Here is a 1,093,848-nt window from a genome sequence, read left to right on the forward strand (position 1 = left end):
TTTTAAAGCTGAATAATACTCCAGTGTGTATGTGTGTGTAAAAAAAATATATATATATATATACATATAATACATACATATATATGTAATTTATCAATTCATCTGCCAGTGAACACTTGGATTGCTTCTACCTTTTGGCTCTGTGAATCTGTGAATAATACTGCTATAAATATAGTATCCAGAATGGAATCACTGGGTTTTATGTTTAACTTTTTGATGAACTGCCGTACTATTTTCCACAGCCAGTGCATAATTTTAAATTCCCACCAGCAAAGCACAAGTTTTCCAATTTCTCCACATCCTCTCCAAAACTTATTTCCTGTTTTTTTTCCTTAACAATGGCCATCCTAATGAGTGTGAAGTGATATCTCATTGTGGTTTCAATTTGCATTTTCCTAAAGATTAGTGATGTTGAGCATCTTTTCAGGTGCTTATTGGCCATTGATGTATCCCTTTTGGAGAAATGTGTATTCAAGTCCTTTACCAAGTTTTAAATCAAGTTGTTTATTTTTTGTTGTTGAGTTGTAAGAGTTCCTTATATATTCTTGATGTTAATCTCTTATCAGATATATGATTTGTAAATATTTTTCCCATTCCATAGGTTGCTTTTTCACTCTGTTTATAGTGTTCTTTCATGCACAAAATTTTAATTTTGATGAAGTCCAATTTATCAATTTTTTTCTTGTGCTTTTGGTGTCATACTCAAGAAATCAGTGCCAAGTCCAATGTCATAAAACTTTTCCCTTTTGTTTTCTTCCGACAGTTTTATAGTTTTAACTCTTACATTTAAGTCTGATGCACTGTGAGTTAATTTTTGTGTATGGTGTAAAGTAAAGGTGGAACTTCATTCTTTTGCATATGGATATCCAGTTTTTCCAAAACCATTTGCAGAAAAGACTATCTGTTCTTCACTGAATGGTACTGGCACTACTGTTGAAATGCAATTGACCATATATGTAAGGGTTTATATCTGGATTCTGTGCTCAATTCCATTGGTTTATATGTCTGTCTTTATGCCAGTATCACACTGTTTTGATTACTGTAGCTTTGTAGTAACTTTTGAAATCACTAAGTCTGAGTCCCCCAACTTTCTTCCTCTCTTTCAAGATTATTTTGGCCATTTGGTGTCCTTTGAGATTCCAGATGAATTTTAGGGTGGATTTTTCTATTTCTGCAAAAATGTTGTTTGGATTTTTATAATGATTCATTGACTGTAGATTGCTTTGGGTAGTATTGACATCTTAACAATATTGTCTTCCAATCCAGGAATGTGGGCTGCTTTCCAATTACTATGTCTTCTTAAAATTTTTTTTAGCAATGCTTTGTAGTTTTCAGTGTACAAATCTTTTGCCTCCTTGGTTAAATTTATTCTCAAGTATTCTATTATTTTTCATGCTATTGTGTGTGAAATTATTTTCTTAATTTCCTTTTCAAATTTTCAATTGTTAATGTATAGAAATGAAACTGATTTTTGCATGTTTTATTTGTATCTTGTAACTTTGATGAATTCATTTATTAGTTTTAACAGTTTGTGGAATCTTTAGGGTTTTCTACATACAAGATCATGTCATCTATAAACAATGATGATTTTATCTTTTCCTTTCCAATTTGGATGCCCTTTATTTCTTTTCCTTGCTTAATTGCTCTGGCTAGAACTTCCAGCACTATGTTGAATAGAAGTGGCAAAAGTGGGCACCATTATCTTGCTTCAGATTTTAGCAGAAAACCTGGTTGTTTTAACCATGGAGTATGCTTTTAACTGTGGGTTTTTCATACGTGGCCATTATTATGTTAGGTAGATTCTGTCTATTCCTAGTTTTTTGAAGTTATTATCATGCAAAGGTGTTGAATTTTGTCAAGCAACTTTTCTACATCGAGATGATTGTGGGTTTTTTCCCCTTCATTCTGTTAAATTGGTGTACTACATTGATTGACTTTCATATATTAAACCAGCCTTGCATTATAGGAATAAATCTTATTGGTTATGGTATATAATCTATTTAATATGCTGATGAATTCAGTTTGCTAGTATCTAGTTGAAGATTTTTGCACCAATATTCATAGAGATACTTTCCTGTAGTTTTCATTTCTTGTAGTGTTTTTGTCTGGCTTTGGTATAAGGGTAATGCTGGCCTCACAGAATAAGTTAGGAAGTGTTCCCTACACTTCAATTTTTTTGTAAGAGTTTGAGAAGGATTGGTGTTAATTCTTTAAATGTTTGGTAGAATTCACCTGTAAAAGCAATCTGGTCTTGGGCTTTTCTTTTTTTTGGGGGGGGGCTTTTCTTTATCAAGAAGTTTTAAAAATTATTTTTACTGATTCAATCTGCTAGATATTTCGATCTCTTCAGACATTTTATTTCTTCATATTCAGTTTTGGTAGGTTATGTGTTTCTAGGAATTGTTCATTTTATTTACGTCATATATATATACGTCATATATATATATACGTCATTGACATATAATTTTCATAGTACTGTTTTATCTTTTTTATTCTGTGAAACTGGTTGTAAATATCCCCACTTTCATTTACGATTTTAGTTGTTAGAGTCTTCTATCTCTTTTATTAGTCAGTTACCTAAAAGTTTGTCCATTTTGTTTATCTTTCTGAAGAAATTAGCTCTTGGTATCATTGTTATTTTTCTATTATTGTTATTTTTCTGTTAATATTTCTATTCTCTATTTTATTTATCTCAGCTCTAATTTTTATTATTTTCTTTTTCCTACTAGCTTTGAGTTTAGTTTGTTCTTCTTTTTCTAGTTCTTTAAGGTGTAAAGTTAGGTTGTTCATTTGATGTCTTTCTTCCTTTTAAAATATAATAGCCATACATATCCCTCTTAGCACTGGTTTTATTGCATCCTATAAGTTTTGGTGTGTTGTGTTTTCATTTCATTTGTCTCAAGACATTTTCTATTTTCCTTTGTGACTTCTTCTTTGACCCATTGGTTTTTCAGACTGTGTTGTTTAATTTCTATATATTTGTAAATTTCCCTATTTTCCTTCCATTACTGATTCATTCCATTGTGATTGGAGAGCATACTTTGTACAACAGCTATCTTTTCAAGTCTAGTGAGACATGTTTTGTGACATAACATATGGTCTATCCTGGAGAATACTCCACTTGCAATTAAAAAATTGAATTCTGCTCTTCCTTGGTGGATGTTCTGTATATGTCTGTTAGATCCAATAGGTATGTAGTGTCATTCAGGTCCTCTATTTCTTTATTACTCTTCTCTCTGGTTGTTCTATCCATTAATAAACGTGAGATACTAAAGTTTCCTACTGTTATTGTAAAGCTGCCTATTTGTCTCTTCAATTATATCAATGTTTGCTTTATATATTTTTGGGCTCTGATGTTTGATGCATCTATGTTTGAAACTGTTATATCTTCTTTCTGAATTAACCCTTTTATCATTATATAATGTCCTTCTTTGCTTCTTACCACTTTTTGTATTAAAATCCATTTTGTCTGTTATTAGAGTAGTCACCACTGCTCTCCTTTGGTTACTATTTGCATGGAATATCTTTCTCCATCCATTCACTTTCAACCTATGCATGTCCTTAATTCTAAAATGGTCTCTTGGATACAATGTAGAGTTGGATACTGCTTTGTTAAAAATCCATTCTGACTATCTATGTCTTTTGATTGGGGTATTTAATCCATTTATATTTAAACTCGTTACTGATAGGGAAGGACTTACTTTGCTATTTTATTGTTTCTGTATAGCTTATAGCTTTTTTGTCCTTCATTTCCTTCATTGCTGCCTTCATTTGTATTTAGTTGATATTTTTGTCACTACACATTTTTATTCCCTTCTCTTTGCTTTTTGTGTATATTCTATAAATATTTTCTTTGTGGCCATGATTGGCATTACATATACTATCCTGAAGTTATAATGATGTAATATAAATTGAAACCAACTTCACTTCAATCACACACAAAACTCTACTCTTTACTGTTCTGTACCTCACCCCCCAACTTTATGTTACTGATGTCACTAATTTCATTGTTATATATTGAGTACCCATTAAAATAGATTTGTAATTAATTTTTGTGCATTCGTCTTTTTTTGAACATCTTTATTGGAGTATAATTGCTTTACAATGGTGTGTTAGTTTCTGCTGTATAACGAAGTGAATCAGCTATACATATACATATATCCCCATATCTCTTCCCTCTTGTGTCTCCCTCCCACCCTCCCTATCCCACTCCTCTAGGTGGACACAAAGCACCGAGCTGATCTCCCTGTGCTATGTGCATTCATCTTTTAATTCCTGTATAAAATAAAGAATTGAGTTACAAACCAAAATTATAATCATACTTGTTTTCATATTTGTTCATCTATTTACTTTTGCTGGAGATCTTTATATTTTCATATGACCTCAAGAAACTGTATGTCATCTTTTCTTTCCAATTTGAAGGATTCTGTTTAGCATTTCTCATGAGCAGGTCCAGTGGTAATAAACTCCCTCAGCTTTTGTTTGTCTGTGAATATCTTAATTTCATCCTCATTTTTTTCAATCTTCAAAATATTTTATTACAAAATACAGTACAGTGTTGGTAGAATGTTTCCCAATGTTCTCTGATATATACATTGTTGAATGAAGCACTTCAATACCTGACAGTGGCCCACATGAATCTAAGAATTTCTATAATAATTTCAATCCCCTTAGAGTTACAGACAAAATCTGTAACCAGAAATGGAATGGGGAGACAATTTCACCCTCATTTTTGAAGGACAGTTTTGCCAGATTTAGAATTATCAGTTGACTTCTTTTTTTTTCCTATTTTATTTTATTTTGATAAGAACACTTAACATGAGATTTACCCTCTTAAAAATATTTAAGTGTGCAATACAGTATTGATAACTATTTATATAACGTTGTACAGCAGACCCCTAGAACTTATTCATATTGCTTAACTGAAACCTTATGACCATTGACTAATAACTCTTCACTTCCCCATCCCCCAGCCCCTGGAAAACACCATTTTACTCTTTAATTCTATCAATTTGACTATTTTAGATATCTCAAATAAGTAGAATCACACAATGTTTGTCTTCCAGTGCCTGGCTTGTTTCATTTAGCATAATGTATTCAAGGTTTATCCATGTTGTTGTATATTGCAGAAATCTTTCTTTTTTTTAAGGCTGAGTAATAATCATATGTATATGATTATAATAATCATATGTATATGTCACATTTTCTTTATTTACTTATCTGTTGTTTCTATATCTTGAGTATTGTGAATAGCTTTTTTTTTTTTTTTTTGCAGTACGCGGGCCTCTCACTGTTGTGGCCTCTCCCGTTGCAGAGCACAGGCTCTGGACATGCAGGCTCAGCGGCCATGGCTCACGGACCCAACCGCACCACGGCATGTGGGATCCTCCCGGAGCGGGGCACGAACCTGCGTCCCCTGCATCAGCAGGCGGACTCTCAACCACTGCGCCACCAGGGAAGCCCCTGTGAATAGCTTTAAAATAAACATGACAGTGCAAATATCTCTTTGAGATCCTGATTTTCAGTTCTTTTGGATAAATAACCAGAATTGGGATTGCTTAGTCATATAGTATTTCTATTTTCAAGTTTTAAAAGAACCTCCATACTCTTTCTGTTGAGCAGATTACTGTGCACTGGTTATCAATACCAAGGGTGTAGCGTACACTGCACTGGTTATAAATCCCAGGAGAGGACTATAAACATTCCTGCCACTGCATTTTGGTATCAGAGTTGCCAAGAAGAACACAGAATCTCATACACTCCAGTATTACCAAAGGGAAGAGGGAAGGGGGAGGGACAAGTTAGGGGTACAGGATTAGATACAAACTGCTATATATGAAACAGATAAGCAAACAAGGATATACTGTATGGCACAGGGAATTATACTTATTATCTTGTAATAACCTATAATGGAATGTAATCTGCAAAAATACTGAATCACTATGCTCTACACCTGAAACTAACACAATATTGTAAATCAACTATACTTTAATAAAAATTTTAAAAATAAGATACAAGAATGTGTTGTACAACACAGGGAATATAGCCAATGTTCTATAATAACTTTAAATGGAGTATAATCTATAAAAATATTGAATCATACACACAAAAAATATATCTGCCTCTCGATAAAGCTAATGCCATTTCCCCCTTATATTTTAAAAGCCATTTGAAGACATACCTTATGGCAGCTTCTCTTAACAAGGAATGTGGTCACACATACTTTAAAACCTTTAGATTATTGTGCAGAACAATATTTAGTCCCAAAAAAATTTATGCAACAGAAAATACATATAAATTTGACATGTTTATTTCTTCTGCTTCCTTAAAGTTGTCTGATTAAAAAAAAAGAAACATGCAAATCAGGAGCCATTCAGGGCCCTGGGAATGTGGGGACCCATAAGACCACTGTCTTGGGACCTTGGCCCCTTTTACTTCTAGCCCCAATGGGCCTGTGAAGACAGAAGCTGAGCAGTACATTTGGAGGGTAAAGAAAGAGGGACTCACACTTTCTGAGAATGGATTTGCCAAGAGAGTCAGGAATCTGGTGGAGCTTTACCCCACTAGTAGTGGAGGGGGCAAGAGAGTGTGAACCACAGATGTGACTGTATTTGAGGGGCAGAATGATCTGGAGAACATGTGGAGAGAAGAAGGAAAATACACACACATTTCTATCTTGACTGTGATAGAATCAATGCCATTTCTATGTAGTGGAATGATGGGGCTGGGGAAGGGAAGAAGGTGATTATTACCATTTCCACTCAGTTGAGTCATGCAACCCATGAATAGAGTTTGGGGTAGGGAATGAAGTCACCACTTGCCCATTCCCTGTGTTTTCCTGTGCTACATAGGACCAAAAGCTATTTCTGTGTATTTTGTACAAAATCCTACAGTACCAGCCAGGAGATCTCCCTGGGTCCCAGGGGCAGACCTCACCTCAAAACTCTAGGATGATCTTGGGTAAGTCACTGCCCAAAGAGGAGGTGGTCTCACCTGTCAAAGAAGATCACACCAGCCTCTTCTCCCAGCCAGCTAGGTCTGGGCCAGAGAATAAAGTCATTTCCATTCAGAAAAACACTTTGAGTTTCTAGAAGGGAGATATTTTTCCATGTAAGTCCAAGAAATTATTTTAAGAGTCATGCTGCAGGCTCAGAAGAATTCTACATTCGGTCACTATACCTAAGTTCAATTCAGTTCAAAATTCACTCAGTTCCAGACACTGGGCGAGGCTCTAGAGATATTTGTTGATGCATGGTAGGGTACCTTCATGGTTAGTATCAATGGGCTTTAATACCATATAGTCCTGGGAAGGGCCATTCCTCTATCTCCTACTAACCATGTGACCTAGACCAGTTCCTTAACCTCTCCATGCCTTGAACTTCTGATCCATAAATGGTGATAAAACCTTAAAGGGCTGTTTGAAGATCAAATATGTTAGTAACATTAAAGTACTTAACATTGGTCTGGCATAGAAATGCAGGTTACACTGGACCTTCACTCTTTTGTTCCGCCATCTTAATGTTGCGTTGTGGCTCTGGCTTTACCTGGTGGTAATATAACCCATTTCAACATGTTCTACCATTTCAAATACATTTCTTTTACACAGGGAAACAAAAGTTAAACAATAAATGTTGGGTTGAAAATATAGATTTTGATAAAGTTTATAAGAATGATCCTACTTCAGTTTGTAGAACTGGTATAAGAATAGAAAAAAACTTGATGACTCTCAATTTTATAAGCCATTTGCATTTATTTAACACATATTTATGGGGCATCTATTACACGCCCGGCCCCATAAGCCTACAAATCATGTCTTCATCTCAGAACGTTTTTCCAGGCTCCAGACCCATGTATCCAACTACCTGTCAGAAATGTATATCTAGAGCAGTAGTTCTCAAATGGTGGTGATTTTGCTCCCCAGCTCCAGGAGACATGTGGAAATGTCTGAAAACATATTTGGTAGTCACAACTGGGGGTGCTACTGAAATCTTGTGGGTGGAGGCTAAATATCCCACAATACATAAAACAGCCTTCACAACAAGGAGTACTCTGACCCAAAGTGTCAACAGTGCTAAGGTTGAGAAAATCTGCTCTAGAGCAAGGTAAACGTTACTACCCATCCTATGTGCACAGATTCAGAGTAGAACCCAACTCTGGAATCCAACAACCCTGGATTAGGATACACTCTTACCAGGGGTGTCCTTGGAAAATGTATTTAACCTCTCTGAGCCTTGGTAGAGTGTGCCTTGGGGGAGGAATGAGTTGTAACAGGGAATACTGATACTTAACTTACAGAACAGTTGTAAGAAGTTATAAAAACAGTATGTAGAGTTCCTAACACACTGGCCAGTAGTGGGCCCTTGAAGTGTTAGTTTCTTTCCCACCCTACTTTCTAACTTAAAAAAGCACATGTGAAATATACCATTTATATATAGAAAAAGGGGAAAAAATGAAAAGTAATCTAACACTCCAACAATAGGGTTTCACATTAGCAAATATTAATAATGTTGTAAAACTCATTATTGCATAAATCTGGATAAACAAGTGCTCTCATCTTGTAGTTCGTTGAGATATATATTAGTAAAGAGACTTTAAATTTCACCTAGACAGTATTTAAAATGTTAAATATTCGTGTTCTTTGACAAAGCAGTCCCACATGTGTGAACTCAATTTCCAGATACACCCTAGGGAGCCCCCTATCATCAATACTCATCTGTCTACACTGCTCAAGGCTGAGCTGACCTTTGCCCTAGCTGGCTCTGTGCCTTCACACCCCAACCTCACATGTCTCATCCCTTGATCCATATAGGATAATCTGTCTCATGGCTGGATGTGCAGCTTTTATGAGCCATCCAAGGAGCAACCCCAAGTGTTGATATGGACCTGTGCTCAGGTCCCTCCTCCTCCAGGAAGGGCCTATAGAACTTTTACCTCACCCCTATCTGGGAGAAATTTCCCTTCCAGGCCTTCTCTGTGTCCTTACATGTCCTCCCCTCCCTACCAGGTACAGGCAGCACATTCCATGGTGTAAAGTCAAGCTTTCATAAAGGACAGAAGAAACAATGGCTTCAGACAGCTTCTGCTTCCAGCCCCATCATAAATCTCCCATGTGGCAGGAGGAGTGAGTACCAACCTGGCTTCCTGCTGCAGGGAGGGTAAATACAGAGAGAACAGAGATTAACCACTTCAGCAGTATATGTCCTGATACCTTTGCTAAAGCACTGCCATCAGCAACTAAAGGTACCCAGGCTTCCAGCCACCCCTGGCTCTAGCAGTTGGCCTGGGGAGCAACCTCTTAGCCATTTGTCTCTGTGCTTAGAAGCATGTGCTTTGGAGTCACACACATCCATGAAGAGACGATAGCAATACCTCACCACCAGGGTAGTTATAAGGATTAAATCCAGCCACTAACTTGAAGAATGTAGTGCTGGGCCCCTCTAAATGACTTGCTTCATAAATAGTAGCTGTCTTTCCTCCTCAGATCAGGCTACTCCTATTGCATTTTGACCTGTCTCCTCAGCCAGGGAGTCTTAACCAGGTGGCACATTAGAATCACCATGATGATCCCTTTCTAAACTTTCACCTGAAACTCCCTTATTGGAGGAAATATCAATAGTACCTCTGTATCAAAGGCCATTAAGCCATTATAAAATGCCCGAACACCATCTGCTGCAGAATCCTTCTGCTTGTTAGAGGTCAATCTTTTGTTCTATTCAGACCTTCATCTGCTTTACTCAATGTCTCCCTATTTAAATGTTAATATCATCCAAACATCACAGAAACATCCAGAATAATGTTTGACCAGATATCTGGGCACCTTGGCCCAGTCTTGTTGACACATGAAATTAACCATCACACTTACACTAAAAATAATTTCTTGGTTGTCTGGAATTCAGATTTAACTAAGTGTCCTCTGTTTTATCTGGCAACCCTACATGTGGAGAGCTCTGTGGAGAAGACCCAAAGTGCTCCATTCAACAGCCCCAGTGAGCTCCCAACATATGCCAACATTAACCCTCATGCATGTGAATGGGCTTTCTTGGAAATTCCAGATGAGAGGTGCCTCCAGATGACTGCAGCCTCAGGTAACAGACACCAAACGGAGCAGAAAAACACCCAGTCAACCCACAGAATCCTGAGAAATAATACATGGTTATTATTTTGTTTATTGCTAAGCAGAAATGGATATTCAAAACATTGTGATCTTGGTGAATGTTACTTCTTTTCTTCCTGTAGTCTGTTGTCATTGGATAATATAGAGATTCTCTTATCCTTGAAGGATTGGTAGGACTTCGTTATCATTTTGACTACAATTTGTGTGTTGGTTTATGACAGGGAGAACATTTCTGAGCATTCCATCAATTCCTTCTTGAGGGGATTTCCTAGGGAAATTTTCACGATATATGATACATTAGTCTTGGAAATTGGAAAATAATTCCATAATAATTATGGAATCACACTATAATCACAAAATTAATGTACTAAGAAAGTGTTGCTGCAATGGTTCCATGGGAGGAGCCTCAGAAGGTGGCTTGGTGAGTATTCATTCAGAGCAAGGGGTATTTCTTCACTTTGAGAAGTGTTTCTCAAAGAAGGTGTCCTGAAACACTTTTTCTTGCTACAGAGACTGCCTATGGCAAGAAAGTCACTTTCTTTGAGTACACATAAACGAGAGTCTTCTACCAGACAGCAGATAGATATACATTGCAGTCTTTGGCCTCAGAGACTGTCCCAATACAGCACTACTGAGTGGACAAGTCTGTCCAATTCTGGACATCATTAATAGGAAGCCCATTTGCCAGCAAATCTAAGCCACTTTCTCCAATTTCACCTTTATAAGGAGTCAAGCTGATGTATTGCTCTCCTTATTCTTTTTTTCATTTCTTAGTTGGTCTACATAAATCAAACATAGAACAGAGGTGTATTTGAGGGGGCATTAATGACACAAGCATTTTAAAGCAATAACATAAGAACAGCTGGTGAGCTAGAGAGACACAAAAAAGGGAGAAGAGTTGTAAGCTAACCGTAAGACCCACCCCTAAGGGCAGGGCAGAACACATGCTCCCTATGGGTAGCTTGCTATAAGAGTTTTGAAGAGAGAGGATCTGGGCTGTGAAACCCCTGTTTTTCCTTCCAACCTCATGAATCAGGTAAGTCATTCCTGCTTAGCATGGCCTGTAATTTTATATGCTCACCCTCTCATCTCCAAGAACCCTAGGATACCTCCCTGGGTCTCTGTATACTGACAATATTCTCCTACTGCGTCTTTAAAGCAAAAAATTTATGACTGTAGGAACGTGCTTTGTTCCAACAACATGTGTAGAGTTCTGCCAACTACCCAGTCCCAGTCTAGTGCCTTTAATTATTATGCTTTCTCAAGTGGTAGCCTGAAGAGCAAAGGTGATTTTCTTTCAACGAAAGACCATTGCTGTAGCAGGGTGAGGAGACATTTCCGGTGTGGAGGCCAAGCCTACGCATTGCAATTGCCATAGGAACCGGACGTCACTATGGTGACCGTGATGACTTTTCTACCGAGGCAGATGTGGCTTGACGAGAAGAGCCGGTCATGCCTTCAGGTGTTCAGGACTCAGCTGAGGGTGTGGGTCCCCGGTGGGGGCTGGACCACGCTGGGGTGTGGGGAGACAAAGGGATCCACAACCAAGTCACCTCTTTCCCGCTTTGGGGCTTGGTGCCTCTGCTGTCTCGTAGGTAAAGCCATTGGGGTCCCTCCTGGCCCCAGTGAGTGTGGTGTCCTGCTCCAGGGGTGTCCTGGAGCCACTTTCCTTCTAAAGGCAGGGTTGCGAGAGGTGAGACAGGTATCGACTCTCTGAGCCTCAGCTTTCCCCTCTGTAAAATGGAGATAAGAATGCCCTCCCCACAGGGTCGCTGTGAACATTCAGTGATAACACATGAATAAGCCAGCGGCCCTGTGGTTGTTGCGGGATCATGAGTGCGGGTATGAATTCAGGCCACTCCTTATTCCTTTTCAATATTTTTTTGTTTTTTGTTTTTAAGTAGTAGATAGAGGAATAACTGAGAAAAAAAAAAGCCCTGATGAGAGGCCCATTGTAACATTGGGTTGTTACAATCACTACCCAATTGTTTCAGTGTCATTGTCACTAGCCAAGTGCCTACCACGGTGCGGGGCACATAGTTACACCAGTAAAGCATGCTGATTGCTTGATTTGTCTCTCCCTGTGCAGCTCCTCATGCTGGTGGCCTTACTCATATCAGGTATCTGAAAGAGGCAGGTTCTGAGGATATGTGTCCTGATGGCTGCTGAAGTTTCTACTCCACGTTCAAGGGCAGCAGTCCTCAGGAGACTCCAACACTTCACATCTTTAGTTGGATATGACACCTGACTCAAGTGAGTTCATAGATCTGAACAAAAGCATGTTGTGGAATAGCTCCTGTGAGGTTCACAAACTAGCCTAAAAGTAGGGAAGCTGCTTTGATCTCATCTTGGAAGAAGAGGTTTAGCAGGTGGCATTTAATTCCATCAGCAGCTACATGCTTTGCAGTAGCCCTGATGCCCATCTTAGAGATGCTTTCTTTGAAAGCAATGAATTGTCTAGCTTGAGGAAGGATCTTTATGTTTAACAAGCATGTGCATAAATTTACATATATTTTTCTGACTGTATAAATAATAATCAGTGATTCCTATATATCTCTCAGATGGTTGTTGAAATATGCCATTGGTTCAAAGGTCTTCCTAGCAATTTAATATTGTAATATGGATTCTTCCATGGACACCATGTTTTTATCCATTGTATAATGAAATTTTTAAGATGCCAGGAATTTTTCAACTGTTAGTTAAAATGTCAGTTACAAGAATGTTTGTATTTCCAAAAATATTAATTACCCTATAGTTTGCCCTATTATAATGATACCAAACCATGTCCCCTAAAATAACCAGATAGGTTTAAATGTCATTAGTATTATTTTTTCCAGGACATAACATTTTTAGTTCTGTACTACATGGCCTCCCTAGCCCTCCCACTGCCCTGTCCCTAGACAAAAACAGTTATCTGTCACTATGGATTAGTTTTCATGTCCCAGAAATGTATTTAAATAGAACCAGAGAGGTTTTTTTTTTGGTCTGGGTTTGTTCATTCATTGTAATTATTTTTAGATTTGTTCATTTTGTTGCATATATCAATAGTTCATTCTTTTGTATTGCTTAATAGTATTCCAGTATATGAATATACCACAATTTCTTTTATCCATTTACCTGTTAATGGATGTTTGGGTGGTTTCAATTTAGGAGTCTTTTAAATAAAGCTGTTATAAGCATGTGTGTATTAGTCTTTGTAGAGACATAGACTTTCTTCTTCTAGAATAAATACTTACGAGTCCAATGGCTGGATCATGTGATAGATGTGAGATTAACATTACAATAAAGTGATAAACTGTTTTCCAAAGTGGTCACACCATTTTTCATTTCCACTAGCAGTTGTATGAGAGTTCCATCCCCTATAGTCTTGCCAAGACTTGGTGTGTTCAGTCTTTTTAATTTTCGTCATTTTTACAGGGATGTAGTAGCATTTCACTGAAGTTTTCGTTTGCATTTCCCTAATGATTAATGATGTTGAGCATTGTTCCATGTAGTACTTATTTGATATTTGATTTTTTGTGTGTGAGCAATGTCTATTCATAATTTTTGCCCATTTATTTGAGTGTCTTTTTCCTTCTTATTGGCTTTTGTGAGATTTTCTATATTCTGGATACAAGTCCTTTAACAGTTATATGATTTTCAAACACTTTCCCAGTCATTGGCTTGTCTTTTCATTCTCTCAGTGGTGTTTTTGGAAGAGCAGAAATTCTTACCTTTCCGGAAGTACAATTTATTGATTTGTTCATTTACAGATTGTGGTATTGATTTATCATCTATGAAATTTTTACCTAATCTAGTGTCACAAGGACTTTCTCTTGTGTTTTCTGGTACAATTTTACAGTTTTTGCTTTTATATTTAGGTTTATGATGTATTTTGAGTTGAGTTTTGTATATGGTACTATATATGGATCACAGTTTATGTTTGTGCATGTGGATATCCACTTCTCCAAGCACCATTTGTTGAAAAGACCATTTTTTGTCCACCAAATTACCTTTGTAGCTTTGTTGTAAATCAGTTGTTCACATATGTGTGGGTCTATTTTTTGACTCTTCATTTTGTTCCTTTGATATACATTTTCACCTTCACCCCAAACCACACTGTTTTTATTCTTACAGAATTAAAATGAGTCTTGAAATCAGGTAGTGTTTATCTTCCCACCCTGTTATTGTCAGAGTGATTTTTCATGGTCTAGGTCCTTTTTATTTCCATATGAAATTAGAAATCATCCTGTCAGTTTCTTTAAAAAAGTGTCTGCTGGGATTTTTATTATGATTTCATTGAATCTGTAAATCAGTTTGAGAATAGACATCTTAACAATACTGTGTCTTCCAAACCACGAAGATGACATGTCTCTCTATTTATTCAGGTTTTTGTTTAATTTTTATGAGCAATGTTTTGGAGTGCTCAAAGTATAGGCATTGCACATCTGTGGACAAATTATTCCTAAGTATCTCGTACTTCTTGTTACTATTATAAATGGCAGTATTTTAAAGTAAAGTGTTAATATTTTCATGTATTTTATTTTTGTTGAATTGTCAGCAGCCAAATATTCAACAGAAATTGTTGGGGAAGCTTTTTGAATGAAAGCACAGGCTACTGTAGAATGGAAAGGGTAATTGATGCATAACTTGCATTTCCTGTATTTCCACATCAGCTTTTACCCATTATTGGCAATCTACTGAAATTATGGAGAAAAATGTCCCAGAGACAATTCTACAAGTCATCTCCAGACAAATCCATCACTAAAATAGTTCAGTAGCTTTGAAATTTATGTGTGATCAGAAATGAATCTGTTGAATTGTGGGGATTTTCTTCTTTATACACCAGTGAATCCACACAATGAATTCCTGGGATATTGGGTGGTGAGAGAGAATGGGGGGTGGGGGAGGAGAGGGAGAGAGAGGGAAAGAGAGAACATGTGTGTATGTGGGTATGTACGTATACACTTATGTGTATATTGCTAAAGCTTCCAGGAATCTTTACTGTGCAGAATACTTGAGGTTAATTACTGTGTGTTATGTCAGTTCTATTTAATTCCTATCACATATTGGAATGTAATCAGGGTGGATATTGTTTGTTTTTTCCCAGTATTACTAGGCCAGCATAGTTACCATGGTGACTCTGTGACTGCAGTGAGATTTGATGCAGTCTGAGCATCTATTTATGATTCTTACCTGAATCACTTGTTGCTATGGTTTCTGTTAAGTATTGCTTTTCCAATTTTGTCATTTCTTCTAGAATTATTACTTAGCATTTGAGTGTAGGGTCAAGCTTTCCCTTTTCCCCATCATTAATTAATTATTAAATAATTGTTTTCATTTGTATAAGTATGACCCCTAAATTCCTATTTTCTCAAAGGGTTTATTATCATTAAGCATTTTGATGCTCAAATTGGCCCAGAATTGGCCAGTGTTAGCCCTTCAAGTTGATCTCTGTGTCCATTTGACACCTCCCTCGAACTCTTTGTGATGTATGTTCTCCTCTGTGCCTATGTCCCATCTGTAGAAAGTTAAGTAATGATACCCACAGAACATTGCTTTGAGAATTTGAAGATAAAAATAACAACCTATAGCATGTGGCATCTACTAGGTTCTCAGCAATGTTAGTTCTCATTCCAAATTTGTAACCTTCACTCTGTTTAGTTTGATGCCTCTTACATTAGCATAATAGCATGACTACCAGAAAGAATACTTGGACATGTAACACAAGCAGGGATAAGTGCACATGTCCATGACATGTGAGCCTCAGTGTCACTGCTGTGTGTGCAGAGGGGGCTGTGTGATGGAGCTAGGGAAGAGGAAAAGCACCACTGCACAGCTTCCAGTGAACTGAGAGGGGGCAGGCAGAACATCCTCACCTCTTCCCCTGTGTTTCATGTGCCTTCCCGTCATCTCACTTTCCTCTCTATTCCATGTGCTGTCTTATCTCCTTACTCTTCCTTACAGTGGAACATCAGAGAAGGGTGTGGACTCTGAGCCCCAGGAGCATGAGCTGGTAGAGAAGAACCAAGTGTGTTGTCGAGTCTGCTAGACAGGTTCCTGGAGCAAGAGTGAGGAGATCGGGCCCCATCGTTGGGACACTTTAGGTAAGTCACTACCGTTTCACATGCCTCGTCTGTACAACAGGCTAACAGTACACTATGCTCCTGACCACCCAGGAGTATTGTGGAATTTAAGTGTGATGCCATGTGGGAAAAGAATCTGTGCTCGTAGGTCGAGGGAAGGATCAGTGCACTTTGCAGTAATTACATTAACAGAGACACCCAGATATCCTAGAACTGTGCAGAGTAGTCATTAAATTTTTTGTTTGTTTTTTTATAAATTTATTTTTATTTATTTATTTATTTATTTATTTATTATGGTTGCATTTAGTCTTCATTGCAGTGCACGGGCTTCTCGTTGCAGTGGCTTCTCTTGTGGAGCATGGACTCTAGGCACACGGGCTTCAGTAGTTGTGGCACATGGACTCAGTAGTTGTGGCTCATGGGCTCTAGAGCGCAGGCTCAGTAGTTGTGGTGCATGGGCTTAGTTGCTCTGTGGCATGTGGGATCTTCCTGGACCAGGGCTCAAACCCACGTCCCCTGCATTGACAGGCAGATTCTTAACCACTCTACCACCAAGGAAGCCCCTATTCCTCGGTATTTTATTCTTTCTATTGCGATGGTGAATGGGATTGTTTCCTTAATTTCTCTTTCTGATCTTTTGTTGTTAGTGTATAGGAATGCAAGAGATTTCTGTGCATTAATTTTGTATCCTGCTACTTTACCAAATTCATTGATTAGCTCTAGTAGTTTTCCGGTGGCATCTTTAGGATTCTCTATGTATAGTATCATGACATCTGCAAACAGTGACAGTTTTACTTCTTTTCCAATTTGTATTCATTTATTCCTTTTTCTTCTCTGATTGCTGGGGCTAGGACTTCCAAAACTATGTTGAATAATACTGGCGAGAGTGGGCATCCTTGTCTTGTTCCTGATCTTAGTGGAAATGCTTTCAGTTTTTCACCATTGAGAATGATGTTTGCTGTGGGTTTGTCATATATGGCCTTTATTATGTTGAGGTAGGTTCCCTCTATGCCCACTTTCTGGAGAGTTTTTATCATAAATGGGTGTTGAATTTTGTCAAAAGCTTTCTCTGCTTCTATTGAGATGATCATATAGTTTTTATTCTTCAATTTGTTAATATGGTGTATCACATTGATTGATTTGCATATATTGAAGAATCCTTGCATCCCTGGGATAAATCCCACTTGATCATGGCATATGATCTTTTAAATATGTTTTTGGATTCTGTTTGCTAGTATTGTGTTGAGGATTTTTGCATCTATGTTCATCAGTTATGTTGGCCTGTAGTTTTCTTTTTTTGTGACATTTTTGCTGGTTTTAGTATCAGGGTAATGGTGGCCTCATAGATTGAGTTTGGGATTGTTCCTTCCTCTGCAATTTTTTGGAAGAGTTTGGGAAGGATGGATGTTAGCTCTTCTCTAAATGTTTGATAGAAGACACCTGTTCCTGGATTTTTGCTTTTTGGAATATTTTCAATCACAGTTTCAATTTCATTATTTGTGATTGGTCTGTTCATATTTTCTATTTCTTCCTGCTTCAGTCGTGGAAGGTTATATACTTTCTAAGAATTTGTCCATTTTTTCCAGGTTGTCCATTTTATTGTCATGGAGTTGCTTAGAGTAGTCTCTTATGATGCTTTGTATTTCTGCAGAGTCCATTGTAACTTCTCCTTTTTCATTTCTAATTTTATTGATTTGAGACATCTCCCTCTTTTTCTTGATGAGTCTGGCTAATGGTTTATCAATTTTGTTTACCTTCTCAAAGAAACAGCTTTTAGTTTTATTGATCTTTGCTATTGTTTTCTTTGTTACTATTTCATTTATTTCTGCTCTGATCATTATGATTTCTTTCCTTCTACTAACTTTGGGTTTTGTTTGTTCTTCTTTCTCTGGTTCCTTTAGGTGTAAGATTAGGTTGTTTATTTGAGATTTTTCTTGTTTCTTGAGGTAGGCTTGTATTGCCATAAACTTGCCTTGTAGAACAGCTTTTGCTGCATCCCATAGGTTTTGGATTGTCGTGTTTTTGTTGTAATTTTCTCTAGGTATTTTTTGATTTTCTCTTTGATTTCTTCAGTGATCTCTTGTTTATTGTTTAGCTTCCATGTGTTTGTATTTTTTACGGTTTTTTTTTACCTGTAATTGATTTCTAATCTCATAGTGTTGTGATCAGAAAAGATGCTTGATATGGTTTCAATTTTCTTAAATTTATTGAGGCTTGATTTGTGACCCAAGATGTGATCTATCCTGGAGAATGTTCTGTGTGCACTTGAGAAGAAAGTGTAATCAGCTGTTTTGGGATGGAATGTCCTATAACTGTCAATTAAATCTGTCTGATCTATTGTGTCATTTAAAGCTTGTGTTTCCTTATTAAATTTCTGTCTGGATGATCTGTCCATTGGTGTAAGTGAGGTGTTAAAGTCCCCCACTGTTATTGTGTTACTGTCGATTTCCTCTTTTAGAGCTGTTAGCAGTTGCCTTATGGATCGAGGTGCTCCTATGTTGGGTGCATATATATTTATAATTGTTATATCTTCTTCTTGGATTGATCCCTTGATCATTATGCAGTGTCCTTCCTTGTCTCTGGTAACATTCTTTATTTTATAGTCTATCTTATCTGATATGCGTATTGCTAGTCAAGCTTTCTTTTGATTTCCATTTGCATGGAATATCTTTTTCCATCCCCTCACTTTCAGTCTGTATGTGTCCCTAGGTCTGAAGTGGGTCTCTTGTAGACAGCATATATAAGGGTCTTGTTTTTCTATCCATTCAGCGAGCCAGTGCCTTTTGGTTGGAGCATTTAATCCATTCACATTTAAGGTAATTATCAATATGTATGTTCCTATTACCGTTTTCTTAATTGTTATGCATTTGTTTTTGTAGGTCCTTTTCTTCTCTTGTGTTTCCCACTTAGAGAAGTTCCTTTAGCATTTGTTGTAGAGCTGGTTTGGTGGTGCTGAATTCTCTTAGCTTTTGCTTGTCTGTAAAGCTTTTGATTTCTCTGTTGAATCTGAATGAGATCCTTGCCAGGTAGAGTAATCTTGGTTGTAGGTTCTTCCCTTTCATCACTTTAAATGAAAGTGATAGCATGTAGAGTTTCTGCTGAGAAATCAGCTGTTAGCCTTATTGGAGTTCCCTTGTTTGTTATTTGTCATTTTTCCCTTGTTGCTTTCAGTAATTTTTCTTTGTCTTTAATTTTTGTCAATTTGATTACTATGTGTCTTGGCATGTTTCTCCTTGGGTTTATCCTGCCTGGGACTCTCTGCACTTCCTGGACTTGGGTGGCTATTTCCTTTCCCATGTTAGGGAAGTTTTCCACTATAATCTCTTCAAATATTTTCTCGGGTCCTTTCTCTCTCTCTTCTCCTTCTGGTACTCCTATAATGTGAATGTTGTTGCGTTTAATGTTGTCCCAGAAGTCTCTTAGGCTGTCTTCATTTCTTTTCATTCTTTTTTCTTTATTCTTTATTCTGTTCCTTGGCAGTGAATTCCACCATTCTGTCTTCCAGGTCACTTATCCATTCTTTTGCCTCAGTTATTCTGCTATTGATTCCTTCTAGTGTATTTTTCATTTCAGTTATTGTATTGTTCATCTCTGTTTGTTTGTTCTTTAATTCTTCTAGGTCTTCTAGGTCTTTGTTAAGCATTTCTTGCGTCTTCTGGATCTTTGCTTCCATTCTTTTGTGAGGTCCTGGATCTTCTTCACTATCATTATTCTGAATTCTTTTTCTGGAAGGTTGACTATCTCCACTTCATTTAGTTGTTTTTCTGGGGTTTTATCTTGTTCCTTCATCTGGTACAAAGTCCTCTTCCTTTTCATGTTGTCTATCTTTCTGTGAATGTGGTTTTCCTTCCATGGGCTGCAGGACTTCTTGCTTCTGCTGTCTGTCTTCTGGTGGATGAGGCTATCTAAGAGGCTTGTGCAAGTTTCCTGATTGGAGGGACGGGTGGTGGGTGGAGTTGGGTGTTGCTCTGGTTGGCAGAGCTCAGTAAAACTTTAATCCGCTTGTCTGCTGATGTGTGTGGGGGGTTGTGTTCCCTCCCTGTTGGTTGTTTGGCCTGAGGTGACCCAGCACTGGAGCCTACCCGGCTCTTTGGTGGAGCTAATGGTGGACTCTGGGAGGGCTCACACCAAGGAGTACTTCCAAGAACTTCTGCTGCCAGTGTCCTTGTCCCCATGGTGAGCCACGGCCACACCCCACCTCTGCAGGAGACCCTCCAACATTAGCAGGTAAGTCTGGTTCAGTCTCCTATGGGGTCACTGCTCCTTCCCCTGGGTCCTGATGCACACACTACTTTGTGTGTGCCCTCCAAGAGAGGAGTCTCTGTTTCCCCCAGTCCTGTCAAAGTCCTGCAATCAAATCCCACTAGCCTTCAATGTCTGATTCTCTAGGAATTCCTCCTTGCATTGCCAGACCACCAGGTTGGGAGGCCTGACGTGGGACTCAGAACCTTCACTCCAGTGGGTGGACTTCTGTGGTATAAGTGTTCTCTAGTTTGTGAGTCACCCACCCAGCCATTATGGGATTTGATTTTATTGTGATTGCACCCCTCCTACCATCTCATTGCGGCTTCTCCTTTGTCTTTGGATGTGGGGTATCTTTTTTGGTGAGTTCCAGTGTCTTCCTGTGGATGATTGTTCAGCAGTTAGTTGTGATTCCAGTGCTTTTGCAAGAGGGAGTGAGTGCACATCCTTCTACTCTGCCATCTTGAACCAATCCCTGTACATATCTTTTGGATGGACATTTATTTTCATTTCTGTTGGACATGTACATAAGAGTGGCATTTCTGAGTCATAGGGAACGTATATGTTCAGCCCCATAGACATTGCCATGCAGTTTGTCAAAGTGGTTTTTCCAGTCTTTATTCCACCGACAGTGCATGAGGTGTCTACTTGCTCCACATACTTGCCAATACTTGGTAATTTCCTTTTTTTTCCAACTTTTTGTTCTGGTGGGTGAGTAGTGGTATCTAATTATGGTTTTAATTTTAGTTTCTGTGAAGTGTTAAGTCTCTTGTAATCTAAAGATGGTTCATTCCTTTTTATTTTTAAACTTTAGTTTATTTGCTTAAGAAAATAGATCTTTTGACTGATAAAGTTGAATCCTTGATTTTGCTGCTTGTAATCCTCTTTTGAGGTTTATTATATTCCACTGGACCCTGTATTTCTTTAAATTTTAAAATTAGATTTAGAGGCTTGTTCAGCTGCAAGTTTTTTGGCAAGAGTACCACGTATGTGATGTTGTCTATTCGTATAGCATTACACCAGGAGGCTCACTGTATCTGGTTGTCTATCCTGTGACTTTAAGATGGATCACTGAGTTCAGATGTTATCAGCCTGATCCTTCCATTATAAAAATTTCCCATTTCTCTTCACCTTAGGTCTTTTGCAACCTCTGAAGATCTTTGCCTAGACCCACATTTCATTAAAGGGTGCAAAAGCGTAATATTTTAATTTTATAATTCCTTCTGCACCTATTATCTGGAATTCCTTTCTAAAAGAAACTTCTCCTCATCAACTCTTAGGTTCACTGAGATATGCTACATCAGGGAGGTAAGAATGAATGTTCAATTCTTGTGCAGTATTTCTACTTTAAAATGAGTTGTGGCCTTAGTATTTACCAAATGTGAGTAGTGAGTTGGCCTTGTTTCTTTGTTTTTGTTTTGTTTTGTTTTAGTGTGTCCCCTATGAGTGTCACCATGTGCTCATAGATGCTTCTATATTTGATGTGTTTTAATCCATTGCAATCATTAATGCTTTTGACGTTCAATTGCTGTCTGTCCAGTGGGAGCCCCTTCATGTTGGCTTCTGAGTCTTTGTGACCTGCTTTCTGGTATGGGAGTTCAGTCCAGACTCATCTGGTATAATCTCTATCCAGACCTGGAGTTAGCATTTCTCCAAGGAAGGCTGGTTCCTTCTAGTGGGAAATGTTTTCAGAGGACTCAATCTGGGTAGTTGAGTTGAACATTGCTACTGGGTTGGTCATTGCTTCTTACCATTTTCAGTGTATGGAGCCTGTAAATCTGTATTATATTCTAAGAGGCTAGAGATCATCAGCTTCCATCCTGGGCTGCTCCTCTGTCCCCTTATCGGTACGACTTTTTTTCATCTTTTGTTTTAACCTTCCAGTTCTAAAAAAAAGCAAATATAAAAGCAAATATAATATGTATGTTAGCTTTCGTCCCCATTCACAGTTAGCAGGTGCCATATTCTACACCATCACCGTCCAGTGGAAATTTGTGCCGAAAAGGAAATGTGCACTGACCAACATGGTAGCCACTAGCTACCTGTGTGTGTTGAGCACCTGAAACATAGTGCATACCACTGAGGAATCGAATCTTAGTAGGCACATGTGGCTAGTAGCTTCTGTTTTCAACAGCAGCAGCTCTACACATTTTATGCACTTTGCTTTTTCCACTGAACAATATGCCGTGGAGTTAACCCATAGCAGTACAGAGAGGGAGTCATCACTACTTTTATAGCTGCATAGTCCTCTAGGATGCAGATGTTCCATAGGTTATCATTTAGCCCCCTGTTAGGGGACATCTGTCTTGTTTCTTGTCTTCTTCTGTTATGAATTGGTCTGCCAGAAATGGCCTTGTACTTATACATTTTTTTTCTTTTTTAATTGTTTCTTTGGAATGGATTTTTAGAAGTGAGCTTGCTAGTTCCAAGAGTAAACCAATAACATTTTACTAATATTATCAAATCTCCTCTACAGAATTGTATCATTTTACATTACCTCCAGCAATGTATGAAAATGCCTGTTCTCGGGTGGGATAGGGAGGGTGGGAGGGAGGGAGATGCAAGAAGGAAGAGATATGGGAACATATGTATATGTATAACTGATTCACTTTGTTATAAAGCAGAAACTAACACACCATTGTAAAGCAATTATACTCCAATAACGATGTAAAAAAAAAGAAAAAAAAAGAAAATGCCTGTTCTTTTACAGACTATCTAAGAGGAATGCTGGGAGAGGTGAACATAATGTGAGAAATACATGAGAACCATTCTACTAAATTAGGAGGATTAGGTGTTTGAACTGGGGTCCTAGTCATGTGCTTGTCTTTGTGAACTTGATCTCTACTCCTCTCTGTCTACTCTGGATTTGGGTCCAGGCCCCCCATAGTGGGAGAGGAGGTCTTACATGAAGCAGAAACTCCATGTCACCTCAGATGGACCACTAAGATGACTAAATGGGAGGGACCACACTCCTAGGGATAAGACAGACACAAAACCAGTTCCAAAATCTAGCATTATGACCTTGCAAAGAGCTAAAGGAAAAGTAAAACCTCCAGTTCCTGCCCATGAGAACCCAGACTGAAACCATACAAAGGTTGCCCAGTCTTTCCCTCTTTTAGTGAGGTCCTGCTAGGAGGAGATAATATATCATTACTGCTATGCAAGAGGACAGATGTGGGTTATAAGGTCCATCAGATTCCCAAGGTAGCACCTCTCTCTGCTCATCCACATCATTTGCTCTTTAGATCCTGTGTTTCCATGACTCAAGACGAAGCTTGGATTGACCTTTTTAGAATGGAGTCCATTTGAAGTCATACATCATGGGTGGGCACTAACATGCATGTTGCTCCCTGTGAGCATTTCCACTTCATGCAGGTCTGGAGATCAAGACGAGGAAGGTGTGGGATGCAGATATGGAATTGGTCTGACAGTGCCTGGCACACAGTAGACACCCAACACACATTAATAAATTAATGACATGTAGATGCAGGAGTAAGCCAAAAGGATTTATGTATATGTCCTCTCAGTCTTTTTATTATAAACATATGAATTTTTCAAAGAGAGTTGTGATCACTCAGTACTCATTGTTTCATAATTTGCTTTGAGAAAAAAAAATTGTTTCTGTTTATAAAGAGTGCGTTTTCAACTGGGAGAAAATAGTCTGTAGAACGCAGAGAACGATGCCATCTGGTGATCAGAGTCAGAATTGCAGATGTGAAAGTCTCAGGGGGCTAGTTTTGGGATAGGTTTCATGGAAGTGAGGGAGGTGGATGAATTCACTGTATAGGCAAAAGCTTTCAGGAATTTTCCAGACACTGATAGAGATCTTTCCATATTGATGTCTATCCTGGGGTCTTCAACTCCTACAGCTGGAAGTCAAGCCCCTGTGTGAACTGAATAGAATGCTGCATGAGTCAGTGTGAATAATTGGTGTGAAGAAGTTTGAGACATAGAAACACATGCATGCACACACACAGAAGTATTGTCATGTAAATTGTCTTGGTCTGCTTCTTTTACCCACAAAACAGTATACTATTAACATGTTTCCAAAGCAATGAATATATGAGCATCATATTTGTAATCAGATTCAAGTATTTTAAGGTTTCAACATTTTATTCAATAAAGTTTCCATATTTAAAATACTATACAAATGCCGATTTAGAAAAGGAAAGTTTCCACTCTCTCACCAATGGCTACAGACTGAATTATTATCAGAGAAATATCTTTAATGTGATATGTTTATGCAATAGTGTATGAACATGTTTCCAAGTAAATAAATGTATTTCTACTGTTTTTTGTGACATAGTTTACACATCTTCTGTTTTACAAAACTTTATGTCAATGACTATTTCAGATTACCAATTAATTCTTTTCTTTTCCAACAACTATCAAACCATATAGAAAGGTATGCTTAGAAGATGAAATTATTCTGTCTTTCCCTTCTGCTCCCACCTTCTGACCACCATAATACAAAGCCCATCTCTGTTAATTTACTGGTGTTTCTTCTCCAGATTTTCCTCTGTATGTAACACACTAACTTGTAATCACACACATGCATCATATACATGTGTATTCATGTTGGTATATATACTTTTGCAGAAAAGCCATCATATCCCTCATTATATTTTATGACTTCCCTGTTTCACTAATATGGTTCATTTTATTTGTTTGGTATGTTAATACTTGTACAAAATATCTGGACCTAGGACAAAAAGGTGGCTCTTGACCTTGGTGGGAGCATGTTCATTGCAATCATGGGGAAAGAATTGATAGTGCAGTGGAATAAGGAGTTAGTGGGAAGTGAAGAATGTTGACAGGGAATGTAGAAAACTCTTTCTGAAACTTACATTTTGAAGGAGAAGACAGGGAGGGAGGGAGGGAGGGAGGGAGAGAGAGAGAGAGAGAGAGAGAGAGAGAGAGAGACTCGCAGCATGGGGATGAAGGTTCCAAGGAGGGAATTTTTTATCTTCAATGCCTTGAAAGTTGGCAAAATTTAAAAGTTAATGTGAAGGAGCCATTCCAGTTCATTTTAACCCCTGAATTTGCCCATACATTCACTTCCCTTCTTACCATCTTATTTCCACCATAGATTTAATGAGACACCTTGAATGGAATAACGAAAGAAAGTTTGTTTTAAGTTATTAACGAATGAAAGAATGGACAATTGTACATCAATGAAATGCTAGTAATTTGGGAGGTTTTACTCCATAGGGAGATGGTAGATGGCTAAATCTGTTGTGAAGTGACTGGATGATGTATGATCTGAGGACCCCTGCACTGTCGAATAGGAGACAGGCCTAGAATTTTCCTATAAATGTATTAACATATGGAGCAGTCCAGGAGCAGCAGTTAGGCAAACACCACAGCTTGCTGCCCTGGTGCCATCTCTCACTGAGCTCACCAGATGAGTCAAAGGCAAGCCTGTCTTCCCAGCATGGGGAACTGGATTAGGGTCTGCTCAGAGGCATGATGTTGGGCAGCTCTTAGGAGATTATGAATCATCCAAGAAACTAGAGATCCTTCTGTCTTTAAAAATTGAACTCCAGGCATTTTAGCGAGATATTTGCTTCCTTCATAAAGATATCTATATTCTCATTGGGGAAAGAATGAGAAAAAATTTTCATAATACTGCCTTAGCCCCGAGGCTCAGGCAGCCCCTACTGCTGTACTCCAACACTGAAAGGGCAATGAAGTCCCACCGTGTGCCATATACTCTGGGCAGGTTTCCTCATTCACCCCTCAGGACAGCTCTGTGACACAGGTATCGTGAGTCCCATTTCACAGATGACCAAGCAAGTTGTAGAGCCTATATGTATCACCTGTCCAGATAACTGGCATTTTGGAAATGAAGTTCCATTCCTCACCCTCTGTAATGGACAACAGAGCAGCCTCCCTTTTAGTCAGTGGGCTTTCAGCTCTGGAGAAATGGTCATTTTGCTCTCCCCTGATATTTTGGGCCCATGGATACTCATTCAAAAAGCCTCTCTTAATGATGAAGATCATAGTGTGCATACATGTGCACATACATTCATTAACTTGGAAAAGCATCATTGTGTTCAGTTTTGTGAGGAGATGAAGTAGAATCAAAATGGAATCGACAGCATATCTCAGTGGGTGTGTGTTTCTCTTTCTCGGTCTCCTCTAGCCCAATCACCTCCCTCTTGCTAGTGTAACTTTGTCTTCAGTTCAGACTCTGGCTGGATTCCAATCTCAAGATTCAATTACCCAGAAAATGATAGATACAGAGGGATTGCTGCCAGGTGGTGAAAAATTCCAGAAAACTCTGGTTGAAACCATTATACCAAGATCCCAACCTCCATCCCTCGTTTCCCCTTGCTGAGCACCCTGGTCTGAAAGTCTCAGAGTTGACATTCTGATCTGGCTACCTGGTTGCAGCCATCTTCATTGTTCATTTTTAAGGAAAAGGAGTACATTTTGCAAAGAATAACAGATGTCTTGGAATGGTTTGTTTACTATGAATCCAGTTCCATTTGGAAAATTCATATGTATATCAATGACCTGCTGTCGACCCCAAATCTACATCATGTTCATTGACATATCTCTTCCCTCATCAGTGTATGTTGACATGTCCACACTGTAGAAGGTCCCTCCCAGGGATTAGGGTGTTTACGCCCCATCACCCACCGACCCCTGTACAGGCTGCCCAGTTCTTCCTCCACACCCTGTCTGTCATCCCATGACCGGGACACTGGATACAGCCGTCCAGACTCCAGTCTGTGCCCCATTCCTCTCAGTTACCTTCCCAGGACCCTGTACTTACCTATGCTGCTGACTGTCGATGTACTACTGCTACCTGGTGATTCATTGTATGAAGGCCCTGGAGTATGTTTTTACAGCTTCTTTAACACCTATCAGTTTTTTCAGAATTAGAATTAGGTTAATACACTGGCTTTTAAGGGAGAACATTTTATTTATTTATTTTTTTGCTCTTTCAATAAAGTTCTTTGTAGAGAACTCTGATACTGGAGGTACATTGGTGCCACCTCATGACAGAAGCCAGAATGCAGCTTGAACAGGCAGAGCAGGCAGGTTAGAGGGAGGGCCTGTGTGTGGCCAAAATTCACCAGACAGAGCTTTCTGAAAATGTGTTTGTAAAGAGAGAAACCCAGTTACAGGTACACTAGATATCTGGACAGAAAACACAGCCTCTCTCCATGTGTTAGCACTCTCTCTACCCTTTGATTTACTTTCTCTGCATCCTCTGAGAAATTTTTCACCAAGGGCCTTCTCCTCATTGGTTGATGAACTCCTTTCATCAGCTCAGTGAATTGTATCAAAACACAACACTGTTCTGCCAAGTTTACCCCCAATTTAACATTCATACTCACTACCTTTTGTAAATTTTTATTTGTGGTTAAAAAAAAAGCATAACATATAATTTTCTATCTTAGTCCCTTAAGCATTTTTAACCTTATAGCTCAGGAATATTAAGTATATTCACATTGCTGTGAAACGCATCTCCAGAATGTTTTCATCTTGCAAAACTGAAACTCTGTGCCCACCAAACCACAGCTCCCTATTCCCATCTCCCCCCAGTCCCTGAAAACCACCCCCATCTATCTGTCTCTATGAGTTTGATTGCTTTAGATACTTCATATAATTGGAATCATACATCATTTGTCATTTCGTGACTGGCTTAATTCACTTAACATTGTATCATCAAGTTTCATGCGTGTTGTAGCATGTGACAAGATTTCCTTCTTTTTTAAAATTAATTAATTAATTTTATTTTTGGCTGCGTTGGGTCTTCTTGCTGCGCATGGGCTTCTCTAGTTGCAGCGAGCAGGGGCTACTCTTCTTTGCAGTGTGTGGCCTTCTCATTGAGGTGGCTTCTCTTTGTTGCTGAGCACAGGCTCTAGGCGCATGGGCTTCAGTAGTTGTGGCATGTGGGCTTAGTTGCTCCTCAGCGTGTGGGATCTTCCTGGACCAGGGATCAAACCCATGTCCCCTGCATTGGCAGGCAGATTCTTAACCACTGCGCCACCAGGGAAGACTCAAGATTTCCTCCTTTTTAAACGTAGGTACCAGAGTGAATATATCTGTACTCTTTTTGTGTCACTACCAGCATATCTTTATATTTATATGTAGACATATATGTATACATATATCCTTTATATATACTTTGTATATATATATAATATATATTTATATGTAAAAAAATATATATACAGAGTTGTTTCTCATTGTTTGTGGGGGGTTGGTTCCAGGTCCAAAATCTGTAGGTGCTCAAGTCCCTTTTATAAAATGGTGTAGTATTTGCATATAAGCTATTTTAAATCATCTCTAGATTACTTATAATACCTAGTACCATGTAAATATTATGAAAATAGATGCTGGCACACAGCAAATTCAAGTTTTAGTTTTGGAACTTTCTGAAATTAAAAAAAATATATTTGAATCTACAGATGCAGAACCTGTGGATATGGAGGACAGACTATATATATATATATATATATATACACACACACACACACACATATATATATATACATATGTATGTCATATATATATATTTCTGGATGTGGGCTTTCTGAGTCAGAGAGAGGGGCATATATAATTTTGCTATGTTTTATCAAATTACTCTCCATAGTGGTCGTATTAATTTCCTTTGGCTACTGTAACAACTTGCCACAAATGTGGTATCTTATAAGACATTTGTGATTGCATTTAGGACCCACCTGGATAATCCAGGATAACCTCCCCATTTCAAGATCCTTAATTTAATTACATTTACAAAGACCGTATATAGTAATATTCAGAGGTTCCAGGGATTGGGGCCTGATATCTTTGGAAGCCAATGTTAAGCCTACTACAGTGATCATACCATTTTGCATCCCTGTGAGCAGTGTGGGAAAGGACATCGTTTTCACATCCTCGCCAACTGAGTGTGTTGACAGACCTTTGGATCTGCCAATCTAACAACTTAGAAATGGTATCCTAGTGTGGTTGTATTTGCATCTCTCTTACTCAAATGAAGTTTGAGATTATTTTCATGTGTTTAAGGACACCGTGCATACTTTTTATAAATTGTTTGTATTTGTTACACATCTTTGATAAGGTCACTGTGTTTGATGCCTCTTTTTATTTTTACCTAGTCAAGTCTATCAATCTGTTTTTCCTTGATATGCTTGGATTTTGAGTCATAGTTAGGAAAGTTACCTCCACTTCCGGATTATAGAGGGGTTCACCCATAGTTTCTTCTAATACTTGTATGGATTCTTTTTTTCTTTTACATTTAAATCTCAACCCCTTGTCATTTCTCCTGATGTAAAATAGATCTCTGTTTACCTTTTAAAACATGTGGTTATCAAAATACTAGTTCTTAAATCACCCATCATATCTCTACTCTTTTAAAATGCTGCCTTAATCATATTTAAAATCTCTGAATATAACTGGACCTGTATCAATATTTTCTATTGTGTTTCATTAGTCTTTCTGTTGATTCATGGGACAATATCACACTCTTTTATCCTACATTCTTTATTATATGTTTTAGTATCTGTTGGGACTAGCTGACACCCACTCTCATCATGCTTCTTTTTCAGGTTTTTTAGACTATTCTTGCTGTTTTTTTCTGTCAAGTAAATTTGATAATCAACTAATTATCAAATAAATTTTATAATCAATTATATTATATAGTCTAATATAATTGCCTAAATTCATACAAAAATGCTAATTATATGTAATTAGATGGACATTAAATTAATAATTAACTTGGGAAAATTGGCATCTTTATGCTATTGACTCCCCTTACCTGAATATCATATTTTTTCTATGTGTTCAAATCTAGTTTTGTGTTCTATGCAGGTTTTGAACATTGCTTCCTAAGTTTAATGTCCAGACATTTTCTTTTCTTTCATCATATTGTCTAATTTTTAAAGCAGTTGTATATGAGAACATATTGATTTTGGATATTAATAGTGTAACCTACCACGTTTCTAAATTCTCTTTTAGTTTGTGGTAACTTTTCCATTTTTTCTTTGAGTTTTCTAATATATAATCACATCAGCAGCAAAACTAGATATTACCATCTCCTTTTGCTTTTAATTTCTTGCTTTGTTCACTTGCATTGTAAAATAACTCCTGCAAAATGGCAAACATTAGAGGAGATGTGTTGGCATCTTGTACATGTCTTTAGCAGGAGCTGAAGGGTCCTCACTTTCTCCACTCATAGATATTGCCAAATGTCTCTGCAAAGAGATTGTACCAATTAGTCCTCCTCCAGCTGTGTATGAAGAACTCATGTCCCCCCCCATAACAGTTTTTATATAAAAAGGATGTAGCATAAACAGAAACACACTAAATAGATTTTGTTTCAAACTCTAGAATGATTCCAGGGCATATTCTGAGGCATAAAATGGAACAATTAGCAAGCATTTAGAAATGCACATATGAAATATGTCATTTTTCGGGAAATACAATATGGAAAAATGAAAAGTGCCCTAATAATCTAACAACAGGACATCACTTTACCAAATATTAAAAGTGTTGTGAAACCATTATTTCACAGACATAGGAAAACAGATGCTCTCATCTTATAGTTGTTTGGGCATACATTAATCATGAAATTTTAAAGTTCACCTAGATGGTATGTATTAAAAATGTTAAATGCTCATGCCCTTTGACAAAGCGGTCCCACTTGTGGGCAATAGCCTCCTGATGCAGCAGGGGAGGCTCTACCCCCATCATCACTCAACTGTTCACACTGCTTAGGGCTGAGCTGACAATTGCCCTGGTGACAGTGTCTTTAAGCCCCCTGACCCTGTGCCTTCTATCCCTCAATCCAAAGTGGAAAATTGTCTTACAACTGGATGCTCAGACTTAATTGACCATCCATGGAGTCACCCTAAGCATTGATATGGAGCACTGCCCAGGTCCCTACTCCCAGAAGGACCTATGGACCTCCTACCTCACCCCTATTTGGGAGAAATCTCCCTTCATTTCTGCATTCTGTTCCTCAGAGGCCCTCCTTACCCTACCAGGTACAAGCAGCCCCAGCCTTTCCATAAGTTTAAGCTTTCACAAAGGACAGAAAAAACACTGGCTTCAGACAACTTCTGCTTCCAGCCCCATCGTAAACCTCCCATGCAGCAGGGGGAAGGAGCACCAGGCCTGGATTCCTGCTGCAGGGAGGGTAAACACAGGGAGAACAGAGATTAACCACTTCAAGTAGTACATGTCCTGATACCTTTTCTAAAGTTCTTCCACCAGCAACTAAAGGCACCCAGGCTGCCAGGTACCACCCCCGGCTCTGGCATTTGCCATCCATCTCTGTGCGCCAGAGCACGTGCTTTGGCATCACATAATCCACCTCTAGGCTTGCATGTTCATGTAGAAATACCCTTCAACACGTTAATCTGAGAACACCTACAGAAGTAGACTGCTTGCATTTCATGTGGTAAAATTTACTGGGCATTTCCTAAGCAATAATAGAAATAAAAGGAAATCTAGTATGTCACTCTAAGAAGAGGCCAAATTCACACAATCGATTCCAGAGATATGAAAATGACGTAAGATAAAATCCAACTCCCATTCCAAGTTTACAAAACAGAAAACATAGCTTAATAACTTCCATCTTTAATATGACTGTAGGAATATTCGTATTGTTTGGTTAAGTGTCTCTTAAAGAAAGAAGCACACACTGGTACAATGAGGACCTTGACCATCCACTCTGGCTGAGTGAGATGCTGGCCTGTGGACTCTCAAGCACTTTTACATGTTTCGTTAACTTGAACTAGAATGCAGGTCTGCTAAATCCCAGCTCTGTGCTCTCCTCATGAGTTACTGCAAAACTGACTTTCCTCTCAAAAAAAAAAAAAAAAGGGAGAGTGACACCACTCCCTTACTGGATGGTCCTGAAGATATAACACCATCCTGTGTGTGTGAAAAACAAGCCCCATGCAAATGTAACCTTTTCCAGTTAATGAGACACTGGAGTGATTGGGAATAGAGGGATCGGCCAATGGTGCAGTTTGCCCAGAGAACAGAGGGCTTGGCACACAGGGCTAGACATACAGGCTGGATCCATAGGATGAGGGGCCTTGGCAGGAAGAGGAGGTGGGCTGCCTTTGAGGGTGATTTGGAGGTATGATTGTCTTTATCCACTTTCCTAGTAGCTCTGGCATTACCTGGGACTGCTGTTCCTTCCAGGGACTGTATTTGGCTCTGAGTCTCTGCTGCTTTGGAACAGTCTGCCTCTGAGATTTGGCAGCACTCAGGGAAAATGCTGTGGGCGATCGGCGGTCGTGTCTATAGTGTCCTGGAGAGGGGATGACAGACAGGGAGCATGAGAAGGTCTTTACAGAGGTGGGGCCCTGGGGTCTAGAACAGCTTGCTCTCTCGGAGGTGCCTCTCTGCAGTGTGGACATGTCAATGGATACTGCTGAAGGAACACAGTGAGTAAAAGACATGGATCAATGAGCAATGGACAGATATGGGGTCAACACCAAAGGAAGCATATGTTTAGTCTTTTAATATACATAGTGCTTTTCCAAACAGAATTGGCAACACACTCTCCATACTGTTTCATGACTTATTCCAAAGAATAACATCTGTTTTCTTATTTCAAATATTGGGGGTGTAATATTAAAGAAAAGAAAAGCAAAATGGAGATACATGCCCCTTTGCTGATGACATCCAGAATTGCAGCTCTAAAAATCTCCGAAGGGGATTCAGCCAGAGGGGTGGGAGGGAGGAAGGGACCTGGGCTTGATGGGACCAGACAGAGCCTTGTGGAAGTTTCCACCCACTGGCAGAAGTCCCCTGTATCCATCACTTTTTGGCATCTGTAAGCCCCAAGAGAGGAAGCCCAGCCGCTGTCTGAGATAGAGAGAAAGCTTCATATATGAGTGTTTGTGTTTGGGAGAGGAAGTGATAGAGTTTCAGAAATAAAAACACTAACACACACACATGTAAACACAAGTACACACATGTCTACTATGTCAAGGCAATTATTTTAACTTGCTTTTTCCACCAGGAGCACTATATTCTGTACATATTTCAAAAGTAAAGTATATGTGTATGTCTTTGTCAATCTGTTTATAAACATCTTCTCTCAAAATTATTTCGTTAATGTTTTTCCTAATAAAACATTTCAAACAATAAGAGAATATGTATTTATAAAATAAAGTTTTCTGGTATCTTTCCCCTTCCAAACCTCATCAAAATGTACAAAAGAGTGCCTGTCAATAGATTGGTAGATATTCTACAGATGTATTTATCCATAGGTGGAGTATTGTACTTGCAGATAAACAAATACGTGTTCACACTCACACATTCCTCAAAATTATAATCACGTTATACATACTCGCCTTTAACCTGCTTTCCCATTTCATGTTATTCATCTTACTACATGCCTTTCATTTGTTACTCTGGTTTTGGCATTTAAAAGTATTTTTGTGCGTGTACATTTTTTTAAACATCTTTATTGGAGTATAATTGCTTTACAATGGTGTGTTAATTTCTGCTTTATAACAAAGTGAATCAGTTATACATATACACATGTTCCCACATCTCTTCCCTCTTGCGTCTCCCCCACTGCCACCCTCCCTATCCCACCCCTCTAGTTGGTCACAAAGCACCAAGCTGAGATCTCCCTGTGGTATGTGGCTGCCTCCCACTAGCTATCTATTCTACGTTTGGTAGTGTATATATGTCCATGCCACTCTCTCACTTTGTCACAGCATACCCTTCCCCCTCCCCACATCCTCAAGTCCATTCTCTAGTAGGTCTGCGTCTCCATTCCCGACTTACCCCTATGTTCTTCATGACATATTTTTTTCTTAGATTCCATATATATGTCTTAGCATACGGTATTTGTTTTTCTCTTTCCAACTTACTTCACTCTGTATGACAGACTCCAAGTCCATCCACCTCACTACAAATAACTCAATTTCCTTACTTTTTAAGGATGAGTAATATTCCATTGTATATATGTGCCACATCTTCTTTATCCATTCATCTGATGATGGACACTTAGATTGTTTCCATCTCCAGGCTATTGTAAATAGAGTTGCAATGAACATTTTGGTACATGACTCTTTTTGAATTATGGTTTTCTCAGGGTATATGCCCAGTAGTGGGATTGCTGGGTCATATGGTAGTTCTATTTGTAGTTTTTTAAGGAACTTCCATACTGTTCTCCATAGTGGCTGTATCAATTTACATTCCCACCAACAGTGCAAGAGGGTTCCCTTTACTCCACACCCTCTCCAGCATTTATTGTTTCTAGATTTTTTGATGATGGCCATTCTGAGCAGTGTGAGATGATATCTCATTGTAGTTTTGATTTGCATTTCTCTAATGATTAATGATGTTGAACATTCTTTCATATGTTTGTTGGCAATCTGTATATCTTCTTTGGAGAAATGTTTATTTAGGTCTTCTGCCCATTTTTGGATTGGGTTGTTTGTTTTTTTGTTATTGAGCTGCATGAGCTGCTTGTAAATTTTGGAGATTAATCGTTTGTCAGTTGCTTCATTTGCAACTATTTTCTCCCATTCTGAGGGTTGTCTTTTGGTCTTGTTTATGGTTTCCTTTGCTGTGAAAAAGCTTTTATGTTTCATTAGGTCCCAATTGTTTATTTTTGTTTTTATTTCCATTTCTCTAGGAGGTGGGTCAAAAAGGATCTTGCTGTGATTTATGTAATAGAGTGTTCTGCCTGTTTTCCTCTAAGAGTTTGATAGTTTCTGCCCTTACATTTAGGTCTTTAATCCATTTTGAGCTTATTTTTGTGTATGGTGTTAGAGAGTGATCTAACCTCATACTTTTACATGTACCTGTCCAGTTTTCCTGGCACCACTTATTGAAGAGGCTGTCTTTTCTCCACTGTATATTCTTGCCTCCTTTATCAAAGATAAGGTGACCATATGTGAGTGGGTTTATCTCTGGGCTTTCTATCCTGTTCCATTGATCTATATTTCTGTTTTTGTGCCAGTACCATACTGTCTTGATTACTGTAGCTTTGTAGTATAGTCTGAAGTCAGGGAGCCTGATTCTTCCAGCTCCATTTTTCGTTCTCAAGATTGCTTTGGCTATTTGGGGTCTTTTGTGTTTCCATACAAATTGTGAAATTTTTGGTTCTAGTTCTGTGAAAAATGCCAGTGGTAGTTTCATAGGGATTGTAGAGAATCTGTAGATTGCTTTGGGTAGTAGAGTCATTTTCACAATGTTGATTCTTCCAATCCAAGAACATGGTATATCTCTCCATCTATTTCTATCATCTTTAATTTCTTTCTTCAGTGTCTTATAATTTTCTGCATACAGGTCTTTTGTCTCCTTAGGTAGGTTTATTCCTAGATATTTTATTCTTTTTGTTGCAGTGGTAAATGGGAGTGTTTTCTTGATTTCACTTTCAGATTTTTCATCATTAGTGTATAGGAATGTCAGATTTCTGTGCATTCATTTTGTATCCTGCTACTTAACCAAATTCATTGATTAGCTCTAGTAGTTTTCTGGTAGCATCTTTAGGATTCTCTATGTATAGTATCATGTCATCTGCAAACAGTGACAGCTTTACTTCTTCTTTTCCGATTTGGATTCCTTTTATTTCTTTTTCTTCTCTGATTGCTGTGGCTAAAACTTCCAAAACTATGTTGAATAAGAGTGGTGAGAGTGGACAACCTTGTCTTAGTCCTGATCTTAGTGGAAATGGTTTCAGTTTTTCACCATTGAGGAAGATGTTGGCTGTGGATTTGTCATATATGGCCTTTACTATGTTGAGGAAAGTTCCCTCTATGCCTACTTTCTGCAGGGTTTTTATCATAAATGGGTGCTGAATTTTGTCGAAATCTTTCTCTGTATCTATTGAGATGATCATATGTTTTTTTTTCCTTCAGTTTGTTAATATGGTGTATCACGTTGATTGATTTGTGTATATTGAAGAATCCTTGCATTCCTGGGATAAACCCCACTTGATCATGGTGTATGATACTTTTAATGTGCTGTTGGATTCTGTTTGCTAGTATTTTGTTGAGGATTTTTGCATCTATGTTCATCAGTGATATTGGCCTGTAGTTTTCTTTCTTTGTGACATCTTTGTCTGGTTTTGGTATCAGGGTGATGGTGGCCTCGTAGAATGAGTTTGGGAGTGTTCCTCCCTCTGCTATATTTTGGAAGAGTTTGAGAAGGATAGGTGTTAGCTCTTCCCTAAATGTTTCATAGAATTCGCCTGTGAAGCCATCTGGTCCTGGGCTATTTTTTTTTTTTTTTTTTTTTTTTTGTATGATACGCGGGGCTCTCACCGTTGTGGACTCTCCCATTGCGGAGCACAGGCTCCGGACGCGCAGGCCCAGTGGGCATGGCTCACGGGCCCAACCACACCACGGCATGTGGGATCCTCCTGGACTGGGGCACGTACCCATGTCCCCTGCATTGGCAGGTGGACTCTCAAGCACTGCGCCACCAGGGAAGCCCTGGTCCTGGGCTTATGTTTGTTGGAAGATTTTTAATCACAGTTTCAATTTCAGTGCTTGTGATTGGCCTGTTCATATTTTCTATTTCTTCCTGATTCAGTCTTGGCACGTTGTGCATTTCTAAGAATTTGTCCATTTCTTCCACGTTGTCCATTTTATTGGCATAGAGTTGCTTGTAGTAATCTCTCATGATCTTTTGTATTTCTGCAGTGTCAGTTGTTACTTCTCCTTTTTCATTTCTGTTTCTATTGATTTGAGTCTTCTTCTCCGTTTCTTTCTTGATGAGTCTGGCTAATGGTTCATCAATTTTTTGTATCTTCTCAGATAATCAGCTTTTAGTTTTATTGATCTTTGCTATCGTTTCCTTCATTTCTTTTTCATTTATTTCTGATCTGATCTTTATGATTTCTTTCCTTCTGCTAACTTTGGGGTTTTTTTGTTCTTCTTTCTCTAATTGCTTTAGGTGCAAGGTTATGTTGTTTATTTGAGATGTTTCCTGTTTCTTAAGGTAGGCTTGTATTGCTATAAACTTCCTTCTTAGAACTGCTTTTGCTGCATCCCATAGGTTTTGTGTCGTTGAGTCTCCATTGTCATTTGTTTCTATGTATTTTTTAATTTCCTCTTTGATTTCCTCAGTGATCTCTTGGTTATTTAGTAATGTATTGTTTAGCCTCCATGTGTTTGTATTTTGTATATTTTACAGATCTTTTCCTGTAATTGATATCTAATGTCATAGCATTGTGTTCAGAAAAGATACTTGATACGATTTCAATTTTCTTAAATTTACCAAGGCTTGCTTTGTGACCCAAGATATGATCTATCCTGGAGAATGTTCCATGAGCAATTGAGAAGAAAGTGTATTCTGTTGTTTTTGGATGGAATGTCCTATAAATATCAATTAAATCTATCTTGTTTAATGTATCATTTAAAGCTTGTGTTTCCTTATTTATTTTTATTTTGGATGATCTGTCCATTGGTGAAAGTGGGGTGTTAAAGTCCCCTACAATGATTGGGTTACGGTCGATTTCCCCTTTTATGGCTGTTAGCATTTGCCTTATGTATTGAGGAGCTCCTATGTTGGGTGCATAAATATTTACAATTGTTATATCTTCTTCTTGGATTGATTCCTTGGTCATTATGTAGTGTCCTTCTTTGTCTCTTGTAATAGTTTTTATTTTAAAGACCATTTTGTCTGATATGAGTATTCCTCCTCCATCTTTCTTTTGATTTCCATTTGCATGGAATATTTCTTTCCATCCCCTCACTTTCAGTCTGTGTTTTCAGTGTCCCTAAGTCTGAAGTGGGTTTCTTGTACACAGCATGTATACGGGTCTTGTTTTTGTATCCATTCAGCCAGTCTTATGTCATTTGCTTGGAGCATTTATTCCATTTACATTTAAGGTAATTATCGATATGTATGTTCCCATTACCATTATCTTAATTGTTTGGGGTTTGTTATTGTGGGTCTTTTCCTTCTCTTGTGTTTCCTGCCTAGAGAAGTTCCTTTAGCATTCGTTGTAAAGCTGGTTTGGTGGTGCTGAATTCTCTTACTTTTTGCTTGTCTGTAAAGGTTTTAATTTCTCTGTCTAATCTGAATGAGATCCTTGTGGGGTAGATTAATCTTGGTTGTAGGTTTTGCCCTTTCATCACTTTAAATATGTCCTTCCACTCCTTTCAGAAACTCTGCAGAGTTTCTGCTGAATGATCAGCTGTTAACCTTAGGGGATTCCCTTGTATGTTATTTTTTGTTTTTCCCTTGCTGCTTTTAATATTTTTCTTTGTATTTAATGTTTGATAGTTTGATTAATATGTGTCTTGGCATATTTCTCTTTGGATTTATCCTGTATGGGACTCTCTGCACTTCCTGAATCTGATTGAATATTTCCTTTCCCATATTAGGGAAGTTTTTAACTATAATCTCTTCAAATATTTTCTCAGTCGCTTTCATCTTCTCTTCTTCTTCTGGGACCCAGAAGAAGTCCCATATTTGAATGTTGAATGTAATTTGAATGTTGGTGCATTTAATGTTGCCCCAGAGGTGTCTGAGACTGTCCTCAATTCTTTTTATTCTTTTTTCTTTATTCTGCTCTGCGGTAGTTATTTCCACTATTATATCTTCCAGGTCACTTATCCATTCTTCAGCTTCAGTTATTGTGCTATTGATTCCTTCTAGAAAATTTTTAATTTCATTTATTGTGTTGTTCATCATTGTTTGTTTGCTCTATAGTTCTTCTAGGTCCTTGTTAAACATTTCTTGTATTTTCTCCATTCTGTTTCCAAGATTTTGGATCATCCTTCCTATCATTACTCTGAATTCTTTTTCATGTAGACTGTCTATTTCCTCTTCAGTTGTTAGATCTGGTGGGTTTTTACCTTGCTCCTTCATCTGCTGTATGTTTCTGTGTCTTCTCATTTTGCTTAACTTACTGTACTTGGGGTCTCCTTTTTGCAGTCTGCATGTTCATAGTTCCCGTTGTGTTTGGTGTCTACCCCCAGTGGCTAAGGTTGGTTCAGTGGGTTGTGTAGGCTTCCTGGTGGAGGGGACTGGTATCTGTGCTCTGGTGGATGAGGCTGGATCTTGTCTTTCTGGTGGACAGGACCACGTCCAGTGGTATGTTTTGGGGTGTCTGTGACCTTATTATGATTTTAGGCAGCCTCTCTGCTAATGGGTGTGATTGTGTTCCTGTCCTGCTAGTTGTTTGGCATAGAGTGTCCAGCACTGTAGCTTTCTGGTCATTCAGTGGAGCTGGGTCTTAGCATTGAGGTCTCTGGGAGAGCTTTCACCATTTGATACAGCCGGGAGGTCTCTGGTGAACCAATGTCCTGAACTCAGCTCTCCTACCTCAGAAGCACAGGCCTGACACCTGGCTGGAGCACCAAGACCCTGTCAGCCACACAGCTCAGAAGAAAAGGGAGAGAAAAAGAAAGAAAGAAAAGTAAAATAAAATACAATTTATTAAAATAAAAATTATTAAAAATTTATAGGGTAATAAAAAAAGAAAGGAAAAATTAGGACCAACAGAACCCTGGGACAAATGGTAAAAGCAAAGCTATACAGACAAAAATCACACAAAGAAGCATACACATACACAGTCACAAAAAGAAAAAAAGGAAAAAATATATCTATATATAAATAAAGGAAGAGAGCAACAAAATCAATAAACAAATCTACCAATGATAATAAACTCTAAATACTAAGCTAAGAGAAACTTAAAAGTAGAAACAAATTAGATGCAGAAAGCAAACCCCAAGTCAACAGTTGCTCCCAATGTCTACCGCCTCAATTTTGGGATGATTTGATATCTATTCAGATATTCCACAGATGCAGGGTACATCAAGTTGTTTGTGGAGATTTAATCTGCTGCTCCTGAGATTGCCTGGAGAAATTTCCCTTTCTCTTCTTTGTTCGCACTGCTCCTGGGGTTCACCTTTGGATTTGGCCCGCCTCTGCATGTAGGTCTCCTGAGGCCGTCTGTTCTTCCCTCAGACAGGACGGGGTTAAAGTAGCAGCTGATTAGGGGGCTCTGGCCCACTCAGGCAGGGGCACATGAAGGAGGGATTCAGAATGCAGGGTGAGCCTGTGGCAGCAGAGGCCAGCATGATATTGCAACAGCCTGAGGCGCACCGTGTGTTCTCCTGGGGAAGTTTTCCCTGGATCAAGGGACCATGGCAGTGGCAGGCTGCACAGGTTCCCTGGAAGGGGGATGTGGATAGTGACCTGTGCTTGCAAACAGGCTTCTTGTTTGCTGCAGCAGCAGCCCTAGTGTCTCATGCCCATCTCTGGAGTCCACGCTGATGGCCACGGCTCGCACCCATCTCTGGAACTCGTTTAGGTCGTGCTCTGAATCCCCTCTTGTGCACCCCGAAACAATGGTCTCTTGCCTCTCAGTCAGGTTCAGACATTTTCTCAGACTCCCTCCCAGATAGCTGTGGCACACTAGCCCCCTTCAGGCTGTGTTCATGCAGCCAACCCCAGTCCTTTCCCTGGGATCTGACCTCCGAAGCCCGAGCCTCAAATCCCAGCACCCACCCACCCTGGCAGGTGAGCAGACAAGCCTCTCGGGCTAGTGAGTGCAGGTCAGCACCAATCCTCTGTTCAGGAATCTCTCCGCTTTGCCCTCTGCACCCCTGTTGCTGTGCTCTCCTCCGTGGCTCCGAAGCTTCTCCCCCCACCCCCACCCCCGTCTCCACCAGTGAAGGGGCTTCCTAGTGTGTGGAAACTTTTCCTCCTTCACAGTTTCCTCCCAGAGGTTTAGGTCCTGTCCCTATTCTTTTGTCTCTGTTTTTTCTTTTTACTTTTGTCCTACCGAGGTACGTGGGGAGTTTCTTGCCTTTGGGGAAGTCTGAGGTCTTCTGCCAGTGTTCAGTAGGTGTTCTGTAGGAGTTGTTCCTCATGTAGATGTATTTCTGATGTATTTGTGGGGAGGAAGGTTATCTCTATGTCTTACTTCTCCGCCATCTTGAAGGTCTCCTCCACATAGGTAGTTTTGAATTCCCCTGGTGTCAAGGCCATGCTGATAGCGTACTCAAACAACCTTCTTCCCCATGTCTTGGTCTTGAAGATAATGGAGATGAAATCCACTCCCTTAAGCCTGGAGGCCTGGGTATAGGGCCACAGGGATTGAACTGTCCTGGGGGATTTGTGTGGGACTCAGGTAGAAGCAGCAAGAAATTAGCCTCCATGGAGGGAAGGAACTGATCATTTTTGGAATTATTTTAGGTCAGAGGCACTTTACATGGTATCTAGTATAAGCCAACACATATTCAATTATTTTCCCCATTATTCACAAATGTAGAATTTGGTCTAAAGCTTTTTTCCATTTTGTCCTGAAGCCCTCAAGGCTTTGAGTCTAGAATTCCCAGTGGGCCAGTATTTGATGCAATTTAATGTATTACTCATTTTTTTCTATCATAGAAAAAATTTTAAATTTTAAATTTTTAATTTAAAAATCCATAAAATCTAACACAATTTCTGTACTGTCAAAAGAAAAAAAAATAAAAGATTGAAAACTGGAAGTCAATATTTCAAACAGTATTACAAATTTTGTGCTCATGTGCAAGAACGGAAAAGACTTTTATTAAACAGTAGAGAAAAGGACAAAAGATGACCACAAACAATTCGCCTAAAAAGCAAAATGTTTCTCCAAAAACATCTGGAAAGATGACCAAACACATTAACTGAGGAAATGAAAAACTGGAGCTGTCAGGCTAAGTGAAAAACTCAAATTACAGAAAACTGTATGTGATTACAAATTTTAGAAGTATGTATTGATAACGACATAACTACACAAATATTTTAAGTTAGGTATACACATTACCTAAAGAAAAGCACATCTGGAGAATATACACCAATCCTTTTACATTGGATATATTTGATATCTGTGAGTCATGGTGAGGGGATCATATATATATGGAAGGTACAGAATAATTTCATTTTTAAGTATAGATTTTTTAATGTTTAATATCTTGTGATTAGGAAAATTTGTTGAGAGAAACAAGTGAAAATAACAACCAACTAAAAAAAAAAAAAACCAACTGACAAAAATGTTCACGTTTGCCATGTTATCAAAATGTTCCCATGTTTTATAAAAAATAAAAAATTCCAGCTTTTGACTTGACAGTTTATCTGTGTGGAGTGTGATTTTCTGTCTCACGCTTCATTTACTCCAAATGTTCACACTCTCATGTGCAGAGTTTTCTTCATCTCTCTCAGTGGCTGGACTTCCTCCCTCAGGAAGGATAGTGATCCAAGAAGGGATTGTGGAAAAGGAGTGGAAAATTCCAGAAAGTACTGGAAAATTACAGAAGTTTTGGGCTGATTTTCTGGAGCCCAGGCGCCTCCCTCCTTCACTCAAGGCCTCTGGTCTGGAACTTACAGAGCTACAATTCTGGCTTTGACCACTAGGGGCATGTATCTACATTGAGATATATATATATATATGTATATATATATATTTTTTTAAAGGAAAAGACATTTGTTTTCTTCTACTATCATTCAAATGACCCATCAAACTCTGTTTACTATTTCCTTTATATGTTCTAGGTCTGTTTCTAGCTTTTTGGATTTGTTTTTTTCATTATCTCTCTAGGATGAACTGGTGTTAATTCCAGCCATTTGACAATTTTAAGAAAATTCTGTTACTTTGCACTAACTTAAGACAATCTCCATATTACAGCAATAATTTAGTAGATCTATGCTTGGAGAAGTCATCTTCCATTCCGTGGAGCTCAATTTCAGTCTCTGTTTTTCCAGGTAGCATCTGAATGACCCTAGACAAGCTCCAGCACCTCAGTAAGCCTCAGCAACCTTGGAAAGTTGGTGATTCTGATATCAGAGTCCCCTTGTGAGGAATTCATGAAAGAACAGAGGCAATGTAGCAAGTACAGAGTCTGGCCTACAGCTGGCACACAGAGTTATCTGGGTTTGCAGAACGAAGGAACACAATGTAGTGTAGCTGATCCAGAGTCTGGCATACAGAGCTCCCTGTGTTTGTAACCAGAAGTATCAAGGTCCCCTAAGCCTCCTGATTCCAGATGGCCTCCTCTGCAAGCGTGGTACAGTTGGAGAGAGTGCCCTGGGTGTTAGGCTGGTAGCAAACTCAGGGGGCAGTAATTACAGGAAGTTAAGTCTCCTCTGGCCCCCAGGGCTCTCCTCCTCTGTGCCCTTGGGGAAGGAACTTCCTGTTAGGACTCCATCTTGTTTGTGTGGCACTGACAAAGTGGTTTGGGGCTTGCACTCTCCTTCTTCGGAAGCCCTTCCTGATATTCTCCAAACCTCCAGCTCCAGACCCACAGATTCTCTTCACGAGCAGCCTGTGAGGAGGGTGGTGACAGATCACTGCCTTCAGGCCACCCCATGGGTGAGTTGATCAGCATGAGACCTTGTCCTCAGATCCCCACAGGGCAGGAGGGGTTCTGGGTTCCCTCCCTAACCCCAACCCACAGGACCCCCAACAAGCTGACCACCCCTTTAGAGAAGGCATGCAGAGGGCTCAGGCTCACTATTTCCCACTCTCTTGAGGAAATGGGCCAGGTGGGCTCTGACACACCCGTCCTGATTCCATGTGGAAAACCTCCCCTCTTATGGAAATGGCCATGGCTGAGGTGAATTATTTCCCCTGGCTGAGAAAAAGGCACAAGTCATGTGATCTTTTCAGGTCTAGGATTTGGAGAGTAGGGAGGGTCACCTAGGTGGGGCGTGGGATTGTGTAAACTAATATCCCTTGGATTTATACGAGGTGGGGGAGGGGCAGAAAACCCACCATTACCACTGAATATTACATTAACTAGTCAGGGTAAATTGTATTAGTCCATAGAAGCTTACTGAGGCTTGCTTTGTTGCCCAGCATATGATCTATTCTGGAATGTTCGATGAGTAGTTGTTATGTGCATTGTTCTATGTCAATTAAATACATTTGTTAACTTGAGTGACATTTTGAAACCTTCTCCCTCTAGCTGAGTTTTTGTCTGCCATTTTGTGCATCACTCAGTGAGCTGTGTTAAAATTTCCCACTGTGACTGTGAATTTGACCATGCTCTATTTCTGTTAGATTTTGCTTTGCATATTTTGGCTCTATTTTAGGACATGCATACAAATTTAGAATTTTATATTAATATCTCCTTATTGCATTGAACCTGTTATCACAAAGAAATCTCCTTCTTTCTCTAGTGATGCTTTTTTCTTTAAAGTGTACCTTTTCTTTTACTAATAGGGTTATACAAGCCTTCTGTAGGTTACTGTGGAAAAGGTATACATTTTGCCATTTTTTTTATTTTCAACTTTTCTAGATGATTAAAATTTGCATGTGTCTCTTTTCAGGAGCATTTGATGGAAGGTTTCTTGTCCAGTCTGATAATAGCTGTCTTTCTGTTTGGAATACTAATCTGAAATTTTTAATGTAAAAGTAGATGTAATTTGGTTTATATATACTATCTTACTGTATGTTTATTTTTGCCCCTTCTCAGTTCTTTTGCCTTTCCTCTCCTTTGAAATGATTAACATTTTATAACTATTAAATTGTTACCTCATGTGGCTAGGTAAACATTCTTTTGCCATTCTTGTAGTGTTTACCCTTCAGATTACAATGTACATTTTTGCCGTTTCAGTCTAATGTTAGTTAATTAGTTCTTTAAAACTCCTCAGACAATTAGGGGACCTTGAGACACTTTGATTCCATATACCCTCCAAATTTATTGTCATGCATTTTCCTTCTCTCTGTATTTAAATCCCCAGAAGAAATTACTATCATTGTGTTATATAGTCAACACTCATTTAAATTTGCCTACATATTCACAAATGTCATTAGTCTTTCTTTCCTGTATCTATGTGCCTCCACCTGGGAGGATATTTCTTCTGCCCAAAGAAGAGCCTGTAACATTTCTTTGAGTTTGAGTCTTCTGGTCACATATTTTCCGAGTTTTTCTTACATGATGATGAAATGAATGCATATTTTAGGACTGTTTTTCCTTAAAGCATACTTTATCTCCTATTACAATAATACTGTTACACTGAGTTGATATCTTGTTACTTTTGGAAACTTCTCAACCAAGATCTCTTCAAATACCACTTCTCCACTCTTCCCTCCCGTTCTTTCCGGGACTCACATTAACCATGTGTTAGGTATGTTCACTGCATCTCCTTTAATTACCTCCCCCTCGCTTTTGGTATTCTCCATGTTATGTCTCTCCAGGCTCCATTCTGGATCTTTTCATCGGACCTATCCTTCATATGTCTAATTCTTCCGTTAGGCAGGGAGGTCACCTTTGACCCTTGAACCATCACACCAGGGTAGATTTCAGGGTGGGTTTTATTGTGTCCCAAGAGCCGAGCAGAGAAGAGAGACTTAGAGATGAAAAGCCACTTGTCCCAGGTCACATAACCGATCCAAGCAGAGCAGGGACTAACATCACAGACTAAACCCTGGGTCCAGACCCTTTCCTCTGTGCTTGTTTTCTTCTTGGCTGTGAATGCTGCCTACCTCTCATTTCCTGAGAAGCAGAAACACAGTGAAGTTTCTAAGCCTTTTTTAAGCACTGTGATACATTTCTCTTTAGATTATAAAGCCAGTGATATTTCTTCATTAGCCATGAGAACTTTCCCAGGAATTTTTCTGGTACTGGGCCCATTGATGTGTTGTTCTCAATTTCAGAGAACATTGATCAAGTGAACACTTTACAAAGAAAAGCAAGATGCCGGGGTATTTACCGAAGGAGACACAACTATTGGTCTCAACAGGCCACTTCCCAGCAGCAGCAATATAGAGAATCACTAAGAAGTGATGCTCACGTGGACATCCAAGCAAGATAGTAAGTGACGAGGCAGCATGGCTGACCAGTATCAACCAGTGAAAAACAAGACCTTGTAGTTAAATATGTCATTCTTCTCTCTAACCTGGAAGAGTGAGGAACGATGGGATCAGGTTAACGGTTGAGCAGTCTTTATTGTAGCTCTGCTATCATTGGCGAAAATGTAGGGAAGACTTCCCAAGACTATACGGACCACATTCTTCTCTCCACTTCCCCACAGTGCTCCCTATGCCTGGAGGGAGGTCTCACACCAACAACTATATGTTGTGGCCCAGAATTATTTCACATATCACTCAAACCCATTATCCAGAACTAGTCACATTTATGGCCCCGCCCAAACCAAGGGGATAAAGCAAGAAGTGCAGTTCTGCCAGGGGCCTGGAACAGGGGAGAAATGGAAACACTTGGCAAACAGGACCACTGACTGCTGTATGACGCAACTGAAATGCAGAGAGATTGAGTACTTGCGTAAAGTCACATGGGCAGTACGGGACAGAGCAGGATTTGAATCCAGGCAGGTATGTTTTCAAAGTCGATGTTCTTTACATACTCTTTTCTGAATTGTATGCTATTCTCTTAAATGAAATACATATATAATCTTGACCCCTGAACAACACGGGGGTTGCTGACGCCAACCCCTTGCACAGTCAAAACTCTGCAGATAACTTTTGAGTCCCCCCAAAACGTAACTACTAATAGCCTACTGTTGACTGGAAGCCTTCCCAATAACATAAACAGTGGATCAACACATATTTTGAGTGTTATATGTGTTACATATTGTATTTTTGCAATAAAGTAAGCCAGAGGAAAGAAAATGTTATTAAGAAAATCATAAGGAAGAGAAAATACATTTACAGTACTGTGCTGTATTTATTGATACTGTAAGTTTGCATCATCTGCTTACAAAATGAATCGTCTGTCCGTCAGTACACACATCAATAATGTCTTATATGATACAAAATATTCTAGATGTTATATGTACTACTAACACTAGACACCAAAAGTAGAAAGATCGGGTGGAAAAGGAATTCATATTTTTTTTACAGGTATAGGGATTCGTGCACTGATAACGAAGAAGCAGCAATATGATTGCTTTATGGTTGTCTACTGGGATAGATACCATTTCTTCATGCAAGCCTAGACCATACACTAATGAATGAATCATTATAAAACTTTTATTGCATACAGTATCACAGTCACCTTCATAATACAGCATTGGAAACATTGTTATACTAAAAGAAACACATACCTGTGGTGATGATAGGCTGGTGTGTAGTTTCTCCAATTATGAGAGAGACAGAGACAGAGAGAGACAGAGACACAGAGAGACGTACTGTACGGGTATGTAATTTTTTGAAAGCAAAGTTATAAAACAGTAAGAAAACTAACACGTCATTAATTTTTTATTAAATATCACTCACCTATGCCTGTGTAAGGATAGGCTATCCACTACAATACCTGTCTTGTACACAATGTTCCTCATGTGTATGTTTTATACCTTTGTTGAAAAAAATGCATGTATAAACACACCCACGCAGTTCACAGCCTGTTGTTCCAGGGTCAGCTGTACTTATAGTAGAGATCCTATTACTTCAGTGCTCCAGTTCCCTCTTCCTTAATCATCTGATGTGCCAACAGTGGAACTGAATACACGTGGTGGCAGTGGCAGCACTGCAAAGCTGTGGGCCTCTTCCAAACAGATGAATGGCTTGGATACTTGAGTGTTCATTATATTCAAACATAAAAATTAGAAAATAAAACCTGGTGGTAGATGAAAAGCCTGTTCATGGATCATTTACTTTATAAAAATTAATCTCATGTCTTTCCACTCTTCTCAAGGAAAAATAATAAAAATAAGAACAGAAATTAATGGAACTGATAACAGATATGACAGAGACCAACAACAATATAAAAATGCCAGCAGCAAGCACTTTAGAGAGACAAGATAATAAGGAAACATCTGGCAACAAGGGTCAAGAAAATTAGAGATATGGCACGGAGAAGCCACTCTGAAATGAGAAAAGCTGCCACACTTTCAGTTTCAGCAAAGATTCAAAAGATACAACAGTGTTATGGAAAAGATATGCTGATTTAGAGAAAACAGATCAATCCCAGAGAATAACACGATTTTCCATGCTAAAGAAACAGAAAATCTTAATATTATTAAACGTATTCTTGACAAAGAATACACGAGAAGGCAAAATTATTAGCCAATCTCAGTTGGTTACACAAATGCAAAACGTATACATAAATTAATAGCAAGCTAAATCCTGCCACGGCGAAGACAGGAAACACAGTATGACAAAGTCGTGTTTAGTCCCAAGCATGCCACATTGGTTTAACATTAGGAGATCTGTGAAGTTAATTTAGCCCATTAGTGAAATAAAGGAAGGAGGATTATCACAAAATATTCAGTAAAAAAAGGCCTACAAAAATTGAAACAACCAATCAGCAGTAAAACTGACAATAACAGGAATTCTCAGCAATTCATAAATTGAAAGATGTTTCTTTAGACTGACAACAGATATTAAAAATAGGGTAAACTACATCAAACATCATACTTAATAGCGAAATGTTGGAAGCATTCCCTTTAAAATCAGAAGAGAGACAAAGATGACTTACATGACCACTTTGTTTTAGCATCATACTACATCTCCTAGGCAGTACAGTGAGCCAGAATGTATATATGCATCTATACACATGGGAATTAATAAATGTGTACAAGGGAAAGTAAAGCTGTCAAGATAACATAGTTACCTTCATGTAAATTCAAGAGACGCTAAGGAAACTAAGATTAATGATAGAGATTAATAAGTTTGTTGAGTATAAGACTAATATACACAAAATAATTGTAACAAATAGAAAGTACCATTTCCATTCGGAATATACCATTTACAGAAGCAAAAATTATAACGTTCTATAAAATCAACTATGAATCGGATTCCATTGGCAACTCTTCTGACATACATGAACACTCATAAGCTTTCCTGTTCTTTAGTGACCAAAAAGCTAAAAACATGAAACCAGTGTGTGATGAAACCAGTGTGTGTGTGTGTGTGTGTGTGTGTGTGTGTGTGTGTGTACACATTAACCAGAACCCCTTACAGCTCGGGTTCTAAATGGAATATCGGTGGTTTCAAGCATATGCACCATCCTGAGACTTGGAGGCGTAACTGAATGACATGGGAGCCACGTATGGCTCAGTGACATGGTCAACTGTGTATGATGGGAGGGATCTCTGGTTCTTATGGAGCAGTCACAGCAGAGTGCCTGGAATGCATACATGTCAGTTAGCACACAGGCAGCAGTGGTGTTTCAGCTATAGCAGTCCCAAAGCGTGAGTGGACTTCCCCTGGCTGCATAGCATCCAAGCCGGCTTTTCTGGCCCTCACAGAGTTTTTGTCAGCTATGGAATATATTTTATTAAGAGCGTCTTATTTTTATAAAATAGCTATTAGAACGAATAGCTGGCATAGGCAAGTGGGAACTTTGATTGAAAGAGTACTTGACACCAAAATTGGTTGCAAGCCAGGGGCCCTGAAGGAAGTGGGAATCTGAGAAAAGGTATTTGGCTTAGGTGGATCTGAAGACAGTAAGGATCCAAGTGACATTAGAGGATGAAATATTGGTGTTCCATGGCACACAATGGTGAAACAGTTGCAGGAGTTGTTGCCTGTGGTCACTTGAATGAAATGCCTTTGAAGTCAATGTGTCGGTGGACCAAACAGATGCTGTTAGGGATTCAGAGGACGCTCCCTTCCCCACAGCACTGAGAAACACATTAGTGCGGAGGGCATCTTCATCTTCGAAGTGTTCTGAAGTGGCTGACTTGTGTAGGCCACAGATGAGATGGGAGATCCCCTCATTTCAGTGGGGATGTTGTGGTCCTGGAGTTGCAGGCCCAGTAGGAGCACTTAACCTCCTGCCTCAAGGTGAGTGCTGTTTACCTTAATAAGCAGCAAGGCTGGAAGGGTAGTCACATTGGTTTGACCTACAGCAATCGTTGAAGGTGGCTAATTGATCAACAGATCCCTTGGATCTTGAAATATCTGAACATACTCCAAAGTTGCATTTGATCAGTGTAAAAATAAATAAAATATAGATAAGTATTTATAATAAAATATAAGAATATAAAAATAAATAAATCAAGCTATAGATTTGGTGACTCGAGCTATCGTGATGGCGAATGGTAGTCCCTTACTCAATTCCCACACTTGACCCAGAACACGATGAATGAGTGGACTACGAAGGAAGGACCCTACAGTGAAGTCGCAAGTAACTACAGTAAATTTTCTTCCCAGGCTTAGCCAAAGGGACCATCAGCCATTTACTGCTGTTACTGTGCATTTGCTTTAAGGACACATGCTCTTAAGCCAGAGCTCAAAAAACTTTCCCTGGAAAGGGCCAGATGACCAATATTTGAGGCTTTGCAGGCCTTTCAGTTTCCGATGGAGCTACTCAGATCTGCATTGTAGAGCAAAAGCTGCCACAGACACAGCATGGCTGTCTTCCTATAAAACTTTATATACGGACAGGGACATGTGAATTTCAAATAATTTTCACATGCCAGGAAATACGATTCTTCTTTGGATTATTTTAACCATTCGACTATGGAAAAACATTCTTAGCTTGCAGGTCATACAGAAACAGGCTCGTGGACCACAGTTTACCAATCCCCACTGTAAGCTAATGGAATCACTAGGTCCCCAAAAAGAGCACTGAGTAGAAAGTCAGCAAAGTGAGGTGGCAGGCATTCCTAAGGTCTTCTGCCAAGCATAACCCCAAAGCCGATGCCTTTTAACATAGTGGTTTTCAACCTTGGTTGCACACTGCAATCACATGACGAGTTTTAAAAATGTGATTGCTTGGTTCTGCCCCCAAATCTGTTTTAATTGTTGTGGGTGTAGGCTGGCGCTAGTGATTTTTTCAATCTTTCCAAGTGACTCTAGTGTGTAAACGAGGTTGAGAACTGCCTGAACAATTTAAATGATGAGAGTGCAAGTATTTTACAATATTTAGTTTAAAAATCTTATAATCATGGTTTTGGAAAAATAATATTCCAATAATGAATACATAGAATATTCCAATCATAATAAATACATAACTGTGGTGGAAAGTATGAAATAAGAATTCCCATGTAATAAACAGAGAGTGCTCTCCTTCAAGGAAGGAAAGAAGGAAGGGAAGGAGCGAGGGAGGGAGGGAGCGAGCGAGGGAGGGAGGGAATGGGAAAACACAGCGGTAAGGCAGGGGCCACCAGTGCTAGGGTCAGGGAGGAAGGCTAAACCACTGATGAGCCCAGAGCCAGGTATGGGTTAAAGCCAAACACCCAGGAGTCCAGGGCTGACTCGACAGTGAAGTCTTCTCTTCAGGAGACGGTCACAACACAGGGTAAGCATGGAAGGGACAGAACAAACGCAACACATGGAGTGATTGGTAATGAGGGAATAGGAAAAAGAGAAAAGGCTGGAAAAGACCTAAAGATAGTATTTCTCTAGAGAGATAATGGAGTGGTAAAGGTTGAAATTATATCCATTGTATAAGAAAAGAACACTGACCAGGAAGATGGCTGATTGAACACGAGGTTGGACTTTCACTTCCTCCTGAAACTTGATTAAAACAACATTAAAGGTAAACAAATCAATACAATGGTATATTACCCAGCAATAAAAAGGCAAGAACACGGGTGGATCTCAAGAAAAAAAAATTATGCTAAGTTAAAGAAGCCAGACACAAAGGAGTACAGGATGTGTGATTCCATTTATACGGAATTCTAGAGCAGGAAAAGCTAATATATGGAAATGGAAAGCAGATCAAAGCTTGCATGGGGCCAGAGGAAGAAGAGGAGATTAACTGGGAACCTTTAGGGAGTGTGGTATGTGTTCTATATCTTGATTAAGCTGGCGGTTAGCCCTAACCCCTGATTCTTACATGTAAGGAACCGCGGATCAGGAAAAGTTGGGTGAGTCATGTAAAGTGTTGCAGCTTATTAATCAGCGAGGAGATACTCATATATGCTTATCAATGATAAATTGTCCTTGTTATGCTGCGTAAGGAGCCAACAGGTATAGTGCTTCACCCTAAGCACCTGGGAAGACGCTGACCCAGACACAAACATCCTTTTATACAAGCAAAGCATAGATCTGAACGAATAACTATTGTGCATTCCAGTCACCCATTTATAAACATAGTTGACGCTCTCACGCGTTCCTTTGCCTTGACTTCTTAATGTTTATAATTACACATAAAAACATAGGGCTTCCCTGGTGGCGCAGTGGTTGAGAGTCCGCCTGCCGATGCAGGGGACACGGGTTCATGCCCCGGTCTGGGAAGATCCCACGTGCCGCGGAGCGGCTGGACCCGTGAGCCATGGCCACTGAGCCTGTGTGTGTGGAGCTTGTGCTCCACAACGGGAGAGGCCACAACAGTGAGAGGCCCGCGTACTGCTAAAAATAAAACAAAACATAAAAGAAAACACATAAGCATTCATTAATATCTTCTTCTGATGAACCATAAAAACATTAACATTCATTAATATCTTCTTCTGAGGAACCATACTGTAATATACAGTTTTATACCCTGAGTTTTTTTTTCACATTGTATCATGTCGTGTCAGGAATATTCTATCTTGCTTTTTGTAACCTACCACTTAAACCCAAACTGTTTCCTTTTTTTTTAACATCTTTATTGGAGTATAATTGCTTTACAATGGTGTGTTAGTTTCTGCTTTATAACAAAGTGAATCAGTTATACATATACATATGTTCTCATATCTCTTTCCTTCTTGGATCTCCCATGAGACTTGCAGCCATATTCACGGTGCTTTTGGCTGGTCCCAGGGGTCATAATATGGATCTTGTTCTCCCCCAAAACTGTGATTGTGCCTTCTGACCTCTATGGAGGACCTCTGAGGGAATGGCACAGAGGATGAGTTTTGCTTCCCACTGCCCCTCCCAGGCACGGAGTGGCTTTCTCAGTTGCGTCTCTCAAAAACATCTAAAAACGTACCGTACCCATAGCTGCCTGGGGCAAGGGAAATAAGATAAGTCAAGCAGCAGAGAGCCCGCAAAGCCTGTAAAGGGTGAGGGTGATGAGGAAAATTCTTGGGGGAGTAAGAGTTTTGAAGGCATAGCATAGATTCCAGAGTGCAATGCATATGCACAAGGTAGGACACAGGCTCAGAAGGTCTGACAGGAAGCCAGGCTTGCACATGTGGCTGACCTTTGGGCTCCTCAAAAGCAGGAGGTGAAGGCTAAGGCAGAGTTGGAGGCAGCCTGGCTAAGCATTGGTGGAGTGCCCCCGATCAGAAGCCAATCTGCAAAGACTAGACAATATTGTTTTCCTTTCCTTTTTGGCTCCAGGCCCTTCAGGAAATCTCTGTCAAGTCACTCTCTGACCACTGATAAAATAGAAGGACAACTTCCGTGAGCACATATCACAAGGATTTCAATCATTGCAAAAATACATATTCCAATGTGTGTATATACTACAATTTGTTTATCCACTCATCCCTTGATGGACAGATGGGTTGTTTCAACCTTTTGAATATAATGAATAATGCTGCTGTGAGCATTCACGTACAATAATTTGTTTTGGCGCCTCTTTCAATTCTTTTGGGTGTACACCTAGGAGTGGAGTAGCTGGGTCATATGGTACTTCTGTGTTAAATTTTGTGAGGAACCAACAAACTGTTCTCCACAGCAGTGAAACCAGTTGTATCCCCACCAACAATGTACAGAAGTTCCAATTTCTCCACATCCTCACCAAAGTTCATCTTGTTACGTTCCTTAAAAAAAAAAGCTATAGGCAATGTAGTAGGTGTGAAGTGGCATCCCATTGTGGCTTTATTTTGCGTTTACCTAACAACTAATAGATTTTCCTCTGATCATTGCTTTTGCTCTGTCACACAGGTTTTGGTATGCTGTGTTCCATTTTCAATTGTCTACATGTATTTTTAAATTTCCCAACTTGACACATGACATATGTAAACCCATCTAGCTGGGACATAAAGGAGTTTTGATGCATGCACTTTAAATCCCATTGTTATCCCATTTCTGTGCAGAATCTTCATGTTTTATAAATGGAAAAAAAGTGTATAAAAAACCCACTTGTTTGGGTTAGAAGGTGCCTCCTCCTCAGGGATGAAGGCAGGGACGTTGAGGCCTGGACCTACTGGCTCGTGATTGGGGCAGGGAAGAGCAATGGAGGACACACAACATACAGCTTGCAACAGCACTCTTTATTATGAAACCAAACAGCAATTGTGAGTGGGGAAAAGACACAGAACAGCTGACCCTTCAGGTGGCTATGTTACCTGGCCTACAACGTAACTTTGGCTTCTTGGTCAGCCAGGCCTCCAACTCCAGGCATGGGCGTGGCCTGAGGCTGGAGAGAAAAGATGATGTGGATGAAGACAAAGATGACATCCAAGCACTCCTTTTAGGGGATTTCTTTGAAGGCCTCCTCTGGGATCTTGCCCTCGGTCTGGAGAGAAGGAGTCGGAATGTCAGAAGAGCCTGCTCCCTGAGTTCCATTCCCAGGCCACCGGCCTCCACCTTCTTGGCCTCCCTGAAGGCCCAGAAACGTTCATCTCTAACCCACTTGATTTCCAGACCTCACCTTGAGCATACTGCAGACCTGACCAGCTCTGGTGTAGTTCCATTCATTGTCCTGAAGGCACCTGCAGTGGGAGAACAACAGGTGATCTCCATTAGTACCACAGTACAGTCACGCTGACCATGCAATGCCACCACTAAATCTATGCCACTTTCTTGCTGGGACACATGTACCAGTATGAACACTATGTGTAATGACGAAGAAAGACCCAGTGAAAAGCAAACCATCTATCACTAGCATTCATGCCCACTAGAATTCAAAACAGAAAAGTAGAGCTGTTCAAAAGAACAAGGGAATTCAATATATACTGATCAAGAAAGATGTTCAAGAAAATAACAAATGGAAAATTCTAAAGTACAAGTCTACAACCATCTTTTATTGAGATATAATGCACACACCATTTTAAAGTATACAAATCAGTGCTTTTTAGTACATTCACACGATTGTGCAACCACCACAACTATCTAATTCCAAAGTAATTTTACCACCCCAAAAAGAAGCTCCTTAACCATTAGTGATCACTCCCTATTCCTCCCCTTCCCCCAGACCCTGGCAACCACTAATCTGCTTTTGGACCCTGTGGATTTTCCGATTCTGGACATTTCATACAATATTTGACTTTTTGTGACTGGCTTCTTTCACTTAGCATCATGTTTTCAAGGTTCATCCATGTCATGACGTGTATCAGAACAGTATTCTTTTTTATGACTGAATAATATTCTACTATATGGATGTACCAAGATTTATTCATCCATTCATCAGCTACAGGACATTTGGGTTGTTTCCACTTTTCGGCCATTATCAATAATGCTGCTATGAACGTTCCTGAACAAGTTTTGGAGTGAACATATGTTTTCATTTCTCCTGGTAGGATACTTAGGAGTGGGATTACAGGGTCATATTGGAACTCTGTGTTTAACATTTTGGGGAAGTGCCAAACTGTTTTCCCAAACCACTGCTCCCTTTTATATTCCCATCAGTAACACACGAGAATTCCAATGTCTCCACATCCTCACCAACACTTGTTATCATTTGTTTCACTGATTAAAGCCATCTTAGTGGGTGTGACCTGGTAACTCACTGTGGTTTCAATTTGCATTTCCTTGATGACTAACGATGTTGAGAAGTTTCTCATTTCCTTCTTGGCCATTTATATGTCTCCTTTGGAGAAATGTCCATTCAGAGCCTGTCCCCATTTTTAAAAAATTGGGGTGTTTGCCTTTGTATTGTTGAGTTGCAAGGGTTCTTCACATATTCTTGCCAGATATGTGATATGCAAATATTTTCTCCCATTCTGTTGGTGGGCTTTTCACCTTTTTGGTACTGTGCTTTGATGCTCAAAAGGTTTTAATTTTGATGAAGTCAACAATTTATCTACTTTTTTTTTTGGTTGCTTGTGCTTTTGGTGTCATATGTAAGAAATGATTGCCTAATTTGTGAAGACTTACACCTACGTTTCCTTCCCAGATTTTTATAGTCTTAGCTCTTACTTTTAGACTTTGATCCATTTTCAGGCTATGTTTGTACATGGAGTGTGAGTCAGGGGTCAAAATTCTTTGGTTTGCATGCGGATACCCACTTGTCCCAGCACCATTTGTTGAAAACACTATTATTTTCCCATCAGATATTTTCAGCACTCTGTCAGGTTGATAATCAGTTGACCATATATGTGAGGGTTTATCTGTGGACTCTCAGTTCTATTCCACTGATTCATACACTGTCCACAGGCCAGTACCACGTAGTCTTTATTACTGTGGCTTTGTAGCAAGTTTTGAAATTGGGACGTGTGAGTCTTCTAACTTTGTTCTTCTCTTTCGAGATTGTTTTGGTGCACTTTCACAGGAAGTTTAGGATAACCTTGTCAATTGTTGCAAAGAAGGATTCTGATAGGGACTGCATTGAACCTAGTTTGCTCTGGGTAGTACTGCCAATGTAATAATATTGCCTTCCAACCCATGAAAATGGAGTGTCTTTCCATTTATTTAGGTCTTCTTTATTTTTTTCAACAGCATTTTACAGACTGGGGAGTATGAGATTTGCACTTCTTTTGTTACATTTGTATCAAAGCATTGTACTATTTTGATGCCATGGTAACTGGGCTTGCTTTCTTAATTTCATTTTTGGGTTGTTCATTGCAAGTACACAGAAATACAAATAAGTTTTGTATATTGGTCTTGTATCCTGCAACTTTGGTGAACTTGGTTATCAGCTCTAGTAGGGTGTTTTGTTGGTTGGTGTGTGTGTGGATTGTCCTGGATTTTCCATACACAAGATAATGTCACTGAGCATTATTCCATCTCGAAAAACCTTTACACATGTAATAGTATGACACCTTTTTCATGGGCTCACTTTTATTTTTTGGAAGCAAAATATTCAAAAAGCTATTTTTCCAAATTGCTTTCGAGTTTCCATGATTCACTCCCCCGCACATTCCCATGCACACCCAGCACTCACTTCTGAGACCACTCGAGTTTCATCCCAGACAGGGTGGAGAAAGCCTGCACCATTTCCTGCTGCTCCTGGGAGAGGGAGGAGGGTGTACGCATTGGGATGGAGAACGCACTCTTGAGTCTCACTGGGGCTGGCATCCCTCACAAACAGTTCGTCATTCACAATGCATAGACTGGAGGAAAAATGAGCCCTCAGACATGGACACATGGACCACCCCACACCCCAAACAACGATCCTGCTCCCACTGCCACTCAGCAACTAGTTTCCTTCCATATCCTTCCATATCCCTGCTGTGTCTGTATCCCAGGTTCCATTACTGGTATCTCTGCCCCTCCCCACAAAGCCCACCTTTGGAGAGACTGTCTACCACCTTCACTCGATTTATAGGTTTATCCCCAACCCACGGGCAATTTCGCATTTACCCTTTACCACAGCCCAAGGAGTGGACGGTCTGATCGCCATTCTCGGAAGAAGACACTGAGTCACAGAGAAGTCATGTGGCTTGACTAAGGTCACACAGCGAGTGAGTGTTGGGTCAAGGAGAGAACCCATAGGCCGATTCCAGAGCCCATGAAGACTCACACTTCCAGATCCCATGTTCTTCTTAACCACTAGGCTAGACTGCTCCTGGGATCTCCCTGCTGGCTTTCCACAATGCCGAGTAAACCTAAGATCTGCGCCACCACATTCCCACGCCCCTGAGCCCAGGCTGGGATGGGCATTCCCGCCCACAACAGGGCTCTCACCTGGCATAGCTGGCAGGGGTAGCGATGAAGATCCGGGTGAAGGCACGCACACAGCCCTGAGAACTTCCTTCCACTTCAACAGCAAACAAACAACAGTACCCCTTAGAGCCACACGTGCTGTACATGCTCACGTGGTGGTCCCCAGTCAGGGTGTGACTGGACATTCATGCTGAGAGGGTAGTTGTTCACAGGGGCCAAGGTGTCGGGTATGGGGAGGGCAACTATAAGAGCAGTCTGCGCCCAGTGACAGGGCCCATGACAAACACTACACAAGTTCACGGGATGCATTTTTCACAGCCGCCCAAGAGGTGGATACTACTACCCCATTTTGCAAATGAGGAAACTGAGAGGTTCAGTAACGGCCCAAGTTCTCAGAGTAAGGATCTGGGATGAGAGCCACCAAATTCCACAGCCTGTGTCCCCACGCCTGTCTGCCCTGCACACCCTGGGCAGGGGGAGAGAGCAGTGAAGCATCTGGGGAGGGGGGTCTACACACACTCACTTTCCTTGAACACCCTGTTGACAGAAAAGCAGAGCATCATCTACTGAAAGGGAAAAGCCCAGGCACCCAGTCACCACCTCCACCTCCCACCCACCTGCGGCTTCCTGGGCCCGCCCGAGGGAGGAAGCAGGCACTCACCATCTGGAACCACGTGTCCACCACTAAGGAGCTGAAGTCATGCTGAGTCTTGGGCAACACACCAAGTGTGTGCACAATGACACGTTTTGTGTGCTTCAGCAGCTGGACCCGCAGGTCTGTGAGGGGAGGGGAAGCGAGCGAAGGTCAGGGGCTGCCACGCCCTGGGCCCTATGATTGACCCCTTCACCGCCCTTTCCCACCCAGTTTTCCCATCACACAAGCATGGGGGTCCTTGAGCTTCTTTATATTCCTGCTGTCCTTGAAGTACTTGCACAAGGTGCTTCTAGGAGACAAAGAGGAAGAGTGGGTGGTGGGCGTATGTAGAGCTTACCTGTGTCTGCTGGGGAGCCACACGGCCCGGGAGCAGAGTCAGGGCTGTGATGCTCACATGGCTGCGTCCTCGGAGTGGAAGGGAATGGTCAGGGAGAAGCAGGCCTCCTCATGATAAGCACCAAGGAGATGCTGTCGGTCTCCACAGTCATGGATCAAGTAATACCTGAGGGGGAGTAATGAGGACAGTAGATCTCTGTGGTCTGGACCTCAAATGAGACGTGAGAAGTCCGATGAGCAGACCTGTGCTTAGGTGGCCGCAACTGTCCTAGCCCTCCTCCCCTTGCTCAGACTCCCAAGGGTACTTACAGCTGCAGGAATTGCAGGATTAGACTCTTCAGTGTCTCAGATCCTTTATAGCTTTCCTGGAATCAAAAGGCATTTGAGATTGTGTGGCTGATAAAGCCTCTCCTGCACCTCGCTAAATGTTGTTTGATCCTCTTCGTCACCTTGCAGGGCTTTATTACGTAGGGAGTGTCAACGTCAATGTTAATTGGTGAGGGTAACTCCTGCCCATCCTGGAGAAGGGAAGAGGAAATCAGGAATGGAGACCAGGGGAGTGTCCCTGGATTACCGGGGAAAAAGATGGGTCCAGGAGGGTGAGTGTCAGAAGTCAGGTGTGAGGGTGACTGTCAGAGGTCAGGTGTGAAAGGGCACTGGAAATTCCATGGGAGAGCTTACACTGGATGTCTTCATCATGTGGTCTTGGAAGTCTCTAGTGTTATATGCAACTTGTGTGTGTCTGTATTTATGGGTATTTTTCCAACAACTATATCAATGTCATTTTCAGGAGTCCATGTCCCCCAAAATGGTTAAGGTTCTGATGCTAATATGTGATCTAGGCAAGACCCAAAGGGCTTGAGGGCAGGTGCAGAGGCCACCGACATTCGTAAGAGACAATGATTTACGTAGGCACTTACCAGGCATAACAACTTCGGGAAACATTCTCTGATGGCCCTGTCCAAAACCAAAAATAGAGAAGAGGTGGTTGATAGTTCAAGGTTGCAATGCTTCCTTTGAGTTAAAACAGTAATACCATAAACAGAGATCAGTGTGTTCTGGCCAATCCAGCAGCACCCTTTGCCCACCTCTGCTCCTGATTTTAAGGGTTTTCAGTCCACTTGCCTGTTGAGCACTGAGCATCTGTCATCTTACTGTCTGAAAGGCACTGTCTCCTCACCTCTCTCAGTACCTTCACTTTAATATTCCTTCCCTCCCTCCCTTCCTCTCCTTCGCCTAGGTAGCTCCCACCCAGACTACTCGGACTCCCTTCTCCAGTGCCACAGGGACCAGCATTTCAAACCCCTGCTGCAGGGCTTCCTTCTCCTCCCTCCCTTCCTCCAGGGCCCCACTGAAGGCTGTGGGGAGAAGAGGGGATGGAGTGGGAGCCCGGGGCTCTGCTACCTCACTGGGGGTCCAGCACTCTGGCAAGACCCGGACACCCCCCAGGGATGGCCCAGGATGCTGGGCCAGCGAGGTGAGTGAGGTGGGGCTCAGGGAGGGAGATGGAGGGGATGAAGACAGAAAGGGAGTGAAGGTAGGAAGGGAGAGATGAGAGAGACATAGGGGCACAGAGACAGGGGAGAGAGAGACAACAAAGGGAAGGGAAAGAAGCTCTCCCGTGGTCAGGGTCAGGGAAGAAGAGAGAAGAAAGGGGAAACGGCACACTTATTGCGGCTCTTCACCTGCCCCAGAATCGCCCAGACACACCAGGTAGGAATGGAAAATATGCACATGTTGGGCTGGGGGCCCACTGGATGCTGGCTGAAACTTTGGCACCTGTGTGAGCTCAGCCAGACTTGGGCATGGGAAACCAAGCAGCCATGGGGGCAGATCTTCCTCAGAAGGAGGAAAGGGTCAGGTCCCAGCTCAGTATGGGGTTGAGGATCCGTGGCCCCCTCTGATGATCACTGTCTTCTCTCCCGATGACCCCTGCACCTCTCTGAGTTGGTTCTTTATCTGAGGAATCATACCTGTCTCAGGCTGCCCAGGGCTCCTGTGAAGGACCAGGCGGGATGATGTGACGTGTGCAGGGAGGGATGGGAAGTGCCCCTCAGAGGCCTGTCCTTCTGTCTCCTCTACCACCTCTGCCCTCTGCCTTCCACTCCTGCCTCAGGAAGCCCTCTGATCACTGGCGGGGGCCCACGTCTGGCCCCTTGACTCAGGGAGCCCTGCTTTTTCCCAAGGAGGGTCCAGCTCCTGGCACTGGGCCAGCAGAATGGATGTCATGACAGCAGCCACCCATGGCCTCAGCCCTCAGCATGGCGCAGGAAAGCCCCCATGTCAACCTGGGAGAGGAGGGGGGATCCATTTGGAGGAAGGGGAAGAGGGCCCCTCTCAGAACGGGGGAGGCAAACCCCATCTCAGCACGAAGAAGGAAGGCTTCTCTCAGCAAGAGGCCCTGGACTGGAGGACCCTTCTCAGTCCAGGGCGCCAGCATCTGGATCAAGGCTGGTCGCTCCTGGTCCTGGTGAGGAGGAGAAGCCCTGCTTCCTGGGGCACACTCTTGGGAGGTCTTGCTGGAATATATCTGGGCGCAGAGAGCTGGAAACAGACCCCAGAGCGCCTGCAGAGGTGAGCAGGTCAGGGGAAGGAAACTCCTCACCGGTGATAGGCACAGAGAAAGCAGAAGGTGGGGCCTGTGATCCTCCCAGAAGACCAGGGCTGCCACCTTTGGCAAAGGGGCACTGTCACAGATAGTCTAGGCTCCCATGGGTGAAGGTCACCAAGAAGGGTGACAGGGTGTTCACACTGACCTTACATAGGTGGACTGGTCTGGGAAAGTGTCACACAATGGGTTCCCTTGCAGCCACAGCTCTTCAAGCTTCAGCCCTTGCATCTTGTTCAACTCCCACACAGACGTCAGCTGAGAAATATGGCGCAGAAGTGGGAAAAGGAATCCCAGGGAAAGAGGGACATCCGGATCCCTGCACCCCCAGAACCCTCCCTCCCACACAGGTACCTTCACCTGCCTCCTGTCATCACTCTGATGGACACTAACATGCCCCACCCCCCACTCTCAACCCAACTTTGACCTGGCTCCCTCTTCTCACCTCATTTTTGGAGAGGTTCAGGATCTTGACCGTGGGGGCCATCTGTATAATGTCAGACAGGCCATCCAGCTGGTACAGTTTGTTGCTGCTCAAGTTCAAGGACAACAGCTTTGGGGCAAGAAGAGGTAGAGTGAAGGTTACTATCTAGGACCTTGGAGACAAATCTGCCCTCCATCCCATCTCTTCCACCCCCTACCCTAATACCAGCACTGGGCCTACAGCCTTACCTCAGGGAAATACTTTTCGATGACCTGCAGGGTGGCAGCCATGCAGCTTCTTCGATTCAGAAATATATCAATATCATAGCCCACCAAGTCTTCAGGAAGGAGAGGGGAGGGAATAGGATGGCTGAGTGGGGTATGGGGCCAGCACCAGCCCCTCCCCACATTACCATCCCTAAGTTCTCCCTCCAGGAAGACCCCTCTGCCCTCGCCCGCCCTAGAATTACTGCTGTCAGCCATACCTGGGTCAACGTAGAGCCTCTGCAGGTCAAGAGCTTGCTGGGAGACATCAAATCGTTTGCTCAAGGTCAGCTGCGGAGAGAGAGATGGAGAGAGCCGCTCTGAGGCTGTGGTGGTGGCAGGGAAATCGGGGGCAAGGGGGACGGGGGTCTGGAGGAAGGAGAGGTGGGTCTGAGCACTGGCACACTACTCGCCATGAGTCTCCATTACCTTTAGCTGCTCCATTTCCTCTGGCTTCAACTTATCCCGCACAGAGTAGGGAACAGTGGAGGGGCTGACAAAGACAGGTATCTGCAGGAAGAAGAGGTGGGGTAAGCACCAGGAACTCTAGTTCCAAAGAAGACAACCAGCCCCTGGCCTGTACTCCTTCCTCAGGATGAGGTACACGTAACGCCCTCGACACACACCTTTCGGCTCTCCTCGTCACGAATCTTGTAGCTGACATCCATCAATGCAGAGGCAGTGCTAGCTTCCTGGACAAAGAACTGAGCCCCATTTTGCATAAAGTGGAACTACAGGGATTGAATGCAACAGCAATAGTTTCAGAAGCCAGCAGACCCTGCTGAACCAGGTCTCTCTCTCCCCCTTCCCTATGCCCATGCGTCTGGCTTCGGCATTCTTTCTTACGTCCACTGCAGTGAAAGGGACACTGCAATGGCTCTGGATTGAGTTCATTAGCCATGTTTTGTCATACTTTATCCCATAAGGAATCTAAGGATGAAAAGAAGCAATGGGAGAGAGGACAGACAACAGGGAATTTAGGCTGCAGGAGGAACCTTTTCCTCTTCTTTTCCGGCCTTCTACTGAGCTTGAAAGGGCTTGTAAAGAAGGGACCACTGGCATGATTTCTTATGGGTGTGCGTAATATGGATTTCCTAAATACTCTTTCTCTCCAGTCAAACTCTCTTCCACATAATCAAGGTGTCAGAGATGATGTTCCTTTTATAAATTTCCAGGAGATCCTACCCAGCACACACACTGCTTGCCCCTCAGACAAGGTCTCCAGAGGCTCGACCCTCCATCTCCCACACTCAGCTTGCCAAGCTGAGACCTCCAATGTGGAGTTGCTCCATATCCTTGGCAGTAGTTTCCATCTTTGCTTTGAGACAGGCTCCTCCGTTCTCCTCACGGTCAGCCTGCTCCCTGTACATTGCTTCTCTGAACCTGCCCTTAGATGAACAAGACTGTTAACTCCTGGTAATAAAAAGGACAGATTACAAACTGTCCCCAGTGAAAGAAACCAGCATCTCTACATGAGACCAACACAACTCCCCCTGGCTTTTCTCTCCTGCACATTCCATACATTTTTCAGGATACTCACTGTGACCCTGAACCAGCTCCCTGGAGTTCCATCTTGTGTGTTCTCCCCCTTTCTCTCTCCAGAGGTTTTCTCTTTCTCTACACAGTAGTATGCATGTGGCCTTCACTATGCCATTTCACTCCTCTCTTGTTGCCTCGGATGGTACAGGGAGAGCTGCAGGGGGGACGTGGAGAGAAGGACGGTGAGTGGCCATAAGTGCTAAGAAAGTCTTCTGTACACCCTCGTCTCTTTGACACCAGCACTACAATTAGGATTGCTCAACCATTATTTCACTTCTAGCATGCTTCAGTTTTGCAGTGAGAGAAGAAAAACAAGTCCACGGAGAGTGAGAGAGGTGCATAGTCCCAGGGGCTGCTGTGTACAAACCCTGCTGCCTGGCCACTTACTGGCTTACTTCGGGGTCCTCCTGGACATCCCTCTTCACCACGTTTCCATCATCCTCCTGGAGGTGTGAAGGCTGAGGCTCACACCCATCGCGTTCATAACGAGGGCTCCTCTCGCCAGAATTACCTGGGAAAGAACTCCAGCCTTTCTTTCTTCCTTGAGGTGATCTACCACCATCACTGTATTCTGAAAAGAGGAACAAAAATACAAGTTTGCAGACACATCTGTGATCCGCTTACCACGTACCATGTCTTAGGCTAACAGCATGGTAGGGCAGGCCAAGTGCCAACCTGGCCTAAGGGACCAGTCCCACAAGCCTCAGAAAGGACACTCTTCTGCCTGTGCAGAGAGGACAGCCTTATCCGACAGATGGCACTATCAGGGGAAGAATCGAGGAGGAGCAGGATGAGGAAGAGGAGGACAAGGAGGACAAAGAGGGAGGAGGGAGGAGAGGACAACTGCGCTGAAACTTTTAAAACAGTGGAGCAGGACTGATAAAGAACCGAGGTGTATGCGTCCATGGGTTAGACTGGACACCAGTCATAGAGATACCAGGAAGGCCCCCGAATCTTGCCTTCTCTCAGGACTTTCCAGCAACCACACCAATACCTCTCTCATGCTTCCCAAGTCCAAGGAGCCGCCATACCGATTCCACTAACAACCAGCAAGCTAGCTGGACTTCCTTTGCCAGTGCACTTGGAGCTTTAATGTCAGGTGGCACTGATGTAACGGCCTCCTGAACTGTCTCCCTCCCTCCAGCCTTGCCCTGAACAATACTCTGTTGGAAAGAGCCAGAGTGACCTCTCTATTGGGCCAGCCTGAAATGCCTTTCAGCTCAGCAGGCAACTCTTCCTAACTTCAGCCCTTTTATAACAAGGGTGTGAATGATAACCTGGAATGATGTGTCAACCACCATTTCCAAGTGTCTAGGGATTCTTCTTTTTGCATTCTATAACTGGTTTCTAATTTGATTCCATGGTGGCCAGGGAACGCTCTGTGAGATTTCAATTCTTCATTTTTTCATTTATATTTATTTATTTTATATTTAATTTTTTTTTTTTTTTGTGGTACGCGGGCCTCTCACTGTTGTGGCCTCTCCCGTTGTGGAGCACATGATCCGGATGTGCAGGCTCAGCAGCCATGGTTCACGGGCCCAGCCGGTCCACGGCATGTGGAATCTTCCCAGACTGGGGCATGAACCCGTGTCCCCTGCATCGGCAGGCGGATTCTCAACCACTGGGCCACCAGCGAAGCCCCTATTTTTATATTTTTTAATATATTTATTTCTTTATTTATGGCTGCGTTGGGTCTTCATTGCTGCACACGGGCTTTCTCTACTTGCGGCTAGTGGGGGCTACTCTTTGTTGCGGTGCCTGGGCTTCTTGTTGCGGCGGCTTCTCTTGTTGCGGAACATGGGCTCTAGGCGCACGGGCTTCAGTAGTTGCGGCATGCAGCCTCAGTAGTTGTGGCTCGAGGGCTCTAGAGCACAGGCTCAGTAGTTCTGGCGCACGGGCTTATTTGCTCCGCGGCATGTGGGATCTTCCTGACGTTGGCTCAAAACTGTGTCCCCTGCATTGGCAGGCGGATTCTGAACCACTGCACCACCAGGGAAGTCCCTCAATTCATTTAGAATTTATTGAGGTTTTTCTGATTGTCGAGGAGATGGTCTAACTTGGTGAATGTTACAGAGACCCTCCGGGAAAATCCTGTACTCTGCTGTTGGTGGGCGGACTGTTCTCTTTATGTCATGTATATCTTGTTAGTTTACTGTGTTATTCAGGTCTCCTGTATCCTTGCTGATTTTCTCCCTAGTAATTCTGTCACTTGCTAAGAGGGAGGTGGGTGTGGAAGGCCCCCACTATAATTATAGATCTGGCTCTTTCTCCTTTCAGCTCCATCAGTTTTTGCTTCATGTACTTTGAGGCTCCTTTGTTTGGTGCGTACACATTTAGGATCTTTATGTCTCCCTGGTGTCCTGATCTTTCATCATTCTGTAAGGCCTCTCTTTGGTTCTTGTTCATTTTCTTTACTCTGACATCTACTGTACTGGATACTGAAGCCACAGTCACGCTTAGAAAGTGTCCTGGTTATATCTCACCTTGTCTTCACTCCTAGGAGTTGTGTTGCTGTTCACCCCTCCGCCCACAAATTCTCCCCTCCAACATATCTAATTCACCATGCGAAGAGATGTGGAAGCCTTTTGGCATGTGCAGAAATAAGATAGTGTCAATTCTCTCTCCTTCCGGGGGCTTTTCCAGTTATGAAGTTCTGGAGATGAAAAGAGGGAGGCTGGGATGCAGATAAGGAATTGGACTGACAGTTCCTGTCACATGGTACACACACAGTATACATTAATAAATGAATGAGAAGCAGGATAGAAACTACACATATGCCCTTTTAGTCTTTCTATACACATCTGAATGTTTCAAAGTAAGTTAAGATCACACTTTACCTGGTTTTTTACAATAGACTTTGAGGAAACTTTTCACTTCTGTTTTTAAAATATATATTTTCCATTGAGGGGAAAAAGAAAAATGTGTAGAAAATGGAGAGCGATGCCACCTGGTGACCAGAGTCAGAACTGCAGGTGTAAAAGTCTGAACTGGGGCCTTGGCAAAGGATGGGGGATGGAAGGGACTGTGGTGTTGGTGGGGAGGGGAATGAATTTCATCCTAAAAGCAAGATTTCTAGACTTCACACTGGCAGCGATCCTTCTGTATTCATGCCCATGCTGGGATCTTCAAGCCCTGGGACTGGAAATCTGGCCCCTAAGTGAACTGAGTAGAAAGCTGCATGAGTTAGTGTATGAATAATTGGTGTAAAGAAATTTGAGGCAAAGGGATGTATACAAATACACACACATACAAAAAACTATCAAATCAATTCTTTTGATCTGCTTCTGAAGCCATGAATATATGAATAGCGTATTGGTAATCAGTTTGCAATCTTTTGTATTTTCAACATTTTATTCAATGTTTCCATTCTGGAAACAGCATAGAAATGCAAAGTTATAAAATAAAAACATCTTCTATCTTCAACAATCCACACTCAGTGATTTATTACCAAAGAAATCTGTTTAGTGTCTAAGTCAATAAATGTATTTCTGCACTATTATTTTGTGACTTGGCTGCTGATATACCTGTTTAACAAAACTTTATCTCAGTACTTTGTTAGGGCACCAATGAATACTTCTCTTTGTTTAACACGTATGGAAAAATATAGACATGCGTTTTAAGAAACCAAAATTACATTGCCACACCCATCTGTCCCTACCTTTTGCCCACCATAATACAAAGAGAGTTTCTCTTCACTTATAGGTGCCTACTTTCCAGATTTTTCTCTGTATGTAATGCACTAACATATTTAATCACCCTCATACACCCATGTTCATATATATTCTTCTGCAGTAAAAGGGTCATCATATTTTACTTTGTACATCATGACAACCCTGTTCGCTTAATATGATTCATTTCCTATTAATTTATTTAGTTTGGTTTCTTTTCAAGTGGTTTTTCTGTGCATCCACTCTTGATATCATTGACCTAACTCTACTGTTTAAGAATATTTTGTACATTGAAGAGATAAACCTACGTCTGAATACAATATCCCCCAGATTTTCCACACCTTTTGTGACTTTTGTAATGCAGAGGATATCTAATACTTTTTAATGAGTTTTAGTGTTTTTATTTCACTTCACGTTGTTTTAGAGAGAACAACTGAATAATAATGCCTTCTGAGATGTCGAATGTCAGTTCATAGGATAAAATGTAACTCCAGGTTACTTTGTGTAACTCCAGATTATGAATCCTGGAGCAGCAATTGGTAAGGTTGTTTCTAGGTCACGTTACTTAACTTTTAAGTTCTGTTCCCTGAAATGAATTCAGCAAGGTAGCAGGGTAAAAGATTAATATACAGAAATCTGTTGCATTTCATTACACTAATAATGAAATATCAGAAAGGAAAGTAAACAAATAATCCCATTTAAAATCCCATCAAAAAATGAAATACCTAAGAATAAACTTAACCAAGACGTGAAAGACCTATATGATGAAAACTATAGAACATTGATAAAAGAAATGGAAGGTGATTCAGAGACATGGAAAGGTGTCCCATGCTCTTAGACTGGAAGACTTAATATTGTTAAAATGGCCATACTACCCAAAGCAATCGACAGACTTAATGTAATCCCTATCAAAATACCTGTTACATTTTTCATAAAACTAGAACTAATAATCCAAAAATCTATATGGAACCACAAAAGACCCAGAATTGCCAAAGCAATCCTGAGGAAAAGAACAGAGCTGGAGGCATAACCCTCCCAGACTTCAGGTCATACTACAAAACTACAGTAATCAAAACAGCATGGTACTGGTACAAAAACAGACATATAGATCAATGGATAGAACAGATAGCCTAGGAATAAACCCACCCACCTACGGTCAAGTAATCTTCAATAAAGGAGGCAAGAATATACAATGGAGAAAAGACTGTCTCTCCAACAAGTGATGCTGGGAAAGCTGGACAGCTCCATGTAAATCAATGAAATCAGAACACTCCCTCACACCATATACAAAAATAAACTTGAAATGATTTAAAGACCTAAATATAAGACGTGACACCATAAAACTCCTAGAAGAGAACATAGGTGAAACACTCTCTGACATAAATCGTAGCAATATTTTCTTAGATCAGGGCCCCAAGGCAAAATAAATTAAAGCAAAAATAAACAAATGGGACCTAATTAAACTTAAAATCATTTGCACAGTCAAGGAAGCAATCAACAAATGAAAAGACAACTTATGGAATGGGAGAAAAATGTTTGCAAGTGATGTGACTGACAAGGGGTTAATATCCAAAAATATACAACTCCATATCAAAATATAAACAACTCAATCAAAAAATGGGCAGAAGATCTAAATAGATATTTGTCCAAAGGAGACATAAAGACGGCCAACAGGCACATGAAAAGATGCTCAACATCACTAATTACTAGAGAAATGCAAATCAAAACCTCACATGAGTCAGAATGGTTATCATCGAAAAGTCTGCAAATAATAAATGCTGGAGAGGGTGCGGAGAAAAGGGAACCTCCTACACTGTTGGTTCGAATGTAAATTGGTGCAGCCACGTGGAGAGCAGTATGGAGGTTTCTTAAATAGCTAAACACAGAGCTGCCATAGGATCCAGCAATCCCACTCCTGGGTATATATCCAGAAAGAAATGAAAACTCATACACACACACACACACACACACACACACACTGGACTATTACGCAGCCATTTGCAACAACATAGTTGGACTTAGAGAATATTATACTTACTGAAGTAAGTCAGACAGAGAAAGACAAATATTATATGATATCACTTATATGTGGAATCTAAAAAATAATACAAATGAATCTATATACAAAACAGAAACAGTCTCACAGACATAGAAAACAAACTTATGGTTACCAAAGGGGAGAAGGAGGTGGGAGGGACAAATTAGGAGTATGAGACTGACAGATACAAGCTACTATACATAAAATAGATAAGTAACAAGGATTTATTGTAAAGTACGGGGAACTGTATTCAATAACTTTTAATAACATATAATGGGAAATAATCTGATATCCGAATCACTTTGCTGTGCACCTGAAACTAACACAATATTGTAAATCAACTGTACTTCAATTTTAAAAAATACACACAAAAAATTCTGATTCTGATCATTTATAAGTACCTATTGGTCTTGAAAAGAGTTTAGGATTAAATGAGATAAAATGTAAAACCCCTTTCATATAGTAGTTGTGTACATGTTAATATCCTACCATTCAGGTTCTCTTTCCAAAGGGCAACAGCTTGTGCTGCCTTCTGGGTCCAGTTCAGCACCTCAAGAATCAGCTAGTCATTGTGGCCCCCACACCCAGTCCTCTTGGCCCCCAGAGTAGGATTTCATCCCTACCATCATCTTCATGTCCAATGGGGAGCATGACACAGTCCAGATTCCACATCAGGCGAGGTTTCCACTATCAGTCTTTTAAGCCCTGGAATTCTATCATCTAAAACAGGAGGCTATTGCTTGATCTGTGTAGAGGGCAAAGTGTAGACATGTGACCCTGGAAAATTTACACATTCCGTGAGTCTGAGGTTGGCCCTCTGTAAAATGGGACTAAGGGCGCCTACTTCTAGACTTGTAAGAAGAAAAGGAGAAAACCTCAAAGAATGTCTGGCAGGCAATAGGACTTTGAGATATATTACTCCTGGCCCACCTTGCCTCCTCTGTCCTATAAAATAGATTTGAAACAGCATCTGGAAATGTAGCAGCAAGAAGTGAACTTTGGTGCCATCTCATCATTTCCTTTTTCCTCATGCTTTCTTGTCTCCTTTTTTTCATTCTAGTTTGACCAGAGGAAATTTCTTATTGAGCCCCAGGAAGAAGGATTAGCACAGAAGAGCAAAGAACAGGAACAGGTCAGCTAGACAGAAGTCATCAAACGTATGTCCAGTTCCAGAGCCATCAACTGACCACAGGACCTGGGTTGAGTCTCTTCCCCGGTGTCGGCCTGAGTCCTAACATAGAAGTACACTCAATATAGAAACAGGGGTTAGGGGTGGGGCCTTTTCGGTCAGAAGACCAGGATTTGATACTGGGAACCATTACTGGCTGGTTGACTTATCTTGAGCAAGTAATTCATCTAATATGTGTGCTATAATTGTTGCTATCTTTTATTACTATTGTGGGTTTATTCTTTCAGTTTTATGAGTATTATTATTTTTCTTACCACCCAGCCAAGTGTGAATGGTAGGAGTGGTGATTAGCACAAAGTTAGGGACGAACCCTACTGAGGCTGGAGAATATAGGAAGTGAAGACAGAGAATGGAGGTGAAGTAAGGAGACAAGCCCTGGACTCTCTCTGGATGCCAGGCCCTGTGCCCACCCTTTCATGACCCAGGGAAGGTTTTAACCCGACAGCACTCCTGGCTCTCAGCTGCAGACAGTGGTGACCTGGGGGCTGCCAGGGAGGTGCCCAGATGAAGGACTATACCCTTATTAGCTCCCTCCCCACTGAAGACCACCAGAGCTGCCTCTCCATTGCCATCTCCCTGCTCTTGGCTTCTGGGTACCAGAAAAGGTACCCCGTGGAAACTTCCAGAACTGACCCTTGAAGGGCTTTCTCCTCATACAAAAGATACTGTACCTTCCTCAGTTCTCAAAGGTTGTCCTGCACAACTTACATTCCCACCAACAGGGAAAGAGGGTTATGACCCAGCAAACCCACTACTGGGCATATACCCTGAGAAAACCATAATTCAAAAAGAGGTAGCACAATGTTCACTGCAACACTATTTACAATAGCCAGGACATGGAAGCAACCAACGTGGCCACTGAAAAATGAATGGATAAAGAAGATGTGACACATATATACAATGGAATATTTACTCAGCCATAAAAAGAAATGAAATTGAGTTATTTGTAGTGAGGTGGATGGACCTAGAGTCTCTCGTACAGAGTGAAGTAAGTCAGAAAGAGAAAAACAAATACCGTATGCTAACACATGTACATGGAATCTAAAAACCAAAAACGTTCTGAAGAACCTAGGGGCAGGACAGGAATAAACACGCAGACGTATAGAATGCACTTGAGGACAAGGGGAAGGGAAGGGTAAGCTGGGACGAAGTGCGAGAGTGGCATGGACTTATATACACTACCAAATGTAAAACAGACAGCTAGTGGGAAGCAGCCGCATAGCACAGGGAGATCAGCTCAGTGCTTGGTGACCACCTAGAGGGGTGGGTTAGGGAGGGTGGGAGGGAGACTCAAGAGGGAGGCGTTATGGTGATGTATATACACATATACCGGATTCACTTTGTTATACAGCAGAAAGTAACACAACGATGTAAAGCAATTATACTCCAATAAAGATGTTAAAAAAAAAAAAGTAGTCAAGAAACAATAGTGCAGAGTCCTAGCACTGCTCTGTGATGTTGGTGCCTCCGAGTGACCTTCTAAGCGCACAAGCTTGGGCTTTACCTACACCCACCCCACTCTAATGTGTTAATTTTATGTGCTTTTTTCCCCCCCGATAGCACATGAAATTTAACACATAACAAATTAACACATAAGGATGAAATAAGTCCTCCCCCAAACCACAGTCCTGGGCATGGTGTAGAAAGTAGTGTTAAGAGCCTAAGCAGTGGGTACAGGTAAGCGCTGTTGACTTCCGTTTCAGGCAGGTCTAAAGGAAATTAAACCAAATCTAATGAGTTGTAGTTTTTATTTTCAGAGGAAAAGGGTAGAGTGATTACTGTGGGCCACACACTTGAGAAGGGTAACTCATTTAAGAGAGGTAACTCTATAGATTACGTACTGTTACAGAACTTTACAGATGCGAACACTTAAGTCCAGAGGTATTAAATCAATCACCTGACTAAGAGGTCACGGATATTGCAGATGGCAACACCAGGAGTGGCCCACAGGTCGTCTGGCTTCAGACTCTGTTCTGCTCACCCACCAGGTTCCTCACCAGAAGGTAACATTGGGTTCAGCCTTACTAATTCACAAAATCTGGCAAATCAGCCCCACTTACTGAAAAGTTGAGATCTTGAGAGAGCTCTTTGGGATGCCATGCTAATTAGACCCAAATTTGAGTCTATTTCATGGCCTCTATTTAAGGTTTGTGTATAGATATAAACGTATCTCTAATATGTGAAATCTGTGTATATGAGTGGTTTATGAATTGCTTGATGATAGCTGAAAACATTTCCTTCTTTTAAATAAACACTGAAAAGAAGGTATCATAAAGTTTAGTCACCATACTCCCCGTGCCTGAATTACAACAATTACAAATGAGTGGAATCTGAATTCATTAGATTTTACAGTGCATATTCTGTCTGTGTCTCCACAGAAAGAACAGAGAAAGGAGGACAATATATATCGTAGGGTTTTTTTTTTATTGCAAATCCAGAAACACCTATTTTGCTGATTTGTGTGGGAAACTGCAGGATCATCAGTATGTCCAAAATAAGTGTGATCTGATCTTTCTGGTTTGCTGGCCTCGGTAAACGATGCTTTACATTGTTCAGATTATTTTGCTAGGTTCCTGCAATGTGGCATGGCTGCATAAATAAGCTGAAGAAAATGCAACAGATCAAATTTTCCACTGTGGTTACAGTTGAGGTATTAAGAAAAGACAAGAGACTCTGTGGTTCTAGGCCTACTGAAAAATGTCCTAGTTTGGTGTAAAGAATTGTAAGAGAAGACAGTTATTCGTGCAGGTCACTGTGTCTCATGTAACTGTGGAGAATTATTTGTGGGACACATAAATTCAGGAGACAAAAAAGGAGGCATATCTTTATTTAAAATAGAGCCTATTATGAAACTTTACGCTGGATTTAGGAAACATCTCCATGTAGTCATAGGATGGAATCTGATACCAAGACCTGATATAGTTGTTATAATTAGATACAGATGAGCAGATCAACAGTGCAAGATGCAGAACAATTTTATCGAGCCTATCTATGCTCACCTGATGGTGATTGGGGTCAACTTTTTTTACCAAAAGTCCAATTCTGGCCTCCTCATTATCCCTCTTAAGTCACATTTTGCTCCTGTCAGACCTGATAACTCAAATCAATCATTCTTTCTCTGAGATGACGATCCGGAGTTCCTCAGGACCTTTTGAAAACATTTAGCTACATCAGTGGGGCCCTGTCACCACGCTCTACTATGTATCACGGGGGCGGGGAAGAAACTCTATGTTTAAAGACCTGTGTATCTGGGGTCCAGTTTAGGCATTACATTTATCAGGCACTGTGTTTAGGCAGCATGATAAACCATTTCTCTTGCATGTGATTTGGCAGGATTTCACGGGAACAAATTTTCCTTCTTTTATCTTTTTTGTTTTGAGGTGGCCACTTTGGGAGTTGGTGCCAGTGATTTTAGGAGGAGGAGTGGCTTTATCTAACACAGAGAATTGGGAAAGGGGAGCAACAGAACAGTTGTGATGCTGTTTACCTAAAGGTAAATACTCAAATTCTTCTTGTTCTAACACACATATGTACAACTAAACTAGATGTCGTATGTGACTTTACTTTCAGAAAGCAAAGTTGACTTACCTAGCAACAGTACACAGGAGATAGCGTCAGATGGGGCTGTATCATTATGGAAACTGCATTCAGAACCTCTTTTTCTTTGTTTCTTTGTGAAATTCGTTAAGATATATGGAAGTAAGTTTATTGTCAGTGTTTTTTTTTGTTTTTTTAACATCTTTATTAGAGCACAATTGTTTTAAAATGGTGTGCCACCCTCCGCCCTAAAACAAAGTGAACCAGCCACACATACACACACGTTCCCATATCTCCTCCCTCTTGTGTCTCCCTCCCTGCCACTCTCCCTATCCCACCCCTCCAGGAGGTCACAAAGCATGGAGCTGATATCCCTGTTCTGTGTGGCTGCTTCCCACTAGCTATTTTACATTTGGTAGTGTATATATGTCCATGCCACTCTCTCACTTTGTCACAGCTTACCCTTACCCCTCCCCATATCTTCAAGGCCATTCTCTAGTAGGTCTGTGTTTTTATTCTCGTCTTACCCCTACGTCCTTCATGACCTTTTTTTCCCTTAGATTCCATATATATGTATTAACATACGTGACCCTGGGTACATGGCAAATCTCTGGTGCCTAACCTCCTCATCTGTCAAATCAAAGTCCTGGGTTAGATCACCGGTAGCAAACTAGTTGCCCACAGACTGCTCCTCTTTTGGCCTGCAGAGTCTCATGTGTGTTTTCTTTCTTTTTTGGCTGTGTTGGGTCTTCATTGCTGTGCACGGGCTTTCTCTAGTTGCAGCGAGCGGGGGCTACTTTTCATTGTGGTGCACAGGCTTCTCACTGCGGTGACTTCTCTTGCTGCGGAGCACGGGCTCTAGAGCGCAGGCTCAGCAGTTGTGGCGCACGGGCTTAATTACTCCGTGGCATGTGGGATCTTCCCAGACCAGGGATTGAACCCATGTCCCTGGCATTGGCAGGTGGATTCTTAACCACTGCACCACCAGGGAAGTCCTCATGTGTGTTTTTAAACTCAGTTGTTGCCCATTTTCTAATGTTGGGAAATTTCACATAAAAATACAATTATTTAGCTTCTTCTGAGAAGCAAGAAGGTCTGGCCACAAGGGGCCCCTGTGACCACATGGCAGCACTGGGAGTGGACATGCGGGCAGTTGCCTCCCCAGCAAGGGCTCGTGCGGGCTCCCGGGTGCTTCACTCAGCCCCACTGCCCGTCTGAGTAGGCATCTGAGTCTGTGCCCTCAAGGCTGATACCTCTAAAGCTGTATTCTCTTGTATCCTGAGAGCGAAGGGAAAATCTCTGGAGCATAACGGGGCATGTAGCAGCACACTGACACCAGGACTCCCAGCAGGAGCCTCAGGCCAGCCACGCTCACCTTCTATCCAAAGCCCACCACCTTTCCAGTCACTCCTCTTTCTCTTCCCCGTCGCTACAGGCCCCAACACCCCTCCCTCAGTTGTGAACTCCAAAGACAATGCTGCATCTGATTCAATGCAGACCCCCACCACTACCAAATACAGAAGAGATGATCGACATATTCCATTAAAATATGATAAATGCTTGGTTAAGAAATGCTTCAGGTGTGTTTAGTTTCCTCCATTTAAAGGCTCCCAGAAGGCTGGCATATGATATGGCTACTGTGCAGACTATACCTACACCTACTATATAGGGCTGGGTGACTTGCACGAGGGATCCCACTGAACCCTCCCAAGCAGCCTATGAACTTGATAATCTAGTTCACCTTTTGTGAATTTAGAAACTGAAACTCAGAAATTTCCAGCTCACCCAAAGTCAAACAGTTAGCAAGCAGAAGGGTCAGGATGCAAACCCCAATCTCCAAGACCTATTTCTGTGTGCCCACCCCCCATGCAAGTGGCACAAAAAAGAGGCTGTTGCCAAAAGATTAAAAAACCTACTTTGTTTTTAACTTCATCCGAACACCTTTTTCTAAAACCCAAACACAAAGCCCCATTATTAAGCGTGTGTAGGGCTTCCCTGGTGGTGCAGTGGTTGAGAGTCCGCGCCCTGGTCCGGGAAGACCCCACATGCCACGAAGCGGCTGGGCCCGTGAGCCATGGCCGCTGAGCCTGCGCGTCTGGAGCCTGTGCTCCGCAACGGGAGAGGCCACAACAGTGACAGGCCCGCGTACCGCAAAAAAAAAAAAAAAAAAAAAAAAAAAAAAGAGTGTGCAGGCCTCAGGAGGGGAATGGCCATACTCTGAACAAGCACCACACTCCTGCCGGCCACTCAGTTAAGTTGTCTGAACCTTGAGGTCCATGGATACAATGTTACAAAAGCACCAGAGACCCATGCTTCCAGCAAAGCGGCCACTAGAGCCACGGTCACTCCCTCCTGTTACAAAATATCTAGAATAAGTAAGTAGTCATGATAGACCCAAAGTAGTAAACTATCATTGCAAGGTATTTTACTACTCTGAAAAGCTGGGCAGGTGTTTGACAGATGCCAGAAACCCCTGGATAAAAAGGAGCCTTGAAGGGCACACGTCAGTAGACAAGGTGGCCACAGAGAAAATCTCCAAGGGATAAAGACAGGCTTGTCCGTCTCACCACAGCTCTGGCTGAGGAAGTCTCACCAGCAGGCTCTCAAACAGATTAAGGATTGGTCTCTACACTGCCTGATGGCCAGAAAACCCAAGCCACAAAATTTCCTTCACGTACCCTGTGCTGGCAGCACAGCAGGGGCCCTCCCAAGTCCTCTCAGGAAGCACTCGGCCCTAATCAAGAGATCAGGGAAGCCTCAGATTTGATCAAACATGAGTCCACAAGCAGATACAGGATACAAAATAAATAAGAAAGTATTTCACGAACAAGGAACAAGAGGCTATCAAGAATAGCCAGATTTTGGGACTTCCCTGGAGGCCCAGTGGTTAGGACTCCATGCTTCCACTGCAGGGGGCATGGGTTCGATCCCTGGTCGGGGAACTAAGATCCTGCAAGCTGCATGGCGCGGCCAAAACAAACAAACAAACAAATAAGCAAAAAACAGATTTTGAAGAGATGAAGAAATTAAAAATAATGAGTGGGGGAGGGAGGGGCTTCTTCATTACAAAAAAAAAAAGCAAGCTAATATATGTAGAGGATACGACAGATTTAGAAAATCACCATTTTGCAACCACCAATGCAATAACTGATAAGGCAATGACCATCAATGAATGCTACAGCCATAGGGTAAAAGGATATTCAGGACGTCTCGAACTGTCACTTCCCAGATGATTATAAATTTCAGAGGGAACCAGTCCCCTCACAGTAGAACGTGGCGTCAGCCCCCTGTTGTGATGCAGGTTCCAGACACATCACCTGCATCACGTTCTGACAAAGGACTGAATGTTTCAGACACAATCAGACAACCACTGGAGGACAGCTGTAGGGTACTCTACAAAACAACTGTCCTGGGCTCTTCAAAAATGTCAGTGTCATAAAAGAAAACAAACCAAAAATGCAGGGGACAGGAACTGTTCTCGATAAAGAGACTAAAGAGACAATAATGAATGCAATGTGTGATATGTGATTATAATTCAATTTAAAAATATAAAAAAATGAAAGAGACACAAACTGAAATGACTTGGAGATATTTTAATATAAACTAGATATTAGCCAATTTTATTAGCAACATTACATTTCTTGGGTGGATGACCATATCATGGGAATGACAGAGAAGGTCCCTTTGCACTTACTTTCAAATGGTTCAGAAGTAACATAGAGAAAACACAAATCTCACAAAATATTTACCCTTAGTTACCTATGAGTAGAGTACAGAGGGATTCATCAAACTGTTCTTTCCACTCTTTTGTAGGTTTCAAATTTTTCAAAATGGAAAATATTCAATGGACTGGATTAAAGAGTAGCTTCCTAACAGCTTACAAGACAGACTGGAAGAGAGGTCTAATGAAGCTACCCAGAACGCAGAAGAGTCAAAACAACAGAAAACATAAAAGAGGTTCAAAGACTAAGAAGACAAAATGAGAAGCTCCAGCCCAGGATTTCCCAGTCTTGGCACCGTGGGCATTTTGGGCCGGAGAACTCCTCCTGCAGGGGCTGCTCTGTGCTCTGCAGGGTGCCCTGCAACCCCCCCGGCCTCCACCCACAAGATGCCAGCAGCACTCCCGGCCCAACCAAGTGTGACAACCGAAAACATCTCAGGACAGTGCTAAATGTTCCCCGGGGGGCAAACTCGGCCCAAGTGGAGGACCTCTGCAGTGGAGGTCCTCACCTAGCTGGAGTTCCAGAAGAGAATAGAGAGAACAGGGAAAGGCAGCATCTGAAGAGACAAAGGCTGACCAGTTCCCAGAACTTATTAGACACAATATGTACTCAGATCCATATCAAGCAGGATAAATGAAAATAAATCCACACTTTGACATATCACAGTGAAACACCAAAACCAAAATATCCCAAAAACATCCAGAGAGAAAAGACAAAATCCTCAAAACCAGTCTTCTCAAAAGCAACAGTAGAAGCCAAAAGGTAGCAAATATCACTGAGAGAAACAGTATTGAGAGAACACATCTGTCAACTGAATTATATATCCAATATAACTATCTTTCAAAACAAGGGCAACACAATAAATACAAACCTGACTTTGCCACCAACAAACTTCTAGAAGGAACTTCTTAATGATGTACTTTAGGAAGGAAATGGAGGGAGAGCAAAGGTCTAAGATATGAGAAGGAACAGTAAGCAAATAAATGGTAAATACAGTGACAAGCAGAAAGGGAATTAAAGCTCACGTTTATACTTGTTCACAAATATAGCACTTCCTCCTCTATGGTTAGACACCAGTAAAAGACATACTATCAATTCAATCATATGACTTCAAAATGATAATTAGAGTCATCATCTTACAACCGCCACTTTAATAACTCCCTCAAACAGGCAGGGCTGTGCTACTGCTTCAGAAAGGCTAAGGGACTTGCCTGGGGTCTCAGCACCAGAGCTGGAACCCCTTTCTTTACACAATGACTCCTCCTCTCCTGCACCAAGCAGCCCTCCTGAAGAACAAGCAGGGCCCAGACTGGGGACTCTAGTGCGTTTCAAGCACCCAGCCAAGCCCCTCACAGATCCCACAAGTTGTCCTGCACCCTCGACCTGGAAGGCCCTTTTCTTCCCTGCAAAGTCAAATGTCAAGCTTCAACCCCTCCAGCCACACCAAGCCAAGTGTCACCTCCTGCTACAATTCCAGCTGCATTTAAGATCGGGCGATGCCTCGCAGCTTAGTGCTCAACTGGAGTTTTTCATGCTGCCATGGTGTCCTCTCTGCCCTGGAGAGACTATAAGGCCCTTGGAGATAAAAATCACGTCTCTAATTCTTTTTTCCTTTTTCTTTCCATCTCTCACACAGCCAGAATAGTGCTGGGTCAAGTTAGCATTTGGAAAATTGCTTGCTGACTGGTTTTCTTTCCCAGATGTCACTCCCAAGATTTTATGAAGCCCTAGGCCAACAGAAATGTATTTCCAAAGCAAAGGAAACTTGAAAGAGATAAAAGACAAATTACAGAGACAATAAGACACCTCTGAAGACTTCACTCTCTTTTCTCTGGAGGTCAGCCAGGGTAATTTGAATTTTAGAAGCATGGATTTTAGATACTCAACTGTATTATTGCACATCGGTTTTAAAAACATACGTATAACCAATTTAGCTAAACAAAGACTAGTTAAGATACAAATTGAATTTGGCTTACACATTAAGATCATCCTCTTGGGTAGATTTTAAAAAATGAGAGAAAATGAGTACCTTGCCAGTTCCAGGAGGCCCTGCCAACAAGACAGCTCTTCCAGCAATTTTCTTGCTTTTGATTAATTCCACTATCACACCACATGCCTAGATACCACAATAGAAAGAAATAATAAATCAATATTAAAATGTTTCACAGGAGGAAAAATTCCAGTGTCTGGTCCACACAACTCAGACTCATCGAGTGCCAGGACACCACAGGCGCTGTTCTAGGCGCCAGAGGCAGTAGAGGGCCATGGAGCTCATGTCCTAGTGGAGGAGACATACAAACACAGAATCTCTACTATGAAGAAAAAAGGGCAACAAAAGAGCAAGTGGCTGGGGGCAGAGGTTACTCTATAATAAAGAGTGATCTGGGAAGGCCTCTTTGACATTATATTTGATATACGAAGCTGCAGGCAGGGCAGGAGTCAGTGTTCCAAGCAAAGGAAACAATAAATTCAAAATACAGGAATGAGCTTGGCATGTCCAAGGGACAGAAAAGCTGTGCTGACCAGAGTTCAGAAAACAAGCAGACCGGGAAGATGAGGTTGTAGAGGCAGGAGGGGCAGCACTCAGAACAGAATCTTCCAGTCCATAGTAAAGTTTGGATTTTATTCTACATGTAATGGGAAGCCAGTGAAAAAGCCTTAGGCCACATGTCATGTTCTGAAAATTTGTTTTTAAAGTATCTTGATGGCTGCTATGTGGAGAACGGACAGGAGGGGTACAAATGGGAGCAGTGGCATATACTCCAGGGGCCCACACACCTCAAAATTGGAAACAAGACTGTGTGTATATGTTCAAATGTGCATTCTTCCAGGGAGGGCTCACAGCTTTCATCACATTCCCAAATTAACCCACTAAGGGCTAAGAATCAATGACATATTCTACTAGTTGGCCATCAGTTAACTATCCCAGAATGCTGTAAGCAAATGCTGCACGTGAGGTTTAACCTACAGCATCCTAAGATCCAAGGAATGCCTTTCAAATCCTCAAGATTAAATTACTTGTTTGTTCGTATATTTTAAATATTCAGAGTATTAAGCCATTTACAGCATCTATATTATATATAGACAGGTATGGACATTATATACATACAGCATGTATTTCGCATGAACCTTTGAAGTTAGGGGCGCCCAACCTCCACGCAGGCGAAAATCAGCATATAACTATACAGTCAGCCCTCCATATCTGTGGTTCAGCAGCCCTGGATTCAACCAACTGGGGGTCATGTAGCACCCTAATACGTATTGATTGAAAGAAATCTGCGAATAAGTGGACCCATGCAGTTCAAACCCATGTTGTTCAAGAGTTGACTGCGTATTGATACGTGTGTGTATATATGTTCAAATATTCCATAAATAGGTTCCTGGTTTTATGTATTTTATAATATTTAACTCTAAAGGAGTAAGGCTGAGAAAGTCACACTCCTTAAACACCCAATCTCAAGGTTTCTCACACCGATCTAAAAACCGAAAGCACAACTGTCTCCAAGGTGCACCGTCCTTGCCTCAGGGCAGGCCCATAGCTCCTCTACCTGGGTGGTACCTTGTGGACAGGGTCTTGTGAGCACATCTTATCTCCTCTCCCACTTTCCCCATGGACTGTGGAGACATACCTTGGTCCCACACTTAGACAACCCCTCAAAAACGTGGGTTCAAGGAATGCATGTGGATGTGCCCTATTCCATTTCTGGCTCAGCTGGAAAAGCACAGTGCACTTAACAGCCTAGAAGATATTCTTCAGACGCTGCATTTCTAAAAAGACAAAAGAGCCATTATGGTCTTTCCACAGTAACCTCTGATGTCATAATCCTCAGCACTGGAACTCTTTGGGCAACTCAAAAGAGGTAGAAGAGCCTTTGCCAACCTTGGCTACGTACTCTTATTCACACACTTCCCCTTGCATTTAATCTTCTTCCATTTAGGCTCCTTCTCTCCAGTGAGACATGTCCAGTGAATTCCAAAATTTAAAAAGTATGAACTGGAAGGGCCTTTAAGAGATAACCTAGTCTAACTCTCATTTTTCAGATGAGGACATTAAACATCAAGGAGGCTGCTGATGTGACCAGACTCAGACAAGGACCTGGTAGCAGAGGTGGGATGACTAATAATTCAGTACGTAAATTCTGAGTCCCTATAATGAGTCAAGTTCTGGGTATATGATACTACCCGGTCTCTATCCTTGGGAAGCTCATATTCGTACGGAGGTACACAGCGTCAGAGTCAAGAGTATGGATTCTGGAGTCAGATAGACTTAGGTTTAAATCCTGGCTCTACCAATTACCAGCTGAGTACCCTTAGATCCATAACCTAACCTCTAGGAACCACCGTTTCCTCATCTGAAAACAGAGTTCATAGCATAGTGGCACAAAGGCTAACGGGTTTATGGTAAAGTATGCTAATGTCTATAACTTACTTTGAAATGCAAAAGTAGATTGTTAGATGGATAAATGAACAGACAGAAGACAAAGCAACAGACTAAAATGTTACTTGTAGAATTCAGGAACACAGGTACGCACTACACAAGTCTTTCAACTTTTTGGTATGTCTGAAAAGTGTCATAACAAAGTGAAGGAGGGACAGGTATAAGGGTGGTGATGAACAATAAGACAATGGAAACGGAGCTGCTTAGCACAGTGCTCGGCACATGAAAAGCACTCAACAATGTCAGCTACTTGCAGAGACAGGCCCTCAGAGAGCAGAAGCTGGATAAAGAGAAATTTCAAAGTCACCTTGGCCCTGTCACTATTTCCCCTCTGGAAACCTGATGTTCCAAATGGAAACCAGAGGCTTCTCTTTGGCCCTTTCTATTAGCACAATCAGGCTAGGAGGCAAGAGCCTTTTCCAGGAGTTCTGTAGCTGCCGAGCCACCGCAGGGGCAAAATGGGCTGACGTTAGGGCTGAAGGGGGCCCGAGGGGGGCGGTCCTACCACAGAGCGCGCTGCTTCAGGAGTCAGGGGCACACAGGCACAAACTCCAGCATTACTATTACTAAACTGGGTGGCAAGCGGATGGGTGAAGTGACCTCTCCCACCCTCAATGTTTTCATCAAAAAAAAAAAAAAACACACACACACACACAAAGAGCCTGAACAGTTTTGTGATGATAATGCGGCCGAAGGCAATTGGCACCAGCATCACTTAGCAGAAGTGGGCTTAACTGGAATGTTCAGAAAGGCCTCTGCACCTGCCACCTGCTCAGGCGGATCACCTCCCGATCATAAAAGTCCCAGAGCCTCCCCCTGCGCTCACAGCAACTCAAACGCCGTGCCCGGGCCCGCAGAGCCCCGCAGGAACTGATCCCCGAAGTCTAATAACGGCCCTTCTGTTCAGCGGTTTAAACGTCTGTGTCTGAAACGCGAGCTCCCGGAGAGCAGGGACCTGGCCCATCGACTCCCCGCCGACCCCCGTGCCGCGCGGACGGCCTGGCCCCGAGCGGCGGTCAGTCAGGACTCGTGGCCAGAAGCGAGGCCGCGGGGTCGTCGCCGCGCCCCGGGACGTCCTCCCCACGCCCCACCCCCAGGTCCGCGCCGCCTGGGCCCACCTGAGCCCCGTCCCCGCCTCGGTCTCCCCCCTCAGTTCAGTCCCCATGACTCAGCCCCCGCCCCGCCGCCACACCTCGCGCGCGTTCTCCTGGCCCACGAGCCCCGAGGCCGCCTGCTTGGCCAGGCCGCTCTCGTCCAGCCCCAGCCCCTTCACGTAGCTGTGAGAGGCGATGCGCTGCGTCTTGGTGGTGCTCTTCACCTCCTCGATCTTCAACCTGCGCACCTGAAGCCCGAGCGCCCGCTCAGCCCTAGCAGCGCGCAGCCGGTTACCACGCGGCCGTTACCAGGCGGCTGGTCCGGCCCCGCCTCAGTCAGCTCCCCATTGGCCGCAGGGGGAACGCCTCAGCGCCCCATTGGCTCCTGGCTTTGCCCGTCGCGGCTGCCGGGAAGGCTCCGCCCACCAGCTTCCGGCTGTGTCCCGAGGTTGGCTTCCCCGCGGCCGGCGCTTCCTGCCCGCGTGGGCCCGAAAGGGCCGCTGCGCCCCAGTGAGGGCCTGTGTTCCGCTCTTCACGGCGCCTTCGCGTCCGTGACAGCATTCGAATGGATACCCTTTTGCGGAGCTCAAGTTCGACCTCGGTGTTGGAGATGAAGAGACAGGTTTAGAACTTAAGCTTCGATTTGTGCCCACTAATCAGTTTTCTGACTCCCACGCCTTTCATCTCCCTGGGGAGGCTGTGCTCAGCATCCGCCTTGGGATCGTCCTCCTCTTCTCCTCGCCTCCACCTCTCCCTTTACTTAGATTAAGTTGGCTGTGGATGACGTTTAGTGTAATTCCTAATGCAGATAAAGATGCGGGCTAAAAGAGGCCCAATAACTTATGAAGAACGCACAGCAAGTAATCAGAAGAGTTGGAACTCCACCTGAGGACTTAAGGCTTTGCAGCCGGTGTAAACCTCATCCCATCTCACGACCTCAGATGAGACAATTAGCCAGTGGCTGTGTCCTGTCCGGTTCCATGATGATATTAACACTCCTCCAAAAAGTGTACTCTTCCCATCCACCCAGTCATTCCACAAACATTTGTTAGCACCTCCTGTGAGCCAGACACTACAATGTGCTAGGATGCACACATAAAATACAAAATCTCCAGCCTTGAGAAGCTCAGTCCTTAGTTGGGAAACTTGCAACATGAGGTGCGCCAAAGCAGGTACCCCCACGTGGTGTGCAAGCCCAGAGCAGGGCCATCTGGAAAAGCTGGAGAGCCAAGGAAGGCACCATGACGTGGTAACGCCTGGACCAATCCCTGACAGAAGGATAACATCCTCAGAAGCAGACGGTATGTCACCATTTCACACCTGAGTGGACTCAGGTCCAGAGAAAGGGAGGGACTGGCCCAGAGCTCAGGGGAGCTTGCATTAGGGTTGAGACAGACCTGAAGTCAAATCCAGGTGCAGGAGTTCCTGACTCTCACACCTCCTTGTACTTCTCCATCTTAACTTTTGAGTCTATGTTTCTGATTACTTGCAAGACTATCAGGTCAATGTTAGTCTCTCCCACTAAATGGCAGGCATTATGAAAGTGTAGACCACGTCTGTGTTGTTCATCATTTTAACCCCAGTGTCTGGCACACAGCCTGGCTCACAGTTAAGGCTTCTTATAAATTCAGTAGGTTCTGGACCCTCACATACACACAAAATCATGCAGTTTTGCTGCAGGTATTTTACACAGCAGATCTTATGGGACTTGATAATGGTTTCTGTCAGTGAATGGAACCTTTTGGCCCCCACTTCCCCCTCCACCAGAGCTGTTACATTTTTTTCCTGCTAAAGAACAGTTCAAACATCTGATCCAGCCTAGCATTCTCTTTTTACAGGTGAGGAAACTGAGGCCCTAAAAGGGGATGGAGTTTGTCCAAGATCACAAATTGAGCAAATGCCTTTCCCAGGCCTAGACCCCAGGTCCAGTGTGCAAAGAAGCTGGGCCTGGCTGCAGAGCCAGGCAGTTCCTTTCATTTTAACAGAAGACGACGCGGCAGGCCAGTGTCCAAAGTGTGCAAGGTGTGTGAAGGTAGGTGAGGCCCATAGCAGTGGACAGGGTTTATTATGCCCGACCAGCACCCTTCCTACCTCTTCTGGCCACCTTCACTCTAATTTTCTGTAGAGAACCACCCTTCCCCCACTTGGCATCTAGGTGGTTTAGATGGGTTGACGCCACCCCCAGCTTTATTTCAGGAATGGACACGGGACCCTGGCCTGGCCTATCAAAGTATCCCCTCCTCCCCAGAATGGTGATTGGTTCAGAGATGTGAGCGGACAGTCCAATGACACTCAGACCTGCACTTTTACTGGAAATATCGGGAAAGAGACTTGGGTCCTAGGTTTCCAGGTCATCTTTGCCACTTCATGGGAAGACTCTGTCTGAGAATGAAGCCAGCACAAAGGAAAGGAAAGCTGGCAGATTCCTGATGAAATCCTCTACGTTCCCAGATCCAGCTTTGCCCTACTTGGCAGTGTAAATGGCACTGACATTGGGGCTTAAAATAACTTGAGTTAGGGTTCCACCCATGGGTTTGTGCAGTGACACACATACAAGGAATGGAGTGGACAGTTGCATCCCAGCTTGTGCTGTGTGACAACCCCAGACCTGCCTGCTCTCTCACTCTCACTCCCATGAGCCTTGCTCTTTCACCTCCAGTGCCTTGACCCCTCTTTTCTCCAGTCCAAGCTTGAGCATCTCAGCCACTGGTTCTCAGTGCTTCTGCTTGCTCCTTGCTTTGACTTCTTTCACACCTGACCTTTGAGCCCACAAGCCCAGGTCAAGCCTGTCTCTGCCTTCTCCAACATCTTGAGAAGGCTGCTGCATGTGGAGGGGGGCAGTGACCCAGGGGCCCTGTGGAGCCACACATTGTCATGGTCTCCAGGCTCAGCTGAGTGCTGAGAGTGTATCCTAACTAATAGGACATTTAATAATGGTCTGCAGTAATCAAACAGCGTGGCACTGGCACAAGGATAGACATATAGACTAATGGAATAGAATAGAGAGCCCAGAAATAAACCCTCAGTATATCAGCAAGGGTGCCATGACCATTCAAAGGGGAAAGAGCTGAAACTTAATTCTTTTTTTTTTTTTTGGCCATGCCACGTGGCATGTGGGATCTTAGTTCCCCAACCAGGGATCAAACCTGCGTCCCCTGCAGTGGAAGCGCGGAATCTTAACCACTGGACTGCCAGGGAAGTCCAGTAACTAAGTCTTGATTTGGTGACTTGAGGCTTAGCATAAGCCACTGCATTTTGGGCCCATTGTCTTAGTTTTAACAATTTCCTCCTTTTGACCAGTCTCTCAGCCTGAGGGATGCAATACAAATTTAAGGCATTAGTGTTATTCCCAGCTACCACTCTGGAGGCCTTGCAGCTTCTGCTGACCCTCTGTGTGGTGCTCACAGGTTATGACGTCCGGTGCACGTTCTTTGTCAGTCTTTCTTTCGTTCTTTTTCTGATGTTTCAGTCGTAGGGAGATCATTTGCTTGGTGCTTAGTGGCTGCAAACATGCATTTAAAGCTCTTGAGAGAATATAATGCACTACTAAGATTATTACGATGATTACAAGCAGGATAATTCCCAGTGTCTGGGGTGCACTTCAGAGCCATGATCCCCAAGATCCAAACCAATCAGAATCAAAATCAAAGAAAGTCCCTGTTGAAGGAGTCCCCTTTTTAAGCTAATTGGCTTAGTCCCTGGTCTTATATTCCCACATTCTCACCCACCTTTCTGATTGTTGCCAACCTAATTGGCATGCTTGTTATTTCAGCCCCAGGCTGATTTCTGGGGACAGAAGGGACACCTTAGAGGTGGTACAAGACATAAAATTAAATAATGTTGCTGGCATCTTAGAGGTGGTACAAAGACATAAAATTAAATAAAGTTGATCCACATAGTGAGAACATTATTGCCTTTTTAATTCTAATTTAGTGAGTCTTAGGGGGCGGAGTGTGACTTTAACCCCTTTCTAACGCTTGCTAATCTCTCTTTTTATTAAAGATCCTGATTCTGAGGTTGTTGTGGTTCCCAGCTAGTTATGGCAAGTGATAATGTTTTTCTGTGTAAGGGAGATACTTTTATTTATTTAAGTCAAACTTAAAGAAAAATATGAAGTTGTAGGTGGTACCTGGATATTGCATTATGAAGTTGGTTCATATCACTGAGGTTGGAAAAAACCTGACATAAAACAAGGATCAGCTGGCAGGGAACAGAGGGCCTGAGCAAGTCACCTCTCCTGGCCCTCTTCCCTCTGCTGTAAAGTAGCGATAACAGCACCTCCTAGGTTTATTAAAAGAATTCAGTGAGATCTTTTACAATGGGCTCAAGCACTGGGAGGGGCACAGAAAATGGCATCAGAGCTTTGGAACATAAAGACATGGGCTATTTCTCCCTTGGATATCTGCCTGCTGTGTGTGTGTGTCCTGCCCTTCGTGGTAATTTTGTCATGCTTTTCAAATGGAAACAGTACCCGAGGGCACTCACCGGAATTGCTTTGGAGCCCGAGGCAGGAAGTGGGGCTGGGGACGGGGTCAGGTTAGCCAGGGTGAGGCCTGTGCCTCCCATTGCAACCTTCTCTGCTAGGGAACAGTTTCCGTCCGTCTCAGCAGGCACATCCCATTGTGGTGGGGAAACCCAGCAGCAGATGCCAAGAAAGCAGCTGGAGCCTGCAGGTCCCCAGGGCTCCATCTGGACCATTGTCCCACTGGCGTCACATGGCAATGGGGTCAGAGGTCAGGACAGCCTGGGCTAAAGCAGCAGGTCTGACCAGAGGACAGGCCGTGAGGCTATTTCCAGTGTAGGTCTTAGCTGTCAGACCGATTCTCTGACCAGGTGGGAGGGAGTTAGGAGCCCTTCACTGATTTAATAAATGGGAAGAGACTCCACACTCCAAGTAAATGTTTGTATTAGTTTCCTATGGCTGCAGTAACAAATTGCTACAAACTTAATGGCATAACACAACACACAGGTATTCTCTTACAGTTCTGCAGGCCAGTATCCAAAACGGGCCTCACTGGGCTAAAATCAAGGTGTGGGCAGGGCTGCGTTCCTGTCTGGAGGCCCTGGGGGAGCACCCACAGTCTGGGTTTTTCCAGCTTCTACAGGCTGCCCACCTTCCTGGACTTATGTTCTGCTTCTGCCTTTAAAAACAGTAACGGCCAGCAGCGTCTTCTCATGACGCCATCTCTGGTTCTGATCCTCCCGCCTCCCTCCTATAATGACCCTGGTGACTACATCAGGCCCGCAGGATAATCCAGGGTGAGCTCCCCACCTCCCCCATCCCCGCCATCGCAAGATCCTTAACTGAATCACACCTGCCAAGTCTCATTACCATGGAGGGCAACACCATCACAGGTTCCAGGACACGGACATCTTTGGAGGCCACTGTTCTGCTGCAGCCAGGCTTCCCTCCAGCGGTCCCATTAGGGCCCAGACTGATTTCCCCAGGTTTTAGTCCAATATCAGAGAGCACACTTTTCTATTGCCTGTCCTGGAAAAAATTCCAGGGTTTTCTCCGATTGTGCTAACTTGGGTCACACGCTTACTGCCAAACCAACGGTCATGGCTACTGGAATGGACCTGAGTCTCAGGCCCACCCCTAGAGCTATCGTTCAGTCAGCCCCCATCATGACCTGGAGGAGAGGAGTGTGATACCTCCAAGGAGAGTTGAGGAGTCTTACAGAAGAAGAGGGAGGGGACGCCGACCACTGTAGACCTTAAAGAGTTTGTATCCATGTCCAGGTGGAAGGTGTGCTCCCAGGCACACAGCCAGCATGAGGTAGGGCCGTGATTTGAACCTGTGTGGGGCCAGTTCTTGCCAGGACATCAGCTCCCACCCTGCAGCTAACAGGGCATTAGCAGATCTGTTCAGTACTGGGAGTGCCACGGAGCACAGTGGTGGCCTGGGTGACAACCTCATCTGAGGTTAGTATGGGACATGTCGAGGAAGGTACGTGGTTAACACAATCACTGGCAAGGTAGATACCCTCAGAGAAAAGGGAAATTTCCATTTTACTCCTGTAAGAATCTTTAAAGCCAAACTCAAATCAAAGAGCAAAGTATAATAACTTCCTCTGAGCAAATTTATAATTAATCCTGGATTAATTGGCCTTAATGAAGTTGAATTAATTACTAGCTGTTCGTAGAGAACTTTGAACTACCTTCGTACAAAATGGCATTAAAGAAACAGAAAGGAACCAGCATCGCATTAACATTAAGAACAAATCCCAAATAATTGCAGTTCTGTGGGCCGTTCCCTGTCAATCATTTCCCAGGGACCAGGTCCAGCCTTGGAACCCAGGCTGGGACCCAGGAGTCTGCTGCAGAGGATCGTGTCTTTGTGGGCTGGAGGTTTGGAGGTGGGTCCACTCAAGAAACAGTTATGGAGCCTTTGATGTGCCAGGCCGAGGGCAAGCAAAGATGTGTCAGGGGTCCTCAGCCTGCTGGGACAGGGGAGAGCACCAGGGCACCAGCCTGGTCTAAAGCAAACTCACCTCACTGGGGTGGAAGCCAGGATAGGGACAAAGGACAAAGGAGGGGGCGTGATGTGACCAGCATTTTGCTGGCAACAGGGCTCCAGTTCCTACAGGGTGTCCCTCACACTCTCCCTGGCTCTTGGAGTGAGCTTATGACTCACACCTGCCTAGGCAGAGGTCTGTATTTCTCTGCTTGGTGCAGGGGCACAGCTGACCCCAAGATACAGTCTGAATCTGGCTGACTTTTCAGACAACTCAGAGCTTGCTGTCTCCTTGGCACTTGTGGAGACAGGGCTAGACTCCAGGCTACTTGCTGGGGCAGCACCTGTCTTGGAGCCAGCTGTGGTGGGAGCTGGAGACGGTAAGACCTGGCTTAAAGCCCCAGCCCTGCTGCTGGTGAGCGCTTAGGTGTAAGTCGGGCCGGGTAACAGCTACAGCCCGCAGCCCCAAGTCTCGGCGGCCTCACCAGGCAAAATGTCTCTCAGATTTCACATAGAAACACTCTAGTCTCTTGAAAAGCAGAAAGATGGGGCAATGTTGGGCTAGCATTCCCGCCTGGTGTCACTTGGCCAAAGCTGAGCCGTGGCTCCCCATCTGTCGCCACAGGACATGTGCTCTCCACCTCCGCAGTCTCCACCACCCCGGGCACCTTAAACCCTGCTGATTACTCTCTGGCAAGTCACCTGCCTGGGCAGGGCAGACCTTTAAATTTGTGATCCGTGTTGTTGCCCGTAGGCGACACCTTTTCTGTGGGTGGCATTTCAAGAGAATGAGCGTTGCAGGCCTTCCCCAGCACGCGCGCACTCACACGACCTTCTGCGTACAGTTTGGCAGCCCCCTGAGGCCAGGCTGACTGCCCGGGTCCGAGATTCTCCAAGCAGCCTTCCCAGGTTTCCCCGCGCTGGCTCTTCGGCAGGACGGGCTCAGCTTCGCAGCCCGCCCTCCCTGCCCCGGGCCTGGTTCTTCCACCGCTGCTGTATTTCCCCAGGGCTTCTCGGGGTCCGTAGTGGTCTGGTTCCGTCTTTACTCCCGGTTATTGTTCCCCCCCCTCCGGGTGCCCCATGTCCTGCGGGGAGAGCGACCTGTCCCCGCGCGGTGGACAGAAGGCGCCGGGTGCCCAGAGGGCGCTCAGCTAGAGCCCGTGGAAACGAACGAACGAACGCGAGGACGGACGGACGTCGGCCCCGGCGCCTGGCTCCCCGGCTCAGCGGACTGACCGCGCGGCCGGAAGCTTCGGCGCCGGAATGCGCGAGCGGGGCGCGGGCGGCGGGGGCTGCTTAGCGGGCTGACAGCAGCGGCGGCATGGCGGGCCGGCGGGTGAACGTGAACGTGGGCGTCCTGGGCCACATCGACAGCGGCAAGACGGCGCTGGCGCGCGCGCTCAGCACCACAGCCTCCACCGCCGCCTTCGACAAGCAGCCGCAGAGCCGCGAGCGCGGCATCACGCTCGACCTGGGCTTCTCGTGCTTCTCTGTGCCGCTGCCCGCGCGCCTGCGGCCGGCGCCGCTGGGGGCCGAGCCCGGGGCCGAGCCGCGGCTGCAGGTCACGCTGGTCGACTGCCCCGGGCACGCCTCCCTCATCCGGACCATCATCGGCGGTGAGCGCGGGCGGGCGGGGGGTGCGGGGCTCGGACGCGCCGGGGCGGGGACGCCCGCCGGGAAGCCTCTCACGCCGCCCCGAAAACAGCGAAAGTGTTTTTTTTTTTTTTAACCACATGCGTTCGTAATACACGCACAGGTTAGGGAAACGCAGAGACCCTGAAAGGGCCCAGAAGGCGTCCACTCGCTGTCCTTTGGTCTCCTGCTGCCCATCTCCGGAGTCAGCCGCTGTCACCTCCTGTGCCATTTCGGAGGAACTCCGTGTGCAGGCAGCGTTCCTGTGTATATGTCGACCCCTCCTTTTCTCGTTTTTTTTTTTTTTTCACAAAATGGTAACACCACTCGATTGAGTACTTCACTCAATACTCAGGCCTGCCCATTCATACATATAAAGTAACATCATTCTTTTTAAAGGTCACATGAAATTCTGTTGTACACTTGCACCACCGTTTTCTGAATGTCTTAATGATGGACATTTATGTCGTTACTCATTTTTGCTAACGATGCTTCAGTGAGTTTTATAGAACAGACGTCTTTGGTGGGTGTGCTAGTGTGTCTGTAAGGAAAGACCCTAGAACTGAGATGCTGGGGCAGAGAGTCGTGGTGGTTACTGCCCAAAAGCCTTCCTGAGATGTACCATTTAATTAATTGTAATTATACAAGTAGTACATGAATACATTCTACTTCTGAAGAAATAGAACGTTACAAACCAGGCAGAAGGCCCCTAATTACCCCTCCCATCTCGCCAGAGGAAGCCACTAGTACACCTCTGTGGATTACTTTTCCACATCCATTTCAGTATACTTGACTCCATGGACAGGTGTTTTGTTTATATAGAAAAATGGTAGCACATGGCACAAAGGGTGTATATATAGTTCAGAGACTCCTCACTGCTGACTCAGGGACCTGGTACCTCCCTGCTTTCCACTTCCTCCAGTCCCTTCCGGTGGCATTCTCTGCACCCACGAGCACGTATAGGAACACTTCTTGGTCAGATGGTTTTATTGGCCTGCTGGTGGGCAGCTGCACTAGTCGCGCACTGGGCATAGCGGGCCCTGCTGTATGATGAGTGTTGAGTACTTTCACCTTGTCACCTCCCGTCTGGTCCATGCTGCGGGCAGTCTGAGATCATTTCCCCATTTTCAGGAGAGGAACCGGAGGCTCTTAGAGGAGCAGGAACCTGCTCCAGTCCCCCGCCTCACACCTTCTACTCCAGCTGTGCTCCAGCCACAGATGCATGTGAAGGGGCTCGCAATCCTCTCTGCTTTCCCCTCCCCTTGTAACTGATTTCTGTTTGGTCACATCCAGGTACATTTTAGGACACGTTCTCTGAGCCAGTGTAGGTTGGAGGTTAAAAAATGGGAAGGCAGATTGTTGGTCTTTTCTTGTGACAGGTGTAGGGAGTGAAGGACATGCTTCTGGAGTCTGTGGCGAGGCCTGGCTTTCTCCCTCACTGACCTTGTGACCTCGGATGTGATTCTGGACTGTCCACACTCTGGCAGATCTCAACTGGCTTTGCTTTTCTTGCACGTTTGCCACTTCCCGGGCAAACGCTTCAGGGAGTGTGGTGGTTACTGTTCAGCCATCGAGGGACTTGGGACTCGAGGAGGCTGCTAGGAAGTGGCCAACCCAGGGCTCTGCTTGACTCCAAAGCTGCCACTTCCCGGGTCACTGTACTCTGCCCTCCTCTTCCACGTGTACGTTCGTGGTGTTTCTTCATAGGACAGAAGGTTTCAGGCACCAAATTATAACGTCTCCAAGCATTTGACAAGTCCTTGGTTTAGACTGTAAATTGTTGAAGAAATGAAGAGGGATTTCTCTCCTGTTGTATGAACATTGCGGCTCTTACGTTTCTCTCACCCCTGAGAGGAGACTCTCCTTGTCTTCTTACAGGTGTTAACATGTGACCTGAGCACATTGCAGTGGTGGGACCACTGCTACTCTTCTTCCTTCAATAGATGAGATTGCCACCCTCCACTCAGGGAAGTGAGAAGAAAAAGTGGCTTTTTTCTTTTGCGGGGAAAGGAGCTGCATCTGAGTGCCTGCCCGGGTCCACGCCTGTGGCTACAAACTTGTGTCTGTGTGATAACGCTGAGTGATGGGGGTGTAGGGGGGCATGGGCCCCACTCTTCTGATGAGAAAACTGAAGCTTGGAAAGTCAAGTTCCCTGGGCAGGCATTGGAACCTGCTCTGCCGCCCCTGGCCCGGGTCTGGTGAATCCCCTTCGTTATCCTCATGTTGCAGAGGCCACGTGTGTCTTTACTTGTCCTTCCTCTCCAGACTATGGGCCCTCCCCTCCTCCCTCTGCTGACCCCCCCACATGGTGGACAGTCTGCTCCTTTTATGGATGTCTTCAGATCAGGTCAGCCATCAGCTGAAGACTGTCCGGGCGCTCATTGCCCTCGCAGTGACCCACGATCTGGCCTCTGCCCTCCCCTGAGGCTCATCCATGGCTCCTGACCTCCAGTCACACTGGCCTTCTCCTACTTATTGGATGGGCCAGTGTTGCACCTGCTGTGCCCTCCTCATTTAAATCTCAGCTCGAGTGTCACCTCCTTGAAGAGGCCTCCTCTGACCTACTGGCCTAAAGTGTCCCCAGTTCTCTACCGTCATACTTCCTCATGTCTGTGTTTTGTTTCCTGCTAGCCCTTGGTGCTGTCTGATATGCTTGATGTGCTTGTTGATGGCCTCTGTCCTCCACGAGAGCATAGCAGGAATTGGGCCAGAGCCTGGCATGTAGGAGGCACTCGGAAGTCCCAAATGAATGAAGCCGGGGTTGGGGGGCGGGTTGAAAGTCACCAGCAGGGCCCCTCTGGGGGCTGACAGCAGAGCCAGGGGAAGAGTGCTGTGCGGTGTGCAGAGTGACTCACTAGGGCTCTTTGCACAGGGGTGACTTGCTTTGCGGGACGTGGTGGAGAAAGAAAAGCTTGCCCGGTGGCGGCACAGCCTGGGTGGGGCTCTGAGGCATGAGCCTGCTGTCTTGTCTGTTCAGAGCCAGGGGTAGCTGCCAGCATTTAGCAGCTGGAAATGGGCCTGATGAGTGGGGAGAGGTGTGGAAGGTGAAGGCGGGATCATGTAGAGTGGTGAGTGGGGCTTAGATGGGGCCCTCGGTGCAGATTTCTTCTAAGGGTCTTGGAATGCTTTTAAAGTAGGTTTGTGATGTGATGAGGCCGGAGCTTTAGAAAGAGGCAAGGTGGCTGAGCAGGGACTCCAGCTGGCAGCGCACCTGTGCCCAGATTGCTGGGAGGCGGGGCTGCCGCTGCAGTTCCCAGCTCACTGGGAGTGATTCAGACCCCTTGCTAAATGCCCTATCCGAAGCAGAAGGAAATTAGAGTGACTGTCTGAGTTCCATGATGATACCTTTAAAGCTTAGTGTATCTTAAAGCCAGCTCTCTTTAATTCCATCGCTCCCCCAAAATACTTTCATGTACAAAAAGATCATTTTTTAACTTAGAGAAAATTGGGTTTTATCTTCTTGATCCCTGTGGCCATAGATAAAACTCCTAAGTGGTGCTGGGGGTTAATAGTGGCAACAGTACTTAGCATGTATTTAGTGCCAGCATTGTGACTTTTTTTGTTTGTTTAACCCTCATAGCAATCTGGGAGGTAAGAGGTGATACTCCCATGGGACAGATGCAAAGGCAGAGGCTCAGGGAGGTTAGGGAACACAGATCAGAAGGGTCAGAGCTAGTTTGAACCCACGCTGATCTGCCCTTGGAGTACTGGCATTCTCAGTGTGAGTGGACAAGGGTGCCCATCCGCTCCAGGCCCTCTGATGGTGTTTCTGGGCAGTATTTTTCTCTGATGTGTTTTAGAGTATAAATCTTTCAGGGTTAGAACTTCAAAAAGATTCAGTAATGTATGTTTTTAAGACTTGGGTGGGGGTGAGGGACTTGGATCCATCCTCAATCTCACTCTGGCAGGAAGGAAGAGGTCTGAAAAATGCTGGTATCTTGGCTTGGCAATTTATAGTCCTCTGGTGGCTGCCACGATTAACAGTGCATTGTCTCCCAGTCTTTTGTTCCTGTGGTTAATGAACAGCAGCTCTTTTGCCATGACTGTCACCCTGATCGCTAGCCTCCTGTGCGCCCCCCACGCCCCTCCGTTTAAGCAGTGCTTCCCGCCAGGTTTGGGCCCTCTCTGGACCCCCCTGGCTGGAGCAGCTGATCTACCACAGCCTTGCAAGTGTGACTCAGGGCTCCTAGCTTTGGAGGTCAGTCAGCAGCCCTGGGGGTTCCTGTCTCTGGGAGGGAGCATTCTTTATGACACTTAACCTACTTCCCCTTCTCTGTTTTTCCAGCTCTCTGTGCTCGTGTGACAACATGGAGAAGCATGGTCCCTTGGGCCATTTTATCCAAGAGTGCACCTGCAGTCTGTCTGAGATGCTCTCTTTGGACCCATGAGACAGGTTCATGTGCGAACGACCGTGTGTTTTCCACCAGGTTTTTACACTGCTGTTTGGGTGTCTGCGCTTAGTCCCCAGCAGGTGGTGTGGCCCAAGCAGAAACAACAAACCGGAGGCCTGACCACCCCAGGAATATGGGTGTTTTTCTGATGCAAAACCAACCAAACAAACAAAAAAAGACACTCTGGTTTTCTTAGCCCCTAGTCTTTTAATGAATCTGTCCAGAAATGCATTGTGTTGGGCCTCCCTGGTGGCGCAGTGGTTGAGAGTCTGCCTGCCGATGCAGGGGACATGGGTTCGTGCCCCAGTCCAGGAAGATCCCACTTGCCGCGGAGCGGCTGGGCCCATGAGCCATGGCCGCTGAGCCTGCGCATCCGGAGCCTGTGCTCCGCAACGGGAGAGGCCACAACAGTGAGAGGCCCACATACAGCAAAACAAACAAACAAAAACAAAAATAGAAATGCATTGTGTTATGTTATGGTATCATACGTTTGTCCTAAAATATTGAGGCATATTTAAAGGCGTTGATGTAAGTGGAAATGCTGCTTTAGCCCTAGCCTCTTTAGCTCCTAGAATCTGTTGGGTCTTCATTTCCTTTTCCTCAGTGCGCACCTGGCCAGGACCTCCTCTCCTTCCAAGCTCAGCACCCTCAGTGTCTCCAGGAAATGCAAGTCCAGCTCCGTCTGTGGCAATTTCTCTGCCCCTGGATAGTGGGTGACTGCTTGTGTTTGGGTAACAGTGTGGGAGGAGCATAACATCAGAGACGCGGCCTTGAGTTTAAATGAATGCAGAATATTTGAGCAGGAACCAACAAGAAAGAAAAGTGGAAGCAGGTAGTCATATTTCATTCTGTTGAGGTACATTTTTCTTCTCGTGGGGCTTGCCCTTGAGAACAAAACATATCAAATGTTAAATCAAAGAATATTTTGCAGTCATGCTAAGAATAGAAAATAATGCAGACTTGCCTTGATGAGACGAATATTTTGCTGGAAGGTTATAATCAAAGTCAGAAGGAAATCATAGCCACAGCTTTTGGTAAAGCTGTAATCATTTAAAATAAATTGCTTTTAAACTTTTCACTTAGCATCACCTTTGTGGCTCTTGGGTTTTTCTTCAGAATCACTCCATCCAGGTTGGAATAAGATTTGGGCAGGCGCCCCAGGAACCAACCGGTAAATTAAGCCCTGAGACCTATTCCCCGCTCTCTCATCCTTGCATTGGCCAGGGCCTGGACCAGGCTGGGCCCGAGTCTCTGTCTGACCAGCAGGACTTCGAGGCCGTGCTGCACAGGGTGACAGAGATGACGGTCTCTGGAGCTCTTGGTCACCTGAGGTGACCAGGAGGCGTTCTACCTGTTGTTCCCGTTAGCCTGGAGGCCTCTGTGTGGCTCTAGGGCCAGCCCAGGGCCAGGCACAGAGTGGACAGTCAGGGCTGTTTTTAAACATTTGTATTGAGATATAATTCACATTCCATAAAATTTGCCCATTTCAAGTGCACGCTTAAGTGTTTTCATCCTCTTCACAGAGTTGTATAGCCATTGCCACAGTCTAAGCTCCATCACTGCGAAAAGAAACCCCACAGCCATTAGCAGTCCTGCACCTTCTCCCTGACCCCAGGCCTGGCAACATCTAATCTACTCAGTGTCTCTGCCCATGTGCCCATTCTGGACATTTCGTATAAATGGAATCATACAATATGTGGCCTTCTGTGTCTGGCTTCCAAGGTTCATCCATGGTATAGCGTGACCTATACTTCATTCCTTTTTAAAAAAATCTATTATTTTTAATTGTGGTAAAGCACATATTTCATAAAATGTACCATCTTAACCATTTTTAAGTTTATAGTTCAGTGGCCTCCATCTCTAGAACTCTTTTTATCTTACAAAAGCTAAACTCTGTGCCCATTAAACTCCCCTTTCCCTTCCCCCATCATTCCTTTTTTATGGCCAAAGAGTATCCATTATAGGGATGGATCACTTTTTAAAAATCCGTTATCAGTTGAAGGACATTTGGGTTGTTTTCACTTTTTGACTCTTATGAATAATCCTGCCGTGGACATTTGTGTTCAAGTCTCTGTGTGGACGCATGTTTCCATTCTCTTGGGTTTATCCATAGGAGTGGAATTGGTGGCTCAGAGGGTAACCCTGTGTCTTCTTTTTGAGGAACTGCCAGACTGTTTTCCACAACAGCTGCACTGCTTTGCTTCCTACCAGCAGTGTAGGAGGGTCTGATGTCTTCACTGCCTTGCCAGCACTTGTTGCTGTCTTTTTGATTTGTACCTGTTCTAGTGCGTGTGATGTGATATCTCATTGTCGCTGTAACTTTCATTTCCCTGATATTTTCTTGTGCCATTTGTATATCTTCTTTGGAGAACTGTGTATTCAGATCCTATGCCCTTGTTTTTAGTTGGGTTATTTGGCTTTTATTATTGAGTTGTAAAGGTTCGTTATGTATTCTGAATACCAGTCCTTTATTAGGTATATGATTTGCAAATATTTTCTCCCATTCTGTGGATTATCTTTACTCAGTAATATTTGAATTAAACAAATAATTGAGTTGAATTAAATAAATGAACATATTTTGAGAGGATTAAATGTACCCAACACATTATTTAGGCTGTGGTGGGTGTGTAGGAAGTGCCATTTGCTTGTTTCTGGAAGGCCTTTAGGGCACCTCCTGACCTTTTCCTAGACCTGCCCACTCCTGTCCTTAGTGCCGACAGGAGGTGGCTCATCCTGTCTGTCCACCCCTGGGAGGGTCTCATCCCACACTAGGGTGTTGTGCAGATATGTTTTGATGACCCATATGCTAAAGTCTTTTTTTATTTCATTTTATTTTTTAAATTGATTTAATTAATTTATTTTTGGCTGCATTGGGTCTTCATTGCTGTGCACGGGCTTTCTCTAGTTGCGGCAAGTGAGGGCTACTCTTTGTTGCGGTGCGCAGGCTTCTCACTGCAGTGGCTTCTCTTGTTGCAGAGCACGGGCTCTAGGTGTGCGGGCTTCAGTAGCTGCAGCACGCAGGCTCAGTCGTTGTGGCTCGCGGGCTCCAGAGCGCAGGCTCAGTAGTTGTAGCGCACAGGCTTACTTGCAGCGCGGCATGTGGGATCTTCCCGGACAAGGGCTTGAACCCGTGTCCCCTGCATTGGCAGGCGGATTCTTAACTACTGCGCCACCAGGGAAGTCTGCTAAAGTCTTTTTTTTTTTTTTTTTTTTTTTTTTTGCGGTTGGCGAGCCTCTCACTGTTGTGGCCTCTCCCGTTGCGGAGCACAGGCTCCAGATGCGCAGGCTCAGCGGCCATGGCTCACGGGCCCAGCCGCTCTGCAGCACGTGGGATCCTCCCAGACCAGGGCACGAACCCGTGTCCCCTGCATCGGCAGGCGGACTCTCAATCACTGTGCCACCAGGGATGCCCAAAAGTCTTTTTTTAAAAATTCATTGCCAGCGTTTAAAAATTGGCAGATTTCATAAAACAACCCAGAAGTTCAGTGCTTCGGGTGTGGGCAGGTGTGCAGCTGAGCTGCAGAGTCCGCGGGACCCAGAGCTCAGGAGCTTGGGGAGCCTCCTGTCAGGGGAGGGCGGGTGTGTTTTCAGCTGGGAGATCCTTCGGGTGCTTTTAAAGAGTCTGAGGAGAGGACCTGGGACAGAGGTCTAGGGCCACTGAAGGCAGGAGGGGGACACCGCCAGGAGGGAGAGTGTGGCTCTGGGGGTACAGATGCAGGAATGCCCTGTGGCGGGCCGGAGGAGGGGCATGGTGCCTGGGGAGCATCTCCCGTCCGGATGCTGTTCTGGACCCTTGATTATCTCACGGCATCCTGCCAGCCAGACCCCGAGGGGGTGTTTCCCTCTATACTCAGGGTGCCGCCCACAGAAAGGAGGCTGCAGAGGTCAGAAGCCGGCTCCAGGTCACGTGTCGGCGGCCTGGCTGCCCAAGCTGCCATTGCACCTCAGCCTGCACCTGCTTTGGTGGGAGCCCAGCTCCTGGGCAGCACTTTCTGTGTAAGTCAGTTTGTCAAAAACAGAGACTTCCGCCTCTTCTCCCCTGGATTATTGGAAGTTTGTTAATTGGGTCTTTTATTTTCTTATGCGTTGTGATTAGGCTTCTGCTGCTTTGAAGTGGCTGTGGCTGCATGGGGAAGGGGACTTTGTTAATGTGGGTGATCCTCTCTTGGCAGGAGAAGAAACAAGTTTTGCTGTTGAGAGAGAAGTTGACTTTCCCTCTTGCAGTATCTCTTGTGTTATGATGATGCCTCTCTTGTCTTGGGGCCTTCAAGAAGACTAGAATAATTTCCTTTGTCTCTAACCTACTTCCTGAGGATATTTATTTGGTGGCATGCACAGGTGCTACCTAAAACTAAACCTGACTTTTTCCTTTTAAAATTAGTGCTTGGAATTGCCAGCATTGACCTGCTTGGCCTCTGGAGCCGGCCTTGCTTGGCCACGGGGCTCCACACTTTGCTGTGGGGTTACGCAGGTGGCTTAAAGCTCCAGGAGTGGGTGGCTCGGCCTTGGTCACCTGATGCTGGGACGAGGGCTCTGCCTTCCGGTTGTACTGTGGGTGGCACTTACTCTGCTCGGGGTCATTTCCAGGTGAATTTCAGGACCTCATGCCCTAGGCACCCAAGACCCTCCTGTGTGTGTGTGTGTGTGTGTCCGTCCCCAGTGTTCCCTGCTCTCTAAAATGATGATTGTTCAGAGACGGTCTTCAGAGCATCTGCTCTAGAGAAAAAAGACTTTCTGTAAGCCGGGCTCCATTTCCTAAGCACTTGCTGTTTGGAGTCCGCAGACAGGCAGAGCACGGGAGGCTGGGAGAAAGCTGCGGGTCACCACTGGCGTCGACCTGGCTGGGGAGGGCTGGCACATGCTGGCTGCGAGCGACAGTGTTTGAAAAGTCTGTGCAGAGCTTTCCCAGCACCATCCAGAAGGATCCTCTGTGCTGGTGGGAGTGTCTTCCAGCAGCACAGCCCAGGGAGGCAGCCACATAACCGACGAACTGAAACTGTAATTTGATTTTAGTTAAGTCACATTTCAGTAGGCAGCTCTCGACCTGCTATCCAAGTGCCTGCTGGGCTGGCTTCTTCATCAGTGAGCCCCACAGGTCCCCAGACTCCACACTTGCAAGACCCCATCCCCACCCCCGCTTGGCAGTAAGTGCCCACAGTGGGGCAGGCCAGTCACGCGGTCCCCAGTGTGTCCTCCTTCACCTTCACGGACTCCTTACAGACTCTTGCCTGTCCTTCGCCTCCTCTGCCCATCACCACAGCTGCTCCTTGGACAGGCCTCCGTCCACTCTGCACTGGACGAGCACGACCTGCCTGCAGCGTATCGATTCCAGCCCCCTTTTCTTTTCAGTACGCGGGCCTCTCGCTGTTGTGGCCTCTCCCGTTGCGGAGCACAGGCTCCGGACGCGCAGGCTCAGCGGCCATGGCTCACGGGCCCAGCCGCTCCGCGGCATGTGGGATCTTCCTGGACCGGGGCACGAACCCATGTGCCCTGCATTGGCAGGCGGACTCTCAACCACTGTGCCACCAGGGAAGCCCTCCAGCCCCCTCTTGAAACTGCCCTCCCCTCTGTGGCTGAGAACTCTTTCTAAATGGCTAATATGATTATTTGACTCCCCTGTCTAAAAGTCTTCCTTTGCTCTCTGTTGGCATAAAGGCTAAACTCTGCATAGGCTGACAGGGCACTTCCTGATGGGTCAGTGTCTCTGTGTCGCTCAGGACTCCAGGCTTAACGAGCTGCCTGCAGGTCTCTGGACAGACAGACCGGGGTCTCTCATGGCGTCTTCTGGCTACACCACGTCTCTGGGAAGCCTCACCGTTGGCCCTCCCCAGCCTCGACCAGGTGAGGGTCTGTACCATCCTGCGGGCCCCCCGGACCCCTTGTCCTCCCATCTGTTGTCATTGCATTTACTCGACCTGATCCCTTTGAGGATGGGGTCCTGCTGTCATCTGACTCCAGGACCAAGGGCAGGGCCTTGGTGCAGGCACGCAGCATGGACGAGTGAGTGAATGAATGAATGAGTGGGTGACAGGTCGTTTCCCTCTGCCCGCGGCCAGCATCCAGCCTCCTGTGGGGCTTCAAGCCACCGGCCAGCCACACAGGGTTCACAGCTGAGCAAGCCTGCCTGGAGGTTAGACAAGTTAATCTTTCAGTGGAAATTCAATCCTCATATTTCATTTTCAGGCCACTTAGCGTAGCAAAGTAGTTTAACTCGGAGCAGATTTCTGCTGTGCTGATGGTTAATTTCATGGCCCACAAAGGGTCAGCACACTGATGCTGGGGACATGGTGACCCGGTGCAGCTCACCGCACACGGCGAGGGCCCGCAGCCCTGTTGTTTTAGAGAAGCAGTTTTCACACATCCTTCAGTGGGCTGATTTTGAGTTAACAGGGGTGACCTTTTCAAGAACATTTTTAAAAGCTATAACATAGATCCCTCCCAGACCGTATATTTTCCTTTCTCCACGCAGTTCAAAGGGGCTGAGTTGTCTCATAGGTTTTTGCAGGCAATCTTCAGCTTGACCCTGGTTGTTTAAATCTGCCGGAGGATATTTGAACAAACGTGTACTTTGGTAATTCTTCTGCCTCTGTGAACCTTTAACCTTAAGGTTTCTTTCAGAGTCTGGGGCTGCATTGTCACCAGCCGTTCCTGCTGGGGCTCTCAAAGGCCATTGTTTAGCATGTCTGTTTTCACTTTGCTACTGGAGTTCTCTGGAGGAAGGGTATTAATTCAGACCTGATCTGAGACAGGACGAGGACTTCTAAACTTGCCCCGGAGCTTGGGGACTGGGAAATGAGCATAATGCGAGCCTGTGGCCCAGCATGGTGTCCTGCAAGTAGCCTGTGAAGCTGAGGGGAGGAGGCCCTCCAGAGGCGGGCTGGCGTGGTAGCTTCCAGCAGGTTACCCAGCTCAGCCAGGTCTTGTCGGACAACATGACCAGAAGTGGTTGCCAAGGTTGTCCCTGGTGGCCAAGCCTGGGGCCCGAGTCCCTCCTGAATGTAGACTTCCTGGAGCACCAGGGTCTTCAGAACCTGGGAAGCTGGACATGAACTCGGGGTCCACACACGCTTACAGAGCCCTCGTGTGATGAGATGCTCCTGGGGAAAGAGAACAGGCTCCCCAGGCCAGAGGGCACAGGCTGGACACTGGGCCTGCCAGTTTCTCCATCGAGTTCTCCATGCGTTTCCCCGAAGGAAAGCTCAGAGACCCCGAAAGTGTGTGATGCCACAGTCCTGGCATCAGGGGTGCTGTAGCGTCTGAGATGGACTTTGCCCACCCCTCTCCTGACACCTGTCTCCTGGTGGCTTCTGGTTCGTTCTGGCACCTGCTCTTTGCAGTAGAGGTTGGGCGCTGTTAGCCTGGTTCCTTGGCTGTCTTTCCCTTCTCTTCCCAGGATTCTTAGTGTCCTGAAACCTGGCTAGGTGACCTAATTCCGTAAGATCAGATGTTGCAGAAGGAAAGGCATGTCGATGCATTCATTCATTCATGCATTCTGCAAACCCTGACCCACCTACTGCACGCTAGGAGCAGGGTTTATGTGGGTGAGCCGGGCAGAAGTGGAGCGCAGTGTGCATTGTGGAGGAGGCGGGTGTTACAGAAGTGAGCAGCAGCACGCAGCACGCAGCACGAAGTTGTGAGCGTGCTGGAAAGGACAAGGTAGGACGCCCGCAGAGGGAGTAGCACATGGGAGGGGTTTGAGGCAGGAGATGGTCAGGCTGCTCCACACATGAGAGGCTCAGTCTGGCTGACTGTGTCAGAGCCAGGGTCCACAAAAGGAATCTGCTGTGGGGCTGGCGTTTCTGGACGGATATATATATTTGGAGTCTGTCAATCTTGGCTTTGCTGGAGGTTAAAGCAGCCGCATGCCCTGTGGTTCTGATAGGGAGACAGAGAACGGGAGGGAGGGCCACAGCCAGCCTCCTGTCTGGCCTCCGCAAGGCCGTCCTGTCGGCTTTATGCACCTGAGCCCTGTTTCTGGTCTTGGACCCCCATTTTCTTCCCGTGCTAGAGGAAGGGGCTGATGTGGAAACAGGAGGCGGCAGGTAACCCTGGCATAACGTGAGCTGGACAGCTGTCACGACTCTGGGGCTGGGGCTGGCCGTTTAACACTGGCCCTTTGACCACCTGTGGTTCACACGTTCCCGAACCACTGAGCCAAGCTCTGGGCATCACAGCTGGTATGTAAAGGAGCTGAAGTCGCTGGCACCCAGCCCACCTCCTGACTCCTGGCCGCAGGTATGCAGACACTCCCGAAACATTCTCTTGTCCCCTTTCCTTCCGGGGTGCCCACTGGGTTGAAGGTAATGCACTGGGGGCAGATTTTGCCTTTTCTTGCCCAGAGATGAGTTTGGCATGAGATTTGGCCCATCCTGGCTTGTGCCTGGAAGGGTGGAAGAGTGGGTTCAGCATCTGGGTGGCTCATAGTTCGGAACAGAACTGGAAGACTCACTCAGAGAAGACCAGGGCTTCTTCCCCTGGAGGTTCCTGCCAAGTAGGCCTGGCCTCAGACTGGACTGGATCTTTGCCTTTGCTCTTGTCATTTTACATCCTTTGAGGCTCTCTTGCAATGCCAGGTTGGTCTTCTGGGCATGGAGCCCTGTCCCCAGGTTGCAGGTAACCCTGCAGGTCGGGGCTCCTCAGAAAGAAGAGGAACCACGACTGATCTTTCGGTGTTCCTCTGAGAAACAGCAATGTGGGTTCCCTCTGCCTTTTTTTTTCTCCTTCTGGAATCAAATGGAATCTTTTCCTGGCAAATATTTCCTAGATAAAAAAAGTACTGTATACTGTTATTGTAGATTTATTAGTCATTTCTAAAAGTTTTTTAAAGTAAGCAAAAAGAAAACTTGCCATGGTAACCAATAAAGTTTTTAAAATTAATTATTTATTTTTATTTTGGCTGCACTGGGTCTTAGTTGCGGCATGTGGACTTCTTAGGTGCAGCATGTGGATTCTTAGTTGCGGCATGCATGTGGGATCTAGTTCCCCGACTGGGGATCGAACCTGGGCCCCCTGCATTGGGAGGGTGGAGTCTTACCCGCTGGACTGCCAGGGAAATCCTGAGGAATGAATCTTTTCTAGGAAAGATAAGAGTCAGTTATTTTTGGTCTGATTTCTTCAGCTGAATCTTTCCCTCTTCCTCTTACCTCACAGTCTGTCCCGGAAGGCAGTCTGGGGACACTGTGGCAAGCACCCTGGACACAGATGTGTGTCATCCTTTCCCAGCACCCCTCCGGGCCGCGGAGAGGCAGCTGTAGGCCTGCCTGCGAGCCGTCCATGGGTGCTGGGTGGAAACGTCTCTGTGCCGACTCGGCACTGTTCAGTGCACAAGAGGGCAGTGTTTGCTTGCAGTCCTGGATGGAGATGATCACTGTGGAGGGTAACAGGTCAACAGAGTTAGAATGACCTCGGGGCTTTTCCAAGACAAAATAAACCATAAGCTGCAGCCAGGGTGGCGTCCCATATACGCCTTTAAGTGGTGACCCCTCCAGAAAATAGCTGCTCGCTATGTTTTTTTTCCTTAAAAAGAAAAATATTGTTTCTTTCAGTGTTTGTTTTTTATTTAATCAATGGAAGTATCGTTTGCAGCCTTGTACCTACAGTGGCAGAGGTTAAAGAGTGTTGCGAACGCAAAACAACTGCCTTCCAATTAAAAACCATACGGGAAGATTTCTGTTTGAAGCAAGGGGTCAAATGTGCATTCTCCCCTTTTCACATCATCAGATTATGTGACTTAACTTTGAAAGCGTCTGAAGATGTGGGCCCGGCTGTCAGCCCTCTCCACTCAGTTTGCTCTCGCTTTGTGAGCCCATGGTGCTAACCAAAGCAGGGGGTCTCCAGGAGAAGAAGGTGGCCCTCCGCCTCCCAGAGGGACAGGGTCCCACCGAGCGGAACCGTTTCTGCGCTTGTATGAGGACTTGCCTGTTTCCAGCTCTTAGGTGGTGTTTTCCAGGAGCGGCTTTCAAGGCTGAAAGTCACTTATTGGTGCACGGCCCCTCCCCCCACCATATCCCCCACCCCAGACTCGGGATCTCAAACCCTCTTTGTTCCCGCCCAACCTGGAAGCACTGGTTTTGGGTGCCTCCAGGATGTGAACACCCCAAGCAAGGCCCAGCACCCCGAGGAAGCAGGCGGGGCTCAGGCATGGCCCAACCCGGCTCTGGGCAGCCCAGCGCAAGGCCACTTTTCTAACTGAGGCTGTTACACCTGAACCGCAGGTGATTACCTCACTCAGGTGGCTGTATCAGAGGAGCCGTCTGCAGAGCTTCTGGCACACGGTTGGGATGGTTGTGATGACGTTGACCCCTGTGCCCCGACCGTGAGAAGCATACGGGGTGCAGGTTGTTGACGTGAGGCCAGAGGCGCGGACGCGGACGGCTGTTCGGTGATGTGCCGCTCGGGCCCTCTGAGCACGTGCGGCGGGGGTGGAGTCTGGGCGGGGTTGCCACGCTGCCACCCCGTCCTCTGCCCTCCGACGACGGCGGCCGACAGCCGTCCAGGGGGAAAGCTGGGATCCCAGACGCAGCCTGTGTGAGACCACACGTCTTCTAATCTTTCCTAGTCGCAACGCAAATCTTCCAAGGTTAGTGCATCTACAAGATAGACACCGCGTGCACGGTGGGTATGTTAGCACGTGTGACACCCTCACCGTCGTTAATTGAACAGTGGCGTCTAATACAGAATTTGAGTTTAACACTACCAGTGCGGAGAGCCATGGGTGGCGGGTGGCCTTCTCGTTTGCTTCCCTGTGAAGCCCCTGTCCTGGCTTTTATTAGAAGGATCTGCGTAGGAAAGGAAGCCTGAGCTGAGGCTTTCAAAAGACACTCATGCCATGTTTTTCCAGGAACGTAATTTCTGAAAAATGCCAGAACCCTCAATTTCCAAAGGAGCCTGGTTTGTAAAGGGAATGAAAAGTTGTTTCTGTGTGTGGATTCTGAGTTGTTTTCCATCGCACTCCCTGAGGCAGGGTTGGCAAGCAGGGTACAGGACAGATGTTCCTTGGTAGTAATTTCCAGGCAGATTCTTGAATGCCTTGTATACTCTGGGTCACCGTCAGCTCATAATGGAGCAAGATTGAGTGAGAATTCCTCCAATGAGAGATGTGAACGGCACACCGGAGAGATATGATGGTGCAGATAGGGGGCATTCTGTGAGAAAATATTTCCTGTGCTATCTGTAAAATTCAGATTGAATAACCATTCTGAAGTGCTCCCTTTTAAAAGAGTTCCTTCCACAAGCATTGCAGGCTGAGTAAATACCAATAATTTTTATTTCCCTCTCCTTATCGGTCCCCTTACTGAAATGTTCCTGCACAGCCTATCTGGTCTTTTCAAGTGAACATCAAATGATTAGTGTCAGCCTCCAATTTGAATTATGATCCGCATTTCAAAACACAAACTGCTGCTTCACTTCTGCCTTTGGAGGCAATTATCAATATTTACCAATACTGGGGAAGGGCTGGAGAGGGAGGATATGCTGCTGAAGCGTGGCCCCAGACGCAGAGGCACGGGGAGGTGTGTGCCCACATGTTCAGGGGACACAGGCCCTTCCCCGGGCGCCCACCCGCCGCCTTTCAGGTGGGTGAGGGGTTGTGTGGCCCTGGGGACTCAGAGGAGGTTGGGAAAGCCATGCCCGATGCCTGTAGGAAATGCCCGCTCTGGCCTCTGCTCTCCGAGACCCTCCCCTCTCTTTCCTGGGGACTGCCCAGCATGCCTGGTGTGGGTGCCCTGGGGGGGAAGGGCTGCTCTGAGACCACGTGGGCCTGAGGCCACCCCACGGCCTAGAAGGCAGACACACGGGAGCAGAGTGTGCTGTTGTCCTCCCTAAAATACATTTATGACACTTACCTCCACGTTGCATCCCAAGTATACTAGGCGGCCTTCTCTTATATCTTAGTAGACATTCAATTCAGCTTTGAATAGTTCCAGTTTTTGCAGTTTTATGTTTGTATTTTGGAGCCAGTAAACCTTTTAAGTTTGCAAACACTGTAAACTTCAGTACTTTGCTTGTCGTGTCTGATTAATGGTGCCTTTAGGAAGTCTAGAGCTGGTTTCGACTTTGCCCCGTGGGACTTCCCTCAGAGTTAAGAGGCTGCAGGCAGTGGGCCCTGGCTTTGGGCTTGGAGAGACTGAAATGGGAATTTCGGCTCTTCTAGTAGCTTATTGCACGACTGCGGATGTTTTGCTTTTCTGAACCTTAGTTTCCTCACCTGTTTAATAAAAGAGTAATACCTTTTTTATGGGGTTTGCTGTTGGGATCTGCAGTGGTAACGGTGATGTGGTCAGCGGCGGCCCAGGTGCTGGGGGCGGCTCCCGTGGGGAGCTCCTCCTGCCGGGTGCCCGCAGACCAGCACTGAGGGTCTGCACAGGATATCCCGCTTCTGAGGGCTCGGGAGGGGCGAACGCCCCCTTAGCTGTGCTTCCGTATAGGGAGTAGTGGAAAGAGCTGGGCTCGCATGCTGGCCCAGGTTTGAACCCCAGCTGGGTACGGTGAGCTGCTTGGAACCTCAGTTTTCTCATTGGCAGGCTGGGGAGAATCACCAGCTTGTGGGTTTTTGTGAGAATCCATGAGATAAGCTGTGGATAGTGCTTACCTCAGTGCCTGCAACCTACAAAGTTCTCAGTAAATGGTGTTAACTGTTGTGATTGTGACCGTATGATTTGATTTTTTAATCTTTAAGAGACTGTTCATATAAAAATAAATCGTTCGGGACTTCCCTGGTGGCACAGTGGTTGAGAATCTGTCTGCCAATGCAGGGGACACGGGTTCGAGCCCTGGTCCAGGAGGATCCCACATACCATGGAACAACTAAGGCCGTGAGCCGTAACTACTGAGCCCGTGTGCCACAACTACTGAAGCCCGTGTGCCTAGAGCCTGTGCTCCGCAACAAAGAGAAGCTACTGCAATGAGAAGCCCGCACACCGCAATGAAGAGTAGCCCCCGCTCGCTGCAACTAGAGAAAGACCTCGTTCAGCAACGAAGACCCAACACAGCCAAAAATAAATAAATAAATAATTTTTTTAAAATTAAATAAATAAATAAGTCGTTTGTCAGAAGTCTCTCTTGTGTTTGGTGGGGAAGGAAGGCCAGATGGATGGCGACCGCTACCACGTGAATGTATGATTTTTGTCTCTGCTTTTAAATTGGTGGTAATGTCATTGGGGAGAAACTAAATTGACACAATTGAAGTACAAGTGCTTAATTGTGTTGATTTGGCTGTAAAACTGTGAGGCAGTTGGAATTGGAAGGAGGAAGGCCCACAGTGGGGAAAGACGGGATGGAAACCAGAGGAGAGAAGTGGACGTTTGTTAGAAAGCAGCGTGTTTTGTCTACCAGGAGAGGTCGGGCTGCAGGAGGCCTTGGCTTGTTTTGTGTTTGGAAGTGGAGAGGTGCCCAGTCACTGCTGAATGCAAGCGAGCCCAAAATATGTGATGCAGGAACAGAGCTTTTCTTGAAGTGATTTATGCATCCGTATTACAGGGAAAAAACGCACCCACAGAACAGCATAAATGCAAACATGGCACAACTTAAAAACCTTGAAGTTTAGAGTCTGAGAAGCTGAATTTGAGTCTGGCTTCAGCATCTGTTAGCTGTATATTCTTGGGTAGATTCCCTAACTTCCCGGTGCCTGGACTTCCCGGTCTGCAAAATAGGAAAGAATCATCTTAAGGATTAGAAGAAATATATCTGGTGCATGATGAGCTTTTAATAAACTGGTGTAACTGTTGTGACCGTTACTTTCCTCCTGACAACAAGGCCCCCAGTCTCTGCTGGGACATGATGTTGCAGTTGTAAACGTGGGCTTCCCTGAAACGCTCTAGTTCCTTCTGTCGTATAAACGAACGTCCTGGACCATCGATTCAGTGTCATGGGAGGTTTGTAGGTGAGTTTACATGACTAAGCTTTGGAAAGCTCTTTTTTGTTAACTCCTTATTTTAATACCAGGACAGAAGAGGGCCCTTCATAGCTTAATATTTTTGAAGCCTGAACTTGGCCTGTGTATAGACCCGGGGAAAAATTCAGAAAATGTTAGTTTTTCTAAAGACTGGATAGGGGTGCCGTTCTTTAAATTGGGGAAACAATTTTTCCCCCTGAATTTACTGTTTATTTTGGGGGCATGTACATTTCCAAATATATCAAATATAATACATAATAATGATGTATTTTAAAGTTTCTAAACTAACAATAAAACATTAGCCCTTTACGGAGTTTTTAAAAGGTCTTGCTGATTTTTTGTTTCCCCCAGATTTGCATGACTGAAATTTTTGGAAGCTTTGCCTCTCTAGCCAAGCAGAAAACACCTCTGTTTAGAGATGGTAAGGAGATCCACGTCCAGCCAGTCTCATTACAGCAAACTCTAGGGACCCTCCTGCATGCTTTCATTTTGCTGTAGCACACACAGATGGCTTAAACCAAGGGGGTTTCTTACAATATAGAGATACTCATTTTTGTCAAATGTGTCTTCGAGAAGCAGGATCCAGTTTGTTTTTATAAACAGGAAAGTTGATTTGCGAGGAGGTGAATGAGGACTCCAGACAGGAGGTGGCATGTGGCACCTTTAGGGCTTGTTTGGAGGCGTCACACCATGAACAATGTGTAGACGTTCTTTGTATAAATGGTCGGTGTCCGGATCTCCAAAGATGCTGTTGATACAGCCACGTGGCACTTTGGTGGATTTCAGGTTCGGGATGGGTCAGTGCATGTGTGGAAAACTTACGGCAAAACAGCGTGTTGTAGTCAGTGCAAGTACAGCAAAGAACGCAGAGTCAGGGTCACCAGGGACGTAGTGAAACTCGTGCACCAGAGGCTTTGTTATTGAGGGACTAGACTTTTTAGTTGTTTTAAAAGAGAGTCTCTTGGGCAAATTTGAAGTGTGGAAACCATCTTATTTTCCTACAAGTGAAACATTTAAATACTTTTTCCCCATGATATTTTTCAGCATATGAAGTGAAACTGGAAGTGGTTTCAGTAAGTAACATATTTTGGGGGCCGAGGAGAAGCACTAAAAATTCGGCTTCCGAAGATCATTCTTCACGGGAAATCAGCAGCATCCAGACGAACTGTTGGGTGAATATTTTCTAAGCCATAACCAAATTTTACTTCTGTTTTATTCAGACTCAAACTTAGTTTAATAGTGATATTTCTAAATGAAACTTTCTAGAGGTAGGTGCATTTGGGGGCCAACAAATTGGTAGAAGCAGTACACAGAATCCAAGTTCAAAGTGGCACATTGTTTTTTCCCATTAAGCTTGCTTACTGTGTGACGTTCCAGAGTCCATATTGAATCTTTACCACGGAACATTTGTGATTCCAGAAGCCCAGAACCCAAACTGAGTTAGTCTGACCTCCTGTTCCTTTCTTGTGCCGGCTGTCAGGACCTTTTTACTTTACCACGGATCAAAAACCACTTCTCACTGATAGCTCTGCCTTGTTCTGTTAAATCTCCAGATCCCTGTTGTTATTATTGTAATTGTTATTTTACTGTAAAAAATATCATTGTCACTATTATTGAACAAGTCTGGATTTCAGTGTGAAAAGATGCAGTCATGCATTTTGATTCAGTGCATGTGAAGCCATGCCAGGAGTTTGAATGTATTTTAGGGCGTTTTCACTGTGAGGCAGGGAGTAAGACCTGTTTTCACAGCCTAGAAAGGTTGCCATGAATTCCAGCACTTGGGAATCCCAGGTTTCATGCTGACTTGTTCTAGTAAAAGGAAAATTAGCCCTTGATACTGTTTTAATCTCTTGAATGAATGGGACCTATTTCTGATTCCGATTTGACTGAGGCGATTTCTCCGTTTCCCTAAGTGCCACTTCCCAGGGCAGACAAAACATGTTCTGTGCACGAGAAACGTGAGATGCTGGCAGCATGGAGGAGGAAGGGGGAGAGGAAGCTGTTTGCAAAACTACTTAAAATAAATTTGAAGGGTCAAACATGGAACACAGTTACAGAAGAGAAAGGAAAAAGTGCCTTAGGTCAGTTCAGCTGAGTAGCTAGGCATTCACATTGGCTGGAGGGTTGAGTACTTCTTGCTAATCAGATACAATGGGTGCAGATAATATTTGACTATCTGAGGCTCGATCTCACCGCCTCAGTATCAGGGAAATTAACCAAGAGGGGCATGTTTTAAAGGGCTGATTTGGGCAAACAGATACCGTTCGGAAGAGATGCAGGCAGTTCACCTCGTCATCTGAAGCTCTCAGACTGGACTCTCCAACTCATGGTGTGTCCGTCAGAGCCTTGGGCTGTGGCAGCAGGGCCGGCTGGCGTTAGCACTTCATTTGAAAGCGATCGGTACTTTTAAATTAAACATGCAGAGTTATCTTGGTGAGACATTGAATGGGAGGTTGCTGGATTATTGAATTTGGCCCACAGTTTAGCCAGATCAGCAGGGATTTGGGGGTCTGAAGCAATTAATATGCAAGTACATTTGAGTCAGCAAGGTAGGAGATTACTGTCTTATCAGGGAAAAAAACCCCCACAACATTTATTTCCCCAAGAACCATACTTTTTAGGAGGTAGATAAAACCTATTGTTTGAGGTTCCTGTTTGAGAGTGACCACCTCAAATTGCCAGATTTTAACCACTAAAACACACAAGATGGAATAACTGCATTAAGGAAAAAAAAAGTTTGACCTTTTATCTGCATTATGCTTAACATAGAGGAAACCCTGAGTTCTTTCGTCATGTTCTTTTTTGTTTTGCTCATATAGATTGGGAGAAAACTTAATTTTCTTTGTTGAAAAAAAACATTCACTGAAGTGATCCAAGCACATGAAGTTGTTTTGTCCCGTCAGATTGAGTGCGTGAACAGACAAAACTGAAAAGGATTTCCTTTACTCCTGCAGGCAGGGACGCTTGGTATAGCCGGAAGCTTTAGTCTTTGAAAATCACATTTGCCTTAAAAATGAAAAATAAGAAAATGATGGCTCATGGAGTGGTGAAGGCCTTTATTTCTGTATTTTCTATGGAGACCCTTTCCTTCCGGAAGCTTTGATTTGAACCGCCTGCCTAATCGGGACTTGGGAGGCCTCAGTGACTTGGAAGAAGGTCATTCTTCCTTTTGCCAGGGCCTGAGCGCCCCTGAAAAGCTTACGGCCCTGGCTGTATGGGGGCACTTCAGGACATGGCCCTGGAACACGTGACCAACAGACCACGTCCTCTGGGCAGGTGACACGGGGACGCAGCCTGGGCGCGAGTGGGTGTGTGGCCCGGTTCCCTGGCAAAGGGCCTCCAGGGTTTCCTATGGGGCCTTTTCCATCCAGTGCAGCCCCTTTTCTACTGCAGATGAAGGATAAAATGCTTGGGAGAATGACTGTCATTGTTCCCATTCCCAAGTCCTTTCTGTGTGTGGAGAGCATTCTGAGTTTGTCTGCTTGTTCGCTGTCCTCCATCAAGACTCATGGCCCAGCCGACATTCTTCCGAGCAGATCACATGCGCTTGGCAAACAGGTGGGCTTTCTGAGCACTTTTTTTGTGTTTTCAGCCACAGTCCTTAGTTCTCAAGGGATCCTCCTGCCAGCCTCCATCCTAATTTCAGATTTAGGAAAAGGAAAAAAAAAACAAACACAAAACAAAACAAAGCAAGGAGGCTTGATGTAAAATGGAAGTAGAACTTGGCAGTGGCCAGCGAGATTGTGATAAGGGTTGGAATCATCTCTCCTCGGAAAGGTCTCTCTTGCTGGAGGAGTGGGCTCGTCCAGCGGCAGCTGGGGTGGGTGGGCTCCGCCTCACCCGCAGGCTGGGTTTCCTTACCTTTGGACTGAGATATGGCCCCTTTGTGGGTTGTTGGCCTTCCTCAGTGGGAGAAAGCCCCCGGACTAAGTCTGTGGACGGCAACTGAGGGTCACAGACCTGCAGGCTTGGGTCCCTGTTACTCTGCATTGTCTCCTCTAACCCTCCACAATTTCTGGGAGGAAAGTTTGTTTTGTGTTTCCCTTTTTTAATAAATGAAGAAAAGGTAACTCAGAGGGTACCCCAAACTATATAGCGGGAAAGTGACTGATACAGAATTTTTATGAAAAGTATTCTGTTTTCCTTTAAATGCCACATGCCCGTGGTGGGAAGCGCACCCAGGACTGGAAGGCACAGTGGCAGTCTGTCGTCCTCCAGTCCCCCAGCCGGCGCCTCATTGCTGGTTGTGTCAGGGAGCTGCCCAGGGGACACCACTGCTGTTTCACACCGTACTGCATGGACTTGATGGTTTCCTCTGCTGCATTTGTGCACATAGGTTAAAGGGTGGGTCCCAAGACAGCCCTGCCTGGTGATGTCCCTCCAGGCCTGTGCAGATGCCCCTGCCCACTCTCCTCTCCTGGGTTAGTGTTGTCCTTGCCCACAGAGGCCTGCTGCCGGCTTCTGCTCTGGCTCCTGACCTGTCCCAGCCCGCCTCGCAGGGGTGGTGTCTCGGGTTGGTGGCCTTGCCCGAGAGAAGGAGGAGCAAGAGGCCTTTCTTTCCATCTACCCTCTGTGTGTGCTCTGTAATCTCGACCTTCTTTGCGATCCCACCGACCCAGGCTTGAATTCTGGTTCTACTGTTGTATTAGTAGCTGAGTGACCTTAGCCTACTACTTAACCTTTCTGAGCTTCAGATTTATCGTAGGTAAAAATGGTGCTCCTAGTACCTCCCGGTGAGAGTTGCTATGAGAAAATAGGATAAATGATCCAGCTCGCACCTTCAGTAGCCAGTTAGCTTTACTGAGCTGTGTCTGACACTGTCGTAGATCCTCTGACCTGTGTTATCTCATCTAATCCTGATAAACACCCTCCCCGCCCGCCCCCCCCCCCCCGCCCCTGTCCTATCCTGCTAAGTGACTTAAGTGAGGTCCCCTGCTGAGGGCCGTCATCTAATAGTGGTGGAGTAGACTTCTGATGCCACCTTGTCCCTCCAGAGCCCACAGTCTTGACCAGTAGGCTGTGCTGGCCTCCTGTGGATGTGGCCAGAGTGGACAGTACACACTGAATGATGTGCCACTCAGTGAATTCTGCTTCTGGTGAAGCTGAAGCTCTTTTCTTGCACGTTCATGCCAGAGAGGGTCATTTCTTCCTGAGGAAAGCTCTTGGAGTTTTGCTTCTAAGGAATGTGACCTGGAACAGGATGAGCCATCTGCCTGCACCTGTTTCCACGTCTGTAAAACGGCATGACAGCACTTCATCTTCTTGTGGTGCCTGGCAGGCAGGAGGTCCTCCGTTAATGTGTTGGCTCCTCTTTCTTCTTATTTGGCCAATTCATAAGACTACTGGAGAGAAATCTGAAGTTCTGCAGATGCCAACGGAGTGACTCAACACGAAGTTGCCTTCGGTTCTTTGTTCCCCTGGCAGTGATGGGCCGGAGTGCTGGGGCATGGGGGCAGCCTTTCTGCTCCGCGGACACGCTCTCCGTGCTGCGTGTCTCTGTGACTCTGACTGCTCTAGGGACCTCACATAGTAGAACCCTACAGTGTTTGTCCTTTGTGACAGCCTCATTTCACTGAGCACAGTGTCCTCAGGTTTCATCCAAGTTGCAGTGTGTATCAGAATTTCCTTCCTTTTTAAGGCTTGAATAATATTCCATTGTCTGTATATTCTTCCAGGTTTCTAAAGCATAGGTTGAGTACATAAACACACACCTGTACTTGCCAGTATATTTATTTACAACCATCTTTGTAGTTTTGTATTTTGCTCTGACTTAAAATGTTATCTTTTCTGTATTATTACGTGATCTTTGTTAATATTATTGTTAGTGATGACATAGTGTTGGATTCTGTTTAGAATGAGCTATTTATTTTCCTTATCTTTTACAGAGTTAGTTTTACTGAACTCATTGCATATTTCTAAAGTTAGCAACATTTCTCGGGGATACTGGGAAGTTTGCGGTCTGCTCTGCCTCACTCTCTGTGAGATTCTTGGTTGCATTGTGAGCTCTTTGGCATGGGTGAGCAGCAATGGCTGTATTTTGTACCTTACCTGGACATGGTAAGAAATACAGGTCTACCATATCTGATCCATAATTCCAAAATTCCAAAACCTCTAGAAATTGAAAGTGTTTTTTTGGGAGTTTAGTTGTAAGCCTGATCTGAACTAACTGAGGCTATTTATAACTTTTTATAAACTTTTATTTATAAACTTTTCAGTTTTCCCATTTAGTGTGAATACTTACAGGGAATGCCCCATTCCTGCTAATGCATTACATAATATGTGGTATATTTTTATATGTATAGAATTCCCTTTTTAGGGGTAACATTTTAAAATTTATTCATAATTGAAGTACTTCACATGTAACTTCTTTTTGCTTAATGATACAATGTGGACATCTTTCTATGATGTTAATTTATAATAGAACATTCCTTTGTACAGTAAGTATATATTTTTTAAAAACTGTTTTTATGGGCTTCCCTGGTGGCGCAGTGGTTGGGAGTCCGCCTGCCAATGCAGGGGACGCGGGTTTGTGCCCCAGTCCTGGAGGATCCCACATGCCGCGGAGTGGCTGGGCCCGTGGGCCATGGCCGCTGGGCCTGCACGTCCAGAGCCTGTGCTCCGCAGCGGGAGAGGCCACAGCAGTGAAAGGCCCGTGTACCGCAAAAAAAAAAAAATTAATTAATTAATTTAAAAAAAACAAAACTTTTTATAACAGCTTTATTGAGATACAATTCATATACCATACAACTCAGCCATTTAAAGTATCCATTTAACAGCTTTTAGTATTCACAGAATTGTGTAACCATCAGCACAGTCTATTTTAGAGCATTTCATCACCCCAGAAAGAGACCCCGTCCCCAAGAGCAGTTACTCCGCCTCTCCCCCTTCCCTTCACCCTAGGCAACCACTAATATACCTTCTGTGTCCATAGATGTGCCTATTCTGGACATTCTATATAAATGGAGTCATAGATAATATGTGGCCTCTTGTGTCTGGCTTGTTTCACTGAGCATCATGTTTTTAAGGGTTGTCCACCTTGCCACAGGAGTCTTACTTCATTCCTTTTCGTGGCCAAATAATATTCCATAGTATGGATAGGTCACATTTTGTTTATTAATCAGTTGAAGGACATTTGGGTTGTTTTCACTTTTTGACTACTGTGAATAATACTGCCATGGACATTTGTGTTCAAGTCTCTGCGTGGATGGATGTTTTCTTTCTCTTAGGTTTATACCTAGGAGTGGAATTGGTGGGTCAGAGGGTAACTCTGTGTCTGCTTTTTGAGGAACTGCCAGACTGTTTTCCACAGCAGCTGCACTGCTTTGCTTCCAACCAGCAGTGTAGGAGGGTCTAATGTCTTCACTGCCTTGCCAGCACTTGTTGCTGTCTGTCTTTTTGATTGTATCTGTTCTGGTGTGTGTGATGTGATATCTCATTGCAGTTTTGATTTGTGTTTCCCTGATGGCTAGTGATGTGGGGCATCCTTTCACATGGTCATTAATGTACCTTCTTTGGAGAAATGTCTGTTCAGCTCTTTGCTTATTTTAAAATTGGGTTATTTGTCTTATTGTTGAGTTATAAGAACTTTTAGTATATTCTAGATAATCCCTTATCACATATATGATTTGCAAATATTTTCTCCCATTATATTGTCTTTTCACTTTCTTGATGGTGTTCTTTGAAACACAAAAGTTGTAAATTAAAAAAAAAATTTATTGGAGTATTGTTGATTTACAATGTTGTGTGAAAGTTTTTAATTTTGATGCAGTCCAATTTATTTTTCTTTTGTTGCTTATGCTAAGAAACGCTTGCCTAATCCAAGGTTATGAAGAAGTATGCCTATGTTTTCATCTAAGGGTTTTATAGTTTTAGCTCTTATATTTAGGTCTTTCATCTATTGGAGTTAATTTTTGTATATGGTATGAGGTAGGGGTCCAGATTCATCCTTTTGCATTGCGGATATCCAGTTGTTCCAGTAACATTTGTTGGAAAGACTGGTCTTTCCCCCAAAGAATTGTGTTGGCACTCTTGTCAAAAATCAATTGAGTGGGGCTTCCCTGGTGGCGCAGTGGTTGAGAGTCCGCCTGCCAATGCAGGGGACACGGGTTCGTTCCCCGGTCCGGGAAGATCCCACATGCCGCGGAGCGGCTAGGCCCGTGAGCCATGGCCGCTGAGCCTGCGTGTCCGGAGCCTGTGCTCCGCAACAGGAGAGGCCACAACAGTGATGGGCCTGTGTACCGCAAAAAAAAAAAAAAAATCAATTGAGTGGAAATGTGAGAGTCTGTTCCTGCAGCTCAGTTCTATTCCATTGATCTATATGTCTGTCCTTATTCTAAATTACTTTTTTAAAAGTTCTGAATTCTGAAACACATTCACCCCCAGAGTTTTAGGGACTAGATAATAATATTAGCTTGCTGTTGACCCTTGGGGAGGGTACTGTTTTTTCAGCTCCACAGACACCATTACACTTCCCTTTCTTGCCTGTCTCACTAGGTGATCTCCATGGCGCACTCTACAACCCGTGAGCAGGGCGTCCACACTGCCGCTGGGTCAGTGTGATAATGCCGTTACTTTCAGAATGCAGGCTTGAACATAAATGGGAGTTGTTGTAGGCACCAGCTGGAAGGTTGACAGCCCACGAGTCCCCCATCTCCAAACACACTGCTCTGCAGGTGTGGGCGCCCAGGGACCATGTCTGAGCTTTGTGACCCTGGCCACCCCCAACCCCATCCGTATTTAACTGGTCCAGGGAGAGATACCTAAACAGATGTTCTCCTCTAGGGACTTGAGACTCAGGGAAAGAGGCAGAGACCCGTGAGTCCTGGAATCGGCATTGGATGCAAATAGTAGAGAGAGAAGGCTACCGAGGTCCCCAGAGCTGCTGTGAGGTACCCAGGATACTAGATGAAAGGCGCTCCATTTGACTTTGCCTTATGCCAATACCTTTGGTATTACTATTCCACAGAATCACATCTAATTGACTGTTTCCAAACATCCGTGTACGTTTTGACTGTAGAGCAGGGTAGGTTGCCAGCAGCCCCTCTCTGCTCCGGCTGCCTTGTTGGCAGAGGTTGTTGGTACTGCCCCCTTCCCCGGGCTCCCAGCTCCTCCGTGCCCAGGTGCCAGGCACCTTGCCCCTCTCTAGCCTTGCCCACCTGTGTCCTGGGCCCTCCTCAGCTGGGGTTGGAGGAGGGGCTGTCGTGGGGAGGATGGCTTCAGCCCCCAGGATGGCCTCCCACGCCCGTGGGTCTGTGGGGAGCCGGAAGGCAGTGGAGGGGAGCAGTGCCCGCCGAGGTGGGTCACACACGCCAGTGCATGGGAATGGTGTCAGGTGACCTGCACCGCCTGCTGGGCCAGCCCTACCCTTCTCAGTGCTCTCGCACCCTGACCACCCAAGGGCGAGGGGCCATGGTGCTGGTTCTGGACACTGCCCACCATGCTCTCCGCCCAGGGCAGGCAGCTCACAGAAGGCACAGGCAGAGCAGCAGCATTTCATTTTTTTTTTTAATGGTTGCCTTCTCCTTGTGGCATGTCACTGTTTTCCACTTATGGCAGCCATACAAACTTTCCTATTATTTTTTTTTATTGGGGTAAAATATACATAACATACATATATAACATACATACATAACATAAAATTTACCATTATGACCATTTTAAGTGTGTAATTAAATAACATTAAATATAGCCACCATGTTGTGCCACCATCACCTCTATTTCCAAAACTTTCCATCACCTCAAACTGAAACTCTGTCCCCATGAAGCACTAACTCCCTAACCTCATCGCCAGCCCCGGCAGCCACCGTCCTACCTCTGTCTCCATGGTACTTCCAGGTACTTCCTGCGAGTGGAATCGTACAATACTTGTCCTTTTGTGTCTGGCTTACCACACTGGGCATAAGGTTTTCAAGGCTTCTCCATGTTGTAGCAGTCGTGAGCGTTTCCTTCCCTTTTAAGGCTGAATAGCCTTCCCTGTACGTGTACACCACGTTTTGTTGCTCCATCTCCCATTGAGGGACACTTGGGCTGGTCCCACCTTTGCCTGTTGTGAATGGTGCCGCTGTGAACATGGCGCACAAGTCTCTGTTTGACTCCCGGCATTCAGCTACTTTGGGGATCTAGCTAAGAGTAGAATTGTTGGGTAAAATGAGATGAATTTTCCTTTAAGGAGCATCTGGGGTGGGCTTCTGGCTGCTCCAGCATCATCTTTTGGCCTTGGGCTGTTACCCCACCTCTGAGCCTCAGCCCGACAACCCGTAGAATGGGGAGGACCCTTCATTTCCCTGCAGGTCGTGATGATTCCACCGTCGGGGGCGCCCAGCTGCTGGCACCCCACCCCTTTGCTCTCCCCCTGCTCAGGCCCCACGGCGCTGGGCAGGCTCACTGGCGAGTGTGCGAGCAGGGTTCCGAGCCCGAGTCCTGTTGTCCTGGACCACGTTCCCCCCTGGCCGCCTCCTGCTCTGACACCTAGACTGGAACCCGAGACACTTGGGGATCTTCCCCAGCTTCACACGTGTAAACAGTGCTCCACCGTGGGCCGATTTTCTCTCTGGCTTGGTTTTTTCTTCTCCCTCCTATTGAATCTGTCTTTTGACTCCTTTTGTCATTTAACTGATAACCCTTTCCCCAATATTATTGAGCACCTGTTCTGTTGGGGGGACACCAAGGTGGAGACGCCTTTCCTGCTCCCAGTACCCCCAGTCTCCTTAGATAGAAAAGAGAGGGATGGTTGCCATCGTCAGGGGGCAGTAATCACGTGTCGCAGCCATTTTCCTTCCTTCTGGAGGCTGCCCCCCGCCAAGGCACAGGGCGCTTGCTTGTCTTAAGTGAGGGGCTCCGTGGCGTTATAGGAAACAAGATGGGTCTCAGAGTCTAGGTTTGAGTTTGAGCTGTGTCCAGGTGTGTGCAAGGAGCCCGCAGGGTGGTTAGTTGCTATGCCCCCCAGGCCGCTCGCTCTGTCCTCCCGAGTCACTGAAGGGTGCTGCAGTTCGGGTCCCCCACCAGGTGCTGTGCCGTGGCCACAGAGCCCCCTCCAGAGAGAGCAGCCCCCGAAAGGAAGCAGAGGAGGCCAGCCTCCAGTCGTCCATGCTGGCGGGCCCCCCACACTCGGGGGGTCCTGGGATCGTGACAGCTGCTGGTGCTGCAGGAGGGGACCCCTCTCCCTACCCCCAGCCTGGGTTGTTTAGTGCCTGCCTTAGAGGATGACTCACCTGGTCGTCTGGGTGGTAATAATGACTTTAAAAGGTTTTAACTTCCTCGACTTGTCCCGGCCACCAGTCTTTGCACGGTTACCTTGTACAACCCCACGACAGCTCTCCCTGGTGGGCTGGAATGTGAATGGAGCTTGCCCAACTCCAGAGCAGTTTCTCTGAAGGAGGAAGGTTTCTCCTCTGGATGGGCGGAGTGGTGGTGGGACAGGCACTATCCACCGGGCGGGAGGGCAGCCGCTGCCCCCGGGGTGGACGGCCACTCCAAGCCCTGCAGGGCTGCCCTGCATGCCTCCCTGGCCCCTCCCACCCACGCAGCACCTGTCCTGGTTGGTGGCCTTTGCTCTCTTCAGGATGGAAACAGCCTCTCGGGGGTGCCTGCACTTCAGACACCTTTGGGGCAGCAGGGACCGTGGGCTGGCGGGAGCGCGATGGCCAGTTCAGTGGCAGTTACTGGAAAGTTTTGGCTTTGCCCAGCCTTTCTGGGGACTAATTGTGGGAAATCTCTCTAGAGCCTTAAATAAATTCTATTTGTGGTTTCGTAATCCATCTTCTAGGAAATTATCAAAATGAGCCAGAGCTTTATGCTTAGAGATGTTCTCAGCATCCATCACTTACAGTAGCAGAACATCAGAAACCACACAGGTGAACAAATTAAGGCGCTTTTTGCCACCCTTCTTGAAAATGATACTTATGGAGAAATTTAAAAACATGAAAAATCACATTAAATATTATGTTAAGTGAAAAAGCAGGGCAAGGAATTCCATTTCAGCCTAGTTCAGTAACACACGAAATCCACAGGCACAGGAAAAACACTAGAAAGAAAGACATCACATGTCAGTTTAGGGACTTCCCTGGCGCAGTGGTTAAGAATCTGCCTGCCATTGCAGGGGACACGGGTTCGATCCCTGGTCCGGGAAGATCCCTGGTCTACATGCTGCGCAGCAACTAAGCTCGTGCGCTACAGCTACTGAGCCTGAGCTCTAGAGCCTGCAAGCCACAACTACTGAAGCTCACGTGCCGCAACTACTGAAGCCCGCACACCTAGAGCCCATGCTCCGCAACAAGAGACGCCACCCCAATGAGAAGCCCATGCCCCCGCTTGACACAACTAGAGAAAGCCCACGCACAGCAACGAAGACCCAACACAGCCAAGAATAAATAAATAAATTAATTAATTTAAAAACATGTCAGTTTAACAGCCGACTTTAGGGGTCACTTTTAAAAAAAAAATTATTTATTTATTTTTGGCTGTGTTGGGTCTTCGTTTCTGTGCAAGGGCTCTCTCCAGTTGCGGCGAGCGGGGGCCACTCTTCATCGCGGTGTGTGGGCCTCTCACTGTCGCGGCCTCTCCCTTTCGGGAGCACAGGCTCCAGACGTGCAGGCTCAGTAGTTGTGGCTCACGGGCTTAGTTGCTCCACGGCATATGGGATCTTCCCAGACCAGGGCTCAAACCCGTGTTCCCTGCATTTGTAGGCAGATTCTCAACCACTGCGCCACCAGGGAAGCCCTAAGGTCACTCATAGTTTTCATTTACATAAAGGAGGTATTTTTTTCCAAGGTTTTTTCTTTCCCCATGTGATTTCCCAAAATGTCTGCAACGAACATTATTAGTTTAATAGTCCTCGCTTCCCCCCAATTACATAAAAATCAAACCAGAGCTCTGGCCTCAGAGCTCGTTCCTGTCCAGGGAGGTGGCCAGGCGTCAGCTGTTGCCGCCCCTCTGCTCCTTCTGAGGAGCCGCCCTGTAATGCATACTTCACACAGTCCTTGTGTGAAGTCTGTTGGCAGTTTGGGGTTCTTCCTTTAACCTAAACTAATTTTAAAGTTGAGGGGCCAGGCTGTTCTGTGAGTTTTGTTGAGGAAACATGAAGAAAATCTGCCCTCCTTGTATTGGTTTAACTATTAAAGCATTTAAAATATTATTTTTCCTCCTTTCAGATAAACCAGAACACAGCTGACTGTCCACTGCTGTGCAGTGCTGGAAGCTAGCCCCCAGTGGTTAACTCCATGGTAGTGGAGAGGGCAAATTTTAAAGAAATAATTAAAAAGCTCTTGGGAACTTGTCATTCTTTTGTCTCATGATAGAAAACCAGGCCTGTGTCTTGTTGAGCACAGTGTTTGGTGACCGGCAGAGAAAAGAACATTCCAAAGTCCACCTTGGAGCTGTTGTCATCTGCCAGATCTGTCCTGTCTGGTGGGGTGTGGGCAGGTCCTGGCTGTGAGACCCTCTCTGAGCCTCGGTCAGTCTCCTCACCTCCACGATGGGCAGAAAAGCGCCTCTCAGGCACAGGTGGAGGTGCTGGAGGCGTGTCAGTTTCTGAAGATGGCTAAGCCTTCCCTGTGTCCCCAGAAGGTGGGTTGGGGTTTGGGCAGAGGGCAAAGCCAAGGGGTTTGCCGTGAAGATTTGCTCTGAGGTCTGGGACAGCACGTCTAGACAGTGACCAGAGAGCCCTTTGAGCAGCTGGGTGGGTGGGGGTGACTCTGGCCCATGTCCCAAGCAAAAGGTACAAAACTGTTGCAGGGGCTTCCCTGGTGGCGCAGTGGTTGAGAGTCCGCCTGCCAATGCAGGGGACACGGGTTCGTGCCCCAGTCCAGGAAGATCCCACATGCCGTGGAGCGGCTGGGCCCGTGAGCCATGGCCACTGAGCCTGCGCATCCGGAGCCTGTGCTCTGCAACGGCAGAGGCCACAACAGTGAGAGGCCCGCGTACCGCAAAACATAAAAATAAAAATAAAACTGTTGCAGGAGGTGTCCGATGCCAGGCCTTCAGGAGGCAGCTCTGGCCTGGCTGGACTCGGGCAACAGGCCGCCCTGGGTGAGGGTTGTTCTTGCTGCCTTTCTGGGAGGGCCTGGAGTGTGGGCAGCCCTCCCCGCTACAGTTAGGCCTCAGAAAGTACGTCTGTACCTCTCTGCTGCCTTGTGTGAGAGTCTCCGCCTGAGGAGAAGAATAAAAAGGAAACAACTCATTTATAGTAATTGTCTTCTGACATGCATAACCCCAAATCGTTTGTAAAGACAAAGTTCTGAGCAAAATGAAATTGTTCCTTTATGATTAACAGAACGATGGACACAAACACAAGATGTTCCTTTGCTGATGTGTACTTTCTGATTCTACTGCATATGTAGAATTTTTATGGAAAGCAGAAGTGGGTTGGTGTGCGCATGGGTGGGATGTGTACTGTGATACAAGAACACAGAGGCCCTTTATATAGTTTTTAAATACAAAGTCATTTTTTTCTGATTATAAAACTAATACAGACCTATTTTAGAAAATATGGATAATAGGCAAAATTATAAGGAAGAAAATAATCATCTAGTTTACATGGTTGAAATTATAAATTTTCTGTACGTTTTTCTGCAGCTTTTAAAAATTTAACATTATATCCTAGGCAGTTTTCTCCACACCATTAGTCACTTTCTCTAAACATCATGTTTTCATGCCTGCAGGTGTTCCATTGTATGAATATACAGCTTCTTTAAGCGTGTGGTGTTGGGGAAAGCAGACACGCTTGGCTTAGAGAAAACCTGTGTTCAGAACCTTGCAATGATTTCCTGGCCCTGGTGACCTCTGGAGCCTGGGCTCCTTATCTGTGAATTGAGGACAGAATCAATCCCTGGTGGGCTTGCTGAGAGGGCTCTGTGAAAGTGGACGTGGGCTGGTGGGTGCTCAGCAGGTCCACGCAGGTGGCCGCTGCTGTCACGGTGGATGGCGGCGGTGTGAACGTGGGCCTCCGCAGCGCATTAAGAAAAAGCAGCCCAGCTCTGGCCTCATTTTTTAAACACATTCTTTTTTCTCTTGCTGTGATTCCTCCTCTTGCACTTGCCCCTTTGTCCTGTGTATTTATGTAACCTGCCTTCCATCCTCTTTGCAGTAAGGCAGGTAGAAACACACAAACACTTAACCATTTCCTCCAGCGCTGGACGTTATATTGTTTCTGATTTCTTGCTCTTGTAAATGATGCTGCACAGAGTATCTTTGTGTACCAAGTCCTCCTGGGTTGGATCATTTCCCGGGGCTTGAACACCAGAAGTGGAATTACAGAGCCAAAGGGCACGTGCATTTTCACGCCTCTGATCCACACTGGCAAGTTCCTCTTAGGAGGTTGTACCAGTCTGTGCTCCTGAACGTGGTGTGAGGGACGCCCTGTGTCGCCGGCTCCCCGAGTTCACGTGACCGTGTCCTTCTCCAGCCCTTCCTCCCCGTGGCCCACTGGCTGCTGTGCCCCACGCCACCCTCACTAACTGGAGCCCGGGCCTCCTCCCCGTTGGTGACTCTGACTCGTGATGGGAAGGCTGTGCTGTCGCCAGCCAGTCCTGCCTGTGTAGACGCCCCTCTACTGAACAATGAGCACATTCAGGCCCAACTCGTGTTTTCCGTTATTAAAAAACAGAGCCAGCTGTCTCTGCCTGTGACTTTAATCTTTAAGCCTTTATTCCCTCTACCCCACCCCTTCCCCTAACCTTTTGTTTGTGCAGTTCCGAGCTCGGGATGTGTGGGTCCAGGAGCTTCTGAATGTGCGGCGCCTCTCCCGGCAGCTGCAGATGGTGGTGGCCCTGAGCGATGCTGTTTCAGGCTGGGGGGCTGCAGACGGGAGGGAAGACTGGTACTCTTGCCCCCAGTGGCCCCTGGGACTTTGCACAAGCTGTTTTGGTATTATGTAGCTCTGGAGCCAGTGCCCAGTCCCATCCTCTCCCCAGATTCAAATTCAGTAGAGACCCCTTCTGACTCGGAGTCGCTTAGTCTTAATAAAGTTTACGTCTTTCTGTGGCCTCTTAGCATTTCCTCCTGGGGAATAGTTCTTGTGGTTGAATTATATTTGTGATATTTAAATAAAAGCAAGAGTCCCAAGAAAGGATCTTCAGTAGTAACCCTAGGCCTCCCAAAACAGCCAGAAGCACACAGCCGGACAGATGTGTCTTCAGGGTCAGGAAGGCGCTGTCCTGGCAGCAGCGTGGACCGGGTGTTGATGTGGAAATGGGGGCAGGGCTGAGCCCTGGCCGCAGACACGGGCACACAGGGGAGGCGGGGCTGCGCGGGTTCTGGCCCAAGAAGGCCCCCCTCTTGCGGCTGCAGCGCCATGTCCTCCGAGCTGCCTGTCCTCCTCCCAGGGCCCGGCCAAAGACGCTGCACGTGGAGGGGCCTGTCTGAGTGAGGCCGAGGGGAAGGAGATGGTCTTTCCAAGTCTTCTTAACAAGTGTATGCGTTCTTACCTGCAAACACGCCTTGTTTGACTGCAGACTTTTCATAGCATTCCAGCATATCATAAATGCTTTAGAGAGAGTCTCCCCACCCGTCAGAGGTTAACAGATGGGCTGGTGCATAGTCATGTGGCTTTTTCCACGTGGATTTATATTAACACCCATATTAATTAATGTATTCATATTGTCATTTTTAAATTTCATAGTAGGGCTGTGCCACACCTGCTCTTCTGCACTTTGTTTTCTCCACTTAACAGTGCCTTGGTTTTTCCACGTACATTCAGACCATTCAGACCCAGCGTGTTAGTGGCTGCAGGATTCCCCTCTGTGCAGGACACGCCCCTGTGTGCGGGGTTCCCCCGTGTGGGGCACAGCGTACCTAGTCTTTGAGCGCTGGCTGTCCCGGGTGTCTCCTGGCTCTGCTCGAGCATACCTTTTTGCACCTCGTGGAAGTGTTTCTGTCTTAGAAGTAGTGATTGTTGGGGCAATTACATTTTAATAGATATGCCACACGCACCCCATGTACTCTTTATCTTGGTTTTATAAAAATAATATTTTAAGTGAGTTACCATCAGGGCATCAAGAAAATGTAGGCTGTGTCTAAACTCTCAGGACTGTATTTATTTCACGACTTTCTGTGCACACCGTCACACACCTGGGTTTGCAAACTTGAATTTGAAAAGCCAGGCTCCAAGCTTAGTCGCCTTCCTCTATTCATCCTGTTTTTACTGCGTGCCTACTGTGAGCCAACTTCTGACCCCGCAGTGAGAAATACGGAAGACATTCCCTCTCTGAGCGCTAACGTGAACCTTTCTTGGCGGCCACGTTTTTACAGCTCTCTTGCCACACCTTGGGGCAGGAGGGAAAGAGTATGGGTTGAAACCATGGCAGCACATAACTGTGCAAAAATAAATGGGACGCAGGTTTCATACAAAACGACCACCACAAGCTGCTGAGGAATAAACCTTTGTTCTGCATGGTCAGGGTTTTGGTCTTTATACCACCCCGACTGTCCCATTAGGACGTCTGTGGTCACTGGGTGAACGTGGCACCTTAGGGTGGAGTGGAGGGGCTCAGGGACAAGAGAAGTTAGAGTTTCTCCTGGGACAGGACAGTTTGCTGTTGATTATTTTGTTAACTGCTGGTGACCCATGGTACTGGTGATCCCAGACTTGAGTTGTTCACAATTCACCCTTGCAATTTTCATCTTGTCCACATACTGCTACTAGTACTGTTATTGTTATTATTTTCCTTTAAATTGACTCATTTCTTTTATTTAACCTTCTCCTAAGTAACATTATCCTTGAAATATGGGTTTAAAGTGCTAGTTACATTTTCCTGCAATGCATATTAAAATAAATACGTAACTATTACAGTAAAAATCTGATGGGGTGTGTCATCTACTTTGGGAAGCACCGTGTCCTGGCATAGTTGCTCTGCACCCTCTTCCCTGCCTGGGACGTGGTGTCCGTAATGGTAGGTGTGGTGGCAGGGGCGGGAGGTGAGACGTCTCCGACCCCGAGCTGTGGGTGTGCTCAAGAGGGAAAAGGAAGATTCTGGAGAGCAGAGATGCTGTGAGGAGCTGGGATCGGTGAGTAGGGAGAGGCCTGCAGGGTACAGGTCCCAGGGACTTTGAGGGGCAGGGTGATGGGCCAGAGACTGAAGCATCCGCAGGGCCTGAGCAGACACCGGACAGGCCCTGGGACTGAGGATGACTTCTCTGTTCCTGGACTTGACTGGCTCATGTGAGGATGGCCACCCGGCCTGACTCGGGGTGGACGCTGACCCAGGCTGGGGAAGCTTCTCGCGGTGGGAGGAGGCCCAGGGAAGAAGTGTCAAGTTACTTCAGAGAGAGTGAAGCGCTGCAGGTGCTGGGTGTTTCTGTTTGTTGTTTTGTGATGTTTCCTTTTTTACGTTTGTTTTCTGAGAATTCATTATATGTAAAATGTAACACAAATCTTACTTGTATGATTCTTGGAGTTTTGACAAACTCATACCTGTGTACCCCAAATGCCGACCAGGATGTAGAACATTGCGGTCGATGCAGAGTGGCTGTGTTGCCGGTTGGAATCCCCTGGGAAGGCTGCCTGGGATGCTGATCTGCTTGTGGGGTCACCGGGCTGTGGGCTTGTGCTGGGAGCTTTCCTAGGGGATTCTCATGTGTAGACAAGTTTGGGAATTACTGCTCTAAAAAGTTTCCATTTCCATTTCCCCTCCTCACTCCCTGGAGTTAATCACGGGTGTGATTTTTTTTCCACATAGATTAGCCTCCCTGTTCTAGGACTTGATGTAAGTGGAATTGTCCCTCTTCCCTGGGACAGAACAATATTGAAATTGGGCCAGTTAATCACCCTACAGTGGCCTCTAAACGTTCAAGTGAAAGGAAGACTTGTATATCTCTCACTTTAAATCAAAAGCTAGACATGATGAAGCTTAGCGAGGAAGGCCTGTCGAAAGCCCAGATGGGCCGAAAGCTGGGCTTCTTGTGCGAGCAGTCAGCCACGCTGTGAAGGCAAAGGACAAGTTCTGGAGGAAATTACCGGTGCTTCTCCAGTGAACACACGAATGGTAAGAAAGCAAAACAGGCTTATTGTTGATGTGCAGAAAGTTTCAGTAGTCTGGATAGAAGAACAAACCAGCCACAACATTCCCTTCAGCCAGAGCCTCATCCAAAGCAAGGCCCCAACTCTCTGCAATTCTATAAAGGCTGAGAGAGGGGCAGAAGCTGCAGAGGAAATGTGTGAAGGTAGCAGACTTGGTTCGTGGGGATTAAGGAAAGAAGCCGTCTCCATAGCATCAAAATGGAAGGGGAAGCAGCCAGTGCTGATGTAGAAGCTGCAGCAAGTTACCCAGAAGATCTAGCTGAGATAATTGGTGATTTTCAATGTGGATGAAACAGGCTTCATGGGAAGAAGATGCCACCTAGGACTTTCATAGCGAGAGAGAAGTCAGTGCCCGGCTTCAGTGCCTCAGAGGACAGGCAGACTCTCTTGTTAGGGGCTAATGCAGCTGGTGACTTCAAGTTGAACCTAGGACTGAGTTATCATTCCAAAAATCCTAGGACCCCTAAGAATTATGCTAAATTGGCTCTGCTTATGCTCTGTTAATGGAACAACAGAACTTGGGTGACAGCACATCTGTTTACGTGGTTTACTGAATATTTTAAGCCCACTGTTGAGACCTACCGTTCAGAAAAAAAAAGATCCCTTTCAAAATGTTACTGCTCACTGACAATGCACTTGGTCACCCAAGAGCTCTGATGGAGTTGGACAATGGGATTAATGTTGTTTTCATGCCTGACAACACAACATCCTTTCTGCAGCCCACAGATCAAGAAGTAATTTAGATTTTCAAGTCTTATTATTTAAGAAATACACTTTGTTAGGTTGTAGCTGCCATAGACAGTGATTCCTCTGATGGATTTGAGCAAAGTAAATTGAAAACCTTCTGGAAAGGATTCACCATTCTAGATGGCATTAAGAACATTTGCGGGACTTCCCTGGCGGTCCGGTGGTTAAGACTGCGTGCTTCCAGTGCAGGGGGCGCGGGTCCGATCCCTGGTCGGGGAACTAAGATCCCACGTGCCTCACGCGCATGGCGTGGCCAATAAAAATTAAGAAAAAAAAAAAAAGAACACTTGTGATTCATGGGAAGAGGTCAAAATATCCAAATTAAGAGGAGTTTGGAAGAAGCTGATTCCAGCCCTCCTGGATGACTTTGAGGGGTTCGAGACTTCATGGAGGAAGGACTGCAGACGTGGTGGGAACAGCAGGGGAACCAGAACTAGAAGTGGAGCCTGAAGATGGGACTGAATTGCTGCCATCTTGCGATGAAACTTGGGAACGGATGAGGGGCTGCTTCTTATGGATGAGCAAAGAGAGTGGTTTCTTAACACGGAATCTACTCCTAGTGAAGAGGCTGTGAAGATAGTTGAAACGACAGCAAAGGCCTTAGGATATGACACAAACTTCGTTGATAAAGGAGCTGCAGGGTTTGAGAGGATTGACTCCAGTTTTGAAGGAAGTTCTGTGGGTAAAATGCTGCCAAACAGCATTGCTGCTCCAGGGAAATCATTCATGAAAGGAAGAGTCCATCAGTGCAGCGAACTTCATGGTGCCTTTGTTCTCAGAAATGGCCGCAGCCATCCCAACCTCAGCAGCCTTCATCCTGATCAGTCAGCGGCTGCCAGCACTGGAGGTGAGACCCTGCACCAGCAGAAGGGCTACAGCTGGCTGAGGCTCAGGTGATGGTCAGGGTTTTTTAGCATATTTTTAAATTAGGGTCGTACATTGTCTTTTTAGACATAATGCGATTGCACACTTAATAGACTACAGTATACTGTAAACATAACCTTTTACACACTGGGAAACCAAAGAATTCATGTGATTCACTTTATTGTGATATTTGCTTTATTGAAGTGTTCTGGAACCAAACCTGCAATATCTCTGAGGTATGCCTGTAATAATGTTGACTACTCTTTAATATGTTTATTGCTATCTGTATATCTTATTCTATGTAGCATCTTTCAAATCTTTTGCCCATTTAAAAAAATATATATTTATTTATTTGGCCACACCGGGTCTTAGTTGCAGCACGCGGGATCTTCGTTGCCGCATGCAGGATCTTTAGTTGCAGCATGTGGGATCTAGTTCCCCGACCAGGGATTGAACCCAGGGCCCCTGCATTGGGAACATGGAGTCTTAGCCACTGGGCCACCAGGGAAGTCCCTCTTTTGCCCATTTTTAATTGGGTTTAGAATTTTTAAAAAATTATAGAAGTTCTCTGTGAATCTGTTTACCAGTTCTTTGTCAGATGTATGTTTTGTAAATATTCTGTCACGATCTGTGGCTTTGCCTGTTTGTTTTCTTGATGTCTTTTGATAAGCAGACATTTTAGTTTTTTTGTTTTGTTTTGTATTTTGGCTGTGATGTGCAGCAAGCGGGATCTTAGTTCCCCGCCCAGGGATCAAACCTGTGCCCCCCGCAGTGGAAGCTCAGAGTGTTAACCACTGGAGTGCCAGGGAAGTCCAGCAGACATTTTTAATTTTGATGAAGGCTCTTTGTTCATTTTTTTTCTCTAATGGTTTTCACTTTCTGTGACCTGCTTAAGAGATCTTTGCCTGTTCCAAGTCGTGAAGGCATCCTGCTCTGTTTCCTTCTAAAAGCTTTATGGCTTTAGCTCTTATATTGAGGCCTTCGATCCACCTGAGTTAGTAGTGTTTGTATCTACCATGAGCTGGCGTCCACCTGACCTTTGTTCACCTTGTTCACAGGGCTCTTGGGCGGTTCCAGTTCAGCGTTTGTCCCTGTCTGTTCATTTGCTGACCTGGTCACTGGTCTGTGCACTTGTCTGCACCCAGCATGTGGGCCCTCCCTCCTATGGGCCAGGAGAGACCCCTGCCCCGTGGGAGCTCCCGGCCACGGGGACAGACGCAAAGCCCCCTCCTCAGGGCTGCGGGCCCAGAGAGGGGAGAGCAGAGGCGGGACCCCTGCCGACGGGTTGTGGGTGGGGTGCGTTCCTGCCATTGCAGTGAAATCTCCCTGATGAAAGGGTTGCCGGACCCCAGTACAGGGTGTGCTGATCTCAGGCAGTCTTTGTCTGTAAGAACCTTCACCTGTAAACATTTTATTAGACCATTAAGTGGCCTTCAGCCTCTCCCACGTTCACTAATGCCGGAGAAGGCCGAGCATATGTTGCCATTTTTATGAAACTCTTGCTTTTCCAGAGGCTTATTCTTGGACCTAATTTACTCTGAGTCTCATCCCACAGATCTGGCTTAATTTGTGCAACTGGGACGACCGTCTGTAGGCAGGGCCTTCCTGGAGTTGGGAGATGAGCTGCATGACAGGCACACGGCTCTTAAAAACTGTTCTGCTTGTGAACGTACCAACCTTGGGACACTCTGGGTGCAGGGTACCAAGGGCACCAACCCACTTGGACCATACCTTTGTCCTCCTTTTCAAGTTAACATAGTGATTCCACGTGTCTTACAGTGCAAAGCATGTTGGTATTCAGAACCCTGCTGAAGACGTAGGGGTACATACCGAGCACAGGGCACTCTGGTGCTTGGTGTCATGTCCCGTGTTCCTCTCAGGATGTGGAGCTGGGTCGTGGGATGCATTCTGGAGCAGCTCTCTGGAAGGGGCTGCCTGGAGAGCCTAGGCAGAGTCTTCTTTTCCTTCTGGTCCCCAGGTGGTATCTGTAAACCTGTGTTAGCGGTCCCCTCAGGCTCCAGGGAGGCGGAAGTTCCCCATGCAGTCGGCTTGCTTGGACTCATTTGACCAGCCACCAGCCTTGAAAAATTATCCTTGCCTTTGTCAGGCTTCAGAGGAAGGGGTGATCTCTGGGTGACAGGCCAGGAGCCAAGGCACCAGGAGCAGAGCGGGGACTGGGCGCGCAGCATTGCCTGCCACACCCCGGTGCCTCGTCAGCGGACAGAAGGGAGTCGGCTCTAGAGAAGGCTTTTCCTGCCTCCCCGGAAGCCCACCCGTAGGAGGCAGCTGGGGTTGGAGGGAGGGTGGAGGGCAGGCAGCCAGGAGCCTGCACCAGCAGCCTGGGCTCTGCCCACATCACAGAGGGCCCTCCGGGGCTCCAGTTCAAGAAAATGACATCTTTGAACATCAGCATGAGAGTAGAGTACATTTATTTCTATAATTCAGAGTTTCTTGCTTCATTTTAAAACCTCAAAGTTGTTCAACCTGAGTAAGAGCCTTAGAAAACAGTACCTACAGGTGGCGGCCCCTCCTCGCTCCATTTTCCTTCCTCCAGCTCCCTCCCGCCTTCTTGCAATGTAGGACTCAACTGTCATTTCACCTCAATTTCCCTGGAAAGTGGGTGGCAGCTTGGGGAAGGTTCTGTGGAAGCAAGTCTCTGGGGTGTGTTGCCTTTGTCCTCTCACTAGAAATGAGCTCCTTGGGCAGAGGCCTCAAGAGATGACAGTGAGGCCAGGAGGTGTGGTGGGTGCAGCAGCCTTTGTGACGGTGGCACAGGAGTGAGCAACATTGGAGGAGCTGCTGTGTGGCGGGACTTGCCTTCAGGTCCTTTTGGAGTCCTTGCTGACTTTTCTTTTCTGGAGCATCTTTAATATTATATTATGATTTCATAAGAAAAAATTTTGAACTAAGGAAAATCATTCAGTGACACGTCACTAATACAATGCAAGTCGGTTCGAAATATAATACGAGACTTTTAAAGTTTCAGTTTCCTCAGTTACATAAAATAAGACAGCTGAACTAAAAATTTTGTCTCCGTCAGTGAGGCACAGTTCCTTCAGTGACTATTTGCAGCCACCGTGGAAGATAATTACTCAATGGAAAGTGACCTAGTACAGACCCAGAGGCCATCAGTTGACACCAGAGTATTAACTAAGTGATGCAGGATTGTAGAATTCCTGAGGTCTCTTTGTTTCCAGGAGGGAAACTGGAAATTGCCGTGCTCTGTCACCTGATAGCTATAATTAAGGTACTTTTGAAGAAGGAGTGCTCTGTCACCTGATAGCTATAATTAAGGTACTTTTGAAGAAGGAGTATGGGTAAGAGGGAGCACCTCCGCAGTCTTGGGGGTAGGCTGTGACAGCACCGTCACACATCTGAGGAAACCTTGGTTGAAGGGGAGTGGGGGAGTCCCAGCGGCTGGTGGAGGACTGAACCTGAAGGTGCGGCCCTGGGTCGCTGAGGTCACCGCGATGGGGAGACTCTGCACCAGCCTCCAACTCTGACATGTGGCCTCTGCGCCATCTCACCTCCCTGCCGTGTGGATGGTGCCTGGACCTCACACTTGGACTCTTAGCTGTGTTCTGGCTTTCTGCATCCTTAGTGGGCTCATGGTCTTATGTCCAATTTCCAGGTGACTGCAAGCCCTTGATGTGAGGGGTGAGGCCCACGGCCTTTGTGTCTCTGCCTGCATTTAGGACAGGACTGTGCACACCAAGGCAGCGGGGCCTTCCTGGGGGGGAGGAGTGTAGGTTTTGGATTGAGGATGTGAATCTGGATCCCGGCTGCACAGCCTAATATCTGTGTGACTTTGGGTGAAACGATGATGATTGCGACAGCAACGGCGGAAGGGAATAATTCCTCGGCCTTGTCTGTGAAGTAAGGGTAGCCATGATGCGCACTGCACAGCGTTGGTGGTTCAAGTGAGATCATGTGTGTAAGCAGTCACTTTAGTTGCTTGGAAAATGCCATGAAGGCACTAAAATCAGGACGCTTGAGTTGAGTAGAATTGTTAAAGCATGTTAGTACATAATCTTCATTAGTAAAGGACAGAAATTCATCCCAAACTGCTTCTTACAACCAGCATGATTTGTGGGCTGGGTTTAGGCACAGCTGGATCCAGGGCCCCCCATCTCTCGGGCCATGTCCCTCGTGCCCGCTTGTTTCTCAGGCTGGCTGCCTCCTGCAAGGTTGTGGACCTGCCCGTGGCTCTGGGCTCAGCTTTCTCGCTGCCGAGTCAGTGCCCCCAGCAGAAGACGCAGCGGAGACTGAGTGGCTGGATCTGGGCCCAGCCTGTGCCTGGCACTTGGCCTGGGGTTCCTGCCAAGTAAACAGAGAGACGGAGCCGGGGGATGAGGACCTCGGAGGAGAGCAGCTCTGTGAGCAGTTGGTGGACGGGGCACAGGGTCCCCGTATCAGCAGCAGATGCAGTTCCCTCGTGGGTTCCGAATCCCTCAAAGTGGGAGCTTTTCTCATGTGTCCCCCAGCCCAGCACAGCTACCAGCTTCCGTTACAAACCAAGCATTTGGCTATTTTTCTTGCTCTGGGAATGGTTGATAAAAAGTTTCTGTTTAGTTGAAGCATTGCAAAAGTTATACAGGAAAAATAAACAAATCTGAGAACCTGGCCAGTTGTGGCCTGGAGGGACATCAAAGGTTGGCCAGTCACCAGGCCCCACTTGCACTGGGGCGCTTTGTGTCCACCCTCAGGTCTGCAGACCTGGGGCTGGAAACCAGCTCCAAACGGCTGTGCTCGGGCTGGACGTGCTGAGCCCATGCTGGAGCAGCTGGTGGTCTGTACCGGCCTTCTTCCTGCCCCAGCCCGGGGCCCTGCCTGCCCGCCCCCCCTTCCACCCCTCGACCAGCCCACTCAGGCCTGCACCAGCCTCTGGCAGCTGCCTCTACATGGGTTGTATCTCACACCCTCTCACTCCTCAGCACTCAGCTCACTCACCCCGTCTCCCAGTGGATCGCTCACAAGACCCCCAGGAGCCCTGTTAGCCCAGCTTGCAGAAGCCACAGGTCACTGGCCAGTTTCTCGCTGGGCCACTCTCGGAACGGGGCCCGGTGTGGTCCTGGTTTAGGGCAATGGGGACCATAGGAATGGGGACTGAGTTTGGAATCCTTTGACAGGAGAGGCGGGTGGGGGCAGCCTTTGTCCGGCTGGCTTTGGCAGTGGTCCTGAAAACTGTTTTCAGATCCCTGATGTAGCAGAGGGAGACCTCTGGTCCTGGGATGGACTCTTATCATATAAGAATAGCCCAAGCATTTTCACTCTCTAACATTTTAGTAGGTAATGATTTTTGTTATAAAGTATTTATAGTTATTGCGAAGTGAATTTTCTTGTCCCGATTTTGGAAAACAGCACAGGAAGAAGAAAATAAAAATCACCCATGATCCCACATCCATGGGTGTTGATGATGTTAGGGAAAGGGTGGTATGATCCATGAGAACCAGTCAGATCTTAATCATGTCCCATTTGTTGGGCACCTTCTATGTGCCAGGCTCTGTGCTTGTCGCTCGGAAAGCTCCACAGCCCCTCGGGTGTCACAGGTGAAGAACTGGGGCTCGGGATGGGCTGAAGAGGTTGGCTACAGCCACGCAGCAGGCCAGTGAGTAGAGAGCTGATGTGGGAATCCAGATCCAAGTAAGGGGGCAGCGACCATGAGTCAAGACCACAGCACACACACGTTTCTTTTAACCCAAGTCCCTTTTTAAGGGGCTCTTTTGCAAATAGCATCTAAAGCACCGAAAGATGCTGTGCAAGGGGTTTTACTCTGCGTGACTCAAGGCAGCAAAACGCAAGAGGGGAATGAAAGAACAAGACCAACTGCAGCAGGCCTCCCGAGTGGACCTCTCTGCCGTCTCTGGCCTCAACCCAGACGTGACTGTAAGAACCGCTCTGGAAACAGCTGATGACAGACTCTGTGCTTTCAACCTTTCTGTTTTCGCTGTTGCCAGAAAAATAATCAGCTCTGTGTCTCAAGTGCTTGATAAAGTGGCCCAGACACCAGCTGTAGCTTAAAACAGTTTCTGGTTTAGGTGCTTTTAGCCAACAGATGGGTGGCCTCCTGGGCTGAGTGTGGCGCCCACATCCGAGGACGGCCGCACCCCTGTCCTCACCGCGTCTGCGTCTCGTTCTGTGCCTTCGGTCCTCCTTTGCCTGTGCTTCCGGAGGCTTGGGCTTGGGTTGAGAAGGGCAGTTCTGGGCTGGGCGTTGGCTGCCCGGGGGCTGTGCAGGAGGTGGGGAGCAGAGGTCGGTGCAAGGGCAGAGCCTTCTCTCTCCAGCCACAGCCATCCTGACTCTCTAGCTGATGATTTCTTCTGTAACTTCATTACATACTTTTAGTTTTTCTTGGTTTGGACCTTCTCTGCGGGCTTCCTCCTAAGGAGGACGGGACTCCCTCCCCTTCATGTCGCCGGCCTCAGCTGCAGTCACGGGGTTCCGGGAGCCTCCGCAGCCAGGGGGGCCCCAGGCCTCTGCCGAGAAGCTCACAGACGGTGGGAGCAGGCAGCGGGAGGAGGGAGGCTGCAGGCAGGGTAGAGGGTCTGTATTCGCACGCTCGTCCCCGGCCCGGCCTCCCGCAGCTGGCCTCCCTGGCCATTTCCTTGAGTAATCACCGTCCCCTGGGCCTACAGCCTCACCTCAGGGAAATTCTTTTCGATGACCTGCAGGGTGGCAGCCATGCAGCTTCTTCGATTCAGAAATATATCAATATCATAGCCCACCAAGTCTTCAGGAAGGAGAGGGGAGGGAATAGGATGGCTGAGTGGGGTGTGGGGCCAGCACCAGCCCCTCCCCACGTTACCATCCCTAAGTCTCCCTCCAGGAAGACCCCTCTGCCCTCACCCGCCCTAGAATTACTGCTGTCAGCCGTACCTGGGTCAAGGCGGAGCCTCTGGAGGTCAAGAGCTTGCTGGGAGACATCAAATCGTTTGCTCAAGGTCAGCTGCGGAGAGAGAGATGGAGAGAGCCGCTCTGAGGCTGTGGTGGTGGCAGGGAAATTGGGGGCGAGGGGGACGGGGGACTGGAGGAAGGAGAGGTGGGTCTGAGCGCTGGCACACTACTCGCCGTGAGTCTCCATTACCTTTAGCTGCTCCATTTCTTCTGGCTTCAACTTATCCCGCACAGAGTAGGGAACAGCGGAGGGGCTGACAAAGACAGGTATCTGCAGGAAGAAGAGGTGGGGTAAGCACCAGGAACTCTAGTTCCAAAGAAGACAACCAGCCCCTGGCCTGTACTCCTTCCTCAGGATGAGGTACACGTAACGCCCTCGACACACACCTTTCGGCTCTCCTCGTCACAATTCTTGTAGCTGACATCCATCAGTGCAGAGGCAGTGCTAGCTTCGTGGACAAAGAACTGAGCCTCATTTTGCATAAAGTGGAACTACAGGGATTGAATGCAACAGCAATAGTTTCAGAAGCCAGCAGACCCTGCTGAATCAAGTCTCTCTCTCCCCCTTCCCTGTGCCCACGCGTCTGGCTTCGGCATCCTCTCTTACATCCACTGGAGTGAAGGGGACACTGCAATGGCTCTGGATTGAGTTCGTTAGCCATGTCTTGTCATACTTTATCCCATAAGGAATCTAAGGATGAAAAGAAGGCATGGGAGAGAGGACAGACAACAGGGAATTTAGGCTGGAGGACGAATCTTTTCCTGTTCTTTCCCGGCCTTCTACTGAGCTTGAAAGGGCTTGTAAAGAAGGGACCACTGGCATGATTTCTTATGGGTGTGCGTAATATGGATTTCCTAAATACTCTTTCTCTCCAGTCAAACTCTCTTCCACATAATCAAGGTGTCAGAGATGATGTTCCTTTTATAAATTTCCAGGAGATCCTACCCAGCGCACACACTGCTTGCCCCTCAGACAAGGTCTCCAGAGGCTCGACCCTCCATCTCCCACACTCAGCTTGCCAAGCTGAGACCTCCAATGTGGAGGTGCTCCATATCCTTGGCAGTAGTTTCCATCTTTGCTTTGAGACAGGCTCCTCCGTTCTCCTCACGGTCAGCCTGTTCCCTTTACATTGCTTCTCTGAACCTGCCCTTAGATGAACAAGACTGTTAACTCCTGGTAATAAAAAGGACAGATTACAAACTGTCCCCAGTGAAAGAAACCAGCATCTCTACATGAGACCAACACAACTCCCCCTGGCTTTTCTCTCCTGCACATTCCATACATTTTTCAGGATACTCACTGTGACCCTGAACCAGCTCCCTGGGGTTCCATCTTGTGTGTTCTCCCCCATTTCCCTCTCCAGAGGTTTTCTGTTTCTCCACACAGTAGTATGCATGTGGCCTTCACTGTGCCATCTCACTCCTCTCTTGTTGCCTGGGATGGTACAGGGAGAGCTGCAGGGGGGACGTGGAGAGAAGGACGGTGAGTGGCCATAAGTGCTAAGAAAGTCTTCTGTACACCCTCGCCTCTTTGACACCAGCACTACAATTAGGATTGCTCAACCATTATTTCACTTCTAGCATGCTTCAGTTTTGCAGTGAGAGAAGAAAAACAAGTCCACGGAGAGTGAGAGAGGTGCATAGTCCCAGGGGCTGCTGTGTACAAACCCAGCTGCCTGGCCACTTACTGTCTTACTTCGGGGTCCTCCTGGACATCCCTCTTCACCACGTTTCCATCATCCTCCTGGAGGTGTGAAGGCTGAGGCTCACACCCATCGTGTTCATAATGAGGGCTCCTCTCGCCAGAATTACCTGGGAAAGAACTCCAACCTTTCTTTCTTCCTTGAGGTGGTCTACCACCATCACTGTACTCTGAAAAGAGGAACAAAAATACAAGTTTGCAGACACATCTGTGGTCCACTTACCACATTCCATGTCTTAGGCTAACAGCATGGTAGGGCAGGCCAAGTGCCAACCTGGCCTAAGGGACCAGTCCCACAAGCCTCAGAAAGGACACTCTTCTGCCTGTGCAGAGAGGACAGCCTTATCCGACAGATGGCACTATCAGGGGAAGAATCGAGGAGGAGCAGGATGAGGAAGAGGACGACAAGGAGGACAAAGAGGGAGGAGGGAGGAGAGGACAACTGCGCTGAAACTTTTAAAACAGTGGAGCAGGACTGATAAAGAACCGAGGTGTATGCGTCCATGGGTTAGACTGGACACCAGTCATAGAGATACCAGGAAGGCCCCCGAATCTTGCCTTCTCTCAGGACTTTCCAGCAACCACACCAATACCTCTCTCATGCTTCCCAAGTCCAAGGAGCCGCCATACCGATTCCACTAACAACCAGCAAGCTAGCTGGACTTCCTTTGCCAGTGCACTTGGAGCTTTAATGTCAGGTGGCACTGAGGTAACAGCCTCCTGAACTGTCTCCCTCCCTCCAGCCTTGCCCTGAACAATACTCTGTTGGAAAGAGCCAGAGTGACCTCTCTATTGGGCCAGCCTGAAATGCCTTTCAGCTCAGCAGGCAACTCTTCCTAACTTCAGCCCTTTTATAACAAGGGTGTGAATGATAACCTGGAATGATGTGTCAACCACCATTTCCCAGTGTTTAGGGATTCTTCTTTTTGCTTTCCATTACTGTTTTCTAATTTGATTCCATCATGGCCAGGGAACACACTCTGGGAGATTTGAAATCATTTTTTTATTTTTATTTTTTTTAAATAAATTTATTTCTTTATTTATGGCTGCATTGGGTCTTTGTTGCTGCACACGGGCTTTCCCTACTTGTGGCTAGCAGGGGCTACTCTTCGTTGCGGTGCACGGGCTTCTTGTTGTGGTGGCTTATCTTATTGCAGAGCATGGGCGCTAGGCATGCGGGCTTCAGTAGTTGTGGCACGTGGGCTCTAGAACGCAGGCTCAGTAGTTGAGGTGCACGGGCTTAGCTGCTCCACGGCATGTGGGATCTTCTTGACCAGGGCTTTAACGTGTGTTTCCTGCAATGGCAGGCGGATTCTTAACCACTGCGCCACCAGGGAAGTCCCTCAATTCTTTTTGAATTTACTGACGCTTGTCTGATGGTCGAGGAGATGGTCTAACTTGGTGAATGTTACAGAGACCCTCGGGGAAAAAACTGTACTCTGCTGTTGTTGCGCAGACTGTTCTATTTATATCATGCAGATCTCGTTAGTTTACTGTGTTATTCAGGTCTCCTATATCCTTGCTGATTTTCTCTCTAGCAATTCTGTCACTTGCTAAGGGGGAGGTGGGTGTGGAAAGCCCCCACTATAATTTTAGATCTGGCACTTTCTCCTTTCATCTCCATCAGTTTTTCCTTCATGTACTTTGAGGCTCTGTTGTTTGGTGTGTACACATTTAGGATCTTTATGTCTCCCTGGTGTACTGATCCTTTCACCATTCTGTAAGGCCTCTCTTTGGCTCTTGTTCATTTTCTTTACTCTGACATCTACTGTACTGGATACTGAAGCTACAGCCACGCTTAGAAAGTGTCCTGGGTATACCTCTCCTTGTATTCACTCCTAGCAGTTGTGTTGCTGTTCACCCCTCCACCCACAAGTTCTCCCCTCCAACATATCTAATTCACCATGGGAAAAGATTTGGAAGTTTTTCCACACCTGCAAAAATAAGATCGTGTCAATTCTCTCTCCCATGGGTGGATTCACTAAGGGTATTTTATTTTTAACGCATTCCACTGAAACAGTGAACCAGCAGATAATCATACTAGTGGCTTGTGGGGAGGGAGGATTATGGTAATTACACTGTTAGAAACCAGCTTCCGTTGGGTTGTAATACTTAAAGTCCTCTAGGTTTGTGTGCTGTGCCTTTTGTACATTAACTATTCCATGTTGTCTCAGGGCACGCTTATGAGTAAAGATCCGCCCACTGTTGATCACTCCACGATGGAGTGATTACGACCAGGCCTCAGATGAACTCCTCTGGGGAGCCCTTGCTTTCCCTGTGTGGCCCGCTGTCAGGGCAATCCTGCTACTCACAACCTTGGGACTTTCCGTGTGTGGCACTGAAAGTGAAAGGAAACACAGATAGGGCATTTGACCCACAAATGCCACTTGCTCAGTCCCCAAACCTCGGAGGGGGCCTGGCGTGCTCTCTTTCTCCCACACTCCACATCCAACTGGTCAGGAGATTCTCTCGGCCCCTCTCTCAAAGTATGTCCAGAAGCCAGCCACTTCTCACCACCTTCATTACCACCACCCTGGCCAAGATACCAACAGCTACCTCCTGGACTGTACTGCTGTCCAGCTGGCCCCTCTGCTTTCATCCTGGCTCCCTTACCTGTCTCTTTTCAACCCAGCAGCAGAGAGCAAATCAAATCATTTCACTCCTCTGCTCAACACCACATAACGATGGTTTGAAGCCCACCAACATGTTCAAAAGCCAGGAGTTCATAATGACACTCATCAACAATAACAACAACAAAGAGGAACCTTACTGGTGACCTTTGGAGAATGCCGGGCAACCAACTCGTTTTCAGGAAAATCCAGCAATGAAAGGGAAAAATTCACATTTTAAAGGGAGCAGTAAGGGCATGTGGTCTACGTACGGTGTATAGGAAGAGTCAGAGTCATTTGTAAGAACCCACTTTCCTTCCGAAATAACGTTGCCGAGGGGAAAGCGTAAAAGGGAGCTATATAACAGCTACCGCAGTCCCCCGGCTGACGAACTACGTCGGGTGCCTGAACAGGGCTAGAGACCTCCCTCATCAAGGTGATTCAGACATAGGAATCTCAGGCATTGCCTTGTTTTGGAACTCTTCCAGGAGAGTGGGTATGTGATCAAAAGCCACAGAGGGGTCATCACACTCACACACGCGCCCACACACACGCTCACATGAACACGCATACATTCACTTACTGAACATTTGCAACTCAGTCTGATTCCTGTCTCACAGTCGTGCTGCCAGAATCAAAGGTGATCTCAGGAGTATTTTAAAGCAACTAGTGCCTTCCGCTCAGGCTGCCTGGGTTGCCCCTCAGCCTCTACCACTTACGCGCTGATCCTCCCACGACGAAATAGTCGTTAGTATCCTTTATGACATCATGTGTATTCATATGGTGACTTCCTGTGTCGTTTTGGAATTCTACCTACATCATGGCTATGCCACTGAGTACATGGCAACAGCATCCCCACTATGGTAGGGAGAGAACACGGTGAGAAGCAAGCCAACACTTGCCCAGCAGCAACCAATGTTTGCTCAGTGATGGGCAGACTCACTAGATTTCTTTGACCTCTTCACAAACACCCCATGACGATTGTATCCACGGTCCCTTCTCAGGCTCACAGGGGTTAGATACAATAAATTTTCCATGATTCTCAGCCAAGTAAGTGGCAGAAGGGGGATTGTGTCCTCACCTATCAGTCTCCCTCCACATCCTAAGTGTTCCTCCAGCTACTGCACTGGTTCTCCTTTAGTGGTGAGCTTTCAGGTCTCGGGGACAGATTTCTGTGAGCAGACCTGGGATGATGTTTTGTGACCAGGTGCTAGTTGCTCCTACTTGGGTGGGTCCAGGTACTTCAGACCAAGTGGAGATATCTGTCTTGAAGTAGAGGAGAAATCTCTCTAGATCACAGGGTTTGCAGGTTAGAAATCCCTTTGGGCTGGCAATACCTGGCATAGAATAACAACTAATTAATATCTGTTAAATGAATGTGTGTAATGGCGACTTGTGATCATCAACAAAGCCACATTTGAGAATCTGCAGATCTCAACCATTTCCACCCACATCTATTTATTTCAGACAAAAAAAAAAAAAAGAAAAACTGGGCTGCAAATCTGTTTCATAACCTGCTTGTAAAACTAGCATGTGTTGATTCTTGCTTTTGCAAAATTAATATTTTTCATTCATGTACAGTTAGAAATAGAGCTAAGCCCCTCCCTGTTGACTAACACTAATACTACAGCTTTTCTGATCACAGGAAGGGAGGCTTTTGCAAACAGTGGGGACACAGAAACAAGGAGAAACTTTCCTTGAATCCAGCAGACACAGCTTCTTCCAGAATATCTGGTGGGTGGGGGAAGAAAGTTCCAGACCCACAGGCATGACTGTGGGTGCTCAGCTTTGTGACAGACAGTAAGCATGGCTTATTTCTCAGAGGAAGAGAAAAGTGTGAGTGTGCATGGGTGTGTGTTAACATTTTGCATTATAAGCTTTTATAACTAGGTTACAGATACATGTATTCCAAATCATGTTGGTAAATGCACTGCCCTCCAAACTGGATCCTACTCTACATTTTCTGGATCTCACTGTATTACATATGACCAGTGTTTGCTCCTTGGTCTTAGTCTTAATATGCTCTTTAATGAGTCTTTTCATATTTGTGTTTGACTGATTTCTTTAAATTACGCAAGTACTGTGATAGAGTTCTGTGTACCAAAAAAAAAAAAAAAAAAAGGAACAATACCCATGGGTTGACCAGGGTTATAGAGCATCCCCAGTGGTGGAGGCCAAAGAACCCAGTGGAGCACAGCTTGGGCTTCAGGGTAGGTCCAGGACTTTAGTCCCTGCTCTTCAGCTTCCCAGAAGAACCACACCAATAGTTTTCAATGTAAGACATAGTTTTCTAAGGACGTGTGATGATAGTTACAGCAATATGCCTTTCCGCTAACAGTGTATGAGAGCCAAATTGCCTACAGTATGCTTAAACCATTCAGAAGTCATTCTTATACTTTGACCCAGACATTTCCCTTTTTGAATTTATCATACAAAATATTTCCTGCCTAAATATTTACCTACAGCTACATGGCTGTGCTTTACAGGCTCTTTGGCACAGAAGGACGATGAGACCAGAGTGACTGCTATTGTCAGAAGAGGGGTAGAAATGATTGTCATTGGAATCAAGCACAGGTGGAAAAGAAGGGACGTGAGTACCTGACATACAGAGAGTAAAGGCCAAAGGATGGATGTAGGGGCCAGAAAAATGAGGGTGAGCACTGGGAAGAGAATGAAACACACATGAAAAATGTCTCTAAGGACTGAATTCATCCTGGCCATATGCACACACCCTCTGGAAACCTTCCTTTCCTTCCATGTGTAGCTTGTCTGTCTCTGTTACTTCACCTTCAGTTTGAACACCAGAGAAACAGTTCCCACACAGTCTGAGAAAGGAGAGACAGTACAGGGCAACAGCGTGCAGCGATAGGCCTCTCAGACAGAAGGCTGGAGTTCAGGGCACCTTGGTCCCAGACCCCACACTCATCACTGCCTACCTGACTTTGTGAGTCCCATCCCAGTGCTCATTTCCGTCTGAACACAGAGTCACACATTAATGATTATGGGCAAAAGATTTGAGGTAAGATCGATCAGAGTTTGAATACTGGTGCTAAATTCTATGGTCCAAGGCAAGTAACTTTGACCTTACGGTGACTCAGTTCCTCTGCCCCCCTGCCCCGCCAAAGTGAAGACAGTAATAGTTTCTACCTCATCAGGTAATTGTGAGAATTGAGTTGGTATATGGAAATACATGGAAAGCCCCTGGAGAAGTGCCTGTGACCTAATGAGCACTACAAATAAGTTAGGTATTCCTAGGTCAGGTACTTAACACAGTATCTGGTGTTCAGTAAGGGGTGAATGTGTATGAGTAGCATTTGTTGTTATGAAAAGGAAGATGGACGGCTGTATGGGGGCAGGTTGCAGTGTCAGCTACTAATGTATCTTGTAAAGTGGCAATAGTAAAACCGGGCAGCCCCAGTGGGAAGCAACTTGACATACCGTTTAAGGGGACCAAAATTAAAAGTTCAGAGCCTGAAAAAGGCATGTGGAAGGATTAATGTGGGGGGGGGGGGCTGAAGTTCCCATTTCCAAATGCTGCTCAAAAAAAGAAAAAGCATCATTGTTCAAGAAACAGTTTGGGTTTAAGTGTTAGGTTACAAAAAGCAAGATAGAATATTCCTGACACCGCATGATACAATGTGAAAAAAAAAAGTCAGGGTATAAAACTGTATATTACAGTATGGTTCCTCAGAAGAAGATATTAATGAATGTTAATGTTTTTATGGTTCCTCAGAAGAAGATATTAATGAATGCTTATGTTTTTATGTGTAATTATAAACATTAAGAAGTCAAGGCAAAGGAACGCATGAGAGTGTCAACTATGTTTATAAATGGGTGACTGGAATGCAGAATTGTTATTCGTTCACATGTATGCTTTGCTTGTATAAAAGGATGTTTGTGTCTGGGTCAGCGTCTTCCCAGGTGCTTAGGGTGAAGCACTATACCTGTTGGCTCCTTACGCAGCATAACAAGGACAATTTATCATTGATAAGCAGATATGAGTATCTCCTCACTGATTAATAAGCTGCAACACTTTACATGACTCACCCAACTTTTCCTGATCCGTGGTTCCTTACATGTAAGAATCAGGGGTTAGGGCTAACCGCCAGCTTAATCAAGATATAGAACACATACCACACTCCCTAAAGGTTCCCAGTTAATCTCTTCTTCTTCCTCTGGCCCCATGCAAACTTTGATCTGCTATCCATTTCCATACATTAGCTTTTCCTGCTCTAGAATTCCGTATAAATGGAATCACACATCCTGTACTCCTTTGTGTCTGGCTTCTTTAACTTAGCATAATTTTTTTTTCTTGAGATCCACCCGTGTTCTTGCCTTTTTATTGCTGGGTAATATACCATTGTATTGATTTGTTTACCTTTAATGTTGTTTCAATCAAGTTTCAGGAGGTAGTGAAAGTCCAACCTCGTGTTCAATCAGCCATCTTCCTGGTCAGTGTTCTTTTCTTATACAATGGATATAATTTCAACCTTTACCACTCCATTATCTCTCTAGAGAAATACTATCTTTAGGTCTTTTCCAGCCTTTTCTCTTTTTCCTATTCCCTCATTACCAATCACTCCATGTGTTGCGTTTGTTCTGTCCCTTCCACGCTTACCCTGTGTTGTGACCTTCTCCTGAAGAGAAGACTTCACTGTCGAGTCAGCCCTGGGCTCCTGGTTGCTTGGCTTTAACCCATACCTGGCTCTGGGCTCATCAGTGGTTTAGCCTTCCTCCCTGACCCTAGCACTGGGGGCCCCTGCCTTACCGCTGTGTTTTCCCATTCCCTCCCTCCCTCGCTCACTCCCTCCCTCGTTCCTTCCCTTCCTTTTTTCCTTCCTTGAAGGAGAGCATTCTCTGTTTATTACATGGAAATTCTTATTTCATACTTTCCACCACAGTTATATATTTATTATGATTGGAATATTCTATGTATTCATTATTGGAATGTTATTTTTCCATAACCACAATTATAAGATTTTTAAACTAAATATTGTAAAATACTTGCACCCTCATCATTTAAATTGTTCAGGCAGTTCTCAACCTCGTTTACACACCAGAGTCACTTGGAAAGATTGAAAAAGTCACTAGCGCCAGCCTACACCCACAACAATTAAAACAGATTTGGGGGCAGAACCAAGCAATCACATTTTTAAAACTCGTCATGTGATTGCAGTGTGCAACCAAGGTTGAAAACCACTATGTTAAAAGGCATCGACTTTGGGGTTATGCTTGGCAGAAGACCTTAGGAATGCCTGCCACCTCACTTTGCTGACTTTCCACTCAGTGCTCTTTTTGGGGACCTAGTGATTCCATTAGCTTACAGTGGGGATTGGTAAACTGTGGTCCACGAGCCTGTTTCTGCATGACCTGCAAGCTAAGAATGTTTTTACATAGTCGAATGGTTAAAAAAAATCCAGAGAAGAATTGTATTTCCCGGCATGTGAAAAGTATTTGAAATTCACATGTCCCTGTCCGTATATACAGTTTTATAGGAAGACAGCCATGCTGTGTCTGTGGCAGCTTTTGCTCTACAATGCAGATCTGAATAGCTCCATCGGAAACTGAAAGGCCTGCAAAGCCTCAAATATTGGTCATCTGGGCCTTTCCAGGGAAAGTTTTTTGAGCTCTGGCTTAAGAGCATGTGTCCTTAAAGCAAATGCACAGTAACAGCAGTAAATGGCTGACTGTCCCTTTGGCTAAGCCTGGGAAGAAAATTTACTGTAGTTACTTGCGACTTCACTGTAGGGTCCTTCCTTAGTAGTCCACTCATTCATCATGTTCTGGGTCAAGTGTGGGAATTGAGTAAGGGACTACCATTCGCCATCACGATAGCTCGAGTCACCAAATCTATAGCTTGATTTATTTATTTTTAAATTCTTATATTTTATTATAAATAAATACTTATCTATATTTTATTTATTTTTACACTGATCAAATGCAACTTTGGAGTATGTTCAGATATTTCAAGATCCAGGGGATCTGTTGATCAATTAGCCACCTTCAACGATTGCTGTAGGTCAAACCAATGTGACTACCCTTCCAGCCTTGCTGCTTATTAAGGTAAACAGCACTCACCTTGAGGCAGGAGGTTAAGTGCTCCTACTGGGCCTGCAACTCCAGGACCACAACATTCCCACTGAAATGAGGGGATCTCCCATCTCATCTGTGGCCTACACAAGTCAGCCACTTCAGAACACTTCGAAGATGAAGATGCCCTCTGCACTAATGTGTTTCTCAGTGCTGTGGGGAAGGGAGCATCCTGTGAGTCCCTAACAGCATCTGTTTGGTCCACCAACACATTGACTTCAAAGGCATTTCATTCAAGTGACCACAGGCAACAACTCCTGCAACTGTTTCACCATTGTGTGCCATGGAACACCAATATTTCATCCTCTAATGTCACTTGGATCCTTACTGTCTTCAGATCCACCTAAGCCAAATACCTTTTCTCAGATTCCCACTTCCTTCAGGGCCCTTGGCTTGCAACCACTTTTGGTGTCAAGTACTCTTTCAATCAAAGTTCCCACTTGCCTATGCCAGCTATTCGTTCTAATAGCTATTTTATAAAAATAAGACACTGTTAATAAAATATATTCCATAGCTGACAAAAACTCTGTGAGGGCCAGAAAAGCCGGCTTGGATGCTATGCAGCCAGGGGAAGTCCACTCACGCTTTGGGACTGCTATAGCTGAAACACCACTGCTGCCTGTGTGCTAACTGACATGTATGCATTCCAGGCACTCTGCTGTGACTGCTCCATAAGAACCAGAGATCCCTCCCATCATACACAGTTGACCATGTCACTGAGCCATACGTGGCTCCCATGTCATTCAGTTACGCCTCCAAGTCTCAGGATGGTGCATATGCTTGAAACCACCGATATCCCATTTAGAACCCGAGCTGTAAGGGGTTCTGGTTAATGTGTACACACACACACACACACACACACACACACACACACACACACACACACTGGTTTCATGTTTTTAGCTTTTTGGTCACTAAAGAAAAGGAAAGCTTATGAGTGTTCATGTATGTCAGAAGAGTTGCCAATGGAATCCGATTCATAGTTGATTTTATAGAACGTTATAATTTTTGCTTCTGTAAATGGTATATTCCGAATGGAAATGGTACTTTCTATTTGTTACAATTATTTTGTGTATATTAGTCTTATACTCAACAAACTTATTAATCTCTATCATTAATCTTAGTTTCCTTAGCGTCTCTTGAATTTACATGAAGGTAATTTTGTTATCTTGACAGCTTTATTTTCCCTTGTACACATTTATTAATTCCCATGTGTATAGATGCATATATACATTCTGGCTCACTGTACTGCCTAGGAGATGTAGTATGATGCTAAAACAAAGTGGTCATGTAAGTCATCTTTGTCTCTCTTCTGATTTTAAAGGGAATGCTTCCAACATTTCGCTATTAAGTATGATGTTTGATGTAGTTTACCCTATTTTTAATATCTGTTGTCAGTCTAAAGAAACATCTTTCAATTTATGAATTGCTGAGAATTCCTGTTATTGTCAGTTTTACTGCTGATTGGTTGTTTCAATTTTTGTAGGCCTTTTTTTACTGAATATTTTGTGATAATCCTCCTTCCTTTATTTCACTAATGGGCTAAATTAACTTCACAGATCTCCTAATGTTAAACCAATGTGGCATGCTTGGGATTAAACATGACTTTGTCATACTGTGTTTCCTGTCTTCGCCGTGGCAGGATTTAGCTTGCTATTAATTTATGTATACGTTTTGCATTTGTGTAACTAACTGAGATTGGCTAATAATTTTGCCTTCTCGTGTATTCTTTGTCAAGAATACGTTTAATAATATTAAGATTTTCTGTTTCTTTAGCATGGAAAATCGTGTTATTCTCTGGGATTGATCTGTTTTCTCTAAATTTTAAATTTATCAGCATATCTTTTCCATAACACTGTTGTATCTTTTGAATCTTTGCTGAAACTGAAAGTGTGGCAGCTTTTCTCATTTCAGAGTGGCTTCTCCGTGCCATATCTGTAATTTTCTTGACCCTTGTTGCCAGATGTTTCCTTATTATCTTATCTCTCTAAAGTGCTTGCAGCTGGCATTTTTTTATTGTTGTTGGTCTCTGTCATATCTGTTATCAGTTCCGTTCATTTCTGTTCTTATTTTTATTATTTTTCCTTGAAAAGGGTGGAAAGACAGATTAATTTTTATAAAGTAAATGATCCATGAACAGGCTTTTCATCTACCACCATGCTTTATTTTCTAATTTTTATGTTTGAATATAATGAACACTCAAATATCCAATCCATTCATCTGTTTGGAAGAGGCCTGCAGCTTTGCAGTGCTGCCACTGCCACCACGTGTATTCAGTTCCACTGTTGGCACATCAGATGTTTAAGGAAGAGGGAACTGGAGCACTACTGCTAAGTACAGCTGACCCTGGAACAACAGGGTTTGAACTGCGTGGGTCTGCTTATACGTGCATTTTTTTTCAACAAAGGTATAAAAAAGTACTCGTGTAGAACATCGTGTACAAGACAGGTATTGAAGTGGATAGCCTATCCTTACACAGGCATAAGGTGAGTGATATTTAATAAAAAATTAATGACGTGTTAGTTTTCTTACTGTTTTATAACTTTGCTTTCAAAGAATTACATACCAGTACAGTACGTCTCTCTGTCTCTCTGTCTCTCTCTGTCTCTGTCTCATAATTGGAGAAACTACACATCAGCCTATCATCACCACTGGTATGTGTTTTTTTAGTATAACAATGTTTCCAATGCTGTATCATGAAGATGACTGTGATACTGTATGCCATAAAAGTTTTATAATGATTCATTCATTAGTGTATGGTCTAGGCTAGCATGAAGCAATGGTATCCATCACACTAGACAACCATAAAGCAATCATATTGCTGCTTCTTTGTTATCAATGCACGGATCCCGATACCTGTAAAAAAATATGAATTTCTTTGTCACACGATCTTTCTACTTTTGGTGTCTAGTGTTAGTAGTACGTGTAACATCTACCATGTTTTGTATCACATAAGACAGTATTGATATAGGTACTGACGGACAGACAATTCAATTTGTAAGCAGATGATGCAAACTTACGGTATCAATAAATACAGCACAGTACTGTAAATGTATTTTCTCTTCCTTATGATTTTCTTAATAACATTTTCTTTCCTCTGGCTTACTTTATTGCAAGAATACACTATATAACACATATAACACACAAAATATGTGTTAATCCACTGTTTATGTTATCGGGAAGGCTTCCAGTCAACAGTAGGCTATTAGTAGTTACGTTTTGGGGGGACTCAAAAGTTATCTGCAGAGTTTTGACTGTGCAGGGGGTCGGCGTCCCCAACCCCCACGTTGTTCAGGGGTCAAGGGTATACACGTATTTCATTTAAGAGAATAGCATACAATTCAGAAAAGAGTATGTAAAGAACATCGACTTTGAAAACATACCTGCCTGGATTCAAATCCTGCTCTGTCCCATACTGCCCATGTGACTTTACGCAAGTACTCAGTCTCTCTGCATTTCAGTTGCGGCATACAGCAGTCAGTGGTCCTGTTTGCCAAGTGTTTCCATTTCTCCCCTGTTCCAGGCCCCTGGAAGAACTGCACTTCTTGCTTTATCCCCTTTGTTTGGGCGGGGCCATAAATGTGAGTAGTTCTGGCTAATGGGTTTGAGTGATATGTGAAATAATTCTGGGCCACAACATATGGTTGTTGGTGTGAGACCTCCCTCCAGGCCCAGGGCCCTCTTCCCCTCAGGCACAGCGAATGACAACTTTCTAGATGGTGGCTGCTCTGTCGGGTTCAGTCTCCAAGTCATTCTAGTAAGAAGAGATCAGATCTCCGACATCCACCATCCTGTGATGGACGTGCACCTGCCATGGACATGTAGTGGGAGTGAGGAATAAGCCAGTGATATTTGGGGATTGTCTATGACCACAGCATAGCTCAGCCTCTCCTGACTCACGAATCTCATCTGCCAACTGAAATAACACCCTCTCAGAATTTTTCTGAGGGTGAAATGACTTAACTTACATGACTAGGTTATCACAGTGCTTGACATATAATAGGGACTCAAAACATGGCAGCTTTAATTATTACATAATAATAAAACTGTTTTCGAAAACTGTAGGATATTTGTATAAAATGAGAGGTATTGTGTCTGCTTATCCTGACAGGTAAGTTGTACTTTTCTTTCCAGAGCGGGGCAGTATATTTGTTGCTATAGAGAAGACTGCTTAATGATGTGCACTTACGCACTTGTCTTTGCCACCACGCTAGCAGACATATGTTTAGAAATTGAGGTTACCTCTGAAGACTAAAAAGTGAATAGATTTAAGCAGGAGGGAGACTGGCTGATGAGATAAGATAAAATGCATTTCAGAGCAATAAGTAATTTCTTAAAGAGAAGAAGAATAGACTATAATAATTATATACATACATTCTCTTGCTCTTAGTAAGCAAAAGCACAAGGTTTTAAAGTGGTAGGAGATTTAGTGTGGACAGGTCTTCCCAGAATATTTTCTGGCAACACTCGTTCCTCCGATGCTCTGTGGAAAAATGTATCATCCCCGCATAAGTTGGGGAAACTATCCTTGCCTTTGACATTCATATTGCATATTAGCATATTATCTAAAAAACATCCTATGGTATGGAAATTCATTTACCTCTAGTCCTGTATGTTCCACACGTCTCTGAAGTAGAGTCCAATTTCGTTGTTGCTGTTTTTTGTGGCCCTAGTGTTTTGCAGAACAAGCTTGGAAATGCTGAAGTGAGAGAAAAATAAAGTGGATTATTTAAGCATCATGTAATATAAATTATCACAAGTGACAATATTCTTGAGCCATGTATCAAGAAGTATTTCTCCCCAATAAATGTAAACACAATCTCACTATCTGCTCAACTTGACTCATTCAATACCGCTTTCATGACGGACCAGGACCCTGCTGCTGAGAGATGACATCCAAGTCCATGAACCCCAGCCACCCCGTCCACGGCCGCCCCACCCACCCAGGCCAGGCCATTCTCCTCCTCCACTTCACTCTCTACCAGCAGCTGCTCCCATAAGTCCAGGTTCAGGTCGCACACACCCACAGGCTTTCTCTGCCAGCTGTACAACAGTTAGGCCGTATCCAGAAGCCCCCTCCCGCCCCCCACCTCCGTCCAACACTCTCTCTCGGGCCCTTGGCTCTTTGCCGGACCTCGATCTGACATTGCTTGGGCGCCTCTAAAAGCCCAGTTCCCTGAGTAAACTTCTAGTATCGGCGGGGGCACCTCCTACCCGAGTACCACCCACCGCGGCAGGATATAAAAGTTGGTGGAAAGGTTGGGATCTGAGCCAGAGTCTCCTCAAAGTCCCCCCTCAGCCAGAGCGCCCACCACAGCTCTAAAGGTCTTCTGCACCTATGGGTCTGACTCTTCTGGAGGTTAAGCCGAACTGCAGTTGAATAGACCCTCCCCACTCTTAAAGAGCAGACCCTCCTGCACGACCGTAGGTGATCACATGATTTCGGGGACCACCTGAACCACCGAACTGAGGAGCCCTCAATCTTCACGTGACTGAGGGGGCTGAGTCTCACGTGACCACATGCTGGCACATGTCCATAAGGTCCACTTGACCAACAGCGAGTGGTTCAGAAGCTGCAGAGCTGACATGAGTGGAAGAACTTTGGGTGCCACGTGTGGTAGGAGACACACTGTTGCCCATACATGGATATACAGCGTTTAGTAGCCCACAACCTTCACGTGATGGAGATTGCTGAACTTGACATGTACCCTGCTGGGAAGGGTACCAGATCATAGCATCCACATAACCGTAAGCAGTAGATCACATCAGCTGAGGTTACCACATGCTGGTAGCTAGTCAGGGTCACATGAGAGAAGGAGCCACATGACACACAGCGTTCAGGAGTCCACCATGCTCTAGTGACTTGAAGGGCTGGAGCTACCACAGGGTCATGGCGGCAACAGGGCCAAAGAGACCACATGCCCTTTGGGTTTAAGGGCCTAGGGTTCTGACCGGACAGGAAGGGCTGGGCCTCTCAGGTAACTATTGTCCACAGGATGGCAGCAACCACATGATCCGCAGCTTTAGGATCCCACAAATCTCATGTGCCTGGGAGGGCTGAGTCAGCTTTCTGACAGTAGGGTCCAATGACAGTAGGGTCCAATGACAGTAGGGTTCTACTTGATCTGCAAGTTTCAGGGGAACATTACCTTCGGGAGAACAGGAGATCTGAGATTGCCCACATTCCTCATCTGCTCTGTGATGTTGGTGCCTCCGAGTGACCTTCTAAGCGCACAAGCTTGGGCTTTACGTACACCCACCCCACTCTAACGTGTTAATTTTATGTGCTTTTTTTCCCGCCCCATAGCACATGAAATTAAACACATAACAAATTAACACATGAGGATGAAATAAGTCCTCCCCCAAACCACAGTCCTGGGCATGCTGTAGAAAGTACTGTTAAGAGCCTAAGCAGTGGGTACAGGTAAGCGCTGTTGACTTCCGTTTCAGGCAGGGCTAAAGGAAATTAAACCAAATCTAATGAGTTGTAGTTGTTAATTTCGGAGGCAAAGTGTATAGTGATTACTGCGGGCCATGCACTTGAGAAGGATAACTCATTTAAGAGAGGTAACTCTATAGATTACGTACTGTTACAGAACTTTCCAGATGCGAACACTGAAGTCCAGAGGTATTAAATCAATCACCTGACTAAGAGGTCACGGATATTGCAGGTGGCACACCAGGACTGGCCCACAGGCCGTCTGGCTCCAGACTCTGTGTTCTGCTCACCCACCAGTTTCCTCACCAGAAGGTAACATTGGGTACACCCTAACTACTTCAGAAAATCTGGCAAATCAGCCCCACTTACTGAAAAGTTGAGATCTTGAGAGAGCTCTTTGGGATGCCACGCTAATTAGACCCAGTCAAATTTGAGTCTATTTCATGGCCTCTATTTAAGGTTTGTGTATAGATATAAACGTATCTCTAATATGTGAAATATGTGTATATGAGTTGTTTATGAATTGCTTGATGATAGCTGAAAACATTTCCATCTTTTAAATAAACACTGAAAAGAAGGTATCATAAAGTTTAGTCACCATACTCCCCGTGCCTGAATTACAACAATTACAAATGAGTGGAATCTGAATTCATTAGGGTTTACAGTGCATATTCCGTCTGTGTCTGCACAGAAAGAACAGAGAAAGGAGTAGGACAATATATATTGTAGGGGTTTTTTTATTGCAAATCCAGAAACACCTATTTTGCTGATTTGTGTGGGAAGCTGCAGGATCATCAGCATGTCCAAAATAAGTGTGATCTGATCTTTCTGGTTTGCTGGCCTCGGTAAACGATGCTTTACATTGTTTGGATTATTTTGCTAGGTTCCTGCAATGTGGCATGGATGCATAAATGAGCTGAAGAAAATGCAACAGATCAAACTTTCCACTGTGGTTAAAGTTGAGGTATTAAGAAAGACAAGAGACTCTGTGGTTCTAGACCTACTGAAAAATGTCCTAGTTTGGTGTAAAGAATTGTAAGAGAAGACAGTTATTCGTGCAGGTCACTGTGTCTCATGTAACTGTGGAGAATTATTTGTGGGACACATAAATTCAAGAGACAAAAAAGGAGGCATATCTTTATTTAAAATAGAGCCTATTATGAAACTTTACGCTGGATTTAGGAAACATCTCCATGTAGTCATAGGATGGAATCTGATACCAAGACCTGATAGAGTTGTTATAATTAGACACAGATGAGCAGATCAACAGTGCAAGATGCAGAACAATTTTATCGAGCCTATCTATGCTCACCTGATGGTGATTGGGGTCAACTTTTTTTACCAAAAGTCCAATTCTGGCCTCCTCATTATCCCTCTTAAGTCACATTTTGCTCCTGTCAGACCTGATAACTCAAATCAATCATTCTTTCTCTGAGATGACGATCCGGAGTTCCTCAGGACCTTTTGAAAACATTTAGCTACATCAGTGGGGCCCTGTCACCATGCTCTACTATATATCACGGGGGCAGGGAAGAAACTCTATGGTTAAAGACCTGTGTATCTGGGGTCCAGTTTAGGCATTACATTTATCAGGCACTGTGTTTAGGCAGCATGATAAACCATTTCTCTTGCATGTGATTTGGCAGGATTTCACGGGAACAAATTTTCCTTCTTTTATCTTTTTTGTTTTGAGGTGGCCACTTTGGGAGTTGGTGCCAGTGGTTTTAGGAGGAGGAGTGGCTTTATCTAACACAGAGAATTGGGAAAGGGGAGCAACAGAACAGTTGTGATGCTGTTTACCTAAAGGTAAATACTCAAATTCTTCTTGTTCTAACACACATATGTACAACTAAACTAGATGTCGTATGTGACTTTACTTTCAGAAAGCAAAGTTGACTTACCTAGCAACAGTACACAGGAGACAGCGTCATATGGGGCTGTATCATTATGGAAATTGCATTCAGAACCTGTTTCTCTTTGTTCCTTTTTGAAATTCGTTAAGATATATGGACGTAAGTTTACTGTCAGTGGTTTTTTTGTTTGTTTTTTTAACATCTTTATTGGAGCACAGTTGCTTTAGAATGGTGTGCCAGCCTCCGCCCTACAACAAGGTGAACCAGCCACACATACAAACACGTTCCCATATCTCCTCCCTCTTTTGTCTCCCTCCCTCCCACCCTCCCTATCCCACCCCTCCAGGCAGTCACAAAGCACGGAGCTGATCTCCCTGTGCTATGTGGCTGCTTCCCACTAGCTAGCTATTTTACGTTTGGTAGTGTATATATGTCCATGCCACTCTCTCACTTTGTCACAGCTTACCCTTCCCCCTCCCCATATCTTCGAGTCCATTCTCTAGTAGGTCTGTGTCTTTATTCTCATCTTACCCGTAGGTCCTTCATGACGTTTTTTTTTTTTTTTCTTAATTCCATATATATGTGTTAGCATACGGTATTTGTTTTTCTCTTTCTGACTTACTTCACTCTGTATGACAGACTCTAGGTCCATCCACCTCGAAAGAAGAGAAACGGTTGCAGTTACTGTGCTGTGGCGTAGAGTTGAATATCCCTACCCACCAACCATCATGATGTAAAATTCTACAGCCCTAGGTTGAATATAATAGGTCGAATAAGAGGCTTATCCTGTGAGGATTACCATAGCATGGAAATAGGAAATTACATCCACAATTAAAATTTCTTCTGGGCAAAGGATGGAGAGAAGTGAGAAGATAAGGATTCTGTACAGGGTGCTTATTCATAAGCTGTGTCTTTTGTCATGATATGACTCTCCAGTACAATTCGGAAACCCCATCCACGTGAAAACCATTGAAAATAAAATTGTGGTTCATAGATTTTCATAGTCCTAGTCGAGAATGAACTTTTTCCTGGGCTGCTTCTTTTTATCCACTCAAACATTTTTCCATTCAAATCATAGTTCTAGAGTGTGACGTCAGGAAGTTGGCAGAATAGGAGTCTCCAAGTAAACATTTTGCCTAATCAGCCATGGGCGAGAGTGTTTTTGTGGGAGCCCCAGTATCAAGTGAGGAAGCCCCAACACCCTGATCCTTTAAAAAAAAAATCCAAGAACAGACACGTTGAAGAGAGTAGGAGGAACAGCTTCACCCTACCAATATCAAACTTCCCGCAAGGCTACACATATCAATGCCTAGATAGATGCACTAGGCCTGCAATTCCTCCCATGGGAGATAGTGAGAATGTGGTGAGCACCTGAATACCCAGTGGTGCTAGACGCTGCCCAGGAATCCCACTTCTTTCTTGCCCAAACCCAGAACCCAGAGGTGATGAGCATGGCTGAATAGTCTTGGGATAGCAAGGAGAAGGGGAAAGGGCAAAGGCTCACAGCAAACAGGGCACCAAGCTCAACAAAGGGCTGCAGTTTCTACTAACTGCCTCACAGACTGTACCTTACAAACCTCATAGGCCCCATCACCTACAGAAGCCTCAGTTTGCCCACGAGCACATCCAGCACTCTATATGCCGGTCCCCCTCAGAACCGGCATTCCGTGGACACCCCTGCAGAAGGTGCACTCATGCCTCAACACATCATGCACATATGCATAAAGAGAACTGGCACCACTCTGCTGGATGGTGAGAACAGACATACCTTAAACACTTCAGGGTACCGAAATGGGGAAAATAAACAGGAGGCTGTCAGCATGTGTCCCAGCTTTGTGCAATTGAGAAAAGGCGTGTATCATCCAAACACTTCCTTCACAAGATGGAGCAAGAGGGGCAGAGCTGGTGAATCCACAGAAAAGGCCTCAGGGAACCCCCAGTATCCCTAGCTTGGCTGAGTGTTGCAGGTGTTTCTCTCCTGATAAAGGTCAGTAAAGGCTGATGGAGGAGATTCCTTCCTTAAATGTGAAGACACCAACACGAGATTTTCAGGGGCAGGAAAAATATAGGAAGCCCAATACCCCACAAATGATACAAGATAATTTCCCAGTAACTGACCCCATAGAAATGGAGGTCCATGAATTGCCTGACAAGGAATTCAACATGATTGTTTTAAAGATGCCCAGCCAGCTACAATACAACTCAATGAAATCAGAAAAGCAATACCTGAACAAAATAAAAAAGTCAACAAGGATAGAGAACTCATGAAAAGGAGCCAAAAGGAAATTATGGAGCTGAAGAATACAATGGATGAATTTAGAAATATAACAGAGAGCTATAACAACAGACTTCATCAAGCAGAAGAAAAAAATGTATGAACTCAAAAAGAAGTAATTTGAAGTTATCTAATCAGAGGAGAAAAAAAAAGAATGAAAAATATTGGGGAAAATCTATGGGATTTTTAAAACACCATTAAGTGGACTCATATATGGATGATGGGGACCCTGGAGGAGGAGGAAGGGAGAGAGAGAGAGGCGGGGGGGATTTTATTTATAGAAATAATGGCTGAAAACCACCCAACTTGTGGGAGCAACATGGACCCCCAAGTTCACGAAACTCAAAAGTCCTCGAACAGTTTCATCTCATAGGAGGTTATATGAAGACACATTATAATAAAAATATCAAAGACAAGGAAAGAATTGTTTTTCTTTTCTTAACTGTCTTTATATTTTACTTATTTATTTTGAATACTTACAACAATCTAGAATTTTTGTCATTTCTATTAAAAGTTAATTTTTATTGGAGTATAGTTGCTTTACAATATTGTGTTAATTTCTGCTCAACAACAAAGTGAATCAGCCATATATATATATATATATATATATATACACACACACATACATATATCCCCTCTCTTGTGGATGTCTTTCCTATTTGGGTCACCACAGAGCATTGAGTAGAGTTCCCTGAGCTATACAGTAGGTTCTCATTCGTTATCTATTTTATATATAGTAGTGTATATATGTCAATCCCAATCTCCCGTTTCAACCCACCCCCCCTTCCCACCCTGGTATCCATATGACTGTCCTCTACATCCGTGTCTCTATTTCTGCTTTGCAAATAAGTTCATCTGTATCATTTTTCTAGATTCCACATATAAGGTATATATTATGATATTTGTTTTTCTCTTTCTGAATTACTTCACTCTGTATGACAGTCTCTAGGTCCATCCACATCTGTGCAAATGGCACAATTTCATTCCTTTTTATGTCTGAGTAATGTTCTATTGTATATGTGTACCACACCTTCTTTATCCATTCTTCTGTTGATGGACATTTAGGTTGCTTCCATGTCCTGGCTCTTGTAAATAGTGCTACAATGAACATTGGGGTGCATGTACTTTTTGAATTATGGTTTTCTCAGGGTATATGCCCAGGTGTGGTGTTGCTGGGTCATATGGTAGTTCTGTTTTTAATTTTTTAAGGAACCTCCATACTTTTCTCCATAGTGGCTGTATCAATTTTCATTCCCACCAACAGTGTAAGAGGGTTTCCTTTTCAAGGAGAGAATTGTAAAGTCTGTAAGAGAAATGCCACTTGTCATATACAAGGGAACAGCATAAGGCTATCAGATTTCTGAAAAGAAACCTTGCAGTCCAGGAAAGAGTGGGATTATACATTCAAAGTGCTGAAAGAAAACAACCGACAACGAAGAATACTCTATTCAGAAAAGCCGTCCTTCAGAAATGAAAGATAGATGATGACATTCCCAGACAAGCAAACGCTGAGGGAGTTATTCACCACTTGACCTGCCTTACAAAAATGCTAAAGGGAGTTCTTTGAGTGAAAACAAAAAATTAACAACATGAAAACCTATGAAAGCATAACTCATACGTAAAAGTAAGCATATAGTCAAATTCAGAACACTCCAACATTGTAATGGTGGTGGATAAAACACTTTTAACTTTAGTATAAAAACGGAAAGACAAAAGTATTAAAAATAAATACAGTTGCACTAATTCATTAGTGCTCACAATATAAAAGATACAAACTGGGACAACAATAACATAAAATGAGGTGGGAAGAGGTAAAAGTGTAGCGATTTTGCATATGATCAAAGTTAAGCTGTTATCATCTTAAAGCAGACTGGCATAACTAATGATGTTTTATGTAAGCATGGTGCTAACCACCATGGTTAATTAGTTTTCTTTTTTTTTTTTGGTAAGTCTTTGAAATGCAGTGCATTATCTCAATATGTAAGCAATATGAACATATTATTAAATAATTTTGTATTCTTTCTCTTCTTTTAATTGGAATATAGTTGATTTACAATACTATATTAGTTTTAGGTGTACAGCAGAGTGATCCAGCATTTTTTCAGATTATACTCCACTACAAGTTATTATCAGATAATGCCTATAATTCCCTGTGCTATACAGTATATCATTGTTGCTTTCCCATTTTATACATAGTAGTTGTATCTCTTAATCCCATGCCCCTAATTTGATTTGTCCCTCCTACCTTCCCTCTCCCTTTTGGTAACCAAAAATTTGTTTTCTATATCTGCGAGTCTGTTTCCATTGTGCATATGCATTCACTTGTATTAGTTTTTAGATTCCACATACAAGTGGTATCGTACAGTATTTGTCTTTCTATATCTGACATTTCACTAAGCATAATATTGTCTAGGTCCATCCATATTGCAGCAAATAGCAGAATTTCATTCTTTTTATGGCTGAGTAATATTCCATTGTGTGTGTATATATGCCATATTTTTCTATCAATTTGTCTGTTGATGGGCACTTGGGTTGCTTCCATATCTTTGTTATTGTAAATAGTGTTGCTATGAACCTTTCAAATCAATGCTTTTGTTATTTTTCTGTAAATGTATCCAGGAGTGGAATTGCTGGATCATATGGTAGTTTTATTTTTAGTTTTTAAGGGAGCTCCATATTGTTTTCCATAGTGGCTGCACCAATTTACATTCCCACCAACAGCATACAAAGATTCCCTTTTCTCCACATCCTCTCCAATATTTGTTATTTGTAGACTTTTTGATGATTGCCATTCTGACAGGTGCGAGATGATATGTCATTGTTGTTGTGATTTGCATTTCTCTAAATATGAGCGATGCTGAGCATCTTTTCATGTGCCTGTTAACCACGTGTACATCTTCTTTGGAAAAATGTCTATTCAGGTCTTCTGCCCATTTATCATTGGGTTGTTTGTTGTTTTGACATTGAGTTCTATGAGCTGTTTATATATTTTGGATATTAACCCCTTGTTGGTCACATCATTTGCAAATATTTTTTCCCAATCCTTGGGTTTTCTTTTCATTTTTGTTGATGGTTTCCTTTCCTGTGCAAATGCTTTTAAGTTTAATTAGTTCTCGTTAGATTATTTTTGTTTTTATTCCTTTTGCTTTAGGAGATTTATCCAAAGGAATATTGGTATGATTTTTATCAAAGAGTGTTCTGCTTATGTTCTCTTCTAGGAGTTTTATGTTTTGAGGTCTTTCATTTAGGTGTTTAAACCATTTTATTTTTGTGTATGGTGTGAGGGAATGTTCTAATCTTTGTTTTACATGTAGATGACCAGTTTTCCCAACACCACTGATTGAAGAAACTGCCTTTTCTCCATTGTATATTCTTGCCTCCTTTTCTGTAGATTAATTGACCATACGTGCATGGGTTTATTTCTGGACTGTCTATTCTATTCCATTGATCGATGTGTCTGTTTTTGCGCCAGGCCCATGCTGTTTTGATTAGCTTTGTTTCATAGTCCGAAGTCTGGGAGGGTTATACCTCCAGCTTCATTCCTTTTTTTTCTCAAGATTGCTCTGGCAATTTGGGGTCTTTTGTGGTTCCATATGAATTTTTGGATTCTTCGTTCTAGTTCTGTGAAAAATGGCATGGGTATATGATAGTGATTGCATTAAATCTGTAGATTACTTTGGGAAGTATGGACATTTTAACAATATTAATTCTTCCAATCCCACAGCATGGGATATCTTTCCATTTCTTTGTTCATCTTCAGTTTCCTGCATCAGGGTTTCATAGTTTTCAGATAGGGCTTTCACGTCCCTGGTTAGGTTTACTCCTAGGTGTTTTATTCTTTTCAATGTGATTTTAAACTGAGTTTAGACTTGAGGATATGGGGAGGGGGAAGGGTAAACTGTGACACCACATAGCACAGGGAGATCAGCTCGGTGCCTGGTGACCACCTAGAAGGGTGGGATAGGGAGGGTGGGATAGGGAGGATAAGGAGACGCAAGAGGGAAGAGATATGGGAACATATGTATATGTATAACGGATTCACTTTGTTAGAAAGCCACCATTGTAAAGCAATTATACTCCAATAAAAATGAAAAAGAAAAACTTTCATTTTGTGATATTTCATTATTAGTGTATAGAAATGCAACAGATTTCTGTATGTTAATCTTGGATCCTGAAAGTTTGCTTAATTCATTCATTAGTTCTAATAGTTTTTGAGTGGAGGCTTTAGAACTTTCTATACAAAGTATCATGTCATCCGCAAAGAGTAACAGTTTTACCTTGTCCCTTCCAGTGTGGGTACCTTTTCTTTCTTTTTTCATCTGATTGCTGTGGTTAGGACTTCCAATACTATGTTAAATATAAGTGGTGAGAGTGGGCATCCTTACCTTGTTCCTGAATTTAGTGGAAAGTCTTTCAGCTTTTCGCCATTCACTATGATGTTGGCTGTGGGTTTGTCGTAAATGCCCTTATCATGTTGGGACATGTTCCCTCTATACACACTTTGTTGAGAGTTGTTGTCATGAATGGATGTTCAATTGTGTCAAAAGAGTTTCCTGCCTCTATTGAGATAATCATGTGATTTTTATCTTTCATTTTGTTGATGTGGTGTCTCACACTGATTGATTGGCAAATGTTGAATCATCCTTGTGACCCTGGAATAAATCCTACGTGATTTATGGTGTATGGTCCTTTTGATATATTGTTGGATTTGTTTTGCTAATATTTTGTCCAGGACCTTTTCATTTGTATTAATCGAAGATATTGCCCTCTCATTTCCTTTTTCTGTAGTGTCTTTGTCTGGCTTTGGTGTCAGGGTATTGGTGGCCTTGTTGCATTCTTATTTTATGATGTCTTTGAAATGCCATGTGTTATCATTTCAACAAAGCAACAACATATACAATTCATTTAACACGTTTATCTTTCTAAGTCAGAAATGCAGTAGCAAAATGGAGGTAACAACAAGTCATTAACTATTTTTATTAATTATTAATTAAGTTTTACATTATTTTCTCTGTTTTTGAAATGCAGTTTATCACTTCAACATGTAAGCAATAAGAAAAAATAATTGTAAAAAATTTTTTACTGAGTCTTTAAAATGTGTGTTATCATTTCAACAAGGAAACAATGTAAACAACACTCATTACTTTTACATTCTTCTTTCTTACTAAGTCTTTAAACTACAATCTGTTTTCACATCAACAATGAAAATGCAATCTGTTTTCATTTCAACAAGGAAACACTATACACAAAATACTGATTATTTTTTCCATTCTTTTCTGTTATCGTTGACATTTTCTATGTTACCATTTCAACATATAAACAGTAGGAACAACCTATTAATTAACTTTATTTTCTCTCAATTAGTCTTTGGAATGCAATGTTTTATCACGTTGATATGTAAACATATAAACACGTAATTATTATAACATTTTTCTTACTAAGTCTTTGAAATATAATGCTATCATTCTAACATGTAAGTATATAAAGAATTTAATTTACATTCTTTTATCTTTACTGTCTTTGATATGGAGTATGTTATCATTTCATCATGTAAACAATACACGTAAATTATCAATTAGTTATTCTACATCCTTTGTTTCTTACTAACTCTTGGATACACAGAGTGCATTCAACACCTAGGGTACATCACATTTGAGATTAGCCAAATTTCTAGAGTTCAGAAGCCACATATGGTTAGTGGGCACCATACTGAGCAGTGCAACTCTAGTGGAGGGGCAGACGGAGCAAATACATATGCAACAATGTGTACCATGAAGGAAATATACATGGTACCTTAAGCAAAAGCAGCAGCAGAATAAATCTGCTTAAATGGGGAAGTAAGAGAAAACCTATCTGAGGAGGTAACATTTAAGCCATGACCTGAGGCCTGAGCAGCTACCCAACAGCACAAAAAGACCAATATCATTTGAGCAGACTATGTGAGGGGAAAAAGTGAGAAAAATACTGTGTTATGGGGGAATAAATAATTTCCCAAGTATTCCAAGAAAGAGTAGAGAAACTGATAAATCATAGGAATGTCTACACTCTGAGTGAGATCAGGGACTTTATCTTTCTTAGCACCTGGAAAAGTACCTAAATCATAACAGATACTTGGTGAATGTGTGTGGAATAAGGAATAACTGAGCCAGGGGTCTGAGACCTGGGAAATTAGGCAGCAATATGCTGATGAAGATACCAGTAGGTAGTGGGCATAGTTTGTTTCCTTTTAGTTGCATATGGTTTCTCAAAAGCCACCTGAGGAAATCAGAAACACAGGAAGTTTGCAGGTCCCTAGAGGGTAAAATTATTCAACAACTACCACCTCTAGGAAGAGTTTCAATTGATCTGACTTGTGTCAAGTGCCCATAAATGGATAAGTGAACCAATCAGTGTGGATAAGGAAATGATGTACCATGACTGGGTCAGCTTACGTCACATACCCAACACTGTGGATAGTAACCAGAAAATGTAGAGGGCAGTGGGCAAGAGATCCAGCGGACATTTCAAATTCCTCTATTTCCTTTTTAAAGTTCCTCTTTTATAGAGATCAGTTTACATATCCAGTGTTCCTAACCCCAGTTTCCTAGAACAGTAGAACTTTATATATGTGTCTCTACAAACTTGGGTTTCAGGCAAAAAAAAAAAAAAAAAGTGAACACTTTCATGACCACACATCAGTGTTGAAACACCTCCCTGTGCTGTGGAAATCACTCTGAACAACTGACCCATTTCATGTCGTTCCTCTGTGCCCCGTGCAGCATCGCTTCCAACTGAGCCTGAACTTCAGCAAGTTTCTGTCGGTCCAAACGGTCATGAAAAATCCATTCCTCGTAGCAATGGACAGGGACAGGATAAATCACATGCTTCAGCTTCATCAAGGAAGTCAAGTGCTGCAGAAGGCTCTTGAGCACAGGCATTGTAATGGGATTGAAGGCAAAGCTAAGGACACGGAGGTGAGTACAGTGGCTCAGGGCTGGGATGACGGCAGAGAGAGTAGAATCAGTTATCATACAATTGTTTATCACCAGATGTTGCAGGGTGCTTGAGACCTTCTCCAGCAGAGCCTGGAAGGGCTCATAAACTTCTGAGAAGATGTGGTTGTTACTGAGACTCAATACCCTTAGGTGGGTGGCCTGAGAGCTCTGGGACAGGACAGTGACATCTCTGTGAGAAAGCTGACAGTGAGGTAGATACAGTGAATCCAACTGAGGTGGCACAACTCTACAGAGAGAAAAATGTAAGGTTATTTCAGAAGAATGAGGGCAATGAGCCCCAAATTTTAGGTACCTAAGGCTCTAGAATAAACTACTGTGTTCATGGTTTGCAATAAGTGGTTAACAATGTGGACTTTGGGATCAGACTTTATAGATTTGTGACCCTGAGAAAGTTACTTTACCACTCTGAGGTACAGGGTTTTAATCTTGAAAACGTGCACAGCAGTCATTATTATACAGAACTGCGGGAAAGATTAAGTGAAGAAATTGCATGCACTTAGTATATACGACATAATCAGTGTTGGATCTGATTCACTTATTTGGCGAGGATGGGTCTGGGAAAACAGCCAACTGAGGGTTTCCTTTGACTAGTACCAGATGACAAGCTCTCCATTCAGGGTGTAAGCCTGGGGGGAAATACAGGAGCAATATTATCTGGCAGTGTTAACTATTGGGGCCCATCCATGGACATGTGCATTAGTCCTATAGCTTAATGCTTCTCCATCTGAATGCCTCCCCTTCCTCTCTAGAGATCTGTAAAGTCCAATAGGAGAAGGACTGAGTCTTTTTCACCAATATATTTACAGACTTCTTTTAGGATCTGCCCACGGTCACTGAATGAATGAATGAATGAGCACAGCTTCCTTTTCTAACCTCATCTGCTGCTCAGCATAAGGTACCCCTCTCTCCCCCAGCTATGTTCAAACTCCCAGCAGTGCCTATGCTGAGGCAAAGAGAGAAATGGGTTACAAGGAGCTTAGGAAGATCCAAGCATGGTCTCTTCTGTGTTAACAATGAGGTGATCAGGGAACCCAGGTTCCTCCCCACCCCCTCACCTGAGCAGTTTGTGCAGTTGATCTGTGAGGCAGAAGAAAGACAAGCTCAGCTCCTGGAGATGGTCCAGCCGCCCAAGGCAGAGGAGAAAAGATCTGAATTTCCTTCTATTATAAGTTTTAAAGGGGATGTTACACAGAGTAAGGCTGTTCAGGTGGATCACCTGAGCCAAAAGGGTGATGACTTCACTCAGATTAGCCTGATCCACTTCCAGGTTCTCAATGCACCCCAGATCCAGAAACTGCAGGATACTTTTGTGCCCAGACATTCTATCGATTTGCAAATCTCTGCAGCAGACGTGCAAGGACCCAACATTCTGCTGAATCTTACTACAAAGGAAAGAGAGGAATTGTTCTGTTCTCAAGGTACTATTGAGGGAAATATCCACTAGTAATTCCATGGGTTCCTGAGCTGACTGAGGCTCAGACCCGGAATTACCAATCCTGAGGCACCTGACTCTATGCTGAGCTTCTATCTTAAGGATAGAGTGCTGAGAGTAAATGCATGACTGAAAACAGAAAGGGAATGCGGTCCCAATCTCAGAGCATATTGTCTTACAGACCAGATCACTCCTTAAATCTAGGATCCTCAGTTTGGGCCCCCTGTAAGGAAAGGAAGAGACAGAACACATGAGAGATAGCTGATTTTAATATAACCCAGCAAGATCAATGATGAGAAGCAGGGACAGAACACTTTAACCCTGGTTTTCACTTCATCGCCATTCACCAAGAAGTTCTTTCCACACAAATGCAGCGTCTTTCATCCTTTCCCCACCCCCTCCTTCACCTCCGGTCTTTCCCTGTCTCAATGCCCATACTCCACTTCTGTGTAATCGCACTCAAATCCATTCATAGTACCCTCAAACACCTCTACTCTATAATCAACTCTATAAGGCAATAGAGTCCCGAAGGACCGACAGCTCTGCAAAGACTGCAGTATCCACCACTGGCTACTATTGGGAGACTGTTAGGTATTCCCCTGCCCCAGGCTACAGCATACACTCCTGCTGACTCCCTGTGTCTCTACTGGTCATAGTCTTACCAAGAGAAAGAGTTCTGGGCAGGGAGGATCTGCAGACCATCAATCATGGCTTCCAAGATGTCATAGTATGATTCCCGTGTGGTCAATGACCCAATATGGAGACAGCGAAAAGGCCAAACCTTCACCATTGCCTTTAGGATCGTCTTATGCCCACCGGAGAAGGCAGCGTTGAACAATGGAACAAAGAGGTCTCTTGGGATTTCGTCCAGGGCATGGATAGCTGCAGGCTCATTATTCAGCAGACTCTTTGCAGCAAGCTCAAGGAGGGTGACTGTGGTCTTTTGGTCCATCTTCAAAAACCTGCTTCAGAGTGGAGAATTTTTAGAAATCCTGAGAAGGTATCTATAGTCACTTGTTTGCTTCCAGGGTTAGCTGTGGACAAAATACTTATTGAATAAGTATGTGGTGAACCATAGGGCCAACTCAAGTGACCACTACTATAGGAATAGAATGAAAATGGACTTGTGTGCACGCATGCATGCACACACACACACACACACACACACACACAGACACACACTTCCATGAGATAAAATGCCATTAGAAATCAGAGGTAAGTTAGCAGAAGACAATGCTGACCACCTAGTTGCCTTCCTCAAATTATTTCCTCCTGAGGAGCTTCCAGATGGCAGAAGAGTAAGAAGTGGAGATCACCTTCCTGCCCACAAATACATCAGAAATACATCTACATGTGGAACAACTCCTACAGAACACCTACTGAATGCTGCCAGAAGTCCTCAGACCTCCCAAAAGGCAAGAAACTCCCCAAGGACCTGGGTAGGGTAAAAGAAAAAATAAAAAACAGAGACAAAAGGATAGGGATGGGACCTGCAGCAGTGGGAGGGACCTGTGAAGAAGGAAAGGTTTCCACACACTAGGAAGCCCCTTCGTGGGCGGAGACTGCAGGTGGCGGAGGGGGGAAGCTTTGGAGCCGCAGAGGAGAGCGCAGCAACAGGGGTGTGGAGGGCAAAGCGGAGAGATTCCCACACAGGGGATCGGTGCTGACCAGCACTCACCAGCCTGAGAGGCTTGTCTGCTCACCCGCCGAGGTGGGCAGAGCCTGGGACCTGAGGCTCGGGCTTCAGAGGTCAGATACCAGGGAAAAGACTGGGGTTGGCTACATGAACACAGCCTGAAGGGGGCTAGTGTGCCACGGCTAGCAGAGAGGGACTCCAGGAAAAAGTCTGGAGCTGCCAAAGAGACAAGAGACTTTTTCTTGCCTCTCTGTTTCCTGGTGCACCAGGAGAGGGGATTAAGAGCGCTGCTTAAAGGAGCTCCAGAGAAGGATGTGAGGAAATAGTTAATCAAGTGCAGGAAGCACAGAGAGTCCCATAGAGGATAAATCCAAGGAGAAACACGCCAAGACACATATTAATCAAACTATCAAAAATTAAACACAAAGAAAAAATATTAAAAGCAGCAAGGGAAAAACGACAAGTAACACATAAGGAAATCCCCATAAGATAACCAGCTGATCTTTCAACAGAAACTCTGAAAGACAGAAGGGACTGGCAGGACATATTTAAAGGGATGAAAGAAAAAACCTACAACCAAGATTACTCTAACCAACAAGGATCTCATTCAGATGTGAAGGAGAAATTAAAAGCTTTACAGACAAGCAAAAGCTAAGAGAATTCAGCACCACCAAACAGCTTTACAACAAATGCTAAAGGAACTTCTCTGGGCAAGAAACACAAGAGAGGGAAAAGACCTACAATAAAAAAAAACCCAAAACAATTAACAAAATGGTAACAGGAACATACATATTGATAATTACCTTAAATGTAAATGGATTAAATGCTCCAACCAAAAGACATAGATTGGCTGAATGGATGTAAAAACAAGACCCATATATATGCTGTCTACAAGAGACCCTCTTCAGACCTAGGGACACATACAGACTGAAAGTGAGAGGATGGAAAAAGATACTCCATGCAAATGTAAATCAAAAGAAAGCTGGAGTAGCAATTCTCATATCAGACAAAATAGACTTTAAAACAGACTATTACAAGAGACAAAGAAGGACACTACATAATGATCAAAGGATTTATCCAAGAAGAAGATATAACAATTGTAAATATTTACGCACCCAACATAGGAGCACCTCACTACATAAGTCAAATACTTACAGCCATAAAAGGGGAAATCAACAGTAACCCAATCATAGTAGGGGACTTTAACACCCCACTTTCACCAATAGACAGATCATCCAAAATGAAAATAAATAAAGAAAAACAAGCTTTAAATGATATATTAAACAAGATGGACTTAATTGATATTTATAGGACATCCCAACCAAAAACAACAGAATACACATTCTTCTCAAGTGCTCAAGGAAAATTCTCCAGGATAGATCATATCTTGGGTCACAAATCAAGCCTTGGTAAATTTAAGAAATTTAAAATCGTATCAAGTATCTTTTCTGACCACAATGCTATGAGACTAGATAGCAATTACAGAAAAAAATGTGTAAGAAATACAAACACATGGAGGCTAAACAATACACTACTAAATAACCAAGAGATCACTGAAGAACTCAAAGAGGAAATCAAAAATTACCTAGAAACAAATGACAATGGAGACACGACGACCCAAACCTATGGGATGCAGCATACGCAGTTCTAGGAGGGAAGCTTATAGCAATACAATCCTACCTCAAGAAACAAGAAACATCTCAAATAAACAACCTAACCTTACACATAAAGCAATAGAAAAAGAAGAACAAAAAAAATCCCCACAATTAGCAGAAGGAAATAAATCATAAAAATCAGATCAGAAATAAATGAAAAAGAAATGAAGGAAACGATAGCAAAGATCAATAAAACTAAAAGCTGGTTCTTTAAGAAGATAAACAAAATTGATAAACCATTAGCCAGACCCATCAAGAAAAAAATGGGAGAAGACTCAAATCAATAGAATTAGAAATGAAAAAGGAGAAGTAACAACTGACACTGCAGAAATACAAAGGATCATCAGAGATTACTACAAGCAACTCTATGCCAATAAAATGGACAACCTGGAAGAAATGGACAAATTCTTAGAAATGCACAACGTTCTGAGGCTGAACCAGGAAGAAATAGAAAATATGAACAAACCAATCACAAGCACTGAAATTGAAACTGTGATTAAAAATCTTCCAACAAACAAAAACCCAGGACCGGATGGATTCCCAGGCAAATTATATCAAACATTTAGAGAAGAGCTAACACCTATCCTTCTCAAACTCTTCCAAAATATAGCAGAGGGAGGAACACTCCCAAACTCCTTCTACGAGGCCACCATCACCTTGATACCAAAACCAGACAAGGATGTCACAAAGAAAGAAAACTACAGGCCAATATCACTGATGAACATAGATGCAAAAATCCTCAACAAAATACTAGCAAACAGAATCCAACAGCATATTAAAAGGATCATACACCATGATCAAGTGGGGTTTATTCCAGGAATGCAAGGATTCTTCAATATACGCAAATCTATCAATGTGATAAACCATATTAACAAATTGAAGGAGAAAAACCATATGATCATCTCAATAGATGCAGAGAAAGGTTTCGAGAAAATTCAACACCTATTTATGAAAAAAACCCTCCAGAAAGTAGGCATAGAAGGAACTTTCCTCAACATAACAAAGGCCATATATGACAGATCCACAGCCAACATCGTCCTCAATGGTGAAAAACTGAAAGCATTTCCACTAAGATCAGGAACAAGACAAGGTTGCCCACTCACACCACTATTATTCAACATAGCTTTGGAAGTTTTAGCCATAGCAATCAGAGAAGAAAAAGAAATAAAAGGAATCCAAATTGGAAAAGAAGAAGTAAAGCTGTCACTGTTGGTAGATGACATGATACTATACATAGAGAATCCTAAAGATGCTACCAGAAAACTACTAGAGCTAATCAATGAATTTGGTAAAGTATCAGGATACAAAATGAATGCACAGAAATCTCTGGCATTCCTATACACTAATGATGAAAAATCTGAAAGAGAAATTAATGAAACACTCCTATTTTCCATTGCCACAAAAAGAATAAAATATCTAGGAACAAACCTACGTAAGGAGACAAAAGACTTGTATGCAGAAAATTATAAGACACTGATGAAAGAAATTAAAGATGATAGAAATAGATGGAGAGATATACCATGTTCTTGGATTGGAAGAATCAACATTGTGAAAATGACTCTACTACCCAAAGCAATCTACAGATTCAATGCAATCCCTATCAAACTATCACTGGTATTTTTCACAGAACTAGAACAAAAAACTTCACAATTTGTATGGGAACACAAATGACACTGAATAGCCAATGCAATCTTGAGAACGAAAATTGGAGCTGGAGGAATCAGGCTCCCTGACTTCAGACTATACTACAGAGCTACAGTAATCAAGACAGTATGGTACTGGCACGAAAACAGAAATATAGATCAATGGAACAGGACCGAAAGCCGAGAGATAAACCCACGCACATATGGTCACCTTATCTTTGATAAAGGAGGCAGGAATGTACAATGTAGAAAGGATAGACTCTTCAATATGTGGTGCTGGGAAAACTGGACAGGTACATGTAAAAGTATGAAATTAGAACACTCCCTAACACAAAAATAAACTCAAAAGGGATTAAAGACTTAAATGTAAGGCCAGAAACTATAAAACAGTTGGGAGAAAACAGGCAGAACGTTCTATGACATACATCACAGCAAGATCCTTTTTGACCCACCTCCTAGAGAAATGGAAATAAAAACAAAAATAAACAAATGGGACCTAATGAAACTTAACAGCTTTTGCACAGCAAAGGAAACCAAAAACAAGATGAAAAGAGAACCCTCAGAATGGGAGAAAATATTTGCAAATGAAGCAACTGACAAAGGATTAATTTCCAAAATTTACAAGCAGCTCATGCAGCTCAATAACAAAAAAAACCCAATCCAATGCATAAATGGGCAGAAGACCTAAATAGACATTTCTCCAGAGAAGATATACAGATTGCCAACCAACACATGAAAGAATGCTCAACGTCATTAATCATTAGAGAAATGCAAATCAAAACTACAATGTGATATCATCTCACACCGGTCAGAATGGCCATCATCAAAAAATCTACAAACAATAAATGCTGGAGAGGGTGAGGAGGAAAGGGAAAACTCTTGCACTATTGGTGGGAATGAGAAATGATGCAGCCACTATGGAGAACAGTATGGAGGTTCCTTAAAAAACTAAAAATAGAACTACCATACGACCCAGCAATCCCACTACTGGGCATACCCTGAGAAAAGGTCATGAAGTACCTAGGGGTAAGACAGGAATAAAGACACAGACCTACGAGAGCATGGAGTTTAGGATATAGGGAGGGGGAATGGTAAACTGTTACAAAGTGAGAGAATGGCATGGACATATATACTCTACCAAACGTAAAATAGGTAGCTAGTGGGAAGCAGCCGCGTAGCACAGGGAGATCAGCTAGGTGGTCTATGACCACCTAGAGGGGAGGGATAGGGAGGCTGGGAGGGAGGGAGATGCAAGAGGGTAAAGATATGGGAACATATGTATATGTATAACTGATTCACTTTGTTATAAAGCAGAAACTAACACACCATTGTAAAGCAATTATACTCCAATAAAGATGTTAAAATAAATTTAAAAAAAATAAAATAAATTAAAATATAGGGGCAAAACCAGATTTGACACACACAGAAAAGGAAATGTCAATGTGACCACACAGGCAGAGGTTGTTTTGATGTGACCACACGCCAAAGGATGCTGGCAGCCACAAGAAGCTGGAAGAAGCAAGAATGGATTCTCTCCTGGAGCCTCCAGAAGGAAAACAGCCCTGCCAACACACTGATTTCAGCTCAGTGATATTGATTTCAGACTTGGCTTCCAGAGCTATGAAAGAATAAATTTCTGCCATTTTAAGCCACCAAAAATAAAATAAAATAAAATAGAAAAAGGAAAAAAAAAGAAAATGGTCAGAGAACCTCGGTGTAAGACGGCAATAAAGATGCAGACCTACTAGAGGCTGGACTTGAGGATACGGGGAGGGGGAAGGGCGAGCTGGGATAAAGTGAATGTCAGGGACATATATACACTACCTAACGTAAAATAGATCGCTAGTTAGAAGCAGCCCTATAGCACAAAGAGATCAGCTCGGCACTTTGTGACCACCTAGAGGGGTGGGATAGGGAGGGTGGGAGGGAGGGAGATGAAAGAGGCAAGAGATATGGGGACATATGTGTATGTATAGCTGATTCACTTCATTATAAGGCAGAAACTGACAAACCATTGTAAAGCAATTATACTCTAATAAAGATGTTAAAAATATTATTTTCTCCCCAAAGGATACAAACCAATAAGAAGGAAAATGTACATCTACACAAAAGCCACACCCTCATCAGTATTTTAAAATGGAGAAGGCCAAAAATTCAAAAGTATTGTGAGTAAAAAAAGAAAAATCATGAATCCTGGCATAAGATTTGTCACACTCCCATTACTAGGCTTTGTGGAAAACAAAAAGACAGACCAAGAAAAGCTGCCAAGAGAGAGGAAAGATGGAAAAGGGCTGAAAGCTGATCTAAAACTACAGCAGAAGGACTAAGCCCAGAATAAATCTAAAAATACCAAAAATGTGTCCTAGAATATGAGAGCCTGGACTACAGGGAAGGCACTCCAAAATCGGAGCTTATGAAGGGACAGAGATGATTTAAAGTGCAGTCTTTGAAAGATATAACTCTTAGGGAAGAAGAAAGGCAAAGAGTTAGGGAGAAGCATCCATTGGCGCTTGGGTAATGATGGAGAAAATAAACAAAAGGGGAAAATTAAGGATCTTGCAAGACATAAGAGAACCGCAAAATCAGAGCACTCAGGACTTCTCCCTTCATCACCAAAACAAACAAACAAAATAAAAAAGGATCTGGTCTTTGCTATACTAACAAAATTTCACATTATTAAACTAGGAATCTTGTCGAAAAAACCAGTATCATACAGATGAACAGAATGAAGGGAATTCCATACAAAGCTTTGTAAAAAAAAAAAAAATAGATGAGGGAACAAAAGTGCATACATATTAAACAACCATGAAGGAGAAAAAAGAGTGGAAGTCAACACTCCAAACAAAATTAATTATACTCAAGCAAGCATTGGAGGATATGAAACCCACCTTAAATAGAATATTTTAAAAAATCAAAAGACAGAGATTGAATAAAAAGAAAGGCTGAAGCATAGATTTCATAACCAACTTGGGTGTCCTTTAAATATCACAGCCTACAGAAAAAGCTTTTGAACTTGCAGAAACTTAGGAAATTCTGCACCCCTCAGCCCTTCCTAAGGAAGCTACTAGAGCAGGGGTCTGCAAACTGGCCCACTCAACCAAATTCAGCCCACTGCTTGATTTTGTAAATGAAGTTTTATTGGATCAAAGCCATGATCAATCATTTATGTATTGACTATGAATGCTTTTGCACTACAGTAGCAAAGTTGAGTAGAGAGACAGCGACACTGTGACCCAGGAACTTACAATATTTCCTATACTTCTCTTTACAGAATGTTTGCCAAGTAATCTAAAAGAGGAACTGGGAGTGTGATCCCACTGCGATGAGAAGGAAAACTTCACCAAAATACCCAATGGTGAGTATTTTACATACAATAGTAAAATGAAGGTGGGGGAAAGGGGAGAAGGCTAATGTACAAAAGTTTTATGCTGTGAAAAAAACCCACAGAAACTCTGCAACTAAAAATGATAGAAGGTAGAGAAGTAGAAGAAAATACAACAAACTTTTTATCATAATGCAGTAGGTGAGTGTTAAATGATACTGGAGGAAAAAATGCATAGACCAGAGAGTAAAGTTAAGAAAACAGGTGGTTCAGGATGATTTTAAGAAAGCATTAAACGTGACCAAAAACATGTCTTAATGATAAAAGCCAAAACTCACAATGAAGATATAACCCTTAGGAATATTTATGAACCAATAACAAACAAACACCTTTATAAAGCGAAAATGCAAGGAGACGTAGATAAAATAATAATAATAACAGGAAACAGTAACAGTAGGAGATTTAATACACCAAACTCAGTCTAAGGCTGATCAAGTCATATAAAAAAAGAGAAATCTAATCAATAATGTTATATAGGGAATATATTCTTGTCAAAAATGGATCATAATTATCTCACAGAGATTAGATAATTAATTTCTATAAAGTAGAAATAGTACAAACAATCCTCTCTAACCCCAATGCTATAAAAGTTAGTAACAAAAATTGAAAACAGAAAGGCCTTTCCACCTGAAAAAAATTTTTAAAGCTTCTCTTAAAAACTGTTGAATATAAGAAGAGATGCAAACTGAAGTTGTAAAGAAATTTTTTAAAAGATTGACTGAAAAACTACATATTGGCATCTATGGGATACATTTAGAGCAGTGATCTGAGGCAAATTCACACAGTAGACACTTTTATGAGTAAAAATGGAAGAATGAAGATTAATTAAAGTATGGCCTCAAAAAATGAAAAAACAAAAGCAACTAGGTAAAAAAGAACAATTAAAGAAAGCAAAACATAAAAGCAGAAATGAATGAGATACAAAATAGAAAAATGAAATCTTGTTTTTCAAAATGGACAAACCCCTAGCTGGCTTGATGAAGGAAGAAAGGGAGAGATCACACATACACAAAATAATAGACAAAGGAGAAATAATCATTGAAACAGAAAAAAGAGGAGATTACTTTGCCAACCTCTATGCAAATAAACTTGAAAATCTATATGAAATAGGTAACTTCCTAGATAAATACAAATTACCAAAATTCTGATTCTAGTGTTAGAAAGCTTAAATTAGGCAATTTTCATAGAAGAAATAAAGTTATTACAGCAATACCCCCAAGAAGCACCTTGCTCAGATGGTTTTACAGGTGAATCCTAGTAAACCATCAAAGATCAAATAGTACCAAAGCTCTATGAGTTATGTAAGAACATTAGAAAGGAAGGAAACTTCCCTAACTTCTTATATGAAGCCAGTAGGATGCTAACAGGTAAAAGGTAGATACCAAAATACTAAATAGAATATTAGCAAACATCCAACAATACATTTAGAAACTAATATACTGTGATCAAGTGCAATTTATTCCATTAATACAAGGCTGGCTCTATATTAGGAATTCCATTGATATCATTCACCATCGTCATATAATTAAGGACAAATATCATATGATTAAAACCACAGATGCCAAACAAATCTTTGGGAAACTTCAACACCCATTCATGTTAAGAAAAGAAAAACCTCAAGAAGTGGGAAAGAGGGACGCATTCTTAACATGATAAAAGATATATAATTAATTCCTCATGCAAGTATTTTATTTAGTGGGGGACTACCAGAGGTTTTCCAATAAGCTCAGGAATAAGAAAAGTATGCCCATTATATCATTCCTGTTCAGTCTTCAACTACAAGCATTAGTCAGTTGACTAGAGAAATCAATTAGATTTCTGAGAATGAATAACAAGAAGTAAAGCCACCTCTGTGTGCAGATATTACCGTACACCTGAAAAGCCCTATAGAAACAATGACAGATTGAGTAAAACAATAAGAGAAATCATCAAGGTAGTAGGATATAGAGTTACATACAAAAGTCAATGGTCTTTGTGTGCGCACACACACACAGCTGGAGGACACTTTAGTAGAGAAAATTCCATATACAATAGCAAAAACAAAGCTTAAATGCATAGAAATAAACTTAATGAGAGCAGCTATGCAAGGACAATTTTTAGACACTCCTGAACGACATAGAAGGAAACTTGAATAAGTACAAAGACATTGGTCAGTGTTCTTGGATAGAATAACACAACATTAAGAAGATGTCAGTTCTCCCTAAACTAATGTATAAATTTAATATAATCTCAAAAATACCAGCAAATGTTTCTATGGAGTTAGATCAATGGATAATAAAATTAATATATTTTTTAAAAATCATGCAAGAATAGCCAGGATATAAGTGAAAAAGAAAACCTGTAAATGGGGAGTAATGATACCAGACATTAAAGCATGCTATAAAGCCTCGGTAATTATAACACTGTGGTACTGGTACATGAGTAGACAAATAGTCCAGTGAAACAGAATAGAAAACCCAGAAAAACAAGAATAATATATGGAAATTTCAGTATATGATGAAAGGGCATTTAAAAGCACTGAGGCAAAGATGGACGTTCAATAAATGATGCTGGAACAACTGAGACATTTGGGAAAAGAATCAGTGTAGATCCATATCACACACCATACACAGAAATAAACTGTAAACGGGTTAGGAACCTAAACAAATGAAACCATAACAAAATCTTTAAGAAAATATGGCAGGACTCTGCTTTAACCTCAGCGTAGGGAAAGGCTTTCTAACTGTGACTCAAATTTCCAGAGGCAATGAAAGAAAACAATGATCTATGTGACTACGAAGGATTTTTTTAATGTACGGCAAACACATCATAACTAAGTCAAAAGGCAATTGACAAACTGAGATAAAGTATTTGCACATGCCTCACGGACAAATGAATAATAGTCCAAGTATATACAGAACTCTGAAGTATTGAAGGACAAAAGGCTAATATTTCTACAGAAAAATGGGAAAAGATATGAACAGATAATTCACAAAAAATATATAAAACAGTCCTCAAAATATAGAGTCACACTTTCTCATAATTAGACAAGTGCATACTAAGACAATGCCGAGATATCATTTCTCACCTACCACATCAACAAAGGTCACAAAAGTAGGGCAACATGTTCTGTTAGTGAGTGTGTGGGGAAACAGTCACAGTAGCTAGTGGGAGTGAAAACCAGTACAACCCTTCTGGAGAGAAATTTGGAAATACCTAACAGAAATACACATGCACTTAACTTTTGGCCCAACAATACTACTGCTGGGAATAAAACTTGAAGATCCATTTCCACCAACACAAAAATACTTATGCCTAAGGTTATTCACTGCAGCATTGTTTGTAGTTGCAGAATGTTGAAAACCAGTTAAATGCCCCTACATATGTCAGCGGAGTCCAATGCAGCTGTATAAAAAGAGAAACAAAAACAAAAAAACAATGAAGCCCTCTATGGCATAAAGAGTTTTTTTATGGGATGCTGTTAACTGAAAAAGGAAAAGTGCAAAGGAGCATTATAAAATGCCATCCTTCATTTAATAAACAAGGGAATATAAGAACACATATATGTATCAGTTCATTTGTGCAGAGTAAATACAGGAAAGATTAAACCAGAAGCTAACGAGATTGGTTATCTACAGGGGGAGTGTGGGAAATAAGTGGCGAATGGGAGGGGCTTAGAAGGCATGAGGAAAGAGTGACACTTGTCTAATAGATGTTTCTGTGCAGCCCTGACTCTTTGAATCACAGTAATATTTCACATACCCCAGAATTAAATAAAAAATTAAAATCAACTAAGATGTGGGGGGGAGGCAAAGTCAAATACAAACACCAACAAATTAACCTAACTATATTACAAATGAATGTCTTAACCACAGCTGAAGAGGTGAGAAAGAAAATAGCTAAGCTAAGCAACTTAGGGAAATAGTAGTTCTTTGACTGCATCCTCTGAGGCCTAAGACATAAAGAACTGTACACAAACACAAGTTATCAAATCTGTTTCTAATAGGCGTATTGGGTAACCTTTCTGCAAGTACTTCATGTATATATCAGGAATGAACAAGTAAGTAAATATTGAAGATAAGGAGAGCCAGGTGAGACAAAGAAGTTACAAACAAGGCTACAATGGATTAAAATAAGAAGTATCAGTATGAGCTCCTGGCTTTCAATATCTATACATATAGGTAGAGAAATTGAGAAGTATCTGTAAGCATGAGTATATACATACAATATATTTCCTTCATTTGTGGATGGAGAGGGAGGACTTAGCAGCAGTGAAACCGCAATAGCAATGAACACACACTGAGATATTGGTTTCCAAATGTCATTTTCCAAGAAAAGGAAACATGGCTCTTTGCAGAAGTGTTTTGATTTCAGGGCCGTGGTGGGGACAAAAACACAAGATGAACAGGAATACCTTACAATGCCAGCAAGGAAGTACACAAAAAAGGATCAGGTCATGCTGAAAGAACACAGACCCCACCAAAAGGAGCTTGCAGTCACCAAAGCTGGAACAATTCAAGAAACTAAATAATGATTTAATTTGATTATAAGTCACAATATAACATAGTTATTCATGATTCAATACTGACAAATAATTTGATTAGCTATTTGATTCAATAATTTGAAATAAAACAAGTTTTATAAACAACTTGATAATTTATAAATAAATAAATGGGGGAGAAAAGACAGCTCCTCAGAATTCCAATGAACCAATGTAGTAAGAATAAGGAAATAGAAAGTCACCATTAAGTCATAATTGTTGTAGGCAAGATCAACAGATGGATTTTAAAAGTCGTGAATAACAGTCTGAGAAGAAATAGGATATTTTCATAGTCTGAAAGTATTTCCTACACGATATTTATTACTTACAAATAGGAAAACAGTACTATTACAATGGAGCAACACAGTTGTCCCTACCTTAATCAAGTGTTGCAAATGAATATCATCATTAATACAACATATGGACATCATGTACCCCCTCACATGATGCTTGGAGCAAGGAACAGAATTGCTTTTGCAGCGCCGTGGTATAAGACCTAAAATTAAGGCACAGTGACATGTATGCCTTGACATTTGGGGGAAAACCCAGAGGGTCTCAAATGGACTAACCACAAGTTCCCATTCCCCTTTTGTGCTGCCGGGAAGAAGGTCCCCTAGCCAAAGAACCAGCCTTATCATGGGAACTAGCCACAGTGCCTGCTCGCCCCTGACTATCAGGTTTCAGTTCCCTACCAGCTCACAGAAGTATTCAAACAAGCCAATCACATCCTCCCATGTGAACCAAGGGTCACCTCGTCCTCTTGCTACTACAGACTGCCCCCCACAGCCCCTGCTTGTTCACTCTCTTCCAGAGAATGACTCCTGTGGGGCTCTACCTGGCCAGTGGTGTCCTCCTCCCCAGGCCGTGAGTAAACGTTACTAATAAGCTGCTCTGGATAGTATCTGTCCAGTGTCAGGTGTCGTGTGTTCAGCCACCCCCATAACACAAGGGTGGAAATTCCTCCATCACCAATGGGATGAAGGGGAGGAGAATAAAACAGGTATTGTTGCCAAAAATGTATAAGTTCAATCAAATCACAAGAACACATCAGACAAACCCAAGTTGACACACATTCTATAAAATACCTGACCAGTATCTTCAAAAGCGTCAAGATTGGGAAACACCCAGAAAGCTTAAGGAAGTGTCAGCCTGGAGGAGACTAAGGAGAAATGATGGCCAAATGCAATGTGGTATCCAGAATGGGATGCTGGAATAGAAAAATGAGATTACTGGGACAAATGGTGAAATTCAAATAAAGTATGTAGATTAGTTAATAGTACTGCATCAATGTTAATTTCCCAATTTTGATAGTTTTTCTTTGGCTGTATAAGATGTTAACATTAGGGAAATCTGGGTGAAGGCTTTCTATACTACTTGCAAAGTTTCTGTGAACCTAAAATTATTTTAAAATAAAGAATTAAAAAAATCACTGGTTAAAGGAATGGTTATTGTATAAACGACATTGTTTAATAAGAGTTTAACTAATTGAAATACAGTTAGGAGGATGGATAAATGCTCATGCCGCATCATCCATTGAAAAACTATTTAAAACTGCTTTAGAGAGCCCATTAAAATAAATAAAAGTGCAGTCATCTCCAAGATGTAGATGAGTATTTATCTGCTCTTCAGAAGATAACCATTTTAAGTATAAAAGAAATGAAATACCATATATATATATATATATAGAGAGAGAGAGAGAGAGAGAGAGAGAGAGAGACCAGAGAGAGACAGAGAGGTGGGGGAGGGCGGAGAGAGAGACATACATTTCAATACCTACAACTTGAAGTCTGAGATATCAAAACAAACCGCAAACAAAACTGAGGTGCAAAGGAGAAATACAATTTTTTTTTTTTCCCGGTACGCGGGCCTCTCACTGTTGTGGCCTCTCCAGTCACAGAGTACAGGCTCCGGACGTGCCGGCTCAGCGGCCATGGCTCACGGGCCCAGCCGCTCCATGGCATGTGGGATCTTCCCTGACCGGGACACGAACCCCTGTGCCCTGCATCGGCAGGCGGACTCTCAACCACTGCGCCACCAGGGAAGCCCCAACTTTTTTTTTAAGAAGCAGAAGGCTGATCGAGGGATTTTAAACAGAGAGCAGGAAATGATTAGCCACACAACTGAAGCGAATCACACCTGAGGAAAGAGGAACGCACGGAGAATGGACAGGACAGTGGACCCAGCAATCCGTTCGATTGCCTGTCTTATTAACCCCCAAACCTTGATCCTGGGTAATTTAATTTAGGTCAATAGAGGTGTAATTTATAGAAAGAATGCTGTTGTAATTTACCTGATTGGAACAAGAGTTGGAAAAAACTTGAGCTGTCCAAGACCCCAGCAGTAGGAGCAGGTTCTTCCCTCTCCAGAGCTCGGAGCGGAGAAGCCTCAGTGTTTCCGGAACTGGGCGTCTTAACGGTTCCCTCTCAACGTTAAGCTCACCGGAAGAGGACTTGGATTGGTGCAGCTCAGGTCACGTGACCCCCTATCACTCAATCTACTCTGTACTGGGAGGAGGGGCCAGATTCCCGACCCCACCCAGAGGGCCGAGGGGAGAGAGCCTTATGCAGGAGAGGGTTCCTCTCAGGCGCCAGCGCCACCCTCCCACATCTCCTTGGCACAGTGTCTCTCTTTGTCACCTGGGCACTGCCTGGCCAGGGTTACTGCCAGGCCGGGTCTCAAACCTAGAGAACTGACGTCCAAATTGATAGTCTACACAACAGAGGGTGTGAACTTAAAAACGAGTGGCGGGCTTCCCTTGTGGCGCAGTGGTTGAGAGTCCACCAGCCGATGCGGGGGACATGGGTTCATGCCCTGGTGTGGGAAGATCCCACGTGCCGTGGAGCGGCTGGGCGTGTGAGCCATGGCCGCTGAGCCTGCGCATCCCGAGCCTGTGCTCCGCAGCGGGAGAGGCCACACCACTGAGAGGCCTGCATACCGCAAAAAAAAAAAAAGAAAAAGAAAAAAACACGAGTGGCCAATGATGACAAAAAGCCATCAGACTTTAGTGTCCCTGGTGCTCCACTATATTAAACAAGCAGTCGAGTCCCCACCAAAACATAGGAAAAATGTATTCTTGCCTCTGTGCAGTAAAGCCAGCATAGCATTTACATTGATATTTGACAAAAGCAACGTAATGGAGAAAACTGCCACCCACTAATAACTCTACTATCAATTGCAAGGATAGCTAATAGTATTTGTTTCCAACCCTCTCCCTGGACTCTTGCTTCCACTTCTTCCCTGTCTGCTTCCTTTTCTGATCCCAATTGTTTACCACCTTTTGGAATACAATACACTTTATCCATATGCAATTTTGTAAATTGGCCATCTCCCTTGATGGAAAAATATAAATTCCAGGAGGGCAGGAATCTTTGTTGGTTTGTTCATTAACATATCCTAAGTGCCTATAGTAATGCCTGGTTCAGCGGATACTTGAATATTTGTTGAATGAATTTTTCTCCAGCCACACTAGCCTCTTTTCTGTGCCTCTAACCCTAACTCACCAAACATGTTCTCCTACAATTATGTGTTTTCCTGTAACAGCCTGCCCCAGATAGCCCTATAACACCTTCCTTACTAAACTCACATCTCTGTCAACTTATCAGACAAGCCTTACTTTTCTTCATGACACTTAGCATTTGATCATAGCTTTTCTGGGTTTTTCGTTTGTTTATTTGTTTTCTTTTTTGTTTTTATTTTGCTTTTGTTTACTTTTGTTTTTCCTGTTTCCTTTCTTCAACACTTTTTCTTTTTGTTTTATTTTTGGCTGTGTTGGGTCTTTGGTGCTGCGCGTGGACTCTCTCTAGTTGCAGCAAGTGGGGGCTACTCTGCATTGCGGTGCACAGGTTTATCATTGCAGTGGCTTCTCTTGTTGCGGAGCATGGGCACTAGGTGTGCGGGCTTCAGTAGCTGTGGCACACGGGCTCAGTAATTGTGGCTCACGCGCTCTAGAGCACAGGCTCAGTAGTTGTGTCGCATGGGTTTAGTTGCTCCGTGGCTTTGGGATATTCTCAGACCAGGGCTTGAACCTGTGTCCCCTGCATTGGCAGGCAGATTCTTAACCCTTGCGCCACCAGGGAAGACGAACATTTTTTTCTTATACTCTAATTGTAGATAAAGAATTAGACCAGCCATGGCCATTTTAATTTTTGCAGTACAATGTCATCTGTCAGTAGATGGGGTAATGACATCAAATAACTTAAGACTGGATCCCTGGTTTTATGGCTCTACCACTTAGTGGTACCACAAGTTGCATGACCTTGGCCAGGCACATCAACTCTTCCAAGATTTCATTATCCATATTCAAAAAGGGAACGGCAATATATTTTTTAAAATTTATTTATTTTCAGCAGGTCCTTATTACTTATCTATTTTATACATATCAGTGTATACATGTCAATCCCAATCTCCCAATTCATCCCACGACCACCCACAACGCCCAACCGCACTTTCTCCCCTTGGCGTCCATACATTTGTTCTCTACATCAGTTTCTCTATTTCTGCCTTGCAAACCAGTTCATCTGCATTATTTTTCTAGATTCCGCATATATGTGTTAATCTATGATATTTGTTTTTCACTTTCTGACTTACTTCACTTTGTATGACAGTCTCTAGGTCCATGTACGTCTCTACAAATGACCCAATTTTGTTCCTTTTTATGGCTGAGTAATATTCCATTGTATATGTGTACCACGTCTTCTTTATCCATTCATCTGTCGATGGGCATTTACGTTGCTTCCATGACCTGGCTGTTGTAAATAGTGCTGCATTGGTGTGCATGTGTCTTTTTGAATTATGGTTTTCTCTGGGTATATGCCCAGTAGTGGGATTGCGGGGTCATATGGTAATTCTATTTTTAGTTTTTTAAGGAACCTCCATACTGTTCTCCCTAGTGGCTATACCAATTTACATTCGCACCAGCAGTGCAAGAGGGTTCCCTTTTCTCTACACCGTCTCCAGCATTTGTTGTTTGTAGATTTTCTGATGATGCCCATTCTAACTGGTGTGAGGTGATACCTCATTGAAGTTTTGATTTGCATTTCTCTAATAATTAGTGATGTTCAGCAGATTTTCATGTGCCTCTTGGCCATCTGTATGTCTTCTTTGGAGAAACGTCTATTTAGGTCTTCTGCCCATTTCTTAATTGGGTTGTTCCTTTTTTTAATATTGAGCTGCATATGCTGTTTATATATATTGGAGATTGATCCTTTGTCTGTTGATTCGCTTGCAAATACTCTCTCCTATTCTGAGGGTTGTCTTTTTGTCTTGTTTATAGTTTCCTTTGCTGTGCAAAAGCTTTTAGGTTTCATTAGGCCCCATTTGTTTATTTTTGTTTTTATTTCCATTACTGTAGGAGGTGGATAAAAAAGATCTTGTTGTGATTTATGTCAAAGAGTGTTCCTCTGATGTTTTCCTTTAAGAGTTTTATAGTGTTCGGTCTTACATTTAGGTCTCTAATCCATTTTGAGTTTATTTTTGTGTATGGTGTTAGGGAGTGTTCTAATTTCATTCTTTTACATGTAGCTGTCCGGTTCTCCCAGCACAACTTATTGAAGAGACTGTCTTTTCTCCATTGTATATCCTTGCCTCCTTTGGCATACATTAGTTGACCATAGGTGTATGGGTTTATCTCTGGGCTTTCTATCCTCTTCCATCGATCTATATTTCTGTTTTTGTGCCAGTATCATATTGTCTTGACTACTGTAGATTTGTAGTATAGTCTAAAGTCAGGGAGTCTGATTCCTCCAGCTCCGGTTTTTTTCCCTCAGGATTGCACTGACTATTCAGGGTCTTTTTTGTCTCCATATAACTTTTAAGACTTTTTGTTCTAGTTCTGTAAAAAATGCCATTGGTAATTTGTTAGGCATTTCATTGAATCTGTAGATTGCTTACGGTTGTATAATCATTTTCACAATGTTGATTCTTCCAGTCCAAGAACATGGTACATCTCTCCATCTGTTTTTGTTATCTTTGATTTCTTTCATCAATGACTTATAGTCTCTTGAGTATAGGACTTTTACGTCCTTAGGTAGGTTATTCCTAGGTATTTTATTCTTTTTGTTGCAGCGGTAAATGGGAATGTTTCCTTAATTTCTCTTTCTGATTTTTGTTGTTAGTGTATAGGAATGCAAGAGATTTCTGTGCATTTATTTTGTATCCTGCTACTTTACCAAATTCATTGATTAGCTCTGGTAGATTTCTGGTGGCATCTTTACGATTATCTATGTAGAGTATCATGTCATCTGCAGACAGTGACAGTTTTACTTCTTCTTTTCCAATTTAGGTTCCATTTATTTCTTTTTCTTCTCTGATTGCCTTGGCTAGGACTTCCAAAACTATGTTGAATAATAGTGGTGAGACTGGACATCCTTGTCTTCTTCCTGATCTTAGAGGAAATGCTTTCAATTTTTCACCATTGAGAATGATGTTTGTGGTGGGTTTGTCGTATATGGCCTTTATTGTGTTGAGCACATGCCACGGAGCAACTAAGCCCGTGCACCACAACTACTGGGCCTGCATGACACAACTAATGAAACTCGCGCATCTGGAGCCCATGCTCCGCAAAAAGAAAAGCCACTGCAACGAGAAGTCCGTGCACTGCAAAGAAGAGTAGCCCCCGCTAGCCGCAAGTAGAGAAAACCCGTGTGCAGCAACGAAGACCCAACGCAGCCATAAATAAAGAAATAAATATATTAAAAAAATAAAAATAGGGGCTTCCCTGGTGGCCCAGTGGTTGAGAGTCACCTGCCGATGCAGGGGACTCAGGTTCGTGCCCCAGTCCGGGAAGATCCCACATGCCGTGGACCGGCTGGGCCCGTGAACCATGGCTGCTGAGCCTGCACATCCAGTGCCTGTGCTCCGCAATGGGAGAGGCCACAACAGTGAGAGGCCCGCGTACCGCAAAAAAAAAAAAATTAAAAATAAAATAAAGTAATTAATTAAATAAATAAAAAAAGAAGAATTGAAATATTGCAGAGTGTGTTTCCTGGCCACAATGGAATCAAATTAGAAACCAGTAATAGAAAGCAAAAAGAAGAATCCCTAAACACTTCTTCAAGGGCTCTTTAAAAGTCAAGACTCAGTAGCAGGGGCTGGCTGAGCCTTAGGGCTAAGGCAGGCACTGTGGAAAGGTGTTTTTCATTCTTTCTCCTAATGAGAATATACATATCTTTATGAAGGAAGCAAATCTCTCTCTGGTATGCCTTGAGTTCAAAGTTTTAAAGACAGATTTTGCCATTTTACATGCACTCATTTGTGTGTTAGAACGCCTGTGCATAATACTTATATATATCATACCATGCACTTTTACCAGCTATGTAGGTGTTCTAACTATCACCACAAACAAGATCAAAAACTGTTTCATCACCACACATTTCCCTCATGTTAGCCTTTATAGCCACACCCACCTTCTTCCTGATCCCACATCCCTAAACTCTGTCAAACATTATTATAATTTCCTAAATGTCATAGAAATGGAATCATTTAGGAACGGATTTCTTTCACTCAGCATAATTCTCCTGAGATCCATCCAAGTTCTAAAGTGTGTCTATCATCTGTTCCTTTATATTGCTGAATAGGATTCCACGGTGTGAATGTACCACAGTTTGCTTACCCATTCCCCCGATGAAAGACATCTGGGCTATTTCCACTTTTTAACTATTGTGAGTAACACTGTGATGAACTTCATGTAAAGGTTTTTGTGTAAACATAAATTTTCATTTCTCTGGGTAAATTGCCCAGAGTGCAACTGCTGTATCATTTGGTAATCGCATGTTTTGTTTTGAAAAACCTGCCAAATTGTTTTCCAGACGGCCTGTACCATTTTGCATTCCCTTTGGCAATGTGTGAGTGACTCAGTTTATCCAGTGTTGCCTGCATTTGGTTTTGTCACTTTTTTCAGCCATTCTAATAGGTGGGTTTAAAATTTCATTGTGCTTTTAATTTGCATTTGCATGATGGCTAAAGATGTTGAATAGCTTTTCCTAAGCCTATTTGCCCTCTGTTCATGTCTTTCATCCATTTTATAATTGAATTAAGAGGCAAGAAGTTACCTCTAGAGAGCTGCCCTGGCTCTGGCTAACAGGCAGAGTAAGAGAATGTGAGGCCCCTCGAGACTCACTTTTCTTGACAGGGAGGGCAGAAGTGGGGCTGAAGCTATTAAATGTTCCTCAAATTAGGACTGAACTTGGATATGGAACAGGATTAAGAGATGGGGGCATCTCTGGGTCCATCTGTGGAGATCTGGATAGGGCAGAAAAAGAAGGAGGATATGGGGTAGAGGAAAAACAGTGGAAGGAGGGAGATACCGGGGGATGCCTTCTAAAGGATGCTAGATTCACCTCTCTCAGCCTGCTCAATGGAGTGCAAAAAACTATTCTCCTAGACATGTGGTTTTCAACTCTGGATATCCATTAGGATCCCCTCGAATGCTCAGATTCAACCAGCTGAATCAGAGCCTCTAGGGATAAGCCTAGTCATCAGTATCTTTAAGGTTCACCCCAGTTGATTCTAATGAGCTGTCAAAATTGAAAACCTTATCGGATGGTGTATTAGGTTGCTATGGCTGCCATAACAAGACACCACAGGCTGAGTAGCTTAAACAACAGAAATTTATTTCTCACAGTTTTAAAGGTTGGAAGTCCAAGATCCAGGTGTCCACAGGTTTGGTTTCTTCTGAGGCCTCTCTCCTTGGCTTGCAAATGGCCTCCTTCTTACTCCTTCTTCACATGGCTGTCCCTCTGTGCATACACACCCTGGTATCTCTTTATGTGTCCTAAACTCCTCTTATAAGGAAACCAATCATATTGTATTAGTGTCTACCCTAATGGCCTCATTTTAATTTAATCACCTCTTTAAAGGCCCTATCTTCAAACACAGTCACATTCTGAGGTACTGAGGGTTAAAGCTTCAACATATGAATTTGGGTAGGACACAGTTCAGTCCACAACAGATGGTATGAGAAACACCATGGTCTGAGACATTCATCTCCCTTTTAGCTACCTTCCTGGAACTACTATACAACACTTCTGCCATCACCTCATTAGGTAGAAGTTGGTCATGTGACCATTCTTGGCTGCAAAGGAGGCTATAAATGTGGTCTTTTACTGGAAACATTACTGTTGCAAATAAGTTTAGGATTCTTTTATTAGGAAAGAAGGAAAATAGGTATAGAACATATGCTACACTTTCATACCCAAGGCAGCTAGAAGCACTACCTCAATTATCCTGTTCTTTCTACCCAGTTTTCCAACCACAGTATTCATGGGTTCAAACAAAACTGCTGCTTCAGAGACACCTGAGCTCACTCTCCCATCCTCCCAAATCCCATGTCCCAGACTATGCCTGAGTCCTCACAACTTAGCATGCTTAATCTACGTCATTCACTCACTCAGTCATTCATTCAACAAGTATTTATTGGTTACCAGTGATATGTGAGGCACTGTGATAGGCACTGGAGATAAATCAGAGAACCTGACAGACAGGGTCATGGTTCTCATGGAGCTCACATTCTACAGGGGTTGATACACTCAAGATTTGAGAGCCATTAAGAAAATAATATGGGAAAATGTGACAGAGAATGACTAGGGTGGGGAAGGCAAGGAAGGATTTTCTGAAGACGTAACTTAGATTTAATATGGAAATAACAAGAAGTACACAGTCAGCAGTGGGAAGATATAGGAGCTGAGCGCTTGAGGCAGAGAGAAGAGCAAGACGAAAGGCCCTAAGATATGGGCAAGCTTGGCAGTTTTAAGGAACAGCTTGTATGCAGTGTGTATTGGGAGAACAGTGTTAGAAAATGAGGTGAGAATGGTAGGAGGGGCCCAATAACAGAAGGTCCTGTGGGCCATGGGAAGGACTCTGGGTTTTGTTCTTATTATGATGGAGCCATTGGATTCTTTCTGAAAGGAAGGGAATTATTATTATAATCTACCTTATTAAAGCTCATTCTAAATGTTCCTTGGAGGACAGACTGAAATAGAGCAACTGTACGATCAAGAGACAAGTTTAGGAGGCTACTACACACATGACAGTGAGAGGTTACAGCCTCGTAGACCACAGTCGTAGCAATGGAAGGCGAGAGATGGGGTTTGAGATGAGATGTATCTTGGAAGTACTGAACTTGTTGATGAAGTCCACGTTTGTGGTAAGGGATAGAGAGGAATTAAGTGTGTCTCTTGGAATTTGGATTTTTGCAGCTGGGTTAGGGTGGTTTTCTTCGATGGGGAAATGAATGGAAGACCAGCTTTGGTGCAATGCCAGGAAACTGACCGTTCAGTTTTGACCATGTCGTTTGTGGAGCCTATGAAAAATCTGGGTGGGGAGCATGTGGTTGGATGTATAAGTCAGGAGATCCTGAGAATATTCTTGGCTGTGGCAAAAAAAAAACCCAAAACAAACAAACAAACAAAAAATACAAGCATGCAAGCAAACACAGAAAAAGCCAAACTGTACAGTTCAATCTGAAAATACAGGTTGATTCCACATATGAGCATGACACAGCTCTAGATTCTGGAAGGGATACAAAGACATATTAAAAACCAACTTCACTGAGCTATAATTTGTGTTCAACAGAATGCATCCATCTTTTTTTTTTTTTTTTTTTTTTAGCTGTGCTGTGTGGCTTGCAGGATCTTAGATCTCCAACCGGGGATCGAACCTGGGCTGCCAGGGGCTACTAACTGTCAGAGAAGAAAGATATATGTGTGGAATATAACTATCATTCATCCACTTATTCATCCATTCATGCACCTAGTGCATGTCAAGCTTAGTGCTAAGAAGGGAAGATAGGACCATGAACAAATTCAGACAATGTCTCTGTCTTCCTGAAGATTAGGAGTCGAAATAGTGGCTCTGGTTGCTAAATAGTAAGGGAGGTATTTGGTGAGATAATTGGGGCCCCAAAAGGTCTAACCCCAGTGCACAGACGCAACTCTTCCCCTTCTGCATGTCTCATTGACAATGCTGTGGCATGACCTAGAACATAGAGCTGTTAGAATAGAATGCGCCCGAACATTCTGTGCATAAATTGCTGAGGAAACAGCTTTCCAAACCTTCCACCCAGCAATCAGCCCTGATTATGTGCAGAAGTAGATCTCAATTTCATTTAATTCTCACAGTTGGAGTTGTATGACTAATTATTTTGTCTCTGTATCTAATTAAGAAGCTGAGGTTAAGAAGGGTCAAGTATCTTGGAAGAAAATAGCAGATCTATTGATAAGAGGAAAGTGTTAGATTTTAAGCTGAGCTATTAACTAGTATGGAATACTAGTTCCCATCCCTTAGGTCCAGGCTGAGGTAGTAGCAATGCAAATTTCTCAGTCAAATGCCTGGGATTCATTGGCCATTCGAGAATTTTAGGAACTGGAGAAGCTATAGGAAAATGAAAGCCTAACATACCATCCTCCTGCCTGCTCCGCATCATTGCTCCTGCCTCTGCTCTCTTGTTTTCTATGGTAACGTCATCTGAACATTAGGTTCTGTTATTGACTGAACTGTGTTCTCCCAAAATTCATATCCTGAAACCCTAACTACCAGTGCCTCAGAATGTGACTGGATTTGGAGATAGGGCCTTTAAAAGGTGATTAAGTGAATTTAAGGCTGTTAGGGGATACGTTAATCCCATCTGACTGGTGTGCTTATAAGAAGAGGAGTTTAGGACACACAGAGAGACAGCAGAAGTGTGTATACAAAGAGGGACAACCATGTGAAAAAGCAGCAAGAAGATGGCCATCTTCAAGCCAAGGAGAGAGGCCTTAGAAGAAATCACCCCTGCTCACACCTTGATCTTGTACTTCCAGCCTCCAGAACTGTGAGAAACAAATTTCTGTTGTTAAGCCTCTTAGTCTGTGGTATTTTTGTTTTGGCAGTCTGAACAGTCTAATGCAGGCATTATGAACGTGTTTCAGTAGTTCATGAAGTAGGTAGAATAGACTGTCAGAAAGGATGAAAATAAAGTGATGGTAAAAAATACCAATGGTCAGTAAAACTGAAAGCAACATGGTTAATTTGTATTACTATCAGGCAAAATAGACATCAAGCAATTGCAACCAAGAGGGCTACTATCAAACCATAAAAGAAAATGTATTGAGAAGATTACAAATTCTGAACTTACATTCACCCGATAACATATCTTCAAAAACATATATAGCAGTAAGTAACAAAGCTACAAGTAACAGAAAGTAAAATCCACTTTTGTGTATACAATAAGGAAAGATACTTGCTTATATAACTGAGAGCCCAGAGGTAGAGGAGACTTTAGGTTAGTTGATCTAGTGGCTCAAAGATATAAAGACTCAGGCCCAATCTTGAACCAATGACTGTGGCTAGGGACATAGGATTATTGCGTGAGATCTAGAGTAACTCTGGTCTCACCCTTGGAACTAGCAGGCAAATTTCCCCCAAACATGTGACTGTATGAGGGAGGAAATGCACTAATGAAAATTTGAGACCACTTAGGAAGATGAGGAATGTATATTGCGTAGGTAAACAAAAATATTCACCTTCCGGCACCATTTGAAAGCACAATTATCAATATGAGCATAATACCCACAGTACTCAAGCTCAAATGGTTTTCAACTACTATGTCTTTCCAGGTAACAAATACTTCTATTCAGGAAATACCTACATTGAATTAGTGAATGGGTAGTTACAAAGCACTAGAGCTCTCATCCCTGCAGTAAGTTTAGGAAGAACCACAAAGGCATCCATGGTAGCGTACTGAAATCTCTTTTTCTTTCTCAAATTTTTGGCAAAGCTTTTTCTTTACTATCGTACTTTGATATTATTGTGTCAGGATAGTTTGACTAGAAGGGAATGGATTCTTTATAGTTACAATTTCATCAAGTATTACCATTCTGTACACATACAACACAGAGTTCATAAAGGTATGAAAGGTGAGAAGCAAGAAAATTGTCAACATTTATGATCAGCAACAATTTTCTTTAAAGAGCACCATTAAATTTCAATATGGAATATCTTTAAAAGCTTCAAGCTTTTAGAAGAAATTCAGTCTCATGAAAATGTAATAAAATTAAAGAACATCTGTTAATGTACATATTTGTAAATATGCAAAAAGGAATATTCCTCTGGGAACACTAGCCCAAGAACCACCACAGCCCTGCCGCCTGGCATGCCAGGACCCAGCCCATACACCAACAGGCTGGCACCAGCTCTGGGACACATTGGGCCCCTCAACCAGCTGCTCCTGGATCTGGCCCCACTCACCAGTGGGATGACGCCATCTTTAGGACACCCCCGACCCCATACCCAGCCATGTCAGGAACTGGCCCCACACACCAGCAAACCGGCACTAGCTTCAGGAATCCAAGGCCCTGCAGCCAGAGACCCAGGGACCTGGCTCTGCCCACCAGCGAGCCAGCGCTAGCTCCAGGACTCCCTGGGCCACAGCCCCACCCACCAGCAGGCCAACACCAGTTCCAAGACACCCGTCAGCCAGCTGCCCTGGGATCCAGCCCCACTCAACAGTGGGCCAACACCAGCTTTTGGACACCCCCAAACCCGGCAGCCAGCCATGTGGAACTGGCCCTGCCCACCAGCAGGCTGACACTAGATACAGGACCTCTAGCCCCACCACCACCCACTGCAGAGCCTAGCACCACCCACCAGTGGGCCAGCGCTAATCCCGGGACTTCCTGGGGCACTGCAGCCAGCAGCCTCATGACCCAGCCTCACTCGCCAGTGGCCACCAGCGTCTGCACAAGGCAGGGCCTGGCAACCCACTGGACCAGGGGCCAGCCACACCTACCACACCACCCACAGTAGTGTGCTGGTCACAGCAGAAGGACACATGCAGCCCTAACAGGGGGCACCCTTAGAGCATATAGCTCTGGTGACCAGAGGGGAGAGCTCGGCTGGGTCACACAGGACGTCTCCTACAAAAAGCCACTTCTCTACGGTTGGGAAATGGAGCCAACCTACCAGATACAGAGAAATAAAACAGCAAATTGGACAAAATGAGGCAACAGAGGAATCTATTCCAAACAAAGGAACACGATAAAACCCCAGAAGAAGAACAAAGTGAAGTGGAGATAGGCGATCTACCTGATAAAGAGTTCAGGGTAATGATCATAAAGATGTTCAAAGAACTCAGGAGAAGATTGGATGAACAGAGTGAGAAGTTTTTAACAAAGATTTAGAAAATATGAAGAAGAACCACACAGAGAAGAATACAATAACTGAAATGAAAAATACACTACATGGAATCAATAGTAAATGAAATGATGCAGAGGAATGGACGAGCAAGCTGGAAGACTGAGTAGTAGATATAACTGAAGCAGAATAGAAAAAAGAAAAAAAGAGAAAAAGAAATAGGACAGTTTAAGAGACCTCTGGGACAACAGCAAGTGTACTAACATTTGCATTATAGGGGTCTGAGAAGGAGAAGAGAAAGAGAAAGAGAAAGGGGCAGCGAACATATTTGAAGACATGATAGCTGAAAACATCCCTAACCTGGGAAAGGACAGAGATATCCAGGTTTAGTAAGCACAGAGAGTCCCAAACAGGGTCAAGCCAAAGGAGACCACACCAAGACACACTGTAGTTAAAATGGCAAAATTTAAAGATAAAGAGAGAATATAAAAAGCAGCAAGGGAAAAGCAACAAATAACATACAAGGGAACTTCCATAAAGCTATCAGAGCAACTGGAATGAATCCAACTGGATCACGGTGTATGATCCTTTTTAATGTAGCATTGGATTCGGTTTGCTAATATGAGGTTGAGGATTTTTGCATCTATATTCTTCACAAATTTTGGCCTGTAATTATCTCTTTTGGTAGTGTCTTTGTCTGCGTTTGGTATCAGGGTGATGGTGGCTTCATGGAATTAATTTGGGACTGTTCCCTCCTCTTCAATCTTTTGGAAGAGTTTGAGAAGTATAGGTATAAGTTCTATATATGTTTGGTAGAATTCACTGGTGAAGCTGTCTGGTACTGGACTTTTGTTTGCAGGGAGTTTTTGTTTTGTTTTAATTACAGATTCTATTTCACTTCTGGTGATTGATCTGTTCAAATTATCTGTTTCTTCTTGACTCAAATTTGGCAGGCTGTATATTTCTAGAAACTTGTTCATTACTTCTTGGTTGTCTAACATGTTGGCATAAAACTGTTCATAGTATTCTCTTATATGTTTTGGTTTTTGTGTGGGTTTTTTTTTTTTTGTATTTTTGTGGTATTAGTTGTTGCTTCTGTTTCATTTCTTATTTTGTTTATTTGGGCCCTTTCTCTTTTTTTCTTGGTGAGCCTGGCTAGAAGTTTGTCGATTTTGTCTTTTCAAAAATGTAGCCCTTGGTTTTATTGATCTTTTCTATTTTTATCTCTATTTTCTTTCTTTCCCTCTGATCTTTCCCAAAGAACTGACTTTGGGAATTTTTTGGTTCTTCTTTTTCTAATTCTTTTTCTATTTCTGTTTATTTGAGATTTTTCTTGTTCCTTAAGGAAGGCCTGAATCTCTATGTACTTCCCTCTGAGGACCGCTTTTGCTGCATCACATAGATTTTGGAAGGCTGTGTTTTCATTGTCATTTGTCTTGAGGTATTTCCTGATTTCTTCTTTGATTTCATCATTGACCCACTGGTGTTCTGGTAGCATGTTGTTCCGTCTCCATGTATTCATTCTTTTCCCATTTTTCTTTCTGTGGTTGATTTCTAGTTTCATATCATTGTGGTGATACATGATGCTTGAAGTCATTTCTATCCTCTTAAATGTGTTGAGGTTTGTTTTCTAATCTAGTATGTGGCCTCGCCTAGAGAACGTTCCTTGCACACTTGAAAAGAATGTGTATTCTGTTTATGGGGGTGATGTAGTGTCCTGTAGATATAAATTAGGTCCAAGTGGTCTACTGTGTCCTTTAGGGCCTCTGTTGCTGTGTTGATTTTCTGTCTGGAAGATGTGTCCATTGATGTCAGTGAGGTGTTAAAGTCTCCTAGTATCATAGTATTCCTGTTAATTTCTCCCTTTATGTTTGTAACTATTTGTTTTATATATTTAGGTGCTCCTATATTGGCTGTATATATGCCAACTAGTGTAATATCCTCTTCTTTATTGATCCCTTTATCATTATATAATGTCCTTTTTGTCTTTACGGACTTTGTTTTAAGTCTATTTTGTCTGATATCTGTACTGCTAAGCCCGCTTTCTTGTTGTTTCCATTTGCATGAAATAGCTTTCCATCTCCTCACTTTCAATGTGTCTGTGTCTTGTACCCTGAAGTGAATCTCTTATAGGCAGCATATGGTACATTCTTGTTTTTTTTTTTTTTTTATCCATTCAGCCTCTCTGTCTTTTGATGGGAGCATTTAGTCCACTGATATTTAAAGTAATTATTGATAAGTATGTACTTACTGCCATTTTAAACCTTGTTTCCCAGTTGACTTTGTAGTTCTCTATATCTTTCACTTTGGCCATTTTAATTATGCTACGTCTTGGTGTCACTCTATTTGGGTTCTTCTTGTGTGGGACCCTCTGTGCTTCCTGTACCTGGATATCAGTTTTCTTCTTTAGGTTTGGGAAGTTTTCAGCCATAATTTCTTCAAATATATTTTCTATCTCCTTTGCTCTCTCCTCTTCTTCTGGTACCCCTATTATGCATATGACTGTGCACATTATGCATATGATTATGCATATAATGCATGCTTTATATTATCCTATATAAAGGATAATATAATGTTTCATATATTTCTTATATAATGTCTCATATGTTTTCTTCATTTTTAAAAATTTGTCTTTCTGTCTGCTGTTCTGATTTGGTGATTTCCATTATTCTATCTTCCAGATCACTTATCTATTCTTCTGCTTTGGTTAGTCTGCTATTTATTGCTTTTAGTTTGTTTTTTGTCTCGGCAATTGAGTTGTCTAGTTTTGATTGATTTCTCTTTAGAGTTTCTAGTTCCTTGTTGCAGGGATCTGCATTTCTATCAATAATCTTTCTTAATTTCTTTAGCCTTTTTCTTACCTCCTTTCTGAATCTGGGGACTACTAGACTGGTGAGGTCTCTTTCATTATTTGTTCCTTCAGGGGATTTCTCTTGTTCTTTTTGTTGGGAAGAGTTCCTCTGTTTTTCATTCCACTCAACTTTCTTTCTCTCTGAATTTAGGAGAAGCATGAATCTACTGTGTTCTTGAAGGGGTGTTTTTAGGTTGGAGGATCCCTGTGTAGATGGTATGAGTCCAATATTTTTGGTGCAAGGGCTGGTTTTGGTGTGGGTGCTTGCCACATATTTCCTTAAAGTGTGCTGGCCCTTGTTCCCTTGATAGGGGGTGTGTTTGAAGTTGTGTTGACCAGAGCCTGCACTGGTTGTTGGCTGGGGCCTCCTCTTTGCTCGATGGGTGTCACAGCCCTGTTGGGGCTGGGGTCTGCTTCCCAGCTGTTGGAGTAGAAGCCCTGAGGGTCAGGTTCAGTCAGGTTCCATTGCCCCTAAGCACATGCCCAGATGCAAAGGAGGTGACCACTGAAGGTAATGACGTCCGTGTGGTCACCACAAACCTATGTGCCTCCCGTGCAGGCATCCATGGTTCTGCCAAGAAGCAGCCCAAGGTTGCATCCCTTTCTCTGTTGTGTTCATCCCAGACTTAGTGCTGGGCTGTGGTGTGGAGTAGGCTGGTGCTGGCGGCCGGGGCCCTGTGGCTACAGGAATTGAGGTGGTTGTGCTGCTGCCTGGAACCTGGGCTGCCTCTGTGGCAGACCTCTCCCAGGACCTGTCAGCTCCAGATCTGGCTCCAAGCTATGGTGTAGAGTGAGCGGGGCAAGTGTGCTCCCACCGTGAAATGAACGACATGCAGTGCCCAGCTGCTGTGCCTTTCCATGGTGCCATGTGGTGCATGTGCTGGCAAAGTCCACCATGGGCATACCTGCCCCCACTGTGTGCACACTGACAATGGGCACTGTGGCAGGACCTGCCCCCACTATGTGTGGGCTGACAATGGGCTCCTTGGTTTGGCCCAGACCATACACCAGGCCCTCCGGGCTGTCTCCACACATCTAGATCAAGTCCTCTCCCTGAACCTGTGTACCTAAGATTCAATGCTCAGCTGCTGTGTGCATCTGTGGCCCCACCACCTTGTGTGTGCTTTGGATTGGGAAGTGCAGCAAGGCAGCAGCCGCCAGTGCCAGTCTCTCTCTGCCCTGATTGTTAGCAAGCCAGAATGCATGCACTCCTTGTGAGTAGAATTTAGGCTTTTCCATCCCCTCCATCTATCCCAGTGGCTATTTCAGCAGGCACGGGGGCTCCCTGGGGCAAGGGTCTGCCTATGTGTACCTTTCCTCCTTTACATATCTCTCCCAGGGGTGTCAGGACCATCCTCATGCCTTTAAAATTTTTTCTGTCCTTCCTGGATATGTTGAGATATTCCTTGCAGCTTTGGTTGTGTAGGAGATCTTCTGCCAGTTTCCAGTTGGTTTTCTGTGAGAATTGCCTCGCATGTAGGGGTATTTTTAATGTGTGTGGGGAGAGGTGAACTCCACATACTCCTACTCCACCATCTTGATCCCCCTCCCTATGTGGGAGACTTTGAATTACATCAAAGTGTCCCATATAATAACAGATACACTAGACTAAATTAGAATTTCAGAATCCAGTGATAGTCAACTATTGCAAGTGCCTGTCATTTTTTAGAGGGCACAGGATAGGCCATGTTTTTCCAGATTTTGTGGGAAAAAAAGGTAGAGCATCATGTACATTTTAGATTATCACTGGCCCCAAACAGGCTACATGAAGTAGATAATTAAAAAATCATCTGGTGATGTTATGGAAATGCAAAGTTCATTGATATAATTTAGTCCTCAAAGCCTGCTTTTATTCTAAAGAAAACTGGCAAAGGTCACTCATTTACATCATATGGGAACATATCCACCAGCAGTAGATGCCAGTGTGATATCGTAACAAGGAAACAATGTAGCTGTTTACATAAAAACCCATCTCACAATACTTTCAAAGTCTATAGTTAGAATTATTTGGGGGGGGTGGCAAAAAAATAGTTACAATGAGTGGATAACAAGAGCCAAGCTAGGACCACTTCAATTCTCCCTGTCTAATAATTTTTAAAGCCTTGAAACACACTTATTTAATTTTTAAGTGGTCTTCACGTGGATGGGATTTTCAAAGTGTATCAGAGAATCATACCATCACAAATGACATAGTTTATGAGCAAAAACCCTGTAAGGAATCCCTGCCTTCTCGCCCCTTTCCATTCTTTGTCCTCAAAAGAAGTTTTCACGGTGGATGTAATTTTCTGTTTCCAGGCTGTGGTAGTCCCCATGAATGAGCTCATCACCTAGAGCTGTTAAAATTTACACTGTGCTGGGGGAAGGGAGCACACTGAGTACTCTGACAGGGAGCACTACCTACAATTGTTTCTCTTCTTTCCCATTGCTTGACACTGACAGTAAAGTCACTTCTAGTTAATTAACGAGCTTCTTAAAGGAACAAAGAAAAACATGTTTCGATTACCATTTCTATAAAGGCACAGCAATATCTCATAAGTTCTCTTGGATAATGTTACCAGATTAAGTCAATTTTACTTTCTGAAAGTAAATTCACATAGGATCTCTACTTGAGTACATATTTGTGTTTGAACCAAAAGCATTTGAGTTTAATTTAGCAGCATCACAAATGTCTGTTATTCTCCTTTCCCATTTCTCTGTGTTAAACAAAGCCACTCCTAAACATCCACCCCAAAACAGAAATATAAAAGAAGTAAAAGTTGTTCCCAGTAAACCTTGCCAAACAACATTCAAGAAGAATAGCTTATCAGCCTGCCTCACCTAAACAGACACAGCACCTGATACATGCAGTGCCTAAACTGCCTAGCTCATATAGGCTGTGTTCATACAGGTGTTTACCCATAGCCTTAGCATCCCTTCCCCAATGTATGTTACAAAGAGCTGACGGGCAACCACTGGTGTAACTAAATATATTTTTAAATCCTAAAATAACTCCTGGTAATCATCACAGGGCAAGAATAAATGATACGACCTTTAGTTCTGACAGGAGAATATCTGACCCTTCCCAAGTAAAGTTATAATTAGAACTCCAGGGTTTGCCTTTTGGTGAAAGAAGTTGACCTCAATCACCATTAGTGGATTTGTCCATTACAGAAGCTACAGTTGGAACAGACATCAGGTCTTGATGTCAGATTCCATCCAGTGATTGTATACAGATGCTTCCTAAATCCATCTTGAGGTTTCATAATAGGCTCTATTGTAAACACGTGGCTCCTTTTTCATACCCTGTATTTACATGTGTCCCATAAATAATTTTCCAAAATTATCTAAGTAACAGCAATGTGCCCAAACAGAGTCACTCCAAAAAATCACTACTTCCTTCGACAGGCTTAGAACTACAAACACAGTCTGTTATCCTTACTAGTATATTCAAATTTAACCATGGTGCAAAATTTGGTCTGTTGTATTTTCTTCAGGTTATTTATGTAGCCATGCCACGTTGCAGGGTGCCGGCAAAATAATCCCACTGCTTGTATAGCATTAAGTTTGCCTAAGCCAGCAAACAGGCAAGATCACATCAAATCTCTTTTGGATATACAGACAGATCTTCAGTTTTCCATACAAATCAGCAAAAGAGGTGTTTGTAAAGCTGCAATAAGAAAAAAAACACCAAAACTATATTGTATATTCTCCTTTCCCTTTCTCTGTCCTTTCTAGGAAGATGCAAACAAAATATAAATGCAGTAATATCTAATTCAGATTCTGCTCACTTTTAACTTTTGGAATTCCGTAAAGAGCCATAAAGTCTGCACTTTTTCTCTTTAGAGAAAAAGAGCCATAAAGTCTGCAATATTTCTTTTTAGAGTGTTTAAAAATAAAAGAAGGAAACGTTTTCAACTAACGTCTAGCATTTTATACCGACTTTTATATACAGAAATACTTCACTTATTAAGCATAAGTTTATATTTATACCTTAAAATGAATCCGAGGGCCTTACCTGGCTTCAGCTTGGATTCGTTCTAATTACTGATAGTACTGGAAATTATTTAAATGGCACTTTAAAGAGGTCCTCTATGATCTCAACTTTTCAGTAACTGCGGATGGCTTTCCAGTTAGTCTGAATAAGGAAGGCTGAATTATTCTTAATTTTCTTTGGAGACTCTTGTGGGTGATCAAAACACAAAGTCTGGAGCCAGGGTGCCTGGGAGTAAACCCTGGTTTGGCACCTATAGGTTCAGTTACCTCTTAGGCAAGTGACTTAACACATCTGTGCTTCCACTTTCTCATCTGTGAAAACTGGAATAATAATCATAGTACCTCGTTTATAGAATTGCCAGCATTAAAGGGTTTGACGTTTTAAAGTGCCTGACACATAGTAATCATTATATACATTTTTTTTCAAATTAACAGCTAAAATTCACTTATTGAGTTTGCTTTAATTTCTCTTAGACTTGCATGAAATTACAGCAACAAAGCTTACCTGTACCCACCGCTTAGGTTTTTGAAGTGGTCCCTAAAATATGGCAATGGTTATGGATTTAGGGAGGACCTAGTCCATTGCTATGTGTTAATTTATGTGTTAAATTTCACGTGTTATAGGGAAACAGAATTAGCACACGAAAGAAGCACATTAGCACATTAAAAGGGGGTTGGGGCAGGTGAAGCCAGCCTGTGTTCTGAGGAAGATCATCCGGAGGCACCACCATCAACGGGAAGCCCAGGAATGTGGGCAATCTCAGGTCTCCAGGTCTCGTGAAGAGAATGGCCTCCTGAAACATGCAGCCGGGAGAACCCTGCTGTCACTATCCTACACTCAGGAGGCTGACCCAGCTTTTGAGCACCGTGGGCTCCTAAGGCTATGGTCACGCGGATGCGGCCATCAAGTGGCAGGCCCTGACAGTTATGTGGCAGGCCCAGACCGTTACGTGGCAGGCCCAGACCTACTGGCCATGTCAGCACCATGAGCCCTTAAACCCTGAGTTCGTGTAGTCTCTCTGGACCTATTGCCACTATGATCATGTGGTAGATCCAGCTTTTCAAGTCGCTAGAGCATGGCAGACTCCTAAACCCTGCCCATCATGTGGGTTCATCCTGTCATGTGGCCCTCCCTAGCTAGTGGCATGTGGAAGCCTCAGCCCTCCAAGTCACACAGGTGACCTGCTTCTGAGAGTCGTATGGATGCTATGGTCGGTCACATATCCCCCTTGGTCACACATCAGGCTCAGCCATCTCTATCTCGTGAAGATTGCTGGCTACCAGAATCTTCAGATCCCTGAGTCAACACGGATGTGGCCGCTACCATCACATGGCAGGCAAAGCGCCTGCCGTCATGTGAACACCGCACCTACCCTTCGGCTGTTGGTTGTGTATATTCTACAGTCATGGGACATGCTGTGGTCTCCTGAGGCTCAGTTCTCTCGGTCACAGTTCACGATTGAGGGCTCCTGAACCCTGAGGTCACCTGCATCCTTCTACTCTGTGGCCTCCGCCAGCCAAGCCCCTGGAAGTCAGGTAGGGCCCCACAGCGGCGCGTTGCATTACGTTACGTTACGTAGGTCGCGCAGTCACGTGACGCCATAAGGTCGCGACCGAAGGGGGCGCCCTTTCAGCGTGTGGAGAGCCTGCCGAATGGTCGGTAGCTCGGCTTAGCCTTCTGAGGAGTCAGACCGAGAAGTGAACAAGACCTTTAGAATTAAGGTACTTGTCCTGGCTGAGGGGGAACTTTGATGAGGCTCTGGCTCCGATGCCAACCTTTCCACCGGCTTTCATATTCTGCCACGGTAGGCGGTAGACGGTAGGCGGTAGTCGGGTAGGAGGGGCGCCCGCCGGTACTAGAGGTTTACTCAGAATTGGCGGGACAGCGGGCGGCAGGCGTTCATGGGCTGCTCTCGGCAGCTAGGCTCGGGATACTGGGTGGACCCCTCCCTTCCCCCTTCCTTCCCAACCCCCACATTAAAGCCCTACTCTTATCTCTCTTCCATATTCGTATTCACTGCCTGCCATGTGATGGCGTCCTCTGCGCTCCTCAGACCACGTTTGTTATTAGGGACACCAGAGAACTCCTAGATGCCAGTTCGTATCGATGATTTCAAATCTGATCTGAATTTCTGTCTCTTAATTTGTTCTGTAGAGAGAGGCAAGGAGAGAGACTTTGTTTAATTTGATATTTTTTCAGTAAAAGTGTGAAAGTAGCCAGCACCTTAAGGTTCAGAATTTGTTTTCTGTATTTGCTTTGCGGATCAGTAGCTTTTCGAAGTGTGTGGGGGTTGGGATGCCATAATCTTTTCCTGCTTGGACTCTCTAAACGGCTTAAATTAGTCCAGACAGACACTATTGGCTTCTGATTTTCCTCCTTATTTTCTAACCATTCCTTGTTACATTCCTTAAAAGCTCTCCCCTTTCCTTCATGTGGGAAAAAACAGTGAATTTATTTAAGAAAACCATATTAAGTAAAATTATATATGATACATTTCATAAAAATCACATAGATGGTACTTAATGAGTAAATTGCAGCAAGTAAAAGATGGTGTTTACATTTGTGAGGGATTTAAATATTGTTTGAGAGATGGTTAAGGGGGTGATATATATATTTTGTATTATATAATAGCCATTTCTTTCCTCTCATTTCAGCACTTTCAGGTTTGCTCTACAAGACACTATGTCTGAGAGACAGCAACAACAAAAATGTTTTTATCCATTGAAGAAATATGGGACATACAAAAATGAAGGTACAAAGGATTTCTATATTGTCATATTTTTAAGATAATATGCCACTTGAATCTCAAAGAATAGGGTAGTGTCTTAGCTTGTTCAGGCTGCTGTAGTAGAACACCATGTACCAGGTGGCTTACAAATTACAAAAATTTATTCTTCACAGTTCTGGAGTCTGTGAAGTCCAAAATCAAGGCACCAGCAGGTTCAGTGTCTGGTGAGAGCCTGCTTCCTGGTTCATAAAGGGCTGTCTTCATGATGTATCCTCACATGGCAGAAAGGGCAAGTGAGCTCTCTGGGTCCTCTTTTATAAAGGCACTAATCCCATTCATGACGGCACCTCCCTCATGACCTAATCACCTACCAAAGACTTTACCTGCAAATACTGTCACCTTGGAGACTAGGTTGGTACATAAACATTCAGTCTGTAACAGGTAGTTTCTTCAAGCTATGTGGGAAAAGAACATTTTTCCACAGACCACTGGAAGTACTAGTGTTCCTCAGGAAACATTTTGGGAAAGCTTGTTCAAAGTAAATCTCTTCTGCCGCATTAATACCTTGTACCTTTGTTTACTAAGAAGAATGTATGCTTACTAATAATTATAATCTGTTCTTCTCATTAAGAAACCACTTATTGCTAACTCATTTTATCTTATGTCATTAGTCATTCTCTCTTTTGCTTAATCTTTCCACTTTTTCATTCTTTACATATAACCTCAATTTATGTTTCTGATATCATGACGGCAAGAAATAAGTGCATAAGTGCTAGTCATTAGGAAGTCTTAAAAATAAAATAAAATGCCCCACTCTTGAAAAGATGATACAACTTACCCGTAAGGATGAGTGGATGAAATAGCTCTCATTTTATACCAATTTTCCACACTTTTCAAAACTAGTTTGTTATTATTATTTAATCATTATAGCTTCCATTTTTTGAGTTCCTGTTTTATGTCAAGCACTGTGGCAACCTTGTCATACCAGTTTTCTCATTTAATCCTCAGAAAAATCCTGAGAGGATGTTATTTTAATTTACAGATAAGATACAAGAATCAAGATAGGCTAGATTATGCTGTGGTAATAGACAGTCCCCATATCTCAGGGGCTTATTCCTCACTTTGACTACATGTCCATGGCAGGTGCATGCCCCTCACAGGATGGTGGACTTTGGGGGTCTGAGCCATTCTTACTGGAATGACTTGGAGACCCAAACTGACAGAGCAGCCATCATCTAGAAAGTTGTCAGTCTCTGTGCCTGAGGGGAAGAGGACCCTGCAAGGTCTCAATCCAACAACCATATGTTCTGGCCCAGAAATAGCACATGTCACTCACAACCCATTAGCCAGAACCAGTCACATACACAGCCCTGCCCAAACAAAGGAGGTCAAGAAGTACAGCTCTTCCAGGTCGCTGGAACAGGGACAAATGGAAACACATGGCAAACAGCACTACCGCACGATGGAATTGAGGCTCAGAGAGGTAAAATACTCGCCTAAAATCACATACGCAGTAAGTGACAGAGCTTCACTGGATTATTCTATCAAATACTTGACAAGTCGATGTCTGAGATTGCTTGTGTCTGAATCACCTTGATGAGGGAGGTCTCTAGCCCTGTTCAGGCACCCGACGTAGTTCGTCAGCCGGGGGACTGCGGTAGCTGTTATATAGCTCCCTTTTACGCTTTCCCCTCAGCAACGTTATTTCGGAAGGAAAGTGGGTTCTTGCAAATGACTCTGACTCTTCCTATACACCGTACATAGACCACATGCCCTTACTGCTCCCTTTAAAATGTGAATTTTTCCCTTTCATTGCTGGATTTTCCTGAAAACGAGTTGGTTGCCCGGCATTCTCCAAAGGTCACCAGTAAGGTTCCTCTTTGTTGTTGTTATTGTTGATGAGTGTCATTATGAACTCCTGGCTTTTGAACATGTTGGTGGGCTTCAAACCATCGTTATGTGGTGTTGAGCAGAGGAGTGAAATGATTTGATTTGCTCTCTGCTGCTGGGTTGAAAAGAGACAGGTAAGGGAGCCAGGATGAAAGCAGAGGGGCCAGCTGGACAGCAGTACAGTCCAGGAGGTAGCTGTTGGTATCTTGGCCAGGGTGGTGGTAATGAAGGTGGTGAGAAGTGGCTGGCTTCTGGACATACTTTGAGAGAGGGGCCGAGAGAATCTCCTGACCAGTTGGATGTGGAGTGTGGGAGAAAGCACGCCAGGCCCCCTCCGAGGTTTGGGGACTGAGCAAGTGGCATTTGTGGGTCAAATGCCCTATCTGTGTTTCCTTTCACTTTCAGTGCCACACACGGAAAGTCCCAAGGTTGTGAGTAGCAGGATTGCCCTGACAGCGGGCCACACAGGGAAAGCAAGGGCTCCCCAGAGGAGTTCATCTGAGGCCTGGTCGTAATCACTCCATCGTGGAGTGATCAACAGTGGGCGGATCTTTACTCATAAGCGTGCCCTGAGACAACATGGAATAGTTAATGTACAAAAGGCACAGCACACAAACCTAGAGGACTTTAAGTATTACAACCCAACGGAAGCTGGTTTCTAACAGTGTAATTACCATAATCCTCCCTCCCCACAAGCCACTAGTATGATTATCTGCTGGTTCACTGTTTCAGTGGAATGCGTTAAAAATAAAATACCCTTAGTGAATCCACCCATGGGAGAGAGAATTGACACGATCTTATTTCTGCAGGTGCTGAAAAACTTCCAAATCTTTTCCCATGGTGAATTAGATATGTTGGAGGGGAGAAATTGTGGGTGGAGGGGTGAACAGCAACACAACTCCTAGGCGTGAAGACAAGGTGAGATATAACCAGGACACTTTCTAAGCGTGGCTGTAGCTTCAGTATCCAGTACAGTAGATGTCAGAGTAAAGAAAATGAACAAGAGCCAAAGAGAGGCCTTACAGAATGGTGAAAGGATCAGCACACCAGGGAGACATAAAGATCCTAAATGTGTACGCACCAAACAATGGAGCCTCAAAGTACATGAAGCAAAAGCTGATGGAGATGAAAGGAGAAAGTGCCAGATCTATAATTATAGTGGGGGCTTTCCACACCCACCTCCCCCTTAGCAAGTGACAGAATTGCTAGAGAGAAAATCAGCAAGGATATAGGAGACCTGAATAACACAGTAAACTAATGAGATCTGCATGACATAAATAGAACAGGCTGCGCAACAACAGCAGAGTACAGTTTTTTTCCCCGAGGGTCTCTGTAACATTCACCAAGTTAGACCATCTCCTCGACCATCAGACAAACCTCAATAAATTCAGAAGGAATTGAGGGACTTCCCTGGTGGCGCAGTGGTTAAGAATCCGCCTGCCAGTGAAGGGAACACAGGTTCGAGCCCTGGTCAGGAAGATCCCACATGCCGTGGAGCAGCTAAGCCCATGCGCCTCAACTATTGATTCTGCGCTCTAGAGCCCGTGTGCCACAACTACTGAGCCCACGTGCCACAACTACTGAAGTCCGCGCACCTAGAGCCCAAGCTCTGCAACAAGAGAAGCCGCCGCAACGGGAAGCCCGTGCGCCACAACGAAGAGTAACCCCGCTCGCTGCAAGTAGAGAAAGCCCGTGTGCAGCAACGAAGACCCAACGCAGCCATAAATAAAGAAATAAAATTATTTAAAAAAAAAAAAGAAGAATTGAAATCCCGCAGAGTGTGTTTCCTGACCACGATGGAATCAAATTAAAAACCAGTAATAGAAAGCAAAAAGAAGAATCCCTAAACACTGGGAAATGGTGGCTGACACATCATTCCAGGTTATCATTCACACCCTTGTTATAGAAGGGCTGAAGTTAGGAAGAGTTGCCTGCTGAGCTGAAAGGCATTTCAGGCTGGCCCAATAGAGAGGTCACTCTGGATCTTTCAAACAGAGTATTGTCCAGGGCAAGGCTGGAAGGAGGGAGACAGTTCAGGAGGCTGTTACCTCAGTGCCACCTGACATTAAAGCTCCAAGTGCACTGGCAAAGGAAGTCCAGCTAGCTTGCTGGTTGTTAGTGGAATCGGTATGGCGGCTCATTGGATTTGGGAAGCACGAGAGAGGTATTGGTGTGGTTGCTGGAAAGTCCTGAGAGAAGGCAAGATTCGGGGGCCTTCCTGGTATCTCTATGACTGGTGTCCAGTCTAACCCATGGACGCATACACCTCGGTTCTTTATCAGTCCTGCTCCACTGTTTTAAAAGTTTCAGCGCAGTTGTCCTCTCCTCCCTCCTCCCTCTTTGTCCTCCTTGTCGTCCTCTTCCTCATCCTGCTCCTCCTCGATTCTTCCCCTGATAGTGCCATCTGTCGGATAAGGCTGTCCTCTCTGCACAGGCAGAAGAGTGTCCTTTCTGAGGCTTGTGGGACTGGTCCCTTAGGCCAGGTTGGCACTTGGCCTGCCCTACCATGCTGTTAGCCTAAGACATGGTACGAGGTAAGTGGACCACAGATGTGTCTGAAAACTTGTATTTTTGTTCCTCTTTTCAGAGTACAGTGATGGTGGTAGACCACCTCAAGGAAGAAAGAAAGGTTGGAGTTCTTTCCCAGGTAATTCTGGCGAGAGGAGCCCTCGTTATGAACGCGATGGGTGTGAGCCTCAGCCTTCACACCTCCAGGAGGATGATGGAAACGTGGTGAAGAGGGATGTCCAGGAGGACCCCGAAGTAAGCCAGTAAGTGGCCAGGCAGCAGGGTTTGTACACAGCAGCCCCTGGGACTATGCACCTCTCTCACTCTCCGTGGACTTGTTTTTCTTCTCTCACTGCAAAACTGAAGCATGCTAGAAGTGAAATAATGGTTGAGCAATCCTAATTGTAGTGCTGGTGTCAAAGAGACGAGGGTGTACAGAAGACTTTCTTAGCACTTATGGCCACTCACCGTCCTTCTCTCCACATCCCCCCTGCAGCTCTCCCTGTACCATCCGAGGCAACAAGAGAGGAGTGAGATGGCAAAGTGAAGGCCACATGCATACTACTGTGTGGAGAAACAGAAAACCTCTGGAGAGGGAAATGGGGGAGAACACACAAGATGGAACCCCAGGGAGCTGGTTCAGGGTCACAGTGAGTATCCTGTAAAATGTACGGAATGTGCAGGAGAGAAAAGGCAGGGAGAGCTGTGTTGGTCTCATGTAGAGATGCTGGTTTCTTTCACTGGGGACAGTTTGTAATCTGTCCTTTTTATTACCAGGAGTTAACAGTCTTGTTCATCTAAGGGCAGGTTCAGAGAAGCAATGTACAGGGAGCAGGCTGACCGTGAGGAGAACGGAGGAGCCTGTCTCAAAGCAAAGATGGAAACTACTGCCAAGGATATGGAGCAACTCCACATTGGAGGTCTCAGCTTGGCAAGCTGAGTGTGGGAGACGGAGGGTCGAGCCTCTGGAGACCTTGTCTGAGGGGCAAGCAGTGTGTGCGCTGGGTAGGATCTCCTGGAAATTTATAAAAGGAACATCATCTCTGACACCTTGATTATGTGGAAGAGAGTTTGACTGGAGAGAAAGAGTATTTAGGAAATCCATATTACGCACACCCATAAGAAATCATGCCAGTGGTCCCTTCTTTACAAGCCCTTTCAAGCTCAGTAGAAGGCTGGGAAAGAACAGGAAAAGGTTCGTCCTCCAGCCTAAATTCCCTGTTGTCTGTCCTCTCTCCCATGCCTTCTTTTCATCCTTAGATTCCTTGTGGGATAAAGTATGACAAGACATGGCTAATGAAGTCAATCCAGAGCCATTGCAGTGTCCCGTTCACTCCAGTGGACGTAAGAGAGGATGCCGAAGCCAGACGCGTGGGCACAGGGAAGGGGGAGAGAGAGAGACCTGGTTTAGCAGGGTCTGTTGGCTTCTGATTTTATTGCTGTTGCATTCAATCCCTGTAGTTCCACTTTATGCAAAATGGGGCTCGGTTCTTTGTCCAGGAAGCTAGCACTGCCTCTGCATTGATGGATGTCAGCTACAAGATTCGTGACGAGGAGAGCCGAAAGGTGTGTGTCGAGGGCGTTACGTGTACCTCATCCTGAGGAAGGAGTACAGGCCAGGGGCTGGTTGTCTTCTTTGGAACTAGAGTTCCTGGTGCTTACCCCACCTCTTCTTCCTGCAGATACCTGTCTTTGTCAGCCCCTCCGCTGTTCCCTACTCTGTGCGGGATAAGTTGAAGCCAGAAGAAATGGAGCAGCTAAAGGTAATGGAGACTCACGGCGAGTAGTGTGCCAGCGCTCAGACCCACCTCTCCTTCTTCCAGTCCCCCGTCCCCCTCACCCCCTATTTCCCTGCCACCACAAGAGCCTCAGAGCGGCTCTCTCCATCTCTCTCTCCGCAGCTGACCTTGAGCAAACGATTTGATGTCTCCCAGCAAGCTCTTGACCTCCAGAGGCTCCGCCTTGACCCAGGTATGGCTGACAGCAGTAATTCTAGGGCGGGTGAGGGCAGAGGGGTCTTCCTGGAGGGAGACTTAGGGATGGTAACGTGGGGAGGGGCTGGTGCTGGCCCCACACCCCACTCAGCCATCCTATTCCCTCCCCTCTCCTTCCTGAAGACTTGGTGGGCTATGATATTGATATATTTCTGAATCGAAGAAGCTGCATGGCTGCCACCCTGCAGGTCATCGAAAAGTATTTCCCTGAGGTGAGGCTGTAGGCCCAGTGCTGGTATTAGGGTAGGGGGTGGAAGAGATGGGGTGGAGGGCAGATTTGTCTCCAAGGTCCTAGATAGTAACCTTCACTCTACCTCTTCTTGCCCCAAAGCTGTTGTCCTTGAACTTGAGCAGCAACAAACTGTACCAGCTGGATGGCCTGTCTGACATTATACAGATGGCCCCCACGGTCAAGATCCTGAACCTCTCCAAAAATGAGGTGAGAAGAGGGAGCCAGGTCAAAGTTGGGTTGAGAGTGGGGGGTGGGGCATGTTAGTGTCCATCAGAGTGATGACAGGAGGCAGGTGAAGGTACCTGTGTGGGAGGGAGGGTTCTGGGGGTGCAGGGATCCGGATGTCCCTCTTTCCCTGGGATTCCTTTTCCCACTTCTGCGCCATATTTCTCAGCTGACGTCTGTGTGGGAGTTGAACAAGATGCAAGGGCTGAAGCTTGAAGAGCTGTGGCTGCAAGGGAACCCATTGTGTGACACCTTCCCAGACCAGTCCACCTATGTAAGGTCAGTGTGAACACCCTGTCACCCTTCTTGGTGACCTTCACCCATGGGAGCCTAGACTATCTGTGACAGTGCCCCTTTGCCAAAGGTGGCAGCCCTGGTCTTCTGGGAGGATCACAGGCCCCACCTTCTGCTTTCTCTGTGCCTATCACCGGTGAGGAGTTTCCTTCCCCTGACCTGCTCACCTCTGCAGGCGCTCTGGGGTCTGTTTCCAGCTCTCTGCGCCCAGCTCTATTCCAGCAAGGCCTCCCAAGAGTGTGCCCCAGGAAGCAGGGCTTCTCCTCCTCACCAGGACCAGGAGCGACCATCCTTGATCCAGATGCTGGCGCCCTGGACTGAGAAGGGTCCTCCAGTCCAGGGCCTCTTGCTGAGAGAAGCCTTCCTTCTTCGTGCTGAGATGGGGTTTGCCTCCCCCGTTCTGAGAGGGGCCCTCTTCCCCTTCCTCCAAAGGGATACCCCCTCCCCCTGCAGGTTGACATGGGGGCTTTCCTGCATCATGCTGAGGGCTGAGGCCATGGGTGGCTGCTGTCATGACATCCATTCTGCTGGCCCAGTGCCAGGAGCTGGACCCTCCTTGGGAAAAAGCAGGGCTCCCTGAGTCAAGGGGCCAGACGTGGGCCCCCGCCAGTGATCAGAGGGCTTCCTGAGGCAGGAGTGGAAGGCAGAGGGCAGAGGTGGTAGAGGAGACCGAAGGACAGGCCTCTGAGGGGCACTTCCCATCCCTCCCTGCACACGTCACATCATCCCGCCTGGTCCTTCACAGGAGCCCTGGGCAGCCTGAGACAGGTATGATTCCTCAGATAAAGAACCAACTCAGAGAGGTGCAGGGGTCATCGGGAGAGAAGACAGTGATCATCAGAGGGGGCCACGGATCCTCAACCCCATACTGAGCTGGGACCTGACCCTTTCCTCCTTCTGAGGAAGATCTGCCCCCATGGCTGCTCGGTTTCCCATGCCCAAGTCTGGCTGAGCTCACACAGGTGCCAAAGTTTCAGCCAGCATCCAGTGGGCCCCCAGCCCAACACGTGCATATTTTCCCTTCCTACCTGGTGTGTCTGGGCGATTCTGGGGCAGGTGAAGAGCCGCAACAAGTGTGCCATTTCCCCTTTCTTCTCTCTTCTTCCCAGACCCCGACCACGGGAGAGCTTCTTTCCCTTCTCTTTGTTGTCTCTCTCCCCTGTCTCTGTGCCCCTATGTCTCTCTCATCTCTCCCTTCCTACCTTCACTCCCTTTCTGTCTTCATCCCCTCCATCTCCCTCCCTGAGCCCCACCTCACTCACCTCGCTGGCCCAGCATCCTGGGCCATCCCTGGGGGGTGTCGGGGTCTTGCCAGAGTGCTGGACCCCCAGTGAGGTAGCAGAGCCCCGGGCTCCCACTCCATCCCCTCTTCTCCCCACAGCCTTCAGTGGGGCCCTGGAGGAAGGGAGGGAGGAGAAGGAAGCCCTGCAGCAGGGGTTTGAAATGCTGGTCCCTGTGGCACTGGAGAAGGGAGTCCGAGTAGTCTGGGTGGGAGCTACCTAGGCGAAGGAGAGGAAGGGAGGGAGGGAAGGAATATTAAAGTGAAGGTACTGAGAGAGATGAGGAGACAGTGCCTTTCAGACAGTAAGATGACAGATGCTCAGTGCTCAACAGGCAAGTGGACCGAAAACCCTTAAAATCAGGAGCAGAGGTGGGCAAAGGGTGCTGCTGGATTGGCCAGAACACACTGATCTCTGTTTATGGTATTACTGTTTTAACTCAAAGGAAGCATTGCAACCTTGAACTATCAACCACCTCTTCTCTATTTTTGGTTTTGGACAGGGCCATCAGAGAATGCTTCCCGAAGTTGTTACGCCTGGTAAGTGCCTACGTAAATCATTGTCTCTTACGAATGTCGGTGGCCTCTGCACCTGCCCTCAAGCCCTTTGGGTCTTGCCTAGATCACATATTAGCATCAGAACCTTAACCATTTTGGGGGACATGGACTCCTGAAAATGACATGGATATACTTGCTGGAAAAATACACACACGCACACACACAAGTTGAATATAACACTAGAGACTTCCAGGACCTCATGATGCAGACATCCACTGTAAGCTTTCCCATGGAATTTCCAGGGCCCTTTCACACCTGACCTCTGACCCTCACCCTCCTGGGCCCATCCTTTTCCCGGATCATCCAGGCCACTCCCCTGGTCTCCACTGCTGACTTCCTCTTCCCTTCTCCAGGATGGCCAGGAGTTACCGTCACCAGTGACCGTTGACGTTGACACTCCCTACATAGTAAAGCTCTGCAAGGTCAGGAAGAGGATCAAACAACATTTGGGGTGTTGCAGGGAGGCTTTATCTACTGCATAGTCTCAAGTGCCATTTGATTCCAGGGAAGCTACTTTGGATCTGATGAGCTGAAGAGCCTAGTCCTGCAATTCCTGAAGCAGTAAGTACCTCAGGGAAGCTGAGCAAGGGAGGGAGGGCTAGGACAGGTGAGGCCACCTGAGCACAGGTCTGCTCAGGGGAGTTTTCAAGTCTCATCTGAGGTCCAGACCACAGAGATAGACTGTCTTCATTGCTCCTCCTTAGGTACTACTTGATCCATGACTATGGAGACAGACAGGTTCTCGCGGGTGCTTATCACGAGGAGGCCTGCTTCTCCCTGATGATTCCCTTCCACCCCGAGGACCCAGCCCCGTGAGTATGACAGTACAGCCTCTGCTCCCGGGCCGTGTGGCTCCCCAGCAGACACAGGCCAGCTCCTGCAAACACCCACCACCCACTGTTGCTCTTTGTCTCCTAGAAGCAGCTTGTGCAAGTATTTCAAGGACAGCAGGAATATGAAGAAGCTCAAGGACCCCAGTGAGTGTGTGATGGGAAGACTGGGTGGGAAAGGGCGGTGAAGGGGTCAATCATAGGGCCCAGGGCGTGGCAGCCCCTGACCTTCGCTCGCTTCCCCTCCCCTCACAGACCTGCGGGTCCAGCTGCTGAAGCACACAAAACGTGTCATTGTGCACACCCTCTGTGTGTTGCCCAAGACTCAGCATGCCTTCAGCTCCTTCGTGGTGGACACGTGGTTCCAGACGGTGAGCGCCTGCTTCCTCCCCCGGGTGGGCCCAGGAAGCCGCAGGTGGGTGGGAGGTGGAGGTGGTGACTGGGCGCCTGGGCTCTTCCCTTTCAGGAAACGATGCTCTGCTTCTCCGTCAGTGGGGTGTTCAAGGCAGGTGAGTGTGTGTAGACCCCCAGCGCAGATGCCCCACTGCTGCCTCCCCCTGGCCAGGCTCACTCTCAGAACCACCTAGCTTCCCTGACCCCTTCCCTTCCTTTCCCTTCCCTTCCCTTCCCTTCCCTGCATTCCACCCCTCCCCTCCCCACCTGCCCTCCCCCACCTCCCCTCCCCTCCTCTCCCCTCCCCTTCCCCACTGTGTTCTCCTGCCCTCAGGCTTCCCACAGACAACCCAGGTCTGAGCTGTGTCCATGCCTGTCTGCCCTGCACACCCTGGGCATTGGGGACACAGGCTGTGGATTTTGGTGGCTCTCATCCCAGATCCTTACTCTGAGAACTTGGGCCATTACTGAACCTCTCGGTTTCCTCATTTGCAAAACAGGGTAGTAGTATCTACCTCTTGGGCGGCTGTGAAAAATGCACCCCGTGAACTTGTGTGGTGGTCGTCAGGGGTCCTGTCACTGGGTGCAGACTGCTCCTATAGTTGCCCTCCCCATTCCCGTCACCCTGGCCCCCGTGAACAATTGCCCTCTCAGCATGAGTGTCCAGTCACACCCTGACTGGGGACCGCCATGTGAGCGTGTACAGCACGTGTGGCTCTAAGGGGTACTGTTGTTTGTTTGCTGTTGAAGTGGAAGGAAGTTCTCAGGGCTGTGTGCGTGCCTTCACCCGGACCTTCATCGCTACCCCTGCCCGCTACGCCAGGTGAGAGCCCTGTTGTGGGTGGGAACGCCCATCCCCACCTGGGCTCAGGGGCATGGGAATGTGGTGGCAAAGACCTTAGGTTTACTCGGCATTGTGGAAAGCCAGCAGGGAGATCCCAGGAGCAGTGTAGCCTAGTGGTTAGGAAGAGCGTGGGCTCTGGAATCGGCCTATGGGTTCTCTCCTTGAAACAACACTCACTCGCTGTGTTATCTTGGTCAAGTCACATGACCTCTGTGTGACTCAGTGTCTTCTTCCGAGAATGGGCATCAGAGCGTCCAGCCCTTGGGCTGTGGTAAAGGGTAAATGCGAAATTGCCCGTGGGTTGGGGATAAACCTATAAATCGAGTGAAGGTGGTAGACAGTCTCTCCAAAGGTGGGCTCTGTGGGGAGGGGCAGAGGTACCAGTCAAGGAACCTGGGAGACAGACACAGGAGGGACGTGGAAGGAATCTGGTTGCTGAGTGCCAGTGGGAGCAGAGTCAGTATTGGGGGTGTGGGTGTCCATCCACCAGTTGTCTGAGGGCCCATTTTTCCTTCAGTCTGTGCATCGTGAATGACGAGTTGTTTGTGAGGGATGCCGACCCCAGTGAGACCCAGAGTGTGTTCTCCATCCCACTGCCTACACCCACCTCCAGCTCCATGCACCCCTCTCCCAGCAGCAGCAGGACATCATGCAGGCATCCTCCACCCCATCTGAGATGAACCTCTAGTGGTCTCAGAAATGAGTGCTGGGGTTGCATGGGGATAGGAGGGAGCTGGGAGGAGTAGAGGAGTGATTAATGGGAACTTGAAGGTAATTTGTTTTCCTTGTTTATTTCAGTCATTTTTAATCTGAACATTTCATTCGTGGTACATATAAAGCTACCTAGTTATTTTGAGCAGCCTTGTATTATTTTTATTAATTTCATGGATGCTGCTTCTGTATTAACAGACAGTTGGGTGTTCAGGAGTGTGCATGAGGTTCATTCCACTGTATATGTCACAGTACATGTGGAGGGGAAAAAATCATTACCCCAAAACATACCTCCCAAAGGTAACCGTTGAATGTTTTCACCTTCATCATATCTTCCTGTAAGTTTGCTTATGTAGGTGTTTACATATTTATTAAGCACATTTATATATTTCTATATTTATCTACAGAAAATGAGATCTCATCATGAGAGAGAGAGAGAGAGAGAAGGAAATAGACTGAGACAATGAGAAAGAGAGGCTTGTGGCTGAATGGGGAAGAGGGGTCCAAGGAGGGATTATTTAATCTTTAGTGCCTTGAAACTTGAGCAAGTTAACAGCTATGTGAAGGAGCCATCTCAGCTCATTTGTAACTCTTAAATTTGCCCATATATTAATTTTCCTTCTTATCTTATTTCTACTACAGAGCTAATGAGACACCTCAAATGGAATAGTATAAATTTTAAGCCCAATATATATTTAGTTATTAGTGAATGGAAGAAGGGACAATTGTATTTCAATGAAATGGTAGTACTTTTTAGGTTTTTGTCTCACAGGGAGGCAGCACATGGTTGAAACTGTGGTGTGACGTGGCTGGATGACGCATGATCTGAGGACCCCTGCACTGTTGAATGGGAGACAGGTCTAGAATTTTCCTATAAACGTATTAACATGCGCAGCAGTCCAGGAGCAGCAGTTAGGCAAACACTACGGCTTGCTGCCCTGGTGCCATCTCTCACTGAGCTCACCAGGTGAGTCAAAGGCAAGCCTGTCTTCCCAGCGTGGGGAACTGGGTTAGGGTCTGCTCAGAGGCACGATGTTGGGCAGCTCTTAGGAGCTTCTGAGTCTCCCAAGAAGCTAGAGATCCTTCTGTCTTTAAAACTTTGAACTCAAGGCATACCAGAGAGAGATTTGCTTCCTTCATAAAGATATCTATATTCTCATTAGGAGAAACAATGAGAAACACCTTTCCATAATGCCTGCCTTAGCCCCAGGTTTTCTCATTCACCCGTCAGGACAGCTCTGTGTTAAAGATGAGTCCCATTTCACAGATGACAAACTCCTCTTCATATAGCTTCTATCACCTATCCAGGTAAGTGGGAGTTTGGGAATGAGGTTCCATCCCTCGCCCTCTCTAGAGGACAGTGGAGCAGCCTCCCTTTTAGACAGTGGGCTTCTAGGCCTGGAGAAATGGTCCTTTTGTTCTCCCCTGATATAACAGGCCCAAGGGGTACTCCCTCAAAACCCCTATTGAAGAATATGATAGTGCACATACATGTGCACATGCATTCATTAACTTGGAAAAGCATTCATTGTGCTCAGTTTCATGGGGGAGGTAAAGTAGAACCAAATGGAATTGACAGCATATCTCCGTGTGTGTGTGTGTTTGTGTGTGTGTATCGACGGGCTGTGTATAGGAAATGTTTAAAAGTCATTAGTGATAAAAGTACAATATGTCAGGTAAAAACGTGGAGACGACATACCTCTGAGAGGCAGGCACTTCCTTCTTTACCTAAGAGTCCCCCTTCCTTAGTGTGCAGGACAACTTTTTTTTTAACATCTTTATTGGAGTATAATTGCTTTACAACATTGTGTTAGTTTCTGCTGTATAACAAAGTGAATCCAGTATGTGTGTGTGTGTGTATATATATATGTATATATATATATATATATATATATATATCCCTATATCGCCTCTCTCTTGCGTCTCCCTCCCACCCTCCCTAACCCACCCCTCTAGGTGGTCACCAAGCACCGAGCTGATCTCCCTGTGCTATGCAGCTGCTTCCCACTAGCTGTCTGTTTTACATTTGGTAGTGTATATAAGTCCTTGCCACTCTCGCACTTCGTCCCAGCTTACGCTTCCCTTCCCCGTGTCCTCAAGTCCATTCTCTACATCTGCGTCTTTATTCCTGTCCTGCCCCTAGGTTCTTCAGAACCGCTTTTGGTTTTTAGATTCCATATACATGTGTTAGCATACGGTATTTGTTTTTCTCTTTCTGACTTACTACACTCTGTATGAGAGACTCTAGGTCCATCCACCTCACTACAAATAACTCAATTTCATTTCTTTTTATGGCTGAGTAAATATTCCATTGTATATATGTGTCACATCTTCTTTATCCATTCATTTGTCAGTGGCCACGTAGGTTGCTTCCATGTCCTGGCTATTGTAAATAGTGTTGCAGTGAACATTGTGCTACCTGACTCTTTTTGAATTATGGTTTTCTCAGGGTATATGCCCAGTAGTGGGATTGCTGTGTCATAACCCTCTTGCACTGTTGGTGGGAATGTAAGTTGTTCAGGACAACCTTTGAGGACTGAGGAAGGTAGAGTATCTTTTGTATGAGGAGAAAGCCCTTCAAGGGTCAGGTGTGGAAGTTTCCACGGGGTACCTATTCCGATACCCAGAAGACAAGAGCAGGGAGATGGCAATGGAGAGGCAGCTCGGGTGGTCTTCAGTGGGGAGGGAGCTAATAAGGGTATAGTCCTTCATCTGGGCACCTCCCTGGCAGCCCCCAGGTCGCCACTGGTTGCAGCTGAGAACCAGGAGTGCTGTTGGGTAAGAACCTTCCCTGAGTCATGAAAGGGTGGGCACAGGGCCTGGCACCCAGAGAGAGTCCAGGGCTTGTCTCCTTACTTCACCTCCATTCTCTGTCTTCACTTCCTATATTCTCCAGCCTCAGTTGGGTTCATCCCTAACTTTGTGCTAATCACCACTCCTACCATTCACACTTGGCTGGGTGGTAAGAAAAATAATAATACTCATAAAACTGAAAGAATAAACCCACAATAGTAATAAAAGATAGCAACAATTATAGCACACATATTAGATGAATTACTTGCTCAAGATAAGTCAACCAGCCAGTAATGGTTCCCAGTATCAAATCCTGGTCTTCTGACCAAAAAGGCCCCACCCCTAACCCCTGTTTCTATATTGAGTGTACTTCTATGTTAGGACTCGGGCTGACACAGGGAAAGAGACTCAACCCAGGTCCTGTGGTCAGTTGATGGCTCTGGAACTGGACATACATTTGATGACTTCTGTCTAGCTGACCTGTTCCTGTTCTTTGCTCTTCTGTGCTAATCCTTCTTCCTGGGGCTCAATAAGAAATTTCCTCTGGTCAAACTAGAATGAAAAAAAGGAGACAAGAAAGCATGAGGAAAAAGGAAATGATGAGATGGCACCAAAGTTCACTTCTTGCTGCTACATTTCCAGATGCTGTTTCAAATCTATTTTATAGGACAGAGGAGGCAAGGTGGGCCAGGAGTAATATATCTCAAAGTCCTATTGCCTGCCAGACATTCTTTGAGGTTTTCTCCTTTTCTTCTTACAAGTCTAGAAGTAGGCGCCCTTAGTCCCATTTTACAGAGGGCCAACCTCAGACTCACGGAATGTGTAAATTTTCCAGGGTCACATGTCTACACTTTGCCCTCTACACAGATCAAGCAAGCAGCGTCCTGTTTTAGATGATAGAATTCCAGGGCTTAAAAGACTGATAGTGGAAACCTCGCCTGATGTGGAATCTGGGCTGTGTCATGCTCCCCATTGGACATGAAGATGATGGTAGGGATGAAATCCTACTCCGTGGGCCAAGAGGACTGGGTGTGGGGGCCACAATGACTAGCTGATTCTTGAGGTGCTGAACTGGACCCAGAAGGCAGCACAAGCTGTTGCCCTTTGGAAAGAGAACCTGAATGGTAGGATATTAACATGTACACAACTACTATATGAAAGGGGTTTTACATTTTATCTCATTTAATCCTAAACTCTTTTCAAGACCAATAGGTACTTATAAATGATCAGAATCAGAATTTTTTGTGTGTATTTTTTAAAATTGAAGTACAGTTGATTTACAATATTGTGTTAGTTTCAGGTGCACAGCAAAGTGATTCGGATATCAGATTATTTCCCATTATATGTTATTAAAAGATATTGAATACAATTCCCCATACTTTATTACCATAACTCCTTGTTACTTATCTATTTTATGTATAGTAGCTTGTATCTGTCAGTCTCGTACTCCTAATTTGTCCCGCCTCCCTCCTTCTCCCCTTTGCTAACCATAAGTTTGTTTTCTATGTCTGTGAGACTGTTTCTGTTTTGTATATAGATTCATTTGTATTATTTGTTAGATTCCACATATAAGTGATATCATATAATATTTGTCTTTCTCTGTCTGACTTACTTCAGTAAGTATAATATTCTCTAAGTCCAACTATGTTGTTGCAAATGGCTGCGTAATAGTCCAGTGTGTGTGTATGTGTGTGTGTGTGTGTGTGTGTGTGTGTATGAGTTTTCATTTCTTTCTGGATATATACCCAGGAGTGGGATTGCTGGATCCTATGGCAGCTCTGTGTTTAGCTATTTAAGAAACCTCCATACTGCTCTCCACGTGGCTGCACCAATTTACATTCGAACCAACAGTGTAGGAGGTTCCCTTTTCTCCGCACCCTCTCCAGCATTTATTATTTGCAGACTTTTCGATGATAACCATTCTGACTCATGTGAGGTTTTGATTTGCATTTCTCTAGTAATTAGTGATGTTGAGCATCTTTTCATGTGCCTGTTGGCCGTCTTTATGTCTCCTTTGGACAAATATCTATTTAGATCTTCTGCCCATTTTTTGATTGAGTTGTTTATATTTTGATATGGAATTGTATATTTTTGGATATTAACCCCTTGTCAGTCACATCACCTGCAAACATTTTTCTCCCATTCCATAAGTTGTCTTTTCATTTTGTTGATGGCTTCCTTGGCTGTGCAAAAGATTTTAAGTTTAATTAGGTCCCATTTGTTTATTTTTGCTTTAATTTATTTTGCCTTGGGACCCTGATCTGAGAAAATATTGCTACGATTTATGTCAGAGATTGGTTCACCTATGTTCTCTTCTAGGAGTTTTATGGTGTCACGTCTTATATTTAGGTCTTTAAATCATTTCAAGTTTATTTTTGTATATGGTGTGAGGGAGTGTTCTGATTTCATTGATTTACATGGAGCTGTCTGGCTTTCCCAGCATCACTTGTTGGAGAGACAGTCTTTTCTCCATTGTATATTCTTGCCTCCTTTATTGAAGATTACTTGACCGTAGGTGGGTGGGTTTATTCCTAGGCTATCTGTTCTATCCATTGATCTATATGTCTGTTTTTGTACCAGTACCATGCTGTTTTGATTACTGTAGTTTTGTAGTATAACCTGAAGTCTGGGAAGGTTATGCCTCCAGCTTTGTTCTTTTCCTCAGGATTTCTTTGGCAATTCTGGGTCTTTTGTGGTGCCATATAAATTTTTGGATTATTATTTCTAGTTCTGTGAAAAATGTAACAGGTATTTTGATAGGGATTACATTAAGTCTGTCGATTGCTTTGGGTAGTATGGCCATTTTAACAATATTAAGTCTTCCAGTCTAAGAGCATGGGACACCTTTCCATGTCTCTGAATCACCTTCCATTTCTTTTATCAATGTTCTATAGTTTTCATCATATAGGTCTTTCACGTCTTGGTTAAGTTTATTCTTAGGTATTTCATTTTTTGATGGGATTTTAAATGGGATTATTTGTTTACTTTCCTTTCTGATATTTCATTATTAGTGTAATGAAATGCAACAGATTTCTGTATATTAATCTTGTACCCTGCTACCTTGCTGAATTCATTTCAGTGAACAGAACTTCAAAGTTAAGTAAGGTGACCTAGAAACAACCTTACCAATTGCTGCTCCAGGATTCATAATCTGGAGTTACACAAAGTAACCTGGAGTTACATTTTATCCTATGAACTGACATTCGACATCTCAGAAGGCATTATTATTCACTTGTTCTCTCTAAAACAACGTGAAGTGAAATAAAAACACTAAAGCTCATTAAAAAGGATTAGATATCCTCTGCATTTCAAAAGTCACAAAAGGTGTGTGAAAATCTGGGGGATATTGTATTCAGACGTAGGTTTATCTCTTCAATGTACAAAATATTCTTAAACAGTAGAGTTAGGTAAATGATATGAAGAGCGGATGCACAGAAAAACCACTTGGAAACAAACCAAACTAAATAAATTAATAGGAAATGAATCATATTAAGCGAACAGGGTTGTCATGATGTACAAAGTAAAATATGATGACCCTTTTTCTGCAAAAGAATATATATGAACATGGGTGTATGAGGGTGATTAAATATGTTAGTGCATTACATACAGAGAAAAATCTGGAAAGTAGGCACCTATAAGTGAAGAGAAACTCTCTTTGTATTATGGTGGGCAAAAGGTAGGGACAGATGGGTGTGGCAATGTAATTTTGGTTTCTAAAAACGCATGTCTATATTTTTCCATACGTGTTAAACAAAGAGAAGTATTCATTGGTGCCCTAACAAAGTACTGAGATAAAGTTTTGTTAAACAGGTATATCAGCAGCCAAGTCACAAAATAATAGTGCAGAAATACATTTATTGACTTAGACACTAAACAGATTTCTTTGGTAATAAATCACTGAGTGTGGATTGTTGAAGATAGAAGATGTTTTTATTTTATAACTGCATTTCTATGCTGTTTCCACAATGGAAACATTGAGTAAAATGTTAAAAATACAAAAGATTGCAAACTGATTACCAATACGCTATTCATATATTCATGGCTTCGGAAGCAGATCAAAAGAATTGATTTGACAGTTCTTTGTATGTGTGTGTATTTGTATATGTCCCTTTGTCTCAAATTTCTTTACACCAATTATTCATACACTAACTCATGCAGCTTTCGACTCAGTTCACTTAGGGGCCAGATTTCCAGTCCCAGGGCTTGAAGATCCCAGCATGGGCATGAATACAGAAGGATCGCTGCCAGTGTGAAGTCTAGAAATCTTGCCTTTAGGATGAAATTCATTCCCCTCCCCACCAACACCACAGTCCTTTCCATCCCCCATCCTTTGCCAAGGCCCCAGGTCAGACTTTTACACCTGCAGTTCTGACTCTGGTCACCAGGTGGCATCGCTCTCCATTTTCTACACATTTTTCTTTTTCCCCTCAATGGAAAATGTATATTTTAAAAACAGAATTGAAAAGTTTCCTCAAACTCTATTGGAGAAAAACAAGTACAGTGTGATTTTAACTTACTTTGAAACATTCAGATGTGTATAGAAAGACTAAAAGGGCGTATGTGTAGTTTCTACCCTGCTTCTCATTCATTTATTAATGTGTACTGTGTGTTTACCATGTGACAGGAACTGTCAGTCCAATTCCTTATCTGCATCCCAACCTCCCTCTCTTCATCTCCAGACCTGCATAACTGGAAAAGCCCCCAGGAAACCAGATGGATGTTAGTGCCCACCGCATGGAGCCCCATGACCTCAGGCTCCATTCTAAGCACAATTAGTCCAAGCTTTACCCTGGGTCCCGGAAACCAGCATGGAAACAGGAAATGATGTAGCTTAGTGGGAGAGGCTATAACTTGGGAAGCTGTGGCACCTTCTAACTCAAACCCCCGTCCTTTTGCATAGGACGAGAAGGCTGTTACCTTCCCTGATGGGACACCACTCAGAGAGTCAAGGATGAGGTGAACAGTGTTGCTTTCGGTTTTGCTTCTCCTCACAGGCTCCAGCTGGAGGTTTTACTTTCTCTTAGACCTTTGCTCTGTCAGAGTGGTACATTTCGGAACTGGTTTTGTATGTTTTATCCCTAAGAGGGTGGTTCTATCCATTTAGTCATCTGACAGGTCCATTTGAGGTGACATGGAGTTCCTGCTTCATGAAGACCTTCTCTGCCAGTCAGGGGGAGCCTGGATCCATACCCACAAGAGACAGAAAAGAGTAGAGACCGAGCTATCAAGACAAACACAGGACCAAGACTCTGGTCCAAATGCCTAATTCTCTTGACTTAGTGAAATGGTTTTCACATATTTCTCACATGACGGTCACTTCTTTTCGGGGTTCCTCTTACACCTGACGCTCAAATATGATCCCTTTCTCTCTCTCCTGTCCACAAACATATACCCACAATAAATTCCTCTAAAAGCTAGTGGTGAAGAAAAGTTTTCTAAATATGGCTTCAAATCCAGAAGCAATAAGGGAAAACCATAGTACACCTGATTTCATTAAAAATTGTAAGGCAGAAAGCATCCCATCAGCAAATTAAACTGAAAAATTACAAATTGGGAAACATACAACTTACATCAATGACAAAGGTTATCTACCTTGTAGTAGAAAGATTATGAAAAAGCAAGGGCAAATTAGAACATTCTGAAGGAGAAAGGGCACTAGATACAAAAAGGATTTCCCCGAACAGTGTTCCTTAAACATGTTAAAAAGTGTGAAACCTAACTCTGGATTAAGAGATGCAAAGAAAAAAAAACAAACAAACCAAAAAGCCGAGATGCCTCTTCTCATCATTTACATAGTCAGTGAAGAAATAGGCAATCACGTACATTGCTGGTGGCAATGTAACATGGTATAACTCCTAGCCAGGGGATTTGATACGGTGTTATGAAATTACCAGGGTACTTACCCTTGGAACCAGCAATGTCTCTCCTAAGAATCTATCCCAAACTAACAATGTAAAAAGACATAAACACAAAGCCATTCCTGCCAGAACAATTCATACAGCAGAAGGCCAGAAACAAGACATATCCACCAGTAAGGGGCTGGTTGAATAAACTGTGGTCCATCTACATCTGAGAGGACTGTGCAGCTGTAAAAAGCAATGAAGACTCCTCCTCTGTACTGTTGTGGAGTCATCTCCAGGATATATTGTTCAGTGATAAAAGCCAGGTGCAGAAAAGTGTGTGGAGCTGCTGCTGTCCAATATGACGGCCACTAGCCTCAAGTAGCTATTTACAGTAAATTAAATTCAAATTACATGAAATTAAAAAATCAGTTACTCAGAGTTGCCACGTTTTAGGTGCTAAATGTTCAATTCCTGAATAAGACTCAGGTACTTCATGACTGCTGTGTTGAACAGCACAGATACAGAACATTCCCATCTCCACAGAAGTTTCTGTTGGAGAGCACTGGTGTAGAATATGACAACTTTTACGTATGAAACAGGGAGAAAACAAATGTATGTTATATTTCCTTATATTTTAAGAACTGTACAGTTAATACAAAAGATGATAAAAATGCGTACCTATAAGGGGACAGAAGAGCAGCCCAGGATGCAAGCCAATGACGTAGATTCTCTTAAATATGAAACCTATATTACTGGCTCTATGCACTGAAAGGGCAAGAAACAATGACCAACACAGTAGTAATCAGCAACTGTAGTCCCTAGACTGAATTTCCCACTAAAAGGAACCAGGCTTCCTTGGAGAAATGCCTGATTTTTGGTCTAGGTAAGGATTGTACCAGGTGATTCTGGACGGAACTCTCATACCAGAAATTATATCAAAAAGACTCATAACCTCAGGGCCTCCCATTGGCCAAAGATAGAACAATTTGAACATCAAAAACATTAATGACTATCATGCACTAAAACACGTCAAATATAGAAACATCTATGACACTCTAAAAAAAAAGCCAACAAAACCAACTCACTGCTCACCTTTGAGAATCCTAGGGAAACACCTGATTTTTGAAAGTGCAAATATTGCCAGTGAACTGTATATACACCTTGCCTTTCCTGTGCTTGTTATACCTACACATAGTTGTTGAGGGAAGAATTCTTTTATAAAAGAATTTCCGCCAATACATGCAGAAGCAATTAAAGAATTTGTACGTCATGCTTTTGCAACCTTTTATGAAATGTAGCTCTAGGCAATGATCATTAGAGGCTGCAAAAAAGGGATGTGAAAAGCAGATGGGAAATTTTATAAAAGCTGTGTCACAGTATCTCTGAATTTGCCTTTCCTCACTTGTAAAATGGGAACAATTCTATCCATATTAGACAATTACTGTGAGGAGCAAAAGGTCAATCGGGCAGATGATACATATAGTGCTGAATAGGGATGAATAGTCTTATCTCATACCTGACCTTCCTTTAAAGGAGATTCCCTTGATACAATCCAAACAGCATGATTATGAGACAATAATGTGGAAATATTAAATGGAAGGGAAACGTATAAGTTTTCATTACGTATTCACTTCAGTGTCATTTCTCTGTGCTGGAGTCATTTCTCAGATAATTTAGGAGAAAGGAAAACTGACTCCAGCATTTCCATTGGGTGTGTGAAAGAAAACCATTGGTCCATTTCACATTATTTCATATCTTTTCCCATTCCACTTTTAATAATTATGTTAATTTCTTAAGAATAACATGTGTACTCAAACGAACTTATCTATCAAACAGAAACAGACTCACAGACAGGGAACACACTTGTGGTTGCCAAGGGGGAGAGGGGGTGGGGGAGGGACGAATTGGGAGTTTGGAATTATCCGATGCAAACTATTTATACATAGAATGGATAAACGACAAGGTCCTACTCTATAGCACAGGAAACTATATTCAATATCCTGTAATAAACCATAATGGAAAAGAATGTCAAAAGGAATATATATGTGTAACTGAATCACTTTGCTGTACAGCAGAAATTGACACAACATTGTAAATCAACTATACTTCAATAATAATAATAAAAAAAGAATAACATGTACTGTAACCCAGCAAGAATGGGCTTTGCAGAAGAACACTACAGTAAATCACTGGGGGCCAGGCACATCATAGGTTCTTGGGTAAATCGTTTCCCCTATGCTGGCCATTTTTTTGGATAAAACCTCTCAGATGTAGAGGCTAATGAGATACCATCTGGGAAAGCACTTTTGAGACCTTAGATGGGATGGAAGAAGCTATTATTTCTACGTAATTACTTTCCAATCTACACTTCAGATATTATCATATTCTGTGTTGAATGAATTCAGTAGGCATAAGTCCTTGCATTACTTTGTACTTGAATGGCCATTTGTGAATAGTCTTAGGGTGGTTGGAACGGAAAAGTTATATATTAGGGCAGGACCTCTGGCCCAGAAAATCATAGGGACTTATCTATTGTGAATGCATGCATTTTTTCTATCTCATGCATTTTCCACAACATTCCTGGAAGGTAGAGAATAACATATCTTTACATCATGTTGTAGCTGGAGAAACAGTAATGTACAGAGGTTAAGCAACTTGGCTGGGGGTCATCCTTCTCTTAAGAGGAAAAGCAGAGACTGACACCCTGTATGTCCAAGTGCAGACTGCATGATGCTCAGCTGCACATGACACCGTATTCAAATAAGTCTTGCTTTCCTGCTGACCTGGGTCACTTCTGAAATCTATCTTCACTTCCGATGCCAGGCTGATAGTCCTGCTTGTATTTATTCAAGTCGGTGAACATCACTGTACTTCAATTTCCTGTTCTGTAGAGACAAGGGAATGTGGTTAGGTCATTAGTGTTTGAAAGTGAATTCCCAGACAACATAAGGAATATGCACAGTATAATAGAGGGACAGGTGTTATGCTGAGGATGAATAATTGAAGGAACAGGCTCCAAATGCATGAAGGTCAAAAGTTCCTGGATTCATTAATGCATATTGATAAATCAACCTGTGAAAAAGTTGTACTAAGTGAAATCCCCACCAGCAATATCAGACTTTGTCGGATTCCCCATATGCACCCCCACACTGGAAATTCTCAGTAGTTTATTGTTACACTTGAAAAACATGAACATAGAAATTCTCTTATTGTCATCAGATTTAATTGGATAGTAAGGTTATTTAAAAGTATCCCTAGTATGCAGACTCTTCTGCTAATCATCATTTGCATTAGTTATTAACGCAAAAAGGTCCAGTGACATCGGCAACCTAACAAACCATGAGTGACGGCCTTATAAGCCAGCAAGTTCTCCTAGGGCTACTGCCTGCATGAAGGCTCCAGGGTGTGTGTGTGTGTGTGTGTGTCCTCTGGGGCCTCCTAAGGACAATGTGTATCCCTAGAAAGAGATTGAGAATATCTCTTTGTGATATATGTTGAGTTCAAGTTTAGAGAGGAGCTGGATCTGCTCGTTCTTGAGTCTTTCGAAATGGCACAAGAGTTGGACCACAGCAAGCTTCTGAGCAGACAGTAGTCTCGTTCCCCCAGATGGAAGGCAAGCCTGTCTGTGAACTCACCTGCTCAGGTCAGGGATGGATCCCTCCAGGACATAAGGTGTGGCAGTCTGCCTAAATGTGCCTCTGAACACTGAAGTTGAGGGCTCCCATCTTGCAGCTGTCAGTTGCAGAGCCCTGAGAAGCTGCATCCTCTCAGCCACCCACCACCATGGGCTCAGTCATCTGCATGAGGAGCTCTGCACTCAGGGATAAAAATCCTTAAATTCTTAGCACATCTTTGACACGTCGTGCATTCACCTATTCATCCGTTCATACGTTTAACAGACATTAAGAAGAAACTCTACACTATCCCTTCAGTAAGTTTTAGGCTTCTCCAGAATGGAAACAAGGAAATAAAGTGTGGGAAGGCTGGTGTGGTCAATTCAGATGTTAAATCTAAGAAGAGATAGATCCTTCTCATTAAGATTTCAAGCTGCTCAAGTATCTTATAAATGGTGATTATAGAACATCATTTAATGCTGTGGGCCTCTGTCCACATCTCTGGTTACTGACCTCTTTACATATATATTCTGCACTCTGCAACTAAAGATCTACAATGAATTCTTGATACTCAGTTCACATCCCCCGACCTCCCCTCCAACTCAGTCTTCATCTCTCATCTAATGGGGATGTCCCTCCACTCCTCCACTGAAATTTATCTTTTTGTCACATTTATACATCATGAGTGTTGAAATGCATGGCCAAATGGAGACAGAGGTTTCCCTAGCCAGGATACAATTAAGTTGCTTGTCTACAGACAAGGATTACATTGCAAACTGATACTGGCAGTTACCTGAAATCTAGAATTGTAAAACACCTTGCATGGAGACCAAGTCAGGTAATGGGGAAGTGTGTGCTATAGACAGTAGGCTTTCAAATGAAGTTGAAAATGTCCCCCACATGTCTCATACTTTTGCATCATTGAAAGGGATTTTACAAATAGGTTTACAGCAGGATAACAATGTTTATTAGGGTCTCCTCACTAGACTCTGTCTCACCTGTCTCTTTTTTTTTTTCTCACGGTATTTCCAATTATGGAATGAAATCATCTGAAATTGTAATGTTGTCTCACGTGTTGAGGGGCCGTATGGCCCAGCAGTTCCAGTTCTAGTTACACACTCAAGAGAAATAAAAACACGTCTACATAAAAACTCGGAGAAAAATATTCATAGTAACATTACTCATAACACCCAAAAAGTGGAAACAACTCACATGCCTATCAATTGATAAGTGCACAAGTAAAATTTGGCATAGTCATACAACAAACTATTATTCAGCCATGAAATGAATGAAGCACTGATACATGTACAACATATACGATCCTTGATACCATTATGCTAGTGAACAAAGTCAAACATAAAAGACCAAATACTATGTGACTCAATTTATAGGGAATGTTCAAAATAGGCAAATCCATAGAGACAGACAGCAAATCAGTGCTTGCCTGGTACTAAGTATGGGTATGGGGCTTCAGTGTTTTCAAACATTATGGAAGTGTTGGGAACTACAGAAATGCCTAAAATTCAGTTATGGTGACGGTTGCATGCATTTACTAAAAATCATCACACTGTACCCTCAAAGTGTGTGAACGTTATTGCCTGTAAACTTTACCCAAAGAAAGCTGTTTAAAATTAAAAAATTAAAAATAAAATATGATGTTGGCCTGGTCTTCTTTTGTACCACCATAACAGGCAAGTTACATTCAGGACGGACGTAGTTAAGGATGGTGATAGGAGTTGGTTATAAGGATTGCCATCCTGATAATTCCCTACCTTCATTCCTGGGCCTGGATTTAGGAAGGGAGAGCGAATGAGAAGCAAGGCCATGAAGGGGTTGAAAGAAACAGAAGGAAATGTGGTTGTCAGTGCGCACACACACACATGCACCCATACACTGACACACTCACACCATATATATTCATACATCGACCAGGCTGCGTTTTGAATCCTAGGACTCTCACAAGAGAGCGCAATGTGTGCTCAAAGAGGACACATTCCGCTCATGTGCAAATAGCCACATGAATCCTGAACTGTGCCCTTCAGCGCAGTTAAATGCCATCCACACAGCCTTGACAATGGGGAATATAAGGAACACTGAATTCCAAATGACACGAGGTTGTGAGACTCCATTATGTCTCATCCATAGGATGGAATTCTAGTCAGGCAGCAAAAACGAGTTATAGTGACGACAAGGGGAGAGGATTTGTTGCCTATCAGATTAGCAGCGATTCACATTATTTCTAAAGTGTGCAGAAACAGGAATTTTCATATAGTATTGTTAGAAATATAAAATAGTAAGAGTTTGTTCAAATAAAAGTTTTTTCATTGTTTTGAAAGAACACTTCCAGAACTTATAAAAATGCTTACTAAGATATCTGCATGTATATGAACAAGAATGTTAAGCACACTATAGTTTGTAATAGAAAACGTGGTAAAGGAACTATATTTACATCACTAGTACTGGAAAAGTGAATTCTGGAGCATTCATATAATGCAACAACCAGGGCAATATAAAAAAATAAGTGAAATTTTATTGTCAAGTAACTTAAAATGTTATCACAGAAACTCATCTACATGGAAATATGGTCACAATAAGTGCCAAGGTGGGTTACAATGATCATAAATGACAGGGATCCAGTTTTGCTTATATAGGTGTATACCTCTTTATCCAGAGGTCTTTAAAAATAATTTTAAAAAAAACCTTTCTGTTAAAACATAAAAATAAAAATGGTCTTTCTGTTGAAATCGCATAGAGCTTTCCACTCAGCATAGAAAGAGGCTGCACTTTCTGTCTAGATACCTCAGTATCCCTGTACCTGGAGTGTGTCCCTTTTCCACCCAGACTTCCAGAAAGCTCTCTGGATTTAGGCCTTTCGCTCCCACCTTCTGGCTCAGCGATGTTCATGCTGCAGTTCGGTCCACTGTCACGAGGTGGCACCATCGTACCTCCATTGTCAAACTTCTCTACAAAGACGTTCATTCAAAGAGCAAAAAAATACCATCCTCTTCCTCAAAACCCAGCCCATGAACCTATGTATAGAATGATTCTAATTTTGTCTGAAAAATCTGTTAGGTGTAAAAGAAGAGTGTAAAAACATATACTCCGGGTCTTGAATACGAAGACGAAATAGCAGGTGGCAGTAGCGTGTTGGCAACGGTCGGCTGTTGAAGGGCTTTACAGGACTGGTGGGAGGTGGAAGAGAGAATGGGGCTCCAGAGCGGGGTCTTGGCGGCTGTGCCCAGTGTCATGGACAGGGTATGACAGGGAGTGGGAAAAGTTCTGGACAGACTCTACGGGGTGGGTGGGGGTGGAGGGTGAACACCCTACTCTCTGGGAGGGACCCCCCTCCCCACCCCACCCCCCACCCCCCGTCTGCAGTGTGGACACTTCAACCTACACTTAGGAGATACCTCAATAAACTCGATGTTCTTTTCGGGTCAACAGCAGATGGGACTGCTCTAGTAATACATCTAAGTTTCACAAACATAATTAGTGTCTTAGTAAACAAAACATTCCAAGATCTTCTTATCCTTGGCCTCATGTGCTCATTTTCTTTGTGAAAGAAAAATGGAGGTGGAAGCCACCTGCTGGCCAGATCCAAGATTGCAGCTCTGAGGCTCCGACCAGGGAGCTTGGCCGAGGAGAGTGAGGACGAAGTTTGGGCTCTGGGTTAATGGTGTTAGCCAGTGTTTTCCGGAATTTTTCACTTGCTGGTGGCAATTTCTCTGTATCTACCATTTTTCTGGCATATCTAAATCTGAGATAGGAATCAAGCTCTGGTCTGATATGAAGATAAAGATTGTGAAGTGGAGTGTACAAGCCATAGGACATATAGAAACACACACATACACGCACCGTCAATTCAATTTTAAAAGCTACTTTGTTCTTCTATAAAATTGAATGTAATGAATGTTTATGACGTGAAGAATGTATGTGCACACATATGTGCACTATCATCTTCATCGTCAAGAGGGATTTTTGGGTGAGTACCCATGGGGCCACAATATCAGGGGAGTGTAAGATGCTCACTTCTCAAGCCTTGGAAGCCCATTTTCTCAAAGGGAGGCTGCCCTGTGTCCTCTCTCTCCTTAGGGCAAGGGATGTAACTTCATTTGAATCCTGCCACTTATCTGGAGAGGTGCTGTCGGTTCTATGAGCCTGAGCTTTGTTGTCTATGAAATGGGACTCGGGATCCTTTTGTCACACAGCCATCCCAAGGAGAAAGTGAGAAAACCTGTTCAAAGTATATGGTACATTGTGGGACTTCAAGGGCTCTTTAAAAGTCAAGGCTCAGTAGCAGGGGCTGGCTGAGCCTTAGGGCTAAGGCAGGCACTGTGGAAAGGTGTTTTTCATTCTTTCTCCTAATGAGAATGTAGATATGTTTATGAAGGAATCAAATCTCTCTCTGGTATGCCTTGAGTTCAAAGTTTTAACGACAGAAGGATCTCTAGCTTCTTGGGAGACTCAGAAGCTCCTAAGAGCTGCCCAACATCGTGCCTCTGCGCCGACCCTAATCCAGTTCCCCATGCTGGGAAGACAGGCTTGCCTTTGACTCACCTGGTGAGCTCAGTGAGAGATGGCACCAGGGCAGCAAGCCGTAGTGTTTGCCTAACTGCTGCTCCTGGACTGCTCCATATGTTAATACATTTATAGGAAAATTCTAGACCTGTCTCCCATTCAACAGTGCAGGGGTCCTCAGATCATGTCGCACCAGGATTTCAGCCACCTGCTGCCTCCCTGAGAGGCAAAGATCCACAAATTACTACCATTTCTTTGACACACAATTATCCATTCTTCCTATCACTCATAGCTCAATATATATTGAGCTCAAAAACCCATACTGTTCATTGGAGGCATCCCATTAACTCTAAAGTGGAAATAAGAGGGAAATATGGGAAATTTCTTTCAAAGGTTAAATCTGAGATGACATGACTCCTGCAATATTAACTTTTACACTTTCAAGGAACTGAAGATGTAAAAGAAAATCCCTCTTTGGACCCCTTTTCCCCATTCAGTCACAGGCCTTCTCTCTGTGTCTGTCTCTGTCTCTGTTTCTCTCTCTCTCTCTCTCTCTCTCTCTCTGTCTGCCTCTGTTTCTCTCTCCCTTTCTCCCCCATCCTTCAAAATCAAAGTTCCAGAAAGCATTTTCTGCATTCCCGGTTAACATTCTTCACTTCCCACTAACCTCTTATCTCACTGCACTATTGAATCTTGCAATGAACGTGCTCTCACCAAGGTCACTAGGTCCAGCTATTTGTATAAATATGTTAATACATGAAAATTGCCTTAATGACCTCCTAAATTATACATGCTATGCAGATTGCTTCTGTTACTTAACAACAAATCTTTGACAGTTTCCCAGGCTCTGGAGCGTGAGGTACAAACCCAAGCTGTCCTGTTCTCTAACTGTGTAGTCCTAGGCCAAGTTCTCCCCGTCCCTCAGTTTTTCATCTAGAAAATGGGGTTGAGCAACTGTATCTACCTCTTAGGGGTGCCTGGAGCATTAAATGAATCAATACAGTAAAAATCATTAGGAGTTTAAAAATTTAGCCATATTTATTTTATTTTATTTATTTATTTTTTTTTTGCGGTATGTGGGCCTCTCACTGCTGTGGCCTCTCCCGTTGCGGAGCACAGGCTCCGGATGCGCAGGCTCAGTGGCCATGGCTCACGGGCCCAGCCACTCCGCGGCATGTGGGATCTTCCCGGACCGGGTCACGAACCCGTGTCCCCTGCATCGGCAGGCGGACTCTCAATCACTGCGCCACCAGGGAAGCCCGCCATATTTATTTTTTGCATATATCTTTATTATCATTACTATCCCCACAGGCACACACAAAAACATAGGATACAGAGTGGTGTTTATTCACAATCAATGACATTTGGGGTATACGGTTAGTGTGTGTGTTTGTTTCCTAGGGCTGCTGTTACTAATTAACAGGAACTTCGTGGCTTAGAACAACAGAAATGCATTATCCCATAGTTTTAGAGACCGGAAATCTGAAATCAAGGTGTCGGCAGGCAGCGGCCATGGCTCACGGGCCCAGCAGCTCCGCGGCATGTGGGATCTTCCCGGACCGGGGCACGAACCCGCGTCCCCTGCATCGGCAGGCGGACTCTCAACCACTGCGCCTCCAAGGAAGCCCCAGAGGAGAATTCTTCCTTTCCTCTTCCAGCTTCTGGTGGCTCCTGACTTCCCTTGGTTTGTGCCAGCATAACTCCAGTCTCTGCCTCTGTCTTCACATGGCCTTCTTCCCTCGGTGTGTGAAATCTCCCTCCTTTCTTTTATAAGGACATTAGTCATTGGGTTTAGGGACCATCCTAAATCCAATCATCTCTTGAGATCTTTAACTTAATTATATCTGCAAAGACCCTATTTCCAACTAAGGTATGGGGGTGTTATGATTTGGAAATATTGGGGGGCACCCAATTCAACCCACTACAGTGAGATAAGTTATAAAATTAAGTGTAAGATGAGATCTTATGATTTGTATGTAAATATATAAATGTATGCATACATGTATAAATATATAATACCTGCATAAGTATAATTCTGGAGGAATATAATGCAGATGAAAACATTAGAAGGGCTTTTTTTAAATAAAATATTTATTAATTTATTTAAAATAACAATGATAAAACCATTATATTCAACCTATAAAATTAACAGAAATAACATTTTTATGAAAATAATTATACTTCTAAAATGAAAATAGTAAGAAGAGTAGCATTGTTTTATACTTTGGGCAAATCTCTTTAATGTCTGGCATAATAGGAGATAGTGGAATTCTCATACCTGCTTCTACAGTCAGACTATTGTTATATGTTGCTTTGGTTGAGTCATATAAGAAAATCTAGCCTCACACAAATATGTAGCTGGAAAAGGGGAAAGTATTTTAACAGCCTTGTTAAATAGTTGTGGATTTTCTTCTTTGCTGCTACATGAAAACTCAGCAAGAACTTCCTTCCAAAGAGTTCACTATGGAAAGAGGGGGAAAAGAGTAACTTTATAGTGGAGACAAACACTACCTCAGACAAGTGTGATCAAGGTTAACATCAACAGTGTTAAGTCACATTGATCATATGTGCCCTTGATATGATCTGATGAAAAGAGCACTTGACCTCTGTGGTCTTCTTCCCAAAGCCCACAATTCCAGTCAAATCATGAGAAAAACATCAGACAAATCCCATTCGAGGGACAGTCTACAAAATAACTGACGAGTATTCCCCAAAACTGTCAGGGTCATCAAAAAGAAGGAAAGTCTGAGAAAGTGTCACAACTAAGAGGAATCTAAGGAGGCATGATGACTAAAGGTAATGTGGTATCCTGGATGGGAGCTCTCTCACATAGCTCTTCAAATGTGCAGTCGGCAACGGTTCCACAGGCTTTATTCAGCCGCAGCTCTCTGCCTTGCACTTTTAGAATCCTTGGTCTAGTTAAATCACTTTGTTTCTGAGCCAGCTCATCAAACAACTTATCCATGACAGCCTCCACATTAGCTTCACTTGTGAGATAGTAGAGTTCTCCTGCAGCAGGAAGTTCCCTTTTCCGATAATCTATCCCAGAATCTAGCTGGACCATATTACAGTATTCCAGAAAGAAATACAGCATTGCCCACATACATGCATTCCTCTCTCTCATTGCCTCAGAGACCTTCAGGACAGCTATGAATGGTACAAAGTTAGCTCTTTGGGGTCCATTTTAATAGAGAACATCTGGTGGCCTGTTGGATGTTGCCACAACAATGACCCCATTTTTTTTTTTTTCGGTACACGGGCCTCTCACTGTTGTGGCCTCGCCCGTTGTGGAGCACAGGCTCCGGATGCGCAGGCTCAGCGGCCATGGCTCACAGGCCCAGCCACTCCGCGGCATGTGGGATCTTCCTGGACTGGGGCACGAACCCGTGTCCCCTGCATTGGCAGGCGGACTCTCAACCACTGCGCCACCAGGGAAGCCCGACGACCTCCATTTTTGAACAGATTTTCAAAAAGCTGTTTCAGAATCATGGCATCAGCAATGTCAGTGACCTGAAATTCATCAAAGCATAAGAGACATGCTTCTTCACTGATTTCTTCAGCTATAGGAGCTATTGGATCGTATGATTTAGCCATGAGTCCTGGTTTCCTTTATGGCAAACTCTGTTTAAGGCGGTGTATTCTTTTGTGAGCATCTAGCATGAAACCATGAAAATGAACCCGTTTTTTCCTCTTCATTTCCACATAAGCATAAAACACGTCCATCATCATTGTTTTCCCTGCACCTTAGAAAGAAAAGGCCTTCTGCCTCTATACTGTATCCTTTAAGGTCCTCATGTAATTCCCGCAAACACTGTATGACTCTTCTGTGATGTTCATCGTCCTTTAGCTCACGAGCTTTGATCAGAAAGTCACAGAGGTCCAGTGGTCCATGACAAACAGCTAAAGCTTTTGAATAAAACTCTGTAGCAGCAGTTGGAGACATACTCTCGGGGGTCTGAACTGTATAGGCTTTACAAAAGGGGTTTCCAGGGGCAGTGACCGAAGGGGCGAGAGCAGCAGCCCAAGCCCTGCACCCAACACATCTTCCTCTCAGCCGGCTCGGCGCTAAGCGCCTAGAAGGGCTTTTCTTCAGATGGTGGGCTTTGAGGTATTATTATCTTATTTCCCTTTGTATGTTATCTATTTTTAACTGTAATAAATTCCCATTGCCCTTGAAATTATACAAAATATTAAAAAGGCTGGAGAAACATAAACATTTTCTGCTCCAAGCACAGGGAAGTTATCCACTTTAGTAGGGGAACATCCCTGAGGCACAGGAAGGGAGACAGAATGTTGGAGGAGCCCCTTCCACAATATAACAGGACACAGGTCTCCAAATTCCAAACCACACTGATTAAGATCTGTTGTTTAAACTTTTGCCCAGCTAACTGAGAAAAAACCATGGGACGTTAGTTTTATTTCGCTGTGCCCTGATGAACAGTAATGTTGAGGGTCTTATCAGATGAGAAGCACTAGTGTGCACTAGTTAGGTGTGGGGCTCAGCTGCCACGCAGAACTGGTTCATAGCTTAATCTTGTGACTGGCTAGCACTGCCATCACTGTGCCTCAGTTCCCTGATGGTTACAGTTCAGAAACAGTAGCTTCTCCTCACAGGACGTGGTGGGAATTAAATGACCAAGTATAGGTTTAGCACTTACAACACTGTAGGGCCAGAGGAAGTCAGTAATAATATTAACCATTCTTATTATTATCATACCTAAATTGACCATTAGTGCTTAAGGCCATTTTATTATTATGTGGGCTTATACTGATTGGCTTGAATTGACCTCCATAATATGATGTTTGTAGAAAAAAAGCAGTTTACAAAACCGTATGTAGGGTATCATCTCATTGCTCATCTTAAAAATGCAGGTTATATTTGCATAACAAAATTTCTGAAAACAAATATACACTCACCTCTTAAGAGTACTTATCCATGAATAGTAGACACCAAGGTTTTCTAATGATTTTTGCTCTTTTTATCTCTTCTTGAGATCCCCAAAGTAACATGGGGTTATAGATAGTTTAAGAGAAAGGGACATTTGACTAAATGGGATCACAGATCATTATGGAACAATACTTAATTATCTATTTAACCAAAGTGACAATAAAAGAATTTAAAAGCAAATACAGCAGGTTACATAGTTGTGAGCAAAACGTAGCTATTTTAATACTGAGAAGACTGTTTTCTTATGTAATTAAAGACATGATAAACACAACATGAAGCACAGGAAATTATTTTGGAAAGAGAAAAACTATCACCTTTCTAGGCAGATTATTTAAAAGGTACAGAAAAACCTTTCCCAATCTCTTATCAAGAGCAGACCTACAGTCAAAGAAACCCTGTCTTCATAGCAGATGAAAGAAAATTAAGTTTTATTTTAACAAAAATATACTATTGATATTAAAGCTTATTATTTAAACATTTATGGAAGATTGGCTCAAGATGGGGGAGTAGAAGGATGTGTGCTCACCCCTTCTTGCCAGAGTACTGGAATCACAACTATCTTCTGAATAACCATTGAGAGGAAGACGCTGGAACCCACAAATAGAGATACCCCACATCCAAAGACAAAGGAGAAGCCACAATGAGATGGTAGGAGAGGCACAATCATGAAAAAATCAAATCCCATAATTGCTGGGTGGGCGACTCACAAACTGGAGAACCATTATACTACAGAAGTTCTCCCACTGGAGTGAAGGTTGTGAGCCACGTGTCAGGCTTCCCAACCTGGGGGCTCGGCAACAGGAGAAGGAATCCCCAGAGAACCGGACTTTGAAGGCCAGCAGGATGTGATTGCAGGACTTCCACAGGGCTGGGGGAAACAAGAGACTCCACTCTTGGAGGGCACACACAAAGTCTCATGCGCACCAGGACCCAGGGGAAAGGAGCAGTGACCCCACAGGAGACTGAACCAAACCTACCTGCTAGTGTTGGAGGGTCTCCTGCAGAGGTGGGGGGCGGCTTTGGCTCATCATGGGGGCAAGGACACTGGCAGCACCAGTTCTGGGAAGTACTCTTTGGTGTGAACCCTCCCGGAGGCCCCCATTAGCCCCACCAAACAGCTTGCAGGCTCCAGTGCGGGGTTGCCTCAGGCCAAACACCAACATGGAGGGAACACACCCCTCCCATCAGCAGACAAGTGGATTAAAGTTGGACTGAGCATGCCCTGCCTACCCACCACCAGTTCCACTCATCAGGAAGCTTGCACAAGCCTCTTAGATAGCCTCATCCACCAGAGGGCAGACAGAAGAAGCAAGAAGTACTACAGTCCTGCAGCCTGCAGAATGAAAACCACAACCACAGAAAGTTAGACAAAATGATTATGTCCTAGATGAAGGAACAAGATAAAACCCCAGAAAAAGAACTAAATGAAGTGGAGATAGGAAACCTTCAAGAAAAAGAATTCAGAATGGTGAAAGTGAAGGTGATCCAGGATCTTGGAAAAAGAATGGAGGCAAGGATGGAGAAGATGCAAGAAATGTTTGAAAAAGACCTAGAAGAACTAAAGAACAAACAGAGATGAACAATACAATAACTGAAATTAAAAATACACTAGAAGGAATTAATAACAGAATAACTGAGGCAGAAGAACGGATAAGTAACCTGGAAGACAGAATGGTGGAAATCACAGCCGTGGAACAGAATAAAGAAAAAAGAAATGAAGACAGCCTAAGAGACCTCTGGGACAACATTAAACACATCAACATGGGCGTTACAGGGGTCACAGAAGGAGGAGAGAGAAAGGACCCAAGAAAATATTTGAAGAGATAATAGCTGAAAAATTCCCTAACATGTGAAAGGAAACAGTCAACCAAGTCCTGGAAGCATAGAGTTCCAGGCAGGAAAAACCCAAGGAGGAACACGCCGAGACACATAGTGATCAAACTGACAAAAAATTAAAGACAAAGAAACAATACTAAAAGCAACAAGGGAAAAATGACAAATAACATACAAGGGAACTCCCATAAGGTTATCAGCTGATCTCTCAGCAGAAACTCTGAAAGCCAGAAGGGAATGGCACAATATGTTTAAAGTGATGAAAGGGAAGAACCTATAGCCAAGATACTCTACGCAGCAAGGCTCTAATTCAGATTTAATGGAGAAACCACAAGCTTTACAGACAAGCGAAAGCAAAGAGAATTCAGCACCACCAGACCAGCTTTGCAAAAAATGCTAAAGGAACTCCTCTAGGTGGGAAAGAGACTAGCAACTTAAAACAACCCTGTACATATATAGACAGCTATATCAAAACTTCATGTGAGAAGATATACAGACTGCCAACAAACACAGGAAAGAATGCTCAACATCATTAATCATTAGAGAAATGCAAATCAAAACTACAATGAGATATCATCTCACACCAGTCAGAATGGCCATCATCAAAAAATCTAGAAACAATAAATGCTGGAGAGGGTGTGGAGAAAAGGGAACACTCTTGCACTGCTGGTGAGAATGTGAATTGGTTCAGCCACTATGGAGAACAGTATGGAGGTTCCTTAAAAAGCTACAAATAGAACTACCATATGACCCAGCAATCCCACTACTGGGCATATACCCTGAGAAAACCGAAATTCAAAAAGAGTCATGTACCAAAATGTTCATTGCAGCTCTATTTACAATAGCCCGGAGATGGAAACAACCTAAGTGCCCATCATCGGATGAATGGATAAAGAAGATGTGGCACATATATACAATGGAATATTACTCAGTCATAAAAAGAAATGAAATTGAGCTATTTGTAATGAGGTGGATAGACCTAGAGTCTGTCATACAGAGTGAAGTAAGTCAGAAAGAAAAAGACAAATACCGTATGCTAACACATATATATGGAATTTAAGAAAAAAAAATGTCATGAAGAACCTAGGGGTAAGGCAGGAATAAAGACGCAGACCTCCTAGAGAACGGACTTGAGGTTATGGGGAGGGGGAAGGGTGAGCTGTGACAGGGCGAGAGAGAGTCATGGACATATACACACTAACAAACGTAGTAAGGTAGATAGCTAGTTGGAAGCAGCCGCATGGCACAGGGATATTGGCTTGGTGCTTTGTGACAGCCTGGAGGGGTGGGATAGGGAGGGTGGGAGGGAGGGAGACGCAAGAGGGAAGAGATATGGGAACATATGTATATGTATAACTGATTCACTTTGTTATAAAGCAGAAACTAACACACCATTGTAAAGCAATTATACCTCAATAAAGATGTTAAAAAAAAAAAAAAACTTCATGCGAACAGCAAACCCAAAAACTACAATAGATACACACACAAAAAAGAAAAAGTAACCCAAACACAACACTAAAGATGGTCAGCAAATCACAAGGGAAGAGACCAAAGAGGAAGGGAAGAAAAAAGACCTACAAAAACAAACCCGAAACAATTAAGAAAATGGCAATAGAACACACATATTGATAATTACCTTAAATGTAGATGGACTAAATGCACCAACCAAAAGACCCAGACTGGCTTAATGGATACAAAAACAAGACCCGTATATATGCTGTCTACAAGAGACCCACCTCAGACCTAGGGACACATACAGACTGAAAGTGACGGGATGGAAGAAGGTATGCCATGCAAATGGAAATCAAAAGAAAGCTGGAGTCGCAATACTCGTATCAGAAAAAAGTAGACTTTAAAATAAAGACTGTTATAAGAGACAAAGAAGGACACTACATAATGATCAAGAGATCAATTCAAGAAGAAAATATAACAATTGTAAATATATATGCATCCAACATAGGAGCACCTCAATATTTAAGGGGAATATTAACAGCAATAAAGGGAGAAATTGACAGTAACACAGTAAGAGTGGGGGACTTTAATACCCCACTTTCATCAATGGACAGATCATCCGGACAGAAAATCAATAAGGAAATACAGTTCTTAAATGACACATTAGACCACATGGACTTAATTGATATTCATAGAGCATTTCATCCAAAAGCAGCAGAATACACATTCTTCTCAAGTGCACGTGGAATATTCTCCAGGACTGATGACATGCTGGGCCACAAAGCAAGCTTTGGTATATTTAAGAAAATTGAAAATATATCAAGCATCTTTTCCAGCCACAATGCTATGAGATTAGGAATAAACTACAAGAAAAAAACTATAGAAAACACAAACACATGAAGGCTAAACAATATGCCACTAAACAAGCAATGGTTCACTGAAGAAATCAAAGGGAAAATAAAAAAAATACCTAGAGACAAATGAAAATGAAAACACAATGATCCAAAACCTATGGGATTCAGCAAAGGCCGTTCTCAGAGGAAAGTTTATAGCAATACAATCTTACCTCAGGAAACAAGAAAAATCTCAGATAAACAACCTAACCTTACACCAAAAGCAACTAGAGAAAGAACAAAGAAAACCTAAAGTTAGTAGAAGGAAAGAAATCATAAAGATCAGGTCAGAAATAAATGAAATAGAGACAAAGAAGACAACAGCAAAGATCAATGAAACTAAAGGCTGGTTCCTTAAAAAGATAAACAGAATTGATAAACCTTTAGACAGACTAATCGAGAAAAAAAGGGAGAGGACTCAAATCAATAATATTAGAAATGAAAAAGGAGAAGTTACAACTGACATGACAGAAATATGAAGGATCATGAGACATTACTACAAGCAACTCTATGCCAATAAAATGGACAACCAGGAAGAAATGCACAAATTCTTACTAAGGTCCAGTCTCCCAAGACTGAACCAGGAACAAATAGAAAATATGAACAGACCAATCACAAGCACTGAAATTGAGACTGTGATTAAAAATCTTCCAACAAACAAAAGCCCAGGACCACATGGCTTCACAGGCGAATTCTATCAAACATTTAGAGAAGAGCTAACACCTATCCTTCTCAAGCTGTTCCAAAAAATTGCAGAGGAAGGAACACTCCCAAACTCATTCAAGTGAGGCCACCATAACCCTGATACCAAAACCAGACAGAGATACCACAAGAAAAGAAAATTACTGGCCAATATCACTGATGAACATAGATGCAAAAATCCTCAACACAATACTAGCAATTCGAATCCAACAATACATTAAATGGTTCATACAACATGATCAAGTGGGATTTATCCCAGGGATGCATGGATTTTTCAATATCAACAAATCAATCAGTGTGATACACCACATCAACAAATTGAAAAATAAAAACCACATGATCATTTCAATAGATGCAGAAAAAGCTTTGGACAAAATTCAGCACCCATTTATGATAAAAACTCTCCAGAAAGTTGGCACAGAGGGAACATAGCTCAACACAATAAAGGCCTCATATGACAAACCTACAGCTAACATCATACTCAATAGTGAATAGCTGAAAGCATTTCCACTTCAATCAGGAACAAGACAAGGATGTCCACTCTCACAACTTTTATTCAACATAGTTTTTGGAAGTCCTAGCTATGGCAATCAGAGAAGAAAAAGAAATAAATGGAATCCAAGTTGGAAAAGAAGTAAAACTGTCACAGTTTGCAGATGATACTATGTATAGAAAATCCTAAAGATGCTACCAGAAAACTACTAGAGCTCATCAGTGAATCTGGTAAAGTTGCAGCCTACAAAATTAATACACAGAAAACTGTGGCATTTCTATACACTAACAATGAAAGATCAGAATGTGAAATTCAAGAAACAATCCCATTTACCATCACATCAAAAAGAATAAAATACCTAGGAATAAACCTACCTAAGGAGACAAAAGACCTGTACTCCAAAAACTATAAGATGCTGATGGAAAAATCGAAGAAGAGACAAACAGATGGAAGGATATACGATGTTCCTGGATTTGAAGAATCAATATTGTCAAAATGACTACACTACCCAAGGCAATCTACAGATTCAATGCAATTCTTATCAAATTACCAATGGCATTTTTTCACAGAACCAGAACAAAATATCTTAAAATTTGTATGGAGACACAAAAGACCCTGAATAGCCAAAGCAATCTTGAGGAAGAAAAATGGAGCTGGAGGAATCAGGCTCCCTGACTTCAGACTATACTACAAAGTTACAGTCATCAAAACAGTATGGTACTGGCATGAAAATAGAAATATAGATCAATGGAACAGGATAGAAAGCCCAGAGATAAACCCATGCACCTATGATCAATTAATCTATGACAGTGGAGGCAAGACTATACGATGGTGGAAAGACAGTCTCTTCAACAAATGTTGCTGGAAAAACTGAACAGCTACATGTAAGAAAAATAAAATTATATCATTCTTTAACACCATACACAAAAATAAGGTCAAAATGGATTAAAGACTTAAATATGAGATGGGACAACTCCTAGAGGAAAACATAGGCAGAACACACTGACATAAATTGCAGCAATATCTTTTTCAATCCGTCTCCCAGAGTAATGGAAATAAAAAGAAAAATAAACAAATGGGACCTAATTAAACTCAAAAGCTTTTGCACAGCAAAGGAAACCATAAATAAAACGAAAAGACAACCCACAGATTGGGAGAAAATGTTTGCAAATGATGTGATTGACAAGGGATTAGTCTCCAAAATATACAAATAGCTCATGTGGCTTAATATCGTCAAAACAAACAACCCAATCAAAAATGGGCAGAGCACCTAAATAGACATTTCTTCAAAGAAGACATACAGATTGCCAACAAACACAGGAAAAGATGTTCAACGTCGCTAATTATTAGAGAAATGCAAATCAAAACTACGATGAGATATCACCTCACACCAGTCAGAATGGCCATCACCAAAAAGTCTACAAACAATAAATGCTGGAGAGGGTGTGGAGAGAAGGGAACCCTCCTACACTGTTGGTGGGAATGTAAATTGGTACAGCCACTATGGAGAACAGTATGGAGGTTCCTTAAAGAACTAAAAATAGAGCTACCATATGATCTTGCAATCCTACCCCTCGGTATTCATCCAGAGAAAAACATGGTCCAAAAGGATGCACACACCACAATGTTCATTGTAGCACTGTTTACAATAGCCAAGACATGGAAGCAACCTAAATGTCCATCGACACAGGAATGGATAGAGAAGTTGTGGTACAGATATACAATGGAATATTACCCAGCCGTAAAAAGGAATGAAATAATGCCATTTGCAGCAACATGGATGGACCTAGAGACTGTCATACTGAGTGAAGTAAGTCAGACAGGAAAGAGAAATATTGCATGATATCGCTTATATGGGGAATCTAAAAAGAAATGATACAAACGAACTTATTTCCAAAACAGAAACAGATCACAGACTTACAGAACAGACTTATGGTTACCAGGAGGGAAGGATGGAGGGAAGGGATAGTTAGGGAGTTTGGGATTGACATGTACACACTGCTATATTTAAAATGGATCACCAACAAGGGTGTACTGTATAGCACAGGGAACTCTGCTCAATGTTATGTGGCAGCCTGAATGGGAGGGGAGTTTCGGGGAGAATGGATACATGTATATGTATGGCCAAGTCGCTTTGCTGTGCACCTGAAACTATCACAACATTGTTAATGAGCTATACACCAATATAAAATAAAAAGTTTAAAAAATATCCAAAAAAATAAAATAAAAAATTAAACCTTTATAATAAATTCATTCAATTTTAGCCAGCTCGACCATACAAAGTAAATTTCTCTTTCTCTCTCCTCTACTTTCTATATCCATTTAGTGTGTCCTGTATTCTCCTCTTTCTCATTCTGAAACAACAAGTCATTCTACTGTAGGACAAAATTACCTTTTCCTTTACCAAAAATGCACCTCCATACCTCACACCTTTTCTTATCCCCAAACATCCTACTTTTCTTACATACAGAGATGAAATAATTTCCCATAGTAATTTTAGCAGTTTTAATTATATGTATTAATTAGAATTCTTAATGCTTACAAACCGTAAGCTCTAGTGAAAACTAGGAAGTAAGCAATTGTGAACTGTCTGTTCCATACCAACAGTTTGTAGATTGGCAAATTTATGAATACATTTGATAATTTTTAAAAGCATGTGCTTCCTCATAGTACAAACTTTCAATGTGGCACAAGACATTTTTGCTAACAAGACCAAATATCTTTTGTTCCTTTTTAATAAGGGGACAAAAGTAGGTAAACCTAGACGTATGTTTAGCCATTAATGTTTCAGTGTATTATTTTGAAATGATCTAGATATTACAAGAATATCCATAATTTAACTCAGCAAAATTCTAAGGTTGTAAGTTACTAAAAGTTACTAATTTGGGAAACTATTTTTAAGGAGACATTATAAAACATAATTACTCCACAAGTACAGAGCCCACGCACTCTGGAGCCCATGCACCACAACTAGAGAGTCTGCGCACCCCAACTACTGAGCCCACGTGCTCTGGAGTCAACACACCACAACTAGAGAGAAGCTCGCGTGCTGCAATGAAGAGCCTGCGTGCCACAATGAAAGATCCCACGTGCCACAACTAAGACCTGACACAGCCAAAAATAAATTAAATAAATATTTTTTAAAAAAATAATTACTGTTTGAAAGTTCTTTTATACACTTTTATCTTATGTACATTTACTTAATTCACTTGCTCTTAACAATTATGTTGAGATCACTCATGAAATTTTAACAAGATATTAAGCAGCTAGCCATAATCTTGTTATTTTTCTTGCTGGCAAATATTGTAAGACATAACATGAACTTATGACTCGTACATCTAGGTAGAACAAAAGTTGTATGTGCATTATATTTAATGTTGATACCTCTGAAGACATGTCTGTCTTAATTAATCCAACAAACAAACTAGTTTTTATTTACTTTAGATTATCTCAGATCATGTGAACTTGAAAAACATTTGTGTTAGTTTCTATTTTATTTCTGAGAGTTTAGCGATACTTAATTTATATAAGTACTTATTTTACTTTAAGCCAATCAAATAGAGATCTTTTACAAATCTTTTACCATTTGGAGGTAGAGCAGTATCACACATCTCTAACATACACATAGACATACAGACAAATAAAGATATAGCTTTCATTTTAAAATTTAGCAATGATATAGGTACAATAGTTTAAAACTCACTAATTTATAATAGAACACTTGGATTCAAACTGTGTTTCTGGCAGATGGAAAAGTTAAGGTTATCTGCTCAGATGGCTAAAGCTTTTTACCACTATTTGTAGAGAAGACTTTTAAGATTTTTTCATTTGTCTAGTTTCCAAATAGCTCCTTTTTTATTTCTTTAATTTCTGACAAGAATCACCTCCCTGAACTTTGCATTTAAAAGAGATGCTCTCAGGTCCTAGAGAAGACAGAGTTGAAAGTCAACATGTCAAAGGCATGTAAATTTTAATTTAAATTTTAATTTAATTTAAATTTTTTTTTAAATTTAATTTAAATTTTAAAGAAAAGATGTAAATTTTCTCTAAGAATGAGTTTTGGTGCATATTTGCCTATTATCAAAGGCCTAGGATAATTATTGTTTAAATGTTCCTTCTTTTTCTTTGTCATTTGTTTCTATGTATGTTTTTAATTTCCTCTTTGATTTCTTCAGTGATCTCTTATTTAGTAGCATATTGTTTAGCCTCCATGTGTTTGTGTTTTTTATATATATTTTTTCCTGTAATTGATTTCTACTCTCATAGCATTGTGGTCAGAAAAGATGCTTGACGTGATTTCAATTTTCTTAAATTTTCCGAGGCTTGATCTGTGACCCAAGATGTGATCTATCCTGGAGAATGTTCCGTGTGCACTTGAGAAGAAAATGTATTCTGCTGATTGTGGGTGGAATGTCCTATAAATATCAATTAAATCTATCTGGTCTACTGTGTCATTTAAAGCTTGTGTTTCCTTATTTATTTTCTGTCTGGATGATCTGTCCGTTGGTGTAAGTGGGGTGTTAAAGTCCCCTACTATTATTGTGTTATGGTCGATTTCTTCTTTTATGGCTGTTAGCATTTGCCTTATGTATCAAGGTGCTCCTATGTTGGGTGCATAAATATTTACAATTGTTATGTCTTCTTCTTGGATCGATCCCTTGATTACGTAGTGTCCTTCCTTATCTCTTGTAACAGTCTTTATTTTAAAGTCTATTTTATCTGATATGAGTATTGCTACTCCAGCGTTCTTTTGATCTCCATTTGCATGGTATATATTTTTTCCATCCCCTCACTTTCAGTCTGTATGTGTCCCTAGGTCTGAAGTGGGTCTCTTGTAAACAACATATATATGAGTCTCGTATCTGTATCCATTCAGCCAGTCTGTTTCTTTTGGTTGGAGCATTTAATCCATTTACATTCAAGGTAATTATCGATATGCCCCCTAAGAGTAGGCAACAGTCAGTAGGACACTAGCTGCAAATGGGGTGCAACCCACATTTCTTTCTGACTATATTCTTGGGGCCTACATCCTGACGTTCGAGACACCTGCACACGCAAGAAATGACAACCTATGTGCCCTGGGCATGCAGAAAGCCAAGCCAAGTTCTCAGAACATACAAGACAAACAGGAAAGTGATAGCTGTCCCTGGGAGGAAAAGGATCAATAGCCAACGGGTACCTAAAACCAAATTCACCAGTCACAATTCAAAGAATTAAATCTTACAAATGTCTTTCTTCTGCCAATTGGAATTTGGAAATGAAGAGACACTGTAAGATTTTAACCTTCCCCTCTTGACTGGACACTACAGACAGAGATCCAGGAGAGCTGACTTTGGTAAGAATTCTTACCCTTAGCCAGCTTCTGCCAGTTTTTCAGGATCCCATCTGTAGACTCCAGAGCAAGTGAGGTGCCCCAGTGGAGCCCTTCATGGTTGCCAAAATGGTAGGAGAGGAAAAATAATTTTCCCTTTACCGTTCGAGCTCTTGGCTGAGACCCCCTGTAATAAAAGACATTAACAAGAGAAAAACAAATAAGTTTGTTAATATGTATACTTCATGTACACGTGGGAGATTCCCAGGGAAACTGAATAACTCCTTGAGATGGCCCATGCCACCACCTTAAAAACAGTCTTCAGCCAAAGGCAAAGAAAGATGTTGGGGGTGGGAGGAGAGGCCAGTTATTCGAGGTTACCAAGAAAAGCAAGGTTAACAAGGGTAAGGTTTGTTATGCCGACTAAAGTTGGTGCCTTCTCCATTGACAAGTGTTTCATGTGATTTCAAGTCCTCCTTCAGAGGGAAGAACAGAGAGGGAGACACTTACTAGTGGAGATTTCCATTATAAATGTAAATGTTCCTTACAAAAGGGTAACTTCTACTCTGTTTTTAGAGATTTTCTTGTGTCTGCTGTTTCTTAAAATAATCAGCTCAAAATACTCCTTACACCACAGAAGCATATTTTGGGTGGCATGTTCTGCTACCCTTCACAGCAATGGATAGTACAAATATAAATGGAGTATTCATGTAAAGAACAATATATATACCAAGTACCATTTGAAGACACATTAGCTAACAAAATACATGAAAACATAAAGAGCTGTTATTTTCAATGAAAAAAAGGCAAGTTGCAGAATATGAATAATGGGATTCTATACTGAAAAAGAAAACATGTATGAATAAATATTTTTGTGTATCTCTGATTACGATAATATTTCACCTACAGACAAACACATCTGGAGAAAATGCACCAATCTATTGAGAGTGGGCAACTTTGGGTCAAAGGACAGGTATCAAGCAGAAGGGAGAGTCAGGGTAATTTCATATTATAAATATACATTTCTGTATTGTTTGAAGAATTGTAAACAGGAAAATTTATTAAGAGAAAAATTTGAAAATAGAAAATACTTTTTACAGATAAATAGGTTACTTGAGATTTTAGTGTTTTGGAAATATATTCAAGGAATACCCATTTATGGAGGAAAGAAGCTGAGTACAATTTTTGATAATGCATTTGTATGTGTAAGTGTGTCTCAGTTTGGGTTTATGTGGCTGAAACTTGATAGTTAATCTGTGTGCTTCTGTGCCTCAAGTTCTATCACCCTAAATATTCATGGGCTCTGGAGCCATGCTATTTGGGTCCAAATCCATGATGTGTCACTTTCTAAGTATGCTAGCTTAGGCAAAATACTTAACCTCCCAGTTCTTTACTATCTTCATCTGTAAAATAAGGATGAAAAATGTCACACTGCAATTCTGAGAATAAATGTTACTTGACCCAAAACAAATGTTGGCTAATTTTAATACTTTCATGTTTTTATGGGCCATTAGTATTCTTGTAAGCACTGAAATTATGATGCAAATGGATGTTTATTGACATTGAATGACATTCAATTTGTGTTGCTAGTGAAGAAAGGCAGGGTATAACACTATAAGAAAGATGAAATTTTATTTTTAGACAGAAGTATGACTATACTTGCAGAGGAAAAGGAACAGGATGGTAAATATCTGGGAAAAGATAATAGACTATTCTTCTTTTCTTGAGTTCTGTTAAAAGATAAACTGAGGCATATTAAAATTTTTACAAATTTAATTGAACAAAGATTCATTCTAATTGAGCACCAAATGGGAAGTGAATAGGAATGCTCCACTGACAGGAGCCAGGAGAATGGGTTACTTAGGAAAGGTACGGAAACAAGGAAAAGAAATTATTTGGCTGGCAACAGCTTAAAGCTCACTTGGCTGTTTGTGGTTGGTTGTCCTTGGTTTTTGATTTTGTAACCTTGAGGCATTTACAGGCTTAGATTTTGGTTTGCTTACATGGGCCACCATGGCATTAGGGCCACCTCTAATGGCCCCCTTGTTTAATTACTTTAACAATTCCACCTTTTGGTATGAGTGGCACTCTCAGTCACCACCAAAATTGTTCCTGTCTCACCATGAAAACTTGTAGATTATGATATCAGGTCCACAGAAGAATTACTTTTGCTATTTATCTCATTGTTCATCTTGTTCCTGTTTCTTCAAGCACAGTGAGACCATCTGATGGCTGTGAACATGCATTTAAGACCTTTGAGAGAACACAGAGCACCAGGGAGACTACAATGATGACTATCAGGAGGATAATACCAAGAGAGTAATGTATACTCTTTAGCTAGGGCCCCCATGAACCAAACCAGTTGGCATCAAATAAATCAAAGAATGTACCTGGAAAGGCATCAACTTGTTTTAGCTAAGTGTCTTGTTTGTTAATTCCTTGTATTGGCTACAATACCAGAGGTGTTTATCCAGGTACCACAATAGGTATTTGTTATGGCACAGACTGCTCCTTGTTCAGCCAATAAGTAATCTAAAGGAAATCTCTTATCTAAAGCCATCTTAGCAAGAAAAGTCTAGGGACTCTGTTGTATAACTATGGCCTTTTTCTTGTATTCAGCAATAGTTGCCAGAGTTAAGAGGCATTGTCTTCCCATGCATTAACAGAGAGAAAAAGCAAGTACCAAAAAGGCAAGAGGAATAAGAGTTTCATATTGGAGACGAGGATCTTGATCTGTGATCTTGGGAGAGCTGTCCACCTCTAGATGCCTCAAGATGCTGAGGAACCTCCCTAGTCAACTTTAAGTTTAGATCTCCAGCCCTTATGCAGTTTCAAGAGTCTGGAAGTGATTCCTGAAACTTGACTCTTGAATCTTGGGTCAAGATTCGAGTGCCTGCAGTTTGGCTGCTATCTGGATAGTGAGGGGGACATGGTATGATCCCTTTCAAGGAGGTTGAAAGGAAGTCTTTGTTCTTATTGATTTCAGGTCAGAAGGGTGGGAGAAAATTGGAAGTGTTAGTTTGGAGAGTTGTAGCCAGTATCTGAGGAAACTGGAAGAATTCAGGATCCAGTCCAATTTACAGGTAGATAACAAAACCTCAAAGATAATGAACATGAATAGAACCTGATATCCACAAGGATGTCTTACACTTTTTTACTAAACATCTTCTTCTCTCTACAACCACTCTCTCACTTCTATTAAAGATAATCACAGTAAGACCAATTTGTTTGCAAAACAGGTCTAGTCTCATTAAACTTGGCCTGATGTTTACATAACTGTAGCAAGAGTAGTGACTGGCCACAGAGGCTATTTTAAATTTTTCTTTGCTGGAACTTTTTATAAGGAATCTCAGTTGGACATTTAAAAGCCTCTTGAGGCTAAGAAGCCAAGCCTGAGACTTGCCATCAAACTTTGCCTACAATACCTATAGATCTGGGTTAATTCCTTTCTTCTTGAAGTCTCCTCAATTTCTTGAGGTTTCCGGGCCTGCAGGAAGAGACCTTCCTTCCTTACCTGGGAAAGCTGCTGGGAACGCAGCAAGCAAGGTAACAGGCTGGTTTTCCAAGAGGCTTTACTGGCTCCATAAAGTCAGCCTCAGTTCCTTAAAGTTGTGTGGTCTATATTCTATGCATATTCTGAATTATGATATTCTGTCAAAGCCATAATATAAACAATGTTTCAAATTGTATTCTAAAAACAGATTCTTACTGAATTTATACAAATAACTAAATAGCCATGAAAATAAGAACACTCAACAAATTTCCTAATTCTGGAGGGATCAGATACGGAGAAAAATGAAATGTTTCAATTCTGTTTACAAAGGTATACTTTATCAAATTGCTATACATCATAGACAGCTTAAAAGAAAAAGGTTTCTTTAAACTTGTAAATAAAAACATTAAAGAACCAGCAGTGTTTCACATAAAAAGTCATAAAAATTATAATCATCCCCATCAGTTCATTCAACCCATGTTATTAATTCTTGTTCTACTTGAATCTAGTTTTTCCATTAGAGCTCTGGAAATTCTTACCCAGTCAGTAGTATGTCCTTAAACTTTTCAGAAACCTGTATTCTATAGTACTTTTCAGAGTTTTCTCCATGAATCTCTCTGAAGATGAATCACTTTTGCAAAAGCATCAGAGTAAAACAACAACTGTCTGTAAATGACAAAAAAAATTTTAAATGCCCATGATTAAATACCTGATGAGAGTTTATTATAATGAAATTGACTATGAAATTTGGTTATTTATGTGACATAACACATATCAAGATAATAACCAGAATTATGACTGATAACATTATACCAGGACATACTAGATTTCTAGGACTTTCATACAATTTCTGGAACACATATTAAAAACATATATCCATACAGATATAACCTAAGAAGGTTTAGTATCACTTATTTGACAATGCTTCCCATGTATTTCACCATATCCAATAAACCTAATAATTTTAACATCTTACCAGGTGAGAGACAAAACCTTTGAGATTTTCCGGAAGCCCTCTGGGAAATCTCAAAGTTAATTTAAGGTTAAAAAGATTCCATTCATAATTTGGTTTTGGGAAGTTGTCAAAAATGTCAAAAGGTTTGAGCATTTGATTAAATAGGATCATAGATCATTATGAAATAACTAATTATTTATTTAACCAAAGTGACAATAGAAGATTTTAAAGGCAAATACAGAAGGTGACATAGTTGTGAAGAAAACTTCACACTTTTAATATCGAGAAGACTCAGTTTTCCCAAGTAACCAAAGACCTGATAAAGACAACAAGAAGCAGAGGAAATCATTTTGGCATGACATAAAATCTTTGTTGACCAGGCAGACTACGAAAAGGTAAAGAAAAACCTTTCCCAACAGCTTATCAAGATAAGACCAATAGTCCAAGAAAATGTTTTTTTTTAACAGAGAGAAAACCAAATTCTGATTTTACACCAATGTAATTTTGATATTAAGACTCACTCTTTAAAAACAAAAATAAATTCATTCCAATTTAACAAGCTTGACCACACATACAATTATTTTCTCAAGAGTCCTTTTCCACAAACCTTCTATACATTCAGGTTTTGTACTGTATTTTCTCTTCTCTTTCATTCTGGAACAACCAGCCAGTCTACTTTAGGACAAAATTACTTTCCTTTTCCCTCAGGAAAAAAACATGTCCTTCATACCTTTCCTTATTCAAAAAACACATTCTAATATCCTTACCCACTTTTCATAAACGGTTGTTTTCTTTTGCCCTTATTACTTTGAAAGTTTTAATTACATACACTGATAAGAATTCTTAACCCTTAGAATTCTTAATTTCTAGTTAAAACCAAGAAGTAATCGTGGACTGCCTGTTACATTACCATTCTGTGGATTAGCAAATTTATAGATACATTTCACAATTTCTAGAAGTATATTCCTCTTCATAGTAAATTTTTTTAATTTGCCATAAAATATATTGACTAATTGACCCAAATATCTTTGGTTCCTCTGTAATAAAAAGTAGGTAAGCCTATGTTCAGTAACCAATGTTTCAGTATATTATCTTATATGGAAATTATCTAGATATTCAATGAATATTCATCATTTAACTTAATTTAGTTACTTTAAGGTTTCAAGTTACCAAAAAGATTTTGGAGACTATTTTTAAGTAGATATACCATAAAGCATAGTTATTATTGAAATGTTCATTTGTAAACTTTTACTTACCTCTATTTAATTTACTTATTCTTAACAATTATGTTAGATTACTCATGAAAATTTCATGAGGCATTAAACAGCTAACCATCATCTTGTTAAAAAACAAAATTCAACTGAATATATTTTAAAGATCTTATTGGCTTTATTCAGTGACTTATGAATTGGGCAGTATCCAATCTAGTAGATAGAAAGTAGCTCTGAAGAGCTGTAGAAAATGACTTATACATGGAAGAGAGTAGGAATAAGGAGGTTATATAGGCAACAAAGTAGATTGGTTATTGCCAGATTACTTTTCTTCAGAGGACAGAAGAGATCTATTAGGCAGATTACCAAACAAGTGCTGATCAGGCAATTCCTGATTGACTGGTATAAGGTTCCATTTCTGGGAAAGCCAAAACAGTAATGAAGTCTTGGTTTGGTGGGGCTTACCATAAGTGACTCCATTTTGGACCTGTTGCCACGTTTTAAAGAATCTTAATTTATTTTTCTTGCCAACAAATTCTGTAACAGATAACTTGAACTTATGACTACTATACCCAGATAAAATGAAAGTTGTATATCTGCATTATATTTAATAATGATTACTCTGATGTGTTTATTTTAATTAAACCAACAAATTTAGCTTTTTATTTACTAAAGATTAACCTAGATCACTTGAATTTGAAAAATATTTCAGTTTCTATACTTCTGAAAAAAGTGTACTTAATTTATATAAGCACTTTTTTTGTTTGTTTTTTGTTGTCGTTTTAGTATTTGTTTACTTACTTATTTATTTACTTTTGGCTGCATTGGGTCTTCATTGCTGCAGGCGGGCTTTCTCTAGTTACGGCGAGTGGGGGCTACTCTTCATTGCGGTGCGTGGGTTTCTCATTGCAGTGGCTTCTTTTGTTACGAAGCACATACTCTAGGTGTGCGAGCTTTAGTAGTTGTGGCACATGGGCTCAGTAGTTGTAGCTCGCGGGCTATAGAGCGCAGGCTCATTAGTTGTGGCACATGGGTTTAGTTGCTCCGCGGCGTGTGGGATCTTCCTGGTCATGGGCTCTAACCCATGTCGCCTGCATTGGCAGGCAGATTCATAACCACTGCGCCACCAGGGAAGTCCCTGTTTTCATATTAAAAAAAATTTTTTTTATTCAGTCTTTTTTTTTTTTTTCCTTTTTTTGTGGTACGCGGGCCTCTCACTGTTGTGGCCTCTCTCGTTGTGGAGCACAGGCTCCAGACGCGCAGGCTCAGCAGCCATGGCTCACGGGCCCAGCTGCTCCACAGCATGTGGGATCTTCCCAGACCGTGGCACGAACCTGTGTCCCCTGCATCAGCAGGTGGACTCTCAACCACTGCGCCATCAGGGGAGCCCTATTCAGTCTTTTGATATCTTCGTGTTTTATAGCATATTTTATTTTTTTTATATTTCCATTTCTACTTTCCTCTTCTGTTGTTCTGTGTTTTTTCCGTTTTCATTTTATTTTATTTTCTTAAAATCAGTTTTATCAGATTGTTCTGTTTCCTTGCTTTATTCTTCAATTGGCACACTGCTATCATTTTGTTTTTAGGTTTTTTTTTTTCTGAGTTCTGACTCAAATTGTTTGATTTCGTTTGGGGGTTCTGTTTGTCTGGTGGTTCTCTTGCTTTTTGTCTTATTTGGTTCTGTTTTTGTTTCTTTTGCATGTGTGTGTTTCCTTGTTTCTCTTTTTGTTTGTTTGATTTTGTTTTTACCATTTCTCTGGGGGTATTTTTTTGTCTTTTTTTTCATTCTATAATATATATATTTTAATTTTTTATGTTTCTATTTCTACATTGCTTTTCTATTGTTCTGTCTTGTTTCCCCTTTCTCTTTTTTTAATTTTTTAAAATCATTTTTGTCAGTTTGTTTTTTCTTAGCTTCACATATCAGTTGGTACTCTGCTTTGGTTTCATTTTTGTTTTTTTTTTACTTTTCTTTTAAATTGTGTGATTTCGTTCTTCAGTTCTTTTGCTTTTGTTCCCTTCCTTTCTGTTTTATTTGGTTCTGTTTCTTGTGTGTGTGTGTGTGTGTGTGTGTGTGTGTGTGTGTGTGTGTATTTCCTTGTTTCTGTTTTGTTTGTTTGATTCTACGTTTTATGATTTATCAGGGGTTTTGATTACTTTTTTTCTTATATCCCCTTTACTGCCATGACGAGTGACTTGCAGGGTCCTGGTTCCTCGACCGGAAGTTGGCCCTGAGGCTCTGGGGTGGGAACATGAAGTCCTGGACGCTGGAATACTAGAGAATTTCTGATCCAAGGGAAGATTAATCACCGAGAGCTCTCACAGAGGCCTCTCTCTGAATCCAAGACCCAGCTCCACCCAACTGCCTGCAGCTCCCAGCGCTGGACACCTCACACCAAACAGCAAGAGAGGCAGGAACACAAACCCACCCATCAATACACAGACTACCTAAAGTCATACTAAGCTCACAGACACCCCAAAACTCACCACCTGATACGGGCCCTGCTCATCAGAGGGAAAATTCTTAGCACCACCCACCAGAACACAGGCACCAGGCCCTCCCATCAGGAAGCCTAGAAAACACACTGGGTCAACCCCACCACTGGGGGCAGAGAACAGAAGCAAGAGGAACTACACCTCTGCAGCCTAGGGAAAGGAGACCTCAAATACTGTAAATTAGGCAAAAAGAGAAGACAGAGAAATATCTTGCAGACAAAGGGGCAAGATAAAACCCCACAAAACCAAATAAATGAAGAGGAAATAGGCAATGTATCTGAAGAAAAATTCAAAGTAGTGATAGTAAAGATGATCCAAAATCTCGGAAATAGAATAGAGAAAATACAAGAAACATTTAACAAGGAACTAGAAGAACTAAAGAGCAAACAAACAGTAATGAACAACACAAAAAATGAAAAAAAATACTCTAGAAGGAATCAATATCAGAATAACTGAGGCAGAAGAATGGATAAGTGAGCTAGAAGATAGAATGGTGGAAATAACTGCCACAGAGCAGAATAAAGAAAAAAGAATGAAAAGAATGGACGACAGTCTAGAGACCTCTGGGACAACATTAAAGGCACCAACATTAGCATTATAGGCATCCCAGGAGAAGAAGAAAAAAGAAAGGGTCTGAGAAAATATTTGAAGAGAATATAGTCAAAAACTTCCCCAACATGGGAAAGGAAATAATCAAGTCCAGGAAGCGCACAGAGTCCCATACAGCATAAACCCAAGGAGAAACATGCCGAGACACATATTAATCAAACTAACAAAAATTAAACACGAAGAAAAACTATTAAAAGCAGCAAGGGAAAAGCAACAAATAACATACATGGGAATTCACATGTGACTAACAGCTGATCTTTCAGCAGAAACTTTGCAGGCCAGAAGGGAGTGGCAGGACATATTTAAAGTGATGAAAGGGAAAAACCTACAACCAAGATTACTCTACCCAGCAAGGATCTCATTCAGATTCGATGGAGAAATCAAAAGCTTTAGAGACAAGCAAAAGTTCAGAGAATTCAGCACCACAGAAAACATCTTTACAACAAAAGCTAAAGGAACTTCTCTAGGCAGGAAACACAAGAGAAAGAAAAGACCTATAAAAACAAACCCAAGGGGCTTCCCTGGTGGTGCAGTGGTTAAGAATCCGCCTGCCAATGCAGGGGACATGGGTTTGAGCCCTGGTTTGGGAAGATCCCACATGCTGTGGAGCAACTAAGCCCATGCACCACAACTACTGAGCCTGCACTCTAGAGCCGGCGAGACACAACTACTGAGCCCATGCGACACACCTACTGAAACCCAAGTGTGCCTAGAGCCCATGCTTCACAAGAAGAGAAGCCACTGCAATGAGAAGGCTGAGCACCACAACGAAGGGGGAAACCCCCCCGCCACAACTAGAGAAAGCCCATGTGCAGCAACAAAAGACCCAACGCAGCCAAAAATAAATAAAGTACATAAATAAAAAAACCCAAAACAATTAGTAAAATGGTAATAGGAACATACGTATCAATAATTACCTTAAATATCAATCCATTAAATGTTCCAACCAAAAGACACTGGATACAAAAACAAGATCCCTATATGCTGTCTACAAGAGACCCACTTCAGATCTAGGGACTCATACAGACTGAAAGTGAGGGGATGGGAAAAGATATTCCACACAAATGGAAATCAAAAGAAAGCTGGAGGAGGAATACTCATATCAGACAAAATAGACTTTAAAATAAAGGCTATTACAAGAGGCAAGGAAGAACACTATATAATGATCAAGGGATCAATCCAAGAAGAAGATATAGCAATTGTAAATATCTATGTACCCAACATAGGAGTACCTCAATACATAAGGCAAATGCTAACAACCATAAAAGGGGAAATCAACAGTAACACAATAATAGTAGGGGACCTTAATACCCCACATACACTAATGGAAAGATCATCCAAACAGAAAATAAATAAGGAAATACAAGCTTTAAATGACAATTAGACCAAATGGACTTAATCAATATTTACAAGACATTCCATCCAAAATCAACAGAATACACTTTCTTCTCAAGTGCAAACAGAACATTCTCCAGGATAGATCACACCTTGAGTCACAAATCAAGCCTTGGTAATTTTAGAAAATTGAAATCATATCAAGCATCTTTTCCAACCACAACACTATGAGACTAGATATCAATTACAGGACAAAAACTGTAAAAAATAAAAACACATGGAAGGTAAACAATAAGCTACTAAATAACTAAGAGGTCACTTAAGAAACCAAAGAGGAAGTCAAAAAATACCTAGAAACAAATGAAAATGAAAACATGATGACCCAAAACCTATGGGATGCAGCAAAAGCAGTTCTAAGACAGAAGTTTATAGAAATATAATCCTACCTCAAGAAAGAAGAAACACCTCAAATAAACAACCTAACCTTTCACCTAAAGCAATTAGAGAAAGAAGAACAAAAAACCTCCAAATTTAGCAGAAGGAAAGAAATCATAAAGATCAGATCAGAAATAAATGAAAAACAGATGAAGAAAACAATAGTAAAGATCAATAAAACTAAAGGCTGGTTCTTTGAGAAGATAAAGGAAACTGATAAACCATTAGCCAGACTTATCAGGAAAAAAGGGAGAAGACTCAAATCAACAGAATTAGAAATGAAGAAGGAGAAGTAACAACTGACACTGCAGAAATAAAAGGATCATGAGGGACTACTACAAGCAACTATATGCCAATAAAATGGACAACCTGGAAGAAATAGACAAATTCTTAGAAAAGCACAATGCTCCAAGACTGGACCAGGAAGAAATAGAAAATATGAACAGACCAATCACAAGTACTGAAATTGAAACTGTGAGTAAAAATCTTCCAACAAACAAAAGCCCAGGGCCAGATGGATTAACAGGTGAATTCTATCAAACATTTAGAGAAGAGCTAACACCTATCCTTCTCAAACTCCAAAAGATAGCAGAGGGAGGGACACATCCAAATTCATTCTATGAGGCCACCATCACCCTGATACCAAAACCAGACAAAGATATCACAAAAAAAGAAAACTACAGGCCAATATCACTGATGAACACTGATGCAAAAATCCTCAACAAAATACTAGCAAACAGAATCTGAAAGCACATTAAAAGGATCATACACCATGATCAAGTGGGGTTTATCCCAGGAATGCAAGAATTCTTCAATATATGCAAATCAATCAATGTGATACACCATACTAAGAAACTGAAGGATAAAAAACATATGGCCATCTCAATAGATACAGAAGAATCTTTTGAAAAAATTCAACACCCATTTATGATAAAAACTCTCCAGAAAGTGGGCATAGAGGGAACCTACCTCAATATAATAAAAGCCATATACAATAAACCCCAGCCAAATTCATTCTTAATGGTGAAAAACTGAAACTATTTCCACTAAGATCAGGAAGAAGACAAGTGTGCTGACTCTCACCACTATTTTTCAACATAGTTTTGGAAGTTTTAGCCACAGCGATCAGAGAAGATAAAGAAATAAAAGGAATACAAATTGGAAAAGAAGAAGTAAAACTGTCACTGTTTGCAGATGACATGCTACTATACATAGAAAATCCTAAAGATGCCATCAGAAAACTATTATAGCTAATCCATGAATTTGGTAAAGTAGCAGGATACAAAATTAATGCACAGAAATGTCTGGCATTCCTATACACTAATGATGAAAAATCTGAAAGTGAAATCAAGAAAACACTCCCATTTACCATTGCAACAAAAAGAATAAAATATCTAGGAATAAACCTACCTAAGGAGACAAAAGACCTGTATGCAGAAAATTATAAGACACTGATGAAAGAAATTAAAGATGATTAAAGATGATACAAACAGATGGAGACATATACCATGTTCTTGGATTGGAAGAATCAACATTGTGAAAATAACTATATTGTCCAAAGCAATCTACAGATTCAGTGCAATCCCTATCAGTCTACCAATGGTATTTTTCACAGAACTAGAACAAAAAGTTTCACAGTTTGTATGGAAACACAAAATATCCTGAATAGCCTAAGCAATCTTGAGAAAGAAATATGGAGCTGGAGGAATCAGGCTCCAGGACTTCAGACTATACTACAAAATTACAGTAATCAAGACAGTATGGTACTCTCACAAAAACAGAAATATAGATCAATGGAACAGGATAGAAAGCCCAGAGATAAACCCACGCACATATGGTCACCTTATCTTTGATAAAGGAGGCAAGAATATACAATGGAGAAAAGACAGCCTCTGCAATAAGTGGGGCTGGGAAAACTGGATAGCTACATGTAAAAGAATGAAATTAGAACACTCCCTAACACCATACACAAAAATAAACTCAAAATGTATGAAAGACCTAAATTTAAGGGCAGACACTATAAAACTCTTAGAGGAAAACATAGGCAGAATACTCTATGACATACATCACAGCAAGATCCTTTTTGACCAACCTCCTAGAGAAATGGAAATAAAAACAAAAATAAACAAATAGGACCTAATGAAACTTAAAAGGTTTTGCACAGCAAAGGGAAACGGAAAAAGACGAAAAGACAACTCTCATCATGGGAGAAAATATTTGCAAATGAAGCAACTGACAAAGGATTAATCTCCAAAATTTACAAGCAGCTCATACAGTTAGATATCAAAACCCAAAAAACCCAATCCAAAAATGGGCAGAAGACCTTAAATAGACTTTTCTCCAAAGAAGATATATAGATTACCAGCAAACACATGAAAGGATGCTCAACATCAGTAATCATTAGAGAAATGCAAATCAAAACTACAATGAGGTATCACCTCACAGCAGTCAGAATGGCCATCATCAAAAAATGAATAAACAATAAATGCTGGAGAGGGTGTGGAGAAAAGGGAACCCTCTTGCACTGTTGGTGGGAATGTAAATTGTTACAGCCACTATCAAGAACAGTATGGAGTTTCCTTAAAAACCTAAAAATAGAACTACCATATGACCCAGCAATCCCACTCCTGGACACATACCCTGACAAAACCATAATTCTAAAAGAGTCATGGACCACAATGTTCATTGTAGATCTATTTACAATAGCCAGGACATGGAAGCAACCTAAGTGTTCATCGACAAATGAATGGATAATGATGTGGCACATATATACAATGGAATATTACTCAGACATAAAAAGAAATGAAACTGAGTTATTTGTAGTGAGTTGGATGGACCTAGAGTCTGTCATACAGAGTGAAGTAAGTCAGAAAAAGGAAAACAAATACCGTATGCTAACACATATATATGGAATCTAAAAAGAAAAAAAAGGTTCTGAAGAACCTAGGGGCAGGGCAGGAATAAAGACACAGACATAAAGAATGGGCTCGAGGACACAGGGAGGGGGAATGGTAAGCTGGGACGAAGTGAGAGAGTAGCATGTACATATATATACTACCAAATGTAAAATAGATAGTTAGTGGGAAGCAGCCACATAGCACGGGGTGATCAGCTCGGTGCTTTGTGACCACATAGAGGTGTGGGATAGGGAGGGTGTGAGGGAGATGCAGGAGGGAGGAGATATGGGGATATATGTATATGTATAACTGATTCACTTTGTTATAAAACAAAACTAACACACAATTGTAAATAAATTATACTCCAATAAAGATGTAAAAAAAAAAGAGATACCTACTGCCTGTCTTGATCATTTTTGGGGTGTTCTCTTGTTTAATGTTATCCTCTATGATAGAAACTGAAATTTCTAGGTTAGAAATTAGCTTACAGTTTTTATCAATGAGCGTGTTATTCTCAAAGTGTGTTTTTTAACAAGCTTGCTTTCAAAATGCAATGTGAGGAACACTAGGTGAAACAAACTGTAGTCAATGGAATTAAACCACGTATGAATACTTGGTAAGGAAAAAACCCACAGCCCTCAAATGTCGGCCAGCAAACTCAATTCACATCACATGTTATGAGCTACACCCATCCACATCTGGTGTTAGAAGTTTCTGTCCTATTCAGAGAATTTTCTTCCCACCACTTTGTATCTTTATTATGTTGTGTCTTCTGGTCTATTAACACAGTATGTCTCTCCATTTATTTAGATCATTTTTATTTCCTTTATAATTATTTTGTAATTTGCAGCATATAAGCCTTGTACATGTTTTGTAAAATTTACATGTAAGTATTTCAGGTTTTAAAAATTGTGGTGAAATATACACAATACAAGATCTTACCATTTTAACCATTTTAAGAATACAGTTCAGTGACATTAAGAATATTCACATTGTTGTGCAAACATCACTGCTTTCCAGCTCTAGAACAATTTTATCTTTCCAAACTGAAACTCTGTACACATTAAATAATAACTCTCCCTTCTCCTCTCACCCAGATTCTGGCAACCACCATTCCACTTTCTGTCTCTACTTATCTGACCAATCTAGGTACCTTATATAAATTGAATCATATGATATTTGTCCTTTGTGACTATCTTATTTCACTCAGAAAAATTTCTTCAAAGGTCATCCATATTGTAGCTTGTATCACAATATCTTTCTATTTTAAGGATGAATAATGTTCCAATGTGTGTGCATGTGTATATATATATATATATATATATATATATATATATATATATATATATATATATACCACATTATATTTATACATTAATCTATCAAATGGACATCTTGGCTATTTTCACTTTTAAGCTATTGTGACTAATAATGCTATGAACATAGGTGTACAAATATCTGACAGATTCTTTTGTGTATATAGCCAGAAGTGGAATTGATGTATCATATGGTAACTCTACACTTAATTTTTTGAGGAGTTGCCATACTGTGTTCCACAGATACACCATTTTACATTCCCATTAGCCACATAGTAGGGCTTCAATTTCTCCACATCCTTGTCACCATTTGTTATTTTCTGGGTTTTTGATTGTTTTGTTTTATTTTGTTTTGTTTTTTATAGTGGTAATTCTAATGGGTGTGAGGTGGTATTTCATTGTGGTTTTGATTTGCATTTCCCAAGTGATTAATAATGTCTAGTATCTTTTCTTTTCATATGATTATTACTATTTGTATATCTTCTTTGGAGAAATGTCTTTATAAGTCCTTTATCCATTTTTGAATTGGGTTTTTTGTTGTTGTTGTTGGATTGTAGTTCTTTATATATTCTGGATATTAATCCCCTATTTGGTATCTTATTTGCAAATATTTTCCCTTTTTACTCTTGATAGTGACTTCTGATGTACCAAATTTTTAATTTTGATGTAGTCTAATCTATTATTTTCCATTGTTGCCTGTGCTTTGGTGTCATGCTTAAGAAATCATTGCCAGATCCAATGTCATGAAGCTTGTCTCTTATGTTTTCTTTTAAGAGTTTTATACTTTTAGCTCTCATGTTTAGGTCTTTCATCCATTTTGAGTTAATTTTTGCACATGGTTTAATGTAAGATTATTAATTCATTATTTCCCATGTGGATATCTATTTTCCTCATATTTGTTGAAAAGACGGTACTTTTCCCATTGAATGGTCTTGACACAGTTGTTGAAAAACATTTGTCCATTTATGCCAGAGTTTGTTTCTGGATTTCCTGTTCTATTACATTCTTCTATATGCCTGTCTTCTGCCAGTATCACACTGTTTTTATCACTGTAAATTTTTCTTAAGTTTGAAATGAGGAAGTGAGAGACCTCCAACTTTGTTCTTCTCAAGACTGTTTTGACTAATCAGGGTCTCTTGAGATTCCATATGAAAAATAGAATGGGTTTTTCTATTTCTGCAAAAAAACCAAGATCATTGGGATTTTGATTTTGATAGCGATTGTATTGAATCCATAGATCTTGTTGGGTATTACTGACATTTTAGCAGTATTGAGTCTTCCAATCCATGAACACAGAATGTCTTTTCAATTATTTGTGTACCCTTAAATTTTTTTCAGGAAGATTTTGTAGTTTTCAATGTCCAATCTTTCAACTCCTTGGTAACGTTTATTCTTAATTATTTTATTCTTTTTGATACTGCTATAAATGGAACTGTCTTTTAAATATCCTTTTAGATTGTTTATTATTAGTGTATAGAAATGCACATGATTTTGTTTGTTGATTTTTTTATCCATAAGTTTTGCTGAATTTACTAATTCTAAAAGGTTTTTTGTAGAATCTTTAGGATTTTCTACCTAAAAGATTATCTCATCTAAAAACAGAGGTAATTTTACTTCTTTTCCAATATGGATGCCTTTTATTTATTTTTCTTGCCTAATTGCTTCAGCTAGACCATCCAGTACTTCATTGAAAACAAGTGGTGAAAGTGGGCATCCTTGTCTTGTTCCTGATCTTAGAGGAAGAATTTTCAGTGTTTCCCTCTTGAGTATAATGTTAGCTCTTTTTGTATGTTTTTAGGGCCTTTGTTATGTTGAGATAGTTTTCTTCTATTCCTAGTTTACTGAGTGTTTTTATCATGAAAGGATGTTGAGTTTTGTCAAATAATTTTTCTAAATCAATTGAGATGATCTTTTTCTTTCTCCTTTCATTCTGTTAATGTGGTACATTACATTGCTTGACTTTTTTATTTTGAACAACTCTTTCATTCCAGGAACAAATCCCACTTGATCGTGGTATAAAATTATTTTGATATCCTATTGAATTTGCTTTGCTAGTATTTTGTTGAGGATTTTTGCATCAATGTTCATAAGAGATATTGTTCTGTAGTTTTCTTTTAATATCTTTCTCTGGCTTTGAAATCAGGGTAATGCTAGTCTTATAGAATAAGTCGGGAAGTGTTTCCTTCTCTCCAAATTTTGGAAAAATTTGAGAAGAATTTGTATTAATTTTTCTTTAAATTTTTGGTTGGATCCACCAGTGAAGTCATCTATACCTAGGCTTTCTCTTGTTGGTAGGTTTTTAGTAATTCAGTCTCCTTACAAGTTATAGATCAGTTCAGATTTTCTGTTTATGATTCCATTTTGATAGGTTGTGTGTTCCTAGCAATTTGTTCATTTCATCTAGGTTATCCAATTTGATGGTACAATTATTCATAGTAGTCTTCTATAATCCTTTTTGCTTCTTTAAAATTGATGGTAATGTCTTTTCTTTCTTTTCTTGTTTTAGCTATTTGAGTTTTCTCTCTTTGGGGGGGCCAGCCTAGCCAAAGTTTTGTTATTTTTAAAATATTTTCAAAGAACCAACTCTTGCTTTTGTGAATTTTCTCTACTGTTTTTCTACTCTCTATCTCTTATTTATCTCTTCTCTAATTATTATTTCCTTCCTTCTGATAGTTTTGTGTTTAGTTTGTTTTCCTTTTTCTTTAAGGTACAAAGTTCTTTAAGGTATAAATTTAGTTTGTTGATTCAAAATCTTTTTAAAATGTGTTTACAGCTACAAATTTCCTTCTTAGCACTGCTTTCATTGTAACCTCTAAGTTTTAATATGTTAAGTTTTCCTTTTCATTTGTCTCAAGATATTTTCCAATTTCCCTTGCAATATTTTCTTTGACTTATTAGTTATTTAAGAATGTTACTTGATTTCCAGTTTTCCATCTATTGATTTCTATTTTCATTCCATTGTGATCAGAAATGATACTTTGTATGATTTCTTTAAAGTTTATTAAGATTTTCTTTGTGACCTAACATAGTCTATCCGGGATAATATTCCATGAGCACTTGAAAAAAACAGGTATTCTCCTGCTGTTGGATGGAGTGTTCTGTATATGTCTGATAGGTCCAATTAGTCTATAGTGTTTTTCATGTCCTCAATTTCCTTACTGATCTTCTGTCTGGTTAGTCTATCAATTAATGAGAATGGGGCATTGAAAGCTCTTACTAGTATTGGAATACTGTTTATTTATCTGCTCAATGCTATCAATGTTTGCTTCATATATTTAGGAGCAGTCATGTTTGGCCTATATGTGTTTATATTATGTTGGTGACAGTTTTATCATGATATAAATCATTCTTTGCCTCTTGTAATAGTTTTAGAATTAAAACTATTTTATTTGATATTAGTATAGCCACTTATCTTCTCTTTTGGTTAATATTTGCACAGAATATCTTTTACCATCCTTTCACTTTCAACTTATATACATCTTTTTCTCTAAAACCATGAACATTTTGGTGTTTATTTTAGATAAAAAGAAAGACTTTACTTTTTGTTAAACTGGCTTCATAATGTATATTCAGCTTTGCATCCTGATTTTTTCACTTAACATACAATGTAAAGCATTTTCCTGTGTCATTAAATATTCTTCTAAAACAATAATTTTCATAACTGTATGGCAGCTCTTGTCTAGATGCACTATCATTTAACCAGCCCCCTCATAGTGAACATTTATGTTGTTTCCAGTTTTTTGTCTTTCTGACTAACAAGGACCTACTTTATAGCATAGGGAACCCTGCTCAATATTCTGTAACAACCTAAATGGGAAAAGAATTTGAAAAAGAATAGATACATGTATATATATAACTGAATTATTTTGCTGTACCCCTGAAACTAACAGTACATTGTTAATCAACTATGCTCTGATATAAAATAAAAATTTTAAAAAAGAATTTATCCCAAGGAGATAATCAGGTACACCCAGATATTTACATACAAATACATTCATTATGGTTTCAGTCAGAAAGACAACCTATATACTTCTTTATATTTAAAGTGAATCTCTTGTAGACAGCATATTTTTGGATCATGTTTTTTAAATCCATTCTACCCATATATGTCATTTGATTGTGGAGATTGATCCATTTACATTTAAAACAATTATTGATAGGGAAGAACTTCTGTTGCCATTTTGTTAATTGTTTTCTGTGTGTCTCATAGTTTTTTGGTCCCTCATTTTCTCCATGATTGCCTTCCTTTATGTTTAGTTGATTATTTTTGTAGTGACACATTTTGATTCCCTTCTAATTTCCTTTTTTTTGTATATTCTGTAGATATGCTCTGTGGTTATCATTAAGATTACATAAAACATCCAAAGTTTAACAATCTATTTTAAACCAATACCAACTTAACTTCAATTGCATACAAAATTCTACAACTTTCCAACTCTGTCTCCCCCAATTTACATTACTGATGTCACGAATTACTTCTTTTTTACTGTGTACCCATTAACATAGATTTATTATTAGTTTTTATGCTTTTGTCTTTTAAATTCTGTAGAAGAATAAAAAACTGAATTTTTGACACCAAATTATTATCATACTGGTTTTGTATGTGTCACCATGCCAGGTTGCAAACTCCACAGAGACAGAAGATCTTTTTGGGGACATGGACTTATGTATGTCTCCATTTGACTGTTAATTTGTATCCCTTAATATCATTTGTAATAAACTGGTAATCTAATGAGTAAACTGGTTTCCTGAGTTCTGTGAGCCTTCTATCAAATTAATTGAACCTAAGGAAAGGGTTCTGGGAACCTCTCAGTTATAGACAGTCGGTCAGAAGCACAGGTAACAACCTAGAATTGAGGTTGGCATCTGAAGAGGAGGTCAGCCTAGTGGGACTGAATCCTTAACCTGTGGAATCTGATACTATCTCTACATAGATAGTGTCAGAATTGAGTTGAACTGTAGGACACCCAACTGGTATTGAAGAATTGCTTGGATATATGGGGAAAGACCCAGAGATTGGAATAAGAGCAGAATTATAACATGAAAAGATGCTCAACATCATTTGTTATCTGGGAAATGCAAATCAGAACCATCATGAGATATCACTTTCAATAACAAAAACATGTCACTCACCAACTGGTTTTATAAGAATGAAGTCACTAAGCCACTGCAGTCACTGACCTTTAACATATCCTGAAAGGTGTTCAAGGTGGAGATAAGGAACGAGGCACTCTGTGCTCTGGGCAAACTGGTAGAACAAGCTTTCAGATAGCTATTTTCAAGAGAAAATTTTATGAATCCAATTTCTTGCATCTTCTCATACCTAGAAAATCACTAAAATCATTATTAGAAGCATCTGCTCCTTGTGAATAGCAGCAACCTCCTCATGAGCAGCAGATACTTTCTACTGAAATGTGTGTTTGATTGCACATACTCCCTTCACTGAAATTATATATAAATAAAAATAAATAAATAAATACACACACACACACACACACACACACACACACACACACACACACTGACCTCTCTTTGGAGCAGTTCCTCAGAGTTATCTGAGAGGCTGTCTCCCAGGCTATAATCCTAAATCCGCAAATAAAACTGAACTCACAGCTCTCACATTGTGCATTTTTTTCAGTGGACAGTTTTGGTGACCAACAAAGGGACCCAGAGCAGACTTCTCTCCTTCACATGAATTCTACGAGGATCTGGAGCCTTGGTACCAGCAAGGCCTTTTGTGTCCATCTACCTGCTCAGAGTCCAGACTAATTTGGGTGTCTTCTGGTTCTTGGATCTCCCAATTGCTGGTTGATGATCCTGAGTTTTATTTGGTGGTGTACAGCATGTACTTGGCACCTCAGTTGCAAGATACTGGGATTTGCTCAGTTGAAAGACACTGAGCAGTCTGAAATGAGTGTTTAGATAGGAGGCTGACCTGACATCTTTCCTCAATTCAGCTACCTTAACAGAATTTGTCAGGATTAAAATGAAGATATTACATGAGAGCTTTGCTCCGAAGAAGAGGGACAAGACTCCTCCTGGTCAGTTACAGCTTTCTCAGGCAACTGAGAAATTTATGGGAGTGGTGGAGGCAGAGTCCTCATACCATGCAGTGGTCCCATAGGGAAATCCTCTCATTAATTAAAAGACTTGCTCGTCCAGTGATCAGATATAAGAACTGGCCATTTAGTGATCCAAGCACCCATGGTGGTTTTAGACTGCTGGAGGGAGAAACGGAGACATGTAACAGAGCTGAAATGACTCTAGGGTGACACTCAGAGGAGTTAAGCTCACAAGCAGCACATGGGACCACTAAACAATTTCATTAGTAAATTTTATTCTCAACAAATTCAACTTTAAAATGGGAAACAGAGTCTCTCAAGCAGAGAAATGAGGGGCATCAGAAAGCCAGCTTCCAACTAACACCCCAACCAGGTTTATGTAAGTACAAAACTTAATTACAAGTACTTACTTAATTTGGAATTAAAGGAAATCATGCCCTGAAAATGGCCAACATGGGGATCATTTATCGCATACACAGTTAAGTTTGAGAAAGCCAGCTTGATAAAACAAACACCTTTATAGAATTCTGACCCTAATGGAACAAATCCTTCTAGGAGAACTTGCTTTTCTCTCCCTGTGCCTTGAGATGTAAATGTTCTATCAGGGCTCTCAGGAGCACTATCTTATCTAGACCATCTCTAATTCCTGAGCCTGAGGGAAGAAAAGCGGTGGGGGGGGGGAAGAATTTTAGGATTTAATTTAAAAATTTATTCCTACTGTAAACTAGTGAGTTTTATATTGTAATACTTGATTCATGACTAAGTTTTAAAATGAAGCTGAGATCTCTGGTTTTGCCTGTCTATATGTCTATGTGTGCATAAGTATATCTTTACTTATGGATGGTATTATCAAAATTAATTTGTAAATGAGCTCTATTTAATTGGCTTAGAGGAAATTAAGTGCTTATATAAACTCTCAGAAATATAAAAGAAACCAACCCAAATAAATTTCAGGTTCATGTGAACGAGGAAAAACTCAGTATTAAGTTAATATTTGATATTAAAGCTAGTTTAAGTTAGTTGGTTTAATTAATACAGATTTGCCTTTAGAGTCATCAACATTAAGTATAATACTTTAATTGTACCTCGGTTTACTAGACATCAAATAAGATCTTATTATATCTGTTGCAAATTTGTCAGCAAGAAAAATAACTTGGTATGACAAAATTTTTATAAATAAATTAAATGTAAATGAAAGCACTTTTAGGTAAACGTTTTAGGAATAATTATGTTTTTTGTTTTTGTTTTTTGTTTTTTCTGTTCACATAATTTTATTTAATCTTCACAATAACCCTATGAGGTACGCAGAGTTACCCGAATCTACCCATGATGAACTGAGGGTCAGAATTCAGGGTTGGCTAGTCTTTATTTACTTACTAGTAAATAAAGTCTTTATTTATTTACTTACAGTCTTATAAGTCTTTATTTTGTGGGGGGGGTTTTAACATCTTTATTGGGGTATAATTGCTTTACAATGGTGTGTTAGTTTCTGCTTTATAACAAAGTGAATCAGTTATACATATGTGCCCATATCTCTTCCCTCTTTCGTCTCCCTCCCTCCCATCCTCCCTATCCCACCCCTCCAGGCCGTCACAAAGCACCGAGCTGATATCCCTGTGGTATGCGGCTGTTTCCCACTAGCTATCTACCTTACGTTTCGTAGTGTATATATGTCCATGCCTCTCTCTCACTTTGTCACAGCTCATCCTTCCCCCTCCCCATATCCTCAAGTCCGTTCTCCAGTAGGTCTGTGTCTTTATTCCTGTCTTACCCCTAGGATCTTCATGACATTTTTTTCCTTAAATCCCATATATATGTGTTAGCATACAGTATTTGTCTTTCTCTTTCTGACTTACTTCACTCTGTATGACAGACTCTAGGTCTATCCACCTCGTTACAAATAGCTCAATTTCATTTCTTTTTATGGCTCAGTAATATTCCATTGTATATATGTGCCACATCTTCTTTATCCATTCATCCGATGATGGACACTTAGGTTGTTTCCATCTCCAGCTATTGTAAATAGAGCTGCATGAACATTTTGGTACATGATTCTTTTTCAATTTTGGTTTTCTCAGGGTATATGCCCAGTAGTGGGATTGCTGGGTCATATGGTAGTTCTATTTGTAGTTTTTTAAGGAACCTCCATACTGTTCTCCATAGTGGCTGAACCAATTCACATTCCCACCAGCAGTGCAAGAGTGTTCCCTTTTCTCCACACCCTCTCCAGCATTTATTGTTTCTAGATTTTTTGATAATGGCCATTTTGACTGGTGTGAGATGATATCTCATTGTAGTTTTGATTTGCATTTATCTAATGATTAATGACGTTGAGCATTCTGTCATGTGCTTGTTGGCAGTCTGTATATCTTCTTCGGAGAAATGTCTATTTAGGTTTTCTGCCCATTTTTGGATTGGGTTGTTTCTTTTTTTGTTATTGAGCTGCATGAGCTGCTTGTAAATTTTGGAAATTAATCCTTTGTCAGTTGCTTCATTTGCCAATATTTTCTCCCATTCTGAGGGTTGTCTTTTGGTCTTGTTTATGGTTTCCTTTGCTGTGCAAAAGCTTTGAAGTTTCATTAGGTCCCATTTGTTTATTTGTTTTTATTTCCATTTCTCTAGGAAGTGGGTCAAAAAGGATCTTGCTGTGATTTATGTCATAGAGTGTTCTGCCTATGTTTTCCTCTAAGAGTTTTATAGTGTCTGCCCTTACATTTAGGTCTTTAATCCATTTTGAACTTATTTTTGTGTATGGTGTAAGGGAGTGATCTAATCTCCTACTTTTACATGTACCTGTCCAGTTTTCCCAGCACCACTTACTGAAGAGGCTGTCCTTTCTGCACTGTACATTCCTGTCTCCTTTATCAAAGATAAGGTGACCATATGTGCGTGGGTTTATCTCTGGGCTTTCTATCCTGTTCCATTGATCTATCTTTCTGTTTTTGTGCCAGTACCATACCGTCTTGATTACTGTAGCTTTGTAGTATAGTCTGAAGTCAGGGAGCCTGCTTCCTCCAGCTCCACTTTTCGTTCTCAAGACTGCTTTGGCTATTCGGGGTCTTTTGTGTTTCCATACAAATTGTGAAATTTTTTGTTCTAGTTCTGTGAGAAATGCCAGTGGTAGTTTGATAGGGATTGCATTGAATCTATAGATTGCTTTGGGTAGTAGAGTCATTTTCACAATGTTGATTCTTCCAATCCAAGAACATGGTATATCTCTCCATCTATTTGTATCATCTTTAATTTCTTTCATCAGTGTCTTATAATTTTCTGCATACAGGTCTTTTGTCTCCTTAGGTAGGTTTATTCCTAGATATTTTATTCTTTTTGTTGCAATGGTAAATGGGAGTGTTTTCTTGATTTCACTTTCAGATTTTTCATCATTACTGTATAGGAATGCCAGAGATTTCTGTGCATTCATTTTGTATCCTGCTACTTTACCAAATTCATTGATTAGCTCTAGTAGTTTTCTGGTAGCATCTTTAGGATACTCTACGTACAGTATCATGTCATCTGCAAACAGTGACAGCTTTGCTTCTTCTTTTCCAATTTGGATTCCTCTTATTTCCTTTTCTTCTCTGATTGCTGTGGCTAAAACTTCCAAAATTATGTTGAATAATAGTGGTGAGAGTGGGCAACCTTGTCTTGTTCCTGATCTTAGTGGAAATGCTTTCAGTTTTTCACCATTGAGGATGATGTTTGCTGTGGGCTTGTCATATATGGCCTTTATTATGTTGAGGAAAGTTCCCTCTATGCCTACTTTCTGCAGGGTTTTTATCATAAATGGGTGTTGAATTTTGTCAAAAGCTTTCTCTGCATCTATTGAGATGATCATATGGTTTTTCTCCTTCAATTTGTTAATATGGTTTATCACATTGATAGATTTGCGTATATTGAAGAATCCTTGCATTCCTGGAATAAACCCCACTTGATCATGGTGTATGATCCTTTTAATGTGCTGTTGGATTCTGTTTGCTAGTATTTTGTTGAGGATTTTTGCATCTATGTTCATCAGTGATATTGGCCTGTAGTTTTCTTTCTTTGTGACATCCTTGTCTGGTTTTGGTATCAAGGTGATGGTGGCCTCGTAGAAGGAGTTTGGGAGTGTTCCTCCCTCTGCTATATTTTGGAAGAGTTTGAGAAGCATAGGTGTTAGCTCTTTCTCTAAATGTTTGATAGAATTCGCCTGTGAAGCCATCTGGTCCTGGCTTTTGTTTGTTGGAAGATTTTTAATCAGTTTCAAAATCAGTGCTTGTGATTGGTCTGTTCATATTTTCTATTTCTTCCTGACTCAGTCTGGGCAGGTTGTGCATTTCTAAAAATTTGTCCATTTCTTCCAGGTTGTCCATTTTATTGGCATAGGGTTGCTTGTAGTAATCTCTCATGATCTTTTTTACTTCTGCAGTGTCATTTGTTACTTCTTTTTCATTTCTAATTTTATTGATTTGAGTCTCCTCCCTTTTTTTCTTGATGAGTCTGGCTAATGGTTTATCTATTTTGTTTATCTTCTCAAAGAACCAGCTTTTAGTTTTATTGATCTTTGCTATTGTTTCCTTCATTTATTTTTCATTTATTTCTGGTTTGATCTTTATGATTTCTTTCCTTCTGCTAACTTTGGGGGTTTTTTGTTCTTCTTCCTCTAAATGTTTTATGTGCAAGTTTAGGTTGTTTATTCAAGATGTTTCCTGTTTCTTAAGGTGGGCTTGTATTGCTATAAACTTCCCTCTTAAAACTGCTTTTGCTGCATCCCATAGGTTTTGGGTCGTCGTGTCTCCATTGTCATTTGTTTCTAGGTATGTTTTGATTTCCTCTTTGATTTCTTCAGTGATCACTTCGTTATTAAGTAGTGTATTGTTTAGCCTCCATGTGTTTGTATTTTTTACAGATCTTTTCCTGTAATTGATATCTAGTCTCATGGTGTTGTGGTCAGAAAAGATACTTGATACAATTTCAATTTTCTTAAATTTACCAAGGCTTGTTTTGTGACCCAAGATATGATCTATCCTGGAGAATGTTCCATGAGCACTTGAGAAAAATGTGTATTCTGTTGTTTTTGGATGGAGTTTCCTATAAATATCAATTAAGTCCATCTTGTTTAATGTATCATTTAAAGCTTGTGTTTCCTTATTTATTTTCATTTTGGATGATCTGTCCATTGGTGAAAGTGGGGTGTTAAAGTCCCCTAGTATGAATGTGTTACTGTCGATTTCCCCTTTTATGGCTGTTAGTATTTGCCTTATGTACTGAGGTGCTCCTATGTTGGGTGCATAAATATTTACAATTGCTATATCTTCTTCTTGGATCGATCCCTTGATCATTATGTAGTGTCCTTCTTTGTCTCTTGTAATAGTCTTTATTTTAAAGTCTATTTTGCCTGATATGAGAATTGCTACTCCAGTTTTCTTTTGGTTTCCATTTGCACGGAATATCTTTTTCCATTCCCTTACTTTCAGTCTGTATGTGTCTCTAGGTCTGAAGTGGGTGTCTTGTAGACAGCATATATATGGGTCTTGTTTTTGTATCCATTCAGCCAATCTGTGTCTTTTGGTGGGAGCATTTAGTCCATTTACATTTAAGTTAATTATCGATATGTATATTCCTATTCCCATTTTCTAAATTGTTTTGGGTTTGTTATTATAGGTCTTTTCCTTCTCTTGTGTTTCTTGCCTAGAGAAGTTCCTTTAGCATTTGTTGTAAAGCTGGTTTTGTGGTGCTGAACTCTCTCAGCTTTTGCTTGTCTGTAACGGTTTTAATTTCTCCATCGAATCTGAATGAGATCCTTGCTGGGTAGAGTAGTCTTGGCTGCAGCTTTTTCTCCTTCATCACTTTCAGTATGTCCTGCCACTCCCTTCTGGATTGCAGAGTTTCTGCTGAAAGATAAACTGTTAGCCTTATGGGGATTCCCTTATGTGTTAGTTGTTGTTTTTCCCTTGCTGCTTTTAATATGCTTTCTTTGTATTTAATTTTTGACAGTTTGATTAATATGTGTCTTGGCGTATTTCTCCTTGGATTTATCCTGTATGGGACTCTCTGTGCTTCCTGGACTTGATTAACTATTTCCTTTCCCATATTAGGGAAGTTTTCAACTATAATCTCTTCAAATATTTTCTCAGTCCCTTTCTTTTTCTCTTCTTCTTCTGGAACCCCTAGAATTCGAATGTTGGGGCGTTTAATGTTGTCCCAGAGGTCTCTGAGACTGTCCTCAGATTTTTCATTCTTTTTTCTTTACTCTGCTCTGCAGTAGTTATTTCCACTATTTTATCTTCCAGGTCACTTATCCGTTCTTCTGCCTCAGTTATTCTGCTATTGATCCCATCTAGAGTATTTTTCATTTCATTTATTGTGTTGTTCATCATTGTTTGTTTCATCTTTAGTTCTTCTAGGTCCTTGTTAATGGTTTCTTGCATTTTGTCCGTCCTATTTCCAAGATTTTGTATCATCTTTACTATCATTTTTCTGAATTCTTTTTCAGGTAGACTGCCTATTTCCTCTTCATTTGCTAGGTGTGGTGGGTTTTTATCTTGCTCCTTCACCTGCTGTGTGTTTTTCTGTCTTCTCATTTTACTTATCTTCCTGTGTTTGGGGTCTCCTTTTTTCAGGCTGCAGGTTTGTAGTTCCCATTGTTTTTGCTGTCTCTCCCCAGTGGCTAAGGTTGGTTCAGTGGGTTGTGTAGGCTTCCTGGTGGAGGAGACTAGTGCCTGTGTTCTGGTGGATGAGGCTGGATCTTGTCTCTCTAGTGGGCAGGTCCACATCTAGTGGTGTGTTTTGGGGTGTCTGTGGGCTTATTATGATTTTAGGCAGCCTCTCTGCTAATGGGTGGGTTTGTGTTCCTGTTTTGCTAGTTGTTTGGCATAGGGTGTCCAGCACTGTAGCTTGCTGGTCATTGAGTGAAGCTGGGTGCTGGTGTTGAGATGGAGATATCTTGGAGATTTTCACCGTTTGATATTATGTTTAGCTGGGAGGTCTGTTGTTGACCAGTGTTCTGAATTAGGCTCTCCCACCTCAGAGGCACAGCACTGACGCCTGGCTGCAGCACCAATAGTCTTTCATCCACACGGCTCAGAATAAAAGGGAGAAAAATTAGAAAGAAAGAAAGAAAGAAAGAAAGAAAGAAAGAAAGAAAGAAAGAAAGAAGGAAAGAAAGAAAGAAAGGAAGGAAGGAAGGAGGGACGGAAGGAAAAAGAAAGAAAGAAAGAAGATACAGTAAATTAAAATAAAGTATAATAAAGCTATTAAATTAAAAAATAATTATTTAGAAAAAAAAAGGGATGGATAGAACCTTAGGACAAATGGTGGAAGTCAAAATATACAGACAAAATCTTACACAGAAGCATACACATACACCCTCACAAAAAGAGGTAAAGGGGAAAAAATCATAAATCTTGCTCTCAAATTCCACCTCCTGAATTTGGGATGATTCGTTGTCTAAAGGAGGGAAGGAAGGAAAGAAAGAAAGAAAGAAAGAAAGAACGAAAGAAAGAAAGAAAGGAAGGAAGGAAGGAAGGAAGGAAGGAAGGAAGAAAGAAAGAAAGAAAGAAAGAAAGAAGGTAAAGTATAATAAAGTTTTTAAAATTAATTATTAAAAAAATTAAAAACAAAACAAAACAAAAAAAACGGATGGATAGAACCCTAGGACAAATGGTGGAAGCAAAGCTATACAGACAAAATCTCACACAGAAGCATACACATACACACTCACAAAAAGAGGAAAAGGGGAAAAATTCATAAATCTTGCTCTCGAAGTCCACCTCCTCAGTTTTGGATGATTCATTGTCTATTCACATATTCCACAGATGCAGGGTACATCAAGTTGATTGTGGAGCTTTAATCCGCTGCTTCTGAGGCTGCTGGGAGAGAGTTCCCTTTCTCTTCTTTGTTCTCATAGCTCCCAGGGGCTCAGCTTTGGATTTGGCCCCGCCTCTGCGTGTAGGTCGCTGGAAGGCGTCTGTTTTTTGCTCAGACAGGACAGGGTTAAAGGATCCGCTGATTCGGGGGCTCTGGCTCACTCAGGCCGCGGGGGAGGGAGTGGTGCAGAGTGCGGGGCGAGCCTGTGGTGGCAGAGGCCGGCGTGATGTTGCACCTGCCTGAGGCCCACCGTGCGTTCTCCCGAGGAAGTTGTCCCTGGATCCCGGGAACCTGGCAGTGGCGGGCTGCACAGGCTCCCTGGAAGAGGGGTGTGGATAGTGACCTGTGCTCGCACACAGGCCCCTTGGTGGCGGCAGCAGCAGCCTTAGCATCTCCCGCCCGTCTCTGGGGTCCGCGCTTTTAGCCGCGGCTCGCGCCCGTCTCTGGAGTTCCTTTAAGCAGCGCTCTCAATCCCCTCTCCTCGCGTACCAGGAAACAAAGAGGGAAGAAAAAGTCTCTTGCCTCTTCGGCAGCTCCAGACCTTTTCCCGGACTCCCTCCCGGCTAGTCGTGGTGCACTAACCCCTTCAGGCTGTGTGCACGCAGCCAACCCCAGTCCTCTCCCTGCGCTCCGACCAAAGCCTGAGCCTCAGCTCGCAGCCCGGCGGGTGAGCAGACAAGCCTCTCAAGCTGGTGAGTGCTGGTCGGCACCGATCCTCTGTGCAGGAATCTCCCTGCTTTGCCCTCCGCACCCCTGTTGCTGTGCTCTCCTCCACGGCTCGGAAGCTCCCCCCTCCGCCTCCCGCAGTCTCTGCCCGCGAAGGGGCTTCCTAGTGTGTGGAAACCTTTCCTTCTTCACAGCTCCCTCCCACTGGTGCAGGTGCTGTCCCTATTCTTTTGTCTCTGTTTTTTCTTTTTTTCTTTTGCCCTATCCAGGTACATGGGGAGTTTCTTGCCTTTTGGGAGGTCTGAGGTCTTCTGCCAGCATTCGGTAGGTGTTCTGTAGGAGTTGCTCCACGTATAGATGTATTTCTGGTGTATCTGTGGGGAGGAAGGTGATCGCGTTTTACTGTTCTGCCATCTTCCCCTCTGACCCAGGAATAATTATATTTTAAGAATATCTACTTTAAAATAATCTCTCCATACTTTGGTAACTTGAAACTTTAGAGTTTTGCTAAATTAAGTTAAATGGTGAAATTTTATTGAATAACTAAAAGCCATTCCCAAATAAAGTAATATACTGAAACATTAATTACTGAATATTGGCTTCCTTTTACACAGAAACTGAAGATATTTAAGACTATTAATAAATATGTTTGTTGCCATGCTAGGACATTTTCTATAAGAAAGCACATAATTTTAGAAATTATTATTGGTATTTATAAGTTTGCCAATCTACAGAATGCTAATGTAAAAGACAGTTCACAACTGCTTACTTCTTACTTTTTACTAGAAATTAAGGTTTTTAAGAATTGAGAATTCTAATTTAAATCTGTAATTAAAGCTACTAGAAATAATAAGGGAAACATTTCAGTATACAAGGAAAGTACGATGTGTGTTTTCAGTATAAGAAAGTATGAGGGGCTTCCCTGGTGGTGCAGTGGTTAAGAATCCACCTGTAAATGCAGGGGACACAGGATCGAGCCCTGGTCTGGGAAGATCTCACATGCTGCAGAGTAACTAAGCCCACGCGCCACAACTACGGAGCCTACACTCTAGAGCCTGCGAGCCACAACTGCTGAAGCCCACATGCCACAACTACTGAAGCCCACATGCCTAGAGACCATGCCCTGCAACAAGAGAAGCCATCACAATGAGAAGCCTGCATACCAAAATGAAGGGTAGCCCCCGCTCGCCACAACTAGAGAAAGCTCGCACGCAGCAATAAAGACCCAACATAGCCAAAAATAAATAAATAAACAAACAAATAAATAAATAAAATAAATCTAAAAAAAAGAAGGTATGAGGAATGAAATTGCATTTTTTTTTTTTTTTGCGGTAAGTGGGCCTCTCACTGTTGTGGCCCCTCCCGTTGTGGAGCACAGGCTCCGGATGCGCAGGCTCAGGAGCCATGGCTCACAGGTCCAGCTGCTCCGCGGCATGTGAGATCCTCCCGGACCGGGGCACGAACCCGTGTGCCCTGCATCGGCAGGTGGACTCTCAACCACTGCGCCATCAGGGAAACCCCTGAAATTGCATTTTGTTAAGGGAAAGAAAGCAATTTTGTCTCAATGCTGGTTATTTCTAAATAAGAAAGAAAATAAGGGTCAAATTAATATGGACATAGAAATTTGTAGAAGGTTCCTGGGAAAGAAAAAAAATATTTATAATGGTATTCTATGTGTGGTCAGAACTGACTAAGATTAGAATAAATTTAATTGAGTTCTAATATTAAAGGTAAAGTGGTTCAAACCTGAATTTGGTTTCTGTCTCTGTTAACAGGGCACAGTTTTCTTTAACTATTGATCTGCTTTTGATAACAGATTGTAAAGTTTCTTTACCTTTAACTGGTAACCTGCTACAACTTTCTGTATTTGCCTTTGAAATATTTTACTGTCACTTTGGTTAAGTGAATAAGTATTGTTTCACAGTGACATATGATCCTATTTGAGCACGTGTTTGAAGGCCTTTTGATATTTTTTGACAAACTTCCAACTCAAATTCCAGTGAAGTTCCTTGGACCTCTTACTAACTTTGGAAGGGCTTCAAAGGGCCCATGAAACATCCCAAAGAGAGATATTAAACTAATTAGGTTCATTTGATATGTTGAATTACATGGGAAGCACTGTCAAGCACTGAGTAAGAAACCTTTCGATGTTGTATGGTATGGGTAAACGTTATTTTAAATATTCTAGAAATTATATGGAATTTCTAAAAATTAAATACGGCCTGATAAAATGTTATTGGTCATAATCTAGTTATTATGTTAAAATGTTGTATGTCACAACAGTAACTGAGTTTCTTTGTCAATTGCATTGTAATCAGTTCTTTAACCATGCCTTCTTAAGTCTTTTTTCATTCATAGACAGTTTTAGGTTTACTTTGATGTCTTTGCAAAAATACTTCATCTTCAGGAAGATTCATAGAAAGGACTTTTTGACAAGTACAGGTTTCTGATAACTTTCAGATCATACCGCTGAACTGGATAAAACATTAAGGAATGGAAACCCTGATGGCTTTATAAAACTGTTAACAAGAGATCAAGGATTAGTTACATAACACTGAATTATGAATATTGTTATAATTTTTATGGTTTCTGTCTAAAATGTTAATGGCTTTTAATCTGTGTTTTCCAGATATTAAGAAACACTTCCCCTCAAGCTAATTATGACTTAGAGCAGTTTGGTAAATTATTCTTTTGTAAGCAGAATTTAAAAATTTATCTTTTCTCTCTACCTGATCCCTCCATAGATAGGAAACTCTTAGGTTCCCAGCTGCCTTATCAGGTAAGTAAAGCAGTACACCTCCTGACAGGTGCAAGAATCTCAAGATATTTTGGGAATCTCAGGAAGAGAGGAATTCGCCCAAATCTATAGATATTGCAGGCAGAATCTGATGGAAAGCCAGTTTTAAAAGAGCCTGTATGATCAACTACACTTATGTAAGTAGTCAGGCCAAGTGTATTGAAACCAGAATTATTTGCAAACAAATTCGTCTTAATTTGGCTATATTTGGTGGAAATGCGGGTAAATTTAGAAAGAAAAAATTTGTTTCAGCAGTATACCTTTGTGGATATTAAATTCTAATGTTGTTTGTCTAAGACTCACTTCCTTATTACTCACCCATTATTCCTCATTACTATGTTACATTATTGTAAAATTTAATTGAATTATTAAAAGGACATTCTAAGCTTGTTTCTTTTTTCTATTTATACATTTTTAATTGAAGTACAGTTGATTTACAATGTTTCAGGTGTACAGCAAAGTGATTCAGTTTTTTATATATATATAATATATACATTATATATATATATTATTTTTCAGATTCTTTTCCATTGTAGGTTATTACAAAATATTGACTATAGTTCCCTATGCTATACAGTAGGTCCTTGTTGTTTATCTATTTTATATATAGTAGTGTGTATCTATTAATCCCAAATTCCTAATTTATCCCTGCCCCCCTGCCCCATTGGTAACCGTAAGTTTGTTTTCTATGTCTGCGAGTCGATTTCTGTTTTATAAGTAAGTTCATTTGTATCATGTTTTTAGATTTCACATATAAGTGATATCATATGATATTTGTCTTTCTCTGTCTGACTTACTTCACTTAGTATGATTATATCCAAGTCCATCCATGTTGCTGCAAATGGCATTATTTCATTCTTTTTTATGGCTGAGTCTATTCCATTGTGTGTGTGTATACACACACACACACACACACACACACACACACACACACACACACACACCCCACATCTTCTTTATCCATTCATCTGCCTAGACATTTAGGTTGCTTCCATATTTTGGTTACTGCAAATAGTCTAAGCTTGTTTCTGAAGCAAGATGGAGATGGAGATCAGCTGCTCCATGACCTGCAACCAGCAGGTTATGCATACTGGAAAAGACATCATTTAAAGGACTAACTCCAACCTAGATTGAAAGAACTTTATGTGCTCTTAACTAGCTCATGTACAGCAAAACTGAAGGGAATTAACTCTTGGATTCATATTTTCCACTTAGAAAAGGTCCTTGCACTGGACTGGTCTATAGGGAAGGCTGTTGACCTCAAACTCACCTTAAAACAACACTCAAACAGAGGAGAAACTAAGAGACCAAAGTGAGAAGAAGATGACATCTGAAGTAGCCAGCTGACCCAAGATGCCAGACCAGGCCTGTATACCAATTACTTTGATAACTGCTCACACTTTTGCTTATGAACCAAATGTATTTCTTTCTTGGGTTCAATCATATGTAAGTTTCAAAAAAGAAAAAGAAACCAATCCAATTGTTGGGTTTATGTTCAATTACCTACATTCAGTACTTCTGGGTTACCTTGGTGGATTTCTCCTTTCCAAGGCTCTAATTGGATGGCCCTTAGGAAATGTATTCTAGAAGAAAGAAGTTACAGTTTTGTTCAGGCTACTATTGATATTACTAGATGGGAGCCCCTCACTTGGACAATCAATCTACTTGCTCTGACCATAATAATAAATATGAATTTTCTTTTAAAGTCACTTAAGCTCAATCAGAGCAAAGAGCTAAATTTCAGTCAAAGAATGTAAGCTCCCTGTTATGGGATTGATTTATATGGTTAACACCAGACCACAGTCGTTTAAGTTTAAAGATCTCCCTTGTGTTGGGAACAATTAAACCATACTAAGGATAATCAGTCTCATAACACTAGGAAATTGGGCTGGGTGCCTTATGAACAATGCCAATATATCATTTCCCTTAAAGACAAGGATTGGTACAGAACAGACTAAATCAGATGACCTGGGGATATACTGGGATGCACCTAATGGAAGTTCTTGGCTTAAATTCTTGCTTATGACCTTACTAATGCTACTATCTATATTACTTGTATTCTGCCCATTTTACAAGATTGTTGCTTCTTATATTACCAAATGTATGACTGTGCCTCTGATAAAATGATGACTAGGTGACTTGAAACGGTTGACCAAATACATAGTTCTATAAGATCAATTGATTGTAATAGTGTAACTCTAGATATGGGAGGAAGCAATAAGAGGGAATCATTTCTTGGACCATAGCAGACTAGTAAGTCAGATGATCCAAAGACTTTTGGCTACTGTTAACGGGGCCTAGTCCAGTAATACCACATTGAATGGTCTATCAATGAAATCTTAGCCTGACCTAGGAATGAACATTCCCAGTACTGTGGGACAAAATGGTCATGAAATGCCTCCCAAAACATGGTCAATTTTATGACCATGGAGCGGGGGAGGGAGCATTGGGGGGGCCCTGACTACAAAAATATGGCAATTGCCACCTGGTTCTATAAGAATGAAGTAACTTAGCCACTGAAGTTACAGACCTTTAACACACCCTGAAAGGAGATCAGGGCAGAGATCACGAATGAGGCACTCTGTGCTCTGGGAAAACTGGCAGAACAGGCCTTCAAATCCATCAGATAATCAAATATTTTCAGAAGAAAATTTTATGAACCCAATTTTTTGCATCTTCTCATACCTAGAAAAGCACTTAAAATCATTAACAGAGACATCTGGTCCTCGTGAGTAGCAGAAACCTTCCCATGACTAGCAGCAACCTTCTACTGAGATGTGTGCTTGATTGCACATACTCCCTTCACCAAAACTATGTATATATACACTGACCTCTCCCCTGAACTCTTTGGAGCAGTTCCTCAGAGCTATCTGAGAGGCTGTCTCCCAGGCTACAGTCCTCAGTAAGTCCCCAAATCAAACTGAACTGACAGTTATCATGTTGTGAACTGTTTTTCAGTCAACAATTCATGCCCACTAATATGAGTAGAATCAAAATTTCATATGATAACAAATGGTGAGGATGTGGCAAATTCAGAACTCTCATACAGTGTTGGTAGGTATGTAAAAGGGTCAACACTGTGGAAAACATTTTGGCAGTTCCTCAAATGATTAATTATATTATTGCTATGAAGTATGAAAACATTATGCTAAATCAAGAAGTGAGCCCCAAAAGAACACATATTATATATGGTTTCATTTATATGAAATGTTCAGAATGGGGAAATCTACAGAGATAGAAAGTACGTTTGCTTTGTATGGTTGCTTTGACCTGGAGAGGATGGGAGGATAGGAGAGTGATAGTTAAAGAGTACTTTCTGAATTTTTTTTTGAGGTGATGAAAATGTTCTAAAATTGACTGTGGTGATGGTTGTACATATCTGTGAATAAAGTAAACATCATTGAAGTGTACACTTTAAATGGATATTGTATGATATGTGGATTATAGCTCCATGATGCTGTTATTAAAAGACATAAATAGAGTCTTAGCCCGATTTGGTTATTAATTGAATATGAGAGACAATGAAGAAGGATTCAAGGATGATGGCCTGGTTCTGAGTTGGCCAATGGGTGGATACTAAGGCAGAAAACAAAGGGAAAAGAAGCAGGTCTAAGGTGAGAATAAATGACTAGAGTTAGTGAGACAGCATATATAGACACTTTTAACCTTTTTTAGGGGCAAAGAACCACAGCCTCTTTTGAGAATCTTCTAAAAATTATAGCCTTTCTTCCCACAAAAATGTGAATATATAATCACCCCCCATACAGATAATTTTGAATAACATTTAAGGTGTTCCACAGACTTCCTTGTTTGCATGCCTAATATAAGGTTACTCAGAATTGTCAGCAGAGAATGTTCCTTGGACCCTGGCATAAGTGAGGGAGTATCAGGGTGGGTATGGACTGGAAGATAGTGATCCTGCAGCAAGGCTGGCTTCTTCCTGAGTGCACTGGAGGTGAGGAGGTAAGGGTGAGGATCTCAACTCTCTGCACTTCCCAAGCCAGGTGAGAGATAGCAGAAAGGTCCCAAAGAGGTTTCCACTTGGACAAGGTGAAAAAAAGGAGAGAGCAGGCAGACCTGGGAGGCTCTCTCTGAAGGAATTACTTTTCTACAATTATTGTAATCCCCCACCACAGAGGTGTAGAAGAGCCCCATCTGGTTTCGAGTATGAGAACAAACCCCTCATCTATGTGGGAGATAAGTCACTAGGTAGGATTTTGGGGAAGAAATGGAGGGAAGGAACCAAAGGAATTTACTCAGGTCAAGACCTTGGTCACCTGTCCATCTATATTTTTGGAGTAAGAAACAATCAGGAGCCTGAATGTAGGAAATGGGAGGCTCTGGAATGTGGCAGCAGGAAGACCAGCCCCTTCCCAACCTCTTGATAGGGCAGTGGTGATGCGATTATCTCTGCATCCCTCAACCTGCATCAGCCTCATAGCTCTTCCCTTTGCTTAGGTCTTCAAAACCAACTTTAATAACAGCTGTTAAATTTAAGCAGATGACTTCAGTTGCCAGCAAATGCTTTTCCATATTTAATGAATGTTTATTATAGTAGAATAAAATGTAAATGTTTATTAATAAAACTTGAAATCTGTCCCAGAAGGAATATAAAGGCAGATTATTTCATAAAATAGCCAAGATTTGACAATCAGACTTCTCCGTGAATATTAACTTCACAGATAATTTTCAAAACATCGCGACTGTGTTTAGAAAGATTTCCCCCATTTTTTTAATTCCATAAAATTCTGAAACAAGCTAGAATATTCTAAAAATGAAGTTGTGTGGAGCCCAAAGAAAATACTTTCTGTGTGGTGCAAGAGAACATAAACAATGAGTTTTCTTTTTTTTTTTTTTACTTCCCCAACTTGAGACATGTCTTTCAAAAAACGAAATTTCCTAATTTTCAGGTTTTTTAGAGGCATACTGATTTTTAAAAAGGAAATAAAGAGAAATTACTAGGAAGCAAATAATATACAGCTAGTGAGAACAGGAGAAAAAAGCAGAAAGGGCCAAAGTCAATACCAAGGCCTTGGAGTGGTGGGAAGGGAGATGCAGACTCTCCCTGGTAACTAGAGAAGGTCAAACCCCAAACATAAGGGCAGTGAGGCCGCCTGTGGGCCCTCGGATCGGAAAGGACCAAGCTGAGGAACTGGACGTAGCGCACAGCTGCGTGTAGGGGGAGATCTTGCTTGCTGAGGTGGAGGGGAGGGTCCTGTTGAACTCTGCGTCAGCCCGGGTGGGTGGGGAGGAGGATCTGAGGGCGAGGTCCGCGGTGACGCGAAGCCCTCACGTGACCGCGAGCTGCAGAGCGACGCAGCCTTTGGTGCAGTCGTCACTCGTGTCTGGGTACCAGCTCCCCGCTGCCCTGCGCACGGCGGGCTGGCATCGGGCCCGGGGGAAGCGGAGCAGGTAAGGGCCCCGAGGCCCACGCGCTGACGCCTGGGAGGCAGCGGCCAGCCAACCCCAGAGGCCGGTGCACGGGTTCTGCGCAGGGGATCACCGCGGCAGGTCCCGGTGAGCTCTCTCCACACCCTTGCTTTCTTGGGAACAGAAATAGGGGTCCCCTGGCGTGAGGGTTGCAGGGGCAGCAGGGTTCCAGGCCTCAAAGCAACTTAAGAGCAATGGGAAATCATCCCTGAGTTCCTGCAGGGCAATGGTGAACCCGGGAAGGGGGCGGTGGACGCAGGTCGGGGGTGGCGGCGGGGGGTAGGCGGTGAGGGGCGGTGGTTCAACGCCGAGAGCTTGGCGACAGTACTCGCTCCCTCCATCCCTGCCTTCTGCAGGTCTGCGGATCTAAGTGTCAAGTGTTGCGGCGACGCACTTGCAGCGAGAATCGGGAGGAGGAGGAGACAGCAAGGATAGGCCCAGGTCGGTGCAGGGGACGGTGTGTGTGGGTGGGTGCAGAGCCCCGTCATACCCCCGCCCCGCCACCTTCCCCATGCCCTGTCCTCCACTTTGTTGTTTGGAGAGGCCTGGGGGAGGGATCAGTAAGGAAAATGGTGGGTTTGGGAGGAGGGAGGGAAAGAACTGAGTGGGGGAGGGCTCGGACTGGGGGCCCCCTAGAGGGCTTATGAAGCCTTTCAGGTGGGAAAATGAAATTTAAAAAATAATAATAACACATGCTATCCAGGCCTCTGTCCTTGGTGCTGGTCTATCCACGAAAAATGCAGCCCTTTTTCTTGTCTTTTGTCTCCTAGGAGCAATGGCATCCAAAGAGGAACAAGTGATGAAAAATATCAACATGGAAAATGCCAACGAGGAAAATGATAAAAAGGATGAAAAAGAGCAAGTTGCTAATAAAGGAGAGCCTTTGGCCCTACCTTCGGGATCCGGTGAATATTGTGTACCTGGAGGAAATGATAGGCGGTTCCATGTTAGGCAGCCCATCCTGCAGTATAGATGGGACATGACTCAGAGGCTTGAAGAGCCACAGGCAAGGATGAGAGAGGAGAATATGGAAAGGATTGGGGAAGAGATGAGACAACTCATGCAAAAGCTGAGGGAAAAGCAGTTGAGTCATAGTCTGCGGGCAGTTAGCACTGACCCCCCTCACCATGACCATTATGATGAGTTTTGCCTTATGCCTTGAATCCTGATGTTTTCCCTGAAGTTAGTAGGGAGACACACCTGCTTCCTAAACTTACATGTTCATGATGTACCTTTGTTGTAAACCTGTTGATGCCACTCATTTCTGGTGGGTCTCATATTACCAGCTTCTAGTTGAATGTGTTTTTGACCCAGTCTGTAAGATTCTGTTAGCAGAAGAATTTTACCTATTGCATGGCAAGATGCTTATTATATACTGTGAAGTTAATAAAGCAGTTTTAAAAAGCAATCTATGTATTCTTTTTTATTTCAAATCTCATATTTATCTAATACATGAGGAGAAAATGCTGAAATTAAATGTACCAAAAGATTAATACAGGGACTCGATTCTGTGAGATGGTTTGATGTGTTTTCTTTTATAATTTAGTTTGAGAAGATATGCAAACTATTTTTAATGACTGTATGAGAGCCATAGGGTCACAATAAATACTTGGTCCCTAAATTTGGATCTTTTAGCCAGATGAATAAACCCAGGAATTCTTTATAAATTAGGAACTATATTTGCTTTACATGACTGTGAAACAAGGTCAGGAGTGTGTAAGCTGTGTTTCCCTATTTTTGCCCCCATCCCCACATATTAGGCAAGAACCACCTCCCCATAAGTTTTCCCTTCAAATATTTAGCAGAGTCCCCAAAGATAGATCTGCCCAATACAGCATCCCTCTTCCCCTTCAGGTCTGCAATTTCTGCTAGTCAAGGTGTGATTTCTGCCTGACAAAAACTTAACAAAGTACGATTAATAACAATTGCATCAGGAGCTCTGAGTTCTTGTCTCATTCCATCCCTGAATAAAATAACATTGGATATGTAACTTCAGTTCTCTAGAGGAGATTACCTGCAATTTCTAATGGAACACTGAATTTATTTAATAATGTCCTAGTGTTTCTAAAAGTATGCTGATCAGCCACCTGTGTGAAAATCACCTGAGGAGTTTCTTGAAAATGTCCCACTCCAAATCTACTGAATGGAGTTCCAGAACTTTAGTTTTTAACAAACTTCCCTGGTGATTCTAATGCACATTAACATTTAAAAGGCTACTGGTGTGTATATCCTTACTATGATCTCAATTCTTCAGTAGGAACAAGAATAATTAGAAGAACATAAAGATGAATATCTGAATTCAATGGAGAGAAGCATTAAAATGCAAAGGATGAGAAAAATTTAAAGACCTTTAGATTTACTACATAAAAATTGAAAGTGTATACACTAAAAAGTTAACAGTGGTTATCTCTTGAGGGATATTGGGTGATTTTTTTCTTTGTATTAAACTACATTTTTCTTAAGGAATATGGATTACTTGTGCAAAAAAGAAATAAAGGCCAATAATAGATCCAGATCCAAAGAACTCTTCAGTGAGCTTATAAATGCAATGGAGGCACTTAAAACATTCTCACTGACAGAAAGATATGTAGATTTCAAATTACTTATGGATATGGTATTCATGCCTTGGTTTAATTTTCTCTCCTATTGAATGTAGGCAAAATCACTGTCTTACTTCTAATCAATAGAATACAGCAAAAATGATGTGTTGTAACTTCTGTGATTGCATTACAGAAGATTATGACTTCTCTCTTGCTAGGAGGCTCTCTCCCTGTCCCCTACCCCCTTGCTGGCTTTGATGAAACAAGCTGCCATGTTGGAGAGGCCCGTATGGCAAAATCCTGAGAGTCTTACAGCCAACGGGCAGTGAGGAACTAAGACTCTCAGTTCTATAGCTCTTGAGGGAGTGAATCTTGCCAAAAAACATAAGTGAGTTTGGAAACAGATGCTTCCCTACTCAAGCCTTCAGATAAGACCCTGGCCCTGGCCAACAAATTGATTGCAGATTTGCAAAAGACCCCGAGGCAGAAGACACAGATTAGCCACACCCAGACTTCTGATTCACAGAATCTCTAGGACAATAAATGTGTGTGGTTTTAAGTTGCTAAATTTGGGGGTAATTTGTTACACAACAATGGTTAGCTGATACAGTATGTATATCTAAAGGATAATTATGCTTTTAAAACATAACCACAGTACCATAATCACAAACAAATGTGGGAAACAATTATTTAATATCCAGTCATTGTTCAAATTTCCAGTGGTCTCATATTTTTTAACCCCAAACTATATAAACCAACAAAAAATAAAATTTTAACCACAAACTACATGTTAACAAAAAATAAATTGGCCAACAATATTGGCCTTGTCAGGTTGCAAATAACAGGAACAACCTAATGTAAAGTTTTCTACTGGGAAATTGACAAGAGTGTGTGTTTGAAAAAGAGTCTCATATCCAACATAGACCTGAAGCCACAGATTCTGAAAATCTAGCAAATATTAAGAGAGAAACTAGTCTGTTCTATGCAATGAAAATATAGGGTAGAGTCAGGGTCAGGAAGGGGAATTACACAGACAACTTCATAACCCAAAACAGTCATTTGAGATTCTGACACCTGCATTTTGCAGAAGTATTGGAAAACAGTTATATATATATTTTTTAAAGGTATTTTTTTCTTTTTAGCTGTACGCGGGCCTCTCACTGCTGTGGCCTCTCCCGTTGTGGAGCACAAGCTCCAGACATGCAGGCTCAGCGGCCATGGCTCACGGGCCCAGCCGCTCCGCGGCATGTGGGATCTTCCCAGACCGGGGCACGAACCCGTGTCCCCTGCATCGACAGGCGGACTCTCAACCACTGTGCCACCAGGGAAGCCCGAAAACAGTTATATTTAATCAAATTTGCCAAAATAATCTGTTTAACTCCAGAAAGAAACGCAATTGGATAGAAAAAGTGGCTGTCAGGCTGGCAAAGTTGGAAAGATGCAGGTATAAATCATCATATTACTAATCATTCCTGTGGTTGAGTAAATACCTACAAAAAAAAAGTGCTCTTACGGTTAGAGGAAACATAGGACTGAGATAACAGGATGAGCAAGCAGGTATATGAAACTATTTTATCATCTAGTTTGATTGAATAAGGCATGGGGTATGTTTTTAAGAAGTCTTTTTTTTCCCAAGAAACACAAAATTCAGAGGACTAATGTAAATACATGGAGGATGGGAATTCCCTGACGGTCCAGTGGTCAGGACTCGGCACTTTCACTGCTAGGGCCGGGTTCAATCCCTGGTCAGGGAACTAAGAACCCACAAGCTGCATGGTGCATCCAAAAAAGAAAAAAGATAAAAACATGGAGGATATAATTTGTGGGTCCCCAGGACCTCAAATCTTGAAAATGAGGATGCCCTCTGAGAGTTCTAAATGGATAAATCTGATAGATAATGAACATGGCTTTCCATCTCTGTGAATAACACAATAAATTATCTGTGAATGTGATACTAAAAAGGTTGCAAAGATCTAGTATTCCAATCAGCATCATTTGGGAGTTGTCCAATGAAAGCAGGAACATGGAAATGCTCCAGGAAGGAAAATAATAATAATATGCCCATAAGAAGCAAGGTCTTGGAAATCCTTTAAGAGACTTGAAGTTAAAACAGGTAGAAGTCCAAGGAATATTTTAGAAGATTTTTAAGGGAAAAAGCTATGAAATAGAAGGCATAAATGTGCCATAAGAGAAGGAAACATGCAAAAACAGGACAAAAATTAAAGCAAAATGAGCTGAAGGGGGTTCTGACCATAATATCCAGCTGTCCCAGTGAGGAAATGTATTCAGAAAAGATATCAGTTAATGCATAGTCAAGGTACTAAAAATAGATCTCTTTAAAAAGAATAAAAAGGAATTTCATTTCATGCATAACTGGAAAATAAAGTTGTCTTCTGAATGTCAAAGAACTAAAATTCACCATACACATTAAGAATCAATGTAATAAGCTAGGGAGTTAATGTAAGAGTTTGGGTTCCAGAAAATAACAGAACTTACAAAACCAAAGGGAAAAGTAGATGGGCAGATAAGCTACCTAACACCTACATTGATCCCGAGACAGAAAAAATCAGATGTGTAACCAGTGCTAAAGCCAGTGGTGTGCTGATAAACTAAATGTTAAACAACTAGGTTTCCAGTAAACTATGTGTAGTGTTAGCTTATCTCCATTGTGTAAATACTCCTACTACAGCTGATTTTCAGCTGCCAACATGATGTCACTTAATGCAAAGTTCAGAAGAGATATGTATAATTAACTGTCCTGAGCCAGTAAGAGCTGGCTTTAGCACACCACTGGCTGAGAGCTTCCCTTATCATGGTGGATAAAATAGAGACAATACTATGCAATGAAAATGAAAGATAAGAATGGGAAAAGGAAATATGTTTTGGAAAGGAGATGTAGGATGAGCATAAAGGAGAGAAAGATAAAAGAAAAAGAAACAGGGGTTTCCCTGGTGGTGCAGTGGTTGAGAATCTACCTGCTAATGCAGGGGACACGGGTTGGAGCCCTGGTCTGGGAGGATCCCACATGCCGCGGAGCAACTAGGCCCGTGAGCCACAACTACTGAGCCTGCACGTCTGGAGCCTGTGCTCCGCAACAAGAGAGGCTGCGATAGTGAGAGGCCCGTGCACCACGATGAAGAATGTCCCCCGCTTGCCACAACTAGAGAAAGCCCTCACACAGAAATGAAGACCCAACACAGCAAAAATAAATAAATAAAATAAATTAATAACTCCTACCCCCAACATCTAAAAAAAAAAGAAACAGAGGATAAGAGAAAAAGGACTAGAGGAGTGTGTGTGTGTGTGTGTGTGTGTGTGTGTGTGTGTGTGTGTGTGTGTGGAGAGAGGGGGGGGGGGGAGGGAGATTGGTAGATTACCTAGACATGGATACTCCTAGGCGATTTAAAGGAGTGTTTGTAAAAGCACAGACTGGAGTCAGGCAGACTTTAGTTCAAATATTGGCAACATCACTTACAAGTTTTTTGACCTTAAACAAAGTTGGTCAACCGCCCTTAGTTTCATTTCTCTCATTGGTAAAATGTGGAAAGTATTTAGCAAGATGCCTGTCATATACTAAGCTCCCAGTAAATGTTAGCTGTTAACGTTATAACACATGTAAAATGAAAAAAAAAAAAAAGGTTTAGGTCACCAAAAATGAGTAGCCTAATGTTTCAAAGTTAATAAAATTAGTGGATTTTTGAAAGTATGTATTGATCCCAGTAGTCAAAAGTTGGCATAAAAAGGATTACATTTAGTAAAAACAATTTGTCGCACAAGGTGCTGTTCAATTTTTGAATCATTATTGATAATTAATAATTGAGAAATTGCACAAGAAAATCCAGAGTTTAAGTTTCCATGAAAACTCAGTAAGTCTGTCAACCCTAAGCCTGCATTCCCATGGTGCACCAATTGACTAGAAGGAGCTAGTGGTGGCTTCAATTCTTTAGAAAGACACGTGCTTCAGTTTAACTTTTTGTACACAGATTTTCTTATTCAAATTATATAGTTCCTCTCTGGCCCTTAGAGGCACTTCAGTTTGTAGCCCCTAATCCATATCAACTGCATTTCAAAAGTAATTTGAAGCAATGGTTCAGCAGGTGAGTAGGATTTAGCCTAATTTGGGACTCAAGACATTTTTATGTTCCAAATCTGCAGTGTCCAATATGATAACCATGAGCCACATGTGGCTATTGAGAACTTGAAATGTGATTAATGTAATTTGAGACAGGTAAAAGTGTAAAGCACACACAGAATTTCAAACACATAGTATAAAAAAAGAATGTAAAATATCTTATCAATACTTTTTATATGATAAAATGATAGCATTTTGAATATACAGTGTTAAATAAAATATACTTTAAAATTAATTACACCAGTTACTTTTTCTTTTAAAAAATGAGATTACTAGAAAATTTAAAATTAGATATGTGGCTTACATTATCTTTATATTGAAACATACCATTCCAAATCATTTTAGGATACAACACATCTTTTAATTAAAAAATAATCTTATTTTTTAAATTTCTGATAGCAAATGGTACACATTCATTTTGGAAAACACAAAGGAGCATAAAGAAGAAATTATAAAAAATCATCTTAATCCTGCTAAACTTTGTTAAATATTTCAGTTTCTTTTCCTTTAGTCTTTTTTCTACACAAAATATTCACAAATGAAATCTAGTTTTATAAAAATTGAATAATACTGTACACACTATTTTGTATGCTCCTCTTTCACTTAACATTTTAAGATAATCCTTTTCCACTATCCTTAAGAATTATTTGAAACAAAGTTGTTACTTAAATGGATTGACAAATTGAATATAATAATAACAGAACTGGGAGAAAGTAGATGATTATTTAACTTAAGCATGCTAAAGACATTTCTCAACATATAACCCAAGGCTGAAATTATGCAGAAAAATAACTTTTATTACTTTAAAACTAAGCCTTTAGAGACCTTCAAGATGGTGGAGGAGTAAGACGTGGAGATCACCTTCCTCCCCACAAATACATCAGAAATACATCTACATGTGGAAAAACTCCTACAGAACACCTACTGAAGGCTGGCAGAAGACCTCAGACTTCTCAAAAGGCAAGAAACTCCCCACGTACCTGGGTAGGGCAAAAGAAAAAACAGAGACAAAATAATAGGGCCAGGACCTGCACCTCTTGGAGGCAGCTGTGAAGGGGGAAAGGTTTCCACACACTAGGAAGCCCCTTCACTGGCAGAGATGGGGGCGGTGTGGGGGAAGCTTCAAAGCCACAGAGGAGAGCACAGCAACAGTGTGAAAAGGGCAAAGCAGAGAGTTTCGGATCGGTGCCGACCAGGGCTCACCAGCCTGAGAAGCTTGTCTGCTCACCCACCAGGGCAGGCAGGGGCTGGGAGCTGAGGTTCAGGCTTTGGAGGTCAGATCCCAGGGAGAGGACTGGAATTGGCCACGTGAACACAGCCTGAAGGGGGCTAGTGCACCACAGCTAGCCAGGAGGGAGTCCGGGAAAAAGTCTGGAGCTGCCGAAGAAGCAAGAGACCATTGTTTCAGGGTGCGTGAGGAGAGGGGATTCAGAGCACTGCCTAAACGAGCTCCAGAGATGGGTGCAAGCTGCGGCTATCAGTGCGGACACCAGAGATGGGCATCAAACGCTAAGGCTGCTACTGCAGCCACCAAGAGCCAGTGTGCAAGCACAGGTCACTATCCACACCTCCCCTCCTGGGATCCTGTGCAGCCCACCACTGCTAGGGTCCCGTGATCCACGGACAACTTCCCAGGGAGAACACACGAAGCACCTCAGGCTGTTGCAACATCACACCAATCTCTGCCACCGCAGGCTCGCCCCACGTTCCATACCCCTCCCTCCCCCTGGCCTGAGTGGGCCAGAGCCCCCTAATCAGCTGCTACTTTAACCCCATCCCACCTGAGAAAAGAACAGATGCCCTCAGGCGACCTACACGCAGACGTGGGGCCAAATCCAAAGCTGAACCCCAGGAGCTGTGCAAACAAAGAAGAGAAAGGGAAATATCTCCCAGAAGCCTCAGGAGCAGCGGATTAAATCTCCACAATCAACCTGATGTACCCTGCGTCTGTGGAGTACCTGAATAGATAACAAATCATCCCAAAATTGAGGTGATGGACTACGGGAGCAACTGTAGACTTGGGGTTTGCTTTCTGCATCTAATTTGTTTCTGTTCTTATGTTTATCTTAGTTTAGTATTTAGAGTTTATTATCATTAGATTTGTTTATTGAATTGGTTGCTCTTTTCCTTTTATATATATATACATATATATATTTCCTTTTTCTCTTTCTGTGAGTGTGTATGTGTATGCTTCTTTGTGTGATTTTGTCTGTATAGCTTTGCTTTTACCATTTGTCCTAGGGTTCTGTCTGTCCATTTTTTTTTAATATACTTTTTAGTGCTTGTTACCATTGGTGGATTTGTTTTTTGGCTGGTGTCTTCTTCTTTCTTTCTTTTTATTACTTTTATTTTTTTTATTTTTAATAATTATTCCATTTTTATTTTAATACTTATATTTTATTTTGTTATTTTTTTCTCCCTTTTCTTCTGAGCAGTGTGGCTGACAGGGTCTTTGTGCTCCAGCTGGGTGTCAGGCCTGTACTTCTGAGGTGGGAGAGCCGAGTTAAGGACATTGGTCCACCAGAGACCTCCCAGCTCCATGTAATATCAAACAGTGAAAGCTCTCTCAGAGACCTCCATCTCAGCACTAAGACCCAACTCCTTTCAACGACCAGCAAGCTACAGTGCTGCACACTCAATGCCAAACAACTAGCAAGACACAAACACAACCCCACCCATTAGCAGAGAGGCTGCCTAAAATCATAATAAGGTCACAGACAGCGTAAAACACAACACCAGACATAGTGCTGTCACCAGAAAGACAAGATCCAGCCTCATGCACCAGAACACAAGCACCAGTCCACTCCACCAGGAAGCATTCACAACTCACTGAATCAACTATACCCACTGGGGGCAGACACCAAAAACAATGGGAACTATGAATATGCAGGCTGCAAAAAGGAAACCCCAAACATTGTAAGTTAAGCAAAATGAGAAGGCAGAGAAACACACAGCAGATGAAGGAGCAAGGTAAAAACCCACCACACCAAACAAATGAAGAGCAAATAGGCAGTCTACCGGAAAAAGAATTCAGAATAATGAGAGTACAGATGATCCAAAATCTTGGAAATAGATGGAGAAAACACAAGAAACGTTTAACAAGGACACAGAAGAACTAAAGAGCAAACAGTGATGAACAACACAATAAATGAAATTAAAAATTTTCTAGAAGGAATCAATAGCAGAATAACTGAGGCAGAAGAACAGGTAAGTGACAGAGAAGATAAAATAGTGAAAATAACTACCACAGAGCAGAATAAAGAAAAACGAATGAAAAGAATTGAGGACAGTCTCAGAGACCTCTGGGACAACATTAAACAAACCAACATGCGAAATATAGGGTGCCCAGAAGAACAAGAGAAAAAGAAAGGGACTGAGAAAATATTTGAAGAGATTATAGTTGAAAACTTCAATAATATGGGAAAGGAAAGTGTCAACCAAGTCCATGAAGCACAGAGAGTCCCATACAGGATAAATGCAAGCAGAAACATGCCAAGACACATAGTAATCAAACCATCAAAAATTAAATAGAAAGAAAAAATATTAAAAGTAGCAAGGGAAAAACAGCAAATAACATACAAGGGAATCCCCATAAGGTTAACAGCTGATCTTTCAGCAGAAACTCTGCAAGCCAGAATAGAGTGGCAGGACATATTTAAAGTGATGAAACAGAAGAACCAACAACCAAGATTACTCTACCCAGCAAGGATCTCATTCAGATTCGACAGAGAAATTAAAACCTTTACAGACAAGCAAAAGCTAAGAGAATTCAGCACCACCAAACCAGCTTTACAACAAATGCTAAGGGAACTTCTCTAAGCAGGAAACAAAGAAAAGGAAAAGACCTACAATAACATGCCCAAAACAATTAAGAAAATGGTAATAGGGACATACATATCGATAACTACCTTAAATGTAAATGGATTAAAGGCTCCAACCAAAAGACATAGACTGGCTGAATGGATAAAAAAACAAGACCCATATATACGCTGTCTACAAGACACCCACTTCAGACCTGGGGACAAATACAGACTCAAAGTGAGGGGATGGAAAAAGATATTCCATGCAAATGGAAACCAAAAGAAAGCTGGAGCAGCAATTCTCATATCAGACAAAATAGACTTTAAAATAAAGACTATTACAAGAGACAAAGAAGGACACTACATAATGATTACGGGATCAATCCAAGAAGAAGATATAACAATTGTAAATATTTATGCACCCAACATAGAGGCCCCTCAGTACATAAGGCAAGTGCTAACAGCCATCAAAGGGGAAATCAACAGTAACACATTCATAGTAGGGAACTTTAACACCCCACTTTCACTAATAGACAGATCATCCAAAGAGAAAATTAATAAGGAAACACAAGCTTTAAATGATACATTAAACAAGATGGACTTAATTGATATTTATAGAACACTCCAACCAAAAACAACAGAATACACATTTTTCTCAAGTGCTCATGGAACATCCTCCAGGATAGATCATATCTTGGGTCACAAAACAAGGCTTGGTAAATTTAAGAAAATTGAAATTGTATCAAGTATCTTTTCTGACCACGATGCTATGAGACAAGATATTAATTACAGGAAATGATCTGTAAAAAATACAAACACATGGAGGCTAAACAATACACTACTTAATAACGAAGTGATCACTGAGGAAATCAGAGAGGAAATCAAAAAATACCTAGAAACAAATGACAGTGAAAACACGACGACCCAAACCTACAGGATGCAGCAAAAGCAGTCCTAAGTGGGAAGTTTATAGCAATACAAACCTACCTCAAGAAACAAGAAACATCTCCAATAAACACCTAACCTTACACCTAAAGCAGTTAGAGAAAGAAGAACAAAAAAAACCCCTAAGTTAGCAGAAGGAAAGAAATCATAAAGTTCAGATTAGAAATAAAGGAAAAAGAAATGAAGGAAACAAGAGCAAAGATCAATAAAACTAAAAGTTTGTTCTTTGAGAAGAAAAGCAAAATTGGTAAACCATTAGCCAGACTAATCAAGAAAAAGAGGGAGAAGACTCAAATCAATAGAATTAGAAATGAAAAACGAGAAGTAATAACTGACACTGCAGAAATAAAAGGATCATTAGACATTAGTACAAGCAATTATACGTCAATAAAATGGACAACCTGGAAGAAATGGACAAATTCTTAGAAAAGCAACCTTCCGAGACTGAACCAGGAAGAAATAGAAACTATAAACAGACCAATCACAAGCACTGACATTGAAACTGATTAAAAATCTTCCAACAAACAAAAGCCCAGGGCCAGATGGCTTCACAGGCGAATTCTATCAAACATTTAGAGAACACCTATGCTTCTCCAACTCTTCCAAAATATAGCAGAGGGAGCAACACACCCAACCTCATTCCACAAGGCCACCATCACCCTTATACCAAAACCAGACAAAGATGTCACAAAGAAAGAAAACTAGAGGCCAATATCAGTGATGAACATAGATGCAAATATCCTGAAGAAAATACTAGTAAACAGAATCCAGCAGCACAATAAAAGGATCATACAACATGATCAATTAGGGTTTATCCCAGAAATGCAAGGATTCTTCAATATATGCAAATCAATCAATGTGATACACCACATTAAAAAATTGAAGGGGAAAAACCATATGATCATCTCAATAGATGCAGAAAAAGCTTTCCACAAAATTAACACCCATTTATGATAAAAACCCACCAGGTAGTAGGCATAGAGGGAACTTACCTCAACATAATAAAGGCCATATATGACAAACCCACAGCCAACATTGTTCTCAGTGGTGAAAATCTGAAACCATTTCCTCTAAGATCAGGAACAAGACAAGGGTGCCCACTCTCACCACTATTATTCAACATAGTTTTGGAAGTTTTAGACACAGCAATCAGAGATGAAAAAGAAATAAAAGGAATCCAAATTGGAAAAGAAGAAATAAAGCTGTCACTGTTTGCAGATGACATGCTACTATACATAGAGAATCCTAAAGATGCTACCAGAAAACTACTAGAGCTAATCAATGAATTTGGTAAAGTAACAGAATACAAAGTTAATGTGCAGACATCTCTTGCATTCCTATACACTAACGATGAAAACTCTGAAAGAGAAATTAAGGAAACACTCCCATTTATCATTGCACCAAAAAGAATAAAATACGTAGGAATAAACCTACCTAAGAAGACAAAAGACCTGCATGCAGAAAGCTGTAAGACACTGATGAAAGAAATTAAAGATGATACAAACAGATGGAGAGATATACCAAGTTCTTGGATTGGAAGAATCAACAATGTGAGAATGACTCTACTACTCAAAGCAATGTACAGATTCAATGCAATCCATATCAATTTACCACTGGCATTTTTCACAGAACTAGAACAAAAAATTTCACAATTTGTATGGAAACACAAAAGACCACGAATAGCCAAAGCAATCTTGCAAAGGAAAGACAGAGCTGGAGGAATGAGGCTCCTGGACTTCAGAGTATACTGCAAAGCTACAGTAATCAAGACAGTATGGTACTGGCACAAAACCAGAAATATAGATCAATGGAACAAGATAGAAAGCCCAGAGATAAACCCACACACATATGGTCACCTTGTTTTTGATAAAGGAGGCAATAATATACAATGGAGAAAAGACAGTCTCTTCAATAAGTGGTGCTGGGAAAATTGGACAGCTACATGTAAAAGAATGAAATTAGAGCACTCCCTAATACCATACACAAAAATAAACACAAAATGGGTTAGAGACCTTAATGTTATGCCAGACACTATAAAACTCTTAGAGGAAAACTTAGGCAGGACACACTATGACATAAATCACAGCAAGATCCTTTTTGACACACCTCCTAGAGAAATGGAAATAAAAACAAAAATAAAAAAATGGAACCTAATGAAATGTAAAAGCTTTTGCACAGCGAAGAAAACCATAAAGAAGACGAAAAGACAACCCTCAGACTGGGAGATAATATTTGCAAATGAAGCAACTGAAAAAGGGTTAATCTCCAAAATATACAAGCAGCTCTTGCAGCTCAATATCAAAAAAAGAAGCAACCCAATCCAAAAATGGGTAGAGGATCTAAATAGGCATTTCTCCAAAGAAGATATACAGATTTCCAACAAACACTTGAAAGGTTGCTCAACATCACTAATCATTAGAGAAATGGAAATCAAAACTACAATGAGGTATCACCTCACACCAGTTAGAATGGCCATCATCAAAAATATCTACAAACAATAAATTCTGGAGAGGATGTGGAGAGAAGGGAACCCTCTTGCACTGTTGGTGGAATATAAATTGATACAGTCACTATGGAGAACAGTATAGAGGTTCCTTAAAAAACTAAAAATAGAACTACCATACAACCCAGCAATCCCACTACTGGGCATATACCCTGACAAAACCATAATTCAGAAGAGTCATGGACCACAATGTTCATTGCAACGCTGTTTACAATAGCCAGGACATGGAAGCAACCTAAGTGTCCATCGACAGATGAATGGGTAAAGAAGATGTGGCATATATATACAATGGAATATTACTCAGCCAAAAAAGAAACGAAATTGAGTTATTTGTAGTGAGGTGGATGGACCTAGAGTCTGTCCTACAGAGTGAAGTAAGTCAGAAAGAGAAAAACAATTACCTTATGCTAACACATATATATGGAATCTAAGAGAAAAAAAAGGTTCTGAAGAACCTAGGGGCAGGACAGGAATAAAGACTCAGATGTAGAGAGTGGAGTTGAGGACATGGGGAGGGGGAAGGGTAAGCTGGGACGAAGTGAGAGAGTGGCATGGATTAATATATACTACCAAATATTAAATACATAGCTAGTGGGAAGCAGCCACATAGCACAGGGAGATCAACTTGGTGCTTTGTGACTACCTAGAGGGTTGGGATCGGGAGGGTGGGAGGGAGATGCAGGAGGGAGGAGATATGGGGATATATGTATATGTATAACTGATTCACTTTGTTATAAAACAGAAACTAACACACCATTGTAAAGAAATTATACTCCAATAAAGATGTTACAAAAATAAAAATATGCTTTTTCATGATATAAATATAATTTAAAATGCAAAGAAAATACTGGAAAAATAACATATAGGAAAAACAAAGAGTTAATATTATAACTATATATTGAATTGGGTTCAAATTATCAAGGAAACGGCAACACAGATATCAAAATGGACAAGAAAGATAAAGGTAAACCATTTTACAATTGAGTAACAGACATGTGGAATAAATGATGTTTCATCAGTATTCAAGGAAATGCAAATGAGAACAAGAAAACATTTTCAAGTCACAGGTTGGTAAATAATCTTAATAACGATAACAACCAACATTTATTGACCACTTATAATCTAAGCACTTTACATGACTTATTTTATTTCCCTAACCACGCAAGTTGCTTGCAGATACCATTGTTAGGCCCATTTTGTAGTTAAGGATAATGAACAACATACCCAAAGCCACATCACTATTAAGTTTTGGAGCTGGAATTTGAACAGTCTGACTTCTGAGTCCATGCCATTATTAGTGATTTATCCCAGAGGTGAAGGTTCAGAAAAATGGCCACATTCATGCAGTGCCAGTGAGAATGAGAACTGACAACTTTTCTGAAAGTTAGCTTGAAAATATGTTTCAAAAACCTTATAATAGGGCTTCCCTGGTGGCGCAGTGATTGAGAGTCCGCCTGCTGATGCAGGGGACACGGGTTTGTGCCCCGGTCCGGGAAGATACCACATGCCATGGAGTGGCTGGGCCTGTGAGCCATGGCTGCTGAGCCTGCGTGTCCGGAGCCTGTGCCCCGCACAGGGAGAGACCACAACAGTGAGAGGCCTGCGTACCGCAAAAAAAACAAAATGAACAAACAAAAAACCTTACAATAATTCTACAGCCTTTAACCCCAAAATTCTATGCCTATGACTACATCCCAGATGAAAAGTCATACAAATGTTCTATGTCCGAGCTGCTAAAACATCCAAGTGTGCAAGTATGTTACTATATGCAATAACAGGATTTTATTTCAGCATTTTTGAAATACCAAAATTCCCACAAAATGGAATACAACTTTAATACTTATAAATAAGGGTGAAAATAAATACATTAAGGTGCAATAATACTTTGGAAAGCTATACAGCCATTATAAATAATGGAGTAGGTCTGAACAGAATAAAATGGAAAATTCTGTAAGAAATATTGTTATATCCATTCTACTGGATGGGGGAATTTTAGCTGTATGTAAAGAATAATTGACTGAAACTCGATAAAATATTAAGGAAGTTTATGATTTCACTTAGCCAGAAAAGCAGAAGTAGATAGGACAAGCTTCAGAACTGATTGATTCAACAACTAAAGTGTGTCATTAAGGTTCCTTCTATCTCAATCTTAAATTTACTAAGACTTGTTTTGTGTCCTATCGTATAGTCTATCCTGGAGAATGTTCATTTTGCACTTGAGAAGAACATGTATTTTCTTTCTTTTGGATGGAATATTCTATAAATATTTGTTACGTCCTTTTGGTCTAATGTATGATTCAAGTCTATCATTTTCTTGTTGATTTCTTGTCTGGATGATATACCTAATGCTGAGAGTGGGGTATTGAAATCCCCTACTATTATCGTATTGCTGTCTATATCTTTCTTCAGGTCTGTTAATATTTACTTAATACATTTGGGGGCTCTGATGTTGAGTGCATATATATTTACAATTGTATATCTTCTTGGTAAATTGACCCCTTTATCATTATAGAATGACCTTCTTTGTCTCTTATTAGCATTTTTGGCTTAGAGTCTATTTTGTCTGATATAAGTATAGCTACTCCTGCCTTCTTTTGTTTTCCACTGCATGGAATATCTTTTCCCATCCCTTCAATTTGTGCCTATGTTTGTCCTTAAATCTGAAGTGAGTCTCTTGTTGGCAGCATGTAGTTTGGTCTTGCTTTTATATCCATCTAGCCACTCTGTGCCTTTTGATTGGTGAATTCAATCCATTTGTTTACATTTAGAGCAATTATTGATCTATAAGAATTTACTAAAGCCATCTTCTTAACTGCTTTCTGGCTATTTTGTAGTTCCACTGTTTCTTTATTCCTCTGTTTCTGTCTACCTTTTTGAATTGGTGATTTTCCATGGTGGTATTCTCTGTTTCTCCTTCCTTTATCTTTTGTGAATGGTTACCATGAGGCTTACATAAAACATCTTATAGATAAAATAGTCCATTTTAAGCTGATAGCAACTTAACTTTGATTGCATACAAAAGTTCAACACTTTTATTCCCTCCTTTTATATTTTTGATGTCAAAATTTAACAAGAAAGATGTCTCTTTTTATATTGTGTATTCATGAATAAATTATAATAGCTATAGTTATTTTTAATACTCTTTTCCTTTAGCCTTTATACTATAGTTAAGTGGTTAATCCCCTATCATGTTACAAAATTAGAGTTTTCTAAATATGACTGTATATTTACCTTTACCAATGTGTTGTATACTTTCATATGTTTTTATGTCAGTGACTAGCATCTTCTAATTTCAGCATGAAGCCCTTCTTTCAGCATTTCTTGCAAGGCAGGTCTAGCAGCAATGAGATCCCTCAGCTTTCATTTGTCTGGAAAAGTCTTTTTTTCTCCTTTATATCTGAAAAAATAACTTCACTGGATAGGGTATTCTTGGCTGATTTTTTTTCTTTTAACACTTTGAATGCATCGTTCCACTCTCTTCTGACCTGTAGGGTTTCTTCAGAGAAGTATTCTGATAGCATAATGGGAGTTCCCCTTTAGGTTGCAATCTTTTTCTCTCTGATGGCTTTCAGGAATCTCTATCATTGATTTTTTTTTTTAACATCTTTATTGGGGTATAATCGCTTTACAATGGTGTGTTAGTTTCTGCTTTATAACAAAGTGAATCAGTTATACATATACATATGTTCCCATATCTCTTCCCTCTTGCGTCTCCCTCCCTCCCACCCTCCCTATCCCACCCCTCCAGGCTGTCACAAAGCACCGAGCCAATATACCTGTGCCATGCGGCTGCTTCCCACTAGCTATCTACCTTACTACGTTTGTTAGTGTGTATATGTCCATGACTCTCTCTCGCCCCGTCACAGCTCACCATTCCCTCTCCCCATAACCTCAAGTCCGTTCTCTAGGAGGTCTGCGTCTTTATTCCTGCCTTACCCCTAGGATCTTCATGACATTTTCTTTTTTCTTAAATTCCATATATATGTGTTAGCAGATGGTATTTGTCTTTTTCTTTCTGACTTACTTCACTGTGTATGACAGACTCTAGGTCTATCCACCTCATTACAAATAGCTCAATTTCGTTTCTTTTTATGGCTGAGTAATATTCCATTGTATATATGTGCCACATCTTCTTTATCCATTCATCCGATGACGGGCATTTAGGTTGTTTCCATCTCCGGGCTATTGTAAATAGAGCTGCAATGAACATTTTGGTACATGACTCTTTCTGAATTTCGGTTTTCTCAGGGTATATGCCCAGTAGTGGGATTGCTGGGTCATATGGTAGTTCTATTTGTAGTTTTTTAAGGAACCTCCATACTGTTCTCCATAGTGGCTGAACCAATTCACATTCCCACCAGCAGTGCAAGAGTGTTCCCTTTTCTCCACACCCTCTCCAGCATTTATTGTTTCTAGATTTTTTGATGATGGCCATTCTGACTGGTGTGAGATGATATCTCATTGTAGTTTTGATTTGCATTTCTCTAATGATTAATGATGTTGACATTCTTTCATGTGTTTGTTGGCAGTCTGTATATCTTCTTTGGAGAAATGTCTATTTAGATCTTCTGCCCATTTTTGGATTGGGTTGTTTGTTTTCTTGTTATTGAGCTGCATGAGCTGCTTGTAAATTTTGGAGATTAATCCTTTGTCGGTTGCTTCATTTGCAAATATTTTCTCCCATTCTGAGGGTTGTCTTTTGGTCTTGTTTATGGTTTCCTTTGCTGTGCAAAGCTTTGAAGTTTCATTAGGTCCCATTTGTTTTTTTTTGTTTTTATTTCCATTAATCTAGGAGGTGGGTCAGAAAGGATCTTGCTGTGATTTATGTCATAGAGTGTTCTGCCTATGTTTTCCTCTAAGAGTTTCATAGTTTCTGGCCTTATATTTAGGTCTTTAATCCATTTTGAGCTTATTTTTGTGTATGGTGTTAGGGAGTGATCTAATCTCATACTTTTACATGTACCTGTCCAGTTTTCCCAGCACCACTTATTGAAGAGGCTGTCCTTTCTCCACTGTACATTTCTGCCACCTTTATCAAAGATAAGGTGTCCATATGTGCATGGGTTTATCTCTGGGCTTTCTATCCTGTTCCATTGTTCTATCTTTCTGTTTTTGTGCCAGTACCATACCGTCTTGATAACTGTAGCTTTGTAGTATAGTCTGAAGTCAGGGAGCCTGATTCCTCCAGTTCCTTTTTTTGTTCTCAAGATTGCTTTGGCTATTCGGGGTCTTTTGTGTTTCCATACAAATTGTGAAATTTTTTGTTCTAGTTCTGTGAGAAATGCCAGTGGTAGTTTGATAGGGATTGCATTGAATCTATAGATTGCTTTGGGTAGTAGAGTCATTTTCACAATGTTGATTCTTCCAATCCAAGAACATGGTATATCTCTCCATCTATTTGTATCATCTTTAATTTCTTTCATCAGTGTCTTATAATTTTCTGCATACAGGTCTTTTGTCTCCTTAGGTAGGTTTATTCCTAGATATTTTATTCTTTTTGTTGCAATGGTAAATGGGAGTGTTTTCTTGATTTCACTTTCAGATTTTTCATCATTAGTATATAGGAATGCCAGAGATTTCTGTGCATTAATTTTGTATCCTGCCACTTTACCAAATTCATTGATTAGCTCTAGTAGTTTTCTGGTAGCATCTTTAGGATTCTCTATGTATAGGATCATGTCATCTGCAAACAGTGACAGCTTTACTTCTTCTTTTCCGATTTGGATTCCTTTTATTTCCTTCTCTTCTCTGATTGCTGTGGCTAAAACTTCCAAAACTATGTTGAATAAGAGTGGTGAGAATGGGCACCCTTGTCTTGTTCCTGATCTTAGTGGAAATGCTTTCAGTTTTTCACCATTGAGGATGATGTTTGCTGTGGGCTTGTCGTATATGGCCTTTATTATGTTGAGGAAAGTTCCCTCTATGCCTACTTTCTGCAGGGTTTTTATCATAAATGGGTGTTGAATTTTGTCAAAAGCTTTCTCTGCATCTATTGAGATGATCATATGGTTTTTCTCCTTCAATTTGTTAATATGGTTTATCACATTGATAGATTTGCGTATATTGAAGAATCCTTGCATTCCTGGAATAAACCCCACTTGATCATGGTGTATGATCCTTTTAATGTGCTGTTGGATTCTGTTTGCTAGTATTTTGTTGAGGATTTTTGCATCTATGTTCATCAGTGATATTGGTCTGTAATTTTCTTTCTTTGTGACATCCTTGTCTGGTTTTGGTATCAAGGTGATGGTGGCCTCATAGAAGGAGTTTGGGAGTGTTCTTCCCTCTGCTATATTTTGGAAGAGTTTGAGAAGGATAGGTGTTAGCTCTTCTCTAAATGTTTGATAGAATTCGCCTGTGAAGCCATCTGGTCCTGGCTTTTGTTTGTTGGAAGATTTTTAATCACAGTTTCAATTTCAGTGCTTGTGATTGGTCTGTTCATATTTTCTATTTCTTCCTGATTCAGTCTTGGCAGGTTGTGCATTTCTAAGAATTTGTCCATTTCTTCCAGATTGTCCATTTTATTGGCATAGAGTTGCTTGTAGTAATCTCTCATGATCTCTTTTATTTCTGCAGTGTCAGTTGTTACCTCTCCTTTTTCATTTCTAATTCTATTGATTTGAGTCTTCTCCCTTTTTTTCTTGATGAGTCTGGCTAGTGGTTTATCTATTTTGTTTATCTTCTCAAAGAACCAGCTTTTAGTTTTATTGATCTTTGCTATTGTTTCCTTCATTTCTTTTTCATTTATTTCTGATCTGATTTTTATGATTTCTTTCCTTCTGCTAGCTTTGGGGTTTTTTTTGTTCTTCTTTCTCTAACTGCTTGAGGTGCAAGGTTAGGTTGTTTATTCTAGATGTTTCCTGCTTCTTAAGGTGGGCTTGTATTGCTATAAACTTCCCCCTTAGAACTGCTTTTGCTGCATCCCACAGGTTTTGGGTCGTTGTGTCTCCATTGTCATTTGTTTCTAGGTATTTTTTGATTTCCTCTTTGATTTCTTCAGTGATCACTTCATTATTAAGTAGTGTATTGTTTAGCCTCCATGTGTTTGTATTTTTTACAGATCTTTTCCTGTAATTGATATCTAGTCTCATGGCGTTGTGGTCAGAAAAGATACTTGATACAATTTCAATTTTCTTAAATTTACCAAGGCTTGTTTTGTGACCCAAGATATGATCTATCCTGGAGAATGTTCCATGAGCACTTGAGAAAAATGTGTATTCTGTTGTTTTTGGATGGAGTTTCCTATAAATATCAATTAAGTCCATCTTGTTTAATGTATCATTTAAAGCTTGTGTTTCCTTATTTATTTTCATTTTGGATGATCTGTCCATTGGTGAAAGTGGGGTGTTTAAGTCCCCTACTATGAATGTGTTACTGTCGATTTCCCCTTTTATGGCTGTTAGTATTTGCCTTATGTATTGAGGTGCTCCTATGTTGGGTGCATAAATATTTACAATTGTTATATCTTCTTCTTGGATCGATCCCTTGATCATTATGTAGTGTCCTTCTTTGTCTCTTTTAATAGTCCTTATTTTAAAGTCTATTTTGTCTGATATGAGAATTGCTACTCCAGCTTTCTTTTGGTTTCCATTTGCATGGAATATCTTTTTCCATCCCCTTACTTTCAGTCTGTATGTGTCTCTAGGTCTGAAGTGGGTCTCTTGTAGACAGCATATATAAGGGTCTTGTTTTTGTATCCATTCAGCTAATCTGTGTCTTTTGGTGGGAGCATTTAGTCCATTTACATTCAAGGTAATTATCGATATGTATGTTCCTATTCCCATTTTCTAAATTGTTTTTGGTTCGTTATTATAGGTCTTTTCCTTCTCTTGTGTTTCTTGCCTAGAGAAGATCCTTTAGCATTTGTTGTAAAGCTGGTTTGGTGGTGCTGAACTCTCTCAGCTTTTGCTTGTCTGTAAAGGTTTTAATTTCTCCATCAAATCTGAATGAGATCCTTGCTGGGTAGAGTAGTCTTGGCTGCAGCTTTTTCTCCTTCATCACTTTCAGTATGTCCTGCCACTCCCTTCTGGCTTGTAGGGTTTCTGCTGCGAGATCAGCTGTTAACCTTATGGGGATTCCCTTATGTGTTAGTTGTTGTTTTTCCCTTGCTGCTTTTAATATGCTTTCTTTGTATTTAATTTTTGACAGTTTGATTAATATGTGTCTTGGCGTATTTCTCCTTGGATTTATCCTGTATGGGACTCTCTGTGCTTCCTGGACTTGATTAACTATTTCCTTTCCCATATTAGGGAAGTTTTCAACTATAATCTCTTCAAATATTTTCTCAGTCCCTTTCTTTTTCTCTTCTTCTTCTGGAACCCCTATAATTCGAATGTTGGTGCATTTAATGTTGTCCCAGAGGTCCTTGAGACTGTCCTCAGTTCTTTTCATTCTTTTTTCTTTATTCTGCTCTGCAGTAGTTATTTCCACTATTTTATCTTCCAGGTCACTTATCCGTTCTTCTGCCTCAGTTATTCTGCTATTGATCCCATCTAGAGTATTTTTAATTTCATTTATTGTGTTGTTCATCGTTGCTTGTTTCATCTTTAGTTCTTCTAGGTCCTTGTTAACTGATTCTTGCATTTTGTCCATTCTATTGTCCATTCTATCTCCAAGATTTCGGATCAACCTTACTATCATTATTCTGAATTCTTTTTCAGGTAGGCTGCCTATTTCCTCTTCATTTGTTAGGTCTGGTGCATTTTTATCTTGCTCCTTTATCTGCTGTGTGTTTTTCTGTTTTCTCATTTTGCTTATCTTACTGTGTTTGGGGTCTCCTTTTTGCAGGCTGCAGGTTCGTAGTTCCTCCTGTTTTTGATGTCTGTCTCCAGTGGCTAAGGTTGGTTCAGTGGGTTGTGTAGGCTTCCTGGTGGTGGGGACTAGTGCCTGTGTTGTGGTGGATGAGGCTGGATCTTGTCTCTCTAGTGGGCAGGTTCACGTCTGGTGGTGTGTTTTGGGGTGTCTGTGGCCTTATTATGATTTTAGGCAGCCTCTCTGCTAATGGGTGGGTTTGTGTTCCTGTTTTGCTAGTTGTTTGGCACAGGTTGTCCAGCACTGTGGCTTGCTGGTCGTTGAGTGAAGCTGGGTGCTGGTGTTAAGATGGAGGTCTCTGGGAGATTTTTGCCGTTTGATATTATGTGGAGCTGGGAGGTCTCTTGTGGACAAGTGTCCTGAAGTTGGCTCTCCTACCTCAGAGGCAGAGCCCTGACTCTTGGCTGGAGCACCAAGAGCCTTTCATCCACACGGCTCAGAATAAAAGGGAGAAAAAATAGAGGGAATTAGTAGAAGTATGAGGAAAGAAAGAAGGAAAGGAGGGAAGGAAGGAGGGAAGGAAGGAAGGAAGGAAAGAAGGAAGGAAGAAAGAAAGAAGCAAAGAAGGAAAGAAGGCAGGAAGGAAAGAAAGGAGGGAGGGAGGGAGGGAGGAAGGAAGGAAGGAGGGAAAGAAGGAAAAACAGAAAGAAAGAAGATACAGTAAAAATAAAATAAAGTATAATAAAGTTATTGAATTAAAAAATTCTTATTTAGGAAAAAAAAAAAAGGGACGGATAGAACCTTAGGACAAATGTTGGAAGCAAAGCTATACAGACAAAATCTTACACAGAAGCGTACACATACACCCTCACTAAAAGAGGTAAAGGGGGAAAAATCATAAATCTTGCTGTCAGAGACCACCTCCTCTATTTGGGATGATTCGTTGTCTAAAGGAGGGAAGGAAGGAAGGAAAGAAAGAAAGAAAAAGAAAGAAAGGACGAAGGTAAAGTATAATAACGTTCTTAAAATTAAAATTGATTATTAAGAAAAAAATTTTAAGAAAAAACCATGGACGGATAGAACCCTAGGACAAATGGTGGAAGCAAGACTATACAGACAAGATCTCACACAGAAGCATACACATCACAAAAAGAGGAATAGGGAAAAAAAATCATAGATCTTGCTCCCAAAGTCCACCTCCTTAATTTGGGATGATTGGCTGTCTATTCATGTATTCCACAGATGCAGGGTACATCAAGTTGATTGTGGAGCTTTAATCCGCTGCTTCTGAGGCTGCTGGGAGAGATTTCCCTTTCTCTTCTTTGTTCTCACAGCTCACAGGGGCTCAGCTTTGGATTTGGCCCTGCCTCTGCGTGTAGGTCGCTGGAGGGCGTCTGTTTTTTGCTCAGACAGGACGGGGTTAAAGGAGCCGCTGATTCGGGGGTTCTGGCGTACTGAGGCCGGCGGGGAGGGAGGGGCACGGAATGCGGTGCGGGCCTGCGGCGGCAAAGTCCGGCGTGACCCTGCACCAGCCCGAGGCCCGCCGTGCGCTCTCCCGGGGAAGTCGTCCCCGGATCCCGGGAACCCGGCAGTGGCGGGCTGCACAGGCTCCGCGGAAGAGGGGCGTGGAGAGCAACCTGCGCTCGCACACAGGCCCCTTGGTGGCGGCAGCAGCAGCCCCAACGTCTCCCGCCCGCCTCTGGGGTCCGCGCCTCCAGCCGCGGCTTGCGCCCGTCTCTGGAGTCCTTGCCCTCAGCCGCGGCTCGCGCCCGTCTCTGGGGTCCGCGCTTTCAGCCGCGGCTCGCGCCCGTCTCTGGATTCCGCGCTTTCAGCCGCGGCTCGCGCCCGTCTCTGGATTCCGCGCTTTCAGCCGCGGCTCGCGCCCGTCTCTGGGGTTCGCGCTTTCAGCCGCGGCTCGCGCCCGTCTCTGGAGTTCCTTTAAGCAGCGTTCTTAAACCCCTCTCCTCACGCACCAGGAAACAAAGAGGGAAGAAAAAGTCTCTTGCCTCTTCGGCAGGTGCAGACTTTTCCCCGGGCTCCCTCCCGGCTAGCTGTGGTGCACTAACCCCTTCAGGCTATGTTCAAGCCGCCAACCCCAGTCCTCTCCCTGCGCTCCGTCCGAAAACGAAACCCGAGCCTCAGAGCCTCAGCTCGCAGCCCCGCCCGCCCCGGCGGGTGAGCAGACAAGCCTCTCGGGCTGGTGAGTGCCGGTCGGCACCGATCCTCTGTGCGGGAATCTCCCCGCTTTGCCCTCCGCACCCGCTGCTGTGCACTCCTCCGCGGCTTCGAAGCTCCCCCCTCCGCCTCCCGCAGTCTCCGCCCGCGAAGGGGCTTCCTAGTGTGTGGAAACTTTTCCTCCTTCACAGCTCCCTCCCACTGGTGCAGGTGCCGTCCCTATCCTTTTGTCTCTGTTTATTCTTTTTTTTCTTTTGCCCTACCCAGGTACGTGGGGGAGTTTCTTGCCTTTTGGGAGGTCTGAGGTCTTCTGCCAGCCTTCAGTAGGTGTTCTGTAGGAGTTGTTCCACGTGTAGATGTATTTCTGGTGTATCTGTGGGGAGGAAGGTGATCTCCGCGTCTTACTCTTCCGCCATCTTCCTGCTCTCTCTATCATTGATTTTTGACAGTTTCATTTAGTGTGTCTTGGAGAAGGTCTTTTTGCATTGAGATGAGGGTGATTTATTAGCTTCATGAACTTGGATGTCTAAGTTTCTCCCCAGGTTTGGGACGTTCTCATCTATTATTTCTTTAAGTAAACTTTCTGCCCCTTCTCCCCCTCTTTTTCTTCTGGAGTCCCACTTATTTTAATATTTTATATTTGGTTTTCTTTGCTTTTTAAAATTCTTATTTCTTTGTTCTCTAATTCTGTTATTTCAAATTTCCTATCCTTCAGATCACTTATTATATCTTTCATTTGGTCTACTCTGTTGTAGATACAGTTTGTTGCATTTTTCATTTCATTTACTGAATTCTTCAACTCCAGAATTTCTGTTTGGTTCTTTTTAATGATTTCTGTTCCTTTGTTAAATTTCTCATTTTGTTTATGTATTGTTTTCCTGTTTCATTGAATTGTCTTTCTGTGCTTTCTTTGAGTTTCCTCGAAACTGCTATTATGAATTCTTTATCAGCTAGATCTGTGTCATTGAGTTTGGTTATTGGAAGATTCATTATTATCTTTTGGTGATGACATGATTCCTTGATTCTTCATGTTCCTTGAGGTTTTCTGTTACTGCTTTCACATTTGAAGTAGCAGTCACCTCTTACAAACTTTATTAGCTGTCTTCAAGTGGGGGATATTTTTCATTGGTCTTTCTTATACCTCGGGTTTTCCCAAATCTTGTATGGATACACCTGCTCTGCACTTCCAACTCCCTCTTGTAGCAGAATTTTTAACTTTTATGTCCTCTCTGGTTCTTACAAATTGCCAGGCTATTTGCTGGAAACCTCTCTTTTGTTTTCCAAAAGGTGGCACTATAGCTCAAGTGTGTGTTTTTTCCCCTGCCTAGAACCGTGGCCTGTTTTTCTGAAAATACTCTGTTTACCTCTGCACTTGGGGGTGCACACATGGAGCCAGCCACAGAATGGGGGAAGTGTGGGTTTAACACTCAGAGTTTTGGGAGTGCCCATGGGCCCAGTGGGAGGATCTTCCAGTGAAGTTCTCTCAGAGGCTTGTGGTCCAACTTCCTGTTGAAGTCCTGGGTACAGTGAGCAAGTAATGTCCCTTTAATGCCCTTCAATATTCTTATCTGCCTCTTTCCCAAAATACTCCCTTTCCCAAGTCATCGAGTTCTTGCCTCAGTCCTTTGGGTGCTTCTGGAGAGAAATGAGTCCAGCAGCATCCCACAAAGCTGGAGTAGCCAGGTACTCACTCACTGCTCTCCTTTTCCCCTATGGGAGAGGTCACCAGCTAGGTCACCCCCAAGGTTTTTTGCCTTAGGGGATGGGCAGCATTGGTAAAGTTCCTCTGACCCTCTTGAATGCATCCAAACTCAAGGAAAAATATAATTATTTAGAATGGTAAATAGCTTCTAAGCAGAGTATTCCTTATACAAAAAACTATTGTTCACTAACCTAGAAACTCACGTGGTAGATAAGAATTGTTCTAACGCTGAAAGTTTTATTACTGTTTTATTCATGGTCATTAAAGATTTTTTTGTTGCATTTATTTCAAGTTGAAACATTTTCCATATGATAACACTAGTTGCAAACAATGGTGATTGTAAAAATTATTGGTGCTTTAAAACATGTAACAGTTAATGTAACATATCTAGTTAAAAGCTTAATAAGATTTTTATTAAAGAAAGAATTTTGTTCATCCCCTATGAAAGCCAGATTGTCTTGATAAAATCAGGAAGGATTATTTTAAAATTTTCTTCCAATTGAGACAGAAACAAAAGTGAGTGTGATAGTTTTCCTAAATTTTAAATACAATGCAAAAGATTGTGTTTTATTTACATCTCCATCATGCAGAATCACATATAAATTATATGCATACATAGAAGCATCTCACTCCTTTCAATGGCTGCGTAGCATTCCACCATATTGGTGTACTCAAAATTGTTTAACAACAAGTGTTGTTGATGCCTCACAAGAAGATTGACCCCTCCCCACCAAAACACCAATGTTGCTCCTGTTGAAAAACATTGGGGGTTTTGGATTCATAACAAAATTCCACAATCATCAGATCACTCCCATGAAGCTCCATGAATGTTATTTGTTCTCCAGAAAGATTGTGAAATTTAGATATTACAGTAGCTGTTTGCCCACACTTTCACCAACAGTTATTTTTAAATTTAAATGCAATATGGCAAACATATATATATGTGTGCAACGAAGTGCAGAGAGTAATTTTACAAACACAAAAGTACCCATTACCCAGATTTGCCACCTGCTGGTGTTTAGCATTCTCTTTATAGTCCTTACACTAACTGCATTAGAGCAACATACTAGAAAGTTAAGTGACATGCTGTGGATGACAGCGTATGGGTGGTTCCTGCCAATAGTGGGATTGGGGTTTGTAAGTGAAGCCTCAAGAAGGAAGTGCCATTTGAGCTGAGAAAGGATGAGTAGTCAAGGAAAAGTTTCCAGGGGGGCATTCCAGGTATGATCCATGGTACAGAAGAAAGAATGTGCAAAGGTATATACTTGGTAGTTATGATGAACAGTTCAGTGTTGCTTCAGTGTAAGGTACTTTGATGGATGAGGTGAGAACTAATGAAGGGATAGGACCAGACAAGTGTCTGAGAGCCTAGAACCTGTGACCAGTCTATTCTTTGACTTTACTAAATTTATCTATTCTTGTTGATGGGCATTGTTTTGTTTTCAGCATTGGGTTATTATGAATGATGCTGCTATGAACATTTTGTATATTTATTTTTGGCGTACATACAAATTAATTGTTGTTAAGTATTATATGTTTGCCTATGGGTACAATACAGGCTATCAGGATAACCTGTAGGCTATCAGGTATGTGTAAGTTCAGCCCTAGTAGATGCTGCTTAACAGTTTTTCAAAATGGCTGTACCGATTCACACCCCACTTACACTACATCTTCACCAACTGTATTGTTAGTTTTACTTTCAGCCATTCCAGAAGGCATTGCATTATATTTTTAGTCTGGATTTTCCCAATAAATAATTATGTTGAGCAGCATTTTATATACTAAGTAGTCATTTGGATAAAGTAGGGTCATATCTTTTTCTCACAGCATATGCTATATTTGGCTAAAACATATATATGAAATTTATGTATGTGTGCACTTATACACACTTACATGAAGAATATGGACCTGACTATTATTAGTGGCAATATTAAGCATTTGTTCTGTGCCATGTATACTTCTAAAGTGCCTCATTTATATGAACTCATTTAATCCTTATAAAACTTTAAAGGGTACATTTTCAAGCCAGTGAAGGATTCAAAATGCAGAAATATTAATATCACACCTATTTGTTATACTGGTTGTCAGTGGTTAATGGGATCCCTGATTATATGCATTTTCTTCTTTATGCTTGCTTGAAATATTGAACGTTACCAGCACCTCAGAGGACTTCTTATGCATGTAAAGGGATGAATATGTTACCTTCCCAGTGGTCACTAAAATTCCTCTTAGGACTGGTGTGGCAAACAAATTATGTGGCATTAATCCCTTGCACTCTGAGTCTTTGTATATTTCATAGATCATAAAGGTGTTATCTGATATAAGTGCAGAGACAAATGTTCCTAGGTCATTTGGTAAAGTATTTAGAAAAGAACAAAGTTATACTCCAGCACCTGCAGTATAGTTCCATTTAATTTTTTTATTGTATGCATAATGTATACATATGTGCATCTATGGGCATATACAGAAAAATAATGTAACTGAAAAATAGTCAAAGATAATGATAATAAGTATCAGGGCATCTTCTCCGAACTTCTGCCCTTCAAAATCTAGCTCCTTTGTCACATGACAAAGTCCTCTGAAAGTGCAGACACCCTTCCAGTCCTAAAGGTGAAGTGGATGTGAAACAAGCATTATTTTGGTCTCCAGAAGAGCCTTCTGCCCCCTATAGAAAAACCTGCAAGGGGAAATATTGCACAATGTTAACAGCGATTGCCAGCAGGTGGTGGGTCTATTGGCTGCCTGTGCTTCCATTATATTTTCATGTGTCCACAATTTTAAGAAATTGTAAATGGTCACCAATGGAACAGAAATGAGACAGGCTGGGCACTGAGGTAATACATTAATTAGGAAATGGTTCAGACAACAGATAACGGGTTGGGGTAGATTGAAAGTATGTATGCCAGCAAGAATGTACCTTTTATCTGCAATTATATGGTTAAGAAGATGGACTTCACTAGAGGGACAAATGTTCCCAGAACATTAATAGTTATTTGGTGCTTTAATAGATATTTGGCTTAACATCTTTGTACTTAATGGTCTAGTTTTTGCTTTGCTTTGTTATAGATTTCTGTGGAGAGGGACAAATTTAGAGCATCGAGTGAGTGTATTTGTATGTATTAATTTTCATTAAACAAAGCAGATTGAACGACATTATATTGTGACATGTTTCTTAAAAGAATAATTACTACATAAATTGCTAAAATATGCATACACAAAATACAAACACTACATTGAAACTGTAACAGCAGTTGTCATTGGAAGAGAGGAATACCAAAGAATTTCACTTTCCATGCCCTATACTTGTGTACTTATTTTTGTTTTTTACAAATGGAGCTTATGTTCATTTTTTCATTTATTTTATTTTGGTAAAATACATAGAACATAAAATTTACCATATTCACCATTTTTAAGTGTACAATTCAGTGATATTAAAAATTCATAATGTTGTGCAACCATCATCACCATCCATCTCCAATTTTTTTCATCTTATAAAACTGAAACTCTATACCCATTAAAAAATAACTCCTCATTTCCCTTCCTCCAGTTCCTGGCAACCACCATTCTACTTGCCATCTACTCTAAATACCTCATATAAATGAACTCATATAGTATTTGTCTTTTTATGACTGGCTTATTTCACATAGCATAATGTCCTAAAGGTTCATTCATGCTGTAGCATATGACAGAATTTCATCCATTTTACAGGCTGAATAATATCCCATTGTATGTATATACCACATTTTGTTTATCCATTCATCTGTCAGTGGACACATGTTGTCCCCAAATTTTAGCTATTGTGAATAATGCTGCTCTCTATGAATGTGGGTATACAAATATTTCTTCAAGACCCTGCTTTCAAAGTTTTTGGATAAATATCCAGATTTGCATCATATGGCAATTTCCTTTTTAATTTTCATGGAACCACCATACTGTTTTCCACAGTGGCTGTATCATTTTACATTCCCATCAACAATGCACAGGGTTCCAGTTTCTTCACATCCTCACCAACACTTGTTGTTTTCTGGGTTTTTTTCTTTCTGATATTAGTTATCCTAATGAGTATGAGGTGGTATCTCATTGTAGTTTTAATTTGCATTTCCCTAATAATGACGTTCAGCATTAGTGATGCTGAGCATCTTTTCATGTACTTATTGGACATTTGTATATTTTTTAGAGAAATGTCTATTCATGTCCTTTGCTCTGCTTATTTTTGAATCAGGTTGTTTGGTTTTTGTTTTTTAGGATATTAATTTCTTATTATATATGATTTGCAAATATTTTCTCTCATTCTGTGGGTTGCCTCTGTGGGTTTACTCTGCTGATAGTATCTTTTGATGTACAAATTTAAAAATTTTCATGAAGTCCAATTTTTTAATTTTTTTCTTTTGTTATCTGTGTCTTTGGTGTCATATCGTAGAAATCACTGCCAAATCCAATGCTGTGAAGCTTTTGTTTTCTTTTTAGAGTTTTATTGTTTTAGATATTACATTTAGGTCGTTGATCCATTTTTAGTTAACATTTCCATATGTTGTTAGGTAAGGGTCCAACTTCATTCTTTTGCATGTGAATATCTAGTTTTCCCAGCACCATTTGTTGAAAAGACTTTTCTTTTCCCATTGAATAGTCTTGGCACCCTTGTCAAAAATCATTTGACTAGGGCTTCCCTGGTGGCGCAGTGGCTGAGAGTCCGCCTGCCGATGCAGGGGACATGGGTTCGTGCCCCAGTCCGGGAAGATACCACATGCCGTGGAGCAGCTAGGCCCGTGAGCCATGGCCACTGAGCCTGCGCGTCTGGAGCCTGTGCTCCCCGACGGGAGAGACCACAACAGTGAGAGGCCCGTGTACTGCAAAAAAAAAAAAAAAATCATTTGACTAGATATATGAGTGTTTATTTCTGGGATCTCTATTCTTTTCCTTTTGTCTATATGTCTGTCTTTATACCATTACCACACTGGTTACTGTAGCTTTGTAGTAAGTTTTGAAATCAGGAAGTGTGAGTCCTCCAAATTTGTTCTTTCATTTCAAGGTTGTTTGGGCTATTTATGGTCCCTTGAGATTCTGTATTAATTTAAAGATAGATTTTTCTATACTTGTGGAAAACATCATTGGGATTTTGATAAGGATCACATTGAATCTATAAATTGTTTTGGATAGTGTTGACATTTGAACAATGTTATATCTTCCAATCCATGAATATGGGGTGTGTTTTCATTTGTCTATGTCTTCTTTCCTTTCTTTCAGCAATGTTCTGTTTTTATTGTTCAAGTCTTTAACATCCTTAATTTCTATTTTCTCATTCTTTTGATACTATCATAAATGAAATCATTCTCATAATTTCCTTTTCAGATTATTCATTGTTATAGTGTAGAAACACAATTAATTTTTGCATGTTGACTTTGTATTCTGCTAATTTTCTGGATTCATTTATTAGTTCTAACAGTTTTCTGTAGAATCTTTAGCGTTTCTACATATAAGATCATATCATCTACAAACGGATAATTTTACTCCTTCCTTTCCAATTTGGATGCCTTTATTTATTTATTTTTCTTGCCTCATTGCTCTGGCTAGAACTTCTAGTACAATGTTGAATAGATGTGGTGAAAATAGACATACTTGCTTTGTTCCTTGCCTTAGAAAGAAAGCTTTCATTCTTTCACCATTGAGTATGATGCTTACCATGAGTTTCTCATATATGTCTTTTATTATGTTGAGGTAGATTCCTTCTATTCCTAGTTTATTGAGTATTTTTTATCATGAAATGATGTTGAATTTTGTAAAATGCTTTTCCTGCATCAATTGAAATAACTGTGTGGGGGTTTTTTTCTTTCATTATGTTGATGTGGTGAATTACATTGATCAATTTTTGTATGTTGAACAATACTTGAATTCCTGGATCTAATATAAACTGGATCGAGCTTCCTCAATTTGTGTTTCTCTGAGAAAGTCTTTATCTCTCCACTTCTGAAGGATAATTTCATTGGATACAGAATTCTAAACTAGTGATTTTTTCTTTTTAACCCTTTAAATGATTTACTTCACTCTCTTCTTGCTTTCATGGTTTTTGAAGAGAAGTCTGATGTAATTCTTATCCTTGCTCCTCTATAGGTTTTTTTCCCCTTCTTTGCGTTCTTTCAATATTTTCTCTTTGACTTTGATTTCCTGAAGTTCAAATATGATATACATTGGTGTACATTGTTTGGTATTTATACTGCTTGGTATTCCTGAGCTTTCTTGATCTGTGGTTTAATATCTGTCATTAATTTTGGAAAACTCTTATCCATTATTACTCAACTATTTCTTCTGTTCCTTTCTTCCTTTTAATTCTGGTATTCCTATTACATATATGTTACACCTTTTGTAATTGTCCCACAGTTCTTGGATATTCTATTCTATCATTTTCTTTCTTTTTTTCTTTTTACTTTTCAGTTTGGGAAGATTCTACTGACATATCTTTAATCTCACTGATTGTTTCCTCACCCATGCCCAGTCTATGGGCATGAGCCTATGAAAGACATTCTTCATTTCTCTTACAATGTTTTTGTTTTTAGCATTTACTTTTTTTTTTTTTTCACATGGGCCCAGCTGCTCCACAACATGTGGGATCCTCCCGGACCAGGGCATGAACCCGTGTCCCCTGCATCAGCAGGCGGACTCTCAACCACGGCACCACCAGGGAAGCCCTAGCATTTACTTTTGACTCTTTCAATCTCCATGCTTACATTACCAAACTGTTCTTGCATGTTGTCTACTTTACCTATTAGAGCTCTCACCATAAGTTCTTGGTCTGATAATTCCAAAGTCTATCATATCTGAGTCTGGTTCTAATACTTGCTCTCTCTCTCTCTCTTCAAACTATGTTTTTTTATATTTGTTATGACATAAGTTTTTGTTAAAAGCCAAACATAATGTACTGAGGAAAAAGAATTGAGATACATAGGCTTTTAGTGTGAGGCATATGTTTATCTGACTAGAAGTTACACTGTTTTCACTGTTTGCTGTAGCTGTAGGTATCAGAGGTTAAAATTTCCTCTGGTGTCCTTGCTTTTGTCTTTCCTGTTGACTTTGGATTTTACTAGAGACTTCTTTTTAAGTAAGTGCTTATACATGCAATGTGCAATTTTTTTCCATTGTATCCCTCTCTTATTTTACAGGAAGCTTATTGGTGTGATGGTAAGATGTGGGGGGAAGGGAAGTGTTCTACTATCTTATGATTAAGTTTCAGTCTTCTAGTATGACTGTGCCATGGGCTGTGACCTTCAAAATTGCTCCTCAGTCCTGCCTGCGCAATTAGGTGAGTCAGGAATGCTAGAGGGGGATATTTCCCTTCCCCCACTTGAAAAACTGGAGAGAACAAGAGTTGGGTATTTTCCTTCCCCCACTTTAATTAGTTTCTTATGAGGGCAGGTCTTTTTAAGAAAAACAAATTCTTTGGGTGTATTTCAAAATGGCTACTTTTTCCCTCCCCTTGCTAGAAGCCTGAGGGTACTTTACTCTGATCTTCACTGTGAGGAACTGTATGGCTCTTGGAGATAAAACTCAAGAAAATGAGGAGGGACCCATAGACTGGGTCCACCAGAGTTTTTAACTCTTAAGCTTGTCCACACTGAGCCCCGAGAAATTAATTATAGATTGTTTTCCTATCATGGTTCTGGCTCCAGCAGTGGTCTGCTCCTGAGTTTCTGCTCCAGTAAGTTGTAATTCTCTATATACACCTGTTTATCTCTCCAATTTGTGAGGACAGTAGTTTGCCCTGTGATCTCAATTCTCTGATGGTCTAAGAATTGTTGATTTTAAATTTGTAAGCTTTTTATTGTGTGAGAATGGGCATGGTGGCTTTCAAGCTCCTTACATGCTGAACTGGAAACCAAAAAGTGAAAGGTATACTTTTAATAAGGAAAGGCAAAAACAACAACATCAACAGCAAAGCAGTCTGCTTTATTTTATAACATAAGATTTTGCCACAGTATATATCAAATGAACCTACTTCTGTTTGAAATATACATAGAGATGAAAAAAGACTGTGGGAGGTTATACTTTAATGGTTTTCATTGGCTGATGTTTCCTAAAACAACTCATTTATTCATTCATTCACTGTGTATTTATGCAGTACCTCCTGTGTATCAAACACTGGTAGCCCAAATCAATACCCCAACATTAGATCTTCTTCTTGGACTTAAGTTCTATCTTTTCAAGACACCCAGGAAATACATGATTTTTGTTCCAATACCTGATTTTTGGTTTTGTTCTATACAATAATTTTCAAACTTTATTCAGAACTCTGGTAGATTCTGTGACCCTCCCCTTCTCTCAATTGCCCTGCTGATGAGTCAAGGGTCACACCACTGCTGTAGTTGCTGTCTCCTGGATATGAGAGGGAAGGAAAAGTGGAATTGTGAAGTGGAGGCAACCCTGAAATTTCTTAGGTTCTTTCTGCCTTCAATACCTCACAGATACTCCACTCCAATGCTGTAATTCTCCAGGGTAAGAAGTTTCTTCCTTCATCATTCAATACAGCCACTGATTCTTCTTTTTAGTCTCTCAGTTGGATAAATCAAATATTATTATGAACTGGCAAAGAATATTGGGGAACTTATCAGCAAAAGGGAGTAAAGAAACATCATATAGAATTCCTTATGCCCTTGATGAGTTAGTTGCCAAAAATAGCTGTGAAAAGGGAGGAAAACATGAAAGAGCATGGGAGGAGATAGAGCTTAAGCAGGAACACAAAACCTGGGAGTGTGAAGCATGGACTTTGAGGAATTCAGTGGGGAGAGACACTCATGACAAGGATCAGAGGTGCTCCTTCCTTTAGAGGGAAGGACTCAGGGTCAGCAACTCAGCCAGATTCCTGAGAGTAAAACATATTCCTCAGGCTCCTTTCTCATTCTCTTTGCTTAATAATTCACCTGTCTCATCTTTCATTAATTCAAAAAGTATTATGTTGCACTTTATGAAGTTGCTGATATGTGCCTGGTTTTTACTTAAAAATGGCAATTTAGTAGGACTGAATCTACTATCTCGTGGGACTTACCATGTGTCAGGCACTGGGCTAAATGTTGGATATGCCCTGGTGAATAAGACAGACATGGTCCCTCAGAGCATGAAATGTACAATCTAGTGGGGAAGAGAAACATTAAACAAACGTGTAATCCCAAATTATGAAAAAGAATGAGAACAAGGTTCTGTGAGGTATAATATGAGGAACTAGACCAGGGAATGATAGTAGGCATGCTATTTAAGTTGAATCCTAAAGGGGAAATGAGGAAATGAGTTAGTCGGGTGGGGGTGGGAAGAGGTGGCGGGGGAGTGATTAGCCTTTCAGGAGTCATAGCACATGCATGGGCTCTAGGGCAGGAAAGTCCTTGGCCCAGTTATAACCAAAGGAGGCCAGTGTAGCTGGATCTTATCAATAGAGGGGGAGAATGGCCTGGCTGAGTGGGAGAGGTGGCCAGGAACCAAGTCTTGCAGGACCTGAAGGCCATGGTAAGGATTTGTTTTGTTTTATTTTGTTTGAAAGTATTTAAATGTAATGGAGGCATTTAAGGTATGTAATTGAAAGGAGGAGCTTGTTCTAATTCTTCTTTAAAATATTCCTTGAATTCCCATATAGAGACTGGATTGGAGAAGGGCAAGAGGAGAAACAGGACAGTTCACTGATCACTCAGTGCTCTAAAGTCTATGAAAGATACAAAAAAAATTATAAACCACAGTCTAAGATATCACAGCGGAAGCAGAACAAGAGGTGCCTGGACAGGTCTGCTATTGCACATAACAACTTCTGGTAAAAAAAAAAAAAATGAAAAACTATGGGGTTCTCTCAGCTTAACAGGAGTACAAGAAGGGAGGTACTCACAGAGCCAAGGAAGCTGTCATGAGGGAGAAGGATCTGGGTTGAGCCTTGAAAGGTGGGTAGGATTGGAACATTTTTCCAGGAGAAGGAGTTCTGGAAAGAAATAATGAGAGAGAGAGTAGTCTAGCTCGGGTAGAGGTCATGAGCCTGCCAAGTAAGCAAGCAATGCCCAGTGGAAGTCCCTGCAAACCCCAATAAGATTAAAAGCTGAGACAACCAAAGCTTTTGCTTTTTAGAGGTGTTGTTAAACGACATTCAAGGCTGACTTTCTAACTACTTCTGGAGGAAGGGATGTCCGCAACACATTTGGAACTGGTTCACAGAGCAGGGCACAGAAGGGATGTGTTATGTACGTGATGAAAGTGGAAACTCTGTGAAGAATTAATCTTCTTGGAATTCTCTCCACTGGGTTGTTCCTTGGGTATCTGTGGGCACAGACCCACATGACTTCCACTTAGCCTTGGTAACTGGTCTTACTGGACCTGGTACCTTGGAGAAACTGCCCCTTGTTTTGGTTTTTAATCGCAGGACTCCAGGGACGCCTCAGATTTCTATCAATTGGGGAGATTTTGCCAAGTCACATTCAAGATTTCCTCTCTCTTCCTTTCTCTCTCTTTCTCCTCCTCCCTCCCCTCCCCCCACCCTCTCTCTTTTTCCTTCCCCTGCATGTTGTCATGTTTGGGAAACTTCCGTTTTTTATGCTCTACCTCCTTTCCTTCCAAAGTTTATTCAGTGTGTCTTCTGGCTGTTTCATCTACCACTCAAGGCCTCTTGGAGGTCAGAGTGTTCTGAGCCATTCTTATTTTTAAGGCATCCAGTGTAGTATATGCTTACATAACATCAATTTCCCACTTCCTCACTAACAGAACTCCAAACATCAGGATGTCCAATCCACCTCATCTCACTGATAGCTTCTGGGGGCAAGTCCTAATTATTCTGAACCTATCAGGATCTGGAATTTCTCTGACAACTGTTACTGGTTGAGGGTGGCCAACAATCTTAAAATGGCCCAGTCAGATTGAAAAGGCCTTATATTCCATGGTTTGAAGAGAAGTTTTTTCCTTTTCTCCTGAGTGACAGAAACAGAGAAGAATGTACCCTCAGTCACCATAAGCAGCCTTCTAGTTGCATCAGGGGTAACCATCAGCCTTAGGAAGAAGCTAACACTTGGCAAGGCAGAAGCTGACCCGAAAATAATATCAAATATATTTTCTGACCACAGTGTTATGAAACTAGAAATCAAGAACAAGAGAAAAACTGGAAGACACACAGGTATGTGGAAATTATACAACACATTCCTTAACAACCAATGGGTCAAAGAAGAAATCAGAAGCAAAATGAAAAACTATTTCAAAATAAATTAAAAAGGAAGCACAGCATACGAAATCATGTGAGATGCTGCAAAAGCAGTTTGAGAGGGAAGTTTATGCATATATTAAGAAACTAGAAAGAATTCAAATAAATCACCTAACTTTACATCTCAAGGAACTAAAAAAGAAGAACAAAGTAAGTCCAAAGTTAGCAGAAGAAAGGAAATAACAAAGACCAGAGCAGAGGTAAATGACACAGAGATGAGAAAAACAATAGAAAAAAATCAATGAAACTAAGAGTTAATTTTTGAAAACAGAAGCAAAATTGACAAACCTTTACCTAGACTAAAAAAAAAAAGAGAGAGAGAGAGAGAGAGAGAGAGAGAGAGAGAGAGAGAGAGAAGACCCAAATAAAATCAGAAACAAAAGAGGAGACATTACAACTGATACTACAGAAATGCATAAGATCAAGAGACTACTGTGAGGGGCTTCCCTGGTGGCACAGTGGTTGAAAGTCCGCCTGCCGATGCAGGGGACATGGGTTCATGCCCCAGTCCGGGAAGATCCCACATGCCGTGGAGCCATGGGAGGGAGACGCAAGAGGGAGGGGATATGGGGATATATGTATACATATAGCTGATTCACTTTGTTATACAGCAGAAACTAATAAAACATTGTAAAGCAATTATACTCCAATAAAGATGTTTAAAAAAAAAAGACAAGAGATAGCAAGTTTTGGCAAGAATGTGGAGAAAAGGGATCACTTGTACATTATTGGTGGGAATGTAACTTGGTTCAGCCACTATGGAAATCAGTATGGATTTTCCTCATAAAATTAAAAATATAACTACTATGTCATCAGCAATCCCATTTTAGGTATATAACTAAAGGAAATGAAAACAGAATGTCAAAATTATATCTGCACTCCCATGTTTATTGCAGCATTATTCACAATAACCAAAATGTGGAAACAACCTAAGTGTCTGTCAAAGGATGTGTGCCTAGTGAGATAAGCCAGACAGAGAAAGACAAATACTGTATGATATCACTTATAGGTGGACTCTAAAAAAGCCAAACTCGTAGAAACAGAGAGTAGAATGATAGTTACCAGGGGCTACGGGTGGAGAAATTGGGGAGATGTTGTTAAAGGGTACAGGCTTGCATCCAGTAAATGAATAAATTTTGGAAATCTAATGCACAGCATAGTGATTATGTCAACAGTACGGTATTATCCTTCAAAATTGCTGAGAGATTAGATCTTATATGTACTCACCACAAAAGAGAAATGATAATTATGTGATGTGATAGAGGTTATAACTAAAACTATGGTGGTAATCATATTGCCAAATATAAATGTATCAAATCAACATGTTGTACACCTTAAAGTTAAACAACGTTATATATAAATTCTATCTCATTTTTTAAAAAAAAGAATGAATACTTGTATGTTTACTGACATGAATAATTATCCAAGGAATATTTTTAAAGGGGGGGAAAAAAGCAAGTGGAAGAACCATATACAGCTGTCTTTGCAGGGAGTTTGTTCCAGGACCCCCGCAGATACTAAATTCTGCAGATGCCCAAGTCCCTTATATAAAATAGTGTAGTATTTCCATATAACTTATGCACATCCTCCCATATACTTTAAATGTCATCAAGATAACTTATAATAACTAATACAATGTAAATGGTAAGTAAATAGCTGTGAATAAGATGTAAATGTTATGTAAATAGTTGCTGGAATGCGACAAATTCAAGATTTGCTCTTTGGAAGTTTCTGGAATTTTTTTCCCTGGATATTTTCTATCTGCAGTTGGTTGAGTCCAAGGATGCAGAACCTGCAGATACAGAGGACTGACTATATAGCATGTGATTTCATTAAAACATATAAATATATGGTATGTATTTTTCTACATGAATTGAAAGTAAAACTCTAAACTGTTTCATATTCTATGCTACTAGTGTTTGTGTTGTTTAAAAACACATGAACTAAGATTAAAAGAAATGTTCATCAGGCAGACCAATAAGCAACCGTTTTTATATCTATCCCAGTTAGGGTTTCTCTAATTTAACTGATTTTAGGAATGCGTGGGGTGACTTTTCAAAATGCAGGCTCCCATGCTACATCCCAGACCTATTAAATTAGCAACTCTAGAAAAGAAATCTGTGTATCTACTTTTAAAATTGCTCTCAGTGGTGGCGGGGGGACCTTCAAGACGGAGGAGGAATAACACTTGGAGATCACCTTCTTCCTCACAAATGCATCAAAAATACATCTACACGTAGAACAGCTCCTACAGAACACTTACTGAACGCTGGCAGAAGACCTCAGACTTCCCAAAAGGCAAGAAACTCCCCCAAGTACCTCTGTAGGGCAAAAGAAAAAAGAAAAAACAGAGACAAAAGAATAGGGATGGGACCTGCACCTCTGGGAGGGAGCGGTGAAGGAGGAAAAGTTTCCACACACTTGGAAGCCCGTTCACTGGCAGAGATGGGGGCTGGTGGTGGGGAAGCTTCAGAGCCACAGAGGAGAGCACAGCAACAGGGGTGCAGAGGGCAAAGCGGAGAGATTCCTGCACAGAGGATCGGTGCCAACCAACACTCACCAGCCCGAGAGGCTTGTCTGCTCACCCGCCGGGGCAGGCGGGGGCTGGAAGCTGAGGTTCAGGCTTCGGAGGTCAGACCCCAGGGAGAGGACTGGGGTTGGCTGTGTGAACACAGCCTGAGGGGGCTAGTGCACCTCAGCTAGCCGGGAGGGAGTCCAGCAAAATGTCTGGATCTGCCGAAGAGGCAAGAGACCATTGTTTCTGAGTGCGCAAGGAGAGGCGATTCAGAGCACCGCCTAAATGAGCTCCAGAGACAGGCGCGAGCCACGGCTATCAGTGCAGACACCAGAGACGGGTATGAAATGCTAACGCTGCTGCTGCAGCCACCAAGAATCCTGTGTGCAAGCACAGGTTACTGTCCACACCTCCCCTGGGCCTGCCAGAGAGGCAAGAGACCATTGTTGCGGGGTATGCAAGGAGAGGGGTGGGCCCACCATAGGAACTTCCTGCTCCATGTGCCCACAGATGGCAGGGCACTGCCTACGTGAGCTCCAGAGGAGGGAGGGAGCCGCGGCTGTTATCTCGGACCCCACAGGAGGACACCACGACTGCTGCCACTGCCAACAAGGATCCTGTGTGCAAGCACGGGTCACTGCCCACAACTTCCTGGGAGCCTGTGCAGCCTGCCACTGCCGAGGATCCTGCAATCCGGGGCCAACTTCCACTGGAGAATGCATGGCGCACCTCACACTGTGGCAACATCCTGTTGGCCTCTGCTGCCGCAGGCACTCCCCACACATTCTTACTGTGACTGCTGTATCCCTTCCTCTCTCTGGCCTTAGTGAGCAGGTGGGCCTTAATCAGCCCTTGCTTTCGCCCCCTCTTGCCTGAGTGGGGAACAGACGCCTGAGGGCAGCCCACATGCAGAGGCAGAGCCAAAACCAAAGCTGAACCCCAGGATCTGTGAGACCAAAGAAGAGAAAGGGAAATATCCCCGTGCAGCCGCAAGAGCAGCAGATTAAATCCCCGCAATCAGTTTGGTAAATCCTGCATCTGTGGAATACCTGAATAGACAATGAGTGTTCCCACAATTGAGACTGTGGACCTCGGGGGCAACTGTGGAATTTGGGGGGAAGTACACGCCAGAGTAAGGACAGATCAGAGTCTAAGCTGGCCTCACAGTGCCCACAGCAGGTCCAGAAACCTACCTGGAAGTATTGGAGACCCTGTCAGCCACACGGCCAGGTGCCTGGGGAGTTTCTTGCCTTTTGGGAAGTCTGAGGTCTTCTGCCAGCATTCATTAGGTGTTCTGTAGGATTTATTCCACATGTAGATGTATTTCTGATGTATTTGTGGGGAGGAAGGCGATCTCCACATCTCACTCCTCTGCCATCTTGAAGGTCTCCTCCCAAAATATCTTTCAGAAGGCAACAATTTCCAGATGTCATAAACTGTTATACACCACCAATTACATTTTGTCACATCCACTCCCTGGGTATTAAATGATTCTGCTCCAAGGTCAAAGGACTCAGCTCAGTGCAGGACTCACTCCCTATATCTTCAATAATCCTTACCTTCAGTAGGTTGGCAGACAGATCACTTTAAAGACAGAAGAACGGGGTGGGGGACGAGGAGAAGATGGCGGAAGAGTAAGATGCGGAGATCACCTTCCTCCCCACAGATACACCAGAAATACATCTACACGTGAAACAACTCCTACAGAACACTTACTGAATGCTGGCAGAAGACCTCAGACCTCCCAAAAGGCAAGAAACTCCCCATGTACCTGGATAGGGCAAAAGAAAAAAAGAAAAAACAGACAAAAGAATAGGGACGGGACCTGCACCAGTGGGAGGGAGCAGTGAAGGAGGAAAGGTTTCCACACACTAGGAAGCCCCTTCGCAGGCGGATACTGCAGGTGGCAGAGGGGGGAGCTTCCAAGCTGCGGAGGAGAGCACAGCAACAGGGGTGCGGAGGGCAAAGCGGGGAGATTCCCGCACAGAGGACCGGTGCTGACCAGCACTCACCAGCTCGAGAGGCTTGTCTGCTCACCCGCCGGGGCGGGCGAGGCTGCGAGCTGAGGCTCGGGCTTTGGTCAGAGCGCAGGGAGAGGACTGGGGTGGGCGGCGTGAACACAGCCTGAAGGGGTTAGTGCACCACGGCTAGCCAGGAGGGAGTCCGGGAAAAGGTCTGGAGCTGCCGAAGAGGCAAGAGACTTTTTCTTCCCTCTTTGTTTCCTGGTACGCGAGGAGAGGGGATTGAGAGTGCTGCTTAAAGGAACTCCAGAGACGGGCGCGAGCTGCGGCTAAAAGCGCGGACCCCAGAGACGGGCGGGAGACGCTAAGGCTGCCACTGCCGCCATCAAGGGGCCTGAGTGCGAGCACAGGTCACTATCCACACCTCCCTTCCAGGGAGCCTGTGCAACCCGCCACTGCCAGGTTCCCGGGATCCAGGGACAACTTCCCCAGAAGAACGCACGGCGGGCCTCAGGCAGGTGCAACGTCACGCCGGCCTCTGCCGCCGCAGGCTCGCCCCGCACTCCGCGCCCCTCCCTTCCCTCGGCCTGAGTAAGCCAGAGCCCCGGAATCAGCAGCTCCTTTATCCCCGTCTTGTCTGAGCAAACAACAGACGCCCTCCGGCGACCTACACGCAGAGGCAGGGCCAAATCCAAAGCTGAGCCCCTGGGAGCTATGAGAACAAAGAAGAGAAAGGGAAATCTCTCCCAGCAGCCTCAGAAGCAGCAGATTAAAGCTCCACAATCAACTTGATGTACCCTGCATCTGTGGAATACATGAGTAGACAACGAATCATCCCAAATTGAGGAGGTGGTCTCTGAGAGCAAGATTTATGATTTTTTCCCCTTTTCCTCTTTTTGTGAGTGTGTATGTGTATGCTTCTGTGTGAGATTTTGTCTGTATAGCTTTGCTTCCACCATTTGTCCTAGGGTTCTACCCGTCCATTTTTTTTAAAAAAATTTTTTCTTAATAATTAATTTTAATAACTTTATTTTATTTTACTTTATCTTCTTTCTTTCTTTCTTTCTTTCTTTCTTTCTTTCTTTCCTTCCTTCCTTCCTTGCTTCCTTCGTTCCTTCCTTCCTTCCCTCCTTTAGACAACGAATCATCCCAAATTGAGGAGGTGGACTTTGAGAGCAAGATTTATGATTTTTTTCCCTTTTCCTCTTTTTGTGAGTGTGTGTGTGTGTACGCTTATGTGTGAGATTTTGTCTGTATAGCTTTGCTTCCACCATTTGTCCTAAGGTTATATCTGTCCATTTTTAAAAATTTTTTTCTTAAAAATTATTTTTTAATTTAGTAACTTTATTTTATTTTATTTTACTTTATCTTCTTTCTTTCTTACTTTTTTCCTTCCTTCCCTCCTTCCTTCCTTCCTTGCTTCCTCCCACCATCACTCCCTCCCTCCCTCCCTTTCTTTCTTTCTTTCCTTCTTTCCTTTTCTTCTTTCTTTCTTTCTTTTTTCCTTCCTTCCTTCCTTCCTTCCCTCCTTTCTTACCTTCTTTCTTCCTACTTCAACAAATTCTTTCTCTCTACTTTTTCTCCCTTTTATTCTGAGCCATGTGGATGAAAGACTATTGGCGCTGCAGCCAGGAGTCAGTGCTGTGCCTCTGAGGTGGGAGAGCCAGCCAACTTCAGGACACTGGTCAACAAGAGACCTCCCAGCTCCACATAATATCAAATGGTGAAAATCTCCCAGAGATCTCCATCTCAACACCAGCACCCAACTTCACTCAACGACCAGCAAGCTACAGTGCTGGACACCCTATGCCAAACAACTAGCAAAACAGGAACACAACCCCCAAACCATTAGCAGAGAGGCTGCCTAAAATCATAATAAGTCCACAGACACCCCAAAACACACCACCAGATGTGGACCTGCTCACCAGAGAGACAAGATCCAGCCTCATCCACCAGAACACAGGCACTAGTCCCCTCCACCAGGAAGCCTACACAACCCACTGAAACAACTTTAGCCACTGGGGACAGACAGCAAAAACAACGGGAACTAGGAACCTGCAGCCTGCAAAAAGGAGACCCCAAACACAGTAAGATAAGCAAAATGAGAAGAAAGAAAAACACACCGCAGATGAAGGAGCAAGATAAAAACCCACCAGACCTAACAAATGAAGAGGAAATAGGCAGTCTACCTGAAAAAGAATTCAGAAAAATGATAGTAAAGATGATCCAAAATTTTGGAAATAGAATAGACAAAATGCAAGAAACATTTAACAAGGACCTAGAAGAACTAAAGATGAAACAAACAATGATGAACAACACAATAAATGAAATGAAAAATACTCTAGATGGGATCAACAGCAGAATAACTGAGGCAGAAGAACGGATAAGTGACCTGGAAGGCAAATACTAACAAACATAAAACAGAAAATCGACAGTAACACATTCATAGTAGGTGACTTTAACACCCCACTTTCACCAATGGACAGATCATCCAAAATGAAAATAAATAAGGAAACACATGCTTTAAATGATACATTAAACAAGATGGACTTAATTGATATTTATAGGAAACTCCATCCAAAAACAACAGAATACACATTTTTCTCAAGTGCTCATGGAACATTCTCCAGGATAGATCATATCTTGGGTCACAGGGCAAGCCTTGGTAAATTTAAGAAAATTGAAATTGTATCAAGTATCTTTTCTGACCACAACGCCATGAGACTAGATATCAATTACAGGAAAAGATCTGTAAAAAATACAAACACATGGAGGCTAAACAATACACTACTTAATAACGAAGTGATCTCTGAAGAAATCAAAGAGGAAATCAAAAAAATACCTAGAAACAAATGACAATGGAGACACAACGACCCAAAACCTATGGGATGCAGCAAAAGCAGTTCTAAGGGGGAAGTTTATAGCAATACAAGCCCACCTTAAGAAGCAGGAAACATCTAGAATAAACAACCTAACCTTGCACCTCAAGCAGTTAGAGAAAGAAGAACAAAAAAACCCCAAAGCTAGCAGAAGGAAAGAAATCATAAAAATCAGATCAGAAATAAATGAAAAAGAAATGAAGGAAACAATAGCAAAGATCAATAAAACTAAAAGCTGGTTCTTTGAGAAGATAAACAAAATAGGTAAGCCATTAGGCAGACTCATCAAGAAAAAAAGGGAATAGACTCAGATCAATAGAATTAGAAATGAAAAAGGAGAAGTAACAACGGACACTGCAGAAATACAAAGGATCATGAGAGATTACTACAAGCAACTCTATACCAATAAAATGGACAACCTGGAAGAAATGGACAAATTCTTAGAAATGCACAACCTTCCAAGACTGAATCAGGAAGAAATAGAAAATATGAACAGACCAATCACAAGCATTGAAATTGAAACTGTGATTAAAAATCTTCCAAAAAAAAAATCTTCCAACAAACAAAAGCCAGGACCAGATGGCTTCACAGGCCAATTCTATCAAACATTTAAAGAAGAGCTAACACCTATCCTTCTCAAACTCTTCCAAAATATAGCAGAGGGAAGAACACTCCCAAATTCCTTCTACGAGGCCACCATAACCTTGATACCAAAACCAGAAAAGGATGTCACAAAGAAAGAAAACTACAGGCCAATATCACTGATGAACATAGATGAAAAATCCTCAATAAAATACTAACAAAAAGAATCCAACAACACATTAAAAGGATCATACACTATGATCAAGTGGCTTTATTCCAGGAATGCAAGGATTCTTCAATATATGCAAATCAATCAATATGATAAACCATATTAACAAATTGAAGGAGAAAAACCATATGATCATCTCAGTAGATGCAGAGAAAGCTTTTGACAAAATTCAACACCAATTTCTGATAAAAACCCTGCAGAAAATAAGCATAGAGGGAACTTTCCTCAACATAATAAAGGCCATATATGACAAACCCACAGCCAACATCATCCTCAATGGTGAAAACGTGAAAGCATTTGCACTAAGATCAGGAACAAGACAAGGTTGGCCACTCTCACCACTCTTATTCAACATAGTTTTGGAAGTTTTAGCCACAGCAATCAGAGAAGAAAAGGAAATAAGAGGAATCCAAATCGGAAAAGAAGAAGTAAAGCTGTCACTGTTTGCAGATGACATGATACTATACATACAGAATCCTAAAGATGCTACCAGAAAACTACTAGAGCTAATCAATGAATTTGGTAAAGTTGCAGGATACAAAATTAATGCACAGAAATCTCTGGCATTCCTATACACTAATGATGAAAAATCTGAAAGTGAAATCAAGAAAACACTCCCATTTACCATTGCAACAAAAAGAATAAAATACCTAGGAATAAACCTACCTAAGGAGACAAAAGACCTGTATGCAGAAAATTATAAGACACTGATGAAAGAAATTAAAGATGATACAAATAGATGGAGAGATATACCATGTTCTTGGATTGGAAGATTCCAAGATACTTGACCCTTCTTAACCTCAGCTTCTTAATTAGATACAGAGACAAAATAATTAGTCATACAACTCCAACTGTGAGAATTAAATGAAATTGAGATCTATTTCTGCACATAATCAGGGCTGATTGCTAGGTGGAAGGTTTGGAAAGCCGTTTCCTCAGCCATTTATGCACAGAATATTCAGGCTCATTCTATTCTAACAGCTCTATGTTCTAGGTCATGCCACAGCATTGTCAATGAGACATGCAGAAGGGGAAGAGTTGCGTCTGTGCACTGGGGTTAGACCTTTTGGGGCCCCAATTATCTCACCAAATACCTCCCTTACTATTTAGCAACCAGAGCCACTATTTCGACTCCTAATCTTCAGGAAGACAGAGACATTGTCTGAATTTGTTCATGGTCCTATCTTCCCTTCTTAGCACTAAGCTTGACATGCACTAGGTGCATGAATGAATGAATAAGTGGATGAATGATAGTTATAGTTATATTCCACACATATATCTTTCTTCTCTGACAGTTTGTAACCCCTGGCAGGCCAGAGCCTTAGGCTTACAGCTAAGTCCAGTGGTTAGGACTCGGTGCTCTCACTGCAAGGGGCCCAGTTTGATCCCCAGTTGGGGAACTAAGATCCTGCAAGCCGCGCAGCACAACCAAAAAAAAAAGAAAAAAAGATGGATGCATTATGTTGAACACAAATTATAGCTCAGTGAAGTTGGTGTTTAATATGTCTTTGTATCCCTTCCAGAATCTAGAGCTGTGTCATGCTCATATGTGGAATCAACCTGTATTTTCAGATTGAACTGTACAGTTGGGTTTTTCGTTTGCTTGCTTGCATGCTTGTTTTTTTTGTTTGTTTTGGGTTTTTTTTTTTTTTTTGCCACAGCCAAGAATATTCTCAGGATCTCCTGACTTATACATGCAACCACATGCTCCCTACCCAGATTATTCATAGGCTCCACAAACGACATGGTCAAAACAGAACTGTCAGTTTCCTGGCATTGCACCGAAGCTGGTCCTCCATTCATTTCCCCATCGAAGAAAACCGCCCTAACCCAGCTGCAAAAATCCACATTCCAAGAGACACACTTAATTCCTCTCTATCCTTACCACAAACGTGGACTTCATCAACAAGTTCAGTACTTCCAAGATACATCTCATTTCAAACCCCATCTCACCCCTTCCATTGCTACGACTGTGGTCTACGAGACTGTAACCTCTCACTGTCATGTGTGTAGTAGCCTCCTAATCTTGTCTCTTGATCTTACAGTTGCTCTATTTCCGTCTGTCCTCCAAGGAACATTTAGAATGAGCTTTAATAAGGTAGATTATAATAATAATTCCCTTCCTTTCAGAAAGCACCCAATGGCTCCATCATAATAAGAACAAAACCCAGAGTCCTTCCCATGGCCCACAGGACCATTATTATTGGGCCCCTCCTACCATTCTCACCTCATTTTCTAACACTGTCCTCCCAATACACACTGGCATACAAGATGTTCCCTAAAACGGCCAAGCTTGCCCATATCTTAAGGCCTTTCCTCTTGCTCTTCCCTCTGCCTCGAGGGCTCAGCTCCTATATCTTCCCACTGCTGACTGTGTACTTCTTGTTATTTGAATATTAAATCTAAGTTACGTCTTCAGAAAATCCTTCCTTGCCTTCCCCACCCTAGTCATTCTCTGTCACATTTTCCCATATTATTTTCTTAATGGCTCTCAAATCTTGAGTGTATCAACCCCTGTAGAATGTGAGCTCCATGAGAACCATGACCCTGTCTGTCAGGTTCTCTGATTTATCTCCAGTGCCTATCACAGTGCCTTACATATCACTGGTAACCAATAAATATTTGTTGAATGAATGACTGAGTGAGTGAATGATGTAGATTTAGCATGCTAAGTTGTGAGGACTCAGGCATAGTCTGGGACATGGGATTTGGGAGGATGGGAGAGTGAGCTCAGGTGTCTCTGAAGCAGCAGTTTTGTTTGAACCCATGAAAACTGTGGTTGGAAAACTGGGTAGAAAGGACATGATAATTGAGGTGGTGCTTCTAGCTGCCTTGGGTGTGAAAGTGTAGCATATGTTCTATACCTATTCTCCTTCTTTCTTAATAAAAGAATCCTAAATTTATTTGGGACAGTGATATTTCCAGTAAAAGACCACATTTATAGCCTCCTTTGCAGCCAAGAATGGTCACATGACCAACTTCTACCTATTGAGGTGATGGCAGAAGTGTTGTATAGTAGTTCCAGGAAGGTAGCTAAAAGGGAGATGAATTTCTCAGACCCAGGTATTTCTCATACCATCTGTTGTGGACTGAACTGTGTCCTACCCAAATTCATATGTGGAAGCTTTACCCCCAATACCTCAGAATGTGACTGTGTTTGAAGATAGGACCTTTAAAGAGGTAATTAAATTAAAATGAGGCCATTAGGGTAGACACTAATCCAATATGATTGGTTTCCTTATAAGAGGAGTTTAGGACACATAAAGAGATACCAGGGTGTGTGCACAGAGGGAAAACCATGTGAAGAAGGAGTAAGAAGGAGGCCATTTGCAAGCCAAGGAGAGAGGCCTCAGAAGAAAACAAACCTGTGGACACCTGGATCTTGGACTTCCAACCTTTAAAACTGTGAGAAATAAATTTCTGTTGTTTAAGCTACTCAGCCTGTGGTGTCTTGTTATGGCAGCCATAGCAAACTAATACACCATCCGATAAGGTTTTCAAGTTTGACAGCTCATTAGAATCAACTGAGGTGAACCTTAAAGATACTGATGACTGGGCTTATCCCTAGAGGCTCTGATTCAGCTGGTTGAATCTGAGCATTAGAGGGGATCCTAATGGATATCCAGAGTTGAAAACCACATGTCTAGGAGAATAGTTTTTTGCACTCCATTGAGCAGGCTGAGAGCGATGAATCTAGCGTCATTTAGAAGGCATCTCCCCGTATCTCCCTCCTTCCACTGTTTTTCCTCTACCCTATATGCCCCTTCTTCTTCTGCCCTATCCAGATCTCCACAGATGGACCCAGAGATGCCCCCACCTCTTAATCCTGTTCCATGTCCAAGTTCAGTCCTAATTTGAGGAACATTTAATAGCTTCAGCCCCACTTCTGCCCTCCCTGTCAAGAAAAGTGAGTCTCGAGGGGCCTCACATTCTCTTACTCTGCCTGTTAGCCAGAGCCAGGGCAGCTCTCTAGAGGTAACTTCTTGCCTCTTAATCCAGTTATAAAATGGATGAAAGACATGAACAGAGGGCAAACAGGCTTAGGAAAAGCTATTCAACATCTTTAGCCATCATGCAAATGCAAATTAAAGGCACAATGAAATGTTAAACCCACCTATCAGAATGGCTGAAAAAAACAGTGACAAAACCAAATGCAGGCAACACTGGATAAACTGAGTCACTCACACATTGCCAAAGGGAATGTAAAATGTTACAGGCCGTCTGGAAAACAATTTGGCAGGTTTTTCAAAACGAAACATGCGATTACCAAATGATACAGCAGTTGCACTCTGGGCAATTTACCCAGAGAAATGAAAATTTATGTTTACACAAAAACCTTTACATGAAGTTCATCACAGTGTTACTCACAATAGTTAAAAAGTGGAAATAGCCCAGATGTCTTTCATCGGGGGAATGGGTAAGCAAACTGTGGTACATTCACACCATGGAATCCTATTCAGCAATATAAAGGAACAGACGATAGACACACTTTACAACTTGGATGGATCTCAGGAGAATTATGTTGAGTGAAAGAAATCCATTCCTAAAGGTAGTGTACTATATGATTCCATTTCTATGACATTTAGGAAATTATAATAGTGTTTGACAGAGTTTAGGGATGTGGGATCAGGAAGAAGGTGGGTGTGGCTATAAAGGCTAACATGAGGGAAACGTGTGGTGATGAAACAGTTTTTGATCTTGTTTGTGGTGATAGTTAGAACACCTACACTGCTGGTAAAAGTGCATGGAATTATATATATAAGTATTATGGACAAGTGTTCTAACACACAAATGAGTGCATGTAAAATGGCGAAATTGTGGTAAGCTCAGTGGATTGTACCAATGTCCATTTCTTAGTTTCGATACTGTACTAAAGTAATACAAGGTGTTATCATTAGGAGAAGGTGAGTGATGGGTATACATGACCTCTGTACACATTTTTGTGCAACTTTTGGTAAATCAATAATTATTTCAAAATAAAATAGTTAAAAAAACAACACTGGAGTTGTGGGGAAAATACTCTTAGGTACAGAACCTAAGAACCTAATAAATATGTTAACACAGTTTTAGACCTGTTAAATAATTAAGAAATCCATAATTAATGGAGTAAATATGGTACTTTACTTGCTAAATACGTTATATTTGTTTATAGAAGTGAACATCAGAACGGTCGCAACTTGTGGTACTGAAGTGGTGGGGAGAAGGTTATCGGGAGGCAAAGCTTGGATTTTAGGGTTGTCCAGGAATGGAGTCCTTACTCTATAATTTTCAAGCACTGTGTAGGTCGGATATAAATGCTAGAGACTGCCAGGGATGATGTGGGAGATGGGACCTTTTGGTCCTGGCCCCACTAACTCATGGTTGGGTCAGGGGAAGAGCAATCCAAGACACACAATATACAATGTGCAATGTTACTCTTTAATATAAAGATAAACAAGGATCATGCGTTGGAAAAATAAAAAACAATGGGCAGGCCTACACGGTAAACTTTGGCTTCCTGATTAGCTGGACTGCAAGCTTAGTCATGGATATGGCTTCAGTTAAGAGAAGAGAGGTGACAAATATGATGAGGATGAAAATGACATCTAAAGGCTCATTTGCAGAGTTTTGTTCTCAAGATCCCAGGTCAGTGGATGAGGGTCACATGTGGAATTTTGCCCTTGGACTGAAGAAAGTAAAGAGAAAGAATTGGGATGTCAGCAGAGCCAGCAGCCGTGAGTGTCAACCCCAGGGCACCTGACTTCTGTCCACCTTCACCTTCCTGAAAGCCTAGAGGTCTATTTCTTCTTATCTCTGAATTCTCAGAATTCACTTTTTGATGAGTAAAGAAATTTTTAGTTCTGGTATAGTCTAGTCATTGTACTGAAAGCACCTCTAGTGGGGCAGGATAGATGACCTCCCTTAGGACCAAACTGGAGACACTTGACCACACAACTTCACTGCTACATCTATGCTGCAAGAGCAAGCCTTCAAGTTTACCAACATGTATGTACCAGAATGAGCAGATGCCACTGCATGTAATGCTGAAAAAGAGGCGAAAAGCTAAATGCCTATCAATAATAGCTTATGGCTTCCTGGAATTCAATTGTTTAATATATTGATCTTAGAAAGAATAATGTAGCGTCACATATACTGAGAAGAAACTATGCTGGCACTAATAATAAAAGAAGTTTCAAAATAGTATATAAGATAGGATACCTGTATTTTATAATACATGGAAATGTATTAGTATGAAATTAGGGTATTTCTCACAAGTAAACGTTTGTAAGAAAAAATAGATTTAAAATAATTACCTGAAAATTCCCATTAATCACTCCTCTACTCCTCCCAGCTCCCTCCTATCCCCATGCAACCCTAGCACTCACTTCTGAGACCACTAGAGGTTCACCTCAGATGGGGTGGAGGATGCCTGCATGATGTCCTGCTGCTGCTGGGAGAGGGGGTGCATGGAGCTGGAGGTGGGTGTAGACAGTGGGATGGAGAACAAACTTTGGGTCTCACCGGGGTCGGCATCCCTCACAAACAGCTCGTCATTCACGATGCACAGACTGAAGGAAAAATGGGCCCTCAGACAACTGGTGGATGGACACCCACACCCCCAATACTGACTCAGCTCCCACTGGCACTCAGCAACCAGATTCCTTCCACGTCCCTCCTGTGTCTGTCTCCCAGGTTCCTTGACTGGTACCTGTGCCTCTCCCTACAGAGCCCACCTTTGGAGAGACTGTCTACCACCTTCACTTGATTTATAGGTTCATCCCCAACCCAGGGGCAATTTCGCATTTACCCTTTACCACAGTGCAAGGGGTGGACAGTCTGATCCCCATTCTCAGAAGATGACACTGAGTCACACAGAGGTCATGAGAATTGACCAAGGTCACACAGCGAGTGAGCGCTGGGTCAAGGAGTGAACGCATAGGCCGATTCCAGAGCCCACGCTCTTCCTAACCACTAGGCTACACTGCTCCTGGGATCTCCCTGCTGGCTTTCCACAATACTGAGTAAACCTAAGGTCTTTGCCACCACATTCCCACGCCCCTGAGCCCAGGCGGGGATGGGCATTCACGCCCACCACAGGGCTCTCACCTGCAGTCGTGGGAAGGGGTAGCGATGAAGGTCCGGGTGAAGGCACGCACACAGCCCTGAGAACTTCCTTCCACTTCAACAGCAAACAAACAACAGTACCCCTTACAGCTGCATGTGCTGTACACGCTCACACAGCGGTCCCCAGTCAGGGTGTGACTGGACACTCATACTGAGAGGGCAGTTGTGCACAGGGGCCAAGGTGTCGGGAATGGGGAGGGCAACTATAGGAGCAGTCTGCGCCCAGTGACAGGGCCCCTGACGACCACCACACAAGTTCATGGGATGCATTTTTCACAGCCACCCAAGAGGTGGATACTACTACCCCATTTTGCAAATGAGGAAACCGAGAGGTTCAGTAATGGCCCAAGTTCTCAGAGTAAGGATCTGGGATGAGAGCCACCAAAATCCACAGCCTGTGTCACCAACGCCCAGGGTGTGCAGGGCAGACAGGCATGGACACAGCTCAGACCTGGGTTGTCTGTGGGAAGCCTGAGGGCAGGAGAACACAGTGGGGAAGGGGAGGCGAGGGGAGGGGAGGGGAGGGAACAGAAGGGAATACAAGGGGAGGGAAGGGAAGAGAAGGGGAAAGAAAGTGAAGGGGAGGGAAGGGGTCAGGGAAGCTGAGTGGTTCTGGGTGTGAACCTGGCCAGGGGGAGGCAGCAGTGGGGCATCTGCGCTGGGGGTCTACACACACTCACCTGCCTTGAACACCCCACTGACGGAGAAGCAGAGCATCGTTTCCTGAAAGGGAAGAGCCCAGGCGCCCAGTCACCACCTCCACCTCCCACCCACCTGCGGCTTCCTGGGCCCACGCGAGGGAGGAAGCAGGCGCTCACCGTCTGGAACCACGTGTCCACCACGAAGGAGCTGAAGGCATGCTGAGTCTTGGGCAACACACAGAGGGTGTGCACAATGACACGTTTTGTGTGCTTCAGCAGCTGGACCCGCAGGTCTGTGAGGGGAGGGGAAGCGAGCGAAGGTCAGGGGCTGCCACGCCCTGGGCCCTATGATTGACCCCTTCACCACCCTTTCCCACCCAGTCTTCCCATCACACACTCACTGGGGTCCTTGAGTTTCTTCATATTCCTGCTGTCCTTGAAATACTCGCACAAGCTGCTTCTAGGAGACAAAGAGCAACAGTGGGTGGTGGGTGTTTGCAGGAGCTGGCCTGTGTCTGCTGGGGAGCCACACGGCCCGGGAGCAGAGGCTGTACTGTGATACTCACGGGGCTGGGTCCTTGGGGTGGAAGGGAATCGTCAGGGAGAAGCAGGCCTCCTCGTGATAAGCACCCGCGAGACCCTGTCTGTCTCCATAGTCATAGATCAAGTAGTACCTAAGGAGGAGCAATGAAGACAGTCTATCTCTGTGGTCTGGACCTCAAATGAGACTTGAAAACTCCCCTGAGCAGACCTGTGCTTAGGTGGCCTCACCTGTCCTAGACCTGCCCCCTTGCTCAGCTTCCCAGAGATACTTACTGCTGCAGGAATTGCAGGACTAGGTTCTTCAGCTCATCAGATCCAAAGTAGCTTCCCTGGAATCAAAACAGTCCTCAGGACCATGGCTGACACCCCCTTCTCAGGCACCACTTAAAACCCGGCTTGATCCTCCATCCTCACCTTGCAGGTTGGTAAGCGCTTGCAGGCTTCAAAACCACACTTAGCCAGTGGGGATGTCTCCTGGTCATCCTGGGGAAGAGAAGAGAATGTCAGCAGTGCAGACCAGGAGGTGGTGCTAGATGATCAGGGAAAAGGATGGGCCCAGGAGGGTGAGGGTCAGAGGTGAGTGGTGAAAGGGCCCTGGAAATTCCATGGGCAGGACTACAGTTTGGATCATCACCGTGGATTCCCCAAAGCCTATGAAGAATGTGCTTGAAGAAGATCCAGAGCGTTTGTCAGGCTCCCACAGGGACTGTACCATCCCCCTCCGCCCAGGACTTTGAAGGGTCAGTTTCAAAACTGTAACTGGGGCAAGACCTAATGGGGTGCAGAGTAGTATGTGGGTGCTGTCAGTGCCAGTTAGAGGAGTCAGTGAACAAGGAATACACTTACCAACGTTAGTAACTTGGGGAACAATTCCAGGATGGAGCTGCCAAAATCAAGACAAAACAGAAAAGTCAGTGAAACTGTGGCGGTGACCCTCTTCCTCATGGGAGCAAGTACACCCACACCACAGCGTCCCAGGCTTCCAGGGCCCTGAACACGTCCCCCATCGACTGACACAGAGGGAGGGCAGGCCCTCCCTCCCTCCCCGCCTCCCTCCCTCCCTTCCTCTCCTTCCCCTGGGTAGCTCCCCCGCAGACTGCCTGGACTCTCTTCTCCAGTGCCACAGGGACCAGCATTTCAAACCCATGCTGCAGGGCTTCCTTCCCCTCCCTTCCTTCCTCCAGGGCCCCACTGAAGGCTGTGGAGAGAAGAGGGAATGGGGTGTGTGCCCGAGGCTCTGCTACCTCACTGGCGGTCCAGCACTCTGCCAAGACCTGGACCAAGACCTGGACTTCCCCCTTGGATGGCCCAGGGTGCTGGGGCAGGGAGGTGAGTGAGGTGGGGCTCAGGGAGGGAGATGGAGGGGGATGAAGACAGAAAGGGAGTGAAGGTACGAGGGGATAGATGAGAGAGACATATGGGCCTAGACACAAGGGAGAGAGAGAAAACAAAGGGAAGGGAAAGAAGCTTTCCCGTGGTGGGGGTAAGGGAAGAAGAGAGGAGAAAGGGGAAATGGCGCCCCATTTGCAGCTCTTCACCTGCCCCAGAATGGCTCAGACACAGCACGTAAGAATGTAAAATATGCACATGTTGGGCTGGGGGCCCACTGGGTGCTGGTTGAAACTTTGGCAGCTTTGTGATGCAGAGAGGAGAGCATAGGGCCTGTAGTCCTCCCTGAGGTCCACGTCAGCTGCCCCTTGCAAACGGGCACTTTCGGGAGTAGCTCAGGCTGCCACCGGGTAACAGAGGATGCATCTGACCTTATGTTGGTTGACATATCAGGGAAGGTGGTGCACAGGGGGTTTCTGTCTGCACACATCCCTTCTGGCTCCAGCCGCTCACCCTTGTCCATCTCCCCTGCAGACTCCACCTGTGATTATGAGGAGGAACCACATGGGCCAGAGAAACAGAGCCAGGATGGCCGTGCACCCCTAGTCGCTTCCTTTTCCTACAAATTTCCCTTCCTCTGTCACCACCACATGCGCCTTCCCACTTTCCCTTCAAAGACGGATCTGGGTACCACACCTCACCTCAGTGTTGGAGAGGTTCAAGTTCTTGGTGTTGGAAGCATTCGGCATAGTGTTGGACAGGCTGTGCAGCTGGTAGGGTTTCTTATTGCTCAGGTCCAAGGCCAAAAGCTATGATGAGGAAAGAGTTAGAGTGAGGACCCCAGCAGGGGACACCTGAGACAAATCTGCCTCTTCTACCTAATCTCTCCCACCATCACCACCTGCCCCAACATTGGGTCTAAGGTCCTCACCTTGGGCATATTCCCTGGATGGATCTGCAGGGAGGCGGCCACGCCAGTTCTAGGGTTTCGTGCCATTCCAGTATCACGGGTCATCAAGTCTCCAGGAAGACAGGAGGAGGGAAACGGGGACTGAGAGGCTCCTGGCTGGTACAGCTCCAGCACCAACCCCTCCCCGAGTTACCATTCCTGAGTATCCTTTCCAGCTAGACCCCTCTGCCCTCACCTGCTCTACAATTACTGCTGTAGCCATACCAGGGTCAGAGCGGACTCTCTGGATGTCAAGAGATTGCTGGGAGGCATCATATTGTTCCTTCACGGGCAGCTGCAGAGTTAGGGATGGGGTTCAGGGGCTCTGAGTCTGAGGTGGTGATCGGGGGCAATAGGTGGGTCTGGCTGTGAGTGCACAGGTTGTGTTGAGTCTGCATTACCTTTATCTGCTCCACCTTTTCTGACCTCAGCTCCTTCAGCACAGAGTGGGGTGCATCACAGGGATCAACAAAGATAGATATCTGTTGAGAACACAAGAGGGGCTGGGTAAGCTCCAGGAAATCTGAGCCCTGGGATCAAGCAAGACCATGCCCCTGTCCTGCCCTCTTGCCCCCAGCTAGCCCTGCTCATGCCCTTGATACATACCCTTTCATTAGCCTCATTGTAAATCTTGCCATTGACATTCTTCAGTGCGAAGGCAATGTTGGCATTCTCAACGAAGAACTGGGCCTGCATTTTCTCATAGTGAAACTGTAGGGAGAGTGACAAGAGAAGCACAGTATGAGACCAGAGCCATTTCTCATCTGGGCCTGCCATCTACCCCGTTTCCTCTCATCGGCCTCAATGTCCTCTCTTACTTCGACTGGGGTGAAGGGGACACTGCATTGCTTCTGAATCAAATTCAGCAGCCACTTCTCATCATATTTAATACCGAAGGGAATCTAGGAGCCAAAGAAATAATTGGGGAAAGAAAAGTGATACAATGGAATCCAAGGTTAAGATAAGACCCAGCTGTGTCTTGCTTTAGGACCTTTTTTCAGGCTTTAGGTACTTTCTTAAGATAGGACAATATCTGTTATCGCTAACTTTTACACCAGACAAGGACTTCCTAAATACCCTTTCTTTCCATTTAAATACTTTTCCTGAAATAATCGACTTCATATCTTTCACATGTGCTTACTTTTATAAAGTTCTAAGAGATCCTACCTGAGGCACACTTGGCCCGCCCCTCTGACGAGGACCCCAGAGACTCAACCTCCTCCCGCACTCAGCTTGAGCCAAACTGTGTCTTCTGGTGTGGAGTTGCTCCATCTCCTTGGCAGTAGTTTCCTCCTTTGCTTTCAGACAGCCTCTCCCATGCTCCCTGCAGTCAGTCTGCTCCCTTTATATTGCTTCTCTGAACCTGCCCTCACATGATCTAGGAAGTTAACTCCTAGGAATAACAAGACAGATTACCAACTCCACTGCCACGAGAGGAAAGTTCCCAGCATCTCTACACGCGCCCAACATGACTCTCTCTGTCATCTTCTTCTACATGTTAGGTCCATTTAGCCAGCACACTCACTCTGATCTTGAACCAGCTCCCCAAGGTCTCATCCTGCCTGCTTCTCTCCATTCTTCTCTCTGGAGGCTTTTGCTCTGTCTCCTTGCTAACATGGGTTTCGTCTTGTTCCTGAAAATTGCCTCTCCGATGACAGGATGGAATGGCATAGGGAGCACTGTGGGGAAGTGGAGAGAAGAAAGTGGTCCGTATAGTCTTGGGACGTCTTCTCTACATTTTCGCCAATGATAGCAGAGCTACAATAAAGACTGCTCAACCGTTAACCTGATCCCATCATTCCTCACTCTTCCAGGTTAGAGAGAAGAATGACATATTTAACTACAAGGTTTTGTTTTTCACTGGTTGATACTGGTCAGCCATGCTGCCTCGTCACTTACTATCTTGCTTGGATGTCCACGTGAGCATCACTTCTTAGTGATTCTCTATCTTGCTGCTGCTGGGATGAAGGATGAATACCAGACCTGACTTGTTCAGACCAATTGTTATACCTCCTTTGGTAAATACGCCAGCATCCGGCTCTTCTTTGTAAGGAGGTTACTTGCTTATTGTACCCTGAAATTGAGAATATTACATCAATGTTCTCAGTACCAGAAAAATTCCTGGGTAAATATCACGGCTAATGAAGAAACACCACCAACTTTAAAATCTAAATAGGAAATGATCATAGTTAGGAAGAAAAAAAAAAGGCTGAGAGACTTCACTGTGTTTCTGCTTCTCAGGAAATGAGAGGTAGGCAGCATTCACAGCCAAGAAGAAAACAAGCACAGAGGAAAGGGTCTGGACCCAGGGTTTAGTCTGTGATGTTAGTCCCTGCTCTGCTTGGATCAGGTTATGTGACCTGGGACAAGTGGCTTTTCATCTCTAACTTTCTCTTCTCTGCTCTGCTCTAGGGGGACAATAAAACCTACCCTGAAATCTAGCCTGGTGTGTTGGTTCAAGTGTCAAAGGTGATCTCCCTGCCTGATGGAAGAATTAGAGATATGAAAGATAAATCTGATGAAAAGATCCAGAATGGAGCCTGGAGAGACATAACATGGAGAATACCAAAAGCAAGGGGGAGATAATTAAAGGTGATGCAGTGAACATACCTAACACATGGTTAATGTGAGTCCCGGAAAGAATGGGAGGGAACAGTGGAGAAGTGGTATTTGAAGAGATCTTGGTTGAGAAGTTTCCAAAAGTAACAAGATATCAACTCAATGTAACAGTATTATTGTAACTGGAGAAAAAGTATGCTTTAAAGAAAAACATTCTTAAAGAAAAGGCATTCATTTCATCATCCTGTAACAAAAACTTGGAAAATTTGTGACCAGAAGACTCAAACTAAAAGAAATATTATAAGCTCTTTCTTGGGCAGAAGAAATATCCTCCCACGTGGAGGCGCATAGATACAGGAAAGAAAGACTAAGGACATTTGTGAATATGTAGGCAAATTTAAATGGGTGTTGATTATATAACACAATGATAGTAATTTCTTCTGGGGATTTAAATATATAGAGAATGAAAATGCATGACAATAAATTTGGAGGGAATATATGGAATCAAAGTGTCTCAAGGTCCCATAATTGTCTGAGGAGTTCTAAAGAGATAATTAACTAATATGAGACAGTGACAAGGCAAAAATGTACATTGTAATCTTAAGGGCAAGCACCACCAGAATGGCAAAGGAATGTTTAACTAGATAGCCACATGAGGTGACAATTTAACAGTTATAAAATATTAACCCTTTCAAAGGAAAGGAAAGGAAAAGGAACTTAGAAGAGGCAAAAATAAATATACAGTAACATGATATACATAAACCAAATTATATCTATTTTTACCTAAAAAGTTTCAGGCTAAATATTCCAAATAGAAAGACAGATATTATCAGACTGGACAAGAAACCTTCCATCAAATGCTCCTTAAAAGAGACATATGCAAAATTTAATCATCAGGAAAGTCTGAAAATTAAAAAATGGCAAAATGTATACCTTCTCCACATTAACCTAAAGAAAGCTGGTATAACCACATTAGTAAAAGAAAAGGTACACTTTAAAGAAAAAAAATTACAAGAGAAAGAGGGAGATTTCCTTATGATAACAGGTGCATTGCAATAACAAGATATTAATACAAAATTCTGCGTTTGTATGCATGTATTAAGACAAAGCCAAAATATGCAAAGCAAATACCGACAGAAATAAACAGCAAATGGAGAAATCCACAGTCACAGTGGGAAATTTTAACACAGCTCACTGAGTGACCAATAAAGTGGCAGAGAAAAACTCAGCTACAGGGAGGAGATTTTAAAATGTGACGTAAATAAATTAACAAATGTATGTAATTGACATAGAACAATTCACATAACAATTACTCCTCAAACATTCCAGAATAGATCATATGTTGGGCAATAAAGCCAGCCTCAAGAACCTTTTCTGGGCGAATACAATTTACCCTGCCTAGTTAAAGTAAGATTCAAGGGTAATAGTGGGTTTTCTTCCCCTCTCCCACCTCTATTATTAATCCAAAGAATATTAGCTTATACTAACCCCATCCCCCGCCTAGGGGACCATTTCCACTCTCCAAGCCCTAGGTCACATGAATCAGGCCTTTTCCCTAACCAGGGGAAAAAATTCACCTCAGCTATGGCCATTTCCATAGGAGGGGAGGTTTTCCATGTGGAATCAGGATGGGAGTGTCAGAACCCATTTCCTCAAGAGAGTGGAAACTAGTCAGCCTGGGCCTTCTCCACCCCTTCTCTAAAGGGGGGTCATCTGGTTGGGGTCCTGTGCGTTGGGGTTAGGGAGGAAACCCAGAACCCCTCCTGCCCTATGGAGATCTGAGGAAAAGGTCTCATGCTGACCAACTCACCCATGGGGTGGCCTGAAGGCAGTGATCTGTCACCACCCTCCTCACAGGCTGCTCGTGAAGAGAATCTGTGGGTCTGGAGCTGGAGGTTTGGAGAATATCAGGAAGGGCTTCCGAAGAAGGAGAGTGCAAGCCCCAAACCACTTTGTCAGAGCCACACAAACAAGATGGAGTCCTAACAGGAAGTCCCTTCCCCAAGGGCACAGAGGAGGAGAGCCCTGGGAGCCAGAGGAGACTTAACGTCCTGTAATTACTGCCCCCTGAGTTTGCTACCAACCTAACACCCAGGGAACTCTTTCCAACTGTACCACCCTTGCAGAGGAGGCCATCTGGAATCAGGAGGCTTAGGGGACCTTGATACTTCTGGTTACAAACACAGGGAGCTCTGTATGCCAGACTCTGGATCAGCTACACTACATTGTGTTCCTTCATTCTGCAAACCCAGATAACTCTGTGTGCCAGCTGTAGGCCAGACTCTGTACTTGCTACATTGCCTCTGTTCTTTCATGAATTCCTCACAAGGGGACTCTGATATCAGAATCACCAACTTTCCAAGGTTGCTGAGGCTTACTGAGGTGCTGGAGCTTGTCTAGGGTCATTCAGATGCTACCTAGAGAAACAGAGACTGGAATTGAGCTCCATGGAATGGAAGATGACTTCTCCATGCATAACTTTACTAAATTCTTGGTGCAGTATAGGGGATTTTCTGAAGTTTACACAAAGTAACTGAATAGTCTAAAAATAATCAAATGGCTAGAATTAATTCTAACCCATTCCAGAGAGATAATACCAAAACAACAACAAAAGACACTTGAAAATATAAAGGAAATATCAAACAGAGTTTGGTGGGTCACTGTAATGACAGTGAGAACAAAGAACAAACAAACAAACAAAAACCCGTAGCCTCTCCTTTTTTAAAAAAAATGTAGTCACTTTAGGCAGATATCCCCTAGTGGCTAGAACCACAACTGTAGCTCTGAAAGTCTCAAATCAGAGGGATTTGTAAAGAGGGAAGGAGGGAGGAGCCTGGGCTCCAGTTTATGAGCCAGAACTTTGTGGAATTTTCCAATACCTTCTGGAATTTTCCACCACTTGCCCTCCTTCCCTTCCTAGATCTCTATGCCCTGAAGTCCAATGCCTGAGAGAGGTGAAGAAAAATCTGCACATGAGAGTGTGAACATCTGAGGTGAGGGAAATGTAAGACAGAAATGCATATGAATACACAGATACACTGTCAAGTCAAAAGTTGAAAATTCTGACTTTTTATGAAACAGTATCATGTGAACTCTTTGATAACATGGTAAATATACGTGAACTTTTTTTGTTAGTCGATTATTAGATCCTTTCAAGTGTTCCTCTTGACAGATTAGCCTAATCACAGAATCTTAAACGTTAAAAATGTATACTTAGAAAATAAAAATCATTCTGCACCTTCCATCTACGTGATCCCCTTACCATGACTCATAGATACCCAAGATATCCAATGTAAAAGGATTGGTGCACATTTTCCAGATGTGTTTCTCTTTAGGTGATGTGAATACCTAACTTAAAACATTTGTGTAGTTATGCAGTTCTGTACATATTCTTTTTAAATTTTGCCATTACAGGGACTTCCCTGGCGGTCCAGTGGTTAAGACTCTGCGCTGCCAATGCAGGGGACACAGGTTCGATCCCTGCTTGGGGAACTAAGATCCCGCATGCTGCAAGGTGCAAAAAATAAATAAATAAACAAACAAATAAATAAATAAATAAAAATTCAATTTCATAAGCAATTTTATGCAAATTGATTTTTTTCATTTATTATGAGATCTTTCGATTTTTGCTTCTTCAGTTAATGGTTTGGCATCTTTCCAGATCTTTACTGAAGAAGCATTTTTATTTTTAGATGAATTGAATTATTTGTGGTCATCTTTTGTTCCTTTCTCTGCTGATTAACAGAAATCCTGTTTGTTCTTGCACATGAGCACGAAATCTGTAATACTGTTTGAAATGTTGTCTCCAAGCTTTTCAAACTTTTAATTTTTTTTCTTTTGACAGTACAGAAATTGCTTTAATTTTCATGGATTTTTAAAATTTAAAAATAACACAGCCATGACAGAAAAAAATGAGTAATACATAGGGTTGCATCAAATACTAGTCCACTAGGAATTCTAGATTCAAAGCCTTGATGGCTTCAGGGCAAAATGGAAAAGAGCTTTAGACCAAATTCTACATTGGTGAATATTGGGTAAAATATTTGAATACTTGTTTGCTTATAGGAGACACCATGTAAAGTGCCTCTGGCCTAAAATAATTCCATAAATGATCATTTCCTTCCCTCCATAGAGGTTAATTTCCTCTGTTTCAACCTGAGCCCTACACAAATTCCTCAGGACAGTTCAATCTCTGTAGCCTCATATCCAGGCCTCCAGGCTCAAGGGAGTAGATTTCATCTACATCCCCTTCAAGATCAAGACATGGGGGAGAGGGCTGTTTGAGTACCCTATCAGCGTGGCATTGACACTAGGACAACCAAAACGATATACGTGACCCAAGAAAAGCGTTTAACTCTGTCACAAACTTAATTAGAGAAATTGAAGGAAAGTTAGAAAAAGTCCATGTCTCCCAAACAGAAATGTCACATATAAAGGAATGCGAATTATTGGGAAAGTGTTTGGAACATATTTTATAGCCAAATGTTTAATATTATATTATATAAATATATCTGATTAGTAAAAGAGCATCATTTAAAGTCTATTAAAAAATTTAAATAACAACTATGAATCACAAACATATAAAGATTAAACAAATACAAAAACAATTATATATGCATGTATGTATGGGTACATATATTTACATATGCATATACACATAAGCATACACATATAACATATGTATACATAGTATGTATACATATTGTGAGTAAATTTTGGAAGAATAAGTATATTCATGTAAACTTACTTATATAGTACTGTACACAGAGAAATACATCCGGGAAATATAAACTAAATTACCAACAATATACATCTTGCTATGTAAAAAGATGAAAACAAATAGAAAAATATTTTCTCTAGCATATACACATTCCTGCATTTCATTAGTTTTGGAAAGAAAGATATTAATTTGAAATCAGAAGAATAAATGATGCAAATTTTTATAACACTATAGTATATACCTAGCTGGGAATTTCATTGCAAAGAAATTATGTATGTGACTTAACTGTGTTTATATATAAATCTATATATTTTTTCACATTACCCTTGTCTCTCAATTATACATATAAACGTTTCCTGTCACTATTGGGAGGAAGGGGCTGAAGAAAATTCTTGCCACTAGACTTAATGTACCTGGGCTCTAACTCACCCTTAATGCTTCATTCGCCACAAAATCTTCCAGATATTACCATCCGATGGGCACCTTTCTCCCTTCCTCCTGCCAAGGCTTCCTGCTATGCGACATCCAAGCTGCCATTCCAGATATGCTCACCAGGTGGCACAGACCTCCAATTTCTGAATTTTCTCCAGTGAAAAATGTTATTTGGGAAAGGGAAAGAAAAATCTACTAAAAGTTGCTTGCATAGTGAGTGGTGGAAGAACATGTGAAATAAAATCATGCTCAAATTGCTTTACCTAACGATTTTCTTCTTCTCTATGGTTTCACAGATAGAAATCATAGTAATAATATAGGACTCCTCTTAGAGGACTGGTGGTCAGTAAAGGCCTGAGGTGGGAGCAAGGAGGGCAGAAGGGGTTCAGGTACTTTCTACAACTGTCCTGTTAAGTTTCACAAAGTTTCTCCCAGCGTGACAAACTTCTGGGTAAGGGATTTGCACTCTGGATTTTCCAAAGGGATGAACCAGGTTACAGGGTATTTCCTTCCTGTTATATCTGGCTAGTCTCCACTCTCTCCTCTTCTGCTGGCTAAAGCCTCCTTAGGCTCAGATCTCAGCTTAAACTTCACTTCACGTGAGAAGTCTCAGACATACCCTACTGGTGTGATTACCACGAGGCATCTAGTAACTCCACCACCTTTACCATCTCCAGACACATGTTTCATGTGAAAGGGGACCAAAGACTGTGAGCTCACAATGTTTCATAGGCTGTAGCATCACACAGTGGACTTAAGATGCTGAAATTTTCAAATATCTTGTCTGAAGAGTTGCCTCAGATTCTCTCTGCCACTTTTGAGAGGGATGCTGGGGACACAGGTCAGTTCAGCAACGGAAATGCAGAGTTCTTCCACAGACAGCAATCGGAGCGTGTAGTTCAGAGAAGCTGAGCAGGCTGTGGATTAATCTTCCTTCCTCTACAAGAGCCCATAAGAGTACTACAACGAGAGTCTGTGATTTTTAGCAGGCATAGTTTTGCATGGCAAAGACCAAATGAACCTTCCAGAGGTAAAATTGCAGGTTTGAAAGGTTTTGAATAATTTGCTGTGTGGAATACTCTTAAATATATTTCAAAATATTTAAATGAACTTGGAAAACAGTAAAAAAAAAAAAATTAAGGAAGGAAGCAAAATGTTCCTTTAACCCCTGATGAGATATCATCATTTTTATATTCTCATTAATTATGTGCATAATAGGACACTGGCTTATCTTTTAATCTACACATAACACTTAATCCTTTTGACATAACTACAAACTCCATATTGTGACTCATTCTTTACTGATAAGGAAACCGAGCCTCAGATTTCAGGCCTGGCTGAGACTAAGGCACTTTTGTGACCTTCACTGTCTTGTGATTTCAATAAATCCTGACAAGGACCCTATGAGGGGGAGAATCCTCACTCCCGGGATGGGGAACCTGAGGTTTGGGACCTTAATGTTCCACATTGCCCCATGTCATGCTCCTACTCATTGGCTGATTCCAGACTGGAACCCACGTATTCTGAAGCCGAGGCCTTTACTCTTCCTACTGATTCACCAGGCCTTGCTTTATTTATTGGATATAATTTTATGGGCTTTGTTTACAACCATAACAGGAATTCACACTCAGTTTACACAATGTGGAAAATACATTCAAGGATGGAGGGAAATTGCAAATAACAGCAACACTACAAAACACTGACATACATAGTTAACTTTATGGTTTCCCTTGCTGACAACTGAAAACAATATAAAAGCTAGTTTCAATTTACTGTGACGATTTGAGACAAGTTTTGTTTTTATTTCCACTGTTTTAAAACCATATCACCATGCCACTCTCTCATTTTGTCCCAGCTTACCCTTCCCCCTCCCCGTATCCTCAAGTCCATTCTCTAGTAGGTCTGTGTCTTTATTCCCATCCTGCCCCTAGGTTCTTCACGACCATTATTTTTTTAGGTTCCGTATATATGTGATAGCATACGATAGTTGTTTTTCTCTTTCTGACATACTTCACTCTGTTTGACAGACTCTACGTCCATCCACCTCACTACAAATAACTCAGTTTTGTTTCTTTTTATGGCTGAGTAATATTCCATTGTATATATGTGCCACATCTTCTTTATCCATTCATCTGTTGCTGGACACTTAGGTTGCCTCCATGTCCTGGCTGTTGTAAATAGAGCTGCAATGAACATTTTGGTGCATGACTCTTTTTGAATTATGGTTTTCTCAGGGTATATGCCCAGTAGTGGGATTGCTAGGTCGTATGGTAGTTCTAGTTTTAGTTTTTTAAGAAACCTCCATACTGTTCTCCATAGTGGCTGTATCAATTTACATTCCCACCAACAGTGCAAGAGGGTTCCCTTTCCTCCACACCCTCTCCAGCATTTAGTTTTTGTAGATTTTTTGATGATGACCATTCTGACCAGTGTGAGATGATATCTTATTGTAGTTTTGATTTACATTTCCTTAATGATTAATGATGTTGAGCATTCTTTCATGTGTTTGTTGGCAATCTGTATATCTTCTTTGGAGAAATGTCTATTTAGGTCATCTGCCCATTTTTTGATTGGGTTGTTTGTTTTTTTGATATTGAGCTGCATAGCTAGTGGGAAGCAGCTGCATAGAACAGGGAGATCAGCTCGGTGCTTTGTGACCACCTAGAGGGGTGGGATAGGGAGGGTGGGAGGGAGGGAGACACAAGAGGGAAGAGATATGGGGACATATGCATATGTATAACTGATTCACTTTGTTATAAAGCAGAAACTAGCACACCATTGTAAAGTAATTATACTCCAATAAAGATGTTAAAAAAAAGTATATATAATTGAGCTTCCATCAATACCCTGTTGAGAAATAGTTGCCTTTTGAAAGGACTCAACATTTTAAGCTAATGGGATAATCTTTAGTGGAGTAATTTGAGGCCTAGAATAGGTAAGAAGGAGGTATTTTAGGCTAGATTATTTGAAATTATAGCATTTAGATACACTGTGGTGTGTTTAGCTTAACAATATGTTCTCTGATAAAATATGTGCATGCATGTACACACACACTCATATACGTATTATAAATTCACTGATAAAAAGATATGCAGCACGCTATTTACAAATAATACAATATAAAATCTTCTTTATTATAAATTCATATAGCCAATTGATTCTCACAAAAGGCTTTCATTGATTTTGGTGCAATGTTTGTATCCATAAACAGACAGTGATGAACAAGTATAATTCCTACGTGAATGCTGATTGGTATTTTGTTTATGTTAATTAGTTTTATAAAAGGGAAACAATAAAGATGTATGTTGGAAACTATTATGTTCACTAGTTTTTCAATGACTAGTGATTTCTTTGCTGAACTGTATAATAGTTTCAGATCACGGGAGACTATTCCTCCAATTTATAATAATTTTAAATTGTTACAATTTGTAGCAAATTATACCTATAGACCCCCCCACACACAAAAAAAACCCATATCACCCAGATATTGCTTTTAACAGAAAAGAAAAGCTATATATCATTTCTCAATGGAAATGAATTAACAGCTGTAAGAATATCATTGGCCAAACCAAGTAGAAATACACGTTTCTCAAAAATAATTTATGTTCTCAAAATTACAGAGTTTCCTTTTAAATCATTACAATTAAAATCTGCATTACAACGTGTTTGCTAATAGGTAACAAACTATAGTAATTGAGGTCAGAATTAAGATGCTTTCATTCATAGTCATGGATACTTTGAGCAAAACCCTTGAATCTGATTAATTTGGTGATGCATCAAAACACAGTTTGACAAAAAGATAACCTACTGAGTGGGAGAAAAATATTTGCAAATGATATGACCAATAAAGCGTTAATATCCAAAACATATAAACAGCTCATACAACTCAATAGCAAAAAAACCAAACAAACTAATTACAAAATGGGCAGAAGACCTGAATAGACATGTTTACAAAGAAGACAGATAGCCAACAGGTCATGGAAAGATGCTCAACATTGCTAATCATCAGAGAAATGAACATCAAAACCACAATGAGATATCACCTCACACTTGTCAGAATGGCTATCATCAAAAATTCTACAAATAACAAATGGCAAGGATGTAAAGAAAAGGGAACACTTGTACACTGTTGTTGAGAATGTAAATTGGTGCAGACACTATGGAAAGCAGTATGGAGGCTCCTCAGAAAGCTAAAAATAGAACTCCCATATGATCTAGCAATTCCACTCCTGGGTCTATTTCCAAAGAAAACAAAAACACATTGGAAAAGATACGTGCACCCCAATGTTCATAGCAGCCTTATTTATAAGTCAAGATATGGAAGCAACCTAAGTGTCCATCAACAGATGAATGGTTATTGAAGATGTGGTATATATATAATGGAATGTCATTCAGCCATAAAAAATAATGAAATTTTGCCATTTGCAGCAACATAGATGGACTTGGAACATATTATGCTTAACAACATAAATTAGACAAAGACAAATACTGTATGATATCACTTATGTGTGGAATCTAAACTATAAAATGAACTAGTGAATTTAACAAAAAAGAAACAGACTCACAGATACAGAGAACAAACTAGTGGTTACCAGTGGGTAACCATTTCCTTATAGCACAGTGGTGCCCAATTTTGCTCACTAAGTGGGCAGAGGGAAGGGAGGAGGGGCAAGATAGGGGTAGGGAGTTAAGAGGTACAAAATACCATGTATACAATAAAAAAGCTACGAGGGTATATTGCACAGCACAGGGAAACATCGCCATTATTTTATGATAACTTTAAATGGAGTATAATCTATAAAAATGTTGAATCACTATGTTGTACACCTGAAACTGATATAAATCAACTAATGATTATGCTTGCAAAAATACTAGTGGCCTTTAAACATATCACAATATCAAAATTAGGTAACATTTGTTTTGGCCCGGGCAACATTTATTCATAAAACTATTATGTGACATTTTCATCCCTATTGTACAGATGAAATAGATAAGAAACTAAGATGTTAAGTACTTTGCGTAAGCTCACAAACTTAAAAAGGGACCCATCAAGGATTTTGAATCCAAATAACAAGGATGCACAGCCCATGAATACATAAGGTGATAGAACTTGAGACATGGAAGCACACAGATATTATCAAGTTTCAGCCAGAGAAACCCACACTGACACACACTTACGTGTACAGATCCAGTGTCAAAAATTGTAATCAGATTATTTTCTGTATGAATCAGTATTCTTTGAATACATTTCTAAAACAATAAAACCATAACTACTTTATCTGTGAAAGTATTTTGTGTTTTCAAATTTTCATCAATAAATTTTTCTGTTTATAGAATTTCAAGCAATATAGAACTGTACATGTATAAAATTAAATTACCCTGAATCTCCCTCCTGCCTGATTACTGTCTCCTGACCCAAAGGTGTCTATTATCAACAGACAGGTGCATGTTCTCCAGATGTGTTTCTCTATAGGTGAATTATTATCATAATCACAGATACACAAAAATATTTATTCATACATATATTTTTTTCAATATTGGAATCACCTTATTCATATTTTGCAACTTGCTTTATTGCATCAAAAATAGTATCTCTTTATGTTTTCATTTGTATTTCATTAGCTGTGTTTTTAAATGTTTCTAAGACATGTATATTGCTCTTTGAATTCTGTTTATATTTATATTAGTCATCTATTGGTGAAAAATAAATTACTCAAAAATTTAGATGTTTAAAATAACAAATATATAATACTACACCATTTCTTTGGATCAAGAATCAGGGAGAAGCTAAAGTGGAAGGCTCTGGCTCAGGGTCTCTCACAAGGCTGCAATCAAGGCAAAGGTAGCTGGTTACTGGCAGGTCTCAGGGCCTCACTGCTTCTGGCCAGAGACATGGGTTCCTTGTTACTTGGGTAGCTCACAACATGGCAGCTGGCTTCTCTCAGAATGAGCGTGAGACCAACAAGGAAGACACAGCCTCTTTGTAACCTTGTCTCAAAATTGAACCCCATCTCTTCTCATATATTCTAGCCATTAAAGAAAGTCACTAACTCCAGCCCACACACAATAGGCCAAATTATATAAGGAAGTGAATGCCAGAAGGCGAAGATCATTAGAGACTGTTTTAGGGGCTGCCTACCACAACATCATTAGATTATCTGTTTATATTGGTTCCTGGGAATGCTTCAATATCATGAGAGTTCACTTCATATAATTTTCAAGTATTTACTCCAGGCTTGTCAAGCAAGTTTTAATGATTATTTTGTAATACAGTCTTTTAAATTTTAATATTATAATTTAAAAGTAATATGGCTCGCTGTGACAGGGCGAGAGAGAGTCATGGGCATATACACACTAACAAACGCAGTAAGGTAGATAGCTAGTGGGAAGCAGCCGCATGGCACAGGGATATTGGCTCGGTGCTTTGTGACAGCCTGGAGGGGTGGGATGGGGAGGGTGGGAGGGAAGGAGACGCAACAGGGAAGACATATGGGAACATATGTTTATGTATGACTGATTCACTTTGTTATAAAGCAGAAACTAACACACCATTGTAAAGCAATTATACCCCAATAAAGATGTTAAAATAAATAAATAAATAAATAAATAAAATAAAAGTAATATGGCTCATTATATTTAAAAAATTGGGGCTTCCCTGGTGGCGCAGTGGTTGAGACTCCGCCTGCCGATGCAGGGGACACGGGTTCGTGCCCCGATCGGGGAAGATCCCACATGCCGTGGAGCGGCTGGGCCCGTGAGCCATGGCTGCTGAGCCTGCGCGTCCGGAGCCTGTGCTCCGCGACAGGAGAGGCCGCAGCGGTAAGAGGCCTGCGTACCGCAGGAAAAAAAAAAAAAATTGATAGCCTTGGCAGCATGAAATATGAGCACTGAAAGAAATTAGGATTAGGACATGTCCTGGTGGCTTCAGGACACAATAGGAGAAGCTTTAGTGAAGTCCAGGTTACACTACTAAGCAGGCATTAACAAAGAAGTTTCCCCCTTTTATCTAACTTCTCCAAACTTCCCTATACTCTGATGTAAACAGTGGATTTAATAATACTTTACTCAAATAAATGTGAAGATTAAAGGATATACAATTTAGAGTTCCACTTGCATAAAATAGTTTTGTCAACATTAATATCTTACTCTTCAGACCACCTATCCTAGAGGAAGCACCTGTTCTGACTGAGAACTTGTCTACCACCTTAAAACCAGTCAATTCACTTGGTCCCCATTCACAGGTGTCTTGGCCCCAGGGACAGGATTTCATTTCTGTCATCGTCATCATCATCACCAAGAGGGGTTTTTGAGTGAGTGCCCATAGGGGAGTGTAAAATGACCAGTCCTTAAGCCCTATCACCTACATAAGAGATCGCTGGATATACACAGTGTATCTCAACTTACTTTCATTATTACTCCCTCAAGGAGGCTCTTTAGACAGTTTTTCTTTGCCAACACTTTACTGCATAGAATGTGAAATTTTAATACCATAGATGTAGTTTACATCTATTTATGTACTGTGGACCTTTGGAGGGCCACAAACCATTGTAATGTCTACTTCCTTCCCCTATTCTCAAGAACCAATTTTCAGATTCTTGGTGGGAGGCCATATTGGCTTCACTGAGGATGAATGGAAAATTGTGATGGAGACAAAACCTGGAACGCAATCCCTGCCCATTATGTGGTGTGCCATTCAGGAATGCTTGCTTAACCTCTGTTAGCCTGCCCTTTTTCTTCTGCAAAAGGGCACCCATTATGCTTTCCTTACAGGACTATAGGGAGGAGTAAATGGGGAACCCTCCACAGAGTATATGACACATTGTAGGACTTCAAGAAATGTGAGACATGGCCCACTTTTCTCCTCCCTCCTAGAAAGTGATGACTGTTATCTAAGCCTCCCCCTGTTGAGCCTTCAGGTAGCTGTAGCCACTACCTTTGCCTTGACTGCAGCCTTGTGAGAGACCCTGAGACATATCTGCCATAGAAATCACCTGGAAACATGGCAGTCAGAAATAGCACATATTCACACTTCCATAATAAAGGAGGTTTGGGGCCATTTCTGTGTTGCAGGATGGCTTTGCTGAGGAATCCAGGGTGAGGTAAGAAGATCATCAAACCATTTTCTTTAATTCCTCATCATTTTATGTCCCTTTATTTTACCTTTTAGATTGATATTGGAAAAGCAGTTTCCCATTGAGCCCCCAGATGAAGAGAGTGCAGATAAAGGGGAGGCAGGAATCACAAACCCTTGACTTTGACACCAGACCCATTACCCTCTACAGGACCATGCACTAGGATTTCATCTGCACCATCAGCTTCTTCAAAGAGAGGGGATGGGGAGCGAATATTACCTCAGTGGGCACAGTTTAGAAACATGTAAAACTACAAGTTTTAAGTTCTAGAAGGTCATCATCTGTCAAGGAGACTGTTGGATGCCCTTTGGGGAGGGTAGGAGGTAGATCCCATTCCTGTTCCTTAAAAGATGCCTCTGGAAGATTGATCTTCCATTAGTGAATGAATCTGTCATCTGTCAATGGGAATAATGATGCCATCCTCCCAGAGTTGTTGTGAGAATAATGTAAGGTATATAATTGTGTGCATGTTTCAGCTATAAACATATAAATACTATCATAGAGCTAGTTCCCTTTAGCAACCTTTTTAAAATCTGAAAATAGTGGTTTTTTTGAGATTTCTCTAGTAAGGTGACTGTGGGGCTGCTTTCATATGACTCCATGCTGCCCTGACCATTCTTTCACGTATTTCCTGGGGCACAGGTGCCCAAGAAGTTCTGTAGCCAGTGTCCAAGAGTGCAGCAGCTGATGGGGACCTCACTATTTCTTCTCTCATAGATATTGCCAATGTCTCTGCAAAGAGGTTGTACCAATCTGTCCTCCACCAGCAGTGAATGGAGTTATTGTATCCCCACATTTTCCACTTAAAGAGGATGCAGCATAAACATAAAGTCACTGATCAGATTTTCTTTTCAAATTCTGGAATTATTTCAGGATATATTCTGAGGCACAAATGTGAGATATGCCATTTATAGGGAACTATAACAAAGAAAGATTAAAATAATCTAACGTTCTAGCACCAGGATATCAGATTAGCAAATAATAAAAACGTAAAACCCATCATGGACTCAGATCTGCAAAAACAGGTGCTCTCGTCTTGTGGTTGTTTGTGCTAAATACTAATAAGATTACAAAGGTCAACTAAACAGTAAATATTAAAAATATTCAATGTCCATACTCTTTGACAAAGAAGTCCCACTTGTGGGATCTTGTCTTCCTGAGGCAGCCGGGTGAGACCCCTGCCATCATGACCCATCTGTCCACACTGTTCAGGGTTGAACCATCAACACAGGTGACTCAATGTCTTCGGGCCCCCTGACTGCTTGATTCAAAGGAGAAAATCTCTCTTACTGCTGGTTGCCCAGCCTTGATGAACCATCCACAGAACCACCACAAGCACTGATATGGAGCAGTGCTAGGTCCCTGCTCCTGGAGGGACATGTAGATCTCTGACCTCATCCCAGTGTGGGAGAAATCTCCCTTCTTCTCCCTCTCCAGGCTCTCAGAAGCCCTCCGCTCTGTAGCGGGTAGAAACAGCCCAATCCTTACTGTAAGTTTAAGGTTTTACAAAAGATGGAAGAAACACAGGTGTCAGACAGCCTCTGCTCCAAACCCTGTCACAAACTTCCCTGGAGGCAAGGGGAAGGGGCATCAAGCCTGGCTCCCTGCTGAAGGGAAGGTAAACACAGGGAGAACAGAGGTGATCACCTCAGCAGTATGTATCCTGATACATTTTGTACAGATCGGTCACCAGCAACTAAAGGTGCCCAGGCTGCCGGTTATATCCATAGTTATGGCAGTGGGCTTGGGGAGAAACCTCTTTGCCACCTGTTTCTGGTGAGAAGCCCATGCTTTTTTGTCACATACATCGTGAGGACAAGACAGCCATACCTCACCACCAGCACCTTGGTTCTCCTCCACAAAGCATTCTTTGTGTCGGGTTGCCTGATAAAATCAGGACACGCAATTAAATTTGAATTCCAGAGAACTAAGGGATAATTTTTAGCATAAGTATGTCAAATGAAATGTGATTTTGTTTATCTGAAATTGAAATTTAACTTGGTGTCTTTTATTTTTATTTGCTAAATCTGGACACCCTGGAGTAGGAGACTGTGAATCTAAGTTTAACAGCCCCAGTTGAGCCCACCAATCAGCACCAATCATCCATGTGAGTACACCTTCTTGGATGTCCTAGCTGAATTAAGCCTCCAGATGACTGTGACCTAAAGTGACAGAAACCATGTGGAGCAGAAAAACACTCAACTGAGCTGAGTCAACATACTGAATCCTGAGAGATAATAAATGACTATTATTTGTGGGACTTTATTAAGTAGAAATGGATATCCAAAACATGTATTTGGGGTGTACTTTTTTTCTGTGGTCTGTAATCATTGGAAAGGATAGGGATTCACTGATTCCTGAAGCCTTGGTAGGACTTCATTATAGTTTCGGCTATAGATTGCATATAGCTTTATATGTGGGTATCGATTTCTGAATATTTCTATTCCTTCTTGAAGGGATTTCCATAGGAAATTTTCATGACATATGATTTTCACCCTACTTTTGGAATTTAGAACCTAATTCCAATCCCCCTCCACAGGAGGAGTCTCCAATGCAATCTCCTGTGTTAAGGAACAGAGAGGTTGTTGCTACAATTGGCTCCATAAACCACATGGAACACCATACCCTCAGAACGTTGCTTGGTGAGTAATAGAACAAGGGGTGTTTACTCACTTTGAAAAGTGATTCTCAGATTGTTTCCTGAAACACTCTCCTGCTACAGGGATAACCTTTGGCAAGGAAGTTACTTTCCTTGAGCACATATAGACAGAGCTTCTTCACCAGCAGCAAATAGCTCTGCATTGTAGTCTTTGGCCTTTATGACTGTCTCATGAAGCACTTTTAGTTGGTCAAGTCAGTATGATTCTGGGGTTTATTAAAAAAGAAGCCCAATTGCCTGCAAATCTAAGTCATTTTCTCCAATATCACCTTTATAAGTAATAGAATTGATGTTTTGTTCTTTTTATTCTTTTGTCATAGTTCTTGAGTTAGAGCCCAGATGTGGATAAAAGGTATGTTTGGGGGACCCCTTAAAGACACAAGCATTTTGTAACGGATCATAGGAAAAGTTGGGGAGCCAGCAAGACTCAGAAAAGGGGAGAAGAGCTGTGGATCTATTGTTAGACTCACCCCTGAGAACAGAGTAAACATGTGCTCTATAAAGGCAGCTTGCTTCAAGAATTTTGAAGGGAAAGGGTATGGGCTGTGTGTCCCTCCTTCCAAAGTCACTCATCAGGTAAGTGATTCCCACAATAGAGAAGTGAATTACAGAGAGGCTAGAAGTATTTTGGTCATGGATGTCCCTCCTCATGGAAGAAAACATCAGGAATGGAGAATAAGAATTTCCCCAACAGAAACCAATTGTATGGGGAATTGACTAGGTTTCTTTCTGCCTATTAAATGATTATATTTTTCTAGGCCTGCCTCCCTGAAGCACCTCTGAATGTTTCTTTAAATGACTTAATAAATATATAAATAAATAAGTGACTTTTTTCCAACTTCCTAGATCATTCAATCACACGATTATAGACATTCTCTTAATGTTCTACCATAGATGACGAACTTCTGTTAGCCCTCTGAGGGCTAGCTCATCTCCAAGAATCCTAGGATATTTCCCTGGGTCTCTGTATACTGAGAGTAACTCCGCTCTTGTCTCTTTAAAGCAAACATATTCCTGACAACAGGGACGTTTTTTTCCATCAGCCTGGGCAGAGTTCGCCAATTTTCCGGATCCCAGTCTAGTGCCTCTAATTAGTATGCTTTCTCTGGTGGTAGCCAGAGCTAAGGTCCTCTGCTTTCACCGAAATCCAGGGAGTGGAGGAGTGTGCAAGAGGCATTTCCGGTGTGGGGGATTAGCCTGCGCCTCGCGGTTGCCATGGAAACCTGACGTCAATAAGGCGACCGTGACGACTTTTCTGCAGAGACTGACGTGACCTGATGAGTAGCACAGGTCCCGCCTTCAGGTGTTTGGGACTCAGCTGAGGGTGTGCGTCCCGGCGGTGGTGGCTGGACCGCCCTAGGGTGTGGGGAGACAAAGGGATCCGCTTCCAAGTCGCCTCTTTCCCGCTTTGGGGCTAGGTGCCTCTGCTGTCTCGTAGGTAAAGCCATTGGGGTCCCGCCCAGCCCCAGTGGGTGCGGTGTCCTGCTCCAGGGGTGTCCTGGAGCCACTTTCCTTCTAAAGGCAGGGGCGCGGGAGGTGACACAGGTAACGACTCTAAGCCTCAGCTTTCCCCTCTGTAAAATGGGGATAACAGTGCTTTCCCCACAGGATCGCTGTGAACATTCAGTGATAACACATGAGTAAGCCTATAGTCCTGTGGTTATTGTGGGATCATGAATGTTTGGCCACTTCTTATTTATTATCAACTTTGTTGTTGGGGGAGAGATGAGGAAAGAAAAAGAAAAAGGCCCTGGTGAGAAACCCATTGTAACATCTGGTAGTTAGGATCACTGCTCAGTTGTTTCACTGTCTATGTCACTAACCCAGTGCCTAGCACGGTGCAGGGCACACAGTTACCAGTAAAGCATGGTAATTGCTGGATCTGTCTCTCCCTGTGCAGCTTCTCATGCCGGTGGCCTTGGTCATATCAGGTGTCTGAAGGGGGCAGGTTCTGAGCATGTGTCCTGATGGCTGCTGGAGCTTCTACTCCCGATTCAAGGGCAGCAGTCTTCAGGAAACCACAACACTTCACTTCCTGGTGGAATATGACGCCTGGCTCTAGTGAGTTCATAGATCTGGACAAAAGCATGTTATAAAATAGCTCCTGTGAGATTCTAGCCTAAAAGTAGAGAAGCTACTTTGATCTCATGGGAAAGAGGTTTAGCAGGTGGAATGTCATTCCATCAGCAGCTACTTGCTTTGTAGTAGTCCTGAGGCCCATCTTAGAAATGCCTTATTTGTGCAAAAGCAATGAATTCTATAGCTTGAGGGAGCTGCTTGATGTTTAATATGCATTTGCAATAAGTTTACATATATATTTTCTAACTGTGTAAATAATAGTCAGTGATTCTCACGTATGTCTGTCAGATGGGTATTGAAATATGCAATTGCCTTTTCCGTGCCAGCCAGACAGGGGTCCATACGGCGTTGTTCTGTATTCCCATCGGAACTTAAAGGGAAACTTTCACAATGTCCGGAGTCTTGATGTCCTGCAAATGAAGGAGAAGGATGTCCTCAAATTCCTTGCAGCAGAAACCCACTTAGGTGGCACCAACCTTGACTTCCAAATGGAACAGTACATCTACAAAAGGAAAAGTGATGGCATCTACATCATAAATCTGAAGGGAACCTGGGAGAAGCTTCTGTTGGAGGCTCGTGCCATTGTTGCCATTGAAAACCCAGCTGATGTCAGTGTCATATCCTCCAGGAATACTGGCCAGCGAGCTGGGCTGAAGTTTGCTGCTGCCACTGGAGCCACTCCTATTACTGGCTGCTTCACTCCTGGAACCTTCACTAACCAGATCCAGGCAGCGTTCCGGGAGCCAAGACTTCTAGTGATTACTGATCCCAGGGCTGACCACCAGCCTGACCACCATTAATATGATAAGAGCATATTGATGGGTATTGTTCTCCTGGTTATTTTAATTGCATCAAAGACTTAGAAAAATATATTTTAAATGCTTTATTGACCTATGATTGACATACAATACATGGCACACATTTGAACTGTATGCTTTAATACGGTTTTGTATATGTCTACATCATGAAACCAACACTACAGCAGAGATAATGAACTTCCTCGTGCCCCTTTGTAATCTCCCACCCACCTGCCTCTGGCCTCCAACTTCCTCCCCTGGACCTTTCCTGTTCCCAGGCAACCACTGAACTTCTGTCACTATTAATTAATTTCATTGTGATTTTATGTAAATAGAATTGTATAGAATGTACTTTTTTCCTAGCTTCTTTCATTCAGCCTATTTCTAGATTTACCCATTTGTTGCCTGTATAGATAGTTTCTTTTTATTGCTGAGTAGTATTCTATTATACAGATATATCACAGTTTGTTTTATCCATTAACCTGGTGAGGGATATGAGGTTGTTTCCAACATGAAGCTCTTTTAAATAAAACTGGTATGAACATTTGGGTTTAAGTCTTTACAGGGACACATGCTTTCTTTCTGTAGGGTAAATACTTAGGGGTTCAATGGCTGGAGCATATGGTAGATGTAAGATTAATGTTGTAAGAAATTACCAAACTGGTTCTGAAGTGGTTATACCATTTTTCATTCCCATCAGCAGTGTATGAGGGTTTGATCCTCCACAATATCGTCAGTGCTTAGTATGGTCAGCATTTTTAATTTTGGCCATTCTCATAGGGGTGTAGTGATATCTCACTGTAATTTTAATTTACATTTCCATATTGACGAATAATGTTGATCACCTTTTCATGTACCGATTTGCCATTTATATAATTTCTTAGGTGAAGTGTTGGTTCAAATCAGTCACATGCCAGAGAGGTCATACACAAAACAGACCTGGAAAGTAGAAAGGAATTAGCAAACAGTTTGGTGAGTCACTGTAATAAGGGTAGGAAAAAAAAGAAAATCATGGCTTTTCCTTTGTAAAATGTAGTCAGTGTTGATAGATACCCCCCTGGTGGTCAGATCTAGAACTGTAGCTCTGAAAGTCTCAAGGCAGCAGGCAATGGAAGGGGAAGGGAGGGAGAAAAGGGTATGAAATAACCGGCCCACAGTCTTCAAAAATGTCGAGGTCATGAAAGTCAAGACAAAACGGAGGAACTTTGCTAGACTGTGGAAAACTAAAGAGACACCACAGTACAAGATTCTGTCCTGGATCCTTTTGCTATGAAAGACATCGTTAAGACAACTGGCAAAACTTGAACAGGGTCTGAGGATTAGCTTGTGATACATTTTATTAATGATAATTTCATGATTTTGATGGTTGTTTTCTGGTTATATAGGAGAATGGTCTTGTCTGTAAGACATACACTCTAAAGTATTTGGGAGCTATGGGGCATCGTGTTGGCAACTTGCTCTCATATGGTCCAGGGAAGGGGGTGGGGCAGGGGATTCTTTGTTTTATACCAGCAAATTTTCTGTAAGTCTGTGATTTGTTTTTAACAACAACCAAAATCAAGGAGCATGTCTTGTTTTCATCAGAAACATGGGCTCATTTATATAGATAAGGGCTGAAAGGAACTCCTTTGGGTTTTACAACAATGATGCCATTGGTGACCTTGTTGAGAGCAGATTCAGCTGAATGGAGAGGCAATAGACAGGGGTGGGTTGAGGAATGACAGGGAGGTTAGAAAGTGGAGACAGTGAATATAGTTCCCCCTGCTTTGAGAAGTTTGTTGTTTATGAAAATGAGGAGAGAGGGGAGGATGTGGCTTAGGAATATTGATTTGTAGGGAAGGATTTTTGGTATATTTGTTTAGCTATTCATTGGAAGGAGAAACATAAGCCAGTTCGTATTAATTTTGAAAAGGAAAGGCCTTGTAAAGAAAATAGAGAGTTCAAGGTCTAAAAGTTGATGAAGATAAGAAATGCTCAGCCTTTAGTTTTTCTGGCTCTTCTGCATTGCCAGGACAGTGAACAAACACTGAATTCAGTATTTTCAGGTGGCTGGGTGTGGAGGATGTTCTCCTACGAAAAGGTCTTTCTATACAGCTCTTCATATAACATACAATATATATAAATTATACATACACCAAATTACAGCAATGGATATTTCCAGGGTTGCGGCGAAATATAGATGTTATGTACACTTCCGTGTTGTTCGAATTTATCTTACATCCAAGATTTACTACTTACGTAATTATAATAAAAATAACATTTTAAAACAGGAGGTTTGAATTTGGTCTTAAATTTATTTGCAAATTTTTTGTTGTAGAGAGAGATTTACTTTTCTGAAAATATGTCCATAATTAATAGTGAAGGGGCTGGGGAGGAAGCAATTAGAAACTACGTATAGCATCATCCCAAATTTTACTTATCAGACAGGATCAGAGACTGCACAGTTAATAGCAGTGGAAGCACAGGGTCTTGTGCCACATTTCACATCCAGAAAAGTCCATCAAGTGGGTTTAAGGGAACCCCTGGTGCTCCCTCATCCCCACCTAATCTGTTGTCCTCAACTGTGAGGTTCAATTTGCAATTCCAGTTCTCCTCACCAGCTGGTGAAGACCTCTACTTTCTAAATTTTCCCCAAGCATATAATATTTTTTTAGCAAGGAAAGAAAACCAAAGCAATAAAGATTTTTGTTTGTTTAAATAGGCTTTATTTTGTAGAGCAGTTTTAGGTTCAAGGAAAAATTGAGCAGAAAGTACAGAGAGTTCCCATGTACCCCTTGCTCCCACAAACCCACACAATTCCCCTCCTACTGTCAATATCCCACCTCAGAGTGCTACATTTGTCACAATCAATAAACCTATATCTATACACCCTTTATTACCCAAAGTCCATATTTCACGTTGTCAAAAGTATAAACATTTTAAAAAATAATTTTTACAAAGCAGGTTCTAAAACTGGAAGTATGAAACAAGCCTCTATCTCATATACAATTAGGTAAAAGTTGTAAAGATGTATGATCACTGCCAGAGGCTGATCGTTCCAAAACTGACATTTCATTCATCCTTTCACTACATATTTATGAGCAATCTCTATGTGCCAGGCACTGGCAACCTGTATTCAAACTCCTATTTCACACCTCTCTCTCTCTGTTCAGCCCTAAACTTATCTATACAACTGCCTACTTAGTGTCCCTGTCCTTTACAACTGCAAGATTCTAGCAGAGTTTTCACATCGAATAAGTTTACATGAGCCCTAGAAGGTGACTGACTGTCTGCGGGGGAGTCAGCGTGCTAGTGTAGAATGAGAAAAATCAGGGTTAGAATCCCTGTAATGCCTCTTACCAAGCTATGTGGCCTTGAAAATTGTTACGAAATACTTGCACTATTCCTTAAATGGTATAGTGTTTTATGAATATATGTATGTACGTATGTATGAGTTTCCAGCTGTTATGTGCCTAAGCATGAAATGTCTGAGTCTTAGGACATGAATAAGCTCTACTTGAAATTATAAAATTGTTCCCCCAAATGTTTGCACCTTTTTAAACTGCCACCAGCAGTGGGTGAAAATTCTCAATTTATACATCATACTCCTAACAAAAAAATAAAACAAAAACAAACCAGAACTTTGGTATTTAGAGAATTTTAAAATAAGTCTTCCTCAACTGATGACTCTGAAATATTGCTTTCTGTTGTTTTCACCTCCATTTCCCTAATTACTGATATAATTAACCACCTTTTCTGATATTTATTGTTTTTTATGCATTAAGAATATGAAACCTTCACTGGTTAATGGCCTCATTATTTTGTCATGCCCTTCTTGAGAAAATATTGTGTGCCAGGCAATGCCAGTCAAAATCATCAGAGGAGATGGGCTTTGAGCTAAATCGTACAGGAAGAGTAGGATTGTGAGAGGAAGTGGAATACATATATGGACATTCCTGGCTATGCACAGGGCATGGAAGAGGAAATGTACCTAATGTGCTTGGGGTACACAGCCAGGAGACAGTCTGATATGGCTGAAGTGCAGCCTACAAGGAGGGATGGGGCAGTTGATGAGGAACTCTGACTCACTTTGCAGCATCCAAAAACTATTAAGTGGCCATCTTTAGCCCTTATGAAAACAGAGCAGAAAGGGACCTTAGCAGTTACCTAGTCCAGCAACTTCAGTTTGCAGAGAGAGTAATGAGACTTAGAAAGAGTAAAGTAGAACATGGCCACCATGCATGTTTTAGGCACCTAATGGGATCAAGGTACGCAGGCTCCAATTCACATTTCATTCCAGACTTCTTACATGAGCTCTAATCCTGTGTATCTATCAGAAATCTTCAACTGGAGGAAGATAAATCCCCTGGTAACCTGTACCACTCAGCACGGATTCCCCTACCCAAAAAAGCATAAGCTCAATCATTCCTCATCCTTGCAAGGCTACCATCTAAAAGAGAAGTCCAAGTGGGAGAGTGGCGAGACTATGGTCACTAGATTCAGACAACCCTTGGTGAGAAGATCTCCTCAGCCTTTTACTAACTGTGGGGCCTGGGAATGATATTTAACTGCTCTGACCCTCAGCCTTCCTCATTTTTAAACCACCAGTGTTGGGCACCTAGTGGGGCACTTCAGGAGATGCCAATTTGCTTCCCACTTTGACTCTTCCTTTCTTAAAAGAGGTGTCCTGGACATGAACTGAAAAGCTTGACTACTAGAGGGAATACTTGAAAATGTAACAATAAAGGGATATGCATGCAAATTCATTACCTGCCCACGTGAGTTTCTGTGCCAATTTGTTATGTTAGAATTGGCTGCCTGATGGAGTCCTGGAGAAAGAATGTTATTATAGGGACTTCCCTGGTGGCGCAGTGGTTAAGAATCCGCCTGCCAATGCAGCGTACATGGGTTCGATCCCTGGTCCGGGAAGATCCCACATGTCACGGAGCAACTAAGCCCGTTTGCCACAGCTACTGAGCCTGCGCTCTAGAGCCCGTGAGCCACAACTGCTGAGCCCGAGTGCCACAACTACTGAAGCCCGTGCGCCTAGAGCCCGTGCTCTGCAACAAGAGAAGCCACTGCAATGAGAAACCTGTGCACCGCAATGAAGAGTAGCCCCAGCTCGTCGCAACTAGAGAAAGCCCGTGTGCAGAAACAAAGACCCAACACAGCCAAAAAAAATAAATTTAAAAAAAGGAATGTCATTATATCATTTGCATTTAATTGAAGGATCTCCAGTCGAGTCTAGGATAGGAGAAGAAAATCTCCCCCACCCCTCTATTTCATAAGCTCTCCAGTTGTCTTATTTTGACTTCTAGATTTAGCATCAGAAAAGTTTGTGAACTTTGATCTTGAGGCACAGAAGCTGATAAGGAAGCACACAGTGTGTTATTGACTTGGCTAAGTAGAACACTGAAATGAGAGTCAGGGGTTCCCATCATAAAGGCACTTTGGAGAGGTCACTCCCACCAGCCGCATTGATTAAACAAGATAAAAATATTGAGTTCTCCTAGCCACTCAAGAATGTTACCACTCAGAATACCAGGACAAGGGACTTCTCTGGTGGTCCAGCGGTTAAGACTCTGTGCTCCCAGTGCAGGAGGCCCAGGTTTGATCCCTCGTCAGGGAACTAGATCCCGTATGCCACAATTAAAACCTGGAGCAGCCAAATAAATAAATATATTAAAAAAAAGAATACCAAGACAAAATCATCATCACCTTCTGGATACAAAATACTCATTTGATGTTTTGTGTATTAAGTCAATTTATGAATAATTTACAGGAGTGAAAAGAAAAGGGATAACAGAGGACAACTAAATCAGAACATTTAACAAGAATTTAAACATATCAAACCCAAATTTTATTCCTCACTTTCCTGGCTTTGAATATAGGTATACACAAATAGCCATCATCCTGTGAATGTAACTTACTCATCAACTCTCATGCCTGAATCTGGAATATATACATCTTGTAGATACCGATTCTTCACTTCTATCTCACTTACATCCCCAATAAATTCTGTCTTACCACCACTCTGGTTCATCTTGTACTTAAATCATCAAAACAAAATTTTTCAAAACTTTGACAGCTCATAATTTCATTTAAGGGAAGACAGCCATTGTCTTGCTCCATAGTTGCAAAACATTTTCATTTTTAGATTGATGAACACCAATTAGAATGATGAATCCAATGACTTTTTTCCACTTATACATGATCTATTTCCTTCTAATTACCTGATTTCAGCATTTGTCTACTTAGAAACTTACTGATTAAATGTTGGACATATATTAAATATATGATATCATAAAGATGACAGAAAGTTTCCCCATGTCCTTTGAGCAAAACACGGCATTTCTAGTTCTTGTCACAACATACTGTATGACTAGTGTCAAACTGATGGAGAACACCATTTATCATTTTGGTCCTTAGAAGTACATTATTCACTGGTTGATTTTTGAGTTTGAGAAAGTTCATCTAAGATACTGTCGTTTGAAGACTCACAGTTTGATATTGCTGTCACTGTACTTACATCTTCTGATTTAATAACCATAAAATGAATTCCTCTCTCAATTTCCGTCTGTATGGGAAGAAAATGGAAAAAAAATCCCACCTGTGTTCAGTGAAAGCTGGATTAAATAAATGCAAAGATGGAGTCTTTTGACTTCTTTTATACCTTCTTGAAAGATAGTGTAATACTTTGGACAATGCAGTAAAAAACTAAATGGTGATGTGATATGACTTGTTTCAGTATTGCGTCATTCTTAATGTAAGCTAGTCCATCATTCTTGCATTATCTCAATTTTTTTAGTCTTTTTAGTATACCTGGGAATAATTAGCTAACAATAAAATAATTCTTAGGATGATGAATAGCAAAATGTCTCAAGATATAGAAAAAATAAGATCAATAAGATCCCATATGTTAATTTTACAAAAGGGCCCAGTTGTCCCACGTGGTGTGTGCAAGGTAGAATGAACACACCATCTCTATTATTATTATCTCTATTTAAAAATAAGAGATAATATTCTCCTCATTCTTAGGAAGATTTCTAAGAAAGAATAGAAAACATAAAATAGCAATCCTTAAAAATACTTAGAAATGCTCAAAGAAAAGCTCAAAAACAAAAATTTGTTGCAGTGGACCCTGATAGTTTGTTTACCAAGAGTTAAATGAGATCCCATCTGGAAAAGCAACCTGAGGTCCTAGATGAACACTGTGCTTCCCAGTAATTACACCAGCAGTCAAACTGAAGATATCATAGAATTCTGCATAATAGGTAACAGACTAATGGTATAGAAGCAATTTCCCCTAGGAAAACACCATTTTTAAAATTGAAGTATAGTTGATTTACAATATTGTGTTAGTTTCAGGTGTACAGCAAAGTGATTCCATTATATATGTACATATATATAAATTCTTTTTCAGATTCTTTTCCATTATAGTTTATTACAAGATATTGAATATAGTTTCCTGTGCTATACAGTACATCCTTGTTGTTTACCTATTTTATATATGGTAGTTTGCATCTTTTAATCCTATACTCCCAATTTATCCCTTCCCCCACTTTCCCCTTTGGTAACCATAAGTTTGTCTTCTATGTCTATGAGTCTGTTTCTATTTTGTAAATAAGTTCATTTGTACTATTTTTTAGATTCCACATGTAAGTGATATCACACAATATATGTCTTTGTCTGACTTACTTCACTTAGTATGATAATCTCTAGGTCCATCCATGTTGCTGCAAATGGCATTATTTCATTCGTTTTATGGTTGAGTAATATTCCATTTATATATATATATATATATATATATATATATACACACACACACATATATATCACATCTTCTTTATCCATTCATCTGTTGATGGGCATTTAGGTTGCTTCCATGTCTTGACTGTTGTAAATAGTGCTGCTATGAACATTCGGGTGCATGTATCTTTTTGAATTAGAGTTTTCGTCTTTTCCGGATATATACCCAAGAGTGGGATTGCTGGATCATATGATAACTCTATTTTTAGTTTTTTAAGGAACCTCCGTACTGTTCTCCATAGTGGCTGCACCAATTTACATTCCTACCAACAGTGTAGGAGGGCTCCCTTTTCTCTACACCCTCTCCAGCATTTATTATTTGTAGACTTTTTGATTATGGCCATTCTAACCAGTGTGAGGTGATACCTCGTTGTAGTTTTGATTTGCATTTCTCTAATGATTAGCAATATTGAGCATCTTTTCATGTGCCTGTTGGCCATCTGTATGTCTTCTTTAGAGAAATGTCTATTTAGGTCTTCTACCCATTTTTTGATTGGGCTGTTTGTTTTGATATTGAGTTGTATGAGCTGTTAGCATATTTTGGAAATTAATCCCTTGTTGGTTGCATCATTTGCAAATATTTTCTCCCAGTCTGTAGGTTGTCTTTTCATTTTGTTTATGGTTTCCTTTGCTGTGCAAAAGTTTATGTTTGATTGGGTCCCATTTGTTTATTTTTGATTTTATTTCTTTTGCCTTGGGAGACTGACCTAAGAAAATATTGCTACAATTTATGTCTGAGAATGAGAAAAACAGCATTTTAAAAGGTATTTGTTGGTCTAAGCATGAAGCACAGGCCACTTTTATAAGAATCATCTGGGCTCTTGTTAAAATCGCAACTTTTAAGACCTTACCCTAGACCTTTCCCTGGAGTTTGAGGTTCAAGAATCTGTATTTTGAACAATTTCTCTGGTAGATTCTGATGTTCACTATAGTTTGAGAACTGCTGGATAGCAAATGTCCAAGATTTCTTTAAATATTTTGCATACTGTGATCTCTGATTCCAATGTCAGTTGGTTTTGCCATTCAACTTTAATTATGTTTCTGTTTTGGTGTATCTGGTAGGTAACAATTGAGACATGCAGCATTTGTTTACTGAGTCCTTAAGACAGGAAAGGCCCTTCCCCTTATGGGGTTTACATTCTCTTTTGGATACACATAAAATAAAAAAATAACTAATGTAATTTCAGTGAGTGAAGAATGCCATGAAGTAAATAAAAAAGAGAAATGGGATCAAAAATAATATTTATGGAGAAGGCAGTCAAGGATTTCCAGGGCCACCCAGTTTGACAACTTCAAAGACCATCACTTACTTTGACTACACCATACATGATGATCCCTGGAGCTGTGCCATGCTTTGTCACTAGAGAAGGCCATGCTATGGACGTGACTTTTCAGCTGAGACTTGGATGATAAGAATGAGTTGAGGGTGTGTTTGAAGAACCTTTGATATTAGCCTACGGAACAGCACACTCTGATGTGGGAGTGAGTATGACTTGTTCCAGAAAAAGACAAAAACCAGTGTGGGAGCCTGGTGGGAAAAGTGGGGAGAGACAAAGCAGAAAGAAAGCTATTGTAAGATATGGGAAGAAAACTCAGGCCTAGCAGGCAATTTTACCACATTTCCATAGTCAGTATACTTCTTCAATATCTGAGACCACTGGGGCACAACATCTATTCTGTGCACAAACCTTCAACACTCTCTCACACCTCAACATTCTCAACTGCTCTTTTGGCTTCTTGCTTTTTTGGAAAAATAAATGCTATCACAGAAGAGATTGTCTATATGTCCCCCAGCACCAAACATACCAATTTACCTGCCTCAGCACCTATGCTCACTACTTTCCCTGCAGTGACAAATCTTCCTATGGTAGCCCTTCTCCTAGCAATGGATCACCTACTCCAGGACTCTGATTGTGTGATTATCCCCATTTTCCCTTGAGCCAGCAATATTCCTCTTTCTACTAGATGAGTGAATATATGCATGAATGAACAAACAGATGAACTCATGAAAGATTTGAGAGTTGGGTTGGGGGTATAGAGGGAGGTGTTAGTGTGATTCTCAGATGTTCCACCTGATTATCTGTGTGACAGGTAGTGATATTAACTGGGATGAGCAACATGTAATGGATCCTTTCTGGAGGGAACATGATGGGCCATCCTGATTTCTCAGTACCTTTGTACACCCAAGTGGGAAAGTTAAGAATGCAGCAAGATATTTAGATCAGAGACTGAGCTAGAGAGGGAAATGCAGGAATCATATGTGGATGGACAGCAATTGAAGATATAAGTATAGATGAGATGGCTGCCAAAGGAGAGAACATGGCATGAAAGGGAAAGGTGGGCATGTGCTTTACAAGCCTGAGGAGACCCAAAGCTTTCACCTCGGCTGTCCTTCAGGCTCAGGCAAGTAGGAAGTGAAGACTAATGCAGAGTTGTAAATGGCCTGGCTAAGACTGAATGAGTTCCCCAGCAAGGACCAATTTGCAAAGACTGGGAGAATGTTTCTTCTTTTTTCTTCTTCTTTAACTTTTATTGACTCCAGGTATTTAAAGTAACTGTCAAAACATCAGCTGACCACTAAGCTTAGGCAACAGACTTTAATTGACACACATGATAAAGAATACAGACTTTACAAAAATTGTTTTAAAAAAATCACTAAACAAACAATCAACCACAAACCAATAGCCAGCAACAACAAATCTTGGGGAGAGGGAAGAATATGATTTCCAGAGTCACCACATAGTAATATTCAAAATGTCCAGTTTCAATAACAAAAAATTATGAGGCACACAAACAAAGTACAGCTTATTCACAGGAAAAAAATTAATAGAAACTGTCCCTCAAAACTGTAAATCAGGGCTTCCCTGGTGGTACAGTGGTTAAGAATCTGCCTCCCAGTGCAGGAGACACGGGTTCGAGCCCTGGTCCGGGAAGATCCCACATGACGCGGAGCAACTAAGCCCATGCACCACAACTACTGAGCCTGAGCTCTAGAGCCCACGAGCCACAACTACTGACCCTGCATGCCACAACTACTGAGGCCCAAGTGCCTAGAGCCCGTGCTCCACCACAAGAGAAGCCACCGCAATGAGAAGCCTGCACACCTCAATCAAGAGTAGCCCCTGCTTGCCCCAACTAGAGAAAGTCTGTGCGCAGCAACGAAGACCCAACACAGCCAAAAATAAATAAATATATATATATATATATATATATATAAAAGACTTTAAATCAACTGCCTTTAATATGACCAAAATGGTAAAGAAAAAGAACTAAAATAAACCAGGTGAATGATGTTTTGCCAAACAGGGGATATCAGGAAGAAATTATAAAAAAAAAACAATAGAAATTCTGGAGCTGAAAAGTACAGTAGCTGAAATGAAAAATTCAGTAGCAAGGTTCAACGTCAGATGTAGACAGGCAGCAGAAAGAATCAGGGAACTTTAAGATAAGTCTATTGAAATTACCCAGTCTGAGGAGCAAAAAGAAAAAGGAGAAAGAGAGAAAGAAGAAAGATTATTTGAAGAAATGATGGGTAAAACTTTTAAAATTTAAGGACAGTCACAAATACATCCAAGAAGCTCAACAAATTTAAAGCAGGATACACTCACCAAGACACGTTACAGTCAAATTCTCAAAACCAAAGACAAAGAGAGTATCCTGAAAGCAGCAGTAGGCATCAGGTTTTATTTGGACCCTGGTCCAGGCAAACTGTTAAAAAAACTATAACAGAATTGGGAATTTGAACACGGATTGGACATTAAATGATACTAATGGATGATTAATTGTTAGGTGTGATAATGGTATTATGATTGTCAGTAAAAAAGAGTCCTTGTAGATGTGCACTTTGAAATACTTATGCACAAAGTGATATTATGTCTGGAATTTGCTTCAAAAATAATCTCTAAGGGTGGGAAGTGGGTAAGGATATAGATGAAATAAGATCGGCCATGAGTTGTTCCAGTACACTTTCAGTTGTTGTGTACACTGGGTGACGAGTACATTGCCTTTCATTATACTATTCTATTTTTGCATGTTTGAAATTTTTCCATAACAAAAAATAAAGTTAATGTAAACTATAAATAGAAGGAATTTTTAATCAAAAACAGGAACAAAACAATAAAGTGTTAAGAATAATTAGAAACAACTCCATCTCCTTGATTCACTTACTGTTGCCCCCACCATGCATTTGCGTATAGAGAAAACGAGAAAACAGTGGGCATTGGTAACAAGGAGGACAACAGTTTGGGGGTGGGGTGTTTGGGGCACCTTGCTCATCATAGATATTCTTGCATTAATTTTGTTTTTTGAGAATATTGCATTAAAGTGCGATTTATCTTCAGTACAGAGGGGTTTTGCACCCCCTAAAATGTTACGCCTGAATCCTGGAACGGGGAGGGGTGTATCCTGGGAGCAGAGGAGGGCAAAGGCAAGTCCCCTGAAGAGCAGTGGGAATGGCCAATGGCCCCCTGGGAAGATACTGTCCTTCTACGGCCGTTAGAGAAAGGCCCAGGAACACACAAAAAAAGGAGAGCTTCGGGGCCCAGGCCGGTGCTTGAACAAGTGACACGGGGTGCAGGGGGAGTTGCGCACGGCCGGCTCGGCGCGACCCCGTAGTGCAGGAGAGGGCGTGGCAAGGGCGTGGCGTCCCGCGGTGACGGAGGCCTCACGTGAACGGCCAGCGCCGACTGGCGCTCGCCGCGCTCTAACGGTAGACCAAGCTGTTGCTCGCTGCCTTCTCGGTCCCTGCGGGAGTGCGGGCCGGGGTCGGCCCCCAGAAATAAGAGGCGCGGGAGGAGCAGGTAAGGGACCCGGAGGGGGCTCCCCAGAGGTGGCGTTGGCGAACGGACACGGCCTGCGGACCCCTCCCCGGGGATCCGGTTGCCCCGGGGCGGAGACCGCAGCCCCCATGCCCCCTGCGGCCTAGCGTTTGGCCACAGAAAACGGTAGGCCTTCTCTGGTGGCGGGCCGCGCGGCCCTGAGGCGACTGCCTGCTTCTCGCAACACAGCGAGCTTTTCCGACACCCCCGCCCCGCCCCCTTTCTTCTCGGGGTAGAAAATGGTGGTCGGCGCGGGGGCGGCTGAGGATGGGAGCGGGGGACGCTGGGTGGGGGTGGCCGGGGGTGGGAGATGCGGGGCTGAGAAGGGGCCGAGCGTCCGGATGCAGCAGCCCCCCTTCCCCCACCCTTACTCTCTGCAGGTCTGCGAGTCGAAGTGTTGCGGCGGCGCACTTGCAGCAAGAATCGGGAGGAGCAGGAGACCGCGAGGATAGGCCCAGGTCTGTGCGGGGGGCAGTTGGGATGTGGGGGGAACGTGTGGATAGCCCTAAGAAGCCCCAAATACTGCCCCCTACCCCATCCTCCATTTTGGTGCTTGCAGAGACGTGGGCATGGATAGGCAGGGCAAATGGTGGGTTTTGGGCGAGGGAGGGGGAGAGCTTGGACTGGGGGCCCCCTAGAGGGCATAAGGAGCCTCTCAGGTGGGAAAACGAAAATTTGAAGAGCCTTTACATCCGGGGCTGGAAGTCTTGAGAGGTGCTTAGTAGGGCCTCTGTCCTCGGTGCTGATCAGTCCACCCAGAAAATAGTCCATTCTCTTGTCTTTTGTCTTCTAGGAGCAATGGCGTCCAAAGAGGAACAAGCAGTAAAAAATCTCAACATGGAAAATACCCAACAGGAAAAGGAAGGCGGGGACCAGGCCCCTTTGCAGAATGGAGAGGAATCACGCGATTTAGGAGGGGGTAGAGGCCAGAAGCCTGGAGGAAATGTCAGGCTGGGACGGATTAGACGACTTGTCCCTAATTTTCGATGGGCCATACCCAGCAGGCATATTGATCACAATGAAGTGGGGGATGATGTAGAAAAGCACGTAGGGCAGATGATGGAAATCAGGAGAAAGACTAAGAAGCAGCAAATGAGGCATCATTTGCGCTACCAAACTCCTGAACCTGACAATCATTATGAGTTTTGCCTTATACCTTGAATCCTAAGATTATCCCTGAGGTCAGTAATGTGGCCTCTGCTCTACATGCTTGTAGTTTTTCTGATTTACTTTTTCTGTAAACCTTTTGGTGTTTCCACTTACCAGTTTCTAATTGAATATTGCTTTGTCTCTGTGAAACTTTCTGTCAGCAGGGCAATTTCATCCAGTTATAGGAAAATTATTCTTTTCATAATACGAAATTAATAAAGCAGTTTACAAAGCAATCTTCCTGTGACACACAAGTCTTTATTTTTTGTTAATGTTACCTTTCCTCTCCTAGATCCCTGGACTCAAAATCTCAATTGTCTTTTGACTATTTTTTCTTGTCCTCAACCAGAAAGGATCATATTCATAATTCAGTATCTTTTAAGAATGTATGTCGTACTGTTTTTCAAGGAGTGTGAGTCCACCATCTGCATAAAAATACCTTGATGGGGGAGCTTTTTTTTTTTTTTTTTGCGGTACGCAGGCCTTTCACTGCTGTGGCCTCTCCCGTTGTGGAGCACAGGCTCTGGATGCGCAGGCTCAGCGGCCATGGCTCATGGGCCCAGCCGCTCCGCAGCATGTGGGATCTTCCCGGACCGGGGCACAGACCCGTGTCCCCTACATCGGCAGGCGGACTCTCAACCACTGCGCCACTCAGGGAAGCCCGATGGGGGAGCTTTTTGAGAATGTAGGACCTCTGGCTCCTATCTTCCAGACCCACAGAGTTGGATTCCAAAATTTCCATTTATTAGTAAACTCCAGGTAATTCTAGAGTACACTGAAGTCTGAGGCCACTATTGTTTGTATGTATGTTGGATATCTGTACATATGTGTGTATCATTGTATGTATATTCCATGAACGTATGTGTGTTTCATGTCATTAAGTGTAAACAAAGTACGTGGAATAACAGGATGAATACTTCCTGAATTCAATGGGCAAAAATGTTAAAAAAGTACAAGACCCTAAAATAGACTGATTATAAGAGTGGTAGGGACAGTGGCAGATGAGGGTACTGGAGTTCAGAGATGCTAAGTACCAAGGTTACCCTCTGCTGTGCATCTTGGTGGGGGGGGGTCTGATCTGGGACATTTTCTATAGGACTTTGTCATCTGGAGGTGGAGAATATTTGACTTTTGTAACTGATAACAAGCTGAGGAAGATCAAACTCAGCAAGACTGAGGCTGTTGTTCTATATTTTGCTTTTTAGTGTTTCCAATGTAGACACTTTGGAAAAGTGTAGACATTTTAATTTTTAGAATAGAGCAGAAAGAAATCTTAAAGTTTCTTCAATCCAGTGTACTTCAAAGTGAGAATTGCCACCTATTACAACTCTTGAAATCAGTTTTGTGGGTCACAAGCAATTTTTTAAAAAGAATAAACAAAAAAACATCAGAGTTCATCACCCATGAGTAGTGTTAAGAATTATCATTTTGAGAAACTTGTTTTAGTTTTACATGTAAGAAATATTGTCACCTTATAAGATGTATTTCTAACTAGGTCACAGGGTAAAAAAACGAAGTCATTTTATCAGTCCAAACTTCATTTCACAGATGAGGAAACTGGTAGGAAAGTGCTTTTTCCAAGGTCACACAGCCAGTGAGTAGTAGAGCTGGGACCACAGTTTCCAGTTCAGGGTGATTGTCTCCTCACCACAGTACCTTCACAAGACATGACTTGGAAATTTTTGCAGTGTGTGCTTATTGCCAGTGGTGTGTATGGACAAACTTACACAACTTATACAAAATCACTGTTTATTTGATGTTCACACTTTAGTCATCAGAGTCCCTGCACGTTCAATTGAGAAACATATTTAAGGAGGACTCTGACCGTTAATATTTTGGGGCTGGAATGATCTTTCATTTTCTGTCTAGAGGAAGGGAGAGTCTGATAAAAAAAAATGCACAGGTGAACTCATAGGCACTTCATAAAGGCTAGCTGATGGAGTGATGTTCGTAAATGGCTTTTTGGTCCCTCAGAAAATCAATACTGTGCCTTCTACCCCAATCCTAGATTTCCCAAAGCAGCCTCAATTTTTTTTAAATATGGGAATGAGATCAGAACTTGACTGGTGGAAGGAAAGCAAGGCAGCCTCACCAGGGTTTTTGGGGATGGTGGGGGATGAGAACAGACTTTCTGGAAGAAGTAAGGGTCAATATTTTGGTTCAGAGTATGGTTTTTTGAAGAACTGAAATCCGCTCCCATTGGTGTTTCTGAGGGAGCGGGATGATGCAGTCAGAACTTTCTGGAAGTGATAAAGTTCAAGGAATAAGGTCACAATGTGATTGTGGAAAGAGAAATTAACATCCCTCTCCTGGGAGTTCCTCTTATGGTAGGGGATGAGTACAGAATTTTCTAGAAGCAGTAAAGTTCAGGGACCATGATCAAAACATGATTGCTTAAAGTCGAACTGAAGGAAGTGCCCTTTCCTGGATGTTTCTGTAAGGGTGGAATGAGGCCAGAACTTTCCGGAAAAAAGTAAAAGTCAGGGAGCCGAGTCAGAAGGTGATTGAAGGAGAACTGAGTATCACGTGAATGCTTCCATTAATTTATATATCCCATAGGAGAGTCAGTTTTTCCTGATCTTGGTGAACAGTACAATCTGACTTTTTAAGGTAATGATGGAGAGATGTCAGTGGGAGTGTCCTAAAGAAGACTGCAAGGAAATAAAATGAATCTCTTATGAAAACAAAAGAAAAGTGAGTCAACCAGGAACAACAAAAGGAACTAATACATTCATCCCTATCAGTTGTTTATACTTTCATGTTGGTAAATTTTTAGTATCTTGAGGAAAATATGTATGTTTTTACAGATTTTCAAGCAAGGATTGGGATAGAAGTCTAGTAAATAAGGAGAAAACGGGGAGATCTCTGAGGAGGGTCAACCTTTCAGCAGCATATGCTGTTTTCTTCAAATTACAGAAAATGGAAATATCACTGAGGGAGTATTTAAAGAGACCAGCAAGGAAAAAAATGAACTTACAATGAAAAAAGCAAAAACAAGTAAATCAAATATCATGAGAATAAACAACAAGACAGATTATCACTCTCAGCCTTTTCAGTTAGTACCTACAAGTGAGTAATTATTTTAGCTTTATTAAGGTACAATTGCACAACATTGTGAATCATCTATACTTCAATTTTTTTAAATGTACAATTAAAGTTTTAGAAGTACCTAAAGTATTCAATTTGATCTGTTTTACATATATTTAGGCCTATGAAACCATGATCATAATCAAAATAGCAAACACTTCCATCATCTCCCCAAATCTCTTTCATCCCATGTGTAATCTCTCCCTCCTTACACCCCCAACCCCACTCAACCTCTGAGCTGTTTTTTGTCACTATAGTTTTCATTTTATAGTATTTTTAAATATAAAATGAATCATAGAGCACATGCTCTTTTATTTTTGTCTGGCTTCATTCTTTAAACATAACGATTTTACATGAAATAATAGCATATTCCTTTCTATTGGTGAGTGGTATTACATGGTACGGTGAATGCTTATCCATTCATCTGTTAATGGACATTTAGGTACATTCCAATTTTTGGCTATTACAAATAAAGCTGATATGAATATGCACGTACAAATTTTCGTGTAGACATATGTTTTAATTTTCTTGGGTAAATACCTAGGAATGGAATGGCTATGTTGTATGGAAATTGTAAGTTTCATTTTTAAGAAACTGCCAAACTGTTTTTCCAAGGAGGTTTCACCATTTTACATTTCTATCAGTAGAGTATTGGAGTTCTAATTTCTCCTCATTCTCAGCAATACTTAGTATGGTCACGATATTTTTGTCAATATTTAAAAATTTTAACCATTCTAAAGAGTGTGTAGTACTATCTTGTGGTTTTCCTTTTCATTTCTCTGGTGAATAATGATACACAGCATATTTTGATATCTTGACAATGTTTTAATTGAATTTTTTGTTTTCCTTTGCTGAGTTTTAAGAGTTCTTTAAATATTCAAGATATAAGTATTTTATAAGATGTGCAATCTGCAAATATTTTCTCCCAGCATGATTTGCCTTTTCACTCTCTTAACAGTGTCTTTCACAGAGCAAAAGTTTTCATTTTGATAATGTCCAATTTATCATTTTTTTTTCTTTTATGGGTGTCATACTTGTAAATATTTTCTTTTGGTGTCATACCTGAAAACTCATTGCCAAAACCAAGATCACACAGATATTCTCCTATATTTTCTTCCAGATTCTTATGCTTTACATTTACATTTTATGATTTACATTGTGTTGTACATGTATATTTAACACATTTAGATATATTTCAATGAAAATTTAACATTTAAGTATATTATACTTTGAGTTAATTTTTCTATAAGTTGTGAGGTATGTTTTGAAGCCCATTTTTTTTAGTTATGCGTGTCTAGTTATTTTGGTTTCATTTCTTCTTTTCCAATATATGTTTCTTGGAACTTTGTTCATAGACAATAATGTCATCCACAAATATGGAAAATTTTCTTTACTTTACAATTTGTATGTCTTTTATTTCTTTTTCTTGCCTTGTTGCACCAGATAAGACTTCCATTATGATGTTGAATAAGAGTGCTGAGAGTCGATATTCTTGCCTTGTTCCCAGTTTTGAGAGAAAATATTTGGTCCTTCACCATTTAATATGTTAGCTGAAGGTTTTTTGTAGAAGCCTTTTATCAGGTTGTGGACGTTGACTTCTATTCATAGTTTGCTAAGAGTTTTCATCATTAATAGATATCGCATTTTGTCAAAAGACTTCTTTGCATCTATGGCTATGCTCATGTGTTTTTTCTTCTTTGGGTTCTTAATGTGATGGATTGCATTGCTTGATTTTCAAATATTGAATTAGCCTTTCATTCTCGGGATAAACCCCACTTGGTTGCAGTAGATTGTTCTTTCTATGTATTGAAAAATTTAATCTGGTAATATGTGGGATATTGGTTTTAGTTTTCTTTATTTGTACTATATTTCTCTGCTTTGGTATCAGAGTAATGTTGACATTGCAAAATGAGTTGGAATGTATTTCTTAGTTTTGTATTAGTTTTCAAAACTATACAAACTAATACAAAAATGTATTAGTTTTCAATTACTGTCATAAGAAATTACCACAAACTTAGAGCCTTAAACAATACAAATATATTATCTTATGATTATCTAGGTCATAAGTCTCACCTGCCAAAAATCAAGATGTCAGCAGAGCTGTATTCCTTTCTGGAGGCTCTAGGGGAACATCTGTTTCTTTTCTCACAAAGACTGTTGGCAGAATTTAGTTCCTTGTGGTTGTAGGACTGAGATCCCTGTTTTCTTACTGACTGTCAGCTAAAGGTCATTCCCAGCTTCCAGAAGTCACCCACATATTTTGGCTCATGACCCTCTTTCTCCATCTTCAAAGCCAGCAATGGCTGGTAAAGTGCTTATTACATTTTGAATTTCTCCTCCTCCTTGTATCTCATCTCTCTGACCTAGATTGGAAATGTTCTCTGCATTTAAGGATTAGATTGGGCTCACATGGATAATCCAGGACAATCTCTTCATCTCAAGGTCCAAACCCTTAATCAAATCAGCAAAGTCCATTTTGCCATGTAACAAAACATGTTCATAGGTTCCAGGGATTAGGGTGTGGATATTTGTAGGATCATAATTCTGCCTACCACATATTCTATTTTCTGGAAGAGAGTGTGTACAATTGGTGCTTTTTCTTCTTTAAATGTTTGGTAGAATTTGCCAGTGTAACTATCTGGGCCTAGAGTTTTCTTTCTGGATGGTTTTAAACTATGAACTTGATTTTTTTAATAGTTGTAGGGCCATTGAGTTTATCTGTTTTATCTAGGGTGCTGTTTAAATTAGACAATATCTATTGATTGATTTGTGTTCAAATTAACTGTCTCCTTCCTCTGTCATCTCCATACTTCCATTGAATCCATCATGTCAGTTTTAAAACTTAGTTATTGCATTTTGCAGTTCTAAAACTTACATTAAGTTCTTTTTTATATTTATTTCTTTGCTGATAATTTCATTTTTAATTAGTTTTTCAAGAGTGATGGCTCTTTTGAGCATTTTTATAATAGTTGCTTTAAAGGCTAGCAAATATTTACAGACAGCATCTGTCATCCCATCATTGGTGTCTGTTGACTGTCTTTCCCCATGCTTTTTGAGATTTTCATGGTTTCTTATATGCTGAGTAATTTTGGTTCGTATATGGGACATTGAATATCATGTTACTAGATTTTGGGTCTTGTTTAAATCTATCATTTTGATGGCACTTTGGATTCTGGTTCTTTCCCAATACATCTGCCATTTAATGTTTCCTTTACAGAGAACTCAAATAACTGCACCACACATTCTGTCTGGTTTTTCACAACTGTGTTCAGTGCTACAGAAAGTTAGAATGTGCCTATTCTATCTTACTTGGAACCAGAACAGCACTGTTTAAATCTTTATGTTTACTTTTAATTTTTTAACTTGAAGAAAAATCACAAACTTAGAGAAAAATTGCAAAAACAGTACAGAGAATTTTTTTCCCTGAATTATTTGAGAGTAATGCCAGCCTGATGCCCCGTTAATCTTATGGTATGCAGAATTTGAAGAGGGCCCCTATGTCTTTCACCTCCTACCATTATGTTACATATATGGCAAAAGCGAGATTATTCAGGTGGGGCTAATTTAATCACACAAGCCCTTCAAGAGGAGAAACTTTTATATGACTGTTGGCAGAAGGGAAGTGAGAGAAATTGGAAGCATGATAAAGCTTGGATGCATCACCATTGCTGGTCTGAAGATGACAGGGGTCAAGTGCAAGGACAGAGAGAAACCTCTAGGAGCTGACAGCAACCCCCTGTCAAAAGCAAGCAAGGAGATGGGGACATCAGTCCTATCACTGCAAAAAAATTGAATTCTGCAAACAACCTGAATGAGCTTTGAAGGGGCTTCTTCCCCTGATCCTCCAGATAAGAGCCCAGGACAGCCAACACCTTGATTTCAGCCTCGTGAGACTCTAAGCAGAGAACTAGTCAAGCCCTCCCAGACTATTGACCTACAGAACTGTGAGCTAATAAAAGGCATTGTTTTAATCTGCAAAGTTCATGGTAATATATTACACAGCAGTAGAAAATGAACATAACCCCAAGCATCTTTAGTGCACATTTTCCACAAACACAGACATTTTCCAGCATAACCACAATACAATTATCAAAATCAGAAATTAACATTGATACATTACTACCATCTAAACTCAGACCCCAGTGGATTTTTAGCAGTTATTCTAACAATGGCAAAAGGATCCAGTTCAGAATCACTGGTTGCATTTAGTTGTCATGTCTATTATCCTTCAGTATAAAGTATGCCCTCAAGTCATGACTTTCATGACGTTATAGTTTAGTTATTTTTTACATTGCCCCTAAATTTGGGTTTGCCTGATATTTCTTCTTGAGTGGATTCAGGTTATGCATCTTTGGCAGGAATGTCACAGAAATGTTGCTGTAGTATTTTCTTTCTATCCTATCAGGTTTGTGAGGAGCCTCTTCAGACTGACCTCTGTGTCCTTTTGGTATGCCTCCCCCCATCATTTTTTGAGCACTTTGCTTTCTGGCACAGCAAAATGTTCCAGGCCCATTGTGTTCTTTACCTGCCCCATCCATGTAATCAAACATTTCTCCAAGGAATTCTTGTTCTTTTTATTGAATAATGGTATTTAGAAGACAAGATATGGATACTAGGTGTGCTTATTGCTATTGGGGTGCTGGGCTCCTAGGCTCTCTGGGAGAAAGAATTAGAGTGAATTAGAATTAGAGTGGAAAGAATTAGACAATATTGGTATGTGTATACATACACACACAGACATAGGTACTCACACATATATATCAATACATTCACACATTTACATCTATACTGGGGCATACCTCAATTTGCTGCAATTTGAAGACACTACTTATTTTACAAACTGAAGGTTTGAAGCAAACATGCATCAAGCAAGTCTACTGGCACTATTTTTCTAACATTTGCTCACTTCATGTCTCTGTCACATTTTAGTAATTCTTGCAATATTTCAAACGTTTGCATTATTATTATATTTGTTATAGTGATCTGTGATCAGTAACCTTTGCTGTTACTACTACGACGCAATGAAGACTCAAATGATGGTTTACATTTTTTTAGCAATAAAGTATTTTTAAATTAAGGTAGGTACTTTTTTTTTAGACATAATGCTATTGCACACTTAACAGACTACAGTACAGTGTAAACATAACTTTTTTTTTTTTTGGCGGTACGCGGGCCTCTCACTGTTGTGGCCTCTCCCATTGCGGAGCACAGGCTCCAGACGCGCAGGCTCAGCGGCCATGGCTCACGGGCCTAGCCCCTCCGCGGCATGTGGGATCTTCCCGGACCGGGGCACGAACCCGTGTCCCCTGCATTGGCAGGCGGACTCTCAACCACTGCGCCACCAAGGAAGCCCTAAACATAACTTTTATATGCACTGGAAAACCAGTGTGACTCACTTTATGCAATATTCCCTTTATTGTGGTGGTCTGGAACCGAGCCAAAAATATCTCCAAGGTATGCCTGTATTCCTTTAATTATGTGTATCATAATGTATTGAGCCAATCCTCTACTCATGGGTATTTGTGTTGTTTTCAAATTTCAATATTATCATTATTGTTCTAATTGACATCTGTATACAAACCCCACTCCATAAAGGTTGTGCTTATATATTACTCCCACCCACAGCATATAATAGTTCTATTTACTGACACCCAAGCAAGCACAGAATCTTATCAACCTTTTTAATCTTTTCTGATTTGATTAGACAAAAGAAGGATTTCTTTTGTTTTCGTTTGTAATTTTTCTGTTGTTAGTTGAGTTTCCATTTGTTTATTGGCCCTTTATGCTTCCCTTACTGTGAATTTCCCATTCATATCCTGAGTCCGTTTTGCTATTGAGTTGTTAGAGCCACTCAAATATGATTAACTCCAAATCTATAATACATGTTGTAAATATTGCATTGCATTGCATTGTTTATATGTATTTTAACATGCTTTATGATGTTATTTTGTTTTAAGGCATTTATAATATTCTTTATGGAATTTTCTGATTACAGTAATAATACATGCTTATAGGAGAAAAAGAAAAGGAAAAGAAAATTTGAACATGCTAATAGGAAAAACATTCAAAGACTAGAGTATGGTAATAACTTTTCTAATATCCTAAAGTTAAAAAGATTAAATTGGCCCAGAGGACACAGCAAGACATAGTTGTTAAGAACCGTGACTTTAGATATAGGCAAATTGGGTTCAGTTCTTACTTTGCACAATTCACTTAACTCCTTTGTCCCTCAGGTGTCCTGTTTGTAAAAAGTAATTCTAATGTATTTCAAATAGTTATTGTTAAGATTAATTTATTTCATTAATTTATTCAACAAATTTATTGAGTACCTACCAATTACTATTTTAGGTCAGTAGTTCTTAAAGTGTAATGGCCAGACCAGCAGCATCACCTAGGAACTTGTTAAAATTGCAAATTCTCATGCCCCGCTCCATACTGAATCAGAACTCTGGGGGTAGGCCTCAACCATCTGTGTTTACAAGTCTGCCAGGTGATTATGATGTGCTCTAAGGTTTGAGAACCACTCCTCTAGACATCAGGGTTATAATGGAGCCCAAGACAGACAGAAGAAACAGATTGAAGGTTACAAGTATGAAGCACTTGTCTCATAAGCACTCAGTCAGGACAGCCCTGAGAACCAATAAAATGACATTATGTACTATCTTTTCACTATGCTTTTCTAAGCAGGAATTTTCCAAGCACATTTGTTGGTCCACCAAACAGCATGAACTTCTGGAAAGGGAGATGGAGGTTGCAGTACTCCACTATTGCACTAGTTGTAATAGTTGTGGTGAAATTATGGTAAACATTCAACCCAATAAAAAGAACAAGAACAAAAGCCAAATATCAAAGGAAAGGGCCTTTTAAAAATTGATCCCAAGGTAGGTAGGAGTGGTACATTCCTGCCTTGATGGGGTGTTTAATATGTGTAAGATATCTAGATAGTAAGGTACCTTAGTAGGCACTTAGGAGACCAAGATGACAAAAGATATCTTTGTTTTAACTGGGCACAATATATGGGAAATAATGATACTTAACACAGTACTTAGCCTTATAGATTGATTTGTGGGATATAGATTGTGTGAGAGTAAGGAGTGTAATGTTCCAGCTTGAACTTAGTGGGTCTCTATAAAATGAAAAAGTTCAGATAAGCCTCCTGACCTGGAAGAGTGGCCTTAATAGGAGAAAATATAATGATTTGAACTTAATGAAACAGTCAGGCAGACAGAGTTATGCATGTCAGAGTGGCAAAGCAGGAGCAATCCTCACTATAGTGTGGTGCCTGTTGCTCAAATTTAATTGCTTCCCCACCTCCCTAGCCCCCAATGCATTCATCATGGATAGGAGGTGCCTGTAAGTTAAAATAACTTTGTGTTTGTATGTATGATGCATCAGGGCCCAAGCAACAGTACCTATCTGGGTAAATATTAAAGTGGAGAGAAAAACATTTTTTGTATTTTTTGCATATCTGTATTTTCTCATTTTCCTGAGAACATGTTTTACTTGTGTCACAAAAATAATAAAATGTTTAAAAATAAAAAAGTGAAAATTATTAAAATAACAAGTCAGTTGATACACACACACACACACACACACACACTACTTTTCAGCCTCCTTTATTCACAGTACAATATATAATGACTTTTTTTCTGTGAAAATTGGAAAAAAATCCCCTACTAAAATGCAAACTTGCATATAGAATCACAAGACAAAATCCAATGAGATACTGCTAATAACAGGAACATCTAAAACCAGTACCATCTCAGTCTCCCAAGGCAATAGAAATAAAAATGAAAATAAACAAATGGGACCTAATCAAACTACAAGCTTCTGCACAGCAAAAGAAACCAGAAACAAAATGAAAGGCAACCTACAGAATGGGAGAAAATATTTGCAAACGATGTGACTGACAAGAGCTTAATTTCCAAAGTATACAAAAAGCTCATACAACTTGACAGCAAAAAAACAAACAACTCACTCAAAAAATGGGCAGAAAACCTAGAGAGACATTTCTCCAAAGAAGAAATACAGATGGCCAATAGGCACATGAAAAGATGCTCAATATTGCTAGTTATTAGAGAAATGCAAATCAAAACTCCAATGAAGTACCACCTCACGTGGGTCAGAAAGACCATCATTAAAAAGTCTACAAATAACAAATACTGGAGAGGGTGTGGAGAAAAGGGAACCCTCTTACACTGTTGGCGGGAACGTAAGTTGGTGCAGCCACTGTGGAAAACAGTATGGAGGTTCCTCAGAAAACTAAAAATAGAATTACCATATGATCCAGCAATCCCATTCTTGGGCATATATCCAGACAAAAGTATAATTCAAAAGGATACATGCACCCCTATGCTCACAGCAGCCCTATTCACAATAGCCAAGACATAGAAACAACCTAAATGTCCATCAACAGATGAGTGGATAAAGAAGATGTGGTACGTAAGTACAATGGAATACTACTCAGCCATAAAAAGGAATGAAATAGGGCTTCCCTGGTGGCGCAGTGTTTGAGAGTCTGCCTGCTGATGCAGGGGACACGGGTTCGTGCCCCGGTCCAGGAAGATCCCACATGCCATGGAGCAGCTGGGCCTGTGAGCCATGGCCGCTGAGCCTGCGCGTCCAGAGCCTGTGCTCTGCAACGGGAGAGGCCACGACAGTGAGAGTCCCGGGTACCGAAAAAAGAAAAAAAAAAAAAAAAGGAATGAAATAATGCCTTTAGCAGCAACATGGATGCAATGAGAGATTACCATACTAAGTGAAGTAAGTCAGTAAGAGAAATACCATATGATATCACTTATATGTGGAATCTAAAATATGACACAAATGAACCTATCTATGAAACAGAAACAGAATCAGGGACAAAGAGAATAGACTGGTGGTTGCCAAGGGGGAAAGGGTGGAAGAAGGTAGCAGCAGGAGTTTGGGATTAGCAGATGCAAACTGGTATATATAGAATGGATAAACGACAAGGTCCTACTGTATAGCACAATGAACTATATTCAGTATCCTGTGACAAACCATAATGGAAAAGAATATGAAAAGGAATGTATATATATATGTATAACTGAGTCACTTTGCTGTACAGCAGTAATTAACACAACATTGTAATTCAACTATACTTCAATAAAAAATAAATTAAAAAAATAAAACCAGTACCATCAAAAGTTCAAAAGTAAGATGAGCACAGTTATAACTAGAGAATGCCACCAAAAATAAAAGTCAGGCTCTAATTATATAGGAAAAAAAAGAATTGAAGGCAAAAAGCATTAAATCGGATATGGCTGCTTCCTGGACTGTCGTTGCTTCCAATGCATTACTCTAAATTTATTTCTTAATCTTTTTTGTCTCTTCCAGACACTTTTCTATTGTGTTGTTCATTCCATCATCCATCTACTTTCTTGAATCAAGTAAGGGGTGTAAATGTATCTCTCATCCTGTAATTCACTCCTCTGTTCTCTTCAGGTTCTTTCTTGCCTTTCTCCCATACCCAAAGGGCACCTCTAGATTCCCTCAGTCTCTTTCAACAATTTCCCCTTTAGTTCTTTCTATGAGTCTTCTTTTACTGACTGAGGGGCAAGTAGGAGCAGTGTGAAGTCCTAGTTATGTTCTGGCCTGGGCCATATCCACTCCTTCAGCCCACCAGCACCAGGGGCTCCAGTCCAGGGCACTGTGTCATACCTACCTGCCCCAATCCCAAGCAGTTTCCTCCTCCTTTTTTCCTCTTGGACTGAGACACAGCTAATGGACATTTGGACCTGCAGACAGATGAGAGACAGTGTGGTATGGCAGTGCTTGGTGAACAGACCAGTACACTAGACAAGGGTCTCCTTTAAGATTGGCCTACACCATCTCTTCAAGTCTCAAATCTCCCGCTCCCCGCCCTGCCTCGCCCCCACCCCCAGCCATGAAATACCCACCTTATTGGAGTAGGGAATTCGTTTTAATGATTTCTTAGTCTTTGTTAATGCACTGTGCGCCCCTAGATAATCATTTGTTTTACCTCCTCCCTCTTAATTTCAAGGCTCATCTCCGTGTTTATCCACCGCTTCCCTGTAGACAGGCTGTAAAATCAAAGGATTATTTCCAAACTATTCCCAAGTCTCTGTGTTCCCTCCTTCCCTCCTGACCCTTCTTCTCCAGCCCTTCCTTCCATCCCAAGGCCCATCATTTTTGTTCCAAAAGGTTAAAGAGGTGTCGATGAAACAGGCCCAGACAGACTTCATTCTTTGCCTTCCTTCGCCTCCACGCACCCACTCATGCCACCATCAACGCAGAGTTCCTGGTCTAATTGCTCACACAGACCTGCTTTGTTCTGGGGAAGTATGTTCATCCCCCTCCCTCTCTTGGCCAGATGCCAGCCTCACTCTATGGAAAAGGGGAGTGAGTACTGCAGAGAAAAAGACCTGAACTAGAGGGACTTATGCACACCTTGGCTCCTGGTCACAGGAGGTCCTCGCGTCATTACCGAGCTTGCCAACCACCCCACCCCCCTCAACTGGCTCCGAGGACCCCCACCCACCTCTCAGCCGGCAGGCTGTGCATCAGGAACTCCCACCACACTCCTGCCACATACACACTCACAGAGACCGCGCCCCTCCTTACACCCATCTGTATGGGGAGCCCCGACGGCGCACTGCCCTGTCATTCATTCTAGTCCTCACCAATCTGAGGAACTACAAGTGACATCACAGCCTGAGGTTGGAGTTTCCACTTCTCTGGTTTTTAATGAAGGTCTCCATCCACTTTCCATCCTTACTCCCACCAGGCCTTGGCCTTTTCTGCTTTTCTGTCCTCTGCCTCTCCTGCCACCTCCCTCCCTCCTCCTACCTTTCCCCCCAGCCACCAATGCCTACCAAGTAACTTGCTTTTGTCATGCAAGGTGGCAGGGATCTAAAGTGTGATTTTTACTAATTCTCAAGATTTTTCTGCATAGTTTCTCTTTGAAATCATAAATACAATAAAGCTATTTTTTATTTGGGAGGAGAAAATGTTTTTTGTTTTGTTTTGTTTTTAAGATTGTTAACATTCCTCCAGCTCCAGATTCAATTTTAACATTATTCTTTTCCCATTTCTTGGTCATTGGTTGTTTTAAGTTCTACTTTAGAAACTTTAGAAAGAATCAAGGGATTTGAAAAACAGTTTGAGTTTATGCTCTTCCAAAGAGGTAACTTATCATAACTTATCAACTTTGTAACCATAATTCACTTGCATGTAAATGATACCTGAAAATTTTAAGGGGATCAGGGAGGAGAGAGACCTTAACAGAGAATGTGGTGTTATTATCACAGTCATCAAGTAACTATTAAAGTAGAAAAAGATGTTTCTGCCATCTCATATCCTCAACAAACTGCATTTTTACCTGTTTGTTCCCAAATGTATATATGTATGCAACACGCATATACACGTACGGCAGTCCAGATGGATGCATTCTTTATTAACAGTGCAGGCCTTGGCATCAAGCCTCATATAGTCTCTTACATTGCTAAACTGAGCTGGACAAGCTAATACAACTCCTCTAAAAAATAACATTGAGTTTTGGTTCATCTCCACATTAAAACATTTATTAACTACACAATAATAGCTATAAATCATGCTTACACATGTGGCTCTCCAAAACTACCATCTATGAAGTATTTGCTATGTACCAGGTACATTAGTTGCCTATTCACCTCTAACCCTCACAAAAGTCCTTTGAGGTATAGTGTTATTGTCCCAATTTTACAGACAGGGAAACTTAGGTATATAGTTTTAAAAACTTGCCCAAGGTCACACATCTCTTAAGTGTAGAGCTGAATTTGAATCCAGATCAGTTTGACACCACCACTTGTGGTCATAGCCAGTAAGCTATATTGTAAGCCCCCTGAAATATTGGTATACCTTACAGTTCTTTCTAGACCTTTTTTTCATTCTCAAAATGTTTATATTAGTTGCCTATTGCTACAGTATCAAATTACCACAAACTTAGAGGCTTAAAATGACAGAAATATATTCTCTTAAAGTTCTGGAGGTCAGAACTCCAAAGTTTGAGTTTTACAGGACTAAACTAAAGGTGTTGGCAGGACTGGTTCCTTCTGAGGGCTCCAGGGGAGAACGCATTGCTTTCCTCTTCCAGCTTTTAGTTGGCTGCCTGCTATCTTTGGCTTGTAGTTGCACTATTATACTTTCTGCTTCCATTATCACATTGCCTTTTCATCTTCTGAAGTCAGCTCTCCCTTTGCCTCCCTTCATAAGGACACTTGCAATTGCATTTTAGGGGCCACCTGAATAATCCAGGATAATCTCCCCATCTCAAGATCTTTAACTTAATCACATCGGCAAAGTCCCTTTTACCATATAAGGTAAAATTCACCTGTTCCAGGGATTTAAGACCTGGATATCTTTGAGGAACATTGTTCAGCTTACCACAATGTTCAAATAATCTTATGATGTTTACTTTCATATAAGCATTGACTCCTAAATCTGTGTCTCTAGCCTATATCTCTCTTTTGAGCTCCATATTATTTTATCTAACTTACTTTTGGACTTTTCCACCTAAATGTCCTACCCTGAGCAAAGTGTTTTCTCACTTCTTCTCTCTCCACACCCAAAATCTCTCTCTGGGGTCTATAGCTAAATTAATGGCACCAGGATTCAGCCAGTTCCCCACACCAGACTTTCTCCTAGTGTCCCCATGCAATCAGTCACCAACACCTGCTGCTTATCCTCCTTTAAACTACTGTAACAGCCTCCCTTCTGTTCTCCTTTCAACGAAAAATTAATCAGTCCCTCTAAGAAAGAAATGGAAAATTTTATTCGAACCAAATTGAGGATTATAACCCGGGAACAGCCTCTCAGAAAGCTCTGAGAACTGTTCCACCCATAAGAGGTCAAAGCGCGGTTATATGTTTTTGAGACAAAGGGCTGTACATGAAATGACGTATTATTGACAGATCTAAGTGTACAAAGTGAGTAGTGGATCTTGGGTTGTCATGGCCCCTTACAAGATCAAGAAGGAATGTTATCTTTTAAAGAGTTGTCTTATTGGTGCTAGGAGAATGTTGCTCTTTATGGATGAGCAGGTATTTCTGCTGATGAGGAGGTTTGGTCAATGCATAATATAGATACACAATGCACAGTAGAGGGGAGAGAGGAGGCCAAAGGGCAGAGAAAATTTTTTATGTTTAAATTTTTCTTGTCTTACCATAAAATATGAATTTTATTTCACACTTCCTACCTGAAGCATTGCCCCATCCCGTAAAAGGATGATTCCTGAATTCCATACAGGAAGATGTCACATTTAATAATCCTTAAAACAGGCCTATGAAATCAGCATCTCTCTGGGAAATTCTCATTCTGCTTTTGCAGAATTCTCAAAGATAAGAAGAACCTGATGTGTAAAGAACATTTTCGTGTATTCTCATATCAACTTTTAGCTGTTACTGGAGATGAACGCCATTTGTGTAATGTTTAGAAGATGAGAGTAAAATGTGGCTCTTGGGGGGCAACTTTATGTCCTGAGAGACCACTATACTATAGCTCTGGTATATTTCTAGTCTGAATCCAGTTGCACTTTTAGCCCTTGTGTAAATACGGAATACAGTACTCTTGCTTTGGATTATTTTGCTCTACGTCCATCCTTGCTACATCTTCACACCCTGTTACTCCATTCCTAGCATTCTTATGTTTCCTTCCACTCACTTTCTGAACACTTACTCTGGGGTTCCAGACCACTGCTTTCCTCCTGCACTGGATGGTGACTGAATGGGACAGGGCCAACGTTGATCCCTGTGACTCTCTTTTTTTGATACTTTCACTGCTGGCAAAGCAGCTCACATAGTCTGTCCACATCAAGATCTGATACAGTACTATGGGTTTTTCTAATTAAACTACATTCTTCTTTTTGTCTTAATCCTAATGTTGCTCCTAGTCCACTTTAACTGGATACTTAAATGCTCTCAAGTCCCTAACTCTCTTCCTCCCACGGGAGTCTGATCATATTCATGGTGTGTAGATATTACTATTTTAACTCTCACAAAAAAGTTTTGGTGACATGTGGTGGTCTGTCCCAACAAGCTGGCCTATGGAACGATTTCTTACACTATTTGCAGAAGCAGAGTTCAGCCTGCTGTCCCTGTCTTTGTGTTCCTCTAAAGTTGTTTGCATAACCTATCACCTGTGGACAAAGAATGTTACCTGTCATTTCAGTAAACAAAGAATGTTGCCACCAGCAAGCCACATGCAGCCACCCCCTAACAGTGCACCCTGAGGAGAATTCAGGATGGAAAAGAAAAACAAGATATAGGCCCTAGATAATTAAGATACATATCTAAGGAATAATTTCAATGAGCCCAGATTCGTGCATCTTCCCATACATAGGAAAGTAAAATCTTTAACTTGAAATGTCTGGTTTTATTTTGTCTTGTTTTGTTGTGATTAGCAGTAATCTCTCGTTCCACTACATGTTTTCTGGGGGAGGGTCAGCAAAAACTCCTATATATCCTGGCTCCTCCCTTGCCTCTTCAGAACGGTTCCTCATAGCTATCTGAGAGGCTGTCTCTTGGGCTATAGTCCTCAGTAAGGTCCCCGAATAAAACATAGCTCACAAAGTTTAGGTTGTTTTTCTTTAGTCGACATACCTCATGCTTGAAGATAACTAAATTTGTCAATCTTGATTCTAGATTCTCATTCCGCCACCTTTTCTCCTGGAGAACTGACCAGATATCTCTGTCTTTTCCCCAACCACCACTACCACCAACTTTTTATTTTGAAAAAATTCAAACTTACAAAATATTTCAAGAATAGTAGAGTGAATGCCCATATACTCATTCCCTTCATCTAGATTAGACTCACCAATTAATATTTTCCAATTGCTTTCTCTGTCTTGTTATGTATTTTTCTATCTTTTTTTCAATGCTGAACTATTTTAAGTTAATCACAGCCCTTATAATACATCAACATTTTGTATCCTAACAACAAGAACAGTCTCCTAAACAACCACAATACAATGATCACATTCAGGAAATTTAGCATCAATATAATACTATTATCTAAACTATAGTCCTTAGTCAAACATTATATTTAGTTGTCATGTCTTTTAATCTGTTTTAATCTAGAACTGTGCTCTAGTCTTCTTTCAAGGCATTGACATTTTGGTGAGAATGTAAGACAACTGAAATTGTCAAACATTGCTGATATGAGTACCAAATGGTACAGGAAATTTGGAAAACTCTTCAGCGATTTCATATAAAATCAAACAGTTGCTACTTCTATGCCCCAGCAATTTTACTGCTGAGTATTTACCCAAGAGAAATAAGAACATATATGCACCAGAAACTTGCACAAGAATGTTCATAGCAGCTGATACTGGAATGGAATATTTACAAATGAAATATTTCCTGCCATATCAGCAAACAAAGGGTGTCACAGTCATCAACGATTTCAGCCCTCCAACGTGAGCCTGTGAGCCCTGAGGAAACTCAGGATTTGAAAACACAGGATACTGGCCCCAGAGAGCTGAGGTGCATATCAAAGGAATGATTTCAGTGAGCCCTGACTCTTGCACCTTCCCATACACAGAAAAGCACTAAATTCCTTAACTTGAGATATCTGGTTTTCTTTACAAAACTTCTATGTAACCTGATACCCCGCCTTGCCTCCTCGGAGCAGTTTCTCAGTTACCTGAAACTGTCTCCCCAGCTGCAGTCCTCATTTTGCCCCAAATAAAACTTAACTCACAACTTTCACGTTGTGCATTCTTTTAAGTCAACACAGCTTATAATAGATTAAAAATGGAAACAACTCATATGTCCAGAACATCTGAATAGAAAAACAAATTGTTGTATATTCACGCTATGGAATACCACCCAGCAATGATTTTAAAAGAATCAACTGCCAATACACACAACTATAAGGATGAATCCTAAAAAACATTATATCGAGTAAAATGAGTGACGTGCTAGACACAAAAGAGTACATGCTGTAGGATTCCATTTATCTGAGATTCTACAACAGATAAAAATAATATAAATTGATAGAAATAAGCCGAGTGAGTACTTGTGGGGGGAGGGGGACTGGGAAGAGGACAGGAAACTTTGGAGTAATGGAAATGTCCCATTTTACACTCAATAGTATACACTTAAGATCTGTGAATTTCACTGTATGCAAATTTTACCTCAATTTTTTAAAGTGTGTAAATCAGAATATAAGCATCATGAAGGCGGGAACTTTGTTTTGTTCACTGCTGAGTCTCAGGAACTAACGACGGGCCAGGGCACTTAGCAAGAGCTCAGTAAACATTGGGGAAAAAAGAAGCAGGCCTTGGAAATCATCTAAATCAATGGTATTCAAATGCATAATGGAGATTTTGACTCTCAACTTTAAATAGTATAGGTATGTCTTGCATTTGAAACTTGATATTATTGATCCACTTCTTGCCTTACTAAGAATCCTTTTGATCACTTACAAAGGTTTTGAAATTAAAAAATGGTTATTACAGCAAAAGTTTCTCTGACTCTAACCCTTTACTTTTCCTGCTTTTTCATACGTTCTCCACTTTACATGGTGAGCCTCCAGGATTAAGGGATAAACTGGCTAAAAGTGATGAGTATGTGTCTATGTAGGGTTATGCCCATATTGTTGGATAATGTTTATCTTAGTCCAAGTGGTCAGTATCAGCAGGCAGTTGAAAACAGAGTCTCAGGAGAAAAGTCTGAGATGGATAAATTGATTTTGGCTGACACATAGTTGGCAACCAGTAAGTATTTGTTGAATGAATAAATAAATGAAATTAAATTTGTGAGTCTCTAGCAAATTCAACTGAGTGTATATCTTTCCAATATTTTGCTATACCTGTACATTTTTAAAGCAGAATTAGGAATCATTTTCATAATGTTCTTTGAAATTTTTGTTTATTGCTATTTTATTTTTGAAAAATAAGATCATTTAAATGGGAGAATATTTAGAAAGTAATTATGAAATGCCACCTTGTGACCAAAGACAGGAATCCAGCACAAATTTAGCTGACAAGGGAGAGTGGCAAGGAGGTAGCATAGAGAGGGGAAGCCTCTCAGCCAGGACCCACAGAGTTCTGACACTTATGCCAGGTTCTCCTCAGAAGTAAGAGGGAACAGAAAGCAAATGAGGAACTGCAAGATCCAACAGCCCCTATTTCAGCTAAAGAGAAAGGAGGAACAGAATTATACTATTTTCACCTTCACGACTTTTTTTTCTAATTATAAAAACTGAACATGCTCATTGAAAATGTTAAAATTGGAAACAGAGAGAAGGATAAAGATGAAGTTATAAATTTCCTGTAATAACACCATCTAGAAATATTCACTTCAAATATTTTGATATTTATCCTTAACCTGTGCTTGTGTTTTGCAGCTGGCTTTTTCACAAAACAGTATGTAAGGAACAACTTTCCGTGTCAATGATATATTTCTAGATTATATTTTGTCATTCCTGACAGCAAGACTTTCCTCATGATTTCACATTTTCTGGCAACTAAATAAAATGGAAATGTGAAGGGAACTTTTTCTCATCCTACAATACAGAAATGGCACCAGAGTTCATATATGATGTAAATGTATATAGAATTCAATTATTTCTTTTATAATTCCAAATGAATGAAAGTTTTTCCATTTAGTTTATGTACTTTGTTTGTACTTTGTTTCTTTTAGGCAAGGGAGAAGGTTGGATGAAAGGAACGAGCACAGACTTTTGGGGTTCCTATTTGAGTATTATCTCAGCATTATCTGATGATAATGATGATGACAATGATAATGACAACACGGATGATAATGATGATCAAAGAGCTAACATTCTCTGAAAGCCATTATATGCCAGGAATTTCATAGTTTTCTGCATTATTTCCCACTACAGTCTTGTGGGTTATACTCATTTTACAGATGAATGAACCAATCTGGCCTCACACTTCTTATAAGCAGAGAATCCAATTCTAGCCAGTGTTTTCTGATTATACTGGGTCCACCCTTTCAGATGGTGGATTTCCAAGGCTTCGCCAGTGATTGTTACAATCCTTCACAGTATGACACCTGTGCCCAACAGGAATCCATTGGTTATTCACTCAGTACTATCCCTTGATCATAATGGTGATGATGATGATAATTATGATGATAACAGCAATGATGGTAATGGAAAGGAAACTTTATTTTTGATCTAAGAGTTTTATGTCCGGACACCCCATGGGTCTCCAAGAAAAGATTTATGCAAGGTCACGTACTATAAGGGGAAGAGTCCAGATTGGAACTCAAGTTTATCTGACTCTAAGGTCATATACATAACCACTTTGCCTTCCTAAACCCAAGAATGTGAATTTCATCTTCACCGTATTGCCCAACCAGAAAAAGTGGTAATGATTTCTCAGATGACAGACCTAAAGAGCAAGGGTCACAATGGCATTGCTTCCTCCACCATCAATGCCTGCAAAAGCATCTTTGTACCAATTCATAACTTGACTGCCATGGCCCCCAAGTTGTGGGCTAGAACTACAGCGCATGGGGTTGTTCAAACAGGAGGCGACACCCCTTTCCTCCTGAGCTGTAGGGTCACATGTCTTTGCAAGCTTCCTCTACCTGGGCTCTCTCCTCTACCTCTGGGTCTGGACTGATGCAGACATCAGAAGCACTGCATCAGGCCCACACAGAACTAAAGTCACTACAGAACCACCCAAACAGGCCCAGACACAACAGAGGCCCTTCTGGAAGTCTGAGCAAGGTGGGTGGGAGAGGCATGACAGAGATCTTGTCTAAGATCTATCCCCGTTTTCACCCGAATTGTTTTGGGAGCTATTTCACTGGACACTGAGAGAAGGGTCAGCCCTTCCTGCTTTAACTCCAAGTTACCTGATCAGATCCAGTTCAGGCAACTGCTTGGCCAAAGGCTATCAAAACCAACATCTTCAGTTAGTGAATTTTGAAGTCTTATCTTCTTCCCTTAAAAAGTTCCCATCCTTAGGTAGGCAAATTCCTAGGTATTTTATTCTTTTTGATGCGATGGTAAATGGGATTGTTTCTTTAATTTCTCTTTCTGATCTTTCATTGTTAGTGTATAGAAATGCAACAGATTTCTGTATATTAATTTTGTATCCTGCAACTTTACCAAATTCATTGATGAGCTCTAGTAGTTTTCTGGTAGCATCTTTAGGATTTTCTATGTATAGTACCATGTCATCTGCAAACAGTGACAGTTTTACTTCTTTTCCAATTTGGATTATTTTTATTTCTTTTTCTTCTCTGATTGCAATGGCTAGGACTTCCAAAACTACGTTGAATAAAGGTGGTGAGAGTGGACATCTTCGTCTCATTCCTGATCTTAAAGGAAATGCTTTCAGCTTTTCACTGTTGAGTATGATATTAGCTGTAGGTTTTGTCATATATGGCCTTTATTATGTTGAGGTATGTATATATATGCAATGGAATATTACTCCATTAAAAAGAATGAAATAGGGCTTCCCTGGTGGCGCAGTGTTTGAGAGTCCGCCTGCTGATGCAGGGGCCACGGGTTCGTGCCCCGGTCCGGGAAGATCCCACATGCCGCGCGGAGCGGCTAGACCCATAAGCCATGGCCGCTGAGCCTGCGCGTCCGGAGCCTGTGCTCCGCAACGGGAGAGGCCACAACAGTGAGAGGCCTGTGTACTGCAGAAAAAAAAAAAAAAAAAAAAAGCCATTTGCAGCAATATGGATGGACATGGAGATTATCATACTAAGTGAAGTCAGACAGAGAAAGACAAATATATGATATTGTTTAAATGCGGAATCTAAAAACAAAGGAATTTATTTACAAACCAGACTCACAGACTTAGAGAATGAACTTATGGTTACCAGGGGGAAGGGTGGGGGGAAGGGACAGATTGAGAATTTGGGATTGACATGTACACACGGCTGTATTTAAAATAAAATGCCTTTCCATAAAAAAAATAAAGCTTTTCAAACAGTGAAAACAAAAGTTCCCATCAAGCCCCCTTGTGAAAGAAAAAGGGGGTAAAGGAAGTCTAGTGCTCTGACCTGCAATGGGGACAGTCCTTGTCCTCCAGGTATGTATGTCCAGGACAGCCTGGCCTTCAGCCTAGAAGAGTCTGGTGCCTGCTGCAGGCTGGAGCACAGAAACCAAAGTCAGACCACCCTGGAGAGGGATGTGCCTTGGGGGAGCCCTTCCACATCCTGCCCCAGTTCCAAACCTCAGTGCCAGTGCACTGGATTCATCCCATCTTATAATGCTGGCAAGTGAGTTCCTGGACCTTCATCTCACTCCAGCCTGACCAGCATCCATCAGGCTGCCATAACTTTGGAGAACGGGCTGGTGACATGAACACTCCCCCCAAATGGCATCACACAGTGAAAAAATTTTTAAAAAGCCAAAGAGGACAGGGATGGCTCATTGTTTTCTGAGCTGATCACAGGAGAACTTTAATATATTTTATTCATATTGGAAGGAGTGAATGCATGGCCAAACATTTTCTTGATGGTGCTCCGTCAAGAAAAATGCATCTTATATAGCTCCCCCCCTTGATTTTTTATCTTGTCTTTGTTAAAATGAATCTTTAAAATTTTATATATAAACCTGTCAACCTTTTCCTTTAAAAGTTCATACTTAAAAAGATAAATGCTGTTATAGGCTTCTACTTCCTGAATTTCAATTAAAGTTCACCAGTATTTTCTTCTAATTATTTTACTTTCATATTTGCAATAATGGAAAGCATACTGTATATACCAGTTGTCCTCATGCTTCAGTGTATAGCATCATCACCTGGAGGAGTTTGTTACCTGTTACTTCTACAGCCCACCTCCAGGCAGTAAGTCTTAGGTGGGGCCCAGAAATCAGTATTTTAAAGATGCTCCCCAGGTGATACTGATGCAGGTGATTATGCAAGGCTTTGATAAAACATTTGGAGTGCAATCCATTCCATGAACTGTTTCTTTCTGGAATTCCTTGTAATAATACTAGAAAAAAAAGACTTGTGTAAGATTATTGAGTCAATAGCAGAATTTGGACAAACCTACTGGCTCCTTAGCAATAATCAATCAAGAAGTCAATTAAATATTGAAACATGATGTGTTACAAGTAGGTGGCATATCAGGAGGAAAAGATAGTCTTTGATCTGTAAGGAAAATATAATTCCTAACATTTACATAGAAGCCATTCTATTTTAAGTGTATTTATGAAGTTTTTGCCTTTCCAAGTTTTTTTTTTTTCACGTATCAACTGGGGATGGGATGGGGTGAAGGGAACTGTTCCCTTAGATCTGTTTCCTGTACTGCTTTGTGCAATTTATGCATATTCTGAGTCTTCTGAACCAGTAGGGCAGGCCTGACAGGAGCCTTCAGGGAGAAATCATCCCATAAGAGAAAGAAGACAAAACCTCAGTTCTTAGACTTCGAGCGCAACTCTGACTATAGCATGACATCTTTTGCTCAAATTTGAACCCTGGTCCAACCCCCAAAATGGACTCATCATGTCTGACTCCTATGGAGGAAGTGTCCTGTGGCTGAAAATGGAAGGGGCTGTTTTACTAAAAACTCTGCTAAACACTGTGGCCCAAGCAATCCTGGAACAGTCCCCACCTCTGTTAAGCATCTCTATAAAGCAGAGAGAAGCTTTAGAAGACAGAGTGGGGATTCAACGCACTGGGGACTCCAGGAAACTCAACGGGGCTTTGGCACTCAAGGACTCCACTGCACCACCAGCAGCAGGGCTAGCAGAGAGCAAAGGGCCCAGCAGAAAAGGCAGCAGTGCCCAGCAGGCCTGGCAGGACCCAGGGGAGCCCACCTCCCTGCCTATTGGACTTGTTCCTGAGCGCAGGTTGAGTCATGCCAGGACCCTCCCTCCCTCAAAACTGATGTTCTGTAGTGGGTTGGGGTTCTGTATGCATAGGTGGGAACAAGAGCCCACCAAGCACAGCTCAGAGTCACCTCATTTCTTCCCCACAGCAGCCCTGTGAGGCAAATGTTTTCCCATGAAAAGACTGAGTCTTAAGCAAGTGTATCTGTAATAACTGCCAGTTTTATTCCTCTGGCTAAGAGATCCAGAAGTAATTTGAGGTTTACATTTTTTTTAATAGTTCTTTCATCAAGAATTTAGGTCCCCCCATTGCCCTTATAAGCTGGTTGCAAATTATTTGATTGACTCTTAATTATAAAAAAAAAACTTTAATTCTTTTTGTATGTGTGACGTGTTCATTAAAAAATACATATAAGCAAAAAGAAAAAAACTCACACCACACAGAAATAAGCAGTTAAATTTTTGATATATGTATGTATACACACGCACACACACACACACACACACACACACAATTTGAGATTTTCTCCTACATATGTGAGCTGATACTAAATATGCTGTAACCTGTTATGTTTTACTTTACAATATGGAATGAACATATTTTCATGCATATGTGTGAAACTTCCCAATTGAAAAACAGACCTGGAGAATGTGTCAAAATACAAAATCCAGATGCTGGTAATAAGGACACTACGTACAACAAAACTCCACCACATGATTAAAAATAAAACAATAGTCAAAGATACATCAGAAAATGCTAACAGAAAGAAAGCAGGGGCCAGATTTTAACATCAGACCAAAAAAAAAAGAATTCAAGGCCTAAAGCACACAGGATAAGGACGGCTGCGTGAATGTCTTTGTTTCCAATGCATCATCACAAACTTATTTCTTACTCTTCTTATCTCTTCCCTAAGCCTTTCCAACTCATCTACTCCTCTTATCATTTCTTCTGGGTCCAAATGCCTAACCGGAGTGTCCTCTTTATATCCCTGACCAGGCTGAGTCAGCCCTCCTCTAAGGTTTCCTTCTGCTTCCTGGCTTTCACCTTCTTCAGACGGTTGAGGATTTCTTTCTGCCTCCTGTGGTACAGCTTCCATAGGGCGGTCTTCCTCAGCCTTTGGCATGTTCTGTGCTTTTCCTTCATTTTCTTCACAAGACTTTTGCATGTTGAGTATTTTTCTCTTATTTCCTTTCTGAATAAATTAACCCTGGAAAACAAGGAAACAAAATGACTAGATGCCAGGCAAATGGACCAGCAGTCAGAGCATGGGTTTCCATAGAGACTGGCCTCTTCACATTCAGGTCCCTAATTGTCAAAGTTTTCCAACTAGAGAAGACTAGAGCCTCAGGCTCAGAACTCCCCTGGCCCCACCCCTTTCTCCCCCTCCCCTTTCTCCCCCTCCTGCTCCAGCTCCATCTTCTCGCTCCCGCTCCAGCCCACCATTTCCCAGCAGGCCCTGCTACAGGCCTCTCCTAGCACCGAAACGGGAGCAGCGCAGAAGCAATTAACCCCTCCCTTGCCTCGGGTCTCCCAACACTCCCGCCCTTTTGGGCTTTCCCAAGCCATTCCAACCTCCTGCCTCTCACCTGAGACCGGCTGGTCCAGTCTCTGGCCTCCCCTCCCCCTTCCACGTCTCTCCAGTCTCCTCACCCCCCGCCCCCGCCCCATTTCCGTTGCAGGCTCTGCACAGGCCTCCGGCGCTTCAACCGGATGGAGAGAGGCGGCAGCGACCCGGGATGGGCTTTGGTGTCGTCCGGACTCACACCCCACCCCCCACAGCCACCCCCAGGGACCTGAGGCAATTCCACCTTTACACTGACCTGCAGGGATCCAGGGGATTTTCCTCCCTCTTCCCTCACTCGATTTGGGTCGCTCCCAAAAGACCAAGAGTCCTGCAGACAGGAGTGCTTGGTGAGCAGGTCAGTACCTGAATCACGGGTCCCTTTCACGATTCTAGGCCTTGTTCGTCTAAAGTTTCCCCACGTCCTCATCCTCTCCCTCCTTTTAAGGCAACCCCGCCCTCCTTCCCCCGTGCCCACCGGTTCCCTGCAAGCAGGGAGTGGGAGACAAGTTATTTCCAAATTGTTTCTATGTCTCTGTCTCGGGACCCTCAATTGGCTGCCCTTCTCCCTCTCCACCCCCACCCACCCCCAAACAGCCCCAAATTTCCTGCACAAAAATGAGAGTTTGGCGGAACCGTAGTGTTGGGAAAGCGGTACCGGCAACGCTTGGTTTCTGCTCTCTGACTCCTAGGCCCCAGGGTCCCGAAGGCAGCGCCCACCTTTATACTGACCTCAAAGGATCCGGGGCACTTTTCTCCTCCAGCAATAGGGAGCTGCTACAGGGAAACAGGCCCTGGACTATAAGGACTTCTGCACACGTCGACTCCCGGTCACGTGAGCGTTGCGTCATCAATGAGCTCGAGTCTTCGGTTACCCCTCCCATTCAACACTGCAGCCCGCCCCCTGCGTTCCCTCCACTTGATACTGTCAATCTTTTTTCGTATTTGCCAATCAGAGACAACAATACTGGTATCTTCTCCCAGCAGTTTCTACTCGTTTTTCTCGGGTTACCAGGGAGAATCAGCCTCTCGGGGTGAATCGACCATTTCTCCTTCTTCTTTGGGGAATCATCTCTCTCTCCTGCTTCCAATTTCACCTCCACGCCTCCCCCAAGGTCTTCCAGTCCACCATTTCCCTTGGAGTCCTGTCTAGCATTAAAATGGGGGAAGGTGGTAGATGGGGGCGGGAGGGCGGCTAGAAAAGAATGTGGGAGTGAGGGTGTGGAATTCTTTTTTACTAGTTCTTTTGAATAGTTTTCTGCTTTGTGTAATGTTTTAAACAATCAGCATACTTTTTAAAAATGATTTTTAGGAAAGAGATTCCACATAAGCAATATTTGGCACAATATGGAGGACAAATTAGTTACATGAATTTTTAAGACTTTGGAAAAGTTTTCTAATGGCTGCAAATGGAATGACAGTTTTCACAACATATTGATCTGTTAGAAAAGGTTTTTAAAATCTTATTAAAGCAGCGCCTTTAAAAACTGACCCCAGGGCTTCCCTGGTGGCGCAGTGGTTGAGAGTCCGCCTGCCGATGCAGGGGACACGGGTTCGTGCCCCCGTCCGTTAGATCCCACATGCCGCGGAGCGGCTGGGCCCGTGAGCCATGGCCGCTGAGCCTGCGTGTCCGGAGCCTGTGCTCCGCAACGGGAGAGGCCACAACAGTGAGAGGCCCGCGTACCACAAAAACAAAACAAAACAAAAAAAACCTGACCCCAAATTAATCTGTGGGAAGAGGCCCAGTTTTCCCTTGTGTAGCAATTTTATGTAAGTAATCCACTACTTTTTCTCTTTCTGGCTGAACTCAAGTTATCAAGTATTAGATGTCTGACCTTTTCATGAGGACTGCTGCATGGCTTCCGCTTGAGTTTTAAGTGGAGGCTTTAGGCACACTGCCTCTTCTCATGTCCTCTGTAGGATCCAGTGCCTTGCTAATCAGATGAGTCTATAAAGGAGTCAACTTTACTTTGGAACTCAAAAAAATGTGTTGGAAAATAACTCTCATACATCCTTGAAACACTCAGAAAGGAGAGAGTTCCCTCTATCTCACCATTTGGTGTGAGGCTTTTTAACAGGTGGAATTTTTGTTCTTGCATGCCACTCTTGAGATATTCTGATATCATTCACTTTGATCCATTAGAAAAGAGAACTATCAACATGCATAATTGTTATGATCAGAAAGCAGAGAGGACATCATTGCAGTAAAAATATTAGTTAAAAGAGGAAATTGATATCCCCGCAACCCAGAATCCACTGGTACTTGGAGGTATGTTGGTGCTAGGAATGGCAGTCTGGCCAGTGGAGCCAGCTGGAGAGTCAGGGGAAGGAGGCAGAGAGGGGTCTCTTATCTAGGATGGTCACAGTGGGATGCGGTAGCCAAAAACAGAGCCCACCACAGAGAAAGCAGGGTTGGAAAAAGTATTTTTGTTGTCTTAATGTTTTATCATTTATATTTAAGCATGAAGAATTTATTCCACAGTTGATGGATATATTTCCTATTATTCGAGGGAGAGTTTTTAATATAAATATAGCTACTGAATTATAAAGATGTAACCATTAAGTACCACAAAGTATTTCCATCCTTTCAGATGTTATATTTAACAGGGGATAACTGATATTTTTAAAAAATTATTATCATATAGAGAAATGGACTCTTTTTTGGGTGTACAGTTCTATGAAGTTTAAGAAATGTATAGATTTGTGGAACTACCACCACAATACAGGATACAGTTCAATCACCCCCAAAAAAACTTCCTCATGCCACCACTTTGCAGTCATACCTTACCCCCCTTTCCTGAACTCTTGGCAACCTCTGATCTATTCCCAACTCCTATCATTTGTCTTTTTCAGGATGTTACATAAATGAAATCTACAACATGTCACATTTAGAGACAGGCTTCCTTCACTCTGCATAATGCCCTGGAGATTCATCATTTAAGCTGTTTCATGCATTAATAGCTCATTCTTTTCTTTTTACTGAGTAGTATTCTGTTATATGGATGTTCCAGTTTATTTGTCCATGTACCCTCAGTAGGACATTTGTGTTGTTCTCAGTTTTGAGTAATAATGAAAAGAGTTGCTATAAACATTGCTTCAAACTGGACTACTAGGGTAACCTTTTCTCTGACCTATCTACCTTCAGGCCTCCCTCTCCGTCTTCAATTTACTTTGCACATTACCATCAAATTAAACTTCACTCTTTCTTATTTTCAACTTGTCATTCTCCTGTTCAAAGGCCCTGGCTGGCAACCCCACTATCTGTGAATTAAATCCTACTTTCCTCATCCTGACATTCAGTGTTGATCAGAATTGAGCCACACTTGTCATCTACTTCTCTGCCCCATCCAAAAGGAACTCTCATACACTATGCCCAAGTATGCCTTCTTCTCTCTGTCTTTGCATGATATGTTCTTCCACCTGATTGCACTCCTCTTCCTCCTAGATCCTGGTCCTGCTCATTCTTAGGGACCTAACCTTCATCACCCAGCCTCTAAAGCCACCTCAGCTGGAAGTGATCTCTACCCCGCCCTGCCCCATCAATGCTGCAGGTAGGGTCTGCACCCCTCATATTGCTCTTAGCAAATGTTGCCTTTTACCTTTCCCCTTTCCTGTGTGTTTGTGTTTGTGTTGGGTGGGGGTTATCTAACCAGGCAGATGTTCAAATGTGGGTTGATGGAGAGTGGGGGTCAGGCTCCAGCTCTCATGCTGCTTGAGTGGCTCTTGTGATTTTAAACAGTGCATCTCCCAGAAATCTCAGAGATTCAGAAGGAGCTGTATGCCAATTGGCTCACAGACGATCCTTCTTTCTGCTTGCACAAAAATTGGAGCAGAAGTTTCATTGTCCCCCTCCTCTGCTTATTCTACTTACAGATAGTCAGAACAACCTTAATACCATTTTTATGGAGCTACTGACAGAGGATATTGTCCTGTTTTCCTAAATAGTCATAAGAGAGAGATCAGTCAGCTCACTGGTTCACACCTTACCAAGAGCCAGATGGTACAGGCCTTTACCTTCATCCTCGTCCCTGAGCAATTTCAGTGCATCAATATAGCATTCAGCTGCCTTTGAAATCAAGTTAATCACAGTAGCTTTTTAAATGTAAGATTTTTGGAGACAAGAGCATTCTTGTCAATTAAAAACTATTTTTAAAAAGGAATGAAAAGAGGGCACAAATTGATTTAAACAATGAAGACATGAATTCTGGAGAGTAGACACCATGTACCTCTGACCCAATCAATATTCTGTTTTTATACACCAAGAGGGCACTGGGGATAGCTCCAAAGTCTAAAGCCTTTCAAGTGGTGTGAGGGGAGGAGAAAGGAGCTCTTATACAAGAATATGATATCCAGAATATTGTTTTTTATGTTCTCTTTCGAAGTCATTTCCTGAGGCTCTGTATTCAGCAACTCCTGCATACTTCTTATTGCTCTTTCAAAGCTCATCCCATAGAATAGCTTGAGAGGGCTATTTCTCTCCCTCGCTTCTCTAGCACACTATCTATGGCTTGAAAACATCCCTCCCAGTATGGCAAAATCTGCTCCAGATCCAAAGGTTTGGCTGCTGTGCATGGACTCAAAGCAGTTGTCTTCTGAGATGATTTGCCCCTTTGGAGTGCAACGAGACCCAACGCATTTCGTCACTTTGCTCAACTGCGGGTAGTCCACTCATGTTCTGATGTAAATGGTACACATAGAGCCCAGGCTGATTTCCACTTAGACTGTAAGTCTCTGCTTCAGAAAGTAAACTCTTCTACCATCTCTCCTGTCACTACGTTCCCTGACATTTGGAAATTTGGCATGCATAAGTTTCAGAAGTTCCACAAACTCTTCAGAATAGCCACTGGCCACATCCAAGCAAATGAACTTAACTTGAAGCACAACTTTTCATCTCTTCCAGATAATTCTGCCCACTTCCTGAACTCACAGCTAAATGCTGCACACATTGTGGATTATTGTGGCCAAGAGTTTCTAGTTATCCAGAGCATAATGCTTATGAATTGCTGTGAACCTGAAATGCTGTGTCATAACCACTGCCCTTTCATACGTCCCCATGGTGTCTGTGTTGACCACAGTAATAGGAATCCTTGAGTTGGTCTGCTTAGACTTTCTTACTATGTGACAGAATGCTTAAGATCCACCTCAGCTAGATTCTTGAGATTGCTTTGCTTAAGCCTTGAGGTTCGTATCTATGTAGAGCATATTGCTAGGTTGCGGAGAGGCACACTTCAGCTGTACTACAGCTTGGACCAGGCAACTTTTTCCTGTGGCAAAAGCAGAGTTGTTGGGGAGAGAGTGCTGTTGTTGCTGGCTAGGTGCTTTAAAATATTAAGTTTATAATGGAAAGAAAATCTTTGCTGACCTGTTGATTCTGACTTAGTTGCCTGCACTCTATTTACCCATCCTAACTCTTTCATCCTGTTTTGTTGACTTTCTGCTTTGTATCCCTTACTTTATCTGTAAGTGCCATAGGACAAAAACCTTATCTGGTTCAACTTTGTAACCCCTCCAATGTTGAAAGTTCAAGTTGGTGGAAACGATTTAAATTTTCGCTAATATGGGAATGGTTAAATAAATTATCCACACTGTGGAAATTGTGCAGATATAAAAAGTAATGAAATAAAAAATGTGTAGTGACATCAAATTATATTGAAGTTATATTTTTGAGTGAAGAAAGTGGCAGAACAGTATTTAGAGAATACTGTCCCACGCACATACAAATAATGCATACATATATGTGTATGCAACTAGTTTATTAAGTAGTTCTAATTTTCTGGTATAAACATGGAACAATTTTATTTTTTCCAGTAATTGCTGTCAACTATGGTCTGTCAAATCTTCTGTTTCTCACTGAATGATGAATTCGTTTAATGACATTTCAGTTTGTTTCCTCAACTATTCAATGACTTTCATTCATTAAGAGAGTTTTGTTTTGGGTTTTTGAAACTCAGTCTGGTTTAGTTTTTAAACTTTTTGTTTTGAAATAATTTTAGTTCTAAAGAAGATAGTACAAAGCTTTTCTGTAAACCCTACATCTAGCTTAGCCTAATACCTGTGGTACATTTATAAAAACAAAGAAATTAACATTTGTGCAATACTATCTCTGACAGTGAGAAACCTGGTTCTCCTTTATGCATAATTTATTTACTTATTTATTTAACTCTAGTATATAGTTAAAGTAGTTTCAGAACTTCTGTCATGTACCCCTGTGAGAAACAAATTTCCCCACCAGAACATAGCATTTCTGTATAGTTCTTTTTGTCTTGACCGTTATAATATCCAGTCACTTTTTCAAAGCAGCTTAGGTCAGCTCTTTTTTTTCCCTACCCTTTTTATTGAAGTTATGGCATACATCTATAATATAGGAGATTCATTTGCAACAGTGTGCTTTCCGTCTAGGGCTCCCCTACATCTTGATTTGTATATTTTTTAATGGACATAGAGCAAAAGTCACCCTTTGTGGTGTGCAGTTCTGTGAAATTTGAAAACATTCATATAGTCATGTATCAACCACCACAGTACCATACTGAAGAGTTCTATCACTCTAAAATTTCCCTTGTGTGACCCCTTTGTAGTCAACTACTCCCCCCATCCTCACCCTTGAAGCCTCTTTTATATCTATATATATTAACCTCTACATAATGTCATATAAATGGAATCAGACAATACATATATTTTTGAGTATGGCTTCTTTCACTTAGCAAAATACATTTGAAATGCATACATGTTGTTGTGTGAATCAGAAATTTGTTCCTTTTAATTACTGTGTAGTATTCCATTGTACAGATGTATATTAATTTATTTTCAGATGTTAAAGCAACCGAACATTCCTGAGATAAATACCACTTTGTTGTAGTGTATGATGATTTTTATATGTTGCTGGATTCAATTTCCTATCATCTTGTTTAGTACTTTTGCATATATATTCATAACAGTTAGTGGTCTGTAGTTTTCTTGTGATGTCCTTGACCGGTTTTAGTATCAGGGTAATACAGGTCTTACGATGAGTTGGGAAGTGTTCCTTCCCCTTCTATTTATGGAAGAGTTTGCTAAGGATTTGTATTAATTCTTCTTTATATGCTTGGTAGAATTAATCAGCACAGTCATCTAGGCCTGGGCTTTTGGGGAGCAAATAATTATTTTTTATTATTATTTCAACTTCTTAACTTATTATTATATTGGTTTATTCAGATTATCGTTTTCTTTTTGAGTCAATTTTGATAGGAATTTGTCCATGTCATCTAAGTTATCTAATTCATTGACATACAGTTGTTCATAGTATTCCTTTTAATCATTTTTTTTCCTGAGAGGTCAATAGTAATGCCCCTCTTTCATTTCTTTCTTGCTTTCTTTCTTTTTTAAAATTTTATTCATTGTTTTTGGCTGCATTGGGTCTTCGTTGCTGCACGCGGGCTTTCTCTAGTTGCAGCGAGTGGGGGCTACTATTCATTGCAGTGCGCGGGCTTCTCATTGCAGTGGCTTCTCTTTTTGCGGAGCACAGGCTCTAGGCTCACGGGCTTCAGTAGTTGTACCACGCAGGCTCAGTAGTTGTGGCTTGCAGGCTCTAGAGCGCAGGCTCAATAGTTGTGGCACACGGGCTTAGTTGCCCCACGGCATGTGGGATCTTTGTGGACCAGGGCTCAAACCTGTGTCCCCTGCATTGGCAGGTGGATTCTTAACCACTGCACCACCAGGGAAGCCCACACTCTTTCATTTCTGGTTTAAGTAATTTGAGTCTTCTCTTTGTTTTTCTTAGTTAATCTAACTAACGGTTTGTCAATTTTTTCGATGTTTTCCAAGAATAAACTTTGGGTTTAACTGATTTTTTCTCTTCTCCATTTCATTAATTTCAAATCTAATCTTTTCTGTTTCCTTATTTATGTTCACTTTATGTTTAGTTTGTTTTTCTTTTTCCAGTGTCTTAAGGTAGAAGTTTAAGTTATATATTTGGGATCTTCTTTTTTAATATAAATATTTACAGCTATATATTTCCTTTTAAGCACTGTTTTACCTGCATCCTATAAGTCTTGGATGTCATATCTTCATTTTCATTCACCTCACTGTGTTTTCTAATTTCCTTTTTAATTCCTTCTTTGACCCAGTGATTATTGAGGAAAGCATTTTAAAATTTCTATATATCTGTGTATATCCCAAATTTCTTTTTGATGTTGATTTCTCATTTTATTCTACTGTGGTCAGAGCATATACTTTTTATTATTTCTTTTTTTTTTACATTTATTGAGATTTTTATGGCCTATCCTATATGGACTATCATGAGGAAGTTTCACTGTGCGTTTGAGGAGAATGTATATTCTGCTGTTGCTGGGTGGAGTGTTCTATAGATGTCTGTTAGGTCTAATTGGTTTATAGCATTTTTCAAATCTTTGAATTTTCTTGTTGATCTTCTGCTTTGTTGTTCTATGCATTATTGAAAGTGGAATATTGAACTCTTTAACTATTATAGTTGAATTGTCTATTTTTCCCATCAGTTTTCATAGTTTTTGCTTCACGTACTTTTAGTCCTATTGTTAGTTCCATATATTTGTAATATTGTTTTATCTTCCTGATGGATTGACCATTTTATCATTATAAAATGTCACTCTTTACCTCTAGTAACCTTTTTTATTTTTAATTCTATTTTGTCTGATAATAGTATTGTTACTCCAGCTTTCTTATGGTTGCTGTTTTCATGATATACATATTTTTATCATTTTCCTTTCAATCTTTATATGTTTAAACCTAAAATATGCTTCTTGTAAACACCATACAGTTGGATCTTTTAAAAATCTAATCTGACAATCCCTGCCTTTTGTTTGAATTGTTTAATCCATTCATATTTAATGTTATTATTGATATGATTGAATTTATTTCTGCCAACTTTTTCTAAAAAAAAATTTATTTATTTATTTATTTATTTGGCTGCATCGGATCTTAGTTGCAGCACACGGGATCCTTAGTTGTGGCATGTGGAATCTTTAGTTGTGGCATGCAAACTTTTAGTTGCAGCATGTGGGATCTAGTTCCTTGACCAGGGATGGTACCTGGGTCCCCTGCATCGGGAGTGCGGAGTCTTAGCCACTGGGCCACCAGGGGAGTCCCTCTGTCAACTTACTTTTTGTCTGTCATATATCTCATGTGTTTTTTGTTCCTCTCTTCTTTTCCTCCATTTTTCTTACATTAATTAAATATATTCTAATGAAGGATTTTAATTTATTTAATGACTTTTTCATTATATCTTTTAGAGTTATTTCCTTTGTGGTTACCCTAGGACTTGACATATACATCTTAGTTTATTGGGTTCTATTTCAGTTTTATACTAACTTAATTCCAGTGAGATATAGAAACATCACTTCTATATATTTCTATTCCCTTTATCCACTTATTGTGGTATTGTTATACATGTTACAACAAAATGTTATAAAACCCATCCACTGTTACCATTATTACTTTACATAACTTTACGTCTCTTATGGAAAATGAAAGAAGGATAGCAAGTATATATTTATAGAATTTATTATGTTAACCTTTTCATTTATCACTTCTGGTTTTCTTCATTTCTTCCAGGGGATTTTAGTTACCCTCTGGATTTGTTTCCTTAGCCTATTGCAGCTTTGCTCCCACCCATCTCCTTTGTGTTTTTATTGGCAAATATATTTCTTTTCTCTGTTATAAGGCCAATAATACATTATATATATACTGTTTTAACCAGTTGAGAGAAGGAAGGGGAAATAAATATACATTTGAACTGTGTTTTATAATTACATAATTAACTTTATATGTGCTTTTTTTCCCCAGTGGATTCAAATTACTGTCTGGGGTCATTTGCTTTCAGAATTAGAGAACTTCCTTTAGTATATCTTGTAAGGTGGGTCTGCTAGTGAAAGGTTCTCTCATTTTTTTGTTTTTCTGGGAATGTCTTTATTTTGTGTTCACTTTTGAAAGATAGCTTTGGTGAATACAGGATTCTTGGTTGACTTTTTGTATCTTTGAACAGTTTGAATATGCTATCCCACTTCCTTCTGGCCTCTATTGTTTTGGTGATAAATTAGCTGTTGATCTTATTGGAGTTCTCTTATAAGTCAGGAGTCATTTTTTTTCTTGCTGCTTTCAACATTTTCTCCTTGTCTTTGACTTTCAGCATAGTAAGAATGGCTTTCAGCATTCTTACTATGTTGTGTCTGTTTGTCAGTCTCTTGCGTTTATCCTGTTTGAAATCACTGAGCTTCCTGGATATGTAGAAGAATGTTTTTCATCAAATTTGGGAAGTTTTCAGACATCATTTCTTTGTATCTTTTTCCTGCTCCTTTCACTCTCTTTTCTCTCCTTTTGGTATTCTCATTATGTGTATGTTGGTGCAATTAATGGTGTCCCACATATCTTTGAGACTCTGTTCATTTTTCATGATTTTTTCTTTTTTTAAATTAATTTTTATTGAAGTATAGTTGCTTTACAATGTTGTGTTAGTTTCTACTGTACAGCCAAGTGAATCAGCTATATGTATACATATATCCCCTCTTTTTTGGATTTCCTTCCCATTTAGGTCACCACAGTCATTACTTTTTTCTCTTTCTTATTCAGATTACATAAAATCTATGAATCTTAGAGTTCACTAATTCTCAAATCTACTGTTGAGCTCCTCTAGTGAATTTTTCATTTCAATCTTTCTATTTTTCAGAATTTCCACTTGTTTCTTTTTATAATATCTATCTATTGATTGATTGTTTTTCTATTTGATATAATAGTGTCATCATACCTGCCTTTACTTCTTTAATCATAGGTTTTTTTTTCATTCTTTGAACATATTGGCCATGTTGAAGTATTTGTTAAATTCTACATCTGGTTACTCTCACAAGCAGTTTCTGTTGCCTGCTTTGCTCCCCACATGTGGGTCATATTTTTCTGTTTCTCTACATGTCTTGCAATTTTTTCAGATAATATATTTTAGCAACTCTGAGTACTGATCCTCTCTCTCTGGGGCTTATTTTTGTTGTTATTTGCTTGTTTTTTTAGTGACTGGCTGAATTATTTCAATCATGTCCATTTCCTCCCTGCTATATGATGCCTCTATGTTGATCCTCAGAGTGTACAGTATTGGTATGCCCATAGTCACTCTGGGATGACAGTGGTTTTGGCAGTCCTCTCTTTACTGACTCCTTACCTGAACATACTTGAATGGTTGATTGCTTTATTGTTTTTGACAATACACGGGGGCATAAGTTGCTCCACAGATTCATGGGATTAAATTTGGGCTCCTTTTCAGATACAGTTTTTGAGGTCATTGTTTGACATTTGTTGGGACTCCAAGAAGACTCTACTTAGCTGTCTATTTTCCTAATTCTCTAGTAGACTAGCTGGCCTAACATTTAGCTTATATCTCTAATGAATCTACTGACCTCCTCTTAATTGTTATTCACTACAACCTCCATTTTTTATAGCACCTGTAGCCTTCAAGTTCACACTGTGTGACAAATGAAGTCAGTTCCTTTGGAAAGAGTTTTGGAGCTCTCTGTTTTAAGGCCTGCCTCTCCCCCTGGGAAAATCTCTGATACAAGGCTCTGGAGCTAAGGATGGTGACAGTAGCACAATTCTCTCTGAGTGACACTGCTACTTTAGGAGCTGTACACTTGACTCAGGATGGGCAGTTCCTTCAGGTCTTCCTGGCTTGCCTCTCCCAGGAAATTGAGTCCCCAGTATTCTTAGCACACTATGCTGAAGGTAGAGCCTCCTTATGATGAATGGGGGAGGAGCAGAAGGAGCCCCAACCTTTCAGCTGCACTCACTTGGAATTTAGCCTGAGCAACAGTCAACTCAAGGCAGGATGAGAAGTTTTGTCTCTCCTGGGAAGATACTGTGACCCTTCAGATGTGAGCTGGGGGAGAAGGAGACCTGTGTTTTTGACTACACCCTTCTGGAGTGAAGTTTCCATCATGCTAAGCTGGAAGTGGGAAGGCAAGAAAAGAATCTTGGTTCAAATGCCACAGATTATCATTGTTCTTATTGTTATAGTAGATTGTCTTTTAAAAACGTTTCTTCATTTGCTGTATGCCCTTAGGACCATTTCCAAAGAATTTAAATGATTGTATTTTAGGAGAATAACTTTTAACAATTTCACTGGGAAATGGATCCTCAGAGTTCCTCATATTGCCTTGCCAAAAGTGGAACACCGACCATAGTTATTTTTAATTTCCTGTCTGATGGTGTCAAGATCTGTGTCATTTCTGATTATTGCTTTGCCTCTTCAGAGTCTTTTCTTTTCTTTTTGTATTTCTCATAATTTTTACTTGAAAACTGGATTTGTATAAGACAGTAATTACTGAGGTAAATGGAGTTTATTATTGGAGATGAGCCTGTCATTCCTACAAAGCTTTTAGTGTGAAGTTTGCATTAATCTAGTTAGAAGTTGGGTTGAGTTTGATGTTTTCTTCCTATTTGGCTCTGAGTCTTTCCACCTGGTTTTGCAGTTTCCCTTTGTATTTCTCCCCAAAAGGAACCTGTTTCTTGCTGTCCTCCACTGTTATTTTTACTCAGTGTTTGTTAGTGTGGTGTTGAGGGAGGGACGAGCATTCTCTGGTGTTCTGATTGTGTCTTCATCTTAGGCAACCACTGTGAACCTGAGTTTTGGTGGTGTAATCTTCACATGTGTTCATGCCTCTCCTCCAGGTATAATGCTAAGCCTCCCCTCATAGGTTTTTTTGTTTTTCTGTTTCCCTTTCCTAGCTGCAGTGGGTTTCTACTTTAGACTTTAGGATATGGGTTTTGTTGTCCGTTTCCCTGCAGATTAAGTCTTTTGTTTACTAGGGGAGATAGGTCTGGTTGGAATTTCAGCAGTGACTGCTATCTCCCTCTCTTAGCTGGCAATATGGGGAAAGCTCTCTCAAATTCTCCCTGATAACACCTAGTGGGGTTTCTGGATTAAAGCTTGAAAGAGAGTGCAAGCTCTTTATGTCTGTGGACTTCAGGGACTGAACACTCTCATGCTAGCCTTAAGTCTTTAGAAATTCATTAGAAATTTCAAGCTGAATTTTCCTACTGGTCTACATGGTGTTTGGTGGTGTCTATTCCAGATAAGCAAATGCTTGGGTCCTATTTCTCCCTACATGAGTCTCTCTCTAGATTTTGGGATAATCATTTGCCCTGTGACCTCAGTTCTCTAAAGGTTTTAAGAAGATTTGTTATTTTGGGGACTTCCCTGGTGATCCAGTGGTTAAGACTCCATGCTCCCAGTGCAGGGGGCCCAGGTTCAATCCTTGGTCAGGGAACTAGGTACTGCATGCTGAACTAAGACCCAGCACAGCCAAATAAATAAATATTTAAAAATGCAAAATGTTATTTTGCATTTATCCAACTTCTTTTCCTGTTGTAAGTGTGAGTAGCATTCTTTTCAGCTCTCCATTTGGAGCTGAAACTAAAATTTGACTTGTTCATTTTACAACTTAAATATAACATTTGATTTAAAGTTCCTTTTGGTTCCCATAAGCAGTACAATCTCTTTTGCTCTTGTGCCTTGCACTGGACAGGGAGTTGGGGCCTATTTCAGAAACATTTCTCTCATTATCCCAAAAATATTCTTGTGTCTGGGAGGATAGTGAGGGAGAAGCAAGGTAGATATTCCTTATTATATGGCTGTCTTTAGCAACATTGGCCATTGTCTGTTGGCTCAAGGTGAACAGGTGAAAAGTTAAATAGTCTGGAGACTATTCCTATCATTGGAATGATGAGAACTCATAAATTGTCAGTCGTAAAGCTTTGCATTTCTTCCCTGTCCTCTTTCCCTTTGAGGTATGAAGGAGACTTTTGTAGAGATGGAAATAAAACTCCATAGCCTAAAAATGTAAAGAATTTCTCCTTTTCAGCTACAAACTAAGACTGACCAGATAATTTTGAGTTTAAAGTAGAAGGGTTGAACCCTTCTCTCAGAGTTCAGTGAAGTAGCATCCAGAGCAATAGTGATGGGGATGCAGTTGGACAGTAACCCCAAACAACCTTGCTCAGACTCCCAGAAGGGCCTTGGTTGTGCCTGGGCCTGTTTTAGTGGTTTTGTGGTGAATTCAGTTCTGTATCTGCCTGATGCCTTGCTTCTGATGTTTGATTCAGCCCAGTCCCAGAAGTACAGGAGACAGCAGGCAAGGGAGCTTACAAAGGCATGTGGTCCTCCAACTCAGGAGAAAACAGGTGTTACCAGCTGTTTGAATACCCTCATGTGTTGTAGGCACAGCATCTGATTTGGGTACTAAGGCAGTCAAGCTGTGAACTGGCATTAAATGCCTTTTTAAGGCATTAATGGTGGAGGAAGCAATGCCACTGTGAGCCTTGCTTTTTAGGTCTGTCATCTGAAGAACCATTACCACTATTCGGACATCCTAAAGGATTGGCTGGGCAATAAGGTGAAGATAAAATTCAAATCCTTAGGTTCCAATCTAGGCTCTTCCCCTTACAGGTATGTAACCTTGTATAAATCACATACACTCTTTGAGCCTCAGTTTAGTCACCTATACTGAAGGCACAATAACACCTCTCTCAAAATTGCCTGTCAGAATTAAAAGAGCTAGAAATATGAAAAAATGGACTGTGAACAGTGATGATTTACATCACTTCTAGGCCACAGTGTAGAAAAAGGTGTGTGATATCTCCATGTATTCTTTTCCTCTGCTGCAGTGGTATCATGATTAGTTTGGATCTCTGGGAAGCTAGGGGGAGCAGAACCTCTCCATCCCCAATTCTCATGAAGTGTGAGAAATAAACTTTTGTTGTGTTAAGCCACTGATGTTTTGGGGTTGGTAGCTATCCTATCATAAGCTTAGCCTAAACACACAAATGGTCCTCAGAGTTAAGCAACAGAATCACTGGAATTCTTGTTAAAATACACTTTATATGTGGGAAAACTATATTGAGAGGCAAGTGATTATGATAGTGGTGATTATGATGGTAAGAGAGTACTACTCAAGTGTCATATCAGAAAGTCTATAGGTAATAACTAAACAAGTCGAGGAATAGCAGTTGTTAAGTCATATGTCTGATAAGGAACTTGCATCCAGAATAAACAAAGAACTGTTACAGCTCAACAATAAAAAGACAATCAACCTAATTTAAAAATGGGTAAAGGACTTGAATACACATTTCCCCAAAGAAGATATACAAATGGCCAATAAGCACATGAAAACATGCTCAGCATCATTAGCCATCAAGCAAATGCAAATCAAGGCCACAGTGGGATTCCACTTCATACCCACTGGGATGGCTATAAGAAAAGATACAGACAATGACAAGCGTTGGTGAGAATGTGGAGAAATCGGAGCCCTCGTACACTGCTGATAGGATTGTCATATGGCACAGTTGCTTTGGAAACAGTTTGGCAGGTCCTCAAAAAGTTAGAGTTACCACATGAACCAGTAATTCCACTCCTAGGTATATACTCAAGAAAATTGAAAACATATTTACATGCAAGAAGTTAACACTGCTGTATGATATATATGAAATTTGTTAAGAGAGTAAATCTTGAGTTCTCATCACAAGGAGAAAAATGTTTTTCTTTTCTTTTTATTGTACTTATATGAGATAATGGGTGTTAACTAAAATTATTGTAGTAATCACTTCACAATATATGTAACTCAAGCCATTATGCTGTATACCTTAAATGTATACAGTGATGTATGTCAATTATGTCTCAACAAAACTGGTAAAAATTTTAATTAAAAAAAGAAAAAATGGAAAGAAATTACCTTTGCTTCTTCCAGCAGAAATGATTAACTAGTGTATCAAATACTACATACCTGTGTTTTTTATAAATCAGAAACAAAACAAATATATTACAGTACCTCTTCATAAAATGAATCAAAGCATTCAAATGAAGTTAAAAGCAACTTTGGACATAATAATCAGCATGGTCTGAGGTTATCTACATAATAAACTAAGGCAGAACCATCATTTCTGTACTTGAAAATTTTATATTTTGAATTTTCAATAGTTTATTTTAAAAGACAAAAGAAAATGTACACGAATGTTCAGTACTGATATGGACGTGGATGGACCTTGAAAACATTATGCTACATGAAAGAAACTAGACAACAGAGGCCATGTACTATATGATTCCATTTCTATGAAATGTCTAGAATAGGCAAATCCATAGAGACAGAAAGCAGATCAGTGTTTGCCAGTTGCCGGGGAGAGGAGGGAATGGGAGCACCATTATGTGCTAACGGGTATGAGGTTTCTTTTTAGGGCAATAAAAATGTCCTGTAACTGAATAATGGCGATGGTTTCAGAACTCTGTTAATATACTGAAAACCACTGAATTGTGCACTTTAAGAGGGTGAATTTTTATGAAGAAAAGAGTGAATGTTGTGATATGTGAATTATATTTCAATAAAGGCGTTAAAAAAAGAAATATCAGGACTTCCCTGGTGGCGCAGTGGTTAAGAATCCGCCTGCCAATGCAGGGGAAACGGGTTCGAGCCCTGGACTGGGAAGATCCCACATGCCGTGGAGCAACTAAGCCCACAAGCCACAACTACTGAGCCCACACGCCGCAATGACTGAAGCCCACATGTCTGGAGCCCGTGCTCCACAACAAGAGAAGCCACCACAATGAGAAGCCCGTGCGCCACAACTAGAGAAAGCCCACACGCAGCAACAAAGACCCAACGCAGCCATAAATAAATTAATTTAATTAATTTTATAAAAGAGAAAGAAATAGCAGCATAAGCATATTCTTCTGAAATACGGAGGTAAATACCCGAAGAAACCAAAAACATTTATGGTAGTTGCTTCTGGACAGTGAGAATGTGGAATGATGAGGCAGACTGCAGTTTTTAATAATATATTCTCTTACACTATTGGGTTTTTTAATTTTATACATATATCCATAAAAATAAAAATGAGCTAAAAACAAAGGACACCTACACAGAGGCATATTTTAACATCTTTATTAGAGTATAATTGCTTTACAATGGTGTGTTAGTTTCTGCTGTATAACAAAGTGAATCAGCTATACCTATACATATATCCCCATATCTCCTCCCTCTTGTGTCTCCCTCCCACCCTCCCTATCCCACCCTTGTAGGTGGTCACAAAGCACCATGCTGATCTCCCTGTGCTATGCAGCTGCTTCCCACTAGCTATCTAAAATACCGTATGCTAACACATATATATGGAATCTAAAAAAAAAAAAAAAGGTTCTGAAGAACCTAGGGGCAGGACAGGAATAAAGACACAGACGAAGAGAATGGACTTGAGGACACAGGGAGGGGGAAGGGTAAGCTGGGACGAAGTGAGGGATTGGCATGGACTTATATACACAGAGACATTTTGAGGAAAAGTCAAAAGAGATTCTGATACATTGGATCTGAGGCGGGAGCCAGGATTCTGCATTTTCAACAAGGTAGGTGTTTTCGATGCAGATGGTCTGCTAGTAGCTAGCAAACTTTGAGAAACACTACTATATCCAATGTTAAAATTATTTAACAATGGATTGTGGTATAATCCCTCTCTTGCTGTGTTCCTTTTGGAGTGGCAAGTTTCAATTGCTAAAGAATGAAATTATGTGCTCAAGATTATGTATTCAATCAGGGACAGAACTGGGCCAAGAATTGAGGCCTTCTGACTCAATAATTAATGTATTGATTTTTAAGCTTCTGTCATGTGTTGTAGGTACCAAAATGAATAAGATAAATTCTTTGCTTTGAATAGGGCAAGTCTAGTGGGCTAATTATAATGCCTGAAAATGCATTAATTAAGATTTTACAAAGCGTTTCCCACATTTCATGTCAACTATAGTTTTATAGTTAATAAAACTATAACGTGAGAAGGGGGACCTTCTCCATAGTTCAGTAGGGAACATAGTGGGGTGTAACTCACTAGTGACTCCAGGGAAATCAAAGGGGCTTTGTTACCTTGAGGACTTCAGCTCACCAGCAGCAGTGGGGCCCTAAGGAGAGTACAGGACACATGAGAAGAGGGAGAGTGTCCTTCAGATACAGCATTACCTGGGGGAGAGTGACACCCACCTTTCAGCTGTCTGGATTTATTTATGGACACACGTGAGAGCTCCCTCAGCCCTCTCCCAAACATTTGATGGGGTTCTGGTCCTGCTAGTGCAGGGGAAAGGGTAGGAACCATCCTAACACAGTTCACACACTCAGCATCTCATCTGATCTTCTCCACAGCCCTGGAAGGCAAGCTTTATCCCCAATTCACTGATGAGAAGACTGTTCCCTACGTCAGTGGTTCTGTAATAACTGCCAGGTTGATTCCTCCAGCTGTGAGTCCCAGAGATAATGTGTTTTACGCATCATTTCACATCCTGACAACAGGAATTTTAAGTGTCTCCACTACCTTCATAAACTCACTGAGCAGTTATTTTGATTGCTTGGTATTTTCCTATGTTTCAAATACTTTATTATTTATTTTATGACAAAAGTAATCTGTGTATTTTAGGGGGAAAAGTACAGGTGAAAGGATAATCTCTACCACCAGCACCCAGAGAAAACCATTATTTTGCTTTTGGTCTACTCAGTTTCAGTTTTCCCTGTACATGGATGTATTGTATAACTTTTTTGTTTTATTTTTTCAAAAACGGGTGGATGCTGTATATGTGGTTCTGAAAACTGTTTTTTCTTTATTGTTGTTTTACAGTGTACCATGAACATCTCTTCCATGCACATGGGTGAAAATCCCCTACTGAAACACAGAGAGCACTGTAGTTGGATCAAAAGGCTGCTGGTAACGAGAGTGACACCTAAAGCAAAGAATCAGCTTAAGGTTAAAGCACATAGCCTGGCAAATGCCTGCCAGGGAAAGCAGGGTCAGCGATATTCTCATCAGAGGAGTCAGAATTGAAGGCCAAAGGCATTAAAGATATGGGATACCATGTAAGCGCCTCTGGCCCCTACCTCCGCCCCTCATTCCCCTGACACCCCGTTGGCCCCTTGGGGTGAATGGATCCTGTACATCTCTTTGCATCCAATGAAAACCACCCATTTTCTGTCTTTTCCTTAGCTCTTCCTGAGCCCTTGACATATCTGCACATTCTGTCATCATCTCCTCACTGCCCAGATGCCTTTCCTGTAAGTTGTTCTGATAGTCCTTGGGGGAATCGTCCGTCCCCCTGTCCGTTTTTCTTTTTGCTTTCCGGGGCACGTAGTCTTCATCGGTGTGCTTTTCGGCAGCCCGCGGCTGACTCTCTGGCTTTGCCTGGGATTCCAGCTTGCCCTCACCGTGTGGTTTTCCCTCAGCTTCGGACTTGTCCTGCTTTTCTCTCTTCCTCTCATCTTCTGGTTGTCCCTGGTCTTCTGGCCGTCCCTCATTCTGGAGCTCTCCCTCGTGTTCTGTCTTCCCCTCCACTTCTGGCTTTTCTTCCTCATCTGACTTTCCTTCATCTTCTGTATCTACTGCATCTTTTGACTTTCCCTCATTGTCTGGGTTTCCTTCATTTTCTGGCTTTCCTTCATTTTCTCTGTAGACCTTCTCCATGTTGAGATTTGCCCTCCTTTGCCTGTCCTAGGAGACAAAACGGAGACAAAGGAGACTGAGGACTTAGGTGGTGAAATACAGGTTCTGGTAAGTATTTGCCTCTGTGATTTAAGATCTTCATGGCCTACCCCTATGGGCGGGGTGCACTCCCGCCCATACATTTTCTCCTTTCTTTCCCAGTGTATACAAGGTTGGCACACATGCTAACATGAGCCCACCTTGCAGACACTTCCACAGGTGCTTTTCCCTACATTTAAGTGGGCTGTGCTGACAAGTGTATAAGAGCAGATTTGTCCCTAAACTTTTCTCTGGCCTTGGCTATGCCGGTAACAATTTTAACTGGGTGGTCCCAACTTAGACTGACCCACAAGAAACCTGGCCAGTTTCTTTTTCCCCTTGTCTACAGTTGTAAGACTTGTAGAACTGCAGATATAACCAGACAATGGCCAGTTCTCAGATATTAGAGATACTCTGTTATCTTCAAGGACTTCACAGATGCCACACCTGCCAACTCTCACTTCCTTGTTCTCCCCACTGTCTTCACCAGCCATAAAGCACCAGGTTCCCTTAGGGTCCTGACAGAGGCCATGTATTCTGAGACTGGAATAGGGAGGCTTGGAGGAGGGGTGGCAGGTAGTAAACTCCCCAACTACTGCTCAGGCTTTAGTCACTCCTACTCCCAGGGGTCCTGGGGCAGTTGCCCTCTTCCGTTGACCTGCACTGATACTGCAGGTCTTTCCTTTCCTTGTCTGGATTGGTGCCTACAACCACAGACCCGAAGACCTGTAGAGAGACAGGAGACAGATGGTGAATGAGGGATTGAGAAGTGAATGAGTGGCAATGAGGACACTGATTCTTTTCCGACTCTAGCTGTCAGTACTTTCCCAGCTCCTGCCATACCCTTGCCCTTTCCCTTGCTTCTCTGATCCCCCTCTACAGCTCCTCCCTAACAGCCTCCTTTTTTTTTTAACCACTGAGAAATGTCAGAGAGAGATTATTTCCAAAGTGTTTCTATGTTTCCCAATCTTCCTTCCAAATTTCTATCTCACTTTTCCTTGTGATGTTCAGGACAGTGATGTTCAGAAGGCATATCCAGTTTTGCTCAGGTCTCTACCTTCCAAACCCTCACCCCAGGGCACCCAGATAGAACGAGCCCATCACTCATTCTGAAAACGGTAATGGTAGAGTCAGGGAGCACAGCAGAAATGTCCAGAGCATTCCTGCCACCCCTTCCCTTTCCACATACACAGAAAGACCACATTTTCCTGCAATGCAAGAGACAAATTATTTCCAAACTCATTAAAAATTTTGGTCCATGTTACCTCCTCTCAACTCTCCCTAGTTCAGGAGTCACTCCTGCCCTATAGGGAGCTGGTCTCCAGACTGAACTTCAGTCCACCTCCTCTGTAGCATCTCTCCCGCTCCCCTCCCCCTCATCCCCCTCCCCCCACATCCCCCCCCTGCAAAAAGGACGAAGGTGGAGAAGAGCAGGCCTGGCCCCTTTGCAAGGGGGTCTGCCCTCCCCATCCTGGGTTCACAGGCGTTGCCCTCCTCCCTCCACCCTGGAAGGATCAGGCCGTTTCCCCTCCATCCCCCTCCGCTAGCCTTTTCCCTCTGTCAGATGTCCCCTGATAACCTGCCTCCTAAGAGATCCCAACTGGTACCCATTCTTATCCTCTGGCTCCTCTCCATCTCCTCCCACCAAGCCCTCCATCTCTTGCACCAAATGGATGGGCATCAGGGAAGGGGTAGAGAGAATCTAGTCCTGGACCTGCTCTGGTCTTTGCCCTCTGCCACCCCCACCCCAGGTGTTCGCAGGAGGCAGTGAATTTGTGACCATCTCAGGGAGATGCCTCCTTCTCACATTTCTTGCTGCCATAAGCCAGTACTTATCCAGGGAAATAAGACATGGTACCCAGACCTCTCACCCAACACTCACACAATTTTCTGCGCCAAAATAAATAAGGGAGGGTGGCATCTGGAAAGCAGACCGGATCCTGTGTAGCCTCTATCTGTTACTACCCCTACCTCAGGTGTCCCCTTCCCCACTCTGGCTAGTACCGACCTGCGACCTTGCGGGGCTATAGGGCAGTTGTCCCCTTGGTCCCTCAGTCTGAAATCTATCTTCCTCCACGGAAATAGGGAGCTGATACCTGAAAGAGAGGGACTTCTGCACGCGTTGGCTCCCAATCACATGAAGGAAACATCACCAGTGGGCTCGGGTCCCTAGTTCTCCTTCCTGCAGGAAGTGCCTCAGGAGTCAGCCCCCTTCTTCCCTTCACTGGCCCCCTCCCACCTCACCCTTCTTCAGTATCCTCCCCTGATCTCTTGAGGCCCTGTCACTCATTTTGGTCGTGGCTAATCCCAGAGGTCAAATGGGGCCCCTTCTTCCTGTGGTATGTATTTGTTCTTCTGTCTTATCAGGGGCTGCGTCTTCTCCCAGGGCTACTGGCCCCACTGATCCATCTCTGTGGAATTTCTTTCTTTCTCTCGTTTGATCTCAAAGCACCCACCCCCTCCATCTACTTCTCCACTCTGACACTGGTGCTCACTCCTGTCTTCCAGACCTTCACATAAGAGGTACAGGGTGCATTGGTAGGTAGGGAAGCAGGTAGTTGAAATAGGGATTTTATTTTCTTCTAAATAATTTTTTTTCAGTTTTATTTAACTTATTTCCCTCACCGTGTGTTACTTTTATAAGCAAAAATTAAATAAAGCTATTTTCATTTGGGAAAAAGAACATGTTTAAGGTAGAGGAAAAACCCAACATCCCCAAATTGTGAGAGCAACGTAAGTTCCTAGTATTAATTTTTACTAGAAAATAGATTTGATTGTCTACTTACAAAAGAATTCTTTAAGTTTTCATAAATAGCTGGTTCTGTCATGTTCTACCGAAAATACGTGTATTTAATGTTCCCAAACAATAGCTGAGTGTTAAGTGCACTTGCTGGAACATGATGGCTAACACAATATCAGTCTTAAAAATTTGGCCCATGGCTATTTTCATTCAGAGGTTTAGCTGTGCTGCAAGGCAGCTGAGGATCTGAGGGGTGCCGACATGCTCTGATCTTCCCTGCCCTATCAAGAGAGGAGGAATATGCTGTCCCGACCCCTTCTCACCTTTCAGAGTCTCTCATCCTTTGCATTCAGGCACCTGACTGTTGCTTACCCAAAAATATACATGGAGAGGTGACCAAGGTGGTGACTTCAATAAATGCTTTTGGCTCCTTCCCTCCCTCCCCCAAATTCCCACAGAGATTATGCAACTCCAGCAGAGTTGGGAATGCTGTTCTGACAACTGGAAACCAAAACAGATCCCTTCTAGACCCCTGCAGCAGAGGGTTTCCATAAAGCCTGTAGAAGTGATTGCTGGGGGGAGAGCCTCCAGACCTGCTTGCTGTCTACCCTTATTCCCAGTGCCCAGGTGGAAACTTCCTTGACCCTGTCTACTGCTTACCACCTAACTAAGGAGATGCAGCCTGCTGGGTCTTTCAACTCTATTATCTTTACCTCCAGGGCACCTAGGAGGAGCCTAGCCACGCTGAAGAGTTGCTGCCTGCAAGTCCACACCCACCCTGGTGCTCTCTCAGCCAGATTTAGACCAGTGTCTAAGGAACTCTGACAGACTGACCATTACTGATTGACCTAGACCAGGTGTTTTCAGCTGAGGAAGTCTGTGGACCACCTGAAATAATGTGCAAGGTAGCATGTGCTTAGAAGGTAGTAGAGTATGTAGACTTATGAAAAGAAGAGCTGTACCCTAGGAGCCTCAGAAACCCTGATACATGATCAGGTTGACATCATGAAGAAGCAGAAGCTATGAGGTAGAGAAAAGACAGAAGAAGAAGGAGCTACTTGGGAATGAGACAGGAAGGAGAAGAGACAAATAGCAGCTGAGCTATGTTAGAGGGAGAGCACTTACTCCTTGGGTTCAGGCATTCTTAACTAAAGAAACCCCTGGAGTTATGTTCAAAATAATGTGCGCGTGTGTGGGGTGGTAGGGTATACACATTTTTACTGGGTGTGTACATTTGCCTAGGATAGGATCCGTTACTCTCATTAGATGCTCAAAGGGGTAATATAAAAAAAAGGGAGAAGGTCAACTGGCCTAGAAAATATATTTTCATATACATCTTTTTCTCAAATAGGACTATGTCTATTTCTTAGGAGAAATTAACAGAACAATTAGCCATTTTAAAGTGTACAACTCAGTGGCATATAGTACATTCATGATGTTGTGAATCTATCACCTCTATCTAGTTCCAAAACATTTTCATCAACTCCATACCCATTAAGCAGTCACTCCCAATTCTCCTCTTCCCCTAGTACCTAGCAACAACTAATCTACCTTCTGCCTCTATGGAATTATCTACTTTGGATATTTCATATAAATGGAATCATTCAATATTTGACCATTTGTGCCTGGCTTCTTTCACTTAGCATGTTTTCAAGGTTCATTCACATTGTAGCATGTACAGTATTTCATTCCTTTTTATGGCTGAATAATATTTCATTGTATGTCTGTATCATATTTTGTTTATCAATACAAACATTGATGGATATCTGAGTTGTTTCCACCTTTTGGCTATTGTGAATAGTGTTGCCTTAAACATTTGTGTATAAGTTTTTATGTGGATGTATGTTTTTATTTCTCCTGGGTATATGCCTAGGAATGGAATTGCTGGGTCATATGGTAATTCTATATCTAACTATTTGGGGAACTGCCAAACTGTTTTCCACAGTGGCTGCAACATTTTGCATTCCTACCAGCAATGTATGAGGAGGGTTCCAATTTCTCCACATTCTCCAAAGCAATTGTTAATTTCCATTTTTAATTTTTATAATCCTAGTCGGTGAGAAGTGTCTTTGATTTTCATTTTCCTAATGACTAATGATATTGAGCATCTTATCATGTGTTTATTGGATATTTATATGTCTTCTTTAGAGCAATATATATTCAACTCCTTTGCCCATTTTTAATTGGGCTTTTTGTTGTTGAATTGTAGGAATTCTTCATATATTCTGGATACTTATCAAATATATGATTTCCAAATATTTTCTCCCATGATGTGGATTGTCTTCACTTTCTTGATACTGTCTTGTGATTCGCAAAACTTTAAAATTTTTATGAAGTGCAATGTATCTGTTTTTCTTTTGTTGTTCATGCTTTTAATGTCATATCTAAGAATCCATTGCCAAATCCAAGGACATGAAGATTTATCACTTTGTTTTCTTCTAAGAGTTTTAAAGTTTTGGCTCATATATTTAGGTCTTGGGTCCATTTTGAGTTAATTTTTTTAATATGGTGTGAGTTCATTTTTCTTTATGGCTTTATAAGATTTAAAGATTCTTTTGATGGCAGTGCACAACACACTGTCACGCAAATGAATAAAAGGCATTTTTACAAAAAATATATTACAATTTACCCCCTTGATGTCTTGACATCTGTTTTAAGTTCAATTATTTGGGATATTTGAGTGGCCCAAATAGTAGGGGATATTTACAGAGAGTAGGGAATAAGTTGCCCTAAACAGCATAGAAAACATTTTATTGTGAGAATTAAGAGAAGGAAAACAGGGGCTTCCCTGGTGGTGCAGTGGTTGGGAGTCCGCCTGCCGATGCGGGGGACACGGGTTCGTGCCCCGGTCCAGGAGGATCCCACATGCCGCGGAGCGGCTGGGCCCGTGGGCCATGGCCGCTGGGCCTGCGCATCCAGAGCCTGTGCTCCGCAACGGGAGAGGCCACATCAGTGAGGGGCCTGCGTACCGCAAAAAACAAAACAAAACAAAAAAAAAGAGAAGGAAAACAAATAGAAGAATGAGGAGTCTTTGTAGGCCAGCCATAACCAAATTCCCTATTTATATGGTGATAGCCAAGAAAACAGATCTGAAGTTTTCAGGGTCTCTAACAATATTTTTGGTAGACTTGAAAAGTGTTATAAATATGAATTATATATTTTATGACAAAAAGATCTTGGTAACAAGTCCAGTAGTTATGTTGTTGGAGTGTACGAACTGATAGTTTAGTAAAACATATAGAAAAAGTTAGTGGTATTTATAGCCAAGGAGAAGGGGTAGTTGTGTTCATGGTCAGAGACGTAAGACAGGAGGTAGTGGTGGGAAGTTGGAGTGGGGGAGTAGGATTAAGTGCTAGAGAGTGGGAGGTCCTCTTCCCAGGTGGTTGAGGAGTGGTCTAGGAGGTAGTTGCCCCCTGAGGAAAGCAATAATCTCCATTAATTTTTATAATGGCATTAATAGTACTGTAGTAACCTCTATAAGATTTCCCTTTAGGCATAAGAATATAGAGATGTACACCTTTTGGCAGAGAGTAAAACATAAACCAGGGTCATTGGCTAAGTAAATTATGAACTCAGGACATGTAATAAAATCACTAAAATCAAAGGGAGAAAAGCAATAAATTTATTGTGTCCAATTTGTCAGTGCCTTAGGAAAGATAGCATATAGGCATTGCTGGGACTCTAGTCTTAGTGACTGGCGTGAAGTCTTTCCCCATTGAATGATCTTGGCATTCTTGTCAAAATTCACTTGACTTATATGTGAGAGTTATTTTGGGGCACTCTATTCTATTCCATTGGTCTATATGTGTCTTTATGCCAGAACTACCCCGTTTGATTACTGTAGCTTTATGGTAAGTTTTGTAATCAGGAAGTGTGAGTCCTCCAAATTTGTTCTTCAATTTCAAGGTTGTTTTGGCTATTTAGGGTCCCTTGAGATTCCATATGAATTTTTTCAAATTTATTTTTGGCTGCGTTGGGTCTTTGTTGCTGCACTCGGGCTTTCTCTAGTTGCAGAGAGCAGGGGCTACTCTTTGTTGTGGTGCTCTGGCTTCTCATTGCGGTGGCTTCTCTTGTTGTGGAGCATGGGCTCTAGGCGTGCGGGCTTCAGTAGTTGTGGCACGTGGGCTCAGTAATTGTGGCTCGCAGGCTCAAGAGCACAGGCTCAGTAGTTTGGCGCATGGGCTTAGCTGCTCTGCGGCATGTGGGATCTTCCTGGACCAGGGATCGAACCCGTGTTCCCTGCATCGGCGGGCAGACTCTTAACCACCGCGCCACCAGGGAAGTCCTCATATGAATTTTAAAATAGATTTTCCTGTACCTGAGTAAAACATCGTTGGGATTTTGATAGGGGTTGCACTGAATCCTGTAAATTGTTTTGACTAGTATTGACATCTTAACAATACTGTCTTCAATTCCACAAACATAAGATGTCTTCCCGTTTATTTGTGTTTTGCATTTTTCAGTGTAAAAGTGCTTTTCACCCTTGCTTAAATTTATACTGAAATATTTTATTCTTTTTGATGCTATCGTAAAAAAATTATTCCCTTAATTTCCTTTTCAGATTGTTCCCAGTTGTTGTATAGAAACACAACCAATTTTTATGCATTGATTTATCTGCAACTTTGCTGAATTCATTTCTTAGTTCTAACAGTTTTATTGAGGACTCTTTAGGGTTTTCAACCTATAGGATCATGTCATCTGTGAACAGAGATATTTACTTCTTCCTTTCCAATACAGTCTGGATTTTTTTCTCACCTAATTGCTTGGGCTATGCCTTCCAGTACTATATTGAGTAGAAGTGATGAAGGTGACCTCCTTCTCTCATTTCTGATCTCAAAGGAAAAGCTTTCAATTTTTCACCACTAAGTGTGGTGTTAGTTGTGGGCTTTTCATAGAAAGCATTTATTATGTTGAGGTAGTTTCCTTCTATTCTTAGTTTGCTGAGTGTTTTTATCATGAAAGAGTGTTGAATTTTGTCAAATGTTTTTCCTGCAACAATTGAGATAATCATGTATTTTTTCCTTCCTTCTCTTAATATGGTTTATTACATTACTATATTTTAATATGTTGAACAATACTTACATCCAGGAATAAAGCCCACTTGGTCGTGGTGTATAATCCTTATAATGCACTGCTGAATTACATTTGCTAGTACTTTGGAATTAATATTCATATGGGATATTAGTCTAGTTTTCATTTCTTGTAGTGTCTTTGTCTGGATTTAGTATTAAGATGCAGCTGGCTTGACAGAATGAGTTATGAAGTGTTCCAAATTTTTTGGAAGCATTTGAAAAAGACTGGTGTTAGTTCTTCTTTAAATATTTGGTATAATTTACGAGTGACACCATCCTGTCTTGGGCTTTTCTTTGTTGAGAACTTTTTGATTATTGATTCAATCTCCTTACTCATTACTGTTCTGCTCACATTTTATATTTCTTCAGTATTCAGTCCTGGTAGGTTGTGTGTTTCTAGGAATTTGTCTGTTTCATCCAGGTTATCCAATTTGTTGACATACAATTGTTCATAGTCCTCGCTTTTAATCTTTTTTATATCTGTAAAACTAGTAGTAATGTCCCCTCTGTAAGTTAATTTTAGGTACATAGATATTCTTTTTTTCCCTACTCAACCTAGCAAAAGATTTTTCAATTTTGTTGATCTTTTTGAAGAACTCTTGGTTTCATTTTTTTTCTCTATAGCTTTTCTATTATCTATTCTATTTGTCTCTGCTCTAATCTTTATTATTTCATTCCTTTTAATAGCTTTAGGTTTAATTTGCTGTTCTTTTTCTACCTCCTTGATATGTAAAGTCAGCTTTTCGTGTGAGATCTTTTTTCTTTTTTAATGTAAGTGTTCGTAGCTATAAGTTTCCCTCTAAACTCTGCTTTCACTGCCTCCCATAAATTTTGGTATGATGTGTCATTTTCATTTGTCTCAGATATTTTCTAAGTTCTCTTGTGATTTCTTCTTTGACCCATTGGTCAAAGTTTAATAAACTTTTATTGAGTTCCTTTGGAACCCAAGATCTCTGGGCAGTCCATCTTCATCTTTCTATCTTCCAGTGTTTTCCTATGCTTTTTGTTGTGATATGTCTTTGGTTTTTCAGTTGTAAGATGAAAGGTGTGGAAGGGATGGTGTGGCTCTACCTTATCCAGAACTGGAAGCCTGCAGGTCAGATTTTTGCTGTTTAATAAAGTTGAATCCAGCTCAGGTCTGGCTATGGTCCTACAGCTTCTCAGATGTATGGCAAGACACTTGTACTCTCTTAGCCTGTGTCCTTATTTATTGTTGTAGAGAGAGGTCTTAGGATTTCTAACACTCTGTCTCTATCCATCTCTGAGAATCAAAATGTCTTTTGACGAGAAAGGATACATTTTGATGAGGTCCAATATATTGATTTGTTTTCTGTTAGAGTTTGTTTTTTTGAATTCTAACTTCAAATTTTTTACAAACTCAAAGTCCCTAAGAGTTTCTCCTATTTTTTTTCCTAGAAATTTTATGTTTTACCTTACATTTAGGTCTTTGACACAGTTTCACTCAACTTTTTATACGATGTGAGATAAAGTTATTCTAATTATGATGATGATGATGGTGATCATGATCACGATCACTAATAAAGGTTCAATTGGAACTAGTTGTTCCAACACCAATTATCAAAAAGAGTGTCTATTCCACCATCAAATTGCCTTGGAATCTTTGTGAAAAGCATATATGTGTGAATCTATTTCTTGACTGTTCTGTTCCATTGATCAATTTGTCTATATTTATGCTGATACCACACTGTTTTGATTATGGCACCATTATTATAACTCTTGCAATAAGGTAGTGAAAGTTTTCCAAAATGTTTCTCTTCTCAAAATTGTTTGGACTATTCTCAGTCCTTTGGATTTTTTAATGTAAATTTCAGAATCAGATTGTCAGTTTCTATTAAAAACTGCTGTGATTTAATTTATGTCATGAATGTTTTATAGCTTTCAATGTACAAATCTTACACATCTTTTGTCAAATTTATCCCTAAATAATTCATATTTCTGATGTTACTGTAAATGACATGTTTTAAATTTTATTCTGGCTGTTCATTACTTGCAGAGAGCTGAATATTTTTCCTTAAAATTCATGTTCACCCAGCACTTCAGAATTTGACCTTATTTGAAAATAGGGTCTTTGCAGACATGGTTAATTGAGAATTGAGATCAGAGCATACTGAATTAGGATGGGCCACAAGCTGAGGAATGCCTAGGGCCACCAGAGCTGGAAAAGGTAAGGAAGCATTTTTCCCTAGAGCCTTCAGAGAGAACTTAGCATTACTGTCACTTTGATTTGGACTTCTGGTGTACTGAACTGTGAGAGAATAAATTTCTCAGTTTTTTTAAAGTCACCAAGTTTATGGTTATTTGTTAACAGCAGTCTCAGAAAACTAGAAATACAGCTAAATTTGTATACTGATCTTTTATCCTGCAACCTTTCTAAACTCACTTATTAGCTCTAGCAGTTTTTGTATATTACATAGGATTTTCTACATGGACTATCATGTTTTCTATGAATAAAGATTTTTCTATTTTTTTCCTTTGTAATCTGTATGACTTTTATTTCTCTTTCTTATCTTATTGTACTGGCTAAAACTTCTAATACAGTGTTGAATCTAATTTGTGAAAGTGTCCATTTTTGCCTTGTTTCTTATCTTAGGGGGAAAACATTTAGCCTTTAGGCACACGTCAATATGTAGGTTTTTCATAGATGTATTGTATCAGGTTGAGGAAGGTCTCTTCTATACCTGGTTGCTGAGTATTTTAATAAGAGATTTTTAAAATTTTAGCAAATGTTTTTTTCATTCTCCCTTGAGATGATCATATGTTTTTTTCTCTTTTATGTCAATATGGTGAATTATGATTTTCAAATATTAACCTTGCCTTGAATCCTTGGGATAAACCTTACTTGATGATGGTGTACTGTAATTTTTATATATAATTGAATTAGATTTTACTAAAGTTTTGTTAAGAATTTTTGCATATATGTCCATGAAGGAGATTGGTTTGTAGTTATCTTTCCTTGTAATATAATTGTCTGGTTAGTTATCTGGGTAATTCTACCCTCGTAGGATGAGTTGGGAAGTATTCCGTCCTCTTTAGTTTTCTAAGGATTTGGCATATAATTGGTGTTATGTCATCCTTAAATGTTTAGTAGAATTACCAGTAAAGCCATCTCGACCTATAGTTTTCTTCAGAGGAAGTGTTTTAAATGAAATTTCCATTTACTTAACAACTATAGGCCTTTCTTCTATTCTAATATAAATGTTTATACTATAAAATTTCCTGAGTGCTACTTTTGCCACATCCCACAGATTATTATATGTTGTTTTCATTTTCACTCAGTTCAAAATATAATTTCCCTTTTGATTTCTTCTTTGAGTTATTTAGATCTGTATTATTTCATGTTAATTTAAATATTTGGGGATTTTTCAGAGATCTTTCTCTCATTAGCTCCTCGTTTAACTCTATTGTGCTCAAAATAGCATACATTTTATGATTTGAATCCTGTTAACATTATTGAGGCTTATTTTATGGTCCTGAATATGGACAATCTTGGTAAGTATTCCACGTGCATGTGAAACAAATGTTCTATTGTTGTTGGTGGCAAGTTCTACAATTGTCAACTAGGTGAATTGGTTCATAGTGTTGTACTTGCTGATTTTCTGTCTACTTATTCTATCAATATTTTAGAGAAGGTGACTGTAATTGTGGATTTGTCTGTTTATCCTTGTAGTTCTATCAATTTTGGCTTCATGTATTTTGAAGCACTGTGATATATGAATGTTTATGATTGTTTTGTCCTCTTGACAAACTCACCACTTAAAATGATGTAATGACATTCTATGACCATAATTTCCCTGGTATTATTCTTTTCTCTGAAATTTATTGTAACTGGTATCAATATAGCCACTCAAGCTTTGCTCTGACTAGTGTTAAGATTGTTCATCTTTTTCTATTCTTTTACTTGTAATCAGTTTGTATCTTTAAATTTAAATTAAGGTTCTTATAGGCAGTATATATTTGTGTCTTGCTTTTCTATACAATCTGACAATCTCTGCTTTATAATTGAGGTCTTTAGACCATTTACATTAATGTGATTATTGGTATTGACATGTTTGGGTTTTAATCAGGTATCTTGCTATTTGTTTACATTTGTCTCATCTGTTCTTTGTTCTCTTTTCCCTCCAACATTTTTTTGATTGAGTATTCTTAAGATTCCATTTTATCTCATATGTTGGTAATATACATTTTTAACATTTCAGAACCTACCTTCAAGTGATATTAAGGTATAGAATAAGAACTTTAAAATTGTGTACTTCCATTCCCTATCTCCTGGCCTTTGTGCTACTATTGACATACATTTTACTCCCACATGTTATAAATTCTACAATACACAGTTGGGGGCAATCCGAAGGCTCATGTTGTTTCCCCTCTCTCAGAGAACTTTTCCCTCGACTGTCTGATGTTCAGCAACTGAAAATTGTTCTTTTATATATTTTGTCCTGATTTTAGTTGTTTTAGTTAGGGAAGTAAATCCAGTCCCTGTTACTCTATTTTCATTTGAAGCATAAATGTGGCTTGATGTCTCACGTGATGGTTAATTTTGAAGGCTTTATTTCACTTCTAATCAAAGTGCATTTCCTATGTATCTCAACTCCCTGGAAGAGTCCAGTGTCTGTGCACTCTTCCTCTGGCTAGAAAATTCAAACTGCATTGCTTTCTTTGGTCACAAGGTGGCCCTTAAGTTTATTTTCTGAATTTCCTTCAATAGATTTGTATTTTTAAAGAAAAAAATTCAGTAATTATTTGTATTCAACTGTTATATTATCTGCATTATTATTTCAATTTTGTTAGAAATACATAAGGATTCAAACATGTATCCTTATCATTTTCTGAATATCACTAAATCTATACTTACTCAGTTTTTCATTCATCAGATATCTACTAGATATGTATGATGTGCTAAAACTCCAATGACCCAGTCCATATCTACATCTCAAAACTTTCTTGAACACCGTTTTTCTTTGATAACAAAGGGAACACTCTCTAATCTCACTGCCTTCTCTTTGCTAGATTTTTTAGGCATTTATGGGAAGAATTGGTCTATCCCTTTTGTGGAGAATGGCCACTGTGAGGGAGAAAAGGAGGCTCAACACATAGAAATGATGTCAACAGGCAAATGCAGCCAGACCTTAGATATAGCTGTTCTCCTCAAAGGAACTTCATGCCCTGCTCCTTTATTGTCTTTTGCTCACTTTCTGCTGGTTGTTTCTTGCCCAAGCATTTTACATGGAGCCTGACCACTCACATACTACTCCCTTAGATGCCCTTTCAGATCCAAACACTCTGTTAAGAGCCAAGGGAAGCTGGTTAGCAGAAAGCATTCTGTCCAGAGACTAGAATCCTAAACTCATCATTCTCTGAGGTTGACAGGGCACCTTGAATCTACCTATATACGAAGAGATGTACATTTTTCTGGGCATATGCATGTCTAACCTATCAAGGTATACCATGGATTCACTCACATATGAGCTTCCAATTTCTTTTCATGAAGGAAATGCTGAATATCCTTAGGCCAAGAAAGCCAGAATGCTTCTGTTTTCCATAGAAGCTGGTGCAAATATTGGTAATCAAGAGCGGTAAGTCTGGGAGACTTCCCTGGCAGTCCAGTGGTTGAGACTCTGCGCTTCCACTGCAGGGGACGCAGGTTTGATCCCCAGTCAGGAATTAAGATCCCGCATGGCGTGGCTAAAAAATAAAATAAGAAAAAGAGTGAGAAGTTTGGTAGGGCATAAGCTTCTCAGTTCATCAATTTTCCTGTCTTTTGAACTTTAGCCTTTCTCTCTATAAACTTGTCTCACATGAATGTAATACCTTGTGTCTCAAGCACCTGGAGGAAGGAGGGCTTTGAAATTGATTAGGCATCTGATTCATGATGTCTGTGGTTTGCTGTGTTACATGTCATTTTCACCTGCCTAGCCACTTTTCCCTTTGGTTTCCTAAGTGCTATTGTGATGTTATATTCTAGAGCAGGGTTACCAAACTTTTTCTGTTAGGGCCAGATAATAAACATGTAGGCTTTACAGGTGGGCCATACCATTTCTTTCACAACTATTCAATTCTGCCACTGTAGGCCAAAACCAGCCATAGATAATATGTAAATTAATAAACATGTCTGTATTCCAATTAAACTTTATGGACACCAAAATATGAATTTCATATGATTTCTACATGTCACAAAATATTCTTGATTTTTTTCAACCATTAAAAAACATAAAATTTATTCTTAGCTCATTGGCCAAAAAAATAAGCAGTAGGCCAGATTTGGCTCATGGCCTGTGGTTTGCCAACTTCTGTTCTAGAATTCTAAGTTTATTTCCACAAAAGAAATAATATGCATAATATGTATTTCACCTACTTAGCACACTGCAAGGCAACTTTTTTTCCCAAGTTCTACTGGAACACTTAAACCCAAGAGTCCTCCAATCAATCTTCTCATAAAGGTGTCCACATTTGGGTATCCACTGAATTCACTGACATGATCTCCTGGCAACCAACTCAATATAGGATAACTTTTCACATTCATAGGTTTCACGGGGGTGGTGTGAGGAGGCACTGTCTCAAATTTTAAGTGAGCTGTTCCCTCACACATTGTATAGTCTCATGAATTATGGAGGTTTCTTGGGAAAGAACTACACCTAAGAAAGACCCAGACAGGCAAGGTCTTTCCATGAAGCTAAACGGGGAGAGGGGATTTATCCAGTTTATAAAACAGAGTGAAGATTCAATTCATTGGGAATTCCAGAGACATAGTGGGACTTTCTCACCTTAAGGATTCCTGAACATCAACAACCTGTGGAGATGGTGAGAATGGGGCACAACAGAGGAATGGACTTACCTACCCCTTAGCCTATTGGACTTGTTTGTGAGTATAGGGAAGACCTGGCTTTGGGAACTTCCCCAAATAGCTGAAGGTAATATCTAAAGGGTTGGGTCATGCATATGCCACTGGGAATGAGCTTAAAGAAAGCTTACAAACTTATTGCCTCAAGTGCACACAAAAGCCCTGGGAGGTGATTATTATCTTCATCTTGCTGATAAACATAATGATTTTTAAAGAGGTATGTCTCATCATTATTAGGTTTACACTTCTAAATAAGAGACCAAGGTAAGCTAAAACCAAGATTCTGTGACAAGTGCTTAGTAAGTGCTCACATTGCTTTATCAGGTTGTCAATCTCTTTCATTAAGTAGTATGTGTTGTTTTGAAAAATGAGAAAATAGAGGGAGTGCCCTGGCAGTCCAGTGGTGAGGACTTGGAGCTCTCACTGCTATGGCCCGGGTTCAATCCCTGGTCTGGGAACTAAGATCCCACAAGCCAGGCAGCACGGCCAAAGGAAATAAAAAGTACATGGAGGATATAATGTGTGGGTTGCCAGGACCTCAAATCTTGAAAATGAGGATGCCCTCTGAGAGTTCTAAATGGATAAATCTGATAGACAATGAACATGGCTTTCTGTCTCTGTGAATAACACAAGGAATTATCTGTGGATGTGATACTGAAAACGTTGGGAAGATCTAGTACTCAAATCAGCATCATTTGGCAGTTGTCCAATGCAGGTAAAAAAATAAAAAGGGCGAGAAAATAGAGATAAGAAAATAAAAATTATTCATAATTCTACCATAAAGAGATCATTTTACTTTATATATCCTTAGACTGTCTATTCAGATATAAAATATATACGATTTTAAGGGAAAAAAACAGAGAATGCTTTTTTAAACTGCTTTATTAATGTCACAATATATAAAGAACATCTCTCCATGCAATAGGTAAAACTCTCCTGTTGACAGAAACTTACAGATTGGGTCAGAAACACAACATTCAGTTAGAAGCTGGTAATAGGAGACCCACAAGAAACAAGTAACACCAAAAGGTTTACAACAAAGGTACGTCACAAACATGTAAGTTTAGGAAGCAGGTGTGTCTCCCTACTAACTTCAGGGAAAATATCAGGATTCAAGGCATAAGGCAAAACTCATCATGATGGTCATGGTGAGGGGGGTCAGTGCTAACTGCCCGCAGACTATGACTCAACTGCTTTTCCCTCAGCTTTTCCATCAGCTGCCTCACCTCCTCCCCAATCCTTTCCATATTCTCTTCTCTCATCCTTGCCTGTGGCTCTTCAAGCCTCTGAGTCATGTCCCATCTATACTGCAGGATGGGCTGCCTAACACGGAACCTCCTACGATTTCCTCTAGGTACACAATATTCACCAGCTTCCAAAGGGAGGGCGAAAGGCTCTCCTTTATTAGCATCCTGCCCCTTTTCATCCTTGTTTTCATTCTCCTGGTTGGCATTTTCCATGTAGAGATTTTTTACTGCTTGTTCCTCTTTGGACGCCATTGCTCCTAGGAGACAAAAGAGAGAAGAGACTATTTTCTGGGTGGACTGATCAGCACCGAGGACAGAGGCCCTACTAAGCACCTCTCAAGACTTCCAGCCCCGGATGTAAAGGCTCTTCAAATTTTCGTTTTCCCACCTGAGAGGCTCCTTATGCCCTCTAGGGGGCCCCCAGTCCAAGCTCTCCCCCCTCCCTCGCCCAAAACCGACCATTTTCCCTGCCTATCCATGCCCACGTCTCTGCAGGCACCAAAATGGAGGACAGGGTAGGGGGTGGTATTTGGGGGGTCTTAGGGCTATCCACACGTACCCCCCACATCCCAACTGTCCCCCGCACAGACCTGGGCCTATCCTCGCGGTCTCCTGCTCCTCCCGATTCTTGCTGCAAGTGCGCCGCCGCAACACTTCGACTCGCAGACCTGCAGAGAGTAAGGGTGGGGGAAGGGGGGCTGCTGCATCCGGACGCTCGGCCCCTTCTCAGCCCCGCATCTCCCACCCCCGGCCACCCCCACCCAGCGTCCCCCGCTCCCATCCTCAGCCGCCCCCGCGCCGACCACCATTTTCTACCCCGAGAAGAAAGGGGGCGGGGCGGGGGTGTCGGAAAAGCTCGCTGTGTTGCGAGAAGCAGGCAGCCGCTTCAGGGCCGCGCAACCCGCCCCCAGAGAAGGCCTACCGTTTTCTGTGGCCAAACGCCAGGCCGCAGGGGGCATGGGGGCTGCGGACTCCGCCCCGGGGCAACCGGATCCCCGGGGAGGGGTCCACAGGCCGTGTCCGCTTGCTCACGCCACCTCTGGGGACCCCCCTCCGGGTTCCTTACCTGCTGCCCCCGCGCCTCCTACCCTTGGGGGCCGACCTCGGCCCGCAGTCCCTCAGGGTCACCGGGAGCAGGGACCGAGAAGGTAGCGAGCAACGGCCGAGTCTAACACTAGAGCAGGGCAAGCGCGAGTTGGCGCGGGCCGGTCACGTGCGCCCTCCGTCACCGCGGGACGCCACGCCTTCGCGCCGCCCCCTTCTGCCCCACGGGGTCGCTCAGAACCGGTGGTGCTCACCTCCCCCTGCCCCCCATGTCACTTGTCCGAACACCGGCTTGGGCCCCGACGCTCTCCTTTCTTTGTGTGTTCCTGGGCCTTTCTCTAATGGCCACGGAAGGGCAGTATCTTCCCGGGGGGCGGGGGGCCGTTGGCCATTACCAGTGCTCTTCTGGAGACTTGCTTTTGCCCTCCTCTGCTCCCAGGACACGCCTCCTTCCACCTGCTGTGCTTTCTGCTACCAATCTCTCCCTTTTCCCTCCACTAAAATGCATAGAAGAAATGTGTCTGGAAAAGACCCCAGGAGAGAGGATTTTTAAAAATTCTTTATACCTCTCTGTTTTGTTCCTTTTATTTTAGACAAAAAAGTCAGTATACTTTTAAAAAAGGAAGTAAATCGTTTTTATTTGAAAAACAGCGTTAAAGTTGGAAAAAAGACCAACCACCTGTCTCTTCTGCGAAGTCATTATATAAATATAGACTCTACAGGCAGCTACGTTTTTAGAATTTGGAAAAGGACAAGGCAGCTGATGGCTCCTCTTGTGAGTGGCCTCTAGATACATGAGGCCCTTCCATGAGGTGAGCCAATAAGTGTGTAGTACAGCAGAGCCTTGTTTGTTTTTCAGAACTAAAACAACAACAAACTCCTTCACAAATTTCTGATTCAAAAGGCAATAAGTATGCCTATTTGCAAATCGCATGATCATGTATTGATAGACTCCTAAGGGATCTACAATAAACCTACTGTAGAAGTAAGAATTTAATTTAGCAGGGTTGTAGTTATGGATAGATATACAAAAACTCAGTTGTGTTCCTGTATGCTAGCAATGAACCATTGGAAATTGAAATTTTGTGTGTGTGTATGAAATGTATGATAGGTTCCAAAAATGTGAAATACTTAGGGATAAATTTAAGAAAACATGTAGAAAACTTATACATTGAAAACTACAAAAGACTGCTGAAAGAAGCTAAAGATCAAAATAAATGTGAAGGTAAACCATGATCCTGGGTCAAGAATTTCAGTACTGTTAAGATACTAATTCTCTCCAAATTGATCTATAAATTCAGTGCAGTCAAAATAAAACTTGCAGCAGGCAACTTCATGTAAACTGATAAACTTAACCCCAAATTTCTATGGAAATGCAAAGTGCCTAGAATAGACAAAATAATTTTGAAAAGAAAACCACAAATCTGGAAAATTGCATTATCTGAGTTCCAGACTTATGATGTAGTAGTAAAGGTAGTGTAGTAGTGGCATGTACAGACATTGGGCTTATCAAAAAAAAATGTCTGCTCTTTGAAAGATATGGTTAAGAAAATGAAGTGGGAATCTGGGAGAAAATACTTAGAATATGTGTAACCAACAAAAGGTTTGTATCCAGAAGATATATAAAGAACTCTTAAATTTCAAAATAAGAAGGCAAACAATGCAATTAAAAATGATCAAAAAGAATAATATATGAAAAACATTAAAAAGAAGACTAAAAACCAAAAATGAACAAAAATTTCACAGAAGTACATATGCAAATTACCAATGAGCTCATGGAAAGATCCTCAATCTCGTTAATCACCAGGAAAATGTAAAAAACAAGACAAAACAAAACCCAGAATTACATATCACTGCACACTCATCTGAGTAGCTAATATTTAAAAGTCAGACAACCCTTAGTATTTTTTTAAATAGTAGCCTCTTATCCATGTTTTTACATCACCACTTTTTTTTTAAAGTCTTTATTGAATTCGTTACAAAATTGCTTCTGTTTTATGTTTTGGTTTTTTTTGGCCATAAGGCATGTGGGATCTTAGTTCGCATCCCCTGCATTGGAGGGCGAAGTCTTAACCACTGGACCACCAGAGAAGTCCCCAATCCTAAGTATTTTTGAGGATATGGAACAACTGGGACTCTCATTCATTGCTGGTAAGAAGTTCACCCACCTTGAAAGATTTCAACAGTTTCTTGAAAAGTTAAACTTACACTTACCATATGTCCCAGAAATTCCACTCTTAGGAATTTTCCCAAGCAGAATTTAAAACATTTCCTCAAAAAGATTTGCACAGGAATGTTCATAGCAATTTCATTTATGATAGGCCCTAAGTGGGTACAATCCAAATGTCCATCAAGAAATGAATAGAGAAACAAATTTGATGTTTTCATGAATTAGAATACTACTAAGCAATAGAAAGAGGCAAACTACTGGTACAAGCAATAACAGAGATGCATCTCAAAAAATATTATACTTAGGGAAAGATACCAGACACAAAAGAGTACATTCTGCATGATTCCATTTATATAAAGTTAGAGGCAAAACTAAATTATATTGATATAAATTTAATCAAATCAATGTTTGCCTGGCTTGAAGGTTGCAATTTTTCTGACTGTAAAAGGGGCAAAACAGAACTTTCTTAGCTGAGGGAAATGTTCTCTATCTTGACAGAGTAGTAACTCCACTGGAAAATGCATTTTCATTGAACTGTATAGTTAAAATGTATGTATCTTATTGTATGTAAATTATACCCCAGTAAAGGAAATTAAAAATCAAATTATCTAGGAATAAATCTTATTAAATACTTACAAGACCTCTACACTGAAAATTATAAAATACTTCTGAGAAACATTAAAGAAGACCTAAATAAGTATAGAAATATGGATTGAAAGACTCAATATTTTCAAGTTGTCAATTATTCCCAAATTGATATATAAATTCAATGCAATCCATATAAAAATCCCAGCAGGTTATTTTTCTGTTGGCAAGCAGATTCCAACTACGTATATGAAAATGCAAAGAAAGAGCCAAATATATCCAAGACAACTTTGAAAAAGAGAGCTCCAAGATTTCCATACTAGGTACCAAACTTAATACAATGCTATAGTGAATAAATAGTATGACATTGTCTCAAATATTAACATATATGTGTATACACACAGACACAGGCACACACGTATGGACCTGTGAAACATACCTTGATTTATGGCAAAGATGACAGTGCAGTGGAGAAAGGATTTAAAAAAAAAAGTCATAGCAGTTCAAATAAATATCCATGGGTGAAGGATATTTGTTAACTCCACCTAAGTAACACACAAAAATAAATTCCCAGAGGATTGCAGATCTAAATGGGAAAGGTAAAAATGTCATTCTAATGCAAAATGCACAGGAAATCATCTTCATGACTTTGGAGTAGGCAGTGTTCTTAAAGAGGGCACAAAAAGGACTAATTACAAAGGATAAAAAAGATTATAAATTGTACTTTATTAGTATCAGAAACTTCTATTCATCAAAAGACATATCAAAAGAATAAGGAAGCAAGCCACAAGCTAGGAGAAGATTTTTCGAACACATATATCTGAGAAATGATTTGTATCTATAATGTATAAAGAACTCTCAAAAATGAATAAGAAAAAGACAACCCAATAGAAAACTGGGCAAACACTTTAAAACAGCAACTCAAAAAACTGAATACCCAAATGTCTAGTAAATTTGTGAAAATATGCTCATCTTCATTCTCTTGCAGAGAAATGCAAATTGAAACCAAAATGTGATACCACTAAACACCACCCAGAATGTCTAAAATAATAAAGACAGAAAATATCAAGTGTTTTACAAGTACAATTAGAACTGGTACTATCACTTTGGAAAACTATTTGGAAGAATATATAAAAGTAAACATATGTATACTCTATGACCCAGCACTCTCACTCTAGATTCACCCATAATAAAAATGTCTGCATTGGTTTACCAAACAACATTTACACCTATGTTCATAATAGCACTTTTTAAACTGCCCAATATTACCAAGTACCCAAATGTTCTTCATCAGGAAAATGTACAGGTTAATTGTGTATTAACACAGTGTATTATTCAGCAATAAAAATGTACAAATTAGAGGACCTTCAACGTGGCAGGGTAGTAAGATGTGGAGATCACCTTCCTCCCCACAATATATCAAAAATACATCTACATGTGTAACAACACCTACAGAACACCTACTGAAGGCTGGCAGAAGACCTCAGACTCCCCAAAAGTCAAGAAACTCTCCACATACCTGGCTGTGTGGCTGACAGGGATTTGGTGCTCCAGCCAGGTGTCAGGCCTGAGCATCTGAGGTGGGAGAGCCGAATTCAGGACATTGCTCCACCAGAGACCTCCTGGCCCCACGTAATATCAATCGGCGAGAGCTCTGCCAGAGATCTCCATCTCAACACTAAGACCCAGCTCCACTCAACAACCAGCAAGCTCCAGTGCTGACACCCCATGCCACACAATTAGCAAGACAGGAACACAACCCCAACCATTAGCATAGAGGCTGGCTGAAATCATACTAAGTTCACAGACACCCCAAAACACACCACCGGACTCGGTCCTGCCCACCAGAAAGACAAAATCCAGCCTCATCCACCAGAACACAGGCACCAGTCCACTCCACCAGGAAGCCAACACAACCCACTGAACCAGCCTTAGTCACTAGGGGTAGACACCAAAAGCAACGGGAGCTATGAACATGCAGCCTGCGAAAAGGATACCCCAAACAGAGTAAGTTAAGCAACATGAGAAGACAGAGAAACATACAGCAGATAAAGGAGCAAGGTAAAAAACCCACCAGACCAAACAAATGAAGAGGAAATAGGCAGTCTATCTGAAAAAGAATTCAGAGTAATGATAGTAAAGATGATCCAAAATCTTGGAAATAGAATGGAGAAAATACAAGACAGGTTTAAGAAGGACCTAGAAGAACTAAAGAGCAAATAAACAATGATGAACAACACAATAAATGAAATTAAAAATTCTCTAAAAGGAATCAATAGCAGAATTACTGAGGCATAAGAATGGTTAAGTGACCTGGAAGATAAAATAGTGGAAATAACTACCACAGAGCAGAATAAAGAAAAAAGAATGAAAAGGATTGAGGACAGTCTCAGAGACCTCTGGGACAACATTAAATGCACCAACATTCTAATTATAGGGGTCCCAGAAAAAGAAGGGAAAAAGAAAGGGTCTGAGAAAATATTTGAAGAGATTATAGTTGAAAATTTCCCTAATATGGCAAGGGAAATAATCAATCAATTGCAGGAATTGCAAAGAGTCCCATACAGGATAAATCCAAGGAGAAACACACAAAGACACATATTAATCAAACTATCAAAAATTATATATAAAGAAAAAAATATTAAAAGCAGCAAGGGAAAAACAGCAAATAGCATACAAGGAAATCCCCATAAGGTTAACAGCTGATCTTTCAGCAGAAACTCTGCAAGCCAGAAGGGAGTGGCAGGACATATTTAAAGTGATGAAGGGGAAAATCCTCCAACCAAGATTACTCTACCCAGCAAGGATCTCATTCAGATTTGACGGAGAAATTAAAACCTTTAGAGACAAGCAAAAACTTAGAGAATTCAGCACCACCAAACCAGCTTCACAACAAATGCTAAAGGAATTTCTCTAGGCAGGAAACACAAGAGAAGGAAAAGACCTACAATAACAAGCCCAGAACAATTAAGAAAATGATAATAGGAACATACGTATTGATAAGTACCTTAAATGTAAATGGATTAAATGCTCCAAACGAAAGGCATAGACTGGCTGAATGGATACAAAAACAAGACCCATATATATGCTGTCAACAAGAGACCCACTCCAGACTTAGGGACACATACAGACTGAAAGTGAGGGGATGGAAATATATTCCATGCAAATGGAAATCAAAAGAAAGCTGGAGTAGCAATTCTCATATCAGACACAATTGACTTTAAAATAAAGACTATTACAAGAGATAAAGAAGGACACTACATAATGATCAAGGGATCAATCCACGAAGAAGATATAACAATTGTAAATATTTACACACTCAACATAGGAGCACCTCAAAACATAAGGAAAATGTTAACACCATAAAAGGGGAAACCGACAGTAACACAATAATATTTGGGGACTTTAACACCCCACTTTCACCAATGGACAGATAACCAAAATGAAAATAAATAAGGAAACACAAGCTTTAAATGATACATTAAACAAGGTGGACTTAATTGATATTTATAGGACATTACATCCAAAACAACAGAATACACCTTCTTCTAAAGTGCTCATGGAACATTCTCCAGGATAGATCATATCTTGAGTCACAAATCAAGCCTTGGAAATTTAAGAAGATTGAAATCGTATCAAGTATCTTTTCCGATGACAAGACTATGAGACTAGATATAAATTACAGGAAAAAAAACTGTAAAAAGTACAAACACATGGAGGGTAAACAATACACTACTAAATAACCAAAGATTCACTGAAGAAATCAAAGAGGAAATCAAAAAATACCTAGAGACAAATGATAAAGAAAACACGATGACACAGAACCTATGGGATGCAGCAAAAGCAGTTCTAAGAGGGAAGATTATAGCAATACAATCCTACCTCAAAAAACAAGAAAAATCTCAAATAAACAGCCTAACCTTACACCTAAAGCAATTAGAGAAAGAAGAACAAAAAAACTCCAAAGTTAGCAGAAGGAAAGAAATCATAAATATCAGATCAGAAATAAATGAAAAAGAAATGTAGGAAACGATAGCAAAGATCAATAAAACTAAAAGCTGGTTCTTTGAGAAGATAAACAAAATTGATAAACCATTAGCCAGACTCATCGAGAAAAAAAGGGAGAAGACTCAAACCAACAGAATTAGAAATGAAAAAGGAGAAGTAACAACTGACACTGCAGAAATACAAAGGATCATGAGAGATTACTACAAGCAACTATGTGCCAAGAAAATGGACAACCTAGAAGAAATGGACAAATTCTTAGAAAAGCACAACCTTTTGAGACTGAGCCAGGAAGAAATAGAAACTATAAACAGACCAATCACAAGCACTGAAATTGAAACTGTGATTAAAAATCTTCAAATAAACAACAGCCCAGGACCAGATGGATTCAATGGCAAATTCTATCAGACATTTAGAGAAGAGCTAACACCTATCCTTCTCAAACTCTTCCAAAATATAGCAGAGGGGGGAACACTCCCAAACACATTCTACAAGGCCACCATCACCCTGATACCAAACCCAGACAAAGATGTCACAAAAAAAAGAAAACTACAGGTCAATATCACTGATGAACATAGATGCAAAAATCCTCAAGAAAATGCTGGCAAACAGAATCCAGCAGCACACTAAAAGGATCATACACCATGGTCAAGTGGGGTTTATCCCAGGAATGCAAGGATTCTTCAATATACACAAACCAATCAATGTGATACACCATATTAACAAATTGAAGGAGAAAAATAATAAGGTAATCTCAATAGATGCAGAAAAAGCTTTCAACAAAATTCAATGCCAATTTATGATAAAAACTCTCCAGAGAGTGGGCATTGAGGGAACCTACCTCAACACAATAAAAGCCATATATGATAAACCCACAGCCAACATCATTCTGAATGGTGAAAAACTGAAACCATTTCCACTAAGATCAGGAAGAAGACAAGGGTGCCCACACTCACCACTATTATTGAACATAGTTTTGGAAGTTTTAGCCACAGCAATCAGAGAAGAAAACAAAATAAAAGGAATACAAATTGGAAAAGAAGAAGAAAAACTGTCACTGTTTGCGGATGACATGCTGCTATACATAGAAAATCCTAAAGATGCCACCAGTAAACTACTCGAGCTAATGAATGAATTTGGTAAAGTAGCAGGATACAAAATTAATGCACAGAAATCTCTTGCTTTCCTATACACTAACAATGAAAAATCTGAGAGAGAAATTAAGGAAACACTCCCATTTACCATTGCAACAGAAAGAATAAAATACCTAGGAATAAACCTACCTAAGGCGACAAAAGACCTGGATGCAGAAAAATATAAGACACTGATGAAAGAAATTAAAGATGATACAAATAAATGGAGAGATATACCATTTTCTTGGATTGGAAGAATCAACACTGTTAAAATGACTATACAACCAAAGCAATCTACAGATTCAATGCAATCCCTATCAAACTACCACTGGCATTTTTCACAGAACTAGAACAAAACATTTCACAATTTGTATGGAAACACAAAGGATCCCGAATAGCCAAAGCAATTTTGAGAAAGAAAAACAGAGCTGGAGGAATCAGGCTCCCAGCCTTCAGACTATACTACAAAGCTATAGTAATCAAGACACTATGGTAGTAGCATGAAAATAGAAAAATAGATCAATGGAACAGGAGAGAAAGCCCAGAGATAAACCCACACACATATAGTCACCTTATTTTTGATACAGGAGGCAAGAATATACAATGGAGAAAAGACAGCCTCTTCAATAAGTTGTGCTGGGAAATCTGGACAGCTACGTGTAAAAGAATGAAATTAGAACACTCCCTAACACCATACACAAAAATAAACTCAAAATGGATTAAAGACCTAAATGTAAGGCCAGACCCTATAAAACTCTTAGAGGAAAGCATAGGCAGAACAATATCACATAAATCACAGCAAGATCCTTTTTGACCCACCTCCTAGAGAAATGGAAAAAAAACAAAAATAAACAAATGGGACCTAATGAAACTTAACAGCTTTTGCACAACAAAGGAAAGTATAAACAAGATGAAAAGACAACACTCAGAATGGGAGAAAATGTTTGCAAATGAAGCAACTGGCAAAGGATTAATCTCCAAAATTAGCAAGCAGCTCATGCAGCTCAATATCAAAGAAAGAAACAACCCAATCCAAAAATGGGCAGAAGACCTAAATCAACATTTCTCCAAAGAAGATATACAGATTTCCAACAAACACATGAAAGGATGCTCAACATCACTAATCATTAGAGAAATGCAAATCAAAACTACAGTGAGGTATCACCTCACACCGGTCAGAACGGCCATCATCAAAATATCTACAAAAAATAAATGCTGGAAAGGCTGTGGAGGAAAGGGAACCCTCTTCCATTCTTGGTGGGAATGTAAATTGATAGAGCCACTATGGAGAACACTATGGAGGTTCCTTAAAAAACTAAAAATAGAACTACCATATGACCCAGCAATCCCACTACTGGGCATATACCCTGAGAAAACCATAAGTCAAAAACAGTCACGTACCACAATGTTCATTGCAGCTCTATTTACAATAGCCAGGACATGGAAGCAACCTAAGTGTCCATCGACAGATGAATGGATAAAGAAGATGTGGCACATATATACAATGGAATATTACTCAGCCATAAAAAGAAACAAAATTGAGTTATTTGTGGTGAGGTGGATGGACCTAGAGTCTGTCCTACAGAGTGAAGTAAGTCAGAAAGAGAAAAACAAACACCATGTGCTAACACATATATATGGAATCTAAAAAAACGAAATGGTTCTGAAGAACCTAGGGGCAGGACAGGAATAAAGACGCAGGGGTAAAGAATGGACTTGAGGACACGGGGAGGGGGACGTGTAAGCTGGGATGAAGTGAGAGAGTGGCACTGACATATATACACTACCAAATGTAAAATAGGTAGCTAAAGGGAAGCAGCCGCATAACACAGGGAGATCAGCTCGGTGCTTTGTGACCACCTAGAGGGGTGGGATAGGGAGGGTGGGAGGGAGACGCAAGCGCGAGTGGATATGAAGATATATGTATACGTATATCTGATTCACTCTGTAATACAGCAGCAACTAACACAACAATGTAAAGCAATTATATTCCAAGAAAGATGTTAAAAATGTACAAATTTCAACTACACATAATATAAATGGATCTCACAAACATAATATTGAGATAAAGAAGCCAGAGTGAAAAAGAATAATGTATATGAGTTTGTATGTATTTAAACATAGGCATAACCATCATAAATATCTATGATGCTAGAATTCAGGGTGGCAGTCTTGGGTAAATGACTGGAATGGAATTTCTACAGTGTTGTTAATGTTCCGGGTTTTTTGTTTTGAGTGTTCGTTAAATGGTTTTAATTTGTAAAAGTTTATTGAGCTACATATTTATGATTTGAGCACTTTTACATATGTATTTTATTTCTAGTAAAATATTCCCTAAATGCCGAACAAGCTTACATCATTCCTCTCATAGTAAACTTAAACTCAAAAAAAAATTCTCACATTATTGGTGGGTATATAATTTGGTACATTCTTTTTTAAAAATTTTATTTTATTGAAGTACAGTTGATTTACAATGTTGTGTTAATTTCTACTGTAAAGTGATTCAGTTATACATATATACTTTTTTTTCATATTCTTTTCTACTGTTGTTTATCACAGGATATTGAGTTTAGCTCCCTGTGCTTTACAGTAGGACCTTGTTGTTTATCTGTAATTTGGTTCATTCTTTCTGGAGAGCTATTTGACAGGAATTATTAAAAGAAATGTTCATATTGTTTGATATAGTCATTTAATTTTTTGCATTCTGTTCTACAGAAAAAAATCATACATGTGTGGAAAGATTTGCACATAAAGATGTTCTTTGTAGTAAAACAAATAAAGCCAAACAATAGAAGAAACAAAATATACAAATATAGATTATTGGGCTTAAACAAGTTATTGCCTATCCACATAATTGAGTTCTGTTAAGTAGTAAAAGTACACTGTAAAAGTGTATTTAATGATAAAGAATACCTTTCATGATTTACACTTTAAATAATAGAAAAGTAGATTAGAAACAATATGCTCAATGGGATTGTAATATATATCTATATGCATATGTATACATATAAACATAGAATGTAATGATAAAATATAATCAATCCTTATTTCTGAATATTCTTATACAATCAATATTAAAACAAGCAATTTCTGTACGTAAAACCACCAGAAACAAACATAGCAAATAAACTAGGAAATATGCACAATATATATCATGAATTCATTTTAACTTCATTTTTCCATGCTTCAGAAAAAAGTGATATGGAGAAAACCTTTCTTTTCACATGAAAAATCTATCACTCCCTTCACAGTTTGTTTAGGATACAGGATAAGCCACTGTAATAGAGACCCCAAGAATAAAATGGTTCAGACAAGAGGGAAGTGTATTTCTCTCATACAAAATAGTCCAGAGATAGGAAGGGACTTTTGGGCAGGTGAATTTGTCTGCTGTATAGGTCAGGTGCCTTCTATTCTGTTGCTCTGCTATCTCCTAGAGTGTTGTCCTTATACTTTGTCTGAGTTCTAGGACACAGGAAGCAGGAAAGAGAAAGTAGTAGGAAAACAATTCCCTTTTAAAAATTGATACAGAAGTTGCACGTTCCACATCTGCTCATATTCTATTGCAAAGAACTTGAACAAAAGACATACTGTACTTGGCTACAAAGGAGGCTAGGGAATGTTAATTTCTTGTTGAGTGATCAAGAGTTCTTCTAAAACATTGGGAAAGGAAATCCTGTTACTTAGAGGAAGATAGGGAAAATTGTCACTGGGGGCAATTAGCAGTCTTGGGTAAAATAAGTGATGGCAATAAAGTTAACAATCATCACCCAAACTTTGGTAAAGTTGATCATCTGAGATACTACATCCACACACAATTCCATTTAGTGCAAAACAAAGTTTTCTCTATGTCTAAGAAAAATCAACTGGGTGAATAGCCGTGTGGTGTACAGAGACCCTGATCATCCATATTTACTATAACTTTGTCATAGTTAAATTTTTGTGAACACCACTGATTATTTCCTTAGCATGGATACCTAGGAATGAATTTGTGGGCTCAAGGGGCACCCATATTTTAAATGTAAATGCCTGAGTTCTATACAGAAAGGTGGAGAAATTCATATTCCATTACCTGGAAATAAGCGAGAAAGCCCTTGGGGGAGTGTAGAGTACAGACTTCCTGATTTTGTGTCATAAAGAGCTTGCACTGAACCCACTTTGAGACCATAGACACCATCAATAGACTTAAGTACCTCCAAAGGAGGACTAAGTAGACTTGTACTCACAAGGCAGCATGAGACAGGCCAGAGTAATTAGTGATAAGCCAGTGGGCCTGGCTTCAGTCAGACAGGTCTCCTCTTTCCCACCCTACTTCTAGGTCGTGCCCATGTTCTGAGGCCCAGGTCAAGTTCCTTTTCCTCCTCTAGGCTTTTCTATTTTGAGCGAACCTGGCCATTGCTATCTCCAAGCCCCTATTGGCCTGACAGTTCACCCTTTCCTTTAGCTTTCTCCAAATGGCCTCATATGTAGGGGTATTTGCCCTACCCAGAGAGAGTATATCTTTCACCAGCATAGTACCCTCCTCTGAGACCTAACCCTTATCATTCAGAGCACACAGGGCAGGGCTTGGGCATCTGAGGAGGTCCCCAAAATACCTATTGACTCAACCGTGAACAAAGGGAAGAAATTGAATGGAGAATATGGGAGAGGACATAGGGTTATATTGAGACAGTCTTCATTCTAAAACCTGGATTGGTTCCCAGACTCAACACTAACCAGCCATGTAACCTTGGACACCTTACTTAAACCTCTCAAAAGGAGAGAGAGAGAGAATGGAGGGAAGAACACCAGAGAAGAGTGTGCCATAACAGTTCAGATGCAAGCTCAAAAGGGCCTAAACCAGCATAATAAGTTCAGCTGTCACAATAAAGAAAGATGGAGGCTTACTGGCTATCAAAGGGGGTGAGAGTCAGACAAGGCTCTGAAATTTCAAGACAGAGTGACTAGACAAGTTAATATGGTAGGTTGGGTTAATTAATGTTAAAGGCACACGATCTCATTCAAAGATGACTATAAAATATCAGCAGAAGACCTAAAAGTCAATTTGGCCCCCATAGACCTGTAGTCACAAAATGATATCAACTGGGTAAGGGAAAACTGTTGGAGTTAATATTTTAATCTCCTAGATATAGCTGCAAATTTGCAGGATTAGAGGAAAGAGGATCAGGTTGAACAAGAAGTAGGTAGTTAGCAAAATCCAGACTGTGAGAAACCCTACAAGTGAAACAGCCCAAGTTCTTCCACAGATAATTTGTGAGGAAAAGAAAGAGATGGAGGAAAAAGCCATACATTAATGGAGGCTTCTGGGGTAGCTGAAAAAGTTCTATTTATTGATCTGAATTATGGTTATAGGAGTGTTCACCTCACAATATTTCACTGCCCTATACATTTTAAATGTTTCTAGGTTATATTTTATAATAAAAATGCTTTAAAACTTACAAGCTTTCTTTTTTTACGTGAGTTTCAAGAATCATAACATGATAACAAGGGTAGTGACAGTGAGGTTTCAGGGTCTCCTAATGACCTCATAATAAACAAGATCAGGGTTGTTAAGAATTCTACCACATGAATTGACTCAGTGATTTCCCAGTTTATATAACTAGTCCTGCATTTCTTTGTTTTACAATTGCATGCAATTATTGAAAATATCACTGTGGTTTTCACTCAATCTGCAGGCAATGTCCATCTAGGATAAAAATGCTACAAAATTATGACAATTGAGGGGCTCCTGTATAGCCTTTCACAGTCCAAATTGATTGCCTTGTTTTGCAGAAGCGTCAGGTTCACCTTGTGTTGATTTTGTTTTGATCACTTTTCTAACAACTGTTAGAGATATAATTTACAGACATTAAATTGTACACATATGAAGAATACATTTCTAATGAGTAGTGAGTACTGAAAAGTGTATACTCCCACATAATCACTACCACATTTAAGATATAGAACATTTCCATTACCTCAGAAAGTCATGCCCCTTTGCAGTTAGTACCCCAATAAACTTTATTCCAGGAAACAAATAAACTGATTTCTATTACTATAGATAGGTTTTACCTTCTCAGGAATATTGTATAAATGGAATCATATTGTACATATTCTTTTGTGCCTGGCTTCATCCATATTATTGCCTGAATCACTTTGTTCCTTTTTTTTGTTCTATTGTTTGTGTTTGGTATTGCAACATAACAAATAACCCCAATACTTAGGGGCTTAAGACAACAAACTTTTTTTTTTAATTTTTTGATGAACCTCCATGATGTTTTCTATAGTGGCTGTACCAATTTACATTCCCACCAACAGTGCACAAGTATTCTCCTTTCTCCACATCCTCTCCAACACGTATTTGTTGTCTTTTTGTTAATAGCTATTCTGACAGGTGTGAGGTGATACCTCACTGTGGTTTTGATTTGCATTTCTGTGATGATTAGTGATGTTGAGCATCTATCCATGTGTCTGTTGGCCATCTGTATGTCTTTCAAAAAATGTCTATTCAGGTCCTTTGTCCATTTTTTAATTGGGTTGGGTTTTTTTTTTGATGTTGAGTTATATGAGTTCTTTGTATATCTAGGATATTAACCACTTATCAGATATACGGTTTGCAAATATCTTCTCCCATTCAGTAAGCTGCCTTTGGTATTGTTGATAGATTCCTTCACTGTGTATAAGCTTGTTAGTTTGAGGTATTCCCATTTGTTTATTTCTGCTTTTGTTTCCCTTGTCTGAGGAGACTATATCCAAAAACATATTGCTGAGACCAATATCAAATTGCTCAATGTCTATGTTTTCTTACAGGAGTTTTATGGTTTCAGTTCTTATATTTAAATTCTTAATACATTTTGAGTTGATTTTTGTATATGGTGTGAGAAAGTAATCCAGCTGATTCTTTTGCATATAGCTATCCAGTTTTCTAACATCATATATTGAAGAGACTGTCTTTTCCCCATTGTATATTCTTGCCTCCTTTGTTGTAGATTAATTGACCATATGTAAGATTGAGTTTATCTTTGGGCTTTCTATTCCCTTCCATAATATCTGTGTCTGTTTTTTGTACCAGTACCATACTGTTTTTGATGACTGTAGCTTTGTAGTATAGTTTGAAAGGGGGAGGATGATACCTCCAGCTTTGTTCTTTTTTTCTCAAAATTGTTTTGGCTATTTGGGGTCTTTTATGTTTCTATACAAATTTTAGAATTATTTGTTCTAATTCTGTGAAAAATGCCATTGGAATTTTGATAGGGCTTGCATCAAATCTGTAGATTGCCTTGGGGAGTATCGTCATTTTGACAATATTAATTCTTCCAATACATGAACATGGAATATCTTTTCATTTGTGTCATCTTAAATTTCTTTCATCAACATCTTATAGTTTTCTGAGTATGTGTCTTTTACCTCGTTGGTTAGATATAGTCCTAGGTATCAATATTTTATTCTTTTTGATACAGTTGTAAATAGGATTGTTTTTCTTAATTTATTTCTGATAGTTCATTGTTAGTGTATAGAAATGCAACAGATTTCTGTATATTGATTTTGTACCCTGCAAGTTTACTGATTTCAATTATTAGTTCTAATAGTTTTATCATGGCATGTTTAGGATTTTCTATATATAGAATCATGTCACCTGCAAAGAGTAACAATTTTATTTCTTCCTTTCCAAATGTTGATTACTTTTCTTTTGCTTTCTTGTCTAACAGCTGTAGCTAGGACTTCCAACAAAATATATATTTTATTGGAATATATCAAATAAAAGTGGTGAGAGTGGGCATCCTTGGCTTGTTCCTGGTCTTAGAGGAAATACTTTCAGTTTTTCACAATTGAAAATGATGTTGGCTGTAGGTTTGTCATATGTGGTCCTTATTATGTTGAAGTATGTTCCCTCTATGCCCACTTTGTTGAGATTTTTTTATCATAAATAGATGTTGAATTTTGTCAAAAGCTTTTTCTGCATCTATTGATATGATCATATGTTTTTATTCTTCAATTTTTAATGTAGTGTATCACATTGATTTATTTACAGATAGTGAACCATCCTTGTATCCCTGGGATAAATCTCACTTGATCACGGTGTATTATCCTTTTAACTATTATTGAATTCAGTTTGCTAACATTTTGTTGAGGATTTTTCCATCTATGTTTGTCAGTGATATTGGCCTATAATTTTCTTTTTTATGGTCTCTGTCTGATTTTGGTATCAGACAAAGGGTGATGCTGGACTCATAGATTGAGTTCAGAAGTACTCTTTCCTCTTTGATTTTTTGGAATAGTTTGAGAAGGATAGGTTTTAACTCTTCTTTAAATATTTGTTAGACTTGATCCATTAAGCCATCTGGTCCCAGACTTCTCTTTGTTGGGAGTTTTTTGTTTTTTACTGATTCAGTTTCATTACTGGTAATTGGTCTCTTCATATTTTCTATTTCTTCCTGATTCAGTCCTGGGAGGTTGCACAGTTATAGGAATTTATCCATTTCTTCTAGGCTGTCCATTTTACTGGCATGTAATTGTTCATAGTAATCTCTTATGATCCTTTGTATTTCTACAGTGTTGGTTTTAACTTCTCTTTCATTTTTAAATTTTATTTGGGCCCTTTTTCTTTTTTTCTTGATGAATCTGGCTATAGACTTATCAATTTTGTTTGTCTTTTCAAAGAACCAGCTCTTAGTTTCATTGATCTTTTCTTGGGTTTTTTAGTCTCTATTTAATTTATTTCTGCTCTGATCTGTATTATTTCTTTCTTTCTAGTAACTTTGGGTTTTATTTGTTTTTCTTTCTCTAGCTGCTTTACACGTAAGGTTAGGTTGTTTCTTTGAGATTTTTCTTGTTTCCTGAGGTAAGCTTGTATCACTATAAACTTCCCTCTTAGAACTACTTTTGCAGTGTTCCATTAGGTTTGGATCATTGTGTTTCCATTTTCATTTGTCCCCAGGTATTTTTTTATTTCCTTTTTTGATTTATTCAGTGACCCATTGATTGTTTAGTAGCATATTGTTTAGCTTCCACATGTTTCTGGTTTTTGCAGGGTTTTTTTCTTGTACTTGATTTCTACTTTCATGCTGTTGTGGTCAGAAAAGATGTTGGATATCATTTAAATCTTTTTAAATTTATTGACTTGTTTTTTGGTGTAACCTGTGATCTGTCTTGGAGAATGTTCCATGTGCATTTGAAAAGAATGCATATTTTCTTGCTTTTGGATGGAATGTTCTACATATATCCATCAAGTCTATAAGGTCTAATGTGTCACTCAAGGCCAGTGTTTCCTTATTGATTTTCTGTCTGAATGATCTATCCTTTGATGTAATTGGGGTGTTAAAGTCTCCTAATATTATTGTTTTACTGTCAATTTCTCCCTTTGTGTTTGTTCATATTTGCTTTATGTATTTAGATGTGAATGATAGTACACTTGATTTTGTCCCAGAGGCCTCTTAAACTCTCTTTTTTTTTTTTTTTTTTTTTTGCGGTATGCGGGCCTCTCACTGTTGTGGCCTCTCCTGTTGCGGAGCACAGGTTCCGGATGCGCAGGCTCAGCAGCCATGGCTCACAGGCCTAGCCACTCCATGGCATGTGGGATCTTCCTGAACCGGGGCACGAACCCGTGTCCCCTGCATCGGCGGGCGGACTCTCAACCACTGCACCACCAGGGAAGCCCTTAAACTCTCATTTTTAAAAAATTCTTCTTTCCCTTCATCTTGGGTCATTTCCACTACTCTGTCTTCCAGTTCTCTGATTCATTCCTCTGTATCATCTAATCTTCTGTTGATTCCTTCTACAGTATTTTTTATTTCAGTTATTGTAGTCTTCAGCTCTGTTTGATTCTTTATATTTTTCAACTCTTTTTTGAAATTCTCACTGTGCTCATCCATTTATGCTCATCCATTCTCCTGAATTCAGTGAGCATCTATATGATCACTACCTTGAACTCTTTATTGGGTAGATAGCTTATCTCCACTTTGCTTAGTTCTTCTCCTGGGGTTTTGTCTTGTTCCTTCGTTTGAAACATATTCCTCTATCTCCTCATTTTGCCTAATTCTCTGTGTTCATTTCTATGTATTAGGCAGGTTGGTTATATTTCCTCATCTTGGAGAAGTGACCTTATGTAGGAGATGTCCTGTTGGGCCCAGTACCACACTCCCTTTTCATCACCAGAGCCCTATGCTCCAAGGATGCCCCCTATGTGGGCTACATGGGCTCTTCTATTGTGGTGGAGTAGACTACTGTGGGCACAGTGGTAGATTGGGTTGACCCCCAGCCCAGTTGGTTGCCAGGCTCTGCCTCTTGTCATAGTTGCCAATCTGCTCATGGGTGGGCCTGGGTCTTGGGGCAGCTGGCTGTGCAGCTGGAGGGCCCAAGGCTGGTGCCAGCCTGCTGGTGGGTGGGTAAGCTCCTGTTGCTATAGGCTAGAGGGAGGACTCCAAAATAGTGCTTGCCAGTACCAGTGTCCTTGTGGTAGAAGGAGCTCCCCAAAATGGCTACTGCCATCATCTATGGCCCAGATGGAGTCCCAGTTGTCTCCTGACTCTCTGGGAGGCTTGCCAAGATCAGCAAGTGGGTCCAAACCAGGCACTATGACTTAGAGCTTGTTAGATTTTGTGTGAAACCTTTAAGAACAGAGTTTCTGTTTCCCACAGCCCTCTAGCTCTCCCGTACACAAGCTCCACTGGCTTTCAAAGAAGATTTTCTTGGAACTTGCTTTCCTAGTGCAGGAACACTGGACTGGGGAGTCTGATGTGGAGCTTGGACCCTTCACTCCCTGGGGAGACCCTCTGCGATTGTGATTATCCTCTCATTTGTGAGTTGCCTACCCAGGGGTGTGGGTCTTTACTATACCATGACTCCACCCCTCCTACCTGTCTCATTGTAGTTCCTTCTTTATATTTTTAGTTATGGAAAATCTTGCCTGTTAGTCTTCAGGTTATTCTCATAGACAGTTTCTCTGTAAATAGTTATAATTTTGGTGTGCCTGTGGGAGGAGGTGAGTTCAGGGTCTTCCTACTCCACCATGTTGGTCACACCTCAACCATTTTTAATTGTAGAATTCAGTGTCTTTTAGTACACTCACAAATGTACAGTTATCAACACTATCTAGCTCCAGAATATTTTCTTCATCCCAAAAGGAAACCCCAGGCCTCTTAGGCATTCACTCCCCATTATCTCCTCTCTTAGCCCCTGGAAACCATTCATTTGCTTTATGTCTTTATGGACCTGCCTATTATGGATATTTAATATAAATACAATCATACAATATGTGGCCTTTTGTGTCTGGCTTGTAACTCACTTGTCATTCTTTGCCCAGCCTCATGAAGTTTCACTTTATGTGTGTGCAGCTTAATATATAGCAACAGGCTCAAGGGAAACTTTTAAAAGACTTTTGGAGAATGATTTTCTGCACTAATCAATCATCTCTTGTATTCTTCCTCACAATGCTCCTCCTCTCTATGCCACAATCCATAGGATGCCTTTAGTCAAAATCCAAAGCAATCATAGGGCTCATCTTGATTGCTTCTCTTCTCTCAGGGACGACACCCTTGTGCTGCCAATTGTCTAGAATCCAAAAAAATTTGTAGTTATTTGATATATTTGCCCAGTTATCTAGTTATTCAAGGCAGGAGGATATGCCTAATCCAAGTTTTTCCATCATTTGTCATTTGGTTTATTTGAGCATATTTTGCACAATTCTAGGACTATTTGCTTATAGAGTCCCCTCACCCTTTGTGAAGCCATACTGGAAAAGAACCAGCAAGTCAGCCTGGTGTCTACCTAACACACAGGAAAATTCACCCCTCCTTGCCATAGCAATGGGGAGAGTACACTATGTGTCTATCTTCACCCTGCTATCTCTTTTGGATCAACAGAATAAGCAGTGATCTAACTAAGAACTGTACACCAGTACCTTGTTCTTGCAGACCTCTCTCTGTATGTAATTCTCTTAGAGCTTCCACCTCTACTTGGTTTAAAAGAGGAAAGAACTATGCTCTCCCTTTCATCCACGAGAAAGGGATAGAATTGACTTTCACCATGTGCCAACCCTGGAGTCAGAATACCTTGGTTAAAATTCTATCTCCACTATTTACTGTGTGACTTTGGGCAAGCTACTTAACCTCTGTACTCCTTAGTTTGCTAATAATAGCATTGTGAGTAGTAATGAATAGTAATTCCGTTAGTATATGTAAAGTGCTTAGAAGAGTGCCTGGTATATTACAAGTATTATGTAAGTATGAAGTACTATCGGTGTTGTTGTTATAATGAATGACACTGAACTCCCCGCAAAGTCTATGGCTCCCACAGTTCTTTACCTGTCACCCTTACCTGTCTCCTTACACTGATTTGGGAGAAGGAGGACTGGGACATTGTTGTAGATACACGGCTTAGACGGGTTTTGGTAAGGTCTTATGAAGGTATCAGGTCCCAATTATTGGACTTTTTTTTCATGATACATAATGCCTCTTTGTCCTCACCTATGAGTCCCATCAACCAATAGTAGGAAAACAAATTAAATCTAACTCAATATCCTACTTTGCTTGCATTTGCATGCATTTTTATAACAGCTTTTACTTATAGATGGAGATGTATTCTGTGAAATGTTTAGATAAACTAAAGCTGTCCAGATCTAATAGAATTTTTGGAGAATGAAGTAAAATAAGGCAGGGAAGTGACATGATCATATCTGTTGTTTAGAATCTTCATTTTATTGGAAGGTGGCAAGATGTAAGTTAAAGAGGCCAGTAAATGTTGTTGTAGTGGTCGGAGTTTATGGTTGCTTGCCTTTGGGAAGTGACAGGGAAGCCAGAGTGGGAATTGGAAGGATTCCTGAGATACTTTGGAGGTAATCATTGAGACCTGCCACTTATTGGAGCACTTGGTATTTGTCAGTCATGAAGACAATGAAGAAAAAGACCACGCATTTTACAGAAGGTGGAGATGCTGGCAACAGGGAAGACCAGAAAAGCAGGCTTATTAGAAGGATGAACTATGGTATTTGCCATCATTTTTGTAATCTGGTCAGTTAATAAAGAATGACTGCTTTCAAATTGGAAAAAAAAACACATAAATCTAATGATCTGCATGAAAAGCCATTTATAGAGGATTCAGGATTTCTCCACCCCAACAACAAATCATTTGCTTCTATCACAACTAACCATTCCTTAATAACCGTGATAACAATGCCTTACTCTTTTTAAGATCTCTTCTCTTTCTCTTCTTAAATATTTTCTGGAACCATTTACTTCAAAGTTGTTAGTGGCAACTTTGCATTTATAATGAGCCACTGTTTTCCTAAAAACAAATACTAAGAACACATCCCTGGGAATTCCCTGGTGGTCCAGTGATTAGGACTCCCGTGCTCTCACTGCCTGAGAGGGCCCGGGTTCAATCCCTGGTCAGGGAACTAAAATTCTACAAGCTGCGCAGTGCAGCCAAAAAAAAAAAAATTAAAAAAAAAAAGTTAAAAGAAAGAACATATCCTTCTTTCTGTTGCATATATTTCAAGCTAACCAATCAACAACAGATTCACTTAGATTAGTACCAAAAGCCTTAGCAACAAAAAGTTTTGTGTGATACGTGACTAAATGGGGCCAATTTCTGTTAGTGCTTCTAATTCCCCAGTGTGGCTGAGTAAGGTCTAAGGAAACATAAATAGGATAGAGATGTGTGGGAGAAACGAAAAACTATTGGATTCTAAATAAGAGTGTTGAGGAAAGGTGGGATCTTTTAAACACAGTATTGAGGGAGATACAAGGGTATGGTACAAACTGGGAGACAGAGGGCATGATACTGAGATCGAAGCAGTAAAATTTTATGACTGACTTTTGATATCTGAAAATCTAGGTATGTAGGATTATGGACTCAGAAGCTCACCTAATGAAAAGGCCTCACATGCTCAGGAGTGCCTCAAAAAGGTAGCTTCCAGTTGCCCTGTACATCCTAAACTTACAAAAATGTGTCTGCTTGGAGGGTCTATATTTATCTTATGACTCAGCAACAGAAACAGGTGGCTGGGTCTTTTTATCCTCCTATCTTGAATCTTTTTTCCAAATGTACGTACTGTTACCATATTTCTGATTATTAAAAGAATATAATATGTTTATGGGGGAAAAGGGGAAAAGAATAGGAAATTATCAGAATGAAAGTGAAAACCACAATCCCAGTCATTACTTCCTTCCTTAATTTACCTCACTCCCTCCAATTTGGTTGCAAGAACTGAAGTGCAAGGAAAATGGTGGCTATTAGTGACTGGGGAGAGGGTGGGTGGAGGGAAGACTGCTCCCTTTCTGTTCTTGTATTTTAGAAGAGGATGAATAATCCTCTCTCTCCACACAACCATTAAAAAATTGTTAATATGACTATGGGAAAATGCAGCCCTTCTCTGGTAATCAGAGAAAGGCAAATTCCAACTACAGGGAGAAGGGGCCACTTTTGACCTCTGGAATTAGCAATGACAAAAATGAGTGACAGGGCCTGGTGGGGGGTGGTGGGTGGTTGGTAAGCCGTTCCATTTCTGCAGCACAGTTAGTGGGAGGGGAAAGTGGGGACCAGAGTTGGAGGATGACATAATCCTCACGTGATCAGGAGCTGACGTGAAGTCCTCATATTCCCGGGCTTCTTTCTCCTCTGGGTACCAGCTCCTTACTGCCCTGCAGGCGTTCGTGCTTGTGGCCAAGAGAAAGAGGACGTAAATTCTTTAAATCCCAGAAGGTTGGTGTGAGGGAACCACTGGGACTCTTGGGGTGGTAGTGACTGAATCTAGTGCCTGGAATATGTCTAGGATTGCTTTCTCCAAACCCGTGCAAACTCGTCGGAGATAATTATATTTTTGAAGGGGGGTGGGGCTGGAGTAGGTGGAAGTCTCCTGAGAGACATCAGAGGTTTAGTGTAGTTTAGAAATATTCAGCTTCTCTCAGACTAGCAAGATTTCCCTTTATCCTTCTTCTCTTTTCCCAACTCCGCTGGAGGAAATGAGGTGTGGGCTGGTGCGTGGAGAAAGTCTGGAATCCTGAGGTGGAGACAGAGAAATTTAGAGATAATTTGAAAACAGTTCGCCTCATTCAATGCTAGCCTGCGAGAGGGATGTGGAGGAGTGGGGAGGGAGGGGTGGGGACAGGGCCCTTGCGGGACTAGGCCTGAGGGTTGGGGGGGGGGTTGGGGGCAGAGATTCGGTAAGAAGGGATAAGAACAGGAGGGGAAACAGGAGGTGGGAAATTTGGGGCGACACGGTGATGAGGATCCTAGATTCAAGATAATAACGTGTGTCTTGTCTCTGGCGCTGGTCGATCCACAGAGAACTCCCTCCTTCCCGCCCCTTCCTTTCTGTCTGCAGGTCTGAGGGTCTGTGTTCACAGACATCTCCAGGCAAGTAAAAGAGGAGGAAACTATCCCGAATCGTCTCAGGGAGAGGAGCACTCAGACGGGGGTCTCTGAGGGTGAGAGTTGGGAAGGGCAAGAGCTGGGTAAAATTTGTAGCGGCCCCACAGCTCAACTCCCTGTCTCGCTCCCCTCCTGCCGCCCATCAGAGAGGCCATTAGCCTCGTCTGCTGGAGAAATGGTGGGCTGCTGAGGGAGGGGAAAGGGGGCGGAGAAGGGGTAGGGGAGGGAGGGGTGCATCTCGAACTTCGGAGGGCTGTACCAGTGAAGCAGGGGTGGGAGATTAGGCGACTATCTAGCTTCAGAGAGAAACTGACAATCTTGAATGAAAAGAAATGAAGCAATCTTACTCTACATTTTCTCCCTGGCCTTAAGCAGGAAACCGCAACAGCATGCAAAAATCCTGCAAAGAAAATGAAGGAAAGCCCAAGTGCAGCGTGCCAAAGAGGGAGGAAGAACGCCCCTATGGAGAATTCGAACGCCAGCAAACAGAAGGGAATTTTAGGCAAAGGTTGCTTCAGTCTCTCGAGGAATTTAAAGAGGACATAGACTATAGGCATTTTAAGGATGAAGAAAAGACAAGAGAGGGAGACGAGATGGAAAGGTGTTTGGAAGAGATAAGGGGTCTGAGAAAGAAATTTAGGGCTCTGCATTCTAACCATAGGCATTCTCGGGACCGTCCTTATCCCATTTAATGCATTTCTCCCCTGAATTCAACTATTTTCTGTTATTAATACTGCAACATTGGTTCCCTTTGTCTGCGTTTTCTTGCTAAATATTTGCTACTATTTTATTCCAATCCTTCAGTGTTCCTTTGATTTACATATGACTCGTTACCATTTCATCCTTTAACCCAATCTCACTCATTTAATAGGGTTGTTTCATTCATTTGCATGGGAAGATGCTCATTGTATATTGTAAAGTGAAAATAATATGTTGCAAAAGGATATATATAGATATGTCTATCTATATATATCTTATAGGTACATTTATACATGTCATAATGCAAAAAAATGTCTGAATTATTATACACCAAAAGGTTAACAGTGAATCTCTGTGATCTGTATTTTATTTTATTTTTTGCCTATCTGCATCTTCTCATTTTCCAAAATAATGAATAATATAAATGTGTGTATATGTGTGTATTACTTGTGTCACGAAAAAACTAAAATAAACAGACACAATAAAAGAACTTGTCAATCACCTTTGAAGGGCAATGAAACACTTAATAAACTCTTAATAACAGAACTATAAGAAAGAAATGTAAACTTCAAATTATCTCTGGATCTCTTAGCCAGAGAAATAAAACTGGCAATTAGTGTAGATACACTTGCTTAAGACTCAGTCTTTTCATGGGAAAACATTTGCCTCACAGGGCTGCTGTGGGGAAGAAATGAGGTGACTGAGCTGTGCTTGGTGGGCTCTTGTTCCCACCTATGCATACAGAACCCCAACCCACTACAGAACATCAGTTTTGAGGGAGGGATTGTCCTGGCATGACTCAACCAGCGCTCAGGAACAAGTCCAATAGGCAGGGAGGTGGGCTCCCCTGGGTCCTGCCAGGCCTGCTGGGCACTGCTGCCTTTTCTGCTGGGCCCTTTGCTCTCTGCTAGCCCTGCTGCTGGTGGTGCAGTGGAGTCCTTGAGTGCCAAAGCCCCGTTGAGTTTCCTGGAGTCCCCAGTGCGTTGAATCCCCACTCTGTCTTCTAAAGCTTCTCTCTGCTTTATAGTGATGCTTAACAGAGGTGGGGACTGTTCCAGGATTGCTTGGGCCACAGTGTTTAGCAGAGTTTTTAGTAAAACAGCCCCTTCCATTTTCAGCCACAGGACACTTCCTCCATAGGAGTCAGACATGATGAGTCCATTTTGGGGGTTGGACCAGGGTTCAAATTTGAGCAAAGGATGTCACGCTATAGTCAGAGTTGCTGCTTGAAGTCTAAGAACTGAGGTTTTGTCTTCTTGCTCTTGTGGGATGATTCCTCCCTGAAGGCTCCTGTCAGGCCTGCCCTACTGGTTCAGAAGACTCTCAGGAGACATGTGTAAATTGCAAAAAGTAATGCAGGAAATAGATCTAGGGAAACAATCCCCTTCTCTCCATCCCTTCCAATCCTGAAACATGTGTAAGAATTCTTTGTAAGACTCATATATGTATAACACATATTATATATATAAACATATACACATATATAGAAATATATGTATTTATACCTTTTAGTGTATATATGTACATATATTGTTTTATGTATATGTATATATGTATACTTAAGCATTATTTCTTAACTGGACTTTGCATTTTCCATTTCAAAGTAAAGACTATAATATTTCATTATATTTTATCATTTCATTATATTTCTATTGATTACTGCTGTGACTTATGCATAGTGGGTACTTAATAAATGTTTACTTAATTAGAATTCTAGTGTTCTTGGCCCAGTTTTACTTCTGATTGCATAAAATTGGAAATAATCTATTTCTCTAGAAACTGTAACTTACATTTTCAAAAAGAACCCAATAAGAAAGGAATTATTCCCTAAATTCAGTCTATAAAACTATTATATATAACCTTGTATAATTAATTGATGTCTCTCAAAAAGTCAGCTCCTGACATTATAATCTTCTAGAGTGCTTATTACAAATACAAATTTATGACAAATAGCTCCCCATACACACACATACTCTTACAAAGTCAGAATTTCTGTGCATATAGCCTTGGAATCTTCATTTTGGGGTTCCCATGAAATTATGTTCTTCAAAACTGCTTCAAAAATCCTCATTATAGACCCTGTTTCAGCTGAGCAGTGCAGAAGGAGTCTTCTTATAACCAAAGAGCCTAATTGTTTACAATTCGTAATTAAGGGCTCCTGAAAGTCAAAATGGTTGGTACCATAGCCTGAAAATTGAGGGTACTCATCAAGTAAATCTATGTGGAGAATAAGCATTATCCAACCTTAGTAGAAGGCAAAAAGACAAATGAAAAATGAATAAAATAAAACAAGTTGTTATCTACCTATCAAATAGACAAATGTTTACTTACAATACTCAGTTTTATTGAGGATGTAGGCATTTTCATACTCAATGAAAGAGTAAATTGCTATATTCATTTTTTTTGCTTCTATTCACAATAAATACCAAAAGCTCTATACTCTGCATACTCCATGACTCCCAAATTCTACTGCTTAAACTTTGTCCTAAGGAAATAATCACAGCAGTGAGAAAATATTTAGCTATAAGCATTTTTATTTAAAGATTTTACACATTTTCAAGGAGGTTTTTTAACCTAAGAATCAAGTACATGGACTATCCAATCAGAAGAAAATGAACATAGATTCCTACTAGCCACATACACAAAGATACATCCCAGGTGGATTAAAGATGAAAATGTGTAAAACAGAAATAGAATATTGCAATGAAAATTAAGAAAAAAACTATATAGTCTTGTAATGTGATTATCTTCTTAAACATGAAAGAAAATCCAGAAGTTGTAAAGGAAAAAAATATTAAATATCCAAAAACAAGAAATAGCCTGGGAAAAAAATATTTGCAATATCATAACAGATAACAGGAAAATATCTCTAATACCTCAATAGCTTTTACAAAGGGAAAGGAAAAACATAAATAAACCCATAAAAATATGCACATACCATATTAACCAGAATTCCACTGCTTTGTATTACAATAGAGATATATGTACACATGTGCACAGAATGCCTAGATGGATGTTTATTGTGACATTGTAAGAGCCAAAATATTGGAAATAGCCTAAGTCATCAAAAGGGAAAGGTCAAATAAACTGTGGTCTAGCTATACCAAGAAAACTACATGGTAGTTAAAAAGAATGAGATTCTTATATTGAAGCCTCTCCAGGAATAATTGTTAAATAAAGACATTATATATCTTTATGTTGCTATTGTCACAAATAATGAATTACCTAGTTCATCTTAATATACTGCTTTAACCACACATCCAATTTCAACCTCCTTCCCACAATTAAACACTTAACAGTTTTATGGATATCCATCTAGAAATTTATATATTTCTGTTTTGCATTTTAACTAAATATTATGATGTTACATTATGACTTTCAGCAGCTCTTAATTATGAATTATAAACCAGTAGGCTCTCTGATTATAAGAAGACTCCTTCTGCACAGCTCACCTGAAACAGGGTCTATGGTGAGTGCGCATATTAACATAACTTTACAATTATTGTTTTATGCATTTGTCTTTTAAGTCATATAGAAGAAAAAGAGGAGTTATAAACCAAATATGCAAAACTGCTTGCTTTTTAATTTAGCTATGTAGCTACCTTTACCATTGTTGTTTATGTCTTCATATGACTTTGAGTTACGCATTTACCTTGTGTCTCTTTATTTCAGCTTGGAAGTCTTATAGGACTTTCCAAAGGTCAGTAAATACAAACGTAAATGAATCTACTTTCTCTAGTATGACTATAACTTACGTTATTCAAACCATTCCCCTGTTAATTAACGTTCAAACTATTTCTATATTTTGCCCACTAAAAGAATTGCTGTCTGCAATGAGCATGCTTGTACAGATATTCAATTTACTAGTGCTTTTATTTCTATAGAATATATTCTGGAAAGTAAGATTGCTTGATCAAAAAGTACATGTTCTGGGAATTCCCTGGCTGTCCAGTGGTTAGGACTCTGCACTTTCACTGCAGAGGGCGTGGGTTAAATCCCTTGTCAGGGAACTAAGATCCAGCAAGTTGGGCAGCGGGGCCAAAAAAACAAAAATTTCGTGTCCTTTTACATTTCCCAGCCTCCCTTGCACATATGTTGGGGCCATCAAATGTAATATAAGACACATCTAAGGCTTATAAACACTGTGGGGTGACCTCTCCACACTCCTTTCAGTAACCTTGGAAACCATGTGTGCCATCTGGAACACATAACTGTGAGATGAATGCAGGCTAGATACCCAAATAATCCATGGAGCAGAGCCATGCTGTAGAGCCAATAACTCTCACTGAACTGACATGAAGGAGTAATAAACCATTTTAGAGTCACTGAGATAGCCTAGTTCATCTTAATATACTGCTTTAACTACACCTTAACACAATTTCAAACCCCTCCCCACAATTAAACACTTAACAGCTTGACAGCTATCCATATAGAAATTTATATATTACTGTTATACATTTTAGCTAAAAGTTATAAAATTACATTTACTGTCCTACTGTTTTTTACTTAACAATATTCCTGGAGATGCTTCAATAAAGAATCTCATTCTTTTTAATGACTATGCGGTTTTCTTTGAGGATAGTTTATTTGACCTTTCCCTTTTGATGACTTGGGCTATTTCCAACATTTTGACCCTTACAAACAGTTCCACAATAAAAATCCATCTATGCATTTCTGAGCATGTGTGTATATATATCTAGGTAAATTAAAGCAGTGGAAGTGCTGGGTCATATGGTATGTGCATAATTTTACTTGTTTGTTTATTTACCATAGTGTATGCCAGAAACATATACCTCACCTCAAAAGTCCTGATGAATATTGATGCAAAAATCCTCAACAAAATGCTAACAAACTAAGCCAGCAGAATATTGAAAGGATTTTACATCATGATGAATTGGGATTTATGCACAAAATGAAAGGGTGATTCAATATATGAAAATCAATTAATGTAATATATATTACATTAATATAAGAAAGGAGAAAAACCACATCATCTCAAGTTATGCAAAAGAAAGCATTTGACAAACTCCAACACTGTTTCATAATAGAAACACTCAACAAACTAAGAATATAAGAGGATTGTCTTACATGATAAAGGGCATTTATGAGAAACTCAATGCTAAATAATACTCAACAGTGAAAGATTGAAATCTTTCCATGTAAGATCAGGAATAAGACAAGGATGCCTGCTTTCATCAATATTGTACTGAAAGTTCTAGCCAGAGAAATTAAGCAAGAAAAAGACATTAATCAAATCCAAATTGAAAAAGAAGTATCTTTATTTGCAGGTGGTGTGATACTATATATAGTAAATCCAAAAGAATATACAAGAAGGCTACTGGAGCTAATAGATGAACTTGTCAAATTGCAAGACACAAGATAAGCCATCCAAATTCTGTTGTATTTCTATATACTAGCAATGAGCAATCCAAAAATGAAATTAAGAGAACAATTCTATGTACAAAAGCATGAAAAAGACCAGAATACTTAGGAATAAATTTAACCAAGGAAGTTCAATATATGTACACTGAAAATTAAAAAACTACTGAAAGTAATTAAATAAGACCTAAGTAAATGGAAAGATACCCCATGCTCATGAATTAGAAGACCTAATATTGTTAAAGTGGCAATAATTCCCAAAGCAATCTACAGATTCAATGTGATTCATATCAAAACAAGAACAATCCAGAAATGGATTTTCCAGAAATGGAAAAGCTAATAGTAAAATTCATATGGAATCGCAAGAAATCCCAAATAGTAAAAAAGAAACCTTGGGCACAAAAACAAAGTAAAAATACTCACACTTTCTTATTTCAAAACCCTACAAATTTATAGTAATCAGAAGAGTGTAGTACTGTCATAAGGATAAATATATAGATAAATGGAATAGAACTGAGATTCCAGAAATATGTCTATGGTCAATTGATTTTTGACAAGGGTGATAAGTCCATTCAATTGGAGAAAGAATAAGCTGTTCCACAAGTGGTGATGAAACAACTGAATATCCACATGCACAAGAGGGAAGTTAGACCCCAACTCACATTATATCCAAAAAGTAAACTCAAACTGGATTACAGACCTAAATATAGGAGTTAAAATCATAAAACTTTTGGAACAAAATGTAGGAGCAAATCTTCATAACCTTGTATTTGGCAATGGATTCTTAAAAATTACACCAAAAGCATGAGCAAAAAAAAAATAGATAAATTGGACATCATCAAAATTAAAAACATTTGTGCATCAAAGGACACTACCAAGAAAGTGAAAAGGCAACTTACAGAATGGAAGAAATATTTATAAATCATATATCTGATAAGGGTCTAGTATCTAGAATATATAAAGAACTCCTGCAACTCAACAACAAAAAGACAAACAACTCAATTAAAAAATTAGCAAAGGATTTTATTGTAGACTTTTCTCCAAAAAAGATATACAGTTGATCAAAAGTAACATTAAAATATGTTCAACATTATTAGTCATTAGGGAAATGGAAATCAAAACCACAATGAGATACCACTTCCACCCACTAGGATGGCTCTAATCTGTAAAACTGAAAATAGCAAGTGTTGGTAAGGACATGAAGAAATTGTAATCCTTATAGATTGCAGGTGGGAATGTAAAATGTTAAAGCCCCTGTAGAAAAAAAGTTTGCCAGTTCTTCAAAAAGTTAAACAGAATTACTGTATGATCCAATAATTCCACTCCTAGAAATGAACCCCAAAGAATTTAAAATAGGTACTCAAACTGCTGTACAGAAATGTTCATAGCAACACTATTCACAATAGCCTAAAGGTGGAAACAACCCAGATATCCATCAAATGATGAGTTGATAAACAAAATGTGTTATGCCCATACAATGGACTATTACTCAGTCCTAAAAAGGAATGAAGTACTGATACATTCTACAACGTGGATGAATCTTGAAAACAATATGCCAAGTGAAAGAAGCCAAACATAAAAGGTCACATATTGTATGATGCCATTTGTATGAAATGTCAAAATATGTAAATACATAAAGACAAAAAACAAATTAGTTGTTGCCAGGGCTGGGGACAGGGCGGAATGGGGAGTAACTGTCTAATGGGTACAGGGTGTCCTTTGGGAGTAATGAAAATGTTTGGGAACTAGATAGAAGTAACAGTTGTACAACTTTGTGAGTATACTAAATGCCACTGAATTGTACACTTAAAATAGTTAATTTTATTTTATGTGAATTTCACTTCAATACAAAATTATATGCATTTTAATTATTAGAAATATTTCCAAATTTTGCTCCTAAGAGTTTGTACCAATTTACAGTAGCATCAGCAATGCATAAGACTGTCTATTCCCCTCACATCATCAGGAATGTGTTAAAAACCTTTTTGATCTGTAGTCTTCTCAGACTACCCCAGCTCTTGAAGACTGCCACTTTCTCTAAGCTGTTTTTGACCTTCACATTTTAGTCCATAATCATTCTCTAAATATGCTCATGTCAATGGGTTTTACCTACTTAGCCAGAACACCATTTCCAACAGGTCAGTTGTGTCCTCTTAAACCTATCTCAATGTTAGAAATAAAGTGCTTTGCGTTAGTGTTTTCTACATTTAGATCCATGAACTTAAAACTATGTTATAGATATTATGCTAATTTTACAGATAAAGAAACTGAGGTTCAAAGTTTTTATGTAATACTTTTTAACACTGGAGTGTGTCAAGGCTGGGATTCTAGCTCCCAATCTACTTATCATTCCGTGTGTCCTTCTTATGAATTGATGAGACCAGTTTATCAGCTTCTACACATTCACATTTTAATGGCCATACTATATAATGCATATATGTAGGTTCACTTAATGACACCCCCTGATGAGGATGAGAATGGCAGTGAACTTCTGTTCTTCAGGCTGAGAAGTCTGGGACTGAGGACCATATGTATTTGAAAGGCTATCTTTATTCCATTCTAAAAGCCAAGTTGTTTCTAGATCTGTGTCAACTTTCAAATGCTATTCCTTAGCTATTTTCTTTATTCTTGGGCAGTCACTTTTTAAAAATTTATTGTTAATTTAACTGGCAGTACAGTTTGCTTTTATTATTTGTTTTCATCAATTTGTGTATTTGTATGTGTATGTGTATTTGTATGTGTATGTGTATTTGTAATTTGTGTATGTGTATTTATAATTCAGAGGAATTTTTGAGCAACATTTTCAAGTTCCAAAACAGATTCCTTGTAATTTGAATTGAAATAAATTTATATAAAGGAATTTATGCATAATTTTCATTTTTCACAGTAGTTGTCCCACATAAGATCTTGGACTCCTATCTTCTAAATAATCCAAAGGTGCGCTTATTGTCTATCCTCTCAGCATTCCATGGTAACAAGGCTGCGAGCTGCTAAGAACTTATATGTAAATAAGTAACTCAAAGTTCCTTTTTACCTGGAGAAGGTAGTGGTTTCTACCCCACTACATCATCCTCTTAAAGAACATTTCTCCAAAAGTACCTATCTCACAGGACTATGGGAGGAAGAAGAAATAAGATACTAAATAGCAGTGATTTTATAAGATTTCATACTTGAAAAAAATGAATCCATTAAACAGGAACAATATATGATGTAGGAATGCCAGCAAGTAAACTTTCACGGTATTCCAGGAAAAATATAACTGGGTATCTTGAACCTGAACCATGGCAATAACAGGCAGTAGGTTTGGGAAAAAGTAGGCAGAGGCAAAAGACAATTAGAAGGTTGAACTCTCAAGGAATTGATGAGATTGAGGGAAGTGAGGGAATAAAAGGAAAGGATAATACCCACGTTTCTGAATACCCACGTTCAAAGTATGTTGGCATTATTTATTTAGACGGGAAACATGGTGGTAGCTTAAATGTGTGTAGTGGTAGAAGAGTTGGATAGAAAAAGTAGTTCTAGAGGCATATTAAAAAGTTAGATCCCAGGGCTTCCCTGGTGGCGCAGTGGTTGAGAGCCCGCCTGCCAATGCAGGGGACATGGGTTCGTGCCCCGGTCTGGGAGGATCCCACATGCCACGGAGCGGCTGGGCCCGTGAGCCATGGCCACTGAGCCTGCGCGTCCGGAGCCTGTGCTCCGCAACGGGAGAGGCCACAACAGTGAGAGGCCCACGTACAGCAAAAAGTTAGATCCCAATCAAAATCCCAGCAAGTTATTTGGTGGACATCACAAAATATTCTAAGGTTTATATGGAGAGGTAAAAGACCCAGAATAGCCACCACAATACTGAAGAGCGATGAAATTAGAGGACTGGCACTACAACCCAAATGCAAGACTTTCCATAAATCTACAGTAATAGTGATAGTGTGGTATTTGCAAAAGAATAGAAGAATAGATCAATGGAACAGAATAGAGAGCTCAGAAATAGACCCACATAAATAGAGTCAACTGACCTTTGAGAAAGGAGCAAAGGCAATACAATAGAGCAAAGATGGTTTTTTCAATAAATGGTGCTGGAACAACTGGACATCTACATGCAAAAGAATGACTGTAGACACAGACCTTACACCCTTCATAAAAATTAACTCAAAATGGATCACAGACCTAAATGTAAAATGCAAAATTATCAAACTACTAGAAGGTTACATAGGAGAAAACCTAGGTGACCTTGGGCATGGCGATGACTTTTTAGATACGACATCAAAACCATGATACATGGAAGAAATACTTGACTAGATGGAGTTAATTAAGATGAAAATCTTCTGCTCTGAAAAAAACAATTCAAGGGAATGAGAAGACAAGCCACAGACTGGGAGAGAACATTTGCAGAAGACACATCTGAGAAGGGACCATTATCCAAAATATACAAAGAACCCTTAAAATTCAACAATAAGAAAACAAAAAACCTGATTAAAAAATGGGCCAAAGACTTTAACAGATACCTCACCAAAGAAGAGATACAGATGGGAAGTAAGCATATGAAAAGATGCTCCACATCATATGTCATCATGGAAATGCAAATTAAAACAACAATGAGATACACTACACATTTATTAGAATGATCAAAATCCAGAACACTGACAACACCAAATGCTGGCAAGGAAGTGGAGCAACAGAAACTCTCATTCATTGCTGGTGGGGCTGAAAAGTGGTTTAACCACTTTGGAAGACTGGCAATTTCTTACAAAAGTAAACATCCTCTTACCATATGATCCAGCAATCATGCTCCTTAATATGTACCCAAAGGAGTTAAAAACTTATGTCCACACAAAAACCTGCACACAGATGTTTGTAGAAGTTTTTTTCATAATTGCCAAAACCTGGAAGCAACCAAGATGACTTTTACTAGATGAATGGATAAATAAACTGTGGTACATCCAGACAGTGGAATATTTTTCAGCGCTGAAAAGGAATGAGCTATCAAGCCATGAAGACATGGAGGAAATTTAAATGCATATTACTAAGTGAAAGAAAGCCAATCTGAAAAGGCTACATACTATATGATTCCAACTATATACATGACATTTTGGAAAAGACAAAACTATGGAGACAGTAAAAAAATCAGTGGTTGCCAAGGGCTGGGGGTGGGTACGAATAGGTGAAGCACAGAGGATTTCTAGGGCAGTGAAAATACTCTGTATGATACTCTAATGATAGATGTTGTACACTTTTCTGAACCCATAAAATGCACAACACCAAGAGTGAACCCTAAGATAAACTATGGGCTTTGGGTAATTTCGACGTGTTGATTTAGGTTCATGAATTGTAACAAATATACCATTCTGTTGAGTAATGTTGATAAAGATGGGGGCTATTCAAGGGGTATATGGGAAATCTCTGTACCTTCCTCTCAATTTTGTTGTGAACTAAAATTTTTCTTTTAAAAAAATGCTTTTTAATATACTTTTAAAAAATTATACACAAATGGAATCATATCCACCCAAGTGTTACATTCTCTAGGACTTGTGGGTTGATTGATTGTATGGGATAAGAGAGAAGGTATTGTTTGTATGTTGGCACCAATCACCATAGGGTTCATGAGAAAAGGAGGAGGAATCAGGTAAGGAAAGTTATAAGGGCAAGGGGAAGATGGCAAGATCATATTTGGATGGATTGAGTTTGAGGTGTCTATGGGATATCCAGATGGTACTGTTTGATACACTGTAAACAGAGAAGTGAAAACATAACAGGATCTTAAGAAACACCATTTGGGAGGCAACAGAACTTAATGTCTAGGACCACATGCCATGTAGTCCAACAACCTGGATATAAATACCAGATCTGACTCTTCATTTAACTGTGTGAACTTAAGCATGTTATATAACCTCCATGGACCTCATACAGACATATTTTGACTAGAACGACCTCCCTACAAAAGTGCATATAACCCTGCTTATAACATGTGTGCACACGTGTGCACACACACACACACACACACACACACTCAGAGGGAAGTTGGATGCAATTTTGGGTAGTCTACAGACTTCTCCAGTGAGAGTACCCAGTCTAGGTTAATCAATCTGGTCAGAAGGTAAGAGTTCCTTGGAAACTGACCTGTCTGGTTGAGAGGCCACTGGGAAGATGGTCCGGTAGGAAGCAACACTTCAGTAAGCCTAGGCTCCTCCCAGGGCTCTAGAAATGGTAATTTGGGGGTGAAAGGTGCAGCAGACTGCACCACATAATCCATGTGGGATAGAGTAGACAGGGTTCAGGGAAGCTTCCACCTGGGCACTGTGAATAAAGACAGAGAACAGGCAGGCCTAGCGGGGATAGAGGCGGTAGTACAGAGCCTTCCTGGTAATCAGAGAATGGTAAACTCTGGTCTTTGTGGCCCCTTGAATAGGAGGATGGTTGAAAGGTCCAATGAACTAGGGTGGGGTGTGGGTGAAGGGGACAGTATACTCATGCTCCAGATCAGAAGCATCTATTTTAAAACGCTGAAAACTTTTACTATGTATGTAGCCAAACAAACACACTTTGTACAAATTAGTGCAATAAAGGTAATGTTGTATTTCTACTGAAACAAATAATTTTCTTTAAGAAATGTATTTTTTTCCTACCTTGAATGTTTTCTTTCATCAAATAAAAAATCTTTATTAACTTTTCTGATTATCAGAATAAGAGAATTTTATGGGAAAAGGGGAAAGAAAGAAAAAATATTAAAAAGAAAAATCCCTCCTTAAAGTCTATTCATCCCATCTTGACAGCCTGCTCTGTATTAATTTCATGCATTTTCAAAACACAGGAAAAATGAATATCAGTGAATGTTGAGGAAAGAAGTGGACTTAGGAGATCTATGCCTGGGGAGCAAAGGAAAGAAAGAAAATATGTCAGAAAACTTGTGCCAATGGCCAGTAGCCGCAAGGGAAACTGTAGTCCCTTTCTGTTAAACAGAGAAAGGGAAATGAATGCCACAAGGAGAAGAGAACACTTTTTACCTCTCAGATTGGCAAAGACAAAAATGTGTGATGTGATGATGTAGGGAGAGTGAAATAAGAGGGCAGGGATAGAGTGAGGGGAAATTAGTGACTGGCATTCACTGGTGACATAGCCCTCCTATAATGAACAACTGAATTGTGTTGAAGTATTTCTAGTCCCATAAAGTCTTTCAGGTACTAGTTACCTGTTGTCCTGGAGACAAGAAAAGGAATGGAAAGAGCAAATAAGTGTTGTGAAACCCTATAGATAATGTCAAAAATATTAATTATAATAATATACAGAAAGGGTACAGAGAAACAAATCAAAATATTCACTGTTGTTTGAACATTGTATTCAAAGAATGAACATAATTAACTTCTGTTTATGAGTTCTAAGGCTTGCAGGTTTTTCATATTTTAACATTTCTGAAATTGGAATGTATTTTACATGGAATGTTTACCCTTATATTGTTTATCCTGAAAATAGTATTGAAATTAAGTGATGCAGCTTACAATTGAGGATGTTTTTGGTTCAAGGAAATATAAAATATTTTTAAATGAGTAAAATAAACATAAAAATGACTAACATTTTTTGAAAGTGTGGTTGGGGATAAGCTGGTGAAATAAAATTTTTGTTTTCAAAAATTCAAATTGAGGAAATATGGACAAACTCAGCTACTTGTGATAAGAGATGAAAAATAGATTAGGAATGAGGATCAAAGTTTTCTTTGATTATTTTTTATTTTTGATATAGCTGGATGTTTTGTAAATATTGTTATTTCCATTGGGATACATCAATTTGAGGAGTTTGTCACCTTTTGTCTATTTACACATTTATGTATTAATTTATATAAGTATTCATTAAGTTCTCTCAATAATATTTTGTAGTTTACTGTGTAGAGGTCTTGAACATCTTTGTTAGATTTACTCCCAAATATTTAATATTCTCTTACACAATTGTAAATTTTTGTTTCTTTTTTAATTGTTTGTTAATGATACATAGAAATACAATTCAATGTTGAATATTGACATTGCACCCAGCTACTTGCTAAATTTACTTATTAATATACATATTATGTCTGTAGATTCTTTTGGATTTTGTATATAACAATCATGTTGCTTGCAAATAATGACAGCTTTATTTCTTCCTTTTCAATTCTTAAAATTTTTTCTTACCTTACTGTATAGGCTATGATTTACAACACATTATTTTAGAAGTGATGAAGGGAATCTTTGTCTCCACCATGCTATCAAGGGGTAAACCCTCCATTTTGTACCATTAAAGTATCAGGGTTGTTGAAGTTTTATTAATTATTATTTAAGGTTCTATTTATCACATTAAGGAAGTTACCTACTGTTTTCGGTTGATTAGGAGGGTTTTTTTAATTATAAATGAGTGGGTTGTTTACTCACTTTCTGATTGTCTTTGAAACACAAAAGTTTCATTTTGATGATGTCTTGTTTGCCTATTTTTTCATTTGATCCTTGTGCTTTAGAGATCATATCTAAAGAACCATTCCTAGTCCAAGGTCACAAAGATGTACACCTTTGTTTTCTTCTAGGAGCTTTATTGTTTCAGCTTTTACATTTAGGTCTTCGGTCTATTTTGAGCTAAATTTTATATATGGTGTGAGGTAAGTATCCAACTTCATTCTTCTGGATATCTGTTCTTCAAGCATTGTTTGTTAAAAAGACCATTCCCATACTATATTCATAGGTTGGAAGACTAAACATTGTAAAGATGTCAGTTCTCTCTAAATTGATCTATAAATTAAATGCAAATCCAATCGAAATGCCAGAAGAAATTTTTAAATAAAAATAGACAAGTTGATTCTAAAATTTAAATGGAAAGGTAAAGGAACTAGAATAGCCAAAACAATTATGAAAAAAAGTTGGAGAAATCACACTATGCGATTTTGTGGTATTGGTAAGAGAAAGATAATAGATCACTGAAACAGAATAAAGAGTCCAGAAATAGTCCCACACAAATATGATCAATTGATTTTTGACAAAGGTGCTAATGAAGAAAGAATAGTCCTTTCAGCAAATGGTGTTAGAACAACTGGACATCCATCCGTCAAAAATAAATAAATAAACCTCAAAAAAAACCCAAAAACACTGTCAACACTGTCCCACCCGCCCCCCCACTGAATAGTCTTGGCACTCTGGCACTCTTATCTAAAATCAATTGACCATCGATATATGGGTTTATGTTTGGATCTTCAATTCTGTCCCATAGATCTTTATGTCTATCCTTATGCTAGTATCACACTGTCTTGATTATGTAGCTTTGTAGAGAGTTTTGAAATCACAAAGTGTGAGTTCTCCTGCTTTGGTCTTTTTCAAGACTGTTTTCGTTATTTGGGATCCCGTTAATCTCCATATGAATTTTAGGATCGTTTATCAACTTATACAAAATGGTAGTAGGATTTTGATAAAAATTGTATTGAAATTTCTTTCAAAAATATTTTGTAGTTTTCAGAGTATGAGTTTGCACTTTTTTCAAATTTATTCCAACATATTTTATTCTTTTTGATGCTATTTTAAATGGATTTTTTCTTAATTTTATTTTCAGTGTGCTCATGGATGCGAAATAGAAATAGAATTGATTTTTGTTTCAAGTAAAATCTTATTCTATTCTCATTTAAAACTGACGTTCACTGTTTACTTCAGTCTTCTCTAAGAAATAAACACAAATTAAATAAAGCAACTAAGAGAGCTAATGGCTGAAAGTGAATCCCAATAAGAATTCAATCAACACGTTGAATACTGAGAGAAGCAACATAGTAACCATGGATTTTCAGATCATGTCATCCCTGTAGTTTGGGGGTTTTATTTTGGTAAAACATATACCAAATAAAACTTTTCATTTAAACCATTTTAAGTGTACAAATCAGTGGCATTAATTACATTTACAATGTTGTGCCACCATCACTCCTATCTATTTCTAAAACTACTGCATCAATTAAAGCAGAAACTCTGTACCCATTAAGCAATAACTCCCCATCTCCCTCCTTCCCCCCGTCCCTGGTAACCCCCAATCTACCGTCCAGCTCTACTAACTTGTCTATTTTATATTTGTGGAATCATACAATATTGTCCTTTTGTGTCTGGCTTATTGCATTTAGTATGATGTTTTGAAAATTCATCCATGTTGTTAGCATGCTTCAGAGCTTCATTTTATGGATGAATAATATTCAATAGTATGCATATACTACATTTTGTTTACACATTCATCTCTTGGTGGGAACTTGAATTGTTTCCACCTTTTACCTGTTGTGAATAATGCTGCAATGAACATTCATGAACAAGTATATGTTTGTGTCCTTGTTTTCAATTTTCTTAGGGATATACCTAAGAATGGAATTACTGAGTCATATGGTAATTCTATGTTTAACTTTTTGAGGAACTGCCAAAGGTTTTCCATAGCAGCTTCACTATTTTACATTCCCACCAGCAATGCTCAAGTGTTCCAATTCTCCACATCCTTGCCAAGACTTGTTATTTTCCTTTTTTTTTTATTATAGATATCCTAGTGGGTGTGAAGTGGTATCTCACTGTACTTTTACTTTGCATTTTTCTGTGTTAAATGATGTTGAATACCTTTTCATGTGCTTATTGGTCACTCGTTATTATATCTTCTTTGGAGATTCAAGTCTTTTCACCATTCTTAATTTGCTTGTTTTCTTGTTGAGTTGTAGGAGTTCTTTTTACATTGAATTGTGGCCAGAGAAGATACTTTGTATTACCCTAATCTTTTCAAATGTATTGAGACTTGTTTTGTGGTCTAAATGATGTCCTATCCTGGAGTATGTTCTGTGTGCACTTAAGAAGAATGTTTATTCTGCTGTTGTTGTGTGTCATGTTCTACATGTTTGCTAGGTCTAGTTAGTTTATAGAGTTATAGAGTTGTTTAAGACCTCTAACCTTATTGGTCTTTTATCTAGATGTGATATCCATTACTGAAACTGGGATGTTGAAGTCTCCACGTATTAGTCTAGAACTGCCTATTTCTCCCTTCAATTCTGTCATGTTTGCTCCATATATTCTGGGCTTCTGTTATTTCATACATATATGCCTATAATTTTTACATCTTATTGATGAATTTAACTTTTTATCAATATATAATGTCCTTTGTCTCTTGTAACTTTTTTTTATCTTAAAGTCTATTTTGTTTAATAATCCTATAGATATACAGCTATCTTTTGGTTATTATTTGCATGAAATATGTTTTACTATCTTTTCAATCTATATATGTTTTTGAATCTAAAGTGAGTCTCTTGTAGACAGCATATAGTTAGATCTTGATTTTTATCCATCCTGCCAATCTCTGCTCTTTGATTAGAGAGTTTAATCCATTTACCTTTCAAGTAATTACTGATAAGGAAGCGCTTCTACCATTTCTTTCTGTATGTGTTATACCTTTTTTGGCCCTTTCCTGTGTGTGGGTCTCATATGTCTGTTTCTTTGTACTGACAAGGACTCCCTTCTTTTTTTTTTAACATCTTTATTTGAGTATAATTGCTTTACAATGGTGTGTTAGTTTCTGCTGTATCACAAAGTGAATCAGCTATACGTATACATATATCCCCATATCCCCTCCCTCTTGCGTCTAATAGGGCTCCTTTGAGTTTTTTTGACTGGGCTGTCAAGAACAGTTTTAGTAAAGAATCCTTCTGAGCCCAGTTCTAGCAAGAATCCTGCTAAGCCAGTTTAGCAAGAATCCTCCCATACTTGAAATTCAATTAAGTTCCTCTTCCCCTCACTCTTGATATCTAATCAAGTTACTTTTGGTAATTTTTAATCTAGTGACTCCCTCTCCCTACCTTTTGATTATACGTCCCCTGCTGTCATTGTTGTATTTATAGCTGAGTTCAATCTCAAGGAAAACATCTTCCTTTGATATTTAACTCTGTCCAGTGCAATTTTTCTTTGACAGCATATTTTGTAATTTTTGTTGAAATCTGTATAGTTTAATTTATTTTTGTACCTTTGGATACTGATTCACCTCCCCCTTTTTCCTACTCCTTGCTTTGGTTGTTGTTTACTCATTTGTCTTGTGACTTGGCCCATTTTCCCTACTGTGTGAACCTTCTGGTGTCACTCCTCAGATGTTGCAAACTTGGGGACATGCACAGGTATCCTAGGATTACAATTGGTTTTTACCAACACTCTTTTTGACTGTCTATTTCTTTAATCTTGGTATTAAACTGTCTGCTTCATTTGGTATTACACTTGGCCTGTTAGGCTCCACTAATTATAGACTGAGTGCTCTGTTGTTTTCAACAAAGCCTTGGGGCATAATATGTTCAATAGTCTGATCAAATTAAATTCAGTCAGGAGTAGTTTTTGAGGCCAGTCTTTGACATTTATTCTGACCCCCAGCAGATTCTTCTTTACTAACTCTTTCCCTGATTCTCTCTGGTGTACCAGCTGGCCTATGATTTAACTTGTTGTTCTTAATTAAGGGAAGCTATTGTTTTCTAGAGTACCTTTAAGCATGATCTTCCCCAGACTATGTTTCACATTAAGCCAGTCCTTCTGGGGAGAACTTAGGAGCCCTCTGTTTTTAAGGGCTGCTTCCTTCTCTTGGCAAAGACTCTGAGTTGCTACTCTAGGCAGGGCAGTAGGCTCTTCGGTTTTTTGGCTCGTTTCTCCTAGCTTGGAACCTCTGCTCTAAGAGCAAGCTGGAGTGAGAGCAATCAGGGCCACTATATTCTTGGTCTGCCACTGTTGGGTAGAGCCTTTGCCCTATGGGTAGTGACTGGTTAGAAGAAGGGAATCCATGACCTCTTGGCCATACTCACCAAGAACTTAACCTTTCAACTCTGATTTGGAGGGAATGAGAAATGCTGGTGGCCTGCTCTCTCAGTGAAGATATCATAAGCCTCGATTGGGAGCTGAGGGGAAAGGGAATCCTGCCTTCCTGGCCATGCCTGTCCCAAGTAGAGTTTCCTTTAAGCTGAGCTAGGGATGGAAAGGAAGGAGGGAGCAGGTCCTGATTCAAATGCCAGAAATCCTTGCTATTTTTACCAAGTTTTAGTAGATTTTTTGAAGTAAATGTTTCTTCATTTGCTGTTTTCCCTTAGGACAATTTCTAGAGACATTAAATGTTTTTATAGTTTTTTCCTGCTCTGTTCATTTAGCTCTCAAGTGGGTCTTCATAGGTCCTCCCGCTGTCATCACCAAAGTGGATATATTGCATTATTTTCATTTGCAATTTAATTCATTTAATAGATATGGGACTGTTCAGATTTTCTATATCTTCTTTTTTCCCTTTTGGTAAGTTGTTTTTTAATAAATTCATGCACTTAATCTAAATTCTTAAATTTAATGGTATGAAATTGTTCATATTATCCTTTTATTCTCTTTTTTAAAATCTGTAGAATATGTACTATTGTTCTTTTACCCCTGACATTTACTTTGTGTCTTCTCTTTTTATCTTGATCAATTTTATTAGAGGGTTTTGATTTTATTAGTATGTACATAGACTAAAATTTTGTCTGTTTCTTTCTTTTGTGTGTTTCATTTCTCTTTCATTAGTTTCTATTATTTCCTGCCTTAAGAATTGTGCCTTAAGATTTTTGTTGGTGTTTTCTCCAAAATGTATTGACAAGCAGACTTAGATCATCGATATTTTTCAGCCTTTCTTCTTTTCTAATATATGCATTTAAGGATATAGAATTTCTTACTAAGCACAGATAGCTGCATTCCACAGGTTTTCATATGCTGTGTTTTCATTATCACTCAATTAAAAATAATGCTAAATTTAAGTTTCTGTTTTTACTCATGAGAAATGTACTGATTAATTTCCAAACACTTTGAGATTTTCTTGTTGTTATCTATTTGTTATTAATTCTTAGCTTTATTATTCATCTGTCATCAGAGAACATATTCTGAACTATTCCAATACTTTGAAATTCATTGATACTTGGTTAATGGACCTAGTAGAAGTTCAATTTTAGCAAATGTCCCATTTGCCTTGAAAAAAATTTATATTCTGCAATTGTAGGTTGTATTGGTCTATGTATGTAAATTAGGCCAAATTTGTTATTCTCATTGCTTAAATCTTCAATACTTCTACTGATATTATTTTCTGATTCTTCTGTAAATATACTGAGGTATATTTACATGTCCCACACTGACTTTAGATTTCTCTACTTCTCCTTTTATTCTGATACTTTTTGTATTGTATATTTTGAAGCAATGTTACTATAAGCATACAGATTTAGAATTTTAGTACCTTCACATTATATTGACTATGTTACCATTATAAAATATATCTCTATCCCTAGTAATATTTCTTTCCTTAAGGCCTACCTTGTTGGATACTTTTTTACATGTATTATTATTTTTAAAAAAATTCCTGTGAATGGAATTTCTGGGGATGTGTACTTATTTCTTTTTTTAAAATTAATTAATTAATTAATTAATTTTGGCTGTGTTGGGTCTTTGTTGCTGCATGTGGGCTTTCTCTAGTTGCGGTGAGCAGGGGCTACTCTTTGTTGTGGTGTGTGGGCTTCTCATTGTGGTGGCTTCTCTTGTTGCGGAGCACGGGCTCTAGGTGCGTGGGCTTCAGTAGTTGCAGCATACGGGCTCAGTAGTTGTGGCTTGTGGGCTCTAGAGCACCGGCTCTGTAGTTGTGGCACACGGGCTTAGTTGCTCCGTGGCATGTGGGATCTTCCCAGACCAGGGATCAAACCCATGTCCCCTGCGTTGGCAGGTGGATTCTTAACCACTGCACCACCATACTATTAGTTACCTAGAAACTTACATTATTCCTTCTTACTATAATTATGAATTTTTCTACTTGTCCTGGTATTCTGATTTATATTTTTTGCTTTATGCCTTTAGGTGCATATAAATAAAGGATTAGGATACCATCTGGTGGATTGATCTTTTCTCTTTATTAAATGTCCCTCTTTATCTATACAAGTGAGTGTCCATTGCCTTGAATTCTACCTTGTTTGATATTTTAAAAGTGGTACCAGAATTCTTACAGATACAATTTGCATAATATACCTTTCAACATTCTCTTGGTTCCACCCTTTCTCTGTTCTTATATTCAACGTGAATCTTATATAACCATCTCGTAGTTTTATTTTACTGGAATACTGAGAGGCCGAGTGGAGATTTAGACCCAATTAGAAGTGACAAGTTCCAACACCTGGACTCTTAGAGCCTGAGCTGTATTGCTTCCCTGAATATTGCAAGTCCTCTCTCTTCTTGGTCTCCATGCTCTCCTTGGCTGATCCCATTCACTTCTGCAGTTTTCAATACAATTCCACATGTCTAGCCCAAACTACTCTTTGGCCCTACAGACTTTTATTCAATTCTCTAGTGGAACTTTCCTCCTGAATGTCCCAAACTTACCTCAGTCTCAACAGGTCCAAAATTTGTTCCACCATTAATCAAGATTAACACTGTTTCTCTGTCCCAGGCTTCCAGCTCAGTGATGTTCAAGCTGCAATGCTGGCTCTGGTCACAAAGGTGACCCTTTACTTTTTAAGTTTCTTCAATAGACATCCAAGTTTTGCTAAAAGAGAAAAATAAATCTGTCCTTATTTTTAAAAACAAGTTAGGAGATATTATCTACCCCACAGTACCTATTCAGTTCAGTTTTGAAAATGTATATGAATCAAAGAGATTGACAAAGTCTACTTGGCACATTCTTTCCCACAAAATATGCATTCGTACAACAAATGCCTATCTTCACGCATTGCTGACAGGTGACTTAATTTTCTCCTGGAAAGCTTTTCTCTGTGTCCTTGCTTCTACTTCTTCATAGTTTCTGCTCTCCCCTAATTTCATCTTCCTCACAAGTTGGACTTAACATGATTACCTCTCCAGTCAGAGACTCCCATTGTTTTCCTTTTTGCTTCCCAACATCGATTGCCTGATTATCTCTACTATGCCCAGTTTTATTCAATGTGAGAGAAAATACAATTCCTCTTAGAAGAAACAGTGGGATTAGGATTTGCTGTTACTAAAATATGTTTCAAAACAACAAAATTTTAAAATTATATTTAAGAAAATAGGTGGCTGTCTCTAGGTGTTCCTTAACTCCTTGGACTTAACATGATTACCTCTGAAGTCCTCAATCTTAGGGACTCCTTTTTTTTTTTTTTTTTTTTTTTTGCAGTACACAGGCCTCTCACTGTTGTGGCCTCTCCTGTTGCGGAGCACAGGCTCCGGACGCGCAGGCTCAGAGGCCATGGTTCACGGGCCCAGCCACTCCATGGCATGTGGGATCTTCCCGGACCGGGGTATGAACCCTTGTCCCCTGCATTGGCAGGTGGGCTCTCAACCATTGATCCACCAGGGAAGCCCTAGGGACTCCTTTTTTTTCCTTTTGCTTTTTTTCCTTTTTGGTTCCCAACATCGATGGCCTGAATTTCTCTACTATGCCTAATTTTATTCAATGTGAGGGGAAACCCGTCTCCCTTTAGAGGAAACAATAGAATTGGAATTTGCCACTACTAAGATATCTAAAAAACAGCCATTTTAAAATTATATTTAAGAAAATAGGTGGCTGTTCCAATCATTGCTTTAATGGATTAGGTATTTGTTTTATTGAAAGGCTGAGAGCACTGATTCTGGACCCAATAGTTTGGGCTATATCCTGGCTTTAAAACTTACTAGCTATACAACTACAGATAATTTGCTTCATCTGTATGTGCCTCAATTTCCTCCTACATAAAATGGGTACATTGATAGTATAGCCCTCACAGATTTCTTCTGAGGAACGGATTGATTAGTACCTGTAAATAGCTGAGAACACTGTCTCTAACATGGCGCACGCTAAAAGGATGTTATGAATATTGTTATTATTACCATTTTTCTGCATAGTCCAAACTAACATGATGACATATATATATTCAGAATTGTTTTAATGGCAATAAGATTATAACTGTACAAAAATAAAATCTAAAACCCAGACATTGAAGTAAATAACAGCAGAAAAATTACATTTTATCACACATCAATTCCCACATGTCTTCAAAGATGAATTCCTTTATGTCTTTTTCTATTTGTGTATGCACATTCCCATATATATTTATGCACCTTACTTTCTTGATTATTAGATTACAGCATCAGCAACATACACCATTGATTCAGTAACACCTTTTTTAAGAAAAAATAAAACTATCACATAAAATCTACACATGTATTTTATGATATATTTCAATGTGAGAAATGTTGAAAGATTCTAAAAAATTGATCCTAACATAGAATAAGACAATTTAGGTCATGTGATATATGCATCGCTGGAATCTCTGACATTTTGATGTATTTCCTTGCAGTCTTTTTCTAGGCCTATTTGTTGTGTCCCCCTGAAATTCATATGTTGAAACCTAATCCCCACTGTGATGGTAATTGGAGTTTGGGCCTTTAAAATGTGATTAAGTCTTGAGGATGGAGCCCTCATGAATGGGATTAGTGCCACTATAAATGATACCCCAGCAACCTCCCTTGCTTTTTCCACAGTATGAGGGCACAGAAAGGAGATTGCAGTCTACGAATCAGGAAGCAGGCCCTTTCCAAAAACCAAATCTGCCAGTGCCTTGATCTTGGACTTCCTACCCCTAGAACAGGGAAAAATAAACTTCTGTTATTTAAGCCATCCAATCCATGGTATTTTTGTTATCACAGCCCAAATGAACTAAGGCAGTACTTAATATAACTGTTTCCACTGTACCACCAGTGGTTATCCAGTGTTAGTACACATCAGAATCTCTCAGGGAAGCAAGTTAATAATACATGTTCTGTGGCCCAGTTGGAAGTATGATTAATTCATGTAATCCAGAGAAGGGTGCCAAAGTCTACATTATTAGCAATAGAGAGTGTTACCAAGACCAAGCTCCTACTGTTCGCCACAGACAAGGCCAATAAATTAAGAGACAAGGTGTTGGGGCAAGGAATATCGACTTTATTTGTAAGCCAGCAGACTGAGAAGATGGCAGACTAGTGTCCCAAAGAACCGTCTTACCACAGTTAGAATTCAGGCTTCCTTTATACAAAAAGAGGAGAGGGTGTGGCTGATTGTTACAAACTTCTTGGTGCCCACCAGACCCCGGAGGGGACGTGATAATCCTTTGTTCTTGCAGCTATCCAGGTAGGTCTGGTCACGATGTTCCTGTAAACCTCCAACAAGACAAGTGTTATTCTCTGTTCTACAACTTTTATCTCTATATGGAAAGTCAAGCCTGGGAGGCAGAGCCTTGAGAAAGGGGCTATTATGTATATTTCAGGCTACAGGCAACATTCCTTTACAAAGGTACAGAGCCAGCATAACTAAGCACAGGCAACAGAGCACAAAAGTTAGAGCTAAAGAAGTAGATCCAATATGGAGTCAGGTTTGTTCTTCTCTGTTACAATAGGAGATTCTAAATCAGGCAGTCTGTGTGACACACTATGCAAATCTCGCTAAATTTCATTCGTGTTTTAATTTAGCGTGTCATCTGGCCTCTACTACGCTCCCTAGGAAATGCATGTCTTTGCCTCTAGAGAAATGAAATGACTTACCTGCTGTTCTTTAGTCAAGAGCAGAACTAGGTAAAGGACTTGAGGATCCCCACAGAGTCAAAATGGCCATATTAAACATTTATTCAACATTTACAATATGTCAAACATTGTAATAGACACTAGGAGTATAAGGTTGATAAAGAGTACATGCTATGAGAATGGCACAGTTCTGCAGAGGAGTAATTGCTAACACATTTAGGAATTTTTTTTTATCTCACAAAATATTTTAAACTCTTTCATGTAGGGATAATATCAGATTTGGCTAATGTTACTCAGTTTTGATTAAAGAAAGTGAATATCTCTGTAACTTATTTACTTCATGTGTGTCTGTTGCCCTAGTGAGTGGGTCTGCCAAGAATTTTTTGTATGAGAGACTGTAGAGTGTCCTGAGAGAGAAGTCACCTCTGGAAATAACATGGCAGTCAATGTTGTCACCATCTGGAGATTATTCTTGTAAATTTTTACTAGCAGAAAAGAAATATAGGCTTTATTATAATTTATATTATAATTAAGGTAATAAGTGGCTGACTCCAACTGTTCAAGTCATTATTTTGTTTTATTCATGTCTTGACCCAGCACTCTCCACCCAAATGGAATCATGTCTGAGTCCCTAGAGAGCAGAGGACCTATAAGTAAAATAAGAAATTCCTGTTTTTACTAAGACCTTGGCTAAGATATTATTTGCTGAGGCACTTTTGTGTAGTACCCACCTTCATAAGTGTAACAATGATCTCACAGAAATCAGGAAGCCTTTGTCACCTTGAGGACTCCAAAACCTCTGTCAGCAGAAGGAATAAGATGAAGGAGAAATGACAGTAGAGTCTGGAAGACATGGCAGTATCCAGAGGAGGGTGGCACCTACTTCTCAGTCGCCTGAAATTGTTCCTGGGCATAGGTTAGATATCCCTCAGTCCTCCCTAAGTATCACTGCAGTGGGGGTTCTGAAAGGGCAGGGGAGTCAGGTAGGGTCCAAGTCAACAAAGTTCACACATAGGGTACCTCATCTGATCCGCTCAGCAGCCCTGGGAGGTAAATAGTATTCTCTTTTCACGAATGACAAGGGTGACCCTTTAAAAGAATGTCAGGGTGATAAATACTAGGGTTATATTGCTAAAAAAGAAATTCTAAAAAATAACCTTGAAATGCATGTTTTGTTCTTTTAACAAGTTTTTATTAAATGACACTTGTTTAAAAAGCTGATTGACACATGACTTTTATTACTTTTATTACATTTAAGGGTATAAGTAATAAATACAAATTTTGGGAAAATACAGTTATCAAAGAGAAAGAAATTAAATCATTAAAAATTATGCCATCTAAAGATAAACACCCACATTTTAGTATATATACTTTAAGACTCATTGTTAATATATATAATACATAAATATATATGCTCTAAAATGAAGCAACGATAAATTTACACACTGCTTTCTAACTTTTTTTTCTCTTTTGAAACAGACAATGAACATCTTTCTATTCGAATGGGTGAAACACCTCTGCTGACAAAGAAAAACTTGTGGCTTTGGTCTGAATTCAATATTCAAATAGATGCTGACAATACTGAAAGTTTTGAAGCAATTGAATGAGTAAAATTACACCAAGAAAAGGCAAATAAACAGAAAACAAGGTTGAAAAGTATTAACCTCAGAGAAAACCTCAGTTTTCAAGGCATAAGGAAAAATTCCTCATGGTGGCAATGATGAGGGTGGTCCTACTAAGGCCAGATAAACTATACCTTAACTTCATTGCCCTGAGTTTAACTCTCTCATCTTTTCCGTGAAACTTTCGGTATCATCTGCATCTCCGTCTATGTCTATCACATTAATATTATTGACAAGCCTAAAATCCTGGGAAAGCAGAGCCCAACCCCTTCTAATATTGCCTTCAGGCTTCTAGCTTTCATTCCCTCCCACAGGGCGAGCTTCCTCTCCATTCTCCACAGGGGCAGGATCTCCTCCTTCTTTTTCCTTTTCCTTTTTTTCCTGGGGAACATTTTCCATGTTGAGATTTTTATCCCCCTGCTTATTCCACTTTGGACTCCATTACTCGTAGGAGACAAGAGGCAAGCGAAAGGACTGAATGCTTGACGGGAAGATCAGCACCGAGGACAGAGGTCCTACTATGCACCTTTCAAGATTCAGATTTTAATGGTTTCTGAAATTCTATTTTTCCCACCTAAGAGAGACTCGTGCGCCCTCCAGGGGGCCTCCAGACGGAGCTCCGTCTTCCCGCTCGCTTCTCTCTCCTTCCTCCTTTAAAACTCACCATTTTTTCCTGTACGTAGATACTTCCCCAGGCGTATGCAGGCACAAAAAGGGAAGGATCTGGAGGGGAGCTTCAGGCTGGGCTCTGTTCCCTCCCCCCACCACTGTCCCTCGCATCGACTGCGCCTTTCCTTGCTGTCTCCTCCGCTGCCGCCGCATTTTCGCTTGACCCGGCGAACATCAGACCAGCGGATGGTTGGGGTCGGGGAAGCGGGGGCTGCTGCAGCAAGAACTCAGTGCGGACCTGCAGCCGCCCGGCCCTTCCCGGACCCGTCCGGCGTCTCCCAAAACTATATATCCCAGCTTTGTCCCTCCTTTATCCATAGCCATCCTCAGCCTTTGGTACTCCTCCTCTTTTAAATACCCACAATGTTGGACGAGGGGTGACTATTTAAAGTAAAACTTTCACTCTCTGTGTCTCTTTGTTTCCTCCTCCGGTGATTAGTTTCCACACTCCTACTACCAAAATGTTTGGCACCAAAATGGATGTGGGACACTGGGAGCAGGGGCTGAGTGGAAAGCTTTCCAGAATATACCTGTGTCCATATTCATAAACTGCTTGCTCCCAGGACCACTCAAAATGGACTTTGGGTAAGGAAGGTGTGACCAGAAAACAGACTCTGACCCACTTGAGGATTCTGCCCTCAGGCCCCAGCCATCCTGGTGCCAGGGTTACCCCAAGCCTCTTCAGTCGGAACACAAACTTACAGCGTTCTGGACTGGACCGTTGCTTTTCCCCGCATTCCTTGACCAGAAGTTTTTCCTCCTCTGCAACAGGAATCATTACTCAGAGGATACAAAAGACAGGAAGAAAGGGATTTGGGCCCAGGTAGACTCTCATCAAGGGACACTAAAGGAGTTCAGGTTCCTGATCCTGCCTCCCACCCAAGCAAGGCAGCGGGAACACTCAACCCCTCCTCCTCTTGTCACCCTGGATTTGGAATGTCTCTTTTTCCATCTTGGCATTTCAGGAGGTCAGATGCAGTGTAAGAGAGAGGCAGCATTTTCTCTTGGAGTTATTGTCCACTTAATCTTCTTGTGGGATTAGCCCTTTCCCTTGTTCTAACTGCTCCGCAACCTGCTCCTCCCCAGAACCTCCTCTCCTGGTAGTCATTATTATTTTTCCCCTGAAGCCCTTACCTGCACCTAAGTGGCCAGAAAGCTAGGTATCAGGAAAGGAGGCTGGGAGTGGAAAATTATCTTTCTTCTATGTACTTTTATGTTCCAATTTTTTAATTTAAAATGTTTTGTTTTTACATTTCAGAAATACGATACTTACATGTGGGGAGGAAGAGTATGGGTATTCATCCTAAGACTTCTCTTTTCGTTGGAGTGCTTTGTTATTTGGCTAACTTAACATATATCAAATAGAAAACATTTTCCATCGGGCTTCCCTGGTGGTGCAGTGGTTAAGAATCCGCCTGCTAAGGCAGGGGACACGGGTTCCAGCCCTGGTCCGGGAAGATCCCACATGCCGCGGAGCAGGTAAGCCCGTGCGCCTCAACTACTGAGCCTATGCTCTAGAGCCCTCGAGCCGCAACTACTGAGCCCATGTGCCACAACTACTGAAGCCCACGCGCCTAGAGCCCGTGCTCCTCAAAAAGAGAAGCCACTGCAATGAGAAGCCCGTGCAGCAACGAAGAGTAGTCCCCACTCACCACAACTAGAGAAAGCCTGCGCACAGCAACGAAGACCCAATGCAGCCAAAAATAAATAAATAAAATTTAAAAAAAGAGTCCTCTTTAAAAGTCATGAGGGACACAAAATAATTTAAAAAAAAATATTTTCCATCAGCTACAAAGGAAAGAGCAATTTTTTAAAACATGTTAATTGTTCACAATCTTTAAGACATACTCTTTGGGGAGAAAAGTAATTTACAATAAAATATAAGATTTTCTACTAAATAGGAAATCCTTCATAATTTGGTCATGTTTATATTTATCATTTACAGAATGCTTCTAGTGATATTTCCCAAATAGCTTTAAAAAAACAGGCTAATTATTTTGAAAATTTTAAACCTAAATTTTTCGAAAACAAATCAACATTTTACATGTTAAGAAATTAATCCCTGTAGAGCCTCAGTAATTGTCTTATTTTTGTCATTTTAGAAAAATAATCTATCTCTTCCACTTTGAGGAGTTTTTAATGTTCATAAATACTAATTGGCTCAGTTATGTTCTGTTAGAGGGATGCAGCCTGCTAGGCCTCTCACCTCTGGCCTCTTTACCTCCAGGAAACCCAGGAGGAGTCTAGCCCTGCATCAGGGTTGCTGCCTGCCAGTCCATCCCCATACTGATGTCCCCTCAGCCAGGCTTAGGCCAGTGTCCAAGGAACTCTCACCAGCTGACAATATTAATTAACCTGGACCAGGTGTTCTCAACTAGGGAAGTCTGTGGACCACCTGAGATTCTATGCAAATTTGTCCAAGTTTGGGGTTAGTGGGGTACGTGCACTTTTGTGGGAAGAGGGTTTGTACCTTAGGAACCTGAGAAAGCCTGATACATGAGCAGGGCACGTTACGGGGAAGCTGAAGCTATGAAACAGAGACAAGACAAAGGAGAAGTAGGGGATGTGAGAGGAAGGGAGAAGAGACTGGGTCCACAGCTGAACCAAGTTAATGGCAGAACATTAAAAATGCTCAGGCCCTAACTTCTAGAGGTCCATTCGAAACTGGCTGTTAATTCTCAGATTTCCTCAAGATCGTAGTCTTCTTTACTATCTCATAAATTCTCACCATGGATCTGCCTCAGCTGAGCTGGCCTAAGTCTCTATTCCTTACAACCAATGAGACTAACTGAAACAATAGTTATCTATCTGTAATAAAATGTTCCTAAAAAAATCAACAAAACAACAGTAGTTATCACTGCCTGAAAACTGGTGAAAAGACATCAGTAGGGTATTGAGCAAAGAAGACATCTATCTGGAAAATAAGTGTAAGTTATTCAGCTTCAGTATTTAGAAATATAATTGATATCCTATTTACAGGTCTACTGTACTCATTAGTTCTGGTGACTTTTTTTTTTTTTTTTTTTTTTTTTTTGCTGTACGCGGGCCTCCCACTGCTGTGGCCTCTCCCGTTGCCGAGCACAGGCTCCGGATGCGCAGGCTCAGCGGCCATGACTCACGGGCCCAGCCGCTCCGCGGCATGTGGGATCTTCCCAGACCGGGGCAAGAACCTGTGTCCCCTGCATCGGCAGGCGGACTCTCAACCACTGCGCCACCAGGGAAGCCCCCTGGTGACTTTTTTGTAGACTGTAGGATTTTCTAAATTGGCAATCATGTCATCTATAAATAAGAAAGTTTTACTTCTTAAAATATATATATACAAATTAAAACTTCAAGGTATTCTTATTCCCTTGTCAAATTGGGGAATTTTAAAAAAGAAAAAACACCATCCATTTTATATGAGAACATCCACATGGGCTGTAAGTACACGTGTAAATTTGTTGAATTATCTTGTTGGCCCTTTAGGCAATACACATAAAAAAATCATAAGATTTTTCAGACTTTTAGACCTAGCAATTTCACTTTTAGAAATATTTCCTTAGGGAATAATGTATGTTTGAGAGTCATGAAATAAATGAAATTGAGTGTAGATTTTGAGGGTTTTCTTTCCTTCTGTGTGTGTTTTTAAATATAACTGGAATAATTTTATACACATTGTTTTATAACCTGCTTTTAAATAGTATTTGTTGCCTTTATTTGCAAAAGTAAAACATTTTCACTGAAAAAAAGTCAAGGAACTATACATAAATGCCATTTGTCGAGCAGAGCCAGAAATACAATCCTTTCTTGCTCTATTCATATATATTTTTAAAAGCATTGAATTGGTAACTAAGACTATTTTATAATCTGCTTAAAATATTATATTAGTGCCAACAATATTACTTTTAGCAAAAAAAATTCCTAAAGAAATGATTTCTCACAGGGTAAAATTTGGAAAGAGATACCTCCTGTCTAATGTATGACTAGTACTACAGCTTGATTATCTCAAACTTGAATTGGAGGGAGGCATAGTCAGAGCATGGGGAGAAGAGCCTTGTTTTAATGGATACTAGTCACTAATGGGGCAAGGGAAGCAAATGTGAGGCATCCAACCATTGCAAGGACCCCACACCTCAAACAGGTAGTGGAGGCCTTGAATCAAATTCTGCTCTGCTACAGAGAAGTACATATGCGAAATGTGTGTCATAAGATAAGGTCATACTGTTTGCAGACTATTCTTTATTATAGAATTTACACATACCCACTGAGAAAATGTAGAAGAATCTACAAAGAAGTATATAAAATAATATATAAATCACCTATATGCCCACCAATCACCCAATCATACCCACTTCTAATATTTTGGTGTATACATATAAATATCTACTCATATATATTATTTTTTAATGGGACCTTCTGCAGTTTACCATTTATAATCTGTTTTTTTCACCTACCAATATATTATAAAACACTTTCATTTCTATATATATATATGACTATCTTATATTTGTCAGATATTTTGTTTCTTCTGCATGTTTTCAAAGTTTTATCTCAATCATTTTTTGAATGTTATTAATTAATGCATACCTATTAAAGATAAATTTTAAATATATAAATGCAACACTTAGAAAGGAAAAGTTCCTTTTATATTGACTACTCATTTCAAATATATCCTATCGGAATAGTTCAGTATATATTCATTCAAATTTCTAATATGATAGAGAAACACAGGAAGACTCCACAGTAAGTTGACACTGGATATAACATGATTGGCGATGGGCATGGGGAAAGGGGAAAACGTAAGGATGATGTTTAAGATTGAGTGCTGAGTAAACAACTGTTATGAGGTGCCATCAAAACACAGCGAGTCTCTAATGGACTTGGGTTGTGTAGCAAGCTAACCAAATAGGCTCACATCAGTAATTTCATTCATCTCTCAATAATATAACCCAGAATTTTACAGGAATGAATTTTGTGGACTTTACTAATCATGCTATGGTAGAATTTCTTTATTTACTTATATTTCAAATACACAAAAATAAATATATGTATGCTGTGACAAACATGTACTACCACATATATTAACCTTCAATTTTTCTTCTTTCTTAACAATATATGTTGGACATTTTTTCATGTGAGTAAATATAACTCCACCTTATTATTTTTCATCACTGCATAGTATTGCATTAGTGAATTATCAAACTTTTCTTAAACCAATCCCCTTTTAGGAATATTTAGTTTTTTCCTTTAAAAAAATCTATTACCACAACTACAACATTGACCATATTTGGCATGGGAGTATTTCAGCATGATAAAACACTAGAAGAGGAAGTGATGTGTCCAAAAGCACATATATTTTAAGGTTAAATATTGCCAAAATGACCTCCAGAAATGCACTATTTTATTCTATCTTTTATTATTTTTGCATCTTGCTTGTACTTTTACTTTTTAAATTGAGGTATAAATGACAGATAACACTATATTAGTTTCAGGTGTACAACACAGTGATTCAATATTTGTATATATTGCAAACTGATCACCACAATAAGTTTAGTTCACATTCATATATTATTTTATATTCTCAAAAGTGCATGTGAATGTTTGTTTTTCCATACCCTCACCAACTCTGAATATGATCAATATTTTTCAGTTTTTCTAATTGCATAGGTGGAAAATTAACTCATGTTCTCAATAGATCTCATTTTAATTCTTAGAATTCTATGTTATGGTTGTTACATAATTAATTTAACCTGTTCCCCATTGTAAGCCGTTTAATTTGCTTCTTAATTGCACCTTTTATAAAGAATTGTGTCGAATATCCTAATAGTCATTCTCCATTTCTAAATGGTACATACTGTTGGTGCAGTTTGATTTGTTTAAACAGAATTATGAAGTTTGCCTTCTTTAACTTGTAGCAAAATCATCTGGGAGAATCGTTGGTTTATGAGAATGCATACACACGTGTGAATGTGCAGGTGCATATGTACATGCTTGGGCACATGTCATTTCCTAGAACAATTCTCTTTCCTTCATTGCTGCCTTTCACCTGTGGCTTCTCTTTGCATATTCAGGTCCAACTCAAAGGATTGATGCCAGGAATTCAGGTCTACAAAGTAACCGTGTTGTTGTAAATCATTGTGACTACTGTTAAATATTTCCTCAGGGTGAATGCCTAAGAATGGATTTACAGGCTCAAAGGGAATGCATATTTAAGTATTTAGCAACTGCCTAAGAACTATCCATAAAGGTTGACCAATTCAGATTCTGTAACCTGGAAATAAGGGAGAAAGTCCTTGGGAGTAGTGCAGAGCTTGTCAAAAAGTGCTTGCACTGAACCTGCTTTCGGACAATAGCCACCATCAAGAGACAAATAACCCTTAAGGAGGAACGAGTGGACTTGACCCAGCAAGGCAGCATGAGACAGGCCAGGGTAATGGTAAGGCCACAGGGCCTAGGTTCAGTCAGACTGGTCTCCTCTTTCCTTCCCCCCTCTATCTAGGTCTTACCCACCCTGTGAGGCCCAGGTCAAGGTCTTTTACCTCCATGAGGCTTCCTCTGGCTATTTTGGGCTAATTGGCCTTTGCCTTCTCTGAGCTCCTATTGGCCTGGCAGTACACCCTTTCCTTTAGCCCTTTCTCCAAATGGCCTCATATGAAGGGGGTTCTGCCTTTCCAGCTGTATCATCTACTCCAACCCTAGCGTGAACCCAAAGGGGATGTGGGTCACTATCAGGAGGATAGATCTGGAGAAGAGGCATGAGCAAGTCTTGCATTTGGGCTCCAGGTGCTTTGGGCAGGATATTCTAGGGTCCTAGGTATCTAGAATGTGGTTTAGAAGGATAGAAGTGAAGTTTCCAAGTAATCACATCTTCTTGCCCCATCGACTCTTCACTACCTGGGGAAGAGGGCGTCTAGAGGACCAAACCAATTACTTCTTGGCAAATACCACCACCAAGACTCTGGAGTCAGACATTACTTTTTGTCATTTTGAATCCTTTTCCCCAAACGAAATCCTAATATAATTATAATAATAGTTTGTACTTTTAAAGCACTTACCATATGCCAGGCACTATTCTCAGGACTGTACACATACTGCCTCACTTAACTAAAGTAATTCTGTCTTTGTCTTTTCCGACTATAAAAAGATAAAAATTTGTTAAAAAGAAAACCACAGGCCCCAAACCACATCTCTGTGCTAAAGCCTATGATACCAAACCTAGATTTAATACCTGACCTAATTGCAGTTTCAACCTCTCCCAGAAATGTAATCTTAAATCAACCAGTCTGGAATTTTCTGGTCAAGCAACAGTAAGGTAATCTGTGGCACAGGCTCCTCCATCTCCCAGAGAAAGAAGAAGCAATCTGCATGATAAAACCCTTGCTGCTCCCTTCCTCTCCCCTCGCCCCCCAAAAAGTTGTCCTGGCCTAAAAATAATCCTTTCTTTTATTTTGCTAATAGCTCCCTTTCCCCACTCTCCTGACTATAAAAACCTTCCATTTTGTACAACCCGTGCGAGCGCCCTTCTAGCTGCTAGATGGGTTGCTGCCCTGTTCATGAATTGCTGTATAAAGCCAATTAGCTCTTCACATTTACTCAGCTGAATTTTGTTTTTTTCAGTTACTTTTCAAAAAATATAGAAAAGTATTAAGAATAAAGTAAAAAACTACACTAAAAATCTTACTCCTGTCCCAGGCTTCCCCCACCATCCTTTTTTTTTTTAAACAACCTGCTGCCAAACCAACCCTGCTCCACAACAGCCAAGGACTAGATTGCAGATGAAATGGAGGCTGGGGGAGGGGCGATGGATGTAGGTTGGAGTTCTTAATCCTGGGAGCAGAAGGCAGGAAAAGACAATTCTTGAAAAAAGTAGAAAAGTTTAGTAGCTCCAGAAAAAGATGCAGCCCCTCCCTAGAAATCAGAGAAAGGCAAATAACATTTTCCCCCTCTGGGATGGAAAGGGCCAAATGTATAAGGGGGTAGGGGGCAGAGGGCCGGCCCACTTCTGCCGCGCTTTTGGTGGGAGTGGAAATTGGGGACCCGAGCTCACTGGTGACGTAGATATCACGTGACCAGGAGTCGACGTGTGCAGAAGTCCTGCTAGTCTGGTCCTTGTTCCCGTCTGGGTACCAGCTTGCTTCAGCAGCGCAGCCGGTGGGGCCCGAGGCTAGGAGAAGGAGAAGGAGTCAGCTTGCCGGAATTTTGCAGGTTGGTGGCAAAATAGGTGCTGTCTGGGAATTTCTAGGGTGGGGTGGCCTAGAGCAGAGACTTGAGGGAGCCCTGGTCAATTCCATCTCTCCACCTCCCACCTCCAGGTCTGCAGGAAATGGTGACCCTTGGGAGAGGGACTAGGGGTCCCGGGAGAAGGACAGGGAGACCTGTGAGAGTTTGAAAATAATCATCCTCTGCCACCTCAGACCGCTATCCCAACACCTACCCACCCCCCAACCGCCCCCCTCAGTCTTAAAGATAGTTTGGAAATAATCTGCTTTTCCTACTCCCTGTCTGATGGAAAATTCGACTTAACTTGCACTGTGGAGAGGGGGACAAATGCGGGAATAAGAAGGTAGGAAAGTTTCCATAACCGAGAACCTTAATGAGAAAAGTGCGTGGTGCTGGTCGGCCCACTGAGCGCTCGCCCCACCCCCACCCTCACCCCCTCCCCCTCCCGTTTCCCGTTTGTCCGCAGGTCTGCAGGTCTGTTGTTCATAGCAGTACGCAGGGCTAGAAAAGGCGAGGAAGAAACTGACCGAATCAGTACGGGTAGGTGAAGGAAATATAAAGACCCCTGGGGTGGAGGTGGGCAAAGGAGGGACTGAGGTTGTCGGCCCCTGTTCTTCCCCGCACCCCCCTTCTCCCAGCCTACTCTGTTCTAGGAGGGTCTTGCGTTATGCCTTGTGAAGGGAGAAATGGTTGAGGAGAGCCTTGGAAAAGGCTGGAGGGAGGGACGAGGGAGGTGAGGAGGTGGAAAGTGGGGGTAGGAGCAGCAGGCTTGGGGAAACCCAGATGGCAGACTGAGTCTCCCAAGTGGAAAATATTTGGTGATAGCTCTGAATCACAAAAAGCAAATACGGAGACCTGTGTCCAGAGCACTGGTCCGTTCACCAAACTTTTGACTTAATGTCGCCTTCTTGTTTCCTAGAAGTAGTTGTTTTCAAAGAAGAATAAGCAGAAAAAAGAAAGGAAGAGGGAACAGGAGGAAGAGAGACAGATACAAGATGACACCCTGTCAAAAGATTGAAGGAAAACCAGAAAATGAGAGTGAACCAAAACTTGAGGAAGAGCCAAAGCCTGAGGAAAAGCCAGAGGAGGAGGAAGAGCCAGAGGAGGAGGAAAAAACAGAAGGAACTTTTAGAGAAAGGCTGATTCAGTCTCTCCAGGAATTTAAAGAAGATATACACAACAGGCATTTAAGCAAGGAAGATGTGTTTAGAGAAGTGAATGAATTAGACGAGATAAGGAGAGTAAGAAACAAACTTATAGTGATGCGTTGGAAGGTTAATCGAAACCATCCTTACCCCTATTTAATGTAGTTTACCTTGATTTTTATTTTTTCTGATGTTAACATTACTTTCTTTTGATTTGCGTTTTCCCAATACACCTTTGTCCATCTTTCTACTTTTAACTTGTTGCTATTAGTGGTTTTAGATGCATCTCATTGTTTATTTTACTTCAAAGCAATCTACAAGTCTTTGCCTTTTAATAAGAGAACTTTACTCATTTGTACAAAAAGAGGTTCCTGGCAGGATATAAAATGAAAAAAGAAGTTACTAAGTAATATGTGAATATCATATTTTTAAAAAGGAAGAGTACATTTATATATCACATATATGCACAGAAGAACATGTGAAGGATGAAAGACAAAAAGTACAGTCAGTGGTAGAATTATGAGTGATTTTTTTATTCAGCTTATTTGTATTTTTCCTTATTCCTAGAATGTACACACACTATTGTTAAAAATAATAAAAGCTTTATTTAAAAAAAGGAGTAAACAACAGTACTGAGTATATTTCTAAAGGCATTGGGACACAATATTTAATGGCAGAGTTTTAGAAGCAAATGTAAACTCCAAATTATCACCAGACCACTTAGCTAGGAGAATAAATTTTACATCATTTCTCATCTGCAAAATAGAGATAATAAAGAACTTTCAGGGATCTTATGAGGACCGAACAAGGTAGTGACTGTGAACTGTATTTGACAAGCTTTTGTTCCCATCTGCTCATGCAGGATCCCAACTCCTAAGAGATTTATTTCAGGTATTTTGGAGGGAGAAAGTAGTTCTCACCTGTGCTTAAGAACAAATCCAGACAACTGTTAGGTGGGCACTACGTTTGTGTTTCTCTCCTGCTGTGCCTGCCTAACCTTCCATCCTCCTCCCCTTGATACTACCATGTGTATTGGGTATTTCTGCCCCTTCATTCAGGTTCTGTACTTCTCAGGCCCCTAACACTGCTGATGTGTTAGAAATCTCAAATAGTGAAGCCCAACATATTTCTTTGGAACCCCCAATGGACTGACTCTCCCGTCTGACCTCTACAGAAGTGGGGGAAACACCCATCTCTTAAATTTAGATAGACATTTATGCAGGGCCACTTGGGCTGTGATATCTTATTGATACCTTGGCAACTTTGGGATTTTAATCACAGACCCCCTCTTCCCCATAAGATTCGGACACAATGGGTCTCTTTGGGGGTGGGACCAGAAGATAAGACTGAGTAACAGACATTATGCTTTAGTCAGAGTTGCTTATGAGCCTAAAGATTGGTTTTATCTTCCTGACTCTTATTTCCTTAGGGTGAGCAATCTCTCCCAAAAGACTGGTGGCAGGCCCTCCTCACCAGCTCAAAAGATACCCTTAGACCTGTGTAAATTTTTAAAGGGAGGTTCAAGTAAGATTTCGGGATATTCCCATGCTTACTTGGAAATGTATGAAGTGCTGTGTAAGACTTACTGTGTATGTATATCTGCATCCAAATCTTCATAACTATATATGTATCTATATATGTATATGTGGCTCACAGTTGTGCCAGTTGTATATTATTTTTCCTCTGTGGTGCTCTTTTTGGGGCAATTAATCTCTCCAGACTATTCTTCAAGGTTGCAACAGTCTGATGGATGCTGGTTGGTCTGGATTCTGGCTGAAGTGAGATGAGGGTCCAAAGACTTACTGTGCCACTTTTATAGGATGGTATGAATCCAACCCCCTGGCACTCTGAGGGGTGGAGCTGGGGCAGGATGTGGAAGGGCTCCCCCAAGGCACACCCCTCTCCAGGGTTGTCTGACTTTGGTTTCTGTGTTCCAGCCTGCAGCAGGCACCAGACTCTTCTAGGCTGAAGGCCAGGCTGTCCTGGACATACATACCTGGAGGACAAGGACTGTCCCCATTGCAGGTCAGAGCACTGGACTTCCTTTACCCCTTTTTTCCTTCACAAGGGGGCTTGATGGGAACTTTTAAAGGAAAGAATATAACTTTTAAAGAAAAGATTTCAAAAGTCACTAACTAAAAACATTAGTTGTGATAGTTTTTGTCCCAGCCATGACTACTCTAGATGCAATCAGATAACTTGGGATTAAAGTAGAAGGGCCTGGTGGTAGGTGGAGGTGATTTCAGGTAATACACAAATATTTTAAGTTGTAATATTCATGTATTGATATTTATTTGAATGTGTATTAATGAATACTCTCTTTAAGGCAAATGATAGTTTAGATTTAGGGTGGTGTTATAAAGTTTCCTTTTCAAAAAAGTACTCACATTTCCTTTTCAAAAATATTCAAATTAAATGAGTCTGTTTGAAGACAAACATGAAATAGAACACAATGTTAACAGCAAAGGTGGTATATAGATATGGCAAAAATCATCCTAGTGGGAAACATTGCCCTAGCATAATTGATTTAGGGAATAACATCTGGAAACACCTGTCAAGAAGTGTGCAGTCTGAGATTTTACCCTACTTACAAATTAACAAGTTAACATTAACCTGCTACTGTTTAACCTGCTTTTGCTATGACAGAAGACACTAGAATCCTGATCAGAGACTAAGGACATTATTACTCATGGTAAAAGCAGTAGTAACGGCTTCATATTGGTTTATATCAGTTCCCCATTATCCTCAAGTCCCTTGGATGCCTACACATGCAGTGCACTGTGTTTTAGGAAAGATACCTGAGTTTGGAGAATTCATTGCTTTCATAGTAAGCAAAAGCAAGCCTGCTCTGTGTCCAGGGAAAGACGTTACCCCATCCCTCAAAGTTGCTTGCTGCAAACACAACTCTGCGAAATGGACTGCCTGCATAAAGAGTGGTCAGGGCCTTACATTCTTGGTGTACCCAATAAGAACATGCAGGGATGCTCAGGACCCAAGGTGGATTGCCTCTCCCAGTAACACTTTTCTCTGTGCAGTAAATCTTAATGTGAATGGTAAGCCTTTCCTAATATCACAAATTTTGATTTATAATTCCAAGTTAAAGCAGATAATGCATTGTACTGTAGACTGTAAACAGGGAATTTGTAACTCTTTCTAGTTTTTGCTTAAATACATAGGATTTTGAATGAATCCTAATTAACTCAATGAAAAGAACAACAAAGAAACTAAAAGTAAATAATCTATGAGGAACTTTAAAGACATAGCTACCATGACACACAAAATTTAAGAAGTAGAGGAGCAAAACCAATGGATTTATCAAGGTGCTAATGACAGGAGTAATCTTATGTGAAATTTTTCACTGAAAAACTGACAGGATTGTGCGTGTTTGTAAGGCAACCTCAGATCCCATATACATGTAATCGCCACTGCCTCTATAAAAGGAAAAGCCAAGAGCTAAGAGGAAAGCTGGTCTGTTCCCTCTACAGGGAAAGTTTCGAGAGAGGGGGAACCTTTGACACATAATGGTATCCAAAAGCAATTATTTGATATTTTGACACCAACGTTTTGCAAGAGCCTTAGCAAAAACAGCTGCATAATTTAGTTGGGTATGGAGCATATTTTCATGTACTATTGGCCATTTATACATCTTACTTTGAGAAATGTCTATTCAAATATTTTACCTAAACACCCCCCTTAATATTTTCAATATAGTGTGGGTAAAGAATCTATTTAAAAGAATGAGATAGGGGCTTCCCTGGTGGCGCAGTGGTTGAGAGTCTGCCTGCCTATGCAGGGGACACGGGTTCGTGCCCCGGTCCAGGAAGATCCCACATGCCGCGGAGCGGCTGGGCCCGTGAGCCATGGCCACTGAGCCTGCGTGTCTGGAGCCTGTGCTCTGCAACGGGAGAGGCCACAACAGTGAGAGGCCCGCGTACCGCAAAAAAAAAAAAAAGAATGAGGTAGATCCATATGTACCACATGTTCACCATGCATTATTAAAAGAAAAATGAAGGACAGGAGGTACAGTATAATATATACACACACATAGATACACATATCCACAAATACCAAGATAAAGCCCATTAGCTCACTGAAGGGAGGGATTATGTCTTTTAAAGTGACATTTTGATATCTCACCAGGCCTCCTGCTATCTGATTGTTTAAGAAATGATTATTTTTTTAAAAAATTTCTCCTAATAGATAATTCTATTATCCTTGCATTGTAACTGTCAAAATAGTTTCTTGGAGTTATACAAAGTCCTTCTCCCCTTGCATGAATTCTGAGTCCTTTTCCAGGTGTTATATCATTAACCTACTATTTAATAGAAAAGGAAGTGAGGCTTAGAGAGATTACATGTCTCAAGCCAAGGTCACCCAGCTGTTAAATGGAATGCCTGCCTATGGTCAAAGCCCTCATTCCTAATCTCTGCTCTGCAACAGTTGGTATTTAATAAATACTAACAACAACAGCAACACTGTGCTAAATGGATTCCCATCATTTCCTTAAAGCTCCATGTACTTTCAAGTCCTGGTCTTTGTTCCCATAGTTTTTCCTGCCTGAAACTTTCTCTCAACCACTCCTCATGCACTTAGCCGGGATAACTCCTACTCATTTATCCCAGAATACATGTTACTTCTTTTTTTTTTAAACAGCTTTATTGAGATATAATTCACATACCATACAATTCACCCACCTAAAGTGTACAATTCAGTGGTTTTAATATATTCACAGTTATGTGCAGCTATCACCACAGTCAATTTTAGAACATTTTCAAGTCATAAAGAAACACCATACCTTACCTATGACCCCACCCCCTACACCTCTATCCCCCCAGCCCTAAGTAAACATTAATCTACTTTCTGTCTCTATAGATTTCCTTATCCCTGGACATTTCATCAGAATGTACTCATAAAATGTGGTCTTTTGTTACTGGCTTTTTTCACTTAGCTTATGTTTTCAAGGTTCGCCCATTGTGTACCAAGTATTCATTTCTTTTTATGGCAGAACAACATTCTATTGTATGGATATGCCACATTTGTTTATTCATTAGTCCATTGGTGGATATTTGGGCTGTTTTCATCTTTTTCTTGTTATGGGTAATGCTGCTATGAACATTTGTGTACAAGTTTTGTAAGGACATATGTTCTTATTTCTCTTGGGTAGATATCTAGGAATTGAATTGCTGGGTCATACAGTAACTCTATGCTTAATTGTTTCAGGAACTGCCATACTGTTTTCTAAACTGACTGGCCATTATACCTTTCCATCAGCAGTGTGTAAGGGTTCCAATTTTCCCATGTCCTTGACAACACTTTTTATTTTCTGACTTTTTGACTGTAGCCATTTTAGCAGAGGTGAAGGGGTATCTTACTGTGGTTTTGATTTGCATTTCTCTGATTGTTAATGATATTGAGCATCTCTTCATGTGCTTATTGGCCACTTGTATATCTTACTTGGAGAAATGTCTATTCAAATCCTTTGCCCATTTTTTAATTGGGATATTTGCCTTTTTATTATTGAGTTGTAAGAGTTTTTATATACTCTGGATACAAGTCCCTTATCAGATACATGATTTGTACATATTTTCTCCCATTCTGTGGGTTATCTTTTCACTTTCTTGATGGTATACTTTGATGCCCTAAAAATTTTAGTTTTGATGAAATTCAATGTTTTTTTCTTTTTCTGCTCATTACTTTGGTGTCATATCTAAGAATCCTTTGCCATATCCAAGTTCATGAAGATTTATCCCTATGGGTTTTTTCCCTGAGTTTTATCATTTTAGCTCTTACATTTAGGTCTCTGATCTATTTCTAGTTAATTTTTTTGTATATGGTGTGAGGTAAGGGTCTCATTTCGTTAGTTTGCAAGTGGCTATCTAGTTGGTCCAGAACTGTTTGTGAAAGGACTATTTTATTTTTCCCAGTGAATGGTCTTGGCACCCTCATCAAAAATCAGCTGACACATGGTTTTACTTCTGGACTCTCAATTCAGTCCTATTGACCTATATGTCTATCATGTGCCAGTATCACACTGTCTTGATTACCATTGCTTTGAAGCAATTTTGAAATCAGGAAACATGAGTCCTCCTACTTTATTATTTTCCAAGATTGTTTTGGCTATTAGGGTCCCTTGCAATGCATATGAATTTTAGAATCAGCTTGTCAATTTGTACAAAGAAATCAGCTGGGGTTATGAAAGGGATTGTATTGAATCTGTAGATCAATTTAGGAAGCATTGCCATTTTAACAATATTAAATTTTTCAATTCATGAACATGGGATCTTTTTTTCCATTTAATTGCATCTTCTTTAATTTCTTTCAATAATGGTTTGCAGTTTTCAGCGTATCAATTTTGTACTTCCCTTATTAAACTTATTTCTAAATATTTTGTTCTTTTTGATACTATTATAAGTAGGATTGTTTTCTTAATTTTCTTATTCAGATTGTTCATTGCAAGTGTATAGAAATACAGTTGATTTTTGTTTATTGATCTTGTATCCTGCAACCTTGCTGAAGTTGTCAGTTTTGTTAGTTTATCAGTGGATTCCATAAGACTTTCTATATATAAAATTATGTCATCTGTAAATAGAGATAGTTCTACTTCTTATTTTTCAATCTAGATGCCTTTTATTTCTTTTCCTTGCCTAACTGTCCTGGCTAGAACCTCCAGTGTAACGTTGAATAGAAATTGTGAGAGCACACATCTTTGTTTTGTTTCTGATACTAGGGGCAAGGCATTCAGTGTTTTAACATTAAGTATAATGTCAGCTGAGGGTTTTTTTGTAATACCTTTTATTATGTTGAGGGAATTCCTGGCTTGGGGATGTTAAACCAAACTTGCATTCTGGGATGAATCCCATTTGGTCATGATGTATAATTGTTTTTATATGTTTCTAGTCTTGTTTTCCTAGTATTTTCTTGGGGGATTTTTTGCATCCATATGCATAAGAGATACTGGTCTGTAGATTTTTCTTGTCATATCTTTGGTTTTCATACCAGGATAATACTGGTCGAATAAGAGGAGAAGTGTTCTTAAAATAAGAGGAGAAGTGTTCTTTCCTTTTATATTTTTTTTGAAGAATTCTTCTTTAAATGTTTGATAGAATTCAGCAGTGAAGCCACGTGGCCTAGAATTTTCTTTATGGGTAGTTTTTAAAAATTTATTCCTAATTAAATCTCTTCACTTGTTATAGGTCTATTCAAATTGTTTATTTCTTATTGAGATAGTTTTGGTAGTTTGTATTTTTCTAGGAATTTGTCCGTTTTGTCTGTTATATAACATAATGGCATGTAATATTTCATATTATTCATTTATAATCTTTTTTCATATCTATAAGTTCAGTAATATTGACCCCGCTTTCATTTCTGATTTTAGTAACTTGACACACACATCTCTCTCTCTCTCTCTCTCTCTCTCATCAATCTAGCTGCAGATTTGTCAATATTGTTGATCTTTTCAAAGAACCAGTTTGGTTTCACTAATTTTCTCTATTCTCTTTCTATACTCCATTACTCTAATTTCTGCTCTCATTTATGCTTAGTTTGCTCTTCTTTCCCAGCATCTTAAGGTGGAAAGTTAAGATCTTGATTTGAGATCTTTCTTCTTTTTAATATAGGCATTTACAGCTATATATACAGCTATATATTTCCCTCTAAGCATAAGCTTAGCTCCATCCCATTGTTTTGAGTACATTGTGTTTCTACATACCAAAGTTCCATCCCCATAAGTTCTGGTATGCTGTACGTCATGTTTCATTAATCTCAGAGTATTTTCTGATATCCATTTTGATTTGTTCTTTGATGCATTGGCTGTTTAGGAGTGTTTTGCTTCATTTCCAGATATTTGTGACTTTCCTAATTTTTTTATGTTGTTTATACAAAATTTTATTGTACTGTGGTCAGAGAACATATCTTGTATTACTTATAACCCATTAAATTTATTAAGGCTTGTTTTATGGCCTTCATGGTCTACCATGAAGAATGTTCCATGGGCACTTGAGAAGAATGTGCATTCTGCTGTTGTTGGGTGGCATATTCTATATGTCTGTTAGGTCTAGTTGGTGTGTGGTGTTCTCATGTCTTCTACTTCCTGGTTGATCTTCTGCCCATTTGGTCTATTTATTATTAAAAGTGGTGAAGGGTAAGCTGGGACAAAGTGAGAGAGTGGCATGGACATATATATACACTACCAAATGTAAAATAGATAGCTAGTGGGAAGCAGCCACATAGCAGAGGGAGATCAGCTTGGTGGTTTGTGACCACCTAGAGGGGTGAGATAGGGAGGGTGGGAGGGAGGGAGATGCAAGAGGGAAGAGATATGGGAACATATGTATATGTATAACTGATTCACTTTGTTATAAAGCAGAAACTAACACACTTTGTTATAAAGCAGAAACTAATACACCATTGTAAAGCAATTATATTCCAATAAAGATGTTTTAAAAAAAGCGGGGTATTAAAGTCTCCAACTATTATTGTTGAATTATCTATTTCTCCCTTCATTTTTGTCAGTTTTTGCTTCATATATTTTGGTGCTCTGTTGTTAGGTGCATATATATTTATAATTGTTATATACTCCTTATGGATTAACTCTTTTATCATTAAATTCCCTCTTGCTTTGGTCTGGCATGGAAAGAACTTAGATGTTATCACTCCATTCTAACAATAAGTAAAAAGCTGAACAAACTGAAAATCAACAACTCTTCTTAGATCCATTAGAGAATTGAAGTCACAGAGCAAATCACTGCCCGCAAAAAAGGAGAGACAGACAGTCAGATACAGAGAATCACAATTTGTTGGAGTAAAACCTATGAACAGAAACATCCCCAGGAATCAGTACTGATGTAGGAAAACCTAAACTATAATTTATGAATTGCTGGAAGTTCAGTGTGGACAAGTCTGAGATTTAAAACTCCAGAGAGTCCCAGTCTTTTTTTTTATATACAGCAGGTTCTTACTAGTTATCTATTTTATACATATTAGTGTATATATGTCAATCCCAATCTCCCAATTCATCCCACCCCGACTTTCCCCCCTTGGTGTCCATACATTTGTTCTCTACATCTGTGTCTCTATTTCTGCCTTGCAAACCGGTTCATCTGTACCATTTGTCTAGATTCCACATATATGCGTTAATATACAGTATTTGTTTTTCTCTTTCTGACTTACTTCATTCTGTATGACAGTCTCTAGGTCCATCCATGTCTCTACAAATGAGCCAATTTCATTCCTTTTTATGGCTGAGTAGTATTCCATTGTATATATGTACCACATCTTCTTTATCCATTCGTCTGTCGATGGGCATTTAGGTTGCTTCCATGACCTGGCTATTGTAAATAGTGCTGCAATGAACATTGGGGTGCATGTGTCTTTTTGAATTATGTTTTTCTCTGGGTATATGCCCAGTAGTGGGATTGCTGAGTCATATGGTAATTCTATTTTTAGTTTTTTAAGGAACCTCCATACTGTTCTCCATAGTGGCTGTATCAATTTACATTCCCACCAACAGTGCAAGAGGGTTCCCTTTTCTCCGCACCCTCTCCAGCATTTGTTGTTTGTAGATTTTCTGATGATGCCCATTCTAACTGGTGTGAGGTGATACCTCATTGTAGTTTTGATTTGCATTTCTCTAATAGTTAGTGATGTTGAGCAGCTTTGCATGTGCCTCTTGGCCATCTGTATGTCTTCTTGGAGAAATGTCTATTTAGGTCTTTTGCCCATTTTTTGATTCGGTTGGGTTTTTTTTGTTTGTTTTTTTTTGCGGTACGCAGACCTCTCACTGTTGTGGCCTCTCCCGTTGCAGAGCACAGGCTCCGGACATGCAGGCTCAGTGGCCATGGCTCACGGGCCCAGCCACTCTGCGGCATGTGGGATCCTCCCGGACCGGGGCACGAACCCGTGTCCCCTGCATCGGCAGGCAGACTCTCAACCACTGCGCCACCAGGGAAGCCCTGTTTGTTTTTTTTTAATATTGAGCTGCATGAGCTGTTTATATATTTTGGAGATTAATCCTTTGTCCATTGATTCATTTGCAAATATTTTTTCCCATTCTGAGGGTTGTCTTTTCATCTTGTTTATAGTTTCCTTTGCTGTGCAAAAGCTTTTAAGTTTCATTAGGTCCCATTTGTTTATTTTTGTTTTTATTTCTATTACTCTAGGAGGTGGGTCAAAAAAGATCTTGCTGTGATTCATATCAAAGAGTGTTCTTCCTATGTTTTCCTCTAAGAGTTTTATAGTGTCCAGTCTTACATTTAGGTCTTTAATCAATTTTGAGTTTATTTCTGTGTATGGTGTTAGGGAGTGTTCTAATTTCATTCTTTTACATGTAGCTGTCCAGTTTTCCCAGCACCACTTATTGAAGAGACTCTCTTTTCTCCATTGTATATCCTTGCCTCCTTTGTCATAGATTAGTTGACCATAGGTGTGTCGGTTTATCTCTGGGCTTTCTATCCTGTTCCATGAGGCCCAGTCTTAAGGAGTCCTCCCACACTTTTATGAGTTTTACTTCTCAGAGCCCTATGAGGTTCTCACGGTGAATATTAGAGAAAATTTCCTTGTGCTTCTGGCGGGGGGAAAGGAAAAGTAGCCATTTTTTTAATGCACCCAGAGCATTCTACTCTTCTTAAGTAAGGCCTTCCCTCAAGAGAAACTCTTTTACCAGAACCTAACCTATGAGCCTAACTGACCTGAAGGAAGGACAATATCCAATCCCAACCCCTCTCTAGTCATCCTGTCCCAACTAAGTGAGAGTGAGGTGAGGGACTGAGAAGCACTTGTAAAGGTCATAGCCCTAACCATGCTCAGCTGTTAGGCTCCTATAATTACCAGTTGACTAATCTGTTATTTTTCATAATGCCCTTGGGCAGGAATTGCTCTGAAGCCTAATTCAATCAAATTTGGGCTCACTTGCAGGAATAGTTCCAAAGGTCAGTGTTTAATATTTGTTCCAAACAGGGAAAGAGAACTCCCCACAGCCATCTTCTTAGCTGGCTTTTTAAAACAATCTAGCCAGCTTTCAGTTAACTGTTATCTTCACCAAACCCAAGAATCACTTCCCAATTGCCTCCACCACAACCACTACTGTTTTTAGAGCACCTTTGGCTTGAACAGTCTCCATGCTCTGTTGCAAATAAAGTAAGTCCCATTGGGGAAATTTTAGAACCTATATTACTTATGGCTTTCTTCTCTCCCCAGGCAAAATCTCTGAGCCAGGGCTCTGGATCTGGGAGTGGGGACAATGGCACTCTTATCTTTGAATGACACTTCTGCTTTAGGAGCTGGTGTCTCAATGTGGGTAGAAAGGAAACAGTAGCCTGATGTCCTCTCACCTTGCTTCTCATAGTGTGGAACCATGCCTTTTAAGCCAAACCAAGAATGATCAGGGCTTCAGTATTCTCAGTGGTGCCACACCCACAGGACAGCCTCCATTCTATCAGTGGGGGCTGGTTGGAAGGAAAGAGCCCCCACCTCTCAACTGCACTCACCTGGAGCTTAACCTCACAATCTCAGTAGTTGGGGCAGGATAAGAAATGCTGATATCCTTCTCTTCCCAGGAAGAAATCCCCATGGCTGCAAGCTGCAGGAAGAGGATGTCCTGTGTTCTTGACTGACAGGAGTGCAGTTTATGCCTCCTTGACCTGGGAGTGAGAGGGAGGGAGAGGTCTAGGTTCAGATACCACAGACTCATATTTCTTATGAAGTTTTTTATAGATTTTCTTGAATAGATGTTTTTCCACTTAATATATGCCCTTAAAACCATTTCTAGAGCCTTTAAATTATTTTGTTTGGTTTTTTAATGAGTTTCACAGGAAAGCAGTTCCACAGAGCTCCTCACACTGTCACAGCAGAAATTGATCTCCTAGACATTGCTTCCTCCTGGAAGACTTTACTGGCAACTGGTTTAAGTCCTCTTACTCAGTGCTCCAATCTCCCCTTCAGTACTTACCACACTCTCCTGGTTTCCTCCCACTAAACCATGAGCTCCGTAGGAATACGAAGGCTGTATCTGTCTTACTGTCTTTTATATCTCCAGGGTCTTGCCTGGGACATAGTAGATGCTCAATAAATTGATTGAATGAAAAGTATATTTCTTATATTTTTATTAAGTGGAAAGAACTATGTCAGGGGAATCAGAACTCCTAAATATGGTACTGAGATTGAGATGTGTAATGGGCAGGCAGTGCATAGCACAGAAAAGGTCTCAAACAATAGATGGATAAAAGAAAGAGTGAGTTATAGATTTGGGAATTATTAATTAATGAAACTGAGTAAGAACATGGACTTAGGAACTAGACTGTATGGGTCTGAATTCCTGCCCTACCACCTCCTATCTGTTGCATAGCTTTGCTGTCCTGCAATTCTCTTATTTGTAAAATAAGATAGGGGATAACATTAGCACCTACCTCATAGGATTTGGGGGAGGATAAAGTGCAATCATGAATATACATATACAACAATGCTCTACATAATCAGCATTTATATAAGTGCTGTTTTATTTCATTTTCATCACTATGTATGTTTAAGGAAACTAGGATAATTCTGCACATACTATTTCATAACCTGAATTTAAAAGAAAAATAATTAAAGATTTTTCCCTTCTATTTACAAAAAGGATACATTGTCCTTTGAGATAATTTAGAAGATAGAGGTAATCACCACCTGATGTCCAGCATTAGAAATGCATTTTTAATCTCAGAGATGAGGACAACTAAATGGGAGGGGATGCGGGAGGAGTGGGAGTGGGGAGTCACCAAGTCACCAGGCATAGGTCTCTAAGTGTAAAATATGGCACAAGATACTGTCATGGTACAAATGCCTAAGTCTTAGATTTGTGGTGGGAAATATAGCCCTTGACTCAGGAGCTGGGGCAGGGGTGTAAAAAGAGAGGAGGACGGGAGGAAGGGGAGAAGTGTGTGTGTGTGTTGTCTCTGTGTGTGTGTGTGTGTGTGAGAGAGAGAGAGAGAGAGAGAGAGAGAGAGAGAGAGAGGGTGTTAGTTTACTCTTTAGTTAGAGATAGATAAACTCATCTGTACTAAAAACACATAAAATTATCAGTTTCACTAGTCTTTAAGTATAATTTTTTGCTTATTCTCATATCTACCTAAGTTATTGTAGAATATTTAGAAAATGTGGAAAATCATAAATTGGATTTATGATTTTAGCCTATCAACCATCACCACAAGAGCCAAAAGCAATTATAAACAAAATGTTAGTGTATTTCCTTTGATTTTATATAAAATATGTATAGACCTACAAGGCAAATAGATAGATAGATAGATAGATAGATAGGTAGGTAGGTAGTATTATCCAAGAAAGCATAGGTGGTTCTATTTCTAGTTCTGCCACTATCTTATTTGGTAACCTAGCCAAGCCTCTTAATTGTTCTATCTTGGTTTCCCAACTTGTAAAATAGGCTCTTGGACTAAAATAATTCTAAGGTCGTTCCAGTTTCGACAATACATGATCTGTGAAAGCTTGGGACTGCAAGTGAGATCATAAGTCCTACCCTGTAAATCCAAAATTAGGCAAAAGCACAGAAAACATGACTATAAAATCCAGTTTTCTATAACCCTCCTAATCCATTCTTTTGGGCTCACAGTTTATTTTGATCTCCTATTTCCAATCCTTTCTGATAACTATGCACATCAGTACCCAATCAGTACACAGGTGGATAATTGTGGACAAATATATAAATATGCTAAATATTTTTCTAGTAAAAATTAATTTCTTAGAAATCCTTAAGGTAGGAAAAGTATGAGTGGAACTAAGCTGTGGGAATTCCATTTTAGGTCTTATTCAAAAATTATTTTGTACTTAACGATTGTAATCAAGCAAGTGTCAATAACATATTGACTGCCTTGTCTTGCTGGAGGGTAAGAAAAGGATTGTAAGAAGCACACACCAGTAATGTGTGTGATGGTTTTACAACATGACTATAAATTATTTGGCACTCCTCCCATCAAGAGTTGAAGTCCATAGTCCCTCCCCTTCAATCTTGGAAGAGGACTTATGATTCTTTCAACCAATGGAGTACAGTAGTACTGATCTATGTGACTTCCAAGGCTAGGTCATAAAAGAGCATACAGCTTCCACCTTGTTTGCAGGGAACATTTGCTTTTAACATCCTGAGATAGCCATGCTGGACTGGCTGCTTGTGGGAGCTCTGGTTGATACTCCTACATAAGCCTGTCCTGCAGCCATTTCAGTCTCAGCTGTTTCAGGACCCAGCTGTTTGAGTCATCTACAGCCTTTCAAGTTACCCTCAGCCAAGCCATCCTAGCTGAGGCCTCAGACATCCTAGAGCAGAGTAGCCTCCACTGTGTACTTTCTGAACCTCTGATTCACAGAGTCTGTGCGCATAAATATCAGTTATAGTTTACACCAGTGAATTTTGGGATGGTTTGCTACTTACCAATAGATAACTGGAAGAGTCTTGTGTCATGCTGCAGGCAATAGCTATAGGTACACAATAGTATGAAGCCAATGTTTTATCAAGTCTGCCGAATAGTTAAGTGTGAGAAAAGGTGAGAAAATGAATGCAGAATTTTAAATTAGCAGCTCATTTGTGGGGAGGGGGCAATTTCACATAAACTTTTATATTTCTGATATCTCTTGAGGGAAAAAAAGGAATATTTGGCAACATAGGGCCTGAATTGTCTCATGACAATAATTGGCAGAGGCTATCTCATTTTGATAGAGCACATGCTCCCTAGTTAACCAGATTCCTGCTCAGCTGGCTTCACTCAATATATGTCACCTGTGGCCGTATGAATTGCAACCCCTGAACTAATAGGGCCTATTGGGTACTAGGACCTTGCTAGGTGTTAAAACTGTATCAGTAATGGAACTTACATGGGACTAGCAGCAGTAAGGCAAGGTAAACATTTATGCTAAGTTTCCTGATACTCTTCTAAGTTCATCCCAAAATCCAGGGGAAAGTAAGAATGAGGCTAGCCTAGGCCTGTAGCTAGAAGGGTCAAAGGAGTTTTCTTGGCCCATACGTAGTGTAGCTCAATTAACAGTTAGAGACTATACAGGACAGAACTTCTTTTTCACCAGAGTCCTAAACCACAGGAAAGAGTGGCCATGGGTCTCTGGTGTCTCAAGACAGCATCTGCAGTCTCTAAAATAAAATAACAACCCTCAGCTGTCTAATAGATAGTGAGTCCTGAATATTTGTTGATTTCATACTCAGACGTCTTAGCCTTATAGCTTTGTTATTATTTAAGACTAGATCTCTTGAATGAAATACATTATCTTTCAAATGTTTCAAACTCTTACAGTAACACCTTTAAAACTTTATCAGGTCTGTTCTCAATTCTTCAAAGGTCTTGGCATCAAAGTTATAATAGCCATAGCTTATAGGGAAGCTAGAGTAGGCATAATTTCCTAGATTTTTAATACTTAGTTTCAATTTGTTAATAGGTGTTTAAATGTAGTAAAAAAAAAAAAAAGAGAAGTACAGTAAGACTGCAGCAATGAAGCATCAGGACGACACATAGAGAACCATTCTAGGCAGGAACAGAGATATCCACACTCACAGAGCCCACCATGCGCCAGACTATCTTCTCCCAAGCCTAGCACTCACCCAGGAGAGTATAATGAGAGGAAAATAGGACATTTCCAGCCAAATACATGTGAGCTACAATATATGTCATGGCAACATGCAAAAAGATCTCAGCAAAAATGAGCTTCCTCTGTTGGAATATTAACCTGATATCAATTTGATTGAGGGATAACTAGTTGAGGTAAAATTACAAAACAGTCTTATTTTTCCAATAACTGCCTCAGTAGTGCTCTATCATCCCCACCCACCACTTTCTACTGGATAATGGGCTTCTTTAACTGTATCTCAGTCCTTCCCCAACTTTTCAGTCACTTTTGCTTATTAAAATAGGTTCAGTTAAACTGTTAAAGATTTGTCTCTATGTCTTTTTTTAAATTTATTTTTTATTGTAGTTGAATTACAATGTTATGTTAATTACTGCTGTACAACAAAGTGACTCAGTTATACATATATATACATTCTTTTTCATATTCTTTTCCATTATGATTTATCACAGGATACTGAATATAGTTCCTTGTGCTCTACAGCAGGAACTTGTTTTTTGGGTTTTTTTTACTTTTTAGTTTCTAATTTCTTTTTTTTTAACATCTTTATTGGAGTATAATTGCTTTACAATGGTGTGTTAGTTTCTGCTTTATAACAAAGTGAATCTGTTATACATATACATATGTCCCCATATCTCTTTCCTCTTGCGTCTCCCTCCCTCCCACCCTCCCTATCCCACCCCTCTATGTGGTCACAAACCACCTAGCTGATCTCCCTGTGCTATGCGGCTACTTCCCACTAGCTATCTATTTTACGTTTGGTAGTGTATATATGTCCATGCCACTCTCTCGCTTTGTCACAGCTTACCCTTCCCCCTCCCTATATCCTCAAGTCCATTCTCTAGTAGGTCTGTGTCTTTATTCTTGTCTTACCCCTAGGTTCCTCATGACATTTTTTTCCTTAGATTCCATATATATGTGTTAGCATACTGTATTTGTTTTTTCTCTTTCTGACTTACTTCACTCTGTATGACAGACTCTAGGTCCATCGACCTCAAGGACCTTGTTGTTTAACCTTTCTATATATAGAAGTTTTCTTCTTGGTTCTATGTATTTTAAAACACCAGTATCACTTTTGGTTCAGAGTCCTCCTCATCCCTCTATGAGATTTATCTTTCTATCTAGAGTCTATCTATCTATCTATCTATCTATCTATCTATCTATCTATCTATCTATCTATCTAAGTCTATCTACCTAGAGTCTATCTATCATTTAGATAGACTCTAGATAGATAGATAGATAGATAGATAGATAGATAGATAGATAGATAGGTTTATTGATTATAAGGTTTATAGACTGATTGATTACAAGTTCACATGATTATGTAGACTGGGAAGTCCCATTGTATGCTGTCTACAAGCTGGAGAGCCAGCAAAGCCAATGGTGTACTTCAAAGACCTGAGAGCTGGAGAGCTGACATGCAGGTGCCAGTCTGAATCAGAAGTCCTGAGAACCAGGAACACCAAGGGCAGGAGATCAAAGTCCCAGCTCAAGCAATCAGGCAGAGAATGAATTCAACCTTCTTCTGCCTTTCTGTTCTATTCAGGCCCTCAATGGTATTAGATGATGCCCACTTACATTGGGGAGGGCCATCTGGTTTACTTGGTTCACCAATTTAAATGCTAAATTCTTCCAGAAACACCTTCACAGACACACCCAGAAATATTATTTAACCACATATGTGGGCATCCAATGGCCTAGTGGACACATAAAATTAACAGTCACACCCTCCTTCCCTGTGTTTACTCAGATGACTTGAGAGTTTGAAGACGGATAAAAAGACAACTCTTTATGTGAATACCTAGGGTAAGATTGCTATCCCCACGTGATTAATTGTCACTGAAGTTCAAGTTTGATTTCTAGAGAACCTGCTGATAAGGACTCACATCCAAGCAGTTCCCTTCCAAGTGTCTCCTTGGAAGACTGGGCCATATCTTGCATGTGACTCTTATAACCCTCACATGGCATTCCTATGATTCATAGGTCTCTTTGCCCTACTCTGTATCAGTTACTGGTAAATCTGTATCTCAATAACTCCCCGCTCCCCAACTCTGGAACCTGTAGGCATGGTAGGATTTATTTTTCATGCTTCTCCAGAATTGGGAACTTTGGTAGGAGGTCAATCTTAGCCCTTTCTCTACCTGGCCACATCACCACATCATCTCTCCAAAATGTTCTTTCCAGTCTCCTATAGCATCTGGTTAGCTCAAAATCCCAATGGTAATGCAGATATCCAGCAAAGGAATAAGTGAACCTTAACGTTTTGTAGATATCCCTAAACTTTATGTTCAGTTCTTTTGGGATCCCACTCCCTTGGCTTTGGGGAAGGAAACCAATCAAGTGCCACCATCCACTATAATTACAGGAGATAAGGAGAGGAAATAGGTTCTTTTCACGAATACTGCATTTCCCCAAATGTGAACCCAGTCTCCTCCTTCCCAGTATTACACTACTCTTCTGTTATTTTAGGGTAAAAGCCATCAAACCAGTTCACCCTCTCTCTGTCCTTCAGGGCACATGAGTCCCAAACTAAGACTCTTGTGTCCTTGTAACTCAGCTTTAGAAATTTAAAAAATTTTGTTCTCAATAGGTTGTTATCTTCAACTCCTCAGAAAACACCAAGGACAAGAAAAGATCTCAATCAATACCTCACAGCATTTTAGTGAAGATAACATCATTTTCAGAACAATTTTCACCTATCTTTAAAACAGCACTTCATTACAACTAATCTCCTATGTAGCATAACATCTAATCTGGAAAAATATACAGATGCATGTTTTCCATCCAAGAAAATTTGGTGGTTTCAAGCAAAAGACTTATCCAAGATGGGTCAAAAAGATAATAGCAAAACATTTAGCCACTGCGAGAACTAAAAATCCACTTCTTAAACTTTGTATTCAATGGTTATGTCATAGTGGTTTGTCTACTTTCAGCAGATTCTTTCTAGGTAATTCCTAATTTTCATGAAAGCTTTTCCATATTGCTCTAAATACAGTCCTCTGAATGAAAAGCAACCTATTAGCCTTAGTAGTGGATGTATTAGTCAACAAATATTTACCAATCACCTACTTGGTGCAAGGAATTCTATAAGTCACTGGCTTTGCAAAGTAGAAGACAGCAGATGTGTTTTGGGCTCTCACAGATTTTAAAGACAAGTGGATCTAGCTAAGGACAGAACTATGCTTTGCCTACTCTTCAAATCTTGTTAGAAACCATCTAATAATAGTAAAAAAAAATGTAATAAATCAACTTTCATTGATGGTTCTTTAGGGTCTGTGGTACATACTTGAAATATGTGATTTATTTCTTCTAACAATCCCTGTTTCGCAGAGGAAGCACAGAGACCTTGATAAGTAATTGACCCAAAGTCATACATCAAGTAAGTAGCAGAAACAGGATTTAAAGCCAGACATGTCTGATACTACAGCTCATGCCTCTAATCAGCATCCTTCCAGTGGATATCATTAATAGAGCTACCTATACGAAGAGTTGCTAACAGTGAGACAGAATCCAGGAATCACTAGCATTCCTTTAAAAGACAATTATTTTGTAATTTGAGCTTTTGGAGCTATATGTCAATATTTCTATATATCGCATATATATAATTTTATATATTTCAAACTACATATGCAGTAGGCATATACTCTTTCTTTATTCAATCTCCCAGCTAGTTTAGCAGGGTAGGAGATTACATAGTAGTTTGGAGCCAAAACTAGAGGCAGTAAGAATTTGCCTGGCCTGTCTTGACTCAGTACATATAACTCTTTCGGTTCCTTTAACACAACCAACACTTTTTAATATTTTTTTACAATAATGCCACTTTCCTAAAGACATCTCTGTTTTCTAACTGTGATTAAAAAAAGTTTTCAGTTATTTCAAGTTGAAAAAAGGAACAGTTACACTCGAGTTTCAAGTTTAATTGCTTCTCATACTCCATGCTTCATTTCTAATATTTTTTGGAAACATTCACATTAAAAAGCAAATGTCTTTGGAACTTTTACCTATTTTATACTTAACTTCTGAGATCATTCTAAGGAGATATGTGTAGGAGTGGTTTGGAAGGTTTGGAAAGGAGAGCAGAAAATAAAAAGGCTCATTTTCTCCAAAGACTGTGGTATCAAAAATATCACATTACATTTACATAAAATGGCCAAGGTCTGACAACTGGACTTCTATCTGAAGATTTACTTTACAGATCATTTTGAAAATACCAACTGTATTCAGGAAGATGCTTGTATTTTTTCAAAATAAAATAAAATGTTTCAAAAGTGTTGTTGAGGCTTCCCTGGTGGCGCAGTGAATGAGAGTCCGCCTGCCGATGCAGGGTACACAGGTTCATGCCCCAGTCCGGGAAGATCCCACATGCCGCGGAGCGGCTGGGCCCGTGAGCCATGGCCGCTGAGCCTGCGCGTCCGGAGCCTGTGCTCCGCAACGGGAGAGGCCACGACAGTGAGAGGCCCGCGTACCGCAAAAAAAAAAAAAAAATATTGTTGTTGATGTGTGGAGCCCAGAGAAAATATTTTCTGGGTGGTATAGGTGAATGTAATCAAACAATGAGGCTTTTTCATCCTGCAAGATTCTTTCAAAATTCTTTCAAGATTTCTTTCAAAAATGAAACCTCATAATTTTAAATTTTTTGATGGCGCGCTGATTTTCTTAAAAAGGAAATAAAGAGAAATTATTAGTAAGGATATATGTTATACAGCCCACTTCTCCCCGCCTCTCTGACAAGCCCCTTGCTCCCTCCTCACCCCAGCCCTCAATCTAAATTTCCTAGAAGGGTATGAATTCAGGGGACATGGTGGGCAATGGTGGCTGTGCACATGCAGCCTGTGTGTGGCAAGGGAGTGGGGGCGGGGACCCCGCGGTTAGCGAGAAAACAGAGCAGAAAAAGCCAGCACCAAAGCCTGGGGTGGGAGTGGGAGAGGTGGAGGGTGTTGCAGGCCCTCCCTGGTAACCAGAGAAGGGCAAACTCCAACCGCAGGGAGGTGATGCCACTTGTGGGCTCTCATATTGGAGAGGAGCAAGATGAGTGACAGAGCGGTGCGCGCTGTGGCCCTGCGCACGAACAGGCGGAGGGGGCTGTCTGTGTGTGTGCACTAGGCTGGAGGGGGGCGCTCCTGCTGCACTGGCCACAGGACTTGGGGGAGAGCTCGGCGGTGACGCGCAGCTCTCACGTGACCGCGAGCTGCAGAGCGACGCAGCCTTTGGTGCAGTCGTCACTCGTGTCTGGGTACCAGCTCCCCGCTGCCCTGCGCACGGCGGGCTGGCATCGGGCCCGGGGGAAGCTGAGCAGGTAAGGGCCCCGGGGCCCGCGCGCTGACGCCAGGGCTGCAGCGGCCCGCCAACCCCAGAGGCCGGCGCAGGGGTTCAGCGCGGCGGGTCCTGGCGAGCTATCTCCACGCCTCGGCTTTCTTGGGAGCAGAAATGGGGGCCCCCTTGGGTGGGGGTGCAGGGACGGCTGGGTTCCAGGGAGGGCAGCAGAGCAACTAACAGCGATGGGAAATCATTCCTGAGTTCCTGCAGGGCAATGGTGAACCCGGGAGCGGGGCGGGGATGGGAGCGGCTGAGGGTGGGGGCGGAGGACGCGGGGAGGGAGGGGTTGGCGGGGGCGTGGGGCCGGGAAGGGGCCGAGCGCCCGGCTGCAGCAGCCCCCTACTCCCACCTCGCCCCTTTGCAGGTCTGCGGGACTAGGCGTCGCGGCGGCGCACTCGTGGCGAGAATCAGGAGGAGCAGGAGACAGCGAGGATAGGCCCAGGTCGGTGCGGGGGGTGCTGGTGCAAAGCCAGTCTGAGACACCTTCCTAACTCCCCCAGGCCCTATCCCCCGTCCTCCATTTTGGTGCCTGCTGCGCTCTGGGAAAGAATCCTGGGAAAAGAAAAATGGTGGGCTTTGGGTTTGGGGGAGGGAGAGAAAAGGAGAGAGCTGGGGAAGGGGCTCAAATTGGAGGCTCCCTAGAAGGCTCACGAGGCTCCTGAGGTGGGAAAAAATAAATTTTAAAAGTCTTTGATATCAGGGCTTTGAATCCTGCTGGTTAGTGCACCAAGCATTCAGTCTCTCTCCTTGCCTTTGTCTTACTTGTTGTTCAAAGAAAAATAACCAGGGAAAAAAAATCTCATCATGGCAAATATCCACCAGGAAAACGAAGAAATGGAGCAGCCTGTGCAGAATGGAGAGGAAGACCGCCCTTTGGGAGGGGGCGAAGGCCACCAGCCAGCAGGAAATAATAGACGGGGACAGGCTCGCCGACTTGCCCCTAATTTCCGATGGGCCATACCCAATAGGCAGGTCAACGATGGGATGGGTGGAGATGGAGATGATATGGAAATGTTCATGGAGGAGATGAGAGAAATCAGGAGAAAACTTAGGGAGCTGCAATTGAGGAATTGTCTGCGTATCCTTATGGGGGAGCTCTCTAATCACCATGACCATCATGATGAATTTTGCCTTATGCCTTGACTCCTGCCATTTTTCCATGAGATTAATACTGTGATTCCCACTGTTGTTCTCCTTTTCCTTGCGTTTTCCTGATATGCCTTTACTGATCCGTTTGCTGTGAACCTTATGTAATTTCCATGTGTCAGGTGGGTTCTTGTGTTACCAGCTTCTAATTGGAGATTGCCTTGCCACGCAATCTAAGTTTCTGTCAACAGTAGAGTTTCACCCATTTGCATGGAAAAATGTAAAGTTAATAAAGCAATTAAAATCAATCTATACATTTATTATTGTCTCATTGAAAAAAAATATATTATATGAACCCTCCAAAAATCTGAAATCAAATATTGCAGGATGTTAATTGGAGCACATTTCTCTATGGTTGGATAATATGTGACTTTTTTCCCTTTAATTATCTGGAGTTTTAGAAGCAATGAAAACGGTTTTTCAATGAGTCTGTGAATGTACAAAATAATTACTGGTTCAGCAACCTTAAAGAAAAATGAACTTTAAGCATCTTCCAGTCTTAACTGGAAGTAAACCCTCCCTTTATTACAGATACATTCCTGTAAAGAGTCAGTCTTCTCTTATGTGAAATGGGGAATAATGCTTGCCTTACAGGGCTGCTGAGTGGAATATATGAGGTGTGGAACTGTGTTGGGCTGCCTCCTAGGCAACTCCCCAGCATTTAGCAGGACCCTGGCCCTCATCAGATACTTGGGAAGTACTAAAGGGAGTTTTCACCCAGGCTCACAAGTCCAGAGGGCAAAATAGGTGGGTTCCACCTTGTCATTCTGATCATATTTGCAGTACCCCTACTCACCTGATTATTGCCATATCAGTTGGGTATACTTTCCCTTTTGCTGGCTCCTGTTTCTGTTCCTGTTGCTGATGTGCTAGAGTCCACAAGGTAACAAAACCCCACTGATCTCTCTGCAGTCCCTGGTGAGATAAATCCCCCCTTTGACCTCTATAAAAGTGTGGAGAAGGCTTTTATCCTCACTTTGGAGTTATATTCCCGAGAGTACCATTCCCATGGTTCTTGTTCTTATGTTGGTTCTGAACAAAACAGCCCTTTTGGTTTATTTTTATGCTCCTCCTTTTGAAAACTCAGACATGAATGCACTGGGGCCCAGCTCAGGAGACACATCTAGATGCCCAGAATTGTACTACCTCAAACCTCCAAAACACAAACAGGCTGAAAGCTTTGTTTTGCCTGTGTTTCTACCCTATGTGGGGGATTTTTCTCAGAAAAGAGTCTGGGTAGGCCTGCCCAACCAGTTTAACAGACCCACAAGCCATGTAAATTATGTTAGAGGAACACATTTTAAAGCTGAAATGCACTCCTTTCCCATTTCTATCCCTTCCATACATGAAACATGAAACTGCTTTGTAAGTTCTTAAAAACTGTTTTGAATGTCTGGCTTTATCATTTTTATGTGATTGTGTGCCCCTATGAAGACAATGATTTTTTCTTAATCCTGGAGCTCAGTTTCTAGTGTATTGTCTAACATAGTAGATATTTAATTATTAATTATTTTAATTGATTAACTATAATGGAGTTCAGAACCAAGCTCAATACTGTTCCTGACTGTTCTTAATTAAGTGGCCTAAGCAAGTAACTATTTACCTGTAAAGTATTACTTTTAATTTCCAAAGGAACATAGCAAGGAAGGTCTCTAACCCAAGATCTTCAATCTTGTTTTAAAAACCTTGTATGTGCCAGTGTTTAAGCAGACCCCTTACTTCCATCATAATCACCTGAGGGAAATGTTAAAAATGCTGACACGTGGGTGCCTTTCCCACTCCCACCTCCCATTGTCATCCTTGAATCACCTGATCAGTAACTACTGTTTTGAAAATTCCTCAGGTGATTCTAATGCATCTCAGTTTTGCCAGCATAGGCATGGGGAAACACTGACAGTGATTACACCGTTCTACAAACCTTGTGATCTAAATTACCTTACTTGTTTGATTTCACAAGGAATATACCTTTCCAAATTTTAATATTTCTAAAATTGGATTGCATTCAACAATCAATGTATGTCTATATTTAAACCAGTACATTATTTTTATACATACTTTTTAAATATTCTTTTCCATTATGGTTTATCACAGGATATTGAATGTAGTTCCCTGTGCTATACAGTACGACTTTGTTGCTAAACCAGTACTGTTTTTTAATATTTCCAAATATCCTGTTAAATTAATGCATTATTATGAATCTATTATTAATAATAAATGTATAATTATTAAATAAATTAGGCATTATCTTTTCTATGCAAGCCTGTGCCCTTTTACAACAATTATTTTGTCTTAATCACCCTGGAGCTCAATTTTCAGCAGTGTCTGATGTAGTAGATATTTAATAATATAATAATGCATTTAACTTTTATTATTAAAGAGTTTAGCAATTATAATTTTTTTGTGTGTGTGTGGTATGCGGGCCTCTCACTGTTGTGGCCTCTCCCGCTGCGGAGCACAGGCTCCAGACGCGCAGGCTCAGCGGCCATGGCCCACGGGCCCAGCCGCTCCGCGGCATGTGGGATCTTCCCGGACCAGGGCACGAACCCGTGTCTCCCGCATCGGCAGGCGGATTCTCAACCACTGCGCCACCAGGGAAGCCCCAGCAATTATAATTTATCTAAAATAACATATAACAAAAATTAACATTGAGTCTTTGTGAGTTGTTTATTTCTTTACACTCTCATGTTTAAAAATTCCTATGAGGAACATTTCTAAATGAAATACTTTTTATAATTATTTGTGTAATACAAGGTCATTAGACATTTGGATTATGCAGAAAATATAAGGAAAAATATAAAGAAAACCATAATCCAATCATCCAAAGAAAGTACTTGTAAAATTTTCTATCATCATCCTATATTTAGTCATGATTAAACAAGGCTCAGAGCCTCTTAAGAGGAATACTGCTTCTTTCAAAGCCCCTGCCAAGGAGACATGTTTAACTTGCTATGTTTATTTTTTATGTCTCCTCTCCTCTCCTTAAAACTAGTTGGATCACATTTGACCAACTTTCAGTTAGTTCCTGTTTTTCAAAACTGTGAAAATAACAGTCATGTTTCAGCAGGTCCACTCTCAGTTGGCAACTTTGGGAACATTAAGTGAATACATTTACTTAATAGAACGGAGCTATTTATATATAATGAAACTTAAAAGTTGTCCTGAGAGTAGGAAAAGGACTGGATTACATGAATGAAATGGACAAAATCCTATGTCTATTCACTGTCCTCTTCCCTGATATCACATATTTCATGTAATAAACATGTGGATTTTGTTTAGAAAGATCCCATTTTAAAATTTTCAAGCATATGGCATGTAATGTAGTTGTTATCTTGTGTAACCAGTCGAAGTGCTTTCTGAGTAATATAAACATACATAACCAAATAAATAAGGCATACCTATAAATTTTAAAATCTTAACATTTATTTGTATATTTAATTTTCCCCCAAACATTGTTTTAAAAGTTACAATTAGCCTGTTTGGAAATTTACTCTTTCCCTTGTAGCAGATGGAAAATATTTTCCATTTAGTAAAAATAAACTTTGGTGAATTTCATATGAAGAGAGAAATCTTCAGATGTATGCCAATGTAAAAAAATCATTTTCCCACAAATGGAAAGAGCTTTATTGTGTTTCTGACTGTAAAATATGCATCCTAAAGTGGTTTTGTTGTTGCTTTGGAACAGAGAGAAAATGTATTAAGAAGAAAAATTTTAAATCTTACTTTCAACACCCTGTTTCCTTTACTAAGATCACACGTGCGTAGATGAATTTTAAAGTTTTTATCTATTTTTCCTAAATCAACAAGTATTACTTACTCTCTAATTATATTAAAGTTTGATTTTTAAAAGAGGAAGCAGGAATTCCCTGACAGTCCAGTGGTTAGGACTTCGCACTTCCACTGCAGAGGGCCCAGGTTCGATCCCTGGTCAGGAACTAAGATCCTGCATGCTGCACGGCCAAAAAAAAAAAAAAAAAGGAAGCAAACTAAATGTGTCAATCAACTTAAAGACAGTGAAGAACTTGATGAAAAAGCAACAACAAACGAGAATAATGAATTTCAAATTACTTCTGAATCATTTAGCTAGTAATATAAACGGTGGTTTTTACCATGACAGTGCCTCAGTTATTTTACTCTGTTCATTGGTAAAATGGAGATAATTTCCAGGGCTGCCTAGAGAACTAAAATAGGTAAAGAGAGTGTGAGCTATGTTTACCTACTTCTTATGTTCACCTGCACTTGCAGGACCCAAGTCCCTCAGATTCCCCTCAGTTGTTGGAAGTAGCATCCAAACTGTCACAAGCCCACTCCATTCCTGTGCTGTGGTGAGCCACCTCCACCCTCCATCATTACAGATTTCTCTAAACACCTCAGTGTCCCAGTTTGTCTCCTATAGAGGTGTGCATTTTTATCCTCTACCTGACTTAGAATTGTACTAGCTTAGGTGAGTACTATCTTAATGATGCTTGGACCGTGGTATGTATATTTTTAGCGAAAAGATCTGTTTCTCAGCACGTGTATATGATTTTTTGTGTGTGCAGCCAGGTCTCTCTTCTCCATAACATTCAGATATTAGGGGCTGAGTCTTTTATCCACTCTGACAATCTCTGTCATGTCTTACAGAGCTTAGACCATTTCCATTTAAAATGATTATCAGTATGGTTGTCCCACAACTCAGTAATGCTTGTTCATTTTTTAATTGAAGTACAGTTGAATTACAATATTATATTAGTTTCAGATATACAGAATAGTGACTCAGTATTTTTACAGATTATACTCCATTCAAAGTTATTATAAGATAAGGGATATAATACCCTGTGCTTTAAAATAGGGGTATGGGATTAAGAGATCTGTTGATTTATTTGTCTTTTTTCTTTCTGTATTTCATTTTGAATTGTTTCAATTGCTGTGTCTTCAGGTTCACTAATCTTCCGCAACATCTAATCTGCCATTAACCCCATCTAACATATTTTTCATTTTAGACATTGTAGTTTTTATCTCTAGATGTTCAATTTGGGTCTTTTTTATATTTGTTGTATTCCATGTCTCCACTAACTACCTTCAGTCTTTCCTCCAGCTTCTTGAACACTATTACTTATTAAAAACAGCAAGAAATACTTTACTCAAGACTACTGCAATAAGGATCAAAACTATTGCAATAAGGGAGAGAAATTGAACTCAACTCCAAATACAACAGGGACAGCTAGGGATTTATGGCCAATGGGAAGGGTGAGGGAGAGGATGGAAAATTATGAAGAGAAACTTGGTTATGTATCAAGCTTGATTAGATATCAAGGTTGGGGGAATTCTTGATAAATTGCCTAACCAGAATTTCTTGCTAAAACTGGGCTTACCAGGCCAAGGCCAGAACCAAGGACAAGACCTCATTGAAAAGAAGGCCAGAGGAGCCTGAGTAAAGTTTTGGTCTAAGAGGGAGTCCTTGTCTGTATGTATCAGTGATTTTTTGAAGCATTCCACAAAGACTACCTGCTTCAGAATCTTCTGTCTCTCTTGCTAATAATGTAGACTTTGGCATCTCTCTCCAGATTTCATAAATCAAACACACTTCCAACTGGGCCCCAAAACATACATTATTATCATGTTCCCCTGAGAGGTTCTAATGCACATTAACACCTGAAAACCACTGGTAGCATAGTGGAAACACAATTACATTGAATACAAACATGCCTAGAAACAGGCTACAAGAAAATACATGAAAATGCCAGAGATCCTGGCAACGCATATATCATATGACCTAAATTGTCTTACTCTATGCTAACATCAATTTAAAAAAAATCTTCAACATCTCTCACATTGGGATATGTCATAAAATATATGTGTAGATTTTATGTGATGGGTTTTGTTTTTTTTTCTCAAAAAAGTGTTTCTGAATCAATGGTGTATGTTACAGGTACTCTAATAAAAAAACTAAGGTATATAATTATATATGGGAATGTGCATATAAAACTAGAAAAAGGGGCTTCCCTGGTGGCGCAGTGGTTAAGAGTCCGTCTGCTAATGCAGGGGACATGGGTTCGTGCCCTGGTCCGGGAAGATCCCACATGCCATGGAGCGGCTGGGCCCATGAGCCATGGCCGCTGAGCCTGCGCGTCCAGAGCCTGTGCTCCACAACGGGAGAGGCCACAACAGTGAGAGGCCCACTTACCGCAAAAAAAAAAAAAAAAAAAAAAGTAGAAAAAGACATAAAGGAAATCACAACTAATGACATTTAGGAATGATGTGTGATAAAAGGTAATTTTTCTGCTGTTATTTACTTCAATGTCTGGTTTTTAGATTTTTATTTTTATTTATTTATTTTTACATCTTTATTGGAGTATAATTGCTTTACAATTGTGTGTTAGTTTCTGCTTTATAACAAAGTGAATCAGTTATGCATATACATATGTTCCCATATCTCTTCTCTCTTGCATCTCCCTCCCTCCCACCCTCTCTATCCCACCCCTCTAGGTGGTCAAAAAGCACCCAGCTGATCTCCCTGTGCTATGCGGCTGCTTCCTACTAGCTACCTATTTTATGTCTGGTAGTGTATATACGTCCATGCCACTCTCTCGCTTTGTCACAGCTTACCCTTCCCCCTCCCCATATCCTCAAGTCCATTCTCCAGTAGGTCTGTGTCTTTATTCCTGTCTTACTCCTAGGTTCTTCATGACATTTTTTTCTTAAATTCCATATATATGTGTTAGCATACGGTATTTGTCTTTTCCTTTCTGACTTACTTCACTCTGTATGACAGACTCTAGGTCCATCCACCTCATTACAAGTAGCTCAATTTTGTTTCTTTTTATGGCTGAGTAATATTCCATTGTATATATGTGCCACATCTTCTTTATCCATTCATCTGATGATGGACACTTAGATTGTTTCCATCTCCAGGCTATTGTAAATAGAGCTGCAATGAACATTTTGGTACATGACTGTTTTTGAATTATGGTTTTCTCAGGGTATATGCCCAGTAGTGGGATTGCTGGGTCATATGGTAGTTCTATTTGTAGTTTTTTAAGGAGCCTCCATACTGTTCTCCATAGTGGCTGTACCAATTCACATTCCCACCAGCAGTGCCAGAGGGTTCCCTTTTCTCCACACCCTCTCCAGCATTTATTCTTTCTAGATTTTTTGATGATGGCCATTCTGACTGGTGTGAGAAGATATCTCACTGTAGTTTTGATTTGCATTTCTCTAATGATTAATGATGTTGAGCATTCTTTCATGTGTTTGTTGGTAGTCTGTATATCTTCTTTGGAGAAATGTCTATTTAGGTCTTCTGCCCATTTTTGGATTGGGTTGTTTGTTTTCTTGTTATTGAGCTGCATGAGCTGCTTATAAATTTTGGAGATTAATCCTTTGTCAGTTGCTTCATTTGCAAATATTGTCTCCCATTCTGAGGGTTGTCTTTTGGTCTTGCTTATGGTTTCCTTTGCTGTGCAAAAGCTTTGAAGTTTCATTAGGTCCCATTTGTTTATTTTTGTTTTTATTTCCATTTCTCTAGGAGATGGGTCAAAAAGGATCTTGCTGTGATTTATGTCATAGAGTGTTCTGCCTATGTTTCCCTCTAAGAGATTGATAGTTTCTGGCTTTACATTTAGGTCTTTAATCCATTTTGAGCTTATTTTTGTGTATGGTGGTAGGGAGTGATCTAATCTCATACTTTTACATGTACCTGTCCAGTTTTCCCAGCACCACTTATTGAAGAGGCTGTCCCTTCTCCACTGTACATTCCTGCCTTCTTTATCAAAGATAAGGTGACCATATGTGCGTGGGTTTATCTCTGGGCTTTCTATACTGTTCCATTGATCTATCTTTCCGTTTTTGTGCCAGTACCATACTGTCTTGATTACTGTAGCTTTGTAGAATTGTCTGAAGTCAGGGAGCCTGATTCCTCCAGGTCCGTTTATTGTTCTCAAGATTGCTTTGGCTATTCGGGGTCTTTTGTGTTTCCACACAAATTGTGAAATTCTTTGTTCTAGTTCTGTGAAAAATGCCAGTGGTAGTTTGATAGGGATTGCATTGAATCTGTAGATTGCTTTGGGTAGTAGAGTCATTTTCACAATGTTGATTCTTCCAATCCAAGAACATGGTATATCTCTCTATCTATTTGTATCATCTTTGATTTCTTTCATCAGTGTCTTATAATTTTCTGCATACAGGTCTTTTGTCTCCTTAGGTAGGTTTATTCCTAGATATTTTATTCTTTTTGTTGCAGTGGTAAATGGAAGTGTTTTCTTGATTTCACTTTCAGGTTTTTCATCATTAGTGTATAGGAATGCCAGAGATTTCTGTGCATTAATTTTGTATCCTGCTACTTTACCAAATTCATTGATTAGCTCTAGTAGTTTTCTGGTAGCATCTTTAGGATTCTCTATGTATAGTACTATGTCATCTGCAAACAGTGACAGCTTTACTTCTTTTCTGATTTGGATTCCTTTTATTTCCTTTTCTTCTCTGATTCCTGTGGCTAAAACTTGCAAAACTATGTTGAATAAGAGTGGTGAGAGTGGGCAACCTTGTCTTGTTCCTGATCTTAGTGCAAATGCTTTCAGGTTTTAACCATTGAGGATGATGTTGGCTGTGGGTTTGTCATATATGGCCTTTATTATGTTGAGGAAAGTTCCCTCTATGCCTACTTTCTACAGGGTTTTATCATAAATGGGTGTTGAATTTTGTCAAAAGCTTTCTCTGCATCTATTGAGATGATCATATGGTTTTTCTCCTTCAATTTGTTAATATGGTGTATCACGTTGATTGATTTGCGTGTATTGAAGAATCCTTGCATTCCTGGAATACACCCCACTTGATCATGGTGTATGATCCTTTTAATGTGCTTTTGGATTCTGTTTGCTAATATTTTGTTGAGGATTTTTGCATCTATGTTCATCAGTGATATTTGCCTGTTGTTTTCTTTCTTTGTGACATCCTTGTCTGGTTTTGGTATCAGGGTGATGGTGGCCTCGTAGAATGGGTTTGGGAGTGTTCCTCCCTCTGCTATATTTCGGAAGAGTTTGAGAAGGATAAGTGTTAGCTCTTCTCTACATGTTTGATAGAATTCGCCTGTGAAAGCATCTGGTCCTGGGCTTTTGCTTGTTGGAAGGTTTTTAATCACAGTTTCAATTTCAGTGTTTGTGATTTGTCTGTTCATATTTTCTATTTCTTCCTGATTCAGTCTTGGCAGGTTGTGCATTTCTAAGAATTTGTCCATTTCTTCCAAGTTGTCCATTTTTTTGGCATAGAGTTGCTTGTAGTAATCTCTCATGATATTTTGTATTTCTGCAGTGTCAGTTGTTACTTCTTCTTTTTCATTTCTAATTCTATTGATTTGAGTCTTCTCCCTTTTTATCTTGATGAGTCTGGATAATGGTTTATCAATTTTGTTTATCTTCTTAAAGAACCAGCTTTTAGTTTTATTGATCTTTGCTATCGTTTCCTTCATTTCTTTTTCCTTTATTTCTGATCTGATTTTTATGATTTCTTTCCTTCTACTAACTTTGGGGGTTTTTTGTTCTTCTTTCTCTAATTGCTTTAGGTGCAAGGTTAGGTTGTTTATTCGAGATGTTTCCTGTTTCTTAAGGTAGGATTGTATTGCTATAAACTTCCCTCTTAGAACTGCTTTTGCTGCATCCCATAGGTTTTGGGTCATCATGTCTCCATTGTCATTTGTTTCTAGGTATTTTTTGATTTCCTCTTTGATTTCTTCAGTGATCTCTTGGTTATTTAGTAGTGTATTGTTTAGCCTCCATGTGTTTGTATTTTTTACAGATCTTTTCCTGTAATTGGTATCTAGTCTCATAGTGTTGTGGTCGGAAAAGATACTTGAAACAATTTCAATTTTCTTAAATTTACCAAGGCTTGATTTGTGACCCAATATATGATCTATCCTGGAGAATGTTCCATGAGCACTTGAGAAAAATGTATATTCTGTTGTTTTTGGATGGAATGTCCTATAAATATCAATTAAGTCCATTTTGTTTAATGTATCATTTAAAGCTTATGTTTCCTTATTTATTTTCATTTTGGATGATCTGTCCATTGGTGAAAGTGGGGTGTTAAAGTCCCCTAGTATGAATGTGTTACTGTCGATTTCCCCTTTTATGGCTGTTAGTATTTGCCTTATGTATTGAGGTGCTCCTATGTTGGGTGTATAAATATTTACAATTGTTATATCTTCTTCTTGGATCGATCCCTTGATCATTATGTAGTGTCCTTCTTTGTCTCTTCTAATAGTCTTTATTTTAAAGTCTATTTTGTCTGATATGAGTATTGCTACTCCAGCTTTCTTTCGGTTTCCATTTGCATGGAATATCTTTTTCCATCCCCTTAACTTTCAGTCTGTATGTGTCTCTAGGTCCGAAGTGGGTCTCTTGTAGACAGCATATATATGGGTCTTGTTTTTGTGTTCATTCAGCCAATCTGTGTCTTTTGGTGGGAGCATTTAGTCCATTTACATTTAAGTTAATTATTGATATGTATATTCCTATTCCCATTTTCTTAATTGTTTTGGGTTCGTTATTGTAGGTCTTTTCCTCCTCTTGTATTTCTTGCCTGGAGAAGTTCCTTTAGGATTTGTTGTAAAGCTGGTTTGGTGGTGCTGAACTCTCTCAGCTTTTGCTTGTCTGTAAAGTTTTTAATTTCTCCATCAAATCTGAATTAGATTTTTATTTTTTTGTACAGTTATAATCTTATTGCCATTAAAACAATTCTGAATATATATATGTCATCATATTAATTTGGACTATGCAGAAAAATGGTAATAATAACAATATTCATAACATACTTTTAGTGTGTACCATATTAGAGATGGTGTTCTCAGCTATTTATAGGTACTAATCAATCCATTCCTTAGAAGAAGTCTGTGAGGGCTATACTATCAATGTACCCATTTTATGTAGGAGGAAATTGAGGCACATAGAGATTAAGCAAATTACCTGTAGTTGTATAGCTAGTAAATTTTAAAACCAGGATATACCCAAACTGTTGGGTCCAAAATCATTGCTCTCAGCCTTTCAATAAAACAAGTACCTAATCCATTAAAGCAATGATTGGAACAGCCACCTATTTTCTAAAATATAATTTTAAAATGGCTGTTTTTTAGATATCTTCGTGGTGGCGAATTCCAATACTATTGTATCCTCTTTTATGGTTTTTTTTTTTTTTTTTTTTTTTTTGCAGTACGCGGGCCTCTCACTGCTGTGGCCTCTCCCGCTGCAGAGCACAGGCTCTGGACGCGCAGGCTCAGCGGCCATGGCTCACGGCCGCAGCCGCTCCACGGCATGTGGGATCCTCCCAGACCGGAGCACGAACCCGTGTCCACTGCACCGGCAAGCGGACTCTCAACCACTGCACCACAAGGGAAGCCCCTATTGTTTCCTCTAAACGGAGACGGGTTTCCCCTCACATTGAATAAAATTAGGCATAGTAGAGAAATTCAGGCCATCGATGTTGGGAACCAAAAAGGAAAAAAAGCAAAAGGAAAAAAAAGGAGTCCCTAGGGCTTCCCTGGTGGATCAGTGGTTGAGAGCCCACCTGTCGATGCAGGGGACACGGGTTCGTGCCCCGGTCCGGGAAGATCCTACATGCCGCGGAGCGGCTAGGCCCATGAGCCATGGCCGCTGAGCCTGCGCGTCCAGAGCCTGTGCTCCGCAACAGGAGAGGCCACAACAGTGAGAGGCCTGTGTACTGAAAAAAAAAAAAAAAAAAAAAGGAGTCCCTAAGATTGAGGACTTGAGAGGTAATCATGTTAACTCCAAGGAGTTAAGGAACACCTAGAGACAGCCACCTATTTTCTTAAATATAATTTTAAAATTTTGTTGTTTTGAAACATATTTTAGTAACAGCAAATCCTAATCCCACTGTTTATTCTAAGAGGAATTGTATTTTTTCTCGCATTGAATAAAAATGGGCATAGTAGAGATAATCAGGCAATCGATGTTGGGAAGCAAAAAGGAAAACAATGGGAGTCTCTGACTGGAGAGGTAATCATGTTAAGTCCAACTTGTGAGGAAGATGAAATTAGGGGAGAGCAGAAACTATGAAGAAGTAGAAGCAAGGACACAGAGAAAAGCTTTCCAGGAGAAAATTAAGTCACCTGTCAGCAATGCGTGAAGATAGGCATTTGTTGTACGAATGCATATTTTGTGGGAAAGAATGTGCCAAGTAGACTTTGTCAATCTCTTTGATTCATATACATTTTCAAAACTGAACTGAATAGGTACTGTGGGGTAGATAATATCTCCTAACTTGTTTTTAAAAATAAGGACAGATTTATTTTTCTCTTTTAGCAAAACTTGGATGTCTATTGAAGAAACTTAAAAAGTAAAGGGTCACCTTTGTGACCAGAGCCAGCATTGCAGCTTGAACATCACTGAGCTGGAAGCCTGGGACAGAGAAACAGTGTTAATCTTGATTAATGGTGGAACAAATTTTGGACCTGTTGAGACTGAGGTAAGTTTGGGACATTCAGGAGGAAAGTTCCACTAGAGAATTGAATAAAAGTCTGTAGGGCCAAAGAGTAGTTTGGGCTAGACATGTGGAATTGTACTGAAAACTGCAGAAGTGAATGGGATCAGCCAAGGAGAGCATGGAGACCAAGAAGAGAGAGGACTTGCAATATTCAGGGAAGCAATACAGCTCAGGCTCTAAGAGTCCAGGTGTTGGAACTTGTCACTTCTAATTGGGTCTAAATCTCCACTCGGCCTCTCAGTATTCCAGTAAAATAAAACTACGAGATGGTTATATAAGATTCACGTTGAATATAAGAACAGAGAAAGGGTGGAACCAAGAGAATGTTGAAAGGTATATTATGCAAATTGTATCTGTAAGAATTCTGGTACCACTTTTAAAATATCAAACAAGGTAGAATTCAAGGCAATGGACACTCACTTGTATAGATAAAGAGGGACATTTAATAAAGAGAAAAGATCAATCCACCAGATGGTATCCTAATCCTTTATTTATATGCACCTAAAGGCATAAAGCAAAAAATATAAATCAGAATACCAGGACAAGTAGAAAAATTCATAATTATAGTGAGAAAGAATAATACAAGGGATATTTTTTTGGTAACTAATAGTGTTTTCAAAAATTATCAGTAAGGACCTCAAAGATTTTACAAAATTCTTAACATATTTGACCTTATCACATATATAGAACCCAGCAAATAACAACTGTTGAATAACTGGGGAGCTGCAGGTTGAAACATTTTCAGAGCTTGCACAGGTGGGAAATCATTCAGTTGTCATCAGCCAAATTGCAGAGTCCTCCTGAATACTGGGAGCATTCAGTAGAGTCCTCGGAAGGAAAATATTTTAGTATTAGTAATAAAATAACCCTAGAGTAAAACGTACCGTAAACATGCCTGATAAAATTTAAAGATAAGCCTCAAAAGAGTTAAGATGATCTGCCTACTAGAACAAAATCCTGCACCCTTTAAAGGAAGAAAGCAATCCCGATATTCAACCACATAAAATTCACAATGTCCAGCATTTAGTAAAAACTTTCTAGCAATACAAAAACAGTAGGAAAATATGACCAATAATCAAGAGGGAAAAATAGTCAATATAAACAGCCCAGAAATTATAGCAGCATCTCAGTTGAGGTTAACATCCAAAGACTTTAAAGAGCTATTATAAATGTTCCCAAGGATTTAAAGGAAAATATTAATATAATAAGGAGTTAAATAGAAGACATAAAGGCTACCAAGTGAAGCTTTGAGAGATTTAAAAATACAATTTCTGAATGAAAATTTTATTCATTGAGGTTAATGGTAGACTCGACACTGCAAAATAAAAGGTCATTGAGTTGGCTGGCCTAGCAATAGAAACTAAGAGTTTCCTCAGTGATCTGTGGGACAATACCAAGATGTCTAATATATATATATATATATATATATATATATATATATATATATATATATATAGTTAGGGAACAATAAAAATATTTGAAAAAATAATGGCAGAACATTTCCCAAATTTAAGGAAAACTAAAAACTCAGAGATTCAAGAATCTCAATGAAGCCAAGCAGGATAAAAACAAATAAGGCCACACCAAAGCATATAATGACAAAATATCTGAAAACTAGTAATAAAAAGAAAATCTTAACAGCAGCTGGAGAAGTTGACAAAGAAACAGAAAGAAAAACAAAGGTAAAAGTCACTATGTATGGATTACTTATCAGAAATAGTGTAAGCCAGAATACAAGGGAAAGTCATGTTTGAAGTGCTTAAAAAAAAAAACTGTCATACTAGAATTTGATGTCTATTTAAATATCCTTGAAAATAATGATAAAATACTTCAGTATTCAACAAAGCCTGAGAGAGTTTGTTGCCAGTAGACTAGCAATATAAAAAGTATTTTTAAAAATGTACTTCAGACTAAAGGAAAAGGATGCCAGATGGAACACTGAATCTGGGCAAAGAACTAAAGAACACTAAATATGGTAAATATGTAAGTAAATATAATTTTTCTCAGTTTTAAATATTTTTAAAAGATTATTTTAAAACTAATATAAGATTGGGCTTCCCTGGTGGCGCAGTGGTTGGGAGTCCACCTGCCGATGCAGGGGATACAGGTTCGTGCCCCGGTCCGGGAGGATCCCATGTGCAGCGGAGCGGCTGGGCCCATGAGCCATGGCCACTGAGCCTGCGCGTCCAGAGCCTGTGCTCCACAACAGGAGAGGCCACAGCAGTGAGAGGCCCGCGTACCTCAAAAAACAAACAAACAAACAAACAAACAAAAAACCCCAAAAAACTAATATAAGATAAATACATTATGGAATTTATATGATATACACCAGTAAAATATATGACAAAAATACCACAATAAGGGAGAAGAAAATGGAATATGATTATTGTAGGATTCTTACATTCATATGTGAATTGCTAAATCAGTATTCGAAAGTAGATAGTAAGAAGTTAAAAATACATTATGCAAATTCCACAGAAACTAGTAAAAATAAAGTGTACTAACAAGCCAACAGAGGAGATGACATAAATTACTAAAAATGTTCAAGTAATCCAAATGAAGGCAAGAAAAGAGGAAAAATTTAAAAAGAGACACAATCAAATAGAAAACAAATAGCAAAATATCAAATTTGAACCAAATTTTGTTGAAAATTACATTAAACATAAGTGTTATGAACACTCCAATTAAAAGGCTTGCTTGTCTGACTGGATGAAAAGGCAAGACTCAAATATTTGCTCTACAAGAAATAGACTTTAGGGACTTCCCTGGTGGTCCAGTGGTTAAGACTTTGCCTCCCAGTGCAGGGGTTGCGGGTTCGAGCCCTGGTCGGGGAGCTGAGATCCCACATGCCTCACAGCCAAAAAACCCAAACATAAAACAGAAGCAATATTGTAACAAATTCAATAAAAACATTAAAAAATGGTTCACATCAAAAAAAATCTTAAAAAAAGAAATAGACTTTAAATATAAAGACACAAATAGGCTAAATTCAATGGGTAGAAAAGTATATTAAGAAAAACTCTAATCACAAGAAAGGCTTGTGGTTATGTTAACATTAGACAAAGTATACTTTAGAACAAGCAATATTCAGAAAAACAAAGACATTTTTATAATGATAGAAAGATTAATTCATCAAGAGGTCATAGAAATCCTAAATATGCTGCACCCAATAATATGCTTCAAAATGCTTGAGCAAATCCTAACACTGAAAAGATACATAGACAAATCTGAAATTATAGTTGTAGATTTCAATGCTCCTCTCTCAATAATTGATGGAGCAAGTAGACAAAAAATTAAGGATATAAAATCCTGAACATTAACACATGAAAATCTGCACACAAATATTTGTAGTAGTTTATAATTGCCAAAGTGTGGAAACAACCAAGATGTCCTTCAACAGGTGAATGGATAAACAAACTGTGGTTCATCTATAAATGGAACAGTATTCAACAATAAAACTACATGAGCTATGAAGCCACAAAAAGACATGGAGGAAACTTAAATGTATATTTCTAAGTGACAGAAGACAAACTGAAAAGGCTCCATACTGTATGATTCCAACTATATGACATTCTGGAAAAGGCAAAATTATGGAGACAGTAAAAAGATCCGTGGTTGCCAGGGACCAGGGAGAAGAAAGCAAGGATGCACTGGTGGAGCACAGCGGATTTTTAGGGTACTGAAAGTATCCTGTATGATACTACAATGGTGGATAAATGTCATTATATGTTTGTCAAAACTCATAGAGTGTACAATACAAAGAGTGGACTCATATAAACTCTGGACTTTAGTTAATAATAATGCATCAATATTGGTTGGTTCATCAGCAGATGTTAACTAAACTTATCGTGGTGGACATTTTGCAGTATATACATATAATCATTGTTGTACACCTGAAAGTAATATAATGTTAAATGTCAATTATCTCTCAATAAAAAATAAAATAATAAAATGAAAAAAATAGCGGCTCATCAGTTGTAGCAAATGTACCATTCTAATGCAAGATGCTAATATTAGGGAAACTGTTGGGGGCAGAAGGTGTGTATGGGAACTCTGTACTTTTGATTTACTGTTTGTGTAAACCTAAAACTGCTCTAAAAAAATTAAGCCTATCAATTAAAAAAAAACCTGAACAACACTATTAACTTGACCTAATTGAAATTTGTAGAACAAATTTCAACCAACCAACAACAGCAGAATAAGTATTTTTGAGTAAACATGGAATATTCCAAAACATTCAACCATATTCTTAAGACAGACAAGTTTAAAAAAATTTGAGGATTAAAATCATACAGAGTATGGTCACTGCTGGCAGCTGAATTAAGTTAGTAATGAATAACAGGAATATATCAGAATATCCTCTAATACTTGAATTTTAAACAACATGATTATAAATAATCCATGGATCAATGAAGACCTCACAAAGAGAATTATAAAATACTTTGACCTGAGTAATAAGAACATAATATATCGGGCTTCCCTGGTGGTGCAGTGGTTGAGAGCCCACCTTCCGATGCAGGGGACACGGGTTCGTGCCCCAGTCCGGGAAGATCCCACATGCCACGGAGCGGCTAGGCCCGTGAGCCATGGCCGCTGAGCCTGTGCGTCCGGAGCCTGTGCTCCGCAACGGGAGAGGCCACAGCAGTGAGAGGCCCGCGTACTGCAAAAAAAAAAAAAAAAAAAAAAGAACATAATATATCAAAATATGTGGGGTGTAGATGTGTCCATGCCATGACCAAGTGGTGTTTATTTTAGGGATGCAAGGCTGATTCAACATTCAAAAATCAACCAATGTAATCCACCAAATAAAAAATATATATCATTTCAATTAATGCATATAAAGCATTTGAGGGACTTCCCTGGTGGCGCAGTGGTTAAGAATCCGCCTGCCAATGTAGGGGAAATGGATTCAAGCCCTGGTCCGGAAGATCCCACATGCTGCAGGGCAACTAAGCCCGTGCGCCACAACTACTGAGCCCGTGCTCTAGAGCCCGCAAGCAACAACTACTGAGCCCGCATGCCACAACTACTGAAGCCCGCACGCCTAGAGCCCATGTTCCGCAACAAGAGAAGCCACCACAATGAGAAGCCTGGGCACCGCAACGAAAAGTAGCCCCCCACTCACCACAACTAGAGAAAGCCCGTGCACAGCAACAAAGACCCAACGCAGCCAAAAATAATAAAAATAACAATAATAATAAATAAACTAAAAAAAAGGCATTTGATAAATTCCAAACCCTTTCATGATTAAAAACTCTAAGTTAAGAATAGAGGGAAACTGGGGCTTCCCTGGTGGCACAGTGGTTGAGAGTCCGCCTGCAGATGCAGGGGACGCGGGTTCGTGCCCCGGTCCGGGAAGATCCCACATGCTGCGGAGCGGCTGGGTCTGTGAGCCATGGCCGCTGAGCCTGCGCGTCCGGAGCCTGTGCTCTGCAACGGAAGAGGCCACAAAAGTGAGAGGCCCGCGTACCGCAAAAAAAAAAAGAATAGAGGGAAACTTTCTCCACTTTATACAGAGTATTGACAGTGACCTACAGATAACACTGTACTTAATACTGAAAGACTGAATACTTTCCCCCTAAGACAGGGTGCAAGACAAGAATGTCTGCTCTCTTCACTCTTATTAAACATAGTGTTGGGAGTTCTAGCCATTGCAGGAAGGCAAGAAAATGGAATGAAAAGCATACAAATTAGAAAAGAAGAAATAAAGGAAGAAATAAAACTGTCCCTATTTGCAGATGACATGCATGATTGCCTATATATTGTAGAATATCCCAAGGAACCTACATTTTGTTATCTTTTAAATAACTCCCACATGAACTTGCAAAGAAATGTGTTTCAAAGAAGAATATATTCAAAAAATAAAAGAAGACCATTATTTGCTGATGTGTAAAGGATTCCTCTATTCTATACAAGTGTGTCATCAGGCTACTTATGAAATGTTAAGAGGCTTGGTTGTGTTGACTCTCCACCAGGCTATAGCCTCAAAGGACTTCATGTTAAGCTAGGGGAAATTTGAAGTAGCCAGGAGAAATCATTCCATCTCACCAAGTTGTTCACCCAGGACCACAAAGGACTGTCACACTCTATGCCCACCAGGGAACATCAAAGGGGAGAGTGAGTGTCTGGGGGTCATATGGTGTGGGTTTGAGTCCCAGCCTTGCCACTTATAATTAGCTGGTGCTGCAGACAAACCCCTTCAGCCTCTACTTCCTCTTCGGTAAAACAGGTATAAAAGTGGTACCTACCTCAGAGACCTGTGCTGAGGATTAGATGACGCAAATAGAGCACTTAACACAATCCCTGTCACATAGTATAGGGTATTTACAGTAAAGGCTACTTACAAAACCTGTACAAAATGAGAAACTTCAGGAGATAATAACAAAAATATACAGAGGCATATTTGCTGATCTTTATGTTTTCTGCTCTTATGTCACATGGCGTGGAGATCCCTGGTTCTTTGAGCAAAGCCAGAGCCAGCTATTCAATACCAAAAGGTGATGGTAATGGACTACATGATCTTCTCTTTCAGCCTGTTCTTTGTTCTTTTCTTCTGAGAGTTGCAGACACCAATGGAGTTTGAGAATCTTTCATCTTAGAGAGGCTGAATCTCCTGGAGTTAAGTTGTCCGAAGTTGTTTCCACATTTGAAAAGCCCTGTGGGACATTAATATGATGAGGAGCAGAAGAGAGAGAATCAGCTGCAACATGAAAAAGTGATAGGGAATCATGTCTGACCAACCACCCATTGTGATGGACAGATTTTCACTCAGAGAAGGCCCTCTCTTCACTCTGCCAACAGCAAGGAGTCCATAATTTTAAAGTGTTGGAAGAGGAGCTGTCCCACAGTCACAAACTCTCTGGGTTGTCGTCTCCTCTTTCACTCAGTCTAAGTTCACAGTGATGGGTGATTTGGGCAAGAGGCTTAAAGGGAGGCTGGCCAGAGCAGTTCAGTGTCTGTTGACCTGGCAACGGGGTGGCTCCATTATTACCCGCCTCTTTTTTTTCTCCTCTGAAACTTCCATTATTACCCTAGCATGCAGAGCTGCTTATCAGAGTCTTGGTTGCCAGTTCAGCCTTGGGTGGAGGAGCTACTGCTAGTTTTCCTAGAAACTTTATTCACTGACTAATTTATTTGGTGTTTCCCATTTCGTACTGAAAAAATGACTTGTGATTCTTTTCTGCCAGTATATGGGGTGGGAAAAGAAATGTAGCACTCATCAAAAGTGTCCAGCCACTGTTTGTCACATGTAGTTATCTCCTTCTGGGCTTCACTATAAATCCTTACTCTTGTTTTGGGTGGATTATGCTAGACATGGGGTTCTTTGTCCCCCAGGGCCCTCAAGGAAAGACCTCATCCACCCTCCTCCCCAATTAGTCTCAGGGAGAGGAGGTCATTTCTCAGAAGCCCTTTGCCTGGCTCTCATCAGAGGCAGCTCCCTTCACTTTGCCAGGAGGCCTAAATTAATTCCTTTAAAAGAATCTACCACATGAACAACCTTACTCTGTGACTCTCTCCATGTCTAAAACTGATGGAACTGAATACAACCTCTGAGTTATAATTCTTGCCTAGAAACAGCTTTCTTCCAAAGGAGGATCCTGCCACCTCCCTGCTCTCCTGGAGTGATCCACCGGGATCAGAAAGATGCTCATCAGGAGGCATCCAGCACCCTGGGAATGTGAGGACGGTACAGTCACTGTGTGACTTAGGGCCTTGGTCCCATTCCCTTCCAGCCTCAATGGGCCTGTGAAGACGGAAGCCGAGCCATACATTCAAAGGAAAAAGGAAGAGGGACTCACAATTTTTGAGGACAGATCTGCTGAGAGTCAGGAATCTGGTGGAGCTTTACCCTACTAGTAGTGGAGGGGGCAAGAGAGGGTGAACTACAGATGTGAATATATTTGAGGGGCAGCATGATCTGGAGAGCATGTGGAGAGAAGAAGGAAAATACACACATGTTTCCATTTTGACTGTGAGTCAATGCCGTTTCATGCAGTGGAATAAGTGCCTTGAGGGCTGGGGAAAAAAGGTGTTTGCACCATTTCCATTCAACTGAGTCATGTGCCCCATGAATGGAGTTTGGGGTAAGGGAATGAACTCACCACTGACTCTGTTTCCCGTGTTTCCCATGTTTTCCTGTCCCCTTATTTCCTTGTTTCACATGAGAGAAGAGTGATTTCTTTGAGATCCTGAAGGGTGAGATCAAAGCCACTTGTCTGCCAGACAGGACACTGGACACTGGATCAAGAGAGACAGGAGACCTCCCTGTTCATGTCTGTAAGTCACTTCACTCCTCTTAGTCTCACTTGGAAAATACATATTTGTGTTATGTGTGAGCTTCATTGCTTTGGGGTAGAGTGATGGCACTGCAAACAAACAGGTGGAAACTGAGAGCTTGATGGATGAACCAATGGCCATGGCATGGGCTTCAGTACCTGTGTTTCCTGATGTACCATTCTGGTTGTCAGGCACCTCCCATCTTTCTGTCCCCACTGTCAGGGCACCCCAGGTTCCTGGCTTCTGTCTACATTACTCTAATGTCACAAAGGGCTGGGCTGGAGCAAAGGGGTAAGAAAGGGGGTAAAGAGAGAGCCCCTGGAAAACCTGCTGTTTTCTGCTCTCCTCCCCTGGAGAAGCTGGGGAAAAGGAAGAAAGTCATCATCCTGTTTGTTCTCATTCCATGTGCTGTCATGTTCCCTTACTTCTGGCTGCAGATAACTTCAAGAAAATACTTTTCCATTGAACCTTTGAAAGGTAGGGTGCTGCATAGCATCAAAAACTATTTCTGTGTATTTTGTACAGGACCCTACAGTACCATCCAGGAGATCTCCCTGGGTCCCGGGGGCAGACCTCACCTCAAAACTCTGGGATGACCTTGGGTAAGTCACTGCCCAAAGAGGAGGTGGTCTCACCTGTCAAAGAGGATCACACCAGCCTCTTCTCCCAGCCAGCTAGGTCTGGGCCAGAGAATAAAGTTATTTCTATTCAGAAAAATACTTTGAGTTTCTAGAAGGGAGATATTTTTCCATGTAAGTTCAAGGAATTATTTTAAGAGTCATGCTGCAGGCTCAGAAGAATTCTACATTCAGTCACTATATCTAAGTTCAATTCAGTTAAAAAGTCACTGAGTTCCAGACCCTGGGCAAGGCTTTAGAGATATCTGTTGATGCATGGTAGGATACCTTTGTGGTTAATATCAATGGGCTTTAATACCATACAGTCCTGGGAAGGGCGCTTCCTCTGTCTCCTACTAACCGTGTGACCTAGACAAGTTCCTTAACCTCTCCATGCCTTGAATTTCTGATCCATAAATGGTGATAAAACCTTAAAGGCTGTTGTGAAGATCAAATATGTTAATGTCATTAAAGTAGTTAGCATGGCGTCTGTCACAGAAATATAGGCTACACTGGACCTTCAGTCTCTTGTTCCACCATCTTAATGTTGTGTTCTGGCTCTGGATTTACCTGGTGGTAGTGTAACTCACTTAGACATGTTCTTCCATCTCAAATACATTACTTTTACAAAGGGAAACAAAAGCTAAGCAATAAATGTTGGGTTGAAAATGCAGATTTTGATAAAGTTTATAAGAATGATCCTACTTCAGTTTGTAGAACTGGTATAAGGATATAAAAAGGCTTGACGACTCTCAATTTTATAAGCCATTTGCATTTATTTAACAAATATTTATGGGGCATCTACTACATGCCAGGCCCCATTCAGCCTATAAATCTTGTCTTCATCTCAGGACTTTTTTCTAGTCTCCAGACCCATGTATCCAATTACCTGTCAGAAATGTGTATCTAGAGTAGTAGTTCTCAAATGGTGGTGATTTTGTTCCCCAGCTCCAGGAGACATGTGGAAATGTCTGAAAACATTTTTGGTAGTCACAACTGGGGGTGCTACTGAAATCTTGTGGGTAGAAGCTAAACATCCCACAATACATAGAACAGCCTTCACAACAAAGAGTTCTCTGACCCAAAGTGTCAACAGTGCTGAGGTTGAGAAAACCTGCTCTAGAGCAAGGTAAACGTTACTACCCACCCTATGTGCACAGATTCAGCGTAGAACCCAACTTTGGAATCCAACAACCCTGGATTAGAATAACTATGCTGCCTCTTATCAGGTGTGTCCTTGGAAAATGTATTTAACCTCTCTGAGCCTCGGTAGAGTGTGCCTTGGAGGAGGAATGAGTTGTAACGGGAATACTGATACTTAACTTACAGAACAATTGTAAGAAGTTATAAAAACAGTATGTAGAGTTCTTAACACACTGTCTGGCCAGTAGTAGGCCCTTGAAGTGTTAGTTTCCTTCCTACCCCACTTCCTCACTTCTGCTTCCAAGATTACTTTAACCTAAACTACATAGCCCTAAACAGCATAACTATGTCCTAAAGAGCTTCTGGAACTATGACAACAAGAAGGAATATAACTCACACAGACCCACCTAGTGTTTAAGAGTTGGTGCCACTTTTGTGTTGTAAAGTTGTCTAATGGAGGTGGGCTAGGGGAAAAATTGTCACCCCATTTCCATGGAATCAGTGTACCTTTACTGAGCTCTTATGAGGCCCTCTTGGAGAGTTAACATCAGGAATGCCCACTAACTGGGTATGTGAGTTCATCTTGTGGCTCAGTAAACATAAACACCCAGAGAAGCACAAGCATGATGATGGGTGTTCTGGAGAAAGCAATGGAGCAAAAGGAAGGAAATGTTGGTCCCTAACTATTTTCTGTATGACCCTGGCTAAGATGCGTAACTTCTCCTGGCTTTTGACTCAGTTTTAGGGCATAAGATTTGAATTGATCTTCTATCAGGCCAAATTTGGGTATAAGCCATTTAGCTTCTCTCTTCACAAGCATTCCTGTCATCATTTAAATTCTCATATCCTAGTGTTACTGAAAGATTAGATGAGTGAAACTACTTTACAAGAAATCTGGGACATTCTGAGGCAGAGGGAAAAAAGAGTACTGATGGAACCTCTCAATGGTTCTTAACACTTCCACTCAAGGGGCATATTTGATTTCCTCTTATATTTGGCCACATCTAGTCACATGCCCAAGCCTGATGTCAGTGGGGTGGGATCAGTGAGCCTGGGAGTGATCTCAGGGACCAGCCAATCTGTGTGACCCCACCGTTAGGCATCTTGGTCCAAGGAGCAGTATTTAATCATCTATGATCTTCCTCAACAAGAGAAGTTGTTGAGTGTGTACCCATGAGGGCACAATACTGGGGAAGTGTAAAACTATCATCTTCTAAATGGGAAGCTCCTGGTCATACTGTGGGGAGGGAAAGAGATGGGACCTCACCCCATCCTGCCATTTATCTGAAAAGGTGACATAGGCTCTGTCAGCCTGAGCTTGGTTATCTGTGACTTATCATGATACCTTTCTCACAGTGCTGTCCTGGGCTGTAAGTGAGAAAACCTGTAAAGTACATATGGGACATAGTAAGACTTCAACCAGATTATGGTATCACATATCAGTTCTGGCCCACCGGGCTCCTCCCTCCCAGAGAGGAGGTGAAATTATCCTAATCCAAAGAGCACTACTGCCATAAAGAGCATTTGGAAAGGTAGTAGCAAGAGCTGAAATATATCATAATGTATTAGCTTTAGTGCCAGTTATGAATTATGGGATGAGTTACTTGTGGAAGTTGGGGAAAGAGAAGAAAATCACCATTCTGTCTCCTGTTAAAGTGTATGCTTTCCTGTCCCCTTAGTTTATCATCTAGTTTGACACTAAAGGAAGAGAAGTTTCCCAATGATTCTGAGGTAGAAGAGATAGTACAGAGCAAAATAATGTGGATGCTGGAGAGGAAACTGGAGTCAGGAGACCAGACATATCCCTGACTATAGAACCTCGTTTGAGGCACTCCCTTTGTTCTGGCCTCAGCCCTAACAATATGATGTTCTATACCAGTAGCCTGAGCTTTGGGTCAGAAAACTCAGTTTAAAGCTGGATATCACTGATTAAAGTTTGCACATTTTTTGGTCTGAAGCTCCATGTGGTAGGCAGGATTCTAAGATGATCTCCAATGATTCTCAGACTTGTATAATCCCCTCACCTTTGAGTGTGGGTGGAACCAATGAATATGAAGAGATATCAATTCCATGATTATGGTATGTTATATTGCAAAATGGAGACTATATGGGTGGGCCTGACCTAATCAGACAAGCCATTTAAAGCAGATAATTTTCTCTGGCTGTTTACAGGAGGAGAAGTCAGAGATTCAAAGTACAAGAAAGATTAAATGTGCTGTTGCAAACAAAAAATTTTGCAATTTGTATGGAAACACAAAAGACCCCGAATAGCCAAAGCAATCTTGAGAACAAAAGAAGGGACTGGAGGAATCAGGCTCCCTGACTTCAGACAATTCTACAAAGCTACAGTAATCAAGACAGTATGGTACTGGCACAAAAACGGAAAGATAGATCAATGGAACAGGATAGAAAGCCCAGAGATAAACCCATGCACATATGGACACCTTATCTTTGATAAAGGTGGCAGTAATGTACAGTGGAGAAAGGACAGCCTCTTCAATAAGTGGTGCTGGGAAAACTGGACAGGTACATGTAAAGTATGAGATTAGATCACTCCCTAACACCATACACAAAAATAAGCTCAAAATGGATTAAAGACCTAAATGTAAGGCCAGAAACTATCAAACTCTTAGAGGAAAACATAGGGAGAACACTCTATGACATAAATCACAGCAAGATCCTTTCTGACCCACCTCCTAGAGTAATGGAAATAAAAACAAAAATAAACAAATGGGACCTAATGAAACTTCAAAGCTTTTGCACAGCAAAGGAAACCATAAACAAGACCAAAAGACAACCCTCAGAATGGGAGAAAATATTTGCAAATGAAGCAACCGACAAAGGATTAATCTCCAAAATTTACAAGCAGCTCATGCAGCTCAATAACAAAAAAACAAACAACCCAATCCAAAAATGGGCAGAAGACCTAAATAGACATTTCTCCAAAGAAGATATACAGACTGCCAACAAACACATGAAAGAATGTCAACATCATTAATCATTAGAGAAATGCAAATCAAAACTACAATGAGATATCATCTCACACCAGTCAGAATGGCCATCATCAAAAAATCTAGAAACAATAAATGCTGGAGAGGGTGTGGAGAAAAGGGAACACTCTTGCACTGCTGGTGGGAATGTGAATTGGTTCAGCCACTATGGAGAACAGTATGGAGGTTCCTTAAAAAACTACAAATAGAACTACCATATGACCCAGCAATCCCACTACTGGGCATATACCCTGAGAAAACCGAAATTCAAAAAGAGTCATGTACCAAAATGTTCATTGCAGCTCTATTTACAATAGCCCGGAGATGGAAACAACCTAAGTGCCCATCATCGGATGAATGGATAAAGAAGATGTGGCACATATATACAATGGAATATTACTCAGCCATAAAAAGAAACGAAATTGAGCTATTTGTAATGAGGTGGATAGACCTAGAGTCTGTCATACAGAGTGAAGTAAGTCAGAAAGAAAAAGACAAATACCGTATGCTAACACATATATATGGAATTTAAGAAAAAAAATGTCATGAAGAACCTAGGGGTAAGGCAGGAATAAAGACGCAGACCTCCTAGAGAACGGACTTGAGGTTATGGGGGGGGGGGAAGGGTGAGCTGTGACAGGGCGAGAGAGAGTCATGGACATATACACACTAACAAACGTAGTAAGGTAGATAGCTAGTGGGAAGCAGCCGCATGGCACAGGGATATTGGCTTGGTGCTTTGTAACAGCCTGGAGGGGTGGGATAGGGAGGGTAGGAGGGAGGGAGACACAAGAGGGAAGAGATATGGGAACATATGTATATGTATAACTGATTCACTTTGTTATAAAGCAGAAACTAAAACACCATTGCAAAGCAATTGTACCCCAATAAAGATGTTAAAAAAAAATAAAATAAATAAATAAATGTGCTGTTGCTGGCTCAAAGACAGAGGGGTCCACATGACAAGGAATTAGAGTTGCCTCTAGGAACTGAGAGCACCCTGAGCTGACAGCCACCAGACAGCCAACAGATAATGCACTGTAGTCCTTGACCTTTGTGACAGTTCCAGTGTAGTACTGCTGGGTGGATAAGTCTATCTGATTCTAGGTTCATTAATAGGAAATGTGCCTGTAGATCTAAGCCACTTTCTCAATATCACTTTTATAAGGAGTAAAGTTGATATATTGTTCTTATTCTTTTTTCATATTTCTTAATTGGTTTAGAGCTCAGATGTGGAGCAGTGATGTATTAGGGGTGGGGAAGCCTTTAGCAGCCCAAGAATTTTGGAGCAAGACCATAGGAATAATTGGGAGCCAGCAAGACACAGAAAGGGGAGAGAACTGTGGGCCAATTGTAAGACCCACCTATGAGGGCAGAGCAGAACATGTGCTCCATAAGGGCAACTCACCACCAAGAGTTTTGAAGGGAGCGGGCCTGAGCTGTGCAATTAGTTTCTCCTTCCAGTGTCACTAATCAGGTAAGTCGTTCCTGTGATAGAGAAGAAATGAGTGTATGGAGAGTCTAGAAGTGTTTTGGTCATGGATGCCCCTTCATATAGAAGAAGTTAACAGGAATGGAGGATTAGAATTCCCCAGGACAAACCAATGTATGGTCCAACTGACTAAGTTTCTGCCTACTAAATAACTATAATATTCTAGGCCTGCTTTCTTTAAATAATTCTCAAATTGCCTAAATGGCATTTATTTTGTGTGTTCCTCGATCATTCAGTCACATGATTACAGTCTCTTAGTTTTCTGCCACAGATGGCTAACTGCTTAGCATGGCCTGTGATTTTACACGTTCACCCTCTGAGGGCTAGTTCACCTTCAAAAACCCTAGGACACCTCCCTGAGTTTTGTTATACTGATACTTCCTTCCTGTCTCATTTTAACACAAAATTCCTGACGACAGGCACATGCCTTGTTACAACAACGTGGGCAGAATTTCGCCAACCGCCCGGGTCCCAGTCTAGTGCCTCTATTTCTCCGGTGGCAGCCTGAAGAGCAAAGGTACTCTGCTTTCGGCGAAATCCAGGGTGTGGATGGATGGCTGTGAAGAGGCATTTCCGATGTGGAGAAACAAGCCTGCGCCTCGCGGTTGCCATAGAAACCTGACGTCAATATGGCGACCGTGACGATTTTTTAATACAGACGGACGCTGCTTGATGAGAGAAGCAGGTTCCGCCTTCAGGTTTTTGGGACTCAGCTGAGAGTGTGGGTCCGTGAGGTGCGGGCTGGGCCGCCCTGGGGTGTGGGGAGATAAAGGGATCCACATCCAAGTCACCTCTTTCCCGCTTTGGGGCTTGGTGCCTCCGCTGTCTCGTAGGTAAAGCCATTGGGGTCCCGCCCAGCCCCAGTGGGTGCGGTGTCCTGCTCCAGGGGTGTCCTGGAGCCACTTTCCTTCTAAAGGCAGGGGCGCGGGAGGTGAAACAGGTAACGACTCTCTGAGCCTCAGCTTTCCCCTCTGTAAAATGGGGATAAGAATGCTTTCCCCACAGGATCGCTGTGAACGTTTAGCGATAACACGTGAATAAGACGATGGTCCTGTGGTTATTGCAGGAGCATGAATGTCTGTATGAATTCAGGCCACTTCTTATTCCTTTTCCGCTTTGTTCTTAGGGGACCTATGAGGAAAGGAGAAGAAAAAGGCCCTGGTGGGAAGCTCATTGTACCTTCTGGTGGTTAGGATCACTACCCAGTTGTTTCACTGTCATTGTCACTAACCCAGTGCTTAGCACGGTGCAGGGCACACAGTTACACCAGTAAAGCATGGTAATTGCTGTATCTGTCTCTCCCTGTGCAGCTCCTCATGCCGATGGCCTTGCTCATATCAGGTGTCTGAAGGGGGCAGGTTCTGAGGATCTGTGTCCTGATGGCTTCTGAAGCTTCTACTCCAGATTCAAAGGCAACAGTCTTCAGGAGAACCCAACAGTTCACATCTTTATTTGGTTATGCCGCCTGGCTCAAGTGACAGATCTGATAAAAGCATGCTGTGGAATAGCTCCTGTGAGGTTCACATACTAGCCTAAAAGTAGAGAAGCTACTTTGATCTTATCATGGAAGAAAAGTTTTAGCAGGTGGAACTCCATTCTATCAGCAGCTGCATGCTTTGTAATAGCCCTTGAGGTCCATTAGAAATGTCTTCTTTTGTCTGAAAGCAATTATTTGTCCAGTCTGAGGGAGGAACTTGATCTTTAACATGCATTTGGAATAAATATACCTAAATTGTTCTCACTGGGTAAATATTATTCAGTGATTCCCATGTTTCTATCAGGTGGTTGTTGAAATATGCATTTGGTTAGAAAGTCTTCCTAGCGATTTGAGATTGTAATATAGTTTCTTCCCTGGAAGCCATGTTTTTATCCATTCTATAATGAAAAGTTTTAAGAAGGCAGAAAATTTCCAAATGTAAGTTTAAAATATGTTTAAGAATTTATATTTTTAAATAATTACTTTAGAGTGTCTTATTAATCTGCTAAAATAACCAAATACTCTTAAATATAGTTACGTTTACTTTCCCAGTACATAACAGTTTCAGCTCTTTATTACCTGGCCTCCCTCCCCTCCCTCTGCAGTGTACCGAGGTAACCACTGAACTTCTCTCACTATAGATTAGTTTTCATATCCTGGAATTTTATTCAGATGGAATCATAAAGGTTTTTTTTAGTTCATTGGTTTTGGTTTGGCTTCTTTCATTCAGCCTATTTATTTCAGATTTATCCCTTTTGTTGCATGTATCAATAGTTCATTCTTTTTTATTGATGACTAGTATCCCAGTATACAGATATACTGCAATTTGTTTGAAATTTGTTGTTGTTTTTTAATTATACCTCCAGTGAATATTTGTGTATTAGTTTTTGCATGGACATATGCTTTCTTTCCCTCAGGTAAATACTTAAGAGTGCAGTGTCTGGATCATATGGTAGATGTAAGATGAACATTGTTAAGAAACTGCCAAACTGGTTGCACCATTTTTCATTCCCTCCAGGAGTGTGTGAGAGTTCCATCCTCCACAACCTTGCCAATGCTTGGGATGATCAGTCTTTTAAATTTTAGCCACTCTCATGTGGATGTAGTGGTATCAGATTGTAGTTTTAATTTGCAATTCCCTAATGATGTTGTTGAACATATTTTCATGTGCTTATTTGCTAATTCTATATCTTCTTTGGTGAAATTTCTATTCAAAAATTTCCCCCATTTATTTATTATAGTGTCTTTGTTTTCCTAAATGACTTTTGATAGATTTTCTATATTCTGGATATAGGTCCTTTGTCAGATATGTAATTTGCACATATTTTCTCCCACTCAGTGCCTTGACTTTTCATTCTCACACCAGTATCTTAGGAAGGGCAGTTTTTAACTTAGAAGTCCAGTGTATGTATTAGTTCACTTATGGATTATAGTTTCGGTGTCTCATTTATGAAATCTTCACCTAACCCAGGGTCACAAGGATTTTTTTCCTATATTTCGTCTAGAAGGTTGATAGCTTTAGAGTATATTTGGGTCTATGATCCATTTTGAGTGGACTTTTGTGTATAATGTGATATGTGCGTCACAGTTTATATTTGTGTATATAATATCCACTTGTCCCAGCACCGTTTGTTGATAAGACTTATCATTTCTCCACTGAATTGCCTTTGCCTCTTTTTCAAAAATCAGTTTTCCATGTATGTTTGCATCTATTCTTGGACTCTTTATTATTTTCCTTCAATCTGCTTATCTACCTTGATTCCAATACCACACTGCCTTGATTGCCGTAGGTTTATAGTAAGTCTTCAAATCTGGGAGTGTTCATCCTTCAACCTTATTCTTTTTCAAAGTTGTTTTTCATAGTTCATGGCCTCTGCATTTCCACATGAACTTCAGAATTGGCCCATAAATTTCTTTTAAAAAATATTTTCTAAGATTTTTATTGGGATTGCACTGAGTATATAGATCAGTTTGGGGAGAAGTGCCATCTTAACAATACTGAATCTTCTGACCCTTAAAGACAGTTGTCTCTCCATTTATTTAAGTCTTCTTTAATTTTTCTGAGCAATGGTTTGTAGTGTTCAGTACAGGCCTTGCACATTTGTGGACAGATTATCCATAAGTATTTCAGACTTTTTGATGCTATTGTAAAGAGCATTATTTTGTAAATACAGTTTTCAATTACTATATTTTCACTGAACTGTCAGCAGCCAAATGCTTAACAATAGCCATTGCAGGAACTTTTTGGTTGAAAGCACAGGCTACCCTAGGGTGGAAAAGCTACTTAATGCATAACATGCTTTTGACTGTGTTTCTATATCAGCTTTTAGACGTTATTGGCAATGTGCTGAAGCTAGGCAGGAAAATGTCATGGAGATAATTCTACATGACATCTCCAGAAAAATTAGCCACTGAAAGAAAATAGTTACGGTAGCTTTTAACTTCATGTGTGTGGTTAGAATTGAACCAATTTAATTGTGGGGTTCTTCTTTTCTGTCCCCGAGCAAGTCTTCCTCAATGAATTCCTGGGTTATCAGGTGGTGAAACAGACAGAAGGAGAGAGCATGTATGTATATGAGCATGTACGTTTGTATGTATATTGGGGAAGCTGCCAGGAATCTTTATTATAAGGAATACTTGAGATTAATCCTGTGGTCATGTCAGTCCTGTTAACTTCCTAGCACATAATTGGAACCAAATCACAGTGGTTGTTGTTCGTTTTTTTTCCAGCTTCACTTGGCCAGCATGGTTACCATGGTGACTCAGTGACTGCTGTGGGATTTGGCACAGCTTGAACATCATTTTATAATTCTAACCTGAATTATTTATTACTATGATAGTTGTCAAGTGTTGCTTTTCTGATTTGCTCATTCCTTTCCGTTTGTTCATTGAAATTTGACTGGAGGTAGAGCTTTCTCTTCTCTCTGTTTTAATATTTATATCAGTATGACTCATAGATTCCTATTTTGCTCAGAGGGCTACCATCTGATGCTATATTTATTTTGATGCTCAAAATGTCCCAGAATTGGCCAATAGAGGTCGCTTTAAGTTGGCTTCTGTGTCTATTTGACACCTCCTTAGAATTCTTTGAACATGTACTTTGTTCTCTAAACCTGAGTATCTCCTAATGTGTAGAAAGAAAATTATGATCCCCACCTCAGAACATCCCTTTGAAGAGAAAAAGTCTGATAATTACAGCCTTCAGTGTGTGGCACCTATTAGGCCCTCAGCAATGTTAGTTCCCCATTCCAACTTTGCTTACTTCATTCTGTCAATATGATGCCTCTGGCATTACCATAGTAGCATGACCTCCAGGGAGAGTACTTGGACATGTAACATAAGCAGGGATAAGCGCACATGTCCATGACCTGTGAGCCTCAGTGTCACTGCTGTGTGTGCAGAGGGGGCTGTGTGATGGAGCTGGGGAAGAGGAAGAGCATCACTGCACAGCTTCCAGTGAACTGAGAGGGAGCAGGCAGAACATCCTCACCTCTTCCCCTGTGTTTCATGTACTTTCCCTTCATCTCTCTTTCCTCTCTATTTCATGTGCTGTCTTATCTCCTTACAGTGGAACATCAGAGAAGGGTGTGGACTTCGAGTCCCAGGAGCAGGATCCAATAGAGAAGAACCAAGTGTGATGTCGAGTCTACTAGACAGGTTCCTGGAACAAGAGTGTAAGGTAAGTCACCACCCTTCCCTCCATTGTCTTCTATACATCAGGATAACAGTACTCAATGTTTCTGACCACCCAGGAGTATTGTGGGCTTTAGGTATGAGCCCATGTGGGAAAGCAATCTGTGCTCATAGGTGGGAGGGAAGGACCAGTGCACTGTCAAGTAATAACATTAACAGATACACCCCAGATATCATAGAACTCTGCATGGTAGGCATTAAATTAATGCTACACAAATGTTAGCTGTTTGGGTCAGGATTTCTCCAAGTGGGATCCTCAAAGCACTTCATTAAACTCACTTGGGGTCTTGTTAAAAATACCAGATTCCTGGGTCCACCCCAGGTCTGCTGAATCAAAACCAGGGAGGTAGAATGCGAGGTGTCTACATTTTGAGTAACATCTCTGGTGTTTCTGGTATTCATCCCATTTTAAACAGCTCTGCTGCAGATTTGCAACAAACACTTCTTAAAATTTTGAATCCTTTAATGTCTAATTTCCTTGTCAACTTCTCCTGTACCTCAGTCTTAAATATTTGTCTCTGCTCCTATATGTCAAATAGGTAACAGTTCCTTCATGTAAGTAATATTTATTCAGAGATTTATATGTGAAGCACTGAACTAGGCACCGGGGACACAGCACATAGAACAAGACAGGCAAGGTCCCTAGTGACATGCTCTGATTCACGTGCTCTCAAGGCAACTCTGGCTCCTGTGTGGGGAATGGACTGGACAGGGACAGGATAGCTATGGGGATAACCGTTAGGAGAATTTGCAGGGTCCAGGGGAGAGACGAGGGTGGATCAGCCCTGAGCTGCAGTGGTGTGCAGAGGATGGGTGGCCTGGACAGGGCCTGTTGGAGGTAGGGCAGGAGGGGCCTGCAAGTGGGTGTGCACGGGAGGTATGTGAGGATAAGGCAGGATCCTGCATGGGACCTCAGCTTTATGTTTGGCCATGTGCAGAAATGGTGGTGTATTTCCTGAAATCAGTTGTTCCAAGTACTTTGAGATATTCTCATAATTAGTTAGGTATCCAACAGTGGTTAATAGTGAAAGTTAATGATACACAAAATCTAACATTTGATGAATAGGATTCAGTTGTAAGACTATTAAGCTTTATTAAACATATGTGTAAACTATAAAACTATAAAAATATCATATTGTCAGTATTTGTTTAAAGCAGCTAGCATTTAGTGAGCTGTTATTGTGTGCCTCGCACTGTTATAATGGTTATGTATTAACTCAGTTCTCAAAGCAGCAGCCCATGACGTAGGGACGGTTGTTTTCCCCCTTTTACAGAAGCGGTAACTGAAGCGCAGAGTGGTTCTTTCAATCTCCCAAGATCACAGAGAGCCAGGTATCCCAATATCTCTGCAGTAGAATTTTTAAAATATTGGTATTCAGGGCCATTTATCCTTGTAAAGACCAAAACACAAAGCCATATTTGTTTAGAAACGTTTCGTCTTCTACAGTAAGTGCTGCCCAATCCCAATTTTATACATAAGGCAATTTCATACATTGAGTGACTATAAGGTGAAGTAAGAGTATTCCAACTCACACAGTTTATAAGTGGCAGAAGGACAGTTTGGACCTGGTGTGTCTCCATAGCCCACACTTCTAACCAATACACTTAGGAAGAAGAAGGAGACATTTGTTGAACTATGTCAGCCCATGATGGGTGATGTTAGGTTAGGGCCATCCATATCTCTTTGGGTGGAAACTATGCTTCGTTAGGCATTTTGCCATGTACCAGATGGTATTTATTTAATAAAAAGGTAATGATTATAGGAAAAAAATGTTAAAGATGAACAAAGCCAGACCCTAGTTAAAGTGGTAAGGACATATTTTAATCAGTAATATACTATTATGACAGGGAAAAGAGTCCAGCGTGAACTGACCCCAACTTCAATTTGTACAGAGGTGACTAGGCTTTTCAAAGTGAGCATGAGGGAAAAGGGAGGGGGTAAGTAGTGACCAATACAGCCAGGGAAGTAAAAATTACAAAAAACAGGAAAGGGGTGTTCATCCATGTGAAACCCATTTGGGTTTCTAACTGGCACTTGAGTTCAAGTTAGATTTCTACCCTCCCACAGAGTCTGGGAGAGAAGGTCCTCTCCTCCTGTGTTAGCTGGAACAAATAGTAAATTGTCCTGGAAGGCTTGAGTGTTCTCAGACAATCACTTTAAGAGAATTTAGGGTCATCTTAGGGATGCAGCCTTGAGCTGTTAGAAACTACGTTAGTGTTTTGTTCAAGACTATTGGCCAGGTTGAGGCCTGGTTCAAAAGAGAGCTAAGAGGAGTGTAACTAGTGTTTGGTCAAGGAGAGAATCTTTTTCAAGGGCAATAATTATTTATTTATTTATTTTTATTGAAGTAGAGTTGATTTACAATGTTGTGTTTGTTTTGGTGTAAGCAAAGTGATTCAGTTTTATGCATATATATATATGTATATATTTGTTTCCATATTCTTTTCCATTATGGTGTATTATAAGATATTGAATATAGTTCCCTGTGCTATATGGTAGGACCTTGCTGTTTATCTATTTTATATACAGTAGTTTTTATCTGTTAATCCCAAACTCCTAATTTATCTCTCTCCCCCAACATCCCCTTTGGTAACCATAAGTTTGTTTTCTATGTCTGTGAGTCTATTTCTGTTTCGTAAATAAGTTCATTTATATTATATTTTAGATTCCACATATAAGTGATATCATACAGTATTTGTCTTTTTCTTTCTGACTTACTTTACTTAATATGATAATCTCTAGTTGCATCCATGTTGCTGCAAATGGCATTTTTTCATTCTTTATTATGGCTGAGTAGTACTCCATTGTATATATGTACCACATCTTTATCCATTCATAGGTCAATGGGCATTTAGGTTGCTTCAATGTCCTGGCTATTGAAAATAGTGCTGCAATGGACATAGGGGTGCATGTATCTTTTCGAATTATGGTTTTCTCTGGATATATGCCCAGGAGTGGGATTGCTGGATCATATGGTAGCTTTATTTTTAGTTTTTTAAGGAAGCTCCATACTGTTTTCCATAGTGGCTGCACCAATTTACATTCCCACCAAGAGTATAGGAGGGTTCCTTTTTCTCCACACCTTCTGCAGCATTTATTATTATTATTATTATTTTTGCAGTATGCGGGCCTCTTACTGTTGTGGCCTCTCCCGTTGCAGAGCACAGGCTCCGGACGCACAGGCTCAGTGGCCATGGCTCACAGGCCTAGCTGCTCCGCAGCATGTGGGATCTTCCCAGACCGGGGCACGAACCCGTGTCCCCTGCATTGGCAGGCGGACTCTCAACCACTGCGCCACCAGGGAAGTCCAGAATTTATTATTTGTAGACTTTTTAATGATGGCAATTCTTACCAGAGTGAGGTGATATTTCACTGTAGTTTCGATTTACATTTCCCTAATTATTAGCAATGTTGATCATCTTTTCATGTGGTTTTTGGCCATCTGTATGTCTTCTTTGGAGAAATGTCTATTTACGTCTTCTGTCAAGGGCAATAATTATAAAAACAAATGGATAAAGGGAATAATAATTATAGTTCCTATGCATTAGACAACTTGGATGTTAAAATAATTACTTGGACTTCCATTATGAATTATTTTCCCTTTTATGAACTCAAGGTGCTTTTCAAATGGGAATCACATTGCTCTGTGCTCTAGGCTTCACTGGTTGGGAGGCAGGGATGGTCTGATAGGTGAGGCCAGAGGAAAAATTCCTGGAAATAGGCAGCATGTACTCTTGAGTATGGTTCCTTTTAATCAACATGATGTATGTATGAGTGATTTACGTTACTGTCATCTAGAGTTGTAGATCATTCATTCTCATTAGTGTATAGTATATTATTACATCGTGTGGATATTTCATAATATATGTATCTGAACTTTTTATGATGGCCATTCTGAGTGTTGTCAGGTGATACCTCATTGTAGTTTTCATTTGCATTCCTCTAATGATTAGTGATGTTGAGCACCCTTTCATGTATTTGTTGACAATCTGTATATCTTCTTTTTTAGAGAAATGTCTATTTAGGTCTTCTGCCCATTTTTGAATTGGGTTGATTGATTTTTTGCTATTGAGCTACATGAGCTGCTTGTATATTTTGGAGATTAATCCTTTGTCAGTTGCTTCATTTGCAAATATTTTCTCCTATTCTTAGGGTTGTCTTTTTGTCTTGTTTATGGTTTCCTTTGCTGTGCAAAAGCTTTTACGTTTCATTAGGTCCCATTTGTTTATTTTTGTTTTTATTTCCATTTGTCTAGGAGGTGGGTCAAAAAGGATCTTGCTGTGAATCATGTCATAGAGTGTTCTGCCTATGTTTTCCTCTAAGAGTTTTAGAGTGTCTGTTCTTACATTTAGGTCTTTAATCCATTTTGAGTTTATTTTTGTGTATGGTGTTAGGAAGTGTTCTAATTTCATTCTTTTACATGTAGCTGTCCAGTTTTCCCAGCACCACTTACTGAAGAGGCTATCTTTTCTCCATTGTATATTCTTACCTCCTTTGTCAAAGATAAGGTGACCATACTGTGTGGGTTTATCTCTGGGCTTTCTATCCTGTTCCATTGATCTATCCTTCTGTTTTTGTGCCAGTACCATACTGTCTTGATTACTGTAACTTTGTAGAATAGTCTGAAGTCAGGGAGCCTGATTCCTTCAGCTCTGTTTATCTTTCTCAAGATTGCTTTGGCTATTTGGGGTCTTTTCTGTTTCCAAACAAATTGTAAAACTTCTTGTTCTAGTTCTGTGAAAAATGCCATTGGTAATTTGATAGGGATCACATTGAATCTGTAGATTGCTTTGGGTAGTATAGTCATTTTCACAGTATTCATTCTTCCAATCCAATCACATGGTGTACCTCTTCATCTGTTTGCATCATCTTTAATTTCTTTCCTCAGTATCTTAAGTTTTCTGCGTACAGGTCTTTTGCCTCCTTAAGTAGGTTTATTCCTAGGTATTTTATTCTTTTTGTTGCAATGGTAAATGAGAATGTTCCCTTAATTTCTCTTTCAGATTTTTCGTTGTTAGTGTAAAGGAATGCAAGAGATTTCTGTGCATTAATTTTGTATCCTGCTACTTTACCAAATTCATTGATTAGCTATAGTAGTTTTCTGGTGGCATCTTTAGGATTTTCTATGTATAGCAGCATGTCATCTGCAAACAGTGACAGTTTTACTTCTTCTTTTCCTATTTGTATTCCTTTTATTTCTTTATCATCTCTGATCACTGTGGCTAAAACTTCCAAAACTATGTTGAAAAATAGTGGTGAGAGTCAGCACACTTGTCTTCTTCCTGATCTTAGTGGAAATAGTTTCAGTTTTTCACCACTGAGAATGAATTTGGCTGTGGGTTTATTGTATATGGCTTTTATTATATTGAGGTAGGTTCCCTCTCTGCCCACTTTCTGGAGAGTTTTTATCATAAATGGGTGTTGAATTTTGTCAGAAGCTTCTTGTACATCTACTGAGATGATCATATGGTTTTTATCCTTCAGTTTGTTAGTATGGTGTATCACATTGATTGATTTGCATGTATTGAAGAATTCTTGCATTGCTGGGATAAACCCCATTTGATCATGGTGTATGATCCTTTTAATGTGCGGTTGGATTCTGTTTGCTAGTATTTTGTTGAGGATTTTTGCATCTATGTTCATCAGTGATATTGGCCTGTAGTTTTCTTTTTTGGTGACATCTTTGTCTGGTTTTGGGGTCAGGGTGATGGTGGCCTCGTAGAATGAGTTTGGGAGTGTTCCTCCCTCTGCTATATTTTGGAAGAGCTTGAGAGGATGGGTGTTAGCTCTTCACTAAATGTTTGATAGAATTCACCTGTGAATCCGTCTGGTCCTGGGCTTTTGTTTGTTGGAAAATTTTTAATCACAGTCTCAATTTCAGTGCTTGTGATTGGTCTGTTCGTATTTTCTATTTCTTCCTGGTTCAGTCTTGGAGGGTTGTACTTTTCTAAGACTTTGTCCATTTCTTCCAGGTTGTCCATTTTATTGGCATATAGTTGCGTGTAGTAGTCCCTCATGATCCTTTGTACTTCTGCAGTGTCAGTTGTTACTTCTCCTTTTTCATTTCTAATTCTGTTGATTTGAGTCTTCTGCCTTTTTCTCCTGATAAGTCTGCCTAATGGTTTATCAATTTTCTTTATCTTCTCAAAGAACCAGACGTTAGTTTTATTGATCTTTGCTATTGTTTTCTTCATTTGTTTTTCATTTATTTCTGATCTGATCTTTATGATTTCTTTCCTTCTGCTAAATTTGGGGGTTTTTGTTCTTGTTTCTCTAATTGCTTTAGATGTAAGGTTAGGTTGTTTATTTGAGATGTTTCTTCTTTCTTGGGGTAGGATTATATTGCTATAAACTTCCCTCTTAGAACTGCTTTTCCTGCATCACATAGGTTTTGAGTCATCGTGTTTTCATTGTCATTTGTTTCTAGGTGTTTTTTGACTTCCTCTTTGATTTCTTAAGTGACCTCTTAGTTATTTAGTAGCTTATTGTTTAGCTTCCATGTGTTTGTGTTATTTACAGTTTTTTTCCTGTAATTGATATCTAGTCTCATAGTGTTGTGGTCAGAAAAGATGCTTGATATGATTTCAATTTTCTTAAATTTACCAAGGCTTGATTTGTGACTCAAGGTGTGATCTATCCTGGAGAATGTTCCGTTTGCACTTGAGAAGAAAGTGTATTCTGTTGATTTTGGATGGAATGTACTGTAAATATTGATTAAGTCAATTTGGTCTAATTGTCATTTAAAACTTGTGTTTCCTTATTTATTTCCTGTTTGGATGGTCTTTCCATTGGTGAAAGTGGAGTGTTAAAGTCCCCAAATATTACTGTGTTACTGTCGGTTTCCCCTTTTATGGTGTTAGCATTTTCCTTATGTTTTGAGGTGCTCCTATGTTGGGTGTGTAAATATTTACAATTGTTATATCTTCTTCTTGGATTGATTCCTTGATCATTATATAGTGTTCTTCCTTGTCTCTTGTCTTTATTTTAAAGTCTATTTTGTCTGATATGAGTATTCCTCCTCCAGCTTTCTTTTGATTTCAATTTGCATGGAATATCTTTTTCCATCCCCTCACTTTCAGTCTGTATGAGTCCCTAGATCTGAAGTGGGTCTCTTGTAGACAGCATATATATGGGTCTTGTTTTTGTATCCAGTCAGCCAGTCTGTGTCTTTTGGTTGGAACATTTAATGCATTTATATTTAAGGTAATTATTGATATGTATGTTCCTATTACCATTTTCTTAATTGTTTTGGGTTTGTGGGTTTTTTTTAATTTATTAAATTTATTTATTTTTGGCTGTGTTGGGTCTTTGTTGCTGTGCATGGTCTTTCTCTAGTTGTGGCGGGGGTTGTCCCTCTTCATTGTGGTGTGCAGCCTTGTCATTGTGTTGGCTTCTCTTGTTGCGGAGCATGGGCTCTAGGCACGCTTGGGCTTCAGTAGTTGTGTTGCATGGGCTCAGTAGTTGTGGCTTGCCGGCTCTAGAGTACAGGCTCAGTAGTTGTGGTGCACGGGCTTAGTTGCTCCACAGCATGTGGGATCTTTCCAGACCAGGGCTCAAACGCGAGTCCCCTGTATTGGCAGGTGGATTCTTAACCACTGCACCACCAGGGAAGCCCCTTGGGTTTGTTTTTATAGGGCTTTTCTTTCTCTTGTGTTTCCTGCCTAGAGAAGTTCCTTTAGTTTTGGTTGTAAAGCTGTTTTGGTGGTGCTGAATTCTCTTAACTTTTGCTTGTCTCTAAAGCTTTTGATTTCTCCATCGAATCAGAATGAGATCCTTGCTGGGTAGAGTAATCTTGGTTGTAGGTTTTTCCCTTTCATCACTTTAAATATGTCCTGCCACTCCCTTCTGGCCTGCCAAGTTTCTGATGAAAGATCAGCTGTTAACCTCATGCGAATTCCAGTGTATGTTATTTGTTGCTTTTCCCTTGCTGCTTTTAATAATTTTTCTTTGTGTTTAATGTTTGCTAGTTTGATTAATATGTGTCTCGGTGTGTTTCTCCTTGGGTTTATCCTGTATGGGACTCCCTGCACTTTCTGGACGTGATTGAGTATTTCCTTTCCCATGTTGGGGAAGTTTTCGACTATATTCTCTTCAAATATTTTCTCAGACCCTTCTTTTTTCTTCTTCTCCTGGGATGCCTATAATGCTAATGTTGGTGCCCTTAATGTTGTCCCAGAGGTCTCTAGACTGTCGTCCATTCTTTTCATTCTTTTTTCTTTATTCTGCTCTGTGGCAGTTATTTCCACCATTCTATCTTCTAGCTCACTTATCCGTTCTTCTGCCTCGGTTATTCTGATATTGATTCCTTCTAGAGTATTTTTTCATTTATTGTGTTGTTCATTACTGTTTATTTGCTCTTTAGTTCTTCTAGTTCCTTGTTAAACATTTCTTGTATTTATTCTATTTCCGAGATTTTGGATCATCTTTACTATCATTACTCTGAATTCTTTTTCAGATAGATTGCCTATTTCCTCTTCATTTATTTGGTTTTGTGGGTTTTTATCTTGCTCCTTTGTCTGCAAGATATTTCTCTGTCTTCTCTTTTTGCCTAACTTACAGTATTTGAGGTCTCCTTTCCCTAGGCTGAAGAGGTGTAGTTCCTCTTGCTTCTGTTCTCTGCCCCCGGTGGTGGGGTTGACCCAGTGTGTTGTGTAGGCTTCCTGATGGGAGGGCCGGCTGCCTGTGTTCTGGTGGGTGGAGCTAAGTCTTTTCTCTCTGATGAGCAGGGCCCGTATCAGGTGGTGAGTTTTGGGGTGTTTGTGAGCTTAGTATGACTTTAGATAGTCTGTGTGCTGATGGGTGTGTTTGTGTTCCTGTCCCTCTTGCTGTTTGGTGTGAGGTGTCCAGCGCTGGGAGTTGCAGGCAGTTGGGTGGAGCTGGGTCTTGGATTCAGAGAGAGGCCTCCATGAGAGCCCTCAGTGATTAATCTTCCCTGGGGCCAGGAATTCTCTACTGTTCCAGCGTCCTGGACTTGGTGCTCCCACCCCAGATCCTCAGGCCCAACTTCCGGTCGAAGAACCAAGACCCCACAAGTCACTCGTCCTGGCAGTAAAGGGGATTAAAAAAAAATGAGTAACAAAAACCCAGACAAATGGTAAAAAGTAGACTCAAACCAACAGAAACAAGGAAACACACACACACACACACACACACACACACACAAGAAACAAAAACAGAACCAAATAAAACAGAAAGCAAGAGAACAACCACAAAAACAAAAGAACCAAAGAACGAAATCACCAATTTAAAAGAAAAGTAAAAAAAAACAAAAAAAACAAAAACAAAACCAAAGCAGAGTACCAACTGATATGTGAAGCTAAGAAAAAACAAACTGACAAAAATGATTTTAAAAAATTAAAAAAAGAGAAAGGGGAAACAAGACAGAACAATAGAAAAGCAATGCAGAAATAGAAACATAAAAAATAAAAAATATATATATTAAAGAACGAAAAAAAAGACAAAAAAGCCCCCAGAGAAATGGTAAAAACGAAATCAAACAAACAAAAAGAGGAACAAGGAAACACACACATGCAAAAGAAACAAAAACAGAACCAAATAAGACAAAAAGCGAGAGAACCACCAGACAAACAGAACCCCCAAACAAAATCAAACAATTTGAGTCAGAACTCAGAAAAACACAAAACCTAAAAACAAAACCATAGCAGTGTGCCAATTGAAGAATAAAGCAAGGAAACAGAATAATCTGATAAAACTGATTTTTAAAAAATAAAATAAAATGAAAAGGGAAAAAACACAGAACAACAGAAGAGGAAAGTAGAAATGGAAATATATAAAAAATTAAAATATGTTATAAAACACGAAGATCTCAAAAGACCGAATAAAAATTTTTTTTTAATATGAAAACAGGGACTTCCCTGGTGGCGCAGTGGTTATGAATCTGCCTGCCAATGCAGGCGACATGGGTTAGAGCCCATGACCAGGAAGATCCCACACGCCGCGGAGCAACTAAACCCATGTGCCACAACTAATGAGTCTGCGCTCTAGAGCCTGCGAGCTACAACTACTGAGCCTGTGTGCCACAACTACTAAAGCTCGCACACCTAGAGTATGTGCTTCGTAACAAAAGAAGCCACTGCAATGAGAAACCCACGCACCGCAATGAAGAGTAGCCCCCGCTCGCCGTAACTAGAGAAAGCCCGCATGCAGCAATGAAGACCCAAGGCAGCCAAAAGTAAATAAATAAGTAAACAAATACTAAAACAGCAACAAACAAAAAACAAACAAAAAAGAGTGCTTATATAAATTAAGTATACTTTTTTCAGAAGTATAGAAACTAACTGAAATATTTTTCAAATTCAAGTGATCTAGGTTAATCTTTAGTAAATAAAAAGCTAAATTTGTTGGTTTAATTAAAATAAACACATCAGAGTAATCATTATTAAATATAATGCAGATATACAACTTTCATTTTATCTGGGTATAGTAGTCATAAGTTCAAGTTATCTGTTACAGAATTTGTTGGCAAGAAAAATAAATTAAGATTCTTTAAAACGTGGCAACAGGTCCAAAATGGAGTCACTTATGGTAAGCCCCACCAAACCAAGACTTCATTACTGTTTTGGCTTTCCCAGAAATGGAACCTTATACCAGTCAATCAGGAATTGCCTGATCAGCACTTGTTTGGTAATCTGCCTAATAGATCTCTTCTGTCCTCTGAAGAAAAGTAATCTGGCAATAACCAATCTACTTTGTTGCCTATATAACCTCCTTATTCCTACTCTCTTCCATGTATAAGTCATTTTCTACAGCTCTTCAGAGCTACTTTCTATCTACTAGATTGGATACTGCCCAATTCATAAGTCACTGAATAAAGCCAATAAGATCTTTAAAATATATTCAGTTGAATTTTGTTTTTTAACAAGATGATGGTTAGCTGTTTAATGCCTCATGAAATTTTCATGAGTAATCTAACATAATTGTTAAGAATAAGTAAATTAAATAGAGGTAAGTAAAAGTTTACAAATGAACATTTCAATAATAACTATGCTTTATGGTATATCTACTTAAAAATAGTCTCCAAAATCTTTTTGGTAACTTGAAACCTTAAAGTAACTAAATTAAGTTAAATGATGAATATTCATTGAATATCTAGATAATTTCCATATAAGATAATATACTGAAACATTGGTTACTGAACATAGGCTTACCTACTTTTTATTACAGAGGAACCAAAGATATTTGGGTCAATTAGTCAATATATTTTATGGCAAATTAAAAAAATTTACTATGAAGAGGAATATACTTCTAGAAATTGTGAAATGTATCTATAAATTTGCTAATCCACAGAATGGTAATGTAACAGGCAGTCCACGATTACTTCTTGGTTTTAACTAGAAATTAAGAATTCTAAGGGTTAAGAATTCTTATCAGTGTATGTAATTAAAACTTTCAAAGTAATAAGGGCAAAAGAAAACAACCGTTTATGAAAAGTGGGTAAGGATATTAGAATGTGTTTTTTGAATAAGGAAAGGTATGAAGGACATGTTTTTTTCCTGAGGGAAAAGGAAAGTAATTTTGTCCTAAAGTAGACTGGCTGGTTGTTCCAGAATGAAAGAGAAGAGAAAATACAGTACAAAACCTGAATGTATAGAAGGTTTGTGGAAAAGGACTCTTGAGAAAATAATTGTATGTGTGGTCAAGCTTGTTAAATTGGAATGAATTTATTTTTGTTTTTAAAGAGTGAGTCTTAATATCAAAATTACATTGGTGTAAAATCAGAATTTGGTTTTCTCTCTGTTAAAAAAAAACATTTTCTTGGACTATTGGTCTTATCTTGATAAGCTGTTGGGAAAGGTTTTTCTTTACCTTTTCGTAGTCTGCCTGGTCAACAAAGATTTTATGTCATGCCAAAATGATTTCCTCTGCTTCTTGTTGTCTTTATCAGGTCTTTGGTTACTTGGGAAAACTGAGTCTTCTCGATATTAAAAGTGTGAAGTTTTCTTCACAACTATGTCACCTTCTGTATTTGCCTTTAAAATCTTCTATTGTCACTTTGGTTAAATAAATAATTAGTTATTTCATAATGATCTATGATCCTATTTAATCAAATGCTCAAACCTTTTGACATTTTTGACAACTTCCCAAAACCAAATTATGAATGGAATCTTTTTAACCTTAAATTAACTTTGAGATTTCCCAGAGGGCTTCCGGAAAATCTCAAAGGTTTTGTCTCTCACCTGGTAAGATGTTAAAATTATTAGGTTTATTGGATATGGTGAAATACATGGGAAGCATTGTCAAATAAGTGATACTAAACCTTCTTAGGTTATATCTGTATGGATATATGTTTTTAATATGTGTTCCAGAAATTGTATGAAAGTCCTAGAAATCTAGTATGTCCTGGTATAATGTTATCAGTCATAATTCTGGTTATTATCTTGATATGTGTTATGTCACATAAATAACCAAATTTCATAGTCAATTTCATTATAATAAACTCTCATCAGGTATTTAATCATGGGCATTTAAAATTTTTTTTGTCATTTACAGACAGTTGTTGTTTTACTCTGATGCTTTTGCAAAAGTGATTCATCTTCAGAGAGATTCATGGAGAAAACTCTGAAAAGTACTATAGAATACAGGTTTCTGAAAAGTTTAAGGACATACTACTGACTGGGTAAGAATTTCCAGAGCTCTAATGGAAAAACTAGATTCAAGTAGAACAAGAATTAATAACATGGGTTGAATGAACTGATGGGGATGATTATAATTTTTATGACTTTTTATGTGAAACACTGCTGGTTCTTTAATGTTTTTATTTACAAGTTTAAAGAAACCTTTTTCTTTTAAGCTGTCTATGATGTATAGCAATTTGATAAAGTATACCTTTGTAAACAGAATTGAAACATTTCATTTTTCTCCGTATCTGATCCCTCCAGAATTAGGAAATTTGTTGAGTGTTCTTATTTTCATGGCTATTTAGTTATTTGTATAAATTCAGTAAGAATCTGTTTTTAGAATACAATTTGAAACATTGTTTATATTATGGCTTTGACAGAATATCATAATTCAGAATATGCATAGAATATAGACCACACAACTTTAAGGAACTGAGGCTGACTTTATGGAGCCAGTAAAGCCTCTTGGAAAACCAGCCTGTTACCTTGCTTGCTGCGTTCCCAGCAGCTTTCCCAGGTAAGGAAGGAAGGTCTCTTCCTGCAGGCCCGGAAACCTCAAGAAATTGAGGAGACTTCAAGAAGAAAGGAATTAACCCAGATCTATAGGTATTGTAGGCAAAGTTTGATGGCAAGTCTCAGGCTTGGCTTCTTAGCCTCAAGAGGCTTTTAAATGTCCAACTGAGATTCCTTATAAAAAGTTCCAGCAAAGAAAAATTTAAAATAGCCTCTGTGGCCAGTCACTACTCTTGCTACAGTTATGTAAACATCAGGCCAAGTTTAATGAGACTAGACCTGTTTTGCAAACAAATTGGTCTTACTGTGATTATCTTTAATAGAAGTGAGAGAGTGGTTGTAGAGAGAAGAAGATGTTTAGTAAAAAAGTGTAAGACATCCTTGTGGATATCAGGTTCTATTCATGTTCATTATCTTTGAGGTTTTGTTATCTACCTGTAAATTGGACTGGATCCTGAATTCTTCCAGTTTCCTCAGATACTGGCTACAACTCTCCAAACTAACACTTCCAATTTTCTCCCACCCTTCTGACCTGAAATCAATAAGAACAAAGACTTCCTTTCAACCTCCTTGAAAGGGATCATACCATGTCCCCCTCACTATCCAGATAGCAGCCAAACTGCAGGCACTCGAATCTTGACCCAAGATTCAAGAGTCAAGTTTCAGGAATCACTTCCAGACTCTTGAAACTGCATAAGGGCTGGAGATCTAAACTTAAAGTTGACTAGGGAGGTTCCTCAGCATCTTGAGGCATCTAGAGGTGGACAGCTCTCCCAAGATCACAGATCAAGATCCTCGTCTCCAATATGAAACTCTTATTCCTCTTGCCTTTTTGGTACTTGCTTTTTCTCTCTGTTAATGCATGGGAAGACAATGCCTCTTAACTCTGGCAACTATTGCTGAATACAAGAAAAAGGCCATAGTTATACAACAGAGTCCCTAGACTTTTCTTGCTAAGATGGCTTTAGATAAGAGATTTCCTTTAGATTACTTATTGGCTGAACAAGGAGCAGTCTGTGCCATAACAAATACCTATTGTGGTACCTGGATAAACACCTCTGGTATTGTAGCCAATACAAGGAATTAACAAACAAGACACTTAGCTAAAACAAGTTGATGCCTTTCCAGGTACATTCTTTGATTTATTTGATGCCAACTGGTTTGGTTCATGGGGGCCCTAGCTAAAGAGTATACATTACTCTCTTGGTATTATCCTCCTGATAGTCATCATTGTAGTCTCCCTGGTGCTCTGTGTTCTCTCAAAGGTCTTAAATGCATGTTCACAGCCATCAGATGGTCTCACTGTGCTTGAAGAAACAGGAACAAGATGAACAATGAGATAAATAGCAAAAGTAATTCTTCTGTGGACCTGATATCATAATCTACAAGTTTTCATGGTGAGACAGGAACAATTTTGGTGGTGACTGAGAGTGCCACTCATACCAAAAGGTGGAATTGTTAAAGTAATTAAACAAGGGGGCCATTAGAGGTGGCCCTAATGCCATGGTGGCCCATGTAAGCAAACCAAAATCTAAGCCTGTAAATGCCTCAAGGTTACAAAATCAAAAACCAAGGACAACCAACCACAAACAGCCAAGTGAGCTTTAAGCTGTTGCCAGCCAAATAATTTCTTTTCCTTGTTTCCGTACCTTTCCTAAGTAACCCATTCTCCTGGCTCCTGTCAGTGGAGCATTCCTATTCACTTCCCATTTGGTGCTCAATTAGAATGAATCTTTGTTCAATTAAATTTGTAAAAATTTTAATATGCCTCAGTTTATCTTTTAACAGAACTCAAGAAAAGAAGAATAGTCTATTATCTTTTCCCAGATATTTACCATCCTGTTCCTTTTCCTCTGCAAGTATAGTCATACTTCTGTCTAAAAATAAAATTTCATCTTTCTTATAGTGTTATACCCTGCCTTTCTTCACTAGCAACACAAATTGAATGTCATTCAATGTCAATAAACATCCATTTGCATCATAATTTCAGTGCTTACAAGAATACTAATGGCCCATAAAAACATGAAAGTATTAAAATTAGCCAACATTTGTTTTGGGTCAAGTAACATTTATTCTCAGAATTGCAGTGTGACATTTTTCATCCTTATTTTACAGATGAAGATAGTAAAGAACTGGGAGGTTAAGTATTTTGCCTAAGCTAGCATACTTAGAAAGTGACACATCATGGATTTGGACCCAAATAGCATGGCTCCAGAGCCCATGAATATTTAGGGTGATAGAACTTGAGGCACAGAAGCACACAGATTAACTATCAAGTTTCAGCCACATAAACCCAAACTGAGACACACTTACACATACAAATGCATTATCAAAAATTGTACTCAGCTTCTTTCCTCCATAAATGGGTATTCCTTGAATATATTTCCAAAACACTAAAATCTCAAGTAACCTATTTATCTGTAAAAAGTATTTTCTATTTTCAAATTTTTCTCTTAATAAATTTTCCTGTTTACAATTCTTCAAACAATACAGAAATGTATATTTATAATATGAAATTACCCTGACTCTCCCTTCTGCTTGATACCTGTCCTTTGACCCAAAGTTGCCCACTCTCAATAGATTGGTGCATTTTCTCCAGATGTGTTTGTCTGTAGGTGAAATATTATCGTAATCAGAGATACACAAAAATATTTATTCATACATGTTTTCTTTTTCAGTATAGAATCCCATTATTCATATTCTGCAACTTGCCTTTTTTTCATTGAAAATAACAGCTCTTTATGTTTTCATGTATTTTGTTAGCTAATGTGTCTTCAAATGGTACTTGGTATATATATTGTTCTTTACATGAATACTCCATTTATATTTGTACTATCCATTGCTGTGAAGGGTAGCAGAACATGCCACCCAAAATATGCTTCTGTGGTGTAAGGAGTATTTTGAGCTGATTATTTTAAGAAACAGCAGACACAAGAAAATCTCTAAAAACAGAGTAGAAGTTACCCTTTTGTAAGGAACATTTACATTTATAATGGAAATCTCCACTAGTAAGTGTCTCCCTCTCTGTTCTTCCCTCTGAAGGAGGACTTGAAATCACATGAAACACTTGTCAATGGAGAAGGCACCAACTTTAGTCGGCATAACAAACCTTACCCTTGTTAACCTTGCTTTTCTTGGTAACCTCGAATAACTGGCCTCTCCTCCCACCCCCAACATCTTTCTTTGCCTTTGGCTGAAGACTGTTTTTAAGGTGGTGGCATGGGCCATCTCAAGGAGTTATTCAGTTTCCCTGGGAATCTCCCACGTGTACATGAAGTATACATATTAACAAACTTATTTGTTTTTCTCTTGTTAATGTCTTTTATTACAGGGGGTCTCAGCCAAGAGCTCGAACGGTAAAGGGAAAATTATTTTTCCTCTCCTACCATTTTGGCAACCATGAAGGGCTCCACTGGGGCACCTCACTTGCTCTGGAGTCTACAGATGGGATCCTGAAAAACTGGCAGAAGCTGGCTAAGGGTAAGAATTCTTACCAAAGTCAGCTCTCCTGGATCTCTGTCTGTAGTGTCCAGTCAAGAGGGGAAGGTTAAAATCTTACAGTGTCTCTTCATTTCCAAATTCCAATTGGCAGAAGAAAGACATTTGTAAGATTTAATTCTTTGAATTGTGACTGGTGAATTTGGTTTTAGGTACCCGTTGGCTATTGATCCTTTTCCTCCCAGGGACAGCTATCACTTTCCTGTTTGTCTTGTATGTTCTGAGAACTTGGCTTGGCTTTCTGCATGCCCAGGGCACATAGGTTGTCATTTCTTGCGTGTGCAGGTGTCTCGAACGTCAGGATGTAGGCCCCAAGAATATAGTCAGAAAGAAATGTGGGTTGCACCCCATTTGCAGCTAGTGTCCTACTGACTGTTGCCTACTCTTAGGGGGCATATCGATAATTACCTTGAATGTAAATGGATTAAATGCTCCAACCAAAAGAAACAGACTGGCTGAATGGATACAGATACGAGACTCATATATATGTTGTTTACAAGAGACCCACTTCAGACCTAGGGACACATACAGACTGAAAGTGAGGGGATGGAAAAAATATATACCATGCAAATGGAGATCAAAAGAACGCTGGAGTAGCAATACTCATATCAGATAAAATAGACTTTAAAATAAAGACTGTTACAAGAGATAAGGAAGGACACTACGTAATCAAGGGATCGATCCAAGAAGAAGACATAACAATTGTAAATATTTATGCACCCAACATAGGAGCACCTTGATACATAAGGCAAATGCTAACAGCCATAAAAGAAGAAATCGACCATAACACAATAATAGTAGGGGACTTTAACACCCCACTTACACCAACGGACAGATCATCCAGACAGAAAATAAATAAGGAAACACAAGCTTTAAATGACACAGTAGACCAGATAGATTTAATTGATATTTATAGGACATTCCACCCACAATCAGCAGAATACATTTTCTTCTCAAGTGCACACGGAACATTCTCCAGGATAGATCACATCTTGGGTCACAGATCAAGCCTCGGAAAATTTAAGAAAATTGAAATCACGTCAAGCATCTTTTCTGACCACAATGCTATGAGAGTAGAAATCAATTACAGGAAAAAATATATATAAAAAACACAAACACATGGAGGCTAAACAATATGCTACTAAATAAGAGATCACTGAAGAAATCAAAGAGGAAATTAAAAACATACATAGAAACAAATGACAAAGAAAAAGAAGGAACATTTAAACAATAATTATCCTAGGCCTTTGATAATAGGCAAATATGCACCAAAACTCATTCTTAGAGAAAATTTACATCTTTTCTTTAAAATTTAAATTAAATTTAAAAAAAAATTTAAATTAAATTAAAATTTAAATTAAAATTTACATGCCTTTGACATGTTGACTTTCAACTCTGTCTTCTCTAGGACCTGAGAGCATCTCTTTTAAATGCAAAGTTCAGGGAGGTGATTCTTGTCAGAAATTAAAGAAATAAAAAAGGAGCTATTTGGAAACTAGACAAATGAAAAAATCTTAAAAGTCTTCTCTACAAATAGTGGTAAAAAGCTTTAGCCATCTGAGCAGATAACCTTAACTTTTCCATCTGCCAGAAACACAGTTTGAATCCAAGTGTTCTATTATAAATTAGTGAGTTTTAAACTATTGTACCTATATCATTGCTAAATTTTAAAATGAAAGCTATATCTTTATTTGTCTGTATGTCTATGTGTATGTTAGAGATGTGTGATACTGCTCTACCTCCAAATGGTAAAAGATTTGTAAAAGATCTCTATTTGATTGGCTTAAAGTAAAATAAGTACTTATATAAATTAAGTATCGCTAAACTCTCAGAAATAAAATAGAAACTAACACAAATGTTTTTCAAGTTCACATGATCTGAGATAATCTAAAGTAAATAAAAACTAGTTTGTTTGTTGGATTAATTAAGACAGACATGTCTTCAGAGGTATCAACATTAAATATAATGCACATACAACTTTTGTTCTACCTAGATGTACGAGTCATAAGTTCATGTTATGTCTTACAATATTTGCCAGCAAGAAAAATAACAAGATTATGGCTAGCTGCTTAATATCTTGTTAAAATTTCATGAGTGATCTCAACATAATTGTTAAGAGCAAGTGAATTAAGTAAATGTACATAAGATAAAAGTGTATAAAAGAACTTTCAAACAGTAATTATTTTTTTAAAAAATATTTATTTAATTTATTTTTGGCTGTGTCAGGTCTTAGTTGTGGCACGTGGGATCTTTCATTGTGGCACGCAGGCTCTTCATTGCAGCACGCGAGCTTCTCTCTAGTTGTGGTGTGTTGACTCCAGAGCACGTGGGCTCAGTAGTTGGGGTGCGCAGACTCTCTAGTTGTGGTGCATGGGCTCCAGAGTGCGTGGGCTCTGTACTTGTGGAGTAATTATGTTTTATAATGTCTCCTTAAAAATAGTTTCCCAAATTAGTAACTTTTAGTAACTTACAACCTTAGAATTTTGCTGAGTTAAATTATGGATATTCTTGTAATATCTAGATCATTTCAAAATAATACACTGAAACATTAATGGCTAAACATACGTCTAGGTTTACCTACTTTTGTCCCCTTATTAAAAAGGAACAAAAGATATTTGGTCTTGTTAGCAAAAATGTCTTGTGCCACATTGAAAGTTTGTACTATGAGGAAGCACATGCTTTTAAAAATTATCAAATGTATTCATAAATTTGCCAATCTACAAACTGTTGGTATGGAACAGACAGTTCACAATTGCTTACTTCCTAGTTTTCACTAGAGCTTACGGTTTGTAAGCATTAAGAATTCTAATTAATACATATAATTAAAACTGCTAAAATTACTATGGGAAATTATTTCATCTCTGTATGTAAGAAAAGTAGGATGTTTGGGGATAAGAAAAGGTGTGAGGTATGGAGGTGCATTTTTGGTAAAGGAAAAGGTAATTTTGTCCTACAGTAGAATGACTTGTTGTTTCAGAATGAGAAAGAGGAGAATACAGGACACACTAAATGGATATAGAAAGTAGAGGAGAGAGAAAGAGAAATTTACTTTGTATGGTCGAGCTGGCTAAAATTGAATGAATTTATTATAAAGGTTTAATTTTTTATTTTATTTTTTTGGATATTTTTTAAACTTTTTATTTTATATTGGTGTATAGCTCATTAACAATGTTGTGATAGTTTCAGGTGCACAGCAAAGCGACTTGGCCATACATATACATGTATCCATTCTCCCCGAAACTCCCCTCCCATTCAGGCTGCCACATAACATTGAGCAGAGTTCCCTGTGCTATACAGTACACCCTTGTTGGTGATCCATTTTAAATATAGCAGTGTGTACATGTCAATCCCAAACTCCCTAACTATCCCTTCCCTCCATCCTTCCCTCCTGGTAACCATAAGTCTGTTCTGTAAGTCTGTGATCTGTTTCTGTTTTGGAAATAAGTTCGTTTGTATCATTTCTTTTTAGATTCCCCATATAAGCGATATCATGCAATATTTCTCTTTCCTGTCTGACTTACTTCACTCAGTATGACAGTCTCTAGGTCCATCCATGTTGCTGCAAATGGCATTATTTCATTCCTTTTTACGGCTGGGTAATATTCCATTGTATATCTGTACCACAACTTCTCTATCCATTCCTGTGTCGATGGACATTTAGGTTGCTTCCATGTCTTGGCTATTGTAAACAGTGCTACAATGAACATTGTGGTGTGTGCATCCTTTTGGACCATGTTTTTCTCTGGATGAATACCGAGGGGTAGGATTGCAAGATCATATGGTAGCTCTATTTTTAGTTCTTTAAGGAACCTCCATACTGTTCTCCATAGTGGCTGTACCAATTTACATTCCCACCAACAGTGTAGGAGGGTTCCCTTCTCTCCACACCCTCTCCAGCATTTATTGTTTGTAGACTTTTTGGTGATGGCCATTCTGACTGGTGTGAGGTGATATCTCATCGTAGTTTTGATTTGCATTTCTCTAATAATTAGCGACGTTGAACATCTTTTCCTGTGTTTGTTGGCAATCTGTATGTCTTCTTTGAAGAAATGTCTATTTAGGTGCTCTGCCCATTTTTGATTGGGTTGTTTGTTTTGACGATATTAAGCCACATGAGCTATTTGTATATTTTGGAGACTAATCCCTTGTCAATCACATCATTTGCAAACATTTTCTCCCAATCTGTGGGTTGTCTTTTCGTTTTATTTATGGTTTCCTTTGCTGTGCAAAAGCTTTTGAGTTTAATTAGGTCCCATTTGTTTATTTTTCTTTTTATTTCCATTACTCTGGGAGACGGATTGAAAAAGATATTGCTGCAATTTATGTCAGTGTGTTCTGCCTATGTTTTCCTCTAGGAGTTGTCCCATCTCATATTTAAGTCTTTAATCCATTTTGACCTTATTTTTGTGTATGGTGTTAAAGAATGATATAATTTTATTTTTCTTACATGTAGCTGTTCAGTTTTTCCAGCAACATTTGTTGAAGAGACTGTCTTTCCACCATCGTATAGTCTTGCCTCCACTGTCATAGATTAATTGATCATAGGCGCATGGGTTTATCTCTGGGCTTTCTATCCTGTTCCATTGATCTATATTTCTATTTTCATGCCAGTACCATACTGTTTTGATGACTGTAACTTTGTAGTATAGTCTGAAGTCAGGGAGCCTGATTCCTCCAGCTCCATTTTTCTTCCTCAAGATTGCTTTGGCTATTCAGGGTCTTTTGTGTCTCCATACAAATTTTAAGATATTTTGTTCTGGTTCTGTGAAAAAATGCCATTGGTAATTTGATAAGAATTGCATTGAATCTGTAGATTGCCTTGGGTAGTGTAGTCATTTTGACAATATTGATTCTTCAAATCCAGGAACATCGTATATCCTTCCATCTGTTTGTCTCTTCTTCGATTTTTCCATCAGCATCTTATAGTTTTTGGAGTACAGGTCTTTTGTCTCCTTAGGTAGGTTTATTCCTAGGTATTTTATTCTTTTTGATGTGATGGTAAATGGGATTGTTTCTTGAATTTCACATTCTGATCTTTCATTGTTAGTGTATAGAAATGCCACAGTTTTCTGTGTATTAATTTTGTAGGCTGCAACTTTACCAGATTCACTGATGAGCTCTAGTAGTTTTCTGGTAGCATCTTTAGGATTTTCTATACATAGTATCATCTGCAAACTGTGACAGTTTTACTTCTTTTCCAACTTGGATTCCATTTATTTCTTTTTCTTCTCTGATTGCCATAGCTAGGACTTCCAAAAACTATGTTGAATAAAAGTTGTGAGAGTGGACATCCTTGTCTTGTTCCTGATTGAAGTGGAAATGCTTTCAGCTATTCACTATTGAGTATGATGTTAGCTGTAGGTTTGTCATATGAGGCCTTTATTGTGTTGAGCTATGTTCCCTCTGTGCCAACTTTCTGGAGAGTTTTTATCATAAATGGGTGCTGAATTTTGTCCAAAGCTTTTTCTGCATCTATTGAAATGATCATGTGGTTTTTATTTTTCAATTTGTTGATGTGGTGTATCACACTGATTGATTTGTTGATATTGAAAAATCCATGCATCCCTGGGATAAATCCCACTTGATCATGTTGTATGAACCATTTAATGTATTGTTGGATTCGAATTGCTAGTATTGTGTTGAGGATTTTTGCATCTATGTTCATCAGTGATATTGGCCAGTAATTTTCTTTTCTTGTGGTATCTCTGTCTGGTTTTGGTATCAGGGTTATGGTGGCCTCACTTGAATGAGTTTGGGAGTGTTCCTTCCTCTGCAATTTTTTGGAACAGCTTGAGAAGGATAGGTGTTAGCTCTTCTCTAAATGTTTGATAGAATTCGCCTGTGAAGCCATGTGGTCCTGGGCTTTTGTTTGTTGGAAGATTTTTAATCACAGTCTCAATTTCAGTGCTTGTGATTGGTCTGTTCATATTTTCTATTTGTTCCTGGTTCAGTCTTGGGAGACTGGACCTTAGTAAGAATTTGTGCATTTCTTCCTGGTTGTCCATTTTATTGGCATAGAGTTGCTTGTAGTAATGTCTCATGATCCTTCATATTTCTGTCATGTCAGTTGTAACTTCTCCTTTTTCATTTCTAATATTATTGATTTGAGTCCTCTCCCTTTTTTTCTCGATTAGTCTGTCTAAAGGTTTATCAATTCTGTTTATCTTTTTAAGGAACCAGCCTTTAGTTTCATTGATCTTTGCTGTTGTCTTCTTTGTCTCTATTTCATTTATTTCTGACCTGATCTTTATGATTTCTTTCCTTCTACTAACTTTAGGTTTTCTTTGTTCTTTCTCTAGTTGCTTTTGGTGTAAGGTTAGGTTGTTTATCTGAGATTTTTCTTGTTTCCTGAGGTAAGATTGTATTGCTATAAACTTTCCTCTGAGAACGGCCTTTGCTGAATCCCATAGGTTTTGGATCATTGTGTTTTCATTTTCATTTGTCTCTAGGTATTTTTTTTATTTTCCCTTTGATTTCTTCAGTGAACCATTGCTTGTTTAGTGGCATATTGTTTAGCCTTCATGTGTTTGTGTTTTCTATAGTTTTTTTCTTGTAGTTTATTCCTAATCTCATAGCATTGTGGCTGGAAAAGATGCTTGATATATTTTCAATTTTCTTAAATATACCAAAGCTTGCTTTGTGGCCCAGCATGTCATCAGTCCTGGAGAATATTCCACGTGCACTTGAGAAGAATGTGTATTCTGCTGCTTTTGGATGAAATGCTCTATGAATATCAATTAAGTCCATGTGGTCTAATGTGTCATTTAAGAACTGTATTTCCTTATTGATTTTCTGTCCGGATGATCTGTCCATTGATGAAAGTGGGGTATTAAAGTCCCCCACTCTTACTGTGTTACTGTCAATTTCTCCCTTTATTGCTGTTAATATTCCCCTTAAATATTGAGGTGCTCCTATGTTGGATGCATATATATTTACAATTGTTATATTTTCTTCTTGAATTGATCTCTTGATCATTATGTAGTGTCCTTCTTTGTCTCTTATAACAGTCTTTATTTTAAAGTCTACTTTTTTCTGATACGAGTATTGCGACTCCAGCTTTCTTTTGATTTCCATTTGCATGGCATACCTTCTTCCATCCCGTCACTTTCAGTCTGTATGTGTCCCTAGGTCTGAGGTGGGTCTCTTGTAGACAGCATATATACGGGTCTTGTTTTTGTATCCATTAAGCCAGTCTGGGTCTTTTGGTTGGTGCATTTAGTCCATCTACATTTAAGGTAATTATCAATATGTGTGTTCTATTGCCATTTTCTTAATTGTTTCGGGTTTGTTTTTGTAGGTCTTTTTTCTTCCCTTCCTCTTTGGTCTCTTCCCTTGTGATTTGCTGACCATCTTTAGTGTTGTGTTTGGGTTACTTTTTCTTTTTTGTGTGTGTATCTATTGTAGTTTTTGGGTTTGCTGTTCGCATGAAGTTTTTTTTTTTTTTAACATCTTTATTGAGGTATAATTGCTTTACAATGGTGTGTTAGTTTCTGCTTTATAACAAAGTGAATCAGTTATACATATACATATGTTCCCATATCTCTTCCCTCTTGCGTCTCCCTCCCTCCCACCCTCCCTATCCCACCCCTCCAGGCTGTCACAAAGCACCAAGCCAATATCCCTGTGCCATGCGGCTGCTTCCAACTAGCTATCTACCTTACTACGTTTGTTAGTGTGTATATGTCCATGACTCTCTCTCGCCCTGTCACAGCTCACCCTTCCCCCTCCCCATAACCTCAAGTCCGTTCTCTAGGAGGTCTGCGTCTTTATTCCTGCCTTACCCCTAGGTTCTTCATGACATTTTTTTTTCTTAAATTCCATATATATGTGTTAGCATACGGTATTTGTCTTTTTCTTTCTGACTTACTTCACTCTGTATGACAGACTCTAGGTCTATCCACCTCATTACAAATAGCTCAATTTCATTTCTTTTTATGACTGAGTAATATTCCATTGTATATATGTGCCACATCTTCTTTATCCATTCATCCGATGATGGGCACTTAGGTTGTTTCCATCTCCGGGCTATTGTAAATAGAGCTGCAATGAACATTTTGGTACATGACTCTTTTTGAATTTCGGTTTTCTCAGGGTATATGCCCAGTAGTGGGATTGCTGGGTCATATGGTAGTTCTATTTGTAGCTTTTTAAGGAACCTCCATACTGTTCTCCATAGTGGCTGAACCAATTCACATTCTCACCAGCAGTGCAAGAGTGTTCCCTTTTCTCCACACCCTCTCCAGCATTTATTGTTTCTAGATTTTTTGATGATGGCCATTCTGACTGGTGTGAGATGATATCTCATTGTAGTTTTGATTTGCATTTCTCTAATGATTAATGATGTTGAGCATTCTTTCCTGTGTTTGTTGGCAGTCTGTATATCTTCTCACATGAAGTTTTGATATAGCTGTCTATATATGTACAGGGTTGTTTTAAGTTGCTAGTCTCTTTCCCACCTAGAGGAGTTCCTTTAGCATTTTTTGCAAAGCTGGTCTGGTGGTGCTGAATTCTCTTTGCTTTCGCTTGTCTGTAAAGCTTGTGGTTTCTCCATTAAATCTGAATTAGAGCCTTGCTGCGTAGAGTATCTTGGCTATAGGTTCTTCCCTTTCATCACTTTAAACATATTGTGCCATTCCCTTCTGGCTTTCAGAGTTTCTGCTGAGAGATCAGCTGATAACCTTATGGGAGTTCCCTTGTATGTTATTTGTCATTTTTCCCTTGTTGCTTTTAGTATTGTTTCTTTGTCTTTAATTTTTTGTCAGTTTGATCACTATGTGTCTCGGCGTGTTCCTCCTTGGGTTTTTCCTGCCTGGAACTCTATGCTTCCAGGACTTGGTTGACTGTTTCCTTTCACATGTTAGGGAATTTTTCAGCTATTATCTCTTCAAATATTTTCTTGGGTCCTTTCTCTCTCCTCCTTCTGTGACCCCTGTAACGCCCATGTTGATGTGTTTAATGTTGTCCCAGAGGTCTCTTAGGCTGTCTTCATTTCTTTTTTCTTTATTCTGTTCCACGGCTGTGATTTCCACCATTCTGTCTTCCAGGTTACTTATCCGTTCTTCTGCCTCAGTTATTCTGTTATTAATTCCTTCTAGTGTATTTTTAATTTCAGTTATTGTATTGTTCATCTCTGTTTGTTCTTTAGTTCTTCTAGGTCTTTTTCAAACATTTCTTGCATCTTCTCCATCCTTGCCTCCATTCTTTTTCCAAGATCCTGGATCACCTTCACTTTCACCATTCTGAATTCTTTTTCTTGAAGGTTTCCTATCTCCACTTCATTTAGTTCTTTTTCTGGGGTTTTATCTTGTTCCTTCATCTAGGACATAATCATTTTGTCTAACTTTCTGTGGTTGTGGTTTTCATTCTGCAGGCTGCAGGATTGTAGTACTTCTTGCTTCTTCTGTCTGCCCTCTGGTGGATGAGGCTATCTAAGAGGCTTGTGCAAGCTTCCTGATGAGTGGAACTGGTGGTGGGTAGGCAGGGCATGCTCAGTCCAACTTTAATCCACTTGTCTGCTGATGGGAGGGGTGTGTTCCCTCCATGTTGGTGTTTGGCCTGAGGCAACCCCGCACTGGAGCCTGCAAGCTGTTTGGTGGGGCTAATGGGGGCCTCCGGGAGGGTTCACACCAAAGAGTACTTCCCAGAACTGGTGCTGCCAGTGTCCTTGCCCCCATGATGAGCCAAAGCCGCCCCCCACCTCTGCAGGAGACCCTCCAACACTAGCAGGTAGGTTTGGTTCAGTCTCCTGTGGGGTCACTGCTCCTTTCCCCTGGGTCCTGGTGCGCATGAGACTTTGTGTGTGCCCTCCAAGAGTGGAGTCTCTTGTTTCCCCCAGCCCTGTGGAAGTCCTGCAATCACATCCTGCTGGCCTTCAAAGTCCGGTTCTCTGGGGATTCCTTCTCCTGTTGCCGAGCCCCCAGGTTGGGAAGCCTGACACGTGGCTCACAACCTTCACTCCAGTGGGAGAACTTCTGTAGTATAATGGTTCTCCAGTTTGTGAGTCGCCCACCCAGCAATTATGGGATTTGATTTTTTCATGATTGTGCCTCTCCTACCATCTCATTGTGGCTTCTCCTTTGTCTTTGGATGTGGGGTATCTCTATTTGTGGGTTCCAGCGTCTTCCTCTCAATGGTTATTCAGAAGATAGTTGTGATTCCAGTACTCTGGCAAGAAGGGGTGAGCACACATCCTTCTACTCCCCCATCTTGAGCCAATCTTCCATAAATGTTTAAATAATAAGCTTTAATATCAATAGTATATTTTTGTTAAAATAAAACTTAATTTTCTTTCATCTGCTATGAAGACAGGGTTTCTTTGACTGTAGGTCTGCTCTTGATAAGAGATTGGGAAAGGTTTTTCTGTACCTTTTAAATAATCTGCCTAGAAAGGTGATAGTTTTTCTCTTTCCAAAATAATTTCCTGTGCTTCATGTTGTGTTTATCATGTCTTTAATTACATAAGAAAACAGTCTTCTCAGTATTAAAATAGCTACGTTTTGCTCACAACTATGTAACCTGCTGTATTTGCTTTTAAATTCTTTTATTGTCACTTTGGTTAAATAGATAATTAAGTATTGTTCCATAATGATCTGTGATCCCATTTAGTCAAATGTCCCTTTCTCTTAAACTATCTATAACCCCATGTTACTTTGGGGATCTCAAGAAGAGATAAAAAGAGCAAAAATCATTAGAAAACCTTGGTGTCTACTATTCATGGATAAGTACTCTTAAGAGGTGAGTGTATATTTGTTTTCAGAAATTTTGTTATGCAAATATAACCTGCATTTTTAAGATGAGCAATGAGATGATACCCTACATACGGTTTTGTAAACTGCTTTTTTTCTACAAACATCATATTATGGAGGTCAATTCAAGCCAATCAGTATAAGCCCACATAATAATAAAATGGCCTTAAGCACTAATGGTCAATTTAGGTATGATAATAATAAGAATGGTTAATATTATTACTGACTTCCTCTGGCCCTACAGTGTTGTAAGTGCTAAACCTATACTTGGTCATTTAATTCCCACCACGTCCTGTGAGGAGAAGCTACTGTTTCTGAACTGTAACCATCAGGGAACTGAGGCACAGTGATGGCAGTGCTAGCCAGTCACAAGATTAAGCTATGAACCAGTTCTGCGTGGCAGCTGAGCCCCACACCTAACTAGTGCACACTAGTGCTTCTCATCTGATAAGACCCTCAACATTACTGTTCATCAGGGCACAGCGAAATAAAACTAACGTCCCATGGTTTTTTCTCAGTTAGCTGGGCAAAAGTTTAAACAACAGATCTTAATCAGTGTGGTTTGGAATTTGGAGACCTGTGTCCTGTTATATTGTGGAAGGGGCTCCTCCAACATTCTGTCTCCCTTCCTGTGCCTCAGGGATGTTCCCCTACTAAAGTGGATAACTTCCCTGTGCTTGGAGCAGAAAATGTTTATGTTTCTCCAGCCTTTTTAATATTTTGTATAATTTCAAGGGCAATGGGAATTTATTACAGTTAAAAATAGATAACATACAAAGGGAAATAAGATAATAATACCTCAAAGCCCACCATCTGAAGAAAAGCCCTTCTAGGCGCTTAGCGCCGAGCCGGCTGAGAGGAAGATGTGTTGGGTGCAGGGCTTGGGCTGCTGCTCTCGCCCCTTCGGTCACTGCCCCTGGAAACCCCTTTTGTAAAGCCTATACAGTTCAGACCCCCGAGAGTATGTCTCCAACTGCTGCTACAGAGTTTTATTCAAAAGCTTTAGCTGTTTGTCATGGACCACTGGACCTCTGTGACTTTCTGATCAAAGCTCGTGAGCTAAAGGACGATGAACATCACAGAAGAGTCATACAGTGTTTGCGGGAATTACATGAGGACCTTAAAGGATACAGTATAGAGGCAGAAGGCCTTTTCTTTCTAAGGTGCAGGGAAAACAATGATGATGGACGTGTTTTATGCTTATGTGGAAATGAAGAGGAAAAAACGGGTTCATTTTCATGGTTTCATGCTAGATGCTCACAAAAGAATACACCGCCTTAAACAGAGTTTGCCATAAAGGAAACCAGGACTCATGGCTAAATCATACGATCCAATAGCTCCTATAGCTGAAGAAATCAGTGAAGAAGCATGTCTCTTATGCTTTGATGAATTTCAGGTCACTGACATTGCTGATGCCATGATTCTGAAACAGCTTTTTGAAAATCTGTTCAAAAATGGAGGTCGTCGGGCTTCCCTGGTGGCGCAGTGGTTGAGAGTCCGCCTGCCAATGCAGGGGACACGGGTTCGTGCCCCAGTCCAGGAAGATCCCACATGCCGCGGAGTGGCTGGGCCTGTGAGCCATGGCCGCTGAGCCTGCGCATCCGGAGCCTGTGCTCCACAACGGGCGAGGCCACAACAGTGAGAGGCCCGTGTACCGAAAAAAAAAAAAAATGGGGTCATTGTTGTGGCAACATCCAACAGGCCACCAGATGTTCTCTATTAAAATGGACCCCAAAGAGCTAACTTTGTACCATTCATAGCTGTCCTGAAGGTCTCTGAGGCAATGAGAGAGAGGAATGCATGTATGTGGGCAATGCTGTATTTCTTTCTGGAATACTGTAATATGGTCCAGCTAGATTCTGGGATAGATTATCGGAAAAGGGAACTTCCTGCTGCAGGAGAACTCTACTATCTCACAAGTGAAGCTAATGTGGAGGCTGTCATGGATAAGTTGTTTGATGAGCTGGCTCAGAAACAAAGTGATTTAACTAGACCAAGGATTCTAAAAGTGCAAGGCAGAGAGCTGCGGCTGAATAAAGCCTGTGGAACCGTTGCCGACTGCACATTTGAAGAGCTATGTGAGAGAGCTCCCATCCAGGATACCACATTACCTTTAGTCATCATGCCTCCTTAGATTCCTCTTAGTTGTGACACTTTCTCAGACTTTCCTTCTTTTTGATGACCCTGACAGTTTTGGGGAATACTCGTCAGTTATTTTGTAGACTGTCCCTCGAATGGGATTTGTCTGATGTTTTTCTCATGATTTGACTGGAATTGTGGGCTTTGGGAAGAAGACCACAGAGGTCAAGTGCTCTTTTCATCAGATCATATCAAGGGCACATATGATCAATGTGACTTAACACTGTTGATGTTAACCTTGATCACACTTGTCTGAGGTAGTGTTTGTCTCCACTATAAAGTTACTCTTTTCCCCCTCTTTCCATAGTGAACTCTTTGGAAGGAAGTTCTTGCTGAGTTTTCATGTAGCAGCAAAGAAGAAAATCCACAACTATTTAACAAGGCTGTTAAAATACTTTCCCCTTTTCCAGCTACATATTTGTGTGAGGCTAGATTTTCTTATATGACTCAACCAAAGCAACATATAACAATAGTCTGACTGTAGAAGCAGGTATGAGAATTCCACTATCTCCTATTATGCCAGACATTAAAGAGATTTGCCCAAAGTATAAAACAATGCTACTCTTCTTACTATTTTCATTTTAGAAGTATAATTATTTTCATAAAAATGTTATTTCTGTTAATTTTATAGGTTGAATATAATGGTTTTATCATTGTTATTTTAAATAAATTAATAAATATTTTATTTAAAAAAAGCCCTTCTAATGTTTTCATCTGCATTATATTCCTCCAGAATTATACTTATGCAGGTATTATATATTTATACATGTATGCATACATTTATATATTTACATACAAATCATAAGATCTCATCTTACACTTAATTTTATAACTTATCTCACTGTAGTGGGTTGAATTGGGTGCCCCCCAATATTTCCAAATCATAACACCCCCATACCTTAGTTGGAAATAGGGTCTTTGCAGATATAATTAAGTTAAAGATCTCAAGAGATGATTGGATTTAGGATGGTCCCTAAACCCAATGACTAATGTCCTTATAAAAGAAAGGAGGGAGATTTCACACACCGAGGGAAGAAGGCCATGTGAAGACAGAGGCAGAGACTGGAGTTATGCTGGCACAAACCAAGGGAAGTCAGGAGCCACCAGAAGCTGGAAGAGGAAAGGAAGAATTCTCCTCTGGGGCTTCCTTGGAGGCGCAGTGGTTGAGAGTCCGCCTGCCGATGCAGGGGACGCGGGTTCGTGCCCCGGTCCGGGAAGATCCCACATGCCGCGGAGCTGCTGGGCCCGTGAGCCATGGCCGCTGCCTGCCGACACCTTGATTTCAGATTTCCGGTCTCTAAAACTATGGGATAATGCATTTCTGTTGTTCTAAGCCACGAAGTTCCTGTTAATTAGTAACAGCAGCCCTAGGAAACAAACACACACACTAACCGTATACCCCAAATGTCATTGATTGTGAATAAACACCACTCTGTATCCTATGTTTTTGTGTGTGCCTGTGGGGATAGTAATGATAATAAAGATATATGCAAAAAATAAATATGGCGGGCTTCCCTGGTGGCGCAGTGATTGAGAGTCCGCCTGCCGATGCAGGGGACACGGGTTCGTGACCCGGTCCGGGAAGATCCCACATGCCGCGGAGTGGCTGGGCCCGTGAGCCATGGCCACTGAGCCTGCGCATCCGGAGCCTGTGCTCCGCAACGGGAGAGGCCACAGCAGTGAGAGGCCCACATACCGCAAAAAATAAATAAATAAATAAAATAAAATAAATATGGCTAAATTTTTAAACTCCTAATGATTTTTACTGTATTGATTCATTTAATGCTCCAGGCACCCCTAAGAGGTAGATACAGTTGCTCAACCCCATTTTCTAGATGAAAAACTGAGGGACGGGGAGAACTTGGCCTAGGACTACACAGTTAGAGAACAGGACAGCTTGGGTTTGTACCTCACGCTCCAGAGCCTGGGAAACTGTCAAAGATTTGTTGTTAAGTAACAGAAGCAATCTGCATAGCATGTATAATTTAGGAGGTCATTAAGGCAATTTTCATGTATTAACATATTTATACAAATAGCTGGACCTAGTGACCTTGGTGAGAGCACGTTCATTGCAAGATTCAATAGTGCAGTGAGATAAGAGGTTAGTGGGAAGTGAAGAATGTTAACCGGGAATGCAGAAAATGCTTTCTGGAACTTTGATTTTGAAGGATGGGGGAGAAAGGGAGAGAGAAACAGAGGCAGACAGAGAGAGAGAGAGAGAGAGAGAGAGAGAAACAGAGACAGAGACAGACACAGAGAGAAGGCCTGTGACTGAATGGGGAAAAGGGGTCCAAAGAGGGATTTTCTTTTACATCTTCAGTTCCTTGAAAGTGTAAAAGTTAATATTGCAGGAGTCATGTCATCTCAGATTTAACCTTTGAAAGAAATTTCCCATATTTCCCTCTTATTTCCACTTTAGAGTTAATGGGATGCCTCCAATGAACAGTATGGGTTTTTGAGCTCAATATATATTGAGCTATGAGTGATAGGAAGAATGGATAATTGTGTGTCAAAGAAATGGTAGTAATTTGTGGATCTTTGCCTCTCAGGGAGGCAGCAGGTGGCTGAAATCCTGGTGCGACATGATCTGAGGACCCCTGCACTGTTGAATGGGAGACAGGTCTAGAATTTTCCTATAAATGTATTAACATATGGAGCAGTCCAGGAGCAGCAGTTAGGCAAACACTACGGCTTGCTGCCCTGGTGCCATCTCTCACTGAGCTCACCAGGTGAGTCAAAGGCAAGCCTGTCTTCCCAGCATGGGGAACTGGATTAGGGTCGGCGCAGAGGCACGATGTTGGGCAGCTCTTAGGAGCTTCTGAGTCTCCCAAGAAGCTAGAGATCCTTCTGTCGTTAAAACTTTGAACTCAAGGCATACCAGAGAGAGATTTGATTCCTTCATAAACATATCTACATTCTCATTAGGAGAAAGAATGAAAAACACCTTTCCACAGTGCCTGCCTTAGCCCTAAGGCTCAGCCAGCCCCTGCTACTGAGCCTTGACTTTTAAAGAGCCCTTGAAGTCCCACAATGTACCATATACTTTGAACAGGTTTTCTCACTTTCTCCTTGGGATGGCTGTGTGACAAAAGGATCCCGAGTCCCATTTCATAGACAACAAAGCTCAGGCTCATAGAACCGACAGCACCTCTCCAGATAAGTGGCAGGATTCAAATGAAGTTACATCCCTTGCCCTAAGGAGAGAGAGGACACAGGGCAGCCTCCCTTTGAGAAAATGGGCTTCCAAGGCTTGAGAAGTGAGCATCTTACACTCCCCTGATATTGTGGCCCCATGGGTACTCACCCAAAAATCCCTCTTGACGATGAAGATGATAGTGCACATATGTGTGCACATACATTCTTCACGTCATAAACATTCATTACATTCAATTTTATAGAAGAACAAAGTAGCTTTTAAAATTGAATTGACGGTGCGTGTATGTGTGTGTTTCTATATGTCCTATGGCTTGTACACTCCACTTCACAATCTTTATCTTCATATCAGACCAGAGCTTGATTCCTATCTCAGATTTAGATATGCCAGAAAAATGGTAGATACAGAGAAATTGCCACCAGCAAGTGAAAAATTCCGGAAAACACTGGCTAACACCATTAACCCAGAGCCCAAACTTCGTCCTCACTCTCCTCGGCCAAGCTCCCTGGTCGGAGCCTCAGAGCTGCAATCTTGGATCTGGCCAGCAGGTGGCTTCCACCTCCATTTTTCTTTCACAAAGAAAATGAGCACATGAGGCCAAGGATAAGAAGATCTTGGAATGTTTTGTTTACTAAGACACTAATTATGTTTGTGAAACTTAGATGTATTACTAGAGCAGTCCCATCTGCTGTTGACCCGAAAAGAACATCGAGTTTATTGAGGTATCTCCTAAGTGTAGGTTGAAGTGTCCACACTGCAGACGGGGGGTGGGGGGTGGGGTGGGGAGGGGGGTCCCTCCCAGAGAGTAGGGTGTTCACCCTCCACCCCCACCCACCCCGTAGAGTCTGTCCAGAACTTTTCCCACTCCCTGTCATACCCTGTCCATGACACTGGGCACAGCCGCCAAGACCCCGCTCTGGAGCCCCATTCTCTCTTCCACCTCCCACCAGTCCTGTAAAGCCCTTCAACAGCCGACCGTTGCCAACACGCTACTGCCACCTGCTATTTCGTCTTCGTATTCAAGACCCGGAGTATATGTTTTTACACTCTTCTTTTACACCTAACAGATTTTTCAGACAAAATTAGAATCATTCTATACATAGGTTCATGGGCTGGGTTTTGAGGAAGAGGATGGTATTTTTTTGCTCTTTGAATGAACGTCTTTGTAGAGAAGTTTGACAATGGAGGTACGATGGTGCCACCTCGTGACAGTGGACCGAACTGCAGCATGAACATCGCTGAGCCAGAAGGTGGGAGCGAAAGGCCTAAATCCAGAGAGCTTTCTGGAAGTCTGGGTGGAAAAGGGACACACTCCAGGTACAGGGATACTGAGGTATCTAGACAGAAAGTGCAGCCTCTTTCTATGCTGAGTGGAAAGCTCTATGCGATTTCAACAGAAAGACCATTTTTATTTTTATGTTTTAACAGAAAGGTTTTTTTTTTTTATTATTTTTAAAGACCTCTGGATAAAGAGGTATACACCTATATAAGCAAAACTGGATCCCTGTCATTTATGATCATTGTAACCCACCTTGGCACTTATTGTGACCATATTTCCATGTAGATGAGTTTCTGTGATAACATTTTAAGTTACTTGACAATAAAATTTCACTTATTTTTTTATATTGCCCTGGTTGTTGCATTATATGAATGCTCCAGAATTCACTTTTCCAGTACTAGTGATGTAAATATAGTTCCTTTACCACGTTTTCTATTACAAACTATAGTGTGCTTAACATTCTTGTTCATATACATGCAGATATCTTAGTAAGCATTTTTATAAGTTCTGGAAGTGTTCTTTCAAAACAATGAAAAAACTTTTATTTGAACAAACTCTTACTATTTTATATTTCTAACAATACTATATGAAAATTCCTGTTTCTGCACACTTTAGAAATAATGTGAATCGCTGCTAATCTGATAGGCAACAAATCCTCTCTCCTTGTCGTCACTATAACTCGTTTTTGCTGCCTGACTAGAATTCCATCCTATGGATGAGACATAATGGAGTCTCACAACCTCGTGTCATTTGGAATTCAGTGTTCCTTATATTCCCCATTGTCAAGGCTGTGTGGATGGCATTTAACTGCGCTGAAGGGCACAGTTCAGGATTCATGTGGCTATTTGCACATGAGCGGAATGCGTCCTCTTTGAGCACACATTGCGCTCTCTTGTGAGAGTCCTAGGATTCAAAACGCAGCCTGGTCGATGTATGAATATATATGGTGTGAGTGTGTCAGTGTATGGGTGCATGTGTGTGTGTGCGCACTGACAACCACATTTCCTTCTGTTTCTTTCAACCCCTTCATGGCCTTGCTTCTCATTCGCTCTCCCTTCCTAAATCCAGGCCCAGGAATGAAGGTAGGGAATTATCAGGATGGCAATCCTTATAACCAACTCCTATCACCATCCTTAACTACGTCCGTCCTGAATGTAACTTGCTTGTTATGGTGGTACAAAAGAAGACCAGGCCAACATCATATTTTATTTTTAATTTTTTAATTTTAAACAGCTTTCTTTGGGTAAAGTTTACAGGCAATAACGTTCACACACTTTGAGGGTACAGTGTGATGATTTTTAGTAAATGCATGCAACCGTCACCATAACTGAATTTTAGGCATTTCTGTAGTTCCCAACACTTCCATAATGTTTGAAAACACTGAAGCCCCGTACCCATACTTAGTACCAGGCAAGCACTGATTTGCTGTCTGTCTCTATGGATTTGCCTATTTTGAACATTCCCTATAAATTGAGTCACATAGTATTTGGTCTTTTATGTTTGACTTTGTTCACTAGCATAATGGTATCAAGGATCGTATATGTTGTACATGTATCAGTGCTTCATTCATTTCATGGCTGAATAATAGTTTGTTGTATGACTATGCCAAATTTTACTTGTGCACTTATCAATTGATAGGCATGTGAGTTGTTTCCACTTTTTGGGTGTTATGAGTAATGTTACTATGAATATTTTTCTCCGAGTTTTTATGTAGACGTGTTTTTATTTCTCTTGAGTGTGTAACTAGAACTGGAACTGCTGGGCCATACGGCCCCTCAACACGTGAGACAACATTACAATTTCAGATGATTTCATTCCATAATTGGAAATACCGTGAGAAAAAAAAAAAGAGACAGGTGAGACAGAGTCTAGTGAGGAGACCCTAATAAACATTGTTATCCTGCTGTAAACCTATTTGTAAAATCCCTTTCAATGATGCAAAAGTATGAGACATGTGGGGGACATTTTCAACTTCATTTGAAAGCCTACTGTCTATAGCACACACTTCCCCATTACCTGACTTGGTCTCCATGCAAGGTGTTTTACAATTCTAGATTTCAGGTAACTGCCAGTATCAGTTTGCAATGTAATCCTTGTCTGTAGACAAGCAACTTAATTGTATCCTGGCTAGGGAAACCTCTGTCTCCATTTGGCCATGCATTTCAACACTCATGATGTATAAATGTGACAAAAAGGTGGTTGTTGACTTTGGCAAGATAAATTTCAGTGGAGGAGTGGAGGGACATCCCCATTAGATGAGAGATGAAGACTGAGTTGGAGGGGAGGTCGGGGGATGTGAACTGAGTATCAAGAATTCATTGTAGATCTTTAGTTGCAGAGTGCAGAATATATATGTAAAGAGGTCAGTAACCAGAGATGTGGACAGAGGCCCACAGCATTAAATGATGTTCTATAATCACCATTTATAAGATACTTGAGCAGCTTGAAATCTTAATGAGAAGGATCTATCTCTTCTTAGATTTAACATCTGAATTGACCACACCAGCCTTCCCACACTTTATTTCCTTGTTTCCATTCTGGAGAAGCCTAAAACTTACTGAAGGGATAGTGTAGAGTTTCTTCTTAATGTCTGTTAAACGTATGAACGGATGAATAGGTGAATGCACGACGTGTCAAAGATGTGCTAAGAATTTAAGGATTTTTATCCCTGAGTGCAGAGCTCCTCATGCAGATGACTGAGCCCATGGTGGTGGGTGGCTGAGAGGATGCAGCTTCTCAGGGCTCTGCAACTGACAGCTGCAAGATGGGAGCCCTCAACTTCAGTGTTCAGAGGCACATTTAGGCAGACTGCCACACCTTATGTCCTGGAGGGATCCATCCCTGACCTGAGCAGGTGAGTTCACAGACAGGCTTGCCTTCCATCTGGGGGAACGAGACTACTGTCTGCTCAGAATCTTGCTGTGGTCCAACTCTTGTGCCATTTCGAAAGACTCAAGAACGAGCAGATCCAGCTCCTCTCTAAACTTGAACTCAACATATATCACAAAGAGATATTCTCAATCTCTTTCTAGGGATACACATTGTCCTTAGGAGGCCCCAGAGGACACACACACACACACACACACACACACACACACACACCCTGGAGCCTTCATGCAGGCAGTAGCCCTAGGAGAACTTGCTGGCTTATAAGGCCGTCACTCATGGTTTGTTAGGTTGCTGATGTCACTGGACCTTTTTGCGTTAATATCTAATGCAAATGATGATTAGCAGAAGAGTCTGCATACTAGGGATACTTTTAAATAACCTTACTATCCAATTAAATCTGATGACAATAAGAGAATTTCTATGTTCATGTTTTTCAAGTGTAACAATAAACTACTGAGAATTTCCAGTGTGGGGGTGCATATGGGGAATCCGACAAAGTCTGATATTGCTGGTGGGGATTTCACTTAGTACGACTTTTTCACAGGTTGATTTATCAATATGCATTAATGAATCCAGGAACTTTTGACCTTCATGCATTTGGAGGCTGTTCCTTCAATTATTCATCCTCAGCATAACACCTGTCCCTCTATTATACTGTGCATATTCCTTATGTTGTCTGGGAATTCACTTTCAAACACTAATGACCTAACCACATTCCCTTGTCTCTACAGAACAGGAAATTGAAGTACAGTGATATTCACCGACTTGAATAAATACAAGCAGGACTATCAGCCTGGCATTGGAAGTGAAGATAGATTTCAGAAGTGACCCAGGTCAGCAGGAAAGCAAGACTTATTTGAATACGGTGCCATGTGCAGCTGAGCATCATGCAGTCTGTACTTGGACATACAGGGTGTCAGTCTCTGCTTTTCCTCTTAAGAGAAGGATGACCCCCAGCCAAGTTGCTTAACCTCTGTACATTACTGTTTCTCCAGCTACAACATGATGTAAAGATATGTTATTCTCTACCTTCCAGGAATGTTGTGGAAAATGCATGAGATAGAAAAAATGCATGCATTCACAATAGATAAGTCCCTATGATTTTCTGGGCCAGAGGTCCTGCCCTAATATATAACTTTTCCGTTCCAACCACCCTAAGACTATTCACAAATGGCCGTTCAAGTACAAAGTAATGCAAGGACTTATGCCTACTGAATTCATTCAACACAGAGTATGATAATATCTGAAGTGTAGATTGGAAAGTAATTACGTAGAAATAATAGCTTCTTCCATCCCATCTAAGGTCTCAAAAGTGCTTTCCCAGATGGTATCTCATTAGCCTCTACATCTGAGAGGTTTTATCCAAAAAAATGGCCAGCATAGGGGAAACGATTTACCCAAGAACCTATGATGTGCCTGGCCCCCAGTGATTTACTGTAGTGTTCTTCTGCAAAGCCCATTCTTGCTGGGTTACAGTACATGTTATTCTTTTTTTATTATTATTATTGAAGTATAGTTGATTTACAATGTTGTGTCAATTTCTGCTGTACAGCAAAGTGATTCAGTTACACATATATATTCCTTTTGACATTCTTTTCCATTATGGTTTATTACAGGATATTGAATATAGTTTCCTGTGCTATAGAGTAGGACCTTGTCGTTTATCCCTTCTATGTATAAATAGTTTGCATCGGATAATTCCAAACTCCCAATTCGTCCCTCCCCCACCCCCTCTCCCCCTTGGCAACCACAAGTGTGTTCCCTGTCTGTGAGTCTGTTTCTGTTTGATAGATAAGTTCGTTTGAGTACACATGTTATTCTTAAGAAATTAACATAATTATTAAAAGTGGAATGGGAAAAGATATGAAATAATGTGAAATGGACCAATGGTTTTCTTTCACACACCCAATGGAAATGCTGGAGTCAGTTTTCCTTTCTCCTAAATTATCTGAGAAATGACTCCAGCACAGAGAAATGACACTGAAGTGAATACGTAATGAAAACTTATACGTTTCCCTTCCATTTAATATTTCCACATTATTGTCTCATAATCATGCTGTTTGGATTGTATCAAGGGAATCTCCTTTAAAGGAAGGTCAGGTATGAGATAAGACTATTCATCCCTATTCAGCACTATATGTATCATCTGCCCGATTGACCTTTTGCTCCTCACAGTAATTGTCTAATATGGATAGAATTGTTCCCATTTTACAAGTGAGGAAAGGCAAATTCAGAGATACTGTGACACAGCTTTTATAAAATTTCCCATCTGCTTTTCACATCCCTTTTTTGCAGCCTCTAATGATCATTGCCTAGAGCTACATTTCATAAAAGGTTGCAAAAGCATGACGTACAAATTCTTTAATTGCTTCTGCATGTATTGGCGGAAATTCTTTTATAAAAGAATTCTTCCCTCAACAACTATGTGTAGGTATAACAAGCACAGGAAAGGCAAGGTGTATATACAGTTCACTGGCAATATTTGCACTTTCAAAAATCAGGTGTTTCCCTAGGATTCTCAAAGGTGAGCAGTGAGTTGGTTTTGTTGGCTTTTTTTTTAGAGTGTCATAGATGTTTCTATATTTGACGTGTTTTAGTGCATGATAGTCATTAATGTTTTTGATGTTCAAATTGTTCTATCTTTGGCCAATGGGAGGCCCTGAGGTTATGAGTCTTTTTGATATAATTTCTGGTATGAGAGTTCCGTCCAGAATCACCTGGTACAATCCTTACCTAGACCAAAAATCAGGCATTTCTCCAAGGAAGCCTGGTTCCTTTTAGTGGGAAATTCAGTCTAGGGACTACAGTTGCTGATTACTACTGTGTTGGTCATTGTTTCTTGCCCTTTCAGTGCATAGAGCCAGTAATATAGGTTTCATATTTAAGAGAATCTACGTCATTGGCTTGCATCCTGGGCTGCTCTTCTGTCCCCTTATAGGTACGCATTTTTATCATCTTTTGTATTAACTGTACAGTTCTTAAAATATAAGGAAATATAACATACATTTGTTTTCTCCCTGTTTCATACGTAAAAGTTGTCATATTCTACACCAGTGCTCTCCAACAGAAACTTCTGTGGAGATGGGAATGTTCTGTATCTGTGCTGTTCAACACAGCAGTCATGAAGTACCTGAGTCTTATTCAGGAATTGAACATTTAGCACCTAAAACGTGGCAACTCTGAGTAACTGATTTTTTAATTTCATGTAATTTGAATTTAATTTACTGTAAATAGCTACTTGAGGCTAGTGGCCGTCATATTGGACAGCAGCAGCTCCACACACTTTTCTGCACCTGGCTTTTATCACTGAACAATATATCCTGGAGATGACTCCACAACAGTACAGAGGAGGAGTCTTCATTGCTTTTTACAGCTGCACAGTCCTCTCAGATGTAGATGGACCACAGTTTATTCAACCAGCCCCTTACTGGTGGATATGTCTTGTTTCTGGCCTTCTGCTGTATGAATTGTTCTGGCAGGAATGGCTTTGTGTTTATGTCTTTTTACATTGTTAGTTTGGGATAGATTCTTAGGAGAGACATTGCTGGTTCCAAGGGTAAGTACCCTGGTAATTTCATAACACCGTATCAAATCCCCTGGCTAGGAGTTATACCATGTTACATTGCCACCAGCAATGTACGTGATTGCCTATTTCTTCACTGACTATGTAAATGATGAGAAGAGGCATCTCGGCTTTTTGGTTTGTTTGTTTTTTTTTCTTTGCATCTCTTAATCCAGAGTTAGGTTTCACACTTTTTAACATGTTTAAGGAACACTGTTCGGGGAAATCCTTTTTGTATCTAGTGCCCTTTCTCCTTCAGAATGTTCTAATTTGCCCTTGCTTTTTCATAATCTTTCTACTACAAGGTAGATAACCTTTGTCATTGATGTAAGTTGTATGTTTCCCAATTTGTAATTTTTCAGTTTAATTTGCTGATGGGATGCTTTCTGCCTTACAATTTTTAATGAAATCAGGTGTACTATGGTTTTCCCTTATTGCTTCTGGATTTGAAGCCATATTTAGAAAACTTTTCTTCACCACTAGCTTTTAGAGGAATTTATTGTGGGTATATGTTTGTGGACAGGAGAGAGAGAAAGGGATCATATTTGAGCGTCAGGTGTAAGAGGAACCCCGAAAAGAAGTGACCGTCATGTGAGAAATATGTGAAAACCATTTCACTAAGTCAAGAGAATTAGGCATTTGGACCAGAGTCTTGGTCCTGTGTTTGTCTTGATAGCTCGGTCTCTACTCTTTTCTGTCTCTTGTGGGTATGGATCCAGGCTCCCCCTGACTGGCAGAGAAGGTCTTCATGAAGCAGGAACTCCATGTCACCTCAAATGGACCTGTCAGATGACTAAATGGATAGAACCACCCTCTTAGGGATAAAACATACAAAACCAGTTCCGAAATGTACCACTCTGACAGAGCAAAGGTCTAAGAGAAAGTAAAACCTCCAGCTGGAGCCTGTGAGGAGAAGCAAAACCGAAAGCAACACTGTTCACCTCATCCTTGACTCTCTGAGTGGTGTCCCATCAGGGAAGGTAACAGCCTTCTCGTCCTATGCAAAAGGACGGGGGTTTGAGTTAGAAGGTGCCACAGCTTCCCAAGTTATAGCCTCTCCCACTAAGCTACATCATTTCCTGTTTCCATGCTGGTTTCCGGGACCCAGGGTAAAGCTTGGACTAATTGTGCTTAGAATGGAGCCTGAGGTCATGGGGCTCCATGCGGTGGGCACTAACATCCATCTGGTTTCCTGGGGGCTTTTCCAGTTATGCAGGTCTGGAGATGAAGAGAGGGAGGTTGGGATGCAGATAAGGAATTGGACTGACAGTTCCTGTCACATGGTAAACACACAGTACACATTAATAAATGAATGAGAAGCAGGGTAGAAACTACACATACGCCCTTTTAGTCTTTCTATACACATCTGAATGTTTCAAAGTAAGTTAAAATCACACTGTACTTGTTTTTCTCCAATAGAGTTTGAGGAAACTTTTCAATTCTGTTTTTAAAATATACATTTTCCATTGAGGGGAAAAAGAAAAATGTGTAGAAAATGGAGAGCGATGCCACCTGGTGACCAGAGTCAGAACTGCAGGTGTAAAAGTCTGACCTGGGGCCTTGGCAAAGGATGGGGGATGGAAAGGACTGTGGTGTTGGTGGGGAGGGGAATGAATTTCATCCTAAAGGCAAGATTTCTAGACTTCACACTGGCAGCGATCCTTCTGTATTCATGCCCATGCTGGGATCTTCAAGCCCTGGGACTGGAAATCTGGCCCCTAAGTGAACTGAGTCGAAAGCTGCATGAGTTAGTGTATGAATAATTGGTGTAAAGAAATTTGAGACAAAGGGACATATACAAATACACACACATACAAAGAACTGTCAAATCAATTCTTTTGATCTGCTTCCGAAGCCATGAATATATGAATAGCGTATTGGTAATCAGTTTGCAATCTTTTGTATTTTTAACATTTTACTCAATGTTTCCATTCTGGAAACAGCATAGAAATGCAGTTATAAAATAAAAACATCTTCTATCTTCAACAATCCACACTCAGTGATTTATTACCAAAGAAATCTGTTTAGTGTCTAAGTCAATAAATGTATTTCTGCACTATTATTTTGTGACTTGGCTGCTGATATACCTGTTTAACAAAACTTTATCTCAGTACTTTGTTAGGGCACCAATGAATACTTCTCTTTGTTTAACACGTATGGAAAAATATAGACATGCGTTTTTAGAAACCAAAATTACATTGCCACACCCATCTGTCCCTACCTTTTGCCCACCATAATACAAAGAGAGTTTCTCTTCACTTATAGGTGCCTACTTTCCAGATTTTTCTCCGTATGTAATGCACTAACATATTTAATCACCCTCATACACCCATGTTCATATATATTCTTTTGCAGAAAAAGGGTCATCATATTTTACTTTGTACATCATGACAACCCTGTTCGCTTAATATGATTCATTTCCTATTAATTTATTTAGTTTGGTTTGTTTCCAAGTGGTTTTTCTGTGCATCCGCTCTTCATATCATTTACCTAACTCTACTGTTTAAGAATATTTTGTACATTGAAGAGATAAACCTATGTCTGAATACAATATCCCCCAGATTTTCACACACCTTTTGTGACTTTTGAAATGCAGAGGATATCTAATCCTTTTTAATGAGCTTTAGTGTTTTTATTTCACTTCACGTTGTTTTAGAGAGAACAAGTGAATAATAATGCCTTCTGAGATGTCGAATGTCAGTTCATAGGATAAAATGTAACTCCAGGTTACTTTGTGTAACTCCAGATTATGAATCCTGGAGCAGCAATTGGTAAGGTTGTTTCTAGGTCACCTTACTTAACTTTGAAGTTCTGTTCACTGAAATGAATTCAGCAAGGTAGCAGGGTACAAGATTAATATGCAGAAATCTGTTGCATTTCATTACACTAATACTGAAATATCAGAAAGGAAAGTAAACAAATAATCCCATTTAAAATCCCATCAAAAAATGAAATACCTAAGAATAAACTTAACCAAGAGGTGAAAGACCTATATGATGAAAACTATAGAACATTGATAAAAGAAATGGAAGGTGATTCAAAGATATGGAAAGGTGTCCCATGCTCTTAGACTGGAAGACTTAATATTGTTAAAATGGCCATACTACCCAAAGCAATCGACAGACTTAATGTAATCCCTATCAAAATACCTGTTACATTTTTCACAGAACTAGAAATAATAATCCAAAAATTTATATGGCACCACAAAAGACCCAGAATTGCCAAAGAAATCCTGAGGAAAAGAACAGAGCTGGAGGCATAACCTTCCCAGACTTCAGGTTATACTACAAAACTACAGTAATCAAAACAGCATGGTACTGGTACAAAAACAGACATATAGATCAATGGATAGAATAGATAGCCTAGGAATAAACCCACCCACCTATGGTCAAGTAATCTTCAATAAAGGAGGCAAGAATATACAATGGAGAAAAGACTGTCTCTCCAACAGGCGATGCTGGGAAAGCCGGACAGCTCCATGTAAATCAATGAAATCAGAACACTCCCTCACACCATATACAAAAATAAACTTGAAATGATTTAAAGACCTAAATATAAGATGTGACACCATAAAACTCCTAGAAGAGAACACAGGCGAACCAATCTCTGACATAAATCGTAGCAATATTTTCTCAGATCAGGGTCCCAAGGCAAAATAAATTAAAGCAAAAATAAACAAATGGGACCTAATTAAACTTAAAATCTTTTGCACAGCCAAGGAAGCCATCAACAAAATGAAAAGACAACTTATGGAATGGGAGAAAAATGTTTGCAGGTGATGTGACTGACAAGGGGTTAATATCCAAAAATATACAACTCCATATCAAAATATAAACAACTCAAGCAAAAAATGGGCAGAAGATCTAAATAGATATTTTTCCAAAGGAGACATAAAGACGGCCAACAGGCACATGAAAAGATGCTCAACATCACTAATTACTAGAGAAATGCAAATCAAAACCTCACATGAGTCAGAATGGTTATCATCGAAAAGTCTGCAAATAATAAATGCTGGAGAGGGTGCGGAGAAAAGGGAACCTCTTACACTGTTGGTTCGAATGTAAATTGGTGCAGCCACGTGGAGAGCAGTATGGAGGTTTCTTAAATAGCTAAACACAGAGCTGCCATAGGATCCAGCAATCCCACTCCTGGGTATATATCCAGAAAGAAATGAAAACTCATACACACACACACACATACACACACACACACATACACACACACTGGACTATTACGCAGCCATTTGCAACAACATAGTTGGACTTAGAGAATATTATACTTACTGAAGTAAGTCAGACAGAGAAAGACAAATATTATATGATATCACTTATATGTGGAATCTAACAAATAATACAAATGAATCTATATACAAAACAGAAACAGTCTCACAGACATAGAAAACAAACTTATGGTTAGCAAAGGGGAGAAGGAGGGAGGTGGGACAAATTAGGAGTATGAGACTGACAGATACAAGCTACTATACATAAAATAGATAAGTAACAAGGAGTTATGGTAATAAAGTACGGGGAATTGTATTCAATATCTTTTAATAACATATAATGGGAAATAATCTGATATCCGAATCACTTTGCTGTGCACCTGAAACTAACACAATATTGTAAATCAACTGTACTTCAATTTTAAAAAATACACACAAAAAATTCTGATTCTGATCATTTATAAGTACCTATTGGTCTTGAAAAGAGTTTAGGATTAAATGAGATAAAATGTAAAACCCCTTTCATATAGTAGTTGTGTACATGTTAATATCCTACCATTCAGGTTCTCTTTCCAAAGGGCAACAGCTTGTGCTGCCTTCTGGGTCCAGTTCAGCACCTCAAGAATCAGCTAGTCATTGTGGCCCCCACACCCAGTCCTCTTGGCCCACGGAGTAGGATTTCATCCCTACCATCATCTTCATGTCCAATGGGGAGCATGACACAGCCCAGATTCCACATCAGGCGAGGTTTCCACTATCAGTCTTTTAAGCCCTGGAATTCTATCATCTAAAACAGGACGCTGCTTGCTTGATCTGTGTAGAGGGCAAAGTGTAGACATGTGACCCTGGAAAATTTACACATTCCGTGAGTCTGAGGTTGGCCCTCTGTAAAATGGGACTAAGGGTGCCTACTTCTAGACTTGTAAGAAGAAAAGGAGAAAACCTCAAAGAATGTCTGGCAGGCAATAGGACTTTGAGATATATTACTCCTGGCCCACCTTGCCTCCTCTGTCCTATAAAATAGATTTGAAACAGCATCTGGAAATGTAGCAGCAAGAAGTGAACTTTGGTGCCATCTCATCATTTCCTTTTTCCTCATGCTTTCTTGTCTCCTTTTCTTCATTCTAGTTTGACCAGAGGCAATTTCTTATTGAGCCCCAGGAAGAAGGATTAGCACAGAAGAGCAAAGAACAGGAACAGGTCAGCTAGACAGAAGTCATCAAACGTATGTCCAGTTCCAGAGCCATCAATTGACCACAGGACCTGGGTTGAGTCTCTTCCCCTGTGTCGGCCTGAGTCCTAACATAGAAGTACACTCAATATAGAAACAGGGGTTAGGGGTGGGGCCTTTTTGGTCAGAAGACCAGGATTTGATACTGGGAACCATTACTGGCTGGTTGACTTATCTTGAGCAAGTAATTCATCTAATATGTGTGCTATAATTGTTGCTATCTTTTATTACTATTGTGGGTTTATTCTTTCAGTTTTATGAGTATTATTATTTTTCTTACCACCCAGCCAAGTGTGAATGGTAGGAGTGGTGATTAGCACAAAGTTAGGGACGAACCCAACTGAGGCTGGAGAATATAGGAAGTGAAGACAGAGAATGGAGGTGAAGTAAGGAGACAAGCCCTGGACTCTCTCTGGATGCCAGGCCCTGTGCCCACCCTTTCATGACCCAGGGAAGGTTTTAACCTGACAGCACTCTTGGCTCTCAGCTGCAGACAGTGGTGACCTGGGGGCTGCCAGGGAGGTGCCCAGATGAAGGACTATACCCTTATTAGCTCCCTCCCCACTGAAGACCACCAGAGCTGCCTCTCCTTTGCCATCTCCCTGCTCTTGTCTTCTGGGTATCGGAATAGGTACCCCGTGGAAACTTCTACACCTGACCCTTGAAGGGCTTTCTCCTCATACAAAAGATACTCTACCTTCCTCAGTCCTCAAAGGTTGTCCTGAACAACTTACATTCCCACCAACAGTGCAAGAGGGTTATGACACAGCAATCCCACTACTGGGCATATACCCTGAGAAAACCATAATTCAAAAAGAGTCATGGACCACAGTGTTCATTGCAGCTCTATTTACAATAGCCAGGACATGGAAGCAACCTACGTGGCCACTGACAAATGAATGGATAAAGAAGATGTGACACATATATACAATGGAATATTTACTCAGCCATAAAAAGAAATGAAATTGAGTTATTTGTAGTGAGGTGGATGGACCTAGAGTCTGTCATACAGAGTGAAGTAAGTCAGAAAGAGAAAAACAAATACCGTATGCTAACACATGTATATGGAATCTAAAAACCAAAAGCGGTTCTGAAGAACCTAGGGGCAGGACAGGAATAAAGACGCAGATGTAGAGAATGGACTTGAGGACACGGGGAAGGGAAGGGTAAGCTGGGACGAAGTGCGAGAGTGGCAAGGACTTATATACACTACCAAATGTAAAACAGACAGCTAGTGGGAAGCAGCTGCATAGCACAGGGAGATCAGCTCGGTGCTTGGTGACCACCTAGAGGGGTGGGTTAGGGAGGGTGGGAGGGAGACGCAAGAGAGACGCGATATAGGGATATATATATACATATATATATACACACACACACACACATACTGGATTCACTTTGTTATACAGCAGAAACTAACACAATCTTGTAAAGCAATTATACTCCAATAAAGATGTTAAAAAAAAAGTTGTCCTGCACACTAAGGAAGGGGGACTCTGAGGTAAAGAAGGAAGTGCCTGCCTCTCAGAGGTATGTCATCTCCACGTTTTTACCTGACATATTGTACTTTTATCACTAATGACTTTATACATTTCCTATACACAGCCCATCGATACACACACACAAACACACACACACACGGAGATATGCTGTCAATTCCATTTGGTTCTACTTTACCTCCCCCATGAAACTGAGCACAATGAATGCTTTTCCAAGTTAATGAATGCATGTGCACATGTATGTGCACTATCATATTCATCAATAGGGGTTTTGAGGGAGTACCCCTTGGGCCTGTTATATCAGGGGAGAACAAAAGGACCATTTCTCCAGGCCTAGAAGCCCACTGTCTAAAAGGTAGGCTGCTCCACTGTCCTCTAGAGAGGGCGAGGGATGGAACCTCATTCCCAAACTCCCACTTACCTGGATAGGTGATAGAAGCTATATGAGGAGGAGTTTGTCATCTGTGAAATGGGACTCATCTTTAACACAGAGCTGTCCTGACGGGTGAATGAGAAAACCTGGGGCTAAGGCAGGCATTATGGAAAGGTGTTTCTCATTGTTTCTCCTAATGAGAATATAAATATCTTTATGAAGGAAGCAAATCTCTCTCTGGTATGCCTTGAGTTCAAAGTTTTAAAGACAGAAGGATCTCTAGCTTCTTGGGAGACTCAGAAGCTCCTAAGAGCTGCCCAACATCATGCCTCTGAGCAGACCCTAACCCAGTTCCCCACGCTGGGAAGACAGGCTTGCCTTTGATTCACCTGGTGAGCTCAGTGAGAGATGGCACCAGGGCAGCAAGCCGTAGTGTTTGCCTAACTGCTGCTCCTGGACTGCTACGCATGTTAATACGTTTATAGGAAAATTCTAGACCTGTCTCCCATTCAACAGTGCAGGGGTCCTCAGATCATGCGTCATCCAGCCACGTCACACCACAGTTTCAACCATGTGCTGCCTCCCTGTGAGACAAAAACCTAAAAAGTACTACCATTTCATTGAAATACAATTGTCCCTTCTTCCATTCACTAATAAATAAATATATATTGGGCTTAAAATTTATACTATTCCATTTGAGGTGTCTCATTAGCTCTGTAGTAGAAATAAGATAAGAAGGAAAATTAATATATGGGCAAATTAAGAGTTACAAATGAGCTGAGATGGCTCCTTCACATTAGCTGTTAACTTGCTCAAGTTTCAAGGCACTAAAGATTAAATAATCCCTCCTTGGACCCCTCTTCCCCATTCAGCCACAAGCCTCTCTTTCTCATTGTCTCAGTCTCTCTATTTCCTTCTCTCTCTCTCTCTCTCATGATGAGATCTCATTTTCTGTAGATAAATATAGAAATATATAAACGTGCTTAATAAATATGTAAACACCTACATAAGCAAACTTACAGGAAGATATGATGAAGGTGAAAACATTCAACGGTTACCTCTGGGAGGTATGTTTTGGGGTAATGATTTTTTCCCCTCCACATGTACTGTGACATATACAGTGGAATGAACCTCATGCACACTCCTGAACACCCAACTGTCTGTTAATACAGAAGCAGCATCCATGAAATTAATAAAAATAATACAAGGCTGCTCAAAATAACTAGGTAGCTTTATATGTACCCCGAATGAAATGTTCAGATTAAAAATGACTGAAATAAACAAGGAAAACAAATTACCTTCAAGTTCCCATTAATCACTCCTCTACTCCTCCCAGCTCACTCCTATCCCCATGCAACCCCAGCACTCATTTCTGAGACCACTAGAGGTTCATCTCAGATGGGGTGGAGGATGCCTGCATGATGTCCTGCTGCTGCTGGGAGAGGGGTGCATGGAGCTGGAGGTGGGTATAGGCAGTGGGATGGAGAACACACTCTGGGTCTCACTGGGGTCGGCATCCCTCACAAACAACTCGTCATTCACGATGCACAGACTGAAGGAAAAATGGGCCCTCAGACAACTGGTGGATGGACACCCACACCCCCAAAACTGACTCTGCTCCCACTGGCACTCAGCAACCAGATTCCTTCCACGTCCCTCCTGTGTCTGTCTCCCAGGTTCCTTGACTGGTACCTCTGCCCCTCCCCACAGAGCCCACCTTTGGAGAGACTGTCTACCACCTTCACTCGATTTATAGGTTTATCCCCAACCCACGGGCAATTTCGCATTTACCCTTTACCACAGCCCAAGGGCTGGACGCTCTGATGCCCATTCTCGGAAGAAGACACTGAGTCACACAGAGGTCATGTGACTTGACCAAGATAACACAGCGAGTGAGTGTTGTTTCAAGGAGAGAACCCATAGGCCGATTCCAGAGCCCACGCTCTTCCTAACCACTAGGCTACACTGCTCCTGGGATCTCCCTGCTGGCTTTCCACAATGCCGAGTAAACCTAAGGTCTTTGCCACCACATTCCCACGCCCCTGAGCCCAGGTGGGGATGGGCATTCACGCCCACCACAGGGCTCTCACCTGGCGTAGCGGGCAGGGGTAGCGATGAAGGTCCAGGTGAAGGCACGCACACAGCCCTGAGAACTTCCTTCCACTTCAACAGCAAACAAACAACAGTACCCCTTAGAGCCACACGTGCTGTACATGCTCACATGGCGGTCCCCAGTCAGGGTGTGACTGGACACTCATGCTGAGAGGGCAATTGTTCACGGGGGCCAGGGTGTCGGGAATGGGGAGGGCAACTATAGGAGCAGTCTGCGCCCAGTGACAGGGCCCCTGACGACCACCACACAAGTTCATGGGATGCATTTTTCACAGCCGCCCAAGAGGTGGATACTACTACCCCATTTTGCAAATGAGGAAACTGAGACCTTAAGTAATGGCCCAAGTTCTCAGAGGAAGTATCTGGGATGAGAGCCACCAAAATCCACAGCCTGTGTCACCAACGCCCAGGGTGTGCAGGGCAGACAGGCATGGACACAGCTCAGACCTGGGTTGTCTGTGGGAAGCCTGAGGGCAGGAGAACACAGTGGGGAAGGGGAGGCGGGGGGAGGGGAGGGGAGGGGAGGGAACAGAAGGGAATACAAGGGGAGGGAAGGGAAGGGAAGGGGAAAGAAAGCGAAGGGAAGGGAAGGGGTCAGGGACGCTGGGTGGTTCTGGGTGTGAGCCTGGCCAGGGGGAGGCAGCAGTGGGGCATCTGCGCTGGGGGTCTACACACACTCACCTGCCTTGAACACCCCACTGACGGAGAAGCAGAGCATCGTTTCCTGAAAGGGAAGAGCCCAGGCGCCCAGTCACCACCTCCACCTCCCACCCACCTGCGGCTTCCTGGGCCCACCCGGGGGAGGAAGCAGGCGCTCACCGTCTGGTACCACGTGTCCACCACGAAGGAGCTGAAGGCATGCTGAGTCTTGGGCAACACACAGAGGGTGTGCACAATGACACGTTTTGTGTGCTTCAGCAGCTGGACCCGCAGGTCTGTGAGGGGAGGGGAAGCGAGCGAAGGTCAGGGGCTGCCACGCCCTGGGCCCTATGATTGACCCCTTCACCGCCCTTTCCCACCCAGTCTTCCCATCGCACACTCACAGGGGTCCTTGAGCTTCTTCATATTCCTGCTGTCCTTGAAATACTTGCACAAGCTGCTTCTAGGAGACAAAGAGCAACAGTGGGTGGTGGGTGTTTGCAGGAGCTGCCTGTGTCTGCTGGGGAGCCACACAGCCCAGGAGCACAGCCTGTGCTGTGATACTCACGGGGCTGGGTCCTCGGGGTGGAAGGGAATCGTCAGGGAGAAGCAGGCCTCCTCGTGATAAGCACCTGCGAGAACCTGTCTGTCTCCATAGTCATGGATCAAGTAGTACCTAAGGAGGAGCAATGAAGACAGTCTATCTCTGTGGTCTGGACCTCAAATGAGACTTGAAAACTCCCCTGAGCAGACCTGTGCTCAGGTGGCCTCACCTGTCCTAGCCCTCCCTCCCTTGCTCAGCTTCCCAGAGATACTTACTGCTTCAGGAATTGCAGGACTAGGCTCTTCAGCTCATCAGATCCAAAGTAGCTTCCCTGGAATCAAATGGCACTTGAGACTATGCAGTAGATAAAGCCTCCCTGCAACACCCCAAATGTTGTTTGATCCTCTTCCTCACCTTGCAGGGCTTTACTATGTAGGGAGTGTCAACGTCAACGGTCACTGGTGACTGTAACTCCTGGCCATCCTGGAGAAGGGAAGAGAAAGTCAGGAGTGGAGACCAGGGGAGTGGCCCTGGATGATCCGGGAAAAGGATGGGCCCAGGAGGGTGAGGGTCAGAGGTCAGGTGTGAAAGGGCCCTGGAAATTCCATGGGAAAGCTTACAGTGGATGTCTTCATCATGAGGTCCTGGAAGTCTCTAGTGTTATATTCAACTTGTGTGTGCGTGTGTGTATTTATGGGTATTTTTCCAGCAAGTATATCCATGTCATTTTCAGGAGTCCATGTCCCCCAAAATGGTTAAGGTTCTGATGCTAATATGTGATCTAGGCAAGACCCAAAGGGCTTGAGGGCAGGTGCAGAGGCCACCGACATTCGTAAGAGACAATGATTTACGTAGGCACTTACCAGGCGTAACAACTTCGGGAAACATTCTCTGATGGCCCTGTCCAAAACCAAAAATAGAGAAGAGGTGGTTGATAGTTCAAGGTTGCAATGCTTCCTTTGAGTTAAAACAGTAATACCATAAACAGAGATCAATGTGTTCTGGCCAATCCAGCAGCACCCTTTGCCCACCTCTGCTCCTGATTTTAGGGGTTTTCGGTCCACTTGCCTGTTGAGCACTGAGCATCTGTCATCTTACTGTCTGAAAGGCACTGTCCCCTCATCTCTCTCAGTACCTTCACTTTAATATTCCTTCCCTGCCTCCCTTCCTCTCCTTCGTCTGGGTAGCTCCCACCCACTCTACTCGGACTCCCTTCTCCAGTGCCACAGGGACCAGCATTTCAAACCCCTGCTGCAGGGCTTCCTTCTCCTCCCTCCCTTCCTCCAGGGCCCCACTGAAGGCTGTGGGGAGAAGAGGGGATGGAGTGGGAGCCCGGGGCTCTGCTACCTCACTGGGGGTCCAGCACTCTGGCAAGACCCCGACACCCCCCAGGGATGGCCCAGGATGCTGGGCCAGCGAGGTGAGTGAGGTGGGGCTCAGGGAGGGAGATGGAGGGGATGAAGACAGAAAGGGAGTGAAGGTAGGAAGGGAGAGATGAGAGAGACATAGAGGCACAGAGACAGGGGAGAGAGAGACAACAAAGGGAAGGGAAAGAAGCTCTCCCGTGGTCGGGGTCAGGGTAGAAGAGAGAAGAAAGGGGAAACGGCACACTTGTTGCGGCTCTTCACCTGCCCCAGAATCGCCCAGACACACCAGGTAGGAATGGATAATATGCACGTGTTGGGCTGGGGGCCCACTGGATGCTGGCTGAAACTTTGTCACCTGTGTGAGCTCAGCCAGACTTGGGCATGGGAAACTGAGCAGCCATGGGGGCAGATCTTCCTCAGAAGGAGGAAAGGGTCAGGACCCAGCTCAGTATGGGGTTGAGGATCCGTGGCCCCCTCTGATGATCACTGTCTTCTCTCCCGATGACCCCTGCACCTCTCTGAGTTGGTTCTTTATCTGAGGAATCATACCTGTCTCAGGCTGCCCAGGGCTCCTGTGAAGGACCAGGCGGGATGATGTGACGTGTGCAGGGAGGGATGGGAAGTGCCCCTCAGAGGCCTGTCCTTCTGTCTCCTCTACCACCTCTGCCCTCTGCCTTCCACTCCTGCCTCAGGAAGCCCTCTGATCACTGGCGGGGGCCCACGTCTGGCCCCTTGACTCAGGGAGCCCTGCTTTTTCCCAAGGAGGGTCCAGCTCCTGGCACTGGGCCAGCAGAATGGATGTCATGACAGCAGCCACCCATGGCCTCAGCCCTCAGCATGATGCAGGAAAGCCCCCATGTCAACCTGCAGGGGGAGGGGGTATCCCTTTGGAGGAAGGGGAAGAGGGCCCCTCTCAGAACGGGGGAGGCAAACCCCATCTCAGCACGAAGAAGGAAGGCTTCTCTCAGCAAGAGGCCCTGGACTGGAGGACCCTTCTCAGTCCAGGGCGCCAGCATCTGGATCAAGGATGGTCGCTCCTGGTCCTGGTGAGGAGGAGAAGCCCTGCTTCCTGGGGCACACTCTTGGGAGGTCTTGCTGGAATATATCTGGGCGCAGAGAGCTGGAAACAGACCCCAGAGCGCCTGCAGAGGTGAGCAGGTCAGGGGAAGGAAACTCCTCACCGGTGATAGGCACAGAGAGAGCAGAAGGTGGGGCCTGTGATCCTCCCAGAAGACCAGGGCTGCCACCTTTGGCAAAGGGGCACTGTCACAGATAGTCTAGGCTCCCATGGGTGAAGGTCACCAAGAAGGGTGACAGGGTGTTCACACTGACCTTACATAGGTGGACTGGTCTGGGAAGGTGTCACACAATGGGTTCCCTTGCAGCCACACCTCGTCAAGCTTCAGCGCTTGCATGTTGTTCAACTCCCACACAGACGTCAGCTGAGAAATATGGGGCAGAAGTGGGAAAAGGAATCCCAGGGAAAGAGGGACATCCGGATCCCGGCACCCCCAGGCCCCTCCCTCCCACACAGGTACCTTCACCTGCCTCCTGTCATCACTCTGATGGACACTAACATGCCCCACCCCCCACTCTCAACCCAACTTTGACCTGGCTCCCTCTTCTCACCTCATTTTTGGAGAGGTTCAGGATCTTGACCGTGGGGGCCATCTGTATAATGTCAGACAGGCCATCCAGCTGGTACAGTTTGTTGCTGCTCAAGTTCAAGGACAACAGCTTTGGGGCAAGAAGAGGTAGAGTGAAGGTTACTATCTAGGACCTTGGAGACAAATCTGCCCTCCACCCCATCTCTTCCACCCCCTACCCTAATACCAGCACTGGGCCTACAGCCTCACCTCAGGGAAATACTTTTCGATGACCTGCAGGGTGGCAGCCATGCAGCTTCTTCGATTCAGAAATATATCAATATCATAGCCCACCAAGTCTTCAGGAAGGAGAGGGGAGGGAATAGGATGGCTGAGTGGGGTGTGGGGCCAGCACCAGCCCCTCCCCACGTTACCATCCCTAAGTTCTCCCTCCAGGAAGACCCCTCTGCCCTCACCCGCCCTAGAATTACTGCTGTCAGCCGTACCTGGGTCAAGGCGGAGCCTCTGGAGGTCAAGAGCTTGCTGGGAGACATCAAATCGTTTGCTCAAGGTCAGCTGCGGAGAGAGAGATGGAGAGAGCCGCTCTGAGGCTGTGGTGGTGGCAGGGAAATCGGGGGCGAGCGGGACGGGGGACTGGAAGAAGGAGAGGTGGGTCTGAGCGCTGGCACACTACTCGCCGTGAGTCTCCATTACCTTTAGCTGCTCCATTTCTTCTGGCTTCAACTTATCCCGCACAGAGTAGGGAACAGCGGAGGGGCTGACAAAGACAGGTATCTGCAGGAAGAAGAGGTGGGGTAAGCACCAGGAACTCTAGTTCCAAAGAAGACAACCAGCCCCTGGCCTGTACTCCTTCCTCAGGATGAGGTACACGTAACGCCCTCGACACACACCTTTCGGCTCTCCTCGTCACGAATCTTGTAGCTGACATCCATCAATGCAGAGGCAGTGCTAGCTTCCTGGACAAAGAACCGAGCCCCATTTTGCATAAAGTGCAACTACAGGGATTGAATGCAACAGCAATAGTATCAGAAGCCAACAGACCCTGCTGAACCAGGTCTCTCTCTCCCCCTTCCCTGTGCCCACGCGTCTGGCTTCGGCATCCTCTCTTACGTCCACTGGAGTGAAAGGGACACTGCAATGGCTCTGGATTGACTTCATTAGCCATGTCTTGTCATACTTTATCCCATAAGGAATCTAAGGATGAAAAGAAGGCATGGGAGAGAGGACAGACAACAGGGAATTTAGGCTGCAGGAGGAACCTTTTCCTGTTCTTTTCCGGCCTTCTACTGAGCTTGCAAGGGCTTGTAAAGAAGGGACCACTGGCATGATTTCTTATGGGTGTGCGTAATATAGATTTCCTAAGTACTCTTTCTCTCCAGTCAAACTCTCTTCCACATAATCAAGGTGTCAGAGATGATCTTCCTTTTATAAATTTCCAGGAGATCCTACCCAGCGCACACACTGCTTGCCCCTCAGACAAGGTCTCCAGAGGCTCGACCCTCTGTCTCCCACACTCAGCTTGCCAAGCTGAGACCTCCAATGTGGAGTCGCTCCATATCCTTGGCAGTAGTTTCCATCTTTGCTTTGAGACAGGCTCCTCCGTTCTCCTCACGGTCAGCCTGCTCCCTGTACATTGCTTCTCTGAACCTGCCCTTAGATGAACAAGACTGTTAACTCCTGGTAATAAAAAGGACAGATTACAAACTGTCCCCAGTGAAAGAAACCAGCATCTCTACATGAGACCAACACAGCTCCCCCTGCCTTTTCTCTCCTGCACATTCCGTACATTTTACAGGATACTCACTGTGACCCTGAACCAGCTCCCTGGGGTTCCATCTTGTGTGTTCTCCCCCATTTCTCTCTCCAGAGGTTTTCTGTTTCTCCACACAGTAGTATGCATGTGGCCTTCACTGTGCCATCTCACTCCTCTCTTGTTGCCACGGATGATACAGGGAGAGCTGCAGGGGGGACGTGGAGAGAAGGACGGTGAGTGGCCATAAGTGCTAAGAAAGTCTTCTGTACACCCTCGTCTCTTTGACACCAGCACTACAATTAGGATTGCTCAACCATTATTTCACTTCTAGCATGCTTCAGTTTTGCAGTGAGAGAAGAAAAACAAGTCCACGGAGAGTGAGAGAGGTGCATAGTCCCAGGGGCTGCTGTGTACAAACCCTGCTGCCTGGCCACTTACTGGCTTACTTCGGGGTCCTCCTGGACATCCCTCTTCACCACGTTTCCATCATCCTCCTGGAGGTGTGAAGGCTGAGGCTCACACCCATCGTGTTCATAATGAGGGCTCCTCTCGCCAGAATTACCTGGGAAAGAACTCCAACCTTTCTTTCTTCCTTGAGGTGATCTACCACCATCACTGTATTCTGAAAAGAGGAACAAAAATACAAGTTTGCAGACACATCTGTGATCCGCTTACCACGTACCATGTCTTAGGCTAACAGCATGGTAGGGCAGGCCAAGTGCCAACCTGGCCTAAGGGACCAGTCCCACAAGCCTCAGAAAGGACACTCTTCTGCCTGTGCAGAGAGGACAGCCTTATCCGACAGATGGCACTATCAGGGGAAGAATCGAGGAGGAGCAGGATGAGGAAGAGGACGACAAGGAGGACAAAGAGGGAGGAGGGAGGAGAGGACAACTGCGCTGAAACTTTTAAAACAGTGGAGCAGGACTGATAAAGAACCGAGGTGTATGCGTCCATGGGTTAGACTGGACACCAGTCATATATACCAGGAAGGCCCCCGAATCTTGCCTTCTCTCAGGACTTTCCAGCAACCACACCAATACCTCTCTCGTGCTTCCCAAATCCAAGGAGCCGCCATACCGATTCCACTAACAACCAGCAAGCTAGCTGGACTTCCTTTGCCAGTGCACTTGGAGCTTTAATGTCAGGTGGCACTGATGTAACGGCCTCCTGAACTGTCTCCCTCCCTCCAGCCTTGCCCTGAACAATACTCTGTTGGAAAGAGCCAGAGTGACCTCTCTATTGGGCCAGCCTGAAATGCCTTTCAGCTCAGCAGGCAACTCTTCCTAACTTCAGCCCTTTTATAACAAGGGTGTGAATGATAACCTGGAATGATGTGTCAACCACCATTTCCCAGTGTTTAGGGATTCTTCTTTTGGCTTTCTATTACTGGTGGCTAATTTGATTCCATCATGGCCAGGGAACACACTCTGGGAGATTTCAAGTGTTGTTTTTTTTTTAAATAATTTTATTTCTTTATTTATGGCTTCGTTGGGTCTTCGTTGCTGCACACGGGTTTTCTCTACTTGTGGCGAGTGGTGTTACTCTTCGTTGTGGCGCACGGGCTTCCCGTTGTGGCGGCTTCTCTTGTTGCAGAGCTTGGGCTCTAGGTGCGCGGGCTTCAGTAGTTGTGGCACGTGGGCTCAGTAGTTGTGGCACACGGGCTCTAGAGCGCAGGATCAATAGTTGAGGCGCACAAGCTTAGCTGCTCCGCGGCATGTGGGATCTTCCTGACCAGGGCTCGAACCTGTGTTCCCTTCCCTGGCAGGCGGATTCCTAACCACTGCGCCACCAGGGAAGTCCCTCAATTCTTTTTGGATTTATTGAGGTTTGTCTGATGGTCGAGGAGATGGTCTAACTTGGTAAATGTTACAGAGACCCTCGGGGAAAAAAACTGTACTCTGCTGTTGTTGCGCAGCCTGTTCTATTTATGTCATGCAGATCTCATTAGTTTACTGTGTTATTCAGGTCTCCTATATCCTTGCTGATTTTCTCTCTAGCAATTCTGTCACTTGCTAAGGGGGAGGTGGGTGTGGAAAGCCCCCACTATAATTATAGATCTGGCACTTTCTCCTTTCATCTCCATCAGCTTTTGCTTCATGTACTTTGAGGCTCCATTGTTTGGTGCGTACACATTTAGGATCTTTATGTCTCCCTGGTGTGCTGATCCTTTCACCATTCTGTAAGGCCTCTCTTTGGCTCTTGTTCATTTTCTTTACTCTGACATCTACTGTACTGGATACTGAAGCTACAGCCACGCTTAGAAAGTGTCCTGGTTATATCGCACCTTGTCTTCACTCCTAGGAGTTGTGTTGCTGTTCACCCCTCCACCCACAAGTTCTCCCCTCTAACATATCTAATTCACCATGGGAAAAGATTTGGAAGTTTTTCGGCACCTGCAGAAATAAGATCGTGTCAATTCTCTTCCCCATGGGTGGATTCACTAAGGGTATTTTATTTTTAACACATTCCACTGAAACAGTGAACCAGCAGATAATCATACTAGTGGCTTGTGGGGAGGGAGGATTATGGTAATTACACTGTTACAAACCAGCTTCCGTTGGGTTGTAATACTTAAGGTTCTCTAGGTTTGTGTGCTGTGCCTTTTGTACATTAACTATTCCATGTTGTCTCAGGGCACGCTTATGAGTAAAGATCTGCCCACTGCTGATCACTCCACGATGGAGTGATTACGACCAGGCCTCAGATGAACTCCTCTGGGGAGCCCTTGCTTTCCCTGTGTGGCCCGCTGTCAGGGCAATCCTGCTACTCACAACCTTGGGACTTTCCCTGTGTGGCACTGGAAGTGAAAGGAAACACAGATAGGGCATTTGACCCACAAATGCCACTTGCTCAGTCCCCAAACCTCGGAGGGGGCCTGGCGTGCTCTCTTTCTCCCACACTCCACATCCAACTGGTCAGGAGATTCTCTCGGCCCCTCTCTCAAAGTATGTCCAGAAGCCGGCCACTTCTCACCACCTTCATTACCACCACCCTGGCCAAGATACCAACAGCTACCTCCTGGACTGTACTGCTGTCCAGCTGGCCCCTCTGCTTTCATCCTGGCTCCCTTACCTGTCTCTTTTCAACCCAGCAGCAGAGAGCAAGTCAAATCATTTCACTCCTCTGCTCAACACCACATAACGATGGTTTGAAGCCCACCAACATGTTCAAAAGCCAGGAGTTCATAATGACACTCATCAACAATAACAACAACAAAGAGGACCCTTACTGGTGACCTTTGGAGAATGCCGGGCAACCAACTCGTTTTCAGGAAAATCCAGCAATGAAAGGGAAAAATTCACATTTTAAAGGGAGCAGTAAGGGCATGTGGTCTACGTACGGTGTATAGGAAGAGTCAGAGTCATTTGTAAGAACCCACTTTCCTTCCGAAGTAACGTTGCCGAGGGGAAAGCGTAAAAGGGAGCTATATAACAGCTACCGCAGTCCCCCGGCTGACCAACTACGTCGGGTGCCTGAACAGGGCTAGAGACCTCCCTCATCAAGGTGATTCAGACACAAGCAATCTCAGACATCGACTTGTCAAGTATTTGATAGAATAATCCAGTGAAGCTCTGTCACTTACTGCGTATGTGATTTTAGGCGAGTATTTTACCTCTCTGAGCCTCAGTTCCATCGTGCGGTAGTGCTGTTTGCCATGTGTTTCCATTTGTCCCTGTTCCGGCGACCTGGAAGAGCTGTACTTCTTGACCTCCTTTGTTTGGACAGGGCTGTGTATGTGACTGGTTCTGGCTAATGGGTTGTGAGTGACATGTGCTATTTCTGGGCCAGAACATATGGTTGTTGGATTGAGACCTTGCAGGGTCCTCTTCCCCTCAGGCACAGAGACTGACAACTTTCTAGATGATGGCTGCTCTGTCAGTTTGGGTCTCCAAGTCATTCCAGTAAGAATGGCTCAGACCCCCAAAGTCCACCATCCTGTGAGGGGCATGCACCTGCCATGGACATGTAGTCGAAGTGAGGAATAAGCCCCTGAAATACGGGGACTGTCTATTACCACAGCATAATCTAGCCTATCTTGACTCTTGTATCTTATCTGTGAATTAAAATAACATCCTCTCAGGATTTTTCTGAGGATTAAATGAGAAAACTGGTATGACAAGGTTGCCACAGTGCTTGACATAAAACAGGAACTCAAAAAATGGCAGCTATAATGATTAAATAATAATAACAAACTAGTTTTGAAAAAGTGTGGAAAATTGGTATAAAATGAGAGCTATTTCATCCACTCATCCTTACGGGTAAGTTGTATCATCTTTTCAAGAGTGGGGCATTTTATTTTATTTTTAAGACTTCCTAATGACTAGCACTCATGCACTTATTTCTTGCCGTATTGATATCAGAAACATAAATTGAGGTTATATGTAAAGAATGAAAAAGTGGAAAGATTAAGCAAAAGAGAGAATGACTAATGACATAAGATAAAATGAGTTAGCAATAAGTAGTTTCTTAATGAGAAGAACAGATTTTAATTATTAGTAAGCATACATTCTTCTTAGTAAACAAAGGTACAAGGTATTAATGCGGCAGAATAGATTTACTTTGAACAGGCTTTCCCAAAATGTTTTCTGAGGAACACTAGTACTTCCAGTGGTCTGTGGAAAAATGTTCCTTTCCCATATAGCTTGAGGAAACTACCTGCTACAGACTGAATGTTTATGTTCCAACCTAGTCTCCAAGGTGACAGTATTTGCAGGTAAAGTCTTTGGTAGGTGATTAGGTCATGAGGGAGGTGCCGTCATGAATGGGATTAGTGCCTTTACAAAAGAGGACCCAGAGAGCTCCCTTGCCCTTTCTGCCATGTGAGGATACAGCGTGAAGACAGCCCTTTATGAACCAGGAAGCAGGCTCTCACCAGACACTGAACCTACTGGTGCCTTGATTTTGGACTTCACAGACTCCAGAACCGTGAAAAATAAATTCTTGTAATTTGTAAGCCACCTGGTCCACGGTGTTCTACTACAGCAGCCTGAACAAGCTAAGACACTATCCTATTCTTTGAGATTCAAGTGGCATATTATCTTAAAAATATGACAATACAGAAATCCTTTGTACCTTCATTATTGTATGTCCCATATTTCTTCAATGGATAAAAACATTTTTGTTGCTGCTGTCTCTCAGACATAGTGTCTTGTAGAGCAAACCTGAAAGTGCTGAAATGAGAGGAAAGAAATGGATATTATATAAGAAAAAAAATATATATCACCCCTTTAAACACCTCTCAAACCATATTTAAATCCCTCACAAATGTAAACACCATCTTTTACTTGCTGCATTTTACTCATTAAGTACCATCTACATGATTTTTATGAAATGTATCATCTATAATTTTACTTAATATGGTTTTCTTAAATAAATTCACTGTTTTTTCCCACATGAAGGAAAGGGGAGAGCTTTCAAGGAATGTAACAAGGAAGGGTTAGAAAATCAGGAGGAATATCAGAAGCCAATAGTGTCTGGCTGGACTAATTTAAGCCATTTAGAGAGTCCAAGCAGAAAAAGATTATGGCATCCCACCCCCCACACACTTTGCAAAGCTACTGATCGGCAAAGCAAAGACAGAAAACAAATTCTGAACCTTAACGTGCTGGCTACTTTCACACTTTTACTGAAAAAATATCAAATTAAACAAAGTCTCTCTCCTTGCCTCTCTCTACAGAACAAATTAAGAGACAGAAATTCAGATCAGATTTGAAATCATCGATACGAACTGGCATCTAGGAGTTCTCTGGTGTCCCTAATAACAAACGTGGACTGAGGAGCGCAGAGGACGCCATCACATGGCAGGCAGTGAATATGAATATGGAAGAGAGATAAGAGTAGGGCTTTAATGTGGGGGTTGGGAAGGAAGGGGGATGGGAGGGGTCCACCCAGTTTCCCGAGCCTAGCTGCCGAGAGCAGCCCATGAACGCCTGCCGCCCGCTGTCCCGCCAATTCTGAGTAAACCTCTAGTACCGGCGGGTGCCCCTCCTACCCGACTACCGCCTACCGTCTACCGCCTACCGTGGCAGAATATGAAAGTCGGTTGAAAGGTTGGCATCGGAGCCAGAGCCTCATCAAAGTTCCCCCTCAGCCAGGACAAGTACCTTAATTCTAAAGGTCTTCTTCACCTCTCGGTCTGACTCCTCAGAAGGCTAAGCCGAGCTACCGACCATTCGGCAGGCTCTCCACACGCTGAAAAGGCGCCCTCCTCGGTCGCGACCTTACGGCGTCACGTGACTGCGCAACCTACGTAACGTAACGCAACGCACCTCTGTGGAGCCCTACCTGACTTCCAGGGGCTTGGCTGGCGGAGGCCACAGAGTAGAAGGACACAGGTGACCTCAGGGTTCAGGAGCCCTCTATCGTGAACTATGACCGAGAGAAGTGAGCCTCAGGAGACCACAGCATGTCCCATGACCGTAGAATATACACAACCAACAGCCGAAGGGTAGGTGCGGTGTTCACATGACGGCAGGCGCTTTGCCTGCCATGTGATGGTAGCGGCCACATCCGTGTTGACTCAGGGATCTGAAGATTCTGGTAGCCAGCAATCTTCACGAGACAGAGATGGCTGAGCCTGATGTGTGACCAAGGGGGATGTGTGACCGACCATAGCATCCATACGACTCTCAGAAGCAGGTCACCTGTGTGACTTGGAGGGCTGAGGCTTCCACATGCCACTAGCTAGTGAGGGCCACATGACAGGATGAATCCACATGATGGGCAGGGTTTAGGAGTCTGCCATGCTCTAGCGACTTGAAAAGCTGGATCTACCACATGATCATAGTGGCAATAGGTCCAGAGAGACTACACGAGCTCAGGGTTTAAGGGCTCATGGTGCTGACATGGCCAGTAGGTCTGGGCCTGCCACATATCTGTCAGGGCCTGCCACTTGATGGCCGCATCCGCGTGACCATAGCCTTAGGAGCCCACGGTGCTCAAAAGCTGGGTCAGCCTCCTGAGTGTAGGATAGTGACAGCAGGGTTCTCCCGGCTGCATGTTTCAGGAGGCCGTTCTCTTCATGAGACCTGGAGACCTGAGATTGCCCACATTCCTGGGCTTCCCGTTGATGGTGGTGCCTCCCGATGATCTTCCTCAGAACACAGGCTGGCTTCACCTGCCCCAGCCCCCTTTTAATGTGCTAATGTGCTTCTTTCGTGTGCTAATTCTGTTTCCCTATAACACGTGAAATTTAACACATAAATTAACACATAGCAATGGACTAGGTCCTCCCTAAATCCATAACCATTGCCATATTTTAGGGACCGCTTCAAAAACCTAAGCGGTGGGTACAGGTAAGCTTTGTTGCCGTAATTTCATGCAAGTCTAAGAGAAATTAAAGCAAACTCAATAAGTGAATTTTAGCTGTTAATTTGAAAAACAAATGTATATAATGATTACTATGTGTCAGGCACTTTAAAACGTCAACTCCTTTAATACTGGCAATTCTATAAACGAGGTACTATGATGATTATTCCAGTTTTCAAAGATGAGAAAGTGGAAGCACAGATGTGTTAAGTCACTTGCCTAAGAGGTAACTGAACCTATAGGTGCCAAACCAGGGTTTACTCCCAGGCACCCTGGCTCCAGACTTTGTGTTTTGATCACCCACAAGAGTCTCCAAAGAAAATTAAGAATAATTCAGCCTTCCTTATTCAGACTAACTGGAAAGCCATCCGCAGTTACTGAAAAGTTGAGATCATAGAGGACCTCTTTAAAGTGCCATTTAAATAATTTCCAGTACTACCAGTAATTAGAACGAATCCAAGCTGAAGCCAGGTAAGGCCCTCGGATTCATTTTAAGGTATAAATATAAACTTATCCTTAATAAGTGAAGTATTTCTGTATATAAAAGTCGGTATAAAATGCTAGACGTTAGTTGAAAACGTTTCCTTCTTTTATTTTTAAACACTCTAAAGAGAAATATTGCAGACTTTATGGCTCTTTTTCTCTAAAGAGAAAAAGTGCAGACTTTATGGCTCTTTACGGAATTCCAAAAGTTAAAAGTGAGCAGAATCTGAATTAGATATTACTGCATTTATATTTTGTTTGCATCTTCCTAGAAAGGACAGAGAAAGGGAAAGGAGAATATACAATATAGTTTTGGTGTTTTTTTTCTTATTGCAGCTTTACAAACACCTCTTTTGCTGATTTGTACGGAAAACTGAAGATCTGTCTGTATATCCAAAAGAGATTTGATGTGATCTTGCCTGTTTGCTGGCTTAGGCAAACTTAATGCTATACAAGCAGTGGGATTATTTTGCCGGCACCCTGCAACGTGGCATGGCTACATAAATAACCTGAAGAAAATACAACAGACCAAATTTTGTACCATGGTTAAATTTGAACATACTAGTAAGGATAACAGACTGTGTTTGTAGTTCTAAGCCTGTTGAAGGAAGCAGTGATTTTTTGGAGTGACTCTGTTTGGGCACATTGCTGTTGCTTAGATAATTTTGGAAAATTATTTATGGGACACATGTAAATGCAGGGTATGAAAACGGAGCCACGTGTTTACAATAGAGCCTATTATGAAACCTCAAGATGCATTTAGGAAGCATCTGTATACAATCACTGGATGGAATCTGACATCAAGACCTGATGTCTGTCCCAACTGTAGCTTCTGTAATGGGCAAATCCACTAATGGTGATTGAGGTCAACTTCTTTCACCAAAAGGCAAACCCTGGAGTTCTAATTATAACTTTACTTGGGAAGGGTCAGATATTCTCCTGTCAGAACTAAAGGTCGTATCATTTATTCTTGCCCTGTGATGATTACCAGGCGTTATTTTAGGATTAAAAAATATATTTAGTTACACCAGTGGGTGCCCGTCAGCTCTTTGTAACATACATTGGGGAAGGGACGCTAAGGCTATGGGTAAACACCTGTATGAACACAGCCTATATGAGCTAGGCAGTTTAGGCACTGCATGTATCAGGTGCTCCGTCTGTTTAGGTGAGGCAGGCTGATAAGCTATTCTTCTTGAATGTTGTTTGGCAAGGTTTACTGGGAACAACTTTTACTTCTTTTATATTTCTGTTTTGGGGTGGATGTTTAGGAGTGGCTTTGTTTAACACAGAGAAATGGGAAAGGAGAATAACAGACATTTGTGATGCTGCTAAATTAAACTCAAATGCTTTTGGTTCAAACACAAATATGTACTCAAGTAGAGATCCTATGTGAATTTACTTTCAGAAAGTAAAATTGACTTAATCTGGTAACATTATCCAAGAGAACTTATGAGATATTGCTGTGCCTTTATAGAAATGGTAATCGAAACATGTTTTTCTTTGTTCCTTTAAGAAGCTCATTAATTAACTAGAAGTGACTTTACTGTCAGTGTCAAGCAATGGGAAAGAAGAGAAACAATTGTAGGTAGTGCTCCCTGTCAGAGTACTCAGTGTGCTCCCTTCCCCCAGCACAGTGTAAATTTTAACAGCTCTAGGTGATGAGCTCATTCATGGGGACTACCACAGCCTGGAAACAGAAAATTACATCCACCGTGAAAACTTCTTTTGAGGACAAAGAATGGAAAGGGGCGAGAAGGCAGGGATTCCTTACAGGGTTTTTGCTCATAAACTATGTCATTTGTGATGGTATGATTCTCTGATACACTTTGAAAATCCCATCCACGTGAAGACCACTTACACGTGAAGAGCTGGTGCCAGCCTGTTGGTGTTATGGGCTGGGTCCTGGTATGCCAGGCGGCAGGGCTGCGGTGGTTCTTGGGCTAGTGTTCCCAGAGGAATATTCCTTTTTGCATATTTACAAATATGTACATTAACAGAAGATGTTCTTTAATTTTATTACATTTTCATGAGACTGAATTTCTTCTAAAAGCTTGAAGCTTTTAAAGATATTCCATATTGAAATTTAATGGTGCTCTTTAAAGAAAATTGTTGCTGATCATAAATGTTGACAATTTTCTTGCTTCTCACCTTTCATACCTTTATGAACTCTGTGTTGTATGTGTACAGAATGGTAATACTTGATGAAATTGTAACTATAAAGAATCCATTCCCTTCTAGTCAAACTATCCTGACACAATAATATCAAAGTACGATAGTAAAGAGAAAGCTTTGCCAAAAATTTGAGAAAGAAAAAGAGATTTCAGTACGCTACCATGGATGCCTTTGTGGTCCTTCCTAAACTTACTGCAGGGGTGAGAGCTCTAGTGCTTTGTAGCTACCCATTCGCTAATTCAATGTAGGTATTTCCTGAATAGAAGTATTTGTTACCTGGAAAGACATAGTAGTTGAAAACCATTTGAGCTTGAGTACTGTGGGTATTATGCTCATACTGATAATTGTGCTTTCAAATGGTGCCTGAAGGTGAATGTTTTTCTTTACCTATGCAATATACATTCCTCATCTTCCTAAGTGGTCTCAAACTTTCATTAGTGCATTTCCTCCCTCATACAGTCACATGTTTGGGGGGAATTTGCCTGCTAGTTCCAAGGGTGAGACCAGAGTTACTCTAGATCTCACGCAATAATCCTGTGTCCCTAGCCACAGTCATTGGTTCAAGATTGGGCCTGAGTCTTTATATCTTTGAGCCACTGGATCAACTAACCTAAAGTCTCCTCTACCTCTGGGCTCTCAGTTATATAAGCAAGTATATTTCCTTATCGTATACACAAAAGTGGATTTTACTTTCTATTACTTGTAACTTTGTTACTTACTGCTATATATGTTTTTGAAGATATGTTATCAGGTGAATGTAAGTTCAGAATTTGTTATCTTCTTAATACATTTTCTTTTATGATTTGATAGTAGCCTTCTTGGTTGCAATCGCTTGATGTCTATTTTGCCTGATAGTGATACAAATTAACCACGTTTCATTCAGTTTTACTGATCATTGGTATTTTTTACCATCACTTTATTTTCATCCTTTCTGACAGTCTACTCTACCTGCTTCATGAACTACTGTAACACGTTCATAATGCCTGTATTAGACTGTTCAGACTGCCACAACAAAAATACCACAGACTAAGTGGCTTAACAACAGAAATTTGTTGTCCCTCTTTGTATACACACTTCTGCTGTCTCTCTGTGTGTCCTAAACTCCTCTTCTTATAAGCACACCAGTCAGATGGGATTAATGTATCCCCTAACAGCCTTAAATTCACTTAATCACCGTTTAAAGGCCCTATCTCCAAATCCAGTCACATTCTGAGGCACTGGTAATTAGGGCTTCAGGATATGAATTTTGGGAGAACACAGTTCAGTCAATAACAAAACCTAATGTTAAGATGACGTTATCATAGAAAACAAGAGAGCAGAGGCAGGAACAATGATGTGGAGCAGGCAGGAGGATGGTATGTTAGGCTTTCATTTTCCTATAGCTTCTCCAGTTCCTAAAATTCTCGAATGGCCAATGAATCCCAGGCATTTGACTGAGAAATTTGCATTGCTACTACCTCAGCCTGGACCTAAAGGATGGGAACTAGTATTCCACACTTGTTAATAGCTCACAGCATAAAATCTAACACTTTCCTATTATCAATAGATCTGCTATTTTCTTTCAAGATAGTTCACCCTTCTTATCCTCAGCTTCTTAATTAGATACAGAGACAAAATAATTAGTCATACAACTCCAACTGTGAGAATTAAATGAAATTGAGATCTACTTCTGCACATAATCAGGGCTGATTGCTGGGTGGAAGGTTTGGAAAGCTGTTTCCTCAGCCATTTATGCACAGAATGTTCAGGCTCATTCTATTCTAACAGCTCTATGTTCTAGGTCATGCCACAGCATTGTCAATGAGACATGCAGAAGGGGAAGAGTTGCATCTGTGCACTGGGGTTAGACCTTTTGGGGCCCCAATTATCTCACCAAATACCTCCCTTACTATTTAGCAACCAGAGCCACGTGCAGTTCCCTATTTTGACTCCTAATCTTCCAGAAGACAGAGACACTGTCTGAATTTTTTCCTGGTCCTATCTTCCCTTCTTAGCACTTCGCTTGACATGCACTAGGTGCATGAATGAATGAATAAGTGGATGAATGATATTTATATTCCACACATATATCTTTCTTGTCTGACAGTTCGTAGCCCCTGGCAGGTCAGAGCCTTAGGCTTACAACTAAGTCCAGTGGTTAGGACTCGGTGCTCTCACTGCAAGGGGCCCAGGTTCGATCCCCAGATGGGGAACTGAGATCCTGCAAGCCACGCAGCACAGCCAAAAAATAAAATAATAAAAAAAGATGGATGCATTATGTTGAACACAAATTATAGCTCAGTGAAGTTGGATTTAATATGTCTTTGTATCCCTTCCAGAATCTAGAGCTGTGTCATGCTCATATGTGGAATCAACCTGTATTTTCAGATTGAACTGTACAGTTGGGTTTTTCGTTTGCTTGCTTGCATGCTTGTTTTTTTTGTTTCTTTTGGGGTTTTTTTGCCACAGCCAAGAATATTCTCAGGATCTCCTGACTTATACATCCAACCACATGCTCCCCACCCACATTTTTCATAGGCTCCACAAACGACGTGGTCAAAACTGAACGGTTAGTTTCCTGGCATTGCACCAAAGCTGGTCCTCCATTCATTTCCCCATCGAAGAAAACCACCCTAACCCAGCTGCAAAAATCCACATTCCAAGAGACACACTTAATTCCTCTATATCCTTACCACAAACGTGGACTTCATCAACAAGTTCAGTACTTCCAAGATACATCTCATTTCAAACCCCATCTCACCCCTTCCATTGCTACGACTGTGGTCTACGAGACTGTAATGTGTAGTAGCCTCCTAATCTTGTCTCTTGATCTTACAGTTGCTCTATTTCCGTCTGTCCTCCAAGGAACATTTAGAATGAGCTTTAATGAGGTAGATTATAATAATAATTCCCTTCCTTTCAGAAAGCACCCAATGGCTCCATCATAATAAGAACAAAACCCAGAGTCCTTCCCATGGCCCACAGGACCTTCTGTTATTGGGCCCCTCCTACCATTCTCACCTCATTTTCTAACACTGTCCTCCCAATACACACTGCATACAAACTGTTCCTTAAAACTGCCAAGGTTGCCCATATCTTAGGGCCTTTCATCTTGCTCTTCCCTCTGCCTCAAGGGCTCAGCTCCTATATCTTCCCACTGCTGACTGTGTACTTGTTGTTATTTCAATATTAAATCTAAGTTACGTCTTCAGAAAATCCTTCCTTGCCTTCCCCACCCTAGTCATTCTCTGTCACATTTTCCCATATTATTTTCTTAATGGCTCTCAAATCTTGAGTGTATCAACCCCTGTAGAATGTGAGCTCCATGAGAACCATGACCCTGTCTGTCAGGTTCTCTGATTTATCTCCAGTGCCTATCACAGTGCCTCACATATCACTGGTAACCAATAAATATTTGTTGAATGAATGACTGAGTGAGTGAATGACGTAGATTAAGCATGCTAAGTTGTGAGGACTCAGGCATAGTCTGGGACATGGGATTTGGGAGGATGGGAGAGTGAGCTCAGGTGTCTCTGAAGCAGCAGTTTTGTTTGAACCCATGAAAACTGTGGTTGGAAAACTGGGTAGAAAGGACATGATAATTGAGGTAGTGCTTCTAGCTGCCTTGGGTATGAAAGTGTAGCATATGTTCTATACTTATTCTCCTTCTTTCCTAATAAAAGAATCCCAAATTTGTTTGGGACAGTAATGTTTCCAGTAAAAGACCACATTTATAGCCTCCTTTGCAACCAAGAATGGTCACATGACCGACTTCTACCTAATGAGGTGATGGCAGAAGTGTTGTATAGTAGTTCCAGGAAGGTGGCTAAAAGGGAGATGAATTTCTCAGACCAAGGTATTTCTCATACCATCTGTTGTGGACTGAACTGTGTCCTACCCAAATTCATATGCTGAAGCTTTACCCCCAGTACCTCAGAATGTGACTGTGTTTGAAGATAGGGCCTTTAAAGAGGTGATTAAATTAAAATGAGGCTGTTAGGGTAGACACCAATCCAATATGATTGGTTTCCTTATAAGAGGAGTTTAGGACACATAAAGAGATAACCAGGGTGTGTGCACAGAGGGACAGCCATGTGAAGAAGGAGTAAGAAGGAGGCCATTTGCAAGCCAAGGAGAGAGGCCTCAGAAGAAACCAAACCTGTGGACACCTGGATCTTGGACTTCCAACCTTTAAAACTGTGAGAAATAAATTTCTGTTGTTTAAGCTACTCAGCCTGTGGTGTCTTGTTATGGCAGCCATAGCAAACTAATACACCATCAGATAAGGTTTTCAAGTTTGACAGCTCATTAGAAACAACTGAGGTGAACCTTAAAGATACTGATGACTGGGCTTATCCCTAGAGGCTCTGATTCAGTTGGTTGAATCTGAGCATTAGAGGGGATCCTAATGGATATCCAGAGTTGAAAACCACATGTCTAGGAGAATAGTTTTTTGCACTCCATTGAGCAGGCTGAGAGTGATGAATCTAGCATCGTTTAGAAGGCATCCCCCCGTATCTCCCTCCTTCCACTGTTTTTCCTCTACCCCATATCCCCCTTCTTCTTCTGCCCTATCCAGATCTCCACAGATGGACCCAGAGATGCCCCCACCTCTTAATCCTGTTCCATATCCAAGTTCAGTCCTAATTTAAGGAACATTTAATAGCTTCAGCCCCACTTCTGCCCTCCCTGTCAAGAAAAGTGAGTCTCGAGGGGCCTCACATTCTCTTACTCTGCCTGTTAGCCAGAGCCAGGGCAGCTCTCTAGAGGTAACTTCTTGCCTCTTAATCCAATTATAAAATGGATGAAAGACATGAACAGAGGGCAAACAGGCTTAGGAAAAGCTATTCAACATCTTTAGCCATCATGCAAATGCAAATTAAAGGCACAATGAAATGTTAAACCCACCTATCAGAATGGCTGAAAAAAACAGTGACAAAACCAAATGCAGGCAACACTGGATAAACTGAGTCACTCACACATTGCCAAAGGCAATGCAAAATGGTACAGGCCATCTGGAAAACAATTTGGCAGGTTTTTCAAAACGAAACATGAGATTACCAAATGATACAGCAGTTGCACTCTGGGCAATTTACCCACAGAAATGAAAATTTATGTTTACACAAAAACCTTTACATGAAGTTCATCACAGTTTTACTCACAATAGTTAAAAAGTGGAAATAGCCCAGATGGCTTTCAACGGGGGAATGGGTAAACAAACTGGTACATTCACACCATGGAATCCTATTCAGCAATAAAAAGGAACAGACGATAGACACACTTTACAACTTGGATGGATCTCAGGAGAATTATGCTGAGTGAAAGAAATCCATTCCTAAAGGTAGTGTACTATATGATTCCATTTCTATGACATTTAGGAAATTATAATAGTGTTTGACAGAGTTTAGGGATGTGGGATCAGGAAGAAGGTAGGTGTGGCTATAAGGGCTAACATGAGGGAAACGTGTGGTGATGAAACAGTTTTTGATCTTGTTTGTGGTGATAGTTAGAACACCTACACTGCTGGTAAAAGTGCATGAAATTATATATATAAGTATTATGCACAAGTGTTCTAACACACAAATGAGTGCATGTAAAATGGCGAAATTGTGGTAAGCTCAGTGGATTGTACCAATGTCCATTTCTTAGTTTCGATACTGTACTAAAGTAATACAAGGTGTTATCATTAGGAGAAGGTGAGTGATGGGTATACATGACCTCTGTACACATTTTTGTGCAACTTTTGGTAAATCAATAATTATTTCAAAATAAAATAGTTAAAAAAACAACACTGGAGTTGTGGGGAAAATACTCTTAGGTACAGAACCTAAGAACCTAATAAATATGTTAACACAGTTTTAGACCTGTTAAATAATTAAGAAATCCATAATTAATGGAGTAAATATGGTACTTTACTTGCTAAATACGTTATATTTGTTTATAGAAGTGAACATCAGAACGGTCGCAACTTGTGGTACTGAAGTGGTGGGGAGAAGGTTATCGGGAGGCAAAGCTTGGATTTTAGGGTTGTCCAGGAATGGAGTCCTTACTCTATAATTTTCAAGCACTGTGTAGGTCGGATATAAATGCTAGAGACTGCCAGGGATGATGTGGGAGATGGGACCTTTTGGTCCTGGCCCCACTAACTCATGGTTGGGTCAGGGGAAGAGCAATCCAAGACACACAATATACAATGTGCAATGTTACTCTTTAATATAAAGATAAACAAGGATCATGCGTTGGAAAAATAAAAAACAATGGGCAGGCCTACACGGTAAACAATGGCTTCCTGATTAGCTGGACTGCAAGCTTAGTCATGGATATGGCTTCAGTTAAGAGAAGAGAGGTGACAAATATGATGAGGATGAAAATGACATCTAAAGGCTCATTTGCAGAGTTTTGTTCTCAAGATCCCAGGTCAGTGGATGAGGGTCACATGTGGAATTTTGCCCGTGGACTGAGGAAAGTAAAGAGAAAGAATTGGGATGTCAGCAGAGCCAGCAGCCGTGAGTGTCAACCCCCGGGCACCTGACTTCTGTCCACCTTCACCTTCCTGAAAGCCTAGAGGTCTATTTCTTCTTATCTCTGAATTCTCAGAATTCACTTTTTGATGAGTAAAGAAATTTTTAGTTCTGGTATAGTCTAGTCATTGTACTGAAAGCACCTCTAGTGGGGGAGGATAGATGACCTCCCTTAGGACCAAACTGGAGACACTTGACCACACAACTTCACTGCTACATCTATGCTACAAGAGCAAGCCTTCAAGTTTACCAACATTTATGTACTAGAATGAGCAGATGCCACTGCATGTAATGCTGAAAAAGAGGCGAAAAGTTAAATGCCTATCAATAATAGCTTATGGCTTCCTGGAATTCAATTGTTTAATATATTGATCTTAGAAAGAATAATGTAGCTTCACATATACTGAGAAGAAACTATGCTGGCACTAATAAAAAAAGAAGTTTCAAAACAGTATATAAGATAGGATACCTGTATTTTATAATACATGGAAATGTATTAGTATGAAATTAGGGTATTTCTCACAAGTAAACGTTTGTAAGAAAAAATAGATTTAAAATAATTACCTGAAAATTCCCATTAATCACTCCTCTACTCCTCCCAGCTCCCTCCTATCCCCATGCAACCCCAGCACTCACTTCTGAGAACACTAGAGGTTCACCTCAGATGGGGTGGGGAATGCCTGCATGATGTCCTGCTGCTGCTGGGAGAGGGGTGCATGGAGCTTGAGGTGGGTATAGGCAGTGGGATGGAGAACACACTCTGGGTCTCACTGGGGTCGGCATCCCTCACAAACAGCTCGTCATTCACGATGCACAGACTGAAGGAAAAATGGGCCCTCAGACAACTGGTGGATGGACACCCACACCCCCAAAACTGACTCTGCTCCCACTGGCACTCAGCAACCAGATTCCTTCCACGTCCCTCCTGTGTCTGTCTCCCAGGTTCCTTGACTGGTACCTCTGCCCCTCCCCACAGAGCCCACCTTTGGAGAGACTGTCTACCACCTTCACTTGATTTATAGGTTCATCCCCAACCCAGGGGCAATTTCGCATTTACCCTTTACCACAGTGCAAGGGGTGGACAGTCTGATCCCCATTCTCAGAAGAAGACACTGAGTCACACAGAGGTCATGGGAATTGACGAAGGTCACACAGCGAGTGAGTGTTGGGTCAAGGAGTGAACGCATAGGCCGATTCCAGAGCCCACGCTCTTCCTAACCACTAGGCTACACTGCTCCTGGGATCTCCCTGCTGGCTTTCCACAATACTGAGTAAACCTAAGGTCTTTGCCACCACATTCCCACGCCCCTGAGCCCAGGCGGGGATGGGCATTCACGCCCACCACAGGGCTCTCACCTGCAGTCGTGGGAAGGGGTAGCGATGAAGGTCCGGGTGAAAGCATGCACACAGCGCTGAGAACTTCCTTCCACTTCAACAGCAAACAAACAACAGTACCCCTTACAGCTGCACGTGCTGTACACGCTCACACAGCGGTCCCCAGTCAGGGTGTGACTGGACACTCATGCTGAGAGGGCAGTTGTTCACGGGGGCCAGGGTGTTGGGTATGGGGAGGACAACTATAGGAGCAGTCTGCACCCAGTGACAGGGTCCCTGACAACCACTACAGAAGTCCACGGATGCGTTTTTCACAGCCGCCCAAGAGGTGGATACTACTACCCCATTTTGCAAATGAGGAAACTGAGAGGTTCAGTAACGGCCCAAGTTCTCAGAGTAAGGATCTGGGATGAGAGCCACCAAAATCCACAGCCTGTGTCACCAACGCCCAGGGTGTGCAGGGCAGACAGGCATGGACACAGCTCAGACCTGGGTTGTCTGTGGGAAGCCTGAGGGCAGGAGAACACAGTGGGGAAGGGGAGGCGGGGGGAGGGGAGGGGAGGGGAGGGAACAGAAGGGAATACAAGGGGAGGGAAGGGAAGGGAAGGGGAAAGAAAGCGAAGGGAAGGGAAGGGGTCAGGGACGCTGGGTGGTTCTGGGTGTGAGCCTGGCCAGGGGGAGGCAGCAGTGGGGCATCTGCGCTGGGGGTCTACACACACTCACCTTCCTTGAACACCCCGCTGACGGAGAAGCAGAGCATCGTTTCCTGAAAGGGAAGAGCCCAGGCGCCCAGTCACCACCTCCACCTCCCACCCACCTGCAGCTTCCTGGGCCCGCCCGAGGGGGGAAGCAGGCGCTCACCGTCTGGAACCACGTGTCCACCACGAAGGAGCTGAAGTCATGCTGAGTCTTGGGCAACACACAGAGGGTGTGCACAATGACACGTTTTGTGTGCTTCAGCAGCTGGACCCGCAGGTCTGTGAGGGGAGGGGAAGCGAGCGAAGGTCAGGGGCTGCCACGCCCTGGGCCCTATGATTGACCCCTTCACTGCCCTTTCCCACCCAGTCTTCCCATGACACACTCACGGGGGTCCTTGAGTTTCTTCATATTCCTGCTGTCCTTGAAATACTCGCACAAGCTGCTTCTAGGAGACAAAGAGCAACAGTGGGTGGTGGGTGTTTGCAGGAGCTGGCCTGTGTCTGCTGGGGGGCCACACGGCCCGGGAGCAGAGGCTGTACTGTCATACTCACGGGGCTGGGTCCTCGGGGTGGAAGGGAATCGTCAGGGAGAAGCAGGCCTCCTCGTGATAAGCACCCGCGAGAACCTGTCTGTCTCCATAGTCATAGATCAAGTAGTACCTGAGGGGGAGCAATGAGGACAGTCTATCTCTGTGGTCTGGACCTCAAATGAGACTTGAAAACTCCCCTGAGCAGACCTGTGCTTAGGTGGCCTCACCTGTCCTAGACCTGCCCCCCTTGCTCAGCTTCCCAGAGATACTTACTGCTTCAGGAATTGCAGGACTAGGCTCTTCAGCTCATCAGATCCAAAGTAGCTTCCCTGGAATCAAAACAGTCCTCAGGACCATGGCTGACACCCCCTTCTCAGGCACCACTTAAAACCCGGCTTGATCCTCCATCCTCACCTTGCAGGTTGGTAAGCGCTTGCAGGCTTCAAAACCACACTTAGCCAGTGGGGATGTCTCCTGGTCATCCTGGGGAAGAGAAGAGAATGTCAGCAGTGCAGACCAGGAGGTGGTGCTAGATGATCAGGGAAAAGGATCGGCCCAAGAGGGTGAGGGTCAGAGGTCAGGTGTGAAAGGGCCCTGGAAATTCCATGGGCAGGACTACAGTTTGGATCATCACCGTGGATTCCCCAAAGCCTATGAAGAATGTGCTTGAAGAAGATCCAGAGCGTTTGTCAGGCTCCCACAGGGACTGTACCATCCCCCTCCGCCCAGGACTTTGAAGGGTCAGTTTCAAAACTGTAACTGGGGCAAGACCTAATGGGGTGCAGAGTAGTATGTGGGTGCTGTCAGTGCCAGTTAGAGGAGTCAGTGAACAAGGAATACACTTACCAACGTTAGTAACTTGGGGAACAATTCCAGGATGGAGCTGCCAAAATCAAGACAAAACAGAAAAGTCAGTGAAACTGTGGCGGTGACCCTCTTCCTCATGGGAGCAAGTACACCCACACCACAGCGTCCCAGGCTTCCAGGGCCCTGAACACGTCCCCCATCGACTGACACAGAGGGAGGGCAGGCCCTCCCTCCCTCCCCGCCTCCCTCCCTCCCTTCCTCTCCTTCCCCTGGGTAGCTCCCCCGCAGACTGCCTGGACTCTCTTCTCCAGTGCCACAGGGACCAGCATTTCAAACCCATGTTGCAGGGCTTCCTTCCCCTCCCTTCCTGCCTCCAGAGCCCCACTGAAGGCTGTGGAGAGAAGAGGGAATGGGGTGTGTGCCCGAGGCTCTGCTACCTCACTGGCGGTCCAGCACTCTGCCAAGACCTGGACCAAGACCTGGACTTCCTCCTTGGATGGCCCAGGGTGCTGGGGCAGGGAGGTGAGTGAGGTGGGGCTCAGGGAGGGAGATGGAGGGGGATGAAGATAGAAAGGGAGTGAAGGTACGAGGGGATAGATGAGAGAGACATATGGGCCTAGACACAAGGGAGAGAGAGAAAACAAAGGGAAGGGAAAGAAGCTTTCCCGTGGTGGGGGTAAGGGAAGAAGAGAGGAGAAAGGGGAAATGGCGCCCCATTTGCAGCTCTTCACCTGCCCCAGAATGGCTCAGACACAGCACGTAAGAATGTAAAATATGCACATGTTGGGCTGGGGGCCCACTGGGTGCTGGTTGAAACTTTGGCAGCTTTGTGATGCAGAGAGGAGAGCATAGGGCCTGTAGTCCTCCCTGAGGTCCACGTCAGCTGCCCCTTGCAAACGGGCACTTTCGGGAGTAGCTCAGGCTGCCACCGGGTAACAGAGGATGCATCTGACCTTATGTTGGTTGACATATCAGGGAAGGTGGTGCACAGGGGGTTTCTGTCTGCACACATCCCTTCTGGCTCCAGCCGCTCACCCTTGTCCATCTCCCCTGCAGACTCCACCTGTGATTATGAGGAGGAACCACATGGGCCAGAGAAACAGAGCCAGGATGGCCGTGCACCCCTAGTCGCTTCCTTTTCCTACAAATCCATTTCCCTTCCTCTGTCACCACCACATGCGCCTTCCCACTTTCCCTTCAAAGACGGATCTGGGTACCACACCTCACCTCAGTGTTGGAGAGGTTCAAGTTCTTGGTGTTGGAAGCATTCGGCATAGTGTTGGACAGGCTGTGCAGCTGGTAGGGTTTCTTATTGCTCAGGTCCAAGGCCAAAAGCTATGATGAGGAAAGAGTTAGAGTGAGGACCCCAGCAGGGGACACCTGAGACAAATCTGCCTCTTCTACCTAATCTCTCCCACCATCACCACCTGCCCCAACATTGGGTCTAAGGTCCTCACCTTGGGCATATTCCCTGGATGGATCTGCAGGGAGGCGGCCACGCCAGTTCTAGGGTTTCGTGCCATTCCAGTATCACGGGTCATCAAGTCTCCAGGAAGACAGGAGGAGGGAAACGGGGACTGAGAGGCTCCTGGCTGGTACAGCTCCAGCACCAACCCCTCCCCGAGTTACCATTCCTGAGTATCCTTTCCAGCTAGACCCCTCTGCCCTCACCTGCTCTACAATTACTGCTGTAGCCATACCAGGGTCAGAGCGGACTCTCTGGATGTCAAGAGATTGCTGGGAGGCATCATATTGTTCCTTCACGGGCAGCTGCAGAGTTAGGGATGGGGTTCAGGGGCTCTGAGTCTGAGGTGGTGATCGGGGGCAATAGGTGGGTCTGGCTGTGAGTGCACAGGTTGTGTTGAGTCTGCATTACCTTTATCTGCTCCACCTTTTCTGACCTCAGCTCCTTCAGCACAGAGTGGGGTGCATCACAGGGATCAACAAAGATAGATATCTGTTGAGAACACAAGAGGGGCTGGGTAAGCTCCAGGAAATCTGAGCCCTGGGATCAAGTAAGACCATGCCCCTGTCCTGCCCTCTTGCCCCCAGCTAGCCCTGCTCATGCCCTTGATACATACCCTTTCATTAGCCTCATTGTAAATCTTGCCATTGACATTCTTCAGTGCGAAGGCAATGTTGGCATTCTCAACGAAGAACTGGGCCTGCATTTTCTCATAGTGAAACTGTAGGGAGAGTGACAAGAGAAGCACAGTATGAGACCAGAGCCATTTCTCATCTGGGCCTGCCATCTACCCCGTTTCCTCTCATCGGCCTCAATGTCCTCTCTTACTTCGACTGGGGTGAAGGGGACACTGCATTGCTTCTGAATCAAATTCAGCAGCCACTTCTCATCATATTTAATACCGAAGGGAATCTAGGAGCCAAAGAAATAATTGGGGAAAGAAAAGTGATACAATGGAATCCAAGGTTAAGATAAGACCCAGCTGTGTCTTGCTTTAGGACCTTTTTTCAGGCTTTAGGTACTTTCTTAAGATAGGACAATATCTGTTATCGCTAACTTTTACACCAGACAAGGACTTCCTAAATACCCTTTCTTTCCATTTAAATACTTTTCCTGAAATAATCGACTTCATATCTTTCACATGTGCTTACTTTTATAAAGTTCTAAGAGATCCTACCTAAGGCACACTTGGCCCGCCCCTCTGACGAGGACCCCAGAGACTCAACCTCCTCCCGCACTCAGCTTGAGCCAAACTGTGTCTTCTGGTGTGGAGTTGCTCCATCTCCTTGGCAGTAGTTTCCTCCTTTGCTTTTAGACAGCCTCTCCCATGCTCCCTGCAGTCAGTCTGCTCCCTTTATATTGCTTCTCTGAACCTGCCCTCACATGATCTAGGAAGTTAACTCCTAGGAATAACAAGACAGATTACCAACTCCACTGCCACGAGAGGAAAGTTCCCAGCATCTCTACACGCGCCCAACATGACTCTCTCTGTCATCTTCTTCTACATGTTAGGTCCATTTAGCCAGCACACTCACTCTGATCTTGAACCAGCTCCCCAAGGTCTCATCCTGCCTGCTTCTCTCCATTCTTCTCTCTGGAGGCTTTTGCTCTGTCTCCTTGCTAACATGGGTTTCGTCTTGTTCCTGAAAATTGCCTCTCCGATGACAGGATGGAATGGCATAGGGAGCACTGTGGGGAAGTGGAGAGAAGAAAGTGGTCCGTATAGTCTTGGGAAGTCTTCTCTACATTTTCGCCAATGATAGCAGAGCTACAATAAAGACTGCTCAACCGTTAACCTGATCCCATCATTCCTCACTCTTCCAGGTTAGAGAGAAGAATGACATATTTAACTACAAGATTTTGTTTTTCACTGGTTGATACTGGTCAGCCATGCTGCCTCGTCACTTACTATCTTGCTTGGATGTCCACGTGAGCATCACTTCTTAGTGATTCTCTATCTTGCTGCTGCTGGGAAGTGGCCTGTTGAGACCAATAGTTGTGTCTCCTTCGGTAAATACCCCGGCATCTTGCTTTTCTTTGTAAAGTGTTCACTTGATCAATGTTCTCTGAAATTGAGAACAACACATCAATGGGCCCAGTACCAGAAAAATTCCTGGGAAAGTTCTCATGGCTAATGAAGAAATATCACTGGCTTTATAATCTAAAGAGAAATGTATCACAGTGCTAAAAAAGGCTTAGAAACTTCACTGTGTTTCTGCTTCTCAGGAAATGAGAGGTGGGCAGCATTCACAGCCAAGAAGAAAACAAGCTCAGAGGAAAGGATCTGGACCCAGGGTTTAGTCTGTGATGTTAGTCCCTGCTCTGCTTGGATCCGGTTATGTGACCTGGGACAAGTGGCTTTTCATCTCTAAGTCTCTCTTCTCTGCCCGGCTCTTGGGACACAATAAAACCTACCCTGAAATCTACCCTGGTGTGATGGTTCAAGGGTCAAAGGTGACCTCCCTGCCTGACGGAAGAATTAGACATATGAAGGATAGGTCCGATGAAAAGATCCAGAATGGAGCCTGGAGAGACATAACATGGAGAATACCAAAAGCGAGGGGGAGATAATTAAAGGAGATGCAGTGAACATACCTAACACATGGTTAATGTGAGTCCCGGAAAGAACGGGAGGGAAGAGTGGAGAAGTGGTATTTGAAGAGATCTTGGTTGAGAAGTTTCCAAAAGTAACAAGATATCAACTCAGTGTAACAGTATTATTGTAATAGGAGATAAAGTATGCTTTAAGGAAAAACAGTCCTAAAATATGCATTCATTTCATCATCATGTAAGAAAAACTCGGAAAATATGTGACCAGAAGACTCAAACTCAAAGAAATGTTACAGGCTCTTCTTTGGGCAGAAGAAATATCCTCCCAGGTGGAGGCACATAGATACAGGAAAGAAAGACTAATGACATTTGTGAATACGTAGGCAAATTTAAATGAGTGTTGACTATATAACACAATGATAGTAATTTCTTCTGGGGATTTAAATACAGAGAGAAGGAAAATGCATGACAATAAATTTGGAGGGTATATGGAATCAAAGTGTCTCAAGGTCCCCTAATTGTCTGAGGAGTTTTAAAGAACTAATTAACTAACATTAGACTGAAACGGCAAAAATGTACATTGTAATCTGAAGGGTAAACACTACAAGAATGGCAAAAGAATGTTTACCTAGCCACATGAGGTAACAATTTAACAGTTATAAAATGTTAATCATTTCAAAGGAGAGGAAAGGCAAAAGAACTGAGAAGGGGCAAAAATAAACATACGGTAAGATAGTATATATAAACCAAATTACATCTACTTTTACATTAAAAATTTCAGATTAGTATTCCAAACAGAAAGACAGCTATTATCAGACTGGACAAGAAACCTTCCATCAAATGCTCCTGAAAAGAGACACATGCAAATTTTAATCATCTAGAAAAGTTGAAAATAAAAAAAATGGCAAAATGTATACCTTTTCCACAGTAACCTACAGAAAGCTTGTATAACCCTATTAGTAAAAGAAAAGGTACACTTTAAAGATAAAAGCATCACTAGAGAAAGAAGGAGATTTCTTTGTGATAACAGGTTCAATGCAATAAGGAGATATTAATATAAAATTCTAAATTTGTATGCATGTCCTAAAATAGAGCCAAAATATGCAAAGCAAAATCTAACAGAAATAGAGCATGGTCAAATTCACAGTCACAGTGGGAAATTTTAACACAGCTCACTGAGTGATGCACAAAATGGCAGACAAAAACTCAGCTAGAGGGAGAAGGTTTCAAAATGTTACTTAAGTTAACAAATGTATTTAATTGACATAGAACAATGCACATAACAACTACTCATCGAACATTCCAGAATAGATCGTATGCTGGGCAACAAAGCAAGCCTCAGTAAGCTTCTATGGACTAATACAATTTACCCTGACTAGTTAATGTAATAGTCAGTGGTAATGGTGGGTTTTCTGCCCCTCCCCCACCTCGTATAAATCCAAGGGATATTAGTTTACACAATCCCACGCCCACCTAGGTGACCCTCCCTACTCTCCAAATCCTAGACCTGAGAAGATCACATGACTTGTGCCTTTTTCTCAGCCAGGGGAAATAATTCACCTCAGCCATGGCCATTTCCATAAGAGGGGAGGTTTTCCACATGGAATCAGGACGGGTGTGTCAGAGCCCACCTGGCCCATTTCCTCAAGAGAGTGGGAAATAGTGAGCCTGAGCCCTCTGCATGCCTTCTCTAAAGGGGGGGTCAGCTTGTTGGGGGTCCTGTGGGTTGGGGTTAGGGAGGGAACCCAGAACCCCTCCTGCCCTGTGGGGATCTGAGGACAAGGTCTCATGCTGACCAACTCACCCATGGGGTGGCCTGAAGGCAGTGATCTGTCACCACCCTCCTCACAGGCTGCTCGTGAAGAGAATCTGTGGGTCTGGAGCTGGAGGTTTGGAGAATATCAGGAAGGGCTTCTGAAGAAGGAGAGTGCAAGCCCCAAACCACTTTGTCAGAGCCACACAAACAAGATGGAGTCCTAACAGGAAGTCCCTTCCCCAAGGGCACAGAGGAGGAGAGCCCTGGGGGCCAGAGGAGACTTAACGTCCTGTAATTACTGCCCCCTGAGTTTGCTACCAGCCTAACACCCAGGGCACTCTCTCCAACTGTACCACCCTTGCAGAGGAGGCCATCTGGAATCAGGAGGCTTAGGGGACCTTGATACTTCTGGTTACAAACACAGGGAGCTCTGTATGCCAGACTCTGGATCAGCTACACTACATTGTGTTCCTTCATTCTGCAAACCCAGATAACTCTGTGTGCCAGCTGTAGGCCAGACTCTGTACTTGCTACATTGCCTCTGTTCTTTCATGAATTCCTCACAAGGGGACTCTGATATCAGAATCACCAACTTTCCAAGGTTGCTGAGGCTTACTGAGGTGCTGGAGCTTGTCTAGGGTCATTCAGATGCTACCTGGGGAAACAGAGACTGAAATCGAGCTCCACGGAATGGAAGATGACTTCTCCAAGCACAGATTTACTAAGTTATTGCTGTAGTGTGGGAGATTGTCTTAAGTTACTACAAAGTAACAGAATTTTCTGAAAATAGTCAAATGGCTGGAATTAACCTCAGCCCACCTCAGAGAGATAATACCAAAAAACAAAAAAAAATACAAGAACCAAACAACAAAGAACAGACCTGAAAACTATAATCGAAATAGCAAGCAGCGTTTTGTGGGTCACTGTAATGACAGTAAAAGAAAACAAATCATGTATTTTCCTTTAAAAAAAAAAAATGTCCTCAATGTAGATAGATACTCCTAGTGGTCAGAGCCGGAATTGTAGCTCTGAAAGTTCCAGACCAGAGAGGTTTCAAGGCAGAGGGAAGGAGAGAGGAGATTGGGCTCCAGTGCATCAGTTAGACATTTCTGGAATTTTCCACTACTTTCTGGAATTTTCCACACCATGTCCACAATCCCTTCCTGGATCTCTATGCCCTGAGAAAAGTCCAGCCACTGAGAGAGGTGAAGAAAAATCTGCACATAAGTGTGTGAACATTTGGGGGTAAAAGAAGTGTAAGACAGAAATGCACATACCACACAGATAAACTGTCAAGTCAAAAATTGAAATTTTGGGGCTTCCCCGGTGGCGCAGTGGTTGAGAGTCCGCCTGCCGATGCAGGGGACACGGGTTCGTGCCCCGGTCCGGGAAGATCCCACATGCCGCGGAGCGGCTGGGCCCGTGAGCCATGGCTGCTGAGCCTGCGTGTCCGGAGCCTGTGCTCCGCAACGGGAGAGGCCACACCAGTGAGAGGCCCGCATACTGCAAAAAAAAAAAAAAAATTGAAATTTTTTATTTTTTATGAAACAGTGTCATGTGAACTCTTTGATAACATGGTAAATATATGTGAACTTTTTTGTTAGTTGCTTATTCGATATTTTCGAGTGTTCCTCTCAACAAATTAGCCTAATCACAAAATATTAAACATTAAAAATGTATACTTAGAAAATAAAATCATTCTGCACCTTCCATCTACATGATCCCCTCGCCCTGACTCACAAATACCCAAGATATCCAATGTAAGAGGATTGGTGCACATTTTCCAGATGTGTTTCCCTTTAGGTGATGTGAATACCTGACTTAAAGCATTTGTGTAGTTATGTAGTTCTATACATATTCTTTTTAAAGTTTGCAATTACATAAGTAATTTTATGCAAATTCATTTTTTCACTTATTATGACATCTTCAGATTTTCATTTCCTCAGTTAATAGTTTGTCATCTTTCCAGAGGTTATTGGAGAAGCATTTTGCTTCTTAGGCGAATTATTTGCAATTTTTTGTCCCTTTCTCTACTGATTAACAGAAATCATTTTGGTTCTTGCACATGAGTACAAAATCTGTAATAATGTTTGAAATGTTGTCTCCCAAATTTCCAGGCTTTTAGTTTTTTTCTTTTGACAGTACAGAAATTGCTTTAATTTTCATGGATTTTTTTACTTTAAAATAATGCAGCTACGACAGAAAAGAAAATGAGAAATACATAGGGTAGCATCAAATACTAGTCCACTGGGAATTCTAGCCCACTGGGAATTCTAGATTCAAAGCCTTGAGGGTGGGCTTCCCTGGTGGCGCAGTGGTTGAGAGTCCGCCTGCCGATGCAGGGGACACGGGTTCGTGCCCCGGTCCAGTAAGATCCCACATGCCGCGGAGCGGCTGGGCCCGTGAGCCATGGCCGCTGAGTCTGCGCGTCCGGAGCCTTTGCTCCACAACGGGAGAGGCCACAGCAGTGAGAGGCCCGCGTACCGCAAAAAAAAAAAGAGAAGACATACAGATGGCAAAGAGCAAATGACAGTATCACCTCACACCAGTCAGAATGGCCATCATCAAAAAATCTACAAACAAGGCTTCCCTGGTGGTGCAGTGGTTGAGAGTCCGCCTGCTGATGCAGGGGACATGGGTTCGTGCCCCGGTCCGGGAAGATCCCACATGCCGCGGAGCGGCTGGGCCTGTGAGCCATGGCCGCTGAGCCTGTGCGTCTGGAGCCTGTGCTCTGCAACGGGAGAGGCCACAACAGTGAGAGGCCTGCGTACCGAAAAAAAAAAAAATCCTTGAGAGTTTCAGGGCACAATGGAAAAGGGCTTTAGACCAAAATATTTGAACATATGTTTGCTTATAGGAGATACCATGTAAAGTGCTTCTGGCCTAAAATAATTCTGTAAGTCATCATTTTGTGGCAAATGAAGATTTTGTGGCAAATGAAGCATTAAGGGCAGCCCACGTACATTAAAACTAGTGGCAAAAACATTTCTTCTGCCTCTCCCTCCCATGGAGGGGATCCCATGGAGGGGATCATTTTCTCCCCTCCATGGAGGTTAACTTTCCTCTGCTTCTACCTGGGCCCCACATGCCCAGCACACCCGCCCCCAGACAGTTCAATCCCTGTGGCACTCCAGGCTTAAGGGAGGGTATTTTATCTCCATCATGAACTTCCAAGACCAAGACATGGGTGAGAGGGTTGTTTGAGTACCCTATCTGCGTGGCATTGACACCAGGGGAATTCAAAACTGCATATGTGACCCAAAAAACCTTTTATCTGTTACAAATTTATTTGAGAAATTGAAGGGAAGTTAGAAAAAGAAAACCTTGTCAATCCCAAACAAAAATGTCACATAGAAAGGAATGCAAATTATAGGAAAAATATTTTATAGGCAAATGTTTAATATTCTCGTACATAAATAAATCTGATTAGTAGTAAGAGTGTCTTTCAAAGTCTATCGAAAAAAATTAAGTAAGATCTATACATCACAAACATATAAAGATTAAACAAGTAAAAAAACAATTACAAAAATATGTAAGTGTGTACATATATTTACATATGCACATAAACATACATAACATGAGGAAAAGTGTATACATACTGTGAGAAAAATTTGGAAGAATATATATATCATGTAAACCTGTTTATATAGTACTGTACACAGAAATATATCTGGGGAATATAAACTAAACTATCAAGGATGTACATCTTGCTCTGTAACAAGATGAAAATAATATAGAAAAATATTTTCTCTAATACACATTCTTGCACTTCATTAGTTTATAAAGATAGCAGTTTGAAATCAGAAAAATAACTGATGTGAAATTTTATAGCATAGTAGTACATACCTGGTTGGGAATTTCACTACAAAAATAATAGGTGTGAGGATTAACGGTATATTTCTACATCTATATGCTTTTTCACATTACTTTTGTCTCTCAATTACACACATATAGGTTGCCCATCATAGTTGGGAGGGAGAGGCAGAAGAAATGTTTTTGCCACTAGTTTTAATGTACGTGGGCTACCCTTAATGCTTCATTTGCCACAAAATCTTCCAGAAATGTCACTCTGAATGAGAACTGCTCCCTCCATCCTTCCAAAGATTCCTGCTGAGTGATGTCTAAGCTGCAATTCTAGACACGTGGACCATGGACAACAAAATGTGGTTACTTAAGTCAAAGGGATTGAAAATGGAGCCAGGAGGCTAGTAAGGAAGTAGGACTTACATATTTCTACCCCCAAATGCAACATAAACCTTTGACCTGGCCAACCTGAGACCGGCTGGAACTTGTTTTCGTTATTCCCTGGAGACCAGAGCATGGCGACCAATCTGGTGCCTCAAGTGACTGAATGCCTGCCAGCACCAATCATAGTTCTGTAAAGATAACCTATATAACTTCTCTGGAATGTCTTTATATGTCACCTTTATAAACTCTTGCCATTTTTGTTTCCCTATGAGCACATTTGAGTTGCTACTCAAATCAGTGCCTCACAAATTATAATTCATAAGACCCTAAGTAAAAGCTATTTTTCTTATCTGCAGCCTTCTGCATTTCTTGGTTGACAATATGTTCACCAGTTATCATGGACCGCCAATTTCTGAATTTCCTCCAGTGGAAAATTTGGGAAGAGGAAAGAAAAATTTATTAAAAGTTGCTTGCATAGTGAGTGGTGGAAGAACACGTAAAATAAAATCATACTCAAATTGTTTTACCTAACGACTTTCTTCTTCTCTATGGTTTCACAGATAGAAATCATAGTAATAATATAGGACTCCTCTTAGAGGGCTGGTGGTCAGTAAAGGCCTGAGGTGGGAGCAAGGAGGGCAGAAGGGGTTCAGGTACTTTCTACAACTGTCCTGTTAAGTTTCACAAAGTTTTTCCCAGCGTGACAAACTTCTGGGTAAGGGATTGCCACTCTGGATTTTCCAAATGGATGAACCAGGTTACAGGGTATTTCCTTCCTGTTATATCTGGCTAGTCTCCACCCTCTCCTCTTCTGCTGGCTAAAGCCTCCTTAGGCTCAGATCTCAGCTTAAACTTCACTTCACGTGAGAAGTCTCAGACATACCCTACTGGTGTGATTACCACGAGGCATCTAGTAACTCCACCACCTTTACCATCTCCAGACACATGTTTCATGTGAAAGGGGACCAAAGACTGTGAGCTCACAATGTTTCATAGGCTGTAGCATCACACAGTGGACTTAAGATGCTGAAATTTTCAAATATCTTGTCTGAAGAGTTGCCTCAGATTCTCTCTGCCACTTTTGAGAGGGATGCTGGGGACACAGGTCAGTTCAGCAACGGAAATGCAGAGTTCTTCCACAGACAGCAATTGGAACGTGCAGTTCAGAGAAGCTGAGGAGGCTGTGGATTGATGCTCCTTCCTCTACAAGAGCCCATGAGAGTACTACAACGAGAGGCTGTGATTTTTAGCAGGCATAGTTTTGCATGGCAAAGACCAAATGAACCTTCCAGAGGTAAAATTCCAGGTTTGAAAGTTTTTGAATAATTTGCTGCATGGAATACTCTTAAATATATTTCAAAACATTTAAATGAATTTGGAAAATAGTAAAAGAAAAATTAAGGAAGGAAGCAAAACGTTCCATTAACCCAGGATGAGTTATCATCATTTTTATATTCTCATTAATTATGTGCATAATAGGACACTGGCTTATCTTTTAATCTACACATAACACTTAATCCTTTTGACATGACTACAAACTCCATATTGTGACTCATTCTTTACTGATAAGGAAACCGAGCCTCAGATTTCAGGCCTGGCTGAGACTAAGGCACTTTTGTGACCTTCACTGTCTTGTGATTTCAATAAATCCTGACAAGGACACTATGAGGGGAAGAATCCTCACTCCCGGGATGGGGAACCTGAGGTTTGGGACCTTAATGTCCCACACTGCCCCATGTCATGCTCCTACTCATTGGCTGATTCCAGACTGGAACCCACGTCTTCTGAACCCGAGGCCTTTACTCTTCCTACTGATTCACTCAGCCTTGCCTCAATTATAGATACGGGTATACTTTGGAAATATTGTGAGCTTGGTTGCAGACCACAGCAACATAGCAAATATTGCAATAAAGTGAATCAAACAAGTGCTTTGGTTTCCCATTTCTTATAAAAGTTATGGTTACACTATACTGTAGACTATTAAGTGTACAATAGCATGAAGTCTAAAAAACAATGTACATACCATAATTAAAAAATACTTTATTGCTGAAAGTTGCTACCAATCATCTGAAACTTCAGTGAGCCATAATCTTTTTGCTGTTGGAGGGTCTTGTGTCAGTTTTGATGGCTGCTGACTGATTAGGGTGGTGGTGGTTGAAGGTTGGGGTGGCTGTGGCAGTTTCTTAAGATGAGACAACAGTGAAGTGTGCTGCATCAATGGACTCTCCTTGGCAGAAACGATTTCTATGCACTGTTGTTTGAAAGCATTTTACCCACAGTAGAACTTCTTTCAAAATTGGGGTCTGCTAAATAGACATTTCTCCAAAGAAGATAGACAGATTGCCAACAAACACACGAAAGGATGCTCAACATCACTAATCATTAGAGAAATGCAAATCTAAACTACAATGAGGTATCACCTCACACCAGTCAGAATGGCCATCATCAAACAATCTACAAACACTAAATGCTGGAGAGGGTGTGGAGGAAAGGGAACCCTCTTGCACTGTTGGTGGGAATGTAAATTGATACAGTCGCTATGGAGAACAGTATGGACGTTCCTTAAGAAACTAAAAATAGAGCTACCATACGACCCAGCAATCCCACTACTGGGCATATACCCTGAGAAAACCATAATTCAAAAAGAGTCATGGACCACAGTGTTCATTGCAGCTCTATTTACAATAGCCAGGACATGGAAGCAACCTAGGTGTCCATCAACAGATGAATGGATAAAGAAGATGTGGCACATATATACAATGGAATATTTACTCAGCCATAAAAAGAAACGAAATTGAGTTATTTGTAGTGAGGTGAATGGACCTAGAGTCTGTCCTACAGAGTGAAGTAAGTCAGAAAGAGAAAAACAAATACCGTATGCTAACACATATATATGGAATCTAAAAGAAAAAAAAAAAGGTCATGAAGAACCTAGGGGCAGGACAGGAATAAAGACGCAGACGTGGAGAATGGACTTGAGGACACGGGGAGGGGGAAGGGTAAGCTGGGCCGAAGTGAGAGAGTGGTATGGACATATATACACTCCCAAATGTAAGATAGATAGCTAGTGGGAAGCAGCCACATAGCACAGGGAGATCAGCTCGGTGCTTTTGTCCACCAAGAGGGCTGGGATAGGGAGGGTGGGAGGGAGATGCACGTGGGAGGAGATATGGGGATATATGTATATGTATAGCTGATTCACTGTTACACAGCAGAAACTAACACACCATTGTAAAGCAATTATACTCCAATAAACATGTTTAAAAAAAAATTGGGTCTGTCCTCTCAAAGCCTGCCACTTTTTTTTATCAACTAAGTTTATGTAATATTCTAAATCCTTTGTTGTCATTTCAACAATCTTCACAGCATCTTCACCAGGGGTAGATTCCACCTCAAGAAACCACTTTCTTCTCTCATCCATAAGAAACAGCTCCTCGTCGGTTAAAGTTTCATCATGAGATTGCAGCAATTCAATCACGTATTCAGGCTCCTCTTCTAATTCTAATTCTCTTGCTCTTTCCACCACATCTGCAGTTACTTCTTCCACTAAAGTCCTGCATCCCTCAAAGTCATCCATCAACTTCTTTCAAACTCCTGTTAATGTGGATATTTTGACATCTTTCAATGAACCAGTAATGTTCTTAATGACATCTAGAATGGTAAATCCTTTCCAGAAGATTCTCAATTTACTTTGCCCAGATCCATCAAAGGAATCACTGTCTATGGCAGCTATAGCCTTATGAAATGTATTTCTTAAATAACAATACATGAGGGTTAAAACTACTCCTTGATCTATGGGTTGCAGCATGGATGTAATTTTAGCAGGCATGAAAACATTAGTCTCACTATACCTCTACATCAGAACTCTTGGGTGAGCATGTGAGTTGTCTATGAGCAGTAATATTTTGAAATAATTCTTTATTTTTCTGATCAGTAGGTCCCCAACAGTGGACATAAAATATTCAGTAAACCATGTTGTAAACAGATGTGCGGTCATTCAGTCTTTGTTGCTCCATTTATAGAGCACAGAGTAGATTTAGCATAATTCTTAAGGGCCCTAGGATTTTAAGAATGGTAAATGAGCGTTGACTTCTATTTAAAGTCACCAGCTGAATTAACCCATTACAAGAGAGCCAGCCTGTCCTTTGAAGCTTTGAAGCCAGGCATTGACTTCTCCTCTCCAGCTATGAAATTCCTAGATGGCATCCTCTTCCAATATAAGGCTGTTTTGTCTACATGGAAAATCTGTTGTTTAGTGTAGGCACCTTCATTAATTATCTTAGCTAGATCTTCTGGATAACTTGCTGCAGCTTTTACATCAGCACTTGCTGCTGTACCTCACACTTTGATGTTATGGAGATGGCTCCTTTCCCTAAACCTCATGAACCAACCTATTCTAGCTTGAAACTTTTCTTCTGCAGCTTCCTCACCTCTCTCAGCCTTCATAGAATTGCAGAGAATTAAAGCCTCACTCTGGATTAGGCTTTGGTTTAAGGGAATGTTGTGACTGTTTTCATCTTCTCTCCTGAGTACTAAAACTCTCCCCACATCCGCAATAAGGTTGGTTTCCTTTCTTGTCCTTTGTGTGTTCACTGGAGTAGCACTTTTAATTTCCCTCAAGAAGTTTTCGTTTTAATTCACAATTTGACTAACTGTGTGGTACAAAAGGCCTAGTTTTTGCCCTGTCTTGCCTTTTGACATGCCTTCCTCGCTAAGCTTAATCATTTCTCTTTGTGGAACTTATACTTTGAAGGGGAAGAGGGAGAGAGAGAGAAGGACAGAGAGACACCTGTGTCTGCATAAGGATTAGGGGCCCTAAGAGGGTTTTGTTGTTGTTGTTGTTGTTGTTGTTGAATCTTCAACGCCATGAAGTTTGAGCAAGTTTAAAATTTAATATGAAGGAGCAATCGCATCTCAGATTTAACCCTTGAATTTTCCTACATGTTCATTTCCTTCCTTATCTTCTTACCTTCTTATTTCACAATAGAGTTAATGAAACACTTTCAATAAACAGGATGGATTATAATATAAATTTTTATTAATTATTATAATAATTATTAAGTTATTAATATTAATACCTAATAAAATTATTAATATTGTGTTGATTATAATATTAATGATTAATATAATTATTATAATAATTAATAAGTTATTAATAATTAAAGAATGGGCAATTGTGTCCCAAAACGCTAGTACTTCTTGGATTTTTGCCTCTCAGGGAGGCAGCGGGTGGCTGAAATTCTGGGGTGACATGATCTGAGGACTCCTGTCCTGGTGGCTGTGGGTCGGATTCAGAATTTTCCTATAAACGTATTAACATGCGCAGCAGTCCAGGAGCAGCAGTTAGGCAAACACTACAGCTTGCTGCCCTGGTGCCATCTCTCACTGAGCTCACCAGGTGAGTCAAAGGCAAGCCTGTCTTCCCAGCGTGGGGAACTGGGTTAGGGTCTGCTCAGAGGCACGATGTTGGGCAGCTCTTAGGAGCTTCTGAGTCTCCCAAGAAGCTAGAGATCCTTCTGTCTTTAAAACTTTGAACTCAAGGCATACCAAAGAGAGATTTGCTTCCTTCATAAAGATATCTATATGCTCATTAGGAGAAACAATGAAAAACACCTTTCCACAGTGCCTGCCTTAGCCCTAAGGCTCAGCCAGCCCCTGCTACTGAGTGTTGACTTTTTTAAAGAGCCTTTGAAGTTCTACAGTATGCCATATACTTTGGGCAGGTTTTCTCATTCACCCCTCAGGACAGCTCTGTGACACAGGTATCGTGAGTCCCCTGTCACAGATGCCCAAGCTCAGGCTGACAGAGCCTAGGTCACCTGTCCAGTAAGTGGCAGGACGGGATGAGGCTCCTGCCCTCACCCGCCCTAGAGGACACAGAGCAGCCTCCCTTTTAGAAGATGGGCTTCCAGGGCTGGAGAAATGGTCGGATCACATTCCCTGCTATTGTGGCCCCGCGGGTACTCACTCAGCAACCCTTCTGGGTGAGGAAGATGACAGATGTCAGGTGGCATCATATCCACCTCCATTTTTGTTCTTTTTAAGTGAAAAAGCGTGTACTTGGAAAGAGTAAAATATGAAACTGTTTACTATGATAGCAGTTCTATTCGGAGAATTTCTATTTATGTTGAAGCAGTTCCATCTGCTGTTGACTGCAAATCTATGTCGCGTGCACTGATTTATCTCTTCCCTCATTAATGTCTGCTGATGTACTTTGTGGACTCTACAGAGGGTTCCTACCAGCGAACACGTGTTAACCCCCATAACCCTACAGGCTGTACAGGCTGCCTAGTCCTTGTCTCACACACTCTGTCATCCCCTGTCAGGACACAGAACACTACTGTGCAGGCTGCCCACACCACGATCCAAAGCCCCATCCTCTCTCAGTCACCTCCTTCCTGCCCTTTGCCTGCCCACCAACTGACAAGTTTCGCTGCTGCCACTTGGTGTTCCATCGTGTGCAAGCTCTGGAGTATATGCTTTCACAATCTTCATTTACACCTACCAGTGTTTTCAGACAGAATTAGAATCATTCTGTACATATATTCATAGGCTGAATGTTAAGGGAAGGTACTGTATTTTTCGTTGCTGTTTGAATAAACTTATTTGTAAGAAATTTGCAAATGGCGGTTTAGTGCCACCTGGTGACAGAAGCCTGAACTGCAACTCGAACATTGCAGGACAGGAAAGTGGGAGGGAGGGGCTGTGGCAAAAAGCCACAACAAAGAGCCTTTTGGAAGTCTGGGTGTAAAGCGGGGAATTCCTTGGGTACAGCTATACTAATTGCCTTTTTCTGGACATTGCATATAGATAGAATCATATACTATGCGGTCTTTTGCATATTTGGCTTCCTTCACTTGGCATAATGTTTTCAATGTTCATCTATGTTATGGCATGTATCAGTACTTCATTCCTTTTTATTACCAAATAGTACACCACATTTTATTTACCCATTCTTTAATTGGTGGACATTTGGATTGTTTCCACTTTTGGCTGCTGTGAATAATGATGCTACATACATTTGTGTGCAGGTTTTTATGTAAAAATATGTTGTCATTGCTCTTAGCTGTGTACCTAGGAGTGGAATTGCTGGGTCATATGGTGACTCTCTGTTTAACCATCTGAGGAACTGCCACACTGTTTTCATGACCCTGACAGTCTTGAGGAGTACAGGCATAGCGTCTTATTTTTCTTGTGATTAGCCTGTGGTTGTGGGTTTTGAGAAAGAATACCACAGAGTTGAAGTGCCCTTCCCGTCACATCATATCTGGGAGGACATGGTACACACGTGACATCACTGGGTCACTGGAGATGTCGACCTTCATCAGTGGGTTAAGGTGCTGTTTGCCCAGTTTCTCCAGTGTACAGTAACTGTTTTCCATTTTCCTCCTCTGTTCTTCAGAAGTGAGTCACTAAGTCTGCCCTACTCTCAGAGGTGGAAGGCAGATTTCAGGTTCACTTCACAGAGGCAGGCTATCACCATGTATTATTTGGAATTGTTTGATAAACACAGTTACTCTCATCACCCATTTCTTTATTAATTCAAACATTTATTGATATCCACATGGATTGATGTATATGGATTCTGTAGGTTGTTTTTTTTCTTACTTAATGGATACATCCCAAAAGAAAGTCAAGCATCATAATTTCTACAATGCAGTAAGAGAATTTTGACTTATCAGTCAGGAAACTGCAAAAGAGTTCCCTATACCTACCAATATATTGTCCAAATATGGCATATCACACAGTGCTTTCAGACAATATATTTTCATGGCAGAGCCTGGAACAACAATATAATTTCAGACAATTTTATTCCATACTTGGTAATCCCTTGAGAAAGAAAGAAACAGATAAAACAAAGGTTATTGAAGTGACCATAAAAATAATTATTGCTAACTTTCACTTAACATATTTGCAAAATCCATTTCAATGAAGTAAAATTATGAGATATGTCCGAGAAAATGTGTGCGTCATTTGAAAGCCAATTGTCAAAAGCACAGCCTTCATGTTATCTAACTCTAACTCCATGGAAGGTATGTTACAGCTTGAACTTTTCGGTAACTGATTGCCCTGTAATGTAATTCCTTGTCTGTACCCAAGTATTTGAATTCTGCCCTGTGGAAGGGAAATCCTTTCCTCTTGAGGAAATACCTATCTGTCTCTATTTGAAAAATTATTTCCACATTCTGGATCTACAGTATAAGTGTGACAAATAAGTGGTGGTTGAATTGGCAAGTGTAATGTCAGTGGAAGCGTCGGGGAACACAGCCCTGTTAGATGAGGGATGAAGACAGAGTTGGGAGGGAGGTGCAGGGAGATGTGAACTGAGTGTGCAGAATTCTTGGTAGAACTTCGGTGCGAGGGGAGAATCTATGTAAAGAGGACAGTAACTAGAGATGTGGAGGGGGGATAGGGCTTGAAGCATATTTTAAAATCATCAATTATAAGAAACTTGAGCAGGTTGAAATCTTAATGGGAAGGAGCCATCTCTTCCTAGATTTAACAACTGAGCTTACCACTCCTGCCTTTCCACACTTTAATTCCTTGTTTCCATTCTGGAGAAGCCTAAAACTCAACCAAAGAGATCGTGTAAAGTTTGGTCTTAATGCCTGTTAACTGGATGAATAGATGGATGGATGAGGATGTGTCAAACATGTGCTGGGTATTCACAGATTTTTATGTCCCAGTGCAGAGCTCCTCATGCAGATGACAGAACCCGTGGTGTTGTGTGGCTGAGAGGATGCAGCCTCTCAAGACTGCAAATGATGGCCACAACATAGGAGGCATTTCAGTGTGGAGGACAGGGCTGCGCATCGCAATTGCTGTGGAAACCTAACGTCATGGTGGCAACCGTGACGACTTTTTAAGGGAGACAGACATAAACTGGGGAAAAGAGCAGCTCCCACCTTCAGGTGTTTGGGACTCATCTGAGGGTGTGGGTCCCTGGTGGGGGCTGGACCATGCTGGTGTGTGGGGAGACAAAGGGATCCACATCCAGGTCACCTCTTTCCCGCTTTGGGGCTTGGTGCCTCTGCTGTCTCGTAGGTAAAGCCATTGCGGTCCCTCCTGGCCCCAGTGAGTGTGGTGTCCTGCTCCAGGGGTGTCCGGGAGCCACTTTCTTTCTAAAGGAGGGGCACAGGAGGTGAGATAGGTATCGACTTAAAAAAGGTGCACAACGTGAGAGTTGCAAGTTAAGTTTTATTTGGGGGAAAATGAGGACTATAGCCCGGGAGACAGCATTTCAGATAGCTCTGAGAAACTACTCTAAAGAGGTAGGCGGGGGGAAGGTCAGTATATATGTGATTTTGGTAAAGGGGGAGTACATGCAATAAAGCACATATTTGGTTTTTTTGCAGGTCTCGCGAGGGTTACTGCTAGTCACGAGGAGCAGAGGTCACCATTAAGGAATTTAGTGCTTTTCTAGATATGAGGAGATGCAAGAATTGGGCTCATAAAATCAGCTCCTGAAAATACCTAACTATCTGAAGACCTGTTCTCCCAGTTTTTCTCAGAGCACAGAGTGCCGCATTCCTGATCTCCACCCTGAATTCCTTTCAGGGGGTGTTGAAGGTAATCAGCTGCAGCGGCAACTGATTTAATCCTTATAGAGGTAGATGGCAAGTGCCAATTTGTAGTTGACACAGGTACTAACGCTCTCTAAGCCTCAGCTTCCCCCCTCTGTAAAATGGGGAGAAGAATGCTTTACCCACAGGATTGCTGAGAACATTGAATGATAACACGTGAGTAAGCTGATGGCCTTATCGTTATTCCAGGCTCATGAATGTTTGCATGGATTCAGGCCACTTCTTATTCGTTTTCCACTTTGTTCTTAGGGTACAAACAAGGAAAGGAGAAGAAATGGGCCTTGTGAGAAGGACATTATAACATGTGCTGAATCTGTCTCTCCCTGTGCAGCTCCTCATGCCAGTGGCCGAGCTCATAGCAGGTGTCTGAAGGAGGCAGGTTCTGAGGATCTGTGTCCTGATGGCTGCTGGAGCTTCTACTCCAGGTTTAAAGGCAGTGGCTTCCAGGAGACCCCAACATTTACATTTTGGGTTTTCCTACACTGATACGGGTTCCCACGGAGGTCTCTGCTGATGAGTTTTTGCTCTGGTAGGTTGTATTCTCTGTATTCAATTTTGGAGACAAATTCGCCTTGTGACCTCATGTCTCTGATAGATCTGCGGAGAGTTGATTTTTCAGTTTGTTTGGCTTTTTACTTGTTAGGATGGAGTGCCGACTTTGAAGCTCCTTACACGTCAGGCTAGAAACTGGACACCTATTTATTTTTTGATTTATCTATTTTGTTGCATGTGTCAATAGTTTTTTTTTTTTATTGCTGGGTAGTAATCCAGTATATGGATATGCCACATTTGCTTTATTCATTCACCTCTTGAGGGACATTTGGGTTGTTTCCAAATTGGGTTTCTCTTAAATAAAGCTGCTGTGAACACTGGTGTGTAAGTCTTGGCATGGACATATGCCTTCTTCCTCTAAAATACATCCTTACCAGTGCAACAGCTGGATCATATGGTAGATGAAAGATTAACATTGTAAGAAACAAACTGTTTTCCAAGGTGGTCACACAATTTTCATTGCCACCATTAGTGTGTGAGAGTTCCATTCCCCACAACCTTGCCAAAACTTGATTTGGTCAGTCTTTTTCCTCGTGACCATTCCCTGTCAGGTGTAGTGGTACCTAATTGTAGTTTTCAATTATAGTTCCTCAATGATGATAATGATGAGCATATTTTCATGTGTTTCTTTGCCATGACTATATCTTCTCTGTTGAAGTATCTCTTGAAATCCTTTGTCAATTTATCTGTGAGTGTGTCTGTATTCTTCTTATCAACTTTTGATTCTTTACTCTGTGTACAAGTCCTTTATCAGATACATGATTTACAAATATTTTCCTTCAGTCAGTGGCTTGCCTTTTCACAGGATGAGGTTTTGCATTTGATTTTCAGCAATCTCACCTTGTGGCTACAGGAAATAATGGTTGCCTTCAGGGCAAATATGGAAGCTTACAGATCATTTATGAAGTGCTTGAGCTGGGAGTTCCAATCCCTGAGCGCATCCTTTTCTTTCTCCATTTCGTCTAGTGACATTAGGAGCAATCAGCCAATCTCATTTGTTATTTTGCAAAACTTTTTGAAAGTATCATATACACAGTCACCCCACATCCTTTCTTCTTATAAGTGGTTGATTAGGTGTCTACAGTGGAGACATTTGGGTAAAATCTATTCCCAGATCACACCATGGACTATCAGAGCTCTCTTTACTACTGGAAATACAGTCCATAGCACCTTTAAATCTGATCAGATTAGAGAGCCAATTCCAGAAACCCAAGGTCAATTCACAAAACTCATGCTTGAATTTCTCTTCCTTTAGAACCACTTTTGGTACCAAAAATCTGTATTAGCCAGAAACAGGACCAATAGAAGCCTGGGGGGAAGATGGCGGAAGAGTAAGACGAGGAGATCACCTTCCTCCCCACAGATACACCAGAAATACATCTACACGTGGAACAACTCCTACAGAACACCTACTGAATGCTGGCAGAAGACCTCAGACCTCCCAAAAGGCAAGAAACTCCCCACGTACCTGGGTAGGGCAAAATAAAAAAGAATAAACAGAGACAAAAGAATAGGGATGGGACCTGCACCAGTGGGAGGGAGCTGTGAAGGTGGAAAAGTTTCCACACACTAGGAAGCCCCTTCGCGGGTGGAGACTGCGGGTGGCGGAGGGGGGAAACTTCGGAGCCACGGAGGAGAGCACAGCAACAGGGGTGGGGAGGGCAAAGCGGGGAGATTCCCGCACAGAGGATCGGTGCCGACCGGCACTCACCAGTCCAAGAGGGCTGGGAACTGAGGCTCGGGCTTTGCTCGGAGCGCAGGGAGAGGACTGGGGTTGGCGGCGTGAACACAGCCTGCAGGGGGTTAGTGCACCACAGCTAGGCGGGAGGGAGTCCGGGGAAATGTCTGGACCTGCCAAAGAGGCAAGAGACTTTTTCTTCCCTCTTTGTTTCCTGGTGCGCAAGGAGAGGGGATTAAGAGCACTGCTTAAAGGAGCTCCAGAGACAGGTGCGAGCCGCGGCTAACGGCGCGGACCCTAGAGACAGGCATGAGACACTAAGGCTGCTGCTTCCGCCACCAAGAAGCCTATGTGTGAGCACAGGTCACTATCCACACCTCCCTTCCGGGGAGCCTGTGCAGCCCGCCACTGCCTGGGTCCCGGGATCCAGGGACACCTTTCCTGGGAGATCGCATGGCGCACCTCAGGCTGGTGCAACGTCACGCCAGCCTCTGCCGCTGCAGCCTTGCCCCGCACTCCGTACCCCTCCCTCCCCCTGGCCTGAGTGAGCCAGAGCCCCCCAAGCAGCTGCTCCTTTAACACCGTCCTATCTGAGCGAAGAAGAGACGCCCTCCGGCGACCTACACGCAGAGGCGGGGCCAAATCCAAAGCTGAACACCAGGAGCTGTGCGAACAAAGAAAAGAAAGGGAAATCTCTCCCAGCAGCCTCAGAAGCAGCAGATTAAAGCTCCACAATCAACTTGATGTACCCTGCATCTGAGGAATATATGAATAGACAATGAATCATCCCAAATTGAGGAGGTAGACTTTGAGAGCAATATTTATTATTTTTTCCCTTTTCCTCTTTTTGTGAGTGTGTATGTGTATACTTCTGTGTGAGATTTTGTCTGTATAGCTTTGCTTCCACCATTTGTCCTAGGGTTCTATCTGTCCATTTTTTTCTTAAAAAAATTTTTTTTCTTATTAATAATTTTTTAATAACTTTATTTTATCTTATTTAACTTTATCCTTTCTCTCTCTCTCTCTTCCTTTCTTTCTTTCTTTCTTTCTTTCTTTCTACTTTTTCTCCCTTTTATTCTGAGCTGTGTGGATGAAAGGCTCTTGGTGCTGCAGCCAGGAGTCAGTGCTGTGCCTCTGAGGTGGAGAGCCAACTTCAGGACACTGGTCCACAAGAGACCTCCCAGCTCCACATAATATCAAACGGCGAAAATCTCCCAGATATCTCCATCTCAACACCAGCACCCAGCTTCACTCAACGACCAGCAAGCTACAGTGCTGGACACCCTATGCCAAACAACTAGAAAGACAGGAACACAACCCCACCCATTAGCAGAGAGGCTGCCTAAAGTCATAATAAGCCACAGACACCCCAAAACACACCACCAGACGTAGACCTGCCCACCAGAAAGACAAGATCCAGCCTCATCCACCACAACACAGGTACGAGTCCCCTCCACCAGGAAGCCTACACAACCCACTGAAACAACTTTAGTCACTGGGGACAGACAGCAAAAACAGTGGGAACTACAAACCTGCAGCCTGCAAAAAGGAGACCCCAAACACAGTAAGATAAGCAAAATGAGAAGACAGAAAAACACACAGCAGGTGAAGGAGCAAGATAAAAACCCACCAGACCTAACAAATGAAGAGGAAATAGGCAGTCTACATGAAAAAGAATTCAGAATAATGATAGTAAAGATGATCCAAAATCTTGGAAATAGAATAGACAAAATGCAAGAAACATTTAACAAGGACCTAGAAGAACTAAAGATGAAACAAGCAACAATGAACAACACAATAAATGCAATGAAAAATACTCTAGAAGGGATCAATAGCAGAATAACTGAGGCAGAAGAACGGATAAGTGACCTGGAAGATAAAATAGTGGAAATAACTACTGCAGAGCAGAATAAAGAAAAAAGAATGAAAAGAACTGAGGACAGTCTCAGAGACTTCTGGGACAACAGTAAACGCACCAACATTCGAATTATAGGGGTTCCAGAAGAAGAAGAGAAAACAAAAGGGACTGAGAAAATATTTGAAGAGATTATAGTTGAAAACTTCCCTAATATGGGAAAGGAAATAGTTAATCAAGTCCAGGAAGCACAGAGAGTCCCATACAGGATAAATCCAAGGAGAAACACGCCAAGACACATATTAATCAAACTGTCAAAAATTAAATACAAAGAAAACATATTAAAAGCAGCAAGGTCGCAAAAAAAAAATTAAAAAAAAAAAAGCAGCAAGAGAAAAACAAATAACACACAAGTGATTCCCCATAAGGTTAACAGCTGATCTTTCAGCAGGAACTCTGCAAGCCAGAAGGGACTGGCAGGACATATTTAAAGTGATGAAGGAGAGAAACCTACAACCAAGATTCCTCTACCCAGCATTGATCTCATTCAAATTTGATGGAGAAATTAAAACCTTTACAGACAAGCAAAAGCTGAGAGAGTTCAGCACCACCAAACCAGCTTTACAACAAATGCTAAAGGAACTTCTCTAGGCAAGAAACACAAGAGAAGGAAAAGACCTACAATAACGAACCCAAAACAATTAAGAAAATGGGAATAGGAACATACATATCAATAATTACCTTAAATGTAAATGGATTAAATGCTCCAACCAAAAGACACAGACTAGACGAATGAATACAAAAGTAAGACCCATATATGTGCTGTCTACAAGAGACCCACTTCAGACCTAGAGACACATACAGAGTGAAAGTAAGGGGATGGAAAGATATTCCATGCAAATGAAAACCAAAAGAAAGCTGGAGTAGCAATTCTCATATTAGATAAAACAGACTTTAAAATAAAGACCATTAGAAGAGACAAAGGACACTACATAATGATCAAGGGATCGATCAAAGAGGAAGATATAAGAATTGTAAATATTTATGCACCCAACATAGGAGCACCTCAACATATAAAGCAAATACTAACAGCCATAAAAGGGGAAATCAACAGTAACACATTCATAGTAGGTGACTTTAACACCCCACTTTCACCAATGGACAGATCATCCAAAATGAAAATAAATAAGGAAACACAAGCTTTAAATGATACATTAAACAAGATGGACTTAATTGATATTTATAGGACATTCCATCCCAAAACAACAGAATACACATTTTTCTCAAGTGCTCATGGAACATTCTCCAGGATAGATCATATCACGGGTCACAAATCAAGCCTTGGTAAATTTAAGAAAATTGAAATTGTATCAAGTATCTTTTCCGGCCACAATGGCATGAGAAAAGATATCAAGTACAGGAAAGATCTGTAAAAAATACAAACACATGGAGGCTAAACAACACACTACTTAATAACGAAATGATCACTGAAAAAATCAAAGAGGAAATCAAAAAATACCTAGAAACAAATGACAACGGAGACACGATGACCCAAAACCTATGGGATGCAGCAAAAGCAGTTTTAAGAGGGAAGTTTATAGCAATACAATCCTACCTTAAGAAACAGGAAACATCTCCAATAAACAGCCTAACCTTGCACCTAAGGCAATTAGAGAAAGAAGAAGAAAAAACCCCAAAGTTAGCAGAAGGAAAGAAATCATAAAGATCAGATCAGAAATAAATGAAGGAAATGATAGCAAAGATCAATAAAACTAAAAGCTGGTTCATTGAGAAGATAAACAAAATTGATAAACCATTAGCCAGACTCATCAGAAAAAAGAGGGAGAAGACTCAAATCAATAGAATTAGAAAGGAAAAAGAAGAAGTAACAACTGACACTGCAGAAATACAAAGGATCATGAGAGATTACTACAAGCAACTCTATACCAATAAAATGGACAACCTGGAAGAAATGGACAAATTCTTAGAAATGCACAACCTGCCAAGACTGAATCAGGAAGAAATAGAAAATATGAACAGACCAATCGCAAGCACTGAAATTGAAACTGTGATTAAAAATCTTCCAACAAACAAAAGCCCAGGACCAGATGGCTTCACAGGCGAATTCTATCAAACATTTAGAGAAGAGCTAACACCTATCCTTCTCAAACTCTCCCACTATATAGCAGAGAAAGGAACACTCCCCGACTCATTCTACGAGGCCACCATCACCCTGATACCAAAACCAGACAAGGATGTCACAAAGAAAGAAAACTACAGGCCAATATCACTGACAAACATAGGTGCAAAAATCCTCAACAAAATACTAGCAAACAGAATCGAGCAACACGTTAAAAGCATCATACCCCATAATCAAGTGGGGTTTATTCCAGGAATGCAAGGATTCTTCAATATACACAAATCAATCAATGTGATACACCATATTAACAAACTGAAGGAGAAAAACCATATGATCATCTCAATAGATGCAGAGAAAGCTTTCGACAAAATTCAACACCCATTTATGATAAAAACCCTCCAGAAAGTAGGCATAGAGGGAACCTTCCTCAACGTAATAAAGGCCATATATGACAAAGCCACAGCCAACATTGTCCTCAATGGTGAAAAACTGAAAGCATTTCCACTAAGATCAAGAACAAGACAAGGTTGCCCACTCTCACCACTCTTATTCAAGATAGTTTTGCAAGTTTTAGCCACAGCAATCAGAGAAGAAAAGGAAATAAAAGGAATCCAAATCAGAAAAGAAGAAGTAAAGCTGTCACTGTTTGCAGATGACATGATACCATACATAGAGAATCCTAAAGATGCTACCAGAAAACTACTAGAGCTAATCAGTGAATTTGGTAAAGTTGCAGGATACAAAATGAATGCACAGAAATCTCTGGCATTCCTATACAGTAATGATGAAAAATCTGAAAGTGAAATCAAGAAAACACTCCCATTTACCACTGCAACAAAAAGAATAAAATATCTAGGAATAAACCTACCTAAGGAGACAAAAGACCTGTATGCAGAAAATTATAAGAAACTGATGAAAGAAATTAAAGATGATACAAACAGATGGAGAGGTATACCATGTTCTTGGATTGGAAGAATCAACATTGTGAAAATGACTCTACTACCCAAAGCAATCTACAGATTCAATGCAATCCCTATCAAACTACCACTGGCATTTTTCACAGAACTAGAACAAAAAATTTCACAATGTCTATGGAAACTCAAAAGACCCCGAATAGCCAGAGCAATCTTGAGAACGAAAAACGGAGCTGGAGGAATTAGGCTCCCTGACTTCAGACTATACACAGCTACAGTAATCAAGACAGTATGGTACTGACACAAAAACAGAAATATAGATCAATGGAACAGTATAGAAAGCCCAGAGATACACCCACACACATATCGTCACCTTATCTTTGATAAAGGAGGCAGGAATGTACAGTGGAGAAAGGACAGCCTCTTCAAGAAGTGGTGCTGGGAAAACTGGACAGGTACATGTAAAAGTATGATATTAGATCACTCCCTAACACCATACACAAAAATAAGCTCAAAATCGATTAAAGACCTAAATGTAAGGCCAGAAACTATCAAACTCTTAGAGGAAAACATAAGCAGAACACTCTATTATATAAATCACAGCAAGATCCTTTTTGACCCACCTCCTAGAGAAATGAAAGTAAAAACAAAAATAAACAAATGGGACCTAATGAAACTTCAAAGCTTTTGCACAGCAAAGGAAACCATAAACAAGACCAAAAGACAACCCTCAGAATGGGAGAAAATATTGGCAAATGAAGCAACTGACAAAGGATTAATCTCCAAAATTTAAAAGCAGCTCATGCAGCTCAATTATAAAAAACAAACAACCCAATCCAAAAATGGGCAGAAGACCTAAATAGACATTTCTCCAAAGAAGATATACAGACTGCCAACAAACACATGACAGAATGCTCAACGTCATTAATCATTAGAGAAATGCAAATCAAAACTACAATGAGATATCATCTCACACCAGTCAGAATGGCCATCATCAAAAAATCTAGAAACCATAATTGCTGGAGAGGGTGTGGAGAAAAGGGAACACTCTTGCGCTGCTGGTGGGAATGTGAATTGGTACAGCCACTATGGAGAACAGTATGGAGGTTCCTTAAAAATCGACAAATAGAACTACCACATGACCCAGCAATCCCACTACTGGGCATATACCCTGAGCAAACCGTAATTCAAACAGAGTCATGTACCACAATGTTCATTGCAGCTCTATTTACAATAGCCCGGAGATGGAAACAACCTAAGTGTCCATCATCGGATGAATGGATAAAGAAGATGTGGCACATATATACAATGGAATATTACTCAGTCATAAAAAGAAATGAAATTGAGCTATTTGTAATGAGGTGGATGGACCTAGAGTCTGTCATACAGAGTGAAGTAAGTCAGAAAGAGAAAGACAAATACCATATGCTAACACATATATATGGAATTTAAGAAAGGAAAATGTCATGAAGAACCTAGGTGTAAGACAGGAATAAAGACACAGACCTACTAGAGAATGGACTTGAGGATATGGGGTGGGGGAAGGGTAAGATGTGACAAAGAGAGAGAGTGACATGGATATATATACAGTACCAAACGTAAAATAGATAGCTGGTGGGAAGCAGCCGCATAGCACAGGGAGATCAGCTCGGTGCTTTTTGACCACCTAGAGGGGTGGGATAGGGAGGGTGGGAGGGAGGGAGATGCAAGAGTAAAGAGATATGGGGACATATGTATAACTGATTCACTTTCTTGTAAAGCAGAAACTACCACACCATTGTAAAGCAATTATATTCCAATAAAGATGTAAAAAAACTAATAATTAAAAAAAATATTCCAACCAGCAGTTTGTGAGAGTTCTTCTGCTCCATAGCCTTGCCAACACTTGCTATTTTCCGTCTTTCTCAGTTGTTTTTGTTCTTGTAGGCACGTGGTGGAATATTATGTGGTTTAAAGTTTAAGTTCTCTAAAATCTTAAGTCTCTTTACATCCAAATACCCTCCTCTTCTTTTAATCTCCATTTATTTACTTCAATTGGATCTTTTTCATGTGAAAGTTTGCATTCTGAATTATGCTGATTGTATCTCTATTGTGCTGTTTGTTCTGTTCCTCTGGCCCATCCTATTTCCTTTAAATTGGTAATTACTGTACATATAGAGGCTTGTTCGGATTCAGATTTGTGGAAAGAGTACCTGAGAAGTGGTGTACTTCTTATAGCCCTACATCAGGAGCCTCATCATGTCAGGCTGTCTCTCCTCCTGTGCCCTTGAGACTGATCACTGGGTCCAGGTGCTATCAGCCTGGTCCACCCATTATGAAATTTCCCATCTGCCTTTTAACTCATGGCTTTTGTAGCCCCCTAAAAATTATGGCCTAGATCTACATTTCATTAGTGGTTGTAAAGGATGATGTTTTAATTTTATAATTTATTAGCTAGAATTCTTCTATAAAACAAACTTCCCCTCCTTAACCACAGGTTACCTTGAGGTCTGGTCCACACAGAAGGGAACGATGAATGTTTAATTCTTTTACAGTATTTCCACTTTCAAAAATAGTGATTTGTTTCCCTGGGATCCTCCAAAGATGAACAGCGAGTTGGTTTTATTTGTTCTTTCATAGATGTTCATATATTTCATGTTTTAATACATTGCAGTCATTAATGTTTTTGGTGTTCAAATTTTTCCTTCCTCAGTCTCTGTAACCCCCATTGTTTGTGTCTTTTGTGTCCTTGACATACTTTCTGGTAATGGAATCTGGTCTAGACTCATCTGGTACAATCCCTATCCAGACCTGGTATCAGCCATTTCTCTAAGGAAACCTGGTTCCTTTTAGTGGGAAATGTTTTTATAACATTCAGTCTGGGACAAGAGTTGCTCATTGCTACTGGGTTGTTCTTGTTTCTTGTCCTTTAAGTGCATGGAGCTGGTAAATATGTATTATATTTGTTATGAAACTATGTATCATGTCCTTCCATCCTGGGCTGCTCTTCTGTCACCTATAAGAAATCATTCATATCAGTTTTGTTTTAACCTTTCCAAAAAATATAATCAATTATAACATGTATATTAGTTTTCTCCCCTTTTCATACATAAAAGGTGGCATATTATACTCCAGTGCTGTGCAATAGAAATTTCTGCAGAAATGAAAATGCTGTGTATCTGTGTGTCCCACACAGTAGCCACTGGCTACTTAAGAGGCTGAGTTCCTAAAATGTGTCTACTGTGACTGAGGAACTAATTTTTAAATTATTTAATTTAATCTAATTAAATTGTAAATAGTTAAGTATGGCTAGTGGCTACTGTATTAGACAGCAGCAGCTCTACACAATTTTGTGCACCTTGGTTTTTCACTGAACAATATATCCTGGAGATGACTCTGTAGCAGTACAGAGAGGGAGTCCTCATTGCTTCTATAACTGCATAATCCACCAGATGTAGATGGACCATAGGTGATCATCCAGCCCTCTGTTGGTGGACATGTCAGGCATAAGAGCAACCTAGAGGGGAGGTCCATCTTGTGAGAAATCTGTGAAAACTACCCACTAAATCAGGAGACTTAGATGTGCAGATCAGGGTCCCGGTCTGGGCTTGTCTTTGAGAACTTGGTCTCTATGCTTTCTGTCTCCTGTGGATCTGGGTCCAGGCCCCCACCACTGGGAGACAAGGTCCTAAATGAAGCAGAAACTCCATGTCACCTCTGATGGGCCCCTCAGATAACTAAATGGGAGGGACCACCCTCCTAGAGATAAGACAGACACAAAATCACTCTCGAAATCTATCATGCAACCTGGCCAAGAGCTAAGAGAAAATAACCCTCTAGCTTGCACCCATGACAGAACCAAGACTGAAACCACACAGTGTTATTACCTTGACATTCACTGTCCTTCTGGGAGGGAAATCTTGTCAGGAGAATGTAGTAGCCTCTTAGGGCTCTTCAAGAGAACAAAGGTGTGGGTTATGAGTTGCCTCGGTTTCCCAAGTACAACCTCTCCCCTCTCAACTGCATTATTTCCTGTTTAGATGCCAGGTTTCCTGGACTCAGGGTGAAGCTTGGACTAAACTTGTTTGGAATGGAGTCCCTTTGAGGTCATACCTCACCACCGCATGGTGTGTGCACTAGCATCCACCTTGCTGCCTGTGGATGTCTCCAGTTACCCAGATCTACTGATCAGGAGGGGGAAGGTATGGGATGCAGATGTGGAATTGGACTGACCATGCCTGGTACACAGTAGACACATAATTCACATTTAATAAAGAAATGAGATGCAGATGCAGGAGTAAGCAGGAAGTGAAAGCTACCTACATGTCCTTTCATTCTTTTTATACACATGAATTCTTCAAGGAGCAGTGGGATTACACAACAGCCTCTAAGTAGATGTGTGTGACACTATAGTGGGTCATCTATAAAATGGTACATTGATACCTACCTCGCAGGTCTGTTGTGAGGAGAAATTAACAAACCAATAAGAAAAGGGAGCCCTCATACACTGTTGCTGGGAATATAAATTGGTGTAGCCACTATGGTCGATAATATGGAAGTTCCTTAAAAACTAAAAATAGAACTACTATATGATACAGCAATTCTACTCCTAGATATATATCCAGAAAAAATAAAACACTAATTCGAAAAGATACATGTACCCCAATGTCCATAGTACATTGTTCATTATTTACAATAGGCAAGACATAGAAACAACCCAGGGTGGAGGAGAGCACCCAAGATGGTGGAGTAGAAAGACCCTGAGCTCACCTCCTCTCATAAGCACACCGAAATCACAACTATCTGCAGAAAAAACATCAATAAAAAAAAATGGAACCTACCAGAAAAGATCTTCTACAACTAAAGACATAAGGAACCACAACAAGATGGGTAGGAGGGGCGTATTCACAATATAATCAAATCCCATACCCCATGGGTGGGTGACCCACAAACTGGAGAATAATTATACTGCAGAGGTTCTCCCACAGGAGTGAGAGTTCTGAGCCCCACGTCTGGCTCCCCATCCTGTGGGTCTGGCACCAGGAAGACAAGTCCCCAGAATTTGTCTTTGTAAGCCAATGGGACTTAATTGCAGGAGCCCCACAGGGCTGGCAGAAATAGAGGTTTCAGTCTTAAAGGACGCACACAATCTCACACGTGCCGGGGCCAGGACAAAAGCATTGATTTGATAGGAGCCTAGGCCAGACCTACCTGCTGGGCTTGGAGAGTCTCCTGTAGAGGTGGGGGGGGGGGAGTGGCTGTGGCTCACCCTGGGGACATGGACATGGTGTCAGACATACTGGGGAATATTCAACCCTGTGAACACTCCTGGCAGCTGATATATTGGCTCATTAGTTCCAAGACCTGGTGTCAACCAACAGCCTATAGGCTACAGTGCGGGGATACCTCAGGCCAAATATCCAACTGGGTCAGGACACAGTGCCATCCATCAGCAGACAGGCTGCCTAAAGGATAAAGAGCCCATAGCCACCTCTGGACACACCCCTAGACACAGCCTAGCCCACCAGAGTGCCAAGATCAAGCTCCACTGAGCAGTGGACAGGCATCAGACCCTCCCACCAGGAAGCCTACACAAACCTCTAGACCATCCTCAACCACCAGGGGGTAGACAGCAGAAGTAAGAAAACTACAATCCCACCATGCAGGCCAGACCCTACCCCAGTACCAGCTGGGCCCTGACCCTGCATGCTAACAGGCCTGCGCAACCTTCAGGACACCCCGGACCCCATACCCAACTGTGTCAGGAACCACCCTCCCCCATCAATGATCTGAAACAAGTTCTGGGATCCCTGGGCCCTGCAGCCAGACTCCAGAAACCAGCTCTGCCTGCCACTAGTGTGGCACTAACCCCAGGATCTAGCTTCACCTGCCAATGGGTGAGCAATAGCCCCAGAGGCTTTGGGACACTGGCTTCACCCACCAGTGAGCCAGCACTAGCCCTGGGGCCCCCTAGGATTCCTCAGTGAGCCACCTCATGATCGGACCCTGCTAAACAGCAGCCAGCAGCATCAGTACAAGGCAGGACCTGGCAACCAATCAGACTAGGGCCAACCAGGCCTACCAGGCCACCCACAAAGTCAGCCCACCACAACAAAAGGACCCATACAGCCCTCTTAGGGGGAACCCCTAGAGCATATACGTTGGGTGATGAGAGGGGAGTGCACTGCTGGGACACATAGGATGCCTCCTACAGAGGGTGAATTCTCCAAGGCTGAGAAACATAACTAACCTACCAGATACATAAAAATACAAATAGCAACTTAGACAAAATGAGGAGGCAGAGGAATATGTTCCAGACAAAGGATAAAGTTAAAACCCTAGAACTAAGTGAAGTGGAGATAGGCAATCTACCTGAGAAAGAGTTCAGAGTAATGATTGTAAAGATGATCAAAGAACTTGGGAGGAGAATGGATGCACAGAGTGAGAAGTTAGAAGGTTTTAATAAAGAGTTAGAAAATATAAAGAACAACCAAACAGAGATGAAGAATATAATAAATGAAATGAAAAATACACTAGAAGGACTCAAAAGTAGACTAAATGATTCAGAAAAACGGATCAGTGAGCAGGAAGACAGAGTTGTGGAAATCACTGCTGAAAAACATAAAAAAGAAAAGAGAATGAAAAGAAATGAGGACAGTTTAAGAGACCTCTGGGACAACATCAAGCACACTAACATTTACCTTATAGGGGTTTCAGAAGGAGAAGAGAAAGAGAAAGGTCCCAAGAAACTATTTGAAGAGATAGTAGCCAAAAACCTCCCTAATCTGGGAAAGGAAATAGTCACCCAAGTCCTGGAAGCCCAAAGAGGCCCATACAGGATTAACCCAAAGAGGAACACAACAAGACACATTGTAATCAAAATGATGGAAATTGAAGATAAAGAGAGAAGACTAAAAGCAGCAAGGGAAAAGTCACAAGTAACATACAAGGGAACTCCCATAAGGCTATCAGCTGATTTTTCAGCAGAAACTCTGCAGGCCAGAAGGGAGTGGTGCAATATATTTAAAGTGATGAAAGGGAAAGCCTACAACCAAGAATACTCTACCCAGCAAGGCACTCATTCAGATTTAATGAAGAAATCAAAAGTTTTACAGATAAGCAAAGCTAAAATAATTCAGTACCACCAAACCAGCTTTATAACAAATGTTAAAGGAACATCTCTAGGTGAAAAAGAAAAGGTCACGACTAGAAACAAGAAAATTATGGGAGGATAGTGAAGATGGCGGAAGAGTAAGATGCGGAGATCACCTTCCTCCCCACAGATACACCAGAAATACATCTACACGTGGAACAACTCCTACAGAACACCTACTGAAGGCTGGCAGAAGACCTCAGACCTCCCAAAAGGCAAGAAACTCCCCACGTACCTGGGTAGGGCAAAAGAAAAAAAGAAAAAACAGAGACAAAAGAATAGGGACGGCACCTGCACCAGTGGGAGGGAGCTGTGAAGGAGGAAAAGTTTCCACACACTAGGAAGCCCCTTCGCAGGCGGAGACTGCGGGAGGCGGAGGGGGGAGCTTCGAAGCCGCGGAGGAGTGCACAGCAACGGGTGCGGAGGGCAAAGCGGGGAGATTCCCGCACAGAGGATCGGTGCCGACCGGCACTCACCAGCCCGAGAGGCTTGTCTGCTCACCCGCCGGGGCGGGCGGGGCTGCGAGCTGAGGCTCTGAGGCTCGGGTTTCGGTTTCGGACGGAGCGCAGGGAGAGGACTGGGGTTGGTGGCTTGAACATAGCCTGAAGGGGTTAGTGCACCACAGCTAGCCGGGAGGGAGTCCGGGTAAAAGTCTGCACCTGCCGAAGAGGCAGGAGACTTTTCCTTCCCTCTTTGTTTCCTGGGGCGTGAGGAGAGGGCTTTAAGAACGCTGCTTAAAGGAACTCCAGAGACGGGCGCGAGCCGCGGCTAAAAGCGCGAACCCCAGAGACGGGCGAGAGCCGCGGCTGAAAGCGCGGACCCCAGAGACGGGCGCAAGCCGTGGCTAAAAGCGCGGACCCCAGAGGCGGGCGGGAGACATTAAGGCTGCTGCTGCCGCCACCAAGGGGCCTGTGTGCGAGCACAGGTCACTCTCCACACCCCTCTTCCGCGGAGCCTGTGCAGCCCGCCACTGCCAGGTTCCCGGGATCCAGGGACAACTTCCCCGGGAGAACGCACAGCGCGCCTCAGGCTGGTGCAAAGTCACGCCGGCCTTTGCCACCGCAGGCCCGCCCTGCACTCCGTGCCCCTCCCTCCCCGCCGGCCTGAGTGCGCCAGAGCCCCCGAATCAGCGGCTCTTTTAACCCCATCCTGTCTGAGCAAAAAACAGATGCCCTCCAGCGACCTACACGCAGTGGCAGGGCCAAATCCAAAGCTGAGCCCTGGGAGCTGTGAGAACAAAGAAGAGAAAGGGAAATCTCTCCCAGCAGCCTCAGAAGCAGCGGATTAAAGCTCCACAATCAACTTGATATACCCTGCATCTGTGGAATACCTGAATAGACAACCAATCATCCCAAATTAAGGAAGTGGACTTTAGGAGCAAGATCTATGATTTTTTCCCTTTTCCTCTTTTTGGGAATGTGTATGTGTATGCTTCTGTGTGAGATCTTGTCTGTATAGTCTTGCTTCCACCATTTGTCCTAGGGTTCTATCCGTCCATGTTTTTTTAAAAAAATTTTTTTTCTTAATAATTAATTTTAATAACGTTATTATACTTTACCTTCGTTCTTTCTTTCTTTCTTTCTTTCTTTCCTTCCTTCCTTCCCTCCTTTAGACAACGAGTCATCCCAAATTGAGGAGGTGGTCTCTGACAGCAATTTTATGATTTTTCCCCATTTACCTCTTTTAGTGAGGGTGTATGTGTATGCTTCTGTGTAAGATTTTGTCTGTATAGCTTTGCTTCCAACATTTGTCCTAAGGTTCTATCCGTCCCTTTTTTTTTTTCTAAATAAGAATTTTTTAATTCAATAACTTTATTATACTTTATTTTATTTTTACTGTATCTTCTTTCTTTCTGTCTTTTTTCCTTCTTTCCCTCCTTCCTTCCTTCCTCCCTCCCTCCCTCCCTCCTTTCTTTCCTTCTTGCCTTCTTTCCTTCTTTGCTTCTTTCTTTCTTTCTTCCTTCCTTCCTACCCTCCTTTCCTTCTTTCTTTCCTCATACTTCTACTAATTCCCTCTACTTTTTCTCCCTTTTATCCTGAGCCGTGTGGATGAAAAGCTTTTGGTGCTCCAGCCAGGAGGCAGGGCTCTGCCTCTGAGGTAGGAGAGCCAACTTCAGGACACTGGTCAACAAGAGACCTCCCAGCTCCACATAATATCAAACGGCAAAAATCTCCCAGAGACCTCCATCTTAACACCAGCACCCAGCTTCACTCAACGACCAGCAAGCCACAGTTCTGGAAAACCTATGCCAAACAACTAGCAAAACAGGAACACAACCCCACCCATTAGCAGAGAGGCTGCCTAAAATCATAATAAGGCCACAGACACCCCAAAACACACCACCAGATGTGAACCTGCCCACTAGAGAGACAAGATCCAGCCTCATCCACCACAACACAGGCACTAGTCCCCTCCACCAGGAAGCCTACACAACCCACTGAACCAACCTTAGCCACTGGAGACAGACATCAAAAACAGGAGGAACTACGAACCTGCAGCCTGCAAAAAGGAGATCCCAAACACAGTAAGATAAGCAAAATGAGAAGACAGAAAAACACACAGCAGATAAAGGAGCAAGATAAAAATGCACCAGACCTAACAAATGAAGAGGAAATAGGCAGTCTACCTGAAAAAGAATTCAGAATAATGATAGTAAGGTTGATCCGAAATCTTGGAGATAGAATGGACAATAGATTGGACAAAATGCAAGAATCAGTTAACAAGGACCTAGAAGAACTAAAGATGAAACAAGCAACGATGAACAACACAATAAATGAAATTAAAAGTACTCTAGATGGGATCAATAGCAGAATAACTGAGGCAGAAGAACGGATAAGTGACCTGGAAGATAAAATAGTGGAAATAACTACTGCAGAGCAGAATAAAGAAAAAAGAATGAAAAGAACTGAGGACAGTCTCAGAGACCTCTGGGACAACATTAAACGCACCAACATTCGAATTATAGGGGTTCCAGAAGAAGAAGAGAAAAAGAAAGGGACTGAGAAGATATTTGAAGAGATTATAGTTGAAAACTTCCCTAATATGGGAAAGGAAATAGTTAATCAAGTCCAGGAAGCACAGAGAGTCCCATACAGGATAAATACAAGGAGAAATACGCCAAGACACATATTAATCAAACTGTCAAAAATTAAATGCAAAGAAAGCATATTAAAAGCAGCAAGGGAAAAACAACAAATAACACACAAGGGAATCCCCATAAGGTTAACAGCTGATCTCTCAGCAGAAACCCTACAAGCCAGAAGGGAGTGGCAGGACATACTGAAAGTGATGAAGGAGAAAAACCTGCAGCCAAGACTACTGTACCCAGCAAGGATCTCATTCAGATTTGATGGAGAAATTAAAACCTCTACAGACAAGCAAAAGCTGAGAGAGTTCAGCACCACCAAACCAGCTTTACAACAAACGCTAAAGGATCTTCTCTAGGCAAGAAACACAAGAGAAGGAAAAGACCTATAATAACGAACCCAAAACAATTTAGAGAATGGGAATAGGAACATACATATCGATAATTACCTTAAATGTAAATGGACTAAATGCTCCCACCAAAAGACACAGATTATCTGAATGGATACAAAAACAAGACCCTTATATATGCTGTCTACAAGAGATCCACTTCAGACCTAGAGACACATACAGACTGAAAGTAAGGGGATGGAAAAAGATATTCCATGCAAATGGAAACCAAAAGAAAGCTGGAGTAGCAATTGTCATATCAGACAAAATAGACTTTAAAATAAGGACTATTAAAAGAGACAAAGAAGGACACTACATAATGATCAAGGGATCGATCCAAGAAGAAGATATAACAATTGTAAATATTTATGCACCCAACATAGGAGCACCTCAATACATAAGGCAAATACTAACAGCCATAAAAGGGGAAATCGACAGTAACACATTCATAGTAGGGGACTTAAACACCCCACTTTCACCAATGGACAGATCATCCAAAATGAAAATAAATAAGGAAATACAAGCTTTAAATGATACATTAAATAAGATGGACTTAATTGATATTTATAGGACACTCCATCCCAAAACAACAGAATACACATTTTTCTCAAGTGCTCATGGAACATTCTCCAGGATAGATCATATCTTAGGTCACAAATCAAGCCTTGGTAAATTTAAGAAAATTGAAATTGTATCAAGTATCTTTTCTGACCACAACGCCATGAGACTAGATATCAATTACAGGAAAAGATCTGTAAAAAATACAAACACATGGAGGCTAAACAATACACTACTTAATAATGAAGTGATCACTGAAGAAATCAAAGAGGAAATCAAAAAATACCTAGAAACAAATGACAATGGAGACACAACGACCCAAAACCTGTAGGATGCAGCAAAAGCAGTTCTAAGGGGGAAGTTTATAGCAATACAAGCCCACCTTAAGAAGCAGGAAACATCTCGAATAAACAACCTAACCTTGCACCTCAAGCAATTAGAGAAAGAAGAACAAAAAAACCCCAAAGCTAGCAGAAGGAAAGAAATCATAAAAATCAGATCAGAAATAAATGAAAAAGAAATGAAGGAAACAATAGCAAAGATCAATAAAACTAAAAGCTGGTTCTTTGAGAAGATAAACAAAATAGATAAACCACTAGCCAGACTCATCAAGAAAAAAAGGGAGAAGACTCAAATCAATAGAATTAGAAATGAAAAAGGAGAGGTAACAACTGACACTGCAGAAATAAAAGAGATCATGAGAGATTACTACAAGCAACTCTATGCCAATAAAATGGACAATCTGGAAGAAATGGACAAATTCTTAGAAATGCACAACGTGCCAAGACTGAATCAGGAAGAAATAGAAAATATGAACAGACCAATCACAAGCACTGAAATTGAAACTGTGATTAAAAATCTTCCAACAAAGAAAAGCCCAGGACCAGATGGCTTCACATGCGAATTCTATCAGACATTTAGAGAAGAGCTAACACCTATCCTTCTCAAACTCTTCCAAAATATAGTAGAGGAAGGAACACTCCCCAACTCATTCTATGAGGCCACCATCACCCTGATACCAAAACCATACAAGGATGTCACACAGAAAGAAAAATACAGGCCAATATCACTGATGAACATAGGTGCAAAAATCCTCAACAAAATCCTAGCAAACAGAATCCAATAGCACGTTAAAATGATCATACACCATGATCAAGTGGGGTTTATTCCAGGAAGGCAAGGATTCTTCAATATACGCAAATCAATCAATGTGATACACCATATTAACAAATTGAAGGAGAAAAACCATATGATCATCTCAATAGATGCAGAGAAAGCTTTTGACAAAATTCAACACCCATTTATGATAAAAAAAAAAAACCCTGCAGAAAGTAGGCATAGAGGGAACTTTCCTCAACATAATAAGGGCCATATATGACAAACCCACAGCCAATATCATCCTCAATGGTGAAAAACTGAAAGCATTTCCACTAAGATCAGAAACAAGACAAGGTTGCCCACTCTCACCACTCTTATTCAACATAGTTTTGGAAGTCCTAGCCATGGCAATCAGAGAAGAAAAAGAAATAAAAGGAATACAAATAGGAAAAGAGAAGTAAAACTGTCACTGTTTGCAGATGACATGATACTATACATAGATAATCCTAAAGATGCCACCAGAAAACTACTAGAACTAATCAATGAATTTGGTAAAGTTGCAGGATACAAAATTAATGCACAGAAATCTCTTACATTCTTATACACTAACAAGGAAAAATCAGAAAGAGAAATTAAGGAAATAATCCCATTTACCATCGCAACAGAAAGAGTAAAACACCTAGGAATAAACTGACTGAAGGAGACAAAAGACCTGTATGCAGAAAACTAGAAGACACTGATGAAAGAAATCAAAGATGACATAAACAGAAGGAGAAATATACCATGTTCTTGGATTGGAAGAATCAGTACTGTGAAAATGTCGGTACTACTCAAGGCAATCTACAGATTCAATGCAATCCCTATCAAATCACCAATGGCATTCTTCACAGAATTAGAACAAAAAATTTCACAATTTGTATGGAAACACAAAAGACCCCGAATAGCCAAAGCAATCTTGAGAAAGAAAAACAGAGCTGGAAGAATCAGGCTCCCAGACTCCAAACTATACTACAAAGTTACAGTAATTAAGACAGTATGGTACTGGCACAAAAACAGAAATATTGATCAGTGGTACAGGATAAAAAGCCCAGAGATAAACCCATGCACATATAGTCACCTAATTTATGACAAAGGAGGCAAGAACATACAGTGCAGAAAAAACAGCCTCTTCAATAAGTGGTGCTGGGAAAACTGGACAGCTACATGTAAAAGAATGAAATTAGAACACTCCCTAACACCATACACAAAAATAAACTCAAAATCGTTTAAAGACCTAAATGTAAGACTGGACACTATAAAACTCTTAGAGGAAAACATAGGAAAAACACTCTTTGACATAAACCACAGCAAGGTCTTTTTTGACCCACCTCCTCGAGTAATGAAAATAAAAGCAAAAATAAACAAATGGGACCTAATGAAACTTAAAAGCTTTTGAACAGCAAAGGAAACCATAAACAAGATGAAAAGACAGCCCTCAGAATGGGAGAAAATATTTGCAATGGAAGCAACGGACAAAGGATTAATCTCCAAAATTTACAAGCAGCTCAATATCAAAAAAACAAACAACCCAATTTAAAAATGGGTAGAAGGCCTAAATAGACATTTCTCCAAAGGAGTCATACAGATGGGCAAGAGGCACATGAAAAGATGCTCAACATCACAAATTATTAGAGAAATGCAAATCAAAACTACAATGTGGTATCACCTCACACCAGTCAGAATGGCCATCATTAAAAAAATCTACAAACAATAAATGCTGGAGAAGGTGTGGAGGAAAGGGAACCCTCTTGCACTCTTGATGGGAATGTAAATTGATACAGCCATTATGGAGAACAGTTTGGAGGTTCCTTAAAAAACTAAAAATAGGACTACCATATGACCCAGCAATCCCACTACTGGGCATATATCCTGAGAAAACCATAATTCAAAAATAGTCATGGACCACAGTGTTCATTGCAGCTCTATTTACAATAGCCAGGACATGGAAACAACCTAAATGTCCAACGACAGATGAATGGGTAAAGAAGATGTGGCACATATATACAATGCAATATTACTCAGCCACACAAAGGAATGATACTGGGTCATTTGTAGAGATGTGGATGGATCTAGAGTGTGTCATACAGAGTGAAGTAAGCCAGAAAGAGAAAAACAAATATGTATATTAACATATATGTGGAATCTAGAAAAATGGTACAGATGAAACTATTTGCAGGGCAGGAATAGAGACGTAGACATAGAAAATGGACATGTGGACACAGTGGGGGAAGGGGATGGTGGGACGAATTGGGAGATTAGGATTGACATATATATACTACCATGCGTAAAATACATAGCTAGCAGGAACATGCTATTACGAACATGCTATAAAGCACAGGAAGCTCAGCTCGGTGCTCTGTGATGACCTAGATGTGGGGGATGGGGGGTCCCTGGGAGGGAGGTCCAAGAGGGAGGGGATATAGGTATACATATAGCTGATTCACTTCACTGTACGGCAGAAGTAACACAACATTCTAAAAAAATTATACTATAATAAAAAAAAGTACAATTTATTAAAGCACTTCCTTACATATCACTTTCCTTCCCTCCAGATCACCTGTCTCAATGGCAACACCTGAGCTTCTACCTGAGCCCTACTCCCCGCTTCAGGGATCAGCCAATGGATGTGACCCAGACACCCAGGTCTCTTGGCACAAGGGGCAGAGTTTCATCTCCTCTGTCATCTTCCTCACCCTGAGGGTTTGGTGAGTGAGTACCCATGGGGCCACAATAGCAGGGAGTATGATCGACCATTTCTACAGCCCTGGAAGCCCATCTTCTAAAAGGAAGGCTGCTCTGTGTCCTCTAGGGAGGGAAAGGGATAGAACCTCATCCCATCCTGCCACTTATGTGGCAAGGTGACCTAGGCTCTGTCAGCCTGAGCTTGGGCATCTGTGATGTGGGACTCACGATATCTGTGTCACAGAGCTGTCCTGAGGGGTGAATGAGGAAACCTGCCTAGAGTATATGGCACGTGGTGGGACTACAGTGCCTTTTAAATGTTGGGATCCAACAGTAGGGGCTGCCTGAGCCTCGGGACTAAGGCAGGAATTATGAAAAGTCATTTCTCACTGTTTCTCCTACAGAGATTACATACATCTAGAGGAAGGGAGCAAATATCTCTCTGACATGTGTTGACTTGAAGGGTTTGAGATAGTAGGTTCTCTTCATTCTCTGGTGTTACAGAATCTCCTAAGAGCTGCTCCATATCATTCCTGTGTGCTGATCCTAACCCAGTTCCCCATGCTGGGAAGACAGGCTTGCCTTTGACTCACCTGGCGAGCTCAGTGAGAGATGGCACCAGGGCAGCAAGCCGTAGTGTTTGCCTAACTGCTGCTCCTGGACTGCTTTGTACGTTAATATGTTTATAGGAAAATTTGGGACTCACCCCATATTCACCAGTGCAGGGGTCCTGAGATTATGCATCATCCAGACACATCACACCAGGACTGCAGCCATCTGCTGTCTCCCTGAGGGGCAAAATTCCAAGAGTTACTAACATTTCTTTGACACACAATTACCCATTCTTCCGTTCATTAAAACTAAATATATATTGAGCTTTAGAGCCCATACTATTCCACTGAAAGTGCCTTGTTAACTCTATGGTTCAAATAAGAGGGTAGAAAGAGAAATGCATGTATGGGCAAATTCAAGTGTTATTTCTGAGATGAGCTGGCTCCTTCACATTAATTCTTAAAGTTGTTGAAGTTTCAAGGAATTGATTTTTTTAAAAGCTCTCTCTTTGTTCCCTCATCAAAGTTCCAGAAAGAGATTTCTGCATTCCCTGTTAACATTCCATTTCCCACTGTCTCCTTATCTCACTGCGCAGTAGCTTCTCTCTCCATGATTGCAATGAACATGTTCTCACCAAGGTCACAAGCTACCTTTTTGTCACTAAGTCCAGATATTTTATATAAATATATTAATATATGAATACTATTACTTTTAATGTCCATCTAACATATGTATGCTTGTATAGACTGCTCCTTTCACATAACAACAAATCTTTGACAGTTTCCCAGGTTCTGGAGCATGAGGAGCTAGGTACAAACCCAAAATGCTCTGTTCCCAATCTGTGCTGTCCTGAGCCAAGTCCTTATGTCTCTGTCCCTCAGCTTTTCATCTATGAAACACCATATCTAATTCATAATACACCTGTGAGCATAAATGAGTCAATGCCTAAAACACACTTGGTTATAATGCATTTTAGTCACTTTTATTTCTTTGTCTCTATCTTTATTGGGTATGAGCATTTCTACTATCCCTATGGTATAGACTGATTTTTAATCACAATCACTGACCCTTGGAGGTATGCTGATAGAAGATGAGCAGGTCACAAAACCATATGTAGGATGAGAGCTTATCTTTTGTACATAAATATGTAAATCCAGGCATGCATGTGTAAATGTATAAGTACCAGCATAAGAAAATTTCTGAAAGAATGTAATACAGATGAAAACCTTAGCAGGGCTTTTCTTTTGGTGGTATGTTTGAGGATATTTTATTTCCTTTTTATGTTAATTAATTTTTAGTATAAAAATGTTTTATGTTATTTATTTTTTTACTATAATAAACACCCCACAATACACACTTTCACTTATATAAAATAATAAAATGCAGAGAAATTTAAGCATTCTCAGCCCTACAGGAAACCTACAAGAAAGCCACTCAACTTTAGAAAAGGAACATCCAGAGGCACAGGAAGGGAGACAAGATGTTGGGGGAGCCCCTACTGGTAGGACAGGTCACAGGTCCCCATATTCCAAACCACACTAATTATTATCAGTATTTAAATCTCTGCTTAGTTAACTAGGAAAAAAACATGGTATCTTACTGTGTTTCATTTTGCTTTACCCTGATTGAAAGTAGGGTTGAAGGTCTTATCATCTGAAAGGCAGTAATGTACACTGGTTAGATGAAGGGCTCAAGAGCCACAAGCCTGTGTTCAAATCTAAGCCTCAGCACTTGCTAGTCCTGCCCTTGCTGTGCCTCAGTGTCCCCTTCTGTTTAAAGTCTCCTCATAGGTTATAGTGAGGATGAAACAAGTAGGTATAAGTTTAGCCTTTACAACAGTGTTGGGCACTGAGGAAGTCGGCAATAAATATTAATCATTCTTATCATACCTAAATTGAACATTAGTGTTTCTACTGCCATTTTTATTATTGTGTGGGCTTATAATGACCTTCATAATATAATGTTTGTCAAAAACAGCAGCTTACAAAGCTGTAACTAGGATATCATCTCATAACTATTCTTTAAATATGCAGTTATATTTGCATAATAAATTTTCTGAAAATAAATATTCAAATGATAACAGTGCTTATCCATGAGTAATAGACTTTTAAGGGTTTCTAATGATTTTTCCTTCTCCTGCTTTATCCATTTTTTATCTGTATCAAAAGTGTCTTGATTTTGGAAGTGAAAAAAATTATAAGAATAAATAAATATCCCTAGCCCTTTCCACAGGAAAGTGGCTCAGCATCAGAGTGAACATCAGAGGAACATCCCTAAACCAAAGGAATTAGGTAATAGCATAGTCCCAGAAGTAGTTCATGAATCTACCACATGACAGTCCCAATTGGGCAGCTTCAGGGACATTACAGATGCCTAGGAGAGGGGCAAGTATGTCTCTCAAATAAACCTTACATTTAGCAGTCAGACAATGTCTCCACTTCCCAGGATTTTAGTTAAGGTCACGAGATGAAAGTAGTTTCATAACATGCTTCCTTCTGTTCTCTCCCAAATAAAGCCCCTTGAACTGAAACCAGGTTCATTGGTTTAACCACGCAATTAGCCAAGCCCAATTTGCAGCTTCTCTGTCAGGAGGAAAAGTAGAGTGATCCATACATCAAATATTCTGGCTCTTCTGGGGCTTCCCAAGGGATTAGTTTCTGTCTCACCTGACCGGAGGCACTGACAGGGAACCAGTGTACCTTGGATGACTGGGGGCCCCTGAGAACGAATGAGAGCTCTGCAGCCTATTGTCCAACCAGAGAACCTGCAGTACCACAGACAGACACCAGAGGGAGAAAGACATTACAAACTCAAACAAAAAAGCCCAGCAAATCTCTCAAATTAAGAAATTACATGAACAAGTCCAGAGAAGATGCATCATCAAATAAAGGTTGCAAGGCCCCGAGAATCTCTAGCCAGGCTGAGTGGAGACGATCTTACCCTGTATAAAACCAGTCCATAAAGACTGAGAGAGAAGACTGCTTTTTCAAATGCACAAATCCCAGAAAAAAGTAATAAGGCATACAGAGAAACAGAGAAACTTGGCCCAATCAAAGGAACAAAATAAACCTCAAGAAACCAGTCATAAAGAAATGAAGATCTACAAATTATCTGACGAATTCAAAATAATCATCTAAGGCAACTAAACAAAATCAGGAAAATGAGCATGCACAAAATGAGAATATCAAGATACAGAAATTATAAAAAAGAACCAAACAAATTCTGCAGCTGAAGAATACAATAATTGAATTGAAAATTTCGTTAGAGGGGTTCAACAGAAGATTTGATCAAGCAGAAGAAAGAATCAGCAAATGGGAAGATAGGTCATTTGAAATTATGGAGTCAGAGGAACAAAAAGAAAAAAGAATGAAGAAAATTGAAGAAAGCTTAAGGGACTTACAGTACACCAACAAGAAGATCAATATATACATTACAGGATTCCAAGAAGGAGGAGACAGAGAAAAGGGGGCAGAGAGTTTATTTGAAGAAATAATGGCCACAAATTTCACAAATGGACATCCAGCTTCAAGAAGCTCAGATGACTTTAATTAGGATGAACACAAACAGGCATTATAATCAAACTGTCAAAAGTTGAGATAATGAGAGAATCTTGATAGAAGCAAGAGAAAGTGGATGACCACGTACCAAAAACTATAAGTGGATTTCTCAGAAGACCAGAAGGGAGTGGGATGATATATTCAAAGTGCTGAAAGAAAAAAAAATCCCAAACAAGAATACTTCATCTGAAAAAACTTTCCTTCAGAAATGAAGGAAAAATAAAGACCTTCCCAGATATAGAAAAGCTGAGGGAGTTCATCATAATTAGACCTACCTTATAAGAAATGCTAAAGGGAGTCCTTCAAGTTGAAACCAAAGGATGTGAGACAGCACCATGTGTATTCAGTAGAAACCATATTTCAAATTTTGAATTTTGATCTTTCCCCAGGCTAGTGATATGCAATATGATACTCTCTTGTAATGCTGGGCAGCGGCATCGAGCCACAGCTCCTGGTCAGTCACAAGATCACTAGGGTAAACAACCGATACCCTTCCAACCATTCTGTACCCATACAACCATTTTGCTTTTCACCTCCAGTTCAGTATTCAATAAATTACTTGAGATACTCAACACTTTATTATAAAATAGGCTTTGTGTTAGATGATTTTGCCCAACTGTAGGCTAATATAAGTGCTCTGAGAATGTTTAAGGTAGGTTAGATTTGGTAGATTTGGTAGGTTTGGTGTATTAAATGCATTTTCAACTTACAATGGGTTTCTCAGGATGTAACATCTATGACCAATCAAGTAGCAATGAATGACTCTAGTCCCCAGACTGAATCCTCTAAACACATATCCCACTGAAAGATACCAGGCTAGTTTGGAGAAATGGCTGATTCCAGCTCCAAAGAAGGAATTGTACCACATGTGTCTAGACCACACTCTCATACCAGAAAGCACGTCAAAAAGACTCATAAACCAGCTTGAAGGGTCTCCCACTGGCCAAAGATAGAACAATTTGACATCAAGTTAAATAATGACTACAATGGACAAATATACAAATGTCTATGAGTCATGATAACATTCTAAAAGAAAAGCAAAACACAAATAAAACCAACTCACTGCTCACCTTTGGAGGATCCCAGGGAAATGACTCTCATTCTTTTAAAAAGTGGAAATACTGCAAAAGAATTAAAAACATTCATCCTTCCCTTCCTGTGCAAACTATACCTCAGCATAACCTAAAGGTTGATGAGGGGAGGTTCCTTTTATAGTAGAATTCTGGCTAATAAATGCAAAAGAAATTACAGAATTAGAACATCACCTTTTTACAAACTTTAATGACAAGCAGATCTAGGCAACTATTTTGGGAGGCTGCAAAAAAACATGAGGTAAAAAGCAGATGGGAAAATTTAATAATGGATAGATCAGGTTGACAACACCTGAACCCAGTGATCAATTTAGTGTCAGAAGAGACGGCCAGACAGAATGAGCCTCCTGGTGTAAGGCTAAAAGTAGTACAACACCTTATCTGGAGCATTCTTGCCAAAAAATGTGAACTGGATCAAGCCTCTAAATCTAATCATCACTTTTACAGAAATAGGGGAGGAAGGCAGAAGAACATAAACAACACAATAAAGATACAATCAGCAGAATCAAGAATGCAAACTCCACAGGACAAAAGATGCACTTTTTTTTTTTTTTTTTTTTTTTGCGATACGCGGGCCTCTCACCGTTGCGGCCTCTCCCGCTGCGGAGCACAGGCTCCGGACGCACAGGCTCAGCGGCCATGGCCCACGGGCCCAGCCGCTCCGCGGCATGTGGGATCCTCCCAGACCGGGGCACGAACCCATGTCCCCTGCATCGGCAGGCAGACTCCCAACCACTGCGCCACCAGGGAAGCCCGAAAGATGCAATTTCTTAAGCAAATAGTTGGAAGGTTAAAAAAAACAAGGAGGCCTTTTTAAATACATGACACTTAAGACTTCAGAGAAATTACAATTAAAACCACAATGAGATACTACAGCATGCTTACCTGAACAATAAAAATGAGAAAGATGGAAAATATCAAGTGTTGGTGAGGATAAGGAATATAGCCTGATAAAACCACTTTGAAAACTACTTGGCAATTCCTACTGAGCTCAACATACACAAACCCTATGATGCAGAAATGCCTTTCTTATGTCGGTGCCCAAGAGAAGGAAAATAAATGTCCAAAAAGCTATGTACAAGATCATTCATAGCAACATTGTTTACAATAAGTCAAAAACTGGAAAATACCCAAATCCCTATTACAGATACAAATATTGTGAAATATCCACACAATATAATACTGTACACCAATGAGAATTAATGATCTACAATTACAGACAACAATAATATAAATCACACACACATTATGTTCATTGAAAGGAGCCAGACACAAAAGAGGTATATGTTATATGATTAAGGCGAGGAAAATCAACACCCCATTTCCTTTTACTTGAAGGTATTTAGTATCTTCTTATGTTACCTTCAGGTTAACCTCAGAGAAGCATGTATCCTCTGAGCCCTTGAAAAGTGATTCACTACACATAGGAACATAGGCTGATGGACAGATAACTGGGTGGGACACAGGAGACACCCAAGTGGCAGACCTAACCCACTAACTCTAGGTGACCTTGAGTAAGTCATCACACTTCCTCTGGTCTCACCTATCAAGTGGATCAGACCATCCCTGAGGCCCAACCAGGGAGGCCCCAGACACAGAGCAATGAGATTCCCATTTGAAAAGCACTCTTAGATCATAAAAAGAACAGAATTCACCATGGGAGTCCAAATAATTATTTTAACAGCCAACTTGTCTAATGCATAGTAATTGTAATAATTATTACTTTTTTGTTTTTATAATTATTACCTTTTCATTTTTCTTAAATACCCTTTGTATATGGAAAAATAGCTACTGAAGAATATTCTTCACCCAAACAGATACGGCCCTGGCCTAATATCAGTCACTTTGGGCTAATATATCTCAGCACGTCTTTTTCTTCTTCCTAAGTGTACTGGTTAGGAGTGTGGGCTCTGGAGACAGACCAGGGCCAAATGCAAGATCTGCCACTTATAAACTGTGTGAGTGTAAATACTTTCACTTCACCTGACAGTCACTGTATTGGCTCCTGTCTGCCCTTTTGACCTCATCTCCTACCACTCTGCACTCTGCCTGCAAGGTTCCAGTCACTCAAGCTGGTCATCTGCTCCAGGAACAACTGGTGCTCACACAGTGAAAGGCTGCTGATGAAAAGGCCTGCTCAGGCCTGGCATCTTCTTGTAAGTAGTTCAGGACTCAGCTCAAATGTCACTTCCTAAGAAAGAGCTTCACTGACAACCCCATGGATAGTAACCCCTGACCCAACATTTTCTATTCTATTTATGTGTTTATTTTCTTCAAAGCACTCATCTCCATATGAAATTGCCACACTTATGGACTTGCCAGCCTATTGCCAGTTTTCCCAAACTAGAATGAAAGCTTCAGGGACCCTGTCTATCTTGTTTCTCTGGGCTGCATTCCCCTATGCCTAGTCTACTGCCTCGCATATAAATCACTAAAAAAGTTTGACTTAAATGAAGGAATTGTTACCTTATCTGAAACAAAGGAGTAGACACATATTAAAAACTGAGTAACAGGAGAAACTGAAAAGAAATTAGACATCAAAAGATTCAAAACTTTGGGAATTCCCTGGTGGTCCAGTGGTTAGGACTCTGCGCTTTCACTACCAAGGGCCCGGGTCAACCCCTGGTCAGGATCCCGCAAGCCATGTGTCAGGAAAAAAAAGATCCAAACTTTTAAGAACACCTTGTTGCAAGTCCACAGCAGTCCTTTTTACTAGGATGAGCCAGAACTAACTGTATGATACTTCCCACAACACCTCCCTGATTTTGATTCAGCAGACCTAGAGTGAACCCAAGAGTTGGCAATTTCAACAAGCACCTCTGATAATTTTGATAAAGTGGTCCACAGACCACATTTTAAAAGATCCTGGCCTAAACATGTGACATTTGTGTGGCATTAATGTAATGCCTACCATGCAGAGTTCTATGATATCTGGGTTGTGTCCGTTAATGTAGTGCACTGGTCCTTCCCTTCCACCTACAACCATAGATTATTTTCCCACATGGCATCACACTTAAACTCCACAATACTCCTGGGTGGTCAGGAGCATTGTGTACTGTTAGCCTGTTGTACAGACGAGGCATGTGAAAGGGTAGTGACTTACCTAAAGTGTCCCAACGATGGGGCCCGATCTCCTCACTCTTGCTCCAGGAACCTGTCTAGCAGACTCGACAACACACTTGGTTCTTCTCTACCAGCTCATGCTCCTGGGGCTCAGAGTCCACACCCTTCTCTGATGTTCCACTGTAAGGAAGAGTAAGGAGATAAGACAGCACATGGAATAGAGAGGAAAGTGAGATGAAGGGAAGGCACATGAAACACAGGGGAAGAGGTGAGGATGTTCTGCCTACCCCCTCTCAGTTCACTGGAAGCTGTGCAGTGGTGCTTTTCCTCTTCCCTAGCTCCATCACACAGCCCCCTCTGCACACACAGCAGTGACACTGAGGCTCATATGTCATGGACACGTGCGCTTATCCCTGCTTGTGTTACATGTCCAAGTATTCTCTCTGGACGTCATGCTATCATGGTAATGTCAGAGGCATCACACTAAACAGAATGAAGGTTGCAAATTTGGAATGGGAACTAACATTGCTGAGAACCTACTTGATGCCACATGCTGTTGGTTGTTATTTTTTATCTTCAAATTCTCAAAGCAATGCTCTGTGGGCATCATTACTTCCTTTCTACGGATTAGGAGATACTCAGGCTCAGAGAGCAAAGTACGTGTTCAAAGAATCCTAAGGAGACGTCAAATGGACACAAAAGCCAAGTTGAAGGGGATAAGACAGGCCAATGCTGGGACAATTTGAGCATCAAAATACACAATAATAATAAACCCTCTGAGCAAAATAGGAATCTATGAGTCATACTGATATAAATACTTGAATAAATGCATAAATATATAAATTATAGGGAGAAGGAAAAGGTCTGCCACACAGTCGAAAGCCAATGAATAAATCTAGAAGGAATAACAAAATTGGAAAAACAACACTTGACAAATACCATAGTAACAAGTGATTCAGGCAAGATCCCTAAATGGATGCCCAGTCTGCACCAAATCCCACAGCAGTCATGGAGTCACTATGGTAACGATGCTGGCCAAGGAAAGCTGGGGAAAAGCAAACAACCACCACCCTGGTTTGGTTCCTAATATGTGCTAGGAACTGAGCAGGACTGACATAACACACAGTAATTAACCTAAAGTATTCCTGACAATAAAGATCCCTGGCAGCTTTAGCAATATACACATACATGCATACATACCCATATACATACATGCTCTCTTCTTCTCCTCTCCCCACTCAAGATCCCAGTAATTCATTGCGGTGAATAGCTGGGGGGTGGGTGAGAAAGGAATATACAACAATTCAACAGATTCAATTCTAAACACACATATACATATATAGTTGAAAGGTACTAAGCTATTTTAGTGATGGAGATGAACTGTAGAATTGTCTCTGGGACATTTTTCTCCCTAGTTTCAGTACATTGCCAATAACCTCTAAAAGCTGATATGGAAATATAAGCATATGCATGTTATACATCAAGAATCTTTTTCAACCTAGAGTAGGTAGCCTAAGCTTTCAACCAAAACATTCCTCAATGGCTACTTTTTGACATTTGGCCACTGACAGTTTAGTGAAAAGTAAACACATGTAAATTGCAATTAAAAAATACTATCATTCATGATAGCACCAAAAAGTATGAAATACTTAGGAATAATCTCTCCATGTATGTGAAAGGTCTATACATTGAACACTACAAAACATTGCTGACAGAAATTAAAGAAGATCTAAATAAATGGAGAAACATACCATCTTCATATGTCAGAAGACTCAGTGTTGTAAAGATGTAGATTCTCTTCTAACTGATCTATAGATTCAGTGTAATCCTAATAAAAATCCTAGCAGATATTGTTTTTTAAGAAATTGACAGGCTCGGGACTTCCCTGGCAGTCCAGTGGTTAAGACCCCATGCTTCCACTACCAAGAGCGCAGGTTCAATCCCTAATCGGGGAACTAAGATCCCGCATTCCGCAGGGTGTGGCAAAAAAAAAAAAGAAAAGAAATTGACAGGCTGATTCTAAAATTCATGTTGAAATGCAAAGGCCCTAGACTATGAAAAACAACTGTGAAAAAGAAGAACAAAGCTAGAGGATCAAAACTACCTGACTTCAAGAATCATTATAGGGCTTCCCTTGTGGTGCAGTGGTTGGGAATCTGCCTGTCAATGCAGGGGACATGGGTTCGAGCCCTGGTCTGGGAAGATCCCACATGCCGTGGAGCAACTAAGCCCGTGAGCCACAACTACTGAGTCTGCGTGTCTGGAGCCTGGGCTCCGCAACGGGAGAGGCCGCGACAGTGAGAGGCCTGCGCACCGCAATGAAGAGTGGCCCCCTGGGCTTCCCTGGTGGCGCAGTGGTTGAGAGTCCGCCTGCCATTGCAGGGGACACGGGTTCATGCCCCGGTCCGGGAAGATCCCACTTGCCGTGGAGCGGCTGGACCCGTGAGCCATGGCCGCTGAGCCTGTGCGTCCGGAGCCTGTGCTCCGCGGCGGGAGAGGCCACAACAGTGAGAGGCCTGCGTACCGCAAAAAAAAAAAGAATAGCCCCCTGCTTGCCGCAACTGGAGAAAGCCCTCACACAGAAGCGAAGACCCAACACAGCCAAAAATAAATAAATAAATAATTTTTTTAAAAAAAGAATCATTATAAACCTTCAGTAATCAACAGTGTGGTACTTACTGGCATCAAGGAAGACAAGTAGATCAATGGAATAGAATAAGCAGTCCATTTCTGGACTCAGACAACTGATTTTTGACAAAAGTTGTAATGGCAATTCAGTGGAGAAAAGATAGTCTTTTCAACAAATGGCGCTGGGATAAATGGATAGCCACATGCACAAATATAAACTTTGATCCATGTATTGCACCATATACAAAAGTCAACTTAAAATGGATCACAGACCTAAATATAAAATGTAAAACTTCTAGGATAAAACATGGGAGAAAATCCTTGTGACCTTGGGTCAGGGGAAGATTCCATAGAGGCAAAACCAAAACTACAATCCATAAGTGAACAAACCAATAAATTGGACTTCTCAAAGTTAAACATTTCTGCTATTCCAAAGACACTGTTGAGAGAATTAAAAGACAAGCCACTCATTGGGAGAAATTTTTGCAAATCATGTATCTGATAAAGGTCTTGTATCTAGAATATAAAAAATTTCACAAAGGTAAATAAGAAGAAAACAGACACTCCAACAAATAAATGGACAAAATATTTGAATAGATGCTCCACCAAAGTAGATATACAAATGTCAAATAAGTACATGAAAAGATGCTAATCATCTTTTCTTAAATGTTCAAAGTCATTAGGGAAATGTAAATGAAAACTATGAGATACCACTGCACCTCTCTGAGAAAGGCCAAAATTTAAAAGACTGACCATATAAAGTCTTGGCAAGGTTGTGGAGGATGGAACTCTCAAACACTGCTGTTGGCAATGAAATATGGTGCAACCACTTCGGAAAACAGTTTGGCGGTTTCTTATAATGTTAACCTCACATCTATCATGTGATCCAGCCATTGCACTCCTAATTATTTATCCTAGAGGAAGAAAGTCTATGTCTATGCAAAGACTAATATACAAATGTTCATAACAGCTTTATTTACAAGAGCCCCAAATTGGAAACCACCCAAATACCCATTAACAGATAAATGGATAAAACAAATTGTGGTATATCCATATAATGGAATATTAGTCAACATTAAAAAGAAGGAACTATTTGTACATGCAACAAATGGATAAATCCAGAAATAATTAGGTTGAAGGAAAGAAGACAGACAAAAAAAATACATTGTATGATTCCATTCATATAAAATTATAGGAAAAGAAAACGAATCTATAGTGACAGAAGATCACTAGTTATCTGAGAACGGGGTAGGGTGATGTAGAGAGAGAGGCAAGAGAGAGTTAGATGAGAAGATTACAAAGGAGCACTAGGAAGCTTTTTAAGTTGATGGATATGTTCATTATCTGGACTGTAGTATTGGATTCACAGGTGCATACATATATCAAAACATTAAAGCATATACTTTAAATATGTACAGTATATTGTATGTTAACCATACCTCAATAAAGTATTTGAAATATATTTGTATATTCATAATTCTCTGATGCAATTAATCAGTTGAAAGATTCCCACAATTATGCTCTTGTAGTATTAACAGGTCCACACTCTATATTATCAAATTGGTCCACACTACAGATAACCAAAATAGAAATAATCATTTGCAATGAAATCTATCCAAATATTTAGGGAAAGCTGATGTCCATTTCTACCTGAAGTACAGAAATAAAAATATTACATCCTAGAAAAATAATCGTAATGATATTTAAGAGTAACTGGTTCTTTTAGAGAATGAGGCTGAGTATCATTATAATAAACTCTAGGATAATAATTATTTTTTAAATATTAAGTTCTAATAACTGAGATTTTAAACTAACACTTGGACTTCCCTGGCACTCCAGTGGTTAAGACTCCGTGCCTCCACTGCAGGGGACATGGGTTCGATCCCTGGTCAGGGAACTAAGATCCTATGTGTCGTGTGGTGCCGCCAAAAATAAATAAATAAACGAACACTTGGAAATTTCCTGCCTCTTTAAAATATTTCATTATATAATGGGAAAAAAACGTGGTCAGCAGGGAACGATCTATATTACAATCTCAAATTGCTAGAAGAGCTAACAACTGCATATTTCCACACTCATCTGAGAGATATATGGGAAGTGATGATTATTATTTGTACAGTAAAAACAATTTGGTGTATTTATTGCAAATGCTTGTTTAAGACCAAGTAAGTTCCTTCCTCAACTGGACAATTCATTGTTTTTCAGCCAAAAAGAAAAAAAAAAGGCTTCTCTGAGATGGGCCTCAAGGTCTACTGCAAAGCATGTAGCTGCTGATGGAATGAAATTCCACCTGCTAAACAACTTCTTCCATGATGAGATCAAAGTAGCTTCTCTACTTTAGGCTAGTTTGTGAACCTCACAGGAACTATTCCACAGCATGCTTTTATCAGATCTATGAACTCACTTGAGTCAGTCAGCATAACTAACTAAAGATGTGAAACGTTGGGGTCTCCTGAGAACTGCTGCACTTGAACCTGGAGTAGAAGCTATAGCCACCATCAAGACACAGATCCTCAGAACCTGAGTCCTTCAGACACCTGATATGGGCAAGGCCACTGACATGAGGAGCTGCAGAGGGTGAGACAGATCCAGCAATCACCATGCTTTACTGGCGTAACTGTGTGCCAGGCACTATACTATGTCCCCTTTCACCAAAAACAAAACACCTCCCCTCTTCAGACCGGCTATCTGAGATGACCTTTCCTATAGGGCAGGTCTGGGGAAATGAGCAATCAATCAGATTCACAATAAAGACATAGGATGGTAATAGCTGGTGTTGGAGGAATGAAGGGGCAATAGATACTGGCATACACTGTTGGTGCCAAATGAGCATATCCATTTTCTGATGCCCATTTATTACAGCTGAATAATTTGAATGGCCTTTGATACTGAAGTCCTATTTCCACCAACAAGAGAGTTTTGGGTGAGGGAGAGTTTTGGAAAGGATTCCCAAGGTGATTATGATCTGCATCCAAGTTAAGGGTCCCTAGCTGAGGGGAGGCAGATAAAGGAGCTACATGAGTTCTCCGATTTGTGGGGGACGGACAGCTAATATTTATGAAGCTTTTTAAAAAACAGGGCCAATGAATAGGTTCTTCACATTGTTGGCTGAATTTATTCCTCACCACAAACTTACTAGTGAGGTATCAGTATCCTCTCCATGGATGTTAATGACTCCAAGCATGCATTCCTAACCACAGAGACAGATGGCAAAGAAGATAAAAGTCCAGGTTCCCCACGTAGCCTTTACTAACATGGGAGATGGGGCAGGGATGGGAGTGGACGGGAAATGGTGCCTTGTTACTACTGCTTGGTTAAAGTAGGATTTCACTCCCCACCAGGCCTCCACCGACACTACCCTGGAAGGTGGGGAAAGACACTTCCTTACTGCCCTCCATGTGGCCTCCCCCAACACTGTGGAGGGCAGTGAGGTGGGTGTTCATTTCCACCAGGTGGGGATGAAAGTCCCTCTTTCCCATAGGGTCTTCTCTGATACCACCCCAAAGAGTGGGGAGGGGTACCTCTTTACAATCAAGTGAGCATGGAGTCCACATTTCCCACTCAGTCTTTGCTGCCATGGTGAGGGTGCAGCTGTTTCACTCTGTGATGTTAGGGCAGTTGTCTAAAAGCTTTCTTTCTTGCTAGGTTCCCCCTTTTTCTGGTCCTGTGTCTAGATACAGCAGGCTTTTCTTGGAGCTCTTCTTGTCTTTTCTTGTTGGCATTTTTGGTCACTTGCTCTTCCAGCACCCCGTCTGGGATATATGAGGCAAAAATAAAGCCAAGGGAATTCACTGCACGTCATACCTTTTGTCCCAAAGTCCCAAGCCAGTCTGCCTTTTTTGTCTCCACCTTTCAGAGTCTTATATTTGTTTTACATATAATATCCAGAGATCTTAGCTGCACCTTGCAGGAGTAATAGGGAGAAGTGTATCTACTCCTTCTGGTCTCCAAAATAGAAGTCCTTTCCTTCTACTTTTAATATAAGTAAATAGTACCATGCCATTTAAACCTTCATGTACACTGACTTTTTCACTAAACATTATATTCTGGAGATCTCTCCATAGCCCTATGTGGAAATGTTCATCATTCTTTACACCTTACGTACTATATGCCTTTGTGTGATTGTTTGATGCTTTATTCCTCCATCACACAACTGATGAATATTTAGGTTGTTCCCATTCTTTTGCTATTCACATAGTGCCAGAATGAATATCTGTATCTATATTTTTATTATATCTATATCTAAAACCGTTTGTGTCATTGCCAATATATCCTTAGGATATTCCTGGAAATGAGATTCGTGAGTCAAAAAGTAAAGGCATATAAAAAATTGCTACATATTATAAAATTCCCCACAACAATTGTATTAGTTTCCAATGACTACTATAATAAATTACCACAGGGAGTTTCCTGGTGGTCCAGTGGCTAGGGTTCGGCGCTTTCACTGCCGTTGCCCCAGGTTCAATCCCTGGTAGGGGAACTAAGATTCTGAAAGCTGTGTACGTGCATGCAGCATGGCCAAAAATAAATGAATAAGTAAATAAATAACAATAAACTTGGTGTCATTAAACAACAGACATATTCTTTCATAGTTCTGGAGGCTAGAAGTGCAAAAGTAGTTTCAATGGGCCAAAATCAAGGTGTTGGCCAACTTAACTCCTTTCAGAGACTATAGGGGAGCCTCCTTGCCTCTTCCAGCTTCTGTTGGCTGCCAACATTCCTTGGCTTGTGGCTCTATCACTCCAGTATCTGCATCCTTGGCCACATTGCCTTCTCTTATGTCTGTGTCAACTCTCCCTCTGCTCCTCTGTTATAAGGACACTTGGGTTTGCATTTAGGGCCCATTTGGAAAATCTAAGATAATATCCCCATTTTAAGATCCTTAATCTAATCACATCTACAAACACCCTTTTTCCATATAAGGTAATATTTAACAGGTTCCAGAGGCTAGGACCTACTATCTTTATGGAGACTATCAAGCCTACTACAGTGATCATACCATTTTGCATCCCTGTGAGCAGGGTGTGAAAGGACATGTTTTTCCACATCCTCACCAACTGACTGTGTTGACAAAAATCTGGATCTTTGCTAATCTAATACTTAAGAAACAGTATCTTAGTGTAGTGCTAGCTGCATCTCTCTTAATTAAAGCAAGCTGGAGCCTTTTTTCATACGTCTAAAGACAATTTATATATATTTTTCTGTTAACTTCAATAGGACTTTGCTTTTTCATGCCTCTATATTGACAAGCGTTTATATTGGAGGGATATGAATGCTTTCTTAAAGACGTTAGCCGCAAATGTTTTTTTCTCAGTGTCTTTATTGGCTAGTGTGTTTTTGCCATGCAGAGTTGTCATTGTTATTTTTATGTTGTCAAATACGTCAATCTTCTTCCTTAATGCCCCTGCATATTGATTTATACTTAGGAAAGTTTCCTCTGCTTCCAGATTATAGAATTCACCTATATGTTCTAATACAACACTTGTATGGATATTTCTTTTATACTTCATTCAGAACCATTTGGAATCTATCCTGCTGTGTGACAGAGAAATGGATCCCTTTTTACCTTTTTAATCTTATGGTTATCTAGCTATCTCAATACCACTTCTTAATCCTCCATCACATCTCCACTGATTTGTAACGCTGCTTTTGTCATAGTCTAAATTTCTAATTATAACTGGGGCTATATCACTATTTTTTTATTGTTTCAATAATTTTTCAGTCAATTTATGGACCAGTAAAATAAAAATTAAAATATTTTACCTCTACTCACATAGAGCTTTCTCTTCCACATAGAAGGAGGCTGCACTTTCTGTCTGGAGGTCATCAATATCCCTGTACCATGGCGAACCCCACCCCACCCTAGGCTTTCAGAAAGCTCTGACGGGTGGATGTGGGCCACAGCCCCTCCCTCCCACCTTCCTGCTCCGCGATGCTCAAGCTGCAGTTCACGCTTCTGTTAAGAGGTGGCACCAACGTACCGCCATCATCAAACTTCTCTACAAAAAAAAAAAAAAGCAATACCCTCCCTTCAAAGGAAGCCTGTGAACGTCTGTGTAGAATGATTCTTAATTCTATCTGAGAAGAACTGTAGGTGTAAAAGAAGACCATAGAAACATATACTCTGGGGACTGCACACGATGAAACACCAGGTGGCAGCAGCACCATGGCAGTGAGCAGTGGGTGGGTGAAGGGCAGCGCAGGGCAGGGGGGAGGTGACAGAGAGGATGGGGCATAGGAGCGGGATCTAAACAGCTGTGTCCAGTGTTGTGGACAGAGGATGACAGACAGGGGGTGTGAGAAAGTCTGAGAAGCCTATACGGGTTAGGCTAATGGAGGGTGAACACCCAGTTCTCGGGGAGGGGCCCCACTACAGTGTAGACAAGTCAACCTACACTGATGAGCGAAGAGATGACTGAATAAAAATGATGTAGACTTGGGGTCAACAGCAGATGGAACTGCTTTGAATACATTTGAATTTTCCAAACAGAACTGGTATCAGAGTAAACAAACCATTTAAAGACATTTCCTACTCTTTGTAAAATGTACGGTTTCACAGCTGTGTGCCATGAGCGCTGTGTGATGGAGCTGGGGAAGAGGCAAAGCATCACCACACAGCTTCCAGTGAACTGAGAGGGGACAGGCAAGCACATCCTCACTCCTGTCTCCTGTATTTCATGTGCTTTCCCTTCCTCTCACTTTCTTCTCTATTCCATGTGCTGTCTTATCCCCTTACTCTCCCTGCTAGTGGAACATCAGAGAAGGGTGTGGACTCTGAGCCCCAGAAACAGGAGCTGATAGAGAAGAACCAAGTGTGATGATGAATCTGCTAGACAATTTCCTAGAGCAAGAGTGAAGAGATCGGGCTCCATCATTGGGACACTTTAGGTAACTCACTAACCTTTCCTCCATCGTCTTCTATACAACAGGATAGCAATACCCAATCCCCCTGACTACCCAGGACTATTGTGGAGTTTAAGTATGATCCATGTGGGAAAGCAATCTGTGCTCAGAGCTGGGAGGTAAGAACCAATGCATTTTCGAGTAATTACATTAACAATGACATCCCAGAAATCATAGAACTCTGCATGGTAGGCATTAAATTAATGGTACACAAATGTCAGCTGTTTGGTCAGAATTTTCCCAAGTGTCGTTCATGGCAAGATTCCTGTTTCACTCTAGTTTGAGAAAACTGGCAATAAGCAGGCAAGTCAATAAGCAGGGCAATTTTGTATGGGGATGAGTGCTTTGAAGAAAATAAACACAAAAATTGAGTAGAAAATGTCAGGTCAGGGAACACTATAGATGGCGTTGTCAGTGAAGCTTTTTCCTTGTGTACCATTAGTTTGATGCCTACCATGCAGTGAAATTCCAATACTAGATTGAATAGAAGTGGCAAAAACAGGCATCCTTGTCTTGTTCCTGATGGGCTGTTGCTTTGAGATTTAATTGAGTTAACAGATGAAATCCCTTTGAATAATGCTACGCACACAGTAAGAGCTCAATAAATGTTAGATTTTGTATAAATATGAGCAAGTTGATATTTTTACAGTTTTGATAGTTTTACAGTTTTCATGTGTCTTTAATAAAGTTTAATAATCTTGCAACTGAATCCTATTCATCAACTAAGGCATATTTTCTTGTTTTATGGAATTTAAGCAGATAAAAAATTGATATATAACATAATATTAGTTTCAGGTGTACAACATGTTTCAATACATTAACTCAATTAAAGAGCTTCACTGACAACCCTATTCAATGGGGAAAGAAAAGTCTTTTCAACAAACGGTGCAGGGGAAAGTGGATATCCATATGCATAAAAATGAAGTTGCACCCTTACTTTATACCATATATTAAAATGAACTCAAAATGGATCCAAGACCTGAACATAAGAGCTAAAACTATAAAACTCTTAGAAGAAAACATGGGGGGAACCTTTATGACACCGGACTTGGCAATGATTTCTTGGATATGACACCAAAAGCATAGGCAACAAAAGAAAACATAGATAAATTGGACTTCATCAAAATTAAAAACTTTTAGTGTGAATCAAAGTGATAGTGAATCAAAGTACACTATCAGGAGAGTGAAAAGACAATCCACAGAATGGGAGAAGATACTTGCAAATCATATATCTGATAAGGGATTAATATCCAGGATATATAGAATTTTTATAAATCAAGAACAAAAAAAACTAACAACACAATGCAAAAATGGGCAAAGGACTTGAATACACATTTCTCCAAAACGATATACAAATGGCCAATAAGCACATGAAAAGATGCTCAACATCTCAAAACCACAATGAGAAACCACTTCACACCCAATGGTATGGCTATTATCAAAAAAAAAAAACAAAGGAAAGTAAGAAGTGTTGGCAAGACTATGCAGAAACTAGAACACTTGTGCACTGTTGGTGGGAATGTAAAATGGTGCAGTCTGTGCAGAAAGCAATATGTTGGTTCCTCAAAAAAAAAATAAACACAGAATTATCATATTATCTAGCAATTCCACCTCTAGGTATATTCCCAAGAGAACTGAAAGCAGGGACTCAGATACTTACACACCAATGTTCATAGCAGCATTATTCACAATAGCCAAAAGGTGGAAGCAACCCAAGTGTCCATCAACAAGATGAATGGATTTTTTAAAATGTGATATACACATACAATGGAATATTATTCAGCCTTAAATTTGAAGGAAATTCTGATACATGCTACAACATGGATGAACCTTGAAAACATTTTGCTATGTGAAATAATCCAGACACAAAAAGACAAATATTGTATGATTCAACTTATGTGAGGTACCTAGAATAGGTAAATTCATAGAGACAGAAAGTATAATAGAGGTTACCAAGGACTGGGGAAGAGGGGAATGGAGAGTTATTGTTTACTGGGTACAGAGTTTCTATTTGAGATGATGAAAAAGTTCTGGAAATAGATAGTGGTTATAGTCACACAACATTGTGAATGTAAGTAATGCTACTGAACTGTATACTTGAAGTTGGTTAAAACAGTAAATTCTGTTATGTATATTTTACCACAATTTTTTAAAAAGAGTCCTTTCAAGGGAAAGAGGGAGGCAGAAGAGTCAGAGAAAGAGATGTAACAACAGATACAGGGGTAGTAGTGAGAAAAAGATTGGAAGATGCTACTGTGCTGGCTTTGAAGATAGAGGCCACAAGCCTCAAGCCATAAGCCAGGAAGGGCCACAAGCCTAGGAATGCAGTCAGGCACTAGAAGCTGGAATAGGCAAGGAAATTCATCCTCCCCTAGACCCTCCAGAAGGGATGCAGCCCAGCTGATATCTTAATATTAGCCCCGGTAATACCCATTTTGGACTTCTGAACTCCAGAACTGTAAGATGATAGATTGTTGTTGTTGTTGTTGTTGTTGTTGTTTTTATTGTTTTTTGGCCACACTGCTTGTGGTATCTTAGTTCCCTGACCAGGGATCAAACCCAGGCCCTTGGCAGCAAAAGCACAGAGTCCTATCCACTGGACCACCAGGGAATTCCCTAGATTTTTGTTGTTTTAAGCCACTAAACAAAAAGTGAGTTGTGGCCAAATAATGGGTTTCTGTTCATTTTGACATTCCCTTGCTTGTTCTTTTTTGTGATTTCCTTGCTTGTAAATAACTAACTTAATCTCTGGTTTGTTATTTTTAACAGAAAACATTTTATTTCTTGTATGAGGCATTACTTCCTGTCTTAGTCCATTCGGGCTGCTATAACAAAAATACCATAAACTGCATGGCTTATAAAAAACAGAAATGTGTTTCTCATAGTTCTGAAAGCTGGAAGTCCAAGATCAAGGTGTAAACATCGTCAGGAAAGGACCCTCTTCCAGGTCACAGATTTCTCACTGTATCTCCACATGGTGGAAGAAGCTCTATGAAGTCTCTTTTATAGCAGCACTAAGTCCATTCATGAGAGCTCTGGCCTCATGATCTAATCACCCCAAAGGCCCCATCTCATCACCTTAGGGCTTAGGATTTCAACATATGAATTTTGACTATATGTTGAACATTCAGACCATAGCACTTCCTGTATCAACAAGTTTTAACTGTGTTAATATTTTTATATTATTAAAATCTGCATAGGGTTTTGTTATATGTACATTTTACCACACAGACTTTTTCTAAAATATGAACTGACAAGGATCAGCCTCACTAGTAGAATTGAGCATAATTTTGTATGTCTGCTGCCTATCTTATGTTTTTGTGGTTACAAAGACCATTTTCATTAAGTTCTAAACACACTTAGCATTGTTCTGATGGAATAGAATGGTTTCCTCTCCATGTATCTAGAATTTTCTTTACCTTTGCTTTTTGCCAGACCACACACACACACACACACACACACACACACACACACACACACTTAACGTTCCTTAGAATATGGGTAATCAGGGCTTCCCTGGTGGCGCAGTGGTTGAGAGTCCGCCTGCCTATGCATGGGACACGGGTTCATGCCCTGGTCCGGGAAGATCCCACATGCCGCGGAGCAGCTGGGCCTGTGAGCCATGTCCGCTGAGCCTGCGTGTCCAGAGCCTATGCTCTGCAACGGGAGAGGCCACAACAGTGAGAGGCCCACGTACCGCAAAAAAAAAAAAAAAAAAAAAAGAATAGGGATAATCAATGCACACGATTAAAGAGAAAGTTTAATGAAGCATCAAGAATGGAATCAGGACCAATTCCATTTTACTGGGCATTGAACTGGGATGTACTTTTCATCGTGCCAAGTTAACATGGTGGGTTTTATTTGTCAAACACAAGTACTTGAAAGTGAAAAAAAAACACCTCAACATTCAACTCTTTTGAGGAAAAAGAACGAGCACCACCCTGTTACCTTAATTGGTCACCATAATTTTTGTAATTTGCTGCAAGAGAGGAGAGTTATGCCCACTGGTAGCTCTAGATTCATGTCCATGTCCATCCATGATTAAAAGCAAGCAAGCAGGGACTTCCCTGGTGGTCCAGTGGTTAAGACTCTGTGCTCCCAATGCAGGGGGTCTGGGTTTGATCTCTGGTTGGGGAACTAAGATCCCACATGCTGCACAGTACGACCAAATAATTTTTTTAAAAAAACAAGCAAACAAACAAGAGACAAGTATCACACAAATTCTGAACATCCCAGAGAGTCTCTTATTGACTCAGCCTGGATGACTTTCCCACACTTGGAGGCAAAGGCTGAAGCCCAGAGCTGCAATTCCTGATTGTCTGGGGCCAGAGAACAGTAGGGTGGGAGGGGGCTGCTCTCATTGGAGGTTCCCATTAGTCAAATGACACATAAAGGCAGGTAATAAAGGTTTCTGGTAAAAAATGAAAGATTCTAAAGTGGAAAATAAAAGAAAAGAATGATACTAAATGAAATAAAATACAGACTTAAAAAAATGGAGCCACATTGATATAAACAAATAATTATATATATTTGTGAATTAATAATGAATGAGAGGAGACAAATTATTTTTATTGAATAATTCTAAATAATATATGTTGATACCCTGCCTCTGTGAAATGAACCTGAAATCTGCCTTCCACCTCTGAGGATAGGGCAGACTTAGTGACTCACTTCTGAAGAACAGAGGAGGAAAATGGAAAACAGTTACTGTACACTGGAGAAACTGGGCAAACAGCACCTTAACCCACTGATGAAGGTTGACATCTCCAGTGACCCAGTGATGTCACGTGTGTACCATGTCCTCCCAGATATGATGTGATGGGAAGGGCACTTCAACTCTGTGGTATTCTTTCTCAAAACCCACAACCACAGGCTAATCACAAGAAAAATAAGACACTATGCCTGTACTCTTCAAGATTATCAAGGTCATGAAAACAGTCTGGCAGTTCCTCAAACGGTTAAACAGAGAGTTACCATACGACCCAGCAGTTCCACTCCTAGGTACAGAGCCAAGAGAAATGACAACATATGTCTACATAAAAACTTGTACGTGAATGTACATAGCATCATTATTCATAACAGCCAAAAGTGGACACAACCCAAATGTCTACAAATTAATGAATAAAATGTGGTATATTATTTGGCAATAAAAATTAAATGAAATACTGATACATGCTACAACATGGATGAACCCTGAAAACAGTATGTCAAGTGAAAGAAACCAAATATCAGAAGAAATAAGTGGAATCATTGTATGAAATTCCAGAATAGGTGAGTCCCTGGAGAGAAAGCATATCTGAGGTTCCTGGGGTTAGGGATGGATGTGGGCATTAACTGCATTCAAGCACAATGGGACATTTTGGGGTGATGGAATATCTAAAATTTGATTATGATAATGGTTATATAACTCTACACAGTTACTAAAAATCATCAGACTGTACTCTTAAAATGTGTGGACTTTGTACATTGTAAATTATATTGCAAGAAAGCTGTTAAAAATATGATACTGGCCTGGTCTTGTTTTACCACAGTAACAACCAATCTTTTCCATACAAAGGTCTAGATGCACGTGTTTTACATGTCACGTGTTTTACATAAATGTTAATTTATATAAATGTGGGCTGTATCCCAGACCTGCTGACTCTATGTCCTCTGTTCCTCCAAGCAATGCTTTTCCCCCACAAATATTACTGCAGGTTGTGCTTGTGTGCAAATTTTAATTTATGTGTGATCACGTCCACATCTTCCCACTGTGGTGATGACTTGAGAGTGGGTCTACGATAGAATCCAGGGCCTGGCCTGTGTGACATAGTATCAGCCTTACGACTTCTTTCACTCCACTGTGGCCTTTCTCACGTGACTCCACTTTGGGGAGATTACACTGGAACTATCTTTCTGGGCGTCAGTATGGCAGGACTTCTCAAAGGGCCATATAGTTGCACACCCTTTGTACCAACAATTTCCCTTTTAGAAGTTTACATTCAGGATGCAGTTAAGGGTGGTGATTAGGATTTGGTTATAAAGACTGCCATCCTGGTAATTCCCTAGCTTCACTTCTGGGTCTGAATTTAGGAAGGGAGACCAAATGGGAAGCAACACCATGAAGGCACAGAAGGAAGCAGAAGGAAATGTGGCTGTCAGTGCGTGCACACACGCTCACGTGCACGCGCGCACACACATACACACACACACATTCATACACCAAACAGATTCTGTTATCATAATACTAGAATTCTCCCAAGACAGTTTTCTAGACTCAAAGAGCACACAGTCAGCTCAATAGCAAATAGCCATGAGGAATGTGTCCTTTAGCAGTATACAGACACTTTCAGATGCCATCCACAGTGTTAGTAGGGAATATCAGAAACACTCTGTAACACAAGGTTGTGAGAATTAATTGTCACATCCATAGTGATAAAAGAAATTTTCACATATTGAGGTATGGGGAAGTCATTCTAGCTTATACATGAGTTAACTTGAATTTTGTGCTAACTAAAACGGCCTCTTTGTGGCCTTTCAAACATACATTGTACATCTGCTTTAATTACTAAAGAAAAGTGCACACTGACCAGAAGTAAAGAATGTCCATGTTAAAAGTAAAGATTAAATGCCCCACTTTCTGGGATGCTAATGCTGGTACTCCTTTGATGATAAGACTCCCTTCCTAGCTGCCAAGGCCATACTGTACGTGCTGTGCTGTACGTGTATGTGCTGGTCTGTTTTTTTGAAACATTGAAGAAATGTATCCCTGACTTGTTTAATGTTCTTTGTTCTGACAAGATATAAAACTGTGCTAAAAACCATGCTTCTCTGGAGCAGTTCCTCAGAGCTATCTGAGAAGCTGGCCTCTGGGCTATAGTCTGCAGTTTGGCTCAAATAAAACTCTTTTCTATTCCTATTATAGATTGTTAATTGTTTATTTTCATCAACATTATGACGGAATTCTAGAAAAGCAGCAAAAACAAGTGATAATCAAAACAATGAGGAGAGATGATTTGCTGCCTATAGGAAAAGCAAAGATTCACATTATTTCTAATGTGTGGGGAAACAGGCACTTTCTTACAGTGATGTTAGGAATATAAATTAGTAATATTATTTCCAATGTTGTGTAAATATAAAATATTACATATTTCCTTGTTTATAAAGAACATTTTCAAGAAATTATATAAAGAAACACTTCAAAGATATATATGTATATATGAGCAAGGGTGTTAAGTATACTGTTCTTTGTAACAGGAAATATGGTAAGGGCACTAAATTTTCACTACTTGGGTACTGGTGAAATAGTTTGGAGCATCATATGATGCAATGCTCAATCAATATTAAAAATTGAAATTATAAAAATATTTAAAATATATCATAGAAATGTATTTATGTGAAAAGATGGCCATAAAAGTACAAAAGAAGATCACAGAGATTTTAAGTGGACTTCATCCACTTTGGCTAGTAAGATTTCTAGCTATTCATCCAGAGATCTCAAAGAGTAAAATGTTTAAATGATCTTTTATTTCCACTCACATAAAACTTTTTCTTCACCATAGAAGGAGGCTGCACTTTCTGTCTGGATATCTCAATGTCCCTGTATCCTGGGAATGCCCCCCTTTCCACGCAGACTTCCAGAAAGCTCTGCCAGCTGGGTGTGGGTCACAGCCCCTCCCTCCCACCTTTCTGCTTCACTATGTTCAAACTGCAGTTCAGGTTTCTGTCACGAGGTGGCATCAATGTACCGCCATCATCAAACTTCCTGACAAAAAAAGTGTCAGCTTGGAGGGGAAAATACCCTCCTTCAAAACACAGCTTTTGAATCTATGTACAAAATGATTCTAATTCTGTCTTAAAAAAAAAGGCATAAAATAAGACTGTAAAAACATATACGCTGGGGGCTGCATATGATGAAACACCAGATGGCAATAGCGCCTTGGCAGTGGGTGGTGTGTGGGCAAAGGGCAGCACTGGGTGTGGGGGGCAGGGGAGAGAGGATGGGGCATCCAAGTGGGATCTGTTCAGATCTGAACAGCTGTGTCCAGTGTCCTGGACAGAGGATGACCGACAGGGCAGACAGGGGGTATGAGAAGGACTAGGCAGCCTGTACAAGGGTGGAGTAATGGAGGATGAACACCCTGCTCTCTGAAAGGGACCCCTCTACAGTGTGGAACCATCAACTTACAAGAGAGAAATCAATGAACACGATGAAGATTTGTGATCAACAGCGAATGGAACTGCTTTAAGAGACATATGAATTTTCCAAACAGAATTGGTATCGTAGTAAACAAACTGTTTGATGACATTTATTCCATTTTGCTACGTGTACTCATTTTCCTTAAAAAATAAAAATAAAAATGGAGATGGCTGTCTGCAGGTGGATCTAGGATGCTAGCTCTGAGAGTCTCAGAGGCTCAGCAAGAGGGAGGGAGTGATGGAGGTTCAGATATTGGTCTAATGGTTTCAGCCAGAGTTTTATGGAATTTCTAAATCTACTGGCAGCCACCTACCTGTTTCCATCATTTTCTAGGAAATCTAAACCTGAAATTGGAAGTCCAGCTTTGGTTTGAACTGAAGATAAAGCTGCAGCTGTGAGAGTGTGAGTACTTAGGGTGATAGAGCTGGAGGAGACATCGAAGCACACACATGTGCAGACAGAGACACTTTCAATTCTATTTTTTCCCTGCTTTGTTTTTACATGTAACTGAAAAAATAAAGGCTTTTCGAAAGTAATGAATGCCTGTATACATTACTTTTCTGAATCTGTTTGCAAGTATATACTGCTTTCAAATTTTTGTCAAAATACTTTTTCCCTGAATACAATATTTCAAATATATGAAAGTACAACTATAAAATGAAATTATCTGGTATCTCTCAGTAGCGTGACCCTACCTCCTGACCCAAAGGGGTCTGTAATCATTGAATGATGCCTCCCTTCCAGACGTGTGCCTGTGCTGAAGGCACATGACACCCTGCACACCCACAGGGTCTTTTCCAAAATAAGAGTCACATTACTGAGAGAGGGGGAAGATGGCGGAAGAGTAAGACGCGGAGATCACCTTCCTCCCCACAGATACACCAGAAATACATCTACACGTGGAACAACTCCTACAGAACACCTACTGAACGCTGGCAGAAGACCTCAGACCTCCCCAAAGGCAAGAAATTCCCCACGTACCTGGGTAGGGCAAAAGAAAAAAGAACAAAGAGACAAAAGAACAAAGAAACAAAAGAACAAAGAGACGGGACCTGCACCAGTGGGAGGGAGCCGTGAAGGAGGAAAGGTTTCCACACTAAGAAGCCCCTTCGCGGGCGGAGACTGTGGGTGGTGGAGGTGGGGAGCTTCAGAGCCATGGAGGAGAACACAGCCACAGGGGTGCAGAGGGCAAAGCAGAGAGATTCCCACACAGAGGATCAGTGCCGACCAGCACTAACCAGCCCGAGAGGCTTGTCTGCTCACCCGCCGGGTCAGGCAGGGCTGGGAGCTGAGGCTCAGGCTTCGGTCAGGATTGTAGGGAGAGGACTGGGGTTGGCGGCGTGAACACAGTCTGCAGGGGGTTAGTGCACCACGGCTAGCCGGGAGGGAGTCCGGGGAAAAGTCTGGACCTGACTAAGAGGCAAGAAACTTTTTCTTCCCTCTTTGTTTCCTGGTGCGTGAGGAGAGGGGATTAAGAGCGCTGCTTAAAGGAGCTCCAGAGACGGGCGTGAGCGGTGGCGAACACTGCGCACCCCAGAGACGGGCATGAGACGCTAAGGCTGCTGTTGCTGCCACCAAGAAGCCTGTGTGCGAGCACAGGTCACTATCCACACCTCCCCTCCTGGAAGCCTGTGCAGACCGCCACTGCCAGGGTCCCGTGATCCAGGGACAACTTCCCCGGGAGAACGCATGGCACGCCTCAGGCTGGTGCAACGTCACGCGGGCCTGTGCCACCGCAGGCTCACCCCGCATCTGTACCCCTCCCTCCCCTGGGCCTGAGTGAGCCAGAGCCCCCGAATCAGCGGCTCCTTCAACCCCGTCCTGTCTGAGCGAAGAACAGACACACTCCAGCGACCTACATGCAGAGGCGGGGCCAAATCCAAAGCTGGACCCCGGGAGCTGTGAGAACAAAGAAGAGAAAGGGAAATCACTCCCAGCAGCCTCAGGAGCAGCGGATTAAATCTCCACAACCAACCTGATGTAGCCTGCATCTGTGGAATACCTGAATAAACAACGAATAATCCCAAATTGAGGAGGTGGACTTTGAGAGCAAGATTTATTATTTTTCCCCTTTTCCTCTTTTTGTGAGTGTGTATGTGTATGCTTCTGCATGAGGTGTTGTCTGTATAACTTTGCTTTTACCATTTGTCCTAGGGTTCTATCCATCCGTTTTTTTTGTGTTTTTTTTTTTTTACTAAAAAAATTTTTTTTTCTTAATAATTATTTTTTTATTTTAATAACTTTGTTTTATTTTACCTTACTTTATTTTATTTTATTTTATCCTCTTTCTTTCTTTCTTTCTACTTTTTCTCCCTTTAATTTTGAGCCATGTGGATGAAAGGCTCTTGGTGCTGCAGCAAGGAGTAGGTGCTGTGCCTCTGAGGTGGGAGAGCCAACTTCAGGACACGGGTCCACAAGAGACCTCCCAGTTCCACGTAATATCAAACAGCGAAAATCTCCCAGAGATCTCCATCTCAACACCAACACCCAGCTTCACTCAATGACCAGCAAGCTACGTTGCTGGATACCCTATGCCAAACAACTAGCAAGACAGGAACACAACCCCACCCATTAGCAGAGAGGCTGCCTAGAATCATAAGTCCACAGATACCCCAAAACACACCACCAGACGTGGACGTGTCCACCAGAAAGACAAGATCCAGCCTCATCCACCAGAACACAGGCACTAGTCCCCTCCACCAGGAAGCCTACACAACCCACTGAACCAACCTTAGCCACTAAGGACAGACACCAAAAACAACGGGAGCTATGAACCTGTAGCCTGAAAAAAGGAGATCCCAAACACAGTAAGATAAGCAAAATGAGAAGACAGAAAAGCACACAGCAGATAAAGGAGCAAGATAAAAACCCATCAGACCTAACAAATTAAGAGCAAATAGGCAGTCTACCTGAAAAAGAATTCAGAATAATGATAGTAAAGGTGATCCAAAATCTTGGAAATAGAATAGACAAAATGCAAGAAACATTTAACAAGGACCTAGAAGAACTAAAGATGAAACAAGCAATGATGAACAACACAATAAATGATATTAAAAATACTATACATGGGATCAATAGCAGAATAACTGAGGCAGAAGAACAGATAAGTGACCTGGAAGATAAAATGGTGGAAATAATTAATGCACAGCAGAATAAAGAAAAAAGAATGAAAAGAACTGAGGACAGTCTCAGAGACCTCTGGGACAACATTAAATGCACCAACATTTGAATTATAGGGGTTCCAGAAGAAGAAGAGAAAACGAAAGGGCCAGAGAAAATATTTGAAGAGATTATAGTTGAAAACTTCCCTAATATGGGAAAGGAAATAGTTAATCAAGCCCAGGAAGCACAAAGAGTCCCATAAAGGATAAATCCAAGGAGAAACACACCAAGACACATATTAATCAAACTGTCAAAAATTAAATACAAAGAAAATACATTAAAAGCAGCAAGGGAAAAACAACAAATAACACACAAGGGAATTCCCATAAGGTTAACAGCTGATCTCTCAGCAGAAACTCTGCAAGCCAGAAGGGACTGGCAGGACATATTTAAAGTGATGAAGGAGAGAAACCTACAACCAAGATTACTCTACCCAGCAAGGATATCATTCAGATTTGATGGAGAAATTAAAACCTTTACAGACAAGCAAAAGCTGAGAGAGTTCAGCACCACCAAACCAGCTTTACAACAAATGCTAAAGGAACTTCTCTAGGCAAGAAACACAAGAGAAGGAAAAGACCTATAATAACAAACCCAAAACAATTAAGAAAATGGGAACAGAAACATACATATCGATAATTACCTTAAATGTAAATGGATTAAATCCTCCCACCAAAAGACACAGACTGGCTTAATGGATACAAAAACAAGACCCATATATTTGCTGTCTACAAGAGACCCACTTTAGACCTAGAGACACATACAGAGTGAAAGTGAGGGGATGGAAAAAGATATTCCATGCAAATGGAAACCAAAAGAAAGCTGGAGTAGCAATTCTCATATCAGACAAAATAGACTTTAAAATAAAGACTATTAGAAGAGACAAAGAAGGACACTACATAATGATCAAGGGATCAATGCAAGAATAAGATATAACAATTGTAAATATTTATGCACCTAACATATGAGCACCTCAAAACATAAGGCAAATACTAACAGCCATAAAAGGGGAAATCAACAGTAACACATTCATAGTAGGTGACTTTAACACCCCACTTTCACCAATGGACAGATCATCCAAAATGAAAATAAATAAGGAAACACAAGCTTTAAATGATACATTAAACAAGATGGACTTAATTGATATTTATAGGATATTCCATCCAAAAACAACAGAATACACATTTTTCTCAAGTGCTCATGGAACATTCTCCAGGATAGATCATATCATGGGTCACAAATCAAGCCTTGGTAAATTTAAGAAAATTGAAATTGTATCAAGTATCTTTTCCGAAAACAATGCTATGAGACTAGATATCAATTACAGAAAAAGATCTGTAAAAAATAAAAACACATGGAGGCTAAACAACTCACTACTTAATAACGAAGTGATCACTGAAGAATTCAAAGAGGAAATCAAAAAATATGTAGAAACAAATGACAATGGAGACACAACGACCCAAAACCTATGGGATGCAGCAAATCAGTTTATAGGAATACAATCCTACCTTTAGAAACAGGAAATATCTCGAATAAACAACCTAACCTTGCACCTAAAGCAATTAGAGAAAGAAGAACAAAAAAAAACCCAAAGTTAGCAGAAGGAAAGAAATCATAAAAATCAGATCAGAAATAAATGAAAAAGAAATGAAGGAAACGATAGCAAAGATCAATAAAACTAAAAGCTGGCTCTTTGAGAAGATAAACAAAATTGATAAACCATTAACCAGACTCATCGACAAAAAAAGGGGGAAGACGCAAATCAACAGAATTAGAAATGAAAAAGGAGAAGTAACAACTGACACTGCAGAAATACAAAAGATCATGAGAGATTACTATAAGCAACTCTACGCCAATAAAATGGACAACCTGGAAGAAATGGACAAATTCTTAGAAATGCACAACTTCCCAAGACTGAATCAGGAAGAGATAGAAAATATGAACAGACCAATCACAAGCACTGAAATTGAAACTGTAATTTAAAATCTTCCAACAAACAAAAGCCCAGGACCACATGGCTTCACAGGCGAATTCTGTCAAACATTTAGAGAAGAGCTAACACCTATCCTTCTCAAACTCTTCCAAAATATAGCAGAGGGAGGAACACTCCCAAACTCATTCTATGAGGCCACCATCACCCTGATACTAAAACCATACAAGAATGTCACAAAGAAAGAAAACTACAGGCCAATATCACTGATTAACATAGGTGCAAAAATCCTCAATGAAATACTAGCAAACAGAATCCATCAGCACATTAAAGGATCATACACCATGATCAAGTGGGGTTTATCTCAGGAATGCAAGGATTCTTCAATATACGCAAATCAATCAACATGATACACCATATTAACAAATTAAAGGAGAAAAACCATATGATGATCTCAATAGATGCAGAGAAAGCTTACGACAAAATTCAACACCCATTTATGATAAAAACCCTGCAGAAAGTAAGCATAGAGGGAACTTTCCTCAACATAATAAAGGCCATATATGACAGACCCGCAGCCCATATTGGCCTCAATGGTGGAAAACTGAAAGCATTTCCACTAAGATCAGGAACAAAACAAGGTTGCCCACTCTCACCACTCTTATTCAACATAGTGTTGGAAGTTTTAGCCACAGCCATCAGAGAAGAAAAGGAAATAAAAGGAATCCAAATCAGAAAAGAAGTAAAGCTGTCACTGTTTGCAGATGACGTGATACTATACATAGAGAATCCTAAAGATGCTACCAGAAAACTAGTAGAGCTAATCAATGAATTTGGTAAAGTAGCAGGATACAAAATTAATGCACAGAAATCTCTGGTATTCCTATGCACTAATGATGAAAAATCTGAAGGTGAAATCAAGAAAACACTCCCATTTACCACTGCAACAAAAAGAATAAAATATCTAGGAATAAACCTACCTAAGGAGACAAAAGACCTGTATGCAGAAAATTATAAGACACTGATGAAAGAAATTAAAGATGATACAAATAGATGGAGAGATATACCATGTCCTTGGATTGGAAGAATCAACATTGTGAAAATGAATCTACTACCCAAAGCAATCGACAGATTCAATGCAATCCCTATAAAACTACCACTGGCATTTTTCACAGAGCTAGAACAAAAAATTTCACAATTTGTATGGAAACACAAAAGACCCCGAATAGCCAAAGCAATCTTGAGAATGAAAAACAGAGCTGGAGGAATAAGGCTCCCTGACTTCAGACTATACTACAAAGCTATAGTAATCAAGACAGTACGGTACTGGCACAAAAACAGAAAGATAGATCAATGGAACAGGATAGAAAGCCCAGAGATAAACCCATGCACATATGATCACCTTATCTTTGATAAAGGAGGCAGGAATGTACAGTGGAGAAAGGACAGCCTCTTCAATAAGTGGTGCTGGGAAAACTGGACACGTACATATAAAAGTATGAGATTAGATCACTCCTTAAAACCATACACAAAAATAAGCTCTAAATGGATTAAAGACCTAAATGTAAGGCCAGAAACTATCAAACTCTTAGAGGAAAACATAGGCAGAACACTCTATGACATAAATCACAGCAAGATCCTTTTTGACCCACAGCATAGATAAATGGAAATAAAAACAAAAATAAACAAATGGGACCTAATGAAACTTCAAAGCTTTTGCACAGCAAAGGAAACCATAAACAAGACCAAAAGACAACCCTCAGAATGGGAGAAAATATTTCCAAATGAAGCAACTGACAAAGGATTAATCTCCAAAATTTAAAAGCAGCTCATGCAGCTCAATAACAAAGAAACAAACAACCCAATCCAAAAATGGGCAGAAGACCTAAATAGATATTTCTCCAAAGAAGATATACAGACTGCCAACAAACACTTGAAAGAATGCTCAACATTATTAATCATTAGAGAAATGCAACTCAAAACTACAATGGGATATCATCTCACACCAGTCAGAATGGCCATCATCAAAAAATCTAGAAACAATAAATGCTGGAGAGGGTGTGGAGAAAAGGGAACACTCTTGCACTGCTGGTGGGAATGTGAATTGGTACAGCCACTATGGAGAACACTATGGAGGTTCCTTAAAAAACTACAGATAGAACTACCATATGACCCAGCAATCCCACTACTGGGCACATACCCTGAGAAAACCATAATTCAAAAAGACTCATGTACCAAAATGTTCACTGCACCTCTATTTACAATAGCTAGGAGATGGAAACAACTTAAGTGTCCATCATCAGATGAATGGATAAAGAAGATGTGGCACATATATACAATGGAATATTACTGAGCCATAAAAAGAAACGAAATTGAGCTATTTCTAATGAGGTGGATGGACCTAGAGTCTGTCATACAGAGTGAAGTAAGTCGGAAAGAGAAAGACAAATACCATATGCTACCACATATATATGGAATTTAAGAAAAAAATGTCATGAAGAACCTAGGGGTAAGACAGGAATAAAGACACAGACCCACTAGAGAATGGACTTGAGGATATGGGGAGGGGGCAGGGTATGCTGTGACAAAGCGAGAGAGTGGCATGGACATATATACACTACCAAATGTAAAATAGATAGCTAGTGGGAAGCAGCCGCATAGCACAGGGAGATCAGCTCGGTGCTTTGTGACCACCTAGAGGGGTGGGATAGGGAGTGTGGGAGGGAGGGAGAAGCAAGAGGGAAGAGATATGGGAACATATGTATATGTATAACTGATTCACTTTGTTATAAAGCAGAAACTAACACACCATTGTAAAGCAATTATACTCCAATAACGATGTAAAAATTTTTTTTAAATAAATAAATGCTGGAGATGGTGTGGAGAATAGCGAACACTCTTACACTGCTGGTCGGATTGTGAATTGGTGCAGCCACTATGGAGAACAGTATGGAAGTTCCTTAAAAAACTACCAATAGAACTACCATATGACCCAGCAATCCCACTACTGGGCATATACCCTGAGAAAACCATAATTCAAAAAGAGTCATGTACCAAAATGTTCATTGCAGCTCTGTTTACAATCGCCAGGAGATGGAAACAACCTAAGTGCCCATCATCGGATGAATGGATAAAGAAGATGTGGCACATATATACAATGGAATATTACTCAGCCATAAAAAGAAACAAAATTGAGCTATTTGTAATGAGGTGGATAGACCTAGAGTCTGTCATACAGAGTGAAGTAAGTCAGAAAGAAAAAGACAAATACCGTATGCTAACACATATATATGGAATTTAAGAAAAAAAATGTCAGGAAGAACTTAGGGGTAAAGCAGGAATAAAGACACAGACCTCCTAGAGAACGGACTTGAGGTTATGGGGAGGGGAAGGGTGAGCTGTGACAGGGCGAGAGAGAGTCATGGGCATATACACACTAACAAACGTAGTAAGGTAGATAGCTAGTGGGAAGCAGCCGCATGGCACAGGGATATTGGCTCGGTGCTTTGTGACAGCCTGGAGGGGTGGGATGGGGAGGGTGGGAGGGAGGGAGACGCAGGAGGGAAGACATATGGGAACATGTGTTTATGTGTGACTGATTCACTTTGTTATAAAGCAGAAACTAACACACCATTGTAAAGCAATTATACCCCAATAAAGATGTTAAAAAAAAAAAAAAGATGTGGCACATACGTACAATGGAATATTACTCAGCCATAAAAAGAAACGAAATTGAGCTATTTGTAATGAGGTGGATGAACCTAGAGTCTCTCATACAGAGTGAAGTAAGTCAGAAAGAGAAAGACAAATACCATATGCTAACACATATATATGGAATCTAAGGAAAAAAATGACATGAAGAACCTAGGAGTAAGACAGGAATAAAGACACAGACCTACTAGAGAATGGACTTGAGGATATAGGGAGGGGGAACGGTAAGCTGTGACACTGTGAGAGAGTGGCATGGACATATATACACTACCAAACGTAAAATAGATAGCCTGTGGGAAGCAGCTGCATAGCACAGGGACATCAGCTGGGTGCTTTGTGACCACCTAGATGGGTGGGATAGGGAGGGTGGGAGGGAGGGAGACGCAAGAGGGAAGAGATATGGGAAGATATGTATATGTATAACTGATTCTCTTTGTCATAAAGCAGAAACTAGCACACCATTTTAAAGCAATTATACTCCAATAAAGATGTTAAAAGAAAAAAGAAAAAAGAGTCACCTTACTCATCTTTTGCATCTTGTCTTTTCCACTCAATATGAATTCTTAGGATTTATATCTGCATCTTATTAATGCTCGTGGTTTGGGCAGATTTTGACATGTTTATTGTTCATTTATAATTTTACACGAATTTGCTGTTTAAATTATGAGCCAATCTCTTTGTTTGTTATTAAGCATGTATCACAAACCAGGGATACTAACCCAGTAGCTGAGTAGTAGCTTGCATATGCTTTCTCCCCTGTTTTCAAACAATTCTTAGTATATTCTCCATTTAGAATGTGTTTTAAATCTCAATAATATTGCAACTTAAAAATTATGTAGTTCACAATTCTAAAAATACAGTGAACAACACTCCAAGAGCAAATAAGGCAGCCCCTAGAGTTTAAATTATTCAGAGCCCAAGAAGAGTCAAGACGAAAAATGAAAAACTTTAGAATAATCCCACAGTTAGCTGTTGATCCTGAGAAAATAAAGTTGTTGCCCTGTATATATATATATATATATATATATATATATATATATATAGAGAGAGAGAGAGAGAGAGAGAGAGAGAGAGAGAGAGAGGGAGAGAATAGCTGGTTATGATCAAAGGAGATGAAATATAAAATGCATCTGCTTAAAGTAGCTCTGTACATACCACTTTCCTCCCCTCTGGGTTACCTGTCCCAACTATGCTTCTGCACCAGTCCAATTCAGCACTTCAGGGATGAGCCAATGGATATTGCCAACACCCAGGTCTCTTGACACAATGTGCGGGATTTCATCTCCTCTGTCACCTTCCTCACCCAGAAGGGTTGGTGAGTGAGTACCCACAGGGCACAATAGCAGGGAGTGTGATCGACCATTTCTCCAGCCCTGGAAGCCCATCTTCTGAAAGGGAGACTTCTCTGTGTCCTCTAGAGAAGGTGAGGGATGGAAACTCATCCCATCTTACCACTTACCTGGAGAGGTGACCTAGGCTCTGTCAACCTGAGCTTGGGCATCTGTGATGTGGGACTCACGATATCTGTGTCACAGAGCTGTCCTGAGGGGTGAATGAGGAAACCTGCCCAGAGTATATGGCACGTGGTGGGACTTCAGTGCCTTTTAAATGTTGGGATCCAACAGTAGGGGCTGCCTGAGCCTCGGGAGTAAGGCAGGAATTATGAAAAGTCATTTCTCACTGTTTCTCCTACAGAGATTACATACATCTAGAGGAAGGGAGCAAATATCTCTCTGACATGTGTTGACTTGAAGGGTTTGAGATAGTAGGTTCTCTTCATTCTCTGGTGTTACAGAATCTCCTAAGAGCTGCTCCATATCATTCCTGTGTGCTGATCCTAACCCAGTTCCCCATGCTGGGAAGACAGGCTTGCCTTTGACTCACCTGGCGAGCTCAGTGAGAGATGGCACCAGGGCAGCAAGCCGTAGTGTTTGCCTAACTGCTGCTCCTGGACTGCTACGCATGTTAATACGTTTATAGGAAAATTCTAGACCTGTCTCCCATTCAACAGTGCAGGGGTCCTCAGATCATGCATCATCCAGCCACATCACACCAGGACTCCAGCCATCTGCTGTCTCCCTGAGAGGCAAAATTCCAAGGGTTACTAACATTTCTTTGTTTCACTCTTTCATTCACTAATAACTAAATATATATTGAGCTCAAAACCCATAGTATTCCATTAGAGTTGTCTCTTTGTCTCTAATGTGGAGGGAAGAGGAAAATATGGGGAAAGTCAATGGTTAAATCTGAGATGACATGGCTCCTGCACACTAACTTTTATACTTTTAAGGAACTGAAGATTTTGTTTTAATCCCTCTTTGTACCTCTCATCCCCATACAGTCACAGGCCTCTGTCTCTCTTTTTCCCTTTCTCTCCCACCCTTCAAAATCAAAGTTCCAGAAAGCATTTTCTGCATTCCCTTTTAACACTCTTCACTTCCCACTGTCTCCTTATCTCACTGCACTGTAGCTTCTGTCCCCATAATTGCAATGAACGTGCTCCCACCAAGGTCACAAGCTTCCTTTTTGTCACTAGGTTCAGATACTTTGTATAAATATGTTAACATACTGAGTGTTACTTTTAATAACCACTTAAAATATGCATCTTTGTGCAGACTGCTCCTGTCACTTAATATCAAATCTTTGACAGTTTCCCAAGCTCTGGAGCAGGAGGTGCTGGGTACAAATCCAAGCCGTCCTGCTCCCTAACTGTGCAGTCCTGGGCCAAGTCCTTGTTCTCCCTGTTCCTCAGTTTTTCATCTATAAAATGAGGATTAGCAACAGTATCTACCTCATAGAGGTGCTGGAAGCACTGATAAACTCATACATCAAAAGCACTTGGTACATAATACATTTTAGCCAATTTTTTATTTCGTTTTCTCTATATCTTTATTGATATTACTATCCCAGCTGTTATGAAAAAATAGGACTTAGACTGATGCTTATTCACAGTCAGTGACGTTTGGGGGATGTTTTTACTGAGTGTATCAGTTTCTTAAGGTTGCCATAAAAAACAAAAAACAAAAAAACATGAAATTCGTGGCTTAAAACAACAGAATTTTTTTTTCTCTCTCACTTCTGGAGACCAAAGTCCAAAAGCAGGGTGTTGGCAGGGCCATACTAGAGCAGCAAACTCCAGTCTCTGCCTCCATCTTTACGTGGCCTCCTTCCTTGTGTGTGTGAGATCCCCCTTTCCTTTCTCTTATAAGGACACCAGTCGTTGGGCTTAGGGGCCACCTTAAATTCAATATGAACTCATCTCACGATTAATTACATGTGCTCAGACCATACTTCTGAATAAGGTCGCATTCACAGGTATGGGTTAAGGCTTGGACATACCTTGTTGGGGGATATAATTCAACCCACTACAGTGATATGAGCAGGTTAAAAAACTAAAATGAGATCTTACCTTTTGTACAGAAGCATATGAATGCATCAGTACATGCATAAATACCCAAATTCCCATATAAGAAAACTTTGGGGAAAACATAAGCCAGATGAAAACATTAGCAGGGATTACCTTTGAGTGCTGTGTTTAGGGTATTATTGTATTATTTCCTTTTCTATGTGTTGTATTTTTACCTATAACAAATATGTATTACTCTTGTAAATACACAAAATAATAAAATCACTGGGAAACATAAGCAATCTCTGCTCACCTACAGGAGAGCCATAAATTTAGAAGAGGAACATGCCTGAGGCACTGGAAGGGAGAACAAGATGTTGGGGGCCCATTCCACAGTGTAACAGGACACAATTACCCCAATTCCAAACCATATTGCTTACTATCAATATTTTAAATTCACTGTTATTAAACTGGGGGAAAATGTTGTACCTCGGTTTGGTTTGTTTTATTGTGCCCTAATAAACAGTGAGGCTGAGGGTCTTATCAGATGAGAAGCACTAGTTAGCATACACAGGAATAGCTGTGGGGCTCAGCAGCCACACAGAATCTGTTCACATCTTAGTCTTGTGACTGGCTAGCCCTGCCCTCACGGTGACTGATGGTTAAAGTGGGGCAACAGTAGCTCCTCCTCATAGGCTGTGAGGAGGATAAAATGAGTAAGCATAGGGTTAACACCTACCTCAGTGCTGGGCAGTGAAGAGATCAGGAACAAATATTAATGATTCTTATTATTATCATACCTAAATGGATCATTAGAAATTATAGGATCATTTTTATTAGTATGTGAGCTTATATTGACTGGCTTGACTTTCAAAATATGGTGTTTATCATAAAAAGTAGTTTATAAAACTGTAAGTAGGATTTCACCTCATTGCTATTCTTCAAAATGCATAATTATACTTGCATAGTACAATTTCTGAAAAAAATATGTAGTCAAATGTGGACAGTTCTTATCTACGGGAAACAGACTTTTAATGATTTTTTTTCCTTTCATGCATTGTCTATCCATTTTTATCTACAACAAAAGTGTCTTGGTTTTGGAAGTGTAAAATATAATAAGAATAAATATCCCTAGCCCTTCCCATAGGAAAGTAGGTCAGCATCAACATGGGGAATCCTTAAACCACGGGAATTAAGTAATGGGTGGTCTCAGAACTAATTCATGAATCTACCACATGACATTCCTAGTTGCGCTAGGAGAAAATCAGAGATGCCAGCAAGCATGTCTCTCTAATAAACCTTACATTCAGCAGTCAGATGACATCTCCACTTCCCAGGATTTTAGTGAAGGTCATGAGATGAAAGTAGTTTCACAATATGCTTCTTTCTGTTCTCTCCCAAATAAAGCCCCTTGAGCTAAGAGCAAGCCATGTATTTAACCACCAGTTAGCCAAGCAGTGAACTCCACAGGGAAGGGAAAGGGTGAGGGTCTGCATGAGATCACCTAGCACCCAGCCCTACAGCATCCAGAGGGGAGAATGCTTAAACAGCAGGATTCAGAGGAAAAGTTTAGTCACAGGATAAATCAGACAAAGTCCCCAGGAACAATCAACATGTGAGAATGAAATCAACTTTAAAGTACCTTCCTTATGCAACTAAAAATAAGAAAAGGAAAATACACACATGCCCATCAGTTGCAATACAATATCAGCTCAAGCTCAAAATGGGATACATGCCCAAACCAACTGAAGGATTTGGGTGTTAGTTGGAACACAGGAAAACTAACTGACTGCAATCACATCTTCTTTCACCAGGATGACCCAGATTAGGTTTCGGATGTACAGACCTAACTGAGCAACAGTGTGAATGAAAGACAGAAAAATTAGGCCTGGACAAAGGGAAGAAGTGTCATATTCAGGAGGCACTGAGACACTGTTTAGAGCTAGCTGAGACATGGCAACTCTAAGACTTTGAACACAGCAGATAAAAAGCGACTAAAATTAGTGTCTGCTGATTCTGTTAGCAAAGAAACTGAGAAAACAGGTGTGTCCATTTTAGAAGCTCTGAAAGAGAATATATATGGCATAACATTCATAACATATACATTTCCTTTCTGCTCCTTCAAATCCAAATGATCTCTATGAGCTCTTTTTATTTAAGTCATCTGTTTTCTTAGGGGAGAACAGAGGCGAAACCATAAATATATTTATTGAAGTTTTATGATATTATAGATCAGATATCTTCTATCGGTTTGTTCATTTTTCCTCACAACAGATCTGAGGTAGGTATCAACATGCCATTTCATAGATGACCCACTATACCGTCATACACATCTACTTAGAGGCATCTTTCTTCATTTTCCATCGGTTATTTTTTTCCCAGTGAAAAGATATAATTTTTAGGAATAGAAACAAAAAGTTTCCTTTAAAGCAGATTACGAAAATTAACTGTTGTATGATCCCAATGCCCGTTAAAGAATTCATGTGTATAAAAAGAATGAAAGGACATGTAGGTAGTTTTCACTTCCTGCTTACTCCTGCATCTGCATCTCATTTCTTTATTAAATGTGAATTAGGTGTCTACTGTGTACCAGGCATGGTCAGTCCAATTCCACATCTGCATCCCATACCTTCCCGCTCCTGATCAGTAGACCTGGGTAACTGGAGACATCCACAGGCAGCAAGGTGGATGCTAGTGCGCACACCATGGGGTGGTGAGGTATGACCTCAAAGGGACTCCATTCCAAACAAGTTTAGTCCAAGCTTCACCCTGAGTCCAGGAAACCTGGCATCTAAACAGGAAATAATGCAGTTGAGAGGGGAGAGGTTGTACTTGGGAAACTGAGGCTGCTCGTAACCCTCACCTCTGTTCTTTTGCACAGCCCTAAGAGGCTACTACTTTCTCCTGACGAGACTTCCCTCCCAGAAGGACAGTGAATGTCAAGGTTATAACACTGTGTGGTTTCAGTCTTCGTTCTGTCATGGGTGCGAGCTACAGCGTTACTTTCTCTTAGTTCTTGGCTGGGTTGTGTGATAGATTTCGAGAGTGATTTTGTGTCTGTCTTATCCCTAGGAGTGTGGTCCCTCCCATTTAGTTATCTGAGGGGTCCATCAGAGGTGACATGGAGTTTCTGCTTCATTTAGGGCCTTATCTCCCAGTGGTGGGGTCCTGGACCCAGATCCACAGGAGACAGAAAGCACAGAGACCACGTTCTCAAAGACAAGCCCAGACTGGGACCCTGATCTGCACATCTAAGTCTCCTGATTTAGTGGATAGTTTTCACAGATTTCTCCCAAGATGAGACCTCCCCTCAGGGTTCCTGTAATGCCCAACACCCCTTATGATCCATCGTTCTCTCTTCCCTCTCCTGTCCACAGAAGTACACCCACAGTGAAGTTCCTCTATAAACTTGCTGGTGAGAAACCATTTCCAACTATGACTAAATATCCAGGAGGAATTAGGGAAAAGATTATATATTCATTAAAAAAATACATTGTAAAAGAAAAACACATAAGCAAAGCAAAATGAAAAATTACAAATTGGGAAAAATATCTAGAACTTGCATACAACAAAGGGTTATATCCATAATACGTAGAGAACTCATGAAAAAGTGAGGGGGGGAACCAAAAAACATGAAAAACACCAAGAAAGAAAAAGGGGCAATAGATACTAACAGGTATGTCACCAAAAAAAAGTCCTTAAACATGTAAAAATTGTTCAATCTAACTCATGATAAGAGATACAAGGAAAAAAAATAACTACCTCTTCTCACTAAATATATAGTCTGTGAGGAAACAGGCTTCCCAGGCATTACTGGAGCTTATGTGAAATGGTCCAACCCCCATGGATAGGGTTTAATGCTATCTAGTAAAATTACTAGTAAAATGTGTTTCCCCTTGGAACCAGTAATCACTCTTCTAAGTAACTAACCCAAAGAAACAATGCAAAAGATAAAAGGGCATAAGCACAAGGTCATTCCTTTCAGAAAAATTTGTAACAGGAAAAAATTAGAAACAAGACAGAGTCCACCAGCAGGGAGCTGGATGATCACCAATGGTCCATCTACATCCTAGCAGACTATGCAGCTATGGAAGCAATGAGGACTCCCTCTCTGTGATGTGACTCTGTGGAGTCATCTCCAGGATATATTGTTCAGTTAAAAAAGCCCGGTGCAGAGAAATGTGTAGAGCTTCTGTCCAATACAGTAGCCACTAGACAAACATGGCTATTTGAATTTATATTAGTTATATTAATGAAATTAAAAATTCGGTTCCTTAGTCACAACAGCCACAATTTAGGTGCTCAACACCCGCAGGTAACCTGTGGCTACCATGCTGAACAGACAGATACATAGCATTTTTGTTTCTGCAGAAACTTCTATTGCACAGCACTGGTGTAGAATATGACACCTTTCATCTATGAACAGGGGAGAAAACTAATATATGTATTGTAATTGATTATATTTTTTTAAATGGAAGGTTAAAACTCAAACTAACAAAAATGATTACCTATAAGATGACAGAGGAGCAGCTCAGGATGGAAGATGATAGATATTCTCATTTAAAATATAATATATTTTTTTTTCTTTTGATTCCATATGTATGTGTTAGCATACGGTATTTGTTTTTCTCTTTCTGGCTTACTTCACTCTGTATGACAGACTCTAGGTCCATCCACCTCACTACAAATAACTCAATTTTGTTTCTTTTTATGGCTGAGTAATATTCCATTGTATATATGTGCCACATCTTCTTTATCCATTCATCTGTTGATGGACACTTAGGTTGCTTCCATGTCCTGGCTATTGTAAATAGAGCTGCAATGAATATTTTGGTACATGACTCTTTTTGAATTATGTTTTTCTCAGGGTTTATGCCCGGTAGTGGGATTGCTGGGTCATATGGTAGTTCTATTTTTAGAAAAAATGGTCATGAATAACCTAGGGGCAAGATGGGAATAAAGACACAGACCTACCAGAGAATGGACTTGAGGATACAGGGAGGGGGAAGGGTAAGCTGGGACGAAGTGAGAGAGTGGTATGGACATATATACACTACCAAACGTAAAATAGATAGCTAGTGGGAAGCAGCCGCATAGCACAGGGAGATCAGCTCGGTGCTTTGTGACCACGTAGAGGGGTGGGATAGGGAGGGTGGGAGAGAGGGAGACGCAAGAGGGAAGAGATATGGGGATATATGTATATGTATAACTGATTCACTTTGTTAGAAAGCAGAAACTAACACACCAATGTAAAGCAATTATACTCCAATAAAGATGTTAATATATATATATATATATAATACATAATTACTGACTCCAGGTACTGAAAAGGACAAGAAACAGTGACCAATCCAGTAGCAATGAGCAACTCTAGTTGCTCAGATTGAATTAAACACATTTCCCACTAAAAGGAACCAGGCTTCCTTGGAGAAAAGGCTGATTCTGGGACTAAGCAGGGATTGTAGCAGATGAGTCTCAACCAAACTCTCATACCAGCACACATGTCAAAGACACAACAGCCAACCCAAAGACTCAGAGGCCAACCCAAAGGCTCTCACATGGTCCAATAATAGAACAATTTGAACATCGAAAATATCAATGACTGCAACAGATTAAAACATCAAGTATATAAACGTCTAGAGCTTATGATGACCCTCTAAAAGAAAAACCAAACAAACAAAACCTCCACCTTTGGGAAACAACTTTTTTTTTTTTTGGCTGCACTGGGCAGCTTACAGGATCTCAGTTCCCTGACCAGGGATTGAACCTGGGCCATGGCAGTGAAAGCCCAGAATCCTAATCACTAGGCCACCAGGGAACTCCCAACAACTCACTATTTTGAAAAGTAGAAATACTGCAAAAGAATTAAGCATTAATCCTTATCTTCTGTGTCAACCAGACCTCAGTGTAACCTCATAGCTGATAAGGGGAAGTTTTTTTTGTTTGTTTGTTTGTTTTGTGGTACACAGGCCTCTCACTCTTGTGGCCTCTCCTGTTGCGGAGCACAGGCTCCGGACACGCAGGCTCAGCGGCCATGGATCACAGGCCTAGCCGCTCCGCGGCATGTGGGATCTTCCCGGACCGGGGCACAAACCCATGTCCCCTGCGTCGGCAGGCGGACTCTCAACCACTGCGCCACCAGGGAAGCCCCCGGAAGTTTGTTTTATAGAAGAATTCCAACTAATAAATGCAAAAGAAATGATAGAATTAAAGCATTACTGGGAATTCCCTGGCAGTCCAGTGGTTAGAACTCCACACTTTCACTACTGAGGGCATGGGTTCGATCCCCGGTCAGGGAACTAAGATCCCATAAGCCGTGTGGTGTGGCCAAAAAAAAAAAAAAAGAATTAAAACATTACCATTTGCAGCCATTAATGAAATATAGATCTAGGCCATAATCTTTAAGAGGCTAAAAAACCATGAGTTAAAATGTCTATGGGAAATTTCATAATGGGTGGATCAGACTGACGACACCTGGACCCAGTGGTCAGTCTCAAAGACACAGTAGGAAAGACAACCAGATACGATGAGGCTCCTGATGTAGGGCTACAGGAAGTACAACTCCACATCTCAGGTACTCTTTCCACAAATCTGAATCTGAGCAAGCCTCTATATATACAGTAATTACCAATTTAAAGGAAATAGGATGGGCCAGAGGAATAGAACAAACAGCACAATAGAGATACAATCAGCATAAGCCAGAATGCAAACTTCACAGGAAAAAGATCCAGTTTGTTAAGTAAATAAAAGGAGATTAAAAAAAGAGGACATTTGGATGAAAAGAGACTAAGATTTCAGAGAAATTAAACTTAAAACCGCAATGAGATACTACCACATGCATATAAGAACAACAAAAATGAGAAAGATGAAAAATATCAAATTGTCTAATGCATAGTAACTGTGATGATTATCTTTTAATTTTTATAATTAGTATCTTCACATTTTTGTTAAATAAATATGGTCTGGGGCTTCCCCGGTGGCGCAGTGGTTAAGAATCTGCCTGCCAATGCAGGGGACACGGGTTCGAGCCCTGGTCTGGGAAGATCCCACATGCCGCGGAGCAACTAAGCCCGTGAGCCACAACTACTGAGCCTGTGCGTCTGGAGCCTGTGCTCCACAACGGGAGAGGCCGTGACAGTGAGAGGCCTGCGCACCGGGATGAAGAGTGGCCCCCACTCGCCGCAACTGGAGAAAGCCCTCGCACAGAAGCGAAGACCCAACACAGCCAAAAATAAATTAATTAATTTTAAAAAAAAAGAATCAAGTATCTTTTCCATCTTAGAGTAACCTGTGCTTTCAACCAAAAAGATATCCCAGCAACATTTGGCTACTGACAGTTCAGTGAAAATATAATACCTAGAAACTGTAATAAAAATATTCCCATGACAATAACATCAAAAAGTACAAACTACCTAGAGATAACCTATGTTGCACATCCATGTCCACAAATGTGAAAGGCCTAAACTCTGAACGCTGCAAAACATTGCTGAGAAAAATTAAATCAGGACTAAATAAATGAAGGGATATACCATCCTCCTAGGTCAGAAGACTCAGTATTGTTAAGATGTCTATTCTCCCCAAACTGATCTATAGATTCCTTGCAATCCCAATAAAAATCCTAGTGTGGGGGCTTCCCTGGCGGTGCAGTGGTTGAGAGTCCGCCTGCCGATGCAGGGGACACGGGTTCACGCCCCGGTCCGGGAAGATCCCACATGCCGCGGAGCAGCTAGGCCTGTGAGCTATGGCCGCTGAGCCTGCGTGTCCGGAGCCTGTGCTCTGCAACAGGAGAGGCCACAACAGTGAGAGGCCCGGGTAATGCAAAAAAAAAAAAAAAAAAAAAATCCTCGTGTGGGACTTCCCTGGTGGTGCAATGGTTAAGAATCCACCTGCCAATGCAGGGGACATGGGTTCGATCCCTGGTCCGGGAAGATCCCATGTGCTGCAGAGCAACTAAGCCTGCGTGCTACAACTACTGAGCCTGCACTCTAGAGCCCAAGAGCCACAACTACTGAGCCCACGTGCTCTAGGGCCCGCATACCGCAACTACTGAGCCTGCGTGCTGCAACTACTGAAGCTCATGCACCTAGAGCCCGTGCTCCGCAACAAGAGAAGCCATGCAATGAGAAGCCCGCGCACCGCAACAAAGAGTAGCCCCTACTCGCCGCAACTACAGAAAGCCTGCATGCAGCAACGAAGACCCAATGCAGGCAAAAAAAAAAAAAAAAATCCTAGTGTGCATATTTTTTTTAAAAATTGACAGAATTATTCAAAAACTCATGTGAAAATGTAAAGGGTCTAGTCTACAAAAAACAACTTTGAAAAGAAAAAAGTTGGAGGTTAAGCACTTTTTCGAAACTCATAAATTTACAGTAATCAAGGCAATGTGGTATTGGGATGAAGGTAGAAATGTATATCAAAATTAAAAAGTCCAGAAATAGACCCACACATATATGGACAACTGATTTTCAACAAAGCTACAAAGGCAATTCAGTGGAAAAAGGAGTTTTCTCAACAAATAGTACTGGAACAAGTGGATAGCCATATGCACAAACATAAATTGTGATCCATATAATGCACCACATACAAAAGTTAACTCAAAAAGAATCACTGACGTAAACAAAAAAGCTAAAACTATTTAAAAATTCTAGAAAAATTACAGTAGAAAATTCTTGTGACCTTAGGTTTGGTGAAGATTTCTTAGATATGAAATCAAAAGCAAAATCTAAACCATAAATGAACAAATCGATGCACTAAATTTCCACAAAATTAAAACTTCTGTTCTTCCAAAAACACTGTTGAGAGAATAAAAAGACAAGCCATTGAATGAATGAGAGAAAATGTTTGCAATTCATAGATCTGCTATCCAGAATTAAAAATCTCACAAAGGTCAATAAGAGGAAAACAGATACTCCAATAAATAAGTGGACAAAAGATTTGAACAGATACTTCAACTAAGATATACAAATGTCAAATAAGCACATGAAAAGATGTTCATCATCATTAGTCATTACGAAAATGAAAACGATGAGAAAACACTACACCCCTCCGAGAAAGTCCAAAATTAAAAAGACTGACCATACCAAGTATTGGCAAGGCTGTGGAGGATGAAACTCTCATATCTCATACACTGCTAGTGACAATGAAAAATGATTTGACTACTTAGGAAAAAAACTTAGCAGTTTCTAACAAAGTTAATTTTATAACTACCATATGACCCAGGTGTTGCTCTTCTAAGTATTTACTTAGAAAGAGAAAACATATGTCTCAGCAAAGAATTATATACAAATATTCATAGAAAGTTTATTTACAAGACCCCCAAGCTGGAAACAACCCAAATATCCATTAACAGGTGAATGGATAGAACAAATTGTGGTATATCCATATAATGGAATGTTTCCACATTATAGGAAAGGAAAACTAATCTAAAGTGACAAAAGTCAGTAGTTATATGCGAATGAGGTAGGTTGAAGTAGAGACAGAGGCAGGAGAGAGCTAGGTGGGCAGATTACCAAGGAGCACAAGGAAGCTTTTTGAGGTGATGGATACGTTCATTATCTTGAGTGTAGTATTAGATTCACAGGTGCATACATATATCAAAACTTAGAGCATATACTTTTTTATTTTATTTTATTTATTTGGCTGTGCTGGGTCTTAGTTGCAGCACCCAGGATTTTCGTTGCTGCATGCGGAATCTTCGCTGCAGTGTGTGGAATCTTCGCTGTGGCATGTGGGATCTTTAGTTTCAGTGTGCGAGATCTTTAGTTGTGGCATGCGAACTCTTAGTTACGACATGTGGGATCTAGTTCCCCAACCAGGGATCAAACCCCGGCCCCCTGCATTGGGAGTGCAGAGTCTTAGCCACTGGACCACCAGGGAAGTCCTTAGAGCATATACTTTAAATATGCTCAGTACCTTGTATGTTAACCATACCACAATATAGTATTTGAAATATATGTATATATTCATAATTCTCTGATGCAATTAAATTAATCAGGTGAAAAATTCTTACAATTATGCTCTTGTACATTAACAGATCCATACTATGTCATCAAATAACCAAAATAATCATATGCAATAAAGTATACCCAAATATTTAGGGAGAGTTGAGGTTCATTTCCTTCTGAAGTACAGAAATAAAAATACTATATCTCAGGAAAATCATAATGATATTAAAGAGGAACTGGTTATTTCAGGGAATGTAGCTGAGTATCATTCTGTTAGGGAAACAAGGGCTACTACAAAGCATGTAGCTGCTGATGGAAATCCCACGTGCCAAACCTCTTTCCCATGATTAAATCAAAATAGCTTCTGTACATTTTGTGAACCTCACAGGAGCTATTCCACAACATGCTTTTATCATATCTATGAACTCACTTGAGCCAGGCGGCATATCCAAAGAAAGATGTCAAGTGTTGGGCTCTCCTGTCCTTGAACTTGGAGTAGAAGCTCCAGCAGCCATCAGGACACAGATGCTCAGAACCTGCCTCCTTCAGACACCTGATATGAGCTCGGCCACCAGTATGAGGAGCTGCACAGGGAGAGACAGATCCAGCAATCAGCATGCTTTACTGGTGTAACTGTGTGCCCTACACTGTGCTAGGCACTGCGTTAGAGACAAGGACACTGAAACAACTGGGTAGTGATCCTAACCACCAGAAGGTACAATGAGCTTCCCACCAGGGCCTTTTACTTCTCCTTTCCTCATATGTCCCCTGAGAACAAAGTGGAAAAGGAATAAGAAGTGGCCTGAATTCATACAAACATCCATGATCCTGTGATAACCACAGGACCATCAGCTTATTCACGTGTAATCACTAAATGTTCACAGAGACCCTTTAGGGAAAGCATCCTTATTCCCATTTTACAGAGGGGGAAGCTGAAGCTCAGAGAGAGTCGTTACCTGTCTCACCTATCGCGCTCCTACCTTTATTAGGAAAGTGGCAAGAGGACACCCCTGGAGCAGGACACCGCCCCACTGGGGCCGGGCAGGACCCCAATGGCTTTGCCTACGAGACAGCCCGGGCACCGAGCCCCCAAAGCGGGAAAGAAGTGACCTGGATGTGGATCCCTTTGTCTCCCCACACTGCAGCATGGTCCAGCCCCCACCGCGGGTACCCACTCTCCCAACTCAGTTCCAAACACCTGAAGGAGAAACCTACTCTCCTTGCCAGGCCGCTTCTGTCTCCATTAAAAAGTCGTAAAGGTCGCCTTATTGACGTCACGTTTCTATAGTAACCGCCAGGTGCAGGCAGATCTTCCACCACCTTAAGTACCTCCCCACCCTCCTCCACCCCCTTGTCCTTAGCTGAAAGCAAAACACCTTAGCTCTTCAGGCTGCCACTTGGAAAACATACTAATTAGAAGCACTAGACTGGGACCCCGGCAACTGGCAAAAATCTCTGTCCAGTTTCGTCGGACAAAACATGTGCTTGTCGTCAGGAATTGTGTTTGCTTTAAAGAGACAGTAGGGGTGTATTATCAGAACACAGAAACCCAGGGAAGTATGGTAGGGCTCTTGGAGATGAGTTAGCCCTCCCTCTAAGGGTGAATGTGTATTATCACAGTCTATGCTAAGCAGTTAGCCATCTGCAGAGAAATAAAAGACTGTCTATAGTCATGTGACTGAATGATTTAGATACACGTACAAAAATGTCATTGAAGAAATCTCAGAGTGATTTCATGGAGGCAAACCTAAAGCATCAGTCATTTAGAAGGCAGAAACCTAAGTCAATTGAACAATACATGGTTTTTTTCCTGGAGAATTCTTATCCTCCATTCCCAATATTTTCTTCCATGTGGAGGAACAGCCACGACCAAACACATGTAACCTCTCTATACACTCATTCCTCTATCTAGAGAATCACTTACCTGATTAGTGAGGTTGGATGAACAAACAGGTTGCACAGCCCAGGCCCTCTCCCTTCAAAGTTCTTGAACCAACCTGCCCTTATGGAGCACATGTTTACTCTGCCCTCAGGAGTGGGTCTACAAATAGATCCACAGCTCCTTTCCCTTTTCTGTGTCTTGCTGGGTCCCAAACTATTCCTATGGTCTTGCTCTAGAATGATTGAGTCTTTAAGGGGCCTTGAAAATACACCCGTTCTCCATATCTTGACTCTAAACCAACTAAGAAATATGAAAAATAAGGTGAGAATACATCAATTTTATTCCTTCTAAAGGTGATATTGTAGAATGTGGCTCAGATTTCCACAAGGGAAGTGGTTTTCATATTAATGAACCCCAGAACTGCACAGACTTATCCACCCAGCACTGCTGCATTGGGACAGTCAGAAAGGACCAGGACTGCAATGCATATGTCTCTGCGGTCTGGTGAAGGCATCCTATGTGTACTCAAGAAGAGTGGCTTCCTTGCAAGTCTATCCTTGTAGCAGGAGAAAGTGTTTCAGGACACCTTCTTTGAGAAACACTTCTTAAAATGAGTAGACACCCCTTGTTCTGACAGCGTACTCACCAAGGCACCTTCTGAGGATACAGTTTTCCACGTGTCTCAGGGAGCAGTTTCTAGCAATACCTCTCCATCCCTTCACAAGCATGACTGCAGTGGAGCCTCATCTGTGGAAAGGAATTTAGGAATAGATTTCTAAAATTCCAAGAGTATGATGAAAATCATACATCATGAAAATTTATCTTGGGAATCCAAGAAGGAATTGAGGAAATTTCAAAAACTATACCCACATATAAACCCACACACAGACTATAGCCAAAATTATAATGACATCCTATCAAACCTTCAAAGATCAGCAAATCCCTATCCTATCCAAAGATTACAGACTATAGAAAAAGAGAGTTCGGGTTTCCCTGGTGGTGCAGTTGTTGAGAGTCCACCTGTCGATGCAGGGGACACGGGTTCATGCCCCGGTCCAGGAAGATCCCACATGCTGCGGAGTGGCTGGGCCCGTGAGCCATGGCCGCTGAGGGAGAGGCCACAACAGTGAGAGGCTCGCGTACCAAAAAAAAAAAAAAGAGAGTTCACCAAAACTACATGGTTCAGATATCCATTTCTGTTTAACAAACACCACCAAAACAATAGCAATTTTTAAATTTCTCAGGATAATGTGGGTTGACTGGGTTCAGCTGGATGGTTTTCTGCTCCATGTGGAGTCTCACCTGGGGCTGCCATCAGCTGGAGGCTCCATTAGGCTGGTACATCTGAGAGAGCTCACTCACATGGATGAGCATTGGTTCTGACTTCTGCTAGGGGCTCAGCTGCGGTTGTTGACTGGAGCACCTTGGTTCCCCTCCAGATCCCTCCATGTGTAGGGTTACCAGATTATATTTAAACCATTTAAATTTGAATTTAAAATAAACAAAAAATCCTTTTTTGTGTAAAGTTGTCACATGTAATATTACTTTGTTCATCTGAAATTTAAGTTCAGCTGGGCATCCAGTATGTTTATTTGCTAAATCTGGCAACCTTAGGGGAGGAGCCTGTGAATCTATAACATTAAGGACAGACCTTCTGAGGTGACCCTTCCACTGGGACTGGTCTGGAAAAAAGAAGAGTTCCTATATGGCAATAAAGACAAAAGCTGTTAATAACTGATGCTGGTGGAATGAAGGAGAAATGGACGCTGCCACACACTATTGGTGCCAAATGGGCATATCTGTTTTTTAAGGCTCATAGTATCATGGCTGAATAACTTGAATGGCTTTTGATACAGAAGCCCTCTTTCCACCAACAAGGTAAATTCATATGAGGGTTTAGAAAAAGATCCCCAAGGTGATTCTGACCTGCAGTCTGGTTAAGGGGTCCCAACTGAAGGGGGGTGAGGAACACATGAGCTCTCTGATTGATGGAGGAAAGAGCTACTATTTATGAAGCAGGTTGTTTAGAGGGGCCCAGATCTAGGTTCTTCATGTTAGTGACTGGATTTAATCTCGCAACAGCCCCACTAGTGATGTATCACTATCCTCTCTTCATGGATGTGTGTGACTCCAAAGCAAGTGCTCTTAAGCACAGAGACAAATGGCAAAGAGGTTGTTCCCCACGCCAACTGCCAGAGCCAGCAGTGGGACCTGGCAGCCTGGTCACCTTTAGTTGCTGGTGGCAGAGCTTTAGAAAAGGTATCAGGACATGTACTGCTGAGGTGGTTAATCTCTGTTCTCCCTGTGTTAACCCTCCCTGCAGCAGGAAGCCAAGCCTGATGTTCCTTCCCCCTGCTGCATGGGAGGTTTGTGACCAGGCTGGAAGCAGAAGCTGTCTGAAGCCAGTGTTTCTTCTGTCCTTTGTGAAAACTTATGGAAATGATTAGGCTGCTTGTACCTGGTAGGGAGGAAAGGGCATCTGAGGACACAGAGAGGGAAGTGAGATTTCTCCCAGAGAGGGATGAGGGTGGTTCCATGGATAGTCTATCAAGCCTGAGCATCTAATCATGACAGATTTTCTAGTGTGGATCTAGGGATGTATGGAGCAGGAATGGGATTCCAGATTTTGCCCTAATCACAATATACCATGCATACTCAACAGATGACATCATCCCCAAGAGGTCAGAGATTGGTTCTTGAGGTTAGGGTTTTCATAGATATTACAATGGTCTGTGAGCTTCCAAAGGACCACAGTACATAAACAGATAAACTACATCTGGAGTATTAAAAATTTCACATTCCACTGGGGAGTGGGCTTGGGGGTAATTAGGCAAAAAATGTCTGGAAGGGCTCCTGGAGGGTGATAATGAAAGAAGACTGACAAACTCTTCATATACACAGTGACCTCCTATGTAGATGTTGGTGTTGGTGATGATGATTGATGATGATGAGAATTAAGTATGGGGATTATGTGAATGACTGCTTTCTAAGATGGTGGGTAAAAAGGGATCAGTCAGAACAGATGTTTCCTCTGAGAAAGATGATATGGAGGGTAGGAAATTAATGTAAACAAGTGGTACTCTAAATTGTATCTCCTTTAGTCTTAACACTTATTCAGTTACCTATTTAATCCTATAATTTAAACATTTCTTTTAATTTATTTATTTATGTATTTATTTAATTTTTGGCTGTATTGGGTCTTCATTGCTGCGCGCGGGCTTTCTCTAGTTGCGGCGAGTGGGGGCTACTCTTCGTTGTGGTGTGTGGGCTTCTCATTGCAATGGCTTCTCTTGTTGTGGAGCACTGGCTCTAGGCACGTGGGCTTCAGTAGTTGTGGCATGCAGGCTCAGTAGTTGTGGCTAACAGACTTAGCTGTTCCAAGGCATGTGGGATCTTCCTGGGCAAGGGCTCAAACCCATGTCCCCTGCACTAGCAGGCAGATTCCTAACCACTGCACCACCAGGGAAGTCCTTATTTAATCCTATAATTTAGATAAGGGTAAGAAGTTAGGAGACGTGAAGTAAATCAGGGGAACTGCTTTGGACACCTGCTCAGTACGTGAGCTTGAAATTACTCTAAAGCTTTTCCCATTGTATCCTGAAGCCACCAGGGCTCTAAATGCTCTAATTTCTCTGGACATTGGCATTCAATGTTGTCCAAGGTATTGCTTAATTTATTAATAATGACCTATATTACTTTTTTTTACTGAAGTATAGTTGATTTCCAATGTTGTATTAATTTCTAGTGTACAGCAAAGTGATTCAGTTATATATATATATATATATATATATATATATTCTTTTTCATGTTCTTTTCCATTATAGTTTATTACAGGATATTGAATATAGTTCCCTGTGCCATACAGTAGGTTCTTGTTGTTTGCTTTACATATAGTAGTGTGTATATGTTAATCCCAAACTCCTAATTTATCACTCCCTCCCTACCCCTTCCCCTTTGGTTACCATAAGTTTGTTTTCTATGTCTGTGAGTCTGTTTCTGTTTTGTAAATAAGTTCATTTGTTTCATATTTTAGATTCCACATATAAGTGATATCATATGGTATTTGTCTTTCTCTTTCTGAGTTCATGTAGTATGATAATCTCTAGGTCCATCCATGTTGCTGCAAATGGCATTATTTCATTCTTTTTGGGGCTGAGTAGTATTCCATTGTATATACATACCACATCTTCTTTATCCACTCATCTGTCGATGGACATTTAGATTGTTTCCATGTCTTGGCTATTGTAAAGAATGTTGTTACGAACAGTGGGGTGCATGTATCTTGAATTAGAGTTTTCTCTGGATATATGCCCAGAGAGTGGGATTGCTAGATCATACGGCAACTCTATTTTTAGTTTTTTAAGGAACCTCCATACTGTTTTTCATAGTGGTTGTACCAATTTACATTTCCACCAATTTAGGATTCATGGAGATCTAGGGAGAAAGTGAATATGAAGATGCAGCTGAATGGGTTTCCAAAAGCATGGTAAATAGTGGAAAATCACAGCAAAATATAACATTGACAGATGGAGTTTTCAATAAAGTAGCTATAGTAGTTATCTATGTAGATTTCAGTATAGATATAATGCATAAGGCAAATGTAATGTAAAGGGGAGAGGGTAAGGGGATCTATTAAGGTGAGGTTTCTACATATCAATTGAAGTGGTAACATAATGATTCTGAGTATTGATTCTGAATAGACTGTGAAAAGTTAAGTAGGTAGTTTGTAATCCACAGAGCAACCACAAAAATATTATACAAAGAGATATATTCAAATTGAGAATAGAAAATTAAAATGAAATACTAAAAGGCATTCAGATAAGCCAAAGAAATGGGAAACAGGGTAATGAAAAACAGAGAGGACAAACAAAACATGAAAAATAAAGTGGTAGATCTAAATAGAAACATATCAATAATTAATTGTCAATGGTCTAAATACATAACTAAATGACTTAGATCATCAGACTGGATTTATAAAACAACAAAAAACAAAAAATGGCCCAGCTATATGTTGTCTACAAGAAACTCCCTTCAAATATAATGATACAGGTAGCTTAAGAGTAAAACAATGAATAAAAATACACCATACAAACACTGATCAGAAGAAAGCAGGAGAATCTATAGATTCTTTACATTATCAGACAATGTCGACTTGAAAGCAAACACAGTTACCAGGGATAAAGAGAGTCAGTCAATTCACCCGGAAGATACAACAATTTAAAATATGTATTATATCTAACAATGGAGTCTTAAAATACAAGAGGCAAAACTGACAGAACTGAAAGGGGAATAGACAAATCCACAATTATAATTGGGGTCTTCAATACGCCTCTCTCAGTAATAGATAGAATTAGTAGACAAAAAATCAGCAAGGTTATAGATGAACTGAACACCACCATCAACCGAATAGATCTAACTGACATTTATAAAACAGTCCACCCAAAAACAGCAGAATACACACTCTTTTCAAATGCACATGGAACATTCAGCAAGATAGACTATATCCTGAGCCATAAAACAAACCTTAACAAATTAAAAAAATTGAAACCAAACAGAATGTGTTATCTGACAATAATGGAATAAAATTCTAGAAATTAATAATAGAAAGATAACAGGAAAATCTCTAAGAACTTGGAAACTGAGCAAAACATATGAAATTAATTCATGCATAAAGAGGAAGTCTCAAGGGAAATCAAAAATATGTAGAACAGAAATCAACTATACTTCAATTAAAAATACATAGAACAGAATTAAAATGAAAATAAAAGTGAAAATCTACAGCTATCAAAATTTGAGAGTCAGAAAACAAATAGGTGGTTGTCAGGGTTGAGGTGGGGAGAATGGGTTGACTACAAAAAGGCACAGGAGAATTTTTTGGCATAATGGAACTCGTATATCCTGATTGTGGTGTGGTTATACAACTGTATACAAGTGTACATATACAAGTGTATGTACTTTTCAAGACATAGAACTGGACACTGAAAGGAGTGAATTTTATTTTCTCTAAATCATACCTTAATGAAAACAATTTAAAAAGCACACATCTTGTTAAATTAAGAACATAAGTAGCAGATCAGTGTTATTCTGTGATTCTAATTTCATATCTAACAAATAAATCAGTTGATGTGTAAACCACTGTATCTATTTATGTATGTGCATTTAAATATGCACAGAAAAATGCATGCCAAATACAAATCAAACAATAGCAGTGGTTACCTTTGGGGAGTGGGATGCAGGAATATTGATTAGAAAAGAGACTTTCACTTTGTCCAGCTGTGAGGCATTTTAAACCACACATAAATTATTTATATTTATAATCCATTATGAAACAATATATATGGGAGATATTCTGATAGACGGTGAGGGTACTGAGGAGAATAAAAATAATATTCATTATACACTTAAAACGCATTTGTCTAACTCTTCCTTTCACTAAAATTAATGCAGGAATGATAATTAGCTCCATATGGTTTATGATCTAAAAATGCAAAAAATAAAATCAAGTTCAGTGGATACAGCTAAAAATTTAAATAAATATGAACTATGTTCCTTCAGAATTATAGTTCATTAAGGGAAGATGTTATGCCCTTGGTGAATAATAATGGTATCTTTTAAGAACATCAAATGATCAGGAACTGTGACTGGGTATGATTATAATAGGGAAAATGTTATAGGGGAATATGGGCCTCTTGTCATGAACAATTTCCAGGTTGGTTCTAACCAGTTTTTTTGGTATCCTGTTCTTCCCAATGGCTGTCATTCTTTTAATGGTTGTGCCCTGCCTCCTTCCTTCCTGTCTCAGTTAGAACCTACTAGGCTAGGCCCAAGATGGTGGAAGGTTTGACTTCCAGTAGACCTTGAGCCTCATTATATGCTCATTGTAATATATTAGCATATGCCAAATGACACAGCCACCTGCGCCATGACAGATCCCAGGCCATAAAAGGCCAAAAAGTGGGCAGTGGCCCAAGTCCTGGAATCCCCACCCCTTCTCCAAAATAGTTGGAATAATCCTCCCACTTATTAGCCTATGAAATTACCCAGCACATAAAAAATTAACCACTCCATATTTGGGGGCCCGTTCTCACCATCTGAGATGGCCCCCACTCTGTCTGTGGAGTGTGTATCTCTCTCAATAAATCTACTTCTTACCTATCACTTTTCCTCTCACTGAATTCCTTCTGCAGTGAGACATAAAGAACCTGAACTTCATTAAGTCCTGAGACCAGGTGTACAGTTTTAGCTGGGAGACTGTGGATTTGAGTACCTTCCAAAGCCAGAGATTGTGGGTTCAAGTCCCATCTGAGGTGCAAGTCAGGTGGGTTCAAGTCTCATCTGAGGTAAGATTGGGTTCAAGTCCCAATCTGAGGTGCATGGTTTCAAAAACTACAATGAGGTATCACCTCACACTAGTCAGAATGGCTATTATCAAAAAGTCTACAAATAATAAATGCAGGAAAGTGTGTAGAGAAAAGGGAACCCTCCTACGCTGTTGGTGGGAATGTAAATTGGTGCAGCCACTATGGAAAACCGTATGCAGGTTCCGTAAAAAACTAAAAATGGGGCTTCCCTGGTGGCGCAGTGGTTGAGAGTCTGCCTGCCGATGCTAGGGGACATGGGTTCGTGCCCCAGTCCAGGAAGATCCCACATACCATGGAGCGGCTGGGCCTGTGAGCCATGCCACTGAGCCTGCGCGTCCGGAGCCTGTGCTCCACAATGGGAAAGGCCACAACAGTGAGAGGCCTGCGTACCACAAAAGAAAAAAAAAACTAAAATAAAAATGGAGATATCATAAGATCCAGCAATCCCACTCCTGGGCATATATCTGGAAAAGACAAAACTTTTAATTCAAAAAGATACATGCACCCCAATGTTCATAGCAATACTATTTACAATAGCCAAGACATGGAAACAAACCAAGTGCCCATCAACAGATGACTGGCTTAAGAAGACATAGTACATATTTATAATGGAATATTACTCAGCCATAAAAAATAATGAAATATTGCCATTTGCAGCAACATGGATGGACCTAGAGAATATCATACTAAATGAAGTCAGACAGAGAAAGACAAATATTATATATCACTTATATGTGGAATGTAAAAAAATAATACAGATAAATTTATTGATGAAACAGAAACAGACTCACAAACACAGAAAACAAACTTATGGTTACCAAAGGGGAAAGGAAGAGAGGGATAAATTAGGAGTATGGGATTAACAGATACACACTACTATATATAAAATAGATAAACAACAAGGATTTACTGTATAGCACAGGGAACTATATTTAGTATCTTGTAATAACCTATAATGGAAAAGAATCTGAAAATATATACATATATATAACTTAATCACTTTGCTCTACAGCTAAAACCAACACAATATTGTAAATAAACTATACTTCAATTTTTAAAAACCTGCAAAATGTTGCTGAAAGAAATTAAAGACAGAAAGAAATGGAAAGACATCCTGTGTTCATGAATTGGAAGACTTAATATTGTTAAGATGGCAATACTGCCCGAAGTGATCTATAGATTCAAAGTAATTCCTATCAAAATCCCAATGATATTTTTTGCAGAAATAGAAAAATCCATCCTAAAATTCATAATGGAATACCAAGGGACCCTGAAGAACCAAAACAATCTAGGAAAGGAATAACAAAGTTGGAGGTCTCAAACTCCCTGATTTCAAAGCTTACTACAAAACTACAATAATCAAAACAGTGTGGGAAATTCCCTGGCAGTCCAGTGGTTAGGACTCCATGCTTTCACTGCCAAGGGTGTGGGTTCAATCTCTGGTCCGGGAACTAAGATCCCACAAGCCGTGCAGCGCGGCCTAAAAAAAAAGTTTACAATAGAATATTATTCAGCCACAAAAAAAAGAAATATTGTCTTTTGCAACAACATGGATGGGCCTTGAGGGCATTATGCTAAGTAAAATAGGTCAGAGAAAGACAAACACTGTATGATCACACTTTTATATGGAATCTCAAAAAACCAAGCTCACAGTTATAAGGAACAGATTGGTGGTTGCCACAGGTGGTGGGTAGGAGGTGGGTGAAATGTGTGAAGGGAGTCAAAAGGTACAAACTTCCAGTTACAAAAAAAATTCTGTAACTATGTATGTTGACAGATGTTAACTAGACTTACTGTGGTGATCATTTCAAAATATATACAAATATCGAGTCATTATGTTGTACACTTGAAACTAAAATATAAAGTATGTTAATTATACCTCAGTAAAAACTCTTTCTTTGAGATTATTGTTTATCAAAAATGGGAGAACTACAGGGAAAATTTTTTCTTCAAAGGAAAATTATGTATAAAACCTTCTGGTTTATTTGATTCTCATTCTATGGGAGCTATTTATAACTGAGAGCTTTAGGCAACTTAGAGCAATGGAAATAACTCTTGTCTAGAAATATGCAAATAGACTTTGGCAAGACTGGGAAGGAAAGGCCATCCCCTCCTGGAGAAAAACCGCTGAAAAAAGAGGCCAGGAATTTTCAGTTGATCTGATTACCTGCAAACAATACCTGGAACAGTTTTGGTCTCAGAGCATTTTACAGATTTAAAAAATATGCAGTTTTAAATCTTTTATGTGGGTTATATCTGTCAACATCTACTGTATTAAATATTAACATGAAGAATTTTAATAGATTTATTTTTAATTCATTTAAAGCTTACAATAAAGTAACTATTACATCATATAAACTTAAATTATAAATTCTCACACAAAATGTATTTCCTAAAAGAGTCATGAGGAGATAGGAATTTAAAAAAAAATATTTGAATACAACTCAATAACAATAAAACCCAACCAAAAAAATGGGCAGAAGACCTAAGTAGACATTTCTCCAGAGAAGACATACAGATGGCCAACAGGCTCATAAAAAGATGCTCAACATCGCTAATTATCAAAGAAATGCAAATCAAACCTACAATGAGGTATCACCTCACTCCAGTCAGAATGGCCATCATCAAAAAGTCTACAAATAATAAATGCTGGAGAGGGTGTGGAGAAAAGGGAACCCTCCTACACAGTTGGTGGGAATGTAAATTGGTGCAGCCACTATGGAAAACAGTATGAAAGTTCTTTAAAACAATAAAAATAGGGCTTCCCTGGTGGTGCAGTGGTTGAGAGTCCGCCTGCCAATGCAGGCGACACAGGTTCATGCCCCGGTCTGGGAAGATCTCACATGCCGCGGAGCAGCTGGGCCCGTGAGCCATGGCCGCTGAGCCTGTGCGTCCAGAGCCTCTGCTCTGCAATGGGAGAAGCCAAAGCAGTGAGAGGCCTGCATACCACAAATAAATAAATAAATAAAAATAAAGTTACCATGTGATCCAGCAATCCCACTCCTCAGCATATAACTGGAGAAAACTCTAATGTGAAAAGATACATGCACCCCAATGTTCATAGCAGCACTATTTACAATAGCCAAGACATGGAAGCAACCTAAATGCCCATTGACGCGAATGGATAAAGATGTGGAATATATACAATGGAATACTACTCAGCCATGAAAAAGAATAAAATAATGCCATTTACAGCAACTTGGATGGACCTAGAGATCATCATACTAAGTGAAGTAAGTCAAAGAAAGATGAATACCATATGATATCACTTATATGTGGAATCTAAAATATGATACAGATAGTCAACGAATCATCCCAAATTAAGGAGCCCTGTGGATGAAAGGCTCTTGGTGCTGCAGCCAGGAGTCAGTGCTGTGCCTCTGAGGTGGGAGAGCCAACTTCAGGACACTGGTCCACAAGAGGCCTTCCAGCTGCACATAATATCAAACAGCAAAAATCTCCGAGAGATCTCCATCTCAACGCCAGCACCCAGCTTCACTCAACGACCAGCAAGCTACAGTGCTGGACATCCTATGCCAAACAACTAGCAAGACACGAACACAACCCCACCCATTAGCAGAGAGGCTGCCCAAAATCATAATAAGTCTACAGACACCCCAAAACACACCACCAGACGTGGACCTGCCCACCAGAAAGACAAGATCCAGCCTCATCCACCAGAACACAGGCACTAGTACCCTCCACCAGGAAGCCGACACAACCCACTGAACCAACCTTAGCCACTGGGGACAGACACAAAAAACAACAGGAACTACGAACCTTCAGCCTGCAAAAAAGGAGACCACAAACACAGTAAGATAAGCAAAATGAAAAGACAGAAAAACACACAGCAGATGAAGGAGCAAGATAAAAACCCACCAGACCTAACAAATGAAGAGGAAATAGGCAGTCTACCGGAAAAAGAATTCAGAATAATGATAGTAAGGTTGATCCGAAATCTTGGAGATAGAATGGACAATAGAATGGACAAAATGCAAGAATCAGTTAACAAGGACCTAGAAGAACTAAAGATGAAACAGGCAATGATGAACAACACAATAAATGAAATTAAAAGTACTCTAGATGGGATCAATAGCAGAATAACTGAGGCAGAAGAACGGATAAGTGACCTGGAAGATAAAATAGTGGAAATAACTACTGCAGAGCAGAATAAAGAAAAAAGAATGAAAAGAACTGAGGACAGTCTCAGAGACCTCTGGGACAACATTAAACGCACCAACATTCGAATTATAGGGGTTCCAGAAGAAGAAGAGAAAAAGAAAGGGACTGAGAAAATATTTGAAGAGATTATAGTTGAAAACTTCCCTAATATGGGAAAGGAAATAGTTAATCAAGTCCAGGAAGCACAGAGAGTCCCATACAGGATAAATCCAAGGAGAAATACGCCAAGACACATATTAATCAAACTGTCAAAAATTAAATACAAAGAAAACATATTAAAAGCAGCAAGGGAAAAACAACAAATAACACACAAGGGAATCCCCATAAGGTTAACAGCTGATCTTTCAGCAAAAACTCTGCAAGCCAGAAGGGAGTGGCAGGACATATTGAAAGTGTTGAAGGAGAAAAACCTGCAACCAAGATTACTCTACCCAGCAAGGATCTCATTCAGATTTGATGGAGAAATTAAAACCTTTACAGACAAGCAAAAGCTGAGAGAGTTCAGCACCACCAAACCAGCTCTACAACAACTGCTAAAGGAACTTCTCTAGGCAAGAAACACAAAAGAAGGAAAAGACCTACAATAACAAACCCCAAACAATTAAGAAAATGGGAATGGGAACACACATCTCGATAATTACCTTAAATGTAAATGGACTAAATGCTCCCACCAAAAGACACAGATTGGCTGAATGGATACAAAAACAAGACCCATATATTTGCTGTCTACAAGAGACCCACTTCAGACCTAGAGACACATACAGACTGAAAGTAAGGGGATGGTAAAAGGTATTTCATGCAAATGGAAACCAAAAGAAAGCTGGAGTAGCAATTCTTATATAAGTTTTATATATATATATATATATATATATATATATATAAATGTAGTTTGCTTGAGTGCAGTGTTTTTTGTTTTCTGTACTGAATTCATTAGCATGGGTCGGTATAAAATTTAGCATAAGTCAATATGTAATTTGTAAACTAATAAGGTCTTAAAAGTGAGGAATTAAGTCTTTTAAATTTAATTATTTATTGTAAAGAGCAGAATAGCATACATAAACAGGTGCCTAAGGAAAACTTGTATTCTAATATGGAACTCTCATGAACACCTTTTTTTTTTTTTTTTCTTCTAACGGTATGATAGTAGGCCATTTGATTATTTTTATGGCTTTAACTTTACAACAATGAAATATTCGTAAATTTTAAAAAGTATTTTTCTTTATTTGATGCGGGTGGGATACTGGAGAAATGAAAGGTCAAACATCTATTGAGGAATCCATACTTGTCTATATATTGTGTACTTTTATTTCAAGAACTGATTTAAAATTCCTAAAAGGATGCTATAATAAATTATTATGCCATTTTACAGACTGAATTAAGTGAATTTCAGGGAGGTATGAAACTTGCCTAAGGCTATCCAGCTACCAAGCGGTAGAAGTGAGAATTAAATCCAGGTATACCTATAAAAAAAAAAAAAAAAAAAAAAAAAGAAGGCGAGGGCAGCACCAGGATATGGGGTTGTTAGTTTTATAGGGGTGAGTAATTTCATACGCTGATGAGTGGGAGGAGTATTCCAGCTATTTTGGGGAAGGGGTGGGGATTTCTAGGAATTGAGCCACCGCCCACTTTTTGACCTTTATGGTCATCCTTGGAACTGTCGTGGCACCTGTGGGTGTGTCGCTTAGCTTGCTGATGTGTTACAATGAGTGTATACTGAGGCTCAAGGTCTAGTGGAAGTAGACTCGTCCGCCATCTTGGACCTATTTTGTTCTAATCAGTTTATGTTGTGTCCTCGGGCTATGTAATTCTTTTAAAGGTTGTGCCCTGCCCCCTTTCCTCCTGTTTCATATTGAATATATAATATTTACCAGAGTATGTTTTAATAATTAATACATGATATATTGTATAATTAATTTATATATCATATATATAATGATATCTATAGGTATTTGTTCTAATAAGTCATTAAAAATAAATGAATATTCAAAAAAAAAAAAAGAATGCTTAAGACAGGAATAAAGACACAGACCTACTAGAGAATGGACTTGAGGATATGGGGAGTGGGTAGGGTAAGCTGTGACAAAGCGCGAGAGAGGCATGGACATATATACACTACCAAACGTAAAATAGATAGCTAGTGGGAAGCAGCCGCATAGCACAGGGAGATCAGCTTGGTGCTTTGTAACCGCCTGGAGGGGTGGGATAGGGAGGGTGGGAGGGAGGGAGATGCAAGAGGGAAGAGATATGAGAAAATATGTATATGTATAACTGATTCACTTTGTTATGAAGCAGAAACTAACACACCATTGTAAAGCAATTATACTCCAATAAAGATGTAATAAAAAAAAAGAATAAAAAAAATAAAAAATAAAATAAAATATGATACAAATGTACTTGTTTACAAAACAAACAGACTCACAAACATAGAAAACACACTTATGGTTACCAAAGGGGAAAGGAGGGGGAAGGAGTAAATAAGAGTTTGGGATTAGCAGACACAAACTACTATGTATAAAACAGATAAACAACAAGGTCCTACTATATAGTACAGGGAACTATATTCAATATCTTGTAATAACTGTAATGAAAAAGAATATGAAAAAGATTATATATATGTATAACTGAATCACTTTGCTGTACACCAGAAACTAATACAACATTGTAAATCAACTATACTTCAATTTAAAAAAAGAAAAAGAAAATCTCCTTAATATCTGTTCTAATATGTCTGTTGAATTCTTATACATGTTCCTGCATTTAATTTGTTGTCATTATGGTACATAATGAATCTCTGGAAAATTTTGCCATACATTCATGAGAAAATGAGAGTGAAAAAGGTAAATAACTTTACCTTACAGACCCTGTGAAAGGTTGACCTAGAAAAATAAAAGAACTGACTCTTTAGTAAAGTGGTATAATGCAACATTATTGAACAAAACTCACTATTTCATTTTGAGCAAATTAGACCATAGGTATATTAAAATGTAGTTGATAATATTTAGTTCTTTGTAAAAAAGATGTTTAAAAATTAGCAGGATGCCACACTTTAAAAAATAAAGTAGATCAAACTTTATTAGAATACAGTTCTTATTAAGAAAACTGAGGTGGCTCTGAAAAGAGCCTTTGGTTTGCGATGCTCAGCTGGTCTGGAGGCAGCTCATTTGCGGGTGGTGTTTCTGATGACTACCTTGGTGGCCTCAGACACGACATGCTTTCCGATATTCCCAGGCGGCAGCAGGCACAAGGAGATGAGGATCTCTCTGGAGGTGATGATGGAGCACTTGGTGGAGCGGGCCAGGAGGGAGGCATAGTCTGAAATACTCCCAGTGATATTGTTAAGAAAATAATTCATGCTGTGCATGACATTTAATGAAATACCAATGTTAGAGTGGACCTGCTTCAGAGCCTTGTAGACAGGGGTGGAGTAATAGCTACTAGAGTATCTCTATCCATCTCCCCCTTCTCTGTTTTGGAAGTGGCTTTATTGAAGCCCTTCTTGGCAAAGATAGATTTAGAAGAATGCTCAGCCATGATGGACATAGTTTTCCAATACCTTAGAATGAAAGAGAAATGTGGTAGTGACCGCGAGCTATTTATATACCGTGTATGCAGATGAGGTATTGAGTACCGGCAACATCTGACTAGATGAAATGTAATGCAGCAAACCCTATCAATGAGCCCCCACGTGGTTAAATGTGATTGGGTAGTTCTACCTGGCAAAAGCCAATTAGAAGGCATCGAATAACCCGACTATCTAAAAGCTTTCTGTAGCCTCCACTGACAAACCGCTTTACAGGCGCCATCTACAGCACCTAAGTTGTAGAAAATTCAGCTTCAGGTCTTTGAGACTATGACTTCTGTAACCCAGGTACATAATGCCAGAGCAATGACGCTGGCCACGTTTGGGCCATTTGTCCACCAACCCAGAATCTGATATCCTGGGCTAAGCCACCCTGGCTTGAACAGGAACTCTCCAACTTAGGGGATGAGCTCCTGGAAAACAAGGGACCTGCCTGGAAAGCCACTGCTCCAATTCTGAACAAAAGTCTCAGTGAATTGCCAAAAAGGGAAAAATGGCAAAACCAGTCTCCAAATACAGAACACAAACAAAAATAAGTATATTTATGAAAAATGTAAAATATCCTTAAAAGTTAACCAAGATTAAAATTGTTTGTCTTTACTTTTTTTATTTTATTTATTTTTGGCTGCGTTGGGTCTTTTGCTGCATGCGGGCTTTCTCTAGTTGTGGCAAGCGGGGGCTACTCTTCGTTGCAGTGTGCGGGCTTCTTGTTGCAGTGGCTTCTCTGCTTGTGGAGCACAGGCTCTAGGTGCACGGGCTTCAGTAGTTGTAGCATGCAGGCTCAGTAGTTGCGACACACAGGCTCTAGAGCGCAGGCTCAGTAGTTGTGGCACACGGGATTAGTTGCTCTGCGGCATGTGGGATCTTCCTGGACCAAGGATAGAACCTATGTCCCCTGCATTGGCAGGCGGATTCTTAACCACTGCGCCACCAGGGATGTCCCAAAACTGTTTGTCTTGACAATACATAAATCCAAGAAAACCACCCTTAACCATATAGTTGGTGAATAAATATGAGAGCTGTTGCCTGGGGAAAAAACTAATAGATTACACATCTAAGTAACCTCCTTAGGGAAAAAAAGGAATAATATAGAAAATATTATTCTATGAAAAAGATAGCTCTTTCAAATATCTATGTGATACAATTGAAAATATTGATAAAATGTGTGGATTTGTGGAAAGTATAAATTACAGAAATTAAACCTCCCCCAAAAAAGACTTAAGGATTAAGAAAATGGAAGAAATTGGGGTCATCAAAGAGTTACCATCCCAAATGGCCAGGCTTCCAAAAGTACTTAATGTCAGACCATTAAGAAGAGGTATTTTTGTTGTTGTTGTTGTTAATGAAAACAATAGATTATGAAGAAAATTACATTTTTATTTAAAGGAAATATATGAAAGAGCATGCTAAAAAGAGTTGAGTGGTCATATTTATAAATAAGGATATAAAAATTCTACATAAATGATTAACTATATCTGGTATAGTAAAAGATGAACAAAAAAAGACATAGCAGACAAAATGTTTCAGATTGAGTAAAATACAAATATGTTTCACTTTATAATGTAAAGGGGAAAAAAACCTTCAATTAATCTCCATATATGCTTTAAATCCCTTTGCTAATATGATGTTTGTTTCATGGTGAAATAATAAAATTACCATCATTAGAGACAGGGTGCACAAAAGCTGAGCCTTCTCATCAGGACTATTATTTATCATTATCTGGTATATTAGAAAAATGTTATAAAAGGACTTGAAAAAGGATTTTATGGCAAAGACGTAGACAAACTATCACAAAATAACCTGCAAGTAAATCCCCTGTGGGGGAACAGAATGCCACATTATTGTCTTACACATCAAAATAAAATTTGGAGGTGGCGCAGTGGTTGGGAGTCCGCCTGCCGGTGCGGGGGACGCGGGTTCGTGCCCCGGTCCGGGAGGATCCCACGTGCCGCGGAGCGGCTGGGCCCGTCGGCCGTGGCCGCTGGGCCTGCGCGTCCAGGGCCTGTGCTCCGCGGCGGGAGAGGCCACGGCAGTGAGAGGCCCGCGTACCGCAAAAAATAAATAAATAAATAAAATTTGGGGAAAGCAAAGGTTCTTTTTAGAGTTGCGTGTTCAGAGAAAGCTGTGGACATGTTCAGAAAAAAAAATTCACTAAGTCAATTATATCATGCTAATTGTTGTTGCTTCAAAACACCAGTGTTTGTCATTATACCATACAAATGTTTTTACCAAAGTTATTCTAGCACATTTGTCTCATACATATTGTATTGGAAGGCATTTTGATGTATTGAATCCATTAGGACAGTTGTGTGCTTTGGCTGTTTGGTACTTGTAAATTCAGAAAATAAACAGAAGGATTAATAAAAGAACATCTAAAATGCACCTATAGGACTTCCCTGTTGGCACAGAGGTTAAGAATCCGCCTGCCAATGCAGGGCACATGGGTTCGATCCCTGGTCCAGGAAGATCCCACATGCCATAGAGCAACAAAGTCCGTGCGCCACAAATACTGAAGCAGCCTGCGTGCCTAGAGCCTGTGCTCTGCAACAAGAGAAGCCACTGCAATGAGAAGCCCATGCACTGCAACCAAGAGTAGCCCCCTCTTGCTACTGCATGAAGACCCAATGCAGTCAAAAATAAAATAAAATAAAAAATAAAATGCACTATAATTTGGCTGAGAGTGCAGGGGTGATTGAGACAGATGGATCTGGTAAGTAGAGAGAAAAACCTCGCTTGGTGTTAAAGACTAGAAGGGACAATGAGTACATCTGATTTTTTACCTGGTAGGCGAATGAGGAGCAATCATGCTCTAATGCTCTGTTTTTTGAAAAAGGCTAAATAAGGGAAATGGCTTTAAGTACAGTAAATAACATATTGTAAGCATGAATCAGGGAGAAAGAGTGTTAATAGAATAAAAATATCACAAACTTCTTTTGAATTGATTTTAATAAATAAAAGAAACAAACTAAAAGCCCAGAAGCAGATAAATGAAGGACCTGCCTCTTAATCATATTAAATGAACCATGGTATATATGACAAACCCACAGCCAACATCATCCTCAATGGTGAAAAACTGAAAGCATTTCCACTAAGATCAGGAACAAAACAAGGTTGCCCACTCTCACCACTCTTATTCAACATAGTTTTGGAAGTTTTAGCCACAGCAATCAGAGAAGAAAAGGAAATTAAAGGAATCCAAATCGGAAAAGAAGAAGTAAAGCTGTCACTGTTTGCAGATGACATGATATTATACATAGAGAATCCTAAAGATGATACCAGAAAACTACTAGAGCTAATCAATGAATTTGGTAAAGTTGCAGGATACAAAATTAATGCACAGAAATCTCTGGCATTCCTATACACTAATGATGAAAAATCTGAAAGTGAAATCAAGAAAACACTCCCATTTACCATTGCAACAAAAAGAATAAAATATCTAGGAATAAACCTACCTAAGGAGACAAAAGACCTGTATGCAGAAAATTATAAGACACTGATGAAAGAAATTAAAGATGATACAAATAGATGGAGAGATATACCATGTTCTTGGATTGGAAGAATCAACATTGTGAAAATGATTCTAACTACCCAAAGCAATCTACAGATTCAATGCAATCCCTATCAAACTACCACTGGCATTTTTCACGGAGCTAGAACAAAAAATTTCACAATTTGTATGAAAACACAAAAGACCCCGAATAGCCAAAGCAATCTTGAGAACGAAAAACGGAGCTGGATGAATCAGGCTCCCTGACTTCAGACTATACTACAAAGCTACAGTAATCAAGACAGTATGGTACTGGCACAAAAACAGAAAGATAGATCAATGGAACAGGATAGAAAGCCCAGAGATAAACCCACACACATATGGTCACCTTATCTTTGATAAAGGAGGCAGGAATGTACAGTGGAGAAAGGACAGCCTCTTCAAGAAGTGGTGCTGGGAAAACTGGACAGGTACATGTAAAAGTATGAGATTAGAACACTCCCTAACAACATATACAAAAATAAGCTCAAAATGGATTAAAGACCTAAATGTAAGGCCGGAAACTATCAAACTCTTAGAGGAAAACATAGGCAGAACACTCTATGACATAAATCACAGCAAGATCCTTTTTGACCCACCTCCTAGAGAAATGGAAATAAAAACAAAAATGAACAAATGGGACCTAATGAAACTTCAAAGCTTTTGCACAGCAAAGGAAACCATAAACAAGACCAAAAGACAACCCTCAGAATGGGAGAAAGTATTTGCAAATGAAGCAACCGACAAAGGATTAATCTCCAAAATTTAAAAGCAGCTCATGCAGCTCATTATCAGAAAAACAAACAACCCACTCCAAAAATGGGCAGAAGACCTAAATAGACATTTCTCCAAAGATATACAGATTGCCAACAAACACGTGAAACAATGCTCAACATCATTAATCATTAGAGAAATGGAAATCAAAACTACAATGAGATATCATCTCACACCAGTCAGAATGGCCATAATCAAAAAATCTAGAAACAATAAATGCTGGAGAGGGTGTGGAGAAAAGGGAACACTCTTGCACTGCTGGTGGGAATGTGAATTGGTACAGCCACTATGGAGAACAGTATGGAGGTTCCTTAAAAAAATACAAATAGAATTACCATATGACCCAGCAATCGCACTACTGGGCATATACTCTGGGAAATCCATAATTCAAAAAGAGTCATGTACCAAAATGTTCATTGCAGCTCTATTTACAATAGCCAGGAGATGGAAACAACCTAAGTGTCCATCATTGGATGAATGGGTAAAGAAGATGTGGCACATATATACAATGGAATATTACTCAGCCATAAAAAGAAATGAAATTGAGTTATTTGTAGTGAGGTGGATAGACCTAGAGTCTGTCATACAGAGTGAAGTAAGTCAGAAAGAGAAAGACAAATACCGTGTGGTAACACATATATATGGAATCTAAGAAAAAAAATGTCATGAAGAACTTAGGAGTAAGACAGGAATATAGACACAGACCTACTAGAGAATGGACTTGAGGATATGGGGAGGGGGAAGGGTAAGCTGTGACAAAGTGAGAGAGTGGCATGGACATATATACACTACCAAACGTAAAATAGATAGCTAATGGGAAGCAGCCGCATAGCACAGGGAGATCAGCTCGGTGCTTTGTGACCACCTGGATGGGTGGGATAGGGAGAGTGGGACGGAGGGAGATGCAAGAGGGTGGAGATATGGGAACATATGTATATGTATAGCTGGTTCACTTTGTTATAAAGCAGAAACTAACACACCATTGTAAAGCAATTATACTCCAATAAAGATGTAAAAAAAAATGAACCATAGTAATAGATCAAGAGAAAACTGACTCTCCCCCACTATATTTTTCCTCAAGCTATCTGAATATTAAGTTGATTTTATTTTTTCACCTTCCAGCATATATGCCTGGCAAAATAAAACCCACCACATTAACTTGGCAGGATGAAAATCTCACTAAAATTTTCTCCAGGACAGGGGTCAACAAAATGGTGTTGGTCGTGATTCCTAACCCATCATTGCCCTCCTCCTCTTTGATTATGACTGGTTACTCCTGGATAAGAAGAGAATGGAATGAGTGTGGTGTTGGGGAGGAGGAAGTTTGAAAAAATGGCCATTTGTGCTTTCTCCTTAATATGAGGGAGTTTAAAAGCAAATCTAGGATTACTTGTGGGCATGAGTGGAGCGTGGGAGCTCTGTACTCCCCTCTAGCAGGTTGTCAGTCCAGTCCTTGCCATGTGTCCTAGCGTCCATCTGGGGGTTGTGACATGCTCAGTCCTGCCCCTCACTGATCTGCTGTTGCCCTAAAGTTCTTGTGAAATCCTGAAACCTGACCATGATGTCACTAAGTATTCCTTCAAAAGGTTCCTTATACAGAGGTACGTGTGAACAATGTCAGCTCTTGGGAGTTAAAGTTAGGTGGTGACCATATGACTTTGGGTGGACATGATGTTTGACCAGGTATTTTGTCGTACACCACTGGGAATTTTGTTTTAAGAAAGCGTAAGGTTCATAGTTATTGTTCTTGTTAAAATAATTGGACTGGCATAGTGAATTCTATCCCTTCTAGGAACACAGTGTCTTTTCCCAGATGGGATCTTCACAGAGAGGTGAAGGGCATTACCCAAGGTCACACAGCTATTGGGTCAGAACTGACACCAGGACCCAGGTGATCTCCTGAATCTCACTTTACTGTCTGGTCTATCAGACATGGTATTAGCCTTTGAGTGTTTGAACCTATTAGAAGTGTATAGAAACTGTGCTTCTCTGCATCAATCTGCTTGACAGGAAATACCTTAAAATAAAAGCTAATACAGTGTTAATTTGTTTGACCCATCTTAATCTCCATTTGGAGAATTAATTCAAATTAAAATTCATAAGCATAAAATGCATAATGTTTTTCCCTTAAACTCCAACAGCTGGGGATGTCAGACATCAGGTTGAGTTCTAGGGGCTGTTCTGCTTTTCCCTCTCCCTAAATTCTTTCTTGTGGCCTCAAATCTGCCCCCATTTGTGACTCCACAGGTATGTATTTTTGTAGGGAGGAGAGAGATGGAGGGATTACAATGGAAGTATCAGTGTTATATTTGTGATATTTATCCCATGTTGTTGTTTGTGGTTGTAGTTTGTTCATTTTCATGTCTGTATTGTAATGCATTATAGGACTATAACACTCTTTTTCTGTTAATGGACATTTGCATTGCTTTAAGTTTTGAGCTTAATAATCAGTCTTGTTCATGTCTTTTGGTGTACACAAGGACATATTTCTGTTGAAATATACCAAGAGTGCAACTGCTGAGTCAAAACGTATTTGAGTGTTTGGCCTTAGTAGATATTGACAGTTTTCCAAAGTGGCTATCAATTTACACTTCCTAGAGTAGGTATGTGGGTTCCAGTTACTCTATATCCTTGCCAACACTCAATACTGTCAGTCTTTTGATAGTTATCCATTCTCCCGTTTCATAGATGGGCAAACCAACTGGGCCTAAAAGAGGTTAAATACTTTTTTTTAAGTGCAAAGTCTGAATTCTAGACTCTTTCCATTAGGCCATCAACTTTTACTTTATGGGTTTCCAGTACTCAAGAATTAGTTGTTTCAAAAATACACAGAATAATTTTTTGTAAGTTTAAAATTGTATTAAATAAAGTTACTCCCCTTAAAAGAATGAAATGTTACCTGTACCCTGATATGCATCTATATTAGTACTTACTCAGCATCATATCTTAATGATGATGGTTGTGGTGGTGGTGGAGGTTTAGTTGTTCCCTTTGGTCTAAGACATGGACTGACAAAATTTTCTGTAAAGGACCAGATAGTAAATATTTTACGCTATGTGCACTATCTATTATCATATTTGGTATTATCATATCCTTTCTTTAGGTTGTTCTGGTTACTATTCCTGCATAACAAATTACTCCAAAAATTAGCAGCTTAAAATGATCACTTATATTCAGGAAGTATTCAGCTGCTAGGTTCTTTATTATTATTATTATTACCACTATTTTCTTCCAGTTTTCTTGAGATATAATTGACATACAGCACTGTATAAATTTAAGGTGTACAGAATAATGATTTGATGATTTACATACATCATGAAATGATTATCACAATAAGTTTAGTGGACATCCATCATCTTATGTACATACAAAATTAAAGAAATAGAAAAAAATTTTTTTTGTGATGAGAACTCAGGATTTACTCTCTTTTTCATATATAACATACAGCAGTGTTAATTATATTTATGTTGTACATTACATCCCTAGTAATTATTTATCTTTTTTTAAAAATTATTTATCTTATATTTGGAACTTGTACCTTTTGTCTGCCTTCATCCAATTCCCCCCTCCCCCCACTCTAGCAACTACAAATCTGATCTCTTTTTCTATCAGTTTGCTTATTTGTTTTTGAAGTATAATTGACCTACAACACTAAGTTAGCTCCTGTTACACAACATAGTGATTTGGAATTTCTATACATTTCAAAATGATCACTACAATAAGTCAAGTCACAATATGTCACCATACCGATATATTATATCGCTATTGACTATATTCTGCACTGCACATTTCATACCTGTGACTCATTTATTTTGCAACAGGAAGTTTGTACCTCTTAATCTCTCTCATCTATTTCTTTCTTCCCCCCAACACCCTCCTCTCTGGCAACCACCTGTTTGTCCTCTGTATCTATAACTGTTTCTGTTTTGTTATATCTGTTTTGATTTTTAGAATCCACATATAAGTGAAATCATACAGTATTTGTCTTTGTCTGACATTTAATTTAGCATAATACCATCTAGGTTCATTCATGTTGTCATAAATGGCAATATTTCATTCTTTTTTATGGCTGAGTAGTATTCCATTATATATCACATCTTCTTTATCCATTCATCTATTGATGGGCACTTGGGTTGCTTCCATATCTGGGCTATTGTAAATAATGCTGCAGTGAACATAAGGGTACACATTTTTTGTAATTAGTGTTTTTGTTTTCTTCAGATAAATACCCAGGAGTGGAACTGCTGAATCATATGGTAGCTCTGTTTTTAGTTTTTTAAGGAAACTCCATACTGTTTTCCATACTGGCTGCACCAATTTACATTCCCACCAACAGTGCATGAGGGCTCCCTTTTCTCCACATCCTCGCCAACACTTGTTATTTGTTGTCTTTTCAATAACAGCCATTCTGACAGGTGTGAGGTGATATCTCATTGTGGTTTTGATTTGCATTTCTCTGATGATTAGCGATGTTGAGCATTTTTTCATGTGCCTGTTGGCATGTATCAGCTCTTCATTCCATTTTTATTGAAAAATAGTATTCCATTATTATACCACACTTTATTTATCCATTCATCAGATGATGGACATTAGGGATATTTCCACTTTTTAATTATTATGAATAATGATGCCAAGGACTTTTGCATACAAGTTTTTGTGTGAACGTAGTTTTTCATTTCTCTTGGATCTTTACTTAGAAGTGAAATTGTCAAGTCACATGATAACTTAAGGTTTAACATTTTGAGAAACTGCCAGACAGCCTGTTTTCCACAGTGGCTGCATCATTTCCCATTCCCACCATCACTGTGTGATGGTTCTAATTTCTCTACATATTTGCAAACACTTGTTATTATCTGCCTTTTTTTATTATATCCATTCTAGTGGGTATGAAGTGGTATCTCAATGTGGTTTTAATTTGCATTTCCCTGACAGCTAATGATGTTGAACATCGTGCTTATAGGTCATTTGTATATTTCCTTTGCTGAAATATCTATTCAGATCCTTTGCCCATTTTTATTTTATTTATTTATTGGCCACACTGCTTGGCTTGCAGGATCTGAGTTCCCCAACCAGGGATTGAACCCACATCCTTGGCCGTGATGGGCAGAGTCCTAACCACTGGACTGCCAGGGAATTCCCTGCCCATTTTTAAATTGTTTATTTTTTTTATTGAGTTGTAAGTGCTCTTTGTATATTCTAGATATAAGTCCCTTATCAGACATATTACTTTCAAAAATTTTCTCCCTTTCTGTGAGTTGTCTTTTCACTTTCTTAATTGTGTTGTTTAAATGAAAAGTTTTACATTTTGGTGAAGTCCCATTTTTCTATATTTCTTTTATTGCTTAAGCTTTTAGTGTCATATCTAAGAAACCATTGCCTAATCCAAGATCATGAAGAATTACACCTTTATTTTCTTCTAAGAGTTTAATGGTTTTAGCTCTTATATTTAGGACTTTATTTTTTTTGAGTTAAGTTCTGTATGTGGTGTGACGTGGGAGTCCAAATTCATTTTTTGCATGTGGATATCTAGTTGTCTCACCATTATTTGTTGAAAAGACTCTTCTTTCACCACTAAATTTTCTTGGCACTCTGGTTGAAAACCAACTGACTGTAAATCTGAGGGTTTATTTCTGTACTCTCAATTCTATTCCATTGGTCTATATGTCCTTATGCCAGTACCACATTGTCTTTATTCCTGTAGCTATATAATAAGTTTTGAAATACGGAAGTATGAGATCTCAAACTTTATCCTTCCCTTTCAAGATTGTTTTTGTCTATTCTGAGTTCCTTGCATTTCCATATGAATTTTGGGATCAGCTTATCAAAATCTGCAAAGAAACCATCTGATATTTTGATAGAGGTTGTGTCGAGTCTGTAGATCAGCTTAGGAAGTATTGCCCATCTTAACAATATGAAGTCTTCCAATCTATGAACATAGGCTATCTTTCCATTTATTTAGGTATTCTTTAATTTTGTTCAACAATTCTTTATAGTTTTCAGTATACAAGTCTTGGATTTTCAAAATAAATTTATTTCTAAATGGTTTATCATTTTTGATGATTTTTTTTGAAATCTAAGCAAGTTTTTAAATTTTTATTTATTTATTTGGCTGCCCTGGGTCTTAGTTGTGGCACGTGGGATCTTCGTTGCTGTGTGCAGGATCTTTTAGTTGTAGTATGCAGACTCTTAGTTGCAGCATGTGGACTCTTAGTTGTGGCATGCATGTGGGATCTAGTTCCCTGAGCAGGGATTGAGCCCAGGCCCCCTGCATTGGGAGTGTGGAGTCTTAACCACTGGACACCAGGGAAGTCCCCTCTTTTTGATGATATTTTGAATGGAAATGTTTCCTTACTTTCCTCTTTGAATTGTTTTTTGCTAGCATATAGAAACACAGTTGATTTTCGTATGTTGATCTTGTATTCTACCACATTGCTGAACTCTTTCTTTCTCATAGTTCTTTAGTGGATTCCTTGGGATTTTCTATATGCATGATCATGTCATTTGCAAACAGAGATAGTTTTACTTCTTTCCTTCCATTCTGGATACCTTTTGTTTCATTTTTCTTGCCTACTCTGAAAAGCATTTAAGTGTATGTCAGAAAATATGGCTCTTCATTTTCCTTTAACTATTAATTATACAAGTTTAATTTCCATAATAACCTATATCTTACTACTGATCAGAAATGCTTCCTTATCATATACTAAAAACTTTTATACCTGGAGATGTTAGTGGGCTCTCTGTTTTATTCCTCTTTCTATCTTTATTCCAGTACTACAGTGAGTTAAGACTGTAGCTTTATAAATCATTCCGCTTCATTGAAGCATGAGTTCTTCAATCAGATATAAATGAAATCTACACCAGATAAGGTAGCTAGCATAATGCCTGGCAGATAGGTGGTATTCTCTAGAGGTCAAAACCACATCCTCTGGTTATCCTTTGTGTCCCACCATCCACAGTAATTTGGGGTTATGGATAGTTAATAATTAATTTTACTGCATATTGAGCACCCAACATAAAAGGATTATTTTTCTAACCAAATGTCCAAAGATAACTAGGGTAAACAAATGTACTAAGAAGATTATGTAACTAAATCTGTACCGATGGACAATTGTGATGCTCCATTTTTTTCCCTTTATAAACAAAGCCTACAGAATCACTACTGGAGCCCCAGTTCCAGCAAAGGATAAATGCATAACAAATAATTGTTATGGGAATTTAAAACCATAAAACGTTTTAAAACATAAGATTCTATTTTAGCACCTTACTAATTATCTCCATGGATAAATATTAGAGGTGGAATTGCTGGGCCAAAATATAAAATATTTTTATTTTTAAACAATTTACAAAGTTGCCCTTCAGAAAATTTTACCAGTACACTCAACAAGAGCAGGCAGGGTAGGGGGGTGGGAGAGGGTAGGAGCAGGAGTTTGGGATTAGCAGATGCAAACTGGTATTTATAGAATGGATAAACAACAATGTCCTACTGTAGAGCACAGGGAACTATATTCAATATGTTTTGATAAACCATAATGGAAAAGAATATGAAAAAGAATGTATATATATATATATATATGTATAACTGAGTCACTTTGCTGTACAGCAGTAATTAACACAACATTGTAATTCAAGTATATTTCAATAAAAAATAAAAGAAAAACAAGAGCAGGGAGAAATGCATGTGTCCCAATCCCTTAACAAATCTGTTACACATTTTAATGTAATCAAATCCATCAACGCTGTTCTTAATTGTTTAACTTTCAGTTATTATATTTTTAAAGACCTTCTACACAGAAAGCTTATGTAAAAGCAGAGGCTAGTTATTCACAGCGTGTTATAACAAGGGAGTTAGCTCCCCTAACTTGTGTTTGGCAGAGACTTAAAGACAGGCAAGGGAATGGGAAAGCTTTAGAATGAAAAAAAGGAAGACCAGGTTTTCTCTAATTGGAAGTTGTTGTCAGGGAAAAGCTGGAAGCCAGGTAACTAGAAGCAGCGGCATTTTTTACTGGTTTGGGGAGCATATTTAGGTTTCTCTAATTGGGGCTGGGCAAAAATAGGGAGGCTGGCAGTCATTGATCAAGTCCTGAAGATTGCTGTAGAGGCTGTGATTTGGCTTGCGGGGCTGCTTGCTACAGAGGTTGTGGGTCACAATTCTATTGTCATATATGGTCTGGTCATCGTCCGTTGTGTATTCAGTCTCACTTAAAAAACTCATTCTTTCATTCTGCTTCAAATATAATTTCATTTTCAGATCTAAATATTTAATTCATTAGAAAATTTATGTTTGAGCATACCAGGAAAAAGGGACAGCTTCATTTTGACGGGAACATTTTTCTTAATTTTTTTCTAAAGTGCAATATTCTACCCTTTGTACAATATTAAAGTTCACATGCGTAAGATTTCATTGGTGAGTCTACGTTCTCTCAACGGAATTTAAGAGCAACGTTATAGACTCCTCCCCCGGACCGCCCAGTCCATTAATAAAAGCTTCTGTGTTTTTTATTAAAATTCTTTCTGTGACCAACTTCTCAAGAAGAGGAAAAGGACAAAAGGGCCGGGAGAGGTTGGCTGGGGGACCTGCCGTAGGGAGGCGGTGGGCGGCTTGCAGACTCCGGCTGGTGGGCGGGGTGCGAGGGCGGAGCTCGGGTGACGCAGCGCTCACGTGATCGCCGGGCTCCGAAGTGGGCACCGGTCCGGGTGCCAGCTCTCCCTCCCTGCTGTCGGACCCGGAGCCGTCTGGGCGCCCCTAATTGTTGCTCCAGGTTCTTTCAGGTCAGTGTGAGAGCTCTCGTCGCTGCCTGCGTGACATCGGAATGGGGGAGGAGGAACGGGCGCGCAAAGGAAAAAGGTTGGGGATGGGGTCCGGGTCGAGGGGAGCTGGCCAGAGTGTAGATAGAGATGGCGGTGGGAAAAACGGCTAAGGGGGGAGCAAGCGGCCATTGGGCAGAGGGTGGGGAAGGCGGACACCCCAAGTACCCATTCGCCTTTCTGCACACTTCTTCTCTACCCTCCGTCCATTTTGGAGCCGGAGATGATGAGTTGGGGGGTGCCCCAGCAGTGAGACAGTGGAAATAAACCCCTTCTGGCACTCTGTGCGCAGAGTAAAAGTTGACCTCAAGGGTGGGGGGGCGAGTTTCCTCTGGGGGAGAAGGACGCAGAGATCCAAAATTAGTTTGGAAAACATCCTGGTCTGGCGCCGGAGGAGTGAACAGAAATGGCGGCTGGGGTGCTGTGGGGGCGGAGGAGGTGGGGGAGGGAAACATTGGATGAGGAGGACCGGGATTCGGAAAAAGGACCCGAGTCCCTGTGCATCCACCGATGCCTCATTCCCGGTCTCCTGTCTGTCTTCAGGTGTACGTATCTGTTGTTCCCAGTGCTCTACTGGGCTAGAGAAGGAGGAGGAACCTGTCCAGAATACCCGCAGGTCAGTGAAGGAGGAGGGCACTGGACAGGGACCCAGAGGGGTGGGGAGTGTGGAGGGCACGGCTCGGGCAGAATTGGGGGCCCCACTGCCCACTTCCCAACACATTTACACACACTCTGCCATGCTGAGCAAGCGTAGGGAAAAATGGCAGGGTCTGTCTGGGAAATGGTTGGCTCACGTGTGCACGAGGAATGGTGGGGTAAAGGGTGGGCAGAAGGCACACTAGGAAGTCCGGGCCAGGTCAGGGGACCCCTGACAAGGGGCGAGAAGCGACTGCTACTATCCGGACCTGCATTCCATCCCCAAGCCCTCAGTCTCCCTTGTTTCCTCTTTGTCTTCTCTTCCCCCTGCCCCATCCCCAGGACAGGAAAAGGAAGGGACACTCAACATGGAAAAACTCTGCAGTGAAAATGAAGGAAAGCCTGAGAACCAAGGCAAGATGGAAAACAAAGGACAGCCACCGGATGTGGGAAAGCCGGGAGTAGCTTGTACTGTGGAAGACAAGGAAAAGTTAGAAAACAAGGGAAGGATAGATCTCAAGGGAAAGACAGAAGATGAGGAAGTACTAAAGGATAAAGAAAAGCCAGACAGTGAGGCAAAGCCAAAAGAAGGAAAGCCAGTGAGTGAGGGAAAACCAAAAGAAGGAAAACCAGAGAGTGAGGGAAAGCCAGTGAGCGAGGGAAAGCCAAAAGAAGAAAAGCCAGCCAGCGAACCAAGGGCTGCAGGAAAGCGCCCAGCTGGGGATGATGTACCCAGGAAGGCCAAAAGAAAAACCAACAAGGGGCTGGCTCAGTGTCTCAAGGAATACAAGGAGGCCATACACGATATGCATTTGAGCAATGAAGAGATGATAAGAGAATTTGACGAGATGGCCAGGGTGGAGGATGAGGTGAAGAAAACCAGACAGAAATTGGGGGGGTTTATGTGGATGCAAAAAAGTTTACAGGACCCCTTCCACCCGAGGGGCCCAAGGGAACTCAGGGGTGGCTGCAGGGCCCCACAAAGGGGCTTTGAAGACATTCCTTTTGTGTAGTGCCCCTGGCAGGCATTTGCAAGGCCCTATGCTTTATTTAACCTTATGCTAATACTATGCTTTAGGTGTCACTCTCTTTATCCAACTGCAGCCCTGTGTGTTTCAGTAGCAGATTTTCATCCATTGCATGGAAAAATGTTTATGGTGCATTGTAAAATGTTTAAAAAACCAGTTTCCAGAACCATATATACGGCATCAGTCCATTTTTGTAAAACTACAAAGATACCTAGTGATTCATGTACAGAAAAAACTCGGAAAGCTGTGTCTACTAAAAGATTAACAGTGGTTATCTATGGGTGATTTTTTTCTGTTTTTTGTTCATCTGTTTATATTCTCTTTAAAAAACACATTACTTTTATCATAACAATAATGAAAGATAAAAAATATAGGAAAGCAATACCAAGCAATCAAAAGTACTGTTCGGCTTACGAAGGCAGTGGAGACACATAAAATTTCTGTTGTCAGGACATGAAATGATAAGTAAAATTCACATTACCTCTGGGACTCAAAGCTGGAAGAGTCAACCTGGCAATTATTATAGATCCATTATTGTAAGGGAGAGTCTTAGCATCAGTGAATTGGGGATAAAACTTGCCTTCCAGGCCTGTGGAGAATATCCGATGAGATGTTGAGTGTGTGAACTGTGTTAGGCTGGCTCCTATCCTCTCTCCTGCACTAGCAGGACCAGAACCCCATGAAATGTTTGGGAGAGGGCTGAGGGAGCTCTCACATGTGTCCATAAATAAATCCAGACAGCTGAGAGGTGGGTGTCACTCTCCCCTGTGTAATGCCATGACTCTTGGGCGCTGTGCCTCTTCTAGTTTGTCCTGTACCCTCCTAAGGCCCCCACTGCTGCTGATGTGCTGGAGATCATGATGGACTAAAGAAACACAGTGTCACAACAGAAGGGTGGAGAATTCTCTACCTACAGTAGAGTTTCCCTAACTCCGGTGGGTAGCACCCAGTTGTCGCTTGGGCCTTGATATTTATGAAGGTCTTATAAAACACACCTTTCCAAGTTTTTTGTTGGTTTGTTTGTGTTTTTGCATACAGCCCTCTCCACTGGATTTAGATACAGGAGATTGAGCCAGGAGAAAAATCTGAGTGACCAGATGCTGTGCTATTCTCACCTGTTAATCTCTTGTCTGCTGACATTTTCTTCTTAGAAGGAGCTGTCCCCTAGGAAATTCCTGTTAAGCCCTGGCTTATCATTTCAGCAGACCCATCTACCTATGTGATTTTTTTCCTCTGGCTCTTCATTAGCCTTTTATTTGCTTATAGTGTTTCTTTAAATAAACTTTTATTTTAGGACAGTTGTAAATTTACAGAATTATTGCAAAGATATATAGATTCCGTTTACCCCATACCTAATATCGCCTATTATTAACAGCTTACTTTAGTTTGAAGTGTTTGTCACAATGAACCAATGTTGATACATTATTATTTACCAAAGTACATACTTTATTCATATTTCCTCAGTTTTTCCCTAATGTCCTTTTACTGTTCCAAGATCCTATCCAGGTTACCACCTTACATTTAGTCATTGTGTCTCCTTAGGCTCCTCTTGGCTGTGACAGTTTTTCACACTTGCCCTGTTTCTTATGCCTTGACGTTCTTGAGAAGTACTGGTCAGGTACTTTGTATAATGTACCACAATATCAGTTTGCTTGATTTTTTTCTTGTGGTTAGACAGGTGTTAAGTGCTTCTGGGAAGAAGATCGCACAGGTAAAGTGGCATCATATAAAGGATATATGCTATCAATATTATTCCTGTTGATGTTAACGTTGATCACCTGGCTGAGGTAGTGTTTGTCAGGATTCTCCATGGTAAAGTTACCCTTTTATTTCTCCCTTTCCAGACTGTACTCTGGAAGAAAGTCACTCTGCACAGTCCACACTTAAAGAATGCGGTGTTATTTCAAAGTTACCTCATTTCCAAAGTTACCGCCTTGAGGATGGAGTATCTCCAACATTTATTTGGAATTCTGCATAGGATATTTGATTTCTCCCCCGTTTATTAATATATTCAATTTATTTATATAAGTATGGGCTCATTAATTTTATTCTTTGGACTATAATCTAATACTATTTTATATACTTTCATTGCTCAAATTGTTCCACTTTTGGCCATTGGAAGCTCTTTCAGTTGGCTCTTGGATCTATTTGACATACTTCCATCATTGTGTATGTGTGTGCTTTTTTAAAAAACTCTTTCTAGCACTACAAGATGCTCTAGTCTTACCTTGCATATTTCCTGCCCAAGTCCTAGAATCAGCCATTTCTCCAAGGAACCCTGGTACCTTTGGTTGGAGAATGGTATTAAAAACCAAGATTTGGGTGTTAGGTGTACTCGTTACTATTGGGATATCATTGTTTATAGGCCCTCTCGGTAGACAGAGAAAGAAGATATATGGGTATATAATAACCCATGCATATATATGCATCTCTGTCTCTCCATATATATGTATGTATGTGTATATATATGTGTCTTTATATATTTTTAAATATATATAGAGAAAATTTTGTCTTTAGTCTTACAGACTCCACTCATTTCCAAAGTTACCTATGCCAGTGCCTAATTTTTCCATCCCTTTCAGTGAAGTTGTTTCATGCATTTGTGATACACTTAGAGTCTTTTGTCACATCCTGTGTTGTGGGAATGCTATTATAAATGGCACTTTTAAATAATCAAATTCCAATTGTTCATTACTGGTATATAGGAAAGCAAGTAACTTTTTTTTTTTTTTTTTTGCGGTACGTGGGCCTCTCACTGTTGTGGCCTCTCCCATTGCGGAGCACAGGCTCCGGACACGCAAGCTCAGTGGCCATGGCTCACGGGCCCAGCCGCTCCGCGGCATGTGGGATCTTCCCGGACCGGGGCACAAACCCGTGTCCCCTGCATCGGCAGGCGGACTCTCAACCACTGCGCCAGCAGGGAAGTCCCAGCAAGTAACTTTTATATATTAACTTACATCCTGCGATCTTGTGGCCAGGAGTTTGTCAATGCTTTGGCATTTTCTACATAGACCATCATGTCATCTGCAAATATAGTTTTATTTCCTCCATTCCAATCTGTATACTTTTTATTTCCTTTTTTGTCTTACTGCACTAGCTAGGACTTCCAGTATGATGTTTAATAGGAACAATGAGAAAGGACACCCTTGGCCTGTTCCTGACCTTAGGGTTAAGTGTCTACTTTCTCACCACTAAGTATAATGTTAGTTTCTTGTATTCTTTATCAAATTGAGGAAGTTCCCCTCTAATCCTAGTTTGAGAGCTTTTATCATGATTGGGTGTTGGATTCTGTCAAATGCTTTTTCTGCATCAAATAATAAAGATCATATGATTTTTCTTCTTTAGTCTGTTAACGTGGTGGATTATATTGATTGATTTTCAAATGTTGAGTCAGCCTTGAATACCTAGAATAAATTTCACTTGTTTGGTGCCTAACTTTTTATACGTTATTGGATTCAATTTCATAATATTTTGTTGAGGATTTTCTGTATGCGTTCATTAGAAATATTGGTCTTTAGTTTTGCTTTCTTGTAGTATATTTTATCTGGTTTTGGAATTAGGGTAATAATTGGTTTCACAGAATGAGTCAAGTGTTCTCTACTTCAGTTTTATGGAAGGGATTGTGGAGAATTGGTATTATTTCTAACTTAAATGTTTGGTAAAATTCACTGGTGATTTCTAAATGTTTACTGGTGATCCTTAAATGTTTGGTAGAATTTGGTCCTAGTGATTTCTATCTTTGGAAGGTTATTAATTATTGATTCAATTTCTTTAGTAGGTACAGAATTATTCAGGTTATCTTTTTCCCCTTGTGTGAGTTTTAGTAGTTTGTACCTTTTGAGTAATTAGTCCATTTCATCTAAGTTATCAAATTTGTAGGCATAGAGTTGTTAATAGTATTCCTTCATTAAGAAGATAATGTCCATGGAATTAGGAGTGATAACCCCACTTTCACTTCTGATATTTTAATATGAGCCTTCTTTCTTTTTTCCTTGGTTACCCTGGTAAGAGATTTAACAGTTTTATTTATCTTTTCAAAGAACCAGCTTTTGGTTTTGTTGATTTCCTCTGTTGTTTTCCTGTTTTCACTTTCCTTGATTTTGTCTCTAATATTTCTTTTTTCCTGTTTGCTCTAGGCTTAAATTACTCTTCTTTCTTTAGTCTCCTGAAGAGAAAGTGTAGGTTATTGATGTTAGAACCTTCTTCTTTTCCATATATGCATTTAAGCTAGAAATTTCCCTTTAAGCACTACTGTTGATTCATCCCAAAGATTTTGATATGTTGTATTTTCATTTAGTTCAAAGCATTTTTACATTTTTCTTGAGAATTCTTCTTGGATTCATGTGTTATTTAGAAGTGTGTTGTTTAATTTCCAAATATTTGGGTTTTCCATCTATCCTGTTATTGATTTCTAGTTTAATTCTACTGAGAGCATACTTTTATGATTTCTATTCTTTCAAATTTGTTAAGGTGTGTTTTATGACCTAGAATAGGACTCTCTTGGTGAATGTTCTATATGAGCTTGAAAATAAATATGTTCTGATGTTGGATGGAATGTTCTATAAATGTCAATTAAATCAAGTTGATTGATAGTACTGTTCGACTATATCCTTATTGATATTCTGCCTGCTTAATCTGTCAATTACTGGATGGCGGCATTGAAGTCTTCAACTCTAATAATGGATTTGTCAGTTTCTCCTTTCAGTTCTATCAGTTTTTACCTCATATATTATGACACTTTTGTTAGGTGCATATACACGTTTAGGATTATTATGTGTTTTTCTCAGAATTGATCCCTCTATCATTATGTAGTGCCTCTTCTGATCTCTGATAATTTTCCTTGTTCTGCTTTGTCTGAATGTATGTAACTACCCCAGCTTTCTTTTTTTGTCCAGGTTTCTTCTGATTAGTGAAGATCTTTCTCTGTTGCTTTACTTTTAACCTCTCACTCTTTAAATTTAAAGTGGGCTTCTTGTACACAATATATAGTTGGGTTTTTTTTAATACACTCTGATAATTTCTATCTTTAATTGGTGTATTTAGACCATTCACATTTAAAATGATTCTTGATATATTTGGATTTAATATCAACCATGTTTATAACTGTTTTCTATTTGTTGCCAGAGGCTTCTTCTGCCTTCTCTAGTTTTTTTTTTAATACATTTATTTATTTTTTTATTTTTATTTTTGACTGCATTGAGTCTTCATTGCTGCACGTGGGCTTTCTCTAGTTGCGGTGAGTCGGGGCTACTCTTCATTGCGGTGCATGGGCTTCTCATTGCAGTGGCTTCTCTTGTTGAGGAGCACGGGCTCTAGGTGCATGGGCTTCAATAGCTGTGGCTTGCAGGCTCTAGAGGTCAGGCACAGTAGTTGTGGCGCATGGGCTTAGTTGCTCTGCGGCATGTGGGATCTTCCGGACCAGGGCTCAAACCCGTGGCCCCTGAATTGGTAGGCGGATTCTCAACCATTACGCCACCAGTGAAGCCCCCCTGCCTTCTCTAGTTTTAATTGAGTATTTTACATGATTCCACTTGTCTTATTAGTGTATCAGTTATATGTCTTTAAAAGAATTTTCAATGATTTTCCTCGAGTTTACATTTTTAACTAAGATCACTTTCAAATAACACTCTTTTGCTTCACTTATATGTAGTACAGATACCTTATTACAGAATGTTCATTCATTTCATTCATCCATTTGTTACAGTCACTTAATACATTATTACTTTAGATAAAGAGTTATTTTTATATCAATTAAGAATAAGACAAGGGCTTCCCTGGTGGTGCAGTGGTTGAGAGTCTGCCTGCCGATGCAGGGGACACGGGTTTGTGCCCTGCTCCGGGAAGATCCCACATGCTGCGGAGCGGCTGGGCCCGTGGGCCGTGGCCACTGAACCTGCACGTCCGGAGCCTGTGCTCCGCAACGGGAGAGGCCACAACAGTGAGAGGCCCGCATACCGCAAAAAAAAAAAGAGAGAAAAAAGAAAAAAAAATTCATTTTACTTTCATTTATTGCATTTCCATAGCTCTTCCTTTATGTAGATCTGAGTTGTTGGCCTGTATCATTTTTCTGCTGCCTGAAGAAAAACTTTTAACATTTCCTGAAGGAAAGGTTTGCTGATGCTGAATCCCATCACTTTTTGTTGTCTGAGAAAGTATTTTATTTCTCCTCCACATTTGAAGGATTATTTCACTGGGTATAGAATTTTAAGTTAGTGTTTTTTTCTTTCAACACTTTATTTACACAGTTAGATAGGAGTGTTAACACTGAAATGGAGGATTTATTTATTCTCCTGTATTTCTGTTAAATTTTATTTTATTTATTTTGAGGTCAATTTAATAAATGCATACAAATTTTAAATATCATGAGGTGACACTCCTTACCTATTTTGTTATTAATTTAACTATAATGTCTTTCTTTTGGTTAGTGTTTTCATGGTTTTTTTTCCCTGTACTTTTACTTTCAGTCCTTATGTATCTTTATATTTCAGATAGTCTTTTGTAAATAGTACATAGTTGGGTTTTTTCCAGTCTGAAAAGCTTGTTTTTTAATTGTTTCAAGTACACCATTTACATTTAATATACTTACTGATATTAATACTGGATATAACCATTGTACCAAGTTCTGTCTCTATGTCCCACCTGATTTATGTTAGTTTTTTCTTCTTTAGGATTGGTTATTTTCTTATTTTTACCCCTCTATTAGCTTAGAAGTTTTACACTCTTACTCTTCCTTAATAGTTATCTGGCAATTATAGCATACAGTCTTGACTTATTAAAGTCTTGACCAATATTAATTTATACTTCTACACACTCCCTAGATAATGCCCAAACTTTAAATACTTTAGCTCTCTTGACTCTTATGTTGTCAATATAAATTAACAAGATAATATTATTTTATATAATATTGACTTAAATTTATATAGATATTTAGCCTTTTAATTGCTTTTTATTCCTTTCTTCATCCCCAGTCTTCCATCTGAGATCATTTTCCTGTTATCTGAAAAATGCCCTGTAGAATTCAGTACTTACTTTGGTTTATGCCTGCTGCTGGAAACTCTCTCTGTTTTTATTTGTAAAGCTTTTATTTCACCTTCATTTTTGAAGGGTATTTTTGCTGGTTATTAATTTCTTGGTTGGCATTGATTTTCTTTCAAGATACTAAAGATGTCATTTCACCGTATTCATGCTTTCATCATTGCTGTTGCAAAGCTAGTAATTAGCCTAACTTGTTCCTTTTGAGGCATACTCTATTTTTTTTTGGCTACCTTTTTGATTTTTCTCTTTGTCTTGAATTCTCTGCAAGTTCACTATTATGCATTCTATATGTGGGTTTCTTTTTATTTATGCTGTTTGGGATTTGTTGGACTCCTTGGATCCTATGGATCAATGTCTTTCATCAATTTTGAATAATCCTCAGCCATTAATTCTTTAGATTGCCTCTGAACAATTCCATTTCTCTTCTCCTTCTGGAACTCCAATTAAACATGCATCAGACCTTATCGTACCCTCTTGTCTGTATTTTCCATCTTTTTGACTACCCATGCAGCCTTATGGATAATTTCATCTGAATAGAATTTCTAGTTCTTTAATTCTCTCTTGGGCTGCATCTAATATGCTGTTAAGGGCATCCACTGAGTTTCTAATTTCAGCTTAGTTACTTTTTAGTTTTGGAGGGTTTTTTTCCCCTACTTTTTCTGATTTCTTGTTCCCTGTTGAAATTTTCAAGATTGGATTTTATTTATCTGAATACAGTAAGCACTGTGGTTTAGTAGTCTGTACCTGATAACTCAAATAATTCAAAGCTAATGGATCTGTTTGTGTTGTCTGTTCTCTCTGGTGCTTTTTACCTATGATGGGTTTTATCTTCGTGTTGCTGCTTATCTTTGTGTATGGGCATTGTATTTAAACAACTGTTTGTTGAAATAATTTGAGGCCTAGGATGATGGAATCTTCCTCCAGAGATTTTGTTTGCATTGGTCAGGTCTGTAAGGATGCTTCCTGTCTAAAACCACCTCAATCTATACTCAAAACTTAAACTTTACTAGTCCACCTAGATGTTGCAAAGCCAAGCGAAAAAACTTTGTGAGGGCTAGTTTATTTTCAGTTTACAGTTACCCTTAAAGTGAAACATTTGAAGTTCCTAAGAAACCCCTCCCCTTTTAATAAGCCTTGGGCTTTGATTTTTGTTACTCTAGTGCTTTGAGTCTGCTGAATATTCAACTCACTTTGACACTGGTTTATTCCTTAACCTTTATTCCTTAACCACAGATGACCTCAAGACAAATACAGCTAACCTTATGAGTATTAAAAGAAGACATGGTGAATTCTTCTTTCACCTCATATAGGAAAAGCGTTCTTAACTATGAATCAAAATCTAGATGCAATAAAAGTCTAATAAATGTGACTACTTTTTTTAATGCATGGCAGAAATACATCATAAAGTCAAAAGGCAACTAACAAACTGGAAGTAAATATTTGCAACTTATATAACAGATAAAGGCCTAATATAGTTAATGTGTAAAGAACACTTGAAAAGTGTGAAGGACCAACAACCCAATAGAAAAATGTGGAAAAGACATGAACAGACAATTCACAATGATATTTAAACTGTTGTTAAACAGGAATGCCATCGATATAATACTTCTCACCTATCATATTAGTGAAAAGTAGAAAGTATGTCACACGCTATGTTGAAAAGTGTGTGGGGAAATAAGCACTCTCCTATATTGCTGGTGGGAAAGCAAAATGGGTCTGAGACTCAAGGGAGGGAATAACCTGGATATGTAGATTAGGAAATCATCTGTGTTTAGAGGGAAATGAACAGAGATCAGCCAGGGAGCGAGGACACATGGACTGAGGAGAGCAGAGGCTCTGGACATAGCTGCTACTCAAGGAGGCAGCGCAGCTACCTGGCGGGCACCACCACCAGGGCTCTGGAGTCAGACGGAGCTGGTCTTGAAAACGGGTTGTGAGGCTCCGTGTGGAGCGCTCCTGGAGAAGTCGGGTACCCTCCCTGCAATCAGCTGGCACAACTGGGGATAAAGGGCATCTCAGAGGGATGCTGAGTGAGGACCTGAGAGGCACCAGGTAAAGCACCTGCAGTCAGGAAGCCTCCCCCCACCTGCTCTGTTGGTAACTCCCCCTTTTCCACACACACCACCCCGCAGCCCGTCCGCAGCTGTCCGGTCCCTGTGGGATGTAGGTGAGGGGGCGGGGCGGGGGGAAACCGGGCTCGGGTGACGCGGCGCTCACGTGACCGGCAGGGCGCCAACGTGGGCAGCAGCCCCCGCGTCCCACCCCCCCAGCCCCGAGGTCTGGTCCTGTCGCCCGCGCGGAACCAGCTCCCGGAGCTGCCCGGGTGGCGAGCGAGGGGCAAGCGGGCTTAGGCGAGCCAGAGGAGGCGCAGGCCCGGCTCGGGCGCTGCAGGTCAGTGTGAAGGTGGGCGCTGCTGGCGGCCCGGGGTGGGGGTGGAAGCGGATGGGACTAGGATCCGGGAGCAGCGGGGAGAGGGGAAGGGGTCCCGAGATGGGTGAGGAGGGGCACGGGGCGTGGTGTGGGCAGGTGGGGATGAAGGACCCTGCAACTGGCCCTGCCGCCTCTTCGACGCCCCTCCTCTGCGCCCTCCATCCATTTTCTAGCCTGAAATGGGGGGGGGGGAGTGCGCCCCCGCAGTGCGACAGTGAAACGTAGACAAATTCTGAAAATAACTCCCTTTCACCCTCTCCACCCAGGAGGAAATATTGACCTCAGCGTAAAGGGTTGGGGGTGGGGCAGGTTGCTTGCACGGGAGGAAGACCCAGAGATCCAAAATAGTTTGGAAAGCATCCTGGTCTGGTGCCTGAGGCCTGAAAAGTAATGGCGGCTTGGATGCAGGGGAGGTGGGGGAGGAAACGTTGGATGAGGAGGGCCCAAATTCAGGAAAGGGACTTCAGTCCACTGACCGTGCAGCCCCTCTCTGTCTCCTGTCTGCAGGTCTGCGTGTCTGTTCTCAGCACTCTGCAAGGCTAGAAAAGGAGGAGGAACCTTTCCAGAATCCCTGCAGGTCAGCGGAAGGAGGGAGAGGCACTGGACAGGCACAGAGCTGGGGTCTGGGTGTGGAGGGCACAGCTTGGGCAGAATTTGAGGGCCCCACTGCCCATCCCCCCCATATATAATATACACACTTTCTGCCACGCTGAAGGATGGTACAAGGTGGCAGGGCCTGCCAGGGAAATGGTTGGCTCTCAGTGCAGGAGGAATGGTGGGGTAAAGGGTGGCCAGAAGGCACACTAGGCTGGGCCAGGTCAGGGGAACGCTGACAAGGGTGAGATGCCAGTACTATCCGGACCTGCATTCCACCCCCAAGGCCTCAGTCTCCCTTGTTTCCTCTTGTCTCTCTCCCCCCACCCCACCACATCCCATCCCCCAGGACAGGAAAACGAGGGGACATCTCAACATGGAAAAACTCTGCAATGAAAATGAAGGAAAGCTGGAAAGCGAAGGAAAGTCAGAAAATGAAGTAAAGCCTGAAAATCAAGGAAAGTCAGATGAGGAAGAAAAGCCAGAAGTGGAGGGGAAGTCAGAACACGAGGGAGAGCTCCAGAATGAGGGACGGCCAGAAGACCAGGGACAACCAGAAGATGAGAGGAAGAGAGAAAAGCAGGACAAGTCCGAAGCTGAGGGAAAACCACACGGTGAGGGCAAGCTGGAATCCCAGGCAAAGCCAGAGAGTCAGCCGCGGGCTGCCGAAAAGCGCACCTCTGAAGACTATGTGCCCCGGAAAGCAAAAAGAAAAACGGACAGGGGGACGGACGATTCCCCCAAGGACTATCAGAACAACTTACAGGAAAGGCATCTGGGCAGTGAGGAGATGATGACAGAATGTGCAGATATGTCAAGGGCTCAGGAAGAGCTAAGGAAAAGACAGAAAATGGGTGGTTTTCATTGGATGCAAAGAGATGTACAGGATCCATTCACCCCAAGGGGCCAACGGGGTGTCAGGGGAATGAGGGGCGGAGGTAGGGGCCAGAGGCGCTTACATGGTATCCCATATCTTTAATGCCTTTGGCCTTCAATTCTGACTCCTCTGATGAGAATATCGCTGACCCTGCTTTCCCTGGCAGGCATTTGCCAGGCTATGTGCTTTAACCTTAAGCTGATTCTTTGCTTTAGGTGTCACTCTCGTTACCAGCAGCCTTTTGATCCAACTACAGTGCTCTCTGTGTTTCAGTAGGGGATTTTCACCCACGTGCATGGAGGAGATGTTCATGGTACACTGTAAAACAACAATAAAGAAAAAACAGTTTTCAGAACCGAATATATAGTATCAGCCCAATTTTGTAAAAATATAAACATTTGCACAATACATTTGTGCACAGAGAAAACTCTGAAAATGTTTGCACTAAAAAGGAGGCAACGGTTTTTTCCTGCATGGTAGCCAGAAAATAGGTCTCACCTGCACTCAGAAATGAATCCAATCGCCTGATGGTACCTCCATGCCGTTCGCCTGAAGGTGTGCCCATCCCCTGTCTTTCCCTAGTTGTAACCATGTCAGTGGGCGCTGCTACACCTTCTCCTGGGTCCTCTACCGTCCTATGGCTCCCAACATGTATGATTCTTTTTTTCTTTGCTCACTCATCTCCACTTTTTCTTAAATGATATGGATTATGTTTGTCATAATAAAAAATCTAGAAATCAACACATGATAAACAATTGAAATGTTCAGTAAGCTTATGAGGGCAATGAAGACACTTAAAATTCCTGTTGTCAGAATGTAAAATGATAAGTAAAACATTGCCTCTGGGACTCAGCTAGAGGAATCAACCTGACAGTTGTAACAGATCCAGTGCTCTAAAGGTCAGTCTTGTCATCTGTGAAATGGGAATAAAACTTGCCTGTGTTGGGTGGGCTCCTTTGTAGCAGTAGGACCCTGGACCTTGTCAGACACTCAGGGGAGGGCTGAGAGTAGGTCTCATCTATGCCCAGGAACAAGTCCAAGTAGCTGAGAAGAGACTGCCACTCTTATCTGGATACTACCGTATCTGTTGGGCACTCCTGTTGTGCCCTGTACCCTCTGCTGACAGCTACTGATATGATGGAGTCCTCATGGTGACAAAGCCCCTCTGATTCCCTATAGTTCCCAAAGGGCCAAAGCCCCTATTTGACTCCTATAGGAATGTAGGTTAACCCCCTCTTCCAGCTTCAGAGTTGTACCTACCCTGGTGGTAGTGCCCCAGGGCTGTTTGGGCTCCACTATATTGCATAGTTCTTAAAGTAGTCATTAATATTTTTAGTTCATTTTATATTTGCTTACAGTAGTTTCTTATCTCTTGACTCATATATTTTGGGTCCACCAGGGGTTGTATCCTGAGACAAATCTGTGGACGAGACAGTGGATGATTATTTGAACTACACACCACAGTACCTCAGGGAAGCCACATGTAAATTTACATACCTTTCTTAGTGTGAGTTTTCGCTCTAAAAAGTCTCCTGGTTGGCTTCCTACACAAAATCAAAGGACTTGTAATCAGAGAGGGTTACACAAGTGAGTTTCAAGCTGAAAATATCCCTTCCCATTCCAAACCAATTCCAACTGAGAAGTGTAACAGTGCTGTTAAAAATATTAAAAACTCTCAGTGTTAGGCATTTTTATTTAACCCACTAGTATGTTGCTTTTTCCAAAGACTTTTTTTTTTTTGCGGTATGTGGGCCTCTCACTGTTGTGGCCTCTCCCATTTGCGGAGCACCGGCTCCGGATGCGCAGGCTCAGCAGCCATGGCCCACGGGCCCAGCCGCTCCGCGGCATGTGGGATCCTCCCGGACCGGGGCACGAACCCGTGTCCCCCACATCGGCAGGCGGACTCTCAACCACTGTGCCACCAGGGAAGCCCCCAAAGACTTTTTTATTCATCCTAACATCCCTTACACTGTACTTGACACATATACTTAATAAATTTTGATTGAATCAGGAGCCCTGAGTTAAAAAAGATACAGTGTTCATGGATCAGAAGACTCAATGTGTTAATATGGTAATTCTCTCCAAAAGTGATCTATAAATTCAATGCCATCCCATTAGAAATCTCAGCAAACTGCGATTCTAAAGGTTTTATGGAAAAGCAAAGGAACAAAGTTAGAGGACTCACTACCTGATTTCAGGGCTAACTATAAAGGTACATTAATCAAGACTATGTAGTATTTGCATAAGGACAAACATATAGATTGATGGAATAAAACACAGTCCAAAAGTAGACCCACATATATATGGTCAATTCATTTTTTAAAAAGGACCCAAAGGAATTCAGTGGAGACTTTTCAAGAGATGATGCTGGAACAATTGAATGTTGTCTTGGTCAGTTTGGGCTGCTATAACAAAAATACCACAAACTGGAATTTCTCATAGTTCTGGAGTCTGGGAAGCCCACGATCAGGATGCTGGCAGATCTGGTGTCTAGTGAGGGTCAGATTCCTGGTTCATAACCAGATGTCTTCACATGGCAGAAGGGGCAAGGAAGCTCTCTGGGCCTCTTTTATAATGAAACTAATCCCATTCATGAGGGCTCCACCTTCATGGCCTAATTGCCAATTATCATCCAATTATTTGGTAATTCCAAATACCATCCAATTGGATGAATTTCAGGGTTACACAAACATTCAGTCTATAGCAGACATCAATATACAAAAAAAGTACCCTTACAAATACAAAACATGAATTCAAAATGGCTTACAGAACAAAATGTGAAACCCAAAATTATAAAAACTTCATTTAGCGAATTCCCTGGTGGTCCAGTGGTTAGAACTCTGTGTTCTCCTGCCAAGGGCCCAGGTTTGATCCCTGGTCAGGGGAACTAAAATCCCATAAGCCATGTGGTGTGGCCAGAAAAATAAAATAAAATAAAAATAAAAACTTCATTTAAAAATAGGAAAAATAGGGCTTCCCTGGTGGCGCAGTGGTTGGGAGTCCGCCTGCCGATGCAGGGGACGTGGGTTCATGCCCCAGTCTGGGAGGATCCCGCATGCCGCGGATCGGCTGGGCCCGTGAGCCACGGCCGCTGGGCCTGCGCGTCCGGAGCCTGTGCTCCACAGCAGGAGAGGCCGCAACCGTGAGAGGCCCGCGTACCGCAAAAAAAAAAAAAAGGAAAAATATGGAATAGTTTGTAGGTTCAGAGTAAAATATTATTGCTTATTAATTCTGAAGTGGTTTAAAGATTTTTTGAAATTAACTTTCTGCCACTATCTACTTAATAGGCTCCAGAGGTTTCTCCTACTAAGAAAGGGGAAAAGGCAAATGCTAATGATAAAACATTTACATGTGGACAATAAAATTTAAGATATCATTAAAAAATTAGGGAAAAAAGGGTAATCCTGGATTAGCATATGACATGAATCTGTGCCATATGACAATTTAAGATAATAACGGGACAATGAGGGTATTGACAAATTTCTGTGAACTTCAAACAAGTCTGGAATATCTATACTAATAACATATAACCATACATATATAATCTAAGATGGCTTAATACTTATTTGACAATTTTTTCCATGTAATTTAACATACCAAATAAACCTAATTGTTTTAATATCTCTTTTATAAGGTGAGAGACTATTTTTTTTAGATTTTCTAAGTACCCACTGGGAAATCTCAAAAATAGTTTGAGGTCAAAAAGACTCCATTTAGAATCTGATTTTGGGAAGTTGTCAAAAATTCCAAAAGTTTGGGGCTTCCCTGGTGGCGCAGTGGTTGAGAGTCCGCCTGCCGATGCAGGGGATGCGAGTTCATGCCCCGGTCCGGGAAGATCCCACATGCCGCGGATTGGCTGGGCCCATGAGCCATGGCCGCTGAGCCTGCGTGTCCGGAGCCTGTGCTCCGCAACGGGAGAGGCCACAACAGTGAGAGGCCCGCGTAGCAAAAAAAAAAAAAAAAAATTCCAAAAGTTTGAACATTTGATTAAACAGTATCACAGATCAATATGAAACAATACTTAATTATCTATTTAACCATTTAACCAAAGTGACAATAAAAGATTTTTAAGGTAAATACAGAAGGTTACAAAACCGTGAAAAAATATAGCTCTTTTCACATTGAGAAGACTCAATTCTCCCATGTAATCAAAGACCTGATAAAGATAATATGAAACACAAAAAATTATTTTGGTAAGACAAAATCGTTGCTTTCCAGGCAGATTACCCAAAAGGTAAAGAGAAGCATTTCACAATCTCTTATCAAGAGAAGACCAATAGTCCAAACACTTTTTCTTTTTAACAGAGAGAAAACCAAACTCTAATTTTGCACCAGTGTCCTTTTTTTTTTTTCCTTTTTGGCTGCACTGCGTGGCGTGTGCGATCTTAATTCCCCAACCAGGGATCGAACCTGTGCCCCCTGCAGTGGAAGTGCGGAGTCTTAACCACTGGACCTCCAGGGAAGTCCCTGCACAAGTGTACTTTTGATATTAAGGCTCATTCTTTAAAAATTTACAAATAAATTCATTCTAATCTTAGACAGCTTGACCACACATAAAATCCCTTTCCCAAGATTCCTTTTCCTCAAACGTTCTACCCACTCAGGTTTTCTTCCCTGTATTTTCCTCTTTCTCATTCTGGAACACCCAGTAATTCTACTTTAGAACAAAATTACTCTTTTTCCCTTAACAAAAACATGTCTTTCATACCTCTTCTTATCCAAAACACACATCCTATTTTCCTTACCTACTTTTCGTACACAGTTGTTTCCTTTCACCCTCATTATTTCTAGTATTTTTAATTACATATATTGATTAGCTTTCTTAACCCTTAGAAACCTTAATTTCTAGTGAAACTAAAAAGTAAGCAATTGTGGACTGCCTGTTACACAACCATTCTACAGATCGGTAAAGTTAAAAATATATTTCATAATTTCTAAAAGTATATCCTTCCTGATAGTAAAATTTCCAGTATGGCACAACACATGTTTGCTGATAGACAGAAATATCTTCAGCTCCTTTATAAGAAGATGCCAAAGTAGATAAACCTATGCTCAGTAGTTTCAGTATTATTTTATTTGAAAATGATCTAGATATTCAATGCATATCCATCATTAGTTAGTGTAACTTAAAGGTTTCGAGTTATCAAAAAGATTTTTGAAACTATTTTTAAGTAGACATACCATAAAATATAATTACTGTTGAAAAATTCACATATAAACTTTTAATTACAGCTATGTAATTCATCTGTTTAGGTTACTCATGAAAATTTCATGAGGCATTAAACAGCTAACCATCAACTTAAGTTATTTTTCTTGCTAACAAATCCTGTAACAGAAATAACATGACTTTTAGTAAACCTGGCTAGAATAAAAGCTGTATGTCTGCATTATATTTAAGGCTGATAACTCTGAAGACATGCCTGTTTTAATTAAACCAACGAAGTTAAACTAGCTTTTATTTACCAAAGATTACCCTAGACCACATGAACTTGAAAAACTTTGGGGCTAGTTTCTATATTTCTGAGAGAATCCTTTTTTTTTTTTTTTTTTTTTTACTGGATCAACAGCTCAACTTTTAATTATCCAAATTCCTATATTAAGATTCAGGGGATTCTGAATTCCATGATTACAGCCACCTGGCATAAACAAGAGTAAATTTTCTCTGCAACAAGTTTACATCATCCTAAGTCTACAGTCAATTTGATCAACAGTCTGTCTACACAGTAGAAGGTAGACAGGTACAAAATGAGCCCAAATAACATGAAAAAAAAAAACTCAGCAGAAACAACACACAACAAATACAGATCTATAGGAGTTCCAGACACTGGAATTATAAGACTCAATTTAAAAATAAATTTTCTGGGACTTCCCTGGCAGTCCAGAGGTTAACACTCAACACTTCCACTGCAGGGGGTGCAGGTTCCATCCCTGGTTGGGGAACTAAGATCCCACATGCTCTGCGGAACAGCCAAACAAAAAAATTAAATAATAATAATAATAATTTTTCTTACTAAATAGGAGATAAAAGACATGATTGAAGATTTCAGCAGGTAACTGGAAATTATAAAAAACATGAAATAGAAATTCTATAACTAAATTTTTAAAATTTATTTTGTATTGAAGTATAGTTGAGTTACAATGTGTTAATGACTGCTGTACAGCACAGTGACTCAGTTATACATATATATACATTCTTTTTCATATTCTTTTCCATTATGGTTTATCACAGGATACTGCATATAGTTCCCTCTGCTATACAGTAAGACCTTGTTGTTTATCCATTCTATATATACCAGTTTGTATCTGCTAATCCCAAATTCCCAATCCAACCCTCTCCCACCCCCCTCCCCCTTGGCAACCACCAGTCTATTCTCTATGTCCTTGATTCTGTTTCTTTTTCATAGATAGGTTCATTTGTGTCATATTTTAGATTCCACATATAAGTGATATCACATGGTATTTGTCTTTCTCTTTCTGACTTGTTTCACTTAGTATGATAATCTCTAGTTGCTGTACCACCCTGCCTTGATTACTGTCATTTTGTAGTAAGTTTTGAAATTAAGAAGTACAGGATATCCTATTTTATTCTTTCTATACTAAGATTGTTTTCTCTATTCTGGATCCTTTGATTTTGAAATCACCTTGTCATTTTCTACATAAAAGCCAGATGTGATTTTAATAGGGATTGCATTGAATCTGTACATCAATTAGGTAATATTTACCATTAGAACAATACTGTCTTTCAATCCATGAACATGGGATTTATTTCCATTTATTTAGGTCTTCTTTAATTTCTTTTCAACAACATTCTGTATTTTCAATTTATAAGCCTGGACTTTCTTTTGTTAAACATATCCCTAAAAATATTTTTCTTTTTGATGTCATCATAAATGGAATCATTTTCTTCAGTTCATTTTCAGATTGTTAATTTCTATTATAAAGAAATACAATTGATTTTTGTATATTGATACTGTATCCTGCCACAATGTTCCACTCATGTATTAGTTCTCATAGTTTTATAATGGATTCCTTAGGATTTGCTATGTACAAGGTTATGTTATCTTCAAATTGAGATCATTTTACTTCTTCCTTTGTTAACTGGATGCCTATTTATTTATTTATTTTTGCCTAATTACCTTGGCCAGAACCTCTAGTACAACCTCTAGAAATGGCAATAGAAGACATCCTTGTCTTGTTTCAGTTCTTAGAAGGAAATTTTTTAGTGTTTCACCCTTATGTATGATGTCAGTTGCATGTTTTTGTAGGTTTCCTCTATCAAGTTGAGGAAGTTCCTTGTATTCCTAGTTTGTTGAATATTTTTATCATGAAAAAGTGCTGATTCTTGTCAAATGTTTCTTCTGTATCTGTTGAGATGCTCATGTGGTTTGGGGCCTTCATTATGTTAATATGGTGGTTTATATTGACTGATTTTGTGTTATACCAAACTTGCATTCATGGGATAAATTCCACTTGGTCATTGTGTATAATCCTTTTTATATATTGCTGGATTCAACTTGATGGTAATTTATTGAGGATTGCATTTATATTCATGAAAAAATATTGGTCTGTATTTTTGTTGTTGTTGTACCTAGTCTTGTTATGATATCAGAGTGATACTGCTTTCATAGAATCAATTGGGAAGTTTTCCTCATCTATACTGTTATGGTAATGAAACAAGACCATTAAGCTGAGGTGGCTCTAATGACTTGGTAGTCTATGTAAGCAAATAAAAACCTAAGGCAGGGTCAGTTTCTATAAGTTTCTCAAGGTTAAGAAGAACACAGATGTAGAGAACAAACATGGACACCAAGCGGGAAGCGGCGGAGTGGTGGTGGTGGTGGTGTGATGAATTAGGTGATTGGGATTGACATGTATACACTGATGTGTATAAAACTGATGACTAATAAGAACCTGCTGTGTAAAAAAATAAATAAAATAAAATTCAAAAATTAAAATAAAATAAAATAAGAACTAATCACAAGCAGCCAACTAGGCTTTCCCAAGTAATGAAACCACTTAAGCTATAGCAAATTAGATAACTTTTTTGCTTTGCTTCTGTGTCTTCTCTATAAAATCCTTGCCCCTAGGTCCTGTTGGTGGAGTGCTTTTAACAACTTCTGGTTGTTTATAGCCCAATTTGAATCAATGTTTGCTCAGATAAACTCTTAAAATTTTTAATATTCTTCAGATCTTTTAATTGTCCTGGTGTCAGAAGTGGGATCCAAAATAGATCACCAATGGCCCTAAGGAGAAATGAGCAAGAGTAGATACCTGCTGATCCCATTGTGCTCACTGCTTTCTTTCTGTGTCTGGAGGTCGTGAATAAGTCCCTCATGGATATCCAAGCTCTACAGCTTTTGCATCATGAGGATCTGACTTTACTTGAGCATTTATTTTTCCAGACTGGGTCTGCAGTTGGACTGGTCTGACTTAAACTGGACTGGGCCAGTGTGAGGCCTCAGGTAAATAAATTTTGTTTTAAGAGGAAAAAAGAAAAAATTGGTTCATTCGAGTCCAAGGAGTCAGGGACTACTCCATCTGGGATTCCAGCTAACTATATGTATAAAAATTATGGGCCCAGAACTTGTGTTTGTCTGAAAAAATGGTTTAACCTTACCAAAGATAATCTTTAATTACAGTGGCCACAGTGAGAAACTTTTAACCTAGATGAGCTCATCCATTTACAAGGTGTCCTAAAGAAAAAGGATTCTCAGCCAAGTACTCAGAAGAGTAGAGAGAAAATTATTTTTCCTCCCCTACAATTTCTGATAACACAGATGGGACCCTCTGGGACACCTCACTTGCTCTGGAGCCTATAGATGGGACCGCAGGAAAACTGACAGAAGCCAGTGAAAGGTAAGAATTCTGACCAAAGTCAGCTCTCCTGGATCTCAGTCTGTAGTGTCCAGGTAAGAGAGGAAGGTAAAATTTCATGGTGTCCCTTTTTTTCTAAATTTGGACTCCTGTGAGTTTGGTTTTGGGGTACCCATTTGTTATCAATCCTTTCCATCCCAGGAACAACTATTACTTTCCTGTCTGTCTCTCATTTTGTGTACTGAGGACTTGGCTTGGCTTTCTTCCTGTTAGGGTACACAAGTCATTGCTTACATGTACAGGCAGCTCAACCGTCAGGTTTGGGCCCCGAAGAATATGACCAGACAGAAATGTGGGTTGCACTCTATTTATGGCTAGTGTCCTACTGACTGTTGCCAGCTCTCAGGGGACTTGTCCAAGTCTTTCTTTCTTTTGGTTATCTTTGCAAGTGGGCCTGGACCATGGGAGAACTATACCTTTTCACCATCTTTGGGGAAGCTTCATGTGTCCACAGTTAAGCCATAAAAGGCTTACTGATTTTGGTTGGAAGTTACTAGATAGGAATACACTTGGCTTAAAGGTATAAGGAAAAAATAAATTTAAAAAGAGTTCAATACTGCCAGGAATATTTACTGTTTCTAAAAACCTTACACGATATTTGAGAAAATTTTTCTTTAAAAGGAACTCTGGTCAGAAGTTTGCCAAATTGGAAGCTGATATTCATAGCCTGACAGGAACATTTTTAGGCCTTCTCCCCTAAGCTAAAATGGAACTATGTACCCAGAGTGGAAAAAACAAAATGAAACATTCTGAAGTCTTTGTGGAAAGATTTACTAAAACAGACAGATTTAGTAAAAGATTTATTAAAACACCAGGACTTCCCTTCCACCCACCAATGTAGGGGACATGGGTTCGAGCCCTGGTCTGGGAAGATCCCACATTCTGCAGAGCAACTAAGCCCATGCGCCACAACGGCTGAGCCTGCGCTCTAGAGCCTGCAAACAACAACTACTGAGCCTGCATGCTGCAACTACTGAAGCCCGCATGCCTAGAGCCCATGCTTCGCAACAAGAGAAGCCACCACAATGAGAAGCCTGCGTACTGCAACAAAGAGTAGCCCCTGCTCGCCACAACTATAGAAAGCCTGTGTGCAGCACCGAAGACACAATGCAGCCAAAAATAAATAAATAAATAAAAGAATCCTCCTGCCAATGCAGGGGACATGTGGGTTCGAGCCCTGGTTGTCCAGGAAGATCCCACATGCAGTGGAGCAACTAAGCCCATGTGCCACAACTACTGAAGCCCATGCACCTAGAGCCTGTGCTCCACAACAAGAGAAGCCACTGCAATGAGAAGCCCACGTGCCGCAACGAAGAGCAGCCCCCGCTCGCCACAACTAGAGAAAGCCCGTGCACAGCAGCAAAGACCCAGTGCAGCCAAAAACAAAATATAAATAAATAAATAAATTTATTTATTTAAAAAAAAATTCCAAAGATACACAGCTCTAAATCTAGGACATAGAACTCTTTTGATTTCCGTCTTAGTTGGATATCTTCTCCCTGATATAAAGAAGCAAATTGTATTGTAGTTGGATTGGTGGGTTAACCTCTTGATATCACTCAGGTTTCAACCCAATTCTCTGACAAATTAATAACAATTGTACTTGTCTTACAGACTGAGTCTTTCAGAGAACAGAAATGTGACTCTAGAAGCAATTTAAAGTTCACCTATCCTTTTTACCAAATCCTAAACCTGCTCTATTCATCTCAAAAATGCTTACAGATATTGTAAAAGATCAAGACATTGGAAACAAAACTATAATTCAAAAAGATACATGCACCCCTATGTTCATAGCAGCACTATTCACAATAGCCAAGACATGGAAACAACCTAAATGTCCACTGACAGATGAATGGATAAAGAAGATGTGGCACATATATACAATGGAATACTACTCGACCATAAAAAGGAATGAAATAATGCCATTTGCAGCAACATGGATGCAACTAGAGATTATCATACTAAGCAAAGTAAGTCAGAAAGAGAAAGACAATACCATATGATATCACTTATATGTGGAATCTAAAATATGACACAAATGAACCTATCTGTGAAAAAGGAATAGAATCAGGGACATAGAGAATAGACTGGTGGTTGCCAATGGGGAGGGGGGTGGGAGAGGGTTGGATTGGGAGTTTGGGATTAGCAGATGTAAACTGGTATATATAGAATGGATAAACAACAAGGTCTTACTGTATAGCAGAGGGAACTATATTCAGTATCCTGTGATAAACCATAACGGAAAAGAATATGAAAAAGAATATATTTATATATGTATAACTCAGTCACTGTGCTGTACAGCAGTAATTAACACAACACTGTAATTCAACTATACTTCAATAAAAAATAAATTAAAAAAAGACAGGGTGGTACTGCCACAAGGATAGATATATAGATCAATGGAAAAGAATTAAGAGTCCAAAAGTAAACCCTCACATTTAGGGTCAATGAATTTTTGACAAATGTAACAAGACAATTCAAAGGGGGAAAGAGTTGTTTTAAAACTAATAGTGACAGAACAATTGGATATCCAGATGCCAAAGATTTCATTTAGACCACTACATCATACCATACAACAAAATTAGCTCAACATGGATTATAAGTATTAATGCAAGAGCTAAAATTATAAAAACTCTTAGAAGAAAACATAGGAGTAAATCTTCCTGACCTTAGGTTTCACAATGTTTTCTTAGATATGACAACAAAAGCATATGTGACAAAAGGTAAGATATATTAGAAGTTATCAAAATAAAAAAATTTTGTGCATCAAATGATACCACTGGTGGCACAGTGGTTAGGAATCTGCCTGCCAGTGCAGGAGACATGGGTTCAATTCCTTGTCCAGGAAGATCCCACATGCCGCAGAGCAACTAAGCCTGTGAGCCACAACTACTGAGCCTGTGTGCTGCAACTACTGAAGCCCACGTGCCTAGAACCTGTGCTCCACAACAAGAGAAGCCACCGCAATGAGAAGCCCGCACACTGCAATGAAGAGTAGCCCCCACCACTTGCTGCAACTAGAGAAAGCCCGCACGCAGCAATGAAGACCCAACACAGCCAAAATAAAGAAAGAAAGAAAGAAAAGAAAGTGAAAAGACAACCCACAGAGTGGGAAAAAATACTTGTGAATCGTTTATTCAATAAGGAACTAATTTCCAGAATATATAAAGAACTCTGGAAATTCAACTATAAAAAGACAAATAGCCCAATTAAAAATGGGCAAATGATTTGAATAGGTATTTATGAAAGACATATAGATAACCAATAGACACATGAAAAGAAGCCCAACATCATTAGTTGTTGGGGAAATGCAAATCAGAACCAAAAGGAGAAAACTCTTCATATACAGTATGATGGTTAAAATGAAAAGGATGGAAAATAACACGTTTTGGTGAGGATAATGAGAAACTGGAGCCCTCAAACATTACTGGTGGGAATCTAAAATGTTGAACCCAACTTGGAAAATAGATTGGCAGTACTTCAAAATGTTAAACAGACTTCTCATATGACCCAGCAATTCCATTCCTTGGTATATACCTGAGGGAAAATGTCATAGCAGCATTGTTTATAATAGCCAATAAAGAAGTGGAAGAAAACCCCAAATGTCTATCAACCAAATAAATAATATGTGGTATATCACATAATAGAATATATTTGGCAATAAAAAGGAAGAAGTACTGATATATGCTAGAACATGGATGAACCTTGAAAGCAATATGCTAAGTGAAAGAAGTCACAAAAGACTCCATATTTTATTACTTAATTTACAAGATATTGTCATATCAGGAAAGCTATAGAGACAGAAATTTGATTAGTGGTCGCTTGGGGCTGGCAGCAGGGTGGGTATGATTGGTAATGGATACCAGGTTTCTTTTCGGGATTATGAAAAATGTTCTAAAATTAGATTGTGTGATGGTTGCCCAACCCTATAAATATACTAAAAACCATTGATTTGTACACTGTACATGGGTGAATTTTATGGAATATAAATTATAACTCAATAACACTGTTGAAGAGAAATTATTATATAATAAATATAATAATACACTGTGGGTTTATAACACATGTAGAAGTAAAATGTAAGACAACAATAGAAAAAAGGATCAGAAGGGGGATACACAGGTGTAAAGTTCTTCCATTATCCACAAAGTCATATAATATTATTTGAAGATACCATGTGATAATGTTACTGAGTCCAAGCTCGGTCTGCTCGCCACACGACAGGCCAATAAATCGGGAGACTAGGTGTTGAGGCAACGAATATGACTTTATTTGGAAAGCCGGGTATCCAAGAAGATGGTGGACTAGTGTCCTTATCGGGGGTTGGATGCTAGTTTCTTTTATAGAACAGAGATGGGGAGGAGGTGAGGAAGTTAAGTAAAAAGGCCATAAGTCTTGCAAAATATTTCCTGGTTTTGGCCAGTCTCAGGGAGGGGATGTGTTAGTTTGTTCTTTTCTGCAGCCATTCACAGGTGGGCAGGGTTAGGCTGTTTCCCTGTAAGCTGAACAAAGGTACTTTAGTTTAACATTCAGGCAGAGGGGCAGGGTTCCCCGAGGCAGGCCATCATGTATGCCTATAGCTATAGACAGAACAAAAGCAATGGAAAGCTAAGGTCAAAGTAAAAGAAACAGGTCCAACATGGAGTCAGATTTTGTTCTTCCCTGTTACAATAATATAAAATAAATACTGCAAACTCCAGAGGCATGGCTCAGATATTTTACCTGGAGGGAGAAGCAGACTGTAAAACAGAGAGCTCTAAATCTCATCCCAAAGGAAATGACTTCATTTAACAGTGTGAAGAAGATCAAGCCTAAAGGAGCTCTTGAAAACAGTGGAGGCTGTATTGTGTGGTATAATAAAAATATACATTGGGTCTTGTATAGAGCTCCTGGCATAGAGCTCCTAAAACTCTTGGGATCCCCTAACTTATAGGAGTGTCTTTTTTTATTCATTATGAGCCCTTTTTAATTACATCTGAGTTTATACTAATGAGGTGACTCATGGTGGGGCCCCAGATAGTTTCAGGATGGGGGCTGGCCACCACAAAGAACAAATAAATTATTAGAGGGGTGTGTGGACAGAAAACAAGTTTCTTGCCATTCTGGTAAACAAGATGTTGCCCACTATCAAGCCATCAGCCACTGCAGCCACCCCCAACAGTGCACCCTGAGGGGAATTCAGGATGAAGAAAAACAGGACATTGGCCCTAGGTAGTTAAGATTCATATCAAAGGAAAAATTTCAATGAGCCAAGACTCTTGCATCTTCCCATATATAGAAAAGCACTAAAATCATTAACTTGAGATGTCTGTTTTTGTGATTAGCAATAACTTTTTGACGCTCGAGTACATGGGTTTATTTTTGGTTTTTTTCAGCAAAAACTCCTAGATATCCTGCCTCCTCCCTTATCTCTTTGGAACAGTTCCTCAGAGCTATCTGAGAGGCTGTATCCCGGGCTATAGACCTCCGTAAGGCCACTGAATAAAACACAATTCTCAGCTTTTAGGTTGTGCATTGTTTTTCAATCAACAGCTAAAACGTTCAGTCCTAACACCCTGCCCCTCTTCCCTGACCTCTGGAGAGGGAAGAAAGGCTGGAGATTGAGTTCAATCACCGTTGGTCAATGATTTAATCAATCATTCTTATGTAATGAAACGTCCATAAACCACCCTAAATGACAGGGTTTGGGGAGCTTCTGGGTTGGAGAACACATGAATGTGCTGGGAAAGTGGTGTGCCTAAAGAGGACAAGGAAACCCTGCACTTCTACTTCCCCCCAATACCTTGCCCTATGCCTCTCTTCCATTTAGCTGTTCCTGAGTTGTATTATTTAAAATAAACCAATACTAGTAACTAAAGCATTTTCCCAAGTTTTGTGAGTTGTTCCGGTAAATTATTGAAACTGAGGAGGAGGTCATGGGAACCCCCAAATTTGTAATCAGCTAGGCAGAAGTGTAGGTAGCCAGGGCGCCCCATTTGTGGCTGGTGTATGAAGTGGGGATATTCTTGTAGGACTGAGCCTTTAACCTGTGATGAGTTAGTGTCAGAATTGAATTGAATTGCAGGACACCCAGTTGAAGAATCAGAAAATTGGTTGGTGTTGAAAAACACACTGCCTTTGGTAACAGAAATGGTGTCAAACAACACCACGCATGGTGAAAAGCAATTGAGAGGACATTGGTAGATTCATTGGAGGTACAGACTAAACTGTAGGTCAGCTCATTTAACAGAGAGAAACTGGGAAAGAGAGAGCTAGCAGGAGACCTGGGGGCAGAATTAATCTCAGTCTGCAGAACAATTTATGCCTCAGGGCCTTGTTGAAAACAAGAAAGCAGTCAGCAGGCACTTAGTGGCGTTTTACAGCTGTGTATGGTCAGGGACGTAGAGAGCCCTGTCAAAACCACTGTCATCCCAAGGTGACTGTGGGCATACCTAAAGCTGTGCCCACTGAGGAGTAACACAAGAGGTTTCACACCTCATGCATGTGGGCCCAGGCATTATTTATTTAGAAACCAGCTGGATCATCAAAAATAATCTAAATTCTCTAAAATTATCTAGCTAGTCACTAAACAAATAAACATGAAAATAACAATAACAAGCCCCAGATGGGGAGAGGGAGTTGCTACAATATATTACCTAAAATGTCCGGTTTCCAACAAAATATTATGAGACATGCAAAGAAACAGGAAAGTATGACATATATCAGAGTAAAAGCAGGCAACAGAAATTGCCTATGAGAATGAACAGATGTCAGATTTAACAAAGACTTCAAAGTAGCTGCTATACATGTAATCACAGAACTAAAAGGAACCATGATTAAAGAGGTAAAGGAAGATATGATGACAATGTGAAACCAATAAAGAGAAATTATTTTTTTAAAAAAGAACAAATGGAGGGCTTCCCTGGTGGCGCAGTGGTTGAGAGTCCGCCTGCCGATGCAGGGGACACGGGTTCGTGCCCCGGTCCGCGAAGATCCCGCATGCCGCGGAGCGGCTGGGCCCGTGAGCCGTGGCCCCTGAGCCTGCACGTCCGGAGCCGGTGCTCCACAATGGGAGAGGCCACAACAGTGAGAGGCCCGCGTAACGAAAAAAAAAAGAACAAATGGACATTCAGGAATTGAAAAGTACAGTAACTGAAATGAGAAATTCAACAGTGGATTTAAACTGGCAGACTAATTAGTGAACTTGAAAATAAACTGATAGATATTAATCAATCTGAACAACAGAGAGAAAGAAGGCTGAAGAAAAATGTACAGAGCCTCAGAGAAATGTGCGACACTATTAAGTGCTATATTGGTTAAGGAAATGACTCCCAATGGTAATTCGAATCCAGAGGAGCCAAGTGAAGAGATCCAGAAATTATTACAGCAGGCAAGTAGCTAGGTATGAGCAGAGAAATGGGGGCAGGTGCCAGGTGGCAGGAAATCATGCACCTTGTAAACAGTGGGGGTCCATAGGCAGACAAAGGAAAGCAGGAACCTCCAGACTGACAGGAAACCACACATTTCAGGTGATAAGTGTCCGGGTAGCAGACAAAGAAAGGTGAGGAAAGAAGGGAATCTCCTACATCAGAATGTAACCTGTTGCTCATTATGCTCTCATTACAATAAAATTAGCCTTACAGTTAAGAAGTACCCATCATGCACCGACGCCATGACGCTCCTGATCTAAGCTAAATAAGTACAATAATCCCTCCTCCCCTCGGGAAGATGGAGCTGGGATGAAAAATCAGGGAATACAACCTCCAAACTCCTCCTCCTCCAGTGAATATTCCACCCCTTCATTTGTATGCCCCTCATAACTGGCTTGCCAAAGAAATCCAGGGCAGCAGCTCCTTACCTGTCTGCCCACTCTCCCTCTGAGGGCCTATCCTTGCTTAAATAAACTCTCACTTTACTTTCTTTTTTTTTTTTCTTGCGGTACACGGGCCCCTCACTGTTGTGGCCTCTCCCGCTGCGGAGCACAGGCTCCGGACGGGCTCAGCGGCCATGGCTCACGGGCCCAACCACTCCACGGCATGTGGGATCCCCCCGGACCGGGGCATGAACCCGCGTCCCCCGCATCGGCAGGCGGACTCTCAACCACTGCGCCACCAGGGAAGCCCTCACTTTACTTTCTTAACCTCTCTGCTTCATCTCTGAATTCTTTCGTGATGAAGAAAGAACCTTAAATTCACTGGGAACAAAATGATACATTAGAAGGTTAATATAACAAAAGCTATGAACATATACTAGCTTTCCTTTCTTCTCTCCAAAGTTACATAAAGTAATAATTATAACAGTGTATTGTTGGGTTTGAAGATGTATGGGTGTCATATATATATATATATATATATATCGGGTTGGCCAAAAGTTTTGTTCGGGTCTTTCCATAACATCTTATGGAAAAACCCAAACAAACTTTTTGGCCAACCCACTATAACAATAAGATCACAGAAAGGGGGAAAGGGAATAGAGTTACACAGGAGTAATTTTTCTGTATCTCATTAGAATTAAGTTAGTTATAAATCTGAAGCTGACTCTGGTAAGTTAATATGTATATGGTAACTAAAAATATAGCAAAAACATTAATGAAATTAGAATGCAACATTAGAAAATATTCACTTAATGCAAAAGAATAGAGGAACAAAAAATGTATGAGACATAGAAAACAAAAAGTAAAATGGCAGAAGTAAATCCAACTGTATCAGTATTAACAGAAAGTGTGAATAGATTAAACTATCCAATAAAAGGCAGAGTTGTAAAGTCTAGTAATATGCTATCTACAAGAGACACACTTCAAATTCAAAGATACAAATATATTTAAAGTAAGAGGATAAAAAAGATATACAAACAGCAACCACAAGAAAGTTGAAGTGGCTATAGTAATATCAGACAAAGTAGACTTTAAAACAAAAATGTTAGTAAAGACAGACATTTTATAATGATAAAAGGGTCAATCTATCAGGAAGATATAACAGTTATAAACATATATGCACCTACTAATAAAGCATCAAAATACATGAAGAAAAATTGACAAAAATAAAGGGAAAAGTAGACAATTCAACAACAATAGTTGGAGATTTTCAATATTTAATAATGGATAGAACAACTAAGCAGAAGATCAACAAGAAAATAGAAGACTTGGGGCTTCCCTGATGGCACAGTGGTTGAGAGTCCGCCTGCCGATGCAGGGGACACGGGTTCGTGCCCCGGTCTGGGAAGATCCCACATGCCGTGAAGTGGCTAGGCCCGTGAGCCATGGCTGCTGAGTCTGCGCGTCTGGAGCCTGTGCTCCGCAACAGGACAGGCCACAACAGTGAGAGGCCCACGTACCGCAAAAAAAAAAAAAAAGAAAGAATAAAAGAAAATAGAAGACTTGAACAACACTATAAACCAACTAGACCTAATAGACATCTATAGAATACTCCACCCAATAATAACAGGATTATTCTCAAGTACACATGGAACATTCTCCAGGATAGACCATATGCTAGGTAATAAAACAAACCATGATAAATTTGAAAGATTAGAAATAATATTAAGTATGTTTTCCGATAATATGGAATGAAAGTAGAGAACAAAAACAGAAAGAAATTTGGGAAAATCACAAATACATGGAAATTAAACAACATGCTCCTAAATAACCAATAGATCAAAGAAGAAATCAAAAGGGAAATTAAACTATATTGAGATGAATGAAACTGAAGATACAACATACCAAAACTTATGAGAGGCAGCTAAAGCAAGGCTTAGAAGGACATGTGTTGCTGTAAATACCTATATTAAAAAAGAAGAAAGATCTCAAATCAATAACCTAACCTTTTAACATAAGACCTCAGAAAACAGAGCAAACTAAACCTAAAGCAAACAGAAGGAAGGAAGTAATAAAGACTAGACAGCAGCTAATGAAACAAAGAATAGAAAAACAACAAAGAAAATAAAGCTAAAAGCTGATTCTCTGTAAATATCAATAAAATTGACAAACCTATAGATTGAAAAGAAAGAAAACTTAAACTACTAGAGCCAGAAATGAAACAGAGGACATTACAACTGACTTCACAGAAATAAAAGAATTATGAAGGAATACTAAGAATAATTGTATGCCAATACATTAGATAACTTAGATGAAATGAACAAATTCCTAGAAAGACACAAACTACCAAAACTGACTCCAGACAAAATGGCAAATATGAACATACCTATAATAAGAGAATTAATTAGTAAACAAAAAGCTACCAAGAAGGAAAAGTCCAGGCCCAGATGGCTTCACTGGTGAAATCTGCCAAACATATAAAGAAGAATTAATACTACTTCTTCACAAATTTTTCTAAAAAATACAAGAGGAGAGAATACTTCCTCACTCATCCTATAAGGTCAGTATTATCCTGTTACCAAAACCATACAAAGACATCATATGAAAAGAAAACTACAGATTAATATCTTGTATAAATATGGATGCAAAAACCCATCACAAAAATACTAAAAACTGAATCCAGCAACATATAAAAAGATTTATACACCAGGAGCAAGTGGGATTTATTCCAGGAGTGTGAGGTTGGTTTAACATCCAAAATTCAATCAATGTAAAACACCATATCAATAGAATAAAACACAAAAACCACGTGACAATCTGAAAAGGTGCAGAAAAAGCATTTTAAAAACTCGAACACCTTTTCATGATAAAAACACACAACACACTATAAATAGAAGACAACTTCCTCAACCTGGCAAATGACATCTAGGAAAAATGCACAGCTAACATACTTAATGGTGAAAGACTGGATGTTTTCCCCTTAAGATTAGGAACAATACAAGGATGTTTGCTCTTTCCATTTCTATTCATCATTGTGCTAGAGGTTCTAGCCACGGCAGTTAGGCAAGAAAAAGAAAGAAAAGGCATCCAGATTGGAAAGGATAGAAGTAAAATTATGTTTATTCAGAGATGACATGATTTTATATGGAAAATCCTGAAGGATCCACTAAAAAACTATTACAACTAATACATGTGTCCAGCAAGGTGGCAGGATAAAATTTCAATATACAAAAATCAATTGTATTTCTATATACTTGCAATGAACAATCCAAAAAATGAAATTAAGAAAGCGATTCCATTTACAATAGCATCAACAAAATAAAATAGTTGGTGATCAATTTAACAAAAGAAGTGTAAGAATTGTACATTAAAAAATTAACAATGTTGTTGAAAGAAATTAAAGATCTAAAAAAGGAAAAACATCTTATGTCCATGGATCAGAAGACTTAATATTGTTAAAATGACAATAATCCCAAACTGATCTACAGATTAAATGCAATCCCTATCAGAATCTATTTGAACATCTCTGTAGAAACTGACAGGATCACACTAAATATTCGAAATAGAGCTACCATAGGACATAGTAATTCCACGCCTAGTTATATACCCAAGAGAAACAAAAACATATGTCCACACAAAAACTTGAATATGAATGTTTATAGCAGAATTATTCATAATAGCTAAAAGGTGAAACAATCCAAATGTCCATTAACTGATGAATGGATTTTAAAATATGGTATATCTAGATGATGGAATATTATTTGGCTATAAAAAAATAAAGTACTGATACATGCTGCAACATTTATGGACCTTGAAAACATTTTGCTGAGTGAAAGAAGTCAATCACAAAAGACACATATTACATGATTCTATTTATATGAAAAGTCTACAATAGGCAAATCCATAGAAACAGGAAGTAGAAGAGTGGTTTCCCTGGGTTGGGGAGAATGAGGGGGGATGATGGGTGATAGCTAAAGGGTATGGGCTTTTGTTCTGAGATGATGAAAAAGTTCTAATATTGACTGTGGTGATGGTTGCACATATTTGAGGATATACTACGAAACACTGAAATGTACACTTTCAATGGGTAAACTGTATGATATGTGAACAATATCTCAATAAAACTGTTTAAAAAGAGAATGAAAGAAGCCATCATTATAGATACTCCAAACATTTAAAGGATAGTAATGGGAATATTATGAGTAACGTTATATCAATAAACTCAATAACATAGATAAAATTGTCAAATTCTCTGAAAGATACAAATTGCCAAACTCACTCAAAAAATAAATCGAAAACCTGAACAGAAGAATGGTTTTTAACCATCATGTCTCTAGAAGAAAATAAGGACCCTAATTCGTAAGCATATCTAACTTCCATGGTGTAAACCATGGCCAATTTCAAGCTATCAAAGCGACATCACTGAATGAAGATTTGTTAAGAGATGAAAACAATCAGCTCTCATTAGCTGGTACAAGCCAGCTCCAGCATGACACTGTCTGTTATCTATAAAAGAAAATTAATTTGTTATTAAAAACCTTCCAGGAAAACCCCAGGCCCAGATGTCTTCACTAGTGAATTCTATCGAACATTCAAGGATGAAATAATACCAATTTTAAATAGACTCTTTCAGAAAGTAGAGGAACAGGTCTCCTCTTATATAATGAGGCCAGAATTACTCTGATACTAAACAAAAACATTACAAGAAATCTAAGACCAATATACTTCATGAACATAAAAGCAAAAATTCTCTTAAAAATTTTGGGAAATTGAATCCATCTATATGTAAGAAGTATAATAAATATATCATGACCAAGTGAGGTTTATCCTAGGAATGAAGTTGGTTGAGCACTCAAGAGTCAATGTAATAGATAGCTAGTGGGAAGCAGCCGCATAGCCCAGGGAGATCAGCTCGGTGGCTTGTGACCACCTAGAGGGGTGGGAGGGAGGGAGACGCAAGAGGGAAGAGATATGCCAACATATGTATATGTATAACTGATTCACTTTGTTATAAAGCAGAAACTAACACACAATTGTAAAGCAAATTATACTCCAATAAAAATGTTAAAAAAAGTCAATGTAATTCATCATACTAACATGATAAAGGAGAAAAATTATAACCATTTAAATAGATACATAAAAGGCATTTGATAAAAGACAATACCTACTTATGATAAAATTTCTTAGGAAATTATGAATAGAAAGGAAGTTCCTCAGCCTGAAATAAGGCATCTATGAAAAAACTACAGCTGACATCATACTTAATAGTGAAAGACTGAACACTTTCCTCCTATGAAAGGAACAATTCAAGGATGTCTGTTCTCACCACTGCTATCCAACAATGTACTGGAAATCTTAATTAGTGCAGTAAGGCAAGGGGAAAAGAAGTGTGCAGATGGGAAAAGAAGTAAAACTATCTTTATTTGCAGGAATATTACAAGCATGTACATAGAATGCCCTAAGAATCTATACAAAGTTATTAGAACTGATAAGTGAATTTAGCATGCTCTCAGGATAAAATGTCACTATACAAAAACCAAGTATATGGGGGCTTCCCTAGTGGTGCAGTGGTTGGGAGTCCGCCTGCCAGTGCGGGGGACATGGGTTCGGGCCCTGGTCCAGGGGGATCCCACGTGCCGTGGAGCGGCTGAGCCCGTGCGCCATGGCTGCTGGGGGCTGCGCTCTGGAGCCCGCGAGCCACAAATGCTGAGTCCACGTGCCACAACTACTGAGGCCCGCGTGCCTGAAGCCTGTGCTCCACAACAGGAGAGGCCACCGCAGTGAGAAACCTGTGCACCGCAACGAAGAGTAGCCCCTACTCGCCGCAACAAAGAGTAGCCCCTGCTCGCCGCAACTAGAGAAAGCCCGTGAGCAGCTGTGAAGACACAATGCAGCCAAAAATAAAATAAATAAATTTATTTAAAAAATCAAGTATATGATACAGCCACTATGGAGAACATTATGGAGGTTCCTTAAAAAACTAAAAATAGAACTACCATACAACACAGCAATCCCACTACTGGGCATATACCCTGAGAAAACCATAATTCAAAAAGTCATGTACCACAATGTTCATTGCTGCTCTATTTACAATAGCCAGGACATGGAAGCAACCTAAGTGTCCATCGACAGATGAATGGATAAAGAAGATGTGGGGGCTTCCCTGGTGGCACAGTGGTTAAGAGTCTGCCTGCTGATGCAGGGGACACGGGTTCATGCCCTGGTCCGGGAGGATCCCACATGCCTCGAAGCGGCTGGTTCTGTGGGCCATGGCCGCTGGGCCTGTGTGTCTGGAGCCTGTGCTCTGCAACGGGAGGGGCCACAGTGGTAAGAGGCCCACGTACCGCAAAAAAAAAGAAGATGTGGCACATATGTACAATGGAATATTACTCAGCCATAAAAAGAAACAAAATTGAGTTATTTGTAGTGAGGTGGATGGACCTAGAGACTGTCATACAGAGTGAAGTAAGTCAGAAAGAGAAAAATAAATACCATATACTAACACATATATATGGAATCTAAAAAAAAAAAGGTTCTGAAGAACCTAGGGGCAGGACAGGAATAAAGATGCAAACTAGAGAATGGACTTGAGGACACGGGGAGGGGGAAGGGTAAACTGAGATGAAGTGAGAGAGTGGCATGGACATATATACACTACCAAATGTAAAATCGATAGCTAGTGGGAAGCAGCTGCATAGCACAGGGAGATCAGCTCCGTGCTTTGTGACCACTTAGAGGGGTGGGATAGGGAGCTGGGAGGGAGGGAGATGCAAGAGGGAAGAGATATGGGGATATATGTAATCAGCTATATATGTATAGCTGATTCACTTTGTTATAAAGCAGAAACTAACACACCATTGTAAAGCAATTATACTCCAAGAAAGATGTTAAAAAACAACAACAACAAAAACACAAAAAACAAAAATCAAGTATATATCTTATGTACTGGAAATAAACAATTAGAAAATGAAAAATTTAAATGCCATTTGCAATGGCATCAAAATGAGTGAAGTAAATAGGGGTAAATTATAGGAAATACCTGAAGACTTATACACTGAAAACTAACAGTATTTTGCTGTGAGTAATCATGGAAGACCTGAAAAATTACAAAGTATACCATGTTCATGTATCAGAGGACTCAATACTGTCAAAGTGGCAATTCTCCCCAGATCTGAATACTCAGTATAATTCCAATTAAGATCCCAGCTGGCTTTTATTTGTGTATGAAAATCTACAGGCTGATCCTAAAATCTGTAAGGAAATGCACAGAATCTGTAGCAGTCAAAACAATCTTTAAAAAGAGTATCAGAGGACTGACAATAACTGACTTTGAGCCTTCCTATAAAGCTGTAGTAACCAAGACAGCATAGCATTGGCAAAAGGATGGGAGTGAAGATACACGGTATGTGTGCCTGCCATTTTTGTTGTCCGGTTTGCATGTTGCATTTCCCGTGCCCCATGAGCACCAAATTCAAGTGGACCCTTGATGAATGGGTGCTTAGCAAGACTCAAAGCAAGAAAATGGCAATGTCCTTACGTCTATGATTGCTGATAGCCAGGAGAGGCCACCTTTTTGGTTCCACTCAGAACTTACTTCCAGGGACTTCCCTGGTGGTCCAGTGGTTGAGAATCTGCCTTCCAATGAAGGGGACACAAATTCAATCCCTGGTGGGGAACTAAGATCCCACATGCCACAGGGCAACTAAGCCTGTGCACCACAACTACTGAGCACGCAGGCCACAAGTGGAGAACCCACGTGCCACAGCTACAGAGCCCACATGCTCTGGAGCCTGCACGCCACAACTACTGAGCCTGCATGCCACAACTAGAGAGAAGCCCGTGCACTGCAAAGAAGATCCCGCATGCCACAACTGAGACCCAACACAGTCAAAAATAAATATTAAAAAAAAACTTACTTCCAACACATAGTCATATTCCAAGAACCCCAAATGACCAAGAAACCCAATCATATCCTTATTGACATGTATTACTTCCTTGAATTTGCCAACCACTTACTGTTGAAAATGATGACAAAGAAGAAAAGATAGAACAACCCACAGTTCCAGTTCCATTCTATGCATGCAGAATGTGCATGTGTGCACGTACCAAGAAGTAAAATAAAAACAGTTGAGTCAGTTTTGTGCAGCATTCCACTGTTCTGGTAAGAAGTGAATACATATACAAAATATGAATTATGCAACTTTGGTGCTTCTGCACATGAGTCAAATGCTCTTATATGCATTTAAAACTGACATTGTACAATATAAAGATGGACTATATCATTTATGCTAATAGTTAAAATTTTCAACTGTCCTTTACTTAGAACAACATTAAATAATAAATAGAAAGCACCATGTCAAGGTCAACATCAGTGGTCATAAATCACATTGATAGCATGCAGCCGTGATATGATGTGATGAAATTGCACTTTATCCTGTGATCTTCCTCCCCCACACCCATAACCCCAGTTTAACAAAGAGAAAAACATCAGACAAATCTCAGTGGACAGGCATTCTACAAATACCTGCCTAGTACTCATAATTATAAAGATCATCAAAATCAGTAAAAGTCTGAGAAACTGTCACAGCCAAGAGGAGCCTAAGGAGAAATGACAACTAAAAATATGTGGTATTCTGGATAGGATCCAGGAGTAGAAAAAGGGCATTACGTAAAAAAAAGGAAATTTGAATAAAGTAGACTTTAGTTAATGACAATGTGTCAATACTGGTTCATTACCTACAACAAATGTACCATACTAATAAGATGCTCCGGGGTACAGAGTATATGGGAATCCTCTATAATACCTTCTCAGTTTCTTTGTAAATCAAAAACTGTTCTAAAAAATGAAGTCGACTAAAAGAAAAAGTCAAAAGGGAGACCACAGAAAAAAGAAAAGCTTTATATGTTAGTACCTTTAATAGCACTTTTTTCCTTGCTTTTTGAACAAAGGGCTTTGCATTGTCATTTTACACTGGGCCCCGCAAATTATGTAGCCTACCCTGCCTCTGTCCCTACCTCTGTCACCCAGACTTCAGACTAGTGTTGTTTTGGACCCTTTTGAGAGTCCCTGAGGCCAAGAGTGAGTAAGGCTCTGAGTATGCTGGGGCCCAGGAGGGAAGAGTTCTGTGCTCTGAACTCATCTGGATTCTGGGAAAGGCAGCAGCAGCCAGTCTGGAGAGGCCCCCACTCAGGCCAAATGGTGTTCCTAAGAGAAGCCCCTTCTCACCTCACCGCGGTGGGCAGTGTGGAGTCAGAGCATCCTAGAGCTGCAAGGGACCTCGTTCACCACAGCCCCTGACCCCATCTTTTAGGGCGAAGGAGGAGGACACAAAGAGAGGCATGGAGAGGGGTAGAAGGCTCCCAGCCTCCAGAGCCCTCCAGCCAGTGACAGCCTGAGTCCTGCCCAGCCCAGAGCCAGGTACTGCCTCCCTTCAGCCCAGGTCTGGACCAGCCTTCCCTGTCCCTGAGTGTTTCCCAGAAGCCTGAGTTGCCACCCCACCTTTCTTCAGAGTCCCTTGCTTGTTTCTCTGGGCATATGCAGGGTGTGTGTGTATTTGTGTGTGTGTGTGTGTCTGTCTGTCTGTCTAGGCTCAGTTAGGATGAGGCCAGAAGCAGAAAAGAGGGGCTCTTGTCATTGCATTTCCCACTTGGCTATTTCCCCCAGGGTGGGGTTGGGGGAGGTGAGCCTGAGAGCCCCAGGCTGGATAGAGCCTGCTGCAGTCCCAGGCAGCAAGTCTTGAGACCAAAGTACTGCCATGGGTGTCATTAGGAAGGAATGCAGAGGCAGTAGCAGCAGGGGCAACCTCTGGGCTGGAGAGGGCAGAACTCCGCAATTCCAAGTCCAGACAGACGGGCCCTGCAAAGGGAAACCAGACCTCCATGGGGTCTGGGGGGCGGTGCTGGAGCGGCGCTCAGAGGGCAGGGGGACTCTTTATCTGCCACAGAAGTACAGCCTCACCAGGGAGCAGGAATCCCTGAACCAGAAACCCACCCTGGGCTTCCTCAGATCCCCCAGAGAAAGGCCACACCCCTGAAGACTGTTGTCATGGCAGCAGCTGCCAGGGCTGACTGCCTTCCCCTTTTCCTGTATGGCTGCCCTGCCTGCCTTCTGGGACCTTCGGCTCCTGTTCCCTGACATTCCCTTTGTACCAAATGGTTGTCACCGTGGCAGAACCCCCTTCACCTTATGCTCTCTTGAGAGCCCTTTCTCTCAAGGGAATCTCAAATCAGCTATTGTCAGGCAGAGACTTAGAGCCAATACGAAGATATTGTCTTCATTCCTTCTTTCAGGTTCTAGTTCCTCATACCTCCCTTGTCTGACCCCCATGTTTACCAAGTGCTCATCGAGGGTTAATTTGGGAGCTTTCAGAGGCAACTATGTCTTCTATCAGCAGCAGCAGAAGGTAATTCCACCCTGAGAAAGGAAAGGAGGGGAGCTGGCCTGGCGGAGCGTACTCCTGGCTGCCACACCCAAAGGGAAAAGGAATTTTTTCATTTGGAGTCAGAGCTCTTTGCTGAAGATCTCCTCTAGATCTTTCCTGAGCTTGCTGAATTTATCATCCCATTTAGTACTAATGGTGTGATGTAAATTAATATTTTGTAGCTAATGTACTGAATGACAGAATCTGAATACAAAGAATGAGGGAGTGAATCTAACTGACAACATTTAACCCAGAAAAATACAAGCTTCTGCACTTGGGTTAAAAGTAAACTGATTTACAGAAGTGCATTAACAGGGGTTTGGGGATCTCAGTTGACTGCAACTTAAAGTGGATTCAACTGTGTTATATGGCATCCACAAAATCTACTAAGATCTTAGGATGCATCTGTAGATGTATCGTGGCTATTCTAGAATGAAGGGTGTGGTAAGATCACTCCATGCTACACCAGGAAGAATATCCAGTATTTTCAGACATTTACAAATTCAGGAGCATGTAGGATGGTGAGTGACTTTGAACAAATATATCACGTCAGAAGGAGCTGAAACAACTGGGGAGGTTAAACCTGAGAACATAACTGTTGAAGGATTAAATGAGATAGTATATGAGATAGTGCTTAGTGCAATGCCTGGCACACGGGCTCAATTAATGTTAATAATAAAAGAATGATAATTAGTAGTATTATCAGTACTGTCATACTATTATTATTGTTACTAGCGCTACTCCAGGTCCTTTACACATACTGACTCATTTATTCTTTTTACCAATCCTATGAGGTAGGTACTATTTTGTCTCCAATTTTGCAGATGGGAAGTAGAGTCACAGAAAGGTCAAGTATATTGCCCAGTGTATCTCACAGGTGGGCAGGGGAAAGAACAAGAACATTAACTTTGGCAGTGTCAGGTTGTCAAGGGTAAAAGGCACTTTTGTTATTTTAAACTTGTTTTGTAACACTCCAGAGGGCAGAACCAGGACCAATGTGCATAAACTACAGGGAGGCAGATTTCAGCTCAAAGGGGGAAGAAAAAACACTGAATGATTAGAACTGTCTGAAATTTCCCTGGAGTATCTCTTAAGGTAGTGAGTCCTCCATCACAGGATGTGAGGAAAAAAAGGATAAAAATGAAGAATGAATAAAGGGGGCTCCTCTCGGAAAGAAACCATACAAATGATGAAGCCAACCCTTGGTGAAAAGAATAAAGAAGGTAGAGTGAAACTTGGTTTAAAAGACACATATCATTGAAAAATTGAAAGGTAAAACAGTTATGGAAAATATATAAAGGTGAACTAATATCTATCTGTCTTGCTGCTATCTCAACACAAAGTAAACTAGATGTTGGAGAAAAGTGACAAAAAGCTCTTAAAATGGGAAATTCCACATATGAATTTCTGTTTGGAAACTTACTAGACAGGCCAGGATCCTCACAGATCTGATGGTCACCTACCCTGAAAGTGTAAATTATAAGGAGAGGTATAGTCTGCTCTCTGGAAGAAAGGCCATCTGCATGATAAAGTAGCATCCAGGCTGATGTGAGATGCAGGCATGAAGTGGAAGATCATAAAACACCATTAGATCCAAAAGTACATGCTTGTAATAACAACTGTGTTAGCATGATTTTAATCCTGCTACTTTGTGTGTGCTCCCAAGAATTATTACATAGTTTAATATGAATGTCCTCTGTGCTGAATCTATCTTTTTGGGTATAGCAGTCCCAGGACCCAAATATTTGCACATTTAATGAACTGATATAAATTTCGTCAACCAGCAACACCAGTAGGTTGCTGGTTAAAGATTTAGACCCACAGCAAAATCTATTTCTTCTATTATAAATAATAATTACTCAATAGTATATATATGGTACATATGTAATATAAATACATACATACACATATATATATAATAATGCCATGCTCTCCACCAAAAGTGCTCCCATTTCAGATAGTAAATAAGTTTTCAAACTATTTGTACATAGATGCACAAATGTGTATTTTGATTTATGAAAATCAAAGTACTCAGTCTTTTTAGATTTATGTATTGATACTTCACAAACTTTACTCTTTCTAGAGCTCTAGAACTGAATGATTACCAATTTAGACTGGAGCTTCTACTTGTGATTTAGGTCTGGAGCCTCAAGAAAAAATCCTTAAGTCATGGAAAAGTGAAAGTTTATCTCCGATGAAAGTGACAAGAGATGAAAACCATGTTGATAGAGCCTAAACGGACATGATGGAGTTATGGATGTGGATTAAACCTGGAAGAAGTGGCATATGATAGTGACTCATTAAGGAGAAACAGTCAAATTTCAGTACAGGATCTGAACTGTAGGGGAAATAATGGGCCTTGGTAGCTGATGACAGGAGAATGAGGGAGAGAGGTGTTATCAGGTGAAGAGGCAATAACCCTCAAAACTGGATGCTGACCGCCTCTAGTAACCAGGAAAAGGCAAATATAAACAGAGAGGTGAGTGACGACGATGTATGGTGTGTTAGGGGGTCAGGAAATATCGGCTGGTTGCGGCAGCACCGCCGCCGGTCAAAGTGGTAACTGGGGATCTGAGCTTGGCGGTGACGCGCGGCCATCACGTGACCAGAGCCTGTGTCTGCCCAAGTCCCTCTCGTCGTGGTCCTTTTTCCCTGTCCAGACACCATCTTCCTATTGCCCTTTGGTCGAGGGGAAAAACAGAAGGAAGTAAGTCCCCTCCGCCCTCTTAAATCGGTGTAAGTGTCGGTGCTGCCCAGTAACCCCTGGGATTGGGATGGCACAGAGTTCAGGCCTTCCCCTGTGCCCAGCCCCGCCCCGCCCCCGCGCCCATATTTCGGTGCAGAAAATGGTGGTCTACGGGGTGGGGTGGGGAGGTGAGTGGGCCCCCCCCCCACGGGAAGGAAACACGGACACTTAGAAACAGCTTCTAAGTAGTCCTTCGCTTTCACTTCCCGCCTGGAAACAAATGGCGAGCATTGCGGGGTTGGCGGGGGTCAGGGGGAGAACGAAGCTTTGAGATGGGGCGAGGGGGAGGGGAACACGGGGTGAGGCAGCTGGTGCCTGTAAAAGGGACGTGTGAGTCAGTCCCTCCCTCATCCCCTCTCCCCGCCCCCTACCCTGTCTTGTCTGTCTGCAGCTCCGCAGGTCACAGCGGGGCACCTGGAGGAGAGGATGCCTAGGAGCCAGCCGCCGGGAGAGGTCCAGGTCGGGGTAGGGTTGGGCAGCGGGCCGGGATGGGGTGAGAGGGAGGGCGCTTGAGGGAGCCGGGTCCGCGGCACTGCCAGCCCGCCCCGCCCCGGCCCCAGCCCCAGCGGGAGAGGCCTCTGTGGCAAGGCCTGCCGGGAAAATGGTGGGCTTTCGGAAGGAGGGGGTGACAAGGTGTGGGGAGGCCGGGGGGGAACGACCAGACGCAGCGGGGTCCCGGGGGCCGAAGAGACCCTCGGCCAGCGTAGGTTGGAGTACCCGGGCCCAGACTCGGGAAGAGGCAGGTACTGGAACCCATGGGCGGGGTTTTGGTCCAGACAGCGAGTATTCTGACTCGCCTTTGCCTTTCCTGTCTCCTGTGAATAACCGTGCTTAAAAAAGACCATCCTGAACATGGAAAAAGCCTGCCAAGAGCCTGAGGAGCAGCCACAGAGCTCGCCCAAGGCGGAGGAGGAGCGGCCTCCTGTGGAACACTCTCCCGAAAAGTCGTCTCCGGAGGAGCCGTCTTCGGAGGAGCAATCCTCGGAGGAGGAGTTCTTTCCTGAGGAACTCCTTCCTGAGCTCCTTCCTGAGATGCTCGTGTCCGAGGAGCGCCCTCCTCAGGAACGCCTGTCTAGGAAGGACCTTTTTGAGGAGCGCCCTCCCATGGAGCAGCCTCCTTGCGGAGTGGGCAAACATAAGCTAGAAGAGGGAAGCTTTAAAGAGAGGCTGGCTCGCTCCCGCCCGCAATTTAGAGGGGACATACACGGCAGAAATTTAAGCAATGAGGAGATGATAAAGGTAGCAGAGGAGATGGAAGAGATGAAGCGAGTACGAAACAAATTGATGATCATGCATTGGAAGGCAAGGCGGAACCGTCCTTATCCTATTTAATGTGTTCGGCCTTTAATTCTGTTTTGCCTGGTATGAGTATTATCACCTGACCTTTGTTTGCTTTTTCACATATACCTTACCCCGTCTTCCTAATCTTAACTTTGCATGGCTTTATTTGAGGTGTTTCGCTTGTAACTGGCATAAAATTGCCCCCCCCATCTGCAAGTCCCCCTCTTTCAATCATAAGTCTTCTCCATTTGCATGGAAAAGATGTACATTATATATTATGAAGTGAAAAAAGCAATTTTCAGAAAGTGTATGTAGTATCCCCTTTTTGTAAAAAAGTATATTTATATATTAATATGAAATGAAAAAACTGAAAGTATATACTTCAAAGGCTTAACAGTGGCTATCTGTGGTAAGATAACGGGTGACTTGTTTGTTTTTCATTTTTGCTGCATCTGAATTTCTCATTTTTTCAAGATGAACACATTTTACATGTGTTGCAAAAAAAACCCAATATAATAGAAAAATTGTAAAGCAATTTAAAAATAATGTCAATCAGCTTATAAAGATAATGTGGCACTTAATAAATACTTGACAGAACTTAAATCCCATGTTTTTTTCTGAATCTCTTAGGCAGAGATGTAAACCAGGTACTGTACTCATATTTGTTTAAGGGTCATTCTTTTCCCATTTAAATAGGAATAGGAGAATTTACAGGGCTGCTGCAGAACCAAATGAGGTAAAGGTCATGTGAGCTGTACTTTTTCTCCCTACTTGCACATGCTGGACCCCATCCCCTATAGATTCCCTTCAGATACTGGGGATAGTACCCAAAGGAGGTCTCGTTTGCACTCACAAATCCTGTGCAATTCCAGGTGAGTGCCACATTCTATTCCTGTCCTGCTATTCTCTTCCCTTAGATACCACCATGTCTGCTGGATACCACTGCCCCTTCTCCTGGGTCCTGCTCCTTTCATGGCCCCCATCACAGCTGAGGTGCCAGAGTCCTCAAGGTGCAAAGCTTTACTGATTGCTCTGGAGTCCCTGCTGGGCCAAAGCTGAACTGTGTCTCTTAACAGATATATGAAGGATGCCCCTCCTCTAGCTTTAATATTACACCTGTCCAGGTGGATACCATCCCAGTGCTGCTTAGACCTCTATGTCTTAAAGAATTCTTAGCAGAATAGTCTTTCCTATTTATTTTTTTCCCAAAAGCCTCCCCTTTTCTCCATTGAGCGCAAACATGAGTTCACTGGGACCTGGGCTCGGAGATGAATATGTGAGCCAGACACAATGCTTTGTGCTCAGAATTGGAACCCCCTCCCAAATAATCTCCAAGGATAACTATGGTTTTAATTGCCCAACATTTGCTTAGGGTGAGTTCTCTCCCAGGGGCTTTTGGCAGGCTTGCCTTACCAATTCATCTGACTTACTCAATATGTATAAGTTAAAGAGGAAATTAAGACCTAAGCTCAGGGACTTCCCTGGTGGTCCGCTGGGTAAGACCCCTTGCTCCCAATGCAGGGGGCCTGGGTTTGAACCCTGGTTGGGGAACTAGATCCCGCACACATGCCAAAACTAAAGATCCCGCGTGCGGCACCTAACATCTGGCGCAGCCAAAATAAACAAATATTTTTAAAAAAGACAAGCTCAAACTAAGACATTTCCCTTCTGCCCCACCCCACATCAACAAGAAACATGCAAAAGTCATTAAAGCGCTATGTGTGTGTGTGTGTGTGTGTGTGTGTGTGTGTGTCTGTATCAGGTGTTATGATTTCTGTTAAACTCCTTTTTAAAAATCTAAGATTTGTAAGTAATTAAAGTACTAATATATATGCATATACATATATATGTGTCTGTATCAGATATTATGATTTCTAAGATTTTGTTTTATTGATCATGTTAATTCTAGAAACATAGATAGTGGCTAATAATTTTTGAATTATGACCCAGTCCTGAACCCAGTCTGTCTGATGGACTATGTTAGCTTCAGTGTGTTCACATCTCTAGAAAGCATGAATTGCAATTCCAAAGGGATCACGTTAGGGGTGAATTTCCCCAAATTCAACATTAAAATTATTCAAATATTTCAGTTATCAGTGTTTCTCCTATAAAGTAAGCAGAGACCTGGGCTCTACCCCAGACCCACTAAATCTGCTTTTCTGTATATGAGCACACAAGGTGGAGAGACACTGCTATCTATATACAATATACTCCTGGTTTTAGTAAGAATAAACTATGACATAAATAGAAGAAAGTACAGATGATTATATCAGAATTAGAGAGGTGAAAGGCTTGTCCAACCATATATTTAAATAAGGAATTAGAAACAACCTCATCAACTTTACTACATAAAATTTAGATTTTTTTTGCAACAAAGCAAGACCATACACAGAATAAAAACCTAAGAGAGATGACAAAACAGCAAGATGTATTTTCTATGGTTGACATTATGTAATGCCTTGCATTACTTCCTTACAATATGAGTAAGGTACATCTGAACTAAATAAATTCAAAGTTCTCCTTTGGTAATCAGATCTCAAAATGGTAAGCCAGTCCTGTGCCCTTAATTTTGCTTTTGCTTTAATTTTTTCACTGTGTGATGCCATTAGGGGGGATCTTCATGTCTCCAGACCATTTCTCAAGGTTATGGTAGCCTGATGGATGCTGATTGGGTTGGATTCTGGCTGGAGTGAGTTGAGGGGCCAGCAACTCACTTGCCAGCTTTATAGGATGGAATGAATCCAGCCCCCTGACACTGAGGGGTGGTGCTGGGGCAGGATGTGGAAAGGCTCCGCCAAGCCATACTCCTCTCCAGGGTGGTCTGACTTTGGTTTCTCTGCACCAGCTTGCAGCAGGCACCAGACTCTTCTAGGCTAAAGGCCAGGCTGTCCTGGACATACACACCAGGAGGACAACGACTGTCCCATTGCAAGTCAGAGCACTTTGCCTCTCTTTTCTTTTCCCTGTCTCTTTTGGGGAACCTTTTATAGGGGAGGAGATAAAGCCCAAGGATTCCCAAGTGGAAACATTGGTCTGAACAGTCTTTGAGCAAACAGATGTCTGACCTGGCTGGGCCTGACCAGGTAACTTGGGGCTGAAGCAGAAGGGGCTGGCCCTTCTGTCAGAGTCCAGTGAAGTAGCCCCCCTGAAATGGGGTTAGACCTCAGACACGACCTCACCCATCCCTCTCCCACTCACATTGCTCAGATTCCCAGAAGGGCCTCAGATGTGCCCTGGCCTGTTTGGGTGGTTCTGTGGTGACTTTAGGTCTGTGTGTGCCTGGTGCGGCGCTTCTGATGTCTGCATCAGCCCAGGCCCAGAGGCACGGGAGCCCCCAGGTAAAGGGAGCTTCAAAGGCATGTGGTCTCACAGCTCAGGAGAAACGGGGTGGCACCTCCTGTGTGAACACCCCTATGCACTGCAGGCCTAGCCCACGACTTGGAGGTCAGGGTAGTCAGACTGTGGATTGGTGTGAAGATGTTTTGGAGGCGTTGATGTTGGAGGGTCAGCAACATCCAGAGCCTGGTTCTCTGGCCCCCTCACCACTTCCCTGCCCGCACAGAAGGCTGATATCCCCATCACGTGTCCAAGAAGCTACTTGCCTGGCCAACTCCAGAGCAGAAAGCGTTGAGGGTCCAGGACCCTGGAGAGAGCTGTCTGCTAAGCAGGATGCCCAAGCCCTTGGGAGACAGTGCCTGGGAGTGGGAGCCCCTATGGTGAGGCAGGGTAGAGGGATTGGGTCCAGGGTCCTTGCAAAATGCCCAGAGACTCCTCCCTCTCCCATTCAGAAATATAAACTCAATTATTTTTACAAATGAGGAAGATTATACAGATAAATAAGAAGTAGACCCTGTGTTCTAACTCAGATTTGTCTGAATAAAGTTCTGTGTTCTGCCCACTTTGCCACACTGCCTCCAATTTAGATTGTAGCTTTCTGGGGCTTAGGGAATAATTGATTTAGACTTGCTAAGTATGGTATCCTTGTTGGTTTGTGCATTTGGGTGAGCTTCCACACTATTATCTTTTTCCAGGTGGAACCGTCCAGTAGGCAGTTAGATACGTGTCTAGAATTCGGAAAAGAGATTGGCATGGAAATACGGGTTTTGGTTGGTGGTACCTGGTGCATAGTAAGCAAGAATCCAATTGTATATCCTTCTGTCCTTTCCTATAAATATATATTTTTCAAACAGAAGTGCGATTCTACTGAATTCACTGAATCATAGTCTGTGTGTAGAAAATGAACTTTTTCTTTAGACCTCTGCCAAGATAATACGTTTTGAAGAGTATTTAGAAACTAGAGGTAAGCGCGCCATCTGGTGGCCTTAGCCGGACTGCGAGCAGAAAACAGCTAAGGAGAGACGGAAGGAGAGAAACTATTGGGTGATAGGGGAGAAGACCTCAATCCTGACTCACACTGGACTGACACAGTATCAGCCTCTTCCTGGGAGTGAGGTGGCACAAGAAGCAACCTATAGTTAGATGGTTTTTCTCTGTCTCAAGTCAAGATAAGTGTGTTTGTGCAAGTATGTGTGTTTAAACTGAGTGATCTTACACTATTTTCACTTTTTCTCTGATTGTGGAAGTTACATGTTTCTACTAGAAAATATCTGCAAATGTAGACAAGTATAAAAGAAGATATGAATTACTTATAGTTTCTCTACCCAGAGAAAATAATTAATATTAACATGCATGTACTTACACTGTGTGCATATATATATCCTTTTATATACTCATCAATTTACTTTTTATATAGTATATATGTATATTACTTTATATATTTATATATTATACATTTAAATACTTTTATGTATTCATATGTATATTTGTACTTATATCTTATATAGCGTATATTTTTTTAGTCCTTTATTTTTCCTTGTACACGTGCCATGACATTCATATGGGTATTCATTCTATCAACCACACTGCTTGGTGAAGAAGATGATCTTACCTTGTGTAGTTAAGCTGGCTAAAATTGAATGAATTTATTATAAGGGTTTTAAAAAAATAAGCTTTAATATCAATAGTGTACTTATGTAAAACTGAAACTTAATTTTCTTTTTCTCTGGTATAAGGAAAAAGTTTTATGGACTATTAGTCTGCTCATGATAAGAGATTGTGAAAGGTTTTTCTTTACCTTTTAAATAATCTGCCTAGAAAGCAAAGATTTTGTGTCTTACCAAGGTAGTTTCCTATGCTTCATATTGTCTTTATCATCAGGTCTTTGATTACTTAAAACCAAGTCTTCTCAATATTTCCTTTAAAATCTTTTTTCACTTTGGTTAGATGGAAATTAAGTAGCTTCATAATGATCTGTGATCCTTTTTAGTCAAGTGTCCACGTTCTTATTTTTGACTAACTTCCCAAAATCAAATTCTAAATGAAGTCTTTTTGACCTCAAACTAATTTTGGAATTTTCTAAAGGGGCCCTGGAAAATCTCAAAAGATTTGTTCTCTCTCCTTTAAAAAAAATGAGATATTAAACTAATTAGGCTTATTTGATATTTTAAACTTTCTTTGGGTTATATTTGTATACATTATTAATATAAGTGTTCCAGAAATTGCATGAAAATTCTAGACTTCTGATATGTCCGGGTATAATGTTATAAGTCATAATGCTAGTTATTATCTTAAAATATTGTGCCACAGAAATAACCGAATTTCCTTATCAATTGAATTATAATGTACTCTCATCAGATCTTTAACGATGGCCATTTTTTTTTTTTTTTTGTGGTACGCGGGCCTCTCACTATTGTGGCCTCTCTCGTTGCGGAGCACAGGCTCCGGACGCGCAGGCTCAGCGTCTATGGCTCACGGGCCCAGCCGCTCCGCGGCATGTGGGATCCTCCCGGACCGGGGCATGAACCCATGTCCCCTGCATCGGCAGGCGGACTCTCAACCACTGCGCCACCAGGGAAGCCCAACGATGGCCATTTTTAAGCCTCTTGTCATTTATAGATAGTTACTGTTTTATTCTGATGATTTTGCAAAAGTGCTTCAACTTCAAGGAGATTCTTGAAAAGGACTCTGAGAAGTACAGATTTCTGATAACTTTCACATCATACCACTGAACTGGGTAAGAATCTATAGAACTCTAATGAAAAAACTGGATTCATTGTCAATATTATGACCTAGTATGAGTGTGTTTTGTGTTTGGTAACTGCAGTCATTGTTGCTTTTGTTGTGGTCATCCATTTACAATGCTTGGTGTCAGTTTATTTATCTCTTGTAAAAATAAAATACAGTGTGTGTGTGTGAAAAAAAAACAACTGGATTCATAAGACTGCTAACAAAAGATCAAGATCAACAAGAGTTAATTTACGTGGGATTGAATCAACTAACGAGGATGATTATAATTTTTTATGACTTTGAAACATCTTGGTTCTCTAACGTTTTGTTTGCCAAAGTTAAGGAAACCTCTTTTTATTTTCTCTTAAGCTATCTATGATTTACAGCTAGTTGGTAAAGTATACCCTTATTAACAAAGGTGAAACAGTTACTTTTTCTCCCTGTCTGATCCCTCCAGAGTTCGGAAACTTACTGGGTAGTTTTTTTTTTTGTTTGTTTGTTTGTTTGTTTTACTGGGTAGCTTTCATGGCAATGTAGTTGTTCGCATTGGTTCAATAAGAATCCGTTCTTGTAACAGGACACAGTTAGAAACATTGGTTATATTAACAAGACTTTAACTGTGTAGGGGAAGAAAAATAATTCACTCTACCCTTCTAAGGCCTTGGCTGAGATCTGCTGTTAATAAAAGACAGATTAACAGGAGAAAAACAAGCAGAAGTTTAATACCATGTATACCTCCTGTATAAATAGGAGATACCCAGGAAAACTGAGTAGCTCCCCCAAATGGCCCAAGCCATCACCTTAAATACTATCTTCAGCTAAAGACAAAAGATGTTGGTGGGGGTGGGGGCAGTCTCGGGCAGTTACTGTTACTGAACCGGGTTCGTTTGCCTGATGTTCAGAAAGCCAAATGATGAGATGCTGAGGTTTTATAGCAGAGGACAGGATTATTCACAAGGCAGCCATGTGAGGAGACAGGAGAACAAGTCTCAGATCTACCTTCCCAATGTCGAGGGGCTTGAGATATTTATGGGATAAAGAAGAAGGGTGGTCTTAGGCATGGGGAAAGGTGATTGGAGGTAGGGAAAATGTTAGGTAATTAGTGTTCTGTGCAGGCATATCTGAGTTATGTGCTTCTTCATGGGATGTATGTTAAAAAATGGAGGTGCTAGGGAGATCAGCTTGGTGCTTTGTTACCACCTAGAGGGGTGGAATAGGGAGGGTGGGAGGGAGGGAGATGCAAGAGGGAGGAGATATGGGGATATATGTATATGTATAGCTGATTCACTTTGTTATAAAGCAGAAACTAACACACAATTGTAAAGCAATACTCCAATAAAGATGTTAAAAATAAATAAGTAAAAAATAAAAGTCAAGGCTTTTCCCAGTTTGGTGGGTAATAATAAATAGTAAATAGTTTTTCTTCTGGGTCCTGAAAGACAGTCCTCTGGGAATGTTTTATGTCAGAATAGGACAGGCCATGGTCCATCTAAGCCTGTACAAAATGACAGGTAGCTTCCCTCCTGACTTCTATCAATCTTCATATTATCAGATGACACTAACAAGCATGATTCTATAGCTTTATATGAGTGTGATGAATAAGACCAAACCAAAATGCCTAAGTACTTTTAAAGCAATATCCCAAAACTTAGAAAGTCAGTGAGTTTCTGAAAGATTTTGTAAAGGAAAACAGTGTATATCGAATTCTACCTTCTTACTGAGGATGGTATGTACTAGAAATGTTTTCCTTTTAGGCAAAAATCTGAAAATAGATGAACTGAGTAGAAAATCTAGGTCAAGGAAGGGTTAAAGTGGAAAGTTGACCATGGCATCATGGGTATCAAACACCAATAAAATGTACCTGGAGAGAGATGTTCATCCTTGCTTTTCCTTTAATAAAGCTTGGTGGAATGCCTCATGAGAAAAAAAAAATGGAGGTGTTTAGCATGATCTAAGGGTGGAGTTTTCAGCCCTCTGATGTTAAAAGGTCCTTCATCAGATACCGGCGCAGGCCTAGTTTTAGGACTGGTGGTCCCAACCAGTTTTAGCCAGCTTGAACTGGACAGGACCTACTCCAAGTTCCTGGAAAACAACTTAAGTCTCGTTACTATAGTGACCCATACATCAGAGGCTTTATCTGTAGGGGTGGTTAAGAAGTCTTATGATATATTACCTAAGCTTGGAGGGTATGCAATTAAAGAAGGGGAAAAAAAAGAGAAAAAAATATCTAAAGCAAGCTTAATCAGTACAGGCAGATTACAAGCAGAGGGTTTTTTAACAAGCTGTTCCCTTATCTGCTGTTCTGTAAGATACACTCAAGGATTTCTGTTAAGGCGCCAGCTTCTGTTAACCCTATGGGGCATGGTTGCGTTATCAGGCAAAGCACAGTAAACAAGAGCGTGGTTGTTATGTAGCTTTGTTTGCTCCTTCTCCATGAATTTCTAGAGATTTTGTCATCCTCCTCTTCCTGGTACCAAGAGGGAGACACTCTTACAAAGATTTCCCTTACTAGACTTATTTTGCAAACAAATTAGTCTTATGTTGATTATCTCTGATAGAAATGGGGGTGTCTGTAGAGAGTAAAATTACGTTTTCAGTGGAAACTATAATGCACCTGTGTGGATTTCAGATTCTAGTCCTGTTAAATGTCTTTGAGGTTTTGTATTCTACTTGATAGCCTCCCATAACTGCCCCTCCCCCCAAACACTTTCTTTTGTCTTTAGCTGAAGATGGTATTTAAGGCGGTGGTTTGGACCATTTCAGGGAGTTACTCAGTTTTCCTGGGTATCTCTTATGTATATAGGAGGTATACATGGTATCAAACTTCTGTTTGCTTTTCTCCTGTTAATCTTTTATGACAGAGTGGTGTCTCAGCCAAGGCCCTAGAAGGGTAGAGGGAAAATTATTTTTCCTCCCCTACAACATGCATGTACTTACGTTGTATGTGTACATATATCTCCTTTTATATAATTTGTCAATTTACTTTTTTATATAGTATATATGTATATTACTTTATACATTCAGATGCCTTTATGTATTCATTTATATGTTTGTTGTTATATCTTTTTTTAATACCTAAATTTATTTATTTATGGCTGCATTGGGTCTTCGTTGCTGCACGGGCTTCTCATTGCAGTGGCTTCTCTTGTTGAGGAGCATGGGCTCTAGGCGTGCAGGCTTCAGTAGTTGTGGCACATGGGCTCAGTAGTTTTGGCTTGCAGGCTCTAGAGCACAGGCTCAGTAGTTGTGGCGCATGGGCTTAGTTGCTCCACGGCACATGGGATCTTCCCCGACCAGGGCTCGAACCCGTGTCCCCTGCATTGGCACGCAGATTCTTAACCACTGCACCACCAGAGAAGTCCCTGTTTGTTGTTATATCTTATATAGCATATATTTTATTTATTCCTTTATTTTTCTTTGCACATGTGCCTTGACATTCATCCACATGGGCATTCCATCAACCACACCCCTTGACAGTAATGTCTATAGTGAAGATAAAATTGTTCTCTGATTTCAGAGGTTTATGTCTGAAGGCCACATGAATGGACAGGTCCCCCCAAAAAGTATAAGAGCACTAGCTTTGTTTGGAGTTAGGGAAAGAATTCAAAATGAGCAAGAACCTACTTTGGGCCAGATACTTTAACTGTGGTATCTTTAATCCTTACAACTTTTTGAGGAAGGCATTCATCCTTATTATAGATGAGGAAACTGAAACTCAGAAAGTTTGGGTGACTTATATAGGGTCACACAACCAATAAGTGGAGAAACCTGTATTTGAACTTAAATTTGTCTGACTCTTAAATCAGGCCTCCTAACCATATGCCTTGCTTGCTCCAAAATTTCACACCTTCTGTCTTACTGCTGAGTCTAGGGGCATTCACCTTTTGGAATTCAGAAAAGTTGTGAACACTACCCCACTCTCATGCCCCACTCTTGTTAAGTTTGAAATTTTTTTTAACCACAGTCAGAAAAATTAATAAATTAATAAAGAATTATCTCTTTTAAAATCTTTAAAGTTAGAAAAGTCTCAAAGAATATTAATGGGCACATGAGAAACTGGGATGAAATATTTAAAACATATATTACAGATTTGAGATATCTTTGAAAAATATAAATCTCCACTCACCAATAGAAAATGAGCAAAGTATATGGAGAAATAATTCACACGAGAAGGAACAATTCACACACATATAAACACACATATTCATAGAATTTGAATGACATTACACAAATGGCGTTATACCCTACATTTCATTCAACAAAAGATTCTTTTTTTTCATTCCAGCATGTCTTGGAAATCTATCTAGGTTATTACCTTCTGTGGTATAATAAGCAATATGTTTGATCTTTGTCCCCAGTTCCTTGCACAGAGGTCTTCAAAGCTTTGGAATTTCCTTAATGATAGTAGTGTCTTTTGTCATTCATAAGGAGACAGACACTTTTGAGCTTATGCTTAAGGGGGTGGGGCCCCTAGATAGCCTCAAGATGGGGCTAGTCACCAGAAATTGGAACTTTCAGCCCCAAGGACCTCTGGGAAGGGGAACAAGATTTGATGAGCTTCCAGGCTGGTGAATGCATCCACGTGCTGGGAGGGTGGCACACCCCACTTCCTTGGGAACAGAAGCTCATGCATTCAGGACCCTTCGGGACTTCGCCCTTTGTACCTCTTCATCTGGCTATTCATCTCATTTCTTTAAAATAAACTGGAAAACATTAAGTAAATGTTTCTCTGAGTTCTGTGAGCCAGTCTAGCAAGTGCATTGAACCCGAGGAGGAGGGGGGTCATGGGAACCTCTGATCTATAACTGGTCGGTCGGAAGCACAGGTGACAACCTGGACTTAAGGTTGGCATCTGAAGAGCGGGAGGGCACACTTTTATGGGACTGAGCCCTTAACCCATGGGATCTGACACTCCCTCAGTGTCAGAGTTGTTAATTGCTTGGTGTGTTGAAAAAAGCACACATTAGATCTATATCTAGTTCATATGTAACTGCTGCATATATTGCAGTGTGAATATACTATAGTTTATTCCTTGATGATAGAGATTTAGGTGGTTTCCAATGCTTTGCTATTACAAACATGCTGCAATTACCTTTTTCGTGCCTGCTTCCTTGTGCATGTGTGTAAATATTTCTCTAGGATTGGTGACTAGAAGTGGAATTGTGGAGTCATGGGGTATACTGTTAAACTGGCCTCTGTAATGGACATCTGTCATCTGAATTCTTGCTAGACTTTGACTGGTCTGGTCCAGTCAGATCTTTGAGGCCAAACCTCCATGCCTTTGCCTCAAGCTTTCTCCTGCTGCCCCTTCTGTCTAGACTGCCCTCCCCTTCTCTGTTAAGCAAAATCCTATTCAATCATTAAAATTCAACTGAAGCATCACTTAATCCTGGAAGACTTCCCTGACATTCATCAGAGCATGCTGAGTTAGGTGTTCTTTCCCGGTGTCCCTAAATCACCAGGTGATGACACTTTATTATCGTCATGTGTTAAAACTATGTTTAGATGTCTATCTCCCATATAAATCAGTGATCTACTTGGGGACATTCGTGTCTTATTTGTCGGCCTATATAAGACACAGGATAGAACAAACACTCATTAAATAACAGTTCAGTGGACCATATATACAAGATTGTGACTCTGTGTCCTCTATTCCAACCTCTATCACCCTGACTTCAACAACTAGGGTCGTTTTGGACCCTTTTGAGAGTCCCTGAGGCCAAGAGTGAGTAAGGCTCTGAGTATGCTGGGGCCCACTCAGTGGTGTTCTCTTAGGAACACCACTCAGGCCAAATGGTGTTCCTAAGAGAAGCCCCTTCTCACCTCACCGCGGTGGGCAGTGTGGAGTCAGAGCATCCTAGAGCTGCAAGGGACCTCGTTCACCACAGCCCCTGACCCCATCTTTTAGGGCGAAGGAGGAGGACACAAAGAGAGGCATGGAGAGGGGTAGAAGGCTCCCAGCCTCCAGAGCCCTCCAGCCAGTGACAGCCTGAGTCCTGCCCAGCCCAGAGCCAGGTACTGCCTCCCTTCAGCCCAGGTCTGGACCAGCCTTCCCTGTCCCTGAGTGTTTCCCAGAAGCCTGAGTTGCCACCCCACCTTTCTTCAGAGTCCCTTGCTTGTTTCTCTGGGCATATGCAGGGTGTGTGTGTATTTGTGTGTGTGTGTGTGTCTGTCTGTCTGTCTAGGCTCAGTTAGGATGAGGCCAGAAGCAGAAAAGAGGGGCTCTTGTCATTGCATTTCCCACTTGGCTATTTCCCCCAGGGTGGGGTTGGGGGAGGTGAGCCTGAGAGCCCCAGGCTGGACAGAGCCTGCTGCAGTCCCAGGCAGCAAGTCTTGAGACCAAAGTACTGCCATGGGTGTCATTAGGAAGGAATGCAGAGGCAGTAGCAGCAGGGGCAACCTCTGGGCTGGAGAGGGCAGAACTCCGCAATTCCAAGTCCAGACAGACGGGCCCTGCAAAGGGAAACCAGACCTCCATGGGGTCTGGGGGGCGGTGCTGGAGCGGCGCTCAGAGGGCAGGGGGACTCTTTATCTGCCACAGAAGTACAGCCTCACCAGGGAGCAGGAATCCCTGAACCAGAAACCCACCCTGGGCTTCCTCAGATCCCCCAGAGAAAGGCCACACCCCTGAAGACTGTTGTCATGGCAGCAGCTGCCAGGGCTGACTGCCTTCCCCTTTTCCTGTATGGCTGCCCTGCCTGCCTTCTGGGACCTTCGGCTCCTGTTCCCTGAAAAGTCCTGTGCTGCCCACCCTGGCTGCATGTAAACGTCGCTGGAGCCTATTTCTCTGTAAGCAGCTTTCACTAAGGGAAGATCCCTGTAACATATTCTGAAAACCTCTAGAAGGTGAGATGTGGGGAGCAAGTCCCTCCTGAATCATATATGCCAGTCAAGGAATCTAGTAAGAATAATCGGAAGTCCACAGATGTGTGTTCCAGGGCCAGTCTCTTTCTTGGCTTGCTAGATGAACTTAGCAATATATTTAATCTTTCTCTGTCTCTATTTTTTCATCTGTAAATGAGATTAAAAGCAGATTTATAAAATTGTGTCCATATAGTATTTATAAATATAGATTTATAAATTTTCAGTCTGGTCTGAATTCAGGAAGGCCACCAGGTCAGAGTGATTGGCCAGAGACAACCTGGAAACTAACCCCATCATCATAAAACTCAACACTGCGAGACATGTGGCACAGCAGTCCTCCTGGGTTCCCTTACCCTGCTGCTCTCCACACAGCTGCCCCTTCCCAATAAATTCTCTTGCTTTGTCAGCACGTGTGTCTCCTTGGGCAATTCATTTCCAAGCGTTAGACAAGAGCCCACTCTCGGCCCTGGAAGGGGTCCCCCCTCCTGCAACAAATGGCGACTCTGGTGGGGCCTCTTCTTCACTACGACTGACATTCTCACCACTTGGGGTACTTGGGAACTGGCTCGCCCAGTGATGGACCAGACCCAGCAGCTGCAACTGGGACCCTTTTTTTCCTGGTCTCCTCCTGATGCGGATGACTGGCCAGAGTGCCCTGACTGGGTAAGGAACAAGAGACGTTATTGACCTCTTTCCCCTTTCCTCTCTCTTTCCTCTTTTCAACCCCTCCTATCCTACTCTTTTTTCTTCTGTCCCCGTCCTGGACGCAGGAGTCTGGCTTAAGGGCCTCAGCCTGATCTGAGGGTCAGAGCCTGATCACCTACGGTGGGCAGAGAACTCAAATTCTGGTTCTGGTCTCTGGTTTCTGCTAGGGCTGAGTTCCTGTCCTCCCTTCCTGGAAGCACAGGGAAAAGTCCCGTAATGCCTGGGTGCCTGCAGTTGGCAGGAGACGTCCGTAAGGCCACCCCTTTTGTTCCCCCTTTCCTGGCCTCCTTTCCTACCATTGAAATCTTTGAAGACCCGAGATATTTCCCATTACTCTGTTAGTACTCGGATCTGAAGTTCTGTGTCTCTGTAGGAGCTTTTCTGAGAGACTGCAATCTTGTATTTAAGGGAGTGTCTGATTAGTACAGCCAGGCCTGTGTGTGTTTTATACTTTGTGTTCTGTGTTATGATTTGTGATGGCCATTCTGCCTTGTGAAATGGGATAACATTGTGTGGCCACCATATTGTTTAGACTCCAGAGAAAGCTGGTTTAGGTAAAACTCTTGAAAACTGGTTCCAAAACTGGTTCTCTTTGCATATACAGTTAGTAAAAGCAAGCTTGATCAAACGTCTTTTCAGAATTCTGACCCTGCGGGAACAAGTCCTACTAGGAGAACTTGATTTTCTCTCCCTGTGCCTTCAAGACCAGGGATCGCAGGAACACTTCTCTAGACTACCTCTAATTCCTGAGACTGAGGGACAAATGGGAAGAAGCCTTTAAAAATTTTACTTATTCCAACTGTTATTTATAAACTAGTGAATTTTATATTGTGATATCTGATTCATGACTAAGTTTAGAAAATGAAGCGACATGTCTCGTTGTGTCTGTCTATATATATATATATATGTCTCAGTATGTGTCTTTGTCTTTGGATAATATTGCTGAGGTTAATTTGTAAATGAGCTCTATTTAATTGGCTTAAAGAAAAGTAAGCACTTACAAATCAAACAATTCTAAATACGAGAGAGATTAAGCTAAATGAATTTCAGGTTCACGTGAACTGGGAAATATTCAGTATTAAATTAATACCTGGTATTAATGTTTAAGTTTGTTGATCTAATTAATATAAACATGTCTTTAGAGTCACCAACATTAAGTGTAATACCTTTATTGTGCCTAGGTTTAATATAAGCTAAATAAAATCTTGTTATATCTGTTACAAATTTGTCAGCAAGGAAAGTAACTCGATGTGAAGAAACTTTTAAGGAAAGAAAATGCAAATGAGAAAAGAGTTTTGGGTGAACTTTTAGGAATGTCTACTTGGGGATGATCTCTCCAGATATTTGGTAATGTGAAATTTTAGAGTTGAGTTAAATTAAGTTAAATGATGGGAGTTTGTTGAATAGCTGGGTATTTCCCAAATAAAGTAAGATACTGAGACATCAGTTACTAAACAGAGAAACTAAATGTATTTAGGACTATTAATGAATATGTTTGGTGCAACCCTGAGATGTTCTCTATAAGAAAGCAAATGTTGGGCTTCCCTGGTGGCACAGTGGTTGAGAGTCCGCCTGGCGATGCAGGGGACACGGGTTCGCGCCCCGGTCCGGGAAGGTCCCACATGCTGCCGAGTGGATGGGCCCGTGAGCCATGGCCGCTGAGCCTGCGTGTCCGGAGCAACGGGAGAGGCCACAACAGTGAGAGGCCCGCATACTGAAAAAACAAAACAAAAACAAGAACAAAAAAAAAAAAAAAAAGAAAGCAAATGTTTTTAGAAATTATCACTGGTCAGCAATGAAGACCCAACACAGCCAAAAAAAAAAAAAAAAGAAATTATCACTGGTATTTATGTTCACCAATCTACAGAATGCTAATGTAAAAGACAGTTCATAATTGCTTGCTTCTTAGTTTTCACAAGAAATTAAGGTTTTAAGAGCAGAGGATTCTAATTTAAACATGTAATTAAAGATAACAGAAATAGCCCTCCCCGGCGCTGCCAGCCCCGCGCCTGTCCCCAGCCCGCGGCTCGGTACCCTTTGCCTGTGTCCATCACTCCGTGCGGAACCGCCACCGGCATGTCGGACAAGCTGCCTTACAAAGTCGCTGACATCAGCCTGGCCGCCTGGGGACACAAGGCCCTGGACCTCGCAGAGAATGAGATGCCGGGCCTGATGCGCATGAGGGAGATGTACTCGGCCTCCAAACCACCGAAGGGTGCCCGCATTGCCGGCTGCCTGCACATGACCGTGGAGACAGCTGTCCTCACTGAGACCCTCGCTGCCCTGGGCGCTGAGGTGCAGTGGTCCAGCTGCAATATCTTCTCCACCCAGGACCATGCAGCAGCTGCCATTGTCAAGGCTGGCATTCCAGTGTACGCCTGGAAGGGCGAAATGGACGAGGAATATCTGTGGTGCATTGAGCAGACGCTGTACTTCAAGGACGGGCCCCTCAACATGATTCTGGACGATGGTGGTGACCTCACCAACCTCATCCACACCAAGTACCCACAGCTCCTGTCAGGCATCCGAGGCATCTCCGAAGAGACCACAACGGGGGTCCACAACCTGTACAAGATGATGGCCAACGGGATCCTGAAGGTGCCTGCCATCAACGTCAATGACTCGTCACCAAGAGCAAGTTTGACAACCTCTATGGCTGACGGGAGTCCCTCATAGATGGCATCCAGTGGGCCACAGACATGATGATTGAGGGCAAGGTGGCGGTGGTAGTGGGCTACAGCGACGTGGGCAAGGGCTGTGCCCAGGCCCTGAGGGGCTTCGGGGCCTGCGTCATCATCACGGAGATCAACCCCATCAACGCGCTTCAGGCTGCCATGGAGGGCTATGAGGTGACCATCATGGATGAGGCCTGTCAGGAGGGCAACATCTTTGTCACCACCACGGGCTGTATTGACATCATCCTCAGCCGGCACTTTGAACAGATGAAAGATGACACCATTGTGTGTAACATCGGACACTTTGACATGGAGATTGATGTCAAGTGGCTGAACGAGAACACTGTGGAGGTGAACATCAAGCCCCAGGTGGACCGCTACTTGTTGAAGAATGGGTGCCGCATCATCATTCTGGCTGAGGGCCGGGTGGTCAACCTGGGCTGCGCCATGGGCCACCCCAGCTTCGTGATGAGCAACTCTTTCACCAACCAGGTGCTGGCGCAGATTGAGCTGTGGACCCACCCAGACAAGTATCCCATTGAGGTCCACTTCCTGCCCAAGAAGCTGGATGAAGCAGTGGCTGAAGCCCACCTGGGAAAGCTGAATGTGAAGCTGACCAAGCTGACTGAGAAGCAGGCCCAGTACTTGGGCATGTCCTGCGATGGCCCCTTCAAACCTGATCACTACCGCTATTGAGAACCAGGCCCGCCCTTTGCCTTCCAGCTGCTGTCCTTGCCTGGGTCCCACCTCTCCTCCCCAAGAGCAAATGGCACCACCTTTGAGACTGGTTTGATAATGTTCCCCGTCAACTCCCTGGGGCTAGTCAGTCTTTGGCCTCTGCTGCATCCCTCATACTGTTCCAAGTGTGGCAGGGGGAATTGAGAAGTCCCTCCTCAAGCCCTGGTCATGATAGAGATACATGGGAGTTACCCACAGGGAACCATGAGCTCAGGGGTTTTGGAACTGCTCACTCAGTCAGTCCTTCCTTAGGCTGGAAGTTGGCAGTGATGTTCACAAAGCCCATGCACTTTACCATCCAGGCCCTCACTTGGCCTATGGACTTTATACCCATGTTCTTGGTTTACAGGTTCATTGGTTCCTCAGCCCATGAAAGATGAGAAGGAGCTATGTCAAAGGGTGTGGAGGAACTGTTGGAGTTTAAATGCTCCTGAGAGCCCGGCTTAGTGCTTGACATTCTCTTAAACCTCAGAACAATGAGGTTGGTACTTTTAGTCCTTATTTTACAGGGGTTGGAATATATTGTCAAGGGATAGCCAAGAAAGGACGAGAGAAGTGACAGCCAGAGGTTGAGAGGGGCCAGAGAAACATAAAAGTGCATTGTAACTTGATGTTCCCATCACAACTCTGGGTCAAAAAGAGATTAATTTGGTTTATAATGTTAAAAGAGAGCAAGAAGGTGGGTTAATAAAAATTTTGGTGCCTAAAAAAAAAGATAATAGAAATAATGACAACATTTCAGTATACAATAGGAAAGTAGGATGTATGTTTTCAGTAAAGAAGGTATGAGGAATGGAGTTGCATTTTATTAAGGGAAAAGGAAGTAGGTTTGACTTAGGGCTGGCTGTTTCTGAATGGAAAAATAAAGTGATGGATACAGAAAGTGATGAAAAGGTTTGTGGAAAGTGGATCCTGAGAAGAGCTTTGTGCATGGTCAGGACTGACTGAGTTTAAAATAAATTTGATTGAGTAAATGAACTGTTTTTCTTTTTTGGCTGCGTTGGGTCTTCGTTGCTGCACGTGGGCTTTCTCTAGTTGCGGTGAGCGGGGGCTACTCTTTGTTGCAGTGCGCAGGCTTCTCATTGCGGTGGCTTCTCTTGTTGAGGAGCACAGGCCCTAGGACACATAGGCTTCAGTAGTTGTGGCACGTGGGCTCAGTAGTTGTGGCTCGCAGACCCTAAAGCACAGGCTCAGTAGCTGTGGTGCACGGGCTTAGTTGCTGTGCAGCATGTGGGATCTTCCCAGACCAGGGCTCAAACCTGTGTCCTCTGCATTGGCAGGCAGATTCTTAACCACTGTGCCACCAGGGAAGTCCCAAGTAAGTGAATTTTAAAGGTAAGCTGGTACAAAACTTGAATTTGGCTTTTCTCTCTGTTAAGAGGACAAGTTTTCTTAAGATGTTGAACTGCCTTTGATAACAGATTTTGAGTTTCTTTACCTTTTAAGTGATCTGTTCTATATTTGCCTTTGAAATCTTTTATTGTTACTTTGGCTAAGTGAATAACTGTTGTTTCACAGTGACCTATGATCCTATCTGATTGAGTGTTCTAAACCCTTTTGATATTTTTTGACAAAACTTCCTAAATCAAATTCTAATGAAGTTCTTTTGACCTCTAGCTAACTTTGGGATGCTTCAGAGGGCCCCTGAAACATCCTAATGAGAGATATTAAACTAATTAGGTTCATTTGGTAGGTTAAGTTACATGGGAAGTATTATCAAATAAGTAATAAACCTTAGGTTATATTGTATGGTAAATGTTACTAATATAGATATTCTAGAGGTTATATGGAGTTCCTAAAAATCTGATATGTCCTGGTAAAATGTTATCAGTCATAACTCTAGTTATTATCTGAAAGTGTTGTATGTCACAGCAGTAACCAAGTTACTTTGTCAATTGCATTGTAATCAGATTTAAACGTGCCTTCTTAAGTCTTTTGTCATTATAGACAGTTATGATTTCACTCTGATGCCTTTGCAAAAATGCTTCCTCTTCAAGAAGATTTATAGAAAGGACTTTTGGATAAATACAAGTTTCTGACTTTCAGACCATAATGCTGAACTGGGTAAGAAATTGAAGAATTCTAATGGGAAACCTGATGGCTTCATAAAGCTGTCAACAAAAAGGATTAGTTACATAGGACTGAGTGAACTGGTGAATATGGTTATAATTTTTATGGTTTCTATCTGAAAAATTACTGGTTTAAATCTGTGTTTTCCAGGTATAAAGAAAACCTTCCCCTTAAACTAATTATGACTTACAATAATTTGGTAAATTATACCTTTGTAAGCAGAATTGAAACATTTATATTGTCTCTCTATCTGCTTCTTCCAGAGATTGAAAACTCTTAGGTTCCCAGCAGCTTTATCAGATAAATTAGGAAGGCTACCTCACTAACAGGTACAGAAATCTCAAGGTATTTTGGGAACCTTGAAAAGGGAGGAATTCACCTAGATCTATTAGGCAAAATCTGTGATAAGCTCTTGGTGGGAATTTCCTAGCCCTGAGAGGTCTTTTAAAAATCCAGTCTGAGACTCCTTATAAAAGTTTCAGGGCTTCCCTGGTGGCGCAGTGGTTGAGAGTCCGCCTGCCGATGCAGGGGACACGGGTTCGTGCCCCGGTCCGGGAAGATCCCACATGCCGCGGAACGGCTAGGCCCGTGAGCCATGGCTGCTGAGCCTGCGCGTCCAGAGCCTGTGCTCCGCAATGGGAGAGGCCACAAGAGTGAGAGGCCCGCGTACTGCAAAAAAAAAAAAAAAGTTTCAGCAAGCAAAATGCCTATATGATCAATTATAGTTATATAAGTCATCAGGCCAAGTTGATTAAGACCAGAGTTATTTTGCAAACTAACTAGTCTTAATTTGGCTATATTTTGTAAAAACGAGGGTAATTTTAGAGAGAAAAATTACATTTCAGTGAATATTAAATTCCAGTTTTGTTTATGGAGGTCTGTATTTACTAAGACTCACCTCCCAGATAGTTCCTTGCTGTTACGTTATATTAAGGTAAAGTTTAATTGAAGGACACGCTAAGTTTGTTTCTGAAGCTTATCTCAATAATCTATCTTTGGATGAAGATCAGATGCCCCACGACCTGCAACTAGGGGATTATGCATGCTGGAAAAGACATAGTTTAAAGGACTTTCTCTACCCTGGGCAGAAGGACCCTTACCAGGTGCTCTTTAACTAGCTCAAGCACAGTGAAACTGAAGGGAATTGACTCTTGGAGTAATTTCCACTCACAAAGGGCCCCCCCGCACTGGACTGGCCTGTAGAGAGGACGGTTTATCTCAAAATAACCTTGAAACAGTGCTCAAACAGAGAAGAAACTACACTCATGCTAGGGTGAGAAGAAGACCACATCAGAAGTAGACAGCTTGCTCAAGATCCTCAACCTGACTCGTACGATCATTTATAATGTTTTCTTGACCTCTTGGACACTTGCATATGAATCAAATGTTTTCCTATCATGAGCACGATCCTATGCTAGTTTTAAAAATCAATCCAATTGTTGGGTTTGTGGCCAATTACATGTATCTAGTACTTCTGGGTTACCTTGGTGAATTTCTCCACTTCAAGGCTCTAACTGGTTGGCTCTGAGGAAGTTTACTTTAAAAGCAAAATTATAGTCATGTTCAGGTCACTACTGATATTACTAGATGGAATCCCCTCACCTGGCCAATTAACAATGCCTGCTCTGACCCTGGCTATAAATATGAGTTTTCATCTATTACTCAGGCTCAATCAGAGCAACATGCAAAATTTCAGCCAAGGAATAAGACCTCCCACAATTATGGGATGGATTTATGTAATTATGTAACACCAGACTATGGTAATTAAGGCTCCTATATGTTGGGAACAATTAAATCATACTAAGGATAATCAGTCTAGTAACACTAGGAAACTGGGCTGGGTGCCTTATGGACAATGCCAATATATAACTTCCCTTAAAGATAAGCATTGGTACAGAACAGACTAAGTCAGATGACCTAGGATATACTGGGCTGCACCTAATGGAAGTTCTTGACTTATGTTCTTGCTTATGACCTTACTAATCTGCTAGCTATATTGTTTTTTTATACTGCCTGTTTTACAAAATTGTTGTTTCTTGCATTACCAAATGTGTGACTGAGCCTCTGATAAAATGATGATATATAGTTCCATATAAGATCAATGATTTAATGGTGTCATTCTAGATATGGGAAAACAAGAGGGAATATTTTCCTGGACCATAAGAGACTAGTGAGACAGGTGGTCTGGAGACTAGTGGCACTGTTAATGAAGCCTAGTCCAATAATAGCAGGACACTGAGTGGCCTATCAGTGAAATCTTCGCCAGACCTAGGAATAGGTATTCCTAGCACCGTGGGACGAAATGGTCATGAAATGCCCCCCAAACCATGGTCAAATTTATGACCCTGAAGGGGCTCTGCCAACTGAAAATTGCCATCTGCCTCTGCAAGGGTTAAATCAATGGCCACTGCAGCCACTGACCTTCAACATCCCCTGAAAGGAATTCAGGGTGTAGATCAGGATGAGGCACTCTGTGCTCTGAGAAAACCTGGCAGAACAGGCCTTTAGCTAGTTAGATGTTTTCAGGAGAAGATCTTATAAGCCCAAATTCTTTCATCTTCTCATACCTAGAGAAACATTAACGGTGACATCTGCTTTGAATATTAAGGGGAATATTACAATTAAAAGTCAAAATGGAGTAGCTATGGTTTAGACACCCAATGAAATAACTAGGTAACATTATGGGTGTGATTTCAGACAAGTCCTTGTATTGCTAAGAACTTGAGTTTTCTGAGCTGTGTCAGAATTTGATGCCACCAGCCATTCTCAAAACAATGTCAGCTGGCAGCTGGCAGCTGCAACCTTACTTTTTAAAGGTCTCATCTTGTAACTATTACATTTTTAGACAATGAAATTGCTTTAGATCGTACATTCACAAACAGAAGAGACATGTATGATGACCAATAGCACCTGTTATCTATGTGTTAATACCACATTAAAAGTTAAAACCTGCTTAGATAAAATTAGACAACTGGCTACCTGGCTACAAGTCTCCCGAAAGTGCTGGTCCAGATTGGATTTCAGGCTTATTTTCCTGAAATGAAATGAGATTTATTTTTCCTATTAAAATTCCAGTTGTCTGGGCTTCCCTGGTGGCGCAGTGGTTGAGAGTCCGCCTGCCAATGCAGGGGATGCGGGTTTGTGCTCCCGGTCCGGAAGATCCCACATGCCGCGGAGTGGCTGGGCCCGTGAGCCATGGCTGCTGAGCCTGCGCGTCCAGAGCCTGTGCTCCACAACGGGAGAGGCCACAACAGTGAGAGGCCCGCGTAACGCAAAAAAAAAAAAAAAAAATTCCAGTTGTCACTCCTCCAACTACTTCTAATTGGGTCTGTTACACTAAAATGGCAGACCAAGGGAGTGAGATTTTAATCATACAAGACTCAGATCCAGAACTCGGAACTCAGAAATATTTCTGATTCAGTGTCTATTTTCCAAATTGAGGCAGGACTATGCCCCATTTTAGCAGGAAGTGGCCAGAGCCATCATCATCCAGTTCCCTGAATTGAAACTGAGCAGTACTCTGTGGGGCTCTGGAGTACAAATCCTTTCTGTGTCTCCTGTTTCTTGTTTGTAGGATTTAGACTTCATTCAGCCTCCTTGACCATCCCTGAATTCCAAAGGGCAGATTCAAACAGTTGCTAAACAGAGAAGGGGATACAGAAACAGGGGAGTCAAGTGTTGGTACAGCCTTGGGGTAGGCTTCTGGCTCCTCCTAAGGAGTATGCATAGCAATACCTTTGAGTTCTTCTGCAGGAACTAAGGCCCCCACGCAGGTGGAGGATGGTAACTTCAAGCTGAGTGCAAGATTCCTGGAGCAATGTCCTGTTACTTTGCCACCAACCAATCAGAAGAAAGTCACACATCCTGCAGATTTTGCCTTCCTTTTCTGGGTCCAGTGATGACCATCCAGTTAGACCTCCTGTTTGGCCCCTGTCTGTTTCATCTACGACAGGGTTCAACAGTTTCAGGTTAAATTGTTGTTACCATGAGGGTGAATACTGGTTTTGGGCACAGAATACCTTGATATAGATCAGGTAAAGAGAGACTTCTACTCTACTAGGCAGGACTATGCCCACTCTCAGCAGGAAATAGTTACAGAAGAGACCTCTGCCCCAATTCCCAAGAAGTATCTTGAGTATGAAGTCTCTCAGGGGGGAGTTGTTAGGGGAACCACTGACTGAAACTGCCTGCTCTGGCCAGGCCCAATAGTAACCACTTGCATGAGTTATCTTAAACAGGAGGTCCTGGTAAGGAGCACGGAATTAACAAGGCACCACCAACTGGAAGAATTCGGGAAAGGTCAAAAGGAGATAGGAGACGCCAGTCCATATGTCCTCCCGGAATCGTTCGCACTGGGATCCATCTTGGCTGAGCGATGCAAACGCCACCAGGAAGGACCCTGAGTCAGAATGATTGGCCAGAGACAACCGGGAAACTAATCCCATCACCATAAAACCCAAGACTGTGAGCCATGTGGCAGAGTAGTCCTCCTGGGTTCCCTTACCCTCCTGTTCTCCACCCAGGCGCCCCTTCCCAATAAAAGTCTCTTGCTTTGTCAGCACGTGTGCCTCCTCGGACAATTCTTTTCCGAGTGTTAGATAAGAGCCTACTCTTGGGCCCTGGAAGGCATCCCCCTTCCTGCAACAGTGAGATGGAGGTGGGCATGTCTGGGATCAAGCTAAGGGGAAGCTGACTTGGAATTACATTTAGTTTGGGTTTAATTGGATAATTTGTTCATGTGTTTCTCAGTCACTTCCATGTATGATTAAGTAGTTACTAGTAAGATTTCACAGTGTAGTGAGTAGAAACTCTAGGATTCAAACTAGGGTTGTCTGATTCTAATGCTAATGAACTAATGCTACACTCTATTGCCTTTCATATGTTTAGGGAACCATGAACAAATTTTACAGCTCAAATTAATACCATGGTGGTTTAACACCAGCTACTTGCCAGCATTTGATGCTATTTCCCACTTCATTACCTGATTCTAAGATACTTCTTTTAGTCTTGGCTCCCATTGCTGCCCTATAAGTACATACGATATGATTTATCAAAAATGCACTCCTGGACTTTTGCTACACCGACCACATGTATGGTTTTGACCAATCACATCCACACAGGTTCATATTAATTTCTTGGTGATGTGGCATGAAATACTGACATTGACTAAGATACCTTAAAACTCAAAATCAGTACTACAATGAGGACTGTGGGGGATGACAAATAATTTTCCTTCTACCCTTCTAGGTTCTTGGCTGAGACCCTCCTGTAATAAAGAACAGATTAATAAGAGAAAAACAAACATATTTAATAACACATATAGGGACTTCCCTTGTGGTGCAGTGGTTAAGACTCTGCACTCCCAATGCAAGGGGCCTGGGTTTGATCCCTGGTCAGGGATCTAGATCCCGCGTGCTGTAACTAAAAGCCCGCGTGCCACAAGTAAAGATCCCGCATGCTGCAACGAAGATCTTGCACACGGCAATGAAGATCCTGCGTGCTGCAACTAAGACTGGGTGCAGCCAAATAAATAAATACATATATTTTTTTAAAATAACATGTATACAGAGGAGAGACCCAGCAAAACTGAGTAACTCCCCAAAATAGCCCAAGACACCACTTTAAATATCATCTTCTTCTAAAGACAAAGGATGTTGCTGGGGGGTGGGTGGGTGGCCAGTTATGGGAGGTGACCAGGAAAAGCACAGTAAACAAGAGTAAGGTTGTTATGCAAATTTAAGTCGTTGCCTTCTCCATTGATAAGAGTTTCTAGAGATTCAGTCATCCTTCTCTTCCAGGCACTGAGAGGGAGACACCCCTACAAATGGAGATTTCCCTTATAAATGTAAATCTCTCTTACAAAAGCGTAATTTACCGGTTTTCTGAGTTTCTGCTAGTGAAACCGTGCATCTCAGATTGGGACTTGATCCCCCTGCTGGGACTTGAACCCAGCTAAACCCCAGATTGGGACTTGAACCCAGCCAAAACCCAGATTGGAACTTGAACCCATGGTCTTTTAACTGAGATCACACACCTGGTCTCAGGACTTAATGAAGCTCAGGTTCTTGATGTCTCGATCGCAGAAAGAATTCAGTGAGAGACAAAGTGATAAGTAAGAAATGGATTTATTTAGAGAGAAACACACTCCACAGACAGTGTGGGCCATCTCAGAGGCAAAAACGGCCCCAGAGTATGGGGTTGTTGGTTTTTATAGGGGTTGGTAATTTCATAGACTAATGAGTGGGAGGAGTACTCCGGGTATTTTGGGGAAGAGGTAGGGATTTCCAGGAGTTGGGCCACTGCCCACTTTTTAACATTTATGGTTGGCCTTGGAATTGTCATGGCGCCTGTGGGTGTGTCATTTAGCATGCTGATGTGCTACAATAAGCGTATACTGAGGCTCAAGGTCTAGTGGAAATCTCGTCTGCCATCTTGGACCTAGCTGGTTCTAACCATTTATGTCGTGTCTATGTCATTCTTTTAAAGGTTGTGCCCTGCCCCCTTCCCTCCTGTTTCACTAGGTCTGGGTTTCTTAAAAATAATCAGCCTAAAATAATCTTTATGCCCAGGAGGCATATTTTGGGGTGGCAAATTCTGCTCCTCTTCAGAACACTGACATCAAACTGGTTTGTAAGTGTCATTATTAAGACTATTTAAGATAAGAATCTGCACAAGAAAACTTAAATCATAAGCCCATATAAGAAAGAAACTTGACAGAGTTAGACAGCAGTTTACTCAAATTTGATAATACTAAAAATTCACCCATCACTGATAATGAGTTGTAAAGCTGAAACTTTTATCAACAACAATAATAAAAATAATAAATTGATTAACCATGCAAAGGAAAGATTGAATTATCTTTACATTTTCTCTAGGAAAAATATTACACAGACATATGAAGAGAGGATCAAAGAGTTTATAATAAAAAAAATTGTAGGGAAAATATCATAGAGGTGTGCCAGGCAGTAATTAATAAAAATATTGTTTGTATGGAAATTGGGATGTTTTGTATATGCCAGCTGTTCAAATTTCATAATTTCTTGTAATTTCTCAATATAAATAAATATTAACTTTGGCACCTAATTGCCTGCATTGCCCATAAATTTTTAATGTCCTTTTACTTAAAGAGGGTCCCCTGAATCTTAAGTTTCAGGCCTCACAACCTAGATCTGTCCCTGAGATGGTAAGAAGTAGTATGAAATTTTGGTTGCAATTGGAAAGGGTTAATAGGGATGTGGATGTGGTAGAGAACTAGGAAACAGAGCAATTGTGGAGGTTAAATTAATAATAATCTTGAAGACCAGGACATGTGACCAGCTTTTAAAATCTGAAATTCCAAGTTGGTATTATGAAATTATGTGACCTCAGAGGCTGACTTCATGGACCAGCCCCCCAAACACACACACAGGGGCCCCTTCCAAGAGGAGCCTCCAGCTGCTCTGTACATTTCAAACTTCCCAAAACATAGCTGCCTAAAGGATCTATATTTGTATTAACACTGAGCAGGGAAAACAGGTGGCTGGGTTGTTTGCTTATTCCCCCACACACTTGAATCTACCTCTTGCTTCCCAAATGACAATAGATAGCTCTTTTCTATTTTCTAATGGTAAACAGGACATAGGCTGATAGTAATAACGGTAATGATAATAATAACTACAAGGCACAGAACTGACAAATGTTAAAAAGAACTAGTAAAAATCTCTCTCTCCCATCCTTATTTCCTGAACCCCATTTCACTGCCTGGACAGGACTGCAAGGGAAATGGTAGACCTTCGGGTCTTGGGGGAGGGGAGGTGGAGAATCTAGAGAGCAGCGGGGGCGGAGGAAGGAGACACAGATCGACTAACCGCCAGAGGCTGATCCTCTCTGATAATCTGAGAAAGGCGCATAGAAATTCCAAGGAGATGATACACTTTTCCAGTTTCTGGCCAAGGCTGAAAAGATTGTCAAGTGGGGCGGGGAGGAACAACCCGGCTCCTGCTGCAGTGCTGTTGGGAGAGTTAATTGGGGACCTGAACTCACTGTTAACATGGGCCTCGCTGGACAAAGGGCTGACGTGAACTTCAGTCACTGTATAGTCTGAGTCCTCATTCCCCCGCCTGAGCACCATCTCCCTCTTACCTTGGAGGCAGGCGGGCGCTCTTCTGGACACTAGACCAGAGGAAGTGACTACCACCTGCCGGGGATCTGAGCAGGTTTGAAAGAGCAGAGGCTATCCGAAGGCGAGAGCGAACACCATTGCGAGTCCAGGACTGCATTGCCTATGCTCCTTTCCTGCCCCTGCTCCGGTCCATTTTGGGGCAAAAAAAATGGTGGGCTTGGGGGAGGGATCTGGGAAGGGGGCGGCGGTCATGTTTGAGTACCAGCTCCCTATTGCATTGAAAGCAGGCTGGGCTCTGGCCCAGAAAAAGAGGAGGAGGAGGAAAACACCAGGGTTCCCTGGAAGTGGAAGTGCAGGTGGAAGCCACCTGCAAACCACTGGAAAGGAAAGGGGTGTGGGGGTTGGGGTGGGAAGCGGACCCCGTATTGCAGTTTTCACCCCACATCCACGCCTTCTATCCATTTTGATTCAGTAAATGGTGGGCAATGGGAATGCTGGGGAGGTGGGCGGGAACCCTGCGTGGGTGCAAGCATCCTATTGCGGAGGATGTGGGCGGGTCGAGGGAAAGATGGAGAGAGGTAAGCACCCCGGATCCCTGCAGATGGGTGTGAGAGTGGCTGGTGCCTGTAGCCCTCAGGGGCCGGGGCGGGCAGACATGGAAGCGAATCCTTTTCGGGACTGCATTCCCCATACTTTTGCCCTGCCGCGCGCGCGCGCGCGCTCACGTGTGTGTGTGTGTGTGTGTGTGTGTGTGTGTGTGTGTGTGTGTGTGTGTGTGATTAGGGGAGTTGACGGAGCTCTCGAAAGGAGTGCTGTGCATTCTTTTTTCCATTCCTCTCTTGTAGGGAAAACATGGACTTTTTTCAAAAGAAAATTCCTAACATGCCACACTAGAAGTTTAGCAATATCTGTGTGGAGTTCTGGATTTTTAATTTTTCCTTTTTGTTTGCGTCTTCTGTTTTTCCAAGCACCTGGGTAACAAATACTATTATAAGGTTAAAAAAATTAAAAAGTATAAAATTCAAAAGGATTTGTCAAATCAGCTGATAATTGAGTAGTTCTCTCCTATCATCACTAATCCATGTCTGTCCCCCAATATATTTTTGTCACAAAATATGTATTTTAACGTTTCACAGGTGATTCTATTGCATCCTAAACTTTGAGAGCCATCACTGTTTGTCAGGTTAGGCTAAGCTTATGCTGGGGTAACAACCCTCAAAGTTCAGCGGCTTAACATAGTAAAGGTTTAGTTTTAGCACGCAATAAGTGCCCAACAAGTGTTGGTGAAGGTCAGGGGTGAGGGGGCTCTGCTTCCTATCTGTCAGGGACCCCAGCTGACAGAGGCTCCACAGCCTGGAACATCGCTGGTCACCGTGGCAAAGGGAGAGTGTCATAGAAATCGCTTATTCTTCTAAAGTCACTGTAGTCTAGAAGTAACATAAGTCACTGCTCTACACAGCTGACTGGCCAAAACTAGTAACGTAGCCTCACCTAATGGCAAGGGGCTGAGGGTGCTATGGGACTAGGAAGCATAGTTTTTTTGTGTGTGCAGAGGCAGTATATACTATAAAGTGAGAAAAATAAACTAAAAGAAAATATTCATAGAAATTCCAGGGGGAGTGCCTTTTTAAAGCACTAAAACAAAAAATTGAAAATTGTAAAGAAAAAGTGACAAGTATAATTAAGTTTCTATGGAGCAAAGTAAGAATGAATGTACCCTTGGCTTTTTGTTTTCTCAGTGGTGTTATTTTGGGGGAATCTTCAGACCATTCTTTAAGGTTATGGTAGCCTAATGGATGCTGATTGGGCTGGATTCTGGCTGGAGTGATGAGGGTTCCAGCAACTCACTTGCCAGTTCTATAGGACAGGATGAATCTAGCCCGCTGGGTGCTCTGAGGCATGACACTGGGGCAGGATGAGGAAAGGCTCCCCCAAGGCACACTCTCCAGGGTGGTCTGACTTTGGTTTCTCTGCACCAGCTTGCAGCAGGCACCAGACTCTTCTAGGCTAAAGGCCAGGCTGTCCTGGACATACACACCAGGAGGACAACGACTGTCCCATTGCAAGTCAGAGCACTTTGCCTCTCTTTTCTTTTCCCTGTCTCTTTTGGGGAACCTTTTATAGGGGAGGAGATAAAGCCCAAGGATTCCCAAGTGGAAACATTGGTCTGAACAGTCTTTGAGCAAACAGATGTCTGACCTGGCTGGGCCTGACCAGGTAACTTGGGGCTGAAGCAGAAGGGGCTGGCCCTTCTGTCAGAGTCCAGTGAAGTAGCCCCCCTGAAATGGGGTTAGACCTCAGACACGACCTCACCCATCCCTCTCCCACTCACATTGCTCAGATTCCCAGAAGGGCCTCAGATGTGCCCTGGCCTGTTTGGGTGGTTCTGTGGTGACTTTAGGTCTGTGTGTGCCTGGTGCGGCGCTTCTGATGTCTGCGTCAGCCCAGGCTCAGAGGCACGGGGACCCCCAGGTAAAGGGAGCTTCAATGGCATGTGGTCTCACAGCTCAGGAGAAACGGGGAGGCACCTCCAGTGTGAACACCCCTATGCACTGCAGGCCTAGCCCATGACTTGGAGGTCAGGGTAGTCAGACTGTGGATTGGTGTGAAGATGTTTTGGAGGCGTTGATGTTGGAGGGTCAGCAACATCCAGAGCCTGGTTCTCTGGCCCCCTCACCACTTCCCTGCCCGCACAGAAGGCTGATATCCCCATCACGTGTCCAAGAAGCTACTTGCCTGGCCAACTCCAGAGCAGAAAGCGTTGAGGGTCCAGGACCCTGGAGAGAGCTGTCTGCTAAGCAGGATGCCCAAGCCCTTGGGAGACAGTGCCTGGGAGTGGGAGTCCCTCTGGTGAGGCAGGGTAGAGGGATCAAGTTCAGGGTTCTTGCAAAACACTCAGGTGCCAGAAGGTATGTGGACGACTGCCAGGAAAAGGTCACCGGGTCTGTGGTGGCCATGGAGTCACATAGCTCAGATATTTCCTCAAAAGAACCTTTGGATCTCCCCTGACATTCACGCTAAGGCCACATTTTACCCAGATTGCTCCCATAGCCTAACTGAGCACAGTTGGGCAGCCAGAGCCAGGCCGTTTCTGCTCTTTGGATTCCCTTAATCTTTGCCTGTCCTCCCCACTGGCCTGGTACAGACATTCTTTTTTAAAAAATAAATTTAAGGGCTTCCCTGGTGGCGCAGTGGTTGGGAGTCCGCCTGCCAATGCAGGGGACACGGGTTCGTGCCCCGGTCCGGGAAGATCCCACATGCCGTGGAGCGGCTGGGCCCGTGAGCCATGGCCGCTGAGCCTGCGCGTCCGGACTCTGTGCTCCGCAACGGGAGAGGCCACAACAGTGAGAGGCCCATGTACAGTAAAAAATAAATTTATTTATTTATGGTTGCGTTGGGTCTTCCTTGCTGCGCACGGGCTTTCTCTAGTTGCAGCAAATGGGGCCTATTTGTTGTGGCATGTGGGCTTCTCATTGTGGTAGCTTCTCTTGTTGCGGTGGCTTCTCTTGTTGTAGAGCACAGGCTCTAGGCTCATGGGCTTCAGTAGTTGTGGCATGTGGGCTCAGTAGTTGTGGCTCATGGGCTCTAGAGCACAGGCTCAGTAGTTGTGGCACACGGGCTTAGTTGCTGTGCGGCATGTGGGATCTTCCTGGACCAGGGCTCGAACCCATGTCCCCTGCATTGGTGGGCAGATTCTTAACCACTGCGCCACCAGGGAAGTCCCCAGACTTTCTTATTGCACCACAGTCTGAGGCTCTTCCTGCCTAGTCTGCCTTCCTTCCCTCTCTTCTTTCACAGGTGTGAGATGTGCATCACAGTCTGAAGGCTTTCCCCATGTCTTCCAGGTCCTTCCTCTTTTATTTTTCATAAGTGCTCCCCCAATAAATCTCTAATGTTGCCTAATCTTGTCTTGGCATTTGCTTCTAGGAAGGCCTGAACTGGTACATAGGCTCAGGGTACTTTCACAGATGAGAGCTCACGTTTCACATTTCTCAATAGCTGTACTGTTTTTCAGAGAGGCAGGGTAGTATAGTAGTTAAGAGCCTGACTAACTGGGTTCAAGTCCCAGGTCTATTACTTTTAGCTGTGTGTCCTTGGCCTCTGTGCCCCTTTTCTAAAACTGAGATAATCACATTACTTCCTGTTAGGATTGTTGTGAGGTTTATATGAATGATTTTTATACAGACCACTTAGTATCTCACACATATTAAATAATATCAGCTATTTTACCATCTTTGGTAGATGAAGGCAGAAGAGGGGAAGGATCTTACCAGGTCCTGTAGCTATTGATGAGCTTGGGTCTGGAACTCTCAGTCTTAAGGTTCTACAGCTCTAAGTACATATGCTTTATTGATTTTTAACCTAGAAGCTAAAATTAAGGTTTAGGAAAACACATGAACCAGTTAAATGGCATGATGATTGTGACTCCTACCTTCAACTCCATTGGGTGAGTAACTCCCAAAGTGAGAATGGTATGATAATATTGTCCCTTTGCCTGTATTGTATCCATCAGACAACTTATTCTGGAATACAGAAATGGCACTGAAGACCATAACTGTGATCCCTCTTCTTCTTGTTACATTTACCAAATACTCTTTATGGTAGAGTGTGTCACAGGCATATTTTTCAAGGAAGGGAAGAGGCAGAGTGGGAAGGGAACTAACATTTTCATGAGTGCTCACTAAGGGCCAGATGCAGTGTTTGGTGTTTTGGGTTGATTCTCTCTTTAATCCCCATAACAGTCCTGTGAGGTAGGTAGCAGTATTTCCCTTACATGAAGAAGAAACAACTCCGAGAGGTTAGGTGTATTTTCCAAGGCCCTTAATCTAGTAAATTATAGAGTTTATATTCTAACCTAGGTTTTGTTATACTGCAAAGCCCATACCCTACCTTTTAAAAATTTTTAAACGTTAGATGGTGACCTTCCAGGACTGGGGGATTTATTGGTTTAAATTTGCATGACAGCATGTTAAATTTGAGTTTTCTCATAAGCAACCAAGATATAATAGATATGAAGTTCTAAAACCAGGTTTTCAAAGGAAATAACCAAGCAGCTCTAAAAAGGATTAAAAGGTTTAAGAGAGAGGAGATATGGAGAAAGAATTTTTTTGAGGATTTCTTTGGAGTGGGCTTCCAAGGGGGAAGAGTTCCGGTGCTTTGCCCTTCACCCCAAGGCTTTAACTGGACCCCTTGAAGCTTGATATGTAGCTCCTGGAGTTTGGAGGCACAGTGAAATGGGATCTGACTCCAGCATAAGAAATCTGATGGGCTAGAGAATGGGGAGGATAGGGAAAGAGAAGAAACCCAGCACATCCCTTCCCCACAAAGTGGGAGCCCCACCAGAAGTTGGTGCTAGCTAAGGGAGGAGAGATTTAACTCTGAATCGAGTTCAAAGGCTCCTTTATTATTTGGGACTAGGGGTTCTAATCACTGAAATGAGGCTCAAGTTGTGATTTAAAGTGACTGTAAGAGCTCTTTGGAGTGAGCTACAAAGCCATGGGGCCTGGGAAAAACTTTTGCTACACTAGCTTTCGTTGACTAGTATTTGCCTGGTATATATTTTTCCATCTTTTTATTTTGAATTTTTCTGGATAATTTTAAGAGTATCTCTGAGAAAAAGCATGGAACTGGATTCTGTGCCTGGAAAATAAATCCAATCTGAGGTTTTATTCCTGTTGAGTTTAATCCGTGTATCTTTATTTTGATTATTGGCATACTGTAGCTACACTTATTTCTACCTTCCTACTTTGTGTTTTCTGTTTATAATGTTTGTTCTTTTTTGTTTGTTTGTTTTTGTTTTGCAGTACGCAGGCCTCTCACTGTTGTGGCCTCTCCCGTTGCGGAGCACAGGCTCCGGACGCGCAGGCTCAGCGGCCATGGCTCACGGGCACGCAGGCTCAGCGGCCATGGCTCACGGGCCCAGCTGCTCCGTGGCATGTGGGATCTTCCCGGACCGGGGCACGAACCCGTGTGCCCTGCATCAGCAGGCGGACTCTCAACCACTGCACCACCAGGGAAGCCCTATAATGTTTGTTCTTTGCATCCTTCCCCTCCTCTCCTTTCTTGCCTTCTGCTGGACCAATGGAGTTTTCTTTGGAATTTTGGTATTTACACATTCTGTTTTTTTTAATTAATTTATTTTTGGCTGCGTTGGGTCTTTGTCACTGCGCATGGGCTTTCTCTAGCTGCAGCGAGCTGGGGCTACTCTTCCTTGCGGTGCGTGAGCTTCTCATTGTGGTGGCTTCTGTTGCAGAGCACGGGCTCTAGGTGCACAGGCTTCAGTAGTTGTGGCTCATGGGCTCTAGAGCGCAGGCTCAATAGTTGTGGCACATGGGCTTAGTTGCTCCGCGGCATGTGGGATCTTCCCCGGACCAGGGCTCGAACCTGTGTCCCCTACACTGGCAGGCAGATTCTTAACCACTGCATCACCAGGGAAGCCCCTCCATTTTTAATCTTTTAGTGCTTGTCCTAAGATTTTTCTAAATTGATTATCTTTTTAAATTTTTATTTATTTATTTTGGCTGTGCTGCGCGACTTGCAGGATCTTTTTTCCCCGACCAGGGATGGAACCCAGGCCCTTGGCAGCGAAAGTGCAGAGTCCCAACTACTGGACTGCCAGGGAATTCTAACTTTATATTTTTAAACAATCTAAACTGTCTCCAACTTCTATGCTCCTCCTTATTTAGACTTCTACATTTTAAAAGGTCTTTCAAAATATATATATACAGCTTCTGATAACTGGCACTTCTATAAGCAAGCAAACTGTTAACCATTATTATTATTATAGTTCACAATTCATGATGTATTTTAAAATATATTATCTCCTTTGATTCTAGTAAAAGCTCAGCTATATGTTACCTCATAATGAATTAGGAAGAAAAGAAAGAAGAGGAAACACCTGAAGAGAAAAGAACTCTTCATTTTTTTTTTTTTTGCGGCACGCGGGCCTCTCACTGTTGTGGCCTCTCCCGTTGCGAGGCACAGTGGCCATGGCTCACAGGCCCAGCCGCTCCGCGGTATGTGGGATTTTCCTGGACCGGGGCATGAACCCGTGTCCCCTGCATCAGCAGGCGGACTCTCAACCACTGCGCCACCAGGGCAGCCCTAACAGCTCTTCAATTCTTAATGGTATCTTTAAAAACCCTTAAGTCTGGGGAGCTCAGGTTGAGAACCACGGATCTTAGAAATATATTATTCACCCTTTTCTTTTGGGAAGTGAAAGAGGAGAGAGAATTATCATTTTTGAAAGTTTATTCTGTACCACAAAATTTTCTTAGGCAAGATAAGGCTTATATTTAATGGCTACCTTCTTTACTTTCTAGGTGTTTTATGGGTGTCATGAGAGTTATTTCACAACCTGCTTCTGTTGTTAAATCTACATACATCCTCCTGAATGGAAAACGACTTATTTTTCTTGTTAATGATATTGCTGAAAATAATAAATAACAATTATAACAGCATTTATTATGGAACCACCATGTTAGCTAGGTGCTGAATCTGATGCGGTAAATATATTCTCAAAACCACCCTTCAGTTTCAGAAGGGAAGTCTTTAGTCATTTAGATGGCTAGATGAAACTACATCACCTGTGTAGTTTAAGAATAGAGAAACTTGCTAAATCAACAGAGATTTGGGTAATAATTTGGATATACTTATTATAATTGCCTTCTTTTTTTTAATCAGTAGGATAGCCTGGTTTAGGTCCTAATAAAGCACTTTAGGCCTCTCCTGAATATTCCTAAGGTGTTGCTTTAAAAAAATGACACAAGAAGAAATCAGCTAAAATAAAAAGAAACTACCTACAAACCTAACTGGAAAATACTGAATTATTAGTCATTGAGATATTAACTTGTGTATTGTGTTCTTATGTTTTTTCTCTCCTCCCATTTTCCGCAGAGATCCATGAGAGGGAGGTTTATAGCAGAGCTGGAGGTGAAAGCTGCTTGAAGCCAGTGCCTTTTATATTTTGAAAAGGACTATATGCCTTGACAAAATCAAGCATGGTTTCCCTAGATGGGAATGGAGGGCATTTGAAGGCAGCAAGAGAAAAGAGGTCAGGGTTTATGGGTCCTTCCAGTAGCAGAGACATGTTTTTCCATATTAGGCCCCAAGGAAGACTCTGTGGTGGGCTCAGAGAAGCTGGGCACCTAGTCTTACTAAAGATCCCCCTACCCAGAGGGTTGACGGAAGCAGCAGGGACAAGGGATCTGAAGATACCAGGCCAATTCAGTAAAGGAGCACCTCATTCCTAACCAGTGTGGACAGACATCTGATGTCAGTGGGAACCTCTTCAGGCTTTGATGCGACCATAAAATGTTTGTATAAGTAATAAAGATGGGGGATCCTCAATAATAACTGAAGTGGCTATCCCACCATCATGCTACGGTTGGATCTCAGGGTCATATTTATGTTCATTTAGAGGCAATGTGATTTTTAGAAATGTGATGTTTTAAAATGTGATATTTCTAACATGTTCAAGCATGTGAGCTAACATCCATTTGTTTACTAGGCCTCCAGTTCAATGGATAAATGGCCTTGTTAAGAATCCCGCTAGTTGGCCAAGGCCCTAGGTCCCAAAGAGGACATAATAATTCTAAGAATATACGGCAAAGTGTGAACAATGGTTATTTCAGGTATGTGTGTGCTAGAAATCTCATTTGCTCTACCCCCACCAATCTACTTTTCCTCCCTGCTGTGTCCCCCAAGCTTACCAATAAAGATATATCATAGGTCTTCTTTGCCCTTTGGTTTCCAATATGGCCAAAGGGAAATACCCAGCAGGAGATAAAAAGCAGGGAAGCGTGAGGTCAGGTATACCACCCCAGCCCCTCTTCCTGGATTCTGCCGTCTTTGAGGTTTCTATGAGCTAACTGCACCCTGAAGATTCCAGCTGCTATCAGGTGGCCCTTTCCACACAGCTGTCTACCATTCTAGTAATTCCCCCTCCCCTCCCCCCTCCCACTGCTCCTATTTTCTCCCCTCACCCTGCTCCTTCTCTCACCCCTGCTCCCACTCCTCCCCAGCTCCTACTCCACAGTCTCCCACACTCCCTCCTCCTGCTCCCTCCCTCACCCTGTTCTCTCCTCTCCTACTCTTCCTTGTCTAGATGTAGTAACACCCTGTTACAGGCTGAATTGAGTCACCTCTAAATTCATGTTAAAGTCCTACCCACTTCCCCCCAGTACCTCAGAATGTGACTGTATCTGGAGATAGTCTTTATAGAGGTAACTAAGTTAAAATGAGATCATTAGGGTGGGCCCTAATCCAATATGACTGGTCTTATAAGAAGAGATTAGGAGGACACAGATAAGTACAGAGGAAAAGACCATGTGAAGTCACAGGGAGGAGGCAGCCATCTACAAGTCAAGGAGAGAGGCCTCAGAAGAAACCAACCCTGCCAACACCCTCATCTTAAGACTTCTGGCCTCTGAAACTATGAGAAAATAAATTTTTGTTGTTTAAGTCACCCAGTCTGTGGGTGACTCCTCTGCTGACAACTTGGGAAAAAATTCTCTACTAAACTCCTCAAATCATCCATTTTGGGTCTCATTTATTTCCTGCTGGGACCCTGACAGATCCAGTGGCATTTTATGTGCTTCTTATGCTCATATTTGTTCTTAGTGTATTTTCCAAAATTTCTGCAGTAACCATGGAATATTTTTTCACTAAAGAAGTAAAAAAACACTGTCATGAAGCAAAACTTGGTTTGACTAGGGAATTTTCATGTAAGATGGATTTATAATCATAGGTGTCCAACACCATCGCTCTTCTCCACAGATACCCTACTCTAGGATTCTCAATCTTTATGTCCAAGGGATTATAAAAGCATAGGGAACATGGCATCAATGCTGGAGCTTGGAAAGCTGCCATCCTTGGCCCCAAATCTACAAGCATTTCTGATACAATACTGAAGGTGGCTGCCCATGCTCCCCCTGGTGGGAAAGAGCAAAGGTCTGCATAAGTATAAGGGGCTGTTATAGTACCCATTAAATATCCTATTATAGCAGCCCAACTCACAGAGGCAAGCAGCATGGGAGCAAAAGTGGCTCTTACAAGCAGCACTAGGAAGCAATCCCACCCTGAGAAGCCACAGAGGGCAGATGAGGGAGACTGGCCGGGTGGGGTACACACCTGGCTGCCCCACCCAATAAAAGGAATTCTTTCACTAGGGGTCAGAACTCTCTCCTTTAATACCACCTAGATCTTTCCTGAGCCTGCTGACTTCTCAGCCTCAGTAACATTAAAGGCACACTGCAAATTTCTTGCTTTGAAATTTAGAAACAAATTTTATTTAAGATCTGAAATACAATTCCTAAAATATCAACTTCTCCAGAAAACCGTGGCTACACAATAATGCATTGCCTCTATCATGTTAGAACGTGCATTAGACTCAAATACAAAAACCATGAAACAAACCACCATCCTTCAACAATTTGAGCAAAGATAGAATGCCTAAGGAACAACATAGATGGACTTGCAGAGGATGGGCTGTTTTACTTCAAGCACCATAAAAAAAAGAGCACAAATGCATGGGTTTTCGGGTATATACATTAAGTTGAACCTTTGGCACTAGGAATCAGGGCATTTTTTTCACGTAGCATTAACACATATTAGAAAACTGTGTAGTGTCAAAGGGATAGAACCACCAGCATTCAAGCAATGTTGTCAACTAGGCAATAAAATGTTCTACTGAATGTTTCTTCTTTGTCTAATTACTGCGTACACTGGTAGCAACTTTGAAATGAGAAAAGGAGCTTGCACTCCTTTTATTTTCTGTTTAGAACAAAACAGAAAACAAACTGAAACATAAGCCCTGTTATACATTAACAATTTTAAAGAACATCAATTATACAAGAAAAAGACTAAGAACAAAAAGAGTGTTTACAGATACCAGACATAACAGTGAGTGGTCAGTAGACCCTCACAGGGCTTTGCGGTGGTACTCAGCAGAAGCCACTTTATAATCACTGGCAGTAAAGAGAGACGCAGCATTCTTTGCCAGATATTTTAGGAAATCATGCAAATAGCCCAACAATAATGCAAGGCTCTTCTCATCAAGGGGCGTGTATGCCAACATCGCTCCAATTCTTACAAATAATCTCAGTAGGTGTGGCGCCCCATAAACCTGGGACATCGGTGCATCAGGGTGAGCCAAGAGGATTTCGGCATACTGGGGCCTCTCAAATTTGTAGAGCAGCTGAGTGCCCAACATCACATTGAAATACTCTTTTATTCCTGCCACAACTTCATTAACTGCATACTCCTTATTATCAACATTTCCCTGCGATTTCTTGCAATTAGCATACTCTTCCAGAATGGCATCTACATTTTTCTTAGCAGGGAGTTGAAACAGCTGCTTCTGCCTGGTAACTAAGTCCCAGTCCTCAACAAGCCATGGTTTTAATTCTTCTGGAATCTTCACTTTAACTTCCATTCTATTCTTAAATGCCTCCTCACTTTCAACAGTGGGGTCTGCCCGGGCCCTTTTCTTCCGAGGTGGCTGAGGTGCTTCGCTGGTGCTGCCACCATCTCCGTTCCCAGGGGTCTTCTGTTTGTTCTTTCTTGTCTTCCTCACGGACCCTGAAGGGGGGTTCTCTGCAGAGCGACCCCCCCATCTGCCTGGTAGTGCTGCTTCCAGATTCTTCTGCTGGGGACCAGCTGTCTTCTTTCCCGAGGAGGCCCCTCTCATCTTACTTCTCTGCATGTTGCTTCTAGTTGGTTTTTTGAAGTTGTCTTCGTCTGCAGATTGTTGTCCACGAGTTTGAGAACCCTGCTTTCTGGAACTCATTCAACCCTGTTTTTATTCCAACCACTGTAATATATAAAGTATTTTACTTGGTTGTTTTCTATGGTGACCTTTAACACACCGTACTTCCTAAAAACCTATCAAAGCACAACACACGCTACTCTCTTGGAATTTGGATTTCAAATCCTATTTCAGGGCCAACGAATTAACTGTAAGTGACTTACTACCTCTTCTCTCTCTTTGATCCTCACTACCACCCACCCACTACTCTCAGCCCACCCAATCACTCATCAGACCTGCCCATAAATTAGCTTTTCAATGCCACTCAAAAGACAGGAATATAATTTTAGCAAAAGAATGAATTAAACTACAAAAGGCAGTGGAACTGAAACTCAAGACTTCTGAACAGGAAAATGACAAGATGAAAGAAACAAAGATTAACTTAGGTGGCTGGAGGCAAAATGAGTAACAGCAAAGGTTTTTCTGTAAGTCCAGTAGGCCTGAACTAAGCCGATGACAGAGTCAAGAGAAACTGAATATAGAACTTGGTAAATGAAGGAGAGGGAGGAGTCAAAGGTGCCTCCACAGTTTTAAGCCTGAGTAATTAATGAATTAATAAAAGCACTAATTTTTAATGGTTAGTTTGGAATCAGCAATAAAATAATAGGAAATAGGGTAATTCATCCATTCAGTTAGTCATCATACATTACTGCTTATCTGCTTCTGGACATGTACTATGCTAGGCGCTAGGGATTCGAATACCTAAAGTGACAATTATAAAACAACAAGGTTACTAAAGTGATAGTTATAGGCACAGAATATTTTCGGAGCAAACAAGAAATGCTACCGAACACCACTTTCACCAATAGCTTGTTGGAGGAGATAATAAATTGGTGAGGGATAAAGTCAGTGATGACTGCCAGGGTTTTGAGAATGGGTGATTAGGTCATAGTATTATCACCAAATGAGACTGCATCTAGAGGAGGAGGAAATGGATTAGAGAGGAAAGAAGTTCAGTACTAGATGTAGTAAGTGTGAGGTATGGAGTTAAACAAATGACTTTAAAGCTTAGGTGAGAGGTCAAAACCAGAAATGGAGATTTGAGAGTAATCATCATATAGCTGGGAGTAGAAGAAAAACTGAACCAAATACAGAATTCTGGAAAAACCTAAGAAACAATGGTATTTAAGGGGTGAGGAGAGAGAGAGAGAGAGAACAAATAAAACAAAAAGGTCAGAGCAGCCATATGAGAATTAGAAGAATGTTATTTTGGAAGCCAAAGTAGTTGAGAGTTTCAAGAAGGAAAAGAGATAATCTACACTGTAAAATGCAGCAGAGAGGGTTAGTGAGATAAAGATGAAAAAAGTGTTCTGTGATTCTTATGGTATGACAGATTAAACAAGTCCTTTGACTTACGTAATCCTCTTCCTTCTTTCCCTTCCAAAAACTCCTAGTGTTTTCCCAGATGGAATCTTACAGATCTTCTGGGATGTCTGGAGAGATGAGGTGGGAGACACAACCTAGAAAGGAAAGCAGACATCAGCAATGAAGATAAACTTTTCTGAAACACTGGGGGAAAAAATCTAATTTAAAAACATGTGGTTTACAATTGTGATATCAAAGAAAACACATGAGTTCTGCTGTTAGACATACTTCTACTTCAGTAAGGCTCTGCCATTTATGGGTTGTGAGGCTCTGGGAAAGATATGTAAGCTCTCTTAGCCTGTTTTTTCATCTATGGAATGTAGCAAATTACCCCTAGCCTTCACAGGTTCTTGTTAAGAATTTCATAAATATGATGTGGCTGAAAAGCTAGCACGGTACCGTGCAGGAGTACCTGCATATGTGAACATGGATACAAGGATGTTCACTGCAGTGGTGTTTGTAATACTAAAGAACTGGAAACAAATATTCTTCAACAGGGAAATGGTAATAGAAATTATTATGTATGCACACCATGGAAGAACATTCAAATGAATTAAGCAGAGATCCATGTACTGACATGGAAAGATGTTCAATTATACACTATTAGGTAAATAGGCAAGTTGCATAATAATGTGTACAAGAGGATCCCAGAGATAGCACAAGTGGAGAAATAACAATATTTTAGACAGTTTTTATGAACAGTGAGGTCCAATTTCTATGTTTTAAACTGACATGTATAAAAATACATAGGAAAGTTGGGAATTCCCTGGTGCTCCAGTGGTTAAGACTCCGCGCTTGCAATGCAGGGGGCCCGGGTTCGATCCCTGGTCAGCGAACTAGATCCCACATACCACAACTAAGAGCCTGCATGCCGCAACTAAAAAGATCCCGCACGCTGCAACTAAGACCCAGTGCAGCCAAATAAATAAATATTAAAAAATACACAGGAAAGTAACTAGATGAATAAACACACCATTAAAGCCAGGGTAACCTCGGGGAAAGAACGAGATATGATGGTGGGCAAGCCTTAAACCAGGTTTCTCTGGTAACAATTTTAACCCACAGAAAAAAAGCCCTTTTGCCAATTGCTAGCCCCTAAGATTATGTGGGCTGGTGTCAGGGAATCCCTGAAGAGGAAATGAGGTGAGAAATGCCAGAAAACTAGAGCTGTGAATCAGGGAAGCCAGTTATTGGCAGAGAGGCCTGGGTTCTATCACTAAGCAAATGATATCCTCTGACAGAACACAAAGCTCTCAGCAGAATCAGAGCAAAGGTGCTCCTCAGAGAGCATCAAGATCTGTGAATACAGACACTGACCCTCTGGGAATCAGAAACTTTCTGGCTGAGAGGGATATATAGACACATCCTGTGAAGGATCAGAGAGTGGCTGGTGTTTCATGGCATTATATTGTAAGCTACCAAGCTTACAGTGTTTCTAAAAAAAATTTGTGACTGCGACAGATGGGACGCAGTATGTGAGGATATCAGAGAATTTAGTTAAGTTATATAGGTGAAATCCAGAAAACCTACCTGGGGGTTAATAATGGGCAGACCTTCCACAAAACAAGGGTATAGTTAAAATAGCAACTAAAGAAAGCAGGATGACCCAGTGCCAGCCAGACTGTAAAACACACAGAAGTAGAGCCAGGCTGCATAGGAACTCTTTTGGAAGTCACACTGGTCATCAGCAATTCCTTAGTGAGGAACTTGAGAATGATCCCTGAACCTACTGTATATCCTTGGCATTGATTACATATATTTATGCACAAGAAAATTACAACAAGGAATTCTACCTGGCTCTCATTAAGTGGGTGAGTTTCATCTTTCTCTACAAATTCTATTTTTCATATAAAGTCCCAAGTTGAACGAAATACCTGACATGGTACAGAAAAATACCCACACGAGTCAAGACTTTTGCCCAGACTTAATAAAGCCAGGAAAGCAGCCTTTCTGAGAATTGTCTCAGTACCTTTATTTTTATCTGAGTATCCTACAGATCAAGCAACCATTACTACCTGGAGTAGGAAGCCAAATATCAAACGGAGGGAAGACCCATCCTTTTGATGTCTGGCTCCTACTTGTAATACAGATTTATGGAGTTTCATTAGGTCACTGTACTTTGTACCTCCCTTCCTAGCTTACATCATTCCATGGCTTGGTGGCAGACGTGCTGTGCATATTCATTAAAAACGTTAGCACTATATATTGCTTTGAGCTGTTTTAAACTTCAAATCTGCCAGTTTTTGACTTTATTAACATCGTTTACTGGCTTTGTATACCCACTCTTAACTCCAGTCATGCTTCCTCCCTTCATCTCCCTCATCTAAATATCACGAAAGTCCCATTTCCTCTTTAAATTTCCTAACTACTCTAGCCCACCTTTCACTCCCATCGCCAGTATCATATGAAGCCGTTAGTACTCCACAGCTTAGTATTTAAATGTTTCATGTGTTAGTTTTGCTTATGGAACTACATCATTAACCTCCATTTGCCATAGGTCTTGTGTAATATGTATCTTGTGCTTTTTGCAGTAGCACTTAGGTCCCTGGTGGGTATGGTATATATTAGTGAATCAGTGAGGTGATTCAACACATGGGGAAAATGGAAGCACAAATTAGGGACGACAGTCATCAAATATTTTTCCACTTGTTCCCTACAGGTCAGCTCTAGGGTATGCCAGATATTGAGAAAACACATCCGTATGTTTGCCTTAGTTTTCTATCTTCAATTTCTGTGTAAATACTCTGAGGTAACCTCATCCTGGTATTAAATCAGATTTTCACTTAAAAAAACTTGCTATTACAACGGATCATTTCCCCATGTTAGTAAGGTTATAATATACATACATCTTGAGAGCTGTAGGAGATCCACCAAATGGGCATACTTTAATTTACTTAACCACCCCCTTTCTGGAAAGTGACCCTCCCCCTCAATCTATCCTGTAAGTAAAATATCTTTTGCCCTCATTATTCCTTTAAGATTCCCAGATGCAGATTTAGTAGGTTAAGAGGTAATATGTTGCCAAATTACTTTCCCCACAAGTTGTACCAATTTTCAACCTCACAACTCTGGTCGGCACCGGCTATCCAGCACTGTAAATCTGACAAGGAAAATGGGTGTTTATCTACTCGGCTTGTATTTCTTATTAGTGGTTTTGACATTTAAAAAATGTGTTCCCTGGCCAGTTATATTTTGTCCTCTACCCATTCATTTTGAGTTGGTTCTTAATGAGTTTAACATTTACAGTTGTTTATCAATTGTCATATTGGGCAAATATTTCCCCTAGTTTAGTGTCTGATAAGATTAAGATTTGTATGATGAAATATGTGGTTTTTCCTTCCATTAAGCTTAAAGACTAAGATGACATTTTAATGGATTTGTTTATATTTTAATTCCTTAATCCACCCAGAAATTATTTAAATTGTGAACTGAAAATCTATATTCCTCCCGCCCGAGTAATTAATTTTGTGGTAGTATTTGAGTAATAGTTCCTTTACGTAATTATAAATACCAGAATATATAAAGATGTGGGCATTCTCCCCTCCCCACCTCCCCTCCCCACCTCAATCCCAGAATGAGTGTGTATGCTTTCAAATCTTTTTATGTACACATTCACACAAAAACCTACCTTTAAAACTAAATGTGTCTGTTCATATTGTGAATATGTATCATGCATTTACTTGATTTGTCTTGACAAATGTGAGATACATATTGCTCCCCACCTTTTCTCACTTTATCACGGCCATCTATATCCACACATACCTAGCTCATTCTTTTTAATATCTGCATCATTCTATAATCTCCACATAATGTAATTTAACCAGCCCCATATAAATGAACATTTAGGTTTCCAATACTTCATTACTATAGAAATGGTGTAACAGACATCAGTGTACAGACCTATCAGCATGTTAGGTAATTATTCAGGACATTCTCAGCAGTGGAACTGCGCAAAGGATCTGCTTATTTACAACTTTGATGACATAGAGGCAAATTAATTTGTAAAGAGCTGTTTTAATTTGTACTCCCAGCAAAGACGTTAAAGTTCATTCACCCACACCTTCAGCAACACTGGATAAACATCTTTTTGGGAAAAAAATTGGGGGGTCCAATCTAGTATGTAGTAAGAGGTTTTTATTTGCATTTGTGTGATACTGAGCATACCTTCAGACATTCATATGTATCTTTTTCTTATGTAAATATTTATCCTCATTTCTACTAGGTTGTTTTGCCTCTTTTATTGACTTCTAATAATTAAATACTAAGGTTTTTTGGTATGTTGGAAATATTTTTTCCAAATTGTCATTTTTCTTCTAAGTGGGTCTCTCTGTGTGTATAAGAAACACAAATGTGTCAACAACCTTTTCCTTTGTGAACTTTGGCATGTCATGCCGGGGGAAAATGCTCCCAAATCAGTATTCTAAATGACTTCCTATATTATTTCTCAGTATTTTTATAGTTTCTTCCAAATATACAGCTAATTTTTCCTAGTATTAATTATTAGAGCCTATCCTTTCCCCACTGATTTGAATTGCTTATTTATAACATTCTAAATTCCTAGAGTTCTACGGGTCTTTTAAGGTACTCTCTTCCCAATGATTTTTGATTATTCAATTTTTAAAGGTATCACTGTTTCTAGGTCATCTGTTCTGTCACAGTGATGTCTGTTCTCACACCAGTATCAACACTGGTTTAATCATCATAGTTTAAAGACATAAATATTGCCCTGGAATAACATTTGTACATGGGTTCCAAGGATGTTTGATGCAGTATAATTTGAAACAGCAAAACACTGGAGTCAACCTAGAGGACTATCAATAGTGATTTGGCAAAACAAAACGTGGTTTATCCATTACATGGACTATAATGCTAGTTAAAGGAATGCCACTGTGAATGGAATCAGAACTCTATGAATGGACGTGAAGACATCCAAGACAATTTGTTGAATAAAAATAAGTTGCAAAACAATACCTATAATGTGACACCATATTTATGTAAAAGAAAACACAAAACAATATTTTATATGTATCCATATACATTTTTTAAACAGGTACATAATTAGAGATCTCGAAGGAAATAGAACTGATAATAGTGGTTAACTCTGGGGAGAGTAAGAGAATTGGAGGTATGAGAAAAGGAGACCTGGGCCTACTCCGTAATATTTTAGCTTTTTACGTTACAAGGAGACTGATTCACATGATCAATTATGTGACTAAAGATTTATATTAAAATACACATATTTAAAATTCATAATGATTTTCTGATGTATTCTTATCCATGGTTCTAACACACAGCTAGACTTTTCAGTTAATTATCATTGTATGTCGTATACTTTGTAGGCATTCCATTTGAACTGGTTTCCTTACCCCCTTCTAGGTTCTGCCCATCCTCAGAGGCCCTGGTCAAGGTCCTTTTCCTCCTTGAGGCTTTCTCCATTTCAGGCTACATTGACCCTTGTCTTCTCTGAGCTGCTACTGGCCTAACAGTACACCTCCCTCCCTTTCACCTTTAATCATTCTCCAAATGGCCTCCCGTAAAGGGGTTCTGTGCCTACCCATCTGTTGCATCTTTCCCACCAGGAAAGTGCCCTTCTCTGCAACCTAGCTTTCAGAAGAACAAAAAGTAAAAAGGAAAATATCGTGACTCCATGGGAAAATAAAGCTGTCAAGAGACTGAAAAACCTTCCTTCATCTCCTCATGCAAGTGATGGGCCATTCAGGAATACAGACTCCAAATGCTGACATTTTTGTGTATGAATGTGTCAGAAGTGAGTTTGAACAATATCTCCAACAGTTTGTTGGAATAAACCTTTAAATGCATATACACCATGTCAGTTACATTTACATCAATTCTGGATCTTGGAACACTTCCTTTAACAGATATTTTTTGAGTCTGAGACAAAAGAGGAATGATATAAAAGTTGTTAGCAGACTGAATATGGTTATGATTTGCTAGTTAAAATTATAGCTCCTGGAAATTCCCTTATAAATAAATACGATCAACATACTCAATATCTTTCTAGATTGTTAGGGTAAGTCAGAAGTTATAATTTCAGAATTCAGTTCTAGTAGTAACTGCTGCTTCTGGAAAATCAGGAGAGAAACCAACAGTATTATTATTTTTTACAACTCTAAAAAGGTATCCACTGCTTTTATTAACATGTGTGTGCACATGTGCACGTGTGTATAAAACAGGATGAAGCAGAAGGACTAAGAGTCATAATTATTAAATCAAACACTTATATGTGCCAAACAATGTCCTGTATTTTACATGTAATTCCCTCAACAATCCGATGAAGTAGGAACTGTTATTATCTTTATTTTACATATGAGGAAATTTAGAGCCAAAGCGAGTAAGTATCTTGCCCAGGATCACACAATAAGTGGCAGAGCCAGGATTTATATTCAGGAAGTCAGTATTTGCTCTTAACCACTAAATTATGCTGCATATGGGATGCCACAAAGTAAAAAAAAAAAAAAAAAAAAGATGTATGGCGCTAACTAGAGGGGATCAATTACAGTATCTTTTATCAAGGAATGTAAAATTATACAGCCCTCTGTTGTTTAGGCACTTTCTATATTGGAAGAACAAATGGACTTAGCTCCATCCTTCCCTTCTTATAAATGTAGAGTGCTTTCCTAGACAGGCGCTTATTAATCCTCAAAATATTCCTGGACAGTTAGGAAGGTTATGTGGAATTATCTTGTTTGCAAATTGAGGCCAGGAGAAGGGAGGCACTTACCCAAGACTCTGTAATTAGGGATGTTCTGCAATCAGGATCAGATCTTCTGATCCTCACTATTCAGCAAACTTAGCTTTTCTGATGGTAGCCTAGAAGGTCAAACAAGGGGACAGGAAAGGACATAAAATAAAAAGATATGAGATGAATGTTTTCTTTTCCATCAATGCATTTTATCACACACAAAGGACACCAAAACTGATAAATAATGTACAAGTGTTTTTTTCCTTTCTTGTGGTTACATTTTCAAATTTACCTTATTGTACATTTACCCTGATTTTTGATAAAGTAATTTGTTTTTGCTTTTTTAAAGTACTTTTTATTAAGGATAATTTCAAATGGATAAAAATGTAGGGGGAATAATATTATAAACCTATGCGAATGTATAACCCAGCTTCAACAATTACCAACTGAAGGCCATCTTGTTTTATCTATAACCCCACCCACTGCTCCCCCCCACTCCGTTTTTTTCAAGCTCACTGAAGAGCTGACTTTCTGTATTTTATTATGGAAATTTTCAAACATATACCAAGGTAGACAGAATAATATAAGGAATCCCATATGGCCATCACTCAGCTTAAACGGTTAACTTAGGGCCAATTTTGTTTCATCTATACCCCTCCCCACTTCCCCCTACCGCTGATCTTATTTTGAAGCAAATCCTAGATATCAACGTATTTTGAAGCCAATCCGAGACATTTTATTATTTAATGCATATTTTCGTATATTATCTCTACAAGCTAAAGACAATTTGAAAACATAACCACAATACCATTACAACGTCTAAAACATCGTCATTAATTCCTTAAAAAACATCAAATATCGAATCCGTCTTCAAAATTTCCCGATGCGTGTTAAACATTTTTTTTTTTATAGTTGGTGTGTCCGAATCAGGATCCAAACAAGGCCTACTCCTCGCATGCGGTTCACCTCCAGCTCGCTCTCATTCTCCATCTCTCCCCACCCCCAAGCCGCTTTTTTTTTTAAACTTTTCAATATGGAAAATTCCAATCCCCGCTATTTTGAGGTAATTCCCAAATAAATTATTTCATCGGTAAAGACTGATACGTCTCTCTTATATCTCGAATTTCTACTAGGGAAGGGGGTGATGGGCAGGAAAAGCACTGTAATGAACGACTTTACATAATTTTATGGTTTTTCTCATTCTATTACCCGGGTTTTTCTCTCCACAATAATAGCTAATATCTTCCGGAGCCAGGCTTCGTATTAAGTTATTATACGTACTCTATTACCTCGCTTTCGTATATTACACGCACTAATATACAGCACACGCCTCGGAGGCACACGTCTCTGAGGTAGATACTATTATTATCACCACTTTACAAACATGGAAACCGAGACGCAGAAAGAACAGCAGCCAGCCCAAGCTGGGCGTTGGCGAGTAGGAATTTGAATCTAGCTCTGCCAGATTGTAAAGCCATTAGTTAACCTTGTCTATATACGCGACGATAAGAGGAAATCGTCAACCCTTTCTCCCCACCCCCACCCCGAAACCTGAAACGAGAATCCAGCTCTTTCCAGCAGCCGACGTGTGATCACTGCCGACCCTCCAACCTCCATAGTAAAGCCAGGTTTCTCTGGCAACTGATATCCATAGGCAGACACGTCACCCTGGAGGCGGGTTTATGCCCTCCAGCCAGTCACAATCGTCTTGTCTAAGTTTTAGAATGTTCTATAACCAAATGATTGGACGAAGCCCACCACGTCAACAATGACACTTCGCCGCAGTAAAGGCGGGTGCTAGCAGCCTGCTTCTTCACGGGTAAGGCTTGAAGCAAACCAGTCACCTTCCTCCTTTAGTGCGGGCTCTGGCCAATGACGTTCGCTCTCTTAGGTCCTTAGCCCGCCCTCCAAAAGCGCGACAGGAGTTGGGTCATAAGTCTATAGGGCAGGGTGTTCACGTGGCCTACTTTCACGACCCAGAGTTCCCCAGACCAGAGGGGTTTTTTTTGTTTTTTTTTCCTGCAGGGAGGCATTATGGGTTTTTTTTTTTCCACTGGGAAAGGAAGTGTCTACGTGGCCTGCGGAAACAGGATGGGCGGAAATGAGCTAAGGTTCCCGCGAGTGGGGAAGCGCTAGGTCAAATCTGGGGCCACGCCCCCGAACCTGTTGCACAACTCTTGGAGGAAAAAAAAATAAGGTAGAGTGGGGGTTTCGATGTGTGTGCGAGTTGGGGTGCGGGGGGGCTCTGCGGGCGCGCAGTGTCAGGGCGTCTGCGCGCAGGCGAGCCCACGTGGCCTTGGGCTTTCCGTGTGCGTGAACGCCAGGCCTCGTGGCGCTGGAGGTAGCTGGTGTGCGCAGGCGTGCGCCCCTAGCGTTGGGGCCGGTGTGTGTCCCGAAGCGGGTGCATGTGCGTGTGTGCGCGCGTAGGTGCGCGCGCTCAACGGATCGTTTTCTACTTTTGTGTATGTTATTCTCAGGAAAAGGAAAATTAAGTAATTAAGGTAAGGCGACCGTAACTGAGATAAAGGGTCTTAGCTAGAAATATTTCGGTGTCCCCTATCGATTTAATTTTAGACCCTAAAAATACACTTTCTTCCCACGTCTTTCTCCACGTGAAAATCCTGTTCTAAACCGTAGCCCTCCAGCGGTGAAGAGCCAAACCCTCCCATTCTCATATTAGCAATTCCAAGAAGCAGCTTCTTTGCTGTTCCCTAATAGCCTTCCCCTCCAACCCCCGCTCCCTCCGCCCTCCCCTCTTCAAGTTGCTTCCATTTCTCCTGGCACAATTTTCTGCTGAGAATATCTATATACGACAGACTTCCCCTCCACTAGGGACTCCGAATTTCTGTGGGGGCTGAGGTTCTCTTACCTTTTTGTCCTGATCTCCACGCAGAGTGCTCTTCAGGCAAGTACGCACTCTTAATTTTCCAGAAAGTTCTCTGGGTGAGGTTTATACCTTTTGAGTTTGCCACTAGATGCCGCCAAATTCCAGCAAAGGATTGGCTGTTTGGTCCCTGGAATTATGGGATCCCCCCCTTTTCTGATTTGTTGAACTCTCCAATCTATAGAGATCGTATATATCTTTCATTGCTAGGGAAAAATCAAATTAACTTCTGTTACTAGCCCTACAAGGCAGGGGACTATGGCCCTTGATTCAAATGTTTTACCTCATTTCTTTCCTTCTTTCCTCCTTAAAAAAATCCTCCCCCCATCTCTCTCTTCTTTCCTACTTGCCTTTTGCGGGTGCGGGGGGTGGTCAGAAGTGATAAATGACCCCAGGCACCAATGCTGATGAGATTCTAACCCTTTCTGTGGGGTTAAGATCTTCTCTTCAAATGCTGCCCCCCAACAAAGGGAAAATATAGATGGCTGTTTTGTCAGTAAAGATGTTTCTCTTTATTGGACTTGGACCCTGGTATTGAAAGTGATCTTTTTACTTTTGAAATTACGATTAGATATGTGTGTTTTCACCCTATTTTCTGTAGCGGTCCTGTTAAACTATTGTTTTTGGAGTCAGAGGCCTAATTTTATTTTTTTGTTTTTGTTTTTGTATTTGTTTTGCGGTACGCGGGCCTGTCACTGTTGTGGCCTCTCCTGTTGCAGAGCACAGGCTCCGGACGCGCAGGCTCAGCGGCCATGGCTCACTGGCCCAGCCACTCCGCGGCACGTGGGATCCTCCCGGACCGGGGCACAAGCCCGTGTGCCCTGCATCGGCAGGCAGACTCTCAACCACTGCGCCACCAGGGAAGCCCAGAGGCCTAATTTTAAACCCCATTCCACACTTACTAGTTCTGAGAACCTGGGATTAATGTTCTGTGATCCTCAGTTTTTTTCATGCTTTCTATATTTTAGATGCTGTGTCATATCATTCACATGGATATTCTTTTATTCTTCACAAAATCCTTATTAGATGCATACTAATAAATGAACATCAAACAACAAAAGTTATACCTCTTTCAGTTATAGATCTTACACATGTGTGCATGCATGCATGTGTGTGCTCATGAACACACACATACAAGCACACACCCGGAAAGGGCAGGATTTAGAGCAGAAGTCCTCAAAGTGTTTCCCAGACACACCAATAGCATCATTATCACCTTTTGGGAAGTTGTCAGAAATTTAGATTCTCACCTCCAACCTAATTAATCAGAAATTCTAGGAGTAGGTAGCGTTTGGCTATCTGTTATAACAAACTGTTATGGTGATCCCAATGCACACTGAAGTTAAAAGCACTGCTTTGGAGGGCAGAAATACAATGCTTATTTTTGTACACTCCACTAGAGGGTACTACAGAATGTAAAGCAAAATAATAAATGCTGTATATGTTTTATTGAGACACCCTGCGTGATATCTGTCCCGTTTCACAGATTAAAAACTATTGTGAAGAGGTGCCTTTTATTTTCTCAGTGCATACAAAAGTTTGGGAACCAGAATTGAACTTTACCTGTCCTTTGAGCCCAAGCCTTTGACAGTACTATGTTGTTCAGCCACAGTAGCTTGTCTTTCTGGGCCTCAAAATGCATCACAGACACCTTGTTCCCTGTCTTGGCTAACGTTGACTAGAGCATCAAGAAGAGGGCAGGGAAGCAAACCAAATAAATGGAAGTATTTTGATGATTTCATACCTTCCCTCATCTCCATTCTATAATAAAATATCACATGAAAGCTCATAAGTGTTTCCTTTCTTGCTTTTATATTTCCCAAGTGCTCTCTACCCTACAGTTATCTTTTTTAGTTTATGTCTAAACCTCTTCTATGTGTGGGGGAGGAAAAAGGATGGTGAGGAAAGACAGTTGTTGAAAGCGACACACTATACAGCTCTAACCCATTTATCTCAACAATAAGCCTATAAATTAGGTGATAATTATCCTTATTTTATAGATGATGAAAGTGAGTTCTAGAGACTATAATTATTTCTCTTTGGTTATGTAACTTGTAAGTAGTAGAGCCTAGGTAATTCCTGGTGTATCTGACAGTACTACCCTGCTAAACTTTCTACTCCTTGTTTTGAATCTGATTTAGTTATCTACTATTTTATGTGACTTTCAGCAAGTTCTTTAATTTTTCTGAGCCTCAGTTTCAACATATAGTAAATGGGAACAAATATTCCTGCTTCATAATCTTAGAGCTGCAGTATCCAATACAGTAACCACTAGACACGTAGGTATTTAAATTTGAATTAGTTAAATTTAAGTAAAATTAAAAATTTAGTTCTTCAGTTGCACTAACCGCATTTCAAGGGCTCAGTAGCTACTTATGGCTAGTGTTAGTACCAAATTAGATATCAACAAATATAGAACATTCCCACCATCAGAAAGTTTTATGGGACAGTGCTGATTTAGTGTATATAAGGTATGTAAAAGGGCCTAGCTTAGTGTATATTTCATGGCAGGTGCCCAAGAAAAGTAATTTCTTCTGCTCTTGCCTTTCAGCGTCAGAGCTAGGTATATTCTCCTGTTTTATTGATGGGGTCCGGAGAGGGGAGTAACTTACCCAATATACTATATAACAGGGGATATATCTGGCATTGGGACCCACGTCTCCTGACTCTCCCTCCAATATTCTGTCTGGTAGACCTGTCCTTATGCTCTACTGAGTGAGGTCCTAAGGCCACGGGTGTGAATAATGTGAATTAAATTTGGAGTCAGGGTAGTAGCAGAAAAAGACATAGGAACTGAATGCCTCCTATGTGCCAGGCAGCACTATGCTCAGCTCTTCACATCAATTGTCTTAGTGACTCCTCAGTGAAGCCCAGAGAAGTTAAATATTTACTCAAGTTGCCAACTAGTAAACAACAGACCAAAGATTCAGACTTCTCTGTGACTTCAGAGCCCATGTTTTTTCCCATTATGCCATGGAACCCTCTCAAATGTGAATACTCTCCTGCCCCTTCCACTTACTAGTGGGATGAAGCTTCAGCAGATTCCTGACTCTTATTAGATCCTCAGAAAATGTGAGTTACTCTTCTTCCCTTTGATTTTACAGCTGAATCAGTGTCTTCACAATCTGTGTCAACTGGAAGGGAAATATACCTTTGGTCAATGTTTGGTTTCAAGGCCCAAGGCCAAACAGGCTATGGTCGCAGCCTTCACAGAACACCTGATGGCTCTAAGATCTCTAAGTTAATTTTCAAGGCCACCATTTGCTCATATGATGACTTTGTGCTAATTAGAAACATGTGCCACCTGGGGGCAGACAAATTGCAGAGAAGTGTCCACTCTAGTGGAACAATGAGAAAAATATTTTCTTTCTCAGGGATATTGGAGCTCCACCAGGGCAGTTGAAGAATGAATTTCAGCCTCCACTTGTTCCCTCTCAGTTGGGTACCCTTGTGCAGGGTACAACCTGCCCTGCCCAACAGTATCTGCTGGCCTTGCTTGTCTTACCTCGTGGTTAGGTCTGGAAGGTAGTGGTCAGTGTCTTCTGGAGGGTGGAGAGAGACACCAGTGTCTTCCCATGGTTTCTGGGTAGTAGATGAAATTGCTCCATTCTAAGGTTAATTTGATATTTTTTCATTTGGTTCTGACTAGTTTATTGGATGATTTTTAAAAGAATGCTTGGTTACTTTAAAAGTTTTTTAAAAACCTAATATTTCAAGGCTAAACAAAATGGTATTTCTTTAATAATGATGTATTTTCTATTTGTACCTGCCTTGTTCTATAGGGATTTCATAAAACCAGTTCAGCAAATTAGTCTGGATCAGTCTAGTTTGCTAGCCCATGACAGACAGGGCCAACGATGGAACTAGTCATGGGAAAGTTTTATCCTTTTAGGGGTATTTGTTGTCTTCTAGCGCCTCTCCTTTTCTGTAATCAACCCCTGCCCTGCTCCAACTGACCCATCCATGTGGCAGAAAGAGGTTACTTCAAATGACTGAGAACCTGAATCTAATCAATGTAGTCCTTGAGTGGCCTTGGGATGCCAGACTTGCACACAATCCCTTGGTTTCCCCTTCCTGAGTCAGTAGTTTAGCATGCGATTCACCAAAATGTGTAGCTTTGTGAACCACACACCTCACTTGGAATCATCATGTCAACTCATCTGCAGTACACATCAACCAACAGAGATGAGGACTGATTTCCCCCAGTGTATACTGACTCCTACAATCTGAGCATTGCCTCCGAGAGGATGCCTTGAGCCCTTTTTCAGAGATAACTATGTTCGTGCTTATAACTTGCACTCACAGTCCCCATTTTACTGGGAATGATAAAAGCTATGCCTTTTGAAAATTTCAGCTGTCGTATTAAAGAGGACAAACCAGTAGCACTTAAAGTGCTGTGTCTTTAAATTGTAGAAGTTTAATGATGGGCACATGGGGGTTCATTATACTAGTCTTCCTACTTTTTTGTGTTTTTTGAAGGTTTCCATAATAAAACAGTTAAAAAAGACAAAAAAAAAAAAAAGGAAAAAGTGCTTCATCAGTCCTGGGAAGGAGAACACACATGGGATTCTCTTATATTAACGAAGGGCTTGGGTGATAACATTTAGTAGGAAGGTACCATGTAAAAATATGTGGAGGGGGGTATTTTAGATTGAAAAAGCCTCTGTGCTGGAAATCCTGAGAAGGTCTCCTAGAAGGGGAGACTCCTCCAGTCTGCAGTCCCTCTCTACCGGATCCCTGAAGAAGTGTTGCTATAATGAGCTACTGCAAGTGAGAGAAGTGAATCATCTCCCTCGGGCCTTTGGGAGTGGGGAGAGGGTGAAAACCAGGAAACAGGCCTCAGCTAATTGGTGAAAACTGTTAGCCAGTAGGCAGAGAAACACAGGCAAAGAGAACCTGGGGGCAAGAGAAGAGGCTTCATTCTCACCCCAGGTGAGTGCTGGAGAGGGCAAAGGTGCTAGGGAAGGAGGAGACCAGGGAGCAGAATATGTGGCAAAGAGGCCCTCACTTGGGACCTCAAAGGCTAGGCTTTGAAGGCTACAGGCCCCCATCTGATTTGCAGGTTTTAAAACAAGTGGGAAAGCTGTCTGAAGGCAAAGATTATATACGCACGCGAGTGTCCAAGGGCCTGGAACCTTGTCTGCTCAGCTTAGGAAGACAGGCTCAATAAAAGTACACTTTGAAAACTGGGTGGTTTGGTTCTTTGTTGTTGTTGTTGTGTTTTTATTTCGACTGAGCAAACGAGGGTCTTGGTACACTGGTGGGAGTCAGAAGATGTGGTTGGAGAGATGGGGCACTGTTTGGAGTGTGGGGACCTAGGAGGACAAGTTCTTTCAAAGCCCTAAAGTTGAGGTAGCATGATTAGAGGCTGGGGCCAGAGAAGAGAGCAAGGGCAGTGCCTAAAAGGTACAAAGCCAAGATTCACCCAGCAGCTCCCAGGCCAGAGTTGTGGGTGGGATGTCAGTGAGACCCAGGCGGGTGCAGCCAGTTTTCAATAGAGCTGGTCTGTGAAACTTGGCTGAGAGGACAGAAGAAGATTGATGTTTGCTCCAGCGTGGGGCTGTCAGCTGTGCTCACCGCCTCACCATAGTCCCAGCTGTAAACAAAAGTCCTGGCCCTTCATGGCACTGCAGAGCAGTCCAGGCTGGTGTAAGTCTCTGAGGACAGCTAGACCATTTTCTCATCCTGGCTGACAACCAGAAGACAGAAGAAACAATAGAAGATGGTGGTGGGAGAGGGGGTGGGATTGGAAGGGGGGTGAGAAGCAGTGCCCAGTGGGAAGGAGCTGTTGATTTCAAATCTTAGGTCTTTGGATGCAAGTAGCAGAAATCTTGTAGGGAAAGAAAACCTTTTCCTTGTCAGCTTCACAGATAATAGTGAATTACTAAAGGAGGCCTGCAGGGGCTCTAGTGCCTCATTCATTCATTCATTCATTCAGTGAGTACCTTATGTGCCCATCACTGACCTAGGTACCCTGGGTGATGCCAAAGTAATCGAAGACAGTTCATAAGTTTAAGGAGCTTACAGAGTTTGTGGTTATGTGTAAAGTTAAATAACAACACTAAATAGTGTATCTTTAAACGCTAAGTGACAAACATGGAATAGGAGTTTAGAAGCAAGAGAAGCCATATTTGGATGTGATCAGAAAAGGTGGGATTTGAGAGGGCCTAGAAAGATAGACATGATTTGACTAGAAAGAAAAGGCACTTGGCATTCCAGGTTGAGACCAAAGCATTAGCAAAAAGGAGGACTGCTTTGGCTAAAGCAGAAGATTATTGTGATGGAGATTCTCTTCAACTCCTCACCCCCTCCAGCTCCTCACCATGCCTAACCCAGCCTTCAAGTCTCACCTGAAATGTCACTTCTTCACAGAGGCCTTCTTTGACCTCCAGGACCAGGTGAAGTGCCCTTGCTTTATGTTCCCCTTGGACCCACTACATTCCCCTTTTTCCATCGCCATCTTCATGTAATGTCCTACTCTTGTCTCCCTACAATTTGTTTCCCACACTGTGACTCAGAATGTTCTTGGCAAAATGCAAATCTGTTTCATTTTTTACCTTTTAAAAACTCCCTTTGTTCTCTTTTCCCTCCTTTTATGTCCTTCCTGCTTCCCTCCCTCTCACTTTCCCCTCAGGTCATATCTTAAATGTCTCTGTCTCAGGGAAGCATTCCATGACACCTCTTCCCCCAGCTTCTACCATAATCAGGTCAATTCTCCCTCTTACATATTTTCATAATACTTTTTCCCTTTTACTATTCTCCACTAACTTACTACAGTTTGTCTCCTCCACCAGAATATAAGCCCTCTGAGGGCAGGGGCTATGTTTCTTCTTCACTGTGTTGCCCTCATAGTTAGTACAGTGCCTGGCATATTGTGGGGTGCTCCACAAAAATTTATGCATGAATCCAAGGGGGATGAGGCAATATTCATAGATAAAAGCCAGCTGAAGAGATTGTTCTCACATCTATGGGCAAAGTCTAAAAAACTTTCTCTGCTTTTGATTATGGGATGAAGAAATCATTAGACAACACTGACTTTTTTTTTTTAAGGCTGCACCATGCAGCATGCGGAGTCTTAGTTCCCCAACCAGGGATTGAATCTGTGCCCCCTGCGTTGGGAGCATGGAGTCTTAACACTGGACCACCAGGGAAGTCCAACACTGACTTTTGAAGAAAACAAAACAAATAAAAAGCCAGTTCAAACTAACAATACCCAGAGAACTCCAACCTCAGCTTACCCTGAACCCTATCCTCCCAATTATTGTGTGGACTCATACTCCCTCCTTACCTGCTCCCCTACACCACTCCCTCCTCCAAAAACACAAGAAAACTTACTCATTGGTCCTTCCAACTGGAGAGATTTAGCAGTAGGGCCAAATGCACTTACTTTCACAGGTGCAGTTGTTCATTGGGCTGGTATTTATTGCCCATCTCGGTTGTCTCAAACACTGTGCTCTTAGCTACAGATGAAGAAGGCCTTATTCCTACCTTAATGGGGTTCACAGTTGAGTGAACCTCTCATACTGATCACTCAGTCGCTACCTTCAAATTGCTGACTGAAGAACTTTGCCTTACCTGGGTTCAATTTGGGAGATTTTTTAGGGCACTAAGAGCCTGCAAAGGAGCTGAATCTCAGGCGTTGGTCCTCTGGGAAACTGGGGACTCAGTGAGACACAAAGAATGGATGCCAATCCACACTAGGTTTTCACCCTTCCAGGAGGAGGCTAAGTAGCAGGGTGAAGAATGTCTGGAAGGGCAGTCAGGCAGTAGCCATTCTTTAACCTTATGAGGTTGTACCTAGTAAGGCAAACGGACCTCCAGTGTACACCCCTTGAGTGAAACAGAGTGAAGGAGCTCAAGGAATCACAGGAAAAGCAATTAGATTTCCCAATAAAAATTGAGGACCTGGCCTTCCCCCTGAAGTGAGCTGAAACAAAAATGTGGCTCCAAGAAACCTTCCAAAGATCATCATAAAGCACCCACCTTCACCCTTGGGTAGAGGTTAGTGCCAGGGAATGGTTCCTTTTCATCTTAGATTTGGTTCCCAGGTGGTTAGGAACATAACAAATGGGGATATCAGAGAGGCAGTGCACTCCTGCCCCTGACCCCACCCCAAGGGAGAGTAAAGGGAAGCAATGGATACTGTTTTGCAGATACAGTCCTAACTGGTTATCTCTTGGTTGAGAGATAACATCAAACATAGTGCCAGTGAAGTTTTGAAGATATATTCATTAGTTTTTACCCTTTCTCTCTCCCTTGAATCCTTTACCCTGAAAATGAATCCACAAGGATATCAGAGAGAGAGGAATATATAAGTAGCAGATAGACATGAATGAGATTAATTTCCATGACTCATTACTCTGTTAGGTGGCCTTATATGAATAGGGTTCATACACCTGAAATTTGAAATTCTAAGAGATGGGACAGGAAAGGTTAACTCCAAAATCAATGGAGTATTTTTCAAAGAAGGATAATGATGTATTAGTGAAAAGTCACATTATTTCCTTCCTTAAAGGACAGCTTGAAGCTTAGGCTAATCAAATGGGCAATAATAGGTAATGTTTCCATTAGGGAGAGGGTAAAAGAAGTGTAAGACTAAGGGCTTCACAAATAAATTCACAAAAGAACCTTGGACAAGGATACCCTGAGTTTGTAGAATTTGGAGCTTGGCATCACCATTTTACACCTGTACCATCCTAAGTGTTGGCAAGATTTGTGCTATCCTCTTTCTATGGGGACTTCGGACATCTAATGTGGGTATCAGCAAATAGACTAACATGGCAGAGGTTGGGGACTGAATGGTATCACAGGGACACTTTCCTCAGCTACAGATTCCATTTGGCCTTGAATCTGCTGTAGTCAACTTGTCAGAGCAGTCTCAGAAATGAGTCTCTGAAACTAATAAATTATGACACACTTTGGTCCCTCACTTTCTATTCCATCCTTACCCTTAACAGTTTCAACTAATTTGAAACAAAAAAAAGGGAGTTACACTTAGGGCCTGGAATTTATCCTATCAGGCCCTCAGTGTCCCCATGTTGTCTGATGAGCAGACAAGACAAAATGATCTGGGAAGGCCCTTCCAGCTCTATTGTGCCAGCATCTAGAATTCTAAGACATTGTGATCCATTGACCCAGTTGCCTTATGGGAAATCCCATGAGAGATTAGTTTTCTAAAAGAGCCAATTGTTTGTTTCTCTGTGTGGGAATAGTGGTAAATGCAGTCAAGATAGCAAATGTGCTGCTGTGACCAAAGTTCCCAAGCATTCTTGCCCTCCTGATAGTCAAGGCTGTCTTTATAACAGTGATTCTCACTGCCTGAAGTAGTTAATGATTAGTGTTAAATGATTAGTGTTAAATTGAGGACTGATAAGACGGATCAGTCAACAAGGCATTGTTAGTAAGTGTAAGGGGAGAGAGGCTGATAAGAATTCAGGACTTCTGTAAGTTGATAATTTGAGGAGGAGCTTAGAGTCAGAAAGATGCCCAAATGTTAGATTCCTTTGTCATGACTGCCCTTCATTTTGGCTTATTTTTAAAACACAAGGTCTTTCTATACTAGTATCCAAATAATACAGTTGTAACACCCATTGACTGTTAAATGGATTACCTCTGAAATTTGTATTTAGATAATGCAGTTTTTTTCCCCCAAAATTATAAAAGCAGCAGTAAACTCTCTCTTTCCCGCCCCACTCCCACCCCAAATGAAGTATTATGGTGAAGTAGGTATATCAGCTGAAAGTAGAGTTACTCTGACTGAATGTGCAAATAGTGTGTATGTGAGGGGAGGAGAGGAGGTGGTTACCTGTTCTAGGACTCCTTGAAGCTGACTTTAAAAATTCCTGGCCCAGTAAATAAGACATTAAACTGAGAAATAGGAAAACTGAGAAATAGGGTTTTGGCTTTGTCACTAACTCGTTGAGAGACTTGGGTAAGTCACTTGGTATCTTTGAGCCTCATTTCCTCATCTCTTGCAAGAATACATAGTTATTTTACCTAAAAGATTTGCTCTGAGGATGACATGCCACTTAAGTGCTTTGAAAAGGAAAAAATTATAAGGATGCTTTTTACCTTGATAGTATAGTCCCTCATGACACAACCCTTGCAAAGTAAGTATAGTTGGTGAGAACTAATGCTGAAATCGAGTGGTTGAAAATTTTTAAAATGTTTTTAATTTTAAAACTTTTAAGTGCTCACTACTTAAAAAATTAGCTAGCAAAAACTAATTCATTTCATGCTCTGAGCTTGTTATGAGGAATTGAAAGATAAATACATTTTAATTCTTTACTTAAAACTCATATTTGTGTGTGAGGGAAACAGAAAAAAAAAACTCTATATAATCTCTCAAGTACAAATATAGAGCTATGTACAAGGCATTATTGGAGAACCCAAATCTGGATGTTGGGGTTGTCACTAGAGTTTGCGTGAAAATGTGATATCTGGTTAGAGTCTTGATGGATGAGTAGGGGTACCTCAGGTGGAAGAGGTCAGAGGAGGGCTAGGGAACAGCATGTGCAAAGGCACAGAGCATTAGACAGGATGAGTCATTGGGTTCAGGGATCTGTGGGTGGATCAGCTTGGTCAAATGCAGCTTGCATTTAGAGGGGCGAGGGAGTGACGAGAGAAGAGGCTGGAGGCGCTGGCTGGGGCCAGAGCAGAAAATCTCTTGGAGGTCAGTTTAAGGAATGTGGCCTCTTTCCTGAAGATAATAGGGAGCTATTGAAGGATGAAAAGCAAGGAAGAGTTTCCCAAAGATTTCTGTTTTAGAAAGGTCAAATTGGCACTAGTGTGGAGGATAGGAAATCATACTGGAATTAAAAGCTGAGACAAAATGAGATCCGGGAGGATAGAAAAGGAGGGACAGATTTCAGAAATATTTGAAAGGTAGACTCAACAGGACTTGGTGATTGATTTGATCTGAGGGTCGTGGAAGAAGGAGTTGTCAAGGCTGCCTCCCAGGTTTCTGGCTTAGGTGACTGGGTAGGTGGAAGTGCCACTCACGAAGATTTGGAAGAATGGAGGAGGAAGCTTGAAGGAGATTCTGAGCTGCTTGGCTCTTGACATGTTGAGTTTGAGGTCCTTGTGGGCACCCAGGTCGGAATGTTCAACAGAGAATTGGAAAATAAGACTAGAGCTGTGGAGATTCAGAACTGAAGATAGAAATTTGAGAATCATCAGCATACAGGTTATCACAGCCACGGAAATAGTTGAGAACAGCCAAGCAGTAGGCGTGCAAACAGCCAAAGATGAAATACTGGAGTATGAGAACAGCAAGAAGCAATGACCAGCCCTCTCAGAGGGCTGAGAGAGGAAACTGGAGAACTAAAGCCAAGGGAGAAGAAAATTTCAAAGAAGGTGTGACAGCTCTGACAGATGTTACAGGAAGTTATGAAAGATTAGGACAGAAAAATGTTGACCTGACACACAGCAAATAGGAAGGCAGTGGGAGGAACATGAGATGGAATGAGGGGGAAGAAGGCAGAGGATAGACTGCAGTGTGTTAAGGAGTAAATGGTAGCTGTGAGGTGTGTAAATGTCTAATAAGGACATCCCTTTAAGAAACTTGATGATGAATGGAAGGAGGGCAATAAATCAATAGCTAGAGAGAACTTCAGGGTCAAATAGAGGGTAGTTTTTACTTTTATTTTTCATTTTGAATGGGAGAGACTTTCCCTGTCTCCCCTCTCCTCCACCTTTTGTTCCTCCCTCTCCCCCTCTCCTCCTTCTCCTCTTCCTCCTCCTCCTCCTCCTCCTTCTTCTTCTCCTTCTCTCTCTCTGAAAAAGCTGAGGTTCAGAGAGATTCAGCCACTTGCCGTGGTTACATAGTTTATAAGCATGTTATATGCCAGCAGGAAGAACCCAGTTACAGCAAAGAGACTGAAAATATAAAAGAGAGGTGATTTTCACTTGACCTTTTTTGTGAGTGTGGACTCAGCAAGATGAGACACACAAAATGGCAATCTGAAGTTCCAACCAGGTCCATGTGCTAAAAGTCTGACAGACTACGATGATTGGTCTGGTCATATAATAGCTAATCTTCGTTGAGCAGTTACTACATGCCAGACACTGAGTTAAGCACTTTATCTACATTAACACATATAATTCCCACAACAACCCTATGAGGTAGGTACTGTTATCGCCTTCATTGAACAGATGTGAAAATTGAATCAGAGAAACGTTCAATGATTTATTCAAGGCCACATAGTTGTTGTGTGCTGGATCTTTCAGAGCCTTCAAATGAACCCTTAGAGGAGGAAACTGATGCTGAAGGAGATGAAGCCATTTGTCCAAGAACCCATATCTAGTGAGTTGTAATGTAAGCCCAGGCTCTGTCTGGTACCAAAGCCACTCTCTTAATCACTACACTGTCATGAATGGTAGCTATTAAAATAGACAATACGTGCACATTTTTCTAGATCCAGCTCTGTAAGGCAAAATGTTCCCTGAACTTAAGTAATAGTAAAACTTGCCCTTATTCCAGGGAGCTGAGAGCGAGAGCATGTACTTCCTTGGTAATGTACACGGTATAATGCAGCCAGGGCATTTGTAGAAAGCATCATGGTGAAAGGAGAGGCTGAGAAAAACAGAGCTACTCAGGTGGGGCAGCAATAGCTGAGTTCTCATGTGACTTTTTCAGGTGGCTTTATGACAGCAGTAGTACTTTGTTCTTCCATGAAGAGAATGCTCTGTGAGCAAGATAGCCCTTGGCTCAGATGTCCTTCCTCCTTCTGGCCTAAGATTTGATAACAAGTTGTTCTGATGCCACCAGTCCAAGTTTGTAGACTGTAAATAAGCGCTATCCTAGATGTGAAGTATAATGAAGCAAGGAATGTGAGGTGGGAAAGAACAGCCTAATTGCTATCCCTTCAGGGATGACTGGCTCTCTGGTGGGACAGCATATGGAGCAGGGAGAGGCAGATGGTTGTACTGCCAGAATCCTTGCTCCTGGACTCTCTTGTCACTACCAGAGTTTTCATTTGGTGATTGGTTTTGAAATATAGCTTGATACTGGTCTTCCTATTTAGAATATTATTAATGTTTATTCAGATCGCTATCATTCTTTATTCAGTAATGCAATTTACCAGGTTTTGATGTCTTCTGAACTTTGGTTCTGTTATACCCAAGGACCAGCTTGGTTATGTGTGTGTGCATGCACACGTGTGTGTAAATTTTATTTGATTTTATAAGTTCCCTTCCAAGTCTATTTTTCTGTGGTCAACAGGTTAATGGAAAGCAAATGAATAGAAATGTGGTATATAATAGGTCATATGAAAAGTCATGCTTTCATTCTACATATACATACTGAGCATTGCTATGTACCAGGATCTGTGTGGGTTAGAAAGTTGTGTAAGATGCAGTCCCTGCCCTCAAAGAGCTTGTTCTACATTTCTTCCATTGAGCAAGGGATAATACTAGCTGGGTTCCTAACCCCTTGGTGGTTCCCATGTTTGGCTGATTTGTTTTTCACCAGCAAAGCAGCCTAGGAAGATCTTTAATCCCAACATAGTGAATTTGAATTTAAGATTTTGACAGCCCAAAATGACAAGATATTAATAATAATTACAACATTGATAATAGTAAACTGAGAATGGTGAGAGGCAAGTGGGGACACATGTAAAGGTTCCTAGGAGGTGATATGTTCTGGACTAAGTTGGGATATTTGCATGGCTCAGTGAAAAGGAAAAATAATGTTAACAGTCAACATTTCAGCTAGAAGAGTGTCAATTCTTTGGTGACAGGTGGGGAAAGAGGCTTATGGGAGAAAGTAAAAGGAATAAATTTTATTCACTACCTTTCTTCAACATAGAAAATTAAAAAAAAAGTATGACTGTGAAATTTGGGAGAGCAAGTGGCCCTGCTAGTGGATTGAGAGGAAAGAGGAAGACAGACCACTGGCTCTCCAAAGAGCAGAGCAAACTGAAGAGAAGATGAAGGCGCTGATAGCCTCAACAACAACTGAAGAAATAAAGCCCTTTCTCTGGAAAAACATATGTATAAAATATTTAACTGACATTAAATATTAAGAATTAATGAAAACACCAAAACACTTTATTTATGTAGGAAGTTTTTTCCCCTTTAGAAAATATACTGTTTTAAAACTTAAAATCATTTCATACGTGATCCAGGGAGAAAGCAGTGTGGATCTCTAGCGGTGAGTACTATCAGAATGAGGTAGATGGAAATGACCTCCAAATGAGTCTCTTATATTGCCTCCTGCCAACTCACTGTAAGAAGGGTCAAAGTTCAAGAATTCCATGATTGGAATGGATTGCTAGGTGTCAGACACTTCTAGTGAGACCCGCACCCCCCACCAAACTTGTGTGGGAAGGGTGAGGAAAATGAAAGCTGTTTGCACCGAATTCTGACACCCTGTGTCTCCCTTCTCCACTTGCTAGCTCCAATGGGGAGGGAGAGTACCTTCCACCTGGCATTGCTTCTGAGTAGCTTTGTGAACTCCTTTGGGCTATTATGTTGGCTGGTACTTTGGCTTCTTTGGCTCCCAGCACCAGCTGATGCCCTGAGCTGAGTCCCAGTTGGGCAGGCTCTATTGCTCAGTGCTATAGCTGTCTCCAGAGCATTGTTCGTGAGACTTCCAACAGGGCAGATTTGTGCAGTTGACCCATCTGGACAAGGTCTATAACAAGTAGAGCTCTGTGCAATAAGCTCATCTCCATAGTCCACCCCCCCCGCTACCCCCGCCTTCGGGCTGCAGCAGCCTGACACCCCAGCCCCACCATAGAGAGTATCAAAGAGATACTCTCTGCTCCTTTCAAAGGGGTATTGCTTGTGGCCTCTCATTGATTGGCACTACCTGGGCAGAAATGGGAAAACAGGGATTCTCTGCCCTCTCAATTTAATCTCCTTTCTTTAGCCAGTCCTTTAGTTTTAAATCTCCTTGGCCACGAGAGTCATAATTAACATTTTCAATAAGGTTAATTTCTGGTCCAGCTACCCTGATCAGCCCAGAATGCTCTCCTCAAAGCCAAGAGACAAGAAGAGTATCTCAGTGAACAGGAAAGAGCAGCCAAGCTCAATAGGAAAAAAAGGGGGAAAGAAGCTGAGCTCTTGGTTTGACTATAGGATTTGCTTTGGTCTTTGGATTTATTGACTTTCCATTTTGAACACCGTTTTGAGAAAGGGAGTAGAGGAGGGAGGGGAAACGAGGAAGATGAGAGAGAGAAAGAGAGAGAGAGAGAGAGAGAGAGAGAGAGAGAGAGATTAGACTCACATAGTTAATTATTGTAGGTCCAGAGAAAAAGTCAAGATGTTAGAGATCATTTGATCACGTCTGTCTTCCAGTTGTTTAGCTCAGCACTTTAATCTTCCCTTTTTCAGTTCTTCACAGTGGGTCATTTCAAGGGACTCAGAGTACCAAGCCCATGCTTCCCCATGTCCCAGTGGTATGTCAGGCCTGAGATGAGCCCTTCACACCCCCTCTATTCTGACATTTCTGGTAGCTTCAACTGACTGCTTCCCCTCCTCACTGTGGAAGGAGAAAGGAAGCAAGAGAAGGATTAAGAAATAACTCCAACCTTCTAACTTCCACAACTCCATCCTGAGATTGGCCAAGTCAATATTTGTCCAGGATAGGGGTCCTCTATATACCTAGTTCCTCCCTCCTTTAGGAACCTTGAAGCCCACTTTATCCCAGACGAGGTTACATGGCACTATTATATGCTCACTAAAAGGAGCAAGTTGGAAATGAGGGGTCCTGGGAAATAAAGAGACTTTGGAGAAAAAGAAGAAACAAATAAAAGCACAGCTAACAGAAGACTCCCTGAGGACAGTTTCTGTATTGTACTCCTCCTAGGTCCTACTGCTTTGGATTTCACTTTTCTTGAAAGGTTTCTAGCATCGCTGAGTAACTTTCTTGAAGACCAAGCATTTTTCTCTTTTTATACTCCATACCAGTCAAACACACCCTGCTGCCATGTTAATTAGTTAGGGAATAAAACAAATATTTCTGAGACCAGGAAATTCAGGTAGATCTGGAAGGGTGGTCTCTCTGAGAGTCCAAGATTTCTGACCTCATTCTGACAGTATTGAGCTTCCAAGGAAGCTTGAAGACCTCTCTGTTGGGTCATATAGCAATGCCCTACCCCAGTGCAGCCGATGACTGTTCCAACCTTGCTGAGAGGTGGGGAATCTATCCCCTTGCCTCCCTTCCACAGTCAAGGAAACCTGACTGGGTCACACAGGACAGCACTTGTGGATGGGAAAGACTCCCTATTTGAGCCTGTGGTAGAAGGTACAGAGGGCACAGTAAAGGTCAGGCTCTGGGTGGGACGTGGCAGGGCAAAGATTGGTACAGATTAAGATGACAAATGCCAGAATCTAGTAGCAGTGGTCTGAATAGTCTCCACCAGAGAACTGAAAAACAGAGAAGCTCCTGTCAGGGAAGAAGGTCATCCTGGCCCCAAGAACATGTCCAAACCTTACTCTCATGAGAAATGGGATAGTATGGAGAAAATCTGAATTAGGGTTGGTAAGCCATCTTTCTAAGTAAAGCCACCATTGGCACCCTGCATTGTAGACCCACATGGCTTTGGGATTGGCTGTTGAAGTTCTGAGTGGGAGATCAGGGAGGAACTGTTCAAGCCTCTGATGGAATCTAATGCAGGGGGAAAGCCCACCCAGGAGGAAGCAGGAAGCCAACAGCTGGACTCTTTAGCTCCTATTCACAGTGCCTGGTGGATATCTTCTGACCGTAGCACTTTATAGACAACCCAGTAGAAGATGTTGAAGATGAGGAAAGTGAAAGGGAAGACAGCCCGGGAGATGGTGTCAATCCTCTTGGCCTGGTCCACGTAGAGTTTCCGCATGTTTTCTCCTTCCCTTAGAAGAGGGGCTGGAGGTTGGGGGCTATAAATGCCAGAACCTTCCATTGGACCTCCATCCCTTGCCTGCAGGCAGTGGCCCAGGCCATAGCCACGGAAATAAAGGCGACTTTCTTGGGTGATATCTTCCTCCTGGAATTACTTGGAAGAAAAGGCAGAATTTGAGGTCACAGCTCTAAGGCAGAGGAATATAGACCAGGCCACACAAATATCTCAGGTGGTGCTATGCAGACAGGGTGGCTGGGTACACAGGCCCACTGCATGTTTTTTTATGACCACAAAACTACTCATGAGATAGATGTATGTTAAGCAGCTATATGTGGTATTGATGGTATATGTTATGATTCCATTTGCAGATAAACCCCGAGCGGCCTTTTTAAAATGCATAACATCATTTAGAGCCATCTAAAACTCAGTGAAGTGCCACCTCACCGCAAGAGGGACATCTCAATGTCAAGTTATCTCTGACGGGTAATAAATAGAATAAACAGAACAATGAAACCTTTAGAAAGCACAGCTGAGATATTTAGACTTGGGAACTTGACTTTAATGACTTCCAAAAGCTGCAAAATTAATTCTACTTGTACATAGTATCTTAACAAAAATGTTTATCTCGACTTAAAGCTGAAAATTCCAAAAGTTTCAAATAACCTAGTGGGCTATCTGAATTATCGTAAAGGTGATCATGCTCTTGCAGATACGTGTGCTTCTAGGGTAACATTTATTACCCAATACACATTCCATTCATGTACAATATATGCATTCTGATGAACACATTAACACTGAAGAGGTAAATTTTTATATAAGCATTAAGCAATGTAGCAGACTACACAAAGTTTGTCTAATAAATGACAGCTGAAAATCTTAAGTAGCTATAACACAGCTGAGAGCCAGAAGGTAAGGCCACAAAGATAGATAGAGATCTAGAGAGAGATGGAGAGGGAGAAGGAGAGGGAAAAGGAGAGAGAGAGAGAGAGAGAGAGAACCAAAGCCCCTGAGTGATTAACAGAGAGAACTTTACTCATATAAGAGCCTTTCAGGGCCCCACTCAGAGCCTATTTACTCTTGGTTTCTATATAACCCAAACCTGCCCAATTTTGGCTACTTCTAAAGGACATACTGCCATCAGAAGTAGTGGTTCACAGCCTGGAAATTAGACAGAGGACAGGTAAGTATATACCAAAACCTAGAAATACTTCATTCAAAGATGGTTATAATTTTGTAAAGTATTGATGTTTACAGGAGTAAAAGCTTCAGCTATGTAAGAAATAACCTGAAGTGAAATGCCCCCTTGTGGGATGGTGCCAACTATCTTCTCAGTTTGTCCAGGGCTGAGGGCTTCCTGAGACTAGGGCTTTCAGTACTAAAACAGAATAAGGCACATGTATGTTGAATGGATGTGACAGATATACATAAAATGTAGATAAAAGTAGATTTTACACATGCTATGCAGTTAGAAGGACATCATAGGGTGTTTATAATGAGATCTCTGTAGCTATAGTAACCCACTGAAAAGTGGTTTAATCGATGAGATGTTGGTGTGGTGGGCCCCAGTGAGCCTTGATTATGACAGCACTAGAAGGCCTAGCCTGTCACTGGGCATCAGAGGCAGACAAGCTTAGGTCAGAGATTTATCAACAGATTCCACCTCTTTCTCTGCTTCCTGTGGGCTCATAGTACAGACGTGGGAAAGGGCATCGGTCTTGCTCACTGCTGTGTCCCCAGTGCCTAGCACAGAGCTGGCATCCAATAGGCACCCAGTAGACATTAGTTGAATGAATGAATGGACTGATGAACCACATGCCTCAGAGTAAAGGACAGGGAACGGCTTTGTTCTCATGAAGCCAGCCTCCTCTCAGGATCTCAGACTGAAGAGTCTACTCAGAAGAGAATCTTAGCTACAGAGTACTTGGCAGGAAAAGCAATTACTCCTTGCCCCACCACTGCACAAGGGCGTGATGCCCTTCGGCCTTTAGAAAGAGTGGCACCTTTGGCATAGAGAAGGGTCTCTCTAAGTTTGCCCACCAGAGAGCCTTGCTATTCAATCCTCGATTTTTCCAGTCTTTGTGAAGAGAGTTGTACACGTGTAGGCCAGAGGCAATTCACTCCTGTGGTGGTGCTTTGACCCTGAGTTGTTGTGGTGAGGCAGCCTCAGTTCTCTCCTGAAAGTTCTTTACATAACCTGTCACCACAGGCCTTGGCTCACCTCATCTGTATTCTGTAATTCATTTTCACACTGTTTCTACCAGAGAGGTTGTGCTGGACCCATTTTATAGATGAAGAACTAGAGGCAAACAAAATATCTCCCACATAAGTGAACAATGAGGGGGTAAATAAAATGATTTTTCGTTTTGCTTTCCAGTTCAGAGTCCCTCAGACTCCCTGTTCCCTGCTGCTCATCCTGATCCTCTCAGCTCTCCAGCCAGAGGATACAAGCATGGAATATATTTGTTTGCAAAAATCTCTGAAAGAGAAAGTTGAATCCAACTGCTCTTTCTGTTTCTATAGATCTAATTATTTCCCCTTTTCTCCAATCACAGTAAATCTAAAGGGAATTATTGGGAAATATTCCAAGGCTGGAAAAAGCTATTTCACACAGGAGAGAAAATATGGCCAATAGAATGTCATCCTTGGCTCTTTTTAATTTTAACATGTTGCACCACTTGTAGTTGGGGGAGCAAACATGAGTGGCCTAAAATTCAAGGGTGGGGATCCTGGATTTGGGTATTACCTATTTAGGCGAAATTCTGAGGGGTGTGTGTGTGTGTGTGTGTGTGTGTGTGTGTGTGTGTGTGTGTGTGAGGGACAGTGGAGGCTTAAACTCCACTTTGTGGCTTCCATGGCTGTTGAAATAGAACATTTCTGTGGCAGATATCTATAGAGGAGGAGGGCTGGGGAGCTAGAGAGGAAAGATATTCCAAAACCAAGCTGAGGCGGGAATGCACGGTGTGGAGATGGGAAGGGGGGATAGATATTGAGTGATATATATTGAAGTGAGAGAGGAAATTGGAGAATGGGGGAGGGTCTTGGGGGATGGAAAGAGGCAAGCAGGGTTCTGGGATCAAGCGCCTGAGAGGATTTGGCAATATTTTGAAATTTCTTCCATTTCTCAAGTTATTCTATTGATAATGGTAAGGCTCTTTCTCTTTCCATCTTGAAAGAGAGCCCTTGCCAATCAGCCTGCAAAGGTTGGTGGAGTAGATTCTGTGGCTGCTGTGTCCAGAACCTGGTGCCAGGGCCTGTTGAGATTATAAAAAAGGAGAGACAGACTCTTCCCTGTGGGGTTTCTAGACTAGCTGGGAAGACAAAGTGGAAATGTCTGGGGGAAAAAATTGAGCTATTGGATTGCCCAAAAACCCGAACGAACTTTTTGGCCAAGCCAATATTTTAGACCGTGACATGGAAGGAGATCACCATGCTGTGGAGATGGGTGGTTGAGGAGAGATTTGAGAAGAACAGAATGAAGTCTGGAGCTGGGTGAACAGCTGGCTGGCTTCTAGAATACTCCTAACTTGTTCTTGACTAAGGGATCCCTGAAAATCATATGGATTCTCTCTCTCCCTTAAGAGGGCTCCTCTCAAGACTAAAAACTGCTGCTCTAGCTGGAACAGCAGGGCCCAGAGAGAGGTTCTAGAAATGGATTAACCCTGCATCAACTTTTTCAACCTGCTCAGTGACCTCTAGGATTCTGCTACATTTCTTCTGGGATGGCAGTGGCTTTAGGAAACTCAAAAAGGGACAGGACTAATGGCACAGGTTTTGGTTTTCAGGTTTTATTTATATTAATCATAAGCCCAGTCCACTTTGAGGCAGGATCCAGGTGCCTAAGCAGGGCCCAGGCTGATGTTATAACTTCGCAAATATTGAGCACGGGTTATGACAGACTTCATTATGAAATCAGGATCACCCTATACATGACCAGGAGGGGATAGGCTGTGGGCAGTTGGAGGTTGGAGAGGTGCAGGGAAGGGGGCGGGACTAGTGTCAACCTGGAGTAGCTCTACAGTAACTGCAGCAGTCTTCTGTTGCCGGGACACCCACACAGGCAATCTAACTGGCAAAAGGACTCTGGAACTGGTTGGCAGCCTGCTCTTCTTTCCCAAGGTAGGCATTGAGAAGGCATCAAGATAAAAACCCCTATAAAGATAAGATTTTGGTACCTGCGGGCAGGCTTGACACAGCTAAAAAGGACGTGGGGACAGTTAGCTTAGAAAAGGGTGCATCTACTTTTCTTGCCCTTCTGCCAAGTCCATATATTTTTTCTAAGTCTCAGCATTGGATAGGAAGGCTTTTAGGTCTCTTGAAGAATCGGTCCTACTCAAGGAGATGTAGTTATGGATCAATCCACTAGAGGGCGGGTTTCCCAGGACACAACTCAAGGACTGAAGCCAGGCAAGAATTGATAAATTCTGACAAACCACTAGATGAGGCAGGAGCCCTGCCCTCAGCAGAAAGGGACCTTAGCAAGGAACATGAAATCCCGGAGGATAATTTTAGTGCAGACATATGGTAAGGGTACTCCAGGAGCAGCTGAAGTGGGAGGTGGGATGTTAAGAAGAGAGAAGAACCTTAGTGCTACAGTGGCCCCGACAGGCTAGAGCCAGTGGGCTTAGATAGAACATTGTTTCCTCTCCCCCAAGAGGTCATATGTGCCTGCCGCTTGGCTTTGGAGCCTCCAGATAAGGCAGAAAACAAGGAGTCAGAGCTCAAGACAGGCCAGAGCTCTGTGTGTCTGATGATTAAGTGACCAGTATGTAGCTCAGCAAAGGCTTTTAGCTTTGCTCATAATTGGGCACTGGCTTCTGTGAGAGTGGCCCAGGCACCTCTGTTGTCATGGCAACATACCTAGCACCTATGGTCTGGGTAACGGTGGGGAGGAAGAACTGCCTCTGTTGTCATGATGACAAAATCCCTGCTCTATTTCCCCAGGTGATCACTCTACTGTAGAAGAAATGGGGTTAACAAACAAGAGCGAGGGAGAACAACAGCTCATGCCCAACAACTCTGATGCGCCCAATGAAGATCAAGGTGAAGAAATCCAACAGCCAGAAGAGGCAAGTGGTGGTTTTTCAATTCCAGTTTAGTTATGGGGACCCTTTTATAATGCTCACCGAGAAAGGCAACAATGCCTGATCTGAATTCTTAACCACCAAACAGTATATGACAACTTGGGGTACCTTCCTCCTGGGTGGGAGGAGAGTCAGGAGCAACCACTAATTATTCTCAAAGCAATCTCATGTTAACTAACTTGACAAGGTTCTAATATTGGCTAACATTTTTTCAGTGCTTACTATGCCCATGCTCTTAATCAGTCTGCTAGACTGCCCTACAGGAATTAAGGTCCCATTGGACAGAAAAAGAAATAGAATCAAAGAGGTTAAAATACTTAGCTTATTTGTGACCAGCTTGGGACTAGAATCCAGGGTCCTGATTGCCTGTCTAGTCCTTGCAGCCTAGGTCAAGTCTTGGTTTGTGGGAGGAGTAGTAGGGAGGAAGGAGTCCAAAGGAGAAAGGAAGTGGGCCCCTCCCTAGTTATACTCACCATGCATTGGCACCTCTGCCTTCTTCGAAGTCGCATGAATTCCTTATGCTGACGGGAGACAAAATTGACAGCAGCGTACTCCAGCAGGGCAGCGAACACGAAGAGGAGGCACACAGCCATCCAGATATCAATTGCCTTCACGTAGGACACCTGCAACATCCACCAATGGAGCAGTCAACTTTCCAGGAGTCCTTCCATGGCCTGTCCAGTGAGTTGCCAACCCATATCAACTGCCTGCTGTTCTTCAGTTTTATCCTGAATTTATTCTGGTTTTTAAAGAAGCTTCCCATGATATATCCCATTGTCTGAAGGCCCATGTCAAAGAGATCGGGCTACCCATCATCCTTCACCTCTCTGCCCTCTCCACCCTCCTCTTCCATCTGCCTTTCCTCCCTACACTTCTTTTCCTTTCTTTCTTTCTTCTTTCCTTACTTCTGCTTCTGCTTCTTATTATTCTTTTCACTCTTGTCTTCTGATTCTTTTCCTTCAATAAAAAGCAATGAACATGAATGCTGTATTTGTTTGCCTTCTGTTCTCTCCTAGGGTCATCACAGCTGTGGTGGTAATTGGGTGGGGTGCGTTATTCCCATGTGAGACACATGAAGACATTGGAGGCCTTGAGGGGAAAAATCTTAGCCAAGATTACCCAGTGAGAAGATAGCAGTAGGGCTTGGGGATCCTGGGCTTTCAATTCAGTGGTGCTGCCCTTTACCTAGGCTGCAGTATCAATATCAGACTAGGAGGTCCTTCCTTTCCTTCCTCCAACCCTATTCTTCCTTGACCTTGTGATTTTTTTCCTGCTGTTCTTTGTGAGAGACCCTGGTGGGGATTTGAACTGAGTGGTGAGTGAGTGCCTCATGTCTTACAATGAAGAGCAGAACAGGGCAGGGATCCCAATGGAGTGTACAAATCACCCCCGGCTATGGATGCGTCTCTCATTTCAAGGCACTGCTGGCTTCTGCTTATCCATTCCTTAGTGCTCTCCTCTACTACCTGCCTTGGTAGCCTTTAAGTACAGTCAGCCCTCTGTATTCATGGGTTCTGCGTTTGAGGATACGAAGGGCCTAATGTAAGGGACTTGAGCATCTGCTGATTTTGCTATCTGCAGGGGGTCCTGGAAGCAATCCCCCACTGGTACTGAGGGATGACTGTACTTTTCTCTCCCATTTCCCTTGTGAAGAGTGAATGCTCACTTCTCCTGAAGCAGGGTTGTGGCTGGGTGGGACCAGAAGGGAGGCCAGAGCTCAGGTTTATGAAGTCCTTTCACTTCCTCAATCAGATCACCTCCGTGCATTGTTTTGAGCAGCTGACTCACCTTATGGGGCTCCCCAGCAGGAGTAGGACTAATGACAGGCAACTTTTTTCATCAGCCTCTGCTATGTTGGACAGTGAGGTTGCTGCAGATTCCAGGTAAGGAGCAGGTCTCACTAGAGAAATCTTCCACCTCAGTGGTTCTTAACCAGGGCTGACTCCCCCCAACCCCACCCCACCAGGGGCCTTTCAAAATGTTAGGAGACATTTTTGGGTGCACAATTTTGGGGTGGTGCTGGCAACTGGCATCTAGTGGGTAGAGGCCAGGGAAGTTGCTAAATATCCTACAGTGCATAGGACAGCCCCTCCCAACCCACACATTAAAGAAAAATTATCTCACCCAAAATGATGATAGTGCTAAGATTGAGAAACCCTAGGAAGACACTGGAACTCACCAAAAAAGATACCCCACATCCGAAGACAAAGGAGAAGCCATAATGAGATGGTAGGAGGGGCGCAATCACAGTAAAATCAAATCCCATAACTGGTGGGTGGGTGACTCACAGACTGGAGAACACTTATACCATAGAAGGCCACCCACTGGAGTGAAGGTTCTGAGCCCCACGTCCGGCTTCCCAACCTGGGGGTCCGGCAACGGGAGGAGGAAATCCTAGAGAATCAGACTTTGAAGCCTAGTGGGAATTGATTGCAGCACTTTGACAGGACTGGGGGAAACAGAGACTCCACTCTTGGAGGGCACACACAAAGTAGTGTGCGCATTGGGACCCAGGGGAAGGAGCAGTGACCCCAGAGGAGACTGAACCAAACCTACCTGCTAGTGTTGGAAGGTCTCCTGCAGAGGCGGGGGGTGGCTGTGGCTCACCGTGGGGACAGGACACTGGCAGCAGAGGTTCTGGGAAGTACTGCTTGGTGTGAGCCCTCCCAGAATCTGTCATTAGCCCCACCAAAGAGCCCAGGTAGGCTCCAGTGTTGGGTTGCCTCAGGCAAAACAACCAAAAGGGAGGGAACCCAGCTCCACGCATCAACAGTCAAGCAGATTAAAGTTTTGTTTTATGTTTTTTGTGGTACGCGGGCCTCTTATGGCCTCTCCCGTTGCAGAGCACAGGCTCCAGACGCGCAGGCTCAGCAGCCATGGGTCACGGGCCTAGCCGCTCCACAGCATGTGGGATCTTCCCAGACCGGGGCATGAAGCCATGTCCTCTGCAATGGCAGGCGGACTCTCAACCACTGCACCACCAGGGAAGCCCCGTAAATTAAAGTTTTATTGAGCTCTGCCCACCAGAGCAACAGTCAGCTCTACCCACCACCCGTCCCTCCCATCAGGAAACTTACACAAGCCTCTTAGGTAGCCTCATCCACCAGAGGGCAGACAGCAGAAGCAAGAACTACAGTCCTGCAGCCTGTGGAATAAAAACCACATTCACAGAAAGATAGACAAGATGAAAAGGCAGAGGGCTATGTACCAGATGAAGGAACAAGATAAAACCCCAGAAAAACAACTGAATGAAGTGGAGATAGGCAACCTTCCAGAAAAAGAATTCAGAATAATGATAGTGAAGATGATCTAGGACCTCGGAAAAACAATGGAGGCAAAGGGGCTTCCCTGGTGGCACAGTGGTTGAGAGTCCACTTGCCGATGCAGGGGACACGGGTTCGTGCCCCCATCTGGGAAGATCCCACATGCCGCGGAGCAGCTAGGCCCGTGAGCCATGGTCGCTGAGCCTGCACGTCCGGAGCCTGTGCTCCGCAACGGGAGAGGCCACAACAGTGAGAGGCCTGCGTAATGCAAAAAAAAAAAAAAAAGAATGGAGGCAAAGATCGAGAAGATGCAAGAAATGTTTAACAAAGACTTAGAAGAATTAAAGAACAAACAAACAGAGATGAACAATACAATAAGTGAAATGAAAACTACACTGGAAGGAATCAACAGCAGAATAACTGAGGCAAAAGAACGGATAAGTGACCTGGAAGACAGAATGGTGGAGCTCACTGCTGCAGAACAGAATAAAGAAAAAAGAATGAAAAGAAATGAAAACAGCATAAGTGACTTCTGGGACAACATTAAACACAACAACATTCGCATTATAGGGGTCCCAGAGGAGAAGAGAGAGAGAAAGGGCCAGAGAAAATATTTGAAGAGATTATAGTTGAAAACTTCCCTAACATGGGAAAGGAAAGAGCCAGGAAGTGCAGCGAGTCCCATACAGGATAAACCCAAGGAAAAACATGCCGAGACACATAGTAATCAAATTGGCAAAAATTAAAGACAAAGAAAAATTATTGAAAGCAGCAAGGGAAAAATGAAAAATAACATACAAGGGAACTCCCATAAGGTTAACAGCTGACTTCTCAGCAGAAACTCTACAAGCCAGAAGGGAGTGGCATGATATACTTAAAGTGATGAAAGGGAAGAACTTACAACCAAGATTATTCTACCCAGCAAGGATCTCATTCAGATTCGATGGAGAAATCAAAAGCTTTACAGACAAGCAAAAGCTAAGAGAATTCAGCACCACCAAACCAGCTCTACAACAAATACTAAAGGAACTTCTCTAAGTGGGAAACACAAGAGAAGAAAAGGATCTACAAAAACAAACCCAAAGCAACTAAGAAAATGGTCATAGGAAAATACATATCGATAATTACCTTAAAAATGAATGGATTAAATGCTCCAACCAAAAGACACAGGTTTGCTGAATGGATACAAAAACAAGACCCATATATATGCTGTCTACAAGAGACCCACTTCAGACCTAGGGACACATACAGACTGAAAGTGAGGGGATGGAAAAAGATATTCCATGCAAATGGAAATCAAAAGAAAGCTGGAGTAGCTATACTCAGATAAAATAGACTTTAAAATAAAGAATGTTACAAGAGACAAGGACACTACATAATGATCAAGGAATCAATCCAAGAAGATACAACAATTATAAATATATATGCACACAACATAGGAGCACCTCAATACATAAGGCAACTGCTAACAGCTATAAAAGAGGAAATCGACAGTAACACATAATAGTTGGGGACTTTAACACCTCACTTACACCAATGGACAGATCATCCAAAATGAAAATAAATAAGGAAACAGAAGCTTTAAGTGACACAATAGACCAGATAGATTTACTTGATATTTATAGGACATTCCATCCAAAAACAGCAGATTACACTTTCTTCTCAAGTGCACACAGAACATTCTCCAGGATAGATCACATCTTGGGTCACAAATCAAGCCTCAGTAAATTTAAGAAAATTGAAATCATATCAAGCATCTTTTCTGACCACAACGCTATGAGATTAGAAATGAATTACAGGGAAAAAAACGTAAAAAACACAAACACATGGACGCTAAACAATACGTTACTAAACAACCAAGAGATCACTGAAGAAATCAAAGAGGAAATCAAAAAATACCTAGAGACAAATGACAATGAAAACACAACGATCCAAAACCTATGGGGATGCAGCAAAAGCAGTTCTAAGAGGGAAGTTTATAGCTATACAAGCCTACTTCAAGAAACAAGAAAAATCTCAAGTAAACAATCTAAACTTACACCTAAAGTAACTAGAGAAAGAAGAACAAACAAAACCCAAACTTAGCAGAAGGAAAGAAATCATAAAGATCAGAGCAGAAATAAATGAAATAGAAACAAAGAAAACAATAGCAAAGATCAATACAACTAAAAGCTGGTTCTTTGAGAAGATAAACAAAATTGATAAACCATTAGCCAGACTTATCCAGAAAAAGAGGGAGAGGACTCAAATCAATAAAATTAGAAATGAAAAAGGAGAAGTTACAACAGACACCGCAGAAATACAAAGCATCCTAAGAGACTACTACAAGCAACTCTATGCCAATAAAATGGACAACCTGGAAGAAATGGACAAATTCTTAGAAAGGTATAACCTTCCAAGACTGAACCAGGAAGAAACAGAAAATATGAACAGACCAATCACAAGTAACGAAATTGAAACTGTGATTAAAACTCTTCCAACAAACAAAAGTCCAGGACCAGATGGCTTCTCACAGGTGAATTCTATGAAACATTTAGAGAAGAGCTAACACCCATCCTTCTCAAACTCTTCCAAAAAATTGCAGAGGAAGGAACACTCCCAAACTCATTCTATGAGGCCACCATCACCCTGATACCAAAACCGCACAAAGATACTACAAAAAAAGAAAATTACTGACCAATATCACTGATGAATATAGATGCAAAAATCCTCAACAAAATACTAGCAAACAGAATCCAACAACACATTAAAAGGATCATACACCATGATCAAGTGGGATTTATCCCAGGGATGCAAGAATTCTTCAATATACACAAATCAATCAATATGATACACCATATTAACAAATGGAAGGAGAAAAACCATATGATCATCTCAATAGATGCAGAAAAAGATTTGACAAAATTCAACACCTATTTATGATAAAAACTCTCCAGAAAGTGGGCACAGAGGGAACCTACCTCAACATAATAAAGGCCGTACACGACAAATCCACAGCAAACATCATTCTCAATGGTGAAAACCTGAAAGCATTTCCTCTAAGATTAGGAACAAGACAAGGATGTCCACTCTCTCCACTATTATTCAACATAGTTTTGGAAGTCCTAGCCACAGCAATCAGAGAAGAAAATGAAATAAAAGGAATACAAATTGGAAAAGAAGAAGTAAAACTGTCACTGTTTGCAGATGACATGATACTATACATAGAGAATCCTAAAAATGCCACCAGAAAACTACTAGGGCTAATCAATGAATTTGGTAAAGTTGCAGGATACAAAATTAATGCCCAGAAATCTTGCATTCCTATACACTAATGATGAAAAATCTGAAAGAGAAATTATGGAAACACTCCCATTTACCATTGAAACAAAAAGAACAAAATACCTAGGAATAAACGTACCTAGGGAGACAAAAGACCTGTATGCAGAAAACTATAAGACACTGATGAAAGAAATTAAAAATGATACCAACAGATGGAGAGATATACCATGTTCTTGAATTGGAAGAATCAATATTGTGAAAATGATTATACTATCCAACGCAATCTACAGATTCAATGCAATCCTTTTCAAATTACCAATGGCATTTTTTACGGAACTAGAACAAATCATCTTAAAATTTGTATGGAGACACAAAAGACCCCGAATAGCCAAAGCAGTCTTGAGGGAAAAAAATGGAGCTGGAGGAATCAGACTCCCTGACTTCAGACTATACTACAAAGCTACAGTAATCAAGAAAATATGGTACTGGCACAAAAACATAGATCAATGGAACAAGATAGAAAGCCCAGAGATAAACCCACGCACCTATGGTCAACTAATCTATGACAAAGGAGGCAAAGATATACAATGGAGAAAAGACAGTCTCTTCAATAAGTGGTGCTGGGAAAATTGGACAGCTACATGTAAAAGAATGAAATTAGAACACTTCCTAACACCATACACAAAAATAAACTCAAAATGGATTAAAGACCTAAATGTAAGGCCAGACACTATAAAACTCTTAGAGGAAAACATAGGAAGAACACTCTTTGACATAAATCACTGCAAGATCATTTTTGATCCACCTCCTAGAGTAATGGAAATAAAAACAAAAATAAACAAATGGGACATAATGAAACTTAAAAGCCTTTGCACAGCAAAGGAAACCATAAACAAGACGAAAAGACAACCCTCAGAATGGGAGAACATATTTGCAAAGGAATCAACGGACAAAGGATTAATCTCCAAAATATATAAACAGCTCATGCAGCTCAATATTAAGAAAACAAACAACCCAATCCAAAAATGGGCAGAAGACCTAAATAGACATTTCTCCAAAGAAGACATACAGATGGCCAAGAAGCACATGAAAAGCTGTTCAACATCACTAATTATTAGAGAAATGCAAATCAAAACTACAATGAGGTATCACCTCACACCAGTTAGAATGGGCATCATCAGAAAATCTACAAACAACAAATGCTGGAGAAGGTGTGGAGAAAAGGGAACCCTCTTGCCCTGTTGGTGGGAAGGTAAATTGATACAGCCACTATGGAGAACAGTATGGAGGTTCCTTAAAAAACTAAAAATAGAATTTCCATATGATCCAGCAATCCCACTATTGGGCATATACCCAGAGAGCACCATAATTCAAAAAGACACATGCACCCCAATGTTCATTGCAGCACTATTTACAATAGCCAGGTCATGGAAGCAACCTATATGCCCATCAACAGATGAATGGATAAAGAAGTTGTGGTACATATATACAATGGAATATTACTCAGCCATAAAAAGGAACGAAATTGAGTCATTTGTTGAGACTTGGATGGACCTAGAGACTGTCATACAGAGTGAAGTAAGTCAGAAAGAGAAAAACAAATATCGTATATTAATGCATGTATGTGGAACCTAGAAAAATGGTACAGATGAACTGGTTTGCAGGGCAGAAGTTGAGACACAGATGTAGGGAACAAACGTAAAGACACCAAGGGGGGAAAACTGCGGTGGGGTGGGGATGGTGGTGTGCTGAATTGGGCGATTGGATTGACATGTATACACTGATGTGTATAAAATTGATGACTAATAAGAACCTGCCGTATAAACAAACAAACAAACAAAAAACAACTAATACTAAACTTTCTTTGGGTTATTTGTATGGAAATATGTTAATATAAATGTTTCAGACATTATATGAAATTTCTAAAAATTTTATATGTTCTGGTATAATGTTATAAGTCATAATTCTAGTTATTACTTTAAAATGTATATCTCAGAAATAACTAAATTTCCTTGTCAATTTTCTTATTATGAACTTTCATCAAATCTCTAACCGTGGTCATTTTAAAGTCTTTTGTCATTTACAGACAGTTCTGGGTGTACTCTGATGCTTTTGCAAAAATGTTCCTATAAAAGTGTTTCATCTTCAAGGAATTCATGGAAAAGACTCTGACAAGTACAGGTTTCTGGTAACTGACGATACTGCCGAACTGAATGAATAAGCATTTTCAGAACTCTAATGGAAAACTGATGGATTCATAAAAGTGCTAACAAAATATGAAGATGAAAAAAAAATTAATTGCATGGGACTGAGTGAACTGATGAGGATGATTATAATTTTTGTGACTTTCTTTTTGAATAAAAAAAAAAATCCCACAAGGACTCAGAGGCAAAAATATACAAATCAAGTTTCACTGCAAAGTAAAGGAGCTGTTAACAGTGGAGGATTACTGGACTGAATGTCAATATTATGACCTAGTATGAGTGTGTTTCGTGTTTGGTAATTGCAATCATTGTTGCTTTTGTTGTGGTCATCCATTTACAATGCTTGGTGTCACTTTATTTATCTCTTGTAAAAATAAAGTACAGTGAGTGTGTGTAAAAAATAAAAGATTGAGAAACCCTGCTCTTTTTCTTTTAAGGCAGTTCCACTGAGATGGTAGTGATGGGTTGCTAGGCAACCCTGATTAAGCATCCCTTGGTGTTTCCACTTTGCCACCTACTAAGAGGTCATCCTATTTCATTCACCATCTCCCAGTCCCACTGTGCCCACAGGGATGTTAAGTGCTACAAAAATCCTTAATGAGGTAATGACAAGGGAGGTCCACTAAGGACTTTGGACCATCAAAAGAAAAGGACACCTCAAGCAGCAGGAAGAAAGTCTTGTTAACAATACATGTGTCAACAATACACCTTAAATATCTGTGGAATCCATCCACTTGCTACCCTGGCTCATCTGAAGGAGTGCAACAGTTTCCTAAATGGTCTCCCTGCATCTACGCTTGCCACCTGCAATTTGTTCTCCAAACAGCAGCCAGAATTTTGTTTTGAAAATGTAAGTCTGATCATATCACTCCTCTGCTTACAACCCTTCAGTCGTTCTCCATTATCCTTCTGATACAGTCAATGCTCCCCTTAGCATGACATCTAGCCCCTGCCTACTACTTCAGCCTTGTCTCGCCCCTTGCAATCTATGACCCTGCCATGATGATCAATTTCAGTTGTCTCCCAAGGAGATAACCTCTCTCTGTATCTCTCCTTTACCTCGATAACTTTTACTTAAACGTTCACTTCAGATACCGTATCCTCTGAGAAGTCTTCCCTAATCATCCTAGTTTGGGTTGGTTGCCCCTACTGTATGTGCTCAGGTTACCTACACCTTCTTAGCATCCATCAAATATATCTGGCTATTTCCTTCACTAGCCTGTGAGCTCTTCAGTGGCAGGGACTGTTTCCATCGTGTTCACTGTGCCTAGCTGAGTGCCTGGCACATAGTAAGTATCTTTTGAATTAATGAATGGATGGATAGTTCGTATTTGTCTCTGCTGGCTTCTGTTTGCTCTCTTGGCCCTCCTTGTTACTACTTGCCCCAAGCGCTGTGAGCCATTTAGATTACAAGATTTTGAAAGAATTGGGTCCCTCCTGCTCACTGAAACTTTAGGTCTAATCTGTCAGTGTCTGGTAGAAACTTCCATTTAACCCTTCCATTATGCACTGAGCCACCTGCAGTTGTGTAGATCAAGAACCTGGCAAAGGGACAGTCATGGGTGCCTTTGAGAGCCCCAGTCCTCATAAAGGCAAAGAAGGAGTGGCTTCCGGGAGCATGGGGAATGGCCATCCCAGCTGAGTTCCCTTACAAAGCGAGCTTCTGCTGCTCTCATTCTGGACACTAGAGTTGTACTGGGGGTGGAATTGCTGTGGCTTTCAGAAGCCCCTGACCTGGCACTACCTTTTTCCTTCGGGTTCCCATAAAATCTAATGTTGCAGAAACTCAAGAGTGAGCGGAAGTGCCCTGACTTAGTCCCTTGCTCTGTGGGGCTGGCCAATGAAGCTATTTAGTTCGGGGTGCATGCCTACATATTTTGCTTCTTGGCCAACGAGGCCAAGAAACGGTCCCCAACATAGAGAACAGACTTGTGGTTGCCAAAGGGGAGGTGGGGTGGGGAAGGGAAGGACTGGGAGTTTGGGATTAGCAGATGTAAACTGGTATATATAGAATGGATAAAAAACAAGGTCCTACTCTATAGCATAGGAAACTATATTCAATATCCTGTAATAAACCATAATGGAAAAGAATGTCAAAAGGAATATATATGTGTAACTGAATCACTTTGCTGTACAGCAGAGACTGACACAACATTGTAAATCAACTATACTTCAATAAAAATATATATACGTAAAAAGAAAAGGTCATCAAAATCTGATAAGGCATCAAATACTGCAACCCGCACCCCAAATCAAACCAAATCAAACAATCCTCCAACAAAGTCCATTTTTTCCATAAGAGAAAACGAAGTGATTCCTGGGAGCAGATGGATTGTGCTTGCTCACAGGAGGGGACTGGAGGAAGAAGTTCTCTCAGCAAGAATAAGGCATAAATTGCAGCATTTCCCTGAGTTAGAGGAGAATCTCCTTCTCGTGTGGCAGTGGCAATAAACAAGGGCAGGGTTCTTAGGTCTAAACTACTTTTCTGCCTCTGGCCTTCATACAAGGCCACTACTGCAGCTCCACCTGGTCCTGTAGCCCTCGCCTAATCCCAATATGCCTCTCAGAGCCTCTTCAATACCCTTGTCCATTTAGGAAATACATTTACAGGCCTACCTCAGAGATACTGTGGGTTCGGTTCCAGATCACTGCAATAAAGCAGATATTGCAATAAAGCGAATCACACAAATCTTTTGGTTTCCCAGCGCATATAAAAGTTATGTTTACACTACACTGTAGTCTCTAGTAAGTGTGTAATAGCATTATGTCTAAAAAAACGTTGTGTATACCTTAATTAAAAAATACTTTTTGCTAAAAAAATGCTAAGCATCATCTGACAATGCAGAGTTGCCACAAACCTTCAAGTCGTTAAAAAACGCAGTATCTGCTATGTGCAATAAAGCGAAGTGCAATAAAAAGTAGTATGCTTGTATAGGAAGTGATCTCTAACAACTTCCCCTAGGACATTAGATCTTTTTTTTTTTTTTTTTTTTTTGCGGTACGCGGGCCTCTCTCTGCTGCGGCCTCTCCTGCCGCGGAGCACAGGCTCCGGACGCACAGGCCCAGCGGCCATGGCCCACGGGTCCAGCCGCTCCACGGCATGCGGGATCCTCCCGGACCGGGGCACGAACCCGCACCCCCCGCACCGGCAGGCGGACCCCCAACCACTGCCCCACCAGGGAAGCCCAGGACATTAGATCTTAATCTGAGTTTTGTCACTGTTTATCCCCAGAGGGCTTAGGACCACCTCAAAGGTTTCCTGGTGACTCAAAAATGATTGGAAACACCACCAGCTGCTTTAGGCCTAGGTCTACCACCCAGTTCTTTCCACCTAGACTCCTAATAATTATAACAATAGTTAACATTTATTGAGTGGTTATTATGTGGCAAACACTGTTCTCTGTGTTAATACATTATCTTATTTATTACTTGCAATAACCCTATGGAAGAGGTAATATTTCCATGTTACAGGTGAGGAGACTGAGACATTAAGGTCTTTACCTAAGATCACCATTAGTAAATGACAAGGCGGGGACTTAAATCAAAATCTACCTGACTCTATTCTGTTACTCTTAACCACTATTACCCCCACCCCCACCTCCCCACTATATAGCAAATTTGTAAATTAACTCTGGGTGTCTGGATTACCCCCTGTTTAAGTCCCCAGTAAAAATCTTCTTAAAAATAAACACTGGGGGATGGGCGATCACAGGGCCTGGTTTCCATCAATACAGAGCAAGAGGGAATATATTCACTGGAAGATCTGCAAAAGCTGTGTTGTTTTGGTTTCCCATTATTTCTCCATGGCCTAATACAGTGCCTGGTACATAGTACACGCTCAGTAAATATTTATTGAATGAATGAATGAGTTTACTCCCTGATTTTCTCAGAGCCTTGCTGACTGTAAGGACATTGAGGTGACGACCTCTAAATTCTGCACATGAAGACATGAGGCAGGGAGAACCTAGGCCAAGTTCCATCAGCACAAATCTCTCTGCATAATCAAAATATCACCAGGCCCTAGGTGATCAGAGTCTACTGACTTTCATTGCTATTTGCTACCTCAAAGTTTTCTGACCCCAAAAGAAGGGACATTGTCTCTAGAGTTTTTTGTAATAGTATCCGATTTCCGACATAGCAAGAAACAGATGTCGGATTGTTTGATTGTTTCTTGTGGAGCATGACCTTGAGAAAGTCATTCTATCTCTCTGGGCTGCAATGCCCTCATCTGTACCATGAGGGAGTGGGACTTTCTACTTGCTAAGGGTCTTTTAATCTTGGACATGCTAGTATTTCCTGATGAAAGTCAAAGTAAGTCAGCACTGTCTCTACTCGTTCCCCAGCCAGACAGGGTCTGCAACCCCAGCCTCCACACTGTTGGCAATGTTATTAGCAGTATGTTCTGGGGGAAGAGAATGCAGGCCACCTGCTCTTGCTCGATGGCTCTTCTCTACCTTAAATCCAAGGAAAGTAGTCAGCAGGAGGGAACAGGGGATGAATGGGAAATGGGGAGCTCTATGGCAAGCAAGTTCCCTTGCATGTCTCTTCACCTTAGGCAAAGAGGCCCGGGAGCCAGAGCTCTGAGTTGTCATTGTGAGCACAGTGGTGATGCCTAGGCCCACCCGGGCAGGGGCAGCATCCATGTTGATCCAGAAGGAGACCCAGGACAGGATGACGATGAGTAGGCTGGGGATATACATCTGAATCAGGTAGTAGCCCATCTGTCGTTCCAGGTGAAACTTTACCTCGATGCAGGTGAATTTCCCTGCAAGGAAAGAGGTGAGGTATCAGGCCCCAGGTCCCCAGCCTGCAGCTGAGCCTGAGAGGCAGGACAAGGGCAGCTCTATTTCTGTGGGCCAGCCTCTGGGCACCTAACCTGCGCCAATAAATGAGCCTTTCGAAATGGCCCCAGGGAGCACCAGATGCATGTTTTGAGGAAACATGCAGAGAAACATGCAGAGAAGCCACTGGGGACTTGACCTCTTGCTCCCAGCACTTTAGTTGCCAGCAGAAGGCCTTCCCCGTGACATCACTGCAAGAGGATTAAGGGTGGGAGGGCTCCAGAGCCAGACTGTATGGGTTTGAATCCTGAACCTTCCACTCACTAGCTGTGTGACCTCAGGCAAAACACCTAAGCTTTTAAAGCTTCAGTTTCCTTGCCTGTAAAATAGAGTAACAACAATATCAACTCCATCACTGGGCAGTTGTAGGAATTAAATGAGATAATGTATTTGAGGTGTTGAGCACAGTAGGTAGCTGGTACTATTATCATGATTAACAAAATGAGCTTAGACTCCACTCAAATCTCAGCAGCCTAGCTTGTGCGTGCTGGGACCCTTGAAGCTCTCTGGCAATGATTCACTGAGATAAACACCGCCTGTGTCTTAAGCACGTAAGAGCAGGATAGCAAACATCTGGAAACAATGTCTAACAGAGACCAGCTCTGGACAGCAGGCAGCGGGTTCCCAGAAAGCATCTGGCAGCAGCATTCTATTCCACCCACAAAAAGTGCATTGGCCCCAGGCACATGTGCCAATGCTCGCCTCCTCTGCCAGCCATCTTCATTTTACCCTGCTTTCCATCCGCAAGGCTAAGAAAACACTAGCTCAGAGCTTCTGGCAGCAGACGCTTAGGCTAACCAAAGCAAAAAACAGAGGATGTGTATATTATCATTTTATTCTGGCCTAGGCTTACTCTTAACAGGACTGTCTGATTCCTCAAGGTTAGTGATTTCATCAATGACTGATTATGGCTTTGACATGCTGTGTGATGCTGTGATCTCTTACTCTTCCCTGAGTCCACCCACCCTGGGCTTCTTGCTGTGACATGTTTTGGCTAGGTATCCATATTTTCTTTTCTTTCTTTCCTTCCTTCCTTCCTTTTTTTTTTTTTTTTTTTTGGTGATAGCAGTTTTGTTTCCAATGACAAAATTAACACTTGTTTAGCACAGAATGAAAGTGAGGAGTAGAGAAAGAATAATAATATTCATAAGCTTACATTTGTCAAGCCCCTACTAAGTGCCCTGACTTTATATAGTTTATCTCATTTAAATCCCATAGCAACTCTTTGGGGCAGGTCAAATTATTATTTCCCATTTTATAGACAGGGATACTGAGGCTCAAAGAGATTAAGTTATGTTGCTCAAGGGCACCCAACTAGTAAATGGTGCAGCCAGAATTCAAACTCAGCTCTATCTGACTCCAGAGTTCTTGCTCTTACCTGTTGTATCATACTGCTTTAGAAATGCCTAGTGCTATTTCCTTCCAGGGTTTTTAAACACATGCTTTTGGTTTGTTTCTTTCATCACAGTAGAATCATTCTGTGTATACAACTTTGAATCTTACCCTTTTCCACTTGAAGTTTCCCATGTTGATATAAGCACCTTGCAAGCATTCTTTTTAAATGTCTGGATAATATCCCACCAAGCAGATGCGCTATGTAATTTACTTAACTTCCACCCTATTGGTGGATATTTAGAGCAGTTCCAAGCTTTTGCTAGTATAAACAGTGATCCAGGAACCCTCTTGGGGTCTAAAGTCAATATGATATTTTGGAATATTTCCTCATAATAAATTCCAGGCAGTGGAATTCCTGGATCAACAGGTAGGGAAACAAATTTAGCTTCCAGACTAAAGTTTCTTAGCGTGCCCCCTGGACCATCTGCATCAGAATCCTCAGGATGCTTGTTCAAACACAGATTTCTGGGCATCACTCCAAGCACATGTAATCAGAATCTCTGAGAGGCAGAACCCAGGAATCAATATTTTAACAGGCTCCCCAGGGAAATATGATGTACACCAAAATTTAAAACCCACCAGTCTATATACAAAATGCCAGTTTTTCCCCTAAAAAAGGTTATACCAATTTCCACTCACGCCAGCATTTTCTAAATTCAGTGGCTCATTCATCTCCCCAGCTACCTGCACCTCCACATTCACACACAAATTCATAGGGCTGCACCCAAATCATATCAGCACACCATTGGAGTGTGATCTCCCCTCTTCAGCTTGTGGCCTCTATCTCAGGGTCATAGCTCTTCACAGCCAAATTGCCAGGGGAAATGAGGAGCTAGCAGCGATTAGGGAAGCTGCAGGGGGCAGATGCTCAGGCTGGAAAACCAGCTCCTCTCCATTTCCTGGCATGCTTCTCACACCTGGGAAACCAAGCCAATTCATGAGAGTTGAGCAGTGGGGACAGTGGTAGGAGGTGTGGACGGTAAGCCAGCTGGTGACCTGAATTCTCTTCTCTCCTGGTTCAGTGAACTCACTGACTACTCCCAGATGTAGATTCCCCACTTTCCACGTGAAGTTGGCCCCAGGACAGGTGGAACACTCCTGCCACTCACTGGCACAGGACCATTTGTTCTGCAGCGTGTGATAGGGACAAGAACAAGGGCTTTGGCATTAGACAGATCTGGATTTGAATTCTAAATCAGCCATTTACTAGCTGTGTGACTTGGCCAACTGATTCAACTTCTTAGAACCTCAGTTTTCTCTTTCTGAGAAATGGGGCTGATCACCCCTACCATAATGAGATAAGTCATATGAAGCACTTAGCGCCACATCTGGTACAGATTGGACCTTCAGTAGAGGCTAGCTGCCTTGCCCCTTTCCCTCCCATCTGGAGGCCCTCTTGTGGCCCACAGCTCAGTAAATATCTTGGATTTTTACCTGTGTTGTAGCGCTTGGTACAATAGCCTAGATCCTTCTCATCCCGCAAGGTAAACTGGGGCAGAGTCAACCCCTCAGCCACTTGGACAGCAGGAGAATCTTCCAGCCACTCAAACACGAGGTCATTCATGGTATAGCCAACTGAAAGTGACAGAGATGGCAGAGGACTGCACAGTGTGGTGGCTGGACGGGGGCAGGGAGAGGGTTAGAACTGGCAGGAAAGAACAAATGAGGAATAAGGCCTGGGTTTTAGGAGTTTCATGCTCATCTTGGAAAGGAAAAGCATTCGGAAGAGGGTCAATTGCCTCATGGGCCCAGCCTAAGTGGGTAAATCAGAAAGATTCCTCTCCTACCTAGTTCTCAAGCTTTAGAAAGGCCCAAAGAGAAATTATTCTGGCAGACCTAGAAAGCACATCAAAAGGCTTGGAAAGATGTCAAGGAAACCAGCTGGGAACCTCCTGCCCCATCTCAAACCCAGGGGAGTAAGCATGTGTACTGACCACGTCTTGAGCTGAGCCAGCCTCAGAGCTGGGGCTTCTGCCACCTCACTCCAGGGAGGAAAGAGCTATTTATACCTTGCCAGTCATGCACGGGACAATGTGCATACCACAGACTTCCAGCCAGAGTCCTGACCTGGGGCAAATTGGGAGCTAACATTGAAAATGCCAAGTTGCTCACAGATAGCTAGTAGTTCGTGAAGGCTCTTGCCACGTAGGTGACTATACTCACAAGTTGGGTAGAAATGGGAGCAGAAACACCAAGCCTCACGGATGTCCAGTGTAGGGCCTTGGCCCAGAGTAGCTTTGTGACTTTGGGCAAGTCACTTCCCCTTCTGTAAAATGCTCCACCTACTTTTCAGAGGGGGTAATGAGGACCTGGATGTGAAGGTGGTTTATGAACTCTAAAAAGCTGACCACATAGGACATATTCTATCCATTACTGTTATTATATGTTGGAAACAGCCTGACAAGACTTCTTCTTTGAGGATCAAATGGATATCTCCTGATCTCACAGTCTCACTTGTCCAGGAGATGGCAAAGGAATGGACATGGGCGATGGTCCAGTCTTGCTATCCTTTAGCTTCTCTGCACTTAGGGCAGCCTCTGCAGGTTGGCACCCCCTGCCCTTGGTAGCCCTTGGCTGACCTTGCTATCCTGGGCACTGTCCTATGCCTAGAACTGTCCTCTCCCACCTCTCTACAAAAGCTATCTGTACATACTACTATATGTAAAATAGATAAACAACAAGGACCTACTGTGTAGCACAGGGAACTATATTCAATGTCTTGTAATAACCTATAATGGAAAAGGATCCGAAAAAGAATATATATATATATATATATCCGAATTATTTTGCTGTACACTTGAAATTAACACAACATTGTAACTATACTTCAGTTAAAAAAATTATGTGTTCACAAGGAATCAGGGTTCAAAGACTCCCCCCTTCCCTGCTAACTCTGGATTTTTATAGGCATCTTGAATGTCTTAACTCAGGGGAAGTAAAGGTAGAATTACTTCAGGCACTGTGAGATGGAAATTATATCTGGACAGAGGAGGTACCCCTCAAATGACCCTCCATATCCAGCATAAGCACATTTGTATGTAAGGCTGGAGCCTTCCCATTCCCCGGCCCTGTGGGGCAGCCAGACCTGCCAATAGCGAAGGGATGGAAAAGCACACTGGGCTGAGTGTTAGCAAGCCCTGGCTTCTAGTCTCACCTGTGCCAAGAGCTCACTGTGTGTGCTTGGGGAAGTTCATCCCCACTCTGGGCTGCCCTTATCCTGTCTGGAATATCATAGCATGGGGTTAACTAGCTGGTATCTCAGGCCTCACTCTATGACTTTCTAGGGACACTTACAGCTCTCCAGCTGCATCGTGCAAGTCTGGATATCCATGGGGAAGTTCTTCAGGTCCATTGGGCAGGATAAAATGAGAGTCAGCCTGGCAGGGACAGTAAGAAAGAAGTTAGGCTGGCTTACTGGGCCTCAGCACAGCACAGGGAACCCTCCGCCCACCCCTCAGCCTCTACCCCTTGCCCCGAGTTCTCCTGGCTGTACGCCAGCTGCACCTGATGCTGTAGAGCACATTTCCATTCTTGAAGATGCGCAGCAACTTGTTGTCTGTGGTCACCGCATGAAAATTGGCCCCTTTCTCATTGGCAAAGAACAGATCTGGCTTCCAAATAGAGTCCAGCATGGAGGGATCGAGGTCCAGCGAGTCATCAGGATATTCTCGGTAGGCCAGGCGTGGGTCGTTCCACTGCTGCCGCAAGAAGACGTTCACCCGGTAGTCCTGAACAGAGATGGGCCCATCAGAGGCAGTGCTATTGCAGGGGCCTAGCAAGCCTACCTGGGCAGGAGGGCCATGAGGAGGAAATGCTGGGAGCACGTCTCAGGGGCAGTGGGCATTTTCCACTGTAGAAGGAGCCTGCTTTGGGCTGATATGGCAAAGAAGGGAAGGGAAAAGACATTTATTAAACACTTACTATGTGCCAGGCTCTCTGCTAAGTGCTTTCTTCATATGCATCATCTCATTTAAATCTCATGTCAATCCTGAGATGAGGGTGCTGTTAAGATCCCCATTTTACAGATGAGGAAACTGAGACAAAGAGAGATTTGAGTAACCTGCCTAAGAGATGGTAGAGTCAGGGTTTGAACGCAGGTTTATCTGATTTCCAAGCCTTGATGCTATGCATCAAGCTACCTGCCAAACTGGGCCATCTGCTGCTTAGGCTAGTCTGCCTTTAGCCACTAAAACCCTGGGCTGGGGAAAGATAAACTCCCAGTGACCGACTTTGGACATCCCATGGCTTTAGCCATGACCCTGAAACAGGAAGAGGATGGCAGAGGGAGGAAAGTCTTGCTATCTGCTGGGCTTCACCCATTCACACCAGAGTGGAAGCGGGAGCAGGGCAATGCTTTACCATGGTAGTCTCGGTGATGGAGCTGAAACTGTTGATGAAGATGTTGCAGGTCACGTTCACAGGTGGGCCTAAGAGTAGCAAAGCACAGCCATATTGGCAGGGCATTCCAGGAATTTGGGAGAAATTTCCAAGACTCCCTCCCTGAGCTTGAGGTTAGGGTACTGCTGGGAGAAGGCAGTGCCTGGCACACAGGCCCATGGGTGATGGGGAGGGGACACTCCTTCTGAGCTGTGAGAGCCAGCCCTGTACCTCCAGCCTCCTGGCCCTGAGGTAGGCAATGGAGGCTAGCTCGGCAGTATGTCCCCAAAAGAAGTGGGGAGGGAAGGGTATTTTGTAGGATGAATGATTCTTACCTTTAAAATTGGGCCTAATCCTGGCATCATATCCAGATGTTCGCCCCATAAGCTTGTCCAGGAAATCAGAGGGGGACATGGGCTGGGACACCTTGGTCCCAGATTTGACTTCTTCTTTTGCCAAGGCCACCCTGGACAGGAGAGATAAAGAATTAATAACTGAGATCTGTTGTATTCTGCCTTTATCACAGACCCTCTCCTTCCTTGTTCCCTCCCCACTTTGGCTGATCTCTCCATCAGGCAGGAGGATTAGGAGATGGGTTTCTAGGTGCCCACTTGCAAAATGAGAAGTACAGAAACACATAAGCCAACACAGCAGCTCAATAGTTAGTCCTAGAAGATTGCTTTCACATATATTAGATCTTTTTGTCCTCAAAATTCTCAGCGTGATGGGGGTGAAAACTGTTATTTCCATCTTATAGGTGAGAAAACTGAGGCTTCCAAAGGAGTAATCTGTGAGACTGTAAATTGGTGCAGCCACTGTGGAAAACAATATGGAGTTCCCTCAAAATATTAAAAGTTGAACTATCTTATGATCCAGCAATTCTACTTCTGGGTATTTATCCAAAGGAAATGAGATCACTATGTTGAAAAAATATCTGCACCCCCCCATGTTCATAGCAGCATTATTTGCAATGGCCAAGACATGGAAATTACCCAAGTGTCCATCAACGGATGAATAGATAAAGAAGATGTGGTGTATATATACAATGGAATACTACTCAGCTATAGAAAAGAATGAAATAATGCCATTTGCAGCAACATGGATGGACTTGGAGGGTATTATGCTAAATGAAATAAGTCAGACAGAGAAAGACAAATACCATATGATCTCATATGTGGAATCTAACAAATGGATAGATAGATAGATAGATAGATAGATAGATCGACTGTCCAAAAGAAAAGTGACTTGCCCAAAGTCTCACAGCTGGTGAGTGACACAGGGCCCAGGATCAGGACTTGAACACAAGGCTGAGGTCTCATCCAGTATTCTCTTTCTGAGGGTGCCTTGAACATGCTCAAACAAGAGTGACAGAAATAATGTGGCTGTGGCAACGCTTTGTACATCTGGCCTAGCCAAGGATGGGAAGGGCTCAAGGGCAATTTACACCCCTGAGAGATAGTTTTAGTTGCTTGGCCTTCATGCTGATCCCTCAGGGGCTAGGACCCAGCTTCTGGAGAGGGCAGCTTGGCTTCTGGTGTCTGCTCCAGCAAGAAGCTATATTCTGAGCTGAACCTCAGTTCAGGGTTGTGGCAGCTACAGGCAGGTCATCTCACCTTGGCAATAAAAGAGGCAGGAAAGCAGGGCTCTAGAAGCATGGGAAAGCCTCCCAGTAAAGTGGCCATGCTGTGAAGGTCAACTCCCATCTTTTCTTCCTAAGAGCTTCATTTTGAGGAGGGGGCCAGTGTGCTTTGGCCTAGCCTAGAGGCCAGCCCCCTTCTCCCCTGACAAGTTTCTCTCTAAGAGCAGCAAAGTTCCTTCCATATGCCTGCTTGTCTGCTTAGCAGCCAATAGCTAGACCAGGGACCAGGAGCTCAGCAGGGGCTTGAGGGCAGGTGTGGGGCTCACACTGAGCTCAGGCTGGACTCCTGGCTGGGTCCTGTGCCCTCTGCTCCATCCTGCCATCATCACCAGAGCCAGCTCCCCTGCTGCCACTACTGCTGCTGCACTGCTGGGGCTGGGAGGTGGGGTGACTGCTGTCCTTCTGGGTCTGAGTCTCCTTTGAACCAGCGAGCTCCTCTTTCCCAGTAAATCTATGTACCTGCCAGTGACTGATAGAATAATACAAATAGCTGAGGCACCATGCTAAACACTATCTAGTATAGTTTTCACATCAATCTTCTCAATAATCACTCTTATTATCCTCCAGCTATAGTTGAGGAGTGCAAGATGGAGTGACTTGTTCATGATCATACAGTTCCTAAATGGTAAAGCCGAGATTCCAACCCAGAGCTATTGACTTCAAAACTAAGTCCATCTACCATAATACCATGATGCAAGCAGCCCAGGGCGGGCTGCCAAGCAACCAGAGTGGGGGAAGGTCAGTGACAGCCGCCGCACCCTGACCCTTAGAGTCTTACTTCCTTGAATCCCATGAGCAGGAGGGAGCTCTTACCCTGGGAACAGAGGCCACCTTGGCCCTGAGTGGGGGCGGCCAGAGCAGGTGGCCTAAGCAGGCTCTGAAAACCCAAGGAGGCGGGTGGTGGTGCTGGTGCAAGCAGAAGTGCGTGGCTTCACCATGGGACGTCCACACTGGCCAGGTGCTGCTGCTGGCTGCTTGTCACCTGCCTGCCGGGAGGCCACGTGGCCCTGCAGGTGGAGCAGCCAGACCCTTGCCACTGTCCTCAACCTCACTCTCATGTCACCTCTCCCACTAGCTCCAGCCCCAGGACCCTGGGACTGGCTGTGGGCTCAGCTGTCTTGGGCCCCAACCACCGTGGCAGCCCCGCTTTTCCAGGTTACCTTGTCTGCAGACCTGAAAGCAGAGTCACTGTGTGCAACCTCTCCTTGCTCCCTTTCATTCCTGGAAAGTTCCAAACACTGGCAGGACTAGGGAGGTTCCAGAGCTGGAAATCTTTCTCATGGAAGGCCTTGGGGTGAGGTAAGGGGAGAACGCTGATTCTGCTGCTGGGTACTTAAGTGACCTTGGCCAGGTCACTTGCCCTCTCTAGGCCTCAGTTTCCATAAATACAATGAAGGATTTGGTCTCAAGATTTCCTAAGGGCCTGCCTTGCTCCAATCACTCAAGTGGGAATGCTACCACCAAAGCTTGGGCCGTGAGGCAACTTCCCCTCCAGCAGGGCCAGCAAGCGTCAGCTGGGTGCCCCCTTCTGCCTGCATCCTCCTATCAACTCCAGCTGAGCTGCCATTGCACTTCGGGCTGCTTTTCACTCTGAAGAAGTTTATCACTGCCTCCCCCCCACTGCATCCCTGCCTGATTGCCCCCTAATGTGTCTGCCAGCAGTGAGGCAGGAGGCTCCTCAGAGGCAAGCAGATCTTGGTGTGCTCTTTGAACGAAGAGGAGGAGGACGATATTGCGGTGGCACTCACCTGCCTCCACCTTGGGAGGCATTCTTTTGACCAGTTCAGCCTAAGGCACAGCCATCTTTCCTCCTCAGCTCACCCTATCCACCTAGAATGGCTCCTGGTCTAATGAGAAAGTGAGAATGGGTAGGAGGCCATTTACAAGGAGCCCAAAGCATGTCTTGCCCCCAAGCCCAGGAAATGATGGCCACTTAGTGGCCCTCCAGGGACAGCGAGCAGACAGGTTCCCCCCTGGGCAGGGTAAGGTGACTGCAGAGGGCCAAGGTTTGTTCAGCCAACATCACTGTGATGTGTTTTTGGGAAAATCCTTACTCCTTGAAATCTCTTGGGTGAACAGCTGGCAGATGTTGGTGTCATTTTTAAGGATCTGAGGAACGTGTGGCCAAGCTGGTAGGGAGATAGGGTTGCATGACAGGACAGATGGCTTCTGTTCTGGGGCTCACTCCCTAGCCCCTACCCTGGCCCAGGAAAGTCTCACCCATGCAGAAGGCTTCCCACCTGCTCTGGAGCTTTGACATCCTTTATGAAAGTCTCCTGGGATCTGACTGGGGGAGGGTGTGTCCTCCCCTGGAGCCTTCCAGACTGTGGGCTTTTTGTAAACTTCAAGGAAACTGTGCCAGAGCCCCTGCTACCCCCGGCCAGTATTTGCATGCATCTCCTTCTTACCCCCACTCAGCTCACCTGAGGAGGACCTGCCCCGGCAGGGTCCAGAGGAGAAGGAAGGAGAGGGTTGCTGGAACAAGAGTTGTCATTCTGCGGGGACCCTGGAGTCCTTTCTCAGCCTGGCTGCCAAGGTGAGAGGGAGTATCCGGGCGGGAACGCCGAAAGTAGAGAGGCTTCTTCCTACTTGGGCCACTTGCATGGAACCCAAGGAGGGCCGGGCTAGGAGTTGCACACTCTCTCCTCTTCTCTCTTCTCTGCCCTGTCCTTACCAGTCAGGGGCCAGAACTATTCCCCTGGAAGTGATTCTGACACAGATAACCTGCTCCTGCTCTGGCTCGCCTGGGGCTCCGGAGGGCCTCAGCCTGCCTGCTGGGGTGCTGAAGGAGATTCTTTTGGGGCAGCAATCACTCTCGAAACCCTGGAGAGTCTTGGAGGGGAGGGAAGAGGGAGACTGTAGGAAGATGTTTCCATCCCTCCCGCCTCCCTCTGAGATGCACCCTCTGAAAGCGGCAATTTAAAGGCACAGTCGCCAGCAGCTGGAGTGGGGTTCCGAGCGAGCCTGTGTGCTGTGTGCTGGGGAGGAGCTTGGGCTGCCGCTGCAGCCTGGAGAGGGCCGGAGGTGTTCTGTCTAGCTTCTAACTGTCCAGCTGGAGGAGTGCATGCAGGCTGCCCTGATTCCCCAACTTCCCCAGCAGTTCCCCTTTTAGCCTGGAGCCAAGCTGTGGCCGAACTCTAAAGGCTTAATGATTTTTGTAAGGGGGACAAAGACCTGAGAGGGTTTAGGGGAGCCAGTGGGTTTCCTCCAGCTGACAGCTTCAGGGATGAGAGGAGGTGAGGAGGAGGCCGAGGGCAGGGGTGGCTTTTCCTCAACCCTCTGGGTGGAGACATAAGGGATGTATAAGGCAGAGGAACTTCGGAGTTCTCCTATGTCTGCCTGCCTATCAGTCTGTCCATCTGTCTGTCTGCATGACCCATCTTCATCCTTGTAGTTGTGCATCCTCTTTCCTGCCTGCTTACCTCCCTTAGCTCATCTCTGCTGAGCTTGGGGGGCTCTCTTTAGCTCTCTGAAACCCCCTTTCCCCAGCCTGGCGAGGCTGTAAGGAGGAATAGGTGTCCCTGACAGGGGCAGGGCAGGCCTGGCGCACAGCAGGCTTTGCAAGCTTCAGAGAAGTCAAGGGGGCCAAGAGCAATGACCCGGCAGCCCCGAAGCCCAGGATGGAGTAGAGAGGCAGGGAGTGTGGGCCGCTCCCCGTCCCCTTGCTTCTGCCCATTTGCTTACAGCATCCAGGTGCTTGAGCAGTTCTTTTCTTGACGACCCTTCCCCAAACTTGCTCAAGCACCACCTGAACCGCTCTGGGACTTACGCGAGTGCCTCATCCACCCTCCCTCCCTCCCTCTTTTTCCTTACTTTCTTCCTCCCTCTCTCCCTGAAGCTTTCTTTCATCTTTACTCTCTCCATCTCTAATCTCCCTTCCTATTTCTTTTCTGGGTCTCACCTTCTGTGGGGGTCTGTCTCCCCCTCTTCTTTCCCCCTCACTTTCTCTCCATTCCTGTTTTCTCTCTCAACTTCCCATTATCTCCATTTTCTCACGCTCTCTTTTTAAATTACGACTGTGAGAAGCAAAATGTTTTCATTTATTCTGCAGTGGAAACTCTCACAACAGCTCATCTGAGTTCTTGAGTGTGTACTCAGGGGAGGGGTCGGTGTCACTTTATAGGGGTCAATTCCAGCACTGACTGCGGCCCCTCAGCCCCACCAGAGAAGGGTGTGCGGGGATTGCAAGCTCTTCAAAGGGACCCACTTAGAGGCAATGAAGGGTAGAACTTGTGCTGCATCTCCCTTGTGGTTGTGTTATTATTAAAGAAGAGGAATTTTTAAACCACCAATGAAGGGGAAAGAAGACAATTTTAAAGATTACACACTAAAATGTTGATGGCGGAGCTGGGCTTTTGGAATTGGGACTGAAAACATTACAAGCCTGATATCATGCTTATATGGCCAGTAAGTACAAAATACGAAGTACTAATTTTCCTGAAAATATCTTTAGCAGCTCTTTCACCTGCTTACCCTCCCTCGGTGTTTTCTGTAAGCATCACAATCCCCACTCAGTGGGCAGGAACCAAGCCTTACAGCACCTCTCAGGGCAGAGCTGCAGGCTAGGGCACTAAGGGGGGAGGGCAGCAGAAGCACTTGATCCTATTTAACTCACTCCCTCTGACAAGCTTGATTTTGTCACTTCCCCTTCCTCAACTCCTCCCTATTGCTTTCAAGCTGAAGTTCAAGGTGCTGCATGACCTGGTCACTCTGCTCCTCCGCTGATGTGTCCCGTGGGGTCCCTGAGTGCTGAGAACACAGCGGGATCAGTTTCCTGGGAGGAAAGATCCCTTCTTATGAAAGGCTGCCGCCATGACCAAGGGTCTGGCCGATATGTTGAAGGGATACGGCTTCCCAAGGGTGCTGAAAGGCTTTGGGAGAAGGAGGGAGGCCAGGGAGGCAAAGAACTGGATAAGCTGCTCCTAGGAGGTGACAAGAAGCAGGGGAGATGACCATTCAAGAGTTCCCTCTACTAATAGGAAGCCACACTTTCTGAAGATGACTTCAGCATTTTCTGGTGTGGGAGGGGCACAAATTTGTGTCCAGCCTCGTCCCACAAATTTTTTCTCTTCTTATTATCAAACTATGGTATATGGGAATCTCCATGCTCCAAAATGTATTGCACCCTTTTCCTCTTTTGAAATTGGTTTTCCCATTGGCCATGAGAAGTGGCTGGATTGCAGCAGGAGGTTGCGTAGAAGCTACAATAAGTAAAATGTTTTACTGGATGAAAGATGATTTCATCATGAAAAAACTACTGAGCTGCTAAAAATGGATTAAGCACATCATTTTCATAAATGTTGCATTACAGGAAAAAGTCTGTCACATTTCAGCCCAATACAAGGAAAATTACAATTGTGCCCTCCTGACAAGCAGGTTTCTGCAACCTCAGTCTGAGGAGAAGCATGTCTGTGCGGGATCGGGTATTATCTGGTGAATTCAGTGACTTTTAGGGCTTAATTTTGGGGGCAGAGTTGGAGAGTCATTTGGCATCCCGTCCTGGATCCAACTCCCCCATACTATTTATCCCACTTATTTAAGTATAAAGTGGTCTGTGGGGGTACCTCAAAAGTCGACTGTGTTCCCAAGCTGAGGAAACTCTCAAAGCATTAGCTACTTTTCAGAAGCATTGGGGTAAGAAGTTGGGGGCATGTGTGAAATAAAAGACAGACGTCTTTTGGGGCTTCCCTGGTGGCGCAGTGGTTGAGAGTCCGCCTGCCGATGCAGGGGACACGTGTTCGTGCCCCGGTCTGGGAAGATCCCACATGCCGCGGAGCGGCTAGGCCCGTGAGCCATGGCCGCTGAGCCTACGCGTCCGGAGCCTGTGCTCCGCAACGGGAGAGGCCACAACAGTGTGAGACCCACGTACCGCAAAAAAAAAAAAAAAAAAGACGTCTTTTAAAATGTCTGCTGACAAGGACAGGGATGTTTCGGTTGGATCTCCAAGGAGCAAGGCTGCATCTTGTTGCTGTGTGTGAGTTTTTCTTTTCAGGGTCATTTTCAACCTCCAAGGATGTGACAGTTTACTTGAAAGTGGGGGCTCAACTTCTGGTGCTGACGGAGCGCTGCCGGCAGAGGCGGGAAGCCCTCATGCCCTTCAGACTCAGGGAGATATGCACAGTGTGTGTGAGGTAATAGTGGTGGTGGGAGTTTCGCAGTCCTCTATTCAGCTGGAGGAAGGAAGAAGAAAGAACAAAATGGCAGATGTGTTAGATATGTTCAGTGCTCTCCTAAGACTTTTGGAGAGTAATTGATTTAAGTCCCATGTTTCCAAGATTACCTTTCCTTCTTTTATGGAATATTTCCGGCATGGGTTTTGCAGACCAAGCCTTGGGTATCTGAATTTGGGGGAGCCCGTGGAGAGGTTGACTGAGCTTCTCTCAGACCTCAGATATGAACCAGTTTTCAGCACCAGGATAGCACAGAGAACAATGGTCCTGCCTCTGTTGCTGGCTCTCTGTTCAGTGTCTAGGAGTCAACAGAGAAGTGGGGCTCCAGGCAGGGATGGTGTATTGACTAGCACCCAGATAGGCACCATTTCTCTCCTGCTGGACCCTCAGCATCATTACTCATCCCACCAGCCACTTGAGAGTGATTCACTAGGCATGCAGGAGAGTTTCATTAAGGTTTCCACAGAGTTTGCATTGACTCTCCTTGTCTCTTGGCTCTCATAACTCTGAAACATTCTTTTTCGGGGATGATAGGACCATGTCACGCTTCTCCTCAAAAGTAAATTGGTTTTTGCTGGTGATCATGTTCATGAATATCTTATTTCGCTCACTTGGGGACTGTGATCATCCATGATGTGTAAGCTGTGAAGCCCTTACATAACATAAAAGTAATAGGACTTGGAAAGATGAATAAATATTTACCGTGTGGAACGGACTGTGTTCCCACTGATTCATGCATGCACTTAACAAATATTTATTGAGTGCACATCATAGGCCAGATGTTTTAGGTGCTGTAGATACAACAGTGAACAAAGCAGACGAAGTCCACGCCCTTATGTAGCTTACATTCTAGTGGGGTAATGATGTTATTGCCTCCCAAAGAAGGTTCTGCATGGGTCATCAGCAGTGCCCCAGGGCCTGAGTACCTCTTGAAGCATTTGATCTGGACATTTATTACATGGCCTAGAAAAAATAGAGATGAAAAAGACACAAATGAACTTATTTACAAAATAGAAACAGACATAGAAAACAAATTTATGGTTACCGCAGGGGAAATGGGGTTGGGGGACAGATAAATTAGGAGGTTGGAATTAACATATACACACTACAATATATAAAATAGATAATCAACAAGGACCTACTGTATAGCACAGGGAACTATACTCAATATTTTGTAATAATCTATAAGGGAAAAGAATCTGAAAAATAATATCTATCTATATATATCTATACATATATCTGAATCACTGTGCTGTATACCTGAAACTAGCACGATATTGTAAATCAGCTATACTTCAATTAAAAAAAAAGAGAGATGACTTTTCAGCAGACAGGAATGAACTTCATTTCCATGTATCCCAGAATCTGTCTGCTAGTCACATCACAAGAGGTCATCACCTGCTAGACACCACCCCAAGAAGCTTATCCTCCAATAATCCAGCCCTAAACAGAATATACATGTCTGAGTCCCTTGAGTATCTCTGGTGGTGCATACAGATTTGTCTGTGACTGATAATAAGCACCTTCCTCTGAAGGATAGTTAGGGGGATTAACGGCACTCTTAGCACTCTTGCTGTGGTGCTTCTCTAAGTGGTCTCCAATTATTTAGGATTCAATCTCTCTCTCTGCCTCTCTTCCTCTCTCTCTTTTGTCTTTGTTTTTCCTTTCTGTCTTTCTTTCAGTCTGTCTTTCTGTCTGTCCTCAAGCCTTTTTTTTTCCCATGAATAAATTCAATGTCTGTTGCAATAGGATATTGGACACCGAAGTAAGGAAGAATTTAGTTGGTGACTAAACATAGAAATATGCAGAAAGCTGAATTTGCATTAATGATACCAATTATATAGTTATAGTTAGATCAGCAATTTTTATATGGCAGGAACTAGAATTTAACATTAGAAAAGATGTGATAGTTTAATCTTGCACTCCTGTAGTGTTCATCATCTGAATATATACATGTGTGTGCATGCAGACACACACACAGAGCACCTCTTGATAGTGTGAAGATGATGCCCCTGCCACTAGCAATTATTATCTCAGAGTGTGACTGTGGGGTGTGATGAAGTTGGGGTGTGATGAGTAGTCCTTTTCTTCCTGAGTGCAGGTGGATCTTGTTCTTTGATTTGTGGCTGTGTTTCTACATATACTGCACTAATGAAGCCCTTTTCGACACAGTCACTTACACGGGAAAAATTGGAATCCCTTGGTAAGGTGCCAAGTTGAACCACTTCTCTGTGTATAGGGTGGGTTAACACATTTTGTGAAAGTTATGGGGCATATGGCCCAAAGCGACATATTCTAATCAATAACAGGCACTCCTGAGCTGCTAATCCGACAACAAACCTCAGCAGGTCACACACAGTAGCTTTTGCTGCCACCTGCTCCTGCACGGTCAGCAACATCATCGTCCAACACCGAGAGAGTGCTGCTTTGAGAACTCTGACTTCTCTTTCCTGCCCATTGTCAGTTTCTTTCTGTAACCTTCACATTGCCTTTCTACCGTGTATTACATCCCACGTGTTCTATAATCCCCTCACTTTCCACAGCAGTGTGCCCACTGCTGAGTCAAAGGCAGGTGCTGTTTCACAACTGCAAGCCCAGTACAACCAGCTTCAATTACGGTGCAGTTTCAGCATAGACAAATAGGATGCTGAGGTCTTCACATTTTCAGGCAAGCAGTGGCATGGAGCCAGGGAAGTCTACTCAGTTGCATCACCTTAAGCAAAAACACTTAGGAGACTAACTTATTTTCCATGTACAGAACCGGGTCTATGAAATGGTAGAATGGAGTAGAAGAGGACCATTTAGAAGGTTCACTGAGTAAGGACGAATATTTTCACTCTTCAGAGAAGCATCCAGGAGAAAACTGGAAGCATGGGCAGGGGAACTCAGCTCATCCTGAGCTACTGGAGGGAGAGAATTTGAAGTGGTTCTTTTTCGATGACTCAGATTCCATTCCAGATCAAGCAGCCACCAGCAAAAGTCAGAAGATTAACACATAAAGTGAAACGAAAGAGATACTCCTCATACCACAGACCAAGTCCTGGAGAAGCTGTTAATCAGTGCTAAGAAGGCCAGTGCCTGGGGAGTCTTAGCTCATGTTAATTGCATTGATTGAATCCTGGGGTAGAACTGAGTCCACCATAGACTCTAATGATACCAAAGGGCCAGCCTCATCCCCTTACTCTGAGAGGATTCTCTGATCTCCATGGAGACTAGAAAGGAGTTCTAGTTACTGTGGTAGAGAAATTTCTGGCATTCAAGCGCTTCCAACTTGTCAGAGGCAGAGAAGATTCTTTGTTCCAAGTTGGTGGGATTTATAATTATTATTAGATACATTTCACTGTATTTTAACTCCTTGTTTCAATCTGATCTGCTATGATTGGTTCTTCCTAGATCCATGTTACAGATGGGAAAATGAAACCCACAACACAGTTTACTTCTGTCTTCTCTGCTTCACATCTCTGTCCTCTCTGTACCTCTACTCTCATTCAACCTCCAATTTCCCAAGCATAAAGATAGTATGTTTACAAGTTGGTGAAACTCAAGCCAACCAATAAGATAGACTAAAGCAGAGATGAAACTAGGCTTCTTTTTGCAGTTAGTGTCCAGGAAATGTTTAGATGTCTGTCTCATGTCCAATTCTATATTCAGACTCTGGCCTCTCCACTGCTCTGCATCTACTCAGACCTCTACTTACCTGTGAGTTAAGAGTGTCATTTTTCAGAGATGAACTGAAGTCTACCGATGCCCAGTGAGGATCAGGGTAGGCCTCTTCATTTGAAGAAAAGGAGAATAAGAAGTAAAGAATGATTGATTCATCATGGGTCTTGGTTCTGCCATGCAGATCTCCCTGGTCTCAGGAGGTGAGTGCAGATTGGAGAAAGGACAGCATCCTGCTTTCCTACGAATCAAAGGCCACTCTAGAGGTTTTTGTAGGAAGAAACTGCATTTTCTCCAGCCTACATTCCACAGAACCTGGCCATGGAATAGGCTTTTTCTCCCCCCAGAGGTCAAAAAAGTTGGCCATGAAGCCAGGAGTCAAAGCGAGGCAGGCTTATTCCCCAACTGGCTGCTCTAGTCAAGTCAGAACAAACTAGATCCTTAGAACATTAAGGGACAGTAGATAGTCCATAATCAATATTTCCTTCCAAATCAAACTTTGCTGTAGTTAGTGGTGAAGTTGTCTCCACCCTAGTAAGGGGATCTTTTCAGCTACCAGATGAATCATGGCTGAAATTAACGCAGCAGATATTTTTTTCCCTAAAGGGCTTGATTCTTCTCTGCTCTGCTCCGCCGCTTCCTGCCCCCTGTCATCAATCCTCTTCAACCCTTCTCTGTACTTGAGCTGAGAAGAAGGAAAGTTGACTCTCAGGTTCCCTCTGATGTCTTTGTGCGGAAGCTTGGCTCGGTCTGTCATGAGCAGAGATGGTGGCAGCCTTGACTTGCCCTCAGAGGTGGTTTCAAAGTGCCTTGTGGCTTCCATTTGGTCCCTGAAACATATTATTTGGTGAGGAATGAGGGGAAAGACTAAAATTCAACAGCAGAGTCTTGCATGGGGCAAATGAAGAAGTGCTAGAATTCCCCTCAAAATCTCATGCAAAACCACCAAGTCATAGAATGTTAGAAATGGATAGGATATTATAGATCAAATCCAATCTCCTTTTTTGAAGGCTCTAGAAAGTACTGAAAGGGTGAAATGACGGGCTGGAGGTGATTCAGCTATTTGGTGTGGAGCTTGGAGTAGATCTCAGAAACTTTGGCTCCCGAACAACCTGCTCCCCATCACATTCCTGCCTTCCACTGGAAGCCGAAACCAGTCCTCTGCTTTGTGCTCTGTGACATTTCCCCTGGCCCTCTCCACAAGGCGCACGTGTGCACACCTATACTTTGCCCTGCACCTGGTAGCCATGAGCTCTTCCCGGCTGAGCACAGGCCCAGGCAAATGTCTTCCCGAGTTGCTACTTTGCTGTAAAGGGTCAGCAGCAGGGCCAAGGGGGTCCTTTTAATTAAGCCACAAGTCCGCTAAATTATGCACACATAAGCTGTTTCCTCCACTGTTTACTCAGTAACTCATTCTCCTCCAAAAAAAGAAAACAAAACAAAACAAAAACAAAGCTGAGATGAGAAATGAGAGAAGGAAAGAGTGCAAGAGAAAGAAATGAAATGAGTGGATTTCCTTAGAATTTCTTGGCATCCCGCTCCCCCCCTTACCTAAAGCATTTCTTTAACCCTTGTTCTGCAGGGCCAAATTCCCTTGCAAGCCTGGGCACACAAGGTCCCACTCTAATAACGATAATGATAAAAATAATGTTGCTCAGCAGCGTCTTTATCCAGAGTCCTCATCAGCATAGAAGTTTGGTGTCAGATCCAAATGCTGTGTTCCACAGAGGCCTGGGTCTCTTCTTTGACCACAAGAAGTAAGTGATCTGGAAAGAGGAAGCTGTGTGCTCCAAGGGGCAAGCAGGTGATGCCGTGGGCAACCTTGGGTACGCTTGCTTTGAGAGCGCTCATTCCTAAGAGAGTTGGTGAGGGTCCCAGCGCCCCCAGACCCATCCTGTCTGTGGGAGAATTCAGCACCACCCACCTTTGTTTTAGTGGAACTTTCCCGTGTAGAAGTGATTCTGCCTCTACAAAGTTGACCGCTCTCGTGTCAGGCACCTCCAGAGCCATGATTTTCATTAACTCACAAGTATCATTATTCCCAGAAACAGGCTCAGAGATGAAAAGTGGAGAGCCAGGTCTCATAAACAGAGCTCCTAGCACCCAACAGTCTTTCCACAACAACACAGATGCATATGGATAGGCTGAATAGAGCCTGGCTCACGGGAAATATTTGCTAAATGTGTGTTGGATGAATGGAAAAAGGACTCCTCAACTCCCTTGCTTTCCTTTCTGCCACACTAGTCCCTTGGATCTAAGCAGAAAGACATATGTTTGTTATCCAGGACTTTTCCATTGACCAGACCCCTCCAAACAATGCTGATTAAAGAGTATACCTGGGACCATTCCCACTGAGTGAGTCAGGACAGAATCTTCCTCCCCCAAACCTCTTCCGAAGGTCGTCGTGGAAGGGACAGGTTTTGGCGTTAGACTGCCTAGGTTTAAATCCTTGCTCTGTCACTTGCTAGCTGTGTGACCCTCTACAAGTGACTTAACCAGTCTAAGCCTCTGTTTCCGCATCTGCTAAATGAGATAATAAATTAGACCTGTGCCCTCAGGGTTGTCATGAAGATTAAATGTGATAATACACTCTAGCCTAGGGCCAGGCACACAGTCAGCACTTGATAAGCTATTATTATTCTTCTCGGCCCTGGAGTAGTTCTTTCCCTTCATCTGCTCTGTGGGCTGAAGTGGTCTTGCTACATTGTGCCCCCTCAGCCAGGGGTGCCAGAACAGAGGATGTGGGCTTTGGAGGGAGTACCATATATATCCCTCACCCAGAGCAAAGACCAGTGCTTGCTAGGCCAGTTAGAATTGCAGCTGGAAAATATCCTGGATGAGGGCTTAGCTCTGGGAGAAGAGATGGTTAGAAATATTCCTTGAGGGGTGGGACAGGAAGCTGTGAGTACAGACAGAATAAACCAGAGAAGATAGACAGAAGGGAAAGGGAGGCTGGGGAGATGGGGGAAGAAAAAGTTTGGGAGAGACAGGGAGGGGCTGGAGAGCCGAGGAGAAGCTAACTTTCTACTAGAACATTAAGCACAAATGAGGGGAAATAAAATTAACATCTTTATTGAAAAGAAAAACAAGGAAGTAAGAAATATTCCTGTTTGGGGAAATCTTGTATAGAAAGGAGCAGGTGCTGGGGGCCTTTGGAGGCTGGCTGCCATGGTGATGCTATACGTCTTTTTTTCTATTACCCTGTGAATCTGGCAGCTGATAGCTTCTTTCTGCTCTAGTTTCTAAGTACAGGGCTTAGCCCTCAGTGCATCTTTGGTTTCCATCTCCAGCACTCTGGATATGCTGTGGGACCTATTGGCTTGTTGTCATGGCTTCTTTTTGAAATGATACTTGTCCAGAAAGAAAAAGAAGAGAGGGTGTATGCTGGAGGAGAGAGGGAGAAGCATTCTGTGTGGCTCTTTGCAGATAGATGAGAAGGCAAGTTTAGCACGTTAGGGAGCACTTTTGTCAGAGAGATATGGAGGGAACTCTTATCCTAGTGACTCCTTCGTTTCCAGGGTAAATCTAGGTGGGCTCTTCTCTAAGAAAATAAGGTGACCAATCGCCTTGGTTTGCCAACACTGAGGGGTTTCCTGGGACATGGAACTTTCAATTATACAACAAGGAGAGTCAGAGACAAACCGGGACAGGCGGTAACCCTAAGAAAAAGCCCACTCAGGAAGTCCAAGATGAAGGGAGCCCACATTCTTCAGAGCCTGACATTAAACAATCACATGCAGGGACCACAGAAGGCTCTTGAGAGAAAGTCACTATTTAACCCAGGCTCATAAACATAGACGACTTAATAGCTCGGTTTTTGCCACCAAACCATTTTCCCCATGCTATTGTATGTAAAGAGATTCTCCAAGTTCCAGTGTTAGAAGCAGCTGGAGACCTTGTTAAAAATACAAATTCTTGAGCCCGCCCTGACCTGCTAAATCCAAGTCTCTGGGGGGCTGTGCAGCCCAGAGATCTACCTGTTATCAAGTTGTCTCTCAGACTCTCATGCCCACGGTCTGAGGGCTAGGTGTTGAAAAGCCTCGGTGGCAGCAGTCACAGTTTGTTTGTCAAGTGAAAGCCAGCAGGCATCCAGACCCCAGAGTCTGACCCACAAAGGCAGAATGCTAGGAAACACCCTGACCCGGGGCAGGGACACACCCGGCCCTCCTGCACCCTCTCCCCTCACTCATTGCCTGGCTGGTACCTTCTCTCCCTCGGGGTCAGGCCTAAGCATCACCTCCTTGGACTTCTTTCCTGGCTTCCTACTCCATCTTACACGTGTTCACAACACCTCTCTATTTATTTCTTTGTGTTTCTCATGATTTGTAATCTCATGTCCATGTGTGTGGCTCCTCATAAGTCCCCCCCACAACTAGACTGCAAGCTCCCTGAGGTCCAGGCCTGTGTTGTTCTCATTGCTGAGCTCCCACAGCACCTAGTGCAGGGCCAGGCACAGGATACGTGGCAGGTAAATATTTGGGGATGAATGCATGCATCAGTGGATGGATGGGTGGGTGGGTGGGTGGGTGGTTGGGGAGGCACTGCTGGCAGCCCCAGCTGGGACGACAGTGCTGAGTGGCAATCTTCTGCGGAGTCAGTCCTGGCTGCTCTGTTGGCGAGGTTGCCTACAACACCATCAATGGGCTTGAAGGTGACAGGGCCCAGGGCCCTTCTCTGAAGGTTCCTGGCTCTTGGCAGAATCCTCCGTCGCTCCCCAAATGGAAAGCAAACAGAAGCCAAGGCAGCCAGGTCTGGGGTAAGAGGCCAAGGGAAGCAGCCCCTTTTTCTCCTGTTAATCTGTCTTTTATTACAGGGTGGGGGTGGTCTGAGCCAAGAACCCAGAAGGTTAGAGGGAAATTATGTTTCCTCCCCCACAGCCCTTGCTCTGTCCTATTCAGAGTTGTGGGCAAACGTCCTGTAAGCCCACGAGCACTGGTCTCCATGGCAGTGTTCCCCAGGATGCCTCGAAAATGAGGAGGCCCACACGAGCGTTTGCAGGACATTGCATGGGGTGTGCACCCATAGGGACATATTCTGCATATTCTGAAGGGCTGGCCCAGGCAACTTGCAAACCACATGTTCTCATCACCAGAATGTCGTGCTCCTTCTGGAATGAAAAGCCAGGTCCCAGTGACTTGAACAGATCAAACTCTGGAGAACGAGGATCTGATGAGATGCACATAGCTACCGTGTACTGAGAGTCTCTCAAGGCTGTGTGCTGACTGCTGTACAGTTTGCAGCAATCTTTTGAGGTGGGCACTATTGTTGTCCCTGTTTTACAGATGAGAAGACTGAGGCTTTGTCGGGCTAAGCAGGTTTGTTACTGTCACGTACCTCGGAAGAGACAGAGCTGAGATGTGAACCCCGGGCAGCCTGGTTCCAGAGCCCACGCCCTGAATCGCCACACCGTCTGTATTGCCTCCCTTGTACAAGTGAAAACTCAGGCACAGAGAAGCCAAGCGGTGTGCCCAGGGTCACACAGCTGGCTAATGGCAGAGCTGGAACCAGAAATTAGGTCTCCTCTCCCCACTCCGGCTCTCTACCCCACATGGCTCTGTCCCTCTAGGTACAATAGGGATGGACAACTTGTCCTACTTTACCCAGCCAAGCAGAGTGCTAACGGCAGAGACCGAGTTCTCTTCAATTCCGTGACAGTATTTCTTTGACCGCTCAGCACTCGGACGTTCTAGGGCTGAGAAGCATGGTGGGTCAGGCCTTCTGTGTTTGTCCAAAGCTTTTGAGAAGGCTGACACCCCAGACCACCACGCTGGTCACCCTACGGTGAAGAGCCTGCCTGTGCCCCATCACCCTCCCGAGTCCCCGGGTCTCAAGGACTCCGTCTCACAGGCCCTTTGGGGGAACCTTCCACGCCGGCCACTGCGTCTCTTCCTCCCCTTGGCTTTCTCTCCAGCTAGCTGTGTGGCCTGGGGCCCGGTGGGTCACCCCCACCCAGGGCTTTTAATGAGAAGTTTTGTCATGCTCAGGCAGCAAAGATGAATAATTCAGCAAAGGGAGCTCAGGGAATGTTATTCTTTCAGTCCACTGACAGTGGGAGAGACAGAAAAGGACTGCATCTTATTCTGGGAGGGATGGGGGAGGGGTGACAGCCGTATGGGAGAGGAGGGGGAGGAGAACGAAGGCTGTACAGAAGTCACTAACTGAATTCTGAGGGATCCTTGTCCAAGCCACTTTGCCACTTAGGAGTTAAGCCTACTTAGGCTGGTGCAAATCCCCACTAATCTGTTGGCTTTTGTCCCATCCAGCAGTGATCTCTTTATGACCAATGCCTACTTCCAGAGAGCAGTGCTGTAATCTATAGGGGTGGTGGCCTGTTTTCTTTATTCATTGGACTTTAGAAATGATTAAGAGTTCTCAGAGGGGAAAGAGGACTGATGGAGGGAAGAAGTGACATGCATTCCTGGTCCTCATTTCGGTGCCAGGGGAAAACAAACAAACCTTGCAGAAGCCCTTGACAGCTTGCACTGCATCTGAGCACATATCCCTGCCTAGTTTGTTGGGTAGTGGGGTGGGGGGAGGCTAATTCTTAGACAGCACCTTTGAGGAGAAGGCATCAAAAGGTTTTCCTGCCAGGTGATGCATTTCTACTTCTGAAGGTGTGTGAGAGATGCCAAGCTTCTTCCCAGTTGGCAATTTGGGACGCAGCACTGGTGCCCTAGATCATCTTTGTCTGAAGAGAAGGCAGCAGTCTTTTAGTGGGAATTGGCACATGACAGAAAGCAAGATTTCCAATGCTTTGCGTGCCAAGGAGACCCAGTGGCTTATGCTCAGAGATTTTAGAGTCAGAAAACAGTGGATTTTAGCCCCAGCTAGACTACTTCTTGGCTCTGTGATCTTAGGCAATTTGTATCACCTCCTTTGAGCCTCAGGTTCCTTACTTGTAAAGTGAGGAATAGTAACTGAACTCACTTTTCTGATTGCTGTGAGGACTATAAGAGGGATAAGTTTGTAAACTATAAAACTTTGTACTTGGGTAAGGGGTATTGACAAGTAGAAAGGCACACTTAGCACCCCACACTGTCTCACCTGGGGCCCTTCAGACAAACTGATTTGCCAGTGTTGGGAATAAAGTATGTGGCCGAGTAACTGTCTCTATGAAAAGTTAACTGGCATTTTGGGGAGCCAAATAGTAACTTTAATCTCAGTGGCACTTCCCTAACCCCAGCATAGGGAGGCAGGCTTTGGAGTCCAAGGGGCCTGTGTTTGGTACCAGGCTCTGCCACTTACTAACCATGTGAGTTGGAAAAAATTAATTAATGTCCTTGAGCCTCATTATTCTCATACATGGAATGGAATTAAATAATAGTTTCTACCCCTCAGTGTTGTCACAAGGTTTAAATTAGAGTGTGCATCTGAAGTACTTAACACAGGATCTGGCTCATAGTAGTTGTTCAATAAAGGGAAGCTTTAGATGCTGCTGTTGTCTTAAGTGATCAAGAGACTCTGAGATTATACACATAGTAGGTTTCATTCAAAAAAATCTTCAGTGAATACCTACTGCATGCCAAGCAGCCACTGGAGACACACTGATGAGCAAAATCAGACATGACCTCTGCCCTTATGGACATTAGTCTAGTGACTTTCAACAAATGCTGAGTGAGCGTGTGAGTGGAATCAAGACTCCATCCTGACTCAGAAATTAGTAAGTCTAAGGTGTTAAGGTCTTGGAGGTTGAGGCTAAAGGGAAGATGATTATATTTTCACACTCTGGGACTCTGCCCCTCACTAAGGGAATGGAAAGAGTGTGCAGATGGTATCAGGCACAGGGGCACATAGAGAGGAAGGAAGGTAGTGGTTTTTTTAAAAAAATTAATTAATTTTTTGGCTGCGTTGGGTCTTCGTTTCTGTGCGTGGGCTTTTTTTTTTCCTCTAGTTGCAGCGAGTGGGGGCTACTCTTCGTTGTGGTGCGCGGGCTTCTCACTGCGATGGCTTCTCATTGCAGAGCACAGGCTCTAGGCACGTGGACTTCAGTAGTTGTGGCACGCAGGCTCAGTAGTTGTGGCACGCGGGCTTAGTTGCTCCGTGGCATGTGGGATCTTCCCGGACCAGGGCTCGAACCCATGTCCCCTGCATTGGCAGGTGGATTCTTAACTACTGTGCTACCAGGGAAGCCCCAAGGTAGTGTTTTTAAAGAGGAAAGAGTATTCAGTTCCATTTGCAATAGGGGAAATCAAACCCACTAGGAACAAATTGAGGAAGCAACCCTTCACTAGTGGTGGACATGAGCAAAACACCTAAGGGCCTTCCCTGAGTCTTTCCTCCCCAACTTACTGCCTCCCCTTTCCTTGTCAAAGCATGCATTTAGGAAAAGAACTAAGAATTCATCCATATTGCTGTGGGGTAGGGCCAGTGTGAGCTGCCTGGGGATTAGCCTTGGGTCTGATTTCCTAGTCCAGGCCCAGCTCATTATGTGTGTCAGTGACTCTATTCCAGCCCCATACCCAGCTCCAGCCTCAGTTTCTTAGGAAAGTAGTTGCCAAGGCAGTTGCCAGCGGGAGGTATAGAGACTCTGATAAGACTTGAAGACTCCCTTCTTGGCAGATGGCTGTCTATCCATGGGGGTCAGTGCCCTTTAGTGGACAGAGTGAACCAAAAGAAGGCTATAGCAATGGTGCCTTTGGGAGGCCTGGGGTGGCAGAGTTATTGGTCAGAGGAGCTGAATTGCCAGGAATCTTTCCTGAGGAGCATGCCTCCTGTTCCTCTCGGGAGAGAGACTCTCACAAATGACCAGCTACCTCCTGGGCGAGGTAAAAGTGGGAACCCTGCCGACTTTTACTTCCTAGCTCCTCTTTCTGCTTTTGGCCAAAGAAGGAGTGTATCACTTTGGGCTACAAAGAGCTGACTGGTATCCACCCACCCTGAAGTATCCCTCAGACTGCAGAGACTTGCCTGAGGGGAAGGGGGAAGAGAGTGGGGTGAGCCAGCCTTCACCCAGGACCTCTGAGGGTTAATCCAAGTTGGCACTGGAGGTCCTCTCCACCTTCCCGAGAGAGTTCCTGAGAGATGCTGCCTGATGGAAACCTGCCATTCCTCACCTCAGTGTTCCTTCTCCTCTCTCTGCCGCCGCCCCCTCCTTCAACTTCCACATCTCCTCAGGACCAGTTTAATTTGCCTAGTATTGCAATCATCCCAGCCGAAGCAGCCAGCCTCCACTCTTCACTAACAACTGGACTGGAGACTGAGGAGGCCTGGAGACTTACTGGTTGCTATGGTGAGGACTGGTCCCTGAGGGGATTAAGGAGTTAGGAGCTTGCACTTTATTGTTTGTTGCTTTTGATGAGTTCTGTTGGCTTTTCTTCCCCTACCCCTCTTTCCCTCCATTCCCCTCCCACCCACCCCACCAAAGTCTCAAAGCACTAAAGCAGAAGGAGATTACTAGAAGCAAAATCAGCTCCTGATGTGGGCCACACTAAATACAGGCTGCCCTGCTGAGCATAATTGGCGTGTGCTTTGCAGTGCAGACTCCTGGGAGGGCCACGTTTGGAAGGCAAGAGGTTACACCTTTGTGGCATGATGTGGCATCCTGAGGCAGAGGGGGACTGCTGGGGGAGGAGGGTTCGCTGACTCTCTCTGAAGCCTCCATAGTTTTCTGGCCACAGAATAAGAAACGCATAGACAAACTATTTAGATGCCAGGAGTTTGGGTGGAGGGAGGCCTCTGGAAAGAGGGAGGCCTCTGGAAAAATGGAGGCAGCTCAGTCCTGTCAGTCTGGGAACTCCTGTCTGGTGTCTGACCCCAAAGTCCTTTGACAAGAGTCCAGGCATTCAGTCCACAAAAATCTCCCTCTGTCGGCTGCCTTCTTTCCCAGTGGTGACCAAGGTAGAACATATTTGTGGAAAATATGTGGGCTCCAGAAGGGTTGTGAGGGTATTATTATTATTATTATTTTATAAATAGTTTCCCTTCAATTCAGTCCATTTCTCTGAAAAGTTGATTCAGGGGGATTTTGTGGACTGGGCGCTTGGACTCTAGTCAAAAATGACTTTGCTTCCTTCTTAATTGGTACCCTGGGGCTTGGGAGCTATACAAAGGGAAAAGGTCATGGGAAAGAAACCTCATGTTTCTACCAGCAAGTCCAGATCATGGCAAATGGTGAAGTCTTAGTGGTTCCTATCTCTTTCATCCTGTGGCAACTGCATAAAGCTAGCCTGATTGGATGAGTATCTCAGAGTGATGACATCAAATGCTGTCCCTGTACCACTAGTCCAAAACTTTTATCCATCCTAGCCTGGGAATAGGGAACCTGCTCCCTTTTTAACCCTCTAAACTTGTATTCTCAGCTTCCAAGGTCTTTACTTACCCTTACCTAGGTGTTGCTTTGTGCATATTCTCAGGTCCCTGTGTCCATGTTTTATTCTTCTAGCTAGATAGCACGTTTCCTAAAGGCAAGTTCTGTGTCATAAGCTCCACTAGACTTCCTCTTCAGGGCTTTGGAACACAATAGGAGCTTGATAATGGATCTTGACTTACTGATCAAAACTGAAGACCACAGGAAGAGTCTATTCTATGTAGAACTGACATAATGTAGCAATAGTGGGAAAATTGGCTTATTATAAAGAAAAATAAGATTAAATGCTTTTCTCATGTCATATACAAAATAAACTCTTAAAGATATTGAAGATTTAAACATAAAAAGCAACTATACAACTCTTGGTAGAAAATGTAGGAGAATATCTTTGCAGCGTGGGGGTGGGAATGTTTTCCTAAGGGGTAGAGAGCACAAACCATAAAGGCAAAAGTGGATGGATTTGATTAAAGTCCATTAAGAATAAAGATTTCTTTTCTACAGAGGACACAATGAGCAAATTGAACAGACAGGTAACAGATTTGGAGGAAATATTTGTAATATATATGAGCAAAACAGATTAATATCCAGAATATGTAGGGCAAGAAAGAGATAGGAAATTTGATAGAGAAAACAGCAAATGTACAAATAGGCGATTTACAGAAGGGGAAGCTCCAATAAGTGGATCGTAATCATTTGAAGAAATGTTCAACCTCATTATCATTAGGAAAAGGCAAATTAAAACAGCAACAAGATATTCTTTTATATCCATCAGAGTGCAAAACATTTAAAAAGAGTAAGCTAATAACAAGTGTTAATAACAATGTAGGGAAACAGGGAATTATGTAAATGGATACAGCTATTTTGTAGAGGAATTTGCAAATATTTAGAAAATTTGTACATACCCTATGACAGAGCAATTCTACTTCTGGATGTATATCCCACAAGAACTTCTCTCACAGGTACACAAAGTGGCTTGTATGAAAATGTCCATTGCAATATTGCAGAATTAGAAACAACCTAAATGTTCATCAACAGGGGAACAAATATGCAAATCTTGGAATACTATTCAGTAATCAAAATGATCACACTAGATCCATAGATATCAACATAATTATTTCTCTATAATTGTGATACTGTGTGAAATAAAGAAGCAGAAAAAAGATGTACAGATAATATTACTTATGTAAATCAAACACATAAGAAAAAAGAGAGTGGGTGTCCATCAGGAAAAGAAATGGCACTGGGAAAGACGATAAAGAGGGAAAGAAATAAAGTAAGATGAATAAATAAACAAGGACCAATATATTGTGTAGCACAGGGAACTATATTCAATATCTCGTAATAACCTATAATGGAAAAGAATCTGAAAAAGAATACGTATATATACATATATACTGATATATATATGTATATACTGAATCACTTTGCTGTACCTCTGAAACTAACACAACATTGTAAGTCAACTATACTTCAATAAAAAGTAAGATTAATAAAAAGTAGAAATAAAATAAAACAAAGTGGGCCATGCATGAACTGATAGTGTGACTCTAACAAAATTCCAAGCAATGCCATTCTTTGCATCTGACGTACAACTCCCCCTCCCCACCAAAAAAAAAATAGAAAATAGAAAGAAAGAAATTGGATAAGGTATAGGAAAGTACCCAAGACAGTGTCTGGCAACCAATACTTGCTCAGTAAATGTGAGTTTCATTTCTCCTGATTCTTTTTTCTTCTTTGAGAGAGAAGTGGCTGTGAGTAGGGAGTACTAAGAACCCAGAAGCCAAACACCCGGGCATTTGGATCTGTCCATGGATGCCAGTTGGTCCACCTGGAGGAGGTGCCCCTGCTGGAGGGCAGCAAAAGTGAAATGAGGACACGTGGTTAGAAACCAGCAAGAGGCCTCCACATCCTGAATGTTATTCATTGGGATGTGAGCTCCCTTTTCTCTTCATGTCCACAATCTCACCATCTTTGTATTGAGAACTTGACCCAAGGAGCCCAATCAACTGCATTGCCAGCTTGGCAGTCTTGGATCCACTGAGACTAGCCTCCCTGTTTGCTCAAGGGTGGGGAGAAGCTTTAGCTCTTCTGCTGACTGATCCAACACTACACCTGTCCAGAGACCCCCTGGCTGCTCTGAGAAATGGGCTCCATAGCTCAGGAACCTGAGGGCTGAGACAACCTGACAGGTGGTTTGAGGATACTGCATTCCCTGTATAGGGACACAGGAAACAAAACCAAAGGCAGTGATACTGTTGAAGAGACTTAGCCCACATGCTGAGCTGAAGGGTCCCTAGCAGAGAGGTACTTGGAAAACCTGCTTTTCACTTGCCTCACGCTAAATTTCTGCTGGAGGCCTATCAGTTTAGCCCAGCCTGGCTCAGCCTGAACAGGGCCAGTTCTGACTATAGTAACCTTCAGGGACCTGCTGCCAAAGAAGAGAAGTAAGAGAAGGAATGGGAAAACCCTCGTTCCCAAGGGTATGGTTTAGGAAGAGCAACCTGTGAGACTCGAGTCGTGACAGTGGAAGCAACCAGACAGGAAAGCCTGAAGTCTCCAGTCTGGCTCTGACCTATTTTGTAGCTGAGGGATGACTTTCCTTGGTAGAGGGCCCAGGACAGAACCAGGCCAGTGTTCTAAGAACCTGGCGAATGGTATAGATGGGAAAGGAACACACAAGTATACATGAGGGCATAAAGGGGAAGGGCTTCTTGAAAGAGCAATTGTTTACCATTCTTCTCTTCTGAACCAAGATCCTGCTTCCTGGGATTCTCACTGGGCCAGTGTCAGGACTTGGCAATGACCTTGGTTTTGGTGGTGCTAAGGGAGATGGAGGCCTGGTCCTACCAGGCCACAAAGCTGCTTGGCTGTCTGTCTGGGAGAAAAGAGGCTCAGACATGTGGTGAGCATCTGTATTTATGCCCACTTATCTCCTTGCCTTCATTTTATCTTCACCTTCACCTCCTCCCCCACCCCCAAGCTGTGGGACCCACAGTCCTCCTGGCTCATTCCTCTACATCTGTTGTTTACCTGTCTGTCTCTTTACTTCCAAGGTCAGGCATTTGGGATTTGCTGATTTATTTTTTTTAATTTGCATTTAAAGATTTTGCAGGCTGCCTGCCCAGGAACACAAATGGCATGGGGAGTGCCAGTCCACTCAGAGTATTTTTTTAACATCTTTATTGGAGTATAATTGCTTTACAATGGTGTGTTAGTTTCTGCTTTATAACAAAGTGAATCAGTTATACATATACATATGTTTCCATATCTCTTCCCTCTTGCGTCTCCCTCCCTCCCACCCTCCCTATCCCACCCCTCCAGGCTGTCACAAAGCACCGAGCTGATGTCCCTGGGCTATGCGGCTGCTTCCCACTAGCTATCTATTTTACGTTTGGTAGTGTATATATGTCCATGCCACTCTCTCACTTTGTCACAGCTTACCCTTCCCCCTCCCCATATCCTCAAGTCCATTCTCTAGTAAGTCTGTGTCTTTATTCCCGTCTTACCCCTAGGTTCTTCATGACATTTTTTTTCTTAGATTCCATATATATGTGTTAGCGTACGGTATTTGTCTTTCTCTTTCTGACTTACTTCACTCTGTATGACAGACTCTAGGCCCATCCACCTCACTACAAATAACTCAATTTCATTTCTTTTTATGGCTGAGTAATATTCCATTTTTTATATGTACCACATCTTCTTTATCCATTCATAAAAGAGTATTCTTTTATCTAGTGTCCTTGGTGGGAGGAGGGAGGAAGGAGGGGCTGGGGCCAGGTGATAGGGAAGCACTGTCGTCATGTGTTCCAAAGCTCACTTTCTCGGCTTTTGTTATAAACTGCCCCTCCTCTTCTTCCCACTGGACTCCTCCTGAAGAGAGAGGCACTGAGGCTGGGGGCATGGCACAGAGAGAAAAGAAGAATTATTAAGAGTTATAGAGCATTAATTACCTGTGCCTCTGAGGTTAGTACTATTAACATTCCCCAGTTTATAGTTGAGAAAACTGAAGCCCCAAAAGGATAGATAACTACCCCAAAGTTTCAGGGACAGTAATATGTGGAGCTAAGACTCAAAGCCAGGTTTGTCTGACTCTAGCTGCAGTGCCCTTAATCACTCAGCTGCCTTTGTCAGGAGTACTAGGCCGTGTCACCAATATTTGTGGCTATTAATGCAAAAACCTCTCTGGGCCTCAGTTTCCTCTGGTACCAAATGGGAATGACAGCCCTTGTCCTTCCTGACTCCTGGGATTGCCATGAAGATCAAATGGGTTGAGGGATATGAAAGGATAAAGAACTATTCCCCTTTGTAGGAAGATGGGGATTAGAACAAACACTGGTCTGTGAGTCGAGCTGCCTGTTTGCAGTCATGGCTGTGAACTTCTCTGGTTCTGTGACCTTGGATGAATGACTTCAGGTTTCTGGGCTTCAAGTGTAAAATGAAGGAGGTGGCTTCAAAGGTCCCACCCCTCCAGGTCTGTGGGTCTGTGATTATTTCTACTCTCTCAAGTCTTAGGCCATCTGCCTGCTGCTAGCGTGAAATGGTCCCATGCAGTCTTCTTCCTTCACTGTGTTCACATTGACTGGGTCTGAAATGGTTTGAAACGAACACAGAGCCAGAGCCCAGTCTCCATGTCTGCTGCTGTCCCCTTTTCACCGTCTATCACCACAGCACTGGTCCCAGGTATTGCCTTCCCCCTGCTCCTTGCCATGAAATGGCAGAAAGATTGTGCCTTGCTCCAATCTCCTTACAGCCCAGCACAACCCTACTCCCACTGGACCCCTCTGAAGAAAAATGAGTGACATTGGCTTCACTTGGTGTCACCTATTGCTGCTGTTGGGGATATGGGAAAGTCTTGGTCCCAGGCTTAGTCTGGGAAACAGCTCATGGAACAGAGGTTTGTCATTTGCAGCCCTAAAACGCTACGCTCCTGGTCATAGCTTGAATCGTGAAGCACCATTTTATTGGGTAATTTACTATGTGCAGAATACTCTGCTGGGCACTAGGAAAGGAACAATCAGGTAGATGAGACGCTCACAGGCTGGTGGGTGAGACGAACGTTGTCTCCTAGCACGTGCAGCCTTTTGTGTACTTTACGAGATCATTTGGAACTGTATCTCATCAGATTCTCAAAACTTCTAGGAGATTGCTGGGCAGTATCGCCTTCATTTGACAAATGAGTAAACTGAGTCGTGTAAGTACATGTGAGACCATGTGCCTGTGAAGGTAGAAAAGTAAGAAGAGTAGGTGGCATGATGTGTGATGATGTGAAGTGGACGGCTTCTAACGACACAGGGTGGTTTGCTGTTGGGAGAGAAGCATCGTGGGAAGCTTTGCTATATGTCTTCAGGCTTATTGTCAGGGAACTGAAGGGCCAGGCACCAGGACTGTACTTTTACACAGAGGACTCGAAGTCTCGGGAGCTGACGGGGCCTGAGCGTGTCCTCAGCTAGCCCACTGGTTGAGAAGACGGAGGGGGTCCTGCAGGATAAGCAGAATCAACAGGGAACGAGGCTTCCTCTGCATAACCCTATTGAGTCTGCCTTAGGAAGGTTCCAGAATAGAGCCTTAGGACTTGATTTGGAGTCCAGGAGGCTAGCCACAGAGTCTTGAATAAACCAATCCTGCACAACAGCTGAGTGTCTCCTCAGCATCTGCCCTCACTAGGGGTGCTCTCTGAGCCTCAGGAGTTCTGCAGGTCACCCAGCCCCCAACACTCAGGCTGCTTTCAAAAACAAAGCTGGAGGGCACGTTTGCCAAGCTCCCTCACTAACAAGCAATCTCTTCTCTGGCAGCCCTGCTCTGCCCTTCTGCTGGAATAATTGAGCACAGATGTCTGTGCATGTGAGTGTGTGTGTGTCGGTGGGGGGGGGGGGGGCTGGGGGAGCAGTTGTATTGCTTGGGGACAGGAGGAGGGGAGGGGATTCTCTCTGGCTTTCCAGCTTGCCAGTTACTTCACTAGCTGCCTCCTTCTCCAGACATGGAATTTAGCTATTCTCCCTCCTTTCCTTTCCTGGCCCTTCTCAGATTACTGCGAGGGGCTCCCTGCTCTGTGCCCTAAGGTCATATTGGCCCAAGGCCTTACTAGGGAAAATCATTAGGATTTTCTCTGAAGTAGATGAAGCCCCAAGCATAGGCAATGGGTCTGAGAGGAGAGGGAGTAACTTAGGAGGCTAAAGGCAGGGGAGAGGGCTAATCCACACAGCAGCACACTAGCCCGGCAGTATGCATACTGGTTAGGAGCATGGGATTGGAAGGCAGATTGTCTAGGTTCAATCCTTGGTTCTTATCCTACCAGCTGTGTAACTTCTCTATGCCTCAGTTGCCTTCCGCCTAAAATGAGGACAATAATAAGATCTTCCTTATAGGGTCTTTTTCTTTACAGATTCAACACGTTATTGTCTATAAAGCAGTTAGAACAGGGCTGGATATACACTAAAGCACTCAGTAACTATTAGCTGTAATTAGTTTTTAAAATTTAACGGTTTTATTGAGATATAATTCACATATCATAACATTTACTCTTTTAAAATATACAGTTCAGTGGTTTTTAGTATATTCACCAAGTTGTGAAATCATCACCACTAACTCCAGAACATTTTCATCATCCCCAAAAGAAATCCTGTACCCACTGGCAGTAACTCCCCATTTCCTTTCCCTCCAGCTCCCAGCATCCACTAATCTACATTTTGTCTCTGTAGATTTGCTTATTCTAGACATATCACATAAATGGAATCATACAAATGGGGTATTTTAGAACTGGCTTCACTCACTCTATTAGTTGTAATTATTATTTTCCCTTTCCTATTCTCCACCTGCAGTCAAGGCAGGATGAGGTGAATCACGGACCATCCCTCTGCCAGCCGTGCCCTCCTAAGGCTGGAGCATGTCTGCCCTTTGGGAATGTGTTGTTCCCCCCACCCCCATCCAATTGCTATTGTTGTTGTTTTAGTCTAGGCAATAAGCAGGAGGATTTGGTCCCAACTCCCGAGCTGTCAGGGATTCCTATTAGATGCCTCCCCTGATGAGGTGCCATGGAATCTTCTAAAGGTTTCTCTCCAGGGATCCCTGGCTCAGCCTCAGCCCAGTGTAATCAGCTTGAAGCCTTGAAGACTTCTGCAAGTGCTGCCTTTGTTAGTTCCAACACTGTCATTCTTTGCGGACTTAAGGCCCACTGGTCTACTTCACACAGGGGACAGATGGTCTAGATTGAGGGGAGGCATAGGTGCCCGTGAGGCTCGTAGTCAAGAACAACAAGAAACACTAGAGGGAGCCCAGGAGGAGGTCATGGCTTGCAGGGGCTGAGGGAAGGCTCTCCATGTCCCCAGCAAGAGCACGGTCCCCACGGACACCCACTAACGCAACCCTCCAAAGCCGTTATCTCAGGAGGTTGATCAGCCTAACGGAATAAGAGAGTCTCAAATCAAAGAAAAGGCCAGCACAGAGGGAAGAGGAAAAACAGTTGAGAGATCTAGGCCAACTTTGAAGAAGCAGAGAATTAAAAATAGCTGGATTTTTTTCCTCTTTTTTGGGGGGAATTAGGAGGGTGCTGGATATGGACAGGAAGCAAGAACCATTTGTTCTGTCTGCTCCAGAAAGAGGTGAGCAGATGTGAATTCAATTTTCTGGATCACTGCCTGGAGTGGTCGCATATCACCACAGGTCAAGGATCCCTTCACTGCCAGAATTCTCTGTGAAGTGGGCACTCCCTCCTCACCGCCCCTAGCCTTCTCTCTGCAGCTGTTGCAAATTCAGGTCTTCCCTGGGCTTGCCCATTTGCAGGATTCAGTGGCACCACGTTGGCTGACACTTGAAGAATTCACGTTTGGTCCCAGTACACTGAAGGTAGCATTAGATTGGACATTGGAAGTGGAGGGTGGCACCATAGCCCTGGCACATCCCAGCCATCAGAGTCAGCTCAGAGGATGCCAGAGGAGCTTGGAGCTGAGGGCTTGATTTGGGAAGAGGGACACTATTCACTCCACAAAACCTTTTAAAGACGCACGTCTTCAGTAGAGAGTCATTTCGCTTGGCGTTTGGTGGGTTGTCCGGGATAGGATGAGAATGGGGCATGGACCTGCTCCGGAAGGTGTGGTAAAGGGAGGAGCTGCCAAGAAGACAAGGGTTAGGAGGGAACTGGGAGGGTAGAAATCCCAACAGGGTGTTTGCCAAGTCAAGCCAGCCCTTAGGCTATGGGGATGTGGGAAGGAATTAAAGAGAAGGGAGCTACTCTTTATTAGGTCCTTATTATTATTTTTTTCTCTTAGTAACTGAATATTTATTATAGAGTATTTCTTTTTTTCTTTAACATCTTTATTGGAGTATAATTGCTTTACAATGGTGTGTTAGTTTCTGCTTTATAACAAAGTGAATCAGCTATACATATACATATATCCCCATATTGCCTCCTTGCGTCTCCCTCCCTCTCTATCCCACCCCTCTAGGTGGACACAAAGCACCAATCTGATCTCCCTGTGCTATGCAGCTGCTTCCCACTAGCTATCTATTTTACATTTGGTAGTGTATATATGTCCATGCCACTCTCTCACTTCGTCCCAGCTTACCCTTTCCCCTCCCCATGTTCTCAAGTCCATTCTCTACGTCTGCGTCTTTATTCCTGTGCTGCCCCTAGATTCTTCAGGACCATTATTTATTTATTTTTTAGATTCCATATATATGTGCTAGCATACGGTATTTGTCTTCCTCTTTTTGACTTACTTCACTCTGTATGACACCCTCTAGGTCCATCCACCTCACTACAAATAACTCAATTTCGTTTCTTTACATGGCTGAGTAATATCCCACTGTATACACGTGCCACATCTTCTTTATCCATTTATCTGTCGATGGACACTTAGGTTGCTTCCATGTCCTGGCTATTGTAAATAGAGCTGCAATGAACATTGTCATACATGACTCTTTTTGAATTATGGTTTTCTCAGGGTATATGCCCAGTAGTGGGATTGCTGGGTCATATGGTACTTCTATTTTTACTTTCTTAAGGAACCTCCATACTGCTCTCCATAGTGGGTGTATCAATTTACATTCCCACCAACAGTGCAAGAGGGTTTCCTTTTCGTCACACCCTCTCCAGTGTTTACTGTTTGTAGATGTTTTGATGATGGCCATGCTGACCGGTGTGAGGTGATACCTCATTGTAGTTTTGATTTGCATTTCTCTAACGATTAGTGAGGTTGAGCATCCTTTCCTGTGCTTGTAGGCAATCTATATCTTCTTTGGAGAAATGTCGATTTAGGTCTTCTGCCCATTTTTGGATTGGGTTGTTTTTTTTTGATAATGAGCTGCATGAGCTGCTTATAAATTTTGGAGATTAATCCTTTGTCAGTTGCTTCATTTGCAAATATTTTCTCCCATTCTGAGGGTTGTCTTTTCGTCTTGTTTATGTTTTCATTTGCTGTGCAAAAGCTTTTAAGTTTCATTAGGTCCCATTTGTTTATTTTTGTTTTTATTCCCATTTCTCTAGGAGGTAGGTCAAAAAGGATCTTGCTGTGATTTATGTCATAGAGTATTCTGCCTATGTTTTCCTCTAAGAGTTTTAGAGTGTCTGGCCTTACATTTAGGTCTTTAATCCATTTTGAGTTTATTTTTATGTATGGTGTTAGGAAGTGTTCAAATTTCATAATTTTCCATGTAGGTCTCCAGTTTTCCCAGCACCACTTACTGAAGAGACTGCCTTTTCTCCAATGTATATTCTTGCCTCCTTTATCAAAAATAAGGTGACCATATGTGCATGGGTTTACCTCTGGGCTTTCTATCCTGTTCCATTGATCTATATTCCTGTTTTTGTGCCAGTGACATACTGTCTTGATTACTGTAGCTTTGTAGTGTAGTCTGAAGTCTGGGAGCCTGATTCCTCCAGCTCCGTTTTTCATTCTCAAGATTGCTTTGGCTATTTGGGGTTTTTTTGTGTTTCCATACAAATTGTGAAATTATTTGTTCTAGTTCTGTGAAAAATGCCATGGGTAGTTTGATAGGGATTGCATTGAATCTGTAGATTGCTTTGGGTAGTATAGTCATTTTCACAAAGTTGATTCTTCCAATCCAAGAACATGGTATATCTCTCCATCTGTTTGTATCATCTTTAATTTCCTTCATCAGTCTCTTATAGTTTTCTGCATACAGGTCTTTTGTCTCCTTTGGTAGGAGTGTTCCTAGGTATTTTATTCTTTTTGTTGCAATGGTAAATGGGAGTGTTTCCTTAATTTCTCTTTCAGATTTTTCATCATTAGTGTATAGGAATGCCAGAGATTTCTGTGCATTAATTTTTTATGCTGCTACTTTACCAAATTCATTGATTAGCTCTAGTAGTTTTCTGGTAGCATCTTTAGGATTCTCTATGTATAGTATCATGTCATCTGCAAACAGTGACAGCTTTACTTCTTCTTTTCCGATTAGGATTCCATTTCTTTCTTTTTATTTTCTGATTGCTGTGGCTATAACTTCCAAATCTATGTTGAATAATAGTGGTGAGAGTGGACAGCCTTGTCTTATTCCTGATCTTTGTGGAAATGGTTTCAGTTTTTCACCATCGAGAGTGATGTTGGCTGTGGGTTTGTCATATATGGCCTTTATTATTTTGAGGTAAGTTCCCTCTATGCCTATTTTCTGGAGGGTTTTTATAATAAATGAGTGTTGAATTTTGTCTAAAGTTTTTTCTGAATCTATTGAGATGATCATATGGTTTTTCTCTTTCAATTCATTAATATGGTTTATCACATTGATTGATTTGTGTATATTGAAGAATCCTTGCATTCCTGGCATAAACCCCAATTGATTATGGTGTATGATCCTTTTAATGTGCTGTTAGATTTGGTTTGTTAGTATTTTGTTGAGGATTTTTGCATGTATGTTCATCAGTGATATTGGCCTGTAGTTTTCTTTTTTTGTGACATCCTTGTCTGCTTTTGGTATCAGGGTGATGGTGGCCTCGTAGAGTGAGTTTGGGAGTGTTCCTCCCTCTGCTATATTTTGGAAGACTTTGAGAAGCATAGGTGTTAGCTCTTCCCTAAATGTTTGATAGAATTCGCCTGTGAAGCCATCTGGTCTTGGGCTTTTGTTTGTTGGAAGATTTTTACTCATAATTTCAATTTCAGTGTCTATGTTTGGTCTGTTTATATTTTCTATTTCTTCCTTGTTCAGTCTTGGAAGATTGTGCCTTTCTAAGAATTTGTCCATTTTTTCCAGGTTGTCCATTTTATTGGCATATATTTGCTTGTAATAATCTCTCATGATTCTTTGTACTTCTGCAGTGTCAGTTGTTACTTCTCCTTTTTCATTTCTAATTGTATTGATTTGAGTCTTCTCTCTTTTTTTCTTGACGAGTCGAGCTAATGGTTTATTGTTTTTTTCTTATCTTCTCAGAGAACCAGCTTCTAGTTTTATTGATCTTTGCTATTGTTTCCTTCATTTCTCTTTCATTTATTTCTGATCGGATCTTCATGATTTCTTTCCTTCTGCTAACTTTGTTTTTTTTTTTGTTCTTCTTTCTCTCATTGCTTTAAGTGTAAGGTTAAGTTGTTTATTTGAGATTGTTTTTGTTTCTTGATGTAGGATTGGTTGTATTGCTATAAACTTCCCTCTTAGAACTGCTTTTACTGCATCCCATAGGTTTTGGGTTGTCTTGTTTTCATTGTCATTTGTTTCTAGGTATTTTTAAAATTTCCTCTTTGATTTCTTCAGTGATCTTTTGGTTATTTAGTAGCATATGGTTTTGCCTCCATGTGTTTGTATTTTGTACAGTTTTTATCCTGTAATTGATCTCTAGTCTTATAGCGTTGTGGTTGGAAAAGATACTTGATATGATTTCAATTTTCTTAAATTTACCAAGGCTTGATTTGTGACCCAAGATATAATCTATCTTGGAGAATGTTCCATGAGCACTTGAGAAGAAACTGTATTCAGTTGTTTTTGGATGGAATGTCCTATAAATATCAGTTAAGTCCATCTTGTTTAATGTGTCATTTAAAGCATGTGTTTCCTTCTTTATTTTCGTTTTGGATGATCTGTCCATTGGTGAAAGTGGGGTGTTAAAGTCCCCTACTATGACTGTGTTACTATCAATTTCCCATTTTATGGCTGTTAGTATTTGCCTTATATATTGAGGTACTCCTATTTTGGGTGCATAAATATTTACAATTGTTATATCTTCTTCTTGGATTGATCCCTTGATCATTATGTAGTGTCCTTCTTTGTCTCTTGAAATAGTCTTTGCTTTAAAGTCTATTTTGTCTGATATTAGTATTCCTCCTCCATCTTTCTTTTGATTTCTATTTGCATGGAATATCTTTTTCCATCCCCTCACTTTCGGTCTGTATGTGTCCCTAGGTCTGAAGTGGGTCTCTTCTAGACAGTATATATACGGATCTTGTTTTTTTATCCATTTATCCAGTCTATGTCTTTTGGTTGGAGCATTTAATCCATTTACATTTAAGGTAGTTATCGATATGTGTGCTCCTATTACCATTTTCTTAATTGTTTGGGGTTTGTTATTGTAGGTCTTTTCCTTCTCTTGTGTTTCCTGCCTAGAGAAGTTCCTTTAGGATTTGTTGTAAAGCTGGTTTGGTGGTGGTGAATTCTCTTAGCTTTTGCTTGTCTGTAAAGATTTTAATTTCTCGGTTGAATCTGAATGAGATCCTTGCTGTGTGGAGTAATCTTGGTTGTAGGTTTTTCTCTTTCATCACTTTAAATATGTCTTGCCACTCCCTTCTGGCTTGCAGAGTTTCTGCTGAAAGATCAGCTGTTAAGCTTATGGGGATTCCCTTGTATGTTATTTGTTGCTTTTCCCTTGCTGCTTTTTAATATTTTTTCTTTGTATTTTATTTTTGATAGTTTGACTATTATGTGTGTTGGCGTGTTTCTCCTTGGATTTTTCCTGTATGGGACTCTCTGTGCTTCCTCGACTTGATTGACTATTTCCTTTCCCATATTAGGGAAGTTTTCAACTCTAACTCTTCAAATATTTTCTCAGTCCCTTTTTTATTCTCTTCTTCTTCTGGGACCCCTATAATTTGAATGTTGGTGAGTTTAACATTGCCCCAGAGGTCTCTGAGACTGTCCTCAATTGTTTTCATTCTTTTTTCTTTATTCTATTCTGTGGTAGTTATTTCCACTATTTTATCTTCCAGGTCACTTATCCACTCTTCTGCCTCAATTATTCTGCTATTGATTCCTTCTAGAGAATTTTTAATTTCATTTATTGTGTTTTTCATCATTGTTTGTTTGCTCTTTAGTTCTTCTAGGTCCTTGTGAAACATTTCTTGCATTTTCTCCATTCTATTTCCAAGATTTTGGATCATCTTTACTATCATTACTCTGAATTCTTTTTCAGGTAGACTGCCTATTTCCTCTTCATTTGTTTGGTTTGGTGGGTTTTTACCTTGCTCCTTCATCTTCTGTGCATTTCTCTGTCTTTTCATTTTGCTTAAGTTACTGTGTTTGGGGTCTCCTTTTTGCAGCCTTCAGGATTGTAGTTCCTGTTGTTTTTGGTGTCTTCCCCCAGTGGGTAAGTTTGGTTCAGTGGGTTTTGTAGGCTTCCTGGTGGAGGGGACTGGTGTCTGTTTTCTGGTGGATGAAGCTGTACCTTGTCTTTCTGCTGGGCAGGACCGTGTCCGATGGTGTGTGTAGGGGTGTCTGTGAACTTATTATGATTTTAGGCAGCTTCTCTGCTAATGGGTGGGGTTATGTTTCTGTCTTGCTAGTTGTTTGGAATAGTTTGTCCAGCACTGTAGCTTGCTGTTGGTTGAGTGGAGCTGGGTCTTAGCAGTGAGACGGAGATCTCTGAGAAAGCTTTTGCCATTTGATATTATGTGGGGCTGGGTGGTCTCTGGTGGACCAGTGTCCTGAACTCAGCTCTCGCACCTCAGAGGCTCAGGCCTGACACCCTGACAGAGCACCAAGATGCTGTCAACCACGCGGCTAAGAAGAAAAGGGAGAAAAAGTAAGAAAGAAAGAAAGAAAAATAAAGTTATTAAAATAAAAAATAAAACAAATATTATTAAAAATAAAAGAGTAATAAAAAAAGAAAGAAGGAAAGAAGAGAGCAACCAAACCAAAAAATAAATCCACCAATGATAACAAGCACTAAAAACTATACTAAAAACAAAAAAACAAAAATAAGTGGACAGACAGAACCCTAGGACAAATGGTAAAAACAAAGGTACACAGACAAAATCAGACAAAGAATCATACATATACACACTCACAAAAGGAGAAAAGGGAAAAGTATATATATATATATATATATATATATATATATATATATATATATATATATATATATATATATGAAGAGAGCAACGAAATCAATAAACAAATCTACCAGTGATAATAAACTCTAAGTACTAAACTAAGATAAACATAAAACTAGAAACAAATTAGATGCAGAAAGCAAACCCCATGTCTACAATTGCTCCCAAAGTCCACCACCTCAGTTTTGGGATTCGTTGTCTATCCAGGTATTCCACAGATGCACGGTACATCAATTTGATTGTGGACATTTAACCAGCTGCTCCTGTGGCTGCATGGAGAGATTTCCCTTCCTCTTCTTTGTTCGCACAGCTCCCGGGGTTCAGCTTCGGAGTTGGGCCTGTCTCTGCATTAGGTCGCCTGAGGGCGTCTGTTCCCTGTCCAGACAGGATGCGCGGTTAAAGAAGCAGCTGATTCGGGGGCTCTGGCTCACTCAAGCCGGGGGGAGGGAGGGGTACGGATGCGGGGCGAGCCTGCGGCGGCAGAGGCCAGCATGATGTTGCAACAGCCTGAGGCACGACATGTGTTCTCCCGGGGAAGCTGTCCCTGGATCACGGGACCCTGGCAGTGGCGGGCTGCACAGGCTCCCGGGAGGGGAGGTGTGGAGAGTGACCTGTGCTTGCACACAGGGTTCTTGGTGGCGGCAGCAGCAGCCTTAGCGTCTCATGCCTGTCTCTGGAGTCCGTGCTGATAGTCGCTGCTCATTCCCGTCTCTGGAGCTTGTTTAGGTGGTGCTCTGAATCCCCCCTCCTCGCACACCCTGAAACAATGGTCTCTTGCCTCTTAGGCAGTTCCAGACTTTTTCCCGGACTCCTTACCGGCTAGCTGTGGCACACTAGCCCCCTTCAGGCTATGTTCATGCAGCCAACCCCAGTCCTCTCCCTCTTAGGTCCTTATTATTATGTGCCAGACAGAGTGCCAGGGCTTTCCTGAAATGATAATAGCTACCTTTTAACAAGCACCTACTGTGTGTCAGGCACTTTTCTGTTCATGATCTCACTTATCTGTACAATGGCTCTTTGAGTTTGGCATTATTATGTCCACTTTTAAATTAGGCAACAGAAGCTCAGAAGAGTTAAGTGACTTGCCCAGAGTGGCATAGCTTGTACAGAACTGAGATTTGAATCTAGTTCTGTCTGACTTTGAAGCTGGTGCTCATTATACTACACAGATGCTCCTCAGTGTCAACTTCTCAGAATCTTTGTCCCAGGAAACACTCTAGGGAAAAAGAATTTCTTGATTGTATTAGTCCAGATAGGATAGGATAAATATTGTAACAAACAACCCCCAAATCTCAGTGGTTTAATGCAATCAACAATTATTTTTTATCCATGTCACAGTCAATGCTGCTTGGAAGGAGTGGGTGTGGGCTGGGCTGGGAGGCTCTTATCTACACAGACATCCAGCGACCCAAGCTCATTTCATAGTGTGGCTTGGCCACCTTTATGTCTCTGGAGTCCTTTACTGGATCCTCTGCATTCTGCCGAGAGGTGAGGGAAAAGCGAGAAGGTGGAGGAGGCACACCCATTCTTACCTGTCTCAGCCTGGAGGGGACACACATCATTTCTGCTCACATTCCAAAGGTAAGTACTGACCACCCCATTGCAAGGGAGCCTGGGTGATGTAATTTGGTGGTGGACCCTTAAGAAGAGGAAATGGGTTTGGCGAGCATCTGTACAGTCTCTGCCACACAGATCTGATATGCTATAGTGCAATTCCCCAAAGTATCAAATCTGCTAATTATAGCTTGTGACCTTCGATGAAGTTACTTAAACTCTGTGTGGCTCAGTTACTTTACCTCTAGAATGACGAGAACAGTAGCATCTATCTTATGTGATGAGGGTTACATGAGGATTAATACATGTGAAGCACTTAGCTCAGAGCCTAGCACACAGTAAGCATATGATAAATGGCATCCAGCGGCAAACTCTATTCCCTCCATCTTTTAGAGGCCATAATGCACATTAGTATATTGGAGGTTCTGAGAAGTCTCTAAGTAGAAACATTTTTTATTTTTAAGTTTGGGTAACCCAGCCTTTCACAAGCAGATTCCTCCTCAGAGCCACCCTTCAGCATTGAGTGGAACTGGCGTTCTCTGAAACGTGCTTTGGGAAACTCCACTCTCCTTCCAGTAAGCTACTCCAATGAACAGTGTCAGTGCTTTGAGGATATTTCCATTTGGTGTTATTGATACTTTCTTTCCTATTCATTATCTCCTATTTGGAGCAAGGGTGAAGGGAGGTTCTTTTTTTAAAATGCCAGCCTGTGTCAGCTGGGCTGCTGGGGACTGGGAAAGAGCCATTGTGTTTTTGTGGGAGCTGGGGCTTTCTAAGAGGAGGAGCAGAAACTGGGCTGGTGGCTCTGGTGGCTGTAGGATAAACAAGCCGATGGCTGTCCAGATGGACCAAGTCAGCCCCCCACTCTAACCTTCCAGGTCAAAGTTCAGAGGATCCAATCTCAAGAATGCCATGGATCACTCCAATGATTCTATTCCCCTCTTAAATCTGTGAGTTGATATGGGAAAAAATTCTCTGATTATCTAATAAAGACCAACCATGAACAATGGTCTTGGGCAGTTCATAAACAGCCACTGTCCTGATTCTCAGGAAGGAGCCACTGCCTCTGAAACACTTTGCCTCCTGCTCACCTTTTCTCAAGACTCCAGACCCTTCTCGTTGATCCCATCTCTCTGGCTTCTTCTTTTGCCTGCTGGTCCAGGGAAGGAGCTCCTTTCATCACACCTGAAAGCAGGGATGACTCGGAGCAGCTTCAGCTCTACTGATGCTGCTGTAAGCTGCCACCTGCTCACCATGCCACCCCCAATGAAAGTATAATCCAAATAAAGTACCTTTAAGCAGATGCAGCCTCCAGGCAAACTCCCCTGCTCCCGTAATACACATTTCAGATCACTGTCCCTAAACCCCTGATGAATAAAAATGGCTAGAACTTTGTTCCTTGCCTCCTTCCTCTCCTCCCTCCTCACCATCCCTTGCGATTTTCTTGACTGGTAATTATCGGAAAGCAGACACGCTTAGGTCAATGAACATGCACGCTTCTCCATCTGTGGGTTTTCAGGGCTGTGCCTCATGCCCACAACAGCCAGCACATCTGCAGCTCCCTGCAAGAGTGCTTCCTTTAGCATCTCAACACGTGGCACTGGATGGGAGGGGGAGAAGGGGAAGCAAGAGGTATTCTTGCTGGGGGAGGCTAAGGTAAGCTCCCCAGAGCAGAAGCCATATCTTACATCCCTTCTGAAACCTCTCTTCCACCCCCTGCACCCAACATGAGGTGGGCAGGAGGCTGAAAGCAGGAAGAATTCACTTCATCCCTGCTGGGAGACTAATGCCCTTGCCATTGCCACTGTCAGCTCTAAATTGTCAGAAGCCCCACAGTGGCAGCTCTGGCTCCTCCCTTAACATGCCCTCACAACCCCGCGATGACTTAGAAGCCTCACCAGGCTGGCTGGGTCAGCCTGCAAGTTCCTCAGCCCCCAAGCCTGGAAGGGACCCAAAGAAAGAAGTTTGTTTGGTTTTTTTCTGTGTAGAAATGGATGGGTGATTCAAGTAACCAGGTGCAGGCCCCAGGACAAATCACAGGACACATTAAAATACATCACAACCTATCCAACCACAACACACACACACACAAAACACACACACACACAATTTAGTGAGCAACTACTGTGTGCAAGTTAATGAGAGCATTCAAAGTGGCTGAGAATAGCCAGGGAGGGGTTGATATACCAATATGTCAACTAAAAGTAAGATGTAGCCTTTTGGAAAATGGAATTTTCTTTAGAGAAATTGCCAGGAAACTAATAGAATCCCCGTTCAAGCAATCTTTTATTTTTTTAACATCTTTATTGGAGTATAATTGCTTTACAATGGTGTATTAGTTTCTGCTTTATAACAAAGTGAATCAGCTATACATATACATATATCTTTTAAAAGCAGCATGACATACTGCAAAGAACAAGTTGTGGGTTCTTGTGTGGGTTTCCCTGCTTACTAGCTGGGTAGTCCTGGGAAAGTTATTTAAATTCTCAGAGTCTTAGTTTCATTATCTGCAAAATGGTGATGATAGTAATTTCTTCCTGTGGGATAAAATTGCAATAATGTATGTGTTATTGCAGTGAAAAAAGAATGCACACCATGAGGAATCATGGGGTGCTTCAGGATTTGGACTTCAGTGATTTTGGAGAGGGTTTAAAGAAGTGGGGATTTGCTCTGGATTGGATGCTGTCAGGAATCAGGAGTAATTCTATAATTGAATATCTCAATAAATCTTATCTAAAAAGAGGGAAGATTAAAGCAAAGATAAAGATGTAATTAAACAAGCAGCAGTCACTCGTATTAGCCAGAATTGGGGGGGGGGTAGAGTTTGGTCATTGCTATGATTTACATAATGTTCATATTTTGTCTCTGTTCAGATCTGATTACACAGTGGCCTTTTCAATCTCATGCTCTCCTGCTGAGCTATTTCGGCCCCCACAGTGGTCTTTCTTGGTTTTGATTCATCATGGTCACAGAGTGGCCTTGTCTGATTTTGATGTTCTGTGAGATTGTTTAGCAGGAGAACAGCAGGGCCCAGCTGATAGTACCAGGCTGGGTCCTAGCTGTGAGGGGCTGTTTGTTTTTTTCTTAGTGCCTCCCTTATAGCCAAGGGCAGATGAAGTTGGGTTGCTGAACATTAATCAGTGATAGCCAGGTTTTCACTTTTGCCAAGATTTTGCTGATCAGGAGGTTGGCTGGAGAATGTAGTCTGTAGCAGGACTAGTGTTAGTCTACTCTGCTTCAGGATGAGTTGTTGAGTCCTCCAATGTGACAATGGTTGTAGAGTAGCATTTCTAACTCTATCCAGGCTATATCAGCCAACTGTAATACTAACAATTATCAGAAACACAATGATGATTAGTCTAGGAAACAAGTGGCTTTTATTCTCCCAGCTGTTTTACTTATCTCGTAGTGTATTGGCATAGCAAGAAGTATTTGCTATAGTGTAAAATTCCTCTTGACTAGTCAAGAGAAAAATCAAGGGTAATGCGATTGTTTATAACAGCCCTGGCTACTGAAATTTGACTAGGTTGTTGGGCTTTCAGAGTCGAGTTTATATTATTTAAGATTTTTTCTAAGGTCAGAGACAAGTTTTGGATCATCTTTGCCAGTTCTATTATTTCTAATATGGGAATCACAACTCTTAATAGTATACATGAACAGGCAATCAGTTATCCCTTCTGGGAGTTCTCCAAAGTAGTTTGCATATGCCTCATTTTGGAGGTGATTGGGTAATCTGGGGGTAATTTAAAAATTATTTCTAGATAAACATGATCCTCTGGAGGAGTGGTAATTTTAAATCTCTAAAAATTATCCTGAATATACAAGATGAGTTAGTGTGATTTCTGATGTCCACATATGAAATAGTACCCTAATGGGGCACAGACTGTATTGGGAGCAAAAGTGACATTTGTGACAATAGCAGTGAGCCCATTTTGTATCCTTCTAAGTTAATATAGTTTTTTTTTTGAGTCGGATTGAGCAGTTCTTGCAAAGCAGGCTGAAGCGTCTCTGAAGGTGTGTATAGGATATAGAGAATTTCCTGACAGAAGGAAGCAATTGTAGGTTTTTCCTTCTTCGAGTAAATGCAGGAGGCTGACTGCGTTTCAAGTGTCACAGCCACAGAGAGTGTGACAGGGAAAGCAGTATTTCCTAGGAGGTTATGCTTTTTTTCTCAATGAGAGAGTTTGCACAGCATGGGGAACCATTGAGTTTAGTGGAGAGCTAACACTAAGCTAATTGAAGTTTCGACATGTTTTGCTATTGCTGTTATAGCTCTTAGGCAAGGTGCTATGCCTCAGCTACTGGATCTAATGAAAGACCAAAATAAGCAATATACCTCTGACCATTCCCGTGGAATTAAGCTATTACATACCCCTAGTGCCTATCCAGAAACTTTATGAACAAAAAGGGAAAAAGCGTTTGTCAATCTAGAATCCCGGAAAAATCTTTTGACAGACAGGTATTGTATCAGTCTTTGTGCTTAAATATTAGTATGTTTATTTTAACTTGAAAGTTATTCAACATGGAAAGATATCTACATTTGCATATTTTACATATCTGGAAGATAAACTCTATTTTTAATTTTTCAGGTTATTTATAATACTAAGTTTGGGAGACAAAGTTCTCATAATAGTTTGACAAAAGTTGGAGATAATTAGACAAACCTAATTATTCTTATTATCCTTTCTTTTATAGGATGAATGGGCAAATCTTTTTGTTACTTAATGCTCATTTTAGGAAACCCAATGGTTGTTTAGACGTAAAAGACATTTTAATAGTTTTATCATTCTGCATTTGGGAAAGGCAAAATTAAGAATAGTTGTTAGAAGGGACTAGGTATAAGTCATAAATATCTAAAGCCAAAAATATTTATAGTTAGCATGGTAAAATTACCCAGTGATAAACAACAACATCTATTAGACAATTAACTTTTTTAAAAAAATAAGGAATCTTTAACAAATGATTTCAGACTGTGTCACAAAGCTCAGAGAGTTAACAATAATTTGGAGACAAAAAGGAACCTCTGCTAATTTGGGCACAGAAAAACTTAGTCATTCTACAAAAAAAAAGACCCAAATTCTAATTTTACTCCTTTGGTACATTATTCATGCAACAACTTGTAATAAAGAATTTATTAATACACCTTTATATATTTGCACTTATGCATATACAGATATATAAATATGAAAATATGTAATAATCTCAAGCTTTTAACTATTGCTTTAAATATAATTAACTTAGTATGTTAAATAAAACATATCATTTAAAATAACTATGAATGCTTCTTTATTTTTTAAATTTTTATTGAAGTATAGTTGCTTTACAATACTGTGTTAGTTTATACTGTACAGCAAAGTGAATCAGCCATATGTGCACATATATCCTCTCTATTTTGGATTTCCTCCTCATTTAGTTGATCACAGAGCACTGAGTAGAGTTCCCTGTGCTATACAGTAGGTTCTCATTAGTTATCTATTTTATACATAGTATCAATAGTGTATATATGTCAATCCCAATCTCCTAATTCATCCCACCCCACCCCCTTCATCCTTGGTATCCATACGTTTGTTCTCTATGTCTCTGTCTCTATCTCTGCTTTGTAAATAAGATGGTCTATACTAATTTTTCAGGTTCCACATGTATGCTTTAATATACGATATTTGTTTTTCTCTTTCTGACTTACTTCACTCTGTATGACAATCTCTAGGTCCATCCACATCTCTACAAATGACCCAATTTTGTTCCTTTTTATGGCTGAGTAATATTCCATTGTATATATGTACCACATCTTCTTTATCTATTCCTCTGTCGGTGGACATTTAGGTTGCTTCCATATCGTGGCTATTGTAAATAATGCTGCAATGAACATTGGGGTGCATGTGTCTTTTTTTAAAAATTTAATTAATTAAATAATTTTTGGTGCGTTGGTTCTTCACTGCTGCCCACAGGCTTTCTCTAGTTGCAGCGAGCAGGAGCTACTCTTTGTTGCAGTTCGCGGGCTTCTTATTGCTGTGGCTTCTCTTGTTGCAGAGCACAGGCTCTAGGTGTGTGGTAGTAGTTGCAGCACGCAGGCTCTGTAGGCGTGTTGTGGCATGTGGGATGTAGAGCGCAGCTCAGTAGTTGTGGTGCACAGGCTTAGTTGCTCTGCGGCACGTAGGGTCTTCCTGGACCAGGGCTCGAACCCGTGTCCCCTGCATTGGCAGGTGGATTCTTAACCACTGCGCCACCAGGGAAGACCCTATGTGTCTTTTTGAATTATGGTTTTCTCTGGGTATATGCCCAGTAGTGAGATTACTGTGTCATATGGTAGTTCTGTTTTTAGTTTTTAAAGGAATTTCCATACTGTTCTCCATAGTGGCTGTATCAATTTACATTCCCACCAACAATGCATGAGGGTTCCCTTTTCTCCACACCCTCTTCAGCATTTATTGTTTGTAGATTTTTTGATGATGGCCATTCTGACCAGTGTGAGGTGATACCTCATTGTAGCTTTGATTTGCATTTCTCTAATAATTAGTGATGTTGAGCATCTTTTCATGTGTTTGTTGGCCATCTGTATGTATTACTGCTTCTTTAAAAAGCAAAATGAAAATAATATCCATTATCTTTTATACATTTCTATTTCTCTGTAATTACTGTACCAAGTATAACTAACCATTTATATTTTCTTATCTTTAATCAAAGTACTGAACTTTTCTTTCCTGAAACGTGAGAGAAAACTAGAGGACAGAAAATAAAAAGTTGTTTAGCTATGTTTGTCTCCATGAACAATTATTTCATATTTTAACAGTTTTAGAAGGCAAAAAAATGTACAAAATATCATCCAAAACTTTTGTATATTTTGTTAGTTGATTGCCATTAAAAAATAAGAATATAGCTATATTTGTATCTTTTTTTTTTCTTTTTGGAACTGTCCAGACAGCCAAAGATTATTTACAATGAACTTGGGTCTAAGGTTTTAAAATTAGCTAAGTATCTGGAAATTACAACTTAGCTAACACACTGAATTCTTTCAATATACAGCATTTTTTAGAATTTCATAAACAAAGTTTTGAAAAGATTTTTTTCATTCTGTTTAGTTGAATACAATTTTATACATATAATTTTAATTTAAACAAGTTATGGAAACAATACTAACTTGTTTAACTTATAAAACCAATGTAGAAAATTTAAGAAGTTTGAATTATGAGACATTTAAACCTGGTTTTGCATAAGCCAAGATAGTGTGCTAAAGATATCAAATCGTACCAAAATTCTTCTTTTATCTTGAAACTAAACCCTCTTCTTTTTTTTTAACATCTTTATTAGAGTATAATTGCTTATCACACAGTGGTGTGTTAGTTTCTGCTTTATAACAAAGTGAATCAGGTATACATATACACATGTCCCCGTATCTCTTCCCTCTTGCATCTCCCTCCCTCCCACCCTCCCTATCCCACCCCTCTAGGTGGTCACAAAGCACCGAGCTGAACTCCCTGTGCTATGCAGCTGCTTCCCACTAGCTATCAGTTTTACATTTGGTAGTGTATATATGTCCATGCCACTCTCTCACTTTAAACCCTCTTCTTTTTTTAAAGCAATTAAATTTTTTTTCTTTTTTTAAATTAATTAATTTATTTTTTGGCTGCATTGGGTCTTCATTGCTGCACGCGGGCTTTAGTTGCAGCAAGAAGGGGCTTTGTTGCAGTGTGCGGGCTTCTAATTTTGGTGGCTTCTCTTGTTGTGGAGCACAGGCTTTAGGCGCCCAGACTTCAGTAGTTGCGGTGCGTGGGCTCAGTAGTTGTGGTGCATGGGCTTAGTTGCTCCACGGCATATGGGATCTTCCCGGATCAGGGATCGAACCTGTGTCCCCTGCATTGGTAGGCACATTCTTAACCACTGTGCCACCAGGGAAGTCCCTAAAGCCTCTTCTTATTTTCTTATAGCTATAGCAACAAGGCTATTATGCTTTTCAGTGCACACAGAAAGTAAGACAGTTTAATAAATTAAAATTTTCTTTTAGACAAATTTGAGTTTATTTGGACTAAATATTCCTAGAGTGTATGCAAGACAACTAAATTGTTTTGTGATAAAATTAATAAAGTTTCACAAGACAGGAAAAAGACAGTGGAACAGAAAAAATATGAGAGGGTCAACTGCAGTCAAATGTATAATTATCAACTGTAAAGGGCTAGTTATGTTTCCTCTGCAAGGAAAAGAAAGAAAGTTCACACGTAGAAATACAGATTTTGAGATATACACACAAAAAAGAGAGTACATATAGCTGGTTTTGACATAACGTGGGCCCTTGATAAGTTTATCAAGCTGTATAATTAAAAAGCCAGCACTTTTTAATCTTCCAAATATGGAAACCAAGGAGGTGATATTTACTACGTTAAACAAACTGACCTCTCTTTTAGACAAAGAAGACAATCTCCTCCAGAGGGTTTCTTTTACTTTTTGCTCTAAAGTACCTCTCCTGTTTATGTTCAAAGCTCCCCCAAAGGGACCACTGCAATTTTAAATCGTCCCTGGTGAAATTGGGCCAGTTAGGGGGCTAAGTGCACAAATTAGCATTATGGGGGGAAAACATGAAGGAAGAGGTGTTTAGCCTGGAAGTGGTGCATTTTTAGACTGAGAAAACCCCATGAGAACTCAACCATCTGTAAAGATGGCGGTGGTGAACTTTGTGCGTCCAGAATTTGGCCAAAGGCCAATCGCCACCAATGAGGGGCCAGATGAAAGCCCCTGATTCCGGGTAGGTGAAACTAAAGGAAGCAGGTCTCAGGGACACAAAGACAAGATTGAGAAATCTCTATAAGGCTTTGAAATGATAAACTGAGATAAAGTTTGTCAGAAGGACAATGGTCTGAGGAGAGCTGAACTCCTCAGTCCCTGGGGCCAGCTCAAGGACAAATTTATTGAATCTATGCTGTCCTCTCCTTATAGATTGTTCCTCTTATAAACAAACAGCATTAAAGACACGTAGACAAGCAGAGAGACTATAGGAGCATGTGTTAGAAGGCTAGAAAACAATTTTACCAGGGAACAATACAAATCCGAACAGATAACCAAAAATACCCCAAGGGATCTCATTCTTAGAAAAGCAAAATAAACCCAAAGCTGAAGGACTTCAATGAACTATCAGACTGCAATTCAGCACGAACTTATCTCCCAGATATGGGCAGGCTGGCACCTCAAACAGGTAGACAGAAGGAGTCTCAGATGCGGGCACTATTACTAAGTGGAACATCTGGGTCCAAGGCAGTGAGGGCTGCAGCTGAGTGTTGGTGAACCCCTGTTTCTGTCAATGTCATCCAGCCAAAGACCACCAGGAGCACACCTGGGTTGGACTTATTGCTCTTTGCCTCTAGGGAAAACGTACACTTTGGGGGACAGTGGGGTGTTGGGGTGTCTCCCTTTGCTGCAACGGGCAATAAACCCAACTTGAACAAAGCCAGGTGTATTCCTGGTGGCCTTTTGCTGGAGGGCATTGACAACACATGAAGCCAGAGGGCTCCACCTTTGCCTTCCACCATTTACTGGCTGTGTGACCTTGAGCAAGTTATGTGAGTTCTCTGATACTCAGTTTGCTTGTCTGTAAATTGGACATTGTAACAGTATCCACTTCTTTGGGCTGCTGCAAGACCTGGTAGTAAAATTTGTTTGAAAAAAACAAAAATGTGGGGAATTCCCTGATCGTCCAGTGTTTGGGACTCCACGCTTTCACTGCTGGGGCGCGGGGTTCGATCCCTGGTTGGGGAGCTGGGGTCCCGCAGGCCGCATGGCTGCAGCCAGACAACCACCAAAACAAAAAAACCCCACAAAGATGTGATAGCTAGGTCATGTCTGAAGCGATTCCTAGGCTAAACAACTCAGGGATCCAGCGGCCTAGTGAATCTGCGTGCCTGTGATTTTGCTGTAGACAGAGAGCGCTGCTTTGCTGACTCTGGAGCTGGTCTGAGGGAAAGGCTTATAGGCTGCAGTGGGCATTTCCCCTCAGTCAGAGAACCCTCCACCTGAGAGTAATTTCTCCAACCCCCATCCCTGACATATTGTCTAATTGTCTGTAGTACACAATTTAGCAACACCCTTGGGTAATGGGAAGAACACCAGACTTGGACTTGAACTGCGTTTGAATCCTAGCTCTTCCAGTGCCAGCTGTGGGCTTCAGATGCCTCAGTTTGCTCATGTGTAAAATGGGCATAACAACCCTACCTCGTATGCTATGGGATTAACAGGGATTACGTTTGTGCAAGAGGGGTAGGGTGATAAATTAGTTGACATAAAGGTTTCTCCTAAGAAGGGTACAGTCCTTTTTAAGGAAAATACTCAGATACGCCAGTTTCAGGGAAGGAGGTGCTCTGATGGAAAGGACTGGAAGATAACACATATGTAGCTAAATTGCTTTTCATAAGAAATAAACATGAACTTGGGGTGGGAGAGAAGAAAAAAGAGGAAATGAGGGAAGGGAGAAAGGAGCAATAGTGGATGCATGGCAGGAGGATGGAGTTTGCAGAGAAATTCCAAGTAGCAATGTAGCCAAGGACTTTTAAATACAGGAATGTCTAGTCATCAATTTTTAATTGTTTGTGTTGCTATAGCATATGCCCTTCCATCCACCCAAACATCGCTAAATCCTGTTACTTGCACAAATCCTTTATGTGAGTGGTTTTTACAGAAATCCAGGAAGAAAAGCAGCATTCCCAATCTGGTGTGACAAAAAATAGAAAGCAGGGAGTGGCCATGGAAGATGGACTGGATGTGAATCAGAAGTTCATTAGGAGCCCAAATTCAGAACCAAATTTGGTCATAGGATGCTGAGCTCCCTTAGAATTCTCAGAAATCTTGGGGAAGACACTGGGCTTCCCTGGCAAGGCGTGGCATAGGGGCTAGAGCCAATTTTATCTGACTTTGAAAGGACAGGCTAAACCCTCTGTTTACATGCGCACATAGGGCAGGCCAAGCATAGGTAGATGCTCAATGTTAGTTGTGTCTGAGTCTCCATTTGGTTAATATCTCTAATATGTTTTCCAGATGAGCCTGTAAGTCCCCTCAGGCAAGGGCTTTGTCCTGAAATCCTCCCATTACTCTGTATTCTCCTCAAAACCTGGCAAAGTGCTGGATACAGGATAAGAAGAGAAGAGAGAATATCAACAGGAGAAAGGCCAGGCCCTAATTATTAACAAGAACCGCTATTATTACTGTTGTGCTGTGTCCTAAGCTGAGGTGTGTTGCAAACACAGTCTGGCTTGCTACAAAGCCTGAACCCCTAACCACTGCATTGTACGGCCCGCCTCAGGGCCCATCACATCTTGCCTTGCCCCAAACGATCTTCCCTAGAGTCAGGCGTGGTTCGGGGAGCTGGTAAGGCTCACAAGATGAAGGAATGGGGGGCCAAAATGCAGAGTAGAAGGTGTGTCCATAGGGAACTGTGATTTCTTTTTTGAGGTTTCCCTAGCAACCCCGCCAGCTCCCTCCCCAGAAACCAGCTTGGCTTGCCATGGAAGATTGCCCTGGCTTGTAGGGTTGCCAGAATTAGCAAATAAAAATACAGGGCACCCAGTTAAATCTGACTTTCAGATAAACAATAAACACATTTTTTAGTATAAGTATATCCCAGACAGTAATTGGGAACATACTTATCCTAAACAAGTTTTTTGTGGTTTATCTGAAATTCAAATTTAATTGGGTGTCGAGTATTTTATCTGGCAAGCTTACTTGCCTGGACATCATACTTCAGAGAGTAAAGGAATGGGGGGCTTTTAGAATTTCCTCTTCAGTGGCTTCAGCATGGGGAAACTGACGCAGGCTGTTTTGCACAGTCCTTGAGGGCCTTCAAGGACTGTGCTTATGGCCCTGCGTGGGTGCGAGTGCTGGTGTAGGCTGACCAACTTGTCCCAGTTTGCCTGGCGTTTACCTAGGTTTAAGCATGGAAATTCCCACATCTCAGGAAACTTCTTGGTTCTTGGCCAACCAAGACAGTTGGTCATCCTAGTGAGGACCATACCTAGAGGAGCACGCGGCTGAACTGCTGGGTGAGTCTCAAAGGGTCTCAGTACTCCTCAGCATAGTTCCTCAGGTCCATTTAAAAGATGAAGAGGTTCCGGGGAAGTCTAGGAATCCTGGATCTGAAAGGCGTTGGTTCTAGAGATCATTCAAGTTCAGCTTCTGTTTGTTAAATGCTTATCAAACATTTTCAGAGATACTCTGTCACCTCCCCTAGTTATTATTATTATTATACCGTAGCATAGGCACTGTGCTTACTATGTTCATTATCTTGTGTAATCTTCTCAATAACTCCACGAGGTCACTATTATTATTGTTCATTTTTTGGAATGAAAACATGGAGACCCAGAGAGGTTGAATTGCCCCAAGTCACAGAGCTGGTATTTGGTAGAGCTGATATTCAAGCCCAGGTGTGTCTGACTTCAGAGTCTATGTTATTAGTCACTCTGCTCCGCTGCTCACAGAGAGCTCTGATCATCTGGAAGGCCCACTTGATACCTTGCTAAAAATCCTTCATGCTGCAATCCTATCAACTTCCTTCTTGATTTATCAACAGAGAGAGGATGGTTACTCCCAGGAAACCCAGGACTAGCCACTCTCTCTAAAATCAGCTTTAACTGGGACAGCCAGCCCCACCCCAGCATTCCCCAGCCACCTCCATGTCCCGTTTTTGAGGAAATCTGAGGACAGTAGGGGAGCTCTTGCCCCAGAATGAAGAACCCTACTGGCTTTTTAGGCTTGTAGCTTAGGCTCAGTGGCTCTCTCTAAGGCCAGCTCCTTGGAGGGTGTCTCATGGGCTGAGAATTGAATAGAGCTTCTGTGGCTGGGCAGCAACCGTAAGGCCAGGGTAGAGAGAACATACTGGTGAGGATTTGCTTTCCTTCCTGAAGGTTTCTGCTGCGGGGAGGGAGCAGAGGCTAAGGGAAGCTGCTGACACTCTATCCTTTGAAATCCTTCCAAGAACTGCTGGATTCAGCTTGTGGAAATAATTGCAGTGCTTTAGAAAATTTGAAGGATTTTCAAGGATAACCCAAGAGGCATGTAAAACCCTCTTTGGAGGGTCCTCCAGGGGAATTGCCTCTTAGACTTTATGGTTTTGGACTAATTGTGCTTTAAAAAAGAACCCAGTTCCCTCCAAGGGCCAGGGTGTCTACAGCCTAGGAAGGGGCAGTCCAGGATGGAGGAGTGCATTAACCCCTCCCTGCGCCCCTTGTGCCCCCTTGGCTGTCACAGACAATTCCAGAGCAATCGAGTTCCTAGGTGGGGAATGGTTGGAGGGTGGGAGCTCCCCCAAGGCTCAGTGCCTGCCGCATCCTATTCAGTGGCAGGAGGAGCCCATGCTGGTGGGGAGAGCAACCACCCAGTATTCCTCCTGGTCTCAGCCCAGGGTATGGGAAGAGGGGAGGGGGAAAGCAATCCTCAGCCCTGTGGGGCATTTGCGCTAAGCTCTGGCCCCATGATTTGTGCTTACGTGGAGTATGCAGCTCTCAGCAGGGAGAACTGAGACTCCCCTTCTTCTCCATCCTGGATGCTGACACAGTTTCCCAAGGAAGGCACCACAGCCTCGAGGGTAGACAATCCACTCCATAGGAGCGTGGCTTTGCGTGAGGTATTGTCCACAGCCCAGAGCGACTCCTTTGAATCAGGCAAGCAGCCAGGGATGAAGGGCTTGGCCTGGCTTCTCTGAATGGACAGCAAACTTTGATGATGATGATGATGATGATGATGATGATGATGATGATGGAGGGGGCAGAATCATATCTCTGAAAAGGCAGTCCTGGGCAGCAGCTTTGAAAGGGAGGCTTGAGCAGCTGCCTGAGCGGGTCCCTTCAGTGGCAGACGTAGCCCTCACTGTTCGTGGGATCAGCAGAGGGGCGAGGAGGGGCCTTGTTCCCCTGGAAGGTGGAGGAACCGGCCTCTTGTGCTGAGGACCTTTCTTGTATTCAAGGGCTCATGTCTTCACCTCCCACGGGGAGCAGGACAAGAGCAACCCCTCTTCCCCATCCAGCTGTACCTCAGGAGGGGTTCCTGGGAGTACTCTCCTGCGGCTGGAGGTCAGTGTTTTGGAAACGCAGGCAAAGAAGGGTGTGGGCGGCATGGGGGCTGGCCTATCTGCCACAGTGAGGACTTCTCTCTTGTGATCCACCAGCATCAGTGGAGCAGACTCAAGGGACTCACAGGCTGCTGTCCCTCAATCTGCCTGAAGCATTTTTCGAATGAGATTTTCAATAGAAAAACCAAGGCATTGCATATAATTACAATTGTCCCTTGGTATCCGCAGAGGATTGGTTCCAGGACTGGTGAAGATACCAAAATTTGCTAATGCTCAAGTCCCACAGTCAACCCTCAGCCCTCGGTATCCACAGGTTCTGCATCCAAGTATTCAACCATTCGCAGTTGGTTAAATCCAAGGATGCGAACCCCAGGATACCAAAGGCTGATTGTACAAATTCCCACTACACTAAAGTGCGTAGAGTGAAAAGTCTCCCTCTTGCTCCAAGCCCCCTATCCCCTTCCCCAGAAGCAGGCCACTCTTATCAGGCTATGTGCATCCTCCCAGAAAGATCAGAGATCTCTCTTGAAAGTGTTTCCTTTTTTTCTGAGTTTGTTTCAACCTTAACTTTACATTTTTTAAAAATCTTTATTGGAGTATAATTGCTTTACAATGGTGTGTTAATTTCTGCTTTACAACAAAGTGAATCAGTTATACATATACATATGTTCCCATATCTCTTCTCTCTTGCATCTCCCTCCCTCCCACCCTCCCTATCCCACCCCTCTAGGTGGTCACAAAGCACTGAGCTGATCTCCCTGTGCTATGCGGCTGCTTCCCACTAGCTATCTACCTTACGTTTGGTAGTGTATATATGTCCATGCCACTCTCTCGCTTTGTCACAGCTCACCCTTCCCCCTCCCCATATCCTCAAGTCCATTCTGTAGTAGGTCTGTGTCTTTATTCCTGTCTTACCCCTAGGTTCTTCATGACATTTCTTTTTCTTAAATTCCATATATATGTGTTAGCATACGGTATTTGTCTTTCTCTTTCTGACTTACTTCACTCTGTATGACAGACTCTAGGTCTATCCACCTCCTTACAATAGCTCAATTTCGTTTCTTTTAATGGCTGAGTAATATTCCATTGTATATATGTGCCACATCTTCTTTATCCATTCATCCGATGATGGACACTTAGGTTGTTTCCATCTCCGGGCTATTGTAAATAGAGCTGCAATGAACATTCTGGTACATGTCTCTTTTTGAATTATGGTTTTCTCAGGGTATATGCCCAGTAGTGGGATTGCTGGGTCATATGGTAGTTCTATTTGTCGTTTTTTAAGGAACCTCTATACTGTTCTCCACAGTGGCTGTACGAATTCACATTCCCACCAGCAGTGCAAGAGTTCAACCTTAACTTTAATGACTCCTCTTTTGTGACCTCAAGTTTAACCATACACAAAGTAGAGAAAATGGTATAATGAACCTCCATGTCCCCATCACCCAGCTTCAATAATTTTCAACATTTAACCAATGCTATTTCATCTAATCTTGCTATTGTAATTTTCTGGGGGAGGAAAAAAATCTCAGGCATCATGACATTTCACCTCTAAATAGTTCTCTATGCAACTCTAACTGATATAAAATCCTTTTAAAAAACATAATTACCATGCTATTATTACACCTAACAAATATAAGAAAGTCCTTAGTATTATCTAATCTCCAGTGACTGATTTTGAGTCCCACTATCTACAAATTGCATGTAACTTGCCCTGCCTGGAGCTGAACGTGGACACCCTGCTTAGCCTGAGAAGTACAAAGGGTTGGAGGCTTGGGCCACAGCAGCCTGAAACCTGTCCATGCTCCCCCGGCTCTTCTTGTTCAGGCCAGAGGCTCTCTGTGTAAACATTCTTTTGAAGCAGAACAGTCTTCCAAGCAATTTCTAAGCAATGAGAGTCTGGAGAGGTGCATTCTCTAGAGGTGGCTCTGTCCCTTGCCTGCTGGGTGGCATTGGGAGAGCTGCCCCTGTACCCCATCAGCAAACTAGAACAAATAACATTGGTCCTCAGAAGCTAGGTGAGTATTTGACAGCCAAGGATAGTAGTATTATTTCTGCTGTGCTCAGAGATTGTATCAAACATATGGCCCCTCCGCAGGGACCACTGTGCCAAGACTGGCTGAGTTTTCATTTTGGTGAAGGTGGATTATGTGGACAACTTATTTCTCCACGTTGCTAGTATCTATTTGGTGCTCCCCAGACACTCCTTTCCTGAGCTTATTCATCTGATTATTCTGGCTTCCAGACTACCCTTCACTCTATCCCTAAGCCATGGGCATCTCCTCATCACAAATACACATCCAACTCACCCCCTGCCCCCATTCATCCTTGCACTGCTCTCTGAATCTTCAGGAGAGGAGAAAGAGCACCCTCTACTTCCTCCCACCCCATGCCAGCTCAAAGTATGTGACATCTCTGGCCCTCAGCCCTCAGTTCTCTTGGCCAGAAAGGCAAGGCCACCAATCGGCATGAAATTGGGTGTGGAAAGTTCTAGCTCAAGTGCCTAGGAAATAATATATTGTCTGCCAGCCAGCCCTCTGTGCCAGGGCTAGAAAAGCTATAAGAATAAGCCACTTGCCTTCTTAAATTTGATCTGGGAGGACATTATCTTGGGGAGGAGAAGCAAAGCCTCAGCTCCGCAGCTCCAGTGTTAGCAGGTGACCTCAGGTACTGTGCCTTCTATGTTTCCCTTTACAATCTTTTTTAAGAACATGGAGAAGTGGCCTGCCAGATTGGGCACTTGAGCCCTTTTTTACTTTCCTGGGAGAAATTCACTGGAATTCCCTGAATTTCAGAGTTCACTCTATATAATGGAGCAAAGAGAACCCACTTGCCCAGTGGCCTTCAAGAATCTGGTAATGTGGGATCACACAGCAGAGAGGGGAGGTAATATCCAAACGTTTTGGAGTTATTTGCAAGAAAGCTGCACAACCAAAGCAAGCTATGATCAAGGGGGCCTAGATCCTCTGAGGTACCATCAGAATTACATTAAGCAAACTGTTTACTAGTTTCATACAATCCTGTATTGTTTCCACAGGCACCCAGTGCAGGCAGCAGGCTGCCACCAAGAAGGCTGGCAGTGCCCTCTTGAGGAATCCCTGGGTACTGCCGGGGACCCAGCTGGACTCTGGAGAATATTTGCCAAGGACAGCCAGCAGAACCGTTGGAAACAGAATCACAGAAATAGGTGGGGTTGGATAGATTTTTTAAAAAGCCCCCTTGGGGACCTAGAGAAAAACCCTACGAGGCCTGCGGGAAAGGCTCAGGAAAAGGGTGGTGAGTGGGTGCTGAGGCAGTGTCAGGCCCTACAGAGCCACTGTAACACAGTAGATCCTGGGGAGCTGGGAATCCTAAGGCACCAGGGACAGTGAACATGACACAGTCACCTGGCTGAGCCCCTTTGCCATCCCAGGCATAAGAACAAGGTGCAGACCGGAAGACATGCTCCATCAAGGACTGTGGCGAGAGAAAAAGAAAGAGAGACAGAGAGAAGCAGAGACAGAGATGGAGAAACAGAGACATAGAGATTGAGACTTGGGGAGAAGACAAAATGAATAGTATGGCAAGAGAGTTGGAGGAAAGGAGAAGAGAAATATTGGGGAATATGGTTGAAAAATTGGTATCTGTGAATTTACTGGGAACACATATTTTCCTCCAAGTAGCTTCGCAGTCCCCAGAGCTGCTGCTGGGAATCCAGGGGCAGATTTGTGAGAAGCTCAGCCTGAGAGATTTCCCCTGCATATGGAGCTGTCTCATCTATTCGAGCTGTAAAAAAAACATCTCTCTCATCCCCTAAATCAGAACCCTCAAAGTTTGCACTCAGCTTCTTCTGCCATCTGAGAAGCTGAGGGCACACATTTGGCCCATTTGACTTCTTGCTTTTGGTCCCCCCTCTCCTCCAGGGCCATTCTCACAACAACCATCCAGAAGTTAATTGTTGGCACAATCCTACAACTCAGTTTCCTCAGTAAGTGGAGTCTGTGGCTGGAGAACAGGGCTGGCGAGATCAGGGATCCTGGGACACTCTACCATCAGTCATATGGCCTTAGTCTGGTCTGCTCCAGAAAGCTACTATTATACGGTTCTGCCAAAGGGGCAGTGTTTACAGGGATCTTTTCTCCTTGGGGCTGGTATAAGAGCAGAGGATATAGAGTTCTAGGACTCTGGACAAGCCTCAACTACTGCAGGACTCAGGAACCGAGGGGACCCACAAGAGCATCTGCAGAAGATTCACCCATTTCCTAACAGAAGAGCCCAAGCCAGAAATGTGACCAAGGTCACAACGCAAAGAGAAAACTGTAAGACACAATTTTGCCTCTCTCCCCACCATAGGAAGATTCTAGACTCTGCTCAATATCTCCTTCCTCTCCTCTTACCCCAAGGCAAAGCCATGGGGAAAATTAGGGAGGTGGCATCCCTTACTTCCCTGGGGTCTTAATGGTACTCTTCCAGTTATATGCCAACAAGTTTCCTTATAGGCCGTCCATGGGAAGATGTGGGCCTCAAGGTCAAGAGAGTCGTGTCTCTCTGAGACTCCTGAAGGGATAGGGAACACGAACAAGGAGCTAGTTAGACACTGGTTAAGGTTCAGTTCTTCTAGAAAACCTTCCATAGGCTAATCCCACCCAGTCCTGGGCACTCAAATACCTTCACAGTCTTTAGAAATAAATATTATTAGGTTTAGTATCTTATTCCCTTGTTTTTGCTACTTGGGTATTTTTTCTTAGTGTTTCTCTGAGGAAAGAACCATATTACTTTCCCCTTCCCTCCATCCTCACTGGCACCCATGGCTTCACCTCAACCCAGTCCCTGCCTCTCACCAGCCTGGGTTCAGCTCTCTGATGACACTATTCTCAGGGTGGGATATTGACTACCTAATTCCCAGATTGTGTTCTCGCGTCAAAGTCAATTACCTTCCATGGAAATCACCCACATCCCTAACTCTGACCTTTTCTTAAGCCTATTCTGTGAACCTGCACAACAGGTCTTGCCCCGTCCCTGGGTCTCTGTTATCCTGTCTATAAAAATGATTACAATTCTAGTTTTCTCCAGCTTGGTCAAAATCTGTTCGTGGAATCAACAGCTTGTGTTTTGTCCTCATTCAGTTGAAACTAAGAAGGATTTGGAGGAAATTATTTTAAAAGACAATTTTTCTTTTCTCTTGTGTTTCTGGAGCTGGGATGGCAGGGAAGGAACGTTTATTTTCCAAACGGTGGTGGGGAGAGTAATGGTGGGTAGGGTCAAGGGCAGCTAGGAGTGAGAGGTGGGGTTGGGGCAGAGTTGGAAGGACTGGGAGATGGCATCTAGGTTTTAGACCCTGACTGCCTCGCCAGGGCTACTACCTTCCTGGCTTCTGACACTTGTGCTGCCCCATCCCACACCAAATAGATCCAAGGGTCAGTTGGAGGCCTGCAGGACCTCTTTTTATTTCCACCCCCAAACCACATTTCCAGATGTCTCTGCAGCAAAGTGAAATTCCACACAGGCAAGCCTTAGGGGGGAAAAAAAAGAAAAAAATGAGACAATTGGCAGTGAAAAGCAGAAAGAAGATGGAGGCCTTAGAGAAGGGAGTATCCCTGAGGAGGTGGGGACAAGGGGAGGAGAAGGGGAGGAGGAGAGGAGGAGGAAAGCGGGCCTGTCCCTTTAAGGGGGTTGGCTGTCAATCAGAAAGCCCTTTTCATTGCAGGAGAAGAGGACAAAGATACTCAGAGAGAAAAAGTAAAGGACCGAAGAAGGAGACTGGAGAGACCAAGATCCTTCCAGCTGAACAAAGTCAGCCGCAAAGCAGACTAGCCAGCAGGCTACAATTGGAATCAGAGTCCCAAAGACATGGGTGAGTTTCAAAAACTTTAGCATGGAAGATTCAAGCCAAAGCACAGGAATTTGCAAGAACTTTGCGGTTCGGGGTTTCTAATGGTTGAAATGAGTTGTGTTTTGGCACCTGTTTTCTTTTTAATTCCTTAGCACGCAATTAAATTAACTCCTTTGCTGTACTGAGAATGATGCTTTATTGTCAAAGAACTCCAGCAGCACGTGGAGAGTCCCACAGGTCCTTGGAGAGAGTGCCCGGCGGGCTGGATGTGGTCATGTGTCCTCCTACCCCCTCACTTCCCTCTACCTTCTCTTTTCCCCTGGTTCCCAGGCCCCCGTAATGGCCCAGTCAGCTGACATCCCTGGTTTTGTTGGAGGAAACTAATGTTGGCTGGCCCTCAGCTGTTCAAAATAATTGCTTGCTTGATACAAAATTTGGACCCTGCTGGGCATCAGAAGGAAACTGGGAGAGATGGGCTCAGGCTTGGCCATGGCTGAGGAGGACAATCTCAGGTTCAGGAAATGAAAATAAAGTCCTCAATGGCTTTACCATAGGGAACGGATATGGGTAAGGGTGTGTGTGTGTGTGTGTGTGCGTGCGTGCATGCACATGTATGGGTGACCATATGTAGCAAATATTAAAGACTTAGCCTTCCTGAGGCCATGGCTCAGACTCTAAATCCTTGCTATGACAAGGAGGTTGATGGGACCTTAGGGCTCTTACTGACTTGGTTGAGTACTGAGGGCTTCTCTGCAGAGAAGCTTTGAGGTCTGAGGTCTGGTCTCTGGTGGTGTCTACTCAGAGCAAGGTGTGCAGAGCACAAGGGTCTTTGTCCACACAGGATGCCACAGAAACATGTAGACATTTCTCGCATTTGGCAAAACAAGAGCAGCAGCTTGAATACGTCCTAAATGAAATAAGAATCAATTGTCCTGAGTATTCACCATCAAATGTAATACTCAGAAGGCTCCAACAACATCCACGGAGATAAGTTTTCAATTATACCAAGCTGGTGTCAGACTTTAGGTTGTTTCATCCTGAAACACTGAGAGAGCTTTTTGAAGCGTGTATTCAGGCAGGATAATTAAGAGGGCAGAGAACTTGTCTAGAAGTTAACACAACCAGGTTTGAATCCCAGATCTGCCACTTATGAACTTCGTGACATTGGGTAGGTTGCTGTGAATGATCACTTCATCATCTGGAAAATGGGGATAACAATAACTGCTTTGTCTACTTTCAGGGTTATAAAAATCAAATAATAATGATGTGGGCGTCCTTTGAAAATGGGCGAGCTCTAGAACAACTGTAAATAATAATAATACCAATTATTATACAATAATGCATGTACAGGCTGACTCTTCTTTACGAAGTGTTTGGGCTTTCTTTGTATGTACTCTGTGCACTTGGGTAAGAATCATTTGTCCAATTGAGTGTGGCCAGGTGAGAAGTGAATGTTGGAGGAACTCAATTCCTGCCCTAGGTAACATCAAGAACCCTACCTAATGTTAAGGCAGCTGATTGGGTAGCTTGTGAATTAAAAAAAGGAGAGGGAGTAAAGAAGGATGCTGAATATTACTTCCTTAGAGGATGAAAGCCCTGAGGAAAAGGCAGGAACAAATAAGGTGACCATAGGGATAGTTTCCTGTTATGGAGGCTGGATGATTTCCTTCAGGGGAGATTACCATAGTGAGGGCACAGTAGAGGTTGTGTATTGGATCCCAGATCCTGAGGGTGGGCCATACTTGGGCCAGGTGCACATGATGGAGTAGCCATTGAGTTCTCAGTTATTCAATGACAAAGTATCTCAAGTACTTTGTAAATAATAGACCATCTCCAGCAAGGTACTGAACTGCTACTACTTCTGACATGGAGTGTTTGCTGTTTAACTATTATAGTAGACAAATTATATCGTGGAATCTGGGATTGGAAGGAATTTAAGAAGCTGCCTGAGCTTATTCTCAATGCAGGATTCCCTTCTACAACAGCCAATTAAACATTCCTACAGCTTCTTCTTAATCACCCCCAGGAACAGGGAGCTCACTACCTCAACCATACAGAATCCAGTAGGATTGGAAGTGAAGAGGAACAGGGAATTCAGTAGTGTCCACACAAAAGGTTTACGGGGGAAATGATAATTCATTAAAACTTGTCCTGACTTGGGAGAGGGATGTTCCAAATGAGTCTTTGGGATAACAATGGAACCGGAAAAGAGCCAAAGAGCAGTAGCTGATTATTCTCTGCTTAGTAACATAATGCCATTACTGAACAGCAAAACATTGGCTCCTGCAAAGCCTGATGTCTGAGAACAGTGGCTGTTACCCCGGTAACCAGACTATGATGCTTCCCTCCAAAGGTGGCTGTTTGCCGAGCAGAGTAGTTTTGGCTGGCTCAGAGTAAGTGAATGTAGCCTAGGCAAAAAGTGTGGAGGCAGAGCAGGGGTCCAGTTTTTTACAAAATGCCTGAAGACTATCTGAATCCCATCACGATGGCAAGAATGCTGCAAGAATGCCAGGAGCTAAAAAGAAAGCAGATTCAAACCAGCACATTCACTTACCTTTCCTAGAGACACTGACCAAAATGATCATAGGTAGCCTTCCCCACCCCACTCCTCACCTTGACCCTGCAGAGCCCTGCAGAGCCAGAGGCGCTCTTGGAGAGCCAGGCAGATTGAAAGGTCTGCTCTGCTTCGAGGACCTTTTGCTCTGGCTCTGTGCTAGGAAATCCAACAATTTACTCAATAGCCTGCCAACTAGAACTATGCTCTCAAATCTCTCTGAGTAGTAACAAGGCCCAAGAAACCCCTGGGAAATGGGTGGGAGGGGAAATATAGTCTCCAAACCTATGAAGGCAGAACCCGGTCTGGCCAGCCAACCCCCAGCCAGTGGAATCTTTTTCCCTTGTTACCTTTTTGTGTATTAACTTAAAACCTTGAAAACCATCCCCAGGATTCCTGGTGCTGAAAGAAATCAACAGTAGAAATGCCCTCCTTGCCCACAGAACTTCAGGTCCAGAGAACATCAAGTCAGGGCAGTGACCTGATCAGGAAGGGTCACAGCAGCCATGGGAAGTGAACAGAGTAGCTTTCCCTTCCTTTCCCACTGTCAGGGCCTGCCCAGTGTCAAACTCACAGCAAAAGCTCAGCAAGTACTGATTGATTAATTCCTCCTTGGTTATTTTAAAATGGTCCTAAAGGTGATCGTTCAGTTCTGCACTGGCCTCTCAGCTTTCTGCCAGACAGGGCTCTGGAAAGGAGTCAGTGACATTCCGAGGAAGAGAACAAGGTTCCCTAGATCAGCTTCACACTGCAACCAAGGGGAGAGGAGGAAATGGTGGGAGACTAACCTAAGGAATAAGGTATGAAAACTGTTGTCTCTCAGCTTAGTGCCAGGTACTTCTCTTTAACCTTTCCAGAAGTGGGCAAGGCGAAGACAATGTGTCAGAGATAGAGTGTAACAATCCAGCCTCTACCCCAGTCTCCCAATGTTTGGGTATAAATTGGCATACATGTGTGCACATGTGTATCCATGCATGCGTGCCTGTATGTGTGTGTTTGGGGAGGAGTAGGGAACATAGGAAACAAGGTGGTCCAGATGCTGTTGCCATGGCAATAATAATACCTGTTCAAAGAGGAGCCTGAGATTCCTTTTATGTTTAACTCTGCATGACTTGACTATCTAGCAAGCTTGGATTCCCATGCCTCAGGGGCTACAGAGCCCCTTTCCAGCGCTTGAATGTGGTATAAGTGCTGATTTCATGTAGGAAAGACAAGATTATAGGCAGGGCTTTGTCTGGTCAGGATAAGGCCAGAAGCAAAAGTCTTTGTCTCTGGCACCTCCTGTTGATTGTTCTTTTACTCCTAGAACCCACCCACTCATCCCCATCCATCCCCAGTACCAGTCACGGCTGCTCTAGCATCTTGGTCCTGTCAACTGTGATAGGTCCTGATCAAGGGAGCCTCTGTTCATGGGGTGAGGTTAAGGGGTGGGTTCTGGGAGGAGGGTAAGACTTTAGCTCAGATTAGAGACTTAGGGAGATGGGGCCAGTTTTTCACTCAATGAGCCTGCCTGTTGTTTAGCTCTATTGTATAGGGTTCTTCTATCTCTCCCTTTGTCAGCTGGATTCAAGGGACAGGCTGGGAATTGTGCAAGGCACAATTGGTCTCTTTCTACCGTCCCTTTCCATGAAAGCCCTTCCTTTCCTCCCTTTGATGGGTTCCCAGATTCACACTAAATTTCCATCATGGAGCTTGTCCTTGAGGCGTTCCCAGGGCATGGGAAAGGAGGGAGGGCTTGGGAGCTTTTGGCTCCTGCTTAAAGAGACAGCATCAGGATCAATCCAGTCCCTTGGATAGACGAATCTGGATGAGTCACAGTAGTCCCGTTGATCCTTTTCAGACTCCTGTGAAGAGCATTAATGAGAAGGGCTTGAAGTTCTATCACAGATTGATCAGACTAGTTTGGGGAGTTCGCAGATATATCTAGCCAGCACTGAATATCTCCCCTTTGCTTACATTTTGCCCACAGGACTTGGTTATACACATTTTAACACTAGATTATAGGCAGCTTTGGTTTTTGATTCACAGACATGTTTGTTTTCCCCAATAAGACTGAAAGGTCTTTGAAGAAAGGGACTGGGCCTTATAATTCCCTTTTGTTTCCCATAGTGTCTAGGTTACTGCTAATACGCTTAATAATTGTACTGAATGCAATGAACAGAAATGAAAGGAAAACACCGGGGAAGGTTATTATTTTTCTTTATCACCTCTCAACAAAATCAGGTGGTTTAATCCAATTCTGTTGCATTGGGTAATATTATTGCTATATAGTTCTTTTATGCCAACTCCACCATGTTGCAGTCTATACTTAGCCTGGAAATGTGAGAATGTCCTTGCAAGAGCCAAGGAACTTCTTCAGAATCCCTCACAGCCTTCCTGAATCAAACTGATATCTTTTCAACCGTGAAGTCTTCTGAAATGGAGACCCTCTGGCTTTAGGTTCACACATTCTCAAATCAAAGGGAACCCAATGGACCTTCCTCAGAATGTTCTGATTGTCAACTACTTTGATGACACAATTTCTTGCATGTTCTAAGTTTTTCCCAGTTGGAATCCAAAATTTGATTTTTTGCTTGGACTGACTGACTGAGATCCCTCACTTCTGCTGAACTTAAATGCCCCCAGAACAAACATTTCATTTCAATGTGAAGAGGTGGACACCTGATGCTTATGCTGATATTTTTGAACTGTTTATAGCTGAAGAGTGATAGATTTATCCAGGGCCATTTATTTCCAACTCCATGTTAGAGACTCATTAAAGCCTATGTCCTTTTGTACCTTGCTTCGAGTGGCAGTGGAGCAGAAAAGGGGGTGCTAAGTTATTTGAGCGCTAAGAAAATGGAGGAAAAGTGGATGCAAGAAGAAAGAATATCAGTTGATGATTCAGAGTTGCTCCCATGGCTTAGCCCTTTATCACCCAGTAAGAACACTATATGTGATACTCTCTGGTTATTTGGATGATGCTTGAGGGATCAGATAGACTAAAGTGGCTTTTTCCCTCATCTTTACAACCCTGGAGGGGGCATCAGCTAAAACTTAGAGAGGAATTCTCTGTTTGGTTAGCAAGAGTTCAAGTTTCTCCATCCCTGCTCACACCTGCACCACCATTTTAGCCCTTTCCAGGGTGAGAAAGCTGGGGTGAGTGAGTGGGCACAAGACGGTCACTTGCTACGGACGATGACTCTCCTTACTCTGGGCTAAACAAACAGTTCTTCCATTGTTCCCTGGGTCTGATCCCCTCCCCACCCCCAGGCCTGCAGGCCCCTGCAGAATACCAATGAGGCTCCTGAGATCTCAGGGAAAAACAAGGCTTCTTTGTCCAGGGGAGCTATGGAGGGCTCTGTCCAAGCCTTGACCCTGTGCTGGGGAGAGAGGGAACAGTGGGGTCACTGACCTTCCCTTCCCCCACCCCCAGGCTTCAGAGACCTTCTTTACTAGAAGATTCTAAGAGTTTGGGGGTGGAGAAGAGTTGGATAGGCCGAGAAGGAAAATGGCAGCACTGTTTATTTCCAAGCTCCTTTTCTTGACTTACAGGATGCATCTAGTATCTTAACCTGTTGAGAAAGAGGAAGATCAGTTTCTGAATGTTTCCTGAGGACAATGAGCAATTTAAACTGCTATGGTTTTCTCTCTGGTATATACATGTGTTTATGTGAACATTTGCATTCATGCATGTGCCCCCACCCTGGCACGTGTGTGCGCACGCGCACACCCCCCGTGGGCCAGCTCTAATGAAGCACTGCTTCCCACAGAGGCCAAGTTTTTTGACAGCAGTGCTTCAGTTCTTAGAAAAGGGAGGAAATTCAGTTCTGCTGCAAATGTTAGCTACTTATTTTGCTTGGCTTGGGCTTCTGAGTCTTGTCTCTGGTGTGACATACAAGAATCTTTGAGGAAGTGGCTCTTTGAGTACCAAGGAAGGGCTGTCATTTTAGGGGACAGTGGGTAAGAGGACTCACTCATTCTGTGGCTCTGAGAACAGAGATAAGTAAATGTCTCTGCCTCAACTTTCTCACGATAGAGATAATTTGGTCCTTCAAAATCTGTTCACATGGATGCAGTTCAGCCAGGCAAATCACCAGATGGTCAAGCACTCAGGTCTAAAAAGAAACTGTACTATTATTAAGAGGTTCAGGCAAAGGACTCCCCCGGTCCCTGGTACCCTGGAATAGACAAGCGAGCTTTGGATAAAATCCAAACCTAAAAATTAATACAATTTATTTGATTTGTGTAAGGAGTTCCAACATGCTTTTCCAAAATAGCAGCTTCTCAGCACATTTGCTGATTATTTGTGTGTACGTGTGTGTGTGTACACATATTTTATATACACACATATTTTATATATGTGTATACTACATATATACACAAAAATACAAAAATAATTCATATGCCATATCTATATGATATGTGGATAGATAAAATCAGTGTATATATAACATTTTTATACATATTTTATATATGTGTATACTACATATATACACAAAAATACAAAAATAATTCATATGCCATATCTATATGATATGTGGATAGATAAAATCAGTGTATATATAACATTTTTCTGAAGAGTTTAACACTTTCATTTCTTCCATCTTTTGGGGATCTGGCTGAGAGGCCAGAGGGAGCCATCCTTTTCCCATCTAGTCAGTCATCTACTGGATATTTTTTAAGTTTCACTCCATGTGACATCTTAGAGCTCAGGGCTAGTATTTAGGGGCACCGCTGCTCTCAGAGCCTGTGACTTGCGTGCCTTTCCTGCTTCTCAGCAACACTGGCTTGAGGCCTGAGGTACCAGGTCTGGGGAATCTCAGGGACTCTTAGCACTTTAAGACACCTGTGTTCCCAGGCCCTGGTGTGTTTTGCCATTCCAGAAAGACGTTTCATGCTTTGTTGACTTTGTATAAAGTCTCTTTGTAGCTGTTTTGACAGAACTCCAGGGTAGGACCGAGGGTGGGGACATTGGCCAAACTGTAGTATTGGGGGACAAATCAGCCATGCAAAGTGTCCAAAAATCATTCAGCCTGCATTGTTTATTACTGAGAATAATAGTAATCCTCCCATTACCATTTCCCATCCTCTGCCAGTTCCCTCCTTTCCTTTGGACTGCTCTCCACACATCCAGACTAAGAAGAATCAAGCATTCCATGCAGCAAATACACACAACTTTCAGGAATACCCAGGAACATGGAATTTCCAAAGTTTCTCCACCCGGAATGCTGTTTAAGGCTCAAATGTTGTCTGACAATATCAATATCTCTGGCCTACACTCACCCCTTCCTGGAATTCTAAGGGCATTTACTCTTTATAACCATTTACTTGGCTGCCTGGAATTGTTAGTTGAAAATATTAGGTCTACCTAGCTCATTCTCCTCAGTAGACAAACAAGTCCCCTGTGGCAGAGTCTATGTCTTTACGCCTTCACACTCCACATAATACCTAGCACAATGCTGGGTACATAGTAAGTACTCCATAAGAGTTGATAAATGATGAAAACAAATCAGAATGAGAAGAAAGGAGGGAATGATTGCATCATCTCTCTAGCCGGCTACCTGAATACCGATTGTTCAAAAACCCACTTACATTCTGGGGATTAAAGGTAAGGATTTATCTTCAAGAATGGAACAAAGTATAGTTTGGGGGGGTCAATCTCACATTCTAAAAGTCTAAGGTTCTGGACTCTCCTGCTTTTGGACTCTGGGGTGACACCTCCCCCCCACCCCCTACCATCCGTGCATGTGAGCACAGGGCCTGGCTGGGCTGGTGGAGAGTGATGAGTGATGAGCTATGTATTGCCCATCCCTGACTGTTTACCCTCTTTTGTCCTCAGGCTTGTTAGAGTGCTGTGCGAGATGTCTCGTAGGGGCCCCCTTTGCTTCCCTGGTGGCCACTGGATTGTGTTTCTTTGGGGTGGCACTGTTCTGTGGCTGTGGACATGAAGCACTCACTGGCACAGAAAAGCTAATTGAGACCTATTTCTCCAAAAACTACCAGGACTATGAATATCTCATCAATGTGTAAGTACCTACTGTCCCCCACGAACCCTGTCTATCTTTGAGATACAGAACTCATCAGTACCTTAGTGACTAGTAGGGGATTGGTGTGGGGACAGACAGGATTCCTGGATCTTCCTTCTGTGTGCAGGTTCTACCTGTGCCACATCTGAAGCCCTAAATGAAGGGAGAGTGCCACATTCAGAGGGGGAGTTCTGCCTGCCTGCCAGCCCACTCCTAACCACACCCACCCCACCCTTGCTTTGTCCCACATGTTTTAATTTCTGCTAAGTAGGGTTAACATGGACAGAGTTGGAGCCTCTGAAGTGGTCCATATAAAGAACTCGGGGGAGGCACGACTAGACAGGGTGGGGCTGCTTCTCTTGGTTTACCACACCACTTGAGTCCGCTCAGGCACAGTACTAAGCCTCTCCTGTTCCTAGGGCAAGTTAGACTCCTCTTCTTTCATCCCTCTTCCTTCTTGCCTAGCTCCTCTCTACTCTCTCCTCTGAGGGAGCATCTCTGAAGGGTCAGGTCAAGGAGAGTAGTGCCCCGGTTCTTCAGGTTACAGGGTAAACCAGGTGTTGGGAGGAGCATCTTCTTTTACTTCAATGAAGATAAGGTAGAAGCACAGAGGAAGAACCTAGTGATCCCTCTAAAGAATCCCTAGCCTTGTTTAGGTGCCCACTCAAGGGTCCAACTAACTTATGCAGCAAGGGAACTGGGTCCTCAATTCATTAGATTTTCTGGCTTTTTGTCTGTCTGTTAATGTAGGATCCATGCTTTCCAGTATGTCATCTATGGAACTGCCTCTTTCTTCTTCCTTTATGGGGCCCTCCTGCTGGCTGAGGGCTTCTACACCACCGGCGCAGTCAGGCAGATCTTTGGCGACTACAAGACCACCATCTGCGGCAAGGGCCTGAGTGCAACGGTAACAGGGGGCCAGAAGGGGAGGGGTTCCAGAGGCCAACATCAAGCTCATTCTTTGGAGCGGGTGTGTCATTGTTTGGGAAAATGGCTAGGACATCCCGACAAGGTGATCATCCTCAGGATTTTGTGGCAATAACAGGGGGTGGGGGACAACTGGGCGTGAGTCTGTGGCCACACCCCCACCCAAGGCTGGGTCCTCTTTAGGGGCCTGGCTTTTGAGTGAGGACGTGATGGCTGCAGCCAAATGAGAAGGTCAGGAAGAACGTGGTGCCCAGCTGGCTTAGCCTCACTTTTTAAAAGTTCCCTAGAAAATTTCATCTCAAAAGGAAAAGCATGAGTTTCGTGGGATGCTTTGTTCAATCAGACCATTTCTAAGCCATCTGTTGGTACCCCTTTACTCCCCTCCTAGCTGGGACCACAACAAGAGTAGATCTGACTGCCCAAGAGTTTAAAATGCTACTCGTGGGATTGAGATGTAGGTAGGTACCTGATCTGAGAGGGAGGGTGGATCATAGAAATTAAGTAATTGACTCCAAGATGGAATCCATAATATTCTGGGATCCTACATTGTTGGAGGCCCCAGAGGGGGCTAGTGTAGATCTGCATATTTAATACTTTATCTTTGTTAGAGGGCTATCCATGCTTCCAGTGAGGTATACATTGGTTTCCAGCCTCTAGAGTTAAAGATCCTTTGGGGGATGAACATCTGTGGGTTGTGGTGATGTCTTTTGTGGCTAGCAGTTGGCTTAGAAAGGTTTTGGGATCGGAAATTTAAATCTCTTATTGGCTTTGTTCAATAACTAGGGATCCAAAGTCCTTTGACAAAGAACATTTTCTAAGCTCAGCCTAAGGCATTTAAATGGCACGACTTTCTTTCAAGATCTCTTTTGATTTCTTCACACCTTATCTGCCCAAACAATCTCCTGAAGCCTCTCTAACCCAGGGGTCCTCCTCACTCCAACCCCCACCCATTCCCCCCACCCTCTGTCATATTTGGGGCCAGTTCTCTAGTAGATACTGCCAATGACATTTGGTAGAGGTGCCCTGCTTACTAATTTCATTTGGTGGAAATCCCTGGAACCTGGTTTCATGTCTGGTACATGCCATTCCAGGATCTCCTTGTTTATATTTCAATGTCTGCAGGCTGATGTTGATTTCTAACCACCCCATGTCAATTGTTTTAGTTTGTGGGCATCACCTATGCCCTGACCATTGTGTGGCTCCTGGTGTTTGCCTGCTCTGCTGTGCCTGTGTACATTTACTTCAACACTTGGACCACTTGCCAGTCTATTGCCACCCCCAGCAAGACCTCTGCCAGTATAGGCAGTCTCTGTGCTGATGCCAGAATGTATGGTGAGTTAAGGTGGCTTGGCTCCCCTACCCCCTATCGAAGCACTATATATTTGGTTCTTAGGGTAAGGAAGGTGGTAATTATGGGGAAAAATAAAAATATGGATGCTTGGATCTAGTTTGTTAATCCTTCTCATTGAAACTGGAGAGGTTTCTTCCCTGAGAAGGGAACTTCTTGGAGGTGGTGGGAGTTTTCTTGGCTCTTTGCACTGCTCTACCCCAGTTGACTGCTGTCCCCAACCCAGAAGCAGCACATTTCAATAACAAACAAAAAAATTTGCAACTGTTTTTTTGGGTAAATCTTTAGAAAAGAAGATCCTGATTGTCAGTAGGACCCAACTTTTCAGCCAGGATGATTAAAGATGGAAGAAGTGCTCCATATAGCCCCATAACTCTGTGAAGCTTACCTTGGTTGATATTTGTGTCTTATGTAGGTGTTCTCCCATGGAATGCCTTCCCTGGCAAGGTGTGTGGCTCCAACCTTCTGTCCATCTGCAAAACAGCTGAGGTGAGTGGGGCATTGGGTTATTTTACAGTGGAATGGCTAGTAACATAAAATTTCTACCCAGCTTTGATTTTAAGGACCACAATTTCTTTTTGCTGGATTTTGAGTTAGCAAATTGCCTTCTATAAAATATTGCCTGAGCCAATGAGCATACATGGTAAAATATCTATTTTCCTTAAAGCTGCAGAGAAAGCCTTCCATTCTAAGACTTCCTCCCTTAAAAGAGAAATTTTTAGCTCTAGGTAAAGGTAGAGCTTAATGGCAAAATCCCCCAAGTGAAAATTTTCATTCTTTTACTTAAAAACCTTATCAAGAGAATGGGTTGTGCCCAGACATATGTAGGTTTTATAAAACACATTTAGTTTGGAACTTCTCAATCTCATTTAAAAAGAAAGTACATTTGAAAAAGGAAACACTGTATTGAGAATGGATATTATACACAAAGGAGGCAGGGGAATAAAAGTAAATCCTGAGGAAGAAGGCAGTAAACTATTTCTTTGAAAGCAAAATGTTTTGGGATTCTGGGCACAACCCAGGGGAATCAGTTGATTATTTGGGAAGACCATACTATTTTATGAGTATTCTGTGTTCTGGGTGCTGTGGGGTCAGGTGCCATGGTGTACATTGAAGAATGGGAGGCCTACACTCACGGATGTAACAACTTAGTTAGAGATGCCAAATTAACACACAGAAAGATATCGACACATTCAGAAAGTTGCACTCATGATCTGCAGCAGAGCCTATTTCAGCTGTTGCAAGACCCAGTTCTCCCTTTTGCATTTTCTTACAGTTCCAAATGACCTTCCACCTGTTTATTGCTGCATTTGTGGGGGCCGCAGCAACACTGGTTTCCCTGGTGAGTTGTCTTTTAATGATCTTGGAAAATAAGTGGTCCTGGGATAGCTTGGGTACAGCTCTGCTGAAAGGTAAAAAGAGGTAGATTCCTTCTAACCTTGAAGTGCTGGAGAAAAGCTGCTGGGCAGAGACAGCAGAGTGTAGAGACTGTGGCCTTCTACTTTGGGTTGGCAAGGCAGAAAATTTTCAGAAATGAGATAAGAACAAGCAAAGTGGTGTGAGGAAGAGGAAAGAGATTCGTGGTCAAGAATAATAAGATAGAGCATTTACAGAGCATGTAACATTGCCAGGTGCTTTGCAGTCAGAAATTATAGTTAATTCTCAACACATTCCGATCAGATCAGTGACAAGAACACTGAAACCTTACTAAACATGATTCTTGGTAGCCTGGAATTCTATATACTGTAAATAGGAATCATCTTGGATGCTCTCCAAGGGATTTAGTTACTCTCCTGAAAATACTGGAAGGACCTCTTAACATTATTAGAATTGTTATTATGGATGGTGTTTCGGCTCAGTGTCAATGTAGTGCATTCATTGTTCAGATTAAGAACCCGGGGTACTGAAGGGTGAAGCAATTTATCTCCAGTCACTGAATAAGTGGTGATCAACCAAGGATCAGCTTGCAGCACTCCTGGCCCCCACCGCTGAGGCTTTTCTACGGAGTCGAGTTGTTCCTCATCTTGTGAAATAAATGGATGCATTAAGCAGGGGAAGGCTGTGCTGCACGGTGTGGCTATGCGTCTACAGCAAGCACCCTATGAATCCAGGTCGCTCAGACACGTAAGATATGATGGCAGAGCCCAGTTAGTGTTCACTTTCCTGAGGAAAACTCAGTGCTGGGCTGAGCAGAGGTGTGGAAAAATTCCTTGTCGAGTTGATTCTCTGGGCCTGGGCCATTGGAAGGAAATGTCTCAGAGAGGACTTCTAGTGAAGTTTACAGGGCAAAAGCCTGGATGTGCTGCTTTTTGCAGAACAGGAGGTTTTTTCTTTATTTAACTATGATTTTATTTCTACCCTTCCTCGTTCCCAAAAGGAGTGGAGGAGGGAGCCTTTTCTACTCTCACTCATATTCTCTCTTCTCTTACCTACAGCTCACCTTCATGATTGCTGCCACTTACAACTTTGCCGTCCTGAAACTCATGGGCCGAGGCACCAAGTTCTGATATCCTGTAGAAATTTTCCTTTCTCTAATAGCGAGGCTCTAACCACACAGCCTACAATGCTGCGTCTCCCATGTTAACTCTTTGCCTTTGCCACTGACTGGCCCTCTTCTTACTTGACGAGTGTAACAAGAAAGGAGAGTCTCGTGGTGATTAATGTCTCTCCGTGGACTCTCCCCTCTTACGTACCTCTTTTAGTCATTTTGCTTCATAGCTGGTTCCTGCTAGAAATGGGAAATGCTTAAGATGGTGACTCCCCAACTGCAAGTCACAAAGAAATGGAGGCTCAATTCAATTTTCAAGCATCTCCTGAGGACCAGGAAGTGCTTTCTTCTCAAAGGGCACTTCCACTGATGGAAACAAAGTGGAAAGAAAGATGCTCAGGTAGAGAAAAGGGATGTACCTGGCCCCCTTGCCATTTTGGGGGCCAAATATATCCTCGTTGGTGTACAAAACCGAGAACTCATTCCTGTCTCCCTATTACCATGGAAGATAGAAGAAAAAAAGAATGCCAGCAAAACAATAAGAGCATTTGCCCAAATCTACCTATTGCAGCTGGGAGAAGGGGGTCAAAGCAAGGATCTTTCACCCATAGAAAGAGAGCACTGACCCCGATGGCAATGGACTATTTAAGCCCTAACTCAGCCAACCTTACTTATAGCATAAGGGAGCGTAGTGTCTGTGGAGACAAAGGGGGCACCTGGCCTTATACCTCGTTAGAGAAGAGAAACAAGGTGTTGTCAGCATTTTCTCACTCCCTTCTCCTTGATAACAGCTACCATGACAACCCTGTGGTTTCCAAGGAGCTGAGGATAGAGAGAAACTAGCTCATACGAAAAAAGACTGGTCTAAGGAGCAGCAGTTGCTAGAGGCTAACGGTGTAAACTGAGCCAGCCCTCTGGTAGACACAGGATAGATAACTCTTTGGATAGCATGTCTTCTTTCTGTTAATTAGTTGTGTACTTAGGCCTCTGTCATATCTTCACAATGGTGCTCTTTTCATGGGGTATTATCCATTCAGTCATAGCAGGTGATTTGAAGATCTTGATTTGTTTCAGAATGATGCACATTTCACATTTTTCAGTTTGTCTATCGCTTGTTTGGGGTTGTACCAGAAAGGTCTGGAGAATGATTCTTTGGTTATGATTCTTTAACAAATGAAAATTGGACATTAAAAAACGCAAATGATGTGTAAAATTGGCTAGTTATTGCATCTCTTGGGATTTTAGACCAATTATTCCGTCCTTTGCAGAAACAGATTTGGTGAATTTGAACCTCAGTTTGAATAACCTATTTGATCATTCTTTCTAGCTGGCGGGAGATGATTTGATTTAGCAATGTTACCTTGGTGTATTAAAGAGTTAGGTTTAACATACAGGTTATTCTCTCCTGGTGCAGATCATATAACTGAATGCACCAGCCATCAGCTATTCAGTTGGTAAGCTTCCATGGAAAAGGAAAAGTGGAAAGAGTTTGAAATTCGAATAGCTCCCAGGTTTCAGTCTTCCCTTTCTGTGTTTGGGTTTTAACTTTGGGTTAAAAAATAAAAAGTTGATTTGTCTTTATTAAGGGAAAGATTTTATGGGTATGGCTGTATGTGGCTCTGTTGCTGTAAAGAGTCGTTTTGTTTTCTCCCCCAAAGTGGTTTCAACAACGTTTAAGGAGATGTAAGGTTTACAAAAAGACACTTGATATTTGCTTTCAGAACAGTATACAAGACAAGCTTCCAGGCTGCATAGAGGGAGCAGATGGAAAAGGTTCTGTAAGAAACCAATCAAGATCAAGGAAAGTGAAGTAATCCATACCTTGTGTTTTGTTTTGATTTAATAACATAACAAATAACCAACCCTTCCCTGAAAACCTCCCATGCATACATACACACATATACACACATGAAGAGAGTTAATCAACTGAAAGTGTTTCCTTCATTTCTGATATAGAATTCCATTTTTAACACACATAAAGGATAAACTTTTAGAAACTTATCTTACAAAATGTATTTTATAAAATTAAAGAAAATAAAATTAAGAATGTTCTCAAACACTGTGGCTTTTGATTGAATTGTTCTATTTAACCCTACAATAGCAACTCAAAATAATTGTACTTTTATTGTGCTTTGTTTAAGGAGCTTATTTATTTTTCAGGTCATACAAGTCATTCCCACAACAATTTTCTGAAATAAAGAGTAGATAAATCACTTCTATTTTTATAGCTGGAGGCACTAAGAAATAGAGGCAAATAAAGTACCCAAAGGAATCCAATAATCCAATAAATACGTATCTGAGCTTGGACTAGAACTCAACTCAGGTCTTGCTACCAACTCATTGCATTTTAAGGTTTCTTTTCTCTTAGAAGTTGGGTTTCAAAGTATTGTTCTACTAATTCAGAGTCAAGTATGGTTTCTTCTTTAATATGACAATGGTGCCCCAGCCCTGGTGTGTATAGGATTCAGTTATTGTTAACTTTTCTTGGAATTGTTGTCTATTCCAAAAATAACACTTAGTGCTTCATACATGAATAATGCTTAGTTTTATCTGGAAAGTACTGGTTGAAAGGTTTAATGTAGGGGCAGAGCAGATATGGTAAGGGCAATGTGAATTTAAACAGTCTGTGGCGGGGCAGTGTTAAGATAAATTAGTGACACCTGCTACTCTAATGGCCAGCCCAGTAGCCCACTTGGGACACAGCATTAAATCCCTGTCACAACCCTAGGCTAGAATTTGACACTGTCAGACAGTAGGCACTCTAATGACCAGCCTAAAGAAAGCTGACTTAAAGTTAGCTGTCAATTCATTGTCCCGTAGTTGCAGATGGCAAGGAGCATGATCAGAGAGAAAGGAGAGTTTAGCTTGGGGGCAACAAGTCAGTCATCAGTTGAGGAGCTCCGTTCAAAGGTAGCTTCAATTTAATCTCCTGGTTTCTGCTTCACTGCAATTAATATTCTGCAAGCAAGGCTGGTTGGATGACTTTAAGACAAAGAGAATAAAAATATGACAAGGACTTATTTTTAGACACTGGCAAACAAGGACACAGCACTATATTTTGGAGAATTGATTTAGGGTGCTATAGAGTGATGTATTTTTGCTTCAGAGGAGTGGAAAACCAGTTCCCAAGAAAGCTGTGTTCTCCATCTGCCCTTTTTTGGCTCTGCCCTCTGGGACCGATCTATAGATGGAGTTTCCAGGCTCTCAGAAGCTGAGAGTGTCTCCAGTCTGTCAATTGAGCCCTTTGTTCTTAGCTCTGCCACACACCATAAACCTCTTTTCTCTGAACTGAAAGAGTTCTCTTTGTGCTTAGATCAGCCAAAGATCAAGATGCAGCAGTATAAACAAGAAACATTTTCTTACAGCATCAGTTGTACTGCTTTTCCTATCTTCAGGGTCAGTACTGAGTGCAGTTATGCAGGGTGTGGAAGCTGCGGCTTTGGCCAGAGCAACATTCATTCATTCACTAATTCAGTCTACAAATATTTATTGGGCACTTACTAAGCTTTGTGCTAAACCCTGGGAGTTTCAAGTTTGGGGGTGATGTGGGTAGAAAGGGGATAAAGATATGATCTCAAGGATCTCACTCAGCCTCAGCCATAGCGGAGAAGAGTTCCAGGGTGGAGCAGAGTGGAGGCAGGGAGCATGCGAGAAGCAATCTGACCGGCTGACTGCAGTGGGCATCTGAATTCTCCCCTCAGTATGTGGGAGAGGTCGTGGTTAAGGGCCATGACTTCACGTGGCTCTGGCTTTCTAGGGCCCTGATAAAAACAAAACTTCAATTTAGAGTCCTGACAACTTGTGACTTGCTCTCTATGTCACCCTGCTCCTGGCCTTACATGTGACAGTATTTATGTACACACTGTCACAATGCATGTGCGTGCTTCCACCCACTCAGTCATCTTGGGAGTCAGAGGGCACACAGATCAGGATTTATATAAACACAGGCTATTCAGCCTGCCTTTTTTTCCCATCCAGGCTAAATCTGAGAAGCCATGAGGGTAATAGTATAAGACACAAGGTACTTCTCTCTTTGATTTTTCATACTGTGAGCACAGATAGTGTGTCTATTTTGACATTCATGGTTAGCTTGATGAATATTAAGTAACAGAGGGAAGAAATATTCATTCTTTTTTTTAATTCCTCTTTTTTATTGCGGTAAAATATACATAAATAATATTTATTTTAACCATTTATAAATATGCAGTTCAGTGGCATTAAATACAGTCACAGTGTTGTGTTAACCATCACCACTGTCTATAACCAAAACTTTTTCATCATCCTCAACAAAAACTCTGTAACCATCAAACAGTAACAACCCCATTTTCCCTCCCACCAGCCCTTAGTAACCTCTATTCTATTTTCTGTCTCTATGAACTTGCCTATTCTAGGTACTTAGTGTAAGTAGAATCTACAGTATTTGTCCTTCTATGTCTGGCTTATTTCACTAAATATAGTGTTTTCAAGGTTCATCCATGTTATAGCATGTAACAAAATGCCATTCCTTTTTTGGCTTAGTAAATCCCACTGTGTAAGAAATATTCATTCTTACATTTAAAAAATCATACTTGGCCTTTTCCTACATCAATAAGCAGGTAAGGAGTTCAAGTCAACATCTATAAATTGGGAAAGATTTTCCATGTCCACTTTGAAGCAAGCAAAAAGCTTTTCACAATTTTTATTGTCCTGGAAACTTTGGTGTCTATGTGTTCCTGCTCTGGAACTCCTTGAATTGATCAAATTTATTCCAAAGGAAAGAAAAGTAAGATAAAGTAATGAGTGTTTTCCACATCATGAAATAAGCAAAGGAAATCCAACCTTAACATTATTCAAACCTTCAACAAATATTTATTTAACAAATTATCTGTGCCGAGTGTTATGCTAGATGATGGTAATACAGCTGTGACTAAAACAGAGACAGTCTCTGCCCTCAGAGAACTCAACTAAAGACAAAAAGGGTTAGGGAGGGAGACTGGAAGTGTGGTAAAGAATGAGACTAACATCCTATGACAGAAAAGGTGGAGAAAACAGAATCAGGGAGAAACTTGTACAGTCCCATGAGAAACAGAGTCAAGTAAAAGAAGATGGAGACATGTGACTCTGTGTCTAGAGAAAGAGGCCTGACATGCTATGGTATTTAGGGTTGAAAAATGTTAAAAGGACTTCTACTGTTTTGTTCACCAACATGGACAGTAGGCCAGCTCTGGGCTCTGAACGAACTATATTAATTGATACTCCATGTATTATGTGAAGCTCTACCTTTCAAACATGAAAAGGGAAAAACCACAAAGCTGGGTTCTGAGGGTTACAACATTAGAACCAAACAAGTGAGCTGATACTTGCAAATTTATAGGTGGCTCTAGTTTTTTTAATATTTTTTTCTGATTAAGTTCTTTTTTAAAAAACATTTATTTGAAATATAGTTGATGTACAGAGTAATATTATATAAGTTACACGTGTACAATATAGTGATTCACAATTTTTAAAGGTTATACTCCACTTATAGTTATAAAATATTGGTTAAATTCCCCGTGTTGTACAATATATCCTTGTAGTTTATTTTATACAGAATAGTTTGTACCTCTTAATCCCCTATCCCTATATTGCTCCTCCCCACCCACCACTGGTAACCACTAGCTTGTTCTCTATATCTGTGAGTCTGCTTCTTTTTTGTTATATTCACTAGTGTGTTGCATTTTTTAGATTCCACATATAGGTGATATCATACAGTATTTGTCTTTCTCTGTCTGACTTATTTCACTTAGCATAATGTTCTCCAAGTCCATCCATGTTGCTGCAAATGGCAAAATTTTGTTCTTTTTCATGGCTGAGTAGTATTCCATTGTATATATATACCACATCTTCTTTATCCATTCATCTGTTGATGGACACTTAGGTTGCATCCATATCTTGACAATTGTAAATAATGTTGCTATGAACATAGGGGTGTATGTATTTTTTCAAGTTAGTGTTTTTGTTTCTTTCAGGTATATACCCAGAAGTGGAATTGCTGGGTCATATGGTAGCTCTATTTTTAGGTTTTTGAGAAACCTCCATACTGTTTTTCACAGTGCCTACACCAATTTACAATCCCACCAACAGTGGACGAGGGTTCCCTTTTCCCCACATCCTCACTAGGTAGCTCTAATTTTATTTGATGACTTGAGCTCACATGTAGAACAGCTTTAAAAAAAAGAAGGGAATTGTGGCCCTTGCAATCAAAGCTCTCTACCATGCCCGCAAATGTACTAGGTATGAATTTGGTGAAATCTTATTTGATTTAAAATGTGAAATCAGCCCACATTAACAAAAAATGCGAACATAAACATAAACATTCTTCTGTTTGCAGATGATATTATTATCACAAGCTACGAGTGATCTTAGTAAACAAATGTCTCAGCTAATTATTTCTAGAAAGAAAGTTTACATATCAGTAAACAAATTTGTCATTTTCAGTAGATGCTCCCAACTTCTCGTTGGTAAATAGTGTCAATAATTCCATAAATCAAGTACTTGAGGATATATTCTGCAGCTAGTATATTTGGTAGGACACACAAGTAAATTACATTTCTTAAAGCCAGTGCTTTGGGTGCTTACTGAGTTTGTGGTGTGTGTGTGTGTGTGTGTGTGTGTGTGTGTGTGTTGTTTGTTTGTTTGTTTGCTTTTAGTAGCTGAGGTGGTTATAGCCACTTTCAAATACTTCTGGGTTAAAAATTTTTTTAACGTCACGTTTTATGACATGGGGTTTTGATGGCCTGTTTGTCTCAGTGTTAAAGAAGACACAAAATAACCATCTGAAAAGGATCTTGGCCCAGTCCACAGGCAGCCACACCTCCGACAATAATAGATACACTTTACTAAGCCCTCTACAAAATATTTTCGACGTCTTATGTCATTTAATCCTCACATCAGTCCTATGAGGCAGCAGCAGGTATTATCCATCAGCTCCAGACTGGAGTAATGCACCATTACTGGTCACATCAGTTTGAATTTGAGAATGGCCAGTCTATCTCAGTTCAGCTGACTGCTAAAGTTGCAGAGCTGAGCTGCATCCAGGTGCTTGTCAGGGAGCAGAACATCAGTCATTACAGCTCAGTCCCTACCAGAAACTCCACTGAGAGAAACAGTAGTTATGAAGGACAACCTGCAGGGAGTGTAATCCATTCATCCCCTAGTCATCTCCACATATTTTTGATTGTGCAATCCTATAGTAAAACATACCCACCTTCCCCCTGCCCCATGACCTTGCTGCTCCAAGTGTGGTCTGAGGACAAGCAATATCAGGATCACCCAGGACCTAGTTAGAAATGTGGTCTCTCAGGTCCTGCCCTAGAATTACTGAATCAGATGCCGAACTTTAACAAGATCTTAGAATGATGTGTGTACACACTAAAATTTGAGAAGATTTTCTGAATGCAATCATATAAAAAGGTATTAAAATGTATCAATATAATACACTTATCTTTTTTTACTTGACCAGAAGAAACTTTAATAATTTACCAAAAGTAGAAAGTCAACAGACCACATTCTTCCATCATAATCCAATAAAACTAAGAATAAACAATGAAAAGTGGACCCAAAATGATTTTTTTATAAACTGAGGAATGCTTATAAGTAATCCCTTAACCAAATAAGAAATCATAACTAAAAAAACCCCCAAATTTTCTAAAATATAATAACAAAGAAAAGATTTCATTCCCGAAACTCCATACTGAATAACACTCTTTTTCAAACTTAGGTTTCTAGAAAATTGTATAGCTGTACACAATATTATATTTAATTTTGAGAAAAGACCCAAATCAAATGAACAAAGTATATAACCTCAGACATGAGAAAAAGAAAAACAAAGTAAAACAAATGAAAGCAGGAGGTAGGTATTAAGATAAAAGCTTATGTTGATTCACTAGAAAACAGAAAAAGAGTTGAAAATATAAATGAAACCAAAAGTTGGTATCTGAAAAGACTAATAGAATAGATATTTCCCTGCTGATTCTGATTAAATAAAAATAAAGAAGGCAACATTATACCATGTTAGTAACAAGAAAGGAGATACAAAGATGGAAGAGATTAAAAATATTAGAGATGATTATGTACAACAATCTGGCAATTTATTATAAAATCTTGAGAACACAGAATGTCTCCTCTTAAAATATAAAGTTCTGAAATGGACCCAAGAAGAGTTAGAAAACTGGAACAATCACAGAATAGACAGAAATGGTGATTACAGAACTGCTATTGAAAAGAAATGAGGCTCAAATGATCTCACAGCTGAGATCAATATAGTGGAACTGATACTACGTGTAATACACTTATCTTTAAAAAATTAATGTGATATTTGTGTACTGCCTTACTAGTATATTATACATCTTATAAAGCATGCAAAACAGAACATTTAAAGTATGAGATAAATATGAAATAATATTTAGAAATAAAGTTTATTTGATTATATATGTAAATCTATCTCTTATTTGAAACATATTATTATAAATATTTTAGTGAGAACAATGTGATTGAATATGCCTCCTTAATTTTGAACTGATGGTTTAACATTTTGGAATATGGAGTTCAGTTTAAAGTAAGGCTTGGCTCCAATGAATGTCATAGCTAGAAACGATATCTCACAAAGATTCATAGATCTAAATGGCTGCAGTATGACATTAGCTGTGCTCAGTAAATCCTGTTACTAACTTTTCATTTACGCAAAGGTTTTTTTATTAAAATTTGGCTATTAAATTTCCACTCTCCCTGACATCAATCAGTGGCTCTTGCACATTAAAATGTTTTTACAAACCAGTTCAAGCTATTGGGGTAGACTGTTTTAGGCAAGTTTATAACGTCCCGTTACAGTTTTTCTTACAACTGTGCAAATAGTGACACACTTAGCTCTCAGCAACAAAATTACAAGATGATGAAAACATCTTCAAATATCTGTTATCAAAATGCTCTCTCGGGCTTCCCTGGTGGCGCAGTAGTTGAGAGTCCGCCTGCTGATGCAGGGGACACGGATTCGTGCCCCGGTCCAGGAAGATCCCACGTGCCGCGGAGCGGCTGGGCCCGTGAGCCATGGCCATTGAGCCTGTGCGTCCAGAACCTGTGCTCCGCAACGGGAGAGGCCACAACAGTGAGAGGCCCGCATACCGAAAAAAAAAAAAAAGCTCTCTCTATGACCTATTACTTTGAAAAACACTTCCTTTCTCACCCATTGTTAAAAAGGCATCTTTCCTTGACAGACTGAGTGATGACATCAGAGTCAATCTTTATGTTAGATATTAATGAAAAGTTTTTCTTCTTTTAAGATTAAAAATTAATATAAACACTAGTTCTAATGGATCATGTTGCAGTCTCATAGAGTACACAAATCCCACATTAGAGACCATACTCTGTAGCAGTTTTTCCAAACCATTTTGAGTATGAAAATCTCTTTCTAAAGTAAAACCTTTTCTCAGGCCTCCTCCATGATAGTGGCTGTACTTTTACCATCAATTGGGTGAGAAAACATTGAAAATTTACTATTAATTTAATAACACTCTTTTTTTTAATGTAAAGAGTTTCCTGGAGAACAGTATGGAGGTTCCTTAAGAAACTACAAATAGAACTACCATATGACCCAGCAATCCCACTACTGGGCATATACCCTGAGAAAACCATAATTCAAAAAGAGTCATGTACCAAAATGTTCATTGCAGCTCTATTTACAATAGCCAGGAGATGGAAACAACCTAAGTGTCCATCAGCAGATGAATGGGTAAAGAAGATGTGGCACATATATACAATGGAATATTACTCAGCTATAAAAAGAAACGAAATTGAGCTATTTGTAATGAGGTGGATAGACCTAGAGTCTGTCATACAGAGTGAAGTAAGTCAGAAAGAGAAAGACAAATACCGTATGCTAACACATATATATGGAATTTAAGGAAAAAAATGTCATTAAGAACCTAGTGGTAAGACAGGAATAAAGACACAGACCTACTAGAGAATGGACTTGAGGATATGGGGAGGTGGAAGGGTGATCTGTGACAAAGCGAGAGAGAGGCATGGACATATATACATTACCAAACGTAAGGTAGATAGCTATTGAGAAGCAGCTGCATAGCACAGGGAGATCAGCTCGGTGCTTTGTGACCACCTGGAGGGGTGGGATAGGGAGGGTGGGAGGGAGGGAGACACAAGAGGGAGGAGATATGGGAACATATGTATATGCATGACTGATTCACTTTGTTGTAAAGCAGAAATTAACACACCATTGTAAAGCAATTATACTCCAATAAAGATGTAAAAAAAAAATTGAAGTATAGTTGATTTACAATGTTGTGTTAGTTTCAGGTGTACAGCAAAGTGATTCAGTTATACATATCCATATATACATATCTATATCTATATCTATATATTCTTTTTCAGATTCTTTTCCACTGTAGGTTATTACAAGATATTGAATATATTTCCCTGTGCTATACAGTAGGTCCTTGTTGTTTATCTATTTTATATATAGTGGTGTGTACCTGTTAATCCCAAACTCCTAATTTATCCCTCCCTCCCCCCCTTTCCCCTTTGGTAAACATCAGTTTGTTTCTATATTTGTGAGTTTGTTTCTGTTTTGTAAATAAATTCACTTGTATCATTTTTTAAATTCCACATATAAATGATAGTGTATAATATTTGTCTTTCTCTGTCTGACTTCACTTAGTATGATAATCTCTAGGTCCGTCCATGTTGCTGCAAATGGCATTGTTTCATTCTTTTTTATGGCTGAGCAATATTCCATTATATATATGTGTGTATATATGTGTGTGCGTGTATATATATATATATCTCACAGCTTTATCCATTCATCTGTTGATGGACATTTAGGTTGTTTCCATGTCTTGGTTATTATAAATAGTGCTGCTGTGAACATTGGGGTTCATATATCTTTTCAAATTAGATTTTTCATCTTTTCTGGATACATTCTCAGGAGTGGGATTGCTGGATCATATGGTAACTCTATTTTTAGTTTTTTAAGAAAACTCCATACTGAATAGCACTCTTTTAAAATGTTTTCTTATAGAAAATTTCAAATATACACGGAAGTAGAGAATGTTGCAATCGACTCCACATATCCTTTACTCAACTTCAACAATGATCAACATTCAATAACACTTTAAAATGAGCTTTTATTTTATTGCTGTCCACATGCATGAACACATTCATTTATTCTACTGACAATTCTTGGTGTTCAGATGGATATGGTGACTCCTTGCATAAATGCTGCCATTTTCTACCCCACCTGCATGTGGACAGACAAGCAAAACTTTGAGAACTGGTTCAGTCTAGAGTCTAAAATCTCTTTGTGATTTAAGCCAGACCAAGAGGTGACAATATACTTGAATCATTTCATATTGGCTCCCACAGAATTACTTTTAGTGAATTGCTCTGCTTTGTGATGTCAGTGACCTATATTAAGCGGCATTTTTAAAAAGCAGTACTTTACAACAGTGACTATGTTTCCTATGGGCATGTTTTTGTGGGTGTCATTCATCATACTATATTTATCCAGAAGGCTACAGTGGAGACATTTCTCTGCAATCTCTGTATCAAAAATGGCTGTGCTTTATTTGAGTGGTGGAGTAAGGTAAACTCATTACGATTACTGATGTTGTTGTGTTTTGGATGTTTTTCTGGAGCACATTCAAGCACTTTAGTAATTTAATCCATTTCTAAGTTGTTGAAACCATTTCAGAACAACCTCTTGCTTTGTTGGGTTCTCTTTGTTTTTCTCTTTCCCCTCTGGAGGTGCACAGTGTGGTCAGGATTGAAAGACGAAGAAAGAAACTGTTCTAAGTCTGTTTTTTTTCCCCCAGCCTCCACTTCAAACTCCAGAATACAGAAACCTTTAAAAGACTGGGCTTAGATGTGGTTTTGGAGTGAGTTAATACATGGGTTCTATGGTGAAATAACATCTCTCAACCAGACCTGGGCAGATTTGATACTCCAATCCTAATAAGAACTCCAGGCTCTTTGTCTTTTTTTTTTTTTTTTTTTTTTTTTTTTTTTTTTGTACGTGGGCCTTTCACTGTTGTGGCCTCTCCCGTTGCGTAGCAGAAGCTCCGGACGCGCAGGCTTAGCGGCCATGGCTCACAGGCCCAGCTGCTCCGCAGCATGTGGGATCCTCCCGGACCGGGGCACGAACCCGTGTCCCCTGCATCAGCAGGCGGACTCTCAACCACTGCGCCACCAGGGAAGCCCTCTTTGTCATTTTTAATACGTCATACTGGAATGTACCCTGTTTGGCAAACCCTTCTAGAAATAGATATAAATTTGAATTAAAATGGCTCCATGCCCAAAGCTTTTACTTTCACAGGTTAGAAAGGCTTTTATAGTGTTCATTACCCTCCTTCGCATAATAAGAGCCTAGGGGAGCTAATTCCCAGGGCTGTTCTCCACATCCTGGGGTTCTGCAATTGTTTCAAGGAGTATCAAAAAAAGATATAAAAAAGATCTTAATGCAATTTAATTTTTAAAGGCATATGCCATACGTTTTTAGGGAAAGATGATGAAATAAACTAAAATAAAAGAAGTAATACTTTTCAGTTCTAAAATATCTGGAAATTTTTGCTTTAAAACAGGGTTACTGAAAGAGTGGATCTGTTATAGGCTCTGCCTCATTCCTTCCACCTCTGCCTTCCTGGGCTTACAGTTGCATACAATGATGTCTCTAGGAGTGGGTTTTGCTGTGACCCCTATGTTGATATTAATGGCCCTTCCTCCATTCCTGCACCCCATTCTCCCAGCCTGAGTACTCACCTTGTACATCATATATAGTAGGATTGTCCCCATTTTGGATTGCTACAACTGTCTCTTATAACTCTAGTCCCCTCCTAGGAGTGTGGCTCAGAGTTGCCCTTACCAGTTGGTCTGCCACCTTCTAAGGTACCCTGTTTCTGTTAAACGGTGACAGGTCTTCTAATGGCCACTGGAAAACCTGCCTGAACCTCTCTAGATTTGTTTGCTATTTTCTGCACTCTGTTCACCCTACTGGAGTATAAATAAATTACCTGCTTCACCAGACAATCCTGTAATATGAATAACAACCTGGAAATATAATAACAGCAAGCACATATAACTTCTGCTGTGTGCCAATGTTATTCTTAGTGGTCTGCAGATATTAACTCATGCAAGCTTCATAACAACTCAGAGGTCAGTACTATTATTATCAATGATAAAGTTGAAGAAACTGAAGCACAGATGTAGGTTAAGTACATTGCCCAAAGTTCCAAGCTGATAAATGGTGGAACTAAGAATTTTTTAACCACTTTATTGAGGTATGACTGACATACAAAAAGAAGTAGATATTTAATATATTACAACTTGATGTGTTTAGAAATAAGTATACCTTGTGGAACCATCATCACTATCAATGCCATAAACTTAGCCATCACCTCCAGAAGTTTCCTCTGTCCCCTTTGTTTTGCTTTGTTTTTCCTTTTGCGTAAGAACACTTAAGCTAAGATCTAACTTCCTAGCAAAATTTTAAGTATAATCCAGTACTTTTAATCATAGGCCCTATGTTGTAAAGTAGATCTCCAGAACTTATTTATTTTGTATAACTGAAACCCTGTAGCCTGACCAACACCTCCCCATTTCCCCCTCCCCACCCCCAGCCCCTGGGAGATCAGCTCTGGTGCTTTGTGACCACCTAGAGGGGTGGGATAGGGAGGGTGGGAGGGTGGGAGATGCAGAGGGAAGATATATGGGGATATATGTATATGTATAACTGATTTAGTTTGTTATAAAGCAGAAACTAACATACCATTGTAAAGCAATTATACTCCAATAAAATAAAAAATAAACAGCTAAAAAATACGTACTACATAAAGCACTAGCACATAATTTAAGGGGATGCCAGCATGTTTAAAGACTATTAAATACATTAGAGTGGATGCCTGGGGTGGGAGAGGGAAATGGGAGTAGAAATCATGGAAGAAGGAAAAATAGAGAGTCAGGGAGAGAAAGAGAGGCCTTGCCTAGAATGATGACAAAAATTTACTAAGAACTGAGGAGTATGATCAACTCAATTCTCAGCCACCCGAGGTCCAAATTAAACAAATAAATAGTTGCCCTGCAATGGAATCCTTTGCTTTTGAGGATGCTTATAATTTTTCTGGTTGGATATATAGAGTGTCTGATATATGTCAAAGGTAAGTAAAATCTATTAGGTGGCTGTATAGAAATGAACTGTAATGTATGCAGCCTTTGCTTTACTGGGAAATGACTAGGCTATTTGCTTCTTCTTTTCTTTGCAGTTAGGTATGAAAATAAATTCATACCCCAGGCTTCCAGTGTGCGATAGATTGCTTTTTAACAATTTTATGGAGATATAATCCACAGAAAAAAAACTGACCCATTTAAAGTGTACAATTCATTGAGTATTAGTGTGTTCACAGAGTTGTGCAACCATCACCACAATCAATTTTAGAACATTTGCATTACCCCCAAAAGAAATCCTATGCCCATTAGCAGTCACTTCCCATTCTCTCACCCCCAGCCTTCCAGCCCCAGGCAACCACTAATCTACTTTCTGTCTCTAAAAATTTGTCCATTCTTGATAGTTCATATAAATAGTATCATACAATATGTGGTCGTTTGTGGTTGGCTTCTTTCCCTTAGCATAATATTTTTGAAGTTCATCCATGTTGTAGCATATATCAGTATTTTGTTCTTTTTTGGCTAATAAAATATCTTCCAATTTCTAAGTAATATATCCAATTACCAAATAATATATATTCCATTGTATGGATATACCACATTTTATCCATTCTTCAGTTAATGGATATTTGGATTTTTTCCACTTTTTGGCTAGTATGAGTAATGCTACAATAAACATTACTGTGCAAGTGTTTGTGAGAACATATGCTTTCAATTCTTTTGGGTATATACCTAGCAGTAGAATTGCTGAATCATGTGGTAATGCTATATTTAAGTTTTTGAGGGACTGCCAGATTGTTTTCCGCAGTGGCTGGAACATTCTCTAATTCCAACAGCAATGTATCAATGTTCTGATTTCTCCACATCCTTGCCAAAACTTGTTATTATTTGATTTGTTGATTATAGCTATCTTAGTGGGTGTGAAGTGGTATCTCATTATGGTTTGATTTGAATTCCCCTGATGACTAATAATGAGCATTTTTTCATATGTCTATTGTATGTTATATTTATTGTCCATTTGCATATCTTTGGATAAATAGCTATTCAGATCTTTGCCCATTTTTTTTAATTTTTTAATTTTTTATTTTTTTTTCCTTTTTTGCGGTACACGGGCCTCTCACTGTTGTGGCCTCTCCCGTTGCGGAGTACAGGCTCTGGATGCGCAGGCTCAGCAGCCATGGCTCACGGGCCTAGCCGTTCCGCGGCATGTGGGATCTTCCTGGACCGGGGCACGAACCTATGTCCCCTGCATCGCAGGTGGACTCTCAACCACTGCGCCACCAGGGAAGCCCCTGCCCATTTTTAAATTGGATTATTTGGGGTTGTCTTTTTATTATGGAGTTGTAAGAGTACTTTACATATTCTAGCTACAAATCCCTTATTGCATACATGATTTTCAAATATTTTCTCCCATTCTGAGTTGCCTTTTCACTTTCTTGATGGTAGTTTTGAAGCAAAAAAGTATTTAATTTTGAAGAATTTCTGATTTATCTTTTCCTTTGTTGCTCTTGATTTTGTTATCATATCTAAGAATCCATGGTATAATCCAAGGTCACAGATTTTTACCTATGTTTCCTCGTAAGAGTTTCATAGTTTTAACTCTTATGTTTAGGTCTATGATCCATTTTGAATTAATTTTTGTATATTGTGTGAGGCAGAGGGGTGCAACTCCATTCTTTTCTATGTGGATATCCAGTTGTCCCAGCACCATTTGTTGAAAAGACCATTCTTTCCCTATTAGATTATCCTGGCACCCCTCTTGAAAACCAATTGACCTCAAACGTAAGGATTTATTTCTGGGCTCTCAATTCTGTTCCATTGATCTATACATCTATTGTTATGTCATTATTACACTGTCTTGATTACTATAGCTTTGTAGTAAGTTTTGAAATTTGGGAGTATGAGTCATCCAACTTTGTTCTCCTTTTTCAAGTTAGTTATTCTGCATCCTGTGTACTTCCGTATCAATTGCAGCACCAACTTGCCAATCTTTGCAAAGAAGCCAGCTGGGATTTTGCTGGGACTGTGTTGATTCTTTAGATCAATTTGGGAAGTATTGCCATCTTAACGATATTAAGTCTTCCAATTCAGGAATACAGGATGTCTTTAATTTCTTTCAATGACGTTTTGTAGTTTTCAGTGTACAAGTCTTGGACTTTCTTGTCAAATTTTTTTCTTAGCATTTTATTCTTTTTGATGCTATTATAAATGAAATTGTCTTAATTTCCCTTTTGGGTTGTTCACTGCTAGTATGTGGAAATACAACTGATTTTTGTGTGTTGATCTTGTAGCTTGCAACTTTGTTGGACTTTTTAAACTCTAATAGTTTTTTTGGGCTTCCTGTAAAATTTTAAATATATAATATTAATCATCTGTGAATAGAGAGAATATTAATTCTTCTTTTCCAATGTGGAAGACTTTTGTTTCTAGTTCTTGCCTAATTGCCTTGGTTAGAACTTCCATTACCGTAATGTATAAAAGTGGAGAGGGAGGACATCTTGTCTTATTCCTGATCACAGGGGGAAAGCATTCAGTCTTTCCTCTTTAGGCATGATGTTAGCTGTAGATTTTTCACAGATGCCTTTTATCAGGTTGAGGAAGTTCCCTGGTATTCCAAGTTTGCTGTGTGTGTGCACGTGTGTGTGTGTGTTTTATCATAAAAGAGTGTTCAATTTTGTCATCTATTAAAGTGATCATGTATCTTTTTTACTTTATTCTATTAATGTAGTGTATTACAATGATTGGTTTTTGTATGTTGAACCAGCCTGGCATTCCTGAGATAAATCCCAGTTGGTATATAATCATTTTTATATGTTGCTTGACTCAGTTTGTTGGTATTTTGTTGAGGTTGTTTTCTTCTATATTTATAAGGGTTATTGGTCTGTATTTTCTCTTCTCGTGATGTCTTTATCTGACTTTGGTATCAGGGTAATAATACAGGTCTCATAGAATGAGTTGGGAAGTGTCCCTTCCTCCTCTATTTTGAGGATAATTTGTGAATGATTGGTGTTAATCCTTTTCCAAAGTTTAGTGGAATTCATTAGTGCAGCCATCTGGTCCTGGGCTTTTCTTTGTGGGAAGTTTTTTGATTACTGATTCAATCTCTTTGCCTGTTATAGATTTATTCAGATTTTCTATTCCTGAGTCGGTTTCAGCAGCGTGTGCCTTTCTAGAAATGTGTCCATCACATCTAAATTATTAACTTAGAGTTGGTCATAGTTTCCCCTATAATCTTTTAAAACTTTCTATAAGACTATGTTTGGTTCCTGATTTTAATAAATTGAGCCTTTGCTCTTTTATTCTTGGTCAGTGTACCTAAATTTGGTCAGCTTTTTCAATCTTTTCAAAGAACCGACTTTTGATTTCATTGATTTTGTTGTTTTTCTACTCTCAATTTCATTTATTTACACTCTAATCTTTGTTATTTCCTTTCTTTTGGTTGTTTTGTTTTTCATTTACTCTTTCAGGTTTCTTAAGGTGAAAGTTAAGCTACTGATTTGAGAGCTTGCTTCTTTTAATATAGGTGTTTACAGCTATGAATTTCCCTCTAAGCACTGCTTTTACTGCATTCCCTAAGTTCAGGCATGCCATACTTTCATTTTCACTCATCTTGAAGTATTTTCTAGTTTTCCTGTGATTTCTCCTTTTATCTATTGGTCATTTAGGTGAGTAGTATTTAATTTCCACATCTCTGTGAATTTCCCAAATTTCCTTCTGTTGTTGATTTCTAATGTCATTCTGCTGTGGGCAGAGAAACATTCTTTGCGTAATTCCAATCCTTTTAAATTTATTGAGACTTTTGTGTAATTGTGTAACATATGATCTATCCTGAAAAATGTTCCTTGTGCACTGGAGAAGAATATGTATTCTGCTGTTTTGGATCAAGTTTTCTTTTCTCTTTTTTTTTTTTTTTTTTTTGCGGTACGCGGGCCTCTCACTGTTGTGGCCTCTCCCATTGCGGAGCACAGGCTCCAGACGCGCAGGCTCAGTGGCCATGGCTCACGGGCCCAGCCACTCCGCGGCATGTGGGATCTTCCCGGACCGGGGCACGAACCCGTGTCCCCTGCATCGGCAGGCGGACTCTCAATCACTGCGCCACCAGGGAAGCCCTAAAATGACACATTTTAAGAGAGAAATTAACAAATTAGAGTTTTCTCCGAGGTCAGTGCTCAGAATCATCCTAGACTCTGCCTTCGTGAACCACACCTAGTACTGTCCGTTCTACCTTTTTCCTTTTGTTACAACTGAAACCTGAATAAATGCAGTAGCCTCCTCTCTGTTCTTCCTGCCTCTATTCTAGCCCCCAATCCCATCCGCCCTCCTCACTGGAGTCAGAGGACTCGTTAAACAAGCAATTCTGATCTCCAGTAACTTCTCTGTTTAAAACTCTAATGAAACCTGACACTGTTAGTGACTTCTGTACAGCCTTCGTTCTCCTCCCTCTCCTCTCCCATACGGCTGTCACCCCTCCCCCATCCCTCCCAGAATAAGATGCAGTCCTTTTCTGTCTCTCCCACTGTCAGTGGACTGAAAGAATAACATTCCCTGAGCTCCCTTTGCTGAATTATTCATCTTTGCTGCCTGAGCATGACAAAACTTCTCATTAAAAGCCCTGGGTGGGGGTGACCCACCGGGCCCCAGGCCACACAGCTAGCTGGAGAGAAAGCCAAGGGGAGGAAGAGACGCAGTGGCCGGCGTGGAAGGTTCCCCCAAAGGGCCTGTGAGATGGAGTCCTTGAGACCCGGGGACTCGGGAGGGTGATGGGGCACAGGCAGGCTCTTCACCGTAGGGTGACCAGCGTGGTGGTCTGGGGTGTCAGCCTTCTCAAAAGCTTTGGACAAACACAGAAGGCCTGACCCACCATGCTTCTCAGCCCTAGAACGTCCGAGTGCCGAGCAGTCAAAGAAATACTGTCACGGAGTTGAAGAGAACTCGGTCTCTGCCGTTAGCACTCTGCTTGGCTGGGTAAAGTAGGACAAGTTGTCCATCCCTATTGTACCTAGAGGGACAGAGCCATGTGGGGTAGAGAGCCGGAGTGGGGAGAGGAGACCTAATTTCTGGTTCCAGCTCTGCCATTAGCCAGCTGTGTGACCCTGGGCACACCGCTTGGCTTCTCTGTGCCTGAGTTTTCACTTGTACAAGGGAGGCAATACAGACGGTGTGGCGATTCAGGGCGTGGGCTCTGGAGCCAGGCTGCCCGGGGTTCACATCTCAGCTCTGTCTCTTCCGAGGTACGTGACAGTAACAAACCTGCTTAGCCCGACAAAGCCTCAGTCTTCTCATCTGTAAAACAGGGACAACAATAGTGCCCACCTCAAAAGATTGCTGCAAACTGTACAGCAGTCAGCACACAGCCTTGAGAGACTCTCAGTACACGGTAGCTATGCGCATCTCATCGGATCCTCGTTCTCCAGAGTTTGATCTGTTCAAGTCACTGGGGCCTGGCTTTTCATTCCAGAAGGAGCACGACATTCTGGTGATGAGAACATGTGGTTTGCAAGTTGCCTGGGCCAGCCCTTCAAAATATGCAGAGTATGTCCCTATGGGTGCACACCCCATGCGATGTCCTGCAAACGCTCGTGTGGGCCTCCTCATTTTCGAGGCATCCTGGGGAACACTGCCATGGAGACCAGTGCTCGTGGGCTTACAGGACGTTTGCCCACAACTCTGAATAGGACAGAGCAAGGGCTGTGGGGGAGGAAACATAATTTCCCTCTAACCTTCTGGGTTCTTGGCTGAGACCACCCCCACCCTGTAATAAAAGACAGATTAACAGGAGAAAAAGGGGCTGCTTCCGTTGGCCTCTTACCCCAGACCTGGCTGCCTTGGCTTCTGTTTGCTTTCCATTTGGGGAGTGACGGAGGATTCTGCCAAGAGCCAGGAACCTTCAGAGAAGGGCCCTGGGCCCTGTCACCTTCAAGCCCATTAATGGTGCTGTAGGCAACCTCGCCAACAGAGCAGCCAGGACTGACTCCGCAGAAGATTGCCACTCAGCACTGTCATCCCAGCTGGGGCTGCCAGCAGTGCCTCCCCATCCACCCACCCACCCACCCACCCACCCATCCATCCATCCACTGATGCATGCATTCATCCCCAAATATTTACCTGCCATGTATCCTGTGCCTGGCCCTGCACTAGGTGCTGTGGGAGCTCAGCAATGAGAACAACACAGGCCTGGACCTCAGGGAGCTTACAGTCTAGTTGGTGGGGGACTTATGAGGAGCCACACACATGGACGTGAGATTACAAATCATGAGAAACACAAAGAAATAAATAGAGAGGTGTTGTGAACACGTGTAAGATGGAGTAGGAAGCCAGGAAAGAAGTCCAAGGAGGTGATGCTTAGGCCTGACCCCGAGGGAGGGAAGGCACCAGCCAGGCAATGAGTGAGGGGAGAGGGTGCAGGAGGGCCGGGTGTGTCCCTGCCCCGGGTCAGGGTGTTTCCTAGCATTCTGCCTTTGTGGGTCAGACTCTGGGGTCTGGATGCCTGCTGGCTTTCACTTGACAAACAAACTGTGACTGCTGCCGCCGAGGCTTTTCAACACCTAGCCCTCAGACTGTGGGCATGAGAGTCTGAGAGACAACTTGATAACAGGTAGATCTCTGGGCTGCACAGCCCCCCAGAGACTTGGATTTAGCAGGTCAGGGCGGGCTCAGGAAGTTTTGTTTTTAACAAGGCCTTCAGGTGGTTCTCTTATAGGTGGTCTGCTGCTCTGTGGGATATTCTTGGAGTAACTGGCATGTCTATTGTTATGGTCACTGGTCACCTGTGTCTGTGCTGCTCACCCTCACTCTCACCAAATCACTGGAGGAATCATTCTATAACACAAACCTGAGTTTCCTACCTCTTTTCTTAAAACATCTTCTTTTATTGCCTATTACTTTCAAAATACATCCACATTCTTTAGTAGGGATTAAATAGTTCTTTGTGCTTTTGTGTCTGTCTCAACTTCTGCTCCAGCTTATTCCCATTTACCCTCTTCGTCTCCAATAGTTCCTGGTGCAGGGTAGACACTGGACAAAAATTTATTTATTACTATGAAAATGAGGCATTTAAAACATATCATATTTTACTTAGGGACCTGGGGATATTTCAAGTCATTAAAATAGAGCTGTTTTCAAATATTTGGAGGTCTGTGTCATGTAAAACACTTGTTTCGAATAGCCCTAGTACCAGTCAGTGGAAGTCATAAGAGGTCTCCATATAAGGAAGTGTGTGCCATTTTTGCAAAGATGTAATCACCTGCATTTGTGAAATGGTTACGTTTCTTGTCTCCTGTAGTAACTCAGCATTGATTCTATGACCACTTGGCAGGCATGTGGTGAAATTGGGAAGAAATAACCTACCATTCTTGAGCTAGGATTCTGTGGAATAAAGGTGAAAGGGAGAAGGAAAGAAAATGAACTCTCCATTTCAGGTAAGTAGAGTATTATGGTTTATGTTACCATACACACCATACCCATATACATCATATATGGAATACCTGTTTTCCATACTACAGAATAGACCAAACCATAATATTCTTTATTGTTTATTTGATGATCCAATAAGTAATTTAGCCTCTTACACTGTCTATGGGTCATCATTACAAACATTAATTCTCATTATAATATTGAAGTATGGAAATACCAGGTAACAAAAATCTCTGCCAGAATGTCAGATAAATCAGCTTTTATTACTGTAACTAAAGAAGTATTCTAGAAAAAAAACAAGTGCATCATGCAGAGATAATAATTCTTCAGCTCAATTTATTATGTTACGAGTTTTTTTAATTAAAACAAAGAGCCATGATAAACTAAAGAATAACACTACAGGGGCTTCCCTAGTGGTGCAGTGGTTAAGGATCCACCTGCCAATGCAGGGGTCATGGATTCGAGCCCTGGTCCGGGAAGATCCCACATGCTGCAGAGCAACTAAGCCCGTGAGCCACAACTACTGAGCCTGCACTCTAGAGCCCGCGAGCCACAATTACTGAAGCCCGCATGCCTAGAGTCTGTGCTCTGCAACAAGAGAAGCCCTAGCACTACAACGAAGAGTAGCACTTGCTCACCACAACTAAAGAAAGCCTGCACACGGCAATGAAGACCCAACTCAACCAAAAATAAAATAAGTAAATTTATATATAAAAAAAGAATAACACTACAGATCAGAAAACTCATTTGGCTGAGATATAGCTAATAACAAAAGCTAACACCTGGTAGGTACATAATTAACAGCAATTTTCAGAATTGATTGCCAGTACCTTTTTTTCTTATTGTACCTACATAAAATAAAGGAGGGAAAATGTGGGACTGAGGAACAGGACTTTTTTGAACCTCTCTGTCAGGTATCTCTTTCCTTGCTCTGTATATTAGGGACACTTAGATTTTAGTCATTTGGGTAATTTTTTTTTCATTTGGGTAATTTTTAGTCAGAGTTTTAAAGACTTGGGATGCTAACAAAACCCGACAGCTCTGATTTCAACACCAATTTTCAGTAGCTTTTGTTTGTTCGATAAGGCAAATGCTGTGGGGAGACACACCTTCTTGGTAGTTCCTAGGGTTATTTACTTGGGAGGCATAGTAAGGACATGACTGACTCTGAAGGAAATTTCTTCCAGACCAGAGCTGCTTGCTACTGTTGGCTTCTTACACTATGTGAAGACTAAATCCTGCTCTGCTTAGAAACTTGCCCACCTTTCCCTTCTTTGCCCCTCTAATTTCATTCCCTCCTTATCCCTATCTCTTCTGCATCTTTCAAACTACATCAGATGACTAAATTCTAGGGATCTATTGTACAACATGGCGACTAGACTTAACAATACTATGTCGTATACTTGAAAGTTGCTAAGAGGTTAGGGTTTCATGTTCTCGACATAACAACAACAACAAAATGGTAATTATATGATGTGAAGAATGTGTTCACTAACTTTATTGTTAGCAAAACTTTCACAATATATATGTGTATCATCATCATGTATACCTTAAACTTACACAGTGTTATATGTCAGTTATGTCTCAATAATGCTGGGGAAAAAATGAAAAACTATCCTGGCCCCAGACAGTGAGCTGTACAGAAAATAGCACTGGAGTGAGAAGTAGGAGATAAGAGTTCTAAGGCCTGATCTGTCACTGGCTAGTGGTGTGGCCTTCAGGAATTTATTTAATTTCTCTATTCCTCAGTTTTATTGTCTATAAAAAGGGGACTGGATCGTATTAGCTTAGAGTCAGTTCCAAAATTTGACCTAAAGTAGCACACACATTACCATGATTTCCACACCTCACCAGACTCTTTTTTCATTTTTCAAAATTCCTCTAAGAAACTTTTTTGTCTTAAAGAGGGTCTTTGCATCTATTAAATACTGCAATTCTTTGCCAATCATGTCACAAGTACCTATGTTGTAAAGTTTTTTAAAAATCATTTTTAACCTCTGAACACATTTAAAATTCAGTATAAATAATGCAGTAATAGTGATGAGAAGAGAAAAAAATCTACTCTAGAATCTGTTTTATTCTTAATGTGAAATAAATATATTAATACTAGATGGGGAGTAGCTGATTAATATCTTGAAGGAAAGAATTTATTTGTCATCTACTCTGTGCCAAGAACATTGCTATGCCCTTGTGAATATTATTTCTGGTAATCCTCACAACAACCTGTTACAGAAGACATTTTCTCACTACACAAGCTGAAGAAATTGAAGATCAGCAAGGTTACCCAATTAACCTAAGGTAACACATCTATTTAGTGGCAGGACTGGGATTTGAACCCAGAAGATTAAAATGTATGTGATTACAACAGTGTGAATATACTAAATGATACTGAATTGTACACTTTAAAATGGTTAATGTTATGTAATTCTTACTTCAAAAGGCAAAATAAATATTAAAAATCAGAAAAAAGGTATGTGTTTATAGTGCGTGTCAATTTAACTAAATCACAGTATGGTCAACTGGAAAATGCTTAGGACTCAGCTCTTTGACGGGCCAGCTCTGCGACCATGAGCAAGTCATTTCACCCCTCCAGATTCCAGTTTTCCCGTCTATAAAATAAGGAAGAGGTAGACTAGCTGGATGATTTCTAGGCTCTTCTTCAGCTCTTAACAGTCTGTAGTCATGTGTTTAGTCTACCACCGAACACTAACTGGTCTTCATTGCCCCCTTGTGGGTGAAAGCTGAACTGTTACTATCTCTGTATTCGTGTAAGATTTCAGAATAATCTTCATTAAAATAACACCAATAAACCCAAATCAAACCAGCCATTTGACGTCATGCAGATAAAGAAAAGTGAATGAATATTTTGCTTTCTATCATTTTTTTATCATGGTGGCACAAGCTTAGACTCATAACCTTTCTAAACAAAAATAACTACAGTCTCAAATGTGGTCAGGAAAAAAGGACAGATCAAGTAGGCATTTCTCTCTCCCCCACCACCCTGGTTTTCTATTTTATTAGAACACAACCCTTTCAATAGTCTGTCAGTGGTTTTAAAAATATCATAAAATTAAATGGGAAGAGATATGGGAGAGGACTGCAGAAAACCAGCAATACAGATAAGATGAAAGGTTAATGCCCATAATATTTATATAAAAAAAGAGTTTCTAGAAATCAATAAGAAACAAAAATGAATGTTCCTCACCCCAAATGGGCTCAGGACTAGAATGGGCTATTTACTCAAGAAAAAATAAAAATAGTCAATAAATAAATACATGAACAACTATTTACTATCAAAGAATGAAAGAAATGCAAATCAAAACATGAGATTATTTTTCATTCATCAAGTTAGGCAAATGTGGTTTGTGATGATAATATTCCATGAGAGATTGAGTGTTTAGAGAAATAGGCCTTCTCTTATTCGACTCTCATTGATGTAACTTGGGACAACTTTCTTCTAGAGGGCAATCTGCTAATATATATTAAAAGCCATAAAAATATTCATACTCTTTGGCCCAGAAATTTTACTTATAGGAAATAAACAGAGATGTGAATTAAGATAAATATTAGGGATGTGCAGTGCTGCTTTATTTTATAAAAAGGAGACTGTTGTTGGAAAACTACCTAAATGTCTAGCAATAAGTGTTTGATTACATATATATATATTTTTAATTTATTTATTATTTATTTATTTATTTTCGGCTGTGTTGGGTCATCATTGCTGTGCGCGGGCTTTCTCTAGTTGCGGTGAGTGGGGGCTACTCTTCATTCTGGTGTGGGGGCTTCTCATTGCTGTGGCTTCTCTTGTTACAGAGCACAGGCTCTAGGTGTGTGGGCTCAGTAGTCGTGGCTTGCAGGCTCTAGAGCACAGGCCCAGTAGTTGTGGCTCACTAGCTTAGCTGCAGCATGTGGGATCTTCCCGGACTAGGGATCAAACCTGTGTCCCCTGCATTGGCAGGCAAATTCTTAACCACTGTACCACCAGGGAAGTCCCTGATTACATATATTATGGTAAATCCTTCAATAGACTATTTTGCAAGCATTAAATATAATCCCTAGAAGAATATATAATGACTTAGAGAAAAGTGTCATGTATGTTAAGTGAAAAAGATTACAGTAAGTATGTGCAATATGACATCAATTTTCTTTATTACATAAATATATTAAAACACACACATAACCACACTAAAAAGTAATATTTAAAAGATCTGGTTACCTCAGGATAATAGGATTACAGAAAACTTTTATTTTCTTTGTCTTGTTTTTCTGTTTCTTTTGTTCTTTCTGTTTTTTTACCATAGGTGTGAATAACTTTTGTAATCAGAAAAAAATAAAGACAAAGTTTTAAAGTGTTTACTGGTGACACTGTTTTCCTGTTGGGAAGAAATGGAAAAAGAGACAATTCAAAGGTTATACCAACACTTGTTCATTAGACTCTATATTGAACAATATATTACAGGACACACCCTTGGCTGGTTCTACGGCAGCCAAGAACAATGAAAGAGAAAAGAGAAGAGATGAGCCTGTCTCTTGCTTCCTCACGAATGCACCACAGGAAGGCATGATTTGTATTTTAACTCTAATCAATACAGCTAGCATTTCTTTCATCAAGGCAACGGTTCTGAATTCCTTTTCATCAATCAATTAAGTAGAAGAAGCACAGCTTGGCATGTCTGGCTAAAATTCAGGAGTGCTATGGTAAGACTCATTACACATTTACCCATAATTCATAAAGCATGAAAGGAATTCACAGATTGCTCAAAAATACACTTACTTGTACTCACAGAACCCACCATTTAAAAATGCACTTAAATATGGCTGAACCAAAATTCTCTGTGTTGCCTTGGAGAAGACAAAGTGATTTATGAAGACACACAGATCACTGCAGCAGTTCCTATATGACTAAAGGTGATAATTCCTTTATATCTTGAGCCTCGAAGATGCTTATTCTAGCTGGGAAAGCACTAAATAAACCTTCACCCCCTTTAAAAAAAAAAAGCCCACACCAATCCTCACACAAACATCACCACCTCCATCAGCAAAATAAAAGCCAGATCTTTGCTTACCAGTTTTTGCAAACATACCAATAAGGGGACATTTAATAATTTAATAACTTTACTTTCATTCTTTATGCCTAGTTTCTATCATTATCCTTTCCTTCTCCTAAAGAGAAAAGAGTAAAGAATGGGGGCTTTATTGGTGATTTTACTTGAGGAAGTTAAAAAGACAGCAAAAAAAAAAGGTAACTCTGAATGGTGATGGATATATTAATTAGCTTGATTGTGGTGATTATTTCACAGTGTACACATGTATCAAATCATCAAGTTGAACACCTTAAATATATACAATTTTTATTTGTCAATTATACTTCAATAAAGCTGGGGGGAAAAAGAGACCAGTTTGGAAAAAAACATACACATATATGAATATTTTATCAAAAAATGTATCAGTTTATCTGCCCTAAAATCAAGTGTAAGAAAAGCACTCTGCGGTAATGAATCCTACATCTCCATAGCAAGGGGGTAAAAAAGTGAAATGATTATCTGGATCACTGAGGTAAAAAAATATATATATTGCACTTAGAACTACTACAGGTAATTCAAATGAAAGTAGAGATGCCACTCCCAGCCTGAAATTACTCAGATTGGTGCTTCACTTTTCCAGTGTGTTTCAAAAATTTAATTATAGAATTGAGGAGAAACCATCTATTCCACACCTTCCACTTCCGGGAAGAACCATAGCCAAACTATTTCCAAAATATGAGAATCTATACTATTTCTTTTCCTTCCTTCCTTTCTTTCTCTCTTTCTTTCCTTCTTTCTTTTCTTTCTTTTTCTTTCTTCTTCTTTCTTTTCTCTCTCTCTCATTCTTAGGATTTGCTCTCTTTACAGCTTTCATATATAACATACATCAGAGTTAATTATATTTATCATGCTATACATTATATCCCTATGACTTATTTATCTTATAACTGGAAGTTTGAACTTTTTGACTGTCTTCATTCAATCCCGCCCCCGCCTCCCACTATACTATTTCTTGAGACATAAAGAGAAAGAGATTTCCTACTGGGCTATGAATCAGGTAGAAAACCTGCAAAGACAGAAAGTTAGCTTTCTGCTTTTAAAGTATCAGTTTTGGCTGAGCAAATCCTTTTTAAGAGCTTATAAACCTATGACCTTTTTGCTTAAAAGTTACATCATTATAGCCTAATCAAAAGGATTTCAGGTGCTGTAGTTGAGGTTGATCTGATAACTTGTTAAATGATTATCCTTAGCAATGGAAACAGTACATGTGGTTAAAAAAAATGTTTTTTACCCGCTGTGATTTCGACTGCCCAAAGTTCCAATAGGCAAAAATAGAGGGAGGGGAGAAGAGGGCTAAATCTGTGACAGATGGAATCACTGTAATGTAATTATGTGCTGCGGAGAGACTTGTGTCTGTAATTTAAAAGTCACCACTACGTACTGTATATTCAAGCCGTTCGATGCTAATCCAAGTCTCTTTAAAGTCCAATATGTGAGAAGCAACAGAAAAGAATGTTTAACAAAATTATCCTTTGCTTTCTGATTTGTTTTGCCTATATTCTCATGTTTTCCTAAGATCTAGACAGTATTCCAGTCAAGGAAATAAAGGGAATATGTATATTCTGTTTATATTTTGTGATGGTCTAATTTTGTTTTAAATTATAATGAAGAAATAAAGTGGAGAGTCAAGATCCAAGTTCTAGTCCCAATACTCTTCATGTATTTAAAAAATGGCATAAAATAAAAGGAACTTCCCCACCTTAATCTTTTGAGTTTGTTTCCCAATCAGTAGAACGGTATCTGTCTGATCAGTAGGTAGTGGCTGCTTGGAGTACCATGTGAAAAAATGATCCAGAGCCACATGTAGGGCAGCCTGAAAGAGTGACTTGATTGATAAATACTCTCTGTCACACCCACCAGTTGCTCAAAAAGGGAAAGGGAGAGGGGCTTCCCTGGTGGCGCAGTGGTTGAGAGTCCGCCTGCCGATGCAGGGGACGCGTGGTTCGTGCCCTGGTCCGGGAGGATCCCACATGCTGCGGAGCGGCTAGGCCCGTGAGCCATGGCCGCTGAGCCTGCGCGTCCGGAGCCTGTGCTCTGCAACGGGAGAGGCCACAACAGTGAGAGGCCCGCGTAACGTAAAAAAAAAAAAAAAAGGGAAAGGGAGAAAAGAAGCACAAACATTGTATACTGGTTATTCAAAATGCACTTTTTATTCACTTTAACACAGATGATATTTTTACAGTTGAAACAAAATATCTGATACACAATTTTGAGTTTTTAGCAGCACCTGCAACAAGAGGATTGTGGAATACCTCAGGGTAAAGTAGAGATGGCTGAGGCAGGCACAAATTAACCTGAAATTCATCAATCCACTGAAGACATATGGAATCTGAGGCCCCCTGAATGTTAGCCCAACACATGTAAATAAATTAAATAGATATTCTGTATGATGTTTTAATGGACCATTGAAAAACAATATAGTTCCAATTAGAAATATCTTGTTCCAAAAAAATCTAGTGTTCATTAAAAAAAAAACACCTACTGAAAATATTGCACTGCACATTCTAGAGTACACAATCTCTAAGCCTATATGCACAGTTTCTTGTACTCACAGATGTCAGCCTTTGGTGGTTTTTTTTATCTTACCCAAACTATATGTCCACAACCCACTGAGTATTACTCACCAAAATTCCACTATTTTTGTCACTTAAGTGCTTTCATTAAGATATTGTGTAGTGATATGGCAGAAAAAAAAATTGGTATGGCTAAGAGGAAAGGGGCTTCAAATGACCTAACACTTGTCTTGTATGGACAGGAGGCCTATGAATGGGATACCTAAGTAATTTCTTTACTTAAATGATCACATGCCATTCTAATAGTGACAAGTACTTTTGTGAGTGGATGGAGGTCTTTATGAAGGCCTGAGATCTACAAATAGAAACTATTACAAGCAGAGTGCAAGTAGAAAGAGAAGGCCCCAGGTCTCATGCACTTAAAAACAATTAGCATTTAATAGTTCCGACATACATATTTTCACCCTAACATGATTGTAGCAAAATGATCATAGAACTTGGAAACCAGTGTGGCTGGCTATAGGCATAGGCAGGATAGAGACCAATACTTAAGAGCTATGGGGTCCCAGTTCTGGCTTTGACTTCTGGCATCAAAATTAGTTGGACAATGGGGTCTGGACTATATTTAAATTGGAAATATTGAGCATTACTGGTTAAAATATCATCTTCCACTTATCAATGTGGCCAAAAAGTCCCAGAGCTCTTAAAGCACATAAGGTCCCACATGTAAGGCTGATCCATATGTGGCTACAATGGAGAGTTCTAGGCTATATTCCTGTGAAAGCTCCTGTCCCCTTCCCAACCTAGGTCTCTTTTGGGGTCATTTCTAACTGTCTCTCACTACCTTGGGTCACTGTTTTTATCATAGATGTTGTAAAAGTATAGATTAAAATCTATGCAGGACAAATATATCAACTGACAAGAACTAGCTGCATATTAATAATATAGTATATAGCTGGCAGTCATGGTAATCAAAATTTGACAAACTGTTTTTGTATTTTAATATGGTATCTTCAGGATGTTTATATTGGGCACATAATGATTACTCAGAGCTCAAGAACTTTTCCTGCCGTAGTGCAAAAGCAAAAGAAAGAGCTATGTAGTTGCTGTTAAATGCTGATCCCAGAGTAGTTTGAGAAATTTTAAAGTCCCTTTCCATAGTCTTAGCTGTTGCCTTAAGATATATCTAACTAAAGCATGGCACTGAAACGTAGTTTGTAGCTCGCAGATTCCTAGAACTCAGAGCTGGAAGGGACCTTAAACCAAACATCTAGCCAGTACAGAAATTATTTTTATGATATTTTAACAGATGGTCATCCAGCATCTTGAATATTTTCCCTAGAAGGGGGTTCACTATTAAGGCAGTCCATTCTATTGTTGGACAACTCTCTTAAATTCATTCTAATGCTGGGTTAGAGTATGTTCTCTTGTTACTTTCAGCGTCCTAGTTTGGCCAGCTCAACATACAGTGCATACAAGAAATCAGTTCCTTCTTCTACAATAAATATTCGAGTTACGGAACCTTAGGAGAAAAGCCCAGTATCCTCCAACCTGTTCTGAAGGCTTCTCTGAGAGCACAGTATGGTGGACCAAAGGACCATCAAAATTATGAGCAGAGTGCACTGCATCCAAAGCCATATACTAAGCAGCATTGCTAAATTGATAAGAGGTTGTCAGAGAAGCAACATCCCTGTGCAGCAAAAGTAGACTTATGAAGTGAAAGCAGACCAACCTTTTATTTGCAAGGGTGGTTGGCATATTTAAACATAATCCATTCACTAGGACCCTGTTACTTCAAACACAAGGAGTATAATAAATCTCCATTGTCATTAGTGTATCTCTTATTGAGACGGTATTTTTTGAAAAGCTCAGATGGGAGCAAACCATACATAAGGATTTAAACAAGGCAGTGTACATCATTATACTTTTGCATTCCTAATCATTACAACCTCTTTATAATTCAAGATAAGGACATCCTAGTTTGCATAATAATCTTTAATGTAATACGACTCAGAGTCTTATTTTTTTCCCCTTTGGCAGACATGTCAGAAACTGCTTGGCAAGAGTTGATGGTGACATTTGTTAGTTGATTAATGGAATGCTTTAAGGGATAGCTGTAGCTCTTTAACTCCTTCATGCGGCTGGGTTCTAAGTTTAAACTGTGATTTGAAAAATATCTAAATCTTTCAGAACTAAAGCTTTCTGAAATGTCCTGAAACATACAAGAAGGAAATAGCAGAAATCACGCAAAATACACTTGGCTTGATAAAGCTTTTTTTTTTTAATTGCTCTACAACTTCAATTTGAAAGGCTCTGATTGACAATCATAACCTTATCTCTTACCCTTTTGTATGTGTGTGCAGTCTTAGAGGGGCACAGTTACTCTTACACTACTGACTGACCAGTTGGGGCACACTTTTAAAAGGCTTCCCACTTTTAACAGCATGAAGATCCTGCTTTGGAACCACTGTTCAAGTCAATAGTGTGACCTAACATGCAATGCTCCAGCTGTTCCTCTACAGCTAACACCTGCCTGACAGCTTCTTCAAAGGCTACTGTCACATTAGTATCATCTTTGGCACTTGTTTCTAGATAAGGGTAATCTCCATTCTCCATGCACCAGGCCTGTGCCTCCTCAGTAGTCACTTGCCTATCCTCTTTGTCTACTTTGTTACCCAGAACTACAAAGGGGAAGTGCTCAGGGTCTTTCACATCTGCGTAGTAGATGAATTCTTTCTGCCAATTACCAAGGTTCTCAAAGCTCTGCCGGTCATCCACGCTGAAAGTCAAGAGGCAGCAGTCTGCTCCCCTGTAGAAGGGTGTCCTAAGGCTCTTGAAGCGTTCCTGCCCTGCAGTGTCCCAGATCTGGAGAGTTACAAAACGTCCATCTACCTCCAGATCTCGATTTAAGAACTCTACCCCTATGGTGTGAAAAGCCTGGGAGTCAAATTTATTGGTTACATAACGGTTCATGAGCGAGCTTTTCCCAACTCCACCATCACCCAAGAGAATGACCTTTAAGAGCAGGGATTTCCCACTCATTGTTGTAGCACCAGATGGAGAAGAGTTTTTAACCAAGAGAACCTGAAAATAAAAGAAAAAGTAGAAGGGAAAACAGTTAAACCTGAAACTGAAATCAACTTCATAGTAAATTTCTCTGAATTACAAGGCCTTATTACTTAACTTCTCTTAATTCATGCTCATTAAATGATATAGTACAGCAGAAGGAATAAAACTCTTTTTCCATAAGGGAGAAAATATGTCTTGTTTTTCTGAAGTATCTTGCCTGTGCCAGGAAAATGGCTGAATGCCATGCATAAATGGACTAGCAGATGGTGCTGTAATCTGGTTCAGTTCTGACCCTATTCTAGGGGAGAAAGCCTAGAACAGGAATGCTACTCAAATGTGTAACGTATTAGCTTCTGGTTTGGACAGTTCCAAACAAGAGGCAAAGAGTATGAAATTGATTAGAGGGGTTTGAAGTCTGTTCCTGATGGAGCCAAGAACCGTTGAGGAGAGAAAGCTGTGTAAGCTGGAATCTTGATTCTGTTAGTAGAAGTTTGGTTAGGGTTACATTGGACCCCAGAACTTGGAAAAGAGAAAAAGATCAGGTTTCTTCAGGCATTTGCCCCATTATACTTGAATTGATATGGATACCCTCACAAGTAAAAGATCTTCCATAATCTTTCCTTCATGGAACAATGGCACTCAAGTTGATGACTGTTGATTGGTATCATTATAACAGCTATCATTGAAGAAGAAAATCTTGAATAGCTTATTAATTTCTGAATTTAGGTTCTAATTCCATAATAACACCAATGAAAACATACTGTAAACTCTAAAGAGCTAATAATTATACAGTATCCTTCTTGTTACCTCCACATTCTATACATGAAATACCTAGAATGCATCTTAAAATAAAAAGATCAAATGTTTACTGAACAACTACCTTGTACTAGATTTTGTTAGGTTCTTTCAAACGAGGTCCATTGTGGGAAATCAACAATGATCAAATAAAAACATACAACATATATACCTACCTAGTTGAGAATAAAATGTAAACCTACCCAGTTGGGTCTTTGTCACAATCTTAGTCTTTTTCTTGTTGTTGCTATATTCTTTCTTTTTAGGGTTCTAAAAAACAGATTGGGAAATATTATTTATAAAAATTTATTTAAAATAAAGTTAAGGCTATCTATATATAAATATACTCAAGTCAGGAAAAAAAAAAACAGACCAACCTCAACTTACCTACAGAGGATGCTTTTCACAAATATACTTGCGAGTTCAAATACTACAAATACCTAACATGGACAAAATAATTTTATTGCATGGACTTTAACTTGTCCTAACTTGAGTGTACTTTATATGATTTTTTAAAGTTTTATAGTCTCTCTATTGAGCTTTCCATTCAAAGTAAAAGTAAATCAAAGAAAGTAGATGATATTCACAATAGATGATATTCAGGAAAGAGAAAGCACAGAGGAGTCTAAGATATGTTGAAATTCTAAGTCAGAGATGAAACTCCTTACCTTTCTACCTACCAATGTTCCCATCTCTAAGAAAGTTATTAATGCACTCAGCCTTGAGGGTGTCTCTGCAACTGATTCCACAAGATCAGAGAAGAAAAAATATGTTTGGGGACTCCTTGTTTACAATATATAATCTTGGCTAATTATTTTACTCATTAATTTCAGTCATCTGTCTAGAACACAGGTTTTAGCATTTAACTGGATTTATTAAATTCAAACACGACTTCATTTATAATTATAGTTAATTATGGCAAGTGTCTTATTTCAGCAGCATCAAGAGTACTGGTCTAAAAAGAAAAAAACAGTTCCTAGATTTGCTGAGTGTTCTTTCTTACTGAGGAATAAAGAAGCTTTTAAGAAATCTCTGCTGCTTAACAATCTCATGTTATTTTTTTCAAATGTAGAAAAAGCATATAATAAGGGATTCATTAGAGATCTAAATCAGTAATTATGAATTTAAATAATGTCTTCTAAACTGATAGGTTTTATCCTCCTTCTTGGTCTATATCTATTCTAAAAAAATTCTCAAGTTTCCTACAATTCCTGATTTTTGTCCTGTTTTTTCTTCTGCTCTCAAATTGCTGTCTTTGGAACTAGCTCAAGTACCAAACATTTCTTTAAATGGAGATGAACCAAGTGTTAGCACACTTCTTTTTTATATTGGTCTGTAGGATAATTTTACAGAGCGGAACTCTTGAACTCTCACTTGAAGGAAGTACAAACTTGGGCACAATATTGACAGTATTACGTGCCCATGCCAAGTGAACTTCCTTAAGTTCCTAGCAAACAGGTGTCCATATTATTAAATGGCTAACTCTACTTTCCCAGCTGCTGCGGATAAATGCAAATGAAGGGTCAAGAACTGAGTAAATATGGAAACCAAATACTCGGCTCCAGGAATAATGAAGTATTAATAACTACCTGAGATATTGCTGCTGTTGCTCGTGCATCCCCTATTTGGTCATGTGCACACATAACTTCTGGGTGCATAGGGTCTATACCAGGGAAGAACAATGCAGTTGAGTGTCAAGTGCACTGGGCTGGCAGCAATCAGGACAGTCTTCATCACTGCTTTCCCATTCATTGATTTTATGAACTTGGACAGGTCCCTTAATCTTGCTGTGTTTATTCCTATATAAAAATAGAGCTGGTAATGCCTGCCCTACTTAACTCATAGGATTTGGGAGGAAACAACTTATGAAGTTTGCAAAGATTTGTAAGCACTTATTGAAATTTTTAGTTTGGGATTTTTGTTCCTCTCACTCTCCATCTCCTTTCATTCACTGGTGGGGGCCTTGTGACTCAATATTAACCTTTCTCAGAAAGCACCTGCCAGTGGGAGGATAACAATTCTTCCTTTTCTCTTTCTTCCATATCTGAGAATGCCTTGTTCCCCAACAGTTTTGAGCATTTGCATATACTACAGAATCTCAGCATTGGAGGGACCTTAAGGGTCTTCTTGTCCAATCCTGCAATTGATGCTTGAGAAAACAGTTGAGTGCCTATTGTGTGCTGTGTCCTTACTAAGGTGACCCTACACTTTCCTCTGCTGTCTCCAACTCCCATTTATTTGCTGGAGGTAAAAATGAATACAGTTAGGCTTGTCTCCTTGCTTTCAGTCACTAAATCCTGATGATTTTTCTTTGCAATATCCTTTTCCAGTCTTCTGCTACCATCCTCATTTTGGTCCACATCTCCTTGTATCTAATCTACTGTGAAAGCTTCCTGGCTCTTCTCTCCCTGCCTCTAGTTTCTCCCTACCTAATCTACTTTGCAAAGCTTCATCGCTTGAGCACCCACTGAATGTAGACCTTGTTGGAAATCATACATGTTTAAGGCAAGGTCTTACCCTCAAGGAGTTTATAAATTCACATATAAGCTTCAGATCTCATAGTTTACAGTTGAAATAGTATCATTATACTGTCTTATTTTGTTAACAAAATATTTTTTTCCTGCACAACCAAAGTCTAAATTCCTGGATCATAAGGCCCTTGTTTGTATGTGTCTTTGAAGCCCCTTCATGCAGCACCAGAGTCCTCCATATGGATAATCAATAAATATTTGTTTATTAATTAGGTAAGTACCCAGAACTAATGCCTCTGAATTGATGCACAGGTACAACAGATCCACAGTTCTGTAAGATATCCAAATATTATTATTTACAAGGTGACTAAAGAGCAGAAGTTATGGACTTATTTGGATCACTTTCTAGATGGGACTTAACAGGAATTCCACCTGTTGAAAGCCAGTGGAAATACTCCAGTTTCCCTTCATCTCCCTTCACATTTAAAAAATAAATATATAAACTTTTCCACTCCCACCAAAAACAAGAGCAGAATAATTATCTCCACATTATGTTTACAGTGGCTGCTGGCATCCCCATCAGCATCATCATCATCATCCTCATTTGAGTGTGATATCCTTTAGTACATACTTAAATTAAAAAGAACTAGCACAGTACAAAAGCAAACCAGACAATTTTTTTGTCCCCCAAAATATGCCAAATTTAAATCAAAACCTAAAAGAAGATAGCATTAAGTAGGCAAAGGAATTCTTTGATAAACCTAAGTACATTTAATAGGAAAGTCAACTCCCTTATGCATCCTTTAAGGATCCCATATCAGGTTATGATTTGGACTAAAATGTTTATTCTAATTTTGATCCTATTCAGAGAAAGATCTGGCTTTAAATGATTCAAATATCCCAGAGATGCCATTCCCCTTTCCTACCCCACTCCCCAAAACAGAGTAACAATCATTCTCTAAGGATAGTTTATTCACTTTTTTCCCCAATTAGGGTCTACGTCTTGGACAGTAAGATGAATTGGAAACTGATATAACTGATACTCCCTAGCTTTCTTTGTTCTTCAACACACTTGAAACTTTCTGAATTTGCTGTGTCTGCACCCACACAGGCTTATTAAAATTACTGTATTTAGTTGGGGATGCTTGTGGGTGGGGATGGAGGTGAGGGAGGAGGCAGTACAATGATAAGAAGGAGGTTGAACCTTCGAAAATAGTACACTTTAGTGTGATAATGAAGAGAAAGAAAAGCAAACTGGCAATACCAGTTCGGTTGCCATGGGTAGAATGATGCTCAAATCCATAGTGCAGATTGTTTGGGAGCAAGTTTTGAGAGGGATGTGTACTGCAGGGCTAAGGGTGGGGGAAGAGAAACAGGGGAGGGCTAGGCAGTGGGTGAGAGTGGCCCTGGTGGCAATCTGCACAGGCGAGGAGCCATAGTTAGAGCTGTGGGGAAAGCCCATCTTATGGTAACACATCGGTTGAGGCTCTTCAACTCGCTGTTGATTCCTGGAACAATATTTGGAAATACTGCACTGGAGAACTGGGTGGGGCTTTCTTTAATCTACGTAAAAACAATACAAATAAGAAACGATTGGATTTTGAGACCCTCTACCTTAAATGGTGTAGATTGTTTCCAATACAACCTGATGCGTGGGGCTGGGGATGGGGGAGGGTTCCATAGCAGGGAAGCCCTCTGACGCACTGGATTCATTTTGTAGAGCTAACAAGTTATCAGCTACATCCATACTCTGAGTGCAAATGCCACAGCTGTCATGCCACAGCTGTCATGCATATTCCTACATTTATGCCCATATTTATATCCTACATGCAACTAGAAGGGTCCAATGTGGAATTTCACCTCCAACCTTTCACTCCTCACAACGACAGCTCTGGGGCTATGAGCCCGAAGCCACACTAGATAGCAATTTGGCACTGTCCACAGGCCACTCCCTGAGTAGACCTCCTGGAGACGAATAGGTAAGGTTTGAGTGACATTAAGTGAGCAGGGTACAGGGAAAAGAAGCTTCCTTAGGAGGCTGGGAATGCTGGCATCTCCATGATAGGGGTACTGTTAGCATCGGGGACCCAGAAAGTGATATGTCACGCATAGTTCCAACTACCTCGGACCCAGGTTGTCTCACCTCGCCCCCAGCTCTGAGAACCAGCGGTTGTGGCGCATGCGCACTGAGCCACACCCGCTCCCCACAGAGCCCTGCGCCTCTCTGCCGGGCTTTGGCAGCTGCTCTTGATTACTCAGCAACGCCCCCCTCCACCGTCACCTACCCACCCCCCAACTCCGACCCCGCGGCGCCTAGGCCCCTTTCCCAAGGTGCAACTGCCCCCGGGGGCTCACCCAGACCTCCTTCTCTTCCTCTGCCCCCGGGCCTCCCACCTTCTGACCTCCCGCGTCCTCCGGCCGCTAAGCCACTCTCGCTGCCCCCGCACCGGCACCTTACCCAACACAATGGGAGAGAGGCGGGAGAGGGCCGCGGGGGCCAGGCCGGTCAGCTCTGCTTGCCGGCAGTCCGGCTCTTCGGCGACACCGTCACTGCTCCTGCCGCCTCCTCGTCCTCAACGAGGAGGCAAGTGCAGCTTGGACCTAGGTGGCCTAACAGCTGCCGCTCGCGCCCGCTGCTGCCGCCGCACAGCGTCTCGCGCCCGCGCCCGCCCGGGGAGGGGGCGGGGCCCGCACCGCCTCCTCGCGCCCCTTTTTCAGCGCCAGGGACCCGGGGTAGACGCCTCCCGCCCTCGCGCTTCGAGAGCGCTCCCTGGCTCACTCACACTTTTTTCATGATCAGTGTCCAACCCTGGTCTCCTTTGTCCTCCTCCTCTCCCCTCGCAGATCAGTAGGCACAGCGACAATGGACCGTCAAATATTGCTCTCCCACTTAGCTCCTCTGTAGCCACAGCCCCATTTCTGGCAATTACTCTTCGACCTACCTCATTTATCCTACCTCCAAACCCTCTGCTTTTGCCAAGAGGATAGCACATACACACTCTTGTTTAAAATAACTCAGGGAAACACATGATCACGACACATTACTAGGCCCTCTAGCTGGCTATTGCTCATGAAATTCTCGCAGCAATCCAAAAGGAAAGGTTCACATCTGTAGCTCAGGCATAGAAGACACACTGACGTTTACCCTTACAGGTTACCGTTCTAGAGGGCCATCCTAAGAGCATTATCTGAGGTTCCCAGAAATGTTGCTGGGGTAGAATGCAATGTTCCAATTGTGCCTAGCCACCCAACCAGTCATTTCTTTTTGTCTCCTGTGCCCCTCTGGTTCCTCCAACTAATTCCTGATTTTTTCCCCTGAAATCAAAGGAGGGTGGAGCTCCTGGGGTCATCTAGCCTGCACTCCATCTCTGTCAGGCAGATTCATCTTTGAAGCTTCCCTGCTGTCTGATAACCCGTCCCTAAAGTGGCACTACGCCTCACTCTCCACGTGCCCCCTCATGGCCCTCACGCACCCTCCCTCTACCTAGGTCACGCTCTTTCTGCCTCTTCCGAAGTCAACCACTCAGTCAATTCCATAAACCCTAGCTTAAATGTCACTTTCTCAGGGTAACCTCAACCCCAGAATAGAGTAAGTGCCCCAATTTATTCTCTTGCAGCCTCCTATATAGCCTGCTGTATTTTTCTTTGTAATACTTAGCAGTTTATGATGAGATATTTATTTTAACAATTTTTAATTAAAAAAATTTAATTGAAGTATAGTTGATATACAATATTGTATAAGTTACAGGTGTACAACATAGTGATTCACAATTTTAAAGGTTATACTCCATTTATAGTTATTATAAAATATTGGTTAAATTTCCTGTGTTGTAAAATATATCCTTGTAGCTTATTTTATACATAATAGTTTGTACCTCTTAATCCCTTACCCCCATCTTGCTGCTTCCTTCTTCCCTCTCCCCACTGGTAACCACTAGTTTGTTCTCTTTGTGAGCCTGCTTTTTTTTTTTTATTATATTCACTGGTTGGTTTTATTTTTTAGATTCCACATATAAGTGATATCATACGGTATTTGTCTTTTTCTGTCTGACTTATTTCACTTAGTGTAGTGCCCTCCAAGTCCATCTATGTTGTTCCGAATGGCAAAATTTCACTCTTTTTTATGGCTGAGTAGTATTCCTATATATATATATATATATACACACCACATCTTGTTTGTGCATTCATCTGTTGATGGACACTTACACTTAGGTTGCTTCCATATCTTGGCAATTGTAAATAATGTTGCTATGAACATTGGGGTGTGTGCATCTTTTTGAATTAGTGTTTTCCGTTCTTTTTGGATATGTGCCCAGGAGTGGAATTGCTGGGTCATATGATAGTCCTATTTTTAGTTTTTTGAGAAACCTCCATACTGTTTTTCACAGTGGTTGCACCAATTTACATTCTCACCAACAATGGACGAGGGTTCCCTTTTCTCCACATCCTCTCCAATATTCGTCATTTGTGTTCATTTTGATGATAGCCATTCTGACAGGTGTGAGGTGATATTTTGTTGTGATTTTAATTTGCATTTCTCTGATGATTAGTGATGTTGAGCATCTTTTCATGTGCCTGTTGGCTACCTGATTGTGTTTGGAAAAATATCTATTCAGGTCTTCTGCCCATTTTTGGATTGGGTTGTTTGATTTTTTGATGTTGAATTGTATGAGCTGTTTATATATTTTGGATATTAACCCCTTATTGGTCATATCATTTGCAAATATTTTCTCCCATTCTGTAGCTTGTCTTTATGATGAGATATTTAAATGTATGATTATTTGCTTGATAACTGCCTTCCTCCACTATACTATAATGCACTATAAAGTCAAGGACTGTGACTGTTTAGATTCACCACCATATCTGCAGAGCCTAGGACAATGCTTGTTACATAGGACATGCTCAGAAAATATTTGTTGAATATGAATGTGCTCCTACTTAAACCAGTCCTGCCCGCTACACAAACACACTAAAACACTCTTCTGTTGGAGAAGAAATGCACATAATCCATTAAAGAAATTTTTTACTCACACATTCTTATCTGTGATAAAAGAAAACTTTTGAGCATGGGCCCCCATATATGTATTTATAGATTTTATACATGTCCTACTGTGCATATCTATTTTATATATACATTATAATACATATACATTGAAAATACTCCAACACAGAAATTTTAAAAGAATGACAAAAAACCAAACATGTTGATGTTCCAATGTTTTCTTTCTGCACTGTATTGAACTGTTTTGTGAACTGCTCAAAATAACAGTCCTTCAAATTAGAGTCTCATCTTTATGTGAATTTAGATTTTTTTGTCCTTTTCTCATAGATGCTATTTTCCAACAGTTTAGTCATCTCTGAGAATCTCCCCAAACCTATTTGCAAGTTTTAAGGGCCTTTTAATTTCTAGGCTTAGATACCCAGTTCTGTAGTCAGAAGCTCATAGCTGCTGAAGGTATTATATATTTGCAGAATGTTGGAATCCTTAGGGATTAATTAATTAATCCTTAGGATTAAGCAAAATCCTATGTTAGCCCAAAGACTCCTAAACAAATCCTATATTAAAAGAGTCTCTAGAGGCTACTTGAAAAGCAACTACCATCCGCATAGAATAGAAGCAACATGACTACCACTAGTTAGGAGGGAACAGCACAAGGTGGATAGCTCAAAGTTTCAAAATACCAGCTGTAGGTTTTGTGGCTCTTGGACTGGACTATTCTAAATGATCCATCATTGAGATCTGTCAAACCATGCCCTCCATCAGTAATGCTTCCATGCATAATGAAATAATATAATCCTATCCTTGTAACACAGTTACACACACACACACACACACACACACACCCCTCCACACACACCCACACACCACTTTTCTACCAAAGCTAGAATCATACTGTAGTCAGTAGGTTGGAGACTAAACCAAAATTGTCTCTAGGTACTGGAGAAAAGGTTACCTTTGGAGAGTGACACACACATGCAAAAATAAGCATTCAGTGTATGAAATCTATTATGTCCAAAAGCCCCCAATCCTAATTCGGTTTTAAATACATTGATCTGGGCTTAAAGAAGACATAATTTGAATGTGATTAATATAAAAGAAAAGCCTGATTTCATGTTCATAAGATGCTTATGAAAAAAAGAGTTCCATGAAGGGTTCAAATAAATTCATAAACACTGTATACTATTTCCTTTCCTGGAGAATCACAATGCATATTAGAACATTAAAGACTCTTGGAATCTTGCAGTGAAGAAAGCACTTTTTAAAAAACAAACTTCTGTGACCACAAATTCCTTTTGTTTATTGAACATCTGTCAACAGGACTAGTATACCTCAGAACCCAATTTGGCAACTGCTGGCTGTCTTAACTGTACAAAGTTGTAATGTGATAAAAGAACATTGGCTTGCCTTAAACGTGGATGGTAGTATATGTCATCTTGCTTGGCCACTCAGATTAATTTATAGTGGTTTCCTGGAGGCTTGTGCTGTGAAAATTCTAAGGCACATCTAGCTCAGTAGAAAAGAGTGATTAGTTAGTGGTGGCTACCATGGATGAGGCAATGTGTTTGGCATCCTTGGCCTAGAGTATTTACATGGCAACTATACATGCCATATATCCAGATAATTCTGATTTTGAGTATTTTCTTCTGTTGTCCCCACATTTACAATAATACTTATGGGACCATCTGATATTTTATTCAGAAAATATAGTAGCACAGATTTGTAAAAAGGAAATTGGGCAGTAAGAATTTGTCAATATTTACCTATCATTGTCCAAAAGCCAGTCATTTGTTCTGGTGGCACAATAATTTTTTATCACTTGATATGTGAATAATCTTGTGGAATAGGGATGCTTTGCAAGATTTTCCATAGCCTGAAGGAAAGATCTCTGAAGATAATCCAATTATTGAAAACATCAGTATGAACTCAGTTTTATTATTTTAAAAATGCATGTATTTTCAAGCTCTGTTCACTGAAAACAGTTCAAAACAGTGAAAATCCAAGTACCAAAGAGCACCTCTAGTACCCAGACTGAGATTCTAAATATCATTTCCCAGTAAAAGGAATCAAAGTTTCTTAGAGAAATGGCTGATTCTAGGTCTGTGGCAAGATATGTCCAAGATGAATCTGGAATATCTTGTCACACCAGATAGCAAAGAAACTATGGAGCCCCAAGATAATAGAAAATATATGTATTGGTCTCTACCCCCAGTTTCTGGCACAGAGCCCCTGAAATGCTTGTAAATTCCGGAGTGATAAGAATGCTATCTTTTGTTCTAATATTTGGTCTTTGACCCCAGTTCATGACAAGGCTCCTAAATCCCTAAGAATTTCCTGAGTGATTGGAGTATCTTTTGTTCTAAGGAGGCAACTCTGGGTGGGTTCTTGCATGGCTCCTGGATGGGGGCTGATCTCCAGAAAGACCAAGCCTTAACTAGAAACTTGGAATTTCATCCCCATCCTCCACTTCTCTAGAGAGAGGAGAGGGGCTGGAAATAGAGTTAATAACTGATCATGCCTATGTGAGGAAGCCTCCATAAAAATACCCCAAATTATGGGGTTTGGAGATCTTCCAGGTTGGCGAACACATCCACATACTGGGAGAGTGATGCACCCCAGCTCCACAGGCACAGAAGCTCCTCCACCGGGAGCCTCCCAGACCTCGCCCTATGTAGCTCTTCACCTGACTGTTTACTGTATCCTTTATCATATCCTCAAATAAACTGGTAAACTTAAATGTCTCCCTGAGATCTGTGAGCCACTCTAGCAAATAATAAAATTCAATGGGGAGGAGGTCATGGGAACCTCTGTTTTATAGCTGATTTGTCAGAAACACAGATAACAGCTTGGACTTATGATTGGCTTTTTCCCTATACAGATACACTACTAGGGCTGTGTCAAAAGGACTTAGGAGCCAAACTGAAGAGAGTCTCACTAGCCAAACATGAAGCAATCTGAACATCAGAAAACACAATAACTACAATGGATTGAAATATATCAAATATGTTTCAATACATGAATTCATGATGACACTTAAAAATGTAATTTGTCAACTTGGAGAAAGTTATGAAACTAGCTCATTATTTTAAAACTGGTAAATAAAATAATGAACTGAACATTTAACCTGCCTTTCTTATATACATTCTTTCTCTGTGTAACCAAATAATTCATGAGGAGAATGTTTCGGTAGAAGATTTCCACCTAATAAATTCAGAAGGAATGATAGAATTTTACAACGGCTAATGAATTAATGGATATAGGCAATGATCATCAAAGTCTGCTAACATTACAAGAGTAATAACCAAATATCATCTGACTCTTAATGGAAAAACAAAGCAGTGCCTATGAAGTATTTTGCTAAAAAAGTAAAATTTGAATCCGATCAAACCTCTAGATATAACTATGAATTTTTAGGAAAAAGGACAAAGATGTTAAATAACATCACAAGAATGTAAGCAAGAACATGTAAGACTTGAGTTTAGAGTTGGGAGGTTGGGAAGGGGAACTCCACAGAAAACAGCATGTTTTTTTCAATAAATAAATTGGAAGGAGAATCTGAAAATTTTATTTATAATGATATCAAAACCAAAATATTTAGTAGTAATTATAAAAAGAAGTGCAAAACCTATACTCTTAAAACAACAAAATGTTGAAAGAAATTAAAAAGATCTAAATAAATGGAAAGACATTCCATGTTTGTGGATCAGAAGACTTAATATTATTAAGATGGCAATACTCTCCAAATTGATCTACAGATTCAGTGCAGTCCCTACCAGAATTCCAGCTAGTGTCTTTGTAGATATTTATAAGCTGTTCCTAAAATCCATATGGAAATTTTGTAAGTTTACAATTTATCCATTGTAAGTGGATAAATTGGCACATGGCCACCATGAGTTTGAATAGCATGTATCAGTCTCCTTTCAAGTTTCTGGAACCTGAAAAATTAAAGATAGTATCCTACATCTTGTCCATTCACTGAAGCCTTTCTACTCTTTGAAGTTCCCCTTTAATAGAAAACCCACTTCCCCCTGGTACCTTCAGAATTCAATATATAGACTCTTGGTTTTGGCAGGGCTTTTAGAGTGACTGATTGAATCCACTGATTTCCAAACTTAGCTGCACATTAAAATCACATAGAGGATTTATCAAAACTATAGATTTCAAGTCCCTGACTTTGAAATCTCTGTGGTGCGGCCCACAAATGTATGTTTATAACAAGTTCCCTAGGGGATTGTGATAAGCTGGCCCATGTACAAGTATTTAGGAACCCTGAACTTTTTCTAGCCTCTCACCTACTACAGGAATTCCTTTGACAACTCTCTGACTTGTGGTCATTCAGCCTCTGAATACTGACTTCACAAGCAGCCCATTCCATTATTTAGACAGTTTACTTTGCTAGAAAGTTCTTTCTTGTGAAATGATGAAATCTGCAACCTCTAACTCTCCTTATTTTGGTGCTAGTTCTGACCTCAGAGATGGCAGATAGGTTTTGTAGAAGTCTCTCTTAATTGAAAGAAAAATAAAATCAGAAATACAAGTTCCTCCTTTGATGATGGTAGTAGCTTCTAAAAATAGATTACTTGTCAGCAAAAGAAAAAAATCAAAGTGAATACAATGTTCAGTATCTCTGTGCTGTATCATTACAGATCTGTATCATTACAGATCTGTTGTCTTATAGTTATTGCAAATGCTGCAAAACATTGTTCAGATGAATGTGTAAGTCATAACATGATGGTTTGTGTAAAAGTTAATGTTTTGAAAATTGTGTCGGCTAATGTAAAACATCCAAAGTAAGGTTACTCACTTTTCTTTCTTTTAAAATATTTATTTATTTATTTTACTTTTGGTTGTGTTGGGTCTTAGTTGCGGCATGCAGGATCTTCGTTGCAGCAGGCGGGATCCTCATTGTGGTGCGCTGGCTCCAGAGCGCGTGGGCTCTGTAGTTGCTGCACACAGGCTCTCTAGTTGTGGTCCACATGCTCAGTAGTTGCAGTGCCTGGGCTTGGTTGCTCTGCGGCATGTGGGATCTTAGTTCCCCGACTAGGGACTGAACCCACGTCCCCTGCATTAGAAGGCAGATTCTTAACCACTGGACCACCAGGGAAGTCACTCACTTTTCTTAAAGAAAGTAGTGTGATAGTGGCCCCACCCCTTGCATGCCACTCAACAATGACGCCTTTCTTCTATGGGGTCTCGCACTTTTTCCACAAACTTTCCTGGTTGTGGAGCTCCTTACTGCCGTCCCTTCACGCTGTCTTTTCACAGCCAACAGGTGTTCCCTCCCTCTGTCCACGTTCCAAACCCCACTTTCCAGCACCCAAACCCCCTCCACAGCGGGCGACTCATGACTCAGGCTGGAATGCACAGAGTTGCAGTGTAGACCATGTGTGCAGTTCTTACTTTGTCCTGCCTTCCACAGACCTTCTGCTGCATTCTCCTTTGATTCCCCCAAAGGTTCTTTTCTGTCTCAGCTGTTTTCCCAACCATGAAGGAGTTTTTCTGAGTCCAGAGACCTCCCCTCAATTTCAGCTTCCCGCCAGGGTTGCTGGTCCCTTTTTTTATTCCTCTTTCCTTTTTTCCTTCTTTCTTTCATCCTACCCAGTTGTGAGGGGATTTTTCTTGTCCTTTTAGGTGTCTGAAGTCTTCCACTAATGCTCAACAGGTGCTCTATGAGAATTGTTCCTAAATGTCCATCAACAGAGGAATGGATAGAGAAGATGTGGTACATATATACAATGGAATATTACTCAGCCATAAAAAGAAACGAAATTGGGTCATTTGTAGAGACGTGGATAGACCTAGAGAGTGTCATACAGAGTGAAGTAAGTCAGAAAGAGAAAAACAAATATCGTATATTAACGCATATATGTGGAATCTAGAAAAATGGTACAGATGATCTTATTTGCAAAACAGAAATAGAGACAGATGTAGAGAAAAAATGTATAGATACCTAGGGGGAAAGGGGGGGTGGGAGGAACTGGGAGATTGGGATTGACATATATGCACTACTATGTATAAAATAGGTAACTAATGAGAACATACTGTATAGCACAGGGAACTCTACTTAATGCACTGTGGTGACTTAAATGGGAAGGAAATCCCAAAAAGAGGGGATATATGTGTATGTATAGCTGATTCATCTTGCTGTACAGTAGAAACTAACACAACATTGTAAAGCAACTATACTCCAATAAAAAATTAATTTAAAAAAAGAAAGCAAGCATTGTGTTTTAAGCCTTTGAAAGATCAGTTTATATTGATTGTAATGGTAAAGTTAAGGTAAAGTTTAATCTTCCTATTGCCTTAGAAATAAAAATAGTTTTCTTAAATTTTATATATAGCATAAAATCTGTTTGCTTAGTTAATATCTGACAGTTTCACCTCATTTGCCAATTTAGATAAATTGAAACTTACTGCTTATGTCACAATGTGAAAATGTGTTGTGATATCTGCTGTGGGGACAGGACTGGGATGGTGGCAATCTGTACACCACGTGCTAGCCAGTGCAATCCCTATTCAATGTAACAAACCTCTAAATATCTGGATTACTTTCATACACCCTTTAAGTCTCCTCTTTCCCAGGTTAATTATGTGCAAGTCGTTTAATCAGTCTTCATGTGGACCTGACTTACATCCTTCATTCTTCTCTTCTTCACTAAATACCCACAACTTTGTCACTGTTCCTCTAGAAATATGGTGGCTAGACATGAAGTCAGTACAAATATGCATTGACCACATTTATAATATTAAAAATCATTTCTGAAAATGATTACCTCTTTTACCCTATCAATGTTTATTATGTTTCATTTCTGGACATTTCACCCATTTGTCAGGGTCACAGAAAATTCTTACTATGTATTTTAAGATGCTAGACTCACCTAATTTGGTTTTATTTGCAAATTTTGTGAGCATGTTCTTGATTCCATAATTCAGGTAATTAATTCATCCATCTATTCAGCAAATATACTTGCTGACTTTGTGTCTGGCCTTGCTTTAGAATGTAGGAGTTTGGTGGTGAGAAACAACAGTCACAGCACCTGGTCTTGTGAATTACAATCTAGTAGCTGAAAATCTAAATGTTAAGTCATGCTGAAGGACAATTTGGCAGTTTCTTACAAAACTAAACATACACTTACCATATGATCCAGCAGTTAACAGCCCTTGGTATTTACCCAAAGGAGTGGAAAACATGTCCACACAAAAACCTGCACACAGATTTTTTTTTAACATCTTTATTGGAGTATAATTGCTTTACAATGGTGTGTTAGTTTCTGCTGTATAAAAAAGTGAATCAGCTATACATATACATCTATCTCCATATCCCCTCCCTCTTGCGTCTCCCTCCCACACTCAGTATCCCACCCCTCTAGGTGTTCACAAAGCACCGAGCTGATCTTCCTGTGCAGTGCAGTTGCTTCCCACTAGCTATCTATTTTAAATTTGGTAGTGTATATATGTCCATGTTACTCTCTCACTTCATCTCAGCTTACCCTTCACCCTCCCTACGTCCTCAAGACCATTCTCCACGTCTGTGTCTTAATTCCTGTCCTGCCCCTAGGTTCTTCAGAACCATTTTTTTTAATATTCCATATATATGTGTTAGCATACGGTATTTGTTTTTCTCTTTCTGACTTACTTCACTCTGTATGACAGACTCTAGGTTCATCCACCTCACTACAAATAACTCAATTTCATTTCTTTTTATGGTCGAGTAATATTTCATTGTAAATATGTGCTACATCTTCTTTATCCATTCATCCGTCGATGGACACTTAGCTTGCTTCCATGTCCTGGCTATTGTAAATAGTGCTTCAATGAACATTGTGGTACATGACTCTTTTTGAATTATGGTTTTCTCAGGGTATATGTCCAGTAGTGGGATTGCTGGGTTATACGGTAGTTATATTTTTAATTTTTTAAGGAACCTCTGTAGTGTTCTCCATAGTGGCTGTATCAATTTACATTCCCACCAATAGGGCAAGAGGGTTCCCTTTTCTCCACACCCTCTCCAGCACTTATTATTTGTAGATTTTTTGATGATGGCCATTCTGACTGGTGTGCAGTGATACCTCATTTTAGTTTTGATTTGCATTTCTCTAATGATCAGTGATGTTGGGCATCCTTTCACCTGTTTGTTGGCAATCTGTATATCATCTTTGGAGAAATGTCTATTTAGGTCTTCTGCCCATTTTTGGATTGGGTTGTTTGTTTTTTTGATATTGAGCTGCATGAGCTGTTTGTATATATTTTGGAGATTAATCTTTTGTCAGTTGTTTCATTTGCAAATATTTCCTTCCATTCTGAGGGTTGTCTTTTCATCTTGTTTATGGTTTCCTTTGCTGTGCAAAATCTTTTAAGTTTCAGTAGGTCCCATTTGTTTATTTTTGTTTTTATTTCCATTTCTCTAGGAGGTGGGTCAAAAAGGATAGCGCTGTGATTTATGTCATGGAGTGTTCTGCATATGTTTTCCTCTAAGAGTTTTATAGCCTCTGGCCTTATATTTAGGTCTTTAACTCATTTTGAGTTTAGTTTTGTACATGGTGTTAGGGAGTGTTCTAATTTCATTCTTTAATTTGTAGCTGTCCAGTTTTCCAAGCACCGCTTATTGAAGAGGCTGTCTTTTCTCCACTGTATATTCTTGTCTCCTTTATCAAAGATAAGGTGACCATATGTGCATGGGTTTACCTCTGGGCTTTCTATCCTCTTCCATTGATCTATATTTCTGTTTTAGTGCCAGTACCATACTGTCTTGATTACTGTAGCTTTGTAGTATAGGCTGAACTCAGGGATCCTGATTCCTCCAGCTCCATTTTTCTTTCTCAGGTTTGCTTTGGCTATTCGGAGTTTTTTATGTTTCCATACAAATTGTGAAAATTTTTGCTCTAGTTTGGTGAAAAATGCCAGTGATAGTTTGATACAGATTGCACTTAATCTGTAGATTGATTTGGGTAGTATAGTCATTTTCACAATGGTGATTCTTCTAATGCAAGAACATAGTATATCTCTCCAACTGTTTGTAACATCTTTAATTTCTTTCATCAGTGTCTTATATGTTTCTGCATAAAGGTCTTTTGTCTCCTTAGGTAGGTTTATTCCTAGGTATTTCATTCTCTTTGTTGCAATGGTAAATGGGAGTGTTTCCTTAATTTCTCTTTCAGATTTTTCATCATTAGTGTATAGGAATGCAAGAGATTTCTGTGCATTAATTTTGTATCCTGCTACTTTACTAAATACATTGATTAGCTTTAGTAGTTTTCTGGTAGCATCAGAAACTACTGTTTGCAGACAGGGACAGCTTTACTTCTTCTTTTCTGATTTGGATCTCTTTTATTTCTTTTTCTCCTCTGACTGCTGTGGCTAAAGCTTCCAAACCATGTTGAATAATCATGATGAGAGTGGGCAACCTTGTCTTGTTCCTGATCTTACTGGAATTGGTTTCAATTTTTCACCATTGAGAACAACGTTGGCTGTGGGTTTGTCACATATGGCCTTTATTATGTTGAGGTAAGTTCCCTCTATGCCTACTTTCTGGAGGGTTTTTATCATAAATAGGTGTTGAATGTTTTTGAAAGCTTTTTCTGCATCTTTTGAGATGATCATATGTTTTTTCTCCTTCATTTCGTCTATATGGCTTATCACATTGATTGATTTGTGTATATTGATGAATTCTTGCATTCCTGGGATAAACCCCACTTGATCACAGTGTATGATCCTTTCAGTGTGCTGTTGAATTCTGTTTGCTAGTATTTTGTTGAGGATTTTTGCATGTATGTTCATCAGTGATATTGGCCTGTAGTTTTCTTATTTGTGACATCTTTGTCTGGTTTTGGTATCAGGGTGATGGTGGCCTCGTAGAATGAGTTTGGGAGTGTTCCTCCTTCTGTATATTTTGGAAGAGTTTGAGAAGGAGAGGTGTTAGCTCTTCTCTAAATGTTTGATAGAATTCGCCTATGAAGCCATCTGGTCCTGGGCTTTTTTTTTGTTGGAAGATTTTCAATCACAGTTTCCATTTCAGTGCTTGTGATTAGTCTGTTCATATTTTCTATTTCTTCCTGGTTCAGTCTCGGAAGGTTGTGTATTTCTAAGAATTTGTCCATTTCTTCTAGGTTGTCCATTTTACTGGCATATAGTTGCTTGTAGTAATCTCTCATGATCCTTTGTATTTCGGCAGTGTCAGTTGTTACTTCTCCTTTTTCATTTCTAATTCTATTGATTTGAGTCCTCTCCCTTTTTTTCTTGATGAGTTTTGCTAATGGTTTATCAGTTTTGTTTATCTTTTGAAAGAACCAGCTTTTAGTTTTATTGATCTTTGCAATCATTTACTTCATTTCTTTTTCATTTATTTCTGATCTGCTCTTTATGATCTCTTTCCTTCTGCTAACTTTGGGGTTTTTTTGTTCTTCTTTCTCTAATTGCTTTAGGTGCAAGGTTAGGTTGTTTATTCGAGATGTTTCCTCTTTTTTTAAGGTAGGATTGTATTGCTATATACTTCCCTCTTAGACCTGCTTTTGCTGCATCCCATAGGTTTTGGGTCATCGTGTCTCCATTGTCATTTGTTTCTTTGTATTTTTTGATTTCCTCTTTGATTTCTTCAGTGATCACTTCATTATTAAGTAGTGTATTGTTTTGCCTCCATGTGTATGTTTTTTTTTTTAACATCTTTATTGGAGTATAATTGCTTTACAATGGTGTGTTAGTTTCTGCTTTATAACAAAGTGAATCAGTCATACATAAACATATGTTCCCATATGTCTTCCCTCTTGCGTCTCCCTCCCTCCCACCCTCCATATCCCACCCCTCCAGGCTGTCACAAAGCACCGAGCCAATATCCCTGTGCCATGCGACTGCTTCCCACTAGCTATCTACCTTACTACGTTTGTTAGTGTGTATATGCCCATGACTCTCTCTCGCCCTGTCACAGCTCACCCTTCCCCCTCCCCATAACCTCAAGTCCGTTCTCTAGGAGGTCTGCGTCTTTATTCCTGCTTTACCCCTAGGTTCTTCATGACATTTTTTTCCTTAAATTCCATATATATGTGTTAGCATACGGTATTTGTCTTTCTTTCTGACTTACTTCACTCTGTATGACAGACTCTAGGTCTATCCACCTCATTACAAATAGCTCAATTTCGTTTCTTTTTATGGCTGAGTAATATTCCATTGTATATATGTGTCACATCTTCTTTATCCATTCATCCAATGATGGGCACTTAGGTTGTTTCCATCTCCTGGCTATTGTAAATAGAGCTGCAATGAACATTTTGGTACATGACTCTTTTTGAATTTTGGTTTTCTCAGGGTATATGCCCAGTAGTGGGATTGCTGGGTCATATGGTAGTTCTATTTGTAGTTTTTTAAGGAACCTCCATACTGTTCTCCATAGTGGCTGAACCAATTCACATTCCCACCAGCAGTGCAAGAGTGTTCCCTTTTCTCCACACCCTCTCCAGCATTTATTGTTTCTAGATTTTTTGATGATGGCCATTCTGACTGGTGTGAGATGATATCTCATTGTAGTTTTGATTTGCATTTCTCTAATGATTAATGATGTTGAGCATTCTTTCATGTGTTTGTTGGCAGTCTGTATATCTTCTTTGGAGAAATGTCTATTTAGGTCTTCTGCCCATTTTTGGATTGGGTTGTTTGTTTTCTTGTTATTGAGCTGCATGAGCTGCTTGTAAATTTTGGAGATTAATCCTTTGTCGGTTGCTTCATTTGCAAATATTTTCTCCCATTCTGAGGGTTGTCTTTTCGTCTTGTTTATGGTTTCCTTTGCTGTGCAAAAGCTTTGAAGTTTCATTAGGTCCCATTTGTTTATTTTTGTTTTTATTTCCATGTCTCTAGGAGGTGGGTCAGAAAGGATCTTGCTGTGATTTATGTCATAGAGTGTTCTGCCTATGTTTTCCTCTAAGAGTTTGATAGTTTCTGGTCTTACATTTAGGTCTTTAATCCATTTTGAGCTTATTTTTGTGTATGGTGTTAGAGAGTGATCTAATCTCATACTATTACATGTACCTGTCCAGTCTTCCCAGCACCACTTATTGAAGAGGCTGTCCTTTTTCCACTGTACATTACTGACACCTTTATCAAAGATAAGGTGTCCATATGTGCGTGGGTTTATCTCTGGGTTTTCTATCCTGTTCCATTGATCTATCTTTCTGTTTTTGTGCCAGTACCATACCATCTTGATAACCGTAGCTTTGTAGTATATAGTCTGAAGTCAGGGAGCCTGATTCATCCAGTTCCTTCTTTCGTTCTCAAGATTGCTTTGGCTATTCGGGGTCTTTTGTGTTTCCATACAAATTGCAAAATTTTTTGTTCTAGTTCTGTGAAAAATGCCAGTGGTAGTTTGATAGGGATTGCATTGAATCTATAGATTGCTTTGGGTAGTAGAGTCATTTTCACAATGTTGATTCTTCCAATCCAAGAACATGGTATATCTCTCCATCTATTTGTATCATCTTTAATTTCTTTCATCAGTGTCTTATAATTTTCTGCATACAGGTCTTTTGTCTCCTTAGGTAGGTTTATTCCTAGATATTTTATTCTTTTTGTTGCAATGGTAAATGGGAGTGTTTTCTTGATTTCACTTTCAGATTTTTCATCATTAGTATATAGGAATGCCAGAGATTTCTGTGCATTAATTTTGTGTCCTGCCACTTTACCAAATTCATTGATTAGCTCTAGTAGTTTTCTCGTAGCATCTTTAGGGTTCTCTATGTATAGGATCATGTCATCTGCAAACAGTGACAGCTTTGCTTCTTCTTTTCCGATTTGGATTCCTTTTATTTCCTTTTCTTCTCTGATTGCTGTGGCTAAAACTTCCAAAACTATGTTGAATAAGAGTGGTGAGAGTGGGCAACCTTGTCTTGTTCCTGATCTTAGTGGAAATGCTTTCAGTTTTTCACCATTGGGGATGATGTTTGCTGTGGGCTTGTCATATATGGCCTTTATTATGTTGAGGAAAGTTCCCTCTATGCCTACTTTCTGCAGGGTTTTTATCATAAATGGGTGTTGAATTTTGTCAAAAGCTTTCTCTGCATCTATTGAGATGATCATATGGTTTTTCTCCTTCAATTTGTTAATATGGTTTATCACATTGATAGATTTGCGTATATTGAAGAATCCTTGCATTCCTGGAATAAACCCCACTTGATCATGGTGTATGATCCTTTTAATGTGCTGTTGGATTCTGTTTGCTAGTATTTTGTTGAGGATTTTTGCATCTATGTTCATCAGTGATATTGGCCTGTAGTTTTCTTTCTTTGTGACATCCTTGTCTGGTTTTGGTATCAAGGTGATGGTGGCCTCGTAGAAGGAGTTTGGGAGTGTTCCTCCCTCTGCTATATTTTGGAAGAGTTTGAGAAGGATAGGTGTTAGCTCTTCTCTAAATGTTTGATAGAATTCGCCTGTGAAGCCATCTGGTCCTGGGCTTTTCTTTGTTGGAAGATTTTTAATCACAGTTTCAATTTCAGTGCTTGTGATTGGTCTGTTCATATTTTCTATTTCTTCCTGATTCAGTCTTGGCAGGTTGTGCATTTCTAAGAATTTGTCCATTTCTTCCAGATTGTCCATTGCATTGGCATGGAGTTGCTTGTAGTAATCTCTCATGATCTTTTGTATTTCTGCAGTGTCAGTTGTTACCTCTCCTTTTTCATTTCTAATTCTATTGATTTGAGTCTTCTCCCTTTTTTTCTTGATGAGTCTGGCTAGTGGTTTATCTATTTTGTTTATCTTCTCAAAGAACCAGCTTTTAGTTTTATTGATCTTTGCTATTGTTTCCTTCATTTCTTTTTCATTTATTTCTGATCTGATTTTTATGATTTCTTTCCTTCTGCTAGCTTTGGGGTTTTTTTGTTCTTCTTTCTCTAATTGCTTGAGGTGCAAGGTTAGGTTGTTTATTCGAGATGTTTCCTGCTTCTTAAGGTGGGCTTGTATTGCTATAAACTTCCCCCTTAGAACTGCTTTTGCTGCATCCCACAGGTTTTGGGTCGTTGTGTCTCCATTGTCATTTGTTTCTAGGTATTTTTTGATTTCCTCTTTGATTTCTTCAGTGATCACTTCATTATTAAGTAGTGTATTGTTTAGCCTCCATGTGTTTGTATTTTTTACAGATCTTTTCCTGTAATTGATATCTAGTCTCATGGCGTTGTGGTCAGAAAAGATACTTGATACAATTTCAATTTTCTTAAATTTACCAAGGCTTGATTTGTGACCTAAGATATGATCTATCCTGGAGAATGTTCCATGAGCACTTGAGAAAAATGTGTATTCTGTTGTTTTTGGATGGAGTGTCCTATAAATATCAATTAAGTCCATCTTGTTTAATTTATCATTTAAAGCTTGTATTTCCTTATTTATTTTCATTTTGGATGATCTGTCCATGGGTGAAAGTGGGGTGTTTAAGTCCCCTACTATGAATGTGTTACTGTCGATTTCCCCTTTTATGGCTGTTAGTATTTGCCTTATGTATTGAGGTGCTCCTATGTTGGGTGCATAAATATTTACAATTGTTATATCTTCTTCTTGGATCGATCCCTTGATCATTATGTAGTGTCCTTCTTTGTCTCTTTTAATAGTCCTTATTTTAAAGTCTATTTTGTCTGATATGAGAATTGCTACTCCAGCTTTCTTTTGGTTTCCATTTGCATGGAATATCTTTTTCCATCCCCTTACTTTCAGTCTGTATGTGTCCCTAGGTCTGAAGTGGGTCTCTTGTAGACAGCATATATAAGGGTCTTGTTTTTGTATCCATTCAGCTAATCTGTGTCTTTTGGTGGGAGCATTTAGTCCATTTACATTTAAGGTAATTATCGATATGTATGTTCCTATTCCCATTTTCTAAATTGTTTTGGGTTCGTTATTATAGGTCTTTTCCTTCTCTTGTGTTTCTTGCCTAGAGAAGATCCTTTAGCATTTGTTGTAAAGCTGGTTTGGTGGTGCTGAACTCTCTCAGCTTTTGCTTGTCTGTAAAGGTTTTAATTTCTCCATCAAATCTGAATGAGATCCTTGCTGGGTACAGTAGTCTTGGCTGCAGGTTTTTCTCCTTCATCACTTTCAGTATGTCCTGCCACTCCCTTCTGGCTTGTAGGGTTTCTGCTGAGAGATCAGCTGTTAACCTTATGGGGATTTCCTTATGTGTTATTTGTTGTTTTTCCCTTGCTGCTTTTAATATGCTTTCTTTGTATTTAATTTTTGACAGTTTGATTAATATGTGTCTTGGTGTATTTCTCCTTGGATTTATCCTGTATGGGACTCTCTGTGCTTCCTGGACTTGATTAACTATTTCCTTTCCCATATTAGGGAAGTTTTCAACTATAATCTCTTCAAATATTTTCTCAGTCCCTTTCTTTTTCTCTTCTTCTTCTGGAATCCCTATAATTCGAATGTTGGTGCGTTTAATGTTGTCCCAGAGGTCTCTGAGACTGTCCTCAGTTCTTTTCATTCTTTTTTCTTTATTCTGCTCTGCAATAGTTATTTCCACTATTTTATCTTCCAGGTCACTTATCCGTTCTTCTGCCTCAGTTATTCTGCTATTGGTCCCATCTAGAGTACTTTTAATTTCATTTATTGTGTTGTTCATCATTGCTTGTTTCATCTTTAGTTCTTCTAGGTCCTTGTTAACTGATTCTTGCATTTTGTCCAATCTATTGTCCATTCTATCTCCAAGATTTCGGATCAACCTTACTATCATTATTCTGAATTCTTTTTCAGGTAGACTGCCTATTTCCTCTTCATTTGTTAGGTCTGGTGCATTTTTATCTTGCTCCTTTATCTGCTGTGTGTTTTTCTGTCTTCTCATTTTGCTTATCTTACTGTGTTTGGGGTCTCCTTTTTGCAGGCTGCAGGCTCGTAGTTCCTCCTGTTTTTGATGTCTGTCTCCAGTGGCTAAGGTTGGTTCAGTGGGTTGTGTAGGCTTCCTGGTGGAGGGGACAAGTGCCTGTGTTGTGGTGGATGAGGCTGGATCTTGTCTCTCTAGTGGGCAGGTTCACGTCTGGTGGTGTGTTTTGGGGTGTCTGTGGCCTTATTATTATTTTAGGCAGCCTCTCTGCTAATGGGTGGGGTTGTGTTCCTGTTTTGCTAGTTGTTTGGCATAGGTTGTCCAGCACTGTGGCTTGCTGGTCGTTGAGTGAAGCTGGGTGCTGGTGTTAAGATGGAGGTCTCTGGGAGATTTTCGCCGTTTGATATTATGTGGAGCTGGGAGGTCTCTTGTTGACCAGTGTCCTGAAGTTGGCTCTCCTACCTCAGAGGCAGAGCCCTGCCTCCTGGCTGGAGCACCAAAAGCTTTTCATCCACACGGCTCAGGATAAAAGGGAGAAAAAGTAGAGGGAATTAGTAGAAGTATGAGGAAAGAAAGAAGGAAAGGAGGGTAGGAAGGAAGGAAGAAAGAAGAAGCAAAGAAGGAAAGAAGGCAAGAAGGAAAGAAAGGAGGGAGGGAGGGAGGGAGGAAGGAAGGAGGGAAAGAAGGATAAAAGACAAAGAAAGAAGATACAGTAAAAATAAAATAAAGTATAATAAAGTTATTGAATTAAAAAATTCTTATTTAGGAAAAAAAAAAGGGACGGAGAGAACCTTAGGACAAATGTTGGAAGCAAAGCTATACAGACAAAATCTTACACAGAAGCATACACATACACCCTCACTAAAAGAGGTAAATGGGGAAAAATCATAAATCTTGCTGTCAGAGACCACCTCCTCAATTTGGGATGATTCGTTGTCTAAAGGAGGGAAGGAAGGAAGGAAAGAAAGAAAGAAAGAAAGAAAGAAAGAAAGAAGGTAAAGTATAATAACGTTATTAAAATTAATTATTAAGAAAAAAAAATTTTAGAAAAAAAACATGGACGGATAGAACCCTAGGACAAATGGTGGAAGCAAGACTATACAGACAAGATCTCACACAGAAGCATACACATACACATTCCCAAAAAGAGGAAAAGGGAAAAAATCATAGATCTTGCTCCTAAAGTCCACTTCCTTAATTTGGGATGATTGGTTGTCTATTCAGGTATTCCACAGATGCAGGGTATATCAAGTTGATTGTGGAGCTTTAATCCGCTGCTTCTGAGGCTGCTGGGAGAGATTTCCCTTTCTCTTCTTTGTTCTCACAGCTCCCAGGGCTCTGCTTTGGATTTGGCCCTGCCACTGCGTGTAGGTCGCTGGAGGGCGTCTGTTTTTTGCTCAGACAGGATGGGGTTAAAAGAGCCGCTGCTTCGGGGGCTCTGGCGCACTCAGGCCGGCGGGGAGGGAGGGGCACGGAGTGCGGGGCGGGCCTGCGGTGGCAAAGGCCGGCGTGACTTTGCACCAGCCTGAGGCGCGCTGTGCGTTCTCCCGGGGAAGTTGTCCCTGGATCCCGGGAACCTGGCAGTGGTGGGCTGCACAGGCTCCGCGGAAGAGGGGTGTGGAGAGTGACCTGTGCTCGCACACAGGCCCCTTGGTGGCGGCAGCAGCAGCCTTAACGTCTCCCGCCCGCCTCTGGGGTCCGCGCTTTTAGCCGCGGCTCGCGCCCGTCTCTGGATTCCGCGCTTTCAGCCGCGGCTCGCGCCCGTCTCTGGGGTCCGTGCTTTCAGCCGCGGCTCGCGCCCGTCTCTGGGGTTCGCGCTTTTAGCCTCGGCTTGCGCCCGTCTCTGGAGTTCCTTTAAGCAGCGTTCTTAAACCCCTCTCCTCACGCCCCAGGAAACAAAGAGGGAAGGAAAAGTCTCCTGCCTCTTCAGCAGGTGCAGACTTTTCCCCGGACTCCCTCCCGGCTAGCTGTGGTGCACTAACCCCTTCAGGCTATGTTCAAGCCGCCAACCCCAGTCCTCTCCCTGCGCTCCGTCCGAAACCGAAACCCGAGCCTCAGAGCCTCAGCTCGCAGCCCTGCCCGCCCCGGCGGATGAGCAGACAAGCCTCTCGGGCTGGTGAGTGCCGGTCGGCACCGATCCTCTGTGCGGGAATCTCCCCGCTTTGCCCTCCGCACCCCTGTGGCTGTGCACTCCTCCGCGGCTTCGAAGCTCCCCCCTCCGCCTCCCGCAGTCTCCGCCCGCGAAGGGGCTTCCTAGTGTGTGGAAACTTTTCCTCCTTCACAGCTCCCTCCCACTGGTGCAGGTGCCGTCCCTATTCTTTTGTCTCTGTTTTTTCTTTTTTTCTTTTGCCCTACCCAGGTACGTGGGGAGTTTCTTGCCTTTTGGGAGGTCTGAGGTCTTCTGCCAGCCTTCAGTAGGTGTTCTGTAGGAGTTGTTCCACGTGTAGATGTATTTCTGGTGTATCTGTGGGGAGGAAGGTGATCTCCGCGTCTTACTCTTCCGCCATCTTCCGCCTTCCTCGTGTATGTATTTTTTACAGATCTTTTCCTGTAATTGATATCTAGTCTCATAGCGTTGTGGTCAGAAAAGATACTTGATACAACTTCAGTTTTCTTAAATTTACCAAGGCTTGATTTGTGAACCAAGATATGATCTATTCTGGAGAATTTTCCATGAGCATTTGAGAAAAATGTGTATTCTGTTATTTTTGGATGGAATGTCCTATAAATATCAATTAAGTCCATCTTGTTTAATGTATCATTTAAAGCTTGTGTTTCCTTATTTATTTTCATTTTGGATGATGATCTGTCCATTGGTGAAAGTGGGGTGTTAATATCCCCTACTATAAATGTGTTACTGTCGATTTCCCCTTTCATGGCTGTTAATATTTGCCTTATGTACTGAGGTGCTCCTATGTTGGGTGCATAAATATTTACAATTGTTATATCTTCTCCTTGGATTGATCCCTTGATCATTATGTAGTGTCCTTCTCTGTCTCTTCTAATAGTCTTTATTTTAAAGTCTATTTTGTCTGATATGACAATTGCTACTCCAGCTTTCTTTTGGTTTCCATTTGCATGGAATATCTTTTTCCACCCGCTTACTTTCAGTCTGTATGTGTCTCTAGGTCTGAAGTGGGTCTCTTGTAGACAGCATATATATGGGTCTTGTTTTTGTATCCATTCAGCCAGTGTGTGTCTTTTGGTGGGAGCACTTAATCCATTTACATTTAAGGAAATTATCGATATGTATGTTCCTATTCCCATTTTCTTAATTGTTTTGGGTTTGTTATTGTAGGTCTTTTCCTTCTCTTTTGTTTCTTACCTAGAGAAGTTCCTTTAGAATTTGTTGTAAAGCTGGTTTTGTGGTGCTGAACTCTCTCAGCTTTTGCTTGTCTGTAAAGGTTTTAATTTCTCCATCAAAACTGAATGAGATCCTTGCTGGGTAGATTAATCTTCGTTGTAGGTTTTTCTCCTTCATCACTTTAAATATGTCATGCCAGTCCCTTCTGGCTTGCAGAGTTTCTGCTGAAAGATCAGTTGTTAACCTTATGGGTATTCCCTTGTGTGTTATTTGTTGTTTTTCCCTTGCTGCTTTTAATATGTTTTCTTTGTATTTAATTTTTGACAGTTTGATTAATATGTGTCTTGGCATATTTCTCCTTGGATTTATCCTGTTTGGGACTCTCTGTGCTTCCTGGACTTGATTAAATATTTCCTTTCCCATATTAGGGAAGTTTTCAACTATAATCTCTTCAAATATTTTCTCAGTCCCTTTCTTTTTCTCTTCTTCTTCTGGAACCCCTATAATTCGAATGTTGCTGCGTTTAATGCTGTCCCAGAGGTCTCTGAGACTGTCCTCAGTTCTTTTCATTCTTTTTTCTTTACTCTGCTCTGCAATAGTTATTTCCACTATTTTATCTTCCAGGTCACTTATCCGTTCTTCTTCCTCAGTTATTCTGCTATTGATCCCTTCCAGAGTATTTTTAATTTCATTTATTGTGTTGTTCATTGTTGCTTGTTTCATCTTTAGTTCTTCTGGGTCCTTGTTAAATGTTTTTCGCATTTTCTCTATTCTATTTCCAAGATTTTTGATCATCTTTACTATCATTATACTGAATTCTTTTTCAGGTAGACTGCCTATTTCCTGTTCATTTGTTAGGTCTGGTGGGTTTTTATCTTGCTCCTTCATCTGCTGTGTGTTTTTCTGTCTTCTCATTTTGCTTATCTTACTGTGTTTGGGGTCTCCTTTTTGCAGGGTGCAGGTTCGTAGTTCCTGTTGTTTTCGGTGTCTGTCCCCAGTGGCTAAGGTTGGTTCAGTGGGTTTTGTAGGCTTCCTGTTGGAGGGGACTGGTGTCTGTATTCTGGTGGATGAGGCTGGATCTTGTCTTTCTCGTGGGCAGGTCCACATCTGGTGGTGTGCTTTGCTGTGTCTGTGGCCTTATTATGATTTTAGGCAGCCTCTCTGCTAATAGGTGGGGTTGTGTTCCTGTCTTGCTAGTTGTTTGGCATAGGGTGTCCAGCACTGTAGCTTGCTGGTCATTGACTGGAGGAGGTTCTTGGCATTGAGATGGAGATCTCTGGGAGATTTCCACCGTTTGATATTTCGCCGTGGAGCTGGGAGGTCTCTGGTGGACCAGTGTACTGAACTTGGCTCTCCCACCTCAGAAGCACTTCCCTGACACCTGGCCAGAGTACCAAAAGCCTGTCATCCACATGGCTCAGAATAAAAGGGAGAAAGAAAGAAAGAAAGAAAGAAAGAAAGAAAGAAAGAAAGAAAGAAAGAAAGAAAGAAAGAAAGAAAGAAAGAAAAGAAAGAAAGAAAAGTTATTTAAAATAAAAAATAATTATTAAAAACATTTTAAGTAATAAAAAAAAGAAAGAAAGAAGAGAGCAACCAAACCAAAAACCAAACCCACCAATGATAACAAGCACTAAAATCTATACTAAAAAAAAGAAAAAACAAAACAAAAAACCTGGACAGACAGAACCTTAGGACAAATGGTAAAAGTAAAGCTATACAGACAAAATCACACACAGAAGCATACCCATACACTTTCACAAAAAGAGAAAAAGGGGAAAAAATATAGATCTTTGCTCCCAAAGTCCACCTCCTCAGATTGGGATGATTTGTTGCCTATTCAGTTATTCCACAAATGCAGGTTGATTGTGGAGATGTAATCCACTGCTCCTGAGGCTCCTGGGAGAGATTTCCCTTTCTCTTCTTTGTTCGCACAGCTCCTGGGGTTTAGCTTTGAATTTGGCCCCGCTTCTGCTTGTAGGTCTCCTGAGGGCGTCTGTTCTTTGCTCACACAGGACGGGATTAAAGGAGCCACTGATTCGGGGACTCTGGCTCACTCAGGCCGGGGGGAGGGAGGGGCACAGAGTGCGGGGCGAGCCTGCGGCGGCAGAGGCCGGCATGACGTTGCACCAGCCTGAGGCGTGCCTTGCGTTCTCCCGGGGAAGTTGTCCCTGGATCACGGTACCCTGGCAGTGGCGGGCTGCACAGGCTCCAGGGAGGGCAGGTGTGGATAGTGACCTGTGCTCGCACACAGGCTTCTTGGTGGCAGCAGCAGCAGCCTTAGCATCTCATGCCCGTCTCTGGGGTCTGCGCTGATAGCCGTGGCTCGTGCCTGTCTCTGGAGCTCCTTTAAGTGGCTCTGTTAATCTCCTCTCCTTGTGCACCAAGAAACAAATAGGCAAGAAAATGTCTCTTGCCCCTTTGGCAGCTCCAGACTTTTCCCCGGACTCCCTCCCGGCTAGCCGTGGTGCACTAACCCCCTGCAGGCTGTGTTCACGCCACCAACCCCAGTCCTCTCCCTGCGATCCAACCAAAGCAGACCTCAGCTCGCAGCACCGCACGTCCCCACGGGGGAGCAGACAAGCCTCTCGGGCTGGTGAGTGCCGGTCGGCACTGATCCTCTGTGCGGGAATCTCTCCTCTTTGCCCCCCGCCCCCCTGTGGCTGTGCTCTCCTACGCGGCTCTGAAGCTTTCCCCCTCTGCCACCTGCAATCTCCTCCCTGAAGGGGCTTCCTAGTGTTTGGAAACTTTTCCTCCTTCACAGCTCCCTGCCACTGGTGCAGGTCCCATCCCTATTCTTTTGTCTCTGTTTTTTCTTTTTTCTTTTGCCCTACCCAGGTACGTAGGGAGTTTCTTGCCTTTTGGGAAGTCTGAGGTCTTCTGCCAGTTTTCAGTAGGTGTTCTGTAGGAGTTGTTCCACATGTAGATGTATTTCTGGTGTATTTGTGGGGAGGAAGGTGATCTCCACGTCTTACCCTTTTGCCATTTTGAAGCTCCTCCCAATAGTTTAGATTTTGAAGGGCATACAGTGTTTGTCTGAATTATTCAACTCTACTGTTGTAGCATGAAAATAGCCATAGGTAATATATGAAAGAATAAGCCTGACTTTGTTCTAGTAACGTTTTATTTACAAAAACTGCCAGTGGGTTGGGCTGGAGTTGGCCTACAGGCCATAATTTCCCGACCTCTGGTCTAAGTGCCCCAGTTAAAAGGCAGATTGTCAGATTTCATTGATAAAAAACACTTAAGAGGGCTTCCCTGGTGGCGCAGTGGTTGAGAGTCCGCCTGCCGATGCCGGGGACACGGGTTCATGCCCCGGTCCGGGAAGATCCCGCGTGCCGCGGAGCGGCTAGGCCCGTGAGCCGTGGCCGCTGAACCTGCGTGTCTGGAGCCTGTGCTCCACAATGGGAGAGGCTGCAACAGTGAGAGGCCTGCGTACAGGAAAAAAAAAAAAAAAACACTTAAGAAACTAGGAGTAGGAGGGAAATTCCTCAACTTGATAAAGGACATCTGTGAAAGCCCCACAGCCAGCATCATACTTAATGGTAAAAGACTGGAAGCGTTCCATCTAAGATCAGGAACAAGACAAGGGTGTCCATTCTCCTCACTTCTACTTAACATTGTCTTTGAGGCTCTAACCAGGACAAATAGGCCGGAAAATGAAATAAAATGTGTCCAGATTGGAAAGGAAGAAGTAAAATTATCGCTATTCACAGCTGACATGATCTTGAATATAGAAAATCCTAAGGAATCCATTAAAACACTACTAGAACTAATAAACAAGTTCAGCAAGATTGAAGAATATAAAATCAATATATAAAAATCAGTTGTATTTCTATACATTAGCAACAAATAATCCAAACAGGAAATTACAACAGCATCAAAAAGAATAAATACTTGGAAATAAATTTAACAAAAGTTCAAGACATATACATAGAAAACAACAAAACATCATTAAAATAAAGATCTAAATAAATGGAATGACACCCCATGTTCATGGATTAGGAGATAATGTTAAGATGGCAATACCCCCCAAATTGATCTACAGAACCAACACAATCCCTATCAAAATCATAGCTGCCTATTTTTAAAAACAGAAATTGACAAGCTGACACTAAAATTGATATGGGAATGCAAGGGACCCAGAATAGTTAAAACACTCCTGAAAAAGGAAAACAGAGTTGGAGACTCCCACTTTCTAATTTCAAAACTCACTATAAAACCACAGTAATCAAGACACTGTGGCATTGACATAATAACAGTGGCATCAACAGGCAGTTAGGTGTGAGTTTGAAGTCCGAGGTCATGGATTTAAAATTGAACTAGTTGACTCAGTTGTGAGATTTTTTCTCCAGCAAACTTTTCTTGCTTGAAGGCAGGCACAGAGAAGGTGAATGACAGGTTTCAGCTAGCATTTTGATGATGGGAGAGAGGGACAAGTGCAATAAATGCATATGCAAGAGAGGTTGTAATTTTTGACCATGAAATCTAAAGGAAACAAGTGAAACCAGGTGATACATAGGTAGGAAAGATTTATTTTTTCTTCTAATTTTCAGGTAGAAGGGTGTTTTTTCCATAAAATTAAAATAAAATATAACATATAAACAAAAAAGTGCAAAAAGTATTTTGTGTACAGACTGATGAATTTTCACAAAGTAAACATACTCTGTAACCAGCCCCCAGATCAAAAACCAGAATGTGGCCTGGCCTAACTCTGCCTGATGATGCCACTATGTTTCTCTGGGAGGCTGCACTTTGTGTCTTCACATGGACACTATTTCAAACCTTTTTCTCTCTCATCAAGCCTCCCATATCTCCTCCTTTACTTTCACTCCCATCTGTTGGCCTTGATTTTTATTTTATTGAGAAAATAGAAACCATTACAGAAAACTCTCACTTCTTTCCACCAACAAGTCTACAATCCTATCTGTACTTTCACCCATGTTTTCCTCTTACTTTCTCTTACAACTGAGTAAGCATTCATCCTCTTACCAAAGGCCAATATCTCACATACGCTTTGAAGGTTATCCCTCTTACCTCCTAAGAAACTTGCTCTTTGACTTAGTTATTCCCTCTCTCTTTTGTATCAATTTCTCTGTTTCCATGCAATCATTTCTATCAGCATAAACCTCTTATACTAGTCCCATTCTTTTAAAGAAAAAAAGTTTTGAATCTAGGTCATCCTTCAGCCACTGTTCTGCTTCTCTGATTCCCTTTACAACAAAACTTCCCAACCCAGTTGTCTGTAGTTGATGTCTCCACATCCTCACCTCTTCATCTCTCCTCAGTCCACAATTTTCCAGCTTCCATCTCCATCATAGTTCTTGAGATACTGTTCTTCCCAAGGTCAATAATTACCTCAGTATTGCCAAGTTCAGCAGTCACTGCTTTGTTTTCATTTTACTTGACTCCTCAACAGCACTCCTTTCTTCTTGAAATATTCTCCTCATTGTTTCTGTATTAGTCAGCTCAAGCTGCCATAACAAATACCATACACTGGGTGGCTTAAACAACAGAAATTTATTTCTCACAGTTCTGGAGGCTAGGATGTTCAAGATCAAGGTCCAACATGGTTTGAGTTTTGGTGAGGACTCTCTTCCTGGCTTGCTGATGGCCACCTTCTCACTGTGTCTTCATGTGGAGATATATATGTACATATGCAGAGAGAGAGAGAGAGAGAGAGAGAGAGAGAACGATCTCTGGTATCTCTCCCTCTTCTTATAAGGACACCAATCCTATTAGATTAGGGCCCTACCCTTTTGACCTCATTTAACCTTAACTTACTTACTCAAGACCCTGTCTCCAAATACAATCACGTAAGGGGTTAGGGTTTCAACATATGAATTTTGGAGGAACACAATTCAGTCCATAGTAGCTTCTGTAACACTAGTCTTTCCTGTTTTTTGTTCCTCCCTCGGCTTACTGCTCTACCTCTGGTTCCTTTGTTGGCTTCTCATCCTATAACTGACTCTAAATGTTGGCATTCTTCCATTCTCTTTATGGACCCTCTTCTCTTGCTACATTCTCTCCCTAGCAATGTTCATCAATTCTCATGGATTCAATTACCATCCGATGTTGATGATTTTCAAATTTGTATTTCCAGGTTTTCATATCAGCTGTCCATTTGAAATTTCCACTTTGATATCTCGTAGTAATATCAAACAACATGTTGAAAAGTGAAACTATTGTTTTTTTTCTACCAAACTTGCTTCCCATCCACAATCTTCCCCATTCCAGTTAATAGCATCAGCATCCATCCACAATTTTTCTAGCCAGAAACTTATGAATTCCTTGATTCCTTGCTCTGAAACCTTGATTTGCTTTCCTCTTGCCTTATTCTTCCCTGAAACAGATACACCAGTCAATCATGCCAATTGTAGTGCCAACATATATCTGGAATCCACCTCTGACTTCTACTGACACTATCTTAGTCAAGCCACACATGAGTCACTACAACAGAATCCCAACTGGTCTCTCTGGTTCCATTCTTGCCTCATCTAATTCATTCTCCACTTAGCAAAGTGATTTTTAAAACTGTTAAATAAATCATGTTACTTATTACATAGATCTATTCGATAACTTTCTATTACACTTTGGATAAAATTCAGAGTCAGGTATCATGACCTGTTAAGGCCCTGCATGATTGCACCTCTTTATAATTCGACACCGTCATCTTCTGCCATTCTCCACGTCATGTACTCTTCTTCATGCACACTGGTCTTTTTCTCACTTTCTTAAACAAGGCAGTCCCTTTCCTATTTCAAGGTCATTATGTATGCTGTTCTTTCCATTTATAGTGCTCCCCACTGACTTTTCTCAAGGCAAACTCCCTAGATCTCAGCATGAGGATCTCTTCCTCAGGAGATTTTTTCTCACCTTGTTTTTTTTTTTTAATTTTATAAACAGCATTTAGTGTACAGAGTACTCTGAAGGAAGAAAAATATGTACAGCCATTTGTTTTCATTAATACATTTCTATTCTGTCCTGCAATACTGAAAAGGTGGAATGTGGCACAAAAATAACCCCTAGGAGTTACAAATTAGAAAACAACACTTTTAAAAAAGACTTTTACTTTTCTGTAGAAATATAAAAACTGTGGTTTATAGGGAAGAAATTAAACAAAATAAAGTCCAATCAATTGTTGAGGTGGCTTTAACACTTAAAGTTTTGTCCCTTAAACCCACTTGTCAACAGCAGTAAGTGTTTAAAATCTAAATATAAATAAATGGGCAGCTCTGACCGAATAGCAGCCCAGTTCGAGCAACTTACAGTAACACTTCAGTGTTCTCTGTGCAGAAATAATACCCCTTCCTGGCATTCTTATGGGGTACACATGCAGGAGAGCTTCACTTCATGCTGCAACCTACAACCGAACATCCATCCTCTCATCACATGGGGCCATCCACAACACCACTAAATGTACCAAAACTGATTTGTTAAAAAAAAAAAAAGCAGAAACTAACACATTATTGTAAAGCAATTATACTCCAATAAATATGTTTTTAAAAATTAAAAAACAAGTGGATGGGGGAGACAGGAATAGATGACAGCCATTACGTTGTCTTCCTGAAACCCTTTAGAATAGGGTAGATGTTCTCAAAGGCTTCATAAATTTCTGCTCTGACTTTAGCACCTGTTAATATAACTTGTCCAGAAACAAAAATAAGGAGAACAATTCTCGGTTTGATCATTCTGTAGATTAAACCAGGAAATAACTCTGGCTCATAACTACTGAACTGTTGGTGGGTAAGCACAAAGTCTTCTAACCTTATAGGGAATTTCACATCACTGCTCCCCACCATGTCCTGAATCTTGAAGTCCAAGAACTTAGCTAGAACACCCAACTTCTGTACAACCCTGGCATATTTTCTTGCTGCTAGTCTGGACTGTTCTTCACTCTTGGCTCCTGTGCACGCCATCTTCTCAGAACTGAATATCAGTGCAGTGGCCCGGGGCTCTCTTATTCTCATAATTACAGCAGCAAACCACTTGGGATTATATTCAGCATTCCCTGCATGAAGTACAGTGGTCTTTAGGTCAAGTTTACAACCAAGATTCACTGTGGATACAATATTTTGCAGCTGCGGCACAATCCCAGAGCTCTCTGAGGCTGGCGTGGCAGGGGTAGGTAATGGGGGTCATGGGGGAGGGATACAGGGGAGTGGTGCCCGGCAAGGGTGCGGTCGTTAAGAGTTTGTGAGTGGAAAAGCTGTGGTGTCTGGCCCGAGGCTCCCTGGGTTGCCTGCTGGGACGTCGACTGCTGAATGGCTGCCACTGCCGCCTGCTGCTGCTGCTGCTGCTGCTGTTGCTGCTGCTGTCTTCGCTGCTCTTCCAATAAAGACAGACTATTGGTGTTCTGAATAGGCTGTGGAGTCAGTCCTGTGCCATAAGGCATCATTAGACTAAAGATAGGGATTCTAGGAGTCATGGTACCCTGAGGGAAGGCCAGGCCCTGGGCATAAGGTGGGAGGTTGTTGTTCTGATCCATGAGGTTCATTTACTTCTTGGCAAATCAAAACCCTTTGGATTGTAAATCACCTCAGCATTCAGTCTTTTCCTAGAGCATCCCCAGCACACTCTTCTTAGCGACTTCCTTAACTCTCTGGGTTATCTTCATGCACACCAAGAAACAGTGTTGCTTATTCTCAGAAAAGAGAGTTGTTTGTAGAATCTCCTCATTTTTTGGTCAAATCTGATATTTTTTTGATATAATCACTGGAGTCACTGCAGAGATAACTCTCACCTTCTTATCAGGAATAATTTCCTCCATCCTTGCCTCCTATAACTCTATCTCAACTCCTTGATTGTTTCTTTTGTTAACATTTACAATTTACAATACTTCTATTCATGTATTTTGCTTTGTTTAATGTCAGTATCCTCCACTAGCCTGCAAGCTCCATTTTTGTCTTGTTCACTGCTGATTTCTCAGGTCCTAGCCTGGAATAAAATGAACTCTACATAGATAATACTTGTTGAACCAAAAAATTTAAAGTAACAAGCATGAGGGCTTCCTTTCATAGATTTTGGCAGTCTAGCCTAATGGACACAGGAACCTCTGATATCAAATTCAGCCTTCCAAGCAATGAGTAGTCCTTCCCAGACCCACTTCACCTCTAAGGAGATTCAACATGGCTCTGTTTAGCCAAGGTCCTTTAAGGTCTGTGGAAGAAGGTTCTGAGCCTGGAGTCTATGAATAGGATTGGTGGTTTATGAAACCTCAGAAATTGTATATAGTAATTTGTGAATATGTTAATCTGTGTATTTTTCTAGGGAAAAATTCTACAACTTTGATCAGATTCTTAAAGGAGTTCATGACCCAGAGAAGGTTAAGAATCACTCACCGAAGGGTCTTTTCCTGGGATAACTGCCAGCCAGAAGTCCTGAACTGCTCTAATTAAAATGTAATTGGAGAATGTAGCTGAAACCACTATTTCCTTTGAGCTTTTCCTGGAGCTATGATCAGATCTGCTTGAGCCTTCCCTGGATTTGGAGTACATTTTTGGCATTATATAATGTGCCTTAAATCTTATCTAGTCATGCTCTGCCCCCTGTGACCCACATTGACCTGGTTGCTGTTTCCTGCTTAATCTTAGATTCTGACCAGACCTGCGCCAGTGTCACAACCATGCTGATATAACCAGCACATCCTTTTGTCTGACTCAGCTCTGTCAGGGATCTTCACTGGTCCCAGACTGATGGATCAGAATTATTATGTCATTGACCAAGACAATAAAGTAGGAGTGGAGGGAAAACTGATTCAAGAACTCAAGATCAGAAAGCAAATCTGATCATATGAGTCACATTGGGGCTTGTCTGATCATATGAGTCACTTTGGAGCCTTGTGAAATGCAGATAAAACAGATTCTATCCACCCTGACCTACTAAATCACAATCTTGAGGGGAGTGGTGGCCTGGAAATCTGTATCTTAACAAACTCCCACTGTGAGGTGAGTGTTATGATCAGGTAATTTTGGGAAACTTTATGTCTAAATTGCAATTCATCGGTTCATCTTGACACTTGAATTTCACAATCACAATTTATGACATTTTAATGATTGGAAATGTTCATATTTCACAAAATTAATTAGGTAGAGAATTTTGAACAGTGTATGAAGGCAAAGTTGTGGATTTAGTCTTAATCATTCAATTTACTCTAATTTATGTTCAAGCTGAAATATTATATCTTCTCAGTCTGTGTCAAATTGTTCTGTAGCTGATTTTCATCAGGGTTCTTTTTAGTATGACATTGGTTTCCCCCAAATCTGAGGACCTTTAGGTTGTGGTTTACCCAGTTTATGCTCAGGAACTTCTTCATGAAGAATTTAAACATTCCTTTATTTAGCTTGTCTTTCACCACTATTAAGTCATCTTTGTATAAAGATCACTTTTATAAAAATTGAGCCTCATAACTCGTACTTTCCAAATGAGGAAATGGACACTCAGAGAAGCTATTTGATTCACCCAAGATCACAGAGCTGTTTAGTAGCAGGGTCAAAGCGTAAAGCTGTTCAACTGTTCTGTGTTGATTGAGCACTTACTTTATCCAGGTCAATGAACTCACTGATGGGGATACAAAGATACAAAAGACTTGGTCCCTGCCCTCAAGGAAGTCCAGGTCTTCAGATTCCAAAATGAGTCAGGTATCCTGAAGATGCTGGGACACTGCTAATATCATTTGCACTTCATTAGAGAAAATAGTTTTTAATCTTGATTCATATTTATAAAAACAATTTTTGGGACTGTGGCAGGAGAAAGAGAGGTTATGCACTATTATCCTAAACACATGTTGTGTTTTTGGTCTGTACAGCACTTACATTTTCTTAAATTATCAGTTAAAATTGGGAAAGTTCACATTTAATATCTAGATTTCTGGATTCTCTTTAAAAAAACCCCCAAAATCTGGCCTTACTGGACCAATGTTCCCTTGTGGCAGTAATTCTCTGGAGGTGAGGGACTGCTGCCAAATTTTTATGGGCTGGTGCTAGCAGTTCATATAGTTCCTAACCAGTACGTTGCACACACTCCTATTGCCTACCCAACCCCTGGAGCATTTAAGTTTGCTAACCCTGTCCACTAACTTCTGGGGCTACTAGTTGTTGTCTGAACTGTTCCTGACAGCAGATGGCAGAAACAAGCTGTGTAATTTCCATTTCCCCTACAAGTAGGAAAGATGTACTGTAGCAACAATCGACTTCCGAAGCTTTTCTTTTTTCCTCTAAAAAAAAAACAAAACAAAACAAACAAACAAAAAACAACCTACGGTCACTAGATTTTAGCTGAGTCATATTTTGACAAAGTAAGTGGTGAGAAAGGGATTTGGTGCCAATTGTAGCAACAATTGACTTCAGAGGCTTTTCGTTTTTCTTCTTAAAAAAAACCCTAAGGTCATAAATGTAAGACCAGATACTATAAAACTCTTAGAGGAAAACATAGAGCACTCCTTGACATAAAATGCAGCAATATTTTTTTGATCTGTCTCCTAGAGTAATGGAAATAAAAACAAAAATAAACAAATGGGACCTAATGAAACTCAAAAGCTTTTGCACAGCAAAGGAAACCATAAACAAAATGAAAAGACAACCCACAGAATGGGAGAAAACATTTGCAAACGATGCTACCGACAAGGGAATAATCTCCAAGATTTACAGACAGCCCATGCAGCTCAATATCAAAAAAACAAACAACCCAATCAAAAAATGGGCAGAAGACCTAAATAGACATTTCTCTAAAGAAGAGATACAGACGGCCAACAGGCACATGAAAAGATGCTCAACGTCATTAATTATTAGATAAATGCAAATCAAAACTACAAGGAGGTATCACCTCACGCCAGTCAGAATGGCCATAATCAAAAAGTCTACAAACAATAAATGCTAGAGAGGGTGTGGAGAAAAGGGAGCCCTCCTACACTGTTGATGGGAATGCAAATTGGTATAGCCACTATGGAGAACAGTATGGATCTTCCTTAAGAAACTAAAAACAGAGCTACCATATGATCCAGCAATTCCACTCCTGGGCATAAATCCTGAGGAAAACATGGTTCAAAAGGATACATGCATCCCAGTGTTCATTGCAGTGCTGTTTACAATAACCAAGACATGGAAGCAACCTAAATGTCCATCAACAGATGAATGGATAAAGATGATGTGGTATATATATATATATATATATATATACACATACACACACACAATGGAATATTATTCAGCCATAAAAATAATGAAATAGTGCCATTTCCAGCAACACGGATGGACCTGGAGATTATCATACTAAGTGAAGTAAGTTAGACAGAGAAAGACAAGTATCATATGATATCGCTTATATGCAGAATCTAAAAAAAATGATACAGATGAACTTATTTACAAAACAGAAACAGACTCACAGACTTAGAGAATGAACTTATGGTTACCGGGGTGGCAGAGGGTGGGGGGAGGGATAGAATGGGAGTTTGGGGTTGACATGTACACACTGCTATATTAAAAATAGATAACCAACAAGGGCCAGCTGTATAGTACAGGGAACTCTGCTCAATACTATGTAACAACCTAAATTGGAAAAGAATTTGAAAAAGAATAGATACATGTATACGTATAACTGAATCACTTTGCTGTACAGCTAAAACTAACACATTATTAATCAATTATACTCCAATATGAAATTAATATTTTAAAAAATGAAATAAAAATTAAAAAAAGAAAAAGGGGAAAAAACCCTATGGTCATTATATTTTAGTTGAGCCATATTTTGACAAAGTAAGTGGTGAGAGAGGGATTTAGTATCAGTAGTGAGAAGTAGCCCATTGTGTGCAGCAAGAATTTAGAAGGCATGAATGGAATAGCTAGCCAGCAAAATAACCCTGAAACTGAGAGGTAGGGCAAGCTGGCTTGCAGCCACTTGTTGGGAACCTCTTCCCCACACTATATACAAAGATGAGCTCAAAGTAAGTCATAGACCTAAATGTAAGAGCTAAAACTTTAAAACTATTAAAAGAAAATACAAGAGTAAATCTTTTCTGACTTTGGATTAGGCAATGGTTTCTTAGACATGACACCCAAAGTGCAAGCAGCAAAAGAAAAAGTAGTTAAATGGGACTTCATCAAACATCAAAATTTAAAACTTTTGTGCTTCCAATTATATCATCAAGAAAATGGAAAGACAACATGCAAAATGGGAGAAAATTTTTGCAAATCATATGTCTCATAAGGAACTTGTATATAAAGGACTCTTAACAACAGAACAATAAAAAACAAATGACCTAATTTTAAAAAAAGGTCAGAGGATATGAATAGACGTTTCTCTAAGGAAGATATACAAATAGAAAATAAGCATATAAAAAGATATTCAACCTTATTAGTCATCAGGGAAATGCAAATCAAAACCACAATGAGATACCATCTTACTCTGCACAGGATGGCTAAAAAAAGCAGACAATAACAAGTGCTGACAGGGATGTGTAGAAATTAGAACCCTCAAGCATTGCTGATGGGAGTGTAAATGGTTCAGCTACTTTGGAAAACAGTTTGGGTATTTCTCAAAATGTGACCTAGCAATGCCATTCCTAGATATATAGCCAAGAGAAAAGAAAACATATGTCCACACAAAAGCTTGAACACAAATATTCATAGCATTGTTATTAACAATAGTCAAAAGGTGGGACAACCCAAATGCCCATTAATTGGTGAGTAAATAAACAAAATGTAGAATATCCATACATGGAATAATATTCAGTTACAAAAAGGAATGAAGTACCAAACATGTTACTATATGGATAAACCTTGAAAAATTATGCTAAATAAAAGAAGACAGACACAAAATGATTCTATTTATTTGAAATGTCAAGAATAGGTAAATATGTAGAAACAGAAAGTAAGTTAATGGTTGCCAGGGCCTACAAGGAAGGGAGATCAGGAGTGACTGCTAAAGTGTACAGGGTTTCTTTTGGGGTGATGAAAATATTTTGAACTTAGTAGTGGTGGTTTAACAACTCAAGGGATATACTGTAAACAACAGGATTATATACTTTCAAAGGTTGAATTTTATAGTATATGAATTATGTCTCAATAAATTGTTATTGTTGAAAAGGGAACATTAGCTATTAGCCTCCTGCAGTGCTTTAGGATCAACTGTAAGAAAATCACTTTTTTAATATTTAAGGAATATGGTTTAGTGTGAGCAATTTATGGGTGATGGAATGTGGGTTAAAGCAGCTATGGCTGTGGCCCAGACCCCCTTCTCTGTCTTCTGTAGGGCAGTAAGCTAGGGGAGAGGACAACTGGCAGCAAGGAAAAATGGGAAAGTTGGAGAGAAAGAGTCCAAAGTGAGAAGCCTACCCTGGGGTTGAAACTACCTTACTCTCAATGGATGAAAAAGATGAGGTCATAGAGCTTCCATCTCTCTTGTGAGACATTAGAGATCATCCTGATAATAATGTCCTTCCAACAAAAATAGAGCATGAACAAAGTACATTTCTCAGCAAGGCCAAAGATAGGTAGGTCTTGTTGTTAGGGATTGCCTGACCAGAATTTTCTCATTTCACCCTAAATCTACTGAGTTCCACTGAGTTCACACAAACACACACACACACACACACACACACACACACACACACACACAGAGCGAGAGCGAGAGCGAGAGAGAGAGAGAGAGAGAGAGAGAGAGAGAGAGAGAGAGAGACAGAACCCAACATTTTATGATGACCAAATTAATTATTTTGCTGGAGAAAATGATGGCATGGCTCTCAGCAGGCTCCAGCAAAGCTAAGCCTAAAACATCAAGATTCTTAGTCATCCAGACTGCAAAGCCTGTTGTTTAGCTGGCCCTCTTCCCTCTCTTGGGCTCTCATCCATGTCTACTTAGTCATCACGGTCTATTGATTTATGTTTCTCATCTAATGTACCTCACATCTGTCCCTCTGTTTTCAATCCTCTTACCACTCTATCAGACCAGATGCTCATTAACTCATGCTGGAAAAACAACTGAACTAACTAATGGGGAGAAAATAAAAGTGTCTGTTTAAGAGCTAACTAACTACAAATTTCCTCTTAGGGGAAGAGATCTGTGTTTGGTTTAGCAAATGCTTTGATGGATCTTTTTTTTTTTTTTGATGGATCATTTTGAGTGCTCAAAGACTACCCTTGGGGCATGGTTGGAATAAACATGGAGCTAAACATCTCTGCTTGAGAAAGTAGCAGTAAGGCCAGAGTTTGGGTATTTGTGATCTGAGGAAAACTAGGGAAAAGATTGAAAGATGAAGAAGGAGAATTGAGCAACATTGAGAAATCTCAAGCCATATTAGAATGGCTAAGGAACTTTCAATGTGAGAGATATTTAATTTTAAGCTGTTTGCTGTTGTACTGTAAATACTTGGTCCTTCAGTAAAATCTGTGAGCTCACAGCTATTGGTAGTATATGGGAAAGTGAAGAAATCAAGGAGTGAGCAAGGAGGCAACACAGTACAGAAAAGGAACCATATATCCAGGAGGCATGAGAAGAGAATGAGAACATAGTAGAAGTAGAAACTCACAGACATTGGTGACCAGAATTAACATAAGCATCAAACCTTCCCCAGAATCTCCTAAATCGTAAAGGGCACAATTGCCCCAGCAAGCCAGGAGGCTTAGGGCCTTGCAGGGCCTGAATCTTTATCACACTACCCCTGATTGTTGGTTACTTACTGCTCTTCCAGTTTCACTCTTCATCCCTCCTCACTTTCTCCATGCTTTGTGTCCAAGGAGGAAATCGACCTATATTGACATCATTAATGGGCTTCCTTATATAATGGCTTTCTGTTGGGTTCCACCATTGAGAAGCCCTGGTAGGAGATCTGAGGAGAGTGAGGTCAGGGTATTTATTCACTCAACTCATTCCCTGTAGGGTCACAGTGGGATGGCTAAGCACAGTACCTGATAGATGACCCTCTCAACATCTCTCTCTCTCATCAACTAACTTCTCACACTTCTCCCTCTCTTTCCTCCTCTACTCCTCCAGTACTAGGAGGGGTAATAACCCTACTGTTATTTGTCCCTGGGTACTTTACTATTCCTTATGATTTCCTTACACCCTACTCACAACTTTGTTAAGAGTCCCTCCCTTTTTTTTGCTGGCACCCTGACTAATACAGTCATTAGGCCTTTACATCCATTATCTTAGTTAATTCTCACCACAACTCTATGAGGTAGATATTACTATTAACCTTATTTTACAGGTGTGAAAATATGAGGCAAGGAGAGGTTAAGAAACTTCTCTGAGGACCTTCTGACTCTGGGGATTAGGCTTCTATACATGTTATTTTTTTTCCCACTCCAGTAATATCCCTGCATCCAGGCTCTAAGCCATCTGATACACTATGGCCAGATTATTCCTCCTAAAGCATTCATGTAAGGCCCTCTAAGATCTGGCTCCTATCTACCTTTTATCTCCCCTATACTTTCCCTCTGTACAAGCCTTCCAATCAAGTTAAACTGGACTCTTCAGTTTTCCCCAAACATATGATATTAGTCCTACTTTATCATTCTACTCATAAGGTACCCCAAGCCTACTCTCCTCACCCCCATTCTATCTCCTTCTATGGTAGTTTCCCTCTTCCCTTTCCTTTAGGCCCAGCTGAAATTCTCCATTCTCCATAGAGTCTGGCTAATCCCAGTCTTGCCACTTTCTATTTAGGTGACCTTCAGTGAGTCATGCTAACTTCTTTGAGTCAGTGTCCTTAACTGTGAAATTCATATCAGTTGCTGGTCTACTGATCTCAAAATACTTACTAATACTAACTGATCTCAAAGTGGCTCAGCAATGAGGCCACCCAACCTAGGAACCCTTTTCTTCCGTAGCTTAATCAAGATTTTCACAAGTGATGTCTTACGCTGAATATTTGCCAATCATTTTATGGTTGCATAGCATCTGAACCCCCTTCATGTATGGGGGAGTTGTCTATTGTGTGTATCTTGGTGGAAGAAAGTGCCCTGTCTCTCACTACAGAGCTCAAGAGGGGCCAAACATTCTTACTTCCTGCTCTCAACAGCTAGGATACAGATATATGACCTAGGCTCAGCCACATGACCTAGGTGTTTAGCTCCTTCCCAAGACTTTTTTTTTAACTTTCTATTTTATATTGGAGAATAGTTGATTAACAATGTTGTGCTAGTTTCAGTTGTACAACAAAGTGATTCAGTTATATATATACATGTATTTATTCTTTTTTAAATTCTTTCCCCAATTAGGTTGTTACATAATATTGAGCAGAGTTCCCTGTGCTATACAGTAGGTCCTTGTTGGTTATCCATTTTAAATACAGCAGTGACTTTTAATATGGAGGAAGTGGATACAGAGGCACTTGGAAATTTTTCACTAGCCATAGTTTCACCATTCTTCCTAGGCTACAGCATGGTTTAGTGGTTCTCAAACTTTAGTGTACATCAGAAACTCAGTGTGATGTATGTGTGCGTGTAGGGGGGCGGTGTTCTTGTTAAAGTGCATTCTCTCCTGGCTCCTATATAGCTCTGCTACATCAGTATCCTTCAGAGGGTGGTCCAGGATTCTTCATTTTCATAAACTCCTTAGAGCTTGGTGATTCTAATACACACTAAAGTTTGAAAATCACAGCTCTATAAGGTCTGTAGGTAATACATTATCCTTGCCTTACACATTCTTCCCTTCTTCATCTGTAGATTTCCGAGATCCCTCAATTTGCTTCTACAGAAGAGAAGATCTATTTTCTCTTTAGACTTTGACTTTACTTTTTCCCTGAAAATAATCTTTTTATTGACCACACACACACATACATTAAATACCACACACACACACACACACACACACACACACACACACACACTCACTGTTTGGACACCTTGGAAGATGAACAGGATTTATATGTCATCAGTTATTCCTTTTTACAATATTTCTAATTCCTCTAAGAGTAGGAATTCACTTAACCTCTATACATCTTTTCCAACTTTGTAATCTTTTCAGGAATTAATTTGGGTTCTTTCCACAGCATGATAAGAAGTGATGACATCTTTCACTTCATTTTGCATGACTTCTATTTTTTCTTTCACTTAAGTCCTATCAATTTTATGGCATCTTTCATTTTCTTTTGGTTAAGTGTAAACTGGACAGATGGTATGAATTTATCTCAATCAGTTCTTCTAATCTTTTATCTCACTAATGTTAACTATTTGGCTTCATAACTCATTTTGATTACTTATCTTTCTCCACCCCATTTGAAAATTCCTCTCTAACTCTTGGCATTTTTTATATATTGGAGGAATATATTACTTTCCCTGTCATAGATCTTTTCAAGGGCATATATATTCATAAATTGGATCTCTTATCTTTTCAAATACATACATAGCTATGTTATATCTTATGTCTTTTTTGACATTACTGTCTTGGGTAAGTTAAGAATTAACTTACTCAAGATTTGTCTTTCTGTACACTGAAATTTTTTCTAAGAGGGTAGATCTTACATTGTGTTTTTACCACACACACATGCCCACACAGATAATAATAAAGGAGTGAGAGGAATCTTTGGGTGGTGATGGATATGTCTATGGCTTTGATAGTGTTGATGGTTTCATGGGTGAATAGTTATCTCCAAACTCACAGAGTTGTATACATTAAGTATGTACAGTGTTAAGATGTCAATTATACACCAGTAAAGGGTTAAAAAAGAGAATATCCTTAGAAGGTTGTTTTTAAAATGCTGATTCTCAGCACTCCTCTGCCTCCAGAGATCTTTGTTCAGTAGGTTTGAGATCAGGACTAGAAATTTATGTTTTAAACAAGCACCCCAAGTGATTCTCATGATCAGGCAAGTTTAGGAGACTCTGCTAAAAGGATGGAAGATGCTGAAGGGTTTGGTTTAGAGTAAGCTTTTTTTATTTTAATTGAAGTATAACACACAGAAAAGTGCACAAATTGATCCATGAATTTTTCACAAAGTGAACACATTGGTGCAAGTAACACCAAAATCAAGAAACAGAACATTAGCAGGACCATAGAAGCTCTCCAATGTGCCCTCTCCCAATTATTACTTCATCTAACGGGAACCATAAACCTCATTTCTAACAGCATTGATTATTTTAGTCCGTTTTTGAACTTTATGTAAATGGAATGAAACCCTGTGTACTCCTTTTTACCTGGATTCTTTCACTCAACATTATTTTTGTGAGATTCATTTGTGTTGCTGTCTGAATGAAAATTGGTCTTTTTTATTGCCACTCTATTAGGAGAACATACCACAATTTTTTATCCATCTTACTGTTACATTGCTTTCAATTTGGGGCTATCATGAGCAGTGTGGCTATAAACTTTCTTGTGCATGTCTTTTTGTGCACATATACACTCATTTCTTAGTTAGGTATATACTCAGGAGATCCAGAATTTCTGGATCACTGGACACATATATTCTTAGCTTTAGTAGATACTGCTAAACAGTTTTCCAAAGTGATTGTTCCAATTTGCACTCCCACCTGCAGTGTTTGAGAGTTCCAGTTTTTCCACATCCTTGCCAACACATGGTGTTCTCGGTCTTTTTGATTTTAGGCATTTTGTTGGGTGTGTAATGATATTTAATTGTATTTAATTTTTATTTCCCTCATGACTAACGAAGTAGATGCTGTAGGATTTTGAGGCCTGAAGAAACTAACTAGGATGATGGCTTGATAAGCATGCCACTAATTAAACTTTGTTTACTTGACAGTTGCTGGCAGAGTATATGCCATATATGAGGTGTTAAATGAATATTTGTTATTGAATGAACCTCTGTTTGTAATTCTTCAGTTGTCTTCAGCAAGCCTTCAGAGATTTTTGTAGGAAACAGTTGTGGAAAACCATTCTTTTTTCTTAAAAATAAATAAATTATTTATTTATTTATTTATTTATTTATGTCTGTGTTGGGTCTTCACTGCTGCACGCAGGCTTTCTCTAGTTGCAGCGAGTGGGGCTACTCTTCGTTGTGGTGCACAGGCTTCTCATTGCGGTGGCTTCTCTTGTTGCGGAGCATGGGCTCTAGGCACGCAGGCTTCAGTAGTTGTGGTGCACAGGCTCCAGAGAGCAGGCTCAGTAGTTGTGGCACATGGGATTAGTTGCTCTGTGGTGTGTGGGACCTTCCCGGACCAGGGCTCGAACCCGAGTCCCCTTCATTGGCAGGCAGATTCTTAACCACTGCGCCACCAGGGAAGCCTGGAAAACCATTCTTTAATGATGTAAGGGATCACAGTTCTTCAGCAATTGAGAATTATTGACATGGAGGAGCCCGGTAGATGTCAAGGTGAATTACCAAATAATTAAAAGACCAGATTAGGTAGTGACGGATCAGTTGAGGATTGCAGTTGAGGATTAATAAGTAGGTACAAAAAATTTTAATCTTTTTTTTTATACTTCTTTAAATTGTTCTATGTAGTGTGCATATGTAATATGTATAATTAGAGGATAGTGGGTGCTAGTGCTTTAGTCATTCATTCAACAAATATTTCTTGAACATCTACTAGATGGCAGGCATTGTGCTAAATCATGGTATAATAAAAAGAGTATGGGCTTTGTACATTAATATACCTGTCTTTCAATCCCTGCTCTTCTGCAAGTTATTTAGCCTCTCTAAGTCTCAATTTCCTCATTTGTAAAATGTAATTATAATGCTTATCTTTCAGGTTGTATGAGGATTAAATAAAGGAATGCCTTTAAAGTTCCTGGTACATAGAAGGCAGGCAATAGCTTAATTCACCACAGAACTTATCATAGTGTGATTTATATTATAATTGTATACATTCTACCTCCCCCTTTAGATTGTGAGTTCCTTAAGTAACTCACAGGGAGAATCCCGTTCATCCTTGTACCTTTCAAACCCTAACAGAGTGTCTGGCATGCATTGGGCATTAAATCAGTGTTTGCTGAATTAAAGATATACTCTCTTCCCTCCAGAAATTTATAAGCCAAAGGCGAGCTAAGAGATTCACATAACTAACTGTACTAGAAGGCAGTATATAATGAATAGCATAAGAAAGGTCCAAAGTGCTTTGGGGATTCAGAAGAAAGAAACTATCACTTCTGGTTCTGTAGATCATAGAAGCCTTCATGGAAGTGGAACCATAAGGGCTGGACTTTGAAAGATAGGTAGGATTTTTAATAGGCAAATATAACAAGAAAGATATTTCAGACAGTGGGGTCATTGTTAGCAAAGAGTGTGTTAGGATGAAATATAGGTTAACTTAAAAAAATAAACTTTCTATTTTAAAAGTTTTAGATTTACATAAAAATTACAAAGATAGTACAGAGTTCCTATATACCCTGCACCCAGTTTTTCCTATTATTAATATCTTACATCAGTATGGTATATTTGTCAGAAGTAATGGACAAATACTGATGCATTATTATTAAATAAAGTCCATACTTTATTCAGATTTCTATGGTTTTGCCTAATGTTCATTTTCTGTTTCAGTATACCATCCAGGATATCACAGTACATTTAGCTGTTATGTCTTCTTAGTCTCCTCTTGGCTGTGATATTTTTCTCAGATTTTAATTGTTATTGATGACCTTGACAGTTTTGAGGAGTACTGGTCAGGTATTTTGTAGAATATCTCTCAACTTAGATTTGTCTAATGTGTTTCTCATGATTAGATTGGGGCTATGTGTTTTGGGGAAGAAGACCACAGAGGTAAAGTGCCATTTTCATCACAACATATTAAAGGTGTATAGTATCACGACTTACTCCTGTTGATGTTAACCTTGATCGCCTGGCTGAGTTATTATGTGTCAGGTTTCTTCACTGCAAAGTTATACTTTTTACCCTCTTTCTATACTGTACAATTTGGAAGGAAGTCACTATGCACATCCCATACTTAAGTCATAGGGAGATATGCTTCACTTCTTTGAGGGAAGAGTATCTAAACTATCTGGATTCCTCAACATGGGAGATTTATCTCTTCTTCCCAATTATTTATTTTCATCATTTATTTATAGTAGTATGGACTCCTGGATAGTTATTTTATACTTTGAGTTATAATCCAATACTGTGTTCTTTATTTTCTTGCTCAAATTACTCTAGCTCTGGCCATTGGGAACTCTTTCAGTTGACTCCTGTATCCCTTTGACATACACTAAATTTTGTGGGATTTTTTGAGCACCTTATTACTTACTGGCACTACAAGATACTCCGGGATCATCTTGTATATTTTCTGCTCCAATTCTAGAATCAACGCTTTGTCTAAGGAGTCCTGGGTCCTTTCATTGGAAAATGGTTTTAGAAATCAAGATCTGGGCACTAGGTGTGCTCATTGTTATGGAGATATTAAGTTAAGTTGTACATAATTTCCTAGAAGCCGAATAGCTTTCTACTTTCTCTTCTTGTCGGGTGAGAGTTTCTTGATGTCATATTTTCTTTTTTCCTAATCCATGATCTTTGATGCCACTCTTCCTTTATCTAGGTAATAAGCCTCATGGCCTAGGCCTAGTGATTTCAGGGTAGCAGAAGAAGGATTGATATTAACAACCCCTACTTACCCTCATGCATACATATGTGTCTCATCCTTGTTTGCCATTTTCCAATCATGTAAGAGGGATTTTTCTGAATGCCAGCAACTATGTTATTTAACCTCCCTTCCCAACAGATAGGCACCAAAAAGCTATTTTATTATTTGCAATTTTGTAACCTATACCATAATACAGATCTCTTAGAAACCAATTTTGAAAATACCATACTAACTTGTTCAACTTGCCTATTTTCCTTTTAGAAGCACATTTTAACTCAGCAGTTGCCAACCTTTTTGGCAGCAGGGACCAGTTTTGTGGAAGACAATTTTTTCCATGAACCGGCTGGGGGGATGGTTTTGGGATGATACAAGTGCATTACATTTATTGTGCACTTTATTTCTATTATTATTACATTGTAATATATAATTAAATAATTATACAACTCACCATAATGCAGAATCAGTGGGAGCCCTAAACTTGTTTTCACTTGCCACTCACTGTTAGGGTTTTGATATAAATCTGCAAGCAATTGATTTATTATGGTCTCTGTGCAGTCAAACCTCTCTGCTAATGATAATCTGAATTTGCAGCCACTCCCCAGCACTAGTATCACCATCTCAGCTCCACATCAGATCATCAAGCATTAGATTCTCATAAGGAGCACGCAACCTAGATCACTCCCATGTGCAGTTCACAGTAGGTTCACACTCCTATGAGAATCTAATGCCGCCACTGATCTGACAGGAGGCAGAGCTCAGGCCTTAATGCAAGTGATGGGGAGTGGATGTAAATACAGATGAAGCTTCGCTCTCTCACCGAACACTCACCGCCAGTTCTGAGGCCCAGTTCTAAACAGGCCATGGGCCAGTGTTGGTCTGTGGCCTGGGGATTGAGGACCATGTTTTAACTGACCATCAGACATAGTGGATTTCCTATAGATTCAAAATAACTCCTCTCTGCACTGTTGGTGAGAATATAAATTGGTGCAGCCATTATGGAAAATAGTACAGAAGATCCTTAAAAAACTAAAAATAAAACTGAATTATGAGCCAGCAATTTCACTCCTGGGTATACATCTGGAAAAAATAAAAGCATTAAGCAAAAAGATACATGCACCACAATTATCATAGCAGCATTATTTACAATAGCCAATACATGGAAGCACCCAAATGTCCATCAACAGATGAATGGATAGAGAAGTTGTGGTATATATGTGTGTGTGTATATATATATATATATATATATATATATATATATATGTATATACACAGAAGGTGATTAAGGAGAAAGGGCACCTAGTGTGCAACCATGATCTAACAGTGTGCTTTATTGAAATGATAAATTAAGGGAAAGAACTTTACTGCATAAATAAAAAATGATAAGCATCAACTCTGAGTTATAAGGACAAACATACCCCATTCAAACGTTTTCAACATGACTAGTGTCAGGGAAATCATTTAAAAGCAGAATCGAGGACCCAAAAACAGCACAGGAATAATTAAAACAAAATGTCCAGGAAAAAATACCTATCTAAGGTGGAAGAAACTGAAGTTACTAATCGGACTGGTTCAGATAAATTGTAGGTGGTTTCTAACCCCAAGAGTGCATTCCCGTGTTTTTGAAAATAGAAACTTTCTTGACATGCCCTTTGGCATCTTGGGGGGATGCTGGAAGCACTGCATCAGAGCAGCCTAAGCACCACTCTGGATCGGCTCAGCCAGTGAAAAGCCTGCAACTCCTGAGGCATGGCCATCAACTCAAAGTGTGAAGAGTTGTCCTGAGCTTGAAGCAAAAAGAGTCTTCACGGCACGTTCAGATTTTGACATTGAGGGGGGAAAGGGATGTGATTTCTTGCCAATGGGCCAAAATACTACACTGTGACACAGGGTAAACCAATAAGGGCCTTCTTGGGAGATGTGGGCTTTAGAGATGATGGAGTATACTGGAACGTTTCATTCACCCCGGTTTACTTTGCTGGCTGGTTGTTAATCACGGTGATTTAATGATATGAATTCAGAGACTGTACCGGATATGTTTTTGGCTCTTCCATCAAAATACGGCAAGATTCATTACGAGCATTTCAAGTAAGATTTTTATATCCTCATTTGTAAAAGGAACTCTTCAGATATTTGAAATAGTAAGCGATTTTTACTGGTTGTATCATTCCATTCCATTTTCTAGTAATAAAAATTGTCTTTTTCCCCTTCATGATTGACACCATTTTCTTAGCAGTAGGAATAGCTGTCCCTTAAAAGTCCAAGAGGAAACGTTATTGGAAGCCTGGTTATTGGGGATGAAACCACAATGATGACCCACATTTCCTCAATTCTTCTGAAGTCACTTTTTGATTCAATTACTGTAACTTATTTCTCCATGAATACCTATTTTTTTTTTTTTTTTTTTTTTTTGCGTTAAGCAGGCCTCTCACTGTTGTGGCCTCTCCCGTTGCGGAGCACAGGCTCCGGACGCGCAGGCTCAGCGGCCATGGCTCACGGGCCCAGTCGCTCTGCGGCATGTGGGATCTTCCCGGACCGGGGCACGAACCCGTGTCCCCTGCATCGGCAGGCGGAATCTCAACCACTGCACCACCAGGGAAGTCCTCCATGAATACCTTTAAGTATGCCTTTGATTGAATTATCTTAGGCTCTTGAAAGTAGTTTGATTTTAATTTTTAAGTATTTCCAATTTTTTTAATCCTATTCTCTCCTCTGGAGGTTTCTGAAAGAATAGGGAAATTGTTGAGTGCTTTTTTCACTTTTTTTTTCCCAACCAACCTCTCTTACATACATCATCCATGCGAGGTATTTTAGGAAATCAAATAATGTTTAAAAAAAGAATTTTAAATTTGTGAAAGATTAATTATTTTAATCGTTTTATGAGTAACCATTTTTCATTTGTGTTCTCAGTGTGAGGACTCTGATATTGCCATTTCTTCCACCTGTATATAGCAGTATCATCCAGAGATTCTTATGTGGGATATGGTAGCCGATAAAATGCAGAAACAGATATAAAAACCGAACCTACCCGTTTATTCTCCTTCGACATATCTCAAATCCTAATTCAGTTAAATACATAAAATAGGACTCCAAAGCAGTGTAAACTGAGAGAAAACTAATTTTCTAGAGTCAAGCTTGTGACAATAATTGTGAAATTTCTTTGTACCTAATTCAGATTTCTCTGAATCCTTTTTTTTTATTTTTAATTTTTACAGTCTTTACCTTTTCAGTTTTCATCCAAAAATCATGACTGAACTGCAGTTGTGCATGGATGAAGGGATCATCCACTGGCAATAGCTGTAACCAGCATCTCCAGAACAGCAACCCACGAGGGACTGGCAGACCGTGAGCCAAAGCAATTGGCCCAGAGTGTGGTGGGATGTCCAGAGCTGATCTAATAACAGCGTTCCTGTAATATTCAACAAGGAGATCAAGTTGGAAAGATGTGTGATACTTCATTTGTTGTTTTTCCCACCAAGTAGCTGTTTTTAAACATGGTGATGTAAGTACAGTCATCCAGATCTGGTAGTGGGACATCTATCTCCTTGCATGAAAATAAGAGGAGGGTGTTCAGCAATTAAGATAACTAAGAAGACTCCTTCCTCTACCTCAAGTAATTTCAATGTTAATGCTTCTAATAATATTTATTGAAGTTAATATACACTGTGTTTTCTTCTTGGTGATTGAATTTTCTTGTTCTATAAATATGTTGCTGATTTTCAAAGGATTTGCTGATTTTTCTATTCTTTTTTTCAAAAACTGTATTTCTGGCTTCCCACATCGCTGGAGAGAGAGAAGGCACTCCATGATTGCAGACCTTTGTAATTTACTATGGTTTTTAATTAGAGATTAATATTTCATATTTTACAACTATTCACTTGGTATTTGAAAATAAGTCACAAGGATATGCTGTACAGCAGAGGGAAATATAACAGTTCTTTAATAATCACTTCAAAAAAGTATAATATATAAAACTTTTGAATCACTTGTTATAAAACTGAACAGGTATAATATGATAACTCGCATATACTTGGAGAAAACATCGGAAAATTAAACTAAATTCTCAGTACCCCTGGAGTAGGATGTACCAAACTGTGAAGGATGTCACTCTCAGCCACACAAAGAGAGAAAAGCTAGGTAAACTACAATATTCCAACCTTTTCTTGAACCCAGTTTTTGTGCTTTCTCTATGTCGGGCTTCATAGAGTTTTGTGAGGCCAAACTCATTTTCCTATGAATGTCATCTCCCAGTTTATTCTCATCCTCCCGTGAGCGTATGATGGAATTTTTCACAAGTATGTTATGTGTGACATGGAATAGAAAATGTGGAGGAGCAGTTATATACATCAACTACCCCTATTACACAGTTTCAACGTATCCCAGTTTAAGCACACATCTAAATATATAAATGGGGACTGATGATAGCTTACAGAAGTGGCAAAACAGAATGTTCACAAACATTTCACTTTTCTGATTACCTGGTTTTTGGAACTATTTAAAGAATTCCCACAGATGCATCTAATAAGCTCTTCCCTAGCAGAGAATCTTTCCATCTTTAAAAGGAAAACTTTCATGACCTGCAATTTTTCATCCTTTGGAGAATGTCCAGTGAGAGCAGCTCATGCTCCGGTCTCCACTGGGGGTCTGGCAGCCTGTGAGCTACAGCCATTGGCTCGAAATGGTGTCCAGTGACCAGGGCTGAACAGATGATAGCTTTTGTATGATAGTCAACCTGGAGATTAAGGGGAAAGGAACTGTGGTAATTTACCTTATTTTATTTTTATTTTTTATTTTTTTGGTTCCTTACTTATGTTTAATCAGGAGGATCTAAGGAGTTAAATCCAGAGGAAGTCATTTCTTGCATCAGTCAGCCCCTTGCGTCCATTTAGAGGAGGTTTATCAGCAATAGAAGACCTATTATGTCTGCTTTTACCTCAAGTGGTTTGAATGTTAAGGTTCATATCTGTTCTTTTCCATTGTTTTATCTTTGTGGCCCAGGAAGCTTTCTATTTGTGTCATTTTTCTCTAAGTGTATTGCCAAATTACAAAGAAGTTGCCGATTTACTATGTTTTCGAAAGAGATTTCTAGCTTCCTACGACTGCTGAGAGGACGAACTGTGGGATTTCAGTCTTGTGCAGTATATTCCGATTTGCTTTAAAGCCCAATACTGCATCATGATTGTGCAGTGTTGCATTTGAACATGTAAAATAAGTTGTAAATAACCCTTTTGACTAGGATGTAGAAGCTGGTAAAGGTTGTGTCTCTCAGGCAAACATTGAGAAAAAAGACATATAAACTACAAAATTCAAAAAATATTTTGGGGTCATTCTGTGGAGAGACCAGAAACCAAATATTCCAGCTTGGACAGAGCACCACTTGCTGAAGAGTCAAATGTGGGGGCAGGACAGGACACTAGAGAGAGTTCACGCACAATTGCAAGTAAGAAGGGGGCCAATCTTGCCTCCAGCGATCTCTTTGAGATCTCTACAAACAGGATTTAAGCAAATAAGCCCCCTCATGAAGCTCATTACTTATTATTATTCAGGAAAGGTGAAACTTAAAAGGGTTTCGAAAAAGGAGCACTTGCTGCACAACTTGCCATTAAAATCTACCGTGAAATCAAGTGCATACCTTCCTCTGTGTAGGAACTACAAATTGTTGTACACACTGGGAACACACAATTTCAGAACTCCAAACTCTTGGTAGAGCCAGGTGCCTTTTCTGAGAAGCAAGCGTGGACCACTTTGGAAAGAGCTGACCACAGAAAATCACGTAATGTCTGTCATGGTAATGGTTGCTGCATCAAAATGCCAGTTTCTCTCCATATGAAACAGAGATGCATCACCTAGGTTATTTTAGCGTGCTGGTCTCAAGGCTGTGGTCTCTGTAAAAGCATTCTAAGTGATCTAATACACCAGGACACTGCTACTGTGCTTTGCATGTTTTGCATTTGTGGATTCAGTAATGAAATAGGGTCATTTTTGTAACATATTACAAATTCAGCATAATAGAGCTGAAGAGTGAAGACTGGGCGTGCAAGGGTGAACAACACGTGGGAAATCGAGAAAGGAACCAAGATGGTGGGAATGTAGTTATTTATGCCGTTGAATTTGGGAAGCGGGAGTGAGCGATTGTGATTATCCACTTCAGTGGGTGCTTGAGGAAAGAAGGGCACCTAGTGAGCCGTCGCGATCTAACGGTGTGGTTTACTGTCAAGACAAACTGAGGGAGAGCCTTCACTGCCTAATCAACTAATTAGAACCATCAACGTGTGGATCATAGTATTGCTAGGACAAAAATACCGCATTCAGACTCTTTTCTCCACTACCCGTGTTATGGAATTCATTTAAAGCGTGGATCCAAACATGGTAAACGAATAACTATATGCGAAAGTTCCAGGAAGAAAATCGATCGCAGATCCCAATCTCCCCGGAAAAAATTTAATCTTGGAACTGAAGGGTCTGCTCCAACTTGTTCAGGTAATCTGTTTCTATTCTTTTCGGTCTTTACTCTTGTTAAAAACCACCTTGTTGATACAGGGCTCAGAGGATGGGAGGCCCAATCAGAGAAGCTGAAGCACCACTCGTCTCTGAGTCAGCCAGTGAGAGGCCAGCAACGGTGAGCCACAACCCTGGGTCCTAAGTTCAAGCTGATTTCTGCGCTGAAGGGGTAAGTGCCTTCGTGGATGTTCAGCCTGGGTAGCAAAGAGGGTATCAGGTGTGATTATTGGCTTGCTCTTTGCTTGCTTCGTTGTATGTTTCTAATCGTGCTGGTTCCCTGGGGCTGACGTACAAAATGCCAGAGATTGGTTTCCTTGAAGGACACACGTACATAATATCTCACATTTCTGGAGATCGGAAGTCGAAATCACGAGGTCAGCGGGTTTGGTTCTTTCAGACTGGTGTGAAGGAAGCCTGTGTTCCAGGCCTCTCTCCTTGGCTTGTGGAGATGGCAGAGACACCCCTCCATCTGTTCCCAGTTTTCTCCCTCTATGAGGGTGTCTATGCCCATATTTCCCCTTTTAATGTGGATACAGGTCATTTTGTATTCGGGGTCATCCTAATGAAGGCAGTTTAAGTTGATTTCTTCTGTCAAGATCCTATCTCTGTATAGAATCACTCGTCAGGTGCCAAGATTTAGGACATCAACATAGGAGCTTTAGGCAGAAAGCATTCAACCCGCAAAGACATGAATTTTGAGATATAGGTGGGCATGTCTCCTGATTCTTCCATTCTCTTAAGAGGACACTGGTTCTGTTCACACATAAATGCTGGTTTGATGCTTACGAGGTGGTATAGTAACAGATTTGAGTTCTTCCAACACATGTAAGCATAGAATGTTGATGGAAAGTCTTACTTAAGCAGATCTTTATGGTGAATTAATGCATTCAAATCCCTGAGTTTGTGGGAAAAAGTGAATCTTTTCATCATAGTGCATCATTTACCAATTTCTGCGTTGTAAATTACTTCAATACTTAGTGGACTAAAGCAGCCATTATTTATTATTTCTCATGTATCTATGGGCCAGCTGAATGCTTCTGCTGTTATGGGTGGTACTTGTCAGGATTTTCGTGTAGCCCTCCTTTCTTTTCTCATCATCCCGGGTACGGTTCATCTCCCATTGCTTCAAATTTAATAGTGTATCGAAAGGACTTTTCTCTGTGTGCTAAAATTGATGTTTGATTGTAAGCAGTGTTTTGTCGATACTCCTATAACCATAATAATAAAAAGGAGAACACTGCTGACTGCGTATGGGAAAATCAGGTGACACATTCCAGGTAATTTTCCTCAAGAATTTGAAGAGTGAATGGTTTTTAATCACCTTTTCAAAGTTTCTGACTTTCCACCACTGTGAAGAGGGAAGATATTCTATCATTTCAGTCCTTGTAAGTGCTTAAAAATGTGAATTGTGATTTGTTTTAGACACCAGTGTTTCTTCAGTTATGTTTGGCCTTCGTTTTATACTCTGAAAATAATTTGTAAAATTCCCTGTTGATTAGCATGTGAAAACATGAAAAGTATGTCACGCACCCAGTGAGATATATTATGGACAACCTACTGAAATCAGGCCCTAAGAAAAGAGACAGCACCGTCGGGGTGGGACAAAACAGAAAATGTTTTTTTAATGTTTTCAGAAACCCACAAACTCAGGAGAAAGAATTGGGCAAGGCAGGATACTAGAGGGAGCGTGACCACTCTGAGGTGTGTGGCTATGCAGGGGGCCAGTGCCTGATCGAGGAGAGCTCTAAAACTCTTTTTTCTCTGGTCCAGTGGAGGAGAACTCTGTCGGGCCATTAGCCCTGAGAAACTGTCCTTGGGGCCATCAGACGAAGGATTTATGATAAATGAGCAACCGGTATGAGAATCTTAATTTTTTTGCATTCTTGTATATGATAAGGATCGTAGGAAAATATTTCAAAGAACCAAAAGGATTAGACTCCCAAGGAGACCAGGACAAACTACCACCAAAGGACCTGCAGGTAAATCCCTCTCTGTGGTACCTCAGGATGATCTTCCACACGGGAAACAAAATTTTGGATGAGAAGAGCTCTAGGAAAAGCACGAGGACGACTGACACACAGGAAATGTAAGAAAGAGAGGAATACAGGGGTATGATGTTCAAGAGGATAAGACCAAAGAAGTACATGTGTGATTACTGATTTCCAAAGATGATTAAGGAGAAAGGGCACCCCGTGAGTAAACATGATCTAACAGTGTGGTTTACTGCAATGATAAACTAAGGGAAAGAGCTTTACTGCTTAAACAACTAATGATAAGCGTCAACTCTGAAAAAATAGTATTATAAGGACAAACATAACCCATTCAACCTTTTTCAACATGACTAGTGTCAGGGAAATCATTTAAAAGCAGAATCGAGGACCCAAACACAGCAGGGAAATAATGAAAGCAAAATGTCCAAGAAAAACTACGTATCCAAGTGGAAGAACCTGAAGTTACTAATCTGACTGGTTCAGATTGATGGTAGTTGGTATTTTCCCCCCAAGAGTGCCTTCTCCTGTTCTTGGAAACAGAAACCTTTTTGACATGCACCGCAGCACCCTGGGGAGGATGCTGGAAGCATCCAATCAGAGCGGCCCAAGCACCACTCTGGATCGGCTCAGCCAATGTAAAGCCAATGAAAAGCAGGGAACTCACCGTAGGCCTATACCAGGCACTGCACCTGTCATGCTACGTCTATTCTCTCATTCAGTCCTAATCACAGCCCTTCTGAAATGGCGTTGTAAATAGTACACCCATTTCAAAGTTGAAGGTCCTGAGGCTCAAGGAGAGAGAAGTCACTGTAGGCTGGGATGGTCAAGTCATCTTCACAGAGAAGGTAGGATTTGAGCCAAGACTGGGAATGTGAATAGGATTAGGAAAGGGAGAGGGTGAGGGGCCGAGGTTTCACGGGAGTGAGGAGGAACAGCTGGCCCACAAAGCGCTGAGTCGGCCATTCCCAAAGCCAGCGAAGTAACGAGGCACTTTCCACCTGCTCCCTAGCAACTTCCCATCACAACTCAGAGCTGCGTTATCTCTGCCACTTCACTAACGTGAGGCTCTGGAGGGAAAAGTCATCCAGCCTTATCTCGCTGTCAGCCCTAAGCAAACTGATGGGGCCAAGGCAGCCAGGAGAGCGTGTCCATACAGCTGTCTGGTAGCAAGTCTCACCCCCACCCCTCCGGTTGCCTGAGGGCTTGAATCTCAGGCCTGAGAATAAGTATAACCTCCATTCGCTGGGCACTCCATCGGCATTGTCTCACTGAGTCCTCACAACAGTCTTGTAGACCCTATTCAACAGAGGAGGAAACTGAGGTCCAGAGAGGCCAAGTCACTTACCCAAAGCACCACATCTAGTAAGAGGGACAGCTGGAGTTTCAACCCAGGTCTAATCTGACTCCAAAACCTGTGTCCTTAATCACTCTTGCTGTGGAGCCTGGTGCTACTAGCTCACAGCAGTTCCAGGACCCAAACAGACACCGTCACCATGTTGTGTGCCTTTTCCTTGTTAATGCAGCTTCGCAACTCTATTTGTCTCCAGAAAACAAAGGCACCAGAATTCTGAGGAGAACAAATCAAGAAAAGGTGATGCATTCTCATTTTCCCACTCACCGTTGTGCTCTCCAAATCCCCAAGCCCCAAGAGATGTTCTTACTCTTTCCCCAGGTCTTTTCCCTTAAAGGGTGTCCACACACCCTGATTTTCCCTGTTGTCCCAGCACATATATACAATGGAATATATATATAAAGAAACGAAATTGAGTTATTTGTAGTGAGGTTGACGGACCTAGAGCCTGTCATACAGAGAGAAGTAAGTCAGAAAGAGAAAGACAAATACCATATGCTAACACATATATATGGAATTTAAGAAAAAAATGTCATGAAGAACCTAGGGGTAAGACAGGAATAAAGACACAGACCTACTGGAGAACGGACTTGAGGATATGGGGAGGGGGGAAGGGTGAGCTGTGACAAACCGAGAGAGAGGCATGGACATATATACAGTAACAAACGCAAGGTAGATAGCTAGTGGGAAGCAGCGGCATGGCACAGGGATATCGGCTCGGTGCTTTGTGACCGCCTGGAGGGGTGGGATAGGGACGGTGGGAGGGAGGGTGACGCAAGAGGGAAGAGATATGGGAACATATGTATATGTATAACTGATTCACTTTGTTATAAAGCAGAAACCAACACACCATTGTAAAGCAATTATACTCCAATAAAGATGTAAAAAAAGAGAGACAAAGGAGAATTTTCAACCAATTTAACAATAGAATTAGAAAACTTATCACAGTTAACCAAAAATTGAGTTTTAAAGCAAATCATAATAAATTTCCAAGGTTGACATGACAGAACATGTTCTTTCTCCACAGAAATCAGAGACTACAAAACAAATCAATTAAAAATAAAAGTAACAGGAAAATCACCAACTACTTCTGAATTAAATAATAACTCACAGAAACACAAACAAAAAGCCATTGGGCTAAGAGGAAAATTCAATGGAAATTAGATTATATTAACAATATAATTAATATTAATATTGGAACACTGCAAGGACACGGAGAAAGTCATCTTAGTTCTTTTACTGCTCACCATCTTTCTCTTAACTTAATGCAAAGGTCAAGAGAGATGTTCCTCTTCCAGCTCTGGATTCATATTACTAAATAACCATGTTTGAAAAGAAGTTTCAAGGAAGCACACCCAGGTTCATCCCAGCTCACCTCCCCACACACTTTGGGACAATGCTTGTGGCTCATGGGCTGTAGGACCTTATTGGCTGCTCCAGTGGACACTGGTGCTTAAGCTACTCTCATTGAACACTGCTGTCATCCTATGATACATAATTGTGGGTCATAAAGTTTTGTCTTTTAAATGTCATAAGAAATAGAATGTAAAAATTTAGAATTGGATAAGTCTGAACATATAGAAATAGTAACTTCAGAATTCAGGGATATGGAGAAGTAAATTGGGTCAAGAAATTTTAATTGAGATATTTGTGTACTATTTTTGGTTCCTCATTTATGTATATTAAATAATTCTGAATATGGGGTATGTTGAAAGAAGTTTGATTGTAGTACCTTTGATTTTTCTTATCAGTTTCTTCACTTTACCTTTAAAAACTTCTGGATTATTGTACCCTATCTCTTAGGGAGTTAAGGAATGAAAGAGGTAAATAAAATGTTTACAAAAATAATAATGACCTTAGAGATTACCAGAAAGGCTGGAACAGGAATTGTTTTTTGAACTTTCAAATTCAGTTATTTCCACAATGTGTTTCCATTTTTGCTTATGTTTTACAGTGTATTCTGTGATACAGATAATGTTGAAAAAAAGTTTGAATGAGGTATGGTTGTCCTATTAATACTATTTTCTTAGGGTTGGAACTTATAGTTTGTTATTTAAGCAGTAAAGTCCTTGCTCTAATTTGTATTTTCAGTAGCCAGCACCATTAGATCATGATTGCCCTTTAGGCATCCATCTTCCTCAATCACCCTCTGAAGTGAATAACTGCATATGCTCATTTCTCCTCCAGGTCTTCAACATCAAACCCCATTTTCCCTCTCTCCTTCCTAGATGTCATGTATGTCACTCACCCTTGCACTTCTGCCTTCACAACCTATATGCTGCAGTTGTAACATTGGTTTACTAATGCCTGTGTTTGATTATTGGATTTACTAAATGTAACACACACCTAGCACAATAAAAACATCCTAGTTTCCTCACAGGAATTCACACATAATTGTATATGATCAGTGTGCAAGAAAAGTTCTGAAAAACATTTGTATATCATATGGGCAGACACTGGGATATTGAAGAAGCAACAATGAACACAATAGAAATTATGTAATTTTATAAAATATTGTTTTTATTATGGGTCCACAGTTCTGTTTTGAAACTGTGATGGTTCTGCAGTGAGTTTTTCACTTCCAAAACTATGTTCTGGTTGTATAAGACCATCTCGAGGTCCCATCCAGAGAAATTTAACTGCGGTTGATTTGGTGGAAGTTTTTCCTGGTATCCTTGGGAACCATATCCTTTTTTTCACATTCTTTCTTAAGATTTTTCTAATATTCCACAAAAATAATAAATAATAATACTGATAAGGGGATTCATTTATCCTAAATCTGTACTCCAATGATCCTGAGGAGATCTGGAATGGGTGGTTGCAGGCCTGGGAGTCCCAGATCTAATGTCCACTTGCTGGTGGGAGGGGCCATGTCCCAGAGGTGTCCTGAACCTGGTGTTAGCCCATTGGTGGGTGGGACCAAATTCCAGGGCCACTGGCTGAGCAGCCCAAGGTGTCCTGAGCTGGTGTCTAGGGACAGGACCCTTGGGGTCCTGGGGCAGGTGCCAGCCTGCTTTGGTGTGGGATGGGTCCTGATATGGCAGGATGAAGGGCTGTGATGGTCCTGGGGCTGGTGTCTCCTCACTGGTGGGTGGTGGCTAGTGCCAGCCTGGTAGGCAGAGCTGGGTCCTGGGGTGTCTGGCTGCAGGGCCCAGGGGTCCCAGAGCTTGTGTTTTGGCCTACTTGTGGGCAGGGGTGAGGCCCAGGGATTCCCAGGACTAGTGTAGGTTCACTGGTGTGTGGAGCCGGGTCCTGGGAATGTGGGCTGCATGGCCCTGAGGGTCCTGGAGTTGGTGTTTCAGCTTACTGGTAGGCTAGACTGGGGTCTAGAGTATCATGGGATGGTGCCTACCCATTGATGGATGAGGTTGGTGCTGGGGCTAGTTCCAGCCCAGTGAAGCTGGGCCAGGTCCTGGGGTGGACTGGACTGGGTTCCAGGGTAGGTGTGGGCTTCAGGGGTCTCAAGGCAGCAGGCCTGCTGGTGGATAGGGCTGTGTCTCTGCCTGGGCTTTTGCTTGGCCTGAGATGTCACAGTACTGGTGCTGATAGGCTGCTGGTCAGAGCTGGGTTCCAGCACTAACAGTCTAGAAGGAGGATTCCAAAATAGCACTTGCCAGTACCAGTGTCATGTGGTAGAACCAGCTCCCCCAAATGGCTGCCGCCTCTGTTTATATCCCCATGGTGAGCTCCAGTTGCCTTCTGCCTCTCCAGGAGGCTCTCCAAGATCAGCAGATTGGTCTAACACAGGCTCCTTTCAAATTACTGCTTCTGCCCTAGATCCCCAAGCTTGTTAGATTTTGTGTGTGCCTTTTAAGAGTGAAGTCTCTATTTCCCACAGCCCTCTGGCTCTCCTGAAAGTAAGCTTCACTGGCCTTCAAAGCCAAGGGTTCTGGGGGCTCATCTTCCTGGTGCAGGACCCCCAGTCTGGGGAGCCTAATGTGGGGCTTGGATCACTTATTCCTTGAGGAGAACCTCTGCAATTGCAATTATCCTCCCATTAGTAGGTTGCCCACCTTGAAGGTATGGGTCTTGACCATGTCTCCACCTCCTTAACCGTGTACCAAGTTTAAAATTATTTTCTTCACAATACTTAGATTCTAAAAGTATTCCAAAGGCTAAAATTGGTGAAGATCTATTGGGTGAAAAATATATACTCACCTAATTCTCTAAGAAACCTCCTTAGGGAGAGAAAATATATCAATAAAGTGGGAAATATTTTAAAATTAAAAGCACAATGCTTTCAAGAATCTTTGATAATACATGCAAAGTTATTTATACATGTATGAATGTAAAATAGTATAGAAATTGAACCAAATTATAGAAATTGATCCAAACAAGGATTTAAGGATAAACAAGAACTGAAGAGATGGAGATCATCAATGAGCCAAATGGCCAAGCTTCCAGGGGTGTATATGGTCAGACTTTCAAGGAGGAGTTAATTCTGATGCTAATTAAATAGTTCGAGATTATGAATGAAAAGACTATTTTATTTCAACAAATACAATATGATGATAAAACTTATTGAAGAAAGCATGCTAAACAAATTTCTGAGCAGTCTCATTTATATATGAGGATACAAAAGTCCTACTTGAAATATTATCAAATAAATCTGGTTTCACATTACAAAAAAGACTAATAAGGGAAATAGCGTTACTGCTGTAAATAAGAAATTACAAACAAACAAACAAGCAAAATGGTTATGAAGAACCTAGGGGCAGGACAGGAATAAAGACGCAGATGTAGAGCATTTGAGGACACGGGGAGGGGGAAGGGTAAGCTGGGACGAAGTGAGAGAGTGGCATGGACTAATATACACTACCAAATGTAAAATAGATAGCTAGTGGGAAGCAGCCGCATAGCACAGGGAGATCAGCTCGGTGCTTTGTGATCACCTAGAGGGGTGGGATAGGGAGGGTGGGAAGGAGATGCAAGAGGGAGAAGATATGGGGATATATGTACACATATAGCTGATTCACTTTGTTATACAGCAGAAACTAACACACCATTATAAAGCAATTATACTCCAATAAAGATGTTAAGGAAAAAAAAAAGAAATTACAAGCACCAAATCAGGGGATCATCATTCATAAAACAGAATATGCCATACAAACTTTTTTCAGCATGACCCTTATTGTGGAATTTATTAAAATAAATAATACATAATATTAGAGTCCAGAATTTTAAAAGTTCATGTAAAGGTACCTTTTTCAAGCTTCCTAGGAACTGAAAGTAACTAGGATAACTCATTCAGATTTATCTGATTCTATTATTTTCTGGTCTATACTTTTGCTTTTTAAAATGCAAAGCTTCATGACCTGCAAATATGCTTCACTAGATGATGAGAACATCTAGTCAGAGCAACCCAAGCTCCACCCTTCACTGGCTCAGCCAATGAAGGACCTGAAGACCCTCAGCCACAGCCGTTGGCTCAAAGTAGGAGCAGGTGACCTGAGTTGAGCAAATAAGTGCCTTCCTGGGTGTTTTCTTGGAGACTGAGGAGAATATTGGTGTGGTATTTTTTTTGACTGGTTTGCTCAGGGCCCTAAATCTCAATCCCTGCTAATGGCTATTGGAGAAAAAGTATTTCTCGGGTTAGACAGGCTAGAAAAGTAACCCCACATATATTTAAGAAATGCTGAGTAAAACTACTCTAGGTGAGCAATTGTTTTCCCTATCTCATGTATGTATGAGTACTCACTTACCAGCTACTGGTCTTTCACCTGCCACCATGTACGTCTCATATGTTCCCACTAAGTTTAATACTTAACACTGCTCAGGATGGAATCAATATGTCAATGAATAGGATGATTACCAGATGCAACTGAACAGTGGGAGTTATTATCCAACCCCAGCTCACCTGACAACATTCATTCTTTCCTTTAGGCCCACTAAAATCCAATCTTGTGGTGGATTACTGTACAAATACAGAGGTTGCTGAATCTATCATGGATGTATAGTATCTTTCTCAAGTTTGCAAATGGCAATGTTGAAAGGAGAGCAAATGTGTGGGATGACAGAATCAGGATACAAAGATATCTGATCATGAGCAAATTTGAGCGTGTCAGCAACCAGGATGTTTCCTCATCATGTAATTTGGATCCAAAGGATCCGGGAGGTATCATCAGGAGAAGACAGGGGCATAGAGGCAGGCACACAACTGCTGATTTCAACTATAGGAGCAGGGATTAACTACGTGGTGTGGGACTCTAGTACAGTCCTAGGACTATTGGATAGAAATTACATGGAGGCAGGTTTGGGCACAGTGTAAGCAGCCTGTTGCAGCAAGGGGCTGAGTAACTCTATTGGATAATTATTTCAGGCAAGAGGTAAGGTATTGGTGACCAACATGGTTACTTCCAACTCTCAAATCCTCTGGCTACTCTAAGCCCTGTGATGGTGTCACCTCACTGACGTTTGAGCAGAGGTGACCCCCCACCCCCGGTTTTGCTTAGGGAAGTTTATGCTATTGCAGAGACCATAGTTTTCACCTCCTTTAAACCCAGTGATTATTCAAGAATGTCAGCTCTTAGAAGGGAGTGGTAAGATAATACTTGAGATTGCAAATAGGTATGGACAGCATAATCCCTTTTAGTCAGAAAATATATGAATATTAATAGACCACAATCAGGATGGTTATACACTCAAAGGTTAACGTGTAATTGGTGGGATTACAGGTGATTGGTTTTTATAAATTTCAAGTGAAAAATGTATTGTTTTAAGGCAGTGATCTGCACTCGTCTATTTATATGTATTCCTTATTATATTAGCCAGCTAGTCTTGCCATAACAAAATACTGTAGACCAGGTGGATTAAACAACAGAAATTAATTTTCTCACAGTTCTGGAGGATAGAAGTCCCAAAATCAAGATCCAGCAGGGTCATTTTCTGGTGAAAACTCTCTTCCTGGCTTGCAAGTAGACACCTTCTTGTTGGGTCCTCACATGTTGGGGAGAGTGATGTGGTGTCTCTTCCTCTTCTTTTATGGCCACAGTACTATCAGATTATGGCCCCACCCTTATGGTCTCAATTAACCTTAATTACCTAAATACACTATCTCCAGATCCAGTCACATTTGGGGTTAGGGCTTCAGCATATGAAATTTTTTGAAGGGGAGACAATTCAGTCCAGAGCACTTATGCTCACCACAAACACCAAAAATACTTGGTTCATAAGACAGTGAATTCTGTTCAGAACAAGAATGAAACCAGAGGTTCAGTACTGTAGGTCATTAGAGGTTATCAGACGTCTGAGTTTATGCTCGATAGAAGATGTGATGTGCTTAGCACAGTATGGGTTAGCAAGTGTCTCTTGTCCCCTTCCCCATTCAACCCCAACCTTGGGTGACCCCTAACTTTAGTTGAAAAGCACTTTCCAAAAAGCAAGAAGAGTCCAGCTAAAATTCCAGCCCTTATACACCTTAGAAGATTAAATCAGACCCTGTGTTTTAATTTCCTCATTTCTAAGATAACGGAGTTAGTCCACGTGACTTCTTCTCCCAAGTTTCTCTATCTCTATGATTCCAACTCTAAGGAAAAAGCACTTAGCATCCCTGTTGGGAGGCAGACATACTGAATAATATCCTGCAAACTGAGAAGGAACTTTGAGACTGAAAAATGAAGCGAGCAGCTCCATAAAGTGCAATTATGAAGTTTCCTGTGGGTAACTTACATACAGGCATGGTAGATAGGGCAGACAGATAATCCAGAGGCATTCACAGCTGCACTGCACTGCCAAAAAGGGTACAGGGGAATTTAAAGGGGCCAAAACTAAAGTAGAATCTGACTACCAAGAGAGAAGCACGTCTGCACCAACTAGAATAGGAGTTTTTTCCTCTCCCCAGGGGCCTCATGACCATTAACCATCTATGTCAGCAAAAGGCACTATTCCAGGTTTCATATCAGATGAAGGCAAGGGTAAAAGTTGATAGGGAACTCATCTGGCTTGGACTCACTCCTTGTAAATTAGGCTAAAGCTCAGTCACGTGGAAAGAGGAGGAGTTAGGACTGTGTGGACTAAGATGGAGCTGACAAAATGGAGTCAGTATGGTTCAGCCACACAATCCCCAAAGGCCCTCCTCTGTCCAGATCAGACAGAGGAGGGCCTTTCCCATGTGCCAAATCTGCTGAAGCAGCTTTCCTGCACCCATTTTTTTGGCTGAAAAGTACCCTTGTGCACTTTCATTCCTTAGAAGACCACCAGGAATGAACCACAGGAGCCTATTATAAACATACTGATTATATTTATTATTTTATTGCTCCATTACAAATGAAAATAAACTGTGAGAAGATGCAAAAGCATGCAACTTCATGAAGATTATAAAGCAATAGAGGGAACCATTGTAGAAAGTTAAAAGTGGCTTATCCGGTAGGGGGTGCAAAGACTACAAGCACAAAGGTCATCAACGGTTAGATTATTGACAGCATCTGCCAACTGGAATTTATGCACCAATAGAAGTTTTAAAATGAATGTCAGGGAATGTAGGCTACCCCTGACCTCTTAGCCAGGGATTATGGGTGAGAAGACATCAGAAGATGCCTAAAATCTCTACAAAGTTTTACCAAAAACAAGACACTCAAGCAATGTCGAAATTTGCTCTTGCAAAGAGATCCCCATTTTACGATGTTTGACCACACTCTTTCTCCTGCTGGATAGCTGGGGAAAAAATAAACACAAAGAAATCATTAAGAGGGTATTTACCTAAGATTAAGTTCAGTTTCTTCCAAAAGAATTCCTTGCCAAGTAATTGGAGGCTGCCATACCTTCTTTAAGTTTAGAATGCCAAGGCACTACCCACAAATCCTTAGTCAGGTATGTGTGTGTGCAAATTAATGAGCTGAACGTTTGTTAGACTCAACTGTGTGTTTCTTTTTCCCCATTTGAGAGGTAGATTTATGCCGTTGCCATTTTTACCATGGATCACTCTGAGACTGGGGGGCATGTGAAGCACTTTCTTCAGATTTATCTATCACTATACAATTAGGAAGTTATGCCATTTCAGACAATTTTGACTAACTTTGGAACTTTCAAATAATGCTACATGACAAAACGTTTCCCTTGGCTTGGGGTTTCTCCTGCAGGCTGTAAGCGGGGAGGGCAAAATTGATCCCTTGAACCCTGGGAGACTTGAGTATACCCTATAACTAAACTGATTAGCTCACCTCATCTTGTCATCAGGTAGAGAAGGCCAAAACCACAGTTTGCATGGCTCATTAGGGATGAGATCAAAGACCCAAATAGCTAGATGCAAAAAAATGCCAAATAACAAAAATCGGACAAAACTAAGATGTTTCTAATGCTATGTCCAATATTCCAAGATTGGTTTCAATGTGGGTTTTAGTATTTTTCCACCAAAAACCAGCTTTTTAAAATTCCCCCATTACTACTGGGGCCTATTTTGTGAGAACTACTTATATAAGCAAAGTAAAAAAGGCAATTATTTGATATTTTTTAATGTTATACATTAAATAATTCATACTCTGGTTATTGCTTCCTTTGTGGTAAAATTTACTAGAAGAGTTTATTTACTGAACCTATTAGTTTTCACCATTGTTTGTCTCAGAAAGTCCCCATGACTTACTTTCCTTTGAGGGAAGAGTGTTTTTTTCTTTAGTGTTAGTTTTCTTCAGTTTTGACTTGTCAAACTTCTCCACTTCAGACAAGTCTGGCTTATCACTCATCTTGACTAAAAGACTAAAAAAAAAAAAAACCATAAAAAAAACTTATCTGGTAGAACTATTATCACACTAAGGAGTAACAGCCAAAATTCTCACATTTAATATCAATGTGTATTTTACCTGCTGATTTTCAACAGGAAAACAGCAACAGATCTTAGAAAAGTCATATTTTTATTAGAATACTTTTATTACCCCACATCATTACCCCATTTTTTTTTTTTTTTTTTTTTTTTGCGGTATGCGGGCCTCTCACTGTTGTGGCCTCTCCCGTTGCGGAGCACAGGCTCCAGACACGCAGGCTCAGCGGCCATGGCTCACGGGCCCAGCCACTCCGCGGCATGTGGGATCCTCCCGGACTGGGGCACGAACCCGTGTCCCCTGCATCGGCAGGCGGACTCTCAACCACTGCGCCACCAGGGAAGCCCATTACCCCATTTTTGATAGACAGCAAATGCCATTGGATCAGGATGCACTAGAAACCAAGATGTTCTAGAAACCGGGAGCCAATATGTCTGACTTTTAAAATCACAGCAAAAGTAAAATGGAGGTGATAGAAACACATGAGCAGATAGGGATAGAAGAAAAAATAAGGACTGGGTTTAACCAGCTAATGAATTTGTAAGGAGACAGCACTATTTGAGCACGTTCACTTTGTATTCAATTACTATGAGAGGGCGGCATTTTTCTTGGGGATTAGGGAGCAGCACACAAAAAGGGGTAGCACAAATTGGACTAGTTTCTTTCCATTTTATCTGCCCAAAGACAGTAGATTAAGGGGCTACAATAAGAGGAGGGATTAAATCCAGTCATAACTAATTACATGTCTCACAATAACTCCTTATGGCACTAGTTTGTAAACGCTGTAAGACGGCACAGCTAATTATGATCAAACCAAGAACTTCAGCAGAATGGGATAAACTAGAGCTCATTTCTATTTCACCATATTTTCCCCTCAAGAGGAGAGGGTAGTAGATGAGGCTAGGAGATGAGGTGCCATGTGATCATTCCGGGTTTGTCCAGAAGAGACAATAGGAGACCCCTGAGCCCGGAAAGCAGAGCTCTCCTGCGCGTGCCTGGCCCCACCCTGGTGGGGTAAGACACGTCTAGTGCCCAAACTAGCACTGAGAGGCCCCCAAGCAGCCAGACGTCCCCAGAATGCCTCCCTTCCGTCGAGGTCACCCTAAGACCTTCCTTTGACAAGCGATCAGCCGCCAATCTCCAGAGGGGGGAAACAGGGACTTCAGATACTAATAACAGGGCTGGGTGCATAGACCAGTTTGTTAGCAGCAATCTGCTTACATTTCAAAATAAATATCATCATCGTCGGGAGCCCAGTCCAACCTAACAGCCACGGGAGGGGAGAGAGCGAAGGGCCAGCCCCAGAGAGCCCATTCCGAGCCCCACATTCCTCATCCCCTCAGCCTCGGACTTGCAGCCACAGCGGACTGGCCGCTCTGGGGGCTCCCCCCTCGGACCTTCCAGGGACAGACCCAGGGAGGATTCCGCATCGCGCGCAGAAGGCGGCGCTGCGAAAACAAAGGCGCGGACTCGCCAGGAGGCGCAGATACTAATCGCCCATCCCAACCCCCGCCCCTCCAATACCAGCAGGCCCAAGACGCCAGCCCCGCGGCCGCCACGCCCTCCTGTCCCCACAGTCCTCTGGCTCTGGCGAGGCCGCACGTCCTCACCCGAAGGCTTGAAGACCAGTGAAAGGTAGACCGCTGAACTGAGACCGCTTGGTACACAGGACGAGGTTAGCCTTCCCATGCGGAACCCCGCAGTTATAAGCTGCGTGACAGACTCCGCCCCCAGACCCCTCCCCAGTCCTCTCCGATTGACCAAGGGATCCTAGACCCGCCTCCTCGCCCCTCCCACCTATTTAGACTTGCTGACCTCAGTCTACTGTCTCCTCTCCACTCAGGACCTCACCCTCGCAACTGGGTGTTGATAACGTCATACCAGATCCGCCTATCCAGACCCCATCCAAGCCCACTGATTGCCCAAGGGATCAGTGGCTGGCCTACCTGCCCTGCTTCTCCCACTACTTTCATCCTGAGAGTCCACTTCCCTTCCTCCCAAGTATACTCACTCCTCCACAATAATAGGGGCCTCTACAATAAGCAGACATATTTTACCCAGTTAGCTTTGAACGTCCAAAACTCCGAGATCCAAGCTGAAGGAGCCATAATCAGGTACTCTTGGCTTTTTATATTCAAAGGACCCTAAGTATGCGGTGACAACGAGTGATGCTCAATGTCTGTTCTGATCCTTGGCCGGGTGTTGGAGGAGGGGTGCTCAAGGAAAGGGTGGGTAGTTCAGGATCATTCACTCCCACAACGGGGCATTTCTGTGACAGTGCTACGCTCCTATGTAAAAGTCACATTTTCTAATTTTTCAGCCACTGAACATGGTAGCAGTGTAATCAGAGGAGAATCTGCTGAGGCTATTCATCTATATATCTCTAATCCCGAGCACCTTGCTTGGTCTACAGTAGACACTTAGATAAATACCCGTCTTTAGATTGAAGTAATAAATCCAGGATACAGCAGAATTTTTGGACAGCAGCACCACCCAGTGTCTATGTTGGGAGACAAAAAGGAGACTCCAGTAGTTACTTGAAAGAACTAAATATTCAAGGTCATTTTCTGGATACTCACCCAGAACCTTAGAGCATTAAGGTAAAATGGAGATAGGACTATGTCTTTAGCTTGCACGCCATATTTTCCATAAGGCTCATGTATGGTGGTAGAGATCTGCATAGATCAGCAATTACTCTCTCCTCAAGCATTTCTTAGGCCTTCCCCACTTCTCTCCATTTTCTTTTCTATGCTCTTGTAGCACGATGTGCTAACTTGAGAGTTTTGTATGTTCATTGGAGGAACTGTTAATACAGAAAGGCACACTCATTCAACAAATAACATTCACTGAGTAGCTACAACGTCCCAGGCATTAAATATAACAAACACCAGTGTTTCCACCACTCAGATTTGGATGCTGTTATATTTAGGTATATTTACTTTGTCTTTTTTTAAGGAATAAAAACATTACAGAAAAATTGAGGTTTCCTTGACCTTCACCCCATTTCCATTCCCCTCCCACTTCCCCAGGGTTACTCCTATCCTGAATATGATATGTAATTTCTAGCCCATTTTTCTTTCACTACAGATTTATGTGATCTGTTTCCAGGAGCAACATGGACCATTCTGTGGACCAGTGCTCCAGGTGTAAGACTGAATTTCCATATCTCTTGGGGTTGACAGCAAGCCTCAGACACTCACCTCCCCACACCTAGCTGAAACTTCAAAGTCTATCTTGAATCTATCTGCCTCAAATCCATCAGAACTCATCTCATCAATGTCCAACCCCACTTGTGTCAGTCACCACAAGAACCCCCATATCCCCGTGATACCCCTCAACTCCCACATTCTAACTTCCATAAGGCTGTGACCACATTCTCTCTTTAGCTCACTTCTCACACCCCTTCCTTACTCCTAAAACACAATGCAACCTCAATAATTCCTCCATATCGCCACCCTCTTCTCTGAATGTGCCTTTCATTGTCTTGCCCTAACAGAAACCAGGCTCTTCCCTGAGGACTCTGTGTCCCCTGAAGCCCACTCAAGAGAAGTAGATGATTTTTCTCTCCCATCACCATTGTACCACAGAGCCTGAAGCTCTGGTAAATGTCTTCCTTGCTTCTCACTGCTGCCTTTAGAGCATTCCTCTCCCACATCCCTGAAAACCTCCAGCTTTTGACAGCTTGTGTCACCAACTAGACTTCATTGTCATCATCTACCAAACCTCAGTGCTCCTCTCCCTTATTTCTCAAAGATTTTAGCTCCTGGAACTGTGTCATTCCCAACGGTAGTAGTCCTGTCTTAATTCCTGGTGAGCTCAAGAATGATCATTCTGATACACTGGCTCCTTCATTTCTCCTTCACGACATCGACCTTGACCCCAACTCAGCTACTCATTTGCATGGCCATACCCTAGGCCTTGTCACAGCAATTACAGCAATCCCTGCATAATCTCAATTTCAAACATCCCTCTTTATGACCATCACCTCTTTTTCCAACTCATTCCCTTTGGTACCCAGACCCCACTATCATTTTTTTTTTTTTTTTTTTTTTTTTGCGGTACACGGGCCTCTCACTGTTGTGGCCTCTCCCGTTGCGGAGCACAGGCTCCGGACGCGCAGGCTCAGCGGCCATGGCTCATGGGCCCAGCCGCTCTGCGGCATGTGGAATCTTCCCGGACCGGGGCACGAACCCGTGTCCCCTGCATTGGCAGGCGGACTCTCAACCACTGCACCACCAGGGAAGCCCAGACCCCACTATCCTTTAACCTCACAAAAATCTCCAGTCCATTGGTTTTGCCAGATTTCACCATCTCTCGGTCCCTTATTGTTTTCTCTCCCCTCCTTCCCTAGCTCAAATGTCATGCTCAGTCTTTATAATCACTCATTGGCATATACCCTCCAGTCTCCTGCCCCTCTCTCACTTTGTTTGCTTCCCTGGCAAAATCATAACTCTAGCTAAGTCCAAATACACCTCAAGGAGCCTGAACTCACACAGCTAAACCTGGCTAGAGGAAAATACACAACCACAAACTTTTGAACTTTCCCCGAGCTATCAATATGTGGTATGATACTCTCTTGTGATGCTGGGCAGCAGCAGAGAGCTGCAGCTCCCAGTCAGCCACATGATTATGGGGTAAGCAACTCATACTGATATACTTCCAATCATTCTGTACCCATTCAACCATTCTGTTTTTCACTTTCAGTACAATATTCAGTAAATTACATGAGATATTCAACATTTTATTATAAAAGAGGTTTTGTGTTAGATGATTTTGCCCAAATGTAGGCTAATCAATGTAAGTGTTCTGAGCACGTTTCAGGCAGGTTAGGCTAAGCTATGATGTTGGGTAGGTTAGTTGTATTTAATGCATTTTTGACTTATGATATTTTCAATTTACAATGGGTTTATCCAGATGTAGCTCCATCATAAGTTGAGGAAGGTCTTTAGATCTCTTTCTCTCACACCAGTTCAACAATATCACTACCATCTCTCACCCCTTTATCACCACCATCAATGTTGCGCTCTCTACTAGGTTGTTTCTGTCAGGATACCATCATGCTGTTATTTCTTATCTTCACGTAAATACATTCTCATCATTATATATGGAATATATATATATATATATATATATATATTCTCTTAACTCCACTTTTGCAACTGCTAGCAACCTATTTCTTTGCTGCCCTTTGAGGCACATTTTTCTTTACAGATGTATGTAATATACACCTCCACGTGCAATATTTGAACATGAATATTTGAAGGCATCGTTTGAACCAGTTCTTGGTCTAAGACCACATTCCCCTAGGCTTTCTACCTACATCAATCTGGTGTCAAGAGGGAGCCCCAGACAACTTTCCTTCCATAGCCCCCTACCCTCTCTGCCTGCTCTCCACCTCACTCACTCTGCCACAACCATGGTCTCTCTGCTGTTCCTCAAAAAAGTCACAGTCACTCTTGCCTAGGGCTTTTTCAATGTCCATTCCATCTGTCAGGAACATTCTTCCCTCAGATATCCACTTGGACTACTCCTTCACCCCTTTGTGATAGTTGTCTCTATTCAGTGTTTCCAATTTTTCTCCTCCTTCCTATTCTCATTTGAACACATTCCAATCAGGGGTCCACCTCCACCACTCCACTGAAATTGCCATCCTCAAGGTCACGACTAGTTTCTACATTGATCAATCCAATGGTCAATTCTTAATCCTTACTGGACCTATCAGCAGCACTGGCACAGCTGATGAGCCCCTCCTCCTCAGTTCACTGTCTTCAGTTGGCTTCCAGGACCCCACATTCTCCTGGTTTCCTCTGACCTCACTGGCTGCTTCTTCTCAGTGACCTTTACTGGTTCCTCTTCTCCTCCCAGACCTCTTAAAATGGGAGTGCCCCCGGGCTTGGTCCCTGTTCTTCTCATTTCTATCTACACTCCCTTGGTGATCTCTTCCAGTCCTATGCTGTAAAACACTTTCTATACTGATAACTCTTAAATTCAAGTCTGCAGACCAGATCTGTATTGCTGCCTACTCAGCACCTCCACTCAGATGTCTAATAGACATCTCAAACTCAAAATGTCCCAGATTAAATTCCTAATCATTTCCCCCCAAACCTGCTCCTCCTACAGCCAGCCCCATCTCAATTGATGGCAATTATATCAGTCCATATGCTCAGGCCAAAAGTCTTGACATTATCTTCAATTCCTCCCTTTCTCTTCCACTGTACATCCAACCCATCAGGAAATCATTTTGGTTCTAATTCAGAGTGTACCCCAAATCCAATCATTTCTCAACATCACCATTGCTACATATAAGGTCTAATACACCATCTTCTCTCATCTGAATAACTAAAATAGCCTTCTAAGAGATCTCTCTGTTTTCATTCTTGATCCTCTATGGTTTATTCCCTACACAAAAAAATTAAGTGATCATTTTTAAATATAAATGAAATCCTTGTACTTCTCTGCTCAAAATCCTGAAAAGATAGCCAGTTCCATTCAGAGTGAGAACCAAAGTCCCTACAAAAGCCCTACATTTTCTGGCTCTCCATTATATCTCTAACCTCCCCATCTGCTCTCTTCCTTACTCACTCTGTCCCATCTGTGGCCTCCTTACAGTTCCACTGAAAAGCCAAGCTCACTGTTGCCATAGGGCTTTTGGAGTGCTCTTTTCCAAGTTATCCATTTATTTAAATTCTCTCACCTCCTTCAAGGCTCAAATCTCACCATTTCAATGAAGACTATCTGAACTATCCTATTTAATACTGCAACCTGCCCATCCCTATTCTGTCTTACCCTGCTCTGCTTTCATCATTCTCTAACACACTATACAACTTATTTACTTGCTATGCTTATTGCTTTATTTCAGTCTTCCTGCATTGAAATGTAAAGTCCACGAGGGCAAGATCTCTGTTTTGTTCACTGATTCTAAGTACCTAGAATTGTGCACAAAATGAAGATTTGTTAAGTGAATTGTTTTCTCATGATTTTTGCTTCATGGTAAATTATATCACACTGTGTGTAATCATCTACAACTTGATTTTTTCACCCATTATGCTTTCTAGATTTATCCATGTTCATGCATGTTCATGTTCATATGTACATCCTTTTTAACTGGTATATAATATTCCATTGTATGAATAATTTCCTTATGCGTTTCCATTCTTGTGGACATTTAGGTTGCTTCCTTTTTTTCTATTACAAACAGTGCTTCAATTAATATTCTTGTTATAGCCTCCTATTACTCTATAAATGTGTTTCCTAGAAGTGGAATTGCTAAATGACAGAGTATGTTCATCTTCAACCTCACTGGACATTGGCAAATAGCTTGTCATAGTAATTGCACCAATTTACACACGTATCAGCTATAGAAGAGTCCCCATTTCCCCCACATTCTTGCAGATAAGTATTTTAAAATTTCTTTTTACCAATCTAAGAGGTGAAGATGAGCATCTCCCTAGTGTTTGAATCTGCCTTTCCCAGATTATTTCATGACATGAGCACTTTTTATAGGTTTTCTGGCCAAACTCATTTCTTCTTCTGTGAATTACCTTTTGATAACTTTTACCCATTTTTCTTTTGTTTGTCCTCTTAATATTGCTTCTTATGGATGCTTTACATATTCTATATTCTAATTATTTGTCTGTAACATGTTTTGCAAAATTTTTTCTGCAATCCTATTTTGTTGGTTTGGTTCACAAACCATTCCTATTTGGTTTACAACAAGTGTAACTGGAATAAACCTGTTTAAGGAAAGAACAACTTTTGGTGAGCATGCAACTCTACTGGTGGGAAAGTATCCTATTAGGCAGGTGTTGAAAAGGTTTTACTTAAGTATAAAATACATACAGAAAAGTGGACATATCTTAAGTGTGCATCTTGATGAATGTTCACAAAATGAAGACACCCATATAACCAACCCGCAGATCAAGACCATCCTTTATCCATCAATTATCCATCCTTTCTCCACTCTTTTGCAGTGCCACATCCTTCATAAATCAATTTCCTGTATATGCCATTTCCAATTTTGTAATCGATTGTCAAGTTCCACAAAAATAGGCCTGTTAATATTTTGATTGGAACGTTATTGGACTTATGGATTAATTTGAGATGAATTGCTAACTTATTGACATGAAGTCTTCCCATGCATAAATGCAGTATTGTTGGGAGACCCAATCCACCATGGGCCCTGAGCATCCCTGAGTTTTATTGCTGAGTATGCCAAAAATGCAAGTCCCTGAAGACTGTTTATCTGAGCCATTTCTCAGGGTCATGTTTGCAATAAAGGATGAAGAAGTATCTCCCCACAGACAAAGAGCAGGCTTGCTTCTACTTTCCATAAAATCAGTGGAGCTTCCAAACTCATTGTTCCTCTCCTGTAATGCAATCCACTATGTGTGCAGCCATCTATCATGAGTCCTTTACATCATCCTTGTGGGACTTGGGGGAGCATTAGGAACAGATGCAAACCAACATGAAGCTCTGGTTACTGCTTTTGTTGTCAATAATAAAGTCCTTTGTCTCTCACCCAAGAGTCTCATGTCTTATGCCAGAATCCATGAAACTAGAGCAGGCTAATGTCTTAACTTGTATATAGGCAAAATCCCAGACCCTGTGCAGGTCTTGACAAGTATATTTCTTCACTTTCAGATATATTTTAAATGTCCTTTAGTACAATTTTATACTTTTATGCGTAATGGCTTGTTCATATTTGTTAGCTATCTTTTTAGCTGCCTTATAGATTTGGGGGCTACTGTGAATGGGTTATTTTTTCTACTGAATCTTCTAATTGGTTGTTGAATTCTACATCCTTTTTAAACATCACTAGTGTAGCTATTCATATGGAATAATGTATTTTTCCCTCAACAGACTGTTGGCTTCTCTTGAGAGCAGAAACCATGTCTTATTCATGTCTGTATTTTTCCAATGACATATTTAGTTAAGTTAACATTTATTGAACATCTACTATGTATCAGTTGCTAAATAAGGAGTGAGAGGCATTTAACCATCAATAAAACAGGGTACCTGCTCTCAAGGAGTTTATAAAATGTGAAGAAGACCAAAACATCCACAGACTATTACCATTAAGAAAGTTATATTATGCATGATAGCAGAGATATAAACAAAGTACTATGGAAGTAGGGGCAATTCAATGTGATTTGGAGGATTATAGAAGTTCTCGTACCATATGGTGTATTTGAGTTGGGCCTCACAAGGTAATCAGCATCTGGACTGGTACAGATGGAAAGCAGAGGAAGGGAGATGACTTCTCATACCATGCCTGGCATTCAAAGTCATCCACAATTTAGCCCCAAGCTATTTTTCTGAACCCAGATGTTTAGTCTTCGAGGAGATAGGAACTAGCCTCTTATCTGTTAGCCCTTTCCCAAATTCATAATATTTGAGTTCCACCTGTTACTTTACATTGTAACACACTGATTAAAAGCAGAAGATTTAGAATGAGATAAATTTGGATTCTGGCCCAGGCTCTATAACTTACTGACTATGAGATCTTGGGCAAATGAAAACTAGTAATGGTGCTTATCTCACAGGATTGTGTGATAGATTAGATAATTCTTGTAAAGCTTTGGTATAGTTCCTGGTACAGAGTATGCACTCAGTATACATTAACTGTTATGAATGGTAAATCTATTTTATCCATCCCTCTGGTATTAATTCTCAAGTCAATCAAAACACACTTATTGGGCTTCCCTGGTGGCGCAGTGGTTGAGAGTCCGCCTGCCGATGCAGGGGACACAGGTTCGTGCCCGGTCCGGGAAGATCCCACATGCCGCGGAGCGGCTGGGCCCGTGAGCCATGGCCACTGAGCCTGCGCGTCCAGAGCCTGTGCTCCGCAATGGGAGAGGCCACAACAGTGAGAGGCCCACATACAGAAAAAAAAAAAAAAACCACACTTATTGTATATCCACAATGTGTAATAGATTGTATTAGATATCATGGAGAACACAAAGATGAATAAGACCCTTCCTCTGCCTTCAGTGACCCGTCAAGTAAAGGATATAAAATGTGTACACAAATAATCATTAGGCAAGGCAAATTAAAAGACCTGGATTTTCTCTCTGGCCCTCCATAGCATGAGGAAGTTGGAACATGATCACCAAGATTACTTCCAAGTCTAACATGATTGTATGACTTCTATGACTGTAAGTGCTACATCAAGGTTACTAAGTACCAGGGGAAAGTGGAAAAGAGGTTAAACCTGATTCTACCTGGGAGAGTCGGGGATGCCTGCAGAGAGGAAATGACATTTGAATTGTGTTATAATACACGGGTATCATTTGGTGAGGGAAGAAATGGGAGGAATGGAATTCTGTGAAGAGAGAAAAATAAGAACAAAGGGAAGTGTAGGGCACACTCAGGGAATACCCAGTAGTCTTGTATGGTTGGAACATTGGGATTCATAATGTTTAAGTAGGGAAAAATATAGTGGAAGCAGTAAACTGGTGTCAGATCATGGAGAACCTTGAATGTCATGTTAAACCATTTGGATTTTATCTGTAAGCTGTTCACATTGGAAGCTGTTAAAAAAGAGTTGTGGCAATTGTTCAGGTGTAAAATAAAAAGGGGCTGAACAAGGGCTGCGGGTCTAATAATAGAAAAGAAAGGACAGAAATCTTTCAGCATTTTCTTTTTTTTTTTGGCCGCACTCCGCGGCTTGTGGGATTTTAGTTCCCGGACCAGGGATCAAACCTGGGCTCTCAGCAGTGAGAGAACAGAATCATAACTACTGGACTGCCAGGGAATTCTCTCAGCTTTTTTCATATACTACTTTGTGTGTATTATTGAATAATTTTTAATCAAACATTTCTTCAGGGCAGGAACCATTCATTCAATCTAGAAATATTTATTGAGTACCCACTATATGCAAGCCACTCTTCTGGGCACTGGAAATACAGTGGTGAATGAAAGAGTCAAGGTTCCTATATGTTAAGACTCTTTCTGTTGAAAGTATCAAAAAATGATGATACCACTGGAAGTGAGAAGACTAGGTTCAGGTGGGTAGGGGAAAATAGAAAGTTCAATCTTTGACATATTAACTTTGGGATGCCTACAAAATATCTCAGTGGAAATGTCAAGTAAGCAGTTGGATATAGATACCTTGAGCTTTTTCTGTGCTCCATCCCACAGTTTTCTCCATTAACATAGTAATTTGTTTAAGGTGAAATGTTGACTTTTTGAAAACTTGATGAATGATTGGCATCTTTATAGATAATACTATATTATATTAATCAATATATATTATATTACAATGACTATGTCAATATGAGGGAGCAACACATATAAACTGATTTATTAACACAAGATATATATTCTTGCTTAAAACAAAACAGAAGAGCATTACCTATAAGAAACATATTAAAATCCCATTCCTGAGAATCCTCTTTACTGTTAGCAATTTTTTTTAATTCAGCAATTAGTAAAAATCCAACAAAAGATATGTTAGACACTATGAAAAATACTATGAAACTTTGAGAAACATTAAAATTAGAGTCTTAACCATTATTTTTGCTTACATTAAAACTCAACAGTTACTCAAATTAAAACAGTTTGCTCAAATTAAAATCTCAACAATAATTTTTGTAGAAAATAAAATCTCAGCAACTATTTTGGTAGATATTAATAAGAACAGTTAAGAAACTCTTGAAGAACAAAAATGAGGTGCGAAGACTTTCCCTATCAGATAGCAAGACTCATTACAACGTTACAGTAATTAAGGCAATGCCATATTGGCACAAGATTAGACAAATAGATAAGTGGAACAGAACAGAGAGGCCACAAATATTCTGAAGAATATATGAACACTTGATATTTGACAGACTTGGCATTATGAATGAGTGGGGAAAGGAGAGATTTTTCAACAAATGATATGGGGCAATTGGGTATTTGTAAGGAAAAATAATGAAATTGGACGTCAATTCTCACACTCCATACAAAAATTAATTTCAAGTATATTAAAGTCCTAAGTGTAAAAGGCAAAATTAGAGAAATTTCAAATGTTAATAAAGGAGAATATTCTCATGATGTTGGGATAGGGAAGGATTTCTTTGAAAAGACACAAAAAGCACTATGGATAAAGAAAAAAAGATTGATAACTTTGAATATAGTATAATTAAGGACTTCTGTTTGTTGAAAGAAACCATCAGGAAAATGACCAAAAAATAAGAGACAAAGTGGGAAAAGATATATGCAACACATATAAAGGACAAAGAAATAAAGTTAGAATATATAAATAACACCTACAAATTAATTTTTAAATGGCACACTACCCAATAGAAAAAAATTGGCAGATGTATTGAATAAATGCTTCAAAAAATAATAAATCCTAACGTCTGATAGGCTTATGAAAAGATGCTCAAGAGAAGAAAAAGAAATAAAAGGAATCCAAATCGGAAAAGAAAAAGCAAAACTGTCACTGTTTGCAGATGACATGATACTATATAGAGAGAATCGTAAAGATGCCACCAGAAAACTACTAGAGCTATTCAATGAATTTCGTAAAGTACCAGGATACAAAATTAACGCACAGAAATCTCTTGCATTCCTATTTCTAACAACAAAAAATCTGAAAGAGAAATTAAGGATACAATCCCATTTACCATTGCAACAAAAAGAATAAAATACCTAGGAATAAACCTACCTAAGGAGACAAAAGACCTGTATACAGAAAACTATAACACACTGATGAAAGAAATTAAAGATGATACACACAGATGGAGAGATGTACCATCTTCTTGGATTAGAAGTATCAACAACGTGAAAATGACTATACTACCTAAAGCAATGTACCGATTAAATGCAATCCCTATCAAACTGCCAATGGCACTTTTCACAGAACTAGAACAAAAAAATTCACAATTTGTATGGAAACACAAAAGACCCCAAATAGCCAAAGCAGTCTTGAGAAAGAAAAACGGAGCTGGAGGAATCAGGCTCTCTGACGTCAGACTACACTACAAAGCTACAGTAATCAAGACAGTATGGTACTGGCACAAAAACAGAAATATAGATCAATGAAACAGGAGAGAAAGCCCAGAGGTAAACCCACACACATAGGGTCACCTTATCTTTGATAAAGGAGGCAAGAATATACAATGGAGAACAGACAGCCTGTTCAACAAATGGTGCTGGGAAAACTGGACAGCTACATGTAAAAGAATGAAATTAGAACACTTCCTAACACCATACACACAAATAAACTTAAAATGGAGTAAAGACCTAAATGTAAGGCCAGACACTATAAAACTCTTAGAGGAAAACATAGGCAGAACACTCTATGATATACATCACAGCAAGATCCTTTTTGACCCACCTCCTAGAGAAATGGAAGTAAAAACAAAAATAAACAAATGGGACCTAATGAAACTTAAAAGGTTTTGCACAGCAAAAGAAACCATAAACAAGATGAAAAGACAACTGTCAGAATGGGAGAAAATATTTGCAAATGAAGCACCTGACAAAGGATTAATCTCCAAAATATACAAGCAGCTCATGCACCTCAGTATCAATAAAACAAACAACCCAATCAAAAATGGGCAGAAGACCTAAATAGACATTTCTCCAAAGAAGATATACAGATTGCCAACAAACACAGGAAAGAATGCTCAACATAACTAATCGTTAGAGAAATGCAAATCAAAACTACAATGAGATATCATCTCACACCAGTCAGAATGGCCATCATCAAAAAAATCTACAAACAAGAAATGTTGGAGAGGGTGTGGAGAAAAGGGAACCCTCTTGCACTGTTGGTGAGAATGTAAATTGATACAGCCACTATGGAGAACAGTATGGAGTTTCCTTAAAAAACTAAAATTAGAACTACCATACAACCCAGCAATCCCACTACTGGGCATATACCCTGAGAAAACCATAATTCAAAAAGGGTCATGTACCACAATGTTCATTGCAGCTCTATTTACAATAGTCAGGACATGGAAGCAACTTAAGTGTCCATTGACAGATGAATGGATGAAGAAGATGAGGCACATATATATAATGGAATATTACTCAGCCATAAAAAGAAACAAAACGGAGTTATTTTTAGTGAGGTGGATGGACCTAGAGACTGTCATACAGAGTGAAGTAAGTCAGAAAGAGAAAAACAAATACCGTATGCTAACACATATATATGGAATCTTAAAAAAAAACAGGTTATGAAGAACCTAGGGGCAGGACAGGAATAAAGATGCAGACATAAAAAATGGACTTGAGGACACGGGGAGGGGGAAGTGTAATCTGGGACGAAGTGAGAGAGTGGCATGTACTTATATATACTACCAAATGTAAAATAGATAGCTAGTGAGAAGCAGCCGCATAGCACAGGGAGATCAGCTTGGTGCTTTGTGACCACCTAGAGGGGTGGGATAGGGAGGGTGGGAGGAAGACGCAAAAGGGAGGAGATATGGGGATATATGTATATGTATAGCTGATTCATCTTGTTATAAAGCAGAAACTAACACGATTGTAAAGCAATTATACTCCAATAAAAATCTTTAAAAAAAAAAAGGAATCATGTACCACAATGTTCATTGCAGCACTGTTTACAATAGCCAGGACATGGAAGCAACCTAAGTGTCCATAGATAGATGAATGGATAAAGAAGATGTGGCACATCTATACAACGGAATATTATTCAGTCATAAAAAGAAACAAAATTGAGTTATTTGTAGTGAGGTGGATGGACCTAGTGTCTGTCATACAGAGTTAAGTAAGTCAGAAAGAGAAAAACAAATACTGTATGCTAACACATATATATGGAATCTAAAAAAAAAAAGGTTTTGAAGAACATACAGGCAGGACAGGAATAAAGACACAGACGTGGAGAATGGATTTGAGGACACACGGAGGGGGAAGGGTAAGCTGAGATGAAGTGAGAGAGTGGCATTGACATATATACACTACCAAATGTAAAATAGCTAGCTAGTTGGAAGCAGCCGCATAGCACAGGGAGATCAGCTCAGTGCTTTGTGACCACCTAGAGGGGTGGGATAGGGAGGGTGGGAGGGAGATGCAAGAGGGAGGGGATAATGGGGATATATGTATATATATAGCTGATTCACTTTGTTATACAGCAGAAACTAACACAACATTGTAAAGCAGTTATACGCCAATAAAAATGTTAAAAAAAAGAACAAGAAAAATCATTAAAATCAAATGAGAGGCCATTTTACACCCACCAGGTTGGCAAAAATTTTAAAGTCTGATAATAACAAATGTTGCCAGCAGGTGGAGCAACGGGAACTGCTAGTAAGCGTAAATTGGTACACAGCATTAGGAAAAGTTAGTCATTAGGAAAATTTAGGCATTATCCAGTAACACTGAAAGTCCCCATACCCTATAAACCAACAATTCCACTCTTAGGTAAATATCGTAGAGATGTCTGTAGTTATATACACTACTAAGAATATTCATGGTAGCACTGTTTTGTAACAGTCAAAAACTGGAAACAAGTAGGATGTCCCTAAAAGTTTTCATGGATAAATTGTCGTATATTCACACAATAGTACATACAAAAATAAAAGTGAAATAACCAAACAACAGTGAGATACCACTATACACATACTTGAATGGCCAAAATTCATAACACTGACAGCATCAAATGCTGGCAAGGATGTGGAGCAGCAGGAATGCTCATTCATTGCTGATGGGAATGCAAAATGGTATAGCCACTTTGGAAGGCAGTTTGGCAGTTTCTTACAAAACTATACCATATGCTTACTATACAATCCAGCAATTGTGCTCCTTAACATTTATCCAGAGGAGTTTAAAACTTACGGCCACATAAAAACCTGCACACGGATGTTTATAACAGCTTTATTCATAACTGCCAAAGCTTAGAAGCAATCCAGATGTCCTTCGGTAGGTGAATGGATAAATAAACTGATAAATCCTGATGATGGAATTATTATTCAGTGCTAAAATGAAATGAGCCACAAAAAGCCATGGAGCAACCTTAAATGCACATTACTAAGTGAAGGAAGCCCATCTGAAAAGGCTACATACTGTATGATTCCAACTATATGACATTCTGGAAAAGGCAAACCTATGGAGATAGTAAAAGGTCAGTGGTTGCCAGAGGTTGGGCGGGGGTCAGAATAGGCAGAGCACAGAGGATTGGGGGGTGCAATGAAACTACTTTGTATGATACTATAATGGTGGATACCTGTCATTATACATTTGTCCAAACCCATACAATATACAGCCCTAAGAGTGAACCCTAAGGTAAACTGGACTTTGGGTGATAATGATGTATCAATATAGATTTGTCAGTTGTAACAAATGTACCACTCTGGTGTGGGAGGGTGATAATTGGTGAGGCTATGTACCTGTGGCAGCAGGGCGTATATGGGAATTCTCCCATACCTTCCTCTCAAATTTGCTGTGAACCTAAAACTTCTCTTTAAAAAATCTTTTTAAAGTAAATTTATCACAGTTTAGAAAAATGAAATAACTACAACTACCTGCAACAATATGGATGAATCTCACAAATAATATGAAAGAAGTAGTCACAATTCCAAGTATATAAAGTATATAGAGTTCAAATATCTGTAAAATAAAACTGTGCTGTTTAGGGATGCTTATACGGAATGTTAGGGAACCGTTGACTGAAACTGCCCTCCCTGGCCAGGCAGGATAATAACTGCTTGCATGAGTTATCTCACAACAGGAGGTCCTGATAAGGAACATAGAACTGACAAGCTACAGCCAGCCAGAAGAATTCAGGAGGGGCCAAAAGGAAGGAGGAAATGCCAGCCCATAATATGTTCTGCCAACCTCCCAGAAACCTTCACGGTGGAATCCATCTTCGCTGAGAGATGCACACGCCACCAGGAAGGACCCTGAGTCAGACTAAATATGGGCACAGACAAGATGACTGGCCAGAGACAACCCGGAAACTAACCCCACCACCATAAACCCTGAGACTGCGAGCCATGTGGCAGAGCAGTTCTCCTGTGTTTCCTTACCCTGCTGCCCAGGTGCTCCTCCCCAGTAAAGTCTTTTGCTTTGTCAGTATATGTGTCTCCTCGGACAATTCATTTCTGAGTGTTAGACAAGAGCCCACTCTCAGGCCCTTGAAGGTGTCCCCCTTCTGGTAACAAGAAGATAAATCTATAAAGAAAAGTAACGAAATGATATCATAATAGTCAGGATAGGAGTTATCTCTAGGATGGGTAGAGGAAGGTCATCAGTGAGGGGCCTGGAATGCAGGAGGACTAGGGGTGGGGGTTATCAAGATGTTGCATTTCTTGTCTTGGATGGTCATTACATGGGCAATAGCTTTATAAATGTTCTTTTAACTGGCAGTTCTCTTCTGAATGCTTCTCTTTTCCTAATGAAATAGAAAGTAAGGTCATGAACTGGGACTGAGGATGGGGGGAGGAGGTGTTGAAGATTTGAGGAAAAGGAAGTTGGTATGAAAGAAACAGAAAAGTTGGAGAGTAAACAGAATAGGGAAATACAGTATTTTTTACCTTATTCTTTTAGGAAAACTTTTCACTTTTTTCCTGAGTTATCATGTTTTTTATCTCCTATACAACATTATTTTATTAACTTTAATATACTACACTATATGCAGTTATCCCAAACACATTGTTAAATTATAATGCTGTTTAATGTTTAAAACTAAATGTTAAAAGCAAAATTAAATCTTCATAAACCATATACTTATGATAATAGTTTTAATACATTAGTTACTCATTATTTCACCTTGAGCGTTAGGAAGCTGATGTAGTTTATATTTAGACAAAAATACACAGAGCTCAGACAGGGATTTTTATTCTTTTTCTTTCAACTTTCTGTACCAAGTAGCTTTAGTGTCAACTTCTATATTTTATAAGTTTTAAACAGACGTAGGTTTTTATTACCTCTTTATTTTATTGATCTCAAGTCCAAACGCCATTTTTTAAATGTCAGAAAATATAATATTAACACCACAAAACTAAATATTGATATTTAAAATTACTAGAAAACCATTACACTCTTAAATTTTACTTAGAAGATTTAAATGGGGAAAGTTGATTGGTCTATATAATTTTAGAATTTTACCTAGGTTTTTATATGAATCAATCTGTAAAAATAAACTATTTCAATTATAACATGATTTAGTTGTAAATTCATGTTTATAATTGCATAGCTTCAAGTATTAACACACATAATGTAAAGTATTTAAAAAGGCAAATATAGTAAATTTAAACAATTATCACTAATGTAGCTTTAAAATATGCCATGAGTTTTCATTTTCTAATATTCTGTAATAACTGTGCCAGTGTCACAGAGATAAAGCTCTTAGTCTTTTTAAAAGAATTTGAATCTACAAATACTGAATCTAGAAATATTAAAAATTACAACTCAGATAGTTCAGGAAAAACTACCATGTGTGTGTAGACAGAGAATGAGTTCTCAAATAATAAAGCAAATGGTTTATGGGTATTCTTTAAACTCTACTTATGCTGGCAACTTTTCTAGAAGTTCAAAATTATTTCTAAATAAGAATTTTAAATGAAGAACTGACACATGGACTGACACAGTGACATAAGTGGAAATGGACAGTGTACTTGGAAATAAATGCATCTCTTGAATAAGAAAAGTGGGGGAGTACGAGAGTTTATCCCCTTCTTTTCAGCTTAAAAACCAAAGCCATTAGCTAAGTAATGATTTTTGTAAATACTTTTTTTCATTCTGAAAGCTAGTCTTTAAATAGAAATAGCTGCTCTTCTACTTTTCCTTCCCTTGTACAAACTCTGTGTTCCCCATACTTGAATCTGCAAGCAGAGTACTGTCCCACCCCATCTAAGTCTGCACAGGGATCAGACATGGGAACTCATCTGCAGCGATTCTGGACCAGCCATTTTCTGTTGACCTTGCTGGCAAATGCTTTCTGATCTCATATTGCTTATAGCTGTGTCTTTAATTTCTTTGATATTCAGTGAGGAATCCCCACAGCTAGGATCTACAGTCAGATCATTATAAATGGCAATTTTGGTTTGGTAAGGAGGTGCAAGTGGAGATCATTACATGATATCATCTGTAAGGGAAAAACTGCAACATATGTCATCTTGGAAATCCTCAAAATTCCAGAGTTAAAATGAATCGGACCATTAGGCAATGTCTCTGTGAAATTTCAGATCCTACAGTGCTGTCAACAACAAACATGTCACCAATAACACAAACTCATCAAATGTCCCAGTTGAAAGTCATCTTTAATTACTGTTGTTACTATTATCATCTGCAGCAGCATCATTATCATTAGCACAAAACTAAATCCACTAATAAAGCAAAAACCACACCCCAAAGGCAGGTCTTAATGACAGTGAATCAATAACATTATCTTCATGTACAAGGGACAGCACCCTGAGGATAAAGACCATATCACAGCTTGATAATCAATTCAATAATTCAGCCAACATTATTGAGCACCTAAGCACAATGGGAGATTTAAAAATGTGTACAAGAATCCCTGCTTTCAAGGAGTTTTACAGTCTAGTAGGAGGTATTGAAGAACATCAAGAACACAGCCCACATGAAATCAGTGACATAATGGAATCAGTGCCACATATGAATATTGGAGAGGGGCATCACACGAGACTAATGTCACATTCAGTTAGGGGCAATCACATTCAGTTAGGGATAATCAGAAAAGGCTCCTTAGAGAAGGTGGCATCTGAGCTGGGCTTTGAGAAACCAGAAGGATTTTGGCAGACTGGCATGTGGAGAATGGGTATTGCAGGTGGAGAAAATAGTGTGGGCCAAAGCATGGCCATGGGAAAGCTAGTGGCATGTTTGGGGAGGGAACAATAGTCCAGTTTGGCTAGGATATAGGATCTATGTAAGTGGGAATGGTGTGATAAAATGCTACAAGTTTTATGAAGACCATATTTTGAATGGCTCTGAATGACAGGCTATAATTTCAGATCTTTAACTTATGTCACAGTAACTATATTTATCCACAGCAATAAAATATGCAATTATTTATGAAGAGATATAGTCATTCCAGTTCCAGATTTCTTAGGGAACCTCAAGTGGTTTCTAGGCAATGTTATTGCCTTGCTATCAAAAATGTCCCAGCATTTAACACCAATCAACCTATAGTAGAATTTTCTATTCTGCATGCAACTAAACCTATTCCCTCAAAGTCTATTCTTCCCATCCATCCAGGGACCACACTTCTTCCCACTCCCCTCAGTTCTTGTGGCACATGATCAGTTGAGGCAAGTCTAACTCAGGATTTCCAGCCATAACTGCTACCCTGAAACTAGTACCCATAGCCTTGAGAAGTGAGAGTGGTGGTGGCAGGAGTAGTGAACAATGTCATGAAAATGTAGCCATCTGAGAAAGTCTATGGAATCCCCATCCTAAGAGTCAAGCTTAGTTCTCTGAAATTGGAATTCCTGGTCCTCCACTCAGTTTGGTCCAGAGGACAACTGGAGGGGTCCCAGAACTCACAGTGCCTAATTAAGGTCACCTTTTAGAGTTTCCTCTTATTCATATCTTTTAGAGTCAGTGAATTCCTTAAAGGAATGACATTTCATGTGGATTACCAGTTACTTAAAGGCTTCCTGGGTCTGAGCCTGTTGAAGCTGTGGATAGACCGGGGTGAATTTCTTTTGCTAACCAAGGAACACTGTTGGCTTTGTCTTTGCCCAATAGGCTGGTAGTTGGGAACTTCTCGAGTGCAATGACAGTTGAAAGATGCTAAAGAATAGTTGTATTAGGTGACCAAGCTAAAGAAGTAAGCTATTTAAACCAACCCAGGAAAGCTTAGAATAACAAGTTGCCATGGCCACACTGCCTGCAGCTAGTCAGTCTTTCAGCTCTTTCCTGGAACGATACCTCCTCTGGAGGAAGTCATGGATAGCAGTAGTGATGCCCCATGTCACGCTGGACCTTAGGATGACCAGGGAACCTCCACGGTAGATCAGGAACACCTTTCGGCCCCGAGTGTCCCACACGTCCTGGGCAGAGGCCCACAGGCTTGGCATGCTCTGCCAGCCAATATGGGACTGCATATTGGCAACTAGCACAATCAGAGGATACAGAACTAGGCAGGTGATTGTTCCATTGACACTCCCAGACACCAAGGCAGGAACCCAATGGGGCAGGCCTTGCTCTGCCAAGCTATCCTGAATGGGATCCTTGAAGGAGAAATACAGAGCACTCCCCAGGCTGTTCCTGAGAAGGACAGGCCAGAAACCGCGATAGTAACCCAGCGACAGCCGCCCCCAAAGCCCATAAGAGTGGAATTCCTTGAGAATGCTGAAGGTGCTGGGAAAGCGAGCTTGCTTGCGACCATCCTGGAGCACATTTTGCACCCTTTCAAAGGGGCTGAGTGCCACAGCCTCCACTACACCAGACATGAGCCCTGCAGCCCAGCGGTGTCCCAGGGAGTGTGGCCCAACAGGGGAGAGACAATACAGCAGGCTATCATAAGTCCCAAACAGCAGAGTCCCTTGCAACGTCTTGGAGAGAAGAGGCGGGTAGATTCCCCGGTAGAAATATTGAGGGCCTTCATGCCAAAGCTGCCGCACAGCCTCTGACACCGCCACAGCATGGATCTGTTGCCGGAACACAACCTTATAGATAGGAAAGGTCAGAAAAGTAGACATAAAGTTGGAAACGGCCCCAAGGGCGTAGGCCTGGGAGTGCCAGCTTCTCTTTCCCGGAGACTCTGTTCGTGTCCAGTGCTGAAGCTCCTTCCCAGGAGAGTGGTTCTGTTCCCCCATGCTGAAGATAACTGGGTGCAGAGGGAAGAGACTGGCAAGAGTGGAAAAAAAAGAGGTTAGACTGACCAATGAAATCTGTTAGTGAGCATTTTCACTGCTTAGTTAGAAACAGAGTTCCAAGAAACTCAGCTCTAAGGGAACAAGCAACTTGGGGGGCCAGTTTCTGAGAAACAAGGGCATTCTTAAGAAAGAATTCATCCACTTTAAATTAAAACAAAGGCAGTGAGTTTTGCTGAACAGAGACACCTCTACAGTGTTTTTCTGATCCAGCAAATACTCTCATATTCAAAGAAGGTTGAAGGTTGAAGAAAATAAAATTGGGAAAGGAGGGCTCCGAAACGTTACTGCATTCACCACATGAAATCTTGCATTTGATAAACTGTTAAAATAATAAGCTGCTATTCTCTTTCCAAAAAGTGGCACTATCTTGTAGAGACAGAAAGGCATTCAAAAGTTGTAGTCCAGTACTTTCTCTAAAAGTTGGTAGTAAATTGAGGGAGCGGGGAATCTCCTTGCCTCTCTTTCTGCAGATTCCTGACAATGTGGTAGCTGTTTCATGGCAACACCCCGCCCCCCTCTCCCAGTTGAGGAACAGAAAGATTAGCTGTTCCTGGAAGTTTAGCATGAAAAGGCTCCGTACCTGACAGTTTCCAAGCTTAACCTTGTAGATCTGTAGCTATATAACAGTGCAGGGGTTCTCAGCGTACATGCTACTGACATTTGGGGCGAGATAATTCTTTGTCGTAGGTGCCTGCCCTGTGCATCGTGCAATGTTTATCAGCATCCTGGTCTCTAATCACTGGATGCCAGTAGCACAAGTTGTGACCTGCCCAGCTCTGACAGACAAAAATATCTGAAAACATTGCCATATGTCCCCGGTGGGTAGGGAGGAGGTAAAATTGCCCCTGGTTCAGAACCACTAGACTAGATGGAAGAGGCCATTCAAGGATTCCAGAATACTGCTCCTACCCTAGAATGGTCTGGGAGCAGATGGAGTTGTATGAAAGGTAACTGGGGAGCCAGGGTCCATGAAGGAAATTTGGGATAAAGAAGAAATGAATGTTCAGTGCAGGTCTGAGAACCTGAGGGAGTTTGTCAGGAAGGAACTAGGGGTGAGGGGACCGGGTGTGATGTACGGGGGATGGTGTGTGGAGGAGAGGAACAGGAAGCTGTGTGGGTAGAGGAGGCGGGGAGTGGGGGACAGGCATGATGGTCGGGCAGGGGACTCACATCTAGATCGACAGGAAGCCTGGTAGGAACTGCAGACCCAGAAGTTTCACACAGAACCCTGGGCTGTGTGGTCCCAAGAGGAGAGGGGTGTTGAGGCTCTAATTACGCTAGCCTGTTCAATAGAAACAAAGGGAGGGTCCCCCAGGCTGAGGCACTGAGGGAGGGCTAGGAGCCAGGCACTGCAAGAAGCCCACTGCAGGCTTCCCTGGGCTGCCGCACTCAGAACCTGCCTTGAAGCGCTTCTCCTTCCAGAATCGCCCCCCTTAAGCTCCTCCCTGGTTCTTCCTCCTGCTCTGTCCATGACTCCACAACTGACCTTACAATCCACCTCAGCCACAGTCTCTCTAGGTGGAGGGGGTGGAGCACAGTCTCCTGTGCTCTGCCTCCACCCCTCCCCCACCCCCAGCAGTCCAGGTGTGCCTTAAGCCTCAGCTCCTTAACCCTCATGGCCAGAAGGAGGCTGGGAGAGTTCCTCTGCCTTGGACCCTTTAGTTGAGAACTGGCCAGGAGCAAAGGCTCAAGAGGCCCACTCCTTGCATCCCTCTGGGGCACTTCTGGGCCCCTGGCAGCCACCTCCATCTCTCTGGAGCCAAACGGGACCCCTCCCGCACGCCTGAGCAGGAGGTAGCTCCAGTCAGGCCCTCAAAGCCACAGGGGCGCCTGATATTACCCAGCATTCCTACCAAGGATTTCTTCCCCAAGTTTTACCTGCACCTACGTAAGGTCAGGTGGTGAGGGAAACGTTTGTCCCCTCTTCTATCTCAGAGTGCAGTAATGTTCCACTTCCTCCCCACATTTTCCTGAGTAACCTGTAAACATGTGTTGATTGACTGTATAGGGAGAGCTGACTTAGCAGAAAGAAAACTGGGCTAGAATTTGCCAGACCAGAATTCTCAGTGCCAGTTCTCTTATCAACTTCTTGTGTGACCTTTAGAAATATATTGACATCTTGGAGTGTAATGCATCTTGGAGTGTAAAATCAGCAGACAGGGAGGAATGCTCTCTAGGCATCCTCATACTGTGCATGTGGCAGGCGGCTGATGTGGGGGAATTCAGGCCAGTATTTGATAGAGGAATTGTGCTTTTTCCATCACTGGTTCCTTCTGCCATTTTTGCCAGTCATTTTCAGGGATTAAAGCTGAACAATAATTTAGAAACAATTTACCTTAAATATCTGTCATCATTTTATAAATCTAATTCTTCCTGTTTTATGGGGGAGGGGGAGTCTACTTTACTCCCATGTGTTTTTCCGTTAAAATGCCAGCCTTTGGGGGCAGACAGACCTGAGCCTGAATTCTCCCTCCACCACTTGCTTAGTTGTGTGACCTTAGGCAAGACACTTCCTCAGTCTCAGTTTCTTCAGCTACAAACCAAGGACAACAAACCTCCCTCAAAAGGTTGTTGCAAAGATCAACAAAATAAAATGAGATAAAGTGGTTGACCATCCATGGCATGGTGGCCTCAGTAAACAATATTTTTTTACAAAAGATGCTTCCCGACCTCATCGTCTGTGAGGATGCTGCAGACACTCCTGCAGGATACTCAGAACAAGATGAAGTGGTATCTTGTGTTCACATGAGAGGCAAGGAAGACCTTTCTTCTGTGAATGCAAAGGTGTTATATAAACAATCCAGGACAGCCTGGCCCCTTAAACAAGAATTTCTAAATAGAGGCCACAGAATGAGTCTGGAGTCAGCCTACAGCAGTTACCCGCTGGACCCCATGATGTGTCTCCTATGTTTATAGCCTAGTAAAGTGAGCCAAGGGGATTCTAGACTCCCCTGGCCAGTCTAGCCCAGATGCACAGCTTGCATGACTGCGCCAAGATCCAGCCCTACATTTCTCTGTTCATTCCGGCATCCTTCAGCCATTCCTTTGGCCAGCTCACAAACACATATTGATCATCTACGAAATCACTGTAGGTAAGTCACTGTGGAGCCAGAGGTGAACAGGACTTGGTACCTGCCCTCGAGGGCTTGGGAATCTAGTGGGGGAGACAGGTCAACCATGAGCTAAACTATACTGGGAGGTAAAATAAAGCGTACACTAATCAAGGTCAGAGCAAAACGTAAGAGCAATTTATTTCACCTAGGATAGGGAGCAGCCAAAAATTTCTCTGAGGAGGGGCAGCTGACTTGATCCTTAACCAGTGAGCAGGCACTCGTTAGGTGGAGGAGTGACAGCAGGAGTTCTAGGCTGAGGAAGAGGCCTAAGGCACAGATGCCTAAAACATGAGTGGTACCTGGCTCTGGATACAGGCTGTGGGAAGAAGAGAGATCTGTGGGTGACAGAGACAAGCTGATGTAAAATGAGGGCCTTGTTTTCCCCACTGCAGTGCATTATAGCATAAAGATACAGCCTCTGGAGTCAGACAGCCCCGGGTTTGAATTTCACTGTGCCACTTCCTAGCTTTATGACCCTTGCTAAATCTCTTCCACTCTCTGAGCCTCAGTATCCTTATCTGTAAAATGATTGTCATGAAGGTTTCATGTTATGAAGTATATAAAATGCTTAGTGCATTACCCGGTATACAAGTTGGTCCATAAATTATATTAGTGGCTTGATTTTAAAAATGAGATCCCAGGGTTTCCCCGGTGGCACAGTGGTTGAGAGTCCGCCTGCCAATGCAGGGGACAAGGGTTCGTGCCCCAGTCCGGGAAGATCCCACATGCCGCGGAGCGGCTGGGCCCGTGAGCCATGGCCGCTGAGCCTGCGCGTCCGGAGCCTCCGCAACGGGAGAGGCCACAACAGTGAGAGGCCCGCGTACAGCAAAAAAAAAAAAAAAAAAAATGAGATCCCAGTAATATAAGTAAGATTACAACAACATTGTTTTAAAGGCTGAAATCAGTCTAATGCACTGGGTCATCTGCAGAGTACATTTTGAATTGTTTGTTTGAAATGAACTTATCTGTGAAACTGAAACAGAATCACAGACATAGAGAACAGATTGGTGGTTGTCAAGGGGGTGGGGATTGGGAGAGGGATGGCGTGGGAGGTTGGGGTGAGCAGATGTGAGCTTTTATATATAGAATGGATACACAACAAGGTGCTACTGTACAGCACAGAGAACTATATTCAATATCCTATGATAAACCATCATGGAAAAGAATATATAGAAAAGAAAGCATATATATGTATAACTGAATTACTTTGCTGTACAGCAGAAATTAACACAACATGGTAAATCAACTATACTTCAATTAAAAAATATTGATAAAAAATAAAATGACGGAAGATTTTTTTTTTCATTTCTTGTTTGTAAGACAACAGAGAAGCGTCCTTCATGGGCTTTGCAAAATGGGATAACAATGCCTGTCTCAACAGTGTTGCTGAGAAACTTAAATAAGATAACAGATGGAAAGTTCCTGGCAGAGGAGCCAGGCAGCCAAGGGCAGCTATTGTTGCTTCAACTAATAGCTTTACCTCTCTAACCTTCAGGCTTTTTAGGTTTCTTTGTTGAAATTGGAAAATGTGGTCTCATTAGAGCCATGAATTGGAACACACTCCCACACACGAGGCCAGAGATCAGGGATGCCCTATATCTAATAGGAGCTAGCTTAGCAAATCCTCCTCCCAGTCTTGCAGGAAGAGACCCTCACTTTGTTCTAATGGCCCAATCCAGGCACCTGTACACAATCTGTTTCCTTCCACTATTTTTTGTCAGAGCTATAAGATCTATTCTTTGTCCTATTTGATCCCACACCCACCAGGTCCAACTGCAGATCACCTACTTTGGCGATGAAGCCAATTTAAACACAGAATAAGAATCTGCAAGAGACCCAGGGTCAGATGTCATGATATTGGGGAGGAGAAGCAAGAGTCTGAAGGAAACCCTAGAGCTGCTGCTAGCATCACCCCTGATTGTGTGAAGCGAGTCTTCTCTTTACTTCCTACACCCTCCACCCTCCAACTCCCCACACTCTTCCATCCACGAACAAGCCCACAGTCCTCAGATGGAAGGTGCTTCATCTCCAAATGTTCATTGTTTACTCCAAGGAACTCTAGGTATTGAGGTAGTCAATAAGAAAGCAGAAAGGAGAAGGTGAAGTATGCAGGTTGAAGACAACCCAACAGCAGTTGAAGGGTATCAGATTGTTCACTTGCTTCAATGCATCAGGAGTCAAGAACAAGCCCTGAAAGGGGCCTCCTAACCACAATCTACCTAAGGGAAGTAAGACCTGCTCTTCAAGAACCAGAAATCATGGAAAATGGTACAGATTTCTCTGCCACTGATTTCACAGCCCATTCACTCTGGACAGCCCTGCATGCCGTTTCCATGGAGTTGCTCCTTCTCTGGGGCCAGTGATGCCAAATCCAGCAGAGGAGAGGTCCTCTCAAGAGCTCACAGAAGGGCAACCTAGCAACGTGTCCTCAAGCCAAGAAATGAAAGAGCTATTATCAGCGGCAGAGAGCTGTAGTTCGGGGGTTAGGTCAAATTGTGTTTCATTTCTCACACTTCTTCCTCAAGTACAAGTTGAGAGAGAAAATGTTAGGAAGAAAGATTGTAGGGGAGTGGTCCTTAACCATTTCTGGGCCACAGACTCATTTGAAAATCTACAAAGCTAAGACTCAGAAGAATATACAGAGTCCAACTTCTACTCTTTGCAAACAATTTCAGAAAGGACCCTAGATAGGAAACTCTGCTCTGGAGTTACATTTCACGACAGATATGGTATAGACAGATACATTGGCCACAGCCCCATTTACTTATTACCACCAGCATAACGTGGTGTCTCCAGCAGTTGTTCACAAACCTCTCTACACCTCAGAATTAACTACAGCACTGGTTAAAAATATAAATCATCCTCCCCAGCCCTAGTCCTAGTAAATCCGAATCCCCCAGAGGTAGAGCTTAGGAATCTACATTTCTAACAAGCTTTTCAAAATGATTCTGAGGCAGCCAGCCTTGTACCCATACTTTGGTTAACAGCATGGATTCTGGTGTCAGGGAGATGGGATACAAGCTTTGGCTTCACCTTGTAATTTCAGGCAAGTCATTTCACCTCTCTGAGTCTTATCTCCTTTGGGGGTCATAAGATGTAAAAATAACTTTTTACTTAAAGAAAAAGCAGGCAGCTTGTTGTAGTGTAAAAATGAGAAAGAAAAATGCCTCAGTTTCCTCTTCTGTACAATAGGTACCATAAAAGTTCCCTACCTCTTCCCCACTGCCCTCTTCCCACTGCCTCCCCAAGCCCTCTCTCAGCACTACCAGCACACCAAGACTGCTGTTGAGCTGGTTTAAGACCACCCGCTTAAAAATGCCCCCAAGGCAGCTAAGCGGGGCAAATCGTTGGCATCTGGAGAACAGACTTGGGTGTAAAACCGGATGCTGATACTTACTTGCTGTATGATGTCGGGCAAGACGCCTAACCTTTCTATGACTGTTTCCTCATCTGCAAAATGGAGATGATAGTCCTTGCTCACCAGTTCTATATAGTAGTTCCAAGTGGGCCTTCCCATCTCCACTTTGGCTTTGGCTTTTCTCAACTAACCCTCAATCTGAGAGTAGAGAGGAGTGTTTACAAGGGGCAGCCTTTGAAATAAGTCAAGTCGACTTGGGTGTGAGCTCGTAGCTCTGCATTTCCTAACCATAGTGACTGGATGCTTAAGTCCCCTCTCTGTTAAATGGGCATACTGCTACTCCTTCACAAGGCTGCTGAGACGAATAAATGAGATGTCCGTGCAAGCGCGTTTGCACGCAGAAAGCGCTCAGTAAATGATTTTCATCCCTTCCCCCTATACAAAGGTGAGAAACTCTTATTGTTCACTTGATTTCTGTCCCACCTCGTGTTGAAGGCATCCGGTCTCAAAGCGCGGAGGACCACAGAGGTGTAAGGGGAGAAGGAGAAAGGAAGCGAGGGGGAAGCAGCAAACTCACGGGTAAAATGCAAATCGGCCCAGTCCGAGAGTCCGAGCTGGACTTGACACCGCACCGGCTCCCGCGCCTGTGTGCCGCAGCCCCAGCCGGCCGTCTCCCCCCCTTTTGCTAGCAATGGCCTCGAGCAGGAGGCTGCGCGGGGAGGCCGCCCCCTCGCCCCGTTGATTGGCCGCGCCGCCCGACTCATCTTGCTCTTTTGTCTCAATGGGCAGAGGCTAAAAGAAGCGGCGGCTGCTGGGAGGGCTCAGCGGGTGGGCGGGGGCGGCCGCTGCTGCCTTGGGAACCGCGCTGCCTCGACTCGGCTACCCTTAGCTGGGCGAAGCGGCTCCGTCTGGCGGCTCCGGATCGCTTGGCTGCTTAGGAGGCGTCATCTTTTTCCCCTGCAAGGCCACGGTGACCGGCAGGCGGCATCCACAGCTGTCCACGCCGGAGCATGGGCTGTCCACCAGCCCAACACAGGTAAAGAAAAGGGGCGCGATTGCCAGGCCCGGAGAGAGGAGAGTAAAGCCCCATCAGGACTGGGCGGCTCCCCGTTTGCGGAATCGGGGACTGCGAGGCAGGGGAAGGAGCACTGCCGCGGCCCCGCTGCGCTGAGGAAGGAGGTGGGTTCCACTGGATGCTGCCGAATGGGTAGGATTTGCCAGGATTGGCGGGAGGGCGTTTTCAGGGGGTAGTAATGGGGCGGGAAGGGTGGGGCGAATCGCAAGCTGTCTGCCTTGAATCCTCTTTGCATCTCCTGGTCCCTTCCTGGTGAGGGATATGTGGGTGTGCGTGTCCAACTCCCATTCCCTTTCTCCGTGGCAGGCCATCAAAGCCGAATCCGAACTTGAATTCTGTGCGGCTGATTGCGGAGCTGGTAGGCCAACGATTTCCCGGAGTGGGGTGTGGGGAAGTCGCTTTCGCTTGTATTCACAAGGTGGGAGAGGGAATTTTCCGTCTGGCTACAGCGGAGGAGGGGTCGAGGGAGCAGGATGAGGGGTGAGACTGCTTCTTCCCTTCCCTGCCCTGCCCTCCGTGATGGTCCTGAGGACTGGGATCTGCAACCTCATATGGACAGAGGTAGACCTACCTCGGAATCGAGCTTTCTCACGGAGGCACCTGTTGCAGAGACTGAACGTGAAATGAAGGCGCGCACTTGTTTCTGAGCTCATATAAGAATCTTGAGAAATAACAGAGCAAACTTTGAGAAGGGGATGTGGTTGAGACGTGAGACCATGAATTTAATGGAGCTCTTACTTGCTACCACAAATCTGTGAGACTTAGACCATTGCACTCTATTTTGAGAGCCCAATATCGGCTCCACACACTGACTATTTCACCTAGAATTCTAAGCAACAGTTGCTCTCCCACGTGGAGGCCTGGCAGGAGGGGATGGTTGTAGCTCTGAAAAGCACCCTGCTAGCATGGGGACACCCATTAGCTCCTGAAGGTTGTAATTGCCGGTTTCCTGCAGGATATTTTCCAGGCAGTGGACAAATGGAAAATGTACCTCAGGGCGTTCAGGAAGGTAAAGAAAGCGACCGCAGACTGCTTTCCTGCAGTCTACTACCTTACTGACCTTTCCCACCCCCTTTTCTTTACAGTTCCTACTGAGATAGAAGGAAGGCAGAGCCCAGGAACTTTGCTTTGGGGATTTCTCCTGCAGATTAGGCTTTTCTAAAAAGCCTGAGCATTTTGTTATATTCAGATAGACGATCATCGTCCATCATGGCTAGCATCATTGCACGTGTGGGTAATAGCCGGCGGCAGAACACACCCTTGCCACCTTGGGCCCATTCCATATTGAAGTCCCTAGGGAGGAGTCTTGAGCCTTTAAGGGTCAATATGGCAGAAAGAAACATGAAGTTGTTCTCGGGGAGGGTGGTGCCAGCCCAAGGGGAAGAAACCTTTGAAAACTGGCTGATCCAAGTCAATGGGGCCCTGCCAGATTGGAATATGTCTGAGGAGGAAAAACTCAAGCGCTTGATGAAAACCCTTAGGGGCCCCGCGCGGGAGGTCATGCGTTTGCTGCAGGCGGCCAACCCCAACCTAAGTGTGGCAGATTTCTTGCGCACCATGAAATTGGTGTTTGGGGATTCTGAAAGCAGTGTCACTGCCCATGGTAAATTTTTTAACACTTTGCAGGCACAAGGGGAGAAAACCTCCTTTTATGTGATCCGTTTAGAGATGCAGCTCCAGAATGCTATTCAGGCAGGGATCATAGGTGAGAAAGATACAAACCAGACTCGCCTGCATCAGCTCCTTTTAGGGGCTGAGTTGAATGGGGACCTGCACTTCAGGCTGAAGCATCTTCTCAGGATGTATGCAAATGATCTGGAGCGGCTTCCCAATTTCCTGGAGTTAATCAAGATGATAAGGGAGGAAGAGGATTGGGATGACACTTTTATGAAACGGAAGCGGCCCAAAAGATCTGAGCTAATCATGGAGAGGGCAGCAAGCCTTGTGGCATTTCAGGGCTCCCAGCCAATAGCCATCAGCACTGCTGATTGCGACGTGATAGAGGTAGATGATACCCTCAATGACTCAGATGAGTATGTAATCCTGGTGGAGTCTCAGAACCCTCCACTTACATCCATAGGTGCCCCTCCCCTCAGAGTCAGGGCCAGACTTCAGGCTCAAATACTGGTCATCAATTCCCTAAACAGTTCTCAGGCTCAATCTGCTTCTACCAGTGGTGGTTCTGCATATAAGAATGATGGTCCTGGAGATATACGTAGAGGCAGGAAGAGAAAATATACAGTCCGCTGTTCATACTGTGGTGAGGAGGGCCACTCAAAGGAAACCTGTGACAATGAGAGCAACAAGGCCCAGGTGTTTGAGAATGTGATCATCACCCTGCAGGATCTGACACATACAGAGGAGAAGAAGTCGAAAGAGGTCCCTGGTGAACACAGTGACCTCTCTGAGCCACAGTAAGGAGCTAGACCCTGCCCTAAGTGAACCCTTAACTGTATTCAGAGACTGGTGATGGGGAAAACAGGGGAGGGGGTGGGGGAGGATTCTAGGTGCATGAATTAATCCACAAAGTGACTTTCATTGGGGAAGAAGAGGTTGTGAATACCAGCAAAATGGAGAGGACAGCCTGACCTCTGTCCCTGCTCCCCCCTCCATCTGCCTAAGGATCTATTCTGTGTGTGTGTGTCTATTTCCTTGATGACTTTATTCTTTTTGTGAAAGGAGTATAAGTCATTGTTAAACCTTCAAAAAATGAATGAAAATACAAAACTAAAGTAAAAATTACCTGAAACTCTCCATCCTTGTATAACCATTGTCAGTCCTTGGATAAATGTCCTTCTCGATATTTCCCTATTCCTGTGTACCAAGATAGATAATAGATAAAAGTGATCAAATGTAAGTGCTTTTCTATTCTGTGTATTTTTTCACCAAACTATGTTGTGGATTTTTATGTCAATTAATATATATAATCATCAAGTTTACTGTCTCTGTGATATTACTTTTAGGAACACAGAAGGAAAATAATAAGAAAACTACATATAGAAACTATAAATGGGGGAAGCTCATACTGTGAAGTGGTGGTTTATCAACCTCACTTTAAGATGAGGAAAAGAGAAGCTGAAAGGAGCTATCTCGCAAAGAGTCCCTTATCACAACTGACCTTTCTCCTATATCACAGAGTCAAATTTGCACCCACTAGTTAATAATGCCCCAATGCTTTCTTAGCTAATGCATCTTGAGAAATCTGATGACAGGACAGGGGTGGGAGCAAAAATGAGAAATGGGTATTTCAGGGGCTCCATTCCTGTTCACTTTGGAAAGGGGTGGCTCTCCCTTCCCTGTGCAGATTCCCTAGATTGCTGCTACTACTGCTTCTGGACACCACCTGGTAGCAACAACAAGACTGTCCTTTGGGTTGACACTACCCTCTGGCTCCTCTCCAATTACAGAGAAAGCAGCTACTTATGAGAGTTCAGTACCAGGAGGCTTGGCACGGCCCAAGCCTTACCCTAGCTACATGCTAGGGGACACCAGAAGCCCAAGGACTCCCAGCTAACCTCCCTCTGACCTAAGAAATGGGAATCACCAGGGAAAGATGAAAAGCAATCTGGATGCCAGGGCATGTGAAAACAGGGGAATTAGAAAGCCAGAAAGCCCACATAGCCTTTCAGAACTGAGGGCATTAATAGGGGAGACACCTTCCTGGACACCTGATCCTGCCCCATCTCATGGCTTCAGATTGGAGATGATTTTTAAAAATGACTGAAATGACCTCAGTCCTTGAGGGTCCCATGTTCTTTGTAGATATATCATTAGTTCCTATCCTTGTGAACAGGACAAGTTGGTAGGGGGATGATTTCATTTAAGTCAGGGTGTGGAGTGAAATGAATGCAGACCTGAGGGAGTTTGTTAGGAAGGAACTAGGGGTGAGAGGACAGGGTGTGCTGTGCGGGGGATGGTGTGTGGAAGAGAGGAACAGGAAGCTGTGTGGGTAGGGGAGGCGGGGAGAGGAGGACAGGGCATGATGGTTGGGACTCACATCTAGATCGACAGGAAGCCTGGTAGGAACTGCAGACCCAGAAGTTTCACACAGAACCCTGGGCTGTGTGGTCCCAAGAGGAGAGGGGTGTTGAGGCTCTAATTACGCTAGCCTCTTCAATAGAAACAAAGGGGGGGGGGTCCCCCAGGCTGAGGCACTGAGGGAGGGCTAGGAGCCAGGCACTGCAAGAAGCCCACTGCAGGCTTCCCTGGGCTGCCGCACTCAGAACCTGCCTTGAAGCGCTTCTCCTTCCAGAATCGCCCCCCTTAAGCTCCTCCCTGGTTCTTCCTCCTGCTCTGTCCATGACTCCACAACTGACCTTACAATCCACCTCAGCCACAGTCTCTCTAGGTAGAGGGGGTGGAGCACAGTCTCCTGTGCTCTGCCTCCACCCCTCCCCCACCCCCAGCAGTCCAGGTGTGCCTTAAGCCTCAGCTCCTTAACCCTCATGGCCAGAAGGAGGCTGGGAGAGTTCCTCTGCCTTGGACCCTTTAGCTGAGAACTGGCCAGGAGCAAAGGCTCAAGAGGCCCACTCCTTGCATCCCTCTGGGGCACTTCTGGGCGCCTGGCAGCCACCTCCATCTCTCTGGAGCCAAACGGGACCCCTCCCGCCTGCCTGGGCAGGAGGTAGCTCCAGTCAGGCCCCCAAAGCCACAGGGGCGCCCAACATTCTCTGACTCTTGCAGGTTTGTAGCCTCCTTTGTAACCTTCTCTAAATCTACCCTTGGAGGGAATCTGCCCACTCATTTATCCTAGATTAAAATATTACTCTTTCTGCTCACCTTTTCTCAATTTTACCCTATAAACACTTGTTGAATGATTTACCCAAATAAAGTTTATGCTGTCATAATTTCTTTCTGGGACCAGGTAGAGTAAAAAGAAAAATAAATAAATGCTACACCTACCAGGGCCTTCCTTTTCACTGGAGTTAGCTCGGGGGTTCAGTATAGACCACTGCTTTGAAATCCTCTAATTCATTCCTTTTTCTTCCCGCCCCAGTCCTTCTCTATGTCATATAAACTTGAAGTTGTCTAAATTTTTATTTCACAAAATGATGCATACCCGATATTTTATTTCACTTTGTGTGACATTGGCTTTTCCTTATTTGGGAAGTATGTATTTTCCCTATTTGGAAGAGATGGGAGACCTGGGCATTCAGATCAGTCTGAGGGCTATAGCCAAAAGAAAGCTTTTAAATAATTTTGTGTCTGATAGCCTTCATTTAAGATTATGGGTTTTCTCCCTTCCTTTTTCCCTTCTGTCTCATTAGACGCTAAGAGATGAAATGAGTCTTTTGTCAGGAGAAACTAGCCATTGAATGACCTTCTTTTGCATTATCTCCCTCCTTCTAGATACTATCTTTCCTTGGTTTCCATGACACCTGTCTCACAGCTCCCCCCCAAGATCTTTTTTTTTTTTTTTTTTTTTTTGTGGTACGCGGGCCTCTCACTGTTGTGGCCTCTCCCGTTGTGGAGCACAGGCTTCGGACGCGCAGGCTCAGCGGCCATGGCTCACGGGCCCAGCCGCTCTGCGGCATGTGGGATCCTCCTGGACTGGGACACGAACCCGTGCCCCCTGCATCTGCAGGCGGACTCTCAACCACTGCGCCACCAGGGAAGCCCTGAACAGTTTTATGTCTTGACTGTGGTGGTTGTTACACAAATCTATACATGGGGTAAAACTGTATAGAGCTACATGCAGTCATGAAAATGAATGCGTGTAAAAAGTGATGACAACTGAATATGGTCTGTAGTCCAGTTAACAATACTGTACCAATATCAATTTCCTGGACTTGATATTTTATGGTAATTACATAAGATACTGTCATTGGGGGAAGCTTGGTGACAGGCACTTGAGCCTCTCAGCACTGCTTCTGCAACTTCCTGTGAGGCCATAATTATTTGAAAACAAAAAGGGACACTTCGCTGGTGGTCCAGTGGTTAAGACTCCAGGCTTCCAATGCAGGGGGCGTGGGTTCAATCCTTGGTCAGGGAACTAAGATCCCACATGCCTCGTGGCCAGGAAATAATAATAATAAATAAAAGTATATAAAATGTAGCATTAAAATGTTTTAAAAAAATAAATAAAAACAAAAAGGTTTCTTTAAAAAGCTACTGTGGGATTTCCAGAGTTTCAAAAAGTAGCCTTGGTGACTTTAATTACTAGAATCATTCTGTGCTAGTTCCTTTTCATGCATAGCTGGAGTAGTTTAAAAATTCCTTTTCCTTTTGGCAAGTTTTGCAAACATGTGCTCAAAGGAAGTGCACTAGTGCTTCTTTTTAAAATTCTGACAGCTTTTTTATAATACAGTTTAAAATAAAATTACATGCACATGGTAAAAAAAGATCCTACTAAAAAAAAAAAAAAGATCACTACTATGTTTTTAGACCCTAAAGACTTTTGCTTATATAGGTTATAGATCTACCAATGTTTACTATATTCAAAATCAAAACTGAAAATATCTAAAAACATTTAGTAATTCATTAAATAATAATAAACCCACATGTTAACATAAACAACATATTTTATTAAAATAACTATTTTCCAAAACAAAAACTAATTTAGAAATATTTTATATTTTTGAAAATCCCTGTAATGTCTGCCATAATACAAGACAGCTAGACTCTCGTATTTGCTTCATCATTGTGTTATGATTGTGGTTATTTTGGTTGATGTGTATGAAGAAAATCCAACCTTATGGAGATATGTAGTGGGAAAAAGGAGGATTTCCCAGAACTTTGAATGTGTCTCAGGTGTCAGGTGTCTTCAGGGTCCCTAGACCACATCACACTTGGAGAACCACTGTGCTGGAGATACATACTGAAATATTTACAAAGGAAATGTTAGGATGTCTGAAATTTGCATTAAAATACTCCAACACACACACATACACATATACACGTCAATTCTTGTTATACACGGTAGTCATGTTTAATAAAATTACCTTGAGCAGTGAACTAGCAAATGCTGAGTCACTGCTCCTAGCAGACAGGGTAAGTTTCCTGCAAGCCCCTGGTCACATTCTCATCAACCAATCAACATATAACCTTGTTTCACTTGTGTTTCTGTTTAAAGACACCTTATTTTATATTTCTTAAAATAGTTATATGCACTGTTTTTTTAAAAAATTTATTTATTTATTTATTTATCACTGCATTGGATCTTCATTGCTGCACGTGGGCTTTCTCTAGTTGCGACAAGTGGGGGCTACTCTTCATTGCAGTGCACGGTCTTCTCATTGCAGTGGCTTCTCTTATGGTGGAGCACGGGCTCTAGGCACATGGGCTTTGGTAGTTGTGGCACACGGGCTCAGTATTTGTGGCTCACGGGCTCTAGAGCACAGGCTCAGTAGTTGGGGCACAGGAGCTTAGCTGCTCCGCAGCATGTGGGATCTTCCCGGACCAGGTCTCGAGCCCATGTACCCTGCATTGGCAGGTGGGTTCCTAACCACTGTGTCACCAGGGAAGTCCCTGCACTGTTTCTTTATAATACCAAGAAGGGTCTAACATTTTCCTGACCCAGGTAACATGACCTTAAATTTCTTTGGCTCTCAGCCTCACAAAAATGTCGTTTACTATGCTTTGTAAAGTTTGGCTGTCATCTTATGAACCTACAAATTTAGCTGCTTTTCCATCTTTGCCATAGCTTCATCGCACACAAATGGTATTTTAGTGATTTCTGGAGTGGCGTCACATATAGGTCAGCAAATTTCCTCTTCCTTTTTCTGGATGTACCGTATTGTTAAATCAATAAATTGAACTCACAGTCTACATCACTAACTCATGCCTGAATGAAGCTTATCCAATGCATGCATTTTCTCTGTAAGGTACATCACAGCCTTCTTGCTGTGTCAGCTTCTGAACTCTGTTCACTCCCTTATATTCATTGAGGGTTATGGCATCCCAATTAATTTCTTCTTTTCCACCCCTAAGTTTTTCCATTACCTAAAGTAATTTCAAGTTCCATGTTTTTACTCATCCAACACCCTGGCCTGTCACTCCCTTGATCATCTTGTCTCCAATGACCTTCTTTCATGGTCATACCCTGAACTTTGTGATCACCTAGAATTCTTTAAACAGTGAACTTTAGTTTACTCCTGTCTCTCCAGCTCATTCTCTCTCTTATCCCCACTGCACTAACTCTTCAACCTTATCAAGACTTCCTTGATCCATCCATTTTCCTCCCAGCATGGCTTCCCATTTCCTTGTTTTTTACTCTATATCTCACAATCAATCGCTTCTACCTCTCTGACCAATATTCTCATCAAATCTTGCCCCCCAAGATATCAGCTCTGAATCCACACAAGGATTGTCTTTTCTATCTTATGCCATGTATTCTAAGAACTGATAATGAAAATATCATGGGTATAATGATCAGTACACTCTCATTTTGGTGGTTTTTCAATCCAATACCACCTGGAAATCCTCCCACAAAACTTCAGTCAGTTCCTGCTCTCACTTCTCACAATAGCTCTTCCAAATCTTCATCACTATCCTCAAGCCCAATACCTATTCCTGCTCCCAACATTCTCAGTACACAGAATAAACTCTTTGTTA

At 41.4% G+C, this 1,093,848-nt stretch overlaps 26 protein-coding genes, 5 long non-coding RNA genes and 3 pseudogenes across 66 annotated transcripts; 16 read left to right on the plus strand and 18 right to left on the minus strand.

Annotated features, from left to right (window-relative positions):
• Nucleotides 1–54,378: 54,378 nt before the first annotated feature.
• On the minus strand, nucleotides 54,379–598,587 carry LOC101287598 (nuclear RNA export factor 2-like; annotated as a pseudogene).
• On the minus strand, nucleotides 63,162–83,758 carry LOC125963153 (nuclear RNA export factor 2-like). Its single transcript, XM_049705231.1, has 4 exons — nucleotides 83,562–83,758; nucleotides 79,961–80,047; nucleotides 64,165–64,348; nucleotides 63,162–63,931 (listed from the first exon to the last, which is right to left on the minus strand). Exons 2-4 carry the CDS (start codon nucleotides 80,043–80,045, stop codon nucleotides 63,856–63,858), a joined length of 345 nt encoding a protein of 114 aa, XP_049561188.1. The 5' UTR covers nucleotides 80,046–80,047; nucleotides 83,562–83,758; the 3' UTR covers nucleotides 63,162–63,855.
• LOC125963154 (nuclear RNA export factor 2-like) lies at nucleotides 207,689–214,989 on the plus strand (annotated as a pseudogene).
• Nucleotides 284,791–286,352, plus strand: LOC101289626 (protein BEX2-like). Of its 2 annotated transcripts, none has more exons than XM_033417863.2 (3): nucleotides 284,791–284,926; nucleotides 285,301–285,385; nucleotides 285,715–286,352. In XM_033417863.2, exon 3 carries the CDS (start codon nucleotides 285,720–285,722, stop codon nucleotides 286,104–286,106), a length of 387 nt encoding a protein of 128 aa, XP_033273754.1. In that variant the 5' UTR covers nucleotides 284,791–284,926; nucleotides 285,301–285,385; nucleotides 285,715–285,719; the 3' UTR covers nucleotides 286,107–286,352. The 2 variants fall into 2 exon arrangements, with proteins under 2 accessions (XP_033273754.1, XP_004286567.1); XM_004286519.4 differs by having other exon boundaries at nucleotides 284,820–285,031.
• LOC101286095 (nuclear RNA export factor 3) lies at nucleotides 336,265–719,778 on the minus strand. 13 transcript variants are annotated; one of them, XM_049705208.1, is made up of 27 exons: nucleotides 719,451–719,636; nucleotides 718,901–719,054; nucleotides 679,868–679,937; nucleotides 678,708–678,847; nucleotides 671,111–671,192; nucleotides 646,414–646,478; nucleotides 640,722–640,880; nucleotides 635,788–636,013; nucleotides 632,114–632,270; nucleotides 631,740–631,893; nucleotides 631,033–631,116; nucleotides 630,821–630,925; nucleotides 630,616–630,696; nucleotides 630,440–630,509; nucleotides 630,197–630,285; nucleotides 629,967–630,074; nucleotides 629,693–629,802; nucleotides 628,779–628,815; nucleotides 628,347–628,415; nucleotides 628,206–628,261; nucleotides 627,955–628,062; nucleotides 627,790–627,848; nucleotides 627,566–627,681; nucleotides 627,428–627,470; nucleotides 626,726–626,798; nucleotides 337,256–337,415; nucleotides 336,265–336,532 (listed from the first exon to the last, which is right to left on the minus strand). In XM_049705208.1, exons 7-27 carry the CDS (start codon nucleotides 640,722–640,724, stop codon nucleotides 336,494–336,496), a joined length of 1,947 nt encoding a protein of 648 aa, XP_049561165.1. In that variant the 5' UTR covers nucleotides 640,725–640,880; nucleotides 646,414–646,478; nucleotides 671,111–671,192; nucleotides 678,708–678,847; nucleotides 679,868–679,937; nucleotides 718,901–719,054; nucleotides 719,451–719,636; the 3' UTR covers nucleotides 336,265–336,493. The 13 variants fall into 13 exon arrangements, with proteins under 13 accessions (XP_049561165.1, XP_049561164.1, XP_049561156.1 ...); XM_049705207.1 differs by having other exon boundaries at nucleotides 646,414–646,528; XM_049705199.1 differs by lacking the exon at nucleotides 640,722–640,880 and adding an exon at nucleotides 707,065–707,259 and having other exon boundaries at nucleotides 646,414–646,528.
• On the minus strand, nucleotides 339,449–340,180 carry LOC125963156 (uncharacterized). Its single transcript, XR_007474973.1, has 3 exons — nucleotides 340,002–340,180; nucleotides 339,570–339,638; nucleotides 339,449–339,484 (listed from the first exon to the last, which is right to left on the minus strand). It is a non-coding gene; the product is annotated as an uncharacterized LOC125963156 (long non-coding RNA).
• NXF3 (nuclear RNA export factor 3) lies at nucleotides 340,218–342,610 on the minus strand. The gene is made up of 7 exons (XM_049705227.1): nucleotides 342,252–342,610; nucleotides 342,040–342,144; nucleotides 341,835–341,915; nucleotides 341,659–341,728; nucleotides 341,416–341,504; nucleotides 341,186–341,293; nucleotides 340,218–341,025 (listed from the first exon to the last, which is right to left on the minus strand). The coding sequence occupies exons 2-7, from the start codon at nucleotides 342,127–342,129 to the stop codon at nucleotides 340,690–340,692; spliced, it is 774 nt and encodes a 257-aa protein (XP_049561184.1). The 5' UTR covers nucleotides 342,130–342,144; nucleotides 342,252–342,610; the 3' UTR covers nucleotides 340,218–340,689.
• Nucleotides 362,302–362,829, plus strand: LOC101270858 (40S ribosomal protein SA-like). The gene has a single exon (XM_004286528.3). It carries the CDS (start codon nucleotides 362,317–362,319, stop codon nucleotides 362,812–362,814), a length of 498 nt encoding a protein of 165 aa, XP_004286576.3. The 5' UTR covers nucleotides 362,302–362,316; the 3' UTR covers nucleotides 362,815–362,829.
• On the plus strand, nucleotides 375,247–376,801 carry BEX4 (brain expressed X-linked 4). The gene is made up of 3 exons (XM_004286520.4): nucleotides 375,247–375,398; nucleotides 375,797–375,874; nucleotides 376,210–376,801. The coding sequence occupies exon 3, from the start codon at nucleotides 376,215–376,217 to the stop codon at nucleotides 376,575–376,577; it is 363 nt and encodes a 120-aa protein (XP_004286568.1). The 5' UTR covers nucleotides 375,247–375,398; nucleotides 375,797–375,874; nucleotides 376,210–376,214; the 3' UTR covers nucleotides 376,578–376,801.
• On the minus strand, nucleotides 401,640–403,871 carry TCEAL8 (transcription elongation factor A like 8). Of its 2 annotated transcripts, XM_004286521.3 has the most exons (3): nucleotides 403,730–403,871; nucleotides 403,257–403,328; nucleotides 401,640–402,643 (listed from the first exon to the last, which is right to left on the minus strand). In XM_004286521.3, the coding sequence occupies exon 3, from the start codon at nucleotides 402,599–402,601 to the stop codon at nucleotides 402,248–402,250; it is 354 nt and encodes a 117-aa protein (XP_004286569.1). In that variant the 5' UTR covers nucleotides 402,602–402,643; nucleotides 403,257–403,328; nucleotides 403,730–403,871; the 3' UTR covers nucleotides 401,640–402,247. The 2 variants fall into 2 exon arrangements, with proteins under 2 accessions (XP_004286569.1, XP_033273746.1); XM_033417855.2 differs by lacking the exon at nucleotides 403,257–403,328 and having other exon boundaries at nucleotides 403,730–403,859.
• Nucleotides 407,249–411,035, minus strand: LOC101271092 (GMP reductase 1-like; annotated as a pseudogene).
• On the minus strand, nucleotides 421,588–436,408 carry LOC101290369 (transcription elongation factor A protein-like 5). The gene is made up of 2 exons (XM_004286973.3): nucleotides 435,814–436,408; nucleotides 421,588–422,491 (listed from the first exon to the last, which is right to left on the minus strand). The coding sequence occupies exon 2, from the start codon at nucleotides 422,462–422,464 to the stop codon at nucleotides 421,844–421,846; it is 621 nt and encodes a 206-aa protein (XP_004287021.2). The 5' UTR covers nucleotides 422,465–422,491; nucleotides 435,814–436,408; the 3' UTR covers nucleotides 421,588–421,843.
• Nucleotides 438,057–439,663, minus strand: LOC101269294 (protein BEX1). Its single transcript, XM_004286523.4, has 3 exons — nucleotides 439,506–439,663; nucleotides 439,030–439,107; nucleotides 438,057–438,696 (listed from the first exon to the last, which is right to left on the minus strand). The coding sequence occupies exon 3, from the start codon at nucleotides 438,689–438,691 to the stop codon at nucleotides 438,305–438,307; it is 387 nt and encodes a 128-aa protein (XP_004286571.1). The 5' UTR covers nucleotides 438,692–438,696; nucleotides 439,030–439,107; nucleotides 439,506–439,663; the 3' UTR covers nucleotides 438,057–438,304.
• Nucleotides 461,919–463,849, plus strand: TCEAL7 (transcription elongation factor A like 7). 4 transcript variants are annotated; one of them, XM_033417856.2, is made up of 3 exons: nucleotides 461,919–462,052; nucleotides 462,675–462,777; nucleotides 463,097–463,849. In XM_033417856.2, the coding sequence occupies exon 3, from the start codon at nucleotides 463,111–463,113 to the stop codon at nucleotides 463,411–463,413; it is 303 nt and encodes a 100-aa protein (XP_033273747.1). In that variant the 5' UTR covers nucleotides 461,919–462,052; nucleotides 462,675–462,777; nucleotides 463,097–463,110; the 3' UTR covers nucleotides 463,414–463,849. The 4 variants fall into 4 exon arrangements, with proteins under 4 accessions (XP_033273747.1, XP_033273748.1, XP_033273749.1 ...); XM_033417857.2 differs by having other exon boundaries at nucleotides 461,931–462,052; nucleotides 462,636–462,777; XM_033417858.2 differs by having other exon boundaries at nucleotides 461,934–462,052; nucleotides 462,675–462,706.
• TCEAL9 (transcription elongation factor A like 9) lies at nucleotides 497,602–502,871 on the plus strand. Of its 4 annotated transcripts, none has more exons than XM_033417864.2 (3): nucleotides 497,602–497,756; nucleotides 498,238–498,311; nucleotides 498,691–502,871. In XM_033417864.2, exon 3 carries the CDS (start codon nucleotides 498,767–498,769, stop codon nucleotides 499,079–499,081), a length of 315 nt encoding a protein of 104 aa, XP_033273755.1. In that variant the 5' UTR covers nucleotides 497,602–497,756; nucleotides 498,238–498,311; nucleotides 498,691–498,766; the 3' UTR covers nucleotides 499,082–502,871. The 4 variants fall into 4 exon arrangements, with proteins under 4 accessions (XP_033273755.1, XP_033273756.1, XP_033273757.1 ...); XM_033417865.2 differs by having other exon boundaries at nucleotides 498,694–502,871; XM_033417866.2 differs by lacking the exon at nucleotides 498,238–498,311 and having other exon boundaries at nucleotides 497,619–497,756.
• BEX3 (brain expressed X-linked 3) lies at nucleotides 519,760–521,235 on the plus strand. 2 transcript variants are annotated; one of them, XM_004286526.3, is made up of 3 exons: nucleotides 519,760–519,821; nucleotides 520,206–520,283; nucleotides 520,617–521,235. In XM_004286526.3, the coding sequence occupies exon 3, from the start codon at nucleotides 520,646–520,648 to the stop codon at nucleotides 520,982–520,984; it is 339 nt and encodes a 112-aa protein (XP_004286574.1). In that variant the 5' UTR covers nucleotides 519,760–519,821; nucleotides 520,206–520,283; nucleotides 520,617–520,645; the 3' UTR covers nucleotides 520,985–521,235. The 2 variants fall into 2 exon arrangements, with proteins under 2 accessions (XP_004286574.1, XP_004286575.1); XM_004286527.3 differs by having other exon boundaries at nucleotides 520,664–521,235.
• On the plus strand, nucleotides 533,469–547,218 carry LOC117199175 (uncharacterized). Its single transcript, XR_004480355.2, has 3 exons — nucleotides 533,469–541,732; nucleotides 542,258–542,334; nucleotides 545,665–547,218. It is a non-coding gene; the product is annotated as an uncharacterized LOC117199175 (long non-coding RNA).
• LOC117199174 (uncharacterized) lies at nucleotides 548,376–647,409 on the plus strand. Of its 6 annotated transcripts, none has more exons than XR_007474979.1 (5): nucleotides 548,376–548,491; nucleotides 549,285–549,448; nucleotides 551,956–552,017; nucleotides 553,020–553,130; nucleotides 589,790–589,959. It is a non-coding gene; the product is annotated as an uncharacterized LOC117199174 (long non-coding RNA). The 6 variants fall into 6 exon arrangements; XR_007474978.1 differs by lacking the exons at nucleotides 548,376–548,491; nucleotides 589,790–589,959 and adding exons at nucleotides 548,673–548,807; nucleotides 647,391–647,409; XR_007474974.1 differs by lacking the exon at nucleotides 548,376–548,491 and adding an exon at nucleotides 548,673–548,807.
• Nucleotides 603,823–604,400, minus strand: LOC125963158 (uncharacterized). Its single transcript, XR_007474983.1, has 3 exons — nucleotides 604,201–604,400; nucleotides 604,033–604,095; nucleotides 603,823–603,928 (listed from the first exon to the last, which is right to left on the minus strand). It is a non-coding gene; the product is annotated as an uncharacterized LOC125963158 (long non-coding RNA).
• Nucleotides 605,914–609,037, minus strand: LOC125963150 (nuclear RNA export factor 5-like). 2 transcript variants are annotated; one of them, XM_049705225.1, is made up of 9 exons: nucleotides 608,955–609,037; nucleotides 608,261–608,344; nucleotides 608,041–608,145; nucleotides 607,844–607,924; nucleotides 607,636–607,705; nucleotides 607,400–607,488; nucleotides 607,173–607,280; nucleotides 606,876–606,985; nucleotides 605,914–606,685 (listed from the first exon to the last, which is right to left on the minus strand). In XM_049705225.1, exons 1-9 carry the CDS (start codon nucleotides 609,003–609,005, stop codon nucleotides 606,565–606,567), a joined length of 819 nt encoding a protein of 272 aa, XP_049561182.1. In that variant the 5' UTR covers nucleotides 609,006–609,037; the 3' UTR covers nucleotides 605,914–606,564. The 2 variants fall into 2 exon arrangements, with proteins under 2 accessions (XP_049561182.1, XP_049561183.1); XM_049705226.1 differs by lacking the exon at nucleotides 605,914–606,685 and having other exon boundaries at nucleotides 606,866–606,985.
• Nucleotides 719,779–748,406: 28,628 nt separating the features above from the next.
• On the plus strand, nucleotides 748,407–750,518 carry TCEAL4 (transcription elongation factor A like 4). Of its 2 annotated transcripts, none has more exons than XM_012539355.3 (3): nucleotides 748,407–748,544; nucleotides 749,124–749,196; nucleotides 749,559–750,518. In XM_012539355.3, the coding sequence occupies exon 3, from the start codon at nucleotides 749,585–749,587 to the stop codon at nucleotides 750,227–750,229; it is 645 nt and encodes a 214-aa protein (XP_012394809.2). In that variant the 5' UTR covers nucleotides 748,407–748,544; nucleotides 749,124–749,196; nucleotides 749,559–749,584; the 3' UTR covers nucleotides 750,230–750,518. The 2 variants fall into 2 exon arrangements, with proteins under 2 accessions (XP_012394809.2, XP_033273600.2); XM_033417709.2 differs by lacking the exon at nucleotides 748,407–748,544 and adding an exon at nucleotides 748,597–748,620.
• Nucleotides 750,519–750,672: 154 nt separating this feature from the next.
• On the plus strand, nucleotides 750,673–761,536 carry TCEAL3 (transcription elongation factor A like 3). Its single transcript, XM_033417711.2, is given in 4 exon segments — nucleotides 750,673–759,331; nucleotides 760,217–760,286; nucleotides 760,653–761,201; nucleotides 761,203–761,536. Coding segments are annotated over 4 exon segments (678 nt in total). The 5' UTR covers nucleotides 750,673–759,302; the 3' UTR covers nucleotides 761,233–761,536.
• Nucleotides 758,640–791,524, minus strand: LOC117199130 (uncharacterized). The gene is made up of 5 exons (XR_007474972.1): nucleotides 791,385–791,524; nucleotides 762,678–762,724; nucleotides 762,537–762,600; nucleotides 761,679–761,910; nucleotides 758,640–761,498 (listed from the first exon to the last, which is right to left on the minus strand). It is a non-coding gene; the product is annotated as an uncharacterized LOC117199130 (long non-coding RNA).
• On the plus strand, nucleotides 790,908–792,891 carry TCEAL1 (transcription elongation factor A like 1). Of its 2 annotated transcripts, none has more exons than XM_004286449.3 (3): nucleotides 790,908–790,974; nucleotides 791,405–791,472; nucleotides 791,854–792,891. In XM_004286449.3, the coding sequence occupies exons 2-3, from the start codon at nucleotides 791,440–791,442 to the stop codon at nucleotides 792,343–792,345; spliced, it is 525 nt and encodes a 174-aa protein (XP_004286497.1). In that variant the 5' UTR covers nucleotides 790,908–790,974; nucleotides 791,405–791,439; the 3' UTR covers nucleotides 792,346–792,891. The 2 variants fall into 2 exon arrangements, with proteins under 2 accessions (XP_004286497.1, XP_033273603.1); XM_033417712.2 differs by having other exon boundaries at nucleotides 790,914–790,974; nucleotides 791,405–791,478.
• A 14,931-nt stretch (nucleotides 792,892–807,822) lies between these two features.
• Nucleotides 807,823–810,070, plus strand: LOC101283897 (adenosylhomocysteinase-like). The gene is given in 2 exon segments (XM_033417717.2): nucleotides 807,823–808,549; nucleotides 808,552–810,070. Coding segments are annotated over 2 exon segments (1,293 nt in total). The 5' UTR covers nucleotides 807,823–808,005; the 3' UTR covers nucleotides 809,301–810,070.
• A 19,701-nt stretch (nucleotides 810,071–829,771) lies between these two features.
• Nucleotides 829,772–842,320, minus strand: MORF4L2 (mortality factor 4 like 2). Of its 3 annotated transcripts, none has more exons than XM_012539352.3 (4): nucleotides 842,257–842,320; nucleotides 839,427–839,515; nucleotides 832,676–832,779; nucleotides 829,772–831,325 (listed from the first exon to the last, which is right to left on the minus strand). In XM_012539352.3, the coding sequence occupies exon 4, from the start codon at nucleotides 831,299–831,301 to the stop codon at nucleotides 830,435–830,437; it is 867 nt and encodes a 288-aa protein (XP_012394806.1). In that variant the 5' UTR covers nucleotides 831,302–831,325; nucleotides 832,676–832,779; nucleotides 839,427–839,515; nucleotides 842,257–842,320; the 3' UTR covers nucleotides 829,772–830,434. The 3 variants fall into 3 exon arrangements, with proteins under 3 accessions (XP_012394806.1, XP_033273613.1, XP_033273611.1); XM_033417722.2 differs by lacking the exon at nucleotides 842,257–842,320 and adding an exon at nucleotides 840,939–841,206; XM_033417720.2 differs by lacking the exon at nucleotides 842,257–842,320 and adding an exon at nucleotides 840,677–840,928.
• Nucleotides 842,321–863,522: 21,202 nt separating this feature from the next.
• Nucleotides 863,523–865,161, plus strand: TMEM31 (transmembrane protein 31). The gene is given in 3 exon segments (XM_004286804.3): nucleotides 863,523–863,618; nucleotides 864,039–864,163; nucleotides 864,726–865,161. Coding segments are annotated over 3 exon segments (612 nt in total). The 5' UTR covers nucleotides 863,523–863,533; the 3' UTR covers nucleotides 865,128–865,161.
• Nucleotides 865,162–877,262: 12,101 nt separating this feature from the next.
• On the minus strand, nucleotides 877,263–887,929 carry GLRA4 (glycine receptor alpha 4). The gene is given in 8 exon segments (XM_012539353.3): nucleotides 877,263–877,396; nucleotides 877,399–877,671; nucleotides 880,577–880,717; nucleotides 882,437–882,519; nucleotides 882,647–882,870; nucleotides 883,502–883,569; nucleotides 883,855–883,985; nucleotides 887,582–887,929. Coding segments are annotated over 8 exon segments (1,026 nt in total). The 5' UTR covers nucleotides 887,653–887,929; the 3' UTR covers nucleotides 877,263–877,361.
• A 52,892-nt stretch (nucleotides 887,930–940,821) lies between these two features.
• Nucleotides 940,822–956,347, plus strand: PLP1 (proteolipid protein 1). Of its 2 annotated transcripts, none has more exons than XM_004286455.4 (7): nucleotides 940,822–940,986; nucleotides 949,341–949,527; nucleotides 950,278–950,539; nucleotides 951,618–951,786; nucleotides 952,218–952,291; nucleotides 953,079–953,144; nucleotides 954,238–956,347. In XM_004286455.4, the coding sequence occupies exons 1-7, from the start codon at nucleotides 940,983–940,985 to the stop codon at nucleotides 954,307–954,309; spliced, it is 834 nt and encodes a 277-aa protein (XP_004286503.1). In that variant the 5' UTR covers nucleotides 940,822–940,982; the 3' UTR covers nucleotides 954,310–956,347. The 2 variants fall into 2 exon arrangements, with proteins under 2 accessions (XP_004286503.1, XP_004286504.1); XM_004286456.4 differs by having other exon boundaries at nucleotides 950,278–950,434.
• A 26,751-nt stretch (nucleotides 956,348–983,098) lies between these two features.
• On the minus strand, nucleotides 983,099–992,480 carry RAB9B (RAB9B, member RAS oncogene family). Of its 2 annotated transcripts, none has more exons than XM_004286457.3 (3): nucleotides 992,278–992,480; nucleotides 987,552–987,618; nucleotides 983,099–986,568 (listed from the first exon to the last, which is right to left on the minus strand). In XM_004286457.3, exon 3 carries the CDS (start codon nucleotides 986,524–986,526, stop codon nucleotides 985,921–985,923), a length of 606 nt encoding a protein of 201 aa, XP_004286505.1. In that variant the 5' UTR covers nucleotides 986,527–986,568; nucleotides 987,552–987,618; nucleotides 992,278–992,480; the 3' UTR covers nucleotides 983,099–985,920. The 2 variants fall into 2 exon arrangements, with proteins under 2 accessions (XP_004286505.1, XP_033273609.1); XM_033417718.2 differs by having other exon boundaries at nucleotides 987,525–987,618.
• Nucleotides 992,481–1,021,431: 28,951 nt separating this feature from the next.
• On the minus strand, nucleotides 1,021,432–1,022,534 carry LOC101288380 (TATA-box-binding protein-like). The gene is given in 3 exon segments (XM_033417461.2): nucleotides 1,021,432–1,022,027; nucleotides 1,022,029–1,022,090; nucleotides 1,022,092–1,022,534. Coding segments are annotated over 3 exon segments (942 nt in total). The 5' UTR covers nucleotides 1,022,398–1,022,534; the 3' UTR covers nucleotides 1,021,432–1,021,453.
• Nucleotides 1,022,535–1,054,422: 31,888 nt separating this feature from the next.
• On the minus strand, nucleotides 1,054,423–1,084,891 carry LOC101288642 (thymosin beta-15A). 2 transcript variants are annotated; one of them, XM_033417462.2, is made up of 3 exons: nucleotides 1,084,798–1,084,891; nucleotides 1,055,784–1,055,896; nucleotides 1,054,423–1,054,858 (listed from the first exon to the last, which is right to left on the minus strand). In XM_033417462.2, exons 2-3 carry the CDS (start codon nucleotides 1,055,881–1,055,883, stop codon nucleotides 1,054,821–1,054,823), a joined length of 138 nt encoding a protein of 45 aa, XP_033273353.1. In that variant the 5' UTR covers nucleotides 1,055,884–1,055,896; nucleotides 1,084,798–1,084,891; the 3' UTR covers nucleotides 1,054,423–1,054,820. The 2 variants fall into 2 exon arrangements, with proteins under 2 accessions (XP_033273353.1, XP_004286345.1); XM_004286297.3 differs by lacking the exon at nucleotides 1,084,798–1,084,891 and adding an exon at nucleotides 1,057,569–1,057,686.
• SLC25A53 (solute carrier family 25 member 53) lies at nucleotides 1,075,151–1,084,904 on the minus strand. Its single transcript, XM_004286298.3, has 2 exons — nucleotides 1,084,798–1,084,904; nucleotides 1,075,151–1,077,720 (listed from the first exon to the last, which is right to left on the minus strand). Exon 2 carries the CDS (start codon nucleotides 1,077,687–1,077,689, stop codon nucleotides 1,076,769–1,076,771), a length of 921 nt encoding a protein of 306 aa, XP_004286346.1. The 5' UTR covers nucleotides 1,077,690–1,077,720; nucleotides 1,084,798–1,084,904; the 3' UTR covers nucleotides 1,075,151–1,076,768.
• Nucleotides 1,084,905–1,085,143: 239 nt separating this feature from the next.
• Nucleotides 1,085,144–1,088,231, plus strand: ZCCHC18 (zinc finger CCHC-type containing 18). 2 transcript variants are annotated; one of them, XM_012539300.3, is made up of 3 exons: nucleotides 1,085,144–1,085,399; nucleotides 1,085,602–1,085,653; nucleotides 1,086,381–1,088,231. In XM_012539300.3, exon 3 carries the CDS (start codon nucleotides 1,086,505–1,086,507, stop codon nucleotides 1,087,711–1,087,713), a length of 1,209 nt encoding a protein of 402 aa, XP_012394754.1. In that variant the 5' UTR covers nucleotides 1,085,144–1,085,399; nucleotides 1,085,602–1,085,653; nucleotides 1,086,381–1,086,504; the 3' UTR covers nucleotides 1,087,714–1,088,231. The 2 variants fall into 2 exon arrangements, with proteins under 2 accessions (XP_012394754.1, XP_049561176.1); XM_049705219.1 differs by having other exon boundaries at nucleotides 1,085,602–1,088,231.
• The last annotated feature ends 5,617 nt before the right edge of the window (nucleotides 1,088,232–1,093,848 follow it).

The sequence above is a fragment of the Orcinus orca genome, chromosome X (assembly GCF_937001465.1).
Source record: "Orcinus orca chromosome X, mOrcOrc1.1, whole genome shotgun sequence".
In the NCBI taxonomy this organism is placed as follows: domain Eukaryota; kingdom Metazoa; phylum Chordata; class Mammalia; order Artiodactyla; family Delphinidae; genus Orcinus; species Orcinus orca.

Bases quoted from the DNA above. Each gene is read 5' to 3' on its own strand.
- LOC125963153 (XM_049705231.1), bottom strand. From the start codon at position 80,045: ATGTGGTGTGATAGTGGAATTAATCAAAAGCAAGAAAATTGCTGGAAG. The intron at 64,349-79,960 runs GTACTCATTTTC...TCCTCTTTTCAG, and splicing joins GGCCTCCTGGAACTGGCAAG to AATACAGTGATGGTGGTAGA. The intron at 63,932-64,164 runs GTAAGTGGCCAG...TCCCCCCTGCAG, and splicing joins GAGGACCCCGAAGTAAGCCA to CTCTCCCTGTACCATCCGAG.
- LOC101269294 (XM_004286523.4), bottom strand. From the start codon at position 438,691: ATGGCGTCCAAAGAGGAACAAGCAGTAAAAAATCTCTACATGGAAAAT.
- BEX3 (XM_004286526.3), top strand. From the start codon at position 520,646: ATGGCAAATATCCACCAGGAAAACGAAGAAATGGAGCAGCCTGTGCAG.
- TCEAL1 (XM_033417712.2), top strand. From the start codon at position 791,440: ATGCCTAGGAGCCAGCCGCCGGGAGAGGTCCAGGTCGGG. The intron at 791,479-791,853 runs GTAGGGTTGGGC...TGCTTAAAAAAG, and splicing joins CGGGAGAGGTCCAGGTCGGG to ACCATCCTGAACATGGAAAA.
- LOC101289626 (XM_033417863.2), top strand. From the start codon at position 285,720: ATGGCATCCAAAGAGGAACAAGTGATGAAAAATATCAACATGGAAAAT.
- PLP1 (XM_004286455.4), top strand. The intron at 952,292-953,078 runs GTGAGTGGGGCA...ATTTTCTTACAG, and splicing joins CCATCTGCAAAACAGCTGAG to TTCCAAATGACCTTCCACCT. The intron at 953,145-954,237 runs GTGAGTTGTCTT...TCTTACCTACAG, and splicing joins CAGCAACACTGGTTTCCCTG to CTCACCTTCATGATTGCTGC.
- NXF3 (XM_049705227.1), bottom strand. From the start codon at position 342,129: ATGCAGGCCCAGTTCTTCGTTGAGAATGCCAACATTGCCTTCGCACTG. The intron at 341,729-341,834 runs GTAATGCAGACT...CTAACTCTGCAG, and splicing joins AAAAGGTGGAGCAGATAAAG to CTGCCCGTGAAGGAACAATA. The intron at 341,026-341,185 runs GTGAGGTGTGGT...TCATAATCACAG, and splicing joins TGAACCTCTCCAACACTGAG to GTGGAGTCTGCAGGGGAGAT.
- BEX4 (XM_004286520.4), top strand. From the start codon at position 376,215: ATGGCGTCCAAAGAGGAACAAGCAGTAAAAAATCTCAACATGGAAAAT.
- TCEAL4 (XM_012539355.3), top strand. From the start codon at position 749,585: ATGGAAAAACTCTGCAGTGAAAATGAAGGAAAGCCTGAGAACCAAGGC.
- SLC25A53 (XM_004286298.3), bottom strand. From the start codon at position 1,077,689: ATGGGGGAACAGAACCACTCTCCTGGGAAGGAGCTTCAGCACTGGACA.
- ZCCHC18 (XM_049705219.1), top strand. From the start codon at position 1,086,505: ATGGCTAGCATCATTGCACGTGTGGGTAATAGCCGGCGGCAGAACACA.
- TCEAL7 (XM_033417856.2), top strand. From the start codon at position 463,111: ATGCAAAAATCCTGCAAAGAAAATGAAGGAAAGCCCAAGTGCAGCGTG.
- LOC101288642 (XM_033417462.2), bottom strand. From the start codon at position 1,055,883: ATGAGTGATAAGCCAGACTTGTCTGAAGTGGAGAAGTTTGACAAGTCA. The intron at 1,054,859-1,055,783 runs GTAAGTCATGGG...TTTTTTCCCCAG, and splicing joins CACTCTTCCCTCAAAGGAAA to CTATCCAGCAGGAGAAAGAG.
- LOC101286095 (XM_049705198.1), bottom strand. From the start codon at position 646,470: ATGAAAATATATTGTCTGAAAGCACTGTGTGATATGCCATATTTGGAC. The intron at 630,926-631,032 runs GTAAGAGAGGAC...CTCTCCCTACAG, and splicing joins TCCCCTTCACCCCAGTCGAA to TTTCACTATGAGAAAATGCA. The intron at 630,075-630,196 runs GTGAGGACCTTA...TCCTCATCATAG, and splicing joins ATCCAGGGAATATGCCCAAG to CTTTTGGCCTTGGACCTGAG.
- TCEAL9 (XM_033417864.2), top strand. From the start codon at position 498,767: ATGACACCCTGTCAAAAGATTGAAGGAAAACCAGAAAATGAGAGTGAA.
- LOC101290369 (XM_004286973.3), bottom strand. From the start codon at position 422,464: ATGGAGAAGGTCTACAGAGAAAATGAAGGAAAGCCAGAAAATGAAGGA.
- MORF4L2 (XM_012539352.3), bottom strand. From the start codon at position 831,301: ATGAGTTCCAGAAAGCAGGGTTCTCAAACTCGTGGACAACAATCTGCA.
- LOC125963150 (XM_049705225.1), bottom strand. From the start codon at position 609,005: ATGGGGGAGAACACACAAGATGGAACCCCAGGGAGCTGGTTCAGGGTC. The intron at 607,489-607,635 runs GTACGGCTGACA...TCCTTCCTGAAG, and splicing joins GAGGCTCCGCCTTGACCCAG to ACTTGGTGGGCTATGATATT. The intron at 607,281-607,399 runs GTGAGGCTGTAG...CTTGCCCCAAAG, and splicing joins TCGAAAAGTATTTCCCTGAG to CTGTTGTCCTTGAACTTGAG.
- TCEAL8 (XM_004286521.3), bottom strand. From the start codon at position 402,601: ATGCAAAAGTCTTGTGAAGAAAATGAAGGAAAAGCACAGAACATGCCA.
- RAB9B (XM_004286457.3), bottom strand. From the start codon at position 986,526: ATGAGTGGGAAATCCCTGCTCTTAAAGGTCATTCTCTTGGGTGATGGT.
- LOC101270858 (XM_004286528.3), top strand. From the start codon at position 362,317: ATGCAATTGCCTTTTCCGTGCCAGCCAGACAGGGGTCCATACGGCGTT.